This window comes from Stenella coeruleoalba, assembly GCF_951394435.1.
Source record: "Stenella coeruleoalba genome assembly, chromosome: 10".
Classification (NCBI taxonomy): Eukaryota; Metazoa; Chordata; class Mammalia; order Artiodactyla; family Delphinidae; genus Stenella; species Stenella coeruleoalba.
In genome coordinates, this window is record NC_137156.1 from 51,033,149 (window position 1) to 52,186,581 (window position 1,153,433).

Sequence of the window (1,153,433 nt, forward strand, 5' to 3'; positions counted from 1 at the left end):
GCCAAATCCTTGCAGTTTAAGAAACAGAACAGGGCTTCCCTGGTGGCGCACTGGTTGAGAGTCCGCCTGCTGATGCAGGGGACACAGGTTCGTGCCCCGGTCTGGGAAGATCCCACGTGCCGCGGAGCGGCTGGGCCCGTGAGCCATGGCCGCTGAGTCTGTGCGTCCGGAGCCTGTGCTCCGCAACGGGGGAGGCCACAACAGTGAGAGGCCCGCATACCGCAAAAAAAAAAAAAAAAAAAAAAAAAAGAAACAGAACAGAGCCCTAAATGTGACAGGTGAGAGCTTTGTCCTTCTTCCTGGGGAACTGAGCAGTTCCCCAGAAAAGTGGCCACACCTGAGACACACCTGTTACTCAGTGATGCCCTCCCGGTTCTCCTTGGTTGTTCCTCCCGCACTTTATAACCCTTCCAACGCAGGCTCTCCCTGACTGGACTATAAGGCAGAGGTTGCGTGTGGACCGCTTCCAGCCCACAGGCTTAAGCCTACGTGGAGTTTAAAGTTTTAAAATTAGTTTCCGCATTTAAAACTAAGGAAAATTCACACAGAATTTGAGATTGGCAACTAGTCTTGAAGAATAGAAAGACCTGGGACTCCTGAGCCCACTTTCCTGCTCGGCACTGTCATCGCCAAAGCTGGATTGAACCCCTCTTTAGATGAAGCCTGGTCCCCAGTAGGCGCCCCTCCTCATTGGCTCATATGTTTACACAAGCTGACTGGCCCTGGCTGAATGTGGAATCCCTGTATGATAGACTTTTTACTTTTATTTTGTTGGACTGGGAAATTTTTAGTATTTATCTTCTTAAGAATGTCTTAGCCGGGTTCCCCAGAGAATAGAGCCTGAGGAAAGGATTAAGTGCATTATGAGGGAAGTCCAAACCTAGGGCAACAAGAGTACAGAAAAAGCAAAGTGAGATAGGAAATCATAGGAAGCAATTGCTGGGAGCTGTATAACATTTCTGGGCATTGCATCCCACTTAATAGGTGCAAACACTCAGCCAGGTGGGATGTCTCAGAACAGTTTGTACAAGAAACTTTGTTACCATGGACAGGACGAAGAGAGGGATGTGCTCCCTTCAATCTACTTTTTCCCATTGGTCCAAGTTTGCCTCATTGGAAATTAATCTCTCTACGCTTCTGGATTGTATGACCTGGTCCCCTTGACGGGCTTTATGATGCCAGACTCATGCCCCAAGGTGTGGTGGTTCTACCCTATTTCTAAAAATGGGAGGAGGAGACAGAAATCCCAGGTGTGCGACTGGTGGGGCTGGCTGTGTGCTGGCAGCCAAGGGCAGCAGAAGAGGTGCTTGACCCCCAGTGGTGGGACTCGCCATGGTCTGAATGGAATGTCAGCCACTGACAAAAAGCAAGTGAATGAGAGTCATTGGAAGTGAGGTTGAGGGGGCCTAATGCAGGGGTTCAGCCAAGCTGCCACCTGTTTTTTGTAGAGCTGTGAGCTAAAAATGACCTCACGATTGTAAATGTAACTGCTGTCCGTGAGCGACTGGAAGAGGCTTCCAAGCTTAATGCCCTGTCATCTATTTGTGGAATTACCTACAAAAACACAAAATAGCTTTTATGGTTTTAACCCCAATAGCAATATAGTAACTCTATTCCCAGATGAAAATAATCCCAGAGCATCATCCTTAAATGCAACAGGGCAAGAAAGAGAGCTAATATTATTTACTATGTTTCTAATTCAAGTCACATGTTTTTTGAATTTTAAAATTCTACATGGGAGAAAACCCCATGTGCACACACACAGCAACCACAGCCCTGAGCAGCCTTCTGTGTGTCCCAAGGGGTACGTGTCCTGTGGCTCTCATCTGACGTGAGTTAAAGGCTCGCAGTGAGCCAGCTCTGGGCCAGGAGAAACCATAGAAAGCCACGCTAATAATAGGCCGATTTTGCTGACAGCTAGAGCAGAGAAGTCATCTCTGTGGCTGACTATATTAAGAACGCTGTATGAAGAAAGATTTTGAGCATTTTGAGGATATCTTTTATTTGGACGTCAACTAAGTTCTATTTATTCATTCACTCAAAAAGCATCCACTGAGAGCCTAACTGTACTAGGTGCTCGGTGAGACGCTGAGAATACTTAGATAGATAGGACACAGATCCTGCCCTGGCACTTGGGATCTTGTCAACCAACACTCTGGCCCCCATTGCCTGGATGCTGTCAACTATGCATTCCCTCCCAGAATAGCCTTCTCTGGGGACCTGGGCTCCCAGGGGAACAGCATCTAACTATTCTTGGCTCCACTTTTCAGGCCTTTCGTGGCAGCTGAAGAGCATGCCAGCCTGCCCCAGCACATGTGCCTCTGAGCCAAGCATGTGCAGGGCCTGCTTTCCCAAGAGAGGACCCAGCCCAGGCTCCAGGGCATCAGGACACCTCCTCTGCACAGCTCTGGAAGCAGCCTCTCTGCCACTCAGCTGCTGACCTACTTTGTGAGAACCAAGCATTCCTCCAATCTGTCTAAAAGTGGATTTTCCTTGGGTGTCTTAGGGGATCTTGGGACACGAAGCTGGAGTTTGATTCCTTTCTGATAGGACTCACTAGGCATGAGGAGGGGTCTCTGAAACAGCCACTGATGACACTCTGTGTATATCACAAATGCTCTCAATGGTGCCTCCTAAGGAATAGTGTTTTAAAAAACAAAGAAAGAAAAAAGTAGTTCCATATGAGGCAGCATGGTGTACCAGAACTCACGTAAATGTTCTTTGATTACTTTCTACCACTTTTGGCCATTAAACCTGAAACCTTATTCGCACAGCTCTGCTCTAAAGGTGCAGGAAAGCTGTATTTCTGGTGAACTGGAGTAAGAATTCTGTCACTTGAATATCCTTCAAAATACTGGAAGCATTTTATCTTACTTAAGAATTTTTAAAAAGATGTGGTCATGACATTTTAGAAAACTATGGAGACAATAAAAAGATCAGTGGTTGCCAGGGTTAGGGAGGAGAGAAGGATGAATAGGCGGAGTACAGAATATTTTTAGGGCAGTGAAAAAATCTGCATGATACTATAATGGTGGAGAGATGTCATTTTACATTTGTTCAGGACCATAGATTGTAAATACGACACCAAGAGTGAATCGTCACATCGACTGTGGACTCGGGTAATAGTGATGAGTCAATGTAGGTTCATCAGTGATAACACATGGACCACTCTGGTGGGAGATGTTCCTAGTGGGGGGGAGCTGTGTATGTGTGGGGGCAGGAGGCATATGGGAAACCTCTGTACCTTCCTCTCCATTATGCTGTGAACCTAAAGCTTCTGTAAAAAAAAAAAAAAAAAAGAAAGAAAGAAAAAGGTAAAAAATGGTGGTAAGGGAGAACACCTGATAATACTGAACTGAAGAAATATAAAAAGATGCTTCCAGATAGAAGTATAAAAAAATCTTTCTAGGAAACAAAGTCTTTGTCTTCAATTGTACACTGGTGTCCTGAGTGTAACTGGGTAAGTTCTGGCCACTTTGGGCTTTAGTGTCCTTATTTTTAAAACAACAAGGTAGGACAAGTTTCTGGAAGCTAGAAGAGTACCTGGTATACAGCAGGCACTCAACTATTACATTTCATAGACTGTCAATTTAGTTTGTTGAATTTAATCCAGCTCTAATTTTCTATGATTGGTCATTTATTTGCTCCCAGAATAACTTAGGCTAAACTAGACTTCCTTTTAGCTAACCACCATGCATGGCCTGCTGCAGTCAACTCTCTGCTTCTCTGGCTTACTTGACCCTCTGTGGTTGGCTTCTGACTCATTCCAGAGGCCACAATCTTGAGCCTAAAGAAAGTGCATTGAGGAAATCATCCCCCAGCATCTTACAAAGAACCTACACACACTCCATGCCCTGCTGAGCAGACCTGCATCACACAAACAACTGGCAACTCAGAGGGTCCTGGGAGGAAGATGGGAGTGTGAGTCTCCACCCACATCAGGCCTACAACCGTTAGGGGCGTGGCCTGCATAAGAACCTTCAGGAAGGATGGGTCAGTAAAAACGTAGAAATATTTACAACAGATTCATGCTTTATACCAAGGAGTAGGCTCTAAACTGTAAGACAAAAAAATCATATGCATTCAAAACAACATTAGAAAACACTCCAAACTTCTAGAATGGTATATATTCAACAGATGCCCCTCCCCTGCCATTTTTTTTCCTCAGCTTTGGAAAAAATCATTCTTTCTTTAGTTAAATGCCAGAGGAGATAACTGGCTTACATTTAGTGGACCACATTATATATAAATATTATTTTTAAAACGAGAATCATAATTAGCACCACAAGATATTCCACTACAGGAAGTGTGCCCACCCTGAGTCTTACACGTAGTCAGTGGAACAGCAAGTGAAAAATAAGGTGTTTTCCTCATTTCTTCTTTTTCTTTGCTGACCACTGAGAGTTAGATTTTTGTGGTACATGTTCACATTATGGCACTCCCCAGCACCTATGGAAAACCAACATCCAGCTTAACCAGGGTCGATACATGGAAGGGGATGTGTGCAGGGGGTGGAACCTTCACAGTGAATAGGTTCCAAAGGAGGTTTCGGGCAGGAGCTAATCAGTGACGGGTGCTCGGCTCAAGCTTCCAGGGAGCACACATTATCCTTCAGAGGATCTGGAACTGGCTATTAGAAGCTGTGACACCGGGACCAGGGTAGAGTGGGAGGGTCCTTAACCCCAGAGGACAATGGCAGGAGAGATGAGCAGGCCCCTGTGGGTCCAGAGAGCATGTTTAAGTGAATTAGCATAAGGCACTCCTTTGACAGACAGCCCTGCACCAAGTGGTGCAGCTTGGCACCAGCTGGTGGATTGGCTTTCTGCCCCCGCCCACTCTCCCAGCCTGGAACCTTTGTCCAGCACTCAAGCTGTATAGCCTACACAGTGGCCCCGAGGATGAGAGCTGCACCAGAGGGAGTGTGATGGTCAAGGTCTGCCTTAATCCTCTCACTTTGTGAAACTGAGTTGGCCCCAGGGCTTGGGTCGTCTTAGCAGGTGGGGTCTGCAGAACTTTAAGGCAGGCAGCCAGGGCTCTCATTATGTGTGCTGGGCTCCAGAACAATCCTTTAATCCCACCAACAAGCCCTGCAAGGATAAACACTGATTCTCCTTTTATTTAATTAGAGGACTGTTGTCTCATGAGCACCCTGCCTGATCCATGAATACCTATTGTTCAAAAGGTAACTGCATGTTCAGCACTGCTCGATGGAAGCGAGACCACGTGAGCTTGTCCTGTTTGCTTGACATTTTGAAAATCCTTTGCCTAAGCGTACAGAATTCATTTCCTTATGTTGCATACAATCAAGGCATTCCAGGAGGCACTGTATGATTATGTGTTGTTTTTGATCATCGCTGCGACTCACGGAGAAGGCTGTGCCAAGCCAGCCAGCACTTGGCCAGGCTGCCTCTAAAGCCTTGGCATATGGAGTAATGACCAGGCTAAGGCTGAAGCTCCAGGGTGCCCACAACCCGGGAAAAGGAGATCCACTTGGAATGAAAACGACTGGACCATGCTTTCAAGCGTGTGTGGCCTCATGCTTGGCCACACAATAGCATTGGATCCTGTTTTCCCCAGATATACTGATGTTCTCTAGATACTCAGATACATTTTAGAGAAAACTTTGCAGGTTTGGGGAAAACTGTAGAGACACTGCCATGGGCCAGATCATTTCAATGGCCTTCGCTGTGGCCTCATGAAGTGGTACTATGAAACGCAGGCCGGGGGAGCTGATGGAAGGCTGTAGTCATAGTTTATATTCCATATCACCCGTTTGTCTTACCCCAACTCGGTGATTTCTACCCTGGTCCATCATTAACTCCGCCCCCACCCCCTTCAGCCAAGGGAGCGCCTTACTCACTCTTCCCCACACATTCCCAGGATGTCCCACTCCCTTGTCTTTGGCCGTATTATTTTTCCTGCCTCATCTCAGTTCCCAAGGCAACTAGAGTGACAAAAATACCAAATAGCCTAAGACTTATTTACAATTGTAACGTTGCATTTAATAGACATGAAGTAAGAATGTTGGCCACACCCTAATAAGATCATCACCTTCTCAGAGAGCCAAACATTTCTCCCAGACAGTCACCAACAGATATCTACATAGTATCTGTTATATTCTAGGCATTGTTCTAAGCACTAGAGACAGGGCAGTAAACAAAAACTAAAACCCCTAAGGATCCTAAATAAATTTCTTACTGTTTTACTCTGAGAAAGGCATCAGATTTCCCATTATAACACTAAAAATGTATAAAATTACACAATTAACCTGAAATTACTCAATAGCCAGAAACCATTCGTAGTTGGCATTCTGTTCAGAATGTCTTTTTTAAGGGAAGAAGGTGTAGAACATTCCTCACGGTTCTAGTGGAGTGGTTAATATTGCTTCCCATTGTCTCTAGGATAATTGTACACATTATTTTTAATTAAAAAAACATGTTTTGATTAAAAAAACTAAGTTTTAGAATATTTTTGACCACTCAATTTTTTAGTTTTCTTGTTAGTCTGTTAATAAAATGCACATACAGAAAAGTACAGAAAACATAATTATGCCGTTCAATGAATCACACAGTGAATTTCTCAAAGCAAACACCTGTGAAACCACCACCCAGATACAGAAAAAGAATATACCCATAACCCCTAAAATACTGCTTATGCATTTATCAGTCAAAACACCTATCCTTCTTCCCACAGAGAGCCATGATCCTAACTTCGAGTACCCTTGTTTAGTTTTACTTATTTTTTGAACTTCATATAAAGGGAATTTTAAAATCTGTGTTCTTTCATGTCTGGCTTTCTTTCACTGAACATGGTGTTTGAGATATTTGTCCATATAGTGGTATGTGGCTGTACCGTGTGCCATTGTATGAATATACCACAATTAATTTATTGATTCTATTCTTACTGAAATTTTCTGCTTCACCCCAACACTAATCATATAGAATTAATTCCTCCTTCAAACTCACTATCTACATGAAGACAAGGTTTCATTATTTTACTCATCTTCTGGTCTCCTGATTACCTCAGTCCAAGAGTGAGCCTCTGAACTCTAGTGCGTCAATTATGCCTCTGTGCTTAGGCTGAATTCATGAAAGTATGGTGTGTTTGTGTGTCTGCATTTTAACTACCCTAGATAATCAATCATTTTCCCTAAACACAGTAAACCCCCTTCACCACCTCATCCCACACTTCTCAACAGCCTCTTCCTATGCCATAGGGAATAGTTCAGGTTGATCTGAAATATGCTTCCGCCTGAAAAGGGGTCGCATCTGTGGTTTCCAAGTGTCATCCACTCTTGCCCTCTGTTTTAGAGCCCTGCCACCCTTGCTGAGTGGCTGATCTCTGTAGCTGGCAGCATTTTAAAACAACAGCACAAGTGAGGAAGGGAGAACACATTCTATTTGTCAAACTTATCATGGTCTTCTGAGTTTAAAAGATGCTATCATTACTTCCTAAATTTATCACAATCTTTCAAGTTTTAAAATTCCATTTTTCCCCTTTTAGGGATGACTTGAATAACTTAGGAGAAAAATGACTGAAAATCATTTTTCCTAGAAACATTTTAATGCTTCTGCCTATCATCCCATATTATTGCCTGATATAGAAAGGTCTCTAAGATATTCTATTTAAAAAGGAAAAATAGGACCCTATATTTTTGTTGCCTTGAATAAACATAAAGTACCTCTAGAAAGTAACAGTGGTTACTTGGTTGGGGGTTGGTGGATGGGGATGAATGGCCAGCATATAAGGTAAAGACTTCACTGAATTCCTTTTAAAATGCATTAGGTTTGGCACAGGTTAACATGTCACAAATTCCAAAACTTAAATAAACAAACAAAAAAAAAATCACACATTAAAAAGTCCTCAAAATGAAAGAAGCTTTTACCCCAATAAAACAAAAACAATTACCATTAACTGTATTTTTATACAGTAGTATTTTTTTGGTTTTTTTAGATGTTGGGGGTAGGAGTTTATTAATTAATTTATTTATTTTTGCTGTGTTGGGTCTTCGTTTCTGTGCGAGGGCTTTCTCTAGTTGTGGCAAGCGGGGGCCACTCTTCGTCCCAGTGCGCGGGCCTCTCACTATCGCGGCCTCTCTTGTTGCGGAGCACAGGCTCCAGACGCGCAGGCTCAGTAGTTGTGGCTCACGGGCCTAGCTGCTCCGTGGCATGTGGGATCCTCCCAGACCAGGGCTCGAACCCGTGTGCCCTGCATTAGCAGGCAGATTCTCAACCACTGCGCCACCAGGGAAGCCCCTATAGTAGTATTTTTATATAGTCACACTATGAGAATTGAGAAATAAACCAGGTACAATTATGTCAGCATGCCAAAAATCTAAAAATAGAGTAAGTAAAATAAATAGATTATTTTACCATAATCTTCAAAAGGGAACAAACTTTTGCTGTTGACCGAAATGGAGGAAGTGGGGCTGGACTTGTCTGTTCACCATAAAAACTAGAAAACTGGAAAATATACATGAAACTTCTTTCAAACATTGGGCAACGGGAAAAAACAGGTCATGATTTTTGAGATAAGGGAACTAACGACGGAAGCCCTAGAATCACCCCACTTTCTGCCTAAAAGCACATTCCAGGCCACACTGCAAAGGAGGGAAATACAAGTGTATCATGGCATTTGGGCTGAGCTAAGGAAACAGAGCTCACAGTTCAGGGAGCCTGAGGCAGCTGGAATTTGGGAGCAGGATTCTAGAAAGGAGGAAGCTATGCAGAGAAATCGCTCCAGATCTACGTTAGGGTCAGGAGTCTGTGGCTGAATTCCAAGCCATATAAGTATAGGCTGAAATCCATGAGATGGGGCAAAAAAGATGGGAGAGATCTAACCGAGCTGGGAGAGGTGTGAGCCAGGGGGGAGAGTCCTAAATGAGTGCAGGGCATTCCATAGATGCCCAAGAAGGGTGAGGGTGATGGTGTAGGAACAGGACCAAACTAGTCCTAGAGTAAAGGCTAATTTAGGTCAGCTCTGTCCAACAGAGCTCGCTGCAATTATGGAAATGCCTTGCATTTGTGTCATGCAGTACAGTAGCCACAAGCAACATGTGCCTTTCGAGTACTCAGAGTATGGCTAGTGTGACTGAGGAAGTTAATTTTTCATTGTATTGAATGTTAACTAACTTAAATTGAAATGGCCACATGTCAGCTTCAGACTCACCATAGCAACTTTAAAAAACTTGAAAACAAACTTCAAAAGGATCAAGCTGATTCTAAAGTAACTCAGTTACCTTTGAGAATAAAGTCTAACTTAAACAAACATAACAAAATATGAAATCAAGGCTTCCCTGTGACCAACAGCAGACTGTGCCAGTGACAGTGTTTGACCTCCAAGGCTGAACCAAAAAGGCATTGGAGCTGCCTCTTTAATCCCTTGAACTTCTCTAAGAGAAGCCAAATGCAAGGCTGGGTAACTCTCGAGCCACCCTGTGAAGAGGCTGAGCTGGAAAGTAACTGAGGCCTCCCACCAAAAGCCAGCCCCAGCTGGTCAGCCCCGAGGGTGAGCTTGTGGGCAATAGATCCTCCAAGCCCAGCTGTGCCATCACGCGACTGCAGCACCAGCCACAACCAACCACAGCCTGGTGAAACCCTGAACCAGTACCAGCCGTGCCACTCCTGAATCCCTGGACCACAGACGCCATGAGAGGTGTAAATCATATATTATTGCTATTATTTAAAGCCAACGTGTTTTGAGGTAATTTTTTAAAACACAGTATTCAATAACTAACACAATTAGGAATTATTTTATGACAACAAATTTGACAACCAAAATCTAAAAACACAAATTCCTTAAAAAATACAAATAGGGACTTCCCTGGTGGTCCAATGGCTAAGACTCTGCACTCCCAATGCAGGGGGCCCGGGGTTCGATCCCCGGTCAGGGAACTAGATCCTCCATGCCGCAACTAAGAGATCCCACATGCTACAACTAAAGATCCTGCACCCTGCAACGAAGATCCCACATGCCACAACTAAGACCTGACGCAGCCAAATAAATAAATAAATATTTTTAAAAATAGGGCTTCCCTGGTGGTGCAGTGGTTGAGAGTCCGCCTGCCGATGCAGGGGACACGGGTTCGTGCCCCGGTCCGGGAAGATCCCACATGCCGCGGAGCGGCTGTGCCCGTGAGCCATGGCCGCTGAGCCTGCGCGTCCGGAGCCTGTGATCCGCAATGGGAGAGGTCACAACAGTGAGAGGCCCGCGTACAGAAAATAAATAAATAAATAAAAATAAAAAATACAAATAATCACAACTGACGCAAGAAAGACTGGATACCTGAAAAGCCTGTGATTTATTAAAGAAATTGAATGTGTAATTAAAGTGTTCCCACAAAGAAATTCCAGGCTCTGATGACTTACTTAACTGTTATATTCTCTCAAAGTTTTAAAAATTATATCATTTCCACACACACTCTTTCAGAAAAAGAGGAGGAAAAAACACTTCCAAACTCACTTGACAAGGTCAGCATAACTCAGATACCACATCCAGGAAAGACAGTAAAAGAAAAGAAAGCCACAAACTTTCCCTCATGAACAGAAATTCAGATACTCTTAAGAAAATATTAATATATTGAATCAATTTATAAATAGAATAATGTATCATGACAGAGGGAATTTTTCTCAGGAATGCAAAGTTGGATTAACATTCCAAAACCAATTAATGGAAAATGTTTTAGAATTAGATTTTGGTAATGGTTGTACCACTGAATTGTATACTTGAAAATGATGAACTTTAATGGTATGTGAATTATATCTCAATAGAGCTATTATAAAAAGTTCAACTGGGGTAAATCACCAAATTAACTGAAAAAGAAAGAAAACTCAAGTGATTATCATAAAAGATGAATAAGAATTATTTAACAAAGTTCATCTCATGAAAAATCTCAGAAAACTAATATTAGAAGCTCAACTTGATAAAGAAAATCTAAGAAAAGAAACTACAGATAACATTGTACTTGACGGTAAAATGCTGAATGCCTTCTTTCTAAGATCAAGAACAAGGCGAGGATATCTTCTCTCGCCATGTCTATTCCTTATTGTACTAGAGATCATAGATAAGGCAAGAAAAATAAACAAAAGGAATAAGGAAGATTGTCTTTATTCAGAGACAATATATGGTCTGTATAGAAAGTCCCCAAAATCTACAAAAAAAAAATCTACAAAAAAAAGAGCTGCTACAACTGAGTTTAGCAAGTTTTCAAAATAAAAAGTTAATTCACAGATTAATATATTTTATATATTTATGTATTTATATATATTAGAAATAAACAACTGGAAATTGACACTGAAAAACAAAGTGAATCCATTTCTAATAGCAGAGGCATTCAGTTTCAGCCAAGATGGAATAACAGGAACCAGATTTGACCTTCTGCCCGAAAAATGTTTTAAAAATGGACAAAATATGAAACAAAAGTTTTCAAGATATTAGACATCAGATAAAGAAGGACGAGGATTCCTGAGAGATGGAACAAAGGAGGTGAGCCATATAATGGCTTCATCTTACTGCCAAGAGAGAGTTTGCAGGCTGTGGGAAGGGAGAGGAAACCCAGGCGAAGCTTGGTGACTCCCTGAGTTGAGAAGATGGTTATAGGCATCTCGGAAAACCGAGGCAGACAGACTCTTCAGGAGCGTGTACTGGAGAGGAGGTGACCACACAAAGACAGAGCACAGGATTCCTGCAGAGGGCTCCCCTGGTCACACAGTAGAATACTGGTCAGTGCGTGCTTGTGAGGAAACTACCAGAACCCAGGAAAGAACCACAGGAAGAATTAGAGATAAGAGTTCCCAGCTCCCACGCAGGTTTAGGGAGGTGCCAGTCCCCACCCACCAGAATGGAAAACCTCATGATTCCCAGGGCATTGGGTGGATGCCCAGGGGGTCTGGTCCCAGCTGTGCCTTTAGTCTCCCTGCCCAGCAAAACTTGAAGTCAAGATTCCAAAGGACCAAACTGTTTCCAAGACATTTAACTGCCCCCGGTACAAAGCTTAAGGATATTTATAGACATGCAAAAATATCCAGCTCTAAAAAGGTAAATTTCACAGCAGCTGAAAGTTAAAGAAAAATATTTACCAGATGTGCCATGATGGAGTGCTATGCAGCTATGGAAAAGATGTAAGGTAAGGAAGATATCATCGAACTAATATGGGGTTGATTTCCAGGACATACTCTTAAGTGAAAAAATGCAAAGCCCACAAAAACTGTACATAGTGTGTTAATGTTTTATATATGAAAAGATTATAATATACCAGTATCTGATCATTTGCCTAATAATGACTCTCTATTTTTCTTTGTTCCTGAAGAAGGAATTCAGCAGAGAGAAACTAGAAACTAAAGAGGTTGATTACCTCCAGGGGTCTGTGGGAAAGGGTTAGGAGTAACGGGATGAGGGAATAGGGCAGCAGGCATGGAAAGGGGGGCACTTCCTTGAATGTAACTTTCCATATAACTGACTCTCACGACCATAGTACTGTTCACACATCCTTCCCATAACCCCAAATTAAACAAAGAATTAAACACACCCCGAACATGAGGGTAACTCAAAATGGAATACAAACACTAGCAAAGGAATCTAACTGTATTACAAATAATGACCACACTGAAGGGTATGGTAGAAAAAGAACTATCCATGGAACTTTGGAAAACTGTACCTTGACTGGATACTATAGGCTAACAATAAAAACTGTAAAAATTATAATCCAGTTAGTAAAAGCTTTTGGGTTTGTTTTTACACAGTGGTTAGGTCTAGCAATTGTGAAACGACTTTCTGTTTATACTAGACTTGAACAAAAAAGTGAATAGATCATTGACAATGAGAGTCAGTGTTTTTTAGTGTTAGAAAAAGAATTTATAAATAAGGAAAAAGGGAAGCCTAAAATAAACCACGTGGTATCACATTAGAACCAGAGAGAGCAGTATGAATTCAAGAGTTTTCCTCTAATCCATGTAGATATGTGCATAAGTGTGGATTAGTATACATGCATAAAGTAACTAGTTCTGCCTGCTTGGAGGTCAGATCGATGATGCCCCAGTAACCATGAGAACAGCTAACACCCAGATTCTGTATTCAAATGAAAGGAACCAGGGCTCCTGGGAGAAGTGACTAATTCCAGGGCTGGGTCAACATAAATATAAAATGAGCCACAAACATCATATGGTGCCAGAAAGTAAGGGGATGCTCAGAAAGTCAGGGGAGTCTTGGTTAAAGAACACGGGAGCCCACCCGATGGAGCACTTCATGGCCAAACTGGAAAAGTGTGAGCAACAGAACTGTAACAACAAGATTGGACTTTAACTCGGGAATAAACATCCATGAGTCCAAACTGATGTAGATAAATAATGGAATAAATAAATATATACATACAGGAAAAGAGAGAGTTCTTCTGCAGAGCAGTATTCATATTAATAATTGTAGAAGGGAAGAAGAAAAGAATCATCATTAGGGAAATACCATAGAAATAAAGGATGTGGCAAGATCTTGTAAATATTAGCTGCTATGAGCCCTAGTGTAATTTGCATACAATAAAATGCCCTATTCTATGTACACAGTTCGATGGCTTTTGACAAATATATACCCCTATGTGGCCATCACAAAACCCATGATTTGGAATATTTCTATCACATGAAAAAGTTCCTGCCTGCCCCTGTGCAGTTAACCTCTCTCATTCATGGCCAAAGATATCCACTGTTGGCTTTCTTTCACTATGTAAATTAGTGTTGCTTTTTCTAGAATTTTGTATCATATTATTCTAAAAGCTTTCTGACCTGGACCGTAAAATCAATCAACACACTCTAAAGAAAAAACACAAACGTATGAAATCATCACATGTAATATCTAGGTCTCAAGCTGGGCTTCATTTGGAACGAGATCTTCCCTGTATGAAGTCAGGGTCCGGGGAGAAAAATGCAGTCTGTGTCATGTTGTTTATTAGATGAAATTTAACATTGGAAATATTAGCTGTTACTAGCCCTAGGGCGGGAAGGACAGCAGGGGGAGAGGCCATAGCAGAGCTAGATTGAAACTGGATCCAGGGCTAGACTTGCAGGGGAGGGTCAGGACCAGGCAGGAGATGCTGCTCAAGCACAGATCTGGGAAAGATTCTCCCAGCTGCCACCTCTCCTGTGCCAGGCAGCCGGGCAGGCTCAGCCCCTTCGGGGAAGGCCAGGGAAGGCCAGGAGGTGGACCTCAGGGCAATCAGGTAAATGACCAGTCCCAGTATGAGATGCTTCTTTGCCTTCAGCTGTGGAAAACTGAAGGGCAAATGGGCTGGTGTGGAAGGTCTGAGGTTCTAAATTTTATATCCTGACCTTCCTGAGCAAGGTGAATGGGGACGAATCATTTGGTTTCAAAACACCTCCCAGGGGTGTTTCATAAAATAATGAAAATCTGCCGAGAACTTATCACAGAATCCATGCCAGATAAACATGGAGTAATTTCTGGGCTTCAAATCTTACCTTGGTGGGTCACTCCATTTTGGGTAGAAAATGAAGTCAATCGTTCGTAAGTGAAAAGAGAACAAATATGTTAACATCTGAGCATTCCTCTCTGTAAAATTAAATAGAGCAGAGAGAAGGATAGAAGCCCAGCCAAGGCATTTATCTTTTAGAAATGCTGAAGTATCACTAAGCAAATAATAAGCCAGAAAAAGCAAACATTCATTTTCCTGCCATTTTGGGGTGTGATCCTAATTCTTTCAATTCAGCATATTTGTGAGATGCCTTGACCTCTTTCCTGCATTTTCTCAATTCTTGCATCCTTGCAGGACTCCATCCTTTCACACGTGTTGTTCGTTCTTAATAAAGTCAGAGCAGACATTGCCCGCCCTCTCCAGGGAGTAATCTTGTTAGCTGTTGTTATTGATTCCGTTGCTAAGGTCTGAGAATCGCTGATGCTTCCCTGTGGGAGTGGAAGGGGGAGGGAGAAGCATGTTCTTATAATTTTCCCATAAACCAGATGTTTTCTTTAACTCTTGTATCTTTAAAATATTTTCTCTTGAGAAAAAAAAAAAGGATTAGAACAAACTTGGGATGCCAATTCTTATTTTCTCAGCATACCATGAGCGCACGCCCAGATGAATGAGAGGAGAATTCAGGCTGTGGGTGGTCACGTACCTGCGACTCCTCTGATAAGCGACACGCTGAACTGAAGGAAAGCCTGTTTCTGTAGTAAACTATATTCCTCCTATTTTCCAGTGATTCTGTTTCAATTACCACTGCTGATTAACATGGCACACCAAACTTAGGTAATACGACAACAGTCTTCTTATTTCACAGATTTGGGGGCCAAGATTTTGGGTAGGGCTCAGCCAGGGCGGTCACCTGGGCTCAGCTGGGATTGTCACCTACAATGTATCCACGTAGGCTCTCCAGAATGGCGGCTTCAGTGAAGTTGGATTTCCATCGTGGTTGGTTTCTCCCAGAATGAGTGTCCCAAGAGAACCAGAATTCTTCGTGGCCTTTTATGGCCTGGCTTCAGAAGTCCCATAACCTTATTTCTGCCATTGCAGTGGTTCTCAAACCAGGGCCGCATTTGCCCCCAGAGAACGTTCGGCAATGTCTGAATATACTTTTGGTTTGCACAACTGGGACTGGGCAGCTCCAGCCCAGGGATGCTGCTAAATATTCAGCAATGCACAGGGCAGCACCCGTACAGCAAAGACTCTGTGGCCCAAAACATCAACAGTGCCGAGGTTAAGAGACCCAGCCATGGCGGTCAGATTTAAGGAGAGGGAACATGCATCCTAATTCTTGATGAGAGAAGAGTGAAAAACATTGCAGACAGTTTAAGAAAAACTACCACAAAGTTGTTAGTTTATGTTTTTTCTAAATCAAATACCAAGTCTTCTAGAAATTCAATTCATGGGAGGTAAGTTAGAGAAAATAAAAGCTGTAATGGTTCAAAACCATGAAATGTAAATGTAAATTACTAGATCCAGTCACACAGTCAAGCTGGCAACCCGAGGGCCAGATATCAGATGCATAATGTGATGTCCCCAAGCCATTCTGTGCTCTTAAGTCTCATGTTTCTACTTCCTTTCAGTCATTCCAATATTGCCCAGCTTTAGATGTATTATTTTTAGATGTTAGTGTGGTTATATTTAAACAATTTTCAAACTGACCTGCCTGAAATCTAGAGCATATTTGTAAGCTCCAGGGGAGGAAAACAGTATCCCTGGAAGACGGGGAGGATGCTCTGGGCTCAGAGGAGCCCTGCTGGACCTCAGCATGCCTGGGAGCTGAGGACAGTTTCCTCTGTCCCTCCACGCTGAGGAATGGCTGGGGCAAGGACGGAGTCTCTCTCAGGATGGTCCCCTGACCCAGGGTGACATGTGTAGCAGCAGCCATTGGTGGCAGCGGTGTCACTGAGCGAGCTGACGAGTTTTGCACAATGGGAAAAGCACTAATGGCACCAACAGGTTATCCTGTTAGTTGGTTTCCTTTTACTCTTTTCTTAAAAACGTGTACTTATGTTCCTTTATCAGCTCCGAGTTTTTCCTACTGTCTTCGGTTAAAGCATTTGACTTCTTACTGCATCTTCTTCAGTTGATAAGGGGGGAATGACCTGGTTTCATTCCCACGTTCATCAGATGTTTCTGGAGCAGCTCCTATATTCCAGGTTCTGCACTGAGTGTTAAAGAGTGAGGTAGTGACAGACAGATGCAAACTCACTGCAGGAGCCCCTGGGGCCGCCTGCCTCACATGGTCTAGTGGGAGGGAGATAAGTCCAACTTATGTTTATATTACATATATATATATACATTATATATATCCATAAGTATATAATTACATGGGTTATAAATGACGGAAGAACCCATCAATGCTACGAGTCCAGAAGCCTTCCTGGAGGAAGAGACATCTAAATGGACAGCGAGCGCCCGGTGGACACAGTTGCGGTAAAGCAAGGAGGGGGTTTTTCCAAGCCAAGAAAGCAGAGTGGATGAAGTCCCCTTTTCAGGTCCAACATTGTTGTTGTTTCTATTTGTTATTGAATTCTCTACCTGCTTGTGCACAGGTTTAAGATGTAAAGACAAATTCTTAAATCTTTGCATAAAAGTGGCAAGTAATTTGGAATAAGCTACTGGGTATAAGCTCTACAAATCTCTATTTTTCTGCATCCGGATATGTGCCATTTCCATATTGTGTCCTTTTTACTTGTTCTGCACTACTTATATAACCCAGGAAAAATTCATTTTACCCTTCTTTATTTCCAGTGATGCTTTTTATTGGCAATCAACCTGACGCTCACTGATGATCTAAGATGTGCCTTTGGCCATGCCTCCCAAGGCAGATGCCACGCCCTGAGCACTTTGAGTTATCCATCACTTCCAACCGCTTCATATGCATTTGCAGCAGAACAGACACAGAGCTGTTTAATTTTCAGCTGATAATCTACTGAATAACATATTTGTTGGTAATGTGAACAATGGCAAGTTTACTAATTGTCTTCACTTTTCAAATGCAGCCTTCATGAACTGGGCTTTGTCTCCCTGCATAGTACAATCACTTACGTGCAGATGGATTCGCTATCTACCATACTTAATAAATTTTTCCAAACTGGCTTGTTTCTAATTTCAGTTATATGGAGAGAGCCCTCCAAACTGCAGGACATTCATGCTCAAAGGATCATTATAAAAGAAGCAAGGTTTAAAATGAGAAGGAAAGATACAATTTGACAATAATCAGGGTTTTCAAAAAAGATCTCTCTTCACCTTTTATCACCCCAGCAAGTACAGTGAGAACCAGTAAACGCCCAGATAGAACCATCCTCTTTCTGTAATAGCTCTGAAGCTCAAGATTTTTCATCAGTTACGTGGGCCCAATGGTCCAGCCCAGGGCTATTCCTTTCCACTCCCTTCCGCACTTTCCCTCTATCACAGCCTCTGATCTGAGCCCTTAGCACTCACTCACCCATCCCTCACATCTGACTGCCACCCTATTGTTATTTTTATCCTCCTGACTTCTGATCTCGTCTTTGCTCCTATTTCTGTCCTTACCTCAAGCTTTCAACTTGACATATTATAAAGACATCGTAACTATAGGTTTGGCTTAATCACTATCAAATATACCATTCTCCGTTTCAAAGCATGTGGCCTCAGGCTACTTTGGGTCCTCATTATTTGACCACCAGCACTACTGTTCCTAAAACTGCCCCGGCCAAGGGTAGAGACTTAATATTTGCTGAGCAGACCCCAAAGTGGAAATTTTTCTGGAAACAGTATAAGGCACTGCTTTACTCTGTAGACTCTAGAGGCAGATATACTGGATTTCAGTATCAGTTCCATGAATTACCAGTTATGTGACATTTACAAGTTTAGTTGCAATCCTTTAGATTTAATTTCCTCATAAAATGTTGATATCGATAGTATATAACTCCTGGGCTGGATAGAACTAAATAAGATAAAGATAGAAGATGATTAGTCTACAGGCAAATAGATACCATTATTAACGTTACTGTTATCATTAATGGTAGTACTGTATAAATAATAATGAATTATAATAAACTGCTATTTAAATTATCTTATGTTTCTTTATAATTCCCATAGTGGTTATGACATACCACCTACAGGGTACACATTCAGTAGAAACAAGTAGCTTGATTTGATATGTTCGCAGAGAGTTAGTGAGGGCATTTCAAACTGGGAAAATAATCTGCAATGCTGACACAGACTGTTGCCATCAGAGATTTTACCTGAAGTGGAAACTGTACCATTATTTAACAGCTGTCTTTTGTGTAGGCATTTCACAAATATTTCATTGAAACTACAAGTGAGGAAATCATCATTTAATAAAAAGTTCAAACTCAGTTGTCCCCCTTCACAACTATACACCTTCCCCTAAACCAACGAGTCTCAAGCTTCAGTTTGCATCAGGATAACCTAAGGTTGCCAGAACCTGCCCCCTAGAGGTGTGTCATGAGCCAAGAGTCTGCATTTTTAACAAGTCCCCCCATATCGTTCTTATTATGGAGCTGCCCAGACCTCAAACTTCACAACAATGGAAAGGGCAGAAAAACAAATCTAAAAAAATCACAGTTTTTAAACATTGAGATATAATTGACATATTAGTTTCAGTTATACATCATGACTCCATAGTTATATATATATTTATATATACTGAAATGATCACCACAATAAGTCTAGTTAATATCTATCACCATCCATAGTTACAAATTTTTTTCTTGTGGTGAGAATTTTTTTTTTTTTGCGGTACGCGGGCCTCTCACTGTTGTGGCCTCTCCCGTTGCGGAGCACAGGCTCCGGACGCGCAGGCTCAGCGGCCACGGCTCACGGGCCCAGCCACTCCGCAGCATGTGGGATCTTCCCGGACCGGGACACGAACCCACGTCCCCTGCATCGGCAGGCGGACTCTCAACCACTGTTCCACCAGGGAAGCCCCGGTGGTGAGAATTTTTAAGATCGCCTCTCTTAGCAACTTTCAGATACACACTACAGTTTTAACTAAAGTCACTGTGCTGTGCATTACATCCAGTGACATCTAACTTATAACTGGAGGTTTGTACATTTTTTCCCCCTTTATCTGTTTTGTCCACTCCCCACCCCACCTCTGGCAACCACCAATCTGTTCTCTGTATCTATGCATATTTTTAAAAGTTTTGATCATCAAGTTTTGCAACTGAATTATATGCTGAAGTCTTTCTATTTTGTTCTTGTCCATGTAGATAAGCTGGTTGGCCTATGGCAGAAAGAGGTATTTTGTTGCTTCCCAGACTTCCTTAGTTAAACAAGCCATTTGTAATTCAAATAATGTATTGCTATGACCTCCTTGGACTTGTTTCATATCTAAGTCATGGGTCAGAAGCACAGTCCCTGTCATGAATTCTCAATAACTGCCATTTCTTCTTGTTCTCTTACATCCCAATTGCATGTCTCAAACTCCAAACCCAGAACCAGGTTACTATCCATAACCTAGCATCATTTTCCATGAGCATGGCTTCTCTGTGTAAGAACCTGAAAAAAAAGTGTCTCCACAAATTCAGAGAAAATTTGTATGCTTGGGCAGCAGATAAGTCCAAGGAGAAAAATGGAGCAAGAGGCTACTGTGTGTCCACAGCCCATATTTCAATAAGTAATGAATTTGTTGGACACTTTATCTATGATAATACAGTCCCTGGAGGCCAGCAGATATCCATCCAGTACCTGGGTCAGGTCAAGGACCTCAGGGATTGTGTGGAGCTTTACTGAATAGTAGGAACCAAGCAGAAGCCTACCTAGTCTTAGATGAGGCAGAGATGAATTTAGGAAGGAATTAAATGTATTTTTCTTTTTTGGTGCTGCAGTCAAAAATATGGTTTAAAATCTGGAAGGGGGCAGACAGCACAAATGGGAAAACGTGGGGAGAAGACCTCACCCTGGTCTCCAAGGGCAGTCAGGTGTCCTGAGTCATGTTCCTAAGAGTTATGATCGTCTATAGTAAACAGGTTGGAACAAAAAGACACAGGCCCATCTCATGCAGCCCTGGGGACTTGTTCAGGGCTGACTGAAGGAAGATTCTAAGAGCAATTATGATGAAATCCTTATAAAGGTGCATTCCTACATGCTGGATCTATTACAAATGTAATTAGGTGCTTGTTGGTGGATGGCTTATCATCTGGGCATCCTTGGTATTATTCGAGTGGTTGGCACAGCCAGGCCTGAAGCTAACCCACATTCTCCTGATATTTACCTGTCAGAGTGCAGCAGTAGTTAAAATTTTAGTACCTTGCAAGCACTTTACTCATTGGAATACTACCACGGTTTCTGGTTTTTGGTCCTTTGGAAAGCAAATCATTTGCTGTAAATCTAAGACTGTCCTAAGGGACAGGATATAACACAGAGACCGCGTTAGGGAAGTAAAGCAAATGGTTTGGCCAGCATAATAGACTGAAGAATGGTCCCCCAAAGATGTCATGTTCCAGTCTCCAAAACCTGTGAATAGGACTTTGCCTACATGATTAAGTTAAAAACATAACATGTGAGATTACCCTGCATGATTCAGGTGGGGCTAATGTAATCACATGGGTCCTTATAAGAGGGAGTCAAGAGTATCAAGGCCATAGAGAGGAGACTTAATGTCCAAAGTAGAGGTTAGAATGATGAACATTTGAAGATGAAGCGAAAGATCACAAGCCAAAGAATACAGGATGCCTCTAAAAGCTGGAAAAGGCAAGGAAATAGATTCCTCCCAAGAGATTCCAGAAGGAATACACCCCTGCTGACACCTTGATTTTAGGGCCAGAGGACCTATTTTGAACATCTTACCTCCCAAACTATCAGATCATAAATTACATAGTTTTAAGCCATCACGTTTGTGGGAATTTGCTACAGCAGTATCAGGAAACTAATATAGCCAACGTGCCTTAAATTGAGAAGTGCATGGTGTGGCATGTTATTGTTCACAAGACAGATGCTGTTTTGGTTTACAAGTCTTAGAAAGAATCATTGTTCTGCAGGTGATGATAACTGAGGTAGGCTTGTAGAAAGAAATGAGGTGAACACAGCACTAGGGAAGCAAACAGAGGAAGAGTTATTAACATACAACAACCAGAAAGACAAGAAAGGGCCAACAAGGATAAAAGTAGGTTAAAGAAAAGTTTATTACAAGCATTATTGTATAGAAGTTCTCAAACTGTGCCACGGGGTGGAGTCCTAGGCGAACTAGGAGGACAACGAGTTTGCATCTCCTCACGACTAGGGCAACCACCAGGCACTGGTGGGGGACCACGGACACCTAAGGGGATGGGAGGAACCCTCAAGCGATCAGGTAGGACGTGGGGGGCAGTGAGGGGGGAGGAGAAATGGAGGTGGGACGGGACTGGTGCCCCTGGGGGTGGCTGGGGGAGGGGAGGGGTTCCCACATCCGGAGGCGCCCACGCACAGTTAGGAGATCAACAGGGACGGGGGGAGGTGGAGGCCCTTGGGAGAACGAAGGATTGGAACGGAACGTGGCCAGTGTTCCCCCTGCCCACTTTGGCCCAGGGAGCCTGCTGAGGGCCTGACCCTGATCCCCTGCCTACCGAGGCTCCCTCCTGCCCCGTGGGGCCTGAGGGAGTGGGAGGCAGGAGCGGGGAGGAAAAGTAGAGACCAGACAGATGGGACCAGTGCCCCTGAGGGGCAGCTGGGGTAGGTGAGGGGTTCCCATGCCCGGAGTGGCCCACCCATGGTTGGGGATCAGCGGGGACCTCGGGAGAGCAGATGGTTGGGAAAGGAACACAGCCAGCATTTCCCCTGTCCACCTGGGAACCCTGGAGAGCCTGCTGAGGTCCTAGGCCTAATCCTCCACCCTCCGAGGCTCCCTACAGCTGCCTACACTGAGCCTGAGCCCTGCCCCCACCCCCGCACCCAGGGCCTTACCTCCGTCCTCCGCACTCCAAGGCCCCCCTCTGGCTGTGCTGCCTTTGCCATCCACGCCTAAACCCCGCCCCCACGCTAAACCCCGCCCCCTGCCTAAGGCCCCATCCCCCAAGGCCTTTTCCAGCCATGCGGGTCCTGAGGCTAGGCCCTGCTTCCCACGCTAAGCCCCGCCCCCTGCCTAAGCCCCGCCCCCCACAGCCAAGGCCTTTTTTTAGATTGTGGTTCTGTTTCACCTTGTTGTAGTTGTTTCACTTATATTTTTATTTTTCCTAATATATTTTTTACTTTTCTAATTTTATTTTATTTTTTATTCTTTGTTATTGTACTACTCTTTTTTTTTTTCTTTTCTTTGTTGCACTGTGTGGCTTGAGGGATCTTCGTTCCCAGGCTGGGGGTTGGGCCTGAGCTCCTGTGGTGGGAGCGCTGAGTCCAAACCGCTGGACTAACAGAGAACCTCAGACCCTAGAGAATATTAATCAGAGTGAGGCCCTCATCTCGGCACCAACACCCAGCTCTACCCAACTGCCTGAAAACTCCAGTGCTGGACACCTCAGGCCAAATAACCAGTAAGACAGGAATACAGCCCCACCCATGAAAAAAATGAGACCGCAAAAAATTATGTTACAGACAAAGGAGCAAGGTAAAAACCTACAAGACCAAATAAATGAAGAGGAAATAGGTAAACTACTCTGAAAAAGAATTCAGAGTAATGATAGTAAAGATCATCCAAAGTCTCATAAATAGAATGGAGGCATGGATCGAGAAAATACAAGAAGTGTTTAACAAAGACCTAGAAGAACTAAAGAACAAACAGTGATGAACAACACAATAACTGAAATGAAAAATACACTAGAAGGAATCAACAGTAGAATAACTGAGGCAGAAGAGTGAATAAGTGAGCTGGAAGATAGAATGGTGGAAATAAATGCTGAGGAGCAGAATAAAGAAAAAAGAATGTAAAGAATGGAGGAGAGTGTCAGAGACCCCTGGGACAACATTAAATGCACCAACATTCGAATTACTGGGATTCCAGGAGAAGAATAGAAAGAGAAAGGGTCTGAGAAAATATTTGAAGAGATTATAGTTAAAAACTTCCCTAACATGGGAAAAGAAATAGCCATCCAAGTCCCGGAAGCGCAGAGCGTCCCACACAGGATAAACCCAGGGAGAAACACACCAAGACACATACTAATCAAACTATCAAAAATTAAATTCAAAGAAAAAATATTTAAAGCAGCAAGGGAAAAGCAACAAATAATATACAAGAGAATCCCCAGAAGGTTATCAGCTGATTTTTCAGCAGAAACTTTGCAGGCCAGAAGGGAGTGGCAGGATATAATTAAAGTGATGAAAGGGAAAAACCTACAACCAAGATTACTCTACCCAGCAAGGATCTCATTCAGATTCGACAGAGAAATCAAAAGCTTTACAGACAAGCAAAAGCTAAGAGAATTCAGCACCACCAAACCAGCTTTACAGCACATGCTAAAGGAACTTCTCTAGGCGGGAAACACAAGAGAAGAAAAAGACCTAAAAAGACAAACCCAAATCAATTAAGAAAATGGTAATAGGAACAGACATATTGATAATCACCTTGAATGTAAATGGATTAAATGCTCCAACCAAAAGACACAGACTGGCTGAATGGATACAAAAACAAGACCTGTATATATGTGGTCTACAAGAAACTCAGTTCAGGGAAACATACAGACTGAAAGTGAGGGGATGGAAAAAGATATTCCATGCAAATGGAAATCAAAAGAAAGCTGAAGTAGCAGTACTCATATCAGATAAAACAGACTTCAAAACAAAGACTGTTACAAGATATAAGGAAGGACACTACATAATGATCAAGGGATCAATCCAAGAAGAAAACATAGCAATTATAAATATTTATGCACCCAACATAGGAGCACCTCAATACATAAGGCAAATGCTAACAGCCATAAAAGGCTACTGTCACTATTATTGTGACAGTAACACAATAATAGTGGGGGACTTTAACACACCACTTACCCCAAGGGACAGATCATCCAGACAGAAAATAAATAAGGAAACAAAAGCTTTAAATGACACAGTAGACAAGACAGATTTAATTGATATTTATAGGACATTCCACCCAAAAGCAGAATACACTTTCTTCTCAAGTGCACACGGAACACTCTCCAGGATGGATCACATCTTGGGTCACAAATCAAGCCTTGGTAAATTTAAGAAAATTGAAATCATATCAAGCATCTTTCCCAACCACAACGTTATGAGATTAGAAATCAATTATGGGGAAAAAAACTGTAAAAATCACACACACATGGAGACTAAACAGTGCACTGCTAAATAACCAAGAGATCACTGAAGAAATCAAAGAGGAAATTAAAAAATACCTAGAAACAAATGACAACTAAAACAGGATGACCCAAAACCTATGGGATGCAGCAAAAGCAGTTCTAAGAGGGAGGTTTACAGCAATTCAATCTCACCTCAAGAAACAAGAAAAATCTAAAATAAACAATGTAACTTTACACCTAAAGCAACTCGAGAAAGAAGAACAAAGAAAACCCAAAGTTAGTAGAAGGTAAGATATCATAAAGATCAGAGCAAAAATAAATGAAATACAAATGAAGAAAACAAAAGCAAAGACCAATGAAATTAAAACTTGGTTCTTTGAGAAGATAAACAAAACTGATAAACCTTTAGCCAGACTTATCAAGGAAAAGAAGGGAGAAGACTCAAATCAATAAAATTAGAAATGAAAAAGGCAGGACTTCCCTGGTAATGCAGCGGTTAAGAATCCGCCTGCCAACGCAGGGGACACAGGTTCAAACCCTAATCTGGGAAGATCCCACATGCCAAAAATCAACTAAGCCCATATGCCACAACTACTTAGCCTGCGCTCTAGAGCCCATGAGCCACAACTACTGAGCCTGTGTGCCACGACTTCTGAAGCCCGTGTGCCCTAGAGCCAATGCGCTGCCATTACTGAGCCCACACACCACAACTACTGAAGCCCATGTGCTCTAGGGCCAGCAGGCTGCAACTACTGAAGCCAGCGCGCCAAGAGGCTGTGCTCCACAACGAGAAGCCACTGCAATGAGAAGCCCATGCACTGCAACAAAGAGTAGCCCCTGCTCAGCACAACTAGAGAAAGCCTATGCACAGCAACGAAGACCCAACAGAGCCAAAAATAAATTAAGAAAAAAAAAAAGAAATGAAAAAGGAGAAATTACAATGACACTGCAGAAATACAAAGGATCATAAGAGACTACTACAAGCAACGATATGGCAATTAAATGGACAACCTGGAAGAAACTGACAAATATTTGGAAAGGTACAATTTTCCAAGACTGAACCATGAAGAATTAGAAAATATAAACATCCCAGTTACAAGTAATGAAGTTGAAACTGTAATTAAAAATCGTCCAACAAACAAAAGACCAGGACCAGACGGCTTCACAGGTGAATTCTATCAAACATTTAGAGAAGAGTTAACACTTACCCTTCTCAAACTCTTCCAAAAAGTTGCAGAGGGAGGAATATTTCCAAACTCATTCTATGTGGCCACCATCACCCTGATACCAAAATGAGACAAAGATATAACAAAAAAGAAAATCACAGACTAATATCACTGATGAAGATAGATGCAAAAATTCTCAACAAAATACTAGCAAACAGAATCCAACAGCACATTAAAAAGATCATTCACCATGATCAAGTGAGATTTATCCCAGGGATGCAAGGATTCTTCAATACATGCAAATCAATGTGATACACCATATTAACAAATTGAAGAATAAAAACCATATGATCATCTGAATAGATGCAGAAAAAGATTCTGACAAAATTCAACATGCATTTATGATAAAAACTCTCCAGAAAGTGGGCATAAAGAGCATAATGGTAAAAAAAACTGAAAGGATTTCCTCTATGATCAGGAACAAGACAAGGATGTCCACTCTTGCCACAATTATTCAACATAGTACTGGAAGTCCTAGCCATGGCAATCAGAGAAGGAAAAGAAATAAAAGGAATACAAATTGGAAAAGAAGAAGTAAAACTGTCACTGTTTGCAGATGACATGATACTATACATAGAAAATCCTAAAGATGCCACCAGAAAACTAGGATAACTAATCAATGTATTTGGTAAGGTTGCAGGAAACAAAATTAATGCACAGAAATCTCTTGCATTCCTATACACTAACAACGAAAGATCAGAAAGAGAAATTAACGAAACAATCCCATTTACCATTGCAATGAAAAGAATAAAATATCTAGGAATAAACCTACCTAAGGAGGCAAAATACCTGTACTCAGAAAACCATAACACACCAATGAAAGAAATCAAAGATGACACAAACAGATAGAGAGACATACCATGCTCCTGCACTGGAAGAATCAATATTGTGAAAATGACTATACTACCCAAAGCAATCTACACATTCAATGCAATCCCTATCAAATTACCAATGGCATTTTTCACAGAACTAGAACAAAAAATCTTAAAATTTGTATGGAGACAAAAAAGACCCCAAATAGCCAAAGCAATCTTGAGAAAGAAAAACGGAGCTGGAGGAATCAAGCGCCCTGACTTCAGACTATACTACAAAGCTACAGTAATCAAGACAGTATGGTACTGGCACCAAAACAGAAATATAGATCAATGGTACAGGATAGAAAGCCCAGAGATAAACCCACGTACCTATGGTCACCTAATCTATGACAAAAGAGGCAAGAATATACAGTGGAGAAAAGACAGCATCTTCAATAAGTGGTGCTGAGAAAACTGGACAACTACGTATAAAAGAATGAAGTTAGAGCACTCCCTAACACCATACACAAAAATAAACTCAAAATAGGTTAAAGATCTAAATGTAAGACCGGACACTATAAAACTCTTAGAGGAAAATATAGGAGAAACACTCGTTGACATAAGTCAAGCAAGATCTTTTATGACCCACCTCCTAGAGTAATGAAAATAAAAACAAAAATAAGCAAATGGGACCTAATTAAACTTAAAAACTTTTGCACAGCAAAGGAAACCATAAACAAGACGAAAAGACAACCATCAGAATGGGAGGAAGTATTTGCAAATGAAGAAACGGACAAAGGATTAATCTCCAAAATATACAAACAGTTCATGCAGCTCAATATCAAAAAAACAAACAATGCAATCAAAAAATGAGCGTAAGACCTAAAGAGACATTTCTCCAGAGAAGACATACAGATGGCCAAGAGGCACATGAAAAGATGCTCAACATCACTAATTATTAGAGAAATGCAAATCAAAACTACAATGAGGTATCACCTCACACCAGTTAGAATGGGCATTATCAGAAAATCTACAAACAACAAATGCTGGAGAGGGTGTGGAGAAAAGGGAACCTTCTTGCACTGTTGGTGGGAATGTAAATTGATTACAGCCACTGTGGAGAACAGTATGGAGATTCCTTAAAAAACTAAAAATAGAACTACCATATGACCCAGCAATCCCACTACTGGGCATATACCCTGAGAAAACCATAATTCAAAAAGACACATGGGGGCTTCCCTGGTGGCGCAGTGGTTGAGAGTCCGCCTGCCGATGCAGGGGACATGGGTTCGTGCCCTGGTCCGGGAGGATCCCACATGCCGCGGAGCGGCTGGGCCCGTGAGCCATGGCTGCTGAGCCTGTGCGTCCAGAGCCCGTGCTCCGCAATGGGAGAGGCCACAGCAGGGAGAGGCCCGCGTACCGCAAAAAAAAAAAAAAGACACATGTACACCAGTATTCACTGCAGCACTATTTACAATAGCCGGGACATGGAAACAACCTAAATGTCCATCAACAGATAAATGGATAAAGAAGATGTGGTACATATATATAATGGAATATTACTCAGCCATAAAAAGAAATGAAATTGGGTCAATTATAGAGATGTGGATGGACCTACAATCTGTCACACAGAGTGAAGTAAGTCAGAAAGAGAAAAACAAATATTGTATATTAACGCATATATGTGGAATCTAGGAAAATGGTACAGATGAACCTATTTGCAGGGCAGGAATAGAAATGGAGATGTAGAGAACAGACGTGTGGACACAGCAGGGGAAGGGGAGCGTGGGATGAAATGGGAGATTAGGTTTGACATAAATATGCTACCATGTATGAAACATATAGCTAGTGGGAACCTGCTGTATAGCACAGGGAGCTCAGCTCGGTGCTCTGTGACGACCTAGATGGGTGGGATGGGGAGGAGGGAGGTCCACAAGGGAGGGGATAAATGTATACATATAGCTGATTCACTTCATTGTACAGCAGAAACTAACACAACATTGTAAAGCAATTATACTCCAATTTAAAAAAAAAAGTTCTCAGACTGTCCCAGTATGAAAACTTGAGGTGCAGAGAAAACATGCCATTACACAGCTGGTAAATGGCAACCAGAATATGCACCCAGGAAGTCCAGCTTCCCAGCCTGTGCTCTTAGCCTCTTTGCTCTCCAGTCTTCCGTATGGCTGTGACATGACCCACAATTGTTTGGATGGGCAAGTTCTTCCAGCACGTCAGAGACTAAACAACTGTGTAGGGGACAACTGACTGCACAGGAGTGCTTTAGCCAAAGATGGTAAACACGGGCAGGAGAGACAAGAAAGGCAAGACAAGAGCAGGAGTAATCTGGACCCAAGGAATGTCATCAGTCCATCAGAGCCAAGAGGCAGTCTGATGAGAGAGGTCATACGAGTCAGATGACAGAGATGAAGACAGTGAAGAGGGCCTGAGACGCGGGAGGTGGGGGTGGGGGCTCAGAAGAACAGGAGCACAACTGGAGGGAAGGATGCGTGAAGCCCAGGCCAAGCTCTGCCTCAAACAGGATTATCAGGGCAGCCCCTGTGATTGGATCCGTAACTCTAGCATCTGGGGAATCTCTCAGAGTGGACCTTCGGAATACAGGAAACTCAATAGATATGCAGCATTCAACTGTGCACCAAAAGCAATTCCAAGAATATTTATAGAAACTTAATAAGAGCTCTACACTGGAAACTACCCAAATTAACATCAGGATATATAAATAAATGACGGCACTTTTACGCAGTGAAGTACTATTCACCAATGTAAACAGAAGACTTCCAACTACACTTGAAAATACGGTTGCATCTTATAATGATACGTGAGGGAAACAAGACATAAAAAAGCACATATTTTATGATTCTATATATGAAGTTCAAAAACAAGCATAAGCAATCAAAAGTGTTAAAAGTCATGATAGCTGTTACCCTGGCAGGGGGTGGGTGGATGCTGTCTGAAGGGGAACACAGAGGTAGCAGGGCTTCTAAGACAGTACAAGTAACCTGTCTTTTAATCCAGGTACTGGTTACATGAGTGTATTCGAGAATTCTATACTTATTTGTGCACTTTTCTGAATAATAATAACTTTAATAAACATATGAAAAAAAGTAGAAATATAAATGGATCTCTGGGGGGATAGGAGGTGTTAAAAAATAACATTTGAGGGCTTACCTGGTGGCGCAGTGGTTGAGAGTCTGCCTGCTGATGCAGGGGACACGGGTTCGTGCCCCGTCCGGGAAGATCCTACATGCCGCGGAGCGGCTGGGCCCGTGAGCCATGGCCACTGAGCCTGCGCATCCGGAGCCTGTGCTCCGCAACGGGAGAGGCCACAACAGTGAGAGGCCCGCGTACCGCAAAAAAAAATAATAATAACATTTGAATCTAAACTGAGAATTAATCAAACTGGGCTCAGCATCTTTAATTGGCTGCTGGAGAAGAATTTGATAGCTGGTTGAGAAGAATCAGGGCCCCACGCTGTTGTCAGCTGAGCTTTATTTAATGCCACTTGGCCCTCACATGCTCACTCACTGTGTCAGGGATAAATCCTTGTTGCTTGCTATTACTATTTACTGGCCACAGATAAATTGACTTATCATTACTTCTCACACAGATTAAGTATTTCTTCTGATTAATGGTTCATTCATATCTGTGGATGGATCCAAACACCCATGTCCTAAATATTCATCCACGTCCATTGTAAAAGAGACGGTAGTTTCACAGCTCTGTGAAATAAACCAGGATCTGTGTTTAACTGTCCAGTTACTGGTATAAACTTTCTATCATCTAGATACACTAGATATTATCTAGATCCACTTCCTCTCCTTTTTTTGAATAGTCTCTAGTTCCCTGTTGATGAGCACTGAATTTTGATTTGTGCTCAGAATCACTTTGTCTAAGAAAATTTCCTTTAACAAGATGTCACCAAGGTAATCAAGTCAACAAACTTTTTTTTATAATGGGGATTACAAGTACTGGGCAGGATGGGTGAAGACAATGGTGATAGTTCAGGATGTGTCTAAGCCGATACTGTTACAGCCAGTTTTGCAGTAAAAACAGAAAGTCAGAAATCTCAATTGTCCAATTTTTAAATGTTGTCAACAAATTTTGAACCAAGCAGACCATATCTACGATGGGACTCAGCTCAGCCATAGCCAGTGTGAGCCTTCCACAAGCGTGATTTTACTCACTCCTCATAAATTCCCCATGATGTGGGCATCATACAGAGAAGGTTCACAGAGGTAACTGTGTGGGTCAAGTTCACACAGCTACCAAGGGGTCAAGCCAGGGTAACATTCAGGTCTAATTATCCAAATTGCTCTTCTTTTCCCCATGAGAAAAGCCCGATTTTGTAGCACTGATATTTGGGCTACAAATCAAAATGATGCTTTTTTACTTACAGTTACAACGAGTGAAAAGGTAGAAGAACTATTTGCATTATTTGATAAGGAATTTGTTTTTTGGAAATTGATTGGAAATTCTGTACTACAAATAGAAAAGCATTACCCAGTATCGGATTTCTCATTATGATTCTGGCAAAAATATTCATCATAAAGATGCAGCAAGTAAGCCAATCACTTTATCTTGGACAATTCAATGACCACAAAGGGACATGATTTTAAATTATTTCTGGATAACAAGTGACAAATGTCATTTAGTGGAATAAATTTGTGGAGAGTCAGAATCCCTCTGTTTTGGTTTGGATGGTACCAAGCTTTCTACATGTTTATCCTCAGTGTGATTTTACAGAGAGAAGTCTTTTTTTTTATTAAAATAACTTTATTTTATAAAGTTTTTTAAAATAAGTTTATTTATTTTTGGCTGCATTAGGTCTTCGTTGCTGCATGTGGGCTTTCTCTAGTTGTGGCGAGCGGGGGCTACTCTTCGTTGCGGTGTGCGCACTTCTCATTGCGGTGGCTTCTCTTGTTGCAGAGCACGGGCTCTAGGCGTGCGGGCCTCAGTGTTTGCAGCACGCAGTCTCAGTAGTTGAGGCACACAGGCTCTAGAGCTCAGGCTCAGCTGTGGCTCACGGGCCTAGTTGCTCCGCGGCATGCAGGATCCTCCCGGACCAGGGATTGAACCCGTATGGTCCCCTGCATTGGCAGGCGGATTCCCAACCACTGCACCACCAGGGAAGTCCCCCAAGAAATCTTTTTTAAAAATTATTTGGAGAACAAAAAATACAGAATTGTTAGGAAATACTTCTCACTTGGTTCGTGATATCCCAAGTTGACATTAAGTGCAATTTGTCTTTGAAGAAAAGTGAAACCACTTGCAAATGATATGAAATGAGGTTGATGAATTACATGTGAGGAGAAAAGATGGCCTATTTGTCTTAAATTATATTTTGAGTTTTTGTTTTCTCTAATATGGAAGGGTATAAGCCACATCTAATGGGTTCCAGCCCTTTCAGATTTCAGGGCTGGAACTAGGCTTTGATTGTCTCTAAAAATCACAAGATTCTTTTAAAATGAGATGCTTGTTTGCTTCACACCTTGGTATGGCTTTAGCTATTTCAGTTATAAATTTGCATTTGTTAGGCTATTTGGTTAATATATATGGGAAAGTGTTAATATCATTCTTCAGATGTTCACTATTCAGCAAGCCACATGGGGCTGTGCGGTACACAAATTCATTTTCAAACCCTGCTAACCACTGAAATATTGCTTTTTCCTCCTTTTGATATTACTTCTTAGTCTTTTCAACTTTTCAAAAGTACTTGCATAAACATCTTGCCACATATACCATCTTCCTTCCCAGAACAATGACTCAGACCTTAACCAAGAATGTTAATTATGTTCTCCTCTCACTGTTTATCACGTGAACTGGCTTAGACTTGAACATAAAAATATTTGCTGTGAGCATGGCTTCACCTTTTACTCTAGACATTCTATAGTTTCATGGGCAGAGAATATCAGGCACTTAACCTTAAAAACTAAAAATAAAAGACTTAGGCCCTAAAAGGAGTTTCTACTTGGTGACTGCTTCCCACCAGAGGAAATCAGTCAATATAGTCACCAATTCCAAGATCATTATTACGTTGGGAGCTGAAGGAAAAAAAGAGAAAAATACATATGTATTTATATATAGTTTACTACTTAGTAATATATATTATTATATATAACAATTCTTATAATTTAATAATTTATGTTATATATAATATGTTAACATATATACACATACATATTAATGTGACATTCTATCTTCAGACGGTTTACAATCTATAAAAAAGTTGATGAAATAAAAAATATATAGGGCTTCCCTGGTGGCGCAGTGGTTGAGAGTCCGCCTGCCAATGCAGGGGACACGGGTTCGTGCCCCGGTCCGGGAAGATCCCACATGCCGCGGGGCGGCTGGGCCCGTAAGCCATGGCCGCTGGGCCTGCGTGTCCGGAGCCTGTGCTCTGCGGCGGGAGAGGCCACAACAGTGAGAGGCCCGCATACCGCAAAAAACAAACAAACAAACAAACAAAAATATATAAAACTATTTTAAATGCAGATAAATTTTGCTTACATTTTTATTTAAAATAGCCCCTGATAATATTAACACACTCTTAACACAGCTTTGGACACTAAATAAATATGAGGCAGGTGGTACTGTTAGATTATTTAGAGAATGTGTTACATGCCTATTTCATATAGTTTTTAACCTTGTATATATCAATTCAAAAAACAGTGGACTAGGGAATGTTTGGATGTAAGGGCAAATTGCAAAATTATTTCTTTTGTTGATAAGTGGTATAGAATAATCACAGAATCAAAGGGCACTCTAAAGAGCTCCTTTCTTCATCTTTAGCCAATACTGAATTTTGTTGTTTTTCAAATGATTATTACAAACACAAAGTGCCAAATGCTAAGCCAGGTTCTTGTGAGAATTATAATGGCAATTGGTAGTCCCCACCCTAATGAAATCCTTCATCCAAATGGGCAGCACAAATGTAAGCAAAATCTAAGTGGACCTCAGGTTGGTGAAGAGTGCTGGGTGCTGAGTGCCCGGTCTACGCATTCCAAGTTAGACCCTCCTGTCGTAGTGGGGTTGCTTTCAAATCCTGTCTCAGTAGCACATGCCATGAGGAAACAGCTGCAAACATTCATCATTAAAACATCGACATGCCAGCGACATGTCAGAGTTTCAAGACAAATTACATTTGTCCCGCTAGATCCTACTATCCTTGGCTTTTGCCCCAAATGCAAAGCTCTCTTACAATACTGTATCCTTATTGACTCCCTGGGCACTTGAAGATTCTAATTTTTTGCTCAGATCTCTACCAGTGTTTCTTTTGTTCCTCCTGTTTATTAGAGACATCCTTGATACATTCTGGCTACTAGCTGCCATTTTTTGCAAATATCACCCAGTGTGTCATCTGTCTGTCAACTTTGTTTATGGTGTCCCCCATTGAACATAAACTTGGAAGTTTGATGTAGTCAAGTTCACTGACATTTCCCTTCTGGTTTGTGATAGAGGGAACAGAGCTTATTTATAAAATCCTTCCCACCACGTTGTCACAAAGACAAATCCGTATTCTTTGTTCTTAATTTTCAAATTAGCTAGGCCTCAATTCTTTGGTATGAATGCAAAATAAGCTTGTCATTTTCTTCAAAAAAATCTTGCTGGAATTTTACTGAATTTATAGACTAATTTGGGGAGCACTGACATCTTTAAAGTGTTAGATCATTGCAAATATAAACAATATTTAGCTCTCCATTCATTCAATTCCTCATCAGTATCCTACAATAGAGCTTACAAATGTCCTATCAATGGTTCTTTTTTTTTCTTTATTGGAATATAATTGCTTTACAATGGTGTGTTAGTTTCTGCTGTATAACAAAGTGAATCAGCTATACATATACATATATCCCCATATCTCTTCCCTCTTGCGTCTCCCTCCCTCCCACCCTCCCCATTCCACCCCTCTAGGTGGTCACAAAGCTCCGAACTGATCTCCCTATGCTATGCGGCTGCTTCCCACTAGCTAGCTATTTTACATTTGGTAGTGTATACATGTACATGCCACTCTCTCACTTTGTCCCAGCTTACCCTTCCCCCTCCCTGTGTCCTCAAGTCCATTCTCTAGTAGGTCTGCATCTTTATTCCCATCCTACTCTTAGGTTCTTCATGACCATTTTATTGTTTTTGTTTTTAGATTCCATATATATGTGTTAGCATACGGTATTTGTTTTTCTCTTTCTGACTGACTTCACTCTGTATGACAGACTCTAGGTCCATCCACCTCACTACAAATAACTCAATTTCATTTCTTTTTATGGCTGAGGAATATTCCATTGTATATATAGTAATATTCCTATATATATATATATTCCACTCCATTATATATAATATTCTTTATCCATTCATCTGTCGATGGACACTTAGGTTGCTTCCATGTCCTGGCTATTGTAAGTAGAGGTGCAGTGAACATTGTGGTACATGACTGTTTTTGAATTATGGTTTTCTCAGGGTATATGCCCAGTAGTGGGATTGCTGGGTCGTATGGTAGTTCTATTTTTAGTTTTTTAAGGAACCTCCATACTGTTCTCCATAGTGGCTGTATCAATTTACATTCCCACCAACAGTGCAAGAGGGTTCCCTTTTCTCCACACTCTCTCCAGCATTTATTGTTTGTAGATTTTTTGATGATGGCCATTCTGACCGGTGTGAGGTGATAACCTCATTGTAGTTTTGATTTGCATTTCTCTAATGATTAGTGATGCTGAGCATTCTTTCATGTGTTTGCTGGCAATCTGTATATCTTCTTTGGAGAAATGTCTGTTTAGTCCTTCTGCCCATTTTTGGATTTGTTTGTTTGTTTTTTTGATATTGAGCTGCATGAGCTGCTTGTAAATTTTGGAGATTAATCCTTTGTCAGTTGCTTCATTTGCAAATATTTTCGCCCATTCTGAGGGATGTCCTTTCGTCTTGTTTATGGTTTCCTTTGCTGTGCAAAAGCTTTGAAGTTTCATTAGGTCCCATTTGTTTATTTTGTTTTTATTTCCATTTCTCTAGGAGGTGGGTCAAAAAGGATCTTGCTGTGATTTATGTCATGGAGTGTTCTGCCTATGTTTTCCTCTAAGAGTTTGATAGTGTCTGGCCTCACATTTAGGTCTTTAACCCATTTTGAGTTTATTTTTGTGTATGGTGCTAGGGAGTGTTCTAATTTCATTCTTTTACATGTAGCTGTCCAGTTTTCCCAGCATCACTTATTGAAGAGGCTGTCTTTTTTCCATTGTATATTCTTGCCTCCTTTATCAAAAATAAGGTGACCATATGTGCGTGGGTTTATCTCTGGGCTTTCTATACCGTTCCATCAATGGTTCTTTTATTGTCTCTGTTATTTCCTGAATATTGTAGCACTTTTGTTAGTACTGAGAATATCTTACTTTTGTTTATAATTTCTTGATTATCATTGTGAAACGAACACTATTAGTTTCTATCTTCAACCATGCTAACTCTCTTATTAATTCTAATAATTTCTTGATTTTGTACAATTCTATGTAGATGGTTAAGTCATCTGAAAATAATAATATTTTTGTTTTTCCTTCTCCTATGCTTATAACATTAGTACTTTAATTGGACAGAATCTCCAAACTTTTGTTGAACAGTAGCAGCGATGAAAGGGTTTCTTGTCTTTTTCTGGTTTAAAAAAAACACATCTAGGGCTTCCCTGGTGGCGCAGTGGTTGAGACTCCGCCTGCCGATGCAGGAGACACGGGTTCGTGCCCCGATCCGGGAAGATCCCACATGCCGTGGAGCGGCTGGGACCGTGAGCCATGGCCGCTAAGCCTGCGCATCCGGAGCCTGTGCTCCGCAACGGGAGAGGCCGCAGCGGTGAGAGGCCTGCGTACCGCAAAAAAAAAAAAAAAAAAAAAAAAATCTACATTTTTTCTCTTATGTTTTATGTTTGTCTAAGTTTGGAAATGTTTTTATGAATGAAAGATACTTCCCTTTTGATCATCATTTTCTGAGAGTTTCTCCTATAAATAGGTGTTGAAGTTTAAGTCTGTTTATAGAGCAGATGAGATATTCATGTGAACTTTTTCTTCAATTCCTAATGGGGTCCTCAGAGCCAGGATTAAGGAAGGCAAGTGAGGCACTTATGGCACAAAATGTAAGGAGGCACTCAGCCCTAACATGCGTGCCTCTGAAATATTATACCCTAGATGCCACCCCTAGAAGTGATTAACGTAGATAGATCTTCTAATGTTAAACTTTCTTTCCATTCCTTGAAGAAGCCCTAATTGATCATGATGCATTTTTAATACTCTTTTAGATTCAGTTAGTTAATATTGTATTTAAAATTTTTGCATCTATTATCATCAGTTAAGTGAGCTGATGATTTTCTTTCTTTTACAGCCCTCATCCAGTTCTGGAATTCTAGCTTCTGAAAAGGAAAGGGATAATTTCCCTTTGATTCTAACTTTTTGGAAGAATTTGTATAGGATGGGTATCTACCCCTGTAGATCTTTCTAGCTCTGGAACACATTATGTGGGGTGAGTTTGAACAAGTCTTTTTAACTCTCTAGACTTCAAATCTCCTCCTTTGTGAAATGGGGATAATGAAACCTGTCTGACAGGTTTGTGGAGAGGATAAATGGTAACGTAATGCTGTTAAAGTACAAAGCATTGAGCTTCACCCAACTTCCTTGGGCTTCCTCACCTTTGTGGACCTGCCCCCCCCCTCCACCACTACACTCAAGGTTTACATTATGCTGTTGATCCTTCTCCAGCATTTACTTCCATTTCATTTGTGTCACCACACCTGTCGATCCCTTCCTTGTCAGCCACAGCCCATTCTCGACTCCATGTGGCTAACTCCTTTAGGTTGGAAGGCGGCAGAATGATGTTTTTGAAAAATTAACAATGTCCTTCCCATCTCATTTATCTCCTGTTACCTCATGATCCTTCTCCACTTTGGGCAGATGTTCAGAGAGCTCCATGATCCTTACATCCAGGAAGGAACAGAAATGCTGAAAGATATGAGTATATTACTTTTTTTATAAATAAAGTATATTTAAATAAATGAGTATATTACTTTTTTCTTTCAAAAATCTACATTTTCAAGAGGAAAAAATAGTTATAAGCATAAAATATACACCAGAATTGGGAAAAAAGATAGATTTTGTTAGAATAAGACTCAAGACACACTACCCTCCCCAAACGCAAACCACCTCGATAAGGTGGAAGACAGGGTTGAAACACTGAACAGTGATATGGTTCGTAGGTTGATATGGTTCATGTCAACCATGATATGGTGGAGAGGCAGTGTAGACACTTCGAGGAGGAATAGGCTGAAATGTGCCCCTCCTCTGGGATCCTTTGGGGATACAGCTGTAACAGGAAACTTAGATAATTCTGGAGATTCCAGTGCAGGGGAAACCTATGCTCTCTTTCATAGACAGACCCCAGGGAAATGGCAAGATGTCCAATCAGAAGTGCGTGTGTGGTCTGTTCAGGCAGATGGCATTGAGAGAACCTCTCGTTGCCCACTGCCCCAGGGCAGCATCAACATGGTACAGTGTGCATACCAGATGAGCCTAGAAAGGACCAACAGAGGGCCACAAGGGGTCAAGCGAACTTTTCCAATCACAGTGTGGCCCAGATTTGGAGAATGACCCCAAATCCTAGGAGTTGCCTGAGAGTTAAGTGAGAACTAGCTGTGGGGTTGGAGCCTGGTTACTGGGACCAACTCAGGAAGGAACAACCTGGTTCAGCACCTAAAGACAGACAGGAATGAGGACACCTCGGTGGGTCCGGCATGGAGAGCTGATGGCCCAGGCTTGCCTGCTTCCCCCAGGGCCCTGACATGACCATAAAGCCCACCAGAACTCAGATGCCACGCCAAGAAATGGGCAAGAAGGAGGAATCTAGAACTGACTGTCCGAAAGTTTTCACCAACTGGCCAGATGGAGGGTTTAGAGTGGAAATTGTGTTCTCTATGGAATCCTGAAGTCACGTTTCTTGCATACCCGGGTTTGTGAAATGAACTTTCCACCTACTACACATCTGCATCTCCCAATTGAAAAAAATGCTTGTTGAAGATGTGGCAATGTGTTCCGTTGGAACATACCAATTGTTATGACCTCTGGCAAATGAGTCAAACTCTCTTTGCCTCAGTCTCCATATCTGTAGATGGGAGTGGGGACTTCATTGCAGCTTGTTTGATAATGAAATGACATACTGTGTGTTTCCCAGCGCCAAGCACCTAATTAGTATTCAGTGTTGATCACTTCATTCCCTAACTCTAAGTCCAGGCAGAAAACATGGGGGAGGTGGCTACAGATATTAAAAAGAAAACAAAGAACTGGGGGAAGGTCTGTCGGAAGATTATTAATGCTGTTACTACTAATTATGAAACTGGGTGTGCAGCTCCCAGACAGAGACCACAATCAGCAAAATTTGCAGTTTGGGTCTCACTCCAGTTAGCAAGGCCAGGCCTGTGGATTAGCCAGGAGTCCAAGTTCTTACCAGCCTTTTTCATCCCCATTTGCAGCACCCTGGGCATCAGCTGTGCAAGACCGTACCCTGGTGACCTCCTCCAAAGGACACCCACGATATGTGTTGTTCATCTGAAGGGAAGAAGAAAACCTCCCATGTCTACCCTGTGATAACGGGTATCTCCCATGATGCTCCACCATGAATTAACCCATGTGAAAACAAGAACTGGTTTTGTGTGCTCATTCTTTTAGTCCTTATGAGATGCTGAACAGAAAAATGTATGGGCAGTCAGCCTGACTATGTTTTCTTCTGCCTACCAAATGGCCTTCCTGATTCAGTAATGTGCCTGTAATTAAACATCATGTAATTTTCCCTCACTTTGTGTTCAAAATTTCACCATTGGAGATTTATTCTTCTAAGTCCTATATGGTCTTCCAGTGTCAAGAGTTCCCTCTTGAAATGTGGTGGAAGAACTATCTGCCCTTCCTTGCCCCACATCTTATGGTGATTTGTGAGTGGAAGCCTGGGAAGACTGTTCCAGAACTGCTCAGCACTGGGGCCTTGGGCCGCGTCTGAGGATTTTGCCTTTCTCATTGATAAAAAGAAGTGTGAAGTTAAGTCACCTCTGGTTACATGGAGCATGTATCATACATTTTTGAAACGTATTCAATTTCAAAGATTCTTTCCCTTTGTTCTCATCAGTACGTTCATTCCTTTTAGACCCAGAGTTCAAAAAAGCATCTCAACTTACTTTCAAGATTATAGCTGATCAAAGTTTCTATGATTCTGTTAGAGAACAGAAAATAAAATGCCTTGGGAGAAGGAAATAGAGTGAGCAAGGGAAAAAGCTGGAAGGCGAAACATTTCAGGAGGGAAGAAGTGAGCTCAGAATGGGAAGCTGGGAATGTACCAAGGCGACTTCAATTTCCTCAGAATTTTGCTCAGACTTTCCTGGCTACCCTGCAGCAGACATGAGCTTGTTGACTTCAAGACTTGGGCAATACGTCCTTTCTGTGTAATCATTTCCTTGTTAGTTAGAAACTAAATGTTTTGGTACACGCTTTAAATACAAATGGGGGTATATGGAGTGCTCTCAGAATCACTGGTATATTCAAGCTGCGTGTGACAAAGAATGGACACGATTCATTCAGTGGGACGATGTCTACAAACAACTACGGTATCTCAGGTGCTGTGTCCATCAGTGGGACAACAGAGACTATTGAAGACCCGTCTCTGTTCTCAGAGACCTCAGAGTCTCGAAGAAGGAACAGATGTATAAGTAAGTACAACAGAAGGAGAAACATGCATCAGCTCAGAGCAAGTGAATAACTCTTAGAGGGAAATATTAAAGAAGTGATTCCTGCATAAGGGGAGATTTGAGCTGAATTCAAAGGATGAAGAGCACTTCCTCTGGTGATATTACACAGCATTTTGGGAGACATAACAGTATGCATGAATATATTTAGAAGATAGTGTAGACTCTTAGGTACTCTGGAGTCTTGATATTTTTAGAGCACAAGGTGTACGATGGGGCAGTGCAGTGGGAGGCCAGAAGAAATGTAAGCTCGGGTAGATTGTGAATGGGTAGGAATTGAAGGGCAGGAATCTGTTATGGCATTTGAACTAGACCTACATGCCCATGAGGAGTCGGTGAAGCCTTTGAAGCAGAGGAAAACAGGACCGGGTTTGCCGGCAGGGTTGGAAGTAGACTGGAAGGCAGTGAACGGTAGCCTCAGGGGGATGTTTTTGAGTATACAGAAATAGTGCAAGTGAGATGTAAAGAGGGGTTTATCTAAGACAGTAGTAATGGGAAGGAAAACAACAGCTTAACTTGGGAGATGGTCATGAAACACTCAGTAGAATCTGATGCCTGATGTGAGGGCTGAGAGTGACCTCAATCCTCTAGCACACGTAATTGAATGGGGTTTGGGGTCATCGATTGAGAAGGAAAATGAGAAGGGGGCATGTGGAATTAATTTGAGGGGGCAAATGTCCATCCAGATATCAGGAGATGATCGGAAAGAGCTGTAAGGAACTCAAGAGAGAAGGGTGGTGTCAAGCTCTGGAAGCACCACCTGTTATCACTTATGACCGGATGATGCCTGTTACATAGGAGCCACTAAGCTGGACTCAGTGGGCAAATGGAAAATGCCTCTGGCCCCAAGTGCAGTCCCCCTGTCTAGGGGATTTACAAAGAAGGCGGGTGTAGCAGAGGGTACCCAGCATTGTTAGAGGAAAGACAAGGGTTGATGAGAACATACAGAGGGTTCACAGCAGAGACTTGGCCTTGGGTGCTGTGGGGGGAGCGGAGTGGGACAGGCTGACTAGGAAAAAAAGAAAATGCAGAAGGAACCCCAAGAGTTACTAGAAATCGAAGAGTCGGTGGAAAGGAGGAAGAAAAGCCCTTGCAAAGTGGGGGAGGCTGCAGGCACAATGACCAGGAAGCAAGCACGAAGGTGGCCCTCTTGAGGACAGGGAACAGTCCCCTTGGCTGGAGCATCCAGTCTCAGAGGGGAACGGCCGGGGGGGAGGCTGGGAAAGTTAGCTCAGGCAAGAGGTGGCAAAGCTCCTTTGTAGAGCTGAAACTGCATCCACTGTGCAAGAGAAAGCCGCTCGAGGAATTTTAGCAGGGCACTGAGACAATCAGATTTGTATTTTAAAAACTCACTCTAGCCACTGTGTGGAGAATGAGGGATTAATTACAGTACAGAGCCTGGATGTGATTACCCAGGGTACGGACCACAGTTCCATTCAACCTGATGATGTGCTTTGGCCTGCAGACTGCTTTTTAAAATTTCATTCTGAATTAATTGCGGGCGTATAAAAATTGGGAGTTCTCCCATAAAATCAGGGTTACAGGCTTCTTCTGAAAATTAGGAGATGTGGCAATGCTGGGTACATATTCCTGACCCATCGACAATTGGCTAGAGCATGAGCTGTCTAAAAAGTGACTTTCTGGACAAGGTGGGTGCTCCCCTGCGTCCCACAGTCTAATGGAAACACTTAGTTTGGTTTTATTGCTCCTGCCTTACCGGGAGAACACGCAGACCGAGAATGAGGGAACATGGTGCGTGCCCGGCTTAAACCAAACTTGTGTGCCAGATTCCATTCCATGCCCTAGTCGCAGACCTCATTCCAACAATTCTCCCTTTTCTTGTTGGATTTTCCCTCTCTACTGGATCATTCCCATTGGCATAAAAACCTGTTGCCATTTCTTCCATCTTAAAAATAACTTCTCCTGGTCCACGTTCTTAGAGTAAGAGGGATTGCACCAAACCAAGCTCCCCTTTACGTTGTCAGGCATTGGCAGCTGGCCTCCTAGCGAGTTTTTGTAAACACCTCTGTCCTAGGCTCAGACTGCCTGTTGCCTAAGAGATCTGTTTATCCTCTCTGGCAAGATTGTTCTCACTCTTGCCTATAAAAGGGAGAGAAAGAGGGGACCAAGTTCTTCCCTTAGAGCTAATCCAGCTGCTTCCTGGTCCAAGCACATTCCTTCACAGACAACAGGGAACTGCACACCCAATGGCCATCTGTCACTGATGCCACTTGAGCCATATGCACATCACCCTTGGCCCTTTCTTATATCTCATATCCTCCTGACCCTTTTTTCAAAGTCGTAGTTGACCACTTCCCATCACCTCCACCGCTACCTCCTGATTTAAGCCATGATCATCTCTTAGAACATAGCAATAACCTCTGTATTAGTTATCTATTGCTGTACCTCACGTTTCTCCCAAACTTTAGTGGCTTGAAACAGCAACATTCATTACCTCACAGCTTCTGTAGATCAGGAGTCCAGGTGTGGCTTAGCAGGCTCCTCTACTTTAGAATCTGTCATGGGTTTCGGGTGTCCTCTGGGTTCCCCAATCTGCTCCAGACACACTGGCCTCCTCTCTGTTCTTTAAACATGCTGGTCATGCTGCTGCCCCAGGGCCTTTGAACTGGCTCTTCCTTCCGTCGGGAAAGTTCTTCCTCCAGATTTCTGTACTGTTGATGCACTAACTTCCTTTAAGACTTCACTCAAATATCATGTCTTTAATGCATTCTACCCTGGCAAAACCACCCCTGTCCCCAGAACTCCTGATTTCTTTTATCTTATTTTGTTTTTCTATAACAGTTCTAATATATTAGTTAAATTACTTATTTATTACATAACACATAATGTTGAACCCATAAGGGCAAAAATCTTTATCTGTTGTTTCTTGTTGAATCCTGAGTGCTTGGAAAATAACAGGTGCTCAATAAATACTTCCTAAATGAATAAATGAATATGTGGAAGATGGCTGAGGACCAGCCTTAGGGAACTCCATATTTAAGTGACTGCTAGAGGAAAAGGATCCAGAAAAAAAAAATGGAGTACTTAATATCTCCTGTGCCCTACTTCACATCCTACTGGCCCACTTTCTTAATCTTGTCGTTTTTGGAAGAGCAACCAACTGAGCTCAGCTGTAATCTGAAAGTATCTTGTCTCAGCTATACCAAGTGACTGGGAATTTTTGCTACAGGGATTTGCTGCCATCGGCAGGAAGGGCACCTGTAGGAGCCCACTGGACTCTTCTCCCACTCATGCAAAGGTTGGAGTGAAATGCTTTTAACAGCCTGGAGAGCAACCCTTGACCAGTGGGGGATGGGAACTGGTGGGTGAATACTCCCCTCCCCTGAACCTCAGGGGGAACATTCTCAGGTGCATCTTCATACCTCCCTACACAGTTCCTAGCAAGAAGGAGTCCCGTGGACGCAGTGGTGATGTTCTTAGTTAGCCAAGGGACATGCCCTCAGACCAGCTTGTTCTCCTTCCCTGCTTTATGGTTCCGACTACCTCTGAACTCACGTTTAGACAGAAATCACTTTCAAAAATGAACTCCTGGCACACATTCTTTGTTTCATCATCTGCTTTCAGGAGAAAGCTATGTTGAGACATGTCAAAGTGTGACCATTAATAAGAAATGAACCCACAGATAATCAAAAAGTATTGATGAAAACACTTTCAAATGCTACACAGAGTCAAGTGAGATTAGGAAATTTGGAGACCATTGCTTCTCGGCCTTTTGGCTAAGATCAAGTGGAATTTGGAGAACACTCTTAGTGCACCAGAGAGCTGGGTGGGGAAGCAGTAGTAAAAGACTACAATGAGGTACCACTTCACACTGGTCAGAATGGCCACCATCAAAAAGTCTACAAACGATAAATGCTGGAGAGGATGTGGAGAAAAGAGAACCCTCTTACACTATTGGTGGGAACGTAAGTTGGTGCAGCCACTATGGAGGTTCCTCCAAAAACTAAAAATAGAACTACTATATGATCCAGCAATCCCATTCCTGGTCATATATCCAGAGAAAACTCTAATTCAAAAAGATACACACACCCCAATGTTCACAGCAGCACTATTTACAATAACCAAGACAGAAAAGCAACCTAAATGTCCATCGACAGATGAATGGATAAAGAAGATGTGGTACATATATACAATGGACTATTACTCAGCCAAGAAAAGGAATGAAATAATGCTATTTGCAGCAACATGGATGGACCTAGAGATGATCATACTAAGTAAGTCAGACAGAGAAAGACAAAACCATATGATATCACTTATGTGTGGAATCTAACATATGACACAAATGAATTTATTTATGAAACAGAAACAGACTCACAGACATAGAAAACAAACTTATGGTTACCAAAGGGGAGGGATAAATTAGGAGTCTGGGATTAACAGATACACACTATTGTATATAAAGTAGATAAACAACAAGGACCTACTGTTAGCACAGGGAACTAGATTCAATACCCTGTAATAAACCATAATGGAAAAGATTATGAAAAAGAATATGTATCTATATGTATAACTGAATCACTCTGCTGTACACCTAAAACTAACACAACATTGTAAATCAACTATACTTCATTATTTTGAAAAAATAAAATAAAATAGATTACAGAGTAAAGGAAGGTAAGAAAATGGAGTCAGTAAATGGAGACTACTCTATTTTGAAGGAAACAGGCAGACTGGGGTGACAGCTGGAGGGATATACAGGGCACAGTGGGAAAAGACAGATGTTCTAAGAAATAAATACAGTCTACTGAAGTAAGTGTTACAAAAACATGATAACACAGGACTTGTGTGCCACATTTGCTGAGGAAGGAATACAGGAAGGCAGTTTTGAGCTGAGTCTTCCAGGATAGCTTTGCTAGAGGAAGGGTTGAAGGGTTGCGGGCAAACCCCTGGGAACAGCTTCTGAAAGGCACTGAATTCTGAGAGGAGTGTGTGTTTGAGGAATTTCAAGTACAGCTGCCTGGCTGGAACATATACTATCACGACGGTTACAGGTGGCACTGGAGTCATGACAGGGCCGGACCGTTGTCTACGGTGGCGGAATATTCTCACTCAACGAGCTTTCTTTTATTAGAAGCACTGAAGTTATCGGAGAAATAATTAGTGCCAGAATCGCCCTAACAAAATCGACAATTCCCTGGTGTCATCTAATACTTAGTCCATAATTTATTTGACCCAACTGTTTCAAAAATATTTTACAGTTGGTTTGTTTGAATCATAATCTAAATAAGAGCAACATTTTATAGATTAAGTCACTTAAGTCTTTTTAATCTAAAGAAGTAGATCCCTCACTTTTTTTTCCATGACATTTATTTGTTGCAAAAATTGAATTCAAACATTTTAAAGTCTGACTGCTGAACAGTCAGACAAGATTGATTTTATAATATCTGCTTTTGGGAATTATTGAGGTTTTCTTTACTAACCAAACATGGTCATTTTTGGCAAATGATTAATAGGCCCTGGAAAAGGAGGTTTATGTTACATCTGGACAATCATGTTAAGGCTTTTACAGTCCCGGCAGCCCAACAGCTGCAGGATGTGTTCAGGAAAGGAAAGGTGAAGTCCAGCATCCACAAAGAATCCGTACCTGCCCTGGATCCGCCCATCTGTTTGCTGAACAAGCATTCCTTTGGTTGTCAAGAACATGAAGCTAATGGTCCCCAAGTTCTTCAGGCCCTGGGGTTCTGGGCTTTCCATCAGAATTCTGTAGAATGCACTCAAGGTGACTCCATCCATGTGGGGGAGACCAGGAGGAAGGAGTAGATAAGGACAAAAGGGAGCTTTCGGCTCACATTTTGCTGCAGATAATTACGGGGAGGAGCATGACCCTTTAGTCCTGAAGGACCTGGCAGACACTTTAGGCTTCCTCTGCCAGAGCCCTACTACGTGACACTCTCGGGCAACGCACGGCGGACGTGTCAGGCCACCAGCAGCTAAGCTGGCAGCTTCCTGTCCCTGCTCCTCCACGCACAACCGTGGTGCCCAAGCTCCTCCATCCACAACCCTTGTGCGCATGCTCTTCCCCTCTCGCCCCGGTGCGGTCCCCAAAGCTAGGCCCTTCCGGGTGACTACACCTTGACCAAACCAGACCACGCTCCCCAGAGGCATCAAAGTTTCCTGGAGCAAACACTCCTCTGAGCCTTAGGACTATATCACATCAGCTTAAAATTACATTCAGATATTTGTAATCGAGGCCAGAAATTCCAGTGGCTTTAAAAAGAGAAAAGTTTGCTTTTCTTTTCGGTGTAAAATAACTCTGAATGAGATAGTATATTAGGAAGTAACAGTGGCTTCAGCATACCATTGGAGGACCAGGGCCCTCCTGACTTTCTGTCATTATAAACCAAAGTTTTTCAGCGCTGCAAGTCCCCAAGTTTCTGGACTTTCTCTTTTCCCTTCTATTCCTACTTGCAAACCGCCCAGTGATTTTTCTGAGTTCACCTCTTTAATGTGAAATTCAGCCAATAGCACCAAGTCAGGCTACTGATATTCTGTTTGCAACTCCTAAGACCACAAGCTCATTTAGCTCATTATCTGGCTTCCAAATTAGTGCTGAGAGTTTTATCAAACGTTTCCCTACAGCAGAAATGGGATGCCATCTTTCTGGCCTCATAAGTTTCCTTGCCGTTCTCTGGCCAGACCCAGAGTCAATACCACATATATTGTTTGTTTTCCCTCAACAACTTACTTTTAGACGCAGGTATTTGTTGAGATGGGCTGGCTGTGCTTCTGTCATAAACAATCTCAAAGATTCTGAGGCTTATAATCACAGATTTTATTTCTTTTTCATTCTCACCTTGCTGAGATTCAGCTACATATTTTCTGCATTTCAAGACTCAGACTAAGTGAGCACTTCTTCCGGATGTTGCTGGGTACAAGGTAAAAGAAAAAAGAGAAGGTGACAGTTCTTAAAGCTTTTGTTAGAAAAAGTTGAACTCATTATTTCTGCTCACATTTCGTTGGCCAAATTCCCATGGCAGTGAGTAGAGAAACATAATACTCTGATAGAGAAGATGACGCATTACATATTCAAGCTTAAAGTCAATGGGGCAGATGTGCACTCCCTTCCCATGGAGGAGGGTAAGGCAGATGCAGTGAGCCCCCCGTGAATATTCCCCTTGGCCTGGCTATTTCGGTACAAATCAGCCTCATGTCCAGCTGCTAGCATGGAGCCTTCCTCGTCCATGTTTAGAACAGGCCCATAATGCCAGGAAATTAGTGCCTCTTCCCACTGCCCCCTTGGGCAGCCCTCCACCAATGAACATTCCAGTTCCCTCTTCCCTCAGATACATGGGAGTGGGATGGAGTCCAGTTGCCCTCCGTAGTAACCTGCTTTATAACATGCCCTTTGTTGGCGTCTGTCCTGTTTCTGTCTTGCTTTTCATTCCCAAGTTTGTTTTTCCTGTGATCGCTTCCCAAATAAACTAATTGCACTTGAATCCTTGCTCCGAGGTTGCCTTCTGGGAATCCAAACTAGGATAGAAGGACAGAAAATATTTAGAGCAATGATACAATCTGCTCAGAAGAGAAGAATGGCTTTGGGCGGTAGTTAGCTGTCTCTGCCAGAAATTCCAGCCTGAGAATGGACCCGCCCGTCGTCTCCACGTGTCTGTCTGCAGATCTGTTCATCTCTTGCTCAACCAGGAACAGTTTCCCAGAAGTGATAAGGACTCCTGTAATAGACTATTTTCTTCCACTTCTGGACCACAGGAAGCAAGAGCGGTTGTTTACTCTAAACAGATTTTACTACCTGCCTGTCACAGGGCCTCAGGGTGTTTACACAGGAATTCCTTTATAGGCACGTATGCTCCCTGCCTGCAGCTCTGAGGCCATCTGTACCACACGGAGATGCTGAGAGCAGGTGCATCCCCGTCCTTCTCTGTGTCTCTCCCTCCCCGCTTCCCCCCCCATATCACAAAGCATCCCCCATCCCCCAAAATCACCTCACCAGTGCTGTCCTGCATCCAACAGGCCTCATGCATACACAAAAAACTCTCTCCATGCATACAAACTAAAGCAGAGACAAGATAATTTAGTTTCCTTTTTTTGGACCAAAAATTTTAAAAAAACAGAAAAGGACTAAAAAAGGATCTTTCTAAATTGCCCCCCCCCCAGGAGCCAGTTTGATACTCATCATTCTACCACTGGAAATATTTTTTTAATATAAATTTATTTATTTAACATTTATTTTTGGCTGCGTTGGGTCTTCATTGCTGTGCGCAGGCTTTCTCTAGTTTTGGGGAGCAGGGGGCTACTCTTCGTTGTGGTACGCGGGCTTCTCATCGCGGTGGCTTCTCTTGTTGCGGAGCATGGGCTCTAGGCGCACGGGCTTCTGTAGTTGTGGCACGCGGGCTCAGTAGTTGTGGCTAGCGGGCTCTAGAGCGCAGGCTCAGTAGTTGTGGCGCATGAACTTAGTTGCTCTGCAGCATGTGAGATCTTCCCGGACCAGGGCTCGTACCTGTGTCCCCTGCATTGGCAGGCAGATTCTTTAACCACTGAGCCACCAGGGAAGTCCCAACCACTGGAAATATTTTGACACTAGGAAGTGTGAGAGCCCACAATTCGGTAGCATATATTTTATAGGACAATGTAAAATACAACTAAATTCACTCCTTATGGACAAAATGTCTTCTTCCCTTTAGGAAGAAAGTAAATATAAAGAGATTTTAAAAGGAAAACCAGAACAAGAGTAAAAGAATTCCTATTCAATCCCGTCCAGAAACCAGAACTCGGTTATAAAATATTTTAAAGCCCTTTAATTTAAGAGGATTGATGTGGCTTATTATTGTAAAAGTCAGAAATCAAACCAAACCTTAGATAAGAATGATGCCATGGGGACTGTGACAAGGAGAGCAGGGGACCTGTGCTGTCATCACTGCACAGCAGCCCACAGGCTGTAGTCATAACACACGTGGAAGAGTGAGAGTGATCTTATTTTCTAGTGAAAAGACACACATTTACATCCAAAGGAAAAAGTGTTCTCAGTTTTTTGTGTCATATTTTTAGTTGTCTTATATTTTCACTTCTTTGTATCCTAAGTGTCCTCACTTCTCTCTGGCCTCTTGTCATTGATGCATTGCTGATCCACTGTCAGTTTTCCAGGTGTGGTCCTGAAGGGAAGGGGAGAAGTACGAGGACTCAGACCCCTCCTGGCAGGACACGCCCAGGGGCGCAGGGGGGGACCTGTACTTCCATCTGTGTGTGACCTTTGACGAAGCCAATTATCATTTCTGTGGAGATGTCCTCAGAGGGGAAAAATCAATAGAGTGACACGCAAGAGACATCTGTGGGTTGGTGACACAGCGCCAGAATCTCGACACTGAAACTGACACATCCCTTACATGGAGGCTCCCAGACTAGGAATCTAAGACAGGGAAAGTTAACAATTAAAAACTGGGTGAGGGCTTCCCTGGTGGCACAGTGGTTGAGAATCTGCCTGCTAATGCAGGGGACACGGGTTCGAGCTCTGGTCTGGGAGGATCCCACATGCCGTGGAGCGGCTAGGCCCGTGAGCCACAACTACTGAGCCTGCGCGTCTGGAGCCTGTGCTCCGCAACAAGAGAGGCCGCGATAGTTAGAAGCCCACGCACCGCGATGAAGAGTGGCCCCCGCTTGCCACAACTAGAGATAGCCCTCGCACAGAAACGAAGACCCAACACAGCCAAAAATAAATTAATTAATAAACTCCTACCCCCAACATCTTCTTTAAAAAAAACAAAACTGGGTGATGTGGCATTAAGACTTGCAAACTTTTAATTTCACCTAGTGAACAGATTACGAAAAACCAACCTACAAACAAATACCACTTATTAGTGACTTGTGAGTGTCACTATTTTCAAAAGGAAGGACATTTGAATCTCTCCTTCCAACTGACTATATGTTGGTTTATAAGAACTGACCAATATGGTTCTAGTTCTCCTTCAGGTTGACATCTCCAGGCTGGGGAAAGCTCTATGCTGGTCCCACTCTATTCTGATTATGGATATTAGGGAAAAAACATTTCAGGGATCCCCCTGGAAGAGCTTTTGTCTCCTGGGCAGGAATCTTGACAGGCTTCAGATGTCGTAATTTTGAGCACTAAAGCTTCTGGTTTGTACCTGAATTGCACAAATTTTTAAAATAGCTAAATAGTTTGGCACTGGTCTCCCCTGATAGATTTATAAGAATTCATGTTCTAATGACACTTTGTGTAATTATTGAATTATCAGGTTGACAGGTTTGTACACATGGGTGCACAAGAATGAGCTAAAACACATTTACTGGGCCAAGTGTCTTACTATAAACAATTACAGCAATTCAGATAAATTATTGGCCAATATTTTTTACAGTGTTTCTTTATCTCTCTGCTAAGCAGAACATGTATGTATTTATTTATTTATTTTTATTGGGGTGTAGTTGTTTTACAATGTTGTGTTAGTTTCTACTGTACGGCAAAGTAGAGTTCCCTGTGCTATACAACAGGTTCTCATTAGTTCTCTATTTTATACATATTAGTGTATATATATTAATCCCAATCTCCCCCATTCATCCCACCCCCCCTTTCCCTCCTTGGTGTCCATGCATTTGTTCTCTACATGTATCTCTATTTCTGCCTTGCAAACTGGTTCATCTGTACAATTTTTCTAGATTCCACAAATATGTGTTAATATACAATATTTGTTTTTTTCTTTCTGACTTACTTCACTCTGTAGCACAGTCTCTACATCCATCCACTTCTTGACAAATGACCCAATTTCGTTCCTTTTTATGGCTGAGTAATATTCCATTGTATATATGTACTACATCTTCTTTATCCATTCCTCTGTCTATGGACATTTAGGTTGTTTCCATGACCTGGCTATTGTAAACAGTGCTGCAATGAAAAATGAGGTACATGTGTCTTTTTGAATTATGGTTTTCTCTGGGTATATGCCCAATAGTGGGATTACTGGGTCATATGGGAGTTCTAGTTTTAGTTTTTTAAGGAACCTCCAAACTGTTCTTCACAGTGGCTGTATCAATTTACCTTCCCACCAACAGTGCAAGAGGGTTCCCTTTACTCCACACCTTCTCCCGCATTTACTGTTTCTAGATTTTTTGATAATGGCCATTCTAACTGGTGTGAGGTGATACCTCATTGTAGTTTTGATTTGCATTTCTCTAATAATTAGGGATGTTGAGCATCTTTTCATGTGCCTCTTGGCCATCTGTATGTCTTCTTTGGTGAAATGTCTATTTGGGTCTTCCGTCCATGTTTTAATTGGGTTGCTTGTTTTTTTGACATTGAGCTCCATGAGCTGTTTGTATATTTTGGAGATTAATCCTTTGTCTGTTGTTTCGTTTGCAAATATTTTCACCCATTCTGAGGGTTGTCTTATCGTCTTGTTTATGGTTTCCTTTGCTGTGCAAAAGCTTTTAAGTTTAATTAGGTCCCATTTGTTTATTTTTGTTTTTATTTTCATTACTCTAGGAGGTGGGTCAAAAAAGATCTTGCTGTGGTTTATGTCGAAGAGTGTTTTCCCTATTTTTCCTCTAAGAGTTTTACAGTGTCTGGTCTTACATTTATGTCTTTAATCCATCTGAGTTATTTTTGTGTATGGTGTTAGTGTTCTAATTTCATTCTTTTACATGTAGCTGTCCAGTTTTCCCAGCATCACTTACTGAAGAGACTGTCTTTTCTCCATTGTATATCCTTTCCTCCTTTGTCATAGATTAGTTGACCATAGGTGCATGGATTTATCTCTGGGCTTTCTATCCTGTTCCACTGATCTATATTTTTGTTTTTGTGCCAGTACCATACTGTCTTGATTACTGTAGCTTTGTAGTATAGTCTGAAGTCAGGGCGTTTGATTCCTCCAGCTCCATTTTTCTTTCTCAAGATTGCTTCAGCTATTTGGGTTCTTTTGTGTCTCCATACAAACTTTAAGATTTTTTGTTCTAGTTCTGTGAAAAATGTCATTGGTAATTTGACAGGGATTCCATTGAACCTGTAGATTGTTTTGGGTAGTATAGTCATTTTCACAATATTGATTCTTTCAATCCAAGAACATGGTATATCTCTCCATCTGTTTGTGTCATCTTTGATTTCTTTCATCAGTGTCGTATAGTTTTCTGAGTACAGGTTTTTATCTCCTTAGGTAGGTTTATTCCTAGGTATTTTATTCTTTTTGTTGCATTGGTAAATGGGAGTGTTTCCTTAATTTCTCTGTTTGATCTTTCATTGTTAGTGTATAGGAATGCAAGAGATTTCTGTGCATTAATTTTGTTTTCCCTGCAACCTTACCAAATACATTGATTAGCTCTAGTAGTTTTCTGGTGGCATCTAGGATTTTCTATGTATAGTATCATGTCATCTGCAAACAGTGACAGTTTTACTTCTTTTCCAATTTGTATTCCTTTTATTTCTTTTCCTTCTCTGATTGCCATGGCTAGGACTTCCAAAACTATGTTTAATAGTGGCAAGAGTGGACATCCGTGTCTGTTCCTGATCACAGAGGAAACCCTTTCAGTTTTGCACCATTGAGATTGATGTTTGCTGTGGGTTTGTCACATATGGCCTTTATTATGTTGAGGTAGGTTCCCTCTATGCCCACTTTCTGGAGAGTTTTTATCATAAATGGATGATGAATTTTGTCAAAAGCTTTTTCTGCATCTATTGAGATGGTCATATGGTTTTCCCCCTTCAATTTGCTAATATGTTGTATCACATTGATTTATTTGCATATATTTAAGAATCCTTGCTCCCCTGGGATAAATCCCACTTGAACATGGTGTATGATCCTTTTAATGTGTTGTTGGATTCTGTTTGCTAGTATTTTGTTGAGGATTTTTGTGTCTATTTTCATCACTGATATTGGTCTGCAATTTTCTTTTCCTGTGATGTCTTTGGCTGGTTTTGGTATCAGGGTGATGGTAGCCTCATAGAATGAGTTTGGGAGTGTTCCTTTGAGACTTTTTGGAAGAGTTTGAGAACGGCTGTTAGCTGTCCTCTAAATGTTCGATAGAATTCACCCGTGAAGCCATCTGGTCCTGGACTTCTGTTTGTTGGAAGATTTTTAACTACAGTTTCAATTTCATTACTTGGAATGGTCTGTTCATTTTTTCTATTTCTTCCTGGTTCAGTCTTGGGAAATTGTACCTTTCCAAGAATTTGTCGGTTTTTTTGAGGTTGTCCATTTTATTGGCATATAGCTGCTTGTAGTATTCTCTTTTGATGCTTTGTATTTCTGTGGTGTCCATTGTAACTTCTCCTTTTTCATTTCTAATTTTATTGATTTGAGTCCTCTCCCTCTTTTCCTTGATGAGTCTGGCTAAGGGTTTATAAATTTTATTTTCTCAAAGAACCAGCTTTTAGTTTTATTGATCTTTGCTACTGTTTGCTTTGTTTCTGTTTCATTTATTTCTGCTCTGATCTTTATGATTTCTCTCCTACTAACTTTGGGTTTTCTTTGTTCTTTTTCTCTGGTTCCTTTAGGTGAAGATTAGATTGTTTATTTGAGATTTTTCTTGTTTCTTGAGTTATGATTGTATAGCTATAAACTTCCCTCTTAGGACTGCTTTTGCTGCATCCCACAGGTTTTGGGTCATCCTGTTTTCATTGTCATTTGTCTCTAGGTATTTTTTGATTTCCCCTTTGATTTCTTCAGTGATCTCTTGGTTATTCAGTAGCGTATTGCTTAGCCTCCATTTGTGTTTGTGTTTTTACAGTTTCTTTCCTGTAATTGATTTCTAATCTCACAGCACTGTGGTCCAAAAAGATGCTTGATACGATTTCAATTTTCTTAAATTTACTGAGGCTTGATTTTTGACCCAGGATGTGATCTATCCTGGAGAAAGTTCCGTGTGCACTTGAGAAGAAAGTGTATTCTCTTGTTTTTGGATGGAATGTCCTATAAATATTGATTAAATCTATCTGGTCCATTGTGTCATTTAAAGCTTGTGTTTCTTATTAATTTTCTGTCTGGATGATGTGTCCATTGGTGTAAGTGGGGTGTTAAAGTTCCCTACTATTATTGTGTTACTGTCGATTTCCCTTTTTATGGCTGTTAGCATTTGCCTTATGTATTGAGGTGCTCCTATGTTGGGTGCATAAATATTTACAATTGCTATATCTTCTTCTTGGATTGATCCTTTGATCATTATGTAGTGTCCTTCTTTGTCTCTTGTAATAGTCTTTATTTTATAGTCAATTTTATCTGATACGAATATTGTTACTCCAGCTTTCTTTTGATTTCCATTTGCATGGAATAACTTTTTCCATCCCCTCACTTTCAGTCTGTATGTGTCCCTAGGTCTGAAGTGGGTCTCTTTTAGACAGCATATATACATGTCTTGCTTTTGTATCCATTCAGCCAGTCTGTGTCTTTTGTTTGGAGCATTTAATCCATTCACATTTAAGGTAATTATCAATATGTATGTCCCTATTACCATTTTCTTAATTGTTTTGGGTTTGTTATTGTACATCCTTTTCTCCTCTTGCGCTTCCTGCTTAGAGAAGTTCCTTTAGCATTTGTTGTAGAGCTGGTTTGGTGGTGCTGAATTCTCTTGGCTTTTGCTTGTCTGTAAAGCTTTTGATTTCTCTGTGGAATCTGAATAAGATCCTTGCTGGGTAGAGTAATCCTGGTTGTAGGTTTTTCCCTTTCACCACTTTAATTATATCCTGCCACTCCCTTCTGGCTTACAGAGTTTCTGCTGAAAAATAAGCTGCTAACCTTATGGGGATTCCCCTGTATGTTATTTGTTGCTTTTCCCTTGCTGCTTTTAATATTTTTCTTTGTATTTAATTTTTGATAGTTTGATTAATATGTGTCTTGGCGTGTTTCTCCTTGGGTTTATCCTGTGTGGGATTCTCTGCACTTCCTGGACTTGATTGACTATTTCCTTTCCCATGCAGAACCTGTGTTTAAAATACAGCTGGTCTTTTCTCCATCAAAAGAACCTGAGCCAAATGTAAGGGGAATGGCTATCTGGTCAAACACCTTCCTTGGGAGGATGCAATGTGTGTCATCTATGCCCAGTTTAATGAGTCTGGTAAAGGAACTCTTAAAAGACTTTTCATCAGGAAAACAAGGGACTTTGCTGGTTCTTTTCATCAAGGTAATTTTTTGCTTTTCTCCTTTAAGAAAATGTCCATATTTTTAAGTAATATGTACTAAAGTGTGTAGGAGGGAAAGTGACAGAAGGGCTAGAATTTGCATTAAAATACTTCAGCCAGATAAAATAAATGAGGCAAATGTGGCAAAATTTCAGTAACTGTTGAAGTGACAGGTAAATGGAGCTCATTGTATTATCCCCTCTAAATTTGAGACTGAAATATGATCCTACTAAAATGTTAAATTAGTACTTAAAAGGAAAGACTACAACGGAAGAGGAATGTATGTCATGTTGGGTTGGGGCAAAGCAATGGAAAGGGTCAGGTTATAAGATACTTTTGGAAGCAGAGGGAAGGAGACATTGAGGCCTAGACACTGGCCCATGTGTTCTCTTTAATGTGCAGGTTAAAAGTCAGCTTGTGATGACTGTAGTAAAGATTGGTTCCCAGGCAAGAATCATCAATGGATACTAAATTTAGAAGGAAATTTATGATGCAGAAGAAGATATTTGCACGGTCTCACAGTGTCTCCACATAGAGGATTTCTTAGTTGCCAGAAGAAAAAAGTCCTAAATATACAGTAGAGAAATTGGACAAGCCCTCGAGCAGGTGATCACAATTAATGTCAGACAGCAGTGTGCCTGCAGATGTGATGCCCTGAGAAAGGCTCATCATCACCTTTACGTGGACAAAGGTCAAGTCCAAGGGATGTTGGTGCAAAACCTGAGATGAATCTTGGGACCTTGGACAACCATGGGAGGAACCACCTTACTGGCTATGGATCATCTTAGAACTCTTATTATGTGGAATGGAATTACACTTCTACCTCTTTTTTTTTTTAATGTTTAAAGACAACTAAAATCCAACTTAGACACTTTAAAGCTTTCTGCAGTCTTGATTCAGAGAGAATATCAAAAGCAATTGTAGAAAACTCATATGTGAACTTGTGGCCTGTTCTAAAAAGTATTTCATTGTTATAAATGCTATAATTATTAAACAAGAAAAATAGCACACATGAGTAAGAATTCAATTCAAGAAGTTATATGAAGAGGAATAAAGCAAATCTAATGAAATGTAGGGAATTAATAAAATTAAAAGCAGAAAATACATCATTAAGAGAAACAGACTGTGTAAATCAAAGGACACGTTCCTGAGGAAGACAATGAATTTTTCTGGCAAATGTAATCTCAAAAACAAAGTAGAGAATGTAAATTCACAAAATTAAATTGAAAAATATCATATAACCAGAGAAATAGATACTGTTTTCAAAGTTTTAAAAAAAATTATGTCACCAACTCTTACACAAAATAGTACAAAATTGTACACAGATAAAATAGGAAATGAATAGATATGGAAGAAATGGAAAATGTTAACCAAAGAATAAGGTTCATGAGAAAGACCAATGCTCAGATATGGTTTTATAGATTAGTTATTTCAAAGTATGAAGGGACAGAAAATTCTCATATCATATAAACTTTTCCATCACTGAAAATGATGGAAAGCTTCACAGCTCAATTATGTAATGAGCCTAATGCTAATGCTGAAATCTAACAGAGAAGACCAAAACATAAAAGTTAAAGTTGAAGTAAAACACAAAATAAAAACAAATTTCATGTGATTGTTTCACAATAATTTATGATGTGAACTTTTCTAAATAAATGCTATACTTCAATAAAATATAAAAATATAAATCTCCCTTAATGATATAAACCCTAAGCTCTTAAGTAACAGTTGAATTCAGTAGTTTATTAAAAAGGGATACATCAGGAGCAAATGGGACATTGCCTAAAAATCTTATCCTCACATTACGATTTCTTAGTAAAAAATATATAATAGGGCTTCCCTGGTGGCGCAGTGGTTGAGAGTCCGCCTGCTGATGCAGGGGACATGGGTTCGTGCCCCGGTCCGGGAAGATCCCACATGCATGCAGCGGCTGGGCCCATGAGCCATGGCCACTGAGCCTGTGCGTCCGGAGCCTGTGCTCCGCAACGGGAGAGGCCGCAACAGTGAGAGGCCCGCGTACCGGAAAAAAAAAAAAAAAAAAAAAAAAAAATATATATATATATATATATATATATATATATATATAAAATTTATCACATCAAATAAAAAACCATGTAGTAAGTTAAAAAGTCATTTGGTGAATATAAATATACACAAAATCTTGAACTAGAAATAGAAAGAACAGTTAACATGGTAAAAAAATAATATCTAAGGCTAGTTTAGCATGTAAAAGTAAAATACCAGAAACTAATAAGAGACAAAAATTTGAACCATTGCCACTTCCTTTTCTTAAACTTTGTTTTGAAAGATTCAGTCAATAACATAAAAAAGGTGTAAGATATTTAACAATTGCAGAGGAGGAGATACAATTACTATTTGTAGTTGCTATCATTTGACTTGAAAAATGAAGAGAATTAGATGGAAAATTTTATACAACTAATAAAATGTCCAAAGACAAATATGTAAAAACCAATAGCTGCAGTGGAAAAATGATTACTTTCACAATAGAAAATACAATATTTAATATCTAGGAATATGCTCAACAGAAAAGAATGTGCGAAACAATTCTATAAGAGAAATAAAATATGTTGATTTGCACAATATTCTGGAATGAAAATAAATTCTCACCGAGTAAATTTAAAAATCAATACAACATGTCCTTAAAAAAAAATCTCAAGGTGTTTTTTTTAAATCTGGCAAATTGATGATGAAAGTTCATTTTGAAAACTTTAGGGGTGATACTTGCCAAGAATATTTTGAATAAACATGGAGTATTAAAAAGAAACGTCCCAACCAAATATGAAAATACACAGACAGTAATTAAGTGAAAGTAATTTAAATTCCAGAAAAAAAAGTTTTTTATATATACTAAAAGAAGAATTTCAAAGGTGACATTTTTGTACCAATAAATATTAATTGGACAATTGGTGAACTATTTGGGGGGGAAATTTTTGATGCCTACCTTATACAAAACATCTAAATGGATTCCAGATATATTAAGTAGGCAAACATCTTCAAACAAAGCCTACAGATAAGCAAGTTGATCAAAGAGTAGATATTTAAGCCCTTCTCTCACAAATTCTAACTGAAATGGTCAAAAATATATAAAAAGAAAATAAATAGTTAAAAAATAACAGAAATAGATCAGTGCTGGAAACAAGGAAAATGTATAACCATACACCCAAAACTTTAAGTGTATGTGAGAATAGATTACAGGAAGGACAACAAAATTCTCATTTCCCAGCGAGCAAAGCTAAAGTCACCTAAAGAGTAACTGGGGGACTCACCTAAGGAAATGCATTCTACAGAATTCTTACTTCCCTAAGCTCGGGGTAAGAGCTGGGTAGAAGGACTGGCTGGTGGGCAGCCCTGAAAGACTTGTGAAAAGGTCCACGGCGGGCACCACTGCCCCATACCCTGGAAGCTGCCCTCAGTGCTGAATGTGGGTCCACGGTGAAGTCGAGGTTTCTGGCCATCACTCTGCCACCTTCCCACACTCTCCACAGACAAAAGTGCTCCAGCAGGGACAGAAAGATGAAACAAGGGCAACAGACAATCCCCTAATGTCTAGTCACCTCTGTCCTGGGGCCCGTGTTCAGTGGAAATCTTCCTTTACATTTGGGATCCGAGGACAGAGCAAACTTGTACCCCTGCTTGTCGGAACTCTAGGTCACTACACGCCTGGAAAAGAGACTGAGAGGATTAGTTGTCTTCTGAGGGCCTGAGAGCAGCTTTACAGCCCCTCCCCCGGCTTCACAAAGGCACAGGAGAATCCCCAACCCTGTCCTATCCCAGAAGGGGGCCATGGAAGGTTCGAGGGAGGCCAGCTCAGTGGCCTTTGCCTACTGCCGAGAGGGGAAGCCTGCCTGGGCCTGGCAGCTGGAGGTCTGGTGGAGCCAGAGCCACGTCAGTGGGGCCAGAACTGAGGACCCACATCCAGCACAAGACGACTGGACAAGTCCCAGGGGTCCACGGGGATGGGGAGCGTGCCTGAGCACTGGTGGCAAAGGCCATAGAAGGAGCAATGGTCCAACCATCCCACCACCATCACAGATGACATCACCCCTGCACACACACCAGGCACATCTCAGCAGGACGCACCCAAGGCCCTACATCCTGGAAAAGGAAGGGGTGAAGGGCAGAAGGAGATTGAATTATACTTCTGGATTTACTGAAAAATCACTGGATTGAAGTGAGAGAAACATGCAGTTAGAGAGATTTGATTGTCTGCTGCTGGGCAGCGAAGCTAAAACTCAGAAATTAAAGTGGGTTATGAAACAGATTCTATTTTTACATGCCTGTGACTGAGACATTCATGCCTGTCATACCTTCATCAAGTCGGGTCTCTCCTAGCTTGGCAATCCTCGACAGCTTCCCAGGTGTGCTGGGAATGAAACCCAAGCTGGTGGCCACCAGACCCCAGTGAGCCCCTCCCTGCTTGCTTCCCCCTCCTGGCTCATCTCACCATCGCCCTCCCTTCCTTCCAGACATCCCAGCAGCACAGACCCTTCCTCCCCTTGAACGGAGCAAGACCTCTCCCGTCTGAAGTCTTTTTACCTCCTGGGCCCTTTGTCTGGACTGCTATTCCATCGCTTGGAACGCAATTTTCTTTTAACTTCCTTTTTATTGTTGAATTCTCAATTCCAATGTCACATCCTCAGAATGTTCTGACTTTCCTAAGATAGAGTTGTTTTCTATTATATCCCTAATGTACTTTCTTCATACTTTGTAAATCAAATTCTGTATTTATCATCTTTACTTGTTCACTGTTCATTATGTGCCTCCTCTCACTGAATGAGAACTTCCTGGGCCTGGGCATCATTGGCTTTTTTTTTTTTTTTTTTTTAATTTTGTGAATCCCTATTTCCTAGCATGGTGTCTGGGACATAAGATGTGTTTGATAAAACTTTTCTGATTGAATGAATTACTCAATTATTTAAAAATCATATTAAAGGAGAGTATGTATAGAAAAGGGGAAATGTTCATGATAAGTGACAAAAAGCAGATTACAGATAGATGATCTCAATTTTGTTTTGTATATATAAACACATAGCTGAATACAAAAAGAAATTTTTAAGTCTTGGAAGGAAATGTACTGAAAACTATCAGTGATTATTTTGGGGTACTGAAATTACAGATCATTTCTAGTTCCTCTTTTATACCTTACTGGATTTTCCAATTTTTTGACCCTATACATACAGACACATGTTTTCAAGTATTAAATATCTCAAATATAGCAATTATCTGGTGGAATTTTATTTTTTTAGTCTTTGTTCTCCTTTATCTTTTAATCCTTTTTAATCCTACCCAAGAAACAGGACATTGCCATGGAAACAGCAGATTCAGGTTGAAATCCATCTGCCTCCTACGGAGCACGTGATTTGGGGCAAGTTACTCAAGTTTTCTGAACTTCCGCTTCATTGTATAATAGTGTTACAGGGAATAATGGACAGTATCTCACAGGAGAGGGTGCAGAGGACCCCCAGTGTGCTCACCTGCTGTCAGAGAACCAGAGAGGAGAGGGGAGCAGCTGCCCCCAGCTTCCTCTCTCCCTTCTCATTGCACTTTTACTTATAGTTCTTCCCTTTCCTATTTGATCCATGTTCCATCAGTTCTGGAATCATATCAGAAGCATCTTCTGGATATAGATGTCTGATTCATTTATTTGAAAAGCCTTATGTGCTTAATGAAAAATGGACCAGGATGGGCAGGGCCAGAAAAACCCAGAGCAAGAGTCTTAAGATGCTCTGGGTTCTGCTTCTAAATCCTCATCACCTTTTTCCTTTCTCTCACTGCTTCCTTTCAAGCTTTGAAACTCTTGACACCAGGGGGGTGGGGGTGGGGAATGGCAATCTTTGGACTAGAGCTGGAAAACCTCAGAGAAAGAAAAATTATCATACAAATCACATTCTACACAGCCAAAGAAGAGGTCAAGAACTGCACAATTCAACCTGCAAAATATATTTGGCATAGACCAGGGTGGAGTGGGGTGGGGAGTGGCAGGAATGAATCTCATTCCAAACAAGAGAAAAATAAGTTTGAATTTATTTTCTAACTGACTCAGGAGAGATTTCAAAGTTGAAATGTTACAATTTGGCTGGCTCCTCTCCTCCAGGACCAGGCATTTCCATTCCACATGGGAAGAACAAATGAGGTAAACAATCTAAGATTAAATGAAAACAGGTGGGATAGGGAGCTGCAGTTACATTCTACCACCTGGAGTAAGCATGTTTTCCTCTCGTGGTTTTTATAGACTTGGGGGCTGTTGAAGAAATCACACTGTCTATAAATTGAATCAACACTCCTTAAACTCACTGGGAGAAATTTCTTTAGGAAAACAACCTAGATGGATTTTACAATAGGGAGCACTCCAAGCTTTTAGACAATGAAGGCGAACAGGAGCTAAGTATAGAAAGTACCCTGGTGTGACTGGACTTTGGAGAGACTCTGCATCTATAGAGAGATGAGCATCTTTATCTGAGAAGACTGAGGTTAGACAGATATTTTCTTCAAACCCCCAAATAATAACCTTAATGTGATCTCACCATCACCCCATCCTATCTCCCCACGACCAACAGACTCCATCCCCCGCCTGATTCCCCCTCAGTTTCATAGCTCTTCTCTAAAGAGCTGGCTTTTCAAAATATCTCACTCGGCAGCCTGATGATGTTAAGGCTACAGCCGAATGTCCAGAAGCAGCAAATATTATATAATCATAAGTGTACACAAGCACTGCAGAATCTTATCTCTAAAACACAGCACTGAAATGGCCACTTAAAACTCAAGTTAACTCCTTTTGCATACCAGACTTGTCTTTCTGTAAAGCCCTTCCAGGATAAAGAAGTCACTCTTCTGAAGTTCACTGTGAACTGGTTTCAGTGTAAACATGTCCTAGGCGCCAGGAGATATGCTGAGCGCTGCACGTAATATAAACAAGGGAAAGGGGAAGGGGAAACTACCAGCCTCTTTGTGGGAGCTTTATATCTTACTTTGTTGGTGTACCATTTACTCTCCGTTAAACTGAGTTACAGGGGACAACTAATTTTTGCCAGCTAGTACTTTGGAATTGGAATGCAGATATGTTTAATTCTAAAGCTCATGATTTTTCCGCTATCCTAAAGTTTGAGATGACTCAGAGGAAATAAATATTTGGGCTAGGATCAGCCAAAATTCTACTCATCAGAAGTATTCTTAGAAAGAGAGAACACTGCGTTCACATGGGAGAAATTCTTTGATAAGCCCCACCCACCCACCCTGTTTCTAATAGGACCCTTGGTTCATGATGGGATGCCAACGACATGATGAACAAGAAAAGGGATCTTTCTTGATTCTGGGAGGGAGAATGCAGGAGGGTGAGAAGGAAACGTCTAAAGTCTTCTGCAGACTCCACAGTGTTTATGAGTGGGGTATATCTTGAAAACAGTTGGAAAATTGAGCTTTGAGTCATGGCTGACCTAGAGATAAGAGAGACTGCTCAAGTGATCTGGGAATTGAAGGATTGAGAGGATTCTACTGATATGTGAATTCAAGGGACATTGGATGAATTCTTTCTGCTGCCTGGTCTTCCTGACTCTCCTGTTAATGAAGAAATCCCCACCTTCCCATAGAAAACTAGCGATTCAGACCAAAGTTCTGTGGCAGGAGAAGCTGAAAACCAACTCCAAAGGAGCAAAACTATATTCTGCCTTCTTTAAAAATTTCCTTTTCAGGTCTGGATGTGTTCGAAGCGACACTAGAGTCAGATGGCAGCAGGAAAGCCCATTAGCCCCAGATGAACTTGAGCTCACAGGGAAAGCTCAGGACCCCAGATCGGAAGGATGTTGGTGTGTCACCAGGAACTGAGGCAAGGATGACTTTATGACTTTCTAGAGGCAGAGTGTCCTTTCAACAGTCTAAGTCTGATGAGAAAACTTCTGCAAAACTCAATTCGATGCTTTAAAAAAATTTGTTTTTTCACAGTGAGTCTCAAACTTGGTCCAACATCCTCTCTGAACAGCACATAGAGAGGCCCCAGACCAACACAACTTAAAATCCCCACCCCAGAGCCAGCATGGACACGCCGAGTTTGTGGCATTCGAGACACTGTTGGCTCTCCCATAAGGCTGGTGCGTTTTGTTGTAACCAGTAGTTTCAGGCAATGCCAGGAACTTCTGTTTCATGATCAATCCTTGCATGGTGGTAAAAGGAAAATGCATCATTTCTGTTTTTATCCAAGAATCCCTGGCAAAATTGCAGTGTCTTGTTTTTTCAATGTCATGCCTTTGTTTGATGCGGTTTTTTCAGTTAAATAATGAAGCTACAAGCAGGCCAAGAGTGTTCTCCAAGTTAAAATGTTAAGGTTATTCTAATTGTACCTAATCTTTATTGTTTCAGAGACCAAACTTAAAAGTGTGTCACGTGAAACCATTAATCAAAATGTAGTCACTGTTCACTACACCACAGAATTAAATGCACCAATAGGATTTCATTTTCTAACGAGGGAATGTACCAATCATTACTTATAACTTGGCCCCTTGAAATAACTAAACTGTATTTCCAGGTCTTATGTGTTATTTGAAGAGGTACAATGTGGTCTTTAGTCACAGAATTTCATGCTTGAATTTTCACATCTTTGGAGAAAAAGCCAATGTTCTGGAGAGGATGGTGGGAATATCAAAGTGTTTCCTAATGTAATTGTTTTTAAAGAAAAGAACATACTACCCATTTCCGTCCTCTAGATTCAGCATAGAATCTTTGCAGAGCCATTTACATCTAACCAAACACTCTACCCGCCTCCTTTTTAGTGCCCTGGTGCTGCCAATCCACGTAGAATATAAATGATGCTCTATCTCACTGTGGAACTGAGCCAGAGACTCACACAACCAGAGGATGGACGTGCCAGAGATAAACGCAGGTGTTAGGGACTGAATTGCGCCTTCCCCCGACCCCATTCACAGGTTGCGTTCCTAACCCCCACTCGAGGTACAGGCAGGTTTAGTTTCTCCCGAGGGGTCACTCCTGGTAGATGGTAGCCTTCTCACTGTGTCCTCACCTGGTCTTTCCCCTGAGCATGTGCATCCACTGTGTGTGTGTGTGTCTCTCTCTCTTCTTGCAAGGACAACAGCCCCATTGGGATAGGGACCCACCCTTATGACCTTGTTTAACCTTAATTACCTTCATAGAGGCCCTCTCTCCATACACAGTCACCGTGAAAGTACAGATTATGGGGCAGTTCATTCTCGTGAGAGTAAGGCAGCAAAGAAAGTAGCAGAGGGGTGACACTTGGGTAAGCCTTTGAAAGATAACAGTGACAACCAGAGAGGGAAGCAGGACATTTCTAAAGTGGAAACTGCTTGAAAAGTTAGCTGATGTGAACGTGTGTGGAATTTTCTAAGAACAATGAGTCATATCAGGGATGAGAATGAGAAATTATGTGATGTAACCTGATACTGGAGATGATATTTGCTTTCCAATTCCACAATTTTATGCTGACACTATAGATCAGAGTTTGCAAACTGACTAGATCTAGTTTAAAGATGTCTTATTTAGTCTGCAGTGGTTTAAAGAATTCTAACTTGATGCCAACATTAAATGTCAGGAGATTTCACATATGAAGGTGAATTTCTGACTTTCCTTGAAAAAACCCGAAGGTGTGTATCAAGGCTAGCCTTGTTCCCAGATGGCCACCATGGGCTGAGCTGGAATGACTGGCCCTGGACAGAGCTCCCTGCCCACCTGTTTCTTCATTTTACCAGCTTGGCACAGTGCATTCTGAGCTTACTGTCTCTGGGCTTAATACATGTACCTTGACAAGAAAAATTATGAGATTTAATAAGAATGTTCTTAGTCAACATTTTCCAGAAGTATAGCACAGATTAAGAGAAGTGCACGAATCAATAGAGCTCAGTGATTTTTTCAAAAAATGAACTCACTTGTGCAACCACTGCCCAGAACAGGAAATAGAATATTGCAGCACCCCAAAGCCACCTTCATGGTGCCCTCCCATCATCACCAACCAAAGAACACGACTCTTCTGATTTCTAACACTGTAGCTTTTTTTTTTAGTTTTGGCTGGTTTTATATATGTGTCAATTAGGTCAATTAATAAATCAACTTTTTAAATTTTATTTTTTATCTGTTTATTAGTCTGCCATTATGATTTGTCTATTTCTTTTTAATTTTCTTAATTTTTGTATTCTGTATGTTGATGTTTTCTTTTTGTGTTATACAAATTCAGTATAGTTATATTTTTCTGGTGTCAGTTTCTTTTAGGGTTTTTTTGCCAGCTTTATTTAGGATATGTACAGATAGTACAATTCACTCATTTAAAATGTAAAATACGGGCGTCCCTGGTGGCGCAGTGGTTGAGAGTCCGCCTGCCGAAGCAGGGGACGTGGGTTCGTGCCCCAGTCCGGGAGGATCCCACATGCCGCAGAGTGGCTGGGCCCGTGAGCCATGGCCGCTGAGCCTGCGCGTCCGGAGCCTGTGCTCCACAACGGGAGAGGCCACAGCAGTGAGAGGCCCACATACCACAAAAAAAAAAAAAGTAAAATACAATGGATTTAAGTATATTCATATTGCACAATGTCACTACAATCAATTTTTGAACATTTTTATCACTCCAAGAATAAACTGCATTTATTTTAAATTTCATGACTAATCATTTTGATACATGGATCACCTATGGGCCTGTTTCTCTTGACTGTTTTTATTTTTTCTTTCTTAGTTACATTTATTTTGCCCTGTCTCCTGACATATATGGTAGCTTTGAATAAATGCTGGGCATTGTGAATGAAATACCACAGAGGCTCTGTGGGAAGTTATTTTTTTCAGAGGAAATTTCACTTTCTTCTGATAGGCAGGTAGATTACAGGTAGATCACCTGATCCAATCAGAATTGAGATGTTTCCAGCTTGAGATTTTGTCTTTGTGAGGGCTGGTCTAGCTCTAATTTTTTTTTTTTTTTTTTGCGGTACGCGGGCCTCTCACTGTTGTGGCCTCCCCCGTTGCGGAGCACAGGCTCCGGACGCGCAGGCTCAGCGGCCATGGCTCACGGGCCCAGCCACTCCACGGCATGTGGGATCTTCCCAGACTGGGACACGAACGCGTGTCCCCTGCATCGGCAGGCGGACTCTCAACCACTGCGCCACCAGGGAAACCCTAGTTCTAATTTTTGAATTACTCCTAGGATATTGCTTCCCAGGCCTCTCAAATGAGATCCAGCATATACACCAGGAACTCTTTTTGAAGTGCCCTGACATTCAAATTCTGTCTCACCAGCACCATGGGTTTGCTACAAAGCTGTGCTTAATTTTTAACTTTTAGCTGCTGTTCTCTGCTTTCCTTGGATGCTTTTACTACGTGCAGTTTACGCTTCTGCAAGTGCTTTCAGGGTAAAACCTGAATAAAATTTTAGCACTGCTTCTCTCGATTTCCCTTTCCTCTGAGACAACAGACCCCCAAATTCCAGCTATTTAATAACCTTGAGCACCAATGTTGTCTCCTCAAGCTAGTGAGGCTACAGTAGGCTTGAGCTGTCATTTTTCTGCTTGGTTCTTAGCCCTACACCTCTTACAAATTAGTAAATACGTCAAGGAGAAAAGTAACCAGGAGTACTGGGCTCACCATGATGCATTTTTCTTCAGAATCACAGTTGCTTTCCAAGGCCTTCAAGCAGCTGGGTGCAGGGGGTGCGGGGTGTTGTTTTGTTTTGTTTGTAGTTTACCCAGCTTTTAGAGATTTCTAAGCAGAGTGATTGACCTGTATAAGCTACTTGATCATTATAAAAATCAGAAATAATATCTATTAAACATTTGCTGATGGAAAATTTTAGATGAGTTTCAGGTCATCATTATCGCCCATCCTGAAATTTTAACTTGACCCCCATAAAACCAAATCTGATTTGATGCTATCTATCTACATGGAAATTTATAGCTGGAAAGGGCCTAAGAACATATCTCTTTATAATTTCCCTGTTTTGCAAGCAACCTATCTATTTAGTGATGAAGTTGGGGCTAGAACACTGGTCCCCAGCCTCTCAGTCCAGTATGGGTTCCAATCCCACAGTGCCTCATGAATATTGCCAGCACATTCGCAATAACTACATCCTTTCAAAGTTCCTTCGGCAGGGTTAAGTTGCAGTGACTTGAGAATAAATGTATTCTTGAAGTTATACAAGGAGTTTCTACAAATATACTGACAAATTTTGGTCAGACCAGTCTCCCAGTAGGAAATGATCATGCTGTCATCCTTCAGCTTTTATCCCTAAATAAAAACAACCCCCGTGCCCCAGATAAATAAATGATGACATCTGTAAGCAGAATCATGCTAGCAACCCAGGGCAGGTAGAATGGTTCCAGGGCTGGAGAAACGTCCACATCTATTGGTGGCGACTTTGGGAATGAAACCAGAGAAGCCCATTAATCTAAAATAAACTGTAGCACCTCAGCCCAGTTTCAGCTAAACAACTCCCCTGCTGCTACTTCTGCTGCTAGCACTAACTGCAGTTAAAGGAAGTTCATGCGTCTCAGGAGGCCCTAGTATAGGAAAGGCATCTTTAATTTTAAAAAGCAGGCTAAATCTCTATCTCTCCCTTTCCCTAACAAGTGCTTCCACAGACATGGTGGTGGGAGTGGAATTCTGTAGGCAGTGTCTGCATATGGCTTTGGTCCCCAAAGTCTAAGCATATTCAGTAACTGTTTGCTGATAAGTCCACACAGGCTCTACCAGGCATTTGGGAGCCTCTCAACAGAACGTTGGTTGAGCGACTTTCAGCCTGGCCATCACATGACCAGGCTACTCCAGGGTGTGAATGATATATTCAGCTCAAAGACTTTTCAAGGGCCAGCTATAAAAGCTCGCAGAATTCTGCCTGGTTAGCCATGTGAAACTTTATTTCCCCAGTGCTTTTTCTTCCTGAAATTAAGTTCACTCCTTTGAGAGATACGGGAATTTGCTTCACCAGCAGGAGAGTCATAAAAAGGCACATCCCAATACTTCCTGCCCTACAGCCCAGGAACTCCCCTGGCATTATAATCCATTCTGTTTAATGTATAGCAACACATCGCCCCTACAGCAAGCCAAACAAAGGTTTTATGTTGAGAACCTAGGTATTCTGACCACGTCATCTTATTTTCAGAGCTTATATAATATGATCAGTGATAATTACCACCTAGAAATTCACTGAACACTCAGTCAGCCAAGGTTACGGAAAGTGCTATGGTTTCCGTACTCTTGACTCTGGTATCTGTCAAAGGAGGCCACAAAACTGTTGTCATGTAATGAAGGAAAGCAAATAAATTATTTTTACAACCACAATTTATCCCTTAGGAGGCAGGGGTACGAGAGAATTTTCTGGAAATGGTCTATATTTTAATTGGGGTGTGGGTCAAACGGATGCATACATTTGTCCAGCCTCATCAAATTCTATACTTATGATCTGTACATTTCACTGTATATAAATTGTACTTTGAATTTAAAAGGAGGTGAGGGGAGGGAAGGAAAAAAGACTCCAGTTCTGGCATGAACAACAGTTGCCATTTACTGAGACAGAGAAACAGGAACTTTCTTCAGAGTCATCAGAGGGACCAGGTGGGAGAGGCGGCCTCAGGCACTGTCAGCCAGGGAGCCTGTCCACAGAGAACCCTCCACATGAGGTTTAACTTTGTTTCTTGTATGATTCTCTTAATGAATCTGTCTTTTATTACATGTCACCTCACATTCCTTTTGAAAATAAGAAGAACATAAGTCAACAGATTCAATTATTACACCCGAATATCACCAACTCAACTCAGCATGGGTACCTCTTGACCTCACAGCCGTCTGACCAGCTCTTCCCTATGTGGTAATGACCCCATGGGTCCTTGCAGAGTGCTGGTCACTTTCTGGAACACAGAGAGTTCAACAAAACTATAAGAAAAAGTTTCACACCACCAATGATGTTCTCTCTTGCAATAAAAAGGAAGCTTCATTTTAGAAACAACTTCCTGTTTCTTTTCCCCCCAGGAATCTCCCTCTGCTTTCCTTTCTTCAATAATTCTAGTTGTTGTCACTAAAGAACAATTAAGAAAAAAATGCAGAGAGATCTAGATGTGATTTTAAAATAAAATACTATTGTTATCTTTCTGAATTAGTAGATATTTTAAAACAACACTTTCTGAGTATATCTTGAAGGGAAGTATTTTTTTCTCTGATTTCCTACAGTGACTATAGGATAATAATAAGTCAGGTACTAAAAATAGTTTTGGCAATTAATAAACATGTCCAAATCTGCTTTTGTTACTTCTTTGTGTAAATGGTTATAACTTATGATGAATAGTTAATATGGTCCTCATTTCCAATGGGACTGTTGCCCAATTGTTTGCTTTGAGAAAAAAAAAATACTGAAAAATAAATTCCATCAGTGGAATGCCTTGGGAATCTTACTGTAGTTCACCTTGCATCTTACTATTTCCATGAAATATTTCCATTCTACGGCCAGAAATTAGGATGTCATTTTGTAGAATAGCGTCTAGAGGCAAGAAGGTATAATAGCACAATTTTACTTCATACATTTCCTTATTTATTGTTTAAAAAAAAGTCCAACACAAAGTATGATGGTGGAAGGCGGAAAGACCAGTGGATTAAGAGCCCAAAAATCTGTGTTCTGCAATATGCTGGTTGAAGGACTCTATGTTCGGGATTGAACATCAATGGTGGTGGTGGTGGAAGTGGAGGAGAGGACCTGAGAAGAATACTAAGAACCAAGGGGAAAAAAAAAAAAAAAAAAGAACCAAGGGAAGTGGGTTCAAGTCACAGTAGTGCTACTGGTTAGGAATGTTACCTAAAGCTCTTCTTTTTATCTTTCAAGAGGCCCATTTCCTTGTCCTTTCAGTTAGAACACAGTTCTGGGTAATCTAGCACTCTGTCTGTCCCTAGGATTCTGTGCAGAGTATTGAGGGGGAGAGGTCCCCTCAATATTGATTTGTGGCATTTTAAGCATTTTAAATCACCTAAGCAACTCTCAACATAAAAAGTGAATCCATTCACTTCTTCCTATCATTTGTACCTGTCCACAATGGAGTGTCTCCACTTTCATTTCCCAAGTAATGGCCATTTATAGATCAAGAAGTGAAATGAGCAAAAAAGCAGATAGTTTGGCACACTTTCTCTTTTCCTAATACTCAACTTCCGCTAACGGCAGTGAAAGTCATATTTGCTTAGGGAGTAGGAGATCAGCCTTAAGGATCCCAACTGGCTATCCAGTCAAGGTCACTGAAAGGGCAGAGGCCAGCCAAGGTAAACAATTCAGAACTCCCTAAGCTTATTTTTAGTTTGAAGTATCAGCCTACTTTCTTGTTTTCTTTCCAACGTGCTTCCACATAATCTGATTCTGATTACTAAATTAATGAGGGAGTTTTGAGGTTTGGCCTTTGTTCATCAATCTTGCTCAGGACTGTCCGATCCTCTGGTCCAACGCATGCCATTTAATGTTCTTGAAATGTTACTCCCTTCTATCTGCAAAATGAGTAGCAATTCTCTATCTGCCAAGAAGGATGAACACATCCTGGTATGTGGACTCTTGCATTATTATTTACCGTCTATATAAATAAAAGTGTCCAAAGAGAAATTACATATTGCACAAATCATAAACTTGCAACGTTAATAAACAAAAAGCACACAGCTGAGAGCAGCTGTTTACAATTTCCTTTGGGGCCCTGACATTGAACCCAGAAAATAAATAAGAACTCAATGATTTCCCCATAACTTCAACAGTAGGCAGCACTAAAACATCTATGTTTTCTAAACCTTGTGTATTCTATAGGATTTGTTGCAACCCCACTTGGTCCTGAATCACAGAGCCATCGCCTCCTTATGTGAAATTAACACCATTGACTAAATACAACAAGGGACAGGGGTCTTGGTCCCTCGCCTGTGCAGTTAATGAGGCCAAGCCCTAGGCTTCAGACAGAGCTAATGATACTTCTTAGAATTTTAAAACTCCTGCCTACTTGCAGTTTGTTCTAAACATAGCACTCACCCTAACCTGCCTAGGAATCACACAGAGTCCTTGGTGAACTGGTTTGTGGGAGTCAGAGCAGCAGGTTGAGAGAGGGAAAAGTGGACAGTGTGCCCAGGACATGCCCTGCTTCTCACTCCTTCCACAGGCACGTCTTTGTTATGACCCTGTGGGTCAAATGTAACTTCTATAGCCAGAGGAGAAAGAAAGTGAGGAAGGGAGGGAGCAAGGAGAGAGAGCTATTTAAAGAAATCTTTCATCAGCCAGGCTCCATGTTAGACCCTAGAGACACAAAGATGGATAAAAGACATGTGTGTAACCTTGAGATCCACCCGCCAGTCTAATGGTGGAGGCAATACGTGTTCATGACAATTACAAGAGCATGATCAATTCAGTTAGAGCTACATAGTGACTTCACTCTGTCCTCCCAGTCATATTGGAAACACCACAGTCTACCCATTAAGACCCTGAGTTTCAAGTTCATAAGGCCTCCATCCTGGCCCTGACACTGGATACATGCGTGCCCTTCCTTAATTACCAAATCCCTCTTGATCTTCAGTATCTGTGTCTGTGATATGGGGTGGAGAAGGGTGTAGCAATAACACCTATGTCATGGAAGTGACTGTAAGAAGAAAGCAAAATAATACCTGCCAATGTTTACATAGGGCTTGCAACAGTAAGGACTCAACAAAATCGTTAGCTCTTCCTATTACCATTCCCAGTTCACAGATAAGAAAACAGGCCCAGCCTGCACAGGGGCCTATGGGTAGCAAGAACTGGACTTGAGTCCATATGTGATTCTGAGCCCAAAGCCCTTCCCTGTGCATGATGAAGAGGAAGATTAAAGTGACTCAATCAATTGCTCTATCCGGAGAGACGCATTGCTGTGCTCCAGAGTTTTCTCTCTGCATTTATCATTGGTGTGGAAGCTTCTTGGGGGCTATAGGAGTTCCCAAATATCACAGACTACGTCTTCATCTGCTCGCAAAAGAGCAAGATTTGAGATTGTGTCTAGGGCAGATCTGGTGAGTCAGAACAGCATGTGTTTCTTTCCTCCATCCACATTCCTTATTCCATAATGAGATTGGGCACATGAAATCTCACTGAAAAAGAGTTCTTTCATTCATTCATTAGTCCACACAGCTTTCTTTGAGGACTTACTTTTGTGACAGGCACTGTTAAAGATCGTGGACTCTGGGTAAGATAAAGCCCTTGCCCTTGGGGAGATTAGTTCCTATTGAGGTAGTAAAACATGAACATGTAAACAAATCTATTCTGTATTTTTTTATATAAATTTATTTATTTATTTATGGCTGTGTTGGGTCTTCGTTGCTGTACATGGGCTTTCTCTAGCTGCAGGGAGCTGGGGCTACTCTTCGTTGTGGTGCACGGGCTTCTCATTGTGGTGGTTTCTCTTGTTGTGGAGCATGGGCTCTAGGCGCACGGGCTTCAGTAGTTGTGGCTCACAGGCTCAGCAGTTGTGGCTCATAGGCTATAGAACACAGGCTCAATAGTTGTGGCGCACGGGCTTAGTTGCTGCGCAGCATGTGGGATCTTCCCAGGCCAGGGCTCGAACCTGTGTCCCCTGCATTGGCAAGCAGACTCTTAACCACTGTGCCACCAGGGAAGTCCCTATTCTGTATTTTCAAGTGTGGAATGGTGCTATAAATAACATAAAGCAGGATGACAAGATGCAGAGTGAGGGTGGGGGCGCTACTGAAAAGGTCTCTCAGAGGTGATGACTTTGAACAGAGACTTAAATGAGACAATGGAACCAGACACATTCGTAGAGAACAAGCCGTCCTCAAAAAAGGAAATAGAAGATGCACAGAAATATGAACTTGGCTTGTTCAAGGCACAGTGAGCAGCTTGTGGGGTGGGGACATCGTGAGCTGGTGAGATAGTGGTACCCAATGAGATTCGCAGGAAGTATGAGCTCCACTGAGAAGGGTCATTCGGGCCCCAGGAGAAAGACTGGAGTTTATTCCAAGTGCAATGCAACGTCCTGGAAACGTTTAAACTTGATGAGAATCAATTTTTTTTAAGTTGTCTTGACTGCTTTGTGGAGAATGGGCTACAGAAGGGCAAGAGTAGAAAAAGGAAGACCCAGCTGGGAGGTGGCTGAGATAGTCCTGGTTAGACACGCCAGGGACTTGGACTGGAATAGCTGAGTTTTCAAGTTTTCAGTGAATGAAAGCAATTACTTTGCATTAACATTTAACATTTGAGACTTTCCTTGAACAATGTATAGAGCGGTATTTCTACATCAGAGATAAAGTGATACTGGAGTCTTCAAGGTTTGAAATGAGGTGATATGTAATCAAGAGTTAAATACCACACACCATTGTAAAGCAATTATACTCCAATAAAGATGTTAAAAAAAAACTGATAAAAAAAAAAGAGTTAAATACCCTTCAAGATTCTTAAAATTTTACTCCTCAAAAACCTACACCTCGGAGAAGCACCTTTTGCAATCTAAGCTTCTTAGGCACTAAGATTTAGCATTGTTTTTGTCTTATATTGAACATCTAAATGATGCTAATCTCGTCCTGCCTGCCTTTCCTCACTTTGAGAAACACAGAATCTCCTACAAGCCACAAATCAACAATCCTAGTTTGACTCATGTACATGATATTCTCTGTCTCTGTCTCTCTCTGGTTCAGACCCCTTCTCCAGGAGAAAAAAGATCCATCATGAGGAAAGGTCCACTAAAGAACCTCCGTCGGTTACAGTGACAGAACACTTTGCAAGTGTTCAAAGCGCAGGAGTGACTGTCACACGCTATCGCACAGCCTGTAAGTGCATGTGTGAAAAAGGAAATACCTGGTCACTAAAGAAACTAAATCCTCTAAATTGCTACTGTCTTTGGCTCCATTTTGAAGAATAAACCACAGGAACTAGCAACATTCAACAACTGATTTATAGCTCCTCCTCACTTTCCAAAGCCATTCAAGCGGCAGGCATACAGCATTTATTACTGCAGGGATAAATCTGGTCAACAACTTGGTTGGCCTCAGGAAAACCATCATGGGAGCTTCAGAATGAAGCAAGAAGATGATGCCAAGATTACTCTTTACAGGTATAAAATCTTCCTCTTTCTAGAAGGTATTAACATTTTCCTCCACTCAAAGACACCAAGATATTACCCATCCCTGTTTCTCTAAAATAATCTTAAACCAAGAGTCTTCACAGAGGGGGTCCTTGAAAGCTTTGACATAATACATCAGACTTTTAAATTCTATTCTCAATGTTATCTGTGAGTGCACTTCTTGGTCTAAGGCCCAGAGCTTCAAGGTACATAAGGGTGTGTATCTTCAAAAGCAGCACACTCAATAATGTAGCCTTTTTTTCTTTCTCCCTATTCCTTCAATCTCTATCCAGTGGAGGCAGCTAAAGCTTATTCTGTGGTGAAACATGACGCGAATAATATTCAGAGGTATAAATGCAAAGTCTTCATCTTGTGTCCAAGGCAAACAACTGGGCATGGAGGAAAAAAATTGAAACTGTTGAAGCTTGTAATACCATTTGATGGACTGCCGAAAGTTTTTGCTTTTGAGGTAGGTGAGAAATTTGTCTTTGGGGTATGTGCACCCTCTTTGGAGACCACTCTCCAAGTCTTAATATAGAGTGCTTCTAATTAAATGACCTTTAAATCCAGCAAGAGCTATGAATAAGTGTTTGGGGATACTGCCAGTTTCTGTGATAGATTGTGTCAACTTGGTGTCAAAGAATGTAGTAGTTGGATGAATTTGCTTTTTCTATAATCTTGTAGTTTCTCCTTCACACACACACACACACACACACACACACACTCATAAACACATGCCAGTCCTACTGGATAGGGTAGGATGGGCTTACCAAGCCCATGGAGCAATGCAGATGTCATTTAAATATATACTCATTGTCCTTGGGAAGGCCTAATGCAGCCCAAGCTATTAAATGTTGTTTAGACTTTAGACTTCTCTTTGCAAGAAAACTGACTGTTCTTAATATGTATGTGTGTTTTGAAAAGTATCTTCTTAATAATTGGGAGACCAAGGCTCATCAGGAGGAATGAAGTGCTGGAGGCTTAGTACCTTCATAGTTTGGTATCTCCCATGGTGTTATTTTAACTTGAATCAGCCAAACAGGAAATGAAATGCTGAGGACTGCAACTGCCTAATTTAGACACAGAGGCCAATTTACACCCTTGGGGTAGAGACGGATATTTCCTCTAAAGGAAGTGAACATTCCCATTTCCACAAATCCTGGGGAAGAAAAGCACCCACAAATGTTGATATATTGAACTGAGGGAGGTAAGAACCTCTTTCCCTCTTGCTGAGCCCAAGGGACAGCTGGGAGCCTGTCTTCAAGGCAGAGTGGAACTGACCAAAATACCTTTGTAGAGAGAAGTGAGGTGGCCCCGATACACCAAGGCAAACTGAAACCAAGGAAAGCTCCTCGTGGCAGAAACCAAAGAGTTGTTCAGGATCCAATGATATTTTCTGCACTGTACTTTCCTGCTCTTGTTCCCAAACCTTGACCTTAACTGTCCTTTTGGGAAATTAATAGAGATGCTGGTCCCCATTGTTAAAGGGAAACAGCACTGAGGAAGGAGATATGAAACAGATGGCTGGTGAAATTGACAAGTGAAAACCATGTGGGAATTGTCCAACCTGTAAACAATCCGCTTGCATTCTCAGATATGCTTGGAGAGCGGATAAAATAACAGACCAGACTTTCCGCAGTCTGTCAGGATGACAACTCACATAGCTGATATTTGAGTATTAAAAGGGAAAAGAGCCCACAGAGACACTGGGTTACGTAAGCACAGGCTGCAGAGATGAGGGCAACGAAGACTCTGAGGCTCAGCTACTAAGGATAACTTGTAATCTCCCAAGATCCTCCCTGTGGTACAGCACTCGGCCCCTAAACCATCTCACTCCGTCCTCACAAGAGCACAAGGGGTGGCTTCCAATTGACAGGAAGCAGCCTCAAACCGCTTCATCAACTCTCTTGCATATAACTGTCTAAAACTCAACACGGATGAAATCAGCCACAAAAGGGAGCCAGACGTTCTTCAGAGTAGAAACACCAGAGTCCAAGTTATTGCTCTGTTATTCATGGAATCCTGACTTGGGTGATAGAATTAAGCTACTTGGGTGTCAGCTTTCCTCTCTGTAGGGACTATCTGTTGAATATTTATTGATACCTTTGAGGAAAGCAGAGTTACGTGGAATACTTTTCATTCGTTTGCCCTGGGCAAGGTTAAACAAAGGCTTACCATACTGTTATTTTCATTTATTTTTCCTTTAATTTTGGTACATGGTTTCTGAGTTGATAGAAGAGCACCCATCTAGAAAAATCTGATCACTAATTGGACTGAAAAAAAATTACTCTTCACAAATGAAACTGATTATCATTCAACATGGGGACCCTGTTAGGAAATGCCACTAAGGAAGCAAATACAGTCAATGTGCTCAGCAGAAAGATATTTTGAAGCGTGTCCTGTGATTGTGTAAGCTCTGGAAATATAAAGTACACTTTCTTGGGAGTTCCTTGGTGGCCTAGTGGTTAGGATTCTGGACTTTCACTGCCGTGGCCTGGGTTCAATCCCTGGTTGGGGAACTGACAACCCACAAGCCACTCAGTTCAGAAGGAAGGAAGGAGGGAAGGAAGAAAGAAAGAAAGAACATTTTCTTGATTCGTGAGAATTTTCACCTTTTAACACAGAGGGGTGAAGCCTTGCTATTTCTCCAAATTTATGGGTCCCTGAGCCCCCTCTCAATGCTGAGCAGTAAACCTATCACACAAAAGGAAAAACAAGCAATTTGCAAAAGCCATTATCATTATGCTGCATAAACTGATCAAAATAATGAATGCAGAGTTACCCAGTAGGTTATACTGCAAATTGCTGGATGATACATATTAATCCAACCCTAGGAGGCCTGTCTACTGTTATGAAATTTTGTGATTTATGTTAACTATTAAGAAGTATTAGAAAATCTCCAGCTAGGGAAAAACTGTACCATAGCTTGAGGGGTCCCCTGGACATCTTGAAAACGGAAGGGCTTCAACTGGAAGAGAAGTCCTTCATGTTCGACAGCTGCTGGGCACATTCTGTGATAACCTTCCAAATATTTCGCGGTTCATGTTCATTTGATGGCTTAATTACTAAGTGCTGGCTTTTCTAAGCATCCATGGTTTGGAGGTCTGAGGAATTTGTTCATAAGTCCTCTGGTGAATGTTAAGTCTTTGTTGGTGAGTGAAAACTAAGGAATCACTCAGATGTCTGAGAAGCCAAGAAAATCTGAGGGAAACAAAGATAGAGTTTTTGGCCTCCATGGAGCTACAAATGTTAAAGGGGAAAAGTCCTGATGTGAATGTCCTGCCAACCCAGCTGCCATTTTCTTGACCCCAAGGAAATGCCCTTCAGAAAGCTCGCTTGTTCTGATACTAAAACGTCTTCTTGTCAGTCTCATAAAGCTGTGTTTTCCAACTCTTATGAATGCATTCTTATGACTTATATATAGCTCTAGCTCTTGGAATGAGATGGTTGGGTGACAGTAATATCATTGTTGTTCTAATGTATCAAAGCACCCCTTCATGAGAAAAGCCATTTCAATAGACTTACACGTCAAGCAGAATAGGCCCATAAACTGTACTGAAGCCCTCTTTCATCAGGGCTTAATTCTAGCCAAAATCATCAGAAATCTTTCCATGGGAAAAAATGGTCAAAGACACCTTGAATCTGGAGAACTTGTTCTAAATTTCTGAAGCAGAAAGAATATTAAAGGTCAGGTGTGAGGTTAAAAGCCCTATACAACATATGGTGGGTTTTAGGGGCCAAGAGGGCCACATTTTTCAATCTATAAAATGATGATTGACAGAAACATGTGCCTCTGTTTTCATTTTCTCCTCTAGTTTTCTAAAGTTTTCAGATTTTTTTGGAAATAATTTTAAAATTGTAAAAATAGTGCAAATAATTCTCATATATCCTTCACTCATATTCCCTCCCCAAAATTAACATTAGCTTTATCTTTCTCTAGAGATAGATATAGATAGATGACAGATAATTAGATACACAGATAAGAGAGATGATAGAGATAAATAGGTGATAGATAGATAGATAGATAGATAAACATATTTTTCTGAACTACTTGGGAACACACTTCAGACATTAGGTCCTTTTATCTTTAAAAACTTCCCTGTGAATTTCTTTACATCAGAAGACATTATCTTACATAACTGCAGCAGAGGTGTCAAAATCATGAAATTAATATTGATATAATAACATTAGCAAATCTACAGACCTCACCCGAATTTCACTGATTGTCCTAATAATGTCTTTAATAGCAAAAGGAAAAAATAGTTATTTCTATATCAGGGTCCAATCCAAGGTTACACATTGCATTTCATTATTGTGCCTCTTCAGTCTTTTTAAATCTGGAATAGTTTCTCATTCTTTCTTATCACACAGGGTCCTTGATATAGTTGAACACTCTGGGCCATTTATTAGTTTTTAAACAGTCCCTCAATTTGACTTTGTCTGATGTGTCTCCATGACTTGGTCAGTTATGCATCTCTGGTAAAAAAAGCACAGAAACGATGTTGTAGCCTTCCCTCCCTTTGGAAATATGTTATTCCCCAGGCTGTTGTGACACGATGCTCACCTGAATTTCCTCCTGTCTCACTTGCTGTTGCATCCCTGTCTTCTCTATTAGATCCCAAAATGGCAGAGTGTGCCCTCTGCTCCCCTCTCCCCTCCATCCACACCCTCTCTGGGTTGTCTTCTCTAATCTCATGGAGCTAGGTACCACCCAGACTATGCTCTCTCTTCCCTATGCTCCAGACTCATGTACCCAACCTCCAACTCACATCTTTCTTTGGGTGTCAAAGCATCTAAAACTGAAAGAGGGCTGAAACCAAACTATTGACCCTTTCACTCCAAAATTTACTACCAGAGACTCTGAGTTGAGACCTGAATAATAAGGAGGAATCCAGGCGAAAATGGATCAATTAACCTTTCTAGGATTATTAGAACCAGACAATGGAGAACTGACAATTGCCTTAGAAGTTCTAGTCTAATATTGCCCATTGTAATCAGCCCTTCCATAGGGGCTGTGACCCTATAGTTGTTAGGGCTGTGATCATAAGAAATCTCACTTTACTAAAATAAAAGCGTGTCACAGAAGTGATTAACTGAACAAACCAGTTTCACATACACCTCCATGTCACCTATATTGCATACGGTTTTTTAAATGGACATAAATCAGATTGCAAAAATGCACAAAATTGCAACACAGTTCATGACTGCTGATACTGAAGAAAGGAATGGATGCAAACTAAGCAAGCAGCCACCTGAAACACCTGTGTATTACTACGCTTCCTGCAACATTGTTTTCCCTATGCTATCATGTTATAACTAACAGTGGTCTGCATAATACAGATTGTGTTCCTGAATTAACCAATTAAATTACACCTAATTTAGCTTAAGGGAACACAAACTTTAGAAACAATATCTGTAATTAGCTTCTGCTCCAGTGTTCTTGCGGACAAGGAGACTGCTGTCTCACAAAGCGGCCCTTTTCATTTTTAAAACATTACCCAATATTATTAATGACTTCTTCATATTAAATCAAGGCTACCCCTCAATAATTTTTACCCATTGACTCTAAGATCAGTCCTCTGGAACTACAGAAAAGTCTTGTTTCTTCTGCACATAGCATGGTATGAAAACCGTCATGATACCACCTTATTTGCTTTCTCTATCCTGGGCCAATACAACCCTAGTTGGTAAACGCCTTCTCGATAAAAATGAAGACAAAGAGGTAGGTGTTGCTGTTTGTGGACTGAACCAGAACAAGCTTAGGTATTGGTCCAGGCCGATGAGACTGATCTTCCTGCTTCCAGGCTCTTCCCAGCATCCCGGTCTCATGGTGATAAATGCCAAGTCCACATTCACCCTTTGAAGTATTCACTGTGTAGCAATTCAGGTCTTATTTATTATAACCAAGGATTTGGATGTCCATAGCAAAGCTAATTCATTTCACTCCGACCTCTCATTTGGTCTCACTATGAAGATTCCAAATCCAGTAGTTCTGACACCTTGGAAACTATTGTACCTTTCCCATGGCTATTGCATGGTTGATGTATCACAACGATGGTCTCACCACCTCCATGAAACACATCCTATTCCTCAAGTTGGAAGGCAGTTTTCTCTTCCAGAAGGTCTCAAGGTCAAACTTAATTGTTCTGGCCACTGATTGGGCAGAGTTGTTTTTTTCTATGTTTGTTTAACAGTGTCACCAAGGCATAATTGGCACATGATACTTAAAGTGTACAACTTGGCATGTCTGACATATGTATACCTATAAAGCAATCACCACAATCAGGAGAGCAAAAACATGCACCATCCCCCCAAATTTTCTTGTGTCCGTTTGTAATTGCTCCTTCCCATCCTTCCTTGCCCTCCCCAAATACTCAAGCCACTCAATCTGCTTTCTGTCACTATAGTTTTATTTGCATTTGTAGAGCTTTATATAAGCGGAATCATGTAGTATGTACTCTCTTTTTGTCTGCCTTCTTCCACTCAGAATAATTATTCAGAAGTTCATCCATATTGTTATATCTGTCTCTATCTCATTCGTTTTGTTGCTGGATAGTATTCCGTTAGATGGATATACCATAATTTTTTAACCACACATCTAGTCTAGACAATTGGGCTGCTCCTACATTTTGAATGTTACCAAAAAAAAAAAACAAGTGAGCAGAGTTTTTTTACCTATCTTAGATGGATAGGCTTATCAATGATTATGGTTCTCTGAGGTCTTCCAAGGGCCCACTGATTCCTTTAAAGATCCTCCTTTCACAAGAACTTAGAGCAAGTGCCCCAAAGGCCTGTGCTTATATGAAACATCAGCTAGCACAGCACTGAAGTGTTGTTCACTGCATATCTTTAAACCACTCTCTCCTCAGGAAGATTTTCTGCCCACTGAGAAAATGTGAACTTTCTCTTCCCAAAGATTGGAGAAACCATGTTTCCCCTGCTAGAGAGTTTGGGGCTCAAATCTTAGAATACTCATTGCTTGTCCTCGAAGGTCTATGGTCCCTTCATGAAGGGATTCCCAATAACCTACCTGGATGTTTCAGAATCTCCACGTAAATATTTAGCTTAGATCCATACCCTGATTCTCCCTCTAAAAGTAGAAGGATATTAGGGAAGAAGAGATTCTCCAATTATCTTTATTGTGTCAAATTCCCCACTTAGAATGAAGATGATCTAATAGCTCTTCCTCACTTCTGCCACACCTCTTCTTTTTTTCTCTTTTTCATACTCTTTTTTTACATTTAAACCCTGCTTTGGGTCGAAGTTTCCTTTAGAATAAGATGAAGAAGGTTAAAAATTGTCAAGATCAATGAGATGGGTATATTGATTCTATTTCTTTTTCCAATCAAGCTCTGTTCTGCTGCAAACGTTCTAACTTGGACGAAGTTTGTGGGAATACAGGAAATGCAGAAATCTTTTTTTACCTATATATATATATATATATATATATATATATATATATATATATAAAAGAGGCTGTCATCTCTGGGAACAGCGCCAGTTTATTTGACAGCAGTTTCTGGGCTATCACGTGTTTGGAAATGTTCTCCCCTGTCAGGTTGCTTGAGTGACTGCTCTGGGTACAACTTGGTCTCAGTCGAGGGCCCTAAGATCATGGCGCAGCTAATGGTTCACCTGGAAACCATTCTGCTGTGCCTTCAACAAAATGCTCTCCCTTTGTCTTTGACTTTCAGGCAAATTACCTTTCAACAGCAGGAGGAAAAAGTACCCATCAAAACCAATTCAATTTCTTAAGTTGCTACCATCTAAGTTTACAGGACCATACTACAGCTATTCATTCGTCTTTCAACTGAAATTGTTCAGTTCAAAAAGGGCAGGTAATACCTTGGGTTTTGTTTAGTATCTTGGCACACTGTAAAGACTTCATCCAGTCAGGAATTACCCTAAATCTGGGAAGCAAATGCTAAGGCTCCCAAACCTGGATTCTCTCATTAAGAACTCTGCCCATCACTGTCACTCAACCCCTCCCCATCTCTTTAGTTTCACTGTAACTAATATGTTACTGAGAATGATTAAACCATAACAGCCTGCGATACACCCACGAAGGGAATTACACAGGAAGCCTAAGGATGTTTCATAAGAAGTTTTATGGGACTGTGCAAAGGTGGCCTCCATTTCAAGTTCAAGAAGATTTCCCGCACTAATGGGGCTTTCAGGTCCCAGATCACCAGGGATGATGTATCCAGGAACCAGGGTCAAAGACTGGGAAACAGTACATGCAGATTAGATAAAGAACACTGACCTGAGCTTAACACCTAAAGGTTTATTAAGATTTGATCAGCACTCTTTAGACTGTTAAGACACTTAAATACAGCTCAAACTGGTTTAGTCACGGAGGAGGAGGGACTTACTGGCTTTTATACTAAAAAGTCCAAGCGTGTCTGGGTTGAAGAAATGGCTGTATCCAAGAACCCTAACAATGTTGTCAGCACCTTGCCTCTCTCCATCTGTGAGCCCTGTTTTCTTCTGTGCTGGCTTGATTCTATGGTAGCCTTTCCCCTCCTGTTGGTAAGATAGCCACCATCTTGCTCTGAGAGTTCATCAGTAGATTCCCGAGAGCATCTCTTTCCTAGTATTATAATAAGAATCTCAAATGTGCCGGTTAGCAATGTATTACCTCTCAGCTACGAATCCAGCCTCCACTGCTGTTCTTGTGATGTCGGAACACTTTCCTCTTGCCAGCTGGAATGATGTCAAGCTTTGTCAGTAGAAGGTGCTGGGGGACTCCGGAGAGGTAAAGGGCTTCTCTTCCTGGTTCCAGCATGCTTAGCTTTTCCTGGCTCCTGTTGTGTTGGGCTGACACACAGGACACTCGGTGGAGATCACCCCCTCAAGTGGCTTCCCAGCAGCGAGGTCCATAGAACAAACCCCTGGGTCAGCTTCCTGGCAAGCTCTGGGGGTAATACAGCAGGCTTCCTAGGAGTGGGTTCCACAAGGGCCATCGCTCACTTATCATCTGCTTCCTGGTGATAGCTTCCCAGGGTCCCCACCACAGGCTCCAAAACCCCACCCCCACTCAACTCCAACTTGATTCCCAGCAGTTTCCATGGCGACCCCTATAGGCAGCTTTCTGGGGAATCTGATAAGCACCCCAGCAGGTGGTTTTCTGCTTACTGGCCATGTCCCACTGATATTGGACCGGCTCTGGTCTGAGCATCCCCAGAAACCTCCTCACCATCTATTGGCTACAATCATACCCTCTCCCAAGGGGTCTGAATCATGGCCTGAGGGAGAATGTCCCACCTAAGTTTGGTCCTTCCCTGGGTATTCTCCCTCAGCCCTAGAATATTCTTTAGATTTCTCTTTTATCCATTTTTAGCTAATTCCCTGTAAATCATCAATAATCTTTTATAGTAAATCTTCCTGTTCAAATTACCATGTGTATCTGTTTCCTGATTGGACCCTGATCAATATCCCAGAGATGGTGCTTAGTCACTGACATTGACCAGGCTTGGCCACAGATCAATGGCTAACCTCATACTCATTACCAGAGACATACAGGGAGCTCACTAGCCAAGCATGGGTCTGCATCCTCTCCTAGAGCCATGAGCCACAGTCAGAGACCCCTACACCACATGGACTGGTAGTAGGAGTGGGATGGTTTCCTTAAGATAAACTGTGAGGGGGCTTCCCTGGTGGCGCAGTGGTTGACGGTCCGCCTGCCGATGCAGGGGACACGGGTTCGTGCCCCGGTCCAGGAAGATCCCACGTGCCGCGGAGCGGCTGTGCCCGTGAGCCATGGCCGCTGAGCCTGCGCGTCCGGAGCCTGTGCTCCGCAACGGGAGAGGCCACAACAGTGAGAGGACCGCGTACCGCAAAAAAAAAAATGATAAACTGTGAGGAATGGATTTGGGGGAGGCACCAACGGCACAGTCCATCTGAAAGAGTATGTGCTTAAGCAAAAAAAAAAGAGAGAGAGAGAGAGCAAGACTTAATAATGAGAGCCCTGAAGCAAAAAGCAGACATTTCAGCTCAGAAGAACACAGTTGACAAAAGTAATGTAGGTCCCACAAGGAAGACTCTAGACCCGAGAAGAGGCCTTTCTTTAGCCCCCAGAAGTAAGGTTCCCGGCAGCTTCTAAGAGAAGAGGAATGAAGATTGGGACCAAAATCACATACAATCTTGCTGAAAAAATATACTTTGGTTCACCTAAATAAAAAGGTCAGAATTAGGGCAAAATGTAAGCAAGACTTGATCCCTCAGCTCTATACAGCAAAGATACATTTCCTGTCATCTTTTTGCCTTGTTTTTCATAGCGCTGGCTTCATCCTGACCTTGCCTTCCCTGTTACTTTTCAAAGGGCTGCCACCAGCTCCTGGGTTTCCTTGTCCAGAAAGAAACTGGGAGCATCCCTGACCCAGATTTCCTTGCAGAAGTCCTGTAACTTCTTTTTGTTTGACCTGCCTCATTCACAAGTCCATCCCTCAACCACTGATTGAGACCAGGGGTGAGGAAAACATTAATTAGCTTAGCCTGTGTCATACCTTTTGTGCCCAAAACCAAGAATGGCACAATCTGGGATTATGGGAAAGTACAGCACACACGCTAAGAGGTCAACCAACAGATATACCCACAGGAATTAATTAACCACTCCTTCACTGAACACATACCATCTCAAATGAACTTCTAACTAACACCTATTATACTTATTGTATTTGTCTTCACACATACAACTCCTCCACTAGATTCTAGGTAGTTTCCTTCAATGATAGGAAATGGTCCTTGTTTATTATTTGACTGCCAGGGAATAAACAGTAGAAGCCTAATGAAAACTTTGAATGAATAAAGGCCTTAAACATTATGCATGACAAAAGAGTTCAAACTTTACTCTGTAGACCATAATAAAGCACTCATGAAGGGTGTGGATAGAACAGAATCATATTCTAAGATGTTTTAAAACCAATAATGTTAAAAGAAAAAAAAAGAAAGCCGGAAAGTAAGTATGGAGGCAATCATAACTGACCAAGCATTTGATTACAAGAATAATCTTAGCAAAGGCAGCAGAAATGAAGAACAAGAGATTCTGAGAAATTTCAGAGGTACAAATAGATAGGCCTTGATGATTAATACAAAGACTAAAATAGAGGGAAAAGTTAAAACAATTCAAATTTCTAACTTGTGTCACTAGATGAATTTGCCAAGGAAAAACCAAAACAAGGAACAGATTTGTGGGAGAAGTTTATTACATAAACTATAGAACACAATACTTGTTCATAAATACTTGAATAGGAGAAGACATTTATTTATCAATAGCCCTAAGATTTTTTTCAGCTTACCCCAAATTAGAGAAATAAAGTATTTGTTAATAATTATTACTGCACTGTATATTATACTAAGAACAGATGGCTCTAATGTGACCAGCCTACAACATGACTTCTTCCACTTACCATGGTTTAGTGGGTGTCTTATTTTGATATCTACGTGGGCTACTGAATTTCCTTAGACAGCTGGCTCCATCAGTAAGAGAACGCAGTGGTGGACAACAGCCAAATCCGCTGCAGCTGCCTGTGAGCTAAGGACTGGGAGTAGGGGCATGAAGGGTTTTGTTTTCCTGCTGTTATACTTTTCATACCTGAGCAGGGCTGAGTTCAAACCCTTGACCACACTCCTGCAGAAAGGACCTTTGCCATGGGCTTCCTGCCAACGGGCAATGATGGAACCAGGGTATCAAACATGCTGCCTGGTGTCTAGCTTTTCACTCCCTTGCCTCCACTGATCTCGAAAGAACTGAAGTGTAGGACTCAGAGCAGGGCTGGGCTTTAGAGCACGAGCTTTAAATTAGGACAGATGGACCTTGAATTGTGTATCTACCACTGATTATCTGTGTGATCTTGAGTCATTTTTTTACTCCTTTTTATTTTTTTAACTTTTAAAAATATTTTTTAACATCTTTATTGGAGTATAATTATTTTACAATGGTGTGTTAGTTTCTGCTTTATAACAAAGTGAATCAGCTATACATATACATGTATCCCCACATCTCCTCCCTCTTGCATCTCCCTCGCACCCTCCCTATCCCACCCCTCTAGGTGGTCATAAAGCATGGAGCTGATCTCCCTGTGCTATGCGGCTGCTTCCCACTAGCTATCTATTTTATATTTGGTAGCGTATATATTTTACTCCTTTTTAAACCTCAGTCACCTTACCTTTAAAATGAGAATACTAGCTGTTACCTAACAATACCACTATAGTTAGACTCAATATATGAAAAGTACTTAGCACAGTGCCGAGTCAAGAATAAACCTAGGGAATTCCCTGGCGGTCCAGTGGTTAGGACTCTGTGCTTCTACTGCAGGGGGCACGGGTTCGATCCCTGGTCAGGGAACTAAGAACCTGCATGCTACCTGGCTAAAACAAACAAAAAAAGAATAAACCTAATGGCTGTGTGATGATATTGCTATGAATATTACAACTGTGAGATGTTATTTGTCACTCAGGCCACATTCCCTTAATACACACACAATGACCTTACCCTGAAGGCCACCTCTCCATCTCCTCATTCCATTTCTCCTGGGAACTAGCATGGAATATGGCACAGTGGGAATAGATGAGGATATGGAATCCCACAGACTTGGGTTCAAACATGTTTTCCATAATTTGGGGGTTCATCTAAAATTAATGTTAATGATACATCTTCCCTCCAGGGTTAATGAGTCCAATGAGATTAGCGATTTTGTCTGTGCTGTTCACTGGTATGACCCAAGCACTTCACCCAGTGTCTGGCATGAAGCAGGTAGTCAACCAATATTTGTTAAATAGTATTGAAGTTATTTGCACTCTGTCTGAACCATTTAATCTTATTTCCTTCATTTTGTGTTCCTCCTTCATTAGCTAACTGATGACTTGGAATCCATGGCAAAGTAACAGAATTGTCAGAGATGCTGGGCTTCAATAGTTCCATAAGAAAACTGTAGCTGTTTTGAGCCAATTCTACTTTCCAGATGATCTTTGTTCCACATAGTGCTATTTGAATTTGTGCTAAAGAGATCTGAATAAGTTGCTAGCATGTGGGGTAACTGAAGATGCCATATCAATATCCAAATTCCAGCTTCTCCAGAAATTTGGAAGATCTGGCAGTGCACGGCTATATTCTCACCAGGCAACAATGAACAGAGCATCTGTTCCCTTCGACAGGGCATGCATTCCAATGGGCCACAGTCTCTACATCTCCCTATTGTATCTCTGACACTGCAGCTGACTTACTATGGACCATCAACTTTGCTCTACTGGTTTTCTTATATCCAAACACCTCTCTCATTTACCTCCCTGATTTCTGTAGGTAGTTGAGTTTATCAGTCCTGTCCCATAGTTTTAAAAGGTTATTGAGAAAGCGGTGGTTTAATGCATACTTTTAAGCCTGTGGTGGGAATGGGGATGTAAACGCAGGCTGAGGATAAGGTGGAAGAAGGGGTAAGAATCATTTCTCTTGCTAAGTCATATAGATATTCAATAGAGTGCTTTACATTTTATGACACACATTTCCTCAATCTGTGAATATTGGTAACATTATAGCTATCACCACTGATACCATAAAAATGCCGACATGTTTGGAAATTTCATGAACATTAAAATGAATAACCTTGAATGTTTTATATTAGGAACATGTCTGGAAACATCTGCTGGGCTTGTGCTTTGGAACTGAATCTTAAATGATTTCATGGACCAATGGCATCTGAAGCAGCAGTCAGCTACCAAGAAGACGACAGAAAACATTTGCTGCTGGGATAACCACGGCCATTAAAACGCCTCCATCATGGTGTGCTTTCCTTAGTCTTTGTTTATGTAAGTTAGTGGTTTGTGGGCTTGAGAATTTCAGGATTTATCGTCCTAGGAAAGGATGATGGGAAACAAGAAAACATAATCCTTTGCAACTAACTTTGAAACATCTGGCTCATGAGGTGTGGAATAAATGAAAGAAAGCTACCCAAAATTCAAAGAGAGAAAGAGGTGGGGGAGGAGGATAAGAGGAGAGGGAAAGAAATTTTAAAAAAATGAACCTCCCCCCCAAAAAAAAAGAAAGAAAGGGAAGAGGAGAGAAGAGGGAAGAGGAGGGAGAGGAAGGGGGAGGGGGAGGGGAGGGAGAGAAACTCCAGAAGTTTCAGCCTCCCTTTTCTTCTCTGCTAGTCATGAAAGAAGACGACTGCAATCAGAAAAGGGAATGAAAAGGTGGAGGAGGAGAAGGAGAGAGTAATTAACTAGTGGAACTGCCAGGATTTCTGTCTTTTCTTTCCTCCTCTCCCCTTTGGAGGCTAAATAAAAGTAGAAAAGTAAAGAAATCAAGACCACAGAGAGTTTTTACAAGATTCTCTTATTGGATGGAATATGCTGGCTCATGCCATCGAGGAAATGATGGAAACTTGAATTCTGAAAGAAATCAAGACCACAGAGAGTTTTTACAAGATTCTCTTATTGGATGGAATATGCTGGCTCATGCCATCCGAGGAAATGATGGAAACTTGAATTCTGAAGGACTCATTCTTTTTTTTTTTTTTTTTTTTTTGCGGTACGCCGGCCTCTCACTGTTGGGGCCCCTCCCGTTGCAGAGCACAGGCTCCGGAGCGCAGGCTCAGCGGCCATGGCTCACAGGCCCAGCCGCTCCGCGGCATGTGGGATCTTCCCGGACCGGGGCACGAACCCGCGTCCCCTGCATCAGCAGGCAGACTCTCAACCACTGTGCCACCAGGGAAGCCCCAGGACTCATTCTTTAGCTACAAGGGCCCCCATAGTGGAAGCTGGTAATAGATAAAATGTATCTTTATTTTCATCCACTCTCCCTCCCTCACCACACACCCGAACATGAAACCTGTTTTCTCAGGACTCAGTCCTTTAGAGTCTTAAACTGCCCCACAGAGATGTGGTGGTTTTATTCATGAACAAACAGAAAGGAAAGAAGGATATATATATATATATATATATATATACACACACACACACACACACACACACACACACACACACATATATATATATACATATGTATATACATATATATCTATCTCAGGGAATGTGATTGTGGCCATAGATCTAAGCCGCTTTCTCCTCCACCATAAATAAAGTTGATATTTTGATGTTCATCTAATTAATTCATTTCTCTATTCCTTATTCCTGAACTCAGAAAGACAAGAGAGAAATGTCATTTATTATTTTATAAAACTCCCAATTAGTGAGTCAACTGGGAACTCTGATAGTTTTAAGTACTGATATTCAGAGCTGAAATAATCCATGAAATCCATGGAGACACAAAGGTTACTGGTTCAACCAGGGCAGGAAGATGAGGCTTCAAGCTTCAGTGTTTCATAAACGGAAGCCTTTCTTGGTTTTGATTGTGGTAATTTGTGGCAGTTTTTATGGTGATTATACAGCTACTTTTTAACAGGCATGGGCTGTGGGGGCCTCTGCAAATTACCTTGAATTGTTCTCATGGGCACACATTGTCTTTAGCAAGGATTATAACAACATTTGTTCATTCGGGACTTCCCTGGTGGCACAGTGGTTAACAATCCTCCTGCCAATGCAGGGGACATGGGTTTGAGCCCTGGTCCAGGAAGATCCCACATGTCACAGAGCAACTAATCCCGTGAGCCACAACTACTGAGCCTGCGCTCTAGAGCCCGCGAGCCACAATTACTGAAGCCTGTGCACCTACAGCCCATGCTCCACAACAAGAGAAGCCACCGCAACGAGAAGCGTGCACACCACAATGAAGAGTAGTCCCCACTCGCTGCAACTAGAGAAAGTCCACACGCGGCAATGAAGACCCAATGCAAACAAAAATAAAATAAATTAATTAATTAAAAGGAAAAAAAGAAAAGAAGTGGTAGTGACCTGCCCAAAAGCCATTCTATGTTTAAAAAGGAAAAAAGAAAAAAAAAAACCAAACACTAAATTGCTGGAATCCACCAGCGAACAAAGAATAAAGGAAGATGGGGGGGATTAGGAATTCCAAGGGTTGGAGGAGGGTTTCCAATGTAAAACGACTTGGTCAGGCTAGGCCACATTAAAAGATTATATTAGAGACTTGAGGGAGGTGATGGATTGAGCCAGGTAGCTATGAGGGAAGGGGAATAGAAGAGCATTTCAGACATAGGAAATGGCTTAAAAAAAAAATAATGTATTGCAAGGAGGCCAGTGATGCCAGGACAGAGTGAGCAAAGAGGAGAGAGTGTTGGAGAGGTAGGGGAGGTGTGAGGGAGAAAAAATAATATAGAGACCTGTTAAAATTGTGCAGATATGCCTGAGTGAGAGGGAGGTCATCCAAGGGCTTCATAATCTGAATTACATTTGTAGAAATCTTTGTGTCTGCTGTGTAAGAAGAGAATATAGGGCAAGGGAGGAAGTAGGGGGACCAGTTAGAAGTAGGGGCACAGATGAGAAATGATGGTAATTTGGACCAAGGTCACCCAAAGGGAGGTAGCAAAGGGTATTCAACTTGGGGGTATTTTTTATTGGGTATAGTTGATTTAAAATGTTGTGTGTAATTTCTGCTGTATAGATTCAGTTATACATATATATATATTCTTTTTCATATTCTTTTCTGGTATGGTTTATTACAGGATATTGAATACAGTTCCCTGTGCTATTCAGTAGGACCTTGTTGTTTATCTCTTTTATATATACTAGTTTGTGTCTGCTAAACCCAAACTCCTAATTTATCCCTCCCCCATGCCCTTTCCGCTTTGGTAAACATAAGTTTGTTTTCTAAGTCTGTGAGTCTGTTTCTGTTTCCTAGATAGGTTCATTTGTGTCGTACTTTAGATTCCACATATAAGTGATATAATATAGTATTTGTCTTTCTCTTTCTGACTTACTTCGCTTGCATGTATGGGGCCAGTAATGCAGCCCCGCTGAGATAAAACTATGAATCAGGGTGACTGGGTCGCAAGGAAGCGAATGTGATGAGGCAGGAATGTCTCTCCAGGCACATACTTCAGAGAGGCCACAAATGAACCACTTCATTTTTATTTTCTTTTTTCCAAATAATGAGATCTTATAAGGGCAGATTCTTTTACCCTTTTTCATAAATGATGCACTCATCCACCATCCAACTCATCCCCCTCCCCCAGTACAGGTCAGGATGTCCTTTGTCTTCCCACCCAAACCCCTACCCCAGGACAAGCTTTGACTCAAATGCTGATCCTACAGGAAGGCACCAGTCCTTCTTCCCTGGGGAGGTGATGGGAAGGGCTGGCTGAGATCCACAGAGAGACAATTTTGAGGAATTGGCTGCTGCTAAATAATGCATGGGCTCTGTTTGTGAAGCTAATTAACTGAATTCACTTAATCGAAAGATGGTGCTAGGACTTCTTTTGCTTTCAGAAAGGGTTGAGGAACTGAATAGGAAAATCATCCCTCAGCAGAGCGGCCCTGCTCTCTGTCACCAGAAAGTCATGTCAAACATCTGAAGGTGCAGAATATATTTTTCCAATTGCGTTTTAGCTCTGTAATTACAAGGATCTAAAAACCTTGATTTGACTTCTCAGTAACTGGCAGTGGAAACCCATAAGCAAAGCCATTTCCCCCATGCCTGTGGGATGGAACGGGTCGTGAAGGAGGAGAAGGATAGGAAAGTGATATTTTTCCCCCCATCTTCTGCAGTGGCCTAGTTTGTCACTCATTTCATTTCCTATTTTTAAATTCTAGCTAGGGAGCATCCAATTCCACGTGCAGGGATTGTTTTGCTGATTTCAAAGTCCTGCAAGGCCACATTCAAATAGGAACGGGGACTTATTTCAGTTAAACTCCAGAGAGCATGGCAATGCAAGTGATTTTTGTTTTCCTCCCTGTGTGTATTATTCATCATTCTCTGCTATTTCAATGAATTATAAGGACAAGGCAATGTGTTGAGTCTGTCTTTCACCCTTACTCAAATGCCATTCAGGGGCTTTCACTTTGTTTCTTTTCTGATTTTCTTTGTGTAGAATTTGTTTTTGCTGCTGTTATGTTTCATTTGTTTGGTTGTTTCTTTTTTTTTTTTTTTTCAATTTAGTCTTCAAGGTGGATTTTTTTCCCCTGAATAATACCCAGGGTTTGTATTCATCTAAAAATAACTCACACCTCTCAATAGCTGATTAGTCTACTCAGGGTTGACTTTAAGACACAGCACATATACTCAACTTTTAGTCTTGAAAATTTAGAACACTGCTTGATAGCTAATAATGGAACCTACCAGCTCTTCAGGGAGAGGAAAGCTTTTGGGTTTGTCCCCAGGTTTTCTTCCCCAGAGTTGTCCCACTTGACTACCTTAAAACTCTCTGGAGGGCAATTCAAATGCTTGGGAGACATTTCTTGCGACCCCAAATGGGGCTTTGAGTTCAACCCATCCCAGCTTAGCCACAAAGAGCCTCCATCTCCAGCAGCTGTGGGGTTCCCCTGCTCTTGTAACAAAAAGCTGTGAGCAGTCAGTCAGCTATGCTGGTCCCAGAGCCGGGTGGATTCAAGAACAAAAGATGTGTGTCACATGGCCATACCCTCTGCATGCCACAGGCCCAAATTTCCCCAAACTGTGGCCATTACACATTTTTGTTCTCAGGAGAAGGTGATATGAATGGAAGATCACACGAAAATCACTGGAGAGGATACAAAGGTCAGATCAAGGGTGGGAATGCTCATCAGAGCAGTGTTCATGGAGGGTAAAGTGGTCACATCTGAGAATGTTATGTGAGAGGAGGGATGGTATTCTTGTTCTTACCATGGGCCACGCAAGGGCATCCTAATGGATATCGACCTGATACGATGTCAAAGGCCTGGGAAGATTCCCACATGCAACAAAACTGAAAAAGAAAGGAAAAACAGAGGAAAAGAGCATTAATTAAAGACCTCTAAAATTTCACTAATGAAAGAGTATTAATTAAAGACCTCTAAAATTTCACTAATGAAAGAGTATTAATTAAAGACCTCTAAAATTTCACTAATAAAATGTATTCCTGGGCTTCCCTGGTGGTGCAGTGGTTGAGAGTCCGCCTGCCGATGCAGGGGACACGGGTTCGTGCCCCGGTCCGGGAAGATCCCACATGCCGCGGAGCGGCTGGGCCCGTGAGCCATGGCCGCTGAGCCCGCGCGTCTGGAGCCTGTGCTCCGCAGCGGGAGAGGCCACAACAGTGAGAAGCCTGCGTACCGCAAAAAAAAAAAAAAAAAAAAAAAAAAAATGTATTCCTTCCAGTTCTCAGCCTCCTTGGAGAGGTAGGCTACGTCCTCTGGTAGATGTGGTTAATGACTGATTTACTCAGTTACAATCAGGGATAGGAGATTCCTAGTCTTCTGGAGGGAGCAGAGCCAGGGATGGCATGAGTCAAGCCAGGGGCCCATGGGGTAAAATTTAAAGAGGCTGACTGAGGAAGAGAGAATAAATATCCAAAACAGCACTTTTTAGAAAATGAATTGGGATACCAGGCAGGAAAGGAACCATGAGAAAAATAAAGGGATTTATGTGATGCATACAGCAGACTGAAAGGAGAGATGGTGTAAAACACAGATCTCCTGACTTCCAGGCTGGAGGGCTTTACCTCCTTGTTTTTGGCTTATTTGGAATCCACAGTATTATTTTATGTGGGTTACTGCAGCAATGTGTTATTATCTCTGCATTTTTTTCTGCTTTCTGACTTAGTTGAAATAACTATGGCTTTGGGGTTAGACAGACTGGATTCCAGTTTTACCACATACAAATGTATGCAACTCTGAAGAAATTATTTACCACCCCTGAGTCATAGATCCTCCTCTGTAAAATGGGGCTGTTTCTGGAATTAAATGAGATAATTTATACGAGTTTACTTGGGCATTCATTCAGCAAAGTGTATTGAGTGCCTATCTATTGCCAGGGCTGTGGAGGAAACCGAGATGGCCCTAGGTTTTAATCAAGTGAAGGAAACATGATCTTTTGAATATATGAGACATTAATGAACACCTGCTCAAGTACTGTTTGTCAAGAGATGAAGTAGATGCTAATATTCGAGGTTCCCTCTTTCTTAGTGTAGGGGTGCTAGAATCAGTTCATATAAGGGACTGTTTCTTCTTTATTCACAGGTTTCATTTTTTTTCCAGTAGATTAATTTAGCTTTACACCTCACCAAGCAGACATTAGAGCCTACTGAATGGATAATACACATCTCATAAATTCTCTTACACAAAAGACCACAGTGAGTCATGCTTTCAAAAGTGCCTGAGGATGGATTTACGCCCCATGACAGTCATAATGGTTCATTCGGAGCAGTTACACAGTCTGCTGGGTAAATAATGCAAGTTGTATAAATCACATCGATGCTGTGTTTACACAATAGGCCGTTACGACTCCAGAGGAGCTCAAACAACCTGATACAAGAGGATGTTATAAATGATGTCAATACAAGTTAATGTCAGTGCAAGTTTAAGTTAATCAAGGAAGCAACCCCAAAGGAGGGCAGGTTTGTCAGGGTGGCCTAAAGGAGATAAGATGAATAAAATATGTCTTTGGTAAAAGTTTATATTAGTTAAGCCTCCTGGCTGCCAAATACTGGAGTTGATTTAAACTCCCTTTATTAAAAAAAAAAAAAAAATGGAAGAAGGGTAGGATTACCCCTCAAAAATATGCAGGGGTACTTCACAGAACCCCAAAGTCAAACTACAGCTAAGTTTCAAGAAGGAACTGAAATTAAGAGAGGGAATGCTGCAAAAATCCAGAAAGTTTCTCATTTCTGTCTTTTTTTTCTCTCAAAAACTTCATTCTACTTTCGAATTACACATTGGCCTTCTCTGCTTTCTTGTCTGCGTGGCCTCTTAGCGTCCGAGTTTCCCTGTTAACTGTTCCAGCAGATTCCCTGGCTCTAGGTCTTAGTTTCAATTTCCCAGGTGGGAGATTCTCTTTGGCTCACTCGGGGTCAGATCTCTCCACCCCCTCACCCCCTCACCCCCTCACCCCCCAGGAAGTTATAGGAAAAGGCTGGGGGCATATAGTAGAATCATGGCTTTATTTATAAAATTCATTAGCATAATAACCCAAACGCCTGGGGCACAGGCCTGTACGGAAGGAGGTGTTTCTCAGAGAGAAAGATGGCTCGTGGAATGTAGAGACAGCCAGATAAATGTCCTCCAGAAGTGCTGTCCCCTTGATAAGACCCAGAGGCAGAGAGAAACACACAGAGTAGACTCAGGAGGTACTGGGCTGCCCCAGAAACATCCAGGAGAGAGAAAGGATAAGAAAGTTACCAGGATGTCACCTGTTTTTATAACGGCTTGATTTACCTTATATATATATTTAATTCTAATGGAGTACTCATGTCTTGGCAGAATGCATTGCAAAATGAACAAATAAAAACAAAAACAACACCCACAATTTGAAACACTAGAAGGATAGGTTTTTGGTGTTCACGCCCTGTACCTATGAAAGGAGCTCAGTGAGTGTTTGCAATTTCTATGCTCTATTGATATGGGATCCAGAGTAGAAACATGTGAATAGTCTAGGCACCTGTTAAATATCATGGGCTTGATATGGGGTTATCGTTACAGATTAAAGCTCATTATTTATAAAATTCATTAGCATAACCCAAACGCCCCAGTACACTGTGACTTTGGCTAGCTCCTGTTTTGCCAGGAAGGATGATAGCGGATGGCTCTCATCACAGGAGTGTCAGGATAGTTCTTTGAATTTATAGCACGTATGCTCGCCAGCATTCTGCATCCTCCATGGTAACCCTAGTTCTTGGGATGCCCAGAATCACGACTTTCCTTTCCTTGTCTATTTCCTTCATTCCCCGTTCTTTTCTAGATGGTTCTCATAACCCAGGATAGGAACTTATTTATCAGCTGACTAGCTGAGCTTGGAAAAGACATCTTATTTGCTTATCAATCAGTCCACTATATGTGTAAGTGGACTGGCAGGCATTTGTGGGGTGTTTGGGAGATTCCTGCTTCCTTCCTTACCATTCAGGATATAATTCAGGGTCAGAAAGGCAAATTCATGTGTTATTTTTCTAAAAGTTTGGGTTTTTAGAAAAGTTAAGAAAGTTTAAGGAAGGAAACAAAACCCAGCCAGAATTCCACCAAGTTTAACATTAGGCATTCTTCCGCAAAGGAAAGGGAAGAGGGAAATAACACCAAATGGATCTTTCACTGAGGAGTACACATGCTTTGTTGGAGGAGTTAATTAACTCACATCAAGATTAGAAAGACAGGGACTTCCCTGGTGGCGCAGAGGTTAAGAATCCGCCTGCCGTGGCGGGTGGGGGTGGGGGTGGGATGAATTGGGAGATTGGGATTGACATGTATACACTAATATAAAATAAGTAACTAATAAGAACCTGCTGTATAAAAAATAAATAAAATTCAATTAAAAAAACACCAGAATCTGCCTGCCAATGCAGGGGACACGGGTTCGAGCCCTGGTCCGGGAAGATCCCACATGCCGCAGAGCAGCTAAGCCCGTGCACCACAACTACTGAGCCTGCACTCTAGAGCCCATGAGCCACAACTACTGAGCCCATGTGCCACAACTACTGAAGCCCGAGCGCTTAGAGCCTGTGCTCCACAACAAGAGAAGCCACTGCAATGAGAAGCCCGCGACCACAACGAAGAGTAGCCCCTGCTCGCCACAACTAGAGAAAGCCCGCATGCAGCAACGAAGACCCAGTGCAGCCAAAAATAAAAATTAAAAAAAAAAAAGTTTAGAAAGATAGAGATTACTGACAACACTTAGTCAGCACTTACTCTCCACCGAGCACCAAACACGGACATCATCTCAGCTCATGGCGATTCTGTAAAGTAGTTAGGTTCCACATGTTCAATTTAAAAGAGGTATTTTAGACTCAGGGAGCTTAAGTGCCCTGTCCAAAGTGACACAGTAATAAATGGGATCATCTGAACCCAAGTCAGAGTTGCTCCAATGCTGATGCTTATCCCCCTGATAAACTACTCTCCCTCTGTAAAAAGGAGAGCATGTGAACTTCTTAAGGGAAAGAATGTCGCCTTGCTCTTCAGATGCTCCAGTCAATGAAGTGTCTCCTAAGACACATTCATACAAAATCAGGTGTTTATTCACAATCCTTCCATTTTTAAATAGCAATCCCTGCCCATCCCCCACTTCATCAGATATGGAAGTTAGACAAGAACCTGCAGCTCCTGATCAAGACACACTGATGGATGCGGTCAGTGGATCACTGATACAATGCATTCTGAGCAAAATATAGTCAAAGGGACCACCTCACTACAGAGTAAATAACTAGGTAAAGTAAGCCATATGCAGAGAAAGAGAAAAGCCCACATCCAGCTCTGGAGCCAGGCAGACACTAGGTCTGTAAGTAATCTCTAGGTCTCTGCTATATTTGACAGATGAACTCCAAGCTCAGTGATTAATGCAGCAACTTACCCAACCTGGAAAGCTAGGAGTAAGATTCTAGATGGGTAATAAGTTTAAGGAAGAGGAGAGGACATTGGTAAGAGACTTATACTGTGGTCAGATTATTTCACTGCATTATCAACTCCTGACTGGGGTTGGAGGGTGGGAATGGCCATTCGTTAATTCACATTCACGTTTTTAGTGATGCACAAAGTACAATGCCATGTACTTAATAGGTGCTCGACAGAAAAACAGGTGAAAAATATGACAAGGGTCAGGAGTTAAGGGGGAAGATATTAAAAAAAAAAAAAAGAACTTAAAACACTTTACTCTCTAGAGAGACAAACAGCAGATAAATTTCCCAATGCCTTACAAAGAAGGATTGTGGCAGAGCTTTGAGAATAACTCACTTCTTAAAGAAGATGTCCCCTAAAGAAGATGAATAACCTGCTATATAAAAAAATAAATTAAATAAAATTCAAAAAAAGGAGATGAATAAAAGATCAGAAAATGGTCCTCTCACTTTGACTTTCAGTTGTACGACGGACTCTGAAGTATACAGAGTTGGTGCCCCACCAGCAGTGGGGTCCAGGCAGTGGAGAAAGTCTGGCCCTTCAGTGCTTTCTCCAGTTAGAGAGACCCCTGCAGGCATCCCATTGTTCTGACCCATTTGTGTTCCAGAGAAAGGAGGGACTTTTAGGATCCTAAAATAAAGTTGTTGTTTCTGTAGGGGATTTCTTGCCCTCAGTCTAAAGTTTTTTAGTCTTTCTTGCAGCAGATGCACTAGCATACTTTAGGGAAGTCTCTTCTCTTACCTGGCACTTAAAGCAGAAAGATTTTCTTGAGGACCCAGGGACTGCTCGTAGGTGGCATCTCTCATTTTAGGGGGAGCTGAGCTGCCAGTTCAGTTCCGCTACCTACTAGCTATGTGACCTTGAGCATCACTTATCTAGTGTACTCACGCCTCAATTCCATTTGGTGTAAAATGAGAATCATGATGGTACCAACCTTATAACGTTGTTAATGACATTACAGAGATAATGTATGAAAAAGATAAGCCCAGTTCAGGCTCTCAATAAATTACTTATTTCTTCCTTTCTCTGTGGATGAGGATACTTTGTCATACTCTTTATCAGCTGTCAGGAGTATATGAGATGGTTCTCAGGATTCATTTAACAGATACGAGTAAAAGGATAAACCATGAGGAGTCAATACGGACTTAGGGCAGTAATGCTTATATAAAACCTACATATGAATACTATCAAAGAGTCAATGTTGGTGAGAAGTCTCTTGAAAGATTAGAAATAATTACCAGTGAGTTAATAGGAATGGGTTCTGTCTGTTTCTCTTTAGTTTCTTTCTCCTACTCTTCCTTTGCCTTTGCTAGCTCAGGCTGCTTTAACAAAATACCATACACTGGGTGGCGTAAACAACAAACATTTATATCTCACAGTTCTAGAGGCTGGGAAGTCCAAGATCAAGGTGCCGACAGATATGATTCTTGGTGAGGGCCCTCTTTCTGGCTTGTGGATAGGCCACTTTTTTTTTGTTTTTTAATTGAACTATAATTGAGTTACAATATTGCATTAGTTTCAGGCATACACCAAAGTGATTTCAGTTATATATATATATATATATATATATATATATATATATATGTGTGTGTGTGTGTATATACATATATATGTGTGTGCGTGCATATATATATGTGTGTGTATATGTGTGTGTGTGTGTATATATATATATATATATGCATGTATGTATGTATTTTCTTTTTCAAGTTCTATTCCATTATAGGCTATTACAAGATACTGAGTATAGTTCCCTGTGCTATAGAGTAGGTCCTTGTTGATTATCTATTTTATACATAGTAATGTGTATCTGCTAATCCCAAACTCCTAATTTATCCCTCCCTTGCTTTCCCTTTGGTAACCATAAGTTTGTCCTCTGTCTGAGTCTGTTTCTGTTTTGTAAGTTTATTTGTATAATTTTTTAGATTCCACATATAAGTGATATCATATACCATTTGTCTTTCTCTAACTTACTTCTCTTAGTATGATCATCTCTAGGCCACCTTTTTGCTGTATACTCACACGACAGAGACAGCAAGCTCTGGTCCCCTACTCTTCTTGTAAGGGCACTAATCCCCTCACTGGGCCCCACCTTCATGACCTCTAAACACAACTGCCTCCAAAGGCCCCATCTCCTAATACCACCACATGGGGGTTAGGGCTTCTGAATTGACAGGGGACACAAACATTCGGTCCATGGCACCCTCTTTCCTCCCCCACCATCCACCCTTGCTTGGTCTTTCTCAATGTTTGAGATCCACTTAGCTAGCAAATACCATTGTTATAGAAAAGAGAAATATGAGCAAGATTGTATAGACTAACAGGAATTTTCTGTGATATATGAGTAGTAGCCTTAATAAACTATAGGAGTCTGGACCTGCTGTCTGATTGCCCACAGAGAGCACGCAGATCAAATATTCTATAATCAAAATCATTATTGTGCTTATAATGGCTTAAAGCCAGCCAAGCTACACAGAAGGTGAACTCGGGTGTCTAGGAGTATATTTTGCAACTTGTTTGTCCTGAAGATTTTTCCAAAAACCTTGCATTATTTAAAGTTGGATATTTTGAGGGTCGGTATGTCACTTATTGAACTGTCACGTTTTATACTACAGAGAAGAGGTCAGGAAACTTTCTGTAAAGGACCAGATAGTAAACATTTTAGTCTTCTGGGGTCACACGGTCTTCCTTACAACTACTCAACTCCACCATCAGAGCACCTAAAGCAGCCGGAGAAAGTTCATAAACATGTGAGCATAGCTGTATTCCAATAAAACTGTGTGGACACAAGCTTGAATTTCATATAATTTTACATGTCTCAAAATATTATTCCTCTTTTGATATGTTTTCAAATATATAAATATGTAAAAACTATTTTGGCTTGTGGACCTTATAAAAACAGGCAGCAGGCCAGATCTGGTCTGATGTGGCTTCCCCTGCTGCAAAGAACAGGCCACACAAACTTTAGCCTCAGAAATCATTCACGTGGATGCTGCCAAATGTCATTCACATGTAATCATTCATTTCCCAGCTTCGGTAATGGAGTGGAGACGTATATTATTTAGTTAGGTCACGGAAGACCTGGACTCGTGTTCAATTCTGGTTCTGAGTGACCTTGGTGACTTCATTTAACACCCCAGCAGCCCAGAAGGCACCTATGGAAGCTTCAGACACTGATGGTGAAGGGCGGGATCCACAGGGTCTGGCCCCTGCCTACCTCTCTCATCTCAAGCAATTTCACTCCCCCTCCCCCACTCCCATTCTCTTTAGGCACTTGGGGTTCCTGGCTGTTCCTCAAATATGCCAAACTCATTTTTGTCTCGAGGACTTTTACTTGCTTTTCCCTCAGCAAGTCTCTTTTCCCAGAGACTTAGATAAGTGAATCATATATACTGTTCAGCTCTTTACTTAAATATGACTTCCTCCACGTGGTCCCCTCAGCCTCCTGATCTAGAACAGCACCTGACACCCACTACGCTACCTCTTTGCCTGCTTTATTTTCTACACTGACATTTATTGATAGCAAAATGATCTTGTTCATTAAATGTCTACTTCTTTGCTATCTAGCTTCCTTAATTGTCATGAGGACAAACTGTCCGATCCACTGCTAGAACAGCACCTGGAATATCGTGGTTGCTTCACATTCACTTGTTGGATGAACAGTGAATAATTTGTATGTGTTTCTGGAAATAAGAAATCTTTGGGGCCCTTATCCTTGGAATCAATTCCCAGAATCCCATTCGGAGTATTCTCTGTAATAGCAGATACTAAACATACCCTGCCATGTAAGGCAAGCTCAGATAAATTAAATAACTTGCCAAGGGCTCAAAGGTAGTGTATGGCAGAGACAATGGGTGTTTGAACCCCGCTATCATATTTGAATGCCTGTTCTTTTTGTCCCACTCTTTGATAATGTCTGGCATCCTGTAGGTATGGTGACCAAACTGTCCATCATTAAAGCCAAGGTGTTTCCCCATCAAAAGTCCTGGCATGTTTATAAATTAGGATACTACACAGACATCAAAGGGAACAAGCTACTGCTGCTTCCAACACAATGGGTGAGTCTCATGGTGAAAGAAGCCAGATTCAAAAGACTCCACACTGTGTGGTCCCATTTATATGAAGTTCAAAACAGGCTAAGCAAAATGATGATAATAAAAGCCAGAAGTATAGCTGTTTCTGGAACTGGGAAGAGGCAAAAGGGAACCTCACCGAAGGCTGAAAATGTTCTGTCTGTGTACGTGTGTACAAATCTCAAGATGCACACGTAAGGTTTGTGTTCTTATATGCACGTTTTCCTTTAATAAAGAATCGGAATTGGGCTTCCCTGGTGGCGCAGTGGTTGAGAGTCCGCCTGCCGATGCAGGGGACACCGGTTCGTGCCCCGCTCCGGGAAGATCCCACACGCCGCGGAGCGGCTGGGCCCATGAGCCATGGCTGCTGAGCCTGCGCATCCGGAGCCTGTGCTCCGCAACGGGAGAGGCCACAACAGTGAGAGGCCCGCGTACCGCAAAAAAAAAAAAAAAGAATCGGAATTGAACAAACATTGAAACATAGAAAGTCAAGATATTTATAGAAACTGCGGGATAGAGCAACTGAAATTAGGATGGCCTCAAAAAATTCAAAAGATCTGGTGCCCAGAGTTATAGAAAACCTAGCAGACCATCTAGAAGGGAATTCATGATGGTCTCAGAGGCTGACAGCTGATGGAAGATGAGACTGACCTCTGCCATCTGTCTGAAACCACTGCAAAAAGAGCTGAGCTAAGTCAAATTTAGGGAAGTGTGTCGTTATCTCACGTCTGTCTTGCCTCAGCACCTCCCTCCACTCCTTGAATTTCATGAAGCACTTCTTCTCAGATCCAGCTTTTCTCCTGAGTGATCACCCCATTTTCTCTCAAACAGCAGGAGAGATGAGACATGCCCGTCAAACCCGAATCATGTTTGGCAGGAAAATAAGCTTGTTTTACTGCTGTTTGTCTTTGGAATTATCTTCCATTAAAAAGATTACAGTGAAGACAGCAAGTCTTTTCCTTTTTTTTCATAACAAGTCATAAAAACCTCAAGCCATTTAGGTATGGAAATATCCAAGAGCCCGAAGGGGCAGTCTGAGTTTTTGTTAAAGAAACACCCGGTCCCTGAGAAGGAGGCTGAGAGGGTGTGACTGTGATGGGGGGGAAGGAACAGTCACCCCCAAAATGAGCCGGGGTCCTAAGAGATAAATTACAGACAAGCAACCTCCTTGAGCATCTTTGACAAATGACATCTGTGCTAAGACGAAATCAAAGGACAAGGTCAGTTTCCCCAGTGAATGAGGCTGAGCGAGTCATACATCTGGGCACCCCGCATGCCTGGTCCATGAAATCACCAGAGCGTCGAAGGAGAGTTATGTTTAAGGCCAAGGCTTATTTATGGAAAAATGAGTTTCGGGGCTTGGCTGTGCTCAAGCACGGACCTTCTGGGCTGCGGGTACATTGGTTATTGTTTACAAAGTAGTTCTTGTCCTCAAGAACAAGTGTCCTGATTCCAGCCTCAGTGTGGAGCCCAAAGACCTGGCCTATCAGCTTCTTCATTTCCTGTGGGCTGGGCCACCATCCCCCCCTCCCTGTTCTCAAAGAGCAGCTTTGAAAATGATGCCCTCAGTTCACTTGGATGCTGGTACCTCATCCGAATAACGAAGCCGAGAAACACCAGAAGTGTATATGGGCCGGAAGCAGAAGAAAGCGGCAAGGACCGATGTGGCCCTTTTACAGCATAACTGGCCTCATTCCTCCCCCTCCACAAGCAGAGACATACCGGAAAAGGACTGAGTGGCCGACCTCTTCTCTGAGCTTTCAGGACTTCGAGACCATAGGACAGATGGCTCCTCAAACTTGCTGCCGTGCAATTTCCTAGCCCCACAGAATTCTCTATCCGAAGAAACTAATTACTTACTGCTATTTTCTGCTTTCATCAAGAGCGTTATGTAAAACCAGGACAAGATGATATGAAAATTGATAAAGGCCTTTAATTATGTTTCTTTGCCCCAAGTCTCCGTGGAGACCTCGGCATTTTCAAAATAAACTTGACGTGATGCTGGGGCGCTTGAACTACTGCGGATATTTGAGAAAATAAAAGCATGGGCTACACTTATCAGCACTGACAAGGGGGCAACTGGGGCCAGCAAGATGTGGAGCTCTCTAGCAACACGACTGATGATCTGTAGTCCCTTTTTCCCTTAGAACACATTTCTACTTTCCCCGAGGTGTACGCGGTGAGAGCAACTCTAAGGAAACTTCCATTGCTCTGCCCCCTTCTTTAGTCTCTGGTTTGTAAATTCCAGGGGCTGTTTCTAGGGGCAGGGCGTCAGCCAGGATCACTACTCCTGAAGGCATGTCTTGGGACCTTTCCCATCTCCCTTGCTCAGTAACGTGTTGAGTCACCAAAGGAAGGGGCGTGACTGACAAAGGGACAGTGTCTCCCCTCCTTGCTTTAAAACACATGATTTATCCAAGGGAATCAAAATACCTCCTGTCCAGTGAGGCCCACAGTGTGTGCAGACCTGAGGAAGCCTGGCTGAGGGCACAAAGGGGACAGAGTTCATTGGACCTACCATGTCCCCCGACGTGGACTCTGGCCTCCCTCCTCTCACCCACCCATTCACAGATATTCTGTTACCATTACAAGGACCCTCTTTCCCGTACTGGACCCACTTGGAGGTCCTGAAGACAAATGTCAGTTTCCTGAAGACAAATGTGACCAACTGGAACCAGGAAGATTTCAGTATCCTTTAGACTAGGAGTATATGGGGCACAGGTGGGACAGTGCATCCATCTTATCTCCAAGGTTTTTTTTTTTTCTTATTTTGACTGCAATTTATATGAGCCTAAAAAATCACTTTTCTCAAGCCAGCTCTGCCCAGTATTCTAATACCAGGTCCTCCCATGACAACTCCATATCCATCCTGTGTGAGAGGGTAGTAAAGATACTAAGCAAGGTGCTGTGACCTCTGACCTCTGTCTCAGACTTACCCCTTATCCATCTCTTCCTTTCTTGTAGACACTTAAGATTTTTCAGAAGCCTTCCACAGCACTGAAGGATCTCAGCTTTATCGGACACTTTGACCTGTGGGACCATTCCCCAGGTTCAAATGTACAGATCCAACAACCAGTGTTTAAATGGGCTCACTTTGGGCATTTGGGGCAGAAGAAGTCTCAGTCATGTGGGACTGTCCTGCACATTACACTGGAAGATTATAACACCTGTCTTAGTGTACTTGGGCTGTTCTAGCAAAATGCTACAGACTGGGTGGCTTAAATAACAAACATTTATTTCTCATAGCTCTGGAGGCTGGGAGGTCCAAGATCAAGATGTCAGCATCTGGTAAGAGGCGTCTTCCTCGCTTGTAGACAGCTACCTTCTTGCTGTGTCCTCACACAGGGGCGAGAGTAAGATCTGGTGTCTTCCTCTTCTTATAAGGACACTAATCCACATGGGGGCTCAGACCTTTCCTAAACCCAGTTCTCTCCCAAAGGCCCCATCTCCAAATACCATCACACTGAAGACTAGGGCTTCAACATATAAATGGGGGGGCACAAAATTGAGTCCATAGGAACACCCCTGGTTTGTACCCACTAAAAACCATCAGTAATCCCAATCACTGTGACAAACTGACACACATTTCCCAATGCTCTCAGCAGAGATTCACTAAATAAAAGCAAACAAAAACCTTAAGACAATGGGAGAGGTTGCTAAAATAGGATGGCTCTGTTCACTATATGAGAAAACACATCCAAATCTGATTGTGTACATATATACACACATATATATGTATAACTGAATCACTTTGCTGTACACTTGAAACTAACATAACATTGTAAATTAACTATACTTCAATTAAAATTTTCAAAATAAATAAATACATAAAACCCATCCAGGAAAACTATAACACTGCAGTCATGACACCCGACTTACACTCTCCCACCTACCCCCATCCTGCCAGATGTGATTCAAAAACAAAAGCAATGCCAGAATAGTAAAGTATAAGAAAATCCAATGTTTTATATTTTTTCCTAAAATAACTACTTTTTACTTAAAAAATGTACAAACTGTTTCAAAATAAAATAATTGTCCTTCTTCTGACTCCTTGGTATCTAAAGCATGTGCCTGATCTGACCATTGGGAAATCTAGCACTTCCCTGCAGCTAAAGAGAAAGCTCTTCATCATGGACTTCATCAGGAGGACCTGGTTTCCGCCTACCTCTCTACCCTCCCCTCCCATCATCCCACCCCCATGCTTTGTGCTTCAGGCACCAGTAGTCATGCAGATTCTGTATTGTATCCACCCCTAGCCCTATCCTCTAAATACACACACACACACACACACACACACACACACACACTATTCAAGTCTGTGATTCTGTTCATGCTTCCACATTATGTGGAATGCTCCTCCCACCCCCAACACCCAGTTCCTGTTCACCAGGCTAATTCCAGTCATTCTTTGAGCCTCAACTAGACAGCCTCTCCTCCAGGCAGCCCTCCTGACTGCCTCACCCCCTTCCTCATCACCCCTGCAGGCCTCCAGCAGCATATTGTACACTGGTCTGCAGTCATCTTTTGATATTCCTCTTTACCACTAGATTATAAGGGCTTTAACGGCAAAGATTATTTCTTTTTCATCTTCTGTCACTTCAGCTTGATGAAATAAATTATTTCAAGTTCTCTGCAACATAGCCTTTCAAAAGTTATAATATAAGTAGCTAAAGTCATTCTTCAAAAATCTATGAAACTGTCAGAAAGCCCTCAGCATCCTTCCATCCTTCTTTCTCAGCAGAGACGTCTCAGTCCCACTCCCCAGACACTCACACATGTGCTTTGACCAAGGCTTTCTCTAATAGAAAATATCTTCTTGGACTTTGCCGTGCATGCCAAGGTTGAGCAACTGACTGAAGACTTTCCTTTGCTCATCAAAATTCCTTCTTTTTTCGTAGCAAACTCTTCAACCCAGCTCTGTGGCAGGTGATTTGATGAACTAGTCTAGCATTTCCAAGAGGGTGTGGTGAATTATTTATGGTGGCATTTTAATAGTTATAATTAATTTTAGTATTTTTATAATCTACATAACTAGAAGATCAAATCAGGAAATTCATAGTTATTATTGCTTAGGAGGAGGCTAAAATTAGAAGGAAATGAGTTACGTTATGTTACTTAAAAGTAACATACAAATGTGACAAAAATCAAGAAGAATCCTCAACCTTGATGGTCCATATTAAGTATCAGTCTGGATCAGCTACTGTACCCAGTTATTCAATCAAACACAAATCCAGGTGTTGCTCTAAGGGTGTTTTGTAGATATGATTCACATCTACAATCAGTTGACTTAAGTAAAGGAGATCATCCTCCATAATCTGGTTGGGCCTGATTCAATGAGCTGAAAGGCTCTAAGGGTAGAACTGAGGTTGCCCTGGCAGGGAAGGAATTCTGCCTGTAGACTGCAGTGTCAGATCCTGCCCGAGTTCCAGCCTGCCCTATGGATTTCAGATATGTATAGCCACGCCCCCCATCTGCCAATTGGGAAAGTAGATAGAGATAGAGATAGATAGAAAGATAGAGTGAGAAAGAGAGAGAAAAAAGAAAAGGATCCCATCCTACTGGTTCTGTTCTCCTGTTCTCTGGTGGGATGCTGGATGATACATCAAATGACTGAGTTTTTGCTTGAGTTTCCCACTGCCAGGGATAACTGCATGTTAACTCTGACCTTCTGGAAACAATGCTTAAGACCCTCACTTGCCTTTACTGTTTAGGATTGTTGTTGTAAACAAAATCTGAGATATTCATGCCCTGACAAGATGCCTTTGCTCTTTTTCCACTGCCACATCCTCTACTGGTTTGTGGACCTATTGTCCCTGCCAAAGGCATCAGCTGGGATGGGAACAGTAATATACTTCAGCTGACATACATCACCCGATTCAGTAAAGCAGTGCTGGTAGTCAGTAAATTAGTGCTGGTACTTGATACTCACATGTGCTGTCAAAATAGAGGTGCTCCTTTGAACCCTGGGATCCTAGAGTAGTCAGGCTCCACAAAGCCCTGGCATCCAAATCATCTGGAGTTTTTTAATTAAAAATGAAATTTCCTAGACCCCCATCTCAGTTCTCCTATATCAGAATATCTTATAGGAGGCCACAGGACCTTAATTTGTACAAGCTCATAGCATGAGACTTATATGAGCTAAGTTTTAAATCCAATGCCCGAGGAATTCCCTAGAGGCCATGCAGAATGGTTGTAGCTTTATATGTTTTAAATTTGGGGGTCCTGTAACAAAATGTATTTGAGAACTCTCTTTTACAGCTATAAGAACCCAAAAGTTTAGAACCCACCAAGCCAGTCTGTGGTAGGTTGAATTATTGACCCCAATTCCCTCCATGTCCCACACCCTTGCCATGGCCTCTTCATGGATGGGGCATATTTCCACACTCCATGACTCTGGGGTTGCTTATGTGACTTGCTTTAGCCAATGGCAGGTGGGGCAGAATTGACCTGTGGACCCTGTGTATAAAGTCTTACCATGGTGATAGCTAACTGATACATAGTCTAATTCCCTAATTTTGTAGATGAGAAAACTGAGGATCTAAGATGCAAAGTGACTTTCCTAAGGAAACTTAATCTGAAGGAATAGCTCAAAATGCTAGGACTTTCATGGCAGGTCAGAAGATGGACACATTGAGAAGAAGGTTTTCAACACTCTTCCAATTACACAAAGAAGACCAGAATCCTCAGGTCGATGAACCTTTGGAGTAGCAGCATTGGTCCCTCCAAAAAACTTCACCATGTCATGCTTGACCAAGGAGACAGCTGAAGTTCAATGGGCCCACCTTACACTGTGCAAGGTGAGGATTTGGCATCCTTTCCACCTCCTCTGCTCACCTTGGTTACTCTCAAACGATCATGCACTGCCTGTTGGAATGAAAACAAATGCCACTAAATGCTACTGTCCTGAGCATGGCATTTTTTTTTTTTGCCAACCATTAAGATGTATACATCCAAATGCCTTTATTTACTACTCCAAGAAAGCATCTTGCCTACTGGGCAAGCATCTATAGTAGTCAACTTGACAGGGGGTGAGGAGAGTGGAACTGTTTGTCATATGAGAGTCCAATTAGGACTCAGACTTGGAATTACGTTGCCCACTAAGACTTAAGAGTGTCCACACTGGCTGACTGATAATACGTTACATAAGATACCACAAAAGAAATCTACAAATTCATGATAACCTAAAGGACGTCATTTTGATGCCTGTACATGTCAGAGAGGCCGGTGCTTTGGATTACCACAGTGTTTCCTGGAAACTCTGTTTTGCCAAATATCTTGAATTCGGCCCAAGCATTCTCCCCATTCACAGGCATATGGTGGGTCCAGTTCCGAAGGGAGATGAACTCTGTGTGTCCTTGCAGAAGGTTCAGACTACGCAATATTTAAATTAAAAAAAAAAAAGATAAACATCATTCTAGGCACATTCTGTGCCTCATCTCCATGACCCAGTTCCTGTTATCCATCAAGTAGGTTTTAAAATAGTTCACGTTTTTCAGTCCTGCAAAGTCAACAGTACTGGAAAGTTGGCAGGTCCACTTGTTTAAACAAAGCTCCCAAGTTTTCTGCTGGCAGGTGTTTCCAGAGTTCTTGGAGCACAATTCTTTGGATAGGATATTTGCCAATATACATAGCAACAGGAAAAAAACGTGTTTTCCTTTGCCACAGTGGAGACACCAAAATGCCTTAGATGCAAAGCTGGATATTCAGTTTGGGGGCTTATTTTGGCTCTAGGTCAGGAATAAACAATAACAAAATCCAGCATCTCTCTGTCCAGGTCTGATGGGTTTCAGAGGGGAACAGGGACACTTCTCACGTTGGCGGTGTGGACTCTCCATCCATCTCTGCACAGTTTGACCCAATGAGAGTTTGGTTCTCCCTTCTTTGTCAATTCCTCCAGACTCCTGAATGTCCCATTCTCAAGCTTTCTAGCTAATTTTGCCTGCAATTGAGGCTGGGGATAGTGGGTTTGAAATTTAATATGATGAAGGCAGAACAGGTAAGACTTTATTCTTCCTCCATCTGTCCTTAGGCATTGACTTCAATTACTCTTAAATCCAGCTTTCCAAAATTGAAACCTGGGACTGCTTTAAAATCTCATGACTATTTTTATAATCTGTTCCTTGGCAGTTGGACTAATTCATACTTGCTGCCATTCGATTCATTCCTCAGTCATTCAATTAAACTTGACACTGGTGCTGTAACCCCACGAGAGAGAAATAATCCCTTGTCTCTCACCCTGAACTGAATGAAAATAAATAGAAGATTTTTTTTAATGCAAAACCAAAGTTTGAGGAGGGGAAATATAAGCATGGAAAGGAAAGGTTTCGGGGACAAGTTTTTAAAACTCAAAGGAAGTCAAAATGTAACTGACTTAGAAGGTACTTAATGGTCATTAAATTGTAACCCAATGAAAATTATGAGTTTCAAATTCTGCTTACAAAAATTTAGAATATTAGGCACTACTAAAAGTTATTTTAAGTCATTTCTTCTTTAGTTACTTGCTAGTGGCAAATGTATTATTTCATGCTTGTGCTAATTGGCCTTATTTTTGCCTCTCTGTGTTACCTGTCTTCCACATCTCCCTCATATTATCTTGTCATTTAGTATCTTTGGAAGCTTCCTTACAAATTTCAAAATGAAGATACACTTTATCGATGTTCTGGGTTTAGAATGGGCCCTTTCAGTAAAGTCATGAACGTAGCCAAGGATCTTATAAATCCATCCGTTTCGGGAAAAAGAAATGGACGTTCGATTGTCAGCGAAAAAATCCATTTTTTCTTTCCTGTTAACTGTGGCTACAAAAAGAAACCACATTGATCAGACTCTGGGTTTTTCACCTGGGGAAGATGTCTGAAGGAGTAATAGTAGTGAAAAATATAGACTTTGCTCAGACAGACCTGAGTTCAAATTCCTGCATTGCTACCTACTTGTAAATGTTAAAAGATAAGGATCTTGGGTCTTCCCTGGTGTTCCAGTGGTTAAGACTCCGCACTGCCAATGCAGGGGGAGCACGTTTGATCCCTGGTCGGGGAGCTAAGATCCTACATGTCGTGTGGCTCAGCCAAAAAAAAAAAAAAAATGATAGGGCTCTTAATTCAGTAACAGTCAAGTCATGGCACTGCCTCCTCCTAGCTCTGAGACTTAGGTCAGCTTGTTAAACTCTCTGGACTTTGCTTTCTCAATGGTAAATGGGCAGAATGAGTGGATATGTTTGGGAAAATTAAGTATATGGCAAGTGCAAAGCCCATAAGAGTAACTCAAGATGAAAACAGTAACAGACTTTGAGAAAAGTGTATCTGGCTGCAACCTTGACATCACCACACTTTTTGTTTTAACTTTCATTGTGTTTTATCTTATGGGTAATAAATATTTGTTGTAAAAAAACCCTGGAAAATATAGATACTTTTTTTTAATGAGAATTGTTTAATGACTTATAGAATCATCTACCAGAAATAATTCCCATGGAGAGTTTGACTGAATCCTTTCAGACTTGATCATGAGACATCCAGGTGACATTACAATGCCCCTCAAAGGCTTCACTCCCAGCTGGGGGAGGACTGGCCAGCTCCCTCGTGGAACAGTAGAGAAGGCATGGGAAAATTGATTCCTAGGAGATAAATCAGGAGAAAGCATCCTAAGCAAATTTGGGAGGAAATGAACTTTTTTGTTTATTTGTTTCCACAAATGAAGAAATGTTGTGAATTTTAGGCAGGATATTGTTTTTTGCCAGATCGTTCTTTTGGAAGAGGCAACAGTGCTAAGATAGAGCTCCTCCCGGAAAGATAAAAGGCCCAGGAGGATCTCTGCTGGTGAGTTTCAGTAAATATGATGAATCAATATTGTTTTAACTGTTAACTCCCAATGACTGAATTGGAAAGGACTAATAAAGCAATAACTTTTTTACTGAATTGCCTCACTTTTCCCTTGATTATTGGAAAATTTGTGAAAACTTTTTGGCTGTCTCTGTGGCCTTTACTATCAACAGATCTCAACAAGTATTTTTGAAAAGTTTCTCATAAAACCTGTTTGTTAACAATGTTGTATGCAATATTTATACACTGCTTCATTATTCGTTATATTTGGAATATTAATAGCATAGCTACCATCTTTGGGGTGCTCTGTTTGTGCATAAATCCTCCAAATCCCATTTTTAAATTAAAAAAACTGAAGCTTAGAGCAGTTAAGTAAATTGATCAAGGTCACAGAGTTAGTGAGTAGTGGACATGGAATTTAAACACAGGTCTCCCATAGTCCAAAAATCATATTCTATTCACTACAATGTGTTAAAACTTATTGTGTGTGTACACACACAAGCTCATACCTGCTCCAGACCACTCACCAGGACACAATCAAGCAACTGCTGATAAAGGAAGATGTGCATAATTATAGAAATATTTGCATGTAGGAAAATGCTTTGCAAGGGTTCACTGGGAATGGAACACTATGGCCCTAGACTTATACTTCCATTGGGAACTTCTCTGGTATGTGTGTGGCACAGTTACTAATTTTAATAAGTCAATAAAATCAACTGATAGTCAAGAGCCTATACATATACATGAATATTATACTTGTAAAACCCAGAAAAAGAAAGAAAAGACACCAGTGAGCTCTTCACAGGCTCTGAGATGATTCCTGTAGGACCTATAGTCTCGATATGTTGGCAAAGATGACCACAGGCTCAAACTGCCAGCAACTGAAGGATGAGCACAAGGTCTCGATGGAAAGGGAGGTAGAATGAGGTTGAAGTTAAACGGAACACAGAATTGTTTTCAGTGAGCAGAAGCCAAACCTTTCCTTTTCTTCTATACTTCATAGACTTTTCAGTCCCTTAAAAATGTCATGGGCAGGCTTCCCTGGTGGCGCAGTGGTTGAGAGTCCGTCTGCCGATGCAGGGGACACGGGTTCGTGCCTCAGTCCGGGAAGACCCCACATGCCGCAGAGCGGCTGGGCCCCGTGAGCCATGGCCGCTGAGCCTGCGCGTCCGGAGCCTGTGCTCCGCAACGGGAGAGGCCACAACAGTGAGAGGCCGGCGTACCGCAAAAAAAAAAAAAAAAAAAAATGTCATGGGCATCAAAAGAAAACTTCTGGAACCACATGAAGTTTATTTCCTTTTGCCCTTATGTCCTCTCTCTGTTGAACCTCCATTAGCTTGGAATTGGGGAAGAAGCTTTATGAATGAATGAAGATAAAGGCAGAGAGAGAGAAGTAATGTTTATTAAGCACCCACTGAGGGCCAGGCACTCACCCAGGTGGTCTGTATATCGAGCCCCTTCCCCAACACCCCTGCAGAGTAGATGTTATTATCCCATCTTCCAGGTGAAGAAACTGAGGATCAGATAAGCTAGGTAACTTGACTCATTCAACCATGTATTAACCCACGTATGAGAGTTAGGATGCCAGACAATTCCCAAGCCTTTCTACTGCATCGGGAAAAGAAAAAATAGGCCTGAACTTAACTTGCCAATTTCACAGCCATGATGAGACTTATTAATTTTGTTCAGTTTACTAATATCTGAGGAGTGAACATGGATCACATTCTTTGGGTCATGATAATCTTTTATAATTGTGAATTCCAGATAAAGCCCCCAATCATAGTCCAGTCCAGACCTTGGAGTAAAAAGAGGTTCACACAATAACAATAGATTCACGTGTCTCTGCTTTGGGGAGACACAGAGCCCTCTTTACATTCCTTCCGTAGAGGTTTGTGAATGTCTAGGGTGTTTGAGATACACACTCTGTGAATTGTCTTCTTATGACACTAGGTGTCTGCTGTTTCCCTTCTCTTTTGCTCCGTCTCACTGTGATTGTGTCTTTGGCTCTTTACATTATCAAGAGAGGCTGCCCGACTCCAGTGCCCACCAAGATGCCCTCATTGCTGCTAATGCTGCCACGCATCACCTCCCAAGGCCACCAGTGCCAGACTCTGTCTCTGCCCAAACTCCTGATATTAATGCTGCCAAGACATTGAGACCCCAAAGCCCACTGAAGTAATTAGTATTTAAAAAATGGAAAACAAACTTTCTTTACTTGTTCATAATGCACGTCCACAGGGCCTGGGCTAGAGAATCATTGGAGAGACAAGCCCCAAGGCTGCTCAAGACCCCCAGCCCTCCTCAACACTAGCCCCCCACTGAACCAAGTTGTCTGCAGCTACCTTGTCTTTCCCTAGGATGTGGTCTTTCTTAGGAGGAATCTCATTCCTTCTTCTGAGGACTGGCTCCTGATATATGAGATGCTAAAGATAATCTCAGTTTGGAGCCCACCTGGGATCCCTGCTTTTGACATCTGTATGTGGAAAATGTGGTCCAGGGAAATTATGGGTTTGTTCAGTGTTCTCAAGCTTCTTAGTAGCAGAGATGCAACCAGAGTTTGGATATCCTGACTCCTAATTCAGAAAAGTATTATTTTGTTCATTCGTGTATCTATTCAATAAACATGTACGGAGGGCTGGTTTTGTGCCAGCCACACAGGAGGGATGTACACAACCTGTGCTGGTCCTTAGAACTCATGCCCTAATGGTGTGAAAAGTCCATTTCTAATGGGTGGTAAGTGCTCTGTAGGGTGAAACTCAAGTTCAGTGGTAGTTCACAGGAGGGGCCCCTAATGTGGGAATGGCCCCTGAGATGAGATGAACTTCAGGACAAGGAAAAGGGACCCAGGCTAAGGAAGGAGGCTGACTTATAGGCGATGGGCTGGGGAGGTTGGGGAGCTAGGTTTTTGATCCAGTGAAACCCGTAGATGGTTGAGCTCTAAGCTTTTTTGCCAATAAGTTTATGGTTTTCCTTTAGAAGTTAAATAAATGTCCATTTTCTTTTTCTTGGCAATAACACAGACCTTTAAAAACAGCAACTTTATAACACAGAGGTTTCCATGTGAATTTATTAGAAGGAGGGACAGAGGACGGGAATTTAATTAATGAGAAAGATGGGGTTGGAAGCAAGATTGTGACTTCAAATAAATTAGGCAAAACTAATGTCAAATAACCCTCAGGGGTGGATCTAGTTTTGGGGGGTCTGAAATTCATATAACATGGCAGACATTTTTTAAGAAAAATCACGCAAAAATATCTTACCTTTGTACTTTTTTGAAAGACCTGTGAGTACATGAACACACTGTAATTTGGGATGGGTCTTGTGAAAATGCAGGGTCCTGAAATTTAAGCCTCATTAGCATCTTAATAAAGCCCCTCCTAAAGGCACCACTTCAGAGAGAGAGAGAGAGAGCGCCTAAAGCAATCATAAAATGCCTCAAACACAGGGCTGGGTTGCAGGCCTGTGAACTACTTATGTTCTTAATTTCAAAACTTTCCCTATTTGAGTGGTCTCAGGGAGCTCATAGATGGGAAAGAGAAGAGGAAAGAGGTAAAGACTGTGTGTGTGTGTGTTCTTATAACTGTGGTCTGCTAAGGGAGATTTTTTTCATGGTCACTTCTAATAGACTATGTTCTAGGAAGATTTCAACACCTTCTTAGCAAACAATGGCCATGTAAACCTGAAGTGAGAAGCCAAGAGGATGTGGTCTTTCAGCACTTCTGTCTAAAAAACTCTGCTGAGGAACTTCCTGCATGAAGGTGAAGGAAAAAATAAATCTTCCTGTGGACACACACGTTCTCTGTGTTTCTCACAGGTGTTTCGTTTGGAACACAGCTCTTCAAGGGTGGACTGGGGAGGGGGGTGGAAGTGCGGAGGGGCGTTGGAAGGGAAGGATGGGGTCGGGAAGGTGCTGTACTGTCCAACTCACTCTGCGGAAAAGAGAAAAGCCCCGATGTCTATCCAGTGTCTGTGCTAAAAACACTCTCACTATGGCTGATTCCAGTCCACTGATCTGCCATCACTGATGCGGAGCTGGGAAGATACGGGTCCAACCAGTTCCTGCAGGTCACTGAGACCCACGGCAAGAGAGATCTCTGGATGTAAACTTTCTGTGGTCTGGTTGAGGATTCCTGGGGCCACTCCCAGAACAGACCTTTTATTTCAAATCCTCTCAAATGTGAGAAGCAGGTGCTCGGCTTTGCCTCCAGCACCTGCAATAATACACAGAGTGAGGATGTTGGGTCCCACATGCTCTTGAGTGAATGCTGCTGGACTAAAGGAGATGCAGACCTGGGAGCAGGGCTGGCCTGGGTTTTGTGGACTCCAGATGGGGTCCTGGCACCCTGCTTATCAAGCTCTGCTCTCAGCAGCTGCAGCCTCAGAAGCGGAGGTTCCGGAGGCAGAGGCTCAAGCTTGGGGAAAAGCATCGACATTACAAGAATTGGTGCCACCTTTACCAAGGGCTGCTTCAAATATAGTTTAATTTAGGTAGAATATGGTTAAATAAATGTTTTGAAGAAAAAATGTTGGTTGATTGATAGGTAGACTTCATTTATTTATATATCAGGAGTACATGTAACTTGCAATATAAATGTTTTTAAGAAATTTCCTCCCTCCCTCCCTCCCTCCCTTCCTTCCTTCACACTGAGTGATTACAAGGTTCTACACTAGATGCTTGTATAAAACAATGAATCAGACAAATAGGACATGGTGTCTACATTGAAGGAGACACTCATGTGAACGCTTACCTGAAGTGCTATGTTTCAGGGGCTGAGAGAGAAGGGTGAGCCAGACACAACCATGGAAGAAGCGTAGATTCTGGCTGGAGCAAGGGGCCAGAGAAGGGCAATCAAAGCAGATTGTGTATTGGGAGTTTGGGATTAGCAGATACACACTACTGTATATAAAATAGATACACAAGGACCTACTGCATAGCACAGGGAGCTACACTCAATATCTTGCAACAACCTATAATGGAAAAGTATCTGAAAAAGAATACATATGTGTGTATATATATATGTATGTATAACTGAATCACTTTGCTGTACACCTGAAACTAACAACATTGTATATCAACTATACTTCATTTTTAAAAAAAAAACACCAGATTGTGTAGAGTCATAACACAGAAACTCAAAAGGGGAGAAGCCTGATGACCAGATGTGCAGGGCAGTGTGTAGATGGTGTGAGCGGGGACAGGTGGAAACCCATGTGTTGGTCAAGGCAGCGCAAGGCCCTGAGCCTGCCTGGAGATCTGGGACGAGAGTTGAAAGGGCGTGCCATGTGTGAAGATGCCAGGAGGAAACTTCCCATGGAAGATCTGCAAGAGCGTGCCAGGGTGTTGGGACTGAGGAGCCTCTGTGGGTTTCTAACTGGGGAGTGAGTGGATCATTCCTGGATTCTGTTTGGGGTTGGTTTGAAGGCTCACTCTAAGGGTGCTATATGAAGAACGGATCTGGAGATAAGAAGCTGGGGTGATAAAGGCAGTTAGAAAAACAGAGTAGTGGGCTCTGATGATGCCATTGACCTTGGGGTCATCCTAATAATGAGGATGGACAAAGCAGGGGAAGGAACTAAAAAATTGTAAGGAGATAGAATTATCTGCACCTTGTCACCATTTTGATGTAGGGTGAAGAACGTTTTAAGTTGCCTCCCAGTTGTCTTGTTAGGGGTGAGGGACAGGGCAGGTACTTACTGAACAGTGATGAAGGGGGCAGTGGCTTGAGTAGAGAGTCAGAACTGTAAGAAAGTTAACTAAATTTAACTAAACCCAGGGAAACATAATGAGCAAAGTACAACTGCATCAAGGATTACTTTATAAAATATGTTGAGATGTCTAGGATGTAGGATGTGATAAAAAAATAACATCATGTATTCTTGCAGTAATTTTCAATTTACAAAATCTCACTTTGATGCTGACCCTTACATGCACATACAAACCTGGTGTTACAAATACAGTAAATGGAATTCAGAGGGATGGAGGGGTATGTTCGAGGTCACACAGCTGCAGCAGAGGTGGGACAAAGTCAAACTGTCTCTCAGTCCTAGAGCAAAAATGGAAGGACAGACTGAACACCTATAGAGTATTTTCCTTTTCCTCTAGAGATATTCCTGCCATTGACACTGGGTGAGCTGCCTCCAGCCTCTAGTTTTGTTGGGCAGTTTCCCCATCAGGTCCCCAGGTCACATCAATGGAAACTTGAAGGTCTTATCTGAGTTGCCTAAAATGATGTTCAGCTAGTAAGGCCTTGACATTCCTGAGGCTCGAATGATCCATTACCTTAGAAGTATCTGAAATATTGCCCTCCCATTTGTCATCCTAAGACCTGAAGCTGAAGAGGAAGCGGCAAATCTATTGTCATCTTTTCCTTTTCTGTGGAAAGCGGAAAGCAAAACACAGAAAAGCTGCCGTTGCTCTCAGGTCAAGTGACAGACACTGACCCTGGACATTCGATTCAGAAAGCTCCAAAATAAACAGAGAATGACGGAAGCCTGAAGAAAAGAAGCCAAATTAGGGATATCAAACTCTCTCTTGCCTAGACAAAGGACAGCTTTTCTTAGTACTCTAAATAGGGCTCTGGAAGAGAAAATAAAGTTACTTAAAAACTCAATTATAAATTAAAGAGCGCAGAATGCAATGTCCTTTGCAGCTTCTCCGAAGATGGCACTGCACGCAGTTGGAAAATCTGTAAATGTTAGCTTAGCTTTCGTAAATTTCACGAATCCACATCTTCCTCCTATGCTTATTGGCTAGAATTGAGGGAAATGTCTCCTCACACAGTATTCAAACAGGTGGAGAAAAATGTATCATGATTCTTCTCTCATCTCGGAAAAGAGAAAAATACTCTGATTTATTTGCACAGTTAAGCTTAGCCTTGGGAGCAGGTGTTGTCATTCAATACATCTTCAATTTCAAACTGAAGCATTTGAAATTGAGTTGTGTCAAGTTCAGCATTTGACACAACTGAGCCGGACTCCTCCTTCCTAAGTGCTTTTTTCTCTTGATATCCTGGACACCACCGCCTCCAGGTTTTCCTCTTTCCTGCGTGCCCCTTGTAAAAAGCCTTTATTGGGTCTTGCCTCTCCTCCTGTTGTTGCTAGCAAGTCTCACAACTCTGTCTTTCTTTCCTCTCTTTCCTACTCAGACCCCAGTGACCATACCCAATTCCATGCTTTATAACCTCTATCCTGATGAATTCCCAAATCACTTCACTGGCCCTGATCTTTCCTATAAAATCTATATTGGTATAACCAACAGGCAACCTGACGTCTGCACTTTGGCATCTACCAGCATCTTAAACTCATGTACAAACAGACTCTGATCACCCACTCACTCCTACCCTGAAGCTCATGTCCCCTCACATCCCCTGCCTCCCCACCTCTGCAAGCGATGTCACCACATCACCATCTTCCAGTGGTTTAGGGCAAAACCCTCGGAATCACCCTTGATTCACCTAATTCTCTATCATCCCACATCCAACCCATTGGCAAGCCCCGCACCCCTGCTCTCCTTTCACAAGACATTCCAAAGCCAACCTCTCCTCCTGAGCGCCATCAACTCTCACATGAATTGTTGCAGTCACTTTGCAACTGATTCCCTCCTTCCTCTCTTGTCTCCCTAAGTCTATCACCCCTCCTCCTGAAAAAGTTACCTTTTAAAAATCGAAATGAAATCATGTGACTCCTCTTAGAATAAAATCCAGACTCCATGCCATGATCGTCACAAGTTCTCCTCTGATCTCACCTCCTGACACCCTATGTTTCTTGCTCTGCTCTGAACACACCCACTTTCTTGCAGTTCCTGCGTATCCGTATTGGAGCACGTCCCACCCAGGGCCTTTGCACATGCCACTCCTCTGGTATTCATTCTCTTCCTGAAATTCTTTACAAAGCTCAGTTGTTATCACCCCTCAGGTTTTGAATTAAATGTGACTTCCTCAAAGAGGCCTTTCCTCACCACCCAAACTTTTTGCCTTCCATAATCTGCTCTATTTTTCTTGAAAACGCTATCACTACAAAAATGATATATACCAATTTTCATTAGTTTACTATTTTTCTTATTTCTCCCCACCGGAGCATTTTTGTATCACCTATGTATCCTCCGTGCTTGAAAAGTGCCTGATATAGTATTGTAGTAGGCACTATATAAACATTTGATGAATGAGTTAATGAATGAATGTGTCTATAAGATTCAACCTCCCTAGTAAATAATTTTTTTAAGTTCCCAATCAACCAATCAACAACCACTGCGCCACCGGGGAAGCCCACTCTATTCTTAATATCTCCCTCCTTTCACTCTCAAATGCATCCTGGTTTGGATAATATGGCATCTTAACCCTCTCATGCTGTCTATACTAGAGTAGAACATATGACACTCGAAGAGGCTGCCACACCCATTGGTTTTACTAGAAAACCAGTCTTGCTCCTTGTATAAAATTGTCATACTTGAGGCCATTTGATTCTAACAATAGTTATTTGGACTAGAAATCACTCCCAGAGAATCCCCACAGGTCAGGTGAGAGAACACCACCCAACGGGTTTTAATTGGATGGCAGTTAATTGATGATCTTTTCCAGGAGTTCTGAGCCTGAGATCTAGTCACAGCGAGAGCAGAGGGAGGCAAGGGAATGGCAGAGACAGTAAAGTATGAGTCTCAAAGGAAACACTTCCGAGGAGCAAAATGGCCAGGTCACTAGGGCTGCTGTGCTGTCATGAACATCAAAAAATATTTCCTGGTGGCACAGTGGTTGAGAGTCCGCCTGCCGATGCAGGGGACACGGGTTCGTGCCCCTGTCCGGGAGGATCCCACATGCTGCGGAGCGGCTGGGCCCGTGAGCCATGGCCGCTGAGCCTGCACATCCGGAGCCTGTGTTCCACAACAGGAGAGGCCACAGCAGTGAGAGGCCCACGTACCGCAAAAAAAAAAAAAAAAATATATATATATATATATATATCTTATGGTTGACTAAAAAAAATAAATAAATAAGCACAACCTAAAAGTTGAGAGTTATATTTTATTCCAGGGACTTTCTGAGTTCTTAAGCCCGAGATGCAGCCTCTCAGATAGCTCTGAGGGAGAGCTCCGAAGAAGTAACAGAGGAGCCAGGATATATGGGGGTTTTTGAAACAAAAAAACCCAGGTGATCTGAACATCGAAAGATTACTGTCAATTAAAGAAAACCAGACATCTCAAGTTAATGAATTTAGTGCTTTTCTATGTATGGGAAGATGCAAGAGTCTGTCTGGGCTTATTGAAATCACCCCTTTGATATGCACCTTAACTATCTAGGGTCAGTATCCTGTTTTTCTCCATCCTGAATCCCCTCAGGGTGCACAGCCAGAGGCAACTGCAGTGGCTGATGGCTTGATTGCCCCAACATCCTTTGTTAGCTGATATGGAAGGTGACATTTTTTGGTCCACATTACTCTGTGAAGTGTTCTGCTCAAGTACTAATGTTTTCCTTGATTTCCTTATATTTCTTACAACCTGAACATATGTGGTACGTTTATAGTTCATGGATACTCTCCTTTCAATGCCTCCCCCCATGATGCAATCTGGGTACCATCCAGGTCTCCACTGTTGTATTCTAGAGTTCAAGTCACATTGCACAACACACGCAGCATAGGTTGTGGAACAGCCTCCACTGGGAAAATTCACACATGACAGTGTCAGCTCAGGTCCACCTAATCCTCACATTATCCTGCAAGAGGCTTGCCTAGGCTAGGATATCCACATGTGTTATATGTTACATATATAATAAAATTATTTAAATAATAAACACAAATATTATTATGTTATTAGAGCTAATTTTGTGTATCATGGCAATATTTATATTTTTGTTCCTCTAAAGTACCCAAAAGACTACTACCAATGTCTAAACACAACAGAAAAATACAAAGCCAAAATTGTCTTCTCCCCCTCTACAAATTTTTATCAGAATAAGGATAAGATAAAGAAAAATTAAGAATTCAGAAATGGATAAAATTTAAATTAAATTTCTTATTCTTTTATTTCTATTTGGTTTTAATAACTCCTCTTCCAGGCTGAATTAGTCACATCAGAACAGTCACCCCATATTCAATAGATATGAATGACACAGATGTTACATTATCCTCAAGTGACCACCCTCAGACTCACTCTAACTTCTTAAAGGAAAAGTATTACAAAACATAGGAGGAATAAGTCATCCTTGGCATGAAATTATACGAGAAGAACTGCTGAAAGACATCTTTTCTCAAAACTATCTCCCCGTTGCAGATCTAGGCCCTAAAATTCTATTATTGCAAATTCAAGGCTTTTGGTTAAAATTTTCTGAAGCGTCAAATAATTTGGAAAGTTACAATACATTAACTCACAACTAACCATTAACACCTCAAAGTGAATTAGTCCAGAATACACTTTTCAGACTGTATTATTCTTAAGTGTCCTAGTATCAATATGCTTTTTAAAAGGGGTTTTGGTTTCTCAAAAAATTAAACATAGAATTATCATCTGATTCAGCAATTCTCCTCTTAGGTATATACCCAAAAGGCATGAGGCAGTCAAATAAAAACTAGTACACACATGTTCAAAACAGCACAAATATTTTGTGCTTTTTTGTTTTTTCACAGTAACCAAAAGATGAAAACTTGAAATGTCTGTCAACTGATGAATAGATAAACAAAATGTGGTATTATCCATACAATGTAATATTACTGAGCCATAAAAAGTAATGAAGTACTGATACATGCTACAATGTGGTTGAACCTCAAAAACATTCTGCTAAGTGAAAACCAGACACAAAAGTTTATGTGTTATGTTGTGTGATTACATTTATATGAAATATCTAAATTAGGTAAATCCAAAGAGACAGAAAGCAGATTGGTGGTTGCCAGGGGCTGGGAGGAGGGGCAATGGAAGTGATTGCTTAATGGGTACAGGATTCCCTTTTGGGGTGATGAAAACTACATGCAACTAGATAATGGTGGTGGTTGCACAAAATTATAAATACACTAAATGCCACTGGGCTGTATGGTTTCAAATGATTAATTGTATGTTATGTGAGCATTTTAAAGACTCTGAGAACTCCTGCAATGACTTAGATTTAATTGAGAATTTCTCAAGTGCCTTGCAGCACAGAAACCTCAGTGCTCTGTATATGTATGTGTGTGTGTTCAACCAGTCTCAAAGAGAGAGAAAGGAAAGTCCACAGGAGGCAGCCCTTAAATATCAAGGACAGACCAAGAGGAGAAAAAGACAAAAGATGCAGGAAGGAGTGGTGGGTAGGTGACTAAAATTCAATTGCAAAGTAACAGGGATGATTTAATGAGATTGGGACCAGGAGACTTGTACTCATGTGTCTTAGGTCAGGTTCTCTGGGAAGTAGACTCAGAGATGAGATTTGTAGGCAGAAATCCCCAGGGATTCACATCTGTAAGGGGTGCAGAACAAAGGATGGATGGAGGAGGAAGCTGAGCTGCGATGCAGGCTCAAGAAAGATGTTAGCCAACCCCGCAGGAAGCCTGGAGCTGCCTGTCCTTCAGAATGGTCCATGGCCCCTGGTCCTCTGCACCAGCGAGCGTGGGGTGCTGGCTGCCCCAAATGAGCAACCCTGATTGAGGAGGACATCTGTAAGCTAAAGGAAGGAAATGCTCCTGGCAGCTGGGTGATCAATATCTCTGTGCTGAAGAGGGGATCGAGAGGCCACACCAGAGTATCCTCTACCCTAGGCCACAATTTTCTGAAAAGTGCCCAACATCCCACAGAGGTCATTCCAGTAAGACCTCTTCCCACACCCACACATCAAAGGAACATCACCTTCAGGAAATCTGCACTCAGTGATACTGAGAGATTTCCTCTCCCCATGCACTCTGATTCAGCAAGCATTTTCACTTTGTGATGAAAAGGAAAAATACAAGTCTACTTTCTAGGAGAAATCCTCTCTAGAAAGTCAGCCCACAGAGTTTGCATTAACATTACTTCAGAAAGAGTTGTTACAGAGTAATCATCCTCAAATTGAAATGATTGTTTCTTGCTGCTATCCCCAGAAGTTTCATTAATTTACATCAAATAATGCCACTGCTTGCTTTTGGTCCCTGCTCCTTCCATTGGAGTTAGCCTGTAACAGGGAAGAGCCAATTTTGACTCCATGTTGGATCTGTTTCTTTGACTTTAACCTTTGCTTTTTGTTGCTTTTGTTATTATAATCATACATAATGGCCTGCCTCAGGGAACCCTGCCCCTCTGCCTGAATGTTAAACTAAAGTGCCTTTGTTCAGCTCACAGGGAGATAATCTGACCCTGCCCACTTGTGAATGGCTGCAGAAAAGAAGAAATTAACACATCCCTTCCGGGATGCTGGCCAAGCCAGGCAAAACTAATGGCCTCTTTACTTCCTCACCTCTTTCCCTCCCTGTTCTATAAAAGAAACTGGCATCCAGACTCCTATAAGATGGTTATTTTGAGACATTAGTCTGCCATCTTCTCTGTCCACCCGCTTTCCGAATAAAGTCATATTTCTTGCCTCAACACCTTGTCTCCCAATTTACTGGCCTGTCGTGCGGTGAGCAGAGCGAGCCTGGGATCCGTAACAAGCCCACCTTCTACAATGGAGTCATTTCAAAGGGGTGAGGGGCAACAGCTAAAGCTAGAGATTTGTGGTGTCCCTCCAGATGATCTGTACCAGAATCTCCGAGGAAGAAGCACAGCAATCCATCTTTCGTATTTCATGATTCTTGTGGATATAAACATTGGAGAACTGCTCTTAGGAGTTCTCAAACCTATCCTAGTTTAAGTAGATAATTAGGGAACCATGGGTTTATGGTCCATCATATTGGCTTCAGTAGCCCTCTTTTTACTTAATTGCACTTTGACCAGATGCCAGTGTTACCAAACTCAGGTTTGGCTGCTCGCTGCTGGAAAGTTGAGTGTTGGTTGGAAAGGAAAGGCTGCTTTATCCAGGAGGCCAGCAACTGGGGGAGAAGGTGGACTCACGTCCAAAAACCAACTCAAAAGACTGCTCAACCACTAAAGTTTTTAAAGGGAGAATCATGTGGGGAGGGGGTCAGAGTCTTCCTTACGTTCTACTGTGTGCAGAACTTCTTCTGATAGGTTGGTGGTGAGGTAAAAGGAATCTGTGTTCAGCCTAAAGTTACCGTCCTCCACCTGGGTGGGAGCCTGGGTGGGAGCCTTAGTTTCTGCAGAACTCCGGAGATATTGTTCTGTATATCCCTTAGGGAGGAACCAGGACCCTGCCCCAGGGCGGCTGCACTAATGGTTCTTGCCTGCTCCTCCTTTGTTTCTGCATTCCTTTCCCTCCCTGATTAGCAACTGTTTGAATCTGCCCTTGGATCTCAGGGAAGGCCAAGGAAGCTGAATGAAGCCTATTTCCTACAAATAAGAAACAGGGGACATGGAAAGGATTTGTACCAGGGCCCCCAGCGTCCTGCTTTGTTTCACCAGAAGCCCATAGTATGGCGTGTTGTATGAAACTCCTCTGTACAACTATGTCTGTGTTTACTGATGAGATGATGTTTATGACATTTCATGGTGCCCTCTCTATGAAGACTCACGGGAGAAAATTCTGATCTCAGAATCAGACAGAATTGTTCATCTCTTGAGAAACTAGACAGTTTTGACATTATAAATGGTGTGAATCACACATTTATAATGTTTCCTTCCTTTCGTTGGCTAGCAGAAACTTAAAATCAAGTTTTTGACACACTTCTAGAAAATATGCATGACTTCATAGTGTGATTTTTGTGTCCTGACTCATCTCTGCTTCTACTGGACTTTCCTGATTCATTTTTCTCATTTGTTTGCTAATTTATATGTATCTTAGTAAGTTGTTTTAAATCCTTTCTGGAAAAAGGATGGGTATAAATAATCAAATGTTTTCCAATGATTAACCAGTAGACAGACACTAGACAAATCCAATACATCAGTGAAACATCTTAACAGTAAAGTATTCCCTGCCAGTATATTCTAAGTGTTTCTGCACAGAAAACTGTGTGAAGTTATTCTAGTAAAGCTGTAGCCAATTAATCGAATAGAATTTCAACTTTTGACACCAAGAACTGGTCTAACAACATTCTGTGACTTGGCACATCAGGGGACATAGAAATAATACACCTTGTACATTTCCAAAGAATTACTGAGGAAGGAATTTAGAAAATGTCCTACAATTTTAATTCTCTTTCCTTCACCCCTAATCTTGTTTGCTTATGCACATGTAGGCATAAAAATAATACAAAGGTTACAGAACTCCAAGATTTGAGTAAAATATTTCTGGTTCTCTGAGCTTTTACACAGAGCAAATTCCCTCTTTTCACCTAGCTGAAATGCATGTATTACACTCTGCTATGGCGTGAGGAAATTCCCAATACATGTTTGTTGCCATGTCTTTGTTCACCTTGGGAAAGTAAAAGTTAAACTGAAAATATTTAGAAGCTTGGAGTTAATACACTACAGATGAATTTGCATTTTGTAGTAGGTATTAACTTAAGAGTATATTATAATTAGTGCTGGATATTTCCTAGAACTATATGAAGTATCTGAGTCTGCCAGAGATGAGCTCATAATTCTAATGACTTAGGAGTTACCGAGTGGATCATGAAACAACCTCCTCCCCCACTTTTACTGAAGTCATCTTGGGAAAGATGGAAACAGCACAGGCCTCTGCTTCCGATAACAGATATGGGAAGGAAAGATGGAGCGCTGGAAAATCTCTGGGGCTGTTAGAATTAGCCTTCCACCTCACTGGTGGGTGACATATCACATAGTAGTTAAGCAGGCTCTGGCATCAGATTGCTCAGAGCTGAACCCTGGCCCTATTACATATTAGTAGCAACATTTGGATATTCAACTTAGTCTCTATGTGCCTCAGTCTCTCTTTCTATAGAGTGAGGATAGTAATCCTGTCTCACAGATTTGTTCTGAGGATCAAAGGAGTTAATCTATAGAGACCTGGACAATAACACAAGTTTAATAAATGTCAGGCTTGATTTTAACTCCTCTCTGGATGATACCTTGAGACACAGATTTACCGGCATTCTTTATTAGGAGATTTGACAGGAAATTCACACCAAAAGGAGCCATTACCACCATAATTGTTACTGGCCCCATTCCTAGTGGAAGATGCCAGGGGCAACATGGTAGACATGGTCAGAATGAACCAGCCTTGTATGCTTCACTAAGGAGTTGGAACTTTATCCCAGGGACAAACAGAACCACTGGAAGGTTGTAAGGAGAAGAATAAAATGACTAGAGTTGGCTTTTAGAAGGATTTTTTGTAGATAGAGATTTGTTAAAGTGAGAGAAAACACACAAACTAAGAGTGGCCTAAACAAGATAGAAGTTTGTGTGTGTGTTCTGGGATGTGTGGGTGTGTGTATAGTTCTTTCTCTTCCTCCCTTCCTCTCCTTTCTTCCATGTGAATGAGATGTGCCCAGTCCCAAGCTGGAGGCTGGTAAGGCAAATTCTCAAACTCATCTATGACCAAGACTGCTCTGTCCTGCTTCCTCTCCATCCTCAAAAATGTGGACTGCACTTCGAGATTCAGGATGACTACTCAAGATGCAGGCGTTATGTCTTCATTCCAGGCATCAGGAAAGGAAAAAGAAAGGAAGGCTGTGCATTCTTCCTTTAAGAATACTCCCTGGGGCTTCCCTGGTGGCGCAGTGGTTGAGAGTCCGCCTGCCGATGCAGGGGACACGGGTTCGTGTCCCGGTCTGGGGGGATCCCACATGCCGCGGAGTGGCTGGGCCTGTGAGCCATGGCTGCTGAGCCTGTGCGTCCGGAGCCTGTGCTCCGCAGTGGGAGAGGCCACAACAGTGAGAGGGCCGCGTACAGCGGGAAAAAAAAAAAAAAAAGAATACTCCCTGGAAGTTACACATGAGACTTCTGCTTACTTCCTTTAGCTGAGCTCAGTCATGTGGTTTCCCAAGCTGCAAAGGAGTCTGGGAAATGTGGTCTTAATTCCAAGTGAACATGTAATTTAAAATATCTTATTATTGGGTGAAAAGAGAAAGGTAACTTTAGGGGACAATTAGCAGCTACCACCATTTGGCAATAGCTATTGGAGATGTCAGAAAGCTAGATCTTATAGGACCAGCTTCATGTAATGGGCAGAGTCAGGAGTGCCCCAGGTTTCTGGGTTTTGTGAAAGGATAGATAGGAAAATCCACTGATCTAAGGAAAAACTAGTTTGTATGGAAAATCATGTATTCATCTTTGAGCATATTAAGCTTGAGATATTTGTGGGACAACCAAATGGAAAATATATCTGAACAGTTGTATTGAAATTTGAGGAACTCGGAGGATTCATTCCAGCTGATCATACAGAGTCATTGGTATAGAAGGTGGTTAAGGACAAGATAGTGGGTGAGACAGCATCGGCTCCACCTTCCTTCCCTAATTATGGCCTAGAAGGATGAGGGATGTGGCTGGTAAAGGCTCCGGCTGTGACAGACCCCACGTGGCCACTCTGAGTGCTGGGATGACTCTAGACCCTCACACAAGCTGGGAAGGACCCGTATGGAAACAGGAAGCATAGTAAAGACAGACAACATAATTTAAAAAAAAGAAGAGGTAGAAAAGAGATTCTATGGAGAGTCTGTGGGTAAAGAAGGGTTTATTCAGAAGTGGTGGCTGGATAGGCCACATGATGATGGGCGGCTGAGAACAGAGTCTCAGATGTCATGGCGGGAGCCCTTGTCTCTTCCCTGAGTCCTGGCAGCTGCTAATGCTTTAAGAAAAGGGTTTTCTCCAGTGATTTCTCAAACCATGGCTTTTGCATAGGTAAACCTGTGTCCTAAATCCAAGGAGCAGCAGAGGCCTAAGGACCCCACAGTCTGAGGTCCTGGACCACAGTCTTCTGTGCTCAGTCCTTCAAGGAAAGCCAGGGCAAGGGGTAAGTCTGAGACTTCCTAAGATGTGGGACTGTTTGCAGGGGTGCATCCTACCTGTCCAGGGGGTAGAGGGAGGGATCTGCTAATTTCTCTATCCCATGAGCAGCTACCTTCAGTGGCTTGGAGATATGTCCTCAGTAGATAAACCAGTTACTTACGAGGATCCGTTTAGATCAAACGTTGGCAAACTGCAGCCTAAGGGGCCAGAACGGACCCACTGCCCATTTTTGTAACAAAGTTTCACTAAAACATGCCCTTCCTTTAGGATTATCTCTGACTACTTGGGTGCTACAGCAGCAGAGCTGAGTAGTTGTGATGCAGACCGTATGGTCTGCACAGTCTAAAATGTTTATTACCTTGCTATTTACAGAGAAAGTTGGCCAAGCCCTAATCTGATAATATATACAAAGCACTTACTACAGTAATCTAGCACATAGTAAGTGCTGATAATTTATAGATGTTTTTATTTTTACCTCTAAAGGCCAAATCTGGATTACTAATGTCTCTGTGATTGGCAGTTTGATTTTAGATGCTCTGGAAAAGCAATCCATCCTTGCTCATTTACATGTTGGTGGTGGTAAAATGTACCTATTTCTCCATTTCCTCTAAAGGCATGGATATATCATTTCAGCCGTATGGATCTTTACGAGTATGGAGACCGTGACTAATTCAACCACATGGAAATTATTTTCAACTTAAAAGCATTTAAAACCAACAGATGATTTCATCTCTTATATATGCAATTATTATGAGAACTAAAATGTCCTACTTTTGGATGCCAGGACAAGTAAATTCAAGGGTCTTTTAATCACTAATATTGACTATAAAAAGGGAAGCAAAAATGCGATTCAATTAATGTGTAATATTCATGGTTGTTGCATATGAAAATTAATAATATGCAAGAATAGCAAAGCAAAACAAAATGAGACTAATGGATCCTATAACCTATTTTCCATTTACTTTAAGCACATGATTAAAAGATTTCAGCCTTGAAACTAAAATGCTGTGATATGGTAAGACACTAAATGTTAACCCAAATGATATTCAGAGTTTAGTGGAAAGAAATTCCTTCTACAGAATATGGGAAATACACCTAGTTAATATATTTGATTACATTTAATTGCAATCGTCTATAAAATGTAGTTTGAGAAGAGGGGTACTGAGTTGACACCTTATAAAGAAATACTGAGAAGTGACTCGTAAAATGAAAGGTAGTAACAGCTGGGTCCCCCTGCAAGGAGACTTCGAGTTGAGCACAGGTAGTGATGGGAAAGAAAATGACTCATTTGGGGAAGTCTGGGCGTGTAGTGTTCAATCCTTAGCATCCTGGAGGGGCAGAGAAGTTCATGTCTCATAAAATCTCAGGCCTTGGCCAAGGTCAGATTTGAAGCAGTCATAGGTTGTTTTCAATCCCTGTCCTGCTCCTCTTTTAGCACCTATCTACCTTCTCGTGGACTTCTTTCCTCCCCTGGCCAAGGCCAGTACTGCGATGTTGGAAATGTCCCATATCTGCACTGCCCACATGGTCGCCCCTTGCCACCCGTGGCTCCTGAGGGCTTGGAAGGTGGCTAATGCACTGAGGAAATGAATTTTTTATTTTGTTCTATCTAAATTAATTTAAATTTGTGTTTACATAACCACACGTGGCTAACAGTTACCACACTGGAATCACAGGTTCTATATCAAATAGGTTTCAGGTTATCTTCAGAGCAAAGAGGAAGGCTGGGGATGTTTTCCATAAGTGACATTGATGGATTATAGCTAGAAGATGTTTCCTAACATTGTAGGAAACCTGCCAGATGTGACCCACTACATTCTGTACCTCTCACTACCTCTTATCCTTCAAAACATACTTATCCCGTGTCCCATTTCTGAAATTCTTTTCTTCCAATCACTTCTCTAATTCATTAACTCAGCAAAAAATTACAAAGCAGAAAGTACTGAGACAGTGTCTTCCCCCTAAAGACTTTTTTAGTCAGTTTTGTCCAGAGATAAATACTACAAATTTTTAAGAAAAAAATTAATCATTAAGGTTAAGATTGAAAAATTCACTTAGAAATTGTGAGAAATCCTTACAACGTCATCTTGGCAAATATCTGATTATCTAGCATGATTCCAATTTTGTTTGTGTACATGTGAAACAGGAGGGAAGGGGGCAGGGCACAACCTTCAAAAGAATGACACAGCCCTAGAACATGACATAAATTAGAACCAAATAGGTCCAAGATGGTGGACGAGTCCACTTCCACTAGACTTTGAGCCTCAGTATACGCTCACTGTAACACATCAGCTAAATGACATGCCCACAGACGCCATGATAGTTCCAAGGCCAACCATAAAGGTCAAAAAGTGGGTGGTGGCCCAATTTCTGGAAATCCCCACCCCTTTCCCAGAATAGCTGGAAGACTCCTCCCACTCATTAGCCTATGAAATTACCCATCCGTATAAAAACTGACAACCCCATACCCTGGGGCCTCTCTCACCTTCTGAGATGGCCCACGCTCTTTCTGTGGAGTGTGTTTCTCTCTAAATAAATCTACTTCTTACCTATCACTTTGTCTCTCACTGAATTCTTTCTTCAATAACACATCAAGAACATGAGCTTCATTAAGTCCTGAGACCAGGTGTGTGATCTCAGTTAAAAGAACATGGGTTCAAGTCCCAATCTGAGTTGCACGGTTTCATGTGTATAATCCTTAGATGTCCAAGTTATGAGACACAATGAAAGTATTATTTTATAAAAGCAGACAAAAAAGTAGCAAGACAAGACTGACTCTCTAATAAAAGGACTTTCTAGAAAATCTGTAAAATGGAAAGATTTATATAACCCTGGACTTTTTTTAACTTTTCTTAAGTAAAGGCCTGTGTCTGTCTATTGGGATAATGCAAGAAAAAATCACGTCAACTCCATCAATGACTAAAGTGAGTAAATCTCACAAATCGGCCACCAAAACAAAATCTTGTCAATGAGTTTCCTGACTCATACACGAGGAAATTATTTTCTTTTGTTTTCTGAGTTTTAGGTTCCTCCTCTCCAATGGAGATAAAACATGTGAGGGGCGTCCCCACGACTCAGAACTCAGGGGTTACACTGCCTGCTGTCACTGGGCAGTTGTGAGAATGAAACTGAGCAGGACACTGTAGGGCTCCTGGGCACAAAAGCCTTTCAGACAGCTGCTAATCAGGGAAGGGAGGGGATGCAGAGACAAGGCAGGAGCAGCCAGGAAACAACAGAGCAGCCTTGGGGCAGGGTCCTGGTTCAGCCTCAAGGGATAAACATTAACAATATCTTTGAGCTCTTTACAGAACTAAAACCCTTCCAGAGAGAGGGTCACAGTTTGATAACCTCAAAGCTCATCAGGAGACCACTTGAGGCCAGATTAAAGGAGCTGAAGGCCTTGCACATACCCTGATCCTTATCAGCAGCCCGGCACTTGAACCATTGCTATAAAACTCCTCACCAAGTCCCCCTGGGTTGGGACACACAGTTTGGAGGGCATTAGCTCGCTGTGTCCCCCTTTGCCTGGCAAAGCAATAAAGCTATTATTTTCTACTTTACTCAAAGCTCCGTCTCTGAGATTCAATTCGGCACCAGCACCGGTGTACAGAGGCCGAGTTTTTGGCATCAAGAGGAAAAGATGGGGCTTCCCTGGTGGCGCAGTGGTTGAGAGTCCGCCTGCCGATGCAGGGGACACGGGTTCGTGCCCCGGTCCGGGAAGATCCCACATGCCGCGGAGCGGCTGGGCCCGTGAGCCATGGCCGCTGAGCCTGCGCGTCCGGAGCCTGTTCTCTGCAATGGGACAGACCACAACAGTGAGAGGCCTGCGTACCGCAAGAAAAAAAGAAAAAAAAAAAGAGGAAAAGATGATTGTGTCTTCTAAAGAGTTTTAAAGAGTAGAATGTGCTGTCCACCACGTAGTATTGATTTTCATCCAGTGGTCACATTTACGTTTTAGAGAGATTGTTATATTTCAACAAGGAATTGGAAAGAACTGGCCCACACCCGTCAACGCCCTTCTTAGCTGTCACTGCTTTTCCTACAGGTAGACCCTACACAGAGTCATCACAGCCTGACACGGGAAAGTGACTTCTCCAGCCAGAGTCCAGCCTGGGGAGAGAGGGAGCTGCATGCCTTTATCAAAGAATAAGGAGTATTCTCTGTGGCTCCCACCAGACCTGGCTTAACTCCCAGGTTAGCTGTAACTCAGACACCTTGCTGCCACTCACTGGCTGCCATGTTATACTATCAGTTGTCTGTATTCTAAATTCTTTTCAAACTTATATACTTAAAATTTTTAAATAAAATTCTTAGGATTAATAGAAAATTAATGCTTGATATGTACACCTGAGAGGGATATTTTAAATCCTTCTTAATATTCATGGGACACTAATAGTGAGAATTAAAATAAAGGCCACATTTTGATAAACAATATTAACAGAGAAATAAATTTCGATATAAGTCACTGCCTTAATTAGATTGAAGTGATATAATAAAAGATAGCAAGAAGTGCAATTAAATCTTTTTTTTTTAATTGACGTCAAATGAAAGATGAAAAGGGACAAGTTACGTAGGGAGGGGGAAGTAGAAAATGATGTCAGAAAAGTAAAGTATACATAAGATTGTAAGCTATATGCCAACTTTTTCAATTTTTAACATAAAAAATTGTCCAGTCTCACTAGCACTTTACACAGAGACCAACCCTTCAGGCCCCAACCTCATTCTGAGGGAACTTGGAAAAATTCCATTTTATAGCCTCGATCTAAGGAGGAAGGAAACCTCTGACCTCCAAGTTAACCATGTTTCTCTTGCATGAGGTGAGCCCTCAGCAGCATAGCTGGGATTTACAAACCAGATATATGTTTGTCTAATCAGAGCCAAAAAGGGACTCTCTGCCAGTAAGAAGTGGAAAAGGCATTGTTCTGGGCCAGAAAATTCCAAACTTTGATTAAGATTACATTTCTAGGAAAGGTGGAAACTGCAATTAAGTAAGGTATTAAATCTAGGTTTGCTTTTAGCCCAAGGGACACCATTTGGGGCCTGTAGATTTTGGTCACTAGGGTGAGCCCTTATTTAACATGATTGGTATCCTTACAGGAAAAGGAGATTAGTACACAAACACACATGGGAAGACCGTTTGAAGATACCAAATGAAGACACCGAATGAAGACCGTTTGAGGACACAAACCAAGGAGAGAGGCCTTAGAAGAAACCAAACCTGCCAACACTTTGATCTTGGACTTCCAGCCTCCAGACTGTGAGAAAATAAATTTCTGCTGTTTAAGCCACCCAATCTGTTATGACAGCCCTGGCAAACTAATATAGGCACCTTTTCAAAATTTCCAAATCCAGCTGGTACCTAGATCGGATTACACATAGAAGAGTAGCTAAAATGTTTCCTTATTACTGTGGATTGAAAAAAAAAAAAAAGCACAACCTTAAAGTTGAGAATTACATTTTATTCCTTGGACTTTCTGAGGACTCAAGCCCAGGAGACAGGCTCTCAGCTCTGAGGGATGGCTCTGAAGAGGTAAGGAAGGAACTGGGATATACAGGGGTTTTTGCAACAAAAACCAGTAGGCTGAACATCAAAACTATTAACTAAAGAAAACCAGACATCTCAAGTTAATGAATTTTAGCACTTCTCTATGTATGAGAAGATGCAAAAATCTGAGCTCATTGAAATTTTTCCTTAGATATGCACCTTAGCTACCTACATCCAGTGTCCTTGTTCATTCCCATCCTGAATCCCCTCAGGGCTCAGCAGGGTGGCTATAGTGGCTGATGGCCTGATGGCCGCTGTATCCTTTGTTTGCTGATATGGCAGACAATGTTTTTCATCCACGATACGAAAAGAAGAAATACCATCAGCCCATGATCTGACTTCTACTGGTCTACTGGTGCTGAAGCCAAGACTTTCCCACTCCACTTTTAAACACAGATCCTCCCCAAACCTGAGGCTGCTCGCTCATTTTTCTACTTTTAAAATGCTTAGCAAATGGACTAAGTAATTAATAACAGATGGTGAATAGGAGAAGTAAAATAAAAGAAAAAGCTATCTCCCCATGGCACTGTTACCAAGACCTTTCTCCTAGATGGGTTTGTAGCAGAGGAACTACTCCAAACAAGCAACTGAGGAGAACTTTAAAATGTGAGCTCCATGGAATAATCAACCTCCTTCCTGGCACTTGGGTCTTTGTCAAGTGACAGGAACACCAGAATTACCCTAATGGAACAGAACAATGACTTATTTATTCTGATATCCTGTCTCCTACTGAGATTTATGCCAGGTTGTTTTGAGGAAAGGCTAAACACCGCATAAGCACCTATTGTGTACCACTTGCTTGAGTTCGGAGGGGCGTTTTGGGGAGTATGTGAAGGGTGGTTTTCTTCCTGAAGCATATGGGATGTATAAACAGTATCCAATCATCTGTCCTCCTAGTTTGGATTTCTAGGGACCTTGGTGAGCAGGATTTCTGAGCTGCAAAAAATATACTATGAATGGTGATAACACACACACTAGTATATATTTTATTATTTTCAATCACTCCTTGGTTTCTCTGTGCCTCACCTTCTTTGATCTCTAAGAGGACCACACTGCCACCTTTTCTAAGCTTTTTATTTTGACCTAGGGTAAATGTTACATATTCAATTTTCCACTCTTGCCTATGGAATACTAGTAACTTCTAGAAATCCATATTGATTAGATCCATTAAAAATGTATGATCTCCAACTTTACCTGGAGCATCAAGACAATTATTCTATTTATCTCTACTCGATGTTTATTTACACAGCTGTTAAAAAAATACTGTTTTCACTCTGGAATGCTTTGAAAATCCCAAATGCATCCTTGCATTTCCTACTACTTGCCTTATTTTTTTAGAATCTAATGTTTACTCAATGAATTTTTTATTATATAATATTTTATATCTATTCATGAAGATTCAAAATATGCCAACAATTTTCATTTCTTAACTGAGTAGCTGTGTATTCTTATAAGAAGAAACATAAAAGTCTCAGAATACATCCTCATTATATCAGGGTCCCTGGTTCAGTCCACTGTAGCACTAGGTGATGTGATGCCCTCAAACTATACAACTTGAAATGTTTTTTATATGGTAAGAGCTACAAGAAGATGGATAAAAACTCACAGGAAACATTATTCCAAAGCCATTTTCTCTGAAAGGAATGCCTTCACCAAAGCGACAACAGAACTCATATGGGAAAATGCTCCATTAGAAGCACTAGGAACTGGGGTGTATTCTGAGCAGCCCACAGGGGTAGATGAAAAATCAGTAGAGGATGAAAGGGCAAGAGCCATTCACATTCCATTGAGCTTTCACTTATTCTGACCCATCTCCTATTGTCTGGTTCTATAAACTTGTTTTTTAAAAATTTTATTATTTTCATTTTATGAGAAGTAATTTTATTAAACTCAATGCATGCACTGATTCAAAATGCATAAAATACAAAGTAATCTTCCCATATAACCCGAAATTTATAATAATGCAAACTTGGGGAAATATCCAGAAAAGAAAATTATAACAGACGAGATAAACAAGAAAAGACCAACAAATGAATCCTGTTTAACTGAATCATCCGTGCTCCAATCAACAGTCCTGGCCCCAGGATACTTTGCAGAAATGGTGGGATAGTTTCCACGTGGTAACACAGTGGAAGAAAAATCTTTTTCCTTCTGCATTTCTAGGTTCAGTGACTGCGGCCTGCAAATTAAACTGGTAACAGATAGACTAACAAGGGAAAGCATAGTTCTAATTATAAATGTGTGCACTAGACTTCACAATGAAAAATGAGGCTCTAGGAGGCAGCCAGGTGATTGAGGCTTGCCATATGGCTAAACAAAGGAAAAGGGCCTTTGGGCTTCTGGGCAGGGGAGGCAAGTTTTGGGAAGTCCAGGGGAAGAAGAGCATGATCAGTAAGGGTAGTCTTGCTATGCAGACTAGAGTCTTTCAGGTGATAAGAGTCTTCTCTCTGATACAGAGACATCTCTACAATGGAAATTTCCATTTGTAATAAGTAAATTGATTTAATTTATAAAAAGGGACATTTATATTTACTTTATTTGTAGACAATTAGGGAGAGGTGAAGAGCTTTCCCAGTGTCTGCTGGCTCTCAATTGCCTTTCGCTCAAAATATTCTGAACAGCAAAGTGTCATATTTCGGGGTGCCCTATTCTGGTTCCCTTCAGGGACATATTACCACAAATTAATGAAGGTGACATCCATCACTTCCCACTCTTCTTGTCTATTGGAGAATGAACAGACTTCATTTCATCCCAGGAAAACTGCGAAATAATTTAAGAATATAGTGTGCTGCAAATCCTTTTATTTTACAACAAGGATTGGAAAAACTTTGCTCTAGAGCGTAACTACACAGCCAGGACTAGGGTAAGGCAAGTGAGGCTTCTAAGGCACAAATTTAAGGACGCTCTCTCTCATTCAGGGTCATGCAGGTGCCCCTGGGAATGAGTACCTACTTAAATTTTACACCCCAGGCCCCTTCCTCACCTCACCTTCATCCTGATCCCAAGTCAATCTGTTATGCTTTGCAGGCCAGATGGACTCCTGCATCTACCCAACTCTGCCATTGTCCCACCATCACACCATAGACAATGCCACATGAATGGGCGTGGCTGCATTCCAATTAATCTTTATTGACGGAAACAGGCACTGGGCCAGATCTGACCTGAGGGCTCTAGTTTGCTGACTGCAGTTTTATGGGAATATTTAAAATTAATATAAATGTTATATTATGTGATTTGCCCATTAAATTTCATCAGTAGGCAGAAAATGTTTTATGTCAGCAAATGACATCTATTAAGAAACAAATTTCTAGAATACTGACTGGACTTATGTAATGCTGGAAGGAAACTTCCAGAATTGGGATCCCAAATGTCACACATCTCTGGGTTAAGGCATGTGTATATTTTCACACCTTTAAAATTTTCTTTTAAAAATGTCTTTCTTGGGCTTCCCTGGTGGCGCAGTGGTTGGGAGTCCGCCTGCCGATGCAGGAGACACGGGTTCGTGCCCCGGTCCAGGAAGATCTCACATGCCGTGGAGTGGCTGGGCCCGTGAGCCACGGCCACTGAGCCTGCACGTCCGGAGCCTGTGCTCCACAACGGGAGAGGCCACAACAGTGAGAGGCCCGCTTACCGAAAAAAAAAAAATTTTCTTTCTTTTCTTACTTTTTTTTGGGGGGTGGCTTTCACCTACCCACCTCCTAGTCCACTTGTCAAAATGCTAATTTTTTTTCTTTAAAAGCTAAATTTAAAATTTGCTTCCTCTGTGAAACTGTCCCTCTTGGTCTCATCTCCTCAAATACAACATTACTCGTACTCCCTCTTTGATGATATAGCCCTTGGTTTGGAATTCTATACTATAAGTCTTCAAGTAGCCTTGGGTTATAATCTACTATACATGTGTCTAATCCTCACTAAATTGGAATGGCAGGGCTCTTCTTGAATCACCTATTTTCCTAAATACGAAAGCATATTGCATTCTTGGTGGTCTTTAATTATATATCGCAATGAAGTGAATTGATATTTTGCATTGATGTGTTCTTAAGGTTTATAAAGTACCACTTTTACAAATCTCTGTCAGACCACTGCCCTACAAAAAGAAGTGCCCTGAAACCATGTGGGAAGCATGTTCGGCAGACTCTTGGCTCCAGACCATGATCACAGCCCACACTTTGTATTTTAACAAGCTGATAAACCATCCACCAGTTAATTATTATACTCTAATTTTCTGATGCTACGTAGCTCAGAATGAGAATACTCTAACAGCCCAAACAGGCTACGCTTTATTAGAAAAAGATTAATTGCAAACGATTTCTCAAAGTTATTCCACCAAATGCTTATGACATCTGGGATTCTCTTCGTAATAATCTAGCGGGGCAGGGGAAGAGAGGGCATAGATGAACCAAGAATGGTCACGAGTTGATGATTTTTATACTTAGGTGCTGGATCCATGGGGGCTTTTGTATATTTCTCCCCAGTTTTATGTATGCTTAAAATTTTTCAGTAATAAAATAATAGCATTCAGCTAAAAAACAAAAGTCTGCCTTTGCCTTTGGTAAATACATTTTTAATTAGAGGCCAACCCACAGGGAAACAGAAAGGAAGAGAAGGCAGGCAGATGCATGGATAGAAAGATAAAGCATTTCCCATTGAACTCATTTTTCTGACTTCATTTGTCTTGCCCCAGTTCCTTCTAGACCTTCATTTATTGGTCTGTGCTTATGTTCACAGCTCCGGTAGTTTTCTTACTGTCTTCACCAAAAGCAGAGTAATGTGGCCTCATGGGTGGGTGGCTGGGTTCTTACATTAATACCAGCTAAATATTGAATGTGTAATAGAGACAAAACACTGAAGTGCTGTGTATTCATACATTCCATACATTTAATCAAGCACCCTTGTATACCAACCAATGAGTTCAATCCTGTTTATTACCCTATTTAGGAGAAGATACTGTGTAACTTGACCTGTGCAATTCTGCTTATATGTCACTGGTCAAAGTTGGGTCACAGAGTTATTCATATTTGCAAAGAAGTCTGGGTCAGTATCTTTATTTTTTTAAGTTTTTATCTGGAAGTATAGTCTCAAGAAGTTGCAAAAATCATACCGAGAGATCCCGTGTAGCCATTACACTGCTTCCCCCAATGTTAACACCTTCCATGACTATAGTACGTTATCAAAATTAAGAAATTTACATTGACAGATTGCAATTAATGAGACTACACTACTGACCCCATTAAGGTTTCACCAGTTTTTTTCATGAACTCTGTTTTTGTTTTTTCTGTCTGTGTATGTAGTTCTGTGGCATGTTATCACCTGTGTAGACTCATATTAACTATGGTCACAATCAAGATACGGAAAAGTTCCCAAACACAAAGGAACCCCAGGAGATGGGTCTTTTTAACTACATACATTGCAGCCCTGAACAAAATCAGGGATCCTGCTAGGAAGGAAGAAGGGAAATGGATTTGGGGTAGGCAGCAAGCAATACCTGCCACAAAGGGCAGCTATTTTAGGCAGAGGGAGTTTTCCATGATCTTGGAGGTATGAATAGATTCCGTCCATCCTCATCCTTCCTCCTGACACATACACTCCTTTTGTTCTTTAGAAATCTCTCAAACAAATGCCATTCAATTTGATTTATCTCATGCTGTAGGGCTGTAATGACCCCATTGAGATGTGGAATTCATGGTTCCAAGAAACAGAAAATATATGTCTGAGTTCAATACCACTAAAACCACCCAAGAGGCCAAGGAAAGTACAAAGGGTTTTTGTTGTTATTGTTCTGACGAGAATAATTCCTTGACACAAGACCAAAAGGCAACAAGTATAGGGAAATGAAAAACCAATAGGTTCTCAAAATGCATCACGTTTGGACAGGGAGCTGGGAGTAAGGGTGACCTGTTAACTAGAGAACCAACCATTATTTGCTGTTCAATTCCAGAATTTCCTAAGTGAAATCCAGCAATTTGATTATCCCAGGACCTGAGGAACATTCAATCTTGTTGACTAACATGAAAGTTCTTAAAGTGCCAATAATGAGGAGAAATGAATATGAAGAAACATGTAGAGACCTTGCACATTCATAGTAGGAAAAAATTATCTTCCAGAAAGTACAAATGTATCTAATAAAATAGGATCGTTTATTGAGTGCACTTTGATTGCACTTGCTTCGTCAAAACAAGGGCAAGCTTGATGTGATGTGGTTGATTGGTGACGAACAAAGGCAACTTGGGGACATTCTAATGACTTAGACAAGACTTGTCCTCCCTGTAACTATTAGCTATGAGGGGCCTGCTGCAACCACAGCTAAAATAATTAGCAACAGGCTGCTCAGACTCTGGGGAGAATGACCCCACCCAAGTAAAGAAAGAGCAACGCGGAAAGCAGTTTACTCTCCTGAGCACATCCTCTTAAAATGCTGCCTTTTCCACCATTTTTGAGGTTGTGATGGAGGTTTAGATGGATGATGTAAGACACCAGAGTAAGCAGTGAGAAAATAAGGGTCAATCGACTCAATACTGGGTTGAAACCTTAGTGTTCAAACTACCAGAGAGCCAGCGACAGTAACCAGAGGGTGATACCATTGTTATGTGCCAGCTCCCTCAAGATGGAGTGATGCCTGTGGCATTCAACCCTACCCCAGCTCACCTGGGCCTCAGTTCTAGGACTTACCGTTAGCAGCTAAGGGTGGGTAATACATATTTTATGTACTCATTTCCCTTCATGATAGAGGTGACCTTCTGAACCAAAAGACCTGAAAGACCAGAGAAGGCCATAGAGCTAATAATGCCTCCTCAGGTTTCAGCCCCTACACAAGTAACATCCCCAAGGGAAGCAGATCAGTGCGTTCCCATAAGGAGTAGTGAGGACCATGCCTAAAGGTTGCAAGAATACCCGACCAGAGCACGTTCAAAAACACAATAAAAACACAACAAACAAAGGAAACAAACACAAGCACAATGATATGCTCCCTGGATAGTGAGGGACAAATTCAATCTGGGATGCTCCACTATGAGACTTCTGAGTAAAAGGCAAATATGAGACCAGTTGTGTTCTTCCAACACTCTCCACTTTTCCTTTATTGCAAAGCTGAAAGCCAATTTTCTGCCTTCCTCATGGTTTCTTCCATTCATAAGCATTTTTCAATAAGTTAAACCTCAATATTTGATTATTCATCTCTAAGGCAGTTGATTCACCTTTCAGTTAACCTACTCAGCCTGAAAATTGGCCGATGGATGAGTTTTGCAGTTTGGATGCTGAGCGAGGATCTCCGGCAGCATCCAATAGCTTCACGGACATGACAGATGTCTAAGCACATAATTGCCAAGTTCTAAGGGCTTGAATTCTCTTGTGGTTCAATTCACAGAAGAGAAAGTCGAGATAGCCCATCTTAAAATCAAGAAATCCTGCACATGCTTTATAGTACAAAATATAATAGCTTTATTGATACTACAAAAATATTAAAGGATTAACAGCTCAATGGTTTGTGTGGCCAAAAGTCCCCAAACACAAATTTTTCCTGACGTTGTTTAAACTGTGTTGCATCAGCAGCACTGGTGAGGCTGAAGTGGAAATGTGTTTCCAGGCAGTGATGAAGCGGACATGTCCTGGGCTGGATCAGGAGGGTATATACTTGATGAGATAAAGATGACAGCAAATTCTTTACTTTTTTCCCATTGGGACATGGAGTCTGATCCTTTTCCTCTTGAATCTCCACTGGTCTCTCTGTTTGCTTGAACAACAGAAAGCAGCGGAAGTTATATTCTGGCATTTCTAAGGCACGTTCTTAAGATGTCTTGCAGCTTCCACCTGGGTCTCTTGGACTACCCGCTCTGAGAAACTTGGGCCACCACGTGAGGACTCTGATTGTACAGGGGCTGCTAATTTGGATAAATCATGTGTAAGCTCTCTGCAGGACAGTCCCTGACTTCCAGTCACTACTCCCAGGTGCAAAACATGTGAATAAAGCCATCCTGGGCCCTTGGTCAACTTAGCTCAGCCACCAGTTGAGTCCCACTGAGTGATCTCAGTCAATGCCTAGATAGAGCAGCAGAGAATTTACCCATGTGAGCCCTACAAAACTCCTGTTCTATATAATTGTGAGAGGTAATAAAATGCTTTAAAAAATTTTTTTATTGGAGTATAGTTGCTTTACAATGTTGTTAGTTTCTACTGTACTGAAAAGTGAATCAGCCATACGTATACATATATCCCCTCTTTTTTGGATTTCCTTCCCATTTAGGTCACCACAGAGCATTGAATAGAGTTCCCTGTGCTATATAGTAGGTTCTCACTAGTTATCTATTTTATACATAGTATCAATAGTGTATATATGTCGATCCCAACCTCCCAACTTAAAATGTTTGCTTTTTAAAGTCACTAAGTTTTGGGTGAATTTTTTTATGAGGAATAGATAAACTGAACCCTAAAAAAATATGTACCATGGTGTGATATTGTAATTGATAAGAAATATATTTGATCATTTAGACGACCAAATATATTTCTCATATATTTGGTCTTCATCCATGTTTCCTGGATCAGAGTTCCCCACACCCTTGCAATTTCCTTACCAATGAGAGCTATGGGAACACCTTTCATTATAATATTTGGTGTCTTGTCCTTAGTTCCTGAAATCTTTTCACAGCCATAAAGGCAAAGTCGGTATCTTATTATTCATAACAAGCCCTTTCCATGAAGAGGGTTTATGCTAATGAGGCGACTTTAGGAAAGCACCTGAGGATGGGGGCTGGTTTCCAGGGGAACGAACAATGAGGAGAGGGTTGAAATCCCCTGATCTCTGAGGAGGGGAATGGGGGTTGGAGGTTGAATAAATTATCAATGGCCAGTGATTTAATCAGCCATGCCTATGTAATGAGGCCTCCACAAAAACCCAAAAGGACAGGGTTTGGAGGACTTCCAGGTTGGTGAACACACGGAGATTCTGGGAGAGCGACTTGCAGAGGGCAGGGAAGCTCCAAGCTCTTTCCCATACTGTGCCCTACGCATCTCTTCCATCTGGCTGTTCCTGAGTCCTATCTTTTTCATAATAACCTGGTGATCCAGTAAGTAAAATGTTCCTTTGAGTTCTCTGAGCCACTAGCAAATTAATTGAACCCGAGGAGGGGGTCATGGGAACCTCTGATCTATCGCCAATAGTCAGAAGCACAGGTGACAACCTGGACTTGCAGTTGGCATCTGATGCTGAGGGCAGTCTTGGAGGACTGAGCCCTTCACCTGTGGGATCTGACATTATCTCCAGGTAGTGTCAGAATTGAGGTGAATTTTAGGACACCTGGCTGCTGTAGGACAACTGCTTAGGGTGGGAAACACCTTCCCCCTACTCATCTACATTGGAATTGGGTGTAGAACATTTTAGATGGTTTAGTTCAAAGCCCTACATAGGATAATGACATTTACATAATACTTACTATGTGCCTGGCACTGTAACACGTGCCGTTCTCAAAAAACCTTATGAACTAAGTGTTATCATCCCTACGAGGAAACTGAGGCACAGAAGGATTACAGAACTTGTCCGTGGTTACTCTGCTAATAGCAGCAAGGCTAGGGTTCAAAGCCAGGCAGCCTGGCTTCAGAGTTTGTGCTCTTAACATTTATACTAAAATCACAACACTTCTTTTTTAAAAATTAGATTCCATTTATTTGAGCTAAGCAAGGACTATGGGAATGTACGCCCTAAATCCTTTTTAGGTGGTCTGTGTAGGCAGACCATCTGTTCCCCTCTACTTTGCTTTGGGCCAAGCTGACCAGCTCCAGGAAGGACTGGGCAGGCTGGTGCGATGGCCACTGTCAAAGGGAGCCTCTGCGAACAGCCTGACTCCATTACAATGCTCCATTTACAAAGATCCTTGAGAACAATATTCTTCCTGACATTAGGATCAGGAATAGCTACAATTGTTCTGAACAATTGGTTGGCTTTGAATAACGACTACTTGGTTTAAAAACAAATATACGTCCCGACAATAGAGGATCTCAGGTTATGCATTTTCTCTCTTCCTCTCTCCAGGCTCCCTTGGACGCCCTAACATTTGTTTCTGTTTAGATTTCGTCCTAATTCTTTTTATTTCATGTGTCTGCAATTTGTGAATGCTTGTAAGTTTTTCTAAGCACATTTTAGAGTAAGACAAGGTAGATATCAAGCCATTAATAAAATGATGGGTGAGAAAGTTTTGCGTACTTGTGTAAGTTACAGAATTTAACTTAGGATGCTCTGATATTGTCATCTTGAATTTGAAGTGTGTGTGTGTGTGTGTGTCTGTGTGTGTGTGTGTGTGTGTGTGTGTGTGTAAATTATACCATACGTCGCCCAGTTAGAAACTCTGGAATATTACTAAAAAAAAGGTCTGGGCCAGAGAAGAAGAAAGAGGTTTGCTGCAGACATCAGTTAGAATGCTCTCAGGTAAACGAAACGAAAATCCTAAACTACAAGGAGACACAAAGTTGAAGCCCATTGACTTTTATTTACCAAGAAGTCTGGAGCAGCCCTTCCAGAGTCATTTCATCAGCTCCTCCATGAATGCGTGGGGGACTGGTATCAGATGTTCTCTCGGACCCTGCCCTGAGATGGTAAGGTGGCTTCTGTCACTTGGTACATCACTTCCTCGTGTGACTGCTTCCCAGGGCAAGCCAAGATGGCAAGAAACCTCTTCTTGGATACCCTCCTGTTTTCATCACGGAGGAGCAACGCTTCTTAGAAGGACTCCAGAAGATGGCCTCTTCCATCTCCTTGTTCAAAACTGTCTGACGTGGGCATTCTCAGCTGCGAAGGAAGCTGGGAAAGGCAATGTGGACTTTTCCATCCTTCAAAGTGGAAAGCAAGAAAGCAGAAATGGGGCTGGGAACAGTCGTTAAGAAGCCAAATATTGCTGTCTGCCACAAGAATTCAATAAAAAACACTGATTATATAGAACATTTACTAAAGGGGATGGCCTTGGGCAATGAGTGATCAGAACAGAGGTGGCCTTGAACAGCAGGTTAGACTGAAACGGGGCTGCCCTTTACATATTAGTCTCGATTAGATACAAGTCCCCCAAAACATTAGCGAAATTTTCACAAGAAAGTTCATGTTAACCGTGTAGTTCTTCCCAGGGAAGAGCTAGAAGGGCTTTTCTGGAATCAAGCTTGAGGAGAGAGGTAAGCTGGTTGTCAGCAGCCCCGGGGATGCTTCCTGGGTCACCTCTGGAGGTTGCCGGGCAGGTCAAGGCTGCCCGTTCTTAGAATGACCACCTGCCTTTGTCAGAGCAGCTCTGTATTTGTTATCTTTCTACACAGAGTTTAAAAAGCATTTAGAGGCTCACAAAATGTCTGATAAACACGGGTAATTTGTTGCAGCTGTACAGTAGGGTTTCCCAAAATGTGGTCTGCATCAGAAACCCCTTGGCCTGCTTGTCTAAAATTCAGTTTCCCAGATCCTATTCCAGGCCCATAAATTAGATATTCTGATTCACTGATTTGGGGCAGGGACAAAGTTTCTGTATTTCAAGCAAAATCTAAAGTTGGAAACCCACCGAGATTCCCTATAACCAATAATCCCTAAAAAGACCCTATTTCAATAATTAGGGATGTGAGCAAAGATTAAGTTACAAAGATGATTATCCCCTTGTCTTTGAAGTTGATTTTTTTTTCTTCTTTCCTAAATTCTTGTGTTTGACATTCAGCCTTGAAATTCTCATACAGATTCTGAAATTACATTCCTGGTTTCTCTTGGCTTGTGTCTACGTATGTAAATTAAAAAGTTAAATACTCATTGGAAGTGTTATATATAAGTCACTTTTTGGCTCCTGCCAGGAATACTTTGTTCATTTCGTCAATGAGGCAATATTTCAGAGTAATTGTTTTAAATGCAGACTTTTTCTTTTACAGGAGTTAAATAAAAACAGGCAAGTACAGACAAATGCAAGCAGTGCTTTGTGAATGGCTGAAATTCAGGTACCCTTTCATTACATCACAGCAGCAAGAGACAGATTAATTTTCAAGCGTGGAGACTTTCAATATTGTTCTTGTGATTGCAAAGCGTCCACAGACATTCCTTTGCACTAATAATTACCCTTCTCAGTTAATGCAATTGTTCCTAAAAATCAAACTGAAAGGTCCTAAGAAAATTAGTTTCTTTTTGTTTATCCCAGTATGAGAGGATCAACTGTAGATTAATTAAATGCTCTTGCTTCAGTTTCTGTATGGTACTGGTTTTCAATTGAGTTAAGCTTATGCTTTCACACTTAAAAGCCTGTTTATAGGATCATTTTTAATCCTCTTCTGAAAAGGTTGAATTTACAATTGAGCATGCTCTCTCCTCCACTTTAATTGTTCCCAACAATGCAAATGAAAATGTCCTTTACAGCATGGAAAATGGGGGATAAGAGAATTCTCACGTGTTGACTTTCAATATGTTTTTCTAATCTCTCCAGAAATGGCATTCTATTTGAAAAATTTGAATATATTTCCATCACAATGGAAACATGGCCCCAAAGAACGAGAGAGAGCACAGGTTTGTGTCGCAAAGGCAAGCACACCAGGACCCAGCACAGTAATAAAGAGTGACAGCTTTGATTAATGACTAAAATGAGTAATAATTCTGTCCAGGCTTTATTTCCTTGCCTTTGCCTCTGATCCCCTGCTTCCCTTTTCCCCTTCTTAATTTCAGTGACTACTCATCTCTTGTTCATCTTTAAGAGTTCTTTGTAGGGTTTCTTCAAAATTATATTTTGTATATTTTAGAAAAATACCAAGGCAATAAGAGAAGAAGGAAAACTGAAATGCGCAGGGAGAGTGAGCTGCAGTAAATCGCAAGTTCAAAAAAGGGTCCCTGATAATTGACTGCTCAAGTTGGAAACGTTAGCTCACACAATGTGCACACACACAAGCGCGCTCACACACAATGCGCAAACACAAAAGCCCGCGCACACACACAAGTATATTAAAAGCAAAGAGTAAAGACAGTTCTTACTTAATGTGCCCTTTTAAAAAGGGTATGACCCTACCTTTCATCATGAAAATAAAGAGGCTTATTAGCATGAAATGATTCTGTCCCTTCATTCTGTCTACTTTGGGAGTTTCCATTTGCTTCATTTCCATTTCTATTTCTATTTATGTCTTAATAGCAAAAGTCAACCGGATCCCAAATGGAGCTCACAGCCATGATGTAGAATGGAGATCACTGATAAAAGGTAATCCCCTTTGCTCCCAGCCTGGTGGATGAGATCTGGATAGATTAAACAGATTTGGACCAAACCAACAATGCACTCCCTGATTTATGAAAGTCCAAGCTGTGACCTAGGTATCACACCAGAAACCATTCTTTGGATGCCCTACCCAGGGAACACAGCCACTCCCCTTCTTCTCCGGCAAGGTGGAATCATTAAGGAAACCCAAGGATCAGAAAGCTCACCAAGTTTGGAGACCATCAACTGGCCTGCAGATATATGTTGTTTGGCTCATATAGGTTTTTAATATTTTAAATTCATCGCCAGCATTTAAAAACATGAGATTTAACACAGAAAAGCAAGATAATTGGTATTTTTTGAAAAACTAAGATATCTGGCAGCACCAAGCCTGTGTGTGGCAGTGATTGGCAAGAACAACGTAGATGCTACTCCCTTTGGACAGAAGGGGTGCCCTCCTTCCAGTTTTCAGTCTCCACCCCCACCTCTTGCCCATGGCCTGTCCAGTTCACCCACAGCTACTGCCTGCCTGGCCTCTACTGACATCTGAATTTGAGTCTCCTGATTCAGCTCAGTATCTGCACTTTTCCAGGTGAGGAGACACGATCATAAGAATTGAAAGCCTTGACTGAAGTTGCAAGTTCACAGTTGACGCCAGCTTATCCCTCAGTGAGGTTAAGAGGAGCAGAGCACAGTGAGTCAAATTCCCCTGTGCTGAGCAGGTGATGGAGTGTCATTCCAGATACCAGTGAGTGGGAATCCCAGAGGGCAGGTGTGTGGGCAGCATTCCTTACACCTGGATATGCTTCTGCTTTCTCCCAGTAAACTTAAGAGTCTCATACCAGGGATCAGAGGTTTATTGTTACTGTTACTAACAACATTAACCTTGCTGGAAAGGCGAGGCCCAATTCCTGGGACCTGATTAGACATGATTTAGTTCTACCATCTAGCAAAGATTGCCCAAGACCCAGGGCATACCAAGGGAAGCCCAGGAGTGGCTGGCCCCCACTGCAGTCAGTAAGACAGGGAAGTAGTGCATGTAGACAATGCTAAAACAGTAATAAAACTGACTAAAAGTCAGCCTACTTTTTATTAATAGCACATGCTAGCAAATCTGAATGATGCCAGTGATACTGAGATATTCCTCTCTAAAAAAGTATGTTGTTAAGTCCTAAGCAATTGCTGTGGTTGTAACTGAATTTTTAAAAATACAGAGCAGAAAATTAGCATATTATTTCTACATGAAACTCATAAAATCCTCAGACATCCTGCCCCAGAATACCTAGACCCAAATATGGGAATTCACTTTGACAGTAAGTTTTGTGACAGTTCGAAATCCTCTGAGCTGACTTCAGGCTAAGTTCCTGTTTCTAACCCCTGCTGTGCTACATCTTCCTGTGTTTAAACAGTAGCTTGGAAATAAACAATGATGGCACAGTGATTGCAGAGACAAGAAACAGAACTTGAGTAATGAATTCTGTCATTGTATGGTGTTTTAATTTGTGTTTACAATCCTTTAACTGCAAAAACCTTTATTTAAAGCCCCTACAATCAATCACACTATCTTGAAGAAACAAATACATGGGTTGTTGTGTTTGGGGAGATTCATCATAAAATGGAATTTTTATAATCTCTGCCAAATTTATCCTCATGTTTAAGATTTTGCATAACTATTTTTGTATACGTTGCTTAATGTGAAACATTTTGAAATTAAAATGAATAAAACATGTTCTCTGATCAACTGTGAGTGAAATTGATTTAAAAAATCTAGCTATCTTCTTTTTTTAAGGAATGTGTTAAGATTAATTTTGATGAGGTTATCAACAAATTGTTAGAAATGAAGCCTCAAAAGCCAACTGTAATGTTATTATTCATTACTATGAGTGAACAATATGATGGCTTACATCTTCCCCTTTGTTCAAAGAATACATTAATGTAATTAAAAGTTTTAAACCATTACTCTGTGTTTCTTTTCTGACCATTATTATGAGTATTATTACTGATCATAATTTTATCTAATAAAGAAGGGTAGTGTTCAAATAGCATGAACTCTGGGTCATGACTATGTCAGAGTTTTCACATTTTGAAGTGCCATGTTCCACCTTTACCCCAAACTAGACTCCCATGACTTCTCAGATGTAGGTAGCAGGTTTTCACCTGTCCTGCCTGTGGACTGGATTTAGTGCCAGCTTATTATCTACAATAGAATTCGCTGCAATGTGAAATTTTCTCAGAGATTTGGAGACTTGGAGAGCAGTTTACTCCTTGGTTGATTCCACAGCACTTTGCTCACAAATATATATGTCATGAATAAATGTGTAAATGACCATCTCCCCCAGCAGACATGAGCTCTTATAACATAGGGAACGTGCATTAATGATACTATTTCTATGACATTTCAGGTACCTAATAAACTCCACTGAATGAGTAGACAGATGAATGGATCGATGGACAGAAGGATGGATGGATGGATGGATGGATGGATGGAAGGATGGATGGATGGATGGATGGATGGATGGATGGATGGACGGACGGATGGATGGATGGAAGGATGCATGCATGCATGGATGGAAGGACGGATGGATAGATGGATAGATGAGTAGTATCTCATTGAAGAACAACACTTTGCAAATATGTGAGATTTACATTCCTACTAAATTAAACAGATACTTTTGAAAGGAGTGATACTTTTTCTTTAAGAGCATACGCTAACCCTAATATCACTGATATCACTTTAAAACTACACCTCACTTGCGTAAAGTATCAGTAAATCTGAACAAATTCTTTGAAATCCTTAAAAGCCAATAGCCAATCAATGATATGGCAGCCTAACATAGCGCAGTTTCTCAAACGTCAACTTTATTGCATACTACTTCATCTTTTTGCCCAAACTATTTTATGTGATTATTTAGTAAATATTTCTGTTTAGTTCTGCTTTTTGCTTTTGTAAAACTTATCTTAATACCTTAATTCTGTTATAAGAAATAATACCCATGTATATTTCAGCTTTATGTGCCTCATGTTATTTTTTTAATGCACTCTTAAATAAGCACATAAATATTGAAACATATCCAGTCCATCTTAGAACTAAGATCTAGATACCAGCACAGCGGAATGAACATAGGCTTTGGGATAAGGTGAATGGGTGTTCAAGACATAGCTTTATCATTTCCAAGGTAACTTAATGTCATTAAAAGGCAATTCCTCACATACATACGGAGTAAGGAAACTAACCTCACAGAATTATGACGATTAAATGAAAAACATATGCAGATCTCCCAGTAGGAGCCTTCCATAGATTATTTAGGTGCTCAGTCAGCTGCTACAATGGTGTTGATGTTTCACTTTTTAAACAAACCCTATTCTTTCTTTCTGCACTTCTCAGTCTCTCTAAAAATCTGTTGACCATTCTTATGCTAAATACAGCCTCATAGAACCAACATGCCCAATTTTATGCAAAACAAGCATCAGTCATAGCAACTGCATCAAATAAAAATAAATATGAACAATATAAAAATAAATATGGACAGCTCTCAGGGAGCAAGAGTGGAGAATGGAGAATTCTCCACCAGACACGGCTTCCATGTTTCTCTGCCACCTCGGAAACTACTTGTGGGCCCTCCAGACTTTGGGCTCTTTATCTAATAAAACTGAGGGAGTGAATTCTTTTTCCATGTAAAACATTAGCTGGTGAAATGTTCACTGTTTGATACACCATCCCTTTGCTTTCTTGGTTTGCCTTTTTCTTATTCTCATTGTGAGAGCACATGTAGAGTGAATGTGACTATAAAAGTGAAAAGATCTTGTACTGGGGTTTCAGGAAAGGATTTTTCAAGTTCAAACAAGTTTTAACTGAAGCTCCCTTAACCCTTCTGCTATTGAACCACCAGCCCAAGCCCTTATCAGGTGTCTGACCACCCCCCCCACAGCCCCCCACACCTTTCACCCAAATGACACCAACTTGCACCCAAATGACACCAACTTGCTTTTATTTATTCTTATCGTGTTGGGGGACTTGCACTCTCAGAGAGAAAATAGATTAAAAACAAGAGCAGAAATCAATAGCTGGAATCTGAACAGTGAACAGAAATTTTAGTTTACATTTTTTTTTCCCTGAGAGAGAAAAGTGCTTCGAGTTTTGATTGTATAGTACTGGCCTGCAAAGCATTTAATTAAGATGTCTGAGGCAGATAATAACAAATATGAAGGACTTGGCTCCACAAATGATCACCCTGCAGACATCCCAGAAACAAACAGGCACCAGAGCAAGAATACACGTTTCTCCTTCTGCCCATTCATCCTTTGGACTTAGCAAGCTGGTCATACATGTGCCCTCGGAGGTCAGCCTGACTGTGGGAAGAAGAACAAAGAATCTGCCTTCAGGCAGACCTGGGTTCCAATCCTAGATCTGCCATTATCTAAGGTAGATCCGCAAGTAGCTTAAGTTCTCTGAGTCTCAGTTTCCATCTTATAAAAATGGGGATTATGCAAGGTTTTGTGGAAACTGATTAACAAACTGTTCTGATTATTTATTACTGTATAATATGCCACTCCAGAATTTAGTGATATATCAATGACCATGTTATTTTGCTTATGAACTTTGTGGCTCAGGAATTTGGACAGAGAATAGCCAATGTGGCTTGTCTGCACTGTTCTGCCTGGAAACTTGGCTGGGGAGACTCAAATGGCTGGGGTTGACTTGAGCAGATGAGGCCTGAGATTACCTAAGACTTGTTCCCTTGCATGTCTGGTGCCTGAGCTGAGATGATATGGATGGCTGGGGCTCACCGGATCTCTCTCAGTGTAGCACTAGGGCCTCTCCAAGTGATTTCTCCAAAAGGCCTTATCACCATGGCGACCTTAGGATGGTCAGATTTCCCACAGGGCAGCTCAGAATTCCAATAGCAAGTGTTCCAGCAAACAAGGTGGAAGCTGGATGGTCTTTTAGGACCTAGCCTTGGAAATCACGCAGTGTTATTTTCACTGAGCTCTGTGGGTTGGAACATGCCCTGCTCTCTCAGACTCAAGGGGAGGACACATAGGTACTGTACTTAAAACACACTATATTTAAAAGCATCAGCCTCACACCTGGAATATTAAACTCCAGAAATACTGTAGATCAGAATCCCCCAAATCAATTCCCTGTTGTAATCATACTATAATAAATAAATCATAAAATATGTGAGCATATACTTCATAAGGCACTTTTATATCCATTGATTCATTATGTTACATTATCCCTACCTAAGCAGGAGAAATATCTTTTCATATATTGGAAATAATATCCAGAGAAGTTGAATCAGTTCCCCAGGATCACTGGTACATCACTGGTTGTTAAATACACCATTGGCAGCAGCATCCTCAACTGCTAGAGAGACATGTGCGTGCAAAGTCAGGAGTGAGGTTATCTATCTCTAATTATCATTAGAATCTGACCTGCATGCTCATTAACTATTTCTCATTTCATATACACTCAAGAACCTGAAAGTTAAATGCTTGAAAATGCACTGAGTGCAATACACTGACGAAATACCACTCATATGCCTGCAAAGAAACACTTAATATTGATGCTACTTTGATAATAAATTATATATATATATATACACACACCGATACACACGTATATATATATGTCATAAAGAGCTTTCATAGACACGATCACGTTTGATTCTCAAGGAAATATAGTTATACATGATTTTTAATTAAACTCTGGTTTTATGGTAATTATAGATCCACATACAGATACAAGAAATAAAGCTGAGAGATTCCATGTACTCCAAACCCACTTTTCCATTAGTGGTAATATTGCAAAACTATAGTACAATATTTCAACCATGACATTGACATTCATGTTGCCTTCTTCTATAGCCACACCCATTCCCTACTGCCTTTCATCCTCCTTAACACCTGGCAACCACTAATCTGTTCTCCATTTTAATACTTTTGTCGTTTTAGGAATGTTATTGACAGCTTTCCCGTTCTCCGAAAGTAGAGCATTCCTATGAAACCTTCATAAGCTGAAATGGTGTGAAGCAAAGAAGTGACTACCTGAGGACACATCTTGATAACGATGCACTAAATAAATTGAGATAAAGCACAGAGGCTCCCAGACACAGGGAACATAGCCTTTCCAACAAATGGTGCAAAAGCATTTGGACTTCCACATGCAAAAAACAAAAACAAAACAAAACTTTGACCTAATTCTCTTATTTTATAAGAAAATTAACTCAAAATGGATCACAAACTTAAATGTAGAAAGTAAAACTACAAGGATTTTAGAAAAGTAAACCTAGGAGGAGAAATCTTTGGGATCTAGCTGTAGATTAGAGTTCTTAGTCTTAAGAAAGTCAACAGAAGAAAAAAATTGATAAATTAGACTTCACCAAAATTAAAATCTTTGCTCTGTGAAAGACACTTTAAGAAGATGAAAAGACAAGCTACAGGTGAGTAAAAATATTTGCAATCCACATATCTGATAAAGAACTAGTGTCTAGATCACATAGAGAATTCACAGAATTCAACGTACAAAGCAGTTAGGACATGGGCCAACAACATGAGAAGATGTTTCATGAAGGAAGCTATACAGGTGGCAAATAAGCACATAAAAGATGTACAACATCAATGTTCATTGGAGAATTAAAGCAAAGCCACAAAGAGATATCACTGCATACCTGTGAGTGGGGTTAAAATAAAAAATAATGACAACACCAAATCCTGGTGATGACATTGAGAAATTGGGTCACTTATATGTTACCGGTAAAAATATAAAATGATGTGGCCACTTTAGAAAAGTTTGGCAGTTTGTTAAATAACTAAACATACAACTATCATATAACTGACCAATTCAACTCCTAGACATTTATCCCAGAAAAATGAAGATACTTGTTCACATCGAAACATGAACAAGAATGTATAGGTTGACTCATAATAAGCCCTAAACTGGAAATAACACAGATGACTTTCAACAGATGAAAACCTCCTTTTGTTGGCCCTTAGGCTGAGTGAAGTTTTGAAATGTAGAGATGATCTCTGACATTTCTAATGGATACCTCTATGTTCTTACTACGTAAATAAAGTTGCCGGTATGAAGTGACATTAAAGTTTGTCAGTAAATGAATTCTTCCTAACTTTACTCCCAGAAGGAAGTTTAGATAAGCTACAGCTTTTTAACATATAAATCTACTTTGGAACATAGCAATACATCTTATACTGTATGAAAGTCTTATGACTTTTTTCCTTTTAGATTTTTGAAATTGACTGAAGTATTACATCTCCATTTTTGCATGTGAAGATAAATGACTTGCTCCAAGTAACGCAGGTAGTAAATGGCTAGGATTTGAACTGTTAAAGCCATGCTTTACTGCCTGTAAGATTTTTCTAGAACAAATCTGATTGTAGACTATTTTGTGTGTATGTTTGTGTTTTACTTGATCCTCAGGGGAAATAAGGGTGTTAATACTTTGATTTTTCAGATGTTGGAAATAGTTCTGGAGAATCAACTTGCCTGATGAATGCAGAGCTTAATTGAACTGTCTTGATTCCAAATCCTTTAAATTTGACCTGAAAACTTCCCTTACTGGAATATCTTTTGGTATTCTCATATGGTTGGATATTTAGTATAATATTTGCCTCTATTTCATTTTGTTGGTTACTTAACTTTTTGGTTCATCTCAAGTTGCAATCTGATTGGGGACAGAAGTTGAAACTTGTACATTTATCAACTTTTAAATCAGTTTTAAGACATTGCTACCTTTTTACTGAATATAAAAACAAGGCTATGAGTAAATTTAATTATATGGAAACACAAGGCAAGGGACTGGAAAATTGATTAGAAACTTTCTGAAAAGTCAAGTACTGATTTTTCTTTTCCTTGAAAAGAAACTATTTTGGCGACTTCCCTGGTGGCGCAGTGGTTAAGAATCCGCCTGACAATGCAGGGAACACGGGTTCGAGCCCTGCTCCGGGAAGATCCCACATGCCGTGTGCCACAGTTACTGAGCCTGCGCTCTAGAGTCCACAAGCCACAATTACTGAGCCCATGTGCCACGACTACTGAAGCTGGCGCGCCTAGAGCCCGTGCTCCGCAACAAGAGAAGCCACCACAATGAGAAGCCCGTGCACCACAACGAAGAGTAGCGCCCGCTTGCCGCAAATAGAGAAAGCCCGCCCGCAGCAAGGAAGACCCAACACAGCCAATAAATAAATAAATTAATTTTTAAAAAAGAAACTATTTCTACTTCAATTTCTAATGCCAACTATGACTTCCTCTAACTTTTCTCCTTTTTTACGGAGAACTGTATTTGCTTCCCAAACAACAAAAAAATCCAGTGAGATACACACCTGATATAAAAGTATCCACAAGTCCTTATAGTACCTCTTTTTCAGTGTTCCTACTCATCTCCAAAAGAGCAAGGACAGGATAGGAAAGACAGCATTTCGTTCTTCATGAAGTATAATTATTAAAAGAGATTAATCCTGGAAATCATGCTTTTCTATGGTAGTCCTTAATGTTTACGGATCAGGAAATAAAATAGCCCACTACTCCACAAACATAATCAACCTATATAAATAATGAAATTACTCACACTGTGAGGCCGAGAGTATACTCCATTCTCTGATTTGGATTTGCAAAAGCGAAGGTATAAGTTCGTATGTCTTGGGAATGAATGATGAATAAGTTTGAACCATCAGAAGGGTTTTTCATCACAGCTGAAGCCATTTTATCACGTAGAAATTCCTTTTTCCTATTTTATGTAATGAAAGGCCATTCTTAAGAATATGTGGTCCGACAACACACTCTCAGGATTTGTTACTTGTTTGAGATTTATACTGACTCTGCCTTCTGTGATCATCTGATACCCTCAGGGACCATCTGGAACGGCATTTACTTTGCAGCAAATCTAGGACGCTTGTTCCAGGGTCAAGAACTAATTCAGAAATGAAGCTTCTTTCGACAACTCTTATAACCCTTGATCACACATGACCTCCAGTGCATCTATGCTGCTAAAGGGCTTGTGTGAAACTTTTAGCAGAGTCCAGCCCTTCTTGTTCCTCAACAAGCTTTGTGACTAATGCAGCAAGTCGTTTCCGAGGACCCCGCTTTTCTGGCTCTTTGACATGTAGCTACATTATGTGGTCAATCTCTGCAAGGGGCAGAAAAGTGAAGAGATTCAGGGACCTTTCTACCCAATCATCTTGCTGCCTGACAAAAAATCGATACCATAAGCCAAACAGCATTGCCAGCAGACTTTCCCAGTTTTGCTCCAGCTGTAATTAGAGGAACAGAGATTCCAAATATAATACATCTTCTCCAGTCAACTTGTGGATGAACTCAGATTCGGACATGATATTGTCTAGCTGTTCAGATCCACCCAGCTGAACCCGGCATCCATAACGATGGAACATGTAGTAGAAATCAGAGGCCTGGAGCACCAGGTATTACAACTCTGCCAAACTCTTGCCTTCGAGGCTCTTGAGGTTCAGCTGCGTGCCCATGCGGAAGTGGCCGACCACTGCCGCTAGGAAGTCCACCAGGTGCTGCTTCCGGTACCAGGCCGGGTTGCGCTGCACCACGAAGCTGCCCCAAGTCGGCCCATTAGTGAACAGCCGCGGGTGATGAGCCTCGAGCCCTTGGAGCAGGCGCACACGCCTCTTCACACAGGCTCCGCCTCCAGCGCCTAGTGCTCTGCGGTGCCGCAGCTTTGGTCTCGCCGGCGCCATGGCTTCTCCCACCAGCGTGGTCACGTGGTCGCGCGCTCGCTGGAAGTGAGGCCCCAAAGCGCCAGCAGGTGCCCCACCGGAAGCCAGTCCGCCGTGGGGTCGAACCGCGGTGGATGGCCTGAGGAAAACTGCTTGCCGGGCCGCGGTCAAAGAGCTGGGGGAGCTCTGTCTTCGTTCCTCTCTCTGGGGAGAATTCCTTGAACAGACCCCGAGCCTTCTGCACCGCCAGCAACCCCTGGGTGCCCAAGTGGGCTTTACACAGCCCCGGAGCAAGACTCCTGACCGACCTGGGCTCCCAAACCACCGGCTCCAGGAAATGCACCGCAACAGGGGCATCGCCATCCTGGCAGCAGTAGGAAGGAAATGCTGCCTCATGTGGGTTTATTTTTTGTTTTTTTTGTTTGCTAATTTTTATCTTATATTGGAGTATAGTTGATTTACAACGTTGTGTTAGTTTCAGGTGTACAGCAGAGTGATTCAGTTATGCATATATATTTATGTTCTTTTTAAAATTTGTTTCTCATTTAGGTTATTACAAGATATTGAGTATAGTTTCCTGTGCCATACAGTAGGTCCTTGTTGATTATTTTATATATTGTAGTGTGTATATGTTAATCCCAAACTCCTGATTTATCCCTCCCCCCAGCATCATGTGGTTTTGATGAGAAATAAGATCACATGTGTAGAGACTCTTTGCAAATTGGCAAATGCTACCCCGATTTTATTTTGAGGTCTGACTAAAGATTGTACACTTCGCCCAGAAGTAGAATTTTATGTACAGAATTGTTATTTTTCTGTGAAATATTCATGTAGAAGATATGATTTGAAAACTTAAAAAAGTTCTGTGGTAAAACGATAATCTCATTTTCTCTAGTTAGAGAAAAATGTCTTATGGGTGTTCCCTATAAGAGAAGCAGTATGTTTCATTGGAGCAATTGGCTGAGATGGAAAAAAGGCAAGCATAATAAAAGGTGTCTATAAAATCAGTCAAGTAAAACATTAAGTGTTGGAAAAAGAGCTCAGTGTTTTAATTGTCTTTCAGGAGTTTGTTCTGTGTGTGCAGGCAAAATGATAACGACAAATTTCAAAGGCAGCCTCTCTGAACGACTTCCTCTGAAATCCTACAGAACTGGTAGCATTCTGATAGCCTCTAGGTGAGGAATGAGGACACAGAGCAGATGGTTGAATGTCATTATGACTTGGAGATAAGCATATGCCTTGGCAACTCTAAACAAGAACCAGTGAGTCTACTGTCAGCTTCAGGAAGGAGGCAGCCCTTTGAAATGCCTGCAGCGCAAGTGACCCATGCTTTCCCAATGATTCAGCAGGTTAATAATTAATAACATCTGAAACTTGTGCAAATGATTACACAAGAGCACTGCATCCCACTATGAATTCTTCACCCCTGATACACTCGGGCCGAGTGTTTTGTTACCACATACTCTCTGCAATCATTCTTAGCCATTAATCTAAAGTTTCTGTGTTTGTAGAACTGCTGTGAACGGACCAATTTGTCATTGACAAATATTTGGTTGCCTTTGGTTGATGAGAGAAGTTGGAAATGGATCAGAACTCCAGGCCTTGCCACGTCCTCACTACCAGGTAACGCTTCACGATAAAAGTGGGTCTCAGACTGAATTCTGATGCGTGTACAAATATTTGTCAGCAAACCAGCATTGGCTTCCTCTGTGGGAAAGCAAAGACTCTGCTCTCAGTCCTTTCATATATTCTGAAAGTATTTTGCAGGAAATGGTCACTCCAGGAAAATGTGACCATTTTCTAGCAGTGGAATTCAGTTCATCTGAGATCAGGGGTCAGACTCTCCCAGAAGTGGCTGAACACAGGATACTGGGTGAGGTCTAGGGCACCACTCCTTTAAGCCAATCTCCATATCCTGAGCACCAATTATTTCACCAATGAAAATTCACTTCTGATCTTCTGTCAATTGACAAACCCTCTGGAGTTAATCAGAGATAAAGATGGCTTGGGAATTCCCTGGCCATCCAGTGGTTAGGACCCTGTGCTTCCATTGCCGGGGGCCTGGGTACTAAGATCCCACAAGCCACGTGGTGCAGCAAAAAAAAAAAAAAAAAAGATAAAGATGGCTTAAATAATGGCAGAAGCTACTTAGGGGGTACAGTCTTTTGATAAGGGCTTCCTAAAAGCTACCATTACCCTTCAAATACTTACCTTTAACTAGGGTACAAAATTTTTACCAGAAAATCTCAAATAGTCATTGAATCTAATTAGCACACATGCATGTTTTATGCTGTGAGCTGTGAAATAGCATGAATTTGAAGTACAAATTAAATGTAGCTCTTAAAATGGTTACTAATCATTTTTCTGACACCAGCTAAATAAATCCACCTTAAGATACTTATATTTTTTAAGTCATTGAACCTGTACTGTTAAGTGATTTTGTACTTTTGTGAAATGAACAGTTAGTTTGTTGTAATTAAAGTAATAACTTTTATTTGATTAAGTTTCCAACTTTCAAGTCTTTTAATATATTTTAGTTAATAACTATTCAGTTGAATGATTTTGAAGATTGGAAAATAATGTCAAAATGATAGGGAAGTTGTCTAGCATTTCTTAGGAAGCAAGTATAGTCAGCCTTCTGTATCCACAGGTTCCAAATCTACAGATTTCAACCAACCACAGATGAAAAGACTCGAAAAAAAATTCCTGAAAGTTCTAAAAAGCAAAACTTGAATTTTCCTGAGCTGCCGGCAGCTATTTACGTAGCATTTACATTGTATTAGGTATTATAAGTAATCTAAATATGATTTAAAGTATAAGGGATGATGTGCACAGGTTATAAGCAAATATTAAGCCATATTATATAAGGGACTTGAGCATCTGAGGATTTTGTATCTGAGGGGGTCCTGGAACCAATCCCCTGTGGATACCAAAGACAACGGTGTTGTTCGAGAAAAAGATTTAAAGCTGTTTTGTTTTAATTTTACCTTCTTAAAAACTTAAGAATTAGAAACGGACGTTTTGCTAGGATAAAACTGATTAACATAATTGTCAAACACATAAAATCCTTTCTCCTGGGTGAAATCTATCGTCATTTGTACCATTTTTACTTTGGGAAGCATTTTTCAGCATTAAGGGGAAGTTTATGCTGGTGTTTAGATCCCTTGACAAGCATCTGTAGCCTCATTTGGTCATCAGGCATTGAGGGCACCACAGATTTTATTTCCCAAATTCACAATCTGCAGACTCTCAGTTCTTGAATATTACATATTATGGAGTTTATTCAATGAATCATCCTCTCATTCACAGGTATTTATTAAGCAACAAATATGGATCAGGCACAGGAAGCTAAAGCTATGAGAAACACAGTCCTTGCCTCAAGAATGTCACAGTCTAGTGGGGAGACCGGGAGGTAGCTGGTGTGATGGCAGTAGATGACAGAGTTGCTGAGAGCCTGGGCTCTGCAGCCCTCTTGCTGGGCTGGTATTCTGGCTCTGTCATGACTTAACCTCCCTGGGGTTCAGTATTCCCACCTGTAAAATGGGTACGATAATACTATCAACTGCATAGGGCTGTTGTCAGGACTAAAGGCAGTTATTCATATTAAAAACTCAGAACAGGATCTGTCACATAGTAATGAATGTGTGGACAACACGTGTTGGCTACAATTATTATTAAGTGTAGGGTACTTGGGGATCTGCTTCCGTAAGAGTCCCTGTGGTTCATCCAAGTCAATTCAGACACCAGTTCCTTCCAAACTGAACTCTCGTTGCCTTTCTTATCTAGGATTTCCCTTCATTCCTGGTCATGACTCTGGTAAGAGTTGTTATTTCACACTTCTTTTCCTGACAGAGTCTTATGCCCTCAGATGTATCTTTCAGACTTCCCAGTCACTAATTTGAAAATCTTATATGATTATCTCTGATCATCTCCCTCCCCTGATCAAAATCTCCTTCAGTGTCTGTCATCATCTTGAGTATAAAATACAGACTCTTCAGTCTGACATGAAAAACAGGGCCTCCCAGAACTCAAGTTATCCTGGGTCCCTCTTGATTTTTGAGATGCCTTATTAATGTGTAAAAATGGAGAACTGCTAAAATAACGTCTCAAAACTTTGGTACATTTACATGTTTGCAACATATAATAAGCAAATACGAATGAGTATGTATTTATTTATGACAACAAATACATAAACATACAATTGTGTAATTCACAAGATAATTGGAGAAACCTTACAGATCTTAATTCATAGTTGATGTGGTTCATATTTGGTACACAGGTTGACAGCCATATGGTGACTGGAGCACCTTCCTCTTTCCATATGATCGGTGAACTTCTTTGTATTAGTTAGAAATGATTTTTGACTGGAACTAATGAGTTGTGCAGTATCAGTTTATTACGTCTCATGATTCTGCCATCTGGATTGGACTCATCTTGCTGAGTCTATTCCCTCTGCATTTGCTGGGGCTGGAACGTCCAAGATAGCTTTGTTACTCACATGTTTGGTGCTTCATTTGGGGGGCTGGGGTATCTGGTGGCCGACCAGCTGTCTCTTTCTCCACGTGGTTTCATGCGGCTAGCTTGGGCTCCCTCACAGCATGAAGATCTCAGGGTAGGCAGACTTCTTACCTGGTAACTGGTTGCTGAGAGAGGAAGTCACTCTGAGACTAGTCCTAGAACTGGCACTGTGTCATTTCCATCATATTCTATTGGTAAAAGTAAGTTACAAAGCCAGCCCGTTCAAGGAGAGGGAAAATAGAAAATAGATCCCATCCCACCTCTGGATGCGGGAAGCAACGTGTGAGTACGGTGAGGGGAGGAAGGGCTCACAGCCATCTTTGAGGACTTTCTACCCCAGATAACATCCGCATGGAGGTAGTTACTGTATTGATTCAGTGGGTCGACTCTGATACTTTTGGCTTCCCTCTCATTGTTGAAAGTTTATTGTATCTCCTCTGTTTCAGCCTCTCCTAATCATGTTCAAGGGTAGGAAACAGAAGTAGTGAGGGGCACAGTGGCTTTCCTTGGTCGCTTCTTTCTAAACCACGTAGAGAAAAAAATCTTTCTCACAAGCCCCGATCAGATTTCTTCTTATATTTCTTTGTGCAGAATTGGATCGTATATCTACGATCCAAAAGGATGGGTCCTTTCCCTAAGATGTAGTTAAATTTACATCCCAAACCAAATTGGACTTCTGAGAGCAATATGGAAAGGGGAGAATAGATTTTGTGCAAGCAAGCAATGATGCTGGCCATGTTCTGTAACTGCATATATAACCAAAATTGTAGAACAATTATATAATTGTATATAATTTCAGATAACACTGAAATATCCAAATTAGATATTTACCTTCTACTGTCCGCATAACAAACCCCATGCTAGTGTTTGACTATGAGAACCCTTTGCCTCTAGTGGGAGAAACTACATAGACATGAGGCAAAGAGTGTGAATTCAGGGAGGGGTGCAGAATTGGGGCCAAAACATTCCATCTAAAATCCCCTCAAATTTATACTCCAGGCATTCTGAAACCTTTGCATTTCCTTACCCACTCCAAGCTCGCACGTCTTGTCTTTAAACTGCTGATCTGGGTACCTGTAGCATCCTTCCTCATGCCTTCACCTGACCATCCTTCAAGATTCAGCTCAAAAGGCATTTCTTCCCCTGGGCCTTCTCTTATTCTCAGGCTGGGTTAATGGCCTCTGTTGCCTGCCTTCTCCCGTGGTACTCTGAGCTCATCACTATTGTGATAATCATATTATCAGATTTGTTAATATTATTTGTTTACTTAAATATGTTTCACATTAGATCATAAGGACAGCCTAATGCCCAGCAATTAAGGCTAGGAGTACATTTTCTGAGTCCTCGTATCTTCAGCACTTACAGAGTATTTGGGTCACAGTAGAGAATCAAATGCTGGTTGACTAAATAAATGGATGGACAGTAGCTTGACAGTCTATCCTGAAGGCAATGGGAAGCCACTGGATAATTTTAAATGTGATTGTTATTTTTGTATTTTTGGAGGGGAATATTTTGGTAGCAGTGAAGGATGTAGTGGAAGGGGTGAGACTAGAGAGGCAAGAAGATCAGGAAACTGACGTAAGGCTATATGAAATAACAAGAGATAGAACTAAAATAATGTCAGTGTTGAGGATGAGAACAGAGCAGACTCAAGCGATATTTAGAAAGTAAAGAGATAGATCCTAATTCCCAGTTCGTTCTGGAGGGTAAAATAGAGGCAAACTCTTAGCTGATTTTTATGTTTCTGCCTTGGGTTACCCGTTGGAGATAGAGCCTTTTCCTGATGTCAGGAATGTACCAAGGGGCGGGTATTCTGGAATCCAATTTTGGAATAATGAGCATGTGGTACCCGTGGAACACCCATGAAGAGAGTTGAGTAGGCAATTGGAATAATGGTAGCTTAGGTGAGAAATCAGAGCTTGATAATTAGATTTGGAAATGATCATAGATTAGTGGAGTCATATAAATAGCTGTGTTCCCCAGGAGGAATGAGAGAAGGGGCAGAGGACAAACTTGATAAGAACTAGCACTGACCAATGAGTGGAAGAAAACAAACCTGTAAAGATACTGAGAAGGAACAGCTGGATAAGCATGTAGGAAATGGGGTGGACTAGTTTGCTAGGGCTGCCATTGCAAAATACCACGGACTCAGTGGCTTAAACAACAGAAATCTACTTCTCACAGTTCTAGAGGCTGGAAGTCTAAAGTCAGGGTATTGGCAGGTTTGGTTTCTCCAGAGGCCTCTCCTCTTGGTTTGTAGGTGGCCTCCTTCTTGCTGTGAGTCCACATGGCTTTTTCTCTGTGTATTCACAGCAGCATCCCTGGTGTCTCTTCCTCTCCTTATAAGGACATTAGTCACATTGGGTCAGGGTCTTACCTTCAAGTATAGTCATGTTGGGTAGGACTTCAACCTGTGCATGTTGGGGGATACAGTTCAGTCCATACCATGGGGATACAATAGCAACATGGCAGTCAAAGGAAGGAGGTGACATGCTAGTATCCAAGGCACTACACAAGGAAGCTTCTGATTGAAATGTGCCCATGAGTTTTGCTGGTTGCAGACAAGATGTGAGCTAAACAAAAGGACTTTCCACTGGACAAGGGGCTGCAGTGACTGATTAATGAGTAAGAGACGAGGAAGCAATAGGAAAGGGTGGCCTGATCATTCCAGAGTCATCTCAAAATACTAGGGTGACCAGGCCCATCAACCACCTGATCAGTTTATCCTAGAGTGGAGATTCCGGAGCTGGACAGGCCTCATTCACACCCAGGCTCTGGTCCTTACTAGCCCTGTGACCTTGGTCACATACTTAATCTCTCTAAACCTCAGTTTCTTAGCTGCCAGGTGAAGAGTAGAGTAGTATTGTGAGGACGTGCTCCAAAATGTTAAGGGATTGTCTTTGGGTGATAGGGTTAAGGATCCTTTTTATTTTCTGCCTTTGGCTTATCTGTATTTCAGACTTTTTCTACCTGAAGTTAACATACATTACTTTTGTAATTTAAAAAAGTTATGTTTTCTCCAGAAGAAACCATTCATGCTTTCTGTAAATGTGTGGCAGAATTGAAGTTTCTAAGAATATCTGCGATGAATTGCAAACAAGGAAATGGATTAGAGAAAGACTCATTTTTCCCTCTAGTGAAGACAAGAAACATACGTTGAGTACTGCAGGGCACAGAATGGCGTTCACAGTTGAGTAAACAATCTGTGCTTTCAAGGACTTTACAGTTAGTGAGGTAGAATTCCCCCAAATAAATGAGTAACGGTAATGCACTCCATGCCAGAACAGGACAAACATTAAAAAATAGGTTAAATAAACTAAATGCTTCTGGGGTTCTCCCTGGGGGAGGAGGGATGCCATTAGACTGGAGGAATCACAATATGTTTCCTGGAAGAGGTAGCATCCCGGATGACCTGAAAGGTGTGTGTGTGTGTGTGGAGGGGGTTCCCTCGCAAATTCACTGTTGTCTCAGTGCTATTGGTCTGCTTCGCAGTGGAAGGAAAATTGGCCCAGAGATAAGGACGCAGAACGACCAGTTCACATGGAGAGGAATCTCCCTGTCCACTGCTTTAGTTGCCAGTAACCTCAACAGCCATATGTCAGAAAGTACAGGGGAGTCAAAAATTCTTGCCTCATCACAGCCGGGAGATGCAGGGCTTACAATAACCACATTTTGATCCAGTCCAGTTGTTTTCTGTGTGTGTGTTCAGAGTTTGTAAAACTGGAAAAACGAAGATATTCAAGCTGTTAAACTTTCATTCCAGTTGGTTTTTATTGTTTTTCAATTTGATGAGAACTTAAAAATTACCTTCCTTGTTTTTCAAACCCTGAGTCACACTTTTATCTTTTTGTTTCCATCTGCAAAAGGCCCAGTTTTTGTGATTGTATCTTAACTGCCTAAGTGAATACACAGAAAATTATATTACGTTAAATATACAATTATATGTGAAGACCATGGCTTAAGGGTATCAGACTGCTCTTTCAGTGAGAATTCCTAAAGGAAGTTCATATTGACAAATTTGTAAGACTGTCAAATTGCAGTATATACGAGTTTACGTGTCTCTGATTGCACTTCAGTGCTTTTTGAAAGGTGAGTTTGCACTTGGCAATGCCAAAGTCAGACTCTCAGTTTCACAGGAGATTGAAGATGAAATTGGAAATATTAAAGGCAAGCAAAATTAAAATCAACATTAGTCATATATGATGACAGAGTCATATATGATGACAGAATCAAATACCTCGAATCTGGCCTCTAACAATGTAAAATATCTGTTCTTTGCAATAAATATAGAAAAGAAGGCCTTCGGGATCAATTGGGCATTTATTTGCCTCAGTGTTTCTGGGAGCAAGGAAGTGTATGTATACTGTCCAGAGGAACTTGGGTGAATTTAGAAAAAAAGAAAAAAAACAAAACCAAACCACAGACTTCTCCATTTTTAAGAAAAGGAAGTAGTATGACATCATCCTCGACTAAAATCTAGCCTGTTTATATCTCAGTTTGTTAGGTAATAGAATGCCTTTTCCCGAGTTATAAAATAATTAGGATGATTAAGTACAATTTTCTTCTGAATCTTGGTTACCTCATTCATTCATTCATCCAACATATGTCTATTAAACACCTATTCTGTGCCAGGTCCTGGGAATACAATAGTGAATGGAGGAAAACATATAATTCCTGTCCTCAAGAAATTTGGACTTGATTTGGGAGAAGGGAAAGGAGGTGTAGTAAGTGCTAAAAAGGAGAGGCATATGGTGCCAAGTGGACCCAGAATAAAATGTCTATTCAGGGACTTCGCTGGTGGCGCAGTGGTTAAGAATCCGCCTGCCAATGCAGGAGACATGGGTTCGAGCCCTGGTCCAGGAAGATCCCACATGCCGCGGAGCAACTAAGCCCATGCACCACAACTACTAAGCCTGTGCTCTAGAGCCCGAGAGCCACAACTACTGAGCCCGTGTGCCTAAAGCCCGTGCTCTGCAACAGGTGAAGCCACTGCAATGAGAAACACGTGCACTGCAACAAAGAGTAGCCCCCACTCGCCGCAACTAGAGAGAGCCCGCGGGCAGCAATGAAGACTCAACACAGCCAAAAATAAATAAATAAGTACATAAATAAATTTATTTTTTTTAAAAAGTCTATTCAGGGAGGTCAGGGAAAGCTTGCCCATCAAGGAAGTCATGATTCACCCAAGGAAGACCAGGAGAGGGCTGGGTAGAAGGAAGGACAGAGGAAGGGAAGTGTGCCCCGGGGAAAGGGGGGAGGCTCTGTGTGGGAGGAACACAGGGGTGCATTCTAGGAATGTGGAGATCCTCTCATTGGGAGAGGAGAAACCCAAGGTTACAAGAGAGGAGGGGCTCAAGGCCCCTTCAAGGATCTCATTTCTATCCTCTGTCTCAAGAGCAGTGGGAAGCCATCAAATGATTTCAATAGAAGGGTTGGTATAATCAGGTTTGCCTTTTGAAAATTTGACTTTCGCTAGGTTTTGAGAAATTGAGTGAAAAGGCCCAGAATGGCCCTGATTGGGGGTGAGTGGCTGGGAGACTCCTGCTCAAGGGGTGGCGGTGGCATGGGCAGGGCCTGTGGAGGAAATGGAGAGAAACAGATTTTGAACTCAACTTTCCTCCTTTGCTCAAGTGGCTTTGGCAAGGAGGTTGGTGGGAAGGAAGATGCCCAACCCTGATGATTTCACCCCACTTCCTGCATCCTAAATTCAAGAGCTAGGAAGTGGTCTTTTCCTAAAAGTCAGCTTCTGTGCTGGGTGGAACAATGGTGACAAGACTTAACTTCCAGGATCAAGCAAAAGAACTCTCAGATTGACAGGGAAGATTTCAGGGGTTGGGTTTCCAGGGAGAGCTAGTTTGCCTTTACTCCCAGTAAGCCTGGCCACCTGCCTCTGCAAACAAGCTTTGTCTCAGATAAAGGAGTCTATTGTGTAACCTGCTGGAAGATCTCCTGACCAGAGAGAGGGCTGTACTGAATCTAACTCTTTGAGGGGGCTGGAAGTAGGATGAGCATATGAGTCAATATCCAGCCAAGACACATGGGAAAGAGACAGGGAGTTCTGTTAATAATTCAACTTTGAAACAGATGTACACTAGGATAGTTTGGGGGCAAACCTGGTCACCTTAGCAAGAAGGGAAAGTTGAAAGTTCGTCCTTTGCTCCCACCGATGTCCCCTTTTGCAGGGGAGGGGCTCAGAGTTCTGTCCCTTCACAGGCAGTGTTGGAAGGCAAACTCTGGCACTTAGCTGACTCCCAGGCCACTTTTACTTTCACACTTTCTGCCATACCTGATACATTCTGAAGATAATATTTCCCATTACCATTATCACTCTGTGATGGCTTATTGTTTATAATTGCTCACTGAGTCACCCCCCAGGAAGAAAGGGGCAGCTCAAAATGGGAGGCATCACCCAAGAGCTTATCAGAAATGCTGCCTCTTAGATGTACTGAAGCAGAATCTGCATTTTAACAATATTTTCAGGGGGTCCATGAGCACATTAAAGTTTGAGAACAGACTTCTGGACTTCCACCTACAGTAAAATAAACATTTTACAATGTGATGGTTTAGGCATACACAACTGAAACAAAGTTTAATGAGGAAATACTTTTACTGTTTTACTTGGAAAAAAAAAAAGTGCTCACAACTCAGATTTCAGCATCCACTCTTGAGTCGCCACTTGGAGTTTGAAAACCAGCTCTGAAGCACTTAGGAACAGCCCGAAGAGGGTTGTGGGGAAGGGGAGGATGCTGGTGGGGGTGCTTTGGAGAGCGCAGACACTCTCTGCGTTTAGTGACTTTCTGGAACGTGTGCACTTAGTGCTCCGTAGTCAGTCTTCGGAGCGGGAACGCGCGAGGCCGCTGAAAGTTTGCCAAAGCCCCGGAGGGGCCGGTCCCGGGGACGTGATTGGCAGCTGCGAGGGAGGGCGAGGACCGGGAGCCGAAACGGGGAGCAGGCTCGGGGCGGCGAGAGGTCCTGCCCAGCTGTTGGCGAGGAGTTTCCTGTTTCCCCCGCGGCGCCCGGGCGAAGTCGTGAGTCACTCGCGCGCCCGGCCCGACGACACTCCGCGCGCGCACCCGCCGGCCGGGCCGGCCTCCCGCGCAGCTCCCCTCGGCCGCCGGGCCCCCCGCGCCTCGCCCACCGCCACCCTCTGCGGCGCCACATCTGGCCGCACCGCTGCTCCGCGCGGGTCCGCAGGGCGCGGCGCGGAGGCGCGGCGTGCGCGCTCGGGCCGGTCTATGCGGAGCGGCGGGGGCTGCCATGGGCCGGGGGCTGCTTGGGGGCCTGTGGCCGCTGCACATCGTCCTGTGGACACGCATCGCCAGCACGATCCCGCCTCACGTTCCCAAGTCGGGTGAGTGGCCCCCGCCCGGGCTTGGCGCCTGGGTCCCCGGGGCCCCGCAGGGCTGCGCTTGACAGTCGGCCCGGGAGGCGGGCGGAAGCCGGGACGTGGCCCCGGTGCCCGCGCCCCAGCACCCTGCGCTGGGACGGGTACGTTTTTCTTTCCAAAGACCAGGAAAGTGGTCTCGGCGGGGGTGCGGGGCGCGCCCGGCCCCCTTTGTGCGGGCAGGAAGGGCGCTGCGTCCCGGGCCGCCCCCACCCCCGGAAAGGGAAGTTTGAGAAGTTGGTGATCGGCGGAGGCAGGACGCGGCCCGGGCGGCCTCCGAGCGAGCGGCGGGCACACCTGGTCCCCGGCCCGGGATCGCCCAGTGCCCCGAAAGGGCAGGGCCCCCATCCTCAGCTCTTGCCCAGGGCCACATGCCCGCGGACCGGCTTTTTGGCCCGGAGTTGCTGTAGCAAAGTTTCAAGGAGAAAGGCGATTGCCAAAGGAAACTTGTCTCGCTCCACTGCGGGCTGGCGTGGATGCGGCAGGGAGTGGGGCTTGTCAGGTGGAAGGCGGAGTATTTACTGAGTGCCTGCTAGGCGCTAGGTGCTGGAGATGTTGCCTGGAGCAGGACAGCCCCGTCTTGCGGACTTGAAGGTTCTGTGCAGTTGTTTGGTGGAAATGAAACGGAAGGGTTAAAATCGTAAATCCCCCTGCCCACCTGATCTTGGTGTCTAGGAGGTTTTGAGGGGAGAAAAATGCAGGAATTGAACTCTTAAGTATTTGTTATGGAAAGTACCGAATCCCTGAGACCTTAAAAGTTAGAAATTTTGTTAGCTCTTTGCTACAGAACTGAGAACCTGCACCTGGGTTCTGGTAATGGAGTCTTTGGAGTTTTGGGACCTTTCTGGGCCTCAGTCTCCTCATCTGTGAAAGGACATGGTTAGATTTGGATCATTTTACATTCCCTTCATCTTTAACATCTTTTGTCTCTCTACTCCTTTTTGGTAACTTGGAGATGCCCTGTGTGGATTTGGGATGAAATGTGGAGGATCTGACAGTCCCCGTCACTCTGAGGCACATATTCTGTTTACCAAGGGCCAGGGGCAGACTTAACCTTTGGTCTTGTCTAAAAGAAATATGGACCAGTTTCTACATGGGACATTTCACAGTTCTTGAAGTGGATTGAAAATTTTTAAAAGTTATATTTTTTTTTACTGAAGGTGGCATGGAGATGGGAGTTTTTAAGATAATGAGGAAAGACTATTGTAAACAAAAAAATCCGACACAGATTTGAGTTCTACAGTTTAATAAAGTTCCACTGTTTCATCCTTGGATGCTTTCTTACTTTGCAGTACCAGAATGTTCGACTCTCTGATTATACACCAAACTCTTAAGAACTGAGTTATATTTTGCTAATATTTTAAACGGCACCCTTAATTTTCAGTGTACCTTAAAAATCGTTAAAACTTTTGTTTCAGATTACGAAAGAAGGAAATTAGTGGGCCCTGATTCTGTTAGTCTTTGCTTAGGAGGATAAGATTTATGATTTGCAAATTCCAGACTCAGTAGTTCATGAGTCAGTCTCAGTTCATCTATATACACACTTTTAAACAATTAGCTTAAAAGCCAACTGGCTTTTTATTTGGGCTTTTAGACAGTATTACAAAACCCACAGATTTCATATTTTTATGAAATTAAAGCCACAAAATGGTTGAACTAAGGAATCATTTTGGATTGGTATTCATGTGAAATTACATTTTGAAGATAGTTGAAGGTCAAAGGTAGCTATAATGGAGGTGGGAAACCTAATTCCACTTGCATTTAATTTTCTATGGAAGTAAATGGTTTCAGGATTTTCCTAACGTAATTGGTAATCTGTCACTACATTTTTCAAAATATCTTAATGCATGGTAAGATAAGAGGAAATGAGATTGTTCACAGCCTTCTCGTTGGTTACTTAAAAAATCCATCTTATATTTAGTATATTGACAAGTGAGCCAAGGACTTCAGTATAAGAGCAAACTTCACTAAGGTACATACTTAAAGGTATTTTAGTTTTTGTTTTTGACTTAGTAGATTCACTCTTCCTAAATGCCTGAAATTAAGTAATTGCTCTTTGGGGGAAAACTTTAAATGTTTGAAAACTCTTCAGATCTGAAAAATATAACTTTTACTTTTCAAATACCTAACAGGAGATCCTTGTTGAGGACTCAATGTTGGTAAAAGTGTTGTAGAGATAAATTTCTTTCCCCAAATCACTGCTGATTTTGTCAGGGTTCTGGAAACTGCTAGGTCCAGAAATTGATCTTTGGTCTATTTGCTTTTGTTCCCAGAAAGCACATGTTTCACCTCTAGGCCATTTATTTTTAACTAGTTATGGTTTCTATAAGATACTCATCACATTTCGGATTCCTTGCCTTTATTTATTTATTTTTGGCCACATTGGGTCTTCGTTGCTGCGCGTGGGCTTTCTCTAGTTGCGGCAAGTGCGGGGGCTACTCTCTGTTGTGGTGTGCAGGCTTCTCATTGCGGTGGCTTCTCTTGTGGAGCACAGGCTCTAGGCGGGCGGGCTTCAGTAGTTGTGGCACGCGGGCTCAGTAGTTGTGGCACACGGGCTTAGTTGCTCCGCGGCACGTGGGATCTTCCTGGACCAGGGCTTGAACCCATGTCCCCTGCATTGGCAGGCGGATTCTTAACCACTGTGCCACCAGGGAAGTCCCTCCTTGCCTTTTTTTCAAGGTAGCACCCCACCTTGAAATGATGAGTCCTCATTGCTGTCTGTGGAGCCAGCATACCTGCTACATGGTCTGCATTTCAGTTTTCAACACAACTTCAAAAAATTTTCTTTTTTTTAACCATATTTTTCCAATTAAGAATGACACTTCATTGGTGCCATTGCAGAAAGTGACCATTACCCATTCTTTCTTCTCAACAGTATCTATAGAATGTCACTTTTTGCCAGGCAGGAGGCTCAGACCTGGAAACAGTATTCTGAGTGAATAAGACAGGTCTGGTCTTTGCCTCCATTGAGTCTAACATATGGGGGTTGTGTTGAGGCCCAGAGAAGGATGTATATTTTAACCCTGCGTACTTGGAAGCATTATTGACTCTAGACCCCTTTGTCAAAAGCCCACTCTGTTGGGTGTTGTGTTTCCTTCCATTCCCTCCACTGTCCCTCTGAACGTGTTTTTCATTGATCTATTGTTTCCTGTGCCTGCCTTATTCCGGGCCCCCAGTTGGGCCACCTCACTTTTGTTCAAGCTGCTGTCTGTCTGGAACTCCTGCTACCCTGGATAATTTAGATTCATCTTTTAAGACTTGACTTAAGTGTCATTCTTAAGCAAACCTGCTTTCAACGCCCTGGGTGGAGCTATAGGTTCCCTCCTCCCGGGGACAGGCCTCTCTTTTCGCTGCTAACAATAGTAAGGCAGAATTAGCTCTTGATGAGACTCCCTTACCCATTCTCTCAAAGGCACTGGCTTTGTCCCACTCATTTCTCTGTCTCCAGGGTCTGTGGCAGTGCCTGGCATATCACTTAGCACCCAGGAAATGCTGAGCTGAACCTCCATTCATCCTCCTAGAGGCACTGCAAGTCAGTCGAGCATTTCCACAACCAGGCAGTCACTATTGGGTGTTTGGTCTGAATGGTAAAATCTTTATTGAGAATAGTTTGGCTTTGATCTCAATCAGCAATTTGGCTGTTTTATACTGTGTTGTTGGATCTTTTATTCTGATGACCTATGGAAAAAGATGACAAACATGTCAGCTTCTGACAGACATGATGGAAAGCTGCTAGAAGTTTTCATCCAACCTCTTTAGTTGTACACTTGAATTCATGTAGGGCATTCAAAGCCATTGCAAAACTTTTTCAGTCTTACCAAAGACATTTGCCAGTGAATACTGAATCTTCTGTCTCTCTCTTTTTTTTTTCTAGAAGGTTGTTGAAATGAGACTTTCATTAAAAATGAAGTGCCGAAATCTAAACTTAGCTTTGAAGTTTCTTTTTTCATCAGGGTCTTCTGTTTTGGTTTATAAGCAGTGAAGTGAGTTGGTCTAAGGGAAGTGCAGCCCTGGGGCAGCTGCTATCTGCAGAAGAGCAGTGTGGCTATTATTTAGGTCTGATGCAAACCACCGAAACAGTTTAAAATAGGGTGTGGAGGAAAAGTCCTTCCTGGCTACAGCATGGCATTATTTAGCCAATTTCCACAGAAAAGCATCACTCTGTCACCTTGTTGGCTTCTGCCCTCGGGGGCCTTCTGTACAGCTTCAGCAGATTAACTCATGATTTTCAGTAGAAATGATTTAGCAGATAGGTATTAGCAGCAAGAATGCTCACCATTTGTTTTGCACTCCTTCTTTCCCTTGTAATATGTTGCTTCCTACCTACTTGTGGTTTCTGACCAAGGTGGGATAACGATGATTCTCCTTCTTGCCTGGCATGTCATGAGGGTTGGGAAGCCAAGCAGGGTAAGTTGGCTCCTCTCAAGGACAAGTGGGGAGAAGGGAGAAGTAACATTTGAGAACCTGTTCTGAGCCAGCCGCCTGACATTATTATCTAATTTAATCCTCAGGAGAAACCGACAAGATAATTTTCATTACCTTTATTTTATAAATGGAGAAGATAGAGTCTGCACAAAGCAACTTGATGTTTGCCTGTGTGTGTGTGTGTGTGTGTGTGTGTGTGTGTGTGTGTGTTTTCTAACCTTGTCTTCCTTGTGTTCTGCTCGGCCCTTTTCCCTGGTATATCTGTGTGTATGTGTGTTGGGATGGAAGTTAGGGAGTGAGTAAAGGGATATCGTATTCAAGAAAGGGGAACTTACCATCTAATATCCATTCAATGCCCCTGAGGTCACGATTTGCTTTGCTTGCATGATCTACCTCCTTCCTGATTGTCATTGTCCTACCGAAAATCAGGATAGGGTAGAGTCTCTTTGACCAAGAAAACTCTGCTGTTCCTAGTCTGATAATTGCGTCTTGGTGGTGGGACCCACTGCCGGTGACCTGTGCCTTGACCATTGACAGCAGCTGGACACGCGCTGTTTTCAGAGATATATACTGGCAACCCCAGATTCCAGGCATGTAGGACCAGCGTCTGTGTACAGACCTCGAACAGCTGCTGGGGAGGGTGGGAAGAGTAGAATTTATCTAGTATCACAAGGGGGATGATGTTGAAGAGTAGAATTTATCCAGTATCACAAAGGGGGATGATTTGACTTTTAGAAAACTTGTAGGTGGTTAATATTCTTCTCCTCCCAAAAGGATCTGTCTTTTATTTGCCATAATCAGCTTTTTAGGTCTTGGCACTCAACATGGAGCAACTGCCTCCTTGCCTGTGGTCCATTTAGGATCTCCTGCTTGGCCTCTTTAGGGTTTCCTAGCGTCTGTGTTTTGTTCGCAGGGCTGAAGCTGTAGATCATTAGAATGGACTTAGCTCAGGGCAACTGCATGTGATGGGTGAGATTGCATCTGGGGAAGGCTGCCTGCTCTCAAGATAAGCGGCTGTTTTTTATTTTTGCTCTTTTCTGATGAGATATTCCCCCCCCCCATTTTTCTGCTCAGTTAAAATATAGGCCTAGTGTACGAGCAAACAGAGCCTCTGCCCTGGGATTTAGAGGGCACTGCTTTTATTGTTCTCTGTTCAGCCCCTGTTATGGGGTGAGGAGACTCCTGGGCCTCTGAGTCCAGAGTCTCCCTTTATAGATCAGTTTCAGGTACCTGGAAACCCAAAATATGCTGTTCGGATGGCTGTGGACCCACTTTTACAGCCTACATGGACCTTTGGACCCATCTTCCTGAGGGCCTTTGTAGCCACTGGTCTATGGGCCTGAGGGGTGGCGAAGGGACAGCCGTGTATGTGTGGGGTGTGGGGGGGTGTGAGTGTTAAAACTTGGGTGTTTTACATGTCACAAGGTCCCTCTTGGTGCCAGATGAAGCAGCCAGTGGAAAGAGGAAGGTAGATTGTTGGCCGGGTTTGGGACAGTGTTTCCCCAGTTCCAGGGCTGGTCTCTGAGCAGGTCAAGAGTTTGAAGTTGAACTTGGTCTTTTCTAAGACGTTATGGAAGTGCATTTGTCAATCAAGGTAGAAGGATAAAACCTACTTGATCGAACGGTTTGTCAGTGTGATTTATAACTTTCAATATTCTGACGTGTGGTCTGTGGGCCACCATTTGTCCCCCCGCCCTGGGTCTTCCAACACTGGGGATTGATCTGCACCAACAACACACCTTTGCAGAGGTGTTAGGTACAAAATTAGTTATTGTTGATTATATCATATTTTCCCTGGAGTAGAGAATTTGCTCATTAATGAAAAAGCTAAGAGTTTGGCTGTAATCATAGTGGTGTATTTCCTTGGGGAAATTCAGTTTTTCATGGCTTGTCTTTTCCTGCAGGAAACTTCAGCTATATTCATTTGACTTGTTCTATCCAGGATTTCACTTACACAGTTTCTTTAAGATTTCCCAGTGCCTTGGTTGCATTTCCTCTGGGTATTGGGAACATGAGGCCTCCTCAAGCCTTCTTAAGGCCTTCTCAAGCCTTTTTAAGGAAACAAGAATATCAGAACAGATAAAGAAGTAAAAAGCTGTTAAGATACTGTACAAGGTATAGGATTGTGAAAACTGCATTGCAGGGAGCTGGGGGCTTGGCAGAACAGCCATGAGTGTCTTTGAAGGAAAATACAGAGTCAGGTTCGTATTTTCAATATTTGCCACTTTATCTGTTAAAGTTGTAAATCGTCATGGAGGATTTATTGGCTGTGGCAGGAAATTCACTCTGCTGCTTTGTGGATGACTGCTGGTGATCCTAAAACTCTGCAGAACTTGCCTATGGAAGGAGACGACAGTGGCTTATGCCGCTCTGAATGGTGTTAATATCTCGAGGAAGCTTCACTCCAGAGATTTTGTGGGCAGATTTCCTGATAATGCATAGTAATGATTGTAGCTGCACTAACTGCTGCTGCCTGGACCATGCTGAGCGCTTCACGTGTATTATTTAACCTCCAAACAACTCTACAAGGTCGGCTTTATGATGCTTATTGTAAGTCCTCTAGAGATCAGGGAAATTAAGGCCACTCAATTAGCAAATGATTAGGCAGGGGTTGAACCCGAGATGGTCTGGTTTGGGGACCTAGACCCTAAGTGCTAGGCTCTACTGGACCAGGCCGCCTCGATTGATACAAACCACTTCTCCATTATAGCGTGGGTGCTGGGAGACTCTAGGGGTTAAGAGAAATAATGGTGAGATCCAACATTTTTCTAAGGCTTTGGTGTTTTTCATATGTTATCCCATGTAATTTCTTTAGGTAAATAAAATAACGTTTGATCCATACACCAGGTGGTCAAATGTTAGGCCTGTCTTGTGACCTTGATGGGAAAATGAAATATACATATCAGGTGATACAGTCCTGGCTGAATCATGCCATAGTTATGCCATCAAGGAATTTAGTAGGTATTCTGAATAGAACAGGCACTTTATTCGGAAGAATTGGGGGAATTCAAGGATGCATAAGTAGGTGGGGGTTATATATGGTGTGCCAATGTGGATTTACCATGATGTGGATGGAACCTCAAGGCTTCTCCCTGCTGCAGGCCCCCCTTCTGGCTCTGGGAGGGGCCCTGGCAATGTGGTTAACGAGTGTTATCAAGGTAGAGAATATTTAAGATATCTTGCGATGCCCTGAATATTACAGCTCACCTGTAAAAGCAACTTCGTAGGGGTTTTCCCAAATTTAGAGGCAACCCAAAACATTTATATGACATTACTTATAATGAGTTATGAAGCTGGAAAAAACTTCCAAGTTATCTCAAGAATAAATTTACAAATTCTGATCAACAGTTCTAGAGGAAAGATTGAATTATTTTAAATTTTCTCTAAAGAGAATATCGTGGAATATCATTGGTAGAGGTGATCAAAGAGAATGTAACCAAAAAATGTAGCAATAATATTTCAGAGGTGTATCAGGCAGTTAATTAATAAAAATATTTGTTTTCTTTTAACTTTTATATTTGTGGTATCTGCAGCTTCTTAAAATTTGTAATGTGTAAGATGCCACTCTAAATATTCTCTTTCATACCTACATTTCTATTCTTAATTTTTATATTCTTTTTCTTAACGAGTACCCCTGAAATTTATAAGCTTCGACTTCCGCAAGACCTGACTACATGCCTGATGGCAGGATTTGCTGGTTGGCTTAGAAAATAAATTCAAAGTCCTCCTCACTCCCAACCCCATCCAAATACTCTGGAGTCTGCATTGTTACATCACCAAACCAAAGCGTTTTTTTTTCCTAGTCTCTTCATCACTTTCCTAGTTTAGAGGCCCCATACCAAACAGAAAAGAAGTTGCCGATATGTAATTATCACAAAACCTTGATCTTGAATGATCTAATCCAGCTCTGACCCTTAGTTTGAGATTAAGAATCTGCCTCGGAGACAGCTGGTGAAGATTAAACCCTGTCATACTGGCAGTCAAGGTGTCTGGGGGACCTGGTTACCTCCTTTGGTCTCCCTGGGTCTCATTTTTCTTCTGTGTATAGTGACAAGCACTGACCTAGATGAGATTTTTAGCTTTTTATGTTCCAAAATGTTTCATTCTGGATGTTAGTAAAGGAAATCATTGTTGTTGGCTTAGAAAGCATAATCCTTAGCTAATCAAAATAGAAAACTATCGAACGTCATCACAGGTTGGAACTAACAAATACCACAAATATCCAATTGGAGTTTGTTGGAGACAACTGCTGTTTAAAAAAGAAACAGAAGCCACGTTTATTTTGAAATGTCCCTAGTGCAGGTGCCTGAGCAGACATCCTCACTAAAGAGCATGTTTACTGCAGCTCCCACTTTCTCCTTGCTGAAGAAAGGCTGTCTTGGTTTGGGTGGGAATACCATTTCTCTCTGGTTAATTGCAGTGTTTGCATCCTCTCCTTTCTTTGAGCTGGTGAGAATGTCTGTGAAGCATTTTCCTAAGTTAGAGAATTATGAAATGCTTTGCTATGTCTAGGAAAAGAGAGAAAGCCCTAAAGGAGCTTCTATGTTTTTTTGGGAAAAGAAAGGAAACTTGTCTGAGTATAGTCTTGTCTTGCCTTTCAAATATTTCTCCACCTCTTTTCTTAAAATATTCTCAGAAAAGACAGAATTTGCTCCAGATTGGCAGTTTTCAGACTGCTGTTTTAGGCAGGGGAGTAGCTGTGAGTCCTATAGTCGCATTTCTGTATAGTCAGCAGTGGAGGAATCTTCTAACTATTGCTTTGAATGACGGTCTTGTTGTTACAGCTCACTTTTATGTTTTATTCTCTAAAACCCATAGTATTAGGCAAAAAGAAAAAAAAAAAAAAGAGAAAGACCATATGTGAAAAGGGACAAAAACACCCAAAAGTAACATTTTGTATTCACTATTCTGGAATCCCTTGAAGTTCATTGTTCGTAAAATACTTTCTAACACTCTCAACACACCCTGGGCACTCTTACTTTCATTCTTATAATTTCTTTCTTGTCACCTCTTATTTATTCTAACCAGCAGCGGGCCAACCAGCCTTTTCCTCTGTTGCCCTCTTCTGTTTTCCATCGCCTCCCCTTGCAGCCCTGCTGGCTCTACTTTCTCACTCTCCAGGAGCCTCACTCTCCTTTTCACATCTACTTTTTATGACTTATAGTATGCCTTGAGGCCCGAATCTTGAGCTCAAAAATGATGCCTTTCTACCATGCCCTGATAACAGCAACTAAAGATGCTCCAGTACTTTACTACTCAAAGGGTGGTCCAGCCGCCAGCAGGATCAGCATCACTGAGGGTTATGGGAAATGCAGAATGTTGGGCCCCTCCCCAGACCTACTGCACTGAATCTGCATTTTAACAAGACCCCCAAGTGATTCGTGTGTGCATCGAAGTTTGAGAAGCACTGTTGTAACAGCATGAAAACCTTTCCACAGGGGTGTCAAGTGCAGAGATTTCAGTGTGTCAGATCAGACTTGTTTCTGTCACTGAGGAAGAGGATAGCTGCCCATTTTATGAAGGTGCTTCGATTCCTCCTCAGCTACAGGGCCCATTTTAACTGGGGGTAAGTAATGCTTTAAGGCTAGCAGGAGAGAGATTTGCTGAGGGCAAGTCAGTTAATGAGTGGGTTTTAACCCGTCTCTCTTCCCAAAGCATCCTTCTTGGCTGCTTCCTCCACTGACTGTGCCTTGACCACCAAGTGTAGCTCCCAGGAATCCTTTTCTCTGCTGAACTCACACCATTCATCATGTTTACTCCTTAGGTGTTTAATCACAGACCACCTTGACACCTGTTTGGAGCTATTACACCTCGGCATTGCTTAAAATATGTCGCACTCCCTTGTATACAAATGATGTCTCCAATAAATTACTGAATTAATGTCACGTTTTTCAGGAAGTGGTTCTACTTTTCAACATTAAAAAAAAAATCTTCTTTTGTCTTGAGAAAGTTATTTGGTCAGTGCTCAGTGAGGACTCAATTTTTCTTGAATCTTTCAACATTAATTTTAGACTGTTCTGAGAGCCCCACAGCTGGCTTTCTCACTGATGAGCTTCTGTATTTTACTCAACATAAGGCCATGTTTGCCCCTCAGTTACTTTTGTCTTCAAGAATTATGGGTCCCTGTCAGTTGCAACAACCGGTTCTCACAACTACTTTCTGATTTTTCCAAATAATTTTATTTTCTGACTTTTTTTTTTCTTTTGACATCTTACTTGGCAAAAAACAAAGACAGAAAACACTTCCCATTGCAACCTGGTCTCATGTTGCTTCCTGTTCCATCAGATCTCAACTTATTTATCAGAATAACTTTCAAATTTTAATACCTAGAGTCTCTTAATCAGACATTATTTACAACAGGAACACAGTTACAGGAAATGCATTTTTGCTCTTAAATTATGCTACCACAGTGCAAGTCTGAACTCCTGTTTTCTGTCATCTGTAAGGATCTCCTCGTTGGTTTCTGCCCACGGACACCCTTCATCTCTTCAATACACAATACGTCGCCATCAGTTAACTCTGCCCCTCAGGTGTCATGTTGAATAGGTGACCTGCGGGAAGCCTTCTGTGGATCCTCTCCATGGATCCTAGGTGATTGCGTGGCCCTTGTTTCCTTTTTGAGGTCAGGGCTGCACCCCTGGCTCCTAGGACACAGAGAAGGACCCCAGCATAAGTTAGATCACGGGAGGCCTGGATGGTGCCAGCCTCTCCCCCAGCCCCCTTTCTGACCTCGTGCATCCTCAGGCCCTGGTTTTACTCAGCTTTTCTAACCTGTGACCCTTCTGCTCCCCACGATTTTCCCATTCTCTCTTCATGCCCTACAGCACCTTTGTTCCTTTGAACCAACGCTTGGCCGAACCCCACTTCTTCTGTCAGGTCTGCAGTTGGATTTGTCCTATTTCTCCCCTTCACAGCCTCTCCATCAGGCCTGGCTTCCTCTCGGGCGGCCCTGGTGGGAAGCTCCCTGTGGCTGGACGTGTGTGTGTTTTAACTCCCTTCCTAGAAGGAAAGCTCTTTGAGGGAGAACAGTCTGTCTGATTCTTCCCTGGCGCTCAGCATGCATTGTCACTAAAAGATTGTTGCTGTTTGGAATTCGTTGCTTTTAAAGGCCAGGGACAGTGCTTATAAATCCAACATGGCGGTGACAAGTTTTTTTTTTTTTTTTTTTTTTTTTTGGGCTTGTGGGCTTGTGGGAAATCTCGAACGTTCTGATTTGTGTAAGTTGTTCTTTACAGTGGAGGTTTTCTGTGTGTTCAGCCTTTACTTTCTGTGAATTCAGGGGAGCTGCAGTCTGGGGGTGTGGAGGGCTGCTGTTTTTCCATCCATCACAGCCTGCCTTTGATTCATTTATGTTCTTGTGTGCATCTTTTAGAGGGCTCAACGTGTTGTGACCACAGAGGCCAGGAAAAGTCAGAAAGCAAATCATACCACCTGACTTGGGACGGGTTTTTTTGTTTTGTTTTGTTTTTTGGGTTTTTATTGCCAGTCCTGCCTTTCATTTTCTGACTCGTAGGTTATCTCCTGTGTTGGGATGGCTGGAGAAGGGGCCGTTGAATAGAGGGGTATTGGGGCAGTGGAGAGCGGCTGAAGACATCTTTCCACCTGCCTGATGCAAAACATCCCATATACAGGGGGACTCCTGGTTGCACTTTTGGGAAAGCCCTGGTAAAACAGCGCGTGCTCAGGAGACTTAGGTAGGAAGGCTGCCTTAGATGGGCGCTTAATACGGATGGGTCTCCAGAGAAGGCCTGGAAGGTCTCAGCACCTCCATCACTGTGGTCTCCACAGCCCCCTGCTGTCTAGACTCCATCGCTAGTGTGCTTCCTGGGTCAGCACGGCTTCCAGACACGTCTCCCCTCCTTTCCAGCTGAGTCATCACCCCTGAACCCTCCTCTGTGGAAATTCTGGGGCAGACTTCATAAAATTATGTAGACATGCATTAGCAATGCCCTCTCTGCTTTATCCATGGGGGAAAAGGAGGCGAAATAAGAAATTTGTGTCTTAATATTTCTGTGGCACTGACTAGGCAGAGAATACGTTGTTTCTGAATTTTATTTTATTAATTTTTTTATACAGCAGGTTCTTTTTAGTTATCTATTTTACACACATCGGTGTATACATGTCAGTCCCAATCTCCCAATTCATCCCACCACCACCCCTACCCTACCACTTTGCCCCCTTCGTGTCTATACGTTTGTTCTCTACATCTGTGTCGGCAGACAATACTTTTAATTTGATGTACTGTTGGTGAGCTCTCAAAACTGTTGAAAACATGAATCTTCCAAGATTTTGATGGTGGTGTTGGTGGGGATGTTTGTGGCAATTATAGAATCACTTACATTTATTCAGCACTTTGCAAAGCAGTTTGTCAAACTCAGAGTGTTTCCTGTTACCAGTTTGTGAATGAAATGTGTCTTGTGTCTTCAGGGCCCAGGAGGGAATCTGGTTTCTTAACAGTTCAGTGGTTACTTCTTGAATAACTGTTGGAGCTCCAACGAACTTGAACCCCCTCTGCTCTAAGCCTGTTGGCTTTGCTTTTCTTTTGTGTAAAAGCAATGGACTGAATGTTAGGTGTCTATGTTACTTGTGTTCTGCCAGTCAAAGCAGTTTTGTTCTTCTCTGTATGTCTTTATTTATACATTTAGCTTTAGGTTCTGGAAAATGAAGCCCCAGACAACACCTGACCTCTGATACAATGGTCTGTTTTGATGATGACCCATACTCTAAAATAATTTATGTTCAGGAGAGTTTTTGGAGCAAGCCCCTGAAAAGTCTTGGCACTTTTCTTAAATCATCTTCCCAGGTTACACAAGAAGCCCATGGAAGCAGACATGGCCATCATGCTTTCTCAGTTGAAGAGTCTTGAAGTTATAAGAAAACCAAGAGATGAGTGAGGGTGGATAGTTGAGGACTGTGCTGGTTGAAAGCAGCCGCATAAACCTCAGGACACTATGGGCTTGCGTGCCTTTTATCAGCAGTGACCAGGGCTGCAGTGGAAGGACCCTATTTCAGCGAACATTTCTGCCAACCACCCTCTGGTGCTTATCTCTTGGGAATGTATACTGTGTCTTTCATTGTTAAAATAGCCGTTAAATGAAAATTAAAAGCACAACAAATGTTGTAAAACTAGTCATTTACTTACTTGTCCAGGCAGATGGAAAACTAGTGCCAGGGAACCAGAAAAGAGAAGTGATTTGAATAACTTTACTATAATTGAGACTGATGGGGGAAAGAACACCAGTGGAAAAAATCTAGTCAGATAACTTTGAAGAAAACATATTGACCATGTCTGATGATAATAGTTTTTTAATAATCCCATACGTTCATAGAGTGCTTTGTTACCTGTAAAACACTTTCCCTTGCCTGTCACCTGTAACCTTGGAAACAACCCTCTGAGATGAGTCTAGTAATCCCATTTGACATACATGGAAACGGAGGCCCAGAAAGGTGAAACCACCCGAGGCATCATAAAGTATCATTTGTCTTTTCATCATTTTACTGTTTTTAGTCATTGTATTCCCTCGCCGCTTAATATCTAAGTAAATATAAGATCAAAACTCTGGTCCCATTGTGTTTTTATGTTTCCGTAACTGAATTGCAAAAGAGGGGATGGAAGGGTTGGCATCAGAAGCCTCGTTGTTTTGCCTTGAACCTGAGAAGCCGCATTTAGGACTGGAGCATTACCTTCTGCCAGACATTTCTTTGAGGGTTTTGTCCACCAGTCTTACTGGAGTTCAGACTGTGTCGTGAGTCATTTTCTTTTTCCCCTTTTCTTGTGGGGACAGTTTCTCTTTTAAACACCATGCGGTCTGCTTTCTGAGGGTCATGTCACCATTGTCAGGAGGCAGATGTTGCCATTTATAAAAACCTGTGGCCATTGCCCCAGTCCTGTAGGTTTGCTCTTCCCCAGAGCTTCGAGGTGCATGACATGGTCAGGGATATGGGGGTCTTTACGTAGGAAGGCCCAGAGGTCAAGGACTGTCTGGGGTTCCTTCACAGATCTTCTTAAAGATGGATGTCTGAAAAAGATGGAAGGGACAACAGGATTGTGTAGACTGGCAGAACACGAGTGACATTAGACATGTAATGTTTAGTCAAATTGCTTTGATATTAAAGAAGTTATACCTTGAGGAGTAGCGAAGACTGTGCCTGTGACTGTGACATTTTGAAAGTATTTGGTAAAAAAATGACCTCTTGGCAGAAGCATTATTCAGGCTGCCAGCGCGCAAAGCTAATTTAGATTCCTGCTTCCTGCACCGTGCTCTATATAAACGTTATTTTCCCCACAACATAGAAAAAGAAGTTGGGTTGTGTTGTTGTTTTAATTAATTTCGGTTAAGGAAACGCATTAAAGCAGCCCCGTCTGTCACATGAACCTCTTTTTCTCCCCCACCAGATCCATCAGGATGACTTCCTGGACTCAGGACCACAGATCATTCTGATCCTTCCTCCTCAGTGAATGTTTCCTAGAACAGATGAGCTTCTTTACATAATGACTGGGTTCATGAATTTATATTAAAATTGGAGAGATTGTCTTCAAACTATAATACATTTCAGTGTTGCCTTTTATGCACTTTCTTTTTTAAAGGGATTTTGTAGTAAATCCTCTGGAATAATACCTTTTATATAATCCTTTTTAAAAATTATTGTTTTTACATACTGATTCCTGTGAATGCAAATGTAATTGTACTAAGGAAAATACTCACATTTTGAACATTTCAGAAATGATCCTTCTTTAGACCTATCATATAGATGCTGCTCAATATATGTTTGTTTAAATAGAACGAAAAAGAAAAACATCACAGACCAGGAAGAGAAATTACATTGCAGGAACATGTTGACTTAAAACTTATCTTTTTTGTGTGTTTTATCTACTTAGCTTTGTGATTTTCTGAAGGAAAAGCTTATCTACAACTGTTAACTCTGATCTAAGGAACTGTGTATCTTATTAACTTCTTTGCTAGTTTCTCTAAAGGGAGATAAACTTTCTCACGTTCGTCTCCTTGAACTCGCTATTCATTTTGCCTCCTGGGGTCAGAACACTTGAGAAATTCAGCTTTCTCAGGAAGCCTGCTCCTCAGATCTTTCAAACAGACCTTCCTTTAAGCTTATTGTCCCCTTGGTGATTGGCAGAGGATTTCCACCCTTTAAATGATAGTAAATTGTAAAATCTGTGCTTAAAAATTAATCTAAAAATGATCTTCCTGGAAGGAATTTGTACAATAGCAAACGAATGCCTTGGGGCCATTGTGTTTATGATTCGTGCCTCATCCCAAAAAGATTTTTTATGAGTCACTAAGATTGCTTGGGTTGGACTTGACCCTACCTGTATACATTTATAATAAGGTACAGTATTAATGCAGTCTGTGATTTTCCTAACAGCAGGCCAAGTGGGGAAACATGGCTGGTAGGCCTGGCACCTCTATCCGGTACTGCCATGCCTCCGTCTCTACGCCCTAAGTTTGTCCCCAGTGAGTTCTTCACTCCATATAGAATAAATCCTCCCTGAACGGTATTTATTTTTTTAATTCTGGCTGCACATTAGAATCATCTAAGGAGCTTTTAGATGCCTGAGCCAAACCCCTAAAAGTTCCAATTCATTTGCCCTGGGGTCGGGCCCTGGCATCAGTATTGTTTCAAAAGATGCCCAGATGATTCTCATGTGGAACCCACTCAGCTAGGTTACAAATGGAGAATTTGATCAAGAGACTTACTTGATGTCTCCTAGCAAAGAAGTACCATTTTTTAGATTCAAAAGCTCACGTCTTCTGCCTTTAAATCCTGTATAACAAGAGCAAGGTTTTGTTATAGAGCTGTAGGAGAATCAAAATCCCTTTACTTCTGGAAACTCACCTGCAGAGTGTGGTAAATACAGGCCTACCTCACCATAAAGGTGGTTAAAAGTCAAGGCCAAAGGAGGCAGAACTCTCTGGGTTGGGTTGGAGATTGATGACCTTCCAAAGGGGGAAATGGTTGAGCTGCATCTGAAGGGCTGAGTACCACTCAGTGGCACCACTGTCCATTTGTTAGCCAGGGTCACGCTTCTGCGTTTGCTGCAAGGAAACGGGAAGCTGGGAAGACGCCTGCCTGTGATGTGTGCCCACCGAACACACAGAGGCCGTCCTCCAGCTCCCCGACGGCAGCCAAAGTGGGCATCAGCCTGTTGTGGACACCAGGCCTCCTTGGAGAAGCCATTCTCCTGGTCACAGTCAAGCTCACAGCTGCTGGCAGAGGCACTGAACTCTTTCCGGGGCCTGGGCAGGCACCTTGGGGGTGATCCCTTGGCCTTGCACAAGTAGATCTTGGCAGAAGGTAGAAATGCCAGGGGTGAGGAAGGCAGAAGGCGTTAACATATCAAAGGGTTTCTGATAATGGGTTTTTTAGCAGAAAGATAATCAGATTATGGGGGCCTTCAATGCTAGGCCATGTTGTTTAGGCTTAATTCTCCAGTCACTAGCAAATCATAAGTAGGGGCATGTCATCCTAAAACCATTGCAAGGCCAGGAGTGTGTGATGTTCAGGCAGTGGACCCCTTTCTTCTTTTCCCATCAGGCTTCTGCAATAAGCAGAAGGCAGGGGAGCCCGTCACAACCTCCCTACGCATCAAGTCAGCTCCTGGACCCTTATTTCTGACCCCATGGTGGGGATAGGGTTCCACCAGCAGTAGCATTTCATGATTTTTAAAAAAAATATATTTTAAAAAAATTTATTGAAGTATAGTTGATATACAGTGTTGTGTAATTTCTGCTACACAGCAGAGCGATTCAGTTATCATGTACATATTATTTTTTATATTCTTTTTCATTATGGTTTATCACAGGGTATTGAATATAGTTCCCTGTGCTATACAGTAGGACGTTGTTGTCTATCCATTCTATATGTAATTGTTTGCCTCTACTAACTCCAAACTCCCAATCCTTCCCTTCCCCAAACACTTCATGATTTTTTAAAACAATAGTTCCTTCATTGCACCTCAAAAGATATATAGGGAAGCTCTTAAAAGTCCCAGAACCTTCGGTATCCCCACATATCCTTAGGTTCCATCTAGCCCTTACTCCACGCACAGCCTGCTGACTCCTCTGAAATATGGTGTGAAAAAACAAACAAGGGCACAGATTCATTAATTCCAAGGGAGCACTTTCTTTTACCGAGTCTCACTCATGGATATTTTCCTGGCATGTCCGCACCACGGGTAACTCAAACATACACTCCATACTTTTAGAAATCTAAAGAATTTAGAGTTTCAATTGAGGAGAGCCTCAACGGAATCCTTTTATCATATCTGATGCCATTTGAATGGGCCTGAGCCCGGGGAGGTTGGTTTGTTTGATTGTACAATATACATAAACCTCTGCAAGGAATTCACTAGAGAAGGATGCCAATAGCCCAGAAACGTATTCGGGGAGCTTTTTACTTCATAATCTCCATGATGTTACTGGGACGAATTATTTAGCTGTCTTGGTGAGCAGCACTGTTTGGTAGAACCTTCTGCAGTGGTGACCGTATCTTATATCTGCACTGCCCACCGTGGGTACCATTAGCCACATATGGCTTGAAATGTGGTAGGTGCAACTAAGGAACTGAATTATGTTATTTTATTTCAATTAACTTAAATGTAAATAGCCACATGGGGCTGTTGGCTACCATAATGGACAGGACAGTCATATCCTTGAAATTCCCATTCTCCTCAAGTCTTCCAGTGAGGATAATCAGGTCATTTCTTAGGGGAACAGATTGAATTATTTGTACCTTTCCATTCCTGTCCTTTGGAATTAGAGACTGTCTCTGTCCTGGATCCATGATATCCTAATGTTTATGGAAATACTCAATAGCAATACACTCTAATTATAATACCCTCTTTTCAATACACTCTAATTATAATACCCTCTTTTATTATCTGTGTTTTTAGTTTTAATCTTTAAAGGGCTGGACAAATAGTGTCGTCTTGCAGGAGGAAAATACGCTTAAGGTCTCTGCCCATGGAGAGGTAGGGATTATAAACCATTCCTGCTGGAAAACGAGGTAGAGAAGTTAAAGAGGCAGGTAGAAATCTCAGGGAGAAAACTTGCTCTGAAGGAATGCTTTTCATTGGGTTCAGCTTCCTTCAAAAGCGTCCAGTGGAAGTGGCTTCCCAGAGGGCACTGGGATTTTTCCCCTGTGAATAAATTCTCCCCGCTTGGTCACCTCTCTGCTGTGTTCTTCTGGGAACTCACCCTTATTTGGCGTGCTGTGACTTACACCCTCCCAAAAACCTTGAAAAAAAAAAAGGCCAGTATTTTTCCTGAAATGTTCATTTCCTTGCTGTAGGCTTATGTGGGCTTTGAATGGAAACATGATCTGTGTGCCTCGCTCTGCATTTGGTTCCAGCCATTGAAATGGGGTTTAATAAGAACTTAGGAGTCAGATGGGCCTTATTTTGTGAGCAGTGTATTGTCTTGGGTAGAGGGATTTGCATCTTGAGAGGTGGCGCCAGCTGACTTGAGCCCTCCCAGGTGCCAGCTTGTTGCAAACCTAGTTTGGTCCATTTTTTTCTCACTTCTGGAACCTTCTCCACTGCCACTCACAGCTTATGGGTTTACTCTGGAACTCTAGTCCCTATCCCTGACTGTCTTCTGTCCCTTCCTCAGCTGTAATACTGCAGATGGCCAATCATTTAATATAAAACACATTCCTTATGAAATCAGGATAGTCAGGATCGAGCTTTAATTTCCAAGGACATCTTAGCCAGTATGCACATCTCTCCTGGGGGGCTTCTTTTCTGGTTCTGCCCTGCTTCTCCTTCCATATCCCTTGGAGCCTTTGATTTCAGAGCTCCTTTTCCAAGGAACCCAGGTCTTTTTGGATTTCTTTAGATCAGTGTTGTCCAGTTGACCTTGCTGCTGTGATGAAAAATGTTCTAAATCTAGTCTGGCCACATGCGACTACTAAGCCTTTGAAAATGGCTAGTGCTGCTTGAAACTGGAGGTGTGATTTTATTTAACTTTAGTTAATTTAATTCAAAATGTCAGCAGCCGTGTGTGCTCCTGGCACTAGGTTACAACAGTGCAGCCCCTTATAATGTCCTTGAACTTCAGAACAGTGCGTCGGAAAGAAGCACCTTCTCACAGCTGCCCCTGGTCCTCCACCTTTGTGAGCCAGCTCTTCCTGGGAAAGAAACTCTCTTTGACTTCTTTTTAAAAAATGTTATTGAAGGGACTTCCCTGTGGCACAATGGTCAAGAATCTGCCTGCCAATGTAGGGAACACAGGTTCGAGCCCTGGTCTGGGAAGATCCCACGAGCTGCAGAGCAACTAAACCCACGTGCCACAACTACTGAGCCTGTGCTCTAGAGCCCGTGCGCCACAACTACTGAGCCCGCGTGGCACAGCTACTGAAGCCCGCGTACCTAGAACCCGTGCTCTGCAACAAGAGAAGCCACCGCAATGAGAAGCCCACGTATTGCAACAAAGAGTAGCCCCTGCTCGCCGCAACTAGAGAAAGCCCACGCACAGCAACGGAGACCCAATGCAGCCAAAAATAATTAAAAAAAAAAATTTATTCAAGTATAGTTGATTTACAATGTTGTGTTATTTCTGTACAGCAAAGTGATTCAGTTATACATATACATTTTTTCATATTCTTTTCCATTATGGTTTATCACAGGATGTTGAATATAGTTCCCCATCCTGTACAGTAGGACCTTGTTGTTTATCACTCTTTGACTTCTGAACTGACTTCTTTATACAGCTAATGTTGACTAACCAATCCTCGTGGTTTTCATTTTCTTTAAACTCTGCCATGACTATTTATACCCTCCATGCCTGGGTCCAATACATCTTTTTCCCCTGTTTCCTCTGTGAGCATATTTTTATTCCTATTCCAGCAAATACGTATTAATTTTTTACAAATGAGAGGAATTTATCAGGAGGGTAGAAGGTTTCTCTTGGAACCTAAGGAAGGGATATGAAACTTGACTTTAGAAGGCTAAGGGAAACAGAAAACTGGAAACAGTAAGTGTTTATGGAGGACCAACTACCACGTGCCAGGCAGTGTTCACGATTCTGGAGCATGAAGTCTGTGTGTACAAGTGAGTAGAGAGTGATGGTTGTCACACCCCTGTCGGAAAAAGGCAGATGTCTGGGGCAAGAACGTTCTGGTTGGAGGGAACAGCAAGTTCAAATGCCCTAAAACTAGAGGCCGCTTGTCACCTCCCCACGCCCACCATCTCTCATCTTTACTTCTCTCTTTTTACATTTATAGACACACGTTTTTATATTGGACTCCACAAGAAATGGAGCCAGACTGCAGCTCCATTGGTGTTGGTAAAAAGATAGGACTAAGATGGGTAAGAGACTGTGAAGTGGAGTCAGAAGGTACTTTCTCGGTTACCTCTGGGGCTATGTAGCTCTTTACACATCTTGGCCTTCACTCCAGCACTGGGTAGGTTTAATGAATGAGATTATTTGACTGCAAATCAAAGATGCCAAAGTTAGCTGCACACGAGAGCTTGCTTAAAAAGTCTTCTGAAGAACGAGAAAGTATTAGTTTGACTTCCTAATCAAAGGTGATTCACAACATGTCATAGTTGAAGTTGTGTACTCCACCCTTAGCCCTCGTACTGAATGGTATTTCGGTATGTAAAGGTGGCCATCACCCATAGCTGGGAGCAGCCCATTGGATTCCAGTACCAAGTGAGAAGACGCACTTCCAGGGCTTTGTGGTTCTCATTTTTCCATATTAAAATGACTGCTGGATGAATAAAGAAGATGTGGTACATATATACAGTGGAATACTACTCAGCCATAAACAGAATGAAATAATGCCATTTGCAGCAACAAGGATGCAACTAGAGATTATTATACTAAGTGAAGTAAGTCAGAAAGAGAAAGACAAATACCATATGATATCATTTATATGTAGAATCTAAAATACGGCACAGATGAACTTATGTACAAAACAGAAACAGACTCATAGACATAGAGAACAGACTTTGGTTGCCAAGGTGGGGGGGGGGGAGTTGAGGATGAGCAGATGCAAACTATTATATATAATATGGATAAACAACAAGGTCCCACTGTATAGCACAGGGAACTATATTCAGTGTCCTGTGGTAAACCATCATGGAAAACAATATTTAAAAAAATTTATATATATATAACTGAATCACTTTGCCGTACAGCAGAAATGAATGCAACATTGTAAATCAAATAGACTTGGTTAAAATAAATTTAAAAAGTGAAATAAAATAAAATGAGTGCTGGGATCTATCTTGGCCCTCCTGCAGCCTATTGACGATCAAACATCATCATGTAAATGCTGCTTTTTCTTCTCAACAGCCTGAGTGGGACTGTCAGGGCTGGGAGGGCTATTGACTTCTCACTCATTGGAAGATATAGCATCGTACAGATCGCAGCTACTTACCTCCCCAGAGCCCTTCACACTGTTTACTGCAAATAACAGGCAGGTCATGACAGCCACACGTGATGCCCAGGAAGGGCAGAGACCACCTCACTTTTCTCATCCAGCTGCACTGTGAGAAAACAAGCCAAGTTGCCCAGTTTAAGGGCAGATTCTCAGATTTTGTTTCAGATTTCCTACACTTTGTTGTCCTTTCTTGAAGGCTTAACAATGCTTGAAACTTGTTTCTTTTTCGTTTCACTTCCTCTGCTTGAACAACATGTAGGGGGAGGTTTAAAAGTGGGCCGTGTTATCTTAGAAACCAAACCGAATCTCCGCGTGCTTTTTGCTCTTCTTATGCCAGCGAGTCAAGGGTCGTTCGGCTGCGCTAATCCATTCAAAGTACCCCCTACACACAAGTTCTAGAATTGGGTCCCTGTTAACATAATGCTGAGACTAGGAGTGCTTTTTACTTTCATTTCCTTAAAATTGACTGTATTTCTTTTCCTTCATTTGCATTTTGGGGAGAATCAGCCTTAAATAGATGGCATCGTGGCAGGAGCTTGATTTTGAATTTTGGCCTTTTAACTCAGCCAACATTTATGGACCCCCCAGTATGTGGCCCACCTGGGCTGAGGCTGTCTGTCCCGGAACAAGAGAGGTGACAGTCCTGCCCTCATGAAGCTGCCAGCCTCAGCTAGTTATTTAAACACTTCCCTGTTCTGTAAATGGGAACAGTCATACCAATCTTTCATTAACTGTCACACGTAATCAAGGCATTGAGCAAGCAAAAGGCTGTTTTTGTATAACCATACCTGTTATTAATGGTTATCATTCAAGCTGATCCCAGAGAATGGATCCAGGGTAACCATAGATGTTTCTAATGCTGAAGGTTGTTGTTTGAAACTTTACAGTTAAAGTGTCTGTTCTAAATCAGAATTTCCTCCACATCCCCTGTTAAGGTAGAGGAGATGCCTATAGGGGCTGAATGGAAAGTGATCCTCTGTCACCTGACAGCATTTTCCTTCCCTCCAACCTTATGATGCACGAATGACACTGTAGTTTTGTTCTTGGAAGACGGGTCAGCTGCCCTGATCAGGTTTAAGTCTGTGCACATGAAGCGGGGATGTGGTCCTTCATCAGCGTGCTGAGAAGTGGCACAGTTGATTTCTTCATTAGCAGAGAAAACAAAACAACGATAGTCTTGAAGCCATTTTTCTTATATAAACGGAATCATGGCATCTCATGCTGTTTAAGTAGGGGTGCCAGGTCAGTGCTGGGACATGTTTGAATTACTCAGCTTTCATGACTTTGGGGGTGGAATTGTGAATACTTTCCAAAATGAAAAGGACCTTAAAAATCATCGTGTTTGACCCAGTATTTGACTGGCAGAGGAGGGGCTGAATGCCCTGGAGCCTGGAGCCAGCTGACTGTCATCTGGAGCTTTCTCCACTCCCAGCCTGGACAGTTCTCCAGTATGACTCGGAGAGCAGTAGCCCCTCATTAATTTTTAGGAGACTAAATGGCCTCAAGGAGAAGAGATTAAGGACTGTTGCTTTCCATACATCTGAATGGCATTCCTTCTTAACTAGACACTTAAAAATCTAGTAAAGTTGCTGCCAGTGTCCTCCAGTTTTCTGGTCAGCTGTGAATCTAAGTGTCTGGGTTTTGTTTCCTTTCTTTCTCAAAGAAAGCCAATCATAAGCTTATTTCAACATGTTAGAATTCCAGAGTCTTAAGGCGCCTCCTTGCCTCCCCGTCTCTGAGTGTCAAAACTCACTAATTTTATCAGCACGTTGTCAGGTAACACACTAGGTGTCGCAAAGCCAAAGCAGATCAGCTCTGGCCTGTTGCATGTTGTGCAAGGGTCAGCAGAGGATTGGAGAACTGAACTTGATCTTCAACTTACTGCCTATTTGTGAGACCTAAGCTGGTTATGAACAATATTGTAAAACCAGGTTATTTGGTTCTAGAAGGGTTGTTTAAAGACCCTAAGCACTCCTGGGAACTTTACAGTAACAATGACTGACTTCATTCTATCTCTTTGAAAGCTCTGGATCATCGCAGTAACAAAAGTTATTATATTTCAGTTTGTCTGTTTACTCAAATGTCCTGAAAGATTTCTTAGAAGTCATCAAACTGCTGCATTCTATTGATAAGTGGGAATAGATTTACCAGACTCTTAATTGTCTTGTCATTGTCATGCCTTCCCTGTAATTTTCTTTTGGGAGAGAGAGCATTGCCTGCCCTGTTCCTTTTCTCTCCAGGGAGTGCTTGTGTGGCACTTTTTACCGTCTAGACAGTTTTCACATGTACGTCAAGCATGTTTTCTCTTTGTCTTGACCCTAAAAAGTACCATTTCATAGATCAAGAAACGGAGGTTCCAAGAAGTTAAGTGGCTGGCCCCCAAACCTGAACTCACACTCAAGTCTTTGACTTGAGAACTCTTGGACTTTACTAACCTGCCCTTATTATAGACGTATCCTAAAATAAAATAAGTGAAGTAATTGCAGAGAACCAAAGCTGTCTTCTAAGAAACATACTGCTCCCCCACCCTTACCTGCTCCCCTCAGCTCCAGCTGGCCACACTCAGTCTTTGCCTTCAGCTGGAATGAGTGTACAGCTCTGCTCTTAAACCTCTAGGGGAATCTCTATTTTCTTGTTCATATCAGGAGGGATGAGGGCTTACATATGACCTGTGGCTTTGTCTCTCCTTGGCTGTCTCTCATTGACGTTCCATAAGTTATTTCACCTCTTTGACCCTTAATCATCTATAAAATGATGATGACAAAATTACATGGCCTTTGTGATGAGTAAATGAACTAATCATTACAGCACTTAGCACTGGACTAAGCATTTGGTTTGCATCCAATAAATGGTGATAATAGAAATTATCATGTTGTTGTTATTATCATTTATCCCACACAGATCTGATTTCTAAAGGAGAAAATTTTCCTTTTCCTTGAACTGAAATGTGAGTATCCACATTAGAGAATAAAATGCATATTGGAAAATATCCATATTAGAGAGTTAATCATGAATTTTTACATTCCTGTGAAATCTCTAATATGGGAAGAGAGAATTGAATGGACATGTTAAATACTCATTTATGGTACGCTCAGGTGGCCAAAGGGGCAGGGGGTAGGAGACACAGGAGCGGCGGGGATGAGGCCGACTTAAGGAGGGGGCACCACCCCTCCCCGCCATATATGGTTGTCATGGGATGATGTTGCCTACTGTTGCCCAGTCTTTTTATTTTCTTAAGTGGAGTTGGAAATCCAGCTTTTCATGTGACATCGCCTCATTTTCAAACTTGGTTCACATTTGAAAAAGAAGAGAAGTTAAGCCAAACAATACCTCTGGGGGCTGTCCGCGCCCACAATCCCCGCATAGCGATCCTGGCTGGGCTGCAGCATCTCCCAGCCTGGTCCAGCCCCAGGCTGCTTCGTTGCCAGAAACCAAGCCTCTGAGACTCACCATCTGAAGGAGTATCTCTCCCAAGTGCAGTAGTGTTTCAGCCCTTTTCCAGATCACAAATATGGGAATCATCTGCTTTGACTGATATTTTCACATACTTCATAAAACTGTAATTGAAAAACCTTTCCGGCACCGGGCCTGCATCAGGACACTGCAGCCCATTTTGGAAGAGAGGTAGGGAAAAACCACCACAGAAATTTAGAAATGTAAAAGCTGGATCTCACAGGAGATTGATATTCCGACCAAATTCCTTGCTCGGTTGAAGCAAACGGCTCAACCCAGATGCCTATTTTTCTGATTCTCAAACAGTTGCTACCTTTTAAAAAATCCCTTCTTATCGGATTTTGTATTAGTTCTGGCATTTTGCATTCAGCTGCCTCAGCATTTTGAGTTAAAGTACTGTTTAATTCCTAAATAAATAACTTAATGGAAAAGCATATCTTTGGGTAAACCTTTTCCAAAGTTCTTTTGCCAAAAATCATTTTTGTGCAAGTTTTTTTATTTCCTGTAGGATCATAAGCATCTTGAAAAAAGAACCATGCCCTATTCTGTCCAACCTTTCCATAAAGGGTTAATTTGAAGGCTCTTCCAGAGCAGATAAATGATGCATGTTTGTGTATGTTGGCTAATATTTTTGGTAAGTAACAAATGATTTTAGCTGGATTGGAATGCGATAGTGCTCCATAAATCTTGTGCTCATTACCTTGCCTCTATCGGACTATTTACCAATGTTGTTTTGACTGTCACTAAGAGAGTTAGTTAATCATCTTTTATTTTCAATCATCTCTGGGTTATTTTCCTTGTTGCTACCGTCCACCATCCAAGTCATATCAACTGAGGGAGAATTGTTTTCTCAGTTACTATTACTAAATGTAAAGGGCCAATTTGAAAGCCCTTCCCAGCAGGAAAGTTATGGTTTTGACAGACTATGAATTAGCACCACAGTCTAATCTTCACTTGCTAAACTATCCTATGTGCAATGATACGGCTTCATTTTTTCAACTTTTTTCCTCAGCCCCAGCCCTGCATGCTCTTGGGTTTTGGCTCATTTCAGAAACTCTACAGTTAGGATTTGCCAGGTAAATGCACTGTTAAAATCAGCTTTCTCAGTGATAAACTAAAATTGGCAAGTATGGGTGGTGGTATTTGTTGCAGACTGCTCACCTCTGTCCAGCTCTCAGAAGGGTGTTTTATCCATGAGATCCCTGCTAAAGATGAAGGATCTCTATTAAAGCTGAGAGTGCTAAAAGTGTTTCAACTCTTTGAACAGGGCAGAAGTGCCTGTATTCTGAAATACTGCCTCTGGCAACAATGTAGATATTTCCATCTGCAAGAATCATTTTAAATGTTTGGGTTTTGTTACCTGATATGTGACCTGATTCTGGGACATATATCAAAAAAAAAAAAAAAAAAAGCAAATTCAACAACTTGTTTGAGAACTCAAACTGCATTTCATTCCTTAGTGATCCAAGGAATTCAGGGATAAGTAAGAAAACAGAGCATGCCTATTTGGGAGCTATTTGGAATTAGAGGGGCCGGGGAGTGTTAAATAGGGAAGGTGCAGGTGAAACTCCTGCTCAGTTATTTTATGTTTGTCACTGGAAAAAGCAATTATTTTTCCATTCAGTTACAGCTTGTTTTATACTATATATAACTCCTTTAACATTTCCTTGTAAATCAAAATTTAAAAATCCTAGTTCAAAGGCACAATCAAGGGACTTCCCTGGTGGCGCAGTGCTTAAGAATCTGCCTGCCAATGCAGGGAACATGGGTTCGAGCCCTGGTCTGGGAAGATCCCACATGCCGCAGAGCAACTAAGCCCGTGTGCCACAACTACTGAGCCTGTACTCAAGAGCCCGCAAGCCACAACTACTGAGCCCACACGCCACAACTGCTGAAGCCCGCGTGCCTAGAGCCCGTGCTCTGCAACAAGAGAAGCCGCTGCAATGAGAAGCCCGCACACTGCAACGAAGAGTAGCCCCCGCTCGCCGCAACTAGAGAAAGCCGTGTGCAGCAATGAAGACCCAATACGGTCAAAAATAAAAATAAATAAATAAAATTTAAAAAAAGGAACAATCAAGTTTTCCACTTAAAGTACTGTATTGAATTAATCCCTTTGAAACATCCCTTAATTCCTTAATTTGCTACAAATTTATGTTTATACAGTTCTTCTTAAAACCATCCATAGTGAACTGTTAAACTTATGAGCCAAAAAGGCTAAAAAAAAGAAACCCTCAAAGCTAAGTTCCCTCAGTTGAACAAGTCACAGAGGGTGGGGAATTATACGCATAAATGCACACACACACTCTCACACTCACACACACACCTCTGCCTCCTTTCCAGGTCATTCACAGTTATCTACATAACAGTGAATTTAGGCTGGAGTTTTATTAAGAGGGTCTACAACTGTCCAGATTCAGTGGTTTATTCACCAGCCCTTGACTTTTAAGTTTTTAAACCAGACATTGAGTTTCTTCAGTTCATTTTTAGAAGGGAATAGTCCTATTATGAGATTAGATAGACAAAATTGGACTCTGTTCTTGCCTGTTGTGCTCCTGCTGGGACATTTTTTATGCCTCATCTATCTTCTTGCCTGTTCTAAATCCAGCTTTGGCCAAGCCATGCTATGACCTGCGTACACACCTCAGACATCGTGTACCTCACCTTCTGTCCATCTGTAAAACAGAGGATGCATGTTTGTTGAATAATTCGCTGTCTTCAGAGATCCTGCCCCTAGATTGTTTAGATCCCCCATTCTGCTCAACCTCTCCTGGTCTGTGCTCTGTTCCCAATCAAATGCCTTTCTGTCCTCTTGTGCCTCTCAAAACCAGACCCTGGCCTCCCAGTTACCTTAGTGGTGGTTTCTCCAGTACTGATCCTGGTTCCCAGAGACTTTGGGGGACTGTCATTGGAGAAAAGCCCCTCCTTTCCTGCTTTCAATATACTTATAATTAAGGGATGAGGGTTAAAATACAATTTAAAAACTAATAAGGTATCGCCTTGTATTAGAAGTTCCAAGTATGCAATAGAAGTTCAGAGAAGGGAAATCTTCCTAAACTATCTTTGACTTAATTACGAGGGTTTTTTTTTTTTTATTTGTTTGTATTTAGCAGTTGGCCAATTTATTTGACTCGCTGGGGAATGGCTGGCTTTCATGACGAGTCATGAAGGGTCCTGTGAGTTGTTTGACTGGATGCTTTGTTCTGGGTGGGATGCCATGTGTGACAGGCCAGTAGACTGGTCCCACCGGGTCTCGGGGGCCATGGGTGTCTGTTGCCAGCATCGCAGACCATGGCGGCTGGCTGCCAGATGGTTGCCTCTGTGTCTGACTCTGAAATGCCAACTGCACTTAAAAACCTTCTTGCCGAGAACAAGTCTTTCCATTGTGGCCCCTATGGTGATCAGAGCCTCTGGGTCCACGATCGTTTACAAGGCCAGGAGCAAGAGAAGAGCAGATGGAAAGAACTGTAAGAGGAGACCATGCCTGGAAAAATGGTGAGGAGGAATCGGTATTCGATTTTGCTAGATCCAGAATGAGTGGAGAAAGGGAAATCATGGGCAGCCACAAACTGGGTTCTCCGCAAACTTCCTGCCCAAACTGTGGACAGGCAACATCGGCATCAGCTGAGGACAGAGTCGCTGTCCTACCCTGGATGGTACCTGCGAGTGCCTGGAGAGGCTCTAGTGCCCTGTTCTTTCATCAAACACGAATCTGAGGGTTGCTGTGAAGGTAGATGATTGACAGCTACAATCCATTGGCTTTCTAGGAAGTAGATTATCCTCAGTAATGTGAATGGGCCTCCTCCAGTCAGTTGGAAGGTCTTACAGGCAAGAACTGAGGTTTCCTGGAGAAGGAATTCTGCCTTGAAACTGCAGCACTGATTCCTGCCTGAGTTTCCAGCTTGCCGGCCTGCACTAGAAATTCCAGACTTGCCAGCCCCACCATTGCATGAGCCAGTACACTCCATACACATACCCCGGTGGGTTTAACATATTCCCAAGGGATCTGTGTGCTTGTTAATATCTGAGGAGCACTGCTCTGAGTCATAGTGAGTCTTGTTTGCCAGTTGCCGTGGATTATTCTTTGAGATGCTGCACTTGGTTATATCAATTTTAATGATCCTGCTATGAAATTTATAGCACAAAGCAAGACATCCACAGGTGTTTGTGGAATAAATGAATTCCTAAATGCCCCCAAAACATGCCATAAAACAACAGTAGAAATTCAAATGCAGGAATTCAAAGATACGTGAATGCATTTCTGCCAAAGTATTTGGGATTATGTGTGGAATTTTGAGACTTTACCTAATAGCTCAGCTAATGGTAGACACCATTCCAAAGTTACGGAGTAACAATTTGTATGCAAAATTCCTAATATTTATCTGGGATAATCTAACCTTTATTAGGCTGCCCATCTATGACCTTCAAAGACAGTAGTACTATTCCAGAAATAGACGTAGCTAAGCATTTACTTCGTTCTTATTCTCAAGACTCGGAACCTCTGTCTCTAGGTAGTGAGTTTGGGGAAAATGTGCTCTAAAATGAGGAAGGCAGTGTGATCTAGACTGAAGGTCTTGCTGTTACTCATGGGTCTGTTTGAAGAGAAGTGACATGTGATGGGCCATGTGATACTGTCATATGCTGGAGGAGGCCGTCCTCATTCACTTCCTTTACTGGCTGGCTTTCCAGGTAAGAGATCTTCTCGTTCTGGAGAACGTTACGAAGAGCTCATTTGCCTGTTACAGGTAGAAAATTCACTGAGGATGGTCAGTTGCTCACAGAGCGTCCCTAGGCAGGAAAATACACCTTAATATGAGATCATCTTAACTGAAGACACTTAAGAGAGTAATTTTCCAACCTGTGTTGGAAGGAATTTTGAAGTTGTTTGGGGTTGGCTATAGGGTTCATTAGGTGGTGTTTGCTATGCTGTTGTTTACAGAAATATCTTTGTCCCTGGCTACTTAGGTGCATGCATTAACTCTTCATTCTTTGGCTTCACAAAAATTATATATTAAGCATACGATGTTGTTTGCTAGGACAGTAGCTTTTTCTGTGGACTGGAATGCACAAGAGGCAGTTGTAAGTGGAGTGAATCACCATCCCTCCCACGTTCTGCCCCACTGGCTCTGCCCCCCACTCTGACTAGCCTTGAACTATCCAGCATGTTCTCAGTGACCTGCGAGGACTCCAGGGTGGGCCTCAGATTCTTCACCTGGGGCTCTGGGCTTTCAAGGAATCTGTGGACCAGCCTCTGAAACCATGAGCAAAAGCTTGTATGCATTTCTCGCTGTGCCCTCACCCCAAAGTGAGCACTTAAAGCCTTTATCAAGATTAGCTGACCCCCAGTAAACGGGAAGGGAGCCATGCTCTCTATCCCACCACTGCACCTGTTCACAAAGGACAACACTGGCCTTAAGTGGAGCCTGGACTCTATTTGCTGGTGGAATCATCCGGATCAGGAGCCTCCTGGGTCCGCTAGTATGGAGTGCCTGGTGGGGGTGGGGGCATGGCAGTGACTGCCCTGTGTCAAGGCTTTCGAACTTTTCCAATTAAAAAAAAAAAGCTGGTCAAGCTAAAAAGTCTGCTCACCTTAGCAGTGGTAGCTTTTACCGTAACAAAGGGAAAAATGGGGCCCCCTCTTTGGTACTCAGGAGGCTCTATGTGATAACTTAGCACCTTGACTAGCACGTAGTAGGTGCTTAATATGGACACGTTCTGTTGCATACCTCCCCCTCCCTCCACATGCCTGTGCCTCCAAGTGTGCGTCAAGTTGTCCTTTTGCCTTTTCCCCAGAATTCAGCCGTGAGATTTCTCTTTTTTGGCCTCTCCATCTGGCAGCAGGGCTGTGCATCTGCTTGTCTCCCAGCCCCCTGAGCCCTGCAGCCTACTGGCCCCTCTTTCTTCTTTCTTTTGTTTGATGACCCTTTTTTTGTCTCTTCCCTGTGGATTTGTGTTTTGCAGGCATCAGATCTAAAGCACTTATACTTGTCCACACATCTGTGGTTGCCACTGCAGCTCCCAGTCACATCTGGCTTTTTTCTCTCCCATCACTCCTGACTCTGCCACTTTTGTCACACTTCTTAGCTTCTGTTAGAAAAGGATCTGCCAGCCCAGGGAAGGACTCCTTTCCATCAGCAGTGTGTCAAAGTGCTAATCACGTGGCTTTAGGTGTGTGTTTTCCACAAGGAAACATCTTCCAGCTTTATTGAGGGGCTACCCCACCACTGTCACATACATTATATATGTGTTTGTGTCTTGGGGGCAGGGAGGGTATTTTTGTGCTGATTTGTTTTGTGCCAGTTATGTCGTTTCCAACTAATTCCAGGTCAGGGTCTCAGCCTCGGTTGCACGCGAGAATCGAGAATTGTCTGAGCAGCTTCTAAAAGACCTGGTGCCCAGGCCACTCTCCAGAATAAGTAAATCAGCATGTCCGGGGGGGGGGGGGGCTGCTTCATGAGTTTTTTAAGCGCTCTAAGCGATGGATTCCAACATGGCCCCAAAGTTGATAACCACTAATAGAGGCTAAAATCCTAAAATGCTGGAAGGCTGAATTCCAAGTCTTGGAGGCTTGATTTTATATTTAAAAACAGCAACTTTCTAACCAGCAAAGAGATGCTTGTCTGAAACTATTAAAAAAATCAAATAAACAGAACATGGCCTAGCTTTTTGTTTGTTTGTTTTGCCTTGCCTGTGTCTTGTAGGGAAGCCTGAAGTGTTAAATTAGCTGTTTCACAAATGGATCCAAATCTAACCATTGTAGAAAATATATATATATTCATTGTTGTCTTAGTCCCAAATGGAACACAAGATTCAGAGAGCATCGTGGCCTGTATTTTTAGCTAAGCTTAGTTAGAGCTCTTGGTTTGGGAGACATTGAGAATTTCAAAATAGATTGTCACCTAAAAATACACTTCCTGAAATGAACTTGAGGCCTGAGAGGGATGAATGGGTTTATTTTTTTGCTTCTATATTTAATGTACCACAAGAAAGCAAATCTTAAATTTATATAGGTTTATATTTTTAGAGACCCAGGAAACAGGTGCTGTGCCCAAGCAACAAAGACGTCTGCGTGGCAAAGTGTCGGTGACAGAAACTAGATTTCACGGGCAGGGAGCGGCCATGGGAGGTCTTGGAAGCTGTGCATTGGGACTTAGGCTGGAGTGTCCTTAACACAGGAGAGGACGAGGAGGATTTGCTCAGGCCTTTCCAATGGTGACCCTGGGAGAAGCACCCTCCCGCTTCCTGATGGAGTCTGGTCTAGTGCCCCCTGCTGTCTGAGTGCTTAATCTTTCCTAGTCTAGCAAAGAAGTGTCTTTGAGTTCACGTTTGTTGACAATAGCCTGGTCTCACTCTCCAAAGTCATGCCTTTAGTTACCACCATTCCCAATGGAAAAGGGTCTCATTGAGGGAAAAAAGAGGGAAGGGGTGTTATACCTTTTTGGCACCTCTCAGCATGCAGATATGTGTTGCCAAGGACAGTTTGTCTTCAGTGTGTTACTGGTGAATGTGAGTGAATATTGGGGGTATCATCACACTCCCCCAAGGGGAGGGAGGAAGCTCTCTGTCCCTTCCCACCTGGCACCAAGGCCAGATGTGAACTTCTTGTGTTCATTCCTCCGTTTATTAGCTAGTCACCATTGATTCAGTACGCTTGTTCGGATGTCTTCTATGTGACAGCCCCTCTTCTTGGCCCTGGAGAAGCAGTGTGGAAACAAGACAGAGAAGGCCTCATGGAGCTTGCATTTTGGTGGATGGGGCAGAAGCCAGTGAGTGATGGAGACTGTGCAGAAGATCAAACAAAACCCTATGTTGGTTCCTTGTGGGCTGCTTTAGGATGAAGAGGTGACATTTAACCAGAGATCAGGAAGGTGACAAGAAGGCAGGCAAAGGGCACAGCAAGGGAAGGGCCTGAGGAAGGCGGGAGCTTGGCTTCTTCCAGGAAAGGCCCGTGTGTCTTAAAAGGTAGCGAGTGAAGAATAAGAGGGCGGCTGGTGGCGGTGGGAGGGATGAGGTCAGAGAGGTTGCTGGCATTCACCGGTGGGACTCCAGGCCTCACCTGTGAGTGTGTGTCTAGGAGACACACTTTATCAACTGACTTGGCTCAAGGCAACAGGAAGCAGGCAGAGCCAGGCTCTTGCAAAGAAGGCCCGGATAGCTCTGCCGGGTGTAGGTCAGGAAAGCGATGGCAAAGTCCCACCTCACCCCCAGGGTCTCCTCCGAGCTGGCCGACCCCCTTTCCCCACGTCACAGCTCTGCTCCTCGGGACCCCTCTCTGCCCATGAGGTGGGGACTCTCGTCTGGCTCCCACGTCTTCCGTGCCTCTCTTTATTTTGGGTTGCCCTGCCCTGGTCTGTTTTCGTGTCCATCCACCAGCTAAACTATAATTTCCTTAAGGGTACGCTCACCAGCACCCCGCACCATGCAGTGGGGCGACGCAAGCTCTGTCTCTGGATTGAATGAGGAGGGTTTTGTAGAAAGAGTGCCTTATGACGCTCACTGACAAAGGCAAGAAGTTACCAAACCTCCTCCATCCCAACCATCTCCACGCTGCCCTGGCTTTCATTACCAAATTCTCATCTGATGTGGAGGCCTTATGTGGCCTTTCTCCGCATTCATTCTTCTGACACCAGGTCCATTTGAAATTGCATCGTATCAGGAATCCACTGGCAGCTGATTACGTTGGTTAATCATGTAATGCATCTCTTTTCCCTCCCAGTTAACAGTGACATGATGGTCACTGACGACAATGGTGCCGTCAAGTTGCCGCAGTTGTGTAAATTCTGTGATGTGAGATTGTCCACCTGTGACAGCCAGAAGTCCTGCTGGAGCAACTGCAGCATCACGGCCATCTGTGAGAAGCCGCAAGAGGTCTGCGTGGCTGTCTGGTAAGGTTGCCCTGTAACACCTCTCTTTCCCCTTTCATAAGCAGTGTGCGTTCGTGGTATGTAGTCATGTGTCTCCATGCCCGAAACTTCGACATCTGTCCCGTTCCCTTCCCTTTAGACCATCTCTTTTTCAGTCGTTCAGTGTAATTTCTAGAGACACTCTATACATTTTCAAATACACACACGCACCTTTACTATTTATAAGTCCGGAAACCATTCCTTGTGTCGAGGAGAGGGATTTGCCACTTACTAGTCATTTAATTGAGACCCCTTGGGATCCCCGTAGTGACGCCAGGAGCTTTGTTCTTCTGACACAAACTCAGTCCTGTTTCGTGGAGATGAAAGGTGGGCTGTTGCAAGAGGGACGCACTTGTCAAAAATGGGGGAAGTGACTTGGCATCAGGAGACAACCTATTCCTTAGTCAGAAGCCTTGGCCAGTGCCTCACACCACTGCTGGGCCAAACCCTGCGTCTTCCTCTGGGAGCAGGACCACATCTTCCTCTTGGAGCAGATCTCCTTCTCTCCCTCGCTCTGTCCACCCGTCCCTCCCCTCCCCTCCCCCCTCCCTTTTCCCCTCCCTCCCTCCCTCCCTCCTTCCCTCCCTCATCCTCCCGTCTTGCCAGGCATGCATGCGTGCGCCCGTGTGCGCGCACACACACACACACACGCACACACACACACACACAGTGGGTGCTCAGGAATCATTTGATTAACTCATAGTTATGAATTGGGAGTATAAGCCAGAGATTAAAGAAAAATAGAGATCATTAAGAGAGTCCTTATTTTATAAAAAACTACACATTCATTAATGAAATATAACATTTTGAAGCCTTATTCTGATGGTTTCAATTTATCAGCTATTTTTTTAAAGTAACCTCTGTGTCTCCTGGCCATTTGCAAATGAGCATGTAAACCCAGATATCTTGCCCGCTCCTTTTGGAAGGAGCCTTTTGAGACTTTCTCTGGACCGTGTATACTCAGCCTTGATGATAAATCTGAAACCCTGGCACATTTCCCTACGTACCAGGACATGAATTAGGTTCTTAAGAACTAAAGGAATGTTAACAGCAAAGATCTGTCACGGCAGCTTGCCATACCTGCCAGCTGCACTTGTGTCCAGCTCTGAGTGGTGGTTTTGAAAAAGGGATTTTGACAGAGATGGTGTTCAGAGCAGAGGCACGAGTGTGATCAGAGGTTCAGAAGCGTGCCATCTGAGGGCTGGTGGGGGCAGTTAGCCATGGCTGGTCCAGTAAAGAGGACGTGGGCTCTGTTGAGATCTGAAGGGCTCTCAAGTGGAAAATATAGTCAACTTGTCGTGCAGAACTCTGCAGGACAGGAGACCCACAGCATTTACAAGGGGACAGACAGACTTGTACTCAGGATCAGTTGAAACATTTTCTCAGTCGTGGTTTCCTGCCAGTGGGCCAGGCTTCCTTCTCTGGAAGGGTCAGACCAAGTTCGAGAGGATGGAGGACCACTTGTCAGGTTTGGGGCAGGAAGCCTCAGACCCCAGACCAGCTGACCCCAGGCTCCTCTTCATTCCTGTTTTCTGCTGACTGTCTTTACTTAAACATCCACTGGAGGTGAGAACATACTTCTGCACCCAAACAGGCTCTTTTCATTAAAGGTAGTTTCCCTACCCCAGTACAAGTCCAAGGGGTGGAGTGTGAATCACACATCCCTGGCATTGAAGCTTTGCTGTCTCAGAAGATGCGGGCATGTGGGGAAGCCTCTCTGTGCCCTCTGTGTCTCAGCCCTAAAGATTAAATACACTGAACGTTATTTTTACCTTTCTGGGCAAAGACACATTTGGATGTGGAGAGAGGGAGGTGCCAGGGATGCTGTCCTGCACCCCCACCCATGCAGCACTGAGGTGCTCAACCTGGGCTGAGGGATCACCTCAAGCCCTCCAGGGGTGCTCCTCTCGTCTGCTCCCCGAGCTGCTTCATTGGAGTCCAGCAGGTTCAGCCTCTCTGTACCAGCAGCCAGCATCCCAGGACTGGTTGGTGCAGTGGCCCAAACGCCTGACCACTTTGCCTCAGCTTGGGACAGCTCTGATGGGCCATCCCAGCCCCCAGCTGCCCAGAGGTCAGCAGAGGCCTCATCGCGACCCCCCTCCCTGCTCTGTGCAGCATTGCTGCCTTTGGCCCCTGCAGGGGAATCTCCCTAGAGCTCCTGCACAGAGATCCAGAGTTCTCACAGCCTCAGAGTCTGCGTCCAGGGCACGCACACTCGGACACTAGGCTATCTTAGGAATAGCCCAGTGGGGGAATAAAAGACTCTGCTCTCTGTGGTGGTACTCTCCCATGATCAGTTTTAGTGTTCTTTTCATTCACTCGCTGATTCATTCATTTATTTATTTATTTTTAATTTATTTATTTTTTGTGGTACGCGGGCCTCTCACTGTTGTGGGCTCTCCCGTTGCGGAGCACAGGCTCCGGACGTGCAGGCTCAGCGGCCATGGCTCATGGGCCTAGCGGCTCCGCGGCATGTGGGATCTTCCCAGACCGGGGCACGAACCCATGTCCCCTGCATCGGCAGGCGGACTCTCAACCACTGAGCCACCAGGGAAGCCCTCATTCATTTATTGAACCAATGCCAGTTGTGCACTCTTACCATGTGAAATGCTGAAGTCCTTTTCAAGGATAGACATATTTTAGAACCAAAATTAATTTCATAACTGTGGTTCTTTTGTCGCAGATATTGACAACCTCTTCAGTAGCAGGACAAAGAAGTCTGTATTTATTTCACTGTATCCTCCTTTTCTGTGCTCCAGTGTACCCACAGATGTTTTACACAGTGGGCCCTGCCTGTCCAGGAGACACCGTTACAGCACTGAGTGGAGGAAGCAGTTGAGGACCTTATGGAGCCTCAAGTGCTGTGGTTGAGTTTCCTCCCTCTGATTCTAGCTCTATAGGCAGCGGGGGGTGGAAGTCGGGGCTCTGAAAGAGCTGCCCCAGGGCTGCAGAGCAGCTTTCCTTCGTGGCTCACAGTTTCTTCCTTGTCCCATCCCGGGGCCTCTGGAGGCTTCACAAGGCAGGGACGCCATGCTTTTCCCTGGGATCCCGGAGGACTCAGCACGGCTTCATTTTGTTACCAAAACCAAACACAAACCCCCACCTACACAGGTGGGCACACAACTATGGGGGCAGGGAGGGAGGTGCTTTTGTTTCATGGCCACTGTTTTTGCCAAGACTTTCCAGTAGCTTGGGGGTTAAGGATAGGTAGGAGTTTTGGGTTTTTTTTAGTTTTTTTTTCAAAATTTATTACTTTTTAATTTTTTATACAGTCTTTAAAGATTATGCTCCATTTGCAGTTATTACAAAATATTGGCTATATTCCCATCCTTGAGCCTGTCTTATACCCTCCCACTCTCCCCACCTCCCCACCGGTAACCACTAGTTTGTTCTCTGTATCTGTGAGTCTGTTTCTGTTTCGTTACATTCACTAGTTGTACTTTTTAGATCCCACATATAAGTGATGTCGTATAGTATTTGTCTTTCTCTGTCTGACGTATTTAACTTAGCGTAATGCCCCCCAAGTCCATCCATGTTGCTGCAAATGGCAAAATTTCGTTCTTTTTATGACTGAGTAATATTTAGCTAGATTCTGTCCAGCAAACTAGAGATGCAATGCTAGCCTCACAGTGCGATCAGGATGGAAGGTTTGGAGTCACCCCAAGGACCTAGCGATCTCCTGTTCCCCCACGCCCTCCCTTTAATGATTTAATTAAGGCATAATGTGTAAAGTTCTCTGACAGGTTTGTCTCCAAGGAAAGCCCTCACGTTATGATCCTAAGTGGGTTCTGAGATAAGCAAAGGAAAGACTGAAGTGCATGGAAAAGCACAGGACATGACGGGACAACCTGTAAGTGATGGAGGACAGGAGGCAGCGCTGCTGTCGGAAACAATGTCCTGATGGAGATACAGCCGAGACTGCTTCCCTGTGGGACCACACTCACCCCCTCCTTCTCTGTACCCCAGGAGAAAGAATGATGAGAACATCACACTGGAGACGGTCTGCCATGACCCCAAGATCGCCTACCATGGATTTGTCCTTGACGACGCTGCTTCTTCAGAGTGTATTATGAAGGAAAAAAAGGGGTCTGGAGAGACTTTCTTCATGTGTTCCTGCAGCTCCGAAGAGTGCAACGACCACATCATCTTCTCCGAAGGTGAGTGTTCTTCTCGGGATGGTCTGCAGGCTCAGGGCACATCCCTTCCTGGCTGGTGCTGGATGGTGGGCTCACACTGGGGATCAGGCCCCCTTCACCTGTTGGAAAGAGGGGCTTAAGGGGTAGCAGGGTTGGCTCTGGTCTGTATCAAATCTGGCTCCCGGGGCCCACATTATGATTTGTCACTGAGAAATAGTTTGTGTCACCCAGAGCAGTGGTTCTCAAAGCGCAGTGCCTGGAACAGCAGCAGTGGCATCACCTGAGAACTTGTTAGAAATGCAGATTCCAGGGTGCCACCCCTGACTGTGGAACCAGAAACTCTGGGTGCGGGCCCAGGGTGATTCTGAGGCAGCTCAAGTTTGAGAACGACTGGTCCAGAGTTGGGAGGAGGCTGTATGATTCAGGAGGGAGACTTTAACTCAAGTTGTTGTGTGTACATACTCCTAGGATTTGTCTAAAGGGGAAAGTATATTAACCTCAGTAATGATAGCCTGTTGGATGCACACTTGTCTCTATCCATCATGCATATTGTGTTGGCCAAAAAGTTCGTTTGGGTTCTGTAACATCTTCCACATAAAGCCAAATGAACTTTTTGCCCAACTCAATATTATCCCTCCTTCCCTCCCCTCTTTCTCTACTCCCTCCCTCTCTCCCTCCTACCTTCCCTCCCATCTTCCATCTGCCCATCCATCCATCCACCCACTTTTCCATCTCTCCATCTGCCCATCCATCTCTCCATCTATGTATCCATTCATCTATCTGTCCATCTGTCCATCCATCTCTCTGTTCATCTATCCATGTATCTGTCCATCTGTCCATCCATCCAAACACCTGTCCATCTGTCCATCCACTCAAACATCAATCCATCTGTCCATCCATCCACCAGCCATCTGTACAGCTGTCTGTCCATCTGTCCAACCATTCATTGCACCCACTCATCCATCTTTCCATGCAAACAGTTGATCATACTATAAATATTACCTGGCAATATTTTTTTTCACCCACCCACTTTTACTTCTCTTCTAAACAAGACAATATATGTAGATATATTGTACACCTTTTAATTGTTGTCCAGAATTGCATAATATGGCATATCTTCTATGAGTGACTTAACCATTCTTAACTTATTCCCAAATAAGTTGGTAGCTTATTTTAGGTGTCTCCAGTTTTCTACTTAATGCTACATTGACTATCTTTGTAAAAACATCTTATACATTTGTGCTAGTATTTCTGCAAGATAGATTTCTAGAAATGAAATTTCTGGATCAGAGGTATGCACATTTTAAATTTGGATAGCCGCTATTAAATTGTTCTCCTCCCCCAGAAGATATATAAGCATATGAATTTCCATCTACTTTCTCCAGCACTGGAGATTATAAGCCTTTTAATTTTTCCAGGCTGATGATGCAAATAATATTCTCTTGATTTTAGGAATATAAATTCAGCATGGGGAAAGGTTATTTTAGCCCCAAATAGGTCCAATTCAATAAAAACTCCTTTTGGAACACAAGTGCTGGGTCGACACACTATCCCTGCTACTGTGTGTGTCCCAAATATGGAAAGTGATGAGTCTCATGCTTTGTGTATGGTGCTCATGGGCATTGCAGACCCACCTCTTGCTCTCCGTGTGTCCTTCAGCCAGTTTCCCTCCCTTCCTGTTCTACACCCCACCTGTGCCAATTTCTCAGTGTACAAAGGCAGGCATGTACATCTTGTCAGCGCAACACTTTCCAAAATCACTCCCCTCTCGTTTTTTCGTCCTACAGGCACTCCATGTCTCTCATTTTCCTTATGTAATTTGAGTTAGGAGGGACATTGTAACTAGATTAAATCACACTAAAACATGGTAACCTTGATATCCTGGTTTACCGTGTTAACCTTCCCCAAGTACTTCACCTTTAAAAACAAGGGCCAGGCTAAGCCAAAGGAATTAATCCTTAATAGTGGAATATCCAGACATGTTTATTACCATCTATGAAACTTTTCTCTCCTTTTGCATACTGGCTTATCCACAATGGAAGAATTTATTTCATTCAAAGGGGACAAAAGTTGATAAATGGCTTGCAAGTTGGATATATTTTATATATATGTATATTACTATAAGCTCTTAAGGTATTTATGACTTCAGTTTTCAGCGTATTTTCAACTCATGTGATAATCATGGGCCCACATTCATGTTTTCCCTCTTATTCATTATCAGACTGTTTGTTTCTTTATGAGGTGAGATAATCAGCATAAAGGTGGTTTCTCATTGTACAACCCAAGAAATCCAGCACAGCTGATGACTCAGATATTTGAGTGATTTCAGAGTCTTCTAAAATGCTCCAGGGAGTATGCTTAAAAATAACCATCTCTCTTCTCTCTATTTGTTGTAGGGGGATATTTTCATCCCCTACAACATCAGGTATTAGGAAGAACACTTTGGGGTCCATTTCTCTTATTGCCACCATCTCTTCTTTATATTAAGGAATGAAAACTTTTTTTTTAATTGAAGTATAATTGACTTACAATGTTGTGTTAATTACTGATGTACAACAAAGTGACTCAGTTATGTACATATGTGTGTGTGTGTGTGTGTGTATATATATATATATATACACACACATTTTTTAATATATTCTTTTCCATTGTGGTTTATCATGGGATTTTTTAAAAATTGGGGTATAGTTCTTTTACAATGTTGTGTTAGTTTCTACTGTACAGCGAAGTGGAGTTCCCTGTGCTATACAGCAGGTTCTCATCAGTTATCTATTTTATACATATTAGTTAGTATATATATGTCAATATATGTCAATCCCAATCTTCCAATTCATCCCACCCCCACTTTCCCCCCTTGGTGTCCATATGTTTGTTCTCTACTTCTGTGTCTCTATTTCTGCCTTGCAAACAGGTTCATCTGTACCATTTTTCTAGATTCCACATATGTGTGTTAATATACGATATTTGTTTTTCTCTTTCTGACTTACTTCACTCTGTATGACAGTCCATAGGTCCATCCACATCTCTACAAGTGACCCAATTTCATTCCTTTTTATGGCTAATATTCCATTGTATATATCTACCACATCTTCTTTATCCATTCATCTGTTGATGGGCATTTAGGTTGCTTCTATGACCTGGCTATTATAAATAGTGCTGCAATGAACATTGGAGTGCAAATGTCTTTTTGAGTTATAGTTTCCTCTGGGTATATGCCCAGTAGTGAGATTGTTGGGTCTCATAGGATATTGAATATAGTTCTCTGTGCTATATAGTAGGACTTTGTTGTTTATGCATTCTATATATAAAAGCTTACATCTGCTAATTCCAACCTCCCAGTCGATCCCTCCCCCAACTCCCTCCCTCTTGGCAACCACCAGTCTGTTCTCTATGTCTGTGATTCTGTTTCTGTTTCATAGATAGGTTCATTTGTGTCATATTTTAGATTCCACATATAAGTGATATCATATGGTATTTATCTTTCTTTTTCTGACTTACTTCACTTAGTATGATAATCTCTGGTTGATTCCATGTTGCTGCAAATGGCGTTATTTCATTCTTTTTTCTGGCTGAGTAGTATTCCTTTGTATATGCGTACCACACCTTCTTTATCCATTCATCTGTTGATGGACATTTAGGTTGTTTCCATGTCTTGGCTATTGTGAATAGTGCTGCTGTGAACATAAGGGTGCATGTTTCTTTTTTGAATTATAGTTTTATCTGGATATATGCCCAGGAGTGGCATTGCTATATCACATGGTAATTCTATTTTTAGTTTTCTGAGGAAGCTCCATACTGTTTTCTACACTGCACCAATTTACATTCCCACCAACGGTGTGGGAGGGTTCCCTTTTCTCCACACTCTCTCCAGCATTTATTATTTGTAGACTTTTTAATGATGGGCATTCTGACTGGTGTGAGGTAGTAGTACCTCATTGTAGTTTTGACTTGCAGTTCTCTAATAATTAGCAGTGTTGAGCATCTTTTTGTGTGCCTGTTGGCCATCTGTATGTCTTCTTTGGAGAAATGTCTATTTAGGTCTTCTGCCCATTTTTCGATTGGGTTGTTTTTTTTGTTGTTGAGTTGTATGAGCTGTTTGTATATTTTGGAAATTAAGCCCTTGTCAGTCGCATCATTTGCAAATATTTTCTTCCATTCTGTAGGTTGTCTTTTCGTTTTGTTTATGGTTTCCTTTGCTGTGCAAAAGCTTGTAAGTTTGATTAGGTCCCATTTGTTTATTTTTGTTTTTATTTCTATTGCCTTGGGAGACTGACCTAAGAAAACACTGGTACAATTTATGTCAAAGAATTTTTTGCCTACGATCTCTTCTAGTTTTATGGTGTCATGTCTTATGTTTCAGCCTTTAAACCATTTTGATTTTATTTTTGTGTATGGTGAGAGTGTGTGTTCTAACTTCATTGATTTACATGCAACTGTCTAACTTTCTCAGCACCACTTGCTGAAGAGACTTTTTCCCGTTTTATATTCTGGCCTTCTTTGTCAAAGATTAATTGACTGTAGGTGTGTGGGGTTTTTTTCCTAGGCTCTCTATTCTGTTCCATTGATCTGTGTGTCTCTTTTTGTGCCAATACCATGCTGTTTTTATTATTGTAGCTTTGTAGCATTGTCTGAAGTCTGGGAGGGTTATGCCTCCTGCTTTGTTCTTTTTCTTCAGGATTGCTTTGGCAATTTTGGGTCTTTTATGGTTCCATATGGATTTTAGGATTATTTGTTTTAGTTCTGTGAAAAATGTCATGGGTAATTTGATAGGGATTACATTAAATATGTAGATTGCTTTGAGTAGTATTGCCATTTTAACAATATTAATTTTTCCAATCCAAGAGCATGGGTTATCTTTCCATTTCTGTATTGTCCCAATTTTAGTATATGTGCTGCCGAAGCGAGCACATATCTTTCCATTTCTTTGAATCATCTTCAGTTTCATTTATTAATGTTTTATAGTTCTCAGCATATAGTTCTCAGTTCTCAGCATAGTTCTCAGTCTTTCACCTCCTTGATGAGGTTTATAAGGTGGGAAAACTCTTGAAGCAATTTTTATTTTTCTACTCCAAGTCAAATAAGATGGGGAACACAAAAGCTCTCTGGAGTGTTCTGTGTAGTATTTTTATTAGGATAGCACTCTGTTCCTGTTGCTTTCTGATCTACAAACAATGGATAATGATTACTTACATCTTACATTTTTCTTAAATATGTGAGGGAAAAAAAGTTGAGCCACAAGATTTACTCTTTAAAGTAGATCTTTATTTTCAGTGTTACTATGAATGATAGCTGACATTCAGAGGGAATGTAGTTGCGTGTTTGTTGCTAAGCCCCTGTGATGGCCTGGCCTCAGTTAATCTCATAGCCACCCCATGAGATAGGCACTGCTAGTATCCCCATCTTATAGATGAGAAAACCAAGCTCAGAGAACTGTAACACCTTGTCCAGGATCCCATGACTGGTGGTGGCATAGCTAGGATTCATAATGGGCTGTGTATAAAATACAACTTCTGTGAGGGTTTTTCCCCCTTCCTTCTCTTTTTATGTCCTTCTTTCTTGCACTCTCTCTGTCTCTGTCTTTCTAAACAGATAACATATGTACATATTAAAAAATTCAAATTCGACAAACTGGATACAGTGAAAAGAAAGCCTCCTCTTGGTCTGTGATCATCCAGAGAGATTTTTCTGCATGGAACTCTGCATGGAAATCCTAAACGTGGTAAATCATATCATTGAGATTTTTTTTAAAAGTCAGATTCATTGATGTATAATTTACGTAAAATAAAATCCACCGTTTGAAGATACTATTTTCACTGAATTGTGACTAATATATATAGCTGTGTAACTACTACCACAATCAAGATACAGAACATTTTTGTGACTCCCAGTAAATTCCCTTATTCCCTTTTTCCATCATCATTGGGATTTTTATCCTCATTTTAGAAATTTGGTTGCTTTCTTCCTGTATTTGGTGATTTCCGTTTACTTAACCGAGGCCATGACCTCAGTCCTCCAAAGAATGGACAGGTGGGACAGCCCAGCCTCAGACAACAAGATACCACTGTGTTCCTTTGCCTCTATAGGCACCCAGGCCTATTCTACCCAAAAAAAAAAAAAAAAAAAAAGGGTGGGGGGGGACAAATGCCACCTCTTTGTATTATTTAGCACTGATTTTCTCTCCTGCTCCATGTTGCTTGTCTGTACGCCTGGCATAAAGCCTGAAGCCTGGCAGATGGTTTCGGGGAGGATGGGCCTCTACACAAGCCACCAGTCCTCCCATCTTCACTCCTTTCAGGTTCTCAGAGGTTGGTGTGTAGTGATGGCTTGTATGCCTCTGGTCTTGTTCACCTTGTTGAAGCACCTTTACGTTCTATACCTGAGAAATGTGCAGAGAATGTATTGAAGATATTGAAGGTTCGTTGAGATCATTGTCTTAAGGCCCAGAAAGATGATTAGATTACTGTCCCCTGGTGATGATGGCAGAGAGCCAGGAACATAGAAGTTAGGTGACTTGCCTGTAGTTACTCAGCTAGTTAGTGGCAGAGCTGGCTACAGGTTTGGTCTGCAGACTCTCACCAAGGTCTGTGTCTCTAGTACAGGGTTTGAAGTCTGTATTCCGAGGGGCATCAGGGGCTGCTCTGAGGAACTGAGGGAGAAGGGAGTAAATCAGCTCTCCTTTACCTGCCATGTGTACCAAGCTTCAGCAGAAGATGTGAATCACAGAAGGGCGTTGCCAGCTTTCATGAGTTTGAAACCAATGTTCCAAAACAAAGGAATTAAAGAGACCTTGCTGTCTTTCTTTTTGAACCAGGTACCTATCTTTTCCCCCAAAACCCCCCAGTGGGGCCTTGTGCTATGCCCGGTGGCTCCCTGCTTCCCTAAAGTAGATCAATTAGAATGAGGCCGGGGTCCGCTCTTCCGTCTGCTCTCCGAAAGTCAGGTCTCCTGTCCTGTCTGATGATTCCTGCTTGGTGAAAGATGTGTAGAATTCTGAGGAAGTCATTTTCTCCCCCTGAGCTCACCAAGCCCTATGATTCCGGTTAGAAGAGAGGGCATTTGTCTGGGTCCTTATTGATGTCCTGGTGACAGCTGTCACTCAAACAAGCCCTGTCAGGCTCCTGGACCAAAGTGAGCCCAGGATGGGGGTGGGGACCCCAAGCTAACGGCTCCCTGTTCACTTGCAGATGACATGTCCACTTTGCAAAATCATGATGTGGGTAGCATCGCTCATTAAGCCCTGAAGAATCCAAAACACCACTCAGTTTTATTCATTTCATAAATGGTTTCCAAGTGCAGTAAAGATGCTTCATTTGCAGAGTGCCAGGCAAGGAGATGATTTCTGCTTGTTTTAGGTACGAAATAAACAGTCCAGTGTAATGGTTAAGATGGGTCTGTGGTGGGTTTCTGGAATTTTAAGGCCCATTCTACCACTTGTTCGCTTTGCCACATTGGGCCAGTTACCTGACCTCTCCTAGTCTGTAAAATGGAACTAAAACGGGGGGTGGGTGGGGTGCGGCTAGATTGTTACATGCCGTGCTTACGACAGCGCCCCATCTGTTAGCTGCTGGTATTATTTGGGGGTTTATATCCGATGCGGACTTTTGCTCACGCTGAGATGTGAAGCCAGGCCCGTCCGGCCCTCTGGTGTGTTCCAGCACTGAGGTCTGTGGTGGAGACTTGACCACAGTGTGCAGCAGGCCACTCAGACCTCCTATGTGTGGCATTGCAAGAGTTTGGGAGGGGTTTGTGTTGCTTTAACTCGTGCCTCGAGCAGCTTCTTTCTTCTCCACGTGCCTTCACAGAGGTAGGGGGAGCATACCGAGTCCACAGTTTGTAATCAAAGCTAACCACATCCCTCCATCATCGGATAATATCACACATTAGGCGCGTTGTTCCTGTTGTGATGCAGAATCACAGTAGCAGGTGGCTAAATACAAATGGGAGGGCTCACTGTGCCGTGCAGGTCAGTGCTCGGGGCGATCGCACTTCTGTTCTTGCCAAAGGGCTTCACTCCGTCTTCCTTTTCTCAGCAGAAAGCTGCTTTGGGCCACGTGGCCGCCCCATTGAATGGCTGTGCCGCTGTTGACCACTTAGTGCTGATAGTGATAGCTGTGGCCTCAGGATGCTGGGGGATTGAAGGAGGTGAAGCTTGGGAGGGCCAGCGTGGCAGCTGGTACACAGCAGGTGCCTCCATTCTCCCTCATTCCTCCAGATAAGGAGCGCACTCTCTGCTGAGGAGAACCCCTCCTCTGAATGGGGAACCCTCGCTACTCCAAGTGTCCACGGACCAGCTGCAGCATTGCCGGGCAGCTGGGTAGAAAAACAGAACCTCAGGGCCCTCCTGGACCCACTGCATCAGTATCAGTGTTGTAACAGTGTCCTTGGTGATCTGTTCTCACACTGAAGTGTGAAAACGCTGGTGTGAACTCACCCAGCTAGGAATGGAACCAGAGAAGCAAAGATGGGTCTTGTTAGCTTCCTGCTGGTAACTTGCCCAGCTGATCAGTCAGCCCAAGAGGAATACATTTGGTCTTAAACCTGGTCCTTTGCAAAGGAGCTAAATATGCTTTACTCTGTCCTTTCGTGTAACAGAACTCCCTACTGAAATGGGGGTGTTTTTCCATAGCGATAGTGAAGTCATTTTTTGTATGCGTTACAAACTTTGTGCTGGCATGGAGCTCCACGTGGAGAAGATGAGGTGCCTTTTCAGGAACATTTCTTTGGTTTCCGTGATAATGTTCACATACTTTATCTATGGGATCATGCTCTACTATTTCCCAAAGCAAGAAGACATGTAGGAATACCTTCAAGAAGCATTTCACAAGATGTTGTTCTGAACTGGATCTGTTGATACGAGGGAGTTGTTTGGTAGCCTGGGGGAGCCCGGGACAAGGAATAGGGAGGCATTAAAAGGAGTTCGCCTGAATCAGTTTGCTCTTCAGTTGTTTGTTATCGTCATCTGCTGGGTTAGGATGGTAATTTGGCAGACTGAAGGAGGTGTGCTTCTGGACTGCTCCCAGCTCCCAGATGGCTGGATCCCTGGCCATCCCACCTTTCCTCCTGACTTAGAGCTGAACTGCTTCTTCTGGAAATGGCAAGTCTCCATGGCCATGAGGGAAAGGGAATTAGCATTAAACTCAAGCCTGGACTCTGAAAAGTTTGGTTTCAAGGCCAGAGTCCCACCCCCTTCCTTAGCTGAAGTGCAGGGGAGCTGGCACCATGCCCAAGGCCCAGACTATGGACATCCCTAGAACAATAGTAGTGATGGTCTCTGCCCTGGGGTGAGAGCCTGCTGTGGTTGGTCCACCTGTGCTAACTGCTTTCAGGTGTGTTGCCTTGTTTCCTAGAGTCATAACTTTTTTTTGACGTCATGTTCTAGCATTTTTTCAGATTTACTGAGGTATAATTAAGAAATAAAGTTGTAGATATTTAAAGTGTACATCATGGTGACTTAATATACACATATTTTGTGAAAGGATTCCCTCCATCTAGGCAGTTCACACATCCATCACCTCACATATTTTTCTTTTTGTGTGAGAACATTTAAGTTCTACTCTCTTAGCAAATTTCAATTGTACAAGACAGTGTTATCAACTATAGTCACCATGTTTTACACTAGATTCTCATCACTCATTCATCTTAGAGCTGAAAGTTTATACCTTTTTACCAACCTCTCCCTATTTCCCCCACCCCCCAGCCCACGGCAACCACCGTTTTACCGTTTCTGTGAGTTTGCTTTTTGTTTTTAGATTCCACATGTGAATTATACCATGAGGTATTTGTCTGTCTCTGTCTTATTTCATTTAGCATAATGTCCTCAAAGTCTATCCATGATGTTACAAATGGAAGGATTTCCCTCTTCCTCATGGCTGAATACTATTCCATTGAATATACACCACACCTTCTTTATCCATTCATCCCTTGGTGGACATTTAGGTCGCTTCCATGTCTTGCCAGTTATGAATGATGCTGCAGTGAACATGGGAGTACAGATGGCTCTTTGAGATCCTGTTTTCATTTCTTTGGATAAATACCCAGGAGTGGGATTGCTGGGTCATATGGTAGTTCTATTTTTAGTTTTTTAAGGAATCTCCATACTGTTCTCCATAGAAGCTGTATCAATTTACATTCCCACCAACAGTGCAAAGGGGTTCCCTTTTCTCCACATCCTTGCCAAGACTTGTCATCTTAGTCTTTTTGGAGTCGTAACTTTTTTTATGCTGAAATGAAGCCCATGCAGTTAGCTCGTCCAAACTTTTCATTTTACTGACAAAGAAATGGATTTCTAGAGAGTGGTGTGAATTTCCCAAGATTTCGCAGTTGGTTCTCCACCATTTGTCCACAGGAGAGTTGGAGAATCTTGTCTCTTTTTTTCAGGGAGTACCATCAACCCTCCACGTTCAGCTGTGTGTGGGGTGCTTGTTAACAACAGTCTTACCCCCATGTGGACACAAGCCTGGTTGCTAATCTGTGCCTAGACTCCCCATTCAGCCAGTCCTGGGCAAGCAGCACAACCAGAGGCTATACCATTCACGGGCTTGTTAGGAATGAGCTTTATAAATGACGCCCAGCAGGAGAAGATCGTGCTCTCCCCGGTGAGATTTTCTGGGTTCAAATCTCAGCTAAGCCATTTATGAGTTGTTTGTCCTTGGGTGAACCAACTTACCTCAGTTTTCCCCTCTGAAAAATGGGGATAGAAATAGTGCTCACTTTGAATAGGATTTTTGTGAGGATAAATGTGTTTATTCATGTAGGGAACTTAGAATAGTACCTGGCACAGAACACCTATGCAATAAATTTTGGCTGTAAAGAGTTACCATTGTTCCCCTAGATTCAAATGTCTTGTCTTTGGATTTAGCCAGATGATTGAGGCACTTTGTACCAATGTCGTGTTGCATTCTCCTTCCTGAAAATTCCTTCTGCTGACTCGTCTGTAAGTACCATCCATCTTCAGCAACAGTCCTGTGAATCGGAGGGACAGGTTCACTGTAAAGAACGCTGTTGAGGAAGCTGTTCTCTGCACTGTATTGTCACCTCGCTGAGGAAGCCAGGAGAAATTTCTCTCAGCTCTCTGCTTTGGAAAGATTATTCCCCTCATGAGGACATACTTGCTTCTGACCTTAAGGACACTTTGAAGCATACAGAGCTTCAAGTAGAGCAGGGATCAGCAAGCTTCTTTGGTAAAGGACCAGTTCATGAATACCTTGGGCTTTGCAGGCCAGAGACCCCCTGTTGCAGCCACAGACAGTATGTAAACAAATGGATGTGACCATGTTCCAGTAAAACTTTATTTACAGAACAAGGCTTCAGGCCACCCCCTGATACACATGACCGTGTTTTGTTGTATTTCTCCCTACAGTACTACCAGAAAAGCTCCAGTCATGCTTCTAGCAAATATGTGGGCGTGTACTTTGCATACTGACATCACCCCTGCTTGCCTGTCTTCCTACATTTACCTTCCATTTGTCTTGATCCCAGCTCCCATGTTTACTTTTTTTTGGTCTTCCCCCCACTACTGTGTCTATCTCTAGGTTGCATGAGATTTTTTTTTTTTTTTTTTTTTAACAGGATGGAACTATCAGTAAATACGTCAGTTATATCTAGTTAACTTAGGAACCAGGACTCTAGAAACCACTCTGACTCAGAGTTCACCTGCTGTGGTAAAATGCTCCTGGCTGACCCACAAGCTGCCTGCAGGCCCCACAGGACCTGGAGAGGCAGAGAGCAAGGAGACGAGGAGACAGGGACTCCTGGTAGCTACAAACGCGCCTTCTTTCCTTTCTCATTGTTGTCGAGTTTCTTTTAAATGAAAACAGCCTCTTTGGTTTGCAGGCCTAAAGCTGGCAGGAAGACAAATGATTTTTTTTTACAATATCAGACACGCGGTTTCCTGTCTCTGTTTAACTTGCTAGCAGATCATCTCAGCCAGCTGGGTCCCCCTGGACCTGTTGTGACCTTAATAACGTTGCTTCCCGCCATCCAGCAGACCCACTCCAGGTGTGGATCACGCGCCTGGCGTACTGTATGGACTCATCTTGGGTTCTGCGTCGGGGAGGGCTTGGACGTGCTGCCGACCTCATTTTGTGTTCGTTCTGCTCCAGCATGCGGCAGCTGGCTTCTTGGGGGAAGTTTTGAGTTCCTGCGTGCAAGAAACCAGCAGAATGATATGTGCTCTGGCAGCTCTGGGCTCTGGGTGTGCTGCTGCCTTTGAACTGCGCCCTCACGACTCAAAATAGCTGGCTCGCCAGCTGTGCTTTTTTGTTTCAAGAGAAACAAACCAGATTTACTTTCTGGTCTCAATGCAAAAGGAAAAGAAACCTAAGTGTGGAAATTTGGTGGAGAAAAGTTGTTAGAAGAGGAAGAAAATTCTGGATTAAAGTCACTCGTCTCATTCTGGGGAAGAGAAATCAGTTATTTGAGGCGATGATTCAGTGCTGAAGGAGACTTGGGTTGTGAATGAGTTAGAAGCCTCCTCTGAATCCCTGAATCCAGCCCCACGTCTGGCCAAGGAAATTATAAAGATTGGACATGCCAGAGGGCACTGTGACTCAGTCCAGTGAGGCTTAGCATGTATTTGAAGTGTCTTCAGGCAAAGCAACTGGCTTCTGTAGGGTTTTTTTTTTCCCCCTAAGCAGCAAAGTAAACAAAGATGCTCTGAGGCCAGATGTGGTTGCCAGCTGTGAATATTTCTACCCTGGAACCTCATCCTGACGTGAATCACAGCCGAGTGGAATCCATTAAGGACACAGTCTGTCTCGAACCCCATCCCCTAGATGTGAGTGACCAATAGAACAGTTGAGCCAGTAAGGCTGGCGTTGCTGCGAAGCTGTGGTGAAACGTCTGCAGTCTCTCCTCTCACAGTGGCCTTCTCGTGTTCTGTAAACAACACACAGATGGGTGATGGCAAAAAGGGTCCGGGAGACTGTTTGCTACTTTCCAAGTACCTCAGTGTCCCACCAATGGAAAAACACTGGAGCTCGCTAACCACTGGGAAACTGACCCTCATGTCCGCCCGTCCTGAACTCCAGAGGCTGTATTTACCTCCAGCTGGACATCCGGCTGACTGGCTCTTGGAAAACCTTTTCTGATCCTCAAATAACTCTTACACGTTGCTAATTATGTAAAATCTCAGTGTTCCCAGCAATAATTATGCCTTATAAAAACTAATATTAACTTTTAAAGAAACAATTCATATTTGCTTCTTTACTTTAAAAAAATACATACACCTCATGCCACTGTCTCCAGTGTGAGGAACAATGGATCCTAAATTTAGTGATTAAGATTCCTTCCATGCCTCCTCTTTTTTCCCAGGTTCCATCCCAGTCTCCCGTCAGGCTGAAGTCGTTGTTCTGAACGGCCTTGGCCGCACATTGGAACTACCTGAGAAGCTTTAAAAATGACTCATTAACTGGGTCTTAGCTCTGCAGTTTCAGATTTAATTGATCTGGGGCCTGGTGTCAGGAATAAAAAAACAACAACCCACCAAGACATTCTAATATGCAGCCAGTGTTGGGAACCACTGAATTCAAGGCAGCTTGTTCTGCCACATCTTTTTGTATTTTTCATCATGTTCCACATATAACTTGAAAGAGGATGGTAACAATTAGGGAGCAGTAACCACCACAGGAAGTAGCTAAATTCAGCCCTCCAGGTTAGAGGAGAAGAAAAACAAGCAAACTCACACCTGGTTCACCCCCTCCCTGGGGAATAATAGGATTCCTTAATACAGGATGTCACTGTGCTTGCCACACTTTACAAGCGAGTACCTCAGAACGAGGCCGCGGGCCTCACTGGTAGGCATCTGAGGTTTTAGAACTGGTGAAATGATGCAACCTGAAGGTGTGGATGGCAGGCTCTGGGTGCCAAAAACCAACCACACTGTGGTTCCGGTGGAGCCAGAGAGGAGGCAGGAGGTGTTTCGGTGACGTGACAGGTATTGATAATGTGCACAATTGATGTGCTTTTCTAAAGCCGGGGGGTCTCCCTGATGGAGAGGATAGTGGGGTAACTCAAGCCCTCTTTCTCTGTTTTCAGGTTTCCTGAAAACATGAAGGGCCCCTAGACAGGGTGGAAGATATGATCCAGACAGGCAGCCAGGGAAAGAATGAGAGAATCGGGGCAGCTGGGGGATCTTAACAAAGCCCAAGCTAAGTTAGCGGTCAGAGGACTCTAACGCAGAGAGGGAAATGAAAAAATCCTGCTGCAGAGAGCACAGGTCAGCCCGTGGAGGATAGATATTCATAGGACGTGTCATTGTGTTGTGGGCAAAGCCTGGCACGTTTCAGGCTCTCTCTTCACGTAGGAAGGATGATCAGCAAAGGGGAAGGAATGCTAACGGCAGGGACAGGATCGGGGTTCTAACTGCTTGACATGACCGAGATACGAAACTGAACAGATACACGTCAAGCCAGGCCTGTCCACACAGTTGATGGCAAAGGAGCAGCTTATCAGAAAGCTGGCTTGGCATCTGCTCAGGCGATAAAGACCCAGGGGGTTAGAGGGAAGTTAAGGTCATTCTGAAATTGGGGTGACCTGGTGGAGAGAATCAAAAGGAAACGAGAGCACACAGACCAGCAGTAGTCTGTGCTCATTGGTAAGAATGGTGAGAGTCCTACTGTTACCTGTCTACACGGATTACGTCCCACGTATTGGAGCTGGGTCTGGTGAAATGTCACAGAGAATCTTGAGAAGCAAGAATGATTTCAGAGACCAGATCACTTTATACTTAGACCCGGCACGCATGGGGTGCCTGCTCCACGCTGGCAGGCGGGAGTCCGATAAACGTGCCAGACTTTAGGGTCTGATAAATAGGTCTTTTTAGGAGTGATTGAAGGAGGCAGAGATGTTCAGCTTGAAAATGAGATGATTTAGGGAAATGCGTTAAGTGCCTAACAGCAGTTTGAGAGCTGCCATCCCATAGAAGGAGTCATTGCATTGTCTTTTGCTTTAGAGAATAGCACGAAAGCCAGTAAGTGGACTTACGGGAAGGCCATATTTGATTATAAAGAATATATTTTAAAATATCCCAATGTTGAGACTTTCTCCTAATAGGTCTATTGGGGTTAGATTATGGGATGATTTATAGAGGAGTGGAGTCCCTCTGTCGTAACACTTACGACAGAGGTTTCCTCTGTACCTTTCAGGAATATTCTGGAAGAGGCTGTCATACTGGATTAGACTACACGTAAGACCCTTTTGTTGGGGAGAGAGGTAGGGAGGAAATAACCTAAAGGAGACTCTGCAATGGGATGTGAGGTGAGGCAATAGCTTAGTTTTGAAATATGTACAATTGGAATAAAACAATCAAATGGACTGGAAAGAAGAATTCTTCCATCATTTGGGGAAAATGTATTCTCAAAGTTTGTCTAGAATGTCAAACAGTGCTGTCCATATGCTGGAAGTTAAATTAAGCCCTGCATGCCCAGTAAGCTACTGTCCTGTTGTTTAATTTAAAATGAGTTTTTATTGTTTGCCTGAATTTAATTGTTTACTTTTTCTTGAGATGATGGATGGGGAATTATATCTCATTCTACACTCCTCTTGAAGTTCATTTGACTAGAACATTCTCATGGACCATTTTCTCATTGGCTAGCACTGAATACAATTGCCCTAGGGCTTTGCAAGCAAGTCCACTGTCGATTTTCTCTGTAAGAGGGAAACAGCTCTGTGGCAGAATCCCAAGGGATGTTTGCTAAAGCAGTGCTTCTCAAACTTTACTGTGTAAATGAATCTCCTAGAAAACTTTATAAAATGCAGATTCTGCAGTCGGCAGTGTAAGACAGGGCTGAGATTCTGCGTTTCCAGTAAGTTCCCAGGTGCTGCCTGCTGATACTGCTGGCCTGGAGGTACCAAGAGATCCTTTTTGTACCGTGCCACCAGAAAATATGCAAAATATTGGAACTCCTGAGTTAGAAAGTATGTATACAGTGTGATGGATTGGGGGGTGTGTGTGAGTGAGAGATGGGGCAGTAACAGAGGAAAGCTGATAGGATGTGGAGTGTCACAGAATAAGGAGGCAATTTGCTTTGCTCCTTAAGAAATCCTGTATCTCTGCCTCTAGGGATCCCCATGTGTCTGTGCCTGGCCAGGGCTGTGACTCAGTAATGCTCCCTTTGTCTGTCTAATGAACATACTTGGAACATAGCCAGTAAACGTCTAGCGGATATCTGTATCTTTTGTTCACTTTCATCATTTTCTTTATTATAACTGGGTCCCACTTCACTAGACGTGATAAAACTGAATTTTGTCTCTGGGAAAACAGAATCCAAACCAGACAGCCAAAAAGCATCTGCCTCCCTTCTCTCAGCGCAGCCAGACTGACTCCCTCCAAGGCCTTCTACCTGCTTTTTTTTAAAAATTGAAGTATGGTTGATGTACAGTGTTGTGTTACTTTAAGGTGTATAGCAAAGTGATTCAGTTATACATATATACATATATATTCTTTTTCAGATTCTTTTCCATGATAGGTTACCAGAAGATACTGAATATAGTTCCCTGTGCTCTACAGTAGGTCCTTATTGTTTATCTATTTATATACAGTAGTTTGCATCTGTTAATCCCATACTCCTAATTTATCCCCTCTCCCGCACTTTCCCCTTTGGTAACCATAAGTTTCTTTTCAAAGTCTGCGAGTCTGTTTCTGTTTTGTAAATAAGTTCATTTGTATCATTTTTTTAGATTCTACATGTAAGTGATGTCATACGATATTTGTCTTTCTCTACCTGACTGACTTCACATAGTATGATAATCTCCAGGTCCATCCATGTTGCTGCAAATGGCATTATTCCGTTCTATTTTTTTTTCTTTTTTTTTTTTTCGGTACGCGGGCCTCTCACTGTTGTGGCCTCCCCCGTTGCGGAGCACAGGCTCTGGACGCTCAGACTCAGCGGCCATGGCTCACGGGCGCAGCCGCTCTGCGGCATGTGGGATCTTCCCGGACCGGGGCATGAACCCGTGTCCCCTACATCGGCAGGTGGACTCTCAACCACTGCACCACCAGGGAAGCCCTATTCCATTCTTTTTTATGGCTGAGTAATATTCCGTTATAAATGTACCACATCTTCTTTACCCATTCCTCTGTCGATGGACATTTAGTTTGCTTCCATGTCCTGGGTATTGTAAATAGTTGCTGCAGTGAACATTGGGGTGCATACATCTTTTCAAAGTATGGTTTTCTCTGGATATATGCCCAGGAGTGGGATTGCTGGATCGTATGGTAGCTCTATTTTTAGTTTTGTAAGGAACCTTCATACTGTTCTCCATAATGGTTGTACCAATTTACATTCCCACCAACAGTGTATGAGGGTTCCCTTTTCTCCACACTCTCTCCAGCATTTATTGTTTGTAGACTTTTTGATGATGGCCATTCTGACCAGTGTGAGGTGATACCTTATTGTAGTTTTGATTTGCATTTCTCTGATAACTAGCAGTGTCGAGCATCTTTTCATGTGCTTTTTGGCCATCTTTATGTCTTCTTTGGAGAAATGTCTATTTAGATCTTCCACCCCTTTTTTAATTGGGTTGTTTGTTTTTTTGATATTGAGCTGTATGAGCTGTTTGCATGTTTTGGTGATTAATTCCTTGTCAGTTGCTTCGTTTGCAGATGTTTTCTCCCATTCTGTGGGTTGTTTTTTCGTTTTGTTTATGGTTTCCTTTGCTGTGCAAAAGCTTCAGAGTCCCAAGTTCTTAAAAACTGACTTATACTACCTCTAAGTATACAGAATAGTGTCTGTAAATTTTTTTTTTTTTTTCCGGCCACACCGCATGGCTTGTGGGATCTTAGTTCCCTAACCAGGGATGGAACCCAGGCCCTCGGGAGTAAAAGCACGGAGTCCTAACCATTGGACCACCAGGGAATTCCCGGTATCGGTCAATTTTTGAATTGCAGAATCTGCTTTATTCTTAGGGCTTTCCAAATTGCCTGATAAAATATTACTTGTTTGAGTCTAGAACTATTTTTTTTTCTTCAAATTGTCAAAAAAGGCAACTTCTCTGTGTGCATTGAGAAAATCATGAAATCGAATCTTAGCTCAGTGTGGTGTCTGGACATATCATGGTTTAGAGGCAAAGAAGTAACGTGAAAGTATATCAGTTAGATTATAGACTTGGAAAGCTCAAGAGAAGTCCTCTTCCAAGAGCTGCAGGGACTTCAGGATTTGAAATGCAGTCTCTGTTGTGTAATATCCTGCACAAAATGTGACTTTAAACCCCCGGCAGCAAACACAGCGTGGCAAAGAGAGATGATTTGGGGATATACAGGAGACTTGGGATGAAAATCCTCAAATAAGCTCTTTTAACAAAATGTACTCTGTGGGCTTCCCTGGTGGTGTAGTGGTTAAGAATCCACCTGCCAGTGCAGGGGACACGGGTTCGATCCCTGGTCTGGGAAGATTCCACATGCTGCGGAGCAACTAAGCCCGTGCGCCGTAACTACTGAACCTGCACTCTAGAGTCCACGAGACACAACTACTGAGCCTGCGTGCCACAGCTACTGAAGCCCACATGCCTCAGCTACTGAAGCCCACATGCGTAGAGCCCGTGCTCCGCAACAAGAGAAGCCATTGCAATGAGAAGCCCATGCACCACAGCGAAGAGTAGCCCCCACTCACCACAACTAGAGAAAGCCTGCATGCAGCAACAAAGACCCAATGCAGCCAAAAATAAATAAATAAAATTTATTTTAAAAAATGTACTTTGTGTAGTCTCTTTGGAAATAATAGGGTTTGGGACTGAATGTAAGAGTGCTTTTAATATTGTGAATTTCCTGTCTTCCCAATATCAAATCATTCTTTAAGTATAAATTATATCGTCAGAAAAGCAGCCACCTGTCAGTGGATCTGTTTGTACAGTAGATGAGCGAGCACAGTGGCATCTGGAGACTAAGAAACACTGAACAGGTGTAAAGGACCAGGCAAGATGAGGCTGTCGATGTATAGAGCTTTTTTATCTGGTAGGGCAGGTTCCCCCCTTTTGCCTTACTGTGCTGTTTGGTTGGGATCTGTAATTCATGTTGACTAGAAATAGCTATAGTTGGCCTCAGTGCCTGAACTGTTTTTCAAAGGAATGCATTTAAAATATCCCCATTACAGTAAGGTTTGCTGAGGATCGTTGGTATATATGTTCCTTACGGAGGCCTTTAGCTTTGTCACATACTTTCTCTATATCTACTGAATTGATCATACAGTTTTTTCTCATTTAAATTATTAATGTGGTCAACGATAGTTGTTTTCTTTGCATATTTGTTTTTAATTTAAAATAATACTTTTTATTTTACATCCTTGACTGGATTTGGGTTGCTGCCATTTTTATTTATTATTCGTTTTTTTTTTTTTTTTGCGGTACGCGGGCCTCTCACTGTTGTGGCCTCTCCCGTTGCGGAGCACAGGCTCCGGACGCGCAGGCTCAGCGGCCATGGCTCACGGGCCCAGCCGCTCCGCGGCACGCGGGATCCTCCTGGGCCAGGGCACGAACCCGCGTCCCCTGCATCGGCAGGCGGACTCTCAACCACTGCGCCACTAGGGAAGCCCTCGTTTTTTTCAATCATGGTACATGAGTGAGATTGTTCTGTAATTTTCTTATATTCTTTTTGTCTGCTTTTGGTTGTCCTATTTTCAGAGAACGCTTTTCCTATTCACTGAGTTTGTGTGACATTGAAGTAACCTACTTCTTGAAAGTTCGGTGGCTCTAAGCTTCATCTAGGACAGGTGTGTGTTTGGGGCTTCGAGGGGAACACTGTTGCTCAAATGTTTTTGGAGACTTTTTCCCCCAATTTTTACTGGAAAAAAATTAACCTTTCTGAAAAGTTGAAAGAATGGAACAGTGAGCCCCTGTATACCCTTTCCCTTTCTATCTATTTACCATGTGTTAACATTTTACTACCTTCTCATTTCTGTGTGTGGGGAGGCACTGGGGGTGGGTGTATTCCAGTCCACATTCAAATTTCCCCAAAGCAGTGGGGTTTCTGCTGTTCCAGTCAAGGACCACGCATGGCATTTGGTTATTTTGCCTCTTCAGTGTGTTTCTTTTTTTGTGTGACTCTGACTTGAAACAGGTGGGCCATTAATTTTATAGCGGCACATTCTGGATTTATCTGATGGTTCCCACTTGTTTAGACTATGATTAAACATTTTTGTAAGATTTCCACTGGCATTTTTACTGTAGGAAGTTTTTTTAGGGGGTTGACAGTTCCACAAAAATCAAATTCTGACACGTGTATTCAGTCACTGATACTAAGAAATTTGACAGTAAAAGGCTTAAAGATAAAAAACTTAGGGTTATACTGTGGAAGATTTTTAACTACTCAATTTCTTTAATGTTTGTAAGATTATTCAGGTTTTTCTTGGGTCAGTTTTAGTAAGTTACACATATAAACTTTTAGGACTTTGACCAATATTGTTTTAAGTTTTCAAACTTACTGGAAAAGTTTTTCAGATCCCTTGAGTCTTGGCTGTACCCATGATTCTGTCTCCTCCGGGCCTTTGCCCTTGGCTATATATCAGTCTCACCGAGGTTTACGTGTTGTGTTGATCATGATACAACCCATTCAGCGTGTTGTTGATTCTCCCTCTTGTAACTTTGTTTTCTATTCCACTGATTTCAACTTTTATCTTTACTCTCTCTTTCCTTCTGTTTTCTTTGGTTGTGTAATCTTGTCCTTTTTCTAAATGCTCATATTGAAGCCTCTGTTGGCCAAAGATCCTGGGAGCTGCCGTCAGCATCCCTCTTGAATGACACTGCCCCTCCAACTCGCCACTAACTGCCACACCAGCCTCCTCTGCAAGGACCGCAGCTCGCTGTACACACAGGCTTCCATCTGCACGTCTAGGAAATGGGACCTGATTCAGATCTAGCAGTGTGGCTGCAGGGGTTCAGAATAATCCACGTGAAACCCAGTGTTTGGCATTTAGTAGGTTCTCAATAAATGAATGCTGTGCTTTTAAATATTACAATTAACTTGACTTAATGACTTGAGACAGGAAATTCTCCTTTCCCACCAGCGTATCTCTCTTGAGCACAGTTTCCTTCTTTGGATCTCAGCCTGTTGCTTTAGATGAACATGTTGGCGTGTGAAAATCTCTGTGGTTAGTGTGTCACTGCCAACTTCAAGCATCTCTGTGGTTGTCTTGCAGTGTTCACCAACGCACTGAGGTGTACAGAAAATGAGCATCTGTATCCCTTTCTGTGTCTTGGATAAATTACTATCTTCGTAAATTTTTGCCCAAACTCTTCATTGAGTGGAGGAATTGCAGAACTAATTCAAATATTAAAGTAGGATCCCATCTGTCAAATTCAGCTCTGTTACTTTGGTTTTTATCAAGATGCATTAACCAACCCACATAGGCATTTTTACTCTTGGACTTAATTTAATGTCCTTTTTACTATGTGATTTTTAAAAAAAAAAAAAAAAAGAATTATAGAGTTTCAGTTTTAAGTTCCTTTTGGTAATCAGTGTTGGATTTGGGCCTCACAGAGGACTTGAAAGAGCCTGGGAGCTACATGTTTCCATTGTGTTGCATGTATGTGCCCACCTGTGTGTGTGTGATTAGGCAACTTCTTTACTTTTTTTTTTTTCCTTATTTACTTTTAAGTCATTCTGGAGGAACCTATACCAAGGAATTTCCCCTTGAGGTTTTCTGCCAGTTTGTGTTTTGTTTTTTTTTTTGGTGTACTAACATTTCTCTTTGACATTTGTCCTTAAAAACTATTTATTTATCAAGATTCTGACATTTGCAAATGGCTCCTTATTTGCAAGTCAGTTTGGCTCCTCTATGTGGGACACATTTGGTTGGAAAATTTTGGAATTATTAAACGGGCCTTGGGTTCATCGCTAGGGAGACATCTTGGTGGCGTGGAAGGAACAAGGGCTCTGGAGCCACTCAGACCTGTGGGAAACAGGCTCCTCTCAGTTTCTTTCTTTCTTTTTTCCCCCCTTTCTTCCCTTCCCTTCCCTCTCTCTCTCTCTCACACTCCCCCTTCTGCCTCTCATCCCCCCCCCCACTTCGCCTTTCTCTCTCTCTCCCTTTCCCTTCCTACCTCCCTCCCTCTCTCCCTCCCTCCCCGCCCCTCTCCTTCCCTCCCCGCCTCCCTTCATCCCTCCCTTCCTTCCTCAGTAGCCTCCTCTATAAACCAGGGCAATGAACAGAACCTGACTTGGCTGTTGAAGAAATAAAGTGAGATGCTGCTGATACAGTGAATGATCTTTCCCCAGTTCGATGAAGCCCATGATAGGGGAGTTATCTCTGGTGTCCTTAAGAGAGTTCAGAGGAGAATTTCCCATCCTTTTCCACTGCAGAGCTCACCTCACACATGATAGAATCCACCCTTGTCCACCAATGATGGAGGGTCCGTCATTGGCACCCGTATCCTTCCTTCCTAACTTCCCAGAGAAACAGATGAGTCTGGAAATCTCTGCTCTAGGAAATCCTGGCAGAGAGGCTAGGGCTTGATGCCTTCACTCTGCCCAGGGCTCTCTGGTTTTATGTGTGTGCCCTGTACTTCTGGGACGTTTGGCAAAGCCTGTGGATCTCTTCACAGTGATGTCTTCAAATACATAAAATAGTATACACAGGAGTTCAAAGAAGATCACACATAGTGTAATACAATTACCAAATATTTAAAAATATAAATTTGTGATATAGTAATATTTACTTCTATAGTAATGGTTTAAATAACAAGATCTAGCATCAGCTCGAACAAATTGAAATGGCTAAGTGATGAATATAAAGGATTCACCGAGGCCTCTGCAACACATGTAAAGCGGCATGAAAATATCAGTGGTTTCTCTTGGTGCCAAAGTCATAGGTGTCGCTAATGCTGGGAAATGTGAAATTTTAGTTAAAGGTTAGAGAAAATAAAAAGATGCCATTTTGCCCGTTTAAATTTACAGACTCCCAGAAGTCTATCTCTGGAGCCCAGGCTAAGAAAGTCTGCTGTTAACAGTGGAGAGCTGCATGTGTATGAACCCTGGAAAAGTTCCCCTCGTTTGTAATGCCCCCCAGAACTCTGTGTGGCTCAGTGTTACATAACAAGGGAGTGCCATGTGAACATCACCTTTTGGGCACTGGTTACCTGTGTGCCCAAGAAACAGTTCATGGAGGGTTCCACATCTTGAGTGCCCTACATTCTAGGTCCTGCGAAAGATTTTAGGGTTCTTCCTTGTGTAAGACTTTTCCTTCCCAGGCAGGGAAAAGATGCATATTTGCAAGAACACTAGTCCACTCTGGTTCTTAGTTAAGAGCCAAGGGGAACAGTCTGCACACCCGACACGTTGTCTGAGAACTGCCCATAGTTCAGCGTTAAACCTTAGTGGACGGCCGTGAAATCACTTAGTCCAGCCCCCAGTGAAGAAAACCACTTTATCAAATTGAGAGCTTGTATGAAGTCATTCTTAATCAGCTCCCACTGATGTGAAGTTTAGAGACAGTATGGCACGGGGTTAAGAGCGGGGGTCTCTAATCAAACAGAGCTTGAGAAATTATTTAAACTGTCTGACCCTTAGCTTCCCTATCTGAAAAATTGGGTTTATAATAATAGCAGTATCTACCTCATAGGGTTTTTCTTTCAATTAAATATAAATATTATATAAAACTCTTGGCACACAGAGAAGTACATAATTTGTATTCGATAATTATGAGTTTCTGTGTAACTGGGGGCTGGCAAAAAGAAATACTTCCTGCTGGTCTCTGAGTAAAGGAGAAGCTAGCTTGTACCTACTGTAGCTATAGCTGTTGGTTTTTCTAGGAGCAGCTCAAGGGTTAACTCTGAGAGCGTGTGGGTGGCTTCGGTTTAGATAAAGCCACATCCCAAAGCTTCCTTTCAGCGCGATTTGCTATTGTTAGGGTTTTTCACCACTGCTTTGAAGTTTCAAGGTTGACAGATGATAATAGATAATTCCTGCCTCACCACATTTTTACCTGTAGGTTTTCAAAAAGAAATCAAAGGGAATTTGAGGGGAAAGTAACACTTTGGTTTCTGACATTGAAGGGGGGATTTCTAGAGTCTTCTTCAATTAATAAATTAAAGGAGATTTCTGTTTTTGTGTTTCCCTCAGCCTGAAGAAGACTAGAAGTCAGCAAGGAAGACCCTTTTACATATATGGACAGGAATTAGAGAATAAAATTATCAGGGATACATGAACAGTTCATTTGGATGTTTTACACCCTTAATGAATTGGAGACATAGCTGAGTAATTATGCAGTTAATATTTAAAATTTTTTCGTTGTGTTGTTTTCTCATATGTAAAAGAATATTCACATTGGGCCAGAATGAAGCTTCTCCAAATTCTGCCAATGCATTGCAGGTTGTTAAAATAACACCAGTAGAAGAGGGGCTAGTAAACTTTTTCTGTAAAGGGCCAGGTAGTAAATATTTTAGGCTTTCTGGGCCAGATATGATCTCTGTTGTATGAACTACTTAGTTTCTTTTTGTATTTAAACGAGCCTTTAAAAATGAAAAATTCACAGCTCTTGAGGCTGTACAGGAGCAGCCTGTGGGCCCTGGGGCCATAGTTTGCCAACCCCTGCTGTAGAGCATAAAGAAAGGAAGGGATTTTTTTTTTTTTAATTGAAGTATAGTTGATGTACAATGTTGTGTTAATTTCTGCTATACAGAAAAGTGATTGTTATACATATATATATATATATATATATATATATACACACACACATTCTTTTTTTTCATATTCTTTTCCAGTATGGTTTATCACAGGATATTGAATATAGTTCTCTGTGCTGTAGAGACCCTGTTGTTTATCCATTCTATATATAAAAGCTTACATCTGCTAACCCCAGCCTCCCACTCCATCCCTCCCCCCTTGGCAATGTCCTCTATGTCCGTGATTCTGTTTCTGTTTCACAGATAGGTTCATTTGTGTCATATTTTGGATACCACATGTAAGTGATATCACATGGTATTTGTCTATCTCTTTCTGACTTCACTTAGTATGATAATCTCTAGGTCCATCCATGTTTCTGCAAATGGCATTATTTCATTCTTTTTATGGCTGAGTAGTATTCCATCATTGTATATATGTACCACATCTTCTTTATCCAAGAATGGGAGGGATATTGTCCCACATAAGTAATCATTCATTCAGCTTCTACAGGAAACATTTGCTGAGTACCTAAGTGCCCCGCCCTGAGTCAGCTGCTGGGTAGAGCCTGGTGATCAATACGTGTGGATTTACCCTTGTAGAGCTTACTTTTTCATGGGAGGAACAAGCAATCAGAGAATCAAACCCATTTATTTATAAGACATTTTATGTTGTTAAAGACAAGTGTCCACCTGAAGAAAACACGCCCATTGGATAGTCCAGATAGTAGAGGTGGAGTTATAGGAGGGGAACCTTACTTTCTGCTACATCTCAATATCATTTCATCTGTCCCCTCAATCTTGATCTCCAGGTTCATTCTTTGTTGGACAAGAGAGACCATCCATACTTCTGCACAAGACCTTCTGTTTCACTTGTAGTTCCAATCTTTCTTGTAATCACTTTGTCCCACCACACTGAAGCCTCTAGTCCCACCTGCCTTGGGTCCCACTCAAGTCTGACAGTGTAAGAACTTAGGTTTTCAAGATTCAATCACCAAATTGTTTCCTTCTTCCTATTCTTTAAAATTTTATTGAAGTATAGTTGATTTACAATGTTGTGCTAATTTCTTCTGTACAGCAAAGTGACTCAGTTATACAGACATATATATTCTTTTCCATTATAGTTTGACACAGGATATTGAATATATAGTTCCTTGTGCTATATAGTAGGACCTTGTTGTTTATCCATCCTATATATAATAGTTTGCCTCTGCTAATCCCAAACTCCCATTCCTTCCTGCCCCTCCCCACCTTGGCAAGTCTGTTGTCTATATCTGTGAGTCTGTTTTTGTTTCGTAGATTTGTATCGTATTTTAGATTCCACATATAAGTGATATCATATGGTATTTGTCTTTCTGTGTCTGACTTACTTCACTTAGTGTGATAATCTCTAGGTCCATCCATGTTGCTGAAAAATGGCATTATTTTATTCTTTTTGATGGCTAATATTCCATTGTGTGTGAGACACACACTACATCATCTTTATCCATTCATCTGTTGATGGACATTTAGGTTGTTTCCATGTCTTGGCTATTGTAAATAGTGATGCTATGTACATACGGGTGCATATATCTTTTTGAATTATACTTTTGTTAGAGTATATTCCCAGGAGTGGGATTGTTGGATCATATGGTGACTCTAGTTTTAGTTTTTTGAGGAATCTCCATACTGTTTTCCATAGTGGCTGCACCAATTTACATTCCCACCAACAGTGTAACAGGGTTCCCTTTTTTCTGCACCCTCTCCAGCATTTGTTAATTGTAGACTTTTTAATGATGGGCATTCTGACTGGTATGAGGTGGTACCTCACTGTAGTTTTAATTTGCATTTCTCTAAAAATTAGCAGTGTTGAGCATCTTTTCATGTGCCAGTTGGCCATCTGTATGTCTTCTCTGGAGAAATGTCTATTTAGGTCTTGTGCCCATTTTTTGATTGGGTTTTTTTTTTGTTGTTGTTGAGTTGTATGAGCTGTTTGTATATTTTGGAAATTAAGCTCTTGTCAGTCACATCTTTGCAGATATTTTCTCCCATTCTATAGGTTTTCTTTTTGTTTTGTTTATGGTTTCCTTTGTTGTGCAAAAGCTTGTAAGTTTGATTAGGTCCCATTTGTTTATTTTTGTTTTTATTTCTATTGCCTTGGGAGATTGACCTAAGAAAACATTGGTACAATTTATGTCAAAGAATTTTTTGCCTATGATCTCTTCTAGGAGTTTTATGGTGTCATGTCTTATGTTTCAGTCTTTAAGCCACTTTGAGTTTATTTCTGTGTATGGTGTGAGGGTGTGTTCTAACTTCATTGATTTACATGCAGCTGTCTAACATTCTCAGCACCACTTGCTGAAGAGACTATCTTTTTCCCGTTTTATATTCTTGCTTCCTTTGTTGAAGATTAATTGACTGTAGGTGTGTGAGTTTTCTTCTGGGCCCTCTATTCTGTTCCATTGATCTGTATGTCTCTTTTTGTGCCAATACCATGCTGTTTTGATTACTGTAGCTTTGTAGTATTGTCTGAAGTCTGGAAAGGTTATGCCTCCTGCTTTGTTTTCCTAAGGTTTGCTTTGGCTTGGTCTTTTATGGTTCCATATAAATTTTAGGATTTTTTGTTCTAGTTCTGTGAAAATGTCAGGGGTAATTTGATGGGGATCACATTAAATCTGTAGATTGCTTTGGGTAGTATGGCCATTTTAATAGTATTAATTCTTCCAGTCGAAGAGCATGAGATATCTTCCATTTCTTTGAATCATCTTTAATTTCTTTTATTAATGTTTTGTAGTTCTCAGCATATTAAGTCTTTCACCTCTGTGGTGAAGTTTATTTATTTTTTTTGATGTGCTTTTTAAAGGGATTGTTTATTTACATTCACCTTCTGATATTTCACTGTTAGTATAAAGAAATGCAACCAATTTCTGTATGTTAATCTTGTATCCTGCTACCTTGTCGAATTTGTCTATTCTTTTTAATACATTCATGTATCTTCCTCAAAAATAGTGATTTTTTTTTTCCCTTTTGGTTGCTGAAATCCTGATGCTTGGGGGTACTTTTCATGTTTTTAGTGGCATCAAATAGGTGTAAGACCTAAGGCTTTCATCTAGAATAGTCAGTGGAAGTTGGCATTTCCACTTAGAACTTCTCTTAAGAATAGGTAGTGGGCTTCCCTGGTGGCGCAGTGGTTGAGAGTCCGCCTGCCGATGCGGGGGACACGGGTTCATGCCCCGGTCTGGGAGGATCCCACATGCCGCGGAGCGGCTAGGCTCGTGAGCCATGGCCGCTGAGCCCATGCATCCGGAGCCTGTGCTCCACAACGGGAGAGGCCACAGCAGTGAGAGGCCCAGCAGTGAGAGGCCCGTGTACCGCAAAAACAAAAACAAAAACAAAAACAAACAAACAAAAAAAGAATAGGTAGTTAATCATAGTGCCACTTGACATTGTCTTAGTTTCATTTCTCTCTGTGCTTCTTTAAGTGAAGGCATCAAATACCATTTAGGTAATGGGTTCCCTTTGAGAGATTATCTCTGTTCCACCTGGACTGTATTCTCATCACTTTTTAAAATCACTGCCAGTAGGTGAATACTGCCAGTTATATAATTATGAATCCGTCCTTGGACATGATGTCTGGTCCCAAACCACCTACCCAAACTTTCCTCTCTATTCCTTTGTGCACAGTTGTCAGTTTGGGACTCCTGCTCTTCCTCAGGTAGATCCTGTATTCTTACTTCTCCACATAACATTCCTTCTGCCATCATTGACTGCTTCTCATCCTTCACTGGCCAGCTCACAGTCCTTACCACTGTGCCATTCCTGTCTCTCTGTCTTTCCCACACTCCAGCATAGATGGGGGCACACATTAGCTTCCATCCCAGACTGCTGGATGTTGCCGGGCAGGTGTAGACACATCCTAACTTATCTGCTGGGTCATCCCCACTTTGAGGGCTGTCCCATCCCCTAGTAGGACCTCAGTAGTTCTGTGTTTAATGAATGAATCTAGCTTCTGAACATGAGGACTGCTCCTTAGTGGGCACCTTTGAGAGAAAATGAATGACTGATAAAGTAATAGAATTCTGGCATCCGTTTCCAGTGGAGACAGGCTAGCACAAAGCTCTCCCTGAACTATAACTATGTTTCCCTGACTCTTGCCCACTGAGCATCTCCAACCGCGTTCTTCTTCCCAAGAAGAAAACTATTTAACCAGAGCCAACCAAGGCCAGCTCATGAATCAAAGTTTGAGGAACAAGACATTGTAGTTACTTAGCTGGTGATAAGGGCTCTTCTCCATTCCCCCACAGAGCCTGCCTCACTGGTCCCAGTCAGGAAACTGGCCTGCACTTCCCTTCTATAACTTCTCTCACTAATGTTTCCATTATTGCTACTAAATATCCCTGTTCTATGAAGCTATAAATCACATGACACTGAAAAGAGAAACATTACGGGGATATAAGGTAACTGACTTCCAAAGAGACCCTTACCACAGACCAGTAGGCCCAAAGCTGATGTTTCACGGTAGCCTGGGTGTTGAGCAGAACAGGACAAGTTAGAGTTTACAAAAGAGCACAGACTGCGGCAGGACTGTGGCTGTCTCTTTGTTTTCACCAGATACCATATACGTGAGCACTCTGGAGGCAGGAGTTGTCATTTTCTGTATTCCCAAAACCTCCTGCAGTGCTTGGAGCTTAGTGAACACTCAGTAAATGCTTCATCCATTTATTCAACACTTATTAAGGCCCTCATGTGTGCTAAGTGCTGGTTACAGTCATGGAGAAGAAAGGCATCGTCCCTGGCAGCATAGAGCTCTCAGTCTGCTGGGGTGGGGAAAGTAGGGAAAGGCAGATATGAAACCAATAAATGGAGTCATAGTTATTTAACTCAAATTGTGCTCACTTCTTGCACAGGAAAAATGTGGCATGCTATGAGAATATATAAAATAGAATGTTTCCCTCAATTTCCTTTAGGGAGTGACGTTTAAGCTGAGCTTTGTGGGCGTTTTTTGTGGTTTTTTTTTTTTTTTTTTTTTTTAGCAGAGAAAGATTTATTGCAGGGCCATGCAAGGAGAACAGGTAGCTCATGCCCACCACCCCCGCCAAAACCCCAAATCTCCCGAAGGGTTTCAGTGAAGCATTTTTTAAATTGAAGTATAGTTGACTTACAATGTTGTGCTAATTTCTGCTGTCCAGCAAAGTGATTCAGTTATATATATAGGTACATCCTTTTTTTAATATTCTTTTCCATTATGGTTTATCCCAGGAGATTGAATGTAGTTCCCTGTGCTATACAGTAGGAACTTGTTGTTTATTTTATATGTAATGGTTTGCATCTGCCAACCCCAAACTCCCAATCCATCCCTCTCCCACCTCCCCTACCCCTTGGCAACCACAAGCCTGTTCTCTGTGTCTGTGAGTCTGTTTCTGTTTTATAGATAAGTTCATTTGTGCCATATTTTAGATTCCACATGTAAATGATATCATATGGTTCTTGTCTTTATCTTTCTGATTTACTTCACTTAGTATGATCATGTCTAGGTCCATCCATGTTGCTGCAAATGGCATTATTTCATTCTTTTTTTATGGCTGAGTAATATTCCATTGTATATATGTACCACATCTTCTTTATCCATTCCTCTGTCGATGGACATTTAGGTTGTTTTTATGTCCTGGCTATTGTGAATAATGCCAGCAAACCATTTTTAAAGACCAGGCGTGGGAGGGGCATCCCAGGGTATGTGATTAGCTCATGCACAATTCTCTGATTGGTCAATGTTGAGTTTTGATTTCTAAGATGAGTTTTGAGGGAAGAGTAGGAGATACTGACTAGATGGCCAGAGGCAGGCAAGACTGGACAAATGCACACTAGCATCCATGCCTGTAATAAAAACTCACCATATGCTGTCCACAGAAACTATGCTGAAGGTAAAACCTACGATGCTTGGGGTGTGGACCACTTCCTTCCAGTGCACACCTGCTGACCCAGCTCCTTCTCTCCTTTGTTTCCACCTTAGAATACGCCACCAACAACCCCGACTTGCTGTTGGTCATCTTCCAAGTGACAGGTGTCAGCCTCCTGCCGCCGCTGGGCATCGCCATTGCTGTCATTGTCACCTTCTACTGCTACCGCGTCCACCGGCAGCAGAAGCTGAGCCCGGCCTGGGACTCGGGCAAGCCGCGCAAGCTGATGGAGTTCAGTGAGCACCTGGCCATCATCCTGGAGGATGACCGCTCTGACATCAGCTCCACCTGCGCCAACAACATCAATCACAACACGGAGTTGCTGCCCATTGAGCTGGACACCCTGGTGGGCAAAGGGCGCTTCGCCGAGGTCTACAAGGCCAAGCTGAGGCAGAACACGTCTGAGCAGTTTGAGACCGTGGCCGTCAAGATCTTCCCCTATGAAGAATATGCCTCCTGGAAGACGGAGAAGGACATCTTCTCGGACATCAACCTCAAGCACGAGAACATCCTGCAGTTCCTGACAGCTGAGGAGCGCAAGACGGAGCTGGGCAAGCAGTACTGGCTGATCACCGCCTTCCACGCCAAGGGCAACCTGCAGGAGTACCTGACGCGCCATGTCATCAGCTGGGAGGACCTGCGCAGGCTGGGCGGCTCGCTGGCCCGTGGCATTGCACACCTACACAGCGACCACACGCTGTGCGGCCGACCCAAGATGCCCATCGTGCACAGGGACCTCAAGAGCTCCAACATCCTGGTCAAGGGAGACCTCACCTGCTGCCTCTGTGACTTCGGCCTCTCCCTGCGGCTGGACCCCACTCTGTCTGTGGATGACCTGGCCAACAGCGGGCAGGTAGGGCAGCCCCGGCCCCCTTGGGCCCCTCCCCTTGCTACTGGCACCCCTCCCTCTCATTTCCATCAGCCCTGCACTCTGACACTGGTCCAGGGAATCCAGTTAATCCTGACTGCACCCCGCTCTCGTGCCGGGGTACCTCTGCCAACCAGCAGCATTTCTCTCCCTGGTTCTCCAGATCCTTACCAGCCTAGGACAGGCATTTCTCCCTGAGTCAGTTCTCATTTCTCTTCCATTTGGACATTATTTTCCTTTGCTTCGAACACTGCTAGTACTGTATTTCTATCTTTTCCCTGTCTTGGGGTTGTACTCAGCCCTTGCTACTCTGTATTCTTGGTCCTTATATTGTTTTTATTTTGGTTTTGGTTTTTTTGGTTTTTTTTTTTTTTTTACCATTTTAGAAGGCAGTCTCCTTGAAGTCCAAATCCACATCCATTTGGTCACATCCATCACAAGGCCTTGAACAGGGAAAGTGACCAATAAGTATTTGTAGAGTGAGTGACGGACTGGGTGAAGGAAGAGTTCCTCTTTTGAAGCACCTCACTGATTAAAATTGAAACCTTTTTGGTTAAGGAGCTATTAGATACTAACATTACCATCATTCTTTATGTTTCACACACCGGAAGCTTGGCTGTGGGTTAGAGCGAAGTGTTGAGAGCACCGCTGTTTCCTCTCACCAGGCTGAGGGGAGTGCTTTTGAAGCATCTAGTCACTGCTCAGGCAGCTCTCTGGGTCCATGGCCACACATCAAGTGTAGAGATAAACATGTAGAAACACGGACAGATTACTGTGCCAGGGTAACAAGTCATGCAATGACCTATTACAAAGAAAAATTTCTTCTAATGCATGCCAGTAAGAAGCGTTATTTGGGGTGATATTATCTACTCACTTGACATTCCCTGGATCCTTGGGAAGGTAGGATTTCATTGTTATTTAGTCAGTCTATACAAGCTGCATTATCAAACATTCAAGTGATTTTTTTCCCCCAGAAGCATTTCTTATATGTTCCTATGTATCGCAGTGTTTTCATACTACCAGTCATCGTTCAAATAAAACTACATAGCATGCCCATCAAAATTATAAAATGAGGGCTTCCCTGGTGGCGCAGTGGTTGAGAGTCCGCCTGCCGATGCAGGGGACACGGGTTCGTGCCCCGGTCCGGGAAGATCCCACATGCCGTGGAGCGGCTAGGCCCGTGAGCCATGGCCGCTGAGCCTGTGTGTCCGGAGCCTGTGCTCTGCGATGGGAGAGGCCACAACAGTGAGAGGCCCGCGTACCGCAAAAAAAAAAAAAAAAAGAAAAAATTAAAATTATAAAATGACCAGGTTTGGGCTCTTAATGGAAATACTTTCATACAATTCAATTTAGCAGAGATTTTATGTAATCATATGACATGCTCGGCACACTAGAATGTGCCATGGGGTAAACAAAGAAGATTAAGACAATTCTCAAGTGACAAAAAATTAATGGCAATTATTATTTCACCACAAATCTTGGAGTTACAAGGGTGAAAAAATATTTAATTTGCAAAAACAAAAATCAACATCAAAAGTATCACTGATGTGGTCGCTCAGGTTCTCTGCAAGGATGTTATTGTATACATGATATGATGACATATGTCACGGGGCTAAACAAAGCAGCTCTGGGGTTTGGCATTTCCTTATTGTGGCATTTTTTTTCTTTATATTCATTAAAAAATTTTTTTTTAATTCATTTATTCATTTATTCAAAAAAATAATTACATAAGCTGTACATTTCTGTGCAGGTCTCGTTACTTTAAAAAGCATTGTGCTTTTTAAAGGTCCACTACCCGTGTAGGGACAAACATCAGCTATAGTTTGAAAATAGGTACGGTACGCAGCTGCAATTCAGTGATGGACCTCAATGTCTTTTTCTGCTTTAGGTGGGAACGGCGAGATACATGGCTCCAGAGGTCCTAGAGTCCAGGATGAATCTGGAGAATGTCGAGTCCTTCAAGCAGACAGATGTCTACTCCATGGCCCTGGTGCTCTGGGAGATGACGTCTCGCTGCAGCGCAGTGGGAGGTAGGCATGGACACCGTCGCGGTGCAGTGGTGCCTCACGCGCCTTCGAGCGCGATGTTGTGCTCTTTGCTTCAACATGGTTCCAGGGATACAGAGCGCTCATTGAGATCTGGTAGGACACAGCTATTCCAGAACGATCCAGAATGGTGCTAAAAAGCCTAGGTTTTATAGCTGAAAGCCAGGTTTGGAGCACAAAGCATTTTATCTCCTTTCCTGAAGTTTATAATTACTTTTCTCTTGACGCATCGTGCCACAGATATTTACATATCTGGCAAGAGATGAACACTAGTAATATAAGAATTATTTCTTATCAAATGGGTACCATGATTCAGAAAAGTATCTGACTTTAGTTTCTTTTTGTATTTTAAGGTTTTTCAGAATTATATGGTACAGGAACTGGATTTGACTCAAAATTTACTTTTATGGACATAACTTCCCTTTGTTGAACAAAACAAGCAAAATGGTTTGACATATTTGTTTAGGTTTTGAAAAATCTAATGAAGAGAGGTTATTGAGGAATGCAGTATTCTTCTGGGGTACAGGGGGATGTCATCGTTTTAGAGAGCATTGTCCCCTGATCTTCTTGGAGATGGGATTGGCTAATGTCTACATCACTTTATCCTTTTCTGACCCTTCTCTCAGTGGTTTCCGTCAGGGTCTTAGGTCTCACCTTAGAAAATTGATGTATCCCAACGTGGTCCTGGCTAGATGCTAAGTCAAGCCAAGCTAACACCAATTTTAACCCTTTGTTTTGTAATAATGTTAGACACACAGAATCACTGCGTGAGTAGCACAGGGAGTTCCCATATGCTCTTCACCCAGCTTCCCCTTGTGCTAACACCTTACCTAAACCAAGCACAGCTGCAGAAGATTGGACATTGACATTGGTACCATGTCTTTAATTAATCTATGGGACTAACTTGTATTTCCAAGCCCCCAGTAATGGGGCACAGGATCCACTCCAGGATTCCACGTTACCTTAGCATCCAGGCCACCTCAGTCTCCTTTGATGTGTGACGGTTGCTCAGTCTGTTCTTTCGTGACCTTGACACTTGGGAAGAATTCAGACCAGGTATTTTATAGCCTGTCTCTCACTTTGGGTTTCTCTGATGTTTTCTCATGATTAGATTGAGGTTGTGCATTTTTAGGCAAGAATACCACAGAAATGATGTTGAGCCCTACTCAGGGTGTCACATGCGGGTGGAGATGCCAGTGTGCTGTCCAATCTCATCATGTGCTGAAGGTGTCTCCACATTTCTCCCTGTAAAGATACTACCTTTTCCACTTGTAATTTATACAAATCTTGTGGGAAGGCACTTTGACCTGTTTCTACTAAACACCTGTTTAGTAAGGAGACTAGACCTGTTTTTTACCATTATTTTACCTGCTAATTCTAGGGTCCATCAGTAGTTCTTGCCAGCTACAGTTATTACTGTAATGTTTGCCTAATGGTGATTTTCTGTTTTTCTTATCCCTTCTACATTTATTCATAGATATTCTGCTTACGAAATATCTGTCCTTTCTCTCACCAGCCCGTTTTATTTATTTGTTTTACTATGTATTTATATGAGTATGAAGTTGTGGATATTTATCTTATTCTATGGGTATTTAATATTATCAATATTTATTTTGTCGCTTAGATCATAACAGCTTTGGTCACTGGGCCAAACTACCTAGCATTTTGCTCCAGGTGGATCTGGTTGGCACCATTTCCTGCTCTGATAATTCCTCCTTTTGAGAACCTTCTTAGCTGACTCTCTAGGATGGGTCCTGCTGGGAGCCTTGCTGTCCCATCACCTGTTTCCCTGGGTCCCTGCATGGGGATGGCACTTCCTGTCTGGTTGACCCTGTTATTTTCTGGTTTCCTGCCTGAGATGTCTTCCCAAAAGTAACAGTTTTTTCTTGCACAGTGAAATTTGTTTAATCAAGTTTTAGCCACTGAGAATCATTTTCTACTTGAAAGCTTTGACAGCTCGAAAATGAATCCTTAGACCAGACCAGTGTGAGTTGTGTCAGAAGAGACGATGATGCTGTTGTCATCGTCTCAGAATAAATTTACCTCGTTTTTGGTATCTCTCTTATCCTTTCAAGCCCGTCATTCTATAAACGTGAGCTGGAGACTGTGTCCCTGTCTTCCCCTCTGGCAGTGCTGCTAGCTTCTTAAGGCCTGATGTGAGCTCCCTGCTTCCTCGGTTATCAATGACCGACGCCCTTTCCTGTTGATATTTGCTGAGTGTGGAAGAATTCAGGCTAATGGGGAAGAACCGAGTTCACCAGCTTTTACAAGGTCTAAAAACGGATACAGTATAAATAAGTTTTCCCAAGGAAGGAACAGGGTCCCATTTGTTTAGCAAGCCTCAAAAAACCTTTCATAACCTTTAGGATAAGAACAGACAGCTTTAGGGAACCGGAAAGAGGCCATCCCGGTTTTCATTTTGTTTGATCTTAAGCCCACAGTACTGTTCCTCCCATCTCCGCTCAGGCTGCAAAAATCAAAGTTCTTTGTCTATCCTCACTTTTGTCCAGCAGACAGCCCTTCACTTGATTAAGTGCGTGAACTCATGTATTAAACCCTTTCTTTTGCCTTCTTTTAAAAGTACTGTTTTTTTCTGAGGTTTTTTTTGTTTTCTGTTCTTTTTGTGTCTGTGCTTCAAAAACTGTGAAGGCAGATTTTCAGCCTAGTCTTAATTACAGAGACTTTTCTTTTATATTTAAAGAGCCCCTTAGAGGGTACATTAAAGTTAGTACCTTCTAAGGGAAGTTAGGGTGTGTTCCCTCTAACCTGTTGTACAAACACAGATGGAAGGACAAGTATTTCCATGAAGAAGCTTGCTGTCTACTGATGAAACAGACTTTTTTTTTCTCCTTTACTTTTAAAAACTTTGCACATTCAGACACATTTCTTACCTTACACATAAAAGAGACAATATTCCTCTAGTTGATATTACGCCTTAATTTATACAGAGAGAGGGGCAGGATATAAAAGGGCTTTCCTGAAGCTTAAACTTCTTTCTGTGACTTGAAAATACAGCATATGTAATTACTATTTTTCATGGACAGTCTCATTTCAGAAAAGGAAATGTGGAAAATGCTTACCTCAGTGTGATGAGTTATAGATTAATATTTTATTTCACAATATAGATCCACTGATATTCTCTCCCATTTATTCTGAGCAGCAGGACATCTAACTGAATGAAGCAGGAGACTAGGCATCAAAGAATGGTCTTGCAGGAGAAGGTGAAATCCCAGCTTTCCTGACTCGAGTGACTCTGTTCTGTTCTCAGGGCTGAGCCCAAACTCTTGGCGTGGATGCCCAGCAGGCCTCGCCTGCTTCTCTCTGCGTTTATCACAGGTCTTAGTGCTAGGCTTTGTCTTGTACTATTTACTGGGCCTAGAACACCGAAGGAGACTTTTTTACAGGCGAGGCAGGGGACAAGGAACTGAGTGCCCAGATTGGCTAAAGGGAGTTCAACAGTAGGGTCAGGCAAGGAGGGTTAGGTCAGCTCTCAAAGGAACAATGAGGCTCAGAAGTGTCCTCTCTGTGCAAGAAGTACAGAGGAAACACGAACAAGAGACAACACAACACTGGAGAAGCCGCACTCTTCTCAGGTGAGAAAATGCAGAGGTGGTAATAGCACTCTTTGGAAGCCAGCTGGTCCAGCTACCTTACCACAAGATTCCACCTAGGAGCTCAAGAGATGGGTTGTCATAATTGAAGAGAGTCGTCAAAAGGGAAAGACTTTCTGGTAGAAGTAGGTTTGGTCCAGATGAAGAAGGCCACGGAGAAACAATAACTACCATTACATAAGCAATTGCTTCATGGAACAACTCATTCCATCTACCAAGGACTCTTTGAAGGGTGTGCTGTTACTAGCCCCATTTTACAGATGGGAAAACTGAGATTTTAGGAGGTGGGAAAGTTGTGGAGACAAGCATCAGAGCCCTGTTGTCTGGCTCTGGCCCACAGGCCCTAACCTTCCTAGTACAGTGTTGGCCTGACCAATGGAGAGCATGTATAGCCCATGGCAGCTAGAACTACCATTATTATTTTTACAGAACTGGGTAGTCAATGCTACTCTGTGTATTGTGACCTTTGACTTGAAGCCTTTCTGGAAGCATCTGGCAAGACAGTCACACACTTGGGGAACATTCAGTGATGGCCTCACTTCTGAACATTTCCAGTGGTTGACTTGACTTTCGTCTCATCTCTGGGTGAGTCTCTGTTAAAAGAATCCCAAAGCTATTAAATGCTGTAGCGTGTTACAGCCTCAGTGCCTTAAAGTCTGAGATAACTTCCTTATCCTTATTTCTCTGAAGATATATCTATTCATTCTTTCATTCACTAAACCAATATTTATTGAGTACCTACTGCATGGAAGGCATTACTCAAAGTGCTCAGGGTACAGAGACTCTCAGGAGATGGCAGAGTAGAAGGATGTGAGCTCATCCCCCTCACAAAAACACCAAAATCACAACTAACTGCTGAACAACTATCGATAAAAAAATGCTGGAAGCTATCAAAAAAGATATACTACATCCAAAGACAAAGAAGAAGCCACAACAAGATGGTAGGAGGGATGCAATCGTGATAAAATCAAATCCCATACCCATTGGGTGGGCAACACACAAACTAGAAAATAACTATATGGCAGAAGTTCTCCCACACGAGTGAAAGTTCTGAGCACCATGTCAGGCTCCCCAGCCTGGGGGTCTGGCATCAGGAGCCCCCAGAGCATCTGTTCTGAAGGCCAGTGGGGTTTGATTGCAGGAATTCCACAGGACTGGGGAAAACAGAAACTCTAGTCTTGAAGGGTGCACACAAGGTTTCGTGCACACCAGGACCCAGGGGAAAAAGAAGTGACCTCTTAAGAGCCTGGGCCAGACCTACCTGCTGTTTATTAGAGGGTCTCCTGTGCAGGTAGGGTGTGGCTCTGGCTCACTGCGGGGACAAAGACACTGGTGGCGGTAGTTCTGGTGAGTACTCATTGGCGTGAGCCCTCCTGGAGGCCACCATTTTCTCACCAAGACCTGGCCCCACCCAACAGCCTGTAGGCTCCAATGCTGGGACGCCTCAGGACAAACAAACAACAGGGTGGGGACACAGCCCCACCCATCAGCAGAAAAGCTGTCTAAAATCTTCCTGAGCCCATAGCTTCCTGCTAAACACACCCCTTGACACAGCCCTGCCCACCAGAGGGACAAGAACCAGCTCCAGCCACCAGTGGGCAGGTACCAGTCCCTCCCACCAGGAAACTGGCACAAGCCTATTGAGCCAGCCTTATCCACCAGGGGGCAGACAGCAGAAGCAAGAAGAAATAAAACCCTGCAGCCTGTGGAACAGAAACCACAATCACGGAAAGTTACACAAAGAGATGGCAGATGAATATGTCCCAGATGAAGGAACGAGATACCCCAGGAGAACAACTAAGTGAAGTGAAGATAAGCAATCTACCTGAAAAAGAATTTTCATACACCACAGTCAAGTGCGATTTATCTCAGGGATGCAAGGATTTTTCAGTATCTGCAAATCAATCAGTATGGTACACCACAATAATAATTTAAAGAATAAAAACCATATGATCATCTCAGTAGATGTAGAAAAGTTTTTGACAAAATTCAACACCAATTTATGATGAAAACTCTCCAGAAGGTAGGCATAGAGGAAACACACGTCAACATAATTAAAGGCCGTATATGACAAACCTACAGCTAATATCATGCTCTGAGGAAATGCTTTCAGCTTTTTACTGTTAAGATAAGGAAAAAGACAAGGATGTCCACTCACCACTTTTATTCACCATAGTTTGGAAGTTCTAGCCATGGCAATCAGAGCTGAAAAAGAAATAAAAAGAATTCACATTAGAAAAGAAGGAAAACTATCACTGTTTGCAAATAACATGATACTATACATAGAAAAATCCTAAAGATGTTACCAAAAGACTACTATAGCTCATCAATGTATTCGGTAAAGTTGCAGGATACAAAATTAATACACAGAAATCTGTTGCATACACTAACAAAAAAAGATCAGAAAGAGAAATTAAGGAAACAATCGCATTTACCATCGCATCAAAAATAATAAAATACCTAGGAATAAACTTACCTAAGGAGGCAAAAGACCTGTACTCAAGAAACTATAAGATGGTGATGAAATAAATCAAAGATGACACATACAGATGGAAAGATATACCGTGTTCTTGGATTGGAAGAATCAATATTGTCAAAATGACTGTACTACCCAAGGCAATCTACAGATTCAATGCAGTCCCTATCAAATTACCAATGGCATTTTTCACAGAACTGGAACAAAAAATCTTAAAATTTGTATGGAGACACAAAAGGCCCTGAATAGCCAAAGCAATCTTGGAAAAGAAAAACAGAGCCAGAGGAATCAGGCTCCCTGACTTCAGACTATACTATAAAGCTACAGTCATCAAAACAGTATGGTACTAGCACATAACCAGAAATATAGGTCAATGGAACAGGATAGAAAGCCCAGAAATGAAACCATGCACCTGTGGTCAATTAATGTACAACAAACGAGGCAAGACTATACAATGGAGAAAAGCGAGTCTCTTCAATAAGTGGTGCTGGGTAAACTGGAACACTACATGTAAAAGAATGAAATTAGGGCTTCCCTGGTGGCACAGTGGTTGAGAGTCCGCCTGCCGATGCAGGGGACACGGGTTTGTGCCCTGGTCCAGGAAGATCCCACATGCCGCGGAGTGACTAGGCCCGTGAGCCATGGCCGCTGAGCCTGCGCGTCTGGAGCCTGTGCTCTGCAACGGGAGAGGCCACAACAGTGAGAGGCCCGCGTACCACGCAAAAAAAAAAAAAAAAAAAAAAGAATGAAATTAGAACATTCTTTAACACCAAAAATAAACTCAAAATGGATTAAAAACCTAAATGTAAGACTGTACACTATAAAACTCTTAGAGGAAAACATAGGAAGAACAGTCTCTGACATAAATTGCAGCAATATCTTTTTGATCCGTCTCCTAGAGTAATGGAAATAAAAACAAAAATAAACAAATGGGACCTAATTAAACTCAAAAGCTTTCGCACAGCAGAGGAAAACATAAACAAAATGAAAAGACAACCCACAGAATGGGAGAAAATATTTGCAAACGATGTGACCGACAAGGGAGTGATCTCCAAAATATACAAGCAGCTCATGCAGCTCAATGTCACACACACAAAAAAACCCAATCAAAAAATGGGCAAAAGATCCTAAATAGACATTTCTCCAAAGAAGACATACAGATGGTGAAGAGGCACATGAAAGATATTCAGCATTACGAATCATTAGAGAAATGCAAATCAAAACTACAATGAGATATCACTTCACACCAGTCAGAATGGCCATCACCAAAAAGTCTACAAACAATAAATGTTGGAGAGGGTGTGGAGAAAAGGGAACCCTCTTGCACTGCTGGTGGGAATGTAAATTGGTGCAGCCACTATGGAGACCAGTATGGAGGTTCCTTACAAAACTAAAAATAGAGCTATCATATGATCCAGCAATCCCACTCCTGGGCATATATCCAGAGAAAACCATGGGTCAAAAGGATATGTGTACCCCAATGTTCATTGTAGCGCTGTTTATAATAGTCAAGACACAGAAGTAACCTAAATGTCCATCAACAGATGAATGGGTAAAGAAGATGTGGTATGTATATACAATGGAATATTACTCAGCCATTAAAAAGAATGAAATAATGCCATTTGCAGCAACATGGGTGGACCTGGAGCTTATCATAGTAAATGAAGTAAGACAGAGAAAGACAAATATCATATGATATTGCTTATATGTGGATTCTAAAAAAAAATGATACAAATGAACTTATTTACAAAACAGAAACAGACTTAGAAAACACACTTATAGTTACCAAAGGAGCAAGGTTGGCTGGCAAGGGGTGATAAATTGGGAGTTTGGGATTGACATATACACACTACTATATTTTAAATAGATAATCAACAAGGACCTGCTGGTGGCTCAATGGTTAAGAATCTGCCAATGCAGGAGACACAGGTTCGAGCCCTGGTCCGGGAAGATCCTACATGCTGCAGAGCAACTAAGCCCATGCGCCACAACTACTGAGCCTGTGCTCTAGAGCCTGCGAGCCACAACTACTGAGCTCGCGTGCCACAACTACTGAAGCCCACACACCTAGAGCCCACGCTCCGCAACAAAAGCCACAGCAATGAGAAGGCTGTGCACCGCAACAAAGTGTAGCCCCTGCTTGCTGCAACTAGAGGAAGCCCATGTGCAGCAACAAAGACCCAATGCAGCCAAAAATAAATTAATTAATTAAAAAAAATAATAATACCTGAGAAATGTACAGTATGACCTCAAAGGAAAAAAAAATACTAAGCACAGGGAACTCTGCTTAGTATTCTGTAATAACCTGTAAAGGAAAAGAATCTGAAAAAGAATAGATATATGTATATGTATAACTGAATCACTTTGCTGTATGCCTGCAACTAACACAAATTGTAAATCAACTGTAGTCCAATTTAAAATAAAAATTAAAAGAAAATGCGAAGGATGCAGCAGTGGGAAAAAAAGAGACCCTGTCCTCAAGGGACTGGGTGTCTAATGAAGAGCTACTATGCTAGAAAGACAAGTACTGCATGAATAGATATAAAATCATAACTTAAGGGCTGGGGGTGTGTATGATGATTGCAGAAAGAAAAACAAAATAGAGTTAGGGGATAGCTAATAACAGGGGTTGTTACTTCAGGCACTTGGGTCATCTGAAAGTATAGAAAAGAGAAACCAAGAAAACAGGTTTTTCAGAGTTGCTTGAGGAGGGAACAAATGGAAGGAGGTGGCCAGTGTGTTACTGTTTTATAAAGGAGGAAAGCCATGAACTCACCATCCCTCCAGGACAAATCAGGAGAGTTGTTCTCTTCTACAAAGAAGTCTCTGTCCTGGCTTTCGGCTTGTCTGGTGTCCATGCAAGTGTTTGCACCGTGTGTGGTGTGTGGGAAGCGGAGGAAGGTGGGTCCTTCAGGGCCCCCTCTGGGAGCACAGCAGGCACAATATTCACGTCACCCGAGCCAACCGGGCCCCCAGGCTGGCCGACTTCCAAATCCCTGGCCATGTCGGCCTTTGAATAGCAGCTGACACACAGCAGCCAGCTGAGCAAGTATTTTCACAAGAGGAGAAACACAACCCCAGCTTGCTGCAGCCTGTGAGGCAGACAAAACATGCAAAAGAATCAAAAGGAAAGGAGGGAAGAAAAAAAAGAGGGGTGGGAGAGGAGTGAAGAGAGCCTGGGATCGCAGCCTTCATCTTCCTGCATTTCCAGGCAGGATAATTTGGAAGGAAGGCAGATATAAAAGTCAGGGTTGTGCTCAGGCAAAAACTGCCAACAACTTCACGGCTCTATGAAGTTGGAACCACGATCAAAACAGCAGCTGCAGACCAGATGCTGACTTTCAGGGAGTGAGCATCTCCGCTGCCTGGGTCCCCTCTGAGCTCCAGAGCCGGAGACTGCAGACTTTCTCCTGAGAGCCTCCAGCCAGACAAAGAGATGCTGTGGGGCCAGGATGGGGCGGTGGCCCTCAGTGAAAGGACTGCGGTGGGGAGGATGGGATGGGGGTGGGAAGAAGAGCAGAGAGATCTAAAACTTTCTTAGAACAGAGGCTGTGTGAAGCCCTCAAGGAAATCCCAAGGTCCCCATTGCGCCTATAGGGAGGCAGGCAGCTGAGGCGCGAGAGGGAGCCTGGTCCCAGCAGGTGGTATCTGCCTTGGGTTGGGTGCCTCGGGCCCTGGAACAGGAGCCTGAGCTGACATTCTGTAGGAAAAAGAGGGCAGGAAAAGCCACGGAGAGAAGGAACAGGCAGTGAGTCAGGAAGGGGAGGGAGCTGATGAGCCCTGTGCTAGCAGGCAGGTCACCATGGGGACAACCAGAGCATGATCCCACTGGGGACCCTGGCAGTGCACAGAGCCCACGTGCACCTCAGCATCACACCCCCGGCTCAAGGAAGCCCGGTTTATCTTCCAACCCCCATCTGCTGCTGATTGAGGGCTGCCCTTGGGGCACGTTGGGAGGGTGGACCCCAGACGCCGGCCTGACCCTCTTGGACTTGGGCCAGCGTGGGTGCACAGGGTGAGTGCTGAGCGCTGTGGCCAGCGTCCTAGGGTAGTAAGCGTGCCCTCGGCCGGCATCCACGGTTCGGCATCCGCGGATCCAGCCACTCACGGATCTTGTACTGTGTTTACAGTCCACGGTTGCTTGAATCGTGGATGCAAAGCTCGCATATACAGAGGGGCAAATATGGGGCTTGTGCGTCTGCAGATGTTGGTATCTGCTTCTGGTCCTGGAACCAACGCCCCACGAGTACCGAGGGAGGACTGTGTTAACGATGGTCAGCACTTGCGCTTTCTCTTGTTTTGTGGATACAGAAACTGAGGCACAAAGAGTTGATGTCTCTTTTCCAAGTCCTCATCTCTAGTTTATGATGGGTCTGGGGTAAACACAATGAATAATACCCCTACTTATGATGCATACCGTTAGCACTTTTTTTTTTAAGTGCTAAACTCGATCTTACTCTCTAAGCTGTTTGCTTTTTTTCTTAGAGGCATTTCCAAAATTTTTAAAAGATGGTATTTATTTTATTTTATTTATTTTTATTTTTAATTTTTTGATGGTATTTATTTTAAAAGATGGCACTCTCTGAACTAACCCCACTCACCTTTTGACTTGCTTTCTCTGCAGTTCTTCACATTATTTGATCAAAGGCACAAAAAGAAAAATGCAACAGTCTCATTTTTCTCCATCTGCACCACCATCAGCCTTATCCCAGGGGGAGCTCTGGAGCATGAATTGCACAGTAGTCATCTCCTCTAGGGGCAAGACAGACTGTTAGAACTCCTGTGTTGACCCAGCAATACATTACCGGGCATATACCCAGAGAAAACCATAATTCAAAAGGACACATGCACCCCAATATTCATTGCAGCACTATTTACAATAGTCAGGACATGGAAGCAACCTAAATGTCCATCAACAGAGGAATAGATAAAGAAGATGTGGTACCTATATGCAATGGAATACTACTCAGCCATAAAAAAGAGTAAAATTGGGTCATTTGTAGAGACGTGGATGGATCTAGAAACTGTCATACAGAGTGAAGTAAGTCAGAAAGAGAAAAACAAATACCGTATATTAACGCATATATGTGGAATCTGAACAAATTGGTGTATACGATCTTATTTACAAAGCAGAAATAGAGACACAGATGTAGAGAACAAATATATGGATACCAAGGGGGAAGTGGGGGGGATGATTTGGGAGATTGGGATTGACATATATCCACTACTATGTATAAAATAGATTACTAATGAGAACCTGCTGTATAGCACAGGGAAGTCTACTCAGTGCTCTGTGGTGACCTAAATGGGAAGAAAATCCAAAAAAGAGGGGGTATATGTATATGTATAGCTGATTCACTTTGTTGTACAGTAGAAACTAACACAACATTGTAAAGCAATTATACCAATTAAAAAAAAAAAAACTCCCATGTTACTTCGTCATTGGCTACAGACTGCCCTCCAGGCCAGGAAGCTCCCATCATCCAAGGGTAATTCTCCATAGAAGGGAGAAATTGTGAGCCCTTACAACTCAGCGTTTGCAGCACCTCGGGGCTGTGGTGTTCTTGGCTTGGTAAAGGGGGTCTAGGCAGGCTGCCAACCACATCTGCCATGGCAGCCAAAAGAGTTGGAAATGGAGAATCAGTGGACTGATACATTGTCTAAGGAGCAGTTTATGTCATATGCAAATCATATTATATTATATTATATTATATTATATTATATTATATTATACAAACCTCAGGGCATGGCACTAAGAGAGCATCATTATTTGATTAGATTGAATTACAGGATAGTTCTGGAGGGGGACATGGAGGTCATCTAGTTCAGCCCATTCATTTTATAGAAAAGAAGATTTAGGTCAGAGTAAACCCTTACTGGGAACTTATCTCTTGCTTGAATTCAAGCCAGCTCATATTTATTGAAAGCCTACTGTGTATAAGGCACAATTTCAGCAGACACAAAACTCAGCCTCTGCCTCAGGCCTTAGGAGTTTACAGTCCGGTAAAAGATAAGGGACTAGAAGAAAGAAATAAGGTGTATAAATACCATGCAAATCGAAGTTCAGATTTGACCCCAAGAGCAGTACAGATTAAGTGCTATGGGCACTTGAAGGCAAATGCAGACACACAGAAGGATGGTTTGTGCTTGTCTCAAAGTGGTGGAGGAGGGGAGGGCTTCATCCCAACTAAGGAAAAGGAAAATACCCTGCCAGCTCTTCTAGTTGGGTGAGGCGGAAAAAGATAAATATGCAAGTGAGGTTCTGGGAAAGGGGGAAAATCAAATAAACAAGAACAAGCCATCTCTTTTCAAAATGTCATTTCGCCTTAAATGCTTCTTCAATTCTCAGCCTGGATGGGCAAATTATTGAAAGTTTCACTCATTAAACAGGGTTATTTTGAAGTAAAGGCCAAAGGTCCTATTTATTTTGGAGGAAAATGGCGAATCCAGCCCACTCTTCCCTTTTGGCTCAGGCATGTTTCAGTACTGGAGTGATTTTATTTTCTAAATTGTCCTGTGATGCACTGACATGGGTATTGTCCCACCCACTTAAATTAATAGATGTTCTAATATTCACCCAGAGTTTATGCATTGGCCACTTCGGACAGGATCTAAGAGTAATTCATTCATTCGCTCAACAAAGCATTTATTGAGAGCCTGTTGTATGGGAGGCCCTGCCATGGGTGCCAGGAATACAAGCATGAGAAAGGGGCCCTGAACCTGCCTGCAGACGCTCACCATCTGGTCGAGTGAGACAGATGCGCAGTGGCTGTACACCCTAAAATAGAGCTCTGCCCCAGACGTCTAGTAAAGAATCGCTCTGGGGATATTCAAGGAAGCTTCTATAAAGATATCGACCCTAGAACATGAAGGGGGATCAAGATGGCAGAGTAGGAAGACCCCGAGCTAACCTCCCCCCATGAACATGCCAAAGTACCACTACATATAAAGCAGATCTCTCTGAGAATGACCTGAAGATTAGCAGATCAGCTCTCCTATAACAAAGGCTATAAAGAAAGAACCACTCAAAGTCAGGTAGGAGGCAAGGAAAAGTGATCTCGTCCAGACCCACACCCCTACTGCATGACCCAGAAGAGGAGGGAGTATCACAAGCTCCAGGATCCTCCCTGGGAAGCAGGAGGTTCGAGCCCCATATTAAGCACCCCAGCCCTGGCGTCTGGCACTGGAAGTTGAGCCCCTCGGCTGGTTGGAAAACCAGTGGGGCTTACCAGAGGACTGTAAAGAAACCAAGACCCCACTCTTGAAGAGCACACAGACAGATTTGCTTGCTCCCTGCCCCAGAGCAGAGGCAGCACCCCAGGAAAAGACACGGTCTGTGCTCACTTCAGATCCAGCTCTCCCACCAAAGCCACAAAGGGCACATGCAGACTGCATAGGGATGCACACAAGGATATGCCTTCAAGATCAGGATAGATAACTTTTTCACTTAATTTAAGAGAGACAAACAGAACTAGTCAAAGTGAGAAGACGGAGGACTCTATTTCAAATGAAGAAACAAGATAAACCCCTACTGAAACACAGATAAATAATTTACCGGATATAAAGAATTCAAAGCAATAGTAATAAAAATACCTTGATACAAATGAAAATAAAAACACAACTTTTCAAAAATCTGTGGGACATAGCAAAAGCAGTTCTAAGAGGAAAGTTTATAGTGATACAGGCCTACTTCAAGAAACAAAAATCTCAAACAACCTAACTTTCTACCTAAAAGAGTTAGAAAAAGAACAAACAAAGCCCAAAGTCAGCAGAAGGAAGGAAATAATAAAGATCAGAGAGGAAACAAAATAGAGATCAAGAAAACAATAGAAAAGATTAATGAAACCAAGAACTGGCTTTTTGAAAAGAGAAACAAAATGGATAAACCTTTAGCCAGGTTCACCAAGAAGAAAAGAGAGAGGACCCAAATAAACAAGATATTAAGGTGGAGAAGTAACAACTGATATCACAGAGATAGAAAAAAATCGTAACATAATACTATTAACAGTTATGCCAACAAACTGGACTACATGGAATAAATGGACAAATTTCTAGAAACATACAACCTACCAAGATTAAATCAAGAAGAAACAGAAAATTTGAAGAGACCAATCACTAGAAGTGAAATTGAATTTGTAATTAAAAAACTCCCAGAAAACAGGGCTGGATGTCCAGGGCTGGATGCCTTCACAGGTGAATTCTACCAAACATATAAAGAAGAGTTAATGCCTTTATTTCAAAAACTATTGCAAAAAAATTGAAGTGGAGGGAACACTTCTAAACTACGAGGTCAGATTTACAATTTACAAATTCTAAGAGGTCACCATTACCCTGACACAAAAACCAGACAAAGGCATTATAAAAAAAAAAAGAAAATTACAGGCCGTTATCCCTGATGAACATAGATCTTCAACAAAATATCAGCAAACTGAATTCAATAGTACATAAAAAGTCTCATACATCGTGATCATGTGGGATTTATTCCAGGGGTTATGGATGTTCAGTATCTGCCAATCAATCAGTGTTTTACAGTACATTAAGAAAATGAAAGAATAGTCATATGATCATCTCAATCGATGTAAAAAAAGCATTTGACAAAATTCAACATCCATTCATGATAAAAACTCTCAACAAGATGGTATAGAGAAAACACACTTCAACTTAATAAAGACCATTATGATAAAGCCACAGCTAAATAACATTATACTTAATGGTGAAAAGCTGAAAGGTTTTTGTCTAAGATTAGGAACAAGACAAGTATGCCCACGGTTGTCACTTCTATTTAACATATTATTGGAAGTCTTAGGCAGAGCAGTCAAACAAGAAAAAGATATAAAAAGGCATCCAAATTAGAAGGGAAGAAGTAAAACTGTCACTGTTTGCAGATGACATGAAACCATATGTAGAAAACCCTAAAGACACCATCAAAAAACTATTAGGAGTAATAAATGAATTCAGTTAAGTTGCAGGATACAAGATTAATATACAGAAATCTGTTGCATTTCTGTACACTAATGATGAACTATCAGAAAGAGAAGTTAAGAAAACAATCCCATTTATAATCAAATCAAAAAGATTAAAATACCTAGGGATAAATTTAACCAAGGAGGTAAAAGACCTGTACTCTAAATACTATAAGACATTGAAGAAGGAAATTGAAGATGATACAGATAAATAGATATCCCATATTCATGGAATAAAAGAATTAATATTGTTATAATGTCCATACTCTTTAAAGCAATCTACAGGTTTAAAGCAATCCCTATCAAAATACCCATGACGTTTTTCACAGAACTAGAACAAATAATCCTAACGTGTATGGAACCACAGAAGACCCTGAATAGCCAAAGCAATCTTGAGAAAAAAGAACAAAATTGGAGGGATCACACTCCCTGACTTCAGATTATACTACAAAGCAGCAGTAATCAAAACAGTATGGTACTGGCACAAAACCAGACATGTAACACAGCTCAGTGGAACAGAATAGTGAGCCCAGAAATAAACCCACACACTTTTGGTCAATTAATCTACAACAAAGAAGGCAAGAATATACAATGGGGAAAAGACAGTCCCTTCAATAAGTGGTACTGAGAAAACTGGACTGTTAAATGTGAAAGAATGAAATTAGAACACCTTCTTATACTACATACAAAAGTAAAATGTATACGTGTGTACACACAACACACAAAATGGAATATTAGCCATAAAAAAGAATGACATTTTGCCACTTGCAACAACATGGATGGTCCTGGAGGGTATTATGCTTAGTAAAATAAGTCAGACAGACAGAGAAAGACAAATACTGCTTGATTTCACTTACATGTGGGATCTACAAAATAAAACAAGCAAAACAAACAGACTCACAGATACAGAGAACAAACTATGGTTTCTTGCCAAAAGGGTTAGGGGTGAGGGAGATTAAGAGGTACAAACTACTAGGTATAAAATAGATAAATTACAAGGATGTAATGTACAGCACAGTAAATATAGCCAGTTTTTAATAATAACTCTACATGGAATATAATCTATAAAAATATTGAGTTACTATGTTGTATACCTGAAACTGATATAACATGGTAAGTCAACTAACTATACTTCAATAAGAGAAATTAGAAGAAAATCAGCAACCTGAATTTCCCTTAAAAAAAGAAGAAAAGATTTTGTCCTTAGTTGAAACCTGAAGTCCTAATGAAGTGTTTACATCATCCTTCTTTATTTTCTTTTTAGCAAGTATCACTGAAGGAAAGTTACCTTTTTAAATTTTGTTTGTTGGTGTTATCAGTCGCTCTCCTCTGTCATCTAAAACAGCATTTCTGAACCTCTTTTTCATTATTACTATTGCAAGGAGCCTTTGTAGACATTTTTTTCTTAATCACTACTCCCCACGATTTTTCTCCCTGTGGGAAAATTATACATGATATAAAGTTCACCAGTTTAGCCATTTTTAAGTGGTTACAATTCACAACTTAAGTGGTACAGTTCGATAGCATTAAGTACATTCACAGTGTTGTGTAATTATCACCATTATCCATTTCCAGAACTTTTTCATCCTCCCCAACTGAAACCCTGTACCTATTAAACAGTATCTCTCTACCTCTTCTACCCCCATCCCCTGGCAACCACTATTCTGCTCTCTGTCTCTGTGAATTAGCCTGTCCCAGGTACCTCATATAAGGGGAATCATACAATATTTGTCCTTTCGTGTCTGGCTTATTTCACTAAGCATAATCTGTATTGTAGCATCTATCAGAATTTCATTTCTTTTTTTTATGGCTGAATCTCCCAAAGAAATTTAATACCACATATTAAATCTATTTATGTACTGTGGGCCACAAACCATTGTAATATGTAAGATTTTTCTACCTCCCAAGGACCAGGATTGCCCCATTGAGATGTCTGCATTAAAACCTGAATCCCCTGACCTTGTTGGTCTTGTTCTCTGCTCTGTCCCCAGCTGTTAGGACATCGTGGGCACTCAACAGTCATGTGTTGAATACTTCTCAAGCTCCTTCCACAACCCCTCCTTATATTTGAACCCACAAGAATTAAAAATTGCCCCTAGCGTAATCACAGGTGCATCACACTCAGTGTCTTAGCTGTGCACACCCTTCTCAAGGGCCCTGTGTTTGCCTGCTCTCTCCAACAGAAGTGAAGGATTATGAGCCTCCATTCGGTTCCAAGGTGCGGGAGCATCCCTGTGTCGAAAGCATGAAGGACAACGTGTTGAGAGATCGAGGGCGACCCGAAATCCCAAGCTCCTGGCTCAACCACCAGGTAAGGAGTGACTGTTGCGAACGGCAAGTAAAGTTCATCCGGAGTAATATTTTAGGTAGGAGAGAATTCCTGGCTATTGGGCATCAATCTGAGGCAGGTCCCTTTGTTTTCCATGACCCTGTTCACTTTTCTTTATAAAGAAGTTTCAGTAAAGTGGGATGACCTTGTTATTGCACGTTCTACCCACCATTCAGAAAGGGCTCACACAGAATCATTTGACGGGCATTTGTCATATCGTCCAAGCCGTCTTGCTTCTGAGTTAAAATGTTTTGTTTGCAGCCTGTGCCACTCACCTCTTATAGGGAGTTTATGTTTTGTTCCCTTCTGGGTTCCAACTGTTTTCTTCTGGGAATCTTCAGCTCTGGCAGGAAATACTTAGTGAGAAAGAAGGGGTGTTTGGCAGCCAGCTGGCCTGCAAGGGGCTGCTGTGCACTCAGGCTGCGGCAGGTGTGTCGAGAAGGAGGCTGGGATAAAGGAAAGCACAGAAGAGCAAAGGGCAAGGGAACAAATAGGAAATCTGTCTTTCCAGAACTTCCTAATGGCTTCTTTTTTTTTTTCTTTTTAAGCAATGGTAGGTAAGGCCATCTATCCATAGCAGGGCAGTGGTTCTGACATACAGGGAGACCTATCCAAATTCTCCTCATCAAAATGCCCCCAATCAGAGGAAAAGAAGGAGGCATAGGTTGTGAGAGCTGGGGACTGCCAGTCACAGCAGGGAAGAGCCGTGAATGAGGGACAGGGGCCTTGTGCCCATAGCTCACTGACAAGACTGTCCTTTCCATTGACGTAAACCATTTATGGCCGCCTTTGGCTGAATTCCCTTACCCAGGGAAGGCTGGGGCTAAGTCATAGGTTTCCTAAGGGCAAGGTAGATAAGTCAGATAAAAAACAGAAACCACAAGTCAGGTACAATCAAGGAGACAGATGGAGCAGGAAGCCTGGTGTGTGCCAGCCCTTGCCAAGAGCCGCTTCAGCGGACAGACCCTGATAAAACCGGGGGAGAGCGTGGACCAGGACGTGGCCTAGGGCTTCTCCCTGGGTTTCAGGAAAGCCTGTTTGGCTTTGAAAATGCAAGACTATTTTGTGTTAACTCTGAAATCAGAAGGCACTAGTATTGTTTCTTTCAAACTCTTGTTGCCTCCTCTGCTGTACAGTTCTTCTAATGAAGCCATTATTCATGATGATAAAATCCTGGAAAGAATTTGCATAATACATTTTTTCTCTTAATGAGATTTGTTGCCCTATTTATTTCAAGTTAATGCTTAATATTTAATTTAATTTACTGCCTGTAATTACAGTGCCAGAATAAAATAAATGTTACTTGTGTACCAACAATAACACTCCACTCTTAACAGGGCCATCAATCAATACCACCAATTAGGTGAATTACACAATTAATTCAACATCATGAACTTACTCACAGGGCGGGAAGGGAGGGTCAGGTTCCTAGGTGTGTGGGGAAAGTTGCTGGTTAGACTGCAGACAGGAGAGTGCCATTCTCAGGGCAGAGTGGGGAATGATCCATTCCACCTGGCCACTCGTGTGAGGGGACACCAGTGATAGGGTTGGGCCTCTGATTGGCAAGAGCACAGTGTGTTTCCACCTATTGGGCTATCTAGTTAATCCGTGCCTGCTTTATTTCCAAAAAATGACTTGAAATAACAAAAATATTTGCAATGCAAAATAAAAATTAAAGCCATGAAAGAAGACCCTTGTCACACATTGTGGGCAGCATTTTCTGGATGGGCCTTTTGAATGGGGCCTTTATGGGGTTAGGTTGAACTCTCTGAAACAGTCTGCAGGACCTACAAAGACAGACAGGGCCCAGCCTGATGCAGGAGAGGAGGGGCCTAGCAGAGGGTCTCCCCAGCAGCTGCTGGAAGATGGGACTTGAACCCAGAAAATGCAACCAGACCAATGCCTGGACTTCACTCAGATATTCAGTCCTGTTTACATAGGAATGTGTACATGATTCCAGCTCTTAAGACTCTCTGGAGAAGGCAAAACCATTAAGACAATAAGCAGATCAGTGGTGGTCAGGGCTGAGGGGGGAGGAAGGAGGGGTGACAGGTGGAGCACAGAGGCTGTTTAGGGCAGTGGCCTTCTGTGGATACTGTGATGATGGACACATCTGCCAGAATCCACGTCCTGTACATTACTGTGAACCGTGTTCTGGTTGACTTTGGTTGATAGTGACGTGTCAGTGTTGGTTCACCGATTTTAACAAATGCACACACAGATGCAAGGTGTTGATGGCGGGGGAGGTTGTCCGCGAGGGTGGAGGGCGTATATGGAAACTCTGTAATTTCCACTTGATTTTGCTATGAACCTAAAACTGCCCTCAACAGTAAAGCCTAAAGCTATGCCCCTCCCCACCAAACAGAAAGGTGTGAAATGGCATTAGAAGCCCACTTCACGGGAATTTTCAGGATTGGGGATGCTGCTGTGCCCCAGGAGCCTACTGGGGGGCCTTGTGCTGTGTCTTCATTTCCCCACTTCCTATGATCAGATGGCCCCGGAATGCTGGCCGCCTGCAGCTGCAGTTAGATGGTGCTGGGGACTGGCCTGCAGGCGGGGACAGAGCGATGGCGGCAGAGACAAGGCAGGGGCTGCCTTGCCTCCAGGAGCCGCCATCCCCTCTCAGAGGCCTGTGGACCCTCTCCCCCTGCAGGGCATCCAGATGGTGTGTGAGACGCTGGCCGAGTGCTGGGACCACGACCCCGAGGCCCGGCTCACGGCACAGTGTGTGGCCGAGCGCTTCAGTGAGCTGGAGCACCTGGACAGACTCTCGGGCAGGAGCAGTTCAGAGGAGAAGATTCCCGAAGACGGCTCCCTGAACACTACCAAATAGCTCTTCCAGCGGCTGGCCGAGTGTGGCTGCCCCTGTGGCCAAAGAACAGAGGCAGCAGGAAGCTGCCCCTGAACGATGCTTCCTGGAACCCCGGGGCCGCTCCCTCCCCCCCGAGCTGGGGAGGGGGTGACAGGAAGCGTCCTATGTCTTTGACTTTGTCATAGGATAAGCTGTGTTAGCACTTCCTCAGGAAATGAGATTGATTTTTACAATAGCCAATAACATTTGCACTTTATTAATGCCTGTATATAAATATGGAATAGCTATGTTTTATATATATCTATATATGTTTATATCTATCTATACGGCCATACTCTAGAAAGAGGTGAGGAAAAAGATCAAATATGCTCAAGAAATGGGTTGGATGGGCGAGCTTGGCACTGAGCACAGAAGGAAGGGCTCTGGGGCAGCCTCAGCACTTGGCAGTCACTCGTGTGCTGGGCCTCTGAGCACACAGGGGTTGGGGGGGGTGCGGGGGGGGTGCGGTCTTTGCCTTCAGAGAGAGACTCCAGGTCTCAGAGCCTGCTGTGGCCAAGTTGCACTTGCTTTTGCAAAGTAATAATTCCCTGTACTGGGTCCTGTTCTGGCCATGGAGCTGATTGGAGTCGCACTGTTTGGGGACCAGACCCTGGGGTCCCCGTGTGCCATCATCTCTCCTGGACTTGTCACCGGAGCTTCACAACCCACCTCTGGTTTGTGAACCTCCTTCCTCAGCTAGTTCAGAAACTTTGCTCCATTTCTAATTGCTTAAATGTTTTAAGCCCCATGTTTTACCTTCACAGGCTACAGAAAAATCAGGACACATTTCCCCACCCGTGAAATTGCCACACGTTCTACTAATGAGAAATTGTTATTTTTTAAAAAATTCCCCCCCCATACCTATGTTACTGTTCCCTGTTTCCTAAAAGGGAATAGGTCTCCCTTCCAGGTTCTTTATGTTTAGTTTTTTTATCACTCTTGGTTTCAGTCTCCAGCTTTCTATGCAACACTAGTAGGTTCTATGCTCTGGGCTTCAGGGGACTCGAGCACATTTTGGCCAAGGGGAAAGTATTTGAGCAGCACAGCACTGCCACATCAGGAGTCTCCTCAGGCACTCTGAACGTGTGTCTTGCTTGGCCAGCACGGTGTTTAACAAAATCGAGGCACTTTTTAAATACTTGGAGATTTTGGAAAAAAAAAAAAAAATTTGGATCCTCAAGTAAGACTAGAGAGCAAATGGTTTCCAGTTCTCTCTGGTCCACATCATTCACAGACGCAGGTGTGGACACTCTTAGAAAGCTGCTCACTTCCGCCATGAACGTTTGTGTTTTCCACCCACCCCCACCCCAGTCTGGGAATTAAACCTGCTTCCAACCAAGGGCCCCTGTGAGAAATGTGCGTCCACGCACTCCTTCTCTGGCTATAGAGTATGATTTTGATTCCCTTCCTGGGGTTAAGATTTGAAGCTGGCCTTCTTTTGGACTAACGGGGACCTCCTCTGGGTGTTCCCTGTTAACCCAAATCTATTTTGCTTGTATTTTAAGAGCTTCCCCCTCTGCTTCAGAGGGTGCTCTTTACTCCAAGAAACTGTTGTCATTGTTACTGGTCTCAGTCACACCTGCTTTCCCAACCTTTGCAGAATTTGAATGTGGGACACAGGAGTCCCACGTACAGTTAGGAAATCTGTGTCCACATGGACAAGAACAAAGAATGTGCTTTACTACTCCATAGGAAACTCGTTAATCCACAAACAAGTGTTAATGCTGCAAATAACAATTTTTTAAAAATGTTTTTGAAGCTTATTTTCAGCCAAATAGGATTATTGGAGAGGGACTGGCAGTGACCAGCTCTACTTGGGTTTTGGAAGGTCTCATCTCATTGGGGTTTTAGCAGATATGCTGAAGTTTGGGATTAGGTGGAACTTTTAGGAACCCTGCTCGGGGGGGGGGGGGGGGGGGGTGGGCTGAGAGACTTAAGGTAGTTTGACCCGCAATGCTGCGGAAGTGCCCAGAAATCCCCTGCACTTTAGGGCTGGTGAGGCCGTCCCAATAGCTGTTGCTCATTGACCTCTAGTGGTGAATTTCTAGAATACTAGTCCATTATGGGATCTTCCAAGAGTCAAAAGAGCTTTATCACTTCTGGGTGGTCATCAGCATAAACTGGAATGTAGTGTCAGATGATACTGTGGCTTGTTTTATGTTTGTTTCCCTTATTCAAGAAAAAGACCAAGGAATATCATTCTGTAGTTCCTAAAAATACTGACTTTTTTCACTACTCTACATAAAGGGAAAGTTTTATTCTTTTATGGAACACTTCACCAGTACTCATTTATTAAAATAGGAATGTGAATGCTGTATACTCGTTTTATATCAACTGTGTCAAGCACTTATTTTCATTCTATGCATTGTTTGTCTTTTATATAAATAAAATGTTTATTCGATGGAATAAAACAAAAATACTCAGGTCAGCTTCCTGCCTCCTGTTCCTATTCATAGGGGTCCACAAGCCTCATTTGGTTATTTTGCAGTTTGTGCAGAAAAAGCCACAAGACAAATGCTCTCCAACTTTTCCATAGTCACTGTCTTCGTCAACTGACAGTGTCAGGTCCCTGTGTTTTTTTTGTTTGTTTTTTTGCTGTACGCGGGCCTCTCACTGTTGTGGCCTCTCCCGTTGCGGAGCAGAGGCCCCGGACGCGCAGGCTCAGCGGCCAAGGCTCACGGGCCCAGCCGCTCCGCGGCATGTGGGATCTTCCCGGACCGGGGCACGAACCCGTGTGCCATGCATCGGCAGACGGACTCTCAACCACTGTGCCACCAGGGAAGCCCAGGTCCCTGTTTTTAAAAAAGCAATCACTTCAGTACTGGGAAATGTGGCAGATGCTGGTGGTGGCTTGCCCCTTATCCCAGGTCCGGCACGGTGTCCCTCTACATCCCCGACCACCATCTCCCCTGTCCCCGGGTCCCGAGAGCGGCCCGCATCCACACATGGCTTCTCGCGGGGTGCGCCGCGGGCTCCGCGCATGCCCACTTCTCCCTCCCCACTCCTCTCAGTTAACAGGCTGCTGCTATCTCTCCCCTCCCCCCACCCCGCCATGTGTCACGCTTCCTCCCTCTTCCTTTCTACCCAGTCACCCCGTCCCACTTGGAGCTTTTTCATTGAGGTATAATTGACATACGAAATTGTATGTTTCAGGTATACAACATAATGATGCAATATTTGTATGTACTGTGAAATCACAGTAAGTCTGGTTAACATCCGTCATCATACAGAGTTGCAGGATTTTTTTTTCTTGTGATGAGAACGTTTAAGATCGACTTTCTTAGCAACTTTCAAATATGCAGCACAGTATTATTAACTATCGTCACCATGCTGTCACACATTACATCCCCAGGACTTATTTATGTTATAAACTGTAAGTTTGTACCTTCTGACCCCCTTCACCCATTTCATCCACTCCCCACCCCCTGCCTCTGGCCACCACCAGCCTGTTCTCTGAATCTCGTTTTCTTTGTTTTTTCCAATTCCACATATAAGTGAGATCATATGGTATTAGCCTTTTTCTGACTTATTTCACTAAGCGTGATGCCCTCAAGTTCTGTCCATGTTGTCACAAATGGCAAGATTTTATGTTTTTATGGCTGAAAAACATTCCATTGTATACATACGCCATTTTTTTTTTATCCATTCATCCATCAATGGACACTTAAGTTGCATGGTTATCTTGGCTTTCATAAATAATGCTGCAGTGAACATGGGACGCAGATATGTTTTCAAGTTAAGGTCTTCACTTTCTTCAGATAAATACCGAGAGGTGGAATTGCTGGATTGTGTGGTAGCTCTATCTTTAACTTCTTGAGGACTGTCCACACTGCTCGCCTCCATAGTGGCTGCACCAGTATGTGCACTCCCACCAGCAGTGCACCCACCCCACAGCTGCAACAACCAGAAATGTCACCAAACATTGCCACATATCCTCTGGGGGACAAAAATCTTCACTCTCAGCTGAGAATCACTCAGCTGGATGATGGGGTCCTATACTACTGCGGGCATTAGTTGTAGTGCTGTCTTAACTAGTAGCTTGGCAGTTTTAGAGGCTACTAATTTTAGCAGTTTCCTGCTCCTCCATTCACCACCTGTGTGACCTGGGCAAATTACTTACGCTCTCCATGCCTCAGTTTAATTATATGTACAGTGGGATTTTACAGGCTTCATCCCATACCAGTGACCACTGTGGTAAGGAATACTGGTGTTGCGTCTTGAACTTGGAAAGCCTTCAGTGCATACTGGCCAGTATTCGGTTGGTTTAGTGTGCCAGGGCTGCTTTCCAAAGAGGCCGATACTGAGATACATCCTAGAGGGCGTTAACAACACAGAGAAGTGGACACACACTGCAGGCCTGGAGCACAGGGAAGCTCCTGTCCTGGGTGAGTACTGGTCATCTGGGGAGGACGCCCATTCACTGAGCACCTGCCAAGACTAGGTCCATGAAGTAGGTACTGTGCCCATTTTACAGATGAGAAATCACACTTGAAGGACCCCAGTAAGAAGCCTAGGGTCTCACAGAGGTAGGTCTGCTTGCAAAGCCAAGGTGTCCTGGACTTCAAATTTGAAATAATAATTTGGAATAATGCTTGGTTCTTTTCTCGTATTGTCTCCTGAGGGACCTGGCCTGCCCAGCAGGATGAGAGGGCTGTACCACCATGAAACATCCCCATAGCACCATCATTGTTCTCATCCACCCCCACCCCCCGGGGGTCTGTCTGCACAGTGGGAGCAAGGAAGGTGTGTTCTTATCTCTATTGCTCCACTTGGTTCCACTCACATGAGAAGTGCTGTCTAAATTCTTGCCGAGAGCACAACTGGAGGACGAGTGAATAGTGTTGCCTAATGTGTGGAGTGTGCCCACTCCTTCAGACAGTTTCAGATTGTGCCAACCTTTAAAAACATTATTTTAGTGGGTCTGTTTTTATTTTAACATGTACTAGAAAAAATAAACACATTTACCCTGGGCTTTCACAAATATTATTGCTTGAAATATAGCTGGGTTTAAAAACTTGAATTGACTTTTTAAAATGCATTAAGTAGATAACAGTCCTTATTTTTGGCAACTGCAGGGGCTGGGAATATGAATGATGAGGTTGGCGTGCTCCCCACAAGGAAGCAAATCCGTATGAATTGCTAACATTCATGGAGCACTCGGGAAGCACCAAACACCATTCTCTGTGTTTTACCATCTTTATCTGCTTTAATCTTCACCACCAACCTATGAGGTAGTCTTACGTCCATATAAGAGGTGAGGAAACAGGCAGGGAGCAAGGTATTACTAAGAGTCCCACAGTGAGCGGTCTTAAGGCCAGGATTGGAACTGAAGCAGTCAGACTCCAGAGCCCGCATGCAGACCTTGAACACAAGGTGAAGCTGTAGTTGAAGGGCAAGGTGGAGTCCTGGAATGCTCGAGGTCTGATTCTTTAGGGTCAAATCCACAGGAGGAAGATGCAGTGCACACTGGAGGGGCCAGGGTGGCCATCAGGGAGCAAAAGTCATTCCTCAAAGGCACATGGACTCTGGGCTCCAGCCCAAGTGCTCCAGCCAAAACAGGAGCCAAGGTCCTCTGACGCCCCCCCTTACAGGCTCTGTTTTACCCGGGTTATTTCAGTCCTGGCTACTGCAAAGTCGGGAGCATTCCCGGTTGGCAGTAAGTCTCCAAGTGCCCTCAGCGGGGTCCTGGTCCTTGCACCCGTCAGCAGCTTTGGAATGCAGGCGCTCTCTCTGCCTGGCAGTGGTGGTTTTTGTTTTAAGCTCCCTATGCAAATGACAGGGTGTACACTAATAGTCTAGTCCCGAGGGAAAACCCTTCCCAGGGTGACAGAGAAGTTTTCATCTAAGGAAGCGTGTCCATCCTTTTTCACAAGTCACCACAGTTGGCATCTGCAATTCTGTTCATTTTCCTTCTGAAATAGCCTGCCTAATCGTTGCTTATCTCATTTCCAATTAGTATTTCTTTTTTTACTTGGATAATTATAGCTCCAGACTATGGGTGTGGGGCTATGGCTTTCGGGCCTACTTTGCAAACTGCAGATAAAGACAAGATTGTGAACCTTCCCCCATTACATGGCCTGCCGATCAGCCTCACACGGTGTAATTTAATTCTAATACACCTCCTGATCTTTGGTGCATTTAAAAATAGCTTGTTAATAGTCTTCCTATTCTAATTAAGCTAAAATTGCACACGGTGTGAAATGTGTGCTCTCTCTTCCTCTACACACACACACACACACACACACACACACACACAAAATGCTAAAAACTCACTCTGCGTGCACCCTGTGCAATCAGTGTTGCTGAAACTGTCCTTGAATCTTCCCCCCTCCATGCCTGCTGTGTAGACAATAGAATAATGATAGCCCTGGTGCTGGTGTGTCACCAGAAAGATGAAATGCCTTTGAAATGTCATATTTTGTCTAAATATTCTAACAAAATCATTAAAATTGGGACCTCTGGAGTCAGATCCCCTTGGTTTGGTTCAAATTATTGTCAGCTCCACAATGACTGACATGGCATGAACCTTTGAATCATTTTATTACTTTGGTTTCTTACCATGTAAAATGGGTAATGACAGGATCTACCTGAGAGAGTAGTAAGAATTACTATAAAAATAGAGTTACTGTTTTCAAAGTCATTAGAACAGAGACTGGTGCACATAAGCATTAATTATTATTATCTACTCCAAAATGAAGTTGTGATGTTGTCATATTTCAAAGACATAATGTCTCAACATCACTATCAGAGAAATGCAAATCAAAACTACAATGAGGTATCACCTAGCACCAGTCAAAATGGCCATCATTAAAAAGTCTACAAACAATAAATGCTAGAAAGGGTGTAGAGAAAAGGGAACCCTCCTGCACCCTTGGTGGGAACGTAAATTGATACAGCTACTATGGAAAACTGTGTGGAGGTTCCTTAACAAAAACTAAGAACAGAGCTACCATATGATCTGGCAATCCCACTCCTGAGCATACGTCCAGAGAAAACCATGTTTCGAAAAGATACATGGACCCCAACGTTCACTGCAGCATTATTTACAACAGCCAAGACACAGAAGCAACCTAAATGTCCATGGACAGATGAATGGATAAAGAAGATGTGGTACATACATACAATGGAATATTGCTCAGCCATAAAAAACAATGAAATCATGCCATTTACAGCAACATGGATGGACCTAGAGATGATCACACTAAGGGAAGTAAATCAGACAGAGAAAGACAAATATCATATGAGATTGCTTACCTGTGGAATCTAAAAACTGATACAAATGAACTAACTGACAAAACAAAAACAGACTCACAGACTTAGGAAAGAAACTTAAGAGTTACCAAAGGCAGAAGTTGAGGAAGGGGGAGAGAGAAATTAGGAGGTTGGCATTAACACATATACACTACTATATATAAAACAGATAATCAACGAGGACCTACTGTATAGCACAGGGAACTCTATTCAACAGTCTGCAATAACCTATGTGGGAAAAGAATCTGAAAAATAATAGGTACATGTATATGTATAACTGAATCAAGTTACTGTACACCTCATAAAAACACAACATTGTAAATCAACCATACTCCAACAGAAAATAAAAATTTTAAAAAAAAGGAAAGAAATGCCTACTCTATTCTCTTCAGGACTTGGTGACCTGGGTTGGTGTCACATCCCCTGGAGCCTGAGCAGGCTTGGGTCCCAAGGCTAGACTCTCATGGGGCTGAGGGAGCTGGGGAGAATGTACCAGCAAATGAGCCCCCCTTGGACCTGCAGTGCCTGGTCCCCTCTGGATGGGACCACAAGCTCCAGTTCCAGGCAGGTCCTTCAAAAGCTAAACCAAGCCCATTGCACCCAAAGAAGGGTGGACCCTCTGGTTTGGAAGAGCTTTGAAAAGTCACCTGGTCTCCACATCTCCTGGTGGTGGGATTCCTACCTCCATCCTCCTTCCTTACAGTTGCCCCACCTACAGATGACAGCACCCTCAACGTAGTGGTTTTGCAGGGTTGGGGTTTGTCTGGTGGGTGACGGGTAAGGGGGAAGAAGTAATGAGACACAAGCCCTCAGGAGTTTCTTCTAGCACATTCCACTCTGATAATCCAGGAATGCGAATTTCCTAAGGCTCTGGTTGCCCAAGTTGCCAGAGTGGGGCATATAGAAATGCTGCTGCCTTGTAGCCATTTCTCATAACAAAAACTTTAAAACTGGTGCTTATGGGTACTTCCTCTTAACAAGACCTGTGGGGTCTATAAATATACCTGCCCTCAAGAAATGTCCTGTGGTAGGTAATCAAAAAGGAATTCAAAACAGGGCCAACTTTCAAGAAGCCAATTTCAAGAGGTAAATTTTACTCACACTGTTTAAAAAAAAAAAAAAAAAAAAGCACATGAAAAGATGCTCAGCATTGCTAATGATTAGAGAAATGCAAATCAAAACTACAATGAGGTATCCCCTGGCACCAGTCATCAAAATGTCTGTGAACAATAAATGCTGGAGAGGGCATGAAGAAAATGGAACCCAACTACACTGTTGGTGGGAAGGTAAATTGTAACAGCCACTATGGAGAATAGGGAAGTTCCTTAACAAATGAAAAACAGAGATACCATAAGATCTGGCAATCCCACTCCTGGGTGTATATCAGGAGAAAACCATAATTCAAAAAGATACATGCACTCCAATGTTCATGGCAGCACTAGTCACAATAGCCAGGACATGGAAGCAACCTAAATGTATATCGACAGATGAATGGATAAAGAACTGGTACATAGAGACAATGGAATATTACTCAGCCATAAAAAAGAATGAACTAATGCCATTTGCAGTAACATGGATGGACCTAGAGATTATCATACTAAGTGATGTAAGTCAGACAGAGAAAAACAAATATCTATGATATCACTCATGTGGAATCTAATTTTGAAATAAATGATATAAATGAACTTATTATAAAACAGATTCACAGATTTCAAAAACAAACCTATGGTTACCAAAGGGGAAACGCGGCAAGGGGGATAAATTAGGATCTTGGGATTAACATACACACACTACTATGTATAAAATAGATAACCAACAGGGACCTACTGTATAGCACAGGGAACTCTACTCAGTATTCTGTAATAACCTATATGGAAAAAAATCTAAAAAAGAATGAATGTATGTATATGTATAACTGAATCACTTTGCTCTACACCTGAAACTAACACAACATTGTAAATCAACTATACTCCAATAAAATTTTTTAAAAAGACATAATGTTCCACAAATCATTGGGTAAAATGGACTCTTGAGGAAGATGAGCCAAGTCTTCTGTATAAAAACCTTGCCCCTAGCTCTGGTCTGTGGAGCACTCCTAACTACTTTTGGTTTTTTAATATGTTTCAGTTTACCTTTCAATACACATGAATACACCACAATTTCTTCATTCACCTTACTCAAAGACACTGGGTTTTTTCCAATTTTTTTTTATAATTACAAAGTGTTGAGTAGACAGTATGGATCTATTTTATTAGAAAAAGGAAATGATATCAAAATTAATTAAAAGATGATGATTTACATTATAAAATTCATTGAAAAATATACAGATTGAGCATGACTAGTGAAAAAACAGGATAAGGAGCAGAAGACAGCATAATTGTGACACACACACACCCCAAAGTGAGAAAAGCTCTACCAGTTTAAATGCTAAAAAATTGTATGCAGGATCTGTATGCTGAAAACTACAGTAAACTGATGAAAGGAATATAAAAGACCAAAATAAATGGAGTGCTATTCTGTGAGCATGAATTGGATGACTCAATATTGTTAAAACATCGATTCTCTCCAATTTGATCTGTAGAGTCAAGACAATTAAATCTAAACCCTAGCACTTCTTTTGGTAGGTATCAGCAAGAAAATTCTAAAATTTACGTAGAAGTGCAAAGAAACTTGGATAGCACAAACAATTCTGAAAGCGAACTAAGTTCTATCTACTTTGAAGACACACTATAAAACTATGTTGACCTAAAACAAATAGACTGCCATTTATTTCTCCAGCAAAAATGGGTTTATTTTGGATCCTCAAGAGACTGTAATTTGGAGTCTGCAACCATGGCAAGTCACATGCAAGTCCCCTGCACAGCAAGGAGAGGAGAATTCTTTTAAAGAGAGGTGAAGGAGGAGTGGGAGGTACAATCTGTGGAGTGAAAGATAGGCTCAGTGATGTATTATACAACATGGGGGATACTGCCAACATTTTGTAAAAACTGTAAATGGAAAGTAACCTTTAAAAAGCGTATAAAACATTTTTAAAAATTAAAAAATAAATAAAGAGGGAGAAAAGAAGTTAAAAGGGCTATAGTAAACAAAGAGTCGACTGGAAGAATTAAGATTTTGAAGAATAGTGGCTTTTCATTGGCTGAGTTGTGACAGTCTCTCATTGGTTGAGCCCTTGCCAGACATAAAGAGAACACCTTTCTTCTTCCTTTTGGGCTCTGCTATGGTCATAGATGTTTGTTCTCCTTTTCTTTTTCTGTGGTTGATTTCTCATTTCATGCCACTGTGGTCATAAAAGATGCTTGAAATAATTTCTGTACTCTTAAATTTACATGGAGACTAAACTACATGCTACTAAAAAACCAATGAGTCAACAATGAAATCAAAGAAGAAATTTAAAAATACCTTGAGGCAAACGACAATAAAAATACAACCATTCAAAATCTATGGGATGCAGCAAAAGCAGTTCTTAGAGGAAAGTTCATAGTGATACAGGCCTTCTTTAAGAAACAAGAAAAATCTCAAATAAATAACCTAACCTACCACCTAAAAGAATTAGAAAAAGGAGAACAAACAAAACCTAAAGTCAGCAGAAGGAAGGAGATAATAAAGACCAGAGAGGAAATAAATAAAATACAGATAAAAAAAAACAATTAAAAAAATCAATAAAACCAAGAGCTGGTTATTTGAAAGGGTAAACAAAATTGACAAACCTCTGTCCACGCTCACCAAGAAGAAAAGAGAGAAGACACAAACAAAATCAGAAATGAAAGAGAAGAAATCACAACTGTGATGGTTCAACATACACAAATCAATCAATGTGATACACCATATCAAATAAAGAAAGGAAAAAAACCACATGATCAACTCAATAGATGCATAAAAAACATTTGATTAAATTCAACATTCATTCATGATAAAAACCCTTATGAAAATGAGTATAGTGGGAACATATCTCAACATAATAAAAGCTATTTATGACAAACCTACAGCCAATATAATACTCAACAGTGAAAAGCTGAAAGCCTTCCCCCTAAAATCTGGAACAAGACAAGGATGCCCACTCTCACCACTTCTCTTCAACATAGTATTGGAAGTCCTAGCCACAGCAGTCAGACAAGAGAAAGAAAGAAAATGTATGCAAATTGGAAGGGAAGAAGTAAAAGTGTTATTATACACAAATGACATGATACTACATATAGAAAACCCTGAAGATTCCACACAAAAACTACTAGAACTGATAAACAAATTCAGCAAGATAACAGGATACAAAATTAACTACAGAAGTCGGTTGCATTTCTTTACACTAACAATGAAATATCAGAAAGGGAATGTAAACAAATAATCCCTTAAAAATTGCATCAAAAAATACTTAGAAATAAACCTCACCAAGGAGGTGAAAGACTTATATGCTGAGAACTACAAAACATTAATAAAGGAAGTTAAAGATGATTCAAAAAAATGGAAAGATAACCCATGCTCTTGAATTGGAAGAATTAATATTGTTAAAATGGCAATACTACCCAAAGCAACCTACAGACTTAATGCAATCCCTATCAAATTACCCATGCCATTTTCCACAGAACTAGAACAAATAATCCTAAAATTTATATGGAACTATAAAAGACCCAGAAGTGCCAAAGCAATCCTGAGGAAAAAAAACAAACCAGGAGGCATAACCCTCCCAGACTTCAGACAATACTACAAAGCTACAGTATTCAAAACAGGGTGGTATTGGCACAAAAACACACATACAGATCAATGGACCAGAATAGAGAGCCCAGAAAAAAACCCACACACCTACGGTCAATTAATTTTCAACAAACAAGGCAAGAATAAACAATGGGAAAAAGTTTCTTCAGTAAGTAGTGCTGGGAAAGTTGGACAGCTGCATATAAATCAATTAAGTTAGAACACATGCTCATGTACATGTATTTTTGTACATGTACAAAAATAAACTCAAAATGGCTTAAAGACCTAAACATAAGATATGATACCATAAAACTCCTAGAAGAGATCATAGGCAAAACATTCTCTGACATCAATTGTACCAATGTTTTATTAGGTCAGTCTCCCAAGGCAATAGAAATAAAAACAAAAATAAACAGATTGGACCTAATCAAACTTACAATCGTTTGCACAGCAAGGGAAACCATAAACAAAATGAAAAGACAACCTATGGAATGGGAGAAAATATTTGCAAATGATGCAACCAACAAGGGCGTAATTTCCAAAATATACAAACAGCTCATACAACTCAACAACAAAAAAACAAACAACCCAATCGAAAAATGGGCAGAAGACCTAAATAGATATTTCTCCAAAGGAGACAGTTAGCCAACAGGCACATGAAATGATGCTCAACATCGCTAATTATTAGAGAACTGCAAATTAAAACGACAGTGAGGTACCACCTCACACCAGTCAGAATGCCCATCATTAAAATCTCTACAAACAACAAACGTTAGAGAGGTGTGGAGAAAGGGGAACCCTCTTACACTGTTGATGGGAATGTAAATTGGTGCAGCCACTGTGGAAAACAGTATGGAGTTTCCTCAAAAAACTAAAAATAAGAGTTGCCATATGATACAGCAGTTGCACTCCTGGGCATATATCCAGAGAAAACTATAATTCAAAAAGATAGATCCATCCCTATGTTCATAGCAGAACTATTTAAAATAGGCAAGACATGGAAGCAACTTAAATGTCCATCAATGGATGAATGGATAAAGAAGATGTGGTACATACATTACAATAGAATATTACTGAGCCAGTGAAAAGAACGAAATAATGTCATTTGCAGCAACATGGATGGACCTAGAGATGATCATACTAAGCGAAGTAAGTCAGACAGAGAAAGACAAATATCATATGATATCACTTATATGTGGAATCTAAAATATGACACAAATGAACCTATCTACAAAACAGAAATAGACACGCAGACATAGAGAACAGACTTACGGTTGCCAAGGGGAGGAGGGGTAGGGGAGGGAAGGAATGGGAGTTTGGGATTAGCAGATGCAAACTATTATATATAGAATGGATGAACGACGAGCTCCTACTGTATAACACAGGGAACTATATTCAATATCCTGTTAGAAACCGTAATGGAAAAGAACATAAGAAAAAAATATATATAAAAGTATATATATATATATATATATATATATATAAAACTATAGTCACTTTGCTGTATAGAATACAATATTGTAAATCAACTATACTTCAATAAAATAAAAAATAAAAAAATAAAGAGCCCAGAAATAGACTCTGCAAATATAGGCAACTGATTTTTAATAATTGATGGGGAAGTCTAATATTATAAATAAAATCTTCTGCTAATGAATAAAACCTAGCCACAAAGGTGACAGTTTTATTGTTGACTAAGCATTAAACCAGAGGTTACGTGCAGCTCAGGTAATATGCTAAAGAGATGGTAAAGACAGAAAGAAATCACACAGGATTAGGCACATGAGTGTTTTTCCAGTGGTTTAGCTTTAGCCCCAGGAGGGATGGAACAGGCCCAAATGTCACATAATCTGCTTATGAGTAATCTCCAGGATTGGCAATTCACCCTGGATTGTTCACGTTAGGGGACATGATGCAGAAATTCCCACCTAGACTTGATTATGTGACTGCAACTATAACGCGCATCCAGTGCTTGCAGGAAGTGGAGAATCTCAAACAGATCCTTATCATTTGCACACCAGATTCGAAGGAATGTGTGTGCTCCTGCCTGGCAGACCAGCAAATCCCTCTAATATGAATATAAGACCTCCCCAGAAGCCATGCAGATTGAGGTGTGTGGTTCTGCCCCAAGGATGTGAGAAATACCAAAATTTATCCTCTAGAAAATTCCTCTCTGGAGACCCAAATGTGAGAGGCCTTAGAAAAACATGGCACAACCTAATAATCATTCAACTAAAAATTCAACTCACATGTTGACTTAAGTAGGATTGGAAGACATATTTTTAGGTTTAGCACAGGTTCTCCAATGTGACAATAGGGCCCTCTTCCAAGGGCAGGGAGGCGAGGAGGTAATGAAGTTCCTCCAGCATCGATGCTCACCCACTGCCCCACCCAGCCCACCAGAGAAAGGCCTCCTCCTGCAGAGAGAACAGCTGTGTTTCCATAATGGTGTAACAAACTTCTCATCCCTTGGTCTGCAGCAGAACATGACCTGCCCATAGAAGAGCCTTCAAATAACAGAAAAAAATTGTTTAGGACTCACTATTCACTTGGGTTACATTTTGTGGCTATTTGTATTCTACATTGTTATGAGCTATCAGTCAGAATTGCAGAATATGTCAAATATGAGTGGGTCCCAGGCAGTGTTCATAAAATGTTAACCGATCTGTAACTTGTGATTCTTAAAATGAATATGGCTTTAGCCTGACATTCTCTTGTGAGAAAATATTTAGAAATCAAAATCATGCTACTCCCAAGAAGAAAAGTTTTCTCAGATAAGTCAATCTAAATTCATTTTTAGGGGGAACTCTTCTCTTTTCCTGCAGGGATGCATATACTAACCAGAACACTTGACATTTCAGTTTGTAGCATGTGTTTTAAGATTAAAGGTGACTTCTGTTGGTGGGAATGTAAACTGATACAGCCACTGTGGAGAACAGTATGGAGGTTCCTTAAAAAACTAAACATAGAATTACCATACGATCCAGCAATCCCACTACTGGGCATATACCCAGAGAAAAACATAATTCAAAAAGACGCATGCACCCCAATGTTCATTGCAGCACTATTTACAATACCCAGGTCATGGAAGCAACCTAAATGCCCACTGACAGACGAATGAATAAAGAAGATGTGGTACATATATACAATGGAATATTACTCAGCCATAAAAAGGAACAAAATTGGGTCATCTGTAGAGACGTGGATGGATCTAGAGACTGTCATACAGAGTGAATGAGTCAGAAAGAGAAAAACAAACATCATATATTAACGCATATATGTGGAACCTAGAAAAATGGTACAGATGAACCGGTTTACAGGGCAGAAATAGAGACACAGATGTAGAAAACAAACGTATGGACACCAAGGGGGGAAAGCGGCGGGGTGGGTGGTGGTGGTCTGATGAATTGGGCAATTGGGACTGACATGTACACACTGATGTGTATAAAACTGATGACTAATAAGAACCTGCTGTATTAGAAAATAAATAAAATTTAAAAATTAAAAAAAAGATTAAAGGTGATTTAAAAGCTTTTTCTAAGACATGAGTTAGTTATTTTACATTTACGTATCCAGGTGTTCCCTAAATAAAGAAGTTATCATCTCCAAAGGCAAACTAAATGCACCTACTTGCCAACCTTCCTCACAGCCACGATTCTTTATTAATTACTATGTGCTAAGCCCCCTATGGATATTCTAGTCTAATTTTTAAATGCATAGAAATATATAATTACAAATAGTGATACGAATATTTTAAGAAAATTATAGAGAGCTTATATTGGGACAGATCCCCTTTTGGGTGGCTGGAAGGCAGGCAGAGAACATCCCTAAGAAACAAAGAATCAAGCTGGGACCAGAACTGTACGCAGAAGTTTAGCTAGATGGAGGGGGAAACAGCATTGTAGGAAGAGGCAGGACTACATCCAAAGGTTTTGACAGCTGAGGAAAAAAGGAGGGGTGGGATCTGAAAAAAGCCCAACTTCCGGCTCCCATGAGGTGGGTGACAGCACAACACAACCTGTATGGGGCTGGAAGGACACAGTGCCTTGGCAGCCACTTCCAGAATTTGATCTTTATCCTGGGAATTAAAATCACCTGCTTTCGTATAGCTTAACTATCAGGGTCGCGATCACCTACGCCAACATGATTTAATTTTGTTTCAGGAGATTTTCGCTCAGAAACTTCATGTTGTAAATCAGTGAGTAACTTTACTGTTTGCTTTAGGAAATTTCTGCCAACCAGCTTATCCAGAGAAACACTTGACTCATCTCTCCCATCAGGACAATAGAGGGCTCAGCTGTAGAAAGAGCTCACTTATCACACAATTTATTTATGGAGACTTGTGCCAAGACACTCCCCTTGCTGTGCCCACCAACCCTACACCATTACATGGCGGACTGTGTCCCAACCAGTTTGCCTTAAAAGACCCACTATTTAAGCCACCTGAGCACACACCTGAAGCCTGTAAATAGGCTTCTTCAACTCCCCCTTCTGAGACCCCACTGAAACTCTTTCAAGGCAGTGTTGCTCCATACTCAGTAGGGCTAATAAAGTTTTAATTAGCTTTGCTTGACCAACAGCTTTTCTGAAGACCTTCTGCAGAGCTTGTAAAACAGAAAGTGAGAGATAGGATCAGTTTGTGTTTTAATATGGTTGCAGTTTGGTGAGCAGATGGGACAAAGCCCAGAATCAATGTGTGGATGCAGTAAGAAGGCTATAGCTATAGTCCAGAGGAGAGGTGAAAGGAGTTTGGAATTTGGACATGACAATGGAGCTGGGATAAATGGATGGATTGGAGACATGTTTTGGAGGTAAATCCAACAAGGTCTGCTCGTAGGTTGGACACTGGGGGAGAGATGGAGACAGAGATATTAAGCATCAATTATAAATTCTGGTTTGCTGAACTAGATAATGATGTCATTCGCTGAGATGGAAGCATGGACAAAGGAACTTGTTTGAACAGGGGTGCAGAAAATCCTGAGTCAGTTTTGGGCACGCTGAGTTTGAGTGGGACCTGAGTGGAGTTGTCAAGTAAGCATTTGCCCATGTGGGCATGGAGCTCACAAAGGTCTGAGAAAGCAATGGCCAAATACTAAGAAAATATTTATTCTCACCTCCACTGGGGTCCCTATTAAAATTTCTATTTCAAATCAAAATGCCCTCTAGGCTATTGCCCTCCAACTTCAATGGCAAAAAGCAGACAAGAAAATTCCTATCCTCTGGTTTGAGAAAGGGGCCATGACAGTATAATTATTGTCCTCTTAGACCAACCTAGTTCTTGATGTTTCTGTTTGCCAAGTAACTGTGGGATGTCAGACACAGATTGCTAGGATTAGTTCAAGATGACCCTTTTCTCTCTATACATCTACAATAGCAAAGCGAAGAAGTTTAGAGCCTGGGTTCTGGGGTGAGGTGGATTTAGATTTGACCCTGGGGTCTACCACTCAGTAGTCTGATAATCTTGGAGAATTTTCTTACACTATTTGTGTACCAGGTTCCTTGACTGTAAAATGAGGATAATAAAACTCTCACCTTGATCGAGTTTTGTAAGGTGTGTGTAAGACCATGTAAATGTACTAGCTGGCACAGTCCTTGGCATGTCGTATGGACTCAGTAAATGTTAGCTATTGTCACCATCATCCTTGGTTTTCTGCATTAGAGGAGGCTCAAACTTGTAGAATTTGCCATGAGAAACACCGCACCTGCAGGACTAACAGGTTAAAGAAACAGGAAACCTATATTATCTTTCTCCTTTTGGCTATAGCACTCCACATACTCCCCCTGTCCCAGGGGCATTTACTTTAATGGTCTGGGTGTCCAATGCTTCATTGGTTCAGTCTAATGGCCCCCCGGAAGTTGAGACTCGTAAGAGATTTCTTGTATCATATCTGGTTGGCTGACTTACAGCTCACATTTTACATGACCAAAACCAGGTAAAGCTACTCTTCTTGCAGCCCTCACCCAGTAATGGCAATTCCTTTCTTATGGTTGCCCAAGCCAAAGGTAAATGAAACTATCCTTCATTTCTCATTTCTTTTTAAATACTCTACTCCGTTAGCCAAGATTCCACCTTTCAGTGCCTCTGGGATCAGACCCATTTTCACCGCTTCCTTCACTACACCTCTAGCATAAACCACCACAGTCTCTTGTTTGCGCTATTGCAATTGCCCCCATTTGATCTCCACCCTTGCCCACGCACGCCCTATTCTCCAAACAGCAATCAGAGTGATCCTCCGAAAATATAAGCTGAATCATGTCAATACGCTGTTCAGATGCTCCAGTGTGTTTCCATCTAAGTCTCCATCTACATGGTCCAGTGTCCTGACTCCCAGATACGTCCCTGATTCCACCACCCTATCCTGACTACCACTCACCCCCATCAGTCCCTCCACTCCAGCCACACTTACCTCCACGTTGGTCCCTGGATGGATCACAAGTGCAGCTCCTCAGCCTTTAGCTTACCAAGCCCTCCTCCTGGTACGCCCTTTCCCCAGATACCCACAGGGCTCTCTTTCCACTTCCTTGACCTCCATGCAGAGGTTCCCCTGTCAGCGAGGCCCTGCCTAACCAACTTCTCTCCGACAGCCAAGTCCACCCTCACAGCTACCATATTCCATCCCTTTACTCTCTGTCTTCAAAATACACACTGCCACCTGACTTGTTACATAGTGACTTGACTGTCAGCCCCAAGGATATAGAAAGCTTCACAGGAGCAGAGATTTTGTCTATTTCAGTCACTGGGTATTCCCTACATCCTAGATAACAGTCTGGAACATAGTAGGCCCATTAGCAATACATTTAAAGGGTGAATGAATTACAATTAACCTTTTATCAAAAAATTTTTCTTGACCATTCAGTCAAGTACCTGATTGGGGGTGGTATATCGGAACATTTTAAGGAGAAAGGATTGGGATGTTCAAAGTACTGGTAGCAGTTGGGTTTTTTTGCCATTGAGCAAGGAACTGTCATCTTTCAAAAAAAAGGCCCAACAGGAGCAGAGCTCAGGCTATTGAGTCTCCCATGACCTGCCTTGTAGATGAAGAAAGACTGAACAAGAGGCAAATCCACACTTGGCTATTAACTGTTTTTTCCACCTTATTCCAGGTGTTAACTAAAAAACAGACCACTTCCAACCTACTGTCTCAATTATTTAACTAAAATGTCAACAGAGCCCAAATTACTTCTAAAATGTATTGGTACCAAATGAACTAATTTACAAAACAGAAACAGACTCACAGACTTAGAAAACAAACTTAAGGTTAACAAAGGGGAAATGTAGTAGAAGGGATAAGTTAGGAGGTTGAGATTAACATGTACACATTAACATATATAAAATAGATAATCAACAAGGACCTGCTGTATAGCACAGGGAACTCTACTCAACACTGTAATAACCTATATGGGAAAGAATACGAAAAAGAAAAGATATATGTATATGTATAACTGAATCAAGCTGCTGTACACTGACAACAAACACAACATTGTAAATCAACTCTACTCCAATATAAAATAAAAATTAAAAAAAAGATTTTAACACTTAAAAATATAAAAAAATAAAATAAAATGACTGTGTTACTTACAAAATAAATAAATAAAATGTATTGGTACAATCCAGTAAAGGGGGGTGACAGGAAAAGAAAAGCCAAACACGGTGTGCTCACATTGCTTTTTATTTCATTAAACCCAAATTATTGCAAACATCAATTTCAGAACATTTTAGGAAGACGTTAAAACAAAAAGGCAACAAGAAATGCCATACACACACACAAATACCTATCACCAGAGACTGAAGTAATTCAGAGAAAGATTAAAATATTCTTTGACTGATGGAGATATTGAGAAATGACACACCCTAAAATGAGAATATGGAATAAAAGCAAATAGTACACATCTGCTTTTTAAGTCTTCACAATTTAAGTAAGTTAGGGAAGGCATACAAAATGGTTATTGAATATGCTACGTCTAATACTTGAACAATCTTCAATCATGTGCCTTCCAAATCACAGCTCTAATTAGATTCATAATTATACTCTGTTGAACTCTGCACCCACACCTCTGAATTCTGTTTATTTCTTAGTCAAAGAAAATTCTGCTATAAATCTAGGACCAGGATTAGATAGAATTACAATTATCCATTCCCAGGAGAAATGGAGGAGGTGTTTGCCCTGAAAGACCTCTAATTCTCAGATTCTCTGCCCAATATAAATCACTTAATAGTCTACACTGACATTTCAAAGCTTGCGAAAGGGAGTGTTGTATAACCCTGGACTTCATTCTGGTTCTTTCCTACAAGCAGAGAACAAGATAAAAAAAAGGGCCCCTCAAGCTTAAAGAGGTACCTAATTAGAGACATATATGCCTAACGTCTACTCCCAATTAATGACACGAATGATTCTGGGAAGTGAATTAGGACTATTGCTTTGATTAAAAGGACTACACTACAAAGTGTTTGTCTTTTATCCTTATCTCTAATTTAGATAATTTATAATAGATTATGGCTAATTTTAACTTTTGAGAATAAACATTTAGTCTGCATAAAAGATACTTTTTATAAAGTAACCATCTTATATAGTTTCTCTTTTAAAAAACACTTTTGATACACTTCTGATGACCCTGAACATTTGTGCTACAGATGCCACAGCTGCATTTTCAGAGACCGACTCAGGAACCACTGAAATATTAGATATCCTTTTGCTGGCAACACATAAGAGTGCTTATTCAGTCAATTCAAAGTTGTGCTAAACTACTGGTTCTCAGATTTTAACTTGCCTCAGAATCACGTGGAAGGCTCCTTAAAATTCAGAATACCCAGACCACCCCCAGAGTTTCTGATTCAGTAGCTCTGGCGTGGGGCTGAGAACCTGCATTTCTAACATGTTTCCAGGTGCTGCTGGTGTAGGGATCACACTGTGAGAACCACTGCTTTAACCCACTAATTTCGATGTTCTTTCAAGAGAAATGAAAGCTTAGAATCCAGAGCCCACGTAGTACTCACTAAACTCTCTCCCAGGCTCTGCCCCAGGGATCATCCGTGAGAAAATCCTTTATTGCAGCAGTAGCACCCAGGCAGCTAAAGAGTCCTTAACACTACTTGCTTAGCATTTTGGTTTTGCTGGGCAAGGATGTGGCATGTTTCCTATTTCTCACCAGAAGGGCTGCAATCTCCTATGTGCCCCCAGATGCCCTGGATCTGTAACCCTCCAGGGCAGGACCTGTGCCTCTGGGGGATCAAAAACCATAGCTACATGTCCCTACCCAGAAGGTCTATCTCATCCAGGAGGAAGTCCATGTCCTCCCGTCTGACTTGAGGGCTGATCAGCACCTGCCGGAAGAAGTTGACCTTCCCCCGGTGGGGCTGGTAGCCCAGCATGAGGCTCCCCTTCTTCATCATCCGCTCCTTAATGGCCGGGGCCACCTGCATGGGAGAGGAGGGAGGCGGTGAAAGACCAGAACACTGAGGCATCATGACTGCATTGTACCCAGTCATTGGCTACTCATAGGGCAGCCACTGGTGTGGATGCCATTCTCACACACACAAAGTTGACATTAATAATCATCACCTGCTGAGAACTTATGGCATATGAGTACTGATTCAAGTGCCTTAGATAGATGAATTCACTTAATCTTCACAATAACTCCACAAGGGAGATATTATTAATATACCCTTTCCAGATGAGGAAACTGAGGTGCACACAGATTAGATAAATAGCCTGAGGTCCTGCATTTGGTAAGTGGGAGAGCTGAGATTTAAAAGCAGGCAGTCTCACCCAAGCCCATGCTCAGAAACTTAAATCACGATGCAGTGATGCCACATTAAAATCAAACCAGGTGTTTGTTGTCAGGGGTCACAGTCTCAAAAGTGTCAAATGTTATGTTCCCAAATTTGCTGGAACTAAAAAATACTCCAGTTCAGGCAATTCGAATAAAGAAGATTAGTCAGAAATGGATAAAAAGCACAAAAAATAACAGCCATGCCTTGACAGTCTACCAAAGAAAACACTAAAACAGGTATTATGTGCAGTTATATTTTGCAGACTATCGGTTTATTAGTTTATTAATAGAACATATTGGTTTATTAACAGGAAATATAACCACTGTGTCACTTATTAAGAGGCGTACAGTTGGTAATAAAATTAGTAAGTCCATATTTTAAGGATTTCTGGTGAACATGGGAAGAATGGGCCCTAAGAGTCCAAGTGCACACATTTTTCTAATTTTCCACTTCCATTTTCATTTTAACTCTTTCACAGTTGCTGAGCATATCCTCAGTGAATATGGGCAAAGAGAACAGAATGAGTGTCTGTCCTCTCCTGTCAGGAAGAGGAGACGTAGCTAGTCCAGAAGGGAGAAACGCATACTTAAATAAAACCAGGCACAACGTGGTATAAGATGCCTTAGATGAGGCATAAATCTTGGTTCCCGGGAGCCCTTCTCAGAGTGTGACCACCCCACACCACTCTGGTTTGAAACACATCTATGATTTGTCAGATACTTCCCTAAACACAAGCCAAAGTACTTCACCCAGCTCTCAACAAAATGATCTATTCCAAGCTTATGGGAGGATCAATGCTTCAGACCTCTGGAGATATATGTTGGACTCAACCAGAGCCTTCTTAAGCGATGTCCAAGGGTCATTTTAGCTAAATACTTTTTTCATAATGTGCTCATTTTAGAACTTAAATCTTGTAAAACATGAACTATTACTGTGCTTACAACAGCAAAAACGAAGACTTACTCAGCACAGTCACACTGTCATTCTAGCGAAGGACTGGACGTCTCTCACAGTAAAAGGAACATAGGGCTTCCCTGGTGGCACAGTGGTTGGGAGTCGGCCTGCCGATGCAGGGGACACGGGTTCATGCCCCGGTCCGGGAAGATCCCACATGCCGTGGAGTGGCTGGGCCCGTGAGCCATGGCCGCTGGGCCTGCGCGTCCGGAGCCTGTGCTCCGCAACGGGAGAGGCTGCAGTGGTGAGAGGCCCGCGTACCGCAAAAAAGAAAAGAAAAAAAAAAAAAAAGAACATAAAAAGAAAATATAAAAGCTTTAATGAAAAATAAATGTAGAAAAAGAAAATGAAGTCAGAGGTCAAGTTACTGAAAAAATAGAGACCATCAGGTTCTATAAATGTCTGGGAATGTATCACAAATTTTATTCTGAGCTTTTTAGATTAGGAAAACAGGGTTAAATCAATACCACCTCCATTCTCTTTGCAAAACTTAGTGACAAAATCCAGTGGATACTGAAGCTGGAAGCTGGTAGGTAACTGTGTATGCTTATGCATGTCCATTTGAAACCCTTCAATTTGTATGCTCTTAGCATCAGTTTTCTTCCAAAGCTGTCTATGCAAGTACCATTTCTTATTAGAATTATAAAATCTAGTAAATAATACTAAGCAAAGGAAAAGTTAAAAGGATTGAGTGTTTTCCATAAAAACTAAGTTGAATCCTTTGGAAAGACCAGATAAAGGAGGCGAGGGGCTGCCAGAATTTACTGCCATCAAGTTAGGTGTGATGGGAGAACTGTAAAAGCTTTCAAACAAAGTCTTGAGAGTCCAGACCAAATCTGCCCACAGGTGGCTGCCTAGGTTCTGAGCACGTTTTCCATTGAAAAAAACCTGAGCTGGAAAGGACAGATGATTCCTGAAAAGTATAGTTTATGTAAGAACCACAGACGCCCTCAGAGCATCAGAACTCTGCTCAAGAAAAGCCTCATTTGCTCTTGGAGATCCTCACTTGATGGGAAAAAAAAAAACCTTTCCATCAAAAGATGGGAAAATTAAAATGCACATAGATGTGTTTTAAGTTAAAATATTTAAGTTACGTATGCATCACATATTTTTCTAGGATTATTTGCTTTAACTTGCTCAATCCTCATCCCCTTAGGTAGGTGGGCTTCTAGTGCACATGTGGGTATGAATGCGTGTATATGTGCATGTGTGTATGTGTGTATGCATGCATGTGTGGATGTGTACATTTGTGTGTGTACATGTGTTTGTGTGGTGTGTATGTATGTGCATGTGTGGGTGTATGTGTGCATGTGTGTGCACAATCACATGTAATTTAAACTTCTAACCCCCCATTTGTCATTTACTGCTCTTAAAATCCTCCTAGTCAGAGGGCAATGCAGAACTGTGGGCTGACTTAGGCTCATGACAAAGGTACATTTATTTTTAATTCCAAGAGCGAGTGGGCTCTTGCATGTAACCTGTAGGTGTGAGAGTAGGTATGAGAAGGCATGGCCCACAGTGCCCACGCTAATCAATGCCAGGAAGATCTGGTCCATGTGGGGCAAATGTCTACCCAGGAGAGTCACAGACTATCAGTTTTAGAGCTTACAGCTTGTGGTTCTGTAGACTTTTTTTAAAATAAAAATTCCCTTCGTATTTATCTCCATCTTCCTCTAGGTAGTACCCAGGGTTTAATCCACTCTGGCTTATAGCAAATTTTAAATTTAAAACAGGCATGTTCTTGGCTCAAACCTAATTTGCATTATCTATTCCTATTTATTTTTCCTCTATTTTTCTTTCCCAAATGATAATTTATGCCTTACCTTTGGAGAGCAGTAGAATTTTGATTCCAGCTCCTAATGTGGCTCACAGGAGACGCTTATCAAAATGAATGTCAGGTTTGCATTTCTTGTTAGCAAACCAAAAACATCTCCTAATGTGAGCAAGAAAGATAAAACTAAGAGGCACTCAGATATGTTAATATAAAGATATTTTTGATCTTTAAATTCTTGCTCTTTGTAAGGCATAAAAATTTGCTTCCATGGGCAGAACACCTGGCATCAGAACCAAACTTCTAAGCTAAATTTTGTCACTGACTTTCAAAAATTATAAAGAAATGACTAAATATCTGTGCGATTCAGAGAACCAGCTAAGTAAGGGTTTGGCAGTACAACACACATCTTATTTTCGTACCCATGAATATAAGCTTAATTCCTAGAGGTAATTAATTACTTCTGGCCAAGAGGGGAAACCTCCTTTGTTTAAATACTTCATGGGGAAAGCAAGCTGTAAGCAACAACAACATCATTCATTAAATCTGCCACAAATTATAATTGTAGTAGTAGCGGTTGTTAATATTTTACCAACTCTTTAACATTTGCAATGTGCTTTTCATGTCTCTGATTCTCATAAACCCGAATTAAAGCTTATTTGAAAAGAATCCACATTTTTGCAATTTAGGGACCAGAATGTTCTCGTGACTAGCCAGCTTGTCACCTTTGCACATTAAAAAAAAAAAAAAAATCAACCACTTCGTATTTATAAAACTTCAGGCATAATCTAATTCTTGGCAACTAGGATATTCTCTTTTGCTGATCACAGCAGAGAAACAGTCCTAATCCGACAAGATGGAATACTCACAAGGGAAAGAAAATATGCGCAAACTAAATGTAAATATCTGAATATCGCCCCTAAAGGGAGCACGCAAGGAGGAAAGCAATTTAGCAGGAGTGAGATTGCTTTCCAGCTCTCAATTATTTTACTGCTGGTTTTCCCCCCAAATTGTAAATCAAATTCTTTTCTCCTGCCTCAGTGCTCTGGTCCCTGCATCTTAAGTGGAGGAAGATCCTGACATTTCTATTTGGTTGCACAGGAACTTAATCGACACATTTCTGTAGGGTTGCTGTTTCCCCCCTTAAATTATGTTTCAGCAATGATTTAGCCATTTAAACAGAATGTTGTTGCCACACCCCTGCTGCATAAACAGCATTTGGTATTTAAAAGTTGCTTAAACCCAAGGAAAAGAAAAAAACAACTCTCTCATTCTGGCCAAGTACAGTAATTTGGTAACAGATAACTGACCAGATGCCACCAGAGCCTTTTATTAAAATAAAATCGTCCTGTCTGTAAAATGACATTTCTTCTTAAAAATGTGTAACTTATTTAATGTTAAACAACACATTTTTTTCAATATACAAAGTGTTTCTCAAACTCTCTGTAAGGAAGTTTATTTTTTCCAGTCCATTACATACTTTTGTGAAATACAATAAAAGTGAATAACTAAATGAAAATTAATTACTAAATTAAAATGAAATAAAAAAGACAAAAACAAGGTCCTACTGTATGGCACAGGAACTATACTCAATATCCTGTGATAAACCATAATGGAAAAGAATGTGTGTGTGTGTGTGTGTGTGTGTGTGTGTGTGTGTGTGTGTGTGTATAACTGAGTCACTTTGCTGTATAGCAGAAATTTAAAAAACATTGTAAATCAACTATACTTCAATAAAATTAATTTAAAAAATTTTTTAAAAAGAAAGTAAGAAGGTAAAAGGAAGACATAATAAGTACAAGCTAAATTAGTGTTTTTTTTTTTTAATCAACAGTAAACTTACCGTTGTTATAAAAGCTTCTAAACAGTAACTGGGTTCCCATGTTTTTCATATGGCAGACACCCAGTTCATGGATCTGCAGGGTGCAGGAGACCACATTTTGAGGATTGCTGCTCTGTTTTAACTCCCTTGTCTCCTTGGGGGTGTATATAATTTTAGTTATGAATGTTGGTGTTATTTTTCATACTTACTTCTGCATACTGGCATAATCTCCATACCATTTTGAATCGTGTTTTTGTTTTTCACTAAACCACTGTGCCATAGTTTACCTAAACATGTCCCACTTGTTAAGTCTTGGAACTGCTTCCAATGGCACTTCAGTGAAACCATGAACCCAATCATGAAAACTCTAAATCACTTCTTCGAAGTCTAGTTCAGAGATGATAAATGTCTCAAAATCTCCTAGACATTAGGATCTTTATACAACTTTTCCCATCAGATGCTCTAAGGGTGAAATAGCCACATTTTCACCTGCAAAATATGGGGCAGCACAACACCCAGCATGACTGAGAAGATAAGCCCGTAATTAAAGGAAGTGATCCTTTTAAGCAAATATGAGGGGCAAAGACTACATACACTTCTACTGTGACTCTAGATAGCAGAATCATTCAGAGCTTCTAATAAACCCAGCCAGATGTGTGTTTTGCTAAATTCTCCCCTAAATTGATGTTCTTCAAACTCCAGATTTTAGAGCTGTTTTCTCAATTTCAATTTAATTAAATCTTCATTCTGTAATCTCTAAGGAAGCAAAGATTTTTTAAGGAGTAGGAGGCTAAACTCATAATAATTTGCACATCTTGTGGGGAGAGCATGGAGTGGGCAGGCAGACTAATAAACTGAAGAATAAATTAGAGTTTTATTGTAATTAATAAAACTTTTTCTAAGATTATTTTGCCTAAAGGAGAGTTAGTTGTATCAAATGCAGAAAATTATCTACAATATTTTTTCTCTTTATAAAAGTCACTTGAAAGAGTTTTTAATTTCCTTATATTTACACTAAACTTCATACATCTTTGGCACCTTCTGTATTTCCCAGAACAGAGTTTATAGCCATACCAAAGCTACTCATTGCAATACATGGTTAAGCAAATAAACACTGAGAAAGCAATATAGTGGGGGCTGATTCAGCTGCTATGTTGAATGTTATTTGCTCTAGCTCTAGTTTGGTAAGCTTTTTTTTTTCTGTAAAATGCCAGACAGTAAATATTTTAGGCTTTGTAAGTCATACAAGCTCTGCTGCAAATACTCAACTATGCCACTGTAGCATGAAAGCAGCCCTAGACAATATATAAACAAATGAGCATGGCTATTTAGGGACTTTATTTAGGAACAATGAAATTTAATATTCAATATCATATGATTTTCACATGTCACAAAATATTAAATGCTTTTCATTATTTTTCAACCTCTTAAAAATATTAAGCCCATTTGTAGCTCCTAGGCTGTACATAAATAGGTGATAAGCTAGATTTGGCTTTAGACATAATGTACTAACTCCCTGGTCAAAATGGAAAAAAATACATTACGATATATAAAATCTACCCCTTAGAAGGAAAAAGTGCATGAATATTAGGTTCACTGGGCTTCTTTCAGAAACTCTGAATTGGGCCAGGAAATGAAAAAGCTCTTCCTGTCTCTTCTTCTCCAGCAGAGCATGAAACCAGAGGCACAGATGGGTGGGCAGGGTTGCCACAGTGTATTTCTTCCAGAACAATTATTCTTGAACCATCACAACAAGTAGCTTGTTTTATATTGTCTTCCCAAATAATCTGGGTTCCAAATAAGCCCCATGTTCCATGTTAACTTGAGGTGGGTTCTTCTGAGTAGGATATTAAAATCTAGCTCATGAAAAGAGTTGGCAGGAAATGTCCACACTTGGTACCTGGCACCCAGCACAAGACTCTTTCTGAGACTTATAACAAGGTATGTAACTCCTTTCCCCATTTAAGTCATTTTTTTTCTATAGTTTGGGGACATCTCAGATTTGCTGAGCCCAGATAGAGATGCAATGATGATCAAGGTGAGGGCCAGAATTCAGGGCATGAATAGCAGCAACGGCCAGGATTTAAATGGAAGAATTCCAGTCCAAGAGAAGAATTAGCAAAACTAAACGAGTCAGAGAACTTAAGTGGGCTTTCCAGGGGCCTTCCTTCTTCTGAGAAAAGTGCAGACTAGCACAGTGACAATCTAGGAAGCAAACGGGGCTTTCCCAGTGCATATAAGCTGAAGGCCAATCAATCATCAGAGAAAAGCTACCCTGGAGAGATTCCCTAGGCATTCCTGAATGCCCAATTTTGCAGTTATAGAAAATAAGATGTGAGAAAGTCTGTAGATCCTTTATTTGTTCATTACTTTCTCTGGTATTTATCTCCATAACTAAAGCATCATGATGGTCCTTGCATGAGCCAGTGAATGGAAGGTCATCATAACACTGATACTGGATCACAGTCTAAACACAGATTTTCATCTCTTATTTTCCTTTTGGCTTCAATTAAAAAAAGATATACTCTCCAGTGGATAAGTGCATTCCATCAATTTCTGATCATGAAAAGAGCTCTGACATATAAGAACTTCCCAAAACTTAAATGAACATTTTTATCTTGATTTCTTCTAACTGTACATAAGAACCAGATAACTTGATTTCTTCTGACTGTACGTAAGAACTGACTTTTCTAAATTTTAAAATTTGTATGGAAACACAAAAGACCCCAAATAGCCAAAGCAATCCTGAGAAAGAAAAACAGAGCTGAGCTGGAGGAATCAGGCTCCCTGACTTCAGACTATACTACGAAGCTACACTAATCAAAACAGCATGACAGTAGTGCAAAAACAGAAATATAGCTCAATGGACAGGATAGAAAGACCAGAAATAAACCCACAGACCTATGATCAATTAATTTATGACAAAAAAGGCAAGAATACACAATGGAGAAAAATAGTCTCTTCAATAAGTGGTTCTGGGAAAACTGGACAGCTACAAGTAAAATAATGAAATTAGAACATTCTCTAACACAATACACAAAAATAAACTCAAAATGGATCAAAGACCTAAATGTAAGGCTGGACATTATAAAACTCTTAGAGGAAAACATAGAACACTCTTTGACATAGATCACAACAATATCTTTTTGATCCACCTCCTAGAGTAATGAAAATAAAAACAAAACTAATGGGACCTAATTAAACTTAAAAACTTTTGCACAGCAAAGGAAACCATAAACCATGAGAAGAGGCATCCTACAGAATGGAAGAAAATATTTTCAAATGAAGCGACCTACAAGGGATTAATTTCCAAAATATAAAAACACCTCATGCAGTTCCATGTCAAGAAAACAAACCACCCAATCAAAAAATGGTCAGAAGATCTAAATAGACATTTCTCCAAAGAAGACATACAGATGTCCAAAAAAGCATATGAAAAGATGCTCAACATCAATAATTATCAGAGAAATGCAAATCAAAACTACAATGAGGTATCACCTCACACTAGTCAGAATGGCCATAATCAAAAGTCTACTAACAATAAATGCTGGAGAGGTTGTGGAGAAAAAGAGAACCCTCCTACACTGTTGGTGAGAGTGTAAATTGGTACAACCACTATGGAGAACAGTAATCCCACTCCTGGGCATTTATCTGGAGAAAACTCCAATTCAAAAAGATACATGCATCCTTATGTTCATAACAGCACTACTTACAATAGTCAAAACATGGAAGCAACCTAAATGACCATCAGCAGAGGAATGGATAAAGAAGATGTGGTACATATATACAATGGAATATGACTCAGCCAAAAAAAGAATGAAATAGTGCCACTTGTAGCAACATGGATGCACCTAGATATTATCTTACTAACTGAAGTCAGACAGAGAAAGACAAATATCATATGATATCACTTCCATGCAGAATCTAAAAAAAAATGATACAAATGAACTTATTTACAAAACAGAAACAGACTCACAAATATCACAAACAAATTTATGGTTACCAAAGGGGAAACAAATTTATGGAGGGGAGGGATAAATTAGGAGCTTGGGATTAACATACACACACTACTATATATAAAATAGATAACCAACTGTAACTATTACTGTAGAACTCTACTCAATATTCTGTAATAACCTATATGGGTAAAGAATCTGAAAAAGAATATATGTGTGTGTGTGTGTGTGTGTGTGTGTGTGTGTGTATATACATATATTTGTATGTATAACTGAATCAATTTCCTGTACACCTGAAAACTAACACAACACTGTAAATCGACTATACTCCAATAAAATTTTTTAAAAAAAGATATTTTCATTTTCACAGGTTTCACGTATTTCTGCTGTTTGGATATATGTGAAATTATAAATTAAGGAAAAATGAACACTATTATAACAGTGAAACTTCCCATCAAAGAAAAAAAAAAGAATTGGCTTTTCCTTTACACATGCAATTCAGAACATATAGAAATGGGTTTTGAATTCAGCTAAATATATATCCTCCCATTTGTAACCTCTGTGTTACACAGGGAGGTTGTTGCTAAATGAACAGCTATTGAAAGAAAACATTTCCTGATGGTCTAAACATGATATAGTCCAAAGGGGAAAGTGATTTTTTAGTCTTATAAAAAAAGTTCTTTGTGGTAATGGTTAGCTTTACATCCTTAAAATGTAGTAAATGGAATCTCTCACCCGATACTAAAGAAACAGTTGCTACCTCACAATACAGAAACGGTTCCCTTGTATTTCCAAACACTTTAGAGTAATTTGCCCCAAACATGACATTCTATATAGAATAGGCATTTGCCCTCCTAACACAGTTTGCTTTTGTCTAAAATTGTTCTGAGCTCACAGCCCTAAACAGCAGAAATTTTGCTTATGGCTGATCACACAGGCAGTTTCCACCCCCATCAAGGAAGAAACCAGTATCTGCCAGAACAACATTAAAGCACTTCCACATTTCTAAGAGCATTTCTGACTCAAAGAAGGAAAACTGTGATACTGTCGTGTGGATACATGACCATTGGACTATAAACTCTGTTCAAAGCTAGGTCTTCACCTTATTTTTCTTTATATCCCTCAGAGCCTAATGTAAAGCCTTGCCAGGAGATAATGCTATGCACTTGTCAAAACTCACAGAACTGTGCACCTTGAAAGGTAAACTTTATGTGTGTGTAAATTAAGAAATGAATAAATTAATTAACTTAAAAACAACAGAGATTCTGAGAGGGCCATGTGGATCATGAGAGGGCCATGTGAGATCATGCAAGTATCTTCAGCTCTTAGTGCCCCAGTTTCCTTATCTCTAGGCAAGAGATAATAATAATAATAGTACAGATCTCTTCCTAAGATTGATAAAATATGGAATGTGATATTGTGGGTGAAGTGTGTAATGCTGTGGACAGTCCATGATGGAGATTAATATTCTTACTCAAGGAGAATCTAGAAATACAAATCAAAACTACAATGAGGTACCACCTCACACCAGTCAGAATGGCCATCATCAAAAAGTCTACAAATAACAAGTGCTGGAGACGGTGTGGAGAAAAGGGAACCCTCCTACACAGTTGGTGGGAATGTAAATTGGTACAGTCATCATGGAGAACAGTATGGAGGTTCCTTAAAAAATGAAAAATAGAGCTACCATTTGATCCAGCAATACTACTACTGGCCATATATCCAGATAAAACTGTAATTCAAAAAGATACATGCACCCCTATGTTCACAGCAGCACTATTCACAATACCCAAGACATGCAAGCAACCTAAGATGAATGGATAAAGATGAATGGATAAAGAAGATGTGACATATATACAATGGAATACTACTCAGCCATAAAAAAGAACAAAATAATGCCATTTGCAGCAACAATGGATGCAATTAGATATTATCATAATAAGTGAAGTAAGTCAGACAAAGACAAATATCATATGATATCACTTATATGTAGAATCTAAAATATGACACAAATGAACCTATATATGAAACAGAAACAGAATCATGGACATGGAGAACAGACTGGTCATTGCCAATGGGGAGAGGGTTGGAGGAGGGATGGAGTGAGAGGTTAGGGTTAGCAGATATAAGCTTTTATGATAAACCATAATGGAAAAGAATATATAAAAAAAAAGTGTGTGTGTATATATATATATATATGTACACATATGTATAACTGAATCACTTTGCTGTACAGCAGAAATTAACACAGCATTGTAAATCAACTATACTTCAATAAAAAATATTAAAACTGAAAAAAAAGAAGAGTCTAGAGAACAAAATCTGGAAAGGAAATGGAGCATGAATTGCAATGTTTCCTTCTAGTTCTACCACTCATTGCATGTCCTTTAGCAAATCACTTGAGTTCTCTGTAGGTCTGAAAATGAGAAGGGTCATGTTGACCGCTCTTAGATGCAAAGGATAAAGGTATTTTGGACATGGTGGCACTTGAAGCTTTTCTTCATGGTGGGCAGTGGAGACTAATGGAAACTGTATGGTCTGAGGTTTTTTGGAGGCTTTGCAGCACATAAGATCAAATATACTGGGGCTTCCCTGGTGGCGCAGTGGTTAAGAATCCGCCTGCTAATGCAGGGGACACGGGTTCAATCCCTGGGCCAGAAAGATCCCACATGTCGCAAAGCAACTAAGCCCATGCACCACAACTACTGAGCCTGAGCTCTACAGCCCGCTAGCCACAACTACTAAAGCCCACGTGCCACAACTACCGAAGCCCATGTGCCTAGAGCCCGTGCTCCACAACAAGAGAAGCCATGGCAATGAGAAGCCTGCGCACCGCAATTAAGAGTAGCCCCCACTCGCCACAACTAGAGAAAGCCTGTGCGCGGCAGTGAAGACCCAATGCAGCCAAAAATAAACAAACATATTTAAAAAAAAAGATCATGTATACTGTAATAGGGAAAAACAAATCTGACTTTATATTAGATCTGTTCCTTTTGCTTTAACCTTTGTGCTCCGTTGCCTGTGCTTAGTAATGCTGGCTCTGCACCTTTTGTAAAAGAATGTTGCATATAGCCTGAAATATACAGGATAGCCCATTCTCAAGTCTCTGACCTTTAAGAGTCCATTCATATAAAGGTAAAAAGTTGCAGAACAGAGAATAACATGTGTTTTGTTGGAGGTTTACAGGAGCATCATGACCTATGTGGACAGCTCCAAGAATGAAGGATTCTGGCACCAAGAAGTTTGCAACTAACCATGCCCCCCCTCCCTCTAGTTTGCCTTTAAAAGTGCTTTGCTGAAACCCTTTGGGGAGTTTGGGGTTTTTTCGGCACGACCCACCCATCGCCTAGCATGGCCCTGCAATAAACATTTTCTCTGCTCCAAACTCCGACGTTTTGGTTGTTTGGCCTCACTGTGTGTCGGGCACGGGAACTTGCATTCAGTAACAATATCACCGTACTTATTAAATAGAATTCAACCATAATTATAGAAGATTTCAGTTGAGTTGTGATTGACTAAGTTAACATAAGGTTCATTATCTGTGATTTTGCAGTTTTCCTTTTGTATTTTGGAGCCATCTTTCAAAGTTAGCAAGTATTTTTATATGCCCCAATTCAATTTTTATACCCCACCCCATGCTTATTTTGCCTGATGACTAAATAAACTAGCTCTATGCACATATGAGTGGCCAAATATCCACTGTCCTCAGGACAGACTCAACTTATACCTGTAATTATCACAGCACTCCTTTTCACTGTTATAAGTGTCCCAATTCAGAGGCAAGGTTATATGGTTTACACTAACCATAAATGGACCAAGACACTAGTTTACTGACTAGGGACACAATTCCTGAGATTCTGTGACTCTGGACAAGAACTTTGGACTTAGGACTATGACTCCTGTGGGACTCATAGTCCTCTCTTATGAAAAACTGATAATCCCTTGTAGGACTGTCATGTGGACTAAATGAAATAATATAAAAACACCAAGCATAGGGGCTTCCCTGGTGGCACAGTGGTTAAGAATCTGCCTGCCAGTGCAGGGGACACGGGTTTGAGCCCTGGTCCGGGAAGATCCCACATGCTGCCAAGAAAGTAAGCCCGCAAGTTGTGGCTCTAAAGCCCACGAGCCACAACTACTGAGCCCGCGTGCCACGAGTACTGAAGCCTGAGCGCCTAGAGCCCATGCTCTGCAACAAGAGAAGCCATCGCAACGAGAAGTCCGCACACTGCAATGAAGAATAGCCCCTGCTTGCCGCAACTAGAGAAAGCCCGCATGCAGCTACGAAGACCCAATGCAGCCAAAAATAACTAAATAAAATAAATAAATTTATTTTAAAAAAACAAGCATAGCGTTGGCATCTGCTAGGCACTCAATAATACGAACTAGTATTATTAATTTCTTAAAATGAATTGGCTTTTAATCAACTTACATTCACACCTGGTCTTTTATTACTCTATTTCATTATCTCTTGAGACACAAGCGTGTGAAAGTGTTGTGAAAACATGACTTGTAATTTATTCTTTCTCCCCAAAGCATCTAAACTGTATTAAATAATTCTGAGAGGTTGTGAGTTAGCAGTTTTAGAAATTAAATCTTACACCTCATGTATGCTGCTTCTATATTAATCTTCTATTTATGTTCTAGGTTTTTTCCAAATCAGACAAAAATTAACAAAGCAAACTTTTCCTTTCTTTAAAAAGTAAAACAGTTGTTGATTATCTTGGCCGTTTGATGGTGGGGAGAGAAGTTTCCTTGAAATGTACTGTGGGCAGGGATGAGCTTCTATTGTATTCTAGAAATTTCTATGTGTTGTGTAATTTTGCAGCATACAGAAATATTTTCTAAGTAATGAAGTTACTTCTTCTTTGGACATGTGAAAAGTTCACATATAATGAAAAGGTCATTTGTCCCCATATTCGTGAGCTTGTATCCAAAACTTTAGTCTCTGTGTTGTCCTGCCACGTACATTTTTATCAAAGGAAGATCAAAGAGCTGTGTTAGGTGCTTCCCAAATGTGCCTGACAATACACGGCACCTGGTTCCAGACCCAAATCCACAGCAGCTGAATCTGAACTTCGATGGGACAGGCCATTGGTCTGTATGTTTACTGACCAGGCACTCAAGTTCTTGCTATCACGATGCAAGTTTGGGAACCTGGACCACGGCAGTCCTTTAACTAGGACGTTGGAGACATATGGTGTGGTAGGAGGTGAGAGGTGTTGGATAGGAAAAAACAATTTTGAGAGAGGAAGGAGGTGAGATTGGGAATTTCCCCTTCCTGAATTGCTTATGTTGATTTCATAATAAACGAGTGACCTTCAAAGAAGCTGTTAGCCAACTTTTCTGTTAATCATAAAACATGAAAAAGTATTCAAAACACTTAATTACGGCCCAGGAAACAATGAAACTCTTCATACTGAATGCTTAAAGAATCAATTTTCCTCTCTCGATATATCTCCTGCCATTCCTTACCTGCTCAATTCTTCTCCTACTCCTTTGCCCTCACTCTTTTCCCCTGATGTCTCCCCTCTACAATTTAGAGGTGAGCTGCACTGGTGTGCCTCCCAAGCTTACATTATGTAAAATCGGTGGTCCAGAGCCCGTGATCATTTGCGTCTAAGAGATCATTTCAGCTTGGCAGACATGGAGAAACAGGCCACACTCGGGGCATACCTTTTTTTCAAATATGGATTTTTACCCTTATTTTCCTCTGGAGTATATCTCAAAATCAGCACAACATTAAAAAGTGCTCCATTTTAAAAGCACTGCCCTGTCTATATGCCTCCCAATACAAATGAGCAAAGCCACAGAAACAAAGAGGTCAGACCTCCAGGAAGAATGAAAAACACAGCTTCACATGCGGTGTTTGTAACATAGAAATGACAATGACGGCAATTCCAGTAAACTTAATGTCAGTCATACATTCAAGGCAGCCAGAATGAACAGTCATAAAAGGAAACCAAACTGAACTGAAAGCTTTAGCTGGAGAATGGACACAATAAATGTTCTACACACTCTATGAAGTAAAACCTTAATACTCAGTGGTGTCACATGAGCTCACAGCTCCTCAGTAACTGTTGTGGGCCAACCCCCAAACGTTAGCCCATGCTGCGAGACCCCTATATTGTTCTTTAAGATGGCAAGTTATTCCGTAATGCTCGGCCAAGGCTGGCACCACCTCTCGGGAGCATTTGGAAAGGAGTCCAGGCATTTTGGGTTATTGCAATGACAGCTGCGTGTTTCCTGCACTTGATGTGTGAGGTCAAGGGTGACAAATGCTTCACAATAGTTAGACACAACTTGCCCAAGGAAGAATGATGTTGCCCCAAATGCCAGTGATGCCCCTGCTGAGAAATGCTGATCAGGAGCCCTGTGGGCTCCAGGAACACCTTCTACACTTTGTCTTGACACCTCTGGGTCCTTTCAGTTCCTCCCACAAGTTACTGACCTTGCTTTGAGTCAGAACAGATGACTCAATTGATGGGTCAGCGAAGTAAATGGGACCCTTGAGAGCAAAAAATAGTATTTTGTTGTTTCCCTTAGATTCTTTTTTTTTTTTTTTGTGGTACGTGGACCTCTCACTGTTGAGGCCTCTCCCGTTGCGGAGCACAGGCTCCGGATGCGCAGGCTAAGCGGGCATGGCTCACGGGCCCAGCCGCTCCACGGCATGTGGGATCTTCCCGGACCGGGGCACGAACCCGCGTCCCCTGCATCGGCAGGCGGACTCTCAACCACTGCACCACCAGGGAAGCCCTAGATTCTTTCTTTAATGTTTCATTTTAATTTCATTTTTTTCTAGCTTTATGAGATCTATTTGAGAAATAAGAATAGTATATATTTATAGTGTCCAGTGTGATGTTTTGATATACACTTAACAAAATGCTTTAGCTTTGCACATACTGAGCAAATTAACAAAAGTGATTATACTTTCTTCCTTATGGAGCTCCCTCAACACTGTTGAACCCAGTACTTAAAATTAGAAGTTGCTTTTGAAGCCACATACAAGCCCCTGTGTCCCTGACTTTTGAAGTAAAATGCTGACTCAAGAGTTATGATTGGGAATTGTGAAGAGGTAGAAACAGAGAACAGCTGTTGGGCTGGGGAAATGATGACAATTTAGACTATAAATCCATCACATAGCAGAATCACCTAACTCCCAGTTCCCTGAAAGATACAGATAAAGGCCTGACACACTCCTGAGTTGTTTGTACAGGAAGCAGACCCCCTGCAGGTGAAAACTGCTGACCGCAAGCACATAGACCCTAGACTGGCTGAAACCAGAAGGTTGAAGATGCTGACTCCCAATTACCTCACCACCAGCCAATCAGAAGAATGTCCATCAGCTGATCACGTCCTCTTTGAACCATTACTATAAAACTCCTCACTACCCCCTCCAGGGGTACACAGTTTTGAGGGCATTAGCCCGCTGTGGCCCCCCTTTGCCTGGCAAAGCAATAAATCTATTCTTTTCTACTTCACCCAAAACTCTGTCTCCAAGATTTAATCCAGTGCTGGTGTACACCGGCCGAATGTCAGCAACACTTCTTCCTTAAAGTCATGGAAAAAGTGTTGGCTGCAGGGTCCTGCCCCTGGAAAGAGGGGCTGCCACAGAGGCAAGGAGGAGGCAAAGCAGACAGGGCCCTTCTTGGCCTCAACCAAGCTCCTCTTTACCTGTCTTACATGTTGGAGTTCTATGTAAGAATTTGTGTGACAAAAAGGGATCTGCCACTTAAAAAGACCAACTTTGAATTTGATTGGCAATGTATGTATTATTCAAGAGCTATCATTTTAGAATATCTGCAAAATAGCCCTCTAGATGTTGGCCAAGGGAATGCTCCCTAGATGCTGAGTCTAAGGGCTGAGAGTGGACCCTGGGGTCTGACATTCTTGACCGGGTTGGGGCAGCTAAGAAAATTCACAGGGAAATATGTCTCCTTGCTAAAACTAAGCTTCTTTTATTTAAGAGTTAAGGATAAGGGGCCTCCCTTATCCGCAGTGGTTAAGAATCCGCCTGCCAATGCAGGGGACACAGGTTCAAGCCCTGGTCCGGGAAGATCCCACATGCCGCGGAGCAACTAAGGCCGTGTGCCACAACTACTGAGCCTGCTCTCTAGAGCCCGGGAGCCACAACTACTGAGCCCATGTGCCACAACTACTGAAGCCCGTGCGCCTAGAGCCTGCGCTCTGCAACAAGAGAAGCCACTGCAATGAGAAGCCTGCACACCGCAAGGAAGAGTAGCCCCTGCTCGCCGCAACTAGAGAAAGCCGGCGTGCAGCAACGAAGACCCAAACGCAGTCAAAACTAAATAAATTAATTAAAAAAAAAAGTTAGGATAATCCATATGTTGCCAAGTTACGTTCCAGTAGAGTAATAATAAATAACCAACAATAAAAAATGACCATTTCACATAATTGAACTTAAGTATGTCCCAAGCGCAACTATGTAACAAAGCCATATCACATTCCAGGGGCTCTGTTGCCTCTGGCAGGTAATCATCATTCCATTCCCATGCTCTCACTCTCCTGTAAGTGCCCCAGGGTTTCAACTCATCCGCTGGCCACTTGAATGTCCTCTTTTTAAGAACTGCTTGTTCACGTTCTTTGCCCATTTTGGGTAATCATCTTTTTCTTACTAATTTAGAAGAACTCTATGTTGGTAAGAACACTATCTGATGGCTTTACGTGTTGCAAGTGATTTATCTGCTTTTAACTTGGTTGTCAGTAGCTTTAATTACATATTACAATTTTTAACCCTTAAAATCCTTAAGAAAACCAAGAAACAAGTAATTGAACTGTTACTCCAGCGTTTACTGATTGGCAAACTTAAGAACATATTCCATAACCTCTAAAAACTTACATTTTTCTTATAGCATAATTTCTCCTTAATGTCGTACAAGATGCGTGTTTAATAAACCCAAACATCTTCTGAAGTTCTACTAATGAACCCAAGGCTGAAGTCTCAGGCAAAGTGGGCTGTGTTTGTATTTCAAGGACGTGATGAGAGCTAACTTCAAGTATTCTCCAAAGTATATTTTTGTTCTCTCAGGGTCAGAATTCTGAAAACAGTATTTAATCAAGCTAGCTTTCTCTAACTGCATATGCAAACAGAACCAGTTTGGAGTTTCAAAAGAGTTTCATCTTAACCAGTTTTTTCCAGAGTCTAAAGAATACCATTGTCATATATTGTTAAAAAAATTATCTTTCTTTTTCTTTAGTCATAATATCATAGCTAAGGTTTTTCCAATGAATTGAACCTTAATTTCCCATTTTACAAAAGACAACAAAGATACCAATCACACAAATGGAATATACACTCATACACCAGAAAACACAACTGTCACAAAAACTCCGAGAGATGACTGATAAGTCCCAAACACTTCCCAACACAAACAGGCCTCGACGTCAGTCACACATCAGAACCAACTAGCAAAACACCCAAATGACGCTTCGTGCTCAAAAGAGAAGTTTGCCGGGTGCACACCGGTGGACTTACTCGGTCTTGGAGCTCGTCAGCTCTTCCAGCAGCATCTTTCCATTCTAGCAAGGGAAAGCGTACATTGGCAGCCAGGGCTGAGCAGGGGAGAAACAGGGAGAAGCCCCGAAACAAATGGTTTGGGCAGCTGCTAGGAATGTCCACGCCAGACTCCTCTCAGGGCAGGTCCAGTGAGCCACGACCAGGAGGCTCCTCGCAGCCACCCCAACGTATCCTCATGGCGGCTGCCCTGCTCAGGAAAACCCGGGAGCCAGATATCGCGAGAGCCCAGCCTCACGCTGGGAACCAAATACTTACCTAAAGTGGGTCCAGCTGCTCACCGCTCAAAAGTCAATAAAGAGACAAGCCTGGTGGAAGGGAAAGTTTGCTTTATTTTGGAGGCCAGCAACCAGGTTGGGGGGCAGGCTGCTGTCCAAAGGCCGACTCCTCCCACTGACAATCAGTCGTCAAAAGCTTTTATAGACAAAGGGAGGGGGCTACATGCAGAAACAGCCCAGTCAGCTCTGACAGTCATCTTGAAACTGGTCATCGGTGGTCTGACCACCGTCATCTTGATTGTTTTAAATACAGTTAATCTTCAGTTCCAGGGTGGGTTTGTTCCCATTTCTTTGAGGCCAGTTCTCAGAATTGTGGCAGCTTATGTCATGGCGACAGTCTGGCCATCATGTATTAACCTCTTCCACCTGGTGGGGGTTTCAGTATCTATAAGACAGCTCGCAGGACACGGCTTAGAATATTATATATAGCACTTGAGGAGGAACTAAAGGTCCTTTATTTTGCTTCATGACTAAACTATTATTATTTAGTGTTGTTGGACTGTTTTGCTTTGTTTCTGCATTTTCTCACTTCTCTGATGGAACTTATTCTTCGGCTAAAGTTTTCCCCCAGACAAAAGTCAGGCTGAGAACATGGAGGGGCAAGGACCATAGGGTCCTGCTCCATTTCAGATGGACCTAGCGATGATCATACTAAGTGAAGTAAGTCAGAGAAAGACAAGTATCACATGATACCACTTATATGTGGAATCTAAAAAATGATACAAATCATCTTATTGACAAAACAGAAACAAATTCACAGACATAAAGAACAAACTTATGGGGCTCTTCCCTGGTGGCACAGTGGTTGAGAGTCCGCCTGCCGATGCAGGGGATATGGGTTCGTGCCCCGGTCCAGGAAGATCCCACATGCGGCGGAGCAGCTGGGCCCGTGAGCCATGGCCGCTGAGTCTGCGCGTCTGGAGCCTGTTGCTCCGTAACGGGAGAGGCCACAACAGTGAGAGGCCCGCGCACCGCAAAAACAAAAAAACAAAAAACCCCACAAACTTATGGTTGCCAAAGGGGAAAGGGAGTGACAGGGGGAAAGGGAGTGACAGATAAATTAGGAGTTTAGGAGTAACAGATATACACTATTTATAAAATAGGTAAACAACAAAGACCTACTATAGCACAGGGAATTATATTCAATATCTGGTAATAACCAAAATAGAAGAGAATCTGAAAAAGGCATATATACACACACACACACACACACACACACACACACACACACACACACACACACATATATATCTGAATCACTTTGCTGTTCACCTGAAACTAATATGATATTGTAAATCAACTATACTTCAGTTAAAAAAAAAGAAGGGATACAAAGAGGAAAAAAAAACTTCTATTGATATGATTAAAATTATATTAGGCCTAAATATTAATGAGGGAAAATTAATCTTCTCATCTAGAATTATGGTGTTTTCCAGTTTCTTTTTTTTTTAATTATACAAATGGTTTATTTGCTTCATCTTATTATGAATATTATACATACTCAGTATAAAACACATACATGTGCATGCATGCATACACATACAAATCACCATCACCACCATTAAAAATATTATAAATTAGAAAATAAAGATTATCCAAAATATTATGACCCAGTGATAATACCCATCTCTATTTAACAAGAAAATTCTTAATTCGCAGATGTCCATAAATAGGGTATACAAGGGCTATTCTGGATCGCATTCTCTTCTTTCTTCACTTTATCATTCTTCATAAGTCTTCAATTTTTTTTGAATTTTATTTTTCTATACAGCAGGTTCTTATTAGTCATCCATTTTATACACATCAGTGTATACAGGTCAGTTCTAATTTCCCAATTCATCCCACCCCCACCCCCACCCCCACCCCCCACTGCTTTCCCCCCTTGGTGTCTGTACGTTTGTTCTCTACATCTGTGTCTCAATTTCTGCAGTGCAAACGGGTTCATCTGTACCATTTCTAGGTTCCATATATATGTGTTAATATATGATATTTGTTTTTCTCTTTCTGACTTCACTCTGTATGACTGTCTCTAGATCAATCCACATCTTTACAAATGACCCAATATCATTCCTTTTTATGGCTGAGTAATATTCCATTGTATATATGTACCATGACTTCTTTATCCATTCGTCTGTCGATGGGCATTTAGGTTGCTTCCATTACCTGGCTATTGTAAATAGTGCTGCAATGAACATTGGTGTGCATGTGTCTTTCTGAATTACGGTTTTTTCTGGGTACACGCCCAGTAGTGGGATTGCTGGGTCATACAGTAATTCTATTTTTAGTTATTTAACGAACCTGTATACTGTTCTCCATAGTGGCTGTATCATTTACATTCCCACCAACAGTGTAAGAGGGTTCCCTTTTCTCTAGACCCTCTCCAGCATTTGTTGTTTGTAGATTTTCTGATGATGCCCATTCTAACTGGTGTGAGGTGATAACTCATGGTTGTTTTGATTTGCATTTCTCTAATAATTAGTGATGTTGAGCAGCTTTTCATGTGCTTCTTGGCCATCTGTATGTCTTCTTTGGAGAAATGTCTATTTAGGTCTTCTGCCAAATTTTGGATTGGGTTGTTTGTTTTTTTAATATTGAGCTGCATGACCTGTTTGTATATTTTGGAGATTAATCCTTTGTCCGTTGATTTGTTTGCAAATATTTTCTTCCATTCTGAGGGATGTCTTTTCGTCGTGTTTATGGTTTCCTTTGCTGTGCAAAAGCTTTTAAGTTTCATTAGGTCCCATTTGTTTATCTTTGTTTTTATTTTCATTACTCTAGGAGGTGGATCAAAAAAGATCTTGCTGTGATTTATGTCAAAGAGTGTTCTTCCTATGTTTTCCTCTAAGAGTTTTATAGTGTCCAGTCTTACATTTACGTCTCTAATCCATTTTGAGTTTATTTTTGTGTATGGTGTTAGGAAGTGTTCTAATTTCATTCTTTTACATGTAGCTGTCCACTTTTCCCAGCACCACTTATTGAAGAGACTGTCTCCTCTCCATTGTATATCCTTGCCTCCTTTGTCATAGATTAATTGACCATAGGTGCGTGGGTTTATCTCTGGGCTTTCTACCATGTTCCATTGATCTATATTTCTGTTTTTGTGCCAGTACCATATTGTCTTGATTACTATAGCTTTGTAGTATAGTCTGAAGTCAGGTAGCCTGATTCCTCCAGCTCCGTTTTTTTCCCCAAGACTGCTTTGGCTATTTGGGGTCTTTTGTGTCTCCATACAAATTTTAAGATTTTTTTGTTCCAGTTCTGTAAAAAATGCCATTGATAATTTGATAGGGACTGCATTGCATCTGTAGATTGCTTTGGGTAGAATAGTCATTTTCACAATATTGATTCTTCCAATCCAAGAACATGGTATATCTCTCCATTTATTGGTATCATCTTTAATTTCTTTCTTCAGTATCTTATAGTTTTCTGCATACAGGTCTTTTGCCTCCCTAGGTAGGTTTATTCCTAGGTATTTTATTCTATTTGTTGCAGTGGTAAATGGGAGTGTTTCCTTAATTTCTCTTTCAGATTTTTCATCATTGGTGTATAGGAATGCAAGAGTTTTCTGTGCATTAATTTTGCATCGTGCTACTTTACCAAATTCATTGATTAGCTCTAGTTTTCTTGTAGCGTCTTTAGGATGCTCTATGTATAGTATCATGTCATCTGCAGACAATGACAGTTTTACTTCTTCTTTCCCAATTTGGATTCCTTTTATTTCTTTTTCTTCTCTGACTGCAGTGGCTAGAACTTCCAAAACTACGTTGAATAATAGTGGTGAGAGTGGACATCCTTGTCTTATTCCTGATCTTAGAGGAAATGCTTTCAGTTTTTCACCATTGAGAATAATGTTTCCTGTGGGTTTGTCATATATGGCCTTTATTATGTTGAGGTAGGTTCCCTCTATACCCACTTTCTGGAGAGCTTTTCTCATAAATGGGTGTTGAATTTTGCCAAAAGCTTTTTCTGCATCTACTGAGATCATCGTATGTGTTTTCTCCTTCAATTTGTTAATAAGGTTTACCACATTCACTGATTTGCATATATTGAAGAATCCTTGCATCCCTGGGATAAATCCCAATCCATCATGGTGTATGATCCTTTTAATGTGTTGTTGGATTCTGTTTGCTAGTATTTGGTTGAGGATTTTTGCATCTATATTCATCAGTGATATTGGTCTGTAATTTCCTTTTTTTGTAGTATGTTTGTCTGGTTTTGGTAGCAGGGTGATGGTGGCCTCATAGAATCAGTTTGGGAGTGTTCCTTCCTCTGCAATTTTTTGGAAGAGTTTGAGAAGGATGGGTGTTAGGTCTTCTCTAAATGTTTGATAGAATTCACTTGTGAAGCCATCTGATCCTGGACTTTTGTTTGTTGGAAGATTTTTAATCACAGTTTCAATTTCTTTACTTGTGATTAGTATGTTCATATTTTCTATTTCTTCCTGATTCAGTCTTTGAAGGTTATACCTTGCTAAGAATTTGTCCATTTCTTCCAGGTTGTCCATTTTATTGGCATAGAGTTGCTTGTAGTAGTCTCCTACAATGCTTTGTGTTTCTGTGGTGTCTGTTGTAACTTCTCCTTTTTCATTTCTAATTTTATTGATTTGAGTCCTCTCCCTCATTTTCTTGATGAGTCTGGCTAATGGTTTATCAATTTTGTTTATCTTCTCAAAGAACCAGCTTCTAGTTTGACTGATCTTTGCTATTGTTTTCCTTGTTTCTATTTCATTTATTTCTGCTCTGATCTGTATGTTTTCTTTCCCTCTGCTAACTTTGGGTTTGTTTGTTCTTCTTTCTCTAGTTCCTTTAGGTGTAAGGTTAGATTGTTCATTTGAGGTTTTTCTTGTTTCTTGAGGTAGGCTTGTATAGCTATAAACTTCCCTTTTAGAACTGCTTTTGCCGCATCCCATAGGTTTTGGATTGTGGTGTTTTCATTGTCATTTGTCTCTAAGTATTTTTTGATTTCCTCTTTGATTTCTTCAGTCATCTCTTGGTTATTTAGTAATGTATTGTTTAGCCTCCATGTGTTTGTGGTTTTCTCCCTGTCATTGATTCCTAATCTCATAGCGTTGTGGTCAGAAAAGATGTTTGATACGAGTTCAAATTTCTTAAATTTACTGAGGCTTGGTTTGTGACCCAAGATGTGATCTATCCTGGAGAATGTTCCGTGCGCACTTGAGAAGAAAGGGTAATCTGCTCTTTTGGGACGGAATGTCCTATAAATATCAATTAAATCTATCTGGTCTATTGTGTCATTTAAAGCTTGTGCTTCCTTATTAATTTTCTGTTTGGATGATCTGTTCATTGGTGTAAGTGAGGTGTTAAAGTCCCCCACTATTATTGTGTTACTGTCGATTACCTCTTTTAGAGCTGTTAGCAGTTGCCTTACGTATTGAGGTGCTCCTATGTTGGGTGCATATATATTTATAATTGTTATATCTTCTTCTTGGATTGATCCCTTGATCATTATGTAGTGTTCTTCCTTGTCTCTTGTAACATTCTTTATTTTAAAGTCTATTTTATCTGATATGAGTATTGCTACTCCAGCTTTCTTTTGATTCCCATTTGCATGGAATATCTTTTTCCATCCCCTCACTTTCAGTGTGTATGTGTCCCTAGGTCTGAGGTGGGTCTCTTGTAGATGGCATATATATGGGTCTTGTTTTTGTATCCATTCAGCAAGCCTGTGTCTTTTGGTTGGAGCATTTAATCCATTCACGTTTAAGGTAATTATCAATATGTATGTTTCTATGACCATTTTCTTAATTTTGGGGGGTTCGTTTTTGTAGGTCCTTTTCTTCTCTTGTGTTTCCCACTTAGAGAAGTTCCTTTAGCATTTGTTGTAGAGCTGGTTTGGTGGTGCTGAATTCTCTTAGCTTTTGCCTGTCTGTAAAGCTTTTAATTTCTCCATCAAATCTGAATGAGATCCTTGCTGTGTAGAGTTATCTTGGTTGTAGGTTCTTCCCTTTCATCACTTGAAGTATATCATGCCACTCCCTTCTGGCTTGTAGAGTTTCTGCTGAGAAATCAGCTGTTAACCTTATGGGAGTTCCCTTGTATGTTATTTGTTCTTTTTCCCTTGCTGCTTTCAATAATTTTCCTTTGTCTTTAATTTTTGCCAATTTGATTACTATGTGTCTCAGCATGTTTCTCTTTGAGTTTGTCCTGTATGGGACTCTGCGCTTCCTGGACTTGGGTGGCTGTTTCCTTTCCCATGTTAGGGAAATTTTCGACTATAATCTCTTCAAATATTTTCTCAGGTCCTTTTTCTCTCTCTTCTCCTTCTGGGACCCCTATAATGTGAATGTTGCTGCGTTTAATGTTGTCCCAGAGGTCTCTTAAGCTGTCTTCATTTCTTTTCATTCTCTTTTCTTTATTCTGTTGCACAGCAGTGAATTCCACTATTCTGTCTTCCAGGTCAGTTATCCGTTCTTCTGCCTCAGTTATTCTCCTATTGTTTCCTTCTAGTGTATTTTTCTTTTCAGTTATTATATTGTTCATCTCTGTTTGTTTGTTCTTTAATTCTGCTAGATCTTTGTTAAACATTTCTTTCATCTCCTCGATCTTTGCCTCCATTCTTTTTCCAAGGTCCTGGATCACCTTCACTATCATTATTCTGAATTCTTTGTCTGGAAGGTTGCCTATCTCCACTTCATTTAGTTGTTTTTCTGGGGTTTTATCTTGTTCCTCCATCTGGTACATAGCCCTCTGCCTTTTCATCTTGCCTCTCTCTCTGTGAATGTGGTTTTTGTCCTGTTTTCCAGTTTCTTAATGAAGTGGTTTTTAAAATACGGCTGCAAATTCTTTGGCACTGCTCTCGGAAATTTCCTGAATTGGAGATGATTTGTGGCAGGTTAGTTACCAGTAGAAAGCAACAGACACTGCGTGGCCCCCAAGATGAGGTCAGGAGAGGTATTAGGGCAGAGTCCAGCTAGTTCTCAGGGACACTCATCTTTTGACGTCCAACTATCCTGAGCCTCCCAGCTCTGCTGAATCCCAGGCCACCTGGAGAGGCCTCTAGCAGGTGCTCTGGTTGACAGTCCCCAGTGAGTTTCCTGCCCAGGGCCAGCACCAACCATCAGACATAAGACTGAAGATGCTTCCAGAATATTCCAGCCCCAGCCACTGCATCACCCTCAGCTATATCAGTCTCCCAGATGTGGCTTCAGACATCCCGTTCCCTCTGTGCTGTCTGAATGCCTTACCCACAAAATCTGGGTGTATAATAAAATGGCTGTTTAAAGCTGCTATACTTCAAATAATTTATAAAGCAGAAATTGTTCCTGGAACATTAAGGATATTGTTTTGGTCCTTAAAATTTTATAGTTTTCTTCTGAAGGTACTATACTTCATTAAATTCAGTTATTTCAAGTATTTTTTGCTATTGTGGTGATGAAATTATTCTGACTAAAAATCTGCCTTCTGACTAAAAATTGATATAAATTTCAATCTGACTAAAAATTGATATAAATTTCAATTTTCAAGCTCCTAGTTTCTCCTTCTGTATGTAAGAAAAAACTTTCTAGGTATTCAACTTTGTACATCTACTATGGAAAATTTCTAAGTTTTTTATTTGATGCCCTTGGGTCTTATAGGTATATAATCATATAATCTAAAATGAATGTATTTAGATCTTCTCCTTTTAAATATTTTAAAGCCCATGTCTTCTTCTGGCTATTAAGCTGGTAGCACTCTTTGAATAACATTAATACACAGCGGGGAGGGCAGATGCTCGTAATTTGTTCCTGAGTTTAATGGGAAGGCTTTTTGCGTTTAATATAATTTAATCTAAGACGTCATATAAGCAAACAAAATGATATAACCATGAGATAACCTCTAAACCTTAACATTATTTTTTTAATTGAAGTATAGTGAATTTACAATGTTGTGTTAGTTTCAAGTGTACAGCAAAGTGATTCAATTATACATGTACATATAAATACATTTTCAGATTCTTTTCCATTATAGGTTATTACAAGATATTGAGTATTGTTCCCTGTGCTATACAGTAGGTCCTTGTTGTTTACCTATTTTATATATAGTAGTGTGTATATGTTAATCCCAAACTCCTAATTTATCTCTCTTAACATTAATTATTTTATTTTTTTTTTGACTGCTTTGGGTCTTCATTGCTGTGCATGGGCTTTCTCTAGTTGTGGTGCATGGGGGCTACTCTTCACTGCAGTGGGCAGGCACACATTATGCGGAGCATGGGTCCTAGGTGCATGGGCTTCAGTAGTTGCAGCACACGGGCTCAGTAGTTGTGGCACGTGGGCTCTAGGGTTCATGGGCTTCAGTAGTTGTGGTGGGTGGGCTCAGTAGTTGTGGCTCATGGGTTCTAGAGCACAGGCTCAGTAGTTGTGGCACACAGGCTTAGTTGCTCCGTGGCATGTGGGATCTTCCCCAACCAGAGATCGAACCTGTGTCCCCTGCATTAGCAGGCAGATTCTTAACCACTGTGCCACCAGGGAAGTCCCTTAACATTAATTTTGAAGCTCATTCAACATGTGTATTTTTTTTCAATTTCTAAGGATTTTGTCTTTCTTGCTTCATTTTAAGTGGGAGAAATACTTTGGGACTACTTTCCTGATTTACTTGTTCAGCAATAGGTATAAAATGATGAAGTTGCTTTTTCAAACCTGCTTTGGCTGAGCATTGGAAATAATGGAGTTTGGCAGGATGGAGCACAGAAAATGGAACCTTGGGCACTGGGCTGACTAATCCATCTCCTCAGTTTTGGGGAATCCAAAAATAAATTAAGTTTGTCTTAATTCAAACAACTTTCATCTTCAGGCTCACAAAAGGGTCAGCTTTCTTTAAAAAGGACATGGAAACTTAAACCATAGGGTATCTTCTTAGGCGATTTGACTTTCTTTGTTGTAACCCTGACAAACAGAAGACAGAGATCTGGAATAACTGAAATGCCTCAGAATGGCGCCCACCTGCTGATGGAAGTAAGTCGAAAGCTGTTGAGTGGACCTGCTTTACCTCACCACTGATTGTTTAGGAAGTCATGGGCACTCGCCCCAGAAAGAAAAATAGAAACACGTGCATGGAAGGTGAGGTAAGGCTGGGTGGTTAGAACAAAACACAGAACAATAACCCACCTGGAAGAGGAGGGGGATCGTGAAGTGTTTACAGGAAGCAGTAACTCTGAGATTTCACAACACACCCTGGTTACCTAAGGATGGTTAGGAGGATGGAGGTTCTCTAGTTGGCAGATGGGGGACTGATTGTTCTGGCCTGCAGTAGGTTTTATTGCTGTCCTCAATTATCCACATGTCCTGCTCACTGTAAGAGTGTGCATCCTTGCCCTTGCCTCACAGCCTGTGGGGCCTCCTTACAGCAGGAGTATGTATCATCCTTTCATCAGCATGTGACCAAGTACCTGCTGAAACTATAAGAGCCCTTGTGTATTTCCGTCAACCCTTTCCTCCTTTCCCTTTGTTGTGAGGACGGCATGTCCCAGACAGGGGTCCTCCTTCAGCCTGGATGTGAGGATGAGGTCCCTGTGTCAGAGCAGAGCAGCTACTGACCTGCAGCAGACATAAAATGCAATCAAGAAATAAACCTGAGGGCTTCCCTGGTGGCGCAGTGGTTGAGAGTCTGCCTGCTGATGCAGGGGACATGGGTTTGTGCCCTGGTCCAGGAAGATCCCACATGCCGCAGAGCGGCTAGGCCTGTGAGCCATAACTGCTGAGCCTGCGCGTCCGGAGCCTGTGCTCCGCAACAGGAGAGGCCACAACAGTGAGAGGCCCGCGTACCACAAAAAAAAAAAGAAATAAACCTGAGATTGGGGAGGGGGAGCTCACTTGTTCTGTAGTATAACTAAGTGAACCCTAATGAATGTGACTCAAACTAAGTTATAGGTTAAATCTAGGCTGAGTCCCACTTTAGAGGAAACTAGGTAACTCGTGCTTGTTTGGAAGTTTGGATCTAACTAATTCTTCCCACATTAGACAAGGGAGACTAAAGCCCTCAAGCCCTGTTGACACCACACACTTAGATTTCCACAATGTCAAGGCAACAATCTGGTGATTCTAAGTTATTATTCGATGAATATCTGCCATCGTGAAAGTGGTTTAGTCATATAGAGAGAGCATCAATGTGTAGCACAGGGGTTGGCAAACTTTTTCTATAAAGGACCAGGTAGTAAAAACTTTAGGCTTTGAAGGCCATACAATTTCTGTTGCAACTACTCGGGTTGTAAGTGAAAGCAACTGTAGATAATACAGAACACAGACTGTGGCTGTGTTCCAATATAATTTATTTACAAAAACGAACACTGGGCTGGATTTGGTCTGGGGGCTGACCCTGCTATAGCATAAGAAAACTTAAAAAACACACAAAGAAACAAAAAAGAAATCTTAAAACCAGTCTAATGTTTTACAACCACGTTTCTATTGTTTTAACATTAAGAGCCCCACCTAGCAGCCACGGAAGGACATGCATAATTCCTCGGTTTTGCCACAGAGATAATAAAAGCCACTTCATAAGGCTTTTGGAGGAATTAATTAAGATGAAACATAAAGTGCCAATGAGTAAGCACTCAATGAATTTCAGCTCCTTGCATCCTTCTTCATTCTGCTCTACAGACTCAGAGTGGATTCTCACTTTAGACCTATTTAATGCACGCTGAGTTAACGCATGAGGTCAAACAGTAATGAGGTGAAGCAGAGAATCCTTTAAGTCAACATTTGCTGAGCAATTGGTTTGATATGACAAACAGGATAACTAAGAATAAATATTAATATCTGTCATGATTTACATGACCATTAATTAGATTCTTAATTATATTGACCTGACCTGGAAGTGCCTTATTTTCAATTCAGGGGTGTATTTTGAATGATAGATAATAACTCTGTGTTCTATAGCAAAGTCATGAAATTCCCAAAGTCTTGCATTAGAGCTTGTTCTGCATGGACAAGGAATAGAAAAAAGATCTTAGTGCTATCTGCTCAATTACACAGAACTCAATTATGTGACTTACTGAACTCAAGTTTTCTTTTAAAAGACAATGAATCTCAATACTACGTTGCTCTATGTTGTGTTAAATGTCTTCTGACATAAATCGTTAGGGTCAGATGTGCTTAGGACCCCATGGCCGATATACAGCATCTTTGGTGCATGAGCCATAGAGACAACTGTTGAGATAAGTGAACCAACTTTTTTCTTCCTCTAAATGTACATGCCACCAGAGAAAAGTATATATTTTTTTCAATACATTTTTTTGGGCTGATTTAGCATATTAAATTTATCTTCCAGTCCTCCTCTTGGACTCACCATATCCCCGAATTTTAAAATCCCCTCCCCTCCATTCTTTCCATTTCTTCTACTGCCAAAATAATGACCAACATCATTAACAACCACACAGTGTCTTTTCTGCCTAGGAGATGGATGATCTGACATGCATCTTATCTATCACTGTTGCCTTGCAGGACACCAAGGCAGGTATGAACACCTTCCTCTTGGAATAGTGTACAAAGGAAGGGAGGAATATTCTCCTGTAAAACTGGTTATATACTTAAGGAAACTTCTACTTTTTCACAGGGTAGGGGAGATTTTTAAGGTAAGTGAAATTGCTCTGAGGTGATGGTATGGTTGTGTGTTTAAATAAACATATGGAGAAGGGAGTACAGAAAAGGGAGATGAGTTAATATTCATTTAATCCTGATGTTAACGTACTTCAAGTATAGTGGTGAGTGGAGACAGTATCATTTACACGAGCCCTGAAGCACCCTGTCTAGTGTTTCGGAATGTGGACACATTGCCTTGGAATCATCTGGAGATGCTTGTTAAAAATACAGATTTTAGGGTACCACCTAATGCAGACCTACAGAACCTTCATTCTCTAAGAAGTTGAGCCTGGAAATATGATTTTTACCAAAATTTCCCTGTGATTCCAATGTTAAGTCAAGTACAGGAACCTCCTTATGAAGATCATGAGCGAGGCAAACAGACATGACCATGAGTGTTTTCACATCGGCACGAAAAATGGCACCGGGGCCCATTCCACTGGGCAGCAGGGTGACAGGTGAGCTAACATTTCTGTGAGAAGCTTCTTTCTCTTTCTACTTTGTACTTTTCTCTAGGCCATCAGGCATCTCACACTCTCAGCAACATCAACAAATAAAAATGAAGTATAATTTGGGGACTCAAGAAAAAAATTATTAAAATAATTGTCAGTAAAAAATGCCATTTAAATGTTTGAAAAAATGAACCAGATCGATCACATGTACAAAAATCATTCATTTTCTATGAATTCAGTGCTGTCTTTAAGCGTTCTTGAGGGCTGGCCACGGAGGAGAGTGAAAATGAACTAGTGCGAGTTTGAGCATTAAAGGGCAGAAGGCCACTGAAAGATCCCTCCATGAAAGAATGCAGTTGAGGCCAGAAACATCCATCCTTCATCTTCACAGGCTCTTTTGGGTACCCTGTAAAATCACAGCAGTTATATAGGGATGTCTCTAAAACATAGCACCTTTCAGGGTCTTGCACTTTTCTCTTTGCCACTCAGATGATTTTCATCATCACAGGCCCAGACTAAGCCTTGCACACGAAGCATATCCTCAGATCAGTCCATTAGAACTGGGCTCTGCTCTGTTTATGGTAACAGCAGAATCATCACAAGTGGAACCAGGCCATTGTTCCCTCCCAGAGATTTTAGACCCAGGCCACTGGGTTGTCTAAAAGTTCTTTTTTCCCATGGAGCTGCCTCCAGACACAAACATGTCATGAAAAATTTCAGTTTCCTTGGCTACTGACAATAAGGAATCAACTGCATATACAGCTGTCAGAGTGATGGTGTGTTTAGCTATCTGAATAATGGAGCACAGCCTGGGGAGGAGAGCATGAGGAACTGTGGAACTAAGTAGGATAAGTTCATATCTATTCATATATCTCACTGGACTGTCATTTTTTTTATATCTTCATTGGAGTATAATTGCTTTACAATGTTGTGTTAGTTTCTGCTGTACAACAAAGTGAATCAGCTATACATACACATATATCCCTATATCTCCTCCTTCTTGAGCCTCCCTCCCACCCTCCCTATCCCACCCTCCCTATCCCACCCCTCTAGAGTGTCACAAAGCATCAAGCTGATCTACCTGTAATGTGCAGCTGCTTCCCACTAGCCATCCATTTTACATTTGGTAGTGTATATATGTCAGTGCTACTCTGTCACTTCATCCCAGCTTCCCCTTCCCCTGCTGTGTCTTCAAGTCCGTTCTCTACCCGTTCTCTACGTCTGCGTTTTTATTCCTGCCCTGCCACTAAGTTCATTAGTACTGTTTTTTTAGATTCCATATACATGCGTTAGCATATGGCATTTGTTTTTCTCTTTCTGACTTACTTCACTCTGTATGACAGACTCTAGGTCCATCCACCCCATTACAAAGAATTCAGTTCTGTTCCTTTTTATGGCTGAGTAATATTCCATCGTATATATGGGCCACATCTTCTTTATTCATTCATTTGTTGGTGGACATTTAGGTTGCTTCCACGTCCTGGCTATTGTAAATAGTGCTGCAATGAACATGGTGGTACATGTATCTTTTTGAATTATGGTATTCTCAGGGTATATGCCCAGTAGTGGGATTGCTGGGTCATATGGTAGTTCTATTTTCAGTTTTTTAAGGAACCTCCATACTGCTCTCCATAGTGGCTGTATCAGTTTACATTCCCACCAACAGTGCAGGAGGGTTCCCTTTTCTCCACACCCTCTCCAGCATTTATTGTTTGTAGATTTTTTGATGATGGCCATTCTGACCGGTGTGAGGTGATACCTCATTGTAGTTTTGATTTGCATTTCTCTAATGATTCGTGATGTTGAACATCTTTTCATGTGTTCGTTGGCAATCTGTATGGCTACTTTGGAGAAATGTCTATTTAGGTATTCCACCCATTTTTGGATTGGGTTGTTTGTTTTTAAAAATTTTTTTTAATTGAAGTGCAGTTGATTTACAATGTTGTGCCAATCTCTGCTGTACAGCAAAGTGACTCAGTTATACATACATACACATTCTTTTTTATATTCTTTTCCATTGTGGTTTATCACAGGTTATTATATATAGTTCGGGTTGCTTGTTTTTTTGATATTGAGCTCCATGAGCTGCTTGTATATTTTGGAGATTAATCCTTTGTCAGTTGCTTCATTTGCAAATATTTTCTCTCATTCTGAGGGTTGTCTTTTTGTCTTGTTTATGGTTTCCTTTGCTGTGCAAAACCTTTTAAGTTTAATTAGGTCCCATTTGTTTATTTTTGTTTTTATATCCATTACTCTAGGAGGTGGGTCAAAAAGGATCTTGCTGTGATTATGTCATAGAGTGTTCTTCCTATGTTTTCCTCTTAGAGTTTTATAGTGTCTGGCCTTATATTTAGGTCCTTAATCCATTTTGAGTTTATTTTTGTGTATGGTGTTAGGAAGTGTTCTAATTTCATTCTTTTACATGTAGCTGTCCAGTTTTCCCAGCACCACTTATTGAAGAGACTGTCTTTTCTCCATTGTATATTCTTACCTCCTTTGTCAAAGGTAAGGTGACCATATGTGCATGGGTTTGTCTCTGGGTTTTCTATCATGTACCATTGATCTATAGTTCTGTTTTTGTGCCAGTACCATACTTGGACCATCATTTTTATAGCATCCTCAAATCCAGTTTGTTTTTGAAAGATAGTCTCCAATATCATTTATGAATCAAATGAATTTTTCAGTATTTGAGAAAAGCAACATTAATTCATCATTTCCTTTGAAATGAAGACCCTAGACACAGCCTTGTCTCACAAACACAGATCCAAGATTTACATATATGGGCACAGATCTGTACATTTCCCAGGTCTATCACCTTCTGTAAATATTTCTATTCATTATTCATCTGTTGGCCCCACTCAGGGGCCACACCCAGGTTTCAGTTCCTGTCAGGATAGTGGCTTGTGGTTTGAATTGACCATCTTCACCAGGGGGTTAAAACGAATTTGCTTGTGATTCCCAGCACCAGCGAGAGTCATGGGGGCTGCTGATGATGAGTCTAGCAAAGCTTCCTGCCAATCACACAGAAATGTCTCCTGTCAGAACCACTCCCATATACTGACACATATGGCCCTGCAACACAGGTCAACAATATGCAGAACTACTCACTGGGTAGCAGGGAAAAGTCCAGCCATTCTTGAAGGCAGAGGGAGGGACCACGGTCAGTTACAGAGGGATGGCTGTGTGTTTCCCCCATTTTCCTGGACCAAAGCAACCATGTAGAGATCACGGATTGATTTGGAACACCATCTAGCGAAGGATTTGAGGAAGTACATGAACAGAGAGAAAATCCCAAGCCCAATCCTGATTCAACTCTTTCAGAATATTTTAAATGGTTCTGAAATGATGATGGTATGATTTTTTTTTTTTTAAATTTAGGGCAAAAGCAAAACAGGATGACCTGTGTGCATTCCAGCAAAGACCAGATTCAGCTAGTTATCCCACCTGCTTCTTAGGATAGAATGGGCACTGCTCCCCTAGCACTTTCTCATGGACTATAGTAGGAATGGAAGCAACACACAAGTCAGCCCAACCTGCCAGAAAGTCTCTTCTGGGAATGACAACAAAGGGCTTGGGAAGTATGATGCGAGGGCACCAGATTTTCAAACACGCCATCTACAAACTGCCATGTTTTTCTTCTAAACAGTATATGTGTCAGAGGCCTTAGCTATGGAAAAATTTTTTAAAATTTCTAGAACTCAATAGCTTTTATTGCCAGAAAATGAGTACCAACATTACCTATTTCACAGCGGGCTGCACACCAAAAGCACTCAATAAATACAAGATTGTTCAATAACTAGAGGCGGGAGAGAGAATTTTTTGTTCGTTTTTTTTTGTTCGTACGCGGGCCTCTCACTGCTGCCGTCTCTCCCGTTGCGGAGCACAGGCTCCGGGCACACAGTCTTAGCAGCCATGGCTCACAGGCCCAGGCGCTCCGCGGCATGTGGGGTCCTCCCGGACCGGGGCACGAACCTGTGTCCCCTGCATCGGCAGGTGGACTCTCAACCACCGCGCCACCAGGGAAGCCCACGGGAGAGAGAATTTTTAACTGGGGAGGAAAGCTGAATACAACTCAACCATTACATTTTGAATTCTTCTATGTAAAGCTGTGTCCTTTATTTATTTACGTATTCATTCATTCATCTATAACTTAGCTCCACATTTCAATGTCACACTCCTCCATACATTGATCTACGTGCTCTTGGCGTTGAATAAATGTCATGTGACTGCCTCTGAACTTCAGGGGGAAGAAATAAAGCAAACAACAACAACCCCGTACCCCCCAAGCTCAATCTTGTGGTACTTTGACCATACTTAACTATCAGTAGTTTCTAACAAATCTTCATTCATCTTATTCTGACTTTCAAAAAACCTCACTTCACATTCTTGATCAGAAGCTTGCTTTGTCATTTCTAGCTGTTGCTCAGAAGTTACACCCTCCGTTTGCCATTTGGAGCATCACAGTTCCTAGGAGTAACTGATTCTAGCTACTCTAAATGAAAGCAAATGCTGTATTTGTGTTTCTAATGTTGCTGAGTTTTCCTTTTCAGGTGAAGAAAAAAAGCCTCCATCAGGCCTCCCAGCCTCGATCAGAGGTCCCTGGGGAGATGGTGGCCTTCCATCAGGCCCTTGGTCTCTTTCTAATTAGAAGGAAAGAAGGCCAGCCAGAATGGTGGGTGGCTCTTTTACTTCTTCCTTGAACTCTTCCACTGACAAATGGCATATTACTGATCATTATCTTAATCCAGCCCTGCACTGACTAAGCCACACTTATTTTTTAGCAACAAGTGACTCTCGGGATATTTCTTCAAGAAGTCAACACTTTAAACCAATTGGACTTACTTTGAACTTAGAGAATATAGCAGTTTTCAAACATTTCAACTATGCTTTCCTTACATTTATTGGTGGTCCTTTAACTAATAAGGAGGGAGGGTTGTTACCTGGCAAAACATTCTCAGTCTGCTAGACACTCCGTGAAGAGCACCTGTAGGCAGGCAAGGTGGTCAGATGCTGCTGTTAGTGGTTTGAGCCCCACTGCCTGTGTCACTTGCCCTAGTTCAGCACCTCACACAAACGAGCCACCAGGGCTGCTAACAAGGAATAAGTAGGAAAAACACATCATCTCTCGGGGAGGGGTGAGAAAACATGAAAATGACTATTGCATGAAATGAAATGGATTAAATATCAGAACTGAAGAGTGAAATGTGATGGAGATTTAAGACACAGTGTTCTATAGGCAGAGATAAGGGGTGACGGAAAAGAATACTTTGGGCAGGAGAGTTTATACTCTAGACAAGGGTCCAGAGATACTGCTGGCGCTCAATCAGGTGTGCAGTGCGTAGGCAACTTATTATTACTCAGGTTACAGCATAGGAATTTGCAAGTAACTCTTCCTCTTTCTCCTCCTTCTTCAAAGTAAGTTAAAAGCATTTCAGATTATCCCAATATAACACATCTCTCACTCCTCTGACATGCTTTCATGAAAGAAAGAGAAGGGGTTAAAATTACAATCAAAAAAGTGTATACCAGAGCATTCACCTCTGTTATTTATAATGTTAAAAATGTAGAGGGGAGGGATAAATTAGGAGGTTGGGATTAACATATACACACAACAATATATAAAATAGATGATAAACAAGGACCTACTGTATAGCACAGGGAACTCTACTAAATACTCTGTAATAACCAATATGGGAAAAGAAACTGAAAAAGAATAGGTATATGTATATACCTGAAACTAACGCAACATTGTAAAACAACTATACTATAATATAAAATAAAAATTAAACTACAAAAAAATGTAGAAGCAAATGTCAATAATGCAAGACTGAATTATGTAAAACAATGGTATAATACATGCATTCTCTTGTGTGTATAACCATTGAAAATGGTGCAGACCTATATCAGACACCATGGAAAGATGTCTAAGTGTTTACCAAAGAAAAGAAAACTGTAGAACATTATATATAATATGATCCCATTTGTGTAAAAGTATATTCATGTATCTGTGTACATATGCCCATATGTAGAGAAGACCAGAAGAATGTTTACCAAACTGTTAACCCTAGTTATCTCCTGATTCTGACACAATGGATTTTTACTTGTCTTGCACTTTCTGTATTGTTGGGTTTTCCAATTTGTTTTTACAATGAGTGTGTATCATTTTCACTAAAACAAAGGTCTCTTCTAAGATGATGCTTGTTTCATCAAACACATATATCAAAATTGAATAAAAATATGCTTTCTGCTTTTGGACCTCATCAGAGAAAGAATCGTGAACTAAAAAAAAGAGCCTATAACTAGGATGCTGGTTTGCTCTGAGATCCACTTCACTTTCAAAAGTGTCCTGAGTTAAGCAATACATTCTCTGGTCACCAGACACAAACTGACAGTCTATCTTATGGATGCTATGTAAGTGGACGGAGCTGCCCAAGTGGGCGGGATGCATTAGCAGCACACACTGCCCCAGGAGCCTGTGGGTCTCCCTCTGCTAAGGTTTCCAAAATGCGATGTCTCCCAAGACATCCAAACAACATTCCAAAGGTGAGGCTGTAAGAAATGTCATAGTCCATTGAGAGGGTACCATTTTATGCTTTCATATGTTGGAAAGCGCACTGGATACAAGTTCCCATCTCTCCCTTCCTTCCCCGGACACCAACCTTTTGCCATAACTGCTACAACTAACTGCCAATATTGGCAACACACACACACACACCCCATACACACAGTCTCTCTCTCTCTCTCTCACACACACACCTGTGTATGTAATTTGTTCTCTGGTTTCATACTGCTTGATTTAAATAAGTATCTTTGTCAAACTAATTTACTTTCAGCTCAACTCAAAATAAGTGCTAATTGTCTTTGGTGGGGCTAATGGTGGACTGTGGGAGGGCTCACGCCAAGGAGTACTTCCTGGAACTTCTGCTACCAGTGTCCTTGTCCCCACAGTGAGCCACAGCCACCCACCACCTCTGCAGGAGACCCTCCAACACCAGCAGCCTGTGGAACAAAAACCACATTCACAGAAAGATAGACAAGATAAAAAGGCAGAGGGCTATGTACCAGATGAAGGAACAAGATAAAACCTCAGAAAAACAACTAAATGAAACGGAGATAGGCAACCTTCCAGACAAAGAATTCAGGATAATGATAGTGAAGATATTCCAGGACCTCAGAAAAAGAATGGAGGCAAAGATTGAGAAGATGAAAGAAATGTTTAACAAAGATCTAGCAGAATTAAAGAACAAACAAACAGAGATGAACAATATAATAACTGAAATGAAAAATACACTAGAAGGAATCAATAGCAGAATAACTGAGTCAGAAAAATGGGTGAGTGACCTGGAAGACAGAATGCTGGAATTCACTGCTGTGGAACAGAATAAAGAAAAAAGAATGAAAAGAAATTAAGACAGGCTAAGAGACCTCTGGGACAACATTAAACGCAACAACATTTGCGTTATAGGGGTCCCAGAAGGAGAAGAGAGAGACAAAGGACCCGAGAAAATATCTAAAGAGATTATAGTCAAAAACTTCTCTAACTTGGGAAAGGAAATAGCCACCCAAGTCCAGGAAGCGCACAGAGTCCCATACAGAATAAACCCAAGGAGAAACACACCAAGACACATAGTAATCAAATTAGCAAAAATTAAGACAAAGAAAAATTATTGAAAGCAGCAAGGGAAAAAGGACAAATAACATACAAGGGAACTCCCATAAGGTTAACAGCTGATTTCTCAGCAGAAACCCTACAAGCCACAAGGGAGTGGCATGGTAACCTTAAAGTGATGAAAGAGAAGAACCTACAACCAAGATAACTCTACCCAGCAAGGATCTCATTCAGATTTGATGGAGAAATTAAAAGCTTTACAGACAAGCAAAAGCTAAGAGAATTCAGCACCACCAAACCAGCTCTACAACAAATGCTAAAGGAACTTCTCTAAGTGGGAAACACAAGAGAAGAAAAGGACCTACAAAAACAAACCCCCCAAAATTAAGAAAATGGTCATAGGAACATACATATTGATAATTACCTTAAACGTGAACGGATTAAATGCTCCAACCAAAAGACACAGGTTTGCTGAATAGATACAAAAACAAAACCCATATATATGCCGTCTACAAGAGACCCACCTTAGACCTAGGGACACATACACGCTGAAAGTGAGGGGATGGAAAAAGATATTCCATGCAAATGAAATCAAAAGAAAGCTGGAAGAGTAATACTCATATCAGATAAAATAGACTTTAAAATAAAGAATGTTACAAGAGACAAGGAAGGACACTACATAATGATCAAGGGATCAATCCAAGAAGAACATATAACAATTATAAATATATAGGCACCCAACATAGGAGCACCTCAATACATAAGGCAACTGCTAACAGCTCTAAAAGAGGTAATCGACAGTAACACAATAAAAGTGGGGGACTTTAACACCTCACTTACACCAATGGACAGATCATCCAAACAGAAAATTAATAGGAAACAGAACCTTTAAATGACACAATAGACCAGATAGATTTAATTGATATTTATAGGACATTCCATCCAAAAACAGCAGATTACACTTTCTTCTCAAGTGCGCATGGAACATTCCCCAGGATAGATCACATCTTGGGTCACAAACCAAGCCTCAGTAAATTTAAGAAAATTGAAATCATATCAAGCATCTTTCCTGATCACAACACTATGAGATTAGAAATTACTGGGAAATTAGGAATTACTGGGAAAAAAACATAAAAAACAAACACATGGAGGCTAAACAACACGTTCCTAAATAACCAAGAGATCACTGAGGAAATCAAAGAGGAAATCAAAACGTACTTAGAGACAAATGACAATGTAAACACAATACAAAACCTATGGGATGCAGCAAAAGCAGTTCTAAGAGGAAAGTTTATAGCTATACAAACCTACCTCAAGAAACAAGAAAAATCTCAAATAAACAATCTAACCTTATACCTAAAGGAACTAGAGAAAGAAGAACAAACAAAACCCAAAGTTAGCAGAAGGAAAGAAATCATAAAGATCAGAGCAGAAATAAATGAAATAGAAACAAAGAAAACAATAGCAAAGATCAGTCAAACTAAAAGCTGGTTCTTTGAGAAGATAAACAAAATTGATAAACCATTAGCCAAACTCATCAAGAAAAAGAGGGAGAGGACTCAAATCAATAAAATTAGAAATGAAAAAGGAGAACTAACAACTGACACCGCAGAAATACAAACCATCCTAAGAAACTGCTACAAGCAACTCTATGCCAATAAAATGGACAACCTGGAAGAAATGGACAAATCCTTAGAGAGGTATAACCTTCCAAGACTGTAGCAGGAAGAAATAGAAAATATGAACAGACTAATCACAAGTAAAGAAATTGAAACTGTGATTAAAAATCTTACAACAAACAAAAGTCCAGGACCAGATGGCTTCACAGGTGAATTCTATCAAACATTTAGAGAAGAGCTAACACCCATCCTTCTCAAACTCTTCCAAAAAATTGCAGAGGAAGGAACACTCCCGAACTCATTCTATGAGGCCACCATTATCACCTTGATACCAAAACCAGACAAACATACTACAAAAAAAGAAAATTAGAGACCAATATCACTGATGAATATAGTTGCAAAAATCCTCAACAAAATACTAGCAAACAGAATGCAGCAACACATTAAAAGGATCATACACCGTGATCAAGTGGGATTTAGCCCAAGGATACAAGGATTCTTCAACATATGCAAATCAATGAAAGTGATACACCATATTAACAAATTGAAGAATAAAAACCATATGATGATCTCAGTAGATGCAGAAAAAGCTTTTCACAAAATTCAACACCCATTTATGATAAAGACTCTCCAGAAAGTGGGCATAGAGGGAACATACCACAACATAATAAAGGCCATATATGACATATCCACAGCAAACATCATTCTCAATGGTGAAAAACTGAAAGCATTTCCTCTAAGATCAGGAACAGGACAAGGATGTCCACTCTCACCACTATTATTCAACATAGTTTTGGAAGTTCTAGCCTTGGCAATCAGAGAAGAAAAAGATATAAAAGGAATCCAAATTGGAAAAGAAGAAGTAAAACTGTCATTGTTTGCAGATGACATGATAGAGGATCTTAAAGACACTACAAGAAAACTACTAGAGCTAATCAATGAATATGGTAAAGTAGCAGGATACAAAGTTAATACACAGAAATCTCTTGCATTCCTATACACTAATGATGAAAAATATGGAAGAGAAATTAAGGAAACTCTCCCATTTACCATTGCAACAAAAAGAATAAAATACCTAGGAATAAACCTACCTAGGGAGACAAAAGACCTGTATGCAGAAAACTATAAGACACTGATGGAAGAAATTAAATATGATACCAACAGATGGAGAGATATACCATGTTCTTGGATTGGAAGAATCAATATTGTGAAAATGACTATACTACCCAAAGCAATCTACAGATTCAATGCAATCCCTATCAAATTACCAATGGCATTTTTTACAGAACTAGAACAGAAAATCTTAAAATTTGTATGGAGACACAAAAGACCCTGAATTTCCACAGCAGTCTTGAGGGAAAAAAACGGAGCTGGAGGAATCATATTCCCTGACTTCAGACTATACTACAAAGCTACAGTAATCAAGATAATATGGTACTGGCACAAAAACAGAAATATAGATCAATGGAACAGGGTAGAATGCCCAGAGATAAACCCACACACCTATGGTCAACTAATCTATGACAAAGGAGGCAAGGATGTACAATGGAGAAGAGACAGTCCTTCAGTAAGTGGTGCTGGGAACACTGGACAACTACATGTAAAAGAATGAAATTAGAACACTTCCTAACACCATACACAAAAATAAACTCAGAATGGATTAAAGACCTAAATGTAAGACCAGGCACTATAAAACTCTTCGAGGAAAACATAGGAAGAACACCCTTCGACATAAATCACAGCAAGATGTTTTCTGATCCATCTTCTAGAATAATGGAAATAAAAACAAAAATAAACAAATGGGACCTAATGAAACTTAAAACTTTTGCATAGCAAAGGGAACCATAAACAAGACGAGAAGACAACCCTCAGAATGGGAGAAAATATTTGCAAACGAATCAATGGACAAAGGATCAATCTCCAAAATATATAAACAGCTCATGCAGCTCAATATTAAAAAACAAACAATCTAATCTAAAAATGGGCAGAAGACCTAAATAGACATTTCTCCAAAGAAGACATACAGATAGCCAAGAAGCACATGAACAGCTGCTCAACATCCCTAACTGTTAGAGAAACGCAAATGAAAACTACAATGAGGTATCACCTCACACCAGTTAGAATGGGCATCATCAGAAAATCTACAAATAGCAAATGCTGGAGAGGGTGTGGAGAAAAGGGAACCCTCTTGCACTGTTGGTGGGAATGTAAATTGATATAGCCACTATGGAGAACAGTATGGAGGTTCCTTAAAAAACTAAAAATAGAATTACCATATGACCCAGCAATCCCACTACTGGGCATATACCCTGAGAAAACCATAATTCAAAAAGATACATGTACCACCATGTTCATTGCAGCACTATTTACAATAGCCAGGTCATGGAAGCAACCTAAATGCCCATCGACAGACGAATGGATAAAGAAGATGTGGTACATATATACAATGGAATATTACTCAGCCATAAAAGGGAATGAAATTGGGTCATTTGTAGAGATGTGGATGCATCTAGAGACTGTCATACAGAGTGAAGTAAGTCAGAAATAGAAAACCAAATATCGTATATTAACACATATATGTGGAACCTAGAAAATGATACAGATGAACCGGTTTGCAGGGCAGAAATTGAGACAGAGATGTAGAGAACAAACGTATGGACACCAAGGGGGGATAGCGGGGGGGGGGGGGGGTGATGAATTGGGAGATTGGGATTGACATGTATACACTGATGTGTATAAAATGGATGACTAATAAGAACCTGCTGTATAAAAAAATAACTAAAATCACATTAAAAAGAAAAGTGCTGGGCTTCCCTGGTGGTGCAGTGGTTGAGAGTCCATCTGACAATGCAGAGGACACGGGTTCGTACCCCGGTCCGGGAAGATCCCACATGCCACAGAGCGGCTGGGCCTGTGAGGCATGGCCGCTGAGCCTGCGCGTCCGGAGCCTGTGCTCCGCAACGGGAGAGGCCACAACAGTGAGAGGCCCGCGTACCGCAAAAAAAAAAAAAAAAAAAAAAAAAAAGAAAAGTGCTAATTCATTTGCCTAACTTAGCTTATTTTTTATTTACAATGAAAACCAGGCCCTGGTAGAGCGTATAATAAATAGAACATGATATATTTTACATAGTTTTGGAAGACACAGGACCTCATCTGCAGCTCAAGATCAACTTTTGTTGCAAATGTGAAAGGGCATATTTGGTAGAGAAAGAAGTAAAGAGCTATTTCTTAGGCAAACTGAATATACCAAGCAGAGCAGAAGAAAGCCCTCCAAGGTTTTGAATGGCAGTATCTGGGGAAAATAGGCTAATACACAATTTCAAAGACAAATGATTTAAGGGATGATCTTCCCCTCCCCCAGTATTTGTACTACAGCTGTGTCCCAGAGACATCAATAGAGGGACTGAGAAACTCAATTAGATTTCTGCTGCACTGACGCCCCCCACTGGTCTCACCATCTCACAGTTTCAGAGGAAAGCCCTTTAGAAAATTTTTCACAGGTTTTTGTCACATGCAGGATTTAATTCAGCTTCCCTCTTCGCCCCAGGCCAATTTCATTCCCCTCTCTTTCCAACAAGTGAATGGCAAAGGGTAATGAGGCCAAGGATGAAAAGGACAAAAAAAGAAAGAAAGAAAGAAAGAAAGACGTGTGATGGCTGGCTGTCTGAATAAAACAGGCCAAGGTTCTGAAATTAAACCCAGCAGGCAGAATTTTCCAAAGGCTGCCTGACCTGACGGCTGAAACCTCTTTCATCCAAGTTCCAAGTGCTGGTGTGGGTTCTCAGTACACACACACAAAGGGACCTTCACTGACACACCTGAGCTGTCGTCCTGCTCTCCGGGCTTCCTCAGTTAATTTCAGGGTCATTTCCAAGGGATGCAGAATCACAAACTGAGCACTAGCCCAGACTGGCATGAGACAAAGCGTACCGTTCTCTCGTTTCAGACACTGTAGGGCCTGCCTTTCCTGTCTGACAGTTTAAGTCAGGGTACAGTTTAAACATAAAATTCATGTAAGTGGTGTGCTGTGCATGAAGGTGAAGGAATTTATGGTACAAGAGGATGGGAATAACAGTGGAGTCTGTGCCATGCTGACCTCAGCTTTAGCTAATGCCCTGCATCTCACAGTTACCATAATTACTGTGCATTTACTGTGCATCTCCATAGCCCTGGGATGAGGATCACATGGAACTCTGTTTGCTTCTTTAAATCACCAGAACCACTCTGAGACCCAGTCTCAAGGAGCTCTAAGTGACTCTTTCCTCGTTCCTTGTCTCTTCACCTCTCTCCCTTAACACATCTTATAGCTGCAAGAAAATGGTGGCTGGAACACACTCCACAGCAGATGGCAGGAGCAGAAGGGCACCATAGATTGTTCTAGAAGAAACTTCCACCATCTCCTAGTTCTCTTGTGGGTTTCTAGAAAAGGTTTGTTAACATTTGAAAGATGTCAATCACCTGTTAAAACAACCCAACTGTTGGGAGACTAGTGCTTGCTTTATTTAAATTAATAGGATAATTATTTCTTAAAGTCTCAAAAAATAAATGCTAAAAAAGGTGGTTGGAAGTCAAGCCAGTATAAGTGGATGACAGCAAAAAGGTAAGTCCCTTGAAGTCAGCTAAGAATGTAGACTCTCATCCTCACCAACTTCAATCAGTGTAGGACACTCTATCATCGGAGCAGATGAAGTCTGTCTTTTTAAAAAATTTTTCGTTTTGAAGCATAGTTTTACAATGTTGTGTTAATTTCTGCTGTACAGGAAAGTGATTCATTTATACATATATATATATATATTCTTTTATATATTCTTTTCCATTATGGTTTATCACAGGATATTGAATATAGTCCCGTGTTATACAGAAGGACCTTGTCGTTTGTCCATCCTATATATAATAGTTTGCATCTGCCAATGCCAAACTCCCACTCCATCCCTCCCCTGATGAAGTCTTAAATTAAATTTCAAGTATATTCAAATTCATAGAGGAGAGTCATAATAGGCATCTTTGTAAACCAGCTTCTCTTTAAAACAAAACACTGTCACTGCCAAAAAAAATGCAATGTTTTCTCTTATTGATGAGGCAGCAATTCACAGCCTCTGTGATGTCAATCTGCTAAATAGGCTTGTGAAATATTAACCACACTACAGAGACCCCACCCATGATTGCACGCAAACAGGGGGACCTGACTTCAGATCGTGTGCGTGGGGATGGTTCCAGTTGACATTACATGCTGTGTCCATAACAGCATTTTTTCAGAAGTCTTTCCTCAAAAGCAGCTTTCCTAGGTCCAAATACATCTTTAAAGATGCCAGGGAGAGATGTGCATACAATATGCATTTTGCTTATTTATCTTGGTTAATTGGGGTTCTTGCTTATTGTCTATTTTTAAGTTTTCTTAATTTTAATATTTAGGGAAAACAGAATATAATACTCCCTCAAGTAGTGATTTTTTTCCATTTAAAAAGAAATTAGACAGCAGAAATTAAACACAACATTGAAAATCAACTCTACTTCAATAAAATTTTTTAAAAAAAGAAAGCAAACTACTTCTGTTAAGGAAGGGTGGTTTCTTATTGAAGGTGATTAATGAGAAACCCTTTTCCCCACCCACCACCACGGAGCTCATCCAACAAAACCAAAGACCACAGACGTTAAAAGGATAACTGGTTAGTCCTCCTGCTGAGCAATACTTAAACTCACCCTCTTAACCCCATGTTTACCTGTGGGTCGGGACCTACAGGAGGTCCCGCTGACATGTGGGTAATCATATGAGGAAACCAACGTACCACGAAAAATAAACAATGACAGTCTCATTTGCTTCTTAACTATTAAACCTGGAAGGCATGTGTTTCTAGGTAAGATTTAGCTGATTCATAAACTGCAAGAAAACAGGCAAGTTTCTTTGATGCCTTAACCCACTTATGAGGTTCCCGACTCAGTACTTAGTTTTAGTGGTCTCTGCAAAAATAGGTAACTAGAACCTTGACTAATCAGAGAAGAGGAAGCAATTGCTTAAATGACATCACTAGCTGCTAGAAGCACGCTGAAAGTCACGGAGATGCACACAATTTCCCCAGGGGCGATGAGGGCCATTTGCATTACCAATTTCATTTTCTGTCTTGACTTTCAAGTGATAAACTCAATTACTGACACAGGCTCTTATAAAAAAGTAGCTGATTGATATGTGGTTTCTAAATGATTAAAACCCCTTTCAATAAAAAGAGAAAAGAAGGTGTATTAATTTGCCTTTGAAGTGTGACTCCATCCTTTTCACTTTCTCCACGGGTTACAAGTCCAGTGTAGTGTAAGGGGCAGGAAGTCCACCATTTATTTTTAACAAGATGTATAAAAAGGGTCCTACATGCAAGCCTTTTGGGACACCAACTATAATTTTATCCAACTAATGAAATAAAAGTTATCAAGTAATATTACCTTCTGGATTCCTTCAGGAAAGAAAAAGGGAGTATGTTGTGACTGCATTTTGAGAGTCATGATGCAGTGACGATGATAAACATTATAAAGCCTAAATCCTAAAGGGATAGGGAAAGAGAGAGCTCCACAGGGTTGCTATTGACAAACATTTGAAGCTACAGGAGACTGGGAGCATCAGGAGTATGGAGTCCAGCTTCTACGGCTAAGCTGACAGATGATAAAGTATATTACCTCAATGGGTAAATATTTAAGCTTCATGGAGTGTTAGATATTTGACTGTAAATGAGCCAAGAATATAAAATTAGAAGGAAAAAAACTGCCTGTGAAATTATACTGCAGACACAAACCCTCAACTGCCTGAGAGCCCCAGTTTTTTAAAAGCTGTGGTTGACAGAACAATTTAAGCAGTGAGATGTTTACTATGGTTAACAGAGATAAACCAGCACATGTAAAAGGTGTAATTACCCAGCATGTTTTCCTAACAATGGATCTTAACTCTGGGCCATGGGAGCACTGGTTTCTTTTCCTTTCTGAAAAATCATCTCAGGTGCTTGGGAAAAATTTTTTAAGTTTTCTTTAGAAACTAATAAGATGGTTAAATATTGAAAAACTGAGACTTTCATTGAGAAAGCATTATAGCATCTCTGAAGAGGATTTCCTGGATGAAGAATACTATTTAAGCTAGCAAGAAATCCAGAGAATTTGCATTTCTATCAAGGACTTACCTTTCCCTTAATGTAAATTACATCCCAACTAGATATGTCTTGTATTATAATAGGAGATAATAATTATTTATTGACTTGAAGGTATACATACAGAGATGTTTACATTATGAAACCATAAACCTGACTTATTAAAGAACCTGGGTGGTTTTTTCTTGTTTTTAAATAGCAACAATAAAAGAGGACAGTTCCAATCTAGCTCTTGGAAGAAGAGAACCACTATAAATAAAATTTTCTACATAATGAAACTTTTAATAAGTCAAAAATTTCTCTAAGCCAACACTGGAGTAAATACAAAGATAATTAGTCACACATTAAAAAATATATTAAGTTAAAGTCTTGATGAAGATTCTACCTCTCCATTGGGCATTTCTTGAGCCTGTCCTAGGGTGGGGTTATCTCCTCTGCAATACTGGTAAGACAGGAAATTGTCAGGGGGCTTTTGTTAGGGTGTGACTTTGGAGAGAATATAAACTTTCTGAATGACGGTAAAGTTATAGTTATTTATATGTTTATCTGTATATTTATATGTATTAATGTTTATATTGCATATATACACACACATGTATATATGGTATGTATTTATATACACTAATGTAATGTTATTTATTTGTCTGTTCACCTGTATATTTATACACATATAATATATGCACATATGTACATGTATGTATATACACATGTATATACACATGTAAATATATATGTATATATAGTATATTTATATGTTTGTCTGCATCCTCTATTAGACCTTAAGCTCATCGAGGACACAGAACCCTCCGAGAACAGAGCCTGACATATTGGAAACACTCAATAAATATTTATTAAATGAGTGAGTGAATAAGATAAAGGCTAAATGTCCAGAAACATATGTTATGATAGAAAATGATTTAAACATGTGCCAAAGCACTCCCTTTACCTACTAAAAGAAAGTGTGAGGCACTCGTCTGTATACCCAACATCCACACAGGTAACCCCAAGTGAGCCTTAAGGGGCTAGTTCCTCTGGGAGAGCCATGCTGCCTCACAGGTAGACCTCCGGCAGCCCTCTCCTATGTGATATGAAGAGCCCCCCATCCAGACCACCCATAAAGGCACCATGCCCAGGCCTGGCAGCAGAGACCTAGCATGGGTCAGGAGACACTCACAGCCAGAGGGAGCTTCCCAAGATGCCTCAGCAGCGTGGAGCCAGCAGCAGCAGAGACAAAATGACTCACCACTCTTTGGGCACACATGATCTAGCTACATCAAGAGCATTTCTTTTCCCTTCATCCTTTGATGTAATCATCTTCTCATGTGCCATGAAAACCACATGGGGCATGGTTACAATAAGAACTGTATTTAAGTCTTGGCTCCACCTCAACTCTACCTAATTAAATACCTAATGAACTGATCTGGGCCTCAGTTTCTTCATATGTAAGATGGGAATGATCATAAGAATGAAACTGACTTTACAGGATTCTTAGGCAAGTCAAGTGAGATTGTGGATGTGGAAACACTTGTCAAGCCACAGAACACTCTGAAATATACAAAGTTATAAAGAAAGGGGTCTGTGTGGTAGAATGCTAATTTCTATCCCTCTGCCATGCTTTGCAATGTGACTTTTAAGTTCCCCCCATCAGCAGTCGTGGCGTCTATTCATCCACCAAACCTCTTCTCCAATCTGTCTGGCTTCGCAGTTTGCTCTGATCTATAAAAAACAGCAGAGGGCTTCCCTGGTGGTGCAGTGGTTGAGAGTCCGCATGCCGATGCAGGGGACGCGGGTTCGTGCCCCGGTCCGGGAAGATCCCACATGCCGCGGAGCGGCTAGGCCCGTGAGCCATGTCCGCTGAGCCTGCGCGTCCGGAGCCTGTGCTCCGCAACGGGAGAGGCCACAACAGTGAGAGGCCCGCGTACCGCAAAAAACAAAACAAAACAAAAAAACAGCAGAGGTGATGGTGTGAGAGTACTGAGCCCAAGAAGTCCTGCAAACTTTCATTTTCTCTCTTGGAACGCTACCACTGCCAGGACAACGCACCCAGAATAGCCTGGTGAGGATTAGAGTCATTTGGAGGACGGCTCGGTTGTCCCAGCCGAGGTCATCCTAGTGCAGCATCCAGCAGCAAACAGAGCCACGATGAGCAGAGCTGCCTGCCTGACCCATAGCTGACTGTAGGCGTAAAGGGAGCCCAGCCAAGACCAGCAGAACCGCCAGACCATCCGTAAATTCATCAGGACTGGTGACAGCTTATTGTTTGAGACCACTGGGTTTGGGGGTGGTGCGCTACGTGGCAATGGCTCACTGACCTGGCATCATAGCTGCCTACCAGAGCCCTTGGGGACACCTCCAGAGAAGAGGGCTCACGTGGTCGGAAAATGTGTAAGTCAACGACAACTGCATGGTACAGCTTTTCCCTTCAGCTTCCTTCAGCATTTCCAGGGTGGTTTTAACCACAATTTCTGGCTGACCTCAGGACTAAGGCTGAGAGCTTCTGATCTCAGCAGAAAGCCTGCCCTGAGTTCACAGGATACCATGTGAACAGCTGTGCTTCTGCTTCCAAGATGCGATCTAAAAAGAAAATAAGAAATGGCCTCCTGGATCTCATCCCTCTTTAAGTATGCTGTCCCGGCAAAGAGCCAAAGATGCAGGCAGGTCTCTTTTTAAATATAGCTTCTGAAATCAACCTACCCAGACTGACATTTAAAAATTGGCTGATACAGGAAAGCAGGAAGGGATTAGTCAGCAGAAGTGGAAAAGGGAATAGATCAGAGGCTAGATCATCAGAAGCCTATAAAAACCATAACTGTTCAGGATGATTTGTGTGGCAAGTGGAAAGGTAATTAAGAAAGAAATGAAAGGGTAAAAGCCATCAAAGTCTTCTTTATGACCAACTATGTCTTTGCTCACAGAGCTTTGGCCACCATAGCCAAGGCTAATGTGATGCCCTTCGTGAATATTCTGAGGATAATCACAGGCCCATGGATTAATGTTTCCCTATATTTTTGCCTTGTTCATGGGAGTTTTGTTTATTTCCTAGGGCTTAACTCTCCCACAGAGTGTGCATAAGCATGGGATGAGGGCCCAGGACTCCAATCATCCAAATATGTCTCATGATTAATAGATCAGGTTCACTAAGTTATGAGGACTTGAAGGAATTCTACAACTCCTACAAATATATCCTCACCCTTGCTTAAAGGGTTCTCTTTCTATACTGTAACTTCGTGATACCCAGCCTTCTCTCTTTCTCCTTTATTATCAAAATACACCAGCAGCAAAGCTGTTTAAACAACTAACAAATCAGCAAAAACTAAGAAAAGCATATGAGCTTAAGATCAGAAGGCCAAGTACCCATAAACAATGACTGCAGATACCATTCACGGAGTACTTTACAATGTACTAAGCACCATGGTGTTCATACATTACCTCAAATTTATCTCTCAACAATTCCATGAGTCAGGTATTGTTAAGCCCATTTACAGATGAGAATTGGCAAGATGCAGTGGCTTGTCCCAAAAGTCTCATAGCTACTTACTGGCAGAGCTGAGAGCAAAACTAAGTCTGGATGAGACCAAAGTACTTCTCTCCCAACAACCACTTGAATCTCAAGCTTTGACTCCAGCCAAAATTCTTTGCATTTGAAAATAATGCTTATTCAACATGTTACAAACTGCCAAGCATTTTGTCAGCTGCCTGAACCAAATGTTTCACCTTCCTGAGTGCATCCCCTTCCTTAGCAGAGCTTGGTCCAGCTCCCTGCAGAGCCCCTCCTGGCTGACAATTTTTCTTGGGGCCACTTTTTGCAGCCTCTCCCAGCTCTGCCTTTTGCCCGAGATCCATTCTCTACACTTTGCTTTTCATCCTTTTTGCTCCCTTCCCTTTACCAAGAGCCACGGTGCCTGGGTTTAAGAACTTTAGTGTTAGACTAGCTCTGTCATTAACTAACTAATTGATTAACATGAGATGTTTGACAAGTAACTTACCTTCTCTGAGGGTAATAACAGAACCTACTTCATAGAAAAGACTAAATGAGTAGAACAGAAAACTAGCCTCAACAAATTTAAGAGGTTATTTCAAGCATCTTTTCTGACCACAATGGCATGAAACTAGAAATTAGCCATGGAAATAAAAATGAGACAAAAATGATGACATGGAGACTAAAAAACATGCCACTAAAACACCAATGGGTCACTGATGAAATTAAAGAGGAAATTTAACGATAATTTGAGACAAATGACAATGAAAACACAACCATACAAAATCTAGGGGATGCAGCAAAAGCAGTCCGAAGAGGGAAATTCACAGCAATACAGGTCTTCCTCAAAAAACAAGAAAAATCTCAAATAAACAACCTAACCTACCACCTAAAAGAATTGGAAAAAGAGGAACAAACAAAACCTAAAGTCAGCAGAAGGAAGGATATAAAGATCAGAGAGAAAATAAATAAGATAGAGATTTTAAAAAATTAGAAAAAATAAGTAAAACCAAGAGCTGGTTTTTTGAAAGGATAAACAAAATTGACAAACCTCTGCTCAGGCTCACCATGAAGAAAAGAGAGAGGACCCAAATGAACAAAATAAGAAAAGGCTAAATGAAATTATATATGTACTGGGCTTAGCACAGTGTAAGGTAATATAGTAAAAGCTCAAAAATTGTTATGGAAAAATAAATATACGCCTTCCAGGAACATATAGATTTGGTGGAAGGAGAAAGCCAAAACTATTCCTAGATTCTTGTTACTGAGAAAAAGGTCTCCATGGTGACCCCATTCAAGAGGAATCATTGGAAGTGCATAAAGCAAGTCTTCTTTATATTTGTTTGCTGCTTTACAATTTATAAAGTACTTCCATAAACAGAATCTCATGTCACCCTTGACATGAGGCAGCACTTTCCAAGACGTGGTACCAATGCCACACTCTCGATGACATCTTCCCTGAACTTCCTGTAGAAAACATTAGGGATTGATTCAGCATCATCCAACCTCCTTCTAAAAAAGTCTCTTTTGCAGCTAGGGTGTCTGATGTGATTGAAGGTTAGCCAACTATTGGAACGTGTATAAGCCATCATTTCAGAATCGACTGGGAGAAGGGGCATAATGGCAGGGATCCGTTTTTGCCAGGAAGGTCATGGTGGGGTAGCTGGTTCTGGTGCTGGCATCTCTTATGGCAGATTCACAATTCAACAGGCCACTTCAGACTCGGGAAGGAGCAGCAGTCCCCTGCATGGCCCAGTTCTGGGGTAGGACTTTGAAACATGTCTTTTCAGCCCTTCAGTGATTATGTAAGACTTTAATTTTCTATAAATCCCTTTCTTCTTAAATTAACCAGAGTATGTTTTATTTTCTGAACTTGATCTCTAAGCAGTCACTTAGAAGAGGAATTCTTCTTGACCTCCTTTCTGTACCCACAGTCCTTTGTTCCTGCCCATAATTCTTGTGACATTTGACTTTTCATTATAGTAACTTTTATACATGACTGTCTCTTTTTCCAATTGAAGGCAGCTTGATAGAAGACATCATTTTCATCTTTGATTTTCCCCACAGCACTCAGCACAATGCATGTGCTGAATGGAACTGGGACTTCCCCACAGCAGCACCGTGGCTGGCAAAAGACTGATTTTGAAATATCACTAGGTTTTATTATTCCATGTTTGATCTCTTGTTAAATTACGCCTAAATGTAAGTTTTCACAGTGGCCATCTTTATTTGTGGTAGACTAGGTAGCTCTTCAGAAATATTTCTTCCCACTGACTCACTTCCAAGGGAGTACTATATTGATTTTGATCACATGGCTTGATTTGGCCTCACACTGGGGTAGAGCATATCTCCACCATCTTTTCATGTTGGGTTCAGTTACATGATTTGCTTTGGTCAATCATCTGTTAGCAGACATGCTATGACAGAGACTCTTGAAATGCTCTTACGCAGTAGGTTTGTGCTCTTGGGTCTCTTGTCATTGTCATAACAACATGCCCCAGAGGGTCCACTGGCTCAAGGAGGAGGATAAGGGATCCATGGATCACAGCGCCCCCTCCAAGAGTCCAGCCTAAATTAGCACCCCCACCTCTCCTTCCCCTCTCATCTGCAGATGCATGAGTAATACATGCTTACTGTTTTCTATCACTGAGGTTTATGACACAGTGTTGTTGTAGCAATAAGTCATGTTTCTGGAGAGGCAAAGAGGGAAATTCCCCTTTTCAAAGAAGACTGGATGTATTAGAAAGAGAAGGTGCCTCTTGTATGAAGTTTAATACTTTCCTCCACAACCCCCTTCCTCCTGGAGACTAATCTCCTTCATTTCCACCCAACACACATTGTGGGGTTGGAGTTACTTTCTGCCCTTCCCACCCCACCCTCCTTGTGTTTTTCAGTAGATGTTGGCTTCTCTTCATTGAGTCCTCTTCTCTCCTCTCAGTATCATTTTTGAGGACTTGTATCACTCTCTGTGGAAAATTCCCAAACTCTAGCCCCAGTCCCTAAGTTGTTCTCAAGTCATAGCCATTGAGTTCCAGCTGCCAAGAGCCTGTCTCCAGCTGGCACTCCTCACGGGATCTCTGACACGGAACTCCCAGACCACAGCCAGCAACTTCTTCTAATTCACTCTTCTGTCTCCTCTTCCTTTGACCATCTCCCAGGTCATCCATACACAAAAATTGCAGGAATAAATAGTTCTCTTCCTGTCACCAAATACCTGCCAGATACCTTGTAGGTGAACTGATGTGGCTTTCAAAAGCACTCAGAGGGAGTTATTTAGGTTCATGGAGCTTTTAAGTTAAAGGAGCACTCTCTGGAATAATTCTGTAAAGCAGAGAGACTTTGGCAATGAGGCTTTGCCCTGAATGTGTTCTCTAATTTCAGGATTTTTACTGTATACATTATCCTTGAATTAGGGGCAGGGTGGTGAGGGACAGAAGATGGAGCCTCACGTATAAAAAGACTGTGGGAACCAGTAAGGGTTTTGGTGGGACACAAAGGGCATAGGGAAACTGTGGCCACGCGCACTTCAATTATCAAAATTAAAGGCTGATATCCTGTACTGTCCTATTCAAAAATCAATGGCTAATAAAAATGTAAGCAATATTAATTCAGGCTGGCAAAACAGGGATTAAAATTTACCATGCAGAACACAGACCATAAAAATTTTGCAACTAGATTTTTTTTGCCATTCAAAAAGGATATCACACTCACAGCTTATAGACAGGCATTTAACGAAAGACTTCTGAAGAGACCCTTGGCGTAAATCTCATGTTGGATGCTTTTTTTTAAAACTCATTTTGTATAATTCCAGCTTTTCTTCCAGTCTGGCTGGCTTTCTACCACACTGTCTGTTACTGAGATCTGTCGGGCAGGGACAGTAATGAGAATTCTGGGCACAGCCTCTAGGGAGGAGACAACGAGAGCCTGTCAGAGCCCCTTACCACGTTGCTGAGTTAAAACCGATTCAGAGAATATTTGTTTGGTGGATTCCAGGAACGAATGACAACTGTTTACTAAGTGTGTGTGTGTGGGCTTATTGACAAAACAAGTGGCTACGTCTTCTTCCAGGCACCCAGTGTCTGTAGCAAACACATTTTCACATCCCATTAACTGCAGGACTTGAAGTTTTATATGTTTATTTTTATTGCATGGTATATTTTAGCTCCTGTGCTGGCCAAGTGTTTTAGTGCAGATGGAAATTGGGCAAGCTTCCTTCCCTGACTCTGTAGTTGATCCTTGTTCTTTACCCCCCAAAAAGTCTTTGAGTCTAGATTAAACTTTGTCCCATTGAAAATATCAATATTTAGCAGACTGCAGTGATCAAAAAGGGGACTGGGATGAGATTTTCAGAGGTGTGTAGGGGGAGAGAGGAACAGACAGAGAGAAAATGACTTTACTGTACCAGCATTAAGTCAAAAAATCATACTGGAACTCTTATTCTACACCATACCCACAATCGAGCATGCAGACATGCACCAACTGGGGCCAGACGTAAGGTTAATATTTTTAACACAGTGTTGAAATAGTACAGCACATCAGTATGCTGTCTTTGGCCTTATATATAATAAGAAATGTTTACACGTGTGTACACATACACATACGTATATACGTATGTGATATTTCAGGAAGATGGGATGATGAGTGCAGTGAGATTCTAAGAAAAGGGGGCAACTGGGACTAAGGTACAGAATGGAGAGATGAGACTTTGAGCTTGGAGCTCTGGGATCTGAAAGAAACTCGTGCAGCCAGGACAGGTGGGAGGTGTAGCTGCAGGAGGAGGCAAAGCCACACCCCCAAATGCCTCGACGGCCCTGCTCAGGAACCCACATTTTCTAGAGAAGGTGGCGGGAAGGTCTTTAAGCAGTGGAGCACAGTGATTCATGGCCATTTATGCATGGCCCTTTGACAGTGTGAGGACAGGGGCTTGGAGCAGAGGCAGTGCCGGAAGCAGGTGAGTCAGGTGGAGACATCTGTGGCAATATTCTACGTAGGAAAAGTGAGAACATAGGTTTAAAATAGCTTCCAGTTCACCCAGTACCTCAATATAATGTCCCTTTGGAAGGCTATAGTCAAAGTTTCCATGTGATTTTTCAGAACTGCCATTACTTGAAAAAATACACAAAACATATCTGAGTTCTCCAGTACAACAAACTGACCTCCAAAATCAGAGATTAGAAATTTAACAAAAATATTTTTATTAGCTTGTAAACTGTTTTTTATTCAACATACTTTCCACCCTTTGACTTCCATTAAAAATATGTGTGTGGCCGGTCAGGATGGCTGTTATCAAAAAATCTAGAAACAATAAATGCTGGAGAGGGTGTGGTGAAAAGGGAACCCTCCTGCACTATTGGTGGGAATGTAAATTGATACAACCACTATGGAAAACAGTAAGGAGGTTCCTTAAAAAACTAAAAATAGAACTACCATATGACCCAGCAATCCCACTACTGGGCATATACCCTGAGAAAACCATAATTCAAAAAGAGTCATGTACCAAAATTCATTGCAGCTCTATTTAAAATAGCCAGGGCATGGAAGTAACCTAAGTGTCCATCAACAGATGAATGGATAAAGAAGATATGGCACATATATACAATGGAATATTACTCAGCCATAAAAAGAAATGAAATTGAGTTATTTGTAGTGAGGTGGATGGACCTAGAGTCTGTCATACAGAGTGAAGTAAGTCAGAAAGAGAAAAACAAATACCATATGCTAACACATATATATGGAATCTAAGAAAAAAAAAAGTCATGAAGAACCTAGGTGTAAGATGGGAATAAAGACACAGACCTACTAGAGAATGGACTTGAAGATATGGGAGGGGGAAGGGTAAGCTGTGACAAAGCGTGAGAGTGGCATGGACATATATACACTACCAAACGTAAAATAGATAGCTAGTGGGAAGCAGCCACATAGCATAGGGAGATCAGCTCGGTGCTTTGTGACCACCTAGAGGGGTGGGATAGGGAGGGTGGGAGGGAGGGAGACACAAGAGGGAAGAGATGTGGGAACATATGTATATGTACAACTGATTCACTTTGTTATGAAGCAGAAACTAACACACCATTGTAAAGCAATTATACTCCAATAAAGATGTTAAAAAAAAATTGCAAGAGGACTACAGAGCTTCCATATGCCCTTCTCCCAGTTTGCCTAATACTAACATTTTACACTACTGTAGTATAATGATCAAAACCAGGACATTAACATTGGGAACAATATTATCAATCAAATGACAGGTTTGATTGAATTTCATCAAGTTTTCTCTGCTAATGTTGCAAAAATTGAATCCACCACCCGGTATTGTATTTAGTTCCCTTGCCTTTTATGACCTAGAAAAGTTATGAACTTTGGAGTATTGGGCAAGTTATTTTACAAAAGGGTATTCATTTTGGGTCTGCCTGCAGTTCCTTCATTATTAGAACATAGTTACACATGTTTTGGTGAGAATACTACCCAAGTGTTTGCCCTTCTTAGTGCATCACTTTGATGCCAATGTCTCACTGTTGGTGATTATTTGGTTAAAGGGGTGTGTGCAATGTTTTATCTTTGTAATTAAATACTTGAGAGAGATACTTTGAGACAATTCTAATATCCCATTTTTTCCTTATACTTTCACCTTCAACTCTTACCATCCATCAATGGATTTTGTATATAATTACCACTATTATGGTGATTTCCTATTTCCCTCATTCCCTTTACATTTATTAATTAGAATTCTTCACCATTAAATTGAACCAGAATCCAAAAAAAAAATTAATTTTATGATAATAGCATAGAAAAATTTAATACAAGTATTTTACAAAGATGTAAATTGATATTTCATATATATATTTATATATTTATATTTGACATATTCACATTTATCTTTAATAATGTAATTACTGAAGCTATTTTATACTTAAACTTCATACCAAAAAATAAAATAAATTGCTTTAAGAAATTTCAAAATTTAGTTCTCTTAAATAATAACTGAGGATATGAAAGGGGAAAAAATCTCAGTGGAATTAAGAGTGTAAGATTTTAGATCCAAGACATTTTCTCTGTTCAGACTATAAGAAGTAGAAAAGAAGTACACAGTAGAAACTAGTTTCTAAGACATGATCTGATAGATTCTGGTGTTCAGAGTATAAAAGAAATCATAACTCAGTTTTGCAACATTTATGTTAGATTACACTTACAATGTAATGTATGCCTATAAGAACAACAGAGCTGCAGGACCATTGCATTATAAACTAAAAACCAAGCTGAACCTTCATTTGTAAAAACTGAGGAGTAATTCAGTTTTAATTTTTTAAACCTTTCCTGTCATCCTTCATAAAACCTCAGTCTCTGTAAGTTTTCTAAGCTTTGATCACATTTTATTAGAGAAACTACTCAACAAAAGAGATGTACCCCAAGCACCTAGAAAAGAGTCTGGTGCATGGTAGGTGCTAGATACGTATTTTTTGAATGAATAGGCAGATTCAAATGAGAATTCTGAGTCCCTGATTGTCTTTTTACCCTGAAGCATTATTAACCCATATGAAAGACATGATTAAGACCCAATTCATTACCAACAAGATTCTAACCCAGGCGTCCCCAAACCCTGGGCCACAGACTGGTAATGGTCTGCAGCCTGTTAGGAACCAGGCCACACAGCAGGAGGTGAGCAGCCTGCAAGCAAGTGAAGCTTCATCTGCCACTCCCCATCGCTCCCCATTGCTCGCATTACCTCCTGAACCATACTCCACACCCCCGCCCTCCGGTCCATGGAAAAATTGTCTTCCACAAAACCGGCTCCTGGTGCCAAAAAGGTTGGGGACCGCTGTTCTAGCCCATTGTAGTACCACCTGGAAAAGCAGCTCCCCCCGGGTTGTAGACTGAAAGACAGTCTCAATTCTGAGTCAGACAGGTGGCATTACAATCAACTAAAGCAAGCTCTGCGGCTGTATTTCTAACATTTGAATTATCCCTGCCCCCTAAAACAGTGGAGTGCTATTCTTTCTAGGACCTCCTAGATAGGGGGATATTTTCATAAGAAGCGGAGCATGATTCAAAGATAGGTAGTATGAAAAGTCTGAACTAAAATCGAGAGAGCTATCTGAAGTCAGACTTTAAAAATTTTGACCTTCAAAAATTTTTTTTTGCATTCTGAACTAATGATGATTTGGTGAACAAAACACAACTAACTAGACAGCAAACTACACCACCAACCCTGCTAGATTCACATAGAGACAGAGGAGGTGGCCTCCTCCAATTTATCTCCTCACGATATCTTCATTATTAAGCTGCCCTCATCCTGAGAATCCCTTACACAGATCATTCATAAGATGTGATGGTTCCCAGTCCTTCCTGCATATCAGAAACCGGATAAAAAAGATGATCCCAGCGCTTCACTCCAGACCAACTCAATCACACTCTGAGAATGAGCACTCTTAGTTTTTAAAACTTCTATGGGTGAGTTGATGGGCAAGAACGGTAAGAACAACTAATGTCTCTAGGAAACCACTATAAGCACGAGAGTCAGTCACCCAAAGGGTAATCCATCAGGCCATGTCTTTACTCACTGATTCGTTCATTTAGCAAACATTTATTGTGCATCTACCGTGTGAGACCAGCGTGAGAAAATGCAAAGAAATAGTAACACTAGCAACTTTCCCCTTATTAAACACTCACACCACATGAGTATACAACCAGGCTGACCTCGTAAGTGGGCAACCAGTGTAGCTGCATAGGGCCCTGGGTGTGGAAGAGCCCCGTGCTGTCACCATCTTGAAATTCTTGATAATTTTGGAACAAAGGGCTCTGCATTTTCATTTTGCTCCAGTATAGAGCTTCAAGGGCTCTATGCTAGCCTGGCTTGGGATACTGAAGCTCAAATATGGCCAACCCCAGTGGGACATGCTGCCCACTTTCTTCATCTCCCCTCCATCAACAGTGTCATCAGTACAAATAAGTGAATCTTTGTTGATAACAGGGGTTATCAATGCATCTTCCTTGGCTAAAATCCATCAGCTATTTCCTGCAATGGGTGACTTCTCACCGCCTACTCCCCTCCTCCCTGGCTTGCCACCATCTTTTCCATTCCCCACCCCAAATGCTGCTATCTTACAATAACAGCCAAGACAGGGTAGCGAAGATGTCACAGGAGTATATGGAAAGGGTACTCATATTCAAGTGTCAGGAAATGCCTTCTGGGCAAGTTGAGGTGTTGCCAGCCTAATTGAAGGTCGACTCAGACCCCCAGATTCCCTATACTATATTAGGTTGAAAGCTATAAGAGGTTTCGAGAAGGCTAGGTCATAATCATAATACTTCAGAGGAGGAAACAAGTACGTATCTCTGGGGCCTCCAGGAGAAAACTGTACATGAAGAGGGTTAGCAGGAGACAGGACGTGGAGGCTGAGTTAAATCATATCTCCGCAGTCCCTGAATGTTTGCGGACTCTTTCCTTTGGGACAAAGGGAAACATAAGGAGTGACATGATCAGGATTGTATTTTAGAAAGTTTACTGTTGTAATAGTATTTAAGGTAATTTGAAGGGGGATAAGCAAAAAGGCATGAAGAAGACATTTAAGGCTCATACAGTCCTTCAAAAATGAGGAAACAGGATTAATAATAATGCAAGATAATATTTAATGAACTTACTCTGTGCCAGACACTGTACCTGGATTATGCCATTCAACCCTATCAAAACCCTTTAAGATAGGTGCTTTTTATTATCCCCACGCTATTGAGGAAAAAGAGGAGGTAAAGGGACTTTAAGTAACTTGTCCATGGTTACACAGCCAGTGGCAGCAAAGGTATTATTTATTTAACTCCAGATTCAATGATTTTAAACTCTGATAAAAATCCTAACAAGATGTCTTTAGCTAAAAAAAAGTTCTACAATCCGTACAAAAAATTTTAAATGTAATGTTAAAGAATGCTCTTTTAAAAAAGAACCAGAAGGGTGATATTTTAGCAGCCTTGAGAACTCATTATAAAGCAACACCATTTAAAACCTTTTGTTCCTGACACAAAAACAGAAACACAGATCAATAGAACAGATTGGAAAATCCAGAAATAGACTAAAGTGTTTTAAAAAGTGTAACACGTGATAACACAAGCTTCCCATAATAAAAAGAGTTAGGAAGAATTATTAAATAAATCAAATTGGAATAACTGGATAATAATTTGGGTGAACTGAGCAGGTTAGATACATATTTTACACTGTACACAAAAATAGCCTCCACATGAATTGAGTTAAATACAAAAAAAAAAAAAAAATGGAATGACAGAAAAACCAGCAGGAGATGGAACAGAATATTTACCAGATTTGTGAAAGAACAATAACTTCAGCTTTGAAGCAGTGGAATAAATCATGAAGGAAAGGACTGACAGATCTGAATACATAAAAAATTTAAAACTTCTGTACAATGAAAAAACAGCAAGACTAAAATAAAAAGCACATTATACTAAGGGCATTATTTGCATTCCATCTGACAAAAAGGGCTTTAAAACTCAAACTATATATATCCTCATTCAAATTTATAAGGAAACCATCAGATCTCAAAATACAAACATGTAAGATAAGAAAAAACAATGGGTACACAGAGAAGCACCATCAGTAAAGAAAAAAATAGAAAATGGTTCAAACCACCAACAACTAATACAATAAAAGCAAAACAAACTTAAGATAGTATTTTTTCCCCTTTCTAAATAAATTTCCCCCCAAGCAGGCAACACCCAGTGTTGCCGCAGTTAGATGGAAGGCTGTGTACTGGTTGCTTACTGGTGGAATGCAACCTTCTTAAAAATCAGTATCCCAATACACAGCCAGAGTCAGGCTCCAAACCACAATGATTTCTATAATCAGCAATTACATACCGAGCACTTTATCTTCTGGAAATAATAAAAGCAAAAGTGGATTGGGGATGGAGATGGTCATTTGTTACTGCTCACAAAGGGGAAATGTTGGAAACAACCCGAACACCCCAAATTATGGGAATGGTTTTATAAACTATGACACAGACTATTATTCAGGGTGAGACACTTTAAGCTATTATTTTCATAAGTTTAGTCCAAAGGGATGGAGAAAGAGACAGGGATGTATCTTGAGGGGACAACAGTATTAAGAGAAAAATCATAAAATTATTTCCTTTAAGGTTGTCAGAGCCTGGATGTGTTTATCATTGGAGGGGAGCAATATATTAGAGAAAAAAGAAGAAGGAAAATGTGAGAAGGAGTGAGAGAGAGAAGTAAGGAGAAGAGAGGGTGGGAGGGCAGAGAAGGAGAGGGAAGTGAGTGGTAAGATTGCAGGTGGGATGAAGTCCAGACAGCAGACGCAAAGGTAAACACAGAGGAGTTTGCCGTGGAAACGAGGAGTGAAGACGAAGGAAGAGCAACAAGAAACACGTTTGAAGTGAAGACACACAGGTCAATTTTATCCTTTGAGAATTCCTCACTCAGGTGAGCTGCTCTTGGTTTGGCAGAATCCAGAAGCCCTGAACCCAGTGATGCTGTAATTCTGTAACATTTTATAACCGCATTTATTCAGTCAGCATTTAGTGTCACTTCCCAGCAAGGAAAGGAAAAATGAGCAAAAGTGCCACCAGGGGGCAGGTTTGGTACTGGCAAAGGGACTTCAAAGACAGCATGCAAAAAAATATATATATATTTTTTCTTTCAGCACAGGATCCATTCTTTGTTTTGCAACAATAAATATTGCATCAAGTCCAGAGAAATTCCTTAATGGATATGAATTTCGCTCAGGTGTGTAAGAAATGTCACAGTACTTTATATCCTTTAAATAAAATTAAACCAACCTCAAGCCGCTATCCTACTAGGTCAGGTTAAAAGTCAATTTCAGTCATTATTATGGCTCCCACAGCCTCATTGGGTCCTGCAGAGGTTCTTGGGGGTCTCATCCAGGGCTAACATTTAGGTCATTGGTTCAATATGTGAAATGCTTATGGTCTGAACCAACATGATCCCTTGATAGTCTGTAACTTGTTAGGAATGGGCAGACATTCCATCACCTGGAACACACACACACAAACACACACGCACGCGCGCACACACACACACACCTCCTTAGGGCACTCAGAGAAGAGAAGCTGGGATTCATCCTTATCTTTAGAGCTCTTGTCTCCAGCACGCCCCTTTCTGCTCCTCTCTCCTGTGCCTGCCTCTCCGCCTCCATACTCCTCGCCTTCCTCTATGGGTTTCATCTCTGGCCAGCTGAGGCTTTCAGAAAATCTAGGAAGACAGATGTCTTCAAGGCTACAGAAGCCTCAAGAGAAGCATGGAGCCCAGAGGCCAGGTCCAGTGCTCAGTACAGGGAAAGGAGAAAACACAAGAACAGCAAACACCCGTATATCCTAATTGTATTGCCGCACTGACCACAAGACCACAGTTCTTAAAACCCCATTTACAAGTCTGACAGCATGCAACAGCGAGTTTTCTTTTTCTGGTAGATGACACAGAACTTGGACATCTCTCAAAGTTGATGGCGGGCCGGGACTGGCCATCAGATTAGCTGCCCTGGGGGAACAAAGACAAAGACGGGGCACACCCTCATCTCAAGGAGCTTCTGGTGACACATAAAGAGAAACAGGTGATAGGGCATTAATGGATTTAGGTAAGAGTTGCAAACTAAAAGCCTGAAGGCCAGAACCCGTCAACCTTAGTAATTTTTCACTTGCCAACATTTAAAACATTAAAAGCAAAGGACGGTTTACATAAATTTCTATAAATCTAGCATCTCTTTAAAAATAAGAAGACCTGGCAACCCAGACCTGCATTTCCACATGGCAGCCATCATTAGGAGCTGAGTAGAGGCTGCCCCCTTTAGCTGGGGCCACTGCTTTCCAGTTGTCCACAGTCCCCACCACTCCCTATTGTGTTATGCCCCGTCTACTTCCCTCATGTATGCTACTGGCCTAGCTTCTATAGGTTTTGAGTCTGTAACTCCTGACTGAGTGAACTAAATAAAATTATACTCAGGGTACAGTGGTAAGTGTTCCATGAAACTGATTAAGCTTCTGCATTTCTTCAATTCGCACTCTGATAGATCTGGAAATTCAGAATTATTTCAGATGGGCCTGAAGATTTGAGCAGAGACTGAAGAAACTGTTGTACTTAAGTGATTAACTTGGTTCTTATGCAAATGTTACAGACAAGGCCAGCCATACTCCTGGCATCAAGCAGACTTGTTGCTTGTGTGCTAAAGAGTAAACCCAAGGCACAAAGAGATACTTGTGAAATGCAGCTTTAGCTATGTTCTTTGGCCTCATTTCCCATTACTGCTATCTTGAGTGCCCCATGGAGTGTGCGCTGGTGTGAGTGAGCTACAGGAAGCCACACCCATGGACATTCCTCTCAGACCCAGTCCTGTCCTGACCTCAGGTCCAGGACAGTTCAGCCCCAGCCTGCAGAGACACCCAGCTTCATTTTGCTCAATTTTAACTTTCAAGAGATCATTCCAAGTTTAGAACTTCTTGCACAGTCAATAAACTTAGGGGAGAAAAATAAAGGAAAGAAAAAATAACTCTTTGTTGAGGACATCTGGACTTGTCTGGCTTCCCTGGGGATTCAAGTAACTATCCATGGAAATTCCTCTCTATGTGTCTGAAAATAATGTTTAAAAGACTAAAAGGCAACATATGAAATAAATTAACAACACCAATTTGGCAAATGTATTCTACATGTTGAAAGGTGTTGTTGAATACAAAGGTCAACTCATGTGAACTTCCCCATAGTACACGCATATGCAACAAGGATGCTGTTGGAATCTTAATGCTTGAAATTTTATTGATCCAATGGAGTAGAGCTATTTAGAAAGCTCTACTTTCTAAAGTAGTAAACAACTGGGGAAGAGAGATGGGCATAAAAGCTATAAGACAGAGTATCCCATGTCCTTCAACAGAAGGGACACCCAGCTTCCCCAGCTGATTTCTGAAGAAGGCCAGACACACAGGACTTACTTAAGTAGCTCCTTGACCCTTAATGACACAGAAGAAACTGATTACAGCTAGTAGAATATCTGACAGATTGTAGAAAATAACACCTCTCCCTGAGAGAATAGTTAAAAGAACAGCATTTTATCTCAGGTCTTAATAATCTGGGGAAAGAGAATATAGTATCTGCAAGAAATAGTACCTTAAGTATTTAGTACATTAAGCATTTTCAAAATCGACATCCCAGCCATCATCAGAAGGAGAGAGTCTCAAGTCACACTCAGAAATATTTTAAGATACTTCTATATTACATTCTCCTTAAATATAATTTTTTTAAAGTAGAGCTTTAAAATGAGGGATATCCACTAGCAAACAGGATTTTTGAAGATGTTATCATTTCTATATTACAGGGTTAAAAAAGAAACTCATCTTTGAAAATTAAAAAAACAAAACAAAACACTGTCACACCTTTAAAGAAACGGGGTTTTTTTCCACAATCCAAAAACGAGTGCTTGCTAAGCAAATGTTACAGATGATGAGGGAAAGAAAATCAGAATCAAAGTCCTCAAAATACATAGAAGACCTCAAAATGTGTATGGACTCATATGCACTCATGTGAACACACATGCACATACACACACACAGCGGAAACAAGTGAAGCACAGCCAGGGGCACTGAGGCCCTCCCTGATCCAAAGCCAGAAAGTGGGCATCCTTGAAAGCACACAACCCTACCCAGTCTACGCTGTCTCATCTTCAAGTGCTGTTCATCAGAAACCCGCCAGGGAGAACACTAGATTCTCTCCAAAGACATTTGGAATACCATATCAAGTTATATCACCAAATAAGCAAAACAACAAACCCATCTAGTAGTTTCTAAAAGATTTATTCTTTGCCTACTGTTGAGGAGAAATGAGCCTATTATAAATGTCTAACATTAGTCACAAATCTGCAGGCCAGTGAATGAAAAAAAAGTTGAAATGGCCATGCTTAAGTACAAAGAGACACCTTGGTAATTACTTTTAAGAATGTAAATTATGTTGGTGGAATGCAGGACTGTTTATGAAATGTCGACAAAAGAGGAAATCTTCTGCATCAGAACATTGAGTAATGATGAAATAAAACAAACTGATGAGATTTTCAATTACATTCTCTGGGTCTTATGCTTTCAGCTTTATCTTTGCCCTCTCTCCCCGACTCCCTCGCCCTTCATACCTGATCACCAAGGGAGAAGAAACAAATATACATAATCTTATTTGGGGCAGCCACCTTAGCGAGTGAAGTCTGCCTCGACCACAGAGCAGGCAGCTTTCAGGAAGCCCTGGGAAGCCTGCTGAAGTTCTCACTGTGGACCCCAGGGGCAACGTCTCTGAACTTGAAATCAGTGCAGATAGTGTAGGTGTTTCAGTAAGGAGATAAGGAAAGAGAAAAAGAGAAATAGGAAGGGAAGACAAATTATATACTATGTCTGGGAGCAAGTCATGAGAGAAATTAGTTTGCAAACTAATTGATTTGACTATGGTATAAACATGGTCTCCAAACAAGACAATCCCTTTGGTATAAGAAGAAAAGATTAGAGCATCTCTGAATAATTAAATATTTTAAATCCATCCTTAAAAAAACTTATTTTGTGCATTTTTAAAATGTACATACTATATTTAAAAATGAATACATGTAGATAATTTAAAACAATAAACATATTGGGGTAAATACTCAATTAAAAAAATTTTTTTTAACTATTAGGAGATTGTGGTCAAAACCTGGGTAACCTTTGCCTGGATAAACACTCAAGGAACTCTAAGGCTTCGTTGGGTCAATTATTCTATACTTTGTTTTATTATTATTATTATTGTTGCTGCTGTTATTATTATTTTCACAAAAGCAATATATATTAATTGTAGAAAATTAAGAAATTGCAGAGGAATACAAAAGAAAGGAAAAATCATCTGTAACTCTATTTCTAAAATAGTTTGGTGCCCCTTATCTAACCACATATACAATATTGTATATGTATATAAATCTCTATGTATATACAATATAGTGACTGTTCTATAACTTATTTTTTCAATTAATAATAAATTATGACTACATTATTTTGGAAGAAAATTTTGATTGTCTATACACTACAAATTTGCATATAAATTATGTACCACATTTTAATCAACTCCGTATAGTTGAATATTTAAGTTTTTAAAATTTTCTTGCTCTTTTAATGCCTGAGGAACAGACATGGAGGCCTTTGGATGCCAAGCAGAATGAACTAGATTTTATACTGTGGACCAGTCATTCTCAAGGAAATGGTATTATACCTCCAGGCAATATCTTCAAAATTTGGGCAGATGTTTTTGGTTTTCATGATGTTTGGGGGTTGCTCCTTGTGTTGAGAAGGTGGGGAACAGGGATGCCAGCTGCCTTGCACTGTGGAGAGCAGTCCTGAGCCAGGAAGAGCTGCCCCATGTCCTGTACAACTTTGAAATGTCCTGCTGGAAATGCAGGAGGCCAGGAGCCTGATTACAATTATCCAAGCCCAGAATTTAACTCTGGTTTACAGGCAAATGCAAACTATTCTGTGCCCATTTTAAATAAACATTAAGTTTTCTACTACCATGTAAATCAAGGGGAAAATGTTTTCTTCAATGCTTTACCAAGAATTGTGCACCTTTTTTGAAAATTATGTCACTAACATCACCCCATTCCTATTATTGGCATCAGCAACATCACCTACTTCTAAGAGTCTGCGTTTGAAGATGGCTCACATTCACAGTGATTCTAAGAGGATGTGTGAGCATCTTATCACTTCCTTGTGTCTTCTAATATTGTCATGCCAAACGTTTATGTAATGAAATACATATCTTTATTATAAAGATTATTTTTCCTTCATATGACATGTAAGGCCTTCTATTGCCTTTTACAAAATTCCGTGTAGGTAGGTCCTATTTTCTATTGGTTTCATCTTAGGAGAATAAAGAGAACATTTAACAGCATTTATTATAAACAGTGGTCATTTGTCGACTGGGTTGAAAGCTGTGAGTGTAAAGCATTTGGAAGCTTCCAGCAGGAAAATGACAAGATAAAACAGGGCTGCAGGTACGACTGTGCGGAGAGGAAGGAAAATAAACAGGAGGCAGAGACCAGAAAAGAAGCGAGTACAACCTGGGCAGGGAACTAATGAAGACCCAGAATGCTGCAATGCCTGAAAAAACCAAAAAGAAGAACTTTCATGGAGGACATTTTAAAAAGAGGAGTTGCTGGAACTCGGTGGTTGAACACTGTGTCAGAGAGGGGCTGTCACAGCATCAGTAGACAGCAGAGTGACTGTGTTCTCAAAAACAGTCTCACGTGTGTGGGCGCACGCATACACACACACACACACACACACACACACACAAACTCCAGGCTCTTTATGAAATAATCCTGCTCCCCTCCTGCTGCCAAAGGGAAGACTTATCACACCACTGATTCTGAAATCTGACAGCTCCGCCTGACATGAGTCTGAATTGGAGGGGCGAAGCCTTACTCGGTTTATTTATTTGTTTGTGATTCTCCATCCAAGATAAATCCTAAAACAAATTTCAAGTGTGCTTTAGATACACTCCAGGTTATAAATCATATACTTGCATTCTCATACTACAGTAAGCATGAAACCACATAGATCAACAACAGATATATATGCCTCCCTTCCTTGCCAAATTCATGCACACACACCCATGCCAAGAGAGAGGATAAAAGGAAACTAAGACAGAACCAATGATGATTCATCTGCAGCATACATGTTTAGGAATCAGAAGCAACCAGAACAATTAAAATAATATGATATTAGACTGGGCAAGGGCCCCATGGTTCTAAATGGCAGAAAAGTGTTTCCAAAATGAAGGGATGGAGAATCATGTATGTCAATCATGAGAGAACCGATGCTGGAGAATACTGGGGAGAGAAGAGACTGTCCTGATTCATATTTGATCTCCAGTTAAGATTAAAAGTGTATTATATGCTGATTTATCTGATTTTAGCTTATATACCCATCCTCAATTTCAAATTTTCTGAGTGAGATCAAAGAATTCAGCTGGCATCAGCGATATTAGAACAGTTCTTTTCTCTTCTTCCACTCCACTATCTTGTTCTCTACCGGAGGACATCCTTCCTGCCTTGTGTCAGAAGTATCAGGAAATTCTTGATACTTTTAACCAACAGATTCTGAAATTCTGATCTCGGTTTCCTAGGCTCGTTCTGCTAGCCTCTTAAGCAATTCACTTTGTGTTACAAGAAAAATAAGTTCAAATCAGCAAGGGAAAGAACTTTCTGTGGATGCCCCGCTCCTCGTGAGGACAAGCAAATGGATGGTGTGTCGTCTATATGCCCAGCACCCAGCACAGGGAGTCAAAAAACTAGCAGTGAATGTGATACTGGGAAGTACAGAAAAGCTACCCTCCCCATGCCATGTTTCTTTCACTCCCAACAGCACTGCTTTTTTTCTCTAGTCTCTGGCCAAGTATTAGCCTTAAACAAATCCAAACTTAGACTAGATAATGTAAATGTTTCTTTAAACAATGGAAGAGTAAGTCCATAGTATCCCCAAACATAAAGAGACTATTTACTTATCCTGATCCGTGTCCATGCAACAGTATTGAGTCCATAAAACACAAATATCACCTTCTCGGTTGCTTTTCTTAACAATCAGAAAGTGAGAAGGATGGCAGCCATATCCTTCTCAACATCACCAAACAATGCCTGATGCATTGCATCAAAGTGCAAAATGTCCCTGGAAACATCACCATTAAATTCTCACATTGTTTCTTTTTGAGTCACTTACCCTCTGAAATGTATTCTTTAGCACTTTCTCATTTACATTGTGTGACAAAAAGACAAACCAGATCCAAGGACCATGCTAACTGCCTGATATGGCCAATGGAGGGTTTGTCTAGGCAAAGGCACAGGTAACTCTGTCCATCTCTGCTGCCTGACCTCAGGTTTAACAAGAGGTAAGACATTTATATATTGAGTATGTATTGTGCTACCTTGAAGGAGGCTAAATGAGCCATGAATAAACAGAAACTGGCCTAAGGCTAAAGAAGATGCTGCAGGTGAGGATCCAGGTGGCTATGACTTAAAGGCCATGGTCTTCCCACCTCTACCTAACTAGGCACAAATTCCAAGCACCTGTCATGGAAGATGAGGCCTCTGTGCGCTCCCGTGCCTGCTGCTCTTGTCCTACTCCTAGCACTGTCCCCTGCCCCACTGTGGTCTTCGATCACACCCTCCCCTCTTAGCCTCTGGGCCATGATGTTGTGATTCTTCCTGGAACCCACTTCTTCACAGTTGTCACCGACTCACACCTACTTATTGTCCAAGACTCCAATCTAGTGTCACACTTTGGGGTAGATATCCTTTCTCTCTGCCTTTACAGGGTTTCTCTTCATCTAGGCACCTACTAGTTACCTGGTGATGATCTCTTTACTCATTTGTCTCCTAGAATACGAGTTGCCCAGGGCAGGGACCAAGTCTCTTTGATGTTTATATCTCCAGTGCCCGGCACAGTGAGTGCTAAATGTCTGTCCCTTGCATGACTGGCAAGTTTTTCCTTTTCTTCTAGAGGGCAATTAGAAGGGCTATCACCTATCAAAGCTGTTAAAACTATCATTGATTTCCACACTGAGGGTAAGGAGGGGTTTGCAAGTCACATTTAGCTCAATGATCAATTGAAATTCATTGCTGACATTTCTATTCTTTTTTATCACATAAGCCCCTTGGTGGAAAGAAGAGAAAGTCTCACACTCACAAAGGGTACCAGATTTAGACTTTAACACTATCTGCTAGTGAAGTGATGCAAGCAGTCACAGACATGCACCAGCAGAGTTTAAGGAAGAAGCCATTCATCATACAACATTAACCATTACCAGATCATGTGCTCTGAAGTGCACTGTGAATTAGAACTTCTGATAAATTCTACCACTCTCTTGCAAACAGCACAATTATTTTGAATATGTGTGTGTCAAGTATCTTGATTTATTTTAACAAATGCTCACAACTGTTTGGCATGTCATTAACTTTTAATATACTAAGAACAACCTCTCTAGATCCTCAAGAAGTTCTTGCAAGTACCAAATCATTTATAGGATCAATAGACAATGGGCATTGAATCTATTTCATCCAAAGGAAAAAATGCAATATGCTTATCACTCACCAAATGAAGTTTTGCCCAGAATTCAGGTCCTTCCTCCATCTCTCTGAGGCTCGGTGGAATGTACCAAAAGCAAACATTGGCATATTCAGGCTGAAGATGAAGAAAGTTTGAAAGTTTTTAATTAATCTTAGAATGCAATTCAACTCTTAGCTAGTTTCTTTGAGTCATCATGTGTGTCTTACGTTGATAACATCAGAATCTGATAGATTAGACATCTGTTCAGCCTTACTTTTGATAACAGCTTATTGAGAAATTTTCTTCTCAGTTGGGTGCAGCCAGAGAGTGCTCTCCCCTCTGGGTAAGGAATGTGCACAAGATCAAAAATAAACATAATGAAGTTTGAAGCTAACTCATCCCAGCTCTAACTAACCATTAGTTAGCATCTGATACATATATACCTAGAGATACCGTGGTTCATCCCTCTTCAACCCTAATCCTTAAGTTATATCTCACACCACCATATCGTTCCAATAATTTCTTCTCTACTTAAGCTGGCCAAAGTTGTCTTCTATTACCTGCTACACTTGACAAATACAAAATCCCCAATTACCTGTGAGTCGGTAACATATGATGTACTTGGGCTCCACTTAACCAGCCCTGCTGTGACCCTGGCCAATACAGCATCAGAAGGAAAAAAAAGGCCATCAGTTTGACTACTGGCTTTCAAGTATCAGTATCAGGAAGGGTGTGAGTCTGCTAGATGGCTTGCTCAAAATGAAGACTCTCAGCACCTGGGCTCAGAACACCCAGACCTGAATAAGTCCATCATAGAAATGGCTGAAGAACTGGGTCATGCTGGGTCATGCCCACCCACTCAGCACCTTCCTCATCTGATTTTTCATGCTGACAGTTTTTGAAATGACTGCCATTTTCCCACCACAAACAGTTTGTAGGTAATACTTGGTGTTATAATAGTTCTCAATAACCAAGTTATGCTCCATTGTCAGTATAAAGTTTCAAAGTATTTCACAGAGAAGAAACAGCTATCACCTCACATCTTAAAATCAAAACTGGTACTATAAAGAGTTTTGATTTTAGTGGATTTTAAATTACAACTGATAGCCCAAAACATTCAAGCTCAACAAGGTAAGCTCTTGATCTGATCATCCCTTCACATTTGAAGTTTGTAACAGGCTTATTGAATTTGACTAAAAGAAAGAAAAGGAGCTACAGAAAGAACAAACAAACAGATGAGGAACCAAGATGGCGGACCAGAAGGATGTGCTCTCACTCCCTCTTGTGAAAACACCAGAATCACAACTAGCTGCTGGACAATCATCGACAGGAAAACACTGGAACTCACCAAAAAAGATACCCCACATCCAAAGACAAAGGAGAAGCCACAGTGAGACGGTAGGAGGGGTGCAATCACAGTACAATCAAATCCCATAACTGCTGGGTGGGTGACTCACAGACTAGAGAACACTTATACCACAGAAGTCCACCAACTGGAGTGAAGGTTCTGAGCCCCACGTCAGGCTTCCCAACCTGGGGGTCCGGCAACAGGAGGAGGAATTCCTAGAGAATTAGACTTTAAAGCTAAGTGGGATTTGATTGCAGGACTTCGACAGGATGGGGGAAAACAGAGACTCCACTCTTGGAGGGCACACACAAAGTAGTGTGCACATTGGGACCCAGGGGAAGGAGCAGTGACTCCATAGGAGACTGAACCAGACCTACCTGCTAGTGTTGGAGGGTCTCCTGCAGAGGCGGGCAGTGGATGTGGTTCACCGTAGGGACAAGGACACTGGCAGCAGAAGTTCTGGGAAGTACTCCTTGGCGTGAGCCCTCCCAGGGTCTGTCATTAGCCCCACCAAAGAGCCCAGGTAGGCTCCCGCGTTGGGTTGCCTCAGGTCAAACAACCAACAGGGAGGGAACTCAGCCCCACCCACCAGCAGTCAAGCAGATTAAAGTTTTACTGAGCTCTGCCCACCTGGAGCAACACCCAGCCCTACCCACCACCAGTCCCTCCCATCAGGAAACTTACACAAGCCTATTAGATAGCCTTATCCACCAGAGGGCAGACAGCAGAAGCAAGAACTACAATCCTGCAGCCTGCAGAACAAAAACCACATTCACAGAAAGATAGACAAGATGAAAGGGCAGAGGGCTATGTACCAGATGAAGGAACAAGAAAAAACCCCCAAAAAACAACTAAATGAAGTGGATATAGGCAACCTTCCAGAAAAAGAATTCAGAAAAATGATAGTGAAGATGATCCAGGACCTCGGAAAAAGAATGGAGGCAAAGATCAAGAAGATGCAAGAAATGTTTAACAAAGATCTAGAAGAATTAAAGAACAAACAAACAGAGATGAACCATACAATAACCGAAATGAAACTACACTAGAAGGAATCAATAGCAGAATAACTGAGGCAGAAGAACGGATAAGTGACCTGGAAGACAGAATGGTGGAATTCACTGCCACGGAACAGAATAAGGAAAAAAGAATGAAAAGAAATGAAGACACCCTAAGAGACATCTGCGACAACCTTAAATGCAACAACATTCGCTTTATAGGGGTCCCAGAGGAGAAGAGAGAAAGGACCCGAGAAAATATTTGAAGAGATTATAGTCGAAAACTTCCCTAACATGGGAAAGGAAATAGCCACCCAAGTCCAGGAAGCACAGCGAGTCCCATACAGGACAAACCCAAGGAAAAACATGCTGAGACACATAGTAATCAAATTGGCAAAAATTAAAGAAAAAGAAAAATTCTTCAAAGCAGCAAGGGAAAAAGGACAAATAGCATACAAGGGAACTCCCATAAGGTTAACAGCTGGTTTCTCAGCAGAAACCCTACAAGCCACAAGGGAGTGGCATGATATACTTAAAGTGATGAAAGGGAAGAACCTACAACCAAGATAACTCTACCCAGCAAGGATCTCATTCAGATTTGATGGAGAAATCAAAAGCTTTACTAACAAGCAACAGCTAAAAGGATTCAGCACCACCAAACCACCTCTACAACAAATGCTAAAGGAACTTCTCTAAGTGGGAAACACAAGAGAAGAAAAGGACCTACAAAAACAAACCCAAAACAATTAAGAAAATGGTCATAGGAACATACATATTGATAATTACCTTAAACATGAATGGATTAAATGCTCCAACCAAAGGATGCAGGCTTGCTGAATGGATACAAAAACAAGACCCATAAATATGCCATCTACAAGAGACCCACTTCAGACCTAGGGACACATACACACTGAAAGTGAGGGGATGGAAAAAGATATTCCATGCAAATGGGAATCAAAAGAAAGTTGGAGTAGCAATACTCATATCAGATTAAACAGACTTTAAAGAATGTTACAAGAGACAAGGAAAGACACTACATAATGATCAAGGGATCAATCCAAGAAGAACATATAACAATTATAAATATATATGCACCCAACATAGGAACACCTCAATACATAAGGCAACTGCTAACAGCTCTAAAAGAGGTAATCGACAGTAACATAATAATAGTGGCGGACTTTAACACCTCACTTACACCAATGGACAGATGATCCAAAATGAAAATAAATAGGGGAACAGAAACTTTAAATGACACAATAGACATGAGAGATTTAATTGATATTTATAGGACATTCCATCCAAAAACAGCAGATTACCCTTTCTTCTCAAGTGCACAAGGAACATTCTCCAGGATACATCACATCTTGGGTCACAAACCAAGCCTCAGTAAATTTAAGAAAACTGCAATCATATCAAGCGTCTTTCCTGACCACAACGCTATGAGATTAGAAATGAATTACTGGGAAAAAAATGTAAAAAACACAAACACGTGGAGGCTAAACAATACGTTACTAAATAACCAAGAGATCACTGATGAAATCAATGAGGAACTCAAAAAATACCTAGAGACAAATGACAATGAAAACACGACTATCCAAAACCTATGGGATGCAGCAAAAGCAGTACTAAGAGGGAAGTTTATAGCTATGCAAGCCTACCTCAAAATACAAGAAAAATCTCAAATAAATAATCTAAGCTTACACCTAAAGGAACTAGAGAAAGAAGAAAAAACAAAACCCAAAGTGAGCAGAATGAAAGAAATCATCAAGATCAGAGCAGAAATAAATGAATCAGAAACAAAGAAAACAATAGCAAAGATCAATAAAACTAAAAGCTGGTTCTATCAGAAGATAAACAAAATTGATAAACCATTAGCCAAACTCATCAAGAAAAAGAGGGAGAGGACTCAAATCAATAAAATTAGAAATGAAAAAGGAGAACTAACAACTGACACCGCAGAAATACAAACCATCCTAAGAAACTGCTACAAGCAATTCTATGCCAATAAAATGGACAACCTGGAAGAAATGGACAAATTCATAGAAGGGTATAACCTTCCAAGACTGAACCAGGAAGAAATAGAAAATATGAACAGACCAATCACAAGTAATGAAATTGAAACTGAGATTAAAAATCCTCCAACAAACAAAAGTCCAGGACCAGATGGCTTCACAGGTGAATTCTATCAAACATTTAGAGAAGAGCTAACACCCATCCTTCTCAAACTCTTCCAAAAAACTGCAGAGGAAGGAACACTCCCAAACTCATTCTGTGAGGCCACCATCACCCTGATACCAAAATCAGACAAAGATATTACAAAAAACGAAAATTATAGACCAATATCACTGATGAATATAGATGCAAAAATCCTCAACAAAATACTAGCAAAGAGAATCCAACAACAAATTAAAAGGATCACACACCATGACCAAGTGGGATTTATCCCAGGGATGCAAGGATTCTTCAATATATGCAAATCAATCAATGTGATACACCATATTAACAAATTGAATAAAAAACATATGATCATCTCATTAGATGCAGAAAAAGCTTTTGACAAAATTCAACACCCAGTTATGATAAAAACTCTACAGAAAATGGGCATAGAGAAAACATACTTCAACATAATAAAGGTCATACATGACAAACCCATTGCAAACATCATTCTCAATCGTGAAAAACTGAAAGCATTTCCTCTGAGATCAGGAACAAGACAAGGATGTCCACTCTCTCCACTACTATTCAATATAGTTTTGGAAGTCCTAGCTACAGCAATCAGAGAAGAAAAAGAAATAAAAGGAATCCAAATCGGAAAAGAAGAAGTGAAACTGTCATTGTTTGAAGATGACATGATACTACACATAGAGAATCCTAAAGATGCCACCAGAAAACTACTAGAGCTAATCAATGATTTTGGTAAAGTAGCAGGATACAAAATTAATGCACAGAAATCTCTTGCATTCCTATACACGAATGATGAAAAATCTGAAAGAGAAATTAAGGAAACACTCCCATTTACCAATGCAACAAAAAGAATAAAATACCTAGGAATAAACCTACCTAGGGAGACAAACGACCTGTATGCAGAAAACTATAAGACACTGAGAAAGAAATTAAAGATGATACCAATAAATGGAGAGATATACCATGTTCTTGGATTGGAAGAAAGAATATTGTGAGAATGACTATACTACCCAAAGCAATCTACAGATTCAATGCAATGCCTATCAAATTACCAGTGGCATTTTTTACAGAACTAGAACAAAAAATCTTAAAATTTGTAGGGAAACACAAAAGATTCCAAATAGTCAAAGCAATCTTGAGGGAAAAAAGTGGAGCTGGAGGAATCAGACTCCCTGACTTCAGACTATACTACAAAGCTACAGTAATCTAGACAATATGGTACTGGTACAAAAACAAGAATATAGATCAATGGAACAGGACAGAAAGCCCAGCGATAAACCCACGCATCTATGGTCAGGTAATCTATGACAAAGGAGGCAAGGATATACAGTGGAGAAAGACAGTCTCTTCAATAAGTGGTGCTGGGAAAACTGGACAACTACATGTAAAAGAATGAAATTAGAACACTCTCTAACACCATACACAAAAATAAACTCAAAATGGATTAAAGACCTAAATGTAAGGCCAGAAGCTATAAAACTCTCAGAGGAAAATGTAGGAAGAACACTCTTTGACATAAATCACAGCAAGATCTTTTTTGACCCACCTCCTAGAGCAATGGAAATAAAAACAAAAATAACCAATTGGGACCTAAGGAAACTTAAAAGCTTTTGCACAGCAACGGAAACTAGAAACAAAACGAAAAGGCAACCTTCAGAATGGGAGGAAATATTTGCAAACGAATCAACAGATAAAGGATTAATCTCCAAAATATATAAACAGTTCAAGCAGCTCAATATTAAAAAAACAAACAACCCAGTCAAAAAATGGGCAGAAGACCTAAATAGACATTTCTCCAAAGAAGATATATAGATGGTCAAGAGGCAAATGAAAAGCTGCTCAACATCACTAATTACTAGATAATGTAAATCAAAACTACAATGTGGTATCACCTCACACTGGTTAGAATAGCATCATCAGAAAGTCTACAAACAACAAATGCTAGAGAGGGTATGGAGAAAAGAGAATTCTCTTGCACTGTTGGTGGGAATGTAAATTGATACAGCCACTATGGAGAACATTATGGAGGTTCCTTAAGAAACGAAAAATAGAACTACCATAAGACCCAGCAATCCCACTACTGGGCATATACCCTGAGAAAACCATAATTCAAAAAGACACATGCACCCCAATGTTCACTGCAACACTATTTACAATAGCCAGGTCATGGAAGCAACCTAAATGCCCATCAACAAACAAATGGATAAAGAAGATGTGGTACAAATATACAATGGAATATTATTCAGCCATAAAAAGGAACGAAACTGGGTCATTTGTAGAGACATGGATGGACCTAGAGACTGTTATACAGAGTGAAGTAAGTCAGAAAGAGAAAAACAAATATCGTATATTAACACATATATGTGGAACCTAGAAAAATGGTACAGATGAACCGGGTGGCAAGGCAGAAATAGAGACACAGATGTAGAGAACAAACGTATGGACACCAAGGGGGGAAGGTGGGGTGTGGTGGTGGTGGTGTGATGAATTGGGAGATTGGAATTGACATGTATACACTGATGTGTATAAGATAGATAACTAATATTGAACATGGGAAAAATAAAGAAATGATTAAAAAATAAAAAAACAAATAAGGTACTTTGTAATTCAAGTCAATTCCATAAACATTTATCATGAAACTACAATAGTCTTTACAGATCTACACAATTTATACTTGGTTTTCTAATTTATGATTAATTTGGTTTCTCTAGAATAGAATGTCCTGGCCTTCAAATTGTTTAAAATGTGAATAAATCTTTTTGTGAATAAATAAAGTCACTATTGTTGATTAGAAAGTAGAAAAAACCAGTTATTATCTGTCACTAGATTCTAGGAATTTCCGTCTTTATATCAACGAAGATTTTTTTCCAGGTGCCATTTATGTCAGTTATCAATTTATTGCTTCTCAGCTCCGAATCCACCCGTTCTTTATGTTCTCCAATAATGGAGGTGGACTCTATAAATATTTCTCCTTGCCATCTGGTCCAATCGGAGACTTTATCACCAGAGGGTGCTGGAGGGACACGGAGAAGGAAGAGGTGTCTCCTCCTGGTCACGTGCACTCATCTCATGGGGCTCCTGCAGTAGGAGGGGCTCTTTTCAGCAGTTTTGGTGACCAGCAGCAAGTGGCCCCTGACAGCTTCCCCCAGCACCACGCCCTGTGGCGGCTTCACAGCAGCCTGGTCACAGGAGGATGACCATAAATGGTTTTTCTTGCACACTCTCCTCCGGGGACTTCATAGGGAGGGCTGCCAGTGATGCACCCTGCCTTGGATGGCTTGAGTGAGTTCTAAAATATGGCAGTGCCCTGATATCAGTGTCCTCCAGCACTCCAGGAGGTGGACTCCTAGAGACCCCACCTGTGTGACACCTTGGGGGACTTCCCTGTCATCTTGGGAGCCACACTGCACCCTCTCCAACCTAGTCTGGATCTCAGCCCTGGGTGGGGCTGGCCTCTTGCTCAGTGCTCCATCTCCATTCTAGGAGTGATGTCTGTTCTTTACAGTATCTGCTATTTCTGTATTTTTTAGGGTCTCTTGCGAGGCAATCTCCCATGACTCCAATCAACTGTTAATAATTCTTTTTTTAAAATATGGAACTCTTCACAGATCTGCATGTCATCCTTGCACAGGGACCATCCTAATCTTTTCTGTATTGTTCTAATTTTAATGTATGTGCTGCTAAAGCAAGCACGATAATTCTTTACATTGCACTTTCCCACTTCAGATTACTGTGCATTTTTTGTCTTTTTATTGGACCCTAATACATCATTAAATAAGCCATTCTTTTTCATTTGCATGGCAACATTATGAATCATTTTGTAATAGTTTCTATCAGCTACCAGATCTGCTCTATATATTATGTTAGGACCTAGTCCTTTTGAACCACCTTTTATATTTTCTTCCTTGAATAAGTTTCGGTTTATATATATATATATATAATTTTTTTTTTTTTTTGCGGTACACGGGCCTCTCATTGTGGCCTCTCCCGTTGCGGAGCACAGGCTCTGGACGCGCAGGCTCAGCGGCCATGGCTCACGGGCCCAGCCGCTCCGTGGCATGTGGGATCTTTCCAGACCAGGGCACAAACCCGCGTCCCCTGCATCAGCAGGCAGACTCTCAACCACTGCGCCACCAGGGAAGCCCGATTTAGATATTTTGGAAGTGACAAATCTGTGATATCTTTGCCCAGTCTCTTTTAGAATGGTATGGCTCTAGTGCTATGATATTTGAAAACTGGTGAAGCCTTTTTGACATTTCATTTCGTTGGAGGAAATTTGATGCTCCCTTTGGTGGAATACCTTTACTATAGGCATTCCCCAAATTATTAAAACTTGGAAAAAACATCCCTTGAATATCCACTAGGAACATATTTGAGTTTTCCTGTCTCTTTGCCTCTGTAGCTTTTATTTTATATAGACTCTCTTCAAGTAGCTTCAAAGCAGTAAAGTGTATTTTCAGAGTAGAACCATTCACATGCCACTTAATTCCATACATATATAAAAGTCTGACCTCTTGGGTGTCTTAGGACCACAATTAGTCCATATTGTCTAACACCACCACATTGAGAAGGCATAATAGGGAATCCAAGTGTCTAGACCAGATGGATGATAGAGAAGGGTACAAAAAACCTGTAGCAGTCATTGTCATCATCTTTAAAAATTCATGGAGAAGTAGAGAAGTGTCACCAAAGAAAAGATGGGTTCATTCTATCCTGATTTTCAAAGAGAAAGAAAGGAGATATATTCCAAGAAATAAAGCCAGTGCTTTGATGTCAATTCCAGCAAGGATTATTGAGTAAATAATATGAGACCCTTGGGGGAAAAAAAGTCAGTGGTCACCAAGATACAGTACCTTGTATTCTCTAAAACTGAGCTTTGTCAAAAGAAATTCATCTCTGTTGCTGAAATATCATTAGATCACAACGATGATGATGATTAATAATAATAAAAACTAGCAGTATGCTTTTTAATAAGTATAAATGTAGACTCTAGCACATAGACTGAAATGATCAATCATGCAAATATAGAATGGAGAAGGGGGTCATGATGGATTTTACCTGACTTCAAGCTCACAAGTTTTAAGTAACTGATTAGACTACTGAAAAATTCCAAAGGCAGCACTTAGTAACACAAAAAGCCTGGGTTTTGGAGTCACATGGATGCAGTTTGAATCCCAACTTCACCAGGTCTTTGCTTGGACAAGTGTCAAACTCTCTAAGCTTCAGCTTCCTAATCTATAAAACGGAGATTATATTGTCTACCCCACAGAGTTGGTTTGATGAGTAAAGAGATTATTTCCAACATTTACCACCACATCTGGCACACAGAAGGCACTCTACTAGTGTAGTGACTATTATTTGGAACTATATTGGTAGAAAGATGTGCTTTTCAAGTGGATAAACAGTCCCACTTGAAAATCTTCACTGGGTGAGACACATCACTGTGTTAATTTCTGCCTACAAATTAGAAGGGGAACATAAAAAAGTTATAGCATGTCCAAAGAAGGGCAACTGAAATGTTCAATTCCATATGATTTAAACACAGAATATAACTCAAAATTTTTATATGTTCTAGATATTGGACCAGGCATTGGGATGAGAAACATGACTTACATTTTATGCTTATCTCCAGGAACTCAGAGAGCAGTGATAAAGCTAGGTACAGGCAATCAAGCTGCAATGGTATGGGTATTTTAAAAGAAGAAATTTCTCATAATCCGAGAAATATTCCTGGCAAAGCGAATAGTACACAGGTAGAAGCTGGTGTATTCAGGGTGATGGCAAGTACTTGGAATGACTAGATGGCAGGGTGTGCTGAAGAGGGGTTATGCTGGAAACAGAGATGGGCATCCTTTCACAAAGGACTTCCTCACTGGCCATGCTGGGGAGTCTGGGCTTGATTCCAGAGGCAACTGGAGAGTTTCAGTCTAGGGGACAGATTTCATTTTATTAGAAAGCCCACAGGGTGGCTGCAGTGTGGAGATGGGATAAAGGGGTCTAAGACTGGAAGCAGCAGATGAGTTGGGAGACAGCACCAACCTGAGTGGTAAGGGGAGCCTGAACTAAGGTGGTGGCTTTAGGAGTAGAGAAGGGAAATAGGTGAAGACAACATCGAGACTTTGGTTTAGATAAATCATAGTTCTAATGAAAAAGAAGAAGATGGATCACAGTTCTAATGGAAAAGAGTTCCAAAAATTCATCTGGAAAATGAATTTATCAAAATTTTGGTAAAGAAAATGGCTACACTTCAGCTTTAGAAATGATGAATTTGAGGTGACTGTGGGAGTCTGGAAAATTCCAGGACATACCTATATACAAAGGACTGAAGCTGAGGAGACAAGTCAGGGATGGAGACATTATTGAGACTATTGATGACAAAGCTCTAGACATGGATAAAACATTTCAGGGAAATGGACACAGGAAAGGGCCAAGACAAAAGAATGGAGAGCATTTAAGCAGTCCCCAGATGAAGAGACCTTCACACAGAGACTTAGAAGAGAAAGTCACATGGAAAGGAGAAAAACTGGGAAAGAAAGTTAAAGGAACCAAGACAGGAAAGAAGTGGATAATGGTGCAAAATGCTGCAGAAGTCCAAGAAGAAAATTAAAGGATGTGCACTGTATTTAGCAAATAGAAGGTTGTTATGATCTAATAAAACTATATAAAAACTATATTTAAAAAACTGTAAGTTGCAATGTGCTTGATACATATCAAATCCTAATAGTAGGATTCAGTAAGTATTAGAATATGAATATTTAGAGCTCCCTGGAAGAGGAATAAACTGTGAATTCTCTTACACAGGAAGTGTTCTGGCAGAAGTTGACTTCCTGTTACAAGAACTATCAAGAGAGGTTTCCTGCACTGAGCAGGAAGTTGACTAGATGTCCTTGAAGATCCTTTGTAACTCAGAAAGTCTATGAAACGTAAATAACTCTTTCTAAGGCAGAACTCAGGAAGAGAAAAACAAAAAGTTGAATAATTAGGACTCTCCCAAGAGATCAAAATAAACATGTGAATGATAGTATATACCGCTAAGAAAACATATTAGATCTTAGATCCAACATGGAAAAATAAAGATAGGATTTTCAGGGGCCTATGAATAATGCAGAATTCCTTTGAAATGATAAGTTTCAATCATCTTCAAGAAGATATGCATTACTTTTGTTCTTTTCAGGGAAAGATATTCAAGTACTAGATACTCTGTGTGGTTGTGTTCATTTACTGTTTGTAATGTTCCACTTAACACTCTCACTGCCATCTGCTTCACAGTGAAATATACGTATATATCATTACAGACTTTGTTTTTTCCTAAATTGAAAACCTTGCAGTTTTACAGACCTGGGCTCTCATCAAACCTGTGTATCTCTTCTCTTAAGTATGCATTAGGGTTATATTTAATCAGTGCAAGGAAGGCATTTGTTAACAAAAAGAGGCTAATCAATTTGACACTTATATGTGAAATTCAAGGTCTAAATTTACTTTATTTCTCTAAATGGATACAGAGAAAGAGGCAAATGCAGATCACATACAAAATCCCTTATAAGTAGGAATTCTGGAGGACCATTGAAGGAGCCACCTTCCCTGCTTTGGGGCCATCTGGCTCCCACAGATAAAATATCCAGGGCAGAAGGCTGCCTAATACTTAAAATCCACCTTAACTTTCATTACAAGGATGTGAATGTTTGCATTTCCCTAAAGATGATGGCAAGAGGTTCCTCCCTCAATTTTTAAGCCTTTAGGAAGGTATATAAATAACTTTTAAATCAGTTCATTTTTCTCGTCACTTTTTTCTCAGCTCTATCAAAAGACTGTGCAGTTCTGAGGTGTACAGCACTTTTCTTAAGACCTATACCTCCCACAGCTAGAGAAATAAAAAAGGCAATTCAAACTTGAGAAAATAAAGAGGTAATTCAACCTCAAGAAAATAAAAAAGGTGATTCAAACTCAAATTCAATCCAGTCAGATAGCTCTTGTTTCATCCTTACATGGTAAGTATGCATCTCTAGAAAATACAGACATTTTCTTCTGTAGTTATAATGCCATTGTCATGTCTAACAAAATCAGTGATAACTCCTACCAGTTCATATTAGAAATTCCCCAACTGTTTCAAAATTTACTTTTTACAATTGGCTCCCTCAAACTAGGGTTCCAACAGGTGCATATGTTGCCTTTGGCTGTTCTGCCTCTTAGGTTTCTTTGACCCCGGAAGTGATCATCATCACACTCTCCTTTATTTTTCCTCATGCCACTGACCTGTTGAAGAAACCAGGTCAGCTGTACTGTGGAATGTTCCACAATCTAAACTGGTCTTCTTGCTTTTTAGTGGTGTTACCAGAAAGTCGTTTAAATATGGACTCTTCTGCTCTTTTTGCAAGTTCCTTTATATCCCTAGTTTTTAGGGAGTCTGGACTCTTAGAACCTTCTGATCAGATGCCCCCTTTGCAGACAGTGGGAGAATCCACAGCCAGGAGTCTCCGGAGCAGTGTTTCCCGAAGTCATCTGAGGACCACCATCACATCTCACCCAAGTTACTGCAACAGTCTCCACCTTCTCTCGCTTATTCTTTTCTTGTCCTCCCCTCACCACCACCCCCTCCCTCTCTTCTCATGACATCCAGCACCATCTTTCAAAATGGAAGTCAGACTCCTCTCTGCTGAAAACTTCTCCAAAGATTACACTTGGAATAAAAGGCAAAGGTCTTTACCATGACCCGCCTGGCTCCAGCAGATCTGGTCTCTGCCAACCTCTCCACACTATCACCGACTATCTCTCCCCCTTGCTTAATGCACCTTCTTTTGGCTTCTCAAACACACAAAACTCTTCCTCTCACTGTTGTGGCCTCTCCCGTCGCAGAGCACCGGCTCCGGACGCACAGGCTCAGCGGCCATGGCTCACGGGCCCAGCCGCTCCGCGGCATGTGGGATCTTCCGGGACCGGGGCATGAACCCATGTCCCCTGCATCGGCAGGTGGACTCTCTACCACTGTGTCACCAGGGAAGCCCGCACACAGAACTCTTTTCAGCTTCAAGCCTTGGCAGTTGTTTGTTGATTCTATCTAGAATGCCTTTCCCTCAAGCATCTGTGTGGCACGCTTCTTACCATCATTCAGCAGGCCTCAGCGCAGAGGTAACCCCAGAGGGCCCTACCTGCATCCCAACCAAAAAGGCCACCACCATCCACACCCCCCATTTCAGCATTTTACCCTATTTATTTCCATTATAGTACTTCCCATATCTGGAACTGTCTAATGAGTTATTTGTAATTACTTATTATCTTTCATGAATCTGTTCTACTGTTTTCTTAAGACTTCCCCCAACTTGATGTTTCCCATGTAATAATTTGCTTGTTTATTGCCTGTCACTTTCCTTTTGAATGTAAGCACCATGAGAGTTGGGAACTTCCCTGTCTTATATCTCCAGCACGTAGCAATTGCTCAGTAAATCTTGTCAAATAAATGAATACCAAAAACTAGCCAGATTGCTTATATACAGGATACACTCCTAGGCTGCAGTCTCTAAGTGATTTTTATTATGTTAAAAATTGCTATAAAGTATATGCTATAAGAAGAGCTAAGCAAACCTCACACGTTATATTTCTTAAAAATCAGAATTAAATAATATTCTTCATATTTTCTAACCATATATTTTAGAAAAAAACCCCAATAATCTCTATCTTTGTAACCACCATATTTCTTATATATAGCAAACAATCCAACAACAAAATGACTTATTTTGCCATTGCTCCAAAGCTAATATTCTCTCATTATTTTATAAAAAGAGAAAACTATATGCATTATTGTACATTCACTTAATTGATTTTTCACAGAAGCACCACTATAGCACAGTTGAATATTTGCAGTACAAGCATTATGCAATTTATATATCAAGATACAGGTCATAATTTATTCAGTATTATCCTTGGTAATTATTATTGAGCACTGTAATTTTCAATACTTAAAGGCAAGTGTGTTCTCTGAATCCAACAAAGGAAAAATACTCACTAATAGAGTAAATTAACATAATGGACTCTATGAATTAAGCTAATGGCTTGTTTCTAAGTCTGCAACACAAAAACCAATGAAATATAATAGATTAGAAAATTACCACCTTCATCACTGTTGACTGACAAAATCACAAGCACAATTCTGTAATCACTTACTTCCATCAGTAACTTGAATCCTTCTCTTTTCTTGATTTCTTCTACTAGGTACCTAAAAAAAAGTCACAATAATATTTATAATCTGCAATCTAAAAAATCCATGAACATGGCTGACATACAATAAAACTATAATTTCTGATGCAGAGACAAGGCTTAAAAATAAGTAAGGGTACATGTACAGGCACAGGTCTATATTTAGATGGATACACCTGAGCCTACTGCAATCCACTGGGGCCTGAGTAAAAAGGTACATCTCTTTGATGAGATGATGTCTATCTTACCTGTTAGCATCAGACTTCAACCCAAGTGTGAAAGCCATACAAAGTAGATTGGATATATGTCTCATTCATATTCTAGATGGGAATTTAGCATAGGTACTTAAATTATCTAGCTGGCTTGGTGGTAAAAGTTTTTGGTGTTTAGTCTTGCTTGTGTGTTCTTTTAAGATCAAGGAAGTGCAACACCATCCTTCCCCAGGCCAGGCCAGAGGGAAGAAAGACTGATCACTGGTATCATGCTAAAAGTAAGTGGGTTGTAGCCACTGATAGAATGTCTATGAAGTTATCTTGAATGTCAGGGAAAAAAGAATTATCATGCCATAAGCAAAGGGCACAGCTACATGAGATACGGAATGTGATGGAGAAAAGACTAAAATGACATTGAGAATGAGAGTAAATGAACACTGACTCTGCCCCACTGGGCTTGGTTATTGTCTAAATAAAAAGATAAACCTTCTGAACAATTGGCCTTGAAAACTAGTGATTTGTTCATGAGCTTTGAAAAGTTCATAACACTTGACCCAGTATTTCAAACTTGGGGGTCAAATGTAAGGAAATGATCGGAGGTGCTGACAAAAAATTACTTTCCAGGGTATTTTGCAATTTTATATGTTATAGCCAAAAAGAAAGGAAGGAAGGAAGGAAGCAGGCAAGCAAGCAAGCACTGGCTTTGAAAATCCTGTCCGGTCATATAGAATTATGGTACAATCATATGGAATTGATTGTGTAACTAAATTACATATATTCAATTAATACTTAAGGACAACAAAGAAATGCTCCTCTTTGGACCTCAATTCCCTTACCTGTAAAACTGGAATAACACATTCTGATTTTCCAATCTCAAAAGGACGTTGTAAAAAATTAAATAAAATCATATGTAAAAAATTGTATAGAATATAAACTGTGGAAATGGGGGATTATTATTACTATGTTTATTTACTAAAGGATATTCTAGAATGTGGATATGAAATACACCAGTTAATGGGATGAAGTTCTTTTTTCCCAAACAATTTTTTTAGCTTTTTGCATAAGGTTAAGTATTGGTGCTTAGCATACAGATTATATCATCTTTAAATTATAAAATATCTTAAAAAATCCTATCGGTATTAACTGGATAATATGAAACTTTTATTTTGAGCAATAATGTTGTGACACCACACATGTGCGTGCGTGCACGCGCGCGTGCACACACACACACACACATATTCACAAAGTATTTGATGTTCTTTCTATATACTCCTTTCCCTGAACGTGTTTTCAGGAGATGTCATGTAGCTGTAAAGTTTTTACACCGTTAGCACACAGCCTAACTTTCGATAAAAGCAATTCCAATGGTCAATGAACATTAGAAAAGATGTTCAAGATCACTGGTAATCAAAGAAATGCAAATCAAAATAACAATACTAAACCTGCTGCCCAGAGGACACTGGAAACAAATTTAAAGAGGGACAACATCCAGTGCTAGTGAATGTGATAGAAAGCTGCTATAACCTTTCAAAATTAATAATACTCGTAGCTTCTGATCCAGCAAACCACTTATGAGATGCTGGTCAACCAGGAAAACCTCATCAACACTAAGACAGATAGATAGAGAGATAGATAGATAGAGATAGACAGAGAGAAAGAGAGAGAGAGAGAGAGAGATGCATACACAAATGTTGCTGCATCTAAATCTACATGTGCATGTGTATGTGTGTGCATTCCATACGGAATAATTAGAAACAAGATTAATATCCAGAAATTGGCAAAGGGTAAAATAAAATGTATTATAGCAACACATGTACTACGATGCAGCTATTAAAGAGGATGGATTATATCCACTTCAATTAAACCACAGGGATGCTCATGATGTATTAGTAAGAGATGAAAGCAAGGGACTGAGAAATGTAGATAATATGATTCTGCTTTTTAAGAAAATGTAAAAAGAAGAAAAAGCATAAGTGATCCCTCTCCACATGTATATATGACCATGGAATGAAGACCACATCCTAAAGACATCCTTGATGTCTACCTGAGGAAGCAAGAAACAGGATGCAGTGGGGAGGTAGAGACTGTTTACTCTCTTTTTATATCTCTGCAAAGCTTCATAGGTGTGGTGACTCATAATTTTTGAAAAGGAAATTAATAAAAGAAAAAAATACAAATCACAAAACAAAATAAATAGACATATACAACCTTTATCTATACAAGGAAAGCTTCATGAACCCTATTTTTTCTTACCTTTTCAGGCACAAATATAACGACAATCTGCTAACTCGGTGCCATGATTCCATTCTGAGGGGGCCTGCACTAATCCTGGATACCCCCAGGTTATGAAATCCAGGCAACGACTCTAGAAAATTCTAGTTGTTCAGTTGATCAACTTTGTGATTCTAGGCAAACTCCTCAGACTCCCTGAGCCCTCCTCAGTTTCCTCATGCACGTAATGGAAATGTGGAACTAGATTTGTAAACTCCTTCCCCAACAGATAAGACCGTTAAGATGAAACTTCGACACACTGCCCATAGTCTCAGTTTAAAATATCTGTCAAGGGCTTCCCTGGTGGCGCAGTGGTTGAGAGTCCGCCTGCTGATGCAGGGGACACGGGTTCCTGCCCCGGTCCGGGAAGATCCCACATGCCGCGGAACGGCTGGGCCCGTGAGCCATGGCCGCTGAGCCTGCGCATCCGGAGACTGTGCTCCGCAACGGGAGAGGCCACAACAGTGAGAGGCCCACGTACCGCAAAAAAAAAAAAAAAAAAAATCTGTCAAACTGGCTAACATTGCTCCTGGGAGAAAGGCATCCTAAGGCAGAGCTGAATCATTTCAGTTAAAACTCTGCCTTTTGCAAACCACGTGGATCAATGCCTCCATGCAGTCACTCTCAGAACCTGTAAAGCCCAGTGTAACGAACAACTGAGGGTGGAGGTGATTTGGATAAAGAATTATAACAATAATAAAAGGTTTACACCAGAGTTCCCAAACTATGTTCCTTGGTACACCACGTTAATAGGTTTCCCACATGAAAGTGTTCCATTTAAATAAATTTGAGCAATGCTAGGCATATCCATTAGATTGCTTTTGCTTAAAATTAGAAGTGTACTTGGCTGAATTCATGAGAACATTTATTGAGCTGGTTGGAAAGTTCAGTAACGTCACCAAGAAACAGGCATTTTCTATTATTTCAGCCTGCCATGTTCAGAGTGTTAGTGAATTCACTGGTGTTCACAAGATGGCAGCCACAGCTCCACACATCACATCCATATGTGACAGTGTCCCAGGAAGAAAGAGAGGAGGCTGGAGCAAAATGCATTTTCTCTTAATTTCTATTTAGGTAAGAATATTTTCCTCAGAAGACTTCATAGAATTCTTCCTGTATCTTATTGACTGAACCTAAGTCATATATCCATCCCTAAGCTAATGACTGGCAAAGGGGATACGCTTAGGTCAATGTTCCCAGCTGGAATATTGCTATCTATATAAAATTGAGGTTCTGTTGGCAAGGAAAAAGGAAGAATGGTTTTTGGATGAACAGTCAACAGTGTCTGCCTACTGGCTAAAGTTTAAAATGTTCCTATATTACAAGCCCCTCAGAGCCTTTAATGTGCTAATGAACACTTTGAATCTCCAAGAGAGGACCAATGTATTGGTTAGCATTGTCAAAACATATTTGACCGTGGAAACATTTTTTGGAAGAACATCTATTAAGATCTCCTGGAAGTCTATTATCCCATGGAGTGTAGGTTCAGAAATGCTAGCATAAAGTGCCTCTTCTATAGGGTACCTACCCTCTTCTTAAATAAATGCTTAGGGACTTTCCTGGTGGTCCAGTGGTTAAGAATCTGCCTTCCAATGCAGGGGACTCAGGTTCAGTCCCTGGTCAGGGAACTAAGATCCCACATGCCGCAGGGCAACTAAGCCTGCACGCTGCAATTTCTGAGCCCGTGCCACAACTAGAGAGAAGTCCATGCGCCACAACAAAGATCTCGCATGCTGCAACTAAGACCCAACACAGCCAAAAATAAAAATAAATTAATTAAATTAAATAAATGTTTAAATGAAATGAGTTTTGGGGGAGGGGATCCAAATAAGGTTTAAGTTACTTCTGCCTACATTCATAGGATGATTTATTCCTCGCAACTTTTCAGTATATGGACACAGTCTAAAGATAAAATACATTAAAAAAAACAACAACTCTATTCTTATCTGATACAAGCCAGAAAAAAAAGATATACATTGAGTTTTTTGATAAAACTCAGGAACCATAAAACACTTCTACCAAAAGGCATCCAGGTAAATGGGTTCAAAAAGCAACAATAGTGTCATAAAATTCACAGTCCTTCCCACTAAGCTTAGCAAAAAGAGAGAAGAGAGAAAAAAATACACATTAGTAAGTTTTCACCAATCCTACTGGGTAAAAAACTCATTTTATTAAGATCCTGGCTTAGTTTTGAAATGTACATTAATGAAATCTTGCTCTGAAACATTTCCCTCCTTAGTTCCATGAGTCCATTTAACAGTTGTGCATTTCACTTGCCCTTTTGCAGGACATACAGTCCTTTCCAGAAATAGCCTTTCCAGTCCCTTTCTCAATTCACCAGCCACTTGGAGTCTCCCTGGAGCGCTCTGGACCAAGTGCCTCTCCCAGTCTCATCTCATTTGAAATTTCTTCTGATGCAATGGAACCTCCCAGAACTCCTGGGATTTTTTTCCATATGCTTTCTGTATGCTCTGCATATATGAGAACATATTGCATGGCATGTGTGATTCATCACAGACACCTACATGCTACATTTTACAGCATTGTGATGTTTTTAAAATTACAAATATAAAGAAAAAAATGAAAACGTTGGCCCTTCTATAGTCTTCTAGACTCTCTCCCTCTCCTCACCTAGAGAAATACACTAGCACAAAATTGCCTTGTGTTACTGCTTACCTTTTCCATACTGGTACCAATAAATCCCTCAGTGTTCATGCAAGTCAGAGAAATGAATTCCATCTGAGAGATTACAGAGATTGTGTGTCAGAGGAATAGATAAATGATACACTGGAGACCTAGCAACATAGCAGAATGGGAGTTCCTGACCTGTTTCTTGTTCTTGAAAAGACTTACGCACATGACTCTTCTAGATTTGCTTTAAAAATTACCCCTTAGTGAATATCCATTTAACTTGAGTGTTGTAACAAAGGCCTACAAGGTGCCCTCAGCAACCAGTAGCCCTGGGTACTGTAACACGTTTTCAACTTTTCTAACTAGATATCAGAGATCACAATCACCTTGTGCCCGAAATGGTGGTTTTAATAAACCTCAGCCTTCTGGGTTTCAATTATGCTTAATAATCACATGCTGCTTTAGGTTCCCAATGTCACTGGTTTTCCAACAACCAAAGGAGAAAGCAAGTTTTTTGTCATTAATATTTCTTGAGAGAAATGTTATCTCATCCATTGGAATGACAAGGGTCAAATGGAAATTAGGGAAAGCCTCAGAGATCTTCTAGGAACTAATTAGTTCCTTCTTGCTGGATTTCTGACAACTCATAAAATAGGAATCATTGTCCTCTCGAAAAGGTCTGCTCTTGCTTTCCCAAGGGAAGAGGGAACATCTGATCAGGGTGATGGCTGTCCATTGGTCCATCAAAATCTGGTCATTAAATCTTAAGGTCAATATACAAATTTTAAAACTAAGTTCCATTCAGATTCAGGAACATGGAAATGTTGTTTCTATGGAATCAGTGCAATCCTTACTGCAATATGCCAGGGGAAAAGACTTGCACAGCCTTCTCTGTGTTTAAGAGACCTGACCTAGGTAGGGCCTGTGGGAATGGGCATCTTATCTCCCTTAGGCTGCTGATGACAGATGTGTACCACAAATAGTAACACAATTGTCATCTGCAGCTTTACTTTGCTAGAGTTGTTATCTACTGGAGAAAATCATACTTCTTGGAAACAAAACAGTGTTGGTCTGACCTAGAAATTAAGCCAAATATAGTCTTTTGACAGTGGATGAGAATCATTTTTATTAGGTAAACTGTAAAACAAGTGGCTGCAGGTCAGTAGGCTTGATGAGAAATGGTATTTTAACTCCCACCAGCCAGTGGTTTGAATCGATTATGCTGGCTCATATAGAGTATGGTAGTATAGAGTTAGTTTGTACTGGCTAGTGAGAGCCACTTGTTAAATAATCAGAAATTTACCAGCCGCGACTGTTGGTAGCTTGCAGTTTTCCACAGTGGGAATATTTACACCATGGAAATTGGCAGACATTACAAATTGGGGCCTTTTTCCCCTCCTGAGAAACAGTTTATCAGTGCACAACTGCACATAGGCTCCAACTAATAGAACAGACCTCAGAATTCAGAAAATGCTTCCTCTTTCCTAAAAAGCAGAACCACATTCAATTTGAAAAGACATAAAATCATGAAAATAAAGCACTTGTGTTGCTAATATGAAATAATTCTTAATCCCAGAGAAATGTTCTCCAAGTTTATAATTTCACATTCATTCCAAGTGACATGCCTAAAAGGACTCTTCCTTGGCACCTGTCACTGGGGATGGGGGAAGATGATGGCTTTTGCCCACCCCAGGAATGGACTGTTGGATATCAAGAATGTGGAAAGTTAAGGCAAGAAAACCATTATGACTAGTGGCATGACAGAAAAGGGATTATTTTAAATATAGGTCACAGAGTCTGCAGTGATGCTCGCTGAAATGTTAATTCAATTCAATTCAACTTGACAAACATTTACAAACAATGTGCTGTTGAACTGAATTGAAATGTTTACACTTATCCTCTTGTGATATTTCTCTGCAAAATTAGGAAGTAACCTTAGACTATAAATTAAATTCCACCCTGAGATGAATGTTAACTTTGTAATAAATACGGTCATCAAATATTTACATCTAGCCTTGTTTCAAGACACCTGTCATCGAATTACTTAGCAGCTTTGATAAAATAATGCAGAGTCTAGCATACTTAAATAGTATGAGAAAAATACAAACAAGGGAACAGAGCTTCCTGAACTTTTAGTTTAATGGGCAACTATGGATATTTGTGGTAGACAGTTTCATGTTTTCACCACTGTGTAGCTATCTCCCCACTTCTGACGAAGGCACTTTATCCCTGCTTCTAACAGAGGTACACTCCTCACTCAGTGTCAGTATATTCTATATACGTAGGAGGAGTCGACAGTCTTCCCAGTGCCAAGGGAGAGCATGTGACTCAATATCACATTTCCCTGGCAACAGTGATTGATTCAGATATGGACATTTGCCTCATTCAGAAGGAATTAAAACTTTCCTTGGGATTGTTGAGAAAGGAGCACTCTTTCCTTTTGACCTTGAAGTTGAACCTGGGAGGCTATAGATCTGACCCTCCTGGCAGCTACCTTCCTACAGAGGAATAAACTGAACATGGAGGAGAGCAGACCTGATTGATGAACAGAGATTAAGGCCTGGTGATCTTGTTTAAGCCCCTAGAATAAGCCATTCCATAGTCATCACTACGCTGGCTTATCAGTAACATGAGCAAATAAATTACCTTTCTTTGTTTATAATGTCTTGAATGAAGGTTTATGTTGCTTACCAACAGACACAGTATTTACAGATTTTTCAAACTACTTTTTAAACCAAAATCAGCAGAACTGCTGACTTCTAATAGTCCTCTGAAAGTGCCAAAGCCGTCTTTTTCCCTGTCCTTATATCTAAGCCCTTCGCCATGTAACCTTGCAGTTCTTTCTGCCTCTTGACATTGAGTTTGGCCATCTGACATTGAGTTAGGCCATCTGATCTCCTTTGGTCACTGGAATGCTAATAGACATGATGCAATCAGGAGCTTAAAGTATGCTTGCCTTCTTGGGCTTCTGTTACCACCATTACAAAACCAGGCTCTGGCAGGCCTGTTGGTCCAAGGAAGATGCAAGACATGCAGGCAGGAGACCCAGACCCTCCTCCTACCCCCACAGCCACCGCAGGATGAGATGAAGCCACTCCAGCCAACTTGCAGACCTCTTAGAATAAACGATTGCTGCTTTAAGATACTGGGTTTTTAGACAGTCCTCAGTGATGCTCAGAGCATCACTGTCACACAGAGAGGCACACAGGGCACCCATACCTCTTCCCTATAGAGAGAGGAAATTGTTTAAGTCTCTTAAGGAGACACTGCAGGTTTCTGCAACTGAAACATGAACAGGGAGTAAAGAAGGAGAGATTATCCAAACCAGAGATCACAAACTCTGATGCTTCTAGTGGCCAAGCAAGAAAATAATAACTAATAAAACTCATATAGCATGTGGCATATGCCAGGCACCATCCCGGGTGTTTTACAAATATCAATTAATTTAATTCTACTAACAGTTGTTTGAGTTCGAAGCTGTTGTTACTTCCATCTTACTGGGATGCAATGGAGGTAAAGAAAGTTTTTGCAACTTGTCCAAGTCACAAAGCTTGTAAATGGTGGAGCTAACTTTTGAGTCCCGGCTATTAGCATTCTGTGCCACAGTAAAACAGGCTCAACAAAAACCAGGGGGTGTGGGGGGCGCTGTGGGTCTCCAGAGTCAGGCATCACCATGTTCAGTGCCTTGTCATCAGGTGGGACTGAGAACACTCTGATCTTTTGAGAAAAACCACAAATCTAGATTTTTGACGGTCTCCCTATTAAAAAATATTTGGAATGTTTGATATTTTAAAACACAATCCAGGTTAACCCAATGGATCTCAGGCCCAACAAATCACATTCAAAACTACATTTGGCCATGGGCTGCCATCCACACACACTGGTCCAAGCTTACCAGCAGAGTCCTGCTCTGGTGGCAAGCACCCAGCACCTGTATCTCAAGAGCTTTCCTAGTGTCATTGAAAGTGGTTTCAAAAGCTTTGTCCTTACGTTACAAGAAGGCAGCAATGACGGTGCTTCCACATCACCCTTACCTGTATGTCTTTCCACCAGCCCCACATTCTCACAGACCATCTTTTCGGGTCCTTGAAGTCACCAGGATCTCTCCCACACCCAGAGATTTGGGCCTGGTGCTCCCTCCTCCTGAACCAATCTTCTCCCCTTTCTTCATTGGGTCTTAGTTGAATGCCACTTCCTCCAGGAAACCTCTGACAACGTCCCTCAAGAACATACTAGGGAACCCTCCCAAGTGCTTCTGGAGCACCGTGTACCTCCCTTTACCAAAAACTAGGTGCACCTGTATTTTATCTGCTTTGTTACTTGGATGTATCTCTCACTAGGTTGGCATACTGGAGGGCAGAGGGTAGAACTGCTTTGTTGGCAATTCCTAACACATACTAGGTACTGAGAAGATGGTTATTAGATGAAAGAAGGAATACATATATGGAAGAACATCTTTCTATTAGACACCCATGGACACACACACATACACACAGAGCAAGTACCTAGATAAAGCAAGAGCGCGGTTAACTTTTTCCTCAAGGCCTAATGTGCCCAGGGCCTTCCAGGTCATCCAGAACTTGAATGCGTCCGGTCTTCTGCTACATTGGATAGACTTGTCTCCTGTATCATAGCTGACATCATAGAATTTATCCTGTTGGAAGAGGTAAGATGCCTTGGCAGAGTAGCATTTCTTAAGTAGGTCCTTTCGGGAAAAAAAAAAAAAAGGAAGAAAGACAAACTGTAAGACTGTCCATTTTAGAATGCAGTTGATTTCAAAAACACATGCCCACCAACAAAATCTGTATAATATTCTACCACTTTGTGCACAAAGTATTTGGTCTCGCTCTGTGACTGCCCTATGTCAGGAACATTAGGTGTGTATTAACTTTGAGACACAGATGACCCGTTGTGTTTTCAAAAAAACCAAAAACCCCTCAGAGTTGAGAATGCTAAGTCCATCTTCACAGTTGTATTGATGAGTATTAAGAAGCTTTGAAATGATCATATCATCATCTGTATAACATATGACATCAAGATGGGCCAATTTCTCAAGATGAAAAAAAAATTGTCTGTAACTCACTCAAGGCTCTGTATTAGAAAAAAAATACCCAATATAGTGTACATACTTTATACAATTTCACAGGCAAAAAACTAGGCTTTTAAATCCAAATCCTTTTTTCAATTCATATCCATATTGAAAAGGCCAGAATTGACAGTAACCCAGAGATTAAAAAAAAAAAACCTGAGGAAAGAGCTTATGGAAGAGTCAAACAAGAGTCAACACGTTTTAACCACCACTAAACAGCACCTACAATTCCATAGAATTGTGGGGGGGGGGGGGTTGGTCTCACACAGGTTTTATTTGCAACCAAATTCAATTTGCATTTACTGACTGGTTACTTCTCTCTATGATTTACCCTGGGTGACAATTTGCCCTGTTTATTATCATTCTAGAGTCTTTACTTTGACCTCAAATTATTAGAGTTTAAGTCCTATTTCCTTCAATGTCATGTGGGATCTAAGAAATCCCAGGTATCCTAGCCCATCCTTCACAGCCCCACAATCCCCTGAGCATCTTCACTCCTAGAGAATACCCATTAGAACCTTCTGCTTTCCTAGCATAACCAAACTGCTCAACGCCCCTTAATCACTAGATCATGCCCCATTTGTATCTCTGTTCACACAATTTGCTTCTCTTTGTCTCTGTTTTAATGTATTTGACACACCTGAAAGAATAAATGCAGCATATTTATAAGTTGTGAAGTTTCCTAACACTGAACACAGTCGCCTCTCTTTCTCTAGGTCTGCCTTTCCTTTGGGTTCCATCTCAAGTTCTGCTTCCCCTCCAGCTTCTTTATCTGCCCATCACGTTGGACTATCTTCTTTTTTTCACATTTGACTGCATTTGTTGCCTTTGCTCCTGTGCTGCCCCTACTAAGTGAGCAGCCCCACATATTTTCTCCTCGTGAGGCCAAGCAGCTTCTTGAGGGCAGGAATCATTTCCTGTCCATGTCCACATCCACAGAACTTAACACTATTGGGCACAAAGACCCTCACTAAGCAGTTAGGGTCAGGACACCACCCCCCATATTCTGTACTTCTCTCACATCCCCCTGACGTTTAGTATGAACAGAATAAACACAGATACAAGAACTTCTCATTTGGTGCATCTTCCAAACTTTAACAATGCAGAACCATCAGTGTTGTACAGGAAGCTACGGAGAAACTCCCCACGAGTCACGGAAGTCCTAGAAAATGATTCCTCCTGAAGAAAGAATGTATTACATGCCTCATTTGAGTGATCATCATGTACTTAAAGAATAAGGAGAAAATCTCAAGGTATCACATTCCAAACAAAAGCACACATTCGTTGTCTTAATAACAATACTGCCTTGCGTGGACACTAATCTGGGTATTATATGCTCCAATACCAAAAAGTATGATTCTATAATATGTAAAAAATGATACACCAACTATAGTCAAGAACTCCAAAATCTGGCTCATCCAGTATCCAAAAGTAAACTGATTTTAAACTAATAAAGGAATACTAGTAAGCCTTCAGCCTGGCTCTGATGGGTAATATTGGTAGACACAGGGGAAGAGGAGATTGCCCCGACCTGATCAGTAAGGTAGAAAAAGCCCTTATTCTTTAATCTTTGCTATAATTCTATCATCAATCTCTCAACTCTGATCACAGCTGTAACTACTGCATCTCCCTACCCTCAAAGGTCAGGAAATTTGGTTACTGTTTCCATAGCAACTACAGCCTGACCATATAACATTAAAAGACCACTGTAGTTTAAGGACAAACCACACGCGCGCGTGTGCGCGCGCGCACACACACACACACACACACACCACACACTTATACTTGCATCATGATTATAAATTTACTTTCATCAACCATGAAAGATTCAAAAATTCCCAAAGCAGATGAACTTTGGACATGTCTTGGGCAAGTTTCAGTGCCTTCTGTTAGTGACTGAAAGGGAGAGGAAGCCCATCCATTAGAGGAAGACAAATGGCATCATCACAGACAAATGGAGAAGCAAAGAGCCCGGAAAGCATATCACAGAATGAGTGATTACCCTGTAGTCATGACACTGTTGATCTCGCTGCACTGAAAAATCCTCCTGTCTTGGGAAGGTTTCATAAAGAACAACTAAAAGTATTTCGATATTTACTTTATCAAAATAAATGAAAACTTTCCTCCCAAAGTCCCTGCTTTGCATTTTAGTTTCTATCTTTGTATTAAAATGGATGAGCTGTCTTTAGTTTTAAGATAGACATCAACTAAGAGAAGATGTTCAGATCTCCAGAGAAAACATTTTAGAATAAGTATGGTAAAAGTTAACATTTTTGAAAACATTTAATTAGTCACTGCTGTGCTATCAAAGAGAAGGACCATGCTCATCTTTATATTCTTAATCCTAGCAGGACAGTAAATACTAGTTATCCGAATTCTAGAAACAAGTATTCAATGAGAATGCCAATTGCTCCATATTGTGATAGCGTCTCAAACAGTTCTCAGGAATTAGGAGACATTGGGTTAGGATACACACAGTGACAAGTGAAAGAAATGCAGTCAAAGTAACTTAAGCAAAAAGGAGAATTTTTATAGGCGCATATATTTAACAATCCAGTCATATATAACCTTCAGGCATAGTTGGATCCAGGATTAAATCTACAATCTGTCTTTTTCCTCTTGTTCCGTTTTCTTCTGTATTGGCCTCACTCCTAAAGCAGAAGGCTGGGAGGAAGCCTTGGAACAGTGTCTTCCAGTAGGACCTGTGAGCCCAGGGGGAGGCTCTGTTTAGAGAGTGATGAGAAACGTAAAAGAGGCAGCCTTGGCTGGTGACGCTACCCAAGCCGAGAGACCACTGGCCTCCCAGCCTCAATCTCTTCTGAAGCCAGTGGGCAAGGGAGCCCAGGAAATGTGGTTCCCAGCAGTCAGGTCCCTTGCAGAGCAAAGCTGAGGAAAACTGGAGAATGAATTATACAGTAAAGAGAAATGACAAATGACAAGCACACTACATGAGTGCAGAAGCCACAACACTCCTTTTCACCAAGCATGTAACAATCATGACCAGAGCTAACATTTATGGAGTCCTTACTGTGTGTCAGGCACTGTGCGTGGATGAATTCATAAATCTCATAACAACCCAATGAGGTAGTTCTATTATTTTTCAGTGCCATTGCACAATGTGTGGAAACTGCAACCCAGGGAGGTTCAGTTAATGACGTAAGATCATGTAGCTACTGAGTGGCAGAGCTGGGTTTCAAACCGAGGCTGCTAGGATTCAGGGCGTGAACTCTTCACCCATTATATTCTACTCTCTCTGCACTGGAGCTTAAATATTTGTGGAGGAGAGGGACCTGTAAAAGCTCATGAAGAGTTCTTGAACATGGCAGCAGAGAATATACCACAACAGAGGTCAAAGCAACCCACATTCTGTTTCAGATTCTTTTTTTTTTTTTTTTTGATGGTACGCGGGCCTCTGACTATTGTGGCCTCTCCTGTTGCGGAGCACAGGCTCCAGACACGCAGGCTCAGCGGCCATGGCTCACGGGCCCAGCCGCTCCGCGGCACGTGGGATCCTCCCGGACTGGGGCACGAAACCGTGTCCCCTGCATCAGCAGGCGGACTCTCAACCACTGCGCCACCAGGGAAGCCCCTGTTTCAGATTCTTACTTTGTTCCTGTAAATACGACTTCTAGTCTTACTAGTGTAATATCTTCTCTGTAAAGCATTTTGAGATTTTTTCTAAGTACTTGTGACTGGTGATACTTAATTTATCACCAAAAATACATCCTGGATTATGAGGTTACATATTTTCATTGTCAAAATGCGCTAAGCCATCTTTGATTTCCACAGGCCAGACCAGATCTGCAGGCTCTTTCCAAGGAGTCAGTGAACACTCCCAGTCCTCACTTCTCGCAATCATGTTTTTCAGCTTAACAAAATCTCCTAAAAACTCTTCCCGTATGGCTTTTCACATAATCTGTCCCATATCACCATTATTTACATGGAAGAAATTGCCTAGATGCCTTAGGAAGTGGGTATATTAATCATCTTTGTACTAATTAAGTCATTCCAAAATTAGGTATTGAGGACTTTTATAACAAGCACTATGATGCCAGGAGCTTAGATATATAACCCCATGGAGGTACAACACATCTAGGCTCACACTTGTTGATCGAATGTGCAAAACTAAATTTAGACTGTGAATAGCAGCAAGGCTTGGTTGCAATCTAGAATACAAAAGTGAATTTTAAAAATGATTATAGGGCTTCCCTGGTGGCGCAGTGGTTGAGAGTCCGCCTGCCGATGCAGGGAACACGGGTTCGTGCCCTGGTCTGGGAAGATCCCACATGCCGCGGAGCGGCTGGGCCCGTGAGCCATGGCCGCTGAGCCTGCACGTCTGGAGCCTGTGCTCCGCAACGGGAGAGGCCACAGCAGTGAGAGGAAAAGATTATAGCTTCTGATGTTGTCTTTGTTTATTTATTGAGGAAACATTTTGAGAGCCTGAATATACGCCAAAAGCTGTGCTAGGCACTGGGGCTGTAGTGGTAAATGAGAACGCCACTATTCTTAAGAACTTTAATGTGGAAATGGGAACGGAAACACAGTCAGTTACAGTACAGAGCAAGAAGGAGCAAGAAGGAAGGTCATCTTTCACTAACTTAGAGGCATTAGCACACACCACTCCCATATTTTCTTCTGAAATGTAAATCTTCCTTAAATTCGCCCAAACTATGGGTTAGAATGAGTGGATTTGGAAATGAGGAGGCTGAACTAAGAGACAGTTTTAAGAAATGCAACTTAATACTTTTAAGCAGTGATGGTACCTACAGGAGAGGGTAAAGTCAGGCTCAGTGTCTCAAAGAATGTGTAAGGGCTTCTATAAATAGGCAAGAAACATTTGATAGCACAGAGAACACTTGGCAATACTTCTGCGTGCCCTACACGCATTTAAAAATAGTTCTATCAGGCTTCTCTCCTAGGACAGATGGAGATTTTCTGATCTTCCCCAGGCAACTATCAACATACCTTCTCTGTTAAAGATTATCTAAAACAGTGTTTTTCAGTCTCTGACTACAACCCACAGTAAGAAATTATTTTTCAATAGTGACAGCATCCACTCTAAAATACATGAAACTGAAACAGAAGTTTCTTGATAGAGTATCCATCACTTCTACATGAAATGCATACTGATATTTTCTATTCCATTTTATTCTCACTGTTCATTAAAAGGGAAAATAAAACCCTGATGTGACTCATAGTTGACTATATAACTTAAGACCAATTAGTATGGTGGTTCTTAACCCAAGTTAATATTAGAATTATCCGAAGAGTTTTTTGAAAAATAGCAATGCAGGGTCCTTACTCCAGATCAAAAAATCATAATCTTTGATGTGGGGTAAGGGCAATGCTATTTATTTTAAAAGCTTCCCAGGTGACCCCATTGTGCAGCCATGACTGCAAAGCACTGCTCTGATGGGTCTTCACCTTATGTTGAAAATCCTGATCTAGAAGTTTTGCTCGGCATTACATTCACATTGAATCTAGAAAACTCTCGAGGGTTGAGTTTTCACCAGAGCATATAAACCAGCCTGATTATCTGCCTTCTTTTTGTGCTGTGACTTCCAATCATCCAAGTTTTATTTGTGTGTGAATACAAGTGAAGAATGACTTTAGTCCATGCAACTAAATAAAGAGCATACAGGTTCGATATGAATAATGCTGGAGTCTTCATCGGGGGAAAATGCTCCGAGCTATGAAACATATGTCCAAGGGTTTGGTGTGGATGTGATGTGAAAAAAACCCCCCACAACCTTAATCTATTACACTTTTCGATTTGCTAGGTGTTTGTGATGGGGGACAAAGATTCACTTGTTTTTGGAAGCTTAATCATATCAACATGGATACGAGTAAACCTCACTCACTCAACTGAGATCTTGCATTACTCCCATCTCTGAGTTTCTACAATTCTACCTGATACATATCTATTGTCACCCTTCTTGTTGCAAAAGGGAGTTAAGGCAGCTTACAAAAATACGATATGGTGGATTAGAAGAGAAAAGGAGGAAGGGGAGGCAAGACAGCAGGGAAGGTAGGAGGATGAAGGAGGTGGGGACGAGGGGGAGGAGGGGAGGACACGGGGTCCATTCCGACAGAAAAGGTGATGCGGAAACACGATGAAATGTGGAGTGACATCTGTGCACAAAAGTTACGCCAGAAGGAGAATGAAAGGGGACAGATATTTGCCAAGGTCTCAGCACACCCGGTCCCACAGGCACAGCAAAAGCGTCCAGGTGTCACTTGCTGCTTCTGAGCACTGAGTCTTGACTGTGAACTGTCAACTACATCATGCTGCCCCATGCCTCACTCATCATTCATCTGTAATTTGAGGATAATGACATTGCGTTGCATCCCACCTCCCGGGGATGGATATTCATGGCACAATGTTTAGGTGAATGTCTGGAAGAAAACATTTATTAACTCAAGACATATTTCTTCAGTCTAGATGGCTTAGTTGCCTCTCTCCAAAATAGGTGGACAGACATAGATGGAAATGAGGTCTTTCAAATTGGACAAAATGGACACCGAGCAAGTGTGCTGCTTTGGACGGGGGCTATGACAGCGATTCTACGGCAGGAGCACAATATTTAACAAAATCAATCTATGTCTCCAGCTTATTGCAATGCTGTTCACAGGGGCACCTTCAGCAGCAAGGCTGCTGGCCTACATTTCTGGGAGTTTTAGCATCCTTGAGAGGTCTGGCCTCTGAGGCCTGGAGCACAGGTAAGAGATTGATTTTGCACAGGGAAATGCTACCCAGGAGGGCCATTTCTGAAACACAGTTCCCTGATTTTTGTAAAAATCCCATGAAAGGGTTGTTGGAAATTGTTGATATTACCATAACCATGGGCAATCCCACAGAAAACTGGCTTAAATAATAGTTTGAAATGAACTAGGAAGCACTTGGTAAAAACCTCTGAATAGAACCTGGGATGTAGTGAACAAAAGCATTCTTTTCCCAAAGACTCATAAAATACAGAAATGTGCTAAAACGACAAAGAATTTTCCCACTGTACACATGGACATTTGTCCACACAGAAGAATCTGTGCATTCACATGTGCCCTCAATCTGGAGAGAACAAGGAAACAAGAAATGGCATGCACAGGGTGCCCAGCACATGGCTGGCAGCATACTGTGCACTTTTGGACATTCTCTCACTCAAGGTCATAGCACTTCGTCAAAATGGGAAGTGTCTCCATTTTACAGATAAAATAATGGAATTTCAGAGAAATTATGTGACTTGTCAAAGTCACACAGGGCAGAAGCAGAGGCAGAATCTGAACACAAGTCTTGCTGGGCATCAAGGGCCCTAGGTGGAGGGAGGTATGCATTGAGAAATCGTATTTAATCCCAGAATTTCCTAGTCAAACTGTGGTCCCAGAGCGTGGGGAAGACAAAGTCCTCTCTTCTGGAGGTTCTAAATCAGGGATGGGCGAGTCTGTAAACGAGCTCTGTAAACAGCCAGAGAGTAAATATTTTCAGCTTTAGAAGCCATGGGATCACTGTCACGGCTATTCAACTCTGGGAGTATAACATGAAAGTAGCCATATGGGATCCTTAAATGACCAGATCACACATTCTCCATTTCGGACTGTTTAGAACAGGTCAGAAATCAGGCAGTAACTGGGGTGAAGGCTTCACTCCGACGCTTACCCCATATCCTCAAGCCCTCGAGCAGACCTCTGCTCAGAACCTCTAGGAAGGCCCTGTGCGCTGACAGGTCCAGTGCCCAGAGGCACAGGAACTGCAAATGAACCACAGCTATCTTTCTTCTCCCGGCCTCCCCAAATCTATGAAATTGGTACAGTGATGAGGGACAGCATATCTTCTCTATGATTTTATGTAGCCTGGAACCGATGAATGACATTTTTGGTCCTAAACAATTATGATAAATGCCCTGAATGTAAGTGATGCCCTGTCTCAAGGATGCCTAAAGCAATGGTGGCTTTGGGGGACATCCCCATGTGGGGAACGTTAACCCCCGCGGGTCCCCATCACTTCATTGTTAAACTCTACAGCCAAAATCAGACTCTACAGTACACTGAAGATTGCTGGCTCCATGAAGTTCACCTCCCCACCCATCAAGAGTGAGTCAATCCCACAGCACAATCTTTTTAAATTAAAGAGACATATAAAGAACTTCACTCCCCTGGAGGTTTTCCTCTTGGATTTCAACTGAACCCTTTAAGTGGAAGGCATCCTATAACTCTCATAATGGGAAAATAAAATCTGTTAAAGTGACTAACCTTCTAACACTTGCTGTTGCTACCTCACTGGTAGAAAACAATCTTTTTCTTATTATATATAAATTCCTGATTCTCAGTAGTTCTGAAAAAAGCGATGTATTTCATTGAATTTCACTACATCTCTGGCAAGTTGGATATTGAAATGGCACAAAGACGCTGACAATACTCTAAATGAATGCATTGGTATTTCTGTGACTGGGTGTCGAGGGTTTAATCCGCACTATGGTGCTGTCTAAAACTGGTAATAAAACAGAGGAATAATATGCCAAGATAAGATCCAAAGGACATATAATAGTGACATGTGCTACTCCGTGACAAGGGCATAATGAAATGTACTGGGGAGAGAGTAGCCTTATGAAACAGAAGCCGTAAACTTCTTTCTGACAACTGCTGTGAGCTAGAAACAGGCAAGATGCAATCCATCTACCTTGCTCCATTTCAGTTTCTGGACCAGGTTTAAAACTCAGCAATCCATTAGTAAGATGTCACAGCAAGAGATGGAAAACATTTATAGTACACAATTTAGGCTCTCTGCCTGGTTCCCAGGGACTCCTTACTTCCCTTCTCTCCCACAGAGATGGTCACATCACACCGTTCCCCTGCCACATCCCCGTGGTCCCAGCTTACTGGACCAGAGGTGGAGAAGACAAGGAATTTGGAATGAACACTGCGAGATCCTAATTTAGCTTGTGTTCGTCTTTTGGGTAAAGATGTAAACATCATACTGTGAAGTGCCAACTTTTACCTGTCACATGAACTTAAAAACAAATAAAATTGTTATGAATTTCAAAATGATATCACTTTGGATATGCAAAAATGATACTTCACTTTTCTTTCACTGAAATCATTTCTGATTTTGAGCTATGTTTATTTCCAATGCAAACTATTTAATCGGGTCACTTCCAGAAAAACTCAAAGCTCAAACTGAGTGATTTCTCAGACCATGCAGACATAAAACATGGGCAATCGAGATTTTTCCTCTGAGAGGTTTCCTCCTCTTACTTTTTGTTTAACGTCGTTGGGACATTCACAAATGCCGCTAAGGAGGGTTATCAGATAAAATACAAAACCACCTATTAAACTTGAATTATATACAAATTTCATATAAATTCCTAAAACCCAAAATTTTTAGTAAAAGTATTATGCCATGCAATATTTAGGATATACTTATACTAAAATATGACATGTCATTTATCTGAAATTCAAATTTCTCTGTGCATCTTATGTTTTCAATTGCTAAATCTGCCGACTGAAGATAAGGAGGGGACATCTGTTTCTGCAGTGTGGTCACCGCTGTCCTTGTGCTGACCACCTGACCATCTCTAGCTCTTTCCAGATGCTCTTTCCTGCTTATGTCTAAAAACCTGCCTTGGGCTGTGGTTGTCAGATCACGAGTCATGCTCCTTGCTTCTTGACCCTATTTCCAGTCTCCCTTGTGCCCCCCATTCATTTTCAGTCACTTTTGGTTGCTCTTCCCACCAGCCACTGTGAAGTCTACAGGAGAACTGGGGGTATTCTCAGGCACTCTCATGCCTTGGATATACCCGCTTCCCATCTCTATTTAATTTCTGCTTTCCAGATTGACATGAGAGGTGGGGGAGAAGGGAGCCTTCCCAAATCTCTGAGCCTCACCTAGAACTTGGGCCAAGAAAGGAAAGAACCCACATATTCTATTTACAGGGAAGTTCTGTTTTTTCTTGAACCCCCTGGGTTTGCTTATTCATGTTTAATACTTGGTTCTTCTTCACTCTTCTCCCCGCCCCTCCCCCTCAAACTTGAGGACTGTTTATCTGCTTGGGAAAGAAAATGCAAACTAAAAGTGGATTCTGGATGATAAGATGTCCTTTCAACTTTTGAGTTTAAAAGGTAAAACTTCATCACTCTTGATCTCTGCTTTCATTTTGATTATCTGACTACAATAAAACAAACCAGAATTTCATAACACATCTTAAGCACTTGGAAAGTTAAAATTACTTTTATAAATCACCATTGGCTCGAAGAGTAAATCAACACTGTGATTATAGATTAATTGGGAAATAATTTAAATGAGAATACTCCAAAACAAAATTTAAGGAGCGGAGCCAAAACTGCCCTCAAATGTAAAATAACATTTTTACAGAACAAAAACATAAAGAAGCAGGAGTAAATGAATAACAATTAAATAAACAATAAAGATGTGACTTGAAAAAATAAATGCAAGAAGTGATTTTTATGGAGAGAAGATAAGGTAAGCAAACTAAGAAAAAATATTTTAAAAATTAAGACTTCAGGCAAGGATATAAGGTAAAAATTAGATGAAAATGATGAAATGATATAGATTCTACTAATATACTTGAAAATCTCAATAAAATGTATTAAATATTTGAGAAAATGTTCTTGAAATTGATCAAGCAGAGCATGAAATTCTTATCAGCTGAATAAAAATGGGAAAATAATTATCTCCCTCCAAATTTCTGAACAAGAGTTTTTTGGTTTTTGTTTTTTTTGTGTGGTACGCAGGCCTCTCACTGTTGTGGCCTCTCCCGTTGCGGAGCACAGGCTCCGGACACGCAGGCTCAGCGGCCATGGCTCACAGGCCCAGCCGCTCCGCGGCATGTGGGATCTTCCCGGACCGGGGCACGAACCCCTGTCCCCTGCATCGGCAGGTGGACTCTCAACAACTGCGCCACCAGGGAAGCCCTGAACAAGAGTTTTATGATTGACTTTTCTCACCATTTCTAAAAGCTGATGATCTCTATGCTCTCATAATTATTCTAAAACAAATAAGACAGTTGAAAGCTGACAGTCAAAATAATCCAACCAAGATAACATGCACACATACTCGCATGCATACACACACACAGAGTAGATTAATTGTATGTATATAGAGGCCAAAATCTAAGTATACAAATCCATTAATACATTAAAGCAATTTACTGCAACTAAATGAGGTTAATCAGTAATGTAGAGAATCAATGAACACACATCTAACTTTGTTCAGGAGTAAAATGATAGAACTACCTTATCAGATATTTAAAAGGGATATGGTAAAATTCAATACTCATTCCTAGATCATTTCTCAGGAGGATTTATACAGAATGTATATCTTAAGGCAACTTTAATAAAATCACAAAGAAGATAAAAATGCCTTCTATTTACTATTATTACTGAACATATTTTTGGAAATTTTATCAGTGCATTATAATTGCAACTGATATGAAGCAAACAAAATATATTAGAATATTAGACAGCAAACAAAATTACAGTTATATACTAATAGTATTATATATTTATAAAATCCAAGAATAATTTGAAATCTCTCAGAACTAATATGAAATCTGGTAAGATAGCGGTGGTCATAGTTAAACAAATGAATAATTTTAAATGAAGATTTTATAAGCCCAAGTGCCTTTGTTTTTTAGATAATGAGGGGGGTAGGAATGGGTAAAGAAAGGAGATGCTAGTTATAGAAGCAAAATACACAAATCTATATCAACACAGATACAGTAACATATTAATATTCATCTATCAAGAAAATTTTAAATGATTTAACTTTGACTGGTGGGTGCGAGTAATTTTTATGTTCCTCATTATGCCTGACACTATGCTATTTTGATCCTATATTGCTTTAAAAATGGAAAGAAAATACCAATAACTGATATGTTAAAGGTCACCTCTGTTTCAATTTAGTTTTCTAGACCAGCTTCTTCAGCAGCGTTGTTCTTTCACTTGATCTACATTTCCAAAACACCTGCTTTTTACCCTATTACATAAATACGGGTATTATATTTTAATCATTTGCTTAAAATTTGTTTCTTACTATCCCCTGAGTTTACTTATGATAGGGAGCATGTCTTACTCGAGTAACACATAAGAGGCTGCACACATTTGCAAGTGGAATGAAAGGGTGAGTAAATTAACGAATGCTCATCCCCACTGGCAGCACTGAACAGCAGCTGATTATTAAAATGCCAAAGCCTGACATAGCTCAATTCTGGTAATAAAAGACTAGATGAACTCGAAATGCTCCTACGGAAAATAACAAGAAAGGCTGGAAAAAAACATAAAAACTGCATCTAATAAAAAGTGTAGCAGACCTATACAAGGCAGAAGTAAACTTCTGGAAGGTACAGGAGAGGAGTGGAGCTCAGAGGTGAGCCAGAGATGCTTCCACCCCAGGGGCATGTTCAGACTCAGAAGGGCAGCTGCGACAAGAGCTAGAGTGGGGAGATGTGAGGGAAGCGGGACTGTGGCCTCCACGTGCGGGGACCTGGAGTATCACCATCACTTTTCCTCCTAGCAGGCATTTCATGGGCTTCAGGAAACAGAATTCAAAGGTGGTCAATGTAACGAGAGCACTAAAGCAATCTTTTCTCTTGTTTAGGACCCAAAGGTCTCCACTGGAAAGAGAGGTCAAGTTTATACTCTGAAGATCCAGAGAATCTTTAAGCGTTGGTCCTGGACTGTTAATCCCCCCCTAGATGCCCAGAAAATGAAAATAAAATCCTCTGTAAAGAAAGAGAGCTTCATTTCTAGTTTCAAATTATTCCTGAAGGTAAATTTTTAAATAAAATATTCAGTAAACCCTCAAAGATTGTAAGGTACCTCTCTAGACAATGAGAGCCAGGACTCACAGACTTAAGAAACAATAGGCATAGCACTTGTGGGAATCCAGAAACTAGAGTTAGCAGAGGCAGGCTGTGAATCTATGTTCAGAATGTTCATAGAGATAAAAGCTGATCTTAAAAATGTCGACAAGAACGTAGAGACCTTCTATATGTAAAAAAGATTCAATTTGATGCTACGAAACCAGAAAGACAATAATAAGGTAAGAACCCAAGGGCTAGTGTTAATAGCGGATTAAACATAGCTGAAGAGAGAATCAGTGAATTCCAAATAGGCCCTAAAAATTATCTGCAAGGAGACAAGGAAAGACAAAGTTATGAAACTTACAAACTAGAGTAAGAGAAGAAACAGTAAGAAGGTTTAATATGCATTTAATTGGAGTGCCAGAAAAAAAAGGAGACAAGGTCGACAATTAAATGGAGAATTTTTAAAACTTATGAAACATGTCAATCTTCAGATTCAAGAAGCACAATGGAGTCTAAGCAAGAAAAACCAAACAAAATATATATTAATAACATTATAGATAAATGGCAGAAAATTAAAGAAAGCTAGAAAATCTTAAAGGAAGCCAAAGAAAGAAGTTATTTTGCCACCAAAGGAATGACAGTTAAGTAGTTAACTTTCTAATACACAATGCCAAAAGACAACAACAAAAGTCATTTAAGTTCTAAAGGAAAATTCCTGACATAATTCTATTCCCAGAAAAAATGAAATAAAGACATTTTCAAAGAAGCAAAGTCAAATAGAGTATGCCACCTTTTGATTCATTAAGAAATTCCTAAATATGATCTTCAAGAAAAAGGAAAATTATACCAGATGGCACCTCTGGGACATAGCAAGCAATGAAGACATGTACACAAAAATGTTCGTAGCAAAATTTTGTAAAAGCCCTGAATTAGAATAACTCAAATGTTCATCAACAGCAAAATGGATAATCAAATGGCGATTTCCTCATATGGAATAGTATAAAGCAGAAAATGAATAACCCTGTGATTGTGCAACTCGTGAATGAATCTTACAGACGTAAGGTAAGTTTGAGTAGCAACAAAGCCAACCCAAAAAATACATACTGCGTGATTCCATTTACATAAATTTCAAAAAGGCAAAAGTAAACTAATTATTTGAGAATGCATAACTACAAAGCAAAACTAAAGAGAAAAGTTAAAAAGTCAGTAACAGGAAGGAGCACATAGGGGATTTCTGGGTTTCTGTTCTTTGTTTTAATGTGTGGGAATCACCTGATTATTCTTTTTATAAAAATAAATTAAATAAATGCATTTCATGCATATTTTATATTTTCCTTATATTTCATAATAATTAATTGAAAAAATATCAATATCATCTAAACTCCCAAATAGCCCTTAGAATGAACTACCAGAGAAGATTCTAATTCCTTTTGCAATTAACAAAACTTCCTAAATTATGATTTTCCATCAGCATCATAGTGACCTAAAGGCAAGTATGTTTGCTGAGTAAATGCACGTGTGCTTGCATGCATGAGTTGTATGTAACTTCAATATATAAAATATGCCAATTATTTTACAGTTTCTGTTTTTCTACTCAGTCCACAATTAATTCCTTTATTATATGACAGTAACAATTTCTGTTCAAATTAGTGTCTAAGTACAACAGCTAAAAATCTATATAAGATGAATCTATATTTACCACCTCTGAGTCATCTATAAAATTAAAATACTTCTCTTATTCACATGCACTTGTATCTGCATTTTGAATTGCCATGGAAGAAAAACCCACAAAAAAATGGACTCCCTGAAATTATTTGGCCTTGAAACAGCAAAGCTAGAAAGCCTAATTAGGAGTGTCAGATATGTTTTTAGATATCTTCCTTGGAAAACAACAAATATGACAGCTAGAAATGTGCAAAGGAAAACAAATGGAACGATTTATGCCAAGAAGTCAAAAGGGCCTCAAGCATCACACCAGAGAGTAGAAATAGAAGAGAAAGCCTTGCTGTAGTGAGTTAATAGTAAAAAATAAAATAAAGGCAAAAGGCAGATGCTTAGAATATTTAAAAAATGCTAAAATCGAATTTTAGCCTACCCACTGAGGCAGGTGTAGCTTGCTACTTATGGCATGCATTTTTCCATTAGCTTCTTTCCAGGTTTTCTTTTATGCCCTAATCCTCATGTTTCTTGTTTTTTTTTTAGACTTTAACTTATGTAATCTTCCTATATTATGGGACCCTAATCAGTTTTGTTATAAGGTAAGATAGAGAAAATTCCATCTGTAAGTAGGATCTTCTCTCTGGGATATTTTTCAACTGCTAGTTTTTGTGGAATCAGAGATGACAAAAGGACACAAAGGTAGAATTTCCTATTTCTTCCCTCTTGGTCATTTCTTAGCAAATCTGAAGTTTTCTGTGATGAATGGCAGAGAAGCAAATGTTGCAGTCCCATAGACATGGGACGGCTGTTATGAAGAACGAATTCTTCACCTGGAAGGATATCAGAGAAATTCCCATATTCTTTGGGTTCTCCAGAAATAGACCAGGCAGATGATATTAAATGCAACCATGGGCAGCACCCCAACTCATTCAAGTCAAACTGATGAAATAAATGTAGCTCAATCAGTAGGACCAGGTGGAAGCCACCCAAAGGTTTGAGGGAACTCAGGGATGAAATTGGAAAACTGTTGGCCAAGATGCTTGATCTAGCATTACAAACAGCCACCACCGTTACCCTGGCAGATTGTGAATGTCATTCTGTTGATTAGAAGGGGTCAAGAGAGGACCCGGGAGCCCTGGAAAAGCAAGCTTCTCTTCCGCTTGTCCAGTATCCAATAAAGCACAGCATCATTAGACACTGAAACAAAAATAACTTTCTAGGGGAAAGACAATATGGTTTCTGCAAAAAGGAAAGCATGAGTCACTGATTTATTATTGGTCTCTGAGGCATGTAGATAAAAGGCCAAACGTTGGCACAGTTTAGGGTAGACTTTTTCTAATCACCAACATGAAATGGGATGTAAGGAGATAATGGACATCTCAAACCATATGGATAAGACAAGCAATTTCTACACCCCCTCAAAAAAAAAAAAACCTCTATGAACTAGCAAGAAGGGACGCTCTGAGACTTGAAAGAGATCAGGTTGTGATGATAAAGGATCTACTGCAGGTAACAAATTTAAAATATTACCATTTGATAGTATTGAAAAAAGATACAAAGTAAGTTCACTCCAGGAAACCTTTTTATTGAGCATGAATCGAGTGTTAGGCTTTGTACTAAGTTAGTGGGAGTACAGCAATGAATAGACCCCTTCTGCTCTCCAGTAACTCACAGTCTACCATATAGATGATTCCAAGAACCAAGGGATAGGTTCTCTGCTGGGACTTGTGCCCATTTATGACATGATGGCAACTATTGACTGGAATCACATAGTACAATCATGATCATGCAATAACACATCCCTCAGAGCTGCAGTTCACCAAGGAATTAATATACTAGGCTATATGATGCATGGTTCTAAAACAAAGTTACTAGGCTATATGATGCATGGTTCTAAAACAAAGTACAAATCCCCTTGTTAAAATTAATGACAATTGCAATATGAACCCAGTAAATACTAAAACCCAATTTATTGGTTTGTTCAGTGGAGAAAGATATGATGGGTTCTGAACACAAGCAATTCTAACATTAATTATTATCACTCTTTACCTCATGGGGAAGGAAAGCAGAAACTATATCATGTGAAGTTTTTAAAATGTGATGCATTTTATATATGCACAAATTTCCAAAAGCCTCATGAAAAAATTAACTTTTTTCATTATAATTTTAAAAAAACAGCAGTTAAAAAGAAAATGGGCTATTTACCAACCACGAATTTGTTGAGCTCTGCCAGTGTCATGAAATTCTCAACCTTGCTGAAAAGCTGAAGAATTTTCTGAGCTCAGGCAAGAGTCTCCAAGATCTGGAGAATAATTTTGGCAGCCTCAAGCCCAGGAGACTGATGTCTCTCCTTCAAGTCAAATGCTTCTTTTTTTCTAATCAGTTTTAAACACTGACCTTCCCCCTTTTCTGTTCCATTAGTTAGGAGGCTGTCATTCCAAAGAAATATATAATGTACGTGTGTAGGGGAAGTGTGAGTGTTCTCTGGAATGAGAGAAAATAAGTTTTTGATGATCAAATTGTTCAGTATTTTCAAACCATCTAACAGCACTTCCATAGGAACTCCATGAAGAAAAATGAGAGCTGAAAAAGACATCCTCACCAAAGCAGACATAGTTTGTCCTAGTTTCTCTGATAAGCCATGTTCTCTCCCTTTTTTATTTTCTTGCACATTTTTTTAATGGCATATAATAGTTTTCCTTCGCAATATCAATGATCATTCAGGATAGAAATTTAAGTGGGTCTGAGAGAGAACACATTTCTCAGGTGTGGTATCCCAGTGAAAAATTCCTGCCTTCTGTTGGCGAACCACACTGGGAGATGGTATGAGTCTCCTTTTCTATTTTTTCTCCATGCATAGCAGTGCCAGGCCCACAGTATACCTTCAATGAGTGTATACTGAATGAACTCCCTGCTCCTCTTCTCCCTGCTACTTCTTCAAAAGAAAAACTGGGGGCTTCCTTGGTGGCGCAGTGGTTGAGAGTCCGCCTGACGATGCAGGGGACACGGGTTCGTGCCCCGGTCCAGGAAGATCCCCCATGCCGCAGAACGGCTGGGCCCGTGAGCCATGGCCGCTGAGCCTGCGCGTCCGGAGCCTGTGCTCTGCAATGGGAGAGGCCACAACAGCGAGGGGCCCGCGTACCGCAAAAAAAAAGAAGAAGAACTGGGACCATCCTGAGCCTCCTCTAGACTGAAGATGAAAGGGAAAGAATTCCAAGTCTATCTCCAAAGCCTCACATTTGAAACCTAGGTAGCCCAGAATTGCATGTCAATACCTCCAGCTAAAGAAGATCCCTGAGTAGGAGGAGATACAGTACATCACTGGATAAAATGAGAAGGAAAATGGTTACATGTCTGTAAGTATGGGTGTATAAATGCCTTGCCTGTCAAATCAACAAAGCTAAAAACCCTTGCTATGTCAAAAGCTAACACACACACACACACATACACATACTCTGCTAGTGAGAAGGCAAGCAATTTTTTAGAAGGGAAATTAGGAAACAAGTATAAAAAAGCATCATGAAAGGTGATCATGGCTCTTCGACTTCTAAGAATTTATTCTAAGGGAAAAATAAAGGATATGCCCAAAGATTTAGCCTCAAAGGTGGCAGCCATATCTATATTGGCCCCAAATCAAAACAATCCAGTTGGTCAGTGGTAAGGAGGTAGTCTAGTTAATTATCAAATATCAAAATGATAGAACACCATGCGGCTATGGAAAATGTATACAATGCATATTGACGTGGAGCAATGTTCACAATTCTGTGAAACAGAAAAAGCATGCTAAAATCAAAATATGTTTTTACGTTAGATAAATACATATGTGTACATTTAAATATATAAATATGCCTAAGGAAATATGCATCTTCAGATATTTGTAAAGGGCAATTTTTTCTTCATCCTTCTCCTTATCTGAATTTTCTGATTCTGGTCTATGATGTAGGTGAATTACTTCTGAAATAAACATATAAAAATGGACATAATAAAAAAAAATCTTTAGTATCTACATAGTTTTTCTAAGAAAAAAATGTCCCTTTAATTATCTATAGCTGCTAGGTTAAACAGGAAATCCTTGTGAGTTAATATTGGATGATGATGATAAGTAGAAATAGAGAGGAATTATTTATTCTCAAAAAGTCATCTGATTAGCATTTTTCATGTTCTCATATATCTGTTAGATTTTTTTTTAACTAAATAGTTCTTCCAATAAACACTAAAAGTCAAAAAGCCAATACTGAGATTTTTCTCCATCTATGCATCTGATTCTTAGACGTATTGCCTTTTATTTTAGATCAAAGCATCAAAATTGTCTTTGATCCAAAGCAACCATGTAGCCCCAGCATTTACATCTGAAGTCAACCTATTTATAATCACAGATTTTTTTAAATCCCTGATTTTCTTTTTATCCCTATCATGCAGAGTGTCAGTGACAGTATGACTTGGAGAGCAACAGCTCTTTGTTTTGGAAGCAGTCTTCTTTATGGATACAGGAAATTGAAAATGTGAACAAACACCACCAGCTAGTCAGTCAGCATTGTGAAGGCTGGGGCTTTGAAGGTACAATTAGGGAACTGGTTTTTCCCTTAACAGAAGTATGTTCACTAAGTAATTTGCTTTCTTTTAACTAGAGTTACCCCCTTCCATTAACTGGAGAAGTAAGTCCAGATTAAAATCACTATTCATCAATTGCCTGCTGGAGGCACACTCAAGCCTTGTGTTAGGACTAAGGCAATAAAGCTCATCAACTAGCATTTTAATCATTGTTACCTCAGAGCTCTCAGAAGGAATAATTTGGGGTAGGGGAGAAAGTGGAAACTCCTAGTTACTGCTGATATGAAATCAGATATTTCTGAGGATTTTAAATTTACTGAATCATTCATTTTTTCAGTGGATTTCTATTTTTTCCTCGTTCAGTGAGTACTTGCTAGGCACGCGGGATACAGTGGTGAATATAATGACATGGTCTCTATCTATATACAGCTTACATTCTAAGGGAGGGAACATTAATACATGAGAAATCATAATTAAAAATTGTGATGAGCACTTTAGAGGAAGGGAATGGGCTCTGAGAAGGAATCATGGAGAGATGACAGTTACTTGGGTGAGTCAGGAAACTTCTCCTTAAGGAAGTGATACTCAAGCTTTGACACTAAGACAGAGTCACACTCCTCCTAATATGTTTCTATCTATTTCATTAGCATCACCCTGTCCTGGTCCTTCTACTGTCTCCCTGGCCATTCCAACTCAGCTTTCTCACTGCTGGTTCCTCCTTTTCTAAACTCAGACTCTGAAGTTTTTCAGGCCTAAGATCTCCAACCTCTTCTCACTACAAAGTTCCTCCCAAGGCAAGCCATTCCACTTTATGACCTCAAGCATCATCTGCATTCAACAATCCCCTAATATATTTTTCCAGCCCAGAACCCTTTTCCTAGCTTTGGATCCATATGTCAACTGCCTGCATGACACCTTCACTTGCATACTGCACAGGAGTCTCAAATTTAACATAGCCCATGCTAAATCAAGATATTTCCCTGTGGAATCTTCTCTTCCTTCAGCAATCTCCATCTCCCTACACAGGACCATTCACTCAGTTGCTGTATCACTACTCAGGGAGTCAACCATGATACCTGCTTCCTCCTCATGTCCCATGTATAACTGGGAATTCAGCCTGGTCTAGTTGATAGCTAAAATATATCTTGAATTTTATCACACTTTTTCCATACCCTACCATTATCTTGTTTGGATACTGCAAGTCTTTTCTCATCCTGTACCCATTTTGTCCCCCTTTCAATTCATTGTCTTAAATGAAAATCTTTTCTGATTATTCCTTGCTTTTAAAATTCTTCCATTGTTCTGAACATCGAATCATTAAAATGGTTTCTAAGACCCTGCATGATCCATCCACTGCTTAATCTTTTAATCTCATCTCATACTGCTCTTAGCATTACTCTCTGTACTTCAGCAACTATGAACCTCTTTCAGTTCCTAAAATTTAAAAAAGGACCCTCCTTTCTTAAAGACTTTGCACATGCTGCCCCTTCCATCTGGAACTTCTCAGGTGTCCCTGCTTTGTAGTCTGAGTAACACACTGTTCTCTGTCTCAGATAAGAGTGCATCTGGCTTCAAGTAACAGATTACCCAGTAGAAGTAGTTTTAGCAATAAAGACACTTATCATACATATCACAAAAATCTGGAAGTGGGCACTTCCATACTAAGTGCAATATTTCAAAACTCTTATCCAAGACTATGCTCTGCCATTCTGTGAATGTTCACTTTTTAATTTAGGGTCATTGCCTTATGGCTACAAAGTGGCTGTCAGAGCTCCCTATATCATGGTCTGACACAACAATGGTTCTGCATTCATGGTAGAAAAGGGAGCAGAAAGCTCTCCTCTTGGGTATAGCACCTCTACCAGAAACTAAAACCTTTGTTTCACATTTCTCCCTCATCATAGTGGCCATATTTGTGTCATATAGTGACTCTTAGCTGCAAGGGGGGGGCTCGTTAGATGAGCATCAGGAAAGAGAAGGAAGTAAGTCAGGACGGCTGGTGAATATATAATCAACAGTGTTCAACACGGTCTTCAGAGCACTTACCAAAATAGTAATCAAACAATTCAATATGCACACTTTGTTCACTGTCTCCTCCGTGAGATTATAAGCTCTTTGACTACGGGGAACGTGTCTGTTTCTAAGCCCAGCATCAGTACTGCGCCCAGCCTATGTAGGAGTCAGTTGGCAGTGGTAGAATGAATAAAAGTACGAAAGAAAACAACAGAGGCAGAAAATAGGTACAAAAGGGACAGAAAACTGCCTACACAGAACTTAAGCCGATGATCATATCTCATACCTCACGGTTCAATTCTGCATTCCAGGTAATTTGAAAACAGTCTTTCATAAAAAAAAGGCCCACAACAGTGAGAGGCCCACGTAACCAAAAAAAAAAAAAAAAAAAAAAAAAAAAGGCAACTTTTGAAAGTGCTCCATTCTTTGCACCATGAATGCAATTTTCCTAATCTGTTAATTCCTGCCATGTGAGTAGACATGGGTGCTATAGTTTGCATTGAGATCCAGGAAAGAATTCTTCAAAAAAATTATTTTAACCACTGTTATATAGCGTTAGATGATCCAGAAAATTTTAAATTGCCTCAAGGACATGAATGTAAATCAATTCTTAGCTAAATCACTCCAAATATCATTCAACAAGAAAAATTTATAAAAGCTAGAAAGTTATTTAAAAGAATAGTCATAAAATTTGGGGTCTAAATTTTCCACTCCTGAGAGCATCACACTAACAGATAAAGATGTCATTCAGATTATCCGATTAGGGAGAAAGCAGATGTAAAATGTCTGGCACATAAAGGATGCTTGGCATGTTTTTGTTCTTATATCTAGACCACAGGAAAAGCTGGGTTTACTCCTAACTCTTTCATGTCCTATATATGTAACTGTGGGCAAGTTGAATATGTTCTTTGATTCATAAATGATATAGTAATCTTTAACCACCTTTCAGTCATAACATGCTGTCACTCTACTATTGAAAAACTTAGATGAATAGAAGTTAAATGGCATTGAATGCAGTCCATAGTAGCCTACCTAATAAAACATGAAGGAATAGATTCCTATTTCCAAGAGTCTCTCTATCTACAGATGCAGAATCTGTTCATAGTTTCTGACGGACATCCTGTTTGGTCATCTCAAAACACAAAGGGCATCAACATGTAAATATCACAAAATTTTTTTAAAGAAAGTTGTAACCATCCACACATACGAGACTAGATTTCAGGTTTTAAATATGGTTGTCATTTGAAATAAAATTCCTTAAAAAGAGAAAATGACTTTAGCATTGGCAAAGGGAGTCCCCTAAGAAAAAAATGTAAACAGATGGCTGAGAAAGATCACCCACATGCTGCACACAGATCTTGAGGAGGCATTTCTAAGAATGAAGTGGCACTTCCCAGCCTGGGCCACGTCCCACAAGGATCCTTATTTAACCCAGAGAAAGCATAGGGTTTCTACCTCTAACCAAGAGGAACTGCAGCCTGCTTGCCTCACAGCAATCCAGACTAGTTTCCAGCTCTCCCCAGTGTTCCAACAGAAGCTAAGTACCAATCACTTGAGAGAGGCAATCCCCTAATAAATCAGGGTTTGATGATCAGCCCTGAACCAACATCTTCCCATATAAAGGGGATGTTAAGCCCCAGCTAAGCATATTAAGCATTCAATTTAATGTATGACACACATCTGCTCTCCTTTCTCAGGGAGGAGAAGTTTCAAGATAACTTAAATCCCGGACTTAATCAAGGGGAAAAAATATCTTGGCAATGTTTAAAACTGAGTTTAAAAATATAATCCAAATGAGGGCGAGAGAGACCATTTTGCTGTAAGTAGTGAGATTATATAATACCTAAATCAAATACACAACATTACCTGAGCAGAAGCACTTGTTTCTTTTACCTGGGTCTATTCAACTTTCCTTTCGATTCCATCAACATTTACCAAAGACCGTCATCTACCTCTGGCCCAAGGTATAAAATACAAGCAAAAATGGGTCCTCTGAAAATATGGTAATCTGCCCCCCTCCATGCCTGATGAAGGCCATAAGAGGAAAACTCACAGATTTGTCTTTTACAAGGAAAGCACAGCACTGAATCCCAGCCATCAGCATCTTGTGTGGATTCCATGCCACAGAATCAGCCCTGTTATGTTAAACAAAGAAAAAAACAGGGTAGGGAGGGGAGACTCAATTAGTTTCTACTGGTGGGAAGAATGCTGGTACATTCAGTATTCACGTCCAAGTTAGTGCTCCAAAGGATTCCTTGTGTGAGCGGTTTAAGGAGTTTGGGATTTTTTTAAACCAAAACAATTCCTTAGTTTTTTGCCTGTTTTCAAAATGTCACTTAACTGGGCAAAAGCCAAAGAGAGTCCCTAGCCTAAATAAAAGGCACTGTGACTGGGGAAACTACATTTACCTGTGGATGCCGTGCAGAAGCTTGCGGTGCTTCCTTGACATCAAGGCTGAGCCACCCCAGGAAGCCTGTTGAGATATTTATATAACCAAAATGATGTTATTTCAATGGTACTTGTTTACCAGCCAGTTGTTATTTGATGCTTTAAGTCGATGTTAACCAACGTGGACTCTAGGAAATTTTGATCACTGGCTCTACCCAGGCGATCAGAACCTCATCACAATAGATGGTCCCCCACTGACGCTTAGGAGTTAAATTCCCACACTATAAGGAAATTGGTGTAGTACTCATTGAGTTGCCTGTGGACAAAGAGAAGTGTAAAAGACACAGTCCATATCCTCTCAAATCTTAGAATCTAAAATAGACAATAGCCCTTCAGTGTTGACATTCTACCATACACGATGTACAAGTGCTGATCATGAGACATGGCTTCAGGAAAGGAAATCCCAGAGTCAATAAGTCTGGAGGAGAGGGAGGAAGAATCAGTGTGAGAAATAAGAAAGTCAGTTTGGTACTTGAAATCGAGCAGACTTGTTGTGAGGGAATATGAGGGGACCAGCATGGGAGATGTTGAAAGCTCTCCATGGTTATTTAAACTGCACAACATTGTACTGAGAACAGAGTTATCATCATGTCAATTTTTTAATAGAAAAACTAAGGTTTGGAGGTTATAAAATTTCCAAGGTCTCATAGGTAATAAAAATCAGGTCTGAGAGACAAAAGTCCATTCTTTTTTTACACTAACATCATATCTTAGGGAAGGTGACCAATTGGCCCGATGGTAGAACTCAGCATGGAGAATTGAGGTAGGAGGGGAGTTGCCTAGCAGAATTTTAAAAGGTAACCCCAATGAACATGTACCCCAACGTTCATTGCAGAGCTATTTACAACAGCCAAGACATGGAAGAAACCTAAATATCCATCGACAGATGAATGGATAAAGAAGATGTGGTTCATATATATTGGGTTGGCCAAAAAGTTCGAACTTTTTGGCCAACACGCTACAATGGAATATTACTCAACCATAAAAAAGAATGAAATAATGCCATTTGCAGCAACATGGATGGACCTAGAGATGATTATACTAAGTGAAGTAAGTCAGACAGAGAAAGACAAATATCATATGATACCACTTAATATGTGGAATTGGAAAAAAAATAATACAAATGAACTTACATAACAAAACAGAAATAGACTCACAGATATAGAAGACAAACTTATGGTCACCAAAGGGGAAAGGAGGGGAAGGCTAAATTAGGATGTTGAGATTAGCAGATACACACTACTATATATAAAACAAGTAAGCGACAAGGACCTACTGTATAGCACAGGAAACTATACTCAATATTTTGTAATAACTTATAATGGAAAAGAATCTGAAAAGAATATATATATATATAATATGTATGTATAACTGAATCACTTTGCTGTACACCTGAAACTAACACAACATTGTAAATCAACTATATTGCAATTTTAAAAAAAGATCTTTCTAAAAACTTTATGCCCCAAACTTTGACCTTGAGCATTCTAATATGACTATAGTGAGTATAATAATTTAATTCAAGAAATATTTATTACATATCTAAATAGACTGACACTGAGATAAGTGCTAGAAATACAACAGTAAATAAAACACTGAAATAATAACTCCAAAAGAAAGGTAAGGAAGAGCCCAATATCATGCAGAAAGAAATGGCAAGATTGTGTGCACCATGGATGTGAAAGAGGAAGTAAGTGAGAGGTCTCCACGATCCTCAGAGTATTAAAAAGCTGAGCCCAATGGTGGACAGTAAAGAGTGGCCTTAAGAACAGCTCTCTCATTCAGGGCTGTGCCCAGGGGCCAGTGAGCGAGTCACCCAGGGTGCACCCTTCAGCTCACTCGCAGAGTTGGACTCTTGCATGGCCCTGGGCGTGAATGCCTCCTTAAATTTTCAAATACCAAACTGACTTTCTTATTTCTCACATTGATTCTTCCTCCCTCCCCTCCAGACTTACTGACAATGGGATTTCTTTTCCTCTCCTTATTCTCAGCTCTCCTCTCCTTTGCTCATAACACCTACCTGTCCAATGAACCCTAGGAACCTCACTTGCCTCACCTTAGTCCCAGCCCTGTTTCCAGGGACTAGACTCTCCAGTGACCCCATAGGGTTCCCAAAGGTTTGTGGGCCGAAGGTGGTGTGCAGGCGAGTTCCAAAGACGCCCAGATAAAGGACTGATGATCAGGATTGTCAGTCAAGTCCCCTTGCTGCTGCCCTCTCTGTCCCACCAGAGTTCATGATGGACCATGTGTGACCAAAGCTGAGCTATGGAGGCAGCTGCCCTCAGCCTCTGGGAAAACGTGATCTGAACCTGCTAACTGAGGCTCCCCAGACCTGGGGTTTGAGAACTTGACCCTCAGGAACATGAAGATGACTTACATATTAGGTTCTTTTACTTCTCTTATATCCCTAAACTCTAAGTTGCCTGCTTTTCTCAATCTTTTTAACCCCCAACCGCATTAAGAACCTACCAGGGGCAACTAGGGGAAGGATTAATCAGTAAAGCTCAGCCACGCCCATTCACTCTCACCCTTTCCACCTGCCCACTCACACACCTGCCCTCATTGGTGCCTCCTGCACTGGCCTCTGCCTCTTCTTCCTCCTCAAAAAGTAGACAACATTCTGCCAATCTTAGTGAGCTGGATTGAAGTTTTAAAATCACATGAACTCTTTCAAGGCATTAGTTCACTGGTTTACAGGGTGGCAGGCAGAGTTAGAAGCAGCTCATCCACATATGTATTCCACAAAAGAGCTGAAAGGGGAAAGACGACGTGCCTGATGCCAGTGCCCTACTTGTATTGGCTTCGCTCCATAACCCCCTCACTCCAGAGCTCGCAACAACATCGAACCAACGGATGTCATTATTGAGCTATGAGCCAGACACCATGAGTACCATTTTACTACGTTTTTCTCTTCAAGTAATTAGTTAATAATTTAATTGTAGAGCCAATCTTGAATGGGAAGTGGAGGCAGGGTGGAATGTAGAGATGGCAGCCCCTAAAGCCCATGATTTTAAATACAGTGTTTGTCACCTCTCCCGGGACTTGGGATGGAGTGTGGGTGAGACACCGTAGGAAGGGTTGCTGGGAGGGTGAGATTTTGCAGTGGCCGCAGCCTCTGCTTCAGAGAAGAGCTGGACCAGCCCTGAAATCCTGGTCTCAGGCAGAGGCTGGGATAACATTGACTCTCGCAGATACAGAATAATCCTGGAGGCAAAATATTCTAACACAGCTGAAATTTTTCTCATTCTGTTGTTCAAAAATACATTGTAATTAACCAAATTTCAGACACTATCGGAGGTAAGAGTACCATTTTTTTGTGGATTGCTAAGAAAGAAAAAAAAATGACATCAACATACCAATTAGGTATATTAAAAATGTAAACAAAATATGTGTATCTTAGAAATAATAAGATATGGTATATATGCCGGGCAACCTGGTTTTATGGAAAACGCAGAAGACCAAGCAATTCTAATTACATTTTTAAAAAGAAATCAAGTAAATGCCAGTTTTTAATATTTTAAAGGATCTTTAAAATACCCTTTAGAAAATTTCAGGACTTCCCTGGTGGCACAGTGGTTAAGAATCCGCCTGCCAATGTAGGGGAGACGGGTTCGAGCCCTGGTCCGGGAAGATCCCACATGCCGTGGAGCAACTAAGCCCATGCGCCACAATTACTGAGCCTGCGTGCCACAACTACTGAAGCCCATGCGTCTAGGGCCCGTGCTCCGTGGCAAGAGAAACCACTGCAATGAGAAGCCTGCACACCACAAGGAAGAGTAGCCCCCGCCCACTGCAACTAGAGAAAGCCAGTGTGCAGCAATGAAGACCCAATGCAGCCAAAAAAATTCGAACAGGCCAAAGTAATCACTGTAATTTTACTAATTTTTACCTGTAAAATTAATAAACTACCCTTGGTATATGAAGTTTCTTCAAGAGAAGTTATATGCTCCTGCATAAAATTTTATCAACAGAATGATGTCTGCAATATTAGAGGATGAGTGAGTACTGTCTCAATGTTAGAGCTAATTTCTTTAATAAGTCATATAAACAGTTGTCAAATGTAATCTAATACTACAGACATTCAACTTGAAGCTTATTATATGCAAATAGAACAGTTTGCGTGGCTTAAATATTCCCTTATAAAAGTGTTTTCTTCAAAAATTCAACCTTTGATTTTTAGAAAATCTAGAGAGGTTTTCATTCACATCTTACAAATCACAATTCTTTCTAAGCCCCATAAATCTCTTAATATCATTCCCAATTTGGAAACTGCTGTAGTTACTCTGTTTTACATAAACCATATAATCTATATTTGATGTTTCTTTTATGAGAGTAGAATTTTTAAGTATAACTGCTCATATATTTGATTTTGCCCCTATCTCCACAGTCACAAAAGTACTCACTTCATATTATCTTTCAGGACATACTGTATTATTATGGTTCTAAGTCTATAAAAATCAATAAGATATAAGTTGAAATGTGAACAGATACAGATACTATAATCCCACTTAAAGAAGTCACAAATAATCTACCTGATGTATTGCCATTGGCTTACTAATCAAGCCTATAACTCTAGTGAGCTTTATATTACTACTTCTGCTTTTACCAAATATTAGCATACATTTAATGAAAGCTTTGAGTTGCTGAAAAATTCTTTTGATATTATATCATAGAAACTTTACCTTGAAAGCATAAAGTCATCCAAACTATAAAATTATGTGCAGGCATATCCCCCAAAGAAATGCTCAGTTACCTAATGTTCAGTAAGTCAAAAAAATTGTCCTTTCTTTTTCTGATAAGGAGGACACAAAACCACTCACTTACTGGAGGAAAGTTCCTCTCAACTGCAGGTTCAACAGTTCCTTCTACTGGGTTGAATCAAACTAATTAACTGCTATTTTCACACACACACAAAGAAAACCAAAATGCTCAACAAGCATTCATAACTGGCTGAATTCAACTTTTTAACCTTAAATAAGTAGAATTGTTAAGAGTTACTTTTAATTTAGGACAACAATTATTATGAACAACCCTAGGACCTACAAAACTAATTAGAAAAAAAAAAAGGCCAACCCTTTAAGTTAGAAAATTGTGAAGAATATAAGTTATCTCAATCCCTCTCCAATAGTTATCTATGATAGATCCAGATAAAACCTGTTTTAATTATGGCATGCAATGAAGTCATGCAGCCTTTTGCATTTTCCAGCTGACTGGAAGCACAGAATGTTAGAGCTAGAAGATCCTTTATTGACCACATCAGTCATTTCCCTCTTTACAGATGAAACCAAAACCCAAACAGCTGGGGTCACAATGAAGAGGAGGCAGATTCGAATCCAAAACCAGCCTCTCGACTGCACAGTAGGAAATGTGTCCCCCACACAGTGTTGCCTCAATGACAGTAGATCCAAGGAACCAAAGAAATGATTCAGGACAGAAGAGGAAATCTGGAAAACTAAGACAAAATGCGCATCAATGCAGGATCTTCTTCTTTATTACCTAACAGGAAACAACACATTTATTTCCCCTAATTAGAAATATACATTTAAATACAACTAGCTGGAGACCTCACATTTAGTTACTGGGAATATGAAAAACTTCCCACCAAAGCTGCAAAAAGGCTAGAAAGTTTAACAGATATGCACACCCAGATGAACTTACATCCACGTGGAGCCAGAGGCCATGCCTCTCGCAGATGTCCGCTATCTCATCCAGAGGATCGAAGGCCCCCAGTACGGTGGTACCAGATGTGGCACAGACAAGGAATGGAGCTGCACCCTGTGAGAAGGACCCACACGTGAGAATTATAAGAATCATCATCGTCACCATTAAATCTGTGCTGCAGTAGGTTGGTAAACACAAGGGTTATACACCCAGACATTTATCTGGTTTCTTTGGAGATAAACATTCATTGAGTGAGTGTTGTTTACACTTCTCCATCACATGGCCTCTAGTCACTATAAATAGGCTAAAGAAACAGAAAATGCCATGACAATAGTATCCTTTGTCCCAACTCCACATGCATCCTTATTTCTCTTTACTCTCATTTTCTTTATTAGTCTTTTCTGTTCTCTAGCTTTTCTGGATAGAAGTGAATAAACTCAACCTCCACAGCAAACTGGCATCCTGTGTGACTCCTAACTCCTTCCCAGGGAGACTCATCGGGGCCTCCCTAACACCTCCAAAATAAGAAGGAACAGGACTGGAAGACAAACAGCCAGCTCCAGGAGCAGACCATGCAGCCTGTCTGCTTGTCACCTGGTAAAGTAAGAGCAGCTACAAGGCAAGGGATGTAATCAGGTATAAATTTGGCGTCAGAGGGGATATGGTAACCTCATTGGGATACACTCCCCCAAACGGGTGCTGCCACAGAGAAAGTCATTAGAATGTGCTGGAAAAGAGAACCTGCGTCTTTCTGCCGTAATTTTCCCTCCTCATCCAGTCCATGGCTGCGTCTTGCGGAGAGAGCAGGTACCCGTGAGAAATGGGAGGAAAGGGAGAATGTGGGAACAAGTGCAGAGATGAATGGTAATTCCAGCCGAGCGAGCCAGGCACCCTGGTCCCATGAGGGATTTTGTGGCAGCCATGTAGAAGACAGTACACGAGGTTGTTTCCAGATAGATCCATCCCAACATGTTGGCAGAGGTGTGTTGCTCTCTTTGGAAGTGCCATGAGGGGAAAATTTGCAGACAAAGGTGGTGATCAGGAGAGCAAGTAGAATCCTGATTCTAGAGCACAAGAAGTCAGTGGCAAGAATACTTACTTGCAGAGAAAGGGTCAAAGTCATTTTAGGATGGAGTCATTTTTCCCTCAGTTTTATCGTGAAATACACTTGTTCTTGTAAAATAATTTAATGTCAGGGGTGTTCAGCTTGAACCAGATTCATTCCAATTTAGCTGACCTTTGACAGAAAGAAGTTATTTCTCGATGGAAAGCGGGGCAGAGCAAGGACGCTTGGTCCACATCTCTAGGCTGAGATGCACAGGAATCAAAGTGATGGTACACAATGGAAACATCTGCCACATGGGGAGACAGCTGTGACACATGGACTACAGTCCACCATGCCTCCTAGAGCACGGCCAGTAGGTGACAGAGCCCCTGGGACCATAGGCTTTGGGACTTCTTCCCTGTAATCAACTACCAACAGATTATGTCTTTATCATGCCCATGACCTAAATGAAATGTGACCAGATTTACATCCATCAGTAAAAGCAATAGAAAAAGTAATTTACTAAAACCACTGAAGGTGTCTTTAATGGTTGAGCTTTCCTTATAAAGTCTATGACATCCTGACAATTGTGAGACAATATCTATGCTAGCTATTACAGACCATTAATGAGTTTTCCTCACCTGTTTAATCTAGCTACAAATATAAGTCCCAGAAATTCAACTTTCATAATCTGGATTTAACCTTCCAGGTTTTTTTTCCCTTTCTCATATCTCACACTGTTAATGAGAAAAGTCAGTGGAAACAGTATTGACTGTGTGTTGCCAATGAGTTGTATTCTCTAAGAAAGTTTGTCATTTCAAATACTCATACACAAAAATACTTCCAATTATTCAGTGTTTATACTAGTTTTATCTTTTTATAAGCACTTTAGAACTTCTGATGCTTCTGTGGTTTTTACCATCTTTGTAATGGCATCAAGGTAAAGGTCACTGCTCAACAGATTTTTAATGGATCGTGGTTGGCCAGGGAATTGAACCCCAGCAGCAAAAAAAAAAAGTTGATAACTATTTCCTACCTCTGTAACAATATGAGTTAAAAACTTGAAACAAACAACAACAAAAAGTAGGTCTGAAGCTACTGAGAAAAAGAAACTAGTCATCAGGTATTAAAATGTCAGAATGGATGCAAGATTTGTCCTTAGTGAATCCAAGCTCAAGTTTTAACTGACTTGAGAGAAAACTGAGGAGGCATGCCAACACTAACCCTGTTGCCCTACTTTCAAATGTGCCTAAAGCAATTTTTACTTTTTAAAAACTTCCCTTTCAAGTTCTCAACTTCAGGATATGTCACTTTCATGGACTTTCATTGTCAAAACAAACAGAAATTTGAACAATGAAAATAATAATGACTGCCGTGGAGTAAAATCCATCCAATATGTTAGAAGATGAGTTCTTCATGATACTTTAAAAAGAAAAAAAGGTTTGGCTAGCTTGCAGGATGCCTGGCAACTTACTCACTATTCTGAAAATTGGTAAATAAGGGAAAAGAATAAAATATTGGTTCTGTCTTGCTTGTCCAAACTGTTTCCTTAGGGAAACCAAATACGGATGAAGAAACAAAAATGTTTAGGGTAGTAGGCCTGCCACTAAATGAAGAAGGAATGAGAGAATGAATTAGAACATCACTAATGAAATAACGGGTCTAGACAATGATGACAAATGGCAGCAAAATCCATGAGGTGAGAGGCTGATGCAGAGTTCTGTGACAGATGGACCGATAACAAAAGGAGGTCCAAGACATCTCCTGATTGAAAGGCAAAATGCCACACATGAAGTCGTCCTGGTAAAAATTCCAACCTGAATCTTCCCAAGTCTCAGTATCTAACAGCCAAATTACAGGAAATATAGAAAACAGATGGGGAGGTACAGGGGAGGGGAGCGCTTAGAGTCTCAAATTCTTGATGGAATCAACAAAATCCATAATGTGAAAACTCTACAGGGCAAAGGACTTGGTTTCTCCAACAGATCAGTTGCAGGGGAAAAAAGGAGGGGAGACTGTAGGTTAGAAAAGATTTATGTGATAAATCAACCAAATGCCACACATGGACTTTATATGACTCCTTATTCAGACCACCAGCTATTTTTTTAAAAAGGCAATGGAAGAAAGTTTAATCAGAGTGAATACTGGATAATATTAAGAACTTATTCTTGCTTATAATTGCGTTATGGGCTTTTTTGAAAGAGAGAGTGCATATCTTTTACAGATATACTGAACTATTTATAGATCAAATGACATAATGTGTAGGATACACTTCAAACTGATCTAGAGGTACTGGGAGGGGATGTGGGCATAAGCTAATGATTGTGAAAGTTGCATGACTGGTATATGGAATCTCATTATATTAGTTTTACATATATTTACAATTTTCCATAATGAAAAGTTTAAAATTGAAAGAAAGAAAGAAAGAAAGAAAGGAGGGAGGGAGGGAGGAAGGAAGGAAAGAGAAAGAGAGGAAGGGAAGGAAGGAAGGAGGAAGGGGTGTTGGTGGGTGTTCCCCACCAACAAGCATTAATAACATAAAGTTCTTTTTGATAGGAACTTCTGTAGAAAAAGATAAAACTAGATTTTAAAAAATAGATAAAACTAGAAGGTGATATCTGTAGTTCACAGCAGAATAAACAGGTTGCAATATAGAATTTTACCCAAGAGATAAAGAAATCTGATAACCTGTACCACCAGACAACTATCAAATCCACTTGTCAATGGAATGTTTTAAAAAATATCGTGCTAAGGACACACACCAGAAGCCAATACATGTGCAATAAAGGCAGAACTTTTAAGTACAGAATTTCACACCAAATACAGTGATCTAGCATGCTCCAGACAAGTTGAATTTCATGAAAAATTTTTAAAAATATGAAGAGTGAAAGAAAAGAAATATAATACTAAATCTTAAAAAATAAAAATTAAAGAACCCATCTTTCCTAAAGTGTGAAGCCCTCTGAGGAGAGGTAAACTTATATCCCAGCTCAAAAGCTGGGCTTTTAATTTTCCAGCAGTCACACCCCACGTTGTTGCGGTCTATTGGAAAGTGGCGGGAGAACGGTCTGAAGCTCCACTGGCATGGGGGCTGCGGGAAGATGGCTGGCCCCAAGACAATGCCACACCCAAAAAGCAGATGCCAGGCTTAGCTGGAGTACAGCAGGTGACCAGGGCCATGCCTTGTCTTCCCCAGCAATGGAGGTGCAAGCTTTAATACATCCTGGCAGCTAAGGAAGAGAGGATAGTCTGCCAGAGCTGAAATACTAGACCCACACCCAACAGGGGGTGATGGTTATGGATGGGCTTTGGGTGGAAGCAACCCAGGAGGACAGTTTGATCAAGAAATCAGAAATCATCCTGAATGCAGCCCAGAGACAACTGGTTTAGCCTGTAGCATCCTCAGAGTCAAGAGCTACGTAGGAGTGTGGATGCTGGGACCCTGCTAGAGAGGCTGGGCTCATCTTTTGAGGCTAATTCTAGGCAAGAATCCGGAATCCAGTGATGTCAGTGTTTTAATAAGCTCCAGCCATCTGGGAATGAGAACATCTGAGAAACTCCGCAGAACGTGTAGAGCAAGCACCCGGAAATAGCACATCTGTAAATGAGCTTCCTCCTTTAATTCTAAGGGGCCCTCTTCTCTCTCCCACACATACAGACGTGGGCCTGGCTGCTGGCCCTGCATGCTCCCCCAATGCCCAGACACACAAACGTTTTCTCTCCCTCCCTCTCCTTCCCCCTCTCACCTCTTTCTTGGCTTGCCACACTTGCCTCTCCAGCTCCTCAGGTATCATCTTACCTCTAAGAGACACAGGTTTGAGACATTGTTATGTTCAGCTGTGAACAGACCTTGGTACTGCTTTTTAAATAGTTATCGGTTTCCCCCTCCACCCACCTGGCTTCTGGATCCTGTCCCCATTACCTTCCATCTGTTTCCACAAAGCAAACATTCTCAGTACCAATCCCAAGAAAGGAGGCCGCCTTCTTCATAGAGTAATGACACTACATTCAAAAAGGCAAGGGGGAGAGAGAGACACAAATACATAGCATGAAAAAAGCACTGTTTATTTATCTAAATGTGTGTACATTATACGGCTAAGCCCAATCTTTGGAATTGTATTGCCATAAAAAAAAAGAAAGTCATTTAACTGAGCTCTTTAGTATAGTGGTTGAAAACACTGATTTTGGTTGGGGTCAGAGAAACCAGGATTTAATCCAAGTTTTCCCAGTTACAGCTATAGACCCTTGAGCAAAGAACACATACTCTCCAAGCCTCCATTTGCTAATCTATAAAGCGGACCTGTGGATGCCTCCTCCACCTGCTCGTCATGGAGTTAAATGGGTTAATGTATGTAATGAGCTAGCACAGAGCCTGGCATACGGAAAAAACTTGGTCACTGGAGGCTGTTGTTTTACGTAACATTGAAAAAGTTTCTCTTGATGCTACTAATAAAACTCAGTATTAATGGAAACAGAATTTAGTCCACTGCTGACTCAAAAGCCCTCTAAGGAGTGAGCAGGACTGTCTCAAAAATTGTAGTCACAGACCACAGGAGGATCTGTTTTCAAGAGCAAACAATGGGTTATAAATGCTGATCAGACACTTGACCAATCTTGTTTAATAGTGAATATAAGACTGAAATTAGACACACGGGAGTGTGGCTAAATCATAACAACAAAAGTAATAATAATTTATAGACACACTACTGATGCAGCCCTGGCATGAATGAGGCTAAGAGCTGGCTTTGGAATTAGGTCTTGTCTATTTCTTATCGGCAAATAGTAGTATAGACTTTGGAGTGTTGGGTCTTTTTGCCCTACGTAAATCCTATCAAATAATTAGCATTCAAACATTGGAGATGTCGCTCTTTGTACATTACTGTGGACAGGTGGTCAATTAATTCCTTTTCATGCCAGAAAAAATGAAGGTGCTAAAGGACATTATTGTACCAAAAAACCTTAGTAATTTAATTTGTAGGTATGAATACATTAAAAGAGTAGTCAAGCCTTCACACTTAATTTGATATATTTCCCTCAAATGTGGTAATTTTTTTCCTCTTTTGTCAAGAGAGTTTTATGGGGAGCTCTTTTTGAATTCTGTAAAAATAAATGCAGAAGTAACACCATCAGGAAAAATGAAACCATCCTAAATAATTAATTTCCAAATATCAAACAGGACACATTCAAAATGCCTATAGGATGCATTCATTTCGAGTTGTTACAAGAACATGTGCATAGTGAAGAGTAATAATGTACATGAAAATATAGTTAATTCCCTACTTGCTACATCAGCCCACCATAGCTAAGGTGACATAGCTAATGTGAATTATTTCTCACCAGAGATTGGGGCTCTGGCACCAAACAGCTATTGGTTTCATAATGATAAATAGTAGCCTACCCCCACTGACATCTGCCAATAAGGAAAATCACATTGCTTTGCCCTGAGAAACAGCAAAATACCCCCAACCAATGGATCTGCTGAATAAAAAACCTGTCATCAGAATAAGAATAGCTTCGGTGGAGCTATTTTTGGGTATCTCAGGGCAAAGTAGAGTCCACTGTCAATCTCAAATGGATAGAGACAGCTTTTCACAAGTCTGAAAAACTGAAGCCTAGACATCTGAAAGCATCAGAGGAGGAAAAGAGCCCTGGAAGGGGAAAAAAAAGAGAGAGCAACGCTTCAGACATACTGAGTAGTTTCAAGAGAAGAAAAAACCTAGAAGGCCGGAGTTCAGAAGTAACAGCTGCATTTAGAAACAAGAGGCGCCTACTCCCTTCACTGGCAGAAGAGAAGTTAGTCCTTCTAAGACCCAATCTCCCCCTGAGTTTCACTCGTCCACAGAAGACACACAAATCTCAGTGGGCATTCATTTCTATAAAAGTAAGACGGCCAGTGTCCACAGGAAAGACAGAATTGCACTGAAGTTTTCCTTCCTGGTTCCAGCAAGGATTTCATCTGTGACCTTGGGTTTCTCAGTGAACCGCTGCTTTCCCCTCCTGTGGATTGTGTTCTGGACACTTGAAGTCCTATGATGCTGACTAGTTTGAAGTTCAAATTAGCTTCAGGTGGTGGGGAGAGCGGGGTTATGAATGTTATGCCTTAGGAAATAAAGAAAAGGAATGTACAGGGACTTTTCCAAGAGCACGCAGCTGGTTCAATTCCTAAAGAGGCAGAGTCGGAATCCAGATGGACTACCTTACACCCTGCACAACATCCTGAAAAGCACCTGCTGGCCCGTGAATGCCTGCGATGCCATCCAAACTCAGGGCAGCCTCACCTAGAGAGCAGGGCCGTGATGGAGGGAGTCAGGCACCTCAAGTGCAAAATTTAAGGAGGCGTGACCTTGAAACGTGGACTCTACACGTCTCACTTGCCTCATCCCAGCCTCGATCCTGTTAGTGAGGAACTATGACAACTGATCACTGGCCTGGGAGTGAAAAGGGTTTCTTTTCTCCCTCACTTTTTAGTGGCAGACAATAATCACTACTTCATGCTAATTCCCAAAATGATTTGAATGACAACCCTAAGATTTCTATAAATGTAAGTAATTCATATCTAACTGCTAATCAGGCCACAATCTGTTCCTTTTATTACTTTTCTCCAAAAGTCCCCTTCTCTTTGGTTCCCGCTTGGCCTGGAGAGGCTACCTTAGATATGCTGACAGTCTAGGGGTCTCTGCTGTGATCTTCCTGGTCTTCACCAACAGCTGAATTACCGTGGACACCTGAAGTGTATGCAAAAACCCCTTTAGTGGCGAGTGCACATATTCTGCATTTGATGGTGCAAGGCAGAGATGGAGTAACTTACCCTGGTTCATCTGGGGCTGCAATAAAAACTGGAAAAGTAAGGCCACCTGATAAAACAATCTGGGAAAATAACCAGGGGGCCATGGGCCAACGCCTGAAAAAAAACAAGGGGGCTATAACAAAAAGATTAGCATAGGGTTTAGGATCTTTTAGGAAACGCAGCTTTCTTTAATTCTTTTTTTTTCCACTAAGTAATGAATTGATTTGTTGTAAATAGTGGTACAGAGGTCCCTAAAATATGAATTAAAGTAATGCCAATGCTATGACTTGGGTCTCTTTGGCAGAGCAGGGAAAAGAAGGAGCTACAAAGAAGCGTATGGTGGCTGGGGTAAAATTCATATATTCAAGGCTACAGTGTGTTCAAAGTCATGGAATTTTTCTATGGAGTTCACTTTGTTGTGGACTGAATGTTTGAGTCCCCTCAAAATTCATGTGTGTTTAATCCCTGCCCCCCAATGTGATGGTCTCCAGGGCGAGACTCTGATGGGATGAGTGCCCTTGTAAGAAGAGGAAGGCAGGCCTCACTTTGACCACGAGCCTGGACGGAGGCAAGGCCATGTGAGCACAGAGGTTCACTCGCCAGGAAGCAGCTTCTCTCCAGACACCAGCACCTTGATCATGGACATCCCAGCCTCCAGAACTGTGAGAAATAGACGTCTGTTGTTTAGGCCGCCCACTCTATAGTTTGCTAGAGCAGTCTGAGCAAACTAAGACACACATCTAGCTTGGTTTTATGGCTCCATCCTCTGCTGGTCTGTTAGCCAAGGCATATATTTTACCTCTTTTCGCACCTATATCTCCACCGGAGATTTTAAAAAATACTTAGTTCTGGGTTCACAACTTTTCAATTTCTTTTCATTCCCAACTTGCCAGCTACACCTGTTACTGATCTTTCCCAGGCATAATCTTTATTTTAGGCTTCCATAGAAATTCTTCCCTCTTTCTGGAGCAATTATCCCAGAAAAGAACTCTGGTACATTTTAAACCAAATGAAGAACGAAAAAGGCAAAAGTAAAAGCACTGCACTGATAGGAGGGCCCCTATTTAATCAGCTTTCCAAGGCATGGAAATAGCAATTCTAATGCAGAGGGGCTCTGCATTTCTGATACACTAGGGTTCCTCCAACTGAAATACCAAGGATTGGAACCCGAGGGTTGGAACCAAAGTTTCCCAGGGCAGGAAAATTCTACTCCATAATCATTCCAAATAACCAAGCATTTTCCACAGATGTCCACATTCCCAAGCATTCTCCTCTTGCTACAGAATGAACATCTCATGAGGAAGGGCCTGGGGAGCTGAGGTCAGAATCTCAGACTAGATGACTCCTCCCAGCTGCCCCCAACTCAATGCCCACTTCGCCCTTAGCGCTGAACTAACCAGAACTCAGGCAGGGCAGGGGGAACACGCGGGGGTGGTCAGGTTCCTGCACCATTTATACTTTTGCCATAATAAAGTAACTTGCTCTTGAAAGAAAGTAACAGACACAGGAAAGTCCAGCTGGAATTAACAGAGAATTTTCAGAGTTTGCCCACCTCACGTGTTTGACAGGAGACCTAGGATTATTGCAGAAGGTACAGGAGGGGACATGGGGAAGAAGCAGTGGTGGGATGGACCCCCAGAGGCCCCCACTGGAATCACAAAAATAAAAACAAAAAAAGCATCCCTTCTAAGTAAGACTGCATATGAGCTGTGCTCTGCATTATTATTGCTGGGTCATTCTCCTCCTCCTATTACTACTAATAGCTAACGTTTTTGTCTATCTAGCATGTGCCAGATGCTACTTTACATGCTCTAACTCATTCAATCTTTGCAATAACCCACTAATCAATCAGTGCCTTCTAAGCTCATGTCGCCACTGGGCTGCTTTAATGGCCCCGGACTGTTCACTGCTCCCTGCATCCAATCCCTTTTCCTGGTGGCTTTGCAGAGTCCCCTTAAGATGTGAAGTCTATTTTCCCATTTCTTGGATCTAGGTTCCTATATACAACTTATTTTACCAAGAAAATGAGGGAGAAATGACAATGTGCCAGTTCTGAGCCCAGGACTCAGGAGGCCCAGTGTGTGTCCGTGCTGTTTTTTACCTGCAGCACTGTCATGACAACACACCTGGACTAGCCTGCTGGCGGATGAGAGACAAGTGGAGCATCACTGGGGTCAGTCCAGCCCAGCCACTCCCAGATCAGCCACTCGCCAGCCAAGCCCAGCAAAGAACAGCAGCACTGCCCAGCTATCTCCAAACTCGAGGGTAACAATATCTGGCTATAGTTCTATGCCACTGGGTTTTGGAGTAATTTGTTAGATATTAGAGCTAACTGATACACTCATTTTTATAAATTAGGAAACTGAGCCACAGAGGAATTAGCCAACTTACCCAAGGTCACTCAGATAGTAAGTAGTGGAGACAGGAATTGAATCCAGGCAGCCTAGCTGAAAGCCAATGCGCTCATCCACAATTGGACCTCCTACTTCAGTGGGGAGCACAGTGAGATAGGGGATCGTGGCAACATCCAACTGTGCGTGTGTGTGCGCGCGTGCGTGCACGTGATGTTCATTGTTACTGAATATCTCCCTTTCCTCTTGAAGAGCCCTTGTGTTAGCCATTCAAAGCAATCAATTTCACAAGGAAATGGGAGTAGAAGACATACCTGATATCAGTAGCAATCATCTAAGTTCTCAAAAATAAGACACTCAGAGATTCAAAGAAAGAGGTGGCACTTTCAAATTAAGTGTTATCTTTTCTCTAAGAAAATGTTACAGGCTATAAATTTTAAATAAAGGTGATGTACAAAATTGGGTGGCCAGGGCTTACAATATCAAACCGATCAGAATTTCTTTTGGAATGAATACAACGTTGTACATAGGCACGTGACTCACACATGGATGGGATAAGAGCACATCGGGAGCACCCAAACAAAAAAGCCCTCTTCATGATGTATTCATTCTCAGAAAATCTATATCTCATATCAAAAATAATTTGTTTTTTACCTCTGCCGATGTGAAAAAGATTAATCTTGGCAAGCCAGACAGCCCCTTTTCTTTAATATCAGGACAGTACTTGTATCTGGCTAAATTCATGGCATACATATTGGACACTGAACCACCTGCAAAAACAAAAACAGAAATATGTATAGCGTGACGTCCTTGTTCCCCAAGTGCCGGCTACGGTAGGAGGCATGGATGGCTGCCGGTGCACCAGCCTAATGACAAATTACTGTCAAAATCAAGGGAGCACCCCCCCCAATCCCATTACTCTTACACACTTCCTCATCTCCAGTTCCAGAAGTTTTGGTCTATTCTCTCATTCCAGAGCTTTTCTAAACTAAGAGTTTCCATCTCTGGACTTAGGACGAGTACCCAAGTCTCCATAGTTAATAATATTCTTTCTGTCTGTCTCTAATCAATAAAATGACAATACACGCTCCTCCCTGGTTCCAAAGAAGGACTGTAGGAGAAATAAAATATGATTCAGGAAACTTCTCAAGTAAAATTAATTGATAAACTTGAAAAACGTATGATAGCCCTTCCTAACTTCCAGCAACAGATAAATTCGTGTTGGATATAAATCCAAAATTGTAGACATCTCATTTGTTAGCATGTATGTCACTTCTGTAGCATTTATGCAAAATATCGTCACTCTGGAGAAAGGCACAAGCTCGATTCTCCCCAAGTGGCATGATTAATATCCAAGTTTTTGTAATGTGGAAGTCTGTGGGGAGTTGTTCCTCAAATAAGGCATGAATAAAATTGTAGATGCTTTAATGGAGGCAATAACTAATTGTACTTACCTGGGTTAAATATTCCATCCCCTTCTTTCCAGCCAATAAATTCAATCATTTTCTTCAGAACCGCTTCTTCCACTAACAGAAACACTGGGGACACCTCATACGTATAACTAGATAGATATAAAAAACACTTCACTTCTATGACTAGAGTCAAACCATCCCTTTGGAGTCCCAAGAAATGCACACAGAGTTTTATTAAACCAAGTGGCTGCTGAAGTGTGGGTAGAGTCTTTGGAAATGAATCCATCGGAAACAGAGAATACACAGTCTATGACAGCGCTGGTCATGGTTAGATAAATGTCAGTAGCTGGTGGCTTTAAGGATACTAGCTACTTTGCAGTCTTAATTTAGAGCAAACCTTCAATTTCATTGGGAGGATCAAAGCAGTGCACCTGGATTCTTTGTATTAGTCATGAACAGCGGCCGTTTAGCTCTTTGGTTGCTGGTTAAAGAAAAACCATTGTCATGGTAGCCAGGTTTATTAGGTTACTACCATGAATACCCTAGCAGTCAGCTCTAGAACTTGGGATTCCTCCACCACACTCCTGGGTTTGTACAAATGGCAAGAGCACTGTGGACATCTCTTATGATGCGATGATTTTACTACACAGTGCTACCTGGATCCCTGTCATGAAGGTTTGAGGCTCTGGGCTGGAATGCTGTCATTAGAGAGCATTGCTAAGTTAGCCCCTTTAGGAATGTCCTGTGGTGGTTCACACCTGATGACTGGTCCAGTTGGAGGTACAACTGGGCCTGGCCTTGGGGGCCCAGCTCCGGACCACACTGAAGGGCCAGGGTAGCTCCAGAGATGTCTGTGGGGTCAGCCGAGGTGGTCTTAGCGCCTACACAGTGGCTTGACTCCTATCTCTGCCCACTCCTGCTTCCTTCCCCTCCCTTCCCCTCCCTCAAACCCTGTTGACCCCAAGGGTTTCCCTTAATAAACATCCTACTCACTAAGCTCCATCTAGGGCAGCTGCCCAGGAATCCAGCCTGAAACAGTTACCATGTAATTTTATAACGTTTCTTTCTTTCTCCAGATAACTGGAGGGTGACTAATATGTATAATCTCCTTCTTGAACAATTAGGTGATTACCTTAAATTGAATCTGAATAAATATGTACTCTAAATATGTAAGCTAAGCAGACACATTTAAATTCATAGTCACGGAATTTAATGCAATTATGTTAACATCAGAAGGAAAAAAACTTTAGTAAAGAGGCAAAAAAAAAAAAAAAGGAAAAGAGAACACCTACTGTGTTATCACCTCCCTACCTGCCAAGCACTCTAAAGTTACATCATTTTTCAAACAATTTAGCTTCTATTTTCAACCATGCTAGGAAACCACTTTACACATATCAAAAGTGTGAAAAAAAAGTATATATATGTACGTGTACCTACAAATAAAAGTGAAATAATCATTCACTTTTTAGTAAGAAGAAAATACTATTAAACTTGTCTTTGAAAACTAGCTCAACTGTAAACCTAGAAATTGGCCTGGAGGTAGAGGAGAGGACAATACAGAATGCGCTCGTGGCTTCGTGAGATTTTGAGTGGACTCCTCAGCTTAGCAGCAATTTAATACTTCAAAAGCCTCTAAATATGTCAGTAAAAGAACCCAGATGAGGAGTTAGAAAGATCCCAGGACTTAAAAGGAGAGGTTCATGGGCTTCCCTGGTGGCTCAGTAGTTGAGAGTCCGCCTGCCAACGTAGGGGACACGGGTTCATGCCCCAGTCCGGGAAGATCCCACATGCCGCAGAGCGGCTGGGCCCGTGAGCCATGGCCACTGAGCCTGCGCGTCCGGAACCTGTGCTCCGCAACGGGAGAGGCCACAACAGTGAGAGGCCCGCGTACCGCAAAAAAAAAAAGAGGTTCACAGAATTGTGTAATTTCACTATCTTTTCTACCACTTAACTCTTCTACCCATTGTAACCTGGTATCTGGTATTGTCTTGAATTATTCCACGAAAAATTCTGTAACTGAAGTCACCAATGACATCCATGTTGTTAATCCAAGGGACATTTTTAGTCTTTGTCTTAGTTAAACACTCTGCTCAACAATATATGACTCCGGACACACTCTCCTCCATGGCTCCCAGGTCTTCCCAGTGGATTTTCTCCTTCTTCTCTCTCCACTGTAGGCTTATTCTCCTCCTCCCAACCATGAACTATCAGATGCCCTCAAGGCCCAGGCCCGAGTCGTCTTCTCTCCTCACTCTATGCTGTCCTGCAGAAAGCGCTTCTCCATCTCCTGGTTTGTTTTTATTTAAAATATCTCCATCCTGCTCATTAAAATCACTTGCTGGGCTATGAAAATATATCAGTGCCTGGGACACATAGACAGAAATTCAGATTTAATTGGTCTGGGCTGGGACCCAGGTCTTAATATTAACCAAGTTCCTAGGTTGATTCTAAACAGCAGAAGGAGTTGAGAATCCCTGACTTTAGGAATCTCATCCATGCCCGCTACTCAAATTACCATCATTTGCCAGTAACACCTAAATTTATAACTTCCATATAAATATCAGAATTTCAGGCCCATATATATCTCAACTCACCAAGAGTATACTCTTAAATATTTCAAAGTTACTGCAAATGCAAATGTTCACAATTGAAAACTGAATTACTGCTCTTGCCTTTTCAACCATATACTTGAAAATTGGTCCCTCTTCCAGTGCTTCTTATCTCAGTGAGTGACATGACCAACAACCCAGCTATTAAAGCCAGAAACCCAGGCATCATCTTATAAACCTCGCTCTTGTTCCCATTTCCAAGATCCAGTATATTATCCAGTTCTTTCTGTTTTATCTTCCAAAGACATTTTTCCCCCTCTATTCCTACCACTTCTGTCTAAATCCAAGCAACTATCATCTCTTACCTGACCAAGGTAATGCCATCCTAATGGGTCTCCTCCAATCCATTCTCCATATTTCCAGTGATCTTTTTACTAAGCAAATGTCACCTAGTGATGTGGAAACCTTCAATGGCTTTTCATTGTACTTAGAATAACTCATAAATGTGGCCCACTGGGCCCTGCATGTCTGGCTCCAATCTTGTCCTCCATGACACCCCCCATAACTTTCTCAGCTACACCCACCCTGACTTTTCGGTTCATAGCACATGCCATGCTGTCTCTTGTCATAGAGTCTTTGAACATGCTGTTCCCTCTGGAACCCATCCCTCCTCTTTTCACCTAGTTAACTTTCATTCTTTCTTCAGCACTTAGCCGTCACTTCCTCAGAGAAGACTTCCCTCAGTGCCCAATAAGGAAAACTTGTCCCATTTATATTTATAGCATCATGCACCTCTCCTTCATTTGAAAATAATACATTAATTTGTGTAGATCATTTTGATTAATTTTTTTTTTTTTTTTTTTTGCGGTATGCGGGCCTCTCACTGCTGTGGCCTCTCCCCTTGCGGAGCACAGGTTCCAGACGCGCAGGCTCAGCGGCCATGGCTCACGGGCCCAGCCGCTCCGCGGCATGTGGGATCTTCCCGGACCAGGGCACGAACCCGTGTCCCCTGCATTGGCAGGCGGACTCTCAATCACTGCGCCACCAGGGAAGTCCCATTTTGATTAATTTGCATGCATCTCTTATATCACTAGATTATTTGCTTCATGGAGGCAAAGCGGAGGTTTGTTTTTACACAAAGTATCTCTCCAGCACCTTAGCACAGACATGGCTTTTCATGCAGGAATGAGTTCCTAATCAATTTTCTCATCTGTTAAGTGGAGATAATTCCTGCCTTACGCATCTCACAGTACCACTATCGATCAAACTGTTCTTTGAATACTGCAAAGTGTCATAAGACTATTCCATTATTTATGATGACACTGCACAAATGAAACCATTAAATAGAAGTTCATGAAATAAAATTTCACCTACTTAACAAAATCTCTAATCCATATTCCTTGTAAAATTCCATTTAAAGGTACTCACACACTTGGGTTTAATGCTTCTGTCATAAATCTGGCCACCAAAGAGTAATAATCAAGTCCAGCATATAACTGGTTGAAAAATCTTGGATGGTCTGTAAATTGAAACAGAATATTAATCTACACAGCAGTAAAAAAGAAAGAAAACTATCGACAGAATAACATAAGTGACTCCTTCAGACAATGTAAGCAGCTGGATACAAGGAGTATACAATGCATGATTCCACTTATATGACGTTCAATATGGGGCAAAGCTGATCTGTGGAGACAGAGATTAGAATCCTGGGTACCTTTGGCAAGGAGATATTGATTAGGAAGGGGCTTGAGGGAGCCTCTGGAGTCCCAGGAATGGTGTATATCTTGCTCTGGGTGATGGTCACTTACACGCAGATATGTACAAATTCACTGAGCTGAGCACCTGAGGTTTTCCACTTTCCTGAATGTAAATTATACCTCAATTAAAAAAAAGCATTTAAAATATTGTCATGTACAAGGGAAACAAATGTTGAAGACCCATTTCATAGCCCTGTCTACTGAACAATATGTTTCTAAGCAGAACTTGAGTACTCTTTTGAGAGCTTTGCTTTACCTGTTTCTTTTTAAATACAACCCAGACCCAAACCAGAACCTTGAGAGATGGATTATTTGAGCAGTTTGTCCACATATCAAAGCCTGCTGCTACCTTTACCTTCTAAAAATATCGATGTTAATTTCCCTAATTTAAACACATTTCACTCACCAACAGGGTTCACTTCAGGCAGTGAGTGGCCTTTTAATTTTTCAGATTGGGCCATTTTTTATAGTGCAACTGGCATCGTGTTGATGGAGTACGACGTGACTCATCATGCAGCTTACATAAACTTTCTGATTCAATGCACTTCAAAGGCAGTTGCCTTTAAGGCTCGAAAAACTTCAGTTCCAACTTTCTATTTTTTTCCCTCCTATAAAAGGTCTCATAAAGGTTCTTGGCTTTACACAGTGTGAATATTCACACCAAACCCCCGGCTAACGGCTGGCTTGACATTCTCAATCATAGGAAGCCCAGTGTGACAAAGAATAAAGAGGCAGGAGGCCTATTTCTAAATTTGGGTATTTGGGAATCATTTTAGTTAGTGACCTCTCATTGCAACTCACCACATTTGGTTTTGGGGTTTTTTTCTCTTGAAACCAGTTCAATGAAAAACAAAAGTCTCAGAAGAAAATGCCTTTTCGTATAAAACGTGGCAAACTTCCTCTATTCTGGCAAAGGAAACCAGACATCGCTACAAGTAATTTTAATAAGATTTTTTTTTAGTTCCGCGTTAATTTATGATTGATTTCCATGGTAACTTTATGGAAAGTATCCAGTAAACTGAAAAATCTACTGCATTAAATGTCATTCTACACTTCCGACATGCACTGTAATAATGAGATATGTATCTCTGCTTTTGAAATGCTAACTGGTTTTTTGATACATACACCAGACTTTCCCAAGGGAATATAAACCAATTATTTTTAGCCAGGATTTTATTATGTTCTTTCCACTAAATTTAGTTCGGTGTCAGAACTCACAAGGCATAACGCCTGTATGGTCTTAAGCACTAGATTACCTTTATATCACACTGAGAAATGCATATTTTGGAAAGTTATTCTTCTACTTCTGACACTTATTCACTGGGTATACAGGATATTAACAGTCAATTGGAACAGGACTTAAGCACAAGACAAATATCATGTTACTGCATTTACAAAAGATCACAGTGGTTAAGCATTATTGTGAAACTATCAGAGCAAAAACTCCCCATGCATTCATTTTCTTATACCTTCCGAAAGGTTTTTATCTTTTGATCCTGCTAGATTTGATCAAATAATTTGGTACTTGCCAACTGCCAAGAGTACTTTACAAATAAATCTATCCCTGTTTATAGTAAAGACACCCTCTTGAACATTTTGGGGGGCCATATTCTGGGTGATCAAGATTTAAAATCCCTTAACAACTTCTAAAATCAAAATACTGTTTATCAGTTTGGACCAACAAAAGAAATGATAAGTAGCAGTCATGATACTGCTACTTATCAGGAGGATGAGGATTGCTGAAGAGGAGATAATATTTACATATGACCACTAACCATCAGTTTTTCTATCAACCTACCTTTGGCCTTGACAAATCTATTTTACGGATTAGATGGACCATTGTCAAAACAGAACCACTATTTTTGATCCAGCTTTCTCATCCCATAAACAGTGCCCTAGTCGCCTTTACTATGAGGTAAATACAGGCTTAAGAAAATGGAAGAACGTGTTAGAGGCACGGATCAAGGGAGTCAGTGAAGTTCTTACTGGTCTTGACGCTGTAGCGTATGACGTCCTGGCAGAGTTCCAACAGCCGGTGGTGTGGCTCTCCTGTGTCCCTCAGCTCCAAGTCGAGGAGCTGTTTCAGCTGTTCAGGGGGCCGCCACTCACAGACCTAGAGATTCGGCAATGGCACAGTTAACTGGGCACCTGCTAGAGCCAGGTGTGGAGAGGATGTCAGAAGCGTGGCCCCTACCCTTGTGAAGCTTCCAGACAAGTGGGAGAGAGAGAGATTTAACCTGCAGCCATAGTTCCCTGTGACCAGAGCTATGATGGTAAAGCAGATGTGTTGGAACAAAGGAGGGACCCCATCTTACATTTGGGAAGATGTCCTGGAGGAAGTGACATCTAAGTTGTGACATAAAATAAGAGTGGGATGAACCAAGCAAAGATTAAGGGATGGGGTCATGCAAGGGGCCCTCTAGGTGGGAGGAACAGCACAGGCAAAGCTGAGATATAAGGGCACCCACAGCCCTTCTGAAGAGTGAAGTCCGTTGGTGTGGCTTGAACACAGAGCCTGGGGGAGGGAGGGAGAACTGAAGCTTGGCTCCCGGCATAACTCCTAACTTGTCTCTCTGCTTGTCCCCTGGCCCCATACAATCTACTCTCAACCAGGCAGCCAGAATCCAGAATGCTCCTCTTGTATATGAGCCACGGTCACCCCTCCGCTCAAACACCTCTGATGGCTCCTCATTCTTTCAAAGTAAAAGCCTACGTCCTTATAATGACCTAAAACGATCCTGTACAACCTCCTTTCCTGGTGGCACTGCTTTCCTCCCAGCTGACTCTGCTCCCACAACCTGGCCTCCTTTCTGTTTCTTAAAAGACCGGGCACATTCCCACCTTTGGGTCTTTGCCCTCAGCCTGGAATGACCCCCTCTCCAAATATCCTCATCACTAACTTCCTCACTTCATCCAAAACCCTTCTCAAATGTCACTTTCTCAACGACAGCAATCCTGAGTCCTTATTTAAAATCCCAGGCTGCACATTACCCCATCTCTAGCAATTCCCCCCAACTGTTTCTTCTTTTCCTTCTTCCATAGCACCTGTCACCTTCCAGTGTGCTGCGTAATTCATTTATGATATCCTACACAATCTCCATGAGAGCAGACATATCAGTCACTTTGCTCACCGATCCCAAGTAACTAACATGGCCTGCCGTAACAAGAGGTTATCAACAAAGATGTGTTGAATGAATGAATGAATGAAGAGATAAACAAGGCTCAGATTGTGACAGGCTTTGTGTGGCATGTTACAGAGTTTGAACATGGCTCTAGAAAAACTGTTATGTTTTGGACAGGGGGATTATATGATCATATTTGTGTTTTAGACAATAGCTTTGGTTGCTATATGGAGATTCCAAATAAAATTGGAAATAAGAGGTTACTCTAATAAACCAGGCAAGAGAAGGTAGTAGTCTGGATGAGGCTAGCTGCTTTGGGAATGAAGCATATCTGGAGATTTTGAAAATGCACCATCAATAGAACTGAGAAAGCTGTAGCACATCAAGGATGAGGGAGAGCAATGAGCCAAAGGCCATCCTGAGGTTTCCAGCTTGCACACGGGTTGATGGTGGATGGGGTGGGGTGGGGATGATGATTTTGGGGCACATTTAGTCCAAGGCACCTTCAGGACACCCAAAAGGGGTGTAGCAGTTGGACTGAAGCTCTTGTAAAAGATCAGGAACAGAGTTCCAGGCATCCATTATAATATGACACAGGTGACACAGCTCAGTGGGAACCTACAGGAAGAGGGGAAGGCGCAGGGTCTCACCTGGGCGGCGCCAACGCATGAGAAATGGTCAAAGGGAGAGGAGCTCAGTTGTGAGTTGGAGGACAAGCCAGGGAGGCAGGGAGAATCCCAGGAGAGTTTTGTGCTACTAAACAAAGGAAGAAGGATGCTTGAAGGAGGAGACGGTCATCACTGTCAAATCCTGCTGAGAAGCCGACTTAGACAAAGCCTGAGAAGTGCTCCTGTGATTTATCGACAAGGAGGTGTCCTTGGCAAGAGCATTTGACTAAGGGAGGTGGGAGTGGAGGCCAGATTGTGTGAAGTGAGGATGTAGGAGGTGAGGAAGTAGAGGGAGGGGGGCAGTGTTGACAATCTTTAAAAAGTTTCGCTGTGGAGGGGAGGAGAGAGACAGGGGGGCCTCCAGGGAATAAAGACCAGCATGTGGGAGGCTGGGGAAAGCAAGAGGAAATACCAAGTCATGCGAGAGGTATGAAATCAAACTCTCAGCTTAGAACCAAAATGGGCAGAAGTAAATCAAATGGGCTGAGCCCATCAAAGGGAAGGACTATGGGTTCATGTAACGTGGATGAATCTCCAGCACATTTTGCTGAGAGAAAATAGCAAGACTCCAAAGGCTACTTGTGATATGATTCCATCTACCTTACCTTCGGAAAAGGCAAAAACCACAAGGACAAAAACAAAAAACAAAAAACCCACAGATCAGTGATTACCAGGGGCTAGAGGTGAGGGGAGCGGTTGACTATGGAGGGGCACGGGGAAATAAGGGGGGTGATGGACCTTAATCTGTATCTTAATTCTGTTCATGGTTACAAGACTTGTCAAAACTCATAGAACTGTACACCAAAAGGAATACATTTGACTGAATGTAAATTACAGCCCAATTAAAAAACAAACAAACAAACAAACAAAAGTGGCTGATAAAAAGTGTCTATCAAAGAGGGTGCTAGTAATAATCATCTATGTGTGGGGACCCATCCTATCCTCAGGTCACCTTTGAAAGGGGACTTGTTGAATCTCTGACCAAGTAGGCTAAGTCAGCAGCATAAAATCCTCACCTCCCTCTCCCAACCTCAACATAACTTTCAAGCCAGCTTCATATGGATACATGTCTACTATACTGCAATGGGCTTGGGGTTGCTTAATGGACAACTTAGGGTCTTAAGCCTACCCTTCTCATCCTACCTCCCATTAGGGCCCTGTATGAGCCCTTCTTTCTAGATGAAGGGTCCTCTTAGTGTATTAAATACCTTATCCTATTACAACTCTCTCTCTATCATTTACCTCCCGCTTTCTTCAGCACACCTGTGCTGACTTCTCTCTGTCCATCAAAACCTTACTTCACCTTCAGACTCTGCATCAAAGTTCAAGGTGCCCACTCCTCAGTGAAATCCCCAAACTCTGCCCAAATCACGCAGCATTTATCACATTCTTATTGGGATCCCCTGTTCTCTATCCCAACAAAAACTTGTTCTCCCAATGAGATTAAAATTCTGTTCAAAGCTGAACCTTTTTCTTACTTTTCTTAATATCCCCCAGGCCCAAATGTAATGCTTTACCCTTAGCTAACACTCAGTTAATATTTAATGACTGAATAAAGGCCGATATAAACAAAGTTCCAGGGGAGTAGTTTACTCCAAAGTAAAGCAGGTCCAAAATATTCCCCAAGTACAAAGAAGACAGGAAAATATGCAATTATAAGTACATATCAGGAAACACTTCCAGTGACTTTGCCTTGAATTTAACCATTCCAAGATCATGGGTCATTTCTATTTTCCTATTAGTTTTCCCAAACGCATGTTACCAAAAATTCAGCATACCACTTCACATTCAAAATTATTTTTTTAAATGACATTTATTTCTCCTGATAAAATTGAAATGAAAATCTCTCCCTCCATTTCCTGATAATCTGATTCCAGTATGAAAGGTGATCAATGTGAGAGAGGTTAATTTTGAGATTTTAAGAGACGTATGGAGGAATCATTAAAAGCACAAACTCTGGGCTTCCCCGGTGGCGCAGTGGTTGAGAGTCTGCCTGCTGATGCAGGGGACACGGGCTCTTGCCCCAGTCCGGGAAGACCCCACATGCCACGGAGCGGCTGGGCCCGTGAGCCATGGCTGCTGAGCCTGCGCGTCCGGAGCCTGTGCTCCGCAATGGGAGAGGCCACAGCAGTGAGAGGCCCGAGTACCGCAAAAAAAAAAAAAAAAGCACAAACTCTGAAGCCAGCCTGCCTGGAGTTTAGTATCAGCTCTGAGACTTGCTAGCATGTACTTTGGGGCAACGTACTTGACCTCTTGTGCCACATTTTTTCCCTTGTCTCTAAAATGGAGTTAATAAATAGCACCTGCATCTTAGGGGTCTTTAATGATTAACTACACAAACACATGGATTAAATACACAAATGCGTATGGAATAGTTCTTAGAATATCACCTGGCACGTAGTAAGTACTGTTAAGAATAGATGTTATTAGTGGTAATTCCAATATCAATTTGCATCTGAATTTGGGTCTGAATCTGAAACCTAGAACCAGTCATTGGTACCAGTCAGAAGTCAGACTTCACAACCCAAGATTTCTAGTCTGAGCTCAGACAAGGTCCTGGTAAAGACCCTCAGATAAATTTTTAAACTTTTCACACTTTTTCTACCTTCTGCTTGGTTTTCCCTAGTAACATAAAGAATATGCGCAAGAAAATGGAAAGCAGAGTGTGCTTTGGAGAGTGTAGAAAGCAGATCATTGGGTGGTTTATAACCTATATTGTTATCTGGGGTGAAAGCTTCATCCTGTGCTTCACAGCCTTACCTGGTTAAACTCTGGGTCTCAGCCAATTTCCTGACGCATGCTGGGTGGCAAAGTAAAAGTCAACCCTCCCAGGAAAACAGAGACTGGGTGGGGTTCTGGAGGCGGGGATGGGGTGGGGAGTAGATACAAACTTTGGTATCTGGGCATCCCCTTGAAACAAAGGTATAGAGGAAATGAAAGCATGATTCCCATTTCCCTTACGTCTAGCCAGCCAGGTTTGGTTAAAACCTATCTTTCGCATTCTTAGCGTTCCTTATAGGTTTTTATATTTACCTTCTCATTGATGTCTGTAGCCTTCAAAACCACCTTTTCCATTATTAGTCTACAGGCCTCTTCGACAAATTTTTCTCCTGCTTTTGCATCTGTTGTGGGGCCATTCAGTATGACTCCATCCACGAAAACAGTGTTCTTCCTGCTGGGAACCATCTCTTGTGGATCGATATCTCCTGGAAGCACACAATCAAACCATGTTTGAGAGATAATCTAATTCGAGCACAGAACAAAACACAGGGGAAATGGCTCACCGTCCCACCTTCAAAGGGCATACCTTCTTTTAATACATTTGAGGCATTGAAGCTGACAGCTTCTTATGGTGCCCAATGGCATGACAGAGTTAAAGAAAGAAAGTTCCATTTTCCATTCCTGCAGCATCTTGTTTAGCATCAGGGAGCGTGGAGGAGCTCAAGCAACATAAATTCAACCCATTTTACTCACTCATACAAACATCTTTCAGACACATGTACAAAAAGATCTTTGTAAACATAAGCCCATGTCTAGTTCGTGGGCACACACTCTCTTGTAATTTAAGGATGACCATACCTTTCCTTTTCATAAGTCATTCCTAAAGAAGAAGAAGTAATGTCAACATGCCTTTTCTCTTAACTTTACGTTTTAAGCCTGTGATTAAATGCCCTTCTGCCTTGTCTATGAAACCCCTCGTTAAACCCACTCGGCCATTTCCTACTGAGAGAAGGAGAAAAGAATGTGAGCAGTGTCGCAATTCCTGTAAACCCGTATTTATAACACCTTTAAACTTTTCAAACTTGCAATTTAGGCAGAAGGATGGAGCAGGACATTTTCAGGACTGGACAGTTGCCAGTCAGTGACTAAAGGTTAAAAGTCAACATGGAAATCTATATCTGAGAATAAAGGTTACTGCCTACCCAAAATAGCCCTCCTCCAAAATAATTCTGGCAACTTAATCCAGATATTCAACCAATATCTGCCTCAAGCTCTGACTCGACTGTGTTCTCTTTTTCTGATCACTATCTCTTTCCTCCTTATAATGTATATGTTCACTGAGTTGTGGAAATTTACAGAAACAATTTTTAAAAGTATTTTTCAGCACCTCAGCTAGCACAGCACCTCACTTATTCTTTGTAAATACACCTTAGATATGCTGACGGTCTGTATTTCAAACATTTTTATACTTATTGAGGGTTCTAACTGTATTAACTGTTATTATACCCTGGAGCCCATCTTCTCCTCGCAGTTAAATGTTTGGTACAATTCCGTGGTTTCCTAAACCCTTTAATTCTATGACTGGCAAACTCAAATGGTGTCCACGAAGACAGATAAAAATGTCACCAGAAGATTCCCCAATTTGAGAAAGATAGAATCTGTAGCAAAGGATCGATCTTTTATCCTCACACCCAAGGGTAAACCATCCAGAGCTCCCACGATGAATTTCAGTTCCATCCTTCACTTTCACTTATCTTTCACTTGAAAAGATGTATTTGACTTGGTTTAGGACAAATGGTGAAGCCCTGGACTCGAGCTTTTGGATGGAAATGCTCTACACCTAAAGGCATTTTCCTCCCCCCAAATTTTAGGTCGTAAAAATAAATTGGAAAAGAGGGCAATTATTCAGGGAACCCTGGTTATGTAAGTGGGCAGTGCTATTATTAAGCACATGGAAAAAGTTCAATTTTTTTCTAACCTCATTAGTAGGATTTCAGGTTTTTATTGCCCAGAGAATAGCAACCACTCTGTAGGCCTCTCAGAGTTTCTCTCTCTCTCTCTCTCTCTCTCGCTCTCTCTAACACACACACAAATGTCAAACACCCACTTGAAACCAGAATAGCAGAGAAATTGAAATTAAAATTGTCTGTTTCTCCACAGCCATCAATTACAGAAATCGCCCATAATTCAAACAATTATATAGGAGAAAATACTACTTAAAAAAAACTAAATAGAATTGGGTATAAAGTATGCATCTTTTCTTGATAGATATGTTTTATTTCTATTACCAGAGGTGATCATGTCGCTCTTTCCCCACTACATTTGCCCAACTGGAAAAGACCCTCCGGAGATTGAACAGTCAGTCAAGCTGTGATCTTCTGGGGATGCACACCCAGGACCTCCCATCTAACTGCTAGAGTTGATAGCGGTAAATAATGAAATTGTTCAATGGGAGGAGTGTTCCATGAAGAATATACCCAGAATCTGTCTGCTCTTCATTCCCCACTCCCTTATCACCATCAAACGCTTGGGTTAGCCTTTCAACTAACCCCCGGCTGCCACCCTGCCCTATGTACCGTGTAGACAATTCTCAACATAGTAGCTCCTATGTGTCTTTGAAAAGATGGCACATCACATGATGACTCCTCTATTCAAACTATTCAATGACCCCTTATCTCATCAAATTAAAAGTCAAAGTCCTAATAATGACCTCTAAGGCTTTAAATGAACTCCTCCCCCATTATCTCTTGGAACTCAAACCTCATCTCTTATTCCTGCCCTCAAAGCTCACCATGTTTCACCCACCTTCTCCTCTTCACTCTTCCTCGACTCTTTTCTTAAACACCAGCTTCTCAGCGAGGTGTCCCCGACGACCCCATTTCACACTGCACCACTCCCCTCCCCCACCTTCTTTCTCTGCTTTATTTGACTCAAGAGCAGTGACATACAATTCTTATTAATTTACTTGTTTAAATATTGTCTCTGCAACAGAGGTTTTGCTCTATGGGAACATGAGCTTGTGTCTGTTCCACAGCACCCAGAATGTGCCTGGCAGTTTGTAGGAGTTCCATAAACATTTGTTGGCTATTAAATTTAAAAAGCCCGGGACCCTGGTTCCCTCCACCATTCAGTGATCATGTCCCTTCCTCTGAGGTGCCGTCGCAGGTTGCCAGCCCTAACCGAGGAGGAAACACCTTCGCTGGAATAGGGCAGACATGGAACTCCATTCATGGACTAGAGAAGGGGCAGCAGGGGCTGCAAGAAGGGTCAACAAGGCAAAACTGAGTTTGCAGTCTGGGTTATCAAAAGAAACAGTTGGTGAGAGGCTCTCACTTTCCTCCCTGAGCCGTTCTTTTTACCAAGGCCACTCCTACTCTCTCTTTTCCCTCCTTCCCTTTTTTGTAGTCATATGACTTCTGAAAGTCAGTCCATAACAAATCTCATTCCAGGAACCACAATTCCAAGCATGGAAGCCAGTCAATCCTGAAACACTCCAACTTCTAAATTTCCACCAATTCCTCAACTCCATACTTTCCAAACCCCTATCTACATAAGCTCAACTTCTGTTTTGTTTAAAGAGATGCCCAGCTCTGCCTTGCTGAACAAACAATAAATTCAGCTTCAAATATTGTTTCAGAGATTCAGTCATGGCCTCTTTCATTGACATAGGAGTAAATGAATTAATACAGACGAAGACCTAAAACAATGCCTGGTGTGTAGTGGCCACTCAATAAATGTTAGAAATATTAGCTAACTCAGTAAGTGTAAGTTAACAGTAGTAGGCAGTCAAGACTATTTATTTATTTCTTTTATTTTTTTTCGCGGTATGCGGGCCTCTCACTGACGCGGCCCCACCCCCACCCCCACCCCCACCCCCACCGCGGAGCACAGGCTCCAGACGCGCAGGCCCAGCGGCCATGGCTCACGGGCCTAGCTGCTCCGCAGCACGTGGGATCCTCCCGGACCGGGGCACGAACCCGCGCCCCCCGCATCGGCAGGCGGAATCCCAACCACTGCGCCACCAGGGAAGCCCAAGACTATTTATTAAATACATAAACAAACAGGAGTAAATTACATGTGACAGTAAGCAATGACAGTAGAAAGGGAGATCTCAGAGTAATCAGATGCCCAGGGTAATGAACTCTAAAGTGGCTGGTGAGTTATCCCCTGGAAGAATGGGAAGACGAAGGCTCAGTGGGAAGGGACTGTCCTTATGAAGAGAGTTGAACTTCTGGCAACAGCCAAGCAGTTCAGCCCACATGGGGTGGGCAGCTGTCCAGACTTCCCACCTTGTCACTTTCCACCTTGCACCGTGGTTATCTGTGTAGAGGTTTTATTTCTTGCACCAGATTGTAAACGCCTACAGAAGGGATCCATGTCTCAATTTTCTGGACATTCCAGAAAACCGTTCAGCCGTTGGCATTTGTAGGCACTCAGCAACTCTCTGAGGACTGGCTGAATGTTTTGTTATCCTGGAGGTCATCTTATCTAACCCTTTCATACAGTCCCCCAAATCCCCTCCCCAACCCAGTGGCTGATACAACAGGAGAGCTGAGTTCTAGTCTCTCAGGTTCTTTGATCCTGGAATAATACATCCTCTCTGTGCTTCAGTTTCCTCATCTATAAACTAGGAGATAACCCGAGGAAAGTGCTGGGCTGGCTGCACTCTCACTTACACTAACAGTACTGAAAGATACTAACATTGCAGGTGGGTTTAGGGACCACTGTTCTGGTTGACCTCTAAGATGCTTCCAGAATCTTAACATCTTCGTTTGCCTGGCTTCCTTCTTATCCTTTAATAATTATGTTTTTCATTTCAACAAACGTGTTATTCACCTACCATGTGCCACACAGCAGGTGGGGGCTAAAGACAGGAATTGGATCATCTCCTTGAGGATCTCAAAGTCTCTTTGGGGAGTTAGGTGCTGGAAATTTACAAGAATAAAAGACATGTGGGGTAGGCTCTGTTCTAAAAATTTTATAGATTTAGCAAATTTAGTTGTCACAAAATTTCCAGTTAGTTACTCAGTTTTATAGTTGAGGAAGCTGAGACACAGAGGGTTTAATTGGCTTGCCCAGGGTCACAGAGCTGGTAAGTAGTGAAACTGGGGTAAATAATATAATATATTGAAGTTCTACAAAGGAGCAATGAGATACTGCTCTATGGGCATCTACAGTTTGCAAGGCAGTGTTAGAGAGTTAGTAATGACAGCAAGATGAATTAGACTCGGTGCCTGTCCTCAGTAATTGAGAGCCTCAGAGTTTGAATAATGCAATAGAAGATAAAGGGTGTCAAGTGCCATGAGAAGGATACCAATAAAATGTTTTGAATGTAAGCAATGTAGACATTTAGGGTTAAGGCTTAGGGTTATAGGAGAAGTTGAGGTATCAGAGAAGGCTTCTGAATTGGAAGACCTGTCTTCTCTTTAAATATCTGCAGTAAGAAATAATAATAATAATTTTAAAACCTCATTACAAAGTTATACTTTTAAAACCTCATCTTAGAGTAGCAAGTCCATGAAAACAGCTGTGAGTGGTCACAAAACTTCTCCTACAGTGACTCAATATGCATTTGTGTCATTTCTTCAGGCTTTTACACTAGATGGGTAGACAAAGCAAGTCTAATTTCTCTTCCACGGGACTCTAATCCAAACACATGAAGACCTTTATCAACTCTCATCTAAATCTCTTATTTTGCCAGTTAAAACTGTTCCAGTTTCTTCCATGGATCTGATAGACCATGGTTGTTAGTCTGGGTCAGTTTATTTCTATCTTACAAAATGAGGCATACCCCAGGTGTGGTCTCACCAACTCAAAATACAGTGAATTGGTATTTCCCCTTCTCTGGTCTTCATGATTCCATTAGTAAGGCTTCTATTAGCATCCTAGTTGATTCCAAAGCTTAAGCTTTGAAACCAGGCAGATCCTGGCCCCAATTCTAACCATGTTGCTGTGATCTTACCCATATCACTTAACTTCCATGTGATCCAGATTTCTTATCTGGCCAACAGAGAAAATAGCCATGCCTATTGCACTGAGTCATTGGGAGGGTTGAATGTGGCCGTACGTGCAAGCTGCAGAGCCAACTGCCACGAGTAGAGTACAGGACACAGAGTATGGGGACCTTTACTGTGGCTAAGTCTACATGAACTCTTCCAGCACCCACATTACACTGCTGGCCCAGGTAAAGTTTAGAATCAATAGCCTTAGGTCTTTGTCAGAAGGTCTGCCAATAAGAGCCAAGCTTCCCATATGAGATTCTTCAATTGTTAAGAGCAAAACAGCACTAGGAAAATAACTCTTGCTTCCAAAGGATGGAAAGAGGAACAATGGATCAAAAGTGAATCCAGGCATCTGGTGGGGAGGCCAAGGAACTCTTCAGAAAACTTGTGCCAAAGACATTGGGGCCCCAGGGAGAGGGTCAGGATCTGGAGAGCCCAGTAGGCCAGTCCAAGATAGGAATGAAAAGCAAAACCTGGGAAAAGAGGATAGTATTAATTAATAAATTAATAAGGGCCTACCGTGTACCAAGCACCAGCCTGGTGCCTGGGAATACAGAAATTAAAAAACACAGAATCTCTGCTCTCAAGTTGCTAAAAGTCTTGAAAGACAATATCCAGGGGGCCAGGGAGAAGAAAAATAGAGCTGAACAAAAGTTGAAGAGACATTCTTCTGTTCTGGAGTTTTCCAAGTCAGGTGTCTCTTCTAAGCTCAAAAAAGTGCACACCTAATTTAGTCAATGTACCTGGTCCTGTAAGACTTATACATTGTTTGCATCCCTTTTGAATTTCACAACCATTTTAAGTCATTTTTGTTGTCTTAGAAACAACACGCCAATGCCAGGGTAACTACGAGCAGTCTACAAGGAAGAAGGTTATAGGAAATAAACAAATATTAAGAAATAACAATAATACAAAGCAGTGGCCACAGAAGCTCTGAAGGTGTGGGTAGTAGCAACAAGTACAGGGACTGAGTGTCTGAATCTAGCTCTGTGATTGGTAGAATCATAGACCTGACTTAGAGACCAAACCATGTCCACAGTACAGCCCCCAAATATGAAGTCACAGGAGAAAACGGCAAAACTATGCTCACAACTTTAGTCAGCTAGAGATGGGCACCCAAAGGCAAAAGAAAAGAAAAGAAAAAAAGAAAATTTAAATCACTCAGTCTCATTTTGGGGGTTAAACTCTCTTTAGTTGAAATATACAGTGAGTTAATACTTCTTTCATTTATACTTCCCAAAATATTTACTGAATACCTGCTATGCATAAGACACTGGGGTAGGCACTGTGGGAGACTCAAAGATGGATCAGACACACAGACAGTGACTTCAAAGTCCAATAAGGAAAATTAGACACGTTTATGAATACCTAGAATCCCATCCAGAAGATATAAAGCATGATACTTGAGGTCAGACAAAGCACACACTGAAATTCCAGAGGAGGGCTTCTGACTGTAAGAAGCAGAAAGTCCTCTTAGATGATATTTAAGATGGTCCTTCATTCAACCATTCAGCAAATACTTACTTAGTGCCTGTTATGTTCAGAACACTGTGTGAGGCACTGGAAGCCGAGCCATGAACAAGAAGACACAAATTTACATTTACTTGGGATGGATGGGAGAGATAGTTAATAAAAATGCAAACAGATAAATAATTAAAATAACTGCAGACTCTAATAAATGCTCTGAAGGAAATTACCTGAATGACTTGATAGGATGAAAATAAGGAGGTATTTCAGATCTGATCAGGGGAAAGTATTTCTGAAGAAGAAACATTTGGATTGAGATGCAAATGAGGAGAAGGTTCCAGATGTAAAAAGACATGAAAAGAGAATAGTCCAGAAAGAAGGAACAAAAAATGCAAATAATCTATAAATTGTCCTTCTAAAGGAATAGAAAGACATCAGTGTAGCCCAGTGTGAGGACGAGGGGAAGGAGGAATAGAGTGAGCTTTGGAAAGACAGACGGGGAGCAGGTTAGGTAAGGTGTTTTATTCTAAAAGCAATAGGTAGCCACTTAAAGATTTTAAACAAAGGAGTAACATGATCTGGTTTACATTTCTAACAGATTTCTCTGGTACCTTGTAGAGGATGGACTGTCTGAGTGCAGATGTGGAAACAGGGAGATTGCTTAGGAGGCTACTACAGAAGTCTGGGCAACAGAGAATGGTGGCTTTGATCCAGAAGACCTAGGAAAAGCATTGCAATCTGGGAAATTTTGGTGGTAAAGCCAAGAGGACTTGCTGATGAAGTGGGTACAGGGGGTCAAGAAAACAAAAGACTCTTAGATGACAGGGCCTTATGCTGATACAGGGACCACTGGAAAAGGGCAGTCGGGTCAATGTGTGGTAAGGTGGGGATGGAGAATCAAGATTTTTGACTGATTTGTAGAAATTGGTTATGATGGGGTAGAAACAAAGATTATGGCAAGGACATTCATAACCAAAAAGGAAACTGAACTAGGCAAAAAAATGTGTGTGTGTGTGTGTGTGTGTGTGTCTGTGTGTCTGTGTCCAGGAAACCTCAGTACTTCTGTTTGTCCAAGGGGCAGGGTCTGTAAATGGCAGAAGTGACTGACTGCTGAGAGGTGACATGGGCACCAATCTTGCAGGAACCTCACTGGAGACTGAGGAATGCGTATGTTACTTGGTAGGCAACAGGGAGCCATTGAGAACTTCTGATGGGATAAGAGGAGTGCTTTAGAAAGATGAAGTGGGTACCAGTGTCGAGTTTAGGTGGGAAATCAAGAGTTCAAGTTGGGGAGACATGATGGCAATAATCCAGGCCAGGGAGAGGGAGGACATGGACTGGATAATAGACAGGTTGGGGGGTTATATTTATTTTGACTTCTCGCCTACAATATTATTACTGCAAACCTGAAGGCAGGAATCCCGTGTCTTTCTAATGAGCCCTACAACTGTACATGGATAGTACAGTTTTCTATCCTCCAGTAAGTCTATGTTCTAAAATGATCTTTGGATGAAAGCTGACAGAATAAGATAGGAAAAGGTAATTTTGTGTATCCATACATCAGCTCCTCTCTTGCAAAGCATGGATGAACACAGAACATTTCGGAACATGTTCCCATTACCCTGGGTTTTATTTTATGAGACCCTGTTGTGTTAGCATCTGGGATGTCAGTCAAAGGACTCCAATTCTGTGGAAACACCAAGGCATGCCCTTTAACAAAAGAGCTGGGTCCATCAACACCATCCATTCTCTGAGAGGACAAGCTTCTTAGAAGGGAATCTCTAAGGAGCTCCTTAACATAGCTGTCAGTGCCCTACCAATGGCCAATAAGTGCATGGTCACCATATACCCTATTTATTTATTTTTAATTTCAAAAATGTTTTCCTTTCACTGGGCACCAGGCCAGAAATTGGGTAACCTTCTGATGTTTTCAGGAGAGTAGGATTCCCCGAGACACCTACTCCTATGGCTTGAGTAAACATTACTTGACGGGATCTACATGCTGGTATTATAAGTCTTAGCTTGTCATATTGATGGCCAGCCCGTGAAACCACCCCCAGCCATCATCCCCCCTCTACACCTTATGAACTGATGGGACGTGAATACAGCCAGGCTCTATGAGAAAACTGGACTGGCATACACATATAGTGAATTCCAGCCCAGGCTGGAGAACGTGGCTATGCATGGTGTCCTTTCATCTCGCTTATCAGCACCGTGCTCCCCAGAAGCTGCTCTCACCATGTCTGCCCCCTCCTTCACTGGCCACTGCCCCCCAGTGTCACCATTTCTGCTGGCACTTCCCCCTCTGCCATCTTGGCTCTGTACCCTCTCTGACTCTTCATCTAGTTTCTTGCCTACATATAGGCAAGAAACATTACATTTGACTTGTTGCTTTATCAGTGACTCCTGTGTTTTCTGAGATTTGAGGATGAGTAGGGAGAACGTCCATTTTGAGTTTGCTTGTTTGCTTGGGGAATTTTTGGCCTAATCGGCATCCCAATTGGAACCACTCTTCCCCCCAAGACACAGTCTGGGCAGCACTGTCAGTTAAGGTTTTCCCCTTTCATGCTATCTCCAAGTCTCAAGTATTCCAGATCTCCAGAGTTGCCTTGGCTCCTGTCTTTTCCAAGGCCTCATTATTTAGCTCTCTCTCCAATTCTGTGAGTTCTCCCAAATCCTTCCAGTCAACTCCCCCTTCTAGTGAGCAAGAGTCTTTCTGTGTTCTGTGAAAACAGAGAACCATAACTAATATTCTGAAAAACTTGACTTCTGTAGAAATTCCCAACTAAGGAAAGTTAAAGACAACTACACACAGCTTAATAAGTATATTCTCTGTACCTTCAGAGTTTCCCACCTATTTTAATTGTTCTGCAAAACTTAGAGGTCATCCAGTTCCTGTCAAAAAATAAATATTGCATTTTTTCTCTTTTTTAAAATATTCCACTTATGTACAAGTCAGGATGTTTGTGGCCAGTGGGTAGAGGCACTGTCTTAGCAAAAAAGAGTCTAGACAGCCCTGCCAAAAAGAAATACAATTCCAGCCACCTGTGTGATTTTACCTTTTCTAGCAGCTCTTCTAGTAGTAGTATGGCAGAAAGGGAACAAAAATATACTTGCATTTAGAAAATAACAATAGCTAACATTTATTGGATACTTGCAATGGATCAGGTACTGAGCTAGGTAGCTTATATGTGTTACTTCATTTAATTCTCATAATAATTATCTTCATTAACTCAATTTTACAGGTAGGAAAACTGAGGCCAGAGAGATGAAGAGAATTATAAGTGACAGAGCCAGAATTCAAAGCCAGGCAGCCTGAGTTCGGATATCATGTTCGTAATGACTATATTCTACCTTTTTCCAAAAAAAGGTGAATAAAGAGATATTGTTTCTCATGTCTTATCAACCACTCTAAACTATTTGGACACATATTTTATACTCCTAAAGCAATAAGCAATTATCTGGGAACTATGTGTTAAATTGCAATGTGCTGCAATGTAATATATAGTTTTAAAACCAATTTGCTCAAGTGTTGACTGCAGGATTTTAAATGATTCCACTTAACCTGCAATTTAAGTGAAAATTTAAATACATGCTATAAATGGGTACCTCATTTACATTATCCATTGATTAACTCTGATGTAATGCTCATTTGTGCCCGGGGTACTGCCTCCTAGCCTAGGCTTTTGGAAGGTCATCTTCTAGGTCAGTAGTGGGCAATTACTCTCAGCTCAGTATTTCAACACCCATGCTATGACATTCACACGTGGCCACCCTCAAATGCAGAGAACATCACTTACCAAAACCTCTTTATGGAGTGCATTACATGAGACTGGAAAGAATATACTGAGAAGCTGCTTGGGATGGCAATAAGGCCTCTCCAAGAAGCATCTTTAAGTGAAAATAGATGGTCTAAACTGCCTTCTTACTTGCAGGGCAAATGCATTGCTAAATGGGGTATGCAAATTTGGGTTCGGAGATGAATTGCTCAGTAGAGAAGAGGGTGAGGCAACTACCAGCATCTTTCTCCTCATCCTTTATGCTACACAGACTCAGCCTCACCTCCATATAAAATCAGAGCAAATATTCCAAAATTTTAACCTACCTGGGAGCCAACACAGTCACATAAACTGCATTATAGGTGGTGCCCCTGAAATGGCAAACGTGGCACCTCTGGGGGATGCCCACACATCTCATTGCTACTCTTATGTTGATAAGTGAGGCACTCACAGAACACTGCATAAAAGACCATAAAGGCATTGGTCTGGGCTAGTCTACAGCTGAGACCCAATGAGGCATGAGTTTAGAGCCATCTAGAATATGTGCCAAGGTGGGGTTTTGGCCAATTTTGTGTAGGATCATGGGATCTTAGAGCTTGAAAAGCACTTACAGGTAATTTGGGAAATGTCCTCATTTTGAATTTGAGAGAACTGTGATTCAGTGGCACACAGACTGTTTGATGTTTACGTATCCCCTTCTGTAAGTCTATTGGATCCTCTAAGGGCTGTCCACACTATACCTCTCAGAAGTATTTAGAACCTATTTCACATAATAATAGCTACTATTTATTCAGCCCTTCTATGTGCCAGGTTTTGATAAGTCCTTTACAAACAGTAGCACCTTTATCTTACACAACAACCCTGTGAAGATACAAACAACTAAAACCCACTCTGGTTAAGTTAAGCAGAAAAATAATTTATTGGGAGGGTGTGTAAGTTATCTATAGTTGTGTAACAAATGACCCCAAAACTTAGTGGATTAAGTCAACAAGGATGTATTATTTCCTGGGATCCTGTGGCTTGGCTAGGTCTGGGTAGTTTTTCTGGTCTTCCCTGTGCTAACTCACACACCTGCAGCAACTTGTATGTTGGCTTGGAGCCGAGTTCACAGCTGGGAAGACTGAGATAGCTGGACCTCTCTCTCCTTGTGGGCTTTCATTATCCAAGAGATTTGTTGGGTCTTCCTCAGAAGGTGATGGCAGGTCTGAAAACAGTGAAGGAAAAAGCTGACAAGCTTCTTGAGATCTCAGATTGGATGTCACACAACTTTTTTTTTCTTTTGTTACTTTTGACACACTCTGTTGGTGAAAGCAAGTCACGAGGAAAATTGTACTCAAAGGTACAGGAAAAAGCTCACCTCTTGGTGACAGAAGGCAACATCACATTGCCAAGTGTATGCATTCTAGGAAGAAAGGAATTTGAAGCCATCTTTGCAATCCATCAGAGCCTACCCCCCGACCACAAATTATTCACATTCCTCCCATCTACAAAATACGCTCATTTCCATCCCAGGACCAACCCAAATCTTATCTCATTATAGAAACAGACTTCAATTCTGGGATCTCATGAGTTGTATCAAGTCTACAGACAGACAAGGCTGTTAAATTGCAGCTGCTCTTGATCCAGGGACCCATAAACGAAAACACAAGTTATCAGACACCACACACAAACAGTGAGAAGAACAGGATAACTGCCACAGACACACCCAGGAAAGAATGAAAGGCCCAGGTCCAGGCACTGACCCATAGCAGTTCTGAAATCTAGCAAGGCGTATATTGCATAGATTGAATGTGGTCTGATTCTGCCCTCTGGGATGGTTTCCTAACCCATTATTCTTTGTGACTCTTGGCTCTGCAATCTGGCAGAAGCGAAGAAACATCCCAGCCTCTGTGATATTCTTTGAGGTCGCATACAATGATGGGTAGTCGCAGACATGCAGCAGTGAGCTTGGCCTCACTCTCTTCTTCTCTCATCTGGACGCTTGGTTCTGGTTCTCCCGAGATGGCAACTACACAGAGAAACAACTTTCTTCCTCCAGCTCCTTTGACAGTCACACTTTGGCAACTGTGTATGCCAGCATTCACGGATTCCCACACAAACTCTAACCTGTCCATTCTTGACGGTGCTTCAGGAAGGCTGGTTAGTGACTTTTCTGTGACTTCCAACTTGCCCTTGTGGAATTTTCCTTTCACGGCTCCTCCTACATTTGTGTAAGGTTTAATTCCAATAATAAAGTCCTTATTCCACAATGCGTCTTACATACAACCTGTTACTGCATTTAATCTTCATCACAGCTGTACAAGTTATAGACATCCCCATTTTACAGACAAGGACACTGAGGCTCAGAGAAGTTAGGACACTTTCCCATGATTTCACAGCTAAAATATGTCAGAGCTCAGATTTTACCTCAGATTTATCTGATTCCCAAGCCTATACACGTAATTCCTATTCTCCATCTACTGGGAGAAAAGGGATGGGAACAGTGGTGTGCTGCTAAAATTGTTTCTGAAGAAAAATAGATCCTGATAGATCTATTTCAATGTTATGGTATTCCCATCAAGCTAATTTCAAGGTACCAATAGTTTACAAACTGGCTTACAACATTTCTGAATATCTGACACTCATGAGCTGGTATGAAGTGGCTTCTGCCCACCACGGTATAGGGATCTAGGAAAACAAAAAAGGTCTTCAATAAGGAAATGTAATCATAGTTAACAAAAGTTGGGTAAGGTGGTTCTTTGGGTGTCTCATTCATGTGCAAGCTACCTGATTTCCAAGTGCTAGCACTTTCATCTCTTTGCCTGTGGCCTTTCTAATCTGCCCACTTACATAGCAAATCAGAAGCTCTGAAAAATTAATACCCATATCAGCATCCCTCAATCAACAAGCCATAAAAATTAATGTGTAAACATCCAGCTCTCTTGTCCTTCATATGGGATAACTCTGAGAGGTGTATTCTTCACTAACACTCCTAGTTACCCAGTGGAAGTAAGCTGTAGTTAACCTCAGTGATAACTTGCTTTATAAGGTATTCTCTGTTGGCCTCCCTGGGACCACCTTCCAAAGGTACTACTTATGCTCCAATCCTTGACTGCTTCTGGAAAATCCAAATCAAAACAAATGACTACTGTTTTTTGAATGCCTGCGGACCAGACAAACACTGTACTAGGTACTTATGTTACATGTCTTTATAGGAATCTTCATAGCACCTTATGAGGCAAGTGTTACACCCAATTCTACAAATATGAAAATGTGGATCCAAGAGTTTAATTAACTTTATGCAGGTCACATAGCTGGCAGGGCAAAGAGCAGAGCTGATATTTAAACTATGATTGATTGCAATGTCTCTTTTCTTTCCACTAAACCATGCAGCCACTGTTGCCAGGGAGGTTGGACTAACGCAGGTGAAACAATAAAAGAACAATTAACTGCTAAGCTGACATATTGTATTGAACACTTCTGGGAAAAAGTGTCATCATATGTATGTTCCACAATTACTTTCTAAAATTCTCCTTTGTTGTGCCATCAACTTGAAAAATAAGGCCATGGACAAATATTAGGAAATTCAATTTTTCATAGATTTTCTTTCTCCTCTATCACTGCTTCATACAAATTAGGTACTGAAATAAAACTGAGCGGATAGCATAGCAGAATATACCATAAGGAAAATGCATATGAGGAAAATATGTTCCATGGATGTATTTTTTGGCCCACATAGCATCTGAAAGAACAGATATGTCATAAAATACCAACTAAGTCTCTATTGATTTTGTAAGTCGATACAAAGTATTAGAAGATCAAACAACACAGCATCCAGAGTGCTGAATTGGGAATAGGCTTATTGGCTAGGAAACTTAAACAAAGGGAAGATTCAGCAATACATTTAAGAGGCAAAAAATTGAGTGTGGGAATTTAAGATTTGTCAATGCTACAGCTAAATCACCAAAACAGATTTTAATATTTAACAACGGCTTGCAGACCTCAAGTAATTTAGATAGTTGCTCTACAATATTTCCCACTAAGAAGCTCCTGGATGCTGAAATTCTTAGCACTGCACCAAGACATGGCAGATGCTGGTGGAAAGAAATATAAATCCAACTCTGATTTACTCAGTATTTTGCAGAGTTGATTTCTTACATTTAATTATCTGCTGGACAATATGCACAGAAAGAACACTCTGGAATTTGGAATGGGGTAGGGGTTCTTGCCCCAAGTCTGGCTCTATATAGTTCTGTGGCTGCCAAGTAGTACTTTAACCTCTCTGGTTAAATGATGCTCTCAGTTAAATGGTGCTCTACAAGATGACTTGCCACCCTAACAGTCAGTGATTCTATGGCTAAAGCCCTTTTTTCAATTAAATTCCTATTCATGTAATTAACATAAATCACATTCCAGCATTTCTAAAAGCAATCCTCATCAATGCTCTGCAGAACTGTGAATTCCTATAATGTTTCAGGACCTCCAAGGTAGTGGCTCAGGGGAGGAACTGATGGAGATGATGAGCAGGTGAGCCTGTTTTATCTCAAAAGCCTCTCTATACTGTTTTGCTTAAATAGAGTTCATAGGCATGAATGAATGAAGGAACACTTTGGCTTCAAATTACAATATGACTGATTGACTTTTGGCAGCCATTACTTTCCCTTCTTTAAAAAGTGGAGAACTTATCTACTAAGCCTCTTGCCATGGGACACTTCATCAGCAGACCTGAGACCCAGCTTTACACACATCTGTCTTTGGCAACTGCACTCCCCCAAGACAGTGCCAGTGTCAAGGGCAGTCACTAAAGCAGCCAATTTCATTTGTTTCAAGGCTATTTGTAGCACGATTACATGTATGACCCTCAGGTATACTGAGAAAATATTAGTACTGACATACCTCGGAGATATTGCTGGTTCAGTTCCAAACAACCACAATGAAGCGAATATCAAATAAAGCGAGTCATGTGAATTTTTTGGTTTCCCAGTGTGTATAAAAGTCGTGTTTACCCTATACTCTAAACAAAGGGAGGATTTAGCAATATATTTGAGGCAACAAATGAATTGTGAAAATTTAAGATTTGTCAGTGCTACAGCTACAGTTAAGTGTGAATTAGCATTACCTCTAAAACAAACAAACAAAAACCCACTTAACTAAAAATACCTTGTTGCTAAAAAATGCTACCCATCACCTGAGCCTTCAGTGAGTCCTAATCTTTTCGCTGGTGGAGGGTCTTGCCTGGTTGTTGATGCTGCTGACTGATCAGGGCGGTGGCTGCTGAAGGTTGGGGAGGCTGCGGCAGTTTCTTAAAACAAGACAGCAGTGAAGTCTGCCACATCAATTGACTCTTCCTTTCATGAATGATTTCTCTACAGCATGCAGTGCTGTTTGATAGCATTTGACCCACAGTAGAACTTCTTTCAAAACTGGAGTCAAACCTCTCAAACCCTCAACTAAAGTTATTCTAAATCCTTTGTTGTCATTTCAGCAAGCTTCAAAGCATCTTCACCAGGAGTAGATTCCATCTCAAGAAACCAATTTCTTTGCTCAACCATAGGAAGCAACTCCTCACCTGTTTAAGTTTTATCATGAGATGCAATAATTCAGTTCCATCTTCAGGCTCCACTTCTAATTCTAGTTCTCTTGCTGTTTCCACCACATTTGCAGTGACTTCCTCCACTGAAGTCTTGAACCCCTAAAAGTCACCCATGAGGGTGGGAATCAACTTCTTTCAAACTCCTGTTAATGCTGATATTTTGACCTCTTCCCATGAATCATGAATGTTCTTCATGGAATCTAGAATGGTGAATCCTTTCCAGAAGGTTTTTAATTGACTTTGCCCAGATCCATCAGAGGAATTCCTATCTATAGCCTTACTAAATGTATTTCTTAAGTAATAAGACTTGAAAGTTGAAATGACTCCTTGATCCATGGGCTGCAGAATGGATGTCGTGTTAGCAGGCCTGAAAACATCATTAATCTCTTTGTACATCTCCATCAGAGCTCTTGGGTAACTGGGTGGCTTGTCAATGAGCCGTAATATTTTGAAAGGAATCTTTTTTTCTGAGCAATAGGTCTCAATCATGGGCTTAAAACATTCAGTAAACCATGTTGCCAACAGATGTGCTGCATCCAGGCTTTCCTGTTCCATTCATAGAGCACAGGCAGGGTAGATTCAGCATAATTCCTAAGGGCCCTTTTTCAAAATGGTAAATTTCAAACTGGTAAACGAGCATTGGTTTCAATGTAAAGTCACCAGCTGCATTAGCCCCAAACAAGAGAGTCAGCCTGTCCTTTGAAGCTCAGAAGTCAGGCATTGACTTTTCGTCTCTAGCAATAAAAGTCCTTCCAATAGAAGACTGCTTCATCTACATTGAAAATCTGTTATTTAGTGTAGCCACTTTTATTAATTATCTTATCTAGACTTTCAGGAGAACTTGCTGCAGCTTCTACATCAGTACTTGCTGCTTCACTTTGCACTTTGATGTTATGGAGACACTTCTTTCCTTAAACCTCATGAACCAACCTCTGCTAGCTTCAAACTTTCCTTCTGCAGCTTCCTTACCTCTCTCAGCCTTCCTAGAATTCAGGAGAGTTAGGTCCTGGCTCTGGATGTGGCTTTGGCTTAAGGGAATGTTGTGTCTGGCTTGATCTCTATCCAGTCCACTAACACTTTCTCCATATGAGCAAGAAGGCTGTTTCTCTTTCTTGTCATCCATGTGTTGACTGAGTAGCACTTTTAATTTCCTTCAAGAACTTTTCCTTTGCATTCAGAACTTGGCTAACTGTTTGGCACAAGAGGCCTAGCTTTTAGTCTGTCTAGGCTTTTCACATGCCTTCTTAAGCTTAATCATTTCTATCTTTTGATTTAAAGTGAAAGACGTAGGGGGAGACCTTCAAGATGGTGGAAGAGTAAGACCTGGAGATCAACTTCCTTCCCACAAATACATCAGAAATACATCTACATGTGGAACAACTCCTACAGAACACCTACTGAATGCTGGCAGAAGATCTCAGACTTCCCAAAAGGCAAGAAACCCCCCACGTACCTGGGTAGGACAAAAGAAAAAACAGAGACAAAGGAATAGGGATGGGACCTGCACAACTGGGAGGGAGCTGTGAAGGAGGAAAGGTTTCCACACACTAAGAAGCCCCTTCACTGACGGAGACAGTGCGTGGGGGACAGGAAGCTTCGGAGCCATGGAGGACAGCACAGCAACAGGGGTGCAGAGGGCAAAGCAGAGAGATTCCCTCACAGAGAATCAGTGCCTACCAGCACTCACCAGCCTGAGAAGCTTGTCTGCTCACATGCCAGGGCGGGTGGGGGCTGGGAGCTGAGGCTTGGGCCTTGGAGGTCAGATCCCAGGGAGAGGACTCGGGTTGGCGGCGTGAACACAGCCTGAAGGGGGCTAGTGCGCCACAGCTAGTGGGGAGGAGGTCCGGGAAAAAGTCTGGAACTGCCTAAGAGGGAAGAGACCATTGTTTTGGAGTGCACGAGGAGAGCGGATTCAGAGCACTGCCTAAACGAGCTCCAGAGACGGGCGCGAGCCGCGGCTATCAGTGCGGACACCAGAGACGGGTATTAAATGCTAAGGCTGCTGCTGCAGCCACCAAGAAGCCCTTGTGCAAGCACAGGTCACTATCCACACATCCCCTCCCGGGAAACTGCAGCCCACCACTGCCAGGGTCCTGTGATCCAGGGACAACTTCCCCTGGAGAGCACATGGCACACCTCAGGCTGTTGCTATGACACGCCGGCCTCTGCAGCCACAGAGGACCTACAAAATACGGCTTGCCCCGTATTCCGTACCTCTCCCTCCCCCGGGCCTGAGTGAGCCAGAGCCCACTTTCCAGCTGCTACTTTAACCGCGTCAAGTCTGAGCAAAGAACAGACACCCTCAGGTGACCTACACACAGAGGCGGGGCCAAATCCAAAGCTGAAGCCCAGGACTTGTGCTAACAAAGAAGAGAAAGGGAAATCTCTCCCAGCAGCCTCAGGAGCAGTGGATTAAATGTCCACAATCAACTTGATGTACCCTGCATCTGTGGAATACCTGAGTAGACAATGAATCACCCCAAAATTGAGACGGTAGACTTTGGGAGCAACAATATATATATTTTTCCTTTTTCTCTTTTTATGAGTGTGTATGTGTATGCTTCTTTGTGTGATTTTGTCTGTATAGCTTCGCTTTTACCATTTGTCCTAAGTTTCTGTCTGTCCCTTTTTTTGCTTTTGTTTTTTTATTGTTTTTTTGTTTCTTGTTTTTAGTATAGCTTTAGTGCTTGTTATCATTGGTGGATTTGTTTCTTGGTTTGGTTGCTCTCTTCTTTCTATCTTTTTTTATTACTTTAAAATTTTTTATTTAAAAAAATTATTTTTATTTTTTTATTTCAAGAACTTCATTTTATTTTATTTTTCTCTTTCTTTCTTTCTTTTTTCTCCCTTTTCTTCTGAGCCGTGCTTGGTGCTCTGGGCGGGTGTCAGACCTGTGCCTCTGAGGTGTGAGAGCTGACTTCAGGACATTGGTCCACCAGAGACCTTCTGGCTCCATGTAATACCAAAGAGCAAAAGCTCTCCCAAAGATCTCCATCTCAACGCTAAGACCCAGCTCCACTGAACAACCAGCAAGCTACACTGCAGGACACCCTATGCAAAACAACTAGTAAGACAGGAACACAACCCCAACCATTAGCAGAAAGGCTGCCTAAAATCATAATAAGGTCACAGCCACCCCAAAACACACCAAGGGATGCAGTCCTGCACACCAGAAAGACAAGATCCAGCCTCATCCACCAGAACACAGGCACTAGTCCCCTCCACCAGGAAGCCTACACAACCCACTGAACCAACCTCAGCCACTGGCGGCAGACACCAAAAACAAAGGGAACTACGAACTTGCAGCCTGCAAAAAGAAGACCCCAAACACAGTAAGTTAAGCAAAATGAGAAGACAGAGAAACACACAGCAGATGAAGGAGCAAGGTTAAAACGCACTAGACCAAACAAATGAAGAGGAAACAGGCAGTCTACCTGAAAAAGAATTCACAGTAATGATAGTAAGAATGATCCAACACCATGGAAAAAGAATGGACAAAATAAAACAAGTGTTTAACAAAGACCTAGAAGAACTAAAGAGCAAACAAACAATGATGAGCAACACAATAAATGAAATTAAAATATACTCTAGAAGGAATCAAGAGCAGAATAACTGAGGCAGAAGAACAGATAAGTGACCTGGAATATAAAATAGTGGAAATAACTACTGCAGAGCAGAATAAAGAAAAAAGAATGAAAAGATTTGAGCACAGTCTCAGAGACCTCTGGGACAACATTAAACACACCAACGTTCGAATTATAGGGGTCCCAGAAGGAAAAGAGAAAAAGAAAGGGACTGAGAAAACTTTTGAAGAGATTATAGTCGAAAATTTCCCTAACATGGGAAAGGAAATAGCCACCTAAGTCCAGGAAGTGCAGAGAGTCCCATACAGGATAAACCCCAAGAGAAACATGCCGAGACACATAGCAATCAAATTGGCAAAAATTAAAGATTGAAAGCAGCAAGGGAAAAACAACAAATAACATACAAGGGAACTCCCGTAAGGTTAACAGCTGATTTCTCAGCAGAAGCTCTACAAGCCAGAAGGGAGTGGCATGATATACTTCAAGTGATGAAAGGGAAGAACCTACAACCAAGATTACTCTACCCAGCAAGGATCTCATTCAGATTTGATGGAGAAATCAAAAGCTTTACAGACAAGTAAAAGCTAAGAGAATTCAGCGCCACCAAACCAGCTTTACAACAAATGCTAAAGGAAATTCTCTAAGTGGGAAATACAAGAGAAGAAAAGGACCTACAAAAACAAACCCAAAACAATTAAGAAAATGGTAATAGGAACATATATATCGATAATTACATTAAATGTGAATGGATTAAATGCTCCAACTAAAAGACACAGGCTGGCTGAATGGATACAAAAACAAGACCCATACATATGCCGTCTACAAGAGACCTACTTCAGACCTAGGTCCACATACAGACTGAAAGTGAGGGGATGGAAAAAGATACTCCATGCAAATGGAAATCAAAAGAAGCTGGAGTAGCAATACTCATATCAGATAAGATAAACTTTAAAATAAAGAATGTTACAAGAGACAAGGAAGGACACTACATAATGATCAAGGGATCAATCCAGAAGAAGATATAACAATTGTAAATATATATGCACCCAACATAGGAGCACATCAACACATAATGTAACTGCTACAGGAATAAAAGAGGAAATCGACAGTAACACAATAACAGTGGGGGACATTAACACCTCACTTACACCAATGGACAGATCATCCAAACAGAAAATCAATAAGGAAACACAAGCTTTAAATGACACTGTAGACCAGGTAGATTTAATTCATATTTATAGGACATTCCATCCCAAAACAGCAGATTACACTTTTTTCTCAAGTGCACACGGAACATTCTCCAGGATAGATCACATCTTGGGTCACAAACCAAGCCTCATAAATTTAGGAAAATTAAAATCATATCAAGCATCTTTTCTGACCACAATGCTGTGAGATTACAAATCAATGACAGGGAAAAAAACATAAAAAACACAAACACATGGAGGCTAAACAATACATTACTAAATAACCGAGAGATGACTGAAGAAATCAGAGAGGAAATTAAAAAATACCTACAAACAAATAACAATGAAAACACGACTATCCAAAACCTATAGGATGCAGCAAAAACAGTTCTAAGAGGGAAGTTTATAGCTATACAAGCCTACTTCAAGAAACAAGAAAAATCTCAAATAAACAATCTAACATTACACCTAAAAGAACTAGAGAAAGAAGAACAAACAAAACCCAAAGTTACCAGAAGGAAAGAAATCATACAGATCAGAGAAGAAATAAATGAATTAGAAATAAGGAAAACAATAGCATAGATCAATAAAACTAAAATCTGCTTTTTCCAGAAGATAAACAAAACTGATAAACCATTAGCCAGACTCATCAAGAAAAAGAGGGAGAGGACTCAAATCAATAAAATTAGAAATAAAAAAGGAGAAGTTACAATAGACACCACAGAAACACAAAGCATCCTAAGAGACTACTGCAAGCAACTCTATGCCAATAAAATGGACAACCTGGAAGAAAAGGACAAATTCTTAGAAAGGTATATGCTTCCAAGACTGAACCAGGAAGAAATAGAAAATAAGAACAGACCAATCACAAGTAACGAAATTGAAACTGTGATTAAAAATCTTCCAACAAACAAAAGCCTAGGACCAGATGGCTTCACAGGTGAATTCTATCAAACATTTAGAGAAGGGCTAACATTCATCCTTTTCAAACTCTTCCAAAAAATTGCAGAGGAAGGAAATCTCCCAAACTTATTCTATGAGGCCACTATCATCCTGATACCAAAACCAGACAAAGATACTACAAAAAAAGAAAATTACAGACCAATATCACTAATGAATATACATGCAAAAATCCTCAACAAGATACTAGCAAACAGAATCCAACAACACATTAAAAGGATCATACACCATGATCAAGTGGGATTTATCCCAGGGATGCAAGAATTCAATATATGCGAATCAATCAATGTGATACACCATGTTAACAAATTGAAGAATAAAAACCATATGATCATCTCAATAGCTGCAGAAAAAGTTTTTTAAAAAATTCAACACCGATTTATGATAAAAACTCTGTAGAAAGTGGGCATAGAGGGAACCTACCTCAACATAATAAAGGCCATATATAACAAACCCACAGCAGACACCATTCTCAATGGTGAAAAACTGAAAGCATTTCCTCTAAGATCAGTAACAAGACAAGGATATCCACTCTCTCCACTATTATTCCACACTTTTGGAAGTACTAGCCACAGCAATCAGAGAAGAAAAAGAAATACAAATTGGAAAAGAAGAAGTCAAGCTGTCACTGTTTCCAGATGACATGCTACTATACAGATAGAGTCCTAAAGATGCTACAGAAAACTACTAGAGCTAATCAATGAATTTGGTTAAGTAGCAGGATACAAAATTAATGCACAGAAATCTCTTGCATTCCTATACAGTAATGATGAAAAATCTTAAAGAGAAATTAAGGAAACACACCCATTTACCATTGCACCAAAAAGGTTAAAATACCTAGGAATAAACTTACCTAAGGAGACAAAAGACCTGTATGCAGAAAACTATGACACTGATGAAAGAATTTAAAAATGATACAAACAGATGGAAAGACATACCATGTTCTTGGATCAGAAGCATCAACATTGTGAAAATGACTATACTACCCAAAGCAATCTACAGATTCAATGCAATCCCTATCAAACTACAAGTGGCATTTTTCACAAAATTAGAACAAAAAATTTCACAATTTGTATGGAAACACAAAAGACCCCGAATAGACAAAGCAATCTTGAGAAAGAAAAATGGAGCTGGAGGAATCAGGCTCCCAGACTTCAGGCTATACTACAAACCTGCAGTAATCAAGACAGTATGGTACTGGCACAAAAACAGAAATATAGATCAATGGACCAGGATAGAAAGCCCAGAGATAAACCCATGCACCTATGGTCAACTAATCTATGACAAAGGAGGTAAGGATATACAATGGAGAAAAGACAGTCTCTTCAGTAAGTGACGCTGGGGAAACCGGACAGCTACATGTAAAAGAATGAAATTAGAACACTCCCTAACACCCTACACAAAAATAAACTCAAAATGGATTAAAGACCTAAATATAAGGCCAGACACTATAAAACTCTTAGAGGAAAACATAGGCAGAACACTCTATGACATAAATCACAGCAAGATCCTTTTTGACCTACCTCCTAGACAAATAGAAACAAAAACAAAAATAAACAAATGGGACTTAATGAAACTTTAAAGCTTTTGCACAGCAAAGGTAACCATAAACAAGATGAAAAGAAAACCCTCAGAATGGGAGAAAATATTTGCAAATGAAGCAACTGACAAAGGATTAATCTACAAAATTTACAAGCAGCTCATGCAGCACAATATCAAAAAAAACAAACAACCCAATCCAAAAATGGGCAGAAGACCTAAATAGACATTTCTCCAAAGAAGATATACAGATTGCCAACAAACACATGAAAGAATGCTCAACATCATTAATCATCAGAGAAATGTAAATCAAAACTACAGTGAGATATCATCTCACACTGGTCAGAATGGCCATCATCAAAAAATCTACAAACAATAAATGCTGGAGAGGGTGTGGAGAAAAGGGAACCCTCTTGCACTGTTGGTGGGAATGTAAATTGATACAGCCACTATGGAGAACAGTATGGAAGTTCCTTAAAAAACTACAAATAGAACTACCATATGACCCAGCAATCCCACTGCTGGGCATATACCCTGAGAAAACCATAACTCAAAAGGAGTCATGTACCACAATGTTCACTGCACCTCTATTTGCAATAGGCAGGATATGGAAGCAACCTAAGTGTCCATCGATAGATGAATGGATAAAGAAGATGTGGCACATATACAATGGAATATTCCTCAGCCATAAAAAGAAACGAAATTGAGTTATTTGTTGTGAGATGAATGGACCTAGAGTGTGTCATACAGAGTGAAGTAAGTCAGAAAGAGAAAAACAAATACTCTATGCTAACCCATATATGTGGAATCTAAAAAAAAGGGGGGGGGGAGGTCATGAAGAACCTAGGGGCAAGACGGGAATAAAGATGCAGACCTACTAGAGAATGGACTTGAGCATACGGGGAGGGGGAAGGGTAGACTGGTACAAAGTGAGAGAGTGGCATGGACATATATACACTACCAAACATAAAATAGATAGCTGTTGGGAAGCAGCCGCATAGCACAGGGAGATCAGCTTGTTGCTTTGTGACTACCTAGAGGGGTGCCATAGCGAGGGTGGGAGGGAGACGCAAGAGGGAGTGGATATGGGGATATATGTATATGTATAGCTGATTCGCTTTGTTATAAAGCAGAAACTGACACACCATTGTAAAGGAATTATACTCCAATAAAAATGTTAAAAAACATAAAATAAAGTGATAGACTTGGGACTCTTCCTTTTACTTGAACACTTACAGGCCACTGCAGGGTTATTAATGGCAGAAGTTCAGTATTGCTGTGTCTCAGGGAATAGGGAGGCCCAAGGATAGGGAGAGAGATGGGGAAGAGCAGTCAGTGGAGCAGTCAGAACTCACACATTTATCAATTAAATTCACCATTTTAGGGCTTCCCTGGTGGCACAGTGGTTGAGAGTCCGCCTGCCGATGCAGGGGACACGGGTTTGTGCCCTGGTCCGGGAGGATCCCACATGCCGCGGAGCGGCTGGGCCCGTGAGCCATGGCCGCTGAGCCTGCGCGTCGGGAGCCTGTGCTCCGCAACGGGAGAGGCCACAACAGTGAGAGGCCCGTGTACGGCCAAAATAAAAATTCACCATTTTATATGGGCATGGTTCCTGGCGCTGAAAAACAATTACAATAGTAACTTCAAGGCCCATTAATCACAGATCACCATAAAATATATAATAATAATAATAGAAAAGTTTTAAATATTGTGAGAGTTGCCAAAATGTATATAGAGACATGACATGAGAAAATACTGTTGGAAAAATGGCGCCAATATACTTGCTCAACACAGGGTTGCCACAAACCTTCAATTTGTAAAAAAACACAGTATCTGGGAAGTGCAATAAAGCAAAGTATAATAAAACAAGGTCATCTTGTATCTTTATTTTGTTCTCTAACTGATCTTATCTTCCCCATGAGTCTCCACTGATGGAAGGAGTTGACAAAATTTCCTCTATTTAACCCAATCTTGTTAAAATGTGGTCAGCTATGATAAATTAAACAGTCCCTTTAGGCAATGCTCAGTTTTACAATGCTCAATAAAAATGCTTGCTCTCTCAGATTTTCACTCCCCTGTCTCCATTTGCTCTTTCTGGTGGCTTCTAGGTACATGGGGAGGAAAGCGTTATGTTACTCAACTTCAGGATGGTGGAAGAGTGGTGGGGTCCTTGGATCCGTGTAGGCTCCCAGGCACCTTTGTCTCTAGCAATCTCACTTATCTACATCTTTACTTCTCTCCCACCTGGCAGTCATGGCTGAGGCATACTTGTGGTCTCTTCTCTCTCATCGTGGTCAGATACTGGGGGTGCTCCCTGCCTAAGACGGACTCACTTTGGCTGTTGGTAATGATACAGACCCCTCTGGGCTTATGACACATTCTTCATCAGCTCCCTAATAGAGGAGGTTTATCTTACTGTTTCTACCTTCATCCTCATCAGAGACCCTTGGGAGGATCAAGGGTACTCTATCCAGCTACCTTCCTCTGAGGAAAAGAGGGTCTTTCTGAGTTACCTCCACCTCCTGAAGAGCTAAGTCCAGCCTCTCTCTCTCTATCCACCTCAGTGAGCCATCACTTTTTGCTCTGAAGAGGTTGCAAGGTGGTCTCCTCCAAGAGAAGTTGGTAAAGATCTCTGTTGTTCAGTGTTTCCAGTAAATTACCATGTAAATGATCTACTGCCCCTCACTGTCCCTTGGCTTTGATCTCAAGTAATATGAAATAGAGACAAGTCTTTCAGCACTAACCTATCTTGCTTCAATCTCTTTTTTTGTACCCATTATCTCTTCAGGTCTTAAGTAGAGATTTTTTCATTGAAGTTTTTTACATTAAAAATTCTCTTTTTTGACCCTAGCTTTATGGATAACCTTTAAAGGTGCACAAGGGGATCTCCTCTGTACTATGGACAAAACTCCATGATTTTTGCCTCCTAGGTTTATTAGATCATGTTCAAGGGGAAATAAAAGAATTTAGAGGGGACTTCCCTGGTGGTCCAGGGGTTAAGACTCTGTGCTTCCACTGCAGGGGGCACAATTTCCATCCCTGGTCGGGGAACTAAGATCCACATGCTGTGCAGCGTGGCCAAAAAAAATTAAAAGAATTTAGAAAGTCCTATCTGAAGGCAATAGTCTGTCTTGCAAAACTATTGTTTTGCTTTAAAACTCTTATTTTGGCCATAGTAATCTAAACAGTAATTGTCTTTCTCTTTGCATTCTACCCGCAAAGGTCACAATCTCTCTCAGGCAGACATCTACTTGCAGAGAAGAGCAGGTACTCAGAAACAGCAGACGAAAAGCACAGTAATATATTTTTGAAATATCATACACATAGAAATGCCCTAAAATTGGATTCTGGTGAAGGCTGCACAACTCTGTACATTTACTAAAAATTGAATTGCACAAACAGGTGAATTATATGATATGTAAAGACCTAAAGACCTATGTAAATCATACCTCAATAAAGCTCTTAAAAAATCATGTGCAATGTAAGGAGGAGTGAAGCACAGTTTGCCCAGCCTCCTGTAAGCTGTACTACAGACCTCTTAGTAGTGAAACCAAGCAGGACCCTGTGGTGCTCCTGGACATGGAAGCCTTTCTGTGTCCCCCGTTCCTTGTTTATAGGGTAGAGACTCCAGCCTCCTTGACCCTCCCTGAGTTCCAAAGGGCAGATTCGAATAGTTGTCATCCCCTTCGAAGGGGATGGAGAGATAAGAGAGGAACAGCCAAGAAACAACAGTGCAGCCTTGGTGCAGGGTCCTGGTTCCACCTCAAGGGATACACAGAACAGTATCTTTGAGCTCTTTATGGAACGAAAAAACCCAACAAATGGAAGATGGTAGCCTTCTTCATTCCAGAGAAGATCACCTGAGGCCAGATTAAAGGAACCAGAGAACCTCATCAAGAGACCACTTGAGGCCAGATTAAAGGAGTGCAGGCCCTGCACGCACCCTAATCTTATCAGCAACCCCATACCCTTGAACTACTGCTATAAAACTCCTCACCAAATCCTCCCACGTTGGGACACACAGTTTTCAAGGGTAAAACTTTGCCCGCTGTGTCCCCCTTCGCCTGGCAAAGCAATAAAGTTATTCTTTTCTACTTCACCCAAAACTCTGTCTCTGAGATTCAATTCAGCACCAGTGCACAGAGGCCAAGTTTTCAGCATTAGTAGGGCAGCTGATGGGAGTGGTGTAAATAAAGCAAATAAGGCAAGAACATGCAGGAACTGACCTTTTCATAAGGGTTAGAGACCAATCATACTCCCAGTGCAGTTCAGTGAGTAGAAAGCTATAATTTTCCCTTAAACTGGGACTTACCAACTATGTTTACATGTGTATCTCTTAAGCAATAAAATATTATCCGTTTCTTCAAATTGTAAGCATGAACTGTAATTATTCATGCGTATGTTTACATAAAAATATATTTTCATCTACAAATACTCTATACGGAAGCTTCTTATCTGGCAACACCGAAATCCAGAACTACACAAGAATACAAGATATGCAAAATAAATAAATAGAACAATGTCAACGTGACAGGTACTTATAAACTCTTCTCATAGACCTCTTCACACCTCATTCAGAGGCAATCTGCTTTCTATCATGGACAATTCCAACCTTTTGTAAGCTAAAAAAACCAAGATAAATAATTGCCAAACTTGTTAAAAACAATAAACTGGAGTAAGTGCAGCAAATGGTGATTAAAAATGCTACTAGGATTTATTAGGAGAAAGAAAATATAGCTGACACTCATGGGAAACCGTGATGAGGGAGACAGCAGCAGGATAAAAGAAGATGCTAGAATTCAAGAACAGCAATCTGACATCGTCCAACGAAGGGACAAAGAAACAGGTGGACACATCTCAGCTCCTGAGAATGTTATAATATTATTCAGTGCTCACAATGGCAATGTCAAAATACACAAAGAAGGTTAAATTGTTCAGGGAGGCAAGTGAGCTCTTAAATTATTTTATAAATTTTTCTATGCTTAAAAGTATTTTTGTTTGGTTGTCTTTAAATTTGGTATTCCTTTTTTGTTGTGGTAACAAAACACATTGCATAAAATTTACCATCTTAATCATTTTTAATTATACAGCTCACTATGTTAAGTATATTCACATTCTTGTGAAACAGATCTCCAGAATTTTTCATCTTGAAAAACTGACACTCTAAGCCCATTAAATACTTCCCATTCCCTCTATTCCCCCAGCCATTGGTAACCACCATCCTACTTTCCTTTTCATATAAGTGGAATTATACAGTATTTGTCTGTTCGTGCCCGGCTTCTTTCACTTAGCATAATGTCCTTAAGGTTCATACACGTTGGAGCATGTGACAGGATTTCTATCATTTTTAAGGCTAAATAATATTCTCTTGAATGTATATTGCATATTTTGTATATCCATTCATCCGTTGATGGATATTTGGGTTGCTTCCACCTGTTGGCTGTTGTGAATAGTGCTGCTATAAACATGGGCATCTCTTTAAGACCCTGTTTTCAATTATTTGGGATATTTATCCAGAAGTGGAATTACTGGTAGTTTCATTTTTCATTTTTTGAGAAACCTCCCTACTGTTTTTCACAGCAGTTACACCATTTTACAATCCAACCAACAGTGTACAAGAGTTTATAAAAAACTGCCCCATAATGCTCTCAAATTACTAATATTTGAAATAATTAGTAAATGAGAGCATCAACTTTCAACCAATTCATTATAATGCCTAATGAAGTTAACGCAAGAATGGAGGAGTTGAATAGGAGAAACTTAATAAAATGTTTTATTGTCTAATAATAAAAAGCCTTATAGATAAAATGATTTCATGGTTGTTTCTAGAATTTAAGGATCAGACCAATAAATGTAATTTAGCCAAAAGGACTGAGAAAGAGGAAGGGCTAGGGTGGTATAAACCAGAGTTCAAAAGAAGGCAATCTTCAAGAAAAATGTTAAACCATAAGCACAAAAGCAGCAAAATCCAGATTGTGGGGGATTCTATAGACCAAATGGCCCACGTTCTTCAACAGATAAATTATTTGAATAGAAAAGGACAGTACATCTATAAATTAAGAGATCTACCACAATTTTTTAAATGGGTAGGACTAAATTATTAGGTCTAGAAATGCATATTTGGTTGGTTAAACTATGAAAAATGCAAAAATCAGGGTAATTGTTCCTTACAGGGGAGGGAAAGGGCTATGTCTTAGTATGTGTGACCCCAGCACACTGGTAAAATTATACTTCTTCATTTAGGTGGTGGTTCCAAGTGTACAAAATGACAGCTAGGTGTTGTATATAATCAGTCCCTCATAATCCAAAAGGAAGTCTAATGAACACAGTGTGGAGACCAATCATCGTGGAGTTCCAGTCTCTCAGGGACCATCAGAAGCTCAAGGTGAAAAGAAAGTGGGAGGGGCCAGAAGGACTGAGATGGATCCATGAGTGTTAGAGCAAATTTAATGGGAGGGATTCTGTGTCTGAGACATTATTTCCTTTCAGGTATTTTTCCCTTTCCATATCCCTTCTACCACAATGCGGTGGAATAGGGGTACCATCTTCAAATGAAGAGGTCAGGACCTCTAGAGAAGGAGTGTAGCAGAGCTGGATAACAGGGAAGGGATGGGGCCCCCATACTCAGCAAGGTTATAAGAGTGTTTGGGAGGGAAAACCTCAAAAATGAGGTAGGGATTTCCTTCAAGACTGAAAGAGTTCTCCACATGGAAGAGAAAAGAGATGCTGCTGACAGAACCTGGAAAAAGAGGCCCAGGACCTACCTCTCAGTCAGAAACCTGAAGAAGCAATGAGAATTAGAAAGGAAACAATATCATGATGTCACCAGGGATGCTGTAGAAGTGGCACTGTGATTTCTGTGAAGTACATATTGATAAACATGAAAGGTTAAGAATACCAATTCTTCCAATCCATGAACACGGTGTATCTTTCCATCTGTTTCTGTCATCTTCAATTTCTTTCATCAATGTCTTATAGTTTCCCAAGCACAGGTGTTTTGGCTCCTTAGGTAGGTGTATTCCTAGGTACTTTATCCATTTTGATGTGACTGTAAATGGGATTGTTTCCTTAATTTCTCTTTCTGATGGTTCATTATTAGTGTATAGAAATGTAACAGATTTCTACATATTAATTTTGTGTTCTGCATCTTTACTGAATTCACTGATGAGCTCTAGTAGTTTTCTAGTGGCATCTTTAGGATTTCTATGTATAGCGTCATGTCATCTACAAACAGTGATAGTTTTACCTCTTCCTTTTTGTTTTGTTTTTTTTTTGCGGTACGCGGGCCTCTCACTGCTGTGGCCTCTCCCGTTGCGGAGCACAGGCTACGGACACGCAGGCTCAGCGGCCATGGCTCACGGGCCTAGCCGCTCCACAGCATGTGGGATCTTCCTGGACCGGGGCACGAACCTGTGTCCCCTGCATTGGCAGGCGGACTCTCAACCACTGCGCCACCAGGGAAGCCCTACCTCTTCCTTTTTAATCTGGATTCCTTTTTCTGCTTGCTGTGGCTAGGACTTCCAATACTAAGTGAAAATGACAGTACTACCCAAGGCAGTCTACAGATTCAATGCAATCCCTATCAAAATATCAGAGGCATTTTTCACAGAAATAGAACAAATAATTTTAAAATAGAAACACAAAAGACTCTGAATAGCCAAAACAATCTTGAGAACTGGAGGAACCACACTCCCTGACTTCAGACTATACCAAAAAGTTACAGTAATCAAAACAGTATGGTCCTGGCACAAAAACAGACACAGATCAATAGAACAGAATAGAGAGCTCAGAAATAAACCCATGCACCTATGGTCAACTAATCTATGACAAAGGAGGCAAGAATATCAAATGGGGAAAAGATAGTCTCTTCAATAAGTGGTGCTGAGAAAACTGGACAGCTACAGGTAAAAGAATGAAATTAGAACATTCTCTAACACCATATACAAAAATAAGCTCAAAATGAATTAAAGACTTAAATGTAAGACTGGAAACCATAAAACTTAAAAAAAATGGGAGGAACACTCTTTGACTTAAATCACAGGAATATTTTTTTGGATCTGTCTCCTAAAGCAAAGGAAATAAAAACAAAAATAAACAAATGGGACCTAATTAAACTTAACAGCTTTTGCACACCAAGGGAAACTATTGACAAAATGAAAAGACAATCTACTGAGTGGAAAAAAATGTTTGCAAATGATATGAATGATAAGAGGTTAATATGCAAAATATATAAATAACTCATATAACTCAACATCAAAAAACCAAACAACCCAATTAAAAAATGGGCAGAGCACCTGAATAGACATTTTTTTTCCAAAGAAGACATACAGATGACCAACAGGCACATGAGAAGATGCTCAACCTCGTTAATCATCAGAGAAATGCAAATTAAAACCAAAATGAGATATCACCTCACACCTGTCAAAATGGCTTTCATCAAAAAGAACACAAATAATAAGTGTTGGTAAGCATGTGCAGAAAAGAGAACCCTAACATTTAGAGAAGAGCTAACACCCAACCTTGTCAAACTCTTCCAAAAAATTGCAGAGGAAGGAACACTTCCAAACTCATTCTATGAGGCCACCATCACCCAGATACCAAAACCAGACAAAGATACTACAAAAAAAGAAAATTACAGACCAATATCACTGATGAATATAGATGCAAAAATCCTCAACAAAATACTAGCAAACAGAATCCAACAACACATTAAAAAGATGATACACCATGATCAAGTGGGATTTACCCAAGGGATGCAAGGATTCTTCAATATAAGCAAATCAATCAATGTGATACACCGTATTAACAAATTGAAGAATAAAAACTATATGATCATCTCAATAGATGAAGAAAAAGCTTTTGACAAAATCCAACACCCATTTATGATAAAAACTCTGCAGAAAGTGGGCATAGAGGGAACCTACCACATCATAATAAAGGCCATATATGACAAACCCAAATCAAATATCATTCTCAAGGGTGAAAAACTGAAAGCATTTCCTCTAAGATCAGGAACAAGACAAGGATGTCCACTCTCGCCACTATTATTCAACATAGTTTTGAAAGTCCTAGCCACAGCAATCAGAGAAGAAAAAGAAATAAAAGGAATACAAACTGGAAAAGAAGAAGTAAAACTGTCACTGTTGCAGATGACATGATACTATACATAGAGAATCCTAAAAAATGCCACTAGAAAACTACTAGAGCTAAACAATGAACTTGGTAAAGCTGCAGGATACAAAATTAATGCCCAGAAATCTCTTGCATTCCTATACACTAACGATGAAAAATTTGAAAGAGAGATTAAGGAACCAAGCCCACTCACCACTGCAACAAAAGAATAAAATACCTAGGAATAAACCTACCTAAGGAAGTAAAAGACCTGTACTCAGAAAACTATAAGACACTGATGAAAGAAATCAAAGATGACAAACGGATGGAGAGATATATCATGTTCTTGGATTGGAAGAATCAATATTGTGAAAATGACTATACTACCCAAGGCAATCTACAGCTTCAATGCCACCCCTATCAAATTACCAATGGCATTTTTACAGAACCAGAAAAAAAATCTTAAAATCTGTATGGAGACACAAAAGACCCTGAATAGCCAAAGCAATCTTGAGGGAAAAAAACAGAGCTGGAGGAATCAGGCTACCTTACTTCAGACTATACTACAAAGCTCCAGTAATCAAGACAATATGGTACTGGCACAAAAACAGAAATATAGATCAATGGAACAGAATAGAAAGCCCAGAAATAAACCCATGCACCTATGGTCAACTAATCTATGAAAAAAGGAGGAAAGGATATACAATGGAGAAAAGACAGTCTCTTCAGTAAGTGCTAGGAAAACTGGACAGCTACATGTAAAAGAATGGAATTAGAACACTTCCTAACACCATATACAGAAGTAAACTCAAAATGGATTAAAGATCTAAATGTAAGACCAAACACTATAAAACTCTTAGAGGAAAACATAGGAAGAACACTGACATAAATCACAACAAGATCTTTTTTAACCCACCTCCGAGAGTAATGGAAATAAAAACAAAAATAAATAAATGGGGCCTAATGAAACTTAAAAGCTTTTGCACAGCAAAGGAAACTATAAACAAGATGAAAAGACAACCCTCAGAATGGGAGAAAATATTTGCAAGCAAATCAATGGACAAAGGATTATTCTCTAAAATATATAAACAGCTCAATATTTAAAAAACAAATAACCCAATCAAAAAATGGGCAGAAGACCTATATAGACATTTCTCCAAAGAAGACATACAGATGGCCAAGAGGCACATGAAAAGCTGCTCAACATAACTAATTATTAGAGAAATGCAAATCAAAACTACAATGAGGTATCACCTCACACTTGTCAGAATAGCCATCATCAGAAAATCTACAAACAACAAATGCTGGAGAGGGTGTGGAGAAAAGGGAACCCTCTTGCACTGTTGGTGGGAATGTGAATTGAGACAGCCACAATGGAGAACAGTATGCAGGTTCCTTAAAAAACTAAAAATAGAATTACCATATGACCCAGCAATCCCACTACTGGGCATATACCCAGAGAAAACCATAATTCAAAAAGACACATGCAATCCAATGTTCACTGCAGCACTATTTACAATAACCAGGTCATGGAAGCAACCTAAATGCCCATTGACAGACAAATGGATAAAGAAGTTGTGGTACATATATGCAATGGAATATTACTCAGCCATAAAAAGGAACGAAACTGGGTCATTTGTAGAGACATGGATGGACCTAGAGACTGTCATACAGAGTAAAGTAAGTCAGAAAGAGAAAAACAAATGTCGTTTATTAACACATATATGTGGAATCTGGAAAAACGGTACAGATGAACCGGTTTGCAAGGCAGAAATAGAGACACAGATGTAGAGAACAAACATATGGGCACCAAGGCAAGAAAGCAGGGGGTGGTGGTGGTGGTGGTGGTGTGATGAATTGGGAGATTGGGATTGACATGTATACACTAATATGTATAAAATAACTAATAACAACCTGCTGTATTAAAAAAATGAAATTAAAAAAAAGAGAGAGAACCCTTTTTACACTGTTGGTGGGAATGTAAATTGGTGGAGCCACTGTGGAAAACAGAATGGAGGTTTCTCTAAAAACTAAAAATAGAACTACCACATGACCCAGCAATTCCACTCCTGGGTATATAGTAAAAAATAATGAAAACACTAATTTGGAAAGATACATGCACCCCAATGTTCACAGCAGCATTGTTTACAAGTGCCAATTATGGAAACAACCTAAGTGTCCATCAACAGATGGATAGATAAAGGAAATGTAATATATATATATGGATATATGTGCGTATATATATGGGTATATATACATGGGGGTAGAGGATTAAGAGATACAACCTACTATATATAAAATAAATAAGCTAAAACGATATGCTGTACAACATGGGGAGTATAGCCAATGTTTTATAATAACTATAAATGGAATATAACCTTAAGAATTGTGTATCACTATTTTATACATCTGAAACTTATTTAGTATTGTACAGCAACTATATCTCAATGAAAAAATTTAAAAATATGTAAGGTTAAAAGTTACTCATTCACAACTTTATTCCCAAAGAATGGTGACTTTAAAAAAAAAAAAAAAAGGGAAGAGACCACCCTGCTTTACAAAGTTCTTGTTCCTGGAACTAACTCTGCAAACAAAGAAAGTATACAACTGGTAGCCACCATGAAAGCACCTCAAGTACATACACAGAATAATTAGGGAACACTCACTAACTAGTTATTCATGAACTCTCCTAACATCTTTACACAACAAAGGAAGGAAAGCCTAGGGCAGAGGGGAGATGAAAAGTTAACTATGATTTGCCACAAAGCAATGTATTCAAGAAGAAGACATGTTGGAAAATTAGTGTCTTTTGTCCTTGGCATTGAGTCATTGGCATTCTTTTTCCTACTTTGGGTTTCTTTTTCAATTGCTCATCTCTTTAAAATCAATTATGCTACTTTGTAACCCTGAGATGCTGAAACTTATTTAAATGTTCAAAACAGTTAGGCAGACAAATTTGGAAAATCAGTTGAGAAGACAACTTAAGTGTCCAGTGACAGGGGATTAGGTGATTCAGTGTAAGTGATCTATGATATTGTTTTATAGTACATAGTTCTTGTATTGTGTTTCTTCCTTAAAAAAGAAAGCAAGTTTATTACATAAGAATCAGAAACATAAACAAGCAAAAAAAAAAAAAAAGAATATCCATCATCCCATCTACCCAGAGGCAACACCTATTAATCCTTTGTTATCTCTCCATCTAGATCCTCTTGCAACATATAATCATTTTCCAAAAGCAGAATGCCTTCACATAGCATTTGATAGCCTTCCACAATTTATTTAAGTCATCCAGAGAAGGATATTTATATGTTTTAACTAACACCCTATTGTTTGGCATGTAAATGCTTATAAATTTTCACTATTGTAAACAATTTGGAGAAGGAAAAAGTGAATATGAATTCAAAACTTAACGCAGAAAACAACAAGGACTAAAGTATTTCAGGAATCACACATTTTTACCTCCCATCACTTTCTTATTCATTCACGCATTTCTTTATTCAAGAAACATATGTTGAATATATGTACCTACGCTGTGCCAGGCACTTAGCTACGTGCTGGGGATCCAGTAAATAGAAAGATGTGGCCCATGCCCTATGGATTTTATGTAAGAAACAGAGATATAAACAAACAATTAGAAAACACTTTGAAAAGTGTTAAGATATGGACAAAACAGGGTTTACCAAATTACACTAGAAAAATCAGTGAGCAAGAATCAAAGTCTTTAAAGTCGATTGTGAGGGTAACTCCATGGTGCCATGGACCAAACTGCTTTCTGAAAATCACTCTCCCACAATTCACCTGGACTCCTAACGCATCTTTCTGTTTTAATATATAAATTAACTTCTCCTCAGTCTTTCTCCAAAATGAAAGTCCCAGTTGCAGACACAGCAGCCAAAGCACATACACACGCACACACCGTGTGTGGCTGATCACACACCTGGCAGGCTTCCTGCATCAGTAGGTAGACTGTGCCCGGTAGTGTCATATAGTTGAATGGATGTCACGTTAGCCCTATCTTTCTGGGGAGCTGTGTGTTGCTAACACATTCCAATTACCTCATTAAACTCTACATCCAATTTTCTGGATATAATAAGTTTATGGGGAGTCTGCTACTTGCATAGTAGAGTATATTATTAGAGTAGCAGAGTATATTAATATACTCTGTATATTAGTGCTAATGTTCACAATAATTCTAAATAGTGGATTTTTTATCTCTATTTTACAGATGAAGAAACTGAGACTCACGCAGTTTTAATCATGTATCGAGAGATACACATCAGAGCAGGCTGAAGCCAGAGTATTCGCTGTGCATCCTTCTTCTTTTGTTCCCACAGTTCACCACAGAACACAGCTCTCCTCCACTGTGGGTCAGCCTGCTCCCAGCCTTCTTTTTTTATTTTATTTTATATTGGGGTATAGTTGATTGACAGTGTTGTGTTAGTTTCAGGTGTACAGCAGAGTGGTTCTGTTACACATATACATGTATCCATTCTTTTTCAAATTCTTTTCCCATTTAGGTTGTTGAATAACACTGAGCAGAGTTCAGGGCACTGCCTGCTAATGTGGACCCATCTGCTGCAGCCTGAGAAAGAAGGGACCCCTGGTCCACCTGCTCCAGAGAAGGGCTTTAGAGAGTGTCCCATGGAGCACTGCCTTCTCCCTCAGAAAGGCCAAGCTGCACTTCATTCCTAGCAACCAGAGGGTTCCTGCCCCAGGGGCAAAGCACAGGTTCCTACCCTGGGCAGAGGGGCAGAGGAGCTTCCACTTCCAGCCCTTTGAATACTGATGGCCTTTACTCCCATTTTCCCACCCAAAGGAAGTGGGAAGAATGCTGCTCTCACTTCAATGAGCTTAGAGACACCTTCCAGGGGCCTCTCCAGCATTCTACCTGTGGTCCCCGAATAGGATGGTGGAGGATGCTGTGGGCCACCTGTGGACATTCAGCATTGTGGTCCAGCAGGAGGCAGCACAGGCTCTGGGTTAGGTGTTAGGGGCATGTGAACACTCAAAGCTGACAGTCACCCTCTCAGAGCCTCGGTTTTATAAAAAAATATTAATAATAATAATAAAAGCAGATAGCAATAGTTCTCCTAGCTAGTGAGGGTTAGAGAAGCTGGTGCTTGTAGCTCAGCATAGCAGGTAAGTGAGTGTTCAATAAATGTGAACACTTCTTATCCTAAACGAGGGATCAGCCACTGGGTGATAAATTTTACCTACAGTGGGTTTCATTTAAATTATGATCAAAAGGAGTAAATAAAAAGTGAAAAGTTTACAGACAGAAAGAAAACGAAGTGATATAGAGGAGGCCAAAAAAATTACGCAGAAATTTTGTTCCTGAATATCATGGTTTCAATTTTATTCCAACATCAGACTTACAACAGGCTATAAAAGTCAGATTTTCAACAGAAAAAGTTTCTGTCCCCTGCTATTAAAACTTAAAATTTTCTTCCATTTTAAAAGTGTTTCAACAAGAAACAAAGCTGCATAAAATAAAAACGATGACTTTGCAGGCCAAAATTATATGGAAAGTTTGTGTTATGATTTCAAACCAAAAGGAAAAATATGATTTGAGTCCAAATAATTCTTTATTTCTAATGGTATTAAAATTTGAATCTGGTATAATTAATTGCCTAAATTTCTCTGGGATGTACTATGGGCAGATTATAAACTGGATCAAAACATGAGGAGTAGAATAAGAATTCTTTATCTGCAACAGGATTCCCTATGACATTCTTCCATAATGTATAGTCTGTAACAGATACTCAAACCAGAGAGCTTGTTTAACACAGGCGTGTCATTTAACATACTCATTCACATGTCACTTTCACAATCTTGTCAAACATACTTGGAAATTTACTAAGTCTGACAGATACATATCCAGTCCTCTTTTAAGATGTCATAGCAAACATTTGGCACAATTGGGTGTTATTGAGCATGTTATCGCCTTGTCACCTGCTCAAGGATAACCAGACTGACAGCAGCCTAAGCCTTTTGGTATCCTCCGAAATTCAGATTTAAGGTTAAACTTTGCACTTTGCTATTCACATATAGTAATTACTGAAGTCCTCACAAGTTACAGACATGCCTGGTTACAAGGACATATGCTTAATTTAGGAAGACTAGATACTTTTTTAAAGAAAGCTTTCTATCAGAGTTCTGAAGGGTTTGTGGCTTTAAAACAGGAATTAAGATTCCAAACAAAACAAAACAAACAAAAGAGTGCAGGGCTAAGGTAGTCAGATACAATTATCCTGACCATCCCTGCCTCATATAAAGAAGCCTGCCATATTATCAGGAATTTTAAAAAAATTAGTCTTATGTATCAATCAGTTTTCAAATAACCATTTGTCTTAGATTACACTGTGTGCTGACCTTAGAAACACAAAAGTAATCATTTTACAAAAAGTTCCAGCAGAGTGCCAGTTTATTATGTTATTGTAAACAATAACCATGCAACTTAAAAATATATATTTTCAAAAGAGGATCCAGGACAGTGATGCTGAGAACTCTGCTTGGGACTGTGAAAGGAAGGAATGAAATATTTTTTGCAGCACAGTGATTCTTGCCTTACCAATTACTGTGCAAAATTCCTGGTCCGCAGGGAACCCTGGCCTGTGCACCTGCCTCACAAGCCCCCAGAGTTTCAACTTAAAAAGCAACTTCATTAAGTCGTGTTCAGTACAATCCGAAAGGGTTATTGATGCAAAGACGAGTTTATTCCTGGAGGAGCGATCCTCCTAAAAGGTCAACAACTAAGTAGCTAATAGCAATAATGATGACCTTTCAGGGCAGGGCTTTTGAACCACAGGTAACCGGAGGCAGTTAAGGGGTCAAGTTTGAAATCTTTAGCAAACATGCAAATAGGTGAATAGGTGAATTTTGATGGGAAAAAAACGTTCAGAATATTTCATCACCCGTTCAAAGCAACCTGAGACGCTTCCCTCGCAGAATCGTACAACCATTATTTCCCAGTAGAACTAAATGACACCCGAGTTCTGAAGTCAGTTTGGGGAATTCTGCTGCACGATTCCTTCTTTAAACGAGTAACGTCCCGGGTCCCCCACCCCACAGGCTCCAATCCGAAGAACACGAGGGCATCACTCACTCTGTAACATGAGGTAGCCTTTTTTAACGCCTGTTTGTGGAGGTGGGGGTGGAGGGGTGTCGCTGGGTACATCCCAAAGTAGAAGCAAAATCATTCCTTAAACGGAAGGAACTCCCACCGTGCCTAGAGAAACCCGCGGCAGCGCACTGGTCAGTGAAATCAGCTCCGCATTTGATTTGACAAACCCGCACAACGTGGCACTGCGTTCCAAGAGCGGTTCTCTGCGCTTTAGAAAAGTTAACTTGTTTCATTCTAAAAAGAACCCCAAAAAGAGCAGAAAAGGAGCAAAATTGCAGGAAGACGAGGACTTCCTACCCACACCAGCCGCCTAACGGGGAAATAAATAACCCTCCTTCTGGTCCCCCTGATCCACCGGCACCGGGAAGTTATACCCCGCGTGGGGCCAGTTAAGGACTAAGAGGCCGCGGCGCCTGCGAGTCGTTACCGTCCAGCGGGCGCTCGCGGTCCGGGTGGCAGCTCATCTCTGCTCCGGCTCCGGGCGGCCCGGGCGCGGCTCCCGCAGTCAGGCGGCGGCTGCAGTTGCCGAGGCAGCGCCCGCCGTGGGGATCCGCAGGTGCGCGCGGCAGCCGCTGGGCGCTCGCCACCGCGTGGGGACGGATAGGGACGCGCTCGCGCTGCCTGCGCTCCGCAGCCCGAGGCCCCGGCGCCAGCCTTCTGCGGCCCGCGCCTCTCTATTAATACTTGGCGAGCTGCTGGCGGCCTGCCACCCGCTTGACCCGGGGCCAGGGTCCCTCTGCCAGAGCTGCGAAGGGCTGGGGCACGGTGTGCGGGGGCGCGGGGCATTTGCCCAGGTGGGAACGGACAGGGCGCACCCCCAGCAGCCCTTCAGGGTAGAGACTGGACACGAGGTTGGGTGAGTGAGCCTTGGCCTGTGACCTTCCCAGCATCCAGTTTTTTGTAGTCACCACCTCGCTGGGTCTGATCTGGCCAGAGGAGCCCTAAGCTAAATCTGATGCCCGCTCCAGGCCACCAGCGCAGGGAACCTATTTTAGGGCAGCCGCGGTGAATAGGATCCGCTACCCATTCATTCAGGCCTGCCTTGACATTTAAGAGCTCCACAAGCGAATGTCTTGCCCCAGATCCCATTTCACCCTTTTGCCTCTGCAACATTACAAGTTTGGAGAAGGGAAGGCGTCGGCACCTTGTTGTCCGGTGGTAAAGAACAAAACGAGGCGGCGAATTCGAAAGGGCCTCTATCTGTTTGGTCTTTAGACTCAAATGTTCACAACACTGTAATTGCTCCAGCAAGCCCCTGCAAGTTAGGCTTCAGCCATGTTCCTATTGTAAATTTAAATTTAATCAGCGAGGGCTGCTTTTTTGTCATCCCTCCAACACGTTTCATGTTTAAATTCCCTTAGGAGCTTTTAACTGAGGCCGTTGAGATGACAGGAGCAATCGGTGAATACCATTTCACAGCACACTGATGACAACTACCTTATAGAACTGCATTTGTAATCCACATCCTTCAAGGGGCTAAAAAAAAAAATCCTCGTTTACTTTCTTAGCAGGTGAACTATTTCCTCTGGCTGCATAATTAAAGTCCATATCAGTGAAGACAGTGCAGCCCTTTTTCCTCAAATAAGAATTGATTATTCCTAATATACATAAGACTAGAGTTATTAAAAATATTAAAGTTAAGACCCTGCAGACAAATTTTATGAAGTTTCTGAGACCACCCTCCCTCCATCTACTCTTCTGTAGGCAGTTTCACCAGATAAAGGACTGAGATCTAGTGATGGAAGCATAAATAAGAACTTCAGGAGTTAAACTTTGGTGACTCTATTAAAAAAAATTTAAAGGAGTATACACTCTGGCAAGTTTTTCATTTAATTAATTTTTTTAGCTTTGTAGTAAGTGGACCCTCTCTACCCCAGCTCAGAACAGTGACCAGTGTCAGCCTCTGCTAAATTAAATACCTCTCTGTGTGAGGCAAACCAGGACCAACTGGGCCACAGTGGACTCTAGAAATGTCAATTTAAAGACCTGTTCCCTCTCCACTCCTGCACCAACCAGGGAACATGCCATTTAAAATTTCTTAGATTGAAAGCCAGAAACTGGTCTATAAGCTCACCTCTTACTGGCTTATCTCAACTCTCATATTTACTCCTATGACAAAGGCATTGTGTTATATTCCTTCTTGCTTTCATTTCTCAATTACTTGGCACTTCCTCTGTGCCAGTTACTAGGGATTTCAAGAAAAATCCTGCCCTCAGAATGCTGTAGTGTAGTTGAGAGAGATGGCATAGAACCAGCTACTTTTTCATCATCTGTTTCATGTTCCATGAAAGATATGGGGCACTGAGGAGCCACAGCTGAGGGGATGGCTAATTCTACTTGAAGGATTAAGAAATGTTTCTAACCAGTACTGACCATTTTCACTAATGATAGTAGCTATTATTTTTAAACATGTACTGTGAGCTAGGCACTCTGCTAAATGCTTTTCATACATTCCCTTCTATAATCCTTATATGGGATTGGGAATTGTTATTACCCCCTTTTTACAGATGGACAAACAGAGGCTCAGCTTTAGTAATTTGCCCAGAAACACAGAGGGGAAGCATTTCAGAACCATGATTAGAAGGCAGCTTTCTGTAATTACAAAGCCTGTGCCCAGTGTCTACACTGGGTTGCACTGATTAGCAAAGATACTTTCCACAGTCTATGATAAGAGCTTTTCACCAAAACCTTTCAGGAAAATGGGTCCTTGGAAGGTACACAGACAGGCCGGCTGGCGTTGCAGGAAACTGGACTGCGCCCTGGCAGTCTTGGCTCCCTCACAGAGTAGCATCCACATTTCATAACAGGGTGGGACCCAAAAATTGTTCTTAAGAAAAAAGTTGGGAATTGTTGTCCCAGGCAGGACTGCTGTGAGAACACCATTCATTCATTCATAAATCCATTCAACATCTGTTGAGCACTTACTCTATTACACACACTTTGCTGGAAGCTGATTTCATCTCAGCAACAGATCCCCCTAGGAATGCTCCAAGGAATTAGGAATTTACATTGAGAGAAAGGAAAGAAAAAGTATCTTTAGACTCAGAGTTGGTTGGCCATTGGGCCAATTTACTGGAGGCTGAAAAACATCCCTTTTGCTGGACAGGAAGTGAGAGAGAAGAAAGAAGATCCTAAGCATCTATTCCAATGAGAAAACTTCCAACTTAGTCACACCTGCTCAAGGAGGCCCACAGTTGTATTGGTCTAAAATTCTGGAGGCATGTTCAGCTCTGGGACGGTAAAATGTAATGATTAGGAATCCAGCCTTTTTGTCAGACAAACACTACATTCAGATGCTGACCTGTCAGATCTTGGGTCAATGATGATCCAGTATGGTCAATCCAATACTGTCCAGTGAATGAGTAGTAACTTGGGCAAGTTTTACAAATAGCCTAAGGCTCCATTTTGTAAAATGGGATTAATAGTATAAACCCTATAGGGTTTTTGCATGATAATCTTTGTATTGGTAAAGATGTATTAACAGTTTCTAGTAGCAGAGAACCAAATTAGCAGTGATTTTAAAAAATTAGATTATTTTTCTCCCTTAACATGAAGGTAGTAGAGTTAGATGGTCTATACTTGGTACTGAAGCACCATGACTTCATCAAGGACCTAGAAGCCTTGTCATTTTCTGCTCCAGCATCCTTAATACAAGCTTCAGCCTCAGGACTTCCTCATGGTCACAAAATGGCTGCCAGAACTCCAGACTGACTCATGTTCAAACAAGGAGAAGGAAGGGGGAAAGGGCAAAAATAACACCTGACAGCTGAGTCGGGTCCCTTAAAATAACTTTCTTGGAAGCCTTATCCAACAACTTCCGTGTAAAATTCAATATATATTTCCTCTGCAAGAGAAGCTTGGAAGTGTGTGTGTGTGTGTGTGTGTGTTAACCTGGGCATTTTACAGATTCTGTTATCCAGGGAAAGGCAGCTAGCAATCTGTGCCATAGTTGGAAAACCATTTGACACAGTGCCTGGCACAAAATAAGTTTAAAGAGAGATAGACAGAGGCAGAAAGAGACAAAGAGAGACAGTAGCTGTGTTAGGGAATCAAGAAGTTCCCCCAAAAAACAGATGATAACAGGACTGGTCTGAATGTATGTGCATGTTGGGCAGGGCAGCAGGGAGTTTGGGTCAGGTGGGTATTTTTCATGAAAGAACATTCATTCATTTTATCAGTTTCAAGCAGAGTTCAAAACTGCCAGGAAACATCACTTAGATTATAATCAGCACACTTTGGTGTTAAATACCTAAGGAACACAACTTAGAGAAATCAAAGAACTCAGGACAAGAGGAAGAAAGACTACAGCAAATTCATAGAAACAAAAATGGAGAGAAAAAATGAGAAAGTTATCCACCATTTACTGTTTTGAAACAACCTAAGTGACATCTGGCTACCTTAAGAAATTTTTTTTAACAAGCACTTTATTAGGATATCAAGGGCATCAGACTTGACTGGAGGTTAGAAAATCAGACTTAGAAGTCAAGCAAGAACCAAGCCAGGTCTGAAAGTTCAGTAAGGAGGCAGCACAGCAGCATCTTTTTGAAGGGACAGGTCTAGCCAAGGATGCCCCCCCACCCTGAAAGCCCCATTGCCACCCTCAGACCCTACCTCAAGTACCCAGAAAGAACGGAACTTCTTATTTTGGGATCACTTGATCAAATCAATCAGATGAGTGCACCGGATTGGCCAGCCTGGATCCAATGGTGGATACAGGATGGATCTCTTCCCTTTGGATCTCTTCCCCAGGTGCTGAAGTGCCCCCACTATTACCATACTCAAATAGAGGACACACACACACATAGGAAGGAAGGATAGATGCAGGACAGCCAAAAAAGACAAATGTCACTACAATATCCCCGTAAGCCAAGCTGCGTTGTGAGCACATGTGATCTTCACAAGAATCCTGAGAAGCAATTGTAGGGGTTAAGAGCGAGCCTTCCCCAAATGTGCCACTTTTGCAAGGGGATTGTTTTGAGCTAAAGGCAATCAAGAGTCTGTGGGTTCAAGAGAAATTACTGCCCCTCCCTTAACTACTTAGGAGAACGTAAATTGGGAATTTTTCCCAGAAAAGAGTTACTACTGAAGATAAACGTTATCTAAGTGGCCCCATCTATATGCCAGGACAAACATCTAATTACCAAATATCTGTTCTCCTTCTGATCATCCTGTGAATTGCCCTCCTGTCCTTGGAAGCCCCAGGCCCCTATTCCACTCCTTAGATCAGAATGGCATATATACCTCATTTTACCTTTCTGTCTCTGAAACTCTCATGTATGTAGGGTTCCTGTACATTTGAAATTAAAATTGACATTCTTCTGTTCCTGTGTCTCATGTCAATTTAATTCTTAGACCAGCTAGAAGAACCTACAAGGGTAAAGTTTTCTTCCTCCTCAACATAATTATTATGACCTCCATTTTATAAATTTTATTAGGCCTTTGTCTAAGGCTACATACTTAGTAAGCAATAGAGCTGGGATTCAAACTCATGGATTTTAAGAGTTCTTCCTTTTTCTAATCTGTGACATACTTCCATCTTTTGTTTTATTTGGATTTGGCATCATAAGAAAACACCTGCCTCACTGGGGCTAGGGTCAAGGGATTTGGAAGCTGACATTGGGATATTAAAACTCACTTGACATTGAACACAGTTCTTGCAGCTAACAGATGACGAAGACACAACAGTTATGCTTTGATGATGTGACAGGCACTGAGTTAAATGTGGTACACAAGTAAGACATGGTCCCTCAGAGAACACTGTCTGGTAGGGGAAATAGATGTGTGAACAGTTAACTCAAAATGTGTTGTGTTAGATGTAACAATAAAAGTAGGTACAAAAGTATGTACAAAAGTAGTGATGAGCAGGCAGCAACTGTGTCAGAATGACCTGGTTTTGCTTGGTAACAAATAAGCCATCAAATCCCTGTGGTTGATGACAACTAAGATTTATTTCTCATTCCTGCTAAATGTCCATCATGCATCTGGTGCAGCTTTCTTCATCACCCAGCCAGGACCCAGGATGCTGGACCATTGCTTCCTCTGGACCATTAACAGGCAAATCATGCTCTATCTCTGTTACAGGAATAACAGCCATTATTTCTGGTGATGGTTAATTAGGCAAAGAAAGTCACATGGCCAAGCCTGACATCAATAGTACAGGAACATAACAGTCTTCCCTCCGAGAGGGACAGTAAATGTTTGTAAACAAGGATATAGCCACCTGGGAGAGGGTAGCAATGGGAAAAGCTTCCCCAGAGAGGAGAAATAAGAAGTGACTGGGATCAAGATAGACTCTGGAATCAGCCTGGTTTGAATTTCACATCTACCACTTGCTTCATAACCATTGGAAAGTCACAAAAATTAGCTAAGCCTCCTTTCCCTCAACAGTTACTATAAAGAGTAAATAAAACAAACATTTAGCACAATGCCTATAATACTTGGATATTATAGTACATAGTAAGCACTTCATAAATGTTAGCAATTATTGGTGTAAAGAGCTGGCTTTTGAGAAATGAACACAAGTGTATCATATTAGGAAATGAGGTGGAATGCCAGTTTTCCAGGCAGAGGGACCAACATAGGCAAAGTGTTGGCATCAATAATTGGGTTGGTGTTTCTCAGAAAGGCTAAAGTGGGGAGATGGGGGTGCCCGGAGATAAGGTCCTAAAGAACCTGTAGTCCATGTTTAGAAGCTTAGACTTTCTCCTGGAGGCAGCGGAGATCCAGTGAAGAGTTTTAATCTGGGGCAGATGGAGAGAGGCAGTGGCATTATGGAAGATGGATGGAGGGTGAAACCAGAGGTGAGGGGACCAGTCATTCTAATAATCCAGGTGAGAGATGGAGAAGTGCTGCCACCAGGGAGGGACAGTAAGAATGGGGAGGAGAGACAGGAAGGAAAGAGTAAGAAATGTGTACAATCTGTATGTGATGGGGGCCTCTGTCTGCCTTCTCCACTACTGAAGCCCCAAACCCAGCACATCATCATGCATGAACCAGGCCCTGAGTAAGGAGCTATTAAGTGAACACATCGGCAGGACTTGTGCTGTGACTAGATTCTGGTCTCCCTTCTCTCAGTGTTTTCCAGATTCCAGAGCTTTCCAATTAGACTCACCTCCGCGCCCATTCCTATGTCTTGGATGGGAACCTGAAATCTATATTTTTAACAAGCAATATTGATTAGAGGTAAGAAACTAATGATCAACATGAGAAACCCTGCTAAATTGATTAAAATATTATTAGCTGAGAAGAACAAGGGAGCTGTGTATGTCAGTGAGGTACCATTAGGTGATCTAGGACTTTGCATTCCTTTTTCTGTTCTGGGAACTCACGTTTGTATTCTAGAGGAGTTACATTATGGTTAGTTATGTCATTTAAAAAATAAATGTCTTTGTTGTAAGCAGTGTGGCTTCCACCCACTATTAGGAACCCTGGCTAATATACTAAGTTTCCTAGAAATCCTGCCACCCCATTGGCTCACGCTTTGGGTTTGATCAGAAAGGCAATGGCAATACCTCTAGAATGTTCCTTCTTGGAGTGTAATCTGCAGAACAGCGCCAGTCTGGGAAGTGCTCATAACTGGTCCATGAATAAGTTCAGACAGAAAATGAGGGAGTCATTTAGAAACTGTAATAGAAACAAGCTCAGCACCACTGACATCTTGGACCTGGAGGTGGTTGAATGCTCCGTGCATTCTAGGCTGTGTGGCAGCATCTCTGGCATCTACCCACTAGATGCCAGTAGCACCTTCCTCTCGATGAGGACAACCAACGTCTCTAGACATTGACAAATGTCCCCATGGGACAAAATGTTCCTGGTTGAGAGCCACTGCTTTATAGCAATTTGACAGACTAATTTTATGTCTGATGTATCAAATAATATAAACATCAAATTGGGATTTGCATTATGTATATCTTTTTATTTCATTTTTCTAGTAATTTGTTATTATCATATTTTACTATTAATTTAAGGCAGATTTAAAACATGGTCCTTCCCACAGATAGTTTAGAACACACTAATACGAAAGGTCACTCTTAAAATACAGAAGTGTTCCTTAGAGGAAAGGGTACACCTGGATTATCCTTCATCTCTCTGCTGTAATAACCAGACGTTACAAGGTGACTTATGAAGAAATTAACTAGCCTTTATGTTTTATGGTTTTGCTCCTGTAGCCACCATGGAAAGTCTCCAGCCCTCCATTGCTACAGAAAAAGAAGTGTCTTCTGGTGAGAGTAAGCAGTTCTCTTGTCTTTCCCAGGACAGAGGAAATTTTGCTGGGGAGGGCATAGGCCAAGACAGAGACAGACCCTAAAATTCTTATGACAGAAAGGCCTAGGTCAGAGGTCACAAACTACCCAGCCACCAGCTGAATCTGGCCTACAAACAGGTTGTTTTTGGCTTCTACCTTGAGTTTTTTAAAAAATCAATTGCCAAACTATTTCTCATGAAAATCTCATTCTCAGCATCTCTTGAAAACTCAGAACCTTTTGGCCACAGTGGGCTTGGCTTCCCTCATGGTGTCAGTCAGCAGAAACTGAAAAGCAGCCACTGTCCTTAGTGCTCTTCTGCTGTCCCCTGACAGGCCCACCTCCCGGTGCATGTGAGCATGTGAGTTGGCAGAGCCTGGGATAAGCCTCCAGAACAACTAATTGGAAAATTGGAGAAACCTAGATGGCAGAGAATTTGACCTTTGGTGTGGAAGGAAATGGGGCCGACGACTCCCCAAGCCTGGGGGAGGCAGGTCAGAGGTTCAAACAATTGCAGTAAGTTACACAGGTCTTGGCCTGGACCCTGGGGGCTGGAGGTAGGCAGGCTTCAGAAGGGGCTGGCGATACAGGCACCTCTGGAGGGGGAGGCAGATGGTGTCAGCCTGATCTTCCCGACTGTTCCTTTGGAATTTGAGCCACGATTCTGGTCTGCCTGGTAGGTGATGACCCCCACCAGCTGGTGTGCAGGCCCCTCTCACAACACCAATTACTTGGTATTGTCAGACTCAAGATTCCCCTGCTACAGAATGCCTAACCAACCCAGCAAGTGAGTGCTTGAGCCAAACTTAATGGACCTTAGGAAAATAAGTAACTGTGACACTGATTGCACCCTGGGTGCCAGACAGCAATTGCCATCTGTTAGAGAAATACTTCATGAGTATCTACCATGTACGGGCTGAGGCTACAAAGACAGGTCAGACCAACAGTAGTCTCTTCCCTGTGATGCTCTCAGCTCAGGAGTGGAGGCAGATGTGTAGAAAGATAATTAGGACACACTGGGTGAATCGAATCCTGCAGCAGAGAGAGCATAAGTAACAGCTCTCTGCTTGGAGAAACACGGGCTTCTCAGAGGAGATGGCATTCAGCTGGGCTTAGAAAATAAGGGAGTGTTTACAAAATGAAGAAAAGAAAAAGAGTCATTAGCCACAGGAATCAGCTTGTGCAAAGCCAGAGGTTTGCAGGTTTGCTGAAATGAGCAGCAGGTCAGAGTGGCAAGCACAGGGGTGGGGTGGGGTGGGGGAGTAAACAAAGTGGTGGGGATCTGAGAAGGGGGTTGGGGTAAAGTGGTATCTTCAAGTCAAGGTGTTCAGACCTGAGCTTGTACATTGAATGTCAACTCAACGGGGTATATTACCAACTTTGTTTCTTTGAAAGTCAAATCTGGTGACACATTAAAGATAGACTAGACAAGAAGAGCTGGAGATGGACAGAGCAATTCTGAGGCCATTGGTAAACCTGAACTAACGAATAAGGAGGTAAGGAGGAATTTTCTAGAAAGCTCAACACTTGCATTAAAAGGGGAGGTGAGGAAATCTTCAAGATGGCGGAGGAGGGAGACATGGAGATCACCTTCCTCCACACAAATACATCAGAAATACATCCACATGTGGAACAACTCCTACAGAACACCTACAGAACGCTGGCAGAAGACCTCAGACCTCCCAAAAGGCAAGAAACTCCCCACGTACCTGGGTAGGGCAAAAGGAAAAAGAAAAAACAGAGACAAAAGAATAGGGATGGGACCTGCACCAGTGGGAGGGAGCTGTGAAGGAGGAAAGGTTTCCATACACTAGAAGCTCCTTCACTGGCAGAGACGGGAGTAGCTGAGGGGAAGCTTCAGAGCCACGGAGGAGAGCGCAGCAACAGTGCAGAGAGCAGAGAGCAAAGCGGAGAGATTCCCGCACAGGGTATCGGTGCCAACCAGCACTCACCAGCCTGAGAAACTTGTCTGCTCACCCGCCAGGGTGGGCGGGCCTGGGAGCTGAGGCTCAGGCCTTTGCGGTCAGATCCCAGGGAGAGGACTGGGCTTGGCGGTGAGAACACAGCCTGAAGCAGGCTAGTGCGCCACAGCTAGACGGGAGGGAGTCTGGGGGAAAACCTGGACCTGCCTAAGAGTCAAGAGACAACTGTTACGGGGTGCGCGAGGAGAGGGGATTCAGAACACCGCCTAAACGAGCTCCAGAGACAGGCACGAGCTGCGGCTACCAGCACGGACACCAGAGATGGGCGTGGGACGTGAAGGATGCTGCTGCTGCCACCAAGAAGCCTGTGTGGAAGCACAGGTCACCATCCACACCTGCCCTCCTGTGAACCTGTGCTGCCCGCCACTGCCAGGGTCCCATGATCCAGGGACAATTTACTCAGGAGAACGCACGGCGTGCCTCAGGCTATTGCAACTTCACGTGCCTCAGGCTATTGCAACTTCACACCACCCTCTGCCACCGCAGGCTCACCTCCCTCCTCCCGGCCTGAGTGAGCCAGAGTCCCCGAATCAGCTGCTACTTTAACCCCGTCCTGTCTGAGCAAAGAACAGCTGCCCTCAGGCGACCTACACACAGAGGCAGGGCCAAATCCAAAGCTGAGCCCCAGGAGCTGTCCGAACAAAGAAGAGAAAGGGAAATCTCTCCCAGAAGCCTCAGGAGCAGTGGATTAAAACTCCACAATCAACTTGATGTACCCTGCATCTGTGGAATACATGAGTAGACAACGAATCATCCCAAGATTGAGGTGGTGGACTTTGGGAGCAACAATATATATTTTTTTCCTTTTTCTCTTTTTGTGAGTGTGTATGTGTACGCTTCTTTGGGTAATTTTGCCTGTATAGCTTTGCTTTTACCATTTGCACTTGTCCTAGGGTTCTCTCTGTCCATTTTTTTTTTTTTAGTATAGTTTTTAGCACTTGTTATCATTGGTGGATTTGTTTTTTAGTTTGGTTGCTCTGTTCTATCTTTATTTTATTACTTAAAATTTTTTTTAATATTATTTTTTATTTTAAGAACTTTATTTTAGTTTACTTTTTTCTTTCTTTCTTTTTTTCTCCCTTTTCTTCTGAGCCATGAGGCTGACAGGGTTGTGGTGCTCTGGGTGGGTGTCAGGCCTGTGCCTCAGAGGTGGGAGAGCCGAGTTCAGGACACTGGTCCACCAGAGACCTCCGGGCTCCACGTAATATCAAATGGCAAAATCTCTCCCAGAGATCTCCATGCCAACGCTAAGACCCATTTCCACTGAAGAACCAGCAAGCTACACTGCAGAACACCCTATGCAAAACAACTAGCAAGACAGGAACACAACCCCTCCCATTAGCAGAGAGGCTGCCTAAAATCTTAATAAGGTCAAAGACAGCCCAAAACATTCCACCGGATGCTGTCCTGCCCACCAGAAAAACAAGATCCAGCCTCATCCACCAGAACACAGGGACCAGTCCCCTCCACCAGGAAGCCTACACAACCCACTGAACCAACCTTAGCCACTGGGGGCAGACACCAAAAACAATGGAAAGTACGAACCTGCAGCCTGCGAAAAGGAGACCCCAAACACAGTAAGTTAAGCAAAATGAGATGAGTAAGAAACACACAGCAGATGAAAGAGCAAGGTAAAAATGCACCAGACCAAACAGATGAAGAGGAAACAGGCAGTCTACCTGAAAAAGAATTCAGAATAATGATAGTAAGAATGATCCAACACCTTGGAAAAAGAATGGACAAAAAACAAGAAGTGTTTAACAAGGACCTAGAAGAACTAAAGAGCAAACAAACAATGATGAACAACACAATAAATGAAATTAAAAATTCTCTAGAAAGAATCAATAGCAGAATAACTGAGGCAGAAGAAAAGATAAGTGACCTGGAAGATAAAATAGTGGAAATAATTACCGCAGCACAGAATAAAGAAAAAAGAATGAAAAGAATTGAGGACAGTCACAGAGACCTCTGAGACAACATTCAATGTAACAACATTCAAACTATAGGGGTCCCAGAAGAAGAAGAGAAAAAGAAAGGGAATGAGAAAATATTTAAAGAGATTATAGTGGAAAACTTCCCTAATCGGGAAAAGGACATAGTCAATCAAGTCCAGGAACTGCAGAGAGTCCCATATAGGATAAATCCAAGGAGGAACACACCAAGACACATATTACTCAAACTATCAAAACTAAATAAAAAGAAAAAATATTAAAAGCAACAGGGGAAAAACAACAAATAACATATAAGGGAATCCTCATAAGTTTAGAGCTGATCTTTCAGCAGAAACTCTGCAAGCCAGAAGGGAGTAGCAGGACATCTTTAAAGTGATGAGAGGGAAGAAACTACAACCAAGATTACTCCACCCAGCAAGGATCTCATTCAGATTCGATGGAGAAATTTCAACCTTTACAGACAAGCAAAAGCTAAGAGAATTCAGCACCAGCAAACCAGCTTTACCACAAATGCTAAAGGAACTTCTCTAAGTGGGAAACACAAGAGAAGAAAAGGACCTACAAAAACAAACCCAAAACAATTAAGAAAATGATAATAGGAACATACATATCGATAATTACCTTAAATGTAAATGGATTAAATGCTCCAACCAAAAGACACAGACTAGCTGAATGGATACAAAAACAAGACCGGTATATATGCTGTCTACAAGAGACCCATTTCAGACCTAGGGACACATACAGACTGAAAGTGAGGGGATGGAAAAAGATATTCCATGCAAATGGAAATCAAAAGAAAGCTGGAATACCAATTCTCATATCAGACAAAATAGACTTTAAAATAAAGACTATTACAAGAGACAAAAAAGGACAGTACATAATGATCAAGGGATCAATCCAAGAAGAAGATACAACAATTGTAAACATTTATGCACCCAACAAGGAGCACCTCAATACATAAGGCAAATGCTAACAGCCATAAAAGGGGAAATTGGCAGTAACACATCATAGTAGGGGACTTTAACACTCCACTTTCACCAATGGACAGATTATCCAAAATGAAAATAAATAAGGAAACAAATGAAAATAAATAAGGAAACAAATGAAAATAAATAAGGAAACAAAACATCTTGTTTAAATGACACATTAAACAAGATGGACTTTATTGATATTTATAGGACATTCCATCCAAAACAACAGAATACACTTTCTTCTCAAGTACTCATGGAACATTCTCCAGGATAGATAGTATTTTGGGTCACAAATCAAGCCTTGGTAAATCTAAGAAGACTGAAATCGTATCTAGTTTCTATTCTGATCACACTGCTATGAGACTAGATATCAATTGCAGGGAAAAAATCTGGAAAAAATACAAATACATGGAGGCTAAAAAATACACTACTTAATAACCAAGAAATCACTGAAGAAATCAAAGAGGAAATCAAAAAATACGTAGAACAAATGACAATGAAAACACAACGACCCAAAACCTATGGGATGCAGCAAAAGCAGTTCTAAGAAGGAAGTTTATAGCAATACAATCCTACCTCAAGAAAAAAGAAACACCTCAAATAAACAACCTAACCTTATACCTAAATCAATTAGAGAAAGAAGAACCAAAAAAACCCCAAAGTTAGCAGAAGGAAAGAAATCATAAAGATCAGATCAGAAATATATTAAAAAGAAATGAAGGAAATGATAGCAAAGATCAATAAAACTAAAAGCTGCTTCTTTGAGAAGATAAACAAAATTGATAAACCATTAGCCAGACTCATCAAGAAAAAAAGGGAGAAGAGTCAATTCAATAGAATCAGAAATGAAAAAGGAGAAGTAACAACTGACACTGCAGAAATACAGAGGATCATGAGAGGTTACTACAAGCAACTATATGCCAATAAAATGGACACATTTTATTTCATTTTATGAAATGGACACATTCTTAAAAAAGCACAACCTACCGAGACTGAACCAGGAAGAAACAGAAAATATAATCAGACCAATCACAAGCACTAAAATTGAAACTGTGATTAAAAATCTTCCAACAAACAAAAGCCCAGGACCAGATGGCTTCACAGGCGAATTCTCTCAAACATTTAGAGAAGAGCTAGCACCTATCCTTCTCAAACTCTTCCCAAATATAGCAGAGGGAGGAACACTCCCAAACACATTCTATGAGGCCACCATTACCCTGATAACAAAATAAGACAAAGATGTCACAAAGAAAGAAAACTACAGGCCAATATCACTGATGAACATAGATGCAAAAATCCTCAACAAAATACTAGCAAACAGAATCCAACAGCACATTAAAAGGATCATACACCACGACCAAGTGGGGTTTATCCAGGAATGCAAGGATTCCTCAATATACGTAAATCAATCAATGTGATACACCATATTAACAAACTGAAGGATAAAAACGATATGATCATCTCAATAGATGCAAAAAAAGCGTTAGACAAAATTCAACACCCATTTATGATAAAAACCCTCCAGAAAGTAGGCACAGAGGGAACTTACCTCAACATAATAAAGGCCATATATGACAAACCCACAGCCAACATCGTTCTCAATGGTGAAAAACTGAAACCATTTCCGTTAAGATCAGGAAAAAGACAAGGTTGCCCACTCTCACCACTCTTATTCAACATAGTTTTGGAAGTTTTAGCCACAGCAATCAGAGAAGAAAAAGAAATAAAAGGAATCCAAATCACAAAAGAAGAAGTAAAGCTGTCACTGTTTGCAGATGACATGATACTATACATAGAGAATCCTAAAGATGCCACCAGAAAACTACTAGAGCTAATCAATGAATTTGGTAAAGTAGCAGGATACAAAGTTAATGTACAGAAATCTCTTTCATTCCTATACACCAATGATGAAAAATCTGAAAGAGAATTTAAGGAAACACTCCCATTTACCACTGCAACAAAAAGAATAAAATATCTAGGAATAAACCTACCTAAGGAGACAAAAGACCTGTATGTAGAAAGCTGTAAGACACTGATGGAAGAAATTAAATATGATACAAACAGATGGAGAGATATAGCATGTTCTTGGATTGGAAGAATCAACATTGTGAAAATGACTATACTCCCCAAAGCAAACTACAGTTTCAATGCAATCCCTATCAAACTCCCACTGGCATTTTTCACAGAACTAGAACAAAAAAATTCACAATTTGTATGGAAACACAAAAGACCCCAAATAGCCAAACCATTCTTGAGAAAGCAAAACGGAGCTGGAGGAATCAGGCGCCCGGACTTCAGACTATACTACAAAGCTATAGTAATCAAGACAGTATGGTACTGGCACAAAAACAGAAATACAGATCAACTGAACAGGATAGAAAGCCCAGAGATAAACCCACGCACATATGGTCACCTTATTTTTGACAAAGGAGGCAAGAACATACAGTGGAGAAAAGACAGCCTTTTCAATAAGTGGTGCTGGGAAAAGTGGACAGCTACATGTAAAAGAATGAAATCAGAACACTCCCTAACACCATACACAAAAATAAACTCAAAATAGATTAAAGACCTGAATGTAAGGCCAGACACTATAAAACTCTTAGAGGAAAACATAGGCAGAACACTCTATGACATAAATCACAGCAAGATCCTTTTTGACCCACCTCCTAGAAAAATGGAAACAAAAATAAACAAATGGGACTTAATGAAACTTCAAAGCTTTTGCACAGCAAAGGAAACCATAAACAAGATAAAAAGACAACCCTCAGAATGGGAGAAACTTTTGCAAATGGAGCAACTGACAAAGGATTATCTCCAAAATTTACAAGCAGCTCATGCAGCTCAATATCAAAAAAACAAACAACCCAAGAATGGGCAGAAGACCTAAATAGACATTTCTCCAAGGAAGGTATACAGACAGCCAACAAACACATGAAAGAATGTTCAACATCACTAATCATTAGAGAAATGCAAATCCAAACTACAATGATGTATCACCTCACACCAGTCAGAATGGCCATCATTCAAAAAATCTAGGAACAATAAATGCTGGAGAGGGTGTGGAGAAAAGGGAACCCTCTTGCACTGTTGGTGGGAATGTAAATTGATACAACCACTATGGAAAACAGTAAGGAGGTTCCTTAAAAAACTAAAAATAGAACTACCATATGACCCAGCAATCGCACTACTGTGCATATACCCTGAGAAAACCATAATTCAAAAAGACTCATGTACCACAATGTTCATTGCAGCTCTATTTACAATAGCCATGACATGGAATCAACCTAATTGTCCATAGGCAGCTGAATGGATAAAGAAGATGTGGCACATATATACAATGGAATATTACTCAGCCATAAAAAGAAACGAAATTGAGTTATTTATAGTAAGGTGGATGGACCCAGAGTCTGTCATACAGAGTGAAGTAACTCAGAAAGAGAAAAACAAATACCGTATGCTAACACATATATATGGAATCTAAAAAAAAAAAAAATGGTTATGAAGAACCTAGGGGTAGGACAGGAATAAGGATGCAGATGTAGAGAATGGACTTGAGGACACGGGGAGGGGGAAGGGTTAGCTGGGATGAAGTGAGAGAGTGGCATGGACATATGTACACTACCAAATGTAAAACAAATAGCTAGTGGGAAGCAGCCGCACAGCACAGGGAGATCAGCTCGTTGCTTTGTGGCCACCTAGAGGGGTGGGATAGGGAGGGTGGGAGGGAGATGCAAGAGGGATGAGATATGGGGATATATGTATATGTATAGCTGATTCACTTTGTTATAAAGCAGAAACTAACACACCATTGTAAAACAATTACACTCCAATAAAGATGTTTAAAAAAAAAAAAGTGGGGGTGGGAGAGAGAGAACTGCCTCAGCTTTCTGCCTAGGGAGACTGGGTAGATGATGAACCTATCAACAGAAAGTAAAAAAACGAATAAAGTACTAAAATCGTGTTTGGGGAAGATGCATCAATAATGAATTGTTTGGGATCAATTTGAAAGAACTGTGGGGCCTCCAAATGATGCTTTAAAATAGGGTACTAGAGATTCCAAGTCCAAGAGAATGAGAAGGAGATACTAGGACAGAGATTTCACGGATGGTGGATGAAGCCACGTGCAAGGCTGACATTGCCAGAAAGAGGAGAAAAGAAAGGCCAGGAAAGAACCTCAGGGAGCCCCAAATGTAAGAAGCAAACAGAGGAGAGGATGCAGCAACAGGAGAGAGAAAAGACAGTTGGAGAAGCAGGAAAGTAAAGTCTAGACAACAGAAGCAAGATCAAGGGGGGTGTTGGGATGGTCACCCTGACGTGCTCACAGAAGCCAGGCCAGAAGAGATGCACATGGGACAGAGTGATGCAGAGGCCACCACTCAGAGCCACTTCAAGGGGTGGTGGTGGCCAGAGCCAGAATGCAGTGGGCTGAGGAGCGACCCGAGGGTTTGTGGAAGTAGAGATGGCCAAGGTGAACTATTAATTCAAAAAGCTTGATGTTAAAGATGAGGAGAGAGTCAGAGGCATGATGTGGCCTGTGGTGGTGGTGTCTCAGCTTTGTCTTGCTTTTCAGACTTCGGGGTGGGGGGGCGAGTTGGGGGGCAGGACTTGAGAATATTTTCAGGGAGCGGGAAGGACCTGGTGAAAAGAGTCTCGCTGACAGTGCAGCGGAGGGGGCTCTGGACCGTGCTCCAGTGAGGCCATCATCTGGGACTGAGGGAGGAACCACAGGCCGTCTGGTTTCGCAGGTGTCATGGGAGGGAAGGTGACTTGAGGGAATGTCTCTGGAAAACCTCACATCCTCCCGAGACTTGTTATGCCCCAGCAGATGGGTGGCATTCCCCCAAGACCCACCAAATCAGAATATCTGGGAGACAGGCCCATAACCTGCATTTAAAACCAGCATCCTGGGGCCACCGTATGAGAAAGGCCATGGAGTGACAGTGGAAAGAGTGGCCTCTGAACCAAAGTGCCTGTATCCAGCTCTCATCTCTGCCTCTAACCAGCTGTGTGATCTTGGAAAACTTATGAAGGGTCTCTACGCCCCTTCTGGTTAGTGAGGATGATAGCGCCTACTCCACAGGAGGACTGATGGGGAGTAAATGAGTTGGCCTATGGAACACATTTACAGTCGTGTCTAACACGTAAGAAATGCATGCGGACTGAAAAAAAAAGCACAACCTAAAAGCTGAGACATATTTCATTTGGTGGACTTGCTGAAGACTTAATCCTGGGATGCAGCCTCTCAGACAGCTCTGAGGGACAGCTCCGAAGAGGTAAGGGAGGAGCCAGGATATACAAGGGGTTTTGCAGCAAAAACCAGGTAGTTGGAACATCAAAAGTTTACTGTTAATTAAAGAAAACCAGGCATCTCAAGTTAAGGAATTTAATGCTTTTCTATGTGTGGGAAGATGCAAGAATATGGGCTTACTGAAATCACTCCTCTGATATGCACCTTAGCTATCCAGGGCCAGGATTCTGTTTTTCTCCACCCTGAGTCCCCTCAGGATGCACAGTCGGGGGCAGCTGCAGAGGCTGCTGGCTTGATGGCCCCAACATCCTTTGTTTACTGATATGGCAGGCAACATTCTTGGTCCACATGCACAAGACTGTGAACATTTATTGTTTTTCCCACACCGTCTGCCATAATAATTCTGCTTACAGTTTGCCCACAAATCACCTGGGGTAGCTTGTTAAAATGCCAAATTCCACTGCTGAGACTCCAGAGATTATGATGGAGTTGGTCTTGGTCTAAGGTCAGAGCTTGAAATTCTACAGTTTGTTTTTTTACTTTTTCAATATTTATTTTTTTACTTTGGCTGTGCTGGGTCTTAGTTGCGGCACGCAGGATCTTTGTTGCGGCATGCGGGCTTCTTAGTTGCAGCATTTGAACTCTTTAGTTGCAGCATGTGGGATCTAGTTCCCTGACCAGGGATCAAACTCGAGCCCCCTGTATTGGGAGCACGGAGTCTTACCCACTGGACCACCAGGGAAGTCCCAAAAATCTGCATTTTAAGCAAGTTCCTCCTCTTCCCAGATGATTCTGGTGCAAGTGGGCACAAGGACCACACTTGTAGAATCACTGTTCTGTAGGATTGGCCAACAGGCTGGCTGTGCCTCATTCCCAGCTCTGCCCACACATGGGAGGGTCAAGATGGCCACAAGGTCTTGCGGGGGCCTCACAAGAGTCCACAAAAAGGAAGGGCTGCCAATTAGAGCTAATTGTGACAATTCTAAAAACAACTTTCACTCTTAAAAACCCTTGACTCTCAAACTACTCTCACCCAAATTAGTCATTTAATTGCTACTGGTGTTTTATTTGGGGGCAAAGAAACTTTGAAAAGAGACACCTGTGATTATGTAGGAACTAAGTTTCAGGGACATGAGGTCATTTTTTGGTGAATTTATAGCACAGCTGTCCCTGTATATGTTGGTTTCAAACCTGACATTTTAAAAAAACAAGAACTGTAAGAATGTAAATGGGCACAGCAAACCAAACATTTTCTTCCAATTGGGTAGTGGTTCCACAATTTCAGCTTGAGTACTCAGTAAAGGGATGGTTATTTATTTTCCTAAATAAAAGTAATGGAAAAAATGATTGGAGGTGAAATTAGATTCCTCCTGGCAACTCTATGTAATGAAGGGTAATTGAAAAGGAGAGGCCAGGTGTCTGGCCTCCTGTGTGCAATGCAAATGAGGCTCCTTGTTTGCTAGGGTTTTTTCTGGGCAACTTTTAGTTAACTTACCTTGAGACCTGGCTTCTCCTGCTGAGGAAAGGGGGTGGTCTAGTGGGTCAGCTTCTACTCTGCCCCAACCACAGTGGATTCGTATTAATTTACCAGGGTTCTCTGTATTTTGGATTAAAAACATTTGAGTTTTGCTGGCTTAACGAGGCTTCTAGAATCATTGACCTGAGGTTGCAAACAGGCTGTCTGAAGCCATCGCTGGCCCACAGAGGTGCTTTCCTTGTGTTGCCTAGTGTTTTTAACATTTCTAAATAGTCGATAGGTTTTTTTCTTAACTGAGAGACTTCACATTAAATTCAGATTTCAAGCTCTTAAAAAAATATAGGGTCATGACCCAGATTCCTGCATGTTTACAATGAGTACCCATTGCTCCCTTTATACAGGAAAGGTAGTCTATGAACTAACTGCCCTGTGTCTCAGTTTCCTCATCTGAGAAATAGGGTTAATAATTCTGCTGCCCCATAGAACTGTGGTGAGCAAGGAGCTGACATATGTAAAACACTTAGTGCCTGGCTTGTAACAAGTGTCACAGTCTCCACCCAGCCCGGTTTATTTAAATTCCTATCAGGCCCTTATATGCATTTGCATTTGTGACTGTTACTATAAGCCATGCAAAAGATAACTGATACAGAAATTTCTGGAAAGCAAAGGAAATTGTGGGGAGTTAGTACCTTTTTTCCAAAAAATGTTGGCCGTAGGGAATTTAAGATCTGAGGAGAGCAAGACTAATCTGCTGAGGAAAACAAGTAAAGAGGCCAAATCTGTAATGCATTCTACACCTCAGAACACTTTTCTTGTTAAACTCTGCAGTGTAATTTTGAAGCTTTGGGATTTTTTCCCTTTTGTTTATCTCTTCTCCTGTGTTTGCAAGTAGTAAAAATCATTAAAAAACCTCACACAATCTCGGACGTGTTCAAGAGGAAGTAAATAAAAGATTCAAGACAAGACTCTGATCCTGACAAATTCCTAGTATGAACAGTCATATGGCATCAATAACGTGAAAGCATTGCCTCCAGGAGAGAAAGTCCGGTGAGAGATTCACAGCAGCTGGGGTGACCCTGCCTTGTCACCAAAGACTGACCTATCTTACCATGCTGTACATTTTCATTCATCTTCCCATATCCTCTCTCCCCACTCCCCCACCCTGCTCTATGCCCAGGAGGCTGACCTGGATCCCACTGGGCTGCCCCGCCTTCTGGTGTACAGTTGGATTCAGCCAATGAGGGGCTTTGGCAGGAGATTGGGTGAGGGGGAGTGTGAGTTTCCTGTGCTTCCTCCTCACTGGTTCGCTACAGGTTGGTTGTGTCTCCCCACTGATGACCCATGTGGCTCCTGCCACATGGCCCCTTCCAAGCAGCTAGTCTCTCTGAGTTCCAGTAACTGCTCTCCCCACTTTGCCTCTTCAGGCAGGTCAAGGATGACAAAGGATCCCACTGCTGCCAGCCCAAGGATACTACTCCATCCTTCACTGCTTCCCTAATGCCTGCTGGCACCATAGAGAGCAATCCCTCTAGTAAAAACTCAATTGTTCCAGTGCAGACGGAGGTGGTTTTGGTTTCTCACCAGGACCCTGACTGATAAACTTGTCTGCTTTATAATATCCATCACCACTTACGTCTTGCTTGTGTTTAAGAACAGGCCTTTCACATTTTTCTGAACCATGTCCTTACGGGTAAATTACTGGATCTGATTCCATCATCATCTGGTAAGCAATGCTCAGTCAGTTATAAGGGGTAAATTAAGTAATGTGCTAATCAAAATATTTAACATTAGTGAATGGTGACATTTTAAAAAGTAATAATATTAATCTACAGGAACATTTCTCTACCATTACCTTGAAATAATGAGGAAAAAAAATGCTTCATCAAGGGAAAAATGGATAAAGGTGATGTGATATATATACACCATGGAATAGTACTCAACCATAAAAAAGAATGCAGTCTTGCCATGTGACAACATGGATGGACCTTAAGGGCATTGTGCTTTGTGAAATAAGTCAGACAGAGAAAGATAAATACCGTATGATCTCACTTATATGTGGAATCTTAAAAAACAAACAAATAAACAAACAAAAAATACCAAGCTCATGAATATAGAAAATAGATTGGTGGCTGCCTGAGATGACTACAATAATACTGTATTGCACATTTGGGGGTGGCTGGCAGGGTGGATCTAGAAGGTTCTCGTCATAAAAAAAAAAACCCATTTTTTAACCATATGTGGTGACAAATGTTGACTGGATTATTACGATCACTTTGCAATATACACAAATATTGAATCATTATGCTCTATATCTGAAACTAATATATGTCCATTCTCTCTCAATTAAAAGAAAATGCTTCAGTACAGGTGCCCCCCTTACTGCCTTGGGCCAGGAGCACACCCCTGTCCTCCCCTCCCCCAACCACAGAGCTCACACATTTGGGTTTTAAAATAGAGAGTGTCTACATCACTGAAAGTGAAGGAAAGTCTCTACAGCAGGTAAAGGAGTAGGGTTGTACTGTCCACTGCAGTAGCCACAGGCTACATGTGGCTTTGAGCAGCTGAAATGTGGCTGACCAGAAGTGAGAAGTGCTGGAAACATAAAATGTGTGCTAGATTTCAAAGACTGATTGGGAAAAAATGTAAAATAGCTCATTAATAATGTTTTAATAATTGCATGTTGAAATTATAAACTCTTGAACAGACTGAGTTAAATACAATATGTTATTAACAGGGCCTCCTGTCGTTTGAGATTTGCATAAAATTCTATCCAACATTATATTCCCATTGAGAAGGAAATCACGCATCTCTCTTCCTAAGATCACTTCTAATTCTCTCTCTTTTCTTATTTCCACAAGTCTTTCCCCTTGTGTTTCAAACTGACCCAGGAGTGGTCAATATGTCCTTTTTCTTGATGTTTCCTCTAGCCTCTCATGCAATATAGCAAAGGTTTACTGGAGGTTTAAGGAAGGGGAGAGGTTCCTATAACACCACGGTGCTGGGATTTCTCACTGGTAAGGCAAGCAAGCCAGAGAAATCCTGTGCTTTAGACATGGAGGGTCAACATGCAGTAGGGACATTGGCTCCCTTTTGGGTTTCAGCTGTGTTTTATCAGCCAGAAGTCCAAGCAGGAGAACAGGGGGAGGTGGTGCCATCAGGGTGTTTATTCTCCAGGCTTGACAGGTCACCTTCAGAGGTTGTTCCTTCATAAAAGGTCACTGCTTTTCTCAAGGTGTCTGACTACAGAAATCTCTTTCACCTTGTGCCATTGGCCTAGGATTTGTATGACCTGTGTTTTTATACTATCCCTTGTGGTTCCCCTAAACCCTGGCTACATCTTTATAATTAGTCCTTTTGTAAATTCACCCTCCTAGAATTGTCCTTATTTGAATGTATCACCTATTTCTTGTTGGGATCTTAACTGATAGAGGTTGCAAATGGAGATTACATTCATTTCAGGGACAGTGGGCCTCCGTCCCAGGGGATGAATCCTGATTGGTCTAAACCATTCCTGGTGATCTCAATCTTGGTTACTAATGATTGGTCTAGGCCCTAGATTCTAGGGGGTTCCAATTGCCTCTACTGAATATAAAGACAGAGCTTCATGATAGAAAAAAAATGTCCCTGCTGATTCCCTCTTCCTGTGGATGCTGCTGTGAGTACCTGATGCCTGGGGCTGCAACAGCCACCTTGTGGCCAAAAGGTGACAAAACAAACAAACAAAAAACAAATATACACACACACACACACACACACACACACACACACAAATCCCTAGCATGTCCAGACTGTCAGAAAAAATATATATACACATAGAAAGAAAGTGGATCCTCAATAACATTTCAGAGCCACTACATAAAACCTAAAGCTGTCTACTTTGTATTACAATTTGGGTGAGATGATTAAATGCCCTTATTGCTTAAGCCACTACCCGATAGAGAAAGGGTAGGAATTTGATTATAACAATTTTCCATTCTCCAGCTCAGGCTGAGATGAAGTAGGTGGCCACAGAATACTGAGTCTAAGATGAAAGAGGCTGTGCAATGACTTGCCCGCACCCTTCCAGCTCCAGAAGGTAGCAAGACAGGCTCCTCCCCCCCCCTTCGGACCTGCGCGATTCCTGATGTAACATCAGAGTCCACTGCCTCAGAAACTTCGCTATGTTCAGGATCTGACCTCCACTGCCAGTTCACCCTAGAAGAGTCCTCACTCATGTTTCTAAATCTTTTATTCTAGATTCTTGATTGTGTCTCCTTAGAGTCTTCCAGAATCTGGCCTGAACTGAACTAAGTGCATTTGCTGAGCTCTCAGACTCTCACCCTGAGCCTGTCCACTTGGAGGCTCTGCTTACCAATTACCTCTGAAAAAAATAGTCCTTCTCTATGTAGGAGGAGAGTAACCAACATTTCTTGAGTACTGACTCAAACCAGGCATTGTCCTAGTGTTTTACGTATAGCATTTCTAATCCTAACAATCCTGCAAGGTAGGAACTATAATTATCCCTATTTTATAGGGGAAGAAACGGAAGTTTACATATGATAAATCACTCAAGCTTGTCTTAGACCTAAGTCCATTTGTTTCTGCCATGTATCCCCTAAGAAATAGGCAAGCCCCAATGGATAAGTGTGTACCTGAGTCACATTTGCTATTGTTCCATTGGCCAAAGCAAGCCACATGACCAAGCCTGTGTGTGTGGAATGACTATCCTAGGGAGTGGCTATAGGGAGGCATGAACAAAGAGGAGGTCACCACAATAATCTACCATATGACATAAATCTAAAGACATATACACTTTTTAAGAGGGATAAGCAATTCTAAAATAAAAAGAGATTTGGATTATGTAAAAAATTTTAAATAATTATAAAGGACTAAATCATGTAAGAAAACCAATGTTTCCCTACAGGGAACCATCTAATAAGTTCAAATTTTAAAAGGTAGGTACACATTAAGGGATATCATTATCATAAATAAATGAAATAATGAGACACCTGTGAGAATGGGTTCAGAAAGTTAAAAAATAAATTGAGGTTTGAAAAATGCATCAAGACAATGAAAACCACTGGACAGACTGTTTTTGTATTGCTTTGTTCTTCTTCACATACATTCTTTTTCTTTTTCCTTTATTTTTTTTGGCTGCCTCAGGTCTTAGTTGTGGCATGCAGGGTCTTCGTTGAGGTGTGCAGGATCTTTTGTTGTGGTACAGGCTCTTCGCTGTGGGACAGGCTCTTCATTATGGAGCGTGGGCTTCTCTCTAGTTGTGGCATGTGGATTTTTTTGTTTGGTTGTTTGTTTCTTTTTTTGCAATACGCGGGCCTCTCATTGTTGTGGCCTCTCCTGTTGCGGAGCACAGGCTCCGGACGCACAGGCTCAGCGGCCATGGCTCACGGGCCCAGCCACTCTGCAGCATGTGGGATCTTCCCGGACCGGGGCACGAACCCGTGTCCCCTGCATCGGCAGGCGAACTCTCAACCACTGCACCACCAGGGAAGCCCACATGCGGATTTTTTTTTCTCTCTCTCTCTAGTTGTAGCTCTAGGGCTCCAGGGCGCATGGGCTCTGTAGTTTGCAGCACAAGGGCTCTCTAGTTGAGGCGCATGAGCTCAGTAGTTGTGGCACAGCATGTGGGATCTTAGTTTCCTGACCAGGGATCGAACCTGTGCCCCCTGCATTGGAAGGTAAATTCTTTACCACTGGACCACTAGGGAAGTCCCTCACATACGTTCTGAGCAGGGGAGGGGAAGTGACGGGCCGTGGCCTGGGGCAGTGGTGTTAGGTGAGGGTAGCGGGGGAAAGGCAGAACCATTCCCTTCCTGATGTCCTTCTGCCTCATCCACTCAAATAAAAGATTTCAAGCTGGGAAGGTTGGAGTCAGTTTGGTTAAGTAAAAAGGGAACCCCCAATTGCTCAGGAGTTAAATGAATTTGGGGCTCAGAGAACCAGATGGGATGGTGACAGCAACTGCAGATGTGATTGTAGAATTTTCACTTGAAAATATATGTATGGAGCAGAAATACAAAGGATCATGAGAGATTACTACAAGCAGCTATATACCAATAAAATGGACAACCTGGAAGAAATGGACACATTCTTAAAAAAGCACAACCTACCGAGACTGAACCAGGAAGAAAGAGAAAATATAATCAGACCAATCACAAGCACTGAAATTGAAACTGTGATTAAAAATCTTCCCCAACAAACAAAAGCCCAGGACCAGATGGCTTCACAAGCGAATTCTATCAAACATTTAGAGAAGAGCTAACACCTATCCTTCTCAAACTCTTCCAAAATATAGCAGAGGGAGGAACACTCCCAACTCATTCTATGAGGCCACCATCACCCTGATACCAAAACCAGAGAAAGATGTCACAAAGAAAGAAAACTATAGACCAATATCACTGATGAACATAGATGCAAAAATCCTCAACAAAATACTAGCAAACAGAATCCAACTGCACATTATAAGGATCATACACCATGATGAAGTGGGGTTTATCCCAGGAATGCAAGGATTCTTCAATATATGCAAATCAATCAATGTGATACACCATATTAACAAATTGAAGGACAAAAACCATATGATCATCTCAATAGATGCAGAGAAGGCTTTCGATAAAATTCAATACCCATTTATGATAAAAACCCTCCAGAAAGTAGGCACAGAGGGAACTTACCTCAACATAATAAAGGCCATATATGACAAACCCACAGCAAACATCGTCCCCAATGGTGAAAAACTGAAACCACTTCCACTAAGAAAAGGTAGCCCACTCTCACCATTATAATTCAACATAGTTTTGGAAGTTTTAGCCACAGCAATCAGAGAAGAAAAAGAAATAAAAGGAATCCAAATCACAAAAGAAGGAGTAAAGCTGACACTGTTTGCAGATGACATGATACTATACATAGAGAATCCTAAAGACGCTACCAGAAAACTACTAGAGCTAATCAATGAATTTGGTAAAGTAGCAGGATACAAAATTAATGCACAGAAATCTCTAGCATTCCTATACACTAATGATGAAAAATCTGAAAGTGAAATTAAGAAAACACTCCCATTTACCACTGCAACAAAAAGAATAAAATATTTAGGAATAAACCTACCGAAGGAGACAAAAGACCTGTATGCAGAAAATTATAAGACACTGATGAAAGGAATTAAATATGATACAAATAGATGGAGAGATATACTATGGTCTTGGATTGGAAGAATCAACAATGTGAAAATGACTCTACTACCTAAAGCAATCTACAGATTCAATGCAGTCCCTATCAAACTACCAATGGCATTTTTCTCAGAACTAGAACAAAAAATTTCACAATTTGTATGGAAACACAAAAGACCCCGAACAGCCAAAGCAATCTTGAGAAAGAAAAACGGAGCTGGAGGTATCAGGCTCCCTGACTTCAGACTATACTACAAAGCTACAGTAATCAAGATAGTATGGTACTGGCACAAAAACAGAAATATAGATCAATGGAACAGGACAGAAAGCCCAGAGATAAACCCATGCACATATGGTCACCTTATCTTTGATAAAGGAGGCAAAAATATACAGTGGAGAAAAGACAGCCTTTTCAATAAGTGGTGCTGGGAAAACTGGACAGCTACATGTAAAAGAATGAAATTAGAACACTCCCTAACACCATATACAAAAATAAACTCAAAATGGATTAAAGACCTAAATGTAAGGCCAGACACCATTAAACTCTTAGAGGAAAACATAGGCAGAACACTCTATGACATAAATCACAGCAAGATCCTTTTAGACCCACCTCCTAGAGAAATGGAAATATAAACAAGAATAAACAAATGGGACCTAGTGAAACTTAAAAGCTTTTGTACAGCAAAGGAAACCATAAACAAGATGAAAAGAGAACCCTCAGAATGGGAGAAAATATTTGCAAATGAAGCAACTGACAAAGGATTAATCTACAAAATTTACAAGCAGCTCATGCAGCTCTATCAAAAAAACAAACAACCAAAATCCATTCCAAAAATGGGCAGAAGACCTAAACAGACATTTCTCCAAAGAAGATATACAGATTGCCAACAAACACATGAAAGAATGCTCAACATCATTAATCATTAGAGAAATGCAAATCAAAACTACAATGAGGGCTTCCCTGGTGGCGCAGTGGTTGAGAGTCCGCCTTATGATGCAGGGGACACGGGTTCGTGCCCCGGTCCGGGATGATCCCACATGCCGCGGAGCGGCTAGGCCCGTGAGCTATGGCCGTTGAGCCTGGGCGTCAGGAGCCTGTGCTCCGCAACGGCAGAGGCCACAACAGTGAGAGGCCCGCGTACCGCAAAAAAAAAAAAAAAAAAAAAAAAAAACTTCAATGGGATACCATCTCACACCGGTCAGAATGGCCATCATCAAAAAACCTAGAAACAATAAATGCTGGAGAGGGTGTGGAGAAAAGGGAACCCTCTTGCACTGCTGGTGGGAATATAAATTGATACAGCAACTATGGAGAACAGTATTAAGGTTACTTAAAAAACTAAAAATAGAACTACCATATGACCCAGCAATCCCACTAGTGGGCATATACCCTAAGAAAACCATAATTCAAAAAGAGTCATGTACCAAAATGTTCATTGCAGCTCTATTTACAATAACCAGGACACGGAAGCAACCTAAGTGTCCATCAACAGATGAATGGATAAAGAAGATGTGGCACATATATACAATGGAATATTCCTCAGCCATAAAAAGAAATGAAATTGAGTTATTTGTAGTGAGTTGGATGGACCTAGAGTCTGTCATACAGAGTGAAGTAAGTCAGAAAGAGAAAAACAAATACCGTATGCTAACACATATATATGGAATCTAAAATACCAAATAAAAAAAAATGGTCATGAAGAACCTAGGGGCAAGACGGTAATAAAGACGCAGACCTACTAGAGAATGCACTTGAGGATACGGGGAGGGGGAAGGGTAAGTTGGGACAAAGTGAGAGAGTGGCATGGACATATATACACTACCAAACGTAAAACACATAGTTAATGGGAAGCAGCCGCATAGCACAGGGATATCAGCTCGGTGCTTTGTGACCACCCAGAGGGGTGGGAGGGAGGCAGACGCAAGAGGGAAGAGATATGGGCACATGTGTATATGTATAACTGATTCACTTTGTTATAAAGCAGCAACTAACACACCATTGTAAAGCAATTATACTCCAATAAAGATATTAAGAAAATAAGAATTAAAAAAATAAATGAAAACACTAAGGCTCAAAAAGATTAAAACAAAAAACTGCCCCCTATTAAACAACTAGTGAGCAGGAGTAGTAAGACAGAAACCCAGGGTAAGATTCTAAGACTTGTGCTCTCCTCATTCTGACAGGGCTCCAGGCCCACCGGTATCAGCTTTAACCAATCTAACTTTAACTGCTGACTTCACACACTCATGTGCCCCCAAGAAATCTAGTGGTGTCCTTGCAAGACTTCACTTCAGCTAGAAGAAAACACACTACTTGGTCAACATTGCTAATTATCAGAGAAATGCAATTCAAAACTACAGTGAGGTACCACCTCACACCGGTCAGAATGGCCATCATTAAAAAGTCTACAATTTACAATGCTTGGTGTCAGTTTATTTATCTCTTGTAAAAAAAAAAAAAAGTCTACAAATAACAAATGTTGGAAAGGGTGTGGAGAAGAGGGAACCCTCCTACACTGTTGGTGGGAATGTAAGTTGGTGCAGCCACTATGGAAAACATTATTGAGGTTCCTCAGAAAACTAAAAATAGAGATAAAGTTGCCATATGATCCAGCAATCCCACTCCTGGGCATATATCCACACGAAACTCTAATTCAAAAAGATACATGCACCCCTACGTTCATAGCAGCACTATTCACAATAGCCAAGACATGGAAATAACCTAAATGTCCATCGACAGATGAATGGATGAAGAAGATGTGGTACAAATATACAATGGAATACTACTCAGCCATAAGAAAGAACGAAATAATGCCATTTGTAGCAACATGGATGCAACTAGAGATTATCATACTAAGTGAAGTAAGTCAGAAAGAGAAAGACAAATACCATATGATATCACCTATTTGTAGAATCTAAAATACAGCACAGGGCTTCCCTGGTGGTGCAGTGGTTAAGAATCCGCCTGCCAATGCAGGGGACACAGGTTCGAGCCCTGGTCTGAGAATATCCCACATGCCGTGGAGCAACTAAGCCCATGTGCCACAACTACTGAGCCTGTGCTCTAGAGCCCATGAGCCACAACTACTGAAGCCCATGCGCCTAGAGCCCACACTCCACAAGAGAAGCCACCGCAATGAGAAGCCCACGCACCACAACAAAGAGTAGCCCCCTCTCGCTGCAACTAGAGCAAGCCTGCGCACAGCAATGAAGACCCAATGTACCCAAAAGTAAATTTAAAAAAAAATGGGGCACAAATGAACCTATCTATGAAACAGAAACAGGCTCACAGACAGAGAGAACAGACTTGTGGTTGCTAAGGTGGGAGTTGGGGGAGGGATGGACTGGGAGTTTGGGGTTAGCAGATGCAAACTATTATATTGATATGTAGAAAGGATAAACAACAAGGTCCTACTGTATAGCGCAGGGAACTATATTCAATATCCTGGGATAAACCATAATGGAAAAGAATATGAAAAAGAATGTATATATGTGTGTAACTGAGTCACTTTGCTGTACAGCAGAAATTAATACAATATTATAAATCAACTATATTTCAATTAAAAAATAAATTTAAGAAAACACACACACAAAAAAAGAAAATATATGCAGGGGAAAAGACATGGAACAACAAATTTCCAGGAAATCAATGATGACCCTTCATAAAACTGATATACCAAAGTGTGTGTGTGTGTGTGTGTGTGTGTGTGTGTGGTGGTGATGGGGAGGGGACGTGGTTTCAAGTTCAGAAATGTCACACTATGAGCTTGAAATCCTTCCTAGGTTTTAGGAAGGATTCTTCCACTCACTGATTCTCATTCATTTATTTTAATCAACACATAATGTATTGAGGGTCATTCTGTGCTAAATAGCCAACATAACAAGGAATGCCTGTCCCTGTTTAGCTTGGGAGACAGAAAAGTAAACAAGCACTATATCCCCTGTGAAAGAATGCTAAAGAGAAGAGAGAAGGTCTTGAAGGATGAGTGGGATTTGACCAGGTGGGAGGAGGTGGGTTGGGGGTAGAGGAAATACAGAACTGCAGTGTATACAGAGAAAGACACATATAAAGGGATTTAGATCACAGACAGAAGACTCACATGGCTCAGGGCAGCTGGACAGTAGGGATGGGTGAGGAACTGGGGGAAGTAAAGCAAAGGCGTAATTCATTCAGAGGTAGCAGGGGTGTAGAATGGAAAGCATTATTTGCTAGTTTTACATTTACCCCAAGGAGAAAGGGGAATTATATGTTATAATTAGATCTATTTATAGATCTATTTATAGATCTATAAATAGATCTATTTCTGGATTTTCAGTGTGTGTCCATGTGTTCATATCTAAACAGATGATTGAACACATCCCTAGAAAAGAAAATGGGACTCACCAAAACCCATCATGGTTCTTAAGACATGTTCATGATTATTTTCTGCTAAAATTTCAGGTACAGAAATTGGAAGCATGACCCCAAATGCCTACTTGCTTCTGGTGATAAATTCTACAAAGATTTCCAAAATATCCTAGTAGCCAAGATGAAGGATAGGTTAATAGTATAATTAGGTAGATCTATTGTGATTGGACAATTCAGGTATTAGGATCAGCCTAGGCAGATTCATATTTGGTCCTTTTCCTTTCATTTACTTTTCAATCAATAACTTGGATGAAGATATATGATTTCACAATGTTTCAGTAACAAAAGCAATAGCTAATAATTTTGACAACGAAATCCAGTTTCAAAGGAACCTTGATATACTCTAAATAATGAAATCTGAGATAAAAGTCCTACATTTTGGTTAAAATTTTTGACGCGTCAACCAAATGCAATATGAGAGCCTTGTTTGGATCACGAGCTAAATAAACCAATTTTGAAAAAAATATTTGAGACAATTTGGAAAAACTGAATATGGACTTAGTATTAAATAATATTAACAAAATATTATCAGTTTTTTCTTTTAGGTATGATAATGACTTTCTGGTTACTTTTTAAAAGAGTTTTTAAATTTGAACAATACATGAATGTTTACAGGTAAAATTATATAACTGTGGGATTTACTTTAAGATAGTTCAGGAAAAAAAGATGGGATGTGGATAGATGAAATACATATATCAGAAAACTACAATGTTGAAGCTTGGTGATAGGTTCCTGCTCTGGGGGCTGATTATTACCTACCCCTCTGATTAAGGTTGGTAGACAGGCTTTCGATTGTCAAAAATTAAAGTCTTGCCTCCTCTTTAGTTGGCAAGGAAATACTCGCCGTGGATGGTATCCACCCAGAAGGGTGGTTTGTATTTATTTAGAAGGCCATCAGGTGAATAGACCACTTGGTTCTCCAAGCTCCATCACCCTCTTCAATGGGGGTGAGGCCAACCTTCTGTCTACTCTGCCCTCCACAAGCCAATGGTTTTCAGTTCTAATGTGTGATGTAAGTGCGGGCATGTGTTGAGGGAGGGGAGGGTGAGGCAGGGATTAGAACAGGGAGAGACCAACTTCTCTCTCAGTCTTTCTAGAAAGGTAACTACGTCAGGCGACATCTACTTGGTTTCCCTGAAGACTAATCACTACTTCAGTCCTGCCGTGCAGGACACCTCCTTTTATAGTTTGGTCAATGTCCACTTGAGAAAACTGTAAAACAAGGTTCTCCCATCCAATATTCTCATCGTGTGGTGTGCGCTGTGGGAAGTTGCAAACTCTCGGAGACTACTTTATAGAAGGGCTTAAGCTTAAGCCGGGTGGTTAATTACCAAGGAGCTTATCACCTGGCTGAATGCCTCTTCTAACCCTAACATTTCATAATCTATGACACTAAGTTGTTCAAAGGTCTTTAGGTGAAAGGAACCAAGTCCTCCTGTTTTCAAGTACTGAGGCATCTAATTTTATAAATAGATGGCTCTGCTTCAGAAAAGTCAGCTGGAGCTTTCAACCTGTAAAATTGTTAACTGAAGGACAAGAACCATCATGGTATTAGATGAAGAGGCAGAAATGCAGGGGAGGCCAGTGCAAATAATATGCTAAGAAATTAAACACGTCAAGGGGAGAGAAACCAAACGGGAGGGTGGAGGATTCTGAAAATTATGGCTGAGAAACAGCTTAATAATTAAATCAACACTTAGTCAACCTACCTAATTATTGTGACGTATAGAAGGTACCTAATATTCAGAATTTTTAAAAAATCGAGTTGTACATTTTGTAAATTCCTCTTAAAATGAGCAGGTAGGATCATACAAGTGAAAGCAGATCTAATCCAGCAAAAGGGAAACTGAAGATTAGGGAGGTGAAGTGACAAAGTCACATAGTTACTTAGAGTCAGCACACAAATTAGCATCCAGATCTTTGAACTCTTGATTACATTTTTTTCTCTAACAGATTAAGACAGACAAAGAGCCAGGAACAGGCCTCCACCTACAGAACCACCAAGCTCTAGAAACCCAATATGGCTCGCCCTTGGCTATAGAGTTTGGAGTTCCATTTTAATTTTTGCTGTTATCAAGTACCTTATAAATACAAATTAGTGGAATCAGGTTCTCCATCAGGTAAGAGCATATCCCCAGAGTAATTAGGCATTAGAGCCAGTTCCTGTGGGCAGGATAGTGGTGGCGATGGAGGGCTGTGGGAAAGGTCGCGAGCTGCACTCACCTGCTGGGTTAGACATGCCCCACAGGTATCATCAGAGCAGTGCCTGTCTCGGGCTCAGCTCCAGCTGGGCAAACGCATGTACCAGGAGGAGCTCTCCCCTGTTCCCCAAGCTGTGAAAGTCTTTTGCACATAGCCAGGTATCTTCCTGTTGCACTTCCCGCCAACTTTTCTCTGTGCTTCTCCCTGATTGCTAAGTCTACAATCACACAAAATCACAAAACCATGCAGAGCAATGCAGCTCTTTGCAATCACAGTGCTGTTGTATTTTTACAGTTTGGGATGTGACCCTTTGATTAAAGCCTAGCTCCCCACTAGCCTCTAAGCTAAAAAATAAGAGAGAAGAATTAACTCACCCGACAGATCCTCCTCACTTTCCAGCTGTCAGCCTCCAAGCTTGCCTAAATCTTTTCCCACCCAGCCTTCTCCCTTCCCACCTGTTACAGTAGAAGAGATGTGGGTCCTGGCTCTGGCTAATCCCTCTACTTATATTCTAGGTTAGAGCCTTTCCTACCTGCTCATAACGCTTGTATTGGCTCCTCTCAATCCTGTCTACATCTTGCAACTGTCCCACCCTGTTGGCCCCTCCCCATTAGAACGTAAAGACTCTCAGGGCCTTTTCCAGCTGCCACCCTTTCTCACTCTCCTTTCACTAGTGAGCTTGACACTTGTCCACACTCACCACTTCTCCCACTTATCATTCACTCCTCAGCCTCCTAACACCTCACTGAACATCACTTTTCCAACCTCCTTATCACCAAACCCAACAGCTACTTTTAAGTGCTTGTTTTACTTCATCTCTCAACAACAGTTGACAGTGTTGACTGTTATCTGCTATTGAAACTTGTTTCCTCTTACGAGACACCCCAACCCTGTATCTCCCCCCATCTATTTAGCTGTGTTCAGTCTCTTTTGCAGGTTCGTTCAATTAACAACTATCTATTGACCACTTAATATGTGCTGGGCAATGTCCTAGGTGCTGAGGATAGAAAGGAGAATGAGACAGGAAGCTTATATTCTAGTGAGGGAGGAGCCAAATAAGTAGGTAAATAAACTAACAAGACGACATCAAAAAGTAAACTTGGCCTTAGGTAGGGTTGGCCAATAGCTTCTTCCTAGGTTTAACTTTTAGTTATGCAGTGAACTTGATATCTTCTCTGTGCCTCCCTATTTCCCTATTTGGGGAAGATAATTAGAAAAAGATGACAAGGATGGGAGCAGAGTGGCAACTAGCATCCTGCATCTTCACTACTTAGAAAAGAAAGTCATGAACAGAAAAAAAATAAGTATAAGAGAAATGGGACACACCACAGGCCTCCCCTAGAGATGCCACCTATTAAAGAAAATGCACTTCCCTGCCCCGACAGTAGAGGGTACTCTTAAACTAAGAAAGCTATGGAACCATCCAAACCTGTCTGCTACATTTTCTAATGATCATCCAGTTAAATCTAAGACATTTAAAAACAGAACACAGGCAAGATCCATATGAAGTTATTATATAAGAACAATAAAGATGGGAAATAATTGATATAAATACTCTAAGGAAAGGAAAAGCAGAATAAAACTGTACACAACATTTCAACACAAATCGTATGCCATTAACAACCATTTGCAGATACAGGAGGACACCTCAAATAAGAAATCCAGTAGAGAATGGGTAGAAAATAGGAATATGTGAAATAGACACCCAAACTCAGGAAATAATTTGAATATAAAGAAAAACTATATCAGAAATAGACTAAATTGCAAAGTCGCCAAGGGAAAATCAACTTGATTAAAAATAAATTAAGAAACATTGAGGAAATGAATAAAAAGTTAACATAAAGAAAGTGAAACAACAGATCTGAGAAAAACTATAAGTATTCTTGGAATAAGGATAACTGAAATCCATGAAGGAGGGAAACAGAACAGTGGTATCTAACTAATGTTTAAGAGTCTAATCCAAGAAAATACTCCAGGAGAAAAACATTCTGGAATGCACATATTGAAAAGGACCACCACACGCTCAGGGCTGTCAACTCCAAACCACAATTTAGAAAAAGTTTAGACTTTAAGAGATAAAGAAAAAATGACATGAGCCTCTCAGTAAAATGATGGAGTCACTGGCAAAGGATAAAAATTCAGGTTTGTGTCAGCAATGTGTAAAGCCAAAGAAATTGGACCAACATTTTCTTAAAACTGAAAGTAAGAAATTGTGAACCAAGGATTTTTTTTTTAATTCAGGCAAATTTCTAGAATCAAAGCCATCGAAAAACAAATTTAAACACGTAGGAACTTAAGGAATACTGTATTCCTAAATTCTTGAAAAACCTACTAGAGGATGGCCAAGAGAAGATTGGAAAAATGTCACGATTTTGAATGTACGTATGTAAATATGTGTGTGTTATATCTATAAGCACACATAGACATATACTACATATTTATTTGTAGATCTGAGACAAAAACAAAGGTAGTTGTAAAGATGGGAGATAGTTTGTAAATGTTTTGTTCTGATAAAGTTGAAACAGCACAACTAAAAAATTAGAGAAGAAGGGAAGAAAAAAAGAAAGTAGAATAAGCACATCGATTGTCACTTAGGTAACAGGTGAGGTACAAAGGATATCATTTAAAGATGACAAATCAGGGCTTCCCTGGTGGCGCAGTGGTTGGGAGTCCGCCTGCTGATGCAGGGGACGTGGGTTCATGCCCCAGTCCGGGAGGATCCCACATGCCGCAGAGTGGCTGGGACCGTGAGCCATGGCCGCTGAGCCTGCGTGTCCGGAGCCTGTGCTCTGCGGCAGGAGAGGCCACAGCAGTGAGAGGCCCGCGTACCGCAAAAAAATAAATAAATAAAGATGACAAATCAAATAGTAGACAACTAAGTAAGAAAAATGGAAAATAACAATGAAAGGTATGATACTTAGGTAATACTACAACAAAAATACAAACCCTTTCTAAATACCAAAAAGAAAAATAAGAAAGAAAATTTTAAAGCAAAAACAGGCTACCTAGAGAAAAAAAACCCCACAGGAATATGTAACAAAATACACAGCAGATCTAAGCACTTTTCAGTGCGGTATTTTCTTTCTCCCTTTTTGTTAATTCCCTACTCCATTTTTTCCTTACCACATCCTCACAGAGCTCTTCCTCTCCCAAGGTAGTCCATGCATGTGTATTTCCATTCCCATGTGTGTTTCCACACTTAAATCAAGTATAAACACACACACATTAATACACATGCATACATACATACATATTGGGAGGGCTTTTAAAATGTACAAAATGACATGTATTAGTCACCCCTTTTTGTATTTTATTTTTTGTCTTCAAGCAAACCTCATGACAGTATCTCCATGAAAAATTCTCACTCACTCATCCTGAGGCTACACAAAATACCAGGATGTAGATGTTCCAACTCATTCATCTGTTCCCCTGATAGTTTTGTGGCCACTGGAAATTATGCTGTAAAAACATATGAGTACACACATCCTTTTATTTCTATAGGATAAATTCCAGAAGTGGGGTTTCTGGTTTGAAGGATACTCATATTTTTTATTTCAATAAATGTTTCCAGATTGGTTTCCAAAACAACTCTAACACATCGTATCCCCATGAGGCAAGAATATTATCTCCCTTTTAAATCTTAAGAAACTGAAGTGCACCTGCCTGCCTTCCAAACCGGTGCTTTCTCCACCCCGTACTCAGCCTCCCACGTGACCCGCACCTGTCCTTCAGCGGCCAAGTGTGGGTGGTTCAGGGAGAAGAGCTCGTTTTTCTTAAACCTCCTGTGCACACAGCTGGCAGTGCCCTCATTGTAGCCGCGGGGCCACCGCTGCTGGGCTTGTGCTATTTACAACATATAATGGCCCTCTCATAAAAGTACAGTGATGTAAACTTTGTAAGAATAATGATATTCCAGGAGCAAAAGTGGCTACTAGAGCTTGATGGTACTAAATTTTACCTGAGAGGTCACAAGAGATTGCTAGTACAATGAAAAATAAAGGGACTCTTCTGCCCAATTAAACACATTATCCCAGTAAAGGCAGTGGGAAAGCAGAAGGGGAAAGAGAGGCAGGCAGGTCCTGGGGTCAGTTTGGTTACTACATCTCTGCTCTTTGAGTTATTATGTTCTGTAAATAACTAAAGAATGTGCCACTCACTAAATCCTACTTACTTAGTGGGGAGAGAGAGAGAGAGACAGAGAATGAAAACAGAAAGCAGCATTAATTTTAAGAATAAACAAGCTGAAGCATCCTTCTGTAGCTGTTGTCGATGGAGCTAATTTTGGGAATTCGGTTATGCCTCTGGACATGTACACTGGAGAAGGTTAGCTATAATAATTCAAAGAGCATTGCTGTAACAACATCCTTTCCAAATAAATTTGAGAAAAAACAAACAAGTTTCTGTTTTGACCATGGGGGAAAACTCGGCATGGCATTTGAGTCCTTTCACAGTGTACAGGAAAGAAGTTCTGCTAATGTGTGAGTTCTGGCAGGAGAGACATAATAATGAATAATATTATGAATAACAACGTTTCACTTTCTTCTTGGAAAAATCTAGTAGAGAGTGGTAAAGTTGATGTGGGAATGGTCAAGTAGGGCCAAACCATAAGCTTCAACAAGTCTGATTTACACTTGACCATGAGCTCATGAGCAATGGGACAGGAGTTCCTGGGTCTCTGTGGCAGACAGGAAACTTACAGAAAAAAACAAAAAGCAGGAAATATCAGAGTGATCCAGTTCTGCATGATGGGGCAATATTGTGTAATCCCTCTAACCTTCAACTTTCTTTTAAACAGTTCTTTAAATAATTGAGCTTCTGTTTTGTTTCTCTCTTAATCACTTTTAAACAGTCACTTTGAATGAATGCTTTAGCTTGAACTGAAAAATATCCAGGAAGTAGAGATTAGAAAAAAATAACATAGAATGTACCCTTGTATTTTGAGTCCATGGGCAATCTTCTATTAGTTCCATATTGGCTCCATTTTATGTTACTACTTGTATCTTTCTACATGGCTAATGATATCACTGATAAATATTTGTATAGCATTTTTGACTTTTTCTAAGAGCAGTCTTTTCACAACTTCCCAGTGGGGTAAACACAGTAGGTGTAATTACCCCCGCTTACAAGTGTACAAATCAGTTAAGTCACCTACACAGGGCCACTTAGCCATAAATAGACTCAGGAAGTACCCAAACCTCCAGATGCCTAGTCCAGGCACTTTCATTATAACACACTTTGTACAAACAGCAACACGGAGTCCAAATCAGTGTTTATCACCTTCTGTATGAAATACCCAAGTTCTGGGCTGATGACACACCAAGTACAGAGGTGTTTCAGAAGGATCATGAAGCTATCAGTTCCTGTGATGGGTTGGAAATGTCTGCCATGGGTGAGGAGAAGGGAGTGTTAACATGCACAGCATGCCAGCCCTGGGTCCCTATTCTCCATTTGGACTACAGTCTTTACTGGCACCCAATCCCATCAACTTAATCTCATGGTCACTTCCTGGACCATATTTCCCAGGATTGAACCATCCCTAACATCCCCTGTTTTTTCATTTGTGTCTATAGCCTCCTCTTCCTCCACCTTCCTCAGTTCCCACCCCCACCTTTGTTCTTTCACCTCAGAAACATCTTCAATTCCTTGACCACTTTCTTACCAGTCTGTGTAACTCCACAATCCATTAATTCAATTCTTCTTCTAAGATGCTAAACTATTTTCCTCCTTTGTCTTTTTACTAAACTTTGTTTGAACATGTCTTACCATGAATTAATCTAACCAGCCTGATTTTAAACTGTAACCCCACTGCAGTAAATGTCTCCACATATAAATCTAGTGCCACTAAAAATTTTGGATGTTCAACTTCAACAGGCCCATCTGTGTCCTTTTCAAACCATTTCCTCCTCATTGGTCAGCAGATTGTTGTACTGCACAGCACCTGTGAATGGTGCCCAGGGCTATACAACGCAGCGGTGCTGGTGGTCAGCATCCCTTCTCGTTCCCCTCACTGGTCATTTCAAGCCTTCAGAACTAGGCTCAAATTCCCTCACTCATTAAAAAAGATGACTTCATGGTGCATTAATGTTCAAAATCATGACATAAAGTAGACCTCAGTCTCCCCACCCTCAACCTAAAGAATTGTCTGTATCCACATCCATCCTTCTCTCCTTCCTTCCCTCCTCTAAACATGGGCCATCTGTTCTACAGTTGTTCCATCCTCCCATTGAAGTTCAAGAAAGCACCCCTCCTCTGACACTCTGCCACATGAATTAGTTCCTCTCTTTTCTAAATCCTAAACCTCTCCCTCTCTGTGGACCTCTTCACCTGGACTTATAAACATGGTCAGGTCTCTCATGCTCAAACCAAAACAGAACACACCCTTGTGTAACAGCTACTGTGAGAACAACGCCCATACATCCTTAATTCCTTCCATTTCAGGGAATACCAGCCTGACTTCAAACTGCTGACACCTGCCTCTACTTGTCCAAGGGCTACTTTGGCCACCAGAGCCCATTCTCCTTTCATTCAGCAAGCTGAAAAGTTCCGTGGAATGAATGAACTGCCCCCTACCTCCAGAGCAACCTTCCACCTGTGATTAATGGTAACTGCTGCATAAATATCCCAGCTCCCTAACTCATCAGGTGGGATAAACTCCAAGGCATATGTTCCATATTTTCACCGAGTCCCCTGATAGGATTAAGTGCCAGTTGCCCCAAAGTAACTTGCTTAAAAATACATGCTTTTTTTTCTTTTTTTTTTTGCGGTACGTGGGCCTCTCACTGTTGTGACCTCTCCCGTTGCGGAGCACAGGCTCCGGACGCACAGGCCCAGCGGCCATGGCTCATGGGCCCAGTCGCTCCGCAGCACGTGGGATCTTCCCGGACCGGGGCATGAACCTGCATCCCCTGCATCGGCAGGCGGACTCCCAACCACCGCGCCACCAGGGAAGCCCAAAAATACATTCTTTTTTAATGCTTCCTTCTCTCCCCATCTGTCTCATTATAGTACTGCTCTATTTCTTGGGACTCCCTCCCGAATAAACTACTTGCACTTGAATCTATGTTTCAAAGTCAGCTTCTAGGAAAACCCAAATCAAGACACCCTCCTTTGACCCTCTGCTTACACCTAGTGACCACATACCCTTTCACTCCTTCACTGCTAAGGTTCTTGAAAAATAATCATATCATGAAGAAATTGCATTTTACTACTAGTACAGAGAACCCAAAATGGCTTTAACAAATTCAGGGTTATCTTTTTCTCATGGAACAATAAATTTGAAGCTATGAATTCCTGGGCAGATACAGCAGCCCCAGGACATCCTGAGGAACTCAGGGTCCTTCTGTCTTCCCACTCAGGCATCCTTCACATCTCCTGAGCACCTCTTCATCTTCAAATGGCTGAATCTCCTCCAGTATCACCTCCAGATTTGAGGACGGAAGGTGGCAATGGATGGGCAAGAGACAGAAGGTCCCTGCCAGCTGGGTCAGCCCTTTCATCAAGGAACTTTTTCAGAAGCACTATTCAACAGCCCCTTCTTACATCTTATTGGCCAGAATTTAGACCCCACTTAACTTCAAAGACTAAAAACCTTTTTTTTTTTAATCTGGGCTTTCTGTTTCCTCTAAAAATATTGGGATCGTCTTATAAAAAGGAAGACGGGATATTGGGTAGATAAACAGCCATCTCTGCTGTAAAAGTCTATATAACCAGTTACAATTTCTCAACTGCTTTTGTCTGCTTTAACCACTGTATGGAAAATCTCTCTCTTAAGTTAACAATTACCACCTACCTCTGATACACAATAGGCAATTTTCAGTCCATTTCTTACTGACTTCCCTGATTTCTCATCAACTCCCCCTATTTTATTTACCACATTTGTACCCATTTCCCTATATTGAATTGAATTAAAAGTCCTTATCAAACCCTTCAGCTTTTCAAGGTCAACAGTCTTATGCTAAACTGGTTAGGAAGGAATGGAGAGCAAAGACAAAATGGTGGAGAGCATGTCACAGTCTGCCCAATCCACTTAAATACCCCTTTAGCATTTATTTATTTACAGGAAGACCTTGCTTTATTGCACTAAGCTTCCTTGCACTTCACAGATATTGTGTTTTTTACAAATTGAAGGTTTGTGGCAACCCTGTATTGTCAGATGATGGTTAGCATTTTTCAGCAATAAAGTAATTTTTAATTAAGGTATGTACATTTTTTTAGACATAATGCTATTTATTGCACACTTAATAGACTACAGTATAATGTAAACATAATTCTATACACGCTAGGAAACTAAAAACTTCATGTCTCGCTTTATTGCACTATTCAACTTATTGCAGTGGTCTGGAACCAAACCAGCACTACCGCCAAGGTATGTGTGTATTTTGTATGTGTGTGCACATACCACCCCACCACCACCCTGGGACATTGATGTGCTTTTGCCTCCAATAGTTTTGTTTCTGAGGACTCCTGTCAACCCACTGGAACCCACTTTGCCTGTGTGAACAGAGCTATAAGTCCCAGAATAATGAAGAACTCGCCTCCCACTATGGGTGCAGGGGTATAAGAGCCCCGGCTCCCTTGCCTAAGAAAGTGACAACTTTGAGGTGTGACTAATAGCCCAGAGCTAAAGCTACCCTCTGCTGGACTCCCCTGAGCTCACACCTCTGCTTGGCTGCCTCCCCTTCCCCCTCTTCCTTCCCCACTCCCTTACTGGTCTTCACTGAGAGCCCTTCCTCAATAAATCACTTGCACACATCTGGGGAATCAATGTTAATACAATCAGGTAATAAATATCTGTTGGAATGGAATGAAACCAAACAAGCTTTTCAAGATATGCTGCTGCATTAAGATAACTTTTGAGGTTTTCATATCACCTCTCTAAAAATTAGACTGTTGCTTCTGAAAAGTAGTATTTTGCTACTGTAGTTCATAAAGTCTAAAATATCCAATTGCAATTATTTGTTTAAATGCACAGCTTATCTAATACCCATAAATCATAGGTAAAATCATATAAATAATTTAATATAATATTGCCTACACAGTTTGAATTGCGCTCTGTACTAGCATTCTTAATTTTATTGTTTCATAAGAATTATTCATTAAAGTTATAGAAATTTTATAAGCAGTGTCTGAGAAATCTTTTTGGAGATATAGGAAGATACAGATATATTATCTTTGTATAGACTCATCCTTTCTTTTTTGAAGAAGAAAACTAATGGTGCTGAATTCTCCTATTATCTCTTCTCCCACCCATGTGGATGAGCGAGTTATCAGTAGATAACTAGCTCCAAGGTCACCCTTTTTTCCTGCTCCGTGGTAGGGAGGTGGACCTGGTGGATACTTTGTTAGCCGGGATGATGTTGAGTTAGCAGAGTGCACTGAGAGAACACTGGAGAAGGAAGGGTTGTTTGCTTCCACATTCTGGTGGGCCCCTCTTGTTGTCCTGGTTGTACTCCTGCAAAGTGAGTGGCTTTCTGTGGTCGTGTCCCCATAGCTGGCAGCAAGAGTCACCTGCTCATGGGGTGTTTAGCAGTGTTCCCAAGGGCAGCTAATAAGTTCCCTGGGCACCCAGCTCATTTCCCAGTCATTTCCCAATGACAGCTTCTTCCCAAGGAGTAAACAGCATCCCACCACAATTTTAGAAGCTTCTCAGAACTTTCCTAGTGAATCCATTGGCTGGCTTTCTAGAAAGTCAATGACACCCACCCCTCACCCTCCTTGGAAGCTTCCTGGTGAGTTTCCTTGGCATCCCCAGTGGTTCTCTGCCTGCCAGCCTCAGCCCCAGCCTCAGCCCACTGACTCTGGACATGACAATGTAGTGAACTCCACCATCCAGTGGGCTTCAACCACATCCTTGCCAAGGTCTGAATCCCAGCCTTGGGAAGAACACTACCCTCCCAAGAATTTTGTTCCTTCCTTGGGTACCTTCCCTCAGACCTAGGGTACCCTTAATAGTTCTTTTATTCCCCTCCTCTTAGCCATTCCTTTATTAATAATTTTTCATATTAAACTTTCCTTGTCTGTCTTCTGATAGGATACTAGCTAACAGAGCGACTAAGGAATACAAAGTACCTAAATCTTAAAAATGGAAAATTCTCTAAATGTGTGAGTTCTTTGAAGATTTTTCCTAAAGATATTTAAATAGGTCGTGCCCTTTAAATCTCTTTTTCTAAAGTTGTTCTTGAAGTCTGCAAATGGTTTTCAATTTGAGGCAAAAGAAGTTGCTGCCCCCAAGAGTGAGAGCTCTGATTTTTATATTAACGATATGGCTATATGGCCGTATGACTATATACAGAAATCCGGGCTGTCACTCTTGGACTATCTACATAGTGCTCAGCACTCTACAAACAAGCATGACACTTAATTCTCAGAAGAGCTCTGCAGATCAGCATCATCTGTGTCTTAGAGATAAGGAAACTGAGGCTAAGAGGTGTGAAATTATTTTCCTGGTGTCACCCACCTAATATGTGGTCTAGCTGAGATTCAAACCTGTATGTGTGGATCCAAAGCCTTTTCCCTCTTTTCCATGGCATCTTCTATAGGCATAGAATAAAACTTTCCAGATTCTTGTTAATTAGTTCCTTCATTCTTTCCCCAACATTAGTTGGGTACCTGCTATGTTTCAGGTACTATACCTCATGCTAGGTTAAAAATAAAAGACCCAGAGCCCTTGCCCTCAAGGAGTTTTCATTTTAAGCATTTTTCTCAGCTACGTGATCTTGACCATTCATTGTACCCTGACCCTTTTACAGGATCTAAATTCCCATCCAAGCTTGCGGCACTTTTCCAAAGTTGCTGTGGGTACCTCCTGCTTGGCAACACTCTCTATTTGACTTGCCTAGTTTTTCTGCCCCCTTTTGGGTCCCTATGCCTCAGAATTCGGTCTCAGCCTATTTTGTTGGCTGTTGACCTATCTGGCGGCTGCTTATCCCTCCTCTGACCTTCACCTCTTCCCCTTCTCCATCTTTGCATCTAAGACCAATCTCTAGGCTCTCCCAGAGTCCACATTCCATGACCCGTCACCACCTCTCCCGGGCTTGCCTCCCCAGTCAAGCAGTGGTATGCACTTTCTCTACGTGGAGAACGTCTGTTTCACCAGGACTCAGATTTGGGGGCCGCTCTGATCTGCTTGGGGTCATGAGCAGGCAACACTTTCTCAGAGGCAGCTCCTCTGGCCTCCTCCTATTGCCTTAAACAGGGCATGTTGTATGTCTTTCCTGAATGCCCTTCTTTTCCTTTCTTGTGTCTTCTGCTCTTGCCCATAAAGCCGCTGTTCACTCCAGCTACCTGGATAGATGCTACTCACCTTGCACCTTCCACTTTAGCATTAATTCTTCCTGACAACCCCTCCCTGTCCAGCTCAAGGACATGGGCCACCCTGTATCACTGTGTTGTAGTGGCTGATTCTTTCCAACAGGAATCAGGAGTATCTGGAGTGCAGGGACTTGTTGAAGGGCCCAGCACTGTGCTATATGGTAGGCACTTAATAAATATTTGGGGAGGGAGAGTGGGAGGGAAGAGAGAAAAGAGAGAGTGGGAGGGAAAAGAGAGAAATATTTGAGGAGGGAAGAGAGTGGGAGAAAAGAGAGAAGAAAAGAAATGTATGGCATTTTATCATCTGAATTAAACAAAGTTAATCATCTGACATTTAGGATATCTCTAAAAACACTGTTTAGGTGGGCCCTGGCTGAGCCTCAGTTCCAGCCAGTGACCTCACTCAACGACAGAAGGAATAACGACACCACCATCAGTACCACCACAACAGAAATGACATCAAACGATGCACCAGGCCCCATGCTGAGCATCTTCTGTGCATTATCTTATTCATCACCAATGTCAGCCAATGAGTAGATGCTATCCCTGTTCCTATATTAGGAAACTGAAGCTTAGAGATGTGAAGGGCCTTGACAAGGTCACACAGCTTGTAAATAGCAGGGCAGGGATTCTAAATCAGGCCTTTAAACAGCCAAACTTCTAACCATCAAAACAAGCTGTGTCTCTAAGTAAAGTCTATACATTCTCATGCCCAGAAGGCACACAGGACAGCAGCCTGGTTCCTAAAGAGAGACACCTATCAACTCTGATCAATAAAAGGCATTTAAAAATCCACAAAATGAGTCAACATGTGATGACATCTTCTTATGTAAGCAAAGTAAAAGTCACCCCCAGAATGGCATCTGCCTGCTTATTTGAGTGGGGGTGGAAGGGTAACAGGAAAGAAGGAAGAAGTGAGCAGCATCATTTGCACAATTTCCCAGCAAATTGAAATAAAAAATAATAAAATGATCATTGCACTCAATCAGGAATGGAGGCATCAAATAGACTATTGTAAAGAAAACATTGCCGTAGTGAGGCTCTTGGGCAGAATCAATTCCCCAACAGCCTGATAAGATTCTGTCTCAGGTCATAGCGCATGTGAGAGTCCCCCATGCACTTGGTGGGGAAAAACATTAGCTGCAGAAGGCACTTTCAAAAGGAGGATGACAATTTTTCACAGTGATGAAACAAGCTTCACAGAGTTGGTTTCAAAATTAAATGGCTTATATGATGTTCACTTTGACTCCTGACACATCAAAATATAAAATGCTCTTTTGCATGCATTCTCACAGCCATTTCTCTGTAATACTGCACTGCCTTGACAAGCGTGTTATGTTAGGAGGAAATAACACACAAAGGGAGGTGGGCTGCCTGGGGACCTATCCTATGGAGTCCCTGTGACTTGCTTAAAATTATTCAAAGATCAATACAAAGAGATGGGTCTTGGATCTCTCCCCTCAACCTCATCTGGTCTCTTGGAAAGGCAAGGATGAGAATTTTCAGCTTTGAACCCTCAACTTCAGAAACTCGCTAGCTTGGTTCTGCATATACGAAATTTCAGACTGGTTTCCACTCTCAAGTGATTCATTCTCAGAATGATTGGTCACTTGTTGGTTGACAGGTTATTTACTTAGATGCAGGCAGAAGGCAGTAGGACATCATAAGAAGAGTTTACTCCCAGCCCCTGGTCCTCAGATAGGAATCCACATAAGCCATTTGTGGTACATTGTTTGCCAAAGTGGCCACAACCCTTTGCTGCTTCTTGGCTTGTGGCTTTGCAGCTCCTCCCATCAAGAGATAGTTTATTTCACCTCCTGTTGAGTTTTGTGTCTGGCTTTGACCAATAAAATGTGGAAGAAGTGATACTCTGCTGGTCTGGCCCGCAAGAACCTTGCACACTTCCATTCACTTCCATGGCCCCTGACTCCACCATGTGAACATGCCCAAGCTGACCTGCTGGAGCATCAGAGAACACATGGACCAGAGCCACATGAGCCCAGTTGTCCCAACCAACATCAGCAAACCATCCACCTGGCCACCATTCATCACAGGGACATGAAGGAACCCTGCCAAGACCAGAAATACCCAGCTGAGCCTCAATTAAATTGTCCACCCATTAGAATCATGAGTTAAACAAACGATTGTTGTGTCGAGCCTCTAAGTTTTTTTTTTTTTTAATGCACAATAGGTAACTGACATACCATCTCAGAATTAATTCTGTTATTGGTAGGAAGCCTCATAACTGTCCCTGCCCAGCACTGAGAGCTAGGGGAGTCCAGGCCGTGTGACAGTTGAGTGATCCTGGGCTCAAAATCAGTGCCTTTGGAGCAAAACTTGGAGCTTCTACAGGACAGAGCTCAGAATGCTCTATAAACCAGATCACATGCAGGTGCAAAACATAAGTCATAAGCATGGTATCTAAACACCAGATACCAGTGAATATTCCTGAGGGCACACAGGGGTCATGAGTGGGAAACAGGCAGAAGGTGGAAGACAAGGGGTAGCAAACTCCTCGGCAGTTGTGTCGTGTGCTGGGTGTGCTCCCCAAGCACAGACGCCCTTACTCAGTATGCTCACCAGGACCTCACACCCAGAAGCTGTTCAATCAATGTTTGTAGAGTGAATAAGTGACCTGACAGCCCATACTTGGGACTTGCCTCTTTGCATCTATGGCTGAGTAGACAGGAAACATGGGGCTTTCTTCCCAGAGGGAACATATCCAAATGATCAAAGAATCCACTACTTTAAAACAAATTAAGAAGTATTTATATAGCCCTTCCTATGGGTTGGTAGGGTTCCAATCACTCAATAAATAATAATCCACTTAATTCTCTTAATAGCCATATGAGGTAGGCACGCACTTTATCCGTATCTCCCCTATGAAAAGCAGAGGCATGCAGCCCAAAGACATGTAGCCAGCAAGCAGCAGAACCAGGAGCCTGGCTCTCGAGTCTGCTGCTGGCATCTCCTCATGCTGCCCCTCCTAAAGTCATCACGATGAACACAGAGGCTTTAAAAAGTGCTTAGGTCAACCCCTCTTTCTATATTGTAAACACATGAGCCCAAGACTTACATGACTATCTCAAAATCCCACCATTAATGATCCAGCAGAGGCTGGACCAGAATACACATCTCCTGACACATAGTTTGGTATTTTCTCTTTGATACCACACTGAGGATGTGAAAAGCTATTTTATGGGCATCTTTATTTCTGAAAGGGTTCAGAATTTTGAGACATCTTGAACTCTGAATCTCAAACCCAAGAAGCAGTAACAACTAACAGGATGAGTATTAGGGAGGAGAGAGGAAACATGAAGGAGACAAGTGACAAAACCTCTAGTCCTTAGATAGCCAAGTTATGTCACAATGGACCATGGGTTCCACTTACAGACTGAAATCTACTGGGGATTCCAGAAGCCAAGTTTTTGTTTAGGGCTCAAGTTTTTGTTTAGCTCAAGTTTTTGTTTAGCATGCTTGTGGAGGGGTCTGATGGACTAGTACAGAGCTTCTCAAATGCTGTAAGTCACCTGAGGATCTGATTAAAATGCAGATTCTGATTAATAAGTGCTGGGCGGGGCTGGAGATTCTGCAGTTCTAACAAACTCCTAGGTGATGCCAGTGCTGCTCATGTGTGGACCACACTTGGAGTAGCAAAGGAAATACAGCCCTTAGCTGGGTTCTTCAAATACCATCTAAGGTCCTGATGCAGACACATTCTACTCAGGGACCTGAGACAGCATGAAAGTAAAACCCTAAATTTTGGTCAGTGGTCATTCAGAGATCTAGGTGCATGAGATATATTCATATAAATATTAACACAAATATGCACATATAAGATACAGTTCCGTTTTTCAAAAAGGAGAAAATACACTTAGAGATCGCTAACATTACATGAAGAAAGACAGCCAGGTTTTATGTGCCATGTGATGTGACACAGTAGGAAGTACCCAACACCGTCTATAGAATATTCTCGCCAAAAATCGTTGAATTAGAGCAGACCTTTAACTCTAACTACCAGTTTAGAGGAAATATGGGGGAACAGAGGAACATGTTAAACACCCATGAGGTACCAAAAAATCCAGAATGTAAGAAATTTTACAGAACAAATGAACTGATATCTTCAACAAAATTCATGCAAAATAAAAACAAGAATAGAGACTTACAAGTCTCTTAAGAGACACCTGGGCCCAGTATAATGTAAGGACCTTGATTTAAACAAAGTGTAAAAAAAAAAGTTTAAAAGACAATCTAGAGGAATTATTTTTTTTAGCTACAAAAATTTTTTTTAAAACCTGTTTTGGGGCACATCCTGAATTATTTACAATGAAACAATCTGATATTATTCAGAGGAATCCAGTGGCGGCTGGGGGAGGATTGTACCAGGGCACAGAAAAAACAGGTTGGCAGAGAACTAAGCCTTGAAGCTGGTGACGGGAAGGTTGGGGGATGTTATACTAGTTTCTCTGTTTTTCTATTTGTTTAAAGATTTCCAAATTCAAGGTTGTAAGTAAATAAATAAGCAAGGAAAGAAAGAGAGAGAAGAAGTGAGCAAGAGGAGGGAGGGAGGAAGAGAGAGAACAAAAGGAAGAAAGGATGAGGGGGGAGACAGAGGGGAGAAGAGAGAGGGCTCAGAGAGGGCCACCTCGCACCCAATTACTCTTCAAAATAAGTAGATTCGGTGAACTTGTGATTCCAATTTCAATACCAAGTAAGAGTCTAGGACATATTATTGAAATGGTGAAAGTTAAATTTGAAAAAAAAAAAGAAGAACAAAAAGAAAAAGAAAGCTGAGATTGCCAGGCCCCACTAAGGGCAGGTTGCTGAAGACCCTTCCCTTTATATTATGGCTTCTTGACAGGCCTGTCAGAGATCCCGTAGACATAAGGCCTCTGGATCCAGCAGAGCATCTGTCAAAGTCTCTCGCGATCTTTGTAAAGAAGGCAGAGATCACGGCTCAGGTGAGAGCTCAGCAAGGTGGATTGATGACTGGCTGAACATCCAATCCCCAGGAGAAGCCCTCGGGAGGCTGGGGGCAGCTCTTCAGCAGAGGCTGAAGGACTCCTGTTCAACACGCTCTTGTTCTTTGTTGATGACACATGAAGATATACAAGCTGTGTTGGTCAAAGTGACAGGGGACATAAAGTCCAAAGGACTACCTTTGAATACGTTTGATGACAGAATTATTATCTAAAGACACCTCAACATGCTACAACAGAAGCTACGTTAGCAGGCTGAAATGTAATAGTGTTTATTATCAAACAACTAACCAGGAAAGTCAAGGTGAGGAAAAGCCCAAAGCCTGTGGCTGATGCAAAAGTATGTGAGTGAAAGCCTGACCGTGGACCAGGTACACTTAGGGCTCTTGTAAGACACAGATGAAGGGACACTTCCTTCCCAATGTTGTCATCCTCCTCTCTTGGCTGGAGAAACACTGACTTAAAGATTTTCTCTTGGGCTTCCCTGGTGGCGCAGTAGTTGAGAGTCCACCTGCCGATACAGGGGACACGGGTTTGTGCCCCGGTCCGGGAAGATCCCACGTGCCGCGGAGCGGCTAGACCCGTGAGCCATGGCCGCTGAGCCTGCGCGTCCGGAGCCTGTGCTCCGCAACGGGAGAGGCCACAACAGTGAGAGGCCCACGTATCGCAAAAAAAAAAAAAAAAAAAAATATTTTCTCTTACCGTAAATTCCATGGGAGTCAACAGTCTAAGTAGCTGCCAAAGCTAATTTGATCTGCTAATTTGATTTTAATGTACATTAAAACAATTATTTTCCAGAATTGGGGATGAAAATAGTAACCGTGTCTACCATTTAGTAAGCGTTTACTATGTGAGGCATCACGCCAGGTACTGTACATACGTTATCTTATCTAATAGCCATACTACCCCTTCTATGTGAGCGCTAATAATCTCACCTCCTAGATGGGGAAACTGGGGTCCAGAGTGCTTCAGTGACTTGGCTGGAGTCACACAGCTGGCAAGGATCAGAGCTGGGATGCAAAGGAAACCCCACTGTGTGGGTGTGGCTTAGGAACACAAACTGTCTGGGATGGTCCAACAAAGTGCTGAGTATGGGATTGAGTTCTAGTTGCCACACTTTAGGAGAGCACTGGCACAACTTCACCTGTGTCTAAAACCTGGTGTTTTTGGTCAGGCCAGTGAGAGGACCAGCAGATCCTAAGAGGCCCAATTAGAGCAACAGGTGATTTCTCCTGTCACAGTAGGTGCTTAGTGAATGTTTGCTGAATGGCTGACTTTAGCTGGAAAGAAGTTTCATGCTGTCTGCTGTTTGGTGTCTAATGCTGTATAACAAACCGTCCCAAAGCACTGGCTTAGAACAGTAAGAGTCATTTACTACTGTTCTCTCTCATGGTTCTGGGAGCCGGCTGGACTTAGCTGAGGGATTCTCACTCAGGGCCTCTCAGGTGGTTGCAGTCATGTGGCGGCAGGGGCTGGCATCATCTCTGAAGCTTCTTTGCCCCCTTGTCTGGGGCCTGAGTTGGGAAGACAGTTAGCTAGGTTCCTCAGCATCTTCCTCTCTCTACATGGTTTCTCATGTGGTTTCTCCAGCATGGCGGCTTCTGAGTAGTTGAACTCCTTATAAGGTGGTTCAGTGTTTCAAAGATTCAAGTCCCAAGTGAGAAGAGAGTTCAGTGGTAGCTGTATTGCCAGCAAGCCACACGGTGTGACTTCTGCTACATCCTTACTATCAAGTCCACCACAAAGGCCTGCCCAGTTTCAAGGGGAGGGTACACAGAATGCAACTCTTGAAAAGCCAGGGGAGAGATTCTGGAAGAGCTTCTTGGACCAGACATGCTGTTGCAGCCATTTTTGTAAAATCCGCCACTTGGGGTGGGGTGAATATTGGGGGTGAAGGTGAGGGGCTAGAATTGTTCTATAAGGAGTGAACTTAGGCCAGGTTATGGAAGAAAAGTAAAATGGAGACAGATTTTCCTTCAATAAGGAAGATGTTTTAAAGGTGATGGTTTCTCTTAAGGTGGAATGAATTTTCTGCCACTGAAGGATTAAGCATGGACTGTCAGAGCCCTTCTAGGGATTGATAGAGTAAGGTATCTGCTCCCTCTGGCTGAGTGTATCCAGACATCTGCTAAGGGGACCAATTTAAGGGCCAGTATCTAGAGCAAGAAGTCTTCACGAGAACCAGAAAGGCCAGAGTAGTGGGCAAAGCTAAAATTTTAAACTTTTTAAAAATGTAAAGAGCATAAGACCCAGGCTGCCAGTGGTGGGACATTCAAGTTGGGGGGTGGAAACAAGAGTTTGAAGCCAGAGAAGAGCAAACAAGTATAAACAACGTGCAGCTGGATCTAAAGATTTGGAAAGTGGGTAAAGGATGCCAGAAGAGGCCTGAGCCTCTTCCCACCCTGGAGTGATGAGAGTGTGTTTCACATGCCAGCTGGGGTACCGGGCGTGCTGAAGGGGGAGGAGGTATGCTGGAAAGAGGTCAGCCCGGCCTTGAACACTATGTAGCCAGGAACACTTAAGCATCAAGTAGAGGACTTGAATTAGTGTGAACAATGAGGCGCCTTCTGAAGCTAAGACTGTTAATTCTCATGTCAAGAATTATGTGGTAAATGATGGTCAGTCTCTAGGTATTTATAAATCAAAACTGCTACCATGCTCCTCCGGGTGCTATATGAGTCCTGACAGAGTAAGGATTTTTCTGCCCTCTGATTGTTGTTCTAATGAACAACAATCCCTGCGTGCCAGCTTCAGGCTGTGATGACACTCAGGCAGGGAATCACAGCTTCATGACCTTACACATCAGCTCACTGCATGGTTTTGAGAAGGTTAATTTCATAATTAAAATCCATGTCTGATGAACAACACCAAGGAGCCATAGCAAGTCTCTTGCAGTCCTGGTAAAGATCTTTGTAAAACTGGGTCTGATACACAGAAGAGAAATCACAATGTATTACATTTATCTACCTACCTATCTATCTATCTATCTATCTATCTATCTATCTATCTATCTATCTATCTATACAGGCTACTGGGAAAGCTAAGTACCTTAAGATAAAATAATACAGACAAGAAGTTGAGATAAAATGAGTGACGGGCAAATACACATCTGAATCAATAAGGAAACTTCATCCTGGATCACCAAAAGGACAAGGGCACTGGCTGGCTTTTGTGGTAAGTCAATGAGTCAGGTGAGTCACTGGCCTCGTGTGAGGATGAAAAAATGGGTGGAACAGATGGAACAGTAGTGATGTTCCAGAGACACAGAATGACCCAGTTTGGCTAATACGCCAGCAGTTCCATATCGTACTCAAAGAGACGGGCCGCACTAAATCATCACGCCTGGGACGTCCACCATAAACCATAAGGTGCTGGCCCTTCCCCACTGTTCATAAAGTGGCCAGTGAGCCAGACCTCTCAGTTATAGAGTACATCAACCTAGGAGCAGATACATGAATTTAAATCCATATTGAGATACAGTTCAGTCGGTGGGGAGTATGATTCATGACTTTAGTTTAAAACCTCTCTGGAGCAACGTAGCTAGAATGGAATCTGTTATCCTTCACCCCTTGATGTTCACCTTCCCATGATACAGGTGGGTGGGCAAAACTGAACAGAGTCCCAAGTTGAAAAGTGGCCCAAAGGTTCAAAGAGGAGATGTAGATTGAGACCAAAACTCCCATGCCTACTTTGAATTATAGAATTTTGAAGTTGGAAGAGGCCTTAGAAATTATCTAAACCAATTTCTCATCTTATAGTTGGAAAAACTGATTCCATAAAGGAAAATGTACATATCTCCTGGCCATTTCTTTCTGAGAGAGCATTTAGCCAATGCACACAGTGAAAAAGAATGGGAAAAATAGAATTTGGGCTTGCAGAATTTTATTTTAGAAACCCTGCCATAGAATAATTGCTGTATCACTTGCCACCCTTGGGTCATGACCTGGTGGGAAGGAAGAAACACTGTGGGTCAGGAATTCTGTGATCTGGTCTCACCAGCATCTTAACTAGCTCTGGAACGTTCTCTCAGGTCCCTTTCTGATTTTCTTTCTTTATCCCCAAACCTATCAGAGTTCAGAGCACATGGCTGATGCTAAAGAAATGTTTGATGAATGAATAAATGCACTTAAGCTCTAAACTTCCATGCTTCTCTGCATAGTAATAAGAAAAAAAGTAAGTCCTCTTGAAAAGGGAAGGCTTCATCTATCAGAATGTGGATATATTCAAATTTCTGGATATTTGCTAAGATAAATGCACAGTAATTTTGCTAAAAATACTTTTAAAAAAAGCAATTAATTTAAGGGCACCCTGACGCCCCAGAGCTGTCCATTCATATCATTCAATTTAGGAAGAGGAGCACTTCATTTTTATTCACTGGAGAATCAAGACCTCTGGGGACAGCTTTAAAAATTGATCTCCCTTTAAGCTTCCTTTATCCTTGCTTCTCAAAGCAAGGTCCCTGGACCAGCAGCAGCAGCAGCAGTATTATCTGGGTGCTTGTTAGACTTGCAGAATTTCAAGCCCAACCCTAGAGTTTGAATCTGCATTTTTTTATTTTTATTTTTTTTTTGCGGTACGCGGGCCTCTCACTGTTGTGGCCTCTCCCGTTGCGGAGCACAGGCTCCGGACGCGCAGGCTCAGCGGCCATGTCTCACGGGTCCAGCCGCTCTGCGGCACGTGGGATCCTCCCAGACCAGGGCACGAACCCGTCTCCCCTGCATCAGCAGGCGGACCCTCAACCACTGCGCCGCCAGGGAAGCCCTGAATCTGCATTTTAACAAGAGATTCAGGTGATTTGTGTGCGAGCTAAAGTTAGGGCAGTGCTGTCATAGATCAGTCCAGCAGGCTGAGATGGTTAGAAGTGCCATCCACTTTGCAGTTTATAGTTCCCTCTGCCTCTATCAAAAAACCCGCCATTTGCACCGCCTACTTAAACACTTAAGGATAAATTCCCAGTGGAACAAACTTCAAGAAGCCTTCAGAATATTTCCTTCTTAATTATTAGATTGAACCATATGAAATCACTGGTACTCAATGGTTTTGAGCTACAAACATGGCCATTTCATATATTTCAACTGCTTACAATGCACCAAGCTTTGTGTTAAGTACTTTTAACTATGGTCATTCTAATCCATAGAACACTCTATAAGATAAATATTAAGTCAATTTTGTAGTTGAGGAAGTTAAGGACTAGAAAAGTTAGGGACTAGAAAAGTTTCACAGCCAGTAATGAAAAGGCTCACATCCACACCCAACTCTGACCCTGAGGCCCAGCCTTTCTCAAGGCATGAACCTCAGACCATCACGTGGGAAGTCTGCTAAAATGCATATTCTAGGTACCATCCCAGACATATTGAATCTAGATCTCTGGTGTTGGGGATTAAGACTCTCTATATTTTATTAGCTTCCCTGGGAATTAGGCATGTTTTATTCGAGAACAAATTGAACCCCCTTCTTTTTATACCCTGCTTCCTTTCCAAGTAGGTGGTGAAGGCCACTGGCATAAAAATCTAACTCACCCCAGGGCAGACTAACCATATACCCAATTTCCCCAGGACAGTCGTGGTTTATGACACTGTTTATGTTCACATTACAATTTCTAAGAGTTCCTCCTTTGATTCTCAAAAGAGTTCTGGTTTGGATGATAAATTATATGGTGGCCTTGTGCTAGGGGGAAAATTGGGTTGGGTTTCTCCCAAGAGAGCACCAGGGCTCTCTCCCCATCAGGCAGCTCTCTTGAGCTTCCCAGTGAGCTGGGCAGGGCTGGGTCTGCCCCGGTACGTCCAGTGTCCTGAGTCTCACTCTCCCCCTCCTCCAACCCTGGCCTCCCAAGCCTGCAGCTCCAGGCCAGCAGTGGCAGGCAGGCTAAGGCATTCACACAGGGATGCCCACGCTGCCATTCCCTGGAAACCTGTTAGAAACCTTTGAGCTGTTTTGATCTATGCTCCACTGAGAACATTGTCTCTTTTCCATGTATCATCCTCTGTGCCATCGGGGCAGCCTTGCCTGAGACCCCTTCTCCATGACTATATAGGCATGTCCCCACTAGGCCACTAGGGCTAATGAGGTCTGACTCTTCTCTGGGACACAGGACCAGGCACTGAGTGAAATCCCAATGGGTGTTTGCTGATAGTCCAAATGATCAAATTAATGCAGTTATCAGATTATTGTCCCAGAAGCAGGTTTTGACAATTGAGGAGAAAGGAGAACCAGAAAACTAGTGGGCAGAGAATGTGATTACATCAAGGCCTTGAGGGAGTTGAGAAAAAAAAAAGCCCAAAGGGTGTCTGAAATGTCAGGATACAAAAAATATAAACTTATCTTTAAAGAATATGTTAGCTTCACTGTCAAATAATATAATCAATATATTCTCCTTCAACCTCTAGACATCTTTTTAGGTAAAGTGTCCCTACATTTAAAAGAATGGGTCTAATTATGAATGTACTACAGAGCATCCAGAAAGTCTGGAAACACAAAGAAAATAATCTATTCATTATATCTTTTTCATATTAACATGTTGGCCCATTTCATTAAATTTACAGGAATTTTATCTGCAAACATGTCTGGAGGTTGAAGAAAATGTAACTTACATACCACTTACAAATAAGTTTATCTTATGCGTGATGGTTAATTTTATGTGTCAACTTGACTGGGCTATGTGGCACCCAGACATTTGGTCAAACGCTATTCTTGGTGTGTCTGTGAGGGTGTTTCTGGATGAGAAACATTTGGATGTTTCTCATCTCTGGATGAGATTAACATTTGAATCTATAGACTGAGTAAAGTAGACTGCCCTTCCCAGTGTAGGTGGGCCTCATCTAATCAGATGAAGACCTGAATAGAAAAAAAAGGCTGAGTAAGCAGGAACTCCTCCTGCCTGACTGCTTGAGCTGTGACAGCAATCTTCTCCTCCCCTGAGGCTGGAACTTACACCATCACTTTTCCTGGTTCTCAGGTCTTTGGACTTGACCTGGACCTACACCTATACCACTGGCTCTCCTGGGTCTTCAGCTTGCCAGCTACAGATCTTGGGAGTCTCAGTCTCCATAATCATGTGACCCAATTCTTTACAATAAAGCCTGTGGCTCATATGATTACAGAGGCTGAGACATCCCAAGATCTGTAGTCAGCAAGCTGGAGACCCAAGAGAGCCAGTGGTCCAGAAGTTCCAGGCCGAGTACTAAGGCCTAAAAATATATATTCCTGAACATCTGCCTACCCTCAGGTCCAGGGCAAAATTCAGAAATGCTATAATTCAGCCTTTTCCAATAGCAGTTCAACCAATCAATATATTACCCACCCACTCCCAATAAGTTTTAGTGGTCAAATAAATGAGAGAAACACTAGATAAGGGGAAAAGATGGAACCAGAACCTTTAAGATGATTGCATGTACATGAGCCTCAAAGAGAGGAATATAACATGTTAGTTCTTCTCTAATGCTTTTGACCACTTATTCCCCATTCCTCCATCACCCACTTTTTATTCTTGCAAGACTGATATTCCAAGAAACACACTGGGGAAAAGCTGTGCCCAATCCATTCAGAATGGCCAGCTCTGATCATAAAGAAGCCAGTGGCGGGTTGGGCCTCTGAGATGTCTTCTGTGGATGGTACCCTAGGATCTACAAGGTCCTTTCCATTCAAATTCCAAAGAGCTTGTACATATCTGTTGGCTACACTTTTGTCATCATAAAGCAAGATTGTGTCTCTTCCTGTAGAATCTGCTTCATTTAGGACTAAAGATCAATATGAAGCATAAGGACTATGATTCCTGGCTCTGATGTTTACCAGCTCTATGACCTCAGGCAAGGTGCTAACTTCTTTGTGCCTACTTCCCTATCTACAAAATGGAGATGATAATAGTCGTTGTGAGGATTAAAGGAATGAATGCACATATAGTCTTAATATAGAGTTGTGCTGTCTCATAGGGTAGCCGCCAGCCACATGCGGCTATTTCCACTAAAATTAATTAAAAATAAAATTAAAATTCAGTACTTTGGTTGCACTAGTCACATTTCAAGAGCTTAATAGCCATGTATGATGGGTGGCCACCATATTGGATAGTATAGAAGAGCCATTTCCATTGTCACAGAATGTTATAGAGCCTGGGCAGCAAGCAAGTGCTGAATAAGGGTTAGGTTTTATTTTCCCAAGGCCCCAAAATAGGTCAGGTTGGTTGATTAGATCCTTAACTCTTCAGTCAGATCTCCCTCTAGGGGACAAATACAAATTGTATGTTCTCAGTCACTCTTTGCCCTCTCTTCACTCTATCTGTTTCCACTTCCCTCCCACCTCCCTCCCACCTCCCTCCCTCCCTCCCTCCCTCCCTTCCTTCCCTCCTTTTCTCCCTCCCTCCCTCCTTCTCTCTCCTTCCTTCCTTCTCCCTCTTCCTTCCCTCCTTTCCTTCTTTCTTTTCCTTTCTTCCTGCCTCTGTCTTTCTCCCAAATAGAAGTATCACCAGAGAGTTTCCTGGTCCTTTATCATAATTTGATACCTGAACCTTTGCTGTTGTGTTTTCCTAGCAAAATACCCTGCTCTCCGGGTTCACTGTTCCAGGGTCACTGTTGCATGGGCCCAAGGGCTTGCACTGCTCTCACACCACCTCTGGGAGGTCCAGGCTTTGTGAGTCAGAGAGCTAAGACTGTCTTTCCACCAACTCCATCCTTTCTCTCTATCAAAGTGAAAGACTTTGACATACATAAATGTGCACCTATTAAATTATTTGTAGAAGCAAATGTCGCTGTAATGAGCTCAGCCAAACACTATTGCCATGGGCTGCTGCCTAGGCCTTAGAGAAACAGGCTAAAGGAAACTTTCTGTTGATAATACTCATCGTGATAAGATGTGACCACCATTCCTTTCTAAAAGGATCATAATGGATATTGATTCTTAGTTTTGGAGTTTGGCTCATTAAAATACCAAACAGAATTCTTTGGGGAATGAGCTATATTGATTGGTTCATTTTGCTTTTATGGGTTTGTTTCCTATGTAACATGTAATTGTATTTTATAGTTGCTATAATATGCAAGAATTAAAGACCTAATTTGGCTAAACAAGAATTGACTTATAAATTATGAAACATTCTCTCCCATCAAACTCCTGGATAATTAAACGAAACGTTAGCAAGTGCTATCTTTGCAGATTGTTTTGTATTTGGGGTGGGAGCTGGAAGAGTGGGAACTTTTTTTTTCTCCTGTCACTTTTTAACTTTCTTAGCACTTAAGCCACTAGTAATGAGTTTAGGGATTTCAGACAAGGCTGTTAAATTTTTGCTGAGGTATATTAAGCTGTCTTTTCTTTCACATTAGTTTGCTTCTAAAATCTCAAAGTGAACTGCCCTGAGTGGTATGGTGTCAAGGGCGCAGGTTCTGGCGGTAATTAGACTTAAGTTCAAATTAGACTCTGCCTCTCCCTCCTCATTTCAGTAGGTAGGTTGTACTTTCCTGCACCTTGTTTCTGCACTTGACCATGTAACATGCCTTTGCTGGTGGAAAGTGAGCATACATGATGCACAGAATAACTTGAAAAGCACTTGCATTATTGGGCTTGCCGTTTTGTTCTATCACAGCCATGAGAAGAACGTGCTTATATTAGCAGCTGGTCTCAGGAGAAGGAGAAAAAGCACCTGCGGGAGAGCCACCTCCAGCCAAGCTCAACCTAGACAGCCGACTCTCAGCCCATAGGTGTATTTCTGGGCTGAGGAAGTGATTATCGCTGCATGGTGCTGCAGTTGTATCACAGCTAACTGACATACCCTGTCGAGCATTATTTACCCATCATCTTCTCCCACTGTCAAGGGGGATGGCTCTCTCTCTCAGCACTGCCCTTAGAGATGAAGAAAGTCACCAACAAGAATAAAGAAATTAAAAAAAAAAAGAATAAAGAGATTAGTCCATGTGCTGAATGGATATGTACACATCCAGTGCAGAACAGGTCTTCCTATCTGCAAGAGTCAAGTTTATAGAGACAGGAAAGCATTTGTGGTGTCTAAGGAGTAACTGCCTGGAAGACTAAGAATATAGCCTTTACACCATGAAACATATATTAGAGAACAGAGCTGCTAAACAGGATAAACCATTAGAAGACAAGATAATAGACAGAAGGAGGAAAAATATGAGGGGAGATGACTAAAACCTAGATGCAAGAGATATTTAAGGGCCCAGCTGAATCCAAAAAGGAAAGATGAGGAGAAAGCCTAAATAAGATTACTTTATGTGGGGTTTTTTTTTCCCTTTGTTTAAATCAGAGTCTACAACTCTCACAGGGAATCAAGCATCTAAGCACGACTCCCTTAATGGTAGATTCACAGTGGCTGAGGGATTTATCAAGGTAAATGAGCTTCATAAACCTATCCACTTCAGCGATGGGTGGTAAAACAGGAAGTGACTCTGCACCCCATCCCAGGGAATCCTTGCACTTCAGCACAAAGAAGCACTGAGTGAGAAAGAAGAGCAGAAGAGACCAGGGGGACTGGAAAAGGGGTACACAGAGATGTGGACCTCAGGACCAGATGCTCGGGCTAAGCAATGAGAACACGGCTTAAGCAAAGAAATGGGATCTTTTCTGGACTGAAGAGTGTTAGCCATTAAGTTCCAGAGTCCCTGTCTTATTTGACACTTTCCGGTGAGCGAGTATTGCACAAGGAAATCTTTGCATCCGGGGATAACACTAAGGTCTTTTGAGCAATACATATAAGGCAGTTCAAGAAAGATCCCACAGGACTGATGGCTAAAAGGTGGCAGATGAGACTCAGTGTTGACAAATGTCTGATAAAATGTTTCAAGAAAATGGTGTTCTTCCATAAAATATCAGTAGTGTCTGTATGGCCAGTAACTTTAGGTGATTAGAAAGAGGGGTATACCCACAAAGACAAAAAAATAGGAAAGATGATGTTAGAAGAAGATGGAAAATGATAGACAAGTGGGAAGTGACTCAGTAGAAAAGAGAAACAAGAATGCTAAAGGCCTATAGAGGAGGGTGCCAGTAATATGCAAAGGGATTCAGACTGCAGAACCCAGAAACACTCAGAAATGGAAGCTATCAGGGGAAGGGTGGGGCACAAAGCAGAAGGGTTGGTATAAAGTCTGTATAAGGAGTAGTTAGACACCCAGATCCCCTCTCCTACACCCTCAGCCACTAAATGACAATTATTCTCCTACCCAACAAAGAGATGGAAAATTTTTTTTTCTAAAAAAATTGAACAAGGGTGGCTCCACTTCCTGTATGGTGAAGCACTATGTTAAAAAGACAATTAAGGAAATAGCTACATAAGTAACAGGCAGGTCCCTATCCTCTTTCCTCTACTTGCTTACTAAACACTAGGCAGGTGACTGGAAATACTTCCTACAAAAATAAACAAGCCTAAGAGAAAGATTTCCCCATTGAAAAGGCCAGCTTACTCCCTGATTTTGCTTTAGTGAAACACAAAGATTTGACAAGCCTTACTCATATATACAGAGCTTTCACCAGTTTTTTTAATACTTCATATAAAATATGATTAGATCTCCAAGGATCACCTGATATGTGTGAAAGCTCTCAACATCAAAGACTGAAACTGGATTGGCTGCATCTAACAGTTGGCCAAAAATAATAATGTTTTAAATATAAGAGGAATTAATATCATTTTTGTGTAAAACAAGTCTGAAAGTAGGCATTCCATGATGTGTATGGTGGTACAGAGTCATTAGGGACACAAGCTGCTTCTTTCAAGATAACAGAAAGCTGTTTCATCAAGCTAGCATCTAGATTCTGACCTCAACTAACCTCACAGTCCAAGATGGCCATTAGAGCTCCAGCCATCATGTCCAATTCCAAACAGCAGGGAGGAAAAGAGCAGAAAGATAAAAAAGCAAACCCTCCAGTTGAGTCATCTCTCTCTAGGCAGCTTCCATAGTAGCCCTCCAAATACTTCTACTTACCTTTCACTGGCCAGAACACCCTTCTTCTCTAGCTACCATGGAAGCTGGTAAATGCAGTCTTTCAGCAGGGTACATATCTGTCCTGAATAAAATTGTTTTATGGAAAAAGGAGAGGATAGATTTCTGATAGACTCAGCAATCTCAGACACATAAACACACACATGCGCATTCACACATACACACACACTGAATAAAGCAATTGGAAAGAAACATGGTTGATATGCCAGGAACAGAAGAAAACCTCAAAAAATATTTTCAGGGCTTCCCGGGTGGCGCAGTGGTTGAGAGTCCACCTGCCGATGCAAAGGACAGGGGCTCATGCCCCGGTCCGGGAATATCCCACATGCCACGGAGTGGCTGGGCCTGTGAGCCGTGGTCGCTGAGCCTGCATGTCCAGAGCCTGTGCTCCGCAACGGGAGAGGCTACAACAGTGAGAGGCCTGCGTACCGCAAAATAAATAAATAAATAAATAAATAAATAAATAAATAAATAAATAAATAAATAAATTTTCAGAGAGTTAGGAGATGTTTCACCCCAAGAATAAAAAACATATTTCTATTTAAAAGAAATGAACAAAAAATAAGAGCTGTATGAAATTTAAAATATGGTAGCCACCAAAAAAAGGAGAGTGAATTGAAAGATACAGTTGAAGAAATCTCACATAAAATAAAAGCAAAAAGACTAAGAGATAGTAGAAAAGACCAGAAAACTAGAAAATTAGTCCAGAAAGCTTAATATCCTAATAATGTTTGAGAAAGAGATTTTAGAGAAAATTGAAGGAGGTTAAAAAAATAGTTTTCTCTCTTTTGAAGGATATGTTCCCATTTGAAAGTGCTCACTGAATATCCTATAAAATAAAGGAGAAAAATTCACAAAAGGTACATTATTATGAAATATAAGAACACCAGAAAGACAAAATTTCCAGAAAGGAAAAAAAAAAAAAAAAAAGATTCCCAAAGCAACAATAAAAGATGGAAGATAGAACTCAAAGGAAAAATGCCTTATACAATCTCAGGGGTAATTATATTCAATCTAGAATCCTATACCCAGCCAAACTATCTATCAAATGTGAGGATAGAATAGCCATTTTCAAACATGAAGTGACTCAAAATGTTTATTTCCCATGCATTCTTTCTTGGAAAACCATTAGAAGATTTTCCCTGTTGAAATGATGCAGTAAACATAGAAAAGGGAAGATGTGAGACCCAAGAAACACAGGCTCCAACACAGAAGGTAAGTAAAGGAAATTCTCAGGATAACGACAAGGAAGTTCTCTGGACATCAGTTTTGCAACAGGCCTGGGGAACAACCAGTCAAGATTGTAGGAGGTGGATAGACTGGTCCAGGACAGGTGGAAGTAAGCAAAAGCATTAGAACTGATTAATATGACCATCCTGAGAGAGCCTTTATGTTTCTAGCAGAGAAAATTGGTTCACATTCATAATGCTTTACAAGTAACAAAACTGTAACAGGCTATTATCTCCTTTAAAAAAAAAAAAACCGAGGGACTTCCCTGGTAGTCCAGTGGCTAAGACTCCATACTCCCAATGCAGGGGCCCTAGGTTCAATCCCTGGTCAGGGAACTAGATCCCGCATGCCGCAACCAAGGATCCCGCATGCCGCAACTAAGACCCAGCGCAGCCCAATAAATAAATAAATAAATAAATGTTTTTTAAATTAAAATTAAAAAAAATATTAAAAAACTGAAAATTTGTATCAAAGGGATATATAATATAGGATAATTCATAGCTCATTTATGAACAATATTTACAAAGCTATAATAATGCAAAATGTTAATATAACCAGAAATTATGATGTAACAATATTAGAAAGATGGGGGAGGGAAGTTTAGGAAGTATATGTGGAATATAAAATTAATGAAGTTAAACATAGCAGTTTAAGCATATGATTTAGGAAAGTAGTGGTAAATAGGAGAAGAAAGAGTAAAAAAAGAATTAAGACCAGTTGCCTTTGGGGAGTGGGACTCCTGGCTGGAGAGCGGTAACGTAAGTTACTGCTGTTTTTCATGATAAACATTATGGAAGCACCACTTGACTTTTAGAACTATGACACCTATTGTTATGATGAAAGAAATTAATCATCTATGCAGAAGCAAACAAAACAAACTGGTTCTATAATGACAATTTCTGGGCAGCACTTGAAAATATTTGGGAAAAAAGGAGAAAAAAAAGAAATGTCAAACTGTTTGAGCACAGCTCTGCATTCTTCTGCTCAGACCCCCACATGCATTTCTGTCATCCCTGCTCAGAAAAGCTTTGCCAAAGCAGGAAAATACCCAAGAAGAGATTTGTATTAACCCAGCAGTAAAGCTGTTTCACCCTAAAGTGACCGCCTTCTGTCAAGACGCTGGCCCTCCCATTATTCTAAAAAACAAGACTAGTAATAAGGTCCTCTGTCTTAGAAGGTGAAGATTGAGGAGGACATTATCTACGTTTAATGTCATGAACATTCTGCCAAGAAGTATAAACTTAGTGTCATAGGAGTAGAAAAAGGCACAGGGGACAAGAGTGTCCCTATGCCCTTTCCTCATCGTCACAAATATAAAAAGTATTAACTGAGAGACATAAGTCATTAAAAATGCATTCAATCAGCTCTACCAATTATAAAGCTAAATCAATGTAAATATCTGAAACATTTCATCAAGGAACACTCAACTGCTGAATTGAGTGAACCACTCAAGACATGCAATAATATGGGTCAACATAAAAAAAGTCATGTTGGGACTTCCCTGGTGATTAGTGGTTAAGACTTCGCCTTCCAATGCAGGGGGTGTGGGTTCAATCTCTGGTCAGAGAGCTAAGATCCCACATGCCTTGCAGCCAAAAAAAACAAAACATAAAACAGAAGCCATATTGTAACAAATTCAATAAAGACTTTAAAAATGGTCCATATCAAAAAAAATCTTAAAAAAAAAATGTTGAGTGAAAGAAGCCAGACACAAGAGTACATACTGCATTTGTTCATTTTGCCATTGTTCTCTAAACTGTACATGTGTGATTCACATACTCTTCTAGGATGATATGATATGTTTCCTAATTTGAACCATTCTGAGGTTTACTCTTGCAAAAAGGTTTACTCTTGCAATATTTCTGGAATATAATACTTCTACCTAAAAATACTATCTATGGAGGTCATTAATGTTTGCTGAAAACCTACTGTCCTGTAGCTACATTATATATATCATCATCTTTATACTCAGAGTAGCACTTTATTAGTTATCATGATTCTAAATTAAAGATTAGACAACTGAGGCTCAGAAAGGCGAAGTAACCTTGCTCAAGATCTAGACACGCATGCAGATCTACTTGACTCCAGGGTCACCGCTCTTTTGACAGCATCAGATTGTGGTAATTTCATTCTTTTAAGAGGAAACAAAGGATTATTTGGAGTTGTATGCCGAACATGATCAGGAAAGGCAGTTGAAGCTCTCATCTCTCAGAAGCCTGGAGTAGATGGTGGTGGTCTAGCCTCCCTGGAGGGTGCCCCAGAAACGACTTTAGCATTGTTCTCTTTCTTCCATCATCTTTCACTCTTCTGGATAATTATGTGCCCTGATGCTTAGAGAAGTTCCATCCTTGACATTAACTTCAGCAATGATACAGAAACATTTGTCCTTCCCAGTGGGAAGCTAACTGAGAAAACAACTATCAATGATGAGCAGAAGCCAAAAATGAACAAAACTGGAAAGTGATGATTCAAACTGCTGGGAGCCTTAGATGAATTATGTAGGATATTCCAAATGCACTAGGATTTGACTGTTGCCAAAGAAAGTAAGTAGAACCTTGGTGATTTATTTAAGAGATTGTTTAAATTCACTTGATCCATGGCTAAGGCTCCAGAGGTGATATGACCCAGCCAGAATTGCTCCTCTTTCTGGAGTAAAAAGAAATGAATAAAAGGAGAGGTAGGTAACTAAAGTTCCCTTCTGATCACAAAAGAATGCCTAGTGATTGTTTTAGGAATCTCTTTAGGTTGGATAAATGGCAGAATACAGAATCTGCCCTCTCCCCAGCCAGTTTCATTTTTAAAAGCATCACAGTGAAGCCTCCAGAAGGGAGTTAAGTGCTGCAGAAGACAGCCACAAACAGCAACTTCTTAAAAATAAAACTGAAAAACAGACTACTTAATTTACAAAGTGTAGGGCATGCTAAGAGTGCAATAAAAATCCTGCCCATTTAGTGTCCACTCGTGTTTCAGCAAAACAGAGCACTTGCAAAGTGCTGTAAATTAAATTATAAGGCACAGCTATGGTGCATAATTCTCAGATACTCAGATATATATATATATATATATATATATATATATATATATATATACACACACACACATACAATTGAACTGAAACCATTCTTAATGCAAAAAATCTCTTAATATCTAATTGGTAAGCATCTCTATTGGCCATGTTTCCAGGACTGTATCTCTGAAATTTTTAGTAGTTAGGCTGTCTAGGTGACTCCGACCAGGGCGGTAGCAGTTAATGTTGTTGAGGAGGTTAAATTCTGGATCTATTTGAAGGATTTTCTGACAAATTGATGTGGGTTACGAGAGAGAGAGGGAAGCATAGAGAATGACTCAAGGTTTTTCACTTTGAGCAAATGAAAGATGGAGTCATGATAAAGCAAGATGAAGAAACCCAGGAGTGGAGCAAATTTGTAGGGAGAGGGAAGCTCAGTTTCGACGTGTTGGGTTTGAAATAACCACTAGACTTCCAAGTATAGGACTAGAGCAGGCAGGTGAATATATGAAGAGAGAGGGGAAAGACCTGATATTTTTTGTGTGCCTACATGGTTGCCAGACCTTATATTCGTTACCTCATTTAATTCCACAGAAACCTACGTGTTGGATATTTTACCTCTGTTTTGTTTTATGCTGTTTACATACAAATGTTGAGTATCAAAGCATTTAAATGACACTGTCAAGGTCATACAGCTGGTAGATGGGGAGGCTGGAATTCAAATCCAGGTTGCCTGATGCTAAAGTCCATGCTCTTTCTTTTTGCTGCGCCATGCTGCCTCAGGCCCGTGCCCTTTGTATCTTTTCACTCTTTGAGGAAGTGAATATTTCATTAGTGACAACATAGGTTGCATGTTCTAGAGACCCCAAATAGTAGTGGTTTAAACAAAACCATTGAAGTTATTTCTCTTTTCTGTAACGGATTGAGGTAGGTACTCCAGGCATCATCATGGGACCCAGGCTGCCCCCATCTTCCTGCTCCACCATCCCCATGATATTTCCTTTTCCTGAATGGATCAAAATAGCTGAATTCCATGGCCATGATCCAAACAACAAGATGGAAGAAGGGAGAATGATGGTGCCTATCTGAAAATTGTGCACATCATTACTATTCACATATCATTGGCCAAAACTTAGTCCTAAGCCACCTCTAGCTGCAAGGCAGGCTGGGAAATATTGCCTTTATTTTCAGCAATCAAATGTCAAGCTAAAAAACCAGGCCTTCTAATATTATACTTTGAGAGAAAAGGGGAGAATAGGGATCAGAGGATAGCAAGATCTGCTCTAAAAGTTGGACTAAATTTCTTCTTAATGTCTTCAGGTGAATGCTATGAAACAAGTTCATTTTATATAGGTTTGAATTTTAAAATATCATTAAAATCTCAATGTATGTGTATTTTTAAAAATGCTAATTCCTTCATATAAAATGCAAGGAAACAATATTTCAAAGGATGGTGTGAAATCATAGAAAATATATGTATTGGTCTTTGTGCCTGGTTCCTAACACGGAGCTCCTGAAAACCTTGTAATTTTCTAAGTGATAAGGGCAGTAGGAGCATCTTTTGTTCTACTATTTGGTCTTTGACCCTAGGTCCTAAATCCCTTGGAATTTCCTGGGTGATAGGAGTCTTTTGTCCAAAGGAGGAGACTCTTGGAGGACTCCTGGATGGCTTCGGGATGGGGGCTGATCACCAGAAAGACCAAGCCATGATTAGAAGCTTGGAACTTTCAGCCCCACCCTCCATCCTCCAGGAAGGGGAGAGGGATTGGAGATTGATCCAATGATCGTGCCTACCTGATGAAGCCCCCATAAAAATCCCAAAAGAATTAACTGTGGCATGAACACATCCATGTGCCAGGAGGCTGATGCACCCCAACTCCAAGGGGACAAAAGCTCCTGTGCTCAGGACCCCTCCAGACCTCGCCCCATGTATCTCTTCATCTGGCTGATCATCTGTATCCTTCATCACATTCTTTATTATATAAAAAACCAGTAAAAATAAGTATGTGTTTCCCGGAATTCTGTGAGCTGTTCTAGCAAACAACAGAACCTGTGGAAGGAATCGTGGGAACCTGCAATTTATAGCTAGTCGGTCAGAAGCCCAGGTGACAACCTGGGACACACAACTGGCATCTGAGGTGAGAGAGCAGTCCTGTGGGACTGAGCCCTTAACCTGTGGGGTCGACACTAACTCCAATTAGTGTCAGAATTGAACTGAATTGCAGGATGCCCAGCTGGTGTTGCAGAGGACTGCTTGGTGTGGGGGAAAAACCTACATAGCTGGTGTCAGAAGTGTGAGTGTGGCAGCAGTGTGTGCATAAGGGAGAAACACAGGAGAGCTCCTTCCCATACAGATGGGGACAATGTGGGTCGTAAACTATGCTGACACTATTGCCATATGGAACCACCAATTTAGCTGGTATATCAAAATTCCTGTCATCCTTGGCCAGGATGAGTCTTGAAAGACATGAGTTTTTAATTATCAGATTCTCTCAGTAATGCATCTGTCACATAAACTGTGGCCGCCCAATAATTTTAACTTCCCTTTCCATGATCCAACAAGACAGTTCTTTTTTTTTTTTTTTGCGGTACGCGGCCTCTCACTGTTGTGGCCTCTCCCGTTGCGGAGCACAGGCTCCGGACGCGCAGGCTCAGCGGCCATGGCTCATGGGCCCAGCCGCTCTGCGGCATGTGGGATCCTCCCGGACCGGGGCACGAACCCGTGTCCCCTGCATTGGCAGGCCGACTCTCAACCACTGTGCCACCAGGGAAGCCCAAGACAGTTCTTTTATAACAGAGCAACTCTTGTCAAAATAGTGTTACTTTTCAAATCAAACTGCCAATTTTAGGAAATTGAGGTCAAAAACACCAAGATTGTTCCTCTACTTCTCTCTGCTCCTATTATTAGGTAGAATAACAATGACGGTAATAATCATGAGGAATGAGAGAAAAAAACTTTTTAATGTAAACCCCAAATTTACATTTCTATTTCAGACTTCTAGCTGGTTTGTATATATCACTGTCTCCACCTGGAAGTCTGATAGACACAGCAATCTCAGAATGTCCAAACTGAACCCTTAAAATATTTACACCCTGCATAGCCTACTCATCTCAGTTGTTGGAAACCTAACCCTTCCAGTTATCCAATCCTTCCACAGGACAACAATTTGGGATGCTTCTCATGTTCTCATACTCACATCCAATCCATCAGAAGATCCTTTTGGTTCCATCATAATCTGATGACTTCTCACCACATCCACCTCTGCTATCATAGTACTGGCCACCATCTTCCTTTTCCTGGGCTATTGCAATATCCCCCCATTCTTCCTGTAACCCTACAGTCAACACTCAACGAAGCAGCCAGGGTGATGCTTTTAAAACATGACTCAGATCATGCTCTTCCTCTGCTCAAAGGCCTGCAAGTGGTTTCCCATGTGCCTCATAGTAATGGCCACAGGGGTCTCCAAAGCCCTGTGACCTTCCTGCCTGCTCCTCTCTCCCTGCTCACTTGGCTGAAGCTCCTGGGACATGACAGGCATTTCCACCTGAGGGACGTTGCTCTCGTCATTCCCCTGCCTAAAGTGCCCTTTCGGCCAGTCATCCCCTGGCTCCAGCCCTCACCTCCTTTATGTCTTTGCTCCTCAGTGAAGCTGACCTTCATCCCTACTTAACACCTCAGCTACTCTCCACCTCAGCATGCTAGATTCTCCTTGATTCTACTCTACTTTTTCTTTTATTTTTTTCCCACAGTGTTCAACACCTTTACTTATTTGGCAGTGTTAATTCTCTCTCTCCACTCAGAATGCCATCTCCTCGTGGGCAGGGATCCATGTCTGTCTTGTTCATTGCTTGCAGGCCCCAGCCTAGAACAATGATGGGCACATAGGAGCCCAGCCCAGAATGATGATGGGCCCACAGGAGCCCCAGCCCAGAACAGTGATAGGCACACAGGAGGGAACTCTGCTCTGTACAACTGCAAGTTACACCTACTAACCATGTCACTGTGCACTTATCAAAGAACTATTACATTTAATAACAATTGTATTAAATTGTTTTATGGATAAAGACATTCTCAGAAAAACATGGCATCCTATTGTTGGGATTTTTTCTCAGATTTTGTATAATTTCATTAGAAAACACTGCGTTTATGGCTCAGAAAGCTTAACCAAATAACTTCTAACTAGTCGAGTGGTTGAAAAAGAGGTAAAAGAGGTCAAAAAGAGGTAAAAAGAAAACCAGCTATTTGCTTTCAGGAAAGGCATGAAAGTTGGCAAGACTTCAGATTACTAAGGGAAGAAATTCTCGAGGGTTTCATTTCGGTAACTGTACCTAGTATTAATGATCCGCCAACCTGTTGTTTAAACACGCACAGTCAACACATTATGCAAACAACGCCCTGGCCAACAGCATGCGGGGGCTTTTCACGCACGCCACACTTAAGACCCAAAGTCATAGCTAATTTATGGCCAAGGACACAACTAATGTGAGCAGTAAATAAAGTCGTGCCCCGAGAGTCGGCAGATCAAGAAAGATGTCACTACACTGGAATTACTCAAGGTCATAAACTAGGGCCTCTTTATTTGTTCTGCTTCTGGACCGAGGCCTAGACCTAGCTCAGTGTGGACAGTCAGTGTTGTGGAATGAATGAATGAATAAATGAACAAATGAATGACAGGGCTGCTAAAGAGGACGGAGTCCTTTACAGAGACTTCTTAAAGTTGTTCTCATTGCTTTCACTTTTTCATTTCTCCTTCTATTTCATTAAGATGATTGAAGAGGAGGATGAGAAATAATCTCATGAGAGGAATCTGAATAATGATCTGTTTCATGGCAAAGCAATTAAAGGCCAGAGATACAAAATTATTGGGCCAAGACCGCACACCTTTTGGTAAAGACTTTACAAATAAATAAAATTTACAGACGTTTTCTCACATTTTTATAGTAGTTTTTCAAAACCCACACTCATGGGACTTCCCTGGTGGTCCAGTGGTTAAGACTCCACACTCCCAATGCAGAGGGCCCAGGTTAGATCCCTGGTCAGGGAACTAGATCCCACATGCCACAACTAAGATCCCTTATGCCGCAGCGAAGATCCCACACGTGGCAATGAAGTTCCCGTGTGCTAAGACCTGGTGCAAACAGGGAGGTCAGCTCTGTGGTTTGTGACCACCTAGAGGGGTGGGATAGGGAGGGTGGGAGGGAGGGAGACGTAAGAGGGAAGGGATATGGGAACATATGTGTATGTATAACTGATTCACTTTGTTATAAAGCAGAAACTAACACACCATTGTAAAGCAATTATATTCCAATAAAGATGTTAAAAAAAAAAGACCTGGTGCAGCCAAATAAATAAATAAATATTTAGAAAAAACACACTCATGATTCTAACAATACGTCCAGATTACTGAAGATTTTCAGATTTACTCTATCTTTAAAACCAAAACTATAGGGCTTTTCTTTGTAATTATACATCAATTTCCAAGGGGATAGGGAAATAAAATTCATGAATGACTCATTCCCAAAGAGCTCACAGACATTCCTGCTAGGGTACCCCATTCTCACTCTTGTGTGACCTTAAAAAACTCTACAATGAGAACAGATTTTGAGTGGGTGAGACGAGGAAAGACTCCCGGTTCCCTATCCCCAATCCTTCGATGTAAGCAGTTTCGTAAAATTCCTTTTAACCAAGGACCACAATTGTTATTCCATAAAAATACTTAAAATGCAAATATCTCTGGAAGAGAAAAAAACAAAACTGTTGACTTAGATTCACACTAGGGGGTAAATAGCTTATCAGATCTTTTCCAGGGAGTAGGTTCTGAGGGCTTCAGACTCCAAGGAGAGAAACAAAGCACTGGAGAAAAGTAAAACAAATGTTGCCTCACTTACATCTTTGCTTGAGGCTACCCTGCCTCTGAATTTAGCAGTGTCTCTAGCAGATCAATTCCCAGGAATTTGGTCTGAGCACTTACAACTCCAGTGTCCAGTTCTATTCTCACTGCCTCAGCCTTCCTCTACCTGCCTGCTTTGGTCCTCCCAGCAGTCCCTCTGCCAAAGGCAATTCCAGTTTTGTCCCCGTCTGTCTCAATGTAGCTGCTCTCATGGGATAAAATACTAAACGAGAATCTTTTGAGATAACTGTAACCCAGGTGACTAGTAAAGGACTCAGGTTTTCTTCCTAAGGACAGTATTACTTGTCAGATCCCATGGGAGTAGGCCCTGAGATAGATCTGTAGCAGGAAGTTTATTGCAGACTATTCTCAGAATCAACACTCCTGGGGAACTGAGGGGAGCAGGGCTGGTAAGGAGAGAAGCTGAGCGGCGATGCAGTTGAAGCAAAGGTCTCGGCCAATCCAATGGAGAGACCATAGCCAAGATGGCCCTTCGGAGGTATCCTGAATGAAGGCAGGAGGGCTGCCACACTTACAGCCCAGCATTGACCAGACATCAAATGCCATCTATGCCTGAGTAGCGGGCATGATCTTGGAGAGATCTCGGGCAAGGCAGCCCCTATAGCTGAGGGCAAGACCCAAAGAGGACCATCAGCTGAAGGCCATCAGCCAACAGCACTGCCAGCAGCTGGGGAAATAGGTGCTTCAGTCCTGGAGGAGCAGCCTAGCAAGGTACCACAGCATCCGCTACCATAAATCACTGCTCCTTTTAAGTGCAAGCTTTGAACAAGGGCTCAGAGAAAGAGAAAACGGATGGTTATTTTGTTAGAAACTTTACCAAGATCTGTTCTGTTCAGAAACCCATGCCCCCACCCCCCGCCAACGCAGCAGTAATGTCGCCCACGGTTTAGTTTTGAGTTGCCGGTTCAACACTTCTGGATCAATCTGCATTTGCAACTGTCACACTGATAATAACTCAATGCGAGCATCTGCTTGCTTCACTGTAAGTGTAGTCAGACTCACAAATTAAAATGTTCGAAATTCATATTATAATAAATTAATTTTCTGTCATTTCTCCTTTATATTCAGTTAAAAATATGTGCATAAGTAATAATATTCATATAAATTTCATTTCAGGATAGTAAAGGAAGCATTATAAAATATTTGATGTGAAAAAGAGAGAATTAAATCTGAAAAAGTAATTTAGGATTGGAACTTGCCCTAGAGTAATTCTCCTGGCTGCCCATTAAAATCATCTAGAAAGCTGTAAGACATCCTGATGTCCAGGCCGTACCCCAGGCCAACTAAATCAAACCTCTGGGGTAAAACCCAGGCATCGTTATTCTGGAAACTCCCCAAGGAATTGCAGTGTACAGATAAGGTTGAAAAGTCTGGGCCCTAGTGCAATAGATTTCAAACTTGAGTGTTTCACAATCAGCAGGAAAGCTTGTCCAACCACATTTTCCTAGGCCCCACCCCCAGAGTTTCAATAGCTCTGGGATGGGGCTCATAATGTGCATTTCTAATCAGTTCCTGGGTGATGCTGATGCTGCTGGTCCCAGGACCATACTTTGAGAAACAGGGTTCTAGGGGCTTTGCCTAACCAGAGTCTCCCACCACATTTAACAAATCCCCACCCTTACTTCCTGGTTCCCCTACCCTCCATCCCCCAATCAAACACCTTGGAAAATCTTGGAAATTTTTTCTTTAAATCAGCCTTTGCAAAGACACTTTCCCCTCTACACAGCTATTTCCAAACGCTACATTTTCCCATCCCCCTAAGCAGCAACCACCAGCCACCAGCTAAGACAACCTCTAACTTCTTCCATGGTTTTTCATCTCCTTTTGTCTTGAATTTCTCTGTCACTTAGGCATGATTCTGCAGATTATAGGACTAGAAATACTCTCTTGAAACAGCAAACTAATTGCTTCTATTGCATACTTCAAGCCCAGCATTTATGCTGTTGGAAAGCAAATCCACTCACCTATGTCTTTTCACACTTGCTGTTTTGTATCCTGACATGGGCCACATGCAGTTGTTCATCTACACAGCATTTTGCTGGCAGGATCTAGAAATGCATTACACTGTTATGACTCAAATCAAGCAATGTCTGTAAATAACACAAAGATGGAAAGCAGTAATTTGGCTACAGTGCTCTCTTAGTTTCCCCTAAAATCAAGGTATTTCACAGGAGGGTTTAAAATAAGATTTAACCCTCGCTTTCTCACAGTGCTTTCAATGGGAAAGAGACCTTTCTGAAAGGTCTTCTCATATTAAGACTCATACCCTCAAATCCAAACACTAAATCTGAAAAGGTGTTTGAAGATGCAGATAAAAATGAACTTTCCCATTTAAGAGAGGCTGAAGAAAAAGGAGACCAAAAAAGTCCTCATTTTCTCTAGCCAAAGAAGAATATTCAGACAATTTTTCAGTTTGGCCAAGATTAGTAACTCATAATCTGAAGATACTGGCTTCTGTTGAAGTGAATATCAAGATTTATTGACCTGCGGAGTAAATGTTAACGGAGGTGAAGCTGAGGTTAATAACAAAGTTCAAGGGATAATATACATCCTTATATTTGCTGAAATAAAAACTCAGCCATATATCGCTCATACATACATTCAGAAACCTCTTTTACCAAAAAGCTCTGGAAATCTCTTTGCTGTGACAGATTGCTTAAACATATGGCCGAATTTCCATTTGTATTAACATTCTCCAGGTACCCAGCCAGCCAGAAAAGCAAAGCATTAATCACTTCCTCTGAGGATCATCAGTAGCCAATCAAAGGGTGGCCACTTATTTACATATGAGATCTGATTGGAAGATCCTAACCAGCAACTCATTCTCATCAATCCTACTAATGTAAGCAGAGTATTGAAGTGACCCACACTTTTTATCACATACAAAATAAAAATATTCTAAACTTTTAACTTCATACAAATCCAAATAAATATGCTCATTGTCCACAACAAATTTTATAAACTAATGTTTGTTAAGGAGACATTTTTAAAAATAGAAAATAGAAGTTTACCTGAATAAAGGAAGAGATTTCTGGCTCTGGTGCAGAGGACCATTGCTGGAATTCCGGCTCTACAACTTATTTGCTCTGTGACATTAGGCAAGTCACTCAACTGCTCTGTGCCTCAGTTCCTCATCTGTAAAATGAAGATGATAGCACCAACTTCATAAAGTTGTTTTGAGATTAAATGACTTAGGATATGTAAAGTACTTTAAGTGTGCCCAGAGTGTAGCAAGGGGTATAAAAATATTTGTTTTTAAAAAAAGTTCTAGGGGAAAAAGAACTTAAAGGTCACATGGCCCAAAAGCCTCAAAGCTTTGTGGGCATCAGATTCATAGTTTTCTCATGCTTGGACTGAGCCATTGACCATTAAGTATTGCTACTACTGATGTTTATTTAAATTTAAATTTTGTTGTCAACATCTAAAACTCAGGAGAATTCCATGTAAAATAATCAGGATATACAGCTCTTCTTGAAAAACTTTTCACACACACAAATCCATACTGGACTCATTCTCAGAGGCCAACAATCGAATGGTGCTGAGGGGCAGTTGCCTGCTACACAGAGGTAAGGAAGGTCCCAGAGGACATGCTCTCCTTCGGCCACAGTTCCCACACCCCCCATTACTCCCCTTCCTGAGGCTGAGGGTCAACTGACAGGTATTACCCCAGTGACATCATTGCTTTTATTATAGAATAAAAAAAAAAGAAAAATCACATCCATGTCTTTTACAAAAATAGAAAAAAGAAACAACAAGCTACGTGTCTCCAAAAACAAAAAAAAATGTGAGCCAGACAGACTTTTCTAGAACATAAAGATTTCTGGGCTTAATACGCCAACAAAGCGTGTCTGCAGCAAAAGAATACAACTTAATCTTCCATTAGGAAAACAAACCATGAGAAGAGCCATGGCTGGTGTGTGGAAAGGATGCCAATGAAAAGATTAACGATCTGTGAAAGGGACTGGAATTTCAACACAGTTGTTTTTGTGAGTGTGAAGAAAACAAGTAGCAATGCTGTGATATACAGTAATGTACACGTTTACGGTTCTGCCACTTGTCCTGCCCATGTAGGTGTTTGTATTTCTGACCCCTGACCCAAGCCAACCTTATCATTGTATAAATGAAGGAATTGAAGCCAGAGAAGTAAAGGGATTTGAGGTGGATATGAAACCACAACCTGGGTCTCTTGGGTACAGTTCAAGTAGGAACAGCAGTGTGACCTCACAATGATGCTCAGAGTGAATATACACCCTCATGTGAGCTGAATCCCAACCTTCTCATCTTATCAGACCATAGACACAGATACTCTCTGAGTGTTAAGCTCTCCAGTTAGAAAACACGAATCTCAGTCTTGGAATTCCATTTGCCCAAAGTGTTTACAAGATGGAATCAAATGTTTGATCTACTGGTGTTTGGGTCAACAGACCACATAAATGAATTTAACACTTACCCGAGGTCATAATTGGCAAAATGTCAATGTTGAGTGAAAATATAAAACAGACACTTAAACAGTAAACACACATTTGGTGACATGACATCTCATCACTTGCCAGAAATGTCTCTATTTTCCTATCTCAAACAGTATAAACAGCCTTCATTTCTTTTTGAGAAAGTGCACCATCACTTGACATCTCTTACTTAACCTTAGTTGACTCTCTGATTCACTCTAATTTTATTATCTCATTTTCTCCCAATTCTATGAGCCCACTCGTCAGATACCTTTAGAAAGATTGCAAGATACATGCCTGAAACTATAAAACCAAGGACTGGATAAAAACAAAAACAAAAAACTTACCCTCTCTCAAACAGACATGCAAATTATTAAAGTCAAAGGTTACAATATTAATTAATATTTACGATTATTCACTCCAAGTATGTTTTGTTTTCTATGCCTTTGCTGTTCCTTTTTTGGCCAATGGCTTTCCCAAAATAGGAAATGAAAATTCTTATTCCATTGCTTATTTTATTTTTGATGGTGTTTTCTTTTAGTTTTATTTTTTAAGGTATTAACTGATCTTTTTTCCTTTAGTATTGCCCCTTCTTTCCCTTCCTGTTCAAGGGGAGGGGGCTTTCTAGAATTGCCTCAAGGGAGGGGTCTAATGCCTCAAGGGTGGAAACCCCTTAAAGGGTGGAAATGGGCTTTCAGGCTTTGGTTTACAAAATTCTAACCCAATTAAAACTAGTGGTGATCATATGTCAAGAGAAAGAGTCTGAGGGAAAATATAGAAGAGAGAGGGATCCTCTTGAGAGAGTTAAGAAGGGGAGGTGTGAGATGGGATCCCAAGAAACTGAGACTCTGCACCTGTTTCCTGGGCAGAGCTCGGTGCCAGGCAGGTGATTCCAGGCTTCCCTGGGAATCCCATGCTCCTCATCTGAGGCCACGTGCAGCAAAGACCTCCAGACCCGAGAGGCCAACAGCGTCAGGAAGAAGGACATCCCAGCACGCCTGTGTGGCCTGATGCCCAAGATGCAGCTGCGCGGCCCCACTCACCCCACTAAGCAACCTCCCCTGGGATCACAACTGCTTACGGAGGTTCAAACCCTAGGGGAGGGGAGGGGAAGCTCCAAATAGACTGAGCAGAAAGAATGGGTGGATCAAAAAGAAAAAGACAGTTGTGAGGTTCTCACAACTTTTTTGTGAGGTTCTCACAAAAGACAGTTGTGAGGTTCTATAATTGGCTTTTCTTGTATATCTGAGCTTATTACCTGAGTTTGTGAACTCATTTAAGGACAAAATTCAAGCACCAGGATTATTCTGAATGAAGATAAGATAAACAGCCCCCATTGGGTTGTCAGCAATGAGCTTATCCCCCCTTTCAACAACTCTGTCCAAAATCCCCTTAAGAAACCCTGTTTCCCCATCACTAACCTAGGCATCCAAACCAGAAACAAGGCTTCATCTTCGCTTTCCTCCACCTCTCAACCCATTTATCATTTCCTTCTGTTGGGGGAGGCCATCGAGAGGACATGACTACTGGCTGACTCTGAGCTGGACCTGGGCAATCAGCAGCCCCTCCTGCATCCTTGGAATGTACATTCCACCTGCCCTGCTCACACTGGAAGCTGCCCCAAGGACGCAGCCTTGAGATAGGATAGTGCTGTTGAGACCATCTGGATAGACAGTATACGTGACTAAACCCACTTAAAGCCTCTGTGTAAACTTTTAAGATTCTGGCAGTGGATGTAGGGATCCACCTACATCCACCTCCACTTGCGACGTCCGAGACAAGCCTCCTATGTTACACCTGCCTCTTACCTATCTGGAGTGTTCTGCCACTTTCTTCAGTCTCTCCTTGCCCTCTGTGTACAGGGGTCAGTTTGGGAACCAACAACAGGCAAGCCAGGCAGGAGACCAAAGAAATGGGTCTTGGGAAAGAGCCATCTGCCACGGGGGAATCCCAGGTTGGTCATCAACCTCTGTGTGGGGAGGGATGACCCATACAGTAGATACTTTTGGACCACTGTGTGAGTACAGGGATGCCTCCGAAGTCAGCTTGTCTAATGCGCTTGTTTGAGGAACTGCACAGAGCACACTGAGGAAAAGAAGTGATGACATACTTTAAGATCATTTAAAAATCAAAATGGATGGGTGGCCCTGGTGGAAGTGCTTTCAGACAGGATCCTGCATCCCTAAGAACTTGAATCTTCTAAATGGTGTCAAACTCAAAAGATACCATCAGCCATTTTCAAAACAATATGCACTAGTTTCAAAGATCCTCCCCCTTTGCAACTATGTAATCATTTCAAACCCCAACCAATCCTTTCTTAGCAAGAGCCCTTACTTCTTGCCAGCTCCAATCCTAATTCTTGATAAACAATTTATGTAACCTTGTGGGTTTTGCCTTTATAAGCCTCCCCCATTTTTGTGTCCAGCGGAACACAATTCAGGTGCTTCTTGGATCTGTGTCTCCTGGGCTGCAGTCCTAACAAATCCCAAATAATCGCTTTTTTTCTTTTCTTTTTTTTTTTTTAACCTCAACCGGGTCTCCATTCTTAGAATTCTTGGCTAACAGAAGAGGATGGAGGGCTGCTGTGGTGGGCTGACCTCTAGGGTGGGCAGGGTGGCTGGACACTGATGTCCAGCTAGAGGTTGAAGCTAGCTGTTCAGGGAGTGGGAAGAAGAGCAGAGGTTAGAGGACGTGCAGACAAGGCGCAAGACCAGGGTGGTAAGTCCCCGTTTTGCAAAGTGAGGCAGGTGCAGGATACTGTGCATTAAGGTCTGAGCCCTCATAGCAAAGCCTGATGGGGACGCTAAGAGGTGGGATCCTGGGAAAGTGAGGAGGGAAAGAGAAGGATGTTGTGTAATGACTGTGAAATGGACATAACGCCCTAATGCAGAGGAAAGAAAGCAGAGGCACAGTGACAGCATCCCAGCCCATGGGGCAGCCTCCAATTCAGGAAACACTCGTGACGAGAGAATACATGCCTGCTAAGTTTACTCATATAGCTGCTAAGTTCCAGCAAAAGGCCAGGGAAGGTACCCAGGTGTGGTGAGTGGGGATATGGGATACCGGGTGGAGGGTGGCTTTTCTCTAACGGGCAGGAGGCAGAGGAAATGAGCCCCATCAGCACATACCCAACCCTCCGGCAGCACCTGCGTGGTGCTTGGGGGATTCCAGGGCCTCACTCCCTTGTTAATTGGATTATTCTAGCTGCAGGGAGGCTTGGCCCAGTGAGGGCGTCTCCCTGGACATGTGGGGCCTTGGGAATCTACAGAGGAGGTGCCACAAATCCATAGGGAGTGGGGAATGAGACAGGCCATCTACCCCCTGTGTTTGAAGGCCCTGATTGGGCCACATTCACTGCAGGAATATAAACCAAGACAATCAGTCTGCCCCCAGCACCCGGTGTGGGACCTGACATCCACGCTCAGCCCAGTCGTGGGACAGGACATTTATGACGTTGGGTGGTCCACTGTCCATTGCTGATCTGGGGGGGACTGGCAAATCCCGGGAATGGGTACAGGCTGTGGGAAAGAGCCAAGACAGAGAGGAAGCTGGCAAAGCCAGAAGGCTATCCCAAGGCTGTAAAGGGTCCAGTGAAAGGGTCCAGCAGAGGCCTCAGGGATACAGTCCTATTCTAGGTGGGATGCAGGCCGCTGGAGGTGATCCAAGGCCTTGTGTTGGGCTCACTATTCACTGGTCCTCAGAAATAGACAAAAGGTGACAGCTCTGGTGGATACTAGCGCTGAACATACTCTAATACGTGGTCACCCTCAGGGGGTTTCCTGCCCCCCTCAGCACCATCGATGGTTACTGATGGCAAACGGTTACAGAAGGTTCTGTCAAGGAAAGTCACCTTGACACAGCAAACTGGGCACTCTCCCTCCCAAGAATACAAGGTTTTTATCTCTCCAATACCAGAGAACACACTGGTCACCAACAACTTACAAGGTCAGATGCTACAAACCTCTATCAGTGAATCCACCTCCGGGTGACAGTGGGCAAACCAGTGCTGAGGGGAAACCCCAACTGGGAACCAGGAAGTTTACCTTCCCCATACAGAGTGGTAACTGTCAATGTAAGCTGCCTGAGGGGGCTGGAGCAGAAGGAAATAGGAGAAACTACCCAAGAACAACATCGAATGGGTACTGCACGTCCTGCCCACAGTGCTCTTAACCAAAATTACATAGATGGAGACCTGACTGAAATGAAATATTTGGGGTTTGTTAGGACTGCTGCCTGGGAGACACAGATTCAAGAAGCACTTGAATTTTGTTCCACCCAACTACAAAATGGCGTTATAAAGGCAAAAACTGAAGGTTATATTTACATGAATTGTTTATCAAGGATTGAAATTAGAGCTGGCCAGAAGTATGGGTGATTGTTAAGTTAGGCTTATTTGGGGTCTGAAATGGTTGCATAGTTACAAGAGGAGAACTTGAGACCATAAGGTTGCAGCTGGCAGGTGCTGTTCTGAATACAGCTGGTGGTGTCCTTGAGTCTGGTACAGTTCAAAGAAAGTTCAAGTTCTCAGTGGGGCAGAGACCTGTCTGAGACCAGATCCTCAATGGCTGCCTAATTCCATTTTTGTAAGCATGAACTGTGAGCCAGTTCTGTAACAAGTCTCCCCATGTATGTATGTGATATACATATACACTACTGGTTCTGTTTCCTAGAGAACCCTGATAACACACCCCCTTCTCTGTCCTTCCCAGCCCTTCCCTGATCAATGCGTTCATCATCTCTTGACTCACCTGTTCTCCTACCCTTCCAGCTTGTCTGACTTGTCTCTGGGATTTCAGTCTTGTCTCCCATCGAGTCTAATATCAAGGGAGCCTCTGAGAATTCTACAATTCAAATCTGGCGAGATCTTTCTGATTAAATTCCTATATTGTGGCTTCACAGGTACAGTTTTAGCTCCTGTCCCCCGATCTCTCTACAGGCTCAGGTCTTCTCTCACCTCCAGTCCATGGTCACCATGCTGCCACGAAGCTATGTCTCTCCTCGGTGCTTGGTTCCTGCTGACCCCTCTGCCCCAACTCCCCACCTCACCTTGTTCTTTCTCCCCTCTCCCACTGGGCTAACTCTAGCATACCCTGCAAGTCTCGGGGAGCCCCACTTTCTCTAAAGATTTGACCACCTGCTCTGACAGATGGATGAGCAGTCCCTCCCTAATGCTGCCTGCACACCCTTCATACTCACCGTATTACCTTCCAAGTACCTGTTTATGTGTCTCTTTCCCCCATTAGAATTTAAGAATTTTGCCAAGCTAGGGACCAGGCCTAGGTTCTGGCTTTAGTTCCCAGAAACTAGCACTGTTTCAGTGTAATGGTGAGACCTCGGTGAGTTTCGGTTGAATGCATAGATAGATGAAACACACACACACCACACACATGTGCATACACACACCACACACATGCACACACACACATTACACACATGCACACACACATACACACCCCACAGAGTTTCCTCCTCTCTCTCCCGCTCTCTTGGAGGGATTAAGGGATCACTGCTGGAAGTTCTAACTTCTAGAGTAGCTAATGCCCCAGTTGAATTGATACAGATGCTGGCCCAGAAAAGGGCAGGAATTCAAAGAGCTGGATGAAGGATGAGTAAGTTTACAGAGGAAAAGGAAACTGAAGAGTGATGAAAGTTTATCTGCAGAAGAAAACCAAGATGAATCATGGAATGTGACTGTGAGGACAGAAAGGGAGGAAAGTGACCTTTGTTGACCATTTCGACCAACTAGCCAGATAAGTGCTATATACTTTACTAATTACTTTATTAACAAATGTAATATCCCTCAAGTCCTTCTGAGGTAGATACTATCGTTCCCTACAAAGAAGGAGACTGAAGTTGAGAGGGCATAAATGATACACTCTTGATTAACAGCTAATAATCACACAGCCTCGGTCTATGTGATTCCAACACACTGGTGTCTTTTCAGCCACACCATGTTGCTTCTAAAGATATGGATGAAAAATGTTGCTTTTTTCCCTCAGTTCTTCCTGGGGGCAGATGGAAGGGAATAGACGGGCCTAGTCACCATCTCCTGCCTTTTATAATAGTAACAAACACAGAGCACTTAGCATATGGTTTGCACTGTTATCGGTTAATCCACACCCACCCCTGGGGGGAGATGCAGTGGTCGGCCTCCGGACAGATAAGCAACCAGAGACCCAGAGGGTTTACAAAGCCAAGCAAAGCGTCACTGGCAGATATGGATTCAGAACCAGGCAATGTGGTCACCGGATTGATGGCTTTAGCCTCCAGTGGTCCCCACATGGGACACAGAGAGACCAACAGAGCCTGGAAGAAAGGATACCCAGAAGGCACAGACTTTTCCTAGTCACCCAAGGGTTTTCATCGTAACTTTATGAAGAAAACAGTAGAGGTGTATATCAGCACCCATTACGCAGGCAACCTTCACCAGACCTTCAATTTGCAGCTAAATTTGATCTTGGAACAAGGCTACAAGTCATATCATTATAATTTAAACTACTATTTCCCACAGGTAAATGCGATAAGGTTTCATTTCTGGAAAACTATTATACTCCATAAAAATACCAAGATAATCAGAAGGAAAAGAACACAAATGGAAGCTTTTGTAAACATTTCTTATGTTAAAAAACATTTAACATAAGTTTGGTTCCTGCAGGTACTATTCTTGTTGAAGTTGGCTAAAAATATGAATCAGTGAAGTTTGGATTGAAGATAAATGACTTTTCCTAGCAGATTTACCGGTGGCAAGCACAGGCATATGTCACTGCTCTAGGCATCTTAGACTTGAATTCAAACTTAGAGTCATTTGTCTCAAAAAATTTATTCTCCTTCGGTGTGAATGAATGGAAAATTTTTGCACAGTAAAAGCTGGGGAAAGAGTTCCCACAATGTCATTTTTTTCCCATGATCTCTTGCTCTTCTATTTCAGTAAGTCTGTTGACAATGACCTCTGCCCGATGTCAATATTGCTAATCATTACGGTCATTATTGGTTTTGGTATTTGGGTGTTCTGGTATATGCTACTAAAAAATCACGCATTTTTTACTAATGTAACACCATTGTTTTACAATTTAAATAAATCTGAAAATTATTTGCATATTGATTGCATATTTAAAGAGTTCTCTGTTGCATTCAAATTTTGTGTTGAACAAAGCTTTCTTGTTTAGAACGCATTTTTCTAAATCCCCAGAATCCTCAAGAAGAGGAAGAAAATGACAATTGATAAAGTAAAGCCTCATCCACAAGAATAATTCTTATCTAGTTCAAAGGTTTTTCCAACTAGTGGTGTATAAATCTGACAGTTTTGAAATTGGAACAGGTAACTCTGCTTAAAGGATCAGGAGTACAAGATAAAACCAAAGACATAGATAAATCTGAAATGCTCTCTTTGAGACAAAACATACAGCTCTCTCTCTCCCTCTTCTCTCTCTCTCTCTCTCTCTCTATATATATATATGTGTGTGTGTAAATAAATAGATGTATTTATTTACACATATATATATTTATATGACTTTGTTTCCTGAAAGTTGTCCAAAGAGTGTCCCTCAAACAGGAGATACAATTATAAAGTTATCTGAAGATGAAGAGTCTTCTCACATTCCCTGGTAAGAACACACAGGAGCCATTTCAGCAGCTAGAAGAATTTGTTCAAAGGTGTGCTCACAATTCCCCAATCATGGTATCAACACACATGGCCTTTATTTTGTTTTATTTTCAGATTTAGCTCTTTAATTTGTTTACAAAGGGCAAATTACATTTTCAAATTTTTCGTGATTAATTATCATTTCTTCTTTCTCATGTAATGTGCTATGGATAATACTGTGTTTATTCATTTTAATCTGTTAATGTGTATTTAGCATTTATATTTTCAATATATTTATAATTTTCTAAACATTTTATAATGGGTTTAAATGTTTTTGTGTTGCAAATGTATTTCTATTTAGTTGCTGGTTTTAAAATTTATTTTATGAATCCTGAGCATGTTTTAAAAAGGTAGTAATAATGCCAGTATTACTCAAATTAACTACCAAAATGCTGTAATTGTCAGTCAGAAAAAAACCGAAAAACTTTATTAGTACAAGTTTGGGGGTTTTTTAAATTTAACAAAAGAAAAGTGAGCAATGTGATGCTATCTTACAAATAAATCTAATATAAACTACCTGTGTGACATTTAGAATTTAATTCTACTTACACTATCTCTTTAGAACATTTTTAAAAGTTTAATTTGCACAAGAATCACCTGAGGGTCTTGTTGGACTTCAAGTCTCATTCAGTAGGTCTGGGCTGGGGACTAGGATTTTGCAATTTTTAACAAACTCCCTGGTGATACTGATGCTACTGGTCCAGGGACCACACTTTAAATAGCAAGCCTCTTTTCATGAACTTCACATCCCACCTCATGGATTTAGTCATCTCCAGATGAATGTTAGAGATAGGTACCAGGTAGGATCATTTTAACACCTACGATTTGAATGAATGGAAAGGGCCTGCTGGGAGCTGTGAGGTAACAGAGCTGGATGACCTTGGCCTTAAACGTCAGCACAGGGTTGGATTTATATGGAAGAAAACTGAGAGTTACAGACTCCTGTGAAGGGAGAGCTAGGAAGCCTTCTGGTCATGGTGTAGAATTGAAATATTAGAAGAAACTGGCTGAGACTGTTTCCAGCAGCTTCCGTCTTTCTTTTTTTTTTAAGGGTTTTTTTTTTTAATTATGTGTAACATAGACAAAGTTATTTAAGTCAATAAATTTTTAAGGAATTTCGCATATTCTGATTCTTTCCACTGCCAATCACCTTAGTTCCTCCAAACTCATAATCTTCAAGATAAAATAGCCCTTTCAAAAAGAATTTGTCATGTGAGTGAGCCCACAATTCTTTTGGTTTTCAATCAATGCCCCTGAAAGAACGTGGAGCTTCTCCTTGGTTCTCCTGCTGCTCACTCACTGCTGCGGAGCAGTGAGCCCCTGGCCCCAAACTTCCTCCCAAGCTTTGGGCAGTGAGGCCAGCACAGAAACAGAACAAGACCCCTGCATTCACTGTGGAATTTGCCAGCCTGTCCTCTAGGGAGCTCCCTCTGACTGCCCGGCTATGTAATGAGACCCTCCCGTGTGCCCCTCCTCTCAGGACACTGATGTCACTTCATCGTTACCATCTGTTTGCTCGCTTCTATCTACCTCTTACACCCTGAGCTCCCTGAGGGCTCATGACTGTTGTGTATCTGGTACACAGCAGAGTCTCCAGACTTTAGTGGACACTGATCCCTAAATATTTATTCAGTAAACGTGTGAGATCTTGAACAAGTCACCCTCTCTGAATCCTCTTTTCCCAGTATTAAATTAGAGGATGATCTACAAGAGGGTGAACCTGCAGCTTCCCACCTGGTTTCCTTTGTGCTTTGACCTCTGTGGTGAAAGAGTGTGTTTTAATGCCTGCCCAAGGCTCTTCTTAACCCCTGTGGCTCACACTGGGCTGTCCGGCTCAATGCAGGTCTTGTTCCTGAATTTGGGAGACTTCTACCTTTTCTATCAGTCTTCATTAATCTACTAGCTCAGGTGGTGCTCAGATTGCCTCAGGGAATAGAGTTTGTTGTAAGGAAGCACAGGGAGGCGAGGAAGTCAGGAACCTTCCTCCGCAAGTGGCACAAGCACTCCGGTCCCTGAGCTTTCCCACTTGGAACAGCCTGCAGGCAACATGACGATGTTCATCATCACCCAGGATGCACCAGGAACCCCAGTCTCCCAACCCGCTTGCTGGACCCTCTGGGCAGGAGCTCAAGGCTCTCTGGGTTTTCACTATGTTCTGTCGGTGGTTTGCGTAGCACAAGGGGCATCATCAATGTTGTAATGAGATATGGGGCCAAGGGCACATCCAGTGGCCTTGCAGACTGTCAGTGGTTCACTCTTCACTGCTGACCTTCCTCATCTCCATCCTCTTGTCCCAACCAGCAGGAGCCAGAATGGTGCTTTCTTGGGTATCCCAAGTGCCATCACAGGGGCGAACTCACCATATACATGTTCCCTTGTCATAGGAAAGAGCTGCTGTTTCATATCAAATGATGTGCAAACAGTCTCTGGGGGCCCCAAGTGCTCTAAAAGAGTTTTTTAAATGACTTTTAAAATATTATACTTTCATTATGATAAAGTTGTGTAAGTACGTCGTGGATGACTGACTAACTGAGGATGGCCATGGCATTTAAATGCCTGTGTTTGCATTTGGGTTTGTGATCACACTGGTGCCAAGATGTATGCCTTTAATGACCATGGGCTGAGGACAAGAGTAGAGACCAACTACATGGCAACGCTGAATAATGCCTTCTCTTCAAGGAAAGGTCAGAGAACTTCACCATTTCTGTAACTGCGAGTTTTGCAGAAATTCTGCTACAGAAGAGTGTTGGAAAGTGGGCCCTTCACCCAGCGTCCTGTAACAGAGGCCATGTGAAACGTGAGACCATCTGTGCCATTGCACAGTCACAAATTTATCTTGAAACAGCAATTTAGTTTCAGCAAAACAGCATCATCCATCTCATTGGATTTATATTGTCAACTTGATTTTTCATGGTCATATACTTTAAAAAATTTTGTAATTTCTTTTTATTTCATGTCTTTTTAAGAAATGTAAGCAGAGGAAGCTTACTGAAACCATTAGGTTTTATATATTTAAGTAAAGTTGTAATAAAAACAATTAAAGCCAATGCTGGAAGCTCAGAAAATGTTCCCCTCTTAGGAGAGCGTCCATGTATTAGTCAAGCTTGAGAATGAACATCCTCTTTAGAGGTGTTAACCCCCCTGTTCCAAATAAATCCTCAGTCAAAGCAGCAGGAAGAGGTACATAGCTGACTTCAAATGAGACACTGTCTGTGGGAGACTATGCTGGGGCCTCTCTCAGATCCCCTAACCAGCTGCTGGGAATGATGCTGTTAATGGCTCAGAGGTGCCCCCTTCTCTGGAGAAGTGCCCTCAGACAGAAGGGAGCACATGTGAGAGATTACACCTTCCCCTACCAACTGGGGACACCCCACAGCCATTGACTTGCTGACTTGGGGGTTCAAGAGGCCAGTCCTCTTGCCTCAAGATGAGATCTACTCAGGGGTAGACACCATGCTCCAGAGCTCCCCGTGGGATCAGGCAGAAGCCAGACTCCAGATGAGACCACATCCTTGCGTAGCATCTTTTCCTTCTTTATCCTGCTTCCCTCACTTCACTCTTTCTCTCCTGAAAGTGCACCCCTAACATGCAGCCAAATTCCTGTCTTGCTCTCTGTTTTCAGGGAGCCACACGTAAGATACCCTCCAATCCATGGAAAACATATGTGGCACTAAGGCAGGCCTGCTATCCGGACACACATGGGGTCTCTTTGGACATGGTTCCTATTCTCCCTGTTACCATGAATGGGAGATATGCATCTCATTCCCCAGAACATGTTGGAAAATATCCCCAAGTGAGATTTAATAACCAAAGAACTCTGGCATATTGAATTTGAGCATTTCTGATTCATAGTCTGTGTGAGACTCTCAAAACCAAAATAACTTTGTTTAAATATTTCTATTTTATTATTTCTTTTAGGTGGACCATTCTTTTAAGTCTTTATTGAATTTGTTACAATATTGCTTCTGTTTTATGTTTTGGTTTTTTGGCCGCGAGGCATGTGGGATCTTAGCCCCCCAACCAGGGATTGAACCCGCACCCCCTGCATTGGAAGGTGAAGTCTCAACTGCTTGACTGCCAGGGAAGTCCCCCTAAATATTTCTAAATCTCCAAACTAAATGATTTCTTTTCAGGATCCAGTAATAAGAAATTCCCCTCTGATCTGAGAAGTTAGCATCTCCCCAGGCACTCAGCACTATAGCAAACTGACTAACCTTGGACCCTGGAACAGATGTACCTGCAGCCAGTTATCCATCTTTATCCCTAAGGACCACCTCTATTTGGTAGAATCAACCTAGTCTCCGAGTATGGACAGAGTCCTGATTGTCAACCCACACTCTATAACGTGTCATTTCATGAAGCTTATGGAATAGGACATTTTTTTATTTTTTGTGGTTCTATAGCCTTCCCCACTTACCACCCAGCCTAGAAGAAAAACAAAGAAAACACAAATTAAAACTGAGTTAATGATAACAACAGCAACACTGCTACTAAGCACTTATGTCAATTACTGTACAGAAGACTTTATAATTACTATCTTATTTAACTCTCACAACTGCCCTGTGAGGTGACTGCTATCTCCATTCCACAAAGGAGTAAACTGGGACCTTACAGGGCTTAAATCGGGTGTCTAGGATCACATGACTAGTAATGACCTCGAGGCTTTCCAGGGCTCTGCTTATTCTCCCATCCATAGGGTAGATCATGCCAAAGTGTTTACTTGCATGTGTGTTTTCAGCAGAGATTCACATGGCCCAGCATAACCCAGAGTCAACAATCTGTGAATCAACTTCCCTCTGAGAGAGTTCCTCGTTACCTTGGCAAATTATTGAAAAATTTCCCTTCCATTTCTCCAGTTGTGGATAACTTCATTACTTGCTTTAAAAAACACCTACAATAATAAAACAATAATTGTTGAAGTTCAGTTATAGATATTTGGGGGCTCGTCCGACTGTTACATCTACTTTTGTGTGTGTTTGAAAATGTCCAAAATTTAATAAAACACAACCACAAAGGAAGATTTAGATGGTCTTCTCAGCTAACGTATAGTTCCTTTACAACAGAAAAGGCATTAATGCGTTTGCCACATAAACCTCCTTACCTTATTGCTCCATCTTATTGTAATCTGACATTAAAAACAAACCCTACCAGTCCATGTATCAGCAGAACTGCGTTGGGTATGAGATACAGAAATCATACTGGACTGGCTTAAATAAGTAAGAGTTAATTTTTTCCTAGTACAGGAAGTCTGGAGGTGAGTAGGACGGGCCTGTGCAGCTGGTCCATGAAATCACCAATACCCATATCCTCCCATCTTCGTCTTTACCATCCTGGCACTTGGCTTTCATCCTAATGCTCATGCAATGACTATGCCTCTCGGAGCACCATGTGTATAGTCCAAGCAGGAGGAAGGGGACAGAGGCCATAGTTTCCCCTAGTGCTCCTTCACTTACGGAGGCAGGTCCTCTTCAGGGATTTCTGCCTCTTCTCATGGGCCAGAACCGTGAGACTTGACCATGCTAGGTGCACAGGAGCCTGGGAGTCAGTGCACCTCACTTTTCAGTATTACAGCATCATTCCTAAGTAAAACTGTATATCAAATATTGGGATAAATCATATCTTAGTTCATCTGGGATAGTCCTGGTTTACACTGGTAGTACTGGCATAATCACTAAAATGGTCCCCTTTCAGCCTCAAGCGTCCTGTTTGGATGATAAGTGATATGGTTAACCTTTCTGTAATAGAGAATGGCAGAAGAAGTGCTAAGCAAACCAACCTTGAGTATCTGCTGTACTCCAGCAACCAAAATAATTGAAAATCAATGTAAATCTTAACTTACAGCCTTTTGTGGAAATACCAAAAAAGTGTATATTTACAACACAAAGCTAAACTTCTTTCAGATGTTCCTTCCCATTTCTCTTGCTGTCAGTATCTTATGTGTGCATGGCTGATGTTCCAAAGGGCTTTCCTCTTCCTTCTAAGTCCAGAAAAATTCTCCTAATTCAGTCTGCACAGCTCCCTCCCCCTCAAGTCTTTATTATGCCCTCCTCACCTCCCCACTACTGTCTCCTTCCTTCCTCAGCTCTGAGGCATCTCCCCGGTCTTCCCTCCAAGAAACCAAACAGTATGAAATTTATATCTACCATACTAGTAACCTCTTGAGGCTCATTCTCCATTCAAGGGCCGAGACCCACTGATGAAGCCCAGTGTCCTCATTTCACAGCTGAAGAAACAAAGGCATACATGGGGTCGGCGATTTGCTGAGGATCCCACAGCCAGACAATGTCAGAGCAAGGACAGATCCGAGGTCTCTGAGCCACAGATTAGTTCTCTTTCTAGTGTCTTCCCCACCAGTTTTCCCACTGACCTTCACATGCTCATTTCTCAAGCAGAGCTGGGTGGGCAACAACGCGTGGAGTGCTTGCTCTTGTTACCTAGTGGTGGTGGTGGCCATGTGCATCAGACACGGAACAGAAGGAAACACCACAAGGTTTCCCAGATGTGAGGAGGACAAGGACGTCCGCCAGCAATGATGCTCTGAGCACAGCAGGGGACCCACCCATCAGGACACACAGCCATAAACAACTACTAGAGGTACCAGCGCCTTCCGACTGGATATTACCCTTGCCGCCTCGCTGATCCAAGTTAAGAAGACATTTTCCTCTGTTTAAATCTAACACCACAGCCCAAGCATTCATAGCTTTGGGCTAGAAACTTCAAGTTTAAAATCCATTTGTTCGCAGGAAAAGTAAAATGTGATTTTCTATTTGCTGGCAGGAAAGAATGTTCAAGTTACCCCTTAAATACTTTTTGGAAGTTAAATCACTTCTGCTGAGGAAAAATGATGAGTCAATAGAAACTAAATCATGATCAGATGCATTAAATTTTTCTCAATAAAGTAATTTTTTAAAGGAAGGGCAAAGTGTTTAGAAGAATGGGTTTCCAGTAGATTTTATATTAAGGATCATCACTTTTCTGTACTTAAGGCTTATCCAGCCTGTTGTTATGGAAATACGGGATGTGGTCCCGAATGCAACCGTAGTATAATTTCACTGCAAGATTAACCAAGAGTGCAGTAAAACCCCTAGTTAAAATGTAGAGCTTTGGTGTTCTATTAAGTACAAGAAGGAAAACAGGACCCAGGAAGGAATTTACATTGACATCTTACATTTCTAAAGCTTTGGTTCCAGTGGGGAAATTCCTTTTGACTGCCTCTCCCTTCTGGATGGGCATTCAATTGAATACAGACTTTCAGGGAATCCCAGCATATTAGAGCTGGAAAAGGTCTTAGGGAAGACTGTGTCCAGATGCTTCATTTGCTTGGTGATGATGCTGAGGCTCTGGGAGGAGGGGTACCTCGCTCAGTCACACAGCTGGGAGAGACAGGACTCGACCCCCGGGCTCCTGATTCCAACACCAATGCAGGGTCCACACTACCACCCATCTAAAACTCTTAGAAACAGTTCAGCAAAAGCATGAGCCAGCACTACAAACCAGAGACCCCCAGAGGAAGAAGGGATTTGCAGAGACGCCTGCTCTTTGCCTCTCCAGCCTCCATCCCCTTCTGGCCACAGTCTCTGTTTTTGTTTGAAGACCCCTGGGTCCCCCACTTCAGTCCTCAAGGTTAGGTAGGGTCATGCCACTAGCCTAAGGGGTGCAGCATGTGACCCAGGTCAAGCCAATCCCCACAGGACAACCAATTCCACTGTGATGGGTTCGTGGATGCGCACATCACTCAGTCCAAACCAACAGAAAACAACCAGATTCTTTTTCTTTTTGCCACTAAGTAAACAAAATTTTTATTTGCAAAGTAATTTTAACCACTCTTCTGTATAGAAAGGATTCTACTTCTTTTTTTTAACATTATTTTATATTGGAGTATAGTTGATTAACAATGTTGTGTTAGTTTCAGGTGTACAACAAAGTGATTCAGTTATATATACATGTATCTATTCTTTTTCAAATTCTTTTCCCAATTGGGTTGTAACAGAATATTGAGCAGAGTTCCCTGTACTATACAGTAGGTCCTTGTTGGTTATCCATTTTAAATACAGCAGTGTGTACATTAACTTGAGAAATTATTTCATTCTTTTCCTCTTTCAACTTTTAAGGGAGAAAATATTAGGCTTGAAGCCACTGCAGCCCTCTTTCTACAATTTGGCTATTGAGAATAAAGTGAGTATATCAGCCAACAGAGCCAAGAGATGACAGAAACCACATACAAGAGACATTGTTTGAACCCTGAATCCAGTCATGTCTGAAACCAGCTCAAACCATGTAACTTTTGTTTACATGAGCCAGTGAAGTCCACTTAATCACTCAAGCCAGTTTGGACTGGGTTTTCTATCACTTGCAATTATAAGAGTCCTAAATAACACAAAGCCCTTGAGATAATTAGACCTATTTCCTACATTATAAATTTTTTGCAAAACTGTTTTTAATAAAACTGAATCCAGACAACTGAAGCATCTTGTGCAATATCCCTGAATTCTATCAGCAAAGCCAGGCCAGAACTTGACTCTAAGTCCCAGGTCAACTTCTGGAGTTCTGAATTATTCAGTAGGGGTGCAGCTTGGGTCAGGTGACGGATGCCTCAAGGAACCGACGTGGGTAGGCTCCCCCAGTCACCCAAAGTAGGATGAGGAGGGTAGAGATCTAAAGCCAGGGACAAGCCTGGATAAGCATAACAAATAACAGAAGAGAAAACTAAGACTGAAGATGAGAGATGGAGACGTGAATCATGATCTGATCGAAAGCAAGACAGAAGCACATGGAATGGAATCAGGATTTGGAAGAGCAATGGAATCAGGATCTCAGGCGCCTGGGGCCTTCTGAGGCTCCTCACTAGCAGTCACCTATTTGTCAAGCCTTTTGAAGGTTAGCACACAAAAGCATGTAATTCCCATTATGTACGGCTGGCTTGTCTTTCCCCAGTGAGCTAACCCAAGGGTCAATATGGAGGCAGATGTGATTGTGTTGGATGTTCAGAGGCCAGTGGTCCAGTCCCAGCTCTGTCACAGACCAGCTGTTGGCCTGGGGCAATGCCAACACTGGGCTCAAGTAGACCACTGGAATTTTTGTGATTTAACTGAAATTCACTCATGTGAAACGTCACATGGGGGGTTCGATATAAAATCTATATCATGATGTATGTCTTCATACATACTTATGATTGTGTATTTTCCTTAAACTTTAAACACTTAATCGTACAAGTTCCTTAATGGCTCTCCTGGTGCCTGGTGGTTAAAGTTCACTGTCACTGGCTTGTCACACAAGGCCCTTCATGACTGACCCCTGCCTCTGTCACCAGCCTCCTGGCTCATTTCCTCCCCACATTCCCAATATTCTTAGTACACTTCACCACCACCTGTCTCTCCCTTGGGAGAGAGATTCAGGAGGTGGTCCTGGCAGTTGGAGGTTGGACTGGCAGGCACTGAAATGGACGGGACCAAAGGGATACGGGCGGGCTCTGAGGATGCCCTTCTACCCTCCCGTGCAGCACCTCCTTCCTGCCCCATGGCTGAATGAAGGCCTTATAGGAGGCAGAACCACAGAACTGAAGGAGCCTGGATCCTGATCTGACCACTGGGAAGGCCGCTCACTGGCCAGGAACATCCAATTGGACTTTACAAATAAACAATTTTGCTAAGCCACCAAAATGTGGGGATTGTTTGTTACAGCAGTTAGCCTACCCTGACTAATACAGGGAGAAAGCAGATGTTTGGACAGCCAGCCACAGTCATGGCTTAAATCTTGGAATCCGTGGTTGACAGGAGATGCAGCCGGGTTACTACTTTGTTAATAAAAATCAGTGAGATGCCAGCTGGAAAGCCATTGAGGTTACAAAGGCATGATAGGCAGGTGGACCCAAGAAAGAGCCTCTTGTTTGTAAGCAAGAAAAGCCCTGGCTCAGAAATGCAGAGGGTTCTTGAGCTTTGGCCTTTGGCTGCATTGTTTCAACTTTCTTTCCAGGAGGAGGACAGACCTGAGTAAGTCTTCCAGGCACACTGCCCTTTAGGCACTGCAGACCCATCTAAGGTTGCGGAATGAACTCCCCAGGGGAAATAAACCAGCACTGAATTTGTGCCTAAGCTCCAAGCTCAGTGACAAGGAAAGGACACTGTCCTCCATGGCTCCTGCTCAAAAAGAAAGTCAGCTTCGTGGTTACTGCCCCAGTGGGGCCAGTGATGACAAGGGTGTCGGGAGCTCCAAGGAGGGAAGGATGGAAGGGGGCCAATGTAGTTAAGGGCTGGCCTCCTGCAGTGACAAGCCACCAGCCTTCACAATACAGGGTGTTACACAAGGCAGAACTGCAATCCCACTTAATCTAATTAATTTAAATTTAAATTACTTGAGTATATTGGGAACTTGTGGAGTTGGCAAACTTAAAATCACGTATTTATCTTTTTTCTAAGTATTCATCTATATATTTTATCTAAATAATTTATGTGAACAATTATATCAATATTTTCTTCCAATAACTTGTGTGCTGTGCACAGCATAGGCATCTGAAAGCATTCTGTTGATGGAACATGTGAATGACACATGCTTTAATACCCTTTTCATGTATTCACAAAGTTTTTATTTCCATTCTCATATACAATACGATTAGTAAGATTTCACTTTGTTTCACTTTGTTAATAGCTTTGCTTTTTCATTTCTGGTCCATCATTCCACCCCACTATCCCTCCCCGTCCCCCCAACAATGACAGCAACAAAAAACACATCTCAAAACCCTTTCTCAACAGCCTCGATCCTCAGTATGTCACGTCCTCCTCCTTCATCTTGCATCGTCCCCTCCCTCCATGGCAGCCTGCTCCCTGAGAAAGACCACCCTGCTGTGATAAAAATCACCCATATTTGGTGAAACTTTACAATTCACAAAGCACTCTCTCCAGAGTTAAGGTGTTTGATTTTCACAGTAACCCAGAAAGGAAAGGCAAGACAGGTATCATTGACTCCTGTTTCAAATGAGAAAAACTGAGGCTCAGCGGGGCCCAGTGATTTGCTCAGGATCCTACAACGAGGAGATAGAGTAACAGAGCCTCAGGACACACTTTCCTCTCTCCAAACCCCGTGCTCTTTAAGCCTGATGAGGCTGCATCTCCCACACTACTGACTTCTGAGGCAGCTTGCCAAGCGACCCCAGCACACCTGCCCCTAGGTACCAGCTCTGTGACTGTCAGCCACCAGCATCCATGGCAGGGAGTAACGAGTGAGCTCACAAAAGGGGTCACCTCAACATCCCTCTTCTGGGCAATAAGATCGTCACAGAGACAGCTGAAGAAACGAGCGGAGCTGATGGCCAGAGAGGGGGCTGTGGGGACGGGGGCTGCACCTACAAGGACAGGACTGCTGACCTCCCCCAGCTGCTCACAGCTCAGAGATCAGAGGAAAGCTGGGCCCTCGAACACTTTCGAGTCAAGCACCTGAGCGTCTGAACACAGCTCAGCTGCTTCTATCATCTTGGGTAAATTTTAGCCTTGCTGAACCTCCAAAATGGGGAAGAGAATATTAATATCGCAACATATTTTCAGCCTCAGTGGAGGTGGGTAAATAAAGTGCTTAGGCTAAGACCTCAATAATGGAAGCTATCATCGGTATCTATAATTTGTATCACCATAATGCACCTATGACATATGATAACAAATATGAGACAACTGTGTACTGCAAATAAGACATGAATGGATCAAGGAAACAAAAAAGCTACCTAAGGAAGCTTTGCAAAGAGGTACTGTTGTCTGTATCAGTGACAAGCACCGAGCATGGGTCCTATTTCACCCTGCCTGATGGGTTTGTGCATAATGAGGCGGAGGTCGTCACCCAGCATCATTCTTGGTGTGGGAGAGGAGCAGAGTCAGAGGCACCTGTGCCCCAAGGCACTGGTAACGCCCTTCAGTCAAATTGTGCCTGCAAAACTGTGTTAGGGCATCTTGGATCTATTCTCTAATAAAGCAGCCCAAGGGAATTCTTGGGGTGTGATGGTGGCTCAGGCACCTCTCAGAGATAAGAATAAGAATCTCCCTGGTGCAGCCCTCCAGGGTAAAGAGCTAAGTGATCCGGGGAAAGACAGGCTGGGGTTCCAAAGCAGTGGAGCATCTAGACCTCCATCGCTGGGAAAGCCTGCATTCTGTTGAAATCTTAACCTTTTGAAGGGCACTGGCTACTTTCATCTGATAGCCAAAGTTCTTGAAGTTGAGGGTTCTGGCATGAAGATCCAGAGTCCTTGGAAAGACTAGGTGGGAAATATAAATTTTGTGTTTACATCGAGTACACTATACAAATTTTACAAGTTTGATTTTAATAGCTAAGGGAAAAAAAGCCTACTAAAAAAATTGGAAAATTCATTACTTTGAGAAACTAAATTATCCTTGCAGAAGTGTTCATTATCTCAATTAAAATAATACACATAAATAGGATTCTCTGAACTTGGAGAAAGAAATGGACAATTCATTGATTAATTCCAAAATACTGAGTGCCTTCTCTCTTCTAGACACTTAGCTAAATTTTGAGAACAGATAAAGATCCAACTCGTACCCTAAACAAGCTTACAGCTTAGTGAGAGAGATGGGCATGCATTAAAGTGTGGCAAGTGCCAGATTGTATTTTCCAAAGATGGTTCTAACAACATCTCCCATCTCACATGTTCTTCTAGAACCTTGAACTCCCCCATCAAAAAGTAGAGTGAACCTAGCTCTCCTTCCCTTAAAACTGAGCAGGCTAGCGACTTATTTCTAGCTGAGAGAATGCAGCAAAAGTGACACAATGGGACTTCCAAAGCTAAGTCCTAAAGGCAATGTAACCTCTGCCTTGCCTTCTGCAATACTCACTCTTCAAGCGTTTAGCTGCCAAGTAAGCAGTCTGACGGTCCTGAGGACACCATGCTGTGAGGAAGCCCAGACTAGCCCCTGCAGAGAGACCACACAGAGAGGCTTTGAGACCACAGGAAAAAAGAGATGGCTGTGGGCTGACAGATGCTCCAACACCCCCTTCCCCTGTTTTGCCAGCTGCAGCCCCCATTTAACTGTCACTCCACAGGGGCCCTAAGCTAAATGCCCCCAGCTGGATACTTCCTGCCTCCTGACCCACAGACGCTGTCAGAGGCGAGATGGCTTCACAGCATCAGGTGTTGTGGTGATTTTCTATGTGGCAGTAGTAACCAGACTGGGGGCCCTGGGAGCAGAGCCCCGTTTGCTCTGTTCACCTGTCTTTACTCTGTGGCGATCTCAGTGCCTTGCACAGTTAATATTCTAGAAGTATTTGTTAAATTTTGTCGAGTAGAGGTAACTGTTAGGTACATCGGTAGCTAAAGGAATTATTCATGACATAGAGAAAACAGAAAACTCTTTTCAGAGGAAGTGATACGTCAATTGGATCTCAAGGGATGAATCAATATGTTTCAGTCAAACAAGAAAGGTAGAAGGCAAGCAGATGCAAAGGACAAAGTCATGGAACAGCTGGGTAGATGTGGGGAAGCACAGGTACCATGACAGGGCTGAAATGGGGCACGTAAAGGTAAATGATGGGGACTGTGGCTGGAGAGGCCAGTAGGCCAGAGTGGGAGAGGCCCAGATGCCCAGCGGGTGGGTCTCAGAGCCATGAGGGAGAGCCGCTACCCTCTCCATCCCCAACAGAAGGCCTTCCACGGGGCAGCCAGGCCATCTTCTATGGTTTCATGCCTGTATCCGGCATGTGGGCCTCTTCTCTTGACCTTGTGTCCCTGAAGGGGTGACAACTCTGTGAAGAGACTCAGCTCTACCACGCACTGAAGACCCATCTTCTCCTCATCAAGCCGGTGTAGGGTTTTTCCAGAGATGGGACACAAATCCCTTCGAATCTTGAATCTCCGAGCCCCACTGAGGTTTCTAGAGGAATTTTCCACCTCACACAGACACAGACAGAGGATGAGGACTCGGGGACACAGTGGCATCTAAGCTCTTTACCTTCCCCTCAGTTCTCCACATTTTTTTTCCTCTAAGCCCAGAGGACCCTTGCTTAGTCTGGCAGAGGTTAGCCTGGACCTCCAGCTGGTCTTTCAAATTCGTTTGTGTACCTGCACCTTAGATGTTTGAAATGGAAAGCCACAACTCAAATCCTTTGCTATCTGTGTTTTAAAATGACATCCTTGAGATGCTGTACCCATCAGAGGAGGTAATGCCGTAAGAACAGTGTCCCAAAGCTCCGTGGCTAATATAACAAACGCCTGTTTTTCTCTCTTTCTCAGGTCACACGTCCAACTTGGGGGGTGCTCTGTGCATCACCTTCCTCAGGACCAAGGCAGACACAACTCCATCTCCACACATGCTTTCACAGTCAGTCATCCCCTCGGGTGAAGAGAAAGTGCTATGCACTGCACTAGCTTCTAAAGCTTCTGCCCAGAAAAGACACATGTCACAACTGGGGCTGAAGAGGAAAGCCTGCTATAGAGGCTACAGGAAACTGTCAGGGGGAAAATGCCTTCGTTATTGTCTTAGTCTGTTTGGGCTGCCACAGCAAAACCCACAGACCAGGTGGCTTAGGCAACAGAAATGTATCTTCTCATAGGTCTGGGGGTAGACGTTCCAGATCAAGGTGCCAGCCAGCACAGCTGGCCCCTGAGAGGAGTTGTCTTCCTTGCGTGTGGCCAGCTGGCTTCTTGCCGAGTCCCCAGGGTCATGTTCTGTGTGGTGCAGAGGGAGTGACGGCTTGCTCTTGGCACCTCTTCTTACAAGGTCACTAATCCTGTCAGATCAGGGCCCCTACCTTCTGACCTCACCTGACCTTAATCCATCCTTCACTCCAAATGCAGCCATGCTAGAGGTTAAGGCTTCCACATATGAACTTGGGGGACTCAAATATTCAGCCCACAGCAGCTACCATCGTTGAGAAGGGCCAGTATGAAGCTGAGCTCTGACCCTTCCTGTTAGAGGGGTTCAGCTGTCATTTAAAAGAACTATCAAACAGTGGCCTTGGATGTCAAAGTTCCTTGTATTTTTTCGATATTATGTAGTAAATCTCTTCTCTGTGTTGATTTTTAAAATAGAATTAACCACCTAGTAAATTATTTTTTTAAAAAAAGCTTTCACTTAGCTGATTAACCAACGAAGTCTTGACTTTAAGGAAAAAAACAAACAAAACACAAAGAGAAAACAGTTTTGGTTCCTCTCTGTTCTCCACCATAAGTTAGAGTTTTCTTTTCGTTCAATGTAAAGGTATAAGGGTCACATTGTTTTATTATAAGAGTCTATGTTGACCCACAAGATTGTCTTCTCTCCCAGAAGTTTTATTCTCTTGGCTCTTCCCCACAAGAGCAGAAGTGACGCATCTGGTCGGTGAGACAGGGAAAGTGTTGTAGCCACATGATCTGTCTTTGTTCTCTCTCCACGTCCTCTCCTTCCCTCTCTCCATGCAGCGAGGTCTGTACAGAGGACCCATGCCCCCAGGGAAGGGTCTGAGGATGTTCAGGGCTTCTGCCTATGACTTGATGTGGAAATTCAATTCAGAGGAGAAAGTATAGAAAACCCATTTGGCTCCTTGTCTGCATCTCACACTTTGTAATCTAGCCCTATGGCAACAACTCAGATATTTTTGACATTTGTGTGAAAGTATTAACAGCCAGTCCTTATATGATGCTTACAATGTGCCGGACTCTGTCCCAAATGGTTTACAACTATTAATTCATTTCATCATCATAAAACTCGAGGAGGCACATGGTAGGCCTCACAATGATATCCCTGTCCTAATGTCAAAAGCCTGTGAATATGTTTCATTAATGACAAAAAGGGAATTCAGGAATTAAGACTGAGAATCAACTGACCTTAAAATAAGATGATCCCAGATGACCCAGCAGGGCCCAGTGTCCTCACAAGGACACTTAAAAACTCAGAGGGGAGCTTCCCTGGTGGTACAGTGATTGAGAGTTCGCCTGCCGATGCAGGGGACACGGGTTCGTGCCCCGGTCCAGGAGGATCCCAAATGCCGCAGAGCGGCTGGGCCTGTGAGCCACAGCCACTGAGCCTGCGCGTCCGGAACCTGTGCTCCGCAAAGGGAGAGGCCACCACAGTGAGAGGCCCGCGTACCGCAAAAAAAAAAATAATAAATGCAGAGGGAGGCAGAAGGATTCGTTGCTGAGTGAAGCAACTTGAGGATTGCTTGACCAACTGCTGCTGGCTTTGAAAATGGAGGGGAGACATTGAGCCTCAGAACACAGGTGGCCTCTAGAAGCTGGACAAGGCAAGAAAATACATCTTCCCCTGGAGCCGCCAGAAAGGAACACTTTGATTTTAGCTCAGGGAGGCCCACTTCAGACTTCTGCCCTCCAGAATTGCAAGATAATCAACGTGTGCTGTTTTCAACCACTAACTCTGTGGTTATTTGCTACAGCAGCAAAAGGAAACTAATAAGAAGCAGATACTATTATTAACCCCACTAACCCGCTGATGCAACTGAGACAGGGAAGTGTGAAATAACCTGTCCAAGGTCACAGCAGGCCTCCCGCATCCAGAGTCTGCCTTCTTCATCACGGGGCCAGCTGCCTCTCCAGTGCTTTCCTCAGTTGGATTAGAAATGAGTGGGGAAAGGGATGCGATTAATTGTAACCTTCACCAGTCTCAACAGGAAGAGAAGACAATAAGAAACATGTGAGTATTTACAACTCTGGGCATCTGGCAGGTACTTTCTACTGGACCCTAATAACAATCCCATGCTGTGGACATGGTTATTATTACCGTTTAGTAGATGAGAACACTGAGTTCTTCACAGCTGAAGCAGCTAACTCACTGCCCCAGGATCGGGAAGCAGTGGCGGCAGGGGCTGTGCACTGCTGTCTCACCGGCAAGCCACACCTGTACATACGTCGCTCAACTCGAAGGATTAATTTTACAAGTGTTCTAAGACACAGACATGCAGCACTGCTTCATGCCTTGAGGACAAAATATCCTGTGGATCAGGGGGAAGGGGGAATTTCCAGCATTTCTACAGGCACAAGGCCCGGCTCTAAGGCTTATGTACTGGTAGCAGTGCCCGTTCCTGTTGGCCAGGAGGCTGTGGATATCCCAAAGACATACAGTGCAGTTTCTCTGACCTGGTTTGTGATTACACATGAGTCATGTCCAGAGGCTTTCAGAAATATCTAGGGCATGGAGCTGAGCCTCTGGGGAAAAGTGGGTGTAAGAATCAACAAAAATGATATAGCACCTTACTGTGATTCTATCTGTATCCACAGCAGGTAAGTGTAGGAAAAGACAGACACACTTGAATCACTGAGCTGTTGCCATGCTATTACTCACAACCACAAAATCTCAGTAACATACAATAATAAGCACTTACTTCTCACTCACATGCCTACAGTTGGGCTGATCCAGGCTGGGCCAAGCTGGGCCCCACCATAGCCCATGGTCGGGTCCAAGCTGGCCACACATATCTCTCATTATTCTGGGACCAGCCAGCTCTCCACGACATGTCTTTTTCGTGGTAATAGTAGAAGCACAACAGGAAAAAGGGGAACAGATAGTGGCTCTTAAGGACTACGCTTGTAACTTGACACTGCAACTTCCCCCTTTTGGGCCATGTCAAGTCACGTGGCCAAGTCCAACGCCACTGGAGCAGGGAAATATATTCTTCCCATGCATGTGGCAGGAGAAGGGGGGAGTATTTGCTGACCAGTAATTGAATCTGTCACAATCATTGCAAATCAAATGCCACAAGGAGAAACAGATACTCTTGAATTCTGCAAACATACTCCCTTTTCAAACACGCAGGCTCGGGACTTCCCTGGTGGCACAGTGGTTAAGACTCTGTGCTCCCAATGCAGGGGGCACGGGTTCAATCCCTGGTCAGGGAACTAGATCCCACATGCATGCTGCAACTAAGAGTTCACATGCCACAACTAAGGAGCCAGCGAGCTGCAACTAAGGAGCCGGTGAGCCTCAACTAAGGAGCCCACCTGCTGCAACTAAGGAGCCCGCCAACCACAACAAAGGAGCATGCCTGCCGCAACTAAGACCTGGCACAACCAAATAAATATTTTTTAAAACTTTAAAAACATATACACACAGGCTCTTGCTTCTGTTCTATGCAAGCTGGTGATCTGTGTTGTCAGAGAAATGCAGTACAGCATTCCTCATCCTAAACTTACCCGTGTGTATGTCTGCTGAGCCTCTTATACATCTGAACCCCAACGACATAATGCCCCTAAATGGGATCTAAGTTCCCAGCTGGCACAGAGTGAGAGAAAACTCTACATGGAAATGATGCTCTTGTAACACAGTCTGTGACCTTGCCATGCTGGGTGTCCTCCAGCCATCCTGGCTGCTTGCATAGCCTGTTGGAGAGGCCTGCTGTGTGCATCATGGCAGGCTTATTGCAAACTCAGTACTTTGGAAAGAACTTTTGAGGTGTGCTGAGCTCAAAAGGAAATTTGTTTTCAATTATATTCTCTCTCAACCGAAGGCTGGACAAAACAGCAGAGAAAAGATGAAGCCCTAAACCATACGATTCTCGTAAGTTATAAACATGACACAAGGGGCTTCCCTGGTGGCACAGCGGTTGAGAGTCTGCCTGCCGATGCAGGGGACACGGGTTCGTGCCCCGGTCCGGGAAGATCCCACATGCCGCGGAGCGGCTGGGCCCGTGAGCCATGGCCGCTGAGCCTGCGCGTCCGGAGCCTGTGCTCCGCAACAGGAGAGGCCACAACAGTGAGAGGCCCGCGTACCGCAAAAAAAAAAAAACATGACACAAATGTTTACAAATGTAGAGAGATCCTGCTCTTTTCTTTGAGAGAAGAAAAAAAGCAGATGACAATTTTGCAAAGCATGAATACATTAATTGTCTATGGTTAGAAACTATGCTATCAGAAATAACATGATGGATTTTCTAGTTTGTGATAAGATACTAAAGGAATCCAGGCTTCACCCTTTTGACCCCCAGGACCATCTTTTGAGGAAAGAACTGGAATTCTTTCAGGTGAATCACGTAATCCTTGCAGTTTTATGTTGCTCTCATTTTTATTTTTTCTCTCCGTGTACTTTCTTTAACCTTCATGGTTAAAAACAAATAAACAAAAGTTGTGGTAGGCCATCATCAAAAAATCTAGAAACAATAAATGCTGGAGAGGGTGTGGAGAAAAGGGAACACTCTTGCACTGCTGCTGGGAATGTGAATTGGTTCAGCCACTATGGAGAACAGTATGGAGGTTCCTTAAAAAACTACAAATAGAACTACCATATGACCCAGCAATCCCACTACTGGGCATATACCCTGAGAAAACCAAAATTCAGAAAGAGTCATGTACCAAAATGTTCATTGCAGCTCTATTTACAATAGCCCGGAGATGGAAACAACCTAAGGGCCCATCATTGAATGAATGGATAAAGAAGATGTGGCACATATATACAATGGAATATTACTCAGCCATATAAAGAAACGAAATTGAGCTATTTGTAATGAGGTGGATAGACCTAGAGTCTGTCATACAGAGTGAAGTAAGTCAGAAAGAAAAAGACAAATACCGTATGCTAACACATATATATGGATTTTTAAGAAAAAAAAATGTCATGAAGAATCTAGGGGTAAGGCAGGAATAAAGACGCAGACCTACTAGAGAACGGACTTGAAGTTATGGGGAGGGGGAAGGGTGAGCTGTGACAGGGCGAGAGAGAGTCATGGACATATACACACTAACAAACGTAGTAAGGTAGATAGCTAGTGGGAAGCAGCCGCATGGCACAGGGATATTGGCTCGGTGCTTTGTGACAGCCTGGAGGGGTGGGATAGGGAGGGTGGGAGGGAGGGAGACGCAAGAGGGAAGACATATGGGAACATATGTATATGTATAACTGATTCACTTTGTTATAAAGCAGAAACTAACACACCATTGTAAAGCAATTATACCCCAATAAAGATGTTAAAAAAAAAAAAAAGTTGTGGTAGGCTTTGCCCTGGTATCTTGTGAGAAAGAGGAAGGATGTCTCTAATGCTTTACTGATTAGTTCTGTTAATGAATGGCCTCTGTGTCCATCGAATTTCTGCTCAGGAAGGTATAATAGAAAAGAGACAGGATTGAGATGTTTATGCCTGATCCAATTCAAGAGGTTATTTTGAATATTAGCAGGTAAGTTCAAAAAGTAATATCACACTGGGAACATTTTAGACTTGAGTGATCAGGGAATTTTGCTCTTTCCCTTATTCCTATTCTGCAGGTGGACCTGAGCTAGACAGAGCTCACACCTCACCCATCTCCTCCTCACATCAATGACAGGGTTACGGCCAGTATGTATTGATATTTCCCCTGTGTTACAATTCTTAGCCCATCCCCAGGCAGCCATCTCCATGTGGGAACTCAACAACACAGTCCCCAGTCACAGACTAAGGTGAAGAGAGCAGGGATGGGGAAGGAACCACACACTGGTTTGCTGTGGAGGGGCTGACACACAACACTTGTACTCATAGTCCACTGGTCAGAACTAGCCACGTGGCCCAGACTCCCTGCAGCAGGACTGGGGGGTGTGATGGAGCAGATGGATATTCACCTAGCAGTAAATATCTCCACACAGGACTTCAAGAGAACCAAATCCAAGTCTTTGATCACCCTGACCACATGCAACTGTAGCTGGGCATCCAGGTCTCTGGGCAGGTTAACCAGGCGGACACACCCTAACCCTTCCCATCTCTCTGATGTGATCATCATTTATGAGCTCAACAACAAGACTGATGTTAGAATTCAGGGGAATGTTTTACTTATTAAGATCACAAAAGATAAAGTAGAGTGCAATGGGCTGAGATTAAGGGAGGAACCCTGTCTGGTGCCTGGGAAACATGAATCAACAGGATGCCCAGAAGAAAAGAAATAATCAATGTGGAAATTTTAAGAAAACATCCAGAGCACAGTTATGAACTGGCAGCTTCCAAGACACATCCATCCCACAGATGTGTTTTGTCTCACACAAAGTTTGAAAAAAATGTCTTAATTAACTGCCAACACTTAAAAAATGGAAAATTCAACATAATAATCTAGATTTTCTGCTACTGTTGAAAAGATTGGAAGATTGGGCAACACTGAGTCAGCAACAGTTTTTCTGCCACGCCTGGCAACAATTAGCTGGAGAGAGGGGCACCTCCTCTTTGCAGAGGCTCAGCCATTTACCCCAATCCCTATGGAACCCTCTTCACTCGTTTATAGCACCCGATGACCCCAGTAGTTGTTTGGGTTTGAAACTTCTGGTCTAAATGAGTTCATCCAAGTTCTTGCCAGCTCTGTAAGCAATCATGCTGTGAAGCACATAGAGCTTGTTTCCAATAAGAATCTCAAGCAGGCATCTCCAAGCACCACTGCAGGTCAGCACAACCCTTCTGGAAAGCAATGTGGCCAGGTATCGAGGATGTTCCAAATCTCTACACTCCTTGATCCTGTAATTTCACCCTTGAGAATTTATCTTAAAGAAATATTCCCTACACTGCTTCACATAAACGATCTTCATGACTTCATTTATAATGGAAACAAGCAGAAAGTTTATGCTGAAATCTTTACTATACAACTAGTAAGCTCTAATGCATATATACAAAAAATACCAATTAAGGATCATTCTACTAAACTACAGGCCTCTACTCTGCAAAAATGTTAATTTATACAAATCAAAAGACAACAGAGGGACCTCCCTGGTGGTCCAGTGATTAAGACTCCGTGCTCCCAATGCAGGGGGCCTGGGTTCGATCCCTGGTCAGGGAACTAGATCCTGCATGCCGCAAGTAGGACCTGGTGCAACCAAATAAATTTTAAAAATAAATAAATAAATACTAAAAAAGAATATTTATTAGATGATTGCATCAATATTAAATACTCTGAAGTGGATCATGCCATCATGATTATGTGGTTACATTACAGAGTGTCCTTGTTTTAGGAGATATTTGCTGAAATATTTAGTAATAAAGGATGATAAAGTGTTTGACCCAATCTCAAATGATTCAGAAAAAGAAAACAATATTGTGTATGGAATAGAGAGAGAGATACTGCAAATGTGGCAAAATGTTAACAACTGGTGAATCTTGGCAAAGGATAAATGTGTGTTTGTTGTGCTCTTCTTGTAATTCCTGTGGTTTAAAACTTTTTCAAATTAGAAGTTAAAGAAAAGATGCTCATCTGGAAAATGCTATGACATAATGTTAAATAAAAAATTCAAACCAGATAATCATGTTATCCAGTGTGATCTTAAGTAAGTTACAAAAATCCTTCTATACATAAAATAAGACTGGAAGAAAAACAGTGAAACATTAACAATATTTAAATTTGGTGGGTGGACTGGACTGGACTGGGGATACTTTTACACTTTTTTCTATATTTTCTCCACATTTTTAATAACCATCTGTCACTTTTATAATGAAAAACAAGTTTTTAAAAGAAGTGCCAAGCACCATAGGAAAAAACAAATTCATTTTTTCCCACCTCGCCAACTTTGAGCCTGAAGCCAGAATCCAGAGCAACAACAGAGGAAATGGGTTCAAGCTCTCAGCTATTAAGGTGTGAAAGAGTGTGTTTCAGGGGTTGCCAAGTGACCTTTAATGAACACCCGTCTGAGACAGAAAAATCATAGTCTTCCAGGCTGAGGACTCGCTGTATAATTTAGTACCATGGTGGGGCCACTGGGTATACCCCCAGATTTAAGATTTATGGCCAAGTGGAGGAGTATTTTTGAATTTCACTGATTCTTTTTGGACTTAGACCCCGGGTTCATGTGCTGCAAAGTAGCTAAACTTGACTTTGGATCATAGGCCGAGTGGGTCAGGCCTGACCAACTGGTAAGCCTGCAAGCCTTTTTCATCAGGGCAAGGCGGGCACACTCTCCATTCCCAGGAAGGATCTTGGCCAAGACTCCCCAGCAATTCTTCCCCAACTCCTTCCAATGAGCTCCTTCTAACTGCACTGACTGTCTGTTTCTGTTCTCTGGCTCCTGTTCTCAGAACCCATGTTCTCCCCCAACCTCTTCTACAGGATGTCAACCCACTCTTGTCTCTCTGAAACAATTCCATACCCTTAACAGCCCTCTTGCTTCCTCTGGCCTTGGCTCCAAGCATCCAATAAAAGCCTCCCTTCCCTCCATTCCACTGGCTCCAGGTCTCTCCAAGCTCCCTGCCTCTCGCCCACATCCATTACTCTGTCCTGCTGGAATCATACCTAGCTTGGAAATCCCAGCCAGCTCCTCGCACCCACTTAGGCTGATATTTCTGGCCACCTCAAGGCAGCCCAAGAGCTTCCATCCAGACCCTAAGACCTCTGCCGTGGCAAAGCCTAGGTCCCAGCTGGCCCAGACCAGAGCAGCAGCTGTCAACACTGCCAAGAACCCTCTTGCTTGGGGGGGCCTCCCTGGTGACTGCAATGATTCTTAGCAACCCTCTGATAGAACAGACCATTCTGACACTGCCTCTAAGCCCTCATCCTGCTGAGGTGCCAGGAACATCACCCTCAGGCATCCTAGAGGCCCCCCACTCCCCAGGGTTATGCAAAGGCACTGAGCTCCTTCCTACATGATGCCAAGGCACTGAGTTGGAAGCCTGGAGTCAGAACACCAGAGATCAAATCCTTCCTCTGTCAAATGCCAGCTGTGAGACATTATGTAAACTACAGACCCTCTCTGTGCCTCAGTCTCTTCATTTATACAGTAAGAATAATAAATATCTACCTCATAAGGTTATTGAGAGAATTAAATGACTTTCAGTATGTAAAATGCAAAGAACAGTGCCTGGCACAGAACAAGTGCTATCTAAGAGTCAGTTTTTATTACTGTTCATGAGTCGGTACCCATTATGGCCATTGTCGTGGGGCACACACTCCTTGAGACCCAAATGTTACATCACTTCCCTGACACATTTGGGATTTAGGAATACTTGGAGGGCAAGGAGCTCACAAGAGACCATTGCTACTGCCCTAATAGGTAAAGAGAAATTATCAAACTGAAACACGTGGAGAAAAAAAATCAAAAAATGGAAAGAGTATCTAAAATCTATAAAACAATATCAAGTGGTCTGACATACATGTAACTCGAGTCTCCGAAGGTGAGGAGAGAGTGATGGACCAAAGAAATATTTGAAGAGATAAAGGCTGAGAATTTTCCAAAACCGACAGAAGACATCAAACCGTATACCAAAAGCTCACAGAACCCTCAGAAGGTAAAGACAAAGACACCTTTGCACCTCCTAAGTCAAACAGCCAGAAACCAAAGATAGAGAAAATCTTGCAGGCCATCAGGAACAAAAGGCAAATTACATCAAGGGGGAAGGGGAGACTTTCTGATTTTTAATCAGAAAAAGTGAAGCCAAGAGAACAATGAAATGGCAACCTTAAAGGGGCAAAAGGGAAAAGAAACTCTTAGGACTTTGTATCCAGTTTTGCTCCCAGACATCAGCCTCGATCAGGAGGGGGTAGTACCTTTACTGCACCTCAAGCCCAGGGATGTAAGAGCCCAGCTTTTGCTTTACAATCCAAAGCCCACTGGGAAGGTCACCAGGCCCAAGGACCACCCACTCCTTCAGCAGCTCTGAGCTCAGCAGAACTCCCAAGAGAGCAGCTTGCATCAACACAGTGGTTCCCAGCCTTGATATTCACCTGGGGAATCACCTGCAGAGCTTTAACAAATTATGTACATCCAGGCCCCACACCTTGAGATTCTGATTTAATTGTTCTGGGGTTGGTCCTGGGCATTTTTTTAAATTTATCAAGATAATTGTAGTGAGCAGCCAAGTGGTTTGCAATCTATTATTTAAATAGGATTCTTTCTCCTTTTCAGACAGACGTGATTTTACATAACAACATTATTTCCTATGTCAAACATTAAGAGTTTCCTGATTATTTTAAAAAGCGGTAGCAGAACCGGCTTCAGCAAGATTGCTATTCTGCTGACTTGCTCTCAAATTTGGATGCACGATGGTATGACTGGAGAGATTTTAAATAGTCTAATGCCTGGATCCCCAGAGATTCTGATTTATTTGGAATGGGTTACAGCCCAGGAGTCTGGATTTTTATAAGCTCCACTGCTCTTGAGATTTTTAGAAGGTCCAGGTTCCCAGTACAGGTTAGGGAATTCTGGACCATCAGAGGCTACCATGGAGCGCAAGCAAAGGCATAGGAGTCACGGGAACTCCCGGCTTCGGGTCTGCTGACTTGCCCCATCTGTGCTCAGCCACCACTTCCGCTCCTCACTAGGGCATCCCCAGGCCCTCTCTGACCCACTGGATCCCGACGGCCAGCCCAGCCCACTGCCAGCTCAATGCCAAGAGCTGCTTCTTACAGACCTCACGTGCCTTCCCCTGGTCCCTAATGTCCACTCACAAACTGGAAACCTCATTACATCAAGGTTGAAGGGCTGTCAGAAAACAAATGTTTGCTGCTGTCTGGGGGTACTGGAGCAGCCAGCACAGGCCCATGGGGAGTGCTGATTCCTGAGCATCCCTACAAGGCTGTCAGAACCCTCAGCAACTGTCACCACTACAGGAAAAACTGCTCCTGACCACTGAGGCGGGCTGTCGCCCTCCCTACTCTCATGGCTGCGTGTGAAAGTGCATCTCCCAGCCCCAGTACCAGGATCACACCATTCAGCCATGGGGATGTTTCCTGGTCCAAGCTCGTTCTGCCCACCCCAAAGCACAGTGAGGCCAAACAATACTGAAACATCGTGTTTGGAGCAGAAAAAGGTTTATTGCAGGGCCAAGGAAGGAGAACGAGTGGCTCGTGCACAAAAACCCCCTGAATTCCCTCAAAGGGTTTCAGCAAAGCATTTTTAAAGGCCAGATGAGGGGGAGGGGGGTCGCAGGGTATGTGATCAGCTCACCCACAATTCTCTGACTGGTTGATGGTGAGGTAACAGGGAGTTAACCTTAACAATCTTTGGGCACCAATAGGTCTGGGGGCTCATGATCATCAACTAGTTAATTTCTTCCATTTGGTGGGGGGTTTTAGCATCTGAAAAACTTAGGAAATATGCATCAGATACTATTATCTGGGTACTTCAGAGAGGAGCTACAGCAGAGGATATGGCGGGGCGGGGGATGGGGCCCTGTCCTGGGAAGGCCCCATAGGGTCCTGCTGGGTTACAAGGAGGATTTAATTGCTGGACAGTTCAAAGGCCAAGTCCCACTGATTTCTGTTAACCCAATTTCTGTTCTCTGATGTTATTGCTTCTGAGGCTGATGATGCAGCCACAATTCTCTGAACCTGTGGATTTCCTTTAGTGCTACTTCTTCATCATTATTAAAAAGTTCAGTTTCTCAAAGAATGCTTTCAAAATCATACATTCACATCATCTGGGGTATCTGTCCAAAGCTCAAATTTCTAGACCAACCACAGCCCCACTGAATCATATCTGAGGCAGAAGCATATATCTGTAGCCTAAATAAGTGCCCTGGGTCATTGTAAAGACTGAGCTCCCCTGAGAGGAGGCAGCACCCTGTGGCCTGCTAGCCTGGCTTCCCGGGGCAAGTCCTGGTTTGGTGGCTCAATGGCTGAGGAGACTTGAGCAAACTCTCTGGGTTCTAGTCTCCTCCTCTGGAAGGTGGAACTGAAGTACGATCTACTTTCTGGGACCGCTGTGAGGAATAAATGGGTTAACATAGGTGACAACGCTTGGAAGAGTGCCAGTCTGGGATGGAAACAGACTTCACCATTAACTAACTAAGAAGATCCAATTCACCCACCCAGAGACTGGAGTCAATATACCACCTAGCTGATTGATTAAAGTATGTTTCCTTTTAAATTTAATTTCTTTATATATATAAATATTATAAATATATAATTATATAGCATATAATATATTAAGTAATATTAAATCACATGTATACATAATTGTATGTAAAAAAGTGAAATTACACAGTAGCTTTTTTCTTTTTTAGAAAAGTTAGGTTTACAGAAAACTTGAGCAGATAACACAGAGTTCCCACGTACCTCACTCCTCTGCATGCACGGTTTTCCCTTATTAACATAACTTATTAACATCTTGCATTAGTGTAGTACATTTGTTAAAATTCATTAACAAATATTGATACATGATTATTAACTAAAGTCCATAGTTTACATTAGAGTTTACTATGTGTGGTCAATTCTATGGATTCTGACAAATGTAAAATGACATGCATCTGCCATCAAAGTATCATACAGAATAGTTTCACTGCCCTAAAAACCCCTGACCCCCACCTGAATAGTTTCACTGCCCTAAAAACTCCTGACCCCCACCTACTCATCCCTTCCCCCTTCCCCTCAAATCCCTGACAACCATTGACCTTTTTACTGTCTCTGTAGTTCAGCTTTTCCCAGGATATCATATAGTTGGAATCATGAAATCTAGCTTTTTCAGACTGGTTTCTTTTACTTAGCAATATGCATTTACGTTTCCTCCTTAATGCTGAAGTTTTTCATGGCATAATAACTCATTTATTTTTATCACTGAATAATATTCCATTGTGTGAATGTATCAGTTTGTTTATTCACCTATGGAGGGACATCTTATTTGCTTCCAGTTTTTGGCAATTATTAGTAAACATTAATAAATAATAATATAATATTTTATTATAATACAACATTTATGAGCAAGTTTTTGTGTGGACATATTTTCAGTTCATTTGGGTGAGTATCAAGGAGTGGAACTGCTGAAACATATGGTAAGACTATGTTCAACTTTGTAAGAAACTGCCAAACTGTCTTCCGTTGTGGCTGTACTATTTTGCATTCCCACCAGCAGTGAATTAGAGTTTCTGTTGCTCTACATCCTCGCCAACATTTGGTGTTGTCAGTGTTCTGGATTTTTGCCATTCTAATAGGTGTGTAGTAGTATCTCACTGTTGCTTTGATTTGCAATTCCCAAATGACATATGATGTTGAGCATCTTTACGTATGCTATCTGTAAATCTTCTTTGGTGAGGTGCCTGTTCAGATACTTTTGCCTATTTTTTAACTAGGTCATTTATTCCTTATTGTTTTAAGAGTTATTTGTACATCCTTTATCAGGTACGTGTTTGGATACAAGTCCTTTATCAGGTATACATTTTGCAAATATTTTCTCCCAAATCTGTGGCTTGTCTTTTCATCCTCTTAACAGTGTCTTTCAGAGAGCAGAAATTTTAATTTACTTATCAATATTTTTTCATTCGTGGATCATGCTTTAGGTGTTGTATCTAAGAACTAACCACCAAACCCAAGAGCACTTAGATTTTCTCCTATGTTAATTTCTAAAGGTGATATCATTTTACATTTAGATTAATGATTCATTTTGAGTTAATTTTTGTGACTGGTGTAAGGTCTGTAACATCAATGTGTATTGTATATCTAGGAGTAAATTCCCAGAAATGAATTTTCAGGGTCAGAGGATTATGTAATTTTGATTGTAATAGGTATTACCAGAATGCATGTTCAGAAAATGTGTTAATACTCTATTTTTGCATCATAAAAACATGAGTAGAAAATTTTACCCATATTCCCACTATAAACTGCTATTATCACTTTTTTTCTGTCTGATGGGTTTGAAAGGATATTTCAGTGTTACTTTTATTTTTATTTCCCTGACTACTAGTTGAATTTGAAAATATATTTTATATTTGGCAGCCATTTATGTTATCTCTTTTACTAATATATTTTTGCATATATTGGGGATTTTATTCTGGTTATTTTTTATTGCCAATTTGTAAGAACTCTTTATATATTATAGATATTACCCTTTCACTGTCTTCATTATACTTGTTTTTCTCTGATCTATCTTTTTAATTAAATTTGTTCATGGGTCACTTCATCCTTGACTTTGTTTCCACCCGAAAGCATCCATCATTGGCCAAAATGTGTAGGGAATGACTGAACGGCTCTCTTAGAAAGCTGTAGACATAAGGAAATCACAGAGAAACTAAGGTCATTCTGCCTGGAGGAGAAAATACTAGGCAGGTGGTTCGCAGGTAGACGGAAATAAAAAGTTATTTCAAGTATTTGAATGACTGCCATGTGGAAAAAGGATCGCAGTAATTCTGAATGCTCACAAGTGATAGAACTACACTGAAGGAGAATTACACATAGGCAGCGTTGGGCTTGATATAAGAAAGAAATGTCAGGGCTGCCCCAGAACTAAATGGTAACTTATGGTTTAGAGAATTCCATGAAACATCTGAAGATGGCCAACATAAATATGGAGAGCTCCCAGGAGACGATATCATGGACTAGTTTCTATCATTCACGAGAACTAAAACCAGTCAAAGCATTTCAAAGGAAATGGCGTTCAATACAGATAATTTAGTCATCACAAAACTGTTGGAAGGGCTGGACAAGTTGAAGGCAGGACGCAGGCATTAGCTTTCAGCTTCACTTCTACAGTTCTAGTCTCACAAGATGGACAAATGCTGCAATCACACAGGGGTGGGTAACACAGAGAACCTCTCAGCTAACTTCCTAGCTAGTCTGTAGCTCTGAATCAGGTGAATATCAGGAAAACTCAGAGACCACTGCAAAATCCAACTGCGTATATGCAAAGCCCACATAACCATCTGCTGCCACTCTAGAAGAAGAGAAAGCGGCTTTTCACCTCTACTCCACTTTAGTATAAGTGCCTCTCGTTGACAGAGTGTAAATGGTAAATGATATCCACAGGATACCCACAGGGCTGGAAACAAGAGAGCCTGGGAAATATAGTTCATAGACTTCTAGCCCCTGAAGTGCAGAGGAGCATTAGAAGGATATGACAGGGAATAACGTTGTCAAACACGTACAGCAGGGCTCAAGCATCAGTCTGGGGGACAGATGGAGGGTTGTACTTGATGCTATATAGCCTGCTTAAGACTTTTAGAAGCAGGATTCCATAGCACTCTGCACATCTTTCCTTCTGAAATTGCTTTTAAAGGTCGTCTGTCTTTGGAAAGCATGAGCAATGCTGCCTACCTATATATAGATACGATGGAAACACACCCACTGTATCACTCTTATAGATTCTGTGCAAACTGTACTTTAAAAGATGTCATTCACTTAAGGTGGCCATCTTTGTGACTGCTAAAAACACAAGTCTGTTATTCAGTTCAATTAACGTGTATTGAGGAACACCTTCGATGAGCTGTCAGAGCAATTTTAAAGCTCAAGAGGCCCAGCTAGCCACTGGTGTTGTAGACACAACCATGCACTGCAGTGCTTCTCCTACAGCCACAGAATCACTGCAGTGCCTTCTGGATGGCAGGGAAATGAAGACCAGTGGCCTCCTTTCTTGGGTTAATTGCATCATGATAGGCAGGTGGGTCTCCCACCTCCACCCCATTTATGCTCTAAATTTCAGGACCAATTCTATAAAGTCACATAATGAAGATTAAGGAATAGATTTGACTGAGGAAATGAAAAACTCACAAGGGCAAGGTCAGCAATACAGATATTCACAGTATACTTCATCTTTCATTATCCTAATTGAAAGGCATGCCAGGGCCAGGGAGGCAGCCAGGGAGGGGCACCTCTAAGACTTCATTCAAAAGAGATCTGCCATGAGGAGCACAGTGAACAGACAGCCTCCTCTTTTAGGGCCTCTGGAGACAACAGGAAGGCCAGCTCTCCTCCAGAAGCTCCCCAATGGCTGAGCATCATACAAGTTACAGGGGCCTACTCTCACCACCATTATTCAACATACTTTTAGATGTTTTAGCCACAGCAATCAGAGAAGAAAAAGAAATAAAAGGAATCTAAATCGGAAAAGAAGAAGTAAAACTGTCACCGTTTGCAGATGACATGATACTATACATAGAGAATCCTAAAGATGCCACCAGAAAACCACTAGAGCTAATCAATGAATTTGGTAAAGTTGCAGGATACAAAATTAATGCACAGAAATCTCTTGCATTCCTATACACTAATGATGAAAAATCTGAAAGAGACATTAAGGAAACACTCCCATTTACCACTGCAACAAAAAGAATAAAATACCTAGGAATGAACCTACCTAAGGAGACAAAAAACCTGTATGCAGAAAACTATAAGACACTGAGAAAAGAAATTAAAGATGATACAAACAGATGGAGAGATATACCATGTTCTTGGATTGGAAGAATCAACACTGTGAAAATGACTATACGACGCAAAGCAAAATACAGATGCAGTGCAATTCCTATCAAACTACCAATGGCATTTTTCACAGAACTAGAACAAAAATTTTCACAATTTGTATGGAAACACAAAAGACTCTGAATAGCCAAAGCAATCTTGAGAAAGAAAAACGGAGCTGGAGGAATCAGGCGCCCGGACTTCAAACTATACTACAAAGCTACAGTAATCAAGACAGTATGGTACTGGCACAAAAACAGAAACATAGATCAATGGAACAGGATAGAAAGCCCGGAGATTAACCCACGCACATATGGTCACCTTATCTTTGATAAAGAAGGCAAGAATATACAATGGAGAAAAGACAATCTCTTCAATAAGTGGTGCTGGGAAAACTGGACAGCTACATGTAAAAGAATGAAATTAGAACACTCCCTAACACCATACACAAAAATAAACTCAAAATGGATTAAAGACTTAAATGTAAGGCCAGACACTATAAAACTCTCAGAGTAAAACATAGGCAGAACACTCCATGTAATAAATCACAGCAAGATCCTTTCTGACCCACCTCCTAGAGAAATGGAAATACAAACAAAAATAAACAAAATGGGACCTAATGAAACTTAAAAGCTTTTGCACAGCAAAGGAAACTATAAACAAGATGAAAAGACAACCCTCAGAATGGGAGAACATATTTGTAAACAAAGCAACTGACAAAGGATTAATCTCCAAAATATACAGGCAGCTCATGCAGCTCAATATCTAAAAAACAAACAACCCAATCCAAAAATGGGCAGAAGACCTAAATAGACATTTCTCCAAAGATATACAGATTGCCAACAAACACATGAAAGGATGCCCAACATCTCTAATCATTAGAGAAATGCAAATCAAAACTACAATAAGGTATCACCTCACACCAGTTAGAATGGGCATCATCAGAAAATGTACAAACAACAAATTCTGGAGAGGGTGTGAAGAAAAGGGAACCCTCTTGCACTGTTGGTGGGAATGTAAATTGATACAGTCACTATGGAGAACAGTATGGAGGTTCCTTAAAAAACGAAAACTAGAACTACCATATGACCCAACAATCCCACTACTAGGCATATACCCGGAGAAAACCATAATTCAAAAATAGTCATGTACCACAATGTTCAGTGCAGCTCTATTTACAACAGCCAGGACATGGAAGTAACTGAAGACAGATGCTTTATCCATTGACAGATGAATGGATAAAGAAGATGTGGCACATATATACAATGGAATAGTACTCAGCCATAGAAAGAAATGAAATTGAGTTATTTGTAGTGAGGTGGATGGACTTAGAGTCTGTCATACAGAGTGAAGTAAGTCAGAAAGAGAAAAACAAATACCGTATGCTAACACATATATATGGAATCTAAAAAAAAAAAAGGTTGTGAAGAACCTAGGGGCAGGACAGGAATAAAGATGCAGGCACAGAGAATGCACTTAAGGACACAGGGACGGGGGAAGGGTATGTTGTGACATACTGAGAGAGAGAGAGTGGCACTGACATATATACACTACCAAAAGTAAAATAGATAGCTAGTGGGAAGCAGCCGCATAGCACAGGGAGATCAGCTCAGTGCTCTGTGACCACCTAGAGGGGTGGGATAGGGACAGTGGCAAGGAGACGCAAGAGGGAGGAGATATGGTGATATAAGTATACGTAGAGCTGATTCACTTTGTTATACAGCAGAAACTAACACAACAATGTCAAGCAATTTATACTCCTATAAAGATGTAAAAAAAAAAAAAAGTTACAGGGGCCTGGCCATTTTTGCCCAGTAGGGTATTCCTCTGTGGGCAGTCTTAGTGCTGGCCTTCCCTGCTGGGCTGACCAAAACTATCCCAGAGCTGCATCAGGGAATGCCAGGAGCAGTCTCCTTGTGCACAAGTGAGGGATTCCCTGGAGTACCTTCCTATGTATGAAATTGCTGGATCGAAAGGAATTTCTTCACGTGGCTTTCAAAGAAGTGACCATTACAGGTCACCTCATTCATGCATTTGAGCAATGCAATTTCAAACCCGTAGTATATTAAGGGCTTAATTTGGACCAAACTGTAAAGGAATTTACAGTATTTCTAAAGCAAGATGCCCCTTCAGGATCAGCCTACCACCACCACTCAGAAATTATAAATACGCAGGCTTCCCTGGTGGTGCAGTGGTTAAGAATCCACCTGCCAATGCAGGGGACACGGGTTCGAGCCCTGGTCCAGGAAGATCACACATGCCGCAGAGCAACTAAGCCCGTGCACCACAACTACTGAGCCTGTGCTCTACAGCCCTCGAGCCACAACTACTCAGTCTGTGTGCCACAACTACAGAAGCCCGTGCACCTAGAGCCTGCGCTCTGCGCTCTGCAATAAGAGAAGCCACCGCAGTGAGAAGCCTGCACACCACAATGAAGAGCAGCCCCCGCTCGATGCAGCTAGAGAAAACCCAAGCAGCAACGAAGACCCAACACAGCCAAAAATAAATAAATAAAATAAATTTATGTTTATAAAAGAAATTATGAATATGATAAACTAAAGATTATTCCTCAAGCATATAAACCAAAGACAAATGAACATGTGTTGCATTTGTAAGACAGCAACAGACTCCCGTTGAAAGAGGATGGCTCTCAGAGCAGCTGGAATCACCAATGAGACTGAAACAGCATCTTCTCTGAAGAAGATTATAGAACTACAAAGCTAATCCCATTTCATCTCGTGAGGACCTCCCGGGGCTTCCTTTCTGCATACCTGTATTAAGGGCTGTATCCACGAGCGAGTACAGTACACCTGCCTGAGGTTCTTCCTCCCAAATCTGCCTGCCTTTCTCCTCTCTTGACACAGGTGTCCGATCCACACTGCGGTCTGAAGTCTTCCTGCACTGGTTCCTCCCTGCTTATCTTTCATGGGCATTATCCCCAACCAATTTCTAGCACTTGTAACTGGGTTTTACACTTTCTGTATGACCTAAACGAATACAGCCGTGACAGTGGCTGGACACAACGTGGGCTTTGTTTCAGAGGAGGGAGCCCTTTCCTCTTTTTGGCCCCCCATTTTCACATTGCTGGGGTTGGGGTGGGGAGGGAGGATAAAGAATTCTTATTGCCAAGCAGCCCGGATTTGGGATGCCAGCTGTTTACAGCAGTTGTCTGAGAAAGCCAGCTGCTCTGATTCTGTGGAAAATTTGGCTCTTGAGATGATGGAAGATTCTGGCCCTATAGGAAGCTGATTTTATTTAAAATATTTTTTTTCTTTCTTTCTTTTATTTTTTTTTATTGGGGTATAGTTGCTTTACAACGTTGTGTTAGTTTCTGCTGTACAGCAAAGTGAATCAGCTGTATGTATACATATATCCCCTGTTTTTTTTTGATTTCTTTCCCATTTAGGTCATCACAGAGCATTGACTAGAGTTCTCTGTGCTACACAGTAGGTTCTCATTAGTTATCTAATTTTATACATGGTATCGATAGCGTATATATGTCATTCCCAATCTCCCAATTCATCCCACCCCCCAACTTAGGAACCTGATTTTAGGTGTAGCTTCTTCCACTGGGAGAAAGGCAGTCCTGCTCCCAGATGGCTCGTTGCCCAGGTGACCCAGGGAAACTCCCAGGGATGTTTGGGGATAGTTCTGCTCGTTGTTCAATACACAGACAACACTGCTCTTTTTTTTTTTTTTTTTTCGGTACGCGGGCCTCTCATTGTTGTGGCCTCTCCCGTTGCGGAGCACAGGCTCCGGACGCGCGGGCTCAGCGGCCATGGCTCACGGGCCCAGCCGCTCTGCGGCATGTGGGATCTTCCTGGACCAGGGCACGAACCTGTGTCCCCTGCATCGGCAGGCGGACTCCCAACCACTGCGCCACCAGGTAAGCCCAACACTGCTCTTTTTATTCACACACCATGGCAAGCCTTCAAAGCAGGAGTTACTTAGGCAATCCTGGATTCTACAGCTCTCCATTCCTAACTTAGAGCAGGGCTATACATGCATTCCCTGATCTTAAAACTTTCAATTAAAAAAAAAAAGTCCAGCTGGAGAGATGCACACTGTCACATGTGTACCACTCTGTGCTCCAACACCAAAAACTAGTTGGGCTTGTTGTTAGGTTTTGCAAGGATTTATTTTCTCTCATTTTCCCTCCAACATGCCACCCCCAATCCTTACCACCCCTAGCACCATATAACCATCCTTCTTCCCTCCCCTTCACTTCATTTGTTCTCTCTGCTGCAGGAAGAAAGAATTAGCACAATCCCTTTTTTTTGAACAATTGATTTATTCCAAGGAGCAGAGTGCAGTTCACATGTTCCTGTACCAATACCTCCTTGAAAAAGAGGTTGGAGAAATGAAGACACAAACAAGGCAAATTGTACTAAACAAAGTGATAACAGGTTTTCTAGCAAGAGAATCCAGGACTTGGGTGCCTAATTTGGGTATCTCTGCCCCTCCCCCAATGTCTAAGCACAGCCGCAAATAGACACCAACAGAGAAGCATGGCAGCATGTAGGAGAGTGGGAATCACAGGAGTGGACTAAGGTCTTATTTGGCTCATAATATGCAGAAGGCAGCCTGAAAGCTTTCTGGTCCAACACTTCCACTTACAGATGAGGAAACAGGTGCAATACCTTAACCGACTCAGAGTTTTACAACTAGTTGTGGTCCCTCTGAAGTAGGACCCCGGTCTCCAGACCCCTAATCTAGTGCTCTTTCCTCAGTGCCTGAAGTGTTTCTTGGTCATTTGACATTTTTCTGCCTCTATAGGCCCAGCTGCTTCTGTATAACCCTTACCAAGGATAAACCTAAATGGGGTGGCCCTTATTTCCTCTTTACTTGCAGCAAGGATATGGCATAGTCAGCAGGCATCGTATGAACTGGCAACAGCACTGTAACCTTCCGCCCAGGGGCCGGCTCCTTATACTCTTCTACCACCTAACTTGCCCTCTTGCGTCCAACAGCCCCACCATCAGCCACATTTATTGCATTCTCCACAGAAGAGAGAAGCACAATTTATAAAGTCGATGAAGGGCATTGAAATCTTTGGTTTCAATAAGCAAGAATGGACACTGGCAGGCAACTAGTCCTCTCCTGTACTGAGTCAGTTCCCTACAGTTATTATGTGTGGTCATTTGCATCACTGGCCCCAATATTTTATCTCTTCCTGAATTCACACCCTTTTCCATATGTGGCCACTTTGCTTTGTCAGCTTAACTAAATTGGAACTCCATTTCCCAAAATTTTCTTCTGTCTGGTCCTGGATGAAGTTGGCCACTAGAAAAATTTATGTGAGTTTTGGAAAAGAGAAGTAAAGCAGCAGCCACTGTCTGTGTTCTGGAGGTGTGTGTCAGGCCTGGCGCCGCTGCAGCCCCCGTACATTGTCACTGCCCTGCATGCTCCCCTTGTTGGCACGGAGGACAGCCAGCCCACAGGTCCTCCAGTTCCTGCTGGAAATCCTCCTTCACCTTCTGCAGCTCCTGTGCCAGCGATGTGTGCGGCCGGCCACACACACACCAGCAAGGGCACCAGCCTCCCTACAAGTCACTGTGTCTTCACGCTTGGAGACAGAGGCTGATGTAGGTTCCAGGTAGTCCTTGCTCTGACCTGCAGTCTGTCTGACTTTCCCTTCCAGCTGCTGGCCCTGACTACCTCAGGATCAATGGAGGCAACAGCTTTACACTGACTTCTTAACCAGCTCCCACAACTGCATAAGCCTCAGTCCCTACACCAAATCCCCTATTCTATGTCACTCACAGTACTTCTGCTTCTCTAATCAAACTCTCAGTGATACTCCACTGACTTTACACCTACCCCTCCCTCCACCGGCAGAGTAAATTTCCTCACCTGCTGACTTTGGGTTTGGCCAGTACTTTGCCTTGATGTGACACAAGCAGGAACCTGTCCAGTGGATGTTCTGCTGTCACCACGAGAAAAGTGTACTTTGACCAGCCCCCGGTCTTGGGAGAAAGAGGGATTCATGTGGACACAGTCACCCCCGCCACTGCAGTCTGAAGCAAAACTGCCCCAGACAACCCCAGACACACAGTGCAAAGTACAACTGTCAATCCCAGCCCAGCCTCATCAGCCAAGCACCAGCTGACTCACAAATACATGAACAACAGTTAAGACTTGTTTCATTAAAGCCACTGAGATGCAAGGTGCTTCCTTACACAGCGATAACTGACCAATATACTGACATAAAACTTTTATGTCAGAAAATGTATTCCATACCTCTCTGACTGTTGCCAAAGTTTACTTTTATGTGTTTGCAGATAATTTTATCAATACTTCATTAAAAAAAACCCTCTCTTTCCATTTCACTCTACAGAGGCAGGAGAGGGAAGTGAGGACTTGAAGAGCTGTGGTCCAGGATGGTTTCTCAGTCTCTCTCTCTGTCATCAGGCAACTAGCAGGAGGCTCAGGTAGTGACTGCCAAGCTGATGGCATGGAGGTCCCACAGGGAACTGCAGGTTTTCCTCAGGACCAGTCCCTCAAGGGGCAGTGAGGGAGTGGCAGCAGTAGCTGAGGACAGAGGTGAGATGAAGGGTCCTGCGCTTTTACCTTTAGGCTCCCAGCAGTTTCCCTCCACTCTCGTTCTTCTCGGGCAGCCAAACAGAAAGAGCAAATGAAAAGCATCCTTCAAACCAGCCCTGGAAGGAAGCCAAGTAGCAGGAGTTCAAAGGCCCTGAGTCATCACTTTCAGGCCCCTTGGACAGGTGCTTTCCCTGAAGCAGAGTGATCCTCCTTAATCACTTGGGGACTTTCTGTGAAACTATTTGCTGACACAGGTCTCTCCAGCTGGAAAGGACTGTTTCCCTCATTCAGGCCACAGGGGCCAGCCTAACTTCTGCCCTGTTGTTGGAAACAGCTCTTATTAGTTCTGTCCTGGCTTTAGCCTAACTGCCCCTCCGCGGTACTCACAAATCCTTAATGCTGATACAGTGTTTAAAGATATAAACTTCAAATTAGGAGTTTGGGATTAACATATACACATTATTATATATAAAATAGATAACCAACAAGGACCTACTGTATAGCACAGGAAACTATACTCAGTATTTTGTAATAACCTGTAAGGGAAAAGAATCTGAAAAAAAATAGATATATATGTATGTATAACTGAATCACTTTGCTGTACACCTGAAACTAACACAACATTGTAAATCAACTATACTTCAATAAAAAAATAGAATTAAAAAAAAAAGATATAAACTTCCATGGCCTCTCAGCTGGCCTCCTCCTATTTCCTCCTCTCCCCTCTCATCCATTATTGGTCCAGCAACCAGAGTGCCTTTTTAAAAACATAAATAAAATGATGTCACCCACTATCCTTGCTGAAAACCCTCTTAAGATACAGGGCAAAATAATGCACATTTTATCCACCCTCACGGAGGTACAAAGAAAGGCCCCTGTCTACCCCATTATCACTTGTCTCCCCTTGTTCTCTGTCTTCCTGACACACCAGCCTTTTTCCCAAGACACCGTTGCTGCCTCCCACTTAAGGACCTCACACATGCTGTATGGTTAGCTTAGAACTTTCTCCCTTCACAAGTTAACTCTTTCTTACCTTTTGGGTCTCTGAGCTGGACGGCCTCCATTTCCCCTCCAGACCCACTTCCACCTCCATCTCCCTGTTCTCCATCCCAGAGGGCTAATCTATATGGACTACATGAATGGTCTCCTTTGCCCTCTGACCTCTGGAAGGATATTGAAGGGAGAGATGAGAATGAAGTCAGGGCATTTATCTTCTTGGATTACTCTTTGCAAAGGTCAACTCTTTACAACTGTCAAGTAAGCTGTACTGATCAGCCATTGGCGTGTAACAACCAAAACCTCTTGGTGGCATAAAACAATAAGCATCCATTTCTCAAATATATTCGGGTCATTTGGTTGGGGGGGGCAGGTACTGCTGATCTAGGCTGCTGTAATAATAATTCTTGATTTTCTGTAATTGATGATTTGACATCTTGAAAGTATGGGCCAAACTAACAGCTAAGTTGTTACATCCATACTGTCCTTGTGTTTTTGCAGGTTGCACAGACATCATATTACAAACTCTCTAACCACAAACCCCAACACACAAACCCATGATCATGGGTGTCGCACACATTTGTGACAGGGGCTCCACTAGAGGGAGAAGCAAACTCTGGGGGGTTTTTTTGGGTTTTTTTTTTGAGCAAAATATCCAAACACCTGCCATTGTTACTAACAGTTTGGGGCATATCTATCTATCTATCCATCCACCCATTCATCCATCCACCTATCTATCATCTATCTATCTATCCATCTATTTACCTATGAGGTTTCTGTGACTTTCTCTCTCCCAGGCTCCCTATTTCCTCTTTCTCCTCTTCATAATTGAAGGGTGTGTGAAATATGGTGGGGTTTGGGATCAAGAAGACTACAGTTACTAATGATTCTCATAGTTTTAAGGAGTGAATTTATTATTCCAGCTTTTGTGTTAAGTATTTGCATTAGGGTACTAGGCTGCATCTAACACAGGCTTCCTATTTTGTCCATTCAATCAATAAATATTTATCAAGAATTTACAATGTGCCAGACACTTTATTAGGCAATGAGAATATAAAGGTGAGCGAAATACACACGGAACTAACAGTTTAGTAGGAGAGACAGACAATTAAATCATCAGAAGAGCTTAAGTGATTGGGTTTGCTCTCTTGCTGCCCAGCTGAGCATATCTGTTTTAAAATGTACCTGGGACTTAATTTGTAGGTATGACTAAGTGACAACAAGGAGAGGTCAATGTTATCAATGTTAGCGTTAAGAGAAAAGTTCATTGCTTACAATTCCCAAGAGGAGGGGATATGCCATACTGCACAGGGCCTCGCAGGAAAGCACCATGATCAGTCAGGAGCAGGAGTGAGGGGAAAGCAAGGGTGATATCACTGTCGTGGCGGGAAATTGTTGGGTGGGGACGTCCCCCATTGAGCAGGATATCCACTACCGGGCAAAACAACGATGTTGGGGATTATTATGATTTACTTCACACAAAAGCTGGAGTGATAAATTCACTCCTTAAAAGTATGAGAATTATTAGTAACTGTAGTCTTCCTGCTCCCAAACTTCACCATGTTTCACACACCCTTCAATTATTGAGGAGGAAAAAAGGAAACAGGGAGCCTGGGAGAGAGAAAGTCACAGAACCCTCATAGGTAAAGAGATGGATGGATAGATAGATAGATAGGTGGATAGATAGATGAATGGATGACAATAGACAGATAGGTAGATAGACAGGCCCCAAACTCTTAGTAACCATGGCAGGTGCTTAGATATTTTGCTTAAAAAAAATCACAGAGTTTGCTTCTCCCTCTAGTGGACCCCTGTCACAAATGTGTGCCCATGATCACACACCAACACACACATACACACACACACACACACACACACACACACACACACACACACAGTGCTTCCATGCAGGTATTCTGCTTTCCTTTTTATTCCAGGAGGCACAGCTCTGCCTGCCACCCCCATAAGAAAGTGGAACTCAACCACGTCAAGTCATTTCTTTCTTTCTAGAAAGATGCCACATAATTTCCCACCCTTACCCACCACTGCCTGTCTACTGCAATTTTCAATGCTCTGGGACAACCAGCCCAAGTCTGTTACTCTGTTATCTCCATTAAGCCATGGTGTAATGGTTGGGAGGAGCGAGCATACAATCCCCATTTGAAACTTTTCAAACCATTTGAAATAGTTCCCTGGGATCAGGTGAACCAAAAGAGGTTATTTAGCACAAAGAGGTATTTAAGAACAAAAGTAGAGGGGAAATTGCACAATATCTGTAGGGCCATGTAGATGCCCTTGTGTGTCTAGAAAGTAACAAATGATGGATTCAGAAGGGAAACATAACTTGCAACTAATAAAACAAGATTTTGTTTAGAAAGAAGAGTCTCCTTGCTTGCATGTTTAACATACATGATGATAGATGCAAAGAGAGAGAGCATAAGAGACAAAAAACAATTTTCACAATGTGGTAATTTCCTCCATTCTTTCAAGTGAATGTGTCTTAGGGTGAATTCCCACTAAGCAGACCCCAAGACAAAGACTGGATGCATGTAGTGGTTTGGAGGTGATTCCAGGAAGCATTGGTAGGGGCATGGGGAAGTGGGAAAGGGAAGAAAAGGAAAGGAACATAGGATGCATTCATGAGCAGGATGTTTCTGTGAACAAATGGGGTGCACTCCTTTGGGGCTCCTCAGGGAGACTGGGTAAGACCTTTCAGAGTGTTTCATACAAGGGATGCAGCAGTTGGGGTATTACCCGGCAACACCCATCCGTAACTGGTAGAGGGTGGCTCTATGGCATGGAACCCTTGGCACGCTCGCCTACCCCAGGACAGGCTGAGCTCGCTCCAGGAATCAGAGGAAGCCCTCAGGCTGGGAGTCACGGGTGTTTGTAGAGAGAGTGATCCTGTGTACAGCATCCTGGAAAGTGCTGGGACTGTGAACTGTGAATTGTGAGTGCACAGTGCCGACCCGAGGGTCAGTGAGAGACAGGAGATTCAAACCAACCACTCTCACCATCCTTATTCTTGTGTGGCTCCAATCAGGTGAGCATGTGATGCTCAGGTAGCTGAGTGTTATTCTGATGTTGAAGGGAGGTATTTTCCCTAAATGCAAAAACACCTACTTTATCTGAGGCTCAACTGAACAAACAGCAAACTGTCCCAACTCTTGGCATTTGGTGAGACCTTTTGCACCCAAACCTTGAAGAAAACCTTGGTAGCTGCAGCTTCCCTCTGCCGAGAGATGTGATGAAAGGAAGGGGTGGTGGGCAGATCAGAGGTGGTAGCGGATGAAAGGAAACATTATTGTCATTGTTGTTTTAAACAGATTGATAAAGGTGACCTGAGGCTTTACTTCTCTTACTCTGTAGAGTAACACAGTTTGTAAAGAAAGAAAAAATTCAAGAACTGATATTACTAGCTATATAGCACGGGGTAGTTACTTTATCTTTTTACTTTGCTTTCACCTTCTTATCATAATCCTTTCTTGTACGGTTGTGGGAATTCCATAAGCCAGGGTGTATCCAAGGCTATCATTGTGGGCACACAATGCATTTCAATTCTTGCTTTCATAATTGAGATTTGCTGGGTAAACCAACATCATCAATGTATTGTCTTGTCTTGTGTCCTAAAAGTCAAAGGCAAATCTGGTTTAGATCCCTGACACATTGCCTCCAAAATGTTCCCAAGGGGGAATCAATCCTGTAACTTCCCTTGGCCTAGGAAACACCTTTTATATCTGGGACTGGATCCCAGAGCACAAAGGTGTCTTAAACCAGGGGGAAGTTGAAAGGAGGGCTGCTTCTCAGCTGCCGTGACCTGCGTGTTCTAAAGGTACTTGATGTGAAACTATCTGTCAAAGCAGACCTACTGAACACTCGGAACTTGGCTGGGCACAAGTGTGAAACTATTTGACTTTTTCCCAAGTCATTCTCTTTGGCCATTCTTTGTTCAATTTCCCTTCCTATTGCTGATCTTGGACAGATTCTATACTTTTCAATTGTCTGACCACTTAAAAAGTCCAAACTGCTTTAAAAATTCAATCATATATTCAATTTAGCCAAAAAAAAAAAAAAAAAGAGAGAGAGGGAGAGAGAAAGGTGGACATAGAATTGTAAGGGAAGAGCAGTTGCAACGCAACTGTCTTGTGTCCCAGGCCTCTGACCAGTGCCCTGGGTTTTCTTGTCTGGCACTACGAGGGAGCACAGTGGAGGAAGGGAAGTGGGAGAGATTAGGGTCAGAGTGGCTGAGACAAGGTGGGTCGTTCCTACCTGAAGCCTGTCAGAATGGCTCGATGCTGAAAGTTAAGCCGCTCTACATCTCCTCCCTTGACCAATCCTTCTCAAAACCCCAAAACTGGATTTTACTTGCATACAGAGTCTCTTCTACTTGAGTGTTTTATAGGGATCTAGACAAATAGAAAACTAAACCCTTGGCTTTTCTTTATCTGTGTCCCTCATTCTGATTAATCCATTTCTGTCACCCTGCCACTGCCTTGCCAGTGACAGAAGCTAGAAACTATTGGATCATTAGTTTCTTTTTCTCATCTGTTCAAAGTCCCTTTCACTTGTCAGAACCCAAAGCCTCTTGCTACTAAGGTATTCTTACCTGGCTAACATTCCTCGTGGATGGGTGGCAGAAAAACAATTCAGCCACACTCATGGTAAACTCATCTCTCCTTGTCACATCAAAAGCAGAGTCACATTCTGTGCCTGCCCTCTCTTTCCACCCTGCAATTTTCAATTCTCTTTTCCACCTCCCCAAAAAGACACAGGACAGCAAAATCAGCACATGTGCTGCAGACAGATATCCAAGTCCACATCACCCTAATAAAGCCCCTGTGCGAGAGAGAACACACAGCAGCACTCCTGCGAAGCCAGGGACTCAGGACTTAACCATTCCCTCTCCCTCTCCCTGTCCCCGTTTTCTGCTTATATAGAATTAAGGAGAGGACTTGGGTGGAGAGTATGGCTGGGATATGGTTGAAGGCAGAAGAACAATTTAGGCTACCATTTAAAAATTTATTTTTCAAAGTTGAATAGAGTAAAAATCACTTCTCCAGGGAATATACAGTTTTGTGAGCTTTGACAAATACCTAGCATTGTATAACAATCACCACAACCAAGGTACCAAGGTTTCATCACCTCCAAACATTCCTCCATGCTTCCCCTCTACACTCAAACACTCTCCTCCCTTAAACCCTGGCAACTACTAATTTGCTTTCTGATCATCTAGTTTTATCTATTTTAAAATGTGATATACATGAGATCGCATAGAGTCATCACTTGGTATCCACGGGGAACTGGTCTCAGGACCCTGGCAGATATCAAACCTGTGGATGCTCATATCCCTTATGTACAATGGTGTAGTACAGTCGGTCCTTTGTATCTGCGAGGAGAATCCCCGATGTGGAGCACTGACTGCATAGTCCTGTGTCAGGCCTCTTGCACTTAGCACAATACATTTCGAGATTCATCCACACTGTCGCCTTGTTCAATGGTATGTTCCTATCTCTTGCCCAGTAGTGCTCCATGGTACAATTGTACCATAGTCTGTTACCCATTTGCCAGCTGAAGGACATCTGGGTTGTTTCCAATTTTTGACAATTACAAATAAAACTTCTGTAATCATTCACATATAGGTTTGGGGCGATAACCAGATCATATGGCAAGTATAAATTTAACTTTACACAACACTGTCAAACTACTCAAAAGATAAATATGCAGCCAGTAAAAATGTTTAAAAGAGACTTTACTGGCAAAGCCTTTGCTTCCTAATATAAAGTGAAAAGTTTATGTACGTATAATGCACTTCTCATACATATATATATATATATATATATATATATATAAAAAATGTGTGTGTGTTTGTGTGACCAGTTTGCTTATAAAACTAACTCTGGGGAATTAATTGGCAGCTTGGAGACATTTTAAGGGCTTTATGAATCAGCTACATAACTGAACCTGTCCATTCTGTTGTGATATCATAAAACACAAAAGTTAAGTGTAGGTAGCCAAAGAAAGATTATGAAATGAGTCACTTAAGCTCCTAGTGAATAACTGAGCTTGAGTATAATGGAATAAATAGCAGCCCAGAATCAGCATCCACAAGTTCACTGAAGCCAAGGGATCTGAGCGCTCAGTAAAACAGAGGGTGAGGCTGGGTGAGTCCACTTTATACCGGGGAGAGCAATTTGACCATGTGCCCAGTTACCACTAAGTATGTTGCCTGAACCTAACCCAGGAATTCATAGAAAAATATCAGCTCTGGTGAAATATCACCTTCCCTGTTTTCACTGTAAAATGAAATGAGAGGAAACGGGGGGAGAGAATTACAACAAAAAGTGGCACCAAAATTAGGTTGGTATATATCCACCAAGAGGTGAATGGATGAGAAGTGGTAAAATATTCACAGAATGGGTTCTGACTTAGCAATAAGAAAATGAACTATTGATACAGGCAACGACATGGATGAGTCTCAGTTTGCTGAGCAAAACACACCAGGCACAAAATGGTACCCACCATACACTCCTGATTGTAACCTCAGATGACAGGATCACACATGGGTTTCCTGGATGGGGCTGGAGGGGCGGGGGACTGACTGCAAAGGGGCACAAGGCAACCTTTTGGTGTGATGAAAATGGTCTGTGCGTTGATTGTGGTGGTGGTTACATGAGTGTCATATGGGAAGCAAATTTTTTTTTTTTTAAAGCTTAGTCAGTTAAACCCTACAGTGACAGCATCTGTTTTTTTCTTTTTTAAAATAAATTTATTTATTTATTTATTTATTTTTGGGTGTGTTGGGTCTTCATTTCTGTGCGAGGGCTTTCTCTAGTTGCGGCGAGCGCAGGCTACTCTTCATCGTGGTGCGCGGGCCTCTCACTGTCGCGGCCTCTCTTGTTGCAGAGCACAGGCTCCAGACGCGCAGGCTCAGTAGTTGTGGCTCACAGGCCTAGTTGCTCTGCGGCATGTGGGATCATCCCAGACCAGGGCTCGAACCCTTGTCCCCTGCATTGGCAGGCAGATTCTCAACCGCTGTGCCACCAGGGAAGCCCGGAAGCAAATTTTTAATACTACACTCCCAGGGTTTTTTGGCTGGCCCTGAGAATTGTACTGACATGAGAGACAGATTAACAGAAGAAAAGCACCCAAATGTACATAAATTTCACATGACACAAGATCCCTCATAAGGAATAAAGACCCAAAGAAATGGAAAAACCTACAGGTTTTTATAGCAGGTTGAACAAGAGAGGTAATTGTGGAAAAGTAACTGAACTATTTTGGGAAGCTCGAGGAAAATAAGAATGATGTTAACAAGGTCTATTTTACAGAAGTCTCTCAGTCTCAACTTCTCATCCTTGACAATAAGAATGTTACTTTCCTTCTGCTACAGGAAGGACATCTTTCACATGGGAATTTCATCTCCTGCTTTTGAGAAAAAGAAGAAAGATCAGAGTGTTTTTCTTGTCTATGCTGTTTTTCAAGTGCCTTTAACTCGATTCTTATGCCAAAGTGGCATATTTTGGGATAGCATCTTCTGCCACTCTTCAGTGTATGTGTATATTTGCTAAAATTCATTGAATTATACACTTAAAATAGATGCTTTTTAATTCTACGTAAACCAGTACCTCAATAAAATTTATCAGAATTTTAAAAAATAGGTTGGTAGCTCAAAAAGCAAGAAGAGTTAGCACACGTTAAATAGAATTAGAGGTTCCCTTAAAGGGCAGTGTAATTACAAAGGCATTTCCCTGCGTGTGAAGGTCTTAGTGGAGTGACCTAGGATGGTTGTTCTTGATCTTAACCACACATCCGAATCACCCAAATGTCTTTTCTAAATTCTGATATGATTGCACTGGGTGCCGCCTGGGTATTGAGATTTTCCGAAGCTCTCTGGGTGATTCCAGTGTGTAGCCGGGGGAAAGACATGAGGTGGTGCGACCCCCTTCCCCTGCCCAGGCTCCTCTAGCAGAGAACAGACACCATGATTGAGCCTCCTACCCTCCAGGCCTACAATCAGGAAGGTCCCTAAGCTCAAACCGCGTGGGGTCAGATTTGGCCGTGGCCTGAACTGTTCTCCTCCAGTAGAAGGTTCTAAGAAGAAAAAGGGATCCCTCTCACATGTTTACCTAGGCATATATGTTCACTAAGTTAATTAGCCAGACTCAGCTGGTCCTGGAAGACAAGGTGGGTCATTCAGCTCCACCACTGGGTACTGGTATACATTCATCCCTGCATAGAGGAGAATGAGGTGGAATTGAGTCAAGGGCAATCATGTATTTTGTGTCCTCAAAATGACGGAGGAGAAGGGTGAAACATTTTAAGACAAAAAAATGAGTGTAAATATGCAAAACTTGGTGTCATCCTGGCCTCTAAAAACAGAGGAAGTAGCTAACATACACTGAGGACGGCTGGGCACCAGTACTTTTACACATGTTATCTTATTCACTCCTCACTATCCTCATTGAATATTCTGTACCAAAGGCATTATTTTGCCCACTTGATGGTGCAGCAGCTGAAGCTCAGAGGGGTCCTTTACTTTGCCCAAGGCCTGGCAGTAGATGTCAGGAGCCATGACATCTTTCATGATGTCTTTCAAGACATCTTTCAAGAGCCATGCCTTGAGAATTCATTTCCTCTAAAACCTATGTGTGCTCTTTCCACTATGCAATACGGCCTCTTACTATCTTGAAAACTGATAATAATAGTAGTGGCAGTGACAGTGATAATAATATTTATTAAGAGTTTTCTACGTGCGGGACTTCCCTGGTGGTCCAGTGGCTAAGACTCTGTGCTCCCAATGCTGGGGGCCCAGGTTCGATCCCTGGTCAGGGAACTAGATCCTGCATTGCTGCAACTAAAAGATCCTGTACGCTGCAACTAAAGATACTGCATGCCGCAACTAAAATATCCCACGTGCTGCAACGAAGATCCTGCGTGCCACAACTAACACCCAGCGCAGCCAAATAAATTAATTAATTAAAAAAAAAGTTTTCTATGTGCTAGGAATAAATCTAAGGTTCTACCTATATCTATACTTCCGAATCCGTGTCTAGACCTATGTTTATACCTACATACAGATCCATAAAAAGCCACTTAATCTTCACAACAACTCTAAGAGTTAGATACTATTATTATCCTCTTTAAATATGATACGACTAAGGCGCAAAGAGGTTAAATAATTTTCTCAAGGGCACAAAGCTACAGAAGATAGAAGTTATTTAACGACAATCCTCTCCTAAAAATCACCCTACCTTACAATGCCAGGCAGGAAAAAAAGATAAGAGAATTTTGCTAACCTTGCTTTTGACCTCAATACTCAATCCAACTATGATTGTAAAATACTGGCTCTTTCCTTCAAACTTTGCAAACGTGTGATAGCCCATGTGACTTCAGTGATTATCGTAGATGGGAAGGGGCTAGTTACAGGAAGCTCTGATTTACAAGATCAATGAAAATATGATTACCCACCCTTGTAAATCATGGATTAGTAAGAAGGAAAAAGGGCTCTGACAGCTTCTGCAGCAAGAAAAGTAAAGCACTGGGGCTGAAGAAAGTGGTGCTTAGAGCCAGGACTGGAATTGACGATGGAAAAGCAGGGCCTGCTCCTTAATCAGATCCACTTCCAAGCAGCAACCATGTGTCAGGGCTCCCATTTCACCGACATTTGCAAGTTCTTAGCTCACTAAGCCCCTAAGAGCAAATGCAAGCTTGGAAATGTGAACTGGGTCCAGCCCTGCCTCATACATCACCAGCACAGCTGTCGGCTGCGTTTGCACCTTGGAACTTTAATTCATAAGAATGCAATCAGAACTGGAAGAGAATTGCAGAATCCACCTTGCTAACAGCATTTTTACGTGCAGGCATTTATATACACATATACTCATAGCCATGTTAAATATAAGCTGGAAATTTTCCAATATCAAAGAGAGATGATTTGAATGATAACTGGTGCAGTTTACCAACTTAAACTTTTATGGTTATGAGAAGCCATTTGCAATTTCATTTTAAAAGTCACCCACATTCATATAGTTGTCACTCACATACTTTCAAATCCAAATCTAGACCCCATCTCAGTCTGAGATGTGGTCTCAGGAGACCCCTCCCTTCCCTGTTCCCTTGGTGCCGGTGCCGGCTGGGCTCAGCTGTGCATCTTCAGGAAGGAGAATTCTTGAGGCTTCTCCAGAGTGGTAGGGGTGCCTCTCAGCCTCGCCCTCTCACCACACTCTGTTGGCGGATGGGGGCAACCAGACCACATCCCCTCCCTGGGTGGCCAGTCTGGGACCCCAGCTGTCACATCACCAGGGAACTTCTACATTTCTTGGACTCCACTTTGCTAGATGGGATTGGTTTATTAAGTGCCTTTCCTCATCAGAGTATAGACATAAAAGTGTTCTATTTTTTCCCATCTCTGCTTTTATCCCCACTTTATCAAATCCACATTTTCTGTCTCTTAACATCTTGGGGAGAGTCCAAACTATTTAGTCAATTTTCATTGTTAAAATTGGTCTGAACCAGTCTTAAATTTCGATCTCGTGTGCACTTCAAAGCTCTCCACCCCCCACCCTCCGTTAGACTGGTGGCTGAAGGCACGGAGCACATGTATGTGGCGGGGGAAGGGGTATGCTTTACACATTCCACCTCCCTCCCTCCTAGGTTCCACCTCTTCTGAGGTTCTTGGACTGAGGAACAGAAGGAGAAGGCAGGAGGAGGAGCAGAAGGATCATCACTTCCCTGACCTCAGAGACCCACCCCGTGTTGTTGGCCGTGGCGGCTTCCTTCACCTTCTGGCCCTCAAGACCTCAAGACAATGTGTCAGGTCTCCAAGTGCTTACAAGCACAGGGGTGATGTTCTTCACAGAACCCTGAAGTTCCTCCCACAGTTCCCTGAAGTTCCCTGAAGTGGGGGTCCAGCTCCATCTCCGCCCTACTAGAGCCCCCGCTCCCAGCCTCATGGCCTCTGCTGCCAGGGTCCCCGGGGCAGTGTAGGCAGGAAACCAGCCTAAGTTCACGTAGCTTGTGCAGCATCCCCTCTACCTATTATGGGCTCATCTTTTCCAAATGGTGGAACTGCCGTCAGCTTCCCTGCCCCCCTCCCTGTGCCTCCTGGCTCTGTGCCCCCTGCTCAGTGGGTACAGGGCCTCATCAGCAAAGCCACTGCCCAAGCAGATAAGTACCTGAGAATAAAAATCTCCTCTTCTTGCAGAGCAATAACTCAATCTATACAAGTGCTCTTAAGAACTCTACACCTTCCTTCCTTTAGACAGAAAAACATCCCTCCTCCCTCCTCTGTGGGGAGGGAAGGGAAACTTCTCACTCCCCACGATGCTCTCTCCACAAGGCTGCCAACAATGACCTTCTTCTCCCTAGTGGTCTCATTATACAGACAGGAGGGGGTGGGGCTGGGTTACTAACTCGGGGAACGCAGAGTGACTTCTGCCACATTTCCATAAGCCCTGGGCTGGAGGTGCTGGGCCTGAGACTGCCAGAAAAATGCAGGACTCCCAGTTAAATTTACATTTCAGATAAAGAACAAATTGTTTTTAGTATTAGTACATCCTAAATATTGTATGAGACATGAATAATTTTTTTAGTGTAAGTATCTCGGGGTGTGCCTCCACAGAAGGAACCTAATCCCAGACATTCCCTTTAGACCAGGAGATAGAATAGTACAGAGTGGACAAAACATACTGGAGAAAGCCACTGCCCTTACCCTTACGCATTTCTGTCATGATTCCCTATCCGCGTGCTCAAGCTCCCTCCCACTGGTGTTAAATCAAACCACCCAATAAAACCCCCAAAACATGAAGTCAAAAGCTTTCATTCTTTGGAACGTTTATATGAATAGATTTTTTCTTTTTTTTGGAAAGGAAAGGGCATTCTAATCCACTTATAGAAACTATGATAATTAGCTCCAAGAGGAACTCAAGAGTTTCAAAGTCATGATGTTGGCAGAAAGAATCGAAACACAGAATGAACATCAAAGTTGTAATTTTCTAGAGTAGCTAGATCATTGTATAAGTGCGTTGTGGGGAGGAAAGTCATTTTTTAATTAGTAGGAAACTTCTAAGAATCCCATGCTGTACTGACTAAGCCTTTTTTTATTTTTATTTTTTTTCCACATCTTTATTGGAGAATAAATGCTTTACAATGCTGTGTTAGTTTCTGCTGTACAACAAAGTGAATCAGCTATACATATACATATATCCCCATATCCCCTCCCTCTTGAGCCTCCCTCCCACCCTCCCTATCCCACCCCTCTAGGTCATCACAAAGCATCAAATTGATCTCCTTGTGCTATGCAGCAGCTTCCCACATGACTAAGGCTTTTTTATGAAGAAGTCCAACTGAAATCCAGAGCACAGGCAGTGAAGAATTTTTGCTTTCAATTTTTTATGTTAAAGGATCATACTCAGCAACTAAAAGAGCCTCATTCTAGAAGGAGCGTCTATGTGCCCACAATTAAGCTGGCATCTGCTCAGAGGGCATCATTGGGGAGAGACAGGAGGGTGGCCTCTTCACACTGTCTCTGACAAAGAAGCCAACTGGCTCTCTGCTCACGTCCCAGATAAGCCAATGTCTTAGGCTGGGTTCTGCAGAAGCAGAGCCTGAGGCAAGGATTCTTGGGCATGTGATTTAGTGAGGGAGAACTCTCAGGTGAAACCTGAGGGGAATGAAGGATACAGGATGAGGCAGATGAAAAGTTTAAGCAAAGATGTGGTTTTTTTCAATCGATCCCACAGTGAGCTCTGGAAAGTAAAGCAGAGCTGTCCTGTGTGGAAGTGGGGGCTGGGCTTTTAGACCCTTGGTAACGGTCATTCCTCACCATGGGCTGCCTGGTGGGGATGGGGCAGGGGTGGGAGGTGTGATCACCCACCATCTCTGTGTGTGACAGTATCAGCCAAGGAGAGACCATCTCTGGAGAAGGGGGCAGCTGTGAGCCATTAGCAACCACCATCCACAGCAGCTGGGGGTGGGCACGCCAGCCTTGTAAAGGGATATGGGGGCACCAGTAGTAAATGCTGCACCAGGTTACCTCAAAACCTTGATGTCCAGAGCAAATGTCACTGCAAGGTGACTTCCTACGCTCCCCCGGCCAAAGTGTGCCTCTACATTCAGTAGTTTTCCAGTAATTTCTAAAGAAGGAAACCTAATTCTCAAATCATTCCATTTTATAATTACCCAGTGCTGGCACCCAAATGAAAGAAAATGATTTTTTTTTCTCTTTTGCAAATTAACATTTCAGCCTTTATTAAAAGATATATATCTCCTCCTCTCCAAACTTCCCATCCTCTGTCTGGAACCAACCCCCCTGACCCCTGGCTTCTGCATCCTCTGATGGAGTTTGCTTTTCTCTGGAGAAGCCAGACGGGATGAATTAATGAAATCCCTTGTTCCCCAGCTCAGTTGAGGGACTAAGTCCCTGAAAGCAGAGATAAGAGGTCCATTCAGACTTTCGCCATTTTGATACTGAGAAGATCTAGGAGAGGCCTTTCCAGCACTGGGGGATTTCTGTTGAGCACCAGCAGTCCTGGAGTTTGGCCTCTGGGAGACTCTAGTCACAGGAGGTCGGTTTGAGCTCCAGCACCGTGGCCACCTCTGAGGACCAGAGGTGAATGTGGGCCCGTGTGCCACGTCCAGCCTCACTAAAATCACTGCAGTGTGACAAGGAACAGCTGGGGCAATGGTGCCTTCGCAGGTGTGAGGTTGGGAGAGGTGGCCCAGTGCATGGCTGACCTTGGGAACGTTCCTGGATGAACAGAACGCCTCAGGCACACCCAGAAAGTTCAAGAAAAATGCCACATGGGGCATCCTGGTCCATCCAGAGCCCTTTCAAACTAAATAACCACTTTCTGAAGCACTGATTTGGAAGACTCAGCCAGCACTGCCTTCAGAACAGAACGGAAGGGATTGCGTTCCTTGCTCATGGTTCCCCTGTGGGACAACGTGCCTGTTTAGCTCAGGTCTGTGTTAGGAATTTTGTCGCCCCCCTCCCCACTGAGCTCTGTGTGTGCAGAGCATTTTCATGGCAAGGATGGAGGCTGGAAGGGAGGCAAGGTGGGTGGTGACTTATATTTGAAATGAATGGTGTTTGGGAGCCTTTTGAAGAACAAAAATAGACCTATTTGTTGACCTACAGCCATCCATGAAATGGGATAAAATCTCTGGCACAAAGAATAGAATAGAAACTCCCCAATATTGCAGCTATCTAGAGATGAAAAAATTGTCTGGAGCTAAGAAGACTATTTCTTCATCCACAGCCCTAATGCTGAGCTTCCCACAGAATCCGGAACAATATTATCTGTTTCCGGGCCTTAGACAGAGATGGAGATAGAGACAGAGATATTCAAGGTGAGCAGAATATAACCACCCAAATTGTGTCTCTTTGGCATGAGGATTATTTTAGGCTGGTCATTTTTAAGAAACAGCAGACACAAGTGAAGCGCTGAAAACTGCATAGATGTTGCCCTTTTATAAGAGACATTTACATCTATAAGGGAAATCTCTACTTGTGAGGGTGTCTCCCTCGCTGTTCTAGGAAGAGGATGGTTCTAAATCGCCAAAGACTCTTATCAATGGGGAAGGCAAGGACTTAAATCTGCATAACAACCTCACCCTTGTTCACTGTGCTTTTCCTGGTCACCTCCCAGAACTGGCTCTTCACCTCCCAACATGTTCTTTTGTCTTTAGCTGGAGACAGTATTTAAGGTGGTGACTTGGGCCATTTCGGGGGGAGTTACTCAGTTTTCCTGGGTCCCTCCCATGTATCAGGAGGTATAAACGTCATTAAACTTCTGCTTGTTTTTCACCTGTTAATCTGTCTTTTATTACAGGGGTGTCTCAGCCAAGAACCTAGAAGGGTAGAGGGAAAAATTATTTTTCCTCCCCTACAATATAGATAAAAATATAGATAGCTAATTAGATATAGATACAGTTTTTTTTTTTTTACTTTAATAGTCCTCTTTCTTACAGCCATTGTGAGGGTGGGAAAGTTCACTTTACCTCGATAAGAATAATTGGCATTGATCGGGTTCAGGGAAGGCCACCTAAAAATGTGCCAGTTTAGCATATTGATTATTTTAAATTAAAGTTACTTAAGAAACAGCTGATGCAAGAGAACTCTGACCATCCTTTGTCCCCCTGAAAGCAGGAAATAAATCTCCCATGTGTAAGGCACCTTCTCTGTACCAGGAGGGTAAAGGCATCCTTATCACCAGAGGCAGGGAATTCAGGGCTAAGAGGCTGTATAAACAAAGCTTGTTGCTTCTTTATCAATTTACTACCCCGAACCCAAACTTTTTTTTTTTTTATTTTTTTTATTTTTACGGTACGCGGGCCTCATTGTTGTGGCCTCTCCCGTTGCAGAGCACAGGCTCCGGACGCGCAGGCTCACGGGCCCAGCCGCTCCACGGCATGTGGGATCTTCCCGGACCGGGGCACGAACCCGTGTCCCCTGCATCAGCAGGCGGACTCCCAACCACTGCGCCGCCAGGGAAGCCCCCAAACTTTTTTATCTTGTCGATTCTTCACAGATTTACTGTGTCTTTATCTAAACAGTATAAAAGCTGCCTGGTTTGGTCACTACTTTGGGTCTTCTATCGTTGGGGTCCCTGTACATACAATATTAAATTAAATTTATTTTCTCCTTTAAATCTCCCTTTTATTGTGGGGAGGTGACTCAGCCAAGAACCTAGAGGAGTCAAGGGACAATACTTTTTCCTCCCTCACAGCATCACTTTCTGAGCACTTCCCACCCTGTGATGACTATTCTCAGGCATTATCTCATAAAGTCCTCAAAGCGCCAGCATAAAGGAAACACTCTTAAAAAGCTGAGAAAACTGAGGCTCAGGATGTTACCAAACTCACTCGAGGCCACACACCTGAGAAACAGGACTAAGAGCCCTGTTCAGTCTGACCCCAGCTTGAGCTCTTCACCACTGATTCATTTAATTAAAGAAAAGTACACTCGAGGGGCTTCCCTGGTGGCGCAGTGGTTGAGAGTCTGCCTGCTGATGCGGGGGACACCGGTTCGTGCCCCGGTCCGGGAAGATCCCACATGCCGCGGAGCGGCTGGGCCCGTGAGCCATGGCCGCTGAGCCTGCGCGTCCGGAGCCTGTGCTCCGCAACGGGAGAGGCCACAGCAGTAAGAGGCCCGCGTACCGCAAAAAAAAATAAAATAAAAAAATAAAAGTACACTCTAGATCGTAGCCACCATTCAAAGGGTGCTCAGCATGGCCTTTAGCATTTGAGGGCTTTGGGTCCCTCACTCATCAGCCTGTCACCTGTGCTGCTCGTGGCCTGAGAAGCAGGGGTGGCTTGTGGGCCCACAGAACTGTCACCATTGACTCATTCAGTGCTTTGACCTTCGTAGCTCGTCAGCCACTAATTAAAACGGATTCTCCTTCGAAGTGACTCATCACCACCCTTTTCACCACATTTTCCCTCCACTCTGGGTTCAGTGTTGCCTCCTCCTATTTGGGTCACAGCAATATTTTCCCCACTGGCTTCTCTGACTCAGCTCTCTACTTCCTCATCCTATCTGCCTGCTCACTGCCAGACTTGGCTTCCAAAAAGAGTGTGTCCTGATCAAACACCATGGGCAGCCCCCTGATTCCCACTAACTGATGCCTCATCTCATAGAACCAAAGTTCAGCCCCACTCTGCACCCTTTCCATCATCTGCCTCCCTTGCACATCTGGCCACCTTCACCTGTGTTGTCATCCCCTCCCCACACTGTTACCTAAATCACATCCAAACGTCAGGGTCAAGTTCAAGTCTCACATCACCTGTGAAGGTTGGACTTTAAATCAAACCACCCACCCAATCCTCAACGTTTCTGTAGATAACAGGGCTGCTTTAGTTTGAATTACTGTCAGAAGGATATGCTCAGACAAGAATCCGAAGGCAAATACATTATTTGAAAGCTACAGGAAAGGCTATAGGGGAGTGGAGAAGAGGGACAGGGGAGAAAGAGCAGTCAATAAAAGGTGCAGACCAAGCCAGTTACCATGAGAGCAGCTGGACCTCAATCCTGTGGGGGAGGGGGCAGCCAGGACAGGACACGCACCTCAGTTATCCTACCCAGGGCGAGGGAGTTGGTGCATTGATACACCGACTATCATCAGTTATTGTTGCAGAGCTGTTGCACCTGGAGTTGACTCCCCAGCACCTCCGGCCTATCAGCAAGGCCAGTGGCAAGAGAACGCTCCAAATGAAAGCAACGCAGGTGCTGGAAGCGGTAAGTCCAATGTGAACACCGAGATGGTGAGAGCGATAGGATGTGGATAGGGCATGGCCAGCATGTGCTACAATAACCACATATAGTTCATCACTCAAACCAGGGCAGTTAGAAGAGAGAAAGGGAGTACCATTAATAATTATTCTGGGATAAGAGACAAAATTCAAGAATATCCTGGGTAAATTACTATGTATGAGCTTGCATTTGCAACTGTGATTTTTGTATGTAGATGATATGATTCTACAGGGTAACTTCTGTGTGGTCCAGCTATGTGTTCTTCATTGAAACTAGTTGGGTGCTTAAGACAAAGTAGATGTTCAGAAAATGCTGGACTGCTGGACCTAGGATAAGGTGGCCATGAACAATTCAGAGTCGGGTGCTATTCAAAGGGCATAGGCTTTAAAGTCAGACAGTCCTGAGTTGAAACCCAAACCCCACTAATTCACTGTTAATCCCTGGTGTAGATATGACACATCTCAAGAGTCGGGACGATGAAGATGATATCTGCCTTGTAAAGTTGTTGAACATCAGAGAAGACCTATATAAAAGCCTATCAAACTACAGTAAATTGAACTTCAATTACATTATTATTAAACAAGCTGATAATAATAATATTGATACCATTTTGATTATTATCCTTCAGGCTCCTTCTCGGCACTGGTACTGTGTGGCTCATCTCAGCATTTTATTTTCTTCTGTGTAGCTATGGATCATTTTCACACAGCAGATGAATTGAGCCTTCGTGAAATGCACTTCCATTCACGGAGAGAGGAAAGCTGGAATTGACTGGACATTCTCTAAGTCAGGGGTGTATATGAATTTGAAAAGGGGAAAATTTTTACCAGCAGAGAAGTTAAGAGGATAAAATTTGACATGAGCTATTATCTGAGCTGGCCAAAATAGAATCTCCAGATTAAGCTTCACTGTTTCTTACATTTTAAAAGCCTATGAATTAAGAGAAAAGCCACAGTAGAAAGATGCTTGACTTCCCAAAAGGAGATGTCTAATACCCCGGAAGTAAACAGACCTTCCTTAAGCTTCTGAGATGTGTCCCTGGTTTACTGCCGTCACTACTGCTTTTCATGTCCACTGGGAAGATTTTCTTTGTGTTCATAGGAAAACAAGAAAATGGAGTAGGTAGAGGGAAGAACTTATAAGCCCAATTATTATCCCTCTGTAATTTGGAATCCTAATTTTTCAGTTTGTGAGGAAGCTTAAAAATACCAGGTTCACTGTGTATTTAGAAATAAGCAGGGGATAAATATGAGGCAAAAATGGAGAGATATGTCCTCTCAACCTGCATTGTCTGCTGTCATATCCACATGTCAGGGACTCTATGATTTCTTTCAACTTATTTATTCTATCAGTATAATACATGCACATAATTTTTAAAAGTTAAGAGATAGTGGTACTAAAAATTTATAACAAAATACAGCAATAACATGTACCACTCCTCCCCATCCAAAAGGCTCATTCTCCAACCAATAACTAATTTCAGTAAATTCAGACATTTCTTCTGGAATTTACTCCCACGTGTCTAAATAATATGAATAAATAAAGAAGAATGAAGAAATAGCTAGTTCCCCCATATTCATTCTCCCTATCTTCCATAGGAATACATATTCCAATTTTTAGCTGAGCTTATGATTTCCAGAATAAAAATATATACTTTCAAGCTCCCCTATGTCATTACATATAGTTGTGCAAAATCCTGGCTAAAGGGATATGAATAAACCATTATGAGTAACTTTCAAGAACCTTCCTTAAAAGACATCTGAAACAAATCCTTTGACTGCTTTCTTCTTCATTTCTTCTTCCTTCTTGATGGATGGAATGCAGACATAATGGCTGGAACCTAAGCAGCTACACTGAACCATGAGGTTAACTTGGGAATAAAAGCCTGTCCAATGAGAACAACAATACATATAAAAGGAGACTGGGTAACTGAGGATTTTAGGGAGCAAGGCTATCACCCCAAATCTGTACTGGATAGCTACATTGAGAAAGAGAGAAATAAAAACTTTTGCCTAACTCAGTAACAAAAAAACAAACAACCCAATCGACAAATAGGCAGAAGACCTAAATAGACATTTTTCCAAAGAAGAAATATAGATGGCCGATAGGCACATGAAAAGGTGCTCAACATTGCTAATTATTAGAGAAATGGAAATCAAAACTACAATGAGGTACCACCTCACACTGGTCAGCATGGCCATCATTAAAAAGTCTATGAATAAATGCTGGAGAGGGTGTGGAGAATAGGGAACCCTCCTACACTGTTGGCGGGAATGTAAGTTGATGCAGCCACTATGGAAAACAGTATGGAAGTTCCTCAGAAAACTGAAAACAGAATTACCATATGATCCAGCAATTGCACTCCTGGGCATATATCCAGGCAAAACTATAATTCAAAAAGATACATGCACCCCTATGTTCATAGCATCACTATTTACAACAGCCAAGACATGGAAACAATCTGAATAGCCATCGACAGATGAATGGATAAAGAAGATGTGGTACATATATAAATGGAATACTACTCAGCCATAAAAAAGAACGAAATAATGCCATTTCTAACAACATGGATCCAACTAGAAATTATCATACTAAGTGAAGTAGAAAGAGAAAGACAAATACCATATGATATCACTTATATGTGGAATTTAAAATATGACACAAATGAACCTACCTATGAAACAGAAACAGAATCATGGTAATAGTGAACAGACTGGTGGATGCCAAAGGGGGAGGAGTGGGAGGCTGGTGTTAGCAGATGTGAGCTTTTATATATAGAATGGATAAACAACAAGGTCCTACTCTATAGCCAGAGAACTGTATTAAATATCCTGTGATAAAACCATAATGGTGATGAATGTGATAAATGTGATAAAACCATATATATGTATAACTGAGTCACTTTACTGTACAGTATAAACTAACACAACATTGTAAATCAACTATACTTCAATAAAAAAATTCATTAAAAACAATTTTTGCCTAGTTTAATTATTATTTTGTATTTCTGTTTTTCATGGTTAACCGAAAACATATATTTTATTGCTATTTCTTCATCTGCCAGTTTAGAATTTATTTACTGATGATCTATAAAGCCAGATAAATATTTAGCTTTCTTATAACCTCCACCCCTCCACTCACACATCCTTCATCTCAATATACTTCTGTTATAATATTATAGCTATGTAATTCTTGTTTGCTGCCAAACCAAGTAGTACACTACCAACGTTTCCTTTCTTCTTTTTCCTTTCCTTCTTCTTCCTTTTCATTTTATCTGGATTTAATAACTGCCTTATTTTTTCATTTACTTCATTTTCTCTATAGTTATTGCTAGTTTTTCTACACCATAAGGAAACTTACCTGGTGATCTATCAGTTCTACTTTTATTTTTCAGACTTTCCCCTGAGTCTTTTGTCCTCCTGCCTTGCAGCTCTGAGGCACAGCTGTCAGCTCAGAGCTTCCCTGCACCCATTCCTGTGTGGGATTCTCAGTTTCCTTCCCGTCAAGTCTTCCAGCGTTTTCGTTTCTCATTTATTGTGGAGAACTCATCTGGCAGCTTCCTAATAATGTCTAAAAGGTGAATTACATTTAATGTGTCTTGTGGGATGCAGACACATGGATGGTCTTAGGACTTCTGAAGGCTTGCAGGACCCATCAGAGCCTGAAAGAAGTGATGCTGGTAGAATATCACCTCTTTTCTCACCTTCAGGTACATCTATGCTGTGCAGAAGAGCATAACCAGGCAGGGAAACACACTCCCCACAATGAGCCTTTCCAGAAAGAGAGAAAAGGCACAAATGATGCACCTGGATGCAAGAAATCTAAGAACTCCAGATGCTCTTCTTATGAATGTGCCACCTTTCAAAAATCTGACTCTAACTCACTCCCCAAGGGCAGAAGATGTTATGTGATATATGATGCTTCTTCCCGTCATCACCTGGAGTAAGAGACTCTGAAAGCAAACTCCCCAGAGCTCATTAGCTGTATAATTAACCACATAGTATTTTCAACTCAAAATCCTCCAGCAGTACACAATAAAATCGGCAGATAAAACAGCCCAGCAACAACAGGGCAGTTCTGTTAGCCCAGGAGACGGCTGGCAGAAGCCCAGACTTTGCCCTGCCCTTCCCCAGGCTCCTCCTGGGCCCTCGGTTTCAGACCACCAGTGAGCCATCACCCTGTGAAAACTCCAGCCCGGGTTTTGTGCCATTTCCCATGCAGTCTCAGATGGGTAGTTTAGAAAGTCTGTTTTGCTCCAGGTGGAAAACCAGCCATGATGAATTAATCCAATACACTTTCCTGTTTTTTAATTGAAAATTGTATCTTGAGGTGTATTCGCTGAAGGCAAACACCCAAAGATCCAGGAAGTGGAGGGAGAGCCTATTACCTACTACTTGGCTCTACGACCCAGAAAATCAGGCTCATGATAGATCATTGCAGTGTAGTCTGAGCAGCATCAGCTACTCTACTGAGAAGGCACTCCTTCCTGGTTTATCATTGTAATAGGGACTCAGTGAGCAGCTTCGTGGCTTATGTAATGGAGATTCGGTGAACCCACATGCTCCATCCCTAAGGACTGCAGAGGAGATGGTGGGAAGGTTTTATGGCCCATTTGGTAGCCTTGGTGTCATTTTCCTCTTTTCAGAGGAGGACACAGCAAATGGTTCTTCCCTTTGGCTTTCTGTCCTTTTTCTTCTATTTCTCTCGTATTCCCTTCAAATGAGACTGCCTATGTGCCAGGCTGATGTTCCCCCAAATGTATGTATTATCTTTCCTGCATAAGTTAAAGCAGTGTTTCTTGGAAATATAACATTGTGACTGTGAGATTCATGTGAAAATGGGCTTGACCTAAGTTATCTTCACTGCAGGGGATTTTTAGGTCTTCAATATGTTAATTTACGATCATGCTCTGAGACCAGGCTATGGAAAGTGGCATTTACAAAAATTATTTGACACAGAACTCTTTATTGGGGGAGGGGAAAGGGGTATGGATGTTTCCTTACATTTCACGGACCATTGGTATGGACTGTAGCCTAGGAAACCAAAGGAAATGCCAGCAGAGCTGGCCTTCAATGCCTCCAGCCCCCATGGTATATTTCTGAACCAGAGTAATGCAGGCTTTGGGGAAAATGAAGAGACCAGGATTTGAAAATTTCCTTCACCATATCCTGTCTGTTTTACATCAGTCAAATTACTTAACCTCTCTGAGATCCATTTCCCCGTCTGTAAATGGGGACAATTTCACTTACTTTTTAAAGAGATATTTAGAAGAGACTGAATGAGATACTATACATAGAGCCCCTACTGAATGCCTCACCCTCAGTGGTGTCAACAGCCTTGCTAATTTTTTTCAACTTCTTCTTTTATACCCACATCCACTTCATTTCATCGACGACCTCAGTGTTACCCGCCTGTTTGCTGATGTCTGAAACACCTTTTCAGAGTGAGTGAAATAGATATGACGGGGCATCGAGAAACCAGCAACAGGGGGTTAACTAAAGTAGTGATTCTCTAACATTGAAGCAGCAAAATTATTTGGCAAGAATGTTATTTTAAATAATACATTTTTAAAAATAGCCATACCAAAAGATTCTCACTTAGCAGATTGAGGATGAGGCTCTGACTTCTACATTTTTAACAGAATTTCTAGGGAATTAATTATGATGCAAACAACAGTTTGGTAACCACAACATTTAAAGTAAATATCTACATAGCTCTATCTATCGAGATCTAGATGTAAATAACGTCAGAGGCTTCTGTGAGAGCGAGTAAGTGGCAACAGTGAAAAGGTTAGGACCCTGGTGATTAAGAAATGGAGCCAGAGAAGGAAGGCAAAACAGGCTCAGAACTCAGAAGCTCTAACTAAGGCTCCATTTCTACTGAAAGCGTGCCCAAGGATGGTAGCCAGGAAGTGAAGAAAATATTCACGTGTCCAAGGTGAGTGCAGCCGGGAAGCTGCTGAGACTCACTGGCAGGGCCCACCAGGCAGCTGAGCACCTGGGCTTGGTAAGAGCCAAACTACTGGCCCCAAAGTCACTTCACCTCTGCTGGTGCCTTTAACCATACCAATTACAGCCTGGGGGCGTGGTCACAAGCCCCTGACAAGAATGTGCAGGGGTCTGGGAAAACCCAGATACTGACTGACCCATGACCCTACTAAGGTCCCTGAGGACGGGTGGAACAGTTCCCTCTCCTGGCGAGGCACTACAGGTTTCCTATCTCACTATCCTTTTTTGAACGGAGCCGCCAAATCGCTCTCCTATCTGGCTAATCCAAAATTGGGAAAGAAGGAGATCATCACAGAAAGAGAAGCAAAGGGATCAAAAAATAAACAAGTTCACCCCTGAATTTCAGGTTTCCTGTGAGGATTTAATAACTGACATAGTGTCCAACCAGGAGCAGCCCATCATCTGGTGTCCTCAGGGGAGGAACAAGAGGCACTATTTTTAGGTAACAGACAGTGGATGTCTTCAGTGCAAGGAGTAGGTTTTTCACTTCTGTCTCCCAAGTAGGTCCAGGGCCTAGCATCCAGTAAGGACTCAGTAAATTTTAGTCGGCTGACTGGATAGCTGATGCAGATTCTAGGACTAACCATAACATCAGCAAGTCATTATGACATATTTAGTGTGTGGCCACACCACAGTGGCCTATCTATTGGGGCAGTGGTTCAAAGAGGCAGAAGAGATCATCCCAGAGTTAAGCTTTTACTATTTTGTCTGGCAAGAAAAGCTTACTCGAGAGGAACCAAAATGGCGGAGTGGAAGGACGTGCTCTCACTCCCTCTTGCAAGAACACCAGAATCACAACTAGCTGCTAGACAATCATCGACAGGAAGACACTGGAACTCACCAAAAAAGATACCCCACATCCAAAGACAAAGGAGAAGCCACAATGAGATGGCAGGAGGGGCGCAATCACAGTAAAATCAAATCCCATAACTGCTGGGTGGGTGACTCATGGACTGGAGAACACTTATACCACAGAAGTCCACCCACTGGAGTGAAGGTTCTGAGCCCCACGTCAGGCTTCCCAACCTGGGGGGCCGGTAACAGGAGGAGGAGTTCGTAGAGAATCAGACTTTGAAGCCTAGTGTGAACTGACTGCAGGACTTTGACAGGACTGGGGGAAACAGAGGCTCCACTCTTGGAGGGCACACACAAAGTAGTGTGTGCATCGGGACCCAGGGGAAGGAGCAGGGACCCCAGGGGAGACTGAACCAGACCTATCTGCTAGTGTTGGAGGATCTCCTGCAGAGGCAGGGGTGGGGGGGTGGGGGGGTGGGGCTCACCATGGGAATAAGGACACTGGCAGCAGAACTTCTGGGAAGTACTCGTTGGCAGGAGCCCTCTCAGAGTCTGTCATTAGCCCCACCAAAGAGCCCAGGTAGGCTCCAGTGTTGGCTTGCCTCAGGCCAAACAACCAACAGGGAGGGAACCCAGCCCGACCCATCAGCAGTCAAGCAGATTAAAGTTTTAATGAGTTCTGCCCACCAGAGCAACAGCCAGCTCTACCCACCACCAGTCCCTCCCATCAAGCATCTTAGATAGCCTCATCCACCAGAGGGCAGACAGCAGAAGCAAGAAGAATTACAATCCTGCAGCCTATGGAAAAAACCACATTCACAGAAAGACAGACAAGATGAAAAGGCAGAGGGCTATGTACCAGATGAAGGAAAAAGATAAAGCCCCAGAAAAACAACTAAATGAACTGGAGATAGGCAACCTTCCAGAAAAAGAATTCAGAATAATGACAGTGAAGATGATCCAGGACCTCAGAAAAAGAATGGAGGCAAAGATCGAGAAGATGCAAGAAATGTTTAACAAAGATCTAGAAAAATTAAGGAACAAACAAACAGAGATGAACAATACAATAACTGAAATGAAAAATACACCAGAAAGAATCAATAGCAGAATAACTGAGGCAGAAGAATGGATAAGTGGCCTGGAAGACAGAATGGTGGAATTCACTGCCACAAAACAAAATAAAGTAAAAAAGAATGAAGAGAAATGAAGACAGCCTAAGAGACCTCTGGGACAACATTAAATGCACCAACGTTCGCATTCTAGGGGTCCCAAGAGGAGAAGAGAGAGAGAAAGAACCCAAGAAAATATTTGAAGAGATTATAGTTGAAAACTTCCCTAACATGGGGAAGGAAATAGCCACCCAAGTCCAGGAAGCACAGAGAGTCCCAGGCAGGATAAACCCAAGGAGAAACACGCCAAGACACATAGTAATCAAATGGACAAGAATTAAACACAAAGAAAAATTATTAAAAGTAACAAGGGAGAAATGACAAATAACATACAAGGGCACTCGCATAATGATTTCTCAGCAGAAACTCTACAAGTCAGAAGGGAGTGGCATGATATATTTAAAGTGATTAAAGGGAAGAACCTACAACCAAGGTTACTCTACCTGGCAAGGACCTCATTCAGATTTGACGGAGAAAACAAAAGCTTTACAGACAAGCAAAAGCTAAGAGAATTCAGCACAACCAAACAAGCTCTACAACAAATGCTAAAGGAACTTCTCTAAGTGGGAAACATAAGAGAAAAAAAGGACCTACAAAAAACAAACGCCAAACAATTAAGAAAATGGTCACAGGAACATATATATCAATAATTACCTTAAAGGTGAATGGATTAAATGCTCCAACCAAAGGACACAGGCTTGCTGAATGGATACAAAAACAAGACCCATATATATGCTGTCTACAAGAGACCCACTTCAGCCCTAGAGTCACATACAGACTGAAAGTGAGGGGATGGAAAAAGATATTCCATGCAAATAGAAATCAAAAGAAAGCTGGAGTAGCAATCCTCGTATCTGATAAAACAGACTTTAAAATAAAGAATGTTACAAGAGACAAGGAAGGACACTACATAATGATCAAGGGATCAATCCAAGAAGAAGATATAACAATTACAAATATATATGCACCCAACATAAGAGCACCTCAATACATAAGGCAACTGCTAACAGCTCTAAAACAGGATATCGACAGTAACACAATAAAAGTGGGGGACTTGAAAACCTCACTTACACCAACAGACAGATCATCCAAAATGAAAATAAATAAGGAAACAGGAGCTTTAAATGATACAATAGACCAGATAGATTTAATTGATATTTATAGGACATTTCATCCAAAAACAACAGATTACCCTTTCTTCTCAAGTGCGCACAGAATATTCTCCAGGATAGATCACATCTTGGGTCACAAATCAAGCCTCAGTAAATTTAAGAAAATTGAAATCATATCAAGCATCTTTTCTGACCACAACACTATGAGGATAGAAATGAATTACAGGGAAACAACAGTAAAAAACACAAACACATGGAGGCTAAACAATACGTTACTAAATAACCAAGAGATCACTGAAGAAATCAAAGAGGAAATCAAAAAATACCTAGAGACAAATCACAAAGAAAACATGACGATCCAAAACCTATGGGATGCAGCAAAAGCAGTTCTAAGAGGGAAGTTTATAGCTATACAAGCCTACCTCAAGAAACAAGAAAAATCTCAAGTAAATAAACTAACCTTACACCTAAAGGAACTAGAGAGAGAAGAACAAACAAAACCTAAAGTTAGCAGAAGGAAAGAAATCATCAAGATCACAGCAGAAATAAATGAAATAGAAACAAAGAAAACAATAGCAAAGATCAATAAAACTAAAAGCTGTTTCTTTGAGAAGGTAAACTAAATTGATAAACCATTAACCAGACTCATCAAGAAAAAGAGGGAGAGGACTCAAATCAATAAAATTAGAAATGAAAAAGGAGAAGTTACAACAGACACCGCAGAAATACAAAACATCCTAAGAGACTACTACAAGCAACTCTATTCCAACAAAATGGACAACCTGGAAGAAATGGACAAATTCCTAGAAAGGTATAACCTTCCAAGACTGAACCAGGAAGAAATAGAAAATATGAACAGACCAATCACAAGTAATGAAATTGAAACTGTGATTAAAAACCTTCCAACAAACAAAAGTCCAGGACCAGATGGCTTCACAGGCGAATTGTATCAAACATTTAGAGAAGAGCTAACACCCATCCTTCTCAAACTCTTTCAAAAAATTGCAGAGGAAGGAACACTCCCAAACTCATTCTATGAGGTCACCATCACCCTGATACCAAAACCAGAGAAAGATACTATAAAAAAAGAAAATTACAGACCAATATCACTGATGAATATAGATGAAAACATCCTCAACAAAATACTAACAAACAGAATCCAACAACACATTAAAAGGATCATACACCATGATCAAGTGGGATTTATCCCAGGGATGCAAGGATTCTTCAATATACACAAATCAATCAATGTGATACACCATATTAACAAACTGAAGAATAAAACCCATATGATCATCTCAATAGATGCAGAAAAAGCTTTTGACAAAATTCAACACCCATTTATGATAAAGATTCTCCAGAAAATGGGCATAGAGGGAAACTACCTCAACATAATAAAGGGCATATATGACAAACACACAGCAAACATCATTCTCAATGGTGAAAAACTGAAACATTTCCTCTAAGGCCAGGAAGAGACAAGGATGTCCACTCTCACCACTATTATTCAACACAGTTTTGGAAGTCCTAGCACCGGCAATCAGAGACAAAAAAGGAATACAAATTGGAAAAGAAGAAGTAAAACTGCCACTGTTTGCAGATGACATGATACTATACATAGAGAATCCTAAAAATGCCACCAGAAAACTACTAGAGCTAATCAATGAATTTGGTAAAGTTGCAGGATACAAAATTAATGCACAGAAATCTCTTGCATTCCTATACACTAATGATAAAAAACCTGAAAGAGAAATTATGGAAACACTCCCATTTATCACTGCAACAAAAAGAATAAAATACCTAGGAATAAACCTAGCTAGGGAGACAAAAGACCTGTATGCAGAAAACTATAAGACACTGATGAAAGAAATTAAAGATGATACCAACAGATGGAGAGATATACTATGTTCTTGGATTGGAAGAATCAATATTGTTAAAATGACTCTACTACCCAATGCAATCTACAGATTCAATGCAATCCCTATCAAATTACCAATGGCATTTTTTACAGAACTAGAACAAATCATCTTAAAATTTGTATGGAGAGACAAAAGACCCCGAATAGCCAAAGCAGTCTTGAGGGGAAAAAACAGAGCTGGAGGAATCAGACTCCCTGACTTCAGACTATACTACAAAGCTACAGTAATCAAGACAATATGGTACTGGCACAAAAACAGAAATATAGATCGGTGGAACAAGGTAGAAAGCCCAGAGATAAACCCACACACCTATGGTCAACTAATCTATGACAAAGGAGGCAAGGATATACAATGGAGAAGAGACAGTCTCTTCAATAAGTGGTGCTGGGAAAACAGGACAGCTACATGTAAAAGAATGAAATTAGAACACTCCCTAACACCATACACAAAAATAAACTCAAAATGGATTCGAGACCTAAATGTAAGACCGGACACTATAAAACTCTTAGAGGAAAACATAGGAAGAACACCCTTTGACATAAATCACAGCAAGATCTTTCTTGATCCACCTCCTAGAGTAATGGAAATAAAAACAAAAATAAACAAATGGGACCTAATGAAACTTAAAAGCTTTTACACAGCAAAGGAAACAAGACGAAAAGACAACCCTCAAAATGGGAGAAAATATTTGCAAACGAATCAACGGACAAAGGATTAATCTCCAAAATATATAAACAGCTCATGCAGCTCAATATTAAAGAAACAAACAACCCAATCCAAAACTGGGCAAAAGACCTAAATAGACATTTCTCCAAAGAAGACATACAGATGACCAAGAAGCACATGAAAAGCTGCTCAACATCACTAATTATTAGAGAAATGCAAATCAAGACTACAATGAGGTATCACCTCACACCAGTTAGAATGGGCATCATCAGAAAATGTACAAACAACAGATTCTGGAGAGGGTGTGGAGAAAAAGGAACCCTCTTGCACTGTTGGTGGGAATCTAAATTGATACAGCCACTATGGAGAACAGTATGGAGGTTCCTTAAAAAACTAAAAATAGAATTACCATATGATCCAACAATCCCACTACTGGGCATATACCCAGAGAAAACCATAATTCAAAAAGACACATGCACCCCAATGTTCACTGCAGCACTATTTACAATAGCCAGGCCATGGAAGCAACCTAAATGCCCATCAACAGATGAATGGAAAAGAAGATTTGGTACATATATACAATGGAATATTACTCAGTCACAAAAAGGAACGAAACTGAGTCATTTGTTGAGATGCGGATGGATCTAGAGACTGTCATACAGAGTGAAGTAAGTCAGAAAGAGAAAAACAAATATCGTTTATTAACGCATGTATGTGGAACCTAGAAAAATGGTACAGATGAACCAGTTTGCAGGGCAGAAGTTGAGACACAGATGTAGAGAACAAATGTATGGACACCAAGGGGGGAAAAACCGTGGTGGGGTGGGGATGGTGGTGTGCTGAACTGGGCGATTGGAATTGACATCTATACACTAATGTGTATAAAACTGATGACTAATAAGAACCTACAGTATAGAAAAACAAACAAACAAACAAGAAAAACAACTAATACTAAACTTTCTTTGGGTTATTTGTATGGAAATATGTTAATATAAATGTTTCAGACATTAAATGAAATTTCTAAAAATCTTACATGTTCTGGTATAATGTCATGTCATAATTCTAGTTATTACTTTAAAATGTATATCTCAGAAATAACTAAATTTCCTTGTCAATTGCATTATTATGAACTTTCATCAAATCTTTAACCATGGTCATTTTTAAGTCTTTTGTCATTTATAGACAGTTCTGGGTGTACTCTGATGCTTTTGCAAAAATGTTCCTACAAAAGGGTTTCATCTTCAAGTAATTCATGGAAGACTCTGACAAGTACAGGTTTCTGGTAACTGACTATACTGCTGAACTGAATGAATAAGCATTTTCAGAACTCTAATGGAAAACTGATGAATTCATAAAAGTGCTAACAAAAGATCAAGATAAAAAAAATTAATTACATGGGACTGAGTGAACTGATGAGGATGATTATAATTTTTGTGACTTTCTGTTTGAATAAAAAAAAAAAAAGAAGAAATCAGGGATAGTTGCTACCTTTGAGGGACTTGTGCCTAGAAAAGAAACATGAGAGGAACTTCTGTGTTCCTGGCAATGTTTTGTTTCTTGATCTAGATGTGAAATACACTGTTCATTTTATGAATCCGCAGTGAGTTGTACACCTATTTTAACTTCTCTGTTCTATATTATCTGTCATTAAAAAGCTAAAGAAATGAAAAAAAAAATCCCACCAAAAAAAAAATAAATAAATAAAAGAAAAGCTCACACACACACACATACAGAGCACTTGAATACTCCAAACAACACACAATCAAATGGAAACTCGCAACATGAAGACATGATATGGTAATTTGGATTAAAGAAAAATTTGGTGTGGGCTGGGGTAGCCTCATTAGAAAAGGACTCTACATGAAGTAGCGGAGAGGGCACTGGCTTTGGAGTCAGGCAATCATGGACCACATTTAATTTTAATTTCGTCTTCTGTTAAATTCGAATAATAGCACTTGACTCAGGATTGTTGGCAGGATTTAAGGATTGGAGTGTAGAGCAAGGTAATATTTTACAACATTTTTAATATAAATTTTTCATGTTGGGTAGTGTGGCAGGCTGAATAAATGCCCCCAAGGATGTCTACATCCTAATCCCTGAACCTGTTACTTTTTATGGTAAAAAGGGCTTTAAAGATGTGAATTAGTCAAGGATCTTGAGATGGGGAGACTGTCCTGGGTTATCCAGGTGGGCCCAATGTAATCCCAGGGGTTGTTATAAGGGGGCAGCAGGAGGATCAGAGTCAGAGAAGGAGACGGGAAGACAGAAGCAGAGTTTGGAGGGATGCAGGGTCACAAGCTAAAGAGGAAAAAGAGCCTCTAGAGGCTGTCAGGGCAAGGAAACGGATTCTCCCCTAGAGCCTCCAGAAGGAATGCAGCCCTGCCCACACCTTGATTTTAGCCTAATAAAAGCCACTTTGGACTTGTTACCTTCAGAACTGTTAAGACAATACATCTCTGTTCTTTAAGTCACTCAGTTTGTGGCAGTTTGTTACAGCAGCAACAAGAGACTGAAACAGGTTGTTTTTGCTGACCTGCTGCTCTCCAGCCTAGAGGCTGGGGCACCCAGGGCTTCAGGACAACAGAACTCAGACAAGAACAGAGTATTAAATTGTCACCTACCAACATCAAAACAGATTCCCAAAGCATGTTCAGAGACAACAGCTGTGAAAGCCATGATGTTCACTTTGTAAGAGCTGTGATTTTTTTGAGAGAGAAAGAGAAAGAAAAGTGATTGCTAGTTCCCAAAATCAAAAGCTTGTAAACTCAGAAGATCAGAGGATGGAAGAAAAGGTTTTTTTCCTGAGAGAAGTTCAGCCACCACACAGGGAGGATATAAAGCCTGGGGGTGATCTGGAGGAGCATGTAAGAGGACAAGGTCACAGGTGAGATGCAGCCCTCCTGTCCCAGAGAGAAGAGGGGGGGCAGATGTGTGTGAGATGCTGGATCACAGGTGAGATGCAGGTCTCCTGTCCTGCAAGGAAACTGGGCAGGCACATGTGTGAGATGCTACTAAAACCCAGTAGGTTGAATTCAGGCCATGCTGACGGTGAAGGGGCTTCTGCCCCAGCTCACTTCAGTGGTTCTGGTAGAAAGGCCCTGGGAGCTCCTCAGAGCATGCATCCCAGTAAAGTAGTAAGTGAATGGAGCCTGGGACAGCATGTGTGGCTCCCAATGGGATCCCTAACTCCTGCGCTCCAGTGGAGGACTCAGCAGAAGGCTGAGAGGATCCATGCCCTGAGAAAGACCTGGGGTCAGAGGAGGAGGATGTCAAGTACACAGAAATCAGGACCACAGCCTGTGATTTGGCCTATGGACGGCAGGGAGCACAGGCAGCTCACAGCAGGGATGAAGGCCTGCCCTCCCTGAACAAGAAACCATGAGCTTAGCTGAGGCTGTGAGGACAGCCAGTAGAGGACACCCTTCCCTGCAGCTATGATGCTGCGTGTGTTTTCCGTTGTACACAGGCAGCACCCTGGGAGGAAGAGGGGTGGGGGAACCCCTAAGAAGGGAGAGCAACCTTAAATTTCAGGGAATTTCAACTTTGAATTAACTAAATTTAAACCCTGAATTATGAGTATTGATTAAAAAAGAAATTGTTTTAGCCAAAATAATTTGAGTTATCTTGGCATGACAAAAAAATGTTTCCCCAACACCAAGAGCAAGTTGAGTTTGATTATAGAGAAATATGTTGAAATACACTGCTGATCCTGCAAGCAGTGGGTGGTGGGTTTTAAGCCTGGTAGCTACCTGGGTGTAAAGCACTCGTAGATGCCCAACGATATTATCACACGTAACCTTCTGTGAATGAAGGAAGGGATTTGTCTAGGGGGAAATCAAGGGGACGGACATGTTCTGTGGAAGGAGCTAGAACCCAATCTTAAAGGAAGTAGCAGATATCTATTGCTTTTGCCCATTTTAAAGACCATTCACTTATATGTGGAATCTAAAAAATGATACAAATGAACTTATTTGCAAAACAGAAACAGACTCACAGAATTTGAAAACAAACTTATGGTTACCAAAGGGGAGGCGGGGGGAGGGATAAATTAGGAGTTCAGGATTAACAGATACACACTAATACACTGGGTTGGCCAAAAAGTTCATTCAGGTTTTTGTGCAACATGTTACAAAAAACCTGAACGAACTTTTTGGCCAATCCAAACACATAAAACTAGACAACCAACAAGGACTTACTGTATAGCACAGGGAACTCTACCAATATTCTGTAATAATCTATAAAGGAAAAGAATCTGAAAAAGAATAGATATATGTATATGTATAACAATCACTTTGCTATACACCTGAAACTAACACAACATTGTAAATCAACTATACTCCGATATAAAATAAAAATTGAAAAAACTAAAGTAACTGTTGCTTGCCTAAAAAAAAGGACCGTTCTGCTGGTGACAGCAACTGATTCTTCTTTGGGGTACACCCTTCCCTGTCTTTCCATGTGATCTGGGTTGGCTAACAACACACACAGCTCTGGAACCAGGCACATTACCTCAGCCTGTTCAGCCAGAATATTCTAGCCCTGCATTCATGATAGTCAATTCAAGGAAAGAGGAACAACTCAAGCTTCATCCCAGCTGGAATTCCAAGGGCTTTTCTTGGGACCATTTGGAATGAGATTCTCTTTCTATTAGAATTGGTTAAGTTGAAAAAAATGTAAGAAAGCCTGGGTTTCTGGTATTATTTTTCCAGAATAAGGGAGAAATCAAAGGCCTGAAATTAAAGCCAGAGAAAAGAAGAATCGATAGAGTTAAAGAGAAAGATACCAGGAAGCAATATTTGTGCACTTGGAGCCATTCATGCTTGAATCCTTTTTTGCTTAAGCAAATGATGTTTCACTAGCAAATATGGAAGGCTGTCCTTTTAAGGTCGGAGATAGATGCGCCCCTGGGCCAGACAGCTGGTGTTTGTCAAATGGAGTAAAACTGAAGCTTTGTTCTCACCGTGACACTCCAAGGACAAAGCTAGTGGCAGAAACTGATCTCTGCTAAAGTAAAGAGATAAGGTGCCCACTCCTGAGGTCAAGGAAAACTTCCCTGTCTGCACATGCACAGAAAGGCTCCTTGGAGGTCAAAAGGATGGGGCACCATCCCATAATATGTGATGCTAAGGCCACCCCATAGGTCTCTGTGCTAGAATCCATCTTAGAAAAGAGTTGTTCATGCATCTTGGGGAGGGTCCTAGGACCAGTCATCTGTGAAAAAAGAAACAAGATAATTGGCCAAATGTTAACAAAGACCCAGAAGGATTGTCCTATATAAGTTATGTACATCACCTCTTTACTGTGCTCCTCATTCGGGACACCCGCACTCCTCTCCCGGTGTGTCTTTCTGCTTTAAATAAACTGTTTCTCTGTGTGCTCTCCCATAAGTTGTGCTATGTCTCTAATAATAAACTTTGTACCTGTTTTGCAGTTTTTGCCTCCTTGAAAATTTTTGCTTTCAAACGGTGTAAGAATCAGGGAACTTTGCTTCTAGCCTCTAGCTCCTGGCGGCTAGAGGTTCAATCCCTGGACAGAGAAGTAAGATCCTTCTTCAAGACTACTGTCCCTCCAAGAACACTTCCTGTGTCTCTAGACAACAAAGCTATCAGCCTGGCTAGTGAGCAGAATCCAAGATGAAGGAGGTCAGAAAAGTCAGAACAAGTAAGGTAGCAAGTCTTATAAGGGCTCTTGAAGGCCAATTCAGTAATTTGATTTTGGTCCAATAAGCAATAGGTAGCTAAAGCGGGTTGAAGAAAGAAGCTTCATAATGAAAAGATTATGTGGAGGAAATCAGCCTGGCAGCTACATGCTGGACTGAGTACCCTGAGGGCTCCATGTCCCTGGGTGGGAAAAGCTTATCAGCTTTATTTACACTAATCTTCGACTGGAAGGTGATGTTTTCCTCTATTTTGAATGCAGGCAACAGACTGAAGTAGTATCAGTAATACATCTATATTTGTCAGCATAAAAATTATGGGTATCTTCATACCCCATTACAGTTGTTGCAGATGTATAAAAATATCATTCACACTCATCACAGCTCTGGAATTATAGTTGCTACTGAACCCACCACTGGATCTGGCTGTCTGAGGTATTAATAGAGAAACACCTAGATTACTACAGCATATGTTTACATGGTGGTGGGGGGTCTATTTCAGTAACTGTGCTTTAATATATTGGGTGGGCCAAAAAGGGCCTTTGGTTTTTTTAAGTAAAAATAAAAGACACATTTTTCATTTTCACCAAGAACTTTATTGAACAACATATTCAACCTTTTGTTCCACTACCTTCTGCCATTTTGCAGGCAACTTCATAATCCCATCTTCCCAAAACATTTTATCTTTTTGAGCAAAGGTGCCTTTAACAGTCTTCCAGGGAATTGAAATTTTTTCCCTTAAGAGAATTTTGTAAAGACTGAAATAAATGGAAATCCGAAGGTGCAATGTCTGATCAATACAGGAGATGAATCAGAACTTCCCAGCCAAACTGTAACAGTTTTTGCCTGGTCATCAGAGAAACATGCAGTCTTGCATTATCCTGATGGAAGATCATGTATTTTCTGTTGACTAATTCTGGATGCTTTTCATAGAGTGCCACTTTCAGTTGGTCTAATTGGGAGCAGTACTTGTTGGAATTAATTGTTTGGTTTTCCAGAAGGAGCTCATAATTGAGGACTCCCTTCCAATCTCACCATATACACAACATCACCTTCTTTGGATGAAGACCAGCCTTTGGTGTGGTTGGCGGTGGTTCATTTCACTTGCCTCACCATCTCTTCCGTTCCACATTGTTGTACAGAATCCACTTTTCATAGTCCGTCACAATTTGTTTTAAAAATGGAACAACAACCAAAAAAAAAAACGGAACGTTTTCATTATGTTTCAGTAGAGAATCGCACGAGGAAATATGGTCAAGAAGGTTTTTTTCGCTTAACTTATGTGGAATCCAAACATCAAAGCGATTCACATAACAGAGCTGGTGCAAATGATTTTCAATGCTTGATTTGGATATTTTGAGTATGTTGGCTATCTCCCACGTTGTACAATGTTGATTGTTCTCAATTATTGTTTCTATTTGATCGCTATCAACTTCAACTGGTCTACATGACCATGGAGCATTGTCCAGCAAGAAATCTTCAGCACGAAACTTTGCAAACCACTTTTGACACATTCAGTCCATCACAGCACCTTCTCAATACACTGCACAGATCTTTTTGTGCATTTCAGCTGCATTTTACCTTTCTTGAAATAATAAAGCATAATATGCCGAAAACGTTGCTTTTTTCCTCCCATCTTCAATATTAAAATGTCACCCTCAGGGTGATGTGACAACACCAGCCGCCCCCAGTCTGACTCTCACACAGCATCAAAGTTCGCCTCTTGTCGTGCCCCCTGGGGGAAGAGAGTGCTCCTTTACCAGCAACCCAGATGCCCATTCTGCTCAAACTGGCTCAGGTCAGGTGGTCCCTGTGGACTAGGGTAACGCATGTCCAGGTCTGTCTGGACCAGTCCCCACCTGCACTGCTGTCCCAGCATCATCACTCATGGTGGCCCCTTTCACGCTCCAGTTTAGATGACAAAGCATATGGCCACTCCTTCCTGAAGGAGTAAGGTATGGCCTTACCCCCGCTGAGGCTGGGGAAGCCCGGAGCAGTTTTGCCAAGGCTATGCCCACCCTAGTCCTGGATTTGGGATTTGCCGGAACAAACTCAGGATAGGTGCCAGAAGAGACCGTGGGGGCTGGAGAGCAAAGCCACAGTTGCCACCTTAGCAGGTGTGAAGAAGCAGATGGCTGAAGCTGGAAGAGAAGCAAGGCAAAACTTAGAAAGCTGCTGAGGGGAGAATGCAGGTGAGTGATCCCACTCAAGAGAGGCGACCAGCTCTTACTAAATTGTGGACTGTAGCCGGGATCTATTTATGCTTTGTCTCCCAGCAACCTTTAGCATGGCGCCTGGCAGTTTCTGAAATGTTTTCATTGAAAACAAAACATCAGAGACTATTGGCCCTCAATTCAGAGAATGCTTTCATAACCAAGGAGGACTACATTCTTCAAAATCAATGGCTTCGCACACAGTGTGTGGGATGCAGGAAGATGCAGGAAGCTCTTTCACTTTGCCTTTATTCAGCTTCTCTGTGAGAAGGCAATGAGGATACACAGGTGAGAAAGTTATAGTCTCTGCCCCCAAATTTTGCATGTTATCAGCTATAAACTTCATAGAAGCTAGTGTCAACACCTAACTTTTTTTCCTCTATTTTTTTGTTTAATCAAGTTCTCAGGCCACCATGTTCTGACCAGGAAAAAAAAAATCTTGTTCTTTTCCCCGCAAAGGAACTCAGAATCTTCAGGATTTCCACTTAGTCTATTCATGATTTAAATTCTGTCTGTTGAAGATCTCTATTCAGGACCAGCTGTGTAATTTTTGGGCCCCGCTGCAATATTAATCATCTCAGGACAGCCAGAGCAGAGCAACACATCAAGCAGGAAGCCCTCTGGGCGTGGGACCCTGGACATGATGCCAGCCCTGCCTCTTCCCGTCTCTTCCTCCTTTTACCCCTGGAAGATGAGACCTTCCAAATGTCTTTCCTCTCCCCGTCCCAGGTTTACCAGGACAGGTGATGCTTTCACTTGCAGATCCTTACCCAGGAGAGAGGCTTCTTCCTCCTCCAGAGCCTCTATTTAGCACTTAAGTTACATATTCCCATACATCCCATCACTAGCCATTGCTTACTGCTCTGAGGTCTGTTTAGAGGTCTTTCTCAGTTACTTCACATATATGGTACTTTCTCTGACTTATTGCAAATCCATAAATTTCATTCCTCCACCCTGGGAAGTGAATAATATCTTAGCTGCAAATAAGATTCCTCAGGCAGAGACCTTTCCTCTTGGAAGTGTATGTAGACATCATTCCACTACTTCTAATTTGCATTGTTGTCAGAATACAGCTTCAATGACAATCTGATTCTTTTTTTCTACGTAACTTTATTTTCTATCTCAAAGGGTATAAAATTTTCTCTTTACCCTTTAGGTTCAGGAATTCTAGTAAATACACTTAGTTATGTGGTTTTTCTCTCCAATACTTCCTGGTTCTCAGAACACTTCACTCTTCAGGATAAGGGTTTTCTTTAGCCTCAATTCTCTCCTCAGTGCAGATAAATTTCTTTTTATCATTGGTTTACACATCAGCTCTCCTGCAGCTGTTCTTTGCTCTTCCTGGAACTGTGCTGTTCATATGTTAGGGTCTCAGGGGCCTGTGTAAAAATTTGCTAAGTCCTTTCTTCATGATTTTCTTCCCTTTGCAAATTTTCTCTGTCTTTTTGCCCTCGCTCTCCCGGTTCAAATCTCAATCGTCACCATCCTCTTCCATTCATCTGCAAAACTTTTGGATTCAAAGATCATGGTTTATATTCCAGAGAATGTTCTTTTCTTTGTGCTGCAGTCTAATCACCTTTTGTGCTCTTCTCACCCTTTCACTTCAGTTCTTGAACAGGTTTTCCAGCACCTTCACTTCTCCAAGGAGCTGCCTGGACCAGTGTCCTACTGTTCTTCTTTTTTGCTCTGGATTCAAGATCTCTTTACCCTTGGCTCAGGCCACCAGGGCTATACCAAGAGCAGGGCAGTGGCAACAGTCTGCCCTGTGTGCCAGCTGCTAAGAGCGTCTGTAGGGAAATGTAAACAAGCATAAAACCAACTAGAAGCCAGTATGCCTTTTATCTTCACTGCGGATAGCAATTCAGACAATGTCTGTGATAAAATACACCTCTCTCCCAAAAGTCCTCTGTTGGTCTAAGTTTTAAACAATGGCTGTGGTTACAGTTGAGTTTTAATTATACATATGTTAGCTTCAAATTAGCACATTTTTATCACTTATCTTGTAATAGACATTGCATTCTACATAGAAGTTAATTCACAAAACTCTCAGTTGCACAGTTGGCCCCCAACACACCCGACTCTGTTATGAGCTCCTGTGAAGAATAAGTTCACAGCAGTTTTGAAATGTTCCAGCTCACTCCATCTCTATCCCCCATGGTACCAAGTATCCCTGTGTCGGCATAGCAGGTTCTACATAAGCAATGAGAGCACAATAACTATCATGGCAAAGAAAGAGAACTTGGGTCACTTCGGTTCTACTGCTGTGGGAACACTTGGAGTTTTTGTGTTTAAAATTGTTTTTAATGAAAAGAAGTATGAACTGCAAGCCAAAATATTTCATTTGGGAAATGAAAAGTTTAGTTCATACATCTAATATTTTACTGAATTTGAATAACATTTTGAAAATTGAAATTTATTCTTCTTTGTTAATTCTTGTTTGTTTATAACTAAAGAACAAGTAAAACTATTGTTACCGAATACTACATGATTATCACTGAAAATAATGTTGTCATATAAAGGAGGAAGTATTAAAATATGACCTATGTTGGGTATAAAATACCTCGATACTCCCTGGGGTCCACCCCCTGGGGCACCTTAGCAGCCAGTAATGGTTCACAGTCTGCTGTGTGGGTCAGAAGGGACCCAGCTGGTGAGTTGCCATCCCGATGGGGTATCAAGACAAAGCATCTGGGTTCCCTGGCCGGGTCTGCAAACTCCAGTACTTCTGGGCTTCAAAAGTAGGGAGGGCTCACCCCCTATTTCAGATCCCTCACAATTTCTCAGGATCAGCATCAGGAAGAAGTCCCAGAACAACACATAGGGCCAGTACTATTCTCCCTCTCATGGGCTGCAGACCACTGCAGGCCATGTTTTCTCCAGGAACCTGCACTTGGATCCTCACCCTAGGATTCTCTGCTGGTGCCCCCCAGTTCCTATCAGCCTCAGAAATAGAAATGTCTTAACATAGCCCCTTTCATGGACTCCAGCAAAGCCCAAGGCCCACTGATGTTCTTCACATCATCCTGCCTGGATAAAAGTTGGGTTTGAGGAGGTGAGTAGGCTGCCATCTTTCTAGTGTCCCCACCACAGATCCACACAGTCACAGCTTCAGATGTACAATATGGAACTTTATTTTTTGATAACTAAACTTGAGTTCATTTGCCACTCTTTTTCTACTTGGAATTTAAATTTTTTTTTCCCAATCAATGTAAATCAGTAACTGCCAGATTTAATCATGATTGATTCAGGATTTAAATTGTCAGTTCAATATTGTCTCCTTCCCCTTGCTCTCCTCTTTGTCTCAAGGTGGACCTGAGTTCCCAAAGACTTGCATTCTCCTGGCTTGGGGGAGAGATATCTGCTATGGGTCATCAGCATCTGGGCCCCCTCTGACACATGGGCTCCTCAGCGTTCTGCGTGATCAAGCTGGGGAGATTTTAAAGCATCCCTGTGAATTTTTTGACATTCCTCCTATCAAGACATGGGGTCTGTCACCTCCCCTTGAACCTGGGCAGGCCTTTGTAACTGCGTCAAGGGGGAGAACGCAGTAGAAGTGTTGCCTCGTGAGTTTTGAGGCCAGTTTAGAAAAGGCCATGGGGTGTCTGTGAGTTGCTTTGGGGACACTGGCTCAGGGGTCCTTCAGCCACCATCTAAGACATCTAGGTGGCTGCGCTGTGTTAAGACTGCTTGGAGAAAGAGAAAGAGGCTTGAACAGCCCCACGGTGCCTGCCCTCAGCTGTCTGCGTGTTCCTGGCCCAGGGGTCAGACATGTGACTAGATATTCAAGGCAAGCCCAGCGCCAGCTACCTTCTGACCGCATCCATACGAGAGAGCCTCAGCAAGAACGTCCCACTGAGCCTGGCCACCCCGCCCCCAGATTTGTAAGCAAAACTAATGATTGTTCTGGGTTTAAACTCAAGCCAGTGGCTTAAGCTAGTGTCTGCTTTGTTCTGCAGCAATAGACAACTGCAACACATCGCCTGTGGATGCACCTCGCCACCTGTTCCCTCAGCAGAAGCAAAGCTCAGTAATTGATTTGGGAGCTCCATCTCTTCTCTCCCATGGATGACGTTTTGACTCTTGGCTAAACCCTCCATCCATTCCTGGCCTGGGATAAATAATCCACAGCTTCTCTCATGAGGTCCCCGCACCCAGTGCCACAAGGATGCCCGGCAGTCACACCAGCTTTCAACTCGCAGCCAACTTCCTGGTCCCACTCCAGCATGGGAGGCAGGGGTGCTGCCTCCCAACCCTTCTCCAGAGAAGGTCTGCAGCCCTTGCCTAGCCTACTTCAATTGTCTTTTTGGGGAATGAGGCAAAAGGTTGCCTAGTTCTAGATGAGAAATGGCATGCCAGTCCCCTCAACCCTCAGATGTACCAGGCATATTCTCTGAGATGCAACCATGTCTAAGCTCCAGTATCCTTCCTTCCCAATTTCATCCCCCTGCTGGATGGTTTTTCCTCTTATGTGAGATTCAAAGGCTCTTTTGTCATCCCATGTATTTCCATCTCTATTGTGTAAAGCACATAACTATTCTCAAAAGTCTCCAAACATTATGACTTATGCAAGGCTGCAAGGCATAGATCATCAAAGGTCTTATGGGTTGGACCAAGGAGTCTGGTCCAGAATATAAATTCCTGGATACAGCCATGAGCAGCATGTTTCAGCATCCCACCTATCTCCCAATAGAGGCTCTCAAATTATCAAAGAAATTGAATCAGAAGCTTCTGCTCCCCAGAATAAATCAGAACACCTCCCACTCCCACCACGACCCCAAATAAGGCAAAGGGCTACAGCAGTGTGAAGCCATTCAGGGGAGCAGGCAGGATTTCCTCAGAGTGAAACTCTGCCATTGAAACAACCACCTCATTGCCAAATCCCGAAAGAGCAGGAGAGAGTGAGGTCATTGCTCTCTATAGGGAAATCCAATTTCCATGTCACCATTCTCCAGAAGAATTCCCCCCTTGGGCAGAAGGTCATACAGAAACATGTGTGATGGATGCAGTCAGCAGAAGGAGAGGCTTGAAACACACACATTCCCCCTGGCACTTTTTCTCTCTCTAAGTGCCATCCTGTATCACCATGTATGCGTGCAAGGCAAAAGGACAATGAAGGAAAAGCCAAACTGGAAGAGAAGGAGAAGTTTCTCATCAGTTTTCTGATCCAAAACAAAGAAAGAGCCATGAGGGAGGAAGCAAAAGGTAAAATTTCCAGCATCTAATGGATACATCCCAAGAGCTAGGGGAAAACTAGGGCAGCAGTCCTGGAGATTTCAGAAACTCATTCTCAGGGTGGGAGTCTACCCAGCTTAAATGAGAGAGGAGAAAAACAGAAGCTCTGTTTCTGAATTCCAATACCACTGCAGCAATCTTCCCTTAAAAATGGCAAGGGCTTTAGCTCAAAATACTAATTCAGAAATTAGCATTCTTTTGTATCCAGTTCTTATGCCTCCAATATTTTGAAAAAACTTAATTAATGAAATCAATTGCAGAAGTATCAAAGCCATTATTTGGATCAGGACAGAAAAGAAGCTTATTACACACACACACACACACACACAAAACCTTCATTGTCTGGCACACAGCAGGAGCTTAAGAGGGGCGTATGGAATAATTTAGTGAGTGAGTGAATAAATGAATGAATCAATGAACGAATAGTCCCCTTAGAAGCTATGACATACCTCTTACCCTCTCTGTGCCTCAATTTCTAGGGAATCTGAAGAAATTGATGCGGTTACCTGACTCAATCCTGGTATTAAATGGATGGCACTGTCTAAGTGTATCACATCCTGTCAAGGTGTTGCCACCGTGGCCAAACTGTCACCCATCACCCATTGCGTCTTCCCAGAATCAGGGTTCTACTCTGTCCTGGCACAATGGTCAGCATGTTGGGGCGAAAGCGATTCCCCAGCTTTGTTCTCAAAGGAGCACCTGCAGAATCCTCAGAGAGCAGAAACTCCATTGGAGGACTCAGCACCATTTGATAAACGCATCTGCACCAGAGGGGCAGGATCAGGAGCTACCCTGACCCTCTTGCTCACAAAGCCATCCTCAGTTGAATCTGAAGTGAGTTGTACAGTCCCTACCACCACCTTTGGCTAAAGAAGCAAATGAAGTTGTTCCCTTCAAATCAGTCAGCCAGACTTTGCTGAGCTTTCAGCACCTGCCTGCGAGGAACTTACCATCTGTTGGAAGAGGCAAGATTTATACCCAAGAAACAATGAATGAGCAGAACTAATAATACATGGTCAAGACTAACAGACCACAATGGAGAGTCTTTACCACTTCCCTTCTTTTTGCCAGTGACGAGGAAACACTGGACCACAATAAACACATTACAGAACTGAAACTGAACAAGACTTCAGCTAAGAGGCCTCCAGACACCTCAGGAAATGGTGATTTCTGGATGGCAAAGAGACATTTCTTTCACCTCCACAGACTGCATATGGAGAGAAAACAAGGAGGGATTTTCATGATGCTCAGATGAGAGCCAAAGAAGTAAATTACCTTCCATGGGCCCAGATGTTATTTTCAGAAAATTGTGCCTCTTGAAAGTGTAGACCAGTGATTCTCAGACTTAAAACCACCTGGGAGACTGCTGGGTCTCACCCCCAGGGTTTCTGATGCAGGAGATCCAGGTGGAACCTGAGAATTTGTATTTATAATAAATTCTCAGTAGATACTGCTGATGATCGGGGGACCACACTCTGAGATCTGCTGATTTAGATGGTTATTTTGAAATGGACATTGTATGTAAATGTTTGGTCTACATACCTTCTAGGTGATGCCCAGTTCTACATAAAGCTACACTAGTTGGTAGTGAGATGCTGTGGGAGGAGAGGGGCAGGGGTAGAAAGGGAGGGAAGCGGGAAGAGAAGGAACGAAATGGTCACTATGGAAGAGGGTGCCATGATTACAGACTAACTCAGGGCTGGCAATATCTGTAGGCTCCAGGAGGTGATATAAATGAGAAAGGGGCAAGCAGGGATGAGAAATGGCCACTGACTGCTACAATGTGAGAGACAGCAAGGGGTGGGAGGGTGGGGGTGGAATGCGGGCTGGTGGCATCAGGGACCCGGAACTTCACGCAGTCTCTAAAGCAGACAGTCCCTATTCAACTCCAGAGGGTTGTCGTTATTCAAAGAATGGGGCCTGGCATTTGCAGAGTTGCTAATTTTTCAAAAGAATGAAAATTTTTGGATTTTTGTAAGATATACCTATGAATATACTGGTAACCAGATTCATAGTAAAAAAAAAAAAAAAAAGAAAGCAGTCCATTCAATACCTAGGGTGACCCTAGAACACACCAGGATTAAGCAATTCTGTAGAATTTGGCTGTGGAACAACGACTGACATCTCTTAAAGGACAGAAAATTAGCCCCTCTGGCCGGAAGGCAAGCAGGCCATCTCAAATTTGGTGTGAGGAGCTTTCATCACCTGCCAAGGACACTGAACCTCACTGAATCTGGCCTCTAAAGAGATCAAGGCCCGTGTGTGCTGGATGACAGATGCTGTTCATCTCAGGACAAGAAACCAGTGACGTTTCCCTTTCCCTAGGACTCCAGAGGGTCTCCAGACCGGTCCCAGCTAAGGACAGAGGCCTCGGTGTGGAGCTCCAGGTGGCCCCACCCCAAGCCTTCCTTCCCAGCCACATGAGCAGGGAGGCAAGCTCACCCCACTGAGAGCCACCAGGAGAGCAGGCGAGGAGCCCCCTGGGGGCAGAGCTGTGTCCCCTCATCCAAGTACCTCTGGAGCCTGGCCCAGGGCCCCACACAACGTGGGAACTCAATATTGCTGACCTAAACATACGTCCTCCCAAATGAGACCCCTTTGGAGAAGTGGCCCATTTTCTTAAAAACCTTTATTTTCCTTTCTCTTCTTTGGTCCCCACAAACCTCTTTGCTTTTCCTGTTCCCCTGCCCCCTCACTGCAGGGCCCCTGTGTAACTGTGTGTATAAAACACACAGTCATCTTAGATGTTGACGGTCACTTTTAGAACCATTAGAGCAGGGGACCCAACCTGCCCTTCACCTCTTGTCTCCAGGGGGTTCCAGAAAAAGAGAACAGGTACAAGGAACAGAAGACAACTGATAATTTAAAATTTTTAAAAGCTTTAAGCAGCACTTAACTGAGACCTGAGGCAGCTTCCAAAATCCCGAAAACAAGGTACCCTATTAATAGTTGAGCTGGGGTATGTGGGTTGAGCTGGGGTATTAGCTTAGAGGATGGAACAGGTCTAGAGTGGTCAGTTGTCTGTTTACCTGAGACTGAGGGGCTCCTGGGATGCTGGACTTTCAGTGCTACAATCCAGAATGTCCCGGGCAGAACAGGATGGGGTGGTCACCCTTGCCTCCTACTTCTCCTCCAAACCGAAGTGCTGGGGACAACACAAAAAGGAGGAAATGGAGGACTAAGAAGAATGAACACTTTGACCTCACCCACACTTAGAGACACAAGATAAAGGAAGGAGAATCCAGAAGGCTTTGCTGCCCTTTACAGCACACCATTTAATCCACAAATTAAATAGAGTCCAGTCAGACTAGTGAACTATCCTGCCTTGGAAGTGGAGGACTCTAAGGGGCATAGGATGGAGGCAGAAGGGTGCTGCAGAGCCCCTACCCCAGGGGAATTCATTCTAAAATAAGCCCCTTCCTCTTCCTCCCTAGAAGTCCTGCCCTCCTTTTAGAGGCTGGTTCCAGGACCAGCTCCACAGATTCTGTTTTGTCTTAGTGCTCTGAAACAGTAAAGAGATGGGTTTTTGCAAATCATTTCTGGAACCTGATTGCTTTGACACAGTGAACTTCAGCATTCTACCAAAGCACACTTCTCCTCCATTTAGCTTATTTCACCGTGAAATGACTCCATTCAGCAATAATGTGTTAGATACCATGCCTGGACACTGCAATTCCCATTGATTGTCGAGAAGGGAGGAAGCAAAAGAAGGCTGCCCCAAAAGGAACATAAACTGTATTTAAAACAATTTTCTGAAAAATAGTGCTTGTGGGTGTTTCCCTGGTGGCGCAGTGGTAAAAAGAAGGAAATCTTATCATTTGTAACAACATGGGTGGACCTTGAAGGCATTATACTAAGTGAGATAAGTCAGACCAAGTAAAACAAATACTGCTCAAGCTCAATGATATGTGGAATCTTTAAAAAAATAAAAATAAAAACTGAGCTCAGGGCTTCCCTGGTGGTGCAGTGGTTGAGAGTCCGCCTGCGATGCAGGGGACACAGGTTTGTGCCCCAGTCCGGGAAGATCCCACATGCCGCGGAGCGGCTGGGCCCGTGAGCCATGGCTGCTGAGCCTGTGCGTCCGGAGCCTGTGCTCTGCAACGGGAGAGGCCACAACAGTGAGAGGCCCACGTACCGCAAAAAAAAACAAAAACAAAAAAACGAAAAAAAAACTGAGCTCATAAATAGATCAAATTGGTGGTACCAAAGGCAGGGGGTTGGGGGAAATGGGTGAAGGGGGTCAAAAGGTACACACTTCCAATTAAAGATAAATAAGTCCTGGGGATGTAGGATACAGCATGGTGACTACAGTTAGTAAAACAGTGCTGCGTATCTGAAAGTGGCTAAGAAAGTAGCTCCTAAAAGGTCTCATCACGAGAAAAAATATTGTAACTGTGTGGTGACAGATGTTAACTAGACTTACAGTGTGATCATTTCTCAATACACACAAATATTGAATCATTCTGTTGCACAGTTGAAACTAAAATATTGCTATATGTCAACTACATTTCAATTTTTTAAAAAACAGTAAAGGGAATTCCCTGGTGGCACAGTGGTTAAGAATCCGCCTGCCAATGCAGAGGACACAGGTTCGAGCCCTGGTCCAGGAAGATCCCACATGCCGCAGAGCAACTAAGCCCGTGTGCCACAACTACTGAACCTGCGCTCTAGAGCCCGCGAGCCACAACTACTGAGTCCACGTGCCACAACTACTGAAGCCCATGCACTTAGAGCCTGTGCTGCACAACAAGGGAAGCTACCACAATGAGAAGCCCACGCACCGCAATGAAGAGTAGCCCCTGCTCACCGCAACTAGAGAAAGCCCGCGCGCAGCAACAAAGACCCAATGTAGCCAAAAATAAATAAATTTTTTAAAATTTAATTTAATTAAAAAAAATTTAAAAGAGTATAATCGCAAAAAAAAAAAAAAAAAAAGAATCTGCCTGCCAATCCAGGAGACACGGGTTCGAGCCCTGGTCCAGGAAGATCCCACATGCCGCGGAGCAACTAAGCCTGTGCGCCACAACTACTGAGCCTGTGCTCTAGAGCCCATGAGCCACAGCTACTGAGCCCGTGTGCCACAACTACTGAAACCGTGCACCTAGAGCCTGTTCTCCTCAGCAAGAGAAGCCACCACAATGAGAAGCCCGTGCACTGCAACGAAGAGTAGCCCCCACTCACCGCAACTAGAGAGAGCCCGCGCACAGCAACAAAGACCCAACGCAGCCAAAAATAAATAAATTAAAAAAAAAAAACAGTGATTGTGGAGGTTCCTAGCCAGGACAGCTGGGAGCAAGCCACCAGATTCCCCTTTCGAGGTACAGCTCCCTGTTGCTGTCAGCAGACCACGTATTTCTTAACATCTGAAGAAATATTAAATCGATACGCTACCTAAAGGTGGCTGAAAAATCAGGTGCAATGATTAACCCTATTGCCAGGGAGAAATTGAAGGCCTGAAGAGTTTTGAGAAGGAAAAGGCCATTTTCCACCAGCACCCCACCCTGTATTCTGACTTCTGGGGCACCTCAGCTCACATTAAAGGCACCGTCATAAGTCCTGGTTGACTCAACCAAACCTTTGAGGTTTAAGACCCCTAGGAAAGCACAAATAGAACATAGCCTTGACCAACCTGGTGCTCCATATTAATTTTGAAAATGATTTCAGACTGCAAAGTAATCCCTTGTATCTAGGCAGTGCTTTACAGTTTCCAGAGCATTTCACACCATCATGTCATTGGCTGCCACAAAAACCCTGAGTACAGTCAAGACAATATTCTTACACTTATCCCATAGCTGAAGAAAAGGAGGCTCAGAGAGCCCTTCATAACTTGTTCTAAATCACATAGCTTGAAAATGACAGTCAGATCTAAAAGCTAAGGTTTCTAATTTCTATTTTACATTCCTCTTTTCCTTACTCCTCTGGGAACTTAGTACTCCTTCAAATCCACCCAAAATTTCCTGCTATCTCCTATACTACCTGATAACAATTCGTATATTCTGCCCCAAAGAACAAAGCTCTTGGTTTCTTCAGCAACTTTGTCTACTTGTATTTCTTAATGTATCAATTTCTGTGTTAATAATTGTATAGGTTTATGTTTTATCACTCAAATTCATTCAATCACTTCAGAAATATTTATCAGACTCTTCCATGCAGTGTGTGAGAAACTGATATTGGAAACACAAAAATAAGTAAAACAGACCCTGCCCTCACAGACCCCACAACCCAGAGCAGGGGTTGGCAAACATTTTCTGTAAGGGTCGATTAGTAAATATTTTAGGTTTGGTGGCTGTATCATCTCTTTCACAACTACTCAACTCTTTCACTGTAGGGAGAAAGCAGCCATAGATGATAAATGGATATGTCTAGGTTCCAATAAAACTTTATTTACAAACAATGCAGTGGGCAGGATTTGGCCCACAGGCTGCAGTGGTCTATTCCCCATCCAGAGGGAGCCTCAAGGCAGAAAAATCCAACAAGACCATATGTTAAATGTTCTAATGTCATGTGTGGGCAATTTGGCACCAACACTCCTATCTGTGGCTGGGAAATACATTCCTAGAATCCCCTTCCATTATGGCTCTAGGTTAAAGTTGACTAAGAGGAACTCATGTGCGATCTTGAAGGCAAAAGAAAAGCAGAGGCCATTTCTTTAGGAGGTTATAATGGTCAAACACGAAGAGAAGCAAATGGAGACATTCCCAGAGGGTCCTAGCGTGCCTGCCTTCTCCTCTCATTCCACATCCAGCTCACGTTCCTGGCTAGCAGCCCTGTTGACAGACAGTTGCCCCAAGTTCACCACAAGGCACTTGATTGAACCCTGTCCAAGTGACAGATTTCTCAGAGACAGCAATTTCTACATCCATTTCCATGAGCACCTCCCTTGGAGTTTCACGTCAGCAGCCAGGCACACATAGAGTCTCGGATTTTCCTGAAACTCCAACTGTCTGCCCATGCCTCTGCTTCAGGCAAACATGATGAGGGACTATTTCTCTGATGCACTAACTTCCCCCTTCCCGACCTTCACTTCCTCAAGGCCTTCCATTTTCATGTAAGAAAAAGGTTTTCTATTAAATCCCATATCCCATGCTATGGTGTCAATATTTGCATTCTCCCAAGGAGCAGACTCTAAAATGAGGATCAGATTTAAGTACTTTATTTGGGAAGAGATCCCAGATAGCCCCAGTAGGGCAATGAAAGCGGGAAGGGAAAGCAATAAATAGAAACTGTTTTATCAAGCCACTGCCATTCTGGGTAACTGAATTTTAATCCCAAGGGGTAACTCTGGGAAACTATGCAGAACACATGCCTCAGAGTTATCCCATGTGAAAGGTGAAGGAGTGGGGGTATTTATACACGAACTCCTACCAGCCATTATTTAAGGGTTGTTGAGTGTGATGGTAAGTGAATTTCCACTGCCTTGGAGAATACCCTCAGGCAAAAAGATACAGACACTGGCAGTTGGAAACCTCACAAGTAGGCTGAAAGTTCAGGGGATGTGAGCAGGAAACTGACAGCATCTTCTGCAGTATTGTTTATTGCTGTAGGAAACACCTGGCAGATAGTGAGCACTCAAATAACTGCACGTAAGTGAATGAATAAATGTGAATCAATGAATGGGAATGAAGTACTAACGTCCCGGGAACAAGGTAAGTGGAGAACATATCTGAGGCAGAATTTCACATGGGTTCATCGCCAGGAACAGCAACTATCTGCACCCCTCCTTGGCCTGCTCCTACAGGAAAATTGTTTAATGCTTTCAAAGTGCTTTAAAAGAGTCAATCTACTATACAATTGCAACAATAACAATCATCATCATAATTCTTTGTACTTAATAACACATTGCAGTCAGTGACAATAACAATTACACCATAATGAGCTTAGCTGGCAGAGGAAATCAACTTGGGTAATACTGTATGCAGACCTATTTTTTGCTTCCATTTCCATTTCTTTATTTTTGACTAAACATGTCTTTATCACAATTTTCCCAAAGGTCATATTCAGGAGATAAGGCCTGGAGAGGAGATGTAACTGCTGTCTTGTTTACACAGCATTTATGTCGGCCCATGGCATCTCTTTGCCACTGATTTTTATGTTCCAGTGTGATTACTGTCAACCCAATGACTGTCATTTCACGTTTTTCCTCCATTCAGTGAAAATACCTAACATTCCCTTAAGCTTTTACAGTTTTCAAAGCATTGCCCCTTTACAGATGCTCATGTGATCCTTGTGACAACCCTGAGAGATAGTCATCTGTAGGTGTTGCTACAGTAAAACTCTATATATTAGGGGGATAAATGGGGCCAAAAAATTCAGTTGCATAAAACATGGGATTATTATGAAATTAATGAATATATGACTGTATAGTTGTTCTTCCAGTTACCTTATGGGAAAAAAACAAAAAGATGTCCTCATTCATTATATGTGTAGGAACTAGGCTGATTATTATAAATAACATGTGCACCAAACACTGGACTTAAAATTCCCTCCACTGGGTGGAGGAAGATAAGTCCCAATCCCAGCTGCATTATACCTAGTGTAGCCAAAAAGTCCCAGGGGCATCCATTTTACTCTCAAAAATGTATTGGTAAGGATGATAAATTTTATAGTCACTAGTTTTAACTAATTTCACTTTAACACAATTAACTTTTCATCAGAGTTTTACTGTATTGTTTTCATTTGCCAATGAGAAAACTGGGACTCAGAGAAGTTAATGATGGGCCCAAGCTGACACCACCAGTATATGCTCATAGCTAGAACCAGAAGCCCAAACTCGCTTCCTGCCTGGGAGGGTGATTTAGCTACCCTCTGGCACACTGCCTGTCTTAGTTTAGGCTGCTATAACAAAGTACCATAGACTGTGTGGCTGATAAACAACAGAAATTTATTTCTTACAGTTCTGGAGACTGGTTTGAGATCAGGGTGCCAGCATCTTCAGTGTCCAGTGAGAGGCCTCTTCTGGGTTGCAGAGTGCCGACTTACTGTATTCTCTCATGTCAGAAAGAAGGCTAGAGATCTGTTTGATGTCCCTTTTATAAGGGCACTAGTAACATTTATGAGGGCTCCACCCTCATGACCTAATTATCTCTGAAGGGCCTTATATCATCACACTGGGAGTTAGGATTTCAACATATGAATTGGGGGTGGGGTAGAATGCAAACATCCAGTACATAATACTGGTTTATTGTGTTGTTTCCATTTTGCAGATAAGAAAACTGAGGCTCTGAGAAGTTAAATTATATACCCAATATTACACGACTAGTATTTGCTCACAGGAGCCAAAACTAGTTTCCTTCCCAGAACACTGCCTTTTAACACAGGCTGACTGTAACCATTCAGCACTCAGCAAATGTCTCACCTTCACATCATCTGGCTCTAGTATCTTCTACTCTGTTCTCACCTGTTCTATTTTAATATACTTACAGGGAGAGCACAGGTAGACAATTATAGTCTACATTCTCACTCAGCATTACACTACATTATCCGTTAGGATTAGGAGTGGCCCAAACAAGATAGAAGCTTCTTATTTTCTCAAATAAGAGAAGTCTTGAGGCAGGAAATCCAGACTGTAATGTGGTTCCAGTCATCAGGGACCATTTCTTCCCTTTCTCCTCCACTATCCTAGAACTTGAATTCCCTCCAAAGGCATCTTGTGATCCAAGACAGCCTCTGAAGCTCCAGTTTTCATCTGTGAAGCTGGAAGCAGAAAGAAGAAGGGACGGACAGGGGCTAAAGGAGTGTATCTCTCAGGGGAGTCCATTCCTTTCAATCAGATTTCAGAAATCTGACTCAGCACTCTACCTTTTTGGACAGAATTTAATCACACAGACACATCTACAGTGAAGGAAGCTTAAAAATGTATTCTTTTAGCTGAGCACACTGCTACCTCAATAAAATGAGAATTTTGTTTTCAAAGAATATGGGGAGAACCAATCAGTTATTTTCACAATAATGCTGCATAAGAAACCACCCCAAAACTCAGTGACTTACAAAAACAAGCACTTTTTTTCTCATGTGTTTGTCTTGGGTGAATCTGGATTCACAGAGTAGTGCCTGATTCTGCTGGAAAAGTCAGAAAGCAGGAACCTGACTGTGGGATCTAAACTGGCAAAGTGAGAATAGAAGCTATGGTGAAAGGGGTCTGCACTGCTGGAGTTTAGTGGGAAGGGTTGCATGTCTTTAGGGTCCTGTTGGATGCTTTGGAATGGAGCCTCTCTAGAGGTTTCTTGGAAACCCACTTGGGGGCCTCCTAAGAAAGAGAAACCCCAGGGGTATATCAAAATAAAAAAGGAGATGAAGGATCTCACCGGAGGCCAGCAAAGTATGCAGCACCTGTATAGTTAATGGTGCAGTGCAGTCAACAGGGTTACTGCATAATTCCAGGGATTCCCATCACATCACAGTCGATGGAGTTAGCAGTACAAAACTTACATGGCCTTAAGCATAAGCCCTCACATTGTATATACCATATACATTTCTCTGAAATGTGTCCTCTCCTAATACAACAAAGATATCCTTCCATGAAAACAGGTATAGACCTTTTTCTTTTTATGAGTTGTCTAATATCCTATGATGTAGATTTACCACAATATGCTTCGTCACTCCCCCAGTAAAGGGCATTTAGCTGTTTCCAGTTTTTTGCTGCTATAAACACTATTGCAAGAAGCATTCTTCTCCATATATCTTTTCCCTCCGTATCTCACCCCACACAAAGATAAATTCTGGATAGATAAAAACAAACAAATGAACTTAAATGTAAGAGAAAAACAGAAAGTAGTAGAAAAATATAAGATGATGCTTTTATATTTTGAGGTGTAGATAGCCTTTATAAATATAACACAAAACCATCCCCTGGATAGTTTGATTTTATAGAACTTCTGGATAGATAAACATAATGCAAAGTTAAAGACAGACTTGAAGCTAATGTTTGCAATGCATATTACAAACTAACAGCCAAAATACATTTATTTAAAGAGCTCCTATAATTTGATTTCTAAAATGAATGATTTAATAGAATTAGAGTAAAGAAGGTGAAATGGTAATTCACGAAAGAATAGGAATACAAATGAAAAACAAGACACTTGGTCTTACTGGTGATTAAGAAAATGCAATTTAAAACAATAAAATATAACGTTTAACAACTTTTCAAAACTTAAAGTATTGGTAACATTTATTGTTGGTGAGAACTTGGAAAAATAAACATTCCCATGCTTGCTGGAAGTGGGTAGCACTAGTACAATTTTTCTGCTGAATAACTCAGCACTGTCTACCAAGATATTATTTAACAACTCAGCAATTCAGTCCCGGGAATCCATCCTAAAGAAATACACTTACATGTGCATAGAAACAGACACATACTTACATGCACAGCATAATTATTGGAACATTATTTGTAGAGGCAAAAAAAAAAAAAAAAGAAAAAGAAATGAAACAACCTAATTGGCCATTAAGAAGGTTATTAAAATGAATGGTATAGATCTATACGGTCTAACTTGGACAAATGTCCACAATATATTTCTAGAGAAAAAAAATAAGCCATAAAAAATATGTGTAGCTTCATTCCATTTATCTAAAAAAAAATTTGCTTTTATGTGTTTGCATAACTGTAGAAAAATTCTAGAAGGCTATACGCCAAAGTTAACTTCTGCAGGAGAGGGGACATTGGATTAGAAGATAGAGAACTGGTCTTTCATGTTTCATACATTCTGTTCTTTTGAATTTGTTACAACAAGCAAATATACTTTTATGATTTAAATAATAAAGATTTAAAGAAGAGAAGTGATGTGTTTTTGTGTCTTGCACTCCTTAACAGGATGAGGTTTCCCTCAGGGTAAGCAGTTGTGGCTGGTGTGGGTTGAGGGTGGATGGCGGGGAGGGAGCCTTGATGGTAGTGTTTGTTGATCTCCATTGTGTAAATATCTCTACCACGTTCAATTACAAGTGACTCACAAAAATCCTGAATATTTAACATAATAGGTGTTCAATAAATCAATTTTTAAAATCAAGTGTTAAACAGAACTGAACTGCTGAGGTCCTGAATAAATTAACAAGTTAGGTCAGAAATTCCACTCTGGTGGAATGGAAGCATCCTGCTGGCTGGGCAAGTTTCAACCTACTTTGTTCACAGCACATCCATCTCTCTCCCCCAGCTCACCACTGAGAACTCACTGATCAAGTCTTCCTAGGCTGATGTGGTCTCCTTACAGTTTTGCAAGGTCAACTGATTTCACCAATTCTCTAAATGAAGCTTCACCTTTTAGAAATAGGTCAGGTGGTGGAAAGAAGTCTGCCAGGAAAGAGTTCCTTATTCATTACCAGCCCAGGCACCTCCAGACAACTGAATTCTGCAGATGGTGCACAGAGGGAGAGAACCTGGGTGAACTTTCAGCCTTTACAAAAATATTTCTCCAGATGGGAAGATGGGAGAGCTGTAGTGTAGCCCCATTTCCAAGTGCTTTTCTACAGTGCAGCAATTAACGAGGCACCTGGCAATTCACTCAGTTGGGAATTAAGAAGAATTCCTGCCCTCAAACTGTGTTCACAGTCTAGTAGCAGGAGAATCAGAGCAACATCGTAGAGTTAGTGCTGTGATGGTGGCCCACTATCAGCCTTTGCAGGAGCTATGAAAGTTGCCTTCCTTCTCTTCTCATGCCAGGTTCTACCCTGTACTTCAAGGGGTCTCATGTGGACACCCCACCAATGTGTTCAAACTTGATCCAGTATCACTTCCACACCAAGCAACCACCCCCTTGGTCATGCAGAACCAGACGTGCACACCAGCTAAACCACCTACCCTCTGGTGAAAAGAGTCTGGAGAAGGAAACCCTGCAGCACTTAGAAATAGGCAAAGGCCATTTGGGATAAGAATTTCAGGGTCCTGGCTATTCAGAGAATGATCTAGAAGCAGGGTCAGGACTCTTCACCTCACTGGGGGAGGAACACAGCCCATAAGGGGCCTGACAGGAGTCCTCAAAAGCACGGAAAACAGAGCAGGGGCTCCAGTGATGGGAATAGTTGGGGCTAAAGGAACAACTAACCCACTCTTGGCCAGTCAGGGAAGGCTTCCTGGAAGAGATGAGCCTAAACTGAGCTTTGACATGGGCATAAAGTTTAGCCCATCAGAGAACAGGGAGGAGACTCCAGGCACAGGAACAATGTGTAACAGGACCTTAAGAGCCGAGAATTACTCACAAGAGCTGACGGTAAATTGTTCCTGAGAGTCTGTGCCTTTTTGTTTCCCCAAATCAGAGCGATGCTGCCACCCTTCACCCTCAAGCCCTGAGAAAAGGGATTGGCAATTTAGTGGGATCCACTCACAGAAGAGTGATTTCGTTCTCTAAACAGCTAGCTGGAGCCCAAATTCTGAAGCAAGGGAGGGTGATTCTCTATTTGCCACACTGACCAATCTTGCCCCTAACCCATCCCAAACTCTTGCCTCTCCTCCCTCCACCCCCTCCACAGTTCACTGCTCTCTCAGGAGATATACCAAGACAGACAGGACTGGAAAAGGAATTAACGCCAAGGTGTAAATTGGGGTAACGAGTCAGCAGATAACCTATTTGCACTGAGTGACACACATCACTTCTGCTTATAGCCCATTGTCCATATGAAGTCACATGCCCACAACTCATTGCAAGGGACTCTAGGAGATCTCAATGAGCACATGGAATGTTTGATAAGCACCACTATCTCTGCCACATGTGGCCTTGCCCATGCGTAACTGTATGACCTTGGACAAGGTACTGAAATGTTCTATGCCTTATTATACCCTCCATGGTGAAGCAGGAATAACAATAGTCTCTGACTCCAGGATTGTGGTCCTAAGAACTGATAATATGCTTTTAAATCACAATGCCAGGCACATAGTGAGCATTCAGCAGAAGTCAGTCATCGCTTTTTTTATTACTGATTATATTATCGTGAGAAAAATGCTTTGTCTTTCTGGGTCTATGCTCCCTCATCTGCAAGCCAGCCATGCCAGTAACACTGATTAGGGTAACTATTCAATTAACTGGCACAATACATAAAAAGATCATAGCACTGTGCCCAACGTACAATAAGCACTTAATAAAAGTTATTTCCCCTCAGTGTATGTAATCATGAATTGATAATTCTCTTCAGATCAGGGTGCAAATGACTTATTTGTGGATTTAATAGGTTGCAATAGTATTTAAGATGCTGGCCAATGGAAACCCAAATACAGAGTATTTCAAAACAGAAGTGATTTTAGAGATTTTCTATTTTCCAGAGGCAGTTTAGCACCCAGAGATACAGTATATAATGTGCTATATGGTTCTGCGGACAACTTAGTTATGTTTGGAACTACATTTCCCAGAATTCCTTTTCTTAGATGGTCTGGGTTAGAGTTGCCAAAAGTGAAGTTGTCTGAGATTTGGACATGGACATGGAGCAGCAGCCACTATCCTCTGAAGGTCAGTGTTGGTGGTAGGTGTGAGGGGTGGACACCGAGGTGCTGTTGGGTTCACTTTGTCCGTGACTTCCCTGCCATACATCCAATTTTCCTTTCCTACCGCTGGTCCTGGTGAGCCGTGCGGAGCCCAGGCCCACAGCCAGGAACTCATAAAGTGACAGTCATGGAGAGCTGACCCTCTGCGAACTTCTACATCAGCTCCCTTCGCGGCCCCACTGCAGCAGCTGGAGTGTGTCGTAGCTTCAGATTTTCCTGAAGGTTCTGCTCATCCACCCCCACCAGAGCTGCTTAGTGACCTGTTATGGGCTGAATTATGTCCCCACAAAATTCATTTGTGTAAATCCTAACTCCAGGACCTCAGAATGTGACTGTATTTGGAGATGGGGCCTTTAAAGAGGTGATTAAGGTAAAATGAGGTCATATGGGTGGGCCTTAATCCAATATGACCAGTGTCCTTATAAAAAGAGGAAATTAGGACACAGACACACAGACGAAAGACCATGTGAGGACACCAGGGGAAGATGGCCATCTGCAAGCCAAAGTGAGAGACCTTAGAAGAAACCAACCCAGATGACACCTTGATCTTGGACTTCTAAGCCTGAAATTGTGAGAAAATACATATATAATTTTAACCAGCAAGTCTACTTTGTTATGGCAGCCCTAACTAACAAATACATGACCTTTCTCTGATTCCTCAACTTCTATCTGTGGATCCTTATTCTTCCAGCTCTTCTCACATCTGGGTGAAGTCTAATTCTTGTAATTAATTCCTTATTCTATAGTTCTCATGGTACTTTTGCTTCCTTGATTGAACCCAGACTGATACATGTAAGGATTGAGAACATAGACTCTAGAGCCAGCCTCTTTGGACAGAAATCTCATCTAATTTTACTCTGTGTGATCTTTGGGCTATTACTTAACTTCTCTGTGTCCCAGTTGCCTTTATCTGGAAAATGGGATGATAATAGTACCTCCCCTCTGCTCCCTTGCAGAGTTGGATTAACTGAGCTACTACGAAGAGATTTAGTACATTCCTACACACAGATAACACTCAATAAATGTTGGTTAGTATTATGATTGATTATTATTTGCTGCCAACCCAAGAACTAAAAGACTGATTCACAAGTATCCCTTTCTCTGCCCTTACTCCTTATATGCATGTCTACATTCCCTCCTAGACTGTAATGTCCTGAAGAAGGATATCATAATTTGTCTTTGCTTTCCTCCTCCTGAAACTTCCATTCTCATGTAGGAAGAGGCTTATACTGTCTGGATGCTGGTCAAGTGAGAATTAGAGTTTCATTTGGTCTAAGGAAGGCTTAAGGTCTATGGAATCCAGCCTCCAAGATGGCTCTTGTGAATCTTGCCTCCTGGTACTCACACTTTGTAGAGCCCCTTCCCACATTAAGTGAGGCTGACCTGTGCAACCTATAGGACATTGGGAAAATGGTGAATGTGACTTCCAAGGCTAGGTCATAAAAGAAAGTGAGCCTTCTGCCACACTCTACTGGATCATTGTAGGGGAAGCCAGCCACCATGTCATAAGGAAACTCAGGCAGCCTTATGAAGAAGCCCATATGATGGGGAAGTGATCCCTCTTCCCAACAAGAGCCCTAACTTGCCAGGCATGTGAGGCACCATCTTGGAAGCAATCCTCCAGCCCCAGTCAAGCCTTCAGAAGACCACAGTCATGGTGGAAATTCTGATTGTAGTATCTCATGAGAGACCCCAACAGAGACTGTTCAGATAAGGCACCCCTAATTCCTAACCCAAAGAAATCATACGAGGTCATAAATATTTATCGCGATTTGTTATACAGAAATAGAAAAGTAATACACCACCTAGAAGAAAACTGGCCCCAAAATATACTTTATTTCATCAACTGCAATGGTAAGAATCATTGGTATTATATATCAAGCACTAATTATCTCTTAGGTGTTATGCTGAATACTCTGCGAGCATTACCTTGTTTAATCCTTAAAACCACCCTATCTGATGAATGATAGAATTAGGTTTGTACTATTATTGGTCTCATTTTTAATGAGGCCTAAAAAGGCAACCAAATTTGCTCAAAATCAAACAGCTAGTTGGCGATGCAGACTCACTGCACACGTCCAGATCCCCAGTGTTAGGTTCTCTTCACTGATACCCTATTACGTCTGTTTGGCAGAGCTCACCAAGATCTCATACAGGGTATTGGTTTCCTTAAAATTCAGGGGAATGAAATCTCTGGGCTGTGAACACCCCCTCCCCCTCCCTCAAGCACCTCCAGACACGGATAACGAATGCAAGCTCTCCACTTCCTACAGTCCGGTGCAGTCGTCACTGGAGGTGGGAGGGCAACTAACTAGTGCTGTTAACACATTCTCTAACATCATACACAAAAATAAACTCAAAATGGATTAAAGACCTAAATGTAAGACTGGATACTATAAAACTCTTAGAGGAAAATATAGGCAGAACACTCTTTGACATAAATCACAGCAATACCTTTTTAGATCCACCTCTTAGAGCAATGAAAATAAAAACAAAAATAAACAAATGGGACTTAATTAAACTTAAAAGCTTTTGCACAGCAAAGGAAACCATAAACAAAACGAAAAGATAACCCACAAAGTGGGAGAAAATATTTACAAAGTGACCAACAAGGGATTAATCTCCAAAATATACAAACAGCTCATATAGCTTAATATCAAAAAAACAACCCAATCAAACAATGGGCAGAAGACCTAAAAAGGCACTTCTCCAAAGAAGGCACACAGATGGCCAACAGACACATGAAAAAATGCTCAATACCAGTAATTATTAGAGAAATGCAAATCAAAACTACAATGAGGTATCACCTCCCATCAGTCAGAATGGCCATCATCAAAAACCTACAAACAATAAATGCTGGAGAGGGTGTGGAGAAAAGGGAACCCTCCTACACTGTCGGTGGGAATGTAAATTGGGACAGCCATTAAGGAGAACAGTATGGAGGTTCCTTAAAAAACTAAAAATAGAACTACCATATGATCCAGCAATCCCACTCTTGAGCATATATCTGGAGAAAACCATAATTTGAAAAGATATATGCACCCCAATGTTCACTGCAGCACTATTTACCATAGCCAAGACATGGAAACAACCTAAATGTCCATCGACAGAGGAATGGATAAAGAAGATGTGGCACATATATACAATGGAATCTCAGCCATAAAAAAGAATGAAATAGGGCTTCCCTGGTGGCGCAGTGGTTGAGAGTCCGCCTGCTGATGCAGGGGACACGGGTTCGTGCCCCGGTCCGGGAAGATACCACATGCCGCGGAGCGGCTGGGCCCATGAGCCATGGCCACTGAGCCTGCGCGTCCAGAGCCTGTGCTCCGCAACGGGAGAGGCCACAGCAGAGAGAGGCCTGCGTACCACAAAAAAAAAAAGAACGAAATAATGCCATGTGCAGCAACATGGATGGATTCAGAGATGATCATACTAAGTGAAGTAAGTCAGACAAAGACAGAGAAATATCATATGATATCACATGTGGAACCTAAAAAAAGGATACAAATAAACTTATGTATAAAACAGAAACAGACTTCGAAAACAAACTTATGGTTACCAAAGGGGAAAGGTGGGGAGAGGGATAAATTAGGAGGTTGGGATTGACATATATACACTACTATATATAAAATAGATAACCAACAAGGACCTACTGTATAGCACAGGGAACTCTACTCAGTATTCTATAATAAACTATTTAGGAAAAGAATGTATAAAAAGAATGGATATATGTATTGATATATGTATAACTGAATAACTTTATACCTGAAACTAACACAACATTGTAAATCAACTATACTCTAATATAAAATAGAAATTAAATTAAAACAAAAAACATGCCCCTAGGTAACTGCAATTGAACTGTCCACATTCCTTCCCTGCCACTGCACTCTGATTTCCCTCCTGGCTTACTCAGTTTTTTTTCTGCTGGGGGAGGGGCTAGAGGATGCTTTAACAGCAATTTCACACTTCATTGTGAAAACCTGTCCTGCTCCTCAGTGAAGGATATAGCAAAGAAAATAATTAGCTCAAAAGATTATAGATCTTATTATGAGAACCAGTTGCTTCCAGTTTTTAAAGTAACTTATATTCTCTTTGGCCCTTTCTATGTGTAAGCACTTGGTCTGGCTTGGATTTCTTGCTGGTGTAGTTTTTGCTTGCTTAAACAATTCCATTTTCCATGTATCATAAGCCAATGACTTCCTATTAGTAAACTTCCTCAAGCACAAAATGTCTACTTAATCAAGATGTGTTCTCACAGCATGGTGCTTAAGTCCTATAGTACATCATATAAAAGAGTGGAGACCTTTTTAGAATTCTACTTAATTTGCTAGGAGACCAACAAATCTTTGTTGTTTTCTCTCAAATTATAAATTCAATACAGAGTTGGTTGACATACAACTATTTCATAAGTCCTGCCAACTAAAAAATGTCACTTGATATCCAGTTCTGCAAGGATTGAGTCCTTAGCCACAGCAGACCCTGATCTACAACACACCCTGAGAGGAGTTCGGGACGGAGGTCACGATGGGGCACTCTGTGCGCTGGGAAAACTGGCAGAACAGGCCTTCAGATAGTCAGATATTTTCAGGAGAAAATGTTATGAACCCCAATTCTTGCATCTTCCCATACTGAGAAAAGCACTGAGGGGCTTCCCTGGTGGTGAAGTGGTTAAGAATCCGCCTGCCAATGCAGGGGTCACGGGTTCAAGCCCTGGTCCAGGAAGATCCCACATGCCGTGGAGCAACTAAGCCCGTGCGACACAACTACTGAGCCCGTGCTCTAGAGCCCGCGAGCCACAACTACTTAAGCCCGCGCGCCTAGAGCCCATGCTCCGCAACAAGAGAAGCCACCACAGTGAGAACCCCACGCACTGCAATGAAAAGTAGCCCCCGCTCACCGCAACTAGAGAAAGCCCAAGCACAGCAACGAAGACCCAACTCAACCAAAAATAATAAATAAATTTTACAAAAAGAAAGAAAAGCACTGAAACTACTAACTAAGACATCTGTTCCTTGTGACCAGCAGCAACCCTCCACCAAGATGTGTGGTTGGTTGCACGTACTCCTTCACCAAAACCACATATATACTGACACCTCCCCCCCACCTCACCCTCAGAACAGTTCCTCAGAGCTATCTGAGAGGCTGACTTCCAGACTATAGTCCTTAGTAAGACAATGAATAAACTTGACTCACAGTTTCTACATGGTGTTGTTGGTTTTTTTCAGTCAACAACGCTTAATACATAAAATGTAACTTCCCCAATCTCCTGCCCTACAGATTATCACTGTAAACAAATCAGAGTATATACATTCAACTTTGTTTTTCTACACATATGCTAGAATATTTTATTTTCATTTTCTTCTTTAAAAAACAAAAATTATACATACTGCTCCCCCATTCACTTTTTCTCTTGGCAGTATCCCTTGGAAGTATTACATCTTAGAAAGATGTTTTTACATTAGTATTGATGGGGTTGGGGGCAGGCCACCCCAAGATGTGCTACTCTGACAAATGGACTATTTTGAGCTGAAAACAATCAAGGCTCAAAAGACTCAGGAAGAACCTTTGAACTTCCCCCTTACTGCCTAAAAGAATTTAAAATAGGAGGCTTGTCCCAGAAGTGGCTATCATCATAGTTAGCTACAGTGAAGTATTAAGTGTTGTAGAAAGGGAGGAACCTAGCAAAGCCCATTTGACCAAAGTCCTCTCTGTGTCCCGTTTTTTGGATGGGCCAGCAACATTTGTTTACCAAACATTAACTCTTTACCTTCCTGTGAATTATCTTACTTCCCTTTGAAGTCTCAGACCCCTATTTCTCCTCTTTAGTCCAGAATAATATATATACACCTCATCTTGCCTGGCTGTCTTTGCAATTTTTCATTCTTATGTGAATTCTAAGTGCACATAATAAATCTAATTTTTTTTCCTGTTCATCTGCCTTACGTCATTTTCAATTGCCAGCCAAAAGAACTAAGAGAGGAAGGAGGGGGATATTCCCCTCCCTGGAAGTATGCATAGATTCTCATTCTTTTGAACAGTTACTGACATACCATAATATGATTAATTAGTCTCATATTCAAGGACTTTTGGGTTGCTCTCTTTCTTTTTCCAATGGCAATCTATGTGGAAATGACCATTCTTATACATGTGTCTTATACACTCATAGGAGTGTTTCTAGAGGATAAATTCCTATAAAGGAAACTTTTGAGACAGGATTTGTGAGCGGTACCAGTTTACATTGCCACCAACAGCGTCTGAAGCTGCCTGTTCCTCTATACTTCATCAATATTGGACATTATCCTTTATTCTTTCCTCTTTGCATTATGCCTGACTCATTATAATCAACACTGGTGAGAATAACAATAGTTTCTTTTCCTCCTTTACAGGTGGATTGAAAAGGAAATTCCCTAAGTGGTAAATAGGAGATTAAGTTTGCCCAGAAGTAATTAGCATTTATACAGTGCTCATTCTCAGAACTAATTCCCATTTACTCACACAAACAGGAATTCACATTGGGGAGAATTTTGCATGCCCTTCCTCGGAACTTGTGTTCTGTTCTTGGCCTAACCTGGTGACCTAGAACCAGGAAGTTCTCCTGAAGATGGATTAAATTGGGGGTGTTTAAGAATCACTTGAGAGGACTTCGGAAAAAATGGGTATTTCTAGCCCTCCTATTTCCCATTTTGATTCAAGAGGCCCTGGGTGGGACATTTTTGTGTCTTTTGGAGTGGGAAAAGCTGAGGTAATCATCCTGCTAAGTTTGGCACACTAACATTACTACTCCACATAGGGCCACTTCCTTGTTTTATTCAGTGACTCTCTTTCATCCCCATCATCATCTCCAACTGCCCTACCCTCTACAAGCAACCATTCCAATGTATTGGATATATTTTCTAGAATTTTATAGTACCTTTGGGAAATATGTAGTGTGGTTTTATGTGAATGTATATATTAATTATATATAAATACATATTAGATAAAAATAATATTTTATATATGTATAATAAAAAAAGAATTAAGTGGCTTCCCTGGTGGCGCAGTGGTTGAGAGTCTGCCTGCCGATGCAGGGGACACGGGTTCGTGCCCCGGTCTGGGAGGATCCCACATGCCACGGAGTGGCTGGGCTCGTGAGCCATGGCCGCTGAGCCTGCGTGTCCGGAGCCTGTGCTCCACAACGGGAGAGGCCACAACAGTGAGAGGCCCGCATACCACTCTCACTCCTAACTGCAGATTAAGATACCCTCCTGCACCACCATCACCTTCTGCTTAGGCATTCCCCCAGCGATGGACAGGGAGGTTGTGTCCAACTCCACCTGCTGCTACTGCAAACCAGGCTGCAGTGATCAACCATATATATAAGTCCTGAGTGGGAACTTCTCTGGGTTTTATGCCCAGGAATTTGATTGTTAGGATTAGGCAGTTGTTTTAACTTCTTATGAGAGTTTTCAAAAGTACAGAAAATGATATAATGAGCCTCCATATGCCCATCTGCCTGAATTTTGAATTATCACTATTTCACTGTACTTTAACTCTTTCTTTTATTGTAGTATTTTAGAGAAAAATCCGTGACATTGTACCATTTTACTCTAAATATTTCCATATGCACTTCTAACACTTAACATATTTTACATAACCCCAATGTCAATATCACATCTAAAATATTAAAAATATTTCCTTGATATCATCTTCTTTAAAGTTTTTAAAGCTTTATTCAGGAATAACTGACAAATAAAATTGTATGTATTTAGAGTGTAAAACGTGATGGTTTGCTATATATATATATATATATATATATATATATATATATATATATATATGCACTGTGAAATAATTATCAAATTAAATTAATTATCACAACCATCACCATATAGCTAACACTGTTGAAGTACTTCTTCCTTACCTGTAGGTTTATTTTTTTTAGCTTTATTGAGGTATAACTGATAAAGTTGTAATACATTTAAGTGTACAATGTGATGATTTGACACAAGTTTACACTAAAACGAGTCCCACCACCAAGTTAATTAACACATCTGTTACCTCACATGTTTACTTTTTTTCTTTTTGGTGAGAATACTTAAGTTCTACTTTCTTTGCAGATTTCAACTATACACTACAGTGCTATGTCAACTATGGTCACCATGTTATACATTAGATCTTCAGACCTTATTCATCTTATAACTGAAAGTTTGTAGTACAACTTACCAACTTTTCCCTATTTTCTATAACCTCCAGTCCCTAGAAACCACCATTCTACTGTTTCTGAGTTCAACTTTTTTTTTTTAATTTTTTGAGTCCACATATGATACCAAGCAGGGCCCTGTGGGGATCCTGGGCACAAAGACTTTCTGTGTCCCCCATTTCTTGGATTACAGGAAATAGCCTTCATTCAGCCTCCATAACCTTCCCTGAGTTCCAATGGGCAGATTCAAGCAGTTGTTAATTAGGGAAGGGAGGGGATTCGAGACAAGGGAGAAACAAACAGTCAAGAGAAACAATAGTGCAGCCTTGGGGCAAGGTTCTGGTTCCCCATCAATGGATACACACAACAATATCTTTGAGCTGTTTTGCAGATACTGAAACCCCCTCCAAATGGGAGAAGTCAAGGATTAAATGGTATGCTACCCACAAGCACACAGACCCCAGACCAGCTGGAACCTGAAGGTTGATGATGCTGACACCTACTTAGCTCACCACCAACCCATAAGAAGAATGTCCACGAGCTGATCACGCCCTCTTTGAACAATTACTATAAAACTTCTCACTATCCTTGCCAACTGGGGACACAGTTTTTTGAGGCAGTAGCCCACTGTGTCCCCCTTTGTCTGGCAAAGCAATAAAGCTATCCTTCTCTACTTCACCCAAAACTCTGTCTCTGAGATTCGATTAGGTACCGGTGTACAGAGAAGCTGAGCTTTCGGCATCAATTTTGGCACCCAACGTGGGCCCACATGGGACCATCCCAGGTAGGGGGGTCCCTTGGCTTGATCGGATGCTCCGAGGTTTTCTCCACACCAGCCTCTTTCAAGAGAGCAGAGGGTTGGAGAACTCCTTTAGAGGCCAGATCGCCTGGGACCCTTGCCTGGAAAGGCCAAGCCCCAGTCATACCCTGTCCGCCATCCTGGCAGCTGGAACTCTGAGGCAGGAGCATACGGCCGAAGAGGGACCACCCTAGCAGCTGCCAAGGCCATCTTTGTCTAGAGGACGTTCCTCTCTTCCTCCTGCCTGCACTGTCCTGGACTTCCTACTTCAAGGAATTATTTTGGGGAAGCAGAAAAGTAGTGTTCGGGATACCGCAAAACCTCTGCGGGCATTTTGGTGAGCACCCCGGTGTGCACACTGAGGTTGCTCAACTTGATCCGTTTGGGGAACCTCTGGTTCCCGTTCGGGGATTTTTCCATTAGGAAGGTCCCATTTGTAAGGCACCGCTTGGACCAAGGCCACTGGCTTAGTGGGAGCTGGAAGCCAGTTTGAGCCTTGGGCTGTTTGTTTTTTTGTGTGTGTGTGGCTTCTGTTTGGCTGGCAAGGATTCTGGTTTTGCTTTCCATTTTGTGCGTATGGCTGTTTAATTCAGCATCACATATAAATGATACTATGCAGTATTTGCCTTTCTCTGTCTAGACTATTTCACTTAGCATAATGCCCTCAAGGTTCATCCATGTTGTCACAAATGGCAGGATTTCCTTCTTTCTCATGGCTGAATAATACTGATTGACTATATCTACCACATTTTCTTTATTCAGTTCATCCAATGATAAACATGTTGGTTGTTTTCAACACCCTGGCTATTGTGCATAATGCTGCAATGAACATGGGAGTACAGATACTTCTTTGACCTCTGACATAGTGATTTCAATTCCTTTGGATATATACCTAGAAGTGGAATTGCTGGATCATATGGTAGTTCTATTTTTGATTTTTTGAGAGTCCTCCATACTGTTTTCCATAGAGGCTACACCAGTTTATATTCCCACCAACAGTGTACAAGGGTTCCCTTTTCTCCACATCCTTGCCAGCATTTATCTCTCATCTTTTTGATAATAGACATCTTAACAGGTGTAAGGTGATAATGAGGAAACTGAACACCCAGGTCAGGGTATTATGTGGAAGAAAGAGGAGAAAAGACCAAAAAGACAAAGAGGTGCCCAGAGATATATTCTGCTGCTTCCCAAGTTTGCCTTGATTCAGTTTCGCTGGAATATACTTTGTACCATGAACAATTAAGGTTAAAGTATATTATTATATCCAAACTGAGTGTCTGGTCTCAAAGGAGCTTTGTATTGTAAAAATAAAAATAAGATAAACAAGTACATATTGGAAACTTTCCAGTATCAGCATAGATAAGAAAAACACAGCAACAAGGAATATTTTTCTAAATCACCTCTCACAACTTTTAATAATTTGTCTTCTTTAATTTTTGAGGCTTGAAGTTAGCATAAGTACAAAGCTGAATGCTGTCTCTACTCTTTACTGTGTGATCTTGGATAAGTCACTTTAACTCTGATTCCCAGCTTCCTCATCTGTAAAATCTGAGTGATAATACCTACTTCTCATGATTGTTGTTTAGGGATTCACTTATTCCTCTAAAAACATTAATTCAGTGCTGAAGGGAATCAGAATATACCACTTCAAAATATGCCACTTTGGCATGTGGATCATTTTGAGCTCAAGACAATTGAGAACAGATGCAGAAAGAAACCTTCTCAGAGCTTCCCTTGTCTGACTAAAAGCAGAAACTTCTGAGAAATTAGAACTGCCATAAATTGCCTCTCCAGGGGAGTTGCATGGCCATAAAGAAGATGAGAAATTGAGCACCAAGATGAATCTGCTGTAACAAATGTTACTAAAATAAACCTTATCTTCCATTAGTTTCCCCATACATAAATACATTCCCATAATTTATCACTCCTAGAAGCCCAAACTTCCCCTTCCCCTTATCTTGTCACTTCTCCACAATTTATCACCTTTTGTTAAAATGGAATATAAGCTTCTAATCTAACCATTTCTTTGGCTTTTCACTTCTTTTTTGTGGAATCCTGTGCACATATTGTAAAACTGAATAAAATTTGTATGCTTTTTCTCCTGTTAAGCTGTCTTTTGTAAGTTTAATTTGCAAGCCCCAGTCACTTAACCTGAGAGAGCAGAGGAAAAGTTTTTTCCTCCTCTACAATAACTGTACTATAACTGAATGTCAGATACTGGTAGGGACTCAGGATACAGGATGAATCCGGTTATATTTCCTTCCTTTCAGGAACGGACCTGTTGAATACAGGATTGCTTGGACTGAGTCTTAAAAGATGATTCAAAATTCAGTGGACAGAAATCAGGGGCTGGGGTAGAGGGCCATCCATGTGGAGGGCTCTGCTTAACCAAAGACTGACATAAGCAGCAGACATGAGCATTAAATGAGCTAATAGTACCTGAGTACTCAATAGGTGCTCAATAAATGTTCATTTTTGTGTTTTCTGCATTCTTCTCTGGCAATAACCCAACTGATGCCATAGGTATTCATTTTAAAAATTAAAGAAGTGCTATAAGTGCTTAGCTACTCCAAGTTCAGTCTGTGGACCAGAAGCCTTGGTATCACCCGGGAGCAGGTTAAGAATGTAGCATCTCAGGTCCCAGCCCAGACCTGCTGTATCAAAATCTACCTTTTAACTAGATCCCCAGATGATCTGTATGCGCATTAAGGTTTGAGAAGCACTGACAGGGGATAAGGAAGGGAATAATTGTACTGACAGATGAAAGGGAGATTCCAGAAAGCAGAGAACTTCAAGAAAAGCTCCTCAAATGCAATGGCTGCAACAGCATCAGGTGAGGGTAGGGTCTGCAAGTGATCTGGGATGGTTGATACTTCCAGGCATCCTTCATCTTGAGCAATGACCCCTTCTACTAAGTAGCCCATTCTCACCCTTTCAGTCCTATTCTCAACCCGTCTCCCTCTTCTGACAATGTCTTCTTGCAATTTAGGAAGCACAGCTTAGATGCAAATAACAAGAGGCTCAAATAATGCCAGGCTTTCTTTAAACAAGATCGGTCAGCCCTCGCCAGCAGCTGAGAAGTGTGCAATGAAATTCCCTAGTTGAGACAGCCGGATTCCTTTTGCCACTTCTAAGCACCATGGCAGCTTAGAACAAGCAGAGCTGAGCCCCAGTTTTCATGCAAGGAAACTGCTAGGACTTACAGCCTGAGAGGGTTTGAGTGAGGCAGACGGAAACAGACAGAGGCAGACTTCACTTGCCACAGGGCTAAGGCAATGCAAGGAATTGGTGCCTACCCAGCCCTGGGCTTGGCAAATGTCCATTGGTTCTACACCAGATTTCTGTCTCTTTTTACTGTATTCCACTCTTCCCCATCCCTCATTTGTACTAGTTAACAATTAGGTAAATAATTAGATAGATAAAGTTGGCAAGAAAAAAACTTCTTTTCTCACTTATGTTTAATAATTAGGGGCATGCAAATTAAACACAAAAGACACATTAACCCAAGAAAAGACAAAGATTATTCACATAAGTACATGGGAGCTTCCAGAAAATGTGGCTCAAAGAAAAAGTTAGAATTTGGGGCTTATATACCATCTTACCAGGAGAAGAGGAGGGGGAGAAAGGGCACTTAGGAGAAAATGAATGACTTTGGGGAAAGAAAAACAGTACTCTAGGAGAGTAGATGGGGAGGTATGATGGTTTCGTAACAATGTTTGCTTTTGCAATTCCTCATCCCAATGCCAGCTTCTCATTTTCCCCAGTATAGGAAACCTCCTTAGAAGGGGGATTTATGGCAATTGAATTCTTTTGGAATATTCTACTTTTAGACAAATAAAGGGGAGTGGGGTTCAGACAGACCCTCCTCTGCATCTGTTGATTCTCAAATATCTGTCTTCAGCTCAAAGTAATTTTATGCCACATTTGGCATAATTTCCTTCAGTAATTAGGAAAATAAAGGGATATAAAGAAAAACACACATGCTATCTCTGTATCACATGCAGGTGCGCACACACGTACCACCAACTGGAAATAACTGCTAACCTTTTATTATGATTTGTTTTTTAATCTCCTTTCTTTTCACTTTTTGGCACAGGGTTGGGGTCACGCTATATACAGTATACAGTTTTGCTTGCTTTTTCTACTTCACATTTTCAGCTTAGTATTGGAGAAGTATATACAAGAAAAACTTTAAAATTTAATTTAAAAATTATGAAATCTTTCAAATGTAAAGTTCAGAAAATAATATAACAACCATCCATGAATCTACCACTAGTATTTAAGAGACATGACTATTTTGCTATATTTGCTTTGGATTACTCTGGAAAAAATGTCACAAATGCACTTAATGTCTCCTGCCAAACCCTACCACCCACACCTTTCCAGAGGTCACCACCATCCTGAGACTGGTATGTTCCATTCTCAGGCTTATTTTTTATTTTTATTTTTTTGCGATATGCGGCCCTCTCACTGTTGTGGCCTCTCCCGTTGCGGAGCACAGGCTCACGGGCCCAGCAGCTCCGCGGCATGTGGGATCTTCCCGGACCAGGGCACGAACCCGTGTCCCCTGCATCAGCAAGCGGACTCTCAACCACTGCGCCATCAGGGAAGCCCTCTCAGGCTTATTTTTAACTGTTGCCAATAAAATATATCAATGTTTCTTGGGGTTTTAAATTTCACACAAATGGTATTATGTTGCGAAAAGTTATCCTTTTGCAATTTGCTTTCTATCAGTCAATATTAGGTCACCTTGATGAAGATATTCTTTTTTCCATTTAATTGTACTAATGGAAAACAGGTACCCATTGTTCTGTTAGAAAATGTTTCAGTTTTGCAAAGGCCCAGAGCTTAGAGCTGATGGCAGATGGAGCTAGATGGTACCTCCCTTCCATTCCTTTTTTTTTTTTTTTTTTGCGGTATGCGGGCCTCTCATTGTTGTGGCCTCTCCCGCCGCGGAGCACAGGCCCCAGACGCGCAGGCCCAGCCGCCATGGCTCACAGGCCCAGCCGCTCCACGGCATGCGGGATCCTCCCAGACCGGGGCACGAACCCGTATCCCCTGCATCGGCAGGCGGACTCTCAACCACTGCGCCACCAGGGAAGCCCTCCATTCCTTTTTGAATCTATTCACTGTCGGGGGACTCAAGGAGCATTCTGGGAGAAATGTGAGCAAGCTCAAGGCCCCCTTCCTGTTAAGTGTCAAGGTGTATAGACACATTGAATGTGGCACTGGCAGAGATCAGGTGGCAGGAACTATCAACAGAGAATTCTGAAGTACTCATCATAACCATGGGGAATCTAAACTGAGACTCAGATTCCAAAGCAAGCCTGTTTCTAGGCATAGCCTAGAGAATATTTGGTTATGAACACTTTGTGTGAGAATGTGGGGCCCAAACTTCACCTGATCTAGCTGCCCTGGCTCATGGGCAGGAAAAGGAGGAAGGGCTGGGGCAGGTGGGGCTGTTTGTGTGTACACATGGCAAGAACCAGTCCTGTGAGCAAATTTGTTTGATCGCCCTGTACAGTGGTGACTCTATAATGCGGAGACCTTGTCTCCTGTGGCCAGATGCAGTGTGTGATGCGCTGCAGCAGACACCACCTCAAAGGGCAGCTGAGAGCAGTGTTAGAGGCAGATGTGCTAGAACTTCTACTTTTCCTCTGCAAGGTGGTGGTGCTGAGCTTTTGCTGTCCTTGGACTTGCCTAGGGAATGTGATCTGAGATAGTGAAGAATGGACTTTTCTTAATCAGATCCCATTGGTTCTGTGCCAATAGATTTAACATTTAATGAAACGTGACCCATCTACACATTCTCCAGAAACCACGTGCAAGCATGGTCATAGCAGCACTGTTCCCATCACCCCCAACTGAAATCACTGCCACATCCTTCAACAGTAATTAGGTGAATAAATGGTAAACAATTACAGGATAAAATTTTCTACACCCATGGGAATGAGCAATCCACAGTAAAGATGAACCTCACAAATACAATGCTGAATAAAAGAGACCACATACAAAGGAGCACAAATTGTAAGATTCCGTTTATATGAAGTTCAAAGACAGGCAAAATTAATCTGTGCTGTTACAAGTTGGATTGTGGTTGCTCTTGGCATGGGGTAATGAGTGAAAGCGAACCAAAGTGGACTTCTGGGGCCCTGGTGATGTTTTCTTTCTTGATTTGGGTACTAGTTAAAAGGGTACATTTCTGTTTGTGAAAATTCCTCAAGATTTACGCTTATGCCCAATTTTCTGTATGTATATCATAATTTCAAGGAAAGTTTTTAAAAAGCGATTTTATTTTTTTCTTTAAGCTGATGAAGTGAGGCTTACACATGATTATCAAAGCCTTAACTTTATCATTCACCTCCCATGGCCACTGGTTGAAGGTCAAGACACACTTTCATCCCTCTACCTGAAACAGCCCAGTCTAATGATCTAGCCATCTTCCAAGTGTCCTCCCAAAGACAGCGTTGTGCCCTGACTTCTCCACACCCCTTCTCTGCACTTCTATGAGAAAATGCTAGAAATCTGTGAAAAGAGAAGAGGGAAGAGTTCTCAATCCCCAGGACAGGACGATGGGGATAAATTGATGATCGGAGGGCAGATGGTGCCCACCACGCAAACATTTGCAGGAGAGGGGAGGCCCAGCTCCGACCTTGCAGCATCTATATTTACCAACCTAAGATTTGCCTCATTCAAGTTTCAGTGAGCATTTTAAGCCCTCATGTTGTCACAAGAGAGAAGCATCAAACGAGGAATCCTCTCAGTCTTAAGGCCTTGCTTGCCACTGGACACTGTGAGCTCCATGCAGGCTTTTAATTTTCTGCATTTTAACCCTGGTTCTTGCCTCTAACGTCTCTCCTTGTGTGGTTTTTTTTAGGCAGTGTCTTTATTTTTATTTTTTATTTTTTTTTCTTTTGCGGTACGCAGGCCTCTCACTGCTGCGGCCTCTCCCGTTGCGGAGCACAGGCTCCGGACACGCAGGCTCAGCGGCCATGGCTCACGGGCCCAGCCGCTCTGCGGCATGTGGGATCTTCCCGGACCGGGCACGAACCCCTGTCCCCTGCATCGGCAGGCAGACTCTCAACCACTGCGCCACCAGGGAAGCCCTAGGCAGTGTCTCTAGATCACTTAATTCTGTTTCAAACATTTGCCTCTGTCATACCAACAAGTCTGAATTTGCCTATTAGATTCCTGTTGGCTAAATCTCTTTCCTGTCAATCCCTCACTAAAAGACTGCAGTACAAGTTGAAAGGATTCCCCTGAATGTATAGGGAGATATTTCCTTCCCTGTGAGCCGTGTGTCCAGTGGCAGTGCCACCTCTTCCAGGTGGTTTGTGAACTTCGAAACTTTCTAAATGTAAAATGTACTGAGATCTGGGCTTCCCTGGTCGCGCAGTGGTTGAGAGTCCGCCTGCTGATGCAGGGGACACGGGTTCGTGCCCCGGTCCGGGGGGATCCTGCGTGCCGCGGAGCGGCTGGGCCCATGAGCCATGGCCACTGAGCCTGCGCATCCGGAGCCTGTGCTCCACAACAGGAGAGGCCACAGCAGTGAGAGGCCCGCGTACCGCAAAAAAAAAAAAAAAAAAAGTGTACTGAGATCCAAAGATGATACATTACTGGAAAAACTAAGCCCTAGTAATTCCCTTTGTTCTTTGTATGGCATCTCCATTATTACATTGTTCCCACACAGCACCTGACATATTAACACGTTCTCAATATATGAGGAGGAAGGAAGGAGAAAGATGAAAGAGGAATATGAGACGATTATCTTATTATAGTCCAGAGGTCTTTTAGTCTTTTTTCACATTTCAAAATCAACTAGTTTGGCAAGATACACTGTCAAATAATCATTCTAAGGTTTAAAAAAATTGTAAAACCCTTTAAAAAAGGGTTTTAAAAAAAGTTGTAACCTCTTCTTGGATATTCATAATGCACACAAGAATACTAAAGCTGCTGGAAGTTCTACAACAGAGAAACATGTCTGATTGGGGTTCCTGCAGAGTATTACATGGAATTCTTTTAGGATCTTCTGTTAGATCTTTTAGTATCATCCAGCCACATCCTACAGGACCAGTGTTCTTCAGAGCATCCTCTGGCAAATGCACCTTTAACTCAACCAGATATGATTCAAAGACTGTCAGCCTGAATTGTTCCCATGCAAAGAGTTTCTGAACCTGTAGTTATCACCACCATGAACTCCTGAGACTGCACCAAAGGCACTCTGATTAAACACCTGCTCGTGTGAAGGCAAGAACACATGACTCTATTGTACTACACATACTGTGCATTCTACACAGACTCTGAGCCTGAGTTGGAAGGAGGCGACTGAGTCTCAGGGGTTTCAGATAAAGTGACTGTAGGCAGTATGGCTGTAACAACCGGGTGAGAAATGGCACACTCTGGAGGTCATTACAAATGAGTCAGATGACTGAAAGACAGATTTATATGTGTCACCTAATCCTGACATTCAGTTTCATTCTGTATGGTTAATTTCAGGCAGCAAAACAAAGCAGATTACCTCTCCAAATTCAATTGCAGACAGCCATGCTTAACAAGGGGGAAGAAAGCAAGTGTCTATTGAGACCAAAGTTTGCAGATGTCAATCAGCCAATGATAAAAGCAATCTGATCCTGTCCTGTATGGAAAATAATGGAAAGTTGGTCTAGTTGTGGTATCTCTCATGCCAATAAGAGGGAGGTAGGATGTGACCTCTCATGCAGACATATTTTTTTTTTTTTGTCACCAGATGGATACTCTACCAATAATTTCAGTGTGGGGATGCACTGACATCTAGTGGACACACAGGTGGTTGACATTTTGGCCATAAATGGTACTACTGTAGGAATTAGTAAACTACATAGTAATGGTATTTGAGAAAATTTAGTTCAAATAAAATTTAAAGTAGGAATATAGATTTTCTTTTTTACCATGGTTGAAGCCAGTTAATTAAATTTGTATGTAAATTAATATTACATTTTTTTTTGACTTGTGAATTTGTTTTTATTTTTATTGGGCTATAGGGGATGGGCTGGGAAATATCTCTGTAAGTTATGCCCTACTAGGGAAATGTCCATTCTGATTTTCCTGGGACAGCTTTCGGAGCTTTTTCTTTTTCTTGGAGCTGCTGCTCTTGCTGGCAGCAGCCTCTTCAGGTCCACTGCTGAGAGGCTCCTCCTTGGAAGAGAATTTCCTCTTTTTCTTGGGGAACCTCTTGTTTCCTGACTCTTCAGGGTCACTAACTGGTTCCTCTTTGGGGAAAGATTTCTTCCTCTTGGTAAGACTTCCACTGCCAGCTGTCTCTTCAAGATCACTAACCAGCTCCTCCTTGGAAAAAGATTTCTTTTTTTTGGGTTTGGAGGAGACAGATGGGCGTCTTCCATTCCATTCTCCTGAGGAGCCTCCTGGGGCTTCTGCTTTTGCTTCTTTTTGGGTCTTGCACTTGTCTCCTCACATTCCTCTGGGGTACTACTGCTGTTTTCTGAAGACACCAGGGCAATTACAGCCAGCCTCTTCTTTTCCTTCTTCAAGCGTTTCTTCTCCTGTTTCTCCAGCTTCCTAGTAATCTCAGCAGCCGCTTCCTCTGCCTGAACCATTGCCTCCTTCATGACATCCAGATTCTTTCATGGAATCTCTCCAGTCTCATAGAAGGACAGCCACTCCTCAACTTGTTCTTGAAGCTTCTCCCCAAATACACTGGTAGGTACCTCAGAGAAGCAATCAATTTGTGAGGCAATACTGCATTTGTTTGCCAGGTATCGGGAGATGCGGCCTTTGTTCTTGGCAGCTGCTTGGCCAATGAAGGTAGAGTGGAAAATGAGTCCATATTTTGGGGTGTTACCCCTTGTCTTCAGGGCTCTGGAAAGTTGGTCCCTGTGCTGGGCCCAGGGAGTCACTCAGACACCAGGACTGAATATTACATTTTGAAGACTTTTTCTTATTAACAATACCATCCCTCTGTCTTGTGAAATACTGGTGGATGGTTGGATGACTACCAGAATTAACAAGTTTACACGTAGGTAAAGACAGATAACAGAACACCAGAGATACCCAAAAGAAGGCATGAAGTGCTGTCCCTTTTGTTTTTGGAAAAGAAATATCTTATCTAATTATCAAACACAATTGAGTTAGTAGGTTCCAGCCACCTTCCAGTAAGGAATTTGAGAATTTTAGAAGTTTGGTCAAAAAACTGCAAAGCTGAATACAATTATGCCAGATGCTACTCTGGTAGGGGGAAGAGGGCATTTCAAGTCCAAAGAAAAGGCCTGTGTGTCCAGTTTTCCTTGAATCACTGATCAAGAGAGTCTTTGAAATAAATCTTATTTAACTAGTTCACTGAATGATACATTGTGGGAAGTAATTAGTGTTAAGATGTGAGGAGAAAAATAGACAACATCTGTCTCTTTGACTCTTGGATTGTGAAACAACTGAGAAATGGACTCACGGCGTAAATCAAACCAAGATTTAAGAACATAAATCCAACAAAGATTTAAGAACATAAATCCTACTCTGGGAAAAGCAGATTGAAGAATGCTGCTCAAACTGTGCCTAACATAGATTCTTCTAATATTGCCATTTCCTCCTGTATTAAATTTATACTGATACAATTACAGTGCTTCTGTCTACTTCCTGTCTAGTTTCTACTTTTTCCAAAACTGTATGGGTTACTCACAATTTCCTGTATCTGTTCTTCCTTAATATACAATGATAAGACAAGCATTATCCAAAATTTGGAAATAAGGTAAAGAGTATGACTTTTCAATGGGATGTCTTTTCAATGTCATATTATAATTTTGTTTATTAGGCCTACACAAGGGACTTTTTAATCTCCTAAGAGAATATACCTGTATTTGACTTACAACTTATTATTTGAATAGAGCTCAACTACTGTGAAGCTACATGTTAATTTGTACAGTTCTTTACTGAGAGGCTGAATATACAAATGGGCAGTAGCCAGATCGTGTATAAAAACAGAACTCTGACCCACAACTTACAGGAACCAGCCCAGGAAACCAATCCATCATCTCTAGTAACCAGCCCTGGAAGCCATATAGCTGTAGATTGGACCTGTAAGAAGTAAGACCTCTATCTCTAGTACTAATCCAGGAAGCCAAACAATAATCTCTGTAACAATCAGTCCAAAATGGCTAAGACTGGATCAATAATTGACAGCTTTCTAATTTTTTTTTTTTTTTTTTTTTGCGGTACGCGGGCCTCTCACCGCTGTGGCCTCTCCCATTGCGGAGCACAGGCTCCAGATGCGCAGGCTCAGCGGCCATGGCTCACGGGCCCAGCCATTCCGTGGCATGTGGGATCTTCCCGGACCGGGGCACGAACCCGTGTCCCCTGCATCAGCAGGCGGACTCTCAACCACTGTGCCACCAGGGAAGCCCAACAGCTTTCTAATTTTTATCCCTGCTTCCAACTTAAGAACAACCAGAGAAAGCCAAATATAAACCCAACCAATCACACAGGATGCCCTGCTTCTATTCAGCTCACCTGTGGCTTCCCCATGCCAACAGCCTCTGTCAGGGCACACCCAAAGCTTCCCCTTTTTTCCACTAAAAAGCTTTTCTCCTCCTCTTCTGCCTGCCATTGAGTCTCTTCCAAAATGCAAGTGATAATGGCTGACTCCCTTGCTATAGCAAGCAAACAATAACCTTTGCTTGTCTGGTTGATCTTCATTCATTTCCACAGTCCAGTATAAAACAAAACCTCAAAGGTTAATGTTTCCTTTCCCTGTAGAGCATTAACCAGTTTTGTATGTAGCCTAGCAACCTTCTTTTAACAATCTTTTGCTTAATGTACAGAAATAACTGTACCTTATATGCTCTTGGAACCAGTTTTCCTATCTTATTTGTTCCCTCATTAATGAATTGACTAAACTGTTGACATGTGTTCATTCTATATTTGTATGGGAATGATGTTTTTAAGTTTTTGAAAATTACACATTGACCAGAGAAAAGAAACAGAATGCCTATAAACATCTAAGGAGAAATTCAAATCTGTATTATATTAAAGCTGTACTAAAAGAGGAAGCAGCATACTTACTAGGTCTATAGATGTCTTCAATTTATTTTAATATTGTGAAATAGCTGCCCTAGATATTTGTTGAAGAGATTTGCCAAAGTTACTCAGCTCATGGACTACTTGGAATTACACAGCTCTGAGTGACCCAACTTGAAACTTACATTAGTCAGTTTTTGCTGTGTAACAACCCTCCAAATTCTACTTTCAGAAACATTTATTTTTCTCAGTCAAAGGTGTGCAAGTTGGCTACAGTGGCTCTGCCTCAGAAGTGAGTAGGTTCAGATCTGCTCCACCTTTGGACTGAAGGCTATTTGGGACAAATTCTTCCTATAGTGATGACAAAAGAGCAAAACAACAAGCTCAACCATGCAAGCAACCTCATCTCATGTCATCCAAGTCACCTAGCAGAGCCCAAGTTAAGGGTGGGGGCAGGGCATATACTCCTCCCGCAGTAGTAAGCACTGTGAAGTCTCAGGTCAAAGATCGAGGATGTATTCACCCCTGACAGGGAGGCAGTAATCTCATCTAATCTGTGGCAAAAGCAAAGCAAACTACAGAGGAAGGAAGAGCTCGGCTGACCAGTTTTCAGAAGGACTGGCATCCGGTCGCAGACCAGATGTGGAAGATGGCAAGTGAGGAACAGTACTCACTTCCCTGAGTGACACACCCTGAGCTGGTGTAATCAGTTCTTGGAGATCTTCAGAACGCTTTGACAGAGTGAAAGTCACAATTCCAGAAGCGACCTGCAGGTAAGTATGAATCAAGCTTTTAAGCCTGTGTCAGCTCTGTGATGTGATTCTCAGGAATGATCAGGCGTTCACCCAGTTGTGCTCCAGTTCCCAGAGGCATCGACTGAACTGGAAGTAAACCATGCCCTGCAAGCAGAGCCGGAGGCTTTGGGAATAGAGGACAAATATAGTCTGAATACACAAAATAAATATTATATACTAAATAAAATTTCTGAAAATCTTATTGGGCAGCCAAATTCTGAGTAATGTTCATAAAACTGATGAAATTAAAGCTAAAGTCTAACATCATTGATATGCCTATTTGTATACATCCCAGGTTTGTCAAGAATTATTCTCTCTTAAAATATCAATAGCTCATTGATTGTGATAGATGGCTTATTAGGCATAAGTTTTATTTTTATATGAATAAATTTGATGAAATGTTGAAAATGCTCTTACATAAATAATAAAATCTGTATTTCAACTATCAAATAAGCTATGATCACTACCTTTTCCCTTGTAGCTTACCCAAATGTCAGTGTCCAGTTATAGGGCCAACTGCTAAAAAAGTTTAGATGCCTAAGAGAAAAATGCTTCACTTTGCCACCGAAGTTGATTTTTTCACTCTGTTATTTTTGTTAGATTGTCTCTTACACATGTAGTTTTAGTTCACTCGTTTTCAGTGCTACATTGCATTTCATTGTGTATTCTGGCTTTTAAATTCATTCTTTTATTAATAGTTATTTAAAGTTATTACTTCAGTTTGCCATACCAAAATATTCTTTTTCCTTACCTTATCATTTATCCTTACACATATCCTCACGTCACTCCCTCAGGGACACATATCATGGTTGGAGTTTAGCACCAAATAGTTGCACATAATGTAAAGAAGGGCCTGCTGGGGTGATGTGCTGCCTCTCCAAGATTATTCAGGTAAGAGAAATATTTAAGATGCTCTAGACTGGACCAGGCTTGGTGGATTTTGACTAGCTTGTTCATGCATCTGTGGCCAGTTAATGGGAGGCTGACTGGTTCAAGATGGTCTCACACTTCTGGAGGTTAGGGTTGCTGTTGGCCTGTTGGCTGGGGCAAAGGGCAGCTGGGCACATGTCCCTTATCCTCCAACTGGCTCCAAAAGCAGGGTACCAAGATGGAACCAAAGCTCCCAAGGCCTTTTAAGTACAGGTATAGGCTATACATCACCTCTTCCACATTTTATTGGCCAGCCAGCTCCTGTTCAAGGGCAATATTCCAGCTATCTATATTTCTATATAACAAACCACCTCAAGAGTTACTAGTTTAAAACAACAATCATTTATTTTGCTCACCATTCTGTCATTTGGTCAAGGCCCAGTGGGGACAATTCATCTCTGCTCCACCAGATGTCAGCTGGACTAAGGCTGGAGGATCCACTTCCAAGATGGCTCTGTCACATGGCTGGCAAACTCCTCTCCAGGTGAGACTCTCAGGGGGCAGGTTACATTTCTTACATCATGGGAGATGGATCCTTAGAGACAGGAAATGGAAGCTGCTAGTTTCTTTTTTCTTTTTTTTTTTTGCCACACGCAAGGAGTATTTAATAAAGAAAAATATATAAAAAGGATTATATACCATGAGGAGGTGTGATTTATATCACATTTAAGAAAACACTGGCTAACCCAAAATCATGAAGATTTACTCATGTTTTCATCTAAAAGTTTTATAGTTTTAGCTCTTACATTTAGGTTTTTATGATCATTTTGAGCTAATTTTTATGTGTGGTATCCTTATGCTACAAAATTTGTGTAATTTTGTAGCTTTAAAATCTGGAAGTATGAGTCTTCAAACTTTGGGTTTTGAGGTTTTTTTTTTTCAAAATTGTTTTGGCAATTCTGAATCCTTGAATTTTCATATAAGTTTTAGGATCAGTTTGTTGAATTATGAAAAAAATAGCTGGAATTTTGTTGACTCTGTAGATCTGGGGAGTACTGCCATCTTAACAATATTAAGTCTTCTGATCCATGAACACTGAATGTCTTTCTGTTTATTTAGATATTCTTTAAGCTCTTTCTAGAAGGCTTTATGGTTTTCAGTGTACAAAGCTTCCACTTCTTCTATTTAAGTATTTTATTCTTTTCGATGCTATTGTAAATGCAATTGTTTTATTAATTTCGTTTCAACTGTTCAGTACTTATTTTCAAATCTGGATACTTTGTATTTCTTTTCTTGTCTAATTTCCTTGGCTCCAGCAAAATGCTGAATAGAAGTGGTGAGAGCAGACATCTTTGTGGAAGCTGCTAGTTTCTTAAGGCTTAGCCCAGAAACTGATATAGCATCACTTCTGCCATATCCCTTTTGTCAAACCCTTACCACCCAGATTCAAGGAAAAGGGAGAATAGTGGGGCTATGTATTAAAACTGCCATAAGTGGGCTCTAGATTCCAACCTTGATGGGAGAAGTGATAACGTCACCTTGTTAAGGGCATGAACACTGGAAGAGGGAAAAAGTTGCAGCCATTTGCACAATCAGTGTGAGCAGGAAGAAGGAGAGATTTCTGGTTCAAAATTTCTTCTCCTTTTAACAAAGCTACCACTTACTTGTCTTAGCCTTATGTTAACTATAACTTATCAAAAGGTAAATTTAGAAATGCTACTTTTATTATTTAAATGGCTTAAAGGATTTTATACAGAAAGGCTTTGTAAGTGTCTCCCTTTTATTTCGAAATAAATGTTAGTACTTTAGCTCCCCTTGAAAGATGTGAAACCATGTTTTGTTGATGGGATAACTATTATGCAACAAGAGTGAGGGTAATCATCTTATTCCACTCGACAGGATGAACATAGCCATTTTTGCACAGAAAAGACGGTGAAATATTCAATTACAGCTGTGTGGTCAATGTAAAATCTCTCATTTATATGAACTGCAGAGTCATTAATTAGACATGGAGCAGGAAATTTTGTAAGCTGTAGCCACCCTGAATTTTCTTTAGGCTGTCTTTCTCTGTGTCTTATGGACCATAATGAAATGACCTAGGGGCCAGCCAAACAGAATCATTTATCGACTCTCCCCAATCTCATTTATACTCTTCATACATGACTCCGTGGGATACAGCCACTCCTTCAGGGAGGAAATTCTAAACTTCATGCATTAATTACATTCCCAAACACCTGCTTTCCTTTCCTAGGCAGCAACCTGATTTCAGGAAAAAGATCTGACCTCCTGAAAGTCCTAAAAATAAAATATCTACAGCATCCACCTCGTATGGTTTGATTAAACCTGTTCCAAAAGCTCCAAGCCAATTCCACCTCCTGGGGAGAGCACAGAGGTGGTGACAGCTCTATCCACTGAGTACAGATTAAGACAATTTGAGTCAGTCTTGGATTATGTGCTTTTCAACTGCTTTCAGTTAGGACTGTGTTTGGCAACAAGTAATGGGAAACTTTACATATAGTAGCTTTTAAAAACTGAGTTGTTTCTTTTTATTTTAATGTTTATTTATTGAAGTATAATTGATTTACAATGTTGTGTTAGTTTCAGATGTACAGCAAAGTGATTCAGTTATATACATATTCTTTTTCAGATTCTCTTCCATTATAGGTTATTATAAGATACCGAATACAGTTCCCTGTGCTATACAGTAGGTCCTTATTGTTTATATATTTTTACATGGTAGGTTTCAGGAATCATTTCTATAGTTTGTTTTTGTTTCTTTTTATGCACCAAGAAGCACAAGTCTGTGGCAGCCTTGTGATGCAGTCAGGTACTTAGGCTGCTTTCTGTTTGGATTTTCTTATTTTGTGGTTTTCATCCTCATGTTTGTACCCAAGATGCTACCAATCAGCTCTTTAATTTCTGGATTGAAGTTACTATAATGATCTTCCTAGGGAAAGTGCGTTTAAAGTTGTAGATAACAAAGAAGAACCACAGCCAAGAAACATAAAGAGCCCAGAGCCTTCATTAAGCCAATCCTGAAAACACTCTTAAAATACCCATATCTCTGGTTTTTTAAATTACCTTTTTATTAAAAAGATTGCTCTTGACTTTCTTGTCTTTTTGGAACTGAAAGAACCTTAAGAGATACAAACCACATTCTGAAGATCTCCAAATCTGTCTTTTAAAAATATTTATTGAATGTATTTGCTTTTTGCATTCACATAACAAGAATTCACATGGCAAGAGTTTAGAACATGAGGAATTCCTGAAATGAATTTGTGGAAAACTGGAGATGTTGTATTTAGAGGGAATAGATAGCCATGAATGCTTACAATAGAAATAGAGACTGAAATTTATTGAGCTAATCATCAGTGTGAGAACTTAGAAAGGAAATACAGAAAAACTCCCAAAAAAAGGGAGAGGAAGATGAAGAAAAGAGCTTCAGTTTATGAAACAAATCGAAGATAAAATATAGAGGATTAAAAGCTCATAATGGAAATGTAAAAATTCTTATAGCTAAATTACAACGAAAATTGTATCTATCAAAACTTGTAGGTTGCAAAACTCACTGGGGGGACGAGGGGAACATGGCGGAAGAGTAAGACGCAGAGATCACCTTCCTCCCCACAGATACACCAGAAATACATCTACACGTGGAACAACTCCTACAGAACACCTACTGAACGCTGGCAGAAGACCTCAGACCTCCCAAATGGCAAGAAACTCCCCACATACCTGGGTAGGGCAAAAGAAAAAAAGAAAAAACAAAGACAAAAGAATAGGGACCGGACCTGGACCAGTGGGAGGGAGCTGTGAAGGAGGAAAGTTTTCCACACACTAGGAAGCCCCTTCGCGGGCGGACACTGCGGGTGGCGGAGAGGGGGAGCTTCGGTGCCACGGAGGAGAGCACAGCAACAGGGGTGCGGAGTCGTCGCCGACCAGCACTCACCAGCCCAAGAGGCTTGTCTGCTCACCCGCTGGGGCGGGCGGGGCTGCGAGCTGAGGCTCGGGCTTTCCTTGTAGCGCAGGGAGAGGACTGGGGTTGGCGGCCTGAACACAGCCTGAAGGGGTTAGTGTGCCACAGCTAGCCGGGAAGGAGTCCAGGAAAAGGTTTGGAGCTGCCGAAGAGGCAAGAGATTTTTTCTTCCCGCTTTGTTTCCTGCTGCGCGAGGAAAGGGGATTAAGAGCGCTGCTTAAAGGAGCTCCAGAGACGGGCATGAGACGCTAAGGCTGCTGCTGCCGCCACCAAGAAGCCTGTGTGTGAGCACAGGTCACTATCCACACCTCCGTTCTGGGGAGCCTGTGCAGCCCGCCACTGCCAGGTTCCTGGGATCCAGGGACAACTTCCCTGGGAGAACGCACGGCCCGCCTCAGGCTGGTGCAATGTCACGCCGGCCTCTGCCGCCGCAGGCTCGCCCCGCACTCCATACCACCCGCCCCCCCCCCGCCCCGGACTGAGTGAGCCAGAGCCCCCTGAATCAGCGGCTCCTTTAACTCCGTCCTGTCTGAGCGAAAAACAGATGCCCTCCAGCGACCTACACGCAGAGGTCGGGCCAAATCCATAGCTGAGGCCCTGGGAGCTGTGAGAACAAAGAGAAAGGGAAATCTGTCCCAGCAGCCTCAGAAGCAGCAGATTAAAGCTCCACAATCAACTTCACGTACCCTGCATCTATGGAACACATGAATAGACAAGGAATCATCCCAAATTGAGGAGGTGGACTTTGAGAGCAAGATTTATGATTTTTTCCCCTTTTCCTCTTTTTATGAGTGTGTATGTGTATGCTTCTGTATGAGATTTTGTCTGTATAGCTTTGCTTCCACCATTTGTCCTAAGGTTCTATATGTACATTTTTTTTAATCTTTTTTCTTAATAATTATTTTTCAATTTAATAACATTATTATATTTTAATTTATTTTATTTTACCTTATCTTCTTTCTTTTCTCCTTCCTTCCCTCCTTCCTTCCTTCCTTCCTCCCTCCCTCCCTCCTTTCTTCCTTTCTTTCCTTCTTTCCTTTTCTTCTTCCTTCCTTTCTTTCTTTCTTCCTACTTCTACTAATTCTTTCTACTTTTTCTCCCTTTTATTCGAAGCCGTGTAGATGAAAGGCTCTTGGTGCTGCAGGCAGGAGTCAGTGCTGTGCCTCTGAGGTGGAAGAGCGAACTTCAGGACACTGGTCAACAAGAGACCTCCCAGCTCCACATAATATCAAACAGCGAAAATCTCCCAGAAATCTCCATCTCAACACCAGCACCCAGCTTCAATCAACGACCAGCAAGCTACAGTGCTGGACACCCTATGCCAAACAACTAGCAAAACAGGAACACAACCCCACCCATTAGCAGAGAGGCTGCCTAAAATCATAATAAGTCCACAGACACCCCAAAACACACCACCAGACATGGACCTGCCCACCACAAAGACAAGATCCAGCCTTATCCACCAGAACACAGGCACTAGTCCCCTCCACCAGGAAGCCTACACAACCCACTGAACCAACCATAGCCACTGGGGACAGACATCAAAAACAGCGGGAACTACGAACCTGCAGTCTGCAAAAAGGAGACCCCAAACACAGTAAGATAAGCAAAATGAGAAGACAGAAAAACACACAGCAGATGAAGGAGCAAGATAAAAACCCACCAGACCTAACAAATGAAGAGAAAATAGGCAGTCTTCCTGAAAAAGAATTCAGAATAATGATAATAAAGATGATCCAAAATCTTGGAAACAGAATAGACAAAATGCAAGAAACATTTAACAAGGACCTAGAAGAACTAAAGATGAAACAAACAATGATGAACAACACAATAAATGAAATTAAAAATACTCTAGATGGGATCAATAGCAGAATAAATGAGGCAGAAGAATGGATAAGTGACCTGGAAGATAAAATAGTGGAAATAACTACTGCAGAGCAGAATAAAGAAAAAAGAATGAAAAGAAATGAGGACAGTCTCAGAGACCTCTGAGACAACATTAAACACATCAACATTTGAATTATAGGGATTCCAGAAGAAGAGAAAAAGAAAGGGACTGAGAAAATATTTGAAGAGATTATAGTTGAAAACTTCCCTAATATGGGAAAGGAAATAGTTAATCAAGTCCAGGAAGCACAGAGAGTCCCATACAGGATAAATCCAAGGAGAAATACGCCAAGACACATATTAATCAAACTGTCAAAAATTAAATACAAAGAAAGCATACCAAAAGCAGCAAGGGAAAAACAACAAATAACACAAAAGGGAATCCCCATAAGGTTAACAGCTGATTTCTCAGCAGAAACCCTACAAGCCAGAAGGGAGTGGCAGGACATCTTTAAAGTGATGGAAGGGAATAAACTACAACCAAGATTACTCTACCCAGCAAAGATCTCATTCAGATTTGATGGAGAAATTAAAACCTTTACAGACAAGCAAAAGCTGAGAGTTCAGCACCACCAAACCAGCTTTACAACAAACACTAAAGCAACTTCTCTAGGCAAGAAACACAAGAGAAGGAAAAGACCTACAATAATGAACCCAAAACAATTTAGAAAATGGGAATACGAACATACATATCGATAATTACCTTAAATGTAAATGGACTAAATGCTCCCATCAAAAGACACAGATAGGCTGAATGGATACAAAAACAAGACTCATATATATGCTGTCTACAAGAGACCCACTTCAGACCTAGAGACACATATAGACTGAAAGTAAGGGGATGGAAAAAGATGTTTCATGCAAATGGAAACCAAAAGATAGCTGGAGTAGCAATTCTCATATCAGACAAAATAGACTTTAAAATAAAGACTATTAGAAGAGACAAAGAAGGACACTACATAATGATCAAGGGATCAATCCAAGAAGAAGATATAACAACTGTAAATATTTATGCACCCAACATAGGAGCACCTCAATACATAAGGCAAATACTAACAGCCATAAAGGGGGAAATCGACAGTAACACATTCATAGTAGGGGACATTAACACCCCACTTTCGCCAATGGACAGATCATCCAAACTGAAAATAAATAAGGAAACACAAGCTTTAAATGATACATTAAACAAGATGGACTTAATTGATATTTATAGGACACTCCATGCAAAAACAACAGAATACACATTTTTCTCAAGTGCTCATGGAACATTCTCCAGGATAGATCATATCTTGGGTCACAAATAAAGCCTTGGTAAATTTAAGAAAATTGAAATTTTATCAAGTATCTTTTCTGACCACAATGCTATGAGACTAGATATCAATTACAGGAAAAGATCTGTAAAAAATACAACCACATGGAGGCTAAACAATACACTACTTAATAACAAGTGATCACTGAAGAAATCAAAGAGCAAATAAAAAAAATACCTAGAAACAAATGACAATGGAGACACGACCCAAAACCTATGGGATGCAGCAAAAGCAGTTCTAAGAGGGAATTTTATAGCAATACAAGCCCACCTTAAGAAACAGGAAACATCTCGAATAAACAACCTAACCATGCACCTAAAGCAATTACAGAAAGAAGAACATAAAAACCCCAAAGTTAGCAGAAGGAAAAGAAATCATAAAAATCAGATCAGAAATAAATGAAAAAGAAACGAAGGAAACGATAGCAAAGATAAAACTAAAAGCTGGTTCTTTGAGAAGATAAACAAAACTGATAAACCATTAGCCAGACTCATCAAGAAAAACAGAGAGAACACTCAAATCAATAGAATTAGAAATGAAAAAGGAGAAGTAACAACTGACACTGCAGAAATACAAAAGATCATAAGAGATTACTACAAGCAACTCTATGCCAATAAAATGGACAACCTGGAAGAAATGGACAAATTCTTAGAAATGCACAACCTGCCAAGACTGAATCAGGAAGAAATAGAAAATATGAACAGACCAATCACAAGCACTGAAATTGAAACTGTGATTAAAAATCTTCTGACAGGGCTTCCCTGGTGGCACAGTGGTTGAAAGTCCGCCTGCCGATGCAGGGGACATGGGTTCATGCCCCGGTCCAGGAAGATCCCACATGCTGCGGAGCGGCTGCGCCCGTGAGCCATGGCCGCTGAGCCTGCGCGTCCAGAGCCTGTGCTCCGCAACAGGAGAGGCCACAACAGTGAGAGGCCCGTGTACCGCAAAAAAAAAAAAAAAAAAACTTCTAACAAGAGCCCAGGACCACATGGCTTCACAGGCGAATTCTATCAAACATTTAGAGAAGAGCTAACAACTATCCTTTTCAAACTCTTCCAAAATATAGCAGAGGGAGGAACACTCCCAAATTCATTCTACGAGGCCACCATCACCTTAATACCAAAACCAGACAAGGATGTCACAAAAAAAGAAAACTACAGGCCAATATCACTGATGAACATAGATGCAAAAATCCTCAACAAAATACTAGCAAACAGAATCCAACAGCACATTAAAAGGATCATACACCATGATCAAGTGGGGTTTATTCCAGGAATGCAAGGATTCTTCAATACACGCAAATCAATCAAAGTGATAAACCATATTAACAAATTGAAGGAGAAAAACCCTATGATCATCTCAACAGACACAGAGAAAGCTTTTGACAAAATTCAACACCCATTTATGATAAAAACCCTGCAGAAAGTAGGCATAGAGGGAACTTTCCTCAACATAATAAAGGCCATATATGACAAACCCACAGCCAACATCATCCTCAATGGTGAAAAACTGAAAGCATTTCCACTAAGATCAGGAACAAGACAAGGTTGCCCACTCTCACCACTCTTATTCAACATAGTTTTGGAAGTTTTAGCCACAGCAATCAGAGAAGAAAAGGAAATAAAAGGAATCCAAATCACAAAAGAAGAAGTAAAGCTGTCACTGTTTGCAGATGACATGATACTATACATAGAGAATCCTAAAGATGCTACCAGAAAACTACTAGAGCTAATCAATGAATTTGGTAAAACTGCAGGATACAAAATTAATGCACAGAAATTTCTGGCATTCCTATACACTAATGATGAAAAATCTGAAAGTGAAATCAAGAAAACACTCCCATTTACCACTGCAACAAAAAGAATAAAATATCTAGGTATAAACCTACCTAAGGAGACAAAAGACCTGTATGCTGAAAATTATAAGACACTGATGAAAGAAATTAAAGATGATACAAATAGATGGAGAGATATACCATGTTCTTGGATTGGAAGAATCAACATTGTGAAAATGACTCTACTACCCAAAGCAATCTACAGATTCAATGCAATCCCTATCAAACTACCACTGGCATTTTTCTCAGAACTAGAACAAAAAATTTCACAATTTGTATGGAAACACAAAAGACTCCGAATAGCCAAAGCAATCTTGAGAACGAAAAACGGAGCTGGAGGAATCAGGCTCCCTGACTTCAGACTATATTACAAAGCTACAGTAATCAAGACAGTATGGTACTGGTACAAAAACAGAAAGATAGATCAATGGAACAGGATAGACACCCCAGAGATAAACCCACACACATATGGTCACCTTATCTTTGATAAAGGAGGCAGGAATGTACAGTGGAGAAAGGACAGCCTCTTCAATAACTGGTGCTGGGAAAACTGGACAGCTACATGTAAAAGTATGAGATTAGATCACTCCCTAACACCATACACAAAAATAAGCTCAAAATGGATTAAAGACCTAAATGTAAGGCCAGAAACTATCAAACTCTTAGAGGAAAACATAGGCAGAACACTCTATGACATAAATCACAGCAGGATCCTTTTTGACCCACCTCCTAGAGAAATGGAAATAAAAACAAAAATAAACAAATGGGACCTAATGAAACTTCAAAGCTTTTGCACAGCAAAGGAAACCATAAACAAGACCAAAAGACAACCCTCAGAATGGGAGAAAATATTTACAAATGAAACAACTAACAAAGGATTAATTTCCAAAATTTATAAGCAGCTCATGCAACTCAATAACAAAAAACAAACAACCCAATCCGAAAAAGGGCAGAAGACCTAAAGAGACATTTCTCCAAAGAAGATATACAGACTGCCAACACATGAAAGAATGCTCAACATCATTAATCATTAGAGAAATGCAAATCAAAACTACAATGAGATATCATCTCACACCAGTCAGAATGGCCATCATCAAAAAATCTAGAAACAATAAATGCTGGAGAGGGTGTGGAGAAAAGGGAACACTCTTGCACTGCTGGTGGGAATGTGAATTGGTACAGCCACTGTAGAGAACAGTATGGAGGTTCCTTAAAAAACCACAAATAGAACTATCATATGACCCAGCAATCCCACTACTGGGCATATACCCTGAGAAAACCATAATTCAAAAAGAGTCATGTACCAAAATGTTCATTACAGCTCTATTTACAATAGCCCGGAGATGGAAACAACCTAAGTGTCCATCATCAGATGAATGGACAAAGAAGATGTGGCACATATATACAATGGAATATTCCTCAGCCATAAAAAGAAACGTAATTGAGCTATTTGTAATGAGGTGGATAGACCTAGAGTCTGTCATACAGAGTGAAGTAAGTCAGAAAGAGAAAGCAAATACTGTATGCTAACACATATATATGGAATTTAAGAAAAGAAAAATGTCATTAAGAACCTAGGGGTAAGACAGGAATAAAGACGCAGACCTACTAGAGAACGGACTTTAGGATATGGGGAGGGGGAAGGGTGAGCTGTGACAAAGCGAGAGAGAGGCATGGACATATGTACACTACCAAACGTAAGGTAGATAGCTAGTGGGAAGCAGCCGCATAGCACAGGGAGATCAGCTTGGTGCTTTGTGACTGCCTGGAGGGGTGGGATAGGGAGGGTGGGTGGGAGGGAGGGAGACGCAAGAGGGAAGAGATATGGGAACATATGTATATGTATAACTGATTCACTTTGTTATAAAGCAGAAACTAACGCACCATTGTAAAGCAATTATACCACAATAAAGATGTTTAAAAAAAAAAAAAAAACTTGTAGGTTGAAACAAACTGTTACTTGGAAGGAAACAGTTCTAAATGCTTGTATTGGAGGGGAAAGGTCAGAAGTTAATTTGCTAGATAAGACTTACGAATTTAGAAAAAACAACAAAATAAATCCAAAAAGTAAAAGAAAGAAGGTAAAATGAGAGCGGATCAAAGAACAGGATCAAAATGCCAAAAGTTGGTTATTTGAACAGACTACAGCGACAGACATAGTAATATTCAGCAAGGGGAAAAGCAGGCGAGGGGACCAAAAGTAAATACAGTAATATTATGAATTAAAAGGTGGCCATGGGCTTCCCTGGTGGCACAGTGGTTGAGAGTCTGCCTGCCGATGCAGGGGACACGGGTTCTTGCCCCGGTCGGGGAAGATCCCACATGCCTTGGAGTGGCTAGGCCCGTGAGCCATGGCCGCTGAGCCTGTGTGTCCGGAGCCTGGGCTCCACAACGGGAGAGGCCACAACAGTGAGAGGCCCGCGTACAGCAAAAAAAAAAAAAAAAAAAAAAAAAAAAGGTGGCCATATAGACAGATTCAGCAGATTAAAGCAAGAATAAAATAGCATTATGCTAATGATTTGACAACTGCTAAAATGGACAACTTCCTAGAAAAATATAATTTAATAAGATTGATTCAAGAAGAAACAGAGCCTAAGCAGTGCTAGAAACATTAAAAAAAACAGAATCGGTAATTTAAAATCTTCCCAGTGGCAAGATTTTTTTTCAGGAGGATTCTATCAAATTTTCAAAGACTATATTATTCTAAAATGCACAAACTCTTCCAGAGAATAAAATATAAAATATTACTCCCAGTGCATTCCAAGAAGGCAGAATAACTCTGATCCAGAACTAGAAAAGAACATGAAAATGACCAGCTTTTTTTAATGACGGAATATCTTTATGACCCAAAGGTAGGGAAGAATTTCTTAAACAAATGACAAAAATCACTGAACATAATAGAAAGAATTGATAAATTCTACATTAAAATTAATATATATTCATTGAGAAACACTATCCAGTGCATAGACATCATAAAATAGGAAAAAATTTTCAAAATAGAGAAAGGATTAATATCTAGAATATAGAAAGAATTCTTTTAATAAATCAATTGGAAAAACAAACCAAAAAAATGGACAAAGACATGAACTGGTATTTTACATGGAAAATAATTACATATAGCAAATAAACACAAGAAAAGATGATCAATTGCATTATCAATGAAGGAAATGCAAATTAAGATCGTAATAATATATCATTTTAAATAGATTACATTGGCAAAAATTAAGAAATTTGATAATGCTATGCCCCAAGGAATGTAAGTCAGTGAAAACTCTTATGCAATTCTGACTGGAAGGTAAATTGTTAGAACTGTAGCAAACAATTTGGCTCTTTCTTATAAATTCGAGCATTCACATATCTTAAGACAGTTACCTTGATTGAGTAACATCTTAGAGAAACTCTTGCACATATGTACCATTACTAGAATGATCATAACAGGAGAGTCGCAAATAAGTGAAGAGTTTAAAATGTCCATCAGTAGAAGATGGGCTAAATAAATTATGGAATATTCACACTAGTATTTTATAGCATTACCAATTGAAATGAACTACAGCTGTAAATTGACTAGAGAAATGAATCTTAGAAAAAAGCAAGAACTGGAAAACTAAACACAGTATATCTTTACAGACATCTAAAAGCAAGCAAAAACATACACAATGATGCCATTTAGATAAGCCCAAAAACAAACAACAAGGTCACATCCAACTGTGATAACAGCATTTTATAAACAAAATTCATTAGCGATACTGGTTACCACTGGTGTGGGCAATGTGGCAAAGTGAGGGGATATGGAAGGACACACAGGCAGAATCAATAGCGTTCATAATATTCTAATTTTTTAATAAATTTTTTTATTTTATTTATTTATTTTTGGCTGTGTTGGGTCTTCGTTGCTGCGCGCGGGCTTTTTCTCTAGTTGTGGCGAGTGGGGGCTACTCTTCGTTGCAGTGTGCAGGCTTCTCATTGCGGTGGCTTCTCTTATTGCAGTGCATGGGCTCTAGGCACACGGGCTTCAGCAATTGTGGCTCACGGGCTCTAGAGGGCTGGCTCAGTAGTTGTGGCGCACGGGCTTTAGTTGCTCTGTGGCATGTGGGATATTCCTGGACCAGGGCTCGAACCCGCGTCCCCTGCATTGGCAGGCGGATTCTTAGCCACTGCGCCACCAGGAAAGCCCCATGATATTCTAATTCTTAGGTTAGAATTGCGGGTACAATGCAGGTGCTTAATTCACTTTGCACTGTAACTTACATATATAATAGAAATTTATTATTTAATGTGTATCAAATATTAGATAATACTTTTATTCAAAATGAGAAATTAAAATTATCTGGAAGCACCTATTAAACCAGGAAGCTCTGCAAAAGCTGGCTCCAGGACCATGCAATCTCTCCTATAACCCACACCAGAAAAACGAATGCTTCATTCCATGCACCCTCCTCAGTTAAACCCACCCAGATGAGGCTGGAAAAGAGGTTTAGCAAGCTAATCCACAGCAACCACTATACATGCTATCATCACCATCTTTCAACATAGTATTAGAGGTGCTATAAGATTGGGAAAGAAGAGAATAAGTAGTCATTACTTGGAAATCATATGATCAATTACATAGAAAAGAGAAGGAATGTGTCAACTTGACTGGGCCATGGATGCCCAGTTAAACATTATTTCTGGGTGTGTCTGTGAGAATATTTCTGGAAGAGATTAGCATGTGAGTTGATGGACTAAAGCAGATCACCCTCCCAAGGTGGGTGGACATCACTCAACTCACTGAGGACCTGAATAGAACAAAAGGTGGAGGAAGGTTGAATTCTCTCTCTCTCTGCCTGACTGCTTCAGCTGTGACTTTGGTCTTTTCCTGCCTTTGGATGGAGACTGACACATTGACACTCCTGTTCCAAGGCTTTCAGACTTGGACTGTAACACACCACTGGCTTTCCTGTGTCTCCACCTTGCAGACAGCAGATGGTAGGACTTCTCAGCCTCCAAACTCATCTGAGCCAATTCCTTATAATAAATCTCATTTTATATATATACATATATATGTGTATATATACGTATATGTGTGTGTGTTTATATATATATATATATATATATATATATATATATCCCAATCTCCTATTGATTCTATTTCTCTAGAGAACCCCAATACAATGAACAAATGATTCAAACAGCCAAATTGAAAGAGTTTTATAGCAAACACCCATATACCTGCCACCTAGATTCTACCATTAATATTTGACTAGACTTGCTTTATCCCATATCTATCCATCTGTCTCTATCCATTAACTCATCTTAGTTTTGGGATGCATTTCAATAATTCCCCACTTAATATGTTAATATGCATATCATTAACTAAAATTCAATATTTCTTACCTTTTTTTTTCTTTTGTGGTAACACACATGAATGCATTTTATGCATGAAATTAAATGCACAAATCTTAAATGCACGGGCGTTGAGTTTGAAAAATGCATACACATTTGTAACGCAGACCGTCATCAAGATATGGAACACCATCCTTTTTAGTGAATACTGTTCTTTTTTTCCCACCACAGAAAACTTTTGCCTGTTCTAGAACTTTATATAAACAGAACCATGCAATATATGTTCCTTTGGGTAACGTTTCAGTCACTCAACATAATGTTCTTAGAATCATCCATGTTATTGCCTGATCAGTAGTCTGCTCCTTTTTATTGCTGAGTAACATTCCATTGTGTGGCTATACCACAGTTTGCTTATCCATTCTCATAGTGATGGGAGCTATTTCCAGTTTAGAGCTACTACGATTAAAACTGAACATTCTTATGTAAGTCTGGTGTGAACATATGTTTTACTCCTCTTGGATAAAATATCTATACAAAGTCCTTTGTCAGATATCTATTTCGTGAATATTTTCTACCAGTCTTGGCTCATCTAAATTTTCTTATTGGTGCCTTTGATGACTAGAAGTTTTCTTTTAATTTTATATTAGCCTTTTCCTTGAGTTTTATGGTCCATTTTGAATTAATCTTTGTACTCAGTAGTATTTTTCAAGGAGCTTGACAACTTGAATTTTAAATTTTTATGAAAGAAATTTCCACAAAAAGCTGAAACAATTTTTACAAATAAGTGCAAAGATGGCTCTAATTTACCCTACCAGCAAGCAAGATATAGTACAAAAACATATTATTAATCAAGATGTGTTACTAGCTCAACAGGAGAAAAACAGATCAATGAAATGTAATAGCAAGTGCAGAAACAGGACCAAAGATGTATTTGATTAGATTACTTAGTAAATGTAATTAAGCAAGTTGGCTTACTAGCTGGAGAAAAATGAAGCTGAAACCCGTATCACAACACATACAAAGCTCCAAGTACATTAGAGACCTAAATTGAAAAGGTAAAACCATACAGGTAAGATTAGAATATACATGAAAATATCTCTGAGACTTTGCGGTGGGAAAGGATTTTTATATAAGATCCAGAAAGTATGAACTGTAGGAGAACACTGATTGACTTGGTCACATCAAAATTAGAGAATTTTCTCTAACAAAGGACACAAAATTGTCAGCTGGCAGACGGAGAGAAGATATTTGAGTCATCTATAACTTGTAGGAGATTAATATCTAAAACTACTAAGGAATTTTTGAAAATCAGCAAAAGAAAGAAAAGAAAAATGGGCTAAGGATATGTGTCTTAGTTCTGGCTGCTATAGCAAAGTACCATAAACTGGGTGGCTTATAAACAACAGAAACTTCTTTCTCTCAGTTCTGGAGGCTAGAAGTCCAAGATTAGGGAGCCAGCACTGTTGGGGGCTGGTAAGAGCCCTCCTCTGGGTTGCAGACCTCTCACTGTGTCCTCACATAGTGTAAAGAGAGCGAGCTAGCTGTCTGGCCTCTTCTTATAAAGTCACTAATCCAATTCATGAGAGCTACACATATACCCTCATGACCTACTTATCCCCCACAAGGCCCCACCTCTAAATACCATGAATTTGGGGGGTCATAAACATTCACTCCACAACAGTATGATTAGGAAATTCAAAAACTGGGAACACAAATGGAGTCATATAAACAGATACTCAATCTCACTATTAATCAGAGAAATGTTGAAATAATAATTCAACTTTATGCCAATAATATTGATAATAATAGAAAGCTGGATAATATCAAACATTGAGATTATGAGAAAAGGGAACTCTCATGGACAGTTGATGGGATATTAACTAGTTCAGACAATACGAGGAACAATTTGGCATTATTCATTTCTGGTATATACTCGAGAACCTCTCAAACAGGTCCATAAGGAGGCATGTGCAAGGATGCTCATTTCAGCATTGTTTGTGAAAGCAAGATGCATTTCTAGAGGAAGGGATAAGTGAAATGTGACAAGTGTATGTGATGGAGTGCTATGGAAACTGTAATAGTCAGGAGCAATAAACCAGACTCATGAAGTACACATAAATAGTTCTTAAAAACATAACACTGAGTGGCAGAAAAAAAGAGTATTTGATTTATATCTCAGTTATACTTATGCAAATTTAAATAAACATACACAACACCATACATTTTCAAAGCTACACCAATATCTAAATACACCTATTTAAGAAGGGTAGGAAGTTCACTTCTTAAATAGACCAGAGTGAATGTCTAAGAGGTGAAATGGCATTGCAAGTGGGGATGGAAGAGAATAAAATAAAAGAGGATCTGTGCACAGACTAAAGTGGGTAGCATGCCATCAACTAAGTGTACAATCAAACTCTTCTCTGTGCAGTTGAGTCTCACACACACGTACACACATATGTACACATACACAGTCATTCACTGGGGCGGTTTTAAAACGACCTATAAATCTATTGAGCCCTCTGATCTCGCAGCCTTCATTTTATCATCTGATATGCTGACTTGTTATCAGGGACCGAGTTAGCTTGACAGGACTTACACCAGTAATTGTCAAATTCTTCTCCGAATTCCCACAAACTGAACGTTTCTTGGTTATCTTCTAGAATTGTTTCCGATTTTTTCTACCAACACTTAGGTATATAATTCCTAGTATCTTCCTTTTGAAAATCAAGTCATATTTTCCCCAGCTTTACCTTTCTTGTGTCTCTCCCATTCTCCAAAAATTTTCAAAAATGGGACAATAGTAATAATCTTAAAATAATAAACAAGTTCCTTCAGGACTCTAGAATGTAACCCATCTGAGCTTGTTTGGGTAAATGCATTTAAAGCAGCTCTGTGATTTCTTTGCTAATTCATTAATATTTGCTGCATCTTCATTGATTATTCACTAAAAGCCACAGCCTTTGTAAAGGGCTTCCATGATTTAGAACAATACATAAAAATATAAACATAACATGGAGACAGAATTAGCAGTGGAATAGAAACTACTGATTCAATATTCAACTGACTATATTTAAAAGGGATTTACATGGTGATGTAGTGAATAAGAATCAGAGATGTGAATTCTAGTTTCCGATTGTCCATTAATGACCTTTATCTATAAAATGGCACACTATTTGTCAGGATCAAATGAGATAATGGATGTGAAATATCCCTGTTAACTGCAAAATATTTAAAAAATGAACATTTTATTTCTAAAATTGTGTCCAAAGAAATGGAAGGGTGTATTAATTAAGATGTTTTTAGTTACTCAGCAGTAAGAGGAATGTATTAGCTCAATGTCTGGAGAAGCACAGCAGAAGGTGGATGCTCGGCTGGACCAGGCAGCAGCGCCCACCTCCCCTCCCTCAGTTTTCAGCCCCAGGTCCTCCACCAGTTCCCATCTTTATGGTCACATGACTGCTGACAGCATCCAGGGCCATCTGTGTCCTAGTACATACCTGAAAGAAACTAGGGCTGCAAACTTAAGAGTTTAAATGACACCCCTGAAATTGTGTCTTCCACTCTGAGTAGCCTGACTTGGGATGTGTGTCCACCCTCTAACCAACCCTGAGGCTGGGAGCCTGGGACACGCTGGTAGGCTGAGGCCAAGCAGAAACTATGGCCAAAGAGGCCACCTTGCACAACTCCAGGGGTCAGAATTCGTTTATCTCTGAGAAGTAGGTACTGGAGAGTCAGTCAACACAAGTAGACGACTGTGGACCCCTGGAAGAAAAGGTAACGCTTGAACTGAAAGTCCTTTGAGAGCTGGGAATAGGACAGCCAGCCTCACCAACCACAAGCCAAATCATCAGGAAAGTCCTAGATTTCACCCCTCATTTCCGTGATCATTTCCCTCATCCCTGAACACTCTCCTCCCCAAATTCTTCTCTGGACCCCTCCCCACCTCAGCTACTACACCCACAGACTGAGGAAGTCATTTTCGGCCATGACTGTCATTTCCCGAGCCCCTCTCCCTGTCAGCTTACTGACAGCCCACCACCAGCATTCCAGGCACACTTTTCTGGCAAACATCAAGTACCTTTCCATCCAAATCTCACATGACCATTCAGAGTCATGGGATTTTACTGAATGCTCCCTTCTCTCCTTATTTTGGAGTCTGTGACCCAAATCATAATTTTCCTCCCTTCCTCTGGCTTACTTTAGTTTCTTTTACTGATTCCTCTGCTTTGCGAAAGAAATGCTGAAGTGTTTCCGGCCTCTCTTCACGCTCCTATTCTTCTGTTATTTCAGGTTCTAGAGGACTTTGAGTATGTACTACCTCTGCATTGATGGCTCATATGGGCAAATACACCCAACCCCCCTGAGATATCTGACTCCCCCAGGCATCCTAAGTCAACCATAGGTCCCTCAGACTCAAGCACTCAAAACAAAGTTTATTGTTATTATCATTCTATCTACCTTGGAATAAAAACAAACAGGAGCCTGCTGCTATCTGGTAAATGGAACTCAATGGTACTGAACCATACAGCCACCTGAGACAGAAGCCTCAGTGTTACCTCCACTGCTCTCTCCTTCACCTTCCACATCAATCAGGGATGTAGCTCTCCCCTTAACCTCTTAGCCCTGTCCCTGGTGTGTCCCCTGATGTGTGCCCAAAGTATCATCTTATGTTAATTCTCTCTTCCCCCAAGGGGTCTCCCTGCTTCCATTTTGTGCATTATCTGCACACCTAAGGCAAAGAAAATGAAAATATAAAAAATCGCATCATATCACCTCTAAAACCCTTCCATTGTTCCCGGTTGCAGAGCAGATAAACTAAACGTTGTCTACAGGGTATGCGGTGTGCTCTAGTGGACAGCATCTGCAACAACTTCATTTAAATCAGTGAATGAGATCACGTATCATAGTGGAATTTTTCAAATCCAGCTCCTGCCTAAACCTGGTGTCTGTCTCCAGCACCAGGCCTCTTGGCAAGTTATATCATCATCTCCCTTACCGCTCACACAGCTTTAGGAAGCAGGTCCTTGTAGTATCCCCATCTCACAGGTAATGAAACAGAGGGACAAAGACATTAAGAAACTTGCTGAAGATCACGTAAGTAGCAAAGCTGCAGATCAATAAATTAGGACAGCCTAACTCAAGAGTCTACTTTTCTAACCATCCTTCCAAGGCACTGTACTTTTCAATCTGGGCTCCATTAACCTGCCCAGAGATAAGCCAAAATTTCTTGAAATTATTGTACAAATATATGTATTTTGCTAGGGAGAGTATCCACAGTTTTCCTAAAATTCTCAAAAGAATCCATGGTACAAATAAAATGGATAAGAAGAAGACAAAATCTGCTATAGACAGTAATTTCCATGGGCTCTAAAGTAACTTTCAGAAATCTTTCTTGGGAGGCTTATAGGACTTTGGGTCGTTTTATGTTGCCATAATCTGCTCACTTAAAAACTCATCAGATGTACAAATTCTTCTTTATATTTATTAAATTTGTTCCAACTGGGTGTGAACATGGTATTGGCAAAGCAAGAGTGGCGGGCTCTCCACAGAGCTGGGAGTGACAAGAGTCCCTCTAGCTGGAAGGTCAAGTGTGTAACTGAACATAAAAGTGTGGGCCACAGCTCACCTTCAACCTAGCATGCAAATGGAAAGATCAAGCCTGATCATAGCAAAGTCCTATGAGTAATGCCACTGCTGAAGTCCAGTCATTTGCAGGGAAGGCTGAGCCACATTTGGATTCTCCCAGGTACGAGGGTTCTCATTGGATGCAGTTATCTTCTCCAGGCCTGGACATGTGCAGAGTGCTCTGCTTGCCTTGATTAATGACTCTCTCCATAAAGCCAGTCTTGGTGATGACATGCAAAGATCCTCTGCCCCTGTGTGTTAGCAGTGCAGCAGGACCTTTCGCTGTTGGCAAGTAGCCCAAGATTGCTCTGATGCTGTAGAAGAATTCTAATGAAATGTAAAAAATTAATCAAAAAGGAAACAATAAATTTTTCAAAGCTCAGGATCAGTACTTTCACTTAACAACCACTATCCCTCTTTAGGAAATACTACAGGCATTTCCCTGCAAGGAGGAAAAAAAATCCTTTGAATTATCTTCTTCATTTTTTCTGTATTTTCTAAATTTTAGGTTATGGACATGTTCTATTGTTATAAGGTAAAATAATTTATAAACATTTAAAAAGTTTTCTTCTAAACTCATGTACTCTTGTGGTTCTCAGAAGTAGTTCATTAACAGAATCAACAGAGAAGATGCATTAAAATACAGACCTGCAGACCTACTGACTCAGACTCCCTCGTGCTGGGGTCTAGAACCTGTGCAAGTGGTGTCCCAAAGCTCAGAGGTTCAGAAGTCCAAGCCTCTTGCCTACAGTGATCACAGTTGAATGTCCACCCAATACATTTCCCATCTTTCCTTTTTTTTTTTTTTTTTTTTTTTTTTTGCGGTACGCGGGCCTCTCACTGCTGTGGCCCCTCCCGTTGTGGAGCACAGGCTCCGGACGCGCAGGCCCAGTGGCCATGGCTCACGGGCCCAGCCGCTCCACGGCACGCAGGATCCCCCCGGACCGGGGCACGAACCCGCGTCCCCTGCATCGGCAGGCGGACTCCCAACCACTGTGCCACCAGGGAAGCCCCCATCTTTCCCTTCTTAATAGCACCAGATTTTATTTGGGTAGCACCTCTCTCCCTGCATCCCATATTTTTTTCAGAATAAGCTCATTCCTCCTCTCACTCCAATAGTGGTCCCTGGTTCTTTTAAACCAAGCCTGGGTTCAAGGGTGAGCGTGTGACCTACACAATCAGGGTTGATCTCAGGCCTTGATCAGAATGCTGGAACATAAACTCTCAACATCTCACCAGAATTGAACAGGAACCCCAGAATCTCAGTGCCTATGGCAGCTGCCTTTAAACCATGAGGGGAACCAGGCTTGGGCAGAAAATGACGCCATGGAGGCCACAGTGGGGAGATGGAAAGAAACTGAGACCTGGGCACTTCTATCGAGCTGCTGGATCAAACAATCATGGAGACTTTATTGCCTCTGGAAGCTCAGGTACACAAAACAATAAATCCTTTCTTTGAAAAGGCTGAATGAAATTAGATTTTGTGTTCTTTGCAACATGGCGTCCTAACAAATCCTTACAGTTCTAGGTTTCGGCTGCAACATCATGAATCAGTTTATTTAGTTTAGTCCAGTACTTTTTTGGAACACCAGGATCAAGTTCTAGCTACCCTCGTGGCAATCAAGTAACATTTACTAAAAAGAAAAAAAAAAAGTCACCTGATGCAGGACACTTAATGACTTTCTCCCCATCAGTGTTCCTGACACTTGTCCCTGTATAACAAGACCCTGGTTTCAGTGTTCCTCACCTCTGAAACTGGCCCCAGTCTCTACCTCAGCTCCACTCTCAGACCTACTAGTCCTGCCGTGAGGCCTCTACTTCTGTCCTGTTGCCTCTGACTTGGACTTTGCCTCTTGGCCCAGCCATTTGGGATTGACCCTCTACTGAGATAGTCTATGTACTATTTCAGTTCATTTTCTCCCTGACACTGGCATTCAGATAGGCTTAGTTTTCTCATTCATCTGCCATGAGGGAGTCCCATATCCCACAAGGCCAGGATGGATGAGTCCTGTAATGCACCCAGTGGTCTGATAGGGAGATGACTGGTCTGGGCTGGAGATACTAGAGGTACAATGAATAACAAGCATCAGTCTCTCTTAATAAATAAAATGAAATCACTGAGTTGGAGATTACTCTGAGATTTCTTCCAGTTTTAAGATGCAAGAAGCTAGCGACACAGCCCTTACCCTTGAGATGTTTACAAGCCTAACACTAGCAGGATTCTGGAGGTCAGAGGACTCAGTAATCATCACACACTAGCTCAGAGGCCTCAGGACACAGTGGTAGATTGTACCACGTCAATCAAGCTGCTATACGGTGAGCCTCTACTTTGTTTACAAACTGACGCACAGAATACAAAATATATTAAAATTGAGTGGTGGGAAATAAACCACAATTCCAAAAGTTGACAACACACAAGTCAGGAAATGCACATTTTAAATATTCTCATTTTACTGCTCATTCATCCAAGTCCTACACATATGACCAGCATCCTAGAAACTATCGGGAGTTAAAAATGTTACTTATCACTAACTTACACAACTTAGAGTAGTAGAAATTATAGTGGAGTCATTTACTACTGTTGTCTGAGTGACCTCAAATAAAACACCTTAATTTAGTCAAATGAAAATTAACGTTTGGGTTTCCGGTTTTCATTATAAAAAACAGAATAGAAAACAAAAATATTTGAAGGCTGTGAAGTCCTTGAATCTTACAAATATTTGAGAACTCTAAGTAGTCGTTAAAGAATTCATGGTCTGGTTGTAGGAGAGAGTGGTTTCATCATGTGGACTAAATGAATCTTTAGTTTTTTCCAATCTGTAGTCACTTCCAAGCAATTATAATTTGCATCACTAGACTGTGGCCCAACTGACCTCTTTTTAAAAAATTATATATGTAAATGTTTATTTTTTTATTATGTTGGTGGTTAAAATTTAGGGTTCTGTAGACAGCTGGATCTGAGTTTCAATCCCAGACCCAAGATAATGGAAAAGTCCAAACTTTTTGGCCAACACAATATTAGTGATGTGATGCTGGGTAAGTTACTAAAATTCTCTTAGCTCCAATTTCCTTGTCTGTAAAAGGAATATAATAACATTAAATATTAAATAATATTTATTATTAATAATATATTTCATTTTATATAATTTATATAATATAATTTATTTATGTAAATAAATTATAATTGAATATTAAAGAATTAAATATTTAAAACTTCGTAGGGTTGTTGTGTGGATTACAGGAGAGGAAGTGCAGTCAATGTTTACATCAATACCATTATCTCTATTATTGTAGTCACTACTACCATTACTAATGAATTATTGGGGAAAATAGAGAAAAATCTTCTTTTCCTTGGAAGAAAAATAGCCCAACCCCAAGGAAACAGACAAGGGCCATTCACACACATATTTAGTAAGGGTCAGTATTCTGCGGGGACCAGACTCCTATACATCCATCGGGGTGGGGGGTTGTGCTGAAAGGGAATGAACATAAAGCAGCACCTCATCACAGTCTGGGAATTTGTGGTGAATAGCAGGAGGCTGGGAGAAAAGAAGTGGCAATGTCAACGGAGCTGCTGGGGGTTCTGAATATGGACGATGCAAGAGGAAGAAACCCCACAGGGTTCAGGACACACTCCCCCAAAACGCAGCACCTTGCATATTGAATATGCGCAGCTGAAGGAGTTTGAGAAAACAGCAGCAGCGGTAAGCTCACTCTGCCCTCCTCCCCTCTCACTTCTTCCCTGAAACAGATCATAAAACATTCCTGAGAGAGGTGCCCTCGCTACACCCAGAGAAAAGGAGCATCCTCATCTCCAAAGACAAAGGGATGCAGAGAAGAACCCCAGCAAACAGGCCTTGCTAAGTTCCCTCAGGTCACTGCGCTGACCTCATACTCCTAACCGGTCATATTCCTCCACCACAGCCCACCCTTCAACACACACAGCACAGAAATATGTAGGTCTGTTTCTTCTGGTCTTCATTTCCTTATGAAGGATCCATGTCAGGTAAAATGTATATTAAATAAATGCGTATGCCTTTCTCTTGTTAATCTGTTCGTGTCACTCTAATTTTCAGACCCAGCCATGGACTCTAAGAGGGTAAAGGATAGCCTTCTTCTCTCCTACAGAAGAAACCAGACCAAAATAGAATAAAGGCCACTTGCTTGGGCTTAGCGTCTAAAAGTCACTACCCACTCCTTAGAAAACGGATATTAGAGGTTTATAACAGAATTTACTACATATCTTTTGTAGTGTGTTGTTCTAGTGCTTTAGAGTTCATATGTAGTCTGTGTAACATATTGCTAATTTTAGTGATAGATTGGGTAATTTGTAGCTAATCTTTTTCTCATAAGAACATCCCAAGATTAAAGAAAAAAATATCTGAGTATAGTTATAGATAAACAATCCAGACCTGAAGAACTAGAGGTCTTTTGTCATCCCAAAGTGGGCAAAACCAGGAACACTACGTTGTTCATACTCTGAGGCAATGCACGATATTATAAGGTAAACTGCTTTATCCAGCTCTGAAATCAGGTGAATCTTATTTGTGACAATCAGATTAGAGTAATTCCTTAAGACACATAATATTTAAAGCAGCATTATGCATCTCTTCCTGGAAGCTCCCCAAGTACACAGAAATTTCCTAGCAAGCAGAAGTCTTATCTATTTAACAAGCAATGAAGTGTACCAACAACTTTTCCAAAAATAACAAAACCCAGAAACTGCTTCTTCCTGGAGCTGTGAGGAATCACCTTCGCCATCTTCACTGAACAGCCAGCTGAAGGTGGAATTCCTGTGCTCTAACCCACAGCATCCAGAAATCAGTGTCGTGTGGAGCTATTATGGCCCACAGAGCAGGTAGTCTCGCCCCGCAGAGATCAAGGGAAAGCAGACATGCTGTGCTAGGAGCCTGAGAGCCATGCACATCCCAGGCCCTCTTATCTGAACTCTTCTTGGGGCTCTGCTACAGATAGCACTGGGTATTGCCAATCCTTCACTAACTGTTCCCTTCACAGCAAAGAGTGAACAATAAGGTTGACAACAATACCATTAGCAGACACTTATGAGTGCTGATTACATAACAAGCACTAGCATAAGTGCTTTATTCCATACTAAAATGTTTCATTTTCCTGTAAGCCTAGGAAGTAGGTACTGTTAGGATACATACACATTTTACAGATGTGGTCGCTGAGGCATAGGCCCGTCAGATAATACAGCCAAGGCCACAAGCTAGTGAGGGACACAGCAAAGATTTTAAATTGAGCTTGTTGACTCTAGAGCTCAACTTCTCAACCATCACTCTTACTGCCTCTTGGAAAAGTGAGTTGTCCTGGTTTGTGTCCATTTTCCCCTGTGCTCAGACCTTCTCAGGGTTCTAAGCTAGCCCGTCATGAATAAAAGGGGAAGAGAAGGAACAGGAAAAAAGCTGTGAGGAGAAACAGGATTGATTTAACAAGCAATCCTGCTAATTTCTATACCTGCTAAATATAGCTCTTCTTTCCTCAAACCGTTTTTAGAGGATAACAGAATACATTTTAATCACAGTTGGGCAGAGAAAGGACAAGAGCAAGTAAATTGTTATCTGTAATGCTTGCACAAATGTAAGGTATTCTTAGCAGTATTTGAACCTATAAGAAATTCAGTGAGTGTAGTTCTGCACAAAAACTAATTCACTGTAAGTCTGGTAACTCTTTGCAGCTTCTGGCAGTCTTTTACCACAAAATATTGAACCTTCATGTGCTGCTCTTACCAAGGGTCTGAGACAGATGGGGTGAGTGTGTCCCAGGTAAAAGAATGAGAACTAAGGTACTTCCTCCTGCATCCGGCACACCTCCTCTACCCAGGAATGAGTGCTGGGGATACAGGAGGACCCCTGGCCTTAAGGAGGTTATTGTCTAGTGCAGGGGCCAGCAAACTTTTAACTATTTTAGGCTTTGCAGGTCATAAAGGCTCTGTCCCAACTACTCCACTCTGCTGTTGCAGCACAAAAGCAGGCATAGATAGTATGTAAATGAACAGGCACAGCTGCATTCCAATAAAACTGTTTTTTTTTTTTTTAAAGGTAGCTGGCTAGATTTGACCCACAGGCCACAGTCTGCAAACTCTTGTTCCTAGACACTTCAAGGAAGGCTTACAGGAAAAACCAATTTCTGTGTTGTTTCAAGTTCAGACCTGTTTGTTATCTTTATCCTTGAACAACTTTTATCTGGGTATCAAATCTTTGGATCCCATTTAGCTCCTGGAGTGTTTGGAGCTGTTATTCCACTGTCTTTGAGCATTGGCTCTTGCTGGGGTGTCTTCAGCCAGTTGATTCTTTATCCTTTAAGTCCAGGAATCTTATTAGGATATGGCTTAGTGATCCCAATATCAAAGGCTATGTTTTCCACAAGAGATTTTAGCTCATTTATAATTATTGATGTGACAAGTATGTTTGTCATACTATTTTATATTATGCTTTCTTTTTCTAGTTTCAAGATTTTCTTCACCATATCATGCTTTGCTTTATGCTTTCTGTTTCTTCTCATCTTCAGTGGCATACACAGTTTGGTCCAAGTGGGTTACCTTTATGACTAACTTACATGGTATCTGTTAATTCTGTACTGTAAACAATGATGAATTTAATGTATTTTTTCCTTTCTTCTTCTTTCACCTCCATCATCCAATTATTCAACCATGTAATTTTATTTAACAGATACCTCTGTAATATTTTTTTTTTTAATTGGGGTATAGTTGTCTTACAATGTTGTGTTAGTTTCTACTGTACAGCGAAGTGGAGTTCCCTGTGCGATACAGCATGTTCTGATTAGTTTGTAAAATTCATTTAAGTGATGGTCTAATATTTCCTATTTAATATTTTCTTTCATTTTTGTGCTGAAGTCCTATTTGATATCTTCCTTGTTCTTACTATCTTTTCTCTGAGTTCTTTCATTTGTTTTATGCTCCAGTTCCATAGTAGTAATAGGATAATTAAAATGAATTAACTTGTGGTAGAAAAATTGGTTGTGACTTTTGTTTTATAGTAACTTTTTTTTTCTAAGCAAGTGTCTTTCTCTGCCACTATTTTCTATTATTTTCCATCACTTTTTCTAGTTTATTCCTTGTACTGATCCTGTGCTGTATATGTTTCATTACTCATCATGGAAGATGGTATTTTCTCTAACAACTATGTGTGGGAGGTCTGTGTTGTATAGATTTCCTGTTCCAGGTGTATTTGAATAGTGTGTGTGTGTGTGTGTGTGTGTGTGTGTGTGTGTGTGTGTGTGTGTGTGTGTGTGTGTGTGTGTGTGTGTGTGTGTGTGTGTGTGTGTGTGTGTGTGTGTGTGTGTGTGTGTGTGTGTGTGTGTGTGTGTGTCTGTCCCTTACCCCTAATGGAGATAGATAAGTGTAGGGTTTTTTGAAATGCAAAGACTTTTCCCTCCTCCACAGCCACAAAAACAGACAGCCTCTTGCAAACAAGGCTTACCTATGTGATTCTCTCCCTGTAACCTCAGCTCCTCTGTTTCCTGAAAGGAACCCAGGTCTAGGGAGTTCTGGCAACTGCCGAGATTTAGATTTAGAGAGAACCTGTGGGTTCTCTCACCTAGAGATGACTTGTTTCCGGCTCTTTTGAGCTCTTTACCTGTGGTGTTTCTCTCTGCTTCTTACGCATCCCTTTGCCTGGACCCACTGCTTCTGGCAGCCCTTCCATCAGTTTTGCAGTTTGGAATTTTTGCTGTCTTTTAGTTTTGCTGAAAATGGAGTTTTTAGTTACATTTCTCATTCACCTTTTCACTTCTGAGAGCAATGTATGAATATCCCTTTTTCTCTACATGCCCTCAATAAATATTTAAATCAGTTAGTTCTGATTTATATTATTTTCCTTATCAGTCTTGAGATAATTTCCTCCTTTGTTGCAAAGTGATGTCATGAAGACGTGGGCAGAGAGAGAGTCAGAAACAAAAGCCATGGCATCAGATGGTCTCCCATGTGGAGTTTTGGGAGCATTTATTCAGCAAATACTTTTTCAGGTACTTACTATATGTGCAAAAACCGTACAAGGCACTAGTCAAATTTTAAAATATATAAATATGCCCATTACAAGCACACTGTCCAGATGGGCATAAATTGTATCCCAATATCTCTATTTAGAAAGGCCTAGAATCTGCTTCCTCTTAATGTGTGACTTCTTGAAATCTCAGTTTCCTCATCTAAAAAATGGTTTTGATGATACTACCCACCCTTGTGATTGTTCTGGAAATTATACAAGTTGATGCCTGTTAACCACTTAGCACAATGTCTGGCACAGAGCAAGTCCTCACAATAAATAAATAGAAGGATTGTATTATTATTACTATTATTAAAGATTTATATATGAAAGTAGTGGATAATAAGATTAGACTGGTAGGTAGGGGTCAGAATGGAGAAGACCTTGAAGATCCCATTAAGAAATTTCATCTTTAGACTATGGATTCTCCACAGAGAACGACATGATGAAAACGGTGTTTTAGGAAGATTTTCTGGTCAGTCATTAATCTGTGGATAAACGAGGGAATGAAGAGGCTAGCAGCAAAAAGACTGAGTAGGAGGTATATCAGTTAAATGTTTCTTCCATACGGCAGGGGTTGAGATATTTTTAAAGGACACAGCATTGGCACTGACCAGGTAAAGAGGCATCTGAGTCATCAGAAAGGATGTTGGCTGTAACTCTTACCATTGCACCGCGCATACGAGCCAAACGGCAGCCCTATCCCTGAGTGAGAGAGTCCATTCCTGAAAATGTTATTAACTCACATAAAAAGAAATCTGGAAGAAGATGCTTCTAGGGTTGGTTAATTGTGCCAACCAGCAGAAATGCCAGGGCCCACTCACATCCCTCAGAACCTGCCTTTCCCCACACCCTGATCAAAGGGAGCCTCTGGTGGCCCCTGTGGCCCCTGCCTGCAGCGTCTCTCTGTCCCAGGAGCTGTCTCCTCCCACATGGAGGGCAGGTGGGAAGTTCCAGGGAGGTGACACCGGGGGCAGTGCTCCAGCAATGCCTCAGGGGGGTTGATGGATAGAACTCAGGTTTCCTCACCACTTGGGCAGGACAACTCTGAGATGTGTCCTACACATTGTCCCCGACGTCCCCAGCAGGACTGAGGCTCAGTGACCAGCAGCGAAACCTGCTCCTTAAGGCACACTGTGCTGACTCCCTTCCTTCCCCTAGCATTCCCCACTTCCCTACTGACATTTCCTGAGATCACTCCCCATAAATGTCTTCAACTTATTTTTCTCAGGATGGTTTTCTTGAGGAGACAGTGCATAGACTTTCAGCCTGGGGTTTGTCCCAAAGGCATTCTTCTCATTTTATCAGAGAAAAAAGTACTTTTCAGAAGGCCCACAACATCTCTCTGTGTATGTCCCTGCCCAACCGTAAAGTAATTACAAAGGGAATGAGATGAACACGATGCACTTAGGCCAGTCATGACTCACATCCTGAGGCACAATACAGCAGACACTCGAGTACCATTGGAGTTAGGTTATCAAGGAAGAATGACTGATGGGCAAGCTCCACAGTCTTCCTGGAAAAGGCTTCTCTGATATGTGGGCACGAGGCGATAAGAACATCCACCGTGACATTGGCAGTGAAAACCTGCGTCTGAAGCTTGGACTGGATTCATCACCCAGTGAATTCTGAGCCTTTCATCTTCCTTTAGAAAAAAGTGAGAAGTTTTATTAGCCTTCAACTCTGTGATAAACCTACCATGAGTCTGATCTGTGTATTTCTTACATGTAATGGGCTTAATATTGATACACCTTCATCATCCACTAGGAATAACATTTTTCATAATGATCGGGTATTCACACCACCTTTCCTTTCATTGATCTGAGTGCTCAGATCTACATTAGAACCACTTAGGAGTAGATGTGCCACACGGCAGCCTTTGATTATACTGTGAAGTATCAAGTATCCCTACATGCTTCCACATTATTACACCTAACATGGGCATAGAATGGCTGCCTAGAAAGCATTTATTCATATCCAGACAGTCTATGTGGCCAAGACAGCTAATGATTGATAACTCAGGCCACAAAGGGTCTTTGGAAACAAAATCTAGAGTTTATTCTTGTTTCGTACGAATGTCTAATGAAAAGACCGAAGATTCCTCATCAGCCTTCTCTTGACAGCCAGGAGCTGTTTCCAGGCAGACCTTCTGCCTCAGTGCAGGAACTTTGCTGTCATTTTGCTCACTTAACTTTTCCTAAATCCCAGGCAACTGCACCATTCACCGAGATTATCTCCCAAAGGGGAGACCCCTCTGAGGAGGACACAGAGAGAGAACTCCCCCTGGGCTGAGCCTGTCAGACACTTCACAGCAGATGGGGAAGAGAGAAGAGTGAGTGTTTGGGACGTGGAGCTGTCCCGTCAGCAAGGACTTGAGCCCAGCTGCTGGTGCTGCCTGTGGTACGTGAAGCACAAGGTCATGGAGTTTGCCTTCAGCTGGCGCTCTTTTATCTTTGTTGGCATGGAAATAAATTGGTTTCACTTTTTATTTCCTCTGTAAAAGTCCTTTAAATTCTAACAAACTAATGGAGCCAATTCCTCTTGCCACCCCAATCCAAGCCCATTAACACCCACTCTGCTTTTCATCATAACCTGTGTCCCTTTCCAAGCCGAGCAATCATTCACGTTCAGTTTGTCCTGTAGGAGGAAAGACCCAAAGGTGTCTGATAATTCCTGGTTGAGACAGAGATTCAGGGAGGGTGTCAGGCAGTTGAGAACACTTCAGAGACTGTGTGCCTGTCAATCTCAGCCTTTGGGATGACAGCCAGGAAGATGGGCCATTAGCAGGAAACTGCCTTTCGACCTTCACTAATGGTGGGCACTGCAGAAGTGGGGGGCGTGGTGAGCCCCATCCTTACAAACAAATGCTGAAGGCCCTCCACAAAGGAAAAAGAAGCAGCCGAAGCTTCCAGCTTCCATCTCACTGAATAGTCAGGCATTGCACAGGGGAAGACTTAAAGGACTTTGAAGCTTTTTCTCAATGCTGTATTTTCCCTACATTTGTTATTTTATCTCCTGTTTTTGCATGATATTAACAGGAAAACCCAATATGAAAGATACCTGTGGTCCCAAATCAGGAAATGGAGTGAGGCAGAGCAGAAGGACTGGGTCCCACTGACAGCTGGTTTCAGGAGGAACAGAAACCAAGGAATAGAGTGAGTAATAGCAGCTCTAAGAAGAGAGGAAGTCAAACTGGGGCATTTCTGAGAAGACAAAGCAAGTGGAGGAAGATGTCCTTGACTTCAGATAGGTCTATGGAAGTCAGACCAAAACCAGAACTCTAGGAATCACTGTGTCAATAGGAGCTGCATGCGTTTTTAAGTCTAGATCTATACCATCCAACACAGTAACCAGTCACCACGTGGCTACTGAGCACTTGAAATGTAGCTGCTTAGAACTGAGATATACATCCGATTTTGAAGACTTCATATGAAAAATATATATATATACTTTTTGATGCACATTAGTTTTTTACATTGCATAGACAGCAATCGTAATATAAAATTGAAATACATTATTTTAATAATGTTAAGTAAAATGCATTACTAAATTAATTCCCCACTTTAATGTGGTTACTTAAAATTTTTTTTAATAAAAATTTTTAATTACATATGTGGCTCATATCACATAACTATTGGACACCACTTGTCCGTGTAGCCAGAGCATAAGTTGCCCCATTTTGAGCAGCACAAACCTTAAAACACATATTTTCCATCCCTACTGACCCAAGCATGTCTTAGAGCTATTTTAGACAATGACTAATTGACTAGGAGAGAACTGATCTTGCTTGCTTAATTCCATATCCCAACCTCAAGGACATGGGGCCAGGAAGCAGGCAACAATTTAGACACTATAATCCAGTCACATAGCAAAGTCACCAAACTCCCAGTTCCCTGAAAGATACAGATGAAGGCCTGACACACACTCCTGAGTTGTTTTGACAGGAGGCAGACCCCCTCCAGATGAAAACTGCTGACCACAAGCACTCAGACCCCAGATCATTTGAAACCAGAAGACTGGTGATGCTTGAGACTTCACCTTGATGCCAACCAATCTGAGAACTGTACACAAGCTACTCACGTGCCCTGCAGCCCCCTCCCTCACTCTGCCTTTAAAACCTTTGTCTCCTAACTGGCAACTTGCAGATGGACTGAGGACATTAGCCCACCATCTTCCCAGGTTGCTGGGCTCCTGAATAAAGCAACTTTTCCTTTTCCACCAATACTTGTCTCTCGAGTATCGGCCTTTCCAGCAGTGAGCAGTCGAACTTGCATTTGGTACATCTGGACAAAGGGGTGCAGAATTTCAAAAGTCTGGGTGGGTAAGGTCACCTACTGAAATGTGCCCTCCTCCTCTGGATCCCAGAGCTTCATGCTCCCCTGAGAAGCACTGAAAACCAGCCTCAGTAGGGCCATCAGGTAGGAGAGTTTGGGCCTGCCTGACAGCCAGCCAGGAGGGCTTTCATTTAATGCATTAACTCTTCCTCTTGCCTCCAAAAAAAAATCAACTTTGGGGCATGCTGATGGCACAGGAAGCAGGAAGCAGGAAAAGGTGTTCATTCCCTTCTCTGCCCCAGTTATTTTTGGTTTTGTCTGAGTGCCACTGTCATGGAAATTTGCATCTCCTTGCTGACCCCAACAGAGACCAGCGGTCTACTGCAATAAGCATGCCATCGATGTGCCCAGTGCCCTCCCTTCTGCATCAAGGCACCAAGCTCAAAATCACTGCATTACTCACTGTCAGGGGGCAATTTGAATATCCTGGAAACAAGTCTGTTCTATTTACTCAAGTACTGAGGTTTTTCTTTATCCTATTGACTTATTACTGGAATCTGCAGAACATTTTGTGAATTCTGGTTGATTGGTAGGTTTTGGTTTCAAAAAGTCTTTTTTTTTTTTCAGTTTTGTGTTTTTCTTTTTTAAGAAAACCCATTCATCTAGTTAACAAAAATGAAAGATTCATGCAAAGTACAGGTACTTTATCATGCCCTCAATGAACTCCCAGACTAACTGAGTGAGATAGATTTGTTTTTTTTAAAAAAAGTTACAGCTATCATAAGAGAAATCTGTACAGAATAAGGAGGCACATAAGGGAAGGAGTGATCAATTTTCCTCTGGAGAGATCAGGAAAGGCTCTAAGGGCCTTGGATTTCAGATCCCCCCCCACCATATACACACACACACACTCCTCCCCACCAAGTCTGAGATCCAAATTAGTGTATCTATATGCCTCCAGACATTTCTACTTGGGTGCCTCAGAAACATCTCAAGCTTAACATATATAATATGTATCTTACTTTTTTCAAAGAAAAAAAATATACCCATTCCTTCCCTATCATCCACAGTGCCTTCAGTTCCCCTGTCTCAACAAATGGCATCACTACCTACTCAGTTCTAAACCACAATCTGAGACTCACTCTTGATTCCTCCCTTTTCCTGCACACCACCCCAGCCAAGCTATCTAGGTGGCCTGCCAATTCATCATCTCTCTCACCCAGGTTAATGCAGCTGACCCTACATGGACTCACTTCCTCCACTCCTCTCCCTTACAGTCTAATTTCTAGGTAGCAACATACATGACCTTCTACAAACATAAATCAGGTCCTGTAACTTACCTGCTCATACCTATCAATGGATCTTAATTGCACAAATAAAATTCCAAACACTTATCTCAGAATCTGCAAAGATTTCTTAAACAGGACACAAAAAATACTAGCCATGAAGGGAAATAAGATAAATTGAATTATGTTGAAATTAACAACTTCCAATCATCAAAGAGAATTGAAAAGGCAAGCCTCTCTGAGTGAGAGAGGTATTTACAAAACATCTACCCAACAAAGGACTCATATCTATAATGTACAAGAACTGAGACAAATCAATAAGAAAATCAGAAACTATAGAAAAATGAGCCAAATACTTGAACAAACCCTTGACAAGAGAGAACATCCAAATGGCCAACATACATATGAAAAGGGGCTCAGCTCACCAGGGACTAATCAAAGCCTCAGTGCAAGACCACTACACCCATCAGGATACCTAAAGTGTACAAGGCAGATGGAACAACGCCGAGCACTGGAGGGGGTATGGAGCAACTGGAATGCTCACACACTGCTGGTGAGAGCGTGACTTGGTACAAAATGGCATGAAAACTATTTGGAAGTATCTATTAAAGCTGAACATATGCAAACCCAATGCTCCATCAATCCTACCCTTAGGTACACGCGCACACACGCACGCGCGCGCACACACACACACACACACAAAATCTATGTATACGTACATGCATACACCTGAAGACAGGTACAAGATTGTTGTCAGCAGCACTACTCATAAATATGCCCCAAGTGGAAATTAACCAAATGCCCATTAATGGTAGATGAATAAATAAATTTTGGTTTAGTCACATAACAGATTATTCAACAGCAATGAAAATGATTTCAATCACAGGAAATATATGATTGAATTTCAAGATCATATTGAACAAAGGACAAGAAAAGAGTGCTTCCTGTATGATTTGTTTGCACTACATTCAAAAGTAGGCGAAACTGATGAGTGCAGTTAGAAGTCTGGTAAGTGATTCCCTTGGCAGGAGTGAGGCCATAATGACTGGCAAGGAAACAAGGGGGTGCTTCTGGTTGCTGGCTGTGTTCTGTTTCCTGATTTGAATGTTGGTTACACAGGTATGTTTCGTGTGACAAAATTTATAAAAATTGTACTATGGTTTATGTACTTTTCTCTATGTACCTCATACTTCAATAAAAGTTTTTAAAAATCCACACTTCCAACTACAGCCCAAGGCCCCACCCTCTCCAACCTCACCCCGAGCTTCTTTTCCCCCACTTTCCCTGCTCCAGCCCAGTGCTTTTTTCAACCTCTCAAATACACCAAGCTCATTGCCACCTCAGGACCCTTGCTCATCATGTTCCCCCATTCTGAATGCTCTCCCTGCCCCGTGCCCTTCACCCAGCTGGCTCCAATTCTCCTTTGCACCTAAGCTTGGATATCTCCTCTTCTTGGTCACCACACAAGTAGGTCTCCATCTGTTATTTTCTATCTCAAGCCCCTGTTTCCTTCTTTCACAGCACCTACCACACCTTGCCTTATTTGTCTGTGTGTAATGTTGGCAGGTGTTCTTTCTGGTTAGAATGTTCACTGCACGAGAGTGCAAACTATCTGAGGTGGGCACCAGTCCCTCTGAACCAGGATGACCAACTTGTCTGGTTTGCCCACATTGGTTTTGCTCAGTTCTGAGCACAACAACACAGGTGGTCACCTAAGTCAGAATACAGCCTGCTGCCACTACATAGTAAACACTTAATAAATGTTGAACAAATGAATTTTTTTAAAAGTGTTGTCCAAAGACAAGGTTGCCTACTCTCACCACTCTTATTCAACATAGTTTTGGAAGTTTTAGCCACAGCAATCAGAGAAGAAAAAGAAATAAAAGGAATCCAAATCGGAAAAGAAGAAGTAAAGCTGTCACTGTTTGCAGATGACATGACACTATCCATAGAGAATCCTAAAGATGCTACCAGAAAACTACTAGAGCTAATCAATGAATTTGGTAAAACTGCAGGATACAAAATTAATGCACAGAAATCTCCGGTATTCTTATACACTAGTGATGAAAAATCTATAAGAGAAATTAAGAAAACACTCCCATTTACCACTGCAACAAAAAGAATAAAATATCTAAGAATAAACCTACCAAAGGAGACAAAAGACCTGTATGCAGAAAATTATAAGACACTGATGAAAGAAATTAAAGATGATACAAATAGATGGAGAGATATACCATGTTCTTGGATTGGAAGAATCAACATTGTGAAAATGACTCTACTACCCAAAGCAATCTACAGATTCAATGCAATCCCTTTCAAACTACCACTGGCATTTTTCACAGAGCTAGAACAAAAAATTTCACAATTTGTATGGAAACACAAAAGACCCCGAATAGCCAAAGCAATCTTGAGAAAGAAAAATGGAGCTGGAGCAATCAGGCTCTCTGACTTCGGACTATACTACAAAGCTACAGTAATCAAGACAGTATGGTACTGGTACAAAAACAGAAATATAATGGAACAGGATAGGAAGCCCAGAGATAAACCCATACACATATGGTCACCTTATCTTTGATAAAGGAGGCAAGAATATACAGTGGAGAAAAGACAGCCTCTTCAATAAGTGGTGCTGGGAAAACTGGACAGCTACATGTAAAAGTAGGAAATTAGAACACTCCCTAATACCATATACAAAAATAAACTAAAAATAGATTAAAGACCTAAATGTAAGGCCAGAAACTATCAAACTCTTAGAGGAAAACATAGGCAGAACACTCTATGACATAAATCACAGCAAGATCCTTTTTGACCCACCTCCTAGAGAAATGGAAATAAAAACAAAAATAAACAAATGGGACCTAATGAAACTTCAAAGCTTTTGCACAGCAAGGAAACCATAAACAAGATTAAAAGACAACCCTCAGAATGGGAGAAAATATTTGCAAACAAAGCAACTGACAAAGGATTAATCTCCAAAATTTACAAGCAGCTCATGCAGCTCAGTAACAAAAAACAAACAACCCAATCCAAAAATGGGCAGAAGAACTAAATAGACATTTCTCCAAAGAAGATATACAGATTGCCAACAAACACATGAAAGAATGCTCAACATCATTAATCATTAGAGAAATGCAAATCAAAACTATGATGAGATATCACCTCACACCGGTCAGAATGGGCATCATCAAAAAATCTACAAACAATAAATGCTGGAGAGGGTGTGGAGAAAAGGGAACACTCCTGTACTGTTGGTGGGAATGCAGATTGATACAGCCACTATGGAGAACAGTATGGAGGTTCCTTAAAAAACTAAAAATAGAACTACCATACAACCCAGCAATCCCACTACTGGGCATATACCTGAGAAAACCATAATTCAAAAAGAGTAATGTACCAAAATGTTCGTTGCAGCTCTATTTACAATAGCCAGGACATGGAAGCAACCTAAGTGTCCATCAACAGATGAATGGATAACGATGTGGCACACATATACAATGGAATACTACTCAGCCATAAAAAGAAACGAAATTGAGTTACTTGTAGTGAGGTGGATGGACCACTGTCTGTCATACAGAGTGAAGTTATTCAGAAAGAGAAAAACAAATACCGTATGCTAACACATATATATGGAATCTAAGAAAAAAAAAAAGAAAAGGTCATGAAGAATCTAGTGGTAAGACGGGAATAAAGACACAGACTTACTAGAGCATGGATTTGAAGATATAGGGAGGGGGAAGGGTAAGCTGGGTTAAAGTGAGAGAGTGGCATGGACATATATACACTACCAAACTAAAAAAGCTAGTAAAATAGCTAGCTAGTGGGAAGTAGCCGCATAGCACAGGGAGATCAGCTCGGTGGTTTGTGACCACCTAGAGGGGTGGGATAGGGAGGGTGGGAGGGAGGGAGACGAAATAGGGAAGAGATATGGGAACATATGTATATGTATAACTGATTCACTTTGTTATAAAGCAGAAACTAACACGCCATTGTAAAGCAATTATACTCCAATAAAGATGTTAAAAAAATAAAAAGTGTTGTCCAGGTGAACAAAAAAAGAAGCAGACACATAACAAATATTTTCCAAAACTGGCATAGAAAGAAAGGAAAAGAGGTCAAGATGGAGGACCTCTGCACCCAGCAGGGCCTCTGTGATGCACTTACTAGGAGTTACTATATACTGATGCAACCTTGTCTCAGGCTTTCAAAGTTGCTTCTGTGGTTGGTTGGTGGGTAATTCTCCCCCAAGGCTTCTTTTACTGCCTGGAAGGAAAGCTGCTGAAAGACAAAGTAATAGGCACTGCCTGCAAACACGCTGGTCAAAACATTTCATTTAAATGATTGTCCTCTGTTGGCGTCCTCAGGAAATGGAAGCCCTTCAGAAAACTCGCCACTAATCTGTCAGGTAGAGCAACTCTGCAGCCTCCACAGGCACTGGGACAATCTTCCTTTCCCTCTAGTGTGTCCCCTTCAGACTCCAGTGTCCTCATCAGGTGAAAGCAAGGTTTCTGAAATTGAAATGATGCCCTGAGTGTGTGTTGCTTTCACTCAAGTCCTCCTTTGTAACCCACTGAGAGCTCTGTGATGGCCTTGCATTAGCAGAACTAGTTACCTGTTGACCAGGTATTCTTGACCACTTGTGCCTGTGGAAGGGATGGGCCAGCAAATTCAGCTGAAATGAAAAGGCAGTGATTTTCATGACTGGGAGTTACAGATTTCGTCTGACAGGAAATCACAGGGCACATAGAGCATTCCACACACATTCTTACACAATTACTATGGTCCAATATTCCAACCTGGCTTTACTGGTGAAAGCATTTACAAATAACCATATTGTATTTCTGCAACTGATTCTGCAGTTTCTTGAATAAAGGCAGAGTCCATTTCCCAGGCACTAGTGTTGGACTCAGCCATGCAACTTATTTTGGCCAGTTGGGTGTGGGTGGTGTCATAACAGCTCCAGGCATATACCTTAGGAGGCATCACATCCTTCCACTCTTGCTCATACTGTGCAGCCATGAGAAGAACATGTGTCAGGTAGCTCACTGGTCCAAGGAGGGCAAAAGAAATGTAGAAAACACCTGGACCCAACCCATGGCTTCAAGCCAAGCTCCCATGAGCAAGGCCTATATCAGCCAATCCCCAACCAACACACAGATGTGTGAGTGAGAAGACTGACTGCTGTTTTTAGCCACTGAGTTGGCATGGTTTTTTAGCCAACATTTTTGTGGAAAAAGAAAATTGACACAACGAAAATGAGTCTACCTATGACTTGGTGCTCTCCTACACCCGCTAATGAAAGTCAACTTAACCATCCCCTTCCACAAGGTCAGCAGCAACTCTTGGGCAAACAAAGTCATCTCAGACCAGTAGAAAATGATTGAGCATCCACAATGTGTCAAGCACTGAGAACACAGGGACGACCACATCAGTCTCTTATCCTGGAAGAGCTCACGTTCTGGGTGGGACACAGACACCTGAAAAACACCTGAAAACCCATAAGATTCTAAAATGCGCACTGGACTGCATTCCCACTGTGATGGTAAGTGATAATCCCATTGTCCAAGAGAGATCATCTTCCATGCATTGAGAAGATGCATAGCCCAGTGATGGGCAGTGAGGCAGGCACGGGGCCATTACTTTGCACCGAGCGATCAGCGCAGTGACAAGGGACAGGATGTCCAGTCCCTCCAGTCCTCAGACAGTGGCTGAATGGCATTTGGGGTAGTGTCTATATAGACCAACAGAAAGTGACTGTCTCCTGACACTAGGAATCCACTTCCTCCAGAGTAGGAAACAAAATGAGAAGAGTTGGTTTATAGTATCAACTTGCACAGTTCCAAAGAGCAGTAACCTATGATGTCATTTAGCATAATCATCTTCTTTTTTAACAAATATATATTGAGGTATACTTTATTTACCATAAACTTCACCTGTCTTAAGTATAAATTCAACAATTTTTAGTAAATTCACAGAGTTATGCAACCAGGACCAGAATTCAATAATAGAACACTTCTGTCACCCCAATCTATTCATCTGCAGTCACTCCTGATTCCCATCCCCAGCTCTAGGCAGCCACTAATCTACTTTCCGTCTCTACTGATGGCCTTTATTGGAGATTTCATATAAACAGAATCATATAATAATGTGGTCTTTTGTATCTGGCTCTTTCACTCAGCATGTTTCTGAGGTTCATTCATGTTTTAGAATGCATGATGCCATTTTATTTTTAAGGAAATTAGTTTCCTTTTCCAACTTCACTCCTGCCCAAGAAAAATAGAATTAGAACATTACACATATTTATAACTTTAGTTTCTTCAGCAATCAGACCCAGGGAGGCTGGTGCCCACAAGGAATGGAGAAACTATTGATTGAAGTAAAAGCAAGGTCAATTCTCCACCTCCACATCCCTCATAACACTGGCCAAGAATGAATCCAAACCTTCAGTTACCACAGACAGCATCAGAGTCATCATTGTTCCTCATAGAAAATGAGAAAAATATTTCCCTGACCACAGATGAAGTGCTTCTCAGACTACTTTGACCTTGATTTCCTCTCTCGCTATCTCTCTCTGTCTCTCTCTGACTCTCTCTAGTAGAGAAAGACAGAGTGAAAGTGTATATGTGTGTGTGTGTGTCCTGCCCCCTTTATTGGCTCTACAACTTGTTCACTCAGAATTCTGGAACTTTTTCAATAAGACAGGATCTTATCCAACAGGACGATTGACCAAGACCAGAAAAATCTTCTTACTACATGGAAGACTGTAAAATTCAACCATTAAAGTCACTATTTGTAAATAGAAACTAATAGAAAAGGAGCAACTGATATCAACATGTTTGGTAAATATTTAAGCATTTCAGTTGGGCAATCCAGAAAGGACATGTTTTTATATAGTTGCTTACTACTTCCGTCAGTGAGAATGGGTCAAATCAGCCCCCAAATAATTTAAGGGGACTTTTCCTTTAATAAAATCATGAAGAGAACAACTTAAGCACTATACAGAATACAATTTTGAGTGTGTAATCAGCCAAGGGAATTGTCCAGTCTGCTTGGGAACTATGAACAGTCCCATGGACCAGCCATGCCCCCAAGCACAGAACCGCATTCAAAACTGCTGAGAATATCCTATGCCCAATGCACACATTCATATGTTCATAGCTGTTTCAGACCTCATGTTACATGGCACATCCGTCTTGCACTCTGAGCCACCTATGACATCACCACAGTCGGCAGAGAGACAATGTCACGCTAAACATCTCTACACGAAGAGGCTGCAACTGTGCCAAGCCTGATTTTGTAAGCTAAGGGGAAGTGATCTGGTAGTGCTTTGGCAGCAAGGTTGAATCCAAAATGATCTGGAGAAGGAGAAATCAGGTTTAAATTAAACAGAATTGAACTGAACAGAGAAAAGGAGAAGACAGAACCTTGTGACTGTAATAAATCCTTCCAATTCAAGGGCAGGAAATAGTGGATGGGAGAAGAAGATGGGAACATAACAAAACCTCCAAATGCATCTGAATCACCCACGCTCATCTGGTAGAAAACAGGGTGTAAACAACACGAAGAGGATACTGCCTGAGGGTCCTTAAGTCACTTACCTCTCTACTCCCACAGCCTAAGCCTTGTAAAGTAAGGGCCACTAGAATTGCCCCACATTTTTAAAATGTGGATCTCTCTGGAAAGGGTGGAGTCAGTCATATCCCTTGGTCCATGGAACATTATCATGATCAGTTTGTACAAGGCCCTTCTCTTGTTTTATTTCTTTATTTACTTTTCTTATGATGTTTCTCTTTCCTGTTTCCCTCCCTGTCAGCAGCCATTTTCCTGTTTTTAAGGTACATGTTGTAAATATATGCTGCTATTTGCTCTGCAGTATTTTTATTATGAAGAAATAATGTTACAAATCTCATTATGCTTCCTTCCAACTTCTACTAAGAACTAGCTTTTAAATATTTTTTATTTATTTAAACTAAAAAAAAAAAAACAACAGTTCACCCATTACCCCCCACCCCCTGTCCCCCACCTTATAACCATCATTCTGTTCTCTGTATCTGTGAGCTTGGTTGTGTTTTTTGCTTTTATTGATACATTTTTCTTAGATTACACATATGAGAGATCATATGGTATTTGTCTTTCTCTGCCTGACTTATTTCATTTAGCATAATGCCCTCAAGGTCCATTCATGATGTCACAAAGGGCAAGATTTCATTCTTTTATGTCTGAATAGTATTTCATCGTGTGTGTATGTATGTGTGTGTGTGTGTGTGTGTGTGTGTGTGTGTGTGTGTGTGTGTATCAATATCTTTATCCACTCATCTGTCGCTAGACACTTAGGTTGCTTCCATATCATAGCTGTTGTAAATAATGCTACAATGAATGGGGATGCATATATCTTTTCAAATTAGTGTTTTTGTTTTCCTCAGATAAATATCCAGAAGTGGGATTGCTGAATCATATGATAGTTCTAGGTTTAATTTTTTGAGGAACCTCCATACTGTTCTCCATAGTGGTTGCACCAATTTACATTCCCACTAATAGTACACAAAAGTTCCCTTTTCTCCACATCCTCGCCCACACTGGTAATTTCTTGTCTTTTTGAAGATAGCCATTCTGACAAGTGTGAGGTGATATCTCACTGTGGTTTTGATTTGCATTTCCCTGATGATTAGTGATGTTGAGCATCTTTTCATGTGCCTGTTGGCCATTTGTAAGTCTTCCTTGGAAAAATGTCTATTCAGATCTTCTGCCTATTTTTTAATCAGATTGCTTGGTTTTCTACTCTTGAGTTGTAGGAGTTCTTTATATACTTTGAATATTAGCACTAACTTTTTAATGTCCTCACTGCTATGTGTAGCTCAAGTCCATTTCTGCTATCCATGAGCACAAAACCACATTTTGTCTATGCATTCCCCGGGTGGTAGAATTTCTTCCAACTCCTCACCACCAACAACAATGCTGGGATGATAAGACCTCTACATGGCTCCTGCAGAGCAGGTGGAAATTCTTTGAACTATACACCCAGGAGCAGACTACACGCAGACTTCATACCACCAAGAATGCCAGAACTCTCCAGAGTGGCGGCACCAGTCTACACGACCACCAATTGCCTCCCCTGTCCAAATTTTCTATATTTCGCCAGCCTAATGGATGTCAAATGATAACTCATTATTGTTTTACTGTTACTTTCTTGATTATTAAAAGTTTGAGTATTCTTCATATGCTTCTTAGCCATTTGGGTTTCCATCTTTTATACACTGCCTGCTGATATCTTTTGCCTGCCTTTCTATTGGAATGTTGGGTTTTTCTTGTCGATTTTTTAGTTTTTTATATATTCTAGAAATTGTCACTTGTCAGCTTAGACACTGAAAATGTTTTCTCCCAATATGATAGGTGTCTATTAACTTTGTACATGGTATCCTTAAACAGAAATCTTTAATAAATTCATAAATTTAATTTTTAAAAGGGATTATAAAGAGATATTGGTAAAGTTGGATATTATCTGTTTGTACATTTTTTAAAGTAAATAACAGGACATGTCTCAAGCTAGCATTACCAAAAAAAAAAGGGGGTGGCATTTATTAGGACTCAAAAATATTCAAGAGCCAGGGGGTGGGGGGGCGGAGGGCAGAGGCAGGTGGCCAGAACCAAGGACTGGAGAGCAGTCAGGAACTGAGGCATCTTCCCTTCTCTCTCTCTCTCTCTCTCTCTCTCTCTCTCTCGCTCTCTCTCTCGCTCTCGCTCTCATTTCTACGTCTCTCTACATCTGCCTGGCCCCTCTCTCCAGATTTGCTTTCCTCACTCTCCCATCAGCTATCCCAAGCTCCTGAGTTTCTAAGTCCTCAGTTCACAAAGCTCACTAGTAACTACCCATTGCAAATTACAAAATCCTGGAGTAGGGATTAGTAGGTCCAACCGTTTAATCAATAATGGCCAAAAGATAGGGTCAGATCAATAGAGCCGGGGCTTCAAGGGTGCACTACTTTGGTTGCAGCTCTCAGAAAAGGAGACTCAGGCCTGTGCCAACAGCACATAAAGAATGAGGAGAGACATAAAATTTGGTAAATGAGTGGATGTGAGACTCGTGTGAGATTTGTCTTAATACCTGACAGTACTTCCTGTCTTGTTCTCTCTGCTGAGACCAGAGGGCACCTGGAAATCAGTGATGATTCCTGGAGCATTTGTGGGTCTCACTCTTCAAGAGTGACCTGTTGTCCCACTGGTGTCCCTGATAGTTGGTGATATGTCCCAGTCAGCCTAATGAGATGTTTCTATATCCAGACTATATCTGACTACATCAGAGACCATATGTCAAAAGCTGTGGCTCTTGGTCCCTGACTAAGGTCTGAATGGGTAAAAGATTCCGTTTTTCCCATGAAAAGCATCCTCTCTAAAGAGCTATCTGGTCTCTAGGGCCTAACTACAATAACCAAATATATATATTTCAGCCTCCATTATTCTTTTACAAATCTGATTCCACACCTTGTGTATATTACACAGCATGTGTGTATATTATGACTATTTTACTTTCCTTTATATATACATATATTACATAAAATAGTTAATATTATTGAGTTCTCATTATGAGTCAGGCACTGGGCTAAGTGCTGAACATTTATAATTGCCACTCAACACTTATAATCCTCCCACATAATAACTATAGTCCCCACAGTGACTCTATGAGGAATTATTATCATTTCCAATTTTTAGTTGAGGATCCTGAGAGGTAGACGATCAAGTAACCTTCCCAGAGTTACAAAGTGGTGGGTGTAAAGCTCAGATTCAGATATACCTGGATTCATCATCACAACAAGATATTCCATCCTTACATACATGTGGATGTGTTTGTTTGATGTTTACTATTCACTGGTCTATTGCTATTATTACCTGCCTTAGGATACTAAGGCTCAAAAGTCAGTAACTACTTTCTATTGCTTTCTATTGTACTGCACGTCTCAGCTTAGACATATACCTTTAAAAGGAATGATAAATCTGTGGATGAAAGAGTGCCAACAGCATATAATGCCTGATTTGAACACTGAGGGAAATCCTCTGGGTACAAACACAACACATGAGGAGATTTAAGTGAAACATGGGGAAATGTGGAAGGAGGGAAGATGGATGAACCCAGGCAAAGAGGGGAGGATCTCGAAGTCCAAGTGTTACTGCATCTTCTGAAGAGCAGAGCACAGCCCAAGAGAAGGAGAATCCTAGTCTCCAGGAGGGCCACATGGGTGTGCCTACAGCACACAGAATCATCTAATGCTTGATCGCAGGACTCATCCCTGACTGCCTCTGGGAGTTATTGCAGAGGAGGAGAAAGGATCCAGAAAGACCCAGGTGTGGCTCTTACTTCTGCCTATCATTCGTGATTTGACCTTGGAAATTTTACTTTACCTCCCTGCACTCTCATTGATTTCCTTGTCTAATCCTTCCCTTGAAGGGCTGTTGCAAGAATTAGAAATGACTTAGCATCATGGGTGGCATACGGGAGCCATTTTATGTTACCATCGTTGTCATCGCCATCATTGTGAACAACAGGGAAGAAGATCAGGGGTCTCCCTGTTCCCCAGTAATATTTCGGAGCCTCAGACACATGGCTGGGGCTTCTGGGTTCCTGTGAGTCTTCTCAGGCCGAGGAATGGCCAGTAAATCTCTATTCTCTCTCCAAGAGAAAGAACGGATCCCCACCGCCCCTGCTCCACATTTAGAAATCTTTCAGATTAAAATTGACCGAAAACCCAATTAAAACTGGCTTAAGCAAGAAGGGGACAGTGTTGGCTCACATAACTGGAAAGGCCACAAAAGTGCTGGTTTTAGGACCCGCTGGATTTGAGGCTTAATCCCAGATTTCAGGATTCTTTCTCCTTCCTTGACCTTGATTCTACCTCCCATCCTCCAGGTTGGCTTTAACAGTGTGGTAAAACTTTAAAAGGAAAAAAAACCTGCCTGTAGCTACAGCTTCACACATTCTGCCCTGAGCAACACCATGAAAATATTCCTTTTCTGGTCATTCCTGGAAAAGTCAGGGAGTCACGCTGCTTGGGACACTTTGGCTCCCATGCTCATCCTGAACCAATCCTGAGACCAAGGCAAGGAAACTATATTGGTGGAGTTTAGGCCTGGGTTCCACACCCAGCCCTGGGGCTAGGAGTAAATTCAGCCCTACCTAAACCATTTGGACAGAGTGAGGTGGAGGAAGTTCCCTAAGAAAAACTGAAGTGTTATTAGCTGAAGAAGAAAATGGATGCTGGCAGACAAAAGCAAAAGATACATAGCCCAGGCCCTAAATAGCATCAGAAAAATAATAATACCAACATTTACTGAATGCTGACTGTGCTGTGGGATAAGCACCTTTCCTTTGCTACCTCATTTAATCCTTATAATAATGATGCACTGTATATATTATTGCTGTCCCCATTTAACAGATGATGAAACTGAGACTCAGAGAGACTAAGTAATTTGTCCGAGGTCATGACTCTTATAAATGTCACGGTTGAGATGTGAACTTAAGCCATTGACTCAAGGGTCCATTCCTTGAAAAGATACATGCACCCCAACACTCACAGCAGCACTATTTACAAAAGCCAAGATATGGAAGCAATCCAAATGCCCTTCAACAGATGAATGGATAAAGAAGATGTGGTGTATATAATATATATATATATATATATATATATATATATATAAAATGGAATATTACTCAGCCATAAAAAAGAATGAAATAATGCCATTTGCAGCAACATGGATCGACCCAGAGATTATCATACCAAGTGAAGTAAGTCAGAAATAGAAAGACAAATACCATATGATATCACTTATATGGGGACTCTAAAAACATGATACAAATGAAGTCATTTGCAAAACAGAAATAGACTCACAGACATTGAAAACAAACTTACAGTTACCAAAGGGAAAAGGTGAGGGGGAGGGATAAATAAGGAGTTTGGGATTAACATATATACACTACTATATATAAAATAGATAACCAACAAGGACCTACTGTATAGCATAGGGAACTATATTCAATATCTTGTAATAACCTATAAGAGAAAAGAATCTGAAAAAGAATATATATATGTGTAATATACACGTATATATATGTATAACTGAATCACTTCTCTGTATACCTGAAACGTTGTAAATCAACTATACTTCAATAAAAATAAAATTAGGAAGGGTAAGCTGGGACGAAGTGAGAGACTGGCATGGACATACATACACTACCAAATGTAAAACAGATAGCTAGTGGGAAGTAGCCGCATAGCACAGGGAGATCAGCTTGGTGCTTTGTGACCACCTAGAGAGGTGGGATAGGGAGGGTGGGAGGGAGACGCAAGGGGGAGGAGATATGGGGACATATGTATATGTATAGTTGATTCACTTTGTTATAAAGCAGAAACTAACACACCATTGTAAAGCAATTATACTCCAATAAAGATGTTAAAAAATTAAATAAAAATTAAAAATTAAATTAAATTAAAATTAAAAAAGCTTTTTAAAACGAGTCCATTCCTACTCTGGTGAATTGAATAAAGACGTCCAGATCCTAATCCCTGCAACCTGTGAATATGTTACCTTCTATGGCAAAAGGAGCTTTGCAGATGTGATTAAGTACCTTGAGATGGGGAGACTATCCTGAATTAGCCTAGTAGGGTTAACATGTAATCACAGTGGTCCTTAGAAGATGGAGACAGAGGGAGATTTGACTACAGAGAGGAGAAGGCAACATGATGACGGAAGCAGAGATTGGAGTGATGCGGTCTGAAGGAAGAGGCCAGGAGCCAAGGGGGACAGGTGGCTTCTAGAAGCTGGAAAAGACAAGAAAATGTTCTCCTTTGGAGTCTCCAAAAGGAACCAGTCCTACTGATTCCTTTACTTTAGCCTAGTGGAACTGACTCTGTTCATACTGCTGACCTCCAGAGCTGTAAGAGAATAAACTCTGTTGCCGTAAGCCACTGAATTTGTCATGATTTGTTACAGCAGCCATAAGAAACGAGTGTAGTTACCAAGCCACACATCCATACACACAAACATACATGCACACACATACATACATACCCATAATGCCTCTACAGAGCTGAGTGCACTTGGGGTTTGTGCCCTGTGGCCACTTCCTAGATAGAGCCCTTGAGAAGCAGAGAAAACATGGCCATATGCTGCATGTCCTCCATTTGCCCCTTTAGATCTACGCTGAGCTCTCTCCCCTCCTCTCTACCCAGACGGCTGATGTGTGTGGACAGTATCAGTTGGTCCCTGTGCCCTGCAGCCTTCAGTTGGGGTCCCCAGTGGGGCATACGGGCAGCAAACTGATTGGAGGGAGAGTGATGCTTGAATATATACTCCCTCAGCAACCGATCTGACTGAAGTCTGGCTGCATGTGATGACCAAAGTCCACAGCTCCTGTTGGGGAGCTCTCTCCATACAACTGTGTCTTTTCAGGTTCCTGGGAGGGCTCCTTCCCTGGTCCCTTCAGCCCTAGAGAGGCAATGCTCCCCATACCCCTAGTCTGGAGTAGGCTATTCCCCTGCACCATCTCTTACAGTTTTCTTACATGCTTCTCATACCTTATAAACTCTTCTCAAAATATCCAGTTTGAGTGTAACATCTGTCTCCTGCCAGGACCCCACTGATCCAGCTGTGTGATGGAGCCAGGAAGATAGAGACGTGGGCAGCCAGAAGTAGCAAGGAGAAGGTCAGATAGAAGCAAGGGAATCTAATCTGTGAGACAATCTGTTGACTGAGGGAATGACAGGGTGATGGACATCTCAACTGTACTTCTGTGGCCAGAGGACATCAAGGACCACCCCCAATCCCCTGCCCCTGCAAAGACTTGGCTGTATGTGTCTTAGGGTGCATTTCTCTGGAAGCAGGTCCTATGGGTGCAAGCATTTTACTTGAGAGCTAATCCTTGGGCCTATCAGTAGGGAAGGAGGCAAGCGACTCAGGGGAGGGAAGGATTACTGCTTTCTGTATCTGACTCTGGAAACAAATGGAGAGCCTGGCCTTCAGAATTTTCCCACTTGAGAGATGAGGGGGGCAAAGAGAGTTATACACCAGCCCCCACCTACTGAGGCATCCACTGGTTGAGGATGTTCCCAGGCAGCATGCTCAGGAAGGAGCGGGAAGGGCAGAGAGAAGCCCCAGCCAGGAGGGCAGAGCACAGGCAGAGAGATGGAGGTGCCCGCGTGAAAGTCTGTGGGTGTGCGCTGCTACAGGAAAGCCCGAGGGGTGTGGGTGGGCATAGACAGCATATACCCAAAACCAAAGTAAGCTGGGTGTCTCTGAATTGATTGAGACTGTTTCTAAGTGGAAAGTGGCTCCAGAGAGAAATTAATTTGATTTATAGACAAAAGAAAATAAATTCTGTTTGCATCTGAGTTTATGGATGGAGATTCACATCCACTCAGTTAACAGAAAACAGAAACCTACTCAAGCTAGGACAAGCATAAAGGAGAATTCATCACAGGCACACATGGAACCCAAGGGCTGGAGTCTGAACTGTATCAGGGCCTGACTGAAAACTGGAATTGCATCAGGAAAAAAGGCAGCTGATCTCTCTCAACACGGGGCCCCTCTCCAGGGTTCCCCAGCCTTGGGGAACCTTCACGTACTGCCTGTGCTGCTTCATATCCCCTCCCTCTCTCTCTTTCCACCTTCCAGTTTTCTTCATTCTGTCTGCATGTGGCCCCCCAAATGGCAACCCCATCTCTGTTGGGCAAAATTCTAAGATGCCTCCACGAGTCCCCACTCCTTGATGGACATAACCACATAATCTCCAGGATCATGAGTGTGATGGATTTCACCCCCATGATTAGGTGACATTAAATGGCACAATGGACCTTAAGGAAAAAGGGCTATTTGGGTGAGCCTGACATAATCAGGTGAACCTTAAAAGTGTCTGAGCTCCTCCTGAGAAAAAGAGCAGAAGCATGAAAGGGATTACACATGAGGGAGATTCTCCAGTGCTGGCCTCGCAGATGGAGAGGGCCACAGGGCAAGGATTGCAGGCAGCATTTAGGAACCAAGAAGAGATCCCAGTCAACAGCCAGCAAGGAAACAAGAACTTTACAATCACTGAAAAAAATGAATTTGGTCAACAGCCCAAAAGACCTGGAAGTGGATTCTCCTTCAGAGCCTCATAAAGGAACACAGCTCAACCAATGCAACTCCAGCCTTGTAAGACTGTAAGCCTTGTTAAGAACCCAGCCACGTGGGGCCTGGACTTCTGACCTCCAGAGCTGCAGGCTAATAAATGGGTACTGTTTTAATCTGCTAAATTTGCAATAATTTATTACACAATCATAGGATACTAGTATACCATCCCTGGCTCTACACTATCTCCTAATTCAGACACCCAACTCCAACTATATAGTCTCTAAGTCCTAAAATAGTAGAGAGAATCAACTTGTTCCTGTTGGGTGAAGGGTCCACCACTGGTCTAGAGCACTGTGGCTACTGGCCCAGGCAGGTTTCCTACAGCTCACTCAGCAGTGGCTGCAGATGTACAGTCTCAAGCAAGGGGACATGGACAAGGCAGGCAAACTGCCTGGCATGTTCTGCTATCGCCCTTCCAACTCAGATGATGTAGCAACCTATTAGTCTAGATCCTGCCTTACAGTATGTGCATTTTCTCTCACCTGATGAGCCCATCAAAGGGTAGTTTGCTGCAGGGAGAGAAGCACTATCCCACGGGGCAAAGATGTGGGTGTGAATCCCAGTCATTCTACTTATTTGCTGTGTGAGCATAAGCAAGTCACTTAACCTCTCGGGACCTCTGTCCTCATTTGTGACATGGCAGTCCTATATTGATACCTACCATTCAGGGCTATTGTGATAATTAAATGAGATGAAGTAGGTAAAGCCCTTCATGAATCTTCAATAAGTATCAATTCCCTTCTGCAATTTTTAGTCTATTTTCTGTGTCCACCATAGCAGCTGGCACAACAGTGCTCTAAGCTCATTGCATCAAATCAAACAAATGAAAAAAAAAATCCATACATTGGTTGTCTGATTGGTGGGGCAACCAATAGCAGAGAAGTAACCTGATTATGACAAGCAGCAATGGTGTCCACAGAAGACAAACTGAGTAACAGTTCCCCCAGATGTGAGTTGGCTGAAAAAGTAATAATGAATAGCATGATGTTAGCATCTAGCGTTAATTGAAAGTATCCTGCGTACAAGCAGTGGGCTGAGGGCCCCCCCGGTGTATCTCCTTTGAAGCTTAACAAGGGTCTCTCTAAGTGCCATCAATACCCATTTTACACATGAAGAACAGAGATTCAGAGAGATGTGATGACCTAACGCCAGCTTGGAAGGGGCAGGGTCAAAATTCAATCCTGGGTCTATATGACTCCAAAGTCCAAAGCTTTGAGCCACTCTGCTTCAAATTGTCATGAATGTGGCGACCCGCTGCTGGAAACAGTTCTAGCTCTAGAAACACCTGTGGTACCCATGGAGCCTGAAATTGAAAGATAAGATATAATCCCCTTCATTGGCTGTTGGGCTCTTTTCAAATCTTTACATTTCCAAGTATTTTTTTTTAATCACAGGGCAAGAAAAGTATCCAAGAAAAATATAATGAGTTTATGTCTGCCAAACCGAAAGTAGCTATTCAAAAGAGAGCCCAGAGCAACTCCATTTCTCTGCCAAGAGGAACACTCCATCAGTTAAGTCTTCCAAACAATTTCCCCTTGATTTTCAGCTGTTTAAAAAATAAAGACAAAATGAGAAGACTGTTGTTTTCTGGTGTTGGAAGCTAAGAGTCTCTGATTTTTGTCTTTGTTTTTTAGCAGAACTGAGACCTCCCAAGTGGCTAAAAGTTCTCCGCACAGCTTGGGGTATCAGAAAAACACCTGGGTTACCCTTGACAAACATGATTGCCCTTGGGAATGTGATATTCCGATTTATTGATTCCACACCCAGATGGTGCAGGCCCTCTACTCTCCACCATGTAAGAGTCACAGTGCAGGAGAGCAAGCCCCGACTGTCACAATACCCCCAGGCTCGCTTTGATAGTTTTAATAAGCTTGTCCATTCCCCATTTAAGAGTGAGCCATTATTGCTCAAGCCTTTTCAAGTCAGCTTGAAATTCACCTTGGCAAGGATCCTGTCCTTTTGGACACTTCCCCCTGGCTTTTCAAACTCAGTAAAAGGAACTGAGACCTAGTGGGAAATGCCTGCCTGTCTAGAGTCTATACAAAATCTCCCACAGGGCTGCCCTGGCTCTGAGCTAATTGGGCTGTTTGATTCTACAACAGTATCAGGAAAAACTAAGGGTGACTCTACACCAGCCTCCTTGCCTCTGTCTCTGAGAGTTCAGAGGGTCTGTGGAAATCAGAGAACATGATGAATCACAGAATATTATTTGCTTCCATGGGTACCTGGGGTGTACTTTTGAACCCCAGTCCCCATCGAAATAAAATGCTGCTTATTTGTATGATACACTGACAAATAGCAATATTAAACAGATGCAAAAGTTATAGACCCCCTTCCTCTGCACTGTGCCTTGTCTACATGGCAAATTCCTGTTCAAACTTCAAACTCACTCCATCCTAAAGTCACCCCTTCCCCAGGAGGTCTTCCCTGAGCCCAACTTAGCCCGGCACCATGCTCCCTCCCCTGTGCTCTTCAGCACCAATGACACATTGACACTGGCCTTTAGAGTCTGTGAAATGACAAACTGGTGACCCCCAATAACCAAGCCTGTGAGTGCAGGACCCCCTGTTATGTAGAAAAGACCCTGTTGCACAGACCTACTAGAGAATGGACTTGAGGATATGGGGAGGGGGAAGGGTAAGCTGTGACAAAGCGAGAGAGAGACATGGACATATATACACTACCAAACGTAAGGTAGATAGCTAGTGGGAAGCAGCCGCATAGCACAGGGAGATCAGCTCGGTGGTTTTTGACCGCCTGGAGGGGTGGCATAGGGAGGGTGGGAGGGAGGGAGATGCAAGAGGGAAGAGATATGGGAACATATGTATATGTATAACTGATTCACTTTGTTATAAAGCAGAAACTAACACACCATTGTAAAGCAATTATACTCCAATAAAGACGTAAAAAAAAAAAAAGACCCTGTTGTATAGAAAAGTGCTCTTCAAGGTATGGTTCATGAACTCAGCAAGCCCACACAAGTCAAGGTCAGCGTTTAGAAAGCTCTGCAGTTATTTGACAGTGCTGGGACCTTCTACCAAAGGATCAGTGCACGACAGACAGGAGGTAAAAAAATAAAACTACTTCTTCTTTAAATCAGAGTTTGGGACATACTGGGATAAGAGACACACAGGAAGGAATAGAGGGAGGGAAGAATAAAGGGAGCAAGGAAGGAAGAAAGTAAAGGTGAGTAGGAGTAAGGGAATTAAAAATAATAGGCAGTCTTTGTATCATTAGTTAAAATACACAAAGTATTTTCACACATATTACATCACTGGGCCCCGACCTCGTTGATGCAAGGTCTTCCTTCTGCTCCTCAAACACTCCAAGCACGTGTTCTCTTTCCTTTGTTCTCTTCTTTCCCTGGGTGCACTGCCCTCCACTGGTTTCTTCCCCTATTATGATCACAGTTCATATGTAATCTCCTCAGGGAGCCTTCCTGGCCACCCAGTCTAGAATGTTCTCCTCCCCCACCCCATGCCATCCCTCTCTATCTATGACAGTGGTTTGGGGTTTTTTTCCCTCTATGGAACTTCAAATGATCCAAACGATCTTATTCATGTATTGGCATGTTGTTTATGGTCAGTCTCCCCACTAGAAGGTAAGCTCCTTAAGAATAGGAATGTCTTGTTCACTCCCAGAATTCCCTAAGCTGGGACAGTGCCCAGCATATGAACAAGTGAATGAATGAATGATTAAACTAGAGAATGAAAACAGTATATATCCTTGTTTCCACTTAAAATGCAAAGAAAATAAGAGTTTATGGACTTTGCCCAAAAGAAATTGAGGGTCTTGCCCAAGGATGCACAGATCCTCAAGAGACCCTGGGCTCCAAGAGAACCTCCCGACTCCAAATGCAGTTGCTTCCACCTTATAACACTGCCAGGATGTCAGCGAAAGACCTACAGAGCCTTGAAACATCCAATAAGGAAATTCACATAGGTTGTGTGAAGCTATCCTCAGCTTCTGAAGTTCAAATAAGCACCCCTTTGATATTAAACAGAAAACAGCAGAGCCCTGGAGGGTCTGCCTCCAGTGACATCTAACCCAAACAATTCTTTACATCCCTGTTCTATTCTTGAAAAAGTGGTAAAAGCAAAGACTTGGGAGCCAGGCACACCTGAGTTCAAACCTTGAATTTTCTCCTCCTGTGGCTAGTTCCCACATCTCCCTCCCCATCAGGTTCTTCACTTTGCAGAGCATGCATGAGGATTCAACGGATGACGTAGGCAAAGTGACCCCAGAAGCATTCAACCAAGACAATCCCTCCTTCTTCCTGTTGACATCTTGTTTAACATCAACTAGTATTACCGGTGTCAAGAGGAGGGGAGAGTGAGTACAGAATGAATGAAGATTCACAATCCGCACAGGTTTTCAAGTTAGTAAAGAGCTCTCCAGCTGGCCCTACTATGTACGTGAGGTCCTCACATGTATCCTCCTAACTAAATAATGTTTTAGCTATTCTGTGACCTCACATGCAGTCTCATGGCTAAGAAAATAGCCCTCAGAGTGACCTTCATCTAGGATAAAGGAGGAAATGGCTGCTTCCAGGACCAAAATACAACTGTACTAGGAAATAATCTTAGTTCTTGAAAATTGACGTTTTCACTTTATTTCTGCTTTTCTCCTCCAGCAGCTCAACTAGTAGAAACTAGCTTTGAATACAGACAAGGGTTCAAATCCAGCCCTGCCATTTGCTGGCAAGTTACTTCACATGTCTAAGCCTCAGTTTCCAGATCTGTAAAATGGGCATAATACTTTCACCTCAATGTGTTCTTGGTCAGCTTAGAGATGATATAGTAAAGACTATGGGAGATGCTCAATAAACAAGACTTTAATTCCTCCCCCCAAATACTTGGTCTTAATCACAGGCAAAAACATGTGCCAGTAAAAGCATGAAAGATGAAAGTCCCTTTACAATGGTGCCTGGAACGTAGTGGGTACCCAATAACTATTTGATGAATGAATAAAATGGGTATTTGTTTGCGACTGTCAAAGAGGGAAAAGGTTCATATCCTGAAACCTGGCTTGATGTCCCAGGATTTCAACTCATGACATTAGCCCTAATTCATAAGAATTCACCAAGAACTACGTCAGTTTAGTCTAAAATTTTTGCTTACCTTTTAGCTCCTCTCCAACTTAAAGAGCCCATAATTTAAGGCCAAATGTGAGTGGTGATATGGCCCACTAGGTGTTAGACAAAAGCTCCAAAAGTAATGTCTCCACAGCCACCAAAGTGACTCTTTTCCCTGGAAGAGGAGCAGACAGATCCCGATGGAAGGAATGTTCGAGGTGGCCACCCTCAAGGCAATCTGGCCCTGCAAAGCACAGTTCATTCAAATCAAGGCCACTGACTGAGCCTGGCTTTTCAACTGTGCTCCAGTGTTTTCTGTCAAGAAAATGATGCAGGAAATGCCACCCAAAACTTAGATAAGAGCAGGAAGAAAGAGAACCAGGCCAAGAATGAGGAGCCTGAGAGGAGTCCCCGCGCTGGGGTTTGCAAAGCTCCACACAAGTTCAGATCCAGCACTTAGCAGAGAGATGCAGTTGTCTATCAGACATCAACCCTGGTTTGCGAAGCTGTCAGTCACTACCGTGAACTACAAAGTCACCGTGTGAACTGGCTAGGACCCATGAGGATTTCCACAAAACGAAAATCCAGATTTAAAAAAATGCCAGTGGGGCTTCCCTGGTGGCGCAGTGGTTGAGAGTCCGCCTGCCGATGCAGGGGACACGGGTTCGTGCCCCGGTCCGGGAAGATCCCACACGCCGCGGAGCGGCTGGGCCCGTGAGCCATGGCCGCTGAGCCTGCGCGTCCGGAGCCTGTGCTCCGCAACGGGAGAGGCCACAACAGTGAGAGGCCTGCGTACCGCCAAAAAAAAAAAAAAATGGCAGCGAGCTCAAGGAACATTGGGATTCTCAATATTACTGGCGTACCAAGGCTCCAAAGCCACATCAAGGTCCCCTCTCTCCCTGTCTAACCCTGTCCCCATCTCCTCCTCCTCCTGCCTCCCACCTTCCCCTCCCTCCTCTCACTTTTTATCTCCTTCCCCCAGTTTTGAAAGATGTACAGAATTGAAGGAACAGAGAAAAACAATACAGAACATAAGCTTATTAGCCTATTTGCCTGACATCTACACTTCCACAAAATCCACATACATGAATCTGTTTTCTTTCCTTTTATGAGAAAAGGACTAACTGATGTGATAGATTAAATTTTTCAATAAATATCAGGGAAGACACAAGGTCAATGTAAATTCGACATCAGCTATCTGTCTCTCTATTCAGTTTGTATAATTCAACAAATACTTCCTAAGCACCAGCAAGGACTATGCCTTTCTCTCTTCTTCTCTGCCCCACACAGTTTCACTACAAATTCACAACCTCCAGATTCCACTGGGCCTTCAGTGCTGCTTGCAGCCTTTTTACAATTCTTTGGTCAGCACTCTCTCCCATTCTCCACACTAACAAATGTCATAATGTTCAAAGTTCTACCTAATCCCCACCTTCTTTACTCAGGAAAGTCCCTCACCTCCTCCTTCTCAGAGAAAATAGAAGCCATCAGGCAAGGATTCCCTCAACCATCTACTTCCAAACTCCCCTGCCTGGGATCCCTGCCTGTGCCAGAAGTGACAGTGATGGTAGAATACTCTGGATCCCACCCTACCCTACTGCCTTCTCAGGACACCTGCCCTGAAGAGCAACCCTCTCTCTCCAGATCTTCAACCTCTCTCTTTCTACCAGTTTCTTCTCCATCAGGATTTAAATATACTTCAGGTTATCCCATCTTGAAAGCAACCAAGCGTACAAAACCCACTCTTCCCCATACGCTGACCCTTTCACTTCTCTCTCTCTCTCTCTCTATTCCACGTCACACCTCAGCTTGTTGAAAGCAGAGTCCACACTCATTGCCCTTACTCTCTCCTCTCCAATAAGCTTAGGAGCTTTGGATTAAAGCATACTGATTCCAGACATTCTTATCCCATTTGTGTGATCATGGGCATAGCTGTTAACCTCTCTCTCTCTCCATTTTCTCAGTAAAAAGGAATTAATACTAGTTCTACTTATTAAGTTGTTGTTAATATAAAATATGGAAATGTTGGTAAAGAGCCTAGGACAGAGTAAGCTCTCAAAAATGTAGCTATTATTATTAAATCCCAAATCGGTATCTGTGGTCTAGACTTTCTCCTGAGTTCCAGACGCAAAACTCGAACGGCTTTTAAGGTATCTCTACTAAGATGACTCCAGACACTTCAAACAGTTCCAAGTGGACATAGTTGTCTTCCACCTGTCTTTCCCTATGAACCATCACTCACCCAGTTGACACTTCCATAAGCACTAATTAATGACACCTGTTTTCTTCACTCCCTTCCACATCCAGTCCCGATTCTACCTCCTACATATGTCTCAATCTGTGTATCTTCATTCCTACTGAGGCACTGTCACAGATAACACATTCCATTGTCTCCTGTCAGTATCACTATCACAAATTTCCAACTGATATAGGCATTGAACCTCTTCCAATACCTTCTCTACACTATAGCCAAAGTGTGCTTTATTTATTTCATCTGAGTTAGACTTTTGAAACTATACAAAAGTACAAAGACTGATAAAATGAACACATATATTCACACTACCCAGATGTAGCTGTAATGTTTTGAAATTAAAATCTTACCATATCACTAGTTCATAAAATGCTCAATGGCTCCTACTTGTCCTTAGGACCAAATTCAAACTGAGTTGCAAGGTTAAAATGACTCTCCATGACCTCCAGCCTCTTCTCACCCACATCTCCCCACTTACCAATCTGAAACCCAGACCAGAGCAAACCATTTTTGTTTGCTCCAAAATGCCAAAACTCCCTGTGCCCTCCAGGCCATTCCATCTTTGAGGAAGAAAGCATTAAAGGATGAAAAACTGCTTGAGTATGGGACAGAAGCAGAAATAAACATTGGAAGGTATTTGGCAGTCAGCCCATAGAAGTGATGTTCAGAGCAATATCTTAGATGGTACAAGTGACAGCATCACAGAATCTTAGAATTGCTTGGAAATTTAGTTAAATCCAGCCTCCCCTGCCATACAACCCTGAACTTACCCATCATGTCTTCAAAGAACCTATCTTGGAAAAGTAGTAAAGTACATATACTTTGTTTTGCATCTTATGGCTTTTTAATGTACTCAAAGGAGAGTATACAATACATGGACACAGATAATTATAATTCTCTAAGGCTCCTTGAAGGCAGAAATCTTTCCCCTGACATCCCTTCAAGGGGGTAGAGGTGATCTTTGAATGGAAAAGGAAAGAAGGTCAGTAAGTTCAATTAAAAGTTCTTTTCATAAAGAGAGAGGAAGCATCTAAAGGTTTCTGGCAATTCCTTTGTTTTATGGAGGTAGTTAAAAGGAAACCAGGAAGGAAGAGAAATCTTTCCACTTCTGTGACAGGCCTTGCAAATATTCTTATTTTAAGGAAACACTGCCATTTCTTTTGCTACCCAGTTGCAGTAAATGATGCCTAGAAAATGGCATAGCCAGTGTAAACCAAAATTCTCTTAGTCTGTACTGAAGTCCGTCTTCAAAGACACCTACATCATTAAATGCCTGATGCCACTTGCCTTGAAAATTTTTTCACTAGAAAAATTAGTGGAATACTAATACATGCAACCACACTACCAGAATTATTTATGAAACAGGTAGCCAGTGGGGAGCAAAATGAATTGTACAAATAAGCTACCTAAACCCTCAGGGTTGTGATGGAAATTGCTCTGATTTCTGTGGATGACTTAAGACCGAAGCTTTGTTGTTATTTTTTTCAGAATTCAATAGTTGTTAACTGATCACACCTTTGCTTCTACAATGACTTCTGTAAAATGTGAGAAGAAAACCAAAGGGACTCATTACTAAATATTTAAAAAAATAATTGTGAAAGGGAAAGGAAAGGAAATCTGTGTGTGATCTCTGTATATGTTATCTGTATATTGTTTTCCCCATTTCATATAAGAAACCAACCTCTCCTGTCCATAAAGAAAATTTATTCTGGAACATAACTGACATTCCAGTAAAGTAAAATATTTTCAAAGTGTTGCCATTCCGATTATGCAAAAGGTACACTGCCTTTTCGAACAGTATTTTGGAAAAATTAAATTTGTGTCAAGATGGATATTTTAATTTATAATGGGCAGTTAACATAGATGCCTGTAACAAGAGCTCTAAACTATCTTTTAATTTATTATTTAGAACTTTATATCATTATGCGCACACCCTCAAAACTGTCAATCCTCCAAGCCCAGTTCTGAGCGGATATGCTCAAAGAGGTGTCGGTAACACCTAAGTGATGCTTTGAACTACATGGTAAAGTCAACAGAAAGTTGATGAAAATGCAGATTACAGGGAAAAGTTTTTGGAAAATTCAAACACTCCATGATATATAGACCAGGCAGTGAGAGCACTTACATGAGCATTATACACACAAACACACACGTACACACATGCACACACATATGCATGCACACAGGCATGTACATAGAGGACTATTTCAGAGGCACAGTCAGGAAGTCAGAGCATGTGAGCTCATGCTAGTCTCTAGAAATATCACCTACTGGAAGGGATCAACCAGTCCCTTAGAGCTAGTCATGGCCATCAACACAGAAGTCACTATTTATTCTGTGTTGACTACGTGCCAGGTGTCACGGCTAGTCCTTCATAATCATGACCTCATTTTATTCTTCCAACAACCATATTTAGTAAGTTGTAATATCCTCATTTTGCAGATAAGAAAACAGAGGTGTGTTTCATCGCCAAACTACCATATGACCATGATAAAAAGCAGCAAGGTAATTTATTTCCACGTGGTACTTGTTCCTTGCAGGCAAGCTTCCCAATGTCAGTAGGAATCAAATTTGGGTTTATATTAGATCTGTTAGTTTATTCCAAGGAATTTATAATTGAAACATAGAGAATAATGTTTTTTATTTTACTCTTTCTTTCACAACAGTATATTTTACTTTAAAAGCTAAGGATAAACACTGCCTAATATTCTGATAAAACTTTGTTTGAAGAGAATACAGAGTTAGAGCAGGTGTTGAAGAAATACCAATGCTCTGTACAACTCAGCCTCTTTCAGTTTCATCCAGTTCAACAACTGATAATGAGTTAGTATCCCACCACTGCCACCAAAGACAAAAAAAAGAAAAAACAAACAAATATTACCCTAGCACCTGCTATGTGCCAGACATAGGATATACAATACCAAATTGGCAGACGCTGCCCCTGGCCCTCATAGAACTTTCAATATTGTCATACTCTTGGGAAACAGATGATTAAATAAGTATTTCAATACAATGTTATAAGTGCTAGAGAAGGAAAGAATCAGGAGATCATAGGAGCATCTACAAAGGTAAGGAAGGATTCTGAGAGAAAAATGATATGAGACTTGGAGGCTGAGGCAGAGTTGGCCATGCATAGCAGATGTAGAAGATAAGGCTCAAATTAGGTCCTGGGTTTGAGAACACGATGTATGTTCAAGCCACTCTTAAAACAAGCACCATGATGTGGTGGGAGCACAGAGGTGGGGATGGTGGGGAGGAAGACAGTGTGAGAGGTTAGAGAAAGAGATGGACAAGGATGGCAAAAAAATAAGCCTTGAAATACAATCAGGGGCCAAGTCATAAAAGCTTCACGTGCCATTTTAAGAAGGCTGGGTTCAATTGAAAGGGTGATGGAGCAGATTTGAAGGACTTTCATCAGTAGCTACTTGGTTAGTTTTTTGTTTTTTGTTTTCTTGCGGTACGCAGGCCTCTCACTGATGTGGCCTCTCCCATTGCAGAGCACAGGCTCCAGACGCGCAGGCTCAGCGGCCATGGCTCACGGGCCCAGCCACGCCGCGGCATATAGGGATCTTCCCGGACCGGGGCACAAACCCGTGTCCCCTGCATCGGCAGGCGGACTCTCAACCACTGTGCCACCAGGGAAGCCCAGTAGCTACTTGTTTTAACTCCACTCCTGTCTCCAGGATGGAGTATAGCTCCGCCCCACTCTCTTGTGGCTAAAACCTTCAGAACTTTTAGCCTCACCACATGTTAAAATTTTTTTAAGTTTTTCTTCTGCGGTGGACTTTAATTACCCTAGAAAAAGAAACTCCTAATGTCTAGGGCTTTCCCATCCAGTCAGCATGCTCAGCCCTCCCTACATGTCACTGTTAACAATATTCCCTGTCTCCCAAATCAAGGAATAGAGGTCCTTCTGATCCATGCAGAGCTAGAAGGAAAGATGTTAACTGCTCACACCCGTAGCACAAACCCACATAACTCATTCGTCTCCTACAATGCATTTGTCTCCTACACCACCCCCACTACCTTTAGCTATTTTTCCCTTGAAGCTGAAGCTTTTATGTAAATTGAAGCCATTAAATGGAATTATTCCTTAGCAGGTATCACTGATACTGGGTTAAATTCAAAACTATTCCCTCTTTAAAATTTTTAAATTACAAATATATTATGCCAGAATACAACCTTCAAAGCATAATTAAGCAGCCCTTTTTTAAAAACTTAAATACAAAGTGTGTTTTCCACAAGTTTTTTCTCCTCCTGGACAAAGAGAAAATTCCTAATGAGAAAGTGGAAAATGCTTTTGGAATAAGACAATCCAAAACAAAGAAATAAACACACACACACACACACACATTTCTGCATCTGAAGACTGAATGGTAATAGAGAAAGAGTTGTTTAAAAGGGATAGTGGGATGACTGAACAAATAATATCCCAAATATTTCAAGTCTCACCCAGGAAGGAATCTCCACTAGCATAAGCTGTAATTTGCCACAGGCAGATGAGAGACTCTAATTCAGAACATAAGCTGGACTCCCACCTATAAAAAATTCTACAACCAACAGCATGCCCTGGCTAGAATAACGATGCATGACTCATGGCTGAGAACATTCCACAGCTCAACAGACGGCTCTCTTCTGGGGTTTAAGACAGGCAGGCATCAGGCGGCATCCAGATAACAACAGTGAGCTACTGACCCAAAAAGGAGAAAGTCAGAGGCACAGGGGTTCACCAGCCCAGGGAGACGGCATATCTTTTGAAACACACCATTTTCTGGGCGTGCCCTGCAGGAATTTCCCTGAAACTCAGAACAAAGCAATTGCTTTGTTACAGAAGCATGTCAAGGAATTCGTAAAACAAGAACCGTTGGCGCAAATGAAATTCCATGACTCAAATTTTTAATACACTGAGAGATGTAGATCTTGGTTGTTTTGTTTTATTTTGTTTTTTATCTCCCAGAAGCTAAATCTTGTTACGGTACATCTAGATTCTATTTGAGGTTTATCCCTCTGGTATATTCCAGTTCAAATTCTGCATTTTCCCAGTGCACATCCTCATCTGTACCACAGAGAAAAATAAATCCGTTAATGACAGTGAGCCTTTGTTTGGTCCTGTGAGAGGCCATACCCACTCAATTGGACGGCACTGCACCCTAACCCCGGCACATCCAAACCTGAACCTACTGTCCGCCCTCCAAATCCCAACCCTCCTTTCAGCTTCCCAAACTGGTAGCTGGTAACCATCCACCTTCCACAATCTAGAAGCCCAGGGGTCATCTTTGCCTCCTCCCGTCCCTTCCTTCCCTAGCCAGTAACCACGCCCTGTCACTTGGACAGTGGAAACCTCTCTCCAGACTGTCTCCAGCACCATGGCCACCTCCCAGGTCCAGCTCGTTGCCATCTCAGCCCTGAATTATGCAGCCTGCAGCCAAAGTGGTCTTCCACTCGGCTCAGATGGAGTTTCTATTGCTTCAAACCCTGCCAGTGGCTCTCCATGGCTTTCAGAACAAAGTCCAAAGTCCTCACCAGGGCTTAGGAGGTCCTTCAAGTTCCATCTGTTGCCTTTTCCTGAATGCTCCTCTCTGGCCATGCTCCACCCCGTACTCTCTGCTCTAACCAGGCCGAACACCACTGGACTCCTCCAAGGCACTGTGCTCTCTCTTGCCGCCCAGACTTCACACATGCTGTTCCCTTTGCCTTAAACAAGAATGCTCCACCCAACTCCACCTGTCCTTGAGCCTCAGCCCAATGTTCTAGGCTCCTTTGGCATGAAGACACATGTAGGTGCCCTCCCACACATGTTCACAACCCTCTTTCCAGTCATAGTACTTGTCACTCCATGTTGGTGCCTGGGTCCCATCTGTATTGCATCCAAGATTCAGACACAGAACCTAGAACATATTAGGCACTTAATTATTTGTTGAATAAATGAATGAATAACCACTTCTTGAATGACTGAATGATGCAGTGAATTAATAAATTACTCTCCTGGTTATTTTAGCAATTGATAGCATATTCTTTTCCCTCCCCACCACTACCCTTCCCCACTCCCTCCCTTGTCTCTGACTGTTGCGCTGATCTGATCCCTCTCTGGCTCCCAACCTAGTCAATCTGTCCTCAGACCTCCGGATGGATGTGTGTGTGCCCTGTCCCTGCGGTCTGACCCCTGGCTTTCCCACAGCATCTCTTGCTCCCCCATCCCCCTTCGGGTAGGATCAGCCTCAGAGAATCTAATTTCTGGTCCCAGTCACTCAGTCGGCCTATGCCTGGGCCAGTCACTACGCCCACCCCACTCACCCACACAGTGAGGAGCCAGGCATTTTAATACACACCATCGTTCCTGGAGTCCCGGAGATTCAAGCAAAATCATACCATTTCTGTCCCTTTAAATCACGGCTATGCTGTGGAGGCAGGACACACACAGCTTGGTGGGATGTGCACTTTGTTAGGACAAGAAGTGGCGGTCAAGGCACAGAGTCACTCACCCCCTCACCACAGCTGCCCCCAGCAGCCCTGCCACACATCATCGGCCAGTTCTTTGAAAAGTCCTATGCATTCATCACAGAGCTGCAGAAATTCATGGACACCCAGGGCGCACAATAGTGGAGAATTTGTTCTGGTAAACCAACTATTGTGCGGCAGTGTAGAGGAGGGCCGTGCTTCCCTGCAGACGGAACTCCAGCAGCTTCCCAGCCACTCTGCGGGGCACGCACCACAGCCCCAGGCTGACATCATTAGGACATGGCCACTGAGCACCACTGGCCTCAAATGTCCTTACATGGCATGTACATGCTGAGTCCTGACACAAGCTGCTGAGATCCCTGCCACCGCATCTCTCTAGGCACCACCCGCTGCCCCTCTGGATGTGCTATCTACACAGACTTCCAGGGGTACAACACTTGGCTGCCTGCCATGACCCCGACTGGCTCCCCTCCAGATTAAGATTCCAGCATCATGGCATCCACCCAAACTAAGGCCTTTTGGAAGGGGGCGGGGGCTGGTTAGAGTCAAACAAATAATCACCCAGCATTTCCAAGCAGGCAGCACACTTCCTATAGACGTTCTTTACAGAGACATTGCAGAGAGACCCAAGACTGGTGTTGGAGGCCAGCCATGTTGCAGTTGACAGAATGACTTGGGTGAATCTTGAAGAATATTCTCTCTTCTTTATGCCACCTTCAGATATCCTGCTGTCTTTCTTGAAGGCATTTTTAATCTGAAAAGTGCAAAATTCTTAAAACACATAAGGTGGAATCGGAAATACCACATTTGATATCAGGAAGGTGTGGGCTAGCCTTGAGGAAGAAGTTGGAACCTTGATCTCAAAAGCTATTAAAAGCCATCCTGTCTCCAATCCCTTCATCTGCCCGCCTGATTGCTTTTAAATGGAGATGCGCTATCTCAAGGAGAATAGGGTGTAGAAAATAGAATGCCATTTTTTTTCTCTCCACTATCTCACAGATAATGACGTGGGTGCGTCCAGAGGTAGAGATAACCAGTGTAAATTAAAAGCTTAAGTGGGAGCCTGTTACAGGCCACCTCCATTCCCTCTTGCCTACTCCCATCCTCACACAATGCATAATACAACTGGAGAGAAGGCCCAAAACATTATCTCTAGAAAACTCAATCACTATAACCAATAACTCAGTGGAATGCCCTTTGTTAAGCCACAAGCCTTTGATTAGCAAGTTTAATTTAAAGGGATTCCTACCTCTCCCACCTAAGGCTGAGCTGCATGGATGGTTATCATGGTGATAAAGAGCATTTATAGGCCGAAGGGGGTCTCGGATTCAATTCCATTGAATTGCTGTTAAGTCAGATCTGCTTTAAAGAGACTGGAGGGCTTCCCTGGTGGCGCAGTGGTTAAGAATCCGCCTACCAATGCAGGAGACACGGGTTCGAGCCCTGGTCTGGGAAGATCCCACATGCCCTGGAGCAACTAAGCCCGTGCACCACAACTACTGAGCCTGCGCTCTAGAGCCCGCGTGCCACAACTACTGAAGCCCATGCACCTAGAGCCTGTGCTCCACAACAAGAGAAGCCACCGCAGTGAGAAGCCCACGCACCACAACGAAGAGTAGCCCCTGCTTGAAGAGTAGCCCCCACTCACCACAACTAGAGAAAGTCCGTGCGCAGCAATGGAGACCCAATGCAGCCAAAAATAAACTAATTAATTAATTTTAAAAAAGAGAGAGACTGGAGGCAATCAGAATGACTGTCCCATGGATGACTGTCCCATGGCTGGTCTAAGGTAACCCCTGGAGGTCCCCCACCCATCACCTTCGTATCAGTGACATTGTCCTTTCTGGCTGGGACAGAGCAGGAATAATCAAAAAATACGTATTTCCCTCCTTCCATGACTTCAGAAAGTGGTCAGTTGCAGAAAATTCGGGTCTTCAGTTTAAATGGAACAAATATTGAAAATCCAAGACAGACTTAGACATTGTTTAAATGATCTTAGGGACAGTACTTCCATCCCAATACAGTCCCTGTCCATGGTATGAATTCGCTTCAGCTGGAATCTAAACTACAAAACCCATCACACAAAGACCAATGTTCTGAAGGATTTTTCTCAGTGAATTTAGAACTTGAAAAAAAAAATACAAAAGTGCATAAAAATCAGGCCACCACATCAGCCCCTTATTCAGGTTAGGAACAAAGAGAGAAAAAAACAGCAAGAAAAAATACCTAAAATCATCATGTCACTTGATTTGACTGTTCTGTCCAAATCTGCCCACACCTATTCCCAGAGCTCTGCTGAGGAGACAGGGAGCCAGAGGACCCTGCCCACATCCTGCTGATGGACATCTCATTAAAAGTAAGCACGAAGGGACTTCCCTGGTGGCACAGTGGTTAAGAATCCGCCTACCAATGCAGGGGACACGGGTTTGATCCCTGGTCCGGGAAGATCCCACATGCCGCGGAGCAAATAAGCCCATGCGCCGCAACTACTGAGCCTGCGCTCTAGAGCCCGCAAGCCACAACTACTGAGCCCACGTGCCACAACTACTGAAGCCCGTGCACCTAGAGCCCATGCTCCACAATGAGAAGCCACTGCAATCAGAAGCCTGCGTGCCTCAACAAAGAGTAGCCCCTGCACGCCACAACTAGAGAAAGTCCATGCACAGCAACAAAGACCCAACGCAGCCAAAAATAAATAAATTAAAATAAATAAGTTTAAAAAAAAAAAGCACAAAGAGTCTCTTTCACAGAAGGTTAAACTCAGGTACCAACATTCTAGTTAGCTGTTTAGCTGCAAGTACACTCAGAAGGTCATGTAAACAAACTAAGGTGTTGACTTCATTTTGGAATGGCTGCATGTGCATGTGTGTCCACTTGCTAGTGAGAGAGAAGGGGTTAGGGAGAGAGGGAGGGACGGAGTATGGGAGGATGAGAGGAGCATCTCAAAGTTTCTTTTTGCAACCATGATACCTCCTGCAAAATACCTTTGGAATCCCCTTTTCCCTTGAGCTTTCTTAAAGGATTTCTTTTGCTTGCCACCAAGAGATACCTGTCCATGTCATGTAATCCTCCATGTGTCCTTTTACTATGATTTGCATTTTCCTGAGTTAAACCATACCTTTGGGCATTTATTATGTATTTCAACAACAACAAAAAAATTCTTACAAATGTCACAGGATCCAAATGGCTTTTTACTCCAAATAAAAGTATGGCATTTTATTACATAAATTACCAAGCTAGAAATGACATCTCCAGTTTTCAAGAGTTAGTAACAAAACAGAGCTAAAGTCTCTGTAGTAAAAGAAGCAGAGGGGCTTCCCTGGTGGCACAGTGGTTGAGAGTCTGCCTGCCGATGCAGGGGACATGGGTTCGTGCCCCGGTCTGGGAGGATCCCACATGCCGCGGAGCGGCTGGGCCCCTGAGCCATGGCCACTGAGCCTGTGCGTCCAGAGCCTGTGCTCCACAGCAGGAGAGGCTACAACAGTAAGAGGCCCGCGTACCGAAAAAAAAAAAAAGAAGCAGAAGAAGAAATCCTTGAACCCACTGAAAGAATGAAATAGATGTCAAAGGCCCCTCACAACTACCCTCTAATCCTTATCCTACACATCTTTCTGAATCTTCTGGAATTTCTGATGATTCTGTTTTATTGTGTTTTGCTTTGGCAAGTGGTTGGGGAGCTAAGTAGATGTAGCTGGACGATGGAGACAGGAAACGGGCAATCGGCTGGAATCTTTGACACCAAAACAATAAAATTGTGAAGAATTCACTTCCCTTATCTGCTTTCTTCTGGAACCAAAAACAGTACACTATCAAGCACATCAACTGTCGAGGATAAATGACACTTACAAACAATGACCAAAATAAGCAAAGGTGGTGGAGATTATTCTTTATTATGCTTAGTTCTTGATGTTTGGGTCAAAAAAATAATCCTATAGCTAAGAACCCTTATTAGGACTTAGAACTCAGTAGAAGTTTCATTGTATAGCGTTCTTCTCTGTAAGGCTATTTGCTGAAATGAGATATTTTCTCATGTGACATTTAACTGTTGTGGTATAGAGGGCTTTTTTTCAAGGACTTATCATACACATACACTCAAACTGAAGATGGCCATGTCCCCTGCAGAACCCTCAGCAGGAATTCCCAACTGGTTCTTACTTTTCCATAGGAAGTAAGCTATTAAAGCTGCAACAGGATGTTAAATTGGACTTTTCCTAGGGTTGCCAGACAAAATACAGAATGCCCAGTTAAATTGAATTTCAGGTAAACAATGAATATTGTACAGAACATATTTATATTGAAAAAATTTATTTGCTAAATATGGCAACTTTAATACCTCTCATCTCAAAAATTCAACTGAAACTCCAAAGATGAAACCACGGGGTTATAAAAATACCTCAATATCCCTAAAAAGAGCTGCTAAACATTCCCTTGCCTTTGGATTGATTCTGCCTCAGCCTTTGTGCTTGAAGTTCCTTATTTCTCCTTCTCTTCTGTATACTCCAGCCCACCTCACCTAAGACTCCCCTTTCACATTTATTGTCACTTATAACCTTGCAAACTCCTTCAGGGTAGGACCAAGTCCTCCTATTCATCTCTGTTTCCCCAGAGCCCTGAGAACACATAGAAGATGTTCAATAAATGTTCACTGAGATCAAATGTTTGCCCATGGCCTTCTACATTGATTCCAGACTTCTCTTGGCTTTTGTGAGCTTTCATAACAAAGCCTCAGCTGGATAACCTTATTCTCTACTTCCTCTCAAAAGCCTCCACGTTTATTAAGCTTTTGTTCTTGCTGTTTCCCAAACGTGCTTTACTCTGCCTGCCTCTCTCCTCAAGCTAATGTAGGAGCCCATTCCACAATGTCTCACCTCCACTCCTGGAATTTTACACAAACTTTACTTAAGATCCAATTCAAGCAGTCCATTCTTCAAGAAGATTTCTTTGACTATTTCATCCAATGCCACCCCTGGTTCCATAAAACTTCCATTTTACAAGTTAGAGCATAACACAAAGTTTCACCTTCGATGTTTGCTAACTGTTTGGTCTGTTAGTTCAGTTGCCTCGGTTCTAAGGTCCTGAAAGTCAAAGATTGTGTCATAAATGTCCCTTGTCTGCACCCCCTCTTCAGCACAATGCTTGCCCAGTGGACATACCCCACAGATAGGCACTGGATGTTATTTCCATCTCTTCTGGGACTTTCTACTAAATCATTGGAGTGTAATTCATGGCTTAATACCTTGGCTTCAATCTTGGCCTGTTCACAAATTTTTATCACTGTGATAATTTTTTTAAATCACATTTCATTTTGATGTGTATTTTTCTGACCACTAGATGTTGAGTATCTTCATATTTATCAGACATTTACATTTCTTCTTCTTTCACTGACCAGTTCTTACATAGTATATTTAGCTGAATATTCTGGTTTGTAGTTAGTTTGAAATCTGAGGTTGAGATACAGTCTTGGGAATTAATAGCCTGGGTATAGCTAGTGAAATAATGGTTTTCATAAGACAGACCAGGGAGTGTGGTAGGTATGACAACCCAAGTGGGCTTGTCAGAAAAATATGGATTTCTATAGTTAATTTTTCAGAATTATCCATTTAGCAATAGCCAAGTAAACCAGAAATGAGCCACTTAAAACCTAATCTTAAGTCCTCTGCTCACATGTGATGCTGTAGGATTTTGTTGGGATGAACTAAATCATGTTTCCAGGAATCAAGCATATTGGTAAGTGGGAACTTTCCAGAAGGCAGTATCAATAAAGCTGTGCCTGGCCTCCAATTTGACACTGTGAGACAGAGATGTAGCCGGCAAGGGATGGTGGCAGCACTGGGTTCTGGGTAGAGCTGATAGTAGTCCAAAATAATGAAACCGTATCATGTGCTCTGCCTGGGTATAAACTGTGTACAGCAATTTCTCTGGCTACTGGGCCAAAGTCAGCATTACCCACTGCAGACTGGAGAGTCAGAAATGTTGACATAGAGTTCACCATTAAGCAAAACAAGGCATGTTGTTTTAAGTCAAACAGCCATCATATTAGCTGTGTAAGGAAATAATTTTGAGAGATGCCAAAGGGTCAGGCTATACCTTTAGCCACTTTGCTATGACAGAATATACCTGTCATAGCAAAGGGCATGAGTGCAGGCCAGTGTGCTTGCATGATATAGCCAGACATGGAGTCCTAATGCTGTGACCACAAACTGCTGAAGACACTGGATTCTGCAAGGGGAAGTGAGAATGTTTTATCTGCCCTGGTTCAGGGATCATGAAAGCTACGTTTGCTCCTCCAATAGCAAGAGATCTCCACCACTGTGAGATCTCATTTCAGCCCTGACATCCTAGAATCAGAATAAGCAGGGAGGCAATGAGGCTAGCCAAGGATGCGTTCCTCACTCCCAAACACGGATGGTCAAAGTAATATAATCGTGGTTATAACAACAATAGTTAACAATGAATAAGTACCTTCTCTATGCCGGGGACTGTGCTGTAATACTTAACACAACCCCATAAGATAGGGTGGATCATTTAGGAAATTACTCATGGCTTGGCATAAGCTTCCTGGAAATCTTTCTTATCTCTAGAACTTCCTCAGGATGCAAAATCCTTGCTATTTTACAGAAGTAGCACTCAACTCTAGCCTCATGTGCAATATACAGCATGAACACAATCTTTGGTTTCATTTTTTTCTTCATTATTTCTTCTTTTTTGGTCTTGGTTGGATATCTGTGTAGCCATCTAAGAGAGCAGATTACTACTATGAGTGAACACTTCCAAACTCAGCTCTCTTGCAAGATATAAGGAGGAAAGGCTGTGACAAAATAAACTGACTTGTTCTTGTGGATGCTGGCTAAGAAAATCTGGCCCACTCCCTAAGATCTTGGAAGAACCCCAACGAATCCTTGTTTGTATAGGTGTGCTATTCTAAAGAAGCTATTTTTATGATTAACTTCTATTCTGAATGACAAACGGGAAAAGAAATCCTTGAACTTTTACACCAAACAATTGCCAAGTTTTGTTTTACTGTAGTGACTCTGAGAATTATATTGTCCTGACCTCAGAAGTCTTCATTCTGTTTTGGAAAGTAAATAAACCAACCTAAAACTTTTTTCTTCTTCACTGAAGAAATGCTCAGAATTCTGTTCGAAGACATGATCAACCCATGATATATGTTAATTGCTTTCTTCACCATTATTCTTTGTTTATATTGTCAACTTTCAGCCTGTGTCTTTTAACCATTAGTTAAAAGTTAGGAATTCAGCTGTTAATTCACTGGCAAATTGCACTCCCTTTTTTCCTCTGTTTGTGATGTGGCTTTATAGTTTAATCATGTAATATGTCAAAGTAATAGTGATACTAAAATAATAGCAATGAAAAAGACTTGGAATAGAGTAAAGCCATCTATTGGAGAGACTTCAGAGTAAATGGACATCAGAAAAAGATCTCATTCATTTGGGAAGCTTTAATGGATCCCATGTGCCAGATACTATGGTGCCCAGTCCTTAGGATGGATGAGCTGGAGGTGAGCTGGAGACAGCATCACATGGAGAGAACGTGGGCCTTGGGGGCAGATGGAGCTGGCCTTGGCCTTATGTTGGGAAATAGGTGACAGCTGCTTTCCACCAGCCACTGACGGTCCTCTCTGGATCGCAGAGGTTACTTACTTGAATTTTTAACTTTATATTTTGAGGTAATTATAGATTCATATGTAAGAAATAATTAAAAAAATGACTTGTACAGCCTTAACCCAGCTGAAGCAGTAACATTTTGCATAACTATAGTAAATATCACAACCAGGAAACTGACACTGATACAATCCAACCTCATGCAGATTTCACCAGTTTTACACACACTCAGTGTGGGTGTGTATGTATGTGTATATTTAGTTCTGTGCAATTTTTCACAGATGTAGATTTGTGCAGCCAAAAGCATCGTCAAGACGCAGAGGTTCCATCACGAGTACCCTTCATTTATAGCCACAGCCAACTCCCTCCCTTCTACCCTCTGGCAACTACTAACCTGATCTCCATCTCTACGATTGAGACAGATGGAATCATATAGTATAACCTTCTGAGACTGGCTCTTTTCACTCAGGATAATTCACTTGCAAACCAACTGAGTTGTTGTGTGTATCAATAGTGGGTTCCTATTCATTCCTGAGTAGCATCCATGGCGTGGATGGGTCACCGTTAGTTTAACCATTCACCCACTGAATCACGTTTGGATTGTTTTCAGTTTTATAGCCAATAAAGTTGCTATGAACATTCACAGATAGGTTTTGTGTGAATATAAGTTTCCGTTTCTCTGGCATAAATGAATACCCAGGAGTGCACTTCTGGGTTGTATAGTAAGTGTATGTGTAGTTTTATAAGAAATTGCCAAGTGTTTTTCTAGAGTGGCTATACCATTTTACATTTCCACAGCAGTACACGAGTGATCCAGTTTCTCCACACCCTTGCCAGCACATGATGTTATTACTATTTTTACTTTATCATTCTGATAGGTGTATAGTTATATCTCGTGGTGGATTTAATTTGCATTTCCCTAATAGCTAATGATATTTAATATCTTTTCATACGCTCATTTGCCAGCTGTATATTCTCTTCAGTGAAATGTCTGTTCACGTCTGTTGCTCATTTTTCTAATTAGATTGTTTAATTTTTACTGTTGAATTTTAAGAGTTCTTTATATATTTTAGATACAAGGTCTTTCCTAGATATGTACTTGCGAATATTTTCTCTCAGTCTGTAACTTGTCTTTTTATCCTCTTAACATAGTTGAACAGAGCAAAAGTTTTTCAATTTAATGATGTCCAGTTAATCAATTTTTCCTTTTATGGATCATGCTTTTGGTGTCAATCCCTCCTTGACACCAAAAGAACTCTCCACTAGTCCCACGTCCTAAATGTTTTCTCTTATTTTTTTTCTAGAAATTTTGTAGTTTTACATTCAAGTCTATGATACACTCTGAGTTAATTTTTGTATCAGATATGAGGTTTAGTTTGGGGTTTTGTTTGTTTTGCCTATGGATGTCCAATTGTTACAGCATCATTTGTTGAAAAGGCTATCTCTTCCCCAACTGATTGCTTTTGCAACTTTGTAAAAAATCAGTTAGGCATATGTGTGTTGGTGTATAACTAGATTCTCTCTGTTCTGTTCCATTGATCAAACTGTCCATCCCTTCATGAACACCATACTGTCTGATGACTACTACAGCTATACAGTAAGCTTTAACATCAGGTAGCATGATTACTCCCACTTTATTCTTTTTTTTTCCAAAATATTTTAGTTATTCTAAGTCCTGTGCATTTCCATGTAAATTTCTGAATAAGCTTTTCTGTGTCTATTAAAAATCATGCTGGGATTTTGATAGGATTTGCCGTCAACCTATAAATCAATTCAGGGAAATCTGACATCTTTGCTATGTTGAATCTTGCAATGCATGAGAACACCTGCTTGATTTTAATTCTCCCCTGCAGGTTTCTTTGCCTCAGCACCTGGGTTAAAACATCCCTGGAGCCCACATCTAGTGAAATGACACCTGAGTTTACCACAGCCTTTGGACCCAGAGCTGCCCTCACTGGCCCTGGTCTCTGGCACAATCCCCTGTGATTACAGCTTTGGCTACTACCTGTAACACTACTGCCAAAGCCAGAGTTGTATTTGAATCCTACAATTATCAGGTGTCAGCTGAGTAACCAAAGCCTCAATTTCCTTATCTGTGGGATAACAATGGCTTCCTTGGAGCCTCTGATAGCTAGGTCTTAAAGAGGGGCCATTATTATTACTCTATCACATGATGCTACCACTTACCTAAGTTGATTTTAGCACCTAAAATGCCGGGATGCAATCATCCTTATTAGTAAAATTTCACCTGTTAATCCATCGTTCCCATTTGTTGTGACCATTCTGGACCCCGGTATCATCCATATTTTTATCCCAGTCATTGAAAAATAATAACAAAGAAGGCAAAGAGACATGGACAGAGTTTGACACATACTAGAGAAATCTGTTCTCATGTAGGTCCTTTGGCTGCAGTGAACAGAAACACATTCTGGGAAATTAGGCAAAAGATATGGATTAAAAGGAAATCAAAGAATAAGGCAGTGCCAAAATCAGAAACATGACCACCTTGCCTAGGAGGCTGGTTCTGGAATGAACAAGTTCTAACCATCATCTGTTTGTCTATGTCACTCTATTAAAGATTTGAAGAACTAAGTGAAAGGTCCTCTTGGCTGAGCTCAGGCACTGTGACTGGCTCCCAGCTGGACCAGGCAGTAGGAGGAAGGATCTGGCTAACAAGACCCTTCAGTATCTGTTTACAGAAAGATTCCACTTGCATTTCCTGTCGACCCAAACTGCTCACAGTGGAGGACAGGCTATGCCCCAGATGGAATCACAGTGCTCTCAGGAAGGGACATGAGTACTTATATACCACAAAGTGCCGAAAGTTTACTCTTTTTTTTTATTTGATCATGATTCACTAATTAGCAGTCTCTGGCAATGGCCATTCATCCAGAAACAGATCCACCCAACTGTTTAGGAATATAGATCCACCTGCTCCACTAAGGATGTGTTAACAAATCAACAGTCTTGCTGAAATGCAGGTGTGTGAAGCCTATGACATTTCATGAATCTGTTGGAATCCACTGGATTCACAGCCCTCTCATTGGCACTGAAGCTGCCACACTGGTTGTATAGTGAATTCAAGTCCCTTCCTTAACCTCAGTGCTCAAGTTTTTTCATTGACAAAAGAGGGATAATGGTTCTAATCTCACACTTTGGTGGGGTTGTTTTAAATTACAAAGTACTACATATCTTATTTGTTACCTGTGTGCTACTTATAACCCCAACTGCCTTTATATTTTTATTTTTTTGTGTGGTACGCGGGCCTCTCACTGTTGTGGCCTCTCCCGTTGCGGAGCACAGGCTCCGGACGCGCAGGCTCAGCGGCCAAGGCTCACGGGCCCAGCCGCTCCGCGGTATGTGGGATCCTCCCGGTCCGGGGCACGAACCTGTGTCCCCTGCATCGGCAGGCAGACTCTCAACCACTGCGCCACCAGGGAAGCCCCCAACTGCCTTTTTATAAGCAGAGACTACCAAGTGGAGAGTCCTTAATTTTGTTTAGTTTTTTTAGAGGATTGAGGCACAACTCAGAGAGAAGAAATCTGGAGGGAAAGTTGAGTTACTCTGCAAAAGAGAAAAAAAGAGAAATGGAAGACCTCCTGCTACCTGGAGAAATCTGGGAGGGAGCGGTGAGGAGCAGGGCTGGGAGAGAGGGAGGAAGGGCCGGGAGGTGGCAAAGACGCATGTTGTATAATGAGACTCCTCCCACAGCCCCCCCCCCCCCCACCGGGGGAAACCCTGCCCAAAGAGGCAGTTTCATGTCTGAATGGACGCGTTACAGGACAAGCGCAGTTTCAGGAAGTGGAACCCAAGTAGCAAAGAAAACCCATCCCACTTGGATCTCCACCCTAAGAAGTAGCAGAAATCTAGGATTTAAAGCTCCATGCACCATGGAATTTGGGCACTAAAGGCAAATACACAGAGACCTCCAAGGGCAAGTAAGCCTCCTGCCAACTTTTGGATTACACATATTTGCGTTCACATCTAGGAACAATAGAAAATCAAAATCCCTAGTCCTTGGGTGATTTTTCTCAAGCAGAAAAAGAAAAAAAAAAAAAGGCTCTTTGTGCCTTTATTCCATCTTTGATCTTTTATCCGTTCTCTAAGGGCATAAATGACTGTTTATACATGTTTCCATATAAAAATCACTCTCGAGGACTTGTCTGTAGTTGTTGTTTCCTGCTGTGGACTCTAACACAGAAGCCTTTCCTTTTGAACCAAAAGTACTGAAAATCAGCACCCTACAATGGCCATGCGCTAGATTCCTTTGTTCGTGGGCTCTCTGGCCATATGCTTTGTAGGGTACACAATCAGTCACAAACATGAGTAGTGTGTGTCTGCCGTGTGGAAGGCCTCCCACCCATTTCCCCAGGAGGTGCCTAACCAAAGCCTCTGCAGAATGTGGGTCTGTCCTCCATCACATGGTCCTGCCATTCCAGCCACGGCCAGGGCTGCAGATCTAACACCAGAGCAGCCAAATTCCAGCCTCTGGAGTGGCCACAGGTGAAAAGACAAGCTAGACCTGTTGGACTCTCTTTCTTGGGAGTTTGAAACAGGACATGGGTAAGGAAATGCTGAAAGTATATGTCAAGGAAGGGCACGAGATAGCTTTAGAGGCCCTGAGGAGTCATGAACAAACCAGAATTAGGAGAAAGCAAGCCAACAGCAGAAGGAGAAGGAAGCAGACATAAGAAAATTGGCTGTTTCATATTAACCCCACCTGTTCCCCTGGTCTGAGCAAACACAAGCCACACTTTTGCTCACCGCCTCCAATTTTCTCTTCTTCCTCCTCCTGTCTCCTCCCTTCTGTGCCTAAACCCACCAAGGTGGAATGGTTAGAGTTGCCATCAGGGCTGATGGAAATGCATGGTTCCAATTCCCTGGTTTTTCCCAATCCAGAACGAGATCACAAAGACATGCTGACCAGCTTGCCACATGCAGGCATAATGACACCAAGGCCTTTCCTTGTGGTCTCAAAGTACCCAGACAGAAATAATATCTGAGAATTTACATTTCCCACCACGGTGCTCTTCCCTCCCATGGGATCAACTGTAGCCCCAGAAAAAGAGAGGTTGGCTTTTGCAAACCCCTCAGGATGCCAACTCTAACCCATCATTAGCTAAAGAAAAAAGAAGGTCAAAACGATGTGGGAAGAGAGGCAGTGCTTTCTTTGCTGTTCATTCAGGCAGTCAATTCCGTTTGTCGGTTTGTGAAGAAGAGAAAGAGAAAGTATATGGAAATAATATCACTACCGGCCACAATACATAGGTGTGCAGGGGAAAATAGAGCTAAACATATTTTCAGGATGTGGCAAGTAAATATGGGTCAACCAGAGAATTTATAGCTGCAACTGGCATCCTTAAGACCATAAAACTGGGCATAGAAGCTACTTTTAGGCTTTGAGGATCAAACAACTAGATTCAAACATAGATAATAGAATAACAACTGCTGCTTAACAGGGAGCAGGAGATAAAAATAATTTGCTACACTTCGCTGGATCCCACCCCATACCTCTATCACAGCAATCCTGCACAGTTAATTTATTAGAGTATGTGCAGTTATCAGAGATGAGGGAAAATTCTATCAGTGATGGAGGAAACGGGAGGGAGATGGGAGATCCTTATCCAGCAGTTAAACAAGAGTAAGGTTTCAGAAACCAAAGAAGGTACAGTAGGAGGAAAAGAATTCCTAGTGAAAGCAGGTCTCCTTACCTGAGGTCAGTAAACAGAATCTACATAAAGAAATCCATACCTAATTTTTTTTAAAATTATTTTAAAATAGGCTAGTGCTTCAATTAAGAGACTGAATGAATTTCCTGGAATTGACCTGTTTTCTAGCTTTGAAATCAGCCATGAATGACCCAGACCAAAAGGCGCACACAAACACAGTCCCTCTTCCAACCTATCTCTTAAACAAAAGATCTCGAAGATGGCAGGCACCTACTGGACTCTGGTGGGGGACCTTGACGTCCAAGGAGAGGGGCGAAACCCCCAAGCCACCGGGTAGGACGTGGTGAGGAGCGAGGGGGGGAAGAAGTGGACAGGACTGGCGCCCCGAGGGGTGGCTGGGAGAAGGGAGCGGTTTCCACACATGGAGGGACTCTTGGGGGCTTGGAGGATCAGGGAGGAGCACACTTAGCGTTTCCCCTGCAGAGTCGGCCCTGGGAAGCTGGGTGGAGGACCCAGCTGGGTCCTCCACCCTCCGGGGCCCCCTCTGACCTTGTGGGTCCTAGGAGCATAGGAGAGAGGCAGGGGAAGAAGAGGAGAGGTGGACAGGGAGGGGTCCTCTGGGATCAGAGGATCATGGGAAGCACCACGGGCATTTCCGCCACCCACTTGGGCCCCAGGAAGCCTGCTGGGGTTCCTGGTCTGGTCCCCTACCTTCCAGGGCCTCCTCTGGCCACAAGGGTCCTAGGGACATAGGAGGGGTGGGCAGAGAAGAAAAGGGGCCAACAGGGAGGGACCCTCTGGGATCGGATGATCAGGGGGAACACGCCTAGCATTTCCCCTGCCTATTTGGGCCCAGGGAGCCTGCTGGGGTCCCAGACCTGGTCTTCCACCCTCCAAGGCCAGAGGCATTCCTGGGCCCCTCCTGCCCAGTGTTGAGCATAAGCCTCATCCCCACTCCTGCAGGGCCTTTTCCAGCCCTGAGGGTCCTAAGCATAGGCCCTACCCACTGCCTAAACCCCACCCCTGCCTAAGCCCCACCCATCACAACCAAGACCTTTTCTAGTTGTTGTTTTCTGCCTCCTCTTTTTTTGCTATTGTGATTCTATTTTACCTTCCAGTTGTTGTTTCATCTATATTTTTATTTTTTAATTTTTTCTAACATATCTGTTAGTTTTCTAATCTTATTTTATTTTTTACTCTTTGTTATTGTTCTGCTCTTTTTTTTCTTTTTTTTGCCACCCCACATGACTTGCAGGATCTTGGTTCACGAGCTGGGGGTCAGGCCTGAGCTCCTGCAGTGAGATCTCCAAGTCTGAACCACTGGACTAACAGAGAACCTCAGACCCCAGGGAATAGTCATCAGAGTGAGGTCTCCAGGAGGTCCTCCTCTCAGCACCAAGACCCAGCTCTACTCAACAGCCTACAAACTCCAGGGCTAGAAGCCTCAGGCCAAACTACTAGTAAAAAAGGAACACAGTCCCACCCATCAGATAAAAACAAAAGATAATGTCACAGATGAAGAAGCAAGGTAAAAACCTACAAGACCAAATAAATGAAGAGGAAATAGGCAACGTACCTGAAAAAGAATTCAGAGTAATGATAGTAAAGATGATCCAGAATCTCAGAAATACAATGCAGGCATGGATTGAGAAAATAAAAGAAATATTTAACAAAGATCTAGAAGATCTAAAGAACAAACAAACAGAGATGAACAACAAAATAACTGAAATGAAAAATACACCAGAAGGAATCAGTAAAGAATAACTAAGGCAGAAGACCGAATAACTCAGCTGGAAAACAGAATGGTGGAAATAACTGCTGAGGAGCAGAATAAAGAAGAAAGAATGAAAAGAATTGAATACAATCTCAGAGACCTCTGGGACAACACCAAATGCAACAACATTCAAATTATAGGGGTCCCAGAAGAAGAAGAGAGGAAAAGAAAAAAAAAAGGATCTGAGAAAATATTCAAAGAGATTATAGTAGAAAACTTCTCTAATATGGGAAAGGAAATAGTCACCAAAGTCCAGGAAGCACAGAGAGTCCCATCCAGGATAAACCCTAGGAGAAACACACCAAGACACATATTAATCAAACTAACAAAAATTAAATTCAAAGAAACAATATGAAAAGCACCAAGGGAAAAGCAAAAAGTAACACACAATGGAATCCCCATAAGGTTATCCATTGATTTTTCAGCAGAAACTCTGCAGGCCAGAAGGCAGTGGCAGGATATACTTAAAGTGACGAAAGAGAAAAACCTACAACCAAGATTACTCTACCCAGCAAGGATCTCATTCAGATCTGAAGGAGAAATCAAAAGCTTTACAGACAAACAAAAGCTAAGAGAATTCAGCACCACCAAACCAGCTTGACAACAAATGCTAAAGGAATTTCTATAGGCAGGAAACAAAAGAGAAGAAAAAGACCCACAAAAACAAACCCAAAACAATTAAGAAAATGGTAATAGGAACATGCATACCAATAGTAACCTTGAATGTAAATGGATTAAATGCTCCAACCAAAAGATACAGACTGGCTGAATGCTTACAAAAACAAGACCCATCTATATGCTGTCTACAAGAGATCCACTTCAGACCTAGGGACACATACAGACTGAAAGTGCAGGGATGGAAAAACATATTCCATGCAAATGGAAATCAAAAGAAAGCTGGAGTAGCAATACTCGTATCAGATAAAACAGACTTTAAAATAGAGACTGTGACAAGGGATAAGGAAGAACACTACATAATGATCAAGGGATCAATCCAAGAAGAAGATATAACAACTATAAATATTTATGAACCCAACATAGGAGCACCTCGATGCATATGGCAAATGTTAACAGCCATAAAAGGGGAAATTGACAGTAACACAATAATAGTAGGGGACTTTAACACCCCACTTACACCAATGGACAGATGATCCAAACAGAAAATAAATAAGGAAACACAAGCTTTAAATGACACAATAGACCAGATAGACTTAATTGGTATTTATAGGACATTCCACCCCAAAGTGGCAAAATACACTTTCTTCTCAAGTGCACATGGAACATTCTCCAGGACAGATCACATCTTGGGTCACAAATCAAGCCTCAGAAAATCTAAGAAAACTAAAATCATATCAAGCATCTTTTCTGACCACAATGCTATGAGATTAGAAACCAACTACAGGAAAAAAAACCTGTAAAAAACACAAATACATGGAGGCTAAATGGTGTGCTACTAAATAAGCAAGAGATCACTGAAGAAATCAAAGAAGAAATTTTAAAAAACATAGAAACAACTGAAAACGAAAATACAATGACCCAAAACCTATGGGATGCAGCAAAAGAAGTTCTAAGATGGGGGTTTACAGCAATTCAATCTCACCTTAAGAAACAAGAAAAATCTCAAATAAACAATCTAATCTTACACCTAAAGCAACTAGAGAAGGAAGAAGAAAGAAAACCCAAAGTCAGTAGAAGGAAAGAAATCATAAAGATCAGAGCAGAAAAAAATGAAATAGAAATGATGAAAACAATAGCAAAGATCAATGAAACTAAGAGTTGGTTCTTTGAGAAGATAAACAAAATCGATAAACCTTTAGCCAGACTCATCAAGAAACAAAGGGAGAGGACGCAAATCAATAAAATTAAGAATGAAAAAGGAGAAATCACAACTGACATCATATAAATGCAAAAGCTTATAAGAGACTACTACAAACAACTATATGCCAATAAAATGGACAATCTGGAAGAAGTGGACAAACTTCGTTCCTCCCTCTCTCCGTCCCTCCCTCCTTTCTTTCCTTCTGGCCTTCTTTCCTTCTTTTCTTCTTTCTTTCTTTCTTCCTTCCTTCCATCCCTCCTTTCTTTCTTTCTTTCTTTCTTTCTGTCTTCCTTCCTTCCTTCCTACTTCTACTAATTCTCTCTACTTTTTCTCCCTTTTATTCTGAGCCGTGTGGATGAAAGGCTCTTGCTGTTCCAGCCAGGAGTCAGGGCTCTGCCTCTGAGGTGGGAGAGCCAACTTCAGGGCACTGGTCAACAAGAGACCTCCCAGCTCCACATATTATCAAATGGCGAAAATATCTCCCAGAGACCTCCATCTTAACACCAGCACCCAGCTTCACTCAACGACCAGCAAGCCACAGTGCTGGACAACCTATGCCAAACAACTAGCAAAACAGGAACACAACCCCACCCATTAGCAGGGAGGCTGCCTAAAAGCATAATAAGTCCACACACACCCCAAAACACAACACCAGACGTGGACCTGCCCACTAGAGAGACAAGATCCAGCCTCATCCACCACAACACAGGCACCAGTCCCCTCCACCAGGAAGCCTACACAACCCACTGAACCAACCTTAGCCACTGGAGACAGACATCAAAAACAACGGGAACTAGGAACCTGCAGCCGGCAAAAAGGAGACCCCAAACACAGTAAGATAAGGAAAATGAGAAGACAGAAAAACACACAGCAGATGAAGGAGCAAGATAAAAATGCACCAAAGCTAACAAATGAAGAGGAAATAGGCAGCCTACCTGAAAAAGATTTCAGAATAATGATAGTAAAGATGATCCAAAATCTTGGAAATAGAATGGACAAAATGCAAGAAACATTTAACAAGGACGTAGAAGAAATAAAGATGAAACAAGCAACGATGAACAACACAATAAATGAAATTAAAAATACTCTAGATGGGACAAATAGCAGAATAACTGAGGCAGAAGAACGGATAAGTGACCTGGAAGATAAAATAGTGGAAATGACTGCTGCAGAGCAGAATAAAGAAAAAAGAATGAAAAGAACTGAGGACAGTCTCAGAGAACTCTGGGACAACATTAAACACACCAACATTTGAATTATAGGGATTCCAGAAGAAGAAGAGAAAAAGAAAGGGACTGAGAAAATATTTGAAGAGATTATAGTTGAAAACTTCCCTAATATGGGAAAGGAAATAGTTAATCAAGTCCAGGAAGCACAGAGAGTCCCATACAGGATATATCCAAGGAGAAATACGCCAAGACACATATTAATCAAACTGTCAAAAATTAAATACAAAGAAAGCATATTAAAAGCAGCAAGGGAAAAACAACAAATAACACACAAGGGAATCCCCATAAGGTTAACAGCTGATCTCTCAGCAGAAACTCTGCAAGCCAGAAGGGAGTGGCAGGACATACTGAAAGTCATGAAGGAGAAAAACCTGCAACAAAGACTACTCTACCCAGCAAGGATCTCATTCAGATATGACGGAGAAATTAAAATCTTTACAGACAAGCAAAAGCTGAGAGAGTTCAGCACCACCAAACCAGCTTTACAACAAATGCTAAAGGAACTTCTCTAGACAAGAAACACAAGAGAAGGAAAAGACCTATAATAACGAACCCAAAACAATTTAGAAAATGGGAATAGGAACATACATATCGATAATTACCTTAAATGTAAATGGACTAAATGCTCCCACCAAAAGACACAGATTGGCTGAATGGATACAAAAACAAGACCCATATATATGCTGTCTACAAGAGACACACTTCAGACCTAGAGACACATACAGACTGAAAGTAAGGGGATGGAAAAAGATATTCCATGCAAATGGAAACCAAAAGAAAGCTGGAGTAGCAATTCTCATATCAGACAAAACAGACTTTAAAATAAGGACTATTAAAAGAGACAAAGAAGAACACTACATAATGATCAAGGGATCGATCCAAGAAGAAGATATAACAATTGTAAATATTTATGCACCCAACATAGGAGCACCTCAATACATATGGCAAATACTAACAGCCATAAAAGGGGAAATCGACAGTAACACATTCATAGTAGGGGACTTCAACACCCCACTTTCACCAATGGACAGATCATCCAAACTGAAAATAAATAAGGAAACACAAGCTTTAAATGATACATTAAACAAGATGGACTTAATTGATATTTATAGGACACTCCATGCAAAAACAACAGAATACACATTTTTCTCAAGTGCTCATGGAACATTCTCCAGGATAGATCATATCTTGGGTCACAAATCAAGCCTTGGTAAATTTAAGAAAACTGAAATTGTATCAAGTATCTTTTCCGACCACAACGCCATGAGACTAGATATCAATTACAGGAAAAGATTTGTAAAAAATACAACCACATGGAGGCTAAACAATACACTACTTAATAACGAAGTGATCACTGAAGAAATCAAAGAGGAAATTAAAAAATACCTAGAAACAAATGACAATGGAGAAACAACGACCCAAAACCTATGGGGTGCAGCAAAAGCAGTTCTAAGAGGGAAGTTTATAGCAATACAAGCCCATCTTAAAAAGCAGGAAAAATCTCAAATAAACAACCTAACCATGCACCTAAAGCAATCAGAGAAAGAACAAAAAACCCCAAAATTAGCAGAAGGAAAGAAATCATAAAAATCAGATCAGAAATAAATGAAAAAGAAATGAAGGAAACAATAGCAAAGAGCAAAAAAACTAAAAGCTACTTCTTTGAGAAGATAAACAAAATTGATAAACCATTAGCCAGACTCATCAAGAAAAAAGGGAGAAAACTCAAATCAATAGGATTAGAAATGAAAAAGGAGAAGTAACAACTGACACTGCAGAAATACAAAAGATCATGAGAGATTACTACAAGCAACTCTATGCCAATAAAATGGCCAATCTGGAAGAAATGGACAAATTCTTAGAAATGCACAAACTGCCAAGACTAAATCAGGAAGAAATAGAAAATATGAACAGACCAATCACAAGCACTGAAATTGAAACTGTGATTAAAAATCTTCCAAAAAACAAAAGCCCCGGACCAGATGGCTTCACAGGCGAATTCTATCAAACATTTAGAGAAGAGCTAACACCTACCCTTCTCAAACTCTTCCAAAATATAGCAGAGGGAGGAACACTCCCAAATTCATTCTACGAGGCCACCATCACCTTGATACCAAAACCAGACAAGGATGTCACAAAGAAAGAAAACTACAGGCCAATATCACTGATGAACATAGATGCAAAAATCCTCAACAAAATACTAGCAAACAGAATCCAACAGCACATTAAAAGGATCATACACCATGATCAAATGGGGTTTATTCCAGGAATGCAAGGATTCTTCAATATACGCAAATCTATCAATGTGATAAACCATATTAACAAATTGAAGGAGAAAAACCCTATGATCATCTCAATAGACGCAGAGAAAGCTTTTGACAAAATTCAACACCAATTTATGATAAAAACCCTGCAGAAAGTAGGCATAGAGGGAACTTTCCTCAACATAATAAAGGCCATATATGACAAACCCACAGCCAACATCATCCTCAATGGTGAAAAACTGAAAGCATTTCCACTAAGATCAGGAACAAGACAAGGTTGCCCACTCTCACCACTCTTATTCAACATAGTTTTGGAAGTTTTAGCCACAGCAATCAGAGAGGAAAAGGAAATAAAAGGAATCCAAATTGGAAAAGAAGAAGTAAAACTGTCACTGTTTGCAGATGACATGATACTATACATAGAGAATCCTAAAGATGCTACCAGAAAACTACTGGAGGTAATCAATGAATTTGGTAAAGTAGCAGGATACAAAATTAATGCACAGAAATCTCTGGCATTCCTATACACTAAGGATGAAAAATCTGAAAGTGAAATCAAGAAAACACTCCCATTTACCACTGCAACAAAAAGAATAAACTATCTAGGAATAAACCTACCTAAGGAGACAAAAGACCTGTATGCAGAAAATTATAAGACACTGATGAAAGAAATTAAAGATGATACAAATAGATGGAGAGATATACCATGTTCTTGGATTGGAAGAATCAACATTGTGAAAATGACCCTACTACCCAAAGCAATCTACAGATTCAATGCAATCCCTTTCAAACTAACAGTGGCATTTTTCACAGAGCTAGAACAAAAAATTTCACAATTTGTATGGAAACACAAAGGACCCCGAATAGCCAAAGCAATCTTGAGAAAGAAAAACGGAGCTGGAGGAATCAGGCTCCCTGACTTCAGACTATACTACAAAGCTACAGTAATCAGGAGAGTATGGTACTGGCACAAAAACAGAAAGATAGATCAATGGAACAGGATAGACACCCCAGAGATAAACCCACACACATATGGTCACCTTACCTTTGATAAAGGAGGCAGGAATGTACAGTGGAGAAAGGACAGCCTCTTCAATAAGTGGTGCTGGGAAAACTGGACAGCTACATGTAAAAGTATGAGATTAGATCACTCCCTAACACCATACACAAAAATAAGCTCAAAATGGATTAAAGACCTAAATGTAAGGCCAGAAACTATCAAACTCTTAGAGGAAAACATAGGCAGAACACTCTATGACATAAATCACAGCAAGATCCTTTTTGACCCACCTCCTAGAGAAATGGAAATAAAAACAAAAATAAACAAATGGGACCTAATGAAACTTCAAAGCTTTTGCACAGCAAAGGAAACCATAAACAAGACCAAAAGACAACCCTCAAAATGGGAGAAAATATCTGCAAATGAAGCAACTGACAAAGGATTAATGCCCAAAATTTACAAGCAGCTCATGCAGCTCAATAACAAAAAAAACAAACAACCCAATCCAAAAATGGGCAGAAGACCTAAATAGACACTTCTCCAAAGAAGATATACAGACCTACAACAAACACATGAAAGAATGCTCAACATCATTAATCATTAGAGAAATGCAAATCAAAACTACAATGAGATATCATCTCACACCGGTCAGAATGGCCATCATCAAAATATCTAGAAACAGTAAATGCTGGAGAGGGTATGGGGAAAAGGGAACACTCTTGCACTGCTGGTGGGAATGGGAATTGGTTCAGTCACTATGGAGAACAGTATGGAGGTTCCTTAAAAAACTACAAATAGAACTACCATATGACCCAGCAATCCCACTACTGGGCATATACCCTGAGAAAACCATAATTCAAAAAGAGTCATGTACCAAAATGTTCATTGCAGCTCTATTTACAATAGCCCGGAGATGGAAACAACCTAAGTGCCCATCATCGGATGAAAGGATAAAGAAGATGTGGCACATATATACAATGGAATATTACACAGTCATAAAAAGAAACGAAACTGAGCTATTTATAATGAGGTGGATAGACCTAGAGTCTGTATACAGAGTGAAGTAATTCAGAAAGAGAAAGACAAATACCATATGCTAACACATACATATGGAATTTAGGGGAAAAAAAATGTCATGAAGAACCTAGAGGTAAGACAGGAATAAAGACACAGACCTACTGGAGAATGGACTTGAGGATATGGGGAGGGGGAAGGGTGAGCTGTGACAGGGCGAGAGAGAGGCATGGACATATATACACTAACAAACGTAAGGTAGATAGCTAGTGGGAAGCAGCCGCATGGCACAGGGAAATCGGCTCGGTGCTTTGTGACGGCCTAGGGGGTGGGATAGGGAAGGTGAGAGGGAGGGAGTCGCAAGAGGGAAGAGATATGGGAACATATGTATATGTAAAACTGATTCACTTTGTTATAAAGCAGAAACTAACACACCATTGTAAAGCAATTATACCCCAATAAAGATGTTAAAGAAATAAAAAACTAAAAATAGAACTACCATACAACCCAGCAATCCCACTACTGGGCATATACCCTGAGAAAACCATAATTCAAAAGGACACATGCACCCCAATGTTCACTGCAGCACTATCTACAATAGCCAGGACATGGAAACAACCTAAATGTCCAATGACAGATGAATGAATAAAGAAGATGTGGTACACACAGACAATGGAATATTACTCAGCCATAAAAAGGAATTAAACTGGGTCATTTGTAGAGATGTGGATGGACCTCAAGTCTGTTATACAAAGTGAAGTAAGCAAGAAGGAGAAAAACAATATCGTATATTAACGCATATATGTGGAATCCAGAGAAATGGTATAAATGAACCTATTTGCAGGGCAGGAATAGAGACACAGATGTAGAGAACGGACCTGTGGACACATGGGGGGAAGGGGAGGGTGGGACAAATTGGGAGATTAGGTTTGACATAAATACACTACCATGTGTAAAATAGATAGCTATTGGGAACCTGCTATATAGCACAGGGAGCTCAGCTCTGCTCTGTGACGACCTAGATGGGTGGGATGGTGGGGGCAGTGTGAGGGAGGTCTGAGAGGGAGGTGATATATGTATACATATAGCTAATTCAATTCATTGTACAGCAGAAACTGACACAACATTGTAAAGCAATTATACTCCAATAAAAAAATTAAGAAAATAGGAAACTTGAAGAGAAAAATAAATAAAAATTTAAAAAGATCTCCCTCCAGCAACCCTTAAAAGGCTTTTGAGAGCTATAAAGTAGCAAGAATGAAATGTTAAAGCTGGCAGAATGCAAGCTGGCTATAGATGACATATCTGACTCTCTCCTTGTCAACCCAAAAGAAGTGTTGGGTGTAGGAGACACTTTGAGATGCCTGTGGACTTGCACGGGCAGCACTTTAATGAAGAAATAAAAAGGATTGGACATACAGGTACACTCTTGCACCACCACCCCTTCCTAAGTCTCCTCCTTGTGCCTTAACTCACAAAGCAACATGATAGCCAGGAACAAACAGGTTGGGAGTGTAGAAGGTAGATAGATGATAAAAATGCTTCATCTTAAGAGTCAATGGGAGCTTTTGATCCAAAGTAATGAATAAATACTGTTTGAAGCCCCAGCCATAAAAAAATTAATAATTTAAAATACTCCCTCACTTTCTCCCAAAGTCTTCCCCAATCCTGTAAGTGGTAATGCACTAAAGGAATATTTTCATCAATGTGTCCAAATATGTTATTCAGGGTGAGATTTTATATGACAGAGCCCCAAGGAACTTTCTAGAAGAAAAAGGCAGCCCCAAAATTGGATGCATGAACGGCTTTAAGGTTTTAAGATTTGCCAGAGCATACTGTGCCTTCACTACACACAAGCCAGAAATGGAAAAGAATTCAGTTTTCCAGGCACTGTAAAGGGACTTGTTTAGTAGTTCAGCAGGTTCACAGAATACGGCAAGGAGAACAGGCAGTGTCCTCAACACAAAGCAACCCGGACCCCTGAGCATCTAGCTGGCAAGGTGCCCAGCAGAGAAAATAGGATGCTTTTCAATTTGCGGTCCTCTCAGTGTTGGGGGTGTTGCAAAAAGATAAAGTGGGGAGAGGGAATGGGAAAGCAGGCGTAGAGGGACAGGTGGATTCTGGAAATGGAAAATTATTTTTCAAGCACAGAAAAACAACTTCAAAATATTACTAAGGAATTAATGCACAAAAAGTGTCCTTAGCAGGAAGGAGTGTGAAGTGGGGATACATGTGTCATAAAAAATACACCCTGTGGCCAAGACCACAAATAACTGAACAGAAAAATCTTATCAAGCAGAAGGATGGTAATCGCCAAGGGATAAGCCACTTCACTGGGTATTCACACTCTAGTCCCAGGCCCAGATATATAATAAGAGCAGAAATGTAAACATACACTACACACACACACACACACACACACACACACACACACACACACGCGTGCATCCAGAGGCAGAGCATCCCATGGCCGGAGCATAGGAGGCAGTGGGAAAATTCATTCATGAGGACTTTTTAATTGCTTTGCGTATGTTTTTCATCTTCCCCATTTCTTCTGATGGTGATTATGACTGTATTTTGAAATCATGATCCACCACTGCAGCACTGTAATTACATAAATATGGCATCATAAATGAAGGTTAGTGCCAGAAATAGCAAAGCAGAGAGGGGTGCTATTTGTCTCTATGGATGCAAGTGTGTGTGTGTGTATTTTATTTTAAAAAAAAAACTCCCATGTACGTGATATTTGGAAATCCTTTGCTAGTCCAAGCAAGGGCATCTTAGGAAAAAGAACAGGAGCCTCAGTCTCATTTTCAGCTGAAAAAGATGAAGGCAAGAAAAGGCAGGGTCTTCTAGTCATGATAAATGTAAATAATAAGATAAGAGCTAGGTGTAGATTAAGCTAGCTAACTTTAAAGTGAGCTCAGATCCCTGCACTGGCCTGTGTTGAGTGGGCACTAGGGGCTCTGCTTGTGGGCAGGAATCAGTCTAGGCAGTACCTCTCATCAGTGGAGCCCGTCAGCACCTCTGGAACCTCCGGGAATGTCTCTTAAGCACCATTCAGAACAGAACTACCTTCCTCCCTGCTCTCACTCATCCTTGCCTTCAGGGCACCACCCAGATCTTCAAGTAATAGGGATGAGAGTTGGGAGATAAACAGCCCAGCTTCTTCCACTCTCAGGAAAAAGGAAAATTCTAAAGTGTGTTCCACAAGTGTCACACAGAGTAAGTGGCAGTCCTAAAATATGTCAACAAATTATTTGAACTTCAGACCTTTAAAAGGTGAAGCCTAATTCTCCTCCCCTCAAATGTGAGCCATATTAAGTGACACTTCTAATGACGAGACTATGAGGAGAATGATCTGTGACTTCCGAGCTGAGGTCATAAAAGTGCTGCTTCTGGGGAAAGTCAGCACCATGTCGTGAGAACACACAAGCAGCTCGTGGGGAGGTCCACACAATGAGGAACTGAGGCCTCCTGCCAACAACCAGCACCAGCTCACCAGCCATGTGGTGGAGCCACCTTGAAAATGGACCCTGCAACCCCACTCAAGCCTTCAGATGCTGCTGCTCCGATGGACATCTTGACTATAATCTTACAAGACGTCCTGAGCCATAGCTGCCCAGATAAGCCAGTCCTGAATCCCTAATCTACAGGAAATGTAAGAATAATAAATATTTATTGTTATTTTAAGCCATTAAATTTTGGAGTAATTTGTTACACAGCAGTAGATAACTGACACAGAGTCCTAGTGGCATTGACCCCCAATGCCCACAGCTGTAACCTGCTCACCAAGCACCTCACTGTGCTTCTTTAGATCACCTCCACACTAAATGACCTGCACTCAAAATACTTGTCTCCTGGTTTGCCTTTGGTGTCTCAGACATCCCATATAAGGTAAATATTATTATTATCCTCATTTTAGGGATGAGAAAACACGCGTAGGTTAGAGTTACACAGCAGGTAGTGGCAGAATGAGATTCTCTGAAGCCTAATTCACTGCCCTCTTCTTCTTCACAGCTGTATCCCTCAATCCTTTGCGGATTTTAAGCAATCTCTCCTCCCTCCCCAAGAACAATAAGTTAATTTGCTCATTCACTGTGGACAAAGGCACCCATATAATCACAAAATGTAAAAACCAACCTAAGCAAATTCAATAACAAAAGCAGGAACTCTGAGTCACTTAAGTCTCCGTATATTTATTTTCCCTAATGCTACCTGTACACAGCAGGGAGAAATAATTAGCAAATTAATGGATTGTTCTTTGTTGAGACTGATGGAAAGACTGGATGTGACTCTCTCTTGTCTTACATCTGGGTTACAGGGACTGGCTTATAACTGCTGACCAATCCGTGATTTACTGAAGTTATAAACAAGTGACATGCTACGTGGGCAAGAAACAATGAAGATGAAGCCCATATGTGCTGTGCTTTCTGTTCCGATCAAATAGAATGTACAGCCAACTTCATCTGTCAGACATTTAATCATAATCATTATTGTACTATGTGGTAATTAGGCATAAATGGGACATAAATGACTTTTGATAGCACCATTTTATATATCAAACAACAGTTTTTGTGTTTTTCTTCTCCCTTTGATAGTTTTCCAATATCCCATCTCTACTTGGTGTCACTGTGTTTGTTCTACTGAGTCAAAATGTTAGAAGAGAACCCATGTGGGCTTTGGAACAAACTAGTCACGCAGGCTGTGTAACCTTGATCAAGTCACCTTATGTCTCTGGACTCCTGTATAAGATGGAAATGAGGCCCCTCCAGTAGGATCAATATGAGAATCAAATGAGAAGCTGAATGCAATTGGTAGCACAGTGTTAGTATGCAGCAGGCACTCAAAAAGGTCTCCCTGCTGTGTCTTGTATCAACATTACTTCCACATACATTAATGTCAGAGGTTCTTGATCTTCTCCCCATGAGTTATCATTTCCTGCCCTGCATCCCACTCCCTAATGCACCTGCCTTCAGTCTTGTAAGTCACACGGTTTTACACTAAAATTCCCCAAAATACTTCCTACCGAATGAAGAAATACTACGAAAGTAATCAGGACAACTGGCTTTGAGTCCATGCATAGAAATAAACAGGTTTAAAATTTAGCTAGGAGCAAGAGTGTCAACACCTTAGCATGAATAAGTTCTAGTTAGGGCAAATTATGATGGTAATTTCTCTATTTGGTTTGGATATGGCTGGTGAGAAACTGGAAAGGACTAGTCATCTGAAAGAGCTAAAGGAAAAACAATGCTGTGGCTTCCAATAACCTTCACCCAGTCAGAGGCTGGTGGTATTTCAGAATTAAATTTAGCCAATACATACAGATTGAAAGTGTGCACAAAAATATTCCACATCCTCCTGGCTGTGTGCTCTTCTGGCCTTTAGCAGGCAGGATAAAGGCAAAGAGTTTGCCTCTCTGATATAGCAATGCCCACTGATAAACACAACAGCTCATAACCACAACAGTAACAACTTCTTAAGGGCCTAACATTTATTTGCAGACCAAGGTTAGCAAACAGCTTTTATGTCTTACCTCATTTGACCTTCTTGCAGCCTGGGTGGGTACTATAACTCCATTTCACAAATAAGCCAACTGAGACCCAGAGAGGTTAAATGTCATGCCCAAGAAGCCCATGAATAACAGGCAACAAAACCGGATCTGGAATCTTAACCTCACATTCTTATCTCTTATTAGCCTCCCTCTATTAATAAATAATTAGCTTGCTTGTTTGAGGGATAAATGGAAGCTAATTTCTAAATTCTCCAGTTAGCTTTTCTTGCCTGATATTGGTTTTAAGATCCACAAAGTCACACATCCACATCACACATGGGGTGGTGTAGAAACAGCTTAAAAACAATTGTTTAACTACCTTCGAGAAAATTCCTTGTTGTGAATAGAGTCTGTTTCCCAGGGTCCAGGGCAATGGCAAATAGCTGTGTTAGGACCACTGTAAATAAAGGACCACCCAGTGGTAAAAGGCTCATTCTTTTGTGCAATTGTGGCAGCAAATACTCCCATCAGCTTAGCGGTGCCGGTAGCTTCTGCAGAAGAAAGCATTCAGAGCTGGCCAGCAAAGGGCAGACCTTGGCTGGATTAGCTCCGAAATAAACTTAGTCAGGTTTTTTCCAACTTCCCCACCACAACATGGAGAATTTTGGCCACAAATGTCAGATTTCTCTGTAAAGCTCTCGACCTCACTGGAAAAGAACCACTTTGCAGTATCAGAAATGTAAGTATCACTTTCAAAATAAGGCAGTGAGGCTGAGACTACAGCAAAACCAAACTGAGCCAGGCTCTGCACCAGAAGCCGGGTCCTTGGACAGGGGCACAGATGGAGCAGGTTCTCCCCTGGGCTGGTCATCAGTGTCCCCCTGAGGCACTTAAAATCCCAACAGGTCTCTACTGAGAACTAACTATTCTCAATTAATTCCAAAACTCTGGGAGTAGGACCAGGCCTCAGACCCGCTAAAGCTCTGAAGGCCATTCGGCTGTGTAACCCCCACTGAGAAACAGTATTAGAGTAGAATCTAGAATGTTCCAAACCTGCTAGAGTTTAGAATCCCCAGAGAAACAGTATTAGAGTAGAATCTAGAAATGTTCCAAACCTGCTAGAGTTTAGAATCCCCAGAGAAACAGTATTAGAGTAGAATCTAGAAATGTTCCAAACTTGCTAGAGTTTAGAATCCCCAGAAGTTCTTATTAAAAATATAGATTCACAGTTCCTGATCTAAATCTCCTGAATCAGTATTTTCAGGACAAGGAGTTGGGAATATGTATTTTAATACATTAAAATACATAATTTTATGTATTAATTTTATGTTAATTGTCCTCAAAAAAATCGACAGAGTGAAAAGCCAATCTACTGGATAAGAGAATATGTGTAAATCGTCTCTCTGACAAGAGGTTCACGGCCAGAATATATAAAGAACCCCTACAAGCCCCTAACAAAAAGACAACTCGGTTTTTTTTAATGTACGAAGGGGAGGCCGCCCAGCCGGAAGGGAGGCCGGGCTGAGGCGGGGGGCCTTTTTCTCCCCAGAATCTCGATGCCGTGCTCCCCCAGCCAGGCGGACCTCGTTCTCCGTACCTGTTGGTGAGAGGCTGGCTGCTTCTCGTCCCTCTCGTCCTCCTCAATTCTCACGGCGGGACTCAGGCCTGCGCGCGAAGACAGGGAGGCGGCGCCCACAAACGCCCGGTCGGCTTTTCCCGCCTCGGCGCCCGACTACGGGCTGCGCGAGGGGCCAAACCACGAAGTTTCCTGCTGCTGCTGCGCGCGCCCTCTGGCGGCAGCTCTGGGAAGGGCGCCTCCCCGCCAGTCCGCTTCCGCCCCGCGCAAACCAGACTAACCCGGGACCAGGACCGCTGACCCGGCTCAGCGCGTGCGCAGTGATTGATGTCGGTAGTGGGGGACAACAGTTTGCAACCCTTTACAGTAAATTCCATGCAGCTGTAACCTCGGTATGCCTTGCAAAATCCAGTGTGGTTTTTATAATTCTGTCACTGTAGTGTCACAAAGTCAGACCACGGATAAATGCTTGATTTCTATCCCCTTCAGCAAATAAGTTGCTCGTCCCGTTTCCATTGCCAAAGGGGTATAGTTCTGACCCGAATGCTGGCTGATTTTCCTTTACGTTAAGAACTAAGTAAACTGAAACAGTGAAAACTCCCTTCTCCCCCAAAATAGGCAAAGGACTCGAATAGACATTTTTCCAAAGAAGACAAGCCAACAAGCATATGAAAAGATGCTCGATCGACATCACTCATTAGAGATGTAAAATCAAACCCACAATGCAATATCACCTCATACCCATCAGGATGGCCACAATCAAAAAAAGGAAAATAACAAGTGTTGGCAAGAATGCAGAGAAATTGGAACCCATGTGCACTGTTGGCAGAAATGTAAAATGGTGCAGCACCTATGGAAAACAATATGGAGTTTTCTCAAAAAATTAAAAATGGAACTATTGTATGATCCAGCAATCCTACTTCTCGTACATATCTAAAAGAATTCAAAACAGGATCTTGAAGATATTTGTACAGCCATGTTCATTGTAGCTTTATTTGCAACATACAAGATGTAGAAGCAACTCAAATGTCCATTGATGGATGACTAAATAAACACAATGGAATATTATTCAGCCTTAAAAAAGGAAGGAAATCTTATCACATGCTACAACTCTGTGGGAAGCCCCTCCTCGTGGCCCCAGCTGTCCTGGGTTCCAGGAACACAGCTTGTTCCCCTTGTCCCTTCAGGGCTGGGGAAGGTGTCTCTGGGTGTCTTGGCATCCCTGTGCACCTCCTAGAGTACTTTTCCCAAACTACTTTTCCTTGAAGGACCCTGCCTGGTACTTTTGGCTTCTAGTTTGAAGGGTGGGGTTGGAGGCAAAAAGGAAAGAAATCCATGAAGAAGAATGCAAAGTAGCCAGGCCTGCAAGAGTTTCTGAAGCTCCCAAGCACGGTCGGCATCAGAACTTGCTACCACAACAGGTGCAACCACTGAACATGCTTGAATGATGGGATCCCATACCCAGAAGGAGCCAAAAATCATACCTCCTCTCTCAAGATTATTTCTGTGCTTGAAACATAGAGACAAAAGCAAAACCATCCACACAGCTCCACTGGTCTTCCAGTGTCTGCCGTCCTCGGCAAGACCTCGGAGAGAAGCTCCCAGTAGGGCCACATGTCGGCAAGACTCTCTCTGACCCATGACCGTAGGATGGCCCCTGGAGGTACTAGCAGGGCAGAGGAAGGGAATAAGTCAGCCATGAGCGAGGGGAAGGCAGCTCCACTCTTGGCAACCACAGTGGGAAAGTTCAACGCTTTTAATCATGGAGTAACTCACCAGAAACTGTTATTTCAACTACTGAGCTTTCAGGCTGGGCTGGAAATTGTTTGTATTCTCAGGGATGAGTTCTTGGCAATGTCATAGAAGAAATGTGACTTTTAAAAAAGGTCTTCCCAGGACCCTGGGGTTGTTACAAGGGTCTCTGAGCAACTCGCAGGGGGAAAGACAGTCGCCAGCTCCTCCATTCCTATTCCCAACCCATCACTCAGACACAGAGGCCTCCTTTCTCTCCAGCCCCATCAAAAGATTGACAAGATCCTGAGAAGGACAAGAAATTTCAAGGGGTTTCTGGTAGGAGAAAAGGTAATTTCAGAACATGCAGGGAAGGAGATGGTGTGACCCAAAAAGAAAATCTGAGAAAGGTAATCAAAGAATGGGGAGGAAATCCAAATTGGTGGACAGAAATCGGATGAGCTGTGGAAATGGACAGGGGGCACTAGTGTTCAAATTGTCCACATAGGTCACGTTTACTCTGTCTCTGGAAGCCCTAGCCGGCATTTGAAGCAAAGAGGCTGAAAAGGAAGACTGGGGATGGCTATGTGCTTTGGAATTAAAACAGCATCAGCAGTATTATTAGCTGGACCAAGATGTGTAGAAGCCATCAATCATTCTGCTTCGGGGAATAATTGACTGCCAAAGGGGACCAGACCGGCTGCTTCTCTCTCCTTGAGGTCTGGCCCTGAGTTCAGCACAATTAGCTAAGTGCTTCTAGAAGAGTGGAGAAGCCTGGGAAGGCAGGTGGCTACCTCTTAAGTATGAAAGTGCTGAAGGAAAGAGAAGCTTCAGGAACTCTGCTTTGTACCCAACCCCAAAGCAGGACCAACACTGTCCACTAACACTGCTTGTGACCAGAAGCCCTGACTGAGTACGCGTGGGCTCTGCTTTTGGCTTTGGCAGGCTGTTGAAACTTACAACCCCTTCTCCAAAGACTGTTCTTGAGGGCAGAAAATAAATATGCAGGATTACAAGAGAAGCCAATGATGTTGAAACACAGTTACCAAAATATTAAAAAAAAAAATTTGTGGTGGAGTAGTAATAGTTGTGCATCTTTTTAAAAAAATTCTGGATGACCTTTATTTTATTTTATTTTTGGCTGCATGACTTGTAGGATCTTAGTTACCCAACCAGGGATAGAACCCAGGCCCCCTGCAGTGGACGAGAGGAGTCCTAACCATTGGACAGCCAGGGAAGTCCCAGTGCCTCTTTATTAAACATTAAATAAGATCCAGTGGTGGGTGTGAGAACTTAGAGTTATGGGAGTCATGAATATTCTAAGATATCTACAACAACAGCTAGATGATATGAAAATATCTGTACTAGCTAGTGGAACTGTTAATTCTACTGTGGGTTTCCAACCTACATTTATCACTGAATGAAGTGCAAAGTTTCATTTCGATGTTAGTGAAAATAAGTAATATTTTTTCCACCCAAGTTTATAGATCACTGCATTCTCTCCTTGTGCCCTGGGTTAAGAACTTCTGCTGTAAATGGGAATTTAAAATGACAATGACCCTCTACAGTCACTGTGAGTGCTGTAAGAAAGCATGCATTCATCTTCTAATTTAACAGTGCTGTGCGCATTCCCCAGACCCTGACCTTACAGGCCCTGAAACCTGGAATGAAGTGACAGGGAATGCATCGTATAGTGACAATAACGCCTGCCTTCCCCAAATCCACCCAGACTAATGGTCGTTCACCCCTTCCCTGCTGCCACACAGAAACCCAGACCACACAGTTTCCTGTCTTCGTTTCCTGAGCTGTACCCCTTTCTATCAGTTTCCCCATTTGGGGGTTTGGAATGGTCACTGAGTCCATGGGACTCTACAATCGGATGGTGGATAATCTGTGGGTTTGTGATGGCTTGTCTCTGCAACGTGATCAGATCTGTATTTCAGGATAGTCACTAGGGCTTCAGAATTGAGCCCATGACTCCCGTCCACCTGTTGTGCCCCATCACCACTGCCACCACCCTTGTCCAAGTCACCACCCAGTTGCCTGGACTTCTTAACTGGTTTCCTCACAACCTTTCTTGCCTCCTGGTTGTTATTCTCAGCACAGCAGCCAGAGTGATTTTCTTAAAAGAGTTATCCCACCCCGTCACTCTCTTCCTTAGAATGGTCCGATGGTTTTCCATGTCGCTTAAAATTAGCTTCAATCTCCTTGCCATACTGCAGGGGTTGGCAACCTATGGGTCTCTGGCCAAATCCACCCTGCACCTGCTTTTGTATGGCCCGTGAGTGAAATCATCTGGAGAAATTTGTTTTCTCACTTATTACATAAATAATTACATATAAGTACCTTGATTTGGCCTCTTGGCCCACAAAGTCTAAAATATTTATTATCTGGCCCTTTATAGAAAAAGTTTGCTAGCTTCTGCCTGCCAGGAAACTAGAAACCAGCCTAGGCCATTCCAGTTGTCGGTGGGGGGAGGTTAACGCAGAGAATTGGTTGTCCAAGAAGTTGTAAGAGCTAAGGAGGCAAGAGGACACAGTGAGGCAACTCAGAGATTCACAGCCTCAGGATGTGGCCACACCCCCCAGGGGGAAGACCCAGGGAGGAAGTGATGTGACCAATTGGAGCCCCAGAGCTGGAGGCATCCAAAGGAGCCTAAGGGGATCCAGCTGTGCAAAGGATGCCACCCAAGGCGGGGCAGAGGGTGAGGGAAAAAACCCAGATTCTCACCCACAGTTTCACACCAGTATCTCCCGCTGGCTGAAGCCACCTGGAGGGTTGTTGTCAAGGGGGTCTGGGAGATGTAGTTTCCGGAAATACAAAGCCGAGGGAGAAGAGGAAAGGCCAGGAAACGGGTATGAGATCTAACAAGCAAATGACCGGCTGCCCTGTGAAATGAGGATGGCACCTGCCTTGCAAATTAGCTATAAGAGCTGAAGGTGTCACGTAAGGTGTCTATATCATGCCTGAAAAGGGTAACTAATATTGCTATCATCATTATGACTATTAACTTTTCCCCTGCACTTGGATTCCTACTTTGGGTTATCCAAGCTCAGCACGAAGTTGTGGACAGGAGATAGGACCATAATTGACTTGACTAATCCAGAAATTGTGGGGAATGTGATGAAATTAGACCACATCTGTGGGTCCCAAATACACCATGGAGATAGACCCAGGAACATGCACCAAACCCCTTTCTCCCAGGCGACAAAATCATTTCACACCTCCCACTGCCAGCCAGAGGGCTGGGGAGACCAGGAGTTTGCTATTGCAGAATGCACTCACAGACACCTAGTGCTAGCGGGGATTTTTTTTCCCTCGAAGTCTGTATGTTGTTAGTAGAAACGCTTTTCTGTCTGTTCATGCACACTTCTTCCTTCCTTAGAACTGTCTACCGTGCCAACCTCTAAAACCACAAGCATAACAGCTCAGTTTAACAAGCTTCCTCTTTGAAATGCCAGCCAGTGAGATCAATGATGGGTGTAACAAGATGAAGAACACTGCTGGTAGGGAAAGTTTTGCCACCTGACATGTCATAAGCAGGGATGAAAGGTGCACAGACCAAATATGCATCGCCAGCTCAGGAGGGCCCTCCAAGTGAAGCAGCCAGCTCCTCTGGAGAGGAGATGCCAGCCGTGAGGAGATGCCCAAGCTCTTCTCTAGATGGCCCTCTGCTCTCTGTCCAGCAATGGTGCCGGATGGTGCTACACTTCTCTGCATGCTCTTCCTTATCGACTTGATGCTGAGGATGTAGCCACACATGGAACTAAAGGGAAAGAAGGTCAAACAGAGCTTCCCGGACCCTCCACCCCCTCACTCACAGCCAGGATGGCCCCCTGCCCAGGGGCCACAGGGAGGCCCCCATTCTGCTCCCCAGCACGCCCTGAATCTCTTTTTAAGGGAAAGTCATGGCTGGACTGATGGTCCCACTGCTGAAAAGTGCTTCCTAGAAGGAGCCTCTGAATTTCACCAAAATTGCTGGATAAAGAGCCCCTTCCACAATTCAACCCAGTGACTGTCTACGAGAAAAGCTGCTTTAACCGAGCTCTTCTCCCTGCTTCTCACAAGTCCTCCTCTTGCTCTGTCAGTTTCCAGTGAACAGTGTTCAGCAAATGTCTGCTGAGCTCAGGGACCACGGTTTCCCCGTCCATTGAGGTGGCTGAACTAGATGGCTTCCCAAAGTTCTCTGACTCTAATATGACCCTCTCTGATCACCTTGCCTGCGTGTGACGCTTCACTAGCAGATGATTCAAGGAGGAATGGCTCCTTTCAAGCTTCCCTTGAGAAGGATGTGGTCTTGTGAGAGAGACCAGGGACATGCACAGTCTCCCCATTAGAAGGTGTACATGGAGGCATCAAAAGATTTCAGAGGGGCTTCCCTGGTGGCGCAGTGGTTGAGAGTCCGCCTGCCAATGCAGGGGACACAGGTTCGTGCCCCGGTCCGGGAAGATCCCACATGCCGCGGAGCGGCTGGGCCCTGAGCCACGGCCACTGAGCCTGCGCGTCCGGAGCCTGTGCTCCGCAACGGGAAAAGCCACAACAGTGAGAGGCCCGTGTACCGCCAAAAAAAAAAAAAAAAAAAGATTTCAGAGGGAGACATCATTCAATCCGCTTGGGGACCAAGAGAATTCAAGAGTCCAGCTGTATTTCACTGAGCACTGACTATTATACACTGGGCTCAGTATTAGCTGCTCCTACAATAACTAACTCTTACAACTCCAGGACGTGGGCAGTCTTCTTAGCCTTGCTGTGTACATATGGAGACCGAGGTGGGCAAAGGTAAGGAACTTGCCAGAGGCCACTCGACATCAAGTGAATGAGTGTGGATATGGACAAATCTCTCCCACTTCCAAACCTGTATTTATAACCACTCCAGCATGCAGTAACGGGACTAGCAGCAGACAATTATTGGGCACTTACTGAATACTAGACACTACTTCATGCATTTAATACGCACAGAAATTTACCCTATGGGGAAAGTATTATTTCAATTTCCCTTTTACAAATAAGAAATGGAAGCTCAGTGAAGTTACATAACTTGCCCAAGTTCACGCAGGAGTCAGGATTCAAATCTAGACCCTAATGACCACATAATTTTTCCACCCAGGTTAGAAGAAAAAGGAAATAGGTTTTCCTAGTTTGGGTTCTTCCCCAACACATAACCTGAGACAAGAATGTGGGTGCAGGCAGTTTATTTCTAGGGTGGTGCCAGGGAGCAGAGGAGGGTTATATATGGGAAAAGAGAAAGAAGCAAAATAAGTTTAACTTATTTACTTATTTACTTACTTAACAAAATAAGTTTAACGTCCACAGATTAACTGTGGACAGCAAGGGCTCAAGGACACAGGACGTCTGGAGAATCCTCTCAGAAGGAGCTAAAATCACATGTGACAATATGAGGATGCGAGTCCAGGTCCCAGGTGTGCCTGCCTCTCAGGGGACAGGAGGTGGGAGGGGCCCCTTCCGACAGCAGGCAGCAGGACCAAGACAGGAGCCTGAACACCTGCATCCTGCATGACTCGCCAAACACCTACAAAACCCCATCCCTCCCCAGCTGCCTCCACTGCCTGGGGTTTACAGCTCTCCTGTTGAAATGATAGAAACAAACTCTCAGTTGATGGATAAAGTAAACTGGAGTGGAACAGCCCGTGATGCAAGAGACCAGAAGCAGCTTCCCCTTTTCCCTATTCCACCATGAAAAGCCAGTCCTCTGCCCTGGATAGATCTGTCACTGGGCTCTCGGTGGCTGACGGTATGGAACTGAGGCCGAGTGCTTGGACCTTCTCTGTGTACCTGGGCAAGTTATTAACTTCTCTGAACCTTGGTTTGTTTCATCTCTTAAGCAGGACAAAGATACCTGCCCAGCAGAGCAGAGTGGGGATGAGATCCTATTCTGCCTGTAACACACCAAGCACGGTATACGGCGTATAGGGAGCATTTCAACAAGGATGGCTGTGCATAATATATTTTTGAGTTGTTTCAGTTCACTATCAAAGGGGAGAACTAGAGACAGTTATTTATCATTTAAAGAAAGAGAGTAACATAATACAGAGAGTGCTGGGCTGGCCTGGCAAAAGATTTCATTTCCCTGCTGTATAATCTTAGGTCCGGAACCCGCTCCAAATTTGAGGTTTTCTATCATTACGTGGAGATCATCATGTTTGCCCACCTCAAAATATTGCCCAGGCTCCACGGAGATCCCAGATGTAAGGATGCTCTATAAAGTCTAATGCATATAGAAATGTTGTTGTGATGATATTAATGATAAGGATCCAACCTTCTCCCTCGTCATCATGGGCACAAACACACTCTGTGGGGCCGCTGGAACCAGAGCAGGCATTTCACCTTAAGGGAAACACCATTGAGGGGAGGGTGTGATTAATAACATTCAGACCATCAGTGTCAAGGACTCGGCTGCTAATTTATTTATGTCTGAGGATGACAACCAGGGAAAGCAATTAGAACTTGGGCATCTGCCCTTTGGGGATCCTGATGGCTGGAGCCGTGGCAGTGGTGCCACGGAAAACTTCACAGCAGCTGCTAACCGCCAACTACTTTCCTCCCAGGTTGGCTCAGGCTCACTGTCTCTAAATACGCTGAACAAGTCATGTCTGTGTCCCAGTCTGTCATCTGTTCCCAAATTACATGGCAGGAGTGCTGAAGGGAAAACAGATCTGGGGACAAAGGTGCTGGGGGTGAGGAGTCTAAGGTAGTTTCAGAGTTCTTTACTGCTGTCAATTAATGAATCCTGGCAACAACCCGGAAAGTGGGTCAATATTATTATCCCTGCTTCGTGGATGAGAAAACAGGCTTCAGAAGAATGGCTCACTCAAGGCTAAGTCACCAATCAGAAGAGTTGATGCAGCACTAGATGGAAGAGTTCCTGACTCCAAGTCCTTGGCCAAGTGTGTGCATCCTTAGTGAGCAGAAGGTGATGAAGAAACGAGATAGGCTCACTGTCTGCACCCTAAAATGATGCATAAACACCCCCAGCATGCAGTGGCAGGTGCTAGGTCCAACTCAGATCCTAAAGCTGGAAGAGCTTTTTTTTTTTTTTTTTTTTTAATTTTTTAAAAAATTAGGGCTTCCCTGGTGGTGCAGTGGTTGAGAGTCCACCTGCCGATGCAGGGGACACAGGTTCGTGCCCCGTTCTGGGACGATCCCACATGCCGCGGAGTGGCTGGGCCCGTGAGCCATGGCCGCTGAGCCTGCGCGTCCAGAGCCTGTGCTCCGCAACAGAAGAGGCCACAACAGTGAGAGGCCCGTGTACCACACACAAAAAAATTAATTTATTTTTATTTTTGGCTGCGTTGGGTCTTTGTTGCTGTGCACGGGCTTTCTCTAGTTGTAGTGAGCAGGGGCTACTCTTCGTTGCAGCAAATGGGCTTCTCACTGCGGTGGCTTCTCTTGTTGCAGAGCACGGGCTCTAGGCACGTGGTCTTCAGTAGTTGTGGCACACGGGCTCAGTAGTTGTGGCTCACGGGCTTAGCTGCATGTGGGATCTTCCTGGACCAGGGCTCGAACCCATGTCCCCTGCATTGGCAGGCAGATTCTTAACCACTGTGCCACCAGGGAAGTCCAAAGCTGGAAGAGCTTTTAAGCACAGTTCCTAAAACCTGAATAATCCAAGAATATACCTTTGGATGCACCCTGCTTGTAAGGAAGATGAAGAGGTAGGTCGGTCTTCATAGTGGACACTGTTTGGGCTGCCCTTCTCAGAAGGCTGAGATTATTCTGCCCTTCTCAGAAGGCTGAATACCCTTCTTGCCCAGAGGCAAAGAGAGGTTTGCAGGCCTCCCTCCCCTTCTCCACCTCCCCAGCTTACTGTAACCCTATGGAAGATGAATTAGGGCCAGTGTGTAGTACAGGGAGGGCAAAGCTGGGGGTTGGGATCACTGGCTCCACAGAGATGCCTGGTGGCCGCAGGTCTCGTGAGACTGTTCCCATGGCAAGTCCTTGCTGGGCTTCACCTCCCTGTTCGCCCCAAAGCCTGTGCTCCAGTTTTCCAATCAATTCCAATAAAGTCTTCCTGCCGGAACTTAACTGGACCCTCTTTCTGTTATTTGCAACCCTGACTATAGTTTCTCAACTAGAAGTGTAAGTACTTGCCAAGGAGGATGAAAACTGCCAGCTGCAGATCCCATACGTTGCTGGTGGGAGGGTGAATGGGCAAAAAACCCAGGGAGGGCAGCTTGGCAAAGCTGTCATTGACCCTTTGACCCAGATCTCCGCCTTGGGGAATTTATCCAATGCATATGCTTGCACAATTGCAAAGGTACTTACAAAGTTGCTTTGCACTTGTGTACCTGTATGCAGGATTATTCACTATAGTGGTGTTTCTAATAGCAAAATATCCGAAAGGATCCAAAGGTCCGTTAATAGAGGACTTATTAGACACATTATGGTATATACACATGATAGAAAGCTGCCCAGCTCTCTCTTTTTAATGAGATATTTTCTATGTGTTGATATGAAAAATCCCCCTAAAAAACCAGTAAATTAAAAAAAATAAAAAGATTCAGAACAGTGTGTATAATATCATACCTTTATAAAAATAAGGGAAAAAAATAAGAATTTGTATTTGTTCCTGCTTCGATACACATAAGGAAACTCTAGCCAGGATACAACAGAAACTAAAACCAGTAGTTTCCTTTTGAGAGGGGAGGGAGGGATGCAAATAAGAAAACAAAATGAGGGGACTGAACATTTTTCACTGGGTTTCTTTTTGTCATTTTAGATTTTTGAATCATGTCGATAGGCACCTATTCAAAAGCTTACATTTTTAAAAGGCCACCTCAGAGAGTGAAAATCAGCAGAAATGTGATTCATTTGACCATCCCTGCCTTCACACCAATTCACCCTCTTCCTCAGCGTGTGGGCAGGCCACACTGGTGAATGGTGCCCATGGGATTGTCAGATTCCAGGGTACTCAGGAGGCTTTGTCTGAGACTTTTCATTGGAGGATGGCTTATCCATCATGAGAATAGAATCAGGTCCAGACTATTGAGGTTAAAAGACAAAATAGGTTGCTGAAAACCAAGAATATGGTTTCTAGTACAAGAGAAAAGGAAGGTTCATAGCATCTTTTTTTTTTTTTTTTTGGCCGCATTGGGTCTTTGTTGCTGCACATGGCTTTCTGTCGTTGCAGCGAGCGGGGGCTACTCTTCGTTGTGGTGCGCGGGTTTCTCATTGTCGTGGCTTCTCTTGTTGTGGAGCTCGGGCTCTAGGTGTGCGGGCTTCAGTAGTTGGGGCTCACAGGCTTAGGTGCTCCGCCGCATGTGGGATCTTCCTGGACCAGGGCTCGAACCCGCATCCCCTGCATTGGCAGGCAGATTCTTAATCACTGCGCCACCAGGGAAGCCCCACAGCATCTTCTGATTTTTGGAATACAAAGAAATTACATTTCAGAGATGTGTATGCTCTTAAGAAGGGTGTCTCCATGTCATACAATTCACTGTTGCCTGCTGTCAAGAGACCCCCACCCCGCTCAGAAACAGGAAAATAGCCCATTTGACATGAGATATTGGGAAATACGGGGTCCTGGCAAATTATCGGCATAAGTGAAGTATGTCTGGTGTGATTATTTTGCAAATACTACCTAATAAAGGGGTTTGAGCTTTCTCTCCTGCAGGTCCACTGATCAAACTCAAACGAAGGTCCGCAAGATAAAATGCACTTACTTATCCTCTAAGCCATCTACTTGAAAATCAATAATATTTCAAATTTAATGATTTGTAAGACAAGTAAATTAGAGTTCGGAGTAAGCAATATTGATTAGATGGTTCTGTCAACTGGAAGCCATAACTTTCCTCTGTAATTAAGTATTCCATATAGGGTACAATGCACTCAACACTGGTTCCTTTTGTAAGGAAATCAGAAGTCTGGCCATTCCTGTAATGAGAGCACCTCCATAGCTAGCTGCCTGTCCATGCCCTGCCGGGTATGGCCCTGCCCTTTTCCCTTGCAGCAGCAGTCTTCATGACAAGTGGCTTTCCCAAGCACTAATCACCCCTCTCTCTAGTCACAGAGCTTCAGCGAATTTGAACATTAACATGAAAAACGGCAAGTAAAAAAAAAGTTTAAAAATAAAAATCATTGTGGAAGAAATTGCCTTCAGTAAAAGAGCATCTGTGGAATGATGTGTAACTGTGAAAAGTTCTTTCAAGCTCCCCTAGCAGTTTGCATTTCACAGAAGCCTGGGGATGGGCAAAGTCGATTTCTCAACAAATTTACTACAGAAGGGACCAAAGGACAGAACTTAAAACATCTATTGTCACCTTTCAACATCAAACTTCCTACCTATCAACACTAAATCACCTCGCCTACATCAATCTTTCCTGCCCCTTTTGAAGGGAACCTCATTTTTTAGATCTGAGTGATGGTGGCTTTTTAATTAATTAATTACATTAATGTTAGATGGAATCTCTGACCTTGTAGGAGTCCTGAATCTTTGAAGGAAAGTGCCCCCCAGCCCATTTGGCTCATGAAGAAAAATTCAGAGATTGCATGAGAAATTGAGCCACTAGGCAAAGGCCCTGCTGGTTTAAATAGGAAAAACATAAAAGCGAGCAGTGCTCTCTAGGTTCTGTTACTGAGAGGCACGGACCATGGTGTTGTGTGGGCATCACCTGGGGGCTTGTCAGAGATGCAAGCTTTCCAGCCCCTCCCCCAGAACATCAGAATCCAAATCTGCTTTGCAGTAAGATTCCCAGGTGATTTTTGTACTCATTCGAGTTTGTGTAGTGCACCTAGGTTTGCACTGTGGCTCTGCTCTTACTAATTGTATGATCTTAGCCAAGTTACTCAGCCTCATGTATTTCAGTGTGCCTGGCACGTAATAAGCATATATATATACATATATATATATATATATATATATATATGTATATATATATATGCAATAATCTTGGGTGGCAAAAGCAGAGGAGCAGAAGAGAAAGAAAAGAGGTCTGGAGATTGGTGAGAGAGAGAAGCACCTTATGCTATGGTATCTGAAACTCCAGCAGCAGGGGTCTTATTCAAGAATAGAGAAATACAATATTTTTGGTATTGTCTATCTCTATTTGACAAATCTCTATTTAAAGCAACCACACAGGGCTTCCCTGGTGGCGCAGTGGTTGAGAGTCTGCCTGCCCATGCAGGGGACATGGGTTCGTGCCCCGGTCCGGGAAAATCCCACATGCCGCGGAGCGGCTAGGCCTGTGGGCCATGGCCGCTGAGCCTGCGCGTCCGGAGCCTATGCTCCGCAACGGGAGAGGCCACAACAGTGAGAGGCCCGCGTACTACAAAAAAAAAAAAAAAAAGTAAAGCCACCACACAGTTCGTATGGGGGATATCTGGGGGAATATGGAGAGAAAGATACTCAAGGAGAAAGAGCCATTGACTCTCATTTGCACAGACACTGATACAGAAGAAGAATATAAGCAGAGAATAAGGATTCAGGAAAAGCCAGAAATAGGAATCAAAGATGACCAGGAGAAATGCAAAGCCATTGGAAGTGGTAGAAATCTTGGGGAGAGCATGGACTTCCTAAACCATGAGAAATAAGGATGTGGGTCCATTTTCTCTAGAGCCTCAGGGCAAAGGTGAACTCAGCTGATTTCAGGGTGCACATGACATGGCCACCCTGGGCAGATTCTCAGTACATGGTGAGGTTATAATTAGGCCTGACATGCTGGCCTCTCAACTCCAACCACACACCTGCTCTTCCCCTGCATTGGAGCCTTCGATACAGAAACCCCACCAACAATGGAGAAATTTTAGAGAAGCCATGTGGCAGTCTGATACTCACCAGGTTTGCAAACAGACCTCTTGCCTTTGAAGTTTTCCAGGTTTTGTATTAGCAAAGAAGCCTCATCTCGTGGATCTTCAAGAGGATTGCTAAAATTTATAAGGAGAAACATGGCCTCTATCTAACGTGCTTCTATGAAGACCCCAAATTTTCAGAATCCTAATATGTGTGACCCAAGAGTCAAGGGGATGGAGAGAAATGCAGGCCAAGGGGGAGCCTGGAGGCGTGAGCTCGAGACATTTATTCCTTCCTCCTGCCTGTTTCAGGATTCCACAGTGATGTCAGGCAGGAGAAACTTGAGAGAACGCAAATTAAATCAAGTGATGGTGCATCACACAACATTTAGGAGTGCACAGATTTTCTCCTTCACAGACGGCCTCTTAGAGGCATGATGGCTATTTAGCCCATGAAGTGAAATCATTTACAAAGAACCAGCATCATCCAATGCACAGCTTTCTGGCCCCCAGGAAAACCTTTTAAGATTTCAAGGCTTAAAATGAAGGAAAACTTCTTCTTGAGAGGGACCATCAAAGTCCATTCGTCCCATTAAATACCCTTGGTTCTCTTGGCATGATTACTTTCTATAAATGTTTGACTTCTAACGTGTCTTCTTTCGCCATGAAATAGAGGAAAATTACTTAAGAGCAGAGAACTTATTTATCTGGCTGACTCATATTCTTTCTATTCTCAGCTGAAATATTTTAACCATGGAGAAGCTTCTCCTAACACCCTCTGGGCAAGGGAAGTTGTCTTACCTCTGAGTGTCTTTAGTGGTATATTCATGTCACTCCCTCATAACTTTCTGTTTTACGTTGAGGTTATCTTTACGTGTCTGTCTCTCCTACAAGACTGTATACTGTTCACCACTGTACCCCTACTACCTAGCACTGTGCCTGGCACAAGACAGAAAATCAGTATACATCGAAATGTTGAAATCAGCAGAAAACTAATGGAAGAAGATTCCATGTAGCCCAGAATCTGTGTTACAATAAACAAGGACATCTATTGCTTTCTTCTTCTCCTAATAACTGAGAATATTACTCTCTTCTCCCAGCTTCACGGTGAGGCAATCTGTCTAAAGAAGGTGGCTTCCTTTAAATATGGAGACAACTGAAGATTCTCAAGACCAGCTTAGGCTGTAAGCTAAACTGGGTGAGGGGACTTGTCTTCCCTGTTTGGCACTACAACCTCAGGTCTGGGTGCAGGGTCTGCTCATAGTAGCCACCAGCGGTGGACACAAAGACACACCACACAGACCCCCTTCATGGAAGGACCTGCTGTCCTCTGCACAGAGCCTTCAGCCATCAGTGCCTTCAGAAACTGCTGCAGCTGTACCTCCTCTTGCCTGAGGTCATGGTCTTCCCAGGGCAGCCCTCATCCCATGAATAAGCAAGGCAGGGGTACAGAGGCACAGCCATTTTGACCAAATGTGCCCTAAGGACAGCCCCAACAGAAAACATCTGCTCCAGATCCCCAGTAGCTTCCTTTTTGTCCGTGGTGTGGCTTCTCCCTGTGTCCAATAACTATTGGTCTCTGATACTTCACCGCTCAAACTCCAACTCAGGGTTTCCCTGGTGGCACAGTGGTTAAGAATCCACGTTCCAAGGCAGGGGACACAGGTTTGAGCCCTCATCCAGGAAGATCCCACATACCACAGAACAACTAAGCCTGTGCACCACCACTACTGAGCCTGAGCTCTACAGCCCATGAGCCACAGCTACTGAGCCCCTGCGCCTGGAGCCTATGCTCCACAAAAAGAGAAGCCACCGCAATGAGAAGCCCGTGCACCGCAACAAGGAGTAGCCCCCGCTCACTGCAACTAGACGAAAGCCCAGGCGCAGCAACAAAGACCCAACGCAGCCAGAAATAAAATAAATAAAATTAAATAAATTAATTAATTAAAAAACAAAACAAAACAAAAAAAACTCCAACTCATTGTCTGCTCCAGGAGAACCTGACCAACAACCAACGCATGTTTGTTGAATGAATGAATGAGCAAAAAAAAGAATGTATAAATAGATTAATGCAAAAACAAATAAATAAAAGATGTAACTAGAAAATATTTCAACCACGCTAAATGAGTTCCATGGTCAACTAACGATAGAGTGGAACAGTTAGGGGCTGATTCCCCCAAGCAGCCCCGCCTAGAAAACAGTGGAACCCAGCGCCTGCTCCTGAGCATGTCTTTGGCCAACTGCCATGACATCTCACATGGTCCTTCCAGCAACCCTATTCGGTGGAAATTAATCGGCCTCACTTTATTTTTTTATTATTATTAATATTTTTTACATCTTTATTGGAGTATAATTGCTTTACAATGGTGTGTCAGTTTCTGCTTTATAACAAAGTGAAGCAGCTATACATATACATATGTTCCCATATCTCTTCCCTCTTGCGTCTCCCTCCCACCCTCCCTATCCCACCACTAGGCAGTCACAGAGCACTGAGCTGATTTCCCTGTGTTATGTGGATGCTTCCCACTAGGTATCTATTTTACATTTGGTAGTGTATATACGTCCATGTCTCACTCTCACTTCGTCCCAGCTTGCCCTTTCCCTCCCCATGTCCTCAAGTCCATGCTCTACGTCTGTGTCTTTATTCCTGTCCTGCCCCTAGGTTCTTCAGAACCATATATTTTTCATTTTTTTAGATTCTATATATATGTGTTAGCATACAGTATTTGTTTTTCTCTTTCTAACTTACTTCACTCTGTATGACAGTCTCTAGGTCCATCCACCTCACTACAAATACCTCAATTTCGTTTCTTTTTTTTTTTTGCAGTACGCGGGCCTCTCACTGCTGTGGCCTCTCCCATTGCGGAGCACAGGCTCCGGACACGCAGGCTCAGCGGCCATGGCTCACGGGCCCAGCCGCTCTGCGACACGTGGGATCCTCCCGGACCGGGGCACGAACCCATGTCCCCCGCATCGGCAGGCGGACTCTCAACCACTGTGCCACCAGGGAAGCCCTGTATGACCCTTCTCATGTTAAAGAAGAAGAAGTCAAAACACAGTGATTCATTTTGTTTTCCTTTGATGTTTGGAGAAATATACATGCCCAAGATTGTTGATAAACTTAATGAAAACTACTTACAGTGTGAAAAAAAAGCAGAAAGCAGACACAGTCCTTCCAAATCGCTGGGGGAAATAAAAGCAAAAAAAAAAAAAAAAAAGTAGCATAAAATAGAAAAAAAAAAGATAACATTTTTTATCATAAAACAAAATGGCTGAAGACCAAACACCCCTCCTTTTCGCACCCCAGTCCCCACCTACAGGGCACCCTGATTCACTCACTGTTTCCTGCAGCATCGCAAGCAGCTGGCTACTTGGTCTCAGCCCCTCTGATTGGTTCTCTGTAGAGTGGAGGCTACACCTGGGTGACTCTTAGTGCTCCTCCCAGAGTGGGGGGCCTCTGCACACTGTTGATGACAGGTCTGCAACGAGGTAAGAACAGAAACCGAGACAAGCATTGGAAACTTTTAGCAATTCGGCAGGGCTATTTTATGTCTGTTGAAACCACTATTTAAAAAATAGTGCTTGTATTTTTGAGGTTACTGTGAGGCAAAAAACTCTAGACATGGTCCTTCACTTTGACCCTGAGACTGCAATTTGGGGATTTTTTTCTAAGAACAAAATTATGGATTCGTGCGTGGGTTTATCTGTAAAATTATTAAATTCAGACTAATGAGAGACTGGTTAAATAACAAAGTTCCACCCATACAATAGAATAATATACAGCTATTAAAAATTATGAACTAAATAACATTGAAATAGGTTTACAATACACCGTTGAATACACAAGCAGACTATAAAATAAGATGTATGTGCATGTCAGGGGAAGATCTTGTTATTAAAATACTGATAGATACAAGCATAACATGAATACAAGTTCACATAAAGGTGCAGACATAGGGACAGTCACAGGTACAAAGATACACACAGATGTGGACACAGACCAAATGTTAAGAATGATTACTTTCTTTCTGTGGGATTATACACAATCTTTTCTTTTTTTCCTATCTAAATTTTTTTTTACCAGAAACATTAATTATTTTTTCAATAACGAAGGATTAATTGTCACCCAGGTGCGTTGCCATGGAGCTCTGCATCCCTATGAATGGATGCCCCGCTCACTTCTGATTGTCTGCTGAGCCGGCTCCCTCTGGATCGATCATGATCCCGGGAGGCAGGACCACCCTATGCTCAATGCAGACACAGTGCACCATGCTGAGCTGTCAGTGAGGACATATTTGCAGAGCTAAACTGAATGTGTTGAATTGTCAAAAGACAGATGCTGTACAGATAGATATCTTTGCCATTTCTCAGGAAACAGAAAATTTAATTGATCTTAATTGACCAGGTTGCGACCTGACCAGGGAACAGAGACTTCAGGACTTACTTGTCCAATGAAGCGGAATTGAACTTGGTCAAGGGAAAGGTGAACAAACCCATTGGAAGTGTTCATTAGGCCTGATGCCACTTCTCTAGGCAGTCCTCCCAGCCTATTGGTGCAGGCGTAAATGTGATGATTTATCCAGTTGGCATTGATTGTTTTCAAACAATTCAGAGGGAGAGTTTTTTATAAAACTCTTTGGGAACTGGAGAAAGTCCCCGAGATGGGCATATCAGCAGCAATGATTTTTCACATAGTTGCTATGTGTTTGTGTCTTTCTATCATAATACCACTCTCTGAAACGTGTGCATTGGCTTTTCCCTGAAGAGACACAGTTCTTTCACACATATTGAGCCCAGTTTTCCCATTTCTCAAGTTTCTCTCCTAGAGTGAGAACTTCGAAAGACACATTAGTCCTGGAAAGACATTTATTTACTGACAGAAGGCTACTGCTGAAGGAATGAAGACAGCTTAACGCCATCTGACTGTTTGGGCTTCCAGAAGCGCACAGCCTCCCCGAGACTCTCATCATCCTTATAAATCATGTGTGAAAGAACGAATAGCAAGTGGAACATCACACCAATGTAGAAACAGGATCGTGAGCTGCGCTGCTTGCCTAGCGCCATAAGCCTATGTAGTGTGTCGAATGATGGCCTCCAAAATGTACATCCACCTGAACCTCAGATGTGTCCTCATTTAGAATAAGGGTCTTTACAGACATAATTCAGGTAAGAATTTCAAGATGAGACTGTCTTGGATTCGAGTGGGCACTAAATCTAATGATAAGTCTTTAGAAGAGAAGACAAAGGGAGATTGACACAGAAACACACAAGGAAGAAGGCCATGGAAAGATAGAGGCAGAGGTTGGAGATTTGCTGCCACAAGCCAAGGAATGTAGGAGCTACCTGAAGCTGGAAGAGGCCAGGAAGGATTCTCCCCTAGAGCCCCTGGAGCGGAGCCCTGCTGACAACTAGATTCTGGCCTCTAAAACTGTAAGAGAATAAATTCTGTTCTTTAAAGCTACCAAGTTTATGATAATTTCTTGTAGTAGCCCTGTGAAATGAATATATTCATAAAATCACGATTCTAGAGTACAGCAAGCAGCTTTGAATCTATCATAGGAACTTATGGGACTGTGTGTTTGTTCACAACCCTGTATGTGCTTAATTTTTCAGCCCTGACTCTTCTGTATGTATGCCCCCAAATTGGTGACATGGGCAAGATAGGGCTGAAAATGTGGACCTAAAAATGGATACCTCTTTTAAGCGGCATTTAAGTTTTCAAAGGATGCTTTCTTTCTCTTCTAGCCCATCTCACCATGAGACGCCACCCAATATTTAACCACATCAGCAATCTTGGAAGGTAGGAATCTATAGGAGTTAAGAACATGGGCTATGGAGTTGACCCTACCTACCACTCCCTGAACTGTGTGACTTTGGCCAAGTTGCTTCACCTCTCTGAGCTTCAGTTTCTTTGTCTGTAAATTACCACAGGGTCAGGCACACAGTATTCAATGCTGAAAGTGCTCAGTCAATGTTGAAATGGATATATAAAGAACTGATAGACCAAGAGGTAGATACAGAGATTGAAAGCAATAAGTAGCAGATAGAAAATCAATACAATACTACTCTGACCACCGCTCTCCATTTCCCACTTCATTCATCCTCTGAGGCTTGGAGGTAAGTGATTAAATTAGGGAAGATAAAAATCAGAGGAGTTGGAGGAGTGGATAAAGTTGATGGGAAAAGCAGGAAGAACTACTACCGAGTGGAGAAGCCCAAGGAAAGGCACCTAACAATCCTTAGTTATTATCATTGGTGCTGTTGAATCAAGATACACTCTGGAGCTGGTATTCTATCAGAGGAATCCCTTTGCGGTTTCATGGGTTGACCTTGACTTCAGCAAACTCTGGCACAACTCAATAAGCAGCTCTATCCACAGAGAGCTATGAAAAGGGGATAAAATGGAGACCAAACAAAGCTTATCTTAAACAGGGCATTGATATTTTGGAGGTGACAACAAAAGGGCTGGGCTAGGAGGCCCACTCTTGGTGCCGGTTAGTAATATGACCTTGGACAAAGTCATAGGCCCTGGTTTAGTTCTCCCATCCATGAAAGGGGGGACATTTATTCTCTTCCTTCCACTCTCCTGGGAGGGATGGGAGCAGATCCAAGATAGGACTTTGTGTGACGGGAGAGCCTTTGGGAGGAAAATGCTCTCACAATGGTGGGTTATCTGCGCCTTTCTGCTGGCACATCTTCTCCACAATGAGAAAGGCTCCCTTTAAAGAGCTGCTGGCTGTAGATTATCACAGAGCTGAGGTTTTCAGGTCATTTCTCCCTCCTGGTATCAGACACTGATCAGCAAATAGGGTTACGAAGAGGGACTGCTTGCCTTCTACTGTTCCTAATTTCCCAGGCAGGAACAGCAGCCAGAAACGACAGCCAAGCCTCCCAGGAGAATTGCTGAATTTGCCAAGGAGCTAGCACCTCATGGTTTACGGATTAAGCCATTATGCTTACTGCTGTCACCGTCTCCATTTTCAGACCCGTAGAGCCGCCGAGTGTTAAGATCCTCTCCGGGATCCTACAGGCTGTAAACCCTTAGCAGCCCCTCCCTCTGCCCCCTTCCCCCTCTGCCCACAGAGTAACCACCACCGATACACGTGCCACATCGAGTCATGGAAAATTAACAGTGGGGCAGTCATTCTAACCCTTCATCTTTCACATGTGGACACTGGGGTCCGGAGACGTAAAAACCTTCATCAAGGTCACAGGAAAGGTTTAAAGGCAAGGACAACAGTCAGTCCTAGCCAATGTTCTCCCCTGGACACCAACAGAAAATGACCCGCGTTATTGAGTGTGATCTCTCATCCCCACTCTCTTTATGCTCACAACCTGAATCAACACGGGGAACTCAGAGCTCCACAAAAGACCAAGCCTTCAAAGGCACCTGGGTGATCCCAGAGAGAGGCTGCATTTCAGTGACTGATTATTTAGGTACGGCTTCCCATTGCCCAGCAAAATCCATAATTGTGTTCCCTTCAGCCTCCGCTTTTCCCTGGAGTTAAGGTGAATGTACAGACCTTCTATAGTTCTTTCCTCATGAAATATGCCCTTGGGCTGCAAGATTCCAATTATACGCTTTGGTGAAGTGTTATTCGTTGGAGAAAGATTAAAATGAACTGGAAGAAATAAGGGCCATCTATGACTCCCAAACATTTTTTTTTCCCAGGTGCCCTTTGCCACAAGAGTGGAGTTTTGGTCATCTTCCTGGGGTCTACTTCCCAGTAACCCTACCAGTTACCACCAGTGACCCTTTCTTCTAACATCTGTCATGGGTTCAGTGGGGCCTAGCCCTTCACCTTGAAATTCACAGGCCTGACACTTGCTTCAAGGCCAATAAAAGGAATATGTCATGTCTTGCTTTACTCACAGCCTGTCTTTGGAATTCCTCTATCCTGTTCTTCCCAATCTGCCTCTCAGCCTCCTCCTGCCCCCAAAGCCCCTCCCCATCTGGCACTAATGCCCAGCACTGTGATTCACTGTGAGATTCACCTCAAACATCTTTTATTCAAGTAGCCGAGAAATAGCAATTATTTGCTGTATTAAGCGTTGGGCTAGTGGCTATTCAAGGGCAAACAGAATAGATGTCATCCCCATAAACTCTCTCTGTGCCTCAGTTTCCTCATCTGTAAAATAGGGGCAGGTGTCAATAGTATCAACCTCACTCAGTCACTGTGAAGATCAAATGAGTTAATGTGGTCTTAAAAGAGGCCCTTAGGGGCTTCCCTGGTGGTGCAGTGGTTGAGAGTCCGCCTGCCGATGCAGGGGACACGGGTTCGTGCCCCGGCCCGGGAGGATCCCACGTGCCGCGGAGCAGCTGGGCCCGTGAGCCATGGCCACTGAGCCTGCACGTCCGGAGCCTGTGCTCCGCAACGGGAGAGGCCACAACAGTGAGAGGCCCGCGTATGCAAAAAACAAAAAAAAAAAAAAAAAAAGGGGGGGGCCTTAAAAGAGGACCTAGCACAAAGAAAGCATCTAAAACATGTTAGCTGTTATTGTAATTGTCCTGATTGCGGTCTAGAAGGACAGGCGTTTATCAAAGAATCACCAAAGCAAAGGTAAAATTCTAAGCAGTTCTGTGAAGGAGAGGTACACCATGCTAGGAGGTTGTTTGCCAGGGAATGCAAGCTGCTCAGGGAGATCAGAGAAGACTCTCTGGAGGAAGTGACCTGTGAGCTAAGACCAGAAGGAAGAGTTGAAAGTGGTGAGCACAGAAAGGAGAGGAAAGGCCTCTAGGCAGAGGAAATAGATGATGCAAAGGTCCTGAGACAGGAAAATACATGAGTTCCAAGGACTCCAAGAAGGCACGTGGGGCTACTTCACAGAGCAGCGTGACGCAAAGTGAGACAAGGGAGTAACGTAGGGTTGGAGCAAGCAGAGCCTCTTGGAGCATCTTAGGAAGTTTTCTTTATCCCAGTAACACTAGGAAGCACTGTGGTATTTAAGGGGTAGAGGTGACCTCATCAGATTCGCATATTCATAAACAGTCTGTTCCTAATCTTTTCCAGCATCGATCTTAGAAACCTTCCTCGGCTACGACTTCTACTTGCCCAAGGCCATTATGGACAGTTGTGCGGGTTGGGCACTGCACCATTTCAGAGAAGGATGGGGAGACACTGCTCTCAACGACACTCACATGAACCTAGAATTGTGCAGTGTCCACTCAGCACATCACAGGCAGTGGCCTTCCATTTGTGCCCTTGGATTGAATTTCTCCCCAGAGCTCTAGTTACAGCTTGAAGCCATCAGGGCCGTGGTAGGAAACACTATCCAACGCCCGGGTGAAAAACTTTTAATGAAGGAGCTGCTTACAGAGGTGCTCTCCTCCTCCCTACCAAGAGCCAGCATTTGGATCTCTGTTCACAGGGCAAGATTCTCTGATGCCCTACCCTGTATCCTTTCATACTCTAGTGTTAATTCTCAGTTCTGAGTCCTCTTGCTCAAACTAAATGTATTTCAATCTGTGCCTTCTTGGAGGTGCAGAATAAAAGTCCCTTTTATCTCAAGTGCTTAGTTCCCACCAATCAAAATCAACTTGGCTTTCAGATTACTGTTACAGGCGTGGACTCTGGAAACCCTTAAAAGTCAAAGATAACAATGACCTCTTTGTTCTATGCTGTATTGAGCCTCCTCCTAGAGCAAAAAATTCTACAGTATTGATTTGGATGGGGGGAGAGAGGGGAAGGATAACTAGAAGCATCTGGGGATTCCTGAAGTGAAAATTCATCCACTTAAAAACACCAACCTGCTCTATTTGCAAGCCTGAAAGGTGCCCCTCAGTGGGGAAACAGGAGGGGCTGAGGCGCTCACACTGACCCCCTTCCCGGGAGCGTGTTTGCTTCTAAAGAAGGACAATAGAAATGATCCTGTTTAAGCTTTCTTAAGTACAGTCCCACTCTGGTCCTGCTTCCTAAAGAGGGATTATCAACCATCACCTCGGCTCAATTGGAATGTGCCTGGAACTTCTCAGCAAAAAGTTTTACAAGTAGTGTCTTGAATAGTAATGCAAGCTCTAACTTTTAGAGCTAGCCGACTCCTCCAAGATGTTTAGATGTTATTTATTTCGTGGAGAGTTACTTTTCCTGGTCTGCTGGAATGTGTGATGCAGGTGGCCTCGAAGTTAGCCAGAGACATTCAGGGCAAGGGAAACAACTCACCGGGTTACCCTTAACCCCGCCACCAGGGATATGACCTCCACCTTCTGGACCCCAGCCCTTCATGAAAGGCAATGAGTCCTATTCACTGGATGTAGAGAACGAGGAAGAAAGAACTAAAATTGTTCACCCCTATCCAGCTGTCATTTCCACCCCTGGCCACAGGGGAGAGAGTCTCACAATTTGGGTCCGAGGTAATGGGTCTTGGAGACACATTTAATGAAGCATCTTGGATAGCCAGCCGCAGGTTGGCCCACTTAGGAGATTATTCTAGCAATTCATGGTTCACAAAAGCATCACACTTGTCCAGTTCCCCCAAGACTGTTGTACCAGAATGAGAGACTTATTTCTCATTGACTAATTAGCTCCTAAGACCCACTCTTTAGAAGTAGATGCCTAATTATTATTGGCTCAACTGCCTTATCTTATTCAGGGAGACAAAGTTCAATAGCTCCAGGAATTAAAAGGGTATCAGCCTCTCTCTTTAATGTCCGTGGGGCTTTTGTGTATGGAAAGGAACAGGCACTAGTATTTGTATTTTGTTTAATGCTTAATTCATTCAACTCATATACCTAATAAAGGACATTTTGAAAGCCTTTTATTCTTAAGCATTTAGTCATTGATTACAAACTTGATGAATTTAATTCCCTCATACAATTTAAATTGAAATTACCAATGTTGTATGGCTGATTTTTCTAAAAGCTTTCAATGTATTAAAGAACAGACAAAACAAACAAAGCACAATCATTTCAAAACTATTTAGAACTCTTTCACACACACACACACAAGCTCCCCAAATGCTCAAATCATAGATTTAATCTTTTTTATTTTTCCCAAATGCTTATCCTTTTCAGGGGTTTCAAATTCCATGCTTCCTAGGGCTTCAGTAATCCTAACAGAAACCATTTCAAAAATTTCCTAGAGTTTTAGTGATTTTATTGGACCCAGAAAGAAATGTGCTCCATCTCAAAAAAGCTTAGAAGGCAGGTGCTAGATTGATGACCTGGTGGCTTTTGGCCAGAACATAGGATTTTGTCTGGCAATCCTCTGATGACCAGGCCAAATACATTTTTCACAAAAGTTTCATTTATGGGACACTTAACACCGATGGTTTTCATTTCTGAGGTTATAAGTCCTCTCCCAAAATGAGAGTTTCTTTAAGTCTCGACTTAACAACCAACCGTCCTCATTGCCCTGTCATTACGAAATATTGACCTGGTTTCTTGGCAATGTTAAAAATATATGTATTTCCACCACTTTGCAAATTTTGCTGCGATTTCTTATAGAGTTAAACCCACATCTACACTATGACTCAGAATTCCACTGCGAAGTATTTACCCAAGGAAATAAAAACACGCTCACAAAAAGACTTGTACAAGCATGTCCATAGCAGTTTTATTTATGAGAGTCAAAAACCAGAAACACTATCCATCAGTAAGAAAATAGAATAACAAATTGTGAATTATTTACATAAATATGAATTATTATTATTAAATAAATACGAATATAATATTTATTCATATAATAAAATACTACTCAACAATTAGAAATAATAAACTGCTATATGTACCAATCTGGATTAATCCTCAAAATACTATGTTGAATGAAAGAAGCCAGACACGAGAGCACATACTGTACAATTCCACTTATACAAAATTCAAGAACAGGCAATACTGGGCTTCCCTGGTGGCACAGTGGTTGAGAATCTGCCTGCCAATACAGGAGACACGGGTTCGAGCCCTGGTCTGGGAATATCCCACATGCCACGGAGCAACTAGGCCCGTGAGCCACAACTACTGAGCCTGCGCGTCTGGAGCCTGTGCTCTGCAACAACAGAGGCCGCGATAGTGAGAGGCCCGCGCACCGCGATGAAGAGTGGCCCTTGCTTGCCGCAACTAGAGAAAGCCCTCGCACAGAAACGAAGACCCAACACACTCAAAAATAAATAAATAAATTAATTAATTTTTTAAAAAAAGCCTTTAAAAAAAAAGAACAGGCAATACTAATCTATGGTGATAAAAACAAGAACAATGGTTTCCTATGTGAAGTGGGGATAGACTGGAAGGAGGCATGAGGGAAACTGGGTGATGTAAACGTTCTATATCCTGATTGGTATATTGGTTTCATGGGTTACATTAGTCAACTCATTAAACTATATACTTAAGATCTACTCATTTCACTGTACATAAATTTCCCATCAATGTATACAAAATATGCATGCCCTGTCAAAAAAATATATATGTAAAATATGTATTATACACACACACAAAAAAAAGCAAACATAAAAGTCTATCTGGAGGCATTGAAAATGACTAAGGCAGTGAGGACATGAGGAACAAAATTCAAGAAGAAAGAGTATTTCAGAGAAGTAACCCAACATTTGGTTACATTTGTCCTTCTGAGGCATCTGCTGTTCAAGAATGGAGACAATCTGAGAAGCAGAGTTTGGGGCAGTTTAAGTGGGGTTGAGATGGGACACAGCTTAAAGTGGGAGAAGAATTTGAGCTCAGGGCCCACTGTTAGGAAGAGACCTTGGCAAACAGGTGTGAAGTACAGTTGGGACACCCCAAAGGGTTACAGTCTAAGAGTCAAGGAAACCCCAAACAGATCAGTTCACCAAAGACTGAAGCCCAGGTTCAAATCAACTTAGTCCTCAGTTAGACTAAAGGGAGCTTTCTCCATCCTAACTGCCTGAAAAAGCAGATGCAAACCCGGTCAAGTCAAAAATAACATAGTCCCTAGCCTTAAACTATGGCTAAAACTCTTATAAATAATATCTGGCATTCCATATAAAATAGCCAGACATGCTAAAATATGAGAATTAACCAAAGATCAAAAGAAAATAAATACAAAAAAAAAAAGACTACAGGAGATCCAAGTATTGAAGACATGATTTTAAATCATTGAAGACATAATTTTAAAATAAATATGATTAATGTGTTAAAAAAACAGATATGATAGAGAATTTCAGTACAAAAAAAACTAGAAACCATAAAGAAAGAACCAAATGGAAAAGGAGCGATATACTCAATAACAAATTAAGAGCTCAATAGATTAGTTTACTAGTGTTTTATTAAAATTTAAAACTGCTAAAATTAGTAGAGTCAGCTTGAAGTTTGTTTATCTGAGAAACAAGTGAGTTTGTAGTTAGTGTTCCTTTTCAAGCTGTTGGCCAATTTATAATTTTGTGGTACACTTTTGGGTTCCATTTTTAAATAGTTAATGTGTATGACTACTGTGTTAGCTACTGATCTCTTCTTCTACTTGGTTACCATATGAAACCACTAATACTGATCAATCTTTCCTGTTTAGGGTACCAATATTACCTTTTCCATTCTTTTTTGGCTTACTGACACATTTTGTTCATTTCTTAGACACAGACAGGTTCCCTTGGTTACCAAAGGGGAAAGGGGGAGGGGGAGGGATAAACTGGGAATCTGGGATTAACAGATACACTACTATATATATATATATATATATATATATAGTAGTGTATCTGTTAATATATATCTACTATATATATATATGTAACTGAATCATTTTGCTGTATACCAGAAACTAACACAACATTGTAAATCAACTATACTTCAATAAAATAAAAAATTTTGTAAAAATAGATAAACAAGGACCTACTGTATAGCACAGGGAACTATATTCAATATCTTGTAATAACCTATAATTGAAAAGAATCTGAAAAAAACTGAATCACTTTGCTCTACCTCTGGAACATTATAAATCAGCTTTACTTCAATAAATTTTTTAAAAATTTTGTTCATTTCTTCTTGCATATACAGATAAAAACAATATATATCTATACTCCTAGATAATCTTGTGTAACTGAGTATAGAAAACATCCATATATATTCATGCTTTCCTACTTATTAAAACCAATAAAAATTAAACATAAACATATATTCATCCTTATTTTGTATTATACTTTTATTTGTGTATACTTTAGATTAACTTTCTCTTTTACCCATCACCAAAAGTCATGGCCTTTTACAAATCCAGTTGGCTTCAGTTGGCTATTATTATTATTATTATCATCATTGTCATTGATAATAATATGTATGCCCCTTTAAATCACCTCGTTTCATTACTTTCTCTGCTGTTCTCAGAAACGTTCTTGTTTCTTGGTAACCACAGTATGTTCCAGATTATCCTTATTTTCTCTTACTCTAAGATAGTGGTTTTCGGCCAGGGCTGAATTTCCCTCCAAGGGACATTTAGCAATGTCTGGACACATGTTTGGTTGTTACAGCTGAGTGGGAGCACATTTGGGGGGTGGGGGGGAGGAGGAAGTAGGATTGTGACAGTAGTGCTGCTGGCATCTAGAGGGGAGAGGTCAGGGATGCTGCTAAACATCCTACAATATGCAGGACCACCCCCCACAAACTGACATTTGACCTCAAATGTCGGTAGTGTACAGGTTGAGAAACCCTGATCTGAGGGTTATATATATATATATATATATATATATATATATATATATATATATATATATATATATATATATATGAGGTTATATATTATATATATATAATCAAATAACCTGCAAAGAGTTCTTGCTCTTTTGGAAGGTGTAAGAGTTTTAGAGCTGCTGATGGGTGAGCACCCTACTGCCACTGTTACTAGGCTGATAAAAAAATTTTTTTTAAGTCAAACTCAAATTTATAATTTACAAGTTATCTCACCATCTTGTTGTCCCTTTCTTATAATACGTAGTTTTCTCAGCCACTAAGACTTTCTCCTATATTGGCACAAACATTTTTGTGATCAAGTCAAGAGTGACCTATTCAAGGTAGACTTCATGTAACAGTTCTTATGGTTCACACAATGACAACATTTGTTCTCCTTTCCTCATCCTTCAAGGAAAAGTAATTACAAAGAGAACTTGAAGAACTTTCAGAAAACTCTATTGATAATCTTTCCACAGATTAATCATACTACCCAGATACAGGGTTTCTTGGTTGGCAGACAGCACTCTGGCTATTTCTTCAAAAAAATGTCTGGGAGGAAACAAGATGGTGGAGTAGAAGGACGTGCACTCACTCCCTCTTGCGAGAACACCAGAATCACAACTAGCTGATGGACAATCATCGACAGGAAGACACTGGAATTCACCAAAAAAGATACCCACACCCAAAGACAAAGGAGAAGCTACAATGAGATGGTAGGAGGGGCGCAATCACAGTAAAATCAAATCCAGTAACTGCTGGGTGGCTGACTCACAGACTGGAGAACACTTATACCACAGAAGTCCACCCACTGGAGTGAAGGTTCTAAGCCCCATGTCAGGCTTCCCAACCTGGGGGTCCGGCAACAGGAGGAGGAATTTGTAGAGAATCACACTTTGAAGCCTAGTGGGAATTGATTGCAGAACTTTGACAGGACTGGGGAAAACAGAGACTCCACACTTGGCGGGCACACACAAAGTAGTGTGTGCATCGGGATCCAGGAGAAGGAGCAGTGACCTCAGGGGAGACTGAACCAGAACTACCTGCTAGCGTTGGAGGGTCTCTTGCGGGGGGGGGGGGGGGGGTTGTGGCTCACTGTGGGGACAAGGACAATGGCAGCAGAAGTTCTGGGAAGTAATTCTTGGCCTGAGCTTTCCCAGAGTCTGTCATTAGCCCCACCAAAGAGCCCAGGTAGGCTCCAGTGTTGTGTTGCCTCAGGCCAAACAACCAAGATGGAGGGAACCCAGCCCCACCCATCAGCAGTCAAGCAGATTAAAGTTTTAATGAGCTCTGCCCACAAGGGCAACAGTCAGCTCTACCTGCCACCAGTCCCTCCCATCAGGAAACTTACACAAGCCTCTTAGATAGCCTCATCCACCAAAGGGCAGACAGCAGAAGCAAGAAGAACTACAATACTGCAGCCAGTGGAACAAAAAACACACTCACAGAAAGACAGACAAGATGAAAAGTCAGAGGGCTACGTACCAGATGAAGGAACAAGAAAAAAAACGCAGAAAAACAACTAAATGAAGCGGAGATAGGCAACCTTCCAGAAAAAGAATTCAGAATAATGAGAGTGAAGATAATCCAGGACCTCGGAAAATGAATGGAGGCAAACACTGAGAAGATGCAAGAAATGTTTAACAAAGACTTAGAAGAATTAAAGAACAAACAAACAGAGATGAACAATACAATAACTGAAATGAAAACTACACTAGAAGGAATCAATAGCAGAATAACTGAGGCAGAAGAACGGATAAGTGACCTGGAAGACAGAATGGTGGAATTTACCTCGACGGGACAGAATAAAGTAAACAGAATGAAAAGAAATGAAGACAGCCTAAGAGACCTCTGGGACAACATTAAATGCAACAACATTCGCATTAAAGGGGTCCCTGAAGGAGAAGTGAGAGAGAAAGGACCAGAGAAAATATTTGAAGAGATTGTAGTCGAAAACTTCCCTAACATGGGAAAGAAATAGCCACCCAAGTCCAGGAAGTGCAGCAAGTCCCGTACGGGATAAACCCAAGAAGAAACACGCCGAAACACATAATAATCAAATTGGCAAATATTAAAGACAAAGAAAAATTATTGAAAGCAGCAAGGGAAAAATGAAAAATAACATACAAGGGAACTCCCATAAGGTTAACAGCTGATTTCTCAGCAGAAACTCTACAAGCCAGAAGGGAGTGGCATGATATACTTAAAGTGATGAAAGGGAAGAACCCACAAGCAAGATTACTCTACCAGGCAAGGATCTCATTCAGATTTGATAGAGAAATCAAAAGCTTTACAGACAAGCAAAAGCTAAGAGAATTCAGCACAACCAAACCAGCTCTACAACAAATGTTAAAGGAACTTCTCTAAGTGGGAAACACATGAGAAGAAAAGGACCGACAAAAACAAACCCAAAACAATTAAGAAAATGGTCATAGGAACATACGTATTGATAATTACCTTAAACGTGAATGGATTAAATGCTCCAACCAAAGGACACAGGCTTGCTGAATGGATACAAAAACAAGGCCCATATATATGCTGTCTACAAGAGACCCACTTCAGACCTAGGGACACATTCAGACTGAAAGTGAAAGGATGGAAAAAGATATTCCATGCAAATGGAAATCAAAAGAAAGCTGGAGTAGCAATACTCATATCAGATAAAGTAGACTTTAAAATAAAGACTGTTACAAAGACAAGGAAGGACACGTAATGATCAAGGGATCAATCCAAGAAGAAGATATAACAATTATAAATATATATGCACCCAACACAGGAGCACCTCAATTCATAAGGCAACAGCTAACACTTCTAAAAGAGGAAATCGACAGTAACATAATAATAGTGGGGGACTTTAACACCTCACTTACACCAATGGACAGATCATCCAAAATGAAAATAAATAAGGAAACACAGCTTTAAATGACACAATAGACCAAATAGATTTAATTGATAGTTATAGGACATTCCATCCAAAAACAGCAGATTATCCTTTCTTCTCAAATGTGCACAGAACATCCTCCAGGATAGATCACATCTTGGGTCACAAATCAAGCCTCAGTAAATTTAAGAAAATTGAAATCATATCAAGCATCTTTTCTGACCACAATGCTATGAGATTAGAAATGAATTACAGGGAAAAAACCATAAAAAACATGGAGGCTAAACAATACGTTACTAAATAACCAAGAGATCACTGAAGAAATCAAAGAGGAAAACAAAAAATACCTAGAGACAAATGACAATGAAAACACGATGATCCAAAACCTATGGGATGCAGCAAAAGCAGTTCTAAGAGGGAAGTTTATCGCTATACAAGCCTACCTCAAGAAACAAGAAAAATCTCAAATAAACAATCTAAACTTACACCTAAAGGAACTAGGGAAAGAAGAAAAAACAAAACCTAAAGTTAGCAGAAGGAAAGAAATCATAAAGATCAGAGCAGAAATAAATAAAATAGAAACAAAGAAAACAATAGCAAAGATCAATAAAACTAAAAGCTGCTTCTTTGAGAAGATAAACAAAATTGATACTACATTAGCCAGACTCATCAAGAAAAAGAGGGAGAAGACTCAAATCAATAAAATTAAAAATGAAAAAGGAGAAGTTACAACAGATGCTGCAGAAAAACAAAGCACCCTAAGAGACTACTACAAGCAACTCTATGCCAACAAAATGGACAACCTGGAAGAAATGGACAAATTCCTAGAAAGGTATAACCTTCCAAGACTGAACCAGGAAGAAATAGAAAATATGAACAGACCAATCACAAGTAATGAAATTGAAACTGTGATTAAAAACCTTCCAACAAACAAAAGTCCAGGACCAGATGGCTTCACAGGTGAATTGTATCAAACATTTAGAGAAGAGCTAACACCCATCCTTCTCAAACTCTTTCAAAAAATTGCAGAGGAAGGAACACTCCCAAACTCATTCTATGAGGCCACCATCACCCTGATACCAAAACCAGAGAAAGATACTACAAAAAAAGAAAATTACAGACCAATATCACTGATGAATATAGATGCAAAAATCCTCAACCAAATACTAGCAAACAGAATCCAACAACACATTAAAAGGATCATACACCATGATCAAGTGGGACTTATCCCAGGGATGCAAGGATTCTTCAACATATGCAAATCAGTCAATGTGATACACCATATTAACAAACTGAAGAATAAAAACCATATAATCATCTCAATACATGCAGAAAAAGCTTTTGACAAAATTCAACACTCATTTATGATAAAACCTCTGTAGAAAGTGGGCATAGAGGGAACCTAACTCAACATAATAAAGGCCACATATGACATATCCACAGCGAACATCATTCTCAATGGTGAAAAACTGAAAGCATTTCCTCTAAGATCAGGAACAAGACAAGGATGTCCACTCTCACCAGTATTATTCAACATAGTTTTGAAGTCCTAGCCATGGCAATCAGAGACAAAAAAGAAATAAAAGGAATCCAAATTGGAAAAGAAGAAGTAAAACTGTCACTGTTTGCAGATGACATGATACTATACATAAAGAATCCTAAAAATGCCAGCAGAAAACTACTAGAGCTCATCAACGAATATGGTAAAGTTGCAGGATACAAAATTAATGCACAGAAATCTCTTGCATTCCTATATGCTAATGATGAAAAATCTGAAAGAGAAATTAAGGAAACACTCCCATTTACCATAGCAACAAAAAGAATAAAATACCTAGGAATAAACCTAGCTAGGGAGACAAAAGACCTGTATGCAGAAAACTATAAGACACTGATGAAAGAAATTAAAGATGATACCAATAGATGGAGAGATATAACATGTTCTTGGATTGGAAGAGTCAATATTGTGAAAATGACTATGCTACCCAAAGCAATCTACAGATTCAATGCAATCCCTATCAAATTCCCAGAGGCATTTTTTACAGAACTAGAACAAAAAATCTTAAAATTTGTATGAAGACACAAAAGACCCCGAATAGTCTAAGCAGTCTTGAGGAAAAAAAACAGAGCTGGAGGAATCAGACACCTTGACTTCAGACTATACTACACAGCTACAGTAATCAAGATAATATGGTACTGGCACAAAAAAAGAAACATAGATCAATGGAACAGGATAGAAAGCCCAGTGATGAACCCACGTACCTATGGTCAACTAATCTATGACAAAGGAGGCAAGGATATACAATGGAGAAAAGACAGTCTCTTCAATAAGTGGTGCAGGGAAAACTGGACAGCTACATGTAAAAGAAAGAAATTAGAACACTCCCTAACACCACACACAAAAATAAGCTCAAAATGGATTCGAGACCTAAATGTAAGACCTCTTAGAGGAAAACATAGGAAGAACACTCTTTGACATAAATCACAGCAAGATCTTTATTATCCACCACCTAGAGTAATGGAAATAAAACCAAAAATAAACAAATGGGACCTAATGAAACTTAAAAGCTTTTGCACAGCAAAGGAAACCATAAACAAGACGAGAAGACAACCCTCAGAATGGGAGAAAATATTTGCAAACGAATCAACGGACAAAGGATTAATCTCCAAAATATATAAACAGCTCATGCAGCTCAATATTAAAGAAACAAACAACCCAATCCAAAACTGGGCAAAAGACCTAAATAGACATTTCTCCAAAGAAGACATACAGATGACCAAGAAGCACATGAAAAGCTGCTCAACATCACTAATTATTAGAGAAATGCAAATCAAGACTACAATGAGGTATCACCTCACACCAGTTAGAATGGGCATCATCAGAAAATGTACAAACAACAGATTCTGGAGAGGGTGTGGAGAAAAAGGAACCCTCTTGCACTGTTGGTGGGAATCTAAATTGATACAGCCACTATGGAGAACAGTATGGAGGTTCCTTAAAAAACTAAAAATAGAATTACCATATGATCCAGCAATCCCACTACTGAGCATATACCCAGAGAAAACCATAATTCAAAAAGACACATGTACCCCAATGTTCATTGCAGCACTATTTACAATAGCTAGGTCATGGAAGCAACCTAAATGCTCATCAACAAACGAATGGAAAAGAAGATGTGATATATATATACAATGGAATATTACTCAGCCATAAAAAGGAACGAAATTGAGTCATTTGTTGAGACGTGGATGGATCTAGAGACTGTCATACAGAGTGAAGTAAGTCAGAAAGAGAAAAACAAATATCGTATATTAACGCATGTATGTGGAACCTAGAAAAATGGTACAGATGAATCGGTTTGCAGGGTAGAAGTTGAGACACAGATGTAGAGAACAAACATATGGACACCAAGGCAGGAAAGCCGTGGTGGGATGGGGAGGGTGGTGTGCTGAATTGGGCGATTGGGTTTGACATGTATACACTGATGTGTATAAAATTGATGACTAATAAGAACCTGCTGTATAAAAAAATAAATTAAATAAAATTCAAAAATTCAAAAAACTGTCACCTATTAACAAATTCCTACCATTCAGATTCTGATAAAAGAAAAGAAATATGGCTTTTCCTAGCCTTCTGAAAGACAGTCCTAACTGGAGAATAAGGAAAGTTGAAAACCTTAATTTGTAGTGCAATCATCTTTTTTTTTTTATTATTTTAAAATTTATTTATTTATTTATTTATGGCTGTGTTGGGTCTTCGTTGCTGTGCGTGGGCTTTCTCTAGTTGTGGCGAGCAGGGGCTACTCTTCCGTGTGGTGCGCGTGCTTCTCATTGCGGTGGTTTCTCTTGTTGCGGAGCACGGGCTCTAGGCATGTGGGCTTCAGTAGTTGTGGCATACAGGCTCAAGTTGTGGCTCGCAGGCTCTAGAGCACAGGCTCAGTAGTTGTTACACATGGGCTTAGTTGCTCCACGGCATGTGGAATCTTCCTGGACCAGGGCTTGAACTCGTGTCCCCTGCATTGGCAGGCAGATTCTTAATCACTGCGCCACCTGGGAAGTCCCCGTGATAATCTTTTAAATCAAACCAGTAAGCTCAATCTCCACCCTAAATAAGTTTGCCTGCCTTCTCAGTGTGCACAAATACATACATTCACACGTGCAAACATCCCTCCCTTGTCTCAACCACACTTACAGACACACACAGGCACACAAGCAGGCACACTCCCACTTACTTTCCCAGTCTTTAAAGTTTTTGAGTCAAACATTCTACAGAACACGCAAGTTTTTAGTCTTCCCCAATTTAAAGGGGAAGCAAGGAACCCAGTCGGATTCAGATTCACTACTGAAAACTTATTTCAAGTCAATTGACTTGGTAGCCAAGCCACTGTTACAGTCTGGAGCTCTGTCCTGAAAAGATAAATGGACGGAATAATCCCCTGATGGGCATTGGTATTGTTCCTTTAGGCAGCAGGTTACAATTTGAAGTGTGAAGTCTGTGTTCTTTTACTTCCCTCAGATTTGCATTTTTCCATTAGAAAACTGAAACCCATGTTTATCAGCTGCATCTTCAGCATATGAGATGGAGGAAACAACAGTTTCAGATGAAAATGATCAGGCATCTTGCCATAAACATGACAGTCAATATTCACCTACGACGCCAAGGCCAGGATGACTTTTAAAAATTATAGCCACAGAATTGTAAAAAATATTAAGGGCAGGAAACAAATCTAAGCTACTCTTTGTCAGTTACATGTCATGGCGGTGTGTACTCAGTCATGGCTGTTTGTACAGAAAACAACCTCAATTCAAAGTGTGAGTTAGATATTAGATGATTAGAATGAGAGGGATGCATTTTAGGTCAGTGAACTCCAACTATAGAAAGGACAGTGAAACATTTATAAAGTAATTACATATGTGCCCTGGAGGATGATGTCAAACTGTTTGATAAAGAGAGAGAGAGAATCTCATTGAATCCTTACAATAGCTGTGTAAGGTAAGTTTTAGTATCCAGACTTTAAAGATGGGGAAACTGATACTAAGAGAGTTAGGATAAATTGGCTAGAGCTTAAATTCAAACCTCTATCATTCTTACTCTAAAGCCATGATCCTCTTACTACAACTGGGAGCCCACAGTAGAAATCTCAATTGAGAAATCAGGATGAAGAGAAGTATATATTCTGGAGAAGATGTGTGTACACTGACATGGATTTAAACCTATGAAATAGGCATAAGAGCCTGTGCTAATAAGAGAATATACTTTTAAATGGAAACAAGATTGGCACATACCACCTCACTTTATTTACATAATTGAATTTTGCATATTAGATTTAATCAAAATGAATAGAGAAAGGAAAATACTAGGTTCCATATGGAATTGACGGTAGACTTTAAGTTGCAGAGATAATACAATTGCATAGAAATTGTACTAGTTCATAATTTTAATTGGATAGGTTTTATCAGTGCTCTAGAAATCTGAGTATGATAGTGATATTTGTGGGAAAAGACACTATCTAAAAGTGTCTTTTAGATTTTAGTATTAGATTAGATTAGATTTAAAGTATTAGATTTTAGTCACTGATAGCATATATCTATGACAACATTTTCCACATTGTACTCCATGGACCATTGCTCATAAAACAAAACAGAACTCCAGGATTCAAATCATTTAGAGAAACAAGTTAACAACACAGGGAATTTCTTGACTGCATGTGTGTAAATGTAAATCTCCAAGAAGGAGGCAAAGCAGGTCAGGATACACAAATGTCCTTGTCCAAGGGATGCTGGTTTCATTGAGCACATAGCACAGCCTGTTTTCTGTAAGGAAGAACTTGGGAAATGTTTGCCTATATGCAATTATTGGCTAAGAAAAAGTTTGGCAGGAGTTAAGAATATGAAAGTTGAGAAGAACGTTGAACTGTTCAATAACCTTCACAAATTGTCAAGTCTAACTTTATTCTTTCACCTTTGGGCCTGAGAGGACCTGGGTAATCCTCAACAGCCATTAACATGAGATTCCCATTTCCTTCCATTCTCCATAACTCAACTTCTTTGACCTTCCTTAGAACTAAAGTATCCAAACTCAGGATGATTGACCTTGTAATTACACATGGTTTAATGTTTCCTTTTCCCCTCAAATTAAAGTAGGAGGCCATTTCTTCTACCTGATTTCATTTAAACAACTTCCTATTGATCTTTGGTGAGGTATGAGGAAATCATGGTGAAAGGATTTTGAAGCTCAGTTGGCATAAGTGTAGATTTAAATCTTTTCATCGTGATGGATTTGGGGCATGTTTTATGCATTTGGTTTGAGCTCAGTAGACTACCCCCAAAGTGTCCAATAAATGATCTGCAGTAACTTACAAAGTGGACAGATACAAAAGCTCTGAGGAAGTGCACGCAGAGGTATGGAAAGATAGAATTTCACCTTCATGTTTCCTTCCTCGCATCATAACCTTGAAGGGATTCTTTGTCCTCCATGATGGGTGTTGATTAATTCTCAGAGAGCAGTTGGGAATTGTGTTCTGTGTTACATAGACAAGATAATGAGCCCAATTTCAGAGTGGAATTGTCTGTACAACTGGGAGGTGGGCTATGAAGTCGGAGAGAAATGCCACTTCCTGGAAATTCAGTCATGTTATCAAGCATGCTGATGCTGATTATGGAAAAGAAGACATTGGGTGAGAGAATTCGAATTGGTTGAACACCTACCTACCGCATACTAGGCTCACTATGCCAACTGCTTTCCCAGCATTAGAATTTTAACCTGTATCACAAGCCTGCAAAGTAAATATCACTGACCTCATTCCAGCCCCAGAGGCAAAATAATGACCTGAGTTACAAAGGTGGGAGTGGCAGACCGTAATCTCTAAATTGTTTAATTCTAAAAGTTCACATTCTTCTGATGTAAAACACTGCCTTCAGTGAAAGGGGGATCTTAACCCTTGGTCTTATTTTATATATTATCTATGATGAGACCAAGAGCTAACTGAGCAGCCCCACCCTTTTCTGGAGACTGTAAGAAGGACACAATTTGGGAAATAAAACTACTCATTTTCTAAAACGAAGGAACGTGCCAAAAGTCAACTTCACCTCAGCCTGGGTGCCCACCAAAAGCAGACTCTAGAGCCTAAATACTTAGCAAAGGTCTTCAGTGGGCATGTCACATGCCAAGATACTGTGGATACGGACATGAAATGAAATAGCCCCCAGCCTCAAGTGCTCACACTATAATGGGACCACACAGGCAAGCCTCCTTTTCCCAGAAAACACCAGTAGAGCTTAATCTGTAGTAATTTCAAGCCAAATGGGTTTGATTTTTTTCTCCTTCTGGATTGACTATAAGAACAAATGTAAAGTGTAAAGCTTGATAAACTTTTACATATGTTTACACATGTGTAACCACCATTTCAGTTGAAACACAGATCCTTTCCAACACCCCAGAAGGTTCCCTCATGCCCCTCCCAATCAGCACCATTCCCCAGAGTAACCAACTGGTCTTATTTCTAGCACCACAGATTAATTTTGCTTATTCTTGAACTTTATATAATGGAATCACACAGCTCATGCCCTTTTGAATCTGGCTTAATTTACTCAACATTACATTTGTGAGGGTCACCCATACCACTGCATATAGCAGTAGTTTGTTCTCTCCCATTGCTGTGTGGTGTGTAAAGGCACCACAATGTATTTATCCATTACACTGTGAATGGGCATTTGGGTTGTTTCCTGTTTGGGCTCTTAAGAATAAAGCTGATATGAACAGTCTTATACATACATGTGTTTAGTGGAATTGCTTAGGCCATAGGATAAGCCTATGTTCAGCTTTAATATACCACCAGGCACTATTCCAAGAATATCTGTACAAAGTCATTTTTAACCAGCGTGGACTCCTACCAGCAACGGAGGAGCATTCCCATTGCTCCACATTCTCACCAACATTTGGTATGGTTCGTCCTTTTAATTTTAGCCATTCTGATGGGGATGGAGTAGCAGCTTTTGTGGTTTAAATTTCCATTTCCCAGTGGTCTAATTATGGTAGGCACCTTTTCATAAGCTTATGGGCTATTTGGAGTTCCTTTCTTGTGGAGTGCCTGCAGAAGTTTTTTGAAATGAGTTTGATGCAGCTTGTGATGAGCCAACTTTATTTCCAGCTTCACGTTGCATAAGATTTACTAAAAGGCGTTTCTTCTCTCCAGCCCTTCCCACCCACTCTAGTCCCCCCCCACCACCACCACCGCCACCCACGGTGAAGAGCTTGTGTCAGCTAGAGACGGGGAACTGTACTTTAGGCTCAAGGGGAAAACCCAGTTTCACCTAGAAAACTGAAACAGATGATGACACTTCGGAAGGGTTCATCTCTGCCTGCTTGCTTTCTGCTTTGGTGCCCGTTTCACGTATCTATTACAGCTCTGTGATTTTTCGGGCATGAAAGAACTGAGCGCATGCTCTATCTCCCAGCGCGCCAGAAATACGGCATTACATACATTTTACAAACCTAAATTACTGTGAGCCTTGCAACCAATACCCCAAGTATTGATTTAAACATGTCTTTTTTGCAACATGTCCCCCTGCACACTCTGGGGAACATAAAGTGACCCATAAATCTTCTGGAAGGGCCACTCATTTTCCCTTCTGCTGTCACCAAGTCACAGAACCATTCCTCCCTGGGTGCTTCCAAGATTTGAAATCAGCCGGTTGGCTGGCTGAGAGAAGAAAGCTTCAGTTGAAGCAGACTGCTGTAGGCCTTCTGCTGACAGTGCTGTCTGATCTCCCCTTAGGCTATTTCTAAAAATAATAATAAGCCACGGTTTCTCTTCCTATCACCCTTCTCCCACAGTGGAGAGTTCAAAGAGGTTCTAGCATTAATTCATTCATTCCACAGAAGCCTTCTGAGGTAAGGAAGAGTTTGCTATCCCAGGTTCTGAGAAGGATTTTAGGGACTGAGGTGTATGTGTGTTCCAGGTAACGGAGAAAAACAGACAGATGGAGAGTGGCTTCATGAAATCCATTCCATCACTGACCTATGGAGTCAGAAGACTTTGGAGCTGGAAGGAGCCATCTAGTAGAAACCACTATTTTCAGGTGAAGAAGCTCACATCCAAAGGGCTTGGGGGCTGCCCAAGATCACACAGAGAAGGGGTTGGGTGGCGGGGGGGGGGGTCCCACCCAAAATCATGGAAAAACTTTGTGACTGAAAAGGACAAGACCCAGGTTTTCTGACTTTCAATCCAGTGATCCAAGAGATTAAACATCAACAACATCAAGAAAAACAGGCCTGAGGAAGAAAAGGTAAACTGTTATCATCCTTAAGATTCCAAGGTAGTGAAGCCAAAGTTTAGCTCAAAATTTTGGAGGAACTTTTGCCTCTGGTGGGTCAAAAAGGGAATAAGCAGTGGATTAGAACCCAGATCTGACTGATGCCAGAGTCCTCTCTGAACCCGCCCCCCCAACTGGTAGGTAAATATTTGAAGTGTTTTACAATGCTCTAAGAAAGTACTTGGGAATCTTCTTTAAAAGATACTAGAAAACTAGACAATTGGTTTAAGGGTGAAGTGGGAAAGAAAATCTTTTTCTTTTCATTTCATACCCTTTTTACTGTTTGAATACTTGTTAACCATTATGAACATATTACTGTAATTGTCTAAAATAAAGAAGTGGTTGGGGGGCTTCCCTGGTGGCACAGTGGTTGAGAGTCCGCCTGCCGATGCGGGGAACGCGGGTTCGTGCCCGGGTCCGGGAGGATCCCACATGCTGCGGAGCAGCTGGGCCCGTGAGCCACGGCCGCTGGGCCTGCGTGTCCGGAGCCTGCGTGTCCAGAGCCTGTGCTCTGCAACAGGAGAGGCCACAGCAGTGAGAGGCCTGCGTACCACAAAAAAAAAAAAAGTGGTTGACATATTTTTAAGGATTTTCCTGAACTATAAAATATCATTTAATTAAAATAAAAAACTAAATTATTCTCCTTGCTCAAAATTTGTACCCCCATTTGAGCATTATTTTATCTTCTTTCTATCCAGAGTTCCCTCACCCCATTTTCTCTGACTGTATTTTTCATATATCCTGTGGGTTTGTAACTTGATAATTACAGCTAAAAATATGCTTGCTTCTGCCCACTCCCAATTTATTATTTTTGTAAGCTCTCACTCCATACAATTTCTTCATTATGAAGACTTTGCATAGGGCTTTATAGCCTTGTTAACTCAAGAGACATTTATTGATCACCTTCTGTATGCCAAGCACCTTGTGACTCCGCCAACCACGAATTCTGACCCTTGAGCAAAGTGCTACCACGACGTCAGGGGAATACATAATTAAGTCAGCTAAGATATGCTTGGAGGACACAGAAGAAAGTAAAATGAGTCTGTGGAGGGAGTTAGGGAAGGGTTCATAGAAGAAGTGACCTTGGACCTAGGTCCTGAAAGGTGAACTGAGTTTTCCAGAAATCAAAGAGGAAACAAATTATTCCAAGAGTGTACAGAGTCAGGAGGCGTGAAGAATGGGATGGAGAAATTGACTCACCAGGATTTTCAAGGGCTGATCCCCAGAAGGAACAAGGCAGTCAGGATGGGAAACCAGAGGACACCAGCCAGGTGGTCGTGGGAGGAGCAGAGCCATAGGGCGGAATAGAGCATGCAGGCAGAAGCAGAAAGGGAGGACAGGTGAGGGACAGGTGAGGAGAGAGAAAGGAGAGAGCGGCTGTAGAACGTTTCACCACATGGGGTTCTAGATAAGCCCCTGCGCCATCCTCCAAAAGGAAAATCTGCTATCAGTCTAGAAGCACCCCTTTGGTGACAAAACTGTATAAAGTCACTCAAGGACGTGATGACTATACAAGAGGGAGAGAGGATACTTTGGGGCACGAGTGGTAGTGATTGGCCAGGGCACGTGGGAGCCTCTGCAGTGCTCAGCAGTGGCCACAATGGTGTTTGCCATATAAATAACTCATTAGGTAGCTTGCTTTGGTAGTTTCAGTATTTATGTTTATTTTACAATGGGAAAGGTGACCAACATCTGGATTAAAGAGGTGTCTCCTTTCTCAAGGCCTTGGGATGGATTGTGGGCATGTGGGGGGTGGGGGTAAGCCTCCAGGGGCTCGGTCACACCGCAGACACACGTGGACACAGTCCTCGGAAGGGCACTGGGGTGGAGAGGGGGTGGGGGGCAGCAAAGAGGTCCAGACTCATGACTGAGGAGGGAGGGAGGCAAGTTGGGAAGCCCTGGAGACCCCAGGGGAAGTGGGTCCGTTCCTGAGTCAGCATCACGACCTCCCGAAGCTCAGGTGACAATGACCAGACCCTCTGCTCATGGGCAGGGAATGAGAGCAACACCATTCTGGGCCAAAGGAGAACCCAAGCCCTCCCCACTCCAGCGTGGAATGACCCGAGGGCACTTCCTCAACCAAGGATTGATCACCTTTCAAAAAACAAACAGGATATCTACATCTGTGACTCTACTTGAGGGGAGGGGGAAGGGACAAATTAGGAGATTGGGATGGACATACACACACTACTATATATAAAATAGATAGCTAAAATGGACTTACCGTATAACACAGAGAACTCTACTCAATACTCTGTAATGGCCTATATGGGAAAAGAAGCTAAAAGAGAGTGGATATATGCATATGTATAACTGATTCACTTTGCTGTACATCTGAAACTAACACAACCTTGTAAATCAACTATATGCCAATAAAAATTAAAAAAAAAAAGAAAAAGAAGCAGGAGGATGGAGCCACCTTATCTGACCTTCCTTTGTGGCTGGGACAGGGCGTCCATTCTGGCTCTCTGGCTCAGAACCCTTGAAGTGCTTGTCCCCAGGGAACAAAGGATGATCTCTAATGGTTCAGGGAGGGAAGTAAACACAGTCCCCTGTGGGGACACTAAGAGGACACTCCTGTCCCCCAGGCCCACCTATCCTGGGAATGTACCATGCAGGCTGCCCCAAGGGCACGGCTGGATTCAGAGCATCCTCCCTCCTCTGCTCAGGCCCCCACTTCCTTTCTTCATCTTGACCCCGCGGGGTCAACACCACAGGACAGTCAAACGAGCACTTGCATCCCAGGGTCAGACTGAACGGGATCCAAGGAGACCAGGGCCTTGCCACGTAGGACCTCCATGGCCTTGAGTAAGTCCCTTAGTCTCTCTGGTCCTCCCCTGGGCAGTGAAGACACACCTCGCTCTGAGGGTTCACGCATGATGAGGTCTTCTCTACGATGTACCTTGCTCAGGGCCTGGCACTTACTAGACCCTCTGCGACTGTTGTTTTTAGTTAGGTAGAACTCATAAGTGATTTTTTAAAAACCCAGAATGAGATAACCTCTGGAAATGATCAGCAGTGCCTAAGGGTGGTAAGGATAGGAAGGAACCAGAATTCTTGGTGGGAAGGTGAAGTGGTCCAACAACCTTGGAAAGCTGTTCACCAGGATCTACTGAATGGGCACCCCTAGAACTCAGCATTTCCATCCCTAAGTGTCTACACACCCAACACAACACAGGCTATATATCCCAAGAGATAAGATGGCCACTGCAGCATTTTCCACAATAGCCAGAAACTGGAAGGTACCCAAATATCCATCAGCAGCAGATTAAATAAATAAGCGGTGGTGTATTCCCACAATGGACTATTACCCAGTTGTGAGATTAAATCAATTCCGACTTGATTCAATAGCATGAATGAACCACCTTCGCCAAGTGTTGGGCTAAAGAAGCACAGACACAAAGGAACACATCTCATCGCATCCATTTACGTGTATATTTCAAAAAACCAGACAAAACTCGCCTATGGGTTGGGAGTCAGGAAAGCGGTCACTCCTGGGGCAGACCCAATGGGTTGGTGATGGGGAAGGGATGGGCCAGGGGGCTCTGGAGTTCTGGAAGATTCCATTTCTTGATCTGGGTGGTGGTTCCTGGGAGGTCTCTGGTGTGTTCCCTTCGTGATAATTCAATAAGCTATGCACTGGTTATGTGTACCTTTTTCTAAGGATGTTATACTTGAATTTTTTACAAAGAAAGGATGTGTAAAAAAAGAATCAAGCAATTACATCCTGGTACACCCCAAGATATAAACTCCATCCCATATAATCAACTGTCCATCTTTTCCCAGAGCTTCCAGAAAGATTGCTTCTCAACAGGAATAGCTGACCATTACTGAGCACTAACTCTGTGCCCACATGCCTCTCAAGGAGTTACATGGATTAATTTCTTTAATCCTTTTAACACTTTATGAGTAGAATGACCACACTTCTCCAGACACTGGGTGGAGTCTCAGTTTATTCCTGTTATCCCAGCAAAATTATTAATAGCACTTCCCCTCTTTTAATCTCAAAAGTGCCTGGGTTTAAAGGCTAAATTACATATTGACCCTGCCTATGAGGCTATGAGATGGGCCAAATTATTATCATTTCCTTTTTTTTTTTTTTTTAGCAACACACAGAGAAGTTTGGTCATTTGCCCAAGGACACAGAGCTAGTAAGTAGTAAAGTCAGAATTTGAACCCAGAGTCTGGCTCCTCACCACTAGGATATATTGTCTTTTTTGTCCAAATTTCATTATTCTTGAGGTTCAGAATTTTTTTTCCTTTTGAAAAAAATTTTTAAAGGGGATCGAAGCATTGCTTGGATTTTTTTTTTATTGGAGCATAGTTGCTTTACAATGTTGTATTTGTCTCTGCTGTACTGCAAAGTGAATCAGTTATACATGTACGTATATCCAGAGATGCAGAAATTTCTTGATGTCTAACTTTTCTTCTGTTGTTGCAATTTTAACCTATTCTCTGTCGCTGGGAATTTCCTGAAAATAGGCGAGTTGCTCATTTCCCACGATGAGCCCCACGGCTGATCCAGCTCACATACAACAGCCTCTCCACACGTCTGGGAAATGAGTGGAACCCATCTTCTCCCGTCTCTTTTTAAAACAATATAAATATACTCCCTTTCCCATTTACATTTTTCCTCATGCAATATATTCCCCAATGTTCTAGTCGTGTCTGTGAATCTGTTTCCCACTTTTCCACTCGTTCATCCAGCAAATCATACAACGAGCCCTGCTCTGTGCCAGGCACTGCCGGTCTAGCCGGCAACAAAGTGGTCATAAACAAGACGAGTGCAGCCCGTGTTCTCAGAAGTCAGTGGTCCAGTAGGGAAAATGACACTGAAGAAATGATGACACGAACAATTATTCACTAAAACCATGATAAGGGCTGTGAAGGGTGTTCCAGAGGACTTGACCTGATGGGATGAAGTGCCAGCAAAGGCTTCTAGACAGAATGACATTTGGGTCAAGTCCTGAAAGATAATGATGGGCTCTGCCTGGAAGAGGAAGCAGGGAAGGGGATTCCAGGCAAAAGGAAAAGGATAAGCAGAGACCCTTGAGGATGGAAGGAGTTTGGACTGTTCAAGGAACCAAAGAACAGCCTGAGGGCCCAGAGCCCAGTGACAGGGGAGCATTGTCCTGGAAGATGAGTAAAGCAGGCAGGGGAAGCTGGATCTTACAGGGCCTGAGGCCCAGAGAGTTCTCGGTGCAGTGGGAAGCGATTGGACTCATTCAGCAGAGAAGGGCCCAGCCCTGCCTGCCTGCAGTGCTTCAGTTCCTGGCTTTCAAATCACTGAGAGTTCCAGCTAAATGAACAAGGAGGTCACCTGCATTCACCCATGTAACCTGAGTACAGAATATTTTTAGAATGTTTTAAGGACAGTTTTACAAATGAACAGCCTACCCCAAATGCCCTTTGCTACCAGAAACTTCGTCTTTTTCAGTAACACATTGCCAACTGGTCCACAGAGACTAAATCTGCCGAGAGTCCTGGATCACAGCCCCCAGTGGCCTGATTCCAGGCTCACCCTGTGGTCTATTGCGCCCGAAGACCACGATTTCCACAAGCAACAGGGCAGTACCCGCTGCAGTTGGGCGATGCGACGGTCCTGCCTAGGTTCAGCCTCTGTCTCAAAAACTTGGATATTTACTTGTCTTCATATTTACATCTTTATTTATGAATCTATGCCCTTACCTTATTCTAAAAATGATTTAAAGAGGTTTATAAGGGTAGAGAAAATAGAACAAGATAACAGAAAGAGAACATAAATTCAAATGAAGAGGAGAATAAAAGGAAAAACAAGAGGAGGGCCATAGAAATGATTCAAAAATGCCTTCTTAGAGTTCTGTACACTTGGCTCTGAGTTTTCTAACAGCCAATATTGTTGGAATTTGAAGAGACTAATTAATCAGATCCTTCTTTAGAAGGTTCAGAACTAATTAAGAAATTGAGCTGGGAAGAAAATTAAAATACTGTTTCTGTTCTTATGCTGGAAAAGGTGGACTGGAGAACTGGACTTGGGTCTGAGGTCCGAATATTCTTCCCCCTGAAGTGTATTGACTGGGTCCACTGCCCCAGTAGAACTGTGGACAAATACCGACTTAGTAGCAGAACCTGCCTGGCACCTAGCCAGCAGAACCTGCACCACCCATGACCTAGAGGAGGCAAATCTAGAGGATAAGAACACCCTTGCCCTGAGAACTGGTCCCAAAGGAGCAATGAGAAGACTCCAGCAGTGCCCATTGTCCCAATGTCACCAATCGGTTAAATCATGCTCCACCCTGGGAAGGAGGTTATAAAAGACAGAGAGAAGGATGAAAACAAATCTGCAATCAGACCTTTTCAATCCTGTTCAAGAACACAGCTCTCTGCTGCCCTGACCTTAGCAAACATCTATTTTGCATTGCTTCTCAAATTTCTGTGTGCACACAGATTACTCAAAGATTTTTTTTGAAACACAGATTCTGATACATGGGTCTGGGGTGGAGTTGAGATTTTGTACTTCAACAAGCTTCCAGGTGATGCCAACACTGCTGGTCCACATGGAGAGCCTCTAGAACAGGGGTCCTTGACCTGGGTCCACACAGAATTCTCGAATTTAGGGGGCCCATGAACTTGGATTCTAAAAAATATGTATTGATGCATCTTTATTTTTACTAACTTCTAACAGAAACTTAGCATTCCCTTCAATTACGAACGTAGATAACACACCACAGCAGTAGGAGGAGTACCTGTGATTTTTGTCCGCAGTAGAAATCTCAGATCTTGTCAATATCCCTCCATTGCTGCTGCAGATGGCTCTAAATTTCGCTTTATGATCTCTCCAAATATTACCGATGACTGTTTGGGAATTACAGTAGTGATTAGGCCCACTGCTAGCTCTTATTATTTCATGTGTTAATAAAGAGGCATGTACTTTATCCTAGCAAAAATGAACACATTAGGATATTTAAATTTTTTTTCAATAGCTATATTTCAGTACATTTGGTTTCCTTTGTAATGCTATGCATTTTATTTTTATGCAATTAAAAGTATTATAGGCATCACCAGAATGCAGGAGGTACACAGAAACTTAAGAATCCTTGATCAGGAAGGAAGGTTCTACCAGAGGTGGCCTCTACCCCATGGTGGGGAGAGCATGTTCTTAGGCTGGATTCTGAGCCAGACAAGCTGGGTCTCAATCCTCCTTCCTTTGAGGTGTAAGACCCCAGGCAAGTGTTTACCCTCCCTGTGCCTTGAGAGCATGTAATTCAAAGAGGGTGGTTAAAGAATTAAAGGAGTTGCTGTTTTCAAGGTGTAAGAACAGTGCCTGGCTGAGAGTGGGTACCTTACAAGTGTTGGCTAAATAGAGCATAGGAGTACTATATTCAGAATCTCAACTGAACAAGCATCTCTTCAGCACTCACCAAGGAGACAGAGATGACTATTGCAAAATCCCTAAATCCCTGTTCTCACGGAGCCCAAGGGTTCAGCAGGAGAGAGGGCAAGCCAGCAAACTGATCACACGAGGTCAGCAAGCAGCTCATCTGGTGGAAGCAGAGCTGGAGGCTGAGCTCAGTCAACCTGCACCCCCTTACCCGCCCCTCAGCCTCCAGTCCCAGAAGCCTTGGGAACCCCAGGTTCCCCTCAAAACTCAGTTTGAAAACCACTGTTGGAAGCCGTGCATAAGCTGTATTTATCCTGGACGAGTCTGTTTTGTTGTTTAACGGCTTTACTGAAATATGAATGACATACAACAAGCTGCACATGAAGTGCACAACTGGATAAGTACACACCTATGGAACTAGCACCACATCTAGAAAAGGAACACAGGCATCGCACCCAAGGTTGTCTCACCCATTTGTAACCCTCTCTCATCCCTGTCTGCCCCTCCCCAGCTCCCTACTCCTCCACCCCCACCCCCATCCCAGGCAACCATTGTTTGGCTATTTAAATGAATTACAAAGAAATAAAATTAAAAATCACTTCTTCTGTAGCGCTAGTCATGTTTCAAGCGTTCAGTAGCCATGCATGGTTACCATATTGGATGGTGCAGGTAGAGAACATTTCTATCTTCACAGTGTTCTACTGGACAGCACTGCTCTGAATATTAGATCCCTTTCCCTTTTATAGTGCTAGATAAAAGAGGTCCAGATTTCTTCCCAGGCTCACATTTTTTAAAGATGCTTATGGCTACTGAGAGCTTTCTAGGTGCCAAACTACTAAGCTTTTAGCACGTATTTCATTAAATAATCACAATGGCCCTATGAGATAGGAACAGTAAATGTCCTCATTCTCTCAATGGGCAAACCAAGGCTCAGGAAGGTTAAATGGATGGGAGAGCTGGTCCGGCCTCCACGCCTTGCCTTTGCTCTTGCCCTTGCCGTTGTCCTTGCTTTATTTCTGAGGCAGCACAATTCAGTGGTTAAGAGCACAGACTCAGGAGTCTGCCCACACAGGATTCAGTCTGGCTCTACTACCAGGTGTGTGATCCTGGGCAAGTCATCAATTATCTATGCTTCTGTGTCCTCCTCTGTAAAACAAGGATTATAATAAAGCCTGCCCCCTATGGTGGTTGTGAGGATTGAATTCATTAAAATACATAAAGCCTTTAGGAGGGTGCCTGGCACATAGGAGGGTCTATATAAGTGTTTCCTATTTTATACCCTTTTCCTCACTCCCATCCTGAACTGTTTTGTGCAACACACCAGTTTCTCAGAAATAGAAGCACATATCCTGAATAATTGGACATTTACTCATTCCATTATTCCCTCTCTCGACATCTCCCGAGTCCCCACAAAGCACAAGGCCTTCTGGGCTCCGCACTGTGTCACATACAACGATGAATGAAGTCCCCGTGGTTTCAGACTTGATATTTCTGCTCAGGCTTTTCCCTAGTGATCTGTAAGTCACTTCCTTTTCTTTTTAAAGTACACACAAGATGGTTTGAAGAAACAGAAGCACAGAATCATTTTCCCATTCCACTGGCTTTTCAAAAGAGTTAAGTGGTGCTAGGTTACTAATTTGTACCTATTCTCATTCCTTTTTTTACTGCCTTTGAATGCCTCATGTCCCAGTCAGAGCAAGAACGCAGGTGCTTTCTCAAGTAAACTCAAGTAACATATTATCACCGTAAGGATCCTCGTGACAGATTATCATTGCAAGAATCATTAAGTCTTAGCATAAAAGTCCACTAAGGGAAACTTCTTTGGGGAAGAACAGACACACAAAGAAATGCAGATTTTGCCAGACATGAGACTGCCTTTTCTAATAGACAAGACAGTAAGACCCATTCTCAAGGGGTTTTGTCCTTTAGGGAACGATTTCTTCTCCTTTTAGTCTCCACTCTCAGCCCCCTGTCCGCGTTGAACACTTGACTTCCAAGAAAAGACTTTATTTTTCTGATGAAGATGGAAGAGGGTGGTCCACCTCACTCCACTCTCCAGAGGCACCAATATCCCCAGTGCAAATGTCCACTGGTTATGGAACTGAACAAAGAGTCCTTCCAGACCCCCACTGGTATCGCACTGTATGAAACCACATTCCATGACCAGAAAAAGTCCTAAAAACACACATACACATGCATGAACACATACATATGCACACACATGCACATACACACCAACACTTCTTCAGCTTACTTTCAAATGATGTAGTTTCCATTCTAAAGTGACAAAATTTTTATCCAACCTGAGAGTGTTGAGAATTTCTTCCTGATTACTCAAACCAGCATTTTTTAAAAGGATAGAGTTTAGATTAGTAAAACCATAGAATCTATCACATGAGCATGAAAAGTTCTCCTTGGGTACATGTTGATCCTTAGAAACACAATTTTATTTTCTCGGACAATTAGAGGGAGATTATGCCACTGAGTCTAAGAAGGTGGTATCACTTATCATCTCCTGGCATCCAGCCGATAGCTATCTTAATTTTAAAAACCCTAGAGCAGCATTTTCCAATTTGTGTTTTGCAGAACAATAGATCCATGAGGTGTTAGTAAGTATCCCTGGGGAAAAATAAGTGGTTCTGTAAGCAAATAAGTTTAGCAAAAGCTGGGCTGAAAACTTCAACAGGTTTCTTTAGTACAGGACTTCTCAGAGCCTTTAATATGCTAATGTGTGTTATACCCTGGTGGGGTGAACAGGATTAAGGAGAGAAGTTTGTATTATGCATGTATGTAACAACCAATCCATGTTAGCTTTTATAATTATTAGCTATTATGATACAAGGCTTGCTAAACTGACATGTTAAGAGCACACTTCTTCCACAGGACAGCGCTCTAGATTTAACGTTCCACGAAACACACTTTGGGAAAGGCTAACCCAGCTCACTCCATATTGGCATTTAATAAGTATTTTACTCATTTTTGTGAGCAAAGAATTAAGGTAAAATATAATGCAATGTAGAAAAGCACAAAGTACAATAGAATCTTACTCCTGAGATTTACAGCCTCCAAACAAAAATAGATCCTGTTTGGACAGGAATTCATTTATTCTGCCTCCCTCACCAGAACTAATGGTCCTAACAGTTTTATATGGTCCTAAGTACTTTACATCTACCTAAAAATGGATACTTCCATGCATGTGAATCATTTATTAAGAGAACTTTTGGAACACAGAGAAAAGCCCCAGGTTACCTTCATTAGTCTTTCATTCACCCATTCATTCATTGAAATACACACACACACACACACACACACACACACACATACACATACACATATATATAGGTATGTATATAGGAAGACCTGTTATGTATCAGATATTGTTCTAAGCCCTGGCAATAAAATACTGAATCAAGTAGACTACTTCCCTGCCCCCCTGGAGTTTTACATTCTAATGGAGAAGAAAGATGATACACAGATAAATAAGGAAATATAGAGTATGTTAGTATAAGTGCCCTGGAGAAAAACACAGCAGGATGAGGGGCTCAGGGAGTGCCAGAGCGGTGAGGGGCGAGTTGTTATTTTAAGTAAAGGAGCTGGGAAGCCTTCACTGATAAGGTGATATTTGAGCAGAGATCTGAAAGTAGCAAAGGACAAACCGGGCAGAGGGTGGAAAGAACTTGATTGTTGAGTTTGAGTAACGTGGAGAAGAGCGTGGCTGCCGTGGAGCCAGCGGCAGGGTGAGTGAGAGCAGATGAAGCTGCGAGAGGAATGGGCGGGTTTGCAGAAGCATGGATGGACCTAGAGATGATCATATTAGTTGAAGTAAGTCAGATGGGGAAAGACAAATACTATACGATATCACTTACCTGTGGAATCTAGAACACGACACAAACGAACATATCTACAAAACAGAAACAAACTCACAGACATAGAGAACACACTGTGGTTACCAAAGGGGAAAAGTGGGGGGGTATAAATTAGGAGGCTGGGATTAACATATACACACTAATATATATATAATAGATAAATCAACAAGAACCTACTGTATAGCACAGGGAACTATATTCAATATCTTATAATAACTTATAATAGAAAAGAATCTGAAAATGAATATATATAATATACATATATATAACTGAACCACTTTGCTGTACACCTGAAATTAACACAGCATTGTAAATCAACTATACTTCAATAAAAAATAAATAAAATTAAAGTTAAAAAATTTTAAAATAATAAAGAGGAATGGGCAGGAGAGGGCATCAGATCATCTGGGGCATTGTAGGCATTTGTCAAGACTTTGGCTTTTACTCTGAGGAGCCACCGCAGGATCTTGAGCAGAGATCAAGCTGCTTTGTTTTAGAAGGATCATACTCTCTGCTGGATTACGATTAAATATGGTGGCCATGGAGGGCAGAGGTGGGAGCAGGGGGAGCAATCCAGGTACAAAGGACCGTGGTGGCTAGAACTCTAGAGGTAGCAATGGACGGGGCTCCAGGAATGAAATTCCTTATGGGAGAAGTGACACCTGTCAGGCTGCTCATCATTCAACAGGCCCCCTGGGATTGCCGCTGACATGTGGAGGAAGGCTCTCTGTCCGATAGCCATGGCTAATCCTCTTTAGTGAGTAAATCAGCTTGTTAGCAACCTGCCATCTCCTTCCTCTCCAGGAGATACATACAACAAGATATAAATTGAGATGCCTGGTGGATTACCATAGCTACAAGTGCCTGGCAACCAGGACTAGACTGATGGCCATTGATCAATGGGCTCCAGAGTCTCCCCAGGGGTGATGAATGCACTGAAAAGGGCATCCAAGTTCCTGAAACAGTCCAAAGCAGAAAGAAAACCATACAATCATCATCTTGTTCTGCCTGATTGGCTTTTGTCTTGCACAGACAAGGGGCCAGCTCACAGCTCATCATGGGCTCATTCTTCAGATAAGGAACCTCCAAACCAGCCACCAGTAGAATAGGTGCAAGCTCTAAAGGCAGAGACGAAGACACTTTTCATGAAAACAAAGGAGATGAAGGCAGTCAAAGAGATATTTAACAGGTCACTGCTGGCATAGAGAAGGGAGCAGAGAGGGAGCAGGAAAGAGAGTGAGAGGGACTCAGGGTCAGAGACTATGAGCCCTGGGCCAGAATGGCCCGAGGCCTGTTTTTTTGGATATAATGTTTTATTGGAGAAGAGCAGAACTCTATTCGTTTACATATTGTCTATGGCTGCTTTCATAGTGTGATGACAGAGCCTATTGGTATGGCCTACAGAACCTTTCATATGTATTACTTGACCATTTACAAAACAAAAAAGTTTGTCCACTCCTGATCCTATGGCTCCCAGATGGGCTGGAAGACTTGCTCTCCTTGTTCACCAGCGTGCTTGGCTTGGTTCAAGGCACTGAACCATGGTGCGCTGGGAGGTATGCTAAAGAAATACTAACAACTTACAAAGATATAGCCAACATCACTTTCACGATGAGGAGGTAAGAAGTCCTATAACCACAGCTGCAGCTCCTTGTCTCTGCTGGCAAGGTACTGGAGAGAATCTCTGCCTCAGGACCTAACACTACACACAGAGGAGCCAAGAAATTGTGGAAATAGAGACGAGACAGGAGGAGGAGCAAAGTCCTCAAAGGAGAACTATATCAGGACTGTTTCCATCAACTTCACTGCTGTGGACTGAATTATGTCCCACCACCCCCCAAGTTCATATGGAATTCATGTTGAAGCCCTAACCCCCAATGTGTTATGTTTGGAGGTAGGGCCTTTCAGAAGTCATGAGGGTGGGGCCCTCATGATGGGATTAGTGCTCTTGTGAGGAGAGATACCAAAGTGCTAGCATGCTCGCTCGCTCGCTCTCTCTCCCTCTCTCTTCCTCCCTCTCTCCCTCCCTCTCTCTCCCTCCCTCCCTCTCTCTCTCCCTCTCTTTCTCTCTCTCTGCCAAGTGAGGACACAGTGAGAAGACAGCCATCTACAAACCAGAAAGAGGGCTCTCACAGGAACCCAACCATGCTGGCACCCTGATCTCAGACTTCCAGCCTCCAGAACAGTGAGAAAATTAACTTCTGTTGTTTAAGTCACCCAGTCTATGATATTTGTTATGGCAGCCAGAGCCAACAAAGACATTCACCAAAGTGCTGGACCCAACAGAGTGTGACTCTGGGAGCAACAGAGCAGGCATAACTGTGGAGAGAAGACCACAGAAATATCCTATTTCCTCCTCCATTATATGACCAGGACTCTCCTTTTCCTACCTCCAGGAAGTCAAATTTCAATTTTATCTCTTCCAGGCACCCAACCAGGAGACAACTAGGAAAATGGAACTGGTACAAGATGCTGGCTCCAGTTCTCCAAGAAACTCTCCCTAGTTAATGGTCCATGGACATTGCTCAGTGTCCCCCAAGCTTTCCTGCGACGCCTCCATTTGCTGCTAATTATTTTCTGGAAACATAGCTCATAGAAACAGGCTCCAAAAAGCTTCTAAAATAGCCAAGGTACAAAACGTCAAGGATTCTGGTTTCTTTCTTTCTTGCAACCTTAGCTTATTGGAGAGTACTAGTGTTCACCAAAGTTGTCATCTATGTTGGGTTGGGAGAATTTGGAGAGATTTGGTGCCTTCAATAACTCAAACAGCTGCCAAAGACTTTGGGGGACGAAAGGTAAAATAAGATCCATATTGTGGCTTCTCCTACCCCACCCCTCATATCGTATTGACTGAACCAAAGGAAGATAGTGAGATACCTTTTGTCCCCTTGACTTCCTATTACATAAGCTGCAGAAATTCTCTGAAGGTAAGAAATGGTGAGAGGAACAGATATTTTGCTTTACAAGATTCTCCAAACCCTGGGTCTCCTCTGTCAAGCTCTGTAAAGTCTGAGGGCCCCACCCTCATGACTTCTGAAAGGCCAGCTCTTTTATCCTCTGTTGAGAGATGGAATTGAGCTTGATCTGATGACAAAATAATTTAAGATCTTTCTCTAAAAATGTTGGGCCAGGACATGAAAATGCTGTTGACAATGCTGGAATTGTTTCTTGATGCCTTGGAGTGAAACAAATAACTCACCCTTAAAAGGCTGAAGCAATTGTCTCTGGGGTCCTGCACTGTCTGCAGAATGACCATCTGCCCCTTTCTGCTCCTGGGGCCACATGGCAATAAGACGAGCCCATCCCCCAAGCAGTTAATTTTCCTTTTTTGAAGATCTGTGGGTAAGAGTGTATTTTTCCATTACAAGTTCTGCTTTTTTCTTGAGTATTTTCTGTCCTTGACTGTTTATTTCTTCTACCTACTGTTGTGTTGTTAAACCTGAAAAGGGTCTAGTGGGAGAAGAATGTGCACAGGTTCTGATTTCCCTGTGGGAAAAGGAAGTGTAAGGCTCACCAGGTTCTTTCTACTGAGCTGGAAATCAGTGCTATTTGGAATGTTGCCTCTTCTTTTGCAGACTGGTGCACATTAGAACACACAGTTAAATTTAACTGGTTTAAGAGAGGCTAATGGAAAAATTTGAAAACATGAAGAGGTCAAGAGCCAGGGGAGAAATACAAATGGTCAATAAACATCCTAATAAATGTTACATTTTACAGTAATCAAAATTGCTAATGCAAACCCGAACAATGAGATTTCATTTTTTGCCCATCACATTAGTAAACACTTTTAAAAAATATAATGCGGGCTTCCCTGGTGGTGCAATGGTTAAGAATCCGCCTGCCAATGCAGGGGACACGGGTTCGAGCCCTGGTCCGGGAAGATCCCACATGCCATGGAGCAATTAAGCCCATGTGCCACAACTACTGAGCCCACATGCCACAACTACTAAGTCTGCACTCTAGAGCCCACGAGCCACAATTATTGAAGCCCACATGCCTAGAGCCTGTGCTCCACAACAAGAGAAGCCACCGCAATGAGAAGTCCGCGCACCACAACAATGAGTAGCCCCCGCTCACCACAACTAGAGAAAGCCTGCAGGTAGCAACAAAGACCCAACGCAGCCAAAAATAAATAAATAAAATAAATAAATTAAAAAAAATATATATATATATATATATATATATATATATATATATAAATATATATATATAAAATGGGCTCTGACCTGTAGGTTTTCACATGTGAGATTCTGAGGGAGGCACACACACACACTAAGTGCTCTCTCTGGGTAGGTACTCAGGTAGGGTTTGTACCTCCTTGCAAGTCCTGCTTAGTTGGCCTCACTAGCACCTCACTCTGGGTTCTGGAGTCATCAGCACCTATCTCAGCTGAAGCACTGAAAGGACTCTCATTTAGCATACTGTATACCACCTCCAATGCAAGGAGGTCACCCCTGGTTTACAGATGTCAAAAGTTAAGTCTTTAGCAGATGAATGGATAAAGAAGATGTGGTCCATACATACAATGGAATATTACTCAGCCATAAAAAAGAATGAAATAATGCCATGTGCAGCAACATGGGTGGATGTAGAGATGATCATACTAAGTGAAGTGAATCAGAAAGAGAAAGACAAATTTCACATGACATCATTTATATGTGGAATCTAAAAAATTGATACAAATGAACATGTTCTGTAAATGAACAAAAACAGACTCACAGACTTAGAAAACAAACTTATGGTTACCAAAGGGGAAAGGTGGCGGGAGGGATAAATTAGGAGTTTGGGATCAAAATATACACACTACTATATATAAAATAGATAAACAATAGGATGTACTGTATAGCACAGGGAACTATATTCAATACCTTGTAATAACCTACAATGCAAAAGAATCTGAAAAAGTAGGTGATTAAATAGTTAATCCCACTAGGGGATTGTAAGTAGAGAAAAAATTATGGGAGACTCCCATAAGTTAATGATCACTCAAGAAAGCAGGTTTTACTTAACCAAAAAACCAAGTAGGCTTGCTTAGCGAAAAATCCATGCAACAGAAGCATGAGACATGCCCGCAAACAATAAAACAATGGTGGAATGAGACCCACACCCTGCCCAGTGAGTTCAGTAAGTTAATGATTCCTAGGACATGCTCCTATGCACACATGAAAAACAAAAATATAAGGAAAAGGTAACATTATACTAAAACCTGAGATGATTTACCATATTTTAGTATACGTCACTGCCTTTTTGCTCATTTCCATTGCGCCATGACAGTCCCAGCTTGACCACGTAGGGACAAAAAACTCCCCCGCTTGACATGGAGGAAGAGCTGGTGATGGAAGCTTGACATCTACTCAAGAATGAGGAGGAAGGTGGTCTTCCTCCCCTCCCCACTTTTCCTTTGATTATAAAACTGTAGCCCACTAAGTTCTCAGCGTGGCATTCCCTTGCCCGCTTGCTTATAAACCTCACAAGTGTCCTATTGTGATAAATCACTTCTTATCTATCATTTTGCCTCTCACTGAATTCTTTCTGTGCTGAGACATAAAGAACCGGAGCTCCTCGGAACCCCCCGAGACACATTTCTGCAGTTTCAAAACTAACACAACATTGTAAATCCACTGCACTTCAATTAAAAATAAAATGAAGTTTCCAGGAAACTTCTTACACTTTCTAAGATCACACAACCAGTCTACGGCAGGGCGTGGATCTGAACCAACAAATGTTTGACTTCAGGTCAAGGTCTTGGCACCCCACTGCTGTTGTCTTAATAAAAGGGCTTTCAAGATGGTTGGACTTAAAAGGAACCCCATCCCCTCCCAAGGCATTCCCTTAGCTAATTGATCCAAAAAATGGGGCTGGGCGTATTCCCTTCCCCCCCACACAGTCTACCCCTCCCTAGGGCCATCTGGGCTGGGCCTAGGAGGAGGCACTGTGGGGTCTGCAGAAATTTACGGCCAGCAGATCTCCAGCACAGCCCAGAACCCTGCACCTTAGCAGCTCCCATCATCTCAGAGTGGGGAACAGCAGAGTCCATATGCCTCACTCTCCTGACAGATGTGAGGAAAGCACATTGTAAGCACCAAATATCAGTCTGTGTCTACAAAAGTCATTATAAACATCACCGGGAATGAGAGAAAAACAAAGCATCTCTATTTATAGCGTAGGAAAGAGGGGGAAAAAAACCATCCTTCCAAACATATGCTTAATCACACTGCTGTACTAGGAGGGGGAAATCACCTGTAAATCTTTCCTTTGTGGCTGATATGAAGCTGATCATCTTCCCTTTGGAGATGGATGTTTACGACTCTCTAATGGCTGCGGGAGAAAGCAGGGCCCTGCATTCCTGTGCCAGCCCACTGGGACGCACATCAAAGCCACTTTGTCTAAACTGGGACACGCCCAGGCAACCGACCCAACCCCACCCCTTTTGGATTCTCTTTCTCTTTTTGTGGAATCTGTAGTAAGCTCCGCAGCTGACCTCAGAGGTCACCCACAAGCACTTTCCTGTTTGAAACTTGTTCCGCAGGCCACGTTTCCACCAGCTTTGAGTCATTATCCTCCAGCCCTGACATCTACACCCCTGTTAGATGAAAGAGCTCTACCATGTCCGCCATCCTGAACACAAAGGCGGCAGGGTTTTTGTTGTTGTTTAGATGTGTGTTCAGTTTTTAAAAATAAAAACCTATGTTGTACTTTTTTCTTATTACAAAGGCAATACCTGTTTATCATAAAAATATTCAAACAGTGCAGACAAGCAGAGTGGAGAAACAAAAAGCACCCATTATTGCGTCCAAGAATAAGCGCAGGGAGCGTGTTGGAATACATCTTTCAGACTTTTTCCTCTGCAGAGATCTATCTGTCTAGTGTTGCAAAAGAAGATCACACTGAACATCCTGGTAATGAACTTGCTTTTTCATTGGGCCCTATGTTGGGAACATCTTTCCATGTCATTAAATATTCTGTATGCTTTTTTTTTTTTAATATTTTGTAATATGAACCACGTTTGGTAGTTTTCATGTGAATATAAAAGCAATTCACACTTAAAATTTCATCTCCTTTGCCATTGCTTTCCTGGGTGTGTTGAGGAAATACCATGGCTCAATCAGAAGAAGGCATGCTTGATTTTTTTCCTTCTGAAAAACAAGGACATTGCTAATGCTCTCTTAAATCCTAGGAGCTATGACTACCTGGTTTGGAGAGCTTCACAACACCCTGGTGCAAAGATGTTCCCCTCTCTGTGTGTCTTCAAGTCAAATCAGAAGAAACCCAAGATCTTGCCACCCTCCCCATCCCTGCCCCCACTGCCATATTGGAAGTGATGCTGGTTATCTTCCTGCTGGGAAACCTGCCTCCCCAGGAACTACTACAGGAAGTGCAAATCTCAGAATCACAAATCTTAGGAAAAAAGAGTCAGCCCAACTTCCCCACCGACTGGGTAAGCATCGGGGTCCACCCTGCCATCTATTACCACTGCTGTCTTTGCTTCTCACTGTGTCCTTCTGGTGCTCCAGGGACAACAGTGCTTCTGGATCATTGGTGGTGATGCCAACCCTAGGTTCAGTCCAGCTTCAAGCATGGTATCGACTGTCCTGGGAGGGAGGATGCCTCCGCTCTCTCTACTGCAAGGGCAGCTCCAGATGCCTCTCACTTAGTATCCAGGGCCTTGGCATTTTCACTCCTGCAAGAGCTGTTTCTACCATGGCTTCAGCCAGGGGAACCAAGTCAGAAATGGGTCAGGAGCCCATCGCTTGCCAAGCAAAACAGCTGTTTATTCCATTTTTCTCTCATACGGATCCACAGCCACATACCTGGCACCCATCATCTCCCTTTTCAACACTGCAAGTATTAAAGATTTCCTCCACTCCCCTTCTGTTCAGTAGTACACTGGGGTAGTGATGGAAGGATTCAGACCCTCAAAACCAAGAAACCCCAGACAGCTTCACCTCTTTGACCGTGGAATATGAACATTGCTGGCTTTCTGCTTTCAAAACAATAGAGAATGGTAACATCAAAGGAGATACCAGATGCCCTTCAAGAGTCCAGGGGAGAGAGAAGTCTCTTTATGCATAATGGGGGAGGAATAATTTCCCTTCCTCACCTTTTATTCTCTAACCCAAACACAAGCCAGGGAAATATTTAGCGTGTCTTGCTAGAGCAGTGAAAAATAAAACCCTAGCTAAGCTTTAAGTGGGTCACCCTGCTACACAGCAAAATTAATCTTCAATGGATCGCTCCCTCTGTCTTTAAATGAACAATTATTGTTTTTAGAGAAACTGCCTGGTGCCATGATAAAAACTCTGGGGTTGGAGTCAGAAAACCCAAGTTGTCCTTTCCCTGCCTCTTACTACCATGTGACTCTGAATCAAGTATTAAACTCCCTGAAGCCTAATTTCTCTCTCTGCCTAAGATCGGACTTAGAGTGAAACCTTAATACTCAAAGTCTGTTAGCCAAGAGTCCCTGTCTCCCTGGACAGTGCTTAACGGTTCACCAACAACATTTGCCAAGGCAACTTATTTTTCTGTGCATCTTTATTTTATAATTTCCAGGGAAAAACCCCTGAAAATCCCAATGCTTGCTCAATACGTGGGAATCGTTAAAGTACCCTAGCTAGGTAACACAGTTGATTTACTATAATTTACTAATGTCTCTGAAATTCAGTGTCCTCAACTTTCATGATAACTAGCACAAATTCTATAGGCTGGGCACTAGTCTAAATGTTTAGGTATATTAACTAATTAAAATTTTACAACTACAACTCTGTAAGGTAGGTCGTATTATTATGATCATCCTTACAGTTGAGGAACTGAGCCATAAGAGGTTAAGTGATTATCCCAAGGTCACACAGCTAAGAATTGGCAGAGCCAGGATTTGAACCCAGGCAGCCTCAATCCAGAGTCCATATTCTTCAGTGTATGTCACACTACCTCTAGCTCTGAGATGATGGAATGGTGAGTCAGGCTTACCTCCTAGGATTGTTGAAAGGATTAAATGTATACAAGACACTGTAACTCTCACACATGAAGTCCCCAAGATATGAGTCAGTATTACTATTTTATTATTTTCTAGATGAATCTAATAAAGCATTGTGATGCTAGTTGAAAATTATTAAAACTGTATGGCAACAAGGAGAAATCCAGCTATCATACAATACATAGTGAATTAAAGTGAAATACATAATTTGTTCTGGTTGTGCCTATGTCAAAATATGTTCACATTGTGTAACTGTATCAGTCAGTTACTGCTGCATAACAAACAACAAGCACTTATTCCTCATATGTCTGCTACTTAGCTATGGATCTATGTTTTCAGACTGGGCTTACCTGGGCGGCTTTGCTGCGGTCCAGCTGGGCTTATGTCCCTGATGCAGGTTGGACTCAGGTCTGCTCCTCACATCTGTCCTGGGGCTCAGGCTGAAGGGGAAACACCAGCTGAGGGGAGCTCTTCGTGTGGCAATGTCAGTGGTACAAGAGAGCAAGTCCAACTGCACAAGTGCACTTTAAGCCTCTGTTCACATCATCACATCCCACTGTCAAAGTAAATCAGGGACTTCCCTGGCAGTCCAGTGATTAAGACTCCACGCTGCCACTGAAGGGGGCAGGGGTTTGATCCCTGGTCAGAGAACTAAAATCCCACATGCCACCTGGCGCAGCCAAAACAAAAACAAAGTAAATCATGTGGCTGAGCAAAATAAGGGCATAAGAAAGTGCACTTCACACCGCATGAGACCAAAGTAAGTCACACGGCTAAGTCCAACATCACCTGAGCAGGGAAGCATACTTCTCCCCATGGAAGTGGAGGTTAGGGAGTAAATACTTTTAAACAATAATCTGGGCTGGCCAAAAAGTTCGTTCAGGTTTTTCCATAACATCTTACAGAAAACCCCAAACGAACTTTTTGGCCAACCCAATACTATAAGAAAGACCAGATAGAAACAGAAAAAAACTGAGAAACATGATTAGTTTGGTGATATTGAGAGTCAGTATTTTTGTCTTCCTTTTTCCCCAAAATAACATTTACTATTTTACTGTCTTTGAGATTGAAGGGAAAAAAAAATAAAATAAAAGGAAACTTCAAGAATCAGTCCTAAAAGAATAGGCTGGGGATTAACAGGTACAAACTACTATATATAAAATAGATAAACAACAAGGACCTACTGTATAGCACAGGAAAATATATTCAATATCTTGTAATAACTTATAGTGGAAAAGAATCTGAAAAATAATATTAATATAATACAGTATAATGAAATATATGTATATGTGTATAACTGAATCACTTTGCTGTACACCTGAAACACTGTAAATCAACCATACTTCAATTTTTTTAAATTTAAAAATAAATAAATTTTTAAAAGTTAAAAAAAAATAGGTAGAAAGGAAAGACTGTCACTAAGTAACCTTTGTTCATTCCTTCAACAAACTCTCGCAGAGTCCTCCTTTGCACAGGTAAATCTAGCCCCTGTCCTCAAGCAGCTCACAGTCTAGCAAATGAGAGATAATGATAAAGATGATGATGATGATAATGATAATAATAGCCAACATTAAGTGGCCCATAGCCCAGGTGCTGTGTTAAGCCATTTACAGGGTATAATCTGTAATCCTATTGCAAAGCTCTACGAAGGAGGTTCTGTGAAAATCTATTTTACAGAACAGAACCTGACTCAAGGTCAACCAGCCAACATGCAGCAGAACTGGAATTTCCACCAGGCAGCCCAGCCTCAGGCCCTGCACTCTTCAGCACTTCAGTTCTCATTCACTCGGATCCCCTAAACTGTGCCACACCTATTCCTTCACAGCAGACCCTCTCCCTATCCCTGGATTAAAAGATTACTAACACAACACGCCCTCAGCTCGGAGGTTTGGCAAACACAAAGCCTGTGCATATAACCAACTAGATCTCACAGGTAGGTGTGGGCAAAGGGTGCCAGCCTTCAGTAAAGAAACTGGCTTTTTGGTAAGCTTGGAGAAGACATGAAGGAAGGTTCATTTTCTAGATTAATAGGGGCTGAGTACATCCACTGAGGGTGGTGACTGGCTTTTCTCCACCTCATATGGAAATGATAAACATAAGGGCTTGCACACAGCATCAGGGAACCAGGTGAGGCAAAAGTGAACATTTCCAGATCACAAGGACCTTTTTATGGAAAGAGACTCCCAAGGGGAGGGAAGATCCCTTTCCCAGAGGCGGGGTGGTAAAGCAGGTCAAGCAGGGAGCAAAATGCAGACGGACAGCTGGCCTCAAACAACACCCTGGAATTCAGCAACTCTTCTGTCAGGTTGTTTTTCTTCCTCTCTTTCTTGAGACCACTTTCAGAATGTGCCAGTCAATAGAGGTTGAGTCAAACACCAAAGCCCATTTTGACCACCTGACTATTTCCTCCTCCTTGATTTCCTCACCTTCCCAGACCACCCTGGAGTCTGCTCTTGGGCATTCTTCCTCTAGGAGGGCAGTGAAGGAAGAACTAGCCGCCCCTCCACCCATCCCTCAACAAAAAACAAGAACACAAGAGCCCTATAAACACTGGCATCGAACTCAGCTACTTCAACGACAATAACAATATTTCATTACTCAGTAGCTAAGACTGAGAGTGCCAATAAAAATACAACCAACAACAGACTGTTTGATGAATCAAGTAGGAAAGAACTTATTTGTTTGTAAGTGTCCAATCCAACCCATCATAAATGACCTGACAAAAGGAAGGGCTCAATGTAAGCTGCAGGAGCCCATCCAGAGAAATCCCACACAGAGGCTGCAGGCAGCTCCCTTTTCTTAGAAATAATGGCCAATCACATTAAGTACAAGAACAGAAAAATCAGAGTCCGACTCTCCCCATAAAACTGGGTCACTCCTCACTGGAGCCAGCTCTGGGTAACACTTATCTCCCAGCCAGTTCACCTGATTAACAACCTGTGGGGTTTTCACCAATGGGTTTCCAGCTGTATCAGCCCTCACATGACTGACAGGAGGGAAAATAAGAGATTAAAAAGGTGCTTCAAGAAAAAAGAAAAATCTTAAATAAACAACCTAAACTTACACCTAAAACAATTAGAGACAGAAGAACAAAAAACCCCAAAATTAGCAGAAGGAAAGAAATCATAAAGAGCAGATCAGAAATAAATGAAAAAGAAATGAAGAAAACAATAGCAAAGATCAATAAAACTAAAAGCTGGTTCTTTGAGAAGATAAACAAAATTGATAAACCATTAGCCAGACTCATCAAGAAAAAAAGGGAGAATACTCAAATCAATAGAATTAGAAATGAAAAAGGAGAAGTAAGAACTGACACTGCAGAAATACAAAGGTTCATGAGAGATTACTACAAGCAACTCTATGCCAATAAAATGGACAACCTGGAAGAAATGGACAAATTCTTACAAATGCACAACCTGCCAAGACTGAATCAGGAAGAAACAGAAAACATGAACAGACCAGTCACAAGCACTGAAATTGAAACTGTGATTAAAAATCTTCCAACAGGGGGCTTCCCTGGTGGCGCAGTGGTTGGGAGTCCGCCTGCCGATGCAGGGGGCGCGGGTTAGTGACCCGGTCCGGGAATATCCCACGTAACGCGGAGCGGCTGGGCCCGTGGGCCATGGCCGCTGGGCCTGCGCGTCCAGAGCCTGTGCTCCGCAACGGGAGAGGCCACAACAGTGAGAGGCCCGCGTACTGCACAAAAAAAAAAATCTTCCAACAAACAAAAGCCCAGGACCAGATGGCTTCACAGGTGAATTCTAGCAAACATTTAGAGAAGCGTTAACACCTATCCTTCTCAAACTCTTCCAAAATATAGCAGAGGGAGGAACACTCCCAAACTCATTCTACGAGGCCACCATAACCCTGATAGCAAAACTTGACAAAGATGTCACAAAGAAAGAAAACTACAGGCCAGTATCACTGATGAACATACATGCAAAAATCCTCAACAAAATACTAGCAAACAGAATCCAACAGCACATTAAAAGGATCATACACCATGATCAAATGAGGTTTATCCCAGGAACACAAGGATTCTCCAATATACACAAATAAATCAATGTGATACACCAGATTAACAAACTGAAGGATAAAAATCATATAATAATCTCAATAGGGCTTCCGGGAAGATGGCGGAAGAGTAAGACGCGGAGATCACCTTCCTCCCCACAGATACACCAGAAATACATCTACACGTGGAACAACTCCTACAGAACACCTACTGAACACTGGCAGAAGACCTCAGACGCCCAAAAGGCAAGAAACTCCCCACGTACCTGGGTAGGGCAAAAGAAAAAAAGAAAAAACAGAGACAAAAGAATAGGGACGGGACCTGCACCAGTGGGAGGGAGCTGTGAAGGAGGAAAGTTTTCCACACACTAGGAAGCCCCTTCGCGGGTGGACACTGCGGGTGGCGGAGTGGGAAAGCTTCAGAGCCACGGAGGAGAGCACAGCGGCAGGGGTGCGGAGGGCAAAGCACAGAGGTTACGGCACAGAGGATCGGGGCCGACCGGCACTCACCAGCCCGAGAGGCTTGTCTGCTCACTGCCTGGGTGGGCGGGGCCGGGAGCTGAGGCTCGGGCTTCGGTCAGAGCGCAGGGAGAGGACTGGCGGCGTGAACACAGGCTGAAGGAGTTAGTGCACCACGGCTATCCGGGAGGGAGTCCGGGGAAAAGTCTGGACCTGCCGAAGAGGCAAGAGACTTTTTCTTCTCTCCTTGTTTCCTGGTGCGCGAGGAGAGGTGATTAAGAGCGCTGCGTAAAGCAGCTCCAGAGACGGGCGCGAGCCGCGGCTAAAAGCGCGGGCCACAGAGACGGGCATGAGACGCTAAGGCTGCTGCTGCCGCCACCAAGAAGCCTGTGTGCGAGCACAGGTCACTCCCCACACCCGCCTTCCGGGGAGCCGGTGCAGCCCGCCACTACCAGGGTTCCGGGATCCAGGGACAACTCCCCCGGGAGAATGCACGGCGCGCCTCAGGCTGGTGCAACGTCATGCCGGCCTCTGCTGCCGCAGGCTCGCCCCGCACTCCGTTCCCCTCCCTCCTCCCGGCCTGAGTGAACCAGAGCCCCCGAAATCAGCGGCTCCTTTAACCCCGTCATGTCTGAGCGAAGAACAGACGCCCTCCGGCGACCTACACGCAGAGGCGGGGCCAAATCCAAAGCTGAGCCCCTGGGAGCTGTGAGAACCAAGAAGAGAAAGGGAAATCTCTCCCAGCAGCCTCAGAAGCAGTGGATTAAAGCTCCACAAACAACTTGATATATCCTGCATCTTGGAATACATGAATAGACAACGAATCATCCCAAATTGAGGAGGTAGACTTTGAGAGCAAGATTTATTATTTCTTCCCCTTTTCCTCTTTTGGTGAGTGTGTATGTGTATGCTTCTGTGTGAGATTTTGTCTTTATAGCTTTGCTTTCACCATTTGTCCTAGGGTTCTATCCGTCCGTTTTTTTTTTAACTTTATTTTAATAATTTTATTTTATTTTACTTTATCTTCTTTCTTTCTTCCATTCTTTCTTTCTTTCTTTCCTTCTTCCTTCCTTCTTTCTTTCCTTCCTTACCTCCTTTGAAAACGAATCATCCCAAATTGAGGAGGTGGACTTTGAGAGCAAGATTTATGATTTTTTCCCCATTTCCTCTTTTTGTGAGTGTGTGTGTGTATGCTTCTGTGTGAGATTTTGTCTGTATAGCTTTGCATCCACCATTTGTCCTAGGGTTCTATCCGTCCTTTTTTTTTTTTTACTTTTTTCTCTTTTTTTCTTAATAATTTTTTTATTTTAATAAATTTATTATATTTTATCTTACTTTATTTTATTTTACTTTATCTTCCTTCTCTCTTTTTTTCCTTCCTTCCCTCCTTCCTCCCTCCCTCCTTTCTTTCTTTCTTTCCTTCTTTCTTTCTTTCTTTCTACTTCTACTAATTCTTTCTTTCTACTTTTTCTCCCTTGTATTCTGAGCCGTGTGGATGAAAGGCTCTTGGTGCTGCAGCAGGAGTCAGTGCTGTGCCTCTGAGGTGGGAGAGCCAACTTAAGGACACTGGTCCACAAGAGACACCCCCAGCTCCACATAATATCAAACGGCGAAAATCTCCCAGAGATCTCCAACTCAACACCAGCACCCAGCTTCACTCAACAACCAGCAAGCTACAGTGCCGGATATCCTATGCCAAACAACTAGCAAGACAGGAACACAACCCCACACATCAGCAGAGAGGCTGCCTAAAATCATAATAAGTCCACACACACGCCAAAACACACCACCAGACATGGACCTGCCCACCACAAAGACAAGATCCAGCCTCATCCACCACAACACAAGCACTAGTCCCCTCCACCAGGAAGCCTACACGACCCACTGAAACAATGTCAGCCACTGCGGACAGACACCAAAAACAACGGGAACTACAAACCAGCAGCCTGCAAAAAGGAGACCCCAAACACAGTAAGATAAGCAAAATGAGAAGACACAAAAACACACAGCAGATGAAGGAGCAAGATAAAAACCAACCAGACCAAACAAATGGAGAGGAAATAGGCAGTCTACCTGAAAAAGAATTCAGAATAATGATAGTAAAGATGATCCAAAATCTTGGAAATAGAATACACAAAATGCAAGAAACATTTAACAAGGACCTAGAAGAACTAAAGATGAAACAAACAATGATGAACAACACAAAGAATGAAATTTAAAATACTCTAGATGGGATCAATAGCAGAATAACTGAGGCAGAAGAACGGATAAGTGACCTGGAAGATAAAATAGTAGAAATAACTACTGCAGAGCAGAATAAAGAAAAAAGAATGAAAAGAACTGATGACAGTCTCAGAGACCTCGGGGACAACATTAAACGCACCAACATTCGAATTATAGGGGTTCCAGAAGAAGAAGAGAAAAAGAAGGGGACTGAGAAAATATTTGAAGAGATTATAGTTGAAAACTTCCCTAATGCGGGAAAGGAAATAGTTAGTCAAGTCCAGGAAGCACAGAGAGTCCCATACAGGATAAATCCAAGGAGAAATATGCCAAGCACATATTAATCAAACTGTCAAAAATTAAATACAAAGAAAACATATTAAAAGCAGCAGGGAAAAACAACAAATAACACACAAGGGTATCCCCATAAAGTTAACAGCTGATCTTTCAGCAGAAACTCTACAAGCCAGAAGAGACTGGCAGGAAATATTTAAAGTGATGGAGGAGCAAAATCTGCAACCAAGATTACTCTACCCAGCAAGAATCTCATTCAGATTTGATAGAGAAATTAAAACCTTTACAGACAAGCAAAAGCTGAGAGAGTTCAGCACCACCAAACCAGCTTTACAACAACTGCTAAAGGAACTTCTCTAGGCAAGAAACACAAGAGAAGGAAAAGACCTACAATAATGAACCCAAAACAATTAAGACAATGGGAATAGGAACATACATATCGATAATTACTTTAAATGTAAATGGGCTAAATGCTCCCACCGAAAGACACAGATTGGCTGAATGGATACAAAAACAAGACCCATATATTTGCTGGCTACAAGAGACCCACTTCAAACCTACAGACACATACAGGCTGAAAGTAACGGGATGGAAAAAGATATTTCATGCAAATGAAAACCAAAAAAAAGCTGGAGTAGCAATTCTCATATCAGACAAAATAGACTTTAAAATAAAGACTATTAGAAGAGACAAAGAAGGACACTACATAATGATCAAGGGATCGATCCAAGAAGAAGATATAACAATTGTAAATATTTATGCACCCAACATAGGAGTACCTCAATACATAAGGCAAATACTAACAGCCATAAAAGGGAAAATCCACCGTAACACATTCATAGTAGTGGGGAATTTAACACCCCACTTTCACCATTGGACAGATCATCCAAAATGAAAATAAATAAGGAAACACAAGCTTTAAATGATACATTAAACAAGATGGACTTAATTGATATTTATAGGACATTACATCCAAAAACAACAAAATACACATTCTTATCAACTGCTCATGGAACATTCTCCAGGATAGATCATATCTTGGGTCACAAATCAAGGCTTGGTAAATTTAAGAAAATTAAAATTGTATCAAGTATCTTTTCCGACCACAACGCCATGAGACTAGATATCAATTACAGGAAAAGATCTGTAAAAAATACAAACACATGGAGGCTAAACAATTACTTAATAACGAAGTGATCATCGAAGAAATAAAAGAGGAAATAAAAAACTACCTAGAAACAAATGACAATGGAGACACGATGACCCAAAATTTGTGGTATGCAGCAAAAGCAGTTCTAAGAGAGAAGTTTATAGCAATACAATTCTACCTTAAGAAACAGGAAACATCTCGAATAAACAACCTAACCTTGCACCTAAAGCAATTAGAGAAAGAAGAAAAAAAAAACCCCAAAGTTAGCAGAAGGAAAGAAATCATAAAGAGCAGATCAGAAATAAATGAAAAAGAAATGAAGGAAACGATAGCAAAGATCAATAAAAGTAAAAGCTGGTTCTCTGAGAAGATAAACAAAATTGATAAACCATTAGCCAGACTCATCAAGAAAAACAGGGAGAAGACTCAAATCAATAGAATTAGAAATGAAAAAGGAGAAGTAAGAACTGACACTGCAGAAATACAAAAGATCATGAGAGATTACTACAAGCAACTCTATGCCAATAAAATGGACAACCTGGAAGAAATAGACAAATTCTTAGAAATGCACAACCTGCCAAGACTGAATCAGGAAGAAATAGAAAATATGAACAGACCAATCACAAGCACTGAAATTGAAACTGTGATTAAAAATCTTCCAACAAACAAAAGCCCAGGACCAGATGGCTTCACAGGCGAATTCTATCAAACATTTAGAGAAGAGCTAACACCTATCCTTCTCAAACTCTTCCAAAATATAGCAGAGGGAGGAACACTCCCAAACTCATTCTACAAGACCACCATCACCTTGATACCAAAACCAGACAAGGATGTCACAAAGAAAGAAAAATACAGGCCAATATCACTGATGAACATACATGCAAAAATCCTCAACAAAATGCTAGCAAACAGAAAGCAACAGCACATTAAACGGATCATACACCATGACAAAGTGGGGTTTATTCCCGGAATGCAAGGATTCTTCAATATACGCAAATCCATCAACGTGATACACCATATTTAAAAATTGAAGGAGTAAAACCATATGATCATCTCAATAGATGCAGAGAAAGCTTTCGACAACATTCAACACCCATTTATGATAAAAACCCTGCAGAAAGTAGGCATAGAGGGAACTTTCCTCAACCTAATAAAGGCCATATATGACAAACACACAGCCAACATCGTCCTCAATGGTGAAAAACTGAAAGCATTTCCACTAAGATCAGGAACAAGACAAGGTTGCCCACTCTCACCACTCTTATTCAACATAGTTTTGGAAGTTTTAGCCACAGCCATCAGAAGAAAAGGAAATAAAAGGAATCCAAATTGGAAAACAAGAAGTAAAGCTGTCACTGTTTGCAGATGACATGATACTATACATGGAGAATCCTAAAGATGCTACCAGAAAACTACTAGAGCTAATCAATGAATTTGGTAAAGTAGCAGGATACAAAATTAATGCACAGAAATCTCTGGCATTCCTACACACTAAGGATGAAAAATCTGAAAGTGAAATCAAGAAAACACTCCCATTTACCATTGCAACAGAAAGAATAAAATATCTAGGAATAAACCTACCTAATGAGACAAAAGACCTGTATGCAGAAAATTTTAAGACACTGATGAAAGAAATTAAAGATGATACAAATAGATGGAGAGATATACCATGTTCTTGGATTGGAAGAATCAACATTGTGAAAATGACTCTACTACCCAAAGCAATCTACAGATTCAATGCAATCCCTATCAAACTACCACTGGCATTTTTCACAGAACTAGAACAAAAAATTTCACAATTTGTATGGAAACACAAAAGACCCCAAATAGCCAAAGCAATCTTGAGAGCGAAAAACGGAGCTGGAGGAATCAGGCTCCCTGACTTCAGACTATACTACAAAGCTACAGTAATCAAGACAGTATGGTACTGGCACAAAACCAGATAGATCAATGGAACAGGATAGAAACCCCAGAGATAAAGCCATGAACATATGGTCACCTTATCTTTGATAAAGGAGGCAGGAATGTACAGTGGAGAAAGGACAGCCTCTTCAATAAGTGGTGCTGGGAAAACTGGACAGCTACATGTAAAAGCATGAGATTAGATCACTCCCTAACACCATACACAAAAATAAGCTCAAAATGGATTAAAGACCTAAATGTAAGGCCAGAAACTATCAAACACTTAGAGGAAAACATAGGCAGAACACTCTATGACATAAATCACAGCAAGATCTTTTTTGACCCACCTCCTAGAGCAGTGGAAATAAAAACAAAAATAAATGGGACCTAATGAAACTTCAAAGCTTTTGCACAGCAAAGGAAACCATAAACAAGACCAAAAGACAACACTCAGAATGGGAGAAAATATTTGCAAATGAAGCAACTAACAAAGGATTAATCTCCAAAATTTATAAGCAGCTCATGCAGCTCAATAACAAAAAAACAAACAACCCAACCCAAAAATGGGCAGAAGACTAAATAGACATTTCTCCAAAGAAGATATGCAGACTGCCAACAAACACATGAAAGAATGCTCAACATCATTAATCATTAGAGAAATGCAAGTCAAAACTACAATGATATATCATCTCACACCAGTCAGAATGGCCATCATCAAAAAATCTAGAAACAGTGAATGCTGGAGAGGGTGTGGAGAAAAGGGAACCCTCTTGCATTGTTGTTGGGAATATAAATTGATACAGCCACTGTGGAGAAGAGTATGGAGGTTCCTTAAAAACCTACAAATAGAACTACCATATGACCCAGCAATCCCACTACTGGGCATATACCCTGAGAAAACCAAAATTCAAAAAGAGTCATGTACCAAAATGTTCATTGCAGCTCTATTTACAATAGCCCGGAGATGGAAACAACCTAAGTGCCCGTCGTCGGATGAATGGATAAAGAAGATGTGGCACATATATACAATGGAATATTACTCAGCCATAAAAAGAAACGAAATTGAGCTGTTTGTAATGAGGTGGATAGACCTAGAGTCTGTCATACAGAGTGAAGTAAGTCAGAAAGAAAAAGACAAATACCGTATGCTAACACATATATATGGAATTTAAGAAAAAAATGTCATGAAGAACCTAGGGGTAAAGCAGGAATAAAGACGCAGACCTCTTAGAGAACGGACTTGAGGTTATGGGGAGGGGGAAGGGTGAGCTGTGACAGGGCGAGAGAGAGTCATGGGCATATACACAGTAACAAACGCAGTAAGGTAGATAGCTAGTGGGAAGCAGCCGCATGGCACAGGGATATTGGCTCGGTGCTTTGTGACAGCCTGGAGGGGTGGGATGGGGAGGGTGGGAGGGAGGGAGACGCAACAGGGAAGACATATGGGAACATATGTTTATGTATGACTGATTCACTTTGTTATAAAGCAGAAACTAACACACCATTGTGAAGCAATTATACCCCAATAAAGATGTTAAAAAAAAAAAAAAAAGTGACTGTCACTGGCAGTCAAGACAATGTGTCTTTATACAATGGAGCATAAAAAAAATAGCTTTGACCAGTCAATTTAAAATCCCTCAGGCCCTCTGGGGAGAAAAAACATGTTTCATTGAAGAGTCTAGCTGTTTGAAGAACAGTAGGGATTAGATCCAGCAGGTGCAAGGAGGAAAGCTTTCAAAAGAAATTAAATGTTGCTCCTACTATGACCTTTACAAACTACCATCTTGTGGGGCCTGTAGGGTTTTAAGGTTACAAGGGATATTCATAAAAACTGAAGTTTACAATGGTCTTGTTATGGTCTTTAGAGGATGCCAAGGATCTAATGCAATCATTTACTGATATTCAATCAGTTTGTTCCTTCTACCTGGAACTCTCTTCCCTCACATGACTTCCTTCCCACACCATTTAGGTCTCTGCTCAAATATCAACTCAGAGAGATGCCTCCCTGAGCTCCTCCTCTAAGTGGCAATTATTTTTTATTCCTTTATCCTGTTTTATTTTTCTTCATAAGGATTTTACTACTTGATATTATATTGCATGTTTGTTTATCTTCTGCCTCCCCTATTAACATGTATGATCCTTGAAAGCATGGAACTTATCTATTTTGTTCATTGCTATAACAACATTGCCTGGAATATGCCATATGCAAGATAAGTCCTCAATAACTATTAGTGCAAAAAACTAATTTAGAATTTAATATATTAGTCAATGAGATTCTTTTAGTGTGACATGCCATATTTTGTTTTCGTTTGGATGAGACACAGGATGCTTAAATTTTGATGGGTGAAGAATGGAGAGAAAGGACCTAACCATCAGATTAAGGTCCAGATCAGGATAATCAGAGTGGAAAACCACAGTATGGAGTCTTGGATACCTAGGGCCTATGAAGACACTTTTGACTATCCCTCGTAAATGGAGAATGACAGTCAGGAGATGGGTTATAGAGGAGATACTGATAAGGACATCTTCTGAAGGAAGCAGTTTAGATGCAGAGGATCATAAAGGAACAGAGATAAATGAAAGAAGGAGAAGAAAACAGCAGGGTCAAGCACAGGTAAACAGAGCACCCCACCTTTATATTTGAGTTCTCACAAGGATCCAGCCTATTCAATGTCCAGCACTGTTATAGCTTGGGCAACACTGTCCTCCTTAGGTATCTATTTTTTTTAATTGGAGTATAGTTGATTTACAATATTGTGTTAGTTTCAGGTGTACAGCAAAGTGATTCAGCTGTATATATATATGTATGTATATAGCTTTATTGTTTTTTGATTATTTTCCATTATAGTTTGTTACAAGATATTGAATAAACTTCCCTGTGCTACACAGTAAAAAAAAAAAAAAAAAAAAAAAAAAACCTACAAATAGAACTACCGTATGACCCAGCAATCCCACTACTGGGCATATACCCTGAGAAAACCATAATTCAAAAAGAGTCATGGACCAAATGTTCATTGCAGCTCTATTTACAATAGTCCGGAGATGGAAACAACCTAAGTGTCCATCATCGGATGAATGGATAAAGAAGATGTGGCACATATATACAATGGAATGAATATTCCTCAGCCATAAAAAGAAACGAAATTGAGCTATTTGTAATGAGGTGGATAGACCTAGAGTCTGTCATACAGAGTGAAGTAAGTCAGAAAGAGAAAGACAAATACCATATGCTAACACATATATATGGAATTTAAGGGGAAAAAATGTCATGAAGAACCTAGGGGTAAGACAGGAATAAAGACACAGACCTAGTAGAGAATGGACTTGAGGATATGGGGAGGGGGAAGGGTAAGCTGTGACAAAGCACGGGAGAGGCATGGACATATATACACTAACAAACGTGGGGTAGATAGCTAGTGGGAAGCAGACGCATAGAACAGGGAGATTGGCTCGGTGCTTTGTGGCCCCCTGGAGGGGTTGTATAGGGAGGGTGGGAGGGAGGAAGACACAAGAGGGAAGAGATATGGGAATATATGTGTATATATAACTGATTCACTTTGTTATAAAGCAGAATCTAACACACCATTGTAGGGCAGTTATACTCCAGGAAAGATGTAAAAATAAATAATCTCAATAGATGCAAAAAATTTTTGACAAAATTCAACACCCATTTATGATAAAAAACTCTCCAAAAAGTAGGCATAGAGGGAACCTACCTCAACATAATAAAGGCCATATATGACAAAACAACAGCCAACATCGTTTTCAATGGTAAAAAACTGAAACCGTTTCCTCTAAGATCAGGAACAAGACAAGGTTGCCCACTCTCACCACTATTATTCAACATAGTTTGGGAAGTTTTAGCCACAGCAATTAGAGAAGAAAAAGAAATAAAAGAGATACAAATCAGAAAAGAAGAAGTAAAACTGTCACTGTTTGCAGACGACATGATACTATGCATAGACAATCCTAAAAATGCCAACAGAAAACTACTAGAGCTAATCAATGAATTTGCTAGAGTAGCAGGATACAAAATTAATGCACAGAAATCTCTTGCATTCCTATACACTAATGATGAAAAATCTGAAAGAGACATTAAGGTAACACTCCCATTTACCATTGCAACAAAAAGAATAAATTACCTAGGAATAAACCTACCTAAGGAGATAAAAGACCAGTGTGCAGAAAGCTATAAGATACTGATGAAAGAAATTAAAGGTGATACAAACAGATGGAGAGATATACCATGTTTTTGGATTGGAAGAATCAACATTGTGAAAATGATTATACTATCCAAAGCAATCTACAGATTCAGGTCAACCCCTATCAAACTACTAATGGCATTTTTCACAGAACTAGAACAAAAATTTTCACAATTTGTATGTAAACACAAAAGACCCTGAATAGCCACAGCAATCTTGAGAAAGAAAAACGGAGCTGGAGGGATCAGGCTCCCGGGCTTCAGACTACAGTACGAAGCTACAGTAATCAAAAGAGTACGGTACTGGCACAAAGACAGAAACATAGATCCATGGAACAGGATAGAAAGCCCAGAGATAAACCCACGCACATATGGTCACCTTATATTTGATAAAGGAGGCAGGAATGTACAGTGGAGAAAGGACAGCCTCTTCAATAAGTGGTGCTGGGAAAACTGGACAGCTACATATAAAAGAATGAAATAAGAACACTCCTTAACACCATAGACAAAAATAAACTCAAAATGGATTAACGACCTAAATGTAAGGCCAGACACTATGAAACTCTTAGAGGAAAACATAGGCAGAACAGGCTATGACATAAATCACAGCAAGATCCTCTTTGTCCCACCTCCTAGAGCAATGGAAATAAAAACAAAAATAAACAAATGGGACCTAGTGAAACTTAAAACCTTTTGCACAGCAAAGGAAACCATCAACAAGACGAAAAGACAACCCTCAGAATGAGAGAAAATATTTGTAAATGAAGCAACGGAGAAAGGATTAATCTCCAAAATATACAAGCAGTTCATGCAGCTCAATAACAAAAAACAAAAAACCCAATCCAAAAATGGGCAGAAGACCTAAATAGACATTTCTCCAAAGAAGATATACAGATTGCCAACAAACACATGAAAGGATGCTCAACATCACTAATCATTAGAGAAATGCAAATCAAAACTACAATGAGGTATCACCTCACACCGGTCAGAATGTCCATCATCAAAAAATCTACAAACAATAAATGCTGGAGAGGGTGTGGAGGAAAGGGAACCCTCTTGCACTATTGGTGGGAATGTAAATTGATGCAGCCACTGTGGAGAACAGTATGGAGGTTCCTTAAAAAACTACAAATAGAACTAGCATATGACCCAGCAATCCCACTACTGGTCATATACCCTGAGAAAACCATAATTCAAAAAGAGTCATATACCACAATGTTCATTGCAGCTCTATTTACAATAGGCAGGACATGGAAGCAACCTAAGTGTCTATCGACAGATGAATGGATAAAGAAGATGTGGCACATATATACAATGGAATATTACTCAGCCATATAAAGAAACGAAATTGAATTATTTGTAGTGAGGTGGATGGACCTAGAGTCTGTCATACAGAGTGAAGTAAGGCAGAAAGAGAAAAACAAGTACAGTATGCTAACGCATATATATGGAATCTAAAAAAAAAAAAAAAATCGTTCTGATGAGCCGAGTGGCAGGACAGGAATAAAGACGCAGATGTAGAGAATGGACTTGAGGACACGGGGAGGGGGAAGGGTAAGCTGGGACGAAGTAAGAGAGTAGCACTGACATATATACACTACCAAACGTAAAACCGATAGCTCGTGGGAAGCAGCTTCATAGCACAGGGAGATCTGCTCGGTGCTCTGTGACCACCTAGAGGGGTGGGACAGGGAGGGTGGGAGGGAACCGCAAGAGGAAGGTGATATGGGGATATATGTATACATATAGCTGATTCACTTTGTTATACAGCAGAAACGGTGACAATACAACATTGTCAAGCAATTATGCTCCAATAAAGATGTTAAAAAATAAAAAGATATTAAAGAGGTAATGCGCGTCCCCTCCACACAGGCAAGCGGCTTGCTTCTGCTGCTCCCCCAGCCCTCGTGCTGTTTTCACGTAAAGATGTCAGGAAATGCACTGATATTTGTGGAGCTCCTGCACCCCACTGCTCTGATTCTGCTGTTCCATAATGCAGGACCCCGGACAGTTCCCTAAAGCGGGGGGAAGGAACAGTATGGGGGAGGGGAGCTGCCCACCGCCCGCCCCAAAAGAAAGGGCTGTGGGGGATGGATGCTTCCAAGGGCACCCGGTTTCAATTAAGTCAGGAGGAGCCCTGTGAATACCTTCCTCTCGTCTCCTGGTCTCTTTCTTTTACTGCTTCCTTGTATCTTTCTTGATACTCTTATCATAATTTCTGTCAGGATGTGACCTTAAAATCAGTTCAAGCAAGGGTACCGGTTTTATTTTATTTTACTTTTTAAATTGAAGTATAGTTGGTTTATAATATTGTGTTAATTTCAGGTGTACAGCAGAGTGATTCAGTTATATATATATATATTCTTTTTCAGGTTCTTTTCTATTATAGGTTATTATAAGATATTGAATATAGTTCCCTGTGCTATACAGTAAGTCCTTGTTGTTTATCTATTTTATATATAGTGGTGTGTATATGTTAATCCCAAACTCCTAATTTGGAAGGGGAGGAGAGAGCAGAGCCTGTGGGGATGGGAACAAAAACTAAAGAGGGGATGGGAGGCAGGACAGCATGGATGGACATTAAAAACATCGTGCTAAGTGAAGTGAGCCAGTTAGAAGAGGATAGTACTGTATGATCCCACTCAAATGAGGTACCCAGAGTAGTCTAATTCATAAAGGCAGAAAGTAGAATGGTGGTTGCCAGGGGCTTGGGGAGGTGGGTAGGGAGTTATTGTTTAAGGGACACAGAGTTCCAGTTTGGAAAGATGAGAATTTCTGAATGGTGGTGATGGTTGTACAATGATGTGAATGTACCTAATGGACTGTAGACTTACAAATGGCTAAAGGTTGATTTCATGTTATTTACATCTTAGCACACACACAAAAAATGTTTAAGGCATGTGGTGGAGGATAGTTTAGTTAGTTGTGTGGAAGACCTAGTCTGGCAAGAAGCAGATTCATCGTCACTCTGAAATTCAGGGACAGAGGGCAGAGTGGGGGAGGGGAGGCAGCTGACCGTCAGGCCTCCCCAGGATATGCCCTTCTTGATGGCTTCTGAACTTGGGAACCTGGAGTCCTTCCACCTGACTGAGGGGAGGATGAGTCCTTCATTGGGAACCATCTTAAGCGTACAGCAGACACTCGCGATTCCTGCTCACCCAGGAGGTGTCCTAGGGACCTGGCAACGAATGGGACTCCGTTTCCCTGGAGGAATGGCCCCACAGCCTTTCTAGGAAGCCTGAGGGATTAAAATGGAAAAGTGTTAAGCATGACTTGTGCATAACTCAGCCTTTCAGATTGGGATAAAAAACACCTAGCACATCTGACCATATGGAGGTCACAAACCTCTACAAGAAACCAGAAGAGATTGTGGTACCCAGAAGCCCAGCCATGGATGAACTCCAGTGAATTAGGTCAGTGTGTGTGTTGCAGATCCACTGGGCCTGCCCCTTGTTCCTGCCCCGGGAACAAGGGATCCCCGGCTCCTTTGTTCAAGAGGGGAGCCTTCCCAGACAGCTTGGGAACCTCTGTTGGGGGAGGCCAAGCCTCCCAAAGGAGTCTGGGCTGGCAGTCATCCTGGCATCCTGTTTGCTGCAGGCAAGCCTCTTTTCTGTGGGTTATTTTTGTCTCTGGCCTTGGCTTGTTTTTCCCGGTGCCGCTCCTTGGCTCGTAACATTTCTTCCCTGGTTTATTAAAAACTGAGATAAATCACCTAATAAATCTTGGCTAAGTTTTTTCCTTCAGATCTCCTTGACAACTGCCAAAGTCACAAAGTTGCATCTTTCCCACAGTGGGAGGCTAACAAAATAGCTGGTGTGCTCAGAGAAACATATAGATCAAGAAAACAAAGGGAAAATCTTTAGTTATGCAGAAGCCTCCCACTTCTGGTACTAAATTTACTCGCCTGAGTTTGCCTTAAAGAGACACAGCAGTACCTGAGCAGCTAGCAGGAGGCACCACGCCCATGAGCACAGGAAGCAGGCCTTCTTCCCTCTGCGCCCTGAAGAAGATGTGCATAGATGAACTGTCTTTCCTTGTTGATGGGACAGTTACTGGGTGCACTCTTAGCATTTAATTATTAAAGCTCTCCCTTCCCCCACACACATATACACAAACCTCTGCTTCTTCAATTTCTTAAAACCATTGAATCACATAATTCTAGCATTTGAAAGGAATTCAGCCATCCTCTAATGTCTCCTTTTATCATCACAGAAACACAGGATTCTGAGAATATTAAAAGTTACCTATTCTGACGCCAACTCTCCCCATCAGATGTCTTATAATACACAAATCTACTTGGCATCCCAAGAGCACTTTACACATACTTCCATTTGTACTTGGCTCATTCGATGTAACTATTTCCTTTTTAAAAGTTTAAACTTTTTTTTGTTTTTTGAAAAGCAATATGTTCACACAATTGGTAATTTGAAAGGTAAAAGAATATATAACCCTATCCTATAGACACCTAGTTCTCCTCCACAGCGGCTACTAATAACAATTCCTTCAGTATCCTTCCTGGGATATTCGATGTATATATACTTAGGTATGTTCTTTCCTTCCCTCCTTTTTACACAAACGCTTTTACACTGCTCCGCGCCTGCACTTTAGCATATTTTGGAGATTTTTCTGTATCCAGCTTCATTATTTTAGAGAGCTCTGTGGCATTCCATTACAGGGAGGTACCATAATCTAGGGACATTTTGGTTGCCTCCAATCTTTTGTATTACAAATAATGCTGCAATAAATAACCCCGTGCTTATGATATTTGGCACCATTATTTCCTTCGGATAGGCTCCCTGAAGCCTATCTGTGGAATCGCTGGGTCCACAGATATGCACACTTGCAATTTTGATAAATATTGCCAAATGTCCTTTCCTAATTTCTGTTCTCACCAGTAGGTGATAGTACAGCTTTACCAACAGTATGTCATGATACTTTTTGACTATTGCTGTAATTATATATTTACCTGTCTCTTCCCCCGGCCCCATTCCCTCATTAGACTGTGAGACCATCAAGGTTCCTCAGAACCTAACATGTTACCTGGTACACGATAGATTCTCAACGAATATTTCCTAGAGCTCGCTTCAGCAGCACATGTACTAAAACTGGAAAGATGTCAAAACATAGCATGGCCCCTGTGCAAGAATGACAAACAAATTCCTGAGGCATTCCATCATTTTAGAGAGTAAATCTTAAATGTTCTCGACACGCCAAAGAATGGTAATAGGTGAGGTGATCATTTCTCAATATATACGTGTATCAAATCAGCACATTGTACACCTTAATTTACACAATGTTACATGTCAATTATATCTCAATAAAGCTGTGGGGGTAGGAAAATGAATCCCTCCCCAAAATAAATAAATATACATTTGAGAAGTACATAAATGGATGAATGAATTCATGAATGAATTATAGGGCTCTTTAAATCAGAATTAGAAACGATGACCCTAATTTTCTCCACTTTGTGAGACTGGATATGCTGCATTTCATTTTATTTAAGTGCCATTCATTTGTACAAATGTACAAGTGATGGAGGCAAATTTGATACCAGGACAATCTGTCCTCCTAATTCAGACTCTTAGCCAATAACGCTATACTGTTTCCGAATGTCACATTTCCCTCTGAGGACTGTGCGTCATGATACTGGGGTGTCAGAGCATAAGAATCCCATGGAAGAGACAGCTGATTGCCCCCATACTTCCTTACTAATAGAACTCCAATTCTCTTTGGAGGTGACAGTATGCTCAGCTAGAAAGGCACTTTTACCAGCCTCCCTTAACCAATGAGAAGCAAGCAGAAGTCACTAGAAGGTGTTTTCTGAGAAGGTCTTTAAAGGGGAATGACTTAGCTGGTGAGTACCCTCTCCCATCCTTCCTGCCTGAGATACAGACATAACTGCTGGTGCCCTGGCAGCTATCTTGAGAGCTTATGAAAAAAAGGATCACACTATACTACTCAGCCATGAAAAAGAATGAAACAATGCCTTTTTCAGCAACACAGATGGACCTAGAGAATTGTGAATTAAGTGAATTAAGTGAATTAAGTCAGAAAGAGAAAGACAAATATCATATGATATCACTTATATGTGGAATGTAAAAAATGATACAAATGAACTTATTTACAAAACAGAAACAGACATAGAAAACAAACTTATGGTTTCCAAAGGGGAAAGGGGGGAGAGGGATAAATTAGGAGTTAAGGATTAACAGATACAAGCTACTGTATATAAAATAGATAAACCACAAGGGCCCACTGTATAGCACAGGGAACTATGTTCAATATCTTGTAATAAACTATAACGGAAAAGAATCTGGAAAAGCATATATACATGCATTTTTATATACATGCATAAATATATATATAACTGACTCACTTTGCTGTGCACCAGAAACTAACACAGTGTTGTAAATCAACTATACTTCAATTTTTTTTAATTTAAATTATTAATAAATAAATAACATGCAAAAAAAGGGGACCAAACCATAAGAATAGACAGAGGGGATTTCTAGAAGCCTGGGTCTCTGTTCATGGAGCTACCACATCAGCCCTCAATTGCCCACCTCAGGACTTCTCTTTAGGTGAGAAAATAAAATCTTGAATAATTGTTTAAGCCACTACCTTCCAGGTCTCTATTAGTCATGGTCAAAATCAATTCTTCTCTGATATAAGCCCTCTCTAACACTCACTTCCCTACTACACTTAGAGGACTCACTCTCACCCAGTCTTCTTGCTTAAGAAAAATCAGAGAACCATGCTGGCTGGCGTTACTCTGCCCTATGCCCTGATATGTGCATGTTGCGGATTCCTCATCCCTGTCTGCCAGCCTAGCATGGTCAGGTCTGTGGCTATTGGTTCCAGACCAGGGTGAGAAATTTATTACCCAGTAACTACCTGGACATTGACTCCAGACTCCTGGCCTGTACTGACTTCTCATCTTCTCCTGGCCTCCAAAAAAAAGTGAAACTGGGGTCAAAAGAGCCCAATAGTTAGCATCCATCATTATTCCCTTGCTCTTAGACTTTTTTTTTTTTTTTTTTTTTTTTTTTTTACAATTTACAAATCACATTTGTGAGCAGTGTTTCTTTTGATTGTCACAACAACTTAGACCAATGAACGGGGACAGTATTGGTTTGTGTCCCCATTTTAGAGCTCAGGAAACAGGGGGTTCGAGAGTCTAAGTTATTTTCCCAAGGCACACTGCTGGGATGCAAACTCGGCCCTTTGGCACCAAGGTCCACACTCTTTTCAATATGCCAAGGGTCCCAAACCACTTCTTCGATTCTAATGTCACGGCTCAGTTCAGGCAATCTCTTTGGAAGCAAATTAGACTGGCCACCAGCTGCCTGTCTCTGTCCAGTATCTGATTACTCATCATCACCAAAGGGCTGATCTACTCACCTGAATCAACAGAAGGTCTACGTGGTGTACAAAAAACCAGTTAAATAAACACCATCTGTGTCCACTGCACACTTACTCTCTATAATAGGCAATGATGACATGAACAAACACTGATAATTCTGTAAACATCTAACAGATGAATCATTTCCATGAGAACAATGGCAGTTGCTTCACTGCTGCTCTGAGCATGGTGGAAGACAGTGACAAGTGAGTCTGAGAAGATGCTGGCAGTCAAAGAAGAGAAGATACAAGGAGAAACCAGCGCCTCCCAATTAGTCAAGAGAGGCTTCTTGGGGAAGATAGAGTGTCAGACGCTCTTTAATTCAGGAAGGAAACAAGTTCAGGAAGGTAAGTGCCAGTTCAAACAGAGGCAGGAATGGGAGAATAATAATAAGAGCACGATCTTTGCACGGGACTAGACAGAGTTCTTCAATATGGAAAACAGAAACTGGCTCTGGCAAGGGCAGTTGCTGAAAAGATCCTGGGTAACTTGCTTAATCGCCAAGAATTCTGGAGGCCCAGGCTCTGAAAATGGACGGGAACAAAGAGATGCCAGACAGCCAGGACCACTCAAAATCCCAGCACACAGTCTGGCAGTGGAAACAAGTATCCCTTAGCTGTTTCTACAATAATGCTGTCTAACCGACAGCCGCAAACACTCTGTGAAAGAGGATAATAAGTGTTTGTTGCTCATGTGTCTGGGACACTCAGGGCCTGGGAGGCAGCTCTGGAATCTTGACTGGAGCACTCGTGAGACTCCAGCTTGGCTGCTATTAGCTCTCCTGGGCTGGTGTCGCCTGGGGTGACTGGGATGACTCAGCTCTGCCCACATGTCCAGACCAGGTGTATTCTCACGGCAATGGCAGAGGAGCAGAGGAATTGCAAAGGCACGCAATATCTCTTGAGGCTCAGAACTGGCAACACCATCACCTTATTGGCCAAAGCAAGTCACAATACAAGCTTGACTAGGGAAATAGCCTCTTTAGTGAGGAAACTGCAAAACCACACAACAAAGGACCTGATACAGGGGGTGACAAGTTGGGACCACTGATGCGATCATTCTACTACTCATAGGGAACCGTCATTAACACGCCTGACATTTCTGCCCTAAAACTGTGCAAGGCCTCCATCAATGCCACCACCACCTGGTGGATTCTCCATGCTTCTTTGCATCCCAGGTCCAGATTCAGGGTCCAGGCAGGTACATCAGGGGAGTTGGGACTAGATGGTGGGGTTGGACACTAAAGGCATGGAAACACAGAAAAGCAAGGATCTCAGGTTTTTTCACTTCCTCGGGAGGAGATGGGTTCTGCCTTTCATTAAGACCTATGAGGTGGGGAATACGCCAAAGGTAGGAAAGAAGTTCAGATGCCGGATAGCCAAAAATCTGACGGTTGTTCCTTAAAGCCACTCAATATCTACTGGGGTATATTACAAAATGTCCCCAATTCTTCCCCCCTCTTGTATCCATGCCTCTCATCATATAGCCTGCTGTGGCCTCCCTTCATTGGCAGGGTGATCCATCTCACTCTTTGATGCTTGACTCATTCTTGTGTCAGCCTCTGGGGTGTTAGCAGATGCATCATAAGCAGAGACTTGCAGTGGGCTTGCTCATTAGGGCTTATTCTCTTGAACCTCTGCCCAGGCTACCCTGACAGAGAATGAGAAGCATGTGGTTTGTCCCAGCCTAGATCAGCCAGCCAACAGATAGACAAGCCACAGGCATATGAGCAAGCCCAGCCTAGATCTGAAGAACCATCTAGCCAACCCCGAGCAGAATCAAACACATGAGCAATAAACACTTATAACTATATGCCCCTGAGGTTTTGTGGTCATCTGTTACCAAGCATCCCTGGGACAACAGATAACTGATACAGTCTGCCAGCAGGTTGCATATAAATAAGTTCATTTCATTCTCAACCTACAAGGCAGATATGAGAATTTTCATTTGCATGGAGAGATGAGGTAAGCTGTCTAGGGTTGCTCGGGCTGGATTTGATAGTAGTTTTCTAACCGCAGAAGCCACTCTCTGGATAACCTGACCCTGGAACATAATTAGAAAGAAGTGGGTTCATGACCCTGACCTGAACTTCTGGGACAGAGCTTTTCCTCACCTCGCCTGGGCCAAAAGTGACTCTGAAATGAGCCAGGAAGACTTAGACAAAAACCAAGAAGCTCTTCCAAGGCTAATCCCATTGGAGTGAACTCTGGGAACAATGCAAGGTCATTCCCTGTCCTGGGAAGTTCTTGAAATCAGGGAACCACCAACAAGGACAAGGAAATACTTTATGGTTTCTCCTTGCAATAGGCTTGGCTATGACAGGATTTGGTCTGTCCCCTGTTCTTGAAGGACTAAGGGTTCTATACATACAGATAACTCCATGTAAACTAAGCTAGTACCACAGATACAGTGTGATGTGACAAGGATAATCAGGATGCCCAGCACATAGTAGGTGCCTCCCTTTCCCTCTCACACAGATTTATGGGATCATACCACCAAGTTTTTTCATTTGTGCAAATCACAGCTCTTGGGGCCTGACAAACCCAAAGTTATGTGTTGGTTCAACATATATACTGTAGGCCTACTATGCACTAGCTACCAAGAATACCTAGAGGTGACCTGGAGAACTTAGACTCTAGTGAGAAACAAAAGTTCTCACAACCAGACTTAATTACTAATCGAAGGTAATGTTAACATCATGCCAAGAACCACACCTGGGGAAAGATAATGAAAATGTCAAATTTATGTTATGTTCAAAGGTGATTTTATTCATTTAATCTCTATTAAAAGGTATAATGACTGATTTTCCACTTTTATAAAGAAAAAGACACCATTTTAATTTCCTGCATTGATGAATATATTATAGAGTTTCTATTTTTAATTCACAAAAGCTGAAATCTGTATTAGCTTTGATACACATCTCCTTTTGCCTAAGTCCACAAAACTATAAAAATCCTTTACAGCTGAAAGTAAAAAACTTCATAATAACATAAAAGCTAAATTTATTCATTCGTTTAAACTCTATTAAAGGCATCACAAATTATTGTTTTAGTGCCTTTGAAAATAAATAGCCTTAAAAGGTAAAGGATATTTTTCCAGGGCAACTCCTGTCTGCAAAGCCACATTCTGAGGGAAAATTGGCAGAAAGCTCAAGGAAAACATAAGAAGGCCAAATCTAGAGAAAGAGTTTCTATAATAACAAAGTGGAATTGCCAAGAAGACCTTAACTTTATTGCTTACGTGCAGCAACCGGCCTTCAACAGTAAGACCCAGCTGTATGATCCCTAACATCTCACGTCAGGGGTAATTCTGAAACCATTCAAGAGCTGCCCGATTTCATGCTTGCCCTCGAAGTCTTTTCTTGGAAGAGGGCGTTCTGTCCACCCAGGCCGTGTGCTCTCAACACAAGCCCTACCATAGAGATCCATGGATTAGCATCCAAGGGACCAATTCTTCATCAAAATGGCCAGTGGCTGTGCAGCAGGAAGGGAGCAGGGTTCAGAGGGAATGAGGCAGGAGATGCTAAGTCTGAATTAAGGAAAAGTTCTGAGGAAGAAGGATGGTGAGCACAGAGATAACTGAGCAAGTGAGGCAGGCCTGAGTGCGATTCCATCCATCGGCTGGGGACACGCCTACAGGCAGCAGGAAGGTCCTGAGTGTCTGCAAGGTGGGAGCTGGGTAAAGAGGAGACCGTGTGCAGCACATCACAGGGGCTCAATAAACATGCAATGAATGGCCCATTTGACTACATTGGACCAACAGCTTTGGCTGTAGTGATTCTGTCCATAAGGTGAAACTCACAAAGTCAACATTATCCTTGAAAATCCATCAAATGGCCCATGAAATATACAACTGTTTCTTGCATCTTGATGGCTAAATTAGTTGCAGCCATATCTACGTGCTCCAGATCGGAAACCAACATTCCGGTACCCCCCCCCTCAGCTCATCACAGGCAGGTTTTCCTCCAGCAGTGGAACCCATGACTACGTCTTCAGACGAGTGCCAGATGAAGCAGCTGGCTTGTGTAACAGATCATGTTGTAAGAAATGACACATACCGTTAAGCACCAAAAACACACTCAGTGTAGCAAGAGGTGTATACTACAAGAGGTATGTGGGGACTCAGGCCAAGGAGAGAGCAGATTGACCTCTGTGACAGTACACTCAGTCCAGGATAGAAATTCACAGTGGTCTCAGGGGAGCACTGAGAACGATCCTTGCCCCAAGTGAGCTAAGGACTTGATGAGGGTCAAGCAGCCATTGTGTCCGGAAACATACAACAGATCAAGGTCAACCAAAACAAAAACAAAAACAGTTCTCCTACGACAGAAAATCCGCAGAGCTGGCCAGCACTGGTGATTTGAAGGCACAGGCTTTGAAACAAGTCCCAGATTTTCTGGGAGAGTCCCAATTCAAATATTTTGTCACATGATAATCCTGATCTGAGCCTTGAAAGATAAGTAGGACTTAAATATTCTGCCAAGCAAGACAACCAAACAAAAGACAACCAGAAGCAGGGAAGGGAGCAACAAAAAAGCTCTCCTTTTTCTTCTTTTGCTCAAAGTGTCAGAAGACACATGCTTTGTGAACACATCCAACACAAAGTAGGTCCCGAATAAACATTTATAAACACTGAAGATTTCTCCCTACTCAGCTCACCACAGGCCTTACAATTTCCATATTACACAGTCTTTCCTTGGGTTAAATCACTATGGTGGACACAGAGATGCACCACTCAGATGTCTCTCTCAAGGAGCGTGGGCTGCTGACAACCTCAGCTGTTAATGTCTTTAGAGTCTCATCCTCCACTTTCAAGCCAAAGTCGAGCTCTCACGGGTGGTCCCCAGCCAGTGACTGAGCAGGACAGGCACTAGCCATTTACACCCAACACAGGACCCTATAAAGGGCAATCTTGCTCCACAGTTCTCTGTTGAGCTGGCAGAGGCTCTATTCAACCTGCACCCTGGTCTTACAACTCCCACTGTGCAACCCTGCTTCATACTCTTTTGTTTTCCCAGGCATGACTCCCCAGTAAATGTTTCACCCTTCTCAATTCATCTCAGCATCTGCTCTCCTGAGAACCAAACCTGTAATTGGCAGTATCCTCAAAGGTTCTCCACAGAAAGACCAATATCTCAGGACAGTAAACGCTGCCCAGCCTTGCACACCTTAGATGGGAGTGGAATGCTGCACAGGTACATTTTAATGGACGGAAAGAATATATAGGAGAAGCCTGGGATGTTTCCATGGTGTTATGTTGCCTTAGTGGCCAAGAAAGTATGGGGCAGTTGACAAAGCTTATAAGATGCTGTCATTGTATTAATCTTCAGGGCAATCTCTTTACGGGTGCTGAGTAACTCCCACCCCTGCAAACAAATACCACTTTGGACCAAGACTTTCTTTAGTCACCAAACTTTCCCTTAAAGCAGTTGAAATTTATAGATCTTAAATATAAAGCTGAATATGGCATCTTGACAATAATGTAACACTTCACATTTAGGGACTAATTCTACATTTAAAATGTAGGAATATGGTTGGATTTTAGCTAGGCATTTTAAAAGGATCAGTGGCTTACATGGGTCTGGGGTGTTCGGGTCCTGAACGCTCAGCCATCCTTGATAAGAGTGAGACCTACACCCACCTGATCCCAGAGATAGCAAGGACCAGCCAGCTGGCTCTCGGGGCAGCCAAAGCAGTAGGACACATAAGGCTGCCCCTGCACCTGCTGAGACCCACAGAGGAGAGCCTGTTTCCCCCTCTTAGCAAAGGCAGGACCCCAGCTGTGGAAGAGCCCCAGGCCATGAACCTGTGAGCCCCACCCCACAGCAGCAGAGCAGACCTGTGGAGAAGCCAGAACTTTGCACCCGCTTTTTTTTTTTTTTTTTAACAAGTTTATTTGTTTTTGCAGTACGCGGGTCTCTCACTGTTACGGCCTCTCCCGTTGCGGAGCACAGGCTCCGGACGCGCAGGCCCAGCGGCCACGGCCCACGGGCCTAGCCACTCCGCGGCATGCGGGATCCTCCCGGACCGGGGCACGAACCCGCGTCCCCTGCATCGGCAGGCAGACTCTCAACCACTGTGCCACCAGGGAAGCCCTGCACCCGCTTTTTGGGCTGGGGTCTCCCTTTATCTTCCCCTCATCGTGTCTCAGAACCCCAGAAGGCAGCCTTAATGCTTGCTTGTGTTTTCCCCGTGTTCCAAGAATCTGCATGAAAATCCATTCATTTAGGGGTGAAAACCCACTTAACTTGTCCTTGGAACTAAGGACTTAATCTCTAATCAGTGCAATACAAGGGCCACAAAGAAATGTTATCCACTAAAAAGCATGGACATTGCCTTGCAAGTTGGAGGGTGGAGAAGGAAAGAAGTGTCTGTGCCCCCAGCAGAACTCGCCTGTCCCTGTCACCCATTCAAGTTTTCTCATGATCAACTCATGACCTAACCAGCTACTCAGTATGTGTGTTTTCTTACTTCATGTCTCCTTCTACCTCACAGCTTCTTCTTACTCATTGGGTCTTGATGCTTTCTGTTCTTTTGTGTCTTTTCTTTTTTTCTTATACATCTTTATTGGAGTATAATTGCTTCACAATGCTCTGTTAGTTTCTGTTGTACAACAAAGTAGATCAGCCATATGCATACATATGTCTCCATATCCCCTCCCACCATCCCTATCCCACCCCTCTAGGTCATCACAAAGCATTGAGCTGATCTCCCTGTGCTATGCGGCTGCTTCCCACTAGCTATCTATTTTAAATTTGGTAGTGTATATATGTTCATGCTTCTCTCACTTTGCCCCAGCTTCCCCCTCCCCACCCTGTGTCCTCAAGTCCATTCTCTATGTCTGCATCTTTATTCCTGTCCTTCCACTAGTTTCATCAGTACCATTTTTTAAATTCCATATATATGCATTAGCATACGGCATTTGTTTTTCTCTTTCTGACTTAATTCACTCTGTACGACAGACTCTAGATCCATCCACCTCACTACAAATAACTCAATTTCATTTCTTTTTATGGGTGAGTAATATTCCATTGTATATATATGTGCCACATCTTCTTTATCCATTCTTCTGTCGATGGGCATTTAGGTTGCTTCCATGTCCTGGCTATTGTAAACAGTGCTGCAATGAACATTGTGGTACATGACTCTTTTTGAATTATGGTTTTCTCAGGGTATACGCCCAGTAGTGGGATTGCTGGGTCATATGGTAGTTCTATTTTTAGTATTTTAAGGAACCTTCATACTGTTCTCCATAGTGGCTGTATCAATTTACATTCCCACCAACAGTGCAGGAGGGTTCCCTTTTCACCACACCCTCTTCAACATTTATTGTTTCTAGATTTTTTGATAATGGTCATTCTGACCAGTGTGAGGTGATACCTTGTTGTAGTTTTGATTTGCATTTCTCTTATAATTAGTGATGTTGAGCATCTTTTCATGTGTTTGTTGGCCATCTGTATATCTTCTTTGGAGAAATGTCTATTTAGGTCTTCTGCCCATTTTTTAATTGGGTTGTTTGTTTTTTTGTTTGTTGAGCTCCATGAGCTGTTTGTATATTTTGGAGATTAATCCTTTGTCCATTGTTTCATTTGCAAATATTTTCTCCCATTCTAAGGGTTGTCTTTTCATCTTGTTTATGGTTTCCTTTGCTGTGCAAAGGAATTTTCAATTCCTGCTCCTGTTTCTCTCCATATATGTCCTTGCAGGTGCTATCAAGGCCCCTTCTGCCTGCCCCTAAGGCCACAGCAGCTGTGGTAGAGTTTCCAGTAGGCTGAGCTGCCCAGTTCAAGCACCTTTTGACTTCACGGAGGTCCCATGGGTGCTTGCTTAGCTGCGGCAGGTACAACCCAGAGAGCAAAGGAGTTAATGCCCTAAAATTAATAGCCCTCAACTGATGAAGTTATTATTGCTCACTGTGATGGGGGGTATTACTTATTGTGATGGGCACTCCATGAATGAGTAAGTGTGTGTCATGCTTCCATGTCCTTCAGGGGGACAAATCTATATGAGTCCCACGTGGTTTCTCAAAGGGTCCCCAATATGGTGAGCTCCAGTCGCCCACAGTGGTAACCACTCATTCACTCTACTAGATTTTGACTCCATTTTTGACTCCATTTTCCCATCATAGTCTCTATTTGTGATTCCTAGAATCACCTCCAATATGAGTCAGAGTTCTCCAGAGAGAAAGAACCAATAGGATTGATGGATGGATGGAAAGATAGACAGACAGGTAGATAGATAGATGATAGATAGATAGATAGATAGATAGATAGATAGAGGATTTATTATAGGAATTGGTTCACTCGGCTATGGAGGCCAAGAAGTCCCACAGTCTGCCATCTGTAAGCTGGGGAGTCAAGAAGCCAGTGGTGTAATTCAATCAGATTACAAAGCCTGAGAAGCAGGGGTCCAGAAGTGTAAGTCTCAGAGTCCAAAGGCCTGAGAACTAGGAGCTCTGATGTCTAGGGGCAGGAAAAAATGGGCATCCTAGCTCAAGAAGAGAGAGAATTTGCTCTTCCTTTGCCTTGTCTTCCCATTCAGGCCGTTGGACGATGCCCACCCACACTGGGTACTGAGTCGACTGAATCAAGTGCTAATTTGTTCAGGGTGTTTGATCCAGAGACACCCTCACTGACATGCTCAGAAATCATGTTTTACCAGCTGGGCATCCCTTAGGCCAGTCAAGTTGACACATAAAATTAACCATTGCACCTCCCGAATAAACTTCCTACACCCACGTTATTCTCTCAGAGTCTGCTCCTGGGAGAACCTACACTAAAAAAGTCTCAGTGCAAATCCCAAGAGAACTGATTGATTTTTTTCCTCCCTTAATCACCATTGCCCATATTGAGACAGAGCTCTTCACACATTACTGCACAGGCAATCTATTCTTGGCTGCTCTTGCGTTTAGACCTCGGGTCTAAACCCCTTTAGGCAGCGGTCAATTACGTTACGTGTGTAACACACGGCTCTAAGAGCTGCCTCCCTGCCATGAGTGGGACCATCTTCCTTAGAAGGACTCTGAACAGGACAGGCACTCTGACCAACCAGTTTAGCCCAGAACCTGAATATCTGTGTCTATACCTAGGCCTATCCTGATAGTACAGATGGCGTGGTCCCCCTCATAGGACATACATATCATTCCAGGCTCCCAAATGTATTTGTGAGTACAAGTGACTCAAACAACTCCAGAGACTCATCAGCCACTCAACTTTGTTTCTTCTTCCTCCTAAATTTCTTTCAGTAGAATATTCTGTGATGGACTCTGCCAAGAAAGGCTTGAACATCCAAGGACTTGATAGGCAAATGTGTGTGTGAAAGGAAATAGGGATTGAGCCAGAGACAGCTGGGACAGTCATCAGATGATGATGCAAGTGTGATCCCAAGTAAAGGAGGGGGAGAGGAGTTTGCATGGATGCATCCGAGATCCCTGTGCAGCCAGAGGAAGGTTTGGCAAAGCTACTGGGGAGTCCTTGAGCCACGTTTGCTAGCAAAAGATGCCCTGCCTCCTGGAATAGGTCTGCCTTAGTTTCCCCACCACACAAGTCCTTGGTGGGGAGCAGCCCATAGGGAGTATGGTCTTGGCAAAAACAGGCCAGATTTCAAAGTGCGACAGGTGGAGTCAATTATATTTCCCACTCTTCAAGCTCTGGGAGACCATTCTCATGGTCACTCATGGATTATATAATTGTCCTCCCCCCCCGCCCAATTCAGGATGCTCTCTACTGGAGGACCATATATCTTGCTCTCTCTGGAATGGCCAAATGATTTGTTTTGGCCAATGGAATGTGAACAGAAGTGAAGTGTGTCACTTCCAGACAGAAGTTTTTAGCCTCAGCATGGGGTTCACCATCTTCTTTTTTTTCTTCTTTCCCAACAACAAGCAAAGCCCCAGAAAGAAGCTACTTCATCAACCTGAGTCCTGAGACAAGGATGACGTGACACAGAGCCACGGTCGACCATGACCTTGTAGTGCAAACCATGTTGTAAGCCATTGAGATGCTGGGTTACCAAAGCATAACCTACCCACACTGACCAATGCACAGCTTCTGCCATCTCTCCCAGTACTCTCCTCCATAACATAAACAAAGGCAAATCATCCTGACTTAGGATTTGAGAAAATATTTGTTTTCTCCGCCTGCCTTTCTCTTCACTCCCATTGCCACAGGCAAAAAGTTGAACATTTTATTGTTTGTTAGTTTTCTCCTCAGCTAGAACTATTAAGAAAAATGCTTATAATTTTATATCCTGAATAGAATTTTTTTAAAGGAGAAAAGAATAGGCATCTTGATTTTAAAATCTAGAACTTCTGTGATAGAGTATATAATTTGCAGCACTGCCCTGATGGATTCCTCTTTGGAAACCTTTCCTTAAAGTATATATCCAGGGCTTCCCTGGTGGCGCAGTGGTTGAGAGTCTGCCTGCCGATGCAGGGGACACGGGTTCGTGCCCCGGTCCGGTAAGATCCCACATGCCGCGGAGCGGCTGGGCCCATGAGCCATGGCCGCTGAGCCTGCGCGTCCAGAGCCTGTGCTCCGCAATGGGAGAGGCCACAACAGTGAGAGGCCCGCGTAAAAAAATATAAATATAAATATAAATAAATATATATATAAATATATATATATATATATATATATATATATATATATATATATATATATATATCCAGCATGGCTGTCTGTTTCCATCAATCGTTTTCCATTTTGTACCATAATTCTTTTTTTTTTTCCTCTTTTGCAAATCCTTTACAGTGGATTCAAGGGAATAAACCTACCTTTAAGAACTTAATGTTCTAGCTGAATTTATACAACTTCAGATGAACAGGAAAATCATCCTGACAAGTGACAAAAGATTAATAAATACAAATCCATTTTGGCATCTGTTTCCCCTATTATAAAATAAAAAGTGGAAAAAAGAAGCAGCCAGCAGATTCTGGTTTAGAGCAGCTCCATTGGTCACCCACTTTCCTGCTGAATGGTGCCAGCAGCCTGGTGCTCAGGGCCTGTCTGGATTTGAGGTATGACCTTTGCTTGCCAGGGATGCAAGGGGCTTGGGAACAGTGCAGAAGATCCCCTTTGATTTAATCTTGGATTAGGATGGACTTTGCAAACTTTTGGCAAGAAAGAGCGCACAGAATTTTCTGGAAAAGATGTTTGTGAGGGTACTGGTCTTCAGCTAAAAATAGAATCAAGGCAGAACGCTGACTAATTAACATACCTAATTATAGGGATTTCTTACGGACAACTGCTCATGTCAGCCTTTTTCTTGTCAGAATGGTCATTGGTGGTGTCCAGTCAGAAGAAATAAACAATTATGCATGGGAAGGCTGCAACTTGTTGTCCAAAGGGAAAAGCTGTGGATGCTTCTGGAGAGTTCCTGTGCCGGGGTAACGGGCCCTACACTTTCAGGTTAGTGTTCACCCCCCGTGTCCCCTGACTCTCCTCAAATCTGGAGCCGGATTCCTTGGTTACGCTGGATACCAAATATATTTGGTTCCTAACAGAATCAGTGGAGCGTGTTCCATTTCGGGCTTCCAGCTGTAGTAAGATACTCCAACTGGTGGAAACCAGTCCAACTGAAGTACACTTGAGCACAAATCACATGAGACGAGACGGCAGTTGAGGAAAATTATAGTCATAACTTTGCTTTAGAAGCTAAGTCGCTTGCATGATCTCGGAAATGGTACTGATGCTCTCAGCTCTCAGCAGTGATACAGGTGCCAGAACACATTTTTGCCAAAGAGAGTTATTAAAATGTCTTTATCTATCTGGGGTGTGCCACCATTATTAAAAACAAAAGCAGAGAGGAAAGTAATGAAGTTGAATCGTGTTCAAGGGGTTCGCGGCCTGACATGTGCTGGCAGTACGATTAATACCAGCATTTAGTGGGTTCCTGAAGCATTCCGTCAATCAGTTACAAACACGCCACAATGCAGAATAGCTTAAAAGGTGATTTTTCATAAGCAAGCTCTCCTACAGTGTTTCCACAGTCCGTTTCTGTAGTTTACTGTCCTGTAAGTGTGCACATCAGACAAGGTTTGTGACACATCCACACTTGCAGGATCATAGAGGGGAGGGAGGAAGCTCTGGGCTCCACATCATAAACATCTATCCACTCACCCTCCCCAACTCCGACACACTCAGTACTCCATAACACAGATGAGAAAAACTGAGGTCCGTGAAAGTCAAATGAGTTGCCCAAGGTCACACAGCAAGTTAGAGACAACCAGAATTAAAATCCAGGACCAGAACTGTTTCTTCTCCAGAATTTATTTCATTGTTCATCAACAGCTTCAGGTTGTTGATTTTATTTTTCCAGAAGAGGGTAAGCTATAAATTATAAATAAATCAATAGTACTCCACACCAGATCCCCCAAAGGTAACTCGGTACTGGACGCCTCTGCTTTTAAGACGCCATTAAAACACAGTACGTTCCCAGAAACAGATGTTATAGCAATAATCATCCTCAGGCAGACCCAGGCAAGGCTCCGCCAATGTGGGTAGAAATCATCACACAGACCAAAGACTGCAGAACGAAGGGACCAAGAAGGCAAGAAATAAACCTAAGGGTCCATTAGGAAAGAGCAAATAAAGAAGACAATTGTGGAAGGTTGAAAAGTAGGCATTGCCTGTGCATATAAGTGGAGTCCATTAATCTTTGAGGAAGACAGATCAGAAACGCTCAGTGCTCTGAGCTCTGCTCCCTGTTATCTGAACCCAACTCACCAACCCTTCACAGAAAACTCTGCCATGTGCCAGGCTCAAGACTAGGCATGGGAACACTTAACAGCGGTGGACCAAACAGCTGCCCTGCCCTCAGTGAGCTTACAGTCTCATAGCAAAGACAGACCAGAAAGAGGTTTCTCAGTAACTGTCTTCTGTCCTAATCCACACCGCCTCCAGGAGCTCACGGCTGCGCCACTGGGGCAAGAACGATCTCATCCCAGCTTCTGGGTGAGCCCCACAGACTTAGGCTAATCAGCGTGTGACATTTCTGTAGCCCCAGTGATTGGCTCCAGGTGGGCACCTGACCTGAGTTTGTCCACTTAGAGTGAAGCCCACTTTTCCTCAGTGGTTTGTGCCCTGCCCCATGCAGTGCAGAGTACAAATATGAGGCCACCACAGCTGCTGTATGACTGTAACTGGGGGCCGAGCGGGAAGCTTCTTATTGCCCAGAGTTGAGATCCAGGATAAAGCTGGAGAGAAAGAGAACAAGAACTCCACCCCCTGGCAAAATTCCAAAAAGAGCAGGAAACTCCTCAAATTTCATTAAAAGGCCACTGCACTGGTTCCCCTTGCACCCCAAGTCAAATGAGGACCAATGAGGAGCCCTTACAGGGTGAAGCGGGGCCGCAGGCGCACACCTCACTCCATGACCGGATGCCTACTGGGCCAGAGGCACCCACACATCCAGCCTAGATCCCCACTGCCAGGGCAAGGGGAGGGAGGGAGTCCCCAGGTGACATTGGCAGTGTCCCCAGGAAATTGGCAGAGTGGCCAGAGCCTTCTTGCCTGGGGAGTTCTCAGGTTGAGTGGCCAGTGTGGAACGTAGGGAACTGGTGTATTTGGAAACAAGGTGAGAGCGATGTCCATACCACACCCCATTCCTCGAGGCCACTGGAGGGCATGGAAGAGGCCGTGGAAGTTTGTGACTCCACAGGAGTGTCACAGAGGTGAGAAAAGGAGACAGAAGGCAGGAGGCTATGTGGGCAAAGGCCACCACCCATCTGGAGAGGATTCGAATACAAACTTCTGGAAGCGATGATACGATTGCCTTCTCAGAAGGTTCTTTATCAGGAGAGTGGGATAGAGTGAACTGCATCCCAAGAAAATCTGCTGGCCATCAACATAGATCACCTGAAACCAGAGGGAGGCTGGGAGCCACTCCCACCAGTGAATAAGACACTCGGCCACTATCCCAGCCTCTCCTCCCAGAGGCGCTGACAATGAAAGGGTTGGGGGGTTGGAGAGGGGTGCCTGAGAGCCCCACACCTCTCTCTACTGCACGAACCTCACAACCCAGCTTTGGCTGAGCTGGTGGTAAGGGGAGACAAGACAAGGTCTTAGCAGTGGCTAGGAGATGAGGGTTTTAAACACAAATAAGACTGGGTTGTAGGTTCTAAAATAGACTAACCATTGTGTTACTGACTATTGTTGGCTGTAAAGTTATGGAATCTGTTCAGGATATTGGTCGGAAAGGGGGAAGCGAGATTTGAACTAGCACATCGAGAGCAGTGATGGGAGAGAAGAAAACTCTTAAATCCTTGTTCTGCAGCTTACTGACCCTCTAGGTGGGGATAATGATCCCTAACCTGCAGCATTGCTGTAATGGCTATAGACTGACTTAGTCCCTTCAGACTGGGGTAAACTAAATACCACAGCCTGGGTAATTTAAAAGCAAAGGAAATTCATTTCTCACAGTTCTGGAAACTGGATGTCTGAGACCAGTGTGCCAGAATGGTCAGGTAAGGACCCTCTTCTGAGGCACAGACTTCTCATTGTGTCCTCATCTGAAGGAAGAGGCCAGGGATTTCTCTGAGGTCTCTGTTATAAGGTCACTAATCCCATTCATGAGGGCTTTGCTGTCCAAAGACCCAATTCCGAACTATCACATTGGGCATCAGGTTTTCAACACATGAATGGGGGGACACAAACACTCAGACCATAGCACATGCCTTCAAAAGACATTTAACAGAGTTCAAAGAACAGTGTATATGGAATTTATTGAGCTGGGTGGGAAATTGTTGAAGGTGAATGAGGTAGATTATATTTTCTGAAAATGACTACAGTGATATTTCTGGTTCCACATACTCTTCTAGAAACTTGCCCCAGCCTGATATTTTATTTTATTTTTTAAATTTTTATTTATTTATTTATTTTTGGTTGCGTTGAGTCTTTGTTTCTGAGAGTGGGCTTTCTGTAGTTGTGGCAAGCAGGGGCTACTCTTCATTGCGGTGTGCGGGCTTCTCATTGCAGTGGCTTCTCTTGTTGCGGAGCACAGGTTCTAGGTGTGCAGGCTCAGTAGTTGTGGCACGTGGGCTCTAGAGTGCAGGCTCAGTAGTTGTGGCGCATGGGCTTAGCTGCTCTGCAACATGTGGGATCTTCCTGAACCAGCACTTGAATCGTGTCGCCTGCATTGGCAGGCAGATTCTTAACCACTGAGCTGCTAGGGAAGTCCCCTAGCCTGATTTTTTTTTTTTTTTTTTTTTTTTTGCGGTACGTGGGCCTCCCACTGTTCTGGCCTCTCCCGCTGCGGAGCACAGGCTCCGGACGCGCAGGCTCAGCGGCCATGGCTCACGGGCCCAGCCGCTCCGCGGCATGTGGGGTCTTCCCAGACCAGGGCACCAACCCGTGTCCCCTGCATCGGCAGGCAGACTCTCAACCACTGCACCACCAGGGAAGCCCCAGCCTGATATTTTAAAAGTATGTTCCATATATGCTGCAAACCTTCTACGTCATAAATAAAAGGTCTACTGAAGAACAAATAATGGGAAAGGCCAGTGATGCTACTTTCAGGTTTGGGGAGGTGACAACATTTAAATAAGTCTGCTAACTTACAAAGACAAAAAAAAAATAAGATATGGAGGAAGGCTTTCTGCATTAATCTCTGGATTACGAGCAAAAAGCTCTGACTTCGTAGGAAATCCAGAAGCCACCCAGGAAGGCCCTCTGAGAATGAACACAAGTCATCAAACCCTCCTGCCTCCTGCCACTGCCTAGAGGGAGGGCAGCTTGAGGAAGGCAGGGGCTCCGCTGTCCTTGGCTCAGCCAGGTGGGAAAGGGGCTGTCTGAGCCCTGGGCAACCCGCTGGCAGCTGGTGAGGCCACCCTGGGAGATGCTCGGGCACATTTGTATCAGCCAGGGCTGCCCCTGCGGTTCACAGCTCTGTGCAGTTCACAGCCAAGGATGATTTCCTCCCCACACAATGAGGAGGAATAAGCAATGTGAGTGAGCCCTGCTCAGCCTCGTCCAGATTCTTCCTTGCCAACCCCAGAGCCAATCCACTGAAAAGTATCCAGCCTACACTCCTGGCTGAGATGCTTGAATAATACTCCACAGTTCTTACACCCAGAGAAGTCTAGCTCATGCACGTTCTCTCTCTCCTTCTCTGCCTACCCCCATCGCCCCCTCCCTCTTCTGCTTCTGTTCCTAGCTGCCTGTCTCAGTATTAATCCAAACGTCTCTAAAAGAGAAGAACTTTTTTCTCAGAGATTCTCTCACTGACCCAGTCAGGAGCACCTAAGCAGTGAGGTCTGAGACGTGCATTAAAATTCTGTAAGATGCACTGACAGCCTCTGAAGTTCCAGGCCCTGGGTTGGGCCCAAGTCCTACATAGACACAGAGCCGGAGGGCCTCCCCATCTAGTAAAGACAAAGATGTGCAAACAGCTAGTGCAGCCCTTTGAATCTCAAGTGTGCTAGATTTATAATTCTTTCTTCTGTAACTCAAGGTCATTCTACTTCTAGCTCTCCTTCTGCCCCAGTGACAGAAACAGGATTGACCTGGGTTTGTTCCCTGCTATTCTCCCTGGAGCTGGGTCTCATTGCCGGAAATTAACACATAGTCCAAGAGGGGAACAGAGGGCCTTTGGCCACCGTCTAGTCATAGTGGCTGCACAACATCCCTCTGCCCATCTGGTCTTCGGTCTTTGATCTGCTGTGCGGGGGAGGGGGTGACAGTGGGGGCAAGAGCCCGTTTTTGAAAGATAATCCGACATAAGGTAGAAGACAGAGTTGGGGGAGGGGCAGACAAAGACTGTAGGTGGGAAGATGGGCTCAAGGGTTGTTTTAAGAGTCCAGGCGGGAAAAAAAGGGGGAGGGGGAAGGGTGTGGGACTTCCCTGGTGGTCCAGTGATTAGGAATCCGCCTTCCAATGCAGAGGATGCAGGTTTGATCCCTGGTCAGGGAACTAAGATCCCACATGCCGCAGGTCAACTAAGCCCATGCACCGCAACTACTGAGCCCACACGCTCTGGAGCCCTTGGGTCACAACCAGAGAGTCCGCCTGCTACAACTACTGAGCCCGAGTGCTCTGGAGACTGTGTATCACAACTAGAGAGAAGCCCACATGCCACAACGAAGAGCCCACGTGCCTCAACGAAGACCCAATGCAGCCAAATAAATAATAGATAAATAAATAAATAAGTCCAGAGAAGCAATGATACGTTTGGTGGGTTGGGTGGTGACCTTAGGAGGAGGGAGGAGGGAAGGGAATGGAGAGGAGTTTGTGAGGCAGGGTTAATAGGATTTGGGACTGATGAGGTGTGAGGTGCAGGAGAGGGTAGCATTGAGGACGACCCCTAGGTTTTGGCCTTGAGTGACCTTGTGGCTGGCGGGGCCATCTCCCGAGGTGGCTGCACGTGGACCAGGGGACGAATGCATTCTGCTCTGGGCCTGTCGACTGAGATCTGCTGGGGTGGTGACTGGGGTAGATACCCCACTGAGGGCTGAGTGGGTGGGATGGACATGGGTGCCCTCAGAATCCAGGGGATGTCCTGCCATGTATATGGACAGGCCACCCAGGCAGAATGCAGGGCCTGAGATGAAAAGAGAGCACAGGACAGAGGCCCACAGAGCAGCAACATGCAACGGGTGGACAGAGAAAGTGACAATGATGAGGGGATAGGAGCTGGATGAGCGCAGAGGCTGGTGGATGCATCAAAGGGACAGACTTGCCAGAAGGATGTTTCCAGTGGGACCAGCTGCTGCTGTGGGGCCCGTGGAGTGGAAACAGAAAAGAAGCCCTTAGACTAGACGCTAACCCCTGTCATGCTGGCCTCGGCCACCCGTCACACATTGTAGTGAACCAGTGACAAGCAACTAATACATATTTCTATTTTCATGACATTTACCATTTGAAAGGTGCTAATAAGCAAAAGGGGAAAGAAGCCAATGGTCTCTTAGGTCAACATGTGCTCCTCACCCTGAGAAGCTAGTTGCCCCTACATGGGGTGTGTGATCTGCACACGACATTCATGACCATGCCTGCTGGGCTCCGGGAACAGGCAGGAGAAGGCTCCCTGATAGCAAGTGTGACTGAACATCACATTTACTTAAGAACTGTGCATGTTCCTTGGTCTGTGGGCAAAGAGAAAGTTACTGAAGACCCTGCTGTACAACAGGTACAGATAACCAGGACTAATAACTTAAAAAGAATAAAACAACTACAAATGGAGTATAACCTTTAAATATTGTGAATCATTATATTGTGCACCTGTAACATATAATATTCTACATCAACTATCCTTAAATTCTAACAAAAGAATAAAATCCCGACTCCCTACCATGGCTTACAAGTCCCTGCATTTCTAGGTACCCCTCCCCCTCAGCTTCCTCACCCTCTGTGAGCCAGTCACACTGGTCCTCTTGCAGTTCCTCAAACATCCGGGTTCTCTCTCACCTCCAGCCCTTTGCACATGTTTTCCCCCTTTCCTAGAATGTTCTCATAGGATTCAGCTTAAATACTCCTTCCCCAGAGGCTGAGGAGCTGAGGAGAAATGTAAGAAAAGGAATGGAAAGCAGGTAGTTTGGAGAAGCAACTGAGAGAGTTGAATCTGATTTGCCTGAGCTCAGAGTGAACACACTGAAAGAGTCTGTCTACCAGGTTCGGCAGAGACACCAGAGTCTAGCTTGATGGGAATGTCTGGGGGCATGAGTGTGGAACAGATGACCTCCCCAAATCCTCTGCTGAACAATCTAGAACTACAACATGCCCAAGACTGCCACTTATAAGATGGCAGAATAAAGAAGTTTCTGACCCCATTGCCCTTGGAAATCACCCAAAGCAAGAAGAATGAGAGACACAACACAAACTCTATTTCTGACAGAAGTAGGGAGCATCTATAAAGCTGAACCACAATATATGAGGAAAAGTTGCCAAATGCAGAGAAAATTAAACAGAGTTCTGGAAGATGCTGAAAGCACAGAGTGGTGAAGCCTGAGGGACAAAATTAACAGTCCTTTCTTTGGATCAGGGATGGGGTATGTGAGCTGCCTGGCAAGCTCCCTAAATTCTTCAGGAGGATGGAAGTAATAAGGCCAAGACCCTAAAGTGGAAATTATGTGGATAACATTCTCTGATTACAGCGAAACTACACTAGAGATGAGCAACAAAGCCTTTGAAAATACCACATGTCAGAACCTGTGGGCGATAAAGAGTTCTCAGAAAAATTCATAATCTTAAGCACTTACCTTATAAATAAGAAAGGATGAGAGAAATGAATTACACACACATTCTCAAGGGGTTAAAAATTAACAGAAAATAAGCTTAAGTAAAGCAGAAGGAAATCGTTAATAAATAAAACAGAAATCAATGAATTACATATAAGAAAAGTAGAAAATCTATACAGAGAGACATATAGATAAGAGAAAAATACAGACAGACAGACATTTGTTTGAGGGGAGGAGAAAAACCCCCCAATAACATTGAAAACCACAAGCTAAATTAAGGGATAAGGGTACGAAGCATAAAAAATGAAAATGGAAAAATATGCAGATATATAGTGTAAACTGAAAGAATAATAAGAGACTATTTTTATCAATTCTATTCAGATTTTTTAAAACCTGACTATGAAATAATTTGAAAACCTGAATGGATTGTTCAAAGAAACATGTTACTAAAACTAAACCCCAAAGCAACAGGCAGTTTAAACAGACCAATTACTGTTGGTGGGGGGAGGCGCCTAGAAAAAAATAGCTACTCATCACAAAAACACCAAGTCCAGATGGTTTCACAGGGAAAACCTACCAAAACTTTAAGGGATAGAAAAACCAATGTTACTTAAATTGTTGCAGAATCTAGAGAAAGAAATAAAGATTCCAAATTCTTTTTTTGAAATCACCATAACATTGGTACCTAAAACCAACAAAAATAGAACAAAAAAGAAAACCACAGTCTGGCTGATCTCACTTATGATTCTTGACAAAAATAGCTGACACAAAATATTAGCAAATAGAATCCAGCAATTAACCAGAGAACTAATATAATATGAGTAACTGGAGTTCATGCCAAGAGGAAAAAGGCAGCTCTATATTATAAAATATATAAATACAATTAATTGTATCAATCAGTCAAATTGAAAAAATATAAGGTATCCACATAGATGCTGAAAAATGATCAGATAAGATTCACATCCATTCTTGATTTTAGTTCAAGTGACCAATCATTGTGATTTGTCTGGAAACAGATTTTCCCAGGATGCTATACTTTTAGTTCTAAAACCAAGAAAGACCCAGGCAAGAGGGACAAGTTAGCTATGCTAATTTCCATAGACACAGATGAATACTTCCTTAGCAATAGAGATAGAGATAAACATGGCTACTGATAGCTGTACATCTCAATCTAAAGACAGCATCAGAGAAACACTACAAACATTATCAATAAAGTGGGGAATGGGTTGATGACCTACACTCATGCCACATTATTTAACATTGTTATGGAGGTACTAGCCAAAGCAATTATCTAAGAGAATAAAAGTATAAAAAAATTAGGAGGAAATAAAATTACCATTATCTGCAGATAATATGATTGTATACCTAAAAAGTCTAAGAAAATCAACTAAATAATGATTTCAATAATGGTGGTTGAGGGCTTCCCTGGTGGCACAGTGGTTGAGAGTCCGCCTGCTGATGCAAGGGACACGGGTTTGTGCCCCGTTCCGGGAGGATCCCACATGCCACGGAGTGGCTGGACCCGTGAGCCATGGCCGCTGAGCCTGCGCGTCCAGAGCCTGTGCTCCGCAACGGGAGAGGCCACAACAGTGAGAGGCCCGCGTACCGCAAAAATAATAATAATAATAATAATGGTGGTTGAGTGTCTAATAATAATCCAAAAAATAGACAGTGTACCTATACAAAAACAGCAAGCTGTTAGAAAATATTGTAGAAGAAAAGACACCCTTTACAAAAGCAACAAAAATATAAAATATCTAGAAATAAATTTGGACAAAATTGATTCAAATTAACAAGAAATAGACAAACAGTGTTGAAGGAAACAAACAGAGATAAGTATGAAAACGAAAAGTTGAAGAAATGAATATGCATGCTGTTTTTGTATGGAAGGACTGTCATTTCTCCTAAAGCTAATCTCTATATGTAATGTAATGTGATAAGATTAAAAATACCAATAGCATATTTTTTTAGAACTAGACAAACTGAATTTTAAAACGTCTCTTGAGAAGCTGGAGACGAGGGATTTATACAACACAACATAGCAGAACTTCCGAAAAATAATTGTTATTCACCTCTCTCCAAAGCTACCCAAACACAGCACCTATTGCCCTTCATTTTTTCCTTTTTCTGTCTCTCTTTTTCACTCTTCCTCTCTCCACTCCCCCTATTCCTACTGGTTCCCTCATCTTCTCAGGCTACCCCTCCCAATCTCATCCCTTCCCACCTAAAGGCATTTGACCTGCTTTCAAATTCCATTCCTCCTGATCACAAGAAAAGGCACAGGGACTTCCCTGGTGGCTCAGCGGTTAAGAACCCACCTGCCAATGCAGGGGACACAGGTTCAAGCACTGGTCCGGGAAGATCCCACATGTTGCAGAGCAACTAAGTTCATGCGCCACAACTACTGAGCCTGCGCTCTAGAGACGGTGAGCCACATCTACTGAAGCACGCACGCCTAGAGCCCATGCTCCACAACAAGAGAAGCCACCGCAATGAGAAGCCCAGCACCACAATGAAGAGTAGCCCCCTCTGCAGCTAGAGAAACCCCGCGCACTGCAACGAAGACCCAACACAGCCAAAAATAAATACATAAATAAATAAATATTTTAAAATAAATAAACAAATAAAAAAGAGAAAGCACAGAGCCAGGCTTCTTAGAAGAGACCAGGGAGAAATGAAGGAGTAGGGGAGAGGGAGAAGGAAGAGAGAAAAGCAGAGGAGAGTTCCAAATATTCTCCCTACATCTCTACCCTTAACAAAATGCATTTTGCTGAGAAAATTTAATAAATAATATGGATTAATTTGCTATGCAAATAGCAAGCCCTATACAGGTGGTAACAGTAACCATAATTTAATAGAGAGTCAACAGAAAATAACGATCACACATGTAGAATTTACCATTTATAAAGCACTACAACAAAACTATAATGTGGTGGAGCAGGTAATATGATTCCCATTTTGCAGATAAGGAACTGGAGGCTTGTGAAATGACTTACTAAGAGAGAAACCTATAGAAGCCTATAATCTATAGAAGGTGCTCTGAAAATGAGGCTCAGATTTTTAAAATTATTGACCCCAAATATTTAAGATTGAATCAACCCTTCTATTGCTATATAAGAATCAGCATTGGGAGACATGAACATAATATCTGTGTACGTGAGTACGTATGTTTAGTAGTAAGCATACTATTTCCCACAAGGGGAAAAAAGGGCTAGAAATAAAATAGGAATCTTCTAACAGAAATTAACGAGAATGGATCCCAAGATCTGTTCTTTGCATGTTGATTTGCTGTGGCCACAGAGAGCTCAGAGCCTCTGCCTGAGTCTAACTAGAAACTTTTCACCTACAGATGCTGTAGGTGCAATTTCAAAACCCATGAACCAAGATGTACACAAACTATAACTTAATTTTTTCTGTGACTGGACTACGTTGCCATTTTATCAGTCTTTCAGGTCTTTTTCTCAGGGGTAACATCTTTTTCACATCTTTTCTTTTATCTTTCCTTTCAAAATTGCAAACAATGTCTTAAAAATTGGCCATATTTAGGGTAAGTGCCACCTGTAAGTTAGTTATTTCCAGTGATAACAGCCACACTGCATAACTGCCCCCTGCTCTCTGTCACTGTATCAGTTAAGATTTGCTAGGTTTGCTACAGTAACAGATAATGTCAAAATCTCTGTGCCTTAAAACAATGAAGTTTCTCTTCCACTCATCCAGCCTGTTAAAAGTGGGCTGGCCACAGCTTTGCTCACCGTAATCACTCAGGAAGCCAGGCTGATGAAGACCCATCTCCATTTCCATTTCCATTTCCATGATCTTGGAGGCAAGGGCACGTAGATATGGCAACTGACACGCTGACCCGTAAAGCTTCTCTACTCATATTCTACTGGCCAAAGCAAATCATGTGGGTGTGCCTGAGTCCAGCAGACTCCTTGAGGGAGAGGCACTGATGTTTTTGAACTTGAATACAGTCTACACAATCCTCTTTGTTCTTGAGGCCATGGTCTCAAGAACATGAAAAGCCAGACTGAGCAATGCAAGGGAACACGGCTAAGTGGCCCACCAAAGAGTAACCCCAGCCCTGACCTCACTTGCTCCTTTATTCCTAATCAGGTGGAGGTGAGTAGGGATAGTTGTTCTAGCTGGAAACCTCTGACCTCTTGAGAAGCAGGTGAAAGGGAGGTAAATATGTCAATATTTCTCAGGCAAAACTCAAAGCCTTTATTTTGGTGTGAAAGACCATGTTTGGGGAGGGAGAAAGAAGCAAATGAGTATTTATTTCTCCACGTCTCAGACTTCTAAACATAAGTGAGTGGGTCAAGTCTAAATATCTCAAAAATGACTTGCCTGCAGATGTACAAATATCCATACCCTGGTTATTCATTTAGTTGAGTCAAATTATAAAAATTATTATGACCCTAGAAGCTTAGTTTTTCATTTTAAAATTCTAGTGTACTGATACTGATTCATTCTCATTTTCAAGATTCTATTCAAAAGTAATATCTGAGATGAATGGATAAAGAAGATGTGGTACATATTTACAATGGAATACTACTCAGCCATAAAATAGAACAAAATAATGTCATTTGCAGCAACATGGATGGACCTAGAGATTATCATACTAAGTGAAATAAGTCAGAAAGAGAAAGACAAATACCATATCACTTATATGTGGAATCTAAAATATGACACAAATGAACCTATCTATGAAACAGAAACAAAACTAGGGACATAGAGAATAGACTTGTGGTTGCCAAGGGAGAGAGGAATGGGAAAGGGTTAGATTGAGAGTTTGGGATTAGCAGATGCAAGCTATTATATATAAGATGGATAAACAACAAGGTCCTACTGTGTAGCACAGGGAACTATATCCAATCTCCTGGGATAAACCATAATGGAAAAGAATATAAAAAAGAATGTATATATGTGTATAACTGAGTCACTTTGCTGTACAGCAGAAATTAACACAACACTGTAAATCAACTATACTTCATTAAAAAAAAAAAATATCTGAGAAACTATCTCCAAACAACCACCCATTCTGAAACTTTATCTACTCTGCCCATGGCTCTTGGGATTGATATATGTCTTATTCTGTATCTATACACTGTGTTCTTAATTTCCCAAATTCTTTGTTATAAGCTTACATATAAAATAATTTGCTTTTCTCCTCATTGAGTTCACTGACTTTGGTGTGTGTGTTAAACACACAGACTTAGAGATAACAGAGCTAGAGAGGGAGCTGGATAACTCCAACTTAAATGTTTATATCCTTTTGGCAGCAAGTAGAAACCCTGACTCAAACTGAATTAAGTAATGAGAGAATTTATTATTACTATATACTTATTATAACTATACAATTATATAGACCTTTAATATAATTATAGAGTCTAGAGGTAGGATGAACTTCAAGTTTAATTGAATCAGAGGTCCAACGAGGTCATCAGGAATACAAGCGCTTCCTACTCTTCTACTCTACTAGCTTTGGGGTTGGCATCATTCTTGAGCAATCGAAAGATGACTACTTTATCTCCTTGTAGTTCTTTGGGGATTGGTGAAATTCTTCCTGAAAGCCCTGAAGCACACTTACCCTCACACTTCACTGGGCATAATCATCCATTCCTGAATCAGTAATGGGTGAGGGGGCAGGAAATACCAACGTTGACCTAGAGTAGATGGTGAATATCCAATCGGAAGGTCCACCACAATGTGCAACTCACAATAAGATTCTACTTCAGGTCATTTCCCCTCTCTATGCCTCAGTTTCCTTATCTGTAAACCAGGATGATTTCTGTGTTGCATTCTGTCTCTAACATTCAAAGACTCAAGAGTCTCTGAGGGAAACAATGTGCTATGAACATAACATAATCTCTCTAACCTTCAAATTTATCATCTGTAAAATGGGGTAATAATACCTGTCTCATAGGGTTGTTGGCAGGATGGGTGGAGGTAATAAAATTAAAGAGTCTAGCACTGTGCCCATCACATTGTAGGTACTCAACAAATGACATAATGATGATGATGATGATTTTATTTATCATTCAGAGAAAAGGCTGATATTCCTAAGAAAACTTAAGAACTAATAGGGAACAAGATGTTGCTTTTTTCAAAGAAAACAAATTAATTCTTTCTGAGTTTGTTTTGTTTTGGTTTTCGTAGTCCTTTAACTTAATTCTTTTAAGTCATCTTTTGAACTGAAAATAACTTCATCATTTTCAAGACGTATTTCCAGAGGGGAAATTACATTAGGATTGCTATGCCCTTGTCACCATTAACTGTTATTTACATCCAAAGAGGAAAATATATCATTTAAATTCCAGACGCTGACTGTATAATTTCTCTTTCTGTGGGCACAGGAATGTTTTCTTATTGTTCAGTTCTATTCTCCCTGCATTTCACAAATCACTAGTGCATAAAATTACTGACATTTAAACAGGTGATTTTCAGCTTCATTTCATGCCATCTTTGGGCTACGATGCAATGGCCAAAGGGTCAAATAAGCAAACTAATCCACTATACTCACTGTGCTCTCTAGGAAAGAGGTCTTTGCTCCCCTCCATGTAGGGAGCAGGAAATGATTTACTCAAGACGAGGGAGCAATCACATTAACTCCTTTGGGACGTATCACTGTGTTGGTAAGAACCATTTATATAACCATGCAGGGTCAACCCATTTCAAAAAGGAACTACCACAAATGCAAATGTCACATTATTTCTGATTGACTAGAAACAAAATAAAGAGACTATTTCTCCCATTGAAAAATACTCCACTCACTTACACTGTGAAAACTTCAGTAATTGTAAAAAGCAGAAAACTAAGTCTTCTCTGCCAGAGGATTCTATTATCACCTTAGCTCAACCCCAGTGGATTTAAATAATTCAGGTCATACTTTCATGATTGGTACCACGTGTGTGGTGCAAATACTCACTGTGAGAAAGTTTAGAGAAAAGACATTAGCCATTGGCTAATGGCTGGGGTTATAGAGTCTTCAAAAGACCCGCCAGGTTCTCTGTCTATCCCAAGAACTGAAACCAACAAACTTTCCTGGCTTTGTGCTAAACAGTTCTGGGACTGAGTACTCCTTCTTTTTCCTTATCAACTTTATTGAGGAATATTTATGTACAAACATACTTTTTTTTTCTCAGCGCTTAATAATACTGGGACCAGGCAAAAAATAGTTGGCTACTTGATCCAAGAAATACCTGCACCTAGGAGGTAAGTCTGTAAAATAATGACTTACTTTGTAAACAAGTACTTAGTTTACTTTTTAAAACGAACAGCTTATGCACCAATATACATACCTCCAAACCCTCACCTCTATATTACATAAAGTACCGTGTCATAAGCTCTGTCTAATACCAGTTAGTTCTCTGCCTTGTAAGACGCTCCTTAAAATCATCCAACCCAGGTCCTAAAACCACTAAATATCCTCCCTGATGTTCCCTTCTGGGATACTCCTAAGACGCTAACAAGGCTGGAGTATGTCTAACATGCTTACCTTTCTTTGACCAACAGGCTTTTCTAGGGGTTTCTTGGGGATAGTGATGGCCAACAAGTCTTTCCTGCAGAAAGAGATGGATAAAGCATTTCTAATCCTCCTTCTCAATAAATTTGACGAGACATTGACATTTGAAATTTGACATTTGACAAATTTGACATTTGACATTGAAATCTGACATTTCCTTGTCAACCATAATTAGTAAACAGTCATTGTTTTCTACATATTGGGCTATACCTTAGGGATTGTATCAAAGCGTCTGATATAGAAGGTGTCCATATGGGGCTATGGATAACTTGGAGACAGATAAAGGACTGGGAAGCTAGCAGACATGAGCAATTAGTACTTCTCTGATACAGGATGACTGTATATATAGTGAGAGAGAGAGAGAGAGAGCGACAGAGAGAGAGAGAGCACATGACAGAGAGACAGAGAGATGTATAACTGAATCACTTTGCTGTACACCAGAAACCAACACAACATTGTAAATCAACTATACTCCAATTTTTTAAAAAAAGAAGAAAAAAAGAAAAAAAAAGAGGGGGAGAAAAGGCACTTGAAGGAAAATCCAATGAAGTATTCAAAAGATTACAAAAGTCAGGAGAGACCTGAATAGCTATTCCTGGTCCTTCCTTGTGGCCATTTAAATTCTGCCCAAACACGTACAATAGCTATTTGTCCATTTGGAAGCTTATTTCCTCAAATGCCAAGACATCATCAAAGATGTTCCATGTGGCATGCAGAAATCCCTTTGAATATAACCGCTTTATTTATTCTGAAAAAGCAACCAACAATTGAAAATCTTCACAATTTCATGGGTATGAAATACAAAATGTCAAAAGCAGATTCAGGGACACATCCAGACTCTCTCCTCCTCTAAGCTTGTAACTGAAAGGACAAAGTAATTAAATGAAAGCAAACAGTGCCTCAGAGTGTAAAAAAAACATCCCACATGGTCTGCTCCTCAGGGTTCCAGCCACCGTCACCACCAAGTCCTGGGTACCTTTCTCCCATTGACTTAGACTTGTTGACTTGTACTGTTCAGCAGTTAGACTTGGAGACCACTCCTTGGATCTGAATCCTTGACTCAGCTCCTCCACTTACCAATGATGTGAGTTGTGAGAAGTTACATAACCCCTCTGTACTTCAGTCTCCTCATCCACAATAATGAGGTTACAAATTATGGCTCATAGATTGTAAGGAGTATTAAATTATAATCATAACTTAATGCATGGACAGTGTTTATGCGAATCAAGATGTGATTGATTATGCTTGGGTAATAAACAATCCCCAAATCTCAACCCAGCTAAAATTCATTTCTTCACCATGCTACATGTCCAGCTTGGATCACTAACTTCTCGATACATGCTTATACAATAAAAAAAGAACGTGACAAAAGTCACACGGCTTTTAAAGATTCCTCCTGGAAGTGACTCATATCGGTTTCACTAACATTTCATTGGTCAAAGCAGGTCACATAGCTAAGTGCCCCATTCAAAGAGCTGGTTTGTAGCAAAGCTAAGAACAGAATGCAGGTCCCTTGGGGCCCAATCCATGAGCTTTTTCCACCACACAAAGCCACAGTCAAGACTATGTTGGGCCACCTCTCCCTCTTGAAGGAGCAGAAGCCTTTCTTTTAAAGATATCTCACAATTCAGTTCCTGCCTAAGATTCCCTACCTGAGTCTGCTGACCTTAGTCACACCCCAAGGTGCAGATCTTTCAATCCTTCTCGCTCATCATAATGTACTTCTCATGCCATTCGTTTACTCATTCAGTCATTCATTCAGGCAGGCAGGCATTTAAAACTTGCATGTGCCAGTCAGGATAAAGGAGTGACAAAGTCCAGAATGACCCTCCTGTAATAAACAACTAGAAAACTGGGAAGGAGTGGGGATATAGGACACAAATATTTTCAGATACTGGACAATAGGCAGTTCAGGACCATGATCTCTGGGAGAAGAGAAACGAATGAGGAATAATCTATAATTGCCCCATCTTTCTGCCCAGAGACAATTTCCAAACCACAGTGGAGGCATGGGGGGCTGAAGCAGAACTAGGCGATCTTGCTGAGTTCAGGAGACAAATGTCAGAGTTTAGGGAGGTGGAGATGGCTAGAATTTTCAGTGTGGAGTACCCAAAGAGGAAGCTACACAGGGAAAGGACTCCAGAAATAGAGCATCATCTTGCTTCTTCGGCTTAATACTAATCCAGGCACCACCCACTGTGGGCACGGCAGGCATGTGTCACACTGTACAGGGTTCACGGCAACACCTGAAGTAAAAGTGCTACTGGGCTGACCAACTGTCCAGTTCTCTGTGTGTGTTAATGTGATATGCATGTGTGTGTGTGGTATGTGTATGGTGTGTGTATGTTGGGGGGGGTGTATGTGGTGTATGGGTATGTGGTGTGTGTGTGTGGTGTGTATGTAGTGTATGTGGTGTGTGTGGTGTGTGTGTATATAGTGTGTATGTGGTGTGTTTGTGTGCGTACACATGCATGTGAATGTGTCTGTGTGAGTCTCCCATCTGTTTCCATGACCACAGCCTGAGTGACAGGGCGAGCTTGCAGATTCTAAAGGCACTGGCCCCTCTATTCTCTACACAGCCTCCAGGAAAAGGCATCACTGGTTACTGAGTTTTAGGACACAGCTGGGTTTGGCCCAATTAACTACAAGCCAAAGATTCTGGGCTTTTTTCTTGATTATATTACTTATTTAACTTTTTCTTTAGCACAAAAGTAATATATCGTCACCATATAAAGTCAATGAAAAGCAAAAAGTATATAATAAAAGTCTCTGATAATCTCACTAGGCACAGATAACCACTGTTACCATTTTTGTAAAATTATTTTCAGTATCTTCTTTTTTCCATAAAATTAGGATCACAGAATATATATATTTGTCTATATATATATATATATAGAGAGAGAGAGAGAGAGAGAGAGAGAGAGAGTATTGTAATCTGCTGTGTCAGTCAGAGTTCCAGCAGGAGCAGAAGGTATCCTTAAATTAAGGTAAATTAAGGGGTGTTTAATAAAGGACTATTTGCATAAGAATAGGCAAAGGCTCAGAAACCATGAGGGACAGTAGAGTGCCCTGGGGCTAATGACAGCAGGGAGGTGTCCTCCTTGGGCCTGAAGGGGCAGGTTGGGGTGAAATTACCACAACCCAGAGACAGAGATGGCTGATTGGAGGGGGGGCCTGAGAGGACCTGAGACTTTTAGTCCCAAAACAGAGCCAGTGAAGGGAGGGAACTAAAGGAATGAAGTCCCCACCTACCCCTCCTCGCCCCCTTCAGTCTCCGCCATGCTCCCAGGACTGAACCCAGCTGGAACCGAAAGGGCAAAGGAGACAGGGTAGCAGCAAATATTTCCTGTAAAGAGCCAGATAACGGTTTCGGCTTTGTGAGCCACCTGGTCTCTGTCACAAACACTCAAACCTACAGGTTTATAGCATAAAAATGGCTATAGACAATATTTAAACAAATGGATGTGACCAGATTGGGCCTGCAGTCTACAGTCTGCCAAGCCCTGGTGTAGCCCACATGGGTCAGCCTCCCAGGCCACAGAGCAAGGAGGAAATACGGAGAGTAGGTCTACAAGGTTTAAGGAAAGACACCTTAGCTACTTGCTTTAATGGTCTAACATACGGCAAACATTTCACCAGGCTTACTTTTCTTTGTGAACCTAGTGGTAAGGCAACTTTATTGGAAACAGGGGTAAATACTGGTCAGCAAATATTACAGAAGTAGTATCTAACCTTATATATATACATAAAATTAGGAACTTACTTTACTGATCCTATTCTTTTCATTTATTCTACTTATTTGTTTGTACCTCATCATGTTACAAGAAGATTTTTAACCAGGCTTAAATATGCAATATGATTTGAAATTAAATTTGAAATAAATCAGGGAACTTACCTTGTAGATGTAATCATTTATGTGCGCAATACTTTACATATTCAGTAGAAGTCAAATTAAACTAAAAATAAATGAATGAACTTGTAGGAATTTACCCTGTAGATATAAGCATGTATATGTACAAAGATATATACAAAGGATATTCATTTCAGCATTGTTCTTAATAGCAAAAAAAAAAGGGAAATAATCAAAATCAATTAGGAGATGGTTACATAAATTAAAGCATATCCACAGAATAGATACTTTTCAGCCATTATTTAAAATACTCTATAAGAATGGATGTGGAAGGATTATCTCCAAGATGTGGTATGAACATTTAAAGAGTATGCTATTATTTGTATTACAAAGATATGTATGTATGCTGTTATGTGTGTATGTATATATATATACCAACATATATGCTGGCATATAAACATATACATATATGTGTGTATGTATTTTTACTCCTTAATACATTGTTAATGGATAGACAGACAAGAAATTGGAAACAATCGTTGTCCCTAGGAAGGGGAATTATGTGACTAGGGTGTGGAGTCATGGGGAAATGCACTTTTACGTATAAATACTTTTTTTTTTTTTTCGGTACGCGGGCCTCTCACTGTTGTGGCCTCTCCCGTTGCGGAGCACAGGCTTCGGATGCGCAGGCTCAGCAGCCGTGGCTCACGGGCCCAGCCGCTCCGCGGCATGTGGGATCTTCCCAGACCAGGGCACGAACCCGTGTCCCCTGTATCGGCAGGTGGACTCTCAACCACTGCGCCACCAGGGAAGCCCTATAAATACTTTTGTACATTTGTAATTTTGTACTATTCACTTACATTACCTATTCAAAACAATTTATTCATTCATATAAAATTTAAAAGTGGGTGAGTTCACTTTGTTATAAAGCAGAAACTAACACACCATTGTAAAGCAATTATACTCCAATAAAGATGTAAAAAAAAAAAAGAATCAAAAAAAAAAGTGGGTGAGAAAAGAGCACAAGCTGGTATGTATGTACTGTATGTGTAACAGCACATATTTTCTGGTTTATATTAACTCTCCTCTCATTATCTGGTTTGAGGGAACTTGATTATCCCGACATTCCAGAGTATCACACTGGTCCCCTACACTGGTGGTATTTCACCAATTGAATCTAGAAAATAACACTAACTTTCTATTCTATTTAGTAAGACACAAGTTTGTCGGGATGAAAGATACACCCCATCGAGCCAGGGGCCTGCCTCAAGTGAAGTTCCTAGGTGTGTAGTGGTCTGGGGCATGGGGGTCTAGTCCCTTTAAACTGAAAACCAAATTGCTATACTTTGTCTACCTATCACTAAGAGGGGGGCACAAGAACTATAGGGCCTCTTTGGCTATTGGAGGCAACATATACCACACGTTCCATTTATCAAATGACGAATAAAGTGGCTAATAATTACTGGGGCTCAGAGGAATAGAAGGCTGTACAGTAAGTCCAGGCTGCCATGCAGACTGGATTGCCATTTGGGGCTCAAAGTCCAGCAGTTACAATGGTACCCAGGATGTTGTGGCAAACAGGGATGCTTAATGGAACTTCTGGTAAACACCAATCAGAGAATTCAAGGGCAGATATCTATAGAATTCAGAGTAATGCCACGTCTTCTTCATCTGTAATTATTCTAATTGTGAGAAATAGTTGTTGGCTCACTACTGTGCCCTGGGTAGAGGCTGAACATGGTATCAAGTGACCATGTTGTCTGAGCTTCCCATCATTAACTTCCCATCTTTATCTGACCCACCAACCATAAAGGTCGGTATACATAGCAGTAATCCATCATCATATGAAAGTGGTTTATCCAAGATCGGGCTTAACAGGTCCTGGAAGCACAAGTACGTTGCACTGACTTAGACTCCCATAGCAATCACTCTTGTTGCATTGCCATTTATCCCTTAAACCATACCTGCAGTCTCATGGAACGTTCAAATAACTGTTTGATTGAGGAAGATAAAACTCAGGTCTGGTTTACAAATGGTCTACACAATACTGTGGCACAAGCCAAAAGGAAATATTACTGATTCACTCTGAAGTGTCTGTGAAAAAGTATTGAGGAATACTTCCCTGGACAAAACTTGAAGTAGTACATCTGATTATCCACTTGGCCTAAATAAAGAGATGGTGAAAGGGATGGATCAATCCTGAGTCTTGGACAATGACTAATAGTTTACCCACTTAGTCTGGAAATTGGAAAAAAAAAGAAGCCTGATGACAAAAGAACACTGATGACAGACGGCTGAAGGAAGAGATACTAGTATATACATTCCAGCAAATATTGCAGAAGCAGAATCAAAGATACCAGATGTAAGAGTAATGACCTCCGAAAATCTGCTTCTCCAGAAAAGCAATGAGAATATCAGCAAAATTGTAAAAATCAACTTTTCCAACACTCTGGAAAGTAACAAAAGGCTTGCAACAATGCAAGGAAAAGAACCGAATCTTGGTAAGAATAGCCAGGTTTGTGTCATTTTAACTTGCCCTGTTCTGATTCCCTCCTCTCCCCAGCTTCACAGTAGCCTCGAAAATCACAGTTCTGCAATCAGAGTGAAAACTAGCAGCTTAGCAGCCACTGGAGGAAGCAGATAGGCTTGGAGTTCCCAGAATCACCACTCCAGAAAACTGTTATTATTTGACCCTCTCTTGCAGTTCCCTGGACATTGTCACTAAGCAGGTCTTTATGTGACTTGACTCAGAGCTTACTCAGAGTGAACAACCTTTTCCTCGGGGGTATTTATCAAAAACAATCAGCAACAATTGTTTGATATTGCACTTGCCTGAGGTGGCAATAACAGTTGGGACAAACAACAACCTGAAAAGAAACTTGAAAAGTAAAGTCCATAAAGATCTCTGAAAATCTCTGAAACATCCCTGGAAATCCAGATGTCCACAAATACGCACAGGGCTCTGTACATGCCCAGAGCTGTGCACAAGGCCAGAAAAATGCTGAGAACTGTGGCATCACCTCTACATTTTTTTTGTGGTCAGCCGTTTACAATCCAAGACACAGGTTTCCTGCTGTGGAAATGTGCAGGTCCATGAAATCTGCTCTCTGAGGCAGTTTCACTCTTGAGAGACCAAATATATAAACAGACAATGGCCAGACAATAGATGAAAATAGAACTCTGACCCATAACTTCTGCAGCAACTAGTCCAGGAAGCCAAATCACAACCTCTGCAGCAATCAGCCCAGACAGCCAGGACTTGGTCAACAACTTCCAGCTTCCCAAATGTTTGCTCCCAGTTCCAACTCAGAACCAGCCAGAGAAAGCCCACTCTGTTCCCCAAATCAGGCACATAAGATGCTTCACTTCAGGCTAGCCCACTTCCAGATTCCCTGTGCCAACAGCTTCCAATCAGAGCACTCTTGATGCCTTTCCTATTTTTCACTATAAAGCTCCCCCTTTTCCTGCCTGCCTCTGAGTTTCTGGCAAACACAGGTGATGATGGCTGACCCCCTTGCTATAGCAAACTCTGGAAATAGCCTCTGTGCTCATTCAGGTGGTCTCTGTTTATTTCCACAACCTCATCACCTCAATGAGTCTTGCCAGTTACACTCTCAGCATCCCCAGGATGCTGCTCAGGGGCGGCTCAGAAGCCTATGCCCTGGGGGCTTGGTAAGAGTGTCCTCTATTTTATGCTCCCTGAGGCCCCGCCTTTCTTCTGCTTTTGAAAGTTGTGGCCCTTTAACATTTCCTTCTGTTCCATTTTCTGCTTGAGTGTAATGGCCTCTGGTGTCTGAGAACCTCTGTTCCCATCAGAAGCCACAGGTGAGATGTCAGCAGTTTAACCTGCTTCTTGAAGGACCCCTCGCCTCCCCTAAGGGAAGTAGGACAATACCTTTATACTGGCCCAGCGCTTTCTTTCTGTTTGCTTTCATATTGCTTTTCTGGCCCAGACATTTGTCTTTCTAACTTCCTCCTCAAGAGTTTGCATTTTTGGGGTCCCCCAGAGTATCTGATAACAAGTCAGGGAGTCAACAGTTTTCCAAGTATATAATTTTTAAACAAATCTTATCTATCTTCACTTTCCTGAGTTATTCAATGCCACTCAGGAGGACTGACCTCCTCAGATCAATACTCAACTCAGGACTGACCCCGTTTATTTTTATCTTGCCTGGCTCCCCTGGAGTATGTCTTATTTGCCCTGTGCCTTCCCTTAGAGGTGACCCTAATTCCATAAATTTCCCTGGCAGTTTCCCTCCAGGCACAGGCACTTCCTGCTTTCCCACTTGTGATAACTGACAACTGTACCAGCTTTCAATTCACAACGCAGTGCCTAGAGTATTTTATCCTGGCTTCTCAGGAGTCCTCATTCACATCTGTCCAAATATTGTGCACAGCTATCTCAGTCCTCAAGGGGCGCTTACCCAACTGTTCTTATTAAGGAAGACCTAACTGCAGTTTTAAAGAGACACTCCTCAATCATTTCCCAAAGTCAGGGACCCCCAGGGAAATTTGTCCCATCTCCTCCCTGAGATGAGAGACCTTCTCTGATCTTAGAGCACTTGAACAGCAATTCCTTCATTAGGAAGGGGGGTTAGATAGATGTGCTTCTCCTGTCCATTCTTAGATATGTCTCATCCAGCCTCCAAGATCTCGTTTTCCATTTCATATCTGCCTAGACTATGCTCTAAGATCTCAATCATTCTGCTAAAGAAATTTCTCCCTTTTTCACTTGAGTCAGCTGTTTTCCTTTTGTTTCCTTTCATTCTTCTACTTGCTCCTATTTTGATAGTAAGATCAGTGCATGATTTAAATAATTTCCTGAACAATCCTGATCCCTAAAAACAAAGTGTTATGGGCACAGACCTTTGTAGCTGTGTTATTTTCTTTGGATATACGATAGTTTATGATTCCTTTTCTTCAACCAAAGATATCCCATTCCTATTTAATCAAATTTATGGTATGATTCTACAGCCTGCCTCTCTAAAATCTAAAATGAGATCCAACCTCATGTAATTAACAAAATAGAGCCTCCCATATCAAGCCCAATCTCTGACCATGTCCGTGAGGTTGGCAAGAAAACAGAAAGAGGTTGATGGTTTCAGACTAACTCAAACCCACCCTGCTTATCTTTAGCTGCATGCTAGATCTCAGAGAAAACACCTGAGTTTTGTCCCAGATCTGCCATTTTACTATCCGACCTTGAGTTCAGTCTTGGCCTGTCCTGCCCTGGTGTCTTGGTTGGATACACTTATCTCTGATCCTCCATGACAAAGCTCTGATCAAAACCAGCACCATCCAGCCAGGCTTTCCCTCCTGGAACCCTGGTCCCCCAGGTGTCCACGCTGTAGTCCCATCACAGAAGTGTCACTACCATCCCTGTGTTAGTCCCAGCACAGGTTCTGTGCTACCTTAACCCCACACTGGGCCCCAGTTCTGCCACAAGTGGGGTGCTACAGTGGCAGCAAAATCACCACTAAAATTAAAGCCTTGTTATTACATGGTTACATTATTACTACATGTGATTTATAAAATGGTTATATATTTTTAAATCCATTATTTTATTACATATGTTGTTAACAAGATTTACTTATTATACAATATTGTATTTTTTATTTACACTGAAAGATAAGCTCCATGGGGACAAAAATTTTGTCTGTCTTATACACTGTATCACCTGCACCTAGAACAGCATCTAACACATCATTGGCGCTCAGCAAATATCTGCTGAATTCATCAGGGGTTAAGAGCAGAGACCGGAATAAGACTATTTGGGCTCAAATCTGGATGCCACCACTTACTGGCTCTGTAACCTTAGATGAGTTAGTTAAGCTTCCTAAGCCTCAGTCTCCTCCTCTGTAAAATGGGGATGATGTACTGGGGACCAGCCATGTTGTGAGATTTAGGAAAGCTTGTCCATATGAAGAGCTTGGCTTAGTGCTTGACCCAGAGTGAGAGCCGAGTTGATGTTAGCCATTCGTTTTCCAGTTGCATGCTGGATAGCTCCTGTCAAATGTCCCAGAAGAGCGTTTAGACTCCACATACTAAAGTTAAACTTCTTATCTAACCATCAGCCATTCTCCAAATCTGCAAAGTGAGGGATAGCATCCAATTCCTGTCTATTCCTCACCCACAATCACATTAGACACCAAGAATATTGCCCCAACATGTGATAAAACAACTGCCTCTCTCAAGCCAACTGGGCAAGTCCATCCTCTGTGTCTCCTATTCTACAGGACAGTGTGGTAAAGCCAGTCCTTTCTCACAGCCTTTGCCACACTGTATAGATAGTGACCTACTGATCTACTTCCCTCCCTGGACAGTAAGCTCCCCAAAGCTCATTAGCATCTCTTGTTCCTTTTTAAGGAAACTAACACACTGCCCACATTTAGTCATCAACAGGTAGCTCCTCAGAAAATAATGCCGACAAAGGCTCCATAGCAGATACTGCAGGGGATCTGGCCCAGCCTCCATTTTCAACCTCATGCTTACCTCTATTGTTGAAACTGGAAATGCCAAAAACTCATTTTCTCAGCCACTCTTATAGCTGAATGTGGCCATGTGACACAGTTATACCCTCTGAGGCAAGAGCAGACATCCACTGGTGCCAACTCTTTCCTTTATTGCAACTTCCTGCTGTTATGGGCTGGATGTTTGTGTCCCTCACCCTATTCATATTGTTGAAGCACTAAACCTCGACGTGATGTTATTAGAGGGTAAGGCCTTTGAGAGGAAATTAGGTTAGAGAGGTTATGAGGGTGGGCCCCTCATGATGGGATTAGTGCCCTTACGAGCAGACACAAGGGAGCTTGAAGACGTCATTAAGCTGGAAAGTGGGTCCCCACTGGAACCAGAACACCCAACACTCCTTACCAGCCAGTGTGGCCCTCCCCCAACGGCTGCAAATGCAGCAGTAAATGGCTCACCTGAGCAAACTTTGCCAGAAATTGTACCTGACTGATGATTTTCAGCTGGCCAGGAGATGCCTAGCAGTTGATAGAACTGACGAAGCAGGGGGACAGAGGCAAGTAACTGTATTTTTTTTTACAGCAGGTTCTTATTAGTTATCTATTTTATACATATTAGTGTATACATGTCAATCCCAATCTCCCAATTTATCCCACCGCCACCACCCACCTCCCCACTTTCTCCACTTGGTGTCCATATATTTGTTCTCTACATCTGTGTCTAATTCTGCATTGCAAACCAGTTCATCTGTAACTTTTTTCTAGATTCCACAAATATGCATTAATATACAATATTTGTTTTTCCCTTTCTGACTTACTTCAATCTTACTTCACTCAGTCTCTAGGTCCGTCCACATCTCTACAAATGACCCAATTTCATTCCTTTTTATGGCTGAGTAATATTCCATCATATATATTTACCACATCTTCTTTATCCATTCCTCTGTTGATGGGCATTTAGGTTGCTTCCATGACCTGGCTATTGTAAATAGTGCTGCAGTGAACAGCGGGGTGCATGTGTCTATTTGAATTATGGTTTTCTCTGGGTATATGTCCGGTAGTGGGATTGCTGGGTTGTATGATAGTTCTATTTTTAGTTTTTTAAGGAACCTCCATACTTTTCTCCATGGTGGCTGTATCAATTTACATTCCCACCAACAGTGCAAGTGGGTTCCCTTTTCTACACACCCTCTCCAGCATTTATTGTTTCTAGATTTTTTGGTGATGGCCATTCTGACTGGTGTGAGGTGATACCTCATTGTAGTTTTGATTTGCATTACTCTGATGATTAGTGATGTTGAGTAGTTTTCACGTGCCTCTTGGCCATCTGTATGTCTTCTTTGGAGAAATGTCTATTTAGGTTAAAAAAAAGCCCAGAATCATCGACAGGAAGACACTGGAACTCACCAAAAAAGATACCCCACATCCAAAGCCAAAGGAGAAGCCGCAATGAGACAGTAGGAGGGGTGCAATCACAATAAAATCAATTCCCATAACCGCTGGGTGGGTGACTCACAAACTGGAGAACAATTATACCACAGAAGTCCACCCACTGGAGTGAAGGTTCTGAGCTCCATGTCAGGCTTCCCAACCTGGGGTCTGGCAATGGGAGGAGGAATTCCCAGAGAATTAGACTTTGAAGGCTAGCAGGATTTGACTGCAGGACTTTGACAGGACTGGGGGAAACAGAGACTCCACTCTTGGAGGGTACACACAAAGTAGTGTGCACATCAGGACCCAGGGGGAAAGATCAGTAACCCCATAGGAGACTGAACCAGACCTACCTGCTAGTGTTGGAGGGTCTCCTGCAGAGGTGGGGGGTGGCTGTGGCTCACCGTGGAGACAAGGACACTGGCAGCAGAAGTTGTGGGAAGTACTCCTTGTCATGAGCCCTCCCAGAATCCGCCATTAACCCCACCAAAGAGCCTGCAGCCTCCAGTGCTGGGTTGCCTCAGGCCAAACAACCAACTGGGGGGGAACTCAGCCTCACCCATCAGCAGACAAGCAGATTAAAGTTTTACTGAGCTCTGCCCACCAGAGCAACAGCCAGCTCTACCCACCACCAGTCCCTCCTATCAGGAAGCTTCACAAGCCTCTTAGATAACCTCATCCACCAGAGGGCAGACAGCAGAAGCAAGAAGAACTTGCCCTCTGCAGCCTGTGGAACAAAAACCACATTCACAGAAAGACAGACAAAATGAAAAGGCAGAGGGCTATGCACCAGATGAAGGAACAAGATAAAACCCCAGAAAAACAATTAAATGAAGTGGATTTGGCAATCTTCCAGAAAAAGAATTCAGAATAATGAGAGTAAAGATGATCTAGGACCTCGGAAAAAGAATGGAGGCAAAGATTGAGAAGATGCAACAAATGTTTAATAAAGACCTAGAAGAATTAAAGAACAAACAAACAGACATGAACTATACAATAAATAAAAAGAAAAATACACTAGAAGGAATCAATAGCAGAATAACTGAGGCAGAAGAACGGATAAGTGACCTGGAAGACAAAATGGTGGAATTCAGTGCCATGGACCAGAACAAAGAAAAAAGAATGAAAAGAAATGAAGACAGCCTAAGAGATCTCTAGGACAACATTGAACGCACCAACATTCACATTATAGGGGTCCCAGAAGGAGAAGAGAGAGAGAAAAGACCCAAGAAAATATTTGAAGAGATTATAGTCGAAAACTTCCCTAACATGGGAAAGGAAATAGTTAGTCAAGTCCAGGAAGCGCAGAGTCCCAGGCAGGATAAACCCAGGGAGAAACATGCCAAGACACATAGTAATCAAATGGATAAAAATTAAAGACAAAGAAAAATTATTAAAAGCAACAAGGGAAAAAGGACAAATAACATACAAGGGAACTCCCATAAGGTTAACAGCCGATTTTTCAGCAGAAACTCTACAAGCCAGAAGGGAGTACCACAATATATTTAAAGTGATGAAAGAGAAGAACCTACAACCAAGATAACTCTACCCAGCAAGGATCTCATTCAGATTCGATGGAGAAATCAAAATTTTACAGACAAGCAAAAACTAAGAGAATTCGGCACCACCAAATGAGCTCTACAACAAACGCTAAAGGAACTTCTCTAAGTGGGAAACACAAGAAGAGAAAACTACCTACAAAAACAAACCAAAAACAATTAAGAAAATAGTAATACAAACTACATATTGATAATTACCTTAAATGTGAATGGATTAAAGGCTCCAACCGAAAGACACAGGCTCGCTGAATGGATACAAAAACAAGACCCATATATATGCTGTCTACAAGAGACCCACTTCAGCCCTTGGGTCACATACAGACTGAAAGTGAGGGGATGGAAAAAGATATTCCATGCAAATGGAACTCAAAAGAAAGCTGGAGTAGTAATACTCATATCAGATAAAATGGACTTTAAAATAAAGAATGTTACACAGACAAGGAAGGACACTACATAATGATCAAGGGATCAATCCAAGAAGATATAACAATTATAAATATATGTGAACCCAACATAGGAGCACCTCAATACATAAGGCAAATGCTAACAGCCATAAAAAAGGAAATCGACAGTAACACAATAATGGTGGGGGTCTTTAACACCTCACTTACACCAATGGACAGATCATCCAGACAGAGAATGAATAAGGAAACACAAGCTTTAAATGACACAACAGACCAGATAGATTTAAGTGATATTTAAAGGACATTCCATCCAAAAACAGCAGATTACACTTTCTTCTCAAGTGCACACAGAACATTCTCTAGGATGGATCACATCTGGGGTCACAGATCAAGCCTCATTAAATTTAAGAAAATTGAAATCATATCAAGCATCTTTTCCGACCACAACACTATGAGATTAGAAATCAATTACCGGGAAAACAACATCAAAAACACAAAAACATGAAGGCTAAACAATACGTTACTAAATAACCAAGAGATCACTGAAGAAATCAAAGAGGAAGTCAAAAAACACTGAGAAACAAATGACAACAAAAACACGACAATTCAAAACCTATTGGATGCAGCAGAAGCAGTACTAAGATGGAAGTTTATAGCAATACAATCGTACTTCAAGAAACAAGAAAAATCTCAAATAAAACAATCTAACCTTACACCTAAAGGAAACAGAGAAAGAAGAACAAACAAAACCCAAAGTTAGTTGAAGGAAAGAAATCATAAAGATCAGAGCAGAAAAAAATGCAATAGAAGCAAAGATCAATAAAACTAAAAGCTGCTTCTTTTAGAAGATAAACAAAATTGATAAACCACTAGCCAGACTCAACAAGAAAAAGAGGGAGAGGACTCAAACCAATAAAATTAGAAATGAAAAAGGAGAAGTTACAATGGACACTGCAGAAAAACAAAACATCATAAGAGACTACTACAGGCAACTCTATGCCAATAAAATGGACAATCTGGAAGAAATGGACAAATTCTTAGAAAGGTATAAACTTCCAAGACTGAATCAGGAAGAAATAGAAAATATGAACAGACAAATCACAAGTAATGAAATTAAAACCGTGATTAAAAATCTTCCTACAGGGGCTTCCCTGGTGGCGCAGTGGGTGAGAGTCCGCCTGCTGATGCAGGGGACACAGGTTTGTGCCCCGGTCTGGGAGGATCCCGCATGCCGCGGAGCAGCTGGGCCGGTGAGCCATGGCCGCTGGGCCTGCGCATCCAGAGCCTGTGCTCCACAACAGGAGAGGCCACAGCGGTGAGAGGTCTGCGTACCACAAAAAAAAAAAAAAAAATCTTCCAACAAACAAAAATCCAGGACCAGATGGCTTCACAGGTGAATTCTATCAAACATTTAGAGAGGAGCTAACACCCATCCTTCTCAAACTCTTCCAAAATATTTCAGAGGAAGGAAAACTCCCAAACTTATCCTACGAGGCCACCATCACCCTGATACCAAAACCAGACAAAGACACTACAAAAAAAGAAAATTACAGACCAATATCACTGATGAACACAGATGCAAAAATCCTCAACAAAATACTAGTAAACAGAATCCAACAACACATTAAAAGGATCATACATCATGATCAAGTGGGATTTATCCCAGGGATGCAAGGATTCTTCAATATACACAAATCAATCAATTTGATACACCATATTAATAAACTGAAGAATAAAACCCATATGATCATCTCAATAGATGCAGAAAAAGCTTTAGACAAAATTCAACACCAAGTTATGATAAAAACTCTCCAGGAGTGGGCATAGAGGGAACCTACCTCAACATAATGAAGGCCATATATGACAAACCCACAGCGAACACCATTCTCAATGGTGAAAAACTGAAAGCATTTCCTCTAAGATCAGGAACAAGACAAGGATGTCCACTCTCACCACTATTATTCAACATATTTTTGGATGTCTTAGCCATGGCAATCAGAGAAGAAAAAGAAATAAAAGGAATACAAATTGGAAAAGAAGAAGAAAAACTGTCACTGTTTGCAGATGACATGATACTATACATAGAGAATCCTAAAGATGCCACCAGAAAACTACTAAAGCTAATCAATGAATTTGGTAAGGTTGCAGGATACAAAATTAAAGCACAGAAATCTCTTGCTTATACTCTAACAATGAAAGATCAGAAAGAGAAATTAAGGAAGCAATCCCATTCAACACTGCAACAAAAAGAATAAAATACCTAGGAATAAACCTACCTAAGGAGGTAAAGCACCTGTACTCAGAAAACTATAAGACGCTGATGAAAGAAATCAAAGATGACACAAACAGATGGAGAGATATACCATGTTCTTGGATTGGAGGAATAAATATTGTGAAAATGACTATAGTACCCAAAGCAATCTACAGATTCAGTGCAATCGCTATCAAATTACCAATGGCATTTTTTTACAAAACTAGAACAAAAATCTTAAAATTTGTATGGAGACACAAAAGACCCCGAATAGCCAAAGCAATCATGAGGGGAAAAAGTGGAGCTGGAGGAATCAGACTCCCTGACTTCAGACTATATTACAAAGCTACAGTAATCAAGACAATATAGTACTGGCACAAAAATAGAAATATAGATCAATGGAACAGGATTGAAAGCCCAGAGATAAACCCACACACCTATGGTCAACTAATCTATGACAAAGGAGGCAAGGGTATACAATGGAGAAAAGACAGTCTCTTCAATAAGTGGTGCTGGGAAAATGGGACAGCCACATGTAAAGAATGAAATTAGAACACTACCTAACACAAAAATAAACTCACAATGGATTAAAGACCTAAGTGTAAGACCGGTCATGTAAAACTCTTAGAGGAAAACATAGGGAGAACACTCTTTGACATAAATCACCACAAGATCTTTTTTGACCCACCTCCTAGAGTAATGGAAATAAAAACAAAAATAAACAAATGAGACCTAACGAAACTTAAAAGCTTTTGCAGAGCAAAGGAAACTATAAATAAGATGAAAACACAACCCTCAGAATGGGAGAAAATATTTGCAAACAATCAACGACAAAGGATTAATCTCCAAAATATACAAACAGCTCATGCAGCTCAATATTAAAAAAAAAAACAACCCAATCAAAAAATGGGCAGAAAACCTAAATAGACATTTCTCCAAAGAAGACATACAGATGGTCAAGAGGAACTTGAAATGCTACTCAACATCACTAATAGAGAAATGCAAATCAAAACTACAATGAGGTATCACCTCACACCAGTTAGAATGGGCATCATCAGAAAATCTACAAACAACAAATGCTGGAGAGGGTGTGGAGGAAAGGGAACCCGCTTGCACTGTTGGTGGGAATGTAAATTGATACAGCCACTACGGAGAACAGTATGGAGGTTCCTTAAAAAACTAAAAATAGAATTACCATATGACCCAGAAATCCCACTACAGGACATATACCCAGAGAAAACCATAATTCAAAAAGACACATGCACGCCATTGTTCATAGCAGCACTATTTACAATAGCCAGGTCATGGAAGCAACCTAAATGCCCACTGACAGACGAATGGATAAAGAAGATGTGGTACATATATACAATGGAATATCACTCAGCCATAAAAAGGAATGAAATTGGATCATTTGCAGAGACGTGGATGGACCTAGAGACTGTCATACAAACTGAAGTAAGTCAGAAAGAGAAAAATAAATATCGTATATTAACGCATACATGTGGAATCTAGAAAAGTGGTACAGATGAACCGGTTTGCAAGGCAGAAATAGAGACACAGATGTAGAGAACAAACGTACAGACACTAAGGGGGGAAAGTGGCAGGGGCGAGGAGGGGGTGGTAGGATGAACTGGGAGATTGGGATTGACATGTATACACTAATATGTATAAAATAGATTAATAAGAACCTGCTGTATTAAAAAATTAAATTAAAAAAAGAAACTTCTATGTAGAGAAACTGTAGTACCATTTGGATTTTAAATGGAGGATAAAAGTCCTATACAAATGTGAGGGATGGGGGCAATAATTTAATAAATAGCATTTTAATTTTAAAAAATAATAAAAATTAAAAAAAATTTAAAGCCCATTCCCTTGCTTCAAGGTGAGGCAGCTTTGAGGCACTACTTACACTCCAGAGCCCCCTGGACCAACGCCAAGCAAGGCTGTTTCCTGAGACCACTGCCTGTTCCACTCATTCCTCTTCCCATCCCCTTCCTCTTGCTCCCGGACAAGTTATTTCAGAAGAGCACTCCCTCATAAGTCACGTGTACCCAAATCTCTGTCTCAGGGACCCCAACCTAATGCAGATGACCTATTTTAAGAATGTCCTTTCCCAAAAGGAGGAGCAAGCATGCCAATACCAACCCCACAAGCCCTCATGCTCTCCGACGGTGCAGAGTCCCACTGGAGATGGCTGTGTCTGGCTGCCACTTCCAGCTGTTTATCAATTAGAGGCTTCAGTGAGGCCCCTTAGTCTGGTAGCACTAACAGAAACCTTCGAGGCAGAAACTGATTAATTTCTCACTCCATCAAAGTTTAAGTCATCAGGGATCTCAGAACACAGCTAAGGGATTTTCAGATTAGGTTCGATTTTGTGAGCTAACGTGGAAGGAAAATACTTCTTTGCCTAATGTATGAGAGGAGGCATCTCTTTTGGTGCCCGAATTCTGCCTGTGTAGAACTGAACTACCAAAGGATATGGAAAATTCCAGATGACTCCAGGAACTGTGACTTTGGAGAAAATTCCTGCAAGTCTTCAGATCTGTGTTTTAAAAGAAGCCCATACACTTCCCTGGTGGCGCAGTGGTTGAGAGTCCGCCTGCCGATGCAGGGGACGCGGGTTCGTGCCCCGGTCCGGGAAGATCCCACATGCCACGGAGCAGCTGGGCCCGTGAGCCATGGCCGCTGAGCCTGCGTGTCCGGAGCCTGTGCTCCACAACGGGAGAGGCCACAACAGTGAAAGGCCTGCGTACCACAAAAAAATAAATAAATAAAATAAAATAAAGATAAAAGTAGCCCATACATGTCCCATCAAGAGTAGGAAATTGTAGGAAAAGTAAAACCTTGGCAAGTGGTATGTGACAAATAGCCCATTTCTTCAAGTGAAGATAACAAGGGTCATTTTATATAAATTAAACATAAATGCGGATAGTATAAATATTGATGTTTAAAATGTCAGAAACTGACCAACAGGAAACAGAAAAATAGGGAAGTCAGGTCATCGAGGAAAGGATATGAATGAATGAAACCAAACAAGAGATCCCAAAACAATACCTCTATTTTAGTGAATCAGAATACAAACTGGAGAAAGCAGTTTGTGGAAGTTACCATGACTGGAGCTCCAGAAAGGGAAATTAGGGGCGGGAGGCACACAAGTACAGGAACCTGAGAGAATAGACCCTGTCTTAGGGCCTGGGAGGCTGTCCAGAAGAGCCACTTTGGGCCCAAAGATATGCCTGGAAAATGGCCCACCACATCCTTAATCCTCACGTCCTGGAAATCAGAGAAACACCACAAAGTGAAGGGGAGACGTTCATAGACATGGTTCTTTTCAGTGGCCTCAGTTTGACAAAGCTGGATTCTGTGATGGTTTTCTGGGTACCTGTCATTTGTGAAGCCAAAAGCGTTTGTACCCTGAGATTTCTCAGCCTGTACCTAAACCCTTTAATATTGTGGTTTAAAAACATAAATTCTAAATTAGACTTTGTGCCTGGGCCCAATCCAAGCCCTGCTACTAATGCGTTATTTGAAGTAAAGTGATTTAACCTTCCCTAACTCAGTTCCTCACCTATAAATGAGAATATTAATAGTACCCACCTCACTGACAGCAACATGGATGGACCTAGAGATGATCATACTAAGTGAAGTAAGTCAGACAAATACCAGATGATATCACTTATATGTGGAATCTAAGATATGACACAAATGACCCTATCTATGGAACAGAAACAGAATCAGAGACATAGAGAACAGACTTTTGGTTGCCAAGGAGGTGGGTGGGGTTGGGGAGGGATGGACTGGGAGGTTGGGATTAGCAGATGCAAACTATGATATATGGATAAATGACAAGACCTTACTGTATAGCACAGGGAACTATATTCAATATCCTGTGATAAGCCATAATAGAAAAGAATATATATATGTATAAATATATTCTGGAGTCTAGGCTCTAGACCCTCTAAATTATAGCATCAGATTAAGTCAGAAAGCTGTATGCCTGGTCCACAAGCTCTGTACTCCTTAGAGAACTTATTTTCCTGAACTGTGTTTGGCATTACATCATTACCTGTATTGAAAAGCACAATGGAAAACAGTGCTATGAAATTCAGTTTGTGCTGACTAATGAGATAATGTTGAGAACATAGTTCTCAATGTCATAAAGTATCTCTTTAATGAAGACTTGCAGAAAAAATGCACTCTATCCCCCAAACTGTGAATAGCAGTGCATTTCCTCAGCAATTGTAACTTATGTTAACTGCTTAAATGTTTCACTTTGTTTTGGCTACTAGGAAGATCACTATTAATTTGTAGCCAAAGTTCTAGCAAACTATATAGGATATAATATGCATTTGGGGTTTAAGTATTAAGCTTACCCTTAGGAGGCAAAGTAGAAAGTGAAAGTTTCTATTAGGGTGGAAATTCCTCCAGAAGGCAGATGCTATGTTTGTTTCATTCATGCCTATATATAAAGTGTCTGTATATTAAATGAGTGAGTGCTGCAGTGTACAACACAGCACCTTGAAAATAATGTATAATGTAGAATGCAGCCATAAAGAAAGAAAGGAAAGGGGCAGGAAGGAAAAAAAAGACTACAGTGTTTGTAAAAATCAATCAATTAATTGGTTATGAGAAGTTCAATGTGACTTTTCCCCAACATTTAATTTTTCACATATATTATTGTTTTGTTCAAAGAGATTGGGACATCCATCAACAGAATAAGACAGAACTTTGTGTTTTGATATGGGAAAATACTAACAACCAAATGAATAGGAATACGTACTGTATAAACACATTTTTATTTTGGCAAAACAAACTCTGTAAAAATATTTGTAATTCTTTCCTAAATATACAGTCATAGATGCAGAGAGAAAACTATGAGTTCTGAGTACTGTTCTGCTTTCTACACTGTATTATCATGGCCCTGACTTGGGACATCTTCTCACAAGGGTGACAACTGTACCATGAAGTTTGTCATGAAATTGATTTTCTCCTACGTAGCCAGCAGCAGTTTATGTTGGTAAATTTATGGGTTGTCAGCTTAGTACTGCTTACCTGAAGCCATAATGATATTCATAATCTTTGACCAATTACTCTACACCTGGGCATTTATCTTAAGGAAATTACTCCAAAGAAGAATAAAGGTCCATGCCCAAAGATATTCATTAGTATCCTAATACGTATATTTAACAATCCAAACCAAGTGGGAGTAAAGTATTGAATCATCTTCCTTTTTAACATTTCTATCTCTCCACTAGATGATATTTGAAGCCAATCCTACAGCCCTTTCAATCATTTTAAAGTATTAAAACTAAATAACAGTCTCATTTGGGGGTATTAAAATGTTCAATAAAATCGGAATTAAAACTTCAGTCTCATTTCATTTAAAACTCTTGATATAATCTGAGCTTAGAAACTTGCAGTGTAGACTGGGGGGCAGTGGAGGTGGGTGGGGCTTTTTAAATTTTTTGTTTTAAATACTTCCTTTCCCACTTCCCTGCTCAGGATGGGGATAGGAGAAAAGAGGAAAGGTAAGGCAGGTGGTGAAAAGTCTTGCTTGACTGATATAAATCTGGGATCAGAACTCTCTGTGGGGGCCAGATACCTAAATACTAGTATCCCTTGCTCTTTAGTCCCTTTTGGGGGTGAATTCCCCACTTGCGGGGCTCCCACTACACTGTTCCAGTAAAGCACAGACCCTTGCTTCTGGGACCCCCTTGCGCAGGGTGCTTGCTTCTGGGTTACCACTTTGGCACAGGCTGACCCCTTGGGCAGATGCTTTAAATTTCACACAAGCCCAGGTACCTTCCAAGGACCACCTTTGTTCTAAAAAGGCTGAAAGTGCTCCTTGCTCCTGCCCCTGCCCTCTCAATGCCCTGACCTCAAGAGCAGCTATAACTAGCTTCTGTCTACGAGTGAACCAGACCCCAGCAGCTGTGTACTCCAACACAGGACATGCCTCCAGGAGTTCTACTGAGAACCCCCTCACTTGGCCTAATGTGGGGGTGTGAATGGGGAGAAACACCGCACCCCTTCAGCTCTCCCCAGAGAGCATCTCCCTAGCAAGATCCACTAATTCCTCCAGCCTCCACATGTATAGAATAGAGGTGAGCCAGACTTAGAGAATGAACTTATGGTTACCTGAGCAGAAAGGTGGGATTGACATGTACACAATGCTATATTTAAAATGGATAACCAACAAAGACCTACTGTATAGCACAGGAAACTCTGCTCAATGTTCTGTAACAATCTAACTGGGAAAAAAATTTGAAAAAGAATAGATACATGTATACGTATAACTGAATCACTTTGTTGTACACCTGAAACTAACACATTGTTAATCAACTGTACTCCAATATAAAATAAAAAGTTAAAAAAATTAAAACTTGAAAAAAAAACCCAAAGAATAGAGGTGAGCGATGGGCTATGTGGGCAGTTTGGGTTCTTTGGAGCTCCCTTTAGGAAGGACCACATAGGTGGTCCAGCCCCTCTCTTGGATGCTTGGTCACTTAACACACTTTCACCCCAGCTGCAGCTCTGAAACAAAAAGGCATTCTGTGCCACCACTTTATTCATTTCTTTACTAGTTTTTAACCCCAATGAAAATTCCAGTCAACTTCAAACAACCCTCAAATTTTTCTCAGTGCTATAATGGAAAAAACCGAGTTCTTAGCAGAGAAAAACAGGCTTTGAAGTTTTAAATGTGTGTAGTTGCTTATGCAAAATGCCTATTCTAGCTTATGTTATGGTGGACTGGTTAATCAAATCAAAATCAAATCTTCTACTACCTACAGAGTACAATAAGATGGAAATAATTCATTCGTAAGACTCTAATCTGTAAAACCACTCCACTACCTACAAAACACTACTCTAAGTATTATAATTCCATCAAGCCTCAATTTGAACAAATGTACAATCACTTAAACAACAGCTGTTAAATGAAAAAAGAATTCAGAATGTCTTTAGAAGAGTGACAGAAACATTATTAACATGATCGCTCTGGTGCAGACTTTCAGAAGGACACCCTCTGGAAGACTGACTCAGCCCTAGGAAACTCACATCTTAATAGTCGCTCTTGGGAAAGAATCACAAGGAAACCCCCTCGATGGGTCTATGTTCCTCAGTGGTTCTGGAGGATGAAGGGCCAGGAAAATCCCCTGCGGGAAGTAATCTCAGGGCTTCACACAGGTTTATTGGAGGACAGGGAGATAGATGAGGCCCTCTCTCATGAATACCACATGGATCCTTTCCCAGCATGGAAACTTCACCTGGATGATGGGGTTGGAGAAAAGTGCCTGCACCAGTTTCACGTTCCAGTGCTAGAGATGGACCAGGAGGACCTAAGTTATCAAAAGCATCCTCAAGATGAGTCCCACCAGGCGTCCTTTTTAAGATGTGGACAAATCACTCTCTCAAAAGAAGGCCCATTAAAACTTATAAATCTTGCTGTTGCAGAAAGAGGACCAGTGTCTGAAGCAGAAAGGGAAACTCTGTCTTGTACATGTGAAGTAAGAGCTGGACCAGGATACAGAGGGCCTGGTGGACACTCTATCATCCTGGGCCCCCTGAGCCCACGGACATGACATCTGGTAACATCTGGTGAAGCAGGGCAACATTGAACCCTGAATACCTAAACCAACCCAGCTTGATGGGACATACCTCCTGTCTTGAGGATCCAATGATCCAGAGGATTCCCTGGTTCTCCTGGGCCTCTGCCAAATGCTCTGCTTAGATCATCGACATCTTGCAGATCCTTTTCTAAACTCTCAAATGTTGTATCTTCTGCATTGATTTTCGTCTTCCATGCGCATTTTCCGTAACCAAGAGCAGTGAGCTGGCTTTTCAAAGGACAAATGAGTCCTTCCATTTCTTCTTCTAGAGCTCAGGCGTGTTTTTTTTTAGTTTGATTTGATCAGGATTTTTGGTTTTTGTTTTGTTTTGGCATCCAGATCTTCACGGCACAGCTCATGTTTTTAGCTATGTTTTAAAACCTTTCTCCTCAGTTTTTAAATCATTCTTCTCTCCCCACAGGATAATTTCCTGGGAGATTACTTAGCCTTGTCTTGACACAGCTCGGTCTTTAGGCTTTTGCTGAAGCTTTTGAACCTCACTTAATCTTTGCATTTTCTGATTCCAACCATGCATTTTTTTTTTTTTTGTCTGTTTGGAGAGTTGCAGTATAATCCATCAGGGATTGTTTTATCTTCTCTATCCAGTGAAATATATATTTGGTTACTTCCTACTTCAAGGGGTTACGAGGAAGCATTTAGCTTGATGGCATCAATCAGTTTCCTCAAAGGTCATATTAACTTATCATCTAAGTGGTGTCCAATTTTCATTCTCTAATTATGTCCTTTTCCTGGTGTTATCTCTTCCAAGGACACCAGCCAAATCTGCCATCTTTAGCAGACACTTAGTCAGAGTTTTGGTCTGACGTTCCTTCTCATGTAGAACTTTTTCCGTCCAAGCTTTAGAACGGTGGTTCGCAAACTGTGGTCTGTGGATGCCAGGGGGTCCCCAAGACTCTTTTAGAGGATCTGTGATGTCAAAACTATGTTCATAATAATACTAAGACACTATTTCCTTTTTCACAGTTGACATTTGCACGAACAGTGCAAAAACCAATGATGAGTAAAGCTGGTGACGTTTTAGTATGAATCACGGCAGAAGCACCAAACTGTACTAGTAGTCATTGTATTCTTCATCACCTTACAATGTCAGCTTTAAAAAAAAAAAAAAGCAGCTTCTGCTTCATACTGAATGTGAAGATTATCTGGAGGGAAAGCACGTGTGCAATTGACTGAGTTACAAGCTGAACTAGCCACTTTTTCACAGAACACTATATTCATTTGAAAGAAAAACTGACAAACTACACAGATTTAGGGATTTGGCAGACACGTAATTGAAAATAAACAAAGCAAGCCTGTCACATCAAGGAAAACAACTGACAGTATTTTTTTATTTTCGGTACGTGGGCCTCTCACTGTTGTGGCCTCTCCCGTTGCGGAGCACAGGATCCGGACGCGCAGGCTCAGCGGCCATGGCTCACACGCCCAGCCGCTCCGCGGCATGTGGGATCTTCCCGGACTGGGGCACGACCCGTGTCCCCTGCATCAGCAGGCGGACTCTCAACCACTGCGCCACCAGGGAAGCCCCCTGACAGTATTTTTTGCCCAAGATAAAATCCAAGTTATCAAGTGAACATCAGAATTTTGGGAAAAATTATATTAGTCATCATAAGCTTGACAGCTTCCCGATACTTAAAGCCTTTTCTGATTAAATCAGTGGTGTTAATAACAAATATAATATTTTTATATTTTATAATGAAATATGTCAACATTTGGAAGATACAAATAACTCAGTAAACCAATATTTTTCAAGAGGGCAATGCATGATATTATATAATAATGCTAGGTAAAAGATCTATTTAAAGTGCAACAGCAGCATAGCACAGGGAGATCAGCTGGGTGCTTTGTGATGACCTAAAGGGGTGGGATAGGGAGGATGGGAGGGAGGCTTACGAGGGAGGGGATATGGGGACATGTGTATGCATATGGCTGATTCACTTTGGTGTACAAGAGAAACTAACACAGTATTGTGAAGCAATTATACTCCAATAAAGATTTATTTTTTAAAAATGTGGTGTATATTAAAAAAATAAAATAAAAAATAAAATGCAAGTTAGACCAATGAATTTTAATGTAGCAGAGTATGGAAATTTCATTGATATGCTGTCAGATTCCACATCACAACTATCCTTTAATAAACAATTGTCAAGTTTTAGTATAGTAACAAAGAAGAATACCCACAATTATCTAAAAAAGCTGTTAACGTATCCCTCCCTTTTCCAACTACATATTTGTGTAAGACAGAGTTTTCTTCATATATCTGAATTATAGCAATACACTGCAAAGTATTGAATGCAGAAGCAGATATAAGATTCCAGCTATCTTCTATTAAGTTAGACTTTTAAAAACATTTACAAATCTGTAAAATAATGCCAGTCTTCTCACTAAATTTTTGTTGTTTTGGGTGGAAAAAAATGGTGATTTTTCATTAAAATGTGTTATTTTAAAACCTTAGGGGGGCTTCCCTGGTGGCACAGTGGTTAAGAATCCACCTGCCAAGGCAGGGGACACGGGTTCGAGCCCTGGTCCAGGAAGATCCTACATGCCGCACAGCAACTAAGCCCGTGCACCACAACTACTGAGCCCGCATGCCACAACTACTGAAACCCGTGCACCTAGAGCCTGTGCTCTTCAGCAAAAGAAGCCACCACAATGAGAAGCCTGCGCACCGCAACAAAGAGTAGCCCCCACTTGCCGCGACTAGAGAAAGCTCCCCTGCGGCAACAAAGACCTAACACAGCCAAAAAAATAAAGTAAATAAATAAATTTTTAAAAAATAAAATAAATAAAATGTTAGGGGTTTATAATAATAAATAACAAATCTTTGTATAATTAGCTATTATGATAATAAAATAATGAATAAATACTATTCTCAAAATTTCCCCATTTTAATTTCTGATACAATAAAAACCAATGGATATAACCCACATGGTCCAAAGCCCTTTGGGATCCTCAATAATTTTTAAGAAAGTAAAGGGGTCCTGACACCAAAAACTTTGAAAACTGTTGCTGTCAAGTCATCAAACTTTTTTTTTTCTGTTCATCGCGTTCGTTGAGTTTTTCCCTCTTTCTGTCCTTCAGCCTCTTGTTGAAGTAGTGTTGTGCTTTCCTGGAGATGGTGTGCCCATCCACACCTTTCCTCAGTGCCAGCTTATATAGCTGCTCTCACTCCCCTGACATAACTGTAAGGCGCTCGGGGCTGAACGGTTCTTGATGCAACTTCCAGTGACTGGGCATCCTGTGAGGAGCCCTCCCCAGTGCTCATCCTGGACTTGTAGGTGTCTCTTTCCTCCATTCTTTTACTGAAAAGTCTGTTTTAACCTCAAGAAGGAAACTTTTTAGTTTTTTATTATTTGCCTCCAGGCTCAGCATTTCTGATGACTTGGTCTCAAGGCTGGCCTCTTTCCAAAAGGACTCCAGTGCTTCATAATCTCTCTTAATATTCCTGAGCTCAGAAATTTTGCTTGTTCTTTATCAAAGGCAGAAAAAGTTATGCCAAGCTCTTCCTCCCTGCATTTAAAAGTTGGCTTTTGTCTACAGGAGCACCCATACCACCCTCTCCCAGGTAGTGGGTAGCACCACCAAGGTCTGGATCAGGACTCACACCTTTACCCAGCCCCACACAGCATTTCCAGGGTGGACTAAGGTGAAGCTTGGTAGCCATCACTTGCTCTCCTATGGCACTAGTGGCTTCCACAATATGGCCTTAAGTTGTCAGGGCCCTACGGTCCCCAACAGACTAGAGGGGGCCCCATAGAATGTAGTCGTTACATAAATTACTTCTACATATATTATAATCCCACAATACATCTTTATTACTGTTTTAAGTGGCCAATAACCTTTTAAATAATATATGTATGTGTTTATAGATATATACTTTTTATAAATACATTATTTCTGGTGAGAAACCTGTCATTATTCTGTAAGTCATATATCTTATTCTTCAGGCAAATTTTAGAATTTCCTCTTCATCTTTCTTTTTTGGAAGTTTACTGTTTGCCTATGGTTTATTTTGAATTTATCCTCCTTAGGGTTTACTGAGATTCTTGGACCTGTGGGTAGTTATATTTCATCTATTTGGAGAAATTTGTGGCATTATCTTTTCAAATATTTTTTCTGCCCCATTATCTCTCTCCTCTCTTATCAGGATTCCTGTTACATTAGATCATAGGTCTCAGATGTTCTTTTTGGTTTTTCATTTTTATTTCCTCTTTGTTTTCAGCTTGTATAATCTCTATTAACCTGTCTCCATGTTCACTGATCCTTTCCTGCTGTTAGGTATATCAATTCAATTATAAAAATCAATTCTGATAGACACTTTTTAGCATTGCCATTTGGTTCCTTTTAACATTTTCCTTCTTTGCTGAAATTCTACCTATGTTTACATGTGTTATTCATCTTTTCCACTAGATTCTTTAACACATTTATAATAGCTATTTAAAAGTAGGCATCTGCTAATTCCAACACCTCTGCCATATGTGGGTCAATTCTTTCAACTCTTTTCTCTCTGGTTTATTGGTCACATTTTCCTACTTGGTTTCATGACTCACTACTTTTTATTGTATGCCCAAAATTGTGTGCAAGGGAACAATAAGGGCTGAAGTCGATAAGACTTACCCCCAGAAAAGAGCATGCCCATTGCTCTGTCAGCTGCTAGCATGTGGGTAGCCTGGCGGGGCTGGGAAGAAGGGACAGTAGTGAGTGTAGCTAATCTACAGTTGGGCCTTGTTGGCAGCTTGTTCCGTGAGATTTCGTTCAAATGTTTTGGGGAAAGATCAACGCTTTGTCTCCAGCAGAACTTGGAGTCTGAGCCTCGGTGAGATTCCAGAGACCTCTCTGTGCTTTGCACCTCCCTGTCCAGCTGCCAACTTTGGGAGTTGCTGGGGACTTCTATTTGCTCTGACACCAACTTCTTTATTTTGTCTTCGAAAATTGGAACTTATTTAACTGCCCAACAAGAAGAGGATAGTTCTGTACGTTATGGAAAACCAATGCTGAATTGTATGCACTGATTTATAAAATAGTTCTGAGGAAAAGACAAATGCTTAACATACAATGTTAAATTTTTAAAACCAGAATATCAAGGTAATAAAAATTATATTAAAAATGATGTATACATATGGACAAGTACCAGAAGAAAGCCCCTACAGATGAAATGTCTGAGCCATTGATGTGGCAAGCTCATGAGCAGCTTTGCCTTAATGTTATGTTGTGATTTCCACTGACAATGCCAACCATACTGAGGACATGGTAGGGAACAAACTATAGACAGATCTGAAAGAACAATAACGATTTCTTAGTCTAGGAAAGACAACCCAGAGAAGAAAGGGTCCAGCAAGGCTCTTCTCCCTTAAGGCCCAAACAAAAAGAAACTAGCTGAAAATACAGCAAGAGGACTGGGTTAGGAACAAGGAAGAAAGAGTCTTTGGGCTGTCATGGTTGTAAAGTGAAGGCTGACATGAGAGGGTTAGGAAAGAGGAATAAACATAGAAAAACCCAGATGCAAACCATGCAGTCCTGCCCATCGGTCCTTCATTAATTGACAGTAATGCCATCAGATGTCTCTGAGTAAACCATCCTCATTTCCATCACTGTTGTTATAGACTGGAACTGGTTACCAAGGGAAGCTGTGGAATTTTTCCCCAGAGGCCATTTAAAATCAGATATAGACAACCACCTGTCCAAAATAATTCAGGGAGAGACCTTCAAGATGGCAGAGGAGTAAGATGTGGAGATCAACTTCCTCCACACTAATACATCAGAAATATATCTACATGTGGAACAACTCCTACAGAACACCTACTGAATGCTGGCAGAAGACCTCAGACTTCCCAAAAGGCAAGAAACTCCCCCATGTACCTGGGTAGGGCAAAAGAAAAAAGAAAAAACAGACAAAAGAATAGGAACAGAACCTGCACCTCTGGGAGGGAGCTGTGAAGGAGGAAAAGCTTCCACACACTAGGAAACCTCTTCACTGGCGGAGACGTGGGGAGGGCGGGGGGGAAGCTTCAGAGCCACAGAGGAGGGTTCAGCAATAGGGGTGCAGAGGGCAAAGTGGAGAGATTCTCACACAGAGGATTGGTGCTGACCGGCACTCACCAGCCTGAGAGGCTTGTCTGTGCACCTGCCGGGGCGGGCGGGGGCTGGGAGCTGAGGCTCGGGTCTCGGAGGTCAGATCCCAGGGAGAGGACTGGGGTTGGCGGCGTGAACACAGCCTGAAGGGGGCTAGTGCACCACAGCTAGCCGGGAGGGAATCTGCGGAAAAGTCTGGACCTGCCTAAGAGGCAAGAGACCATTGTTTCAGGGTACGTGAAGAGAGGGGATTCAGAGCACCACCTAAACAAGCTCCAGAGACAGGCGCGAGCTGCAGCTATCAGCGTGGACACCAGAGACAGACATGAAACGCTAAGGCTACTGCTGCAGCCACCAAGAAGCCTGTGTGCAAGCACAGGTCACTATCCACGCCTCCCCTCCAGGGAGCCTATGCAGCCCGCCACTGCCAGGGCCCCGCAATCCAGGGACAACTTCCCCAGGAGAACACACGGTGCGCCTCAGGTTGTTGCAACGTCACGCTGGCCTCTGCCGACGTAGGCACGCCCCGCATTCTGTACCCCTCCCTCCCCGCAGCCTGAGTGAGCCAGAGCCCCCAAATCAGCCGCTACTTTAACCCCATCCTGTCTGAGCAAAGAGAAGATGCCCTCAGGTGACCTACACACAGAGGGAGGGCCAAATCCAAAGCTGAACCCCAGGAGCTGCGCGAACAAAGAAGAGAAAGGGAAATTTCTCCCAGCAACCTCAGGAGCAGCGGATTAAATCTCCACAATCAACTTGACGTACCCTGCATCTCTGGAATACCTGAATAGACAACGAATCATCCCAAAATTGAGGCGGTGGACTTTGGGAGCAACTGTACACTTGGGGTTTGCTTTCTGCACCTAATTTGTTTCTGGTTTCATGTTTATCGTAGTTTAGTATTTAGAGTTTATTATCATTGGTAGATTCGTTTATTGATTTGGTTGCCCTCTTCCTTTTTTGTTTTTTATATATATAGGTATATATATTTTTTCCTTTTTCTCTTTTTGTGAGTGTGTATATGTATGTTTCTTTGTGTGATTTTGTCTCTATAGCTTTGCTTTTACCATTTGTCCTAGGGTTTGGTCTGTCCGATTTTTGTTTGTCTGTTTGTTTTTAGTATAGTTTTTAGCTCTTGTTATCATTGGTGGATTTGGTTTGGTTGCTCTCTTCTTCCTTTCTTTTTTTATTACTTTTTAATCTTTTATTATTTTTAATAATTTAATTTTTTTATTTTAATAAATTTTATTTTTTTCTTTCCTTCTTTCTTTCTTTCTTTCTCCATTCCTTCCTTCCTTCCTTCCGTCCTCCCTCCCTCCCTCCTTCCTTCCCTCCCTCCCTCTCTCTCTCTCTTTTCTTTCTTTCTTTCTTTCTTTCTTTCTTTTTCTTTCTTTCTTTCTTTTTTCCTCCCTTTTCTTCTGAGCCATGTCACTGAAAGGTCTTGGTGCTCCAGCCAGGTGTCAGGCCTATGCCTCTGAGGTCGGAGAGCCGAGTTCAGGACATTGGTCCACCAGAGACCTCCCAGTTCCACGTAATATCAAATAGTAAAAGCTCCCCCAGAGATCTCTATCTCAACACTAAGACCCAGCTCCACTCAACGACCAGCAAGCTACAGGGCTGGACAACCTGTGCCAAACAACTAGCAAGACAGGAACACAACCCCACCCATTAGCAGAGAGGCTGCCTAAAATCATGAAAAGGTCACAGATACCCCAAAACACACCACCGGACACTGTCCTGCCCACCAGAAAGACAAAATCCAGCCTCATCCACCAGAACACAGGTACCAGACCCCTGCACCAGGAAGCCTACAACAACCCACTGAACCAACCTTAGCCACTGGGGGCAGACACGAAAAACAAGGGGAACTATGAACCTGCAGCCTGCAAAAAGGAGACCCCAAACACAGTAAGCTAAGCAAAATGAAAAGACAGACCAAAGAAATGTCAGATGAATGAGCAAAGTAAAAACCCACCAGACCAAACAAATGAAGAGGAAATAGGCAGTCTACCTGAAAAAGAATTCAGAGTAATAATAGTAAAGGTGACCCAAAATCTTGGAAATAGAATGGAGAAAATAGAAGAAACGTTTAACAAGGACCTAGAAGAACTAAAGAGTAAACAAACAATGATGAACAAAAAAATAAATGAAATTTAAAATTCTCTAGAAGGAATCAACAGCAGAATACCTGGGGCAGAAGAACAGATAACTGACCTGGAAGATAAAATAGTGGAAATAACTACTGCACAGCAGAATAAAGAAAAGAATGAAAACAATTAAGGACAGTCTCAGAGACATCTGGGAAAACAATAAGCACACCAACATTCGAATTATAAGGGTCACAGAAGAAGAAGAGAAAAAGAAAGGGTCTGAGAATATATTTGAAGAGATTATAGTTGAAAACGTCCCTAATATGGGAAAGGAAATAGTCAATCAAGTCCAGGAAATGCAGAGCGTCCCATACAGGATAAATCCAAGGAGAAATACACCAAGACACATATTAATCAAACTGTCAAAAATTAATTACAAAGAAAACATATTAAAAGCCACAAGGGAAAAACAACAAATAACACACAAGGGAATCCCCATAAGGTTAACAGTTGATCTTTCAGCAGAAACTCTGCAAGGCAGAAGGGACTGGCAGGACATATTTAAAGTGATGAAGGAGAAAATCCTGCAACCAGATTACTCTACCCAGCAAGGATCTCATTCAGATTTGATGGAGAAATTAAAACCTTTACAGACAAGCAAAAGCTGAGAGAGTTTAGCACCAGCAAACCAGCTCTACAACAATTGCTAAAATAACTTCTCTAGGCAAGAAACACAAGAGAAGGAATAGACCTACAATAACGAACCCAAAACAATTAAGACAATGGGAATAGGAACATACATATCGATAATTACTTTAAATGTAAATGGACTAAATGCTCCCACCAAAAGACACATTGGCTGAATGAATACAAAAACAAGACCCATATATTTGCTGTCTACAAGAGACCCATTTCAGACCTAGAGACACATACAGACTGAAAGTAAGGGGATGGAAAAAGATATTTCATGCAAATGGAAACCGAAAGAAAGCTGGAGTAGCAATTCTCATATCAGACAAAATAGACTTTAAAATAAAGACTATTAGAAGAGACAAAGAAGGACACTACATAATGATCAAGGGATCGATCCAAGAAGAAGATACAACAATTTTAATTATTATGCACCCAACATAGGAGCACCTCAATACTTAAGGCAAATATTAACAGCCATAAAAGGGGAAATCAACAGTAACACATTCATAGTAGGGGACTTTAACACCCCACTTTCACCAATGGACAGATCATCCAAAATGAAAATAAATAAGGAAACACAAGCTTTAAATGATACATTAAAAAACATGGACTTAATTGATATTTATAAGACATTCCATCTAAAATCAACAGAATACACTTTTTTCTCAAGTGCTCATGGAACATTCTCCAGGATAGATCAGATCTTGGGTCCCAAATCAAGACTTGGTAAATTTAAGAAAATTGAAATCGTATCAAGTATCTTTTGCGATCACAATGCTGTGAGACTAGATATCAATTACAGGAAATAATCTGTAAAAAATACAAACACGTGGAGGCTAAACAATACACTACTAAATAATCAAGAGATCACTGACGAAATCAAAGAGGAAATCAAAAAATACGTAGAAACAAATGACAATGAAAACACAACAACCCAAAACCTATGGGATGCAGCAAAAGCACCTCTAAGAGGGAAGGTTATAGCAATACAATCCTACCTCAAGAAACAAGAAGTATCTCAAAAAAACAATCTAACCTTAAACCTAAAGCAATTAGAGAAAGAAGAACAAAAAACCCCCAAAAGTTAGCAGAAGGAAAGAAACCATCAAGAGCAGATCAGAAAAAAATGAAAAAGAAATGAAGGAAACAATAGCAAAGATCAATAAAACTAAAAGCTGCTTCTTTGAGAAGATAAACAAAATTGATAAACCATTAGCCAGACTCATCAAGAAGAAAAGGGAGAAGACTCAAATCAATAGGATTAGAAATGAAAAAGAAGTAAGAGCTGACACTGCAGAAATACAAAGGATCATGAGAGATTACTACAAGCAACTATATGCCAATAAAATGGACAACCTGGAAGAAATGGACAAATTCTTAGAAAAGCACAACCTTCTGAGACTGAACCAGGAAGAAATAGAAAATATAAACAGATGCATCACAAGCATTGAAATTGAGACTGTGATTAAAAATCTTCCAACAAACAAAAGCCCAGGACCAAATGGCTTCACAGGTGAATTCTATCAAACATTTAGAGAAGAGCTAACACCTACCCTTCTCAAACTCTTCCAAAATATAGCAGAGGGAGGAACACTCCCAAACTCATTCTACCTGGCCACCATCACCCTGATACCAAAACCAGACAAAGATGTCACAAAGAAAGAAAACTACAGGCCAATATCACTGATGAACATAGATGCAAAAATCCTCAACAAAATACTAGCAAACAGAATCCAGCAGCACATTAAAAGGATCATACACCATGATCAAGTGAGGTTTATCCCAGGAATGCAAGAACTCTTCAATATACGCAAATCATTCAATGTGATAAACCATATGATGAACTCACTAAATGCAGAAAAATCGTTCGACAAAATTCAACACCCATTTATGATAAAAACCCTCCAGAAAGTAGGCATAGAGGGAACTTACTTCAAACACAATATAGGTCATATATGAAAAACTCACAGCCAACATCGTTCTAGTTGTGAAAAACTGAAACCATTTCCTCTAAGATTAGGAAAAAGACAACGTTGTCCACTCTCACCACTATTATTCAACATAGTTTTGGAAGTCCTAGCCACAGCAATCAGAGAAGGAAAAGGAATCCAAATCGGAAAAGAAGAAGTAAAGCTGTCACTGTTTTCCGATGACAAGATACTATACATAGAGAATCCTAAAGATGCTACTAGAAAGCTAGAGCTAATCACTGAATCTGGTAAAGTAGCAGGATACAAAATTAATGCACAGAAATCTCTTGCATTCATATACACTAATGATGAAAAATTTGAAAGAGAAATTAAGGAAACACTCCCATTTACCATTGCAACAAAAAGAATAAAATACCTAGGAATAAACCTACCTAAGGAGACAAAAGACCTGTATGCAGAAAACTATAAGACACTGATGAAAGAAATTAAAGATGATACAAATAGATGGAGAGGTATACCATGTCCTTGGATTGGAAAAATCAACATTGTGAAAATGTACTACCCAAAGCAATCTACAGATTCAATGCAATCCTTATCAAACTACCAATGGCATTTTTCACAGAACTAGAACAAAAAATTTCACAATTTGTATGGAAACACAAAAGACCGCAAATAGCCAAAAATATCTTGAGAAACGGAGCTGGAGGAATCAGGTTCCCAGTCTTCAGACTATACTACAAAGCTACAGTAATCAAGACAGTATGGTACTGGCACAAAAACAGAAATATAGATCAATGAAACAGGATAGAAAACCCAGAGGTAAACCCATGCACATATGGTCACCTTATTTTTGATAAAGGAGGCAAGAGTATACAATGGAGAAAAGACAGGCTCTTCAATAAATGGTGCTGGGACAACTGGACAGTTACATGTAAAAGAATGAAATTAGAACACTCCCTAACACCATACACAAAAATAAACTCAAAATGGATTAAAGACCTAAATGTAAGGCCAGACACTGTAAAATTCTTACAGGAAAACATAGGTAGAACACTCTATGACATAAATCACAGGAAGATCCTTTCTGAGCCACCTCCAGGAGAAATGGAAATTAAACAAAAATAAACAAATGGGACCTAATGAAAATTAAAAGCTTTTGCACAGCAATGGAAACCATAAACAAGATGAAAAGACAACCCTCAGAATGAGAGAAAATATTTGCAAATGAAGCTCCTGACAAAGGATTAATCTCCGAAATATACAAGCAACTCATGCAGCTCAATATCTAAAAAACAAACAACCCAATCCAAAAATGGGCAGAAGACCTAAATAGACATTTCTCCATGGAAGATATACAGATTGCCAACCAACACATGAAAGGATGCTCAACATCACTAATCATTAGAGAAATGTAAATCAAAACTACAATGAGGTATCACCTCACACCAGTCAGAATGGCCATCACCAAAAAATTTACAAACAATAAATGCTGGAGAGGGTGTAGAGAAAAGGGGACCCTCTTGCACTGTTGGTGCAAATGTAAATTGATACAGCTACTGTGGAGAACAGTGTGAAGGTTCCTTAAAAAACTAAAAATAGAGCTATCATATGACCCAGCAATCCCACCACAGGGCATATACCCTGAGAAAACCATAATTCAAAAATAGTCATGTACTGCAATGTTCATTACAGCTCTATTTACAATAGCCAGGACATGGAAGCAACCTAAGTGTCCATCGACAGATGAATGGCAAAGAAGATATGGCACATATATACAATGGAATATTGATCAGCCATAAAAAGAAACGAAATTGAGTTATTTGTAGTGAGGTGGATGGACCTAGAGTCTGTCATGCAGAGTGAAGTAAGTCAGAAAGAGAAAGACAAATACTGTAGGCTAACACATATATATGGAATCTAAAAAAAAAAAGGTTCTAATGAACCGAGGGTCAGGACAGGAATAAAGACACAGACGTAGAGAATGGACTTGAGGACACGGGGAGTGGAAAGGGTAAGCTGGGATAAAGTGAGAGAGTGGCATGGACATATATACACTACCAAAAGTAAAATAGATAGCTAGTGGGAAGCAGCTGCAGAGCACAGGGAGATCAGCTCCGTGCTTTGTGACCACCTACAGGGGTGGGATAGGGAGGGTGGGAGGGAGATGCAAATGGGAGGAGATATGGGGACATATGCATATGTATATCTGATTCACTGTGTTATAAAGCAGAAATTAACACACCATTGTAAAGCAATTATACTCCAATAAAGATGTTAAAAAAATAAAAAATAAAATAATTCAGGTCCATTGAGTTAAATGACCCCTGAAAGTCCTTTAAACCCTGTGACTCTGGATTCCTGGGCTGGAAACATTAAGAAAGCTTTATGATCCTTTTTTCCTAATCCTTTACTGTGTACTCTCTGTTTGTATTTTTTCAGATTAGAATAGGAAACTTCTTCCCGCAAGCAATCCGTTCATTTCTCTCCCTGACATGAGGCTGAAATTTCAGGCTTGCAAATCACTGGGGAATATTTCTCAGCTGCAGTTGATTATTTCTTCTTTCACTGCCAGGCGTCACATTGCCTGGAGAGAATTCACTTAGCAAAGGAGGGGCAAGAGCAGTGGGTAGCAGAGGGAAGAAACAGCATGTCCGAGAAGCTGGGGGTGAGCCTGGCAAGAAACGGGGGTAGAATTTATGGTAATTCGGCGACACAAAGCAAGAACTTAAAATTGAAAATAAAAAGTCTAGTAAGCCTTAGTTCTGGGTGTCTGTGTGTGTGTGTGTGCATGCGTGTGTGTTTAAAGTGCTTTAGAATGAAACAATGCCATTTGTAGCAACATGGATGGACCTAGAGATGATCATACTAAGTGAAGTAAGTCAAAGACAAATATATGATATCACTCACGTGTGGAATCTAAAAAATGATACAAGTGAACTTTGTTACAAAACAAAAACAGACTCACAGACATAGAAAAAAAATCTTATGGTTACCAAAGGGGAAAGAGGGGGGAGGGATAAATTAGAAGTTTGAGATTAACAGATACACACTACTATATATAAAATAGATAAGCAGCAAGATCCTACTGTATAACACAGGGAACTATATACAATATCTTGTAATAACCTATAATGGAAAAGAATCTGAAAAAGTACATATATGTAAAATTGAATCACTTTATTGTACATCAGAAAGGAACACAACATTGTAAACAAACTATACTTCAATGAAAAATAAAAATTAAAAAAAAAAGAGACAGATACTTCTGCAACTTCAAAGATACTTGTCAATTAAAAAAAAAGTGCTTTAGTACATAAAATTCTACATTACCCAAATAAAGCTGTTATTTGGTCACAGCGGCTAAAAATATTAATGATGCCACACCAAATGCTTCATAAGAAATCATCCCCAGCTGCCAGAAAGGGGGGGAAGGTATCAGGCAAGATTTACATACACTTATTCAGAATGAAAAAACAGTGACCTAAAAAAATAACCAAATCAACTTGAATTTTGCCCCTGAATTTCTCATCTCTCTAATTTGTCAGTGATCACTTGTGGGGTTCCCTTTGAGGACTGCCTTTTGCTCTCCTTTGGGATGGGATTTGCACCCAGGGAAGAGATGGGGCAGGAATTATTGAAAGCCCCCTTTCGGATCAGCATTAACAATTCACGGAGCTCATCTCTGGTTCCACCTGAGGCACTGGGAAGGACACCTGACAAGCAGCAAGGCCTTGTTCAAAGTGTCTCCTAATCTGCTTTGAAACGCACAGTGGATCGGGGCCAATTCGAGGTCGACGCCCCATCCTCGTTGTTTTGCGAGCTGCCTGGCTGCTCTTGTGCCAGAGGAAGTGAACAGACAGACTGATTGCAAACCCATCGGGCTTCTGGCCGGCCGCTGAATGGCCTTTTGAAATGCTAACCTCCAGAGCTGAGGGTTGGAAACTCTCCTTCTATTGAGGTCCCCTGTCACACAAAGGGGAAAAAAAAATAATCACCAAAAAGTAATTTAAGCTGAGTGGTTTACGAAACGAGACAGATCAAAGGGTAAACTCACACAACTGAAATGCTGAGAAGAAGGAATTTTCAACATTATTAAGTAAACCCAGTGTGGGTGAAAGCAGTTCAATTGCAGGTGGAAAGCAGCTAGGGGGAGCTTTGGTGCCTATACCTCCACCAGACTTCATGCTGGTCCAACAAATATGTCCACAGGCAACGCTAGCCTCCAGGCAACGTGCCCTCCAGGCAACATTAGCCTCTTCTGGCTTCTGAGACGCAGCGATCTCCTGGCTTTCCCCCCACCTCCAGACATCCCCCTCCTCTGAGTCATTTGCCAGGTCCTCCTCCCCATCTCTCAGACTTGAAAGTTGGTTCTTCATGGCTTAGTCCTAGGTCTGCTTTGATTCCTTCCATGTGCCCTCTACCTGGAACACCTCATTCGCAGCCTGGTTCCTCGCCATCTCTAAGCAGATGGTCACACATTTGCTCTCCAGCCAGACTTTCTTTAAAGCTCCAGGCCCAGGGAGTTTGGGATTAGCAGATGCAAACTAGTCTATATAAGATGGATAAACAACAAGGTCCTACTGTATAGCACAGGGAACCATATTCACTCTAATTGAAACAGAGCAGGACCCCATGTCCTCAGCCTGTCTGTTGTCTGTGGGAAAACTTTAGTCAAAGAATAAGTTTAATCATAGGAGAGAAAAAATGCAGAAGCGAAGGAAAGCAAACAGGACAAAATAATAATAGTTTAGTCATTAAGCAAAGTCAAGGAACTTAATTCCTCCTCAAGGGCTGTAGATAATATTCTGAGCCGCGTCCTGTGAACTGTCTTATAGAGACTAAAACCCCCACCAGGTGGAAGAAGTTAACTACATGATGATCAGACTGTCGCCATGACATAAGCTGCCACAATCCCGAGAATTGGCCTCAAAGACAAGGGAACAAACCCACCCTGGAACTGAAGATTAACTGTCCTTAAAACAGTCAAGATGAGGGTGGTCAGACCACCAATGACCAATTTCAAGATGAGCGTCAGAGCTGACTCTGCTGTTTCTGCATGTAGCCCCCTCCCTCTGCCTATAAAAGCTCTTGCCACTGATTGTCAGTGGGGGGGAGTCGGCCTTGGGCCTCATTATGCGCTCATTATAATATGTTAGCATATGCTATATGACATGCCCACAGACGCCATGACAGTTCCAAAGCTGCCCATAAAAGGCCCAAAAGTGGGTGGGGCCCCAATTCCTGGAAATCCCCACCCCTTCCCCAAGACAGAATACTCCTCCCACTCCTTAACCTATGAAATTAGCCAGCCGGTGAACACCCCCATGCCTCCCAGCCGCTCTCACTTTCTGAGATGACCTCTTGCCCTAGGGCCACCTCTCACCTTCTAAGATGGCCAGCATTCTGCCTATGGAGTGTGTATCTCTGCTTTCACTTTACTACTGCTCACCCTTGAACTCTTTTCTGCACAAAGCCAGGGACCCTCACTTGGTGGCTGGAGACCTGGGACATGACCATCCTCTTGCGCCCCATTTTCTTGCAACATCTTTACAAAGCAAGAGGGGGAAGGTGGGCTCCTCTTCCCTCCCCACTTTTCCTTGGATTAATTAATCCACTTCTCACCTATCACTTTGCCTCTCGCTGAATTCCTTCTGCGCCGAGGTGCACAGAACCTGAGCTTCACTGAATCCTGAGATAAGCTGTGTGGTTTCAGTTGAAATATTGTGGGTTCAGTCCCATCTGAGGTGCAATTTCAATCCCAATCCCCCTCCCGGCTCTTGCCCAGCTCCTCCCCACGTCAGTGCCTTCAAAAGGGCTCATTTTCTCTGCCGGCACCTGCTTTCTCCCCGTGAATCTGCTGGGCCAATTCCCCTCATCCTCCCAGTGTCAGCAGAATTATGCCTTCCTCACAGCACCCGTCCTGTGTCCCCAAGGCCAAGTCACAACCTCCACTTCTCCAGTTTCATAGTCTCCTTGACTTTTTATTTTTGTAGGATTTGTCATGCTTTCTAATTAACCCACTCTGCAGTTACTTGTTTTCTATTTTTTGCATTGCTATATGTCCAGTGCCTGGCACTATGTCCTGCACATTTAATGAAGCTATCCTGAAGGAATTAGTAAATGAATAATAGAAATAGAGATAAGATCACAAGAGAAAATTTTTCTGCCACCAAGTTACAATTTGTATATTTTTATTTCTGTGAAGTTAGTCAGATGCTCTTCCTCAATGACTCATATTGAAATCCATGACCAGCATAAACCCCAGTGGCTTTTTCCACATTAACTGATGTCAAGCCACATATGCCTCTGTGCAGAGGTAATGCATGTTTCATCTGCACGTAAAGTTTTTATCTTTAGGGGAACTATGTAATTTTTGAAACTGAATTCTGTCATCCAAGATATTAACTGTCCTCACCAGGTGTTACTTGAAAATACTATAATCATGACTGCTGTGCCTTTTTTAAAGTTGTTAAGAAATGGTGCCTTCATGCTAGCCCCACAAAACCCTGCAAATACCCCTACGGGCCTTTTTCCCAGTGTGGCAGACATAATTGGTCAATTCATCCAATAGCCATTTCTCCCAACTTTCTTATTCCTTGCTCTCTTTCAATTATAGAGGCTAAGAAAAGCCAGAAACCGGATATGTCAGCCTCCCTGTAACTAGTGGTGGCTACTGAGACATAAAGGGACATCTACAAGGAGGAAGCAGTGTCGGGAAATACTCTGCTCCCACTTTAAAACAAACAAACAAGAAAAGGTCAATCTAACATGTGCTCTCAACACTGATTACTCCATTGTTTCTACCTTTGAATGTGATTGTGATGCCTAGATCCATAGCAGCTATCCTGTGGCCCTGAGGTAACAAGCATGAAGGCAGAGGCAATATGAAGATGGAGGAACTTCTGAACCAGCCTATTATGCCTACAGCTAGAGTTCTTGTTTTGAGAAACAACAGTTTCTTTATTGCTTAAGCCACTATTAATTGGGTTTTTCTGTGCTTTACAGTCAAACATGGCTTGAATGGTACCTTTAGTTAGAACAGCACCATGAGTCAATATTAAAAGTATAGTTGAGGGCTTCCCTGGTGGCACAGTGGTTGAGAGTCTGCCTGCCGATGCAGGGGACACAGGTTCGTGCCCCGGTCCGGGAAGATCCCACGTGCCGCGGAGCACCTGGGCCCGTGAGCCATGGCAGCTGAGCCTGTGCATCTGGAGCCTGTGCTCCGCAACGAGAGAGGCCACAACAGTGAGAGGCCCGCGTACCACAAAAAAAAAAAAAAAAAAAAAAAGTATATTTGATCAGTCAGACACAATTCTGTCTAACCATAGCGAAGTCCAACCCTAATTTTTCTATTTTATTCATAAAGCTACCATGAAAGACTTTATTTCAATTTTTCCCTCAAGTCACAATACACTGAGACTATGATATTTCCCTCCTTTGACAGTTCTATAGGTTTACCATTTAAGCATTGCTCTTGGCCTGAAAAGAGTGGAGATAATAGACATATTGTGCTCAGATCCTATTTCTATGACATTTGATCTTGAAGAAGGTATTTTTCCTTCTGAACACTTAAAAATGAAAAACCCAACAAAACAAAGAATAAGTTCTCTGTTCTGCTCTTCCAAACTCATTCGTGGTTCTGTATCCTGAAAAATCTTCAAAAGTAAATAGAATCTTTCCAGTAAATAGAATTGTCACACTATCCTCTGGCATTAGTTAGAATATCAGTTGGGCTTCTGTGTCATAGGCCCAAAATAAGAGTGGCCTCAATAAGAAAGGTGACTACTTCGAGCCTAACAATTCAGCCACTAAGCAGTCCAGGGTGGTATGGTAGCTCCATTTTGTCAGGCATCCCATTTCCTTCTAGCATAGCTGGTTGGCTTTTCCTCTTGGTCCAAAATGGTACCCATATCATATCCACATTCAGGGCAGCAAGATGGAAGAAGGAGAATGGAAGGTGTCCTTTCCCTTTAAGGGCATAATGCAGACATTACACACATCACTCCTGCCCACATATAACTGACTACAGCATAGTCACATGGTCACATCTAGGTGTAGGAAGGCTAGGAAATGTAGTCACTATTCTGGGGAGCCAGGTGCCCAGCTAAATATCAGGGCTTCTACCACTACAGTGAGTCCCCTACATACAAACGAGTTCCGTTCCGAGAGTATGTTTGTAAAAGTCCAACAAAGTTAGCCTAGGTATCCAACTAACACAATTGGCTATATAGTACTGTACTGTAATAGGTTTATAATACTTTTCACACAAATAATACATAAAAAATAAACAAACACACAAAATAAAACATTTTTAATCTTACGGTACCTTGAATAGTACCGTAGTACAGCACAGCAGCTGGCATACAGGGGCACATTTGCATTTTTGAAACTTCACAACTTGAAGGTTCATATTAAGGGAACTTATTGTATAGACAAAGGGAAGTGAGATTTCAAGGGACAACTTACAGCCTCTCTCAGACTTCCCCCCAAGAGATATATGAATTCCTGGACTGAAGTTGCAATAACAAGCAATAATGTAACAATGTACATGAAATCGAGCCAAAGGCTTGAAGCTGGCTCTTGGGCCAGACAGAGGTCACCCACTTTAATGAGAGAGGCCCAGTATTTTTGAAGTTTCCCTATCATAGTGGTTTGTAGAATGGCTTGGACCAGCAACACAAGCATCACCTGGGAACTATTGGAAATGCAGATTCTTGGGCCCCACTTGACTTACTGAATCAGAAACTCTGGGGACGGAGCCCGTAGCCTGTGTTTTAATGAGCTCTGTGGGAGATTCTGATACATGTTCAAGTACACGCTGTAAAGTATCGCACTCCACAGGTTCGTGCTGAGCATTTATAAATTCCTACAATAAGACACCTGGCACCTGAAGAATTCTTGCGCTCAGGTGAGCAATAAACTATTTTATTAAGAGAATGTTCTGATCATAAAATGGATTTCAAATAAAATATATACCTTTATATTAAGGAGTCTTTCATTCTTCTTAAGAAAATTTCTATTAGATTTGTTATTAACCTTCAAAAACAACGGTTGTGCAGCAGTGGATTTAAAATCAAGAAAAGGGCAAATCCTCTTCTTACTATATGATCATCACAAAGACATGGACCAGCTCTCTTTCTCAAGCAGTCCGCATCATGAACAACACATCCGATGGGGACATCTCACCCCAAAGGATGAGGTGCCAATGACTGATTCACTAGGTGGGGGACGTAGGGGTCTCTGGGGCATCCCTTCACACAATGCTTTCTTTTTCTAGCTCACGGATGTGAACAATTACTTATTTACACAGTCTTTCCTTTTTCTTGTAGTTTTATTACTTATAAGAGGTAAAACATCATCTTTACAATCATTTATAGCAGAGCCTCTCAAACTTTGATTGACAGATGAATTTCCTGGGGATCTTGGTAAAACACAGACTCTGATTCAGTGGGTCTGGGGCCAGGCCTGAGATTCTGCATTTCAAACCAGCTCTCAGGTGAGGGTGATCCTGCTGGTCCACAGACCACACTGAGTAGCAAGGATTTGTAGAATAACAGGATAAAGAATAGAGGAGCTGTTTTAGAAGACCTCCCAAATTTAACTAAAGAAGTCACCACCCATGGGAACTGTTCAAATTGAGCACCCAACACCAGGGAGGTTAAAAAGAAAAGATGCCTATTTACTGAAAGCAGTGGACAAAGAGAGGGAAAAAAAGGGGGCACAGGGGGCCTATTCCCCCAAGGGTTGCTCCACCCTTGCTTCCAGGGCAAGACATCATCACAGCCTAGCTGTTTTCCCTGGGAATCATTGTGGTCGATGACAGTTACTCCCTCATGTGTGCATTCATTTAATAAATATTTACTAAGCAATGATTATATGCCAAGAGGGTCACCTCGAGTCTCACAGCATCAATCGAATAAGCAGAAGCTCACCGTCATGGTCCCACATTCTGGCTAGGTCCCTGTCACTCCTTCTGTCCATCTGAGGGCTGGCTGGTCTCCTGAACCTTTCCCCAGAAGTAGAGTCTTACTTCTCATTGGGCTGTTTAATATTATAGCTTTGAGTTACACGGGCTCGTTTATATTTGGTTCCCTTGCTTTATCTTTCAGGAGACAGTGTTCTCCAGTTAGGGAGATATTTTGTCCAGGGGTGCCCCATGGGGATCTGCCTCCTCTGTTTACTTACGGAGCTAGTGTTCGGCATTTCCCCCCTCACCTCAAAAGCCTTCTTTAGCCCGCGTGCCACAACTGCTGATCCTGCGCTCTGGAGCCCGCGAGCCACGGCTGCTGAAGCCCACATGCGTAGAGCCTGCTCTCCGCAACAAGAGAAGCCACCACAACGAGAAGCCTGCACACCACAACGAAGACCCAACACAGACAAATAAATAAATAATTAAATTTATTAAAAAAAAAAAAAAAAAGCCTTCTTTAGCCAGGTCTTAGGGACCGAAAAAGCTATCTCTGATTTACTTTCTACTCTAAGCCCAAACATTCTCAATGTCTTAACCAAAAAATTAAAGTGCTTCTTCCTTCACTATTCCTCAAGGCAAGGTGAACTTCTGGAAATTCCCCAGACACAAGCTGACCCTGGTGGTCTTTTTCTCATCCCCTACAAAAGAACATGAACAAAACTTTCAGAACCCTTCTATTCAAGATAAGTCAAACAACCATGGAGGCCCTGGGGTAAATTAAACATATTTTTTCAAGCCCAATATCAAGAACATGCCTGGAATATTCAAAAGTACTTATGGTGACAGAGAAACAGAAAATTTAAGAATACGCTTGTCCTAAAAAGTTTCAAACATATATTCGTCTTGGCACTGGTAGCCAAAAGTGTTCTACAGCTGACAGAGAAGGGGGGAAAGCATGCAGAAAGGAACAGAGAAAGACAAAGACTATGTGCTCCTTCCGTTCACAATAGCCAACACATGGAAACCACCCAAGTGTCCATCAACAGATGACTGGCTTAAGAAGATGTGGTATATATATACAATGGAATACTACTCAGCCATAAAAGAGAATAAAATATTGTCATTTGCAGCAACATGATGAACCTAGAGAATATTATACTTAGGGAAGTAAATCAGACAGAGAAAGACAAATACCATATGAGATCATTTACATGTGGACTCTGAAAACTAATACAAATGAATCTATATACAAAGCAGAAACAGATCCACAGACATAGAAAACAAATTTATAGCTACCGAAGAGGAAAGGGGGGTTAAGCTGGGAGTATGGGATTAACAAATACAAACTACTCTACATAAAATAGGTAAACAACGGGGATTTACTGTATAGCCCAGGAAACTATATTCAGTATCTTGTAAGAACCTATAATGGAAAATAATTTGAAATATATATATAATTGAATCACATTGCTGTAAACCTGAAACTATCACAAATCAACTGTACTTATAAAACAACTGTACTTCAATTTTTAAAAAAAGACTCTGCTTCATAGCTCTATCATTCAGGATAAGCCAGATCAGTTTTCTCAACCTATTTTTCATTATCACCTCCCCAGGGAGTCCTTTTTAGACATTTTTTCTTAATCCTCACCCCCCCATGAAATTTCAAAACCACAGATACTTTATATATTTGTTTATTTACAGTATGTACATACTGTATATTTTCACCCATCCCAAGAACCAATTTTCACCCCCTTGGTGGCAATACTGTCCCTCTTAAGAATGCATGGGTTAGATGCTGCTTGGTAACAAAAAATCTGAAATCTTAGTATCTACTTAACAACAAAGTTGTTTCTCATTCACATTCCCTGTATATCACAGGTCAGGTGGTGGGAGTGGGAAGGGAATGGTGTGGGGGCTGCTCCCCAAATCTCTTCGCCCCAGGGTCCAGGCGGACAGAGAAACCACCGATTCCATTGTTGCTGGATGCCAGTGGCAGAGGGAAAAGAGCAGTCAGGAAGGTCTCACACCTGCAATTAAATGCTGCAGCTCAGGAGAGACACATGTCACTTCTCATCTCAGTTCATTGGCCAGAAGTAAGCCATACGGTCCCCACAACCACAGGGGCCCAGGAAGTTTAATTCTACTGTGTGCCCAGAAGATGGAAAGCAGGAGGAAATAATAGGTAAAAGCGCCCCAAAGCTCTCAAAACAACCTTGCCTTTGGACAGCACTGCTATCAAAGGGACATATATACAGAGAGGCTCTTGGGACCATAGGGTGTAGACTTTCCTTGTCCAAGACACACCTGAGTTCTTGGCAGAATTAACCCACACAGACACGCCCACCTCCCTACCACTCTGGCCAGTGTCCAGTCCATTCAGCCCCAGCTGCTCTGTAGCCTCAACACCATATCCTCTTTTCTCTCCCTTCCTCTTCTGCTCCAACTCCCCGACTAACGATCTAAACCAGCAACAGGAAGTTAGAAGGCTAGGAAGGCTGTCTATTAGAGAAACTCTTTCAATTGCAAAATGGTTCAACAGGCAGCACCTTTCAGGGAAGAGGATGAACTACAGAGAATTTAACACCCAAGCAAGGGTCATCATCAAGATGAAACAAAGTAAGTGCTCAATAAACACCTGATAGATCAACGAATACAAGGTTGGACAAATCCACGAATGAAAAGCATGGTGTGCAGCCCATTTTCCATAGTCCTCAGCAGTACATTTTCCCCTTTATTGTTCTTTTCCTGATCTCCATGTGGACCAGTGTCATATCCCAGTCTTAGCTTCACAACAAGCTCTGTTTCCTTGTGGTCCCATCATTGGCTTGCAGATGGGTTCTGTGTACCTGTGTCTATGGCTCCACTTCCTCCTTCCTTCCTCTCTGTTTGAAGGCAAGGCCCTGTGACTTGGCATCTTCTCTAGACTGTCCTGTATCCTGTCTGACCTGTGACTATCCAGGTCTCATGCTAACCCCCCACAAATTCTCCAGAAAAAAGAACCTCCTGGCATAAACACACTGATTGTGAAACAATGACATTGACAAGCAGAAAGAAAGTAACAGGATATTGTTGCAAAATGTCAGAAACATGTGCACACAGACTTGTGCAGGTTCAGCCAAGAATTGTTTTATGGGTTCGGTTGTCTCTTATTTTATTGGAGGGCATTATGGTAAGTGAAGTAAGTCAGACAGAGAAAGACAAAAACTGTATGATATCACTTACATGTGGAATCTAAAATTGCAACAAACTAGTGACTATAACGAAAAAGAAGCAGAATGAGATACAGAGAACAAACCAGTGGTTATCAGTGGGAAGAGAAGAGGGGTAATATAGGGGTGGGGGAGTGGGAGGTACAAACTATTATGTATAAGATAAGCTACAAGGATATATTGTACAACGTGGGGAATATGGCCAACATTTTGTAATAACTGTAAATGGAGTGTAACCTTTAAAATTGCATTAAAAATTGTTTAAAGAAATAGAGGAATAAAAAGGAAGGCCCTATGAAGACACAGCAACACTGAGACACACCTAAAGAACCCCACGTGAGGATGGAAGCAGAGAGTGGAGTGACATATCAACATGCCAAGGAATACCAAGGGTTGCTGGCAACCACCAACAGCTAGGAAGAGGCAAGGAAGGAATCTCCCCTAGAGTCTGCATGGCCCTGCTGACACCTTGATCTCAGACTTCTGGCCTCTGGACTTCTCATTTTTTCTCTGCAGTGAGAGAATCAAGTTCTGTTACTTTAAGCCACCAAAAATAAAATATTAATAAAATAAATAAAATGAAGTGAAACAAAATAAAAACTGATGAGGCAGGCGTATAGCAGTCAGCAGTATTCACGTTTGCACATATAGCTACGTGATCAGGCAACCGCTCTCAAAAATTATGAACTATGAACAAGAACAAATCAACTATCCATATTTAGGCAGTTCAAGTGTCCAAGCAGAGACTTGTCACGTTCAGAGCAAAATATCTACTTGGAAATATGAAAATGTTATTGAAGCCCCTCTTGGGAGTCAAGGGCTAGGGTGAGGACGTGGGAATGGGAACAAGCCTTTCTGTCTTACAGAGGGATGCAGTGAATAAAAAATATCCTTGCAGGAAAGGAGAAGAAGAAGAGATTCTCTGCCAGTAGAAACGTTTTGGGTCAGGAATTCTAGAATCAAGCCTCAGAAAGGGCAACATAAACTTGCTTTGAACACAAATCTAATATCATTAACACACTAGATGGCCATCCGGGTTGTCTCTATCCTGTAACATGTCAATCCTTGCTGTGTGCTTCTGAGACATAGATCACAGATTTCTATTTCCACCTCCAGTAATCTGATATGTTTGACAACGTCATGGAGAGGAGAGAATGCGAAAAGCATGGAAGGAAAAGGACCCCACTTTGCCCTTTTGATGCAGGCAGCCTGTTCAGCACGTGTCACCAGAGCAGGACACAGACAGGCACAGACCTCGGCACGAGGGATGACGTGCGCAACAGGACAGGGGAGCAACATTTTAATGGAGAAGAGACAGCAAGTAAGTACATGAACAAATGAAGGATACACTATCACGAGATAATAAACGTGGAAAGAAAATGAAACAGAGTAAGGTGGTTTTCTTACTGATCTGGGGGTTGGCTGTTACTTTAGATAGAGCGGTTACTTCAGAATGCATGAATAAGTCCAAAGACCCTGGGGTGGTCATGAGCTTGGCGCATTCAGGAACAGAAAGCAGGCCACATGCCTGCGAAAGTGAGGAGGGTGATGGTGAGAGGAAGCTGGAGCAGCGAGTTGAACGTGGATCACGTGAGGACATGGGGGTCTTAAAGACCAGGGTAAAAAGTTTGAATTTCTCAGTACATGTAGAATGTGGCCCGTCACAAGGCAGAGTGAGGAAAGCTGGCCTCGGTTGCCTCCCTGTGTGTTGAGGGAAAATTGTGCAATGACACCTCACAGCTGTGCCAAGTTGTGATAAGAAAGCTGACCTTTCACAGTCTCACATCGGGCAGTTGTTGGTTAAAGGCCACCCCAGGAAAAGTGGGTTCCAGTATCCTGAGGGCAGATCTCTGAAAAAGAGCTGCAAGTGGTAAATACTACAAGCAAAAGCACACTGAAGCATAGACACACACACACACACACACACACACACACACACACACACAGCAAAATCAGATCCTAGAGGGTTGAAAGAGTTCCTATATCATCCACTACACAGCCTAACTGAAATACCTAGTTTCAAAATAAGTTCCCACCATTTACTCCCTCTGTGATCTCAGTCTGCTCCTCTATAGAATGTATATAATCATAGTACCCACCTTATGGGGTGATTCCAGAGACTTAAATAATGATAATGCATTTTAATTCTAGCACAATGCCTAGCATATAGTAGACACTCAATAAAATTTTTTCCCACCTAATCAGGCATTCCAAAATTGCTGCACTGATCTAATAGAATATTTTCCCATTCATTGCCTTCTCCATACTCATATGAGATCATAAAAACTCCACCAATTTCCATAAGCATAATAGCTTTATAATAAGGTCAGCTAGCAAGCTAGGGGGTTATCCTCAGAACTTTCAAAGAGAAATATAACTGCATTCCCACCTAATTATACATCAAGACATCCTTAAGAATCTCTCTTCCCCCTGGGGAGGACAAATAGTATTCTTAATAATAACCAGGGACTATCATTAGCTATCACAAATAGATTTAGAAATCACAGATGTCCAAAAGACTTCAATCAGATTCTTCATATTTGGGTCCATTATGGGTGATAATAGAGTTGTGTCTGCTTCATGGATTCTTGGATGTATTTCACTGTTTCTACAATTGCAATTCAAATGCTATACTACTTCCTAATAATGAAGGCACAGGTTCACTTCAGCAGAATTTTTTTAACTTGATTAAAGGACCCAACATCAAAGAATCTCTGTTTAGCACTCAATGGGACTTTAAATCTTTAATCATGTTCTCATGTAGTTCATCAGCCCACTTCCCAGCACCTACACTTTGAGCTGTTTCCAGGTTGGCCTACGTCTGGCTATGGTTGGCTCATTAAAATGAGCCCACAAGAAACAAAAGATGACCTAAGATATGGGAATTCAAAACCACAGGGTCCGGTATAGGACCCAGGTCAACGGCAAGATACCACTCAGCTCAGAGTCTGGTTGGAAAGGAGAGTAGTACATTCCATTCCTTAAAGTCAACACAGTCTATTTATGTGGAAATTAAGGGGACTTGATTGATAAAGATTTTTTGTGAAAAGTAGTTGTCTTAGACTTCTAAATAAAGATGGATAATCCTCTATGGTTTTCTCCCTTTTCAGCCAGACTCCACTGAAATTCCAGTAAAAGAATAAAAAATTGTGTTAACACAAAAGGACAAAAACAGAAGGGAAGAGGAGATAGCAAAGGAATGAAATTAGAGGTGGGACTGAAAATGGAGCAATTAAAACCCACATACTGAACTACAAGAACCTCTTCTTTCTCCTTCCACCTGCCCCAAAGTGACAGTAGCCAAGCAATTTACTGTCCCTTCATACCACTCCATCTGCAAGCTGGACTCTCTTCCGTAGGGAAGCTAACAACACAAATATAAGCTCTTTCGAGACAGGTAAAGCCCCCTGATAAAAATACCCCCTCATTACCTCATCATCTTCAGATGAAGCCCACCAGTGGAAAGGTCCCCTCCCCATAACACAGAGATTCCAGTCTGCTTTCTGGTGCTTTACTCTCAATTATATATGGAAAGCCAAAGATCGCCAGTTATGAGAGCAGATTTCTGGCATGGAAGACATCAAAACAAACAGAAAAAGAAGGATCTGAAGGAAACAGAGACAACAAACAGAAAAGAAAAGTTTGAAAAACCTATAGTATGTATTTTTAGAAAGCTAAGAGAAGGTATTTACATTTGTGAAACAAGAATAAGAAGCTAGTAAAAAGTATTAGTCAAAGCACAGTGAAGAGCTATCACGTAAAATTTAACTGAAATTAAATTTTTGATGGAAAGGCTAGATGGCAAATTTGCAGAACTTACATTGGAGGAAGGGAAATTACCCAGAAAGTAGAACGATTTTCCAAAGACATGATAAATGGGAGGGAAAATAAAACAAAATTAGATAACCCAGGAAGTTCAATATTTGAATAATATGAATTCCAGAAATAACAGAGGAAGGGAATAGGTAAAATTATCAAAGTCGCAATACAAGAAGATAGCCCATGGCTGAAGACTTGAGTCTCTAGTTCTCTAAGTGACAAATACAATGAATTATCATCTGTGTTTTAGTAGAGGCTCAAACAAAGTCACATCCTCATGAAAAATCAGGACATCTGGAATAAATGAAGACTCTAAACACTTTTACAGTGAGAAAATATGTCACATAAAAATATTGGAAACAAGAATGGCCACCCTAGGTGCCTCCAAATTTCTGAGGGTCATTATTCTTAATCTAAAATTCTATACAAGGTCTAATCATCAATCAGGTACAGGAGAAAATACATTTTCAAGCATGAAATGTTCAAATAAACAAATCTCCCATGCACCCTTTTGATGGGAAGCTATTAAATAATATGCTTCAGTGAAAGAAAGAGGAAGGTATGAGTTTTAGGACACATCCTTTTTTCTTCAACAGAAGGAAAAAGTGGAGGGAATTCACAAGCAGATTGTGTAGGGAAGACTCATAATGATAGCAGGGTGGAGTCCTAGAGATCAACCATTTCAGATGGAAGGCAGATGGCTGTAGGGAGATCTCCTGAGTGGAAAAAAAAAATGGAACAGATTATTTGATGTGTTTGATTGTTTGGAAAAAAATATGTGTGTGTGTGTATATATATATATATATATATATATATATATATATATATATACACACACACATACATATATATATATAAATGGCTACCATTAACAGATCAGTGAGAGCAGCATTTGGGAAAAAATAAAAAGAATTCTATAGAAAACTAATCAAAAGTGAAAACAGGCAACTGTGGTTGCCAGAGGTGGGGCAGGAGGTGAGTGACCCATGAAGGGGGTCAAAAAGTACAAACTTGGAGTTATGAAATAAATAAGTCATGGAGATGTAATGTACAGCATGGTGACTAGAGTTAATATTGTATTGCATATTTTGAAGTTGTTAAGAGCGTAAATGGTAAGGGTTCTTATCACAAGAAAATAATATTCTGTAACTATGTATGAGGACAGATGTTAACTAGACTTATTGTGGTGATCATTTCATAATACATACAAACATGGAATCATTATGTTGTAGTCCTGAAACTAATATAATGTTCTATGTCAATTAGACCTCAATTTAAAAAATAAAAAAGCAGAGGCAACTAGGAACTCAAAAAAACAAAAATTGTATTAAAATGCAACCATAATATATTACATTTCTCAGCAGTGACTGACATTTATAAATTAAAATGATATAAACACCAACTCATGATTGAACCAAAATTATGAAAGATTGGGTAGATGGCAGAGAGAGGTGGAAAGAGAATTGCAGAGAGGGGTATAAAACAGTGAAATTCTCAACTGCCCAGCAGGAAATCAAAAAAATAATGTGAAGAATTAACAACATAAGAATATTATTTGACATGTGGAATTATGTATCAGAAATAATTTCTAAAAAGGATTGAAAGTGGTTATTTCTGGGGATTGGAGGTAGGGAACGATAAGTGTTTTAACGCAGTTTGGATTTTTTTACTATATACATATAAAACTTTCATATAAATAATTTTTTTAACTGTGAGGAAGGAATAAGAAAGATCACTGGCAAACCAAATCCAACAATATATAAAAAGGATCATACACTTATGATCAAGTTGGATTTATTCCGTGGACACAAGGATGGTTCAATATTCACAAATCAATGTGATACCCCACATTAACAAAAGGAAGGATAAAAATCAAACGATCATCTCAATAAATGCAGAAAAAGCATTTGACAAAATGCAATATTCATTAATGATAAAAACTCTCATCAAACTGGGTAAAGAGATAACATATCTCAACATAATAAAGACCATTTATGACAAACCCATAGCTAACAGCATACTCAATGGTGAAAAGCTAGATGGGGTATGGGATTAAAGAGATACAGACTATTGATACTATGTATAAGATACATAAACAAGGTTATATTGTACAGCACAGGAAATTATAGCCATTATTTTATAATAACTTTTAATGGAATATAATCCTTTAAAGTGCTGAATCACTACACTGTACACCTAATACTAACAGAATATTGTAAAGCAACTGTACTTCAAGAAAAATAAAATAAGGAGCAAACTAAACAACAAACAAATAAATAAACCAATAGGAAAAAAAAGAAAGAAAAAAGGTCATTGGCTTCTGTGACCCAATCTCTATCAACAAATGCCCACAGATACAAAATTGTTCTTGTTGAAATGGTGCCCAGTTCAAAAGTCTCTAAGGAAACCATAACCCACTCAAAAAGACTTTTAAAAACTAAACCAAAAAGAAAAACTAAACCAGTTTGGAACTAAAAATAAAAAACATATTTAGTTCCCTAGAAAACAGATTCAAATCAAATAAATAAAATATCAAGTTCACTTTATGTTCAAGTCCAAAAATATATATTGGTCTTTCCTTTTTTTTTTTTTTTTTTGTGCAGTACGCGGGCCTCTCACTGTTGTGGCCTCTCCCGTTGCGGAGCACAGGCTCCGGACGCGCAGGCTCAGCGGCCATGGCTCATGGGCCCAGCTGCTCCGCGGCATGTGGGATCTTCCCGGACCGGGGCACAAACACGTGTCCCCTGCATCGGCAGGCGGACTGTCAACCACTGCGCCATCAGGGAAGCCCTGGTCTTTCCATTTTAATCTTCTTTGATCATTTTAATGTGTATGTATATATACACATATATATACACACATATCACTCTTTATTCAAACCTCCCGAAGATATGGATTCTTATTTTTCATACTTCACTTTTAGTCATTTTGATTAAGTGGTTAACTTTGCAATCCAGTTATTGGTCTTCCTTTCTTTTAAGGTAGGGTCTTCAGATAAAATACAAGATGACCAGTTAAACTTGAATTTCAAATAAAGAACAAATTTTTTTCAAATAATATGTTCAAATATTGCAATGGACACACTTATCCTAAAATTATTCATTGTTTATCTGAAATTCAAATTTAACTGGGCATCTTAATTTTTATTTGCTAAATCTGACAACCCTATTTTAAGGGTTTCCTCTATCGAACTCATCTCATATCTGCTTCTGAATCAGTCTAAGCTGCAGCTGTTGTTTTCATCACGTCCTCCCTCCTCACCATTCTCAGTCCATCTCAAGCCATCATTTCTTTGTGCCTGGTCATTCCAGGACCTCCCAGGCCCTTGTTCATCCTGAAGAGGTGTAGCCTCTGTCTCGCTGGCCTCAGCCAAGGTGTGATGCAGAGCTGGTGGAGTTTCCATTTGCTCTCTGCCTCTTGACACCTGCCAACACCACTAACAGAGTCTGTGCCTTTGTAAAAGATTTGGTGACACAACACAGAATACTAAATATGACTTAGAGTAAAATAGGAAAAGAAAAACATGGGAAGACTTCACTTGGGACCTTCTCAGGGGAAACTCTAGTTCCCAGCTCATTTTCTTCTCCTGCGGTCCACGACCATCACATCCTCCTCTAGTTGATGAAACCACTTCCCATAGTCCTTCATCAAAATATGACTTCCCTCCCTCTTTTACGAGCGCCCACTTCCTACCCGCAGGCCTCACACTTCCCCTCCCAGAGGAGTTTACAGGGATCAAGAATCCTTCATCAGTGGCGGAAATGTTCCATATGTTGACTGTAGTGGTGATTACGTGAGTACACACATTTGTCAAGCTTCATGAATTCTACACACCGAATGCACGCATTTAATGATATAGTGATACCTCAATGAAATGGATTTTTGAAAAATATCCCCTAGCTGTACTTTTACTAAAGCATAAGTTAATCATTCTGGAATCTAAAAGAACACTACAGGGATTTCAGCAGCCTGGGATTTTGCATTCCAAGTTTAGATTTCCTCAAGTTCTAGCACCAGTGTAAAGTGAAGATGTGCCTCCTTTGGTTTCTTGTGGTGGCCTAGTCTCTTGTGGGTACCTCTGAATAAAACACACACACAAACACACACACACACCCCTTAGAGATGGTACAATATAGTCCATCTAAATATCTTATAGGGACTTTCCTGGCAGTTCAGTGGTTAGGACTTGGCGCTTTCACTGCTGAGGGCACGGGTTCAATCCCTGGTTGGGGAACTAAGATCCCACAAGCCACATAGCATGGCCAAAAAGAAAAAAAAAAAGGAAAATTATTTAATAATCAACTCTTTATGTGACCTGGAGACACAAGCAAGATGGCGCTTGGTGGAACCATTCCATCAAGACAAAAGCGTTGGTCTCTCTACACAAATGCACTTGCATGTGAGGCAATATTGAAAATAGAATTATTAAACAGGGATATCCTCTGAACTGGTACAGGTGGGGTGGTGGGGTGGAGTCGGGGAGATGTTTAATATTGTTTTACAGGAATTGTCTTGGTTTCCAGGATTTTTCTACTCAACAAAGGGAAGATTCCATTTTCGGCTCAAACTCTAATCAGGAAATTATTCTTAAAAAAAAAAAAAAAAAAAAAAGAGGGAGAACAGCTGAAAAACTCCTCACTACTCCACAGCCCACAAACAGGACAGACAGCAGACCGGAAGAGTCTCAGCTCCAACCTGATAAAAGCCATTTCTGAGTAACAAATAATTTATGGCCAGGCATTTTGTATATAATACAGGAGGAAAGCAAACCTCTTAAGTCAAGAGCGGGTACGTAAGTGAACCTTCTGGAAGCACATAAACAGACATGGGCAACTTTCCATAAACTTTAATAAATAAGTGCTTTGATATTAAAAAGAGAGAGAAGAAAGAAAGAAAAAAATAAAATAATCTAACACAAAACCAAGACAGAGCAAAGGGTCTCCAGTAAGCAGTGTCAAAAGAAACAAAGGGAAGAGGATTATGGTCAGCAGTGGAATAATGAGTAATATTGACAACTATCTTGAGCAGTCACTGTGTGCCCAGGACTATTCCTAAGTGTTTTATATGCATTTGATCCTCACAACAGCCCTGTGAGGTAAGACAAAACTGAGGCATCCAGACTTCAAGCAACTTGCACAAAATCACACTGCAAGTGAGTAGCAGAGTCCAGATTTGAATCCATCTCCATCTGTTTGCAAATCCTTAGCCCTTGCCACTATGCTCTAGTCTCTTGCTACTCAAAGTGTGATCCATGGACCAACCGTAGCACGAGCATCCCTCTGGAGCCTCTTAAAATGCAGAATCTCAGGTGGCACTCCAGACCTGCTTAATCTGAATCTGCATTTTAGCAAGACCCCCAGGTGATTCTATGCATATAAAAATTTGAAATGCACTATCTAGTCCCTTTCAGAAGACAGATCAGTCTTATCTGGTTCGGATTTATCACCAGTTCCTTCACGAGAATGTACTGAAAATGGATATAAGAATCTATTGTATAGAATTCATAATTATTTTAAATAAATTATGCTCTTTTTTGCAGTAAGTAAAATACACATTCCTTGTTAGGTTCTTTCACGTTGCAGGGACTAGGCACTCCTAAGTTACTTTACAGTTACACTCAAAACTTTTCCAGCAAGTACCCTTAATAGCTAAGCTCACACCTCCAGAGGTTCTAGGAGCCATACCATTTTCTCTTTCTGTCTTCCTTATCTTCCGTTTTTTTGTAAACAACTTTACTGAGAAGATTCACCTGTTAAATTTACAATTCAATGATTTTTAATAAATTCAATGAACTCACTGAGTTCTACAACCATCACCATAATCCAGTTTTAGAACATTTCTATTACTCCAATACGATCCCTCATGTCTACTTACAGTTAATCCCTACTCCCATCACCATCCCCTGTCTCTGTAGATTTGCCAACTCTGAACATTTCATATAATTGGAATCATACAATATGTGGTCTTTTTCATCTGGCTTTTTTCATTGAGTATAATCTTTTTGAGGATTATCCATACTGTAGCCTATAACAGTACTTAATTTTTTACTGCTGAATTGTCCATTGTATAGACCCATAGCCCTTTAGATTGTTTAGCAAATTTGAAAAAAAATTTTTTGAAGCCTCAATATTTATCTTTAAAATTCATTCCAGTGTTGCATGTGTCTGTGTTGGCCTGAATATAAAAATGTTTTAAATAACAAATTAAATCAAAAATTCATCTTTGCTCCAGTCCACCTTAGACTCCATCAATATGAGACATATGAACTTGGGTGATGAGAGTTAGTGCTAGGGAAACACAGGGAGGAGAGAAAGATGTGGTCATATAAGTCTTTAGTCATTGCAAACTAATCCTTCTGTAATTTGTTCCAAGTCCCAAGATAAAAATGCCCCACCAGGTACTGGTATAAAGAGACAGCAGAATGAGATGGCCCATCATGATGATTACAGTCAAGATTTTGAGGACTAACTATGAAAAACAGTATGGAGGTTCCTCAAAAACTAAAAATAGAGTTGCCATATGATCCAGCAATCCCACTCCTGGGCATATATCCTGAGAAAACTCTAATTCGAAAAGATACATGCACCCCAACATTCATAGCACCTCTGTTTACAATAGCCAAGACATGGAAACAACCTAAACATCCATTGACAGGTAGATGGGTAAAGAAGATGTGGTACATATATACAATGGAATACTACTCAGCCATAAAAAAGAACGAAATCATGCCATTTGCAGCAACATGGATGCAACTAGAGATTATCATACTAAGTGAAGTAAGTCAGAAATAGATAGACAAATATCATGTGATATCACTTATATATGGAATCTATAAAATATGACACAAATGAACTTATCTACAAAATAGAAACAGATTCACAGACATAGAGAACAGACTTGTGGTTGCCAAGGGGAGGGAGAGAGGAGGGACGGATTGGGAGTTTGGGATAGCAGATGCAAAACTATTTTATATAGAATGGATAAACAACAAGGTCCTATTGTATAGCACAGAGAACTATATTCAATATCCTGTGATAAACCATAATGGAAAAGAATATGAAAAACAATGTGTGTGTGTGTGTATATATATATATATATATATATATATATATATATATAAAACTGTGTCACTTTGTTGAACAGCAGAAATTAACATAACATTGTAAGTCAACTATACTTCAATTAAAAACGAAGAAATGCATGTAAGATTTTGAGACTGGAACAATGAAAAAAATAATAACATCACTCCTTAAAAAATATTGCTTAATAAAGGACTTTTCCTATTACACCAAACAAGTAACTACCCCTCACCCTAATATCCCAAAAGCTTACTCTTAAAGGGAAGCCATTCCTTGTTCTAAAGTTATTTTTGTTGGCTTTGTCAAATCTTGGAACAGCCATGTAAGAATGTTAATTAACTCACAGATGATCACCTCGTTGTTCCCTAGCTGAGACTCTATTAAAAGCACCATCAAGTCACCCAGTGCAAAAATCTTGGCTTCTAATATCATTTTCCAATAAAAGAAACCAGAGCTCCTTGGAGATATAGTTGATTCTAGGAGTGGGGCAGGAAATATACAAGATGATCCCGGAGCATCTTGTCGTACCAGAAAGTAAGAAAGTGCTCCCCAAAATCATAATGAGGATATGTCAAAGGGGCACAACAGCCAACCTGAAAGAGCTCCCAAAGGCCAAAACAGGGACAATTTGAGAAACAGAATAAATAATGTAGGATTGAATTAAAATCCAAAGTGCAAAATAAACTTTGGTCCATGAGACCATACTGTTATAAATAAAGTACTGAATAAATTAAAAAATGGAGCAGAAAAGGCGATCCCCCATACAGAAAATTCCAAATATTTTGTGTAAATACTCCTCTTTGAAGGAAATAGAACTTAACTCCCCACCCATTGGGTGTAGGCTGCATTCAGTGACTTGCTGCCAACAAGTAGAGTGTGTTAAGAGAGAAAAAAGTTACTTCACCAAGGAGAAGCCTGGTAGCACTGCCTTGGCCAAGTGACCGAGATGGACATCATCAGTGGTAAGTCATCTTGAAAATACAGACCATTTAACTCATAAGGTGAGAAGGGCAGTTTACCTCTGTGGTCTTCCTCCCAAGAAAACCATAACCTTAGTCCAGCCATGAGAAAAACATCAGACAAACCCAAACTGAGGAGCGTCCTACAAAGTACAAAGTACATCCTACAGGCACTGGCCAGTACTCCTGCCAACAAAGAATGTCTAAATGTCTGAGGACCGTCACAGCCCAGAGGAGCTTACAGAGACATGACAACCAAATGTAGTGTGGTGTCCTGGATGGGAGCCTGGCAAAGAGAAAGGACATGGGAAAAAGTAATGAGACCTGAATAAAGTATGGAGTTTCGTGAATAGTAACGTACTAGTGCTGGTTCCTTAGCTGTGACAAATGCCGCCTGGTAAGGTAAGATCTTAACATTAGGGGAAACTTGGTATGGGGTATATGGGAACTTTCTCTACAATCTTCATAACTTTCCTGTAAATCTATGCTATTCTAAAACAAAACGTTTAATTTTAAAAAACAGGGACTTCTCTGGCGGTCCAGTGGTTGGGACTTCACCTTCCATTGCAGGGGGGTGTGGGTTCGATTCCCGGTTGGGGAGCTGAGATCCCACATGCCTCGCGGCCAAGGAACCAAGATGTAGAACAGAAGTAATATTGTAGCAAATTCAGTTAAGACTTTGGAAATGGTCCACATCAAAACAATCTTTAAAAAAATGAAAATGAAAATAAATAAATAACAGACATAAGTTACAACCAGGGTTACTTCAGAAATCTCTCTACAGAGAAATATGCAACCAATTAGCCTAACCAATCGACAACACCTAATAGGCAACTGACGGTTATCTGAAGAGAGACTCTTTTGTTCTTTTTATTTTTGGCTGCAGTGGGCAGCTTGTGGGATATTAGCTCCCTGACCAGGGATCGAACCCAGGCCCTCGGCAGTGAGAGCGCGGAGTCCTAACCACTGGACCACCAGTGAATTCCCTCTTTCATTCTTTTTTTTTTTCTTTCGGTACGCGGGCCTCTCACTGTTGTGGCCTCTCCCATTGCGGAGCACAGGCTCCGGACGCGGAGGCTCAGCGGCCATGGCTCACGGGCCCAGCCGCTCTGTGGCATGTGGGATCTTCCCGGACCGGGGCACGAACCCGTGTCCCCTGCATCGGCAGGCAGACTCTCAACCACTGCGCCACCAGGGAAGCCCTCTTTCGTTCTTTTTAAGGAGTCACTCATGCCCAGGCTGATGTCATCCACAGTCCAAGGTTTTGAGCTGCATGATGATGACTCACAGAGCTATACAGCACTGTCCCCAGCCCCTATTCAAATACCCAGAGCTTGATAATGTTTCCATGTGGCTGTCACCCAGGTCCCCAAACACAGGTGTATAGTTGTTGGCTATTATTATAACAGTTCTAATATCCAATGCAGACTCATTTTCTGGAAAGCTGATGTTTGTGAGTGCAGCATCCTGGCTGGCCCTGGTGTTTTGCTCAGCCTTTAAAACGGATAAATACATGTTATAAACCATACGTGGAAAAGGTCCACTAGCAAATAACCCAGCCATTCCTAAATGGTCAGAGCAGTCCTTGGAGTCAATCACTGAAAATAAACTGAAGCCAATTTTTTTGGTATGGTATTGATGAGGTGGGAGTGGAGATTATGAATAATGTCAGATCCCTCCCTAAGGCTTCAAAATTGGGAAGTTGGGACCCGAGGCTGGGCCAAGGATGGGAATTCAGCCTCTCCCTTGCAATTATTTTCCATCTTTCATTCATTCTTTCAACTATTATTTATTGAGCACCTACAATGAACTGGTAACCCTGGCCTATTGTCTAAGGCCAGGGGCCCTGGACAAGCAGAAAAGAAGACAAGTGGAACCAAGAATGCAATTAATCAAGCCCAAAACTGCCTGCATGCAAAAGTCTAAAGTTCTTTCCATCATCCAAGAGTAGCTGGCATACAGTATGATATTAACTATTTGTTGAATGAATGAGTGCACACATCAAAGCTTTCCCTAGATACCAATGTGAATACCTAGAGGAGGAAGCAAACTAAGGAACTATTCTGAAGAATCCACTTCCTGTGTGTCAAAGGAAGACTCGGTTCCCTATTTTTCTTTACGACCAGTGACTTTGCCCCACACAAGTCCAGTCACTTATGAAACAAAAATAAAATAACTGTATCTAAGCTGACTAAGGGAAGAGGCTTTGGAATGATAACACACAAGAGTGAATTGCAGGTCTTTCCTACCAAACACACTTATACCAGGGCCCCTGTGACACAAAGTGACGGACTGAGTACAAAGAGCTTGTTCTCAAGCCAGACACATAATTAAATTATTACAACATTGTTCCTGTATCTCCCAGGTCTCTCTGATCTTAAAATTAGCTGAACAAGATCAAAACATCTTTAATATAGACTGAATGATCGTTTGTGAACAAATCTCTAAAAGTAGAGTAATCACATGATGTTCTGGAAAAAGTACTGAATTAAGAATTGACAGCTGCACCATTTAGCTCTTCATAGAACTTTAGGTGTGTTATTCCACTTCTCTGTGACTCTTTTTCCTTTCCTAAGAAAAGAGGGTGGGTGAAGAGTTAGACTACATTATCTCTAAGGTCACTTCAGGGTCTGAAACACTGCAATTCTAAGAGTATTGCTCGAATAATAATAATTTTATTATAATAGTTACTCATTGGTTGTATTTACTGTGTCAGACACCATTCTATATACTTTTCAAGTATTGTCTCATTTAACCCCCAACAACTGTATTGGGTAGCTGTTAGTATGCTCATCCTCGATGAGGAAACTGAAGCACAGAGGGTTGAAGGTCCCAGGCAGTCCTCATGGTGCACAATACCAAGGGTACAGGTCTGATGTGTATATATTTCTGTTAACACAGTACCTGGAAAATTGATGACTGCCCATACACGAAATCAAGCAGCTCAGCTTCAGAGTCTGTACACATAGCCTCCACCTACACCAACAGTTCTCGCAGGGTAGCCGCCAGAACAGAATGGTTAGCGTCATCTGTGAACTTGGCAGAGTGCTAATTCTTGACCTCAGTCCAGGTCACAGAATTCCAGGTCACAGAAGCTCTGGGACTGGGACCAAGCGCTCTCTCTGAACAAGCCCTCTGGCTAATTCTGAGCTGGAGTTTGAGAATCACTGCTCTATGACTCTTAGGAGATGTGATGATGGAAGTCAGGGAGTGAGGAGTGTGAGGCTGGGGCATCATCAAAGTCATCTACTCTAGATGACCTAAGGGTTCCTTAAACCTTAACAAGAAAACCTGCAAAAGTAGTCAACACTGCAGGCTGGTTACCTTTAGAGAGATCATCTTCTTTTAACATAGCACTGCAATGAACAAAGAATAAGAAAAACTCCATTTTTTTTTCCCTTAAAATTATTGTCCATGACCATTTTTTCCAGGTTGAGATATCTTCAGGACTCATCTCTGAGTTTCCAAAGTGCTTGCCAGGGATTCAGCGGCAGGAGTCCTATTAGACTCCACAGGAGATGTCCAGCAGATGCTTTGAAGTCTTTACCTCTGATGGACCATCTCCCCTTCTCAGACACAGCGTTTGATGTTCTGAAAGTGGTGGAAAGCATCTGACAACCCTCGTATTTCTCTTTTGACCCAATGCTGTTGATTTGGTGGCTTTTTTCTAAGAGGCACACCAGATTGTCAGCTTGCTTTCTTCAAAAAAAAAAAAAAAAAATCTTCCAGGCTAAGATATTCAAATTGCTGAACCAATGGTATCATGGGAGGCCATTATAAAATCCTCTCCAAGTTAAGTCTGCATGCCTCAAAGAGCAAAAAATTAATATACTGTCGTTACACGGTTGATAGGGGAAATTAGTTTATACAGAAATCGTTTCTAAGGCATGTTCAGACTGCCTGGATACTGCTCCAAATGGGAGCATTATCTGCCTTCCCAAAATAATATGCCATATGCCCTAATCTGGCAGACACAAAGATAATTACATGACTCTGGCAGAGCCAATATGCTTGCTAATAAATGGAAAAATGAGGACAATGCCAATCAAAGTAAAGTTAGATGGTTATTCAGAACATTGGGAAGGAAGCTACCTGCTACAATTAAACATGGTGAGAAGCAGAAAATGGGTCTCTTGCGTAGATTAAAAGAGCCAGAGCCGCTGCGAGGACACCCATTTACAGCAAGGAATATTAACAGAGGAAGTGGGGTTGTTTGTGGGCATGTGTGGTAGGATTCCAAGTCACAGGGTAATTTCCCTTCTAATAAACCACTCTTACAGAGATTCAATGGGAATTTTTAGTAAAACGAAAACTCAAAATGACAAATTCCACAAATGACCTGCAAATTTAAAGCAAAGGAAACAAAATGCAAAATGTGGCCTAGAGATTGGATTTGCATTAACACAAATGATGTGATGGCCCCAAACCATGGAAAGCTCTAGCCCACAGTGAAAGATCTGACATCAGGGACTTCCCGGGGCTTCCCTGGTGGCGCAGTGGTTGAGAGTCCGCCTGCCGATGCAGGGGACACGGGTTCGTGCCCCGGCCTGGGAAGATTCCACATGCCGCGGAGCGGCTGGGCCCGTAAGCCACGGCCGCTGAGCCTGCGCGTCCGGAGCCTGCGCTCCGCAACGGAAGAGGCCACGACAGTGAGAGGCCCACGTACCGCAAAAAAATAAAACACAAAAGATCTGACATCCGCATCCTCTTCAGAGTGCTCTCAATTTTTAGGCAAGTGATATTTTTTTCTTCATCCTTTTCTTGCAAAACTACTTGGAATTCTCGTGTCTAACCTCCTGGATTCTGACATGCACTAAAAAGTGCTGAGTAACTGAAATTATCAAGCCTGACTCCACGTGGCTATGAATGAAAGACCTAGAGACCAAAAAAAAAACACAAAAATGTGGTTTTTTTACCTTGGAAAATACCCAAATTTTCTGGGAAAAATTCTTTTCCTGCAATTTTTCTTTTTATCTCACCCTCCAATAAGCTCTTGGTCCCAGCACCAGCAAGCCTTCCTATCTTTGGAATAGAGGGAAGAACACTGCCCTGGTGATGAAAGAAGCATTGGTGTGAGGAACCGAGATTGAACACCAGTCCAGCCTCTGATGCGCCGTGTACAAGAACCAACCAGAATCCTAAAACATGGCTGGGCAGCATGTGGGGACGTGGCAAGCCCTGCACAAGGGGCTTCAGCTTAGAAGCCCCTCTTGTCAACCACAGGAGAAAAATAAAATCAGACCTTGGGACCCTGAGCCCTCGGAGAAAGAGTCTTTCCTCAAATGCTAACAAATACAGTCCCATGAGTGTTTCTTGCCAATTGAATTCCAGGAGAAAGACAATGACAGATGTGGGGTGCCAGTGGATTTGAGCTCCGTCAGTACAAATACCTTCACGAGGGAGCTTGCATTGTACAGAGGAAGGCAGCAGTGATGAAATATTTACATATTTATAAATATCTAGACATTAACAATCTTGCCGGTTTCGTTCCACGCATTCTAAAGAGTTGTCCCAGGAAAGAGAGAAGAGAGAGACATGGCCCTTGATGGAGAGATGACCTCAGGTTTAGGAAACCCGGCAGAGGCTGATCAGGATCTACCCTCCAGTAGGGTACCCACCGTAGTCGCTGATTATTACAAGCCCAGAAATTTATCTAATACAACATCTCCTAAAGCATTTTCCACACAACCCCAAGAGATGAATGGGGGGTGGGGAGGGGAGCTTCATTTTCAACTAAACTTGGGAAAAGTTTTATTCTTAGAGACTTAAAATATCCTCTGGCCTAGCAAAGGCTCTGAGAAGTCCTGCAGTAAAGAAAGCTGTTAAATGTTGTTTAACCCAACAATTCCCTGATTTCTTGGGTCATGAGGATCCTTCTATTCACTGATACCTACATCTTGTACAGTCCAAATTATCCTTCACCATACTGTGTAACAGAGTAGAATTTAAAAGTTTTCATTTTGCTTATTCAGTATTTTAATGTCGAATTAAAAAATAGTGCATTTCTTTCCCAATAATCTAGACTAAGACAAGTTTTTTTTTAAGAAGGAAAAAAAATGGGAACTGGATTGGGAGGGCCTCTGGGGTTCTGTTTGATTTAAATCTTTTTTTATTTACTTTTCTTGTGCCTGAGGCCAAGGTCAGACTTGCTTTTCTATAAAGACAGACATAAAAGGCACACCCACCCTTTGGGTCATCCTCTGATACTAAAACAGCACTAGAAAGATTTAGGACAGATGAGGGGGTTAGTATTTCTGAGAAGTGACTGACTTTTTTGCCATCAAATCCTTTATTGCCTTCTTTCATTGATTTGAAAACTTTAAAAAACACCCCAATTAAGTTAGCACAATTTATAGCAAATCTTTTGTGATATTGATTGTATAGTATAGTACGTTGTATTACTGTGGTATAGTAATATTTCTTAGAGTTGTTTTGTTGTGTTTTGTTATTGCAGTAGAGTTGATGTACAATATTATATGATACAGGTGCACAATACAGTGATTCACAGTCTTTGGAGATGTGACTGATTTTGATTGGTTTCTGGTCCAGCGTGTGTGCTTGCTGCAGTTTGGGACAAGATGCTTTTATAAAAGGGAGCTGCTGAGTTGTTGCTTACCCAGATTCATTGTCATTTAAAACAAGTTCTGAATGTGAAACTGTCAGAATTAGTCCTCTTCCCTCCTCCCACCCCCATCCAGGGCTGACATACTTATTAGCAACTCAGTGTGGCTGCTTTTACCTGCCAGCTCCAGGCTGTTACGCGCTAAGATTGGCCCTATGTCTTTGCTGAGGCTGGAACGACCCTCGAATGCTCCCCTGGTTCCTCTCAGTATTAATCAGCTATTGTCACAATGATGTCACATAACAAAGTACCCCAAACTCAGTAGCTCCAAAAACAAACGCGTATTTTTGTCACTCCCAATTCTCGGGGATGGTTACCTTTTGACTCCCAGTTGGCTGGCTGGGCCCTAAGCTGTGCTCTCCCATCCCAGGCCGCAGGCTGAGGCAGCAGCAGAATCCAGGTGTTCTCATCTCACAGCAGATCTAGGAGCATAAGAAAGCCCAGTAACACAGTCCATTTAAGTTCTCTGTTCATACCCTACCTGCTCACATTCTACTGGCCAAAAAAGTCACGCAGCCAAGCCCACCATCAACAGGGTGGGAAAGTGAGGGCGAGGGGAGCGAATGTCCACTGAGTAGGTCACACTACATCATGCATCTCTTGCCCTGCTTCTCCTACTACACATCTTTTTTTTTTTTTTTTTTTGCGGTACGCAGGCCTCTCACTGTTGTGGTCTCTCCCGTTGCGGAGCACAGGCTCCGGACGCGCAGGCTCAGCGGCCATGGCTCACGGGCCCAGCCGTTCCGCGGCACGTGGGATCCTCCCGGACCGGGGCACGAACCCGTGTCCCCTGCATCTGCAGGCGGACTCTCAACCACTGCGCCACCAGGGAAGCCTCCCTACTACACATCTTGAGGTGTCCTCACCCCTAACTGCCAGGCTGGCTTTGGCTACTGGATGATTTTGACCACTTGTACACTCCCCGCTTTCTAGTACCAAAATAGGATCAAGTGGGATGCAGAGCATAAAGACTTCAGAGTGGAACGACGGGTGAGCAGAAGCCCTGCTGTTAGGGTGACAGCCTGCAGGGCAGATGCAGGAAGCGGCTTCTGAGTCCCTGTTTCAGCCTCAGCTTAGCCCTCCCTGTGATTAGCAAACAGACCCCTGTATCTTTCTTAATGATTTGGCCTTTTCACCAAAGCCAGAAGTTCCCGGACTTTGCTTCATGTTGGAATCATTTACAGATCTTTATTTAATTTTTTTTTTATTGAAGTACAGTTGATTTACAATGTTGTGTTAGTTTCTGGTGTACAGCAAAGTTATTCATATATATATATATATAAAATCTCCATTCTATACATAATAGTTTACATCTGCTAATCCCAAACTCCCAATCCATCCCTCCCCCACCTCCCCTTTCCCTTGGCAACCACAAGTCTATTCTATCTAGAGATCTTTAAAAAGTGGCTCCCACCCCCAGGCATTCTGATTTAATTGGTCTGCGGTACAACCTGGGAACCAGAATTTTTTAAAGCTCCTCAGATGATTCTAATGAGCAGTGCAGCAAAGTTTATACCCACAAACCCAGAAATCGAATCTAGCCAATCAGACTACAACCAAGAGTTTAAGTCTACAACACAGTTTTGCACAGGCAGAAGATGGCCCTGAGCTGGGTTTGTACATAGGAACTGGAGAGACCCCAATGACTCTGCATATCAAAATATAGGTCCATAATCCCTTATTCTGAAACCCAAAAGACTCTGAAAGTTGAATGTGTTTTCCAAACTCAATGGCAGCAAAATCTGACCTGACTTGAACCCACTTGGTGGCAAGACTCAACTATTTATACTCTTTATCCATCCCACTTAGCATGAATATTTATGCATTTTGCCAGGAAATAGTAATGTGTTTAATTACAGAGTGCTTTCCCAGACCCTACTGAAGCTGTTACATAATACAGGGCATGTGTACCTTTCTCATTCGGAAAATCTCCAAATTGAGAAACAAATATGTGGCCCCAAGGGTTTAGGCTAAAGGAAGATGAACTCATAGAAAGCATTTGTTTTATCTCTCCTTGGATATAAAGAGCAGGAAGGAGAAGAGGACAGAAAAGAGTAAAATGACCAAACAACTTGGCGCTTGTGTGACGTATCTGTAAGTGTCCCATCTGCGTGTATTAATTAGAGAAAAGGACCATCTCTGAGTAAACAAAGCCCTTCAGTAAGGCTCACAGCTTGACAAGCAGATCGCAGGCTGGATTTTACCTTCACTCACCTCTCTTGGCCAGATTCTTTCATGCGGTGCACAAACTACACAACTGAACAAGTGGTCTTGCCAAGGAATTTTGATAGCAGCTGGAACCTGAGGTACAGAAATGGGCAAAGCTTTTTCTAAGTACAAGGATGTCTAATATTCAATTTTTAGTGTCTGCTAATGAAATGATAAGCTCTAGGGTGAAGGGCATTGGAGGGCCTACATGGAGCACAAGCATGGAGTGGCATGGGAGGGCCAGAGTCCATAAGATGGGGTACTGGACTTTCCACAAACTATTAAATAGGGTTCAGGACAATTTCACCCAGCTGCTAAAGAGCAGTGTCAAGTGTGAGCCCAGCCTATGTCTGAGCTACAAAAACATTTCACTGAACATCTAATAGGTTGAATATAACGTGCACTATCTCAGATGAGCCTCGCCACAATCCTATGAGAGGAAAGGAAGCTAGGAGTGGTTAGGTTGTTTGCTCAAGTGAAAATAGTTAAAAAGTGACAAATCCAGGTGTTTGATCTAGATCTTTCTAATGCCAAAGCCAGTGCTCATAACCACTGCTCTGTGCCTACATCACGCAGCTGTCAGAGCACTGGGCATGGTGTCTGCATACATGTGCTCAAAGGTTACTCCAGCAAAAGAAAAATATGGTGCCCACCCAGCACTCCATGTGGTAGAATCTTGTTAAAGAGTCTATGCCTTAAAAGTAAACCATAGGGCTTCCCTGGTGGCACAGTGGTTAAGAATCCGCCTGCCAATGCAGGGGACACGGGTTTGAACCCTGGTCCGGGAAGATCCCACATGCCGCGGAGCAACTAAGCCTGTGCGCCACAACTACTGAGCCTGCACTCTAGAGCCCATGAGCCACAACTACTGAGCCCAAGTGCCACAACTACTGAAGCCTGCGTGCCTAGAGCCCATGCTCTGCAACAAGAGAAGCCACCCAACGAGAAGCCCGCACACCACAAGAAGAGTAGCCCCCGCTCGCCGCAACTAGAGAAAAGCCTGCGTGCAGCAACAAAGACCCAATGCAGCCAAAAATAAATAAAATAAATAAATTTATTTAAAAAAACCACTAAACCATAATAAAGACCCTACCAGACTAACACAAGCATGTGAAACACTTGAACAGCTCCTGTATACTTGCCTACCTCATTTACCTTTATATAAACTCTGCAATACAGAGGTACCCACAATTTCAGCTATTTTTTAAAATATTTATTTATTTATATATTTATTTATTTAGGCTGCTCCGGGTCTTAGTTGCAGCATGTGGACTCTTAGTTTCGGCATGCATGCAGGATCTAGGTCCCGACCAGGGATTGAACCCAGGCCCCCTGCGTTGGGAGCGCAGATTCGTACCCACTGGACCACCAGGGAAGTCCTGTCAGCTATATTTTAAGGAGAAATGTTCTGTTTCAGGCATTTCATTTGTAGGATCCATTAAACTGAATATCACCAATATTTACTTAGAACCAAAAACACTCATGTACTAGACAAAGTGAAAAGATTCACAACATTGTTTATTTGCAAATTACCTGCACCCTTGTGAATATCAACAGACCACCAGAAATTCAGCCAATCAGGAACCTGTGGCCAGCCACATGTGGAGCTGTTTGTTTAAACTCCTATCAGAACTCAGCAACCAAACTGCACTGATGATGGATATGGCACTTAAGAAGCAACATAGTTAAATTGAAAAATATAAATTCCTGCTGTTTATGACTGTGGCAGAGACCCCTGATAGTCTACTATGGCAACAGCTACCTATGCATCAAAAAGTTATCCTCCCCAAAGGGACTTCTGCAGTGCTGTTTATGTTCTGTTTCTGCATCTGGAGCTCATCACACAAGTGTATTAAGTTTGTGAAAATGCATTGGACTGACGGTAACTAGATTTATCATGGTGATCATTTTGAAATGTATTGAAATATTGAATCACTATGTTGTGTACCAGGAACTAACATAGTGCTGTAGGTCAATTACACTTCAAAAACAAACAAACTTATACAGAAAGAGATAAGATTTTAGTTACCGGAGGCAGTGGGTAGAGGGTGGGAGAATTGGATGAAGGCAGTCAAAAGGCACAAACTTACAGTTATAAGATGAATAAGTACTAGGGATGCAATGTACAACATGATAAATATAATTAACACTGTTTTACATTACATATGAAACGTAAGAAAGGAAATCCAAAAGTTCTCATCACAAGGAAAAAATATTTTTCTAGTTCTTTGATGTTGTATCTATATGAGATGATGGATGTTCACTAAACTTACTGTGGTGATCATTTCATGATGTATGTAAGTCAAATCATTATGCTGTACACCTTAAACTTACACAGTGCTGTATGTCAGTTATATTTCAATAAAATAGGAAAAAAAAGAAAATGCACTGGGCTGTACATTTATAATACATGCACTTTTCTGATTGTGTACTACAGTAAAAAGTGTCTAAAAACAATTACCCAGGGAATTCCCTGGCGGTCCAGTGGTTAGGACTCCGTGCTTCCACTGCCAGGGGCCTGGGTTCAATCCCTGGTCGGGGAACTAAGATCCTACAGGCCACACGGTGAGGACAAAAAAATAATAAATTAAAAATAAATAAATAAAATTTTAAAATATCAATGATCCAGTCTACACAACATAGGCAAATAAATAGAATACACTGGGAAACAGTGTGTTCTTTCCAGGTACAGAGTTGTCAGTAGAAGCAGATGCCAAAGCAGGGACGACATTTCCCAGAACCACTTGCTTTTAGATGGACCCATGTGACTCATTCTTACCAATAGAATGTGAGCAGAAGTGATGTGTCATTTCTAGGCCTCAGTGGCTAAGACACTGTATACTTTCTCTATTCTCTCTTCCCATCTGTCTAATAAATGAAGAGGATTTCAGTGCCCTAGAGCATAGCTGATCAACAAGATGGAAAGCTGCCCACTGACCAGGAATACCCACACTGGACTTTTAGCGACCTGTAAATAAAATTCTGTAGTGTTAAGCCATTGAAATTTTGGAGTTTCCTTGTTAAAACAGCTAACATTACCCTAACTTGTATAGCCACCCCAAATCTGTCCATTCCTTCTTTCTGACCAATGGAACCCTAGTATTTTAAAGTTGACAATGTGTCCACTTAAAAGTACTAACCTCTCTATATTCCCTTGCAACTGGATATGGCTACATGACTCAGTCCTGGTCAATGAGATATAAATGGAATTTGCCATCTATGACCTCCACGAAAGCGCTTTTTCTTTTTTTCAATTTATTTTTTTATTGAAATATAGTTGATTTACAATGTTGCAATAATTTCTGCTGTACTGCAAAGTGACTCAGTTATACACATATATACATTCTTTTCTATATTCTTTTCCATTATGGTTTATCACAGGATATTGAATATAGTTCCCTGACCTATACAGTAGGACCTTGTTGTTTATCCATTCTATATGTAATAGTTTACATCTACTAACCCCGAACTCCCATCTATCCCTTGCCCCTACCCCTTGGTAACCACAAGTCTGTTCTCTATTACCATGATACTGTTTCTGTTTCATAGGTAAGTTCATTTGTGTCATATTTTAGATTCCACATATAAGTGATATCACATGGTATTTGTCTTTCTCTTTTTGACTTACTTCACTTAGTATGAAAATCTCTAGTTGCAAATGGCATTATTTCATTCTTTTTTATGACTAATATTCCACTGTGTATATGTACCACATCTTCTTTATCCATTTATCTGTCAATGGACATTTAGGTTGTTTCCATGTCTTGGCTATTGTGAATAGTGCTGCTATGAACATAGGGGTGCATGTATATTTTTGAATTATAGTTTTGTCTGGATATACGCCCAGGAGCAGGATTGCTGAATCATATGGTAGCTCTATTTTTAGTTTTCTGAGGAACCTCCATACTGTTTTCCATAGTGGCTGCCCCAACTTATATTCCCACCAACAGTGTAGGAGGGTTGCCTTTTCTCCACACCCTCTCCAGCACTTGTTATTTGTAAACTTTTTAAAGATGGCCATTCTGACTGGTGTGAGGTGTACCTCATTGTAGTTTTGATTTGCATTTCTTTAATAATTAGTGATGTTGAACATCTTTTCATATGCCTAGTGGCCATCTGTATGTCTTTTTTGGAGAAATGTCTGTTTAAGTTTTCTGTCCATTTTTCGATTAGGTTGTTCAGGATAGCACTTTAAAAGATTCAGCTTTACCCTGTGTGGAGCATGGATATGCTCCATGAGATGCAGCAGCCACTTTGCAATCATGAGAGCATGTTAAAGATGGCCATGAACACCTCTTATGAAAACCACCCAGTCAAGAAATAGAAACTGCCACTACCCCAGAGATCCCTCATGCGTCCTTTCCTGACCACAACCCCTTCTCTCCCCCTAGAAGTAACTACTATCCTTCTCAGTCTCTCTTATTATGGCATTCCGCAACCCCACATACATACAATACACCTATGTTCAAACATTCCTTTTCAAAATGGCATTTGGGTATAAGGAGTAGGGGACTCAAGTGTCTTCATGGCAATGCAATGGTGTCCTCAGACCTACACAGTCTCCTCTAATGATGAGCCTCTTCTTCATGAGAGAGAATATCAGGACCCGCATGTCCTACAAACTCCCTTTTCTGCCTCAATGTCTCTTTCTCTGTCTGCCTCCTCTTTGCCCTTAAAACATCTCACCAGAAGGGACAGCCTTTCTCCTGTGTCATATTCTTCCTCCCAACTCCAGCCTCAAGGCCAGGCCATAATAGGGATAAATATTTCTTTCTTTACTAAGTAAGGGAAACTCTAGGAAGACTAGCATTTGCTATGCTACAAAAAGAACTAAAGGAACTTAGGAAAATCGCCCTTCTCAACAATGCCTAATGCCCAAGCCTACCTCTTGCCAAAGAAGTCAGGAACCTAACCTTTCCTACCTGAACCACTAAGCCTCCAGGCTGGTAGTTCAAGGAGAATTTAGTAGCTTAAAATAACAATGCTTTATTCTGCTCACATGTCTGCAGGTCAGCCGGGCAGGTTCTTCTGATCTCAGCTAAGCTCACTCATACATCTGCAGCCCAGCTGTGGATTGGCTACTTGGCTCTGCTGATCCTAGTTGGGCTCTGTCTTCCGTGCCCAGGGGTCATCTGACTCTCAGCTGTCCTGCAAAGGCCTTGGCCTCCCCATATGTCTCATCCTCTGACAGGCTAGCCTGGCCACGTTCTCATGGTAATCACAGAGGAGTAGCCGAGAAAGCAGAAATGCACAAAGGCTTTCTCAAGCCTCTGTTTGTAGCAAGTCTACTAACATCCTATAGACCAATGACAACCCATGAAGCCCAGATTCAAGTGATAGGAAAATAGACACCATCTCTTCAGTGAGAGAAGTTGCAGAGTCATAGGGCAAGGGATGTGTATTAAGAGAGGGTCAAAGAATTGGTACTATCAAGGCACCATATCCACCATCTGCTGTTGATTTAGGTTAATTCCTCAGCACTGCCAGACTGCCCCACAGGCTTGGGTCAAGAGGAAGCCCTCCTCGAGCAGAGAACTGCTGATACTGAGAGTAGCACAGAGTTGCTAATTACTGAAATGGTGAATGATGAGGCACATTCATGGGACTCATCCGTCAATCTACTGTTTGGGGGGTGGTCCGTGATGGAACGGACCCATCAGATTCTCACTCAGGAATTAGTACTGGAGGTCTAGACAGATGTGACAGAAGAAGACACACCAATTAACAAGACAGAGAGAGGGTAGCTAGGAGTAGCTAGGTCCAGTTCTATGCTACTCTATCTAGAAATGTGCATTTTACAGCAAACCTCTTTTTCTTGAAAATACCTAAGTGAATATCTGGGAGTACATTAATTGCCAAAAGTGGGCCAAATTCTCCGTCTCCCCTGTATCCATGCCCCTCTGCAATGCGATTTTGTCAATCTTCCAATCAAAGAGTACAGTAGTCCCCCTTTTCCACGGGGAATACGTTCCAAGACCCCCCAGTGGATGCCTGAAGCCACAGGTATTACCAAACCTTTTTTTTTATTATTATGTGTTTTTTTCCTGTACATATCTATGATAAAGTTTAGTTTATAAATCAGGCACAGTAAGAGAATATTAAAATTGCTAGCACCCCTAGTCTTGCGCTTTGGAGTCATTATTAAGTAAAACAAGGGTTGCTTGAACACAAGCACTGTGATACCAAGACAGTCCATCTGATCACTGAGACAGCTGCTAAGTGACTAACAGGTGGGAGACACTGGACAAAGTGAAGATTCATATCCAGGGCAGGACACCGCAGGACGGTGCCAGATTTCATCACACTACTCAGGACAGCACACTGTTTAAAATATAAGAATTGCTTATTTCTGGAGTTTTTCATTTAATATTTTTGGACCACGGTTAATCACAGGTAACTGAAACCACAGAAAGTGAAACCGTGGATAAAAGCGGTCTACTGCATATCCATGTCCATACCTTTTGAATCTGGGTTGACACTGTCACCTCCTTTGACAGTACGATGCTATGGAAGTGATTCTAATTCCAAGTCTGGTCTCAAAGGATGCACAATTCTTTTTCAGATCCTTGCTACCACCACAGAAAGAAGCCTTTTGGGGAATGAGAGAGACCACGTGGAAGAAAACAATCATCCCACCCAACGTTATCCTAAACCCTACAGCAGCAGCTGACCCTCAATCACAAAAGATCAGCAGAGCTGCTCACCCAACACCCACTTATCACACACACTGGAGAGGGAGCATAGCCCAGGCCAGAAAAATGTTCTACCTAACCCAAAGGGTCTTTCTTCTTTGGCGTGTCAATACGGTGGAATACATTGATCGATTATTTTTTTTTTTTTTTTTTGCGGTACGCAGGCCTCTCACTGTTGTGGCCTCCCCCATTGCGGAGCACAGGCTTCGGACGCGCAGGCTCAGCGGCCATGGCTCACGGGCCCAGCCGCTCCGCGGCATGTGGGATCTTCCCGGACCGGGGCACGAACCCGTGTCCCCTGCATCTGCAGGCAGACTCTCAACCACTGCTCCACCAGGGAAGCCCCATTGATCAATTTTTGAATACTGAACCAGCCTTGCTATTCTCAGGATAAACCCCACTTGGTTGTGATGTATTATTCTTTTCACATATTGCTGGATTCAATTTGCTAATATTTCGCTGAAGGTTTTTACATCTGTATCACGAAGGTTATTGTTCTGTTATTGGTTATTTGTTATTGGTCTTTCCCTTTCTTGTAGTCTCTTTGTTTTATTTTTGTATCAAAGAAATACTAGTCTCATAAAGTGAGTTTGTAAGTGTTCCCTCCTTGTCTATTTTCTGGAAGAGATTTTGTAGAAATTGTGTTATTTCTTCATTACATGTTTGGCAGAATTCACCAGTAGAGTCTTCTGGGCCCTTTTTTTGAAGGTTTCTAAATATGAATTAAATTTCTCTACTAGATATAGCACTAGTCAGATGATCCATTTCTTCTTGAATGAGGTTTGGTAATTATTTTTCTTTCAAGGAATTGGTCCATGCCATCTATGTTATTGAATTTATGTGCTTAGAGCTGTTCATAGTTTTTTCCTTATTATCCTTTTAAAATCTGCAGAGTCTATAGTGATATCACCTATTTTAGTCCTGATATTGGTAATTTGTGTCTTCTCTCTTCTTTTCCTTCAGAATATGGCTGTAGGTGTATACATTTTGTTGATCTTTTCAAAGAATCATCTTTTTGTTTCATTGATTTTTCTGTTTTCTATTTCATTGATTTGTGCTTTTATCATTACTATTTCTTTCTTCCAGCTTGCTTTCTGTTTACTAGTTGTGTAAGGTGGAAGTTTAGATTATGTATTTGAGACTTTTCTTCTTTTTTAATATTTGCATTTAATGCCACAAATTTTTCTCTAAATGCTGCATCCCACCAATTTTGATATATTGTATCTTCATTTTCATTGAATATTCAAAGCATTTTCTGACATATCTTGAGATTTCTTCTTTGAGCCGTAGGTTACTTGAAAGTATGTGCTTAATTTCAAAATATTGAGAGATTTTCCCAATATTTTTTGTTACTGATCTCTTGCTTAATTCCGGCAAGGTCAGAGTTCATATTTCAAATAATCTCAATTCTTTTAACTTTGCTAAAAATTGTTTTATGATCCAGGATATGGTCTATCATGGTGAATGCTCCATGTGCACCTAAAATGAATATGTATTCTCTTACTATTTGGTAGAGTTTTTATAAATGTCAATTAGGACAAGCTGGTTGATGGTGTTGTTCAGGTCTTCTGTACCCTCACTGATTTACTGTTTACCTTTTTTTCAATCAGAGAGTGAGGAGTGTTGACGTCTCCAACTATAATTGGAGTTGTCTATTTCTCCTTGCAGTTCTATCAGGTTTTGCTTCATTTATCCTTACACTCTATTGTTAGGCACATACACATCAAGGATTGTTATGTCTTCTTGGAGAATTGACCCCTTTATCATTGTGTAATACCCCCATTTTCTCTGATAACTTTCCTTGCTCTGAAGTCTGCTTTGTCTGAAATAATGCCGTGTTAATGCTTTCTTTAGCATTAACATGGTATAGCTTTCTCCATCTCTTTATTTTCAATTTATCTGTCTTTATATTTAAAGTGATTTCTTATAGATAACATAGAGTTAACTCTTGCAGATAAAATTGAGATTGGTCTCTTTTTTTAATCCAGTCTGACAGTCTCTGTCTTTTACTTGGTGTACTTATTTAGATCATATACATGTAAATTGATTATTAATATAGTTGGATGTTTCTTCCCTACCATATTGTAACTTTGTTACACATTAATCTGTAACTTAATTAACTTAATTTGTTACTTGTTGTTGTTTGTTTCTTTTTCTTTTTTTGTCTTCACTAGTTTTAACTGAGCATTTTACATGATTCCATTTTTCTCAATCATATTTCTTTTTAAAAATTTTTAGTGATTGCCTTCAATTTTGCAATATACCTTTACAACCAAACTAAGTTCACTTTCAAACAACACTATATTGCTTCAGAGGTAGTGCAAGTATCTTCCAATGGAGTATTCTCAATCCCTCCTTCCCAGCTCTCATAACATTGCTGCCATTCATTTCACTGATCCATAACCATATTCATTCAATAAATTGTTGCTATTATTATTTTGAACAAACTATTATCTATTAGATCAATTAAGAATAAGAAAAATAAAAGATTGTATTTTATCTTCATAATCTCTTCTCTAACACTCTTTCTTTATGTGGAGCTGAGTTTCTGACCTATATCATTTCCTTCTGTCTAAAGAATTCCTTTTAACATTTCTTACAAGGCAGGTCTACTGACAACCAGTTTCCTCAACTTTTGTTTGTCTGAAAAGTCCTTATTTCTCCTTCACTGTTCAATGATAATTTCACTGGATACAAAATTGTAGGTGGATAGCTTTTCTTTTCTTTCAATACCTTAAATATTTCACCCCACTTTCTTTTACTTGCATTGTTTCTGAATAAAAGTCTGATGTAATTCTTTTTTTAAAATATTTTATTTATTTATTTGGCTGTGCTGGGTTTTAGTTGTGGCACTCAGGATCTACACTGCGGCACTCGGGATCTTCATTGCGGCATGCGGGATCATTAGTTGCAGCTTGTGGGATCTTGTTTTAGTTGTGACATGCAGGATCTAGTTCCCTGACCAGGGATCGAACCCAGGCCCCCTGCAGTGGGAACGCAGAGTCTTAACCACTGGACCACCAGGTAAGTCCCTGATGTAATTCTTATCCTAGTTTCTCTACAGGCAATGTGGGCTTCTTCCTCTGGCTTCTTTCAAGATTTTCTCTTTGTCTTTAATTTTCTGCAGTTTGAAAATGATATGCTTAGGTAGATTATTTAGTATTTAACCTGGTTAATGTTCTCTAAGCATTTTGTTTGGATGCTTTCTTAACATTTCTGTTTCTCTGCTCACATTATCCACCCATTCTTGCATGTTGTCCACTTTTTCCATTAGTGTCCTCAACATATTTATTGTAGTTATTATACATTTCTTGTGTGATAATTCCAAAATTTCTATCTCCTAATATGGTACTGATGTCTTCTCTGAATCTCCACACTGTTTTATTGGTGGGTGGGGAGCAGCTTCCTGATTTCTAGGCAACACCATTTTCCTTCTTTTGCTTCTCCAGCCATCCTAAGGCTTTTACAACCAATTCTCTGTATTAAATCTCTCTATGTCTGGAATATTTAGAAAGGTTTCTATTTTCCTATTAGACATTGACTAGAATAGATGGAGTAGGGCCCTCATAAGAAGTCTGGGGTGCCATGCATGGGCAGCCAAGAGTTCTCATTAATACAACTGGAGCATAATCTATTCAGAAATATGTGCCTTGGGGAGCAGCAAAGACATAAGGGTGGTCATGTAGTACAAATGAGAAAAGGAGACAAAAATTTTAATTCATAAATTTGCTTGTGTTCTTATCCTGCTCTTAACTGCTGTTTGCCTTGACATGATATACACAGCGGTTAAAATTAAATATGGATCTTGTGCCATCTCTTAAAAATTGTTTTAAATTGATGTTCTTCAATAGATGAATGGATAAATAAACTGTGGTACATCTGTAAAATGTAATATTATTCAGCACTAAAAAGAAATGAGCTGTCACACCATGAAAAGACATGAGAGAAATGTAAAAACATATTACTAAGTGAAAGAAGCCAATCTGAAAAGACAATATACTGTATGATTCCAATTCTATGACATTCTGGAAAAGGCAAAACTCTGGAGACAGTGAAAAGATCAGTGATGGCCAGGGGTTTGTGGGGGAGGAGGGACGGCTAGGCAGAGAACAGAGGATTTTTAGGACAGGGAAATTATTCAGTATAATACTATACTATAGTAGATACATTATACATTTCTCAAAACCTGTAGAACATCCAACACAAAGAGCAAACCTTAATATAAACTACAGTCTTTGGTGGTAATGATGTGTCAGTGCTGGTTCATCACTGTAACAAATGTACCACTCTTGTGGAGGATATTGATGGTGGGGGAGGTTTTGCCTGTGGTGAAGGCAGGGGGTATATGGGAATTCTGTGCTTTCCACTCAATTTTGCTGTGAACCTAAAACTGCTCTTGAAAAAAAATTAAGTGTATATATATTAAAAAAGGGAAAAAAACAATTGTTACACTTAGGAAGATATTGTACAAAAGATACTCAATTTAGGGATAGAGCCATTGGCTTACTGATCCTGTGACAAGAGGAAAACCAGTGTTTTCTCACAAATTACCTCCTTGCCTGCATTCCCGTGGAAACCAAAAAGTTAAAACGTTATTACATCAGAAATAAAAGCCATTGGTTGCACTATACAGGAAGTAGAACTATTCTTAGGCAGGTTTTGAAATCTTCTGTTTTGTAGAAATTAATCCTTCCGCAAACATCACAGAAACTGCAAGCTTAGCTTCATGTTTATATAAAGAGAAGGAAGAAAAGGTTCATAGACCAACATGCACACACCGTCTTGGAATGCACGCTTGCAAACACAATCACATTTGCTTCTTCATGCTAAATCAAGATCACAGGGACATTCAGAAGTGAAATTAAATGAGGGAATGGTAGCAATATGCTTGAATGGTTTATAATCTATCCCAGTCTGGAAAAATACATTACACTCCAAAGGAAGAAATAACAGTACAGCTGAATGACGGTATTCATTTTTTACTGCAAGAAAAATGAATTACTTTAATACCATGAAACTACATTTGATAATTATTCTTTAAATCAACAAACAAAAACAATTCTTTTTTTACAATCTGATCTTTCTCCAACTGTAACTTAATCCATGCTTCTGTCATGATTAATGGTTATAAGCAACAGAAGCTGGACTCTGATTGAATGAAGAAAAGGAGAATATTCAAAGGATGTCACAAATCCTTTAGAGGGCTGGAGACCCAGGCTTAAGATGAGCTCCCAGAAAGAGTTCCCAAATCCACACAGCAGAACTAGTCTGATTAGAAAATAGTTACCGCCACCACTACCAGCAGGCAATAAGTATGCAGTTTGAACCACCGAGCCATGCATGCCAGAAATTCTACCTCACAGCCTTCACCTCCAAAGAAAGAGAGCAAGTTCACCATCTGTATTATTTCACTGGTTCTCCAGAGAAACAGAGCCAATAGGAGGTATATACAGTTGACCCTTGAACAACACAGGTTTGAACTGCATGCGTTCACTTCTATGCAGATTTTTTTTCAGCAAATACATACTACAGTACTACATGATCTGTGGTTGGTTCAATCTGAGGGCTGTCTATGAAGTTATACATGGATTTTTGATGGGACAGGGGGTCAGTGCCCCAACCCCTGCCTTGTTCAGGGTCAACTGTATATACAAAAGAGAGGTTTATTTTAAGAAATTGGCTCATGTGGTTATGGAGGCTTGGTTAAGTCCAAAATCTGACTGGGTAAGCTAGCAGGGAAGAGTTTCAGTTCAAGTCCAAAGGCAGTCTGCTGGCAAAATTCCCTCTTGCTTGAGGGAGGTCAGTTCTATTCAGACCTTCAACTGATTGGATGAGGCTCACCTGCATTGGGGAGGGAAATCTGCTTTATTCAAAGTCTACTAATTGAAATCTTAATCTCATCCAAAAACACCCCCACAGACAGTCCAGAGTGATCTTTGACCACATATCTGGGTACCATGGCCTAGCCAAGTTGACACATAAAAAGTAACCATCCCACCAATCCAGCCCTCTTCTGTCACTAGCTTTTGGGTCAAAGTTTGGCAAAGACATGTTTGATTGGCAGAGTGAATCAGTGGGGGTCCGGGCAGGAAAGAAACGGCACACTCAGAAGGATAATTGCAGAGTGTTTATTAAGAGGATGGTTTACAGTGATGTGGGGAGAGATGGTGACACACCCAAGGGCTAGTAACAGCGGAAACCATTACCACACCTAGAACTGAAGGGCCAAGGGAAGGAGCCATTCCTGGAGGTCAGTAGAGAAAGTAGAGATAGTAAGTAGCTTTTGTTTTGTTTTGGTTTAAATTTTATTGGATTATAGTTGATTTACAATGTTGCATTAATTTCAGGTATTCAGCAAAGTGATTCAGTTATACATACACATATATTCTTTTTCAGGTTCTTTTCCCATATAGGTTATCACAGAATACTGAGTGGAGTTCCCTGTGCTTTACAGTAGGTCCTTGTTGGTTATCTATTTTATATATAGTAGTGTGTATGTTAATCTCAAGCTCCTGATTTATTCCCCCTCGCTCCGATTCCCCTTTGGTAACCATATGTTTGTTTTCGTATCTGTAAGTCTGTTTCCTTTTTGTAAATATGTTCAGTTGTATCATTGTTAAAAATTAGATTCCACGTATGAGTGATACCATATGATTTTGTCTTTCTCTGTCTGACTTATTCACTTAGTATGATCATTTCTAGATCTATCCACGTTGCTGCAAACGGCATTATTTCGTTCTTTTTATGGCTAATATTCCATTGTATATATGTATCACATCTTCTTTATCCATTCATCTGTCAGTGGACATTTAGGCTGCTTCCATGTCCTGGCTATTGTAAATAGTGCTGCAATGAACACTGGGGTGCATGTATCTTTTCTAACTATGGTTTTCTCCAGATATATGCCCAGGAGTGGGATTGCTGGATAATATGGTAGTTCTATTTTTAGTTTTTTAAGGAACCTCCAGGCTGTTCTCCACAGTGGCTGCACCAACTTACGTTCTCACCAACAGTGTAGGAAGGTTCCCTTTTCTCCACACCCTCTCCAGCATTTATTGTTTGTAGACTTTTTGATGATGGCCATTCTGACCAGTGTGTGGTGATACTTCATTGTGGTTTTGATTTGCATTTCTCTGAAAATTAATGATGTTGACCATCTTTTCATGTGTCTTTTGGCCATCTGTATGTCTTCTTTGGAGAAATGTCTATTTAGATCTTCTGCCCATATTTTTATTGGGTCGTTTGTTTTTCTGACATAGAGCTGCATGAGCTGTTTGTATTAGAGCTGCATGAGCTGTTTGTATATTTTGAAGATTAATCCCTTGTCAGCCACTTCGTTTGCAAATATTTTCTCCCATTCTGTGGGTTGTTGTTTTGTTTTGTTTTGTTTCAGAGTTTTGGGGGACTTTACCAAGAGCAGCTTTCATGTAGTGAGCTTTTCTCCATCACTGGCAGGTGTCACAGCTGGTGGTTCTTTCATCAGTACTAGTTGGAAGGCCAGCTTGTAGTGACCACAGTAGCCACAAGCAGCAATAACAATCACCAATCATCCCACAAGATGTTGACTTTCTGTCCACCATATTCACACACCTGGTTTCAGTGCAGTTTCTCATCTGTGCTCTCCACCAGGTTGGCAAGGTCATCAATGATCTCTATGACTCTCTACTAACCCTACTCTATTTCTGGAGCAGTAGCAACAGTTAGAACACTTCCTGGCACAGATGGAGCTGGAGGAATCTGTGTCCCACTGCTCTCTCCTTCCACTGTCCAATCTCCTGCTATTACCTCCCATTGGCTAAAGCCAACCAGAAGCCAGAAGCAAGGAAACTTTGGTGATATAGTCCACGCAGGGCGGCCTCCTGGTGGACAGAGCATGTAGAGAGGGGTGGAAAGCAGATCTGGAGTGACAAATAGAAGAAACCCAGAGCCTAGGTCACTGGCCTCGACATCAGCTGTAAGAACGGGAGTGTGAGGGCTGGGTATGTGAGACCTGCCTCCTACCTTCTGGAGGTAGGAGTTTTGAATGAGGGAAATTTCCAAAACAGAATTTCTAAAACAGAATGTTCTGGTGATGCTGGGTGGACAAGTGAGACAATTGTCCTCTTTAAACTCCATCAGTTGGGTACATCCCAAAGATCATACACATCTTCATGCAGTAGCCACTGCTGCAGCCCACAATCTCCAACCTCAGAATAGCTGAAGACAACAAAGACCTCCTCATACACAGGACTTTCTGTCCTCTTCCAGAACATCCTCGTCCTGGGACTCCAAACCCTCTGCCTCTTCATCCAGGCCTTCATTTCCCTTGGAGGAGATTGGACATTTCTAATGTTATCTGAGAAAAAGAAACAAGAGACAAACATACTTCCACAAACAAACAAACAAAAAACAAAAACACTATTTCAGCAAGGACCCCCTGAATATGTAATTTAGTACACAAGTCTCCAATTTAATCTTAGAAATATTCAACTCAGCATTAAAGGATGTTGGCCTAAGTGGAGGAGAGACTCCAAAAGGCCATTTGGCAGCCTTCTGCTGCCCTCATGGCAGCTTGGATAGTGAGTCACCAGTCTGCGGTTTGGGCGCAGTGGGAACTGGCATCAGCCCTCCCTCCAGGTGTTTTCTAAAACATACACACACCTATGCAAATATAACCTTAGAGTCCAGAGCTCTCATCCCAGAAGTCACACCTGTAGACACAGACTATGGTCAAAGTTGCAATGTGGCACAGGGTCAAGTCTGCCCTGCCAAGGTGTACTGCAGGCCTGCACTGAACTTAATGTTGTCTTTTATGTGCCAACATTTAAAAATTAGGAAATTCAAAACCAAAAGCCAGATTGCCAGCTTCTCATGAAATTTAGGATGCTATAGGAAAACTGGACCCATATTCCAACATGGCAGCATTCAGCCGGAGCTGGGAAACGACTGACTCCTCTGCTCGGACACGGGCTCTTCGGCCCTCCCCTGCCTCTGTCCCTGAGAAACTGAGGCTGACCACGAGTGACTGATTGCCATCCTAATCATGCTTTTATTTTCCTTACAGTCAAGTTAGAAAAATATTTCTCTACCAAAACTTGGGGAAATTAGAGACAGACTAAAAGAACCACATGTTTCAAGAAGAAGGGGTGGGAAGCCTATTTCTGGGCCAAAATGAGCCAGGCTGTCTCACTTATTTATGCTCAGTGCACAGTCCCAAGAGACACGTGGGGTTCTGATACCTGGTTTGACCCCAGCAGACTCCTTTAGACCCACCTCAGCCTCTCGGTTCCTCATCTGATTTAACCTGTGTTTCAAACCCTAAACCTACAGGCAGACCTCATTTTATTGCGCTTTGTTTTATTATGCTTCACAGATACTGCATTTTTTTTTTTTTTTTTAACAAACTGAAAGTCTGTGGCAACCCTGCGTTGAGCAAGGCTGTCAGCACCATTTTTCCAACAGCGTTTGCTTGCTTCGTGTCTCTGTGTCACATTTTGGTAACCCTCGCAATATTTCAAACTTCTTCATTATTATTATTCTGTTTGTTATGATGATCTGTGATCAGTGATCTTTGACGTTACAACTGCAAAAAGATTACGACTCAACAAAGCCTCAAATGAGAGTTAGCACTTTTTTAGCAGTAAGTATTTTTTAATCAAGGTAGGCACATTATTTTTCTCGAAGTAACGCTGTTGCACACTTAACAGGCTACAGTACAGTGTAAACATAACTTTTACATGCACTGGGAAACCAAAAATTCGTGTAACTCGCTTCATGTGATATTGGTTTTATTGTGATGTCTGGAACCAAGCCTGTAATATCTCCAAGGTGTGCCTGTAGTTTTTTAAATCCAAAGTGCTCTCTGCCACCTATAAACATGGAGATGCCTGATTTCTTGTATATTCAATCACTCAGCATCCTTTCAACAGATAATTATTGAGCACTCACAGGCAAGGCACAGTGGTAAGCACCAGAGATACAGCAAGATGTGTGTGATCTCGGCCATCATGGAGCAACCTCTCTGTCCAGCTCTTCTGAGTATATTACTACAGGGAAGCCTCAGTTTTCCACTAGCAACATCATAGCTTTCTCCTGAGCCTTGGAGAAGTATCCTTGGCTACTTGGAAAAGTATCCTTGCAAACAGTAATGAGGGCTGCTTTCTATGAGCAGAAATCAAAGAAGGAGAGGGGCGGGCAAAAATTATTTTCACTGATTAGGCCCCAAATGTTTTCACTGTGGCGTCCTTCAGAAGAGGCCGCTGTGCCGTTGTGACCCCAAGTTTCAGCGGCTTATTTCTTGTGCCTGCTGCCCGGCTGTCTCGGATCTGCCACGGTGCTCTGCCAGCCCAGCTTCCCCCTGGCACCCAGCCTGTGACCTGGCCAGTTTGTGGCAGAAGGAAATTCAGACGGGTACCCCTGAGATCTTCTGCTTGGAGTCTCACATCACATTCACTCACAGTTCTTGGGCTAAAGCAAGCCTCATGGCCACACTTGAGTTCAGCAGGGCAGGGAGGTATAATCCTCTGTCCAGCAGGAAGGGCTCCACATGGAGAGACGATGGATGTTTTGAACAATAACACAATCTACCACAAAGAGCAATACCATCAGAGCCATCTGGTCCCTCGAGACCAAAATAAAGAGTTTGGCGTAAAAATCACATTCACCAAAAATTGACAGTCTCCAGTGGAAAAGCCAAATAGTATACAAAAGAAAGAAAATAGAAAGCCGAGTCAGCTCTGTCCCCTGTTCCTGGCTACCACAGCCCTGGCCCCGTTTCCCCACAAAGCAGAGGGATGCTCACACCGGGGATCCTGCTTTCCAAGGTGAGGTTTCCCCTGCCTGCTCATCATGGCTAAGTGACTGAAACAGGAAGCCTAGAAAATCGTTTTGGGAGGGTATTAAATAACTTCCTGACTTAATTGATTGATGAATAATAACTTCTAAAATTAGCCCTGCATTTCATTACTTAGTGTCTGAAATGAAATCCACTCAGCTTACCCGAAATTCTGGGAAATGCAAATGATTAACAAACGCCCTTTGAGCTCCTGAAATCGTCTTCCTCTGCGGCTGTCTTCCGGGAGTTACATGGGGGAGGCAGCAGGGTGGGGGACGGGTGGGAGGGTGCTCAGCCCCATCTGTACAGCCCGTCTTCTCCCCACAGCTTCCATGAGCACCCACAGGTTTATAGTCTTAATCATCACAAAGGTCTTAGTTCTCTATGTAAAGATTGGGAATCAAAAACTATAATTACTTGCCACCCATGCTAACTCTTACCTTTTCTCTCCAAAAATTCGCCGGTAGAAATTGTAAAAAGGTGAAGGCAGCTGTGTGATTCTAAAGACCTGGGGTAGGAAGCAGAGGCCTGTAAATGCACAGATGCCTTCCAGGCCAGAAAGGAATCCTCTCATCCCCAGAGAGGGAGGCATTTAACCCCAATAGGGGCAAGGAGGTTGAAGGAATCCTGAGGCGTTTAAAGCAATTAGCTCTATCTACAGACTATCCGTGAGTCCCAGTTTATTTTCATTCATCTGCTTTCAGCCCCAAAGAGACAGAAACTGAAGTTCCTCCAATTATTCTGCTGTAGACCACTAAATGTTAATTCCATGGGAAAACATGATTAAAAATAGAAATACCGTTATTACAGATCTGAGACCCTCTTGTCAAGATTTGAATGTGGGAGGGCAAATGTGCTTTCCCAAATGTAAGCTTCTTACCCCACATGACCACTTCCTTTACCACTGATTTCTAAACTCAGCAAGTATTTACCAACCATCCTGGGCTGTAAAATGACTAGTGCAGAATTTACTCACCCACCAAGCAATGAAGCACCTCCCATTCACTTCTGAGCAGACGGACATACAGGACAACCTGGTCAAATAAACAAGCTCCCGTGGACTCTTAGATTAACCCCGCCCAGAAAACATGAGAAGATGTGCATCTCCATTGGCTTGAGCTTTATTCACAAAGAAACCTGGAAGAACACTGATAGCAAAGCCTAGGGGTGAAGTAAAATTTTCTTAAAGCCACACCATAAAGATGGCCTTCTGCTATGCAAAAATGAACACCTTCAAAGAGGCAAATGCTACAATCAAAAAAGAAAGATTGGTGGACACAAAGCCAGTCCACCATGATTGAAAGGTAAGTGCCAGAGACATGAACAAGATGGACACTATTCCCATCCATGTGGAGCCTACAACCTATGGGGAAAGAAGACAGATATTTGGAAATTTGATGAATGGTGTGAAAGGAGAGGTACAGGGAGCTGTGGAATACAGAGACATTTAATTTGGGGGAGTCAGAAGAGGTTTCCTTGAGGAAATGGCTTGGAAGCTGAGACCTAAGAGGTTTGTGGAATATTAATTAGAGCACATGGCAGCTCCTATCGCTGCCCACGGCGATTCTCACTGTTGTCAGCTTCCCACCTTACCATCCAAGAAGCTCCCACCATGCACGGCACATCCCAATCATCAAAACTCAGCAGCAACCACCCACCTTATTCCGTAAAGCAGACAAGAGGACAAATAAATGGAGAAATAAGTTGAGGATGACTTCAGTCCAAAAAAGTTTAAATGGAGAAACCCGAAGTTTACTAGATGGGTCATCACAGAAGTGAGTTAATTTGGATTCTGTAAAACAGATAGTCAAAAACTCCTGCCAAGATCATGGTAACTACACCTTCTCACAGTCAAGAATTGTGCCCCACTTTCTTTGAGACAGTCTCTAAAAGATAACGAGGTCCAAAACTGTAGCGTTATAAATGGAAGAAGAAGGAACTTCTTGTCAATGGTTTGGAAAATGTATTTGAAAACTTTCCCTCAAGATGGGTGCAGAAAGACAAATAACAGCTGGTGTTGTCAACAGTCAATATCACTCTTAGGTTTAAAGATCAAATACACATCGCTTTTCTAAAATGTCATGCTCTCATCAGGACCAGAGCATTTGATCCTGTATTTCTCATAAATGAGCAACTACCCAGTTTAACAGGCAATAATCCAGTTGGCCATCAGATGCATGCAGTTTGATGTGACTGACATGGCTGGATATGGAAAACTCTTAGCAAACTGACCACAGGCAGGACAACTGCATGAGTGTTAATAATTTGTCTTTTGAAGATGTGTGATCATAGCAAATAAGGATGTTCTTTGATGTGATTCTCATAGTTAGGATGCCAGTTTCTTCTGGGGGTTATTTTAACCACATGTGGTATCTTCTTCATTAGCCACATGAAGAGAACAGAATGCCAATGTTCATAGCAGCACTATTTAGCCAAGACATGGAAGCAACCTAAATATCCATCAATAGATGAATGGATATGGAAGATGTGGTGCATATATACAATGGAATACCAATACCACTCAGTCATAAAAAAGAATGAAATTTTGTAAATTTCAGCAACATGGATGGACTTGAAGGACATTATGCCAAGTGAAATAAGTCAGGCAATGAAAGAAAAATACTGTAGGATATCACTTATATGTGGAAGCCAAAAAATACAAAAAACTAGTGCATATAACAAAAAAGCAGACTCACAGATGTAGAGAACAAACTAGTTCTTACCAATGGGGGTGGCAATATAGGGGTTTGGGAGTGGAAGGTACAAACTACTGGGTGTAAGATAGACTCAAGGATGTACTCTACAACACAGAGAATATAGCCAATATTTTATAATAACTATGAATGGAAAGTAACCTTTAAAAATTGTATAAAAAATAAAAATTATTTTTAAATATTTTAAATTTTTATTTTATATAGGAGTATAGTGAAGTTACAATGTAGTGTTAGTTTCAGGTATATAGCAACTTGATTCAGTTTATATATATATATATATATATATATATATATATTCTTTTTCAGATTCTTTCCCCATGTAGCTTATTACAGAGTATTGAGTAGAGCATTCCCTGTGCTATACAGTAGGCCCTTGTTGATTATCTATTTTATATAGAGTAGTGTGTATATGTTAATCCCAACCTCCAAATTTATTCCCCCCCCAACTTTCCCCTTGGGAAAATTATTTTTAAACCATTTTTAAAGAGAATGGGATGGACCAAGAGGGCCATGAGAAACCTAATTCCATGCCCAAGTGTATGGCCTTGGTGGGTATCACAAGAACAAGCCCCTGTCCTCTACTCATGATAGGTGCCTCTGTCCTCATTCCTCTACAAAAGCAAATTAAACCAGGTTCTCTTTGCTGACCTTGAAGGCGTTCTATTGATCAAAGCCACCTAGCTGAGACACCTTTCTTATTCAGCCAAGAGCAGAGAGACTGCAGAGCCTTGACTGGAAAGCACTTCCTCGACGCCCAGGATTCTTTTGTTGGAAAAAGGGGCCAGGTGGGAGCATCTTCCTGGTGCTCTGCACTGTGTCGTAACAGACAGAAAAACTTCAGAGGAAATTGTTTCTGGCCTTTCTTTGAAATCAATGTAACAATAACTGGGAGTCTGAGGATGTACAAGTCTAGAAGTGAACTCCTGGGTGATTGCACACATTGTGATACATTTGTTGGGTGGGAATAAAAGCCTTTGAGTTACATCTTATTCTTCTCGGGACGAAATCTCTTGAGAAAATTATTGCAAAGCAATTGGATTTTTTAAAGTTTTTTTTCTGTTTAAAAATAAAAAATAACTACTCAGACAGCACCATTGTATATTCTATTTTTGTCATGAGAAAGCTGCATTTTGCCTTATTTGTAATTGGACTTAACGATTATTATTTCCACCATCCATATGATATAGGAATGGTTACAATATTCCCACTGGGGCTAACATTCATCAGACTAGTCAATATATTTTATTTCCTCCAAATATTCATAAAGCATTTTTAACTTGATTTCATTTTTTAATATCTACTTAGTTAGTTAGTTAGTTAGTTAGTTAGTTGGTTGGTCGTGCCGGGTCTTAGTTGTGGCAGGCTGGCTCCTTTAGTTGCGGCTCGCCGGCTCCTTAGTTGCTGCACTTGGGCTCCTTAGTTGCGGCACGTGAAATCTTAGTTGTGGCATGCGAACTCTTAGTTGCGGCATGCATGTGGTATCTAGTTCCCTGACCAGGGATCGAACCCAGGCCCCCTGCACTGGGAATGCGGAGTCTTAACCACTGCACCACCAGGGAAGTCCCTTGATTTCTTAATTATGAGTCATTTGGTTAAAGTAAAACACAAAAAGTTTTCAACGTGTAAGTCAGGTTTGGTGAGTCTTCTGAAAGAATATGCCAGCATGTCCATTTGATGGCTTATTGCATTCCTTTCCTGACCTCCCTGCCACCAACACCAGAAAAAAAAAAATCCTGCAAAGCCAGGTTTAAAATATAAGTAATAGCTGATAGGTTGTCAACTTTCCAATGTCAGTAGGAGAAATATAAGGCTGCAGACTGGTTATCAATAGAAGGAGGGACATATAAAATGACCCCATCTATCTACAGGACCATCTTTTGTCTACCTTGTCCCAGACCTGATTAAAATGATTCAAGCTCTGATTCCACTTGGAGTATTTACAGTTCTTTTCTGTTCATATTTCTCTTCTTCATATTGACTAATGGTCTCTTCCTTTTCTCCCTTCCACTCTCTCTCTCCCCATTTTCTAGAGAATTTGGCTTCTAGGAGGGACAGGACTGAAGTATTCAGAAGCTTTTTGATGGTTCTAAAAAGAAAACCTCATATTTTCAGAGGGAGCTTTCCTTTATGATACATTCACATCTTTTAAGTTCACCATTATGTTCATAATTATCCACATTTTCTAAATAGTTGTGATTCTCTTTTCTATAAAGATTCATAAATATCTGAAATTTACTGCTTCATTAATCATTTTCATGTGGACAGTATCACACTTGGCACAACGCAGCATTACAGATTTCCCTAAGAAAACATCCAAGAACTATCATTCTTCCTACTCTTTGATCTTCCCAAACCAAAATCTCTCAGCTTAAAATATCCTAAATAAGAGACCTATTTCCTTCCTTTTTCTGATTTTCCCTTCTAAATACAGGGAGGTTGTCTCCAGGAAAGGGAAATGGGGGCTGGGAATCAAGGGTAGGAGTGAAACTTACTCTTCACTTTTAGTTTTCTATTGATTATGAAAACTTTCACAGCCTAAGACAATACAAATTTGTTGTCTCGCTGTCGAACGTCTGGGTTGGACTGACTGGTTTCTCTATTCTGGCTTCCATGAGGTTGAAACCAAGGTGCCAGCAGTGTTCGCCCCTTATTGGAGGTTCTGGGGAAGAATCTGCTTTTTGGCTCATTTAGGGTGTTGGCTGAAGTCAGTTGCTTGCGGTTGTGGGACTGAAGTCCCAGTGTCCTCACTGTCTGTCATCCAGGGCTGGGCTTGGAGCCTCCAGGCTGCCTGCATCCCACATGGTACCTGGAGCACCAGCTAGTGAATCTCACTCATGCTCAGAATCTCTCTGCCTTCCTCTTCTGCTGCACCGGGAAATTTCTCTGTCTTTATCTAGATTGGGCCCACCTAGATAATCCAGGATAATCTCCCTATCTTAAAGTTCATAAACTGAATTACATCTGAAAGCCCCTTTGGCCATGTAACACATTCACAGGATCCAAGGATGAGCGCATGGACATCTTTGGGAGGGGGCAGTATTGGAGCTACCACATCACTGTACATTTTTCGTTAACATTTTGAGGTTGTAATTTGTACCATGGGTATGGGTCATCTATTTTTTAAAATAATTAAAATAATAGAAGAGTACATATGAACAACAATACGGCAACATTTGTGGAAGTTGTAGTATATTTGTTGAGTGCTTGCCAAACGCCAGGCTCTGTTCAAAGTGCTGTACCTGTTTTACCTAATTTAATCATTACAATGTTGTCATCTAGATTTTACAAATAAGGAAACTAAGGCCCAGAGGTGTTAAGTGTTTGCCCGAGGTCACACAGAGAGTGTGGGGCAGAGTCTTGCCCACACAGCGGTAGCTGGCACAGCAAAGCCTGCTTCTAGCCATTACACGTCACTCCCTGTAAGTCCCCAGCTGTGAGAAGCTCTGCTCTAACTCCTCCTTCACCTTCCCATGTTACACAGATTTCTCTAGGGGAATAAATGGATGAGGGAAGTGACTTTAAGTGCAGTATGTTTTATGAGAGCCCGGGGAAAGCTTTCTGGTTCTAACAGATCAGCACCGCTGACAATCATTTCCCTCCTGCCCATCCCAGGTAGGAAAGAGCCAGAAGCCACCCCCGGAGCCAGTGGGCTGGGCCAGGCAAAGGCTTTTAAAAGGAGGTCACTAGGTGCAATATTTAGAGGTGGCAGGCTACAAATCCTCCCTCCCCATGCCTGCTTCTAAATCCCAGATGTGTATCTTATCCCAAAGGCCACTGAGATGCTGCCTGGTGGTTGTCTGAGGCTTTGTGACCCAAAACACTTCTGCGCAAATGGGAGGCTCCATTTTACCTAAGATAGAAGGAAATCCCAAACCTACATCAGCACTCAGTAAGGAAAAGGGGGTGAAGGACTGAGAACATGGCCCTGACAACCCCCTTCATATGGACACTTCCGGCATCCTGTCTATTGTGTGTGAAATTAAGCTCTATTTTTTTCCAATTATACAAGTATTACATGTTCATTGAAAAAAATATAAATTATACAGATGAGCAAAGAGAAGAAATTGTTCCGTATCTCTCACCAAAAGAGAACCACTGCGGTATACTGGTGTGTGTGCTTCCAGATGTGTGTGTGTGCGAACGTGTTTCTGTGTTGTGAGAGCAGGGAGGAAAGGTGCAAAGACAGAGAAGAAATTGATTTCTCTTTTCTAAAAAGTAGAATCATTGCACATGCAGTTTAACGCCCTTTTATTTACAATTGTTCTTCCTGTGAACACTTTTATCATGTCCGTAGACAAACTTCTACAGCAAAATTCTTTCACTGTTCAAAAATTTTTAAATATTTTTAAATGAGTAACATATTCATTGAAGAAAAATTAGAAAATACAGATACGCAAAATAGAATTGTAACCCAACGGGGGGAGACAACCACTGTTAACATTTCCACCTTTGCTGTTACAGAATACACGCTATTCTAGTCCTTCGAAGTTAAACTCCACTGCCAAGATTTTGCTAGAGAAGATTTTGCTGGACACAATTGTGCTAGACAGGCAGCCACTAATGTTAAGAGAAGCCAAACTTTGCTGACATCCTTGACTATTTCCTAAAGACTAAGTTCTAGAAGAAGTGCTGGATCAAAGGACATGTACATTTTTAAAGCCATTGATCAACATCATCAGATTGCTTTCCAGGAGCAGCAGCAGGGTATGGGAGTACCGTTTTCCAGGTCCCCTCACCAATCTTGGGTGGTATAATTTTTTAAGTCTTTCAGGCACAACATTTAAAACATTTTGAACTCTGTGCAGCACAAAGCTGTGCAGGGTCTTGGTTTGGACTCACAAGCTCACTCTGTTTTAATGACACCGACTGCGAGGGTCAAACATGGTCTTGTGCAGGAAAAATCATGAAACACACACACATTTACAAGCAGAAAACTATGCAATTACAAAAGAAAAGATTCAGGTGAAGAAAGAAATAGGATGCCCTTTGAAATTGTTTCCAGAGAGAAATAGAACAATCTTCATGTTGATTTCATTTTCTAAAGAAAACCATCCAAAGCCCAAGAAGTCCATTTATAAGTTTAAGGCTGTGGTGTCACAAATACCAATTTAAAAAACCTGAATAGGTTCTGACACTCCTTTGGTGAACACCTTAAAGCAAAGAAATAGAAATACAGGAGAATTCCATCCTGTCTCTCTTGCTCTGCTGATCACAAGACCAAGCACCTGTTTGGACGGTGTGTCTTTAAGAATCGTTTTTGTCTCTTGTGGATCTGGTTTCAGTCAGAGAGCATATCATCTGCCACATGGAACTCAGTCCAGCAAAGGAATTGGCCCATTTCCAGCAATTATCTGAGAAATTCTATTTCGGCAACTAAATCTCCAGTTTTAATCAACTTGCATATCCCCATCACCCCCAGCAGTGAGCAATCAGTGGAGTCAAATGTAAGCACTGATTGGGTCTGTGACCCCAGAAACCCTCTCCCCACCAGCTGGCACTTGGAAGCCCAGGGGGGTCTCATTGTCTCCAATTAAAACTTCGTTTCCCGGCTTCCAGGAACATGCTGGAAGAGTAAGACGCGGAAATCACCTTCCTCCCCACAGATACACCAGAAATACATCTACACATGGAACAACTCCTACAGAACACCTACTGAACGCTGGCAGAAGACCTCAGACCTCCCAAAAGGCAAGAAAGTCCCCACGTACCTGGGTAGGGCAAAAGAAAAAAGAATAAACAGAGACAAAAGAATAGGGACGGGACCTACACCAGTGGGAGGGAGCTGTGAAGGAGGAAAGGTTTCTACACACTAGGAAGCCCCTTCGCGGGCGGAGACTGTGGGTGGCGGAGGGGGAAAGCTTCGGGCCGCGGAGGAGAGCACAGCAAAAGGGGTGCGGAGGACAAAGCGGAGAGATTCCTGCACAGAGGAACAGGGCCGACCGGCACTCACCAGTGCGAGAGGCTTCTCTGCTCACCCGGCGGAGGCTCGGGCTTCGGTCGGAGCGCTCGGAGAGGACTGGGGTTAGCAGCGTGAACACAGCCTGCAAGGGGTTAGTGCGCCACGGCTAGCCGGGAGGGAGTCCGGAGAAAAGTCTGGAGCTGCCGAAGAGGCAAGAGACATTTTCTTCCCTCTTTGTTTCCTGGTGCGCGAGGAGAGGGGATTAAGAGCACTGCTTAAAGGAGCTCCAGAGACGGGCGCGAGCCGCGGCTAAAAGCGCGGACCACAGAGACGGGCATGAGACGCTAAGGCTGCTGCTGCCGCCACCAAGAAGCCTGTGTGCGACCACAGGTCACTATACACACCCCCCTTCCGGGGAGCCTGTGCAGCCTGCCACTGCCAGACTCCCGTGATCCAGGATCAACTCCTCCGGGAGAACGCACGGCGCGCCTCAGGCTGGTGCAACGTCACGCTGGCCTCTGCCGCCGCAGGCCCGCCCCGCACTACGTGCCCCTCCCTACGCCCCGCACTACGTGCCCCTCCCTACGCCCCGCACTACGTGCCCCTCCCTCCTCCCGGCCTGAGTGAGCCAGAGCCCCCGAATCAGCTGCTCCTTTAACCCCGTCCTGTCTGAGCAAAGAACAGACGCCCGCCAGCGACCTACACGCAGAGGCGGGGCCAAATCCAAAGCTGAGCCACTGGGAGCTATGAGAACAGAGAAGAGAAAGGGAAATCTCTCCCAGCAGCCTCAGAAGCAGCGGATTAAAGCTCCACAATCAACTTGATGTACCCTGCATCTGTGGAATACCTGAATAGACAACCAATCATCCCAAATTGAGGAGGTGGCCTTTCAGAGCAAGATTTATGATTTTTTTCCCCTTTTCCTCTTTTTGTGAGTGTGTATGTGTATGCTTCTGTGTGAGATTTTGTCTGTATAGCTTTGCTTCCACCGTTTGTCCTAGGGTTCTATCTGTCCGTTTTTTGTTGTTGTTGTTGTTTTTTAATTTTTTCTTTTATTTTCTTAATAATTATTTTTTATCTTAATAACTTTATTATATTTTATCTTACTTTATTTGATTTTACTTTATCTTCTTGCTTTCTTTTTTCCTTCCTTCCCTCCTTCCTTCCTCCCTTCTTCCCTCCCTCCCTCCTCCCTCCCTCCCTCCCTCCTTCCTTCCTTCCTTTCTTTCTTTCTTTCTTTCTACATTTTCTCCCTTTTATTCTGAGCTGTGTGGATGAAAGCCTCTTGGTGCTGCAGCCAGGAGTCAGTGCTGTGCCTCTGAGGTGGGAGACCCAACTTCAGGACACTAGTCCACAGGAGACCTCCCAGCTCCACATAATATCAAATGGTGAAAATCTGCCAGAGATCTCCATCTCAACACCAGCACCCAGCTTCACTCAACAACCAGCAAGCTACAGTGCTGGATATCCTATGCCAAACAACTAGCAAGACAGGAACACAAACCCACCCATTAGAAGAGAGGCTGCCTAAAATCATAATAAGTCCACAGACACCCCAAAACACACCACCAGACGTGTACCTGCCCACCAGAAAGACAAGATCCAGCCTCATCCACCAGAACACAGGCACTAGTACCCTCCACCAGGAAGCCTACACAACCCACTGAACCAACCTTAGCCACTGGGGACAGACACCAAAAACAACGGGAATTATGAACCTGCAGCCTGCAAAAAGGAGACCCCAAACACAGTAAGATAAGCAAAATGAGAAGACAGAAGAACACACAGCAGATGAAGGAGCAAGATAAAAACCCATCAGACCTAACAAATGATGAGGAAATACTCAGTCTACCTGAGAAAGAATTCAGAATAATGATAGTAAAGATGATCCGAAACCTTGGAAATAGAATAGACAAAATGCAAGAAACATTTAACAAGGAACTAGAAGAACTAAAGATGAAACAAACAATGATGAACAACACAATAAATGAAATTAAAAATACTCTAGATGGGATCAATAGCAGAATAACTGAGGCAGAAGAACGGATAAGTGACCTGGAAGGTAAAATAGTGGAAATAACTACTGCAGAGGAGAATAAAGAAAATAGAATGAAAAGAACTGAGGACAGTCTCAGAGACCTCTGGGACAACATTAAATGCACCAACATTTGAATTATAGGGGTTTCAGAAGAAGAAGAGAAAAAGAAAGGGATTGAGAAAATAGTTGAAGAGATTACAGTTGAAAACTTCCCTAATATGGGAAAGGAAATAGTCAAGTCCAGGAAGCACAGAGAGTCCCATACAGGATAAATCCAAGGAGAAATACGCCAAGACACATATTAATAAAACTGTCAAAAATTAAATACAAAGAAAGCATATTAAAAGCAGCAAGGGAAAAACAACAAATAACACACAACGGAATCCCCATAAGGTTAACAGCTGATCTTTCAGCAGAAACTCTGCAAGCCAGAAGGGACTGGCAGGAAATATTTAAAGTGATAAAGGAGAAAAACCTGCTACCAAGATTACTATACCCAGCAAGGATCTCATTCAGATTTGATGGAGAAATTAAAACCTTTACAGACAAGCAAAAGCTGAGAGAGTTCAGCACCACAAAACCAGCTTTACAACACCTGCTAAAGGAACTTCTCTAGGCAAGAAACAAAAGAGAAGGAAAACACCTACAATAACGAACTCAAAACAATTTAGAATATGGAAGTAGGAAAATACATATCAATAATTACTTTAAATGTAAATGGACTAAATGCTCTCACCAAAAGACACAGATTGGCTGAACGAATACAAAAACAAGACCCATATATTTGCTGTCTACAAGAGACCCACTTCAAACCTAGAGACACATACAGACTGAAAGTAAGGGGATGGAAAAAGATATTTCATGCAAACGGAAACCAAAAGAAAGCTGGAGTAGCAATTCTCATATCAGACAAAATAGACTTTAAAATAAAGACTATTAGAAGAGACAAAGAAGGACACTACATAATGATCAAGGAATCGATCCAAGAAGAAGATATAACAATTGTAAATATTTATGCACCCAACATAGGAGCACCTCAGTACATAAGACAAATACTAACAGCCATAAAAGGGGAAATCGACAGTACAACATTCATAGTAGGGGACTTTAACACCCCACTTCACCAATGGGCAGATCATCCAAAATGAAAATAAATAAGGAAACACAAGCTTTAAATGATACATTAAAAAAATGGACTTAATTGATATTTATAGGACATTCCATCCAAAACAACAGAATACACTTTTTTCTCAAGTGCTCATGGAACATTCTCCAGGATACATCATATCTTGGGTCACAAATCAAGCCTTGGTAAATTTACGAAAATCGAAATTGTATCAAGTATCTTTTCCGACCACAACGCTATGAGACTAGATATCAATTACAGGAAAAGATTTGTAAAAAATACAAACACATGGAGGCTAAACAATACACTACTAACTAACGAAGTGATCACTGAAAAATGAAGAGGAAATAAAAAAATACCTAGAAACAAATGACAATGGAGACACGACGACCCAAAATCTATGGGATGCAGCAATAGCAGTTCTAAGAGGGAAGTTTATAGCAATACAATTCTACCTTAAGAAACAGGAAACATCTCGAATAAACAACCTAACCTTGCACCTAAAGCAATTAGAGAAAGAAGAACCAAAAAACCCCAAAGTTAGCAGAAGGAAAGAAGTCATAAAAATCAGATCAGAAATAAATGAAAAAGAAATGAAGGAAACAATAGCAAAGATCAATAAAACTAAGAGCTGCTTCTTTGAGAAGATAAACAAAATTGATAAACCATTAACCAGACTCATCAAGAAAAAAAGGGAGAAGACTTAAATCAATAGAATTAGAAATGAAAAAGGAGAAGTAACAACTGACACTGCAGAAATACAAAAGATCATGAGAGATTACTACAAGCAACTCTATGCCAATAAAATGGACAACCTGGAAGAAATGGACAAATTCTTAGAAATGCACAACCTGCCAAGACTGAATCAGGAAGAAATAGAAAATATGAACAGACCAATCACAAGCACTGAAATTGAAACTGTGATTAAAAATCTTCCAATAAACAAAAGCCCAGGACCAGATGGCTTCACAGGCAAATTCTATCAAACGTTTAGAGAAGAGCTGACACCTATCCTTCTCAAACTTTTCCAAAATACAGCAGAGGGAGGAACACTCCCAAACTCATTCTACAAGGCCACCATCACCCTGATACCAAAACCAGTCAAGGATGTCACAAAGAAAGAAAACTACAGGCCAATATCACTGATGAACATACATGCAAAAATCCTCAACAAAATACTAGCAAACAGAATCCAGCAGCACATTAAACGGATCAAACACCGTGACCCAGTGGGGTTTATTCCAGGAATGCAAGGATTCTTCAATATATGCAAACCAATCAACGTGATACAGCATATTAACAAATTGATGGAGAAAAACCATATGATCATCTCAATAGATGCAGAGAAAGCTTTCGACAACATTCAACACCCATTTATGATAAAAACCCTGCAGAAAGTAGGCATAGAGGGAACTTTCCTCAACCTAATAAAGGCCATATATGACAAATGCACAGCCAACATCGTCCTCAGTGGTGAAAAACTGAAAGCATTTCCACTAAGATCAGGAACAAGACAAGGTTGCCCACTCTCACCACTCTTATTCAACATAGTTTTGGAAGTTTTAGCCACAGCAATCAGAGGAGAAAAGGAAATAAAAGGAATCCAAATCGGAAAAGAAGTAAAGCTGTCACTGTTTGCAGATGACATGATATTATACATAGAGAATCCTAAAGATGCTACCAGAAAACTACTAGAGCTAATCAATGAATTTGGTAAAGTAGCAGGATACAAAATTAATGCACAGAAATCTCTGGCATTCCTATACACTAAGGATGAAAAATCTGAAAGTGAAATCAAGAAAAGACTCCCATTTACCATTGCAACAAAAAGAATAAAATATGTAGGAACAAACCTACCTAAGGAGACAAAAGCCCTGTATGCAGAAAATTATAAGACACTCATGAAAGAAATTAAAGATGATACAAATAGATGGAGAGATATACCATGTTCTTGGATTGGAAGAATCAACATTGTGATAATGACTATACTACCCAAAGCAATCTACAGATTCAGTGCAATCTCTATCAAACTACCACTGGCATTTTTCACAGAACTAGAAAAAAAAATTTCACAATTTGTATGGAAACACAAAAGACCCCGAATAGCCAAAGCAATCTTGAGAGCGAAAAATGTAGCTGGAGGAATCAGGCTCCCTGACTTCAGACTATACTACAAAGCTACAGTAATCAAGACAGTATGGTACTGGCACAAAAACAGAAACATAGATCACTGTAACAGGATAGAAAGCCCAGAGATAAACCCATGCACATATGGTCACCTTATCTTTGATAAAGGAGGCAGGAATGTACAGTGGAGAAAGGACAGCCTCTTCAAAAAGTGGTGCTGGGAAAACTGGACAGGTACATGTAAAAGTAAGAGATTAGATCACTCCCTAACACCATACACAAAAATAAGCTCAAAATGGATTAAAGACCTAAATGTAAGGCCAGAAACTGTCAAACTCTTAGAGGAAAACATAGGCAGAACACTCTATGATATAAATCACAGCAAGATCCTTTTTGACCCACCTCCTAGAGCAATGGAAATTAAAAACAAAAATAAACAAATGGGACCTAATGAAACGTCAAAGCTTTTGCACAGCAAAGGAAACCATAAACAAGACCAAAAGACAACCCAGAGAATGGGAGAAAATATTTGCAAACGAAGCAACTAACAAAGGTTTAATCTCCAAAATTTACAAGCAGCTCATGCAGCTCAATAACAAAAAAACAAACAACCCAATCCAAAAATGGGCAGAAGACCTAAATAGACATTTCTCCAAAGAAGATATACAGACTGCCAACAAACACATGAAAGAATGCTCAACATCATTAATCATTAGAGAAATGCAAATCAAAACTACAATGAGATATCATCTCACACCAGTCAGAATGGCCAACATCAAAAAATCTAGAAACAATAAATTCTGGAGAGGGTGTGGAGAAAAGGGAACCCTCTTGCACTGTTGGTGGGAATGTAAATTGATACAGCCACTGTGGAGAACAGTATGGAGGTTCCTTAAAAACCTACAAATAGAACTATCATATGACCCAGCAATCCCACTACTAGGCATATACCCTGAGAAAACCATAATTCAAAAAGAGTCATGTACCAAAATGTTCACTGCACCTCTATTTACAATAGCCCAGAGATGGAAACAACCTAAGTGTCCATCATCGGATGAATGGATAAAGAAGATGTGGCACATATATACAATGGAATATTCCTCAGCCATAAAAAGAAACGAAATTGAGCTATTTGTAATGAGGTGGATAGACCTAGAGTCTGTCATACAGAGTGAAGTAAGTCAGAAAGAGAAAGACAAATACCGTATGCTAACACACATATATGGAATTTAAGGAAAAAAAAATGTCATGAGGCACCTAGGGGTAAGACAGGAATAAAGACACAGACCTAGTAGAGAATGGACTTGAGGATATGGGGAGGGGGAAGGGTAAGCTTTGACAAAGCGAGAGAGAGGCATGGACTACACTACCAAACTGTAAGGTAGATAGCTAGTGGGAAGCAGCTGCATAGCACAGGGAGATCAGCTCGGTGGTTTTTGACCGCCTGAAGGGGTGGGATAGGGAGGGTGGGAGGGAGGGAATCGCAAGAGGGAAGAGATATGGGAACATATGTATATGTATAACTGATTCACTTTGTTATAAAGCAGAAACTAACACACCACTGTAAAGCAATTATACTCCAATAAAGATGTAAAAAAAAAAAAAAACTTCGTTTCCCGATAAGATATCTGAATGAAGGAGGAAACTGTGCCCAGGCATTGGAAGGGCTGCCACTTGAGGCCAAATGATGCCGTCTGTGTCCCTCGGCGGGAGGTTACGGAAACGAAATAATTACCCGGGAAATGGGTGTGTATTCTGTTCTTAGCTTCATCAGATACCCGACCTAACCAGAGATTTCTCTCCCAGCAGCTCCAGTGATGATGGTTCTAGCCATCTGACGTGGCAGCATCTGAGGATAATTGATTCCTTGGCTTATTTGGCTTTGGTGCCAGCAGCTGTTTTGAGGCAACATTTACCCAGAACTCTTAGTTTAACCTCAGCACTTAAGCTTTTATGGCACTGCCAAAAGCTGCTGTCCTACCCAGGAAAAACCCCAGCGGCAGCACTTTGGGTGCCCAGAAGAGGTCCAGGTTGTATATTACAGCAAGTGGAATAGATCAGCTCTCAACTGTGGTGTGTAAAATTCTTTCATTCATTCTGAACATCTGTATGTTAAAAACCCTAGACCAAGTAAAAACTTGTTTTCTGTTGTAAGATAAATCTAGGAAAGAATATCACAGAACTTATTGCTTTATATTGTGGATTTGAAGAAACCTATTTCTCTTTTTTTAAGTGTTGAGGTAGAAGGGAGAGGACAGAGGTAGCCAAAATTTGCCTTTAGAAAATGAGACCTTCCTCCCCAAACTGCCAGCACACGTTTTCTAAGACACTTTGTTGAAAATTAGTTCTCGAATTCTAACCAATTTCCACTTTTTAAAAATCATATTTATGCTCTAATTAAACCCAACAAGAAAGACTACAGGCATTTCTTCAATAGGGTCAGGAATTAGGAAGTTAGTTGTGCCAACACTACTGTCTAACACACCAGTCAACGACTTAGCATCTCCCACTTCACGCTTCTCTGAACAGCAGAAAATGTTTGGTGCTGTCACAAAGCTGTTTTCCTGTGCTTTGCTACGCAAGCATCTTTCACCTGCGTCATTTTTCAGGGCTTATTTTTCCTATCTTGCAAAAAAGAAAGTGCACCTAACTGTTCCTCTACCTACAAAGATTCCTCCCACAATGTGTCAGTATTAAATAAAGTCCTTAATCAATCAAATAAGCTACAGCCTTGGATTGTTGCATGGCTTTCTTGCTTGTGTTGTATAGTCTGTTAAATATTGAGAAATAATAACAGATGAGTTACTACTACCTGCTCTGATCTGATGGTGCAATGCCAGCTACAGGCCAGGTACACTCTGAGGGGTGACTGACACTGTCTACACTCTGAAGAAAGCCAGAAGAGCCGGAGAGTTTATGCCACCATCTCTCCCCCACAGGTGGTCTTTATCCAATAACCAGGAACATGAAAACTTAAGGTTAAGATAACTCTGACACATAATTCAGATTCCTTCAAGAGGATCAAGCTGGAGATACCCTCTAAAGGATTTGGCTTGAAAGCTTACCCTTACTGGGTTTCTTCCTGTTTCCATCATCTGTTGCTACATCACAAACTACCCCAAATTCAGGTATCTATTGTTGTGTCAAAAACTACCCAAAACTTCATCTATGGCTGCACAACTAACTATCTGAAAGGCAGGTGTCCTGTGGAAAAAAAAAAAAAAACCTTAACCAAATCACCTCTTGCCCTGGGGACAAAATCTTATCGTTGCCATCAGATAGCATGGGTTGCAGATCTGGTTTCCAAACCTGGTTGCTCTATTTTCAAATATAGGAGTGGAGCGGCTTCTCGTCTTGGCTGAATAAGAGTCACAAATATATACTCTCGTAGTTTAGAAAAGCAAATTCCAGTTACCATGTACCACTTGCCTTACGGCGTATAGCATAGAGAATGTGATTCCTAAATCCCACTAGGGTTTTATAGCTAGCTTTCCTACCTAGCTTTCTCTTTGTGAGCGACAAAAACCAATCTTGGTTATATCAGTGCCTGAGATGGAAAAAAACACGTGTTCCCATGCCATTTAGTAAGCTTCAAGGGTGATATCTGCCTATTAAAGTTACATAGTCTAGAAGGATATTTCAGATCAGACACTTTTCCTGGCTAATTCCACAATAAGTAGAACAGTATTTTCTCTTTTTCTTTTTTCTGAGCTTGTTCTTCTTTAAATGATACAGCAGAGACACTGTTACAACTTGATGTTATTGTATTTTCTTGTTAAACTTTAATCCTAATTCTCAATTTAGTTCCATAATCACTGGTTTTTAGTCTCTAAAATGTTGTTCTTTAATTAGCAAGATAGAGATCAATGTCATACAAAATACGTGCTAACACAGAACTAGATTTTGCTCTCCTGTGCATAGATGCCAAGTGTGGAGAAAATAACCTGCTCCAAGTTCAAGGGAAACTTGATCTCATCCCAGAAATAATAGCTTCCTGTTTCATGGGGAGCGGCAATCTTGAAATACCGAATTTTAACAACGTACTTCCCCCTCCCCTTATGAATTTAACATATATGAAATGAAGGCATGTCTAGTAATTATCATCGTTTAATTGGCTTTTTTCTTTCGTAGTGGTACATAAAATAATGGTGTGCCTTAAAACTGGTAATGTCTGAGTTTAGATGAAATGTGGCAATCCACGTCAACTCAGCCAGAGAGAATTGACTAGACTTCAATATTAAATGCAGGTGTGTGAAAGCAAAGAGGAAAAACTGAATTTCCTCTCTGATGTAGCCCCTTTTGGACACTTCCAGAAGCAAACAGCTATACCCAAAACTTGGAGTGCTTTTTGCAGCTCATTATCTGTATATACTACCTCTTGCCTGTTGCAATTTTGAGCATATTGACCATATTTAGAATGAGCCCTAGAAGAGATTCATTCTAAACATGAATGTGTAGCTTTATGGAAATAAATCTTGCAATTACCCAGCTGGCATTGGGTTGGGTTTCTATGACACACTTTTCTGTTTCACAAAAACTGCCCTTGGGGTTTTGATGCTAATAAGGGCTCCAAGACACAAGTGCAATAATTCTCAAACTTTAATGAGAATAATCTTCAGCATTGGTTAAACATATTCATCCCAGGGCCTCACCCCAGACCTTGTGATTCAGGAACTCTGAACAGGACAGGGTGGGGAGGCCAGCTGTGTGGTTGACTAGCTCTGTGGGTGGTTTGGACGCCCACCATGGTTGACCACTGCCCTGTGGTGTGAGAACGCCAGTGCCCCATGCATGCACGCTGGTACATTAAAGGTGAGATTTCCCGAGTCCAGCATCTGCCTGGAGTCACCTGGTTGGATGCTCACACTGATCCCTGGGCAAATCTCGAGCCCATATCTCTTCACACCAGCTCTGTTTCCCCGATGACCTGTTGTCTGCCCTCCATGTGACCACCCAGACCCAGGGCATATGTGGCAACTGTTCTTTTTTTTTTTTTTTTTTTTTTTGCTGTACGCGGGCCTCTCACTGTTGTGGCCTCTCCCGTTGCGGAGCACAGGCTCTGGACGCGCAGGCTCAGCGTCCATGGCTCACGGGCCCAGCCGCTCCGCGGCATGTGGGATCCTCCCAGACCGGGGCACGAACCCGTGTCCCCTGCATCGACAGGCGGACTCTCAACCACTGCGCCACCAGGGAAGCCCTTTTTTTTAAAATTTTTATTGGAATATAGTTGCTTTACAATGTTGTGTTAGTTTCTGCTGTACAGCAAAGTTATTCAGTTATACATATACATATATCCTCTTTTTTAAGATTCTTTTCCCATATAGGTCATTACAGAGTATTAAGTAGAGTTCCTTGTGCTATACAGTAGATTCTTATTAGTGTGGCAACTGTTCTAAAAAATGCTTCTTCAGTCAAAAGGAACTGAGGCCTGAACTGGTTTACTTCAACTAGTGAAGGGGCAAGGAAATTTGGGTTCATTAACATTGATTTATTTGCCAACTAATTTTCATTTTAAAGGCCACGTGGAAGCTGCCTTTTCCAATACATGGGGGATTCTAGCCCAGTTCAACACTCATTGCTGGGCCTCCACCTCCTGTCCATTTAATATGCGTTCCAGACAGTGGGCATGGTGGACTAAGCAATGGCCCCCAAAGGTGCCCACGTCCTAATCCCTGGAACCTATGAATATGTTACCTCACAAGATAAAAAGGACTTTGCAGGTGTGATTAAGTTAGGGGGAAAGTAGCCTAGGTTACCCAGGTGGACCCAGTGTAATCTGACAGGCCTTATAAGAGGGATATGGGCAGTTCAGAGTCAGAGGGAAGGGATGGAAGCAGAGGTCAGAGGTCGAGAGAAGCGTTGGGCTCCTGGCTTTGAAGGTGGAGACAAGGAAGTGGATTCTCCCCTACAGCCTCTAGAAGGAACAAGTGTGCTGACACCTTGATTTTAGACCAGCGGTACCATCCAAGACTATAAGGTAATACATTTGTGTTGTTTAAGCCTCTACAGTTGTGAAAATTTGTTATAGCAGCGATAGGAAGTTAATACAGGGGTTTTAAATTATTCTTCTCACTCTAGAGCTGAAAATTCTCTGAACAAAGAGAGACCTACAGGAGGCCCAAGGGAGCAGGCTTTGGGTGGAGCCTGAGAACCAGGACACAGACTGTTCCTGTTTCTCAAAAGCAGATGGGATTAATAGACTGTGACTTTGATTCTTGAATAACAAATGCCAAGGTCTCCGGGCCTGATCTAGGAGATCAACTATATTTGGCAACCAAACAGAAGCACCCACGGGTCTGCAGTTCTCCTCTTCAAGCTCATTTGTGTCTGAAAGCATGCTTGCTTGCTTGTGCCTGGGAAAGGTTGAAGTTTCTGTTAGAGTTTAGATGAAAGGTTATCCGCCAGTGTCCCAAAGAAGATAAAAGAAAGTGTGTCCCGTAATCTGTGTCCTACAGGAGTGAAAGGGACTAAACCGTCCCACACCTGGAAGTCTCCCAGGGTTCTTGAAAGATGCTTTCTAGACAGCAGGTGCTGCCTTTTGCCATCCATTCAGTGTCCTATCCCTGGCCCTCTTCCCCTCTCCCCAGCTCTTCCATCCCAACAAGGTCATCCGACACCAATTCTGAAGCTTTGGGCATCTTGGGATGACTTTCCCAACAAGGAAGAGGATCGGGACTTTGAGGTGAGAGTGGATGGTGTCTCCTGTCTCAGCTCTATAATCCCCTATTCCAGCTGCTTCTCCACTGCCGGTTACAGAGCCTGCAAACTATATTTTCCAGCCTGGCTTTCCACCTGGCTCCTTGTCAGATGCCGCCAAGGGGAGACCCTGGCAGGAGTTCGGAAGAAGCTTTTTTTCTGTAGACTTGGTTGCGCTTCTGCAGAGTCGGGGCAGCCATGGAAGGGGAGGCGGCAGTGGCTGAGGGCAGGGTCAGGCTCCTGGTTTTCTGCCAACTAGGCCCTGACAACAGCAGGCTAAGCGCAACGAGCAGCAATTTTTCTTTTTTCTTCTTGCTCTTTCTGAACTGGAGGTGGCAGACACTTGCTGCAGTGACTGATGTTTGGGAAGTCATACCCTCCCACCTGTCTTCCAGCTCTTCTAACACCTCACGACCAACCTTCTAGTTCAACATCTAGATCATCTGTTTTCCTGATTAGATGAGGAAAACCTGCATCTTTCACTTTCATTGACAAGGGCCAGAGTCCGTGAAACCCTTTATCTACCCTCAGTATCGTGGGTTTTTGAATTCCATTTGAGTCTTTCCATCAAAAGACTCAAAGTACAGACCTGCCCAGAAAGAAGAGGTAGTTAGAGCTGGCTGATGCACGTCGAACAAACCAGGTTGGAAGCCAGTGTTTTTTCTTAGATACTCTTGGTCTTAGGTTAGTTTATCCAGAAAAATTCTCCAAGGTGAGGGTCCTGTGTGAGTGACTTATTGTGGGTGGTGTAGGCAGGATGCAACCAGGCCTCCCAGGGTCACTCCAGCCTGGCCTCCACGGGAGCTCTGGCGTGTGAGTGGCCTCAGAGCTTTTGTGATGATTGCAGTCATAGGTCATTTCCAAGGGTCACCCTCAGGGGCCGTAAACTCCCAGGTGATTTTGACTATCTCTAGTAGCCTGATAACAGGCCTCTGAAGAAGAGTTGCGGGTGTGAGCCTTTGGAACAAAAATACACACAGAAAAGGTATGGGACCTGGGGAATCCAGCCAGAGAACTGACAGGGCCCCTCCGATTATGACTTGTACTATACCTGACTGAAAAGACCTTCAGAAAGGGATGGCCAGCCCTTCACTTCTGCCTCTCAAATTTTATGCAAGTTCCTCTTTGGCCAACTCTAACCCAGAGTTGTAGGGGGAAAGGGATTCTAGGAAATGTAGTCCCAGCTGAACTGTGTTAATGACAGAACAATCCAGACAACTAGCCTAGCTGTTTTAATAAAGTATCACCAAACTCAGGTTATGGGTGGGTCTTCTGTCACTAGAATATCCACAGGAAACTGTCGGTGGATATTCTCCCAGCCATACCAGGAAGAACTGTTGATACAGCACCCTATGTGGCCCCCATGATGAGCTCCATCAAATGGAAAGGGGTGGTCCACAGGTGGGGAGGGGGGATAAAGTTCCAGGCAGCAGCCTGGCCCTGGAAGGTTCTAGGCCAAGTCCTCACCTCTCTACTTTACCCCAGTTCTGGCCCTCCCACCCTAGCACCCCCATCCCCAGCTTCCTTGAGACTCATGTCAATTCTCAGTGCTCATTTGGGGAATCAGAGATACTGCTCACTGATGACTTTGATCCTCTTTGCATATAAATGTAAAGGCAGTGTGGTGTTGCAGCAAAGAGCATGGTCTCAGAAGCCAGATTTCTGAGTTCAAGTACTAGGTCTACCACTTCCCACCTGTGCAACCTTGACCAAATGACTCAATCTCTATGCCTCAGTTTCCTCATTTGTCAAATAGGAATAGCGTTACTACCTATCTCATGTGGTTGTTGAGAGGATGAGAGGAGTTAATGTGTCAATCACTTAGCATTTATATGAATAACATTCATTAAATTTCAATGACTAAGTCACTTTATTTAGTGATTATGTATTTTTTATTTTCTTTATATTCTACTAAAGCATTACCCAATAGGATCTGACAATACTTTGAAACAACTTAGCACTGTCATGTGTAAGAAAACAAAAGTACACGATGACATTTTCAAAACTTTCTTATTCCTCCTTGTCACTATGTCAGAATGACCTTTCCCCAGATTTGTAAGGTTTTTATCATACATGGAATTTACTCTTAAAAGATAATCTTTAGGGAAATTTTCTAATAGAGTAGTGATTATAAAAAGGTTAAAGACCAAGTATGAGGCATTTGAAGTCATCTTATTTCCGTCAATAGCTGGCAACTTTCACCAGTAACTATTTGCCTAAGTAGCAGGAGCATAAAGCCATAAGAAAGGTTTGCAAGTGTTGGGTTTCACTGAAGATTCAGTGAGAATAGAAATGTATTCTCCCGGAGAAGTAACTTTGAGTTCCTCATGTTTGGTCTCTAAGGAATAACTGGTATAGTCTAGTGGTCCAGTATGATGAGTCACTGTGGTCAGAATTTTCCCTCCAAAAACTCATATATGCATGTGGGACTGAATATTTTGTCCAGCCTCCTTGGAGGACAATTTGGAGATGTCTGTCAACACTTTAAATGCTTATACCCAGTCATATGCTAAGTGTTTGTTGTATAATAAAGAATTTGAATAGTCTTTGTCTCAGGTTCCTGGGATGGAACCTCTAAACCCTTGGAATTTCCTGAACGTTAGGAGTGCTTTTGTTATTTATGGTGGGCTCCTGGGGTTGCACCTGGGTTTATGTTAATGAGGTGACTGTGATGGGCTCCTAGGAAGTTTCGGGATGAGGGCTGGCCGTGTCAGGGAGTTTGATCCTGTAGTTAGAGAGTTGGGGCTTTAGGCCACATGCTGCTAGCCCAACCTCCCTCCCCTGGGAGAGGACACGGCTGGAGACTGAGTTCAATCACATGGCCAATAATTTAATCAATCATGCTGCCATATTGAAACACCAATAAAAACTCTGAACACTTGAAGCTCCAGGAGCTTCCTGGTTGATGAACACATTGATATGCCAGAAGGATGATGTGTCCCTGCAGCCACAAAAACTCCATTTGGGAACCTGCCAGCCTTCACCAATAGGTTTCCTCATTTGGCTGGCCCTGATTTGCATCCTACATAGTATAACTGTAATAAGTGAAGTGATCTCCTGAGTTCCATGGGTCATTCTAGTAAATTATCAAACCAGAAGGGGTCATGGGAGCCCCCACATTTGTAACTAGTTAGCTAAGAAGTGTTGGTGGCCTGGGGACCTCCAGACTTGCAGCTGGTATCTGAAGTGAGGCCAGCCTTGTTGGGGGCTGTGCCCTTAACCCATGGAGTGTGCACTAACTCCAGGTAGTGGCAGAATTGAACTGAGGTACTGCAGTGTTTAACAACCATCTCTCCAGGGACAAGGGAAGCCCTCATGTGTAACGATTGCAGGTTCCCATGATGTAAATACTCTCACTATGGCCAATTCAAGTTACCGGTGTGATGTCACTGACCATGGAGCGGGGAAGAGATGCGTTTGACCTGGTCCTCATGGGCCTGTATAAACTGACTCCAGCACATTATTGCTTGTATCCTTGGACCAAGCAACTCTACTTCTCAAAACACAGCTGGCAGACACGCTGCCATATTTTTCCCATCCCAAATGTGTACAAGGATATTCATTGTGTGTTGTTTGTATTCATAAAAGATTAAAAACAATCTACAGGCCCACCAATAAACTTAAATCACTGGGCATGAATAAAATGAAATACTCTGCAGGGTTTAGAAAGAACGAGGCAAATCTATACTGATGTGGAGTAATTTGCAAGATGTATCATTAAGTGAAAAAAGGAAGATGCAGAACCGTCTGCAGGTTTCTACCATTTGGTATAACATGAAAGGAGATATATATTAACTGTATACATGTGTAGACTTTCTTGGGAAGCAGTACATAAAAATCTAGTAAAAGAGGGAGGGAGACACCAGAGGGTAGTGACATGGGAACATATGTATATGGTTTTTTGTTTTTGTTTTTTTTTTTTTTGCGGTACGCGGGCCTCTCATTGTTGTGGCCTCTCCCGTTGTGGAGCACAGGCTCCGGACACGCAGGCTCAGCAGCCATGGCTCACGGGCCCAGCCGCTCTGCTGCATGTGGGATCTTCCCGGACCAGGGCACGAACCCGCGTCCCCTGCATCGGCAGGCAGACTCTCAATCACTGCACCACCAGGGAAGCCCCTGGAGCCTCTTTTATAAGAGCACTAGTCCCATTCATGAGGGCTCCACCCTCATGACCGAAGCACCTCCCAAATACCTAATACCAGCACCTTTGGGGGTGGTTAGGATTTCAACCTATAAATTTGAGGGGAAAATGAACATTCAGACCATAGCAGCTAGTTAAGTCTGAAACCAACTTCTCTTGGCAGTGTATATCGATTAACAGATTCTAAAAGCTATGAGAAATTGCCAGGCCCATGCAAAAGTGAGGGATGAGAATGGGAGAGAGCTCTAAACGTAGTCGCTGGGCAGACCCAGGAAGGCAGCCAGAGAGGGGAGCCCAGATGGAGGCAGTTAAAGGAGAGGACTACAGTACTGCCCCCCTTGGGAGGATGGGAAAGAGACCAAAGACTGGAAGTCCAATCATTATAAGGTAGTCTTTTCCAGTGGGTTTTCTTGCTTATTGATCTGCCTTTCTGAATCCCCTATGTTTCCACTCTAGCTTCATTAGAATTGCCTGTGTTCATCGATATCTGCATTATAACTAATTTATCCCTACTGACTGAGATCCTCCCAGCAGCCTGTTGGCTGAAAGTTTGCTGATTTCCACTTGCTCTAGCTTTTTAAAATCTCAGCTGTCAGCATAGCCATGCTTCCATGGAAGCTCATGCCCACAGGGTTAAGCAAACCCAGACGGAACTGAGATTAATGGGGGCGTCTGTGTTACTGCAGAGGGAGAAGAAACACTGGCATTAATAATAATGATGACGATGGTAGCAGCTTTTAGTATGGGCTAAGGGGCTTTATGGGAGAGGCAACCAGAAGTCTCACCCCATTACTCCGTCTAGCTCCAAGCCCGGCATCTCCTGGGGACTGTCTCTTCTTCCAAGTCAGGTCCACGTATAATTTCTCAGAGTCCAGCAACGATCAATTTAAATATTTCCAACATCTAAATATTTCAACAGTGGTAGAAAAAAAATAAGTTAACCGCAGCTGAGTCCTTTTTGGATAAAATCAAATATAACCACCCAGAACACCCAGTCCTGAGCACACTCTATCCAGCCAGAGAAGACTGGCAGGCACTCCTGTCCTTGGCAGTGAAGTGATGTCCTTGGTCAGCTAATCTGGCCGCCCCTGGTTTTGCAAACAGAAAGGACTTTTCGTATCAAAGTTATATCCTGTTTCCTCTTATAAGAGCCATCTTGGACCAAACTTTGTCCCATTCTTTCAGGACTTGACTGAAAGCTACAGGAATGAGCCAACACACTCCAACACTGCGACATTTTTCTACCGACGTCAAGGCTGAAGTTCCATACTATTGTTTCTTAATTGCAGAGCAGGAAGCTAAGACTCAGGGAGATTAAATAACTAATCCCATCCGCAAGACGCAGAGCACAGATATGAATGAGTTTATCGTACTTCAAGATTATTCTTTTTATTTCATCTTCTATAACTTTTGCATTTCTAACTATAGAAGTAAGTGCATAAGTGTGATGGGAAAATTGGAATACACAGAAATGTATTTTGCATTTCTTTTCAACCTCGCTCTCTTTTATTGTTACATGCGTGCAAAAAACACATGTAGCATTTCATCAGGATTAGTCATTACATGTGCTCTACAAAGTGCAGAATTCTCACCCTCAGGCAGGAAAAACAGCCCCAAGAACTGGAAGGTTTCCCACAGTTAATTGCTTAGGTAATAAGCTGACCATGAGATGGTCAGCGCATGCCCCTCCTCCTTTTCCTCCCAAAGCTTCAGGATCTCCAGCACCTGAATTGGGAAGTAGGGGCGGACATGGTTAAGACACACCCCTACCCCTGCCACCTCCCGTCTGCCCACTCTCCGTGGGGACCCGACCTCCGGCTCCAACTCCCAGGCCTGATGCCTGGACAACTTCTCCTCGTTCGTCAGTTTCATATGGCCTCGTACTGGTACTGGTAGAGAAGCTTCTTGGTGTGCTCCAGGGGCTCCACCTGGAACAACCACCACAGTGACATGGAGAAGCAGCAATGGCTGGGGCTGTAGGCAGATTCTGGAGCCAGACCTCCTGTGTTCAGATCTTCCCCTGTCATTCTCTAGCTGTGTGACCTCAAGCAAGTTGCTTAACCTCAAAAATAAGGGAAAAAGAATTGCTTAGGCTCTCATCTCTAGGTGAGAGCCACCTCAAAATTACCTCAGATGGGCTTATATTTCACTGGGTTAAATTTCAAATAACTCATTATAATGAATAATCCAAGCACTAGATAAACAGAAATTTTTAAAATATTCTGTTTCATGCCTGATTTCAGAAATGGTGCTGGAATATGATGAACCCCACGTTTACCTAAAGTAAGGATAATCCTGGCCACCAACGGGATGAGGAGGAGACATAAAATAAGGTCAGATATGCATCCATTCATTTGTCATTCAACAAGTAATTCAGAGCACCGTTTTTTTTTGTTTGTTTGTTTTTTTTTGGCCATGCTGCACAGCTTGCAGGATCTTATTAGTTCCCCGACCAGGGATCAAACCTGTGCCCCCTGCCAGTGGATGTGCAGAGTCCTATCCACTCGACTGCCAGGAAATTCCCCAGAGCACATTTTATGTACCAGGCACTGGTTTCAGAATTGAGGATACAACAGTATACCAAATAGACAAAGTCCCTGCTTCGGAGGGCTTCCAGTCCAGTAAGGGAGACAGACAATAAACAAATGAACTGAGAAAATGTCAGGTTGTGATAAATACTGTGGAGAAAAATAAAGCAGAATACAGGGAATAGAAAGTGCTCAGGAAGAAGGTTGCTCCTTTATGCAGTATATTAGTCTGCTTGGGCTGTCCAAAGAAAATATTGGGTCGGCCAAAAAGTTTGTTCAGGTTTTTCCGTAAGATGTTACAGAAAACCCAGACAAACTTTTTAGCCAACCCAGTGCCACAGACTGGGTGGCTTAAACAACAGAAATTTATTTTCTCACAGTTCTGGAGGCTAGAAGTCCAAGATCAAGATTGCACTCTATTCAGTTGCGGTGAGAGCTCTTCTTCCTGGCTTGCAGACTGCCACCTTCTCTGTGTCCTCACGTGGCCTTTCCTCAATATGTGCACATGGAGGGTGGGGGCGGGGAGGGAGAGAGAGAGAGAGAGAGAGAGAGAGGGAGAGGGCCCTCTGGTGTCTCTTATAAGGACACTAATCCTATCTGACCAGGGTCCCACGTATGTGACCTCATTTAACCTTAATTACTTCCTCGTTCCAAACAGAGCCACATTGGAGGGTTAGGGCTTCAATATATGAATTTAGGAGGGGACACATACATTCAGTCCATAATATACAGGATAGTCTGAGAAGGCATCTCTGATAAGATGCGGCAGTCAGCTTTCAAGATGGCCCTCAGTGAGCCTCACCTCCCGATATTCACACCCTTATGTAGTCTCCTCCCACAAAAAAATTGGGGATGGTCTCTGGGTAATAAAGTACAGCAGAGATGAAGGTATTTGATTTCTGAGGCTGGGTCATCAAAGGTGTCAAAGCTTCCACCTTGCTTTTTTGGATGACTCCCTCTGGGGCAAGCCAACCGTCATGTCAGGAGGACACTCAAGCAGTCCTGGGAGAGAACCACATGGAGAGGGACTCAGACCTCCCCTCCAGCAGCTCTAATCTGTCAGACGTGTAAATAAAGCACCGTGGAAGAGGAACCTCCAGCCCGAGTCAAGCCTTCAGATGACTGAAGCCCCAGCTCAAGTCTGTACTCCAGCCTCATGTGAAACCCTTAGACAGAGCCGCCCAGCTAAGCTGGTCCCACATTTCTGGTCTACAGAAAACTTGAGATAATAAAGCCTCTACATTGACGTAAATTGTTAGGCAGCAAAAGATAAGTAATACATAAGGTGAGCAACCTGAAGGAAGGAAGCAAGATGAAGCTTCCTTTTCCTGCCTTTCAGGAGGAAGGAAAAGCAAGTGTCAAAGCCATGAAATCAGAGCACGTGTGGCAAGTTCAAGGAACAGCACGGAGGATAGTGCAGCAGGAACAGAATGAAATACAGGGTCAGATCACATAGGGTCTATGTGTCTCCACCCTGCCAGAGTCACGTGCACAGAGACACCCACTTAGGAGAGCATCTTTCTTTTTTCCCCCCTTTGGTTTAGATTTTTGTGTGTGTGTGGTATGCGGGCCTCTCACTGTGTGTGGCCTCTCCCGTCGCGGAGCACCGGCTCCGGACACGCAGGCTCAGCGGCCATGGCTCACGGGCCCAGCTGCTCCGCGGCACGTGGGATCTTCCCGGACTGGGGCACAAACCCATGTCCCCTCCATCGGCAGGCAGACTCTCAACCACTGCGCCACCAGGGAAGCCCTAGATTTTTTTTTTTGAATTTTATTTTTTTTATACAGCAGATTCTTATTAGTTATCTATTTTATACATATCAGTGTATGTATGTCAATCCCAATCAAAGATTTTTTTTGGATGTGGAGCATTTTTTTTAAAGTCTTTATTGAATTTGTTACAATATTGCTTGTTTTATGTTTTGGTTTTTTGGCCACAAGGCATGTGGGATCTTAGCTCTCCACCAGGGATCGAACCTGCACTCCCTGCATTGGAAGGTGAAGTCTTAACCACTGGACTACCAGCGAAGTCCCTAGGAGAGCATCTCATTTGTTTTAACGGAATGTCCTGATAAGCTCTGAACGTCATGTCATCAGATTATGCCAGCCATCTTGGTGATCCCAAGAACCCTCACTCCTAATTATTATTTATGTTTACAATTCCCAAATTTGTCTTTCCAGTCTAGATGTCTCCCCTGAACTTCAGCATCCTATACCCAAGGGCCTAGCCAACATCTCCCCTGGAATAGCTAATAGCATCTCAGTCTTACTGTGGCCAAAATCATATTCCTGCTCTTCCCACACCTCACCCCCACCCACAATCCTCCTCATCTCTGAAAATGAAAATCCATCTTTCAGGGACTCAAGTCAATAACCTTAGAGACATCTTTCACCTTCCCTCTTTCTTCCCCCCATACACCCATCCAAAATATCGGCAAAGTCTATTAACACTCCTTTTAAAATATATCCAGAATCCAACACTTCTCACCACCTCCACCCCATTCACCATTCTCCAAGCCACTTATTTCTAGGCCGGGTTATGGTACGAGTTTTCTAATCAGTTTCCCTTTCCCTCCTATCGTCTACTCTCAGCCCTGTAGCCAGAGGGAGGTTTACATATATCCGATCATGTCATTTGTCTGCCCTGAATTCCCCAATGTCTCCCCATCTCACTCAGTGTAAAAACCAAATTCTTCACAGGATAAGGCCCTTCAGGATCTTGTCCAATTATCTCTCCAACCTCATCTCTAGTTACTCTCGCCCTTCCTCAGCTTCAGCAACAACAGCCTCCCTGCTCTTGCAGAAACGAGCCAGGCACACTTCTGCCCCAGGGTCCATGCTCTTGCCGTTCCTGTTATCTAGAATACTCTTTCATCTGATTTATCCAAGATTTACTCCCTTACCTCCTTTGGGAATGTGCTCACATGTTACCTTGCCAGCAAAATCTTCCCTGACCACCCTCTCAAAAAGTGCAACCGCCTCTCCAGAATCCCTTATCTCTTTGCTTCGTTTTTGCACATAGCTCTTATCACTATCAGACATTTTATACACTTTATATGTTTTAATTATTATTTAGTTGTTTTATTGATTTATTTTTGTTAGGCTCCTTCTGCTAGAATATAAGCTCCTTGATGGTAAGGATTTCTGTCTGTTTTGCTCACTGCTGAATCCCCAGGGCCTAGAACAGTTCTTAGCACATGGTAAACACCTAATAAACACTTGAATGAATGAATAAGCCCCTTAGCGTGGATATAAGAGCCTCCGTTTCGGGATATGACCAAGTGATGAAATGTGGTAGCTAACCTGCCAGGCTTAAGATAATGGGGAGAACTCGACATGCTCTAAAGAGAGAGGAAAAGAAAAACAAAGGCAAGGTGTACCGAGAAAGACCCAGCAACACTGGGGGGTACCTGAGAGGACCCAGAGAGAAAGTTCTTCCCTTGGGGGTGGGCTCAAAAGACTGGGGAAATCAGAACTATGTAAGGGGACTTTTAAACTAGTTTGTTGTAGGGTATCCAATGTAAATCCCAGTTCTCCACCTTCCCTACAAAATGTTGCCACCAATTCTTCTCTGCTTGGTAATGCTTCTGTGGGAGGGGATTCTGGCTGGAGAAGTGGACAAGGATTGACTTTTGCATCCAAGTTGGCTGATGTTCAACATGTTCCATGCGGAGGTCAAAGGCCAAGAGCACAGCTGATGTCTGATTGCACCTGCAGCCTTTAACCTTGCTGTGTATTTCCTTGGCTGGCTTCTGTTGAAGGGAATGGTGATTTGAACAAGGACAAGTGTTTTTAATTCATCAGACACTGTGTGCTGTGGCTTGGGTCCAATTCATCTTAAGGGCAGCTGTTTTCCTACACATTCTTCAAGTAATACTTATAATTATTACCAATAACCCCACATACACACACAGTGTGCCAATCACGACAGCCTGAAAAGACATGAGCTCTGAGCTAAACAGCTTAGTTTCTGTTTTAATCATGGAGTTCTAGGGTCTTACTCCCCTACTTTTTTCTAATACAGTTCTCTGATTTGAAGCAAGTAGCCTTTTGAATTCCCCTCTCCGTGAATTTGCTTTGGGAGAGCTGCGGGCAAAGAAATTTCTTTGAGGAAAAACAAAAGTGCTCACTTGTCCCTGGAGAAGGGACAGAAAATTAAAGCATGGAACCAAGAATCATGTTCTTTTTGTATTGTTAATATAAAATCACATTGAGATAGTACGTATATTAAGAGTTAAACCGATTCACAGAGAGAGAAAAAAATATTTTGTAGACTAAAAAGCCATATTCACAAAATATATATTTTATCTACATCCTGTCTGGCTTTTATCTGCCTTTATTCCCATTCTCTTTTTTCTTTTTTTTTTGGCAGTGGCACGCGGGATCTTAGTTCCCCCACCAGGGATCAGACCCATGCCTTCTGCAGTGGAAGTGCAGAGTCTCAACCTCTGGACCGCCAGGAAAGTCCCCCCAGTATATTTTTTGAAGTATCAATAATGTGCCATAGGCTAAAAGAGCCATAAGGATACTTTTCCTTTGGGGTTTTCTGTCCTGAAACCCTAGCTCTGAGCAGCCCCTACCCCCCTTCCCCTCTCACCTAGCTTCACTCATCATGAACCTTCCATTTTGAAACTGTTAACCTTTCAGGTCCTCTCTCCAAATTATATTTCACTCTCCAGGTTTTCTACAGGTAAAAAGAAATACATAATCTTTCCCAAATCCCTCAGATTTTTAAGCTCAATTTCATTTAATTCCAATACCACAAGTGATTAAAAAAAAAAAAAAAACCAGCAATGCTGTTGTTACAAATGGGTGGATGAGGACAGGGATTAGCAGTGATATCTAGTAGGTAGAGTTCAATGAAACTTCTTGAGGGCTTCCCTGGTGGCGCAGTGGTTGAGAGTCCGCCTGCCGATGCAGGGGACACGGGTTCCTGCCTGGTCCCGGAAGATCCCACATGCCGCGGAGCGGCTGGGCCGGTGAGCCATGGCCGCTGAGCCTGCGCGTCCGGAGCCTGTGCTCCATAACTGGAGAGGCCACACACAGTGAGAGGCCCGCATACCGCAAAACAAGCAAACAAACAACAAAAAAAAAACTTCTTGAAACCAGATCAGCAAAATACTGTTAGGATATATGATGAAGCACAGGAAGAGCCTTCGGGGTGTGAACCCAATTCTGCAGACCATACTCTTCTCACAGCCATTGCAAGCATATGTAAGTCCTACGTTTAAAAAAGAGAGAGATGGACAAATGGGCCAAGGGAATAGGACAGAGAGCCTAAAACAGGTGCATGCCTAGAAGGATACTTTGTGTAAATGGAGGTGGCACTTCACAGCAGTAGAGAAAGACAGTGATTGACTAAATGGTGGTGGGTGTCCATATGGAAAATTTGAAATTGAGCAACTACTTTACAACATACACAATAAATTCCCAGTGGATTAAAAATTCAAATATGGAAGGCAAAACATTCAAACTTTTAGAAGAGAGTATCTTTATGACCCAAGGGGTTAGAGGGCAGAAAGATTTCTTAAAGCACAGAAAGTACAAACCTTATAGGATAGCACTGATTGGTAAATTAGACTGTTAAAATTATGAGCTTATATTCATCAAATTACACGCTAAAAAAAGCGAAAAGGCAAGCCACAAACTGAGAATAAGTATTTGTAATAAGGTAACTAACAAAGTATTAGTATCCTGAAAATAAAAAGAGCTCCCTACGAATGATTGAGAAAGCAAAAAAAACCCACAATTGTTAAGTGAGTAAAAAATGTGAACAACTCTAAATATAGCCAACAAATACCACATTATAATAAATATGAAAAAAGATGGTCTTTGTATGTTATCAGGAAAATGTAAATTGTAATGAGATACACATTGGATTGGAAAATAACTAAAGTCTAATACCTAAAATAACTAGAAAGTCTGATACCAAGTGCTTGAAACAGTGTAGATCGACAGGAACTCTATTCACTGCTAATAGTAGAAAGTAATTTGGCCTTCCCTGGTGAGATTGAAGATGTACACAGTCTGTGTATAACTCATCAGGCTCACTCCTACATATAGATCCCAGATAAAATTCTAAAGTGAATAACATGAAATTGTATAGCATTTCACAGTTTACAAAGCACTGTTATTGGTATATGTAGTCTACAAACTATTTTTTTATCGAAGTAAAGTTGATTTACAATGTTGTATTAATTTCTGCTGTACAGCAGAATGACTCAGTTATACACATATAGACATTCTTTTTTCATATTCTTTTCCATTATGGTTTATCCCAGGATACTGAATGTAGTTCCCTGTGCTATACAGTAGGACCTTGTTGTTTATCCATCCTATATATCAATATACTAGTTTGCATTTGCTAACCCCAACCTCCCAGTCCATCCCTCTCCCAGTCCCCTCCCCCTTGGTAACCACAAGACTGTTCTCTATATCTGTGAGTCTGTTTCTGTTTTGTAGATAGGTTCATTTTTGCCATATTTTAGATTCCACGTAAAAGTGATATATGGTATTTGTCTTTCTATTTCTGACTTACTTCACTTAGTGTGATAATCTCTAGGTCCATCCATGTTACTGCAAATGGCATTATTTCATTCTTTTTTATGGCTGAGTAGTATTCCATTGTCTATATGTACCACATCTTCTTTATCCATTCCTCTGTCAGTGGACATTTAGGTTGCTTCCATGTCTTAGCTATTGTGAATAGTGCTGCTATGAACATTGGGGTGCATGTATCTTTTTGAATTATAGTTTTGTCTGGATATACACCCAGGAGTGGGATTTCTAGATCATCTAGTAGTTCTATTTTTAGTTTCCTGAGGAACCTCCATACTGTTTTCCAAAGTGGCTGCACCAACTTACATTCCCACAAACAGTGTAGGAGGGTTCCCTTTTCTCCACACCCTCTCCAGCATTTGTTATTTGGTCTACAAACTATTTTTAATCCACTTTTAGTAGGCAGTATTAACTCTACTTTTCACAGAGGTTTAGTTATCCTTCTAAGGTGACATGAATTGGTGAGTGGCATTGACACTCACCTGTGTAAATTTCCCCATCTCCTGGTAATAACCCACACTTTTGTCTGGGGATCCACCCTCCCTACTCTTATGGGATCTGGATGAGGCTTCATCCAGACATGGTCAATTAAAGCGCCACAGTGATTGGTCCAGGGATAACATGGATCCCTAGGCCTGTTCATTCAGAGTGAACCTTCGGACTGCTGGAAAAGTGTCCTGTGCTTTCTTGCTGGTCTAGAGCCTGGGAGAAGATGAGACCAGAGCTGATGTAAGCTGCCTTGTGGAGTCTGAGAAAGAAGCAGAGGTAGAGTTGAGGGGTGGAAAGAAAAGAAGCCTTCACGACATAATTTATAACTCTGAGCTACTTGAAGCCAGATTTACCCCTGAACATCTAAGATACTTAAGCAAGAAATTCCCTTTTTGCTTAAGTGATTGAGTTACCCTTTCTGCGATGTACAAGCCAAAGAATTCTGGACTATACAATGACAAAGCCAAAAGTAGAGCCCAGCTGTCCCAATGTCCACTGTTCTTTCCATAGCTCTACCCAGCAGGATGTGGCTGGTAGGCTCCAAAGCCAACAAGAAAAAATGGAAATAGTGTTTTGCTTTTACTAGGACAGGACTCTTGGAGTTTTTCCCCAGCCTATTACACCTGAAAATATTTTTTCTCTTATTTCTATGGGTATATATCTAGTTTGTATCTTATCCCATTCAAGATCAGCAACTTCATAATTGAAGTAGTTTCTTTGTCAAAAATCCCCCTTAACATAGTCAAGGACAACATTATGTAATTATAGATAAATTCAACCAAGCTACCAATGGGGATATATGTATATGCATAGCTGATTCACTCTGTTATAAAGCGGAAACTAACACACCACTGTAAAGCAATTATACTCCAATAAAGATGTTTAAAATTTTTTTAATATAAATAAATGTGATCAAAGTGAGGATATGTGTTAAATTATTATCATGAAAGGGATGTAGACTATTTGATTCAACAAGAAGACTAAAGTCTGATGATGCTGCAAAGAAAATAACCAACAACACAGAGTTGTAAACGACATTTCCTCTCCACACAGAAGAGTGGACAATTGTCAGAGCCGTCACGAAGACATTTATCTTCTGACAGAGGCTGACTGCACCTGGAGAGAGGGGCCACCCTGCCAGCTGGGGTCAGTGAGCTGGAACTGTGGGTCTGGAAACCGCACCGTAATTGCAAGACCACGGTCCCCAAACCCAGTCTGACAAGTGTGAATGTACCTCTGGGGACATCACGGGAATTCCAGAATGGTGATCACCAACGTGGATAACAAAAGCCATCCCCAGTCAGAGCAAATAAGTCAGGTTATCAAAGAATGAGCGTGAGATAGCCACCCAGCTGCTGAAATTGTAAAGCACTCAGAGTTGGTCTTCAAAGTCTCCACTGCTCCTTCACTCCCCTCCTGGACCTTCCGGCTTCCCTTCCCCCTCTCCCCACAGACCCACAATAAGGTACTCGATTCGGACATACCCTCTGGGAAAGGGCTTAAAGCTCCAAATCAAATCTCTTTCTCTCTTTCCATCTCATTCACCAGAATTTCCATTCCCTCACAGAATCATGAACATTGGAGCCATGCAGTGCTAGGTTAGAAGCCAAACCATGCCACTGACAAATGAATGAAGCTGGGCCAGTTAGCTAACATTCCTAAGCATCAATTTCCTCATCTGAAAAATGGGAATAGTAATATCCCCTCACTCATAGAGTTATTGAGAGAATTCACTGAGATAAAGCATGTAATGCAGTTTATCCACTGGGTGGTCCATAGGAAAATCCTAATAAGCATCAGTAATTATTATTACTGCTACTAGTAATAATAATAGTGATACAGATAAAGATGATCAATAGGTCTAACCAGCCTGTGGGAGTTTGTCTACTTTTGAAAAGAGCTTCATTGCTGGTTGATAACTTTTTGGAAGGACCCATTCACCATTTGCATTTTGCCTCCACTGTTTTTGCCTGTGGGGCTTTCTGTAGGACAGATCATGTATTCCTTGCTGTAGTAAATTTCAGTATTCCTTTTTCACAGGATCTATCAGCTCTGAAATAAGTCTTTATACATAGCATGTAACCAACCCAAATGATGCCAAACAAGGCGCTAGCCCAAAGATCCAATACTAGCAATATACAAGACCTTTTTCCCCTTTCCTTTAGTGATTTACTTTAAGAATAAATGGCTTTTCTTTAAAGGTCACTTTGTTGCTTTAGAACACTTTACACCTGGCACTATCTTCTTGCAGTAGGGAATTGCACAAAAGATGATTTATGCAATATTTCCTAAGATTTTATCTATTATATTATTGCAATTATCCCAGAAAAAAAAAAACCTCAAGATGTTGACCAAGTAAAATGATTTGCCTGAAAATACAAATTTTATCAGAAATAAAAATAACAAGCAACGTATTTTATATAATCTTCCACCTGGGTAAGACATAATATTTAATTACAATTAATGTTTATTGAATACTTACTATATGCCCAGCAGTACACACTAAGGGTTTTATATGTATCATCTCATTGAGTCCTGACAATTATTTTATCAGTTATTATTATTCTCATTTTTAAAACAGGAAATATAATATAACTTAGCCAAAGTCACACAGTAGCAAGGGCTGAGTGGAGAACAGATTTATCTTACTCTCTAATTCAAGCTTGTTGATCAAGCAAGACCCAACTCTTGAGCATGACACCTCCAAAAGGCAATGTTGGAAAATGTTCTTTGGGATAGCTGTGAAGTCCTGAATCACAACAGCCAATTCCAGTAAATCTTATAGACTCTACCCTCTTAGCTTCTTCAAAACATCCATCCTGAACTTCCCATCCAATAGGATGGGGCACGAGAATTTCCCAGTTCTAAAGCAGATTCATCATGAAAAAAATCAGGTACAATAATGATTATCTGCCCAGACATATATTGCCTTCCATCCTTCCTGTAACATTTTGAGGTGCGTATTGCTCCCATTTGACAGATGAGGACATAAGGATCTAAGAGATTAAGTCAGAGACCAGAGCCTGCTCTCAGCTCACAGGGATGTTCTTTTGGTCCACAGAGTAGTATTGAAATATTTGAGCCAACATTTAAAGATTGGATGACATGCTAAAACCTGAATTTCTGGACTCTATTGAGACTCTCAAATTCCCAGAAACCCTGGCCACATTCCTTCCTGGCAGGAAGGAATAGCTAAAGCTGAGGAGTGGTTGCCCAGGGCCCGTTGTCTCCACCCACCACTGTCCCCATCAGCATCACCCATTTCCTTTTAGCATAAATATCCACTGGTTCCCACCTCTCATGAGAACAGGCAGAATATTACAACCAATTGAGCGATCTGCAGAAGACCCAAGCCATGGGAAATACCCACTCTGCCACAGCCACCATCTCCAAAAGATGCCCACCTGCTGGGCAAAAAGGAGAGCCACAGAGGAATGACACAGATACAGGACACTGAATGTATTCTCTCCATCTATTCGAAACACTATTTGCCACACGACACACTTTAAATTGTCGCAGAATACTGTTTTCATTAATTGTCTTGTGTGTCTATTATACAGGCAGCCTTTGTTGTTTTCCCACATGACTTGCCTAGAAGCAATTCTAATAAAAGACTCAGATCATACAGTATCCATTTTCTCCTTCTTTTCAGTAGTAGGACCCCTGAGTTTTAGCTAGAAATCTAGCCACCCAAGAAGAAACTACATTTCCCAGACTCCCTTGTGGTTAAGTGTGGCCATGTGACTTACTTAGACCAATGGGATGTAGCCAACTTCAGGGTCTTCTAAAAGATTGACCTGCCCCAGGCTAGACCACCAATGTGGAAGTGAGCCAGCATCAGCCCTAAGGACATTCGAGGAGATTACAGGGCAGTAAGATGGAAGGCACCAGGGTCTCTGAATGTCCTCATAGAACAAAGCCACCCTACCAGCCCAAGTGAGCTCATTCTAGACTCTTCTTGGGAGATAAATAAGCCTATTTACTTAAGCCACTATAGTTTATATGTCTTTGTTCCAGGCGCCTTCCTCCCCTTATCCACTCCCACTCCTTCCATTTTCAGGCATCCTTCATTCTTCCTCGGGTTTCAGAGGATGAGCTGTCCTTCCTTCACTGCATAAAGTACAGCCTTAAATCCTAACACAGCTTCTGGGGAGCAGTATGGCCTTGGGCAAGTTCCTTACCTTCTTTGAACCTAATCTGCAAAATAATAATTGGAAGGATTTGTCAAAATGAGAGAGTACAGGCACATCTACCTTGTATTTTGGGATGTCTTTAGCCTATATCTTAACTTATACGACCACTTTCCAACCTATTTTTCTCTAATACATACTTGAGCCCACACTCCACACTTTATCAATGGTACCCCCATTACCCTTAGGAGTGAATCCAAGTTTCAAAATAAAGTTTAAAAGGCCCCAGATGACTGGACCCCAGTGTCACCTCCAGGCACGCTCTCTAGGCAGCCGGGGACGCTGTCATTTAGTTGGGAAAAGACCCTTTGCCAACTAGGCCTGTAACTCTTGTTTTAATTCCTTACACTCTTGAGTTTCCTACAGGTCAGCCAACCAGAAGGCTGCACAGTGTAGGGGTTAAGACCAGAGGAATCAGACAGACCTGGGTTCTGATACTGTCTCCACCACTTCCTGCTGTGATCTCTAGCAAAGCACTTAACTTCCCTGTAAAATGGGCATGATCCTATGACTCAGCTCGGGCTGCTCTGATCATTAAATCAGATACTGTACAGAGAGCCCTCGGCTGAGTGTCTTGCATGTAGTAAACACTCAATAAATAGTTAGCATTGCAGCTTTCCTTACTAGCTTTTTTAGTTTGTTACAGCACAGAAGAAACATTGAACAACCTCCCACCCCTCGGCCTCTACCCAAGGATATATTCAGGGATGTACACAGTGAGTATCACATCCTAAATTGCATCTCCCTGATGACAATGTGCCAGTGACACAGGATGAAGTCCTAGCCCAAGCCCTCTCCCACACACCTGCCTGTCTAGTGCATTCGGGGAGAGGTGAAGCGGTCTGTGAGTAGCCAACTCCCAGCATCCTTGTGTTCAGGCATCAGCTCCAGATCCTTCTCTACCAGTTTGCCCTGAGGAACCAGAAGCAAGTTGACTCTGGCTTTTGGAATTCTCTCTTGGAAACCTCAGGAATAAAAGTCCCTCCCGTAAAACCCCCAAAGCCCAGCTCTATTGTGGTCCAGTCATGCATTCTTTAAAACAACAAGTGGGACTTCCCAGGTGGTCCAGTGGTAAAGAAATCCGCCTTCCAATGCAGGGGACACAGGTTCGATCCCTGGTCGGGGAACTAAGATCCCACATGCTGTGGGGCAACTAAGCCTGCGTGCCACAACTACAGAGCCCACATGCCCTGGCCCGCGTGCCACAACTAGAGAGAGAAAACCCACAGGCCGCAACTAGAGAGAAGCCTGCACGCCGTAACAAAGATCCCACGTGCCACAACTAAGATCCCATGTGCCAACACAGCCAAAAAAATAAGGAAAATAAATTTTTAAAAGATTCCTACATTAAAACAACAACAACAAGCCAGCAACCAAAAAGTAATTTTTTTTTTTTTTTGCGGTACGCGGGCCTCTCACTGTTGTGGCCTCTCCCATTGCGGAGCACAGGCTCCGGACGCGTCCCCTGCATCGGCAGGCGGACTCTCAACCACTGCGCCACCAGGGAAGCCCCCAAAAAGTAATTTTTAATTAGCATTTTACTGCAGTTACTCTCAAAGAACGCCAAAGAGGGAACACAGAACTTGTTAGAAATTCTCTCTTCCCTTTCATTCATTTCCAATTATTCCTCAAACGCTGCAACTGTCCCAAAGGCTCTCAACCTTCTCCCTAAAGCAAGACACACACACACACTTGCACACAGCCCACCAGCGGTATGCCAGAGCCGGCTTGCACCAGCTTGAAAGAGCCAATTGGTCAATTTTCAGGAATTTTGCCAGCTGGTTGTTCAACACAGCCATTATTAAAAATTAAATTATAGAAACTTACAACAAAATAAGTTATACACCAAAGTGATAAATATGCAATACTCAGAGGAAAAAGAGGAATGAACGTGCAACAACATGAGTGAATCTCAAAATAGTTATGATGAGGCCAGACAAGAAAAGAGTGCATGCAGAGTGATTCCATTTATAGAAAACAAATCACCCTTATAGTGATGGAAAGCCAACCAGTGGTCATCTGAGGGCAGGGCTTGGAGGCAGTGGAAGAGACAGGTTATAAAGGGACGTGAGGAGATTTGCAGGTATTTGATTTGATTGTGGTAGTAGTTTCACAGGTATATACAAATGTCAAAATTTATCAAATTCAAGTACATGCAATTTACTGTATGTCAGTTATACTTCAAGAAGCTGTAATAAAGACTTAGAAATCCATCACTCTCTAATTATTTTACTACATTTTACTACTATCTATATACTCTTAAGGTTTCTTTACACTCTGTATCTGTAATGTGGAGATACTATACAATAGTGCTTCTGACCTGTGTTCCCAATTCCATTTTCAGTGACCTCATGTTGGTAGCTTGAAATTGGCCATGATGGGCGTGTTTACACCATGGAAATCAGCAGACACTCCAAACCAGGGCTTGATTTTTTGTTTTCTTGGTTGTCAAGACTTAAGAAAGTCATGGAAAAAATGCTAGTAACACAGATTAAACTTAAAACTGTGTTATGCCTTACATTGTGAACAGCACAAAAAATTAAGAAAAGATTCTTTCGGGGCTCCAAAACTATTATCCAACTTAGCAAAAAAGTCAGTCACTCACATCATTGATGAATGTATCAAGTTAAACATATTCTTTGTTGTTTCACTTTCTTATGTCTAACTTGTTAAAATAAATGAAAATATTAACCAACGTTTATGTGAGAACAATATTCATTTATCAGTTGCAATGGATCTAAGAGTTCAACAAAAATCAATGAAAGCATTCTGTGGGAATCAATTGTTTACAAAGAATTTATAATGAAGAGTATCACATATTTTATTATCTAAATTGTGCATGACACAATAAAATATATAATAAACTTATGTATGTGTACACACACACAGAGTTTTGTTTTTTCAGAAAGCCTGTATTAAACATTTAGTAGCGTTGCATACTATGATGTCGCTGTGATGTCGTTTGCAAGATAACCGTTCCATTTTATGGTGTCCCTGTCTTTCCTTCACCTTAGGTCTTTATTCTGTAGCTCTCTGGTTGAGGGTTTTTTTTTAAAATTTATTTTTGCTTGTTTTTCTTTTTTTGGGGGGGTTGTTCAATTTTCCCAATTCCAGAAAATAAAAAAGAAAGACTCTAGAATGACCAAGGAGGAAGATTGCAACCACTTCATTATAACCTGTTCTCTTCTCCTTTATTTCTGCCACGTGCACATTTTTGGCTCAGTGCTTTAGAGCTGACAAGATGCATGCCCACGACTATGCTGCTCTAAGCCAGCTGGCTCTTTGCACCTCCACACCCCCCTTTAAGCCGCTTCACTACGGTCCTGTCATAAAATCCAGTATCTGTGTGCTGAAGGCATTGCAGACAGAAGTACAGATGTTCCCTGCATAACATCCTCCAAGCTCAGAAGTGACAAGCAAAGCCTCAAACCCAAGATGGCCTGACCATAAAATCGTATCAACACTCTGATTATAGAGATAGAAACATTCATAGGTTTTCCTGCAAGGCCCGGAAAGATGCAAAAATGGAAGTACTCGTTTGTTTGGGTGGTAAAAATGTAGGTGAACTTTTTCCTGTGTTTTGTATTCTGTTCATGTCACTCTTGTTTGCATAACTATGGAAATGATTTGGGGGATGTATTTATGTATAGCATATCAAAATAGAGAAATTGCATTTGATTTGCTTTGTTCCTATTCACCCTAAAGCACAAAGTGTTGTACAAATTTCTCATATTCACCTCTATTCTGCAACCCTGCCACTCCCACTCCCATTACAGTAAGTCCCCTACATACGAACAAGTTCCATTCCAAGAGCGGGTTCGTAAATCCAATTTGTTCTTAAGTCCAACAAAGTTAGCCTAGGTATCCAACTGACACAGTCGGCTATATAGTACTATAATGTAATAGGTTTATAATACTTTTCACACAAATAATACATAAAAAACAAACACAAAAAATAAAGAAAACATTTTTAATCTTACGGTCCAGTACCTTGAAAAGTACAGTAATACAGCACAACAGCTGGCATATAGGGGCTGGCATCGAGTGAGCAGGCAAGAAGAATTACTGACTGGAGGAGGGAGAGGAGGTGGGAGATGGTAGAGCTGAAGAATCGTCAGCTATAGGAGACGGAGGGCAAGCTGCAATTTCACTCACACCTGACATTGATGGAAAGCACTTTCGCGTCTTCAAAAGTTCACAACTTGAATGTTCTTATGTAGGGGACTTACTGTATGTAGTAGGTGTTTGATAAATGTTAGTTGAATGAATGAATGAAAGTCCCCTGCTATCTGGGTTGTTAGAAAGCACCATGTTGGCTGAAGGAAAGAGAAATGCTGTGTCCTAGCTTGTTGTATTCAGCTGGAGAGGTTGGGTACTTGATAGCTTTAGGAAGGTGTGATTTATGTCATGTCTATGTGAATGGCACCCCCAATGATCACACAGGAAGATCCGATTCCACCGCTAGATGATCATTCCTTGAAGGCAGGGACCGGCCTTATTTGCATTGGTTCTGCGTATGACACCTAGCAAGGTGCTCCACGCCCGGTAGGTCCAACTGGCTATTCGAGGAGTGAATGTATATGTCCAATAGAATTTTTCACAAAGCAGTGGTAGCCAAGGGTTTCTCTTCTTCACGTTAAGGATATTTTCATCTTTAGAACTGTGCTGAATAGTACAAAATGATGTCCTTTCCTCCCTACAGGCAATCATTCACTGAGCAGAGTTTACTGAAATACCTGCTGTGTGCCAGACACAGGTGATGCCTTGGACACTGAAGATACGGTGGTGAGTAAAACAAAGACCCTGGCCTCAGGGAGCTTACATTCTAGTGAAGAACAGACAAGAAACAGATTAGCATAGTAAGTGTATAATGTAATGTCAGGTAGTAGGAAATGATAGGAAGAACTTTAATGCCACGTTAGAGGATAGAGGGGAACAGAGAGCAATTTCAGGGAAAATGGTTAGGGCAGGCCTCGGTGAGGGCGTGATGTTTAAGCAGCTCTGAGTACAGGAAGTGAGGAGGTGAGGTGAGCCAGTATCTAGGTTGGGAAGCCCCTCCCTAGGCCCAGGGCAGAGTGTGTGGAAAGGCCTGGACGTGGCAATGAACTTGATGTGATGAGAAAGAGCAAAGAGGCTGGCAGGAGTGAGTGGAAAGTGGTAGAAGAAAAATACCAGAAAATTCTTGGATTCTGGCCTCCTCTTTCCAGGTTCCATGAAACCCTTCAGTTAAGAATCAGTGTGGTGGTGGTGGTGTTTTTTTAAGTCACTCCTTATGTCAGTTTCCCAGCTGACAGCACCATTCAACATTTGTTTTTACACCTTTACATTCCAAGCCTATCTTTTTGATATGAAACGCTGAATATTTTTCTTAGAATGCTCTCATTTCTTCAAGCAGTACAAGCTTTCTTTTTTTAAAAGAAACGTGTGTGGAGGGATTGTCCCCTCCATATTCCCGCTAATGTCCACGACTAGTCAGATTTTTGCTAATTATAATTTCGAAAACGGCCTTTTCCTGACTTTACTCCGATATCTAAGCATCTCCTGTGTGTTGGCTCTTGGCAGTGTGACCATAAACAAGATGGCTCAGGCAAAAAGCAAACAAGAGTTTCACTATGGAAAATAAAGAGGGTTGAATTTGTATATCTTTGTTTCCCTAAGTATGTGATGTAGCTAAAACCATTCATCATTGCTCTTTACAAGGAGAGCCTGGTTAAATATTAACACTTTTCATCTTAACAGGGGTTCCTTTTGTTTCTTGTTAACCAAGTCCAATTTGACCAAAGCATTTCTTCTCTTCTTCTGGAAGTACTTGTAGGCAGAGTATTATATTGAAGGCTCTAGAAAATAATTCCTGCACATTTTTTTCCTACTATGGAACACTGAGCAGTGGGGTGATGTGAAATACTTTATGATCAGATGGGTTGTGCAGAGAATATTCTTTTTTCTGGATGGACCAAGTCATGAGTCGAAAACCACAAGTCAATTTCACTTGATCTCTATGGTACCATTTCTCTCTCCCTCACACTACCTTCCCAGGAAATAAATGATCACTCATTTAGCAGGTCGAAATAATAGCCACATTCAGATTAGAGCTTCTGAAGTATTGGGATAGAGTGCGTTCAATGACCTTGTAAACGGTGGTTAAAACGCCAATTAGTCTTTCATAAAACCTTGAGAGAGGCCATAAAACTATGCACATTCCTCTTCGTTTCCTAGGCTATTCCGTGTGAAAAACATGCAGTTCAGAACTTGGGAGAGAAGGGAGGGAAGAACGGTGTATATATTTTGAAAAAGCTCCCAGGATTTCATGGTGATTCTCTTGTTCAGTCATTTTCTCCTCCTCCTTCTTTATTGTTCCTCTGTTGTGTGGCTGTATTGCTATAACTTTTTTATCCCCCGCCTTACAAATTTGAGGAGGTATTGTTTCTTTCTCCCCTCATTCTTCTTCTGACTGTTTCCATATTTTCTCAATACCTCTTCCTTTCCTTTTATACCTTCTCTCACAGCTGATCATACTACAGAATTCAAGTTTATTATTTTTTTATTTATTTTTAATTTTTATGTTTTTGCAGTACATGGGCCTCTCACTGTTGTGGCCTCTCCTGTTGCGGAGCACAGCCTCCGGACCCGCAGGCTCAGCGGTCATGGCTCACGGGCCCAGCCGCTCCACGGCATGTGGGATCCTCCCGGACTGGGGCAGGAACCTGTGTCCCCTGCACCGGCAGGCGGACTCTCAACCACTGTGCCACCAGGGAAGCCCCAAGTTTATTTTTAAATAGTCATGGTATCTCTGAAATTAAGTTCATACTCGCCATTCTTCATTGTAAAATCAGAGTTTGGAGGAGGAGAAAGGAACTAACATTTATTAAATACTTTGGTGCCAGACATTATGCAAGGTGCTCTGAGGACATAAATTCACTTAATCACTTTAGCAGCAGTAGTAGATTAGATTATTTTTCAGAAATGTTCACTCCCTGCCCCTCACTTTCCTGGGAAGTGTAGACTTTCTGCTCCAGGGATGTTGAGTTTGCCTATGTGATTTGCTTTTGCTTCTATGGGGCAGGGTGTATTTTCCCTCCCCTTGGCTTTGGCCTCAGTCATGTGATCAGCTTTGACCAATAGTGTGTTAATAGATGGGATACAAGCAAAGATTTGAAATAGGGCAACACATTCTCAGGCAGCCCTCTGGTCCCAGGAGAGGAATGAGGCTCTCAGAGAACAAAATCACTCTAAGCCAGCAGTACTATTTACAAGAGCCAAGACATGGAAGCAACATAAATGTCCATCGACAGATGAATGGATAAAGAAGATGTGGTACATACACACAATGGAATATTACTCAGCCATAAAAGAGAACGAAATAATGCCACTTGCAGCAACATGGATGGACCTAGAGATTATCATACTAAGTGAAGTAAGCCAGAGAAAGAGAAATATCATCAGATGATATCACTTATATGTGGAATCTAAAAATTCATACAAGTGAACTAATTTACAAAACAGAAACAGACTCACAGACTTAGAAAACAAACTGATGGTTACCAAAGGGGAATGGTGGCCGGGAGGGATAAATTAGGAGTTTGGGATTAACAGTTACACACTACTATACATAAAATAGGTAAACAACAAGGACCTACTGTATAGCACAGGGAACTATGTTCAATATCTTGTGATAACCTATAACGGAAAAGAATCTGAAAAAGAATATATATATATATGCATATATGATAAGCGTATATATATATATATATATATGAATCATTTTGCTGTACACCTGAAACTAACACAACTTTGTAAATCTACTATAGTTCAATAAAAATAATTTTTAAAAAAACTAACCTAGATTAGCCACCTCCCAGCTGACCCCACACAACATAAACAAAGCTTTATTGCCTTATGCCACTGCAATTTTGTGGCGGTTATTACACAGCAGTAGCTAACCAATGCACAAACCTATGAAGTAAATAGTAATATCCCTTTTTAACCAAAATGGAAACAGAATAAGAACAAGCCCGTAGTCGCCCACCTAGTATTATGCAGAGCCAGGATTCACACAAAAGTCTGTCTAATCTAAATTCCAATGCTCTTTTACCTACAGCATGCTTCTTCTTGAAACTTTATATTCTTCTTTCCAAAAAACAAACAAAATTAATTTTATTTTTACTTTCATGTGTCTCTTGGTGGATTTTTACTAAGGTCCATAGCCCTCCCTAGAAAGTGTCTTCTTTTCCCAGCCCAGAAATTTGACTTCCTAGAATCACTTTTCTCCTTTTTTGGGTGAGTTCTCAATATGGCCCACTGATAACAGGAATAAAAACCTAATAACTGGTTATTCCAAAAATGTATTTTTATATATATGTAGTTTGTTTTTTAAGCTCATAATTGATCAGATATGAAGAGCAAGCGCTGGGTACCAGTGTGTGATGGGTAATCACTTTCTCCCCTCCTCTAGCCTGGAGGCCTAGTGTGTGATAAAACAAGAGTATTCCAATTGCTGGGCCCCGATAACACGGTTCTCAGCACTCGGCAGGAATTGGTCGCCTTACTGCTGAGTCACTTGTCATTATTTTTCAGAACTGATAGTACTGAATAAAAAAGAATCAGGAAATGGGATAAATACAGTGCCCAGTAGTTTTAAGAGGTCAGAAGACTCCACTGGCTATTTGAGATTAATCAGTTTAACTTCAATATCTGCAAAGGTACTTGAAAAAAGAGCCAATTTGAAATGATGCTGTAGTCAACTGATTGCCAGCTAGAAGGTTTCCCACTTCCCTCAGTACCTTACCTGTGTGGTACATCTTTAAATATCACCAATGATGGTTGTAAAGTTGATGGAGAATACTGTGTTTTTGTAAATTCATCTCTGGGATACACTTCCAAATTTCTCAACCTGGGCACTACTGACATTTTGGTCCGGATAGGGTTTGTTCTCGGGGCTACCCTATGCATTGTAGATGTTTAGCCGTACACCCTGGCCTCGACCTCCGAGATGTCAAAGTCTCCAGACATTGCCAAATGCCCTCAGGGCTCTAAAAACAGCCGCTGGTTGAGAACCACTGGGGCACATAAACACTGCCTCTGATCGCATTTGTTTGGTGTAACACACTGTAATGTGACCTGCTTTCCTTCAGCCTTCCCAGCCTCTGATCTGTACTTGCAGATCTTGCTCACAGTGACATTACATAGACTGTCAGTTCTCAAAGCCCCACAGTCTCCCCCTGTTCCTTCTGGGACTCAGCAGGGTGGCCTGCCTCCCTCTCCCCCTTCCTTGGGTATCTGTCACCTGGTAAGCCATTTGAGGACACCCCCATAGCACTGCTGCCAGTGCCCATCAGGACGTCCACGCTGCCTCCAGGAGCATTTAAAGATGCCAGCCCTGGAGATGGCAGACTGATACCCCTTCCCTAGAGTCCCCACTGCAGCAGAATCATCTGGGCGCCCTGTCGGAGGGCCTCTGTGTGCCAGGCTGCCTCACCTGGGCATCAAACGAATACTCTGTGACTTGCCTCTCCCTCCCACTTCTCAGAATCTGTCAGGAAAAGAATCCTTTGGGGGAAATGAATGTTTCTCAAACCATTAGGCCAGGACTTTTCAAATTGACTGCGTGAAGAATCACGTGGGAGAACATGTTAAAATGCGGACCCTGATTCAGGAGATCAGGGATGGGGCCCCCAGGTGAGGCTGGCCCTGTACTCCACTTTAAGCAACAAGGTTGTAGTAGGTGTCAGAGTCTGCTGGGGTGCAGATTCGTAGGCCCTTCCACCTGAGTTTCTGATTCAGAGGGTCTAAGTGGAACCCGGACATCTATGTTTTGGGGTTTTTTTTTATATTCTTTTTTTTCATATTCTTTTCCATTATGGTTTATCATACGATATTGAATATAGTTCCCTTTGCTATACAGTAGGACCTTGTTGCTTATCCATCCTATATACAATGGCTTACATCTGCTAACCTCCCACTCCATCCCTCCCCTAACCCCCTCCCTCTTGACAACCACACGTCTGTTCTCTACAGGCATCTGTGTTTTCAACAACTTTCCCCAGGTAGCTCAAGTTCACACTTAGAGAACCACCTCATTGCTGCCACCCTCATCTTTGTAAGACTAAGAAACACGTTCCCAGGGGCTGAGTCTACAATTCTGTTTGCACAGGAATGTCCTCTTTCTAGTTATAAGCTCTCCTCCTACAGGCAGATTGCCAAATGCAAATTTGTCTTTCTCTTTCTGACTTACTTCACTTAGTATGATCATCTCTAGGTCCATCCATGTTGCTGCAGATGGCATTATTTCATTCTTTTATGGCTGAGTAGTATTCCATTGTATATACGTACCACATCTTCTTTATCCATTAATGGACATTTAGGTTGCTTTCATATTTTGGCTATTGTGAATAGTGCTGCTATGAACATTGGGGTGCATATATCCTTTTGAATTAGCATTTTCTCCAGATATATGCCCAGGAGTGGGATGGCCAGATCATATGTTAGCTCTATTTTTAGTTTTTTAAGGAACATCCATACTGTTTTCCATAGTGGCTGTTAACAATTTACATTCCCACCAACAGTGTAGGAAGGTTCCCTTTTCTCCCCATCATCCCCAGCATTTGTTATTTGTAGAGTTTTTAATGATGGCCATTCTGACCAATGTGAGGTGGTACCTCGTTGTAGTTTTGATTTGCATGTCTCTAATAATTAGGGATGTTGAGCATCTTTTCATGTGCCTATTGGCCATTTGTATTTCTTCTTTGGAGAAAAAATGCCTAGGATAAATACAGCATTTAAATACCACAGTTTAGGAAATGTCATGTTTTTCTGAGTTTTCCTCCTTGATAGCATGTTTCCATGTGAATTTAAAAGGTGAGTGTTCACTGTTTTGCCCTCTGGTGTTTCTCTAAGTTCACCTCCACCCCAGCCCCATCACCCACTAACCCCATAATGGCATCCATCAAGCTCTTCAATAAGGACAGTACACGAAACAATGTCCCGAGAGATCTACCGGGATCAGGCTAATTCTACCCAGGAATAAAATGTCATTTTCTATTTTCATAATAGACTTTTGAAGAAACCTATCATATTACTCTCCTTCTTTATGAAAACCTATGTGGCAAAGGATAAGCCGCTAAGCCAAAGCAGATCAATAAATATGCCACGTGGTTCATCTCAATTCCAGTTTTCTCCAGTTCTAACTTCAAAATTGATATTCAGCTCATTGCACATTATTTTTGTAAGAAGAAACAATCAACATTTGACATTTTAGGTTACGATCCAATCTCCTAATCTCTTAAGAAATATGGATTCAGTGACCACATAGCCTAGATCTTCCAGGGTCAACCCGATTTCAAATGTTGTTCAGTTGTCATCTTTGGGTCCTGGTCTGAGGTTCACCCTTGTTTCTGACAATGCATTCTTATTTTTCCCCTTTAAAATAAGGAAATACAGTTTCCCCTCAATCTGAAAATCTGCTATCTCACATTTTTTCTGGAATAGATTTGATTCAGCTAACCTGAATCCTTCCCAAATCTTCCCTCACTCCCAATTCTGCTTTTCCTTCTAATTGCCAAGGGCTTTCATCCATTTCTATCATGTCACATTTCTATTATTTACCTAAGGATTATTATGATAGTTGCTTGCTTTGCTATTGCACATACATACATTTGTATGCCTCTATCTTGCCTAGACTGTGATCTCTTTGAAAACAGGGGCCCTGTGGCATTTCCTTTTTTTTTTTTTTTTTTTTTTTTTTTTTGCTGTATGCGGGCCTCTCCCTGTTGTGGCCTCTCCCGTTGTGGAGCACAGGCTCCGGACGTGCAGGCTCAGCGGCCATGGCTCACGGGCCTAGCCGCTCCGCAGCATGTGGGATCTTCCCAGACCGGGGCACGAATCCGTGTCCCCTGCATCGGCAGGCAGACTCTCAACCACTGCGCCACCAGGGAAGCCCCTGACATTTGCTTTTGTATCTATATGCCTAACACAATATATGTTCAATAATTGTATGTTTTAAGTTAACAAAAATAAGTAAATATGGTTTTGCTCATAGTTAAGTACAGAAGTGGGATTTCTGGGCACTACAGAGAAAGTTGGGTCTACATAAGATGGATCACCCAGGCAATGTGAGTGACTTGGCGTGGATGGGAAGTAGAAAGGGAATCGTGCTAATGGGGGGGGTGAAAGGGAGCCAATGACAAATGTGACCTCCTTCCAATTTTGTCTAGAGTCATCTTGTCCACAGCAATCACAGAAAGCTCAATTTAACAGCAAGAAAGGAGGTCAAAGGCTGAGGGCAGACTTAGTGGAGTTAGAAGTTAAATAAATTCTGAAGTTGAAGAATGAAGAATAAATGCCCTGCTGCTACACTCCAGGAACGTCCTCAAGAAAAAGAAGTTCTATTAATTTAAAGAACCAGAAAAATGGTTCAAAAGAGAGATTGTTTCCCCCGCTCTATAAAAAGCTAACTGCCAGATGCTCTTGTCGGCCGATACTGTGAGATGTGATCGTGGAATACAGCTTTTTTCAGGGCAAGTGTTTTTCTGGGGCTTACACCAGGAAACTGGGGCCTTTAAATGGAATACTCAACAAATGAAATCAGGCAAAATTTCAAGGGTACTCAAATAGACTCATTTCTATTTGTATCCTCTAGCAGAGGTTATCCAGAGAAAGAGGAAATTTCCTCTTCAGTGATGCTTGAATCTGAAGCCTCAAACTCCAGTCACTTCCTATAGCACCCACATCCACTGACCCGAGTTCATCTTCTAGAAAGCAGGCAAAACTCACCCCCCAAAGTTAGATTTTTCCAGAATTCGAGAGAGGTCTACAGTTTGCGTATTTCTCGACTTATTTGAGAAATCCGGATGTTCCTTCCCCCAAGTTCCAAGTTTTGATCTGTGAATTTTATTTTTGCCTCCGTTGACAAAAGATAAGTACATCCTTTCTTGGCTTTCTGCACCCCCCAACTTCGTCACCAGAAGCAGATGGCTAGAATCATGTGATCAAACATTTTTTTAATGATTTTATTTTTGCAAAGTCAATATATCAATACATGAAAGCAGGCAGTCTCGTAGCCTAAAATAATAAGCATGACAAAAACTTCCTGTGTCTGAAGTGAAAACTTTGCTCTTGTGTATTCCCTCCACCTGTGAACCCTCAGCTCCTCCTTGCAGGCTGTAAAAGTTCCCCTTCCTTTGTTCACACTGTTCTATAACTAGGGGCATAAATGTTTCAGATCCTGCTCTCATATAAACAACCAGCACTCCACACTGACAGTTTGATGCATGCAGAATTATAGATTGGGACTTTGTGACTCCACATGTAGCCACCGCTATGTTCTCTTTTCTTTTAAAGGAACTATGATCAGCTACTCCTGGTTATCCAAGTTCTTCTTGACACTGTTACCCACTCAGCTTAATTAAGTCCTTTGTTGATATAAATAAGGTTCTGGTTTAACTGAGCTCAGCAAAAGGAAAAGTGTATTTGTTCAAGTTCTTTAGTTGCAAACAAGAGAAATACAATTAGATGAGCTCAAGTTCACAAAGGAAGGGGATTTGTTGTGAGATGGTGCAGAGTCTCAAAGGCCTGGAGGGAGCAAGACACACGACCTCAGGAGAGAAAGGACTTGGCAATGACAAAACTAGGAGGACACATTCAGCAAAGGTTTCTTCTATGTTCTCTCCCCAAATCAGCTTCTGCTTTCCAGGACCTGAAGATTCAGCCAAGAGACAGACTCACCTTTCAGTGTCAGCCCCAGAGGCCCAGGAGATTGTCAAGTTTAGAGCTTATATCCAACTCTGATCCAGGTGGCATAGCTAGAGATGGGTTTGCACAGAATAATCATGGTGGCTGAAGAACGAACTATTAGGGTGAGAGTCGTTCCTGGGAAAATGGGGAGTTGCAGTCTCATTAGCTGATCAAACATCTCCAAAAGAGTCCACCAAAGAATAGCATATATATATATATATATATATGTGTGTGTGTGTGTGTGTGTGTGTGTGTGTGTGCGTGTGCGTATACACCAAGATATTTAAACACTGTGACCCACAGAAGGTGTGCAATAGCAAGTTTGGCAATTGGGGTGGAAAATGAGGAACTCTTCAGGCCAGTGTTTCACATTCTGCAAGGGAATGGCCACCCTTTCCAGCTTGTCACAGGGAAAATAACAGGGATTTTGGACAACTTTCTAGTTCCTCTTGAACCTTTTTTCATAATGTGAATAGGTTTGCTATTTAGTTAGAAATGTTGTGATTTTCCACCATGTCAAACAAATCCCTATTTTAACATAAGTACCAAAATCCATTTGAAGCCTAACTGATATGACTTATGAAAGTGTGTTGTTAAATTTTTATTTCCTTCAAATTCCTAAGAACTGATGCATGATCAGTGGGTCCCTGTAAATGTAGTAAAGGTCATATTTTTAAGCTATTTCCCCCAGTAGTTCATTTCTTCCCTATGTTCTTTCCTCTCCAAACAGTTAGGCTGTTTTGAGCTCACTGCCTCCAGGCAGGGACACACCCTGGTGGAGAGCTGAAACAGTGGCGTTTTCCTGGGTTGGGTTTCCAAAGTCCTAGGCCCTGTTTTGAAGGAGGAGAGGACAGATGGAGACCATCCTCAGCAGAGACAGAGAAACTCCATGGTTGAGAACAGGGCTGAGTTGGGGGAAAGTCACTGGGTAGACTAGGGTTTCTTCAAAGTTAGAAACTTCTTGATTGGCGGGAGAAATCCAGGGACAAATTAAATATTTGGAAAAGAGCAAGTCCTCAAGACTGTGGCTTTGTACCCTTTTTCCTAGTCAGAGCCCCCAGTAGGCAGCAAACTTAAGATAGATTTGTAGGACCAAGGGATGGGTACCTGACCTCTGTTGCCCATGTGAATGGAGCTGCCTGGAGCTGTAGCAGCACAGTCTATAGAGACTGGGGAGAGTCATGTGCATCTAGGCAGGCAGAACTTTGGTCATTCCTGGCCCCACAAAGCCCACCATAGCACAGAAACAGCTGAATGATTCTCATGTAAAGCAAGTCACAGATGTGAGCTCCCAGTGGTCATTTGCAAGGATTGACTTCTGAGACAGAAGAATGATGAACACTTCAGCGGCTGTATGTGCAGAAAGATGCCTCGAAGACCAGATGCTCTCCAGATATGTTTTGATAATACATAAACCCCCAGGATTTAGATCCGATCGGGAAAAAGACACAGATGATTCTGAATTCAAGGAGGTCAAGTTTCAGCCACTCAGCTGAATGGGGGCTCCAAATAGAATTAAGTTGCATTAGAGGAAGTAAAGTATACTTCAACGCTTGGATTTCTGAACTGAGATATAGATCCACTAAATAAATATATAGAAAAACAAGAAAACAGCAAAAGCAATTTCAGCAGACTTCCTAGAATGTCTTTCAATGCCATTCAGGATTATGGTAGATTGTCTTATTATCCAGCAAGTATCCACTTTCTCTTCCTCACCTCTGTGGAATTCCTTTGGCCCTGATGATGGGCATGGATAAGGGAATGTTGATAAACATGATGCAAATAGAGGCAGAGACATTTAAAAATACTAGTGCAGAGTTTGTCTTGATCTCTTGAGCTTTTGCCCTTCATCATGAAAAGAGCATGCCCCAGATAGCACTTATCCCAGAATGAGAAGATGCACAGAGAAAACCGGGATCAAAGCACAAAGCAGAGTCATCCCTGCTGACCCCCAATTCATGAATGAGAAATAAATGTTTGTTGTGGTAAGCCACTGAGATCTTTGGAATGTTTGTTATGCAGCTTATTATGGTAATAGCTGGCTAATACACATGAACAGCTGTAGCCTTAGGAGATTAGGAGATGCTCTGATGACACAACCAAATCTTAAGTGCTACTGTGCTCCGAAATAGATGTCCACTGATTCCTTCTCTAACATTCTGCCATTATGGCTACTAAGGTAGGTATCAATGATTTACTCTACCCAGTTTCCCCCTTCTTTGGGGAAATTTACCTTCTTTCTCTTGAAGGTCTGTTTTTTCTCTTGTGCAAACCATGAAAACTGTCAACCATAGTACATAGCCCTCCTAGCCACACTGATTTGTCCAGTGATGGTTATGTGACCTAAGCAGGACCAATCAGAGCCTTTCCCTAAAATGTTTTAGTGTTACAGCTGTCATGTCCCCTCTCCCTGTATTGATGATGCCTGTTGACAAATAGAGAAAATAAAACACACAAGACACAAGGGAAACAAGCTTACAAGACAAAGACTGTAATTTCTGCTTGGGATCAATTCTTGCTTCTCATCCTACCTAACCACATACCCAATCTTTTTTTTTTTTTTTTTTTTTGCGGTACGCGGGTCTCTCACTGCTGTGGCCTCTCCCGTTGCAGAGCACAGGCTCCGGACGCACAGGCTCAGCAGCCATGGTTCACAGGCCCAGCCGCTCCATGGCATGTGGGATCCTCCCGGACCGGGGCACAAACCCGTGTCCCCTGCATTGGCAGGCGGACTCTCAACCACTGCGTCACCAGGGAAACCCCACATACCTAATCTTCATGGCTATGTCAGCCAATAAATTTCCCTTTTTTGCCTAAGTAAGTTCAAGTTGGGTTTTTGTCCCTTGAAAACAAGGGACAAGAATCTTGACAAATAATTTTCTGCTTTTGCTTCCACTGCTGCAGCCATTGTCTAAGGACTCACTTCTCTTCCCATGACAGCATCCACACTTAGAGGCATCTCTTTGTTACCTCCCTGGTTCCGTGCTGCCCTCCTCTTGCTGTATGTCTGTGTGTGTCTCATCTTCCAACATCCTCAGAGAAGCCAGCCACAAAACAGGATAGATCCAGGCCACCTGGAAGATTGCTGACCTTTGGCCATCTTTGAACCTGGGCCCCTTCACTACTCCAGTAGGATGTGGCCTGGATGGCGAGGGCACATGGTACAGAGCATGATGTTTCATAGGTAAAATCCTCTGCAGAAATGGACTGTGGGCTCTGAGGGTAACCAGAAAGGAATAGCACAACCAGCCGGTATCTTTTGTGGTCTGTCCTCTTGCTGCTTTTATTGGTCCACAGTATTGCTCCCTGTCTACTGTACAATGGAGGGTTAACTGGAAGTGAAAGCAGAAACAGGTTTCTATTTAGAGGCTAATATAGAATGGGGAGCTTTTGGGGAAATTAATTGGTTGCAAGTTTCAACAATGCAACTAGAAGGAAAGCTTCATTTTAGTCTCCAACTCCTCCATTTTCTGAAATCTTCCTGGTAACAAATTCTCCATCTGATAGTTCTCACTTTCAGTATTGTCTTCTAAATAAAAAATAAAAGGTTGGAGATCAGATCGTTCATTCATTTATTCAATTAACTAATTAATTAGTTAATTTAGTATTTTTTATTGAAGGATAGTTGATTTACAATGTTGTGTTAGTTTCAGGTATACAGCAAAGTGATTCAGTACATATATATATACTCTTTTTCAGATTCTTTACCCTTATAGGTTATAACAAAATATTGAGTATAGTTCCCTGTGCTATGCAGTTAATTTAGTATTGAAGCACAATTCACTTTGGTTTTTTTTAACTGTTTCCAGTTAATTCCACCAAATTTTTTAGTGATTATTTAGCTAATCACATCTTTTTTTCTCCAACTTTTTGTGTTGAAAAATGCCAAACTCACAGAAAAGTCTCAAGGGTAATCGAACACACACCTAGGTTCACTTTCCCTTAGGCTGACCAATTAACTTTATTCCAGTATTCCAATTCTTTTTTTTTGGCTGTACCATGCAGCTTGTGGGAGCCTATTCAATTTCTTTAATATTAGCTAGATGAAGAAATTGTCTGGTACCATCCTAGGTGTGACTCTTCACTGTTCTACTATATGATCAATGCTGGTGAGTAATTTATGGGAAAAAAATCCTAAACAATATGCAGAAAACATTATTCATATCATTGAATAAGTGGGTGGATGACAAGTCAAAGAATAAAGGCCAGAATTTGGGGAGTTGCTGAGAGTTAAATAATGCACATAATTCTTGTTTCATTATTGTTTTCTCCATTGAATTCTCTGCCATTTGTGTTTGGATTGGGCTCCTTCCGATAAGATTTAGAAAGGTCTGCAGCCAGTTCTAAATGCTAAGACTGAGCTGTGCATGCAGATACAGACCCTCAATGTGCATTTGGTGAAGCTGTGTTGTCTAAGGAACTACGCAGAGACGTTGCAATCACTCCATGTATGTGCAACATGAGGGGAGGAATGTGAAAAACTGACAAGCTACCTGAGAAGAAATTCAGTTTGCCTTGAACACAACTGTATCAACTTATCACCCCCTAACAGTTCTCATCTGAGGAAGACATTATATTTTTTTTAGCTTCTTAAGATGACTCAAAGGGAGCTGACAGCACTTACCTTTTATAAAAGGCAGAATTCAATTTGCTCTTTTGCAATAATTATATCCCTTCACTAGGGTAATGGCTACCATAAATAGCATGATCTTAGAATTGTCATTATTATCAAATATTTATCGAGTCTTTCTTCATTGCACACATAGAGTGTAGAGATGTATAGAGTTGATTAGAAACAGCCAGTGTTCTCAGTAGTTTATAATCTAAAGACAGAGATGATTCAGAAGAACATAAAAGACAGCGATTCTCTTGTAGCTAAGAATGACCTGATCTCATCTTCCATAGTTCTCCTCTCACTGTCCTTCTGAAGTTTCCTGTCCTAAATACGTTCACCCAAAAGTCAGTCCCTAAGACAAGATTTTGTGTACAAGTCGTTTATTTGGGAGGCGATCACAAGAAACACAGAGAGAGTAGCGAAGTGAGACAGGAAAGAGAGGAAAACCAAAAGTGTATGCTAATGAAGATGTTACTGCCATGGGCAACAGGGTTTCAGTCCTGCTGGGGATCCACTAGTGCCTGCATAGAGCACATCTCAGAATTGTCCCTTCTCCCAGATGGATAAAGGTATGTGGATATTTATCCTGCAGCTCCTGTCCCTATACACTTGAGGGCTGCTACTGGGGCATCCGCCTCACCCAGGCCCAGCACATCCCAATGGCAGAGAGATACAGGTGAGAGGAAGCTTTGTGCAAGTAGAGGAATTCTCCATGGAAGCAGCAGGTGACGTCTGGGGGTGGAGGGGTGACGGGGAGATGCGTGGGCCATTCATAGCATCTGCCACATCTCCTTTTCCTATTTGGGTAAAAGTTCTGGTCCAAAGCCATCATCAGAATACCTAGGATTCAAAACATTTTACCACTATTTAAAGGCACCATATACTTCTCTTGTACTACAAATTATGTCGTGTCTACTTGAGTCTTGAATAACCTATCCTGATTTTGAGTAACCTAGAAATTAGCACCCATATCTGGATTATTTTTTATCACAAGTGTGATACATTGGCATTATTTTTCTTGGCATTTTTTTTTTCTGATAGGGCAATGGGTACCTAAGAAAATAATTTTCCGTTTTCTATAAGAAGACAATCATCTCAAAAGAATCAAAGTGACATCTGTGCTAACCGAAATAGGACATACTTCAATGTTACCAGACAAGTGCATATTATATTTCTGAGGTTATATCCATTCCAAAAGGGTCAATCAAATTCTATTTTAAGGGACTGAATTCAATAAAATCTAGTTTTAGAGGTTGTCTTCGTGACAGGGAATAGCCAGTTTGAAGGTTTCCCCCGAGTTTCTTTAAAAGACTATGTGGGTGACCTAAGATATAGTGCATTTTTTTTAATAAGTAATTCCATGAGGAAGGCAGAATAATTATTTATTTTTGGCTGTGTTGGGTCTTCGTTTCTGTGCGAGGGCTTTCTCTAGTTGCGGCAAGCGGGGGCCGCTCTTCATCGCGGTGCACGGGCCTCTCACTATCGCGGCCTCTCTTGTTGCGGAGCACAGGCTCCAGACACGCAGGCTCAGTAGTTGTGGCTCACGGGACTAGTTGCTCCGCGGCATGTGGGATCTTCCTGGACCAGGGCTTCGAACCCGTGTCCTCTGCACTGGCAAGCAGACTCTCAACCACTGCGCCACCAGGGAAGCCCGATATTTAAAATGGGCAGAGGAAAGTCAGTGCTGGGGCACAACCAGCCAACAGGCACATCATCACATCCTTCTGGAAATCAGGCGAGGCAAAAGTGCATGAAGTAAGCAAGCACAAGCAAACAAAGATGGTGGTCTTTTACAGACACTTAAGAGGAAAGACTGAGTCAGAACATGTGGAAGAGGCAGAAGGGAAAACGGATAAATCAAGACAACACTGTTTTAACACATAGGGTTACAGCAAGAAACACGAGGCACACCGGAATTGAGAAATTTGGAGAGAGTTTAAGAAATGGATTATTTATAAAAGTGTGGGCAGGATTAGGGAAACCACCATGGATGGTGTTACTATTCAGGGCTAGTGACAGCAGGGAGGAGATTCAGAGCCCGGAGGGTCAGGCAGTGAGAGAGGTTACCAGAAATCAGAGAGGAGAGGGCCAAGTGGCAGGAGCTTTGTGGGTGTGTCAGCACTGCTGACCCCACAGAAAGGGGGTCAGGGAAGCAAGCACCCCAACCTCCCTGCGTGTACTCGCTGTTGGACACCCCTACTAGAAGCCAAAGGGCAGGGTCCCGTGGATGTCACCCATCCAGGTCAGCCACCAGGAGCAGAGCGCATGTGCAGAGCGGGTCTGGAGGACAAGAGCAGATATCCAGTGCCACCAGCATATGAGAGGACCTTGCTCAATTCCTATGCAAACTAAACAAGAGCGATCTCCACCCCTGGGTAGTCCTGAACAGTCTTGACACTGACTTGAGAGAAGGCAAGTACAAGTTCGCCATCTCAGTAAGTGGTAAGGTGCCCCCTAATATCGGGAGTGAGAGAAAGGACACTCAGTCACGATGGTGGCAGTGAGTCGAAAACGTCAGGATCCCATTTATAATCCTAAAGAGGATGTGTAGCTCCTTGGGTCCCATTTATTTGTGACAGATTCAGAGAGAAGAGTCCCCATAATGATAAATTAGCAGCATCCTCCCCGCCCCACACACCTGGACTTTTGTAGCATTTGACCTTGGGCTTCAGAAGCTTTAGGGGTCTCCGTGGTGCTCCCAAGCAAAATTGCATTGGGCTGGTAGCCACTGCTTACCATGCCCTCAGGGAAAGGAATGATGTTCTGAATATGCCTCAAGTTACATACATTTTTTTTTTAATGCATATAAGTGAAGGACACCTAGAGTTCTCCCATTTCCAGGGCTTGGCTTCATGGCTGTGTCAGTATCAGTGGTGGGAAGACGGGTGATGGTGGACTCAGGTGGGCTCTTACTCATCTCCCTGGTTTGTAGCAACTTTTCTCGCAGCTGCTTTAGAAAATCCTGTGCACATGTGCCTTGAGAGGCAGCAGGAGATGCTAAGCCTCAGAGGGCCGGAGAAACTTGGACTGTGACCGCAATACCCCTTGCTTGAGAGGAGCTCTCTGTTAGACGAGAAACTGAGCACTCCTTTCTCCTCTGCCTCACCATATGGTGCTGCGGTATAATTTAAATTCCAAAGGCCAAATTTCAGAGCTTGAGAATTGCAGTTGGTAGACACTCTTAATCACTTTACTGATATAAGTAGGGACAGAGAAGCATAATAATTTAAGTGAAAACCATGCTTTCAGAATCTGAAAGGAAAAGTTCCAAACCTAATATTTTGGATCTTCTGCTTCAAAGGAAAGACCCAGAAAAAAAGATGCCAAGGGAACAGTCTGGGCAAATTGATTCTACTAGCAAAGTTACTTAAAAAAAAAAAAAAAAAAAGTTGGACTGCTGACCAATTGTTTGGAATCCTTTAAAATGAGATCTATTATGGCAGGATTCTCGGATCAACAGAAAGAAATCCATTAAGCTCTAATTCTCACAGATGCTATTAATGTTAGTAAAAGTCAGAACTGAGAAAGAGGAGGTGGTATGTAGCCAAGCTATTGGGCAGAGGAGTTTTTACTGAATAGGGAAAGAATTCCAAGAAGCATTTGCTAAAGATAAGTAAACATACCTAGAATAGGTCCAGCTGAGAATTCCAGTGTACAAGTCTTAGTAGAGATTTACAAGCCAACATATTTTGAAATTTTTAATCAAATCCTAAAAGGCAAGTTCTAGGAAACACCAGCAGTTCCTTCTCCTTTAGGCTGAAAGGAAATAGAGCATGGAGACGCATAATTTGGCCCTTAGGAGATATAAGGGAAAATTCAGTTGTCTTTCTGAGCAACTGTGAGGGGAATGGAGAGCTTGAGAGGACAAAGAAATAAAAATGACTTTAAATGCTCTTTGGGAGAATACTCCTTTCTGTACCCATCCAGATTTTTTCAGAGTTAAAAAAACAAACAAACAAAAAAAACAATGAGAAGGAAGGAAGGAAGGGAGGAAGGGAGGAAGGAAGTGGGGAGGGAGGGGAGGGAAGGAGAGTTATTAGCTTAAGTAGCAGGGGTGGTCTGTCTTCAGGTGCAGTTTGATCCAGAGGTTCAAAGATACCACTGGGGTAAGATTGATTTATTTTCATCTTTCAACTTTGCTCCTTCAGGACAGGCTCTATTCTCAGTCAGCCTCTTGGTTGGTGGAGAGAGCAGCAGAAAAAGCTCATTGTTCACCCACAGCTATTTTCCCTTTACTTCCTTTATCATAAAACCTCTCACCTGTGGCTGGGCACACGTCTCCTGAGGTAAAGACCACATTTTCCACACCTCTACTGCATTTATGCATAGTAGCGTGGCCAATGGGATACAAGCAGAGGAAGCATCATGCGCAATTTCCAGCAAGTGTCTTTGAAGCTTCCCTCTTCACCCTTTCCTCCTCCCTGCAGCCTAGAAGCTCAAGCATCCATCTGGGACCATCCATGTTATCAAGGATGACAGAGCAAGAAAGAAACCACTCCCTGCTGACCTTGAGCCACCCTGAATTGCTTACCTCAGACTTCATTCATGTAAGAAAAAAAATACATCTCTATCTTGTTTAGATTATTGCAAATGTGAGATTTCTGTCTCTTAGCAAAGCCTAATATTAATTAACACACATAGCAGAATGCTTACCACAGTGCCAGGCTTATATCCCGTGAGGTAAAGCCCCATAGGATACTACACCTTCCTCTTCCTCAAAAGCCCAAAGATGCATCTGAGCTTCTCGGTGGCTCTGATCGGGTCACAGGCCAATCCCTGAGCTGATCACTGTGACCCAGGGCTCTGATAGGCTTAGCAGGACATTAATAGAAAAACCAGTGAAATCCAAAGAAAGTCTCTAGTTTAGTGATAATCAGGTACCAACGTCCATTCCTTTGTTTTTTATTTTTATTTTTTCTAAATTTTTATTGAAGTATAGTTGATTTTAAATGTTGTTCTAGTTTCTGCTGTACAGCAAAGTGAATCAGTTATACATATACATATATCCATTCTTTTTTAAAATTCTCTTCTTATATAGGTCATTCCAGAGTATTGAGAAGAGTTCCCTGTGCTATACAATAGGTACATATATACAATGGAATATTACTCAGCCATAAAAAAGAATGAAATAATGTCATTTGCAGCAACATGGATGGACCTAGGTATTGTCATACTGAGTGAAGCAAGTCAGATGGAGAAAAACAAATATATGATATTGCTTATATGTAGAATCTTAAAAAATGGTACAAATGAACTCATTTAATCATTGTACTAAGATTATGTAAGATGCTAGTATCGGGGAAGCTGAGTAAAGAGCATATGGGAACTCTGTTGTGGTACACTTCTAGAATCTCCAAATGAAAAATTAAAAAATAAATACAAATACATAGGGAACTGTGCTCAGTATTTTGTAATAACCAATAAGGGAAAAGAATCTGAAGAATAGAGATGTGTGTGTGTGTGTTTGTGTGTGCGTATAACTGAATCACTTTGCTGTACACCTGAAACTAACATGACATTGTCAACCAACTATACTTCAGTTAAAATAAATAAATAAATACAAATAAATTTTAAAGTACATTAATCACCTCTTGTGAAAAATAAGCTTTGATTCTATCCATTAGCAATAGTGGAAAAATAACAAAATATTGATCAAGGTGGAAAAGAAAGACATGGGTGATGTGACACTATGGTTCCCTGTCCTATGCCCAGCTTCTCCTGCTGCCCAAGCTTGTCTGCTGTGTCAGCACCTGGGCTGCCTTGGTTCCCTTGGCACACAAATTTCTTATTTTCAGTCATTTGACATCTCACAGGTAGAGTTAGCTGTGGTTTTATTCTTAGTTACTATGATTATTTGAAAACAGCATTTATATGAGATCTTTCCCCCCACCAACTCCATGTTCCCTACTCCCTAGAAGTTTCTCTTCTGTCTCTCCAACAGCTGCTCCCATAACTACATCACTTCTTTCTTTCCCTTCCATTCCTCTTTTCTCTCCCTTCACATCTCTTCCTCACATGGTTTGGAATTTCTAAGAAAGGTTGAACAGGAACTACTAGGGTAAGAGAAACAATGGGGCCCGGTGTGTTACTGTATTTTAAACACAAAACCCACCCACACTCCTTCAAAATTGTAGGTGTGTGGTGCTCAGACTCCACCCAGAATTCATCCCTCTACTTAAACCTGTACAACGGCATCTCAGCCCAGGGTAAAATGTGCCCAAGGTGTTGTGCCTTCTTGACCTCAGGCAGGTTTTATAACTTCAGAGGAAATCATTTAAAGTTTTTTTTAATTGTGTATACAAATTTTAAAGGTTACTTTCCATTTACAGTTATTACAAAATATTGGCTACATTCTCTGTGTTGTACAATATATCCATGAGCCTGTCTTACACCCAATAGTTTGTACCTCCCACTCCCCCACCCCTATATTGCCTCTCCCCCTTCCCACTGGTAACCACTAGTGCATTCTCTAAATCTATGAGTCTGCTTCTGTTTTATTATATTCACTAGTTTGTTGTATTTTTTAGATTCCACATACAAGTGTTACCATACAGTATTTGTCTGACTTAATTCACTAAGCATAATGCCCTCCAAGTCCATCCATGTTGCTGCAAATGGCAAAATTTCATTCTTTTTTAAGGCCAATATTCCATTGTATGTATGTACCACATCTTCTTTATCCATTCATCTGTTGATGGACACTTAGGTTGCTTCCGTATCTTGGCTATTGTAAATGGTGCTGCTATGAACATGGGGATGTTTGTATCTTTTCAAATTAGTGTTTTTTTGGAGAGGAAGTCACTTTTTAAAATATAGATCAGGTACACAACATGGCAAAGGAAATTGATGTGGAGAACCAGAAACAGTTATTAAAGAACAGAAGAGGGCTTCCCTGGTGGTGCAGTGGTTGAGAATCTGCCTGCCAATGCAGGGGACACGGGTTCGAGCCCTGGTCTGGGAAGATCCCACATGCCGCGGAGCAGCTAAGCCCGTGCGCCACAGCTACTGAGCCTGCGCGACTGGAGCCTGTGCTCTGCAACAAGAGAAGGCCGCGACAGTGAGAGGCCCGCGCACCACGATGAAGAGTGGCCCCCGCTCGCCGCAACTAGAGAAAGCCCTCGCACAGAAACGAAGACCCAACACAGCCAAAAATAAATAAATAAATAAATTAAAAAAAAAAAAAAAGAACAGAAGAAAGAAAGAGAGAATAGAGTTCATTCTTATAGGCTATTGTTTGGAAAATGAATAGTTCAACCCGAACCCAAACAAAACTAGAATAATAAATGCGCCATTGACTTGGTGGAAATGCCCTGTACCTGGTAGAGAGGAGCATAAATATTCATTGAATATATTCCTTACATTTATCCTGGTCTGCAGAGTTAAAAACCTCTTAAACTTATTGAGACTTCTCAGGGCTGTTTCTTGCTACTTACCCTGAGCATTATGAATTTCTGCCTACATCTTAATATCAAGAGTATTGGGTCAGTGTCTACTTTATAATCTGTGCTCACATGCTCTGCCTTTAAGATGCTTATTTATTTCTCTAAAATTATAAAACCTTCTTTTTAAGTAGAGATGGAACAAGGCATTCCCTACTACTAATACAAGGCACAAAACCATAATTATGTGTAGAGTATAAAATAAATCTCTTTTATTTAAAGAGCACAAAGATGAATAGGGGAAAATAGGAGAGAACTAAATTAAGCTCTCATTATACTCATAGAAGTTACCATTAACCATTCATGATTTTTGTTAAATAATGTACAGAGAAGGAGACTTGAATGTCTTCTTTCAAAATTACTTACTTTTTTGAAGTGTACTCAGACTCTTGAGTGTTTTTCTTATCTCTGTGACATAGTAAGCTTGCAGACACTTAATGAGTACTGTCAATGTAGAGAAAAAAAAAAAACGTGAATTCAAGCAGAAGTGAATTTAGTTTTAAAGTTAATGCTCCAGTTTTGTTGGTATACCTGAATAAGATTTTATTCTCACAAATGTTTGGGTTCTCAGTGTTGGAATGAAAGGGAGTCGAGTGCATCCAGGAGATGCTGGCAGGTGGGAGAAGTTTGCCCTGGCAGGGTGGGCAAACTCCTGGTAGCTTGTTTTGAGTCTCACATCCCTGCGGAGAAAGTGAAGATGTAATCATGCTTGTGAATCCTTCACAGAGTCACTGAGAAATCACATTCCCCACAGAGACAGTCTAGAAAAGAAGGAATAAAAGTTCAAGAAGTACTGGGGTTTTCTAGAATGTTCTCCAGTCTCAGTAGCCAAGGAGAGATCGAATACATTTCGTGTGTGTGTGTGCGTGAGATGAGAGTCAATTAAGTAAAATCTATAGTTTTAGTCTAGTTTTAATTCTTGATTCATGAATGTACAAGACTGTCTAAAACTATAATTCAAAAAGATACATGCATCCCTATGTCCATAGCAGCACTATTAGCACTATTCAAAATAGCCAAGACATGGAAACAACCTAAATGTCCATTGACAGATGAACAGATAAAGAAATGTGGTACATATAGACAATGGAATACTACTCAGCCATAAAAAAGAATGAAATAATGCCATTTGCAGCAACATGGATGGAGCTAGAGATTACCATACTAAGTGAAGTAAGTCAGAAAGAGAAAGACAAATACCATATGATATCATTTATATGTGGAATCTAAAATATGATACAAATGAACTTCTGTATGAAACAGAAACAGACTCAAAGACATAGAAGACAGACTTGCGATTGCCAAGGAGTTGGGGTGGGAGAGGGATGGATTGGGAGTTTGGGATGAACAGATGCAAACTATGATATATAGAATGGATAAACAGCAAAGTCCTACTGTATATCACAGAGAACTATATTCAATATCCTGTGATAAACCATAATAGAAAAGAATATGAAAAAGAATGTATATATATATGTATAACTGAGTCAACTTTGCTGTACGGCACAAATTAACACAATATTGTAAATGCAGTATACTTCAATAAATTAAAAAAAAAAACAAGACCCTGTCTAAACACATTATATTATGTACAGGATACGTGAGGAGGGACTCTCAAGATTTAATTTCATGTGTGGTTTCTCAAACGTCTCGCTGCTTGACATTTTGTACTTTGCATGCACACGCCCTCGCTCTTGCCATAAATACCACACTGCCCGACCACTTTCAACTGAACATGACCTTTGAGTTGTTTTTCCAAGAGTGGTTTGAGGTTTGCATTGTTATTCCCTCTCATGTGGTTTGCCTTTGTGACCCAGTGCACATGTGTCCAAAATTTCTGGCTGAAGTTAGATGTTGCAGCTGAGAAACAGCTTTTCTCAGGGAAAAGCAAAGTGGTTTGGTAATAATAATGACAAGATTTATTGAGCACTCACCATATTAAGTACTGTCCTCATGCTTTACTTCAACGAACTCATTTAATCTTGACAACCCTCTTATGTAGATCCTATTATTAATATCATTATTATTCTCTTTAACAGATGGACAAAACTGATACACAGAGAGGTTGAGTAATTCACTCGAGGAAACACAGCACGTAAAAGGAGCCAGGATACAAACACAGGAAGTCTGGTTCCAAGTCCTGGCAAGCGAGGTCTGCATTACAAGTTGGATATGACAGCACTTCAGTCCCATCTGATTCCTGCATTCTCACTTGGGTCAAAAGTAACACTTCAAAATTCCATGGATATGCTCAGATTATCCTACATCAAGGACAGCATTCCTGGCCATACCACGTGGCCCAAGTATACCACATGGCCCAAGTATGCAGTGCTGAACTGGTCAGCATTTCACCAAACACACACTCGCACTGTGTCTGGAACACAATTGCTGACCGTCAGTCTCTTGATGACGTTCTTCTACCAGTCCTTCACCTTTAGCTTCACAGTTTAGCTTGGCTGCTGCCTTTGCACTCAGGTCTTTTTTTTTCTAGCTGCGTCCTTGCTGGGCTTCTTCCCTTTCCTTGACCTTTCCCTCCCTTGCCAATTTCTCCTGAGGGCACTTCCTTAGTAAATCACACACAAGCCCATCTCACGGACTTCTTCCTGGGAAACGGATCTAAAATTCATGTACAACGATTTTATGAGAAGCAGAAAGATGTTCAAGAGATTGGTTCAAGATGGCAGAGTAGAAGGACGTGCTCTCACTCCCTCTTGCGAGAACACCAGAATCAAAACTAACTGCTGAACAATCTTCTACAGGAAGGCACTGGAACTCACCAAAAAAGATACCTCACATCCAAAGACAAAGGAGAAGCCACAATGAGACAGCACAAGGGGCTCAATCACAATAAAATCAAATCCCATAACTGCTGGGTGGGTGACTCACAAACTGGAGAACACTTATACCATGGAAGTCCACCCACTGGAGTGAAGGTTATGAGTCCCACCTCAGGCTTCCCAACCAGGGGGTCCGGCAACGAGAGGAGGAATTCCTAGGATATCAGACTTTGAAGGCTAGCGGGGTTTGATTGCAGGACTTCAACAGGACTGGGGAAAAGACAGACTCCACTCTTGTAGGGCACACACAAAGTAGTGTGCACATCAGGACCCAGGAGAAGGAGCAGTGACCCCATAGGAGACTGAACCAGACCTACCTGCTAGTGTTGGAGGGTCTCCTGCAGAGGCAGGGGGTGGCTGTGTCTCACAGTGAGGACAGGGACACTGAGAGCAGAAATTCTGGGAAGTACTCCTTGGCGTGAGCCCTCCCAGAGTCCGCCATTAGCCCCACCAAAGAGCCTGGTTAGGCTCCAGTGTTGGGTCACCTCGGCCAAACAACCAACAGGGAGGGAACCCAGCCCCACCCATCAGCAGACAAGCGGATTAAAGTTTTACTGAGCTCTGCCTACCAGAACAACAGCCAGCTCTACCCACCACAAGTCCCTCCCTCAGGAAACTTGCTGAAGCCTCTTAGATAGCCTCATCCACCAGAGGGCAGATAGCAGAAGCAAGAAGAACTACAATCCTGCAACCTGTGGAACAAAAACCATGTTCACAGAAAGATAGACAAGGTGAAAAGGCAGAGGGCTATATACCAGATGAAGGAATAAGATAAAACCCCAGAAAAACAACTAAATGAAGTGGAGATAGGCAACATTCCAGAAAAAGAATTCAGAATAATGATAGTGAAGATGATCCAGGACCTTGGAAAAAGAATGGAGGCAAAGATCGAGAAGATGCAAGAAATGTTTAACAAAGACCTAGAAGAATTAAAGAACAAACAAACAGAGATGAACAATACAATAACTGAAAGGAAAAATACACTAGAAGGAATCAATAGTAGAATAACTGAGGCAGAAGAACAGATAAGTGACCTGGAAGACAGAATGGTGGAATTCACTGCTGTGGAATGGAATAAAGAATAAAGAATGAAAAGAAATGAAGACAGCTTAAGAGACCTCTGGGACAACATTAAACATAACAACAGTCGCATTATAGGGGTCCCAGAAGGAGAAGAGAGAAATAAAGGAGCTGAGAAAATATTTGAAGACATTAGTGTCGAAAACTTCCCTAACATGGGAAAGGAAATAGCCACCCAAGTCCAGGAAGCACAGAGAGTCCCAGGCACGATAAACCCAGGGAGAAACATGCCAAGACACATAGTAATCAAATGGATAAAAAGTAAAGACAAAGAAAAATTATTAAAAGCAACAAGGGAAAAATGACAAATAACAAAAAAGGGAACTCCCATAAGGTTAACAGCTGATTTTTCAGCAGAAACTCTACAAGCCAGAAGGGAGTACCACAATATATTTAAAGTGATAAAAGAGAAGAACGTAAAACCAAGATTACTCTACCCAGCAAGGATCTCATAGATTTGATGGAGAAGTCAAAAACTTTACGGACAAGCAAAAGCTAAGAGAATTCAACACCACCAAACCAGCTCTACAACAAATGTTAAAGGAACTTCTCTAAGTGGGAAACACAAGAGAAGAAAAGGACCTACAAAAACAAACCAAAAACAATTAAGAAAATGGTAATAGGAACATACATATCGATAATTACCTTAAAGGTGAATGGACTAAATGCTCCAACCAAAAGACACAGGCTCGCTGAATGGATACAAAAACAAGACCCATATATATTCTGTCTACAAGAGACCCACTTCAGACCTAGGGACACATACAGACTGAAAGTGAAAGGATGGAAAAAGATATTCCATGCAAATGGAAATCAAAATAAAGCTGGAGTAACAATACTCATATCAGATAAAATAGACTTCAAAATAAAGAATGTTACAAGAGACAAGGAAGGACACTACATAATGATCAAGGGATCAATCCAAGAAGAAGACATAACAATTATAAATATATATGCTCCCAATATAGGAGCACCTCAATACATAAGGCAAATGCTAACAGCTATAAAAGAGGAAAGCAACACAATAATAGTGGGGGACTTCAACACCTCACTTACAGCAATAGACAGATTATGCAAGCAGAAAATCACTAAGGAAACACAAGCTTTAAATGACACAATAGACCAGATAGATTTAATTGACATTTATAGGACATTCCATCCAAAAACAGCAGATTACACTTTCTTCTCAAGTGCACACAGAACATTCTCCAGGATACATCACATCTTGGGTCACAAATCAAGCCTCAGTAAATTTAAGAAAATTGAAATCATATCAAGCATCTTTTCTGTTCACAACGCTATGAGATTAGAAATCAATTACACGGAGAAAAACGGAAAAAACACAAACACATGGAGGCTAAACAATACGTTACTAAATAACCAAGAGATCACTGAAGAAATCAAAGAGGAAATCAGAAAATACCTAGAGACAAATGACAATCAAAACACGACGATACAAAACCTATGGGATGCAGCAAAAGCAGTTCTAAGAGGGAAGTATATAGCAATATAAGACTAACTCAAGAAAAAAGAAAAATCTCAAACAATCTAACCTTACACCTAAAGGAACTAGAGAGAGAAGAACAAACAAAACCCAAAGTTAGCAGAAGGAAAGAAATCATAAGGATCAGAGCAAAATAAATGAAATAGAAACAAAGAAAACAATAGCAAAGATCAATAAAACTAAAAGCTGGTTCTTTGAGAAGATAAACAAAATTGATAAACCCTTAGCCAGACTCATCAAGAAAAAGAGGGAGAGGACTCAAATCAATAAAATTAGAAATGAAAAAGGAGAAGTTACAACAGACACTGCAGAAATACAAAACATCCTAAGAGACTACTACAAGCAACTCTATGCCAATAAAAGGGACGAACTGGAAGAAATGGACAAATTCTTAGAAATGCACAACCTTCCAAGACTGAACCAGGAAGAAATAGAAAATATGAACAGAACGATCACAAGTAATGAAATTGAAACTGTGATTAAACATCTTCCAACAAACAAAAGTCCAGGACCAGATGGCTTCACAGGTGTATTCATGTAGAGAATGAATTCTCTCAAACATGTAGAGAAGAGCTAACACCTATCCTTCTCAAACTCTTCCAAAAAATTGCAGAGGAAGGAAAGCTCCCAAACTCATTCTATGAGGCCACTGTCATCCTGATAACAAAACCAGAGAAAGATACTACAAAAAAAGAAAATTACAGACCAATATCACTGATGAATATAGATGCAAAACTCCTCAACAAAATACTAGCAAACAGAATTGAACAACACATTAAAAGGATCATACACCATGATCAAGTGGGATTTATCCCAGGGATGCAAGGATTCTTCAATATACGCAAATCAATCAATGTGATACACCATATTAACAAACTGAAGAATAAAACCCATACAATCATCTCAATACATGCAGAAAAAGCTTTTGACAAAATTCAACACCCATTTATGATAAAGACTCTCCAGAAAGTGGGCATAAAGGGAACCTACCTCAACATAATAAAGGCCATATATGACAAACCCACAGCAAACATCATTCTCAATGGTGAAAAACGGAAAGCATTTCCTCTAAGATCAGGAACAAAACAAGGATGTCCACTCTCCCCACTATTATTCAACATAGTTTTGGAAGTCCCAGCCATGGCAATCAGAGACAAAAAAGAAATAAAAGGAATACAAATTGGAAAAGAAGAAGTAAAACTGTCACTGTTTGTAGATGACATGATACTACACATAGAGAATCGTAAAGATGCCACCAGAAAACTACTAGAACTAATCGATGAATTTGGTAAAGTTGCAGGATACTAAATTAATGCACAGAAATCTCTTGCATTCCTATACACTAATGATGAAAAATCTGAAAGAGAAATTAAGGAAACACTCCCATTTACCATTGCAACAGAAAGAATAGAATACCTAGGAATAAACCTTGCTAGGGAGACAAAAGACCTGTATGCAGAAAACTATAAGGCACTTATGGAAGAAATTAAAGATGATACCAACAGATGGAGAGATATACCATGTTCTTGGATTGGAAGAATCAATATTGTGAAAATGATTATACTACCCAAAGCAATTTACAGATTCAATGCAATCCCTATCAAATTACCAATGGCATTTTTTACAGAATTAGAACAAAAAATCTTAAAATTTGTATGGAGACACAAAAGACCCCGAATAGCCAAAGCAGTCTTGAGGGAAAGAAACGGAGCTGGAGGAATCAGACTCTCTGACTTCAGACTATACTACAAAGCTACAGTAATCAAGACAATGTTGTACTGACACAGAAACAGAGATATAGATCAATGGAACAGGGTAGAAAGCCCAGAGATAAACCCACACACCTATGGTCAACTAATCTATGACAAAGGAGGCAAGGATATACAATGGAGAAAAGACAGTCTCTTCAATAAGTGGTGCTGGGAAAACTGGACAGCTACATGTAAAAGGATGCAATTAGAATACTCCCTAACACCATACACAAAAATAAACTCAAAATGGATTCAAGACCTAAATGTAAGACCGGACACTATAAAACTCTTAGAGGAAAACATTGGAAGAACACCCTTTGACATAAATCACAGCAAGATCTTTCTTGATCCACCTCCTAGAGTAATGGAAATAAAAACAAAAATAAACCAATGGGACCTAATGAAACTTAAAAGCTTTTGCAAAGCAAAGGAAACTACAAACAAGACGAAAAGATAACCCTCAGAATGGGAGAAAATATTTGCAAACGAATCAACAGACAAAGTATTAATCTCCAAAATATGTAAACAGCTCATGCAGCTCAATATTAAAAAAACAAACAACCCAATCCAAAAATGGGCTGAAGACCTAAACAGACATTTCTCCAAAGAAGACATACAGATGGCCAAGAAACCCATGAAAAGCTGCTCAAAATCACTAATTATTAGAGAAACGCAAATCAAAAGTGCAATGAGGTATCACCTCACACCAGTTAGAATGGGCATCATCAGTAAACAACAAATGCTGGAGAGGGTGTGGAGAAAAGGGAACCCTCTTGCACTGTTGGTGGGAATGTAAAATGATACAGCCACTATGGAGAACAGTACGGAGGTTCCTTAAAAAACTAAAAATAGAATTACCATATGCCCCAGCAATCTCACTACTGGGCATATACCCAGAGAAAACCGTAATTCAAAAAGACACATGCACCCCAATTTTCATTGCAGCACTATTTACAACAGCCAGGTCATGGAAGTGACCTAAATGCCCATAGACAGACAAATGGGTAAAGAAGATGTGGTACATATATACAGTGGAATATTACTCAGCCATAAAAAGGAACGAAATTGGGTCATTTGTAGAGACATGGATCAATCTAGAGGCTGTCATACAGAGTGAAGTAAGTCAGAAAGAGAAAAACAAATATCATATGTTAACACATATATGTGGAACCTAGAAAAATGGTACAAATGAACCAGTTTGCAGGGCAGAAATTGAGACACAGATGTAGAGAGCAAACGTATGGACACCAAGGGGGGAAAGCGGCAGGGGTGGTGGTGGTGGTGCTGTGACAAATTGGGAGATTGGGATTGACATATATACACTAATACGTATAAAATGGATAACTAATAAGAACCTGCTGTATAAAGGAATAAATAAAATACAATTCAAAAATAAAAAAGGAAAGATGTTCAAGAGAGGGCAGAGCAATAGGAGCCATAAGGAAGCATGAGTAAGTGTCTTTGAGAACAAGAATAGTGAGTGTGTTAGAGGGTAAAGACAGGAAAGGCAGCACAATGGAAACCAAGACAGAACAGTGGCGTCAGCATATGGACATGGTGCAAGGAAGATGACAGGTCATATGACTGGCCTAGCAGAGTTTTGTTGAGACACTAGAATTGCTGTGCATTCCAAAATAACTTATTGTTTTCTCTGCAGTCTGGCTGTGCATCTGCAGAGAAGTCTTCCTGTCTCTCTTTAATCCTCTGTGCATCCCTTCAATAAGTTCCATTACCCGGAACCCAAATACATCTCTGTTCTTTGAAAACTTGAAAGAGCCTAAGAAACCCACATTATCAGAAATGAAATGAACGTCCCAATCGTAAATGCATTTATAATGCTTTAGATGTTCAGAATATTTTTACAATTAATATATCCCTTCAGCTCCTTTTAATTTTGTTTTTATTATACAAATTATAATGTAGTTTTCAATTTTATAACTTCCAGCTAATGTGCCTTCCATTCTTCATTATGTCACTAATTTAATAACCAACAAAATCTCTAACTCCTTGGTAAATGAGTTTGTTTTGTGTAGTTATTAAGTGGAAGACATTTCTTCAGCATAATATTTATTGTACCTAATTTTAAAATTAAGTGTTTGAGATATGAACAATTTACAATAGAAAGAAGTGGGGAGACTTAAAAAAAATGAATACATGAACTCTGCAGCTCAATATATATTAAATTCTCTGGTTAAGCAAGAAAAAGTCCTTATGTCAATTTTTCCTGTTTTCCGGACACCTGTAGGGTGAAATAACAGCAACTTCATATTTTATAAACTTCTTTGAGCATCACTCTGACTTACTTTATATAAGAATATAATACATTGTCTTACAAAAATAATGCAGTTATTGATTCTGTGATCATTTTACAATATGTAAAAAAAAAAATCCCCAGTGTATAAGGATTGGTGATCAGATCACTGTGATTTTACCTGAAATACATTAAAAGAAAATATTTTTTACCAAAGTAAACTATTTACTCATCTGCTCCTATAAGACTCTCAGGAAGAGGTGGACAGTTAGCTACATATCAGGAAGGCACAAAACTTCCTGACATTAAAACAAAATGAAACAACCATCTTTCTTTCAGGGGAGGCATTTGCAAACAGTTACTTGTTCTTTAGAAAAATTCTATCTGAATTTCTTAATGCACCGTAAAAAATCCCGTCATTACCTCAGGGGTACTTTCATGAAGTACATGATGTAGAATAGATATTCTAGAGGATATGCTAAATTGAACAGTAGAAGAGTTTGCGGGGGGGGGGGGGTGGTTTAGGAACAGATTTGCATGAATTCACTGTAGATGGCCTCGTTTTCTGAGCAACCAGCAAATAAAACTATACATGTTAATGGTCTCCATAATATTGGAGCTACTACCCCAATAAGTATGCTTAAAGGTACACAATCAGTGATGGCAATTCTGCCTCACTGAGGATGTGAAAAGATTGCCTTAAATATAAAATCAAGTACCCTCAGCCTTACTCATGAGGGAAATGTAAATTAAAACTATGAGTTTGCATCTCACTTGTTGGCAAAAAACCAACCGTTTCTTAATGTACATTGTTGGTGAGCCCTGTGAAATGGGTCTCTCACACACTGTGGTAAGGCAATAGATAAAAACCCATATAAGGACAATTTATCTATTGAAATTACAAATAAACTCATACCAAATTTCATGTATGGTAATTTCTCCAACCCACACACTTGCACTTGGGAAAAATTGTTTCCTTATACGTCTATTCATTGTATCTTTGTTTGTAGTAGCACAAGATTGGAAACAGCTCAAACACCCACCAATGGGTTATTGATTAAATTAATATGATACTTCCATCCTATGGAATATCAGGCAGCCATAAAAAGGAATAAAAATTTTCTCTATGAGCTGATGTGGAAAGATCTTGAAGATAAATATTTAGAAAAAATAATCAAGACAGAGAGAAGTGTTTAGAGCATGTAAAAAGAATGGAAAAATAAGAAAACATGTTCATATGTGCTTGCCTTTTCATAAAGAATTTTGAAAGGATACAAAAGGAAATAATAAAAATGATTACCTATAGGGAGAAAAGAAAGGAATTTGGCTTCAGGACAAAGGGAGGGAGGCAGAGTCTTCACATAACTGTATTACCTCTGTAAAGCATTCAGTAATAGTAGTAGTAGTAGTAATAATAATAATAAATCAAGCTCTCCAGTTTGCATCATTTCAGGGATAAGGAATACTCTAGTTCAGGAGTTGGCAAACTACAACCTGCAGACCAAATCTGACCTGACACCTGTTTTGATAAATCAAGTTTTATTGGAAAACAGCCACCTCATTTGTTTATATCAGTGAGTGTTTCTCATCCTCTTAGCCAAGGCATTTGGTCAGGAATTGACACTTCATCCAAGTCAGGCCAATCAGACCCACTGAAACCCAATTCCAGGATTTTTGTTTGAGCTATCAGCACAGCCAGACATGCCTGAAGAAGTTACGCTGGAGCCCTGGGGCGATAGAAACTCAATGTGATCACAGGGGTGTGGGGGGGTGGTAGTGGGTTCTTGCCAATGACCTAAGAGAAGGTAAGTTAAGGTAATTTCTGGGAAATTTTTGTTTTCCTAAAAAAGGGAGACATACATGATTGACACTTCCTGTTCCCCTGACATTCTGCCTCAAATGCTGATGTGATGTCTGGAGCTTCAGCAGCTATCTTATGACAGTGAGACAGCAGTCAAGAGAATGAAAACCAACCCTGCAGGGCTGTGGTGAGTTAAACATGCTGATGCTCTAGTTATTTGACAGGTGCCTGTGGGCAACTTCAGTGACCTGCCTGAGGTCACTTGACTTACTGGTAAGACCTGACCCAGAATGCAACTCTCAGCTGCCCATCCAGGGCTCTTCCATACGAAAGGTGCTTGTAGTTCTACAGCTGAGGTTGAAGTGTCAACTTTAATCTCATGCAGTGTTTTCCAAACTATGTCTGAAGACTGGATGTTTCATAGCCTGTTAAAAGATGTTATGAGGAAACAGGTCAAATAGGCTTGGGCAGTGCAGAGGTAAAATTGAGTTACTGCAGAACTTTCCAGAGCATTGAGTATGGCAACATTTATCATAAATTTCCAAGGGGGCAATAAAGCATGTTGGTTATTTTGACCGGGAAAACTTTTTTTTTCTCCCAAAGTATCTTATGGGATGAGTGTGCCTTAGAATATTCTTTGGGTGGTTAAGTGGTGACAGTAGGGTTGTTTCTTTTCATCTTTGCAGGTTATTTAGGTACATTCTTAGGAAAATTATGCAAAAGATTGCTGATAATCTTATCATTCCCCTGTATTAGTTATCCATAGCTGTGTAACAAATTACACAGGCTTAAAATAATAAACATGTATTTTCTTACAGTTCCTGTGGGCCAGGAATCTGGGTGCAGCCTAGCTGAGTCTTCTGGCTCAGGGTATCTCATTAGGCTGCAGTCAAGGTGTCATCTGGGGGCACATCCATCTCAAGGCTGGGCTGTGGAAGTATCTGCTGCTAAGCAAACTCTTGTGGCTGTTCACAGCCTCAGGTACTTGCAGGCTGCTGGCCAGAGACAATAGTTCCATGCTACGTGGGGCCCCTTTGTGGGACCACTCACAGTACTATTGTTTGCTTTCCTGAGAGGGGAAAGAAGGAGGAGAAAAGGGGACGGGGAGGGGGAGAGGGGGAAGAAGCGGGGGGGGGGAGAAGAAGAGACTAGTTTTTAGTAACCTAATTTTGGAAGCAACAGCCCATCACTTTTGCTATATTCTGTTGCTTAGAAGTAGTCACTCCATCCAGCCCATACCCGATGGAGGAGATTCACAGGGTATGAACACCAGGAATCAAGGATCACTAGAAGCTGCCTACCACACCTGCCCTCTGAGGTTTTCTTGCCACCTTAGCTCCCCACTAGTTTATCTAGCAGGTATTTCAGTGAAACAGCATTCCTAGGTGGTGGTTGATCTGAGGCAAGTACTTCCTAGTTTAAAGAAACAGAGAAGTGTTGAGATGGGCTCAGGTCATGGGGGATTATTTTAAGATCCACAGAGGTAAGTCTCACAGCCCATCTGTCATTGTTCTAGATATAGAAGTAGTCCCAGTAATAGTGTCAAAACCCAACATGGATTTCATGCTTCCTTTGTGCTAGGTGTTGGTCCAAGTTCTCCTGGATTGTTTCCTTTATTCCTCATTAGGCCCTTAAAAGGAAGGTGCAATCCTTATCCATGCTTTACAGATGAGGAGACCAAGGCACAGAAGGGTGAAGAAACTTGCCATAGGCCACGTGACTCAGAAGTCGAGCTGGGATTTGATCTTTGGCAGGATGTCTCCAGAGCCTGTGCTCTCTAAACCACCACGTAACACTGCTTCTAGGCAGCCCAGCTAGGAGCTCACAACCTCATCACTTTTCTCCCACATTTCTCCCTCTCTGCTTCCCTCTCCCCTCTGGGGCTGCAGGTCACCAGACAGGTACTCTGACTGATGCTTATCAGAAGGGGATGATGTAAGAGTGAAGTCCCTCAGTCACCAAATATTTATAGATGCCAATTAAATACCAGGCTCTGGCCACCTCCTCCTGTGGTGTGTTTAGTACAAGGATGTGTGTCATGCCATTTCTGTTCCTCTAGGAAGGATGAAAACTCCTCTAAGACCTGTGCCACTCCCGAGACACAGAATCATCACTTAGGTCTTTCTTGACCACAGAGGAAATGCCAGGCCCTGAGGATCAGTCATTTTGTCTTTTCTTAACCTGACTTGATCCTCTGTGTGCTTTCTAAGCCAGACTTCTAAAAAGGGTGGTTTACACTCCCTGCCTCTGCGTCCTTTGCTTCCGATCCCCCCTCACCCGCTGCCATCTGGTTTCTGCTCCTTGCCGCTTCCCTACACCGGCCTTGCGAAAGGAACTGGCCAACTCCTGGTTGCCAAACACGGCACACTTTCCAGCAGTGTCACACTGCACTTCTCTCCACTCTGTGCCACTGCTAGCCTCGTTTTTTCTCCCTTTCTGCACTTAGCTGCTGGGACATCACCCTCTCTGCTGGTCCTTCCATCTCTTTGGCCCCTGTCTCGCCTCCCTTATAGGCTCATTTTCGATCTTCTTAATTTGGGAGTTCCTTAGGATTCTGTCTTCAACCCTTCTATCATTCTCTCTAAATTAGGTTCCACCAAAATTTCATCCATGGCCAAGAAGTCCTCAACCTTTATCCCCAGAAAAACATTTACCTCTTGAGCATCGGATCTCTTTATCTATGTGTCTCTATGTTAGACACCTCCTCTTGCGTATCCTAAAGAGACTTAAAACATGACATGTCCAAAGCTGATCTGATCATCTTCCCTCCAAACCTGTGCCTTGTCCTGTGCTCCCCATTTGTGTGACACCACCTCCCACCCCAGGCTCATCCTAACCCTGACTTCCACCATCAATTTTTGGATTCTGCTCCCTTGATAGCTCTCCAATCTAGCACTTCTTCTCTGGACCCCGCCCTTCTACTCTCATCCTTTCCTGTGTACTCTTCACGCTGCTGTCAAACATTTTTTTCCATTAACCAAGTCCGATGCTTTTATTGTTGTTCTAAATGCTTCAGTGACTCCCAGCTGCTTAAAGGTTAATATCTCAACTCCTTAACCAGGCAGACAAATCATTGATAATGTGGTTCTTATCTCCCTTTCAGCCTCATCTTTCAACGCACCTTCATTAATACTGAATTTCGAGTATGACTTCCAAGGACTTCCTTGTTTCTGCTTGGAATGCCCGCATCCCTCTGCCTGGTGTGTCTTGGTGAATTTCTGCTTTGCTCCTGTTATTTCACCACTCCACTCATCACGCTGTACCACTTATGTTTGACTGTCTAACCCCTCGGAGATGTGAACTCAGGGAGGACATTATAAGCACCTAGCAGGATCAAGAAGTTAAGTGCAGAGAGGCAAAACAGTACACCCAAGCTTCATGCACAAACTGGAAACCATTTTTTCTATGTTGGTGAGCTGGAAACTGAGAATGAACCGTGTTGCAATTTATGTCTATGGGTTCCTTAGTAGTTCTTCAGTAATGCATTCCTCATGGAAGGAACCTCGGAAATCTCAGATATTGGCCCTCGTAGACCGATGAGATCTCTCACTGGTCCCCTCTCCAAGGTGCTTTCCACATTGTACACCAGTAATCTTTTCAAACCGCACAATGATCATCTCTCACGCCATATCACACACACCACATCCTGCTTAAAGCCCTCATGGTTCCATATTACTCTGCAGTTACAACAAAACAAAAAACACCTCTTAACATGATCCACACTATCTGGCCATTTCTTCAACTCCTATCCCACATTGTTCCACTATCCGTGTTGCAGCCATACTGGCCCTTTTCTGGGTTCCTTGTACTTGCCTACCCAGCCCCACGGCAGGGCCTTTGCATGTGCTTCTCTCTCTGGATAATTCTTTCCATTCTTCTTCCCCTGGTCCATTCATTCTCACCCCCAGTCCTCAGCCCTAGTGCTGCTTGTTAAGGGTAATGTTCTCCTCTTCTGCAGATCAAATCCCCTGTGTATCTCCCTTCCATTGTATTTGCCACATTCCATTTTTGGTACTTAGTAATGTGATGGTTCAATGTCCACCTCCCTAGGGCTGGAACCACATCCCTCATGTTCTCTCCTGCATCCCATGATCCACATAGAGTCTGGCATAAAGGAGGAGCTCAATGAATACTTGAATGAATCCGCGAGTGAGTGAAGATCAAGAATAACAGGATTGGGCTTCCCTGGTGGCGCAGTGGTTGAGAGTCCACCTGCCGATGCGGGGGACACGGGTTCGTGCCCGCGGAGCGGCTGGGCCCGTGAGCCATGGCCGCTGAGCCTGAGCGTCCGGAGCCTGTGCTCCGCAATGGGAGAAGCCACAACAGTGAGAGGCCCAGGTACCGCAAAAAAAAAAATAAAATAAAATAACAGGATTTATGTCATGGAGTGTTCTGCCTATGTTTTCCTCTAAGAGTTTAATATTGTCTGGCCTTACATTTAGGTCTTTAATCCATTTTGAGTTTATTTTGTGTATGGTGTTAGGGAGTGTTCTAATTTCATTCTTTTACATGTAGCTGTCCATTTTCCCAGCACCACTTATTGAAGACTGTGAAGGCTGTCTTTTCTCCACTGTATATTCTTGCCTCCTTTATCAAAGATAAGGTGACCATATGTGCATCACAGCAAGATCCTTTTTGACCCACCTTCTAGAGAAATGGAAATAAGGAAATGGGACCTAATGAAACTTAAAAGCTTTTGCACAGCAAAGGAAACCATAAACAAGACAACCCTCAGAATGGGAGAAAATATTTGCAAATGAAGCAAATGACAAAGGATTAATCTCCAAAATTTACAAGCAGCTCATGCAGCTCAGTATCAAAAATACAAACAACACAATCCAAAAATGGGCAGAAGAACTAAATAGACATTTCTCCAAAGTAGATATACAGATTGCCAACAAACACATGAAAGAATGCTCAACATCATTAATCATTAGAGAAATGCAAATCAAAACTACAATGAGGTATCACCTCACACGGGTCAGAATGGCCATCATCAAAAAATCTACAAACAATAAATGCTGGAGAGGGTGTGGAGAAAAGGGAACCCTCTTGCACTGTTGGTGGGAATGTAAATTGATACAGCTGCTATGGAAAACAGTATGGAGGTTCCTTAAAAAACTAAAAATAGAACTACCATACGACCCAGCAATCCCACTACTGGGCATATACCCTGAGAAAACCATAATTCAAAAAGAGTCATGTACCACAATGTTCATTGAAGCTCTATTTACAATAGCCAGGACATGGAAGCAACCTAAGTGTCCATCAACAGATGAATGGATAAAGAAGCTGTGGCACATATATACAATGGAATATTACTCAACCATAAAAAGAAACCAAATTGAGTTATTTGTAGTGAGGTGGATGGACTTGAGTCTGTCATACAGAGTGAAGTAAGTCAGAAAGAGAAAAACAAATACCACATGCTAACATATATATATGGAATCTAAAGAAAAAAATGGTTCTGAAGAACCTAAGGGCAGGACAGGAATAAAGACGCAGATGTAGAGAATGGACTTGAGGACGCGAGGAGTGGGAAGGGTAGGCTGGGAAGAAGTGAGAGAGTGGCATGGACATATATATACACTACCAAATGTAAAATAGATAGCTAGTGGGAAGCAGCCGCATAGCACAGGGAGATCAGCTCCCTCCGTGCTTTGTGACCACCTAGAGGGGTGGGATAGGGAGGGTGGGAGGGAGGGAGATGCAAGAGGGAAGAGATATGGGAACATATGTATATGTATAACTGATTCACTTTGTTATAAAGCAGAAACTAACACACCATTGTGAAGCAATTATACTCCAATAAAGATGTTAAATGGGGGGAAAAAAAAAAGAATAACAGGAGTTTTCCCTGCTGCTTTTACCCTCGCGTCTACTCTGTATTTGCATATGTACCTTAACAAAATTTCAAAATATTTCCAGATAAGCGATCTAATTTGATATTAACAATTGACTCGAAGAGTAGAAAGGGTAACCCATGCAGGTGACTTGTCCAATGTTACACGGCTAGTAAGCAAAAAAGTGGGACCAGAACCAAGCTTTGTCACTTTTCAGACCAGGGCTCTGGCCATTAAACAACCAAAAAGGAAGCAAAAGAAGATAACGTGCAACTTAATAGGCAGTATCTACACAAAAGGCAATAAAATAGAGATATCCAAATAAAAATACAAAATAAGATTTATTTTAGGTTGATAGAACTTTGGTTCATGGAATACGGGCACAAGTTCTCTAAATGCTGGCATTTTAGCCTAGAAGGTTTGGGCTCTTACATAGAGCAAGTCACCTAGAATTCTGGTACAACAGGACTCAGTTAATATTCTATCATAATTCTCATTAAAATTTAGATGTTCAATAAATGTCGGCTATTAAATCATTAGTGGGAAAGTCTATTTCTGGAAACCTTTTCATCCTTTCCTTAATGAGACTATTTATTTATTTAATTTTGTAGGGAAATGAGAGAAAAGTTAATCATCTAGCAGGTTGAGTACGTAGCTGGGTCCAGTTGTTTCAAAGAGCAGCCGCTAACTAAGGCTACTTATTCATTTAGCTAACATTTTGAAAAGACCTACTATTTAAACACAACTTCTAGATGTGTTTACATTTTCTTTACTAAATTTTTTAATGACTTAATAATTGAGTGCCTTTATAATATTACGCGAATACACGGTTTTAAGTTCAGATGTTATTTACCTAACAAAATGGACAATTTTACGTAAATATTAATTTACATGAAAAGTTAATCAAGTATTTACGGAGTGTTGATCATACTGAAAGCTCCGTGCCTTTCCTGGGGCTTATATCAGAGCACTTCTAGTCTCCATATATTATATATATATATAAATTTTTATTGAAATAAAGTTGATTACTCCACTTATACTTAAACTCATTTTGCTTTGAGTTTAGTCTACCGGGTAGCACTTTCTTTTGGGGGGCAGGGGACTGGGTAAAGGGGGAGAAAGGTTTAAAAATACAAACTAGACGTGCAAAAATTCGTGTACAGGGATCTGCAGTTCGCTATCACCTAATGAAGAGAGGATTGGGTAACAGCTTAAAGTCCACAGAAAGTTTCACTCGTCCGATGGAATGTATGCAACTGTTAACAATTTCCTACATTTGCCCACATTTCCAGTGAACACACGTTATCTTTGCAATCAGGAGAATACAAGAAGCGAAAAAAGCCGGAGAAAGTCGCACTTCGCTTGTCCCACGGGTCCTTCCCGAGCTAGGGGCTTGTTTGCCGGCTCCGGCGAGTTCCCAGCGCCGGCAAACGTGCCCTCGCCCGGGACTTCGGAAGCAGGCCGCCTGGCGCAGCTCGCTGGGCTGGTCGTGGCGGGGCCGCTGGCTGGTGATTCGCTGCGCCAGGAGCAGGGAGCCCCAGGCGGCAGATCCCTACGCGCCAGACCCACGCGCGGGGCACTAGTACTGCGCGCCTGCGCGTCCGCGCGCCCGGTCACGTGATGGGCGCTCCGCGCAAAGCGGGTTAAAAGTCACGACCTCGGAGCGCCCGCGAGCGCCCGGCCAGTCGGCGCGGCGCTCCCTGCGTTCCCTAAACCGGTTCTAAAGGAGGCCGCCCGTCTGTCCTCGACCTCCTCCCGCCCCCTTGGCCCGGCTCAGCTCGAAGCAACGCGCGGAGTCGCCTAGCGCCCCTCCTGGCCGCCAATACAGGCGCGAGAAACTGCGTCTTTCAACTGACAATGAAGCAGTAACCGCGCAGCCAGGCCGCTCCGGGCGAACGAGCGCGAGGCGGGGAGGGGGAGGGGAGAACGGTTGGGCCAAGCCCCGCCCCAGCTCGCGCCCCCATTGGCCAGCACCGCGGTTCTGGGCCCGCCCCCTAACGGACCTGTCGCATTGTGACAGGCGTAGGGGCCAGTTCCTGTTGGGTCGGGGGCGGAGTCAGAGGTAGCCTGAGCTCCGCCCGGACTCCCCAGGACTCCTCCTCCTGCTCCTCACGGCGGGGCGGGCGGCGGGTGTGGGGGGAATGTCATTGCTGCTACGAGTCGTGGTGCCGCCTCCGTCTGCTCCTGCTTTTTCTCTGGCGCCCTCGTCCCGTCGGCTTTCGCCGCTGCCGCAACTGCACTGGGAAGACGGATGGCTAGAGGGGCGCAGGGGCCATCCGAGTTGAGAGAGCGGCGGTCGCGGCCGCTGCTGAGGCGGAGACTCCCCGCCGCCGCCTCCACCCCCCGTCCCCCGGCCTCGCGGCGCTAAGGGCAGGCGCGCGCGGCTCTCTTCCCTCCTCCTCCTCTTTCTTCTTCCTCCTTCTCCTCCTCCTCCTCCTCCTCCTCCTCCGGGTCCCCGCCCAGCACCCCTCGGACCAGGAGGCGGCGGCGGCGGCGGCGGCGGCGCGGAGCAAGACCCGCCGCCGGGGCACAACATGGCGGAGCCCTCGGCCCCGGAGAGCAAGCACAAGTCGTCCCTCAACTCATCCCCGTGGAGCGGCCTCATGGCCCTGGGGAACAGCCGGCACGGCCACCACGGGCCCGGGGCCCAGTGCGCGCACAAGGCGGCGGGCGGCGCGGCACCGAAGCCGGCCCCCGCGGGGCTGTCCGGGGGGTTGTCGCAGCCGGCCGGCTGGCAGTCGCTGCTCTCCTTCACCATCCTCTTCCTGGCCTGGCTTGCTGGCTTCAGCTCGCGCCTCTTCGCCGTCATCCGCTTCGAAAGCATCATCCACGAGTTCGACCCGTGGTAAGTGCCCGCCGCCCCTCCCCCGCCGTGGGCCCGGGACCGGGACCGGCGCCTCCCTCCCCCCCCCCACCGCCCCGCGCTCTGCCCGGACCCGCCACTGGTCCCGAGCTCGGGCGCGCCCCCGCCTGCAAGCGAAGTTTCCCCCGCGCCGCTCGAGGCGGGGCGTCGGGGCCCGAGCGGGACCTTGACTCGGGTCGGGCGAGTCTGCAGACTCCCAGGAGGGCGAACGCTTCTCTTCGTAGCCGCCTCGGCCCGCAGAGTCCGACCCGCCGCGCCGGGCGGCGGACTATCCGCCTCCCCGCCCGCGGCTCTCGCCTGCTCTCAGCTTCTCGCGCGCGTTTTCGGCCGGTTGGGATGGGCTCGCCCAGGGGGTGCCCTGTTGCAGTTGGAGGTGAGTCCAGATGTGCAGGAGTCTCGTCGGCGCAGCCTCGCGGTTGCACGCTTTTACCGCGTTTCTCTTGGCTCTCAGACGGGAAGGGAAAAAGCGAGGGAGTGAGGTGTTGGAGGAAAGGAAATAAGAACCCTAAAAGTGATCTGAAAGCTAGGGACGCTTATTTAATGTTAGATATTTTCAAGAGTGGCTTTTTTTTCAAGTCTTTAAGTGCACTCTGCACCTCACCGGTCCGCAATTATCTTGGGCTACTTTTTAGAGCAGGCTCATTACTCTGTGAGCCAAACTGTCACCCTCAGTATGTTATGCACAATATCCGAAAGCGTTGCAGTAGTTCCTTCATTGGTCTTTGCAGGAAGGTTTGTGGATTAGAGAACAAACAGTACCATAGTGATGGGGAGCGCTGGATTGTAATACTGAAGTTTCACGTGGTATCAGGGACTGACCTGAATGTTTTAGGAAATTACCACATAAAGAGCAGTAGCTAATTTAGCTAACTTAATTCACTGGTCTGTGAATTATTTAGATAGGAAGAGTGCTTTATTTTTTTTTTCCAACTTGACCAACCTGGGTTAAGTTTTCTTTGTTTTTTGTTTTAGCCCTAGTCTATGCCTTTTAAACTGACTTAATTCATCTTCTTGACCCATCACCCTTGAGTTCATCTTACTTCCTTATAATTAGGCCCAACTAAACTTGAGGGTATTTGTCATTGGAAGTACAGAGAGAGAATCTTCTTGAGAGTTACTAAATATATGGATAATAAATATTTGGGGGAGTGAGTTACCCATATATTAAAATACCAATTGAAGTTCTGTTACAGATAGAAAAATTGGTAGTGCATCATCTGTTGAACACCAGAGGGGTCCACTTCTGGAGAATCCAGTTTAGGTAGACAGTTAACAGCTGTGACATGCTTCCATGAAACGTTTCCTTTCCATTTTAGAGGTTTGATTTTTTAAAAAAAAACAACTTCTGTGTTACTTGGAATCACAGAAGAAAATAAATTACTGTGATGCTTATGAACTAGACAGAGTTTTCTTAGTCTTAGCTTTGAAACACATAAGCAAATTAGATAAAAATGAAATTGAAACCAGAAAATGAAAACTGCTAATGTTTTGCTGAACATGTAAAAAGAGAAAGTTGTGTTTTTTCAGTTTACAAGAGCAGAAGTGCATGGTTGACCAAACATTACGGGTAACAAAAATTGTGAATAATATTTCTGGAGAGTATCATTTTTATAAACAGAAGGCTGCATAATGTTTAGTAGTAACATTGAGGCTTAAATTAAGGATTGCAGAAAAATTCACAACTGAATGATGAGATGATTGATATTTTTCCTAATTTTGAAGGAAGATTAGAAATCTGCATCAAGTGAGCCAAAGAGTTTCTACTAAAATTGAGTATTATAATCATGAAAAGTCTTATCGGATTGCTTCACAGAGAAGTTTTTTTTTTTCAATATGGCAAAAACTTAAAAGTTGATTTCTTCTCTAGTTTCAAGAATATGCTTGGAGAGCATAACCCTTTTTTACTCACACAAAAATCTGTTTGCATCTTTCTGTGCATAAAACACATTTCAGAAACATCCTTTAGTAGAATGAATGACATTCTACATTCGAATTTTAATTCATATACTGTAAAGGTATATAAATCTCTTCAGTCTTAAAGACCTACTTAATGTAGGTTTTCGGCTTGTGTTTATGTTCATAATGTTAGGTAATTCTGATTAGTAGTAAATAGCCTTTTATAAAAAGGAATTGTCCCTATCCTTTATTGTGAATGGAGATTGGCCAGTATAAATCTAATGTCGTAAGTATAATTCAGGTGACTTAATGAGAGAATTTTCAGTCAAAAAAAAAAAATCCCGTGTTTGCTCACTTATGTTTTTCTTTTCATGTCTTTCAAAGATCTCAGTTAGGCATCTTATTTTTATAATCCATTCCTGTTGAAAAATTTGAATTTTAAAAGTGGTTTTCCTTCAAAGCTACTAATAGTACCAGCACTTTGATTCTACAAGCATTCTAGTGTTATACTATCTTGGGAGTCTCTCAGATTACTGTTTTAACATGTAGTAGTAACATGAACCTTTAATAATGTTTAAATGTTCCTCTCAGGTTGTGTATCCACAAACCAATTTATTCTGGCTTTCCCTGATCCCTTTTTCTCATGTCTCTGTACTGGATTCACTTCTGAAATCTTTTTAGTGAAAAGTTTACTTTCTCTGTTTGATTGTGAGTTATTTCTGTAAATTTTAACATTAGTACTTAAATTGCGTAAGACTCTAGTTAGCTGCCAAAGGTGACTCATTGTCACAAAGTTATACTTGTTTTTTAAGTTTGTCATTCAAGTTATTTTATAAATCTTACCAGTTGTTATAAGGGTTGGTATGTGATGTTCAATAGTATTTATTGAATTTTAAAGTACACTGCACTTTTTTAGAACTTCGTCGCATTTTTGGTAATGATCTCCACCACTTCACTTTAGTAATTTCCTCCCTTATCAGTTGACTTGATCAGACATGAGGACACAGTTTGAGAATTTGTTGTCTGTACTTGGCAAACATTTGGTTGACCAACTAGTTTAACAGCACCTAATTTTATCTTCTTTTTATCTGGAGCAGAATCTAGTTCCTACTTATTTTTGTTGTAACTATTAATGCTTTCATATTAACCAGGTGCTTTTCCCATAACCATTATCTTGTTAAATTGTGGTAGCTTTTCCCACAGAGACGATGGAAAAGCTCCCTATAAAAGAGTTGCATTTTTCCCTGCCTGCACAGGTTGTAGGGGGTTCTCCTTGGAGCCCTAGAAGGAGACTTCTCTGAGCTTTGAGTTCTGGCTGCAGTTAGCTGTAAAAGGGCAGCAGATGCCTTTTTGCAGGGCAGAAAGCTGCAATTTAGAATTGAAAATTGGGATGCATTTTTTCATAGAAACTATGGTATAAATAGGTTAATTAGTACAAACATGTTTTCAAAGGAGTGATAAACCTTTGGAACATAAGCTGTTTGTAAGTTGGGGACTACTTCCTGTACTTTGAGGTCTCCATGTTTTTCTTCACTTTGCAGATGACAAAAAGAGGCTATTCACCTCAGTTCTGAAGAAGAGAAAATGGGTAACAAAACAAATTTTAGATCAGAAACATCCCTAAATCTTAAAAAGGCACTTTATGGAATCATTAGCAACAGCAGTCCAAATGCACTTCAGAATAGGTACAGTAAGTCCCTACATACGAACCTTCAAGTTGGGAACTTTCAAAGATGGGAACGTGCCCCTGTATGCCAGCTGTTGTACAGTACTACTGTACTTTTCAAGGTACTGTACTGTAAGATTAAAAATGTTTTATTTATTTTTTGTGTTTGTTTTTTATGTATTATTTGTGTGAAAAGTATTATAAACCTGTTACAGTACAGTACTATGTAGCTGATTGTGTTAGCTGGGTACCTAGGCTAACTTTGTTGGACTTAGGAACAAATTAGACTTACTTACGTGCTCTTGGAGGAACGAACTTGTTCGTTCATATGTAGGGGACTTATTGTATACTGTCACTGATTTCATTGTAATTTAAAACTTTTCTAGCCTTGAGTTCTTGAGATCATTCTATGTTGTAGGAACACTCAGGGAGGAGGTGAAAGGAGTGCCTTGAGCTGCTGGGTTGGATGATGGGATTGGACCTCATCCCATTGGGTGAGTGTGGTGGCTCCTATAGGTAGTAATCCTGGGTTTCCTGAGGCATGTCCTGGGGGAGTTAGGCTCTGTCAGCAACCACTTTGGAACTTTTTCTTGCTTTAGAGTATTCATACGTTGAGGGCTAACTTGAATAATACTGCACATGACATACTGCTATGAGTAGTTTGCATAAAGACAACATTGGTCGTAGAAACTTAGAATAAGGATTGCATTATAGGCTCTGACACAGTTATTATGAATATGAGGAAACTTACTAGTCTGCCTATGATCTGTCTCTGATTTTTATGCTCTCAATAAGTTTTGGGTGCTTTGGGGTATGAGAGAAAATGTTAAAAGTTCTCTTCATCGTGATATCTTATTAATCAGTGCATATGTGCTCTCAGAAATACCGGAAAGATTAATATTATCCAGTGACTGAATCATATTTTTTTCCTCAATTTGTTTACTTTGCAAACTTAGTGCTATTAGAGAAAGACAATATTGCAGTTAACTTCAATTATAAAGCACCCTACAATTCAGTAGACCTGTATAATGCTAATTGTTATGAAAATTTTCAAGCATACAAAAAAGTTGAAAGATTTTTACAATGAACACTCATACTGAACATGTAGATTCTACGGTTAGTATTTACTTTATTTGCTTTATCGTATCTTTTTATCTGTCCATTACTGTTTTTAAATCTTACTTGTAGGATACCGATAGTGTACTGTAATGTAATGAATGTTATCTTTGTTCCTCAACTCCATGATAAAGAGGAGCTCTTATTTCTGGGTAGCACTTACTTTCTATAATACTTGAATATAATGAGTATAAATACTGTTTATATATCGTCTTTGATTGGAGTGCAGGTTAGAACCAGATTCAATCATCCTAGGTTTTGGTTAGTAACTTACCTAACCTACATCATAAGTCATTGCATTAGCCCAAGTCTGTTAAATGACTGTTGAATCTGGTGTCTCAGGAGAAACTCTGAAGTTATTAGAAAGATATTGATGTTGGTTTTATTAGATTTAGTTTATGTGGAACTCCTAAACTTTTGAATTATTAGAAGCCTTTTATTGGTCAGCCTGTTGCTTACTATGATGAGTCTTATGCTCTTTCTTTGCCATGTTTTATCCACATGGAATGCTTAATGGAGTTTTCGGGGGTTTTTTGTTTTTTTTTGCGGTACGCGGGCCTCTCACTGTTGTGGCCTCTCCCGTTGCGGAGCACAGGCTCCGGACGCATAGGCTCAGCGGCCATGGCTCACGGGCGCAGCTGCTCTGCGGCATGTGGGATCTTCCCTGACCGGGGCACGAACCCGTGTCCCCTGCATTGGCAGGCGGACTCTCAACCACTGCGCCACCCGGGAAGCCCTGCTTAATGGAGTTTTATGTATGATTGCAAAAGTGGCTTCTGTCAGTCCCTACAATAAATAGGAAGATAGGAAAACATTTCAAATAATGTAGGACCCACAACTATACTATATGGGCAAATTAATACTGTTGAAAGGAAAAAAATGTAAATGGTTAACCTGCTACTCCATCTTCACTCCTTTATTTGCTTTACCTTATTCGGGTGGACATTTTTTGTTTTTAAACCTCTTACTCTTTTCTGAGAAGGTTTCTGTGTCCTTACTTTACCTTTTTCTTACATGAATAATTTCCAGGGATTTAGAAATTGATAGAAAGTGTCAATACCATAAGATTAAAAAAAAATGGTTGTTAGGTCAGGGTTGGAAGAAATAGGAGCAACTGCTCGAGGCTCTCATGTTTTAGCATTGATAAATGTACATTAACTGGCATTTGTAGACATTCCAGGAAACCTAACTACTATTTGGAGCTTTATTTCTTTGGAAAAGTGCTTTCATAGTTTTAAATGAAAGACATTTAAACATATTTTCGAGTATAACCTGTATGTAAGTTGGTGTCTTTATGTTGGAGAAGTTTGTACTATTTTTAGGAAAACAAATTTCTAGAAAATTGTGACTGGTACTTGACCATATCATCTGTGACTTTTTTTCTTTCTTTGGAACTTAGTGTTGCAGGGTAACTTTAACATGTGTTCTAAATAGTGGTAGATACTTAGTTTTTTACCTTGTCTTATAACTTGATTTTAGATCCTAGAATTGAAGAGATCAGGTAACATCTTTTATTTCTGTAGATAAAAAATATTTCAATTCAGTATTCCTCTCAAGGATTGAATAATACAGGTCCACCTGTTCTCCAAAATCTATGTCTCCGCCTGTTCTACAAAATCTATGTCCTTTTTATTGCACTCTGCCTCCAAGGCAGGCTTAAATGAACGTGTCCTCCATTTAATTTAATGTTTTTTAATCAGCGGCCCTGATTTAAGTCTTAACACATTGACCTATCAAAATGCCCTGGGCACAGTCCCTGCTCAAGCTAACCAGACTCATTAGTTGGATGATGGCTAATTACTTTGTTTGTTTTGATGTAGGGAAGAGAGAAGAGTTGATGGTGGCTTAAAGTTGTTATACCTGAATGACTAGGGAATTTTCAGAGACGGGCTTTTAAGGGAATAGCTGAATGAGAGGGAAAGATGATTGAATCCAACTGAATGTTGTTTTCATTTACATTTGTCTGTAAAAAGTTCAGAGTAATGAGGTTGGAAATATTAAGCCATTTGAGTTAGAGAATTATGGGGTGGAAGTTAAACTTTTGGAGTAGACTCAGAATTCTATAGAGTAAAGGACTTTTAGAGTATATGTTGGTTGGATTGGCTTGTTTTCTGGGTGAAGAAACTGATTGCCAGAGTGGTGAAGTACTTTTTCTAAGGTGGTGCAGTTGTGGGTTGGCTAGATTCTTTTCTGTTTTCTTTGCATCTGTGTTTGCATTAGAGGAAGTTTTTGAGAAGTTGTTTGAAAATTGTTACTTCAGAAGATGAGGGGAAGTTAGTGTCTACCATTCACTTTATTTATTTTTTTAGAGATAACTTTATTTAAAAAGTATTTATTTATTTGGCTGCATCAGGTCTTAGGTCATCAAATCCGTGGCGTGTGGGATCTTTGGTTGTGGCATGCGAACTCTTAGTTGTCATGTGGGATCTAGTTCCCTGACCAGGGATCGAACCCAGGCACCCTGCATTGGGAGCGAGGAGTATTAGCCAATGGACCACCAGGGAAGTCCCTACCGTTCACTTTATTCTTTTTTTTTTTTTTTTTTTTTTTTTTTTTGCGGTACATGGGCCTCTCTCTGTTGTGGCCTCTCCCGTTGCGGAGCACAGGCTCCAGATGCGCAGGCTCAGCGGCCATGGCTCACGGGCCCAGCCGCTCTGTGGCATGTGGGGCCCAGACCGGGGCACGAACCCAGACCGGGGCACGAACCCGTGTCCCCTGCATCGGCAGGCGGACTCTCAACCACTGCGCCACCAGGGAAGCCCCCTACCGTTCACTTTAAATTGACAGTGTGGGAGATGTTGGCAATTCAAGTTTAGTGATGGAAACAGCTTTTGTGTGAAGTTTGGCTTCTTTAGAACTAGTGATTTTAAAAACTGCATCAGTTATCTGTAATTTCCATAACTTAATAATTTCCATAGTTTAAATTTTCAAACTTTTATTTTTTGACCTTTTTTTCCTTCATTCTTAATTTTTCTTTATTCTTATCCCAAGGGAAATACTAATGCATAAAAACATAAAGAAATTTTGTTTCTCTTAGTAAAGTATTAGCGATTTGCTGATAACCAAGTTGGTAATGTTTCTTTTGGGGTTTCCTTTTAATATCTTTTTCATGCCTTAAAGGTTTATTAGCTATTCTCGGGTAAAGATTTTTCTTCATACTATGGGTGTTCTGTTCTTTAATATTATCTAGCAAACTCTCCAACCTGCAAATGACTTCAAGTGAATTTGATTTTTAAACTTAAATTATTGGACTTCTCTTTCTATAGATAGATGGATAGATAATATTACAGCACATACTGTTTTCTGTACTATTTAAAAAATTAAAATATATTCATTCATAATTAATTTCTAAAGTGCCAGTATATGCGCAGCTGAAATTATTGTTTGTTGCTGGCCAGATGGGTGGAGTTGGTGAAAAGAATCATGCTTGGAAACTCACTTGTGACCATAATGCTTTTTTTTTTTTTTTATTGAGGTAGAGTCGACATATAACATTAGTTTCAGATATATAACATAATAACTTAATATTTGTATACATTTTGAAATGATCACCGGGGTAAGTCTAGTTAACATCTATCACCTTAACATAGTTACCCCCAATTTTTTTTTCTTGTGATGAGAACTTTTTAGATCTACTCTCTTAAGCAGTTCATTCTTACTCTTATAACACCCGTAACTCCTGTAAAGAAAAATACACCCTATTTAAGAAGTTTTTATTGTTAAACTAAATTATACGATCTTACTTGTGTAATCCACAGGAAAAATAATGGAATACAGAGTTATTGGAAGGTAGCACTCTTGTAGTTTTTGAGTTATTCTTTGAAAATGTCTTAAATATTTACATAAATGAGAAAAGAAATGTATTCTACAGAGGCTTTTTATTATCAGTGAGAAGATGTTCAGTTTCAGCCTTTAAAAATTTTTTTCACTTATGGTGAAATATAACACATTCTGAAAAGTATTTAAACCTAATATACAGTGTAATTATAAAATAAACACCCATGTGACCATCACTCATGTAATCAAGAAAATTGCCATGACCTCAGAATTCTTGGTGTGTGCTTTCTCAATCCATCCCCTTCCACGCCACACACTTTACAATAATTACATTCTTGCTTTTTCCCCTAGGTGGTATAATTCTGAGTGCATTCCTAAGTAATATAATTTAGTTTTACCTATTTAAAAACTTTAGAAAAACGCACTTGTGACTTTTGTGTCTTGCTTTTTTTTGCTCATCATTGTTTTTAAGATTCATCTTCACTGATCAAGGGTTGTTGAGTGTATGTGGATAATAAGGTTTAGCAATAATTTCATTAACCAGGCTTCTCACTCACCGAGGAGGTTGCCTGCTCTTTTGCAGCAGGAAGGAAGTATCTGTTAGAAAGAGAAAGCATCCTTGTCTTCACTTGAGATAAAAAGATTGTCTTCATGGTTGAACACTGAGCTCTAGTCAACCTTGTCTCTAGATAACCTTGACAAGTTTTTTAAAGGTACTAACTGGCCAGAGAGATGTAATCTTTCAACAGACACAGACTGCAAAGAAGAGGGTTGTTGGGGGGAGGAGACATCACTTTCAAGAGCCAAATGATAATCAAGTAATCATAAATGCAAAATTACTGGATTTTAAACTGAAGCTTTTACCAACTGTTGTTCGTTTTAAAGAATATATATTAAAATTTATGCAAGGAAAAGAGTTGTTGTAGTTAGTTCTTGAAAGAAAGAAGGAAAGAGAATGTTGAAAGGGGATCTGAACTATAGGAATTTAGGAAAACCCTAAGACTGGACTGTTTAATGTATTGGTATTTTTGTAGAGGATTATTGACCCTGGGTTGTGTGTGATTTTGTTTGTGTTGATATCATGGGCTCCTGAATAGCTTTCGTTTCTCTGAATGTTGTTTTTCTGGTTGCTTTCTTCCAATCTTCCTTGGCCACCACTTCTGTTCTTTTCCCATATTGTTACCGACCTGGGTTCTTCAATCAGTAGAAATTGATACAAGGCCTCTTTAATCAGTAGATACGGGTTCAAGGCCAGACCCAGATGAGGAATTCAGGCAAGACTTTACTGGGACTTGTGCTGCAGCAGGAGGGAGCAAAAATAAGTAACGGGATCCCTTGCTTGCTCCCTGAGCGGGAGCTTGCTCCTTCTTGCTCCCCGAGCTGGTCCCTTTGGGGTGACGGTAGGGGTGATTGGTGGGTCGGGCCAGAGGGGTGGCTTAGGGGGTCTTCCTACCCCCTTGGTGATGCTGTGTGCAGGGATCATTCGCAGTACCTGATTTTGGTCCTGGCACCTCAGAAAGGGCAGCTGGGTTTTGGCTGTTTTGTATCATGTTGTTCATAATTGGCCCCAACTGAGTATGCACACGTTATTTTTAGTCCTTTTCAGTTTCTTTGTATTCTGTTGCTCCAGGAGATGTTTGTCCAGGTGCAAGCACTGCAATAAAGGGTCCCAGGTCCCAGCCTGTCTCAATATCTTTATCTCTATTGATTTAGTAGTTGTCTTAGTCTTCAGGAAGAATAGGAGAGGTATGATAGTAGTAGGATCCTTTCAGAAACTGTCTTGAGGGGATAAAAAGTTGTATTCAAAGAATGGTAAAAGGTCATTGATCTTTAAGTAGGAACTTAGAATCTATTAGGATATGAGAATTCGTCATTATATATTAGCAAGTGATTTAAAGATACTATTGGAAACGTGATTCCAGCTTATGAGCTTTTAATTAGAAAGCAGTTCTTAAGTGAAATAAACATGAATGCTTCTAATGCATTTCTATCTATTGGTCAGAATGATTTTGATGAAATTGGTTGGTATTTTTCTGCTGTGCATTACTATGGAACCCATGCTACTTGAATGGATAACCGTCGATTTCGTTTGTGAACAAATAAAAGACTGTATGGTTAATTCATTATTAGTTGAAGAAGAATTTAAATCTAGGACTGTCTTTCTTCAAACTTCCAATGTAGTCAATCAATATTTCTAAAGAATTCAAACTTAAAATTTAAATCAAGTATCATAAGGAAGATATACTTATTACGCTTTCTCCCCCAAATCCACATGCCAGAGAGAAACTTTGAATTAGGCTCTGTTTGGATAATGGTCCAACTTAATGATTTACGCTATTTTAACACCGCTAGTATTCCTCTTGTGTGACTTCTTCAGGGAAGTAGGGATATTTTTCTGAAATGTATTAACTATTAGGAAACATGCCCAGCATACTTCTTTCAGAAATAATAATCCAGTATAGCTTATCTGCTTTACGTGAAGTATAGGTACAAGTTTTATTAATCCCAGTATAAAGTAGACTTACTTCAGTTAAATTTTATGACTGTTCATTTAACTAAATAGGCCAGAGCCATTTTGAAGATTTTAACACGTGTAATGTAAAAACACTCAAGGAGACTAAGTTATTATTCGTTCTTTGCCTAAATTGGCGTTCTTTGCCTAAATTGGCGAGATACTGTTGTGGTGATATGGTGCTCATTTCCCCCTCTAATGAATGATAATAACAACAATTTATTGTTACTGTTACTATAGAAAGACAAACGGAAGATCCTTAAGAAAATTTTCTTCCCAGAATAACTACATTATATTGGGAACTTAGTGAGTGTTCAATTTATATTAACATGGATCCTTTATCCTTAATGATAACCACATTTTATGTTTTGGTGATGATAGTAATAGTACAGGAAGTGCTTATCGTGTAATACCTTGATAAACCTTGGACTTGACTGTGCTGTCAGGAAAATCATATGTGTAGTTGGGATGTTGTGATTTTTAATAGGAAGTACATATTTGGTCTAAATCCCCCTTGGAGTTTCCTAAATGTTGAGAGCTTTAAAGGTGTCTTTTGTTATGTTAATGCGTGACTTTTGGAAAGCCCCTGGGTCACCTACGGATGGGAGATGGTTGCCAGTGGAGCCAACCCCAGTTAGAGGGTTGGAGATTTCAGTCCCACCCCCTGACCTCTGGGGAGGGGAGAGGAGCTGGAGGTGATTTAATCACTGGAATCACCAGTGGCTAATAATTTAATCAATCATGACTATGTAATGGAGTCTCCATAAAAACCAAAAGGATCAGAGTTTGGAGAGCTTCTTGGTTGGTGAGCATGTGGAGATTGAGAGAGAGTGGTGGGTTCGGAGAGGGCATGGAAGCTTCGCACCCCTTCCCACATACCATCTCTTCCATCTGGCTGTTCCTGAGTTCTACCCTTTTATAATAAACCGGTGATGTACTTAACAAAATATTTCTTTGAATTTTGTGAGCTAGTATATTAATCCAACCCAAGGGGTTCTTGGACCTCCCATCTGTAGCCAGTTGGTTAGAAGCACAGGTGACAACGTGAACTTCTGATTGGCATCTGAAGTTGATGGGGTGCACAGTCTTGCAGGACTGAGCCCTTAACCTGTGGAATCTGATGCTCTCTCCAGGTAGATAGTGTCAGTTGAATTGTAGAAAATGCAGATGGTGTCAGAGAATTGCTTGGTGGTGTTGAAAAACACCACCCACCCCCAGCCCCTACACACACACTGGAATTGCTATGGTGAACCTCTTATAGTGAACATCAAAATCTTGCTCTCAATAAAAGTGTCATTTTAATCTTAAGAAGGAAAGAGTTGAAGAAAGGAGGTGATAATGCTTATAGAAGTAGTTTATGTGAGCATCAGTGATTGCCATCAGCAATTGAGAGATGGCTAGTTGGATAGATGGATACCTTAGGAAGAACTTTAAGGGAGGGAGATTTTAGTTACAGAAGTATTTCTTCCAAATACAAACAACTCTTGAGTAAAAGCTCTGTCTCAAGTTTTAACTCACTAGTTAAGGAACATTGAATAAGAAAAGACAGACAAGTTAATATCCAATAACTATATGAATGATAAAAGTTCCAGTGTTGTTAACTTTTGAGATGATAAATGAAAAAAGATATCAGCAACCAAAGTAAAATTCACAAGCTGGTGTTTTGTTTGAACATGAGAAATAATATCTTGATGTGGAAGAATAGAAATGATCATTGTATACAGAGGCACTAGTTAGAATATACTAAATCATACAAATGATGAGTTTGGGTGGGATTAGATTAATGATCCATTTAGTTTCTTGGCTCTTAACTTTATGATAATAGGTAATTTATATGGAAATTAAGCAACATTTTAGGAAGCCATCCCAGCTCTGATCTCATTTAAACTTTACCATAAGAGGTTAAAGGATACTAAATAAAAATACTCACTAGGGATGAAATAAGTTGCTTGTCTCCATTAAAGTGTCTGCAGTGGAAATAGTTTTGTCTATGTCTAGTCATTGGGAGGATCATTGAATATTGTAGATCTTAAGAGTTAAGTAAACCAAGATATATATTTATCTTCTTTTACTATGGATTGAGCTCTAACAAAATGACTAATCAGCTCTTTAATTATACTATTATTCCATGTAATAATAGCAGCATTCCTGTGAGTCCTAAACCTGATGTGCTGTAATGATCTCACAAGATGTTTTTGCTTAAAAATGTTTTTTTTTAGCCTTCATCCATTAGTGTGCCTTTAAAAAAAATCTGTTATAGTGAGTAGGGTTTGTTGAATAAATTGACAATTAAACTATTGAATATGTTAAATTTAAAAATTTAATAAACTTCATGGAAGTTTAATTTCAATCTTAATATTTTTATTCTAGTTAGCTAAAGAAGACTTTTGTTTTAATATGCTAAGCAGCTTTCTGACACTTGAAAGAATAGGATAATGAAACAATGTACAGCAGATGAACTGTAATCTTAAAACTGTAAAAGGACTTCCCTGGTGGTGCAGTGGTTAAGAATCTGCCTGCCAGTGCAGGGGACACAGGTTCGATCCCTGGTCCGGGAAGATTCCACGTGCTGTGGAGCAACTAAGCCCATGTGCCACAACTACTGAGGCCTGTGTGCCTAGAGGCCATGCTCCGCTACAAGAGAAGCCACTTCAATGAGAAGCCTGTGCACCACAACGAAGAGCTGCCCCCACTCACAGCAACTAGAGAAAGCCCGCGCTCAGCAACAAAGACCCAACGCAGCCAAAAATAAATAAATAAATTAATTAATTAAAAAAAACAACTGTGTAAAGCCCAGTCATTTGTTCAAAGTAGAAAAATGAACTTGAGGCGCAACTAAAATCTTTTTAAATGTAAGGATTTTTTTTTTTTTTTTTTTGCGGCACGCGGGCCTCTCACTGCTGTGGCCTCTCCCATTGGGGAGCACAGGCTCCGGACGCACAGGCTCAGCGGCCATGGCTCACGGGCCCAGCCGCTCCGCGGCATGCGGGATCTTCCTGGACCGAGGCACGAACCCGTGTCCCCTGCATTGGCAGGCGGACTCTCAACCACTGCGCCACCAGGGAAGCCCAAGGATATTTTTTGAAGGTTGTTAAAAATGAGTCAGTCACTTCATTAGAAAGGGAGATCTTTTCTAAGATACTTTATTTTGGTTGTTAAAATAATTTACTGCATTTAAATGAAGTATCTGATATAAACAATTTAAAACAACAACAAAAAAGATTTTCCTTCTGAAATAATCATTTAGACTTTTAAAAAGTGTGTAATAAGTTTTGGATGTCATAATTGTGCGATATGAATTGGCCACAATATTATAAATAAAATTTTTGTAAATCAAACTATATTGAGAATGCAACTTGCATATAAAAGAATGTATCAATATATACCCATATATGTAATTATGAACATAATGATAAACACCTGTGAAACCCTTACCTAACTATAGAAATAAAACATTATCAATTTCACATCTGTTCATGTTCCTTCTCTAGCCTATCCTCCTGGTTTTCCTCTTAGCACTAGGAAACAATCATCCTGAGTTCTATTTAACATTTCCTTTGGGGGAAAAAAAAAAACAGTTCATGTATGTATTTCTAGACAGTATATTCCTAAGTTTTGCTTTGTTTGGAGCTTTAAAAAATAGTATCCTACATATAAGCTTCTCTGACTTGCATTTTTACATTTTCTAGTTGATTAACATTTGGGTTTCCTGTTTTTTGTTTTTATGAATAAATAATGCTACTGTGAACATTAAAAACTATATATTCTGATGCATATGTGTACATGTTTGCTAGGGTACATACCTGGGGGGGGGGGGGGCGCTGCTAGGACTGCCCTCACAGCATGGTGGCTGGGTTCTAAGAAAGAGTGGCCCGAGAGAGGAAGTTGCCAGGCCAATCTCTGAGTCAAGGGAGAAGATGCATATACCAGTAGGGACAATTGTTTCGGGCCATCTTAGGACACTGGCTACCACAGTGTATTTATCATTTTTATCTCCTCTTCTGTAAAATATCTGTTATGTCTTTGGTCCGTTTTTTCACTGGGTTGTTTTGTATTTTGGTGTGTGAGGGGGAGGTGATACTAAGTCGAGGTTAAAATTGTTGCAAATCTTGCTGCATTTTGTGGCTTATTGGTCCTTAAGCAGTCCTGTGAGATAGATATTTTATTACCCCCATTTTACAGATGAGAAGAGTCAGTACTGCTTAGTGTGTTAAGAAAGTAGGCCTTGAAGTCAGCCAGCCTCAGGGGATATTTTTGGTATAAAGAATAGCATATGCGGGCTTCCCTGGTGGCGCAGTGGTTGAGGGTCCGCCTGCCGATGCAGGGGACACGGGTTCGTGCCCCGGTCCGGGAGGATCCCACATGCCGCGGAGCGGCTGGGCCCGTGAGCCATGGCCGCTCAGCCTGCGCATCCGGAGCCTGTGCTCTGCAACGGGAGAGGCCACAACAGTGAGAGGCCCGCGTACAGCAAAAAAAAAAAAAAAAAAAAAAAAAGAATAGCATATGCAAACATGTACAATTATGAAATGGCATGATGAAATGACATCAATCTGCTTGTTACACCTCCCCCCCCCAAAAAAAAAAGATTGACGCTTGGAAAAATTTACAGGTTTTTAAAATTCATTTATGGTCAATTATAATGTTTTAGATAAAGTTTGGCTTCTGTTAGGATACAGGCCTGGTGGTGCCAGAGTGATGGAGCTGGAACCAGTACATTCAGGTCCAAGTTCTCTAGTCTTGCTGCCTTCCCCAGTCCTCACTTTTCTTCCTCTAAATTATTCAGTTGGATCATTCATTCACGATCTGCCAGTACATTTCAAACACTTGTGTTGATAGCCAAACTAGTTCTGCACTCAGTCTCTCACTTTAAGGGTTTGCTGGAGTTCTCAGAACACAGTGGAAAGGAATTGGCTGATATTGGAGATTTCCTTGACTAACCCTACTTAAAAAGTTTATCATGAAAATTAAGATTCATAAGTGTTGTGGTAAGAATGTTTAATAATAATTCTAATAAAGCTATTCACAATATTCAAATATTTGCCATAAGTACTTTAAAAAGAACACTGTAGGCACGCATCAAGCGCAGCTGAGTTGCTTTAAAACTGAAAATGCCACAGAGCAATTCTGAATTCTACAATGTAAGACTTCGAATAAAATGAGGCAACTTTCTCTCATGCCTGAGCAAATGCACAGTATACAGAAATAAACTTGTAGACACTTCTTCCCAACCCTCAAATTTAGGGAAATTGTTCTTTGTGCAAGTACAGTTTCTGATCATTACAGTTCTGTATGTTGAAGACAGACACCTCAGTACAGCTCCCCAGTGTAAAAGCAATGCTTCAGGCAGCATGACTTATTTTCATGTCACTTCAGGTTTCTTGGGTCCAAGATTCAAAGGCGGAAATGAAAGTGATAATAGTAGTTGTACGTAACTGGAGGGATTTTTGACCTGTAGTGGAATTCAGAGCATCTTTGGACTGTGAGGCAGAAGTGTTTTTTTCCACCAGTGATACCAGCATCACAAGGCTGAGCCTCTCATTCATTTTTATTTTTCCCAGCCCCATATTCTTCCAATTCCAGTGTCCTGCATGAGAATTAGTTACCCTTCCTCAAGAAGTAAACTGACATATAACATTTGCTATAATGTTCCCATGATAAAGTATAGGTGTCAGGTAATTTGGCAAAAAGTGTAAAGCTAGATTCCACCAGATTGAGTATAGTACAACACCATTTGTAGAAAAGAGGGAAAAAATTAAGTTCATTTAAAATTCAATAAATGCATTTGTAACATTTGTAATTCTCAGAATAAACACATTTTAAAAATAAGAGTATACCAAAAACATTCTATTCTCTGAGGAGTTCAATACATGTTATTAGTTTATAGAAATTAATAAAATTACCTTTGATATGTGAAGGATACTAAAACTTTCTTATAGTTCACTATTTCCTAGCACCTCTTCCTCAAGCCTGAAATGTGGGTCAAAAGGGAGGAGAAAATTGAATCACTCTCCCTTTATTCTTTCATAACTGCTTGAGTATGTTTGCTGACACTTTGTTTGAAAATGGGTGACTAAAACTAGGTAAACTGGATCACTTTTTCCCCCCTCTGGAATGTAGAATGAACTTCATACCTAGAAGAGAACATAGAAATTGTTTGTTAGAGTACTTACCCAAAGTGTATTCTGCAGAACACATATCCCAGGAATTGTAGTTCAAAACTAAATAACCTATGATAATTTAAATTTGGAAAAAACTGAATACCCCATACACTTATTTAACAATGCATGTTAAAATCTGAGAAGTTCTTGAACACAGTATTGATTTTATTTAATACAGTGTTTACATGTTTAATTTAGGAATCACTGTAGCTTTTTAATTAGTGTTCAGTGCAATGCAGTTTGGGAAAGACTGATCTAGTTGCTTTATTTGATAGATGAGGAACCTGAGGCCTAATGATACTAAGTGACTCTCTCAAAGTCACAGAGCTATAACTAGGACTGACAGGCTTGCAGGTTTGAAAGAATTACTGCATTGTGACCATCGAGTATATCCACATTATAATGGGAGCGTATATATTTTTTCATAAGTAAACAAGTATCTGCTCATTTATACCATCACCCCGATTTGTCTTGGTGACTAAGTTGAGTATTTTGACACCCAGCTCTTCAGTACTTGGAAATTTGTCAGATTTTAACATTGCAATATAGCTTATGAATACGCCTTCCCTTAGGTCTTAAAAATTAAGATGTCCAGAGAAGGCCTGTATACATTGCTTATTTTGAGTAGCCGTTTTATTTTAGTTTATCTCTTGGTATTGCTTTCTCCCTGAATGTTTGCTTAGCTTTTGAATTTATTAGTTGACCAAAACCACTTTGGTTCTTTAATCACAGCAAATTGTGGGTCATGGGATATTACTACTATAGATAGTGCTTGTTAGTTGGAAATCTTATTTCTATAGTATATGAATATGTGTCTTGACTTAAATATATGTATTATAATACATATTTATATATCAAATGCTTATTAGCTGGAAATCTTATTTATATAGTATATTACATAATGATTATATAATGGCAATGTTAGAAATATCTAATAACAATAAATAAATGTAAATCAACATGTTTATATATATAACATTTGTTGGAGATCTTGTTGCAATTATATATGAATGTGTGCCTAACTAAAATGTGTATTACACATACACGTAGGGAGAAAGAATACATGAAGGCGTGTGCATCTGCCTTTCGTGTAGGTTTTTTTAGATTTCAGTCTGTATTGCATTTAACTGAGCAAAAAGTATCATTGGATAATTTTAATTTATCAAATACACTCTTTTATATGTGATCCTAGAAATTTTTTTTAGATTTTTTAAATGGCATTAAGATACTTATTTTGATATAATTTTTTGGTGCCAGCTTCTCATCATTTTTTCTTTTTTTCAGTTTATTAAGTGTCCTTTATAAAGCACAACATACTCCTGTTTCACATGGATACTTAAGAAAACTGATAGCTCTCATTGCCAGTTAAGGCAGAAGTTGAGAGAGAACTAAAATATGGATATATGTTTGAAAGTAGTTTTGCTCTGTGTGTTCTTGGGAGATCTGATATCTTTTTCATTTGTAATGCATTTCACCTTAAGTGGGATGGTACAGAGAAGTTCTGCAGGACATTTCCAGCTTTTGAACAACCCTTGTTTTTTTTCCATGTGTTGCTCAGGAGTAGAGAAACAGGTAGTTTGTCCATCTGATACATACAGCATGCTCTCTGCTTATGGAATACCTCGAGTCAAAATGACCCACTCATCAGCTGTAAGAGCCAGGGAGGTTAGTGAGAGTTCTCTTATGACCCAGTAGCAACTGCTTTTACATAAATGAGTCATGATTTGATGGTGTGGTAGTGGTCAGTCTGCATTTGTGGGTCTTTTCAAACTTCAGAATTGACCTAGTAATAATAAAATAGTAAAAAATGACTTCTTTGAGGCTTCCCTGGTGGCGCAGTGATTGAGAGTCCGCCTGCCGATGCAGGGGACACGGGTTCGTGCCCCGGTCCGGGAAGATCCTACATGCCACGGAGCGGCTGGGCCCATGAGCCATGGCCGCTGAGCCTGCGCATCCGGAGCCTGTGCTCCACAACGGGAGAGGCCACAACAGTGAGAGGCCCGCGTACTGAAAAAAAAAAAAAAAGAAAAGAAAAAAAACAATGACTTCTTTATTCTGTATCATTAGTAATCCTTTGAAATTTTATTGTTTTGCTGTTGTTACTTAAATATTGGTATGAATCTCTATAATCGTATTAGGCTTGAATATATCCTCACATATGAGTTTCCATAGTTATAAAATTGGCTGTGTGTTTAATATGATTATATAAACAGTGTTTATATGTATCACATGGTAGGATTGGATTTAGATTGTTCATTTTAATAGTGTTAGTAAATTGGGGTTTTTTTCCTCTCATGTACTTATTTATTAGCATGTCATTGTGGCATGCTTTTGTTTTTGATCCTGCCACTAGATGGCAGGAATAATAAAAGGTAGATTGAAATGCCAGCTTGAGCTGATGCTTTGTACTCTTCGCTTGCCTTGGTTGTTTTCTGTTCCCTTTAGTGTGAATTTTGGGTATATATGTAGTCTCCTAACTAGTGGGATTTATGTAGATCTGGTACCTTGTGTAGCCTGAAAGTTCTTAGACAAGGTAAAGAGAAGGAACAGAAAACCTTTAATCCTGGATGTAATCATTGGTGTTCTAACACTTTGGTTTTCACTTTTATTATCTCTGTGAAATTCTGTTCCTTTCCTTTATTTCTCGATTCTCTTATGCTTACATTTGGCATCCATAATTGATCATTTCTGTTGGTGGCACTGGTTGCCTTCTCATTTACGAGGTGAATACGTGTTAACCCAGCCAATTTTGTAAAATCTTATGCTACACTTTGCAAAAAAAACCTCTTAGAATTATAATTGACTGTGAATCTTTTCACAGAATGACTTATTTTTGAAAGAGCTTATCTATTGATAGTCTTTGAAGAATAGAGTGGTGGACAGAGTTTGGGCGGTTGGGATGTAGCTTCCATGATTATGTTAACGTTATATAAAATTTTTGTCTTACTACTGGACTCACACCAGAGACTCTCCTTGTTGGCATTATGAAGTACTAAGCAGCCATGTTGGAGAAGTCCATGTGGCAAGGAACTGCAGACAGACCCTTATGAGGCTCCAGAGAACTGCCAGCAAGAAACCAGGGTCCTCAAGGAAATGAATTCTGCCAGCAATCTAAGTGAGCTTGGAAGTGAATTATTTCCCTAACTGAGTCCAAATGAGAGTCCAACCCTGGTAACCCCTTGATTGCAGCCTTGTGAGACACTAAGCAGGGGATCCAGTTAAGCTGTGCCTGGACTCTTGACCCCTGAAACCATGAGATAATGATACATGTTGTTTTAAGCCATCGAGTTTGTTGTAATTTGTTACACAGCCATAGAAAACGAATACAAATACCCTTAAAAAAACCTTTCCCATCTCTGAATGTTACCTATTTGCCAGGTGCTGTGGATACAATGGTGTGAACCCAGATAGACATGATTCTAGTCTAGTGGGGGAGACAGATTTGAAACAGTTTAGAATGGCAAATGCTGTGAAGATGCATACCACAAGAGCATCTAACAGACTTAATGAAACACCAAGTATCTCTTTAGGACTTACTCAACTTTTTAAAATATTCTTCCTAGGTTGCTTTTCTCTCTCTCTTTTTAGTATATTCTTGCCATCACAAAAATTGATCTAGCTTTATTTTCTATTAGCATTATGAAAACTATGTTATAGTCTTATTAATTATTGCCTCAAATGGAACCAACCCATATGTTCTTCAATAGGAGAATGAGTTGTAGTATTCATAAAATGGAATACTACTCAGCAAGAAAAAAGGAACAAACTGCTCCTACAAGAATAAATATCAGAAACATTATGTTGAGTGAAAGAAGCCAGACACCTATAGAGAATAAAATATCCATTTATATGAAATCTGAGAACAAGCAAAATTAATCTGTGATGAAAGCACTCAGAAAGTGGGAGGGGGAAATGACTTTAAAGGTGATGTGGGAACTTTCTGCAGTGATGGTTTTGGGTGATAGTTATGGTTGATGAGATTATACAATTGTCAGAACTCATTGAATCAAACATAACATCAGTGTATTTTAATGCATTAAATTATACTTCAGATTTTAAAAATGAAAAAAATGTCAGATGTTCTTTAGAATCCTGTGTGTTCTATTCTCTGATTGTATTTGCTTGTTGACTATCCCTCCTGTAAGATTGTCAAAGATTGTCAGCTTCCTGAGGTCAGGGACCAAGTTTGCCTCTGGTTCTTAGTTAGAATTGTGTACTTGTATGCATAATGCCCAGGCTTATTGGCTCTGAGTGAAAAGTTATTTGTGAACTATAGTTTATTCATAAGTTGGTATCCATGTTTCATGGTTGCATTTTTTCAAGAAAAATATTTGTATTATTTCAGAATCTTGTATTCAGTGTTTTTTCTTTATGTAGCTTCTAGTTTTTTCTTTTCTAGGATGCACAAAAGACATCTGTTTTAAGTGTTGGTAGAGTAATCTCGCACCAACTACATCTTTGCCAACCACAGTTTGAGATAGCACGGTGCTTTATTTATATACCAAAATTTAAAAATCAGATCTTTTTTGTAAATGTGAAGTTTATTATATTCCTCTTAAACAAATGAAAACTAAATATTCTTTTTTCTCCTCTTTCTGCCACCTCTCTTTAATTTTTTGAGATGGAGCAAAGAATGGAGACACTATTGTTTTACTGTTTTGATACAAAAAGCCCTTAAGCACCACAGTAATTTGAAAAAGAACCAGGTGGTTACATAGCACTTTGCCTAACTGGTGCTATCCCTTGTGGTCATGGTGTTATTTTTTTCCCTGATGAAAATAACAGTAAATTTTAAACGATTTTTAATGGCTGAGTCAGAAACTTGAATAAGTATACTCTTGATTTCCCAAAACTGGTAGATCACAGGTGTAGTTTTTCTGAACTCTTGAAGAAGATAACTCAGAGTAGGTTTTTCAGTGCTGGAAAGAAATGACTTTCTATTGTGACTTATATGTTGGGGGTCTTCTAAAAATAAATTCAAAATTCTGCAAAATTTTTATGCACATTCTTCTGGTGAGAGAATCCATATTTTCATCAAGATTCTCAGAGGCTCTCATCCAGAAGGATTAAAACCCCGCCTTTCCCTCCTTTTTTTATGAGGTTTTTTTTCATTGCCAGGTGATGGTTTTGCCAACTTTTCAGAAACATAACCAGCTCTAAGTTGGCAAGAAATTACTCTGTATTGAGTGTTCACCTGTACTGAACACTGTGAAAGTGTAGTATTTTATATGTCTGGTGGTTCCCTTCATTTCTTCATTGTTTTTACTGTTTTTCTTACCTTTTAAAATGGTTGCACAACTAAATCATAATTACTGGGTTCCACAGACTGTCCTCTTTGCTTCTGCATTCCAAACCATCCAGATATAGGTGTAAGAATGATGAAAAAGAAATACTTCTATTAGTAAACCTGATTTTTGTTAGGGAATCTCTGGTCAGAAATGCTTGTTCTCAATTATAACAACAGTTTTTTGCGGGAAAATATATATTTCTTGGCAAGATGTTCAGGAATGTCAAAATCTAAATCTGTGGCTACATGCATGTTCTGTCACTTGTTAATTTAGTCTGTCCTGACTCTCCTGTTTCTAATCTTGTTACTCTTATCCTTGAGGTGGTACCTAGCTATAATAACCTATAAAATAGCATGATTCTTGCAAAAAATTAATTAGGATAAGTTTCATATTTTAAGAAAATTCATGTTAGAGTTAACTGCATTTTGATATCTGTATTCTATCTTAGTTCAAAAACATTGTCATATTGATATACGTTCAATCAAAATTTAATTTGATTGAGGAAATGACATTTTTTATCCTTTCTGTTGAGTTATGTTACTCATGCCTCTCCTATTTGGCTTTGACTGCTGGGAAATGAAGTCAGATTTAAAGTTGAACTTGTAGGCCCTTATGACTTACATTTTGGTATGTTTTTACCTAGTCTTGAATTTTTTAATCTATATTTCTCATGTCTTTTATCTTTCTATGTTACTTTTAGTTTATTATGTATTTTTGTGGAACAAAAAGGTGATAAGTTAAGGCGTCTTACAGATCTTAGAACTTGGAAAAGCATTGAGTTTTCCCCCCCCACCCCATAGACTTTGATTGCATATCTGAATTATAGTAGAGCAAATGCTTTTAGTACTAAATGGTACCTTCAATGTTCAAATTACCTAACATATTTACTGTGTGATAACTATTGAATATGTGCCAGGCACTGTACCAAGTGTTTGGAATATATACGGAGGTCTCTGTTGTAATGGAACATATTTTCTGGCAAGCAAAATGTAAGCAAATAAAAAGAAAAAATAAAGTAACATGCTACCTAGTGTCCAGGATGTGGCTGTGGGCCTACCACTTCAGAGAGGGAAGTGAATGAGGCCCTTTTGAGGTGATATTTGAGCTAAGACCAGGATGACAGGGAGTTAGCTAGCCCTGTGAAGATCTGAATTAAGACCATCTCTCCAAGCAAGAACAAGTTTGGCATGCTGAAGGAAAATAAGGCCCCTATGGCCAGGATATAATGAGAAAGGATATAATGTAGATAGGGATAGGATAAGGCCAGATCAAGTACGGAGATTGGTAATTGTGGGAGTTAAACACTTATTCAGATGAATTTAAAAAATAAGTGGAGCAGAAGTTAATTTGGCTGTAGCAGATGTTTTTCATTTCTGTATATAATACTGAATGGTTTTGTGGGTGATACAAAGGATGGATGAAAGACTTTAGAGGCCAGAACATGAAGAGGGACCGAAATAGCATTGACTATGGAGTGTTCAGACAATGAAAATTTGATTAACCCAGTTACACTATTTTTATTTCCTTCTACCTGAATGGTATATTTCTATAGAAAGAATAGTTTACCTTAGAGTGGGAGTTAAAACATTTTACACAACTCATAACTTCACACTAGCATTAAATCACCTTACCCAGGTGACATTCGTGGGAAAATGTTTTAAAATTGGATCATATATAAAATGTTCAGAGGTGCATTAACATTTATTGAACTTGCTATATGCTGGGTGCTTGGTGGTAGGGGTAGGAAGATCTATTCATTCATCTTTGCCTAGAAACCAAATTGTGTGACGCCTGGCTTTGCTATTCATTAGTTGAGTGGCTTTGAGCAAAGTTAACCTCTTTGCATTTGATTTCTCGTCTGTAAATTGGGAATGACAATAGTGCTCGTCTCAGTAAGTTACCATAAAGATTAAATGAACTAATACAAATAAAAGTACTTAGAACAGTATATAATTCATAATAAGCACTTATTAAATGTTCACTTTGTTAATTTTGTTACTGTTCACTTACGATGGAGCCTAATAGGTAAATTTATGCTATTTAGTATGTTGGTTGGAGAGAGATAAAATGCAAAGTGCAAGATCCAGTAGAGGCATAACGGAGGGAGTGCCAGCCCTTAGCTGAAAAGGATAGTTAAGGCTTAGGAGGAGGTATCTCTTGAGTTAGGTCCTGAAGGGCAAGTGTGAGAGGATATGGAAGAGGGTTTGCTCTTCAGGAAACAAGAACAGCTTGTGCAAAGGTATAGAAGTATGAAAAAGCATTAATAGTATATATTTAGGGAAAAAAAAGTTGGGAATATATGAGGTGAGAAGGAAGTAGGGAGGAGACATTTCAGGGTGGGGATGGGGAAGGGAGTCTCAAAAACATCAGGACTTTGTCCTATAGATTTTGGGAAACAGTGAAGGATTAGTATGGTTAATAGTTCATTTAAGAGAGAATTGTATGGAGGATGGATTGGGAGGTGGTGAGAAGTCAGTAGAGACAAGTGAAATAGTCTAGATAGAATATGAAGAGGACTTTTTATTGGGAAATTTTAGGAGCTGGGTTTAGGGAGTGGGTAGTCTAAGATGATTCTCTGTGATAATGGTAAAGTTTTTAACTAAGATAGCGAGCAACTTTACTAGTGGAGAGCAGAGTAAAAATGAGTTCAGTTTTAGGTATGATGTGCCCATGAAGACATCTCAGCAGCTATTCTGGTGGGCTGTTCAATATGAGGATTTAGAATTTAGAAAAAGGAATTGCGTACTTAGGAATAATCCGCGGTAGTCAAAATTCAGGGAATGGATGAGGGAAAGAGGAGAGGTAGCAGTGAAAAGAGTCTGGCATCAGTCAGACTCTTGACATCAATCTTTGGAGCATAGTGACCAAGAAAATCAATGTATATGGTACACAAAAAATTTTTTTCATCTAAGGGACTTAGGGGAACGGGCCCTTGGAAGAGAATAAGTTTTCACGTTCTTAGCTTCCTCATGTACTTTTTCTTACAACTGAGGTCCAGGCATCATACTGATTCACTTTCCCCATCTCTAATTGCACAGTCATGCATCTCCCATTTTACAAAAGGAAAGCATACCACTCACCTGTCCCTATATGTTGCCCTGAGGTATAAAAATCTCTAGGTTTCCAAATGAAGGCACAGCACAGTTCACAATGTTCATGTGGAGATACTGACCTTTCTCCCAGAGAGAGCAAATCAGGTATCTGTCATGGAGATGTCACAGAGGAAGCTCTGTGATTCTTTCTGAGAATTTGAGTTTTCAGGAATTTATTTGTTGGATCATAATCTAAACAGATTGAATGTAGCAAATTTATCTTGAAAGAACTAATATATATCCTGAGATATTTGTGAGGGTAAGTCTAAAAATTTTTATTAACACTATCCTACTAATTCTAAAGCATGAAATAGAGCAGAAAAGTCAGTATTAATGAGTAGGGGAAAAAAGTGGACAGAGGTCAGTTTTGGGGACAGAAATTACAGTATAAACCTTGAGATGCTTGCCTTTGGTGAGGGGTGTCTCATTTGGAATTTTGGTGTACAGATGGTCTCCCTTAGGACAGATCAAGCTTCTATATAGCTTAGCATAGATTTTCTTACTCTAATAAAGCTGATGGTGGTTGAACAGTGTTCTTTAGGAAGCAATGTAGAACTCTGAAATTAGAAAAATAGATCTTTTCCATAAAGCCAATATCTTTTTTAGAAGACAGTGCTTTTTCTTCTTATGTTTTCATATTACAGTTTTTACTACTGTATTTGAGGAAACAGGAAAAGTCTTTTTCTCTTATCGAAGACCTAGACTTATGCAAGAGAGAAAGGAGACTAATTGAAGTAAAGTATTAGAAGTATGTAATGGAGAAGGTGAGCTTCCCTTGTTTCATTTAAGGTAGAGACTCTACTTTTCGGTAGTGTAATATATTACTTGAATAATCTAAGAGTTAAAGTCACAAGGAGCTAAAATTACCCACCCCTACACATTTTGGATATTTTTTCCTCAGGAAGAGAGGGAGAATGACTTCTTAAGACAGACTAAATAAGTCTCATAGACTTCATTTCTGAAATGGGTATATGAATAATTTTCTCACTTGTCAGTAACCAGACTATTTAAAGATTTAAGGAAAAAATGGGATAAAGAGTAAAATGTGATTTTTAAATTCATTAAAGGAAGAGAAACAACTATATTTGAAAGTCCTGTGGAATTAGAAAATACTTGATAACAGGAGAAAGAGGAAGAGATTCAAAATAAATTGTTAAACTTTAAGTGTCATAAGTAATCTGTTCAAATCAAAATGCTGATAGATGATTGTGGTGATAATACTGAAAGTTGTATACATCTCTTGAAAGATGCTGCAATAATGGACAATAGATTCAACCTATTAACAAGTCTGTCTTGCATTCTTTTCATGAGAACTGAGACTTTGTTTTCTATCAGATATATTTTTGATCCATGTATAACAGGTATATTGTAAAAGTGAACTGGCTTTTTAAGATCAAATAGAAATTCCTAGTTCCCTCTTTATACTTTGTAAACAGAGTTTTAAAAGCTTGAAGGAAAATTTCTGCATGAGAAAAACTTTTTTCTCATCCTTTCTCCTTTCGGAGACATTGAATATGCAAATGATAACAGACATCAATGTCATGTTATCATTGAGACATTCTCCCAAAATAGTTCTTTAACATTTATGTGGCAAGCTTGTCTATGATGGGAAGACTGGTTTGGGTAAAGCAAACCTGTACTGGGTAGAAGTGGAAGGAGGGATTTCAAGTCTTTTTGAAAAGGAAGTTTACCCAGGTTTACACATACCTTTATAAGATGAGAAATAAACTTTGAGGGAGTAAAGATTAGAAAGTATAGCTTACTGGTAAGAGTGGTTATCTGGAGCTTGACAGTGGTGGTTGAATTGGTTAATATATTAAATATGAGAAAGGTGCCAAGAAGGGGAGAAATATGAGGCAGAGATGGGGACCACTTGCTTTGTATCTCCTTTGTGAGAGTAATAATTAATAGTTGTTGGAGGATTTGGTAAAAAACCATTTTATAGATTATGTGTGAAGCTTGTAGGTAGTAGTGATGGTTGTTATTTTTGGTCATGCAGTACTTAATGAAGTTTTCTGGCTATGATTTTGTTTTCTTTGCCTAGCCTTTTTGGTTTTGCTTTTTTTTCTTCTTTTTTTGTTAAAAATTGCTCATTGTTTAAAAAAAATCAAAGAATGAGGCATAATCTATTAATTGCTTGTTATATATCCTGCTAGGATTTCTTCAAAGGATACACAGTTTTTGAAATTTATGTAAGTGTACACGCACACATAACCTTTAGGTTTTTGGCATAAATACGATCATACTGTACAGACTAATGAATTTTGCTTCATCTACAAAATAGCATGACATATATGGTAGCTGATAGTGCTATTCACCAGTATCTGGTTTCCCTCTTTTCTCAGCACATGGGTGGGGCCATGTGACTAGTACTAGCCAATGAATCAAGAGTGTAAATGATGTGTATTTCTTTCCACCTGAAAATTTGTTTTGCTTAAACCTCCAAAATTCTTTTCTCCGGCAGAATGATTGCAACATTCAAGGTAGTGACTATTAGGGCCATGGTTGTTTAAAAGGTAATATCTGTACCACAGAGTTGAAATCTGAAATGATATAGTCAGAGGTATATTGGACTTCTCTGTCCTTTTGTTTCCAAAGTAACTTAAGAAAGAGCAAAAGCTTCAAAGTTCAAAGTTGCATCTTAAAACATCTTAAGAGAACTATCCTAATGGTCTTGCTTATATAATTTTAAACATATGCCAGTGTTTTTTAAACACTTATTTTAGCTCTTGAACCCTTTCTTCAAATGAGAGTTTACACAAGAGCCTAATATACAGATAAGTGTGGATTAAATGGGATGGTACCCTCTTCCTTTCAAAAGTATATATTCTACTCACTTGAAAATGTATACCCCACTCCTGTCAGAAAAGGTAGTATGAGAGGAGTTCTTTGGAATCTGAGGTACAGGGAATGATTTAAGATCCACTTAAAAGGTTCACAGTGCCCAGAAGGTGATGCAAATTATTACTGGCATTTATTACTCTCTTGCTGTTTGGAATCATCTTGTGATCATGTTCAAGAATGTGGGCACTGGAGTCGGAGCTGCTTGGTTCAAATCCCATCTTGACTACTTAGTGGCTGTATGACTTTGGATAAGTATTTAACATCTCTGTGCTTTAGTCTGATAGATTGGGCATAGTATCCTACCTCAAAGGTTTCTTTTTTTTGTGATGATTAAATAACAGTACCTGACAACTGTTAACAATTTTTTAAAAGAATAATTGTACTTATGGGCTTCCCTGGTGGCACAGTGGTTAAGAATCCGCCTGCCATTGCAGGGGACACGGGTTCAAGCCCTGGTCCGGGAAGATCCCGTATGCTGCAGAGCAGCTAAGCCCATGCGCCACAACTACTGAGCCCACGTGCCACAACTACTGAAGCCCACACGCCTAGAGCCCGTGCTCCACAACAAGAGAAGCCACTGCAGTGAGAAGCCTGCTCGCTGCAACTAGAGAAAGCCTGCATGCAGCAATGAAGACCCAACGCAGCCTAAAATAAATAAAAATTTTTAAAAAAGAATAATTGTATTTAAATAAATAGTGCTAAAAATGCATCTCTTTACTACTACCCCTCTTGGACCCCTTTCTCTCCTTAAACACGCTAACCTCTCCTACCTCAAGGTCTTTGCACTGCTAGTTTCTTTACCTAGGGACAGCTCTCCCCACCTCTTGGAATGGTTGGCTGCTCCCATCCTTAAGGTCTCACAAATGTTAGAAGACTTCATTTATACCTTGCTTAAAGCCATCTTTACCCTTTCCTCCCCTTCTTCCTATTTCACTCTTTTATCCCATCCCTTTAGTGTCTTCCAAAGCTGTTGCTTCAACCTATAATTATCTGGTTTGTGTTTATTGCACTTAAGCTCCAGGAGAGAGACTTTGCCTGTCCTTTTCACTGCTCTCTTTCTAGTGCTGAATGGAAACCTGGGACACATTAGTTGCTTAGAATTTTTTTTTAAAAAATGGTAAATGATTATTACCTTTTAAAAATGAAAACCATACTAATGTTCAATGTAGAATAGCTGTCCTTAGAGGCACATATTATAATGTCTTGACAGACAAGAATTTTGGGGAAGCTTTGAAAGATGTGCTGTCAAATTGACATAGGTTCTCTATTCATAGGAGACAACTATGAGCCCTCACATATCCTTATTTTTGATAGAAACTTCAGTTAACCTGGTATTTCACCACAAAGCAAATTAAAATAGTGGGATGGGGCTTCACTGGTGGCGCAGTGGTTGGGAGTCCGCCTGCCGATGCAGGGGACACGGGTTCGTGCCCCAGTCCGGGAAGGTCCCACATGCCGCGGAGCGGCTGGGCCTGTGAGCCATGGCCGCTGAGCCTGCGCGTCCGGAGCCTGTGCTCCGCAACGGAAGAGGCCACAACAGTGAGAGGCCCGCACACCGCAAAACAAAAATAATAATAATAAAATAAAATAGTGGGATGATTCAAGGCTTTGACTTTAACGGGAATGTTGAGATGTGGTAGTACTTGATACAGAGCTCCACTTCCTCTCTTCCCTTTTGCCCTATCTCTTTCCTCTCCTTCCCTTCTTTGCTACTTATATTTGCTGTTCTTTATCACCATCATGGAGCAAAGCCACTTGCCTTTCCTTTGTTTCCTCCATTGTTTCTGATTTATTCTTCTGCTTTTTAGATTTTATTTGCAAAGGCTAAGCTAAACTAGACTTGTGTTGTCTTATGGAAATTAGATTTGTGCACTGAACATTTGTGGGGTGTGGGACATGTTTGTCTCCCATCCCCTCTGTGTTTATCTTGCTCTTTCATTGCCAAAAGCAGTCTTTTTCTATTGTTTCTCGGTTACTTCCTAATTTGAATCTATTTATGTAAAGCCTGGTTTCTAAATTTCTGAGGTTTCAACTGTGTTCATCTAAAAGTGTGTTAATCTTGAATCTGTATAAGAATTTAATATAGAAGTGAAAAGAGTAGGGGTTATTACAGCAAGCGCTTATTTTGAGACAGTCATTTTGATGCCAGTCTTACAAAAAAGCAGTGACATAGGCCCTGGAAAATGTCAGTTAGCAAACTTTAGTTAAAGGTTTAATTATAGTTATATGCATTTGGTAGATAGTTTTAGAGAAGTAATGGTTTAGGGAAAAGGAGGACGGAACTGGCCCTTGGGAGACTTGCTTGTGTTTTACTTTTAGCACTGCCTTAGCCCATTTCTTTAGGCTGGAACTTTCTCTATCTTTACTTCTTAGCTATAAATTGAGACCTTTATTTCTCAGCTTTTCTAGCTCATATTCTACACATACCATATATTCTGTTACGAAAGCTAGTCACAGGGGTCTTAGATGACTTCAGGTTGGTCATAGCTTTAAGGCTAAGAATATACTGTTCTACTTATTCCTAGACATCTTCCAATTAATATTTTTTATGATACAGTGCCATATTTTTATAGAGAACTGGAAATGTTAATTAAACATACAAAATGCTTTCCCACCTCAAAAATTTCCTCTTGAAGATAGAAAAGCCTTTCATTAACTTTAGAGCTGAGGTATAAATTTTTTTTAACCTTTAAGATTAAGGGTATATTGTATTTTGCTTCAGTACCTAATTGTGAGATTTCGTTATTGTTTTTGAGTGTACATTAAGTGTTTCAGTATAACATAAGGTGAAATAACAAACCTAAAACGAAGTGTATGAAGTGGTTAGGTCTCCAACAAGATCAGTAGAAGGAAAATGCAGAGGTAGCGCTTTCCCTCTTTGTTCAGAAGGGCAGGCCTAGTTTACAAATGGGTTGGTACTGAGTGTTTGTTTTCCTAAGGAAACAATATGGTATATGTTGAATAAGACGTAAACCAGTTTGTAAAGTTCTATTTAAGCTGTAATGTTCTGAATTCAAGTATTGTGCTAATCTCTCTTAGAACCCAAGAGGTGTAACCATTTTTCCATAAATGGACTTCCATAATTTAATCTCATCTTGCTGCTTTAAGAGGTTGTTTCAAGCACATAGACTTTTCTTAGCTTTCGAAGGGTTTCTTGGGATGAAGAAGAATTAATACTACGGAATTTATAAGGATTAAAAACAAGTCTGTGGCTTTCAGAAGCAAATGTTTTATTCCTATCTTGTTACTTTTCATTTGTCTCTTATAGATATCGGGAAAGGCCATTATAAAATGCGGTGTCTTTGAATAGCCAAAGGACACGGAGGTCTTAGGAATATACATTGCAGAAGAAAACTAAATTTATGTATCTTAGCTTCTTTGTAAAGGTGGGTCTCTAAGACCTCTTTTAATTTGTAATATGGCTGTTTCTCTTTATCAGATTTAAAACTCACATTTTCCTGTGATCCCCAGTTTCTCCTTACATTTTGAAGCAGTTTGCTTGTTACTGGAAAGCAGTAAAATTATTTATATGCCCCTTTTAGAATGAAAAAGTTCATGTGAGAATTATTTTGTCTGTCTTAATAAGTCATTCTCCCACATTGGAATTTCAGGTTGGCTCTAGAGATTGGGTTGAGAGAATTTGGGGGAAGGCGTTCATTTATTTTTTAGAAAACTTTTATGAAAAATAAATAAACCAAAAGTAGAGAAGACCACAATGAATCACATGTATCTACTATACAGAGTATTCAATAATTAGCATCTTTTTTTCACACTTGTTTCAAAACAAATCATTTTATTGAATTTAAAATACCAGAAGTTGTTCTGACAATATTAATAAAAGTATATGTAAAATCTGGTAGTTTTCTCAGACTGAGTTAGATATTATTTTACCACTTGTGTTTTCTCTTTTATTTCAGTTTTATTTTGGTGTCTCCTAACCTTTAGTACGTCTTTTCTCAGTCAATTCACCTAGTTTTACTTGATGAAAACTGTAAATTGTATATATGAGAGTGTGTGTGTGTGTGTGTGTGTGTGTGAAATTTTCCATAATAAAGTTTACATATAATTAACTTGAAACAAATAGACTGTCAGATATTTCTTCAGCAAAAATGGGTTTATTCGGGATCAGCAGAGAATTGCAATTAGGGATCTGCAACCACAGCAGGCCATGTGCAAGTCCCAGCATGCCATTTTATAGAGAGGAAAAGGAAGTTGGAGGGGCTAAACAGAGTCTATGGCTTTTCATTGGCTGCTGAGTCCTTGCCAGGGAAGAAGAGAGGAACCTTTCTTCCTCCTGTTGGGCTCTGCTGTCCTTGCAGGGCATGAGAGCTCCCCTTTCTGGTCTCCCAACATTTTTAACAATATGTATTACTCATATATATAATTATGTAGATCATCTATCTATGTATAGGTAAGTATTATAATTGCATATATAGATATGTGTGCATGTATATGTAAACTCTGTATACACACACATACACATGCACACGTGCAGTATCGTAGAAAATTTCTAACATAAGCAAAAGTAGAGTTAATACTGTAATGAACCTCCGAATGTGTATACATCACCCAGCTTCAACAGTTTTCAATTTATGGTCCATCTTGTTTCATCTATAACACCCTCCCCAGATATTTAAATTTTTTTAATATGTATATTGGACATGCTAAAATTGAAGACTGCTTTTGTGCACACAATTGCTTGCATTTAATGAAGAAGAAAATAGAAGCCAAAATTTAAGTCAGTGTTACTACTCATTACTAGTATGCCAGAAAGAATTAATTGACCCTCATAAGTGAAGTGCCAGGAACTATATGATACCTTCAAGGATGCAAAAGTCACTAAGAAAAAAATATTCCACTGTCAGGTAAATTAGAATAGAGGTTCCAACGTGATGTTTTCAAAGCACAAATTCAAGTGGACTGGGGAGGGGAGGATGGGAGTATTAGAGAAGGCTTCTTCAAGAATGAATTTCAGGTTTGAGGGGATCTCAGGAAGAAAGGAGAATAAAATGCATGGCTGTGGTGTGTTTCTATGTAGATGGAACAAAGAGCTAGGAAAGACCATGCTAAAATTGCTCAATAAGAAGGTGAAACAAAAGATTAATAGATACAATTCTTTTTTTGGTTATTTACTGTAATGGAAAAGAGTAGTTGTATGATTAATCTAAATGCCTTTTATATTTGTTTTGGATTGGTTTTTTTTGTTTCCCCTGGTTATTAACTTCCCCCCCCTGCCTCGGGTTCTTTTGTTTTTTTCAGTTGAGAAATCATTACCATATACCAGTGTATTAATTTTAGGTGTAAAACATAATGATTTCATATATGTATATATTGTGAAATGATTACCACAATAAGTTTAATTAATTAACATTTATTACCACACCTTTTTTTTTCCCTTGTGATGAGAACTTTTAAGATCTAAACAACTTTCAAATATATAATACCGTATCGTTAACTGTAGTCACCATGTTGTATATTGCATCCCTACAACTTAGTTATCTTATAACTGGAAGTTTGAACCCTTTGACCACCTTCACCCATTTCCCCCACCCCTGCAACCCCACCTCTGACAACCAGCAGTTTGTTCTCTGTATCTGAGTTGTTTAGGTTTTTTGGTTTGTTTTGGTTTTGGGGGGTTTTTTTAGACTCCACGTAAATGAGATCGTCTAGTATTTGTCTTTCTATCTGACTTATTTCATGTAGCATAATGCCCTTAAGGTCCATGCTTGTTGTTACAAATGGCAGAATTCCTTCTTTTTATGGCTGAGTAATATTCCTGAGAGAGAGCGAGAGTGTGTGTGTGTGTGTGTGTGTGTGTGTACACCCCACATTTTCTTTTATCTATTCATTTGTCAATGGACACTTAGTTTGTTTCCATGTCTTGGCTATGCTGCAACAAACATGGAAGTACAGATGCCTATTCAGGATAGTGATTTGGATTAATGCCTTTGGATTAACTCCTGGAAGTAAAATTGCTGGGTCATATGATTGTACTGTTTTTAGTTTTTTTGAAGAACCTCCATGTTGTTTTCCATAGTGGCTGCATAAATTTACATTCCCACAAACAGTGTGCAAGGGTTCCCTTTTTTCTACATCCTTGCCAATATTTGTCTTTTTGGTAATAGCCTTTCTGACAGGCGTGAGGTGATAACCTCTTTGCATTTCCTTGGTGATTAGGATGTTGAGCACCTTTTCATGTACCTGTTGGTATTTGGTTTCCTTTGGGAAAATGTCTGAATCAGTTTGGATTGGGTGTTTAATATTTCAACTGAGGTTTCATGGGAATTCACGTAAAAGTAAATAACCAGACTATACTTATAGTATACTTGTAGTAACAACTGAATCTGCAACACAGTGTTACAAATTTAGATTTGGGTGTTTCTGGTTTAATTTATATATGTGTGTTTATATGCAAACAATGAGAAATACAAGCATTACTAAAATTTTCTATTAGGCTCTAAACAAACTTCTGCATCATTTAATTGAGCAATATCTTTAACAGCAAGAAAAACTTTTTAAAAACTGATGACTGTTTGACGGTTACTTCTGAGTCAAATATTTTACAACTTTGTGAACCAAAACAAAATACCAAAATAAATTAGACGATGTTTAGCATCTTTGCAACTATGAAATATAACCTCGAGTTTAAGACTCTGTGTTTACTGAAAGAACCTAATTGTTCTTCTTACTGATTGATTTATTAATAAATGTTATAAATTTGGACTTAAATTTCTATTTAAAAAATACTTTTATTTTTCCTTTATTTTTTTATGAAGATTTTATTTGAATAAAGGTTCCAAGCCTTTAAAGTTTGAAATGCAGTAGCTTATTTCATTTTGGAATTTCATATTATATATCTTAATTAAGTATTTCAGTTAAATGTCTTTACTTTGAATGAAGTTAATATTTATCTGTATTTTCTGTATAATTGAAAAGATTGGCAATTATAAGGGATAGATAATGGGATAGAATGATGTGGGAACAAAACATTACCTCTGATAACAGGGCTTTAAAAACTTGAAAGTTTGTCAAGTAGTCTTTGAGACATCTCTCTCATTTTAACATAGTCACAGGAATGTTTATTGATTTTCAAATTTAAAGTCTGAAGGAATCTAGTGGTAAATTATTAGAATTAATAAGCATTTGCAAGGTTTCTGGTTATAAAATCAATGTAAAAATATCAAGAGATACCTGTCAAAGATTGCCAGCAAACACAGGAAAGCATGCTCAACATCAATAATCATTTGAGAAATGCAGATCAAAACTATAATGAGGTATCAGAATGACCATCATCAAAAAATCTACAAACAGTAAATGCTGGAGAGGGTGTGGGGAAAAGGGAACCCTCTTGCACTGATGGTGGGAATGTAAATTGATACAGCCACTATGGAGAACAGTATGGAGGTTCCTTAAAAGGCTAAAAATAGAACTACCATATGACCCAGCAATCCCACTACTGGGCATATACCCTGAGAAAACCATAATTCAAAAAGAGTCATGTACCACAATGTTCATTGCAGCTCTATTTACAATAGCCAGGACATGGAAGCAACCTAAGTGTCCATCGATGGATGAATGGATAAAGAAGATGTGGCACATATATACAATGGAATATTACTCAACCATAAAAAGAAACCAAATTGAGTTATTTGTAGTGAGGTGGATGGACCTAGAGTCTGTCATACAGAGTGAAGTAAGTCAGAAATAGAAAAACAAATACCATATGCTAACACATATGTATGGAATCTAAAGAAAAAAATGCTTCTGAAGAACCTAGGGACCGGACAGGAATAAAGACGCAGACGTAGAGAATGGACTTGAGGACGCGAGGAGTGGGAAGGGTAAGCTGGGAAGAAGTGAGAGAGTGGCATGGACATATATATACATTACCAAATGTAAAATAGATAGCTAGTGGGAAGCAGCCGCATAGCACAGGGAGATCAGCTTAGTGCTTTGTGACCACCTAGAGGGGTACGATAGGGAGGGTGGGAGGGAGACGCAAGAGGGAGGTGATATGGGGATATATGTATACATATAGCTGATTCACATTGTTATACAGCAGAAACTAGCACAACATTGTAAAGAAGTTATACTCCAATAAAGATTTTTAAAAAGAGATACCTGTCAGTATGTCAAACAGGATTTTTAAAAAATAAATGAAAATACTATTAAAAATAAGAATAAATCTAAGCAAATATGTGTAAGATCTCTAAGGTTGAAATTATTCATTTTCTGAAGAGACATTAAAGAAGACCTATAAGAAGGAGATAACTCTATTTATGGATTGGATGAGTCAGTATTGTAAAGATATTAATTCTCCCCGAATCAGCATGTGGAGTTAATGGACTTTTAGTCAAAACCCCACATGGATTTTTTGGTGGAATTGACAGCTTATTTTAAAATTCATGTGGAGATGCAAAAGGACGAAATACAAGGCACAGTTTTAGAATGTTCTGGCAGATGTCAAGATTTTATTTAAAGCTCTAGTTATTAAGTTTGCATATTATTGGTGCAAGGATAGACATAAAGACCACTTGAGCAGAATAGAGTCCAGAAACAGATCTGCACATTAATGAACTCTTAGTGTATGATAGAGGTAGAACTGTACAGCAATGGAGAAAAGATAATTTTTCAGTGAATGATGTGGGAACAATTATTTATACAGAGGAAATAAAAATAGATAAATATTTCTCACCATATAAAATAATTGATTCCAGGTATATTAAATACCTAAATAAGTAAGTTTAAACTAAATTATCATGAAAAAGAAAATAATATCTTTATGACCTTGGGACAGTAAAAGACTTTTTTAACCAGAAAAAAACACTAACTCACAGCAAAAAAAAATTGATAAATTAGGTTTTATGTCAAGAATTTCTGTTCTTTAAAAAATACCATCATGAGTGAAGAGAAGCTATGAATGAGAACAGTTTACAACTCACATAACTGACAAAAGAACAATATGAAGAACTTAGTCAAATTAACTAGAAAAAATGTGCAGAGTACTTCAATACATACTTCAGAGGAAATTTAATGACCATTAAATACATGAAAAGTGTTAATCTCACAAGACATCATAGAAATGCAAATTACCATTGTTGGCAAAAATTGTTTGATAATCCTAAGTGTTGGTAATGTTACTAAGCAGCAAGAACTCTTGGGTAGGGTGTCCACCTTTTATTTATCTCTACAGTCAGTTCATTTAGCTGTCAGGGCTGATTAGTTTAGTGGTAGTGGTGTGTTGTATGGGGGGGGGAATAGGGGGGGAGGTACTGTATTACGGGCCTAAGAAGAAGATAGTGACTACTACTACCTTCAAAGTGCTCAGTGAAATAAGAGTGTGCTGCCCTTTACTAAAGTCCTGTTATTTCACTTCCAGGCGATAAGAAGGGAAACCCATAAGGGCATTCAGTAAACTATTCACAGTGCTGGGTTGGAAACTGGGCTGGAAAATAGGATAGAAAAATGAACAGCAAATCAGACAGGAAGAAGTTAACTGAAAATCAAAGAAAATGGGTTTATAAGAGTGAGTTGGGACTTCCCTGGCAGTCCAGTGATTAAGACTCCGTGCTTCCAGTGCAGCGGGGCACAGCTTCGATCCCTGGTCAGGGAATTCAGATCCCACAAGCTTCATGGTGCGGCCAAAAAAAAAAAATAAAGTTAAGGGAGTTGTGGGAGCCTTGCATACCAGGATTGACTTGATCCTGGGGATAAAATAGGACTAAACACATTCTACATCCATTTATGTTTAGTTTTTAGATACTTTGACTAGGTTTTCAGTAGGATCTTAATGAGCTTGCTTGTTTGTTTTAACTCTTTAATTTTGCCTTCAGGCTTAGATCTCAGGAAGTATAGTTAAATTAGTTTTAGTCTTTAACTTTGGGGATACCATTTAAAATTGACGTTAGGTAGCTATCTGGGAAGCTATCTAGAGTGTATTTCATCTCCATTTAAAAACATATTTATGAAATCAGTTATTCATTCAACAAATATTTGAGGGCTGCTATGTACCAGGTGCTGTGCGAGGTTGTTGGAGACATGTGGTTTCCTCGTGGGAGTATTTATCTAGTGTGGTAAATATTAATCAAGTAAACTAATGTGAAATTGCACCTGTGGCAAGTGCTAGAAGAAAAAAGTACATTGAGCCTTTTCTGTCAACAGCATCCCTTAGAAATGTGCTGAAGTTTGAAGAACGAGTTATTTAGGCTAAGAGGGGAGATAGCAGTGATCCAGAGTGAAGGAACTTGGCAGTCTGAAGTTCTGAGGTCGGAGGGGATAAGGTGAGTCTGGAGGACTGAAGGATGGGTATATGGAAAGTAGGGAGATAGTAAGGTGTGAGATGAGACTAGAGTTATGTAAGAGCTAGAGTGTGTGTGGCTTTGATTATGTTAAGTGAAGTTTCCTTCCTTTTAATTTTAAGAGATGAAGCCCTTGAATAGTTCAGCAGGGAGTTGCAATATGATCACATTTGCATTTTGAAAAGATGTTCTTTGTTGAGAAACAGTATACAGATTGGAGAATTAGGACGTGGGCAAAATGGATGTAGGGGGATGAGTTAGGGGCTACTGCGGTAGTCTAGTTAAAAAAATGATAGCTTGGATTACAGTGCTAGTATCAGAGTAGGAAAGAGTGGACAAATTTCAAGGATATTTAAGTAGTAAAATAACCTGGTTATGATTTGTGTATAGGATGTGAGAGGGAAGGAGCTCTCTAGGATGACACCTAGATTTTTGGCTTTTTCAATTTAGGTGGTAATTAGATAGAAAATACTAAAAGCAGACACAGTGTAGGTATTTGTTTTGAGGGTGGATAGGTGGTGTCCAGTCATGAGTTTAGTTGGATATTGAGTTTGAGATGCCTTTGTGACATTCAAGGGAAAAAAAATGTAGACAGGGAGATAACATTGGCAAATTGTGGGCATACTGATAGTAATTGAAGGCCCAGGTATGACTGACATCTCTTGGGGGAGAGTTACAGTTAATGAGAGGATCTTGGGTAGAGGAGGCTGCCTGTACAGAAAGCAGAGAAGAGGGTTGGAGATGTGGGGTAAAAAAATAGGAGACTATTGTAGTTATAGAAGCCAGGGAAGAGAATGATTGAACAGAGAGGGAGAGGACAAGATTTATGCGAAATGGAAAGTGAAAAATACCACTCAGAACAATTTTGATTATGAAGTTGGAACCCCATGTTTCTTAGTTTTAAGAACATATTAATCTCTTGGAGTCCATTTTTTTAAGTGAAAAATTGCGTTTAAAATTTAAAATCCTGATTCTTGTTAAAATACTAGGCCTTTTGTCTTTGAACTATTTTCACAGGTTTTGGGGATGTTACTTACTTTTCCTGTTGTGTACTTCCTAATGGTGCTCCTCTACCTCCTATAGTTTGTAACTGTCCTTTATGAAGCTCATTTGAGTCTCAAGTTATTTTTGGTTTTTGCTTTTACTGTTAATCCAAGTTTTTGGACCTTGGTTTCAGTGTTAACTTCTTGATTTGTAGACCCCTTGTAAATTTAGACTAACATGCAGTGGTACAAAGGTTAAGAGTTTACCTTTCTTATGGGAGTCTTTCTTCCCTGGGGAGGAGAAAAATTTAGCCACTTCCATGCTGGTGGATACATTGTTTTTCATCTCTGAAGGGATAGTCTTCCCATGGTCCCGCCTTTAAGTACAATAAATACTTTGTTTCTAGCATTTGGAGGTTTCGCTTTTAAAATTAGCTCTGGTACTTTCTTTTAGAGGGTGTGTAGCATTTCTAGCTTAGATTTCCAGAATTGTTGCTGGAAAACAAATGTTGTTTTAAGTTCTGAGTTTAAAATCCTTTTTCCTTAGTCAGAAATTTTGGTATATTATTCCATTGCCTTTATATTATTTCCATTGCCTTTATAGCATTCAGTGATTCCAGTTGACTGATATATTCCTTTGGAGAAAATCTGTTTATTTTCTATGAATGATTTTAAGTTGCACTTTATTCTTAGCGTTTTGAAATTTATTGAGAGGTGTATGTAGTTTTTTGTGTTTTTTCCTAATCATCTGTGGGGCATAATGATTCTTCTTTTAAGATTAAATGTAAAAACTGGATTTACCTTTAGATTTCTTAATTTTTTCATACTTTTCAGCTTTATTGAGATATAATTGACAAAGTTGTGTATATTTAATGTGTACTGCATGATGATTTGAGATATACATACACATTGTGAAATCATTACCACAATCATAACACATCCGTCACCTCATATAGTTTCTTTCCTTCTTTCTTCCTTTTTTTTTTTTTGGTGAGAGCTCTTAAGATCTCATCTCTTAGCAAATTTCAATTATACAATACAGTACGTGTTACTAACTACAGTCACCTTGTCATATATTAGATCCTTAGAACTTATTCATGTTATAACTGAAGTTTGTACCCTTTGACCTACCTCTCCCCATTTGTCCCATCCCCCATCCTCTGGCAGTCACCATTCTATTCTCTTTCTGAGTTAAACTTTTTTTAAAAAAGAGAGTTCACATATAAGTGATACCATACAGTATTTTTCTTTCTCTGCCTGGCTTATTTCACTTAGCGTAAATGCCTTCCAGGTTCATACATGTCACAAATTGGCAATGGCAAGATTTCCTTTTTGTGGCTGAATAGTATTCCATTATATAAATGTATAATGACATTTGCTTTATCCATTCATCTATCAACAGACACTTCGGTTGTTTACATATCTTGGCTATTATGTATGTAGTTATTTATTTTAATTTTTGGCTATGTCAGGTCTTAGTTGTGGCACACGGGATCTTCATTGCAGTATGCGGGATCTTTCATTGCACGCCCGGGCTCTTTGTTGCAGCACGTGGGCTTCTCTCTAGTTGTGGCGCGTGGGCTCTGTAGTTTGCGGCATGTGGGCTCTCTAGTTGAGGCGTGTGGGCTCATTAGTTGTGGCGCACAGGCTTAGTTGCCCCGTGGCATGTGGGTTCTTAGTTCCCCGACCAGGGATCCAACCCACATCCCCTACATTGGAAGGCATATTCCTTACCACTGGACTACCACGGAAGTCCCTGTCTTGGCTATTATGAATAATGCTGCAGTGAACATGGAAGTGCTGATATCTCTTCTATATACTGATTTTGTTTCCTTTACGTATACAGTTGACCCTTGAGCAGTGCAGGTTTGAACTACATGGGTCTACTTATATGTGGATATTTGTCACTGATAAATACAACCTGCAGTTGGTTGAATCTGCAGATGCAGAGGAACTGCAGATGTGGAGGAACCAAGTATATGGAGGACTCACTGTAAGTTATATGCAGATTTTCAACTACAGAGGCTTGATGCCCCTAACCCCCACATTGTTCAAGGGTCTACTCTATACCCAGAAGTAGGATTTCTGGATCACATGATAGTTCTGCTTTAAAAAATTTTAAGGAATTTCTACACTATTTTCCATAATGGCTGTATGAATTTACATCCCCACCAACAATGTACCAAGGGTTCCCTTTTTTCACATCCTTGACAGCATTTGTTACCTCTTTTCTTTTTGATAGTAGCCACACTAACAGATGTGAGGGTGTTTCTCATTGTGGTTTTCAGTTGCATTTCTCTGATATTGAGCACCTTTCATATACCTAACTGGCTATTTGTATATCTCTGGGAAAATGTCTTTTCAGGTTCTTTGACTTCTTTGACCATTTATTAATCAGATTTTTTGTGGGTTTTTGTTTTTTGGCTTTTTTTTTTTTTTTTTTTGCTGTTGAGAGGTATCAGTTCCTTATGTGTTTTAGATATTAACCCCTTATTAGATATATGGTTTGCAAATATTTTCTCTCATTCCATAGGTTGCCTTTTCATACTGTTTATTCTTTCCTTTGCTATGCACAGCCTTTTAGCTTGATGTAGTCCCAGTTGTTCATTTTTGCTTTTGTTGCTTGTGTTTTTGGCATCGTATGCTCAAAAATCATTGCCAAGGCCCATGTCAAGGAGATTTTTCTCTGTTTTCCTCTAGGGGTTTTATGGTTTCAGATTTTACATTGAAGTCAATATGCATTTCAAGTTGATTTTTGTGTATGGTGTAAGATAAGAGTCCAGTTTCATTCTTTTGCATATATTAATAACATCCAGTTTTCCAATACCATTTATTTGAAGAGACTATTCTTTCTTCATTGTTTGTTCTTGGTGCCCTTGTCAAAGATTAATTGACTGTAAAAGTGTGGGTTTATTTCTGGGCTCTGTGTTCTGTTCCAAAGGTCTGTGTGTCTTTTTTTATGCCAGTACCATACTGTTTTGTTACTATAGCTTTGTAACATAGTTTGAAATCAGGGAGTGTGATACTTCCAGTTTTGTTGTTCTTTCTCAAGACTGCTTTGGCTATTCAGTGTCTTTGGGGGTTCCATGCAAATTTTGGGTTATTTTTCTATTTCTGTGAAAAATGCTATTGGAATTTTTATAGGGATTGCACTGAATTTGTAGATTGCTTTGGGTTATATGAACATTTTAACAATACTATTGATAATTCTTCCAATCCGGGAGCACATAATATCTTCCCATTTATTTGTGTCTTCTTTCATCAGTGTATTATAGTTTTCACTGTACAGGTTTTTCACCTTCTTGGTTAAATTTATTGTTAAATATTTTATTGATTTTTATACTGTTGTAAGGGGGATTGCTTTTTTCTTTTTATGTGCTTCAAGAAAGTCTTTCATAATTGAGATTTTATTGGTTGTTTTGAGAATCAGTACATAGACATTTCAATTTGTACACAATTCTCAACATACGTACCAAAAATCTAAAAAATCATGTAGTTGTAATTCTTTTCTGAAGTTATTCCAGTGACTTTCCAGCTTAAAATTTGGAGGCAAATTTTCCTTCACTGGATATTAAATACCAATATCTTCAAATATTGATATGCTGTTACATCGTAAGTCCCACTAATTCACAATTTAATGTCATATACCCTACATACTCAAATTGTCAGTCATTCACAGCACATTAACAGTTACTAGAAGAACCGGACTACCATGACCAAAGATGTTACATAGTGCACAAAATTCTGCCCAGGAGAGCCAAGACCAGGGGGTGAGTGGTTTGCTTTAGGAAACAATTATACCAAAAACAACATGGGAAGAGAAGTAATTTAAAGTGTTTAAGACATTAAATGCACCGCTGACTCCAAACTGCCATTTAGTATGCTTTGTATTATAAGATGTAAAAGCTACCCTCGCATCTGTGGAATGTTAAGCTGACACCCAAGACAATCAAAGCCTCCCATATTCAATATCCCAGTATTTTCTAGTTGTACCAAAAAATAAACAACCAGCAAATGATTTCACCTCTTAAAAAAAAGCATTTACACTAAATGCTTTTTTTTAAGCTACTAAAAAACTTGCCTTTACAAAATGCAAGAGCTACTAAAAAACTTGGATTTACAAAATAGTTGATAACAGAGCTACTAAAAAAACTTGCATTTACAAAATAGTTGATAACAGTATTCCTCTGGATTGTACAAGAAGGGAGATGGGGACCACTGATAGGACCAGGGGTGTGATATTAATCAGACTTGGCTTCTTTCTCTCCTGCTTCATCAGAAGCTGGCCTCTCCTCGTTGTTAGTTTCTCCATTTTCTTTTTTTTTTAGTTTCTCCATTTTCTGCAGGTAAGTCTTCTTTAGTCTCTTGGTTAGCCACTTCAGCCTGTGGTTTTGCCTTTGCTCCCCTTTTTGCCTTTGGTTTGCACTTTTTGTCTGAAGATGTATCCTTTCCTGCTGCCCTTTTTGGCTTCGTTTCCACTTTTGCAGGAGCCAGTTTAGCTGATGACCTTGCCAATCTCCTCTTGGGCTCCTCCTTCACCGCTCCCTCAGCGGAGCTGACCTTCCTCTTGGGCATCGTGGCGGTGGAGTGGACATGTGCCGGGTGCCTGCGAGCCGCGGCACGCTGAGAGCCTTTGTGAAGCTGGGCTGCCTGGCTGCTGCCACTCCTCCTGCTGCCCAAGCTGCTGGGACCCACAGAGGGGGTGGTGGGAGAACCCGGGATTGCTATCTTAATTTCTCTATCAGATAATTCAGTTAGTGTATAGAAATGCACCTGATTTTTTAAATGTTGATCTTGTATCCTTGGTGAAGCCTTTAGAGTTTTCTGTATATAAGATCATGTTATCTGCAAACAGACAACTTAAATTTTTCCTTCCCAATTTGGAAGCCTTTTACTTCTTTTTCTTACCTAATTGCTCAGGCTAGGACTGTGTTGCAAAGAAGAGTGAGAGTGGGTATTCTTGTTTTGTTCCTGATCTTAGGGGAAAAGCTTTCAACTTTTCACCATTGAAGTATGATGCTAGCTGTGGGCTTGTCATCTATGGCCTTTATTATTTTGAGGTACGTTTCTTCTATACCTAATTTTTTTAGTTTTTGTCATGAAAGGATGTTGAATTTTGTCAGAGGCCCTTTCTGCCTCTTTTGAGATGATCATATGATTTTTATCCTTCATTCTGTTAATTTGGTATCACATTTATTAATTTTCGTATGGTGACCCGTCCTTGACTCAGGGATAAGTTCCAGTTAATTATGGTGTATGATCCTTTTAATGTGCTGTTGAATTCGATTTGCTGGTATTTTCTTGAGGATTTTTGCATCTTTGTTCATCAGGGACCCTGGCCTGTCATTTTCTTGTTGTGTCCTTGTCTGACTTGGGTATCAGGGTAATGCTGGCCTTGTAAAATGATTTTGAAAGGGTTTCTTCTTTAATTTTTTGGAAGAGTTTGAGAAGGATTGGCATTCATTCTTCTTTAAATGTTTGGTAGAATTCACCAGTGAAGCCATCTGGTCCTAGGCTTTTCTTTGAATCAGTGATCAAAACCCCCCAACAATCACCTTACTTGTTATTGATCTGTTCAGATTTTTAAATTTCTTCCTGGTTCAGTCTTTGATGTAAGTTGTATGTTTCTAAGACTCTGTCCATTTCTTCTGGGTTATCCAATTTGTTGGTGTATAATTGTTCATAATAATCTCTTATGATCCTTTGTGTGTCTGTGGTATTAGTTGTAACATTTCCTCTTTCATTTCTGATTTTGTCTTCTTTTTTTTTTCTTAGTCTAGCTAAAGGTTTGTCAATTTTGCTTATCTTTTTTAAAAAAAAGTTGAACAAAACTGTTCTTTTTTTTCTTTTTTTCTAGTCTCTATTTCATTTATTTCTGCTCCGATTTTTGTTATTTCCTTCCTTCTGTTTTTTGGGCATAATTTATTCTTTTTCTAGTTCGTTGAGGTATAAAGTTAGGCTGTTTATTTAAGGTCTGTTTTTTATTAATGCCAGTGTTTATTGCTATAAACTTCTGTCTTAGATTGCTTTTGCTGCTTTTTGGTATGTTGTTTTTCCATTTGTGTTTATCTCAAGATACTTTAAAATTTTTCTTTTTATTTCTTTGACCTATTGATTGTTCAGGAGAATACTGTTCAATTTCCACATATTTGTGAATTTTCTAGCTTTCTTACTCATTTCTAATTTTATATCATTATGGTCAGAAAAGATATTTGGTATAATTTCTGTCTTAAGTTTGTTAAGACTCGTTTTGTGACCCAGTATGTGATCTCTCCTGGAGAATATTCTGTATGTACTTAAGAAGAATGTGTGTTCTGCTGTTAGATGGAATGTTCTCTGTTAGATCCATTTGGTTTAAAGCATAGTTCAAGTCCAGTATTTCCTTATTCATACTCTCTCTTTCTGATCTGTTCATTGAAAGTAGGGTATTAAACCCCGCTACTATTATTGCATTGCTGTCTATTTCAATTGTTATATACTGTTGATCAGTTGATCCATTTATCATTCTATAATGAATGACCTTTTGTCTCTGTTACAATTTTTGATTTATAGTTTATTTTGTTGGATAAAAGTATAGCCATTCTTGCTCTCTTCTGCTTTACGTTTGCATAGAATTTTTTTTCCATCTCTCCACTTTCAGCCTATGTGTATCCTTAAAGCTGAAGTGAGTTTTCTGTTAGCATATGTTTGAGTCTTGTGTTTTTAATATATTTACCCACTCTATGTCTTTTGATTGGAGAATTTAATCCATTTACATTCAAAGTGATTACTGATAAAGACTTAACAACTGCCATCTTGTTAATTGTTTTCTAGTTCCTTTGTTCCTTTCTTCTTGTGCTGTCTTCCTTTGTGATTTGATAGTTTTTCTTAGCAGTATTCTTTGATTCTTTTCTCTTTATCTTTTTATATCTGCTATAGGTTTTTGCTTTGTGGCTTCCTTGAGGTTTACATAAAACATTTTATGATTATAACAGTCAACTTTAAGCTAATAATTTGATTCAGTTGCATGCAAAATCTCTATTCTTTTACACCCCCCCTTCAATTATGTTATAGATGTCATAATCTTTTTATGTTGTGTATTTAACAAATTATTGTAGCTATAGATATTTTTGTCTTTCAACCTTTATACTAGTTAAGTGATTTATACACCATTACAATAGTAGAATCTTCTGAATTTGATTACATACTTATCTTACTAGTGAGTTTTATACTGTTATATATGTTTTTATGTTACGAATTATTGCCCTTTCATGCTAGCTTGAAGGACTCCCTTTAGCATTTCTTATAAGGCAGTGTGGTAGTGATGAACTCCTTCAGTGTTTGTTTTTTTGGTTTTTGTTTGTTTGGGAACGTCTTTATGAAGGACAGCTTTGCTGAATATTCTTGGTTGGCAGTTTTTTTCTTCAAGCACTTTGACTATATATATGCTATTCTGGTGCAAGGTTTCTGCTGAGAAATCTGCTGATAGCCTTATGTGGGTCCCATGTATAAGTTTTTTACTCTTGCTTTCAAAATTCTCTGTCTTTGATTTTTGACAGTTTTATTATAATGTCTCTCAGTGGAGTCCTCTATGGGTTGAATATGTATTGGTACCTATGAACATCACATGCCTGGATGACCATCAATTTCTCTCCCCAGATTTGGAAAGTTTTTAGCCATTATTTATTTAAACAAGCTTTCTACCCCTTTCTCTCCTTCTAGAACTCTCATAATGCAGCCATCATTACCCTTGATGCATAGTTAATGTAGGCTATTTTTCACTTTTTTTTTTCCCTCTGCCCTGATAATTTCAAGTAACCTCTCTTCTAGTTCTCAGATTCTTTCTTCTGCTTGTTCATGTCTGCTGTTGATATTCTCTGCTGCATTTTTTTTCATTTTATTCATTGTATTTATCAGCTCCAGTATTCTCTTTGGGTTTTTTTTTTTGTTGTTTTTGTAATTTCTATCTCTCTTTTGGACTTCTTATTTTGATCATGTATTGTTTTCCTGATTTGTTGAGTAGCCTTTCTGGGTTCTCTTGTAGCTTGCTGAGCTTCCTTAAAACAATTACTTTGAAATCTTTGTCAGGCAGTTCATAGATCTGTTTCTTTGTGGTCAGTTACTAGAAAATAATTGGGTTCCTTTGGTGGTGTCATGTTTCCTTGATTTTTTTCACTTTTGTTGAAGCCTTGCATTTATGCCTGCCCATTTGATGGAGTGGTTTTGGTCGGGAAAGACCTTTACCTGTGGGTAAGTGTGAGGGTGCCAGCTGAATAGGCTGTGGCAGTTCTTACTCTGGGGAAGATCGAGGGGTGTAGTCTTTGTGTAGCTCCAACAGCTGAGATCAGTGTTAGTGAAGATTGCAGGGGTCCTCAATGGCCAAGGCAGCAAGTGTCCATGGGGCTGTTAAGGGCTGTTGGGGACCTTCTGGTCTCTTTTTCTCCCACAGGAGTTGTTGTGGCCAAGGGGATCTCTCTTGGCACCAGGTTCAGCTCACAGGTGTCCTCTTAATCATGGTAGTACTGATGAGTGCCCATGGAGTAGCCATGGAGCTAGGGTCTGGAGCTCAGGCACACACAAAGCAGCTGCAGAGCTGGAGTCTGAAGTGTAAACACTTACAGAGCAACAGTGGTTCTGGAGTCCAGAACATTTGTGGGATTAGGGGGTTGTGGCAGCCCTGGTCATGGGGCAGTGCAGCAGTAGCTCTTTCTTGCTGAGGACAGAGCAATGTCTCCCTCTCCAGGGGCCCTGTGGCAGTGATGGCTTTTGGTGAAAGCTGCTGTTGTCCTCTGCAGAGCACGCCACTGGAGTTTGTCCTGATGAATACTTATGGGGTCCTCCTTTGTGAAGGCTGTCATGGGTGCTATTGTCCTCAGTTGAAGAGCCTGCCTAGGTCCTCCACAGAGCAGACCACACTGGGCGCTGCAGTGGTCCTACCACATGGCTGATACTGATAGCCTCTACCCTTCTTTGTTCCTGGCTGTCTCTAGATGTCTCAGCTAAGCCTGTCTCCCTAGTGATCCTTCTGTATGGTTGATCTCCATTTTTTGCTTCATTGTGCTGCTGTAGGATCTCAGTTCTGCATGAGCCTCCTGGGGATATTTTCCGTCACGGATAGTTGTCTATTTCTTATTTTTTGTTGGGGGTATGAAGGCTGGTATCTCCTACTGCACCATCTTTCTAATGCCACCCCTCAGAATACTTTCTGTCTTGTTACTAATTTGCTTTGCATCTTTGACCTTTTTACTATTTAGCCCATCCTTTATTTTGTTTATCTTAACAGTCATTTGACATTCAAAAACTTAAATAGTGCTTTTATCGTAGATCTTCATTTCACAGTGATAGTAGCAGTAGCCTCTGAGTGCTTTAGAGACATTATATTGTTTACTTATCATAGCCACCTTATTGACAGAGGTACTATTGTTATCCCTTTTCTACAGACGAAGAAACTAGAGCACAGAGAGACCATGAGTTGTTTGCCAAACCAAGGTCACATAGCAAATAAGTATGGAACTAAGATATTCAAACCCAGGCAGTATGATTCTAACACTCGTAGTCTTAACCTCTAGGATATGCTTCCTTTCAGGCTGCTGTGGCTTATCTTATTTCTGAAGATATTCCTATTTCTGTTTTCTATGGTATTAGTTCTTCTACTCATTGATTTCGATGCTTAGATTTCATATTGTCTACTTTTCTTAAATGTTTGGTTTTTGGATGTGTGCTTATTTTTGTATTTGATCAAGTCTGTCTACAAATACTACAGTGTTTGTATCTAGTGATTATGGGAGGGAGAGTCATGGCTTGCTATTGGGAAGGATATATCAAGCTGAATTTGCATATGAGGATTCCTATTCATCTTCTTTCTGTCAAGCACTATTCCACTTTTTGAATCACTTGTCTACGTGTATTGCAGATACCTTTGAGGCCCACTTCCTTGCTTGGCAATGGTAGGGCGAGGGGATCCACCTCCCTGGCTGTTCCTAATGCTCATTACCCTGAGGATTGCTGCAGGATTTTCTCTTGCCCCCCTGCCCCATAACAACTTTATACTAAACATGGAACATCCTGGAAACTCCTCCCATTCCCCCACCCCCCCAACACACACACACATACCATAGTTCGCAGTTTACTTCTGGTTGCAGTTTGGGCTGTGGCTTCTTCCATCTCATTTCTTCTCATTTGGTTTTTTTGTCTTTCGTTGATGAAATTTCTTATTCGTTAAGGTCATATTCTTGTTTTAAAGTGCTGTTACAGTTCATCTCCCATGGTTTTAGTGCTATTATAACTTATTCTTTATTTCTGTAATTTTTAGGGTTATAGGATTGGAGGCAATTATGTTGAATGTGCATCCTTCATTTTGATGCTATTTTCTGTCAGTGGTTTTTAATCTTTTGAGAGTCATTGACTTCTTTGACCATTTGGTAAATTGTATGTACCCTCACTTTTTAAAAATTCAGATGCATAGCTGTCTACCATCTGTACCCCAGGCAGTGGCCAAATTTTGAGCATTACTGGTTTGGTGAGTTGTTTTTTTTGGGGGGGGGGGACTTTGTTTTTAGTTATATTTAGAGGTATTTGCCTATTTCTTGGAAAATAATGTGTTACTTAGGTTTAAGGAAAATTGTTATAAAAGATGTATTTATGTAGCCATAGAGCTATATATAAAGAGTTAAATATAAAGTATAATATTAGAAAGATAGAGCTATTTTTTTCTAGTAAAGTTTTATAACGTTTCTTTTTTTCCTGTTTTCTCTAGGTTTAATTATAGATCAACACATCATCTTGCATCTCATGGGTTCTATGAATTTTTAAATTGGTTTGATGAAAGAGCATGGTATCCACTAGGAAGAATAGTCGGTGGTACTGTAAGTATATTTGCAGTTATTTATGTTAATCTTAAAATCTTGCAGTTATTTGAGTAAATCATTAATCACTAAGGTGGTGGCAATTCTTGAAAGCTTTGTATAGTTAACTAACACATTTTTCTGTGGCTGATTAGTATTTAACTTGCTAAATCTCTTTTCTTGACCCTCTTCTTCCCACTCTCACCCCCCAACCTGTTTTTGGGTTACCTCATACTAGCCACTATTTCTGACAGGTGGATCTCTTGTCACACATTTAAGTTCAGATTATTTGTATGTTTTTGTCTTGTTCTATAACAACTTTATTGAAAAAAAATTTTTGGAAGGAAATAGAAATGTAGAAGAATCAGATAATTCTAATTTTCCAGATCCCAATTACTCGAGGTAATTGAGTATTGATCATAGTTCATGGGGAATTATAATGTCCAGAAGATGATATAAGAGAAAATATTTTTAGGATTTGGGATGTAAGGAGAATCCTGAAGAGAAAATGAAAGACAAGACACCTATTTGGGCAATATATATGTGTAGTATTTTTTTCTGGATCAGTTTTGTCAGAGGTTTATCAATTTTAGTAGATTTCTTAACCCAAAGAAACTTTGACTTTGTTGATTATTAAATATTTGCTTTCTCTTATGTTAATTTCCATTTATTTCCTTCCTCCCACTTTCTTGAGTTTGTTTTGATGTTTTTATCTGTCTTCCTGATACAGTTTGCTCAGTAATTTTCAACATTTCTTTGTTATTAGTGTATTCATTTTGAAGCTTTAAATTTCCCAATAATCAGTTTTAACTACATTGCATAAGTTTTGATATGTAGTATTTTCATTATTGTTCAGGTCAAAGTGTATGTTAATTTCCACTATAATTTGCCCTGATTCATGGGTTACTTGGGGTTGTATTTAAGTTTTAAACATAATAGAATTTCCTAGTTATCTTTTTTTTTGCTTTATACTTCCAATATATTATGGTTAGAGAACAAATTCTGTAATTTTAATCTTTGAAATTATTTGAGACATGATTTGTGGCCCAAGATATAGCCAACTTTTATAAATGTTCCCTCTGTGTTTGGAAAGGAATATGTTCTCCATGGTAGTCAGATGTTGTGTTTATAATCTGTGTTTATAATTTGGATTACCTCATACTAGCCACTATTTCTGACAAGTGGATCTCTTGTCACACATTAGGTTCTTTGATGTAAACAGAGAGAAAGATACAGGAGAATAGTCATGAATTAGGGTGAATTAGAAAGAATTGTGAGAGATGTGGTAGATGGCTGTATCTGTACTTCTTGTGGGGTGAATGCTATCATATACTTCATTGTACTAGTCTTTGATTACTATAGTTTGTTTCCTGGTGTGTTTATAAATTTTTACCTTGAATTCACCCTCAGTGAAGTCTTGTTTTCTGAGACTTGGTGTTTGGACCATCCTTAAAATCTTTCTCATTTGCCTTTGCTGGAGCCCTTAGAGGTCTTACTGCTTTTAGGACAGTTTTTAGAGGTTATTTCTCAGCTTGATGTTTTTTATACATGAAGTTGTTACAAATGTGGAACCCATATTCACCCATGTGATGAATGAGTTTCTTATTTCTTGTTTTGTTTCTATTCAAAGCTTTGGAAGTAAGGCAAGAGTTCCTTACTGTTTCCCTTGATGGATGGGTAGAACTTGTCTAGTCTAGTTTCATAAACGGGCCCTGGCTTTGTGCTGGGAATTAGGCCTTTTCTTTGATCCCTGTGGTGAGTAGTAACTACCCCCCAACCTCGAGTACCTATATATCAACCTGCTTTGTTTTTTCTCTTTTTAGATTCCAACGACATCAGTACCTAGTTTGAATTTCTTCTTTATGTTTGGAACCTGGAGGGTTCCCTTCCTTTTGAGCTTAAATATGCCTTTTTTGTTGTTGGGTGGTTTTCTTTGTTTGTTTAGAGTTTTTTGGTCCTTTCATCTAGTACTTCTACATATTTTGGCTGTATTTCATATGCCAGTTCAGTCTGCCATATTTAGAGTATTTTCAAATTCATTTCCATTTTCTTTGAATATTGCTAACAAAATCATACACTGAGGCCTGGTATCGTATATGAAATGGAACAAAATTTTGATTTTTAAGAATGGTGATGATTGCCATACTTTTTCCCCCTTCCATTATCCCATTCGCCTTCTGTACCTTCTATCAAGCATTCATTTTGTGTCAATCATTGTTCTCTGGATGCTGGGGAAATTTTTCTTGCTATTCTGGAGCTTATATTCTTGTGAGGGTGTTTAGTTAATAGACAATAAATAAGTAAAATAAATAGTATGTGAAATGGTGATAAGTGCTATGGAGAAAAAGCAAGGGAGTTGGGTTAAAGACCATGGGGAGTTCGCAAGTTTAAATAGGATAGCTAGGAAAGGAAATTTATAACATTCTTTGTAGTTTCAGTGATGGAAAAAGAAAAAGAATCTTTTAGGATTTAGATAAGGATGGAAATATAAATACACATTTTAATCACTGAAGAAGAGCTCAGAATTAATGTCCTATTTCTTGTTCTTTGAATCCTCTTAATGTTTTATGTTCTCTTTTAGAGGGAGGGTGAAGAATATAACTGTTAACTGGCCTATTCTAGTTTATTATTTCCTTTCTATCCTTAAATATTTAAAGAAGTGTAAAAAGGTCTAACCTTCCAGGAGTCTGAAAATATTATATCTGAATTCACCAACTAACTAGTCCTTCTTTTCCTAGCTAGAATTGTTTACTTTCCAAATCTTGAATTTGAAAGAAGGGAAAAATCATTTATAAACACCACTTAAATAATATTGCACATAACTTTCTTTCATCTTCCATCCTTTTCTCAGTCCCTTGAACACAAGTATAGGCGATGTTGGAGCACATTAAAACTCCAAACTTAAGGATATGTTAGATTAGGACCCTGTTTTATAGTGAAAAGATAAGTGGGATCAATAAGAAAGTTACCTAGTTTTTCATTGTTAAACCTCTTCACTTTTAATCATTCATTCAATATGATCTTTCTTCTTTTGCTTAAATATGTATCTCTGAATATCAGATTTTTGTTTGTATCTAATCCAAAAGAACATTTAATTTTGTAATGTGTGAAGGCAAACTATTGTAAGAGCTTATTCTCAAACTTACTATAAACAATATGTAATAATAAAGAAAGGAGCTTATGTTAGTGTTTTCAGCTACCTCATTTTATATGTAATTAAATTGTCCTCTTTTTTTCTTCCTAGGTTTATCCAGGGTTGATGATAACAGCTGGCCTTATCCATTGGATTTTAAATACACTGAACATAACAGTTCACATAAGAGATGTATGTGTGTTCCTTGCACCAACTTTTAGCGGCCTTACATCTATATCTACTTTCCTGCTTACCAGAGAACTTTGGAACCAAGGAGCAGGACTTTTAGCTGCTTGTTTTATTGCTATTGTACCAGGTTACATTTCTCGGTCAGTAGCTGGATCCTTTGATAATGAAGGCATTGCTATTTTTGCACTTCAGTTTACATATTACTTGTGGGTAAGTAAAACTTAATGTTTTGTTATCGTTAATACCCATGAACTTCCTGCTGAAATGCTGTTGTGCAGCATTTGTCTTTTATCAATTATAGCTGTATACAGAGAACTCTGTTACTGTTTGTAACAAGTAAGTCATAGCTCCAATAAAGAGGCTATCAAAAAATGAGCTCTTGATTTTGTTTCTTTTGTAAGGGAGAGAGGAGTCAAATACTTAAGAAAATGAAATGTGGTTCAGTGGCTTAGGATATTGAATTATGTTTGCAAAACTTGTATTATTTTACTCTTGCAAAGTTATTTCTTCCTTCCCAATCTGTATACCTTCTATTTCCTTTTTTTGTGTTACTGTATTAGCTACTAATTCCAGTATGATGTTGAAAAGGAGTAGTGAGAGGAAACATCCTTGCCTTGTAGGTAATATTTATCAAGTTGAAGAAGTTCCACTCTATTTCTGTCAATAGTTTGCTGAGAGATTTTATCATGAATGGATGTTGGGTTTTGTTGAATGCTTTTTCTCTATCTATTGATACACAATTAACCCTTGAACAACACGGGTTTGAACTCTGCAGGTCCACTTATACACAGGTTTGTTTTTCAGTAAATACATACTACAGTGCTACATGATCCAAGGTTGGTTGAATCCATAGATGTGGAACCACAGATTATGTAGGGCCTACTGTCAAGTTATATGTGGATTTTTGATACCAAGTGGGGGTGAGGGGGTCACTGCCCCAACCCCTGCCTTGTTCAAGGGTCAACTGTAGTTACATGATATATTTCCTTTGACTTTTTGATGTCATGAATTACATTAATTGATTTTCAAACGTTGAGCCACTATGTCATACCTGGAATAAATCTCACTTGGTCATGATATTGATATATAATTCTTATAATACGTTGTTAGACTTGATTTCTTAATGTCTTGTTGAGGATTTTTGCATCCATGTTAATGAGAGAGATCTTGGTCTATAGTTTTCTTTTCTTGTAATGTCTTTGATTTTGGCGTTAGGACAATGCTGGCCTTGTAGAATGAGTTAAGAAGTATTCCCTCTACTTCTGTTTGCTGAAAGAGGTTGTAGAGTATTGCTTTTTTTTTTTTAATGTTTGGTAGAATTCATGAGTGAACCCACCTTGGCCTGGTGCTTTCTGTTTTGGAAGGTTATTAATTATTGATTGATTCCATTTCTTTAATAGAGTGCTATTCAGATTGTCTATTTCTTCTTGTTTGAGTTTTGGGAGATTTCTTTCACAGAATTGGTCCATTTCATTTAGGTTATCAAGTTTGTGCACATAGAGTTGTTTATTGTATTCCTTTATTATCCTTTTAATACATGTCCGTGGGATCTGTAGTGATTGTCCTTCTTTTATTTCCAATATTAGTATTTGTGTCTTCCTTTTTTCTTAGCCTGGCTTAGAGGTGTATTGATTTTTGTTCATCTTCCAAAGAACCAGTTTGTGGTTTCATTGATTTTTCTCTATAAATTTCCTGTTTTCAACTTCATTGGTTTCTGCCCTGATTCTTACTTCTTTTCTTCTGCTTCCTTTGGATTTAAATTGCCCTTCTTTTTCTAGTTTTCTAAGGTGAAAACTTAGATAATTGTCTTAGATCTATCTTTTCTGTATATACATTCAGTGCTGTAAATTTCCCTATGAGCACTGCTTTCTCTACATCCCACAAATTTTGGTAAGTTGTATTTTCATTTTAATTTAGTTAACAATATTCTAAAATTTTTCTCAAGATTTTTTTATTTGACCCATATATTTGTTTAAAGGTATGTTGTTTAATCCCCATTTATTTTGAGATTTTCCAGTTAATTTTCTGTTACTGATTTTTAGTTTAATTCCATTGTGGGCTGAGAGCAACACCTTACATGATTTTTATTCTTTCAAATTTGTTAAGATGTGTTTCATGGCCCAGATGTGGTCTACCTTGGTGAATGTTCCATGTAGGCTTGAGAAGAATATGTATTCTGCTGTCCTTGGATGAAATCGAGTTTAGATGTCCATTATATCCAATATCCAGTTGATCGGTGGTGGTGTTGAGTTTCATGATTTTCTTAAATCATGAAAATCTTACTGATTTTCTACCTGCTGGATTCATCCATCTCAGGGGGGCGGTTTAAGTCTCCATTTATGGTAGTGGATTCATCCATTTACCCTCGTGGCTCTATCAGTATTTCCTCATGTAGTTTGACACTTTGTTGTTAGGCACATGCACTTTAAGGATTATGTCGTCTTTGAGAATTAATCCTTTTGTCATTGTGTAATGCCCTTGTTTGATCACTTCTTTGCTTTGAGGTCGGCTCTATCTGAGATTAATATTGCTACTCTTGCATTCTTTTGATTAGTGTTAGCATGGTATATTTTTTGCCATCTATTTATTTTAAAACTATATGAATCTTTATATTTAAAGTGGGTTTCTTGTAGACAACATATAGTTGGGTCTTGGATTTTGATCCACCCTGACAATTTGTTTTTTTAAGTTGTGCATTTAGACCATTGATGTTCAGATGGCTGTTATTAGTTGGATTAATATTTACCATATATGTTACTGTCTTCTAGTTGGAACTCTTTAGTTCTTTGTTTTATTTTTGTTCTATACTCTTTTTTTTTCTACCTTTTGTCGTTTTTTTTGTTTTTGTTTTTGCAGTACGCGGGCCTCTCCCTGCTGTGCCCTCTCCCGCTGCGGAGCACAGGCTCCGGACGCGCAGGCCCAGCGACCATGGCTCACAGGCCCAGCCGCTCTGCGGCACGTGGGATCCCCCCAGACCGGGGCACGAACCCACGTCCCCTGCCCCGGCAGGCGGACTCTCAACCACTGCGCCACCAGGGAAGCCCCCCTTTTGTCGTTTTAACTGAGCATTTTATATATTCAATTTTCTCTCTTTTTCTGGCATATCAGTTATACTTTGTTTTATAACTTTTTAGCGGTTGCCATAGAGTTTGCAACATACATTTACAGCTAATCCAAGTTCACTTTCAAAGAATACTATACAGGCATATCTCATTTTATTGTACTTCACAGATACTGCTTTTTAGAAATTGAAAGTTTGTGGCAACCCTGCATCAAACAAGTCTGTCAGTGCCATTTATCCAACAGTATTTTCTCACTTTGTGTCTCTGTCACATTTTGGTATTTCTCACAATATTTCAAACTTTTTCATTATTATATTTGTTACGGTGATCTGTGATCAGAGATCTTTGATGTTACTATTGCAAAAAGATTACAACTCACTAAAGACCCAGATGATGGTTAGCATTTTTTAGCAATGAAGTACTCTTTAATTAAAGTATATGTGTTGGTTTTTTAAAGCATGATATACTCTTTTTGTTTAATTTATTTAATTTATTTATTTTTGGCTGCGTTGGGTCTTTGTTGCTGCACGCGGGCTTTCTCTAGTTGCAGCGTGTGGGGGCTGCTCTTCGTTGTGGTGCGCGGGCTTCTCATTGCGGTGGCTTCTCTTGTTGCGGAGCATGGGCTCTAGATGTGTGGGCTCCAGTAGTTGTGGCTCATGGGCCCAGCCGCTCCACGGCATGTGGGATCTTCCCGGACCGGGGCACAAACCCGCGTCCCCTGCATCGGCAGGCGGACTCTCAACCACTGTGCCACCAGGGAAGCCCCATAATGTACTCTTAATAGACTACAATTTAGTGGAAACATAGCTTTTATATGCCCTGGGAAACAAATTCATGTGACTTGCTTTACTGCAATATTCACTTTATTGTGGTGGTCTGAAACCAAACCCACAATATCTCTGAGGTCTGTCTGTATCACTTTATAGGCAGTGAGTACCTTATAATAACAAAATAATCCTAATTCCTCCCTCTTGTCCCTTGTATCATAACTTGTCACTCATTTCACTTTTATATGAGCATACATAATAGAATACATTGTTGGTATTATTATTTTCAACACTTTTCTGTTTGATAAATTAAGAATAAGAAAAGTAAAAGTTTTAAATTTACCTTTACTTCATCTTTGATGCTCTTCCTTTCTTCATGTAGATCTAAGATCCTGATCTATGTTATTTTCCTTCTTGTTAAAGAACTTTTAGCATTTATTGTAAGGCAAATCTGTCAACAAATTCCCTCAATTTTTGTTTGTCTGAGAAAGTCTTTATTTCTCCTTTAACTTGGAAGGATAATTTCACAGGTCACAAAATTCTAGATTGGAGGTTTTCTTCTCTCAATACTTTAAATATTTCACTTTTTGTCTTGCTTGTATGGTTTCTGAGTAGAAGTCATGTAATCCTTATCCTTGTTCTTCTATAGGCAAGGTGTCTTTTGCTCTGGCTTCTTTCAGGATTTTTTTCTTTATCTTTGATTTTCTGTAGTTTGAAAAAGGTATGCCTAGTTGTGGTTGGTTATTTTGGCATTTGTTGCTTAGTGTTTGAGCTTTCTGGATCTGTAGTTTGATGGCTGACTTTATTGGGAGAAATTATCAGTCATTATCATTTCAGATATTCTGTTCCTTTTTCTCCTCTCCTTCTGGTATTTCTATTACATGTATATTATACCTTTGTTGTTGTTCCACAGACCTTGGATATTCTGTTTTATTTTTTTTCTAGTCTTCATTCTTTTCAGTTTTGGAGGTTTCTATTGATATAGCCTCTAATTCAGAGATGATTTCCTCAGCCATGGCCAGTCTATTCATAAACTCAGCATAGGCATCCTTCATTTCACCTGTAGCCTCGTTTTTTGGTTTTGTTTTTTGTTTTGTTTTGTTTTTGGTTCTTAGGATTTCCAGCTCTCTGCTTGCATTTCCCATTTATTCTTGCATGCTATCTCCTTTATCCATTGGAACTCCTAGCATATTAATCATAGTTTTAAATTCCTGGTCTGATACTTTCAGAATCCTTGCCATATCTGGTTCTGATGCTTCCTCTGTTTCTTTAAATTGTGGTTTTTTGCCTTTTGGTATGCCCTGCAATATTGTCTTCATAGCCAGACATGATACACTTGGTAAAAGGAATTGCTGTGAATAAGCCTTTAGTAATCAGGAGGTAAGGTATAGTCCTATGATTAGGTCTAAGTCTTTTAGTAAGTTGGACTGTGAACTTTACAAATGTTTCTTTTTTCTCTCTCCCCGCTTAGGTGGGAAAGGATGGCTACAGCTGACTGGAGTTATGTATTTCCCTTCCCCAGGTCAGTTAGGCTCTGATAACACCCCAGCAGGTCAGGCTCTGGCTAATAGTTTCTTCTGAGGACAGGCCTTGTTAAGAACAGAATGCCTTTGCATTTTTCAAAATGGTTTCTGTTCCGCTCCCTGTGCCAGAAGCAACAAAGGGATTTTGTTTTTCCATATATTTATTGTGAGAACCCGATTAAGATCTTCAAGGCAAGTCCAGCATAATTGTGGGGACCACCATATGACTTAGTCCATCCTGGAGTTTTTAAGTCTCCACACTGAGACTTAGGTTTTCCTACCCACCTCCCTGCCCCCAGTTATTTGCAGTATTGATTCCTGCATGTGTGTCTCTCCATTGTTGCGAGCAGCAGTTTGTCCTGTGTCTTTCCCTCACTCACAGATCCAGGAAGAGTTGTTGATTTTTCAGTCTGTTCAGCTTTTTACTTGTTAGGACTGAGTGGTGACGTCCAAGCTCCTTACATGTAGAACCAGAAACCAGAAGTCTATTTATTGCTAAGCTATCTAAACTTAATGTTTTTCCTGCAAGGAAAAGGATGCTCCTTAGTACTAGCTTCAATTTAAACCTTGCATATATTTAATTGTTTTCTTCTTTATTATTTTAGCCTATGTTCATACTATTTCAGTGTTGGAAATTGCTCCAAATTTTTATTGATCCAAAATATATGAATACTCATATATTTTTAGGTAGCTAGGTGAATGGTAGCAAAATGGTAGCATTTTTCTCTTTTGTATTTTACATCTTTTAAAGCTCTTTAGCTTGTGGATATTTTTGCTTTGGCAAGGAATTTCAGAGGAGAATTGTTGCAGTCAATCAACATAGACAGTTGCTTGATCTTGAGTTTAAGAGAGAAGAAAGAAAAGCACCCATGCTGATGAAGATGATGACAAGCAGCCGGATGCTGCTGATGCTGTTGTATTCACCAAAAAATGTTTAAAAACAACTGAGAAAAACCCTTAAAATTTGGAATATCCTTTTGAGGTCTTTTAACTAGTACTTAGTATTTAAATTACATATTAAGTATATATCTTGACAATACATATGAATGGATGGAGCTTGACAGTATAATGCCAAATGGAAAAATAAGTTAAGGTAGAATACATACAGTAATTTTAAATAGTACAGACCATATTGTGTACTGTTTGTTTATACCTGTTTGTAATGAAAGTATAAAAATATGGCATTTATCCATATATATACCAGCTTTGATAGTGGTTACTCCTGAGTATGGGTGGGTGATATTGAGGAAGAAAGTATGAAGGGAGATTCAACTATGTCAGTAAAAAAAAAAAATTTTTTTTTAAATAAAATCATCCAAAGCAAATATATGTTTGAAACATTTTATAATAAATTTTTTAATAATATATTCTGTATGTTGGAAATTTAGAAACATAGAAAACTAATGTAAAGAAGCCATCACCCAGGTGTTACTACATTTGCATTTTGTCATATTTTTTAAATTTTGTATGCTTTTATGAAATGCAAAACTGGTATTGTTTATATATAGTTTTTTTATTCTTTATATTCTTTTAACATAGCATGAGTCTGAATCATTGCAGGAGTGCCTTAACTGGCATGTTAATTACCTTTCAACATTTTTTAAAATTTCACTGTAAGAAATTGAGACAAAATTCATGTAACATAAATTCACTATTTCAACCATTTTAAAGCATACAGTTCAGTGGTTTTTAGTATCCACTGTGTACCTACAGAACATTTTATCACCTCCTAAAGAAACCTTGTACCTCCCAATTATGCCTTTCCTCCATTAATTTAATTTCTGTTTAAAGACTTACCTATTCTGGACATTTCATGTAAATAAAACCCGCATTAAAAAAAGTGACCTTTTATGTATGGCTTCATTCCCTTAGCATAATCATTCATATTTTTGACATGTATCAGTACTTCCTTTTTATGGCTGAATAATCCATTGTATGGATAATACCACGTTTTTTATTTTATTTTATTTTTTTGCGGTACGCGGGCCTCTCACTGTTGTGGCCTCTCCCGTTGGTGGAGCACAGGCTCCGGACGCGCAGGCCCAGCGGCCATGGTGCACGAGCCCAGCCGCTCCGCGGCATGTGGGACCTTCCCAGACCGGGGCACGAACCCGTGTACCTTGCATCGGCAGGCGGACTCCCAACCACTGCGCCACCAGGGAAACCCAATACCACATTTTTTAAATTCACCATTAGTTGATGACATTGACTATTATGAATAGTGCTGTTAATGACATTTGTGTACAAGTTTTTATGTGGACATATATTTTCATTTCTCTTCCATATATACCTAAGAGTGGAATTATTGGTTGACGTGATAACTTTGTGATTAACTTTCTGGGGAACTGCCAGACTGTTTCCCACAGTGGTTTCCCAGTTTTACATTTCCACTGGCAATGTACGAGGGTTTTAATTTCTCCTAATCCTCGCCAATACTCGTTTTTTTTCCTAGTTTTTTTGTTTTACTTGCCTGTTGGTATGAAGTGGCTTCTCATGGTTGTTGCTTTTGTTTTTTTTTGTGTTTTTTTAATTGTGATAAAATACATGTAACATAAAAATTACCATCTTAACTATTTGTGAGTGTAGAGTCCAGTGTTGTTAAATAGATCATAATGTTGTGCAATCACCACCACCATCCATCGCCATAGTTTTTCATCTTGTAAAACTTGAAACTATATCTATTAAACAATAACCCCCCATTTTAACTTTCCCCAGCCCCTGACAACCACCATTCTACTTTCTGTCTCTATGATTTTGACAGCTCTAAGTATTTCATGTAAGTGGGATCATACAGTTTTTGTCTTTTTGTGACTGGATGATTTCACTTAATGTCCTCAAGGTTCATCCATGCTGTGACATATGTCAGAATTTCCTTCCTTTATTAAGGCTGAAATAATGTTCCATTGTATTTATATACCACCTTTTGTTTACCCGTTCGTTGATGGACACTTTGGTTGCTTCCATGCTTTAGCTATTATGAGTATGTTGCTATGAACATAGGTATACAGATATCTCTTAAAGACCTTGCTTTCAATTCTTTGGGGTATATATCCAGAAGTGAAATTGCCAGATCATGTGGTAATTCTATTTTCAATTTTTTGAGGAACCACCATATTGTTTTCTGTAGCAGCTGTACTATTTTACATTCTTATTAGCAGTACACAAGGGTTCTAATTTCTTCACATCCACATCAACACTTGTTTGTTTGTTTGTTTGTTTTGGATAGTAAGCCGTCTTAACAGGTTTGAGGTGATAGCTCATTGTAGTTTTGATTTGCATTTCTCTAGTGATCAGTGAGGTTGAGCATCTTTTCATGTGGTTAATGGCCATTTGTATATCTTTGGAGAAATGTTTACTCAAGTCCCTTGCCTAGTTTTGAATTGGATTTTTTGGTTTTCGGTTGATGAGTTTTAGGAGTTCTCAATATACTCTCAATAGTAATCCTTTATAAGTTACATGATTTTCAAATATTTTCTCTCATTCTATGGATTGCCTTTTTCACTCTGTTAATATTGTCTTTGAGTCACAAAATTTTTAATTTTTCATGAAGTCCAGTTTGTCTATTTTTTCTTTTATTGCTGTGCCTTTGGTGTCATATCCAAGAGATCATTGCCAAATCTAATGGCATGAAGCTTTTGCCCTGTGTTTTCTTCTAAGAGTTTTATAGTTTTAGGTCTAACATTTAGGTGTATTTGAGTTAGTTTTTGTATATGCTGTTAGGTAAGGGTCCAAATTCATTATTTTGCACATTGATATCTAGTTTCCCCAGCACTGTTTGCTGAAGGGACTGTCCTTTCCCCATTGAGAGGACTTGGCACCCTTATTGAAAATCATTTGACCATATATGCAAAGGTTTATTTCTGGGTTCTTTATTTTGTTCCATTGGCCTGTGTGTATTATATGTATGTCTTTATGCCAGCACCACACTGTTCGATTACTTTAGCTTTGTAGTAAGTTTTAAAATCAAGAAGTGTTTGTCCTCTGTCTTTGTTGTTCTTTTCGGGATTCTTTTGGCTATTAGGGGTCCCTTGAGATTCCATATGAATTTTAGGGTGGGTTTTTTACTTCTGCAAAGAAAAAAAAAATCATTGGATTTTGATATGGATTGCATTGACTCTGTAGATCAATTTGGGTAGTATTGTCATCCTCCCATCCATGAATGACCATGAGACGTTTCCATTTGTTTATGTTTTCTTTAAACAATGTTTTATAGTTTTCATCATACAAGTCTTTTACTTCATTAGTTGACTTGTATTTTATTCTTTTTGATGCTATTGGAAATTTTTTTGTAATTTCCTTTTTGCATTGTTCATTGTTAGAGTATAGAAATGCAACTGATTTTTGTGTGTTGACTTTCTATCTTGCTATTTTGCTTAGTTCATTTATTAGCTCTAACAGTTTTTTGTGTATGTGGAATCTAGTGCTTTCTCCCTATGAGATCATATCTGCGAACAGGGGTGATGTTACGTCTTCCTTTCCAATTTGGATGCCTTATATTTGTTTTTCTTGCTTAATTGCTCCGGCTAGAACTTCAAGTACTATGTTGAATAGAGGTGGTGAAAGTAGGCATCCTTGTCTTGTTCCTGATCATAGAGGAAAAACTTCAGTCTTTCACCACTGAATATGTTTGCTATGGGTTTTTCATATATGGCTTTTGTTATATATTAACATGTAATACATGTTATTAAGTATGTAATATATTTTATACTATATACTAGTGCATAGTATTTTGTATATTAATGTTATTTATACATTTTTTATACATGATATCTCTCAGTTGGATGAAGGTATTTCTCTAATTGGACTCCTCAGGGAAGGCCCATGAGTATCATATTCCTGAAGTCCTCGCATGTTTAAATCTGTTTTTTATAGTGTCATTTATGAGGGTTTGGCTAGATAGAAAGATCTGGGTCATTTGTTCTTTACTTGAATTTCTTGGAATTGTTGTACTATCATCATTTTGCTTGTTATTGTCAAGAACCTAATTTTATGTGTTTCATAACAAACATGATCTTTTTATCCTGAAGTAATAATTAGTTTTTTCTCTATAGCATTGAAGTCTAATGAATTTCCTAGGATATGTCCCAAAGTTGACACTTCTGGTAATGGTGACCCCTTTCAACATGTATATTGATCATTTTTATTTCTGGAAAGTTGTCTTTGATTATAGTTTCAAATATTAGTTTGTTTCACTGTTTTGTTTTTCTTGGATCTTCTTCCTGTTTGTTTGAATTCCAGTTCTATCACTCAGGGTTGTTTAAACCTCCCGAATATCTATTTCATCAACTATAAAATGGAAGTAATAATAGTACCTACCTCATATGGTTTAAATAAGTTAATGCATGTAAAGGTATAGAACATTGTAGGAACACAGAAAGTGATGAGTACATGTTTGTTATTACTTCTATTGTTACTGTCACCAAAAACAGAGGTAATGCAGATAGCATAGTACTTAGAACAATACTTACTACCATATTGCCTCCTATAGTTGTGGGTTTTTTTTTTTTTTTTTTTTAAGTTTCCTCCTGTGCCTTTGTAATCAGTCCTCTCCTTAACCCATATTACTTGCAACCACAGATCTGATTTCTGTCTGTATGACTCTGGGAGTTTCTTTTCCAGAATGCCATGTTATAGAAGCAGATAGTATGGGGTAGCCTTTTGTGTCTGACTTACTTCATGTAGCATAATACTTCTGAGAGTCATCTATGTTGTTGCATGTTTTAGTAGTTTGTAACATTTTATTGCTGAGTAGTATTCTGTTGTATGGATGTGCTGTAATTTATTTTGTTTTCCAGCTTTTGGTAATTATGAATAAAGAGGCTATAAATATTTGCATACAGTTCTTCATATGGACATAAACTAGCATTTCTCTTGAATAAATGCCTAGGTGTGGGATTGCTGGTTTGTAAAATAACTACATGTTTAATTTTATTAAAAGCTGCCAAATGGTTTTTGCAAGTGACTATCATTTTGCATTCCCTTCATCAGAGTATGAAGAGTTGCATTTATTTTGTTTGCATCACCAGCACATAGTTTGTTCATATTTAACAGTTTTGTGGTGGTATCTCATGGTTTTAACTTACTTTTCCCCAATGACTAATATTATCTTTTCATGTACTTATTTCCCATTCCTTTTCTTCTTTGGTGAAATGTCTGTTCATATCTTTTGCCTATGTTTTGGTTGGGCTGTTTGGCTTTTTATTACTGAGTTGTAAGAGTTCTTTATATATTCTGGAAATAAGTCCTTTATCAGATAGATGTATGTTTTGCAAACATTTTCTCCCAGTATGTGGCTTGTCTTTATTTTTTTAACATCTTTCTAAGTAGAAATTTTTAGTTTTGATCAAGTCTACTTTACCATTTTCTCTTTTATGGATCTTGCTTTTGGTGTGTCATCTAAGAAATCTTAGCCTACCCCAAAGTTACAAACATTTTCTCATGTTTTTACTTCTAGAAACTCAATAGTTTTAGGTTTTACATTAAGATCTGTTATCTGTTTCAAGTTGATTATGGTCTGTGGTGCAGGAAAAGGGCTGAGGTTCTCTTTGGGGAGGATATTGATATCCTGTCATTCGAACATCATTGTTGAAAAGACTCCTTTCTCCACTGAATTACTCACCTTGATAGCCTTGTCAGAATAGGTTGACTGTATACACGTCAGTCTATTTTGGGATTCTTCTGTTTTATTGAGATCTCTATATATTTATCACCATGTTGTCTTGAAATCAGGTAGCGTGAGTGATTTAACTTTGTTCCTCTTTTCATAATTATTTTGGCTGTTCCTAGTCCTTTGCTTCATATAAATTTTAAATTGGCTTATCAACATCTACCCCAATGAGTTGGGATTTCTACTTTTATTGGGAGTACATTAAATCTATACATAGTTTGGGGAGAATTCTTATCTTAACAATATGAAGTCTTCTGATGCATGAACATGGTTATCTCTTTTCATTATTTTATTTCTCAGTTTTGGCTTTAATTTTTCTAGATTATAAATTAGTCATTTGAGACCATCTCTTCTAATATAAGCACTTAAAGGTAGAAGTTTCCCTCTAAGCACTGTTTTAGCTGCACTGCACAGACTTTTTTTGAGAAATAATATTTGCATACCATAAAATTTACCCTTTTAAAGTATACAATTCAGTGGCTTTTAGTTTATGAATAAAGTTATAACACAAATTCCAGGGTTGTAATTTTCTCACTTTAAAATTTTTCAATATTTTAATATACTCCCTCCCCTATTCACATCTTAGAATAGGACCCACCTTGTTATTTGACCCTGTTCAAAGGTAAACTTTTTCAAAGTTGGCATGGTTTGGGGGAGGAGATTGGAGTGTATTTTGTCCCACATGTGCACTGTAACATTGAATTCAAAGCAGTGTTTCATAGTCTGTTAGAAGTCTTTTACAGCTCTAAGTGCTGTAAAACTAAGAGTGTTTTCTTTTCTTTCTCTCTCCCTCCCTTCCTTTTTTGTTTGTTTGTTTGTTTTACAATTTCCCCAAAGATTGGATGTCACTTGTAGTTTGTTTTAATGTACTAACAGAAATAGAAGCCCATTTTGAAAGTAAAGAATTCCTTGAAATAAGCTCTATAGAAAGCATACTGTTAAATTTGAACATGGAGATAACTCTTTTAATACAGAATTACCTATAATGTTTAATACAGAATTACCTATAATAGGACTTACATCTATCATTTCTTACTCAGTTCATCTTAAAGATGACCCTTTGCTCTTGGCATAAGTATTTAGAGCTTGTGTTTCTAGAATTTTAAATTCTGTTTTCTGAAGGTGCTAATATATTTTGATTTTTCAAATGAGCATGTAAACTCTTTGATTAGTTTTTTTAAGACAATAGAGATTTCTCAACTTTTTGAACCTTCATTTATTGCACGTTGTCTTTCCAGTTCAGAGTAATTGAGAATTTTACTGACATATCATTAGGCCTTCTAGAAATTTTAAGAATATAAATTTATTGAAGATATGATTGTGGTATCTGAAAATTTCTAGGTAATGATAAGTTTTCAAAAATGGATGCTCATAATTGAGATATAGATGATCACATTCAGATGAAGAAAAACTACAGATTAAGGTGTTATGTCTAAGCAGACCTACCATGTAAAAATGTAGACTTACTGAACAAATTTATTCTTTAGTTAAAAATTAGTTAAAAATCTTAGTTTGTTGATATTAATCATCTTACGATAGAAACTATTACAAATGGAAAAATAGAAGTTGTTCCTTTTAAGATGATTCTTTTTACTAAAAACTATATAATAAAAAAAAAAAACCAAAGCTATTCCTAAAATGTCTGACTACTGTCCAGTGTTATAAATGTAATATATATTAAGTGGATCCAAGTATCTGTATAACCTCATTACTCTTTCTTAAAAATAATCTTTGCTTTTTGTAATACAAGTTTACTAAACATTTAACCTTTTTTCATTCAGCAGGAACATTTATAAACTTTATTATATCAGTTGCTTGTTTGTTTTTTAGGTAAAATCTGTAAAAACTGGGTCAGTTTTTTGGACGATGTGCTGCTGCTTGTCATATTTCTATATGGTAAGATTTCATGTTTGAAACTACATGAGGGCAAACAAGTCTTTGGCAGCTGGATCAGTGACTCTTCATCATTCCCTTCTCAGCTAGGGCTACTTCCCCACTTCGTTTCTCCTGCAGTCTTTAAGATCTTTTGTTTAATGTATTCTCTTTCCTTACTACCACTCTCTTCCCTACTCCCACCTTCAGGGCCTGGTATGGACTTTTACTTTAGTGGGGAGGGTTAATACTCAACCCCTCAAACGTAATACTTGCAGCAAGTGAAACAAAAACTTTTCTTTCGAATGTACAACTTTTCCTAAATAATGATCACATTCTCTAGGTTAACCTGTAAACTACTTAACATAATTTTTTTCAACAGATTACTTAAAATTGGGGTTCAGTATTACCTCTTTAATCTCCTGCCTTTCTTTCCCACACCACAGCCTATATAGTAGCCTTATGCTGAAAATTAATGATAATCTTAAGTAACTTTTTTTGTTTCTTAAACAAATGTCATGGAATTTGTACTTCCATATTATCCATGCCCCTTTTAAAGTGGTTAAAGGTTAGGGCACATTCTGTGCAGTTGTACTCAATAATAGCAAACCCATTCTCTTTCAAGTTTAGACTGAAATTTTGGAAATAACCAGAAGTCCTTCAGTTAGAACTGGAACTCAACCGAAGTAATGTTGTCTTTGGTGAAAAATAGCATATGACTGAAGCAGTAAACCGGTGTTCTTATATGAACTGTAAACTGAAGACCGTTTCTTATAAATTGTTCTTCTACGTTTTAGACAAGGGCAGCATTGTTAGAACATGTATGTTAACATATAGTCTCCTAAGATGACTGTTGGTACAAATGGTTCTTTTAAGCTTTTAATTATTAGAGAACATGCAAGAACTTTGATCTTGACAGACCTTATTGCCTATTACTGAATGTACTTAATAAATTCTATTGGTTTGGAATAAACATTATCTTTAGAACCTTTATTGATTTAGACCAGAACATAACATACTCAATTGTCTGGTAAATAGAATTATTCTAATTTTGTGCTACAGGCTAAACATTAAACTGGGATCTTGATTTGTATCCATTGGTAGGAAGAAATTTATACCCAAGGTAGCACCTTTTGTCTTGAGGATCACAAAGCACATCCAGATCATCTGAGTATTCCTTTTAGTTGTTGACTAATGCTAACATCCATTGTTCTTATTCTTAGTGAAGTTTCTTGCAATGTATTTATCATCAAAAATGGAGGGAGTAAAAGGGTTTTTTTTCTTTAAAAAATTGATGATCTATATTCTAAAAGTCTATCTCCATGACAGTCTTTTTATTGCCAATTCACAAATTATATTGTTCTCAGTGTTCTTATAAGTTTAATTTAATTTGACCATTTCTCCAGTGAATATATAAAAGTGTATTGGATTTATGGTATTGTGTTGTTTTACTTATCAATAAAAATAAAGAAAAATAGGTTATTTGTAGGTTACAAATCCATTTTTAAGCATCTCAAAATTGCTAAAAATCCTAGTGTTTATATTTGCTTATTATATGTTTAGATTGTCATGACATGTCATCACAAAACTTATCTATTTTAAAAAGCAAATATATAAATTATTTAACTTAGCATTTCTTTACTCATAGGTCTCTGCTTGGGGTGGTTATGTGTTTATTATCAACCTTATTCCACTGCATGTTTTTGTGTTGTTACTAATGCAGAGATACAGCAAAAGAGTCTACATAGGTAAGTGATTTGACTTCTGATAGCTGTCAACTTCTAAGAGGTGTTTCATATACGTTCTTTTCATTGAACAGACATTTCTGTTAGGTTAGTATTATTCATGAGGAGGTAAAAATAATTTTAGAGTTATTTTGCTTTTTTTTTTTTTTTTTTTATTTTGCTTTTTGTATTAAGGAGGGTCAGGCATTTTTACTAAGTATGTTGTTACCAACTTTCCCTTAATGAGTTTTTGTTGAAATTAGTCTAGATTTAATATTTGTCAACCTTTTTTGTTAATTCGGGGGAATGGGCATTTCTATCATTCACATATACATATTATTCAAATTCAGCTTACTGTAAGAGATAAGGATCCTTAACAGTTTAATAAACTTTTGAAAGCTCTTTCTGTATAATATACAACAGACTGTCTTAGTCCATTCGAGCTGCTATAACAAAATACCAGAGACTGAGTAGTTTATAAACAATAGAAATTTATTTCTCAGCTTTGGATGCTAAAAAATCCAAAATCAGGGAACCAGAATGTTCACATTCTTGTAAGTGCTGTTTTCCTGTTCCACAGCTGGTACCTTCTTTGTCCCCACCTGGTAGAAGGAATGAGCAAGCTCTCTGGGGCCTCTTTTAAAAGGGTACTGCTCCCTTGGAGCCCTCATTACCTAATCACCTCCCAAAGGCTACCTCCTAATACCATTTCCTTGGGCATTAGGTTTTCAACATTGAATTCTGGGGAGAAACAAACATTCGGACCATAGTAGAGACTGCGTATTTTCTCTGCATGATTTTAATTTGCTCTGCAGGTTTTAAAACATATCTTTTGAATAAGATGCTTAATAATAGATGATGTCTCAAATCTTAGAGCTCATTTTCTATGAGAGAGACAGAACTTTTATGGATTGAACTAATCACAGAGAAGTTATGATCTGAAACCAGTGTCTTAGTAAAATAATATAATTCCATTATTATAATGTTGGAAAACAGTAACAAAAAGATATAAATCTTATTTACTTGATTAAAAAACATAGTAGTTTGGCAATTTCTCAAAAATTTAATCATAGAGTTACCATATGACCCACAATTCCACTCCTAGGTATATACCTAAGAGAATTGAAAATATATATTTACTTTGTAACTGCTTAGGATGTGTCTATATGAACTGTGTACTATATGCTTCCGTTATAGTCCTTACAATATTTTATTGTCTTATTTTCTGTAACAATTTTCCATGGATTCTTTGGGCTTAAGGTATATTAAAAGGGAGACTGTGACTCTGGGACTTCCCTGGTGACCCAGTGGTTAAGAATTTGCCTGCCGATGCAGGGGACACGGGTTCAATCCCATGTGCCACGGAGCAACTAAGCCAGTGGGCCACAGCTAAAAGAAAAGAAAAAATACATATTTACACGAAAACTTGTACTGTAACATTTATAGCAGCATTAATTATTCATGATAGCCAAAAAGTGAAGACAAACCAATGTCCATCAACTGATGAATGGATAAAGTGTGGTATATCCATGCAATGGGATATTATTTGGCAATGAAAAGGAATAAAGTACTGATAACATGCTACATCATGAGCCTTGAAAACATTGTGCTAAGTAAAATAAGCCAGACACAAAAGGCCATATGCTGTAGGATTCTTTTCGTATGAAGTGTCCAGTGCTGGCAAATCCATAAAGACAGCAAGCAGATTAGAGACAGGAAGTTGATTTAGTGGTTGCCAGGGGTCTGGGTAGTAGAGGAGTGACTGCTAATGGGTATGGGGTTTCTTTTGGGGGTGAGGAAATGTTCTGGAATTAGACAGTGGTGATAGTTACACAGCTTTGTGAATATAATAAAAACCACTCGATGGTACATTTTAAAAGGATAAGGTTTTTTTTGTTAGTACAAATTATATCAATTTTTAAAAGACTATATTAATTATATTTATAGCCATTTCAGCATACTTCATAATAATCACCACTGAAATAGTACATCTGTATGTATCAAGTTATTCTTATATAAGCACAAACTGTCCTAAATTCTTCACATGTATTTAACTCACTTAGCCTTCATAACCACACTGTGAGGATAGGTACTATTACTATCCTCATTTTACAGATGAGGAAACAAGAGAAGACATAATTTGCTCAAAATCATGTAGCTAGTAATGGAGATGAAGCCTGAACTTAGATATTTTGGCTCCATAGCCCGTAATGCAAAAAAATCACTGTAACTGTGTGCCTGCCATGTAAATAAATACCTTACTGGGGAAATATATCAACCTATGATAAATCTCTTTACCCTGAAAACACTGTAAACAATCATTGGAATCCAGAAAAGAAGATGACAGGTTAAACAATAATTCTTGGCTTTTTGTTTTGGAACTATACAAGGAAAAACATTTTAAGTTAAATGCTTATGGGGAAGAACTAAGAGTTTCTTTGTTTAATTTCAAAAATTGGGGTCCTGAGAATGTAATGATCAGGAGAACAGAGTTAGGGAGAAGATTGAGGGATAGACTTTTGTGAAATGCCCCTGAATCAGGAAGAGGAAGAACTAAAGGAAGAGTTAGAAGTAGCCAGATAAATACATTGTTAAGGAGGTCAAATGGGAGTATTTTCTACATAAAAGTTTAAAGCATGAACAGTGACCAAGTCCTCTTAAGTGTTAGCACTAAGATCAAGTAGGATGAGAGTTGAGAAAAGACCTTGTATTTGATGAGTAGGATTTCTCTGGTCACTTTAGAAAAGCATACAGTTAACATTGCTTTGGTTGGCTCTTGAGAATATAAGAATATTAGAAGAGCTTTTCAGAGGGAAGAAAAATAAAATGGGTTAGGGATGTTATGGATGTGTATGAAGTTAGATTAGCAAACTCTTAGATAATTTCATGGTGTTCAAATTCTCCACCCCGCCCTCCTTGTTTCTATTTAGCTCTGGAAGTTACCAAGGAACATCATCTTATACTTTCAAATTATATTTATTTGTTTTTTTTCTGCTGTACTATCCTTGATTTCATTTTAGGTATCAGTATTAAGTATATTTGCTATTTTTAAAAGTTGTGTGTCTCTCCACTCAGGTGTTTTGAACAAGTCACTTCTTGCTGCTTTTACAAATAGAGCTTATAAAATAATAGTTTACAAGACTCATTCTCTACATAGTTTGCAATGAACAGCATCCTGGAAAAAGAAAAATTATTTTTCTCATTATGTATATCTGTTAAGTTAGTCACTGGATTTCTCTCTGCTGGTCGAGAAGAATCCATGGAGGGTTTTTTTTATTTTTAGTTTTTGGGGGGTGTTGGGGGGGAATCTTGTGAGCTTTAATTTCATACAAGTTTCTTAGCATTTTTCACCCTGCTTATTTACCAGCATTCACAGTAGTCAAGTAATCAAGCCGTAATAAAGTATCTTTATTAGTCAAAAGCTTCAACAGTCTTACAAGCCTTTAATCATATTTGTTAATAATAAAGCAAAATTGGTTGAATTTTAAAGTATTTCCTCACTATGTTTCTTTTGGTTAGTACTGTTTTGGTTGAGAGAGACAGGGGGTGGCAAAGGAATATTTTGCTAGCCCTTTCATTATCACCCAGGAGATAAAGCAACTCAGAAATGGTAAGGTGATTTAATGGTGGATCAAAGTTAACAGGAATATAATATTCACAAAACCTTTTCTAACTTTATTTAAGTAAAAGGAAGTATAGCAGTACTTTAAAAGCATGAAGGGTACTGTCAACGTAAGTTGTTTAAGAAGGTACTTAAAGGTTAGTTTGGGGAACAGCAGGAGCTTCTTGAAAACTTGACATTCTTTTGGAACTCGAATCAGGTCTTTCAGTGCCTTTTATTTAATAGAACAATTCATTTGTACACCTTAAGTCAAGGACAGTGGTTTGTTTCTTCTCTATATCAGTCTGGTCCCACCCCATACCCTTGGATTAAAAAAAAAATAAAGTACTTTAAAAAAAATTTTTTTAAATTTTTGGTTGCGTTGGGTCTTTGTTGCTGTGCACAGGCTTTCTGTAGTTGCGTCGAGCGGGCTACTCTTGCGGTGTGTGGGTTTCTCATTGCAGTGGCTTCTCTTGTTGTGGAGCACGGGCTCTAGGTGTGCTGTCTTCAGTAGTTGTGGCACACGGGCTCAGTAGTTGTGGCTGGCAGGCTCTAGAGCACAGGCTCAGTAGTTGTGGCACACGGGCTTAGTTGTTCCGCAGCATGTGGGATCTTTCTGGACCAGGGTTCGAACCCATGACCCCTGCATTGGCAGGCGGATTCTTAACCTCTACGCCACCAGGGAAGTCCCCAAAAACATAAAGTACTTTAAGAGTGAAAAGATGTTTAGGTTCTGTTTCAGAAGATTACTATTTGTCCCAAACCCAAGAGATTTTCTTTGGTTAAAAATAACCAAACAGAATAACAGACCTTGTATATATCTTCCTAATGGTAATTTGGGGGGAATTCTGACACTTTGGAAGTATGGTCTGCTGTAGCGAAGGCCAGTAACTGTACTTCCACAGGATGGCAGTGTGATAAACATTGTCGTGATGTAATAAATGATTTACTACATTATTGGTCTTGTGCGTTTTCTTAGAGCTTACTACTTTGATGGAAAGCTTTATTCATCTGCTTTAAAGGGTAAGAAGAGTAGGTTAAGATGGATGGATAGAAGGTTGTGATAGATGTAGATAGTAGTTTGGTCAAATTTCATAAAGAATCTGGAGGAAGAATTGGTGGAAAATGATTGCCATGTGTTTGTATTGTTGAGGTCTTTTGAGAACATTAGAGAATGGTACGGGTGTTGTTAACTGCCTCTTCAATGCCCATGTCAAGAAGAGGAGCTCTCTCCCTCTAAATTTTTATAGAGCCAGGGGTTTTTCCACTAATGTCACATGTACTTGCTTCATTGTATTGTGGTTATTTGTGTACATCTCTGATTTTCCTAATTACATATCTAACTCTTAGACGATAGGTTTGATCTTAATAAGATTTTGTATTTTTAGAAAGTCTTGACCATGATAGACATAAACTTAATATTTGAATGAATTAATTAAAGAGATAATTTTTAAACACACTGTTTGATGCTGTGGTGTAAAGACTGGAGAAAAACTTGTTTTCATTTTGCAGTGGAGATTGTGTTTATTTTTAAGAATTGAAAGTTACTTCACTATTTCTTAATACTCAAGTATATCTAATTCTTTTTTTGTTTTAAAACATGGGTTTGTAAATGGGATTTAAACTGAGGTATGGAGATGTATATCTAATTTTACAGGTTCAAGAAGAAGGGCAGTATTAAAAAAAGCAAGATGAGCTTGTGACATTTTATTTTACTTGGCAGGCAGTCCTGAATTTAATAGTGTTAGAAAAACAAAATTCAACTGAGTAAATTTTAAGTATTTAATTGGCTTTATGAATGATTCATAAGTTGAGTGGCATCACATCTAGCCAAGTAGAAAGGAGCTCCAAAGAGCCTCAGAAAGGGAAAGATTTTTATAGGCAAGACAAGGAAATTCACAAACAGAAATGCCTTTCAGGCTTAGGTAACCTACCTTTTGGGGAGGGAAGGGTCTATGTGTCAGATTACCTCATCTTTCTTTGGTGCGGGGGATTTAGAAAGAATTACCTCATTGGTGCTGACCAGAAAATTCCACATTGACCAGTTAGGATTGCATTCCTGGGGAAGGTTGTGACTGCAATTAAGGTTATGAATTAAGTTTTGATTTTAGCCCAGGTGACTCCATTTGGGGCCTGTCATTTCTTTAACAATGGAAATATTGGTGTGTTAAAGAGTGCTGTGAAGTAGAACATATATCCCCCTATGTAAACATCTCAGTATCAGTGACCCAAAAAAGATAAAAATAGGGAAGACATGAATCCAATTCTCTGAAAAGGAAATGGTTATCTTTGGATTATTGCATATAGCACATTTATCAGCTTTGTATCATTGGTGCATGTAAGTAGGTATAAATGAGGTTAATTTGGATAGAGGAATGTTTATAGGTAAAATATTGTTGAGAACTTGTCTGTTTCTGTTAGTTCAGATTTATTTGACATTAACCTATATTTACAAAGTAATGTTTACAAATTAAAGTCCCACCTGGCCTTTTTTATGTTTGCCGAGATTGAACTTCTTTTTCTTGAACTCATCTTCATCTTTTTATTAACTTGAACTCTAGTGTACCTACTTCTTTTTTTTTATTTTATTTTATTTATTTATTTATTTATTTTTGGCTGCGTTGGGTCTTTGTTGCTGTGTGCGGGCTTTCTTTAGTTGCGGCGAGCGGGGGCTACTCTTCGTTGCAGTGTGTGGGCTTCTCATTGCGGTGGCTTCTCTTGTTACGGATCATGGACTCTAGGCGTGTGGGCTTCAGTAGTTGTGGCTCACAGACTCTAGAGCACAGGCTCGGTAGTTGCGGCGCATGTGCTTAGTTGCTCCGCGGCATGTGGGATCTTCCTGGACCGGGGCTCGAACCTGTGTCCCCTGCATTGGCAGGCGGATTCTTAACCACTGTGCCACCAGGGAAGCCCCTCTAATTGTGCCTTTGTGTGTTCAGTATTTCTCCAGGGTTTAATTTCTCAGCTCTAGGTGTCTAAAAGACCTGTTGATCATAGAATCTTAGCTTATTATTATTGGGGCAGAAGAGGGGAGGGATCTACAAATCTTGTCTAAACTCCTCATTCTGTCGCGAGGAGACAAACTTTTGTTTTAAGTAGTTGTTCAAGGTCACACAATGACCTTTTTCCCATTTTTTTTCTAATTCTGCCTCTGTGACTCTTCGTCTGGGTGTCTACACAGACTGATTTGTTAAAGAAACATACTGTTATTAGATAACCCATCAACCAAATTGGTTGGCAGTTCAAATATATGTGACATAGAAATTCTTATTTATATTTACTTAACTTTTATTGCATTTGTGTTCAGCTGTCTTCTTGAGGGAAATTGTATTCCAACATTAATATGTCCGGAAAGTACATTGTTGGATGTGTTACTTCTGCAGCGTCCTCTAGACAACTGGTTCTCTATTAGCTTGAGGTCATCAGAAACTTTATACGTTGGTCCTTCCTATTACATTTACTTAAGCTTCTTATCCTTTTTCTAACACTGTAGTCATCTCTCATCAGACAGCTTGGAAGGCAACTTAACATTTGAACCATTAACACATAATTTACCTTCTATAAATGGATTTCTTTTAAAAGCAAATAAGCATTCTTTCTCAGCTGAGTTGAGTGAAGAGAAGCATATGCTGTGCTGTACAATGTGTAGCATACAGATATGCCTGCTATAACAGTTCTCTTGCAGTTTTTTTTTCTAATAGAGTATTTTATTTGCCAACAACTAAATATTGACTGTACTTCATAAAGTATGTGAGTAAGCTTTATAAATGGAATAATCTTCACATTAACTATTTTACATGAGTTTTAACTCCATTTCTAAATAATTTTTAATTACAGTGATTCCAAATACTTTCACTGTAATCAGCTTGTCTGGTAGTGATCTGTGAACCCCTAAATGCAAAAATAAGTCTGTTATACAAATTGTAGCCCCTCCCCAATTTACCTATACACTTAGGTTGATATAAGCCGAGAATAATATATAGTATATTCAGTGCCAAGAGCAAATAAGTTTCCTTTATTAGATCCTAATAAATTCAGTAACTAGTCTGTTTTATGGCTTGACTTCTGTGTACTTAGTTCTTTTGTTCTTTAATCACATAAAACTTAGTGGATAGACATAAGATTTTTTTTAAAACTGGTTAAGTACTGTACAAAAGTGTTAGGAGATTATAAATAGGGTGTGAATACTTAAAAGCTTTTGAGACAATAGCAGCTATTCGTAATATGATAAGTATTCATTTGGTCATGCATACTTTATTTATGGGTTAATGCCAATAGGAATGGTGTTTACTTATATATTACATAGCTTCTTGGGTTATGTCATTGATTATTAATGATTGAAAAAAAACTTGATTCCATTTTCAGGAGAGTAAAACAGCACCAGTCTCCTTAAAATAGTATTTTTTAAAATGGCAGAAAGAATTTCACGATTTATAATGTATGATTAACCATCAAATATGTATCAAATACAATAGTCACTTCAGTATTCTATTCTTAAAATAAGTTCAGTTAAAACTTTGCTAAAAATATATGAGTTGTGTATATATTTATGTTTGAAGTACTTATTGGTAGTAGTAAATTATCCTTGTTTCCTATTTTGTCTTTATAGCATATAGCACTTTCTATATTGTGGGCTTAATATTATCCATGCAGATACCCTTTGTGGGATTCCAGCCAATCAGAACAAGTGAACACATGGCAGCTGCAGGTATGAAAAATATTTATTTTGTTTCTTCTAAGGAATCTGTGAAGGTATGACTGGCCGACCTTCAGTGGAATGAAGGGTTCTTTTGGGGTTTTGTAGTTGTTTTTAATTTTCATCGTATTGGTTCTAAAACATCACCACTATAAAATATGAATATCATAGAGTTTATCGAGACTTTCTGATACTGTATGCCTAAAAGTGCTTATCTTGCCAGCTGTGACTGTTTTGAAAAAGCAAAACATCCTTTTTTGCAAACACTAAATAACATTTGCTTTGTATAAATTAAATAGTGTATCTGTACACTGAGTTACTGTATCACTGAGTTTTCATTTTACCAAATTTAGATGGAACATTTCATTTTTATGTTCCATACATCTCACTAAAATATTTTATCCATATCTACTAACTGGAATTAATGGCTTTCATATTGATTATAAGGTCATATAATTTCTCTCCCTAAAGCAGAGCATTTTGCCATCATTAATCTCGGTCACAAATAACAAGATACAGTGGGAGATCTGTGAATAAAACTTTATCAGAGATTCTCCACACAAGGTGCATGATCCATAGGAAGTCTGTGGGTAGTTATTTTGTTTGTAGCATTTTATAAATATCAGTATATTTAACTTTCTGAGATGATGTTCCATAGCTTTTATCATCAGATTCTCAGTAAGAATCTTGAACCATCTCCATCCCCCACCCAACTATAAACAGTAACCATATATCAGGATTCTTCTGATCCAGGTCAGTTGTATCCTTCAGTAAATCTGATAATTATTTTTTTAATGATGTTTCTTTATTTTTTAAATTTTTTTTCCTAGAAAACATGTTGCTAAAATATGGGACAAAGGGTGGAATTTAGTGTGCTGAATAGGCTTCAGTTACTGAAATGAGATTTTTCTTGCCTGGTCCATGTATGGGGAGTCTGATCATTTTGAAAAAAATATGTAACACAATTTTTTGGGTGTATTAATTGGTTAACTGTCATTTGACAAAGGAAATGTCAGATCAAATGACTAGTCTCTGATATATGAATGGTACAAGGTATTCTAAGAAGGTCTTCCAAATTAACGTTTGTAAATGTCCTTGGTAAAAATGCTTTGTTGATTACTTATATGAACCTTTTCTTTAATTAGGTGTCTTTGCATTGCTGCAAGCTTATGCTTTCTTGCAGTATCTGAGAGACCGATTAACAAAACAAGAGTTCCAGACCCTGTTCTTTTTGGGTGTATCACTAGCTGCAGGTGCTGTGTTCCTTAGTGTCATCTATTTGACTTATACAGGTAGGTGTCATCACCTGTAGGATATGAATCTTGTCTCTAGGTTATTGCAAAAGATAATTCTTTTTCAAATTTTGTACATGTTGCATTTATCCTAGTAGTTCAAATATTGTGGTTTCTTTACAAACTGTATGAAAATAATAGTCAAAGGTTCTAAAATGTGAATAGCAGTACAAATTTTGATTTTTTTTTTAACAGTATCTTAATTTTGCTGCTTCAGGTTCTGATAAATCCACTTTCAAACATCCTTCTCTTGATGGATGAATAGACCCAAAATGTATAAAATTCAAAGCTTCCAGTATTAACAGTGCAGGTTTACCCTCCCTTGTGTACATATACTCTATCTCCTGATTTTAAACAGTCAACCAGATAAGTTTCAGTCTGCTTCTGGATTCTGAGTTAATTTCTAATCCTGACTCTACTAGTCCCTAGAAATAAGTCAAATTCTTTCTGAAGGTATGTCAAATTAATGTACCAGCCTACGTCATAAAATCATGAAGAATTAATTGACAGGAATAAAAGGCACGAATGTTTAAAATCATCTTTGTGGACTGCCCTGGTGGCACAGTAGTTGGGAGTACACCTGCCAATGCAGGGGACACGAGTTCGAGCCCTGGTCCAGGAAGATCCCGCATGCTGTGGAGCAACTAAGCCCATGTGCCACAACTACTGAGCCTGTACTCTGGAGCCTGTGAGCCACAACTACTGAAGCCCTCGTGCCTAGAGCCTATGCTCCACAACAAGAGAAGCCACCGCAATGAGAAGCCTGTGTACCGCAACAAGGATTAGCCCCCGCTCGATACAACTAGAGAAAGCCCATTCGCAGCAATGAAGATCCAACGCAGCCAAAAATAAGTAAAAGATAAATAAATTTTTTAAAAAATTAAAATCATCTTTGTAATTTATCTAAATTTGGCATACTGGACACCTCACTTTTTAAAATTATCCAATGCTATCTTAATACCTTAGCTTTATTTTACTAGTCAACTAGAGGTTTAAGAGAGAATTGGAAAACGTTCTACAATTTTATCTGTCAACTTGTTGTATTTCTCTGGAAATGTAATGTCCATGGATTTTTTTTTATTTGATCCCTAATCTTATTTTATCTGACTGCCAGCTGTGTGAAATACGTTGTCACCTATTTTTTTAAAAACAAGAATTCTTTTAATATTAGCTTAAATTAATCCATAATAATCAATAAACATAAAAACAGTGAAAAGGCAGATTAATTTCCTCTACACTTTTCCTTCCAAGGTTACATTGCACCGTGGAGTGGCAGGTTTTACTCATTGTGGGATACTGGGTAAGTGCAGATAAGTTATTTGCCCTCATGTTATTTTCCTTTTGTTGTCTGTTCTTTATTAGTATCTCTGTCAATACCTGGGCAACATTTCTAAAGTATCTAGCATGTACTAGTTTAGTAAATGTTGTATTTTGTCTGTTATAATACCTGTTTGGAATTCACCTTTAGTGTGATTATGTAAGTCACATTTCTGTTCATGGGCAACTCCTTATTTTAGTTTTATTTGTTAAAACATTTCAGGTAATGTGTGCCATTTTAGTAATTGATTTTTGTTTTTACCAATGTATTCAAAGTTTCCATCTGTTAGTAATATTTAATTTTTAATCATTAAGGATAGATGCTATGTTATAGCATCTGTATGCCGTAGATATGAAGAAAAATTTAACTTTCTTTTTAATACCACATTATCTAAGTTTCTTGATATTTTTTAACCTATCAAATATACTAGAGAATATTTGTCATGCTTTTTAAGAGTGCTATTATAAAAAGAGTTAGTAAAAAAAAATTAGTTTTAAATTAGCTCAATAATTTTTTATCTCTAGAAATGTTTTCCTAAGGATAAGAAAATATCTCTTGGTGATAATTTACTTCTCTCCCTTGATTCTGCTATTCCATCTTTTTTGTTACTCTTCATGTGGCCGAATAAAAAACCTACCACAATTTATTGAACAGGCCTGCCCTTTGGTGTGATACCAAAAGGGCTCCTGCCCATGACTAATTAAAGGGCATAAGCAAATTATGTATGAATGGCTGAAGCTAATAGACACAAACTTCCAGAGATCAGCCTTTGCATCACCAGAGTTTGAGGGAAAACCCCAGTTGTAGAAGTTAGTTATTCTGATTAGGTTAAAATCCTAGGTTAAATTTTTCTTAGTCATACTTATTCTTGCTTTCAGACTTTAACTGACCACTTTGGAATTTCAGGGAAAATTTGTCCTGTCTTTTCCATTTCCCTCATCAGCCTCTGTGCCATCTCCTTGTTAAGAAAGGTATTGTGGCAATATGATATGTTATCGGATAAGGTATTTCTGCTAGTAATAAGTCCAGAAGATAGTGAAACTCGTTGATGCAAACTTAGAAAAGTACTAAGTTAAAACTGCAAAACAAATTCCTATTTGAGCAAAGATTTTTGTGTTAGAAGTCAGAGCCAACACTTTTATAACTGGCCTTAGATAATTCTGATTTTAGGAGGGGCATATTGGTTTTGGTTTTACCAGTGTATATCAGAATTATTTCCACTCTAGCTGGTTACATTGGAATATACTTTTAAGCAAGAAGAGGTAGGGATAGGAACCATATCTACAATCAGAGAAAGTTTAGTCATCTAAAAGGAACTCCTGTTTTATCATTTACTTTTAAATAATGTTAACTTTTTTTAATACCAGGTATGCAAAAATACACATTCCAATTATTGCGTCAGTGTCTGAGCATCAACCTACAACTTGGGTATCTTTCTTCTTTGATCTACATATTCTTGTGTGTACCTTCCCAGCAGGCCTGTGGTTCTGCATTAAAAATATCAACGATGAAAGAGTATTTGGTAAGAGATTTTTAATAAGTACTTTGATTTATTTATTTTTGTTGAGATTATCACTGCACTCTAAAGTTTTATTTTTCTTTGCTTGACTCTATGCGTATTTAAGATAAACTTTCCTCTTACTTTGCATAAGTGCTTAACTAAGAAAAATTCAGTGAATTTGCATTATATATACTCTAATTATTAACTTTTCATTTTGGACTAGTATATAAATTTTTCATTCAATTTATTGTTTTCTGAGAGGTTAATGTAATTATAGTCTGTGGCTGAGAATTGGAAATTATAACTGTTGACAGAATAGACTTGACTTTATTTTCTCAGTTAAATCCAATCAAGTAGGAAGAAGTTTGCAGGGGCATCCATGATCCAAATTTCAGGGCAAAAGTACATTTTGTAATGGAATAAGAATCACCTTTAAGTAACACCCTCTTGACTGATTTGTGTAATTTCCAACTTACAAGACTTAGATATACAAACTATTTTAAAGGCAGTGTTTAGGATCTGACATTCAAAATATAAATGGACAGAATAAACAGATACCAAACACTTTTATGTAATTCAGTCATCACAAGAAGTATGCTGTGGCTGTTTTGCATTTGATAAAACCTGAAACTGAAAAAGCTTTGTAATATGCACAGGGTCACACAAGCAAATAGTTTGTGCAAGTAGGGGTCCTGGACCATTAGAGACACTCAAAAGTTACTGTTCCAGAGTGAAGTCAGGAGAGATAAAATAGCATCTGCATAGGTTCTAACCAAAGGACGACACTCCTTCTTTTCTGGTTTCTATAGGTCAGTGGTCTCTGGATAAGGCCATGTTAATATTGCATCATTCAAAAAGATTTTAGCTTAGACATATTGCCCGCTCATGACTTAGCAGTCCCAATCCTAGGTATATACCCAAGAGAAGTAAGTGCATGTGTCCCATAAAGGACATGTTTAAGAGTATATACATAGCAACTTTATCCATAATAGCCCTGAATTAGAAACATTCCAAAGGTTATCAGCAGTAGGATAAAGAGATTATGTATTTGTACAGTAGAATACAACACAACAATTAATAAAAGAATAGCATGGGTAATTAAAAGAAACCAGTACAAAAGAGAACATTTTTATATAATTTCATTACTATGAAGTTTAAGAATAAGGAAAACTAAATTATTGCTTTAAAAGTCCAAATAGTGATTACCTTTTTGGACTTTTAAGGTAAAAAAGGGTGGGGGGTGAGGGGAGCAGTTATTGACTGGGAAGAGGCATGAGGGATTCTCCTGAGGAGGTATACAGATGTTCTGTATTTCGATATGGGTGGTAATTACATAGGTGTGTGCATATATAAAAATCCATTGAGATAAACAATATGGTATAATAAATGTATTTTTTAGTCAGGAAAAAAAATGTGAATTAGCTTCAAATGAGATAGGCACCCAAATGACTCATTAACTTTGTAAAGTCATATAGCCTCTAGCCAGAAATGATAGAGCCTTTCCTTGTGGTGAGCACATTATCTGGAAAGCTTTGACTATTGGAAATTACTTCCAATTTTTGTTTTTTAAGTTTCTTGGCAATAACTTTATAAGTTCCTCCTTTGGTAATAAATTATATTCTTCTCATCCCATTCTTACTTTAAAGCAGGCTTTATGCCAGATACTGGCACAGACTTTTCATAGACTTTGATTCTATAAACTTACTGTGCCTAATAATACAATTCACCAAACATGTTTTCATCTGTCAGTTAATGTATTTTTCTAATATGTGATGCTGTTGACAAATAATTGTCTCATTCCCCATAGTAGCTATAATTAAACTTGAAACATGATATGCTTCTCTAAACTGTTGATATGCAGTGTTTATTTTGTCAACACTAGTTATAATTTCTAAATATGACTTTTAAATTGGTTAGCATTATCAATTCAAAAACAATTAGGGCTTCCCTGATGGCACAGTGGTTAAGAATACGCCTGCCAATGCAGGGGACACGGGTTTGAGCCATGGTCTAGGAAGATCCCACATGCCGTGGAGCAACTAAGCCCATGCTCCACAACTTCTGAGCCCACGTGCCACAACTACTGAAGCACACGCACCTAGAGCCTGTGCTCTGCAGCAAGAGAAGCCAACGCAGTGAGAAGCCTGTGCACTGCAACAAAGAGTAGCCCCAGCTTGCCACAACTAGAGAAAGCCTGCGTGCAACAACAAAGACCCAACACAGCCAAAAACAAAATAAATTTATTTTTTTTTAAAAAGTTCCTCTTTAAGTAAATAAATAAATAAAACAGCCCTTTTATGAGATGTTTGTCTGTTTTTAGATTTTGTTTTAAATAGTTTTAAATAGTTAGTGGAGTTTCCAGGGACCCTTTTCTCTTCTGAAGTGTTACGAGAGAACTTGTCTTTGCAGTTGCTCTGTATGCCATCAGTGCTGTCTACTTTGCTGGCGTGATGGTGCGGCTGATGTTGACCTTGACTCCAGTCGTCTGTATGCTGTCTGCAATTGCATTCTCAAATGTTTTTGAGCATTATTTGGGGGATGACATGAAAAGGGAAAACCCACCTGTGGAGGACAGCAGTGATGAGGATGACAAGAGAAACCCAGGAAATTTGTATGATAAGGTGGGAAATCTAAAGTAAGGCCTTTAAAATTTTTACGTGTTTTATTTTTCCACCACAGTAAGAACTTGTATATATTATGAAGGGTGATTAAACAAGAATTTAGTCAAACTATGACATTTCTAGTTGGTCTTTACTGCTTGCCTCAAATTTTGAATCCTGGTTGGTCTTTTCACTCAGAAAGCTGGTGCTCTACTAAATTACATAAAATTTAGCGCTATAAATCCTTCTGAAACAATGTGCAAAGTGCTTATCCTTGAGGTCCATATTCACTGTAAACTTTTAAAATATTTGGTTGACTGAATAGTGATTCACGAGGGGAATAAGTGCCTTAAAAAAACAGTCTCCAGTTCGTTAGCACTAGGTAGCTGGCCCATATAATAATGTAATTCACTTTTAACTTCTCAGCTAACAGAGCAGGATTATATTTGGTGCAAGTGTGGAAAAGACTTAGAATCAGAGCACTTGTCTTGGATGACATAGTAAACTTTATTAACTAGATTTTTAAGTAGCAATAAGCAATGAAGAACTTCGCAGTATATGTATTAATTTTGAAATTTTCTTTCTTTACTATGATAGGTCCAGTATTATTCATACAGATTAGTGCTAATAAGGCACATACCTGCTTTTGTGTTTGTGATGTTTTGTTTTGTGGTTTCTTAATAACTAGCCTTGCAATTTAGAACCTCTGACTGTTCTGTTCTCTGTTCCGTGAGGTTTTTGTTTTGTTTTCAAAAATGTAATCTTGATTTTAACAAGTCTGTTGGTTTGGGGTTTGGAAATTAGAAAACTGATTCTGATAATGCAGGTTTTTCCTATACTAAAGTCCTACATGGTCTGGATTATAGCCGGATATTGCTGTTTTCACGGTGAGGAATTCAGATTTTTTATAAGAAAAGGTGGCCAGCATGAGACCATTTGGTTATCTCCTTTGTATTTACATAAAACATAAGGACAGTTGAGTTTGAAAGCAGCTTCTTACTGGAGATTTTTTGCTCTGCAACCTGCTCCTGGATTGGGTTTAGTTCCAGGAAGCCTTCTCATTCACATTTGACTTTAGAATTCACCTTGATAATTTTTAGAAAATGTTGTATGACCCACACGAGAATTCCTGATGGTTATACATTTTCCTTCTGAAAGAATTAAATTGATAGATAACATTCTCCCAACCTTCTCCCTTTTGAGTGTCTTAATGAAAGCAAGTCAAATGATGAATTTGTCTCATCAGTTTTTTTTGCATTTTCAGGCAGGTAAAGTGAGGAAGCATGTAACTGAACAGGAAAAAACTGAAGAGGGATTAGGTCCTAATATAAAAAGCATTGTTACCATGTTGATGCTGATGCTGTTGATGATGTTTGCAGTCCACTGTACCTGGGTCACAAGCAATGCCTACTCCAGCCCAAGTGTGGTCCTGGCCTCTTACAATCATGACGGGTAAGAAGACAACTTGACTACAAGAGGATTTTATACCTACCTTTTTTTCCTGTCTCAAAAGATAGAATTCAAAGATGTTTGTGAAGCTCTGCATTTGAATCTGCTGTGCTTTTCTTGTGACCTTTCCCCTGCCCGTCCCCTTTGGTAGAAGTAGGTAATAATCATTGTATTTCATGCTCTTTTCCAAAATATCTTTGCATATATAACATACACATTAGTCTTTCTCAAAGTGTTGTGCTTGGACACAGCATCATCATTACCAGGAAATCCTTTAGAAATGTAAATTCTTGACCCCACCCCAGTGTGTGAATGAGAAACCTGGGGGTGAGACTCAGTGATCTGTGGTTTAATAAGCCCCCCTGGTGATCTGATACAGCTACAGTTTAAGAACAGCTGGTTTATGTACTGCAACCCCGCATTCCCACTCCAGCTTCTGCTTCACTTGGGTGCTCATTAGACTTGCCCAGTATCAGGCTCCACCCCAGAACTACTAAACCAGAATTTGCTTTTTTACAAGATGGCCTGGTGGTTTGTATGCATATTAAAGTCTAAGAAGCACTAGTCTAGCTCTCCATTGATTTTTTTTTTTCTCCCTACCATGGAGGCTTTTAACTACCATCCTTAAAATATGAAATTACTTAGTGGCTTGGCACCTCAAGGTTTTAAGTTACCATCTTCACACTTCCAAGATATCATTTAAAAGAATATTGTGATTGTTTTCAGCACCAGGAATATCTTAGATGATTTTAGAGAAGCTTACTTTTGGCTGAGGCAAAATACAGATGAACATGCCCGAGTGATGTCTTGGTGGGATTATGGCTATCAAATAGCTGGGATGGCTAACAGAACTACTTTGGTGGATAATAACACCTGGAATAACAGCCACATAGCACTGGTAAGAATTTGATCAACAAAAGATCAAAAGTTACAAACCTTTATTCACTACTTAGCAATCAGACTTCACTTGTGATTAAGTAGGAAAAATGTGGGTGAAAGTACTCTTTGCTTGCTGAATTTTGAACATACTTCTCTACATATTTATTCAACAAAGTGAGTTCAAGGTATGCTTATTTTGTTTTTAAGAATAGAATTTATTTAAGTATCATTCAGAATTGTAGGCTGTTTGCTGGAGAATAGGCAAAATCTGAAACTTAAAATATTATATTTGTCTTGTATTTTCCATTTCATAAGAAAAGTATTTGCAAATATGTAAAACAAATGCACTGTGTTTTATGGGCATGCAAATTATGTTCGCTCTAGCTATTAAATAACTAATTTACATTAATTAAAGTAATCACCTCTCTGTTCTTTAAAGATTTTAAATAGATAACTGGGCGTTAGCCAAATGAATTCTCTTTGTATTAGTGTTGTAACTAATCATTAGATGTTTAGTAAACTGAAGAGAAGAATATATTTGTGCTAGCTAGATGGATGGTCATCCTCGGCCTGAGGTTATGAGAAGTTCTACTTCTTTTAAGCTTGCCTGCTTTCATATTAAAATGTTAATTTCATGAGACCTAATTATTAGCAAAATATTAGAGCATGTATTTCTGATTTTGACATTTCTGCTATAATTGGTTGTAGTAAGTGAGGTGCTTATAAATCTCAGTAAATCTGTTGAATTCATAGCAAATCATTTTTATAAAAAAGTCCATGTAAATCAAACTCTTGAGATGCATTCCATCTTAAAGTAAAAGTGTACGTCCATTTTTATTTTTAGTGTATTTTGGGACTAAGTACACCCATTCTCATTTTTTATTCTGTAGGTGGGAAAAGCCATGTCTTCAAATGAAACAGCAGCCTATAAAATCATGAGGAGTCTGGATGTAGATTATGTTTTGGTTATTTTTGGAGGGGTTATTGGGTATTCTGGTGATGATATCAACAAATTTCTCTGGATGGTTAGGATAGCTGAAGGGGAACATCCAAAAGACATTCGGGTAAGAAACTAGGTCGTTCTCGGTGTGTGAAAGACAGCTCCCAGTAGCCCTCTTACCTTGTTAATTGCATTGTGTTTGTTTTCATTATCCTATCCCCCAAATTAGTTCTTCAGTCTGACTTTACTGTTTATTAAAGATACCATAAGCATTTTCCCAGGTTTAAAACTTTGGAAACTCATACCTGGTACTTCCATTCTCCCCTACAAAGCAATCCCTTGTCAAAATTCTTGCCTTTACTCCTTACAGCCTGTCACTTCTGCCCTTTCCTTCCATTTTCATTGCTTCCACTCTGGCATTGACCCCTATGCTCGTAAACCTGAAATAGGACAGTAGCCTTGAACTTGCTATCTTTGCCTTAGTCTTGTTCCCTCTCCCAGTCTAACATGACGTTGATCATGTAACTTCCCAGCTTTTTTTTTTTTTTTTTTTAAGCCTTCATTAGTTTAAGGAAAGGGGCCTTGAAACCAGACAGACATGAGTTGGAACTAAACCCTGCCACTGCCAGCTTGGTGCTATGGGCAAGTTGTTTTTCAGCCAGTCAGCATTATATGCTTTGAGCACTAGGTCTTGTTCTAGGTTCTAGTGTTATAATTGTGATTACGGCTGTTTCAGTTGATCACTAACAGATGCCAGGAATAATTCATTTGTACTGCTGTTATGAGAATTTATAGTAACATAGATGAAACCTCAGCCTAGTGGCTGGTTTGAAATAATCATAATGATGATTGAAATAATGAAGCAGTGGTATGAAATCCAAACGCTTTAGCTCAGAATGCACAACCCCTTAATACTTCACTTTCCTTTGCTGGCCTCTTGTCCTTCTATCACCTTTTTCTACTCTGTCGATCTACTCTAGCCCGTGAAACTTGCCTCGTGGTTTCTTTCCTTGGCTCATCTGACACACGTGTTTATACAGTTTTCTTCTTGGAGTACCTTCCCTACCACAGATTAGTCCCCTCTCCAGAAGCCCTTCTCTGGTGCATTATCAGATCACATCCAGCCTGGTTTGTAGGTAGATTCTGTTGTATCTCTCCCACTCAGCTGTGAGCTCAGAGAGGTTGGGCACCCAGCACTGTGGTTTACGTGGTGAAGGCACAAAAGATGAGAGTAAGATTCACTGCTGATCCAGAATAAAAGAACCTTTTGGGAAAATGTATGAATGTGTTTTATGTGACAGGGATGAAGTCGAGTAAAGCCCCAGATTTCTTGTTTAAGTGTAAATGCTGTGACATTTCCCCTTAACTACGATTAATAAACAGTATTACCTTATGTTAAATTGGTCTTAATTTAATCCTCCTAGTATATAATTTTCATTTGTGCATTTGCTTTAGCAGTGTTAAAACTGACGTGGTAGATCCAGATATATGCTTTGAACCATTTATATAGAGAAAAATCCTAAATTCCTATGCTTTGTGAATAGGTAATTTACACATTCACATGGTTCAAAAAATAAAATATAAAGGGATATACAGTAAAAGTTTACACCCCCCACCCCAAGAAAAGGAAAAGAAAAAAGTCCATGGTAGTCTCTTACTATTTTCTTATGATTCTTATTGAAGCAGATAACTAGTAGCAAAATATACACCTTGTTCTTGCTTTTTTTACTTTACAATATATTATGGAGATCTTATGGGGATGCTTCTTCATTCCTTTTTTTTTTATATCTGCATAGTGTCTTCCATTGTGTGTGTGCACCATGATTTATTTAACCTGTCCCTGTTAATGGACATTTAGGTTGATTGCAGTTTTTTAATCTCATAAACAGTGGTGCGATAAATAACTTTCTACACTCATCATTTTGCCCATGTATAAGTATCTCTGTAGGATAAATTCCTAGATGAGGAATTTCTATCGATGGTGTCAGATTAGCCCTCTTAGAGGTTAATTCATAAATTTGATGAACTCCCAATAAAAATTCCTACAGAAGTTTTCTAAACATTCCCCTCTGAACTAAAGAACTGATTTTAAAAGTTCATATGGAAAAATAAAGAACAAATTTAGTTGGCCTACCTGATATTAAATCATGGTATTGGTACCTTTTTTTTTCTTAAATTATTGAGGTTTTATTATAACATGGTTTAAAATCTGGTAGAATTAATTAATAATCGCCCTCCCTCACTCTAACAGACTATTGTTCTTTTTCTCTGTGTTTTGGATACTCTTGTTTATTTCCTATAAATGATTTCTATACTGAGCTTTAAAAAACACCCATGATAGTTTTGTGGGTTTTTTAAGAGATGACATTAAATTTATAAATTCGTCTTCTGATACTATATTTTTTTGAGATGTAACTAAATATGGCTTTATGAAGATACCTCAAAAGTTAGTTCTTATGGGGAAATGAAAAGGGGGAACCTGTAGCTTTGAATTGGTTATATTAAACTGACACAAACTTCTGGATTCTTTCCTGTAGGAAAGTGACTATTTCACCCCACAAGGAGAATTCCGTGTAGACAAAGCAGGATCCCCTACTTTGTTGAATTGCCTTATGTATAAAATGTCGTACTACAGATTTGGAGAAATGCAGGTTAGTTACATCAATTTTTCTATAATCTTTATTCAAAGGAATATTAAGTAGCCTTGTTTGACTCTAAAAAACAGGATAATGATGTTTTGGTTGCGCTGTAAAGAAAAATGTGCTCATCTAAAGATTCTTTTCTCTATTAAATTTAATTTCTGAAACTTGTATGTAAAAAACGAGGAAATATTTTTTAGATCAAAGATTTCCTTCCAAAATTGTTAATTAACATAGGCTCAAATCCATTCTTTGTTTGCCATCTCACTTTTCAACTTCATGCTTTTGGAAGACCAGGGAGAGGTCTTCCAGCTGGGAAGCAGTGTGATCTTAAGTAGTTTAACTTCACAGCCTAGTGGGGGAAAGCTTGAAATTAAAGAGATGAATTATTTAGTCACTTCATATATTCACTGTTTCCCTGTTCTCCATTACCACAGAGAGCTAGGACTCTCTGGGTCAGAGTTTTCCCAGAAAATTGGAATGATATGGTACAAAAGATTAAGAGTCAACAAAAATGAGTGAATGGGCAAAGAGGCATCGTGGCAAAAAGAACAGATAATGGACTGTCACAACACCTGGGTTCCAGATCTGGCTCTGTCAGGTCACATAACCCTTGGACAAGTCACATTCTCTCTGGACTTGTTTTTTTCCTTGTCTGTGTATAATGGGGGTTGGACTGATGGCTTCTATGATTCTTCATAGCTCTCAGATTGCGTGACTGTCATACCAAGTTACACCTTCATACTAAGGTCACATCAATGGCAGAGGAAAAATTGCTTGTTTAATTTTATACAAATACCAGGGATCGAGATAATGTTTCAGCATTATTCGCTTGGAATTACTCTACAGGTGGCTCTGAAAAAACAGACAAAAATTTTACTACCAGATTTACGTTTTTGTTTGTGTTTTCTTTGAAGGCCACTGCCTGGTCTCTAAACTCATGCTAAGAAAGAAGCAACTTAAGCCATAATAATTAGCTACCTCAGAAAATGGGTGAAAGATTAGTTTCTCTGTTCACTAATGAGAGCATTGAAGGACTTTTTTTTTCTGTCACGTTTATCAAGAGCTCCAAGCCATGCCTGTAGCATGCATTCATTTTGATGCCTTTCCCTGCTCGAGAATAATATGTTTAAGACATGAGGTATATAACTTTGCTCTTGTATAGATGTGCAATAACAAGTTATTCTCGCACTGGAGGAGATTTGGTTTTTGGATTTATATTTAAGTTGAATTCATTTAAGTTCTGTGTGGCAACATATAAACTTAGTCTGAGAATTTCTTAAAATCTTCTCCCGTCCCTCCATTTTTTCCTCCTTTCATTCTTGGTTAATCTTCCCATGGTTTGGCTTGTCTGACTTCCTTTGTAGTTCCCAATTTCAGGTTGGTTAGCATCACTGCTTTACTTGTGCATTGATTTAACAAGTAATGCTGGTAAGATAGAGCCACACTGAATAAGGTAAAGTCATCATGCAGCTTACATCCTGTTGGAGGATATAGGTAATTTTAAAGATAAATAAAAACCTTAGCAACAAACACTATAGAGTAAAAGAATAAGGAATCAATGGAGGAGACTTCGCAACCATCAATCTCAAGAAAATATTTATCTGAAGGGATGGTATTTGGGCTGAGACCAAAGGATAGAAAGGGGACCAGCCATGCAAAATCACTGAATGAAGAACTTTGAGGTTGAAAGAGTAGATAGTATAGTGCAAGGCCCTGGGGCAGAAAAGCAGGCCCTTCTGTGTGTTTTCTCTGAATACCTATAAGAAGGGCTTTAATGGATTTTATCTTGCTATTGGTTTTTTTATGCCTGTGGGCTGTTCATCCACTCTAAGGGTTCATTTAGTTTCTCTCTTGCAGAGTTTTTCCTATCTGGTTAGCAACATATAAGAACTGTTACAATATATTGCTCTGATTGTGTTTTCCTAGTTTAAAAGGAGAAAGTTTTACTCTGCTGCTAACATTTACTACCTTCTAATATTGCAAGCTTTCCAATATGGTTAACATCCAATACTAATGTCACTTTTGCAGCTGGATTTCCGTACACCCCCAGGTTTTGATCGAACACGTAATGCTGAGATTGGAAACAAGGACATTAAATTCAAGCATTTGGAGGAGGCCTTTACATCAGAGCACTGGCTTGTAAGGATATATAAAGTGAAAGCACCCGATAACAGGGAGACACTAGACCACAAACCTCGAGTAACCAACATTTTCCCAAAACAGAAGTATTTGTCAAAGAAGGTGGGTGCCAAATGAAGTCATGTTTATGAAAGGGTAACTCCATATATACACTAGTATGTATAAAAGGGATAACTAATAAGAACCTGCTGTATAAAAAATAAATAAATAAAATTCAAATAAAAGAGAAAAAAAGGGTAACTCAAGATTGGTTGGTTTGACTGATAAATAATTACTGAAAATTGCGAATAAATTTTCATTTGCCAGATGAATAAAGACCAAGGCTTATATACAAAGTAGATATAAAGCCAACCTGCTGAGGGCAGTCCTTGCAAACTCAGCACTTCGGGTACCCCAAGCAGCAACTGTTCTGGATAGTTCTTGATAGGGAAGAGTGGTTATCAGTGAACCAAGCTAAGATTTTCCAGAGGCATTCTGGCTTTAGCTTGTGCCACTCCCATTAGTACGACTTGTTTGTAAAGTGAGATGTGTCTGTGGCTTCTGAACCTTTGTGAAAGTAAAAATGCCAAACAAGTAATAACAGTTGTGATTCGTTCATCATCTTTTGGTCAAAGCAAATTTATATAGCATTTTCATGTTCCGTTCTAGTACGACGTTACTGTATTATTCATTGAATAAAAAATAAACTTGAGTTGGTTTGAGTCTTGAATGAAAATAAATCATTTATCTTAAGATAATTATTTTTAAATGTAATTGTCATGACAAAGCTTGTAGGTAGAATTATGATGATGAGACTATTGGCAGTCCTTTTGTAATAAATAATAAGATATGAAGTCTTTTACTGGAGGTCATTATGGCTCACTTAAGCCAAATAGATCTAATCTTTGCTATAAAAGCTACTGAAAAATGAGTATTTATATGGTTGGCCCTCTGTGGGAGATGGAAAATAATGAGCAGTTAGAAGAAATATTAAGATTGTATTTTAAGGTACTACTCTTATAATACTAATTGTTATTAGACTGATCTCAGTCTTAAATCTTGAAAGATACTTAGGTGTACATTGCTCAGATCAGTTATTTGAAATCATTGAAGGAATTGTCTTATCCCTTTGTATTACTTAAAATATACTACAGATATATTCAGAATACAGATCATTTCAATTTGTACTATAAAGTGCTGAATATTAACTGTATGGTATGTAAATAGAAACTTTAACTGAATACTTTCTGTGCCAGGAATAGGTTACCATATCTAGACTAACGTATTTAAATAAGTCACAGAGAGCTGGCACTCACTGTGTCGTCATATCAAGTGATCTGGTGTCTCATAGGCACGTGGTAGGAGAAACTGATGAGTCACATCAGTGCAGAAGTCAGAACAAATGCTGACAGTCTGAAGGCAGTCACTCCTAAGACATCTCAGCCCAGTTATGAAAACAAGGCATTGAACTTGCTGTATAACTGTTGATAGTGAAGTTTCTTAATCTGACCTCTTTGTCTTCTCATCATTTCCCCCAAATAAGTGAATGGATAAATAAAAATCCATCTGTCTTGTATGCCAAAAACATATTCTATTAGCCAACAACCTGGATCTAGTATTTCTGGTTTCCATGGCTTTATACTCAGTTTTGTAGTAGCAGGAATGCTTTTTATTTGTTTTGCTTTCCTCTCTCCAGCCCAGTTTTTATTTGGGGGGTTGAAGGGGGTGTGAGTGAGTACAGCAGCCACTTCCTGCCACTGCCAAGCTGACATGGCTGAGGCACTGGGAATTGTAGTCCAGGGCTGCATGGCTCACCTGCTCCTAGAGAGAAAACACCCTGAGGACCTAGATACATACGTGCAGAGACCTGGGGCATTTTACAGGATCTCATAGAAAAGGTTTCAAGTTAGAAATAATGTAGGTGATGATGATAAAGAAACCAACTCCTTGGCCTGGTTTGAATTTTTACAAATTGTGTCCTCTGAAATTCTTTACTTTTTGCCCTAATAAAGTAAGTTAATAATAAGGTAACATATATTGTGGGCAAGTTAGCAGTAGCTAATTTTTGTGACCTTAAGAAGGATTGCATTCTGCCTTGTATTTTTGTCACTGTTAGAAAAAAATTATAAATTGTTTTAAACTGAACATCATAATATATGTACACGACATAGCATTTGCCAGAGTTTCTGAAACCTCCAAAAGTTGTATTTAAATGTGAGAATTGAATTGAGGGGTCAATCTCCTGAGTCTTGACCTGCTGCTAACCCAGTGCTTTGACTGATGCCTTAAAGTACTAATTTCCAAGAAATTTGCTTTTTTCAGTATCTATGAATATGTCAGATTGTCAGATCCATGTCCTATATTGATTTATCTTTGTGAGACTCTAAAATAGCAAACATTTTTGCAGTAATTTCTATCACCACATTTGTAGTAATTTATTTCTTACACCACAGACATCAGCTGACAGTATTTTAAGTGGAATCCTGAAGTGTTAAGAAAAATGAAAAATATCTTAGTTTTTTAAAGATCTGTGATGCTCAAGGAATGTTATGGGTTTTTTTTTCTTGGTGTTTGGGTTTTGTTTTAATATTTAAGTGCTTATTTTCCTACCTAAATTGGAGAATGTGCCAAGTAACTTTATTTCTCTTTATTTTTGTAGATAGGTATAATCATCCTCCTTTTTTACAGATAAGAAAATCGGGGCTCCAAAAGTTACTAAGTTAATTTGTATTTCTGACACAGCTAATTCTTGGAAACTAAACTAGGAGCACCATTAACATTTTCTGAATCCTTAGTCTAGTTATATATTCTATCATGCCTGGAAATGTGAGTAATTATTACACCTGAGCATTTAGTGGTTGAGAGGGGAGGTGGGGATTCATTCACTTGATGGTGAGGAATGTATGACAGGCATTTGAGGACTGCTGTGGTCGTCCTTCATCTTAAAGGTGAGGACCTAGTCCAGTTCATCTTGGATCTCAGCATCCTTGGCATAGAGCAGTTCATGGTGCTCATTGACTGTTTCAAGGAGTCCAGCCCTAGGAAGATCTGAGGGATTATAAAGACAGTCTTCATCATTCTGCAGTAAACCATGTGTGTATCTGTAGTTTTAATCCGTAGGAAACCTGCACTAACACCATGTGTTCTGTTTTCTTTTTAGACTGCGAAAAGGAAGCGTGGCTACATTAAGAATAAACTAGTTTTTAAGAAAGGCAAGAAAATATCTAAGAAGACTGTTTAAATATACTGTTCTGGTTCCTAACTTGAAGCAGATGTCCTTGTGAGAACCGGTCTTTGCCTTTAGCTCATGTCATGTTTCACAGCGACGGAGGGTACAGAACCATCGCTGGAACCATCACTGGTCCAGGTTAATGTACAAAACTTTCTGGCAATGCCTGATTTAAAAAATAAAATTGGCTTACTGAGAACAGCTGTTTTTGATTTGTAATGTGAAGCAAGACAGAGCACTGCTGTAAATGTCTAACAGCAGATTTTTTTTTTTACTGGTACATGTTATCCTTCAAATCTGAGAATTTGGACTAATGGCACCAAAGAACCCTCTAATTTGGTCCCTGGCACATGCATACTTGTCAATGTTTTTATTCTTTTACAAGATTTTATTTGAATTACCCAGATAGCAATACGTAAAATACGAATGACAAAATGTGATGCAAGCTTCTTGAACCAGTAAACTAGTACGGTCTGAGAAAGAGGTATTAGAAAAATAATTATACTTCCTTGAACTATATTTATTTTCATGTTTCTCCAGTGCAAAGAATGTTTCATCAAATGTACATTTTCTATTGCTTACTGTTTGCTCTGAGAAGAAGCTGCTGTTTCAAAGATGGACCTGTAACTAATCGATTCAAAGTTTTTTTTTTTTATGTTGAAACATTATTGCTGCTGTTAGCAGTTGTTTTCACCAGGTACTTACAGAGCAGATCTCATACGTTGTTCATTCAAGGGCTAAATTTATATCCTTTGGAAATCATGGCAACTGCACAGGATGTTGCTAATTACCAGGATTGGGTTTGGTATCTTAGTCCTGAGGTTAGCACTTTGTTTACATGCAAAAGATTAAGGAAGAAACCCTTAAAGTGGACAGGTAGCCAAAGTTCATTTTGTGTGATTCTTCAAAATGACAAAGGATTTGTAAAGTTCGCCTGGATTTCTCTCATTTTTATAACAGTTTCATCCATCACAGTGATTTTGTCCTCTGCTCCATATTTTGTTAGTCCCTTAGGCATTTGATGAAACACTCTTTAATGCTATATGCATTTTCTTATTTTTATTAAAAATGTGACAATTGTCCAAAAAAATGCACTAAAATATAAATGGAGATTGAACATGTTCACTTTCCGTCTCATAGGCAACTTTATATAGACTTGAAAATTTTCTCCTGTTTAGTAAAAGTGAAAGAGAAAGGGTTTTTCCTGCCACAGGATATCTTTTTTTTATATAAACAAGTATAATTTACACCACTGCTTTTGGTGGAAAAGTGCAGAATAGTATGTAACTTTTATGAAGAAAAGTGTAATTTACAATATTCATTGAGAATGTTACTGCTGATTTTCTTTTCCAAAGTGTAGAATATTCTTTGATTTATAGAATCCATTTTTGACCCAGATGATGGTTCTTTTACATACCAATAAAATGGTTGAACCTTTTCACAATAAAAGTGTAACTAAATCTGGATTTCTGATACCTTGTCATTTGGAGGATTTTATTTTACTTTGTTGCTTTAAAATTCAGTGCAGAGAAGTTGTTGACTGTAGGGAAAATAAAGTTAATTCAAATTTTGTGTTAAGTGTTGTCTTTTATACATCTTTTATTTTTGAAAGGACTAACAGTATTGAACACATACTTCCTTCTTGTTCACTTTTACAAAGGTTTTAGAGAACACGTGTAGGAAAAGTGCTAGATTAGTTCAACTTAGGTCTAAGGTCTAAGTTGAACTAATCTATTATTTATTTTGCCTTCCTTTCCACCCCAGAGTGAAAATTTCATTTTGACTTTTTATGGGTGAGTGAGGGGAAGACACCTAGCCAAATAAGAATTTAATCTCCATGTAAATGAGGCTAGGACTCTAACAAAAAAGCCCTGCTCTGTAAGTTCCGATATTTAATCAGCCAAGTCTTGTATAGTTTTCTCATTAAGAGCAGGAATGATCTCTCACCTTTTCCAGTTTTAGGGAACCCCATTTTGGTTCAGTGGATTGCCTCAGCAAAAACTATATTGTAACCACACTTGAGATTTTATTGTAACAGAAAAGTGAAATTATAGACAGTAAAACAGCTTTTATTTTTATTCCACATCTTAGAATTGAACAAGCTGAGTGCTTTGTAGTATAAATAAGGCAGTGAGGCAGCAAGTCCAAAGATAAAGTTTATTTTTCAAACTTAACGTCCTTATCTACTTACTTGAGTTTGCATTTGTAGAGTTTTAACTTCGAGTCCCCAGGCCACGACCAAAAGGCCAGAGAACTAGATGGTATAAAAGCAGCCTATAGGGTGTTATCGTTTCCATAGCTTAAGGTCATAAGATTATGAAATCTGGACCCTCTGCACACTTTTTTAAAATGGTAGTAAAATATATAACATAAAATTTACTATCTTAACCATTTTAAAGATGTACAGTTCAGTAGTGTTGAGTACATTCACATTGTTGTGCAACCCTCTCCGAATTTCCTCCTTTGGAATGGGTGCTGCTGGATGTGGGTGCTATCAGACCCCCTGCCTTGTTACCCAGGCCTCACTGAGGTAGGTGGAGTCATGAATGAATGTAGAAACAGCTCTCTGTTAGAAATGGCAGGTGTCTGAAATGAAAAAGTAATCCTTCTTTTGGTGTGAGGTGTGACACCGGGAAGACAAAAATGTACATCTTAGCAAATTACCACAAGACAAGCAACTTTGTAACCACAACTCAGATCAAGAGAACAACACTGCCAGGACTCCAGAAGCTTCCTCATGCTCCCACTTGGTCACTGGCCTGTCCTACTTGCCCCTCTAGGAGGTAATCAGTCTCCTAGGTTTTACAGTAATTTCTGTTTCTAAACATATTTAATTGTACATGTTCTTTGAACAATAAAATGGAATCAAATGTATTTTTTTATATAGCTGCTTTTGCTTAGTTTTTATGAAATTCCAAATGTTGCATGCAGCTGTAGATTTATTTTCATTGAGGTATATAGTATTCCTGTGTGTGTGTATCTCTCACACACACACACCATTCAATTGATAGATATTTGTGTTGTTTCCAGTTGGAGGATATTACAGTTAAGGCTATAGGAATTTTCTTTTACAACTCACATGGAGCTTACATGTGCACATTTTAGTGGGTATTTACCTAATAAAGTAGAATTGCTGGGTAGGGTATGAAGGTTCTTGTTACTCCCACATCCTAATCAGCCCTTGTCAGGCTTTTTAATGTTGCCTTTATGGTGGGTGAATGATGGTTTTCCATTGTGGTTTAGTTTGCCATTTCCAGGTTGCTAATGAGGGTCGTTTGGCAATCCCCTTTTTATAAGGATTTGGTTTTTCTTTTTTTTTAATTGTATTAGTAAGAGTTGTTTACATATCCTGTATATAACCTCTTCATCATTTGTGTTGCAAACTGCCTAGGAATTTATTATTTTAATGTTGTATTTTTCAGTCTTCCATGTGACTGTAGCTTTCTGTGTACCCTGTTTAATATTTTCCTAATCTGTGGTGTGAAGATAGTCTCTTGTATTCTCTTCCAGGAAATATTGTTTTATCTTTATTTTATTTTATTTATTTTTTTGCGGTACGTGGGCCTCTCACTGTTGTGGCCTCTCCTGTTGCAGAGCACAGGCTCCAGACACGCAGGCTCAGCGGCCATGGCACACCTGCCTAGCTGCTCTGCGGCATGTGGGATCTTCCCGGACCGGGGCACGAACTGGCGTCCCCTGCATCGGCAGGCGGACTCTCAACCACTGCGCCACCAGGGAAGCCCTGTTTTATCTTTTATACTTAGGTTTGCAGTCTGCCCAGAATTCATTTGTTGAGTACAGTGTGAATTGTTTGGGTTTTGTTTTGGGTTCGTTAGGTTTTTGGTTGTTTTTTTTCCATATGCAAATCTAATTGTGCACCATTTATTGAAAAGACTGTCCTTTTCCTAAAGTTCTGCAGTTCTCCTTTTGCAGTAAATCCATACATGAATCTATTTCTGGGCTGTATGTTATAATCCATAGATTTCTTACCTTTCTGTATTGATTTAATGTGCTTTAAGATAATTAATATGGTAATGTCTCCCATCCCCACCTTCTCAGACTTTGCTTGGTTATTTCTGGCCCTTTGTTTCTCCATATAAATTTTAGAACCAGTTTATTAAATAACACCAAAAAAGAAAAAAAAGAAAAACCTTGTTGGGCTCTTGACTGGGCATTAGGCATTGAAATTATAGATGAATTTAGGAAAAATTAACACCTTTGACATACTGAGTCTTCTGTCTGTGAACATGGCATATCCTTCAATTTATAAAGGTCTGGGTCATCTTTAATGTCTGCATTGTAGTTTTTCAATAGGTCTTGCACATTTTCATAAGTTTTATTACAAGGTATATGTTTTGATAAATACTGTCTTATAAAGTTTTATTTTCCAGTTGTCAGTATATAGAACATTTGGTTTTATATGTTGAAATTGTACTGAACAACCTGTTAAACTCATCCTAATAATTCAGATTATTATAAACATATGCCATCATAATTAGGGAATAATGGCAGTTTTATTTCTCCTTTTCTGGTGGTTATACATTTGATTTTCTTGCCTTTGCTGCACTGGTCAGGATATCCAGCATCGTACTGCATAGAAAAGGTAACATGTTTGTCTTGCTCCTGTCTCTCACAAAGTTTTCAATATTTTTCCTTTAACTATGTTTACTGTAGTTTAGGTATCTTTGATCGGATTGAGTACATATCTGTCCCAATTTCCTGAGTTATCATGAATGATTGTTGTTTTATCAGGTGATTTTTTCCTTTGTTTATTAAGATGATTCTGATTTTTCTCCTTTATTCTGTTAATAGTGAATTACAGAGACTTTCTGTTTACATTGTTGAACTAAATTTGCATTCCTGGAATAATGATTATTTCTGGTTTTCTTTTTTCTTGTTGCATCCCTATTTCTGTCTCTTCTCTCTCATTACCTTGCTTCTCATTTTCCTTTAGTTTTTTAATCAAAGACCAGCTTATGGCTTTGTTGACATTTTCTACAGTGTGTTTTTATTTCATTAGTGTTAATTTACTTCTGTTTGCTTGCAAGAGAGTTGTTCTTTTTACCTTAGTGTGATACATGAATTTAGTTATAAATTTACTCCAATCATAGTCTGTTTCATTCTCCCAAGTTTTGATATGAACTGTCATTGAGTTTAATGCATAATTTGTGTACTTTCTTCTTTGAACCGTGGGTTATATAGATGTACATTTCTTGATTTTCAAATATGGTGGTTTTTTAGTTGTCCTTTTATTATCAGTTTCTACCTTAATTGTATTGTAATCAGATACTCTGATTTTAATCCTTTGAAGATGTTTGCAATTTGCTCTGTGGTCCAAAGTGTTTGTGTGTAAAATCTTCCTGAAGCTTGTTCTGTTATTTTCTGAGAAGGATGTATTGAAATTGTATACTGTTATAGGTTTGCCTATACTTCTTTGAATTGTTAATTTTTTTTGTTTGAACCCAGATTATTAGGTGTATATATATTTAGAACTTTTGGTAAATTGAAGCTTCAATTTTTTTGGAAATATCAGGATTTATTTTCGGTAATGCTTTTTGTTAAAGCCTATTTTGTCTGATTAGTAAGTAATATATCAACTTTCTTAAGATGTTTGCATGATGTATCTTTTTAATCCTTTTAGTGTACCCTATTTTGGATTTGTTGGGCTTTCAGCCTTGTAGCTTGTTGGTTTTCATCATTTTTTTTAAGTTCCCAAATCATCTCTTTAAATCTTGTTTCTGCCCCATATGCTCTTGCTCTCCAAGACTCCAATTGAACATAGTTAATTAAGCCTTCTTTATTGGCTCTCTCCTTTTGCCTCTCCATTCTGTGTATTTTCTCGACGCAACTCTCTCATCAGTTATGGCTAATCTGTTCTTAAACCCATCCATTGAGTTCTTTTTACTTATTGTTTTTCAATTTTGGAGTTTATCTTTCTTACCATGCCAAATCTGCTGTTTCTTTTTATGGTTTACAGCTGACCCACTGACAGTCCTTTAACACAGTGAGCATAGTTATTTTAAAGTGTGTTTGATAATCCGCTAACTCAGCTCTTGTGGGTTTTGTTTCTGGTGTGTGTTTCCTCCTAATGTGTGGAGGAGAGAGGGGGCAGATTGTGTGCTCTGGACACATATTTAAGAAATTGTTTAAGTAAGTTTAGGCCTAGGATATTTTCCTTTCTAGAAGATTTTGTTTCTGCTAGGTACCTAGTGAAACTAGCAAGCCAGAGTCACATTAATCGAATTTAAGGGATGCTATATGATACACAGAGCTAGACTGCCATCACTGTGAGGGCTGGTTCATTATTTCTAGGCTGAAACCCTGCAAGGACTTCATCCATATGCAGGTTTCAATACCAACATTTGTCCTCCTAGTTCTACAAGGTTACTGAAATTGCAGTTCAGTCTCTGCCAATTTCCAGGGGAAAATGGCCTCAAATGCCAAGCTTTTCTCTCAGGATTTGCATCTTCTCCTGGGTTCTAGCGTGGTGATAATGTCTTGGTTCTGTGAAGTCTTAAAACAGGTGTTATTTCTTGTCCAGCTTTACTACTTGTCCTTAGCCAAAGAGTTGGTCCAAACTTCCCCAGTCCACTACTGTCAGAAGTTGAATATTAGAAACAAAGTTACCTGTGGTCCTTTGGATCCTAAAACAGATATAGTATTTGTTTCTTAACATTTTCACCTCTCTCTTGCTGTGTAACAGCTAGACTTTGGCAATCCAAATTTTGTGCATCCCATAGATAGTCACAATCTCAGTATTTTATTTACTTGGAGAATATGGAATATTCTTGGAGAGTCGTCTTATTTTAAAATCCTGGTGACAGGTTGATTAGAATACCAAGTGTCTGCTTTTGTTGAATTGGATTTCAGTGAAAGCTGAAGCTAATGAGATTGAATGAAAACTCAAGATCAAGTTGCAGCCAGACTGACTGACAACAGTGCATTGTAACCTCAGCACACTATCATAATTATTCAAACAAGCCAGATAAATAGATGAAACATCATCTCTCTCTTCTAACAAAACTAGATTAACATGAATCAGAGCTCAGGCTTGTATCCTGCTGAAGGAAAAAATAATACTTTGTATCTTTTAATATATATTATATATAAACATATAATCTATGTTTTTTTTAATGTTTTTATGGCCCTAGCTATTTATGAGGAAGGTGGGCACTAATCAAGCTTCTGTCACCTCCCTTCTGCCAGGAATATGAAAAACACACTTGTCAGTGAGCAAACCTCCCATTTCGTATCTTTGGTCCACACAGAATTAACTTTTAGGTCTGTAATCTGTTGACTTAATTTTTGTGTATGACAAGGTGTGAGTTTTATATATCCAGTTGGGCCAACACCATGTGTTGAAAAGACCTATTTCTCCCATTTAATTGGCCTTTGTAGAAACTAAACTGACCAAAATTCTCTATTTTGTTTCATCGATCTGTGTGTGTCCTCAACACCAACATCACACTGATTAACTGTAGCTTTTCAGTAAGTCTTGAACTCAACTCGGGTAATGTGAGTTCTACACCTTTGTTCAATGACTTTTAATATTTACCCTGAGACCACAGGCATACACTGGGCATCTTGGGCAAACGAGGATGTGTTGTCACCCAACCTGCAGCTGACATAGGATTAATATCCAGACTGGGTAAAGAACGCTTAGGAAAAAACACAGATGATTTTGATTAGTCCTTAACAGAAGAAACCAAATAGGAAATAAATATATGAAAAGGAACATACCCACCAGGGTTAGCTAAAATGTGCAAATAAGTGAGAAGATGTACAAAAACGTGTATATTGCTGGTGAGAACTTAACTGCTCAGCATTAGCTGATGCAAGTGAAGATGCATATCCCCATGTCCCAGCAATTCTAAGTCTGTCAGAAGTAGCTAAGATAAACATTGATAGCAGTATGTTCATATAATGGAATAGTATTGAAGGAAAAAGAATGAACTACATTCATAAGGAATAACATTGGTGATCTTAAAAACAATTTGAGTTAAAAAGCCAGACCAAAGGATATATAACATGATTCCAGTTATATACAGTTCAAAAACAGGCAACTATGTATCATTTAGGGATATATACATAGTGTTAAAGCTATAAAGCAAACCAGGCTGTGATTCACCCACAAAGTTGGATTAATGGTCAACTTTGTGGGGGTAGAGGGAGAATAATGGGGAATTTGACTAGGAACATGTAAGAACGTTTTGGAGTGATAGCAATGTTTCTTTGGAGTTGGATTGTGGTTACATGTGTCTGCTTCTACTTTAAAATAATTCATTACATGTGTCTGCTTCTACTTTAATTCATTACACTGCACACTAGATTTTTGCACTGTGCTTATACCACACACATGAGAGCAAGGTTGCAGACTAGGAAGCTCCAGGCCATCATTCCTTCATGGAAACACTCAAACTAACAACAAACTAGAGACTGGCTGGAATACCATTATAAGGGCTCTGGAAAACAATCACTGGTCTACAGCACTGATCGAATGCCCAATCAAGAAAAAGTCACATTAAAAATAGTATGAAATCTCACAGTGCTTTTCCCTTGGCCCCACCTCTCCACAGTGGCATGGTTGAGAGAAAGCAGCAGCCCAGCTCTCAATGACCTCTCCTAAATAGGAGGGAACAAAGCAGAACTCACCTGCAAAATTCTGATGTGTCTAGGGCTGCCTGAAGGAAAAAAACAACTTTTCGCCTAACTTAGTCTCAGGGAAAAGTAGTATAGCTGGGGAAAGCTACAGAAAGAGGGAAGCACTGCTCATAAAATTAGAACAAAAAATGTTTAAATTTGTATGGAGACACAAAAGACCCCGAATAGCCAAAGCAATCTTGAGAAAGAACAATGGAGCTGGAGGAATCAGGCTCCCTGACTTCAGACTATACTACAAAGCTAGTCATCAAAACAGTATGGTACTGGCACAAAAACACAAATATCAATGGAACAGAATAGAAAGCCCAGAAATAAACCCATGCATCTATGGTCAATTAATCTATGACAAAGGAGGCAAGGCTACACAATGACAGTCTCTTCATTAAATGGTGCTGGGAAAACTGGACAGCTACATGTAAAACAATAAAATTAGAACATTCTTTAACACCATACACAAAAATAAACTCAAAATGGATTAAAGCTCTAAATGTAAGAAAGACCTGATACTACACAACTGAGAGGAAAACATAGGAAGAACACTCTTTGACATAAATCGCAGCAATATCTTTTTCAAGCCATCTCCTAGAGTAATGGAAATATAAACAAATGGGACCTAATTAAACTCGAAAGCTTTTGCACAGCAAAGGAAACCATAAACAAAACGAAAAGACAACACCCAGAATGGGAGAAAATACTTGCAAATGATGTGAGATTGATCTCCAAAATCTACAAACAGCCCATGCAGCTCAATAACAAAACAACACAATCAAAAAATGGGCAGGGCTTCCCTGGTGGCGCAGTGGTTGAGAGTCCGCCTGCCAATGCAGGGGGCGTGGGTTCGTGCCCCGGTCCGGGAAGATCCCACATGCCGCGGAGCGGCTGGGCCCGTGAGCCATGGCCGCTGAGCCTGCACGTCCGGAGCCTGTGCTCCGCAATGGGAGAGGCCACAACAGTGAGAGGCCCGCGTACTGCAAAAAAAAAAAAAAAAATGGGCAAAAGACCTAAATAGACACTTCTGCATAGAAGACATACAGATGGCCAAGAGGCATATGAAAAGATACTCAACATCGCTAATTATTAGAGAAATGCAAATCAAAACTACAATATCACCTCACACCAGTCAGAATGGCCATCATCAAAAAGTCTACAAACAATAAATGCTGGAGAGAATATGGAGAAAAGGGAAACTTGCTACAGTGTTGGTGGGAATGTAAATTGGTACAACCAGTATGGAGAAGAAGGTTCCTCAAAAAACTAAAAATAGAGTTGCCATATGATCCAGCAATCCCACTCCTGGTCTTATATCCAGAGAAAACTCTAATTCAAAAAGTTACATGCACCTCAATGTTCATAAAGAAGATGTGGTACATATATACAATGGAATACTACTCAGCCATAAAAAAAGAATGAAATAATGCCATTTGCAGCAACATGGATGGACCTGGAGATGATCATACTAAGTGAAGGAAGCCAGAAAAAGAAAGACAAATATCATACGATATCGCTTATATGAAAAACATATAAATGAACTTCTGTATGAAACAGACTCACAGACTTGGAAAACAAACTTATGGTTACCAAAGGGAAAAAGCAGGGGGGATAAATTGGGAGTTTGGGATTGACAGATACACACTACTATATTTAGAAGGGATGACCACCAGGGACCTACTTCACAGCAAAGGAGCTCTGCTAGATGTTGTATAGTAATCTAGATGGGAAAAGAATTTGAAAAGGAATAGATATATGTATAACTGAATCACTTTGCTGTACACCTGAAACTAACACAACATTATTAATCAACTAAACTCCAATTAAAAAGAAGAAGAAGAAGGCTGCAGGGAGACTACAGACCTGGAGATGCCTGGGCAAGAAATTATGGATAGAGGAACAAGAGAATACCTAAGGTCCTGAGAAGAAGCTGAAGGGAAACTCTCTGAAGAATTAAGATATGTAAAAAATAGTCATGTGTAAGGGGGGATCAAAAACAGCACACAGCCCCAGGCAAGACACATGTCCAGAAAAGACCTGAGAGAACCTTAAGCCTCCACGCTGGGCTGATCCCAAGGCTCAGACACCTTGCACATCAGTGAAGGTCTTCCCTGGGGTGCAGCAATGAAAACACTGGGAGAGATGGTTATTTTTTTCAAATGCCCGATTTCCAACAAAATATCACAAGGCATACAAAAAGAAAAAAACAGAAAAACATGGCCCATGCAGAGGAAGAAAATAATGTAACAGCAACTGTCCTTAAGAAATAGGCATCAGATGTATTAGACAAAAACTTTAAACCAACTGTCTTAAATATGCTCACAGAAATAAAGGAAAACACAAAGGACTAAAGTAACTCAAGAAAACACACAATTAGAGTATCAACTAAGATAGAAATTATCTTTTTAGAAAAAATCAAATTCTGAAACTGAAACAAATAAGATGAAAAGTTGGGTAGAGTGCTTTAACAGGAAGAAAAAGTCATGAAGACAGGTCAACTGAAGTTATTAGCTCTCAAGAGACAAAAAAGCAAAAAACTGCAGAAATGTGAAAAGAGCCCACAGGACACCATTAAACGGACTGATATACATTATGGGAGTCCCAGAAGGAAGAGAGAGAAATAGCCCATGTGATTTGAAGAAATAATGGCAGAAAACTTCCTAAATTTGATGAAAGACATGACTACAAATTCAAGGAACTCAACAAATGTCAAGTATGTTAAACCCAAAGGAACCCACAGACCACACTGAGACCCCTTATAATCAAACTGTTGAAAGCCAAAAGCTAAGAAAATCTTGAAAGCAGGAAGAGAAAAGTGACTTGTCACATAAAAGCCATCCTCAATAAGATTATCAGTGGATTTCTCAGAAATTTTGAAGGCCATGAGGCAGTAGGAATATACATTCGAAGTGCTGAAAGAAAGAAAAAATGTAAACCAAGAATTCTATACCTTTCAACACTGCCCTTCAAAAATGAAGGAGAAATTAAGAGCTTTCCGGATAAACAAAAGCTGAGAGAGTTTATTACCACTACACAAAGTCATTCTTTAAGTTAAAATGAAAAGCTTTAGGCAATAACTCAAAGCTATAAAAATATAAAGGTAAATACATGGAGAAATATGTAAACCAATACAATTTCGTATAATTTTATAACTTATTCTATGTGATTTAAAAGACAGGCACATAAAAATAACCATAGACCTGTTAATGGGTACACAATATATAAAAATGTAATTTGTAACATCAATAAAAAGGGGTGAGGGCTTCCCTGGTGGCGCAGTGGTTGAGAGTCCGCCTGCGGATTCAGGGGAGACGGGTTCGTGCCCCGGTCCAGGAAGATTACACATGCCGCGGAGCGGCTGGGCCCGTGAGCCATGGCCGGTGAGCCTGCGTGTCCGGAGCCTGTGCTCCGCAACGGGAGAGGCCACAGCAGTGAGAGGCCCGCGTACCTCAAAAAAAAAAGGGGGGGGGTGGGTGAAGCTGTAGAGGATTAGTTTTTTTATGTGATTGAAGTTAAGTTGGTATTAATTTAAAATAGATTGTTATAACTTTAGGATGTTATGTGTAATCCCTCTAATAACCACAAGTGAAATGGTTATAGAATAAAGACAAAAGAAAATGAGAGGGAATCAAAATGTAGAAAAAAAATCAACTAAGTTCAAAGGAAGACTATAATGAAGGAAATGCAGGACAATAAAACTATAAGACACACAGCAAACAAATAAAATGGCAAAAGTAAGTCCTTATCAGTAATTACTTTAAATGTAAATAGATTAAATTCTCCAATCAAAAGACATAAACTGGCAGAATGGATTTTAAAGCAAGGTCCAACTGTATGCTCTCTATAAGAGACTCACTTTAGATCTAAGAACACGGTGTACATTCAAAGTCAAAGGATGGGGAAAATATTTCATGCAGAGTGACCAAGGAGAGCAAGGGTGATTATACTAATATCAGGCAAACTAAACTTTAACTCAAAAACTTACAAGACGCAGGGACAGTATATATTGATAAAAGAATCAATTCACTAAGAAGATGTAACTATTATAACCATACATCCACCAAACATCAAAGCTCCAAAATGTATGAAGCAAACATTTACAGAATTGAAGGGGAAATAGCTCTACAATAATAGTAGGAGATTTCAATACCCCACTATCAACAGATAAAAACAACAAGACAGGATCAATAAGGAAATAGAAGACATGAACATCACTGTAGGCCAACTGGACTTAACATACAGATCACTCCACCAAACAGCAGCAGAATACACATTTTTCTCAAGCGTGCATGGGACATTCTCCAGGACAGACCCTATGTTAGCCCATAGAACAGTAAATTTTAAGACTGAAATCATACAAAGTATTTTTTCCAATCACAGTGCAATTAAATTAGAAGTCAACAGTGGAAGGAAAACTGAGAAATCCACTGATATGTGGAAATTAAACAACATACTCTTAACCAATGGATCAAAGAAGAAATCACAAGAGAAATTAGAACGTATCTAAAGACAAATGAAAATAAAAACACATACCAAAAGTATGGGATGCTGCAAAAAGCAGTGTTATGGGGAAATATGTAGCTATAATTACTTACATTTGCAAAGCTCACAAATCAGCAACCTTTGAACCTTAAGAAACAAATGAGCTAAACAAAACTAAACCCACAGCTAACAGAAGGAAATAATAAAAGATTAGCATAGAGGTAAATAAAGTAGAGAAAACAGACAAAGTCTCACACTTCCTGATTTCAAAACTTACTGCAAAAGTAATCAAAACGGTGGTACTGGCATAAAATCACACATAGTAGACCAATGGAATAGACTAGGGAGTCCAGGAATTGTCAAATGGTTTTTGATAAGACAACCATTCAATGGGGAAAAGAGTCTTTTCAACAAATGGTCCTAGGAAAACAGTATATCGATATGCAAAGTAATAAAGTTGGACACTTACCTAACACCATATACAAAAATTCACTTAAACTGGATCAAAAACCTAAACATCAGAGCTAAAACTGAAACTCTTCAAAGAAAACATAGGGGGAAAGCCCCATGAAATTACATTTGGCAATAATTTCTTGGATATGACAACAAAAGCACAAGCTATTAGAAAGAATGGACTTCATCAAAGTTAAATACTTTTGTATATCAAAGGACACTATCAACAGTGAAAAAGCAACCCACAGAATGGGAGAAAATAATCTGCAAATCATATATATATATATATATATATATATATATATATATATGGAACTCCTACAAATCAACACAAAGCAACCCAATTAGAAAATGTGCAAAGGACCTGAATAGACATTTCTCCAAAGAAGATATACAAATGGCCAATAAACACATCACTAATCATTAGAGGAATGCAAATTAAAGCCACAGTGAGATAGCTTTTCACACCCATTAGGATGATTGTTGTAAAAACAAACAAAAAAGAGAAAATAACAAGTGTTGGGGAGGATATGGAAAAAATCAAACCCTTGTGCATTGCTGGTGGGATTGCCAAATGGGGTACTCACTGTAGAAAACAGTATGGCAGGTCCTCAAAAAACTTAAACGTGGAATATTCATACGATACAACACTATACACACACACACACACACATACACACACACACAGCCCTGAAATAATTAAAAGCAGGGACTCAGAGATACTTGCACTCCCATGCACATTGCAGCATTATTCACAATAGCCAAAAGATGGAAACCACCCAAATGTTCGACAGGTAAACAAAATGTGGTGTGTGTGTATGTGCGTGCGTGTGTGTGTGTGTGTGTATTCCTCTTAGAGGAAAACATAGGAAGAACACTCTGACATAAATCACAGCAAGATCTTTTTTGATCCACCTCCTAGAGTAATGGAAATAAAAATAAACAA

General features: G+C 41.2%; 3 protein-coding genes and 2 pseudogenes across 20 annotated transcripts; 2 read left to right on the forward strand and 3 right to left on the reverse strand.

Moving 5' to 3' along the window:
- Nucleotides 1-93,015: 93,015 nt before the first annotated feature.
- Nucleotides 93,016-158,222, reverse strand: LOC307192682 (tyrosine--tRNA ligase, mitochondrial-like; annotated as a pseudogene). Its single transcript, XR_013831770.1, has 2 exons — nt 156,043-158,222; nt 93,016-93,364 (listed from the first exon to the last, which is right to left on the reverse strand). The product of XR_013831770.1 is annotated as a tyrosine--tRNA ligase, mitochondrial-like (transcript).
- TGFBR2 (transforming growth factor beta receptor 2) lies at nt 157,177-262,960 on the forward strand. 2 transcript variants are annotated; one of them, XM_079933907.1, is made up of 8 exons: nt 157,177-157,552; nt 158,668-158,779; nt 203,053-203,221; nt 207,206-207,396; nt 237,953-238,752; nt 240,656-240,797; nt 258,046-258,173; nt 260,845-262,960. In XM_079933907.1, exons 1-8 carry the CDS (start codon nt 157,541-157,543, stop codon nt 261,022-261,024), a joined length of 1,734 nt encoding a protein of 577 aa, XP_079790033.1. In that variant the 5' UTR covers nt 157,177-157,540; the 3' UTR covers nt 261,025-262,960. The 2 variants fall into 2 exon arrangements, with proteins under 2 accessions (XP_079790033.1, XP_079790034.1); XM_079933908.1 differs by lacking the exons at nt 157,177-157,552; nt 158,668-158,779 and adding an exon at nt 168,517-169,025.
- A 17,674-nt stretch (nt 262,961-280,634) lies between these two features.
- Nucleotides 280,635-968,356, reverse strand: GADL1 (glutamate decarboxylase like 1). 14 transcript variants are annotated; one of them, XM_079933915.1, is made up of 23 exons: nt 967,695-968,356; nt 939,635-939,739; nt 825,357-825,446; nt 781,339-781,478; nt 672,005-672,183; nt 670,599-670,691; nt 637,506-637,621; nt 544,829-544,952; nt 543,782-543,865; nt 429,786-429,958; nt 424,949-425,075; nt 422,634-422,724; nt 418,699-418,805; nt 417,899-418,014; nt 412,029-412,108; nt 411,853-411,907; nt 407,059-407,175; nt 401,361-401,425; nt 401,006-401,087; nt 377,331-377,530; nt 367,679-367,730; nt 353,036-353,125; nt 280,635-282,397 (listed from the first exon to the last, which is right to left on the reverse strand). In XM_079933915.1, exons 10-23 carry the CDS (start codon nt 429,936-429,938, stop codon nt 282,224-282,226), a joined length of 1,509 nt encoding a protein of 502 aa, XP_079790041.1. In that variant the 5' UTR covers nt 429,939-429,958; nt 543,782-543,865; nt 544,829-544,952; nt 637,506-637,621; nt 670,599-670,691; nt 672,005-672,183; nt 781,339-781,478; nt 825,357-825,446; nt 939,635-939,739; nt 967,695-968,356; the 3' UTR covers nt 280,635-282,223. The 14 variants fall into 14 exon arrangements, with proteins under 14 accessions (XP_079790041.1, XP_079790035.1, XP_079790045.1 ...); XM_079933909.1 differs by having other exon boundaries at nt 670,599-670,842; XM_079933919.1 differs by lacking the exon at nt 825,357-825,446 and having other exon boundaries at nt 670,599-670,842.
- A 73,674-nt stretch (nt 968,357-1,042,030) lies between these two features.
- On the forward strand, nt 1,042,031-1,140,475 carry STT3B (STT3 oligosaccharyltransferase complex catalytic subunit B). Of its 2 annotated transcripts, none has more exons than XM_079934961.1 (16): nt 1,042,031-1,043,230; nt 1,093,614-1,093,722; nt 1,096,946-1,097,233; nt 1,110,873-1,110,938; nt 1,112,563-1,112,662; nt 1,120,849-1,120,947; nt 1,122,081-1,122,227; nt 1,123,479-1,123,527; nt 1,124,913-1,125,067; nt 1,127,456-1,127,667; nt 1,128,911-1,129,098; nt 1,129,822-1,129,993; nt 1,130,865-1,131,038; nt 1,133,452-1,133,565; nt 1,135,585-1,135,797; nt 1,138,835-1,140,475. In XM_079934961.1, the coding sequence occupies exons 1-16, from the start codon at nt 1,042,920-1,042,922 to the stop codon at nt 1,138,913-1,138,915; spliced, it is 2,478 nt and encodes an 825-aa protein (XP_079791087.1). In that variant the 5' UTR covers nt 1,042,031-1,042,919; the 3' UTR covers nt 1,138,916-1,140,475. The 2 variants fall into 2 exon arrangements, with proteins under 2 accessions (XP_079791087.1, XP_079791088.1); XM_079934962.1 differs by lacking the exon at nt 1,042,031-1,043,230 and adding an exon at nt 1,043,321-1,043,621.
- On the reverse strand, nt 1,086,475-1,089,764 carry LOC307192726 (non-histone chromosomal protein HMG-14-like; annotated as a pseudogene). The gene has a single exon. The product of its transcript is annotated as a non-histone chromosomal protein HMG-14-like (transcript).
- Nucleotides 1,140,476-1,153,433: the final 12,958 nt, after the last annotated feature.

Coding starts and splice junctions, on each gene's coding strand:
- TGFBR2 (XM_079933907.1), top strand. Junction 207,397..237,952: donor CCACATCATCTTCTCCGAAG/GTGAGTGTTCTT, acceptor TTTCCACCTTAG/AATACGCCACCAACAACCCC. Junction 258,174..260,844: donor GCTCCTGGCTCAACCACCAG/GTAAGGAGTGAC, acceptor CTCCCCCTGCAG/GGCATCCAGATGGTGTGTGA.
- GADL1 (XM_079933919.1), bottom strand. CDS start 429,938: ATGGTTCCCAGCAGGAAGAACACTGTTTTCGTGGATGGAGTCATACTG. Junction 411,908..412,028: donor TTTGTGGAAACAGATGGAAG/GTAATGGGGACA, acceptor TGTGTCTCTTAG/AGGTAAGATGATACCTGAGG. Junction 401,426..407,058: donor GCCTCTGGCTCCACGTGGAT/GTAAGTTCATCT, acceptor ATATCTCAACAG/GCTTCCTGGGGTGGCTCAGC.
- STT3B (XM_079934961.1), top strand. CDS start 1,042,920: ATGGCGGAGCCCTCGGCCCCGGAGAGCAAGCACAAGTCGTCCCTCAAC. Junction 1,120,948..1,122,080: donor TGAACACATGGCAGCTGCAG/GTATGAAAAATA, acceptor TTCTTTAATTAG/GTGTCTTTGCATTGCTGCAA. Junction 1,127,668..1,128,910: donor CAGGAAATTTGTATGATAAG/GTGGGAAATCTA, acceptor TTGCATTTTCAG/GCAGGTAAAGTGAGGAAGCA.